Source organism: Typopeltis vanoorti, chromosome 13 (genome assembly GCF_054136105.1).
Source record: "Typopeltis vanoorti isolate ZY-2024b chromosome 13, IOZ_Tvanoo_1.0, whole genome shotgun sequence".
Taxonomy (NCBI): domain Eukaryota; kingdom Metazoa; phylum Arthropoda; class Arachnida; order Uropygi; family Thelyphonidae; genus Typopeltis; species Typopeltis vanoorti.
In genome coordinates this window covers 19,577,715-20,539,897 of record NC_143561.1, presented here as the reverse complement: position 1 = coordinate 20,539,897, position 962,183 = coordinate 19,577,715, and the positions used below count along the sequence as shown (strand labels likewise).

The window sequence follows — 962,183 nt, the reverse complement described above, 5'->3', positions numbered from 1 at the left end:
TTAATACTCTACGTACATTTTTCCAACTGTTATACAAGCAGAATAGTTACACTTTAGAAACTACAATGTTCGTAAAAGAAAAGCTAAATTTTCCGACCTGTAATAATAAACTCATCCCAGAAGATGGATTGATTACCCTATTATTGGAATGGATTCTCCTTTTGGGGACGTGCATAAGTATCGAAGTGTCTCTAATCTGTGGGCGAACTATATCAATGCTTGTTTCATTTAGCAATTTTTCGAAGTAATTACTCCATACTTCAAAGATATTTTTTTTTCTCCCATTTTCATGTCACCTTTGTCATCTCTAACTCCTTTTACAGCACTCTTTCCTCCATTTCTAAGCTTCTTCAACAGCCCAGAATATTTTGCCTTCTTGATGCTTATTTTCTATGTGCTTGCCAAAGTCCTCCCATGACTTTTGTTTACCTAGTTTTACAAAGTGTTTAGCTTCTTTACATTTGTGTCTGTATTCTCTAAGAGCACAAACTGATTTATTTGCCAGGAACTTTTGATGTGCTTTCTTTTTTTCTTCACTGCCTCTTTAACTTCCTGTGTCCACAATGGAGTTCTGATTTTTCTATCCTTGCAGACAACCTTACCACATGCCTCTGGATGAATGAATCGGGATTTTCTTCAAGGCTTGCCTTGAAGAAAATTCACACCTGAGAGCTGAGAAAGTTCACATCTCAGAGTTGCTCAACTTTTATTCGCTTTAAAACATTCTTATATGTCGTTCTTTTCAATGTCAAATTCAATTTTATCCTGCTCAAGATTAATAGTGATCACTTCCAATTTCAAATCCTCTGTACGCTCTGGTGTCCTGCACAAGGGAGAAAACATCACTATCAAAAATTACAGTCAATGAGACTTTTCTTATTCCTTGCCTCTTCTCTCCATGTGAATTTGTGCACATTTTTATGTTGGAACATAGTGTTAGTAATAACCAGTCCATCTGAGAACAAATCCAACAGGTATATGCCATTATTATTAGTTTTGCTCTTTTCTCTAAATTTTCCCAAAATATTTTTGTATCTCTGACAACCATTTCCTACTCTGCTATTTAGATCCCCAACAAAGACAAACTTTTCCTTTTTCATTGTGTCAGTTGCTTTCTCTAAAGACTCAAAAAAATTCCTCTACTTCTACCTTAGTAGAACCTTCTGTGGGACCATAGGCACAAATAAGTCTCATTGTCCTGTTCTCCATTCTCATATTTGCCCATATCACTACTTGAGACTGCCATTCAAGAAGATTAGCCTCGTATTTAGTGTTGAATACTATGGCTACCCCTTCTTTTCCTTTATTGTCATTGCCTGAATATAACATTTTGTATTTATTGCTCAAAAAGATCTCACCAGTTTTTGTCTTTTTTTTGTTTCAGTCATCGCTCCTATTCTGTCGATCTGGTGCTCATCTAATTCCTCAGCTAGCTCAATTTCTTTGCCATTCAGGCTTCTTATGTTGATAGTACCGATCTTTAACTCTGGTGATGTTGAGTTGGTGTGTGCTTTCAGATCTGTTCCAGTAGCTAAATTTTCGCTGGTCGCTCTGGTTCCGTGGTGAAAACCCCTCAGCTGGCATGAAATTTTGTCATGGACCATCATTTTGTATTTTGGTTTAAACCAATAAGAATACAATTTGTTCGGTAAATCCCAAATTGCCAGCCCATCCTCTTTCGTTCAGTATCCAGGTAGTTACCCAACAGGGTGCACCACGAGAAGGTGAGGATTGGACATTAGGTCAGAAGCCCTGGGCAGTTCACTGCATTCCTTTAATGGCTATGTGGAAGTCTCCTCTCAGTTATACAGCTTCATTTTGCTTGTACAGCTGAGGGTGGTAAACTTTGGGGAAGGCACAATGGGGCAGTTTCATTGGTTCAAATTGATGTTGGTTAGCAGTGGTTCTTGTTTTAATGATTTTGGAGGAGAGTGGAGGAACAATAGTGGCCAATCCAGCAGAGCACTGTCCATGAAAGTATCTGTGGAAGAAAGACAGAAACTGAATGCCTGTGAGAGAAGGATCTCCATGGTGGTCTTGGGATAATAATAATAATAATAATAGCATATTTAGTCTGTGGATCAGGAACTTTTATTTTACATATAGCCATATATTTATTTTCATAAATATCACAAAAAAATAGCTTGCCAAGAAATTATGCTATTGTTTAATTCTTTTAATTTTTGCATATGAAGTAATTTCACATGCATCCATAATGAAAAGCACACACACTTTCAGACATGTATTATGCTGTGCATTACGGAAAAGGGCCACTACCCAGATGAGTTGGCTCCCAATGATGAGACCTTTGATAAAGATTGGTACATTACCTGCATAAAGAAAATAGTTCATTTTGTATCTGCCATCTCATTCATATCAGATTTATTTTCACTCTTTCATAACGTGATCCATATAGATAAGCTGAATTATGTAATAATTAACAATTGAAGGTACACTACTTCAATTAGAATTGAAGTCTACCTTCCTATACTTCAATTCTAATTGCTCTTGTAGCTGAAATATTGAATGTATTGCTCTGTATAATTTCCATTTACCCCATATAACTGGTAGCATTTTGAAAAGATTTTCCTGACACCTGATCATTGGCTTAGTGCAGATTTTTGCTATATTCTCACAATTTCTGAACAATTTGTCAAAGTGAAAACCTAATCTTGACGTCCTGTATTCGGACTGAACCCAGCTTGTTCTTCTCTTCCATAATTTTTCTTAGTATCTTCTCAAATATGCTTAATGTTTTCTAAGAACACTTAGAAAAAATCTGTAATGATTACATGCAATTTTCTTTCACTTTTTATAGATGTGAACGATAAGAGCAGTACTGAAATCATCTGGAATTCGACTTTCTGACCAGACCTTTTGAATTATGGGCTTATTAGATACACATATTATGTGTGTGTGATAATCGGTACCATGTCACAAGTGCCATTAAAATTCTTTGAATTATACAGTGTAGCCACTGCAAAACTTGTACACTTTCATGTTTCAGCATTTCTTGGTCAAATACCTACTTTCAGGAGCCTTTCCACATTTCAGGTTTCTAATGAAAAAAAAAAAAGAAATTTCACTCTCAGATCAGGTGAGACGATCTGCTGAATTTATAAATTAATAGGAGTGACAAATTATTCAAATATTGACTAGTTGGCAGCGGAAACTCGTGATAAGAACAGAAAGATAATTTATTGAACTGTTGCAGGCAACTTTCTCAAACAGCATTTGATGGAAGGAACTCTAGGACAGTGTTAGATTTTATCACGGAGTCTGAGTTAGAGATGCGAGTGTTTTGCCACCAGTTGGTTATACAGTTATCATGTCATACTGACCTGGGAAATGGCAAACTATATGGAGGCTCCAAACAGGACATGTTAGAGACTGAACTACAAAGCTGAAAATCATGCAATCTCAGCAATATTATCTTTGGTATTAGGACATTGATGTGCAACCTTGCAAACATTTCACTCCTTTCAACAGTGATTGGAGTTAAAGAGATCCATAAGATGATAGGGATAGGAATATCCAGAAAGTCATATCAGAAAAGTTACGAGTATTGTACGAAAAGCTAAATTGGAGTATGAAAAGAAATTGGCTGCACAGGTTAAAGGCGACACAAAAGCCTCATCGTTATGCTGCAAGTAAATGAAAGAATGAAGAATAACTGCTGAATGCAGTATTGTGTAAGAAACATGCCATAGTTCAACAATGAGTGGTCACTTCGCTAAGATCTATCAAACTGGTGTGTGTAATATAGTGTAGAGGACTACCATTGGACTGCAAAGATCTAGAAATGCATGAGGAGGTTCTAGAGCTGTTGACTGACCTGGAAAAGAATTCTGCAATAGGGAAGATGGGATATCTCTACGTATGCTAAAGGAATGTTCAACGAACTCGCTAAGCTCTTGCCATGTTTGTATAATTTTAGTCTTAGCTTAGAACAGATCCCACAGGAATGGACAGAAACAAGGGGTTCATAAGATGACGAAGGAATACATGAGGATAAAATAGACGAATTATAAAATATATAAAACTGAAGCTAGAAAAGTTATGAGAAGTATTGTACTGAAAGCTAAGTTGGAGTATGAAAAGAAATTGGCGGGAAAAGCAATGCAAAAAATTTTTATCGTTATGCTGCATGTAAACGAAAGAATGAATGTGGAAGAATACCTTTCCTGAATGCAGAATTATTTGAACTACTTCTGATACTAGTACTCTAGTATCGGAAGTAGTTCAAATAATGAGTGCTCAATTCACCAAGATCGATCAACTTGGTGTATGTAACATAGTGCACAGTGCTACCCAATGTAGTGACATTGGACAAACGGATAACGATGCATTAGGAGGTGCTAGAGCTGTTGAATAACCTGGATAAGAATTCTACAATAGGGAAGATGACATATCTACGTATTCTAAAGGAATGTCCAGCCAACTAGATAGGTGCTTGACATGTTTGTGCAATTTGTTTTAGCTTAGGACAGATCCCACAAGAATGGACAGATAATCTCATTATACAAGGTTTCTTGTGTAATTCCTCCGTTTTTATAGTTATATTAAATACTGTTTCCATAGGGATAGAAAAAATCTTTTAAATGTTATAACTTGCAACAGTTTACTTATTTTTACTCAGTTTTTGGCAAAGTCTGTTATTATGTCCTCAACATTTAAATTGTCAATTATATCGGTTTCAATCGTTTTTAATATATAATAGTTCTAAAACACGTTAGACGATCTTGACAAATCCAATGTTGTAAATATTTTTATAAGAAGAAAGGCATATAAAGTAATTGCCTTTATACAGCAAAATGGGTAGCAAAGATGGTCTGATAGATATTTTTACTGTTGCATCGTTTCAATACTGATGACCATAAACACCGCACAAATCTCCCAGTTTAAAAATGTTTGTGCGTTTGTTTTGTAAAAAAATCACCTAATTAAACAGAACAGAACATTAATTTTTCATATTTATGTTCTGTACTAAAGGCACAGGCCCATGTGTCGCTTCACAGACATCGATGAAAAGTTGGCTTTGGCACAAGAAGAATGTAAAAGGAATCCAATTCTTCTTACGTACAAGGCATTCCTTTACCCCCAAACAGTTATTAACCCCGAACAAATCACAAATTCGATCCATCCATCGAGTACTGCTAGCACATCTGGGGAAGTTCCTCTTAAGAGCTTCCTAAAATACTCAATTCAATACAGAAGAGAGTCATCAGACGGATGAACGACTCATCTCTTACTAACTCACTCCAACCACGTGATCGATGTCCATCCCAGCGGCCATATCGGTTACTCTCTTGACACATTATCTGTTAATGCTATGGAATTAGCTGATGACCTTATATTCCATGGTGTAGCTAGAGCTTTTGCTGCCCCTCTCAATACACATGAAAAATACTACAAAAAGTCAAAACAGTGTATAGGGAAATAAATTAAAACGTTATGTTTATTTTTGAAGTAAAACTTTAATTCCAGCATTCTATAATGTTATTTTTCTTGCTTTTCTGTTAGAAAAATCGTCGAAGACATTGTCGAAGTCTATTTCATCACTCAGTTGCTGTTTTATAGACAGTATGGCAAGATTTCTTAAACGCCAAATGCTGCCCGGGGTGGACTCCGGAAGATTACTAGAGAAGGGGGCTTGCAGGAACTCTTCGACCAAGCAGTCGACTTCTTTCAAGCTCGAGGCCAAATATCAGTGTAACCAGTGCATTTTTTCTGGAAAAAAGGTGCCGCTACTCACCATGAAGATGTTATTACAGCAACTGCCACACTTTTAACATATCCTCCGATATACCCTCGTCGTCTCGCTTTGTTAGCACGCTTTGTGCGCTGCATTCTCCTTATGATCGTAAATCTTTTTTCTTAATGACATTAATTGTTGTTTGCGAGATTCTCGAAAATGACTGATTTTACCATTTGCCTACTCCACTGAAATTTTCGTTCCCATGTGTTTATCGACGGCAAGATTTCCGACACCACGACACAGTTTACAGTCCAAGATTTTATTCTTAACAGACAGCCACTCGTTTCCCTCGCAGAAGTCATTTTTCGCAGAAATCATTCACAAGTGTCCAACATTCAGGCCAATCATTATCAGAATCTGCTTCCTTTTGACCACGTGGATCTTCGGTCTTGGTTTCGTGATCCTCTTCACCAAGTGTATTATCGGTGCTAGTTTTCTGTTTTACAGGATCACAAGTAGATTCAACGATTTCTGCTTCTTCAGCTCTCCTTTTTTTTTACTCATTGGCATAAAGTAACTACTTATTTTACTCATTTTGAACAATGATTGCACTGATTTAATTTAGATGAATTCAAAACTCGCGTGAACACCTGCCTGTTGCAGATTGAATATAGAACTGCTAAACTAATATTGGAAGCAATCGGAAGTGAACACAACTTCCTGTTTTCGGTTGCGTACCAACCTATGAAACAGGAAATCAGGGTATCAACTTACAAGTAATTAAAACTGAAAATTCAGTTTTTGAACACTGCCATCTACCGGAATATTTATAATACATTTTGCTGTCAATAAATCACAAATTTTTAAAACTTAAGAAAAAGGTGCGGGTACTGCATACCGTTGTGTACCGCCAGAAAAAAGCACTGAGTGTAACAAAGACGAGTTAAGCTTTTTCTTGTCTCCTCATGTAGAGACAAGACATTTAAGGTTGAGAACTTTGAGTTCTCCTTGCACAATATGTCCTTGCATTCTATCTCGGTTGTGGAGGAGTTGAAATACCTTATTGCCCTCTTCTCATCGACGAGCCGTTCCTCTTTCCCATCTACTCTAAGTTCTTTTCTCTCTGTTAAGCTTCACTTAACCACGTCGCCGTCAATATGGATAAAATACACCACTCCTCTATATTTCGTATCCATCATATATTTCAATGTAATATCAATGGTATTACAATTGTAATATGCACTTCGCATCCATGGTAACCTGGACACATACATACATACGTCTTGGCCGGTTTGGTGGCTAAACCTCAACAGTAGCTGTTCATTCTGAACTATTTCCTTCTTCCTAGACTCTGACAAAGGTTAGTCCTCTGTAAAGTATCTCTCTCTCAGATCTCGGATGGATGTAGCTGTTCGGTCAGCAGTCTGTTCATGGTTAATTCTTCCTTACACTGTACCATTGGCAGTTTTCCATGCCACTGTCTCTCTCTCTCCTAAGAAATCCTAAGACCCCTTCCCCCCGTTTAAACCAAGGACGTCTTAGCTAAGATTTCTTGGTTTGCGATGTCTAGTGCCTAGATTACATCTATCCAATTTATAGAAAATTTCTCTCTCCCCCTTCAGAATTATATCTTTCTTCCTCTAGGACTTTATTTATTAGGGGTGATTTATCAGCATACTTCTTGATGGGTATTTGATGGAAAGACACCGATTTCGACTGCCTCAGCTGAATATAGACGGAGATGGACTTTACTGTTGCACTATTCAGTTGACGGACTTGCATTAGAAGAATCTAAACACATTCCCTTTCATTATCAATGGATTAAGGATGGGACTCGCTTCCTGCCTGAATTTGGATATATAGATTTAATTACGACAAGAATCAATGCTCTACCGACTCTAGTTCGTACATCTCGGAGAAGAAATGATGACAAGAATTGAAGAGCAAACTGTCAGAGTATAGAAACATTGGCTCGTTGTTCAATGTTTTTATTGCACACATGGGATACGTGTCAGAAAATACATGCAACGGTGAGGGTTATAGAGAATAGGTTGAAGAAAGTTGGAAAATAGCAGTAGAAAGCCACTATAGGAGTAGCATTAGATTTAGGAGGCCTGACTTTTGTAGTAAACAGAGTAGGTGAGTTAGTCGTTATCGACGTACAAGTTGTAGTGCTGGGCTCACCGACTACCCTCCATCCTTAGAAAGCTGTTACTATGCTGAAACTAAGACTTGGTAAGGTTACTTCAGGAACAACACAATATCGTACACATGTACCTCTGAAACAGCATCCTTTAAAGGTGTAGGTGTTAAATGGACTTATTAAGCTTTGGATTCTCTCCCGCTGATTTCAAGAAACTCTCCTTGCGACTTGCACGCCACACTGGCGGCATGGAGTTGTGCTATCCAACTACAGACCTGTGTCTGTAGTTGGACAGCACAAGATACGGATCGATCTCCTTCTTTAATTAATCCTGCAGTGAGTAGAATCTCATCATCATCACTTTTTCTTTATCATCGAGATTCTCAAGAACAGTTTCTATTATTTCGTCATCACTAACAGCCTTGTCAATCATCAATTCTTCAATATCTGTACCATTGACGAAAGATCATCAAATTCTTCTCTGCCAACTGCATGTGCTAATCTGATATTCAGTTGTATGCAAAGGTACAGAGTTTTTCTTTTTCAGACATTCTGGCCAAGTAGCTTTCCAGCATGCATTTAAAGTTGATGGTTTCAATTCTGATAACGCCAACTTTAGCAAGTTTGATGCAATCCAAAATATAAAATTTCTTCCTAGCACCAATAACTGTCAGTAAATTATCCTTATCTAGTTTTTTCAAAATGTATTAGAATGTTCTTCCTATGTGGTTAGTTTTGAAGGTAACGATCACACTCTGGTCTAGTGGTTGTGTTAAGGATGTTGTATTAGGTGGCAGAAAAAAAATTGAGACTCATCAATAGATCGCAGTATGGTGGCTGCTCTTCTAAGCACAACATGCAGACCAGTACCTAGGTCGTCTGCGTACGATTTGGTGCCTGCACGTCACACCTGAATGGTGCGGCGTAGGAAGCAACTGTGGCATAGTCTCAATGGCTGCCTTGATGCTTCCATTCTAGTGACCTCATCGCCACTTGAATTTGCACCTTTATCTCATTCTTAAATATTTGACCAAGCACATGATTTCTTGTTCCCATCTTAACCTACGTTAAGTACTAACTTAAGTGCTACCGTAAGTACTAACTTAAAGTAGCTTACATTTAGTAGCTATATTTCCAACCACCACTATCTGGGAACTTCAAAAATTCCTTTCTCAGAGTAATTCATTATAAATTTGAAACTTCACCAACCTAAACCCAATGAGACCTCTCGCTTGACTACACCGAAAGATTCCCGACGAGTACTGCAATGGGGCAGGGTGTAGGAGCACACTTCTCCTGGAATCAACCTTGTCTCTTTTTTTTATTATTATGAATGCATAAAGTTTATAAACACATCTAGTCAAGTCTACAGGAATCTTTAACTAAATTGAATAACAACGGCAACCAATTTGGCCGGAAAATCAGCAATAAAATGGGTCGAAAGTGTGACAGGAACATAGAAAACGTAAGCTAATTCTGAATGGAAATCCTATAGAACAAGTAAAATATTTCAGCTATTTTGGTATAGTTTCTAGTAAAGATGCAAGGTAAAGCTGGAAATAGACAACAGAATAAGCAAAGCTGGTATTGCCAGTAGCCAACTGAATAATTTATATGGATGAGAAAGAGAAATTAGCCAAAACACCAAATTAGCTATATACAATACAGTGTTCAAACTAGTTTAAAGTTATGAATCTGAGAGCTAGTTAGAAATAAAGCATTTTATTAAAGATTGGAGACCACAGATATGAAGGTTCTGAGAAAAATTAGGTGACTGAACCGATGTCATCAATGGCAGAATCATATTAAAAATGAAGATATTAGAAAGAAACTTGGCATTATTAGCGTTAAAGAATCTCTCATCAGGGCTAATCTATGGTGGTACGGTCACTTAAAGAGAATGGGATAAGAAAGGTTAGCAAGTGAAATATTTGATGCAAAGATTGCACGAAAACGATTCAGGGGAAGACCAAGGTCTAAAAGCACGAAATGTCAGATACGACAATATTGGAGAGTACTGATTTGTAATAGATTGATTGGGAGGAGAATTGTTGATAAGAGATTAACAATAATGTGAACTTAATCACGTATTGATTTCATAGCAACCTGAACACCCAATTAGGGTACATATCAGGAAATTGAGGAATTGTTGCTGTTGTTGATGATGTTATAAAGTTAGTTTCCGTACAAACGAATTTTGTTTTCGTGAACAATGTTCTCGAAAATGTCTGCATATTTCTTGAGAAGAATAGCTGTTGTTGTAATCGAGTCCATTGAAGCGCTTCTAGATATGACAGTAGATCTGTAGAAATGATTTGGCAATCTGTTGAACTTTGATGGAGTAGAGCTTTTCCATAGGGTTATCAATTTCCTGTAGAGCAGCAGGAATTGCTGGATAAGAATAGATATGGACAGGTGTTAGTTCAACTCCTGGACAGTTTTTGCATGTTTCATAGCTCCTACTGCCGTCTAGGTGAATTTTCATACCTTTAAAATGTCCCATCCTTAGTCTGGTGTGATTGTGGTTATTTCTCTATTTTCATTAATTTCACTGATTTCATTCTTCTTGATATTTTGTTTTACCAATCTTATTTTGGCGACAGGGTTAGCATCAGTTAGTGATAGTGGGTGTAATTTTTGAGGTAAGCATCTTGCTTCTTTGGCTAGTCTGTCTGCTCTTTCATCACCTTCAATTTTCACATGGGCTGGTATCCATTGCAGTGTACAGTTCTTATTTTTCAAATTTAAAGTTATTTTCGTAAATTACCTGTTTGAGTTTTGTTTTTCCATTTTTTAATGCCTCAAGTGCACATTTTGAGTCACTTTAGATGGTTATTCCTTCTGTAATGTTTATTACAGGATTTGGGAGCTGTTTGTATGGGTGTTAATTCACAAGTGAAGTTTGCAGCTATTTCGCCAGCTGTGGTTTTGATTTGCATTTCCTCGCCTCCAGGCAGAGTTAGAAAAATCCCTGAACCGCCTTGGTTGAGTGCTTCATCAGATGATCTATCAGTGTAGGCAATGACATGGTTTAGATTATTTAAGTGATATATAATGCCAAGTCCTTTTCTTTTCTTTTCTTGCTGTGAATCCTTTTTTGAACAAGGTTCTAGGAGATTTAAGTTTATCATTGTTTTTTTTTTTTTGTAGAATAGTGGAAAAGAATGGCTCTTTGCATATTTTAATGGACAGGTGCTCTAAGTCGATTTGTTTTCTAATTTCATGATCATGTTGTAAAGTAGATTGGAAAGCTGTTTAGTCTAGAGTTTCCTGTCCAGGCATCGAAAGTCTCGAGGTAGATGTGATCCTGTCGTTGGCTCCTGATTCTGTTAGTGAATTTAACTGGGGAGAGTTTTCTTCTATCTTCTAGTATGGGAAGCCCACACTCTTGTTGAGCTTTTAAATTATTTGTGGATGAGTCTGCACCTATAATAATATAATTTTTGCTGTTCTTGGTTGTACTTTGTCAAGCTTTTCTTCTGAGTTAGTAGCAGTGGAGCCTAGATTGATGAGGCATATTCCATTGTGGGTCGTATGAGTACCGTATATGTACTTTAGAGTGCCTTCGGTTTTGCAAGCCCACTTTGTTCCACAAAGCCTTTTGATGATATTAAGCTTTTCAAGAGCTTTATTAGATATAATGTATTTCTAATATGAGTTGTAAATCTCAGTTCAGTATCTGGAGTTAGGCCCAAGTATTTTGAAGACTGTTTCTTCAATTTTGGTATTATATTATATATTTTGATTTTGGGATTGTAATTGTGTCTATTTTTTCTGTCAGTGGAGAAAATGCTCCGTTTTGTTTTTTCCGAGTTTATCTGTAATTTAAGTTCCTTTGCCCATCTTTCTAAGCCTTTTATTGAATTATTTAGGACTTTTTCAGATTGTTCAAGATTACTGCTTGTGTGCCAGATTGCTATATTATCTGCATAGCATGCTATTTTTTGTGTCATTTATTATGTGAGGATGGATATTGTTCATACATATAAGAAATAGGAGTGGGCTTAAAACAGAACCTTGTGGGATTCCAGCGCAAGTTCGATGCATGTTGGAATAAATTCCATTAAATTTTACTTTCATTTTTCTTCCTTTCATGAAATCTGAAATCCAAATTAATGTTTTCCCCCTTATTCCAGTATCGTATACAATTTTCATTAACTTTTGTCTCCAAACGCGATCGAAGGCAGCTGTGAGATCCAAGAAAACCGTCTTCTTTGGCGGTTTTCTTGGATTGGCAAAGATAAAATAAAATAAATTGCATTGCAGAAGTCGAACCCCACGTCCGAGACATTTGTCCACGTGCAAGGCGGAAGTAGCAAGAAGTAGGGGATTGCTTTGTAGGGTAAAGCGCCAATACGGTAGCATGAAAAATTTTTCTTATGACTAATCTTGCTTCCACTTTTTTTTTTTTTTTTTTTAAACTTGGATTGTTACATCAAACCCTGCAGAGAGCCCTGAAAATTGCTGGCTAACGAGGCTCTGGCACACCCAGTGTCTGTTCTGATCAGAAGAGGAGCTAAACAGAAAAAAAAAAAAAGAAAGAAAGAAAGAAAGAAACATAAAACTGTATGACTTTTGTGTGTTATTACTTTCCAGTTAATAAAGTGATGTGTTCACTACGATGCAAATATCCATATATATATATAAAGATCGTGAGAGGGCGCTTTGTTTAACGATCGTGTAAAATAAGCGATTTTCATGCCTTATATTTGTTGAGATATCGCCATACAAAAGTAGTGCCGTAAATTGGAGCCCAGAACTTTCAAAAGTAGAGCAACAATAAGCAAAGGAATGCCAATGGGAATAGTGAAGTTGAAAACGAGAGATATTGTATTTTTGAAATCTCAAAATTAAACAACTTATTAGATAGATGGAGAGGAAGGGGCGGGTGATTATAAAAAAGTCGAGAGACGTTTAAATGAACATAGGAAGGACCAGAAAGTTAAGCAGCAGCGGGAGATACACAATGCACCGAAGCTGGTAATATATTAAGTGATGATAATCAGATAAGTAAAGTGGAATAGGAAAAAAAAAAAAAAAAAAGGATGTTATATGGTATGGCGATTCCCTCATAAAATATACCATTCATAACTGTATTACTCCATACAGTTGTCCTGGGGCAAAAATCAAAAATAACATGCAACTGAAATAGTAAAAGAGATTGCTAGAAGTCAAAGTGAAGAGTGAAAAAGTGAAAATTATATATTACCAAGGTACTAAATTAAGTAGAGGGCTATGGTAAGCGATTCGATACGTAGGATATGTAGAAGGAATTGTTGCTAGTTTTGGATGTGTGAGTGAGTTTGAGGGAAGAAAGGATTTCTATAAGGGAGGAGCTTGCAATTGGATGCGTGAAAAGTGTATACGGGGCAACAGTAGCGGCGGTGTGTAAGAAGAGCTCCGGATTCAGATAAGTTATTCTTGAAATAATAAATTGTATATGAGGGATTGTTTGAGTAAGAGCTGCTATAAAAGTGGTGTGCCTTTGTAGCAGCTAAGTATTATTATTAATGTATTATTAATGTGTGGTCTATTTTGCTTAAACTTAATTACAAATTCGTTGTTATTAGACCTTAGAGTAGTTACCAGCAAAGGAAAGATGGCTGCGGCTTTGTCAGTGCATGACTTTAACTTAGACGTCAGTCGTTTCGTGAGGTGTGCTACATGTATTCTTTTGATTACATAGATTTGTGGACAGTTAAGGCCGGTGGAAGGAGGGTATGTGCGAAGTGTGAGCTAAACGAGGATTTGATGAGTGCTAATATGAATTTTTGGACAAAGTGTTAGTAGCGAGAATGTCGAGGGAAGAATGCTCGTTCGAAAGAGAAACATGGTGTGAAAGAAAGGCGAAAACGTGTTAACAAATCATTGAAAAAGAAAACGAGTGATTTGAAAGCCGTAATGGATGGTAAAAAGAACGAAAGTGAGGCCAATGTGGCGGAAGGCAACGAAATTGAGAGAACGAAAGAAACCGGAAATAACGTGACAAAAGATTCGAAAGTTGTAAAAAATCGAAAGAATGAATGAATCCGGAAATAGTATGACGCAAGATTCGATAGCGGGAAAATTGGAAAGAATCACTGAAAGCGAAAGTTGGACGCATGGACCGAAAGTACGGAAACTCAAAAAAAAAAAAAAAAGGATGAATGGGAGTTTAAGTGTGAAGCGGGAATCGAGAGTTCGAAAATTAGAAAGCCTGAATGATAGAAAGAATGTGACGCAAGATTCGAAAGTTGAATTGGGTTGGATTAGGCAAGAGATGAAATGGATGTGAAGTGAAATTAAGAAAATTCGGGTAATAACGATTAAAATAAACCAAGTAGGTACGAAAGACGAGCGAGTGGCGTTGTATGGCAACTCCATTATTAAAGGTGTGCTGGATGAGAGGATGCACAAGGTATGCTTTCCAGGCGGTAAAATGAGTAAAGTGATTGAAGCATTGGATGTGAGGAGGGAGCGAACAAAGGAGTTGATGCTTTTAATAGGTACGAATGACATGATAGAGGACAAAGAGCACCTCCGAATGAATATCAAGAGGCTGCTTAGACGGATAAAAGAGAATAGTGTGACAGGAAGGGTAGTGAGCGTGTTGCCTAGGTATGATTGTGGTGAGATGAGGCGGAGAGCAAGGATTATGAATAGTATATTGACTGAAATGCGTGAGGAGGGGGGAGTACAATTTGTTAATGTGTGGAATGAGTTTGAAGGACGAAATCAACTGTATGGGAGTGATGGACTGCATTTGAGTGGTTATGGTGTGAGTTGCTTTGAGAGACTGCTGCTGGAACGTAGAGAGATAATGAGTACAGAGAATGAATCAGATCAAGTGGGAAGTGATGTGGAAGAGCAGGAGAGCTTGAAGGGGTGATATGAATGAGGAAGTGAGTGGCATAAGTATGGAAAATAAGAGAATGGGTGTGCAAGATGAAGAGGGAATGGGGAGGCTAATGGTGGGCAGGGGTATGCAGAGTGAGAAAGGTGGATGCTCCAAGAGGATGTGAGAGCATGTGTAGACAGGAAAGGAATGTGATCAACAGGAAACAGTTGGAATTGGAGATTGTAAAATGAATAAGTAGAAAGGGAAATGGTCCCAGTCGAGCATGGAGATCACATCGAATGAGTGGTATCAGTGGAACTAACTGTAGATCCAGGAATGAGCCGTTGTGTTTGTATACAAATGCTAGAAGTGTAAGAAACAAGGCAGATGAAATGGTTGCACTAATTGAGTCTGTTCACCCATGGAATAAGTGAGACGAGACATAGTTAGATGAGGACGACATCCTGACAGGAATAGAGATGGAAGGGAATGATGGGTTTCATGAGGATAGAATGGGTAAAAAGGAGGGAGAGTGCTATTGATGATAGAGAAAGAGTTATGTCCATTCAAAGTAGAGATTCAAGAGGAAAATAGCACGAGTGGTTTCGAGGCAGTTTGCAGTGAGATAGAGGTGAACGGAATAAAATACTTGGTTGGATGTTGTTATAGACCTGGTAATGTGGATGGTAGTGATAATGAAATGTATAATCAAATTAGCCAAGCAAATAAGAAAAGGGTGATCATTATGGGCGATTTTAATTATGGCAATATAGACTAAAATGATGATATAGCAACTGGAAGAAAAGAAAATTAGTTTCTTGAGTTTTTGAGGGATTACTACCTCAGACAGTATGTAAAAGAAGGCACACGAGGATTGAGTAGGCTGGCCATACATACCGTTTTGAACAGGACAGTACCGTTTTTTTCATATTTCCCGGCCGTCCCGTCGTTTTAATAAAAATGCCAATTTTGTCCCGTTTTTAATAAAACCTATAAATATACTTTAATATTGGTCAATCATAAATTATTCATAACCTATAATTGTACATCGATATCATGGATACCTGTAATTCATATGACCATGGAGTCGCATTGTTCGGTACTAAATATCGATATCTGCAGTGATTTATTCAGAGAAAATAATAAATACATGTTGGCAACACTTGCGTGTCTCAGATGCGGCATCTGTTCTGCTGTAGCGTTAGTTTCTGTTTTGTTTATATGCTAACCGGTGGGTTTTGTTATTCAATGCCGGTGGTTTAAATTTCGCATTTTTTAAAGTTTTAAGTTATTTTTTTTTTAAAGCTTTAAGTCTATCCTTGCAATGTCGTAGAGTCGCAACTGCAGTTTTAATGACGATCTCCAGAAAGAATTCAAATTTATTAAACTGGACAAGCGTTGTATTGGTGAAACAAAAGTGGTATGCCAACATTATAATGTCCATTTTCCCGTTGCTCATGGAGGCAGAAGTGGCATCAACATGTGCGTAGTCAGAAACATAAGGATGCTGAAAACACGGCTTCAGTCAAAAACAACAACAACAACAAAAAAAAATCATTAGCTCGTTTATGGTGAGATGTGATGGTGATAGCGAAAGTGATAAAATTGCAGCAAGTGAAGCTCTTGTTGCTTATCATACTGTGGGTCACGGCCAAAGTTTTCCCGCAAATGACAACTTGTATACATTGATCAATAAAATTTATGAACCAAAAGTTTCTTCAGCACGTACGAAATCAGAAGCAATAATTACCAACGCTTTATCACCATACATATTAGGCAAAATAAAACTTTTTTTTATCATCTTATTTTTCCATCAATACAGAATATTACATAACCCCCGTCCCGTTTTTCTCTCAAGGAAATATGGTCAGCCTAGAATTGAGGGTCATGGATTTGGTCATCTCATCAGAGGATGTAATTATAAATGAAGTGTCAAATCACCCACTAATTCGTGAGAGTGACCATGAGGTGATTACCAGCAGTGTGAGGTCCTCTGTAGGAAAAGGATATATGTGGAACTACAAGGGGGGGGGATTATGAAGAGCTCAGGATACAGCTTGCAGATGTAGCATGGAATGAGGAGTTAGCTGGAAAAGAGATCAATGCAGCTTGGGGGATTTTCAAAAACTATCTAGTAGATGCAATGTCTAAATGTATTCCAAGGGTGAGAAGGTTAAATAAGATGGGTGTGAGATGGATGAATAAAGAGATTAAGCATGCAACACAGAGATAAAGGGCATGATGATTATTTTCACTTCTCTTATGTTGCCATGGAGGTAGCATAAGAGAAGTAAAAATAACCAATTCCACGAGGCTACAAAGACCAGGCAAGGGCAGGTGACTTCGTGGGTGAGGATAGCTAAAGAGAGGTATGAACAGCAGTTAGCTAATGAAGCCAAAAATAATCCTAAGGAGTTCTTTCGATAGGTAGCCAGCAAAAGAAAGAATGATTATGGAAGGATGACATTGATTGGAGAAAATGGTATAGAGACAGCTGTTGCAGAAGGTGTGGTGGAGATACTTAATGAGCAGGTCATAAAGATCTTTCAATCTTGTGAATGTGACTTCATGGAGAGAAGTTGATGATGAGGAAGAGAGAGAGAGAGAGAGAGAGAGAGACTGACTGTAAGTGAGCAAGAGGTGTATGGAGAGTTGAGCAAACTAGATGTAAATAAGGCGGTGAGACTTGATATATCACCATGTATTCTGAAGGAATGTGCCAGGGAGTTGACTTGACATATTTAATATGAGTCTTGGACTTGGTCAAGTTCCTAAGGAATGGAAGGAGAGCAAGATTGTGCCACTTCATAAAGGACGTGATAGAACTCAAGCATAAAACTGTAGGCCTATCTGTGTGTCGAGTATTGTGGTTAACTTGTTGGAGAAGCTTGTGAGAACTAGGATCCAGAATTGGGTTGACAACAATTGTATTATCTTTGATGGACAGAATGGATTTGCTAAAGGGAGGTCATGTTTTAGTAACTTACTTATTACAATAAGGTGACTGCTTCCCCGGACAGAGAAGAAGGATACACAGTAATATACTTAGATTTCGCAAAGGCTTTTGATAGATTACTGCATGATAAGTTGATAGTCAAACTAGATCACAGAGTTTGACTATCAACTATTCATGGGTGTGCGTACTGTGCGATGGCACAGGGCCCCGTGCCACCGCACAGTTTTTATGTATTTTCTTGGTAAAATAAACACCGAATTTTTCATGAAAATACATTAAAATTATTCCGATAACGGTGCGTCGTTCTTTCTTTGGCACTGCACCGCGTTACTGCTCGCCAAGTATCTCATGGCCGGAGCCAGACCAGCGGTCTGGCTCTATTGTTCGATGAAATAACATTAGGATAAACAGTAATTGGTACGAGGAATAAATTTTAAGATCGTAGCGCTAGAGCGGTAGCATTTGAAACTACTCTAAGATATATAATAATATCGTACAACATAGTATTAAATAGGGAAAATGCATTTTAAAACAGGTGTTTTTAATAATTTTAAGGAGTTTTTGGATTTTAGTTTATGATTTTATGAACAAGTAGGTATATACACTGTCATGGCAATTTTTTTATGTGACATTACTTGCAAAATATCTTAAAAAATATATTTTGTAAACTGGTTTTAGGTTATCCGACATCAGATTCTTCAATAGCAGTTACCAATCTATATTAGATTTATTTATTTTCTAATATTATCTATTTTAGATATATTTTATTTATCAGGTAAATAGTTTTTTTTTTAAACTTAACTTATTTTATAATGAAATCGATCGTATTTATTTCTAGAGTATGACTAGTCGTGAGAGAGATTATTATGGAAAATACCCAAGTGGGCATGAAAAACGAAAGCGAAAACAAGAAAAAGAAGCAGCTGAGGAACGTCAAAAAATTCACTGTTTAAATTTATGAAGTTGAACTCATATATTTGTTCATATATATCAGTTGATAACGGGAGTTCTGAAATAACTACAAACAGTTCTTCGGCTTCAACATTAATAATGAGAGTTCTGAAATACTCAAAGGAAGCGGAGAATATGACGTGTTTGGTCAAACAATGAGTATTGAGGATTCTAAAACTGAGACACCAGATGTAGGTGAACTATTTACTATTGATGATCCAGCAACATGGCCCAAAATTTTGAACAACGCAACACTAACACAAATTGTACAACGTGGTCCACCGTCTCCTCCGACTGAAAATGATTTTCCAAAAGATGACAACAAGAGGTGTTTTTCCACAGTTCACTATGTTAGGACAATTGTAAACGGAGAGAAGCAAAACAGAAGATGGCTTGTATATTCAAACTCTTGCAACTCTATTTTTTGTTTTTGTTGCAAATTATTTTCTTCTGATGATAATTTTTTATCTAATAATGACTTTTCTAACTGGCGACATGTAAGTGAAAGATTAAAGTAGCACGAACGAAATCCAGTGCACATGAAATGCATGGACACAAATCGAATGTAATTTAAAAAATCACAAAACAATTGATCAGGCAAATCAAAATGTCATAAAATTTGAAGCAGAACGGTTAAGAAATGTTTTACGACGAATGGTAGCAGCAATTCTTTATTTATCCGAACATAATTTAGCTTTTAGAGGTAATTTTGATATTTTGTACACAGGCCATAATGGTAATTTTTTAGGAATCAGAATTAATTGCAGAATTTGATCCACTTTTAAAAGATCATTTAATACGATGTTCGGAAAAAAAATTATAGGTAAGAAACAAAATTCGTATCTATCGCCCATTGTGCAAAATGAATTAATTGTTGACATGGGAACCAAAATTCAACAAAATATTGTAAATATGATACGACAGGCAAAGTACTATTCAATAATTCTCGATTGTACTCCTGATGGTAGTCATCAGGAGCAAATTTCATTAATTTTTAGATTTTTACATATATTTGGAGCAGATATTGAAATTCGTTAACACATTTTGACGTTTTTAACAACTAATGACACTACTGGTAAAGGTATATATGAAAATATAAAATCACTTTTGAATAAATTAAATCTTAAATTGACAGATCGTAGAGGGCAAGGGTATGATAACGTAGTGAATATGAAAGGAGTATGAGTCCGTGCTTACATTTTAAATGAAAACGAAAAGGCATTTTATACTCCTCGCGTCTGTCATAATTTAAATTTTATTTTATTTTTATTACGATTACCCCAAGACCTCATGGAAGCAAAAATTCGTATTTTAGGGGATGTCGCAAAATCATCAATTATAGCAATAAAATTTTTTAATGTTATACAAAAAATATATACATTATTTGCTGCCTCAACTTCACGTTGGGAGACATATTAAAGAATTTTGTTAAACAATTAACTCCAAAACTGTTATATGATACAAGATGGGGATGTAGAATAGAATCAGTTAGAGCTGTACATTTTCAAATTACAGAATTTTTAAATGCACTAAAAGAATTATCTAAAACTGCATCAGATAATACTATCAAAGTAGAAGTGGTTTCAATATATGAACAAATAGATTCATTTGAGTTTATACTATAGTTAATTTAGTAAGTAAAGTATTTCAAAATGCAAAATTCCCATAGACGTAGCAACTAAGCATATTAAAGAGTTAGTGCAGAGAATATCAGGATTTGATAGCTGTTTTGAGATTGCTAAAGAACTGTCAAATCTATTATTATTATTACCACCTCAAGACCTCATGGAGTCAAAGACTCATATGGGAATAGAAATGGAATCATTAGAAATAGAAATTAAATTTAAAGAAAGTCGAGTACGTCGAAGAAAAGTATTTTTTGATTATGAAACGCCTGATGAATCACACATAGATAAGAAAGATGATTTTAGGATAAATTTCTTTTTTGTAATTTTAGATACTGCTCTACAGGCTATCAAAAAAAGATTTGAACTATATGAAATTCACGAAAAATCATTCGGACTTCTTTATGATATGAAATTAATAAGAAAAATGACAGAAAATGAATTAAAATTTTGCTGCAAACAGCTGTATCAAAAATTAAACACAGATATAAGAACGACGGTACATTGCGTCCTTCGATTGGAATAGGCCTAAGTTCGATTCTCGTCGCGACGGGAGGAATCTTTATCTGGACGATTTTCAACCGAAGGCGAGTTAGCCGATCTCATACGGAGGTAGCAGGGTTTTTTTCTCCCGGAGATTCGGGTTTTTCATCCCGCATACAGACAAATCGGCCCTTCAGAACACACGCAATTTACAGACATAGAATACTAGTTGTAGTGGTGGTGGGCGGTAAATGGCGTTGATGGAGATAATTCGTAGTAGAGGTTCGGTGTAGTGGTTCAGGTTGTATCAGTTAAGACAGTTGTAGGTGTGTCCTCCCGCGATGAGTCTTCGGACTCCTTGGAGGTGTCAGGAATAATAATAATATTGATGAATCTGAATTTTACAATGAATTAATTATTTTTAGAAATATTGTTCCAGAAGATTCACCCATTAATATTTTAAAATTCATAATTGCAAATAATTTGTCGGATATTCATCCAAATATTACTACGACATTTAAAATATTATTGACCAGTCCAGTTACGGTCGCATCAGCAGAAAGGTCATTTTCCAAATTAAAATTAATAAAAACCTATTTGCGATCTTCTATGTCTCAAGAACGTTTGTCGTCCCTGGCAATATCTACAGAGCATGAAATTGTAAAAAAAAAAATTGAATTTTGATAGCGTTATAAATGATTTTATTGATAAGCGCATTAGGTTAAATAAAATTTAATATATTAAGATTTCTTTTAAATCTTATAAGTTGTTATACATATATTTCATCATTTATAGTAAAAATGGATATGTTTTCATATTTTTATATTATTAAATAAATCATTGTTCTGGCGTATTTATATGATAATGTGTACTTAATAATAAAAGAATATATCATTATTATTATGTGACACCTCTAGGGAGTCCAAAGCCTCATCGAGGGAGAGTGTGCCAACACTCGAACGATTGATCGCCTTCCAACTACTAACCACACTCAAACATTATTAAGTTTTTGTGAGCGATTAATAGCAGAGGCTCTACACATCGACCAACTTTGCTGGCTATGTACATACAAACACATTTATTTTTTAAAATGTTTTCCCTTTACTTAAATTGATGCTAAAGAGCATACTTGTTTATGTGCATAAATATTTTTCATATTTGATTTAATTAACAAGATATTCTTCCATTTAAAATTTCCATAAATGTTACTAACTTTCAGGGGCCCTGCAAAATGTAGAAATGGCCCTGCTAGAGGATGGGGTTGGATATTAGATTGGTGCATTGGATTGGATAGGTATCAACAAGTTGTGTATGGGGGAGTGATATCCAGGAAAAGGAAAGTTACTAGTGGTGTGCCTCAGGGGTCTGTTTTAGGGCCGTTGTTGTTTAATTTGTATATTAATGATATTGGAGAAGATTTGGATGGAGATATTTAGTTGTTTGCAGATGATGCAAAGTTGGGACGAACCATGAAGAGTAGAGATGTTGTGGCCTTACAAGACGACTTGAATAAATTGAGTGATTGGGCACAGGAATGGGGATGTGAGTTCATATAATAAGTACAAAGAAAAGAATATTATGAGCAAACCGAAGCAACTAAATGGCAGGTGCAGAATGAGATAGGGCAGTTAGGTTAGCTGTTGAAACTGGAAATGAAAGGTGCCTATATAAGAGGAGCAGAAAAGAAATTACTATGATTAATAACCACCCAGCACTTCCTTGTTAAGTAAAAACACAAGAAGGTATTAAAGATGTGTTTGAGAGAAGGCACAGTAGGAAAATTTCTGAGACTATATAGAGGAAGAGAGGAGGTGCAGATGAACTCCTCTGCTGGTTAGAATGAATGATTTGAAAAGTGAGGTTGCCCAGGATTTTAATGTGTTATTCAGGGACAGATTAAGCCAGTTAGGGGGCCAATGGTAGTAAAATTTATGGTAACCCCTAAAAAAAAATTCTACATTTGGAAAAGTTGACATCTCTCACAACCTAGTATACTTGTGTGGCAGTATTGAACTCCTGTTGCCAATCAATGCTATTGCAATGTGAGGGGAGGGGGAACCCAGATAGAGAGATAATACAACAAAAATTTGAATTTTTTTTGTTTTAAAATGAGTAGAAATTGTGCCAATTCATCACCAAAATGCATATCTATATCGTTCTTATAGATCTCTTAATCTTTATATACAGCTTGTCCCCCCCCCTCCCCTCCCGTGACACCTGCAGGTCCAACACCTGCTTGACCCACCTCTGGTGTAATCAGACAGTGCAAAAGGCTAAAGTTGCCAGTTTATTTATTGCTGAGATATGATATTAGGAAGCCAAAGAAAAGGATATTAATTATGAATGGTATAAACTAATAAATACGGAGAAACAACATTTACATACTGTATTTATAATAACAATCTCAAAATATGCTGTGTTCATGAAAGTGTTTTTAATGTGAATCCCAGTAATGAACGGTTGTAAATCTCAGCTTGTGGGGGCTCCCCAAGAAGTTGAAGGAAAGCAAACCCCCCCCCAACTATATATACACTTCAAAATAGTACAATCTCATAAACAGGGCTTGACTAATACACACACACACACTCACTCATGGCAAGCAGCTGCAGACAAACTGGACAAAATAGAATATTTCATTTAATAAAAAATAGCTTTCTAAAAATCTTTTTAAGAAAAAGATGGATACAACAACACTAAGCACTTTATAGAACTCCTATAGATTTATTGAGACATTAAACAATGGGAGGGAGGGATCTGGCAAGTAAATTTTTTGCATGGCAAGCAGGGTTTTGGTTAATTTGTCAAGACTTGCTTATAAGTATGAAATGTATCCAGAGATGTTGAGAGTTTATTTTTCACTATGTTAGACTATAATAAGTTTAGTTTAATCCTTTATCCAAGTGTGAGCAAACAAAGTTTGCGCCTGAAAGTATCTTCAGGACTGGGGTAAGGTAGTGCAACACCAGGCAACTCATTGCAAAGGTGAAGAAAGCTCTCATTACTCCTATCTCAGTATCTCCCATAATGCAAAGCACATCTCCTTGCGGATATGTGTAATGCTATGCATTAAGACAAGGGCCACTACCCATACCGGTTTCGACCTTTATTGAGGTCTCATCATCGGGAGCCAGGCCCAGTAGTGGAGATACAAAGGCAGAAGCAATGAGAGGGCATCCTAATCTATAGGAGTTGCCAAAGGGTGTGCAACCTTATTATTGAATTACTACAGATTCAGAGAAAGATGTTGAGAGTTTATTTTTCACTTGGTTAGACTATAATAAGTTTAGTTAATCCTTTATCCAAGTGTGAGCAAACAAAGTTTGCGCCTGAAAGTATCTTCAGGACTGGGGTAAGGTAGTGCAACACCAGGCAACTCGTTGCAAAGGTGGAGAAAGCTCTCATTACTCCTATCTCAGTATCTCCCATAATGCAAAGTACATCTCCTTGCAGATATGTGTAATGCTATGCATTAAGGCAAGGGCCACTACCCATACCGTTTCGACCTTTATTGAGGTCTCGTCAGTGGGAGCCAGTCCCAGTAGTGGAGATACAAAGGCAGAAGTAATGAGAGGTCATCCTAACCTATAGGAGTTGCCAAAGCTTTCTCCATCTTTGCAACGAGTTGCCTGGTGTTGCACTACCTTACCCCAGTCCTGAAGATACTTTCAGGCGCAAACTTTGTTTGCTCACACTTGGATAAAGGATTAAATTAAACTTATTATAGTCTAACCAAGAGTGAAAAATAAACTCTCAACATCTTTTTCTGAATCCGGAGTAATTCAATAATAAGGTTGCACACCCTTTGGCAACTCCTATAGGTTAGGATGACCTCTCATTGCTTCTGCCTTTGTATCTCCACTACTGGACCTGGCTCCCAATGACGAGACCTCAATAAAGGTCGAAACCGGTATGGGTAGTGGCCCTTGTCTTAATGGATAGCATTACACATATCCGCAAGGAGATGTGCTTTGCATTATGGGAGATACTGAGATAGGAGTAATAAGAGCTTTCTCCACCTTTGCAACGAGTTGCCTGGTGTTGCACTACCTTACCCCAGTCCTGAAGATACTTTCAGGCGGAAACTTTGTTTGCTCACACTTGGCTAAAGGATTAAACTAAACTTATATGTATCCAGAGATGTATACATAAGTATTGTACAAAAACAAATACTGTATGTTATATATAACATCCAAAAATTCAATTCTAGTTTGAATGGATGAAATGAGGTTGGCTTTTCTCTAAGGAGTGTAGTGTATAAATAAATTTGTGTATGCTTTTACTTTTGTTAATAAGTAATACAGGAACAGTAATCTATAAGCAATTTTTTTTAAATCCTTGAGAAAATAAAATTCAAAAACAAACTAATAACTTCTTCAAGTGTCGTCTCCTAGAAAGAGGTTGGCAACCATGTCATGGATCCTTTTTGGTAATTCAAGCCAGTCCAGTCCTTAATGTCTTCAAACCACATTCTCCTGGGTCTACCTCTTCCTCCATCCAATTTCCCTTCTAATATTAATTTCTGAATGCCTTCTTGTCTGGTTAGATGTCCAAAATATTTAAGTTTTTGCTCTTTAATTATTTTCATTAATGTTCTTTTCATTTTTGCTTTCTTTAAAACATCTTCGTTTTTCATTTTCTCTGTCTATGGTATTTTCAACATTCTTCTGGTTCACATTTCGAAAGCTTCTAATTTTTCTCTGCTTCTTTATTTAGAGTTGTCCAAGTTTCACTGTTGTAGAGAAGGCTTGACTAGATATAGCATTTTATTAATCTTTTTCTTGTGTCTATATTAATGTCTCTGGATGTTAGAACAGTTTTCATATCAGTAAAGGCTTTTCTTGCTATCTCTATTCTTCTTTTTATTTCTTTAAGAGAATTTCCTCTGTCTGTAAACATTTGTCCCAAATATATAAAAGACTGAACCTGTTCAATTTTCTTTTTGTTAACAGTTATGTTCAATTTCTTATTTATTGTTTAAAGTTTATTTTTCACTTGGTTAGAATATAATAAATTTAGTTTAATCCTTTATCCAAGTGTGAGCAAACAAAGTTTGCGCCTGAAAGTATCTTTAGGACTGGGGTAAGGTGATACAACACCAGGGTGACTCCTTGCAAAGGTGGAGCAAGATACCAACACTCCTATCTCAGTATCTCCCATAATGCAAAACACATCTCCTTGCAGATATGTTTAATGTTATGCATTAAGGGAAGGGCCACTACTCAGACTAGTTTCCTTTATTGAGGTCTCTTCAGTGGGAGCCAGGCCCAAGTGGAGATACCAGTCAGAAGCATTAGCAAGGTCATCTCTACCTATAGGAGTTGCCAATTGGTGTGCCACCTTTTTAATAAATTACTCTGTATTTAGAGGAAGATGTTGAAAGTTTAAAGGTATCTCCACTTGGGCCTGGCTCCCACTGAAGAGACCTCAATAAAGGTCGAAACTAGTCTGGGTAGTGGCCCTTTCCTTAATGCATAACATTAGACATATCCACAAGGAGATGTGTTTTGCATTATGGGAGATACTGAGATAGGAGTGTTGGTAGCTTGCTCCACCTTTGCAAGGAGTCGCTCTGGTGTTGTACCACCTTACCCTAGTCCTGAAGATACTTTCAGGCGCAAACTTTGTTTGCTCATACTTGGATAAAGGATTAAACTAAATTTATTATATTTATTGGTTCTTTTAATATAATCATGCAATTTGTTTTCTTTAGGTTAATAATTAGTCCCATGTCAAAGCTTCTGTTTTAAATTTCTGTGATTAAGTTTTGAAGATCATCTTCAGATTCAGCTATAAGAACTGTGTCATCTGCATACCTGAAGTTGTTGAAGTTCCTACCTCCTACTTTTACACCCTTCAGTTCTAAAATATTTTTAAAAACTTGCTCACTATATATATTGTACAGTAAGGGTGATAAGACACATCCTTGCCTTACTCCTTTTTTGATGTCAAAGTTTCCAGAATATGTATTTTTATATCTTATTGAGGCCATTTGATTCCAGTATATATTTGTAATTATACATAGATCTTTTCCTTTTAACCCATTATTCTGTAGGATATGTATTAATTTCTTGTGATCTATTGAATCAAATGCTTTGGTGTAATCAATAAAAACAAAGATATATGCTTTTCTGGTTGTCACGGCTTCTTTCACATAATGTTTTCGAATTGAAGATTCCTTCTCTTGTAGCTTTGTCTTTTTAAAAACCAGATTGAGTGTCTTCTATTTCTACTGACAAAGTGCCTTTTATTCTTTCTAGGATTATTCTCAGTAGTAATTTTGTAACATGGCTTGTTAAACTTATTAGTCTATATTCTGTACATTCAAAAGTTCTTGGAATTTTGGGAACAGTGACAAAGATGGATTTCTTTAGATCATCAGGGATGTATCCTGAATCATAGATGTTATTAAAAATAACCTTTAGGTTATTAAGTGTGTTTTCATGTACTTTCTTTAACAATTCAATAAGGATCTGATCAGGGCCTGGTGTTTTACCTGTTTTCATTTGGCTTAGAGCGTATTCTATTTCTTCATATGTAATTGGTTCACCATCTATATTTTGTATATCTGTTGCGTCTGTGCGATCAGAGTCAAACAGTTCTTTTCCATATTCTTTCCATCTTTTTATGATATCTTGTGTCTCTAGTAGCATTTTTCCATTTTGATCTTTTATACAAGGATTATGGTTGAAAATTTTCTTTTTATTTGTCAGGGCTTGGATTGATTTATGCATTTCTTTACTATTTGTTTCTTGTCCAAATCCTCTATTTCTTTACATTTTTCATTTAGCCACTTGTCTTTAGCCTTCCTGCATTCATTTTTTTATAATTTTACTGAGTATTCTATACGTTGTGTACTTTTCTTTTTTCGTCTTTCATTCATAAGTTCTAGTATTGATTCAGTCATCCAGGGTTTTTTCTTATTGTATTTAATTTTTGGGATAACCTCATTAGCTGTCTTATATATTGCACTTCTAAAATTTGACCACCTGTTTTCAATTTCCTCTGTGTTACAAAGTATATTGTCTTCTGTTTTATATCCTACATGATCTAATTTCTTCCTAATTTCTGAGTTAAATACCATTATGTTGTCAGGTATATTCAGAGCTGTGAAGTTAAGTCTTTCAGTATGATTGCTTTTAGAAATGTTTTTTAGTTTAATTTTTAAAGTGGACACAACAGGGTTATGGTCTGAACCTATATCAGCACCTGGGTATGTTTTTATTTTGGTTATATTATTTTTGTATCTATTATTTAAACTAATTTTAAACTAATAACAGAAACATTCTTATGTAAATCACAGAAAAGTATATTTTATTCAGCGACAAAGTGATACAGTGTAATATTACTCAAAGCTGCCACAGCATCATGTTCTTAAGGGAAACAGTACCATATATGGTTTCAAGAAAATAATGCCTCTATTATCAAACAAAATTAGAGGCTATCATAATCAGGACTTAACCAAGTAACTGTCATCATATAGCACACTTAATTTATCCTTCAAATGGTTAACAACAACACTATCTCAGTAAAATGGCAAAGGGAAGGAAAAATTTTAAAAATTGTACCACATACTGTAGATACTAGTATCTTTTAAAATCAAACTAACATTTGCAAAAATAAAATTGTTCCCAATTTAAAAGAAAAATTACCTCATATGTATTTATAAAATAAGTATATTTTTATAAATTTAATCATTTACTATACAGTGTTTTTCAAATTTGATCAAATGGTCCATAGAGGTAAGGAATTAGTGACACTTCTCATTTTAGCAATTTTTTATATATATATATATATAATTTAAATAGTAGAGCCATGATGAATACGACTACGGTTACAAACTCATTTCACTAGGAATACAGTATTAATTTACTATCACATCATATACATAAGCAGCATGTATATATGAAGTCTTGCTATGCAAATTAATCTTGAGAAATAAGACAACAAAAATATTTTGTCTGCAAGGCAATTAATTTTATATTCACTACACAGATTTACATTCCATACTGTTTAACAGTTTCTTAACAAAAACTCAGAAATTAATGACTCATGTATGTGTGCTCTTTCTCAACTTCACACATACATCTGCATCCTTGGAAGTACAGTAATTCTATGTTATTGTATTTGTAATAAATTATGTGAGATCAAATATAAAATTTGATGAAAGATAAACATACTGAAACTTCTAATGTCATGAGGAGAAATCTTATTTAATTTGTAAACACAATTAAATTTTTTTCAGTTATACCTACATCACACAAAATTAACAGATCCTATTTTACCATCATTACATGCTATACAGAAATAAATAGAAGAATTTATAAATAGCATACAGCAATATACTAAATAATAAACCGTTTTAAATCTTATAACTATCTGGTTAAAAACCCATAAGGCTAACTATTATTTTGGAAAAAAAATTCCAGTTATCAACCTTTATATTTACAGCACTATAACCAAACAATGATTTTTGATAGAGGAAGAGAAAAAAAAAATCCCCGTAAAATATAGCAACAAATTATATCTTCTAATATTAGTTAAAAAAAAAAACCTTCCAGCACCAAACATGGTCCACAGAATTCAAGACTGCAGCCTTTCTTGCCCCTGCTATTATGTGCTATTTGGCTAAGCAGATAAAGAGAGGCAACATAACAATAGGCGTCCTTGTATCACTATATTAACAGGTGTGCACCATTTCTCATTAATGAAATGGAACAAAACAGATCACGGAAAGTACTAGCAGATCACAGAATATAATCTTGACTGCCTGAAACCTCTAAATTCAAAATCAGTTCATATTTTAAAAACTGCATTTTCATCAGCAGTAAACTGTACAGTTGTCATAAATTAAAATTATCTTCAAGAAAATACAACTAAACAGCATATTTAAAAAAATTATGTTGCAATTTTATTTGTCCAATTAACACCAACATATTCATTGAGGCTAAAAAAGAATATTTACCCTCTCACCCAACACACAGTGCATGCCCAGGTACACATGTCACTGACATGTTCCATTTCATATTTTATGGCTTGCAATAAGCTGAGAAAGCAAATGCACTAAAAGACTATGTGATGCCCAGGCTACTAAAAAAGAGCCACATCCATGAATTAATTATACTATATGAATAAATAGTTTGATTGGGTTTCCTCATAGAGTCTTTTTTATCTTTTTTTATTTTCACAGGACACATTTATGCAATTTCAATAGTTCAGGGAAGGGAGGGAGTCCTTGAGTACAAACTGGAGCAACTTCAACTCCATGATTAATAAAGGGTAGAAATATTAGCTTTCTCCTGCCTCTTCTGCTGAAAATATTTTAGTTATTATGAATAACTTTGATTTAAAAATTTTCACATAAATTGTATTATAGAAATCATTTATAATTATGCAACAATCAAAAAATATGCACAAAAGTACATCTTAGATGCAAAATTAGGAAATTTCAATTTAATGATAAAAATGCACGGCAAAGAACTGTACTAGAAAATAGATAAATCATAATTTTGAATACAGCTGAACTGAATTTTATATTTAATTCTCATAGGATATTTCAGTCCTGCTATGTGAAATCTAGTTACTCTGAAAATAGAATAAAAGCAAGAAATATAGGATATTACAAATCTATTGTTATTTCTATAACCTTACAAGTATAGGATACAATATAATTTCATGCCAAATTGAAACCTTCTAGGTTCTTTCCTCAACTATTATAATTTATGCACCAATTAGGAGTTCATTCCAAAAAAATACACTTATTGATGTAGTATTGCAACAGCATTGAAAGGAGAGTTTTGTCTTCTTATAGTTTCTATCTGGTCTCTGACGAGAATCAACCATTTGAAACAGCTATCAGGCCAGTGAAACCTTAATCAAAATTGCTAATAAAAGGCAAATATAAGGGCTACTGGGCAGCAGTTCATGTTTTTTTAAGTGCAATGTCAAGGCAACCACATGAAGGCCGATAAGCACTTGGGTAATTTTTTGAAATTTTAAGTTTCAAATTCAATATTTGGTTGTAAAATAATGATGGATTCATAATATCTTGTATAACTTGGTGTACAATGCCAAATCAAAGTCAAGAAGGCTCTTCTTATTAGAATAAAAGCAGCAGGTTTTTTTATTTTTATTTTTTTTAAAATCACAATAATAGCATTCTTTTTACAGCATGTATCAGAACTAATGCAATGTAAACTCAAGGAATAATACATCTAATTTATAAGGCCAATCCTTTACAAACTCATGCTGACCATCACGAAGAACCCAGTCCTGTATTCTGTTCCTAACCAACCTCTCCAATACACTGACTATAATCAGATATGCAGACCAGTCTGTCATTGGAAACCTCTATCCTAGAATTATGTCTGTGAAGTGTTTGCCTTCCCTCCATTCATTAGGAACCTTCTCCACTGCATAACTCATTAAATAACTAGGGCAAAGGCATAGCCAACTCTTGCACATTCCTTACAAATATGTGGTGATATGTTATCCATTCCCACTCACAGCCTTATTAATATCTACCCTAATAAACACTTAATACACTTTTAATCCTTTCACCTCTAATTCTCCTAATATTTGCCTTCCTCTAACTCTCCACTGCATCCTTTGCAATGGTCATGCTACTATCATAAGTATCTGCTACAATCACTCTGTCATAATTGTTCTTCCACTTGCTTGCCATATAGCAGAAGAATCCTTTGGATTACTCTTGGCCTGACTGGCCAATCTTCTCTCTATGCTTGTCACTTTTCTAGCCTGCACTTTATATTCATCTAATTGCTATCAATTGCCTGTACCTCCTCCATTACTTCTTTTCAACACTGCTTGCTTTATTTCACTATTCATCCATTTTACCCCTACTCTATTTATTTGCTCAATTCTTGGTATGCAGTTATACACTGCCTGTATCAGATACTGCCTTATCAATTCACATGGACTATCAATATCTTTTCTGTGCAACTAATCAACCTAACACACTGATGCTAGTTGACAATGGAGCTTCTCATAACTACCCACCTTATAATTCCATATGTAGTCTGCCCAGAATAAAAGCAAGAAATAATCTTGTTTTGAGAGAACCTTAGCAGGCACAGTGCCAAGAAGAGTCAACTCGTGTTGAAGGGAAGAAAGGAATAAGGAGATATACATATTCATCACCAACACGCAAAATCACATGCTTTATAAGTAAAATTTTCGAACTGCTATACAAGCAAAATAGTTACCACTTTAAAAACTAGAATGTTCATAAAAAGGAAAGCTAATTTTCTGATGTGTAATAATAATGAAACTCATCCCACAAGATGGATTGATTATCCTGTTATCTGAATGGATTCTCCTTCTTCTGCCATGTACAGAAGTGTTGAAAGGTCTCGCATCTATGGTCGAACTATATATCCCTTTTTAACAGAACTTTTTCCTGTTTTACCACTCCCCAAACCATTACCTCATGATCACTCTTACCAACCAGTGGCAGTGTTGATATCTCATTAACAATCACATCCTGTGAGGATATCACCAAATCCGACACTCTAAAACCTTGAGTTGCTTCCATCCATTGGCGCACCCAGGGAGGGGACCATGGGGCTCTGGCCCCCTCCAAAAGAAAGAAAAAAAAAACTAGAAAATTTTCCAAAAATCTTTTCCTAATTGAAATTCTTTTTATTTTATTTTATTTATGTTGTGTCGCGTCTTCAATTTCTATACTACTTATGAATTAGCAGTCACATAAGGTGGAAATACCCTCTGGCTCTCAGGAATCATGGCTGTTGTGAACGCAAGGCAAAGAAGTAGTGCTCGGGCGATACTTTGTTTGCCCAAGCCGGGCCAGAGATCACGGTTATCATGTATTATTGGCGATCACTGCAGATGCTCAATCATAGGTCGTATGCAATGTGTAGTGTGTATTCTCAAATCGTCTACTCAACTCGGCCCCCCCCCAAGATTAAATCATGAGTGTGCCACTGCTTCCATCACATGCTGCTCAAGATAATTATTCCTCAGAATTCAACAAACTCATTCTCCTGGTTCTCAGTGAACTTTTTCTTTCCAATCTACATTCCTATAATTAAAATCTCCCATTAGGATCACATTTGTACATGTCCAACCAATTTGCCTAAATATTTCACAATTATTTCTCTCTACATTTGCTGGCCTACATTCTGTTAATTTTAACTTCACACCAGATTCAAAATCTTCACACGTACTACCATTTTCAACAGACACAGTTCCTCTGCTATCATTAAAAAAATAAAAGGCACCAACTCCCTCTTCTTTTCACCTTCCTATACTTCTGGAAAATTCTATATCCTTCCACTTCTGTTTCTGACAGTATATCATCTTCAAACCATGTTGTATTGATTGAGTCAATACAACAAACCCAGCTATCTTATTTATAATATTCCTTATATTAGTTTTAAAAGAGAGTGCACTATGGTAAACAAAATGGACATGCTTGAAATGACACCACGTGACTGATACATGATTAGGTGTACATGAAGTCATACTCTAATACTGTGTAGCCTCAGTGCATTGTTTGCTGATTACTTCTTTAGTATAGTCTATCTACCTTGTGGGTTGTCAGTTTTGTGTTTATTGTGAATTCTGGCTAAATATAGAAAATTAGTACCCTAGCAATGCAGAGAAAGCTATGAAAATATTGCATCTTTCATCTATGTACCTGTCCAAACTTGGTTCTTCTGTTCTTATAGTTAGGGATTTCCAATCTGATGATGTGAAATCCCTAAAAAACTGTTGGGAGGGTGTTTACTACTTGAAAAAGAATAGGAAAATTGTACTATGAAAGGGTTGTAAACTCTTTTATAGTACTTTAGTGTTACATGGTGATCAGCATTCATTTAGACAGCCCTAATTATCACCTAGCCAAGAAACTAGCAACAGCATTCAAGGAGTTGGTAGGTTATTCCCCCTCCTATATTAAAAACACACAACATTTTGTAAACAAAATTAAAGACGTCACACTGGAAAAAAGTGATTTATTAGTCAGTTTTGACATTCCTGTCCTTTACACAAATGTCCCAAACAATGACACAATTATTTTTTTACAAGACAAATTCCCATCCAACGTTCTGGCTATTCTGTGTGGCAAAACACTTTCTACCTACAAAAAGAAAGCACAGCCACGGGCTCATCATTACCCCCTTCCCCATTGCTAACTTTTACATGAAAAATTTTGAGCAACTTTCTCTAGATTACTCTCCTTTGAAACCCAAAGTCTGGCTTAGATACATTGACGATGTTTTCGCTATCTGGCCCCATGGCCGCCAGACATTAGACACTTTCCTTAGCCACCTAAAGAAACAAACAACACAAATGCATACAATTCACAATTGAGAGTGAAAAGCAGCACACACACACACACACACACTTTCATTTCTAGATACACTTGTCACACATCTTCCTTCTGGCAGTCTTTCCTTTACTGTTTACCAGAAACTACATACTGGCCAATATATATTAAAATTCCTACCAACACCAAAACTAGGGGTCATTAATACACTAAAAACAGAGCTTTGAAGATGAATAAGCACTTAAAGATGAATTAAAAGTTATTCAGCAATACTTTCCTAAAAATGGTTACAGCCCAAATACTATCAACATACTTCTGTACAAGACCTCACTTAAAAACAAAAATAAACAGAATACTACAAAAATACAACCTTAAAGCCACCTTTAAACCTCTTGCAAAACTAAAGAACTTATTCAACTCATCCAAGGATCCTCTCCCTCCGCTGGCCCACCCTGGAGTATACCGTATTCATTGCACATGTAATTTGTCCTATATAGGGGAAAATAGGATGCACAATTCCTATCAGAAAAAAGGAACGTAAACGACACATTAAATATAATAACTATGGTCAAGCTGGTCTCTCTAATCATGCCTTGAACACTTTACATAGAATTGACTGGAAAAGCACCTGTTGTTTACATCCCACCAAAGCATGGCATGAACGTAAATTTAAGGAGGCCTGTGAGATTCTTAACAATAATGATAGTCTAAAAATCCCAAGCATATGGAGCTCAAGGAGACCAGGCCTGAGTGCAGTAATCCAGATGTGGATGTATCAAAGCCTTATAAAGAGGAAAGAGTATTCTGTGATATGTTTAGAGTGCATGGTCAGAAAGGCTTTTAGCATAGTTGAAATTTAATGTGGCATTTGTGTTCATCTTTGCTTATTGGAATTGTGCATCCTGTTTCCCCTGTGTAGAATTTTTTTATCATTTATATTCTATTTTATTATGTTTTTTTAATTAAAATTTTTTACTATATAATTTTTTATATAAAAAATTATTTTTTTTATTTAAAAAATTTTGCTCTTCTCTTTCGTTCCCTCACTAGATGTCAGGCTAGTATAAACAGTTAACAAAGCAGTTATGCTATAGTTTACTTATGTATTGTAATGTAGCTTGTGTTTTATTCACATTTATGTTCCTGATGATAACTGATATAGAGAATCAAAACATCGAGTATTATTTTTCTTATTTGTAAGTAAAGTAATTGCTCTAACATGTATTTTTATCTCTATAAATTCTACATAATGAATGCTGACTACAATGTAGCCAAGAGAGAAAAGCATTACAAGCAAAAGACATTACTATGCACATATTTGGTTTCTTGAGATGGTGGTGAAAAGAATCCAGATATGAGCAACTAAGATGGTGAAAGGTCTGTGGAATGCTCCCTATGACAGTATTTATTGAGGGTGTGTAAATTTATAGAAGATGCAACCAGTAGAAACTGAATTCCTGTGAGAGGTTTCTTGTATAGAAGTTTGTATGTTGTCAAGAGTAAGAAAATGGTTCTCACTTAAGATAAGGCAAAACAGTATTTTGCTAGCACAGAAATTGACGAGGTTGCTGTTCTAGATGTGATAGTTTGTGTGGCACATGGCTTATCAAATGAGGAGTGTAATGTGCTGTCATTAGCAAAACTGTGTTTTGTTGTAGTCAACTGGAGTAGGCCATTGATATATCAAGAGCAACCTGAGGCTTGCCAAATTTTTATAGTCTTTATCCAGAAATGAGTAACATAGGTAAGCAGATTGACAATGGCAGAATCCATACTGGCAATCATTTATTAATTGAGCACTTTCAAGGTCGTGGGAGTGCTCTGATGGTGAATAAATTTAGGGAGCGTTAAACTCATTCACTATCAGAGCAGGAGGCTACACTAACCATTATTCACACTTATGTATTTTGTGGATGAAATATATATTTGAATGAGCAATGCACATCCATGAATTCACTGATGTATAAACACATCAAGGCTGGTACAGTGATTAATAATGAAGTTACTGCATTACTGTATATTCATATGACACAGTATATGTTATGCCAGGAAGCCCTTAACATTTAGGGATAAATACATTTTGAAACTATTAGTAGAATTTGTACAATATTCAATCATAAATTTTTCAATCAGAAAAAATCCTAGAGTTTTTTTTTTTAGACATGTGACAAGTAGAAGGATGATTATGGTTGTTAATAGATGAAAAAGGTAGAATGGTAACTGCTGTGATGTTCTTGAGGTATTAAGTGATCAATTTATAACAGTGTTTCAACCTCATCAGGGTGAAATCACGAGGAACTTAAGTGTAGAGGATATAGGAGAGGATCACTTAATTGTAAGTAAGCAGGAGGTATTTGAGGAAATAAATAACCTTGATGCCAATAAGGTGAAAGGATTTGATGACACATCACCTTGCATCTTAAGGGAATATTCCAGGGGAATGGCAGTAGCACTGGCATGTCTGTTTAATAAGTCTTACAACAACACAGGTTAAATTATAGGTCAATCAATTAAAGATGCCAAGAAAATTTATTCTTGGTTTAATCCTTAATCCAAGTATAAGCAAACAATGCTTGTATGTGAAGTCACTTCACGACTGGGCTACTTGTATACAGAGGCTAATGATTTCACATCAATTACATTAGTATCCCATAATGCAATGCACATATCCTTATGGACATGTGTAATGCTATGCATTATGGGAAAGACCACTACCCAGACCAGTTTTGACCTTTACTGAGGTAGAGTGCAGTGCAGGGATACCTCTCCAAAAACGTTGAGTGATCTATGATCACCCTAAACCTCATTGAATGACCTTAAAGGATCATTACTAAAGGTCAAAACTGGTCTGGGTAGTGGTCTTTCTCACACTTTTCCATGGACATTTCATCAAAAATCTCATTTTGTATGGGAAACCAAGGGCTTGGAATCAGAAATGAAAGAGGTGAAAGATTAATTCAATTCTGTGAAACCAATGACCTAATAATTGCCAACACACTATTTAAACATCCTCCCAGAAGACTATATACATGGAAAAGCCCTGGGGACATCTATAGAAACCAAACAGACTATATAATAATAAGCAAAAGATTCTGAAATGCAATAACACAAACAAAAACATATCCTAGAGCAGACATAGGATCGGACCACAACCCAGTGATTGCAAAAATCAAAATAAAGCTTAAGATAACAACCCAACCATCCATAAGAGAAACTTATAATTCAGAACCACTTAACAACCAAGAAGTTAGACTGCTTTATAAAAGAATTGACAAAATCCTTTAACAAGTCTGACACCACAACTCACACAAAAAATAGACACCAATTGATGAAATTAACATGAACTGGCAAACGTTCAAGAATAGCATCAACGAGGCAGCCAAAAATACACTCCCAAAATTAAAAAGGAAAAGGAATAAACCTTGGATAAATGAAAAAATACTAATATTGATGGAACAAAGAAAAAAGTTTGGTAGTTATTTATACAGTTTAAGATCTCTCTTTTTTAAAACTTCTCTTTTAAAAAAAGAGTGGACTGTATTACATTGTAATTCTATACATACATGCAGTGGAGACACATGGTAGTCAATCTCCTGGAGGGAGAATACACCTAACAGGACAGGCCTAAATTCATCACTGCTGACCTGAATTACCCCAGGACAAGAAACTCAGCAGTAGCTCCACTCTATGACAGGTAAAGACCAGTCACCGAGCAGAACCTCTCTACTCCCCAAGAAGCAAGCAAGCCAAAAGATGAACATTATAAAATATCATCAGTGGAGCCAGACCCAGAAGTGATACCAAGGTTGAAGTAAAGCAGAAGTCATATTTCCATATACAAGTAATCAAAAGGTATCACACCTTATTACTAAAATACCCTGGATTAAAGATAGATGCTGAAAGTTTTTTCACTTGGTTATACTATAAATTAAAGATGTCAAGAAATTATATTCTTATCCTAGTAAAAAACAATTTCTAGTAAACAACAGCTAACCTATAGATAAAATAATTAATGAACATCAATGTTACATTCAATATGTGAAACCTCAAAAGTGTGGGTACTAAACACAGTATCCAGTGGGATGAAGTTCGTCTTCTCCATAGAAGCAATTTTAAATATGAACGCCTTTTCAGAGAAAGTTGTGAAGTCCTTTAACATCAGCTTAACTTGAATCCAAACGATTCTCTCCCCCCCCCCCCCCCACCAGAGTTTGGGAGATTCTTATTTCATTTCATCTAAACATCAAAAATAGTTTTAATATTATTTATTAATACAGTAATTTCTAGCTGGCAACCATTTTAAATTGGTAAATTGATTGTTATATGACCTTGTATTCTTGTTCTCTGATTTTCTTGGTTCTACACACTGATGATGTACTATTATTTTCAGTACAAAATATCTGTACTTTCATTAAAATTAATTGCTGTAGTTATCATGTAATTTGTTTATGATCATCAATCCACAGCACTAATAATTTTTCTATTTTTCATTACCTCACTCCTTTGAATAAGATGTTCCCGACACGTTTGCATTATCAATTCCTGTATGTGAATGCTTTATCTTCTCTGTAATGTTTACTTTTGTTGAAACTAGAAGGCATTAACTTTACTGTTTTACACACATCAGAATGACTCTCACCTGATTTGATACATGGAATCACTTCCATTTTTTACCTCCAAGTGATTTTCTGCTTGCTTTTTTTTTTTTTTTTTTTTAGCTGAGGAAGGTGCTGAATCATCTTTACATTTAGATGACATTTTTAATTTACTGTTTAAATACTAATCCTAGTATAACTTATTTTTTTCAGCAGTCCTCACAATATGGATCAAAATGCAAACAAACTGTATACTGTTTTGTGATCTCTACCCACAATGCTATAGAATATAAAGCAAAAGATGATCACAAACACTGCTGACATTGTGAATTTATACTGTCGTCTTTTTCATTGTTTATGTTTGAATTTTTTGCTGTTGATTTTTGAAATGTTAGTTAATTTGATTCTTTGTAGAAACATAAAATGAGGCGCACTTCTGTATTATCTTTTTTTTTTTTTTTCTTTTTGAATCCTGCCACAAATGTTGTAAGCTGTTGTTACCCCAGAAATATGGGTAGGTCAAGTATAAATTATCTGAAAACCTTGCATTAGAGACCCAAACATGTAATGTTTCAAGCCAAATATTTCAGACTTCCAATACACCAAGTAGAGGTCTAACAATGGTCAATGAAAATCACCTAAAGACATTTCGATGCACTCAGGGGATGCTTAAGGGTAAAAGCTATATAACTGAGAGGAGACCTCCACATAGCCTTTAAAGGAATGTGGAGAACCAACCAGGGCTTCTGACCTAATATCCAATCCTCACCTTCTCGTGGTGCACCCTGTTAGGTATCTACATGGATACTGAATGAATGAGAATGGGCTGGAAATGTAGAATTTAGCCAACTAAATTGTATTCTTATTGGCTTAAATCAAAATTTCAAATGATGGTACAACATGACAGAATTATATGCCAGCTGGGGTGTCACCTGGTTAAAGAACCATGACAAACAGCGAAAAGTCAGCTACTGGAACAAATCCCCAAACCCACCCTAACTCAACATCACCAGAGTTCAAGATCGGTATTATCAACATAAGAAGCCCAAATGGCAAAGCAATGCAGCTAGCTGAGAAATTGGATAAGTACCAGATTGACATAATAGGGGTGACAAAAAAAAAGGCAAAAGCTGCTGAGATCTTTCTGAACAATAAATACGAAATGTTATATTCAGGCAATGACAATCAAAGAAAAGAAGGAGTAACCATAGTATTCAAAACTAAATACGAGACTAATCTTCTTGAATGGTAGGCAGTCTCAAGTAGAGTGATGTGGGCAAATATCAGAATGGGGAACTGGACAATGAGACTTATTTGTGCCTATGGTCACACAGAAGGTTCTACTAAGGTTTAAGTGGAGGAATTTTTTGAGACTTTAGAGAAAGCAACTGAAATAACAAAAAAGGAAAAGTTGGTCCTTGTTGGGGATCTAAATAGCAGAGTAGGAAATGATTGTCAGAAATACAAAAATATTTTGGGAAAATTTGGAGAAAAGAGCAAAGCTAATAATTATGGCAAATACCTGTTGGATTTCTGCTCAGGATATGGTCTGGTTATTACTAACACCATGTTCTAACATAAAAATGTGCACAAATTCACATGGAGAGAAGAGGCAAGGAATAAGAAAAGTCTCATTGACTATGTTATTGTTGATAGTGATGTTTTCTCCCTGGTGCAGGACATCAGAGTGTACAGAAGATTTGAAATTGATTACTATTTAGTCTTGAGCAGGATAAAATTGAATTTCATATTGAAAAGATGGACATGTAAGAAAGTTTTAAAGCGAATAAAAGTTGAGCAGCTCTCAGATGCGAACTGTACACTAAAATACACAAAGATTCTTCAAGAAAAAATGAAAGAGTTTGAGAACAGGAACCAAATCTTGGAGATTCAGTGGTAAGCCTTGAAGAAAACACTGATTGATTCAGCCAGAGAGCATGTGGTGAGGCTGTCTGCAAGAACAGAAAAATCAGAACTCCATGGTGGACACAGGAAGTTAAAGAGGCAGTGAAGGAAAAGAAGAAAGCATATCAAAAGTTCCTGTCAAATAACTCAGCTTGTGCTCTTAGAGAATACAGAGACAAATGTAAGAAAGCCAAACACTGTGTAAAACTGGCTAAACAAAAGTCATGGGAGAACTTTGGTAAGAACATAGAAAATAAATATCAAGAAGGTGGCAAGATATTCTGGAGGTTGTTGAAGAAGCTCAAAATGGAGGAAAGAGTGCTGTAAAAGGAATTAGATATGAAAAAGGCAACATGAAAACAGGAGAAAAAGATATTCATTTAGTAATTTCAAAAAATTGTTAAATGAAGCAATCAGTGATGACAGCACAGTGGTAAAAAATACTAACCAGGCATGTAGTCAGGAATACATATCCATACTTGAAGTGTCGAAAACACCATCAAAAGCCTGAAATGTGGAAAGGCAGCAGGAGTAGATGATATTTTGACCAGAAATGCTCAAGTATGGAGGTATAAAAGTCTTACAGTAGCTGCACTGCATAGTCCAGAAGGCATGGACAGAGGGACGAATTCCTGATGATTGGAGTAGAGCTCTCATGGTACCCATATATAAATAGGGAAATAAAACTGAATGTGAGAATTAGAGATATTTTATTACTGAGTGTTCCTGGTAAGATATATGCAAGTATACTAGAGAAAAGGTTGAGAAGGATTGTGGAAGAGAAGATTGGTGAAGAACAAGCTGGATTCAGGCCAAATAGAGGCTGTCGTGATCAGATTTTCACTTTACGACAGATAGTTGAAAAATCATGGGAATATAACAAAGATCTATATTTAAGTTTTAAGATCTGCAAAAGGCATATGACAAGGTGCCAAGAGAGAAGCTATTCCAAATGCTACAGTTTTATGATGTTAATTGAGTTGTAAGCCAGCAGTTAGAACTGAAGGAAGTACAGGAAGATAGTTTGATGCTAATTCTGGTTTCAGACAAGGATGTACATTATCCCCCTCTGTTATTCATTATCTATATAGATCACATTATGAAGGAAAGTAGTATTAAACCTAATATCAAAATTGGAGATGTTAATGTTAGCTCTTTGTTTTATGCAGATGATGTTATACTTTTAAATAAATCTGCTACAAGTCTGCAAGATTCCCTGACTAAATTGAATAACTATTGAAATAGATATGATATGTAGGTCAGCATTAAAATGACAAAGACAATCAAAACAGGCAGAAATATTGAAAATATCAACTACATTGTGAATGGAGAAACAATAGAACAAGTAAAACATTTCAGCTACTTAGGTACGATTTTTAGTGAAGATGGTAAATTAAATATGGAAATAGACAACAGAATCAACAAAGCTAGTATGGTAGGAAGTCAACTGAATAAATTTAGATGGAAGAGAGAAATTAGCCAAAATACTAAATTAACTGTATACAAGACAGTGTTCGAACCAGTTTTAACTTATGGATCTGAAATCTGGGTCAGTAGTAAAACACTTGACCAAAGACTAGAGACCGCAGATATGAGAGTCCTGAGAAAGATGGCATCAATGGCAATATCATATTAAAAACGAGGATATTAGGAAAGAACTTGACATTGTCAGCATCCAGGAATGCATTAGCAGAGCTAATCCCAGGTGGTATGGTCATTTAAACAGAATGGCAGAGGAAAGATTAGCAAAACAACTGTTCTCTGCTCAAAATTCTGAGAAAAAGACCCAGAGAAAGACCAAGTAGGTGGACTGATACAGTAAAAAGTGCCTTAGAAGACTGAAATATAAGATCTGATAATACTGATATAAGATCTGATAATACTGGAGTCTTGACAGGTAAAAGACTGATTTGGAGGAAAATTGTAGATAGGAAGTTAGTAATGATCAGTGGCAGCCAGTGAAAATTTTAAGTGGGAGGTGCTGCATATACAAAATTAAAAACTAAAAAATTATTTTTACCTAATCAGTAACCAATTTATTAATAAATAAATTTACATATTAAAAAATTGCTTTATTAAAAATATTTCACTCTCACCACAAACAAACACCAATAATAAAAGTTTTGTATCTCAAAAATAACGCGGAAGCATATGATACACTGCCCAACTAAGCAGTGTTGGAATTACTTGTAATGTGCAATCACAAGCGCAAACGAATATCGGCGAGACAAGCTGCGATTGGTTGAATTTGATAATTCTGACACCGTGTTAGATCGCAATGTATTTGTTTCGTAATCTAAAGTGATAATCGAACAATTCCAATTAACTATTCAATCAATGTCGAAACAAGCTGTAACCTTTCTCATAGACAGGCTTATATGTTGGTTATGCATTTCTAAATCACTTAGGGAAATGAACAACGTAGATCCGAATATAAATTAAATTATACTTTAATAAATATTTCTGATATTTCGGCAACATCACGTTGCCATTTTCAAAAGGAACTTACAAAAAGGCTCGTGCACGCAGGCACTACAACACAGTAACTGAGAATAAAGGTATGAAGCTATTGTTCTCCTAGAAGTCCTGATGGTGTCCTCTAGCGGGCTAAGTAGGTGTTCTTGGCCGTTGGACTGAAGGTCTGCTGATGTATGCCTCTCAAATTTGAGGCAGTCGCATACAACCAAATTTGTTGAGGTTTGGGGAGTTTCTTAGGGCTGAGGCTGATTCCATAAATAGTCTTTCGAATCTGTATTTGCTATGGTGTATTACTGTAGCTTTCTTCCACTGTATTCTGTGGCGTGTATCCAGAGCATGGTTTGCAAGACCAGAATGGCTGTGCTTGTGAAACCGGATGTAGTCCTTGTGTTCAGAAATTCTGATATTCGCTGTCCTGCCTGTCTGGCCAAAGTACGACAGTTTACACCTGCAAGGGACCTGGTATACACCAGGTAGGTCTAGGGGAAGTGGTTGGTCTTTGGTGGAGCAGATAAAGGATGCCAATTTTCTGTAAGGCCTGTAACAGGAGGTGAGGTCATGTTTTTTTTTTTTTTTTTGGTAATTTCAAAAGTTCCTTTTGAAAATGGCAACGTGATGTTGCCGAAATATCGGAAATATTTATTAAAGTATAATTTAATTTATATTCGGATCTACGTTGTTCAATTCTCTAAGTGATTTAGAAAAGCTGTAACCTTTAACATATTGTATTGCATTTATATAATGTTGTAAGCATTGTTATTATTTATAAACACAAACAAAATTTAAAATTTTCATTTTTTCCTTGGGTGTGCTGCAGTGTCACAGTGCTTATGTACGGGCCGCCACTAGTAATGATGTAAATTTTTCATGTAGTACTATCATATCCTGTATATCCCTGGAAGGTATATATCAGGAATTTGATGATGATAATGATGCACATGATATAGCTTCTCAGTTATGTGAACCCTACCTTCCCGAAGTGTAGCCTGATTCCATAAATGGTAAGCATTTGTAGAAACAGGTTCTGGAATATTTGGTAAGTATTGCTGCTGCAAAGGCAAATCTTTACTAGTTCAAGGAAATGTTAACTGGACCTCTAGGTGGTAAATATCTTTCACCCCATCAAAACACTCCCACTCTGCTTACTGGAGGATTGAAGTGGCATGCTGCCATGTACAACGAAGCAGGATGTAGTTTTCCTATAAGGCCTTGATCAAACTACTCAAACTACACATTGCACAATTCCTTCTATCACAAAGTCAGCACTTGTGTATTTATCAGAACTGACATTGCATATTAGAGAATGAATACATCGAATCCCACTCTGTTTGATTTGCTCCGACTCAAAATTTCCCCGTCTACCAAATGCTGCATTTGTTTGTTATTTCTATTGCTCCCCAAATTGTAATAGTATAAACACATTGGCCTGCCTCTTCAAGTATTTATCTTAAAGCTTGATTTTCTGCAGTCAAAACACTCAAATAGTGAGATCATCTTCCTTGGAGACTTCAATGTCTGCAATTCAAACAGATCAAAGAAGAGAGATTAAGTATGCATTCTGGAAGAAGGTATTATGAAAACAGCATAAGATGAGTGGGTCATAACCATGAGGTCTATTTTTAATGTAACTCCCATCCACAAAGGGATGTAAGCATACAGTATCTATAGTATATTATTTTTCAACTTTTATTTATTTTTACATGATACAACCAAACAGAGAACTTTTTTCAAGCCACTTCAGGCATTCAATAAGTGAGACTTGGTCTCACACCAGATGATGAAATTCATCTCCCATCGAAAAATAATCACAAATATCCATGTGACATTGTGGGATTTGTACTTGCAGCCTGTGGAGAGCGAGTATATTAACCACTCAGCCAACCAGGCCACAAAGTTAACTCACTTGGTGAGGGTAGCAGAAGTGCACCATGAGCAGCAATAAGCCAAGAATAGGAGAATGACTGAGACAAAATGGTAGCATGGTAACCAATGTGGAGAATATAGGCCAGATATTTATTGAACAATTCATCAAGGCATTTTCATCACTGTGTGACAGTTTGTGGAGCCTGAGTGTACAAGGAATGGAGGAGTGAGTCCCAAAGAAGTTTAAATTTTAGGGAAGATTGTTCAACTTCACAAAGGAGATGATCTATGCAACCTAGAATGGTGATTAAGGTTTTGACAAGGTTGATGAGGACTAGGATCCAGAAATTGTTGATAACAGCAGCATTCTCACTGAAGGTCAACACGTATTTGGCCAGAGTTCATGTTTTAGCAATATGCTCATGTATTACAAGGTGACAAATGTATTTGGATAAGGGAAATGTATACAGTAACATATTTAGATTTTTCAAAGGTCTATGACAGATTACTGTATCACATCACATCTTGGTAATTATATCAGAACAAATAGTTAGATAACAGATTAGTGCACTAGATAGGAGAGTGGCTGCCTGACAGGTAACCATAAGTTGAGTATGGAAAAGGGGGGGGGGGGAAGTGATCCCAGGAATTTATTTTGGGGACTGTTGCAGTTTAACTCATATGTTAATGATACTGATAGAGGTTTAAATGGAGATATCCAGTTGTTTTGGAGCTGATGCAAAGTAAAGAACTAAGTGGAGTGAAGCAGATATTAGCTTCACAGGAAGATTGGAAGAGATTGTGAATGGAATTGCTAGTTCAGTGTAGCAGACAGTAAAGTTCGAATATGGATGGCATATAGAATAGGATAAGATATAGAGTATGAATGTGAATAGGACATAGAGTATACAACTGGTGGAGATATCTTGCTTGAAGTATTAGAAATAAAAGATCTGAGTGGCAGTGGTAGATAAGGACCTGAAATTTAGAGGACACATTGCTAAAATTGTCAGACATCAGAATGGATTACAGAAATGATGCAGAGGGAGCTGATGTACAACGAAGCAGGATGTAGCTTTCCTACAAGGCCTTGATCAACCATGTATGGATTACTGTCTGTAGATATGGTCAACTGGTTTTCAAAGTAATGAGGATAAAGAGTTAAGTGAAGATTAGTTAGGATGGTTTCCTGTTTCTAGAATGTTGGGTATGTAAAATGATTGAGAAAATACAAGTTGCAGAGCCTTCTGGATAAGAAGAGTGGAGAGAGGATGACTAACACATAAGTTGGTAAGAGATGGTTACTGGATTAATGTGGAAGGAATTTTTCATAAAGTGAAACAGAAGAATAAGAGGCCATTCCTGAATGCTATATAAGGAGAGAGAAGCATACATGGAGGTTGGCAGGTGAATGGAATGCATTGCCTGAGAATGCTGAGTGCAGAAACAACAAATGAAAAATGAAAGTGGAGGAGATTATCTGGGAATGGGTAGCTGCATGACGTGTTAAATCATTACTTACAACAAAAACTTCCACATCATATCTAGCTTGATCGGTAGTGTTGGAGAAGGAGAGCTAGTTGGAAATGTGGACATTCAGATCACTTAGGATGATGACTTCGCTGTTTGGATAGCTAAATTGTAGATGGTAGTTTCATAGAGAGGCTCTAAGACAAAGAGATCTTTGTGGTTTTCAGAGTTTGGAGACCGGTAAATGCAGCAGATGAATGTTACTATGTGGGGCCAGGGATTTTGGATTCTAAATTTGGCATTCTCTGGTAGGTAATGTCAGAACAAACAAACAAAGGCACAGGTATCTCCTTTGTGGTGAAATGAATTGTGAAGAGTATAATTTGGACACTGAAGGTGAACTGTGATTGATGTAACTGTACTTTGAATTTTTGTTAAGAGGAGGTCTGGTTTGGATGTCCGTAAGTAGTGATGAATGCTGTTTATATGGAAATGATTTTTTTTTTTTTTGTTGTTGTTGTTGTTGTTGTTGTAGGGATCCTGGTAAGTTTGGAATATTATGTTTGGTTTGATTTCTGTGGATGAACTGATTGTTGAGGGAAAATTTATTTTGTTTGTAGTGTTGCCATCACTGTATGTTTCATTTTTTATTAGATGAAAGTAAAGAGTGGTGACATGCAGTGGGAGATGGGGAGAGAGAGACTCATGAACATGACACCCACACAGAAAGCGATCGGTCTCCTTGCCATTCCGTGGCCTCGACAGTGCCTCCCGCATACCACTATGCAAACTGCCTCACCAGTAATGACCTGGCAGGGTATATGGCAACGGGATTCTGCACCAGTTGACTGGGAAGCTACCTGACTTGTTACTATTCGAGCTGGCATACTATCTGTGGTATCTGGTGTCTCGTATGACCCCCTCTTTCTCCTGTTTGTTAGTGTCTGCAGTCCTTAAATTCTTAATTTGCCTTCACAATCTGCATTCCAAAATCCCAATATCATCTTCGGCATTCTTCTTTGCACTCTCTCCACTACATCGACATGAAAACCAGGAGACCAGGCCTCCAAGGCCTGCACACAATAGTCCAAGTAGGGTTGTATCAAGGTTGTAAATAGGCAAAATGACTTCATAATTACACGTCAAGTTTGTTTCAGCACTGCAATTATCCTCTGAGTTTATTGCATTCTTTGCTATGTAACCAGAGATTGCAAATACAACTCAAACTTCAAGATCACTAGCCAGATCAGTTTCTTCTAGCATCATATCGCTAATATAATATAACATTGAATATCTCGTTACAGCAAACTGCATATTTCTCCTATGTTGAATTGATAGCCATTTTCACATGCCCACAATTCCAGCCTATTCATATCATTCTTTGCATTCTTTTACCTCAGCAAGAGCAAACAAAAGTGTGCACTGAAGAGCGCACTTCCTTTCATATATATATATATTTTTTTTTATGAAGAATTAAATGACTAGAACCGAGATTTAAGTAAAAAGGTTTTAATATAAACATACTACTAGTTTCGGCCTGTAACAGCCTTCTTCAAGTGACATTATAAAAGAAAAAACACTAAACATTGAGGGTTAAAAGACTATGAACGACATAGACAGTCTTTATACATAATTAGCATGAAAACATTGTAGTTGTGTTTGAAGCTGTTCTTTCGTTTGTTGCATTGTTGGGAAAGTGCGTGCTTGCTGCACCACGTGAACGGCAGTACATGATTACAGCTGAATGACTATCTGGGAGGTTGTAGCTTAAGTTGTTATTTAGATGAACAGGATTGAAGATGATTTCTCTAGATTCCACAATTTTTCTCTCTATTTCGTCACTGCAATGGAAGATATTAGTAGATTTTTCCAGCAGACTTTGTGACTTTGGTTATCATCATTAGGATTAGCCGAGAAAAGGATATGACTTGATAATGCACTCGCTCGCTGTCTCTTGTAAGTAATGTCTCTCATGTGTTCTTCCATACGCATTTCGACAGATTTGTCTGTTTGCCCAAAATAAGGAATATCGCAATCACATAATATTTTATATACACCAGAGTATTTGAGTTGATGATGACAAGGTTTTGGGTGGCTAATTAAGGAACGGATCTTTGGAAGTGGAGTGAACAAGGTTCTGATATTGTATTTTCTTAGAACTTTTGCTAATTTGTGTGAAACAGTACTTATGTAAGGAATAGATATATTGCCTTTGAATCTATTTGTTTCTTCTGAGTGATGTCTAGGAGGATTAAGAAGGAATTTGTCAATGATTTTCTTGGAATATCCATTAACTTCGAAAGAAGTTTTCAGATGGTTTATTTCTGTAAGCAGTTCATTTGGGTCATCAAGAAGAGAACGGGCTCTATGTCCCAAGGTGGAAATTATTCCAAGCTTATGAGGAGGGAAATGATGAGACTGACTGTGCAGATATCTGTTGGTATGTGTGAGCTTTCTATATATCGATATTTTTAGTTTACCAGAAGAGCGAGTCAGTTTGACATCAAGAAAAGGCAAGGAATTTTCCGTTTCAAGCTCAGCAGTAAACTTAATACTTTGATGTCGGCTATTGAGATGTTCGAGGAAAACCATAAGGGATTCATGTCCATGGCTCCAAACAATGAAGACATCATCCACATAACGTTTCCAAACTTTAGGTGTTAAAATAAAGGAAGAGATAGCCTTGGTTTCAAAATCTTCTAAGTAAATATTTGCAAGAACAGGAGATAAAGTTTTTTCTTTTTATAATCTCACCTGAAGAAGGCTGTTACAGGCCGAAACTAGTAGCGTGTTTATATTAAAACCTTTTTACTTAAATCTCGGTTCTAGTCATTTAATTCTTCATAAAACTATGTATGTTAACCGAGTCAGTGATCATTCTGTCATATATATATATATTGCAATGTATTATGGGGCCATTCTACAGGCTTTTATTGTGGTTCCATCATTGGAAGCTAGATATGTGGAGATTCTGAGACTAAAATCAATGAAAAAGTCATATTTCCATATATTAGTGTCTCAGTGTCTCCAAGAGCTAGCTTCCTATGATGATACTGGGCTGGGTAGTGATCCTTACCATTATGCACTTGCAATGGGGTGAAGCAGCACTAGGAAATTATTAAAAATAGTATTTAATGCTTCCAATATTTCATCTCAGTTACAGAGACATCGTCAGGGAGTACAAAATGAGACTTGTAATGCACACACACACACACAAAGGCAGCACAGAACTAACTGAAACACATCAACAAAAGACTAGTCCTTATTAGGTGGGGGTGTCCTCTATGGACACCTGTCAGTGGTCTAGGATGTAAACTGGGATCTCAAAGTCTTAGTGTTTCCCATATTTTGGGAAGTTTTATGCAACCATATTTATTTAAATTAGGCTGATTTTTAAGAGCAGCAGTAGCAGGTTCTAAAAACAGTCTCCTCTTCTAAATTTACTGTGATGGAGCATGTCGGTCTTTTTTAAATTGATTCTGTAAGCTGTATCCAAAACATGGTCTGCAAGGCCAGATTGACCATAGTCATGACTGCAGATGCATTTTTTATGTTCTTCCATTGGGATGGCAGCTGATCTTCCTGTCTGTGCATAGTAGGGCAACTTGCAGGAACAAGGAACCTGGAACTGAGAGGGGAGGGAATTTGTCTTTAGTGGAGTGAAACAGGGCAGCTAGTTTTAAGTTGGGTTTGAAAGTGGTGCTAAGAATGTACCGGTACTTGTTGAGATGTAACAGCAAAATTGTGGCCGAGAGTTAGGGCATCTTCATTAAGCTTTTTTTTTGACAACAAGTTAACTACATTATGAAGAAGTTGCACTTACTGATATATATTTAATTTTTGTTTTCAGTTATTCTTTTTGAAACTTCTGAAATTACTGGTACTAGACCTAATGTTCAACATTGAATGAGGTACCCATAACTTAGCTCCTGAGATAGCTAATAATATTACACTTGCTATCGTCTGTTCATTTTCTAGATCTTTGCCTCCCAAAAGAAATCTATCCCCTCTTCCCCTCCCCACCAACTCAATGCCCTCAATAAACTATGTAAAGATAACAGCATAGTCATTACTAGGTCTGACAAGGGAAGTGTTGCTGTTATTCTCAATGCTACTGAATACAATAAGAAAATGGATATCATTCTTAGAGACTGCTCCACCTACAGACCTTTAAATTATGATCCCACAAAATTGCAAATCAAGAAATTAAAAAGCCTACTGAAAACAGTTTCTTCCTGGCCTCCTGATATCACAAAAAAAATTCAAACCTTTCAGTTGCTGTCCCCCCAGATATATGGCTTCATCTTATAACATCTAAACAGTCAGCAAAATCTTTTGCTCCTTTACTGGTCATGCCATATCATATATAAAAAACTTCTTCCCATTTTAAAAGCTCCATTGAAAATATAATTATTAATGATACCGATATCCTAGTGAGTTTTTACATTATCTCATTGTTCGCTAACATTCCCTTAAATGACACCTTATTGCTTTTTAAAAAATATTGACCAAGGCAAACAAACTCTACCCCTTTGTTTCTGATACACCTAGCATTGCTTGATATAATGTCCCATTTATACGATATAACTGGTGATTTGAAAGGTTTTCTCTTGGCACCCTGTCATATGCCTTTTCCTGATCTACAAAGCCTAAATACAAATCCTTGTTACATTCCCAAGATTTCTCAACTGCCTTAAAGTAAAAATCTGATCCTGACAACTTCTATTTGGCCTGAACCCAGCTTGTTCTTCACCAAGCTTTCCCTCCAAAATTTTTTTAGATGTTTCTCAGTTATGCTTGTATAAATCTTACCAGGGACATTCAGTAGGAAAATACCTCTTTAATGCTCACATTCAGTTTTACTTCCTTTTTTTATAGATGGGTACTATGAGAGCTCTGCTCTAATCATCTGGAATTCAACCCTCTTACCAGCTATTCTGAATTATGCAATGCAGCTACTGTAAAACTTTTATAACTCCATATCTGAGCATTTCTGGCCAAATTTCATCTATCCAGCTGCCTTTCCATATTTTAGGTTTTTGATGGCTTTCTCCACTTCAAGTAGTGAGGTGTGTTCTGGACTGCATTCCTGTTGAGTGCTTTCTACGGCTATGCTGCCACTGCTTGTTTCATATAGCAATCTTTCAAAGTAATTACTACAGATATCTAGAATATCTTTACTTTCCATTTTCCTGCCACCTTTATTATCTTTGATTCCTTTCACAATACTCTTTCTTCCATTATTAAACTTTTTCAAAAGCCTCCAGAATACTGTCTTCCTGATATTAACAAAGTCTTTCCATGACTTGTGTTTAACTAAGATTACACAGTGCTTTGCTTTCTTACATTTTTTTTTTCTGTATTTGCTAAGAGTACAAGCTGTCTTACATGCCAGAACTTTCCACATGCTTTCTTCTTTTCTTCAGGGGTTGCCACTGAATCACCAAAGTTTGGTTCTTGTGTTTAATTTCTTTCATATTTTTCTTTAATAACATCAGTGTATGAGTCTGTATTTCACCTCTGAAAGCAGCTCAACTTTGGTTCATTTTAAAACGTTCTTATACACTATAAATTAAAGATACCAAGAAATTATATACTTGGTTTAATCCTTTATCCAAGTGTAAGCAAACAAGTTTGTGCCTGAACTATTTTCAGGACTGGGGCAACTCATATAAAGAAGCTTGAAGTAATGCAGAAGTCATATTTTCATATATGAGTAGCCACAAGGTGTCGCACCTTATTATTAAAATACTCTGGATTAGAGAAAGTTATTGGAAGTTTTTTCACTGTCCTGAAAATAGTTCAGGCACAATCTTGTTTGCTTACACCTGGATAGGGGATTAAACCAAGTGGTTATAAATATCACTTCTGCATTACTTCAACCTTAGTATCACCTCTGGGTCTGGCTCCCACTGATTAGATCCCAATAAAGGTTGAAACTTGTGTGGGTAGTCACCCTTCTCATAACGCATAGCATTATACATGTCCGTAAGGAGATGTGCTTTGCATCACGGGATACTAAGGCAGGTGATGTGAAGTCATTAGCTTCTTTACACGAGTTGCCCCAATCCTGAAAATAGTTCAGGCGCAAACTTGTTTGCATCCACTTGGATAAAGGATTAAACCAAGTATATAATTTCCTTGGATTTAGAGAAAGATGTTGGAAGTTTTTTTAAGACTCGGTTAGACTATAATAAATTTAGTTTAATCCTTTATCCAAGTGTAAGCAAACAAAGTTTGCGCTTGAAGTAGCTTCAGGACTGAGGCAACTCGTGGTAAAGGTGGACCAAGCTGTCATCCCTCCTTGTCTTAGTATTTCCCATAATGCAAAGCACATCTCCTTGCAGACATGTATAATACTATGCATTAAGGGAAGGGCCACTATCCAGACCGGTTTGGGTAGTGGCTCCATTGCTTCTGCTTTAGTATCACCACTTCTGGGTCTGGCTCTCACTGACGAGATAAAGGTCAAAACTGGTCTGGGTAGTGGCCCGTCCGTTAATGCATAGCATTATACATGCAAAGGTCGAATTATACATGCTTAGTATCTCCCATAATGCAAAGGTCAAAACCTTTGCATTATGGGAGATACTAAGACAAGGAGTGATGACAGTTTGGTCCACCTTTACCATGAGTTGCCTCAGTCCTGAAGATACTTCAAACGCAAACTTTGTTTGCTTACACTTGGATAAAGATTAAACTAAATTTATTATATAATTTCTTGGTATATTTAATTTATAGAATAACCAAGTGGAAAAACTTCCAACAACTTTCTTATATACTGTTCTTTTAATATGTAATTCACTTTTATTCTGCTCAAAACTAAATAGCAATTACTTCCTATTTGAAATCCTCTGTATATACTCTTGTGTCCTAAACCAGTGGGAAAACATTGTTATCGGCAATAACAGTCAATGACTTTTCTTATTTTTTGCATCTTCTCTCCATGCAAATTTGTGCATATTTTTATGTTGAAACAATGTTAGTAATAACTAGTCCATGTCCTGAATAATTCAGTAAATACTTACCATTATTATTAGCTTTGCACTTTTCTTCAAATTTTTCCAAAACATTTCTATATGTCTGGTAATAATTTCCTGCTCTGCTGTTTAAATCTTCAACAAGAACCAACTTTTCATTTTGTCAGTGGCCTTCTCTGATGGCTCAAAAAATTCCTCAATTTCTTCATTAGTAGAATCTTATGTGGGACAACAGGCACAGTCTCATTGTCCAGTTTCCCCATTCTAATATCTGCCCACATTACTCTGACTGATACTGCCAATCATTCACAATTATTCTTGTATTTAGTGTTGAATACTATAGCTACTTCTTTTCCTTGATTGTTATTGCTGGGATGTAACATTTTATATTTGCTGCTTAGAAAGAACGCACTTGTTTTTGTCTTCTTTGTTTCAGTCACACCGTAAAGTATTTATTTCAGTTTGTGTATTGCAATCCTCCTTTACTGTAGAATAAACAAGGTAACAATGATTATCTTATGAAATGAAGTTACACAAGTGCTAAGTTGTAAACTATTCTGCTATTAGGATCTTTAAAAAAATACACATACATTACTGTTAACAATTTCTGACTTTGAACATAGATATTCCATCATTAAGGTTTAAGTCAGAACAACATACATTTCAAAGAATTCTGTAGCTATTGTTGTTAATCCCATATTCTACAAGTCTTGGCTTGTGACTTTTAATCTGGTGAGAGGTAGTTACAGGGCTGACACTGGGGAGTTCTTTCACTTGGTGGAACAGCGGGAAGGAGTGATGACAAAGGGCAATCCCTGGAAGTTACGAAAGGAAACTGTGAGCAAGAGGATGAGGAGTGGTTTCTTTATGTGGAGGGTGGTTGAACCATGGAATGCATTGCCTGGTAAAGTGGTGAGAGCAAGAATGGTCAATGAGTTCAAGGAGTGGTATGATAGACCTTTGTGTTTCATAGGGAGGACTTCCCAGGATGAGTCTTTTGACTCCATGGAGGTCTGAATAATAATCATAATATTAATCAAATGGAGCATGAGCAAAAGTCACAACCAATCTATTCATCTCTAGTGATCATGTGAGTAGAGTGGGAGATGTAAACTTCATGCACCTCAAATCAAAAGAGAAAAGAGGAGAGATGAAGGAAAGAGAAAGGAAAAAAGAGGGAGATGAAAAGAGAAAGGGTAGTTTGAAGCTTAGCATGAGAGAGCTAGAAAAAGAGAAGAAGCTAACTGGAAATAGAGTGGAAGTAGTACAAAACTTTTCATTCCAAAGGATATTCATTTAAAATTTTTATCGTCTTTTCCAACTGTGCTCTAGATTTTGCAAGATTAATAATATCATCTGAATATTTAATATATTTGATATTCATGCCATTTATTTGTAGACCTAGTTCTTCAGGTATCGTTTTGCATATTTCTTTGAGACAGATATTAAACATCATTATACAGATAAAAATTACATGATAAATAAACAAAAGCATAAACAGGTATAGACGATATATAGATATATATATATAAAGGTTGATGTAAAGTGTAAAAAATTTCATAAAAAAAAAGATTGAAAACAATCAATTTAAAAACTTATGCAAAAACAATATTATATAAATAAAATAATGTAAATGGCCTATATATAGTGAAAAATATTGATTTTGTACAAATTTAAAAAGGAAAGAATACTCTGTGAGTTTGATAAAATCTGCCTGGGTGTATAAGGCAGATAGTTTATGAATACAGCTAAAATAGTGACTGCATTCATTAATGAAAAGAGAGCAGCCAGTTAAAATACGACTGATGGTTATTCCTGCATCACAGAACTCGAAACACAAGCATTATCACTGCTCAATAAGAAGGAGTGCATAAAATGACTATAACCTATGCAGATGTTGAAAGTTTTTTTCACTTGGTTATACTATAACCAAGTTACTTCATTTGCACGTGAAGTAACTTCACAACTGGGCTACTTGTATATAGAGTCTACTGCTATCATATCGATTGCCTTGGTATCCCACATGACTGTAAGGTCATGTATAATGCTATGCATTATGGGAAGGGCCACTACCTAGACCACTTTTGACCTTTATTGAGTGCCGAATGTGATCATAGGGTGATACGAAGGATAATATGTAAAAACCAACATTTGTTGGCCTACACATCGAATGTGAAGTTTCAGGTTTCAACTGGAACATGAATGCACAAAAACATTCAGAACCAAGCTTCACTACAGGGTTTCCATGGTAGGACTGCAATATGTAAGCACCATGTTACGCGAACCAACATTCAGTGTTGTCTTCAGTGGTGCAAAGAGTGTGTACAGTGAGACGTGGAAGCTTGGAAAGCTATGTCATGGAGCAACAAATCATGCTACACCCTCTACTGATCAGATGGATAGGTGTGGTGGATGACTAGTGAATGTCTCTCAGTGGAGTATGTAATCCCAACTATGAAATTCCTAAGTGGCAGTGTGATGGTATGGCCCTGTTTTTTCTGGTTTGGCCTCGGACCTCTGTTTGTGGTGCCATGAACATTGAACTCCAAGAGGTATCTGAACATTCTGGACAATACACCGTGTCATAAGGTTTCTACTTAACTGCATGCTTTGTGGACATGAACATCACCAGACTTGGCCCTGTGCAAAGCCCTGATCTCAACCCTATTGAATATTTGTGGGATGAATTGGAACACCAGCCAAGATCAAGGGACTTTCACTTCACAACAGTCCAGGGCCTCATTACAGGAAGAATGGTTCAAAATTCCCATTGGTTGCTATCATATGTTTGTGGAAAGCATGCCTCATAGGATTGCTGAGTCACTGCAGTAAATAGAGGTCCTACAGCTTACTAAGGTGGGTGGCATGGCTGTTTGTTCTACACACTATGGTGTCTGTCCACTTCTTTCCAAGTAGTGTATCTTCTTGTATAGGGAAGAGGTATTCATGCCATCTATTAATGGATCTGGGGGGGGGGACATGTCTTTGATCCTCTGTGGCACACATTCCATCATTGTTTTTAATTAGTGGAGTTTTAATTAATTAGCCACCTGAACAAACAACATGAACGCATACAATTTACTATTGAAATTGAAAATCAGAACTCGCTCCTGTTCCTGGATACATTGGTCACAAGTCTTCCTTCAGGTAGTCTATCCTTCACAGTCTACCGCAAACTGACACACACTCGGCAATACACATATGCTAATTTTCATACCACCACCACCCATCACAAAAATATGGAGTCATTAACATACTTAAAACAGAGATAAGCTATAACAATTTGCTCTAACCAGCAAGCTCTGAAACAGGAACTAAAAATCATCAGCGACACATTTATAAACAATGGCTATAACAAAAATACTATTAATAAAGTACTGCATAAAATATCATCAAAAAAGAATCTAGATTACAGTAAAACCATAGCCATCAAAAAAAAATAAAAAAAAACTTACTAAGTTTTTTTTATTTCAGCAGAGGTGAGGCCAATAATTGTTGTAACGGTTGGTCAGTAATTTTAACAATCCATGTAGATTGTAGTACAGCTTGTTTCTCTGTATATAGTATATATGCTCCAGAAGGTTACCTTGATATAAAGGTCGAGGCGTCGAATGTGGATTTTGGTTTATATTAAACTAAAATTTTACTCAAACACGGTAGTTGTTCCCATAATTTTCCAAAATGTATTCGGATCACCGTGTAAGCCTAAAAGAAAAGAATTAGTGGAGTATTGTGTAGTGGGTCCATTTTTGGCTTGTTCTGGGTTGTGAGCCCATACTGTTCTCTTTAAGTGCTCTAGACAGAAGCAAGCAAATCATACCATTCAGGAATGTTGTAGTTAGAAAAAGGTGGGATTGACATGCATGTCAGTTTTTTTCTTCTTTATTGGATCTCCTTTTTGTCTTTTCACTTTAGGCATGCCTGAGTACAATGGGTGGTCTCCCTCACAAAGTATTTCATTGTTTTACTCTTACAGTCTTTATTCTTGCAATCTTTATTGCCTCATTGGGCACAGATGGCAAAGCCATGACAGGCATTTTGAGAATGGCCATATTTCTTACATTTAAAGAAGCACAAGGGGTTTTGGATATAGAGCCTTACTTGACAGCTGAGATAATTCACTTTGACAGATATTGGTTGTTTTGGTGTTGAAGGTAAGGATGAAGTTCCTAGTGGGAACCAGGTGGCTATCCCTAAGTATGAGGATTCTTCTTATGGCTGCAACTCCTTGGTCCTTCAGTTCAGAGTAGATCTCTTCATCAGGAACATTGAGGAGGTCCCACTGATATTATGCCTCTATAAAAGTTTAAGGGTTTCGCAGGGGATAACCATAACTGACATTTCCCCAATAGATGTTACACAAAGTAATTTTTTCAATTGTGTTACTGCTTCAATAACAATATCCCCCAACTCTTCTGGATGAAGAACGGTGACAATTTCCAAAGTGGACATTGTTCTCCTGTTGAATGTAGGATTAAGAAAAGCAGTATATTTGTTGCAGCTTCCTAAGGTTTTTTTTTTTTTCTTTTTTTTTTTCAGTTGATGTTTCTGTGCATGGTTAGGGCTCGTTGAGGGCCCTGACAAACAAGAGGATGAAAAATTATTCATTCTCAAGAGGAGTTTGATTCAGCACCAGAGCTCCCCATCCACCATGGATGCCCATCTCTGGCAAGCAATGAATGTGCTAAGGAGTGGAATGTCAGAGCTGCCCCAACCCAAACATCAGATCCCAGTGATGGTGGTCTGGAATATGGGATAGTTAAAAAGACTCAGGAGAAGTGGAGCGAAGAACATGGGAAGAAAAGCAGAGTATAAGAATAAGAGCAAAAAAGGGCCACTATTGTCACTGGGAGGTCTCCTTTACCATGAATAGGTGCCTCATATGGAGAGGGTCAAACAAGGTATGAAGCTAACAGAGTTAAGTGATAGTACTTCCATATTCTTTACAAGGTATGGCATTCTGTCTTTCTATCTGTAAGAGAATATATATAGTGGAATTAAGAATTTAGTATGATAATGTAGGTTATGTCAGGTAGAAACTCAATCATAACGTGGAATTAATCTCCCATGACTGGAAACATTCTATGAAAGTTTGATGATTACAGTTCTTTAAAGAAATTTTGGTGTATACAGTTTGTTAGATGTATGTGTGAATAATAATTTCAACAACAACTCTTTTGTTCTAATCAAAATTTAAAGCAAGTGCAAATTAGATAAGCATTCAGTTGTTAGCTACAGCCAGAACATGTCAGCCATACTGTTGTTTCTTGCTTGCTAAAGAACTGTTCTTAATTACTGAATGCTAAAGTTATTAGGAATCTATGCTGAATGTTGTGTTGCATAAAACCAAGTTGAAAACACTGTCATTTAAGGTTGAGAGTTATTTTCTAAGGTTGAGTTTACTAACTTCTAATGCTGTTAATTGTTATGTTACTCATTGTAATTCTAATTGTTCTCAAGCACTGTAATTCTGCTAACTCATTTCCTATATCATTTATTACCATTGATAGATTTCTTGATAAGGTACCCTTAAGGGGTAAACAAGCTATAAACAAGTAATAGACTAATTTGGAGGAAAATTGTTGATAGGAGATTAATAATGATGTAAACTTAATCTCCTATCAACAATTTTCCTCCAAATTAGTCTATTACTTGTTAGCACTCCAGTATTATCATATCTAACATTTTGGTCTTCTAAGGAGGCACTTCTGAATGAATTAATCCACCAAGACCTTGGCCTTCCTCTGGGTCTTTGCTAAAGAACCAGCCATCTTGGCATCAAACACCTGTTTTGCTAACCTTTTCCACTCCCGTTCTGTTTAAGTGATTATACATACCACCTTAGATCAGCCCTGCTAACACATTCTTGAATGATAACATCAAGTTCCTTCCTAATGACTTCATTTTTAATATGCTTCTGCCAGTGATGCCATCTTTTCAGGTCTCTAATTTTTCTCAGAACTCTCATATCTATGGTTTCTATTCTTTGATCAAGTTTATTTCTAACCCACCTCTCAGATCCATAACTTAAATCTGGTTTGAACACTTTCACGCATATATCACTTATGTACAAATAAATAAATTTATGTACAAATTAAACAGTGATGGCCAAAGTGCAGAGCTCTGTGGCAACTGCTACTCACCTGCTTTCTCCTAAATTCTGCACTTCCATATACCACTTTTTGGTATCTATCAACTACTCTCCTATCCATATCACCAGTTTCATATCCATTCCCATTTGTTCAACAGAATTCAATGTGGCATCCTATCAAATGCCTTTGCAAAAATCCAGCAGTATCATCATGTAGCCATTCCCTTTATTCAACACATCCATGACTATTATAAGAAGTTATTATTATTATTATCCAGGCCTCCATGGAGTTTTCATATTTTATCATACCACTTCTTGAACCCACTGACTGTTCCCGTTCCAACCACTATCTGAGGCAATGCATTCCAAGGTTCAACTGCCCTCCACGCAAAGAAACCACTCCTCACTCTCTTGTGCACAGCCTCCTTTCGTAACTTCCAGGTATGGCCCCTTGTCATCACTCCTTCCCGCTGTTAAATTGTGAATGAAGGATTTTATGATTATTAATACTTCATTCATGATTTAACATGCATTGCATTTCCTGAGCTAAGTTTGTTCCTATGTAAATTCTAATTTAAACACTTACTGTTATTTGTTTGTTGAAATAATAATTGTAATCTTTTTTTTTTGTTATTTATTCTGTATAAATTCTTTATATAACTTGTAAATGTATTCTAAGTGAACTGTAATATATGCATTTTATTTGTTGTTACGGAAAGTGAAAGTATTTCTAACGGACTCTGCTAATGTAATTTGATTGACTGCTGTCAGAAAACTAAGTTATTTTTAGATAGCACGTGCCTTGGCATAGGGAACTGTACAACGATCATGTGGGAATTTGGTTGAGAACTGAACGAGTGGAAAATAAAAACAAGTTTGGGCAGAAAAAGGAAGGAGAATTATGAGATAGTGGAAGAATGAACCAGAAGGAAAATGGAGAGAGTGTAAGAAGGTCATGAGATGTGATCTATCCTGGGATCGTATGACATAACAAGGATTTGGAAACTTGTTCTGATTTTAATGAATCTTACTTCAAATTCATGATTATTTATAGTTTCCTGTCACCTGTAGAAGAATTTACCTGAGTGAAGGGATGACAATAATGAGTGAGATTTATTGTAAGACAAGTTATTACAAGCAAGAAAATACATTTTCCAGTCTTAACAAATAAGTAATTGAACTCGGGGTTATTATAAGTTTTGTGTTGCCTAAAGTGGAAGATTACCAAGTGCCTAGAAGTGTTATAGGAATTTTCCATAATGTTCAAGCTATGATGATCATACCAGTAAGAATATCTATTCTATAACTAACGTGTGATAGTGTTGCTTGTGTCTGAAGAACTTGGTCAAATTTCATGTTGCTGGAGCCAACAAGTCAAGCTTGAATGGGTGATATTATTCATTTCCTTGTGAAGCTAATGTGAGAAACCACATTGAAGAATTAGTTCATGTTTGAATGTGTTATCTCACAACATATGTGTAAGCCTCTTAAGAATTATTTTAATCCTCTGATAAATATTGATAATCCCAGTTAAGTGTTTGATAAATTGAAAATTATGAATATTTCTCTGAGACTAAAATGAATTAACTTTTAAATATTTTGCTGAATACTGATGTTGCTTAAAGTGAAACTAAGTTGAAATCCTAACGGATGAGAATTGTGAAAGCATTATACATAAGTTCTAGCAGTAAATGATATGCTCAGTTGAGTAGAATCTAAATACTAAGTAGAATTAAATATCTTGTTTAACTTGATTCCTGATTCTTTAATGCTCGATTCCTTCACAATAATTGTGTAATTTCAAACATAGAGTGGTGCAGTGAAATAAAAATTTTCTTTATGTTTGAATGTGGGATCAACCAACGGCTAGCAAATGTAAAGTTGGATGAACGAAAAAACGAACACCGTGGTTCCACCAAGTGAAAGAAATCTCCAATGTCTACCCTGTAACTGCCTCTCAACAGTTTAAAAGTCTCGACCATATCACCTCTACTTCTTCTATCCACCAAACTCTGCAGTCCACATTCCCTCAGTCAATCCTCATAACTCATATTGTACAGTCCTGAAACAATCTTGGTTATCCGCCTCTGTATCCTTTCCACAGTCAATTTATCCCATTCAAATCCTGGGGATCAAATCTGAGAACAATAGTCTAAGTGTGGTCTGATCAGAGTCTTATACAACGGAATGATAACTCTTATCTCTGCAGGTCAGCATCCTTCTCAGTATTGCAGCAATCTTCTGAGTAACCCTCACCACCTTTGCAATATGCTCCCTGAATTTCAGTTTTCTATCAATCATCACCCCTAGATCTCTTGTCTCCCCCTACCTCCTCCAGTACAGCTCCTCCAATCGAGTATGCATCCTCCCATCGGTGGATCCCAAACCTCAAGACTACATTTTGCTGCATTGACCGACACCCCCATTCATTTGCCCATCTGTCTAGTTTATTCAAATCCTCTTGCAGGGCTGCCACATCCACACTATTACTGATAACCCTTCCCAGCTTCACATCATCTGCAAACAACATTGAGTGTCCCCTTGCAATCCATTGACAATATCATTGATATAAAGGTTGAACAATACAGGTCCCAGTACTGAGCCCTGTGGAAACCCCACTTGTAACCTTCTGCTTTCTTGATATTGCCCCACCATACACAACTCTCTGATACCTATCAGTCAGCCAATCTTGAATCCATTTGACTAAATTTAAACCCATGTGCTGCAACTTAAATATCAGCTTATCATGTGGCACCCTGTCAAACGCCTTTGCAAAATCCAAAAAAATGGCCTGCTCTTGTCACTTTATTATAAAAGGCAATCATATTACTAAAGCAAGAGCATCCCCTAACAAATCCATGTCGATTCTCACAGATAACATTACCCTCATCTGCCCAACACTGTATATAGTCCCTTGCTAATTTCTCCAAGACCTTAACTACAGATGACACACAAACAGGCCTATAATTAGACACTTCCAGTCTGCTACCGCCCTTATGCAGCTGCACTATCTTACCTTCCTTCCAGTCTTCCAGTTCCTGGGTACCTTTCCCGCAGCCAGACTTTTATTGAAAAGCCAGGTCAACGGAGCTGTCAGTTCTTTAGCACATTCTCTCCAAGTTATTAAAATATGTTACTGAAATCTAAACAAAGGTCAGACTTTTGCTCTTTTCAAACAGGAGAGAGATATCTGCTTCATCCATCTGTCATAAACTCAGAGCTGATCTACTCAAGCCTGAATTTATATCCCTCCCCCAGTTATAGCACTGACTATTTTGTCATGAGGAAATGAGTTCTAATTGTTATCAAGTGAAGATTAAATTCCTCTACTGTTCTAGATCTATTCTATCTAATTCCTCGTAAGTGGAATTATTCTATTTTGGACAAATGGGCAATCAGTGGTAAAATGTATTTCAGAACACCAATCATATATTCATAACTGATTAAATGTTATAAGTCCAGTCTTGTGGAATTAAAAATACGTTGTAGTATGTACAAAATAACGAATGTTCTTGAATGAGTGCTGAGGTTCTTCTAAATCATCCCCACCTAAACTTCAATGATGGACTTTTGTTCAAAAGGAGAAATTGTTATTTAGCAACTATGTTGTCAATCTCTCTCTGTCTCTTTGGATTTTAATAGTATAATCATTATAATATGTAGTGTCAATGTGTTGCACCTAAATTTTCCACTGTTTATTCTATACCGAAGACAGCTAGTAATAAACAAACCAAAATATCTGTTCATTGACAGTTTAATTTTATTACATTTTTATTGAGACTGTGTGTTTTCATTTTTAAACGGATTTTTCACAGTTGTCTCTTCACCAAAATGTAATTACTGATGCTATCAGAAATAAATCTTTGATGTTTGAGAGACATTACTGCTGACTGTGCTGTTATCTATGCTTATTATTATACATTACAGCAGACCTGCTTTTATGATTATCATTAATCATAATAACCTTTTCCAGTTTGCAGTCTTTTCATGTGTTTTCTGTCCGGTTTGGATTTCATTGAGACTTGAAAGTAACATGTGTTTCCCTATGTCAAGTGACTAGCATGACAATAGGTATCCTAGTGGTGGAACTGCCACCATAAGACAACTAGGCTTGCCTTTTTTTTTTTTTTTAGTAGATAGTGGAAACTACAGTTTGAGAGGAAAGAGTCACCCCCCCCCCCCTTGCCCTCGAATTGCTCTAATAACACTGGGGGGGAGGGAGAGTAAGAAGTAAGAGAGAGTAGAGGAAAGAAGAGTAGAAGACCAGTCTACAAATATCATATACCAAATGTATATTGTAGGAAGTAAGATCAGGTCTAGCTCGGGTTTGCCATGCCTGTACTCACAAATGTGAGCCCCTGAGAAACTACATACAATATTGAATATATACAAAAATAAATGAAAAAATGTCTGAAAAACAATCTACAAACCAAGGAGTAAGATAAGGATGTCCTCTGTCTCCAACACTTTTCAACATTTACATTAATGAAATATTAATACAATGGAATGCCTTAAACAATCCAGGAACAGAAATTTCCTGAAATAACAAAATAAATATGCTATTATCTGCAGATGATCAGGTAATAATATCAGATTATTATTATTATTCAGGTCTCCATGGAATCAAAAGACTCATTGCGGGAGGTCCTTCCTAGAAACCACAGTCTATCAAGACTCATCATGGGAGGTCCCTCTTAGGAAACAGTCTATCATACCACTTCTTAAACTCATTGACCATTCTCGCTCTCACCACTCTATCAGGCAATGCATTCCATGGTTCAACCACCCTCCATTCAAAGAAACCACTCCTCACCCTCTTGCTCACAGTTTCCTTTCGTAACTTCCAGGGATGGCCCCATGTCATCACTCCTTCATGCTGTTCAACCAAGCGAAAGAACTCCCCAGTGTCAACAATGTAACCACCTCTCAACAGCTTAAAAGTCTCAATCATATCACCCCTCCTTCTTCTATCCATCAAACTCTGTAGTCCACATTCCCTCAGCCGATCCTCATAACTAACATTGTATAGTTCTGAAACCATCTCTGTTATCCGCCTTTGTACCCTTTCCACATTTAATTTATTCCTTTCAAATCCTGGGGATCAAATCTGTGAACAATAGTCTAAGTGTGGTCTGATCAGAGTCTTATACAACGGAATGATAACTCTTTTTATCTCTGCTGGTCAGTGTCCTTCTCGTTATTGCAGCAATCCTCTGTGTTACCTTCACCACCTTTGCAATATGTCCCCTAAATTTCAGGTTTCTATCAATCATCAACCCCCAGATCTCTTGTCTCCCCTATTTCCTCCAGTATAGCTCCTCCAATAGAGTATGAAGTGTCCCATCGACGTGTCCCAAACCTCAAGACCTTACATTTTGCTGCATTAAACCGACCCCCCCCCCATTCATTTGCCCATCTGTCTAGTTTATTCAAATCCTCTTGCAGGGTTACCACAACTGCACTATTACTAATAACCCTTCCCAGCCTCAACATCATCTGCAAACAACTGACTATCCCCTTGCAATCCACTGACAATGTCATTGATAAGGAAGACAATTTACAAAAAACAATGTATAATTTAAACGTTATAGTAGAACAGTTTGGAATGAAAATTTCCATAGATAAAACTAAAACAATGGCATTTTTGGACGAACTCCAGTTAGAAGTAAAATAGTTATTAATAATAATATAATAGAACAGATAAATACTTTCAGTTATCTTGGATGTGAAATATCATATGAAGGAGAAAAAGACATAAAATTAAAAACTTCAAATTTTTTACAGATTATATAGGCCTGATAAACAGAACACTCAATCCCAATATAGTACAAAAAGAAACATGCTTGAAAATATATAATATCTAGCAGAGCCCACATTACTATATGGCAGTGAAATTTGGGCAATAAACAAACAAGATAAAAAAGAATAAAAACAAGTTAAATGAAATTTATGAGAAGAACTGCAAAATACACATTATTAGATCAAAAAAAGGAATGAAGGCATTTTAAAAGAACTAAAAACAAAATCAATAGAAGAAAAACTAAACAATTATAAACAAAAATGGACAGAACATGTAAACTGAATGGCCAACACCCGATATCCTAAACAAATACTGAAATATAAGCCAATTGGAATGAGAAGACAGGATAGACCTCAAAAAAGTATATTGGATGGATAATGAGACCAGAACAGACCAATATGGTCTATACCTGTAATTAGCTTTATGATGATGATTAATCATAATAAATTAACCACACTAAAACTTTAAATCATAAAACGATAAAGAAGCACATTTATTTTATGCAAAAGTGAAAATGTTATAGACTGACTAAGAAATTCAAGCTCTGTTCAAAATTTGAATCATCAGTTTCCTTTTTAAGACTGGAGTCAATTATTTCAAAAGCCACTAAGTCTTTGCAATGAAACGTATTGTTAGGATTAGGTTCTTCATTTTTTTCTGGTTCCTTGTTCTGCAATTTTGACAAGTTCCTCAATGATAGGCCCCTTTACAGAAGAGCTCAGCTATTCATTTGTTTTCGTAGAGATTTCCCAAGTCAACCATTTTACTATTACAACCACAGTCATTATTGCTTTTTCCATAGAAAATTCAATACCTTTGAAGATTCAGTTTTTAATTAATCGTGGGCAGAATTTCTTCCAGGCTGGATTTAGCAACTTCATTCCAGGCATCTCTAATTGTTTTTTGAGCACCTATATGCTAATTTTTTGATTGCTGGGCTGTCAGCTGCCTTTATCGGTTTTTCAAATGTTCACTAAAGATAGCATCTTGGTTCACTGGCTGAAGAACTGAAGTGGTATCTGGAGGAAATAAAATTATTTTATGATGATGAATAGGACCAAAGGATAGGCTAGTGCACGATCCAACAGTAGCAAAACTTTAAAAGAAAGATTGCTGCCAACACAACATTTTTTGACATCATTAATAGGAAAATCATTTTTCAAAGAGTGATGCAGCCATCCAAGGTCTATAATTCCATTTTGAAATCATTGGCAGAATTGTCTTGTATCTCTTGTAGTGTTCTCAAATTTTCACTGCAACAGATCAACAAAGGCTTAAGTTTCAATCGTAATAAAAAATTTGCAGCAATTTGCAAAAGCAGGGGACTTCCTTCATTTATGACTAATAAGAGAGCAGTTGTAGCAATGCTCTACTGTATTTTGATTTCATATGGGTAGCACATGGTCATGATTTTCAAGCCTTTAAGTGATTTAATTCATTAACAAGAAGAAAGTTATTTGAGATGAAATAAATACAATTTTAATTAGTATAACTGAACTAATAACTTGTATTTCTGATATTTTAGTAACAATACATGTTAGGATAAGTGCTGTTCATGTGAAATCATTAAACTCATTTTGAGCACAGATATGTAAAACATTTTGCTTTGCCGTCCTTACAGTAATATGCATGCAGACATGCTGGGATTTAACATGCATACAACTTATTAAATTTCAATCTTGACAGAAAACAAATTCAAACCATAACCAAAATGAAATGTAAATTTATTCTATTAAAAAGTGCTTTATTATTATTGCCAAAGTTTTAAACACAGCACTTAACTTTTTCTTCCCAGTATAGCTAGAAAAATAATGTATGAATCACAATTAGAATCTTAATGTTTATTTATGAACAAATATTATTTAACAACAATAAAATACTTCTAAAAAACTGTTTCATGTGTACATAAAAACTTGAAGCTAAAATTAAAGATTTATACCATTTGTTGGAACTGGAATTTTGCCAACACCTGATCCTGGTCTCTGGCCTCCTCTTATCACTTTAGGTTCTAAGCAAAATATATGCAATAAATATACATCCTTTTTATCCAGTTATAAAAAGTTATTTATTTGAATATAACTAATACTAAATCAAATTTACCTTCCTATGACTTTTGTGATTCACATCATACTGCTTAATAAGGTTCTGGTATTAGAATATACATTAAATAAAAATACATTCTGACACAGTTATATGCAACTACTTTGGCAAGGATTTAAAAAAAAATAAATATAGTACAAGTTCTTTAACTAAATAACCTAATATACATCTTATTCCATGCTAATTCTGAATTAAAAACAGTAGAAAAAATACATTAAAACAAAGGTATGCAATACCAAGAGCAACAGATTAGTTACAGAAGTTTTTTCACTTGGTTAAAGTACATTATATTAGATAGGGAATTATATTCTTGTTTTAGTGCTTTACCTAACAAGCATAAGCTATCAAAAGTTTCCAACCTAAAGTATTATCACAGCTAGGCTTCTTTTTGTATTTTACATCGACTGCCTCAGTATTTCATTTGGATATGCATATTTATGCATTATGGGAAGGGGCAGAAGGTAGACGTGTTTCAACTTATATTGAGATCTTATCAATAGAAACTAGGCCTGTGGAGATCTTCTTTCACTACGCATTATTCTTGCTTCCTATGCAGGGTCCGCGTGTTACTTAGATGCGACTTCTTGTTAGTACCACTCCCAACCGACCTGTTGCCTAGCCTGCCGCTGGGGGGGGGGATATATTTTTGACTATAGTAGTTTACGTTCACGAGGCCGGTTTGCCTGCTTGCGGGATGAAAAAAGCCAGATAAACTGGTGGAAAAAACCATATACTGCCCACGCCAAAGACCATCTAACTTGTTTAGGGTGATTGATAAGAATTTCACAGGCCTACTTAAATTTATGTTTATATAATTTTTTGGTGTGATGTAAACAACAGGTGCCTTTCCAGTCAATTCTATGTAGAGTATTCAGGGCATGATCAAAAAGGCCAGATTTACCATAGTTATTAAATTTAATGTGCCATTTATGTTCCTTTTTTTTCAGATAGGAATTGTGCATCCTGTTTCACCTATATAGGAAAAATTACAGGTGCAATGAATAACGGTATACTCCACGGTGGGCCAGCAGAGGAAGTGGATCCTTGGATGAGTTGAATAAGTTCTTTAATTTTACAGGAGGTTTAAAGGTAGCATTAAGGTTGTATTTGTGTAGTATTCTGTTAATCTGCTATCCCTTTAATGTATGGAATTGTTACAGTTTCATTGTAATCTAGTTTTCTTTTTTTTTGTTTTTAAGTGAGGTCTTGTGAAAAATTTTGTTGGTATTTTGTTGTAGCCATTTTTCAGGAAGGTATTGCTGATAACTTTTCATTCATGTTTTGACCACTGGAGCAAACCTTCAAAGCCCTGTTTTTTAGTGTGTTAATGACATTTAGTTTTTGTTGAGGTGGTTGTAGGGGTTTATGTGTATTATATTGACCAGTATATGTAGTCTTCCAGTAAACAATGAAGGAATGACTGCCAGAAAGAAGACATGTGACAAGTGTATCTAAAAAAAAAGGAAGTGTGTTCTGATTTTCAATCTCAATTGTGAATTGTGTGTGTTTGTGTTGTTTGTTCAGGTGGTTGAAGAAAGTGTCTAATGTCTGGCAGCCATGGGACCAGATAGCGAAAACATTGTCCACGTATCTAAGCCAGACTTTGGGTTTTAAAGTGAAGAAATCTAGAGCACATTGCTTCCATATAAAAGTTAGTAATTGGGGGGTGGGGATAATGGTGAGCCAATGGCTGTGCCTTCTTTTTGTATGTAGAAAATGTTTTGCCGCACAAAATAGTCAGAAAGTAATACATGTACAAAACAGCACTGTGATATTGGGTGGGAACTTGTCTTGTAAAAGAAGAATTGTGTCACTGATTGGGACATTTGAAAGGGCAGAGACGTCAAAACACTAATAAATCACTTTTTTCCAGTGTGATGTCTTTAATTTTGTTTGCAAAATGTTGAGTGTTTTTAATATAGGATGGGGAACGATTCACCAACTCCTTGAGCGTTGATGCTAATTTCTAGGTTAGATCAGTGGTTCCCAACCTTTTTCCACTTGTGTATCAATTTTTAAACCCATTTCTATAAATTGTACCTCTTGTTTTTAAATACTGACACTTTTGTTCAGTGCCTATTCGGTGCATTTTGTTTACTTTACTTGCTTTTCCGCCATTAGTGATTATTTTTCACATACCCCTGAATGGCCCAGCATATACTCCCCCAGGGGTACACATACCACTGGTTGGGAACCGATGAGTTAGATGATAATTGGGACTGCCTATATCTTCAACAATCAGCCAGAGCGTCACGTTCTGCATGTGAATCTTGGGTAAACCATAGATTCTTGGAGAATGAGCATAGTGAAAAAAGTAGTTTTTTAACTGTATCCGTGAGCCAAGAAGTGACTGACTGTGAGTGAAGGTCGAAACATCATCATCATCATCATCTCAAATTCCTGCCATGTACCCACAAGGGGTGTACAGGATATGATAGTACTACATGAAAAAATTATATCATTACTAACTTCCTATCTACAATTTTCCTCCAAATCAGTCTGTTACTTGTCAAGATTCCAACATTATCAGATCTTATATTTCTATCGTCTAAGGCACTTTGTACCATATCAATCCACCTATATCGTGGTCTTCCTCTGGGTCGTTTTCCTGCCAACCTGGCAGAGAACACTCGTTTTGCTAATCTTTCCTTGCCTGTATCCGTGACCATATTTAAATGACCATACCACCTGAGATTAGCTCTGCTAACGCATTCCTGGATGCTGACAATATCAAGGTCTTTCCTAATATCCTCGTTTTTAATATGATATTGCCATTGATGCCATCTGTTCACGCCTGTAATCTTTCTCATGACTCGCATATCTGCGGTCTCTAGTCGTTGGTCAAGTGTTTTATTTCTGACCCAGCTCTCAGATCCATAAGTTAAAACTGGTTTGAACACTGTCTTGTATACAGTTAATTTAGTGTTCCGACTAATTTCTCTCTTATTCCATATGAATTTATTCAATTGACTTCCCACCATACCAGCTTTGCTGATTCTGTTGTCTATTTCTATATTTAATTTACCATCTTCAGTAAAAATCGTGCCTAAGTAGCTGAAATGTTTTACTTGTTCCACAGGTTCTCCATTCACAACACAGTTGACATTTTCAATGATTCTGCCTATTTTCATTGTCTTTGTCTTTTTATTCCTGACCTTCATACCATATCTATTACAACAGCTATTCAATTTAGTCAGAGAATATTGTAGACTTGTAGCAGATTTATTTAGAAGAATAACATCATCTGCATAAAGCAAAGAGCTGACATTAACATCTCCAATTTTGATATCATGTTTAATACCACTTTCCTTCATAATATGATCTATATAGATAATGAATAACAGAGGGGGATAATGTACATCCTTGTCTCACACCAGATTTAACATTAAACCATCTTCCTGTACTTCCTTCAATTCTAACTTTTCAATTCTAATTCTAAGCTTTTCAAAGCTTTCTAAGCTTTTCTTCCTTCAATTCTAAGCTTTTCAAATAATGAAGGAAATTGGAATAGACTGGAGAGGAAGAGGACTAATTAAAAAATTGTATACCAGCCAAAAAATAAAGATATGAATACAGGAAAATGAAGCAACTGCTGAAATAAAGAAAGGCATAGGTTGTACATTGGCACCCCTTACTTTTCAACCAGTATAAAGAGAATGCAATGGAATTAATAAAAGAAGGAACAAACGGATTAATGCATGTGGAGTGCAGATACATGTGATATGCTTTGCTGATGATATAAATTATTACCCAAGAATCAGAAAGATTTAAAACAGATATTATCTAGAATAGATGATGTTTTATCTGATTATGGACTTAAAATAAGCACAGCAAAAACTCAACTAGGGTGAAAGGTTTAAAGTAAAAAAATAAGACAGAGATAAAAGTATTGAATAAGTAAAATAGTTCATATGCAGTGGTGCCTCACAATTCGATAGTTGAATTTCGCAGGCCGGTGCATGTGTATGCATGGACTTGTGTGATATCATTTGTTATTTGTCATTTCTTGTTGGGCTGCACTGGTGTTTGCTTGTGTTGTTTATGCTAATTTTCAATTCTGCATTTTTCAGAAGGTAAAAATTTTGTGCATTTGCAGTTATTATTATTTTGAGTGAAATTTAAGAATGGGTCCAAAGAGAAGTGAACAGAGGAATAATTCAAGAAAGAAGCACACTTGATTGAGCATAGAGAAGAAGAAAGAAATTGTATATAAAGTGCAGAAAGGTAGAACAATTACAGATGTAGCTCAAGAGTATGGTGTTCCTCGGCAACTTTTTGGCAACAGAGAGAGAAGATTATGAGTGCTAGGGCGTCTGCTGGTGCAATGAAGATTTCTGACAAGAATAGATCTTCAGTCAATGAAGAGATGGAAAAGCTGCTTATCACCTGGATTAGAGAAAGACGGATGAAAGGAGATCCAGTAACCAGACAATGATCTGTGAGAAGGCTAGGTTAATTTTTGAAGAATTGTAGAAGAAAACTCCAGAATGTACCTCAGATCAAACTGAGGAATTCAAAGCAAGTTGAGGCTGGTTCACAGATTCCGAGGTAGAACAGGAATCCATAGTGTTCTCAGACAGGGGGAAGCTGCTAATGTAGATAAAGAGGCTGCAGAAAAGTTTGTGAAAAAATTTGAAGATTTAATCAGGAAGGAAGGCTACCTGCAAAAGCAACTTTTTAACGGGGATGAAACTGGGCTATTTTGGAAGCGTTTGCCAAATCGAACTTACATCATGCAAGAAGAAGTGAAGCTCCCAGGACATAAGCCTATGAAAGATAGGCTTACCTTCTTATTGGCAGCAAATGCAAGCAGAGACTTTAAACTGAAGTCACTTCTGGTCTGCCACTCAGAAAATCCTCAGTGCTTTGGGAAGAAAATCATTAAGTCCAAACTGCCAGTGATGTGGAAATCCAATGCAAAAGCCTGGGTAGACCAGCAAGATTTCAAAGATTGGATTTTTGAGGTGTTTGCCCCGAGCATGAAGAAGTTCCTCACTGACAATAATTTGCCTTTGAAAGCATTGCTGATCCTTGACAATGCTAGTGCCCACCCCTCAAGACTTAGAGGACATTCTTGAAATTGACTTTGACTTCATCAAAGTCAATTTCAAGAATTGAAATTGACTTTGACTTCATCAAAGCCAATTTCAAGAATTGAAATCGACTTTGACTTCATCAAAGTCAGTTCTTGCCTTCAAACATGATGTCACTGATCCAACCCATGGATCAAGAAGTGGTTGTATGTTTTAAAAAAACTTTACACCAAGGCTTTGTTCTCACGCCTTTTCGATGTGACTCACTCTTCTGACAAGACACTGAAGGACTTCTGGAAGACCGAGTTCAACATTCTCCACGCCATTTCCTTTATTAAAACTGCCTGGGATGGAGTGATACAGAGAACCCTCAGTGCATCGTGGAAGAAACTTGTCCCTAAATTTTCTCAGGATGACAACAGTGCAGACCAAGCAGCTGGAGAATCAGAAGCAGCTGCAGCCATGCGAGAGATCATTTCGACGGCAGAGAATCTCGACATAGAAGAGGTTAATGTAGAAGAGCTTGTGGAGGATCACGATGACAAACTGATGGAAGAACTCAGAGCACTCAGTGAACAGCAAACAAAGGGGAGAGAAAGAGGAATTTCACCTGAAGAAGAGGATGGCAGGGAAAAAGGGCCAATGCCAACAGCTACCATTAAAGAAGTTTTATTCCATTGGGAGAAGGCGCAGTCTATTTGTTTGGAATGGCACCCCAACACTGCTGATGCGAGTAGAATGACATACTTGTTCAACAATACCATCATGCATCACTTCAAAACCATCTTGAAAAAGATGGAGAGACAGTCCACTCTTGATCAGTTTCTCATCCCTGTTCAAGCAAAGAGGAGACGAGAAGAGGTAGAAGCAGATAAAGAAGACTCCCTTCCAACATCTAAGGCTCAATAGATTGTATGTATTGTGTATACAATAGTGTATTTTGTAATTTAGTGTGTTATACAATAGTAAAATACGTAAAGTAAATAATATGTTGTATATCTCTCCCACTAACCCTAACGGGGGAGTGGGATGGAGGGTTCGACAACGAATTAATCTATTTTCCATAGACTTATATGGGAAATATTGTCCCACAATTCAACATAAGTTCGGCGACGGATTAGTGTCGAACTGCGAGGCACCACTATATCTTGGAGGAACTATTCAAGAAGATGTAAGTTGGAAATCCGAAGAAGAATTGCTATGGCAAAAGAAGTATTAAAGAAAAAGAAATAATTTATTACAAGTAGGATAAGTAAAGACATATGGAAAAGAGTTATAAAAATATTCGTTTGGAATATATTCTTATATGGTTGTGAGATTTGGACTATAACAGCAGAAGATTGAAAAATAACTGAAGTATTTGAAATGTACTGTTGGAGAGTACAACTAAAACTAAACTTGTTGTGCATGAAATAAAAACTAGTCAAGTATAGAAGAAGGCAATCATAGAAAGAAAGGTGAAATTCCTGAACACATGGCAACAATGAATGGAATATAAATGTATTGGAAGAGAAGATACCATGGAAAGGCTAAATGGAGTGAAACAGCACTGAGAAAGGATTAAAAGTAATATTTAATTCTTCCAGTATTTTGCCTTAGTCACTGAGACATTGTCATAGGGAATAATATGAAACGTAACACACACACAAACAAAGGGAACACAAAACTAAGTGAAACATATGGAAGAAAGACTAGAATCCTAACTAGATAGGAGCTCTCTGTGGGCAACCGTTGGCAGCCTAGGATGAAACTGAGATCTCGTTGCATTAATGTTTCCCATATTTTGACAAGTTTAATGCAACCATATTTATTTAAATTAGTCAAAGATTGACCTTCTCTTCAGAAAGAATTTAGCAATGCTATCATCATGCCCTATGTCCGAGGCACTTCCGAAAAAAATAGCCAGAATCTTAAAGAAATATAATCTCTGCACAGCTTTCAAGTCCTACTGAAAACTTGCTACCCTTATCCATTCTACTAAAGATCAGCTCCCTCCTTTCTTTGTGCCTGGTGTATATAAAGCTTTGTTCTTGCAAGTTGGTCTACTATGAACACACAAAGATCAGCCAACATCCACATGGTAGAACACAAAAAAAATACATATGTAGTCATGACTATGGTCAATCGGGCTTTGTAGACCATGCTCCATCGCAGTAAATTAAGAAGGGAAAGGCTGCTTTTATGATCTGCAGCTGCACTTGAAAACCAACCTAATTTGAATAAATATGATTGCATTAAACTTAAATATGAGAAACATTAATACTTTGAAATCCCAGTTTACATCCTAGACTGCCAACAGTTGCCCACAAAGAATGTCCCACCTAGTTAGGACAATAGTCTTTCGTCTACATGTTTCACTTATTTTTGCGTTGCCTCTGTGTGTGTGTTACGTCTCATATTGTACTCCCTGACAATGTCTCAGTGACAGAGATAAGATATTGGAAGAATTAAATGTTATTTTTAATCTTTTCCCAGTGTTGTTTCACTCCAATAAGACTCTAACATTAGTTTCTCTCAGCACGTAAGTCTTAACATGCTGACCATGATAAAGAAGAAAAAAAATTTTTTTTTCACATTTGACATCGGTAGATGGCGTATGGTCACTGCTGTACCTCACATGGTTTTGGTGATGATGTCTTCTGCTAGAATAAGTGGTAGGGTTGCAGATTCTCTTTCCACACAAAGTTTGTAGGACAATCACAAACATCCATGTCCGCGGTGGGATTCGAACCCCGCAGCCTCTTGGATGGAGAGCAGACACGCTAACCACTCGGCCAACCAGGCTGGTGATAAAGATGACAGCCAAAATATACATTCTTAGAGTTCTTAGAGGCATTTAGATTAATTGGAAGAGGGTTATAACCTACTAAAGAGGAGTCAGAAATACTTTCCATAATGAAAGGGACTGCCCCTTAGAATGATGATGAATGCATTGGATGAGGAAATACTTATACAATGATTTATAAAGACTTTGCTAAAGCCTTTGTTTAAACAAAAATTTCAACAGTGACAAATCACTATTGAAATCGATTAGTCGGTAGACTGATTACAGGGATGGTTGATTGATAGGAGCCAGCAAGTTGTACATAAGGGTGTAGTGTCCCGAAAAAGGAAAATGATGAGTGCAATACCACAAGTTTCTGTTCTGGGATCACAGCTGTTTAATTTATACATTAATGATATAATTCAGGATGTGAGAGTTGATATTCAGATGTTTGTTGATGAATGCTGTATTATGAAGGGCAATGACAGGATGTTCTGACATGATGCTTTGGGCTGAAGAATGGGGGATGGAACTTCAATATTGGTAAGTTAAAGGTATGCACTCTGGCCAGAGAAGATGGAATGACGTTTGACCTCAGGGCGAAGCTCATATCGGAATTTTGCTTCAGGAGTGGAGGAAACAAGGCATCTGGTAAACTTAGTTCCCTGTGCACTAAGATCACTTGCTGTCATAATGCAAAGAATTCTCATAAATATGGAGGTGATAATTCCACTGTATGTGGCACTCATCAGGTCTGATTTGAATTTCTATGCACAGATCTATTCATCCGAATTTTTGGATATGGCTGCAAGATATCATTTAACTGATGAATTCAGGTGGCGAGCCATCATAGGACTAGAGGCTACCAAAGTCAGCCAGAGATAGCCAGATGGCTGCATAGGTTGTTTCATGATTCACAGACTGTGGAACCACTTCCAACGGACCCAAACAGAATCCCAGGGATACAGTGAAGGAAGGCCATGGGTTACAATCATAGTGGTTGAATGATATCTCCAATTATCTGTTCACCGAAACAGGTGTGCTACGTTGAATCAGATATGATCTAATCTCTCGTTGGCTACAAGAACGCTGATATCTGCTTCCACTGTGCACAAAAGACTTCACAAAGGTGGTCTGTATGCTAGGCAACTGGTAGTCTGCTTGCCCCTAATCCCCATACCAACTAGACCCAAGACCAATAGGGGGGGTCTGTATTGTTTATATTCAAGTCCTGATTTGCCCTGCAAAGCAATACCAGGTATACATTGACCTGGAGAGAATCAGTGGACACATCTTCCTTCTAATATCTGTGAAAGGGACACATGGTGGAAGTTGTAAAGATTTGGGGAGGCATCTCATTGGGTGGATGTACCAAACTGTATGTGCTTCCTAGTGGAACCAAGAATGCTGCAACTTACAGAAACGAGATCCTGAATCCCTATGTTTGTCCATATGAAAGATATTGTACAGGACAATAATGTTTGACCTCAGGGTGAAGCTCATGGACCAATATCTTCAAGAAGAAAACTATCATATTATGCATGGATTGGCTAGCCAGGCCACCTGACCTTAATCATATTGAGCATGTCTGGGATTCTCTAGGTAGATGTTGCTGCTTTCAGCCCCCACCCCCTCCTCAAAACCTTGCTGGACTTAAGAGAGCTTTGTAGGGGCAATGGCTGTTATTACTAACTGAGCTCCTGGACACCATTAAAAACAATAAGAGGCATCATTGTGAGAATTGTATTGCAGTGAGGGGTGACCACAGTCTTGACTGAGACACTCTGACAATCTCATTTTAACCTCTTGTTTTTGACTATTGTCTTCATATATCCATTTGTTATTTCTGAATTAAACCATTTATTTACAATTTTTATGGGTGTTTCACATCTTATACTGCTTTTCATCAAATTGCATCAAAATTCATCATATAGTTTGAGTTATATGAATTTTCTCTTTATTCCTTAATTTATAAAAAACAGTGTATATCGTAGGATTATGACAGAAGAAATGTTAGTATATAGGAAGTTGAAGTTCAGGAGTCATTCAGAAAAAATTATGAATACAACTCAGAGGATAATCATGCCAAAACAAACACTAACATGTAAGAATAAGGAAGTCTGTTTTGCCTCTTTACAAGGCTTTGCTATGACCTCATCTGGGCTATTGTGCATAGATGAGGTCATATCAAATGATTCCGAGATGACTTAGATACAGTAGGAAGGGTGCAAAGCAGAGTGTTAAAGATGATATCAGGACTGTGGAATGCAGGCACAAGTAGACAGGAGAAAGAGGAGTGATATGATAGAAACCTACAAATTTCTGAGAGAGTGATACAGGATACCAGTAGATTGAATTTTTCACTTTATGGAGGGTAGCTAGAGGATGAGAAGGCATCCATGGAAGCTGATAATGCATGCAGTAGAAAGGGATGGGAGCTGGATTTTTCTCATAGAGAGGTGAGAAAAAATCCAGCTCCCACCTTGGATAGATAATATTAGATAACATCAGATTATATTAAATTAAAAGTTTATCAACATCGATCCACTTTTTTTTCTTTTCACAAAACGTTCATAAATATCCATGCCCACAGTGAATTTGAACCCACAACCTATCTGTTGGTTGGAGACTGAGGGCAACTGTGTGCAGTAAATCAGTCTGGCAAGGAAATTCAAAATAATGAAATATTATTTCATTATCCAGTGTAACCACTTTACTGAAACTGAAAATCCAATTGACTGTGAAAATAATCTGATGCAGTTTTTTCTCTACATATAAAAATTTCTAAGCATTGTTATAAAAAAAAATAATGCAGTGAAAAGTTGTTGTTGTGAAAAATAAGGAAAGATAAAAGTAAGAATAGTATCAGAAAAGTGGGATGTATGTGGACTGTGTAGAAGCATGCTCAGCTTTTACAATGGCAGTTTAACGAAAATTGTATCATAAAGTATAGGATTCTGTTTTCCTCTGCTTATGTCTTATCTAAATAGCTTTCACCAAGTAGATAGCATGTGTACTTTTTCGATCTGCAGGAAAGTAAGTTTGAATTCCACGATGGCACGCATGTGAACAGCAGTCAGGTAGTACATAATTTTTATCATTTGGTATGAGGTCACTACCCTATTTATCAGAGGCCTGATAAACCATGTTTATCAAGCCTCTGGATAAAGTAATCCTTAGTCCACCTGTTGTTCATATGTCATAGTTTAAAGCAGGCATGGGCAACCTTTCCTAGTTCGGGGGCCAATTATCATTCTATCTCCGAGTCAAGGGCCGGACCAAATTATTAAATAAAATAAATTAATATTAAACGAATTAAAACAAGTTGCTACTTCATATTTCATTTATTTATAATATAATGCTTTGGTATAAAGCTCTACATTAATTTTGTATCAAATTGCTTGTATCAAATTGCTCTATTGGTGCCTTCAGTTCATCTCCATAACAATTATAAGGGATACTTTTATGAGTTGCTAGAGTAGGAAAATGATAACAATTTTTAGCTCTTATCTGACTTTTCAACAATCTTAGTTTATTACAAAAAGCTTTGACATGTCCATGCAGTTCATGAACCAATTGTCATTGTTTTTTTGCAGTTTAAGATTCAGTTCATTTAGGTATCCAGTGACATCTACAAGGAATGCTAAATCACACACCCACTCATCATCTTTTACTTGGTTAATTGCGTTTCCTTTTATGTCCATAAAATCTGCAATGTCTTGTCTCAGATCATAAAATCATTTTAACATTTTACCTTTACTCAACCACCTCACTTCACAATAATAAGACACATCTTCATAATCCGAAAATAGGTCTGCCAAATACTCCTTAAATTGGCAGTGATTAAGTGCATGTGACTTAATGAAGTAAATACTGGCTACTACAACTTCCATAACATTTGTGAATTTAATCGATTTTGTTGGTGGATAATGCAGTGAAAAGTTGTTAAATTTTCTGGATGGGTCTATAGTTCTATTGCTCTTTCATGAACTATTCCAAGAAATTCCTTCTGTGCACCAACCATTGCAGGGGCTCCATCAGTGCATATGCGAGATAGTGAATTCCATTTAAGCCCAAATCTCTCGAAGACTGTGTTGACTGTTTCAAATATATTTTCACCGGTAGTTGTTCCTTTTAACGGCCAAAGCGCCAATAATTCTTCTGTGATGTTAAAATCCACATCAACTCCTCGAATAAATACTGCTAGTTGTGCTGTATCGGAGGGATCGGTGCTGCCATCCAAAGCAATTGAAAATGCTTCCAATCTAGCAATCTTCTCTTTTAAACTTTTTTTGATATCATCAGCCATAATTTCTATCTGTCAGACAACAGTATATCTCGACAAACAAATTTTCCCGAAGTCTTTTTTCTTTTCAGGACATATTATACTTGCAACATCCAGCAGACATTCATTGATAAATTCTCCTTCACCAAATTAACGATTTTTTCGCTTACCACAAAGTGGCTTTGATAATGCTGTGGTGCTGCGTTCTTTGCTTGTTGAACATTTGCTGCTGGGTATTATCCAAGTTCATCAACTTCTGTATTTCATCTTTCGTACTTGTCCATCAATTTTTGGGTGATCCGCATGCCTTGAAGTAAAGTATCTCTTCAAGTTGTATTCTTTGTTGACAGATACGGATTAGTTGCACAGCAAACCTTTATTCTGAATAAAATAATAATCATCCATCCAGTTGTCTTGAAATTGATGATTCTCTGCATCTACTTTTCTTTTTTTTGCAATAACCCCTGACATTGTCCCAAATTTATAAGCGATATTCAGAACTGTCAAACATAACTGTCTTCTACACCGCAGGCACCGAACAGAACATAACATCAATGCAGGCACTGAACAAAGCACAACACCAATGCAAGTACCGAACTGACACGTTGTAACACGTTCACACACCACTAGTCAAAAGTGAGAAAGAGACCTTGGTTGGAGAAACCATAGTGTGTTTTGCACAAGTCATATGACGTCAGCATAATGTGAGTTAGTAGAACACACCATGTTTTCTCTCACCATGAATCAGAAAAACTTTGCTGATAGGGTTGCCCATATGTAGTTTAAAGGATTCAGCAGCATTCGCTAGTTTATAATAATCCTTTAACAGGAATTACCCAACTTTCAATTACAAAAAAATTCTACAGATTTGAAGTCCTGTTATCTTAGTAGCAATCTGTACAAGTGAAAACTTGATTAGCTGTATAAAAAGTCCCAAAAACATCTAGTGGCAGCGTTATGTTGAGGGCATTTTCAAAGTTCATACAGCACAAAAGAGTCAAAAAAGTTATTAGTATTTAAATCACTGACACTCAAAAATGAAAATTATCATGAAGATGGAAAAATAAGGCATTTCTACTTGGATGTACTCAAAAGCAGAGTATCCTTGAAATAAAAGGTTACCAATTCATACCAGATGTTACCTTCATGTCATACAACAGGTATAATCAAAACTTTGAATTACTAATTAAAACACTATTTACAAGACACATATAATATAAGCACAATTAGTACTGAATCTCTGTTGCAACAATTACTTCAAAGGCTATGATAAAAAGTACCTCATGAAATGTCTGAAAACCACCATAGACCAGCTCCTCATTCATACAAACAGCCATGGAACTATACACCATGCTATATCAAACTAGATTGCAAAAATACTTCAAAGATGCCAAAAATCACCTTTAAGATGATCCAGAAACTATGGCTGTTGTAATGTTCTTAAAAAGATGCACATCTTACTGAAAAATACTTTAAACCACACAAAAATTGCAGTTTATTTTATAAATTTTCAGAAAAACTCCTACAGAAAAACTCGAATGTGAAAACTTTTTTTTTTTTTATTATCCCGACGTTGTACGCTCCAGATGATGATCTTGATGTGAAGATCGAAACGTTGGGATAATAAAAAAAAGTTTTTTAAAATGAATGCTGATCACCGTGTAACCCTAAAAGAAAAAACTAGAATGTGAAATTTATACTAAAGAACGTCAGTAATGTCCTTCATTCTAATGACAGGCCAGGTCTCAAAACATGATTCACATTCGCTATAATTGTTTCATACAGTAACATAAATAAACCAAGGTATTAAATAAATGATTAATATTTACCACTTTGAGGTAACTGCCTATCAGCATTGATGTTTTGTCTAAAAAGAACAAAGAAAAAAATTTCTAATATTAAAACTGGCATATAATTTCTATTTAGGATGAGGTTCACAGTTAGCTAGGAAGAGCATACTGATTCAATTTAATCAGCAAATTTTTTCTATATTTCATATCCCTTTTACAAGAATTATGCCACTTATTAAAAAACGAAAATTAATGAATTAAACTTGAATATGAGAAATTCTACTCAACTTACAAACATACAAGTGTTTGGACAAATCCATATCTTACAACAGTGCAATATCAAGACCTGCTCTTTTCTTCAGTTTTCAATATAATTTTACTGAACTTCACAAATAATTTATGATTTTAAATGATTTCAAGAAAATCACTGTGCACGTGCACACATACACACACACATATATATAGCAAAAAAGTATACTAAAATGTGGTGGCAGCTATAGTAATCTACCGAATTTACTGAACTTCACAAATAATTGATGATTTTAAGTAATTTCAAGAAAATCACCACACACACACACACAGGACAAAAAAGAATACTAAAATGTGGCAGCAGCTACAGTAATCTACTGTTTCTCCAACCCTTCAATTATTACAGAACAGTGAATTCTGATAAATGGAGGGTTGGATAATTTAAGTACAATTATTACAAGGTGTTCTACCAAAAGTCAGTTGACTTGCATGGGTGAATTAACTGAAGGGTAGTTGTTTTGAAGGTTGAACATATGGTAGATTACCTTATTTGACATTCGGCCTGTTTCATAATCGATGTTTGGTAGCCTTGCTTGTACAGTAGGTCAGGCAGGTAAATGGTTCTAGGTAACTGTGAGAAAGTTAATATTGAGTTGTTGCAAATGAAATGGCCGATTTTAGGGATGATTGAAAAAGAAGAAGAATACCTGTTTAATCAAAGTAATCTCCAGCAGCATCAATGCATTGTTGCCAACGTGTGGCAAGGTCACTTATACCACATTTGTAAAAATCAGTGTCTCTGGAAATGAAGTCCTCCACTGCATGATAAATTGATGCGTTGTTGGCAAAGCATTTCTTGGACAAAAAATGGCTCGAGTGCCGGAAAACATGGTAATCTTCTTTAATTTACTGGGATATTTGGGATACAAAATTAATTTACTTCTTAATTTTGTACCCCAAATTGTTGACTTGCTGTATGGTTGACACTGCCGTATGTGGTCGGGCGTTATCCTGAAGCAATAGGACTCCATGTCTATTCACAAGTGCTGGTTGCTTAAGGTTGCCGCATATCTGTAAAATATCAAGCTGCATTTATTGTTTCACCTTGCGGAAGGAATGAGTAGTGAATAACACCAGCAGACCACCACCATACAGTAAATATCTTCATTGGATGCAGAGGTGCCTTTGGAGTCCTTCCTGGAGCATCTTTCACTCTCAACCACTGCGACGAATGTGTACGATTGTCGTAGAATATCCACTTCTCATCCACAATCACAATTCATTGCAGGAACCTTTCTTCTTTACTTCTTAAGAGAGAAGAGCACACTTCCAAACGCCATGCTTTGTTTTCATCAGTGAGTTCGTGAGGCACCCACTTGTCGAGCTTCCTTACTTTTCCTATTATCACCAAGTGCTGTGAAACAGTTGAGAAGCGTGCATTTAGTGTCTGGGCGATCTCTCGTACAGTTTGTCGTGGATCTGATTCGATTAAATCCTTTAATTCATTTGAATCAATGGAGGAAGGACGATGGCCATGAGGTTCGTTTTGTAGCCTCAAATCTCCTGAGCGAAATTTTGCAAACTAATGGTGAGTGGATCTCTCATTAGTTGTTCCTCCACCAAATGCTTTATTGATGTTTTTTACTGCAGCTGCTGCAGAATTTCCCAATTTGAACTCGTAAAGGTATAGCAACCTTAATTGACTGGGTTCCATGATTGACTTGATGTTCGGTAGTATTCAATGTTTAATGCTTGTTGAACGAAACAAATACTACAATTGCATCACCCACGTGTGACGCTGTCACATGACAAAAAATTTGCATATACATCAGCACTTGCTTTCTTCAACAACCAGTAGAAACCTGCCAGTCATTCAATGGCCATTTCATTTGCAATAACCCAATATTATTGAAGTTATTTTTAATCATATGAAGAAGCTAAGATCATGGGTCATGTGTGCAAATGGTGCATAAAACTTTTCAACAAACTGATATGCCAACAAAATGAACAGTGCCTTGTTAACGAGAAAATTCGGAGCACTTAAATCACAACATAAACAAACATAGATCAGGAAGACACACACACTGAAAGTATTTCCTAAATGTTTTAAAAACAACTCATAAGTCAGATAATGAGAAAATAATTAAGAATATGTGTGCATCAACTCTTTCAACTTTTTCATGCAGTTTTTTTAGTAATTTTATTTTTTTGCTAAATTTTTCCTGAATGCAAGATACATGAATGAGAATGACTGTTTCATCACTTATTTACTTTGGATGCTGATCAATTATTATCATCCTTGGTTTTTCCCTATGAGACTTACTTTTTCATACTGCTCATTTAATTACACTTAATCCATCAGATGCAGGATTGCACTCTGCACTAGAATGTAGAGACCTCAGCAATCAAAGAGAATGAATTTCTTGAGTTTTTGAGGGACAACTACTTAGGCAGTACATTGCCATACACGGAACAAGGATCTTGAATTTGATTATATCATCCAAAGATGTTGTTGTAAATGAAGTGTCACATCTTCCTCCAAGTTCATGAAAGTGACCATGAAGTGATTATTTGGGTAGTGGCCAGCCATGTCAGGACTCTTGTGAGAAAGGGTTATATGTGGAACTATATCAGGTTGGCGATTATGACAAATTCAGGAGGTGGCTTGCAGCAATATCATGGAATGAGGAATTACATGGGAAAGAAATCAATGAGGCTTGGTCTCTACTCAAGAATAATCTGGCAGAGGCAATGGCAGTGTATTCCAAAGGTCAGGAGATTAAATAAGGTAGGTTTAAAAAATGGATGACTGAAGAAGTGAAGCATGTACTCTGAAAGAAAAATTCATTGTGGAAGAAGCACAAGATGAGTGGAGATAATCAGTTACATGAGGAGTACCAGCAGCAAGCAAGGAAGGTGATTCACTTAGTAAGGGTAGCAAAAGTGCTGAATGAACATCAGTTAGCAAATGACACTACAAAAAATTCCTAAGGATTTTTTTTTTTTTTTTTTTTTTTTTAATGTGAAAGGAAGAATGATTACGGAAGGATGATGTTGGGCAGTGATAATGGGAGAATGATAAACACGGAGGAGGATATAGTAGAGGTGTTTAATGAGCAGTTCATTAAAGTATTCCATCCTTGTGATTGTAACATAATGCAGAACTTGAGAGCAGTGGGAATTGGGGGGGGGTAACCAATGATGGTATGGTTTATTTAGATTTATGGCTGAAGCAACTCAAGGAATATGAGGCCAGTGTATTATGTATGTTAATTGTGTGGATTCTAATTGCCAGTTTACCTGTTCCGAGGGACAAAAAAAATCTGAATTTCTGGGAGAAAAACCCTTCACCTCTACATGAGACCAGCTAAAGCCCTGATAAGGGTTTTTGTGCCCTAGAGAGGATTTCGACCCAGGTCTTCCGAAGCATCATCGAAACTGACTGAGCTGCAGAGGATCACCAGTGATGGCGAGTGAGCAGGAGATATATGAGAAATTGGGTAAACATCATGTCAACAAGGCCATGGGACTTGATGGTATATTACCGCATGTCTTGAGGGAATGTTCCAGGGAGTTAACAACAGATTTAACTTACATTTTTAGTGTGAGTCTTAGATTAGCCAAGTTCTAAAGGAGTGGAAAGATGGCAAAATTGTTCTGCTTCATAAAGGGGGTGATAAGGGCTTCAAATTACAGGCCACTAAGCTTGTCTGAATTGGCAAACAACAAAGTTGTGTTTGTTGACCTTACTGCCATATGAGGATAGTTTGAAAAAGTTCTCGGCCTCAACCATAGATTGCAACACTATCGGCAAGATTTTTTTTTTTCTAAGTTGGTATATCTATCATAAGCATCCATGTGAAATTGCAAGTCATTCTATCAAGTAGTTTGTTTTATACAGCTGTCTGAAGCAAAAGCGTTGTCTATATCCCTCGAAATAGATAAAATTGAGTATCATGGTTATAAAATTCTTTGTAAAAAAAGTTTAATGCCAAAAGAAATTCATTCTAAGTTCATAAAAGTTTATGGGCACTCTTCTCCTTCGTTTTCAACAATTAAGAGATGGGCTGCCAAGTTTAAACGTGGCTGTACCAGCCTTGAAGATGATCCACGTGAAGGATGTCCAAAAAGTGTAACTACATCAGAAATCATTGATCAAGTGCATGATATGGTATTGGATGACCAACTAGTCAAAGTGCATGAAACTACTGAGACTATAGGCATTTCAAAAGAATGTGTAGGATATATTTTGCATGAAGAATTGCAAATGAAAAAGCTTTGCACAAGATGAGTGCCAGGCTTGCTCACAGAAGATCAAAAACGCACTCGCACGAAAATCTCTGAACAGTGCTTGGAGCATTTTAACAAGAATAAACTGATTTTGTGCGTCAATTTATTACTTCAGACAGCTGTATAAAACAAACTACTTGATAGAATGACTTATTAATATGGATTTATTAATATGGATGAGACTTGGATTCACCATTACACACCAGAATCCTTTAACCAGACTAGACGAAAAAATTCGTGAGAAAAGACCTGCTTTTGCAGAAGAAAAAAATCATCTTTCATCAGGACAATGCACCTGCTCACAAAAGGTGTTTTGGCAATGGGAAAATTAAGGGATCTGCATTATGAATTGTTGGAACATCCATCCTATTCTCCAGCTTTGGCTCCCTCTGACTTCTATCTCTTCTCAAAACTATAACTCTTCCTCGCTAGTCAGCATTTTTCTCTGAATCAAGAGGTGATTGCAGCTGTGGAGGGGTATTTTGCGGATCTTACTGAGAACCACTACAGGGATGGGATATTGGCACTGCGGCATCACTGGAATAAATGTATTAGTCTTAAGGGAGATTATGTTGAAAAATAAAAATAATTTTGAAATTATAAATTCGTTTTTTCATTGTTAGGCCGATAAATTTTCAGGCCACCCTCGTATGACACAGTATATAAAGATGGGTTGCTATATAAGCTGATACAAGTCATACCATACTAATCCATCATACGACTTATTGGTAACATGTTTTCTGACAGGTTCTTTCAGGTCTCATCAATGAAAGCCAGACGCTTCTGATGAGACCTCAATAAAGGTTGAAACTGGTCTGGGTAGTGGCCCTTCCCTTAATGCATAGTGTATACATGTCCGCAAGGAGATGTGCTTTGCATTATGGGAGATACTAAGACAAGTGATGAGAGCTTAGTCCACCTTTACCAAGAGTAGCCTCAGTCCTGAAGATACTTCAGGCACAAACTCTGTTTGCTTACACTTGGATAAAGGATTAAACTAAATTTATTATAGGTCAAGAAAATTTGCTTATGCTGATGATATAGCCCTCGCTACCCAACATAAGAACATTGAAGTAACTGAAGATATTCTCATAAATGACCTTAGAACCATTGGGAAATACTTTCATAAATGGAGGCTAACACCAAACCTCAATAAGACCGAGGCTAGCTCTTTTCACCTAAACACTAAATTGGCAAGGAAACTTCAGATCAGCTTTAACAATACAATGCTGTGGCACCCAGATTTTACTAAATATCTGGGTGTTACCTTGGATGGAACACTATCTCTCAAAAGACATTTGGAGAATATCTCTTTAAAGATCAGAACCGGTAACAACGTCATACAAAAACTGTGTGGTTCTACATGGGGGGGGGATTCTTCTGCTACTAACACTGTGATGCTCCACATTGGGCCTAGTCTACTCTGCAGCAGAATATTGTTCACTGAAATGGCTAAACAGTCCTCATATCAAGAAAATAGATATGCAAATAAATGCAGTGATGAGGACAATAACAGGCTGTGTCAAATCCACTCCCCTCTACTGGCTTCCAACTTTGAGAAACATTGCACCATCAAACTTGCGCAGACAAGATGCTCTCGTAAAAGAGTACAAAAAAATAAACAGCAATCCCCTGTTACCAATACATGAATAACTCCCACATGTAAGTATAAATTGCCTCCAGTAATACTGGCTGAAGAACTAGTAAATAGCAATTTCAATGTTAATTCAAAATGGATAGAAACTTGGAAAGAAAAATCATCACCAGACTTAAACAAATATATTCTTCCCAACCAAAATCCAAAAGGGATTGAACTTCTGTATCATATATGGAAAAGCTTAAATAGGATACAAACAGGACATGATATCTGCACAGACAGCTTGCACAAGTGGGGAAGATCACCTACACCCCAATGTGACCGTGGGGCCATAAACCAAACCATTCAGCACATTGTGGAGGACTGCAGTATAAGAGCCTATCCTTGGTGACCTGAGATGAGGCAGATCCTTCAGCTCCAGAATGGCTAGCTGAACTAGACTTAAAATTTTAGTGCCATTTTTACCTGTTATTTGTATATGTATACCACCTGTTTCATTTTTATTGTCTGCACAAATATGTATTCATATATTTTGATGTCATTTGTCTTTTTTTTTTATGTCATATGCTAAATAAATAAAAAATAAATGTGTTTTAGCAATCTGCTTACCTATTATAACAAGGCGATGAATATATTGGTTAAGGGGGATGCATATACGAGAGTGGGCTGAAAATTCTCGGCCTAACAATGCAAAAACGAATTTATAATTTCAAAATTATTTTTATTTTTCAACATAATTTCCCTTAAGACTAATTCATTTATTCCAGCGATGCTCCAGCACCATTATCCCATCTTTGTAGTGGTTCTAAGATTTGCAAAATACCCCTCTACAGCTGCAATCACCTCTTGATTTGAAGAAAAACGCTGACCAGTGAGGAAGAGTTTTAGTTTCGGGAAGAGATAAAAGTCAGAGAGAGAGAGAGAGGGGGGGAATACATTGGATGTTCCAACAATTCATAGTGCAGATCCCTTAAATCTCCCATTGCCAAAACACCTTTGTGGGCAGGTGCACTTTCCTGATGAAAGTTGATTTCTTTCTTCTGCAAATGAGTTCTTTTCTCACGAATTTTTTCGTCTAAGATCGGAATAACATTCCCCAATTATTGTTTTACCATTTTCAATAATTAATAAACAAAATGCCTTTATCATCCCAAAACACTAATGCCATGACCTTTCCTACTGATGGAACTGACTTTGTCTTCTTTGGTGCTGAACAACAGGCTTCTGTCCACTGTTTTGACTGCTGTTTGGAATCTGGTATGTACTGGTGAATCTAAGTCTCATCCATAGTAATAAATCAATGCACAAAATCAGTTTATTCTTGTTAAAATGCTCCAAGCACTGTTCAGAGATTTTCATGCGAGCACATTTTTGATCTGCTGTGAGCAAGCCTGGCACCCATCTTGTGCAAAGCTTTTTCATTTGCAATTCTTCATGCAAAATATATCCTACACGTTCTTTTGAAATGCCTATAGTCTCAGCAATTTCATGCACTTTGACTCACCGGTCATTCAATACCATATTGTGCACTTGATCAATGATTTCTGGCGTTACACTTTTCGAATGTCCTTCACGTGGATCATCTTCAAGGCTGGTGCGGCCATGTTTAAACTCAGCAGCCCATTTCTTAATTGTCCAAAACAAAGGGGAAGAGTGCCCATAAAGTTTTGTGAATTTCGAATGAATTTTTTTTGGCATTAAACCTTCTTTTACAAAGAATTTTATAACAATACGATACTCAATTTTATCCATTTCAAGGGATACAGACAACACGTTTGCTTCAGACAGCTGTATGAAACTACTCGACAGAATGACTTGCAATTTCACATGGATGCTTATGACATGTGTACCAACTTTGGAAAAAAAAAATCTTGCCAATAGTGTTGCCATCCATGGTCAAGGCCGAGAACTTTTCAGACCACCCTCGTACAGTAGTATATTTAGATTTTGCAAAAGCTGTCTGAATGGGCGAGTGTGTGGGATGTCAGCTTAATGTTGCAAAGTATAAAGTTTTAAAATTTGGGAAACAAAAATGGGATGCAGAGTATACGATTTCTGTGGATATTTTGGAGGAGGTGCAGGAGACGAAGGAATTTAGGGGTGATGGTGGATAGTGACTTGAAATTTCGTGACATTTTGCTAAAATTGTGAGACCGGCACAGTGCATTATGGGAATGATGCAGAGAACACTGATGTGCAGAAGTAAGAATGTTGATTCTATTGTACAAGACTTTGATCAGGCTGCATATGGATTGCTATGCACAGATTTGGTCACCAGGTTTTCAAAAGGATGATGAGATGTTGGAGAGGGTGCACTGAAGACTATGTTGGTTTCTGGCTCTGGAATGTGGAATATGAGGATAGACAGAGAATGCAAATTCCAGAGCCTAGTGGGAGGAAGGGAGACATGATCGAGGTGTATAAGTGGGCAGGGGTAATTATCAGGTGTGAGTGAGGTGGATGAGGAGTAGATTTTTTGCAAGGAGAGTGGTGGGTGATTGGAATGCATTGCCTGAGAGTGCGGTGAGTGCAGGGACGTGAGAGTGGGACCTCCGACTATATGTCTCTTGACTCCATGGAGGTCCGTTGATGATAATAATAAAGTTTTCAGGGATGCCTGTTTTGTATAAAGGCATATAAAGTGTGTGTGAAGTCTTATACGAACTTCCAAAACAAATCCTGTGGTTTCCATTTTTAATTTTTTCTATCCATCTGTTACTTAAACACTGACATGATTCTGGTCAGGTGGCCAATCATTCAAGAATATTTTCACTGCACATATACAATTTGTTTGATTAGACAGTAAGTGAAAAGTTAATGACTCACGTTGTTAGCGAAACAATAGCAAATAACCTCATTACTGTACATTTACCAAATTCCATGAACTAAATAATACTGTACAGTACCACTGAAATGGTATTAGTGCATCACAGATTATTCCTCTGGAAACTTAAAAATTTTCATAACAAGCAATTTCTTACCTCTAGACTATGAGAGGACCACAAAATTTTTTTGCCACTTGGTACTTTTGTAAAATGCACAAACTTTGAAAACTGATTTCTTTTAGATGGTGATCAGCCATTTATGCAAAATTTTTGTATAAATGGCTAGTCTCTTGATTGTTTCCAATTGCATAAGAAAATGAGATACATATGAGCTAATAATAATCATAATAATATGGATACCATTTGTAAAAAAAATTAAATAATGCTGAGCATGAAATTTTTATTCTCATTTCACAGGAATTTTCAATGTGAAATGAATATAGCATAATCACACTTACACATAACAGAAAAATTCAATAATCAGCTACTAATATTTAATGGAAGCAACTATGTCAATTATTACTAGAGTCCAATTAAAACAAAAAATTGTCACATTAAGCAGAATCAGCGAAACACTGTTTCCCATATAGAGCATAAAACATAAATCATTGATCTGTTGAGATTAGGACAATTAATAATGCCTCATGATTTTCTTTGTAAAGCCTTACTTTATTTTACTTTGTCATATTGAATTTTCTCCTACACGTAAGTGAATTTCTGTTTATTCTTTTCATAGTGAAGACAGCTATGAAAAGAGTGAAACATTTATGCAAATTTGTGTAAAATGCACTGGGCTAATAATGGCCTAGCAATATGCAACAAGGACCCTCTCCCAGCCAAGTTAATGGAGCCAAATGGAACAGTGATGAAGCTAGAAAGTAATGCCACCACAAATGCATACCTTCCCAGTTCGCATTTGTAAAACACCACCTTGTTTGTTGGAGGTCTGAAGTGGTTGATGCCATGTTTGGTTCCCACAGAAGAGATTTCCCAATCTTTCACAGGATGTGGGTGACAGGCTCATGGGCGTGCTGAACCCAACCAATGTAGAGATCACAAACCTTCCCCACTCAAGGGTACAACAGCAAAACAGTACTGCAGGTTGGCCACTAGATAGCAGCTGGGATCAGGGAGATAGTACCAGCAGACTTCCCCATCTGTTAGCGAATAATCCTGCAGCCACTTAATCTGCCAGGAGATGTATGTAGGTAGTTCAAGAATAGTGGAGTGCAGGGAAAAATTTTGAAGCCATACAATGGCCCAGAAATTGGTGTTGTTATTAATATTTTTTTTTTTTTTGAGATATGCCTGCATCTCCAACATGTCCTCACTCTGACATTTTGTTATCATTAAACAAACATGAAAGACAACATAAAAAAAATTTATTAGTACTGTAGATAAAAAACCCTTCAAACCACCTCCCTCGAAACACACACCAAATTCTCCATTTACATGGTAGACTGCTTCCAGAAAAAAAACTGTGTAAACGAAAACCATGTAAAAAAGAATACCATGCACATGCAAAAATAGAAAATTGGTTCCAGATGTGAAAAACTGATACGAACAATAAGTTATTTTCAAACAAAACATATGGAAATCATTCAATAAAACTATTTAATTTTAATGGAATATTTTTTTTATTTTAAATACTTATTCAAAGTATATATATATGTCAACATCATCAAATTCCTGCCATGTACCCTTGAGAGGTGTACAGGATATGATAGTACTACATGAAAAATTTACATCATTACTAACTTCCTTTCTACAATTTTCCTCCAAATCAGTCTGTTACTTGTCAAGACTCCAACATTATCAGATCTTATATTTCTAGCGTCTAAGGAACTTTGTACCATATCAATCCACCTATATCTTGGTCTTCCTCTTGGTCGTTTTTCTGCCAACCTGGCAGAGAACACCTGTTTTGCTAATCTTTCCTAGTCCATTCTATTTAAGTGACCATACCACCTGAGATTAACTCTGCTAATGCATTCCTGATGCTGACAATGTCAAGTTCTTTCCTAATATCCTAGTTTTTTACTATGATATTGCCACTGATTCCATCTGTTCACACCTCTAATCTTTCTCATGACTCTCATATCTGCAGTCTCTAGTCTTTGGTCAAGTGTTTTACTTCTGACCCAGCTCTCAGATCCATAAGTTAAAACTGGTTTGAACACTGTCTTGTATACAGCTAATTTAGTGTTCTGATTAATTTCTCTCTTATCCCATATGAATTTATTCAATTGACTTCCTACCATAACAGCTTTGTTAATTCTGTTGTCTATTTCCATATTTAATTTACCATCTTCACTAAAAATTGTGCCTAAGTAGCTAAAATATTTTACTTGTTCCAGACGTTCTCTGTTCACAAAGTAGTTGACGTTTTCAATGATTCTGCCTATTTACATCGTCTTTGTCTTTTTATTGCTGACCTTCATACCATATCTATTACAACAGTTATTCAATTTAGTCAGAGAATCTTGCAGACTTGTAACAGATTTATTTAGAAGTATAACATCGTCCGCATTAAGCAAAGAGCCGAGATTAACATTTCCAATTTTGATATCATGTTTAATACCACTTTCCTTCATAATGTGATCTATATAAATAACGAATAACAAAGGGGATAATGTACATCTTTGTCTCACACCACATTTAGCATTAAACCATCTTCCTGTACTTCTTTCAATTCTAACTGCCGACTTACAACTCAAATAAAGACTAAGCATTGCTTGATATAATGCCTCATTAACACCATATCACTCTTGGCACCATGTCATAGGCCTTTTCCAGATTGAAAAAACTTAAATACAGATCTGTGTATATTCAAATGATTTCTCAACTATTTGTCGTAAAGAGAAGATCTGATCCTGACAGCCTCTATTTGGCCTGAATCCAACTTGTTCTTCACTAAGCTTTTATTCCACAATTCTTCTCAACTGTTTCTCAAGTATACTTGCATAAATCTTATCAGGAACACTCATTAGGGAAATACCTCTATAATTCTCACATTCAGTTTTATTTCCGTTTTTATACATGGGTACTATGAGAGCTCTACTCCAATCATCGGGAATTCGTCCCTCTGTCGAGGCCTTCTGAACTATGCAGTGCAGCCACTGTAAGATTTTTATACCACCATACTTCAGCATTTTTGGTCAAATATCATGTACTCCTGCTGCCTTTCCACATTTCAATCCTTTGATGGCTTTTTCTACTTCAAGTACAGATATGTATTCTTCATTGCATGCCTGGTCAGTGCTTTTTTACCACTGAGCTGTCATCACCATCATCACAATTTTTCGAAGTAATTACTCCATACTTCAAGGATATCTTTTTCTCCCATTTTCATGTCACCTTTATTATATCTAACTCCTTTTACAGCACTCTTTCTTCCATTCCTAAGCTTCTTCAACAACCTCCAGAATATTTTCCCACCTTCTTGATATTTATTTTCTATGTCCTTGCCAAAGTCCTCCACTGACTTTTATTTAGCTAGTTTTACACAGTGTTTAGCTTTCTTACATTTGTCTCTGTATTCGCTAAGAGCACAAGCTGATTTATTTGCCAGGAATGTTTGATATGCTTTCTTCTTTTCCTTCACCGCCTCTTTAACTTCCTGTGTCTACCATGGAGTTCTGATTTTTCTATCCTTGCAGAAAACCTCACCATGTGCCTCTCCGGCTGAATCGATGAGGGTTTTCTTCAAGACTTGCCACTGAATCTCCAAGGTTTGGTTCTCAAATTCTTTCATTTTTAATTCAATAATCTTTGTGTATTTTAGTCCACAGTTCACATCTGAGAGCTGCTCAACTTTTATTTGCTTTAAAACTTTCGTACATGTTCTTTTTTTTTTTTCATCATCATCATCATCAAATTCCTGCCATGTACCCTCAAGGGGTGTACAGGATATGACAGTACTACATGAAAAAATTACATCATTACTAACTTCCTATCTACAATTTTCCTTCAAATCAGTCTGTTACTTGTCAAGACTCCAACATTATCAGATCTTATATTTCTATCGTCTAAGGCACTTTGTACCGTATCAATCCACCTATATCTTGGTCTTCCTCTGGGTCGTTTTCCTGCCAACCTGGCAGAGAACACTTGTTTTGCTAATCTTTCCTCTCCCATTCTATTTAGGTGACCATACCATCTGAAATTAGCTCTGCTAACACATTCCTGGATACTGACAATGTCAAGTTCTTTCCTAATATCCTCATTTTTAATGTGATATTGCCATTGATGCCATCTGTTCACACCTCTAATCTTTCTCAGGACTCTCATATCTGCGGTCTCTAGTCTTTGGTCAAGTGTTTTACTTCTGACCCAGCTTTCAGATCCATAAGTTAAAATTGGTTTGAACACAGTCTTGTATACAGCTAATTTAGTGTTCCAACTAATTTCTTTCTTATTCCATATGAATTTATTCAATTGACTTCCCACGATACCAGCTTTGTTGATTCTGTTGTCTATTTCTATATTTAGTTTACCATCTTCAGTAAAAATTGTGCCTAAGTAGCTGAAATGTTTTATTTGTTCCACAGGTTCTCCATTCACAACACAGTTGTGAATGGAGAACCTGTGGAATTTTTTTTTTTTTTAATATGAAATTCAATGTTATCCTGCTCAAGGCCAAATAGTGATCACTTCCAATTTCAAATCCTCTGTACACTCTGGTGTCCAAGCACCAGGGAGAAAACATCACTATCAACAATAACATAGTCAATGAGACTTTTCTTAATCCTTGCCTCTTCTCTCCATGTGAATTTGTGAACATTTTTATGCTGGAACATGGTGTTAGTCATAACCAGTCCATGGTCTATGTCCTGAGCAGAAATCCAACAGATATTTGCCATTATTATTAGCTTTGTTCTTTTCTCCAAATTTTCCCAAAATATTTTTGTATGTCTGACAATCATTTCCTACTCTGCTATTTAGATCCCCAACAAGGACCAACTTTTCATTTTTCAATGTAGTTGCTTTTTCTAAAGCCTCAAAAAATTCCTCCACTTCAACCTTAGTAGAACCTTCTGTGGGAGCATAGACACAAATAAGTCTCATTGTCCAGTTCCCCATTCTGATATATTTTCCCACATCACTCTACTTGAGACTGCCTGCCATTCAAGAAGATTAGCCTCATATTTAGTGTTGAATACTATGGCTACCCCTTCTTTTCCTTGATTGTCATTGCCTGAATATAACATTTTGTATTTATTGCTCAGAAAGATCTCACCAGTTTGTCTTTTTTGTTTCAATCACCCCCTATTATGTCGATCTGGTACTTATTTAATTCCTCAGCTAGTTCCATTTCTTTGCCATTCTGGCTTCTTATGTTGATAGTACCGATCTTTAACTCTGGTGATGTTGAGTTGGGGGTGTGTTTTCAGATTTGTTGCAGTAGCTGACTTTTCACAGTGGTTCCCTGGCGAAAACAACTGTCATGTTGCTGCATTTATTGTTATGTCGTGACACTTCCTTTTTTTATATAATTATTGTGTTCTTCTTCCTAATTTTATCAGTCTTCAACTATCACTGTGAAGTGTTATCATTTTATCTATGTACCTCTATGGTCTATACTCATGAAACTAACATAACACTGCACTCTCGCATTTACTCTAAAATCTATCCAGACAATAGGCCAATTCTTAGAATGATTAAGTATATTAAATAATTAACAAAGGGTAGACCTCTGAATAGAGCCCTGTCCTCAGTAATAATGGTCTGGAGTCACCTCCTAATTGAGGTTCTGGCAATATTTATTTGATCAAGCTGTGCCAGCCAGATCCCTAGTTTAGAAATTCCTCTTTACCAAGGAGTAACCTTCAGAAAATATACTAATCTAATCAATTCACTATTTGCTCCTTATCTCAGTTTATCTATGATACTTAATTTACTTCAGTTTGCAGTCGTGGTCTCTGTCACATAATTCTATCCTGCTCAGATTCAGATATTAGCAAGCGATGCATTGGATTCAATCCAAGGCACAAATCAGGTTAAGATATTCAAGATACATTTATTAAATTCCTAAGGTTATATATTTACAAGAATAAACACAAATGGAAGATAAGTATCCTAAGTAAAAAGGTCAAGCATAGCAACTGTATTCTATACAGCAATTTAAGCATAGGTTAATTCCACAGCACAAAATTTTGTTGGCATCCTCCAAATATCCTTACTGGTCTACATATTATCTCAAATTAATTCAATCACATCGGTAACTTTATAGATCATTACTGAAAACATTTCAAACTACAATTCATTCAATTAATTACTTGAGAAATAACCCTAAGACTTAAAACACTGCTATCCAATATTCGCTATAGTCATTTTCCTACAAGTATAGAGTTCTGAAACATAACATCTCTTTTCTTCTATATTAAATATTCCTCTCTTTCTTAACAAAGAATTACAAAAGGCTTTAACATTATCACATTCCTGGAAGTATATTCATTCTGTCATCTTATCCTTACTTCGTCCCACGGAATGTCCGATCTTCTTCTAGACCATAGGTTCACAAACTTTTAAGTTTGTGAACCTATGGTCTAGAAGAAGTGGACTATTACAAACATAAAAGTTTTAACACTTTTATGAATTTTAACACGTTCGGTTGAATTTTATTGCTGCCTTGGGAAATCGAACTCACACACATCTAATTAATAACAATAGTTTTTAGTTAGATACTGTGTTTGCCCATGCAACATATGGTTTTGTTTCAGTCTATACATCATAGTTTCTGTATGAGGGGACATGTTATTCATTAATTAGTGTGTTTTTATCCCAGTTGTCTCTAATTGCACTATTTATTGAGAAATATATTACACAGACTCCTCATACCTTATTTACTGGCATAATAAAAGTACTTGTTTTTATTGCCTCTGCAGTACAGTGGCTGTTAGGGAGGGCGTGTTGTTTACCACTGCAAGCGAGTTACTATCTCCCCACATGAACTTGTTTAAGCTTTTTTTCATGTGTGAAGTATATGCGAAATTTTTATTGGTAAAAGAAAACTAGCTCGGATGACAGTGATAATATAAAACAAGTTTTGATATGTATATAAAGTCAATATCAACAGTCCCTGATTACGAACGCGTGATGAAAGGGACAGGAAGATTTGGAGCTTCCCTGGAAAGCATTCGAAGTAAATACAATTAACCACTGCTTTGAAATGAAACACATGAATAAGCAATATTTACTAATATTCATTAAGCGCCGAAATACACAGGAAGCAAAGTTTGCGAACCAACACCAATGTGTGAATTTTTCCATTAAAATATAAAAAATAACAAAAAAGAAATAATAAATAATAAAAGTTAAATACTACTTAAATTAAGGGGATATTAAATCCCACATAGTTTTAAAACCAAATGAGAAACTCAAAGATTGGAATCAGAGAGTTTCTTGCCGAATATAGTAAACTATAAAGTATCGGCGACACTAGCGTTAGCCAATGCAAGTGATCCTAGTACGTAGTACAATACCAGGGCAGCTCGTTGCAAAGGTAGGGGAAGTTCAGATCGCTATTCTTAGGTATTTTCCATAATGTAAAAACACATTTCCTAGGAAATGTATGCTGTTATTACATTATGGAGGAAGGTCACTACCCAGACCGGTTTCAGCCTTTTTTGAGGCTTCATCAGTGAGTAGCTAGACCTAATACCAAAGTGTATAGCGAAAAGAACTTATGTACTCTGCGAACGAGTTTTCCAAACAGGTGCAACCGTTAAGTTACTTAAGTATAAAGAGCTAATAAGCTTCATTTCGGCAATGAAAACATTACTTAAATTAAGGGGATATTAAATTACTTAAATTAAGGGGTTGCACCTGTTTGGAAAACTCGTTCGCAGAGTACATAAGTTCTTTTCGCTATACACTTTGGTATTAGGTCTAGCTACTCACTGATGAAGCCTCAAAAAAGGCTGAAACCGGTCTGGGTAGTGACCTTCCTCCATAATGTAATCACAGCATACATTTCCTAGGAAATGTGTTTTTACATTATGGAAAATACCTAAGAATAGCAATCTGAACTTCCCCTACCTTTGCAACGAGCTGCCCTGGTATTGTACTACGTACTAGGATCACTTGCATTGGCTAACGCTAGTGTTGCCGATACTTTATAGTTTACTATATTCGGCAAGAAACTCTCTGATTCCAATCTTTGAGTTTCTCATTTGGTTTTAAAACTATGTGGGATTTAATATCCCCTTAATTTAAGTAATGTTTTCATTGCTGAAATGAAGCTTATTAGCTCTTTATACTTAAGTTAAAGTTAAATACGTTTCTTTTAAAATAAAAAAAACTACTTAGTCTTAAAACATTTTAAATTTGTTTTCAGTATTTCACAGTCCCCCTCAACAAAACCTAAGGCCCCCAAAGGGGCCATGGCCCCTTTGAGGGCCATAGGTTCATAGGCCATAGACGATTGTCTCACAGGCTAGGCTTGGACTTTATTGTTCTACCTTTCTTTCCCATCATGGACCAGAAACAGCATGGCTCGGATCGATCCACGTGGACATATATGGCGGTCAGTTCCTTCAAGCTTGCTCAGAATGCTGCAGATTGTCTCCTCGTCAATTCCTTCTGTACGACATCTCGAAACGATGGCCGTGAATAACTACATGCTATCGATAAGATCCCGAACTTGAACTCGCCCTGACTTCTCAAGAAAATCCAAAGAAAAATAGACAAAAAAGAGTAAGACTCCTTGAATGGGAGCCAAACCCCTTTTATATCCACTACCTTTGGTGCCTTCTTCACTCCTATACCTTTCTGCCTGGCACCCTCTTTTTGCGCACGTGTCGTTTTTTCTATTCGCGTCTTCCTGGAAAACACCGAGTGCGTACGGCCCCTCATGTAGACAATTTGCTGTAGGCTACGCAATTCACCCGAGGTTTTCGTTAGTGGACTTTGAACTTCTGTTACATGCCTTAACATATATCTTACAAAGAATACTTCTTCCATTATAAATTCTTACAAAATGTTGACATCGCTTACCTTTAAGTAATATTACATAAAATAGTACTAGCATATGATTCATTAAACAATTTGTATCTTTATCTATGTACAAGCATTTCATTGTTTGTTTAGCTAAACTTGTTGAATCCTGAATAAATTATTTCTTTAAGGAAATCTTTTCATTCAAGATCCAACAAACTGGGGCCTTGTTTAACTGGGAAACGCCCCAGCAAGCATGAAATTTTGTCATGTTGTATCATCATTTTGCATTTTAGTTTAAGCCAATAAGAATACAATTTGCTCGGCTAAATCCCAAATTGCCAGCCCATCCTCATTCGTTCAGTCTCCAGGTAGATACCCAACAAGGTGTACCACAAGAAGGCGAGGATTGGACATTAAGTCAGAAGCCCTGGTCAGTTCTCCGCATTCCTTTAAGGCTATGTGGAGGTCTCCTCTCAGTTATACAGCTTTGACCCTTAAGCACCCCCATATGTATCTTTCTTAAAGAAAATAGTGTGTCACTAATTAAACAGAAATTCGACAAGGCCCAAATACACCCACACATATGGTTATTACTTAAATTTTATTTGTCGTCAGTTTTTGACAGTAGCTGCATTATTTTGTGAGATTGGAATTAAATCACTTCCATTGCTTGAAACACTTCGGCCATCCTGTTCATACCGCAATGGTGAAATGTTTTCTTCAGTAAATAGAACTAAATTAGCACTAATTTCCAATAATTCTGAAGATTGATTTTTTTTTTTTTTTTACCACAAACTCTGTAATTAATCATTGAGATCCTGGTTTTGACTAGATCTTTGTCTAATTCTTCATATTGCACCATACATGACTTCAGTTCACGTTTTAAACTGTTCACCTCGTTCAATATTCGGATCATGTGTAAGAAAATGACTTTGTAATTTACTAGCCATTTGAAGCCCTTCTTAAATTAATCCTGCAGTGAGTGGAATTTCTTTTTCATTGAGATTATCAAGGACAGCTTCTATTATTTTGTCATCACTGACAGCTTTGTCAACCATCAATTCTTCAATATGTAGTGTAAGAGATGTCTTTGTGGAGAGAGAGAGAGAGAATGAACAAGAGACAAGAGAAAGCGTGGATATGTCGAAAGTGCGATATATTGTTGGACCACGATACAAAGAATGTGAAACTGATTGAAAAGATGGTGTAAATGAAAGAAATGGAAATGAAATGAAAGACAGAGAAACTGATGGAGTGAAAGAATGCAACAGTGTAGAAGTGAAAGTTACAAAAAACCGAAATGAAGTGGAAGCGGGAAAACCGAGGGAGTGAAAGAATGAGAGGATGTAGAAGCGAAAGTTACGGAAAAAATTGTGAAAAATGGAAATGAAACTAAAGTTGGAGAAACTGAAGGAGTGAAAGAATGCAAAGATGTAGAAGCAAAAGTTAGTGATAAGGGCATGAAAGAAGGTATGAATGAGGAAGTGGAAGTAAAATGCGGCCAAATGAGAGGTAGTGTGATAGAGAGTGAAACTGTCAGAATGCAAGATTTAATGAAACAGATACTGGAAATGAAAAATGAAATTAAGAATATGTGGAGTGATGTTAGACATCAAATAGAAACAAATGAAAGTGTGCAAAAGAACAGAATGAAAGAAAAAAGAGTAAAAGAAGTGAAAAGTGATTCCAGGATAGCAGTATAAGGAGACTCCATAATTAGATGGCTAGTTACTGACAGAGTCCATAAGGTCTGCTATCCAGGTGGGAGAGTGAGTATGAAAATTATGGCGCTGGACGCTGGACATGCGGAAGAAATGAGCAAGAGAGTTAGTTGTGATTGTAGGGATGAATGAACTAAGTGGGCATAAGAAGGATGCAAGGATGAATATCAGGAGACTATTGAGAACAGTGAAAAATAACAGTGTAGTAGGAAAGGTTGTCAGTGTTTTACCTAGATATGATTAGTTGCAACGGAGAGCTAAAATCATGAATGGTATGCTAGAAGAGCTGTGTGAGGAGAAAGGAGTGGAGTTTGTGGATGTATGGAATGTGTTTGAGAGTAAAATGAAATTATACAAGCGTGATGGGCTGCATTTAAATAGCTTTGGAGTGAGTGTGCTGGATGAAAGTATAATGTGTGGAAGTACAGTGCTTGATGCGTGCCAGAGATCAGAAGAAAGAGATGAAAGGAAAATCAGGAGAATAGTACTGAAGAGACAGAAGTGCTTGGCAGTGGAAACAGTAGTAGTGTGAGAGAGAAATAGAGAATGGGAATACAACAGGCACAGGGAAAAGGGGAAGCTCAGGTGGACAGAGAGAAATGGCATACAGAGAGTGAATGTGGAAAGTGGCAGTGATTGTGTGTGTGTGTGCGTGAAGATGGAATATATTGCATTGTGGGTGGAGAAGCTGAGACTGAGCAGGTATATGGTAAGTGGTGATAAAGGTGATTGGGCAGGTGTAGTGGGGGGGGGGAAATCACACCCAACACATTGGGCTTGGATAGGACTAGCTATAGTTGTAAAAAATGAACTGCTGTGCTTGTTTACAAATCCCACAAGTATCAGGAATAAAGGGGATGAAATGGTTTCAGTAATTGAGTTTATTTGCCCCCAAATCATTGGAATAAGTGAAACATGGTTGAATGAAGATAATATCGTAAGGAATAGAAATGGAAGGGTACTGTATTTTTCGCGAGGATAGAAAGGGCAGGAAGGGGGGAGAGAGAGCAGCTGATGACAGCAGGGGAATTAAGTCCACATAAGGTAGATATGAAAGGGGCAAATAGTGGCAGTAGTTATGAGGCAGCGTGGTGTAATGTGGTGGGTTGAGAGGAAGACATATTTAATTGGATGTGGCTATAAGCCTGGGAATGTGGAAGGTAGTGATGAAAAAATGTATAAACAACTTGGATTAGTGAACAAACAAAGGGTAATTATTATGGATGATTTTAATTATGGTGGTATAAACTGGAATGAAGAGATAGCATTTGGGAATAAGGAAAATGAATTTCTCGAGTTCTTGAGAGATAACTATCTCAGGCAGCATGTTAAGAAGGGCATGTGAGGATCAACAGCTCCAGATCTCATCATTTCATCAGAGGAAGTAATTGTTAGAGGAGTTTCACACTTTCCTCTAGTGTTGAAAGTGATCATAAAGTAATCACCTGTGTTGTGGCTGGTCATATGCAGACTTTTGTGAGGAAAGGATATATGATATATGTGAAATTATAAGGTTGGTGATTATGACAAACTTAGGAGACAGCTTATCTCCTAATATGTTACTGACATATTAGGAGATAAGATAACTTAAGTGTAGAGGACATAGGAGAGGATGGATTAATTGTGAGTGAGCAGGAAGCATTTGAGGAAATAAATAAACTCGATGTCGATAAGGCAATAGGATTTGGTGACATATCACCACACATCTTAAGGGAATGTTCCAGGGAATTAGCAGTAACATTGGCATGCCTGTTAATAAGAGTTCTGCAACAACACAAGTTCCAAGGGAATGGAAGCAGAGTAAAATTCTTCCACTGCATAAATGCAGTGATAAGGTTGTAGCTTCAAATTATGGGCCGGTCTGTATATTTGGAGTTGTGGTGAAGGTTGTGGAGAGAGATTGGTGAGAAGTAGGATACAGAAATGGGTCAATAACAGCAGTATTCTCTTTGGTTATCAGCATGGGTTTGTTAAAAGAAGATCATGTTTCACTAACTTACTTATGTGCTATAATAAGGTGACAAATACTTTAGACAAGGGAGATACATATACAGTGGTGTACTTGGATTTTGCAAAAGGCATTTGATAGACTGCTGCACAATAAGCTCTTAAATAAATTGAAACAGGTGGGATTAGATAACAGACTTCTGAGTTAGATCAATGAATGGCTATCAGACAGGTATCAGGAAGTTATATATGGGGGGGGGGGTAATCCCAAAAGTGAAAGGTAACTAGCGTGTGCTGCAGGGGTCAGTTTTGGGGGCATTATTGTCAAATTTGTATGTTAATGATACTGGGTTGGGTTTAACTAGTGATATCCAGCTGTTTGCAGATGATGCAAAACTGGGGAGAGCAATGCAGAGTCAAGCAGATGTTATTTCCTTACAAGAGGACTTGAATAGATTGCATGATTAGGCAGGTAAGTGGAACTATGAGTTCAATGTTGCAAAGTGTAAGATTTTGAGATTTGATAAGCAACGATAGGATACTAAATATACACTTGGTGGGGAAACTTTAACAGAAGTAGAGGAGATGAGAGATCTAGGAGTGATGGTGGACATGGAGACCTGAAATTCAAGGGCAACATTGCAGAAATTGTGAAGACATCACATCTGATAATGGCAATGATGAGGAGAACCCTGACATGCAGAAATAGAGAGGTATAGGGTATTGATCAGGCCACATATGAATTATTGTGCACAGATTTGGTCACCAGGTTTTCATGGTGACGAGTATATGTTGTAAAGGGTCTAGAGAAGATTCACAAAGGTAGTCGTCAGTGGTCTTTGGAATGTTGAGTATGAGGACAGATTGAGAGAATGTAAGTTGCAGAGACTCATGAATAGGAAGAAATGGGGGGGGGGGGGGGATATGATTGAGACATATAAGCTAGTCAGGAGTTATCGGGTTGACATGGGAGAAATTTTCATAGAATGGGAGAGAGGGGAGTAGAACAAGGGGCCATCACTGGAAACTGTATAAGGAGGGTGTGAACAGAGGAGTGAAGAGGAGGTTCTTTGCATGGAGGGTGGTTGGTGAGTGGAATGCATTGCCTGAGTGTGTAGTGGGTGTAGACACGTTGAATCATTTTAAGGCACGGTTGAATGAGCATTGTGTGCAATAGTGTGTACCACCCACGATGAGTCTCTGACTCCATGGAGGTCAAATGTAAATAAGTTACTAAGGAAATTTATAAGATTGTAGAGTCGGTGTCCTCCCTCGATGAGTCTTTGGACTACTCGCTGGGGGTGTCACACATAATAATAATAATAATATACGCAGACAAAAAATCACTGAATCCTTCTCCGCCAATTGCACGTGCTAATCTGAATATACTGGGATAATCAGTTGTATGCAAAGGTAGAGGGTTTTTCTTTTTCACATGTTCTGGCCAAGTAGCTTTCCAGAATGCATTTAACACGTTCATTGCCAATCACGCGTTATCGCGTTGACGTCGCTAACTAAATAAAAAAATAAAAAAATTTGGCCACCACATGAAATTCCGATTTTCAGCTTGGCAATGAAAGTGTTAAAGTTGATGGTTTCAATTCTGATAACGCCAATTTAACAGGTTTGATGCAATCCAAAATAAAAAATTTCTTCCACACATCAATAACTGTCAGTAAATTATCCTTATCTAGTTTATCCAAATGCATTGGAATGTTTTCTTATGTAGTAAGTTTTTGAAGGTAGCGATCACGCCCTGGTCTAGTGATTGTATCAAAGATGTTGTATTAGGTGGCAGAAAACAAAATTCCACATTCAGGTATTCTAAAACAGGATGGCCAGGAGCATTGTTTATAATCAATAAAACTTTGAAGTCCAGATTTTTTTTTCATCAAATAGCATTTAACTTCTGGAAGAAAACATTGATTCTGGAACCATTCATTAAAAATTTCTTTTGTAACCCAACCTTTTTTTTTTTGTCTTCCAGTGCATTGGTAACGTGTTAAAATCCACACATTTCATTGCCTGCGGTCTTAGGGATCGATTAATGAGTAATGATTTGAATATCCGATCTCCTGAAACAATGCTGCAAAATAATAGAGTCACACCATCCTTAGCTGGTTTAAAGCTACCAACACTTTTGTGATTTCACTATATAAGTTCTACTTGGCATTTTTTTTCCAACAAAGGTAGGTCTCACCTACGTTCCAAACTTGATCAGGAGTGTAGCCATCATTTTCAATAATTTTGGACAGTTTGGAAAGAAATTCCCTAGCTGCCTGCTCATCTGCAGATGCGGCTTCTTATATTTTTACATTATGAAGCACACATCTTTTGAGAAATTTTGTAAGCCAACCTGTGCTTGCAGAAAAATCACAATTGTTTGATGTTGTTGGCTCCTTTCCTGAATCTGTTTGTACAACTATAATGCTTTCTGTCTGATGACATTTCCATCTAAAGGTATTCCTTTTTTTGTGAGGAATCTTCTATCCACATAACTAGGGCCTTTTCCTTCTTCAAAATTGAATAGATACCTGTATAACTCTATTGCACGAACAAAACATAAGATGTGTAAAGTAAACATGAAATGATTGTTTAGCAAACAGCTTAACTCCTTCCAAGCAGCTTTACATAGGAGGGCATCCCGTAACGGACAACTTAACTTCGAGGAATCAGCATAACACTTTTTGCTTCAAGGAACCAACGGCAAGTGAATATAACAGACCATCTGTCAACTTAACTTTGGGGAAATCATTATTATCAACATCATGGAGTCAGAGACTCATCATAGGAGATACTCATTATTGCATATAATGCTCATCCAACCGTGTCTAAAACTGATTCAATGTGTCCACATCCACAACACACTCAGGTAATGCATTCCACTCACCAACCACCCTCCATGCAAAGAACCTGCTTCTCACTCCTATGCTCACACCCTCCTTATACAGATTCCAGCAATGGCCTCTTGTTCTACTCCCCTTTCCCATTCTATGAAAAATCTCTTCCATGTCTACCTGATAACAACCCCTGACCAGCTTATATGTCTCAATCATATTCCCCCCTCTTCCACCTATTCACAAGGCTCTGCAACTTACATTCTCTCAATCTGTCCTCATACTTAATATTGCAAAGACCACCGCCTACCTTTGTGAATCTTCTCTGTACCCTTTCCGACATATCCTCTTCGCCATGAAAACATGGCGACCAAATCTGTGCACAATAATTCATATGAGGCCTGATCAAGACTTTATACAGTGGAATCATAATCTCTCTATTTCTGCATGTCAGGGTTCTCTGTATCATTGCCATTATCTGATGTGATGTCTTCACAACTTGTGCAATGTGGGCCCTGAATTTCAGGTCCTTGTCCACCATCACTCATAGATCTCTCATCTCCTCTACTTCTGTTAAAGTTTTGCATCATCCCATATACAGCTTGCTGATACAATAATAAATTTAGTTTAATCTTTTATTATTATTTAAACCTTTGCCAGCAAAGGTTGGTCGATTGGTAGAGCCTCTGCTACTAATGGCTTAGCAAACAGTTAAAGAAATTTGAACGTGGTTAGTAGTTGGAAGGGGAATCAATCGTTTGATGCTGTTGGCACACTCTCCCTCGATGAGTCTTTGGACTCCCAGGAGGTGTCACATAATAATTATAATAATAATAATTTATCCAAGTGTAAGCAAACAAAGTTTGCCCCTGAAGTATCTTCAGGACTGAGGCAACTCGTGGTAAAGGTGGACCAAGCCCTCATCATACTTCAAGCGCAAACTTTGTTTGCTTACACTTGAATAAAGGATTAAACTAAATTTATTATAGTCTAACCAAATGGGAAAAAACTTCCAACAACTTTCTGATACCTATCTGACAGCCAGCTGATCCAACACAGAAGTCTGTTATCCAATCCCATCTCTTTCAATTTATTTACCAGCTTGTCATGTGGCAGTCTATCACAAGCCTTTGCAAAATCCAAGTACCACTGTATATGCATCTCCTCTGTCCAAGGTATTTGTCATCTTGTTATAGTATATAAGTAAGTTAGTGAAACATGATCTCCCCTTAACAAACCCATGCTGATAACCACAGACAATACTGCTGTTATCAACCCATTTCTGTATCCTACTTCTCACCAATCTCTCCACGACCTTCACTACAACTCCAGATATACAGACCGGCCCATAATTTGAAGCTACAACCTTATCACTGCATTTATGCAGTGGAAGAATTTTACTCTGCTTCCATTCCCTTGGAACTTGTGCTGTTGCAAAACTCTTATTAAACAGGCATGCCAATGCTACTGTTAATTCCCTGGAACATTCCCTTAAGATGCATGGTGATATGTCATCAAATCCTATCGCCTTATTAACATCAAGGTTATTTATTTCCTCAAATGCTTCCTGCTCACTCACAATTAAACTATCCCTTCCTATGTTCTCTACACTTAAGTTCCTCATGATTCCACCCTGATCAGGATGAAACATTTATAAACTGATCACTGAATACCTCAACAATGTCTTCTGGAACAGTTACCATTCTACCAATTTCATGCTTTAACTTCATCTTTCCATGATCATTCTTCTTTCTACTTGCCACATATCTAAAAAACTCTCTAAGGTTTTTCTTAGCCTGATTTGCCAATTTCTGCTCATACTCTACTTTTGTTTTCCTTACTAACTGAGTCGCTGTCCTGGTTTGTTCTTTATATTATTCATCTGACTGATTACCATTATTCATCTTACTTCCTCCAAAGTACTTTCTTTTTCCAGATTTCATGCTTAAGCTCCACATTCATCCATTTTACACCTATCATATTCAGCCTTTTTGCCTTTGGGATATATTCCTACATTGATGCTGTTATGTGTTGCTTTGTAAGTTCCCATGCAGCATTTATTTCCTTACCGCTCAACTCCTCATTCCATATTATAGCTCGAAGTTGTCTCCTAAGATTGTCATAATCACCGGCCTTATAATTCCACATGTATCCTTTCCTCGCAAAAGCCTGCATATGACTAGCCACAATACAGGTGATTACTTCATGATCACTTTCACCAACTTGAGTAAAATGTGAAACCCCTCTAACAATTACATCCTCTGATGAAATGATCAGATCTAGAACTCTTGATCCTCGTGTGCCTTCCTTTACAGGAAGGCACACGAGGATCAAGATATGTGCTGCCTGAGATAGTTATCTCTCAAGAACTTGAGAAATTCACTTTCCTTATTCCCAAATGCTATTTCTTCATTTCAATCTATACTGCCATAATTAAAATCACCCAGAATAATTACCCTTTGCTTGTTCACTAATCCAAGTTGTTTACACATTTCTTCATCACCACCTTCCACATTCCCAGGCCTATAGCAACAGCCAACTAAATATATCTTCCTCTCAATCTCCATGTTACACCACACTGCCTCATAACCATTGCCACCATTTCCCCCTTTCATGTCAACCTTAAATTGTAATTACAAAAATTGATTTTTTTGATGTCGCCAAAGTTGTCCACATTCTGTAGTGCAGAGTAATTCCTGATATTTAAAACATTGAGGGGGTTCTCAATTACATATACCTCAAGTACATATGTACCATTCTAGGAAATGATAATTATAATGGAAATACCCTTTTTAACAGAACTGAATTTAAACAGAAATTTTAAAAATTGGTGCCATTTGAACTGTATTAAATCAAAATATACCGTGCTGTTAGATTTTTCTATTATTGTTTGTTTTCTTACGTTTAAGTGTTTCAAGGTATGCTAGAATTCCTCTCCCTTATCCTTACTCAACTCTGTTCAAAAATAGTTAGAAGCACCTACAAACACAGTAATTTTATCTATCCCTGACCCCTCTGCTACTATAATCTGCCTTAGCTAAATCCTATCCCTTCGGTGGCCTTTCCTTCAGTCGGTTATGGGTGCAAAGCTCAGCAGATTAAGAGTCAAGTCTCTTTGAATGCAAAATCCGGAATTAACTCCCTTTCGGAATGAAGAAAAATTTGTTTGATAACGCTGCACCATTTTATTTCTTATACAAGAAAAATCTCCTTGTCATGGAGTTAATACACATACTATTTTATGATTCTAGAATCTAGCATACAGCAATCCCAATTACAAATCCTTAATAAACTTATTCTACATGCAGTCGTAGCCAATCCCCGCGTTTGAATTCACAGAAGTTCTGATTATAGTGAGCGGTGCATTGATTTAGAGATCAGGCAACTTTATAAGGTGAAGAAAACACGAATGTTTATTCATTCTTTGGCTCGATGTACATTTATCAAAGGTTCACTTAACTAAACTGAATTGAACTTGCATGTAACAATTATTAACTAGACAAGATAGAACTACAATTAATACATCACATTATGAGACAATATCAAATTTAAGTTGTTCTGCTTCTACTCATGTAACACAATTAAACTAGCGATTATCTCATTCATCTAAGGCTAACAGACAATGGCATACCTCAACAATTCAATGTCATACTCTACTACTATGCATGTTTAGAGTTACAGTAATTTATCGATAGGTTAAGTACTAGAGTCCTGTTACTAATTATCAAGTCCTATCACATAATATATCAGCACTTTTCTGCACTTCAGCTAAGTTCAAAATACAATGGAACTAGAAAGATTTTACATTACCGACCATCTGGTTCGTGCTGGTATCTTCTCCCGATCAGTCCTTTGTGAGCACGTGGCTTGTTACCTCATTCTACGGCCTGTTGTCTTCGGATATGACCCTCTAATGACTACATTCACGAATCACCCTCTTGCCGATGTGGGTGAGACTGCTCTGCCTGGACAGGTCCTCATGAAGGTTCAATTCTCGCTGACTGTCTAGCTGTACCGTAGATATGCCTGGACTGGACTGGACAGCCACTAACCATCGTCCTTCCCGACCACTTGTGCCACTTCTACCGGTACCCGAAAGCCAAAGGGAGATGAAGAGAAAAAGGACTCGAGCCTGCGCTGCTAAGCTTCTTATATCCCTCATGTTTCTGCTCTTCCTCCATGTCACTGATTCTGTTCAGCAACTAAGCCCCTTGCACTCGGTACCATCTTCTCCACGTGGATGTCTCGTGTGCACCTCGGACCTCGCGACTGCCTCGGGTTATGTCTTTAAGCCGATTGTTTCAATGTGAACTTTGATCTAACCCTTCCTGTTCTAATATAATTCTCACAAAATTCCAATTCCTTTCAGTTATACATAGGACAGTTAACAATATAGCAAAACAGAGGAATTTACAAAACAAAGGACTAATACGTTATTTACAAATTCATTCATACCCACATACAAGTACTTCTTTAGGAAAATTTATTAGTACCCTAGTCAAATCCCGAATGAAATGTTTTTTGACAATTTAAACCTTTCATTCAAGATTTAACAGTGCAAAATTAGAATTGCTTTTGTTTTCTAAACTGTTTTATTTCGAAATCGTGTAAAAAAAGGCAGTATAAAAAGAGAATTATGCATAATTACAAAAATCCAAACAAATGGATCCAGACAAAAAAATCATAAAAACTTATCTCAAAAACACATATTCATATTTGCTTCACTAACATTCATAGTCTCAACATAAATTTATATTACATGCACTACCACCACTTGCAAACATCAAACCTAATCTATTCTTAAGTGAATGCTTCTAACTGCTCTGCACAATTCCTTCTTCCAGGGTGGAGTCTGTGTATTTGTGAAGCATGACATTCTTTGCAAATAATGTCAAATTTTGAATCTGCTCTTTATAATAAGGACATGGCTAAAAATTTCCTTGCCCTCATTCAGTTAAACATTCTGATCCATTTCCACTATCTGTCTGTGGAGCTTGATCGTCTAAAGTTGAAATATCTCCAAATAGTGAAATCATCTTTCTTTGTGGATTCTCTCCTCCAATTCCACTGCTCAAGCATGAAGAGATTTTCACAATCTTTCACAAATTATCCCATGCCTAAACGAATATTTGATGGTCCTCTCCACTCTCCCAATACCTGTGATCTTTTCTTAACCCCTGTGCCAAATAAATACAGCATAGATGCCATCTCTCCTCTTAGTAATTCAGACCATAAACTTATTTAATTCTACTTTCCAGCAGAATTCAAATTCCCTCTATTCAGCAGCCAAGTATCCTAGTACTATAATCATGCAACCTGGGGTGACCAGCATAACTTCTACTCCTCTTTTCCTTGGGTTGACTACTGTTTTCACTCTTCACATTCAGATACTTGCTCCAACTGAACAACTAAAAAAATATTGCTGGAATGGCAACTTCATCTCCCAAGCCACCCAAAAGCCCAGACCACTATCCAACCTTGCTTTTTTAACAATTATGTCAAATTAGTTCAAAAAGAACTCTGCATATCATAAGGGCATGAAACCAAAACTCCAGAATCCCACTTGGCCAACAAGGCAGTTTGTAGCAGCTGCAAAAAGACATTAGCCAATCTAAACTTGATTTCAAAGGACAAGTGTGAAAACTTGTCCTCCTGCTTATGAGCATTTAGGCTTGTGCTGGTTTAAACTCATTATTAGGTTTAATGAATCCTATATTTTGTCTCAATCACAGAGATATAATCAGGGATACAATCTTAAAATTGTAAATGCAGACAATAAAAACCTCAAAACAATGCATGGAAAAATTAAAAGCTTAAAGTTCAATTCGTGCTTTTAGTCTAACGTTTTTCATTTATTGTTTTAAATGTTCTTGTGTGCGCTTTTACAATTTTAAGATTGTAAACCTGATGACATCTCTGTGACTGAGACAAAAGTATCGATTAAGCTTGGGCTTAATTGCTTCTCTGTGCTGAAGTCCTTCCATTAAACCTAACAATGTGTCCTTCTACTTAAATGGCAATTGAGCCTTATTTTAAAGGCTAGGGTGAAACTTTTGCCATATAATGTAGATTTCAAAAAATCTAAATTACATTTTGTTCATTTAGCAAACTTTCAAATTAATTATTCCTGACATCTACCATAGTCTTTATCTTACCATGGCTTTTGTTTAGCTGTTTCACTTTCTTGTATTGTTCTTTGTATTTTCTCAGAACACATGCTGACTACTAACTTATTTCTATGAACTTTCAATATGCCTTCCTCTTTTCCAGGACTGCCACTTTATCTTCTTGAGCACACTATAGATTTTTGATTTTTATGTCCTAGCAGTTTTCATTTCTTGGATATTTTGTGTTGAGTCTACAGTTCACCTCTGAAAAGCTCAACTTTGATTAGTTTAAAACTTTCCTGCACACTTTTCTTTTCAAGATGATATTTAATTTTAAGCTGCTCAAAACTAAATGGTGACTAGTTCCTATTTTAAATCCCATGTATACTCGTGTCCTGAACCACCATGAAGATATCACTATCAGCAATAACAGACTAAATAAGACTTTTCATATTTCGTGTGTTTTCTTTCCATGTGAATTTGTGCAAATCTTTATGTTGGAACATGGTGTTAGTAATGACTAGTTGATGTCCTGAACATGGATTAGTCATTGCTAATACTATGTTCACCATGTTCATAGTTTTGCGCTTTTCTTCAAATTTTCCCTAAACATTTCTATTTGGTATTCATTTACTGCGCTACTGTTTAAACAATAGAAAAAAAAAAACTCACAGTAATAAACTTTAATTAAAAACGCACATATTTCATACCGAAACAAACAGTGCATGTCAGTGTGTGAAAACAACAGGCAATTCAAAGAACGGGAATAAAAAATAAATACAACAATCAGTTTATCAATTAAAATGGCTGCCATGTGCTAGAGAAATAATGTACTTTGGGAAGACAGGATATTCTGTGGAAAAAATAAAATAAATGAACACAGCACTATGCTGAATATCTGAAACCTCAGAAGTGTGGTCTGGTATGGTATGGTATAGTTCTCAACCTAACTTGAAGAATTGGAATGATTGTCTCTCCAAGATGAGATGATTGCCTCTAAGATTTACATAAGATGATAATCTCCCAAACTTTTGGGAGATTCTCATCTTATGTAAATATTAAAATTTGTTTTATAAATATTATTTCTCTAGCATGAAAAAATCATTTTAATTGATAAATGAATTATTTCATTTATCATCTATTTCTGATCTCTGAATTGCTCATTTCCACACAATGACAATGTACTGTAATTTCAGTATGAAATAACTATGAATGCAATATAGCAAATTTGCCTATATTTTTAAGGGGCATCCCTGGTATAGGAACACTGGCTACACCTGTATAGCATGGTATAGCATACTATACAGGTGTAGCATGCAGGTATAGCATGCATATAACATGAAAGATGCTTTTTCAGACATACCTTAGAGAAGATGTTCGTGTTCTTGACTTGTTGATTTAAAATTTTTTTATTATTATTATTATCCAGGCCTCCATGGAGTCAAAAGACTCATCGCAAGAGGTCGTTTCTAGGAAATACAAAGTTTATCATACCACTCCTTGAACCCATTGACCGTTCCCACTCCAACCACTCTCTCAGGCAATGCATTCCAAGGTTCAACCACCCTGCATGCAAAGAAACCACTCCTCACCCTCTTGCGCATAGCCTCCTTTCGTAACTTCCAGGGATGGCCCCTTGTCATTTTAAGGGGCATCCCTGGTATAGGAACACTGGCTACACCTGTGTTCCTGTACCAGGAACACAGGTATAGCATGCATATAACATGAAAGATGCTTTTTCAGACATACCTTAGAGAAGATGTTCGTGTTCTTGACTTGTTGATTTAAAATTTTTTTATTATTATTATTATTATCCAGGCCTCCATGGAGTCAAAAGACTCATCGTGAGAGGTCGTTTCTAGGAAATACAAAGTTTATCATACCACTCCTTGAACCCATTGACCGTTCTCACTCCAACCACTCTCTCAGGCAATGCATTCCAAGGTTCAACCACCCTGCACGCAAAGAAACCACTCCTCCCCCTCTTGCGCATAGCCTCCTTTCGTAACTTCCAGGGATGGCCCCTTGTCATTGCTCCTTCCCGTCGTTCCACCAAGTGAAGGAACTCTCCAATGTCTACCCTTTAACTGCCTCTCAACAGTTTAAAAGTCTTGATCATATCACCTCTCCTTCTTCTATCCACCAAACTCTGCAGTCCACATTCCCTCGGTTGATTCTCATAACTCATATTGTACAGTGCTGTTATCTGCCTCTGTATGCTTTCCACAGTCAATTAATCCTCTTCAAATCCTGGGGACCAAATCTGAGAACAATAGTCTAAGTGTGGTCTGATCAGGGCCTTATACAACGGAATGATAACTCTTTTATCTCTGCAGGTCAGCGTCCTTCTCAGTATTGCAGCAATTCTCTGAGTTACCCTTCCCACCTTTGCAATATGCTCCCTGAATTTCAGTTTTCTATTTGGAACTTAATTTTGATAAAACAATGTTGGTAGATATATACTTATAATCTGAACTCTTAAAAGAATAATAAATTACAAGAGTAATCAAAATCATAAAAATAATAATTTACAAGAGGAATTTAAAACCTTAAAGTAGATTAAAAAGCATGGACATATTTTTACCAGAAGGGAATAAAATAAAGATAAAATATATGAAAATTTTTTTAAAAAACTGAAGAATACATACTGCATGACATAATGAACTTCCATGAAGAATGAACAAACAAAAATAAAAATTACAGTGCATGGACTGTTTTGATTGGGAGTTGTCTTCAGAGAAGTGAGGAGAAATAATGAAAGGTGAAGTTTGTGCTAAGTTTACTTTTATGGGTGCATCGAATTTTTTAGTTGTCACTCATTGGTGGAAATCTCAAATTTATTTGAATATGGTGGAGCTTCCAATTCTCTGAGATGATGTATAGGGGCAATGTGCTTTTTTTTTTCTTTCCAAAATTATGTTCGAAAAAATTTTAAAACCAACAAGAACACAAAGATCTTCCCTAAGGTATGTCTGAAAACATCCTTCATATTTTTAAAATAGGGCTGAATATATATATCATTCATGTTTTAATATTTAATCACAGACATAGCCAGTGTTTCTATTCCGGGGTGCCCCTTAAAAATATAGGCAAATTTGCTATGTTGTATTGATTTGCCACATGTCTGATTCGTCATATGCCATAGCTATATGCAAGTCCTAAGCCAGGATAAATGGGAAGGGTTGGGGAAAGCAATGGTGAAGTACACCGAATAAAGAATCTCACCAGAACACTTTATGACAAGAACTCAACATGCTTCAAATATGGATACCAACCGTGAACCCCTTCAGGCTAGATGGTAGCTTACAAGTGACAGGAGAAGAGCAAGGACTTGTGCCTAGTAGTTAAGAAGTATATCCTTTCCTTCATGCCTACGTAGTGATCAGAATACATCATTAAAATTATGGAAGCAACTAAAAAAGTAAAACTTCAATTTAATATAAACCAAAATAAACACTCATTAGTTGTAATGGCTAGTCAGTAACTTTAGCATGCGGCGTAGATTGTAGTGCAGCTTGTTTCTTTGTGTGTGTGTGTGTGTGTGTGTGAATATTACAGATGATGACCTTAATATGAAAGTCAAAACGTCGAGTGTTTATTTTGGTTTATATTAAACTAAAGTTTTACTCTAACATGATAGTTGTTTCCATAATTTTCATGAAGTATTAGGGAGTATGTGATGCAGCCCAACAGTTGATGGTGCTTATGATGAAAGAAACAGCCTGTGCTGCACAAAATTTTACCAAATTGGAACATGGAATGTCAGAGGCATGTCCCTTGGAAAACAAGAAATTGAGAAATGTGTGTGCAGAACAAACATAGATATCCTGGGTATTAGTGAATTCCATTGGACAGGAAATGGTCAGTTTCAGTCTGACGAATTTACAGTCTATTTTTCCGGAAGCGACAGCGTTAGAAGAAGGAGAGTTGCCTTCATTGCAAACAAGCAGGTGGCTAGATGTGTTGAGAATCACAGAGCACATACTAATCATATAATATCCATCAGAATTTGTAGCAAAACACTCAACATCACCATACTGCAAGTTTATGCACCAACTTCAGATGCAAGGGAAGTTGAAATAGAACAATTCTACAATGAACTTCAAAATGCTTTAAACCAAATACAAAAGAAGGACCTACTGTACGTTATAGGCAATTTCGATGCAAAAGTAGGTGAAGGAGAAGATGCAAGGATGGTAGGCAGATTTTGGTCAGGTGAAGCCAGGAAAATCACTTCAGCATTGTGAACACATCCAACCAAAACAATGCTTATATACATGGGCCTCACCAAAACCAGATTGATTTCATTTTATGCCAACAGCATTAGAAAAGTATAATAAATATAGTTTAATCCTTTATCCAAGTGAGCAAACAAAGTTTGCGCCTGAAAATATCTTCAGGACTGGGATAAGGTAGTACAACACCAGGCAACTCGTAGCAAAGGTGGACCAAGTTAACATCACTCTTAAAAAAATAAAAAATAAAATAAACTTTCTGCATTTTAAAAGCTCCATTGCCTCTGCAAAGACACTACCTGATGCTGATTGCAGCACAGACCATCAACTATTAGTGGTCAGAATGAAGGCTCAAACTGTGCAAGAAAAAGAAAGACATCATCCAGAAAAAGTTCAATGTCAACAACATATCGCCAATGTATGCTGTAGAAGTGAAGAACAGGTTTGATTTACTCAACCTTGATGAAAAAGACACAGAGGAATAATGGCGTGAGATTAGAGATAATATCATCGAAATTGCTGAGAAACATGTACCATACCAAAAACAAAACAAAACAAACAAATGGCTATCTGACAACACCATCAAAACAGCTAATCTGCAAAGAATGGCCAAAGCAAGTGGAAAGAGGGATGAAGCCAAAAAGCTGAATGCAGCTTTCCAACATGAAGCCAGGAAGGAAAGACAGATAAATGAATAATATCAACATTTAGAAACTAACAGCTAGCAGAAAAGGACATACTAGAGCCCTGTTTGTTGAAGTGAAGATGATGCAATCCAGTTTTTCCACACAAGGAATAGGCAGGGACTGCAATGGAAACGAAATTAGCGACCAGGTGGAAAGAATACACAGAAGAGCTAGATGCCAACCTGACTCACACCAATAAGACAATAAAAACGGCCTTATGGACAGAGAACCAAACATCTTGAGAAAAGGGCCATGAGAAAAATGCCAAACAAGAAAGCCTCAGGTACTGATAGGATACCTGCAGGACTCCTAAAACCAGTGCCAGTCAACATTATCACAGCTTTGTGCCGAGAGATATGGTCCACTTGCAAATGGCTCTAGCATGGGCAAAGATCAATATTCATTCCATTACCAAAGAAATGTGATGCCAGAGATTGCTTCAATTATTGCAGCACTTTCTCATGCAAGCAAGATCCAACTGAAGATTATTGAACAGCGGCTATAGCAGGTCATCAATCAGGAGCTACATGATGTACAAGCTGGTTTCAAGAAAGGGAGAGGCACTAGAGATCACATCGCCAACATCAGATGGATCACTGAAAAGACCTGCGAACACCAGAAAGACCTGTACATGCATTTCATTGATGACAGCATGTACAGGTCTTTCTGTAACTTTTGACTGTGTAGAGCATGATAAGCTATAAGTGGCTCTGCATGACCTTGGTGTCCCATCATACTGATCAAGCTTATTACATTGCTGTATACTGATCAGGAAGTAACAGTGCAGACACTTTATGGTGACACACACTGGTTCAGGATCAGCAAGGGTATGAGACAGGGTTGTATTTTGTCCCCATTTCTGTTCAACCTCTATGCTGAAGTGATCATGAGGAAATTAGACATGGATCCAATATTGGAGTGAAGACAGGAGAAGAACTATAAACAACTTGGGGTATGCAGATGACACAACCTTATTGGCAGAAAGAGAAGACCTGCTAAATCTAATTTTGAAAATCATGAAAGAAAGTGAAAAAAATGGGGCTGCACCTTAACATAACGAAAACAAAACAAAGATCAAGACAACAGCAGCTAGTGGAGAAGTGAAGTTTAAAATCAATGATGAAGAAACTTAATCAGTTCAGGATTTCATCTTCCTCAGTTCAAAAATTGACTGTGATGGCAGATTCACCCCTGAAATCACGCATAGGATCACTCTGGGCTATACTGCAATGGTCAGCATGAATAACATCTGGAAAAGCAAAGACATCACTCTACCAAAAGTACTTAGAGTGATATCAGTCAGAGTCAAAAGTAGATTAGTCTTTCTCATAATGACGTATGGTGTAAAAACTAGACAATAAAAAGGGCTGACAGAAGAAAAATTGATGCATTTGAAATGTGGTGCTGGCAGAAACTTACAAATACCACAGACAGTCAGGGTGACAAACAGAGATGTGCTGGAGGCTCATAAAATCAGTGACATCACTGGAAGCTAAAATCACTAGACAATGACTAACTTACTTTGGCCACGTTATGTGCGCCAACTCACTAGAGAAGTTTGTGATTTGGGAATGGTCAGTGAAACAAGAAGAAGGGGGCCAATGGAGAACAAGATGGCTCAACACCAATCAAGTAGATAAACATGAACATCAAACAACTGAAAGAAATAGTTGATAGGACAGCATGGAGAATGCTTGCCTACAAAGTCACTAAGAGCTGGACATAACTGAATGGTTAAATCATCATCATTGATTTGCATTTTAGAGAAGCAATATGAAAAATTCAGAGAGAGATAGAATCTGAAATATCTGTGCTTTTCATTAAAGTTTATTATTGTGTTTATTTATTGTTATTTGATCATTACCAAAGGTATCTTTTAAAGATTATACTCTACTGTTTATATCTCCAACAAGAACCACTTTTGCCTTTTCACGTCTGCTGCTATCTCTAATGACCCGAAAAATTCCTCAACTTTTTTCTTAGTAGAATCTTCTGTGGGATCACAGACACAAATAAGGTTTGCTGTCCAATTAACCATTCTGATGTTTTCTTCATATCACTCTACCTGAAAGTGCCTGCCATTCAAGACTATTTTTTATGTTTGGTGTTGAATATTATATTTACTTCTTCCTTTCACTGATCTTTATTGCCTGAATTTCCACTTATTTTTTGTTGACATATGTTATGCTGTGGTGCTTATCTTCAATTATACTGATGGTAAGTTGGGGTTTGTTTCCAGTAGCTGACTTCACTGTTCACCTTGGTTCCCTAACAGTGTGGGTTATTTCATAAACTAGGTAATGCCCTAGCTGAAATTCCATCATGTACCTTCATTTTGTTTTGGTTTAAGACTTTTTTTTTTTATTTTTTAAGAATAAAAGTCTTCATCCAAAACAAATTAAATCCCAAAGCACTAGTCCATCCTTGTTCATACAGTATTCAGGTAGATGCCTGCTAATGGATGCACCACAAGAAGGTGAAGACTGAACATTAGGTTTGAAGCTCCAGTCAGTTCTCAACATTCCTTAAAAAGCTATGTGGAAGTCTCCCCAGTAGTTATCTAGCTTTAACTCTTAATTAATTCCAAATGCAAAACTGTCATTTGAAATGGATATTTTCAGTGAAATGCCCACTATGTGTCCATCCTAAACAGACAAACCTGGTTCCCGCATATTTTCTGTAAACCTTATTATCAGTCACAAACATTCCATTCTTTCATAACCCAATTTTTATTCAAGAGTATTACTTTCATAAACAGTTTAAAGCAGCCTTTCAATGCTTGTCCACTTCATTGCCTCACATCTTTAATATACCACTTATTCTTCAGAATTATTGCTTCCTCCCACTCCAAGTGCAGTCATCAGCACTGTCTGTATAAGTAAACTCAGCATCCTACCCAGTCATGGCTGTATTTTCCCGGTACTCTCTTTCCAAGTTTATATTTTAGAAACCAATATTATTGACTATAGGTTTCAAAGGTGTTTTGTTTGGCCATACTACTTTGCAATATTAAAAAAAAAAATGTGTGCAGCAAAACCGGCTTATCAGCCATCATCTTCAAGGATGTTGATTGTGGTTAGTTTGATATAACCTTCCTTTTCACTAATGTCCTCTCTTTCTCTCTAAAAGAAATCTCAGAATGAATTCAACCCCCCCCCCCCACTCCAATAACATGGACTTATCCACTTTGGTTATTTTACCTGGCATGACAAAATCTACAAATGGCTTGAAAGCATGGGGTTTCATCAACCTGTTCATGGTAAACTTGGATACAATTGCCTTAGACAATTGTATCCTTAGACATAAAACCCATAATATGGCTATGCTATGCTGACACTGTTCTCAATTTGGCCATATGGCATGGATATATTAGAATCATATCCAAACATCTTGGTGCATCTTAATGGCCAACACCCTAGGATCCATCTTGCTATTAAAAACAAAACCTGTTTGCTCTTCTCTCCTATGGATACTTATCCATCTACAGAAAGCATATCCACACCATTAAGTAAATGCATCATCTTTTTCAAGGGTATTCCTATGAATAGTATGGCATTATTAAAACTTCAGCAAACAGAGACAAAATCTGTTTGGAAATTACCAGTCTCTTCACTGAATCAATTAGACTCATGACACTTTTAATCAATGACATCTTCCCCTCTACAAAATAAGTGACATTCTTCTCTCAAACCTAATATCCCCACCACACACAAAAAATCCATTACCGTTCCTTGCATTTAAGGATGCCTCAGAAAATTTTTTTCTGAGAATTTTAATTTTCAGAAAAATTTCTGAACATTTTTTAAAGCCTTACTACAAATCAGCCTCTTAATCTCACTTCCATGCACAAGAGGCTGCAAGGCCTATAGTAAATAAACCATGTGCAGGCTAAATCTGCATATCAAAAGATCTTCATCACTCAGATCATCCTCTACAGCAGCATTTCCCAAACTGTTGTTTGTATCCCCCCCCCTCGAGGGTAGGTGAAAAGTATTTAGGAGGATGATGCACTTTTTATATTTTTTTATTTTATATTTTTGTTGCAGATAAGGGAAAATCTGCTCTATAATTAATTTTTCAATAACTAAAAATCTAAAGGAAGTTTTAAACAAACTGTGTCACTTAGCATGTATTGACTGACCTCCATTAGAATCGCATCACATTAACAACATGATCACTTTCCAACCAAAACTTGGTTGGAAAGTGATCATGTTGTTAATTTTTATCATGTAATAATTAAAAGGGGGGGGATACAAGTTTGTATCCCCCCCCCTCGAGGGTAGGTGAAAAGTATTTAGGAGGATGATGCACTTTTTATATTTTTTTATTTTATATTTTTGTTGCAGATAAGGGAAAATCTGCTCTATAATTAATTTTTCAATAACTAAAAATCTAAAGGAAGTTTTAAACAAACTGTGTCACTTAGCATGTATTGACTGACCTCCATTAGAATCGCATCACATTAACAACATGATCACTTTCCAACCACGTAGTTCAAACTATTTGCATTAAAAGTGTAAATTCAAATAGTTCAAACCACATGGTCAGAACTCTTGGCTAAATTTTGAAATCATGTATCTCAAATTGTAATAATCTTCAGCAATTGTTTCACCACTTGTGCATGCATTTCTAAATGTTTATTCATGTTTTGTGTCACAAGTTATGATGGATATACAAGTTATACTCGAGAGGCTGGGATTTCAATGCTTGTGGACCTCAAAGTCTTTTTGTGGAGTCCCATTTATGGTTAAAATTAAATATTGAACCTGATTCACCAAACTAACTTCTTCCCAAAAGAAACAATTTCATTTGTCTCATTAAACTTTTATTTTATTACTGAAAATTTAGCTCTACAGCGCTGGACCGCACGAAGAAAAGATTTGGTGGTTCAAATCTAGTCGCCGACTAGAGGAACTTTTTCTAAGCCTTTTTTCAGCCGGTTCCCGAGTTAGTCGATCTCTGGCACAGGCTAGCGGGTTTTTTCTCCTGGAAACTCGGGTTTTTTTGTCCCATAAACTCAAGAAAATCGACCGTAGAACCCACACTATTTTCAGACATTAAAGATATTGTGTTAGGGTTAGAGACCACGAGATGGCGGCACTAGCTTGCCGCCTTCTTCACTGCGTATCGATCAGTGATAGCCTTGGGCCAGCTATCTCTCTGATTGGCTACCAGTGGAGATTGAACTGCCCACTCAGTCTCCAAAAGTTAGATAGGGTAAACGGTCCTGCCTACTCCCCATACGGGAACAACATAGGCGTTAGCTGATTTTCTTTTTTTTTTTTTAAATTTAGCTTTCATAATTTTTATTTCTGCTCTATGTATATATTGGATTTGTATAACTAAAAATATATTTAATAATTAAAAAAAAGGTTTCATGTGTCTGCAATTTATCATAATGCAAATGTTAAAAAATAAACACCTTTATAATTAATCGTGTTTGAATGAAATATTCTAACTTCTCCCAAATTTTTCTGAGAGGGAGATACATAGGTACTGAAAGTTTGGGAAACAATGCTGTATACTTCTTGTTCTTGCAAACTAGCATATGCTGGAAGAATAGTCAATCTCCATTTGGATGAACATAAAAAACACATTCAAGAGATCCTGGAACTGATTCATATTGTCAGATTCCATAGAGAAAAACCACCTCATTATACAGCTATAGACTTTAAAATCTCAGAGATTTTTTTTTTTTTTTTTTTTGAATCTACCATAGCTCTACAACATTTTTCTAAATAGATATGGCTACCTCACTACCAAAAATCTGAGAGATTATTATGATGACGCTGTCAGCTGAATGGGCACGATCTTCTATTTATACCCATAGGGGACACTAGGTAGGACTGTAGGATCCAATCAACCATTATCTAAAGGAAGAACCAGAATGTCACTATTTTTAAGCTTATCATGGAAATCAACTAGAAGAAAGCAACATTTTCCTCCCCTTTCAAATGTGTTAACTGCTTAAATTGCAGTTTTAAATAAGTTGAAGAAATAGAACTATCTTATTTACCTTGTTAATTTTCCCTGGTCAAATACACATTCATATGTAGATTATGATATTTATAAAATGTTAAGCACACATTTATTTGAATAATTTAACACTATGTTTAATTAAACAATTGGTTACATTTAAGCTGATTTGTAAGGCTCGAAAAATGTAAAATTTTATGTTGGGAGATGAATTTCATCGCCCAGTGTGAGATCAGTTCTCCACTTACTGGAGGCTTGAAGTGACTTGAAAATTTCTGTTTTGTCACTGGAGCAGAGTTCCCAGACAATGTAAAAAAATAAATTTTAAAACAATAGAAAAATTACACAAAACTGATAAAAATAAAAAAATCCTTAGCCCGCCTATGGTACAAAATGTATTATAGGTTTGCATATAACCTTTCATGGGTGGAAGTCACAAAAAAAAAAATAAATAAATAAAATAATAATAAAAACCTAACCAATTCAATAAATAATAACTACGAGCTGTTGTTGGATCCTACTTCTTCTTAATCTGTACCTTGAATCCGACATGATTACAATTACGATGTTCTTAACTAATTGATAAGTTGTGAGTTGATTTCTAATTCAAATATAGAGAAAATTTATATTTAAAGACTGCGCCACTCTATATCTGAATTAGTTCAAGAATTGATGAAAAATCAACCTTCAACTATTTCTCCTTAAAATATATATACTGGCCGAGTATATTTGACTTACTTAATTTACCTGCTTTGGTTCGAATATTTTATGAATGGTGCAGTAAAAGAGATTCAGGCAAAATACAACTTTAGATAAACAAAAACAAACATTTAATTTAGAATCACAAATTATACACATAAGTTCAAAATCATTAATTAAGATATTACAAACGCTTTAGCTCTTCTGATAATACAGTCATACAAACTCAGGCATTGGTCAGTTATCTGAAATACAGTCTTCATACAGTTCACTTAACACTTAATAAAGCTTAATGTCATAAAATTCCTTAGTGATCATTCACATTAACATCTCATAGTTTTTTTAAGTTTCAAATACAATTTATTGGTGGCAATACTTTTTCACAAGCTTACACTTTTAAATCTATGCTTCAGCTAACCTCTGCAACAGTTACTGTTAGTATAGGGATATTCTAGGAAGAAACACACTCATATCTCTGCATAGGAATATTAATGGTTGGAATATTCTTACCGACAATTTTCCTTCTTCATATACTTATGTGCGAACACTTTTTGTAACTGTATACATTTTAATCAATTAACGGCACTCATTTAAAAAAATCTTCTTAGAAATAACTGGATTAATTAACGGTCACAATACACACAACCAAACGTTCTTGCATAGATCAAACCGCTTGCACTACATTTGACATCACTTAACTAATTCAGTGTTCTACTAACAACTCTTGTACTAAGATAGCACACAATAATCCCTTAACTTGAAGTTTAGTATGCACAGTTGCCTACTCCTTCGACATCAATTTAATCCTTTAGGTACCATAATTCTTAACACCGCTATCATTAAACTCAACTTTGTTGCCTCTAATTATTCTCTAGTTACTTCGTGCTATGCTTCAAGGTTCTGTGTGTCCTTGAAAGGTCGGCCCTGAAATTAAATCTCAATTCAAGTATTGCTAGTCTATTTAGTAGTCACTCAGCTGTCTTCCGTAGCTATAATTGTTATTCTACAACTTATTAGCTAACTGCCTCTCGACCAGTAGACTTTATTTAGCTGCTTGAGTGACTTGCCGACTCGCTATTATCGCACTGCGATTCCCGAATGCCCTGATTCCGACCTAATGCCAATCCTCTCCTTTTTCTCTCTCTTAATAATCTAATCTCTCCTCTATTTTCAGCGTTCTTCCCTTTTTATATCCGTTGTTCCCGCCTAAATTGTTCTCGTGATCTAAAACTCTTTTCAATAAACCTTCTCTTCACGTGGTGTTCCAAAAACGTGCTCACTCACTTACATACGTCTCCATGACAACCAAACAAAACATAATAAAATTGAGCTATTGCATAACGTTAAACTTCTACCAATAAGAATAAATAGAGAATATTTACATTTCAATTAATGCGCAGTTAAATTATCAAATACAAATTCTTATAATATTAACAAAGCAATAAATAAAATAGCTTAATAATATTTAATACAGTCTTTTCATTATTAATACATATATCTTCGATTAAATAATTAAATAAGGTTAAAGGTAGTTATATGAATATTAAATTATAAACAAGTGAATTACATTAAATAATATTTACAAGTCTAGCCTATGTGATGGAAGATCACGTTGGATTCTGAAACAAATAATAATTACTCCAATCTCTATATAATCAGAATCCAACACTGTCATCATCCAACAATAAAAGCCATACTTGTGATGACTTTTAGCTTAATTTCTGGATAGAATAGGTATACCTCTTTAGTCTTGGTCAGCAACATATCTAACAAACTTTTTTTTTTGGAGGGAGAGGGAGGCAGGGTTCTGCAGAAAGCAAGTTCTCTTTCTGGGTAGAAAATAATATTGCTCCAACTCTCAGGGAGGGAAAAAAAAAAGGAAATATTAGATCTTCTTGGCAAAACTTTGCAAAAACCAAGCGATCCTTTATGGGACATAGAGTATATATATATATATGATCTAAATACTAAATATAATGAGGATTCAGAAAATAGAAAAACAGAAGATGTTATGGTCCTAACAGAAACCAAGAAAAAAAAAAAAAGATAAAAGAATCCTAAGGAATTGTTTCAATATGTAGCCAGCAAAAGAAAGAATGATTATGGAAGGATGACACTGATAGGAGAAAATGGTATAAAGACAGCTGTTGCAGAATATGTGGTGGAGATACTTAATGAGCAATTCATAAAGGTCTCTCAATCTTGCGAATGTGACTTCATGGAGAGACTGAGAGCAGTAGATGATGAGGAGGAGAGACTGACTGTAAGTGAGCAAGAGGTGTATGGGGAGTTGAGTTTGAGTAAACTAGATGTTAATAAGGCTGTGGGACTTGATAATATATATCACCGCATATTCCGAAGGAGTGTGCCAGGGATTTGACACCTGTCTTGACATATTTTTTTAATACAAGTCTTGCACTAGTCAAGTCTCTAAGGAGTGGAAGGAGGGCAAGATTGTGCCACTTCATAAAGGAGATGATTGCATTCAAGCATCAAACTATAGGCCTATCTGTGTGTTAGGTGTTGTGGTTAAGTTGTTGGAGAAGCTTGTGAGAACTAGGATCTAGAGTTGAGTTGACAACAATGGTATTATCTTTGATGGACAGCATGGATAGCAAGGGAGGTCATGTTTTTAGTAATCTACTTACTTATTACAATAAAGTGACTGCTTCTTTGGACAGAGGAGAAGGATACACAGTAATATACTTAGATTTTGCAAAGACTTTTGATAGAGTACCTCATGATAAATTGATAGTCAAACTAGAGCAGATGGGGTTGGATATTAGATTAGTGCATTGGATTGCAGATTGGCTACCTGATAGGTATCAACATGTTGTGTATGGGGGAGTGATATCCAGAGAAAAGGAAAGTCACTAGTGGTGTGCTTGAGGGATCTGTTTTAGGGCCATTACTGTTTAACTTGTATATTAATGATATTGGTGAAGATTTGGTTGGAGATATTCAGTTGTTTGCAGATGATGCAAAGTTGGGATGAACCATGAAGAATAGTGAAGATGTTGTGGCCTTACAAGAAGACTTGAATAAATTGAGTGATTGGGCACGGAAATAGAGATCCGAGTTCAATGTTGCAAAATGTAAGGTTTTAAAATTTGGAAAACAAAGATGGGATGCAGAATTTATGCTTGGTGAGGATATATTATTGGAGGTGGAAGAAACAAGAGATCTGGGGGCGACAGTGGATAAGGATCTGAAATTTAGGGGACACATAGCCAAAATTGTTAAGACAACACAAAGGCTTCTGGGAATGATGCAGAGGGCACTGATGTGTAGAAGTAGGGAGATTCTTGCTCCGTTGTATAAGGCTTTGATTAGGCCACACATGGACTATTGTGTCCAGATTTGGTCAAGGGTTTTCAGAAGGATGAAGAGATGTTGGAAAGGGTCGAAAGGCAATTGACTAAGGTAATTTTTTCTGACCTCTGGAATGTCGAGTATGAGGAAAGATTGAGAAGATGTAATCTGCAGAGTCTGGTGGACAGGAGGAAGAGGGGAGATATGATAGAGACCTACAAGTTGGTAAGGGATTGTTATAGGATCGATGCTGGAGAAGTTCTACAGAAAATAGTGGGAGATCAGGGGAGAACCAGAGGTCATCACTGGAAACTGTATAAAGAGGGTGTGAGTAGGGGAGTGAGGGGACAGGTTTTTTGTGCAGAGTTGTAAATGATTGGAATGCCTTACCTGAGAGTGTGGTGTCTGCAAGGAGTTTGAATGTGTTCAAGGCATGGTATGATGAGCTGTGTGTGTGCATGTAATAAAAGGACCTCCCAGATGAGTCTTTGACTCCATGAGGTCTTGGAGTAATAATAATAATAATAAAAGTTATGAAATTGAGGTAAATATCAACATATATAGAGTGGAGTGGATAAAAGCAGAAGGACTAAAGACAGAGTATCCTCATATTTTTATGAGGATAGACTGTCTATTTTCATAAAAAGCTAATGAAAGAATCAAGTTGGGAAGAAGTAAATGAAAGGTTTATAAAAGTAATTCTTGAGTGCATGGGTTTGCATTTTTAATTACTGGAATGGAACTTAGGTCTCATATGAAGATGCTTAGCTAAAATGAAGAGCTACGTGAAATGATTGAATTAACAGAGAGATGCAAGAAATTATGGTTTGAAGACTTTAATAGTTGAGTTGAACAGTGATTATCACTATGTGGATCATCATGGAGAAGATCATGCTAATGATAATGGATTCATGGCTGTTTGTGAAATTGGGGTGTCCAGTGCTAAATGCTGATTATCAACACAAAGATATACACAAATTTACATGAACCTAAGACTTAACCAACAGAGGTATAAAATCAGTAACTGATTTGGTGATTAAATGAGAGAGCAGTAATAGTGTAAGATGCAAGTGTGTTGTGAAAGAACTATCTGATTTTTGTGGATCTGAACAATGTTTACAATACTGTCCCAAAGAATAGAATGTGGTAGGAACTGAAAAGAGCAGGTATAGACGAAAGAATGGTAGCGATTGTGTAGAGAATGTACCAGAGATCTACTATAGACTGTGACAAACTTTCATCAAGAGGCTCGATAAGATATGCTATATTCACCAATATTTAAGATCTACTTAGATATAAAATCATAGAGGATTTTGAACAGGGGAAAAAGGTATATCCATTGGAGAACAGATCTTTTTGTTGATGACTGAGTGATCATTGTAACAAGATAAGGAAGATGTGGAATATTAAATCAGAAAATTGATGGATGCATATAAATGTTGAGATCTGAAAGTCAATCTGTTAAAAACCAAGTACCTAGTTTATTTATTTTTTATCTAGCTCTCAACCACAAAAAGGTTTTTCTGTAAATTTTAGTATACATTTGTACTGTGGCTGGGCTAAGAATTAATTTTTTAATATTAATTATCTATATTTTTAATATTTTTATTTATTTTTTACAGCTGGAGGCAGAGCTGTCATAACCTACTAAGCAACTAAACCAAGGTCTAGGGATGGCAAGTTTGGAGGACAATAAAACCGTCAAAAATTAATAATTAGATATACTCTCTTTTATTGTTTTTTATTTCTTATTTTGAATATTTAAATTGGGTTAATAAAGCAATCTTTATAATGGACACCCAGGAACAAAATACTATTTGGATAGCTGTTTATTTGTTTGCCAATTGCTAGTGGGAGCATATATTCAGACAAAGTTTTTGCAAGCAGTCACTTGCAAAATCTTTCTGTATATTGACTGAGTATACAATCAACTGTGGTGCAAAAATTGTGAAAATTCTGTCTGTTGATTGTTATGGATTTTCAATAGATAAATTTATTTCAAGTTTTTGCAATAATAACAGATAATATTGTTTATCTTCTGTGGTCAACCACAAATAAAAGTCCAGATAGCAAAAAAATCATAACTTCAATAAAATCAACAATACAAACAAAACAGTTTGTATCAATATTCATTTAGTGAATAGCTCTTGAAGTTTACAAAATTTCTGTGCATTTTGTAAGAGTTGTGTTGCAGTACTTTAGTACTACATCATTGGCAAGAGAAAAAATTCTAAGCACATTCTTTCAAATTCGGAAAGATAATTAATTATATAAAATTGAAATTCATTCTGTTATTACTATTAAAATATTAATATTACATTTTATTACAATAGTAATTTAAGAGATTATTACACTTACAGTAAATTAATTAAGAAATGAATTCATATAAACCTGGCAAAATATTTAAAAAAAAAAAAAAGAACGTAAAGCTTTAAAAACACAATTAGCCAGAGCCAGTAGTCTTTTCCATGTCACTGAAAGAGTCGCCTATTGTTTTACTGTAAACTTTCAGAAATTTTATTAATGAAAAATAATAAATGAGATATTGACAATATAGAATTATGAGGGTTAAAAATATTTCGACCAATCATTTTGCCAAGAACTGGACATTAAAATTAATGTTAAATCAAAATTTCACAGAAATATATACAAATTTAACTATAATTCTGCAAATATTATTAACCATTATGGTAATACTAGTCTTGAAACAACTTAAAATGACTTTCACCCCTCCAAACTAACTATCCACAATTTTACTGTATAATCACCAAAGTCATTCCATCTGCCTTCAAAGAAACAAGGTGTTTATATAATATACTGCCTGTGGTATGTGTCATGTTAGGACAAATTGGCCAGTCCATTGACATCTGCATGGACAAACTCAGAGATATATAGAAGAAAAGAGTATATAAAGAAGTCTAGTTTTCAACACAAGCGAGGAACATTAATTATGTTTCAACAGTCACAATACAAGCCAAAAAATTGCACCTGATTTCTCAAAATGACCCGAAATCCCTTGCGATGACAGCACACAACTCTTGGTTGGCATTTATACATTTGGGGACCCACTTTGCTGAGAGGTTCTGAATGCCCAGATGTTGGTGGATAATGACCCTAATTCATTCTCTGGAAATCCACAGTCTTTGCAATGTTTTTGGCTGGTATTCATCTACCATCAAGGATCAATGTTTTCAGGTCTGATCACATGGAAGGTCTTCCTGACCTGGGGCATCTGTTGTCTCAGGATGTCCAGTTTTAAATTTTTGCCACCCATCTGACAAAAGCTGGATATGCTGGGACACAGTCCCCTAAAGTCTCACACACAAAAGTTTGGTGAATTTCAGTTTGGGGACTTTTCTTGCAGCATGAAAAACTTGATGCAGTCTGTACCTTTGTGTCTTCAAATTTCTTCAAAACTTCTGGCATGTCTTCTTATATAATCCTAAAAGAAAAAGAACAAATTATAACAATTTGATGAAACATGAGGAATAAAGGGTTTTAAGATATATTCGTTCTTATGGTTATATCAGTTGTTTTAATATCATTTTTGTTCTAGATGTTTATCAGAACTTTTCAGCTCCACCTCATATTTGCTGAAGCCTTAATAACACCATATGATTGAAAAAAGCCGTGGTATGAAAGTGGTAATGTACTTACCAGTGTGTGCAGGCTTTCTTTACAACAAAAATTATAAGGATATATTTGATTGTTGTAGGGTAACTAGGGCATCAACAAAGGGCAGAAAATTTCAAGTTTTTTTTTTTTTTTTTTTTTTTTTTTGTCAATCATAAACTGGATTCTATACTACTCGTTGTTGATATGCTAAAAATGTTTCATCAACACAGCAAAGCTATATTACTGGTTTCAGAGTAGGAGTCTAGTGTAATTTTTTCAGTGTCAGGAAAACACTAGCAGGGGAGAGGGACAGCTTGCTGTCCCTCTCCCCTGCTAGTGTTTTCCTGTTTTCTATTTTTTTTTTCATGTCAAGTGAAATAACCAGAGTGCATGAATAAATAAGAGAAATAAGGCAGATATAAAAAGGGAAAAGAGTTCTTGAATAATTTCTATGGTTTCTATTAAGGTGACATTAGCAAAAAGGGAGGCTACATCAAAAGTGACCATAACATATGTATCTTTGAGGATGCTTGTCTGTCAAGCAAAATTTGAAGTGTAGAATTTTTAACATGGAAGTGGAAGGAAATGTGGCCAACAACGAGAGAGAGCTCTTAAGTATATAGCCTGTCTATATGTGACAGTGGGAACCGATAATGTAGACAATGGATCTTAAAGGTCCATCTGATTGACTCATTTTGCCAAAAAATATGTAAACTTTGGAGGTATTTAAGAAAAATTGTTTGTTTACTAAAATTTAGATTTGTTACACACAACATTTAAATAGAAGAGTCATATTTTGATCTCTTTCCATTTCTCAAGATGACAATGTATAAAATAATATTTATTTCAAAATGTATAAAATAGTAAATACACAAAACTGGTTCTCACATAGCAAATAATGTGTTACAATTTGTGCTTACATATTTGTCATAGTAACTGAAGGAGGTCGGATACCAGTTCCACCAGTTCCTCCATGTGGCTGTCCAGCACGTATAGGCTTAGCTAGAAAGGGGAAAATTAATAATAAATTTTATCAGTTATTTTGTTCGAGAAAATAAATCTTTTATTAAGCAAACAGGATTCTAAACCTTCAAGTTCTGTAAGTTAAAGATCAACTTTACATTAAAAATACAATTTTCTAACTGCATTAAATACTGAAATAACTCTTAGAATTAAAATAGCTACTAAATTTTTTAAAAATTATTATTTTTAATATGGCACAGCCTCATTGTGGAAGGCCACTCTAGACCATATGATCCACAACATAGCACCAAACTCTCCATGATCATCTTCATTATGCCATCTACTGACCACCAATTCAATATGTGTGTGTGTTCTGTGTTGGTGGCCAGTGTTCTCTAGCAATTTGCTGTTTTGTGGGGTAAAGAACCCCCCTCCCCCAGTTTCTGAGAGGAAAACCCTGCTGTCTTCATATGAAATCAGCTAATTTACCTCCTTCAACTGAAAAAAAACCCACATAAAGATTCCTCTCATCACAATAAGAAACATTTTTTTTTTCCCTCCATTCGATGGGTGCATGTCCCATTATTTTTACAACTGTGCACAGAGGCACCAAATTTTAAGGATCCAAAATAGAAAGGAAGTCATGGCAAATATACGTACATATGTATGTATGTATATATATGCTATCTTCTTCTTCTTCTTCTTATGGTGCCATCTTCTATTGAAGATCAGTGACCATCTTGGTGAACAAACTACATTCTTGCATTAATCCAAACAGTTGTACTCTGCTATTTCCTGTCCATGCCTTGATGTTGTCATACCAAGATATTCTTTTTCTTCCTCTAGCTCCTTTGCCATCCTACCAAAATCGTTTGTTGAAGTTGGTATTTGCTGTTTCTCATGATGAGGCCAAAATATGATGTTTTTCATTTCCTGATAGTTTGTATAATATCTTTAACTTTGCCAATCGATTTTAAGACATCTTCATTGGTAATTTTTTTTTTCTGTCCATGATATCTTTAGCATTCTTCTATATAGCCACATCTCAAAGGCTTCAATTTTCTTGATGGTTGTCGCCTTCAATGTCCATGTTCCAACTTCATACAGCAAAATGGACCAAACGTAGCATTTCCCCGTTTAGCATCTGACTTCTATGTTTAGGTCTTTATTGCAAAAAAAGTTCTAATTTTCATGAAGGACTGCCTTATCTTTATATCTATTTCAGGATCCCATCATTCATTAAGCCAGCAACCATGATATTTATACCTCGACACTTGATTGATATTTTTCCCATTGAGTGTTAGTTTCATTGATGAAGTTGGATATTTGCTGATAACCATGTATTTCGTTTTGTTGATGTTTATATTTATTCCCATACTTTGGCTTTCTATGTATACTCTCTCAATGAGTTTTTGGAGATCCATGATGTTATCTGTAATTAGCACAGACTTCTATTAAGTTAGTGTGTCTGACTTTGGCAAATGATTTTTCAAAATCTATAAAGAACATAAAGACAGATTTCTGTTTTTCTATACATTTTTGTATCAAATATTTGGGCACAGAAAAGGTATCAAAAATTCCAAATTCTCTAGTACCAAAATTATTCCAAAAGCCGAACTACATTTCACTCAGAGTTTCTTCACTTTTTGTGCATATCATAGGTTGTTAACAATCTTTTCATTTATTGTTTGAACATGTTAATATCACTGGTGGTAATGTTGTCTAATTGAATGGTAACTGACTGATTCCAATACAGATTACTTATTAGTATGATGTCTTGTTCATCTAGCCCTATTTGTTGAAGGACTTCTATTAAGTTAATGTGTCTCACTTTGGCGAATGATTTTTCAAAATCTATGAAGAACATAAAGACAGATTTCAGTTTTTCTATACATTTTTGTATTAATATTTCGGCACAGAAAAGGGAATCTCTAGTACCAAAACTATTCCGAAAGCCAAACTGTCTTTCACTCCGAGTTTCTTCACTTTTTTTTTTTTTTTTATAGACATGATTCTGAATTACTTTCAAAAATATTTTTAATGTTTGGCTCATTAGACTAATAAGTTGGAAGTCGCCACAAGAATTCGCTTTGGGTTTCTTTGGGATAATGCTTTTTTTGATTACCTCTGAGTATTTGGTGAACAAGAGAGGTGAGAGCACGCATCCTTGTCTCACTGCTCTTTTGATGTTAATATCACTGGTGGTAGTTTTGTCTAATTGAATAGTAGTTCATCGATTCCAACACAGATTTCTTATTAGTCTTATGTCTTTTTTGTCTAGTCCTATTTGTTGAAAGACTTCTATTAAGTTAGTGTCTGACTTTGTCGAATGTATTTCGACTTTGCCGAATGCTGATTCTTACAATAAAGTAAACTCGAGAAAAGAAAATCAAAAGGAAGAGAAAATACATTCACAGTACTGTACTGTCTTTATCGATACCATAAGTTTGCATCGCCTGTTTACAATATGAATCGTACATCGATATTGTCTTATGATATAAAACATTGTAATTGTTACACATATTAATTTCACAAAGAAATGGAGTTAGCTGAGGAATTAGATAAGTACCAGATCGATATAATAGGGGTGACTGAAACAAAAAAGACAAAAACTGGTGAGATCTTTCTGAGCAATAAATACAAAATGTTATATTCAGGCAATGACAATCAAGGAAAAGAAGTAGTAGCCATAGTATTCAACACAAAATACAAGGCTAATCTTCTTGAATGGCAGTCAGTCTCAAGTAGAGTAATGTGGACAAATATGAGAATGGGGAACTGGACAATGAGACTTATTTGTGCCTATGGCCACACAGATGGTTTTACTAAGGTAGAATTGGAGGAATTTTTTGAGGCTTTAGAAAAAGCAACTGACACAATGAAAAAGGAAAAGTTGGACCTTGTTGGGGATCTAAATAGCACAGTAGGAAATGATTGTGAGACATACAAAAATATTTTGGGAAAATGTGGAGAAAAGAACAAAGCTAATAATAATGGCAAATATCTGTTGGATTTCTGCTCAGGACATGGACCATGGACTGGTTATGACTAACACCATGTTCCAACATAAAAATGTGCACAAATTCACATGGAGAGAAGAGGCAAGGAATAAGAAAAGTCTCGTTGACTATGTTATTGTTGATAGTGATGTTTTCTCCCTGGTGCTGGACACCAGAGTGTACAGAGGATTTGAAATTGGAAGTGATCACTATTTAGTCTTGAGCAGGATAAAATTGAATTTCATATTGAAAAGAATAACATGTAAGAAAGTTTTAAAGCGAATAAAAGTTGAGCAGCTCTCAGATGTGAACTGTAGACTAAAATACACAAAGATTATTGAAGAAAAAATGAAAGAGTTTGAGAACAGGAATCAAACCTTGAAGATTCAGTGGCAAACTCTGACGAAAATATTGATTGATTCTGCCAGAGAGGCATGTGGTGAGGTTGTCTGTAAGGATAAAAAAATCAGAACTCCCTGGTGGACACAGGAAGTTAAAGAGGCAGTGAAGGAAAAGAATAAAGCATATCAAAAGTTCCTGTAAAATAAGTCAGCTTGTGCTCTTAAAGAATACAGAGACAAATGCAAGCATGCTAAACACTGTGTAAAACTAGCTAAACAAAAGTCATGGGAGGACTTTGGCAAGGATATAGAAAATAAATATCAAGAAGGTGGGAAAATATTCTGGAGGTTGTTGAAGAAGCTTAGGAATGGAAGAAAGAGTGCTGTAAAAGGAGTTAGAGATAATAAAGGTGACATGAAAATGGGAGAAAAAGATATCCTTGAAGTATGGAGTAATTACTTTGAAAAACTGCTAAATGAAACAAGCAGTAATGACAGCTCAGTGGTAAAAAACAATATCCAGGCATGCAGTCAGGAATACATATCCATACTTGAAGTAGAAAAAGCCATCAAAGGCTTGTTGAAATGTGGGAGGGAAGCAGGAGTAGATGATATTCGACCAGAAATGCTGAAGTACGGTGGTATAAGAGTCTTACAGTGGCTGCACTGCATATTTCAGAAAACCCGGACAGAGGGACGAATTCCCGATGATTGGAGTAGAGCTCTCATAGTACTCATATATAAAAAGGGAAATAAAACTGAATGTGAGATTTACAGAGGTATTTCCCTACTGAGTGTTCCTGGCAAGATCTATACAAGTATACTTGAGAAACGGTTGACAAGAATTGTGGAAGAAAAGCTTGGTGAAGAACAAGCTGGTTCAGGCCAAATAGAGGCTGTTAGGATCAGATCTTCACTTTACGACAAATAGTCGAGAAAGCATTGGAATATAACAGAGATCTGTATTCAAGTTTTTTGTCGATTTGGAAAAGGCATATGAAAAGGTGCCAAGAGAGAAGCTATTCAATATGCTACAGTTATATGGTGTCAATGGGGCATTATATCAAGCAATACTTAGTCTTTATTTGAGTTGTAAGTCAGCAGTTAGAATTGAAGGAAGTATAGGAAGATGGGTTTAATGTTAAATCTGGTGTGAGACAAGGATGTACATTATCCCCTCTGTTATTCATTATCTATATGGATCACATTATGAAGGATATAATGATATCATGTTTAATATCACAAAGTGATATTAAACATGATATCAAAACTGGAGGTGTTAATGTCAGCTCTTTGCTTTATCCTGGCGATGTTATACTTCTAAATAAATCAGCTACAAGTCTGCAAGATTCCTTGACTTAATTGAATAACTGTTGTAATAGATGTGGTATGAAGGTCAGCAATAAAAAGACAAAGACAATGGAAATAGGCAGAATCGTTAAAAATATCAACTGCATTGTGAATGGAGAACCTGTGAAACAATTAAAACATTTCACCACCTACTTAGGCATGATTTTTAGTGAAGATAATAAATTAAATATGGAAATAGACAACAGAATAAATAAAGCTGCTATAGTAGGAAGTCAATTGAATAAATTCATATGGAATAAGAGAAATTAATCGGAACACTAAATTAGCTGTATACAAGACAGTGTTCAAACCAGTTTTAACTTATGGATCTAAGAGCTGGGTCAGAAATAAAACACTTGATCAAAGACTAGAGACCGCAGATATGAGAGTCCTGAGAAAGATTATAGGTGTGAACAGATGGCATCAATGGCAATATCATATTAAAAACCAGGATATTAGGAAAGAACTTGACATTGTCAACATCCAGGAATGTGTTAGCAGAGCTAATCTCAGGTGGTATAGTCACTTAAACAGAATGGACGAAGAAAGATTAGCAAAACAAGTGTTCTCTGCCAGGTTGGCAGCAAAATGACCCAGAGGAAGACCAAGATATAGGTGGATTGATACAGTACAAAGTACCTTAGATGATAGAAATATAAGATCTGATAATGTTGGAGTCTTGACAAGTAACAGACTGATTTGGAGGAAAATTGTAGATAGGAAGTTAGTAATGATGTAATTTTTTTCATGTAGTACTATCATATTCTGTACACCCCTTAAGGGCACATGGCAGGAATTTGATGATGATGAACATCTATCATATGCATCCATGTGAAATTGCAAGTCATTCTATCGAGGTTTGTTTTTTACAGCTGTCTAAAGCAAAAGTGTTGTCTGTATCCCTTGAAATAGATAAAATTGAGTATCGTGCAGTTATAAAATTCTTTGTAAAAGAAGGTTTAACGCCAAAAGAAATTCATTCATGGGCACTCTTCTCCTTCGTTTTCGACAATTAAGAAATGGGCTGCCAAGTTTAAACATGGCCATACCAGCTTTGAAGATGATCCACGTGAAGGACATCCAAAAAGTGTAACAACACGAAATCATTGGTCAAGTGTACGATATGGTATTGGATGACCGGCGAGTCAAAGTGTGAAACTGATGAGACCATAGGCATTTCAAAAGAACGTGTAGGATATATTTTGCATGAAGAATTGCAAATGAAAAAGCTGTGTGCAAGATGGGTGCTGCGCTTGCTCACTGCAGACCAAAAACACACTCACATGAAAATCTCTGAACAGTGCTTGGAGCGTTTTAACAAGAATAAAACTGATTTTGTGTGTCGATTTATTATTATGGATGAGACTTGGATTCACCATTACACATCAGAATCCAAGCAGCAGTCAAAACAGTGAACAGAAGCCAGTTTTTCTGTGCCAAAGAAGACAAAGTCGGTTTCATCAGCAGGAAAGGTCATGACATCAGTGTTTTTGAATGCTAAAGGCATTTTGTTTATTAATTTTCTTGAAAGGGGTAAAACAATAACCGAGAATATTATTCTGATCTTTTAACCAGACTAGGACTAAATGAAAAAATTTGTGAGAAAAGACACGGTATGCAGAAGAAAAAAAATCATGTTTCATCAGGACAATGCAACTGCCCACAAAGGTGTCTTGGCAATGGGAAAATTAAGGGATCTGCACTATGAATTGTTGGAAATGAGAAATGATTGAAGAAGCTGGCTTTCTTTTAGAAAAGTATGTTTGATTTTGAAGAATGGAAATGGAAATCATTCAGCTGAGTTGGTACTAAGACTAGGCATAGCTATGAAGTGGATCTGGAAGGTCTTTCCCAGATGTAATCTATTTCCCTTTTGCTTGGCTTTATTATTTTTTTTTTTTTAAAGTTTGTATTGAAATTGAGAGAGACGTGGAATATGTATTACTCAATTATTTACATGGAGAATTCATTCAACTTCTCAAATCGTGATCTTGACAGCGCTCTCCCCACCACATATTAGTGTCAAGCTCCATCAAGGCACATCTAGCAGAAAGGTGGCAGTAAGATTACTTGTTAGTTTTTAGGAGGTTTCCAGGTTTAAAAATTAAATTTAAATATTAATTAAAATTAGGTATAGTTCCAGCAGCATACAATCTTGCTAGTCTGCTTTATGCGTATTATGTTTTGCTCTTGAAAACACTAAACTTGTACCTTTAACAAAGAATAAATACTGGACCTCTCTATGATGTCTGGTATACACATAATTTATATTTCAGGCTGGAAGAAATAGGGTAAAAAAGACTTCGCTCAAGAGTCCAAATGTGGTGGCATTAAGCAATGGTATTCAACTATTAACTAGTGGTGTCTAGTGCTACAAAGGCATGGCCTTTTCTCTGAAAATGTAGGTGTTATTACACTACAACCCTTGCTTAAGTTGAACTCTAGGATTGCAAGCCCAGCTAATGTCCATGATCTGGGAAAGATACTTAAAACAATACACATTGATATATTCAAAACTGTTGTTTAATCTAAAATCAGAAGTTGTTGTAGTGATGCTCAGGGTAAAAATTTGATCTGTTGTACCTTCCATTCTTAGTTGAATATTATTACATATTATGAGTAGCATTATGCTGAATATCTCTGTAGAGGTATTCAAAGCACTATATCCAATTAATGAAAACAAGTAAAGAACTATAAAAACAGCAGAAATTTTCTAGGAAAGTGCTTCCCTGCTTACAGGCACTTCTACAGGTCCTATTTAAAAATTTTCAACCAAATTTAAAACAAAGCTGATTCTGATAGTGCTAAAGGTCCAGAAATTCACAGCCTAAAACGTAGCAGCTTTGTTGACATTTTAGGCTGTGAGGTTGGGGGGGGGGGGACATCTTCCACGGATAACTTTATGTGTTACACTGTTCAACCATTTTTGATCAAATTTATAATATAGTTACAACTAATATTTTCTCCACCTATGACACTTTTGGCACAATAAGACCAAATGGAAAGCAGTATGTAAAGAAAAGAAACAAACAAAATGCTGCAAACACCAGAAAATGGATTTGAACTGCTTTTTACAAAATGTTTTACTTATTACATTTTCACAAAAAAAAAATTGTTCACTTTTTTTTTTTTTATATATGAATTTTTTTTTTTTTTTTTTGTGGGCTAAGTATAGGAGAAACCAGGAGGTTGGCTATAATTCAAAAATAGCTTCTTTGCTGACATCACTAAATAAAGTGATGTCAGCAAAGTAGCTACTTCTAAACTGCAACTAACCTCCTCTTTTTTTTCTGTGCCTGGAGCAATTTTAGTTACTTGTTTTTACACAAGACAGTTAAAACAAAAAAATGCAGCCTACCAATTTGGGCCGCATGCCCTCTTCGGCCTATCTTTTTTTGTCTCACAGCCTCTTTAATTCGATCCACTTCTGCTTGATACCTATTTTAAAATAAACATAATAACACTGTAGTGCCAATTAAAAAAACAAACAAACAAATAAACTTAGTTATAATAATGAAAGGGAAGTATTTTAGATTTTTCACATTGCAAAATATATTTTCATTTCTCTTTCTCTCTTACACAAGTTGAATATCACTCCACCATCTTAAAACTAGGCTAGGTCAAAAGACTGGAATAATCACATGACAGGATGGAATGTATAATAAGAATGGATTATCAGCTTGGTTAGCCAGTGATTGTATACTTGCTCTCTAACTATAAACAAGCTGTGGGTTCAAATTCCACTAGACATGAATGTTTGTGAATGTCTTTAGGTGAGAGATGAATTTTATCACTGGAAACTTTAGGAATTTATAAGAGACCCAATAATAAATGGATAACATATGAAATTTTAGAAAAATGTGAAGAAAAAAGAAAACTAAAAACAAATAAACAGACATACCTCAGAAGAAAACAAGAAGAAATACAAACAACTCAAAAATGAAATTGATAAACTCTGCAGACAGGCTAAAGAAACTGGCTAAACAAAAAAGGAGAAAAATGCAATGAGGCATATAAACAAAAACATTACATAACCCAATTAAAGAAATTACAAAAAACTTTTCACCACTACCTCTAACATTGATCAACCATCAGGGCGAGGAAACAGGAAATACAAATGCAATAAAAGCAATATGGATGGAACACTACCAAGAAATCTTTAAGAATGAAAGCAATAACTACCTAATAACAAAACCCCACACTAACTCAAGCCATGACGCCTTAATGATCCTTCCATCAGAAGTGGAGAATGCTCTAAAGCAAATGAAACCTGGCATCAGGGATAGACCAAATTCAAAAAAATGTAATAAGAAAAATTGTATAAACTACAGACCAATCACATTACTCAGCCATGCTTACAAAATATTTACAAGAATCTTACAGAACAGAATAAAGAGCACATATGAGATAATTCTTAGTGAAGAACAGGCAGGCTTTAGAAAGAATCGCTCCACATTGGATCAAATCTTCATAATACAAAGGCTAGCAAAATTATATTCTTAGAAAAACATAGTCTCACAGAAGCAATAATTAAATTCAATAGTAAAACAACAGATAAAATAAACGTCAATAAAGGAGTATCCCAAGGATGTCCCATCTCCCCATACCTTTTTAACATCTACCTAGAGGATATGGTTAACCAAGCCTTGGAAGGAGAAAAAGGAGTCAACCTAAATGGTTATAACCTTAATAACATAAAATACGCAGATGACAATGTAATGATAGCAGACACAAAAAAAAAAAAAAAAAAAAAAAAAAAAGGTGAACCTAATAACCAAACTAAACAACAAGGCTAAAGAATACAGCATGACCATAAATACAGACAAAACAAAAATCTTGACCATTGGAAAAAACGAAGAAAAACTAAACTTCTCCTTGAATAGATCAAAAATGGAACAGGTAAAACAATTCAACTATTTAGGAACAGTAATAACAGAACACCTAGATACCATGACCACTATTAAACATAGAATATCGACCTGCATGGTCATCATTTAATAAGCTAGGTAAAATCTGGAAAAATAATAAAATCTCCAAACTTCTAAAAATAAAATGATATAATGCAATTATAATACCCACTATGCTATATGCTTCAGAAACTTGGACACTCAAGAAGACAGAGATACGAAAGCCGGAGGCTTTCGAGATGAAATGTCTCAGAAAAATAAATAAAACAAATTGAACAGAAAAGAAAACAAATGAAACTGTAAGACAAGAACTAAAATATACACTCTCATCAATAGAAAAGATCAAAAGAAGACAACTTCAATGACATGGACATGTCGAGAGAATGCTATCAAAAAGACTACCCAACCTTGCTCTGTATGCAAGATTAAATGAAAAAAGGAAGACCAAGAACTAAATGAATAACATCAATAAAGGTCAACTCTGGATTGTAAACATATAGACAGCTCACCAGTCACACAAGAAACCAAGACTCCCAGAGGTTGTTGTGGAAACACGGAAGACTCAACCTGTCCCCGACGGAAGAGGACAGTAAGTAAGAAAGACATGGAAAACTGTAGCATTTTAAAAGGACTGCTTTTCCCACGATAAAAGGCACCAAGAGAAAATCTATTTCAAAATGCTACTGCTATTATGGTGTAAACAGGACTTTATAATGAACAATAAATAGCAGATGTTTTACTATTAAAATTTCATACAGGCACACCACAGTTATATGACACATTGGATTCCACACCATTGTCATATCTAATCACTGCTTTGCACCCCTCTTGTAGATGCATGTAATCGTTTCATAACATTTTTAAGCAGTCATATGTGTGTAAATGATGTAAATAAAGCATTTATTTATTATTATTATTACTATTCGTGACACCTCCAAGGAGTCCAAAGACTCATTGCGGGAGGATACCCACTGTACAACTCTCCGTCTCCACCACTACCGAACCGCTACTACCAATCGACTACATCAGTGCCATCTACCGCCCACAACCACCACAAGTATATTTTGTCTGAAAATTGCGTGTGTTCTGAAGGGCAGATTTGTCTGTATGTGGGATGAAAACCCCTGCTACCTCCGTATGAGATCGGCTAACTCACCTTCAATTGAAAAAGTCCATATAAAGATTCCTCCCATCACGTCATATCTGACATAAGATTCCTTATGTCAGATATGCAAATGAAAAAGTTATTGTCTGCATAGCTTGGTTTAAGAAAATGCAAATCAGTTTGGTCAATGATCTACACCATTAAAAGTTTTTTCATTTCAGCAATAAGATTGTCACATTTGCAAATAAGATAGCAATTGTTATTAACTGGTGTAGCAATTTTCACTTCACTAAGAAATTTATATATATTTTTTAACCTTTAATTAAAATTAAAGGTTATTGTTTGCATAGCTTGGTTTAAGAAAATATGCAAATCAGTTTGGTCAATGATCTACACCATTAAAAGTTTTTTCATTTCAGCAATAAGATTGTCACATTTGCAAATAAGATACCAATTGTTATTAACTGGTGTAGCAATTTTCACTTCACTAAGAAATTTATATATTTTTTTAACCTTTAATTAAAATTAAAGGTTAAAAAATATGGGGCTGGACTTCTGCATTGCCTTGCAGAAGTCCAACCCCCATGTCCGAGGCATTTGCCTGCGTGCAAGGCAGAAGTGGAAGAAGTAGGGGATTGCTTTGCAGGGTGAAGTTCCAATATGGTAGCATAAAAATCTTTCTTCCTGCTTTCATTCCCCCCCCCCTCCACTTTCTGGTCTGGTATCTTACTAAAGTTTTCTTTTGTCTAATCCTGCTACCACCTTTTTTTTTTAGCTTGGATTGTTACATCGAACCTTGCAGAGAACCCCTGAAAATTGCTGGCTAACAGGGCTCTGGCACATCCACTTCCATGAAGAGCGTCCGTTCTGATCCGAATCATACTACAGTGTCCGGGGTAGCCGACGTGTTGAGAACTGCAGTCCGGGATCTCGATGAGAAATATGCTACAAGGACTCTCAACATACTTCAGCTAAACATCAATGGCACTTAAATAACATCCACATTGCATGCTTACAAGAAACGAACTAAATCAAAATCTGAAGCTTCAAATCAAAGGCTATTCAACATTAAGGAAAGACAGACTGGATCATTCTGGCAGAAGTCTAGCTATACTCTTATGGACCAAACACATTAAATATAAAGAAATCTTATCAACTACGAACAGCAACATAAATAGTAATGCAGAGGCTCAAGCAGTCAAGATATTTCTATGAAAACGCATTATTACAATAGTCAATGCATAATACCCAGATAACACAGATATCAATACAGAACTAATTAAGCAACTAAGTCAAATAGTGTCAGATACAAAGATCCTTTTAGGAGATATAAATGCAAAAAGCCCAACTTGGGGTTCCCCACAACTAGATCGGAAAGGAGCACAGATAGAAGACATAATGATGATCTAAACCTTGAGATCATAAAAAAGCAAAATACATACCTGTCAAAAACAACAGGCACAGAATCAGCATTAGACATCACAGCAGCAAATTATGAACCTGCGAGTCTTACCCAGTGGAAAATACTAAAGAATGCCATCAGTGATTACAGACCTGCTATCTTCTTCAAGTGTCATCCCCTAGAAGGAGGTTGGCAACCATGTCACAGAACCTTTTTCTTTTGTTTGCTGCTCTGTAACATTTATGGTAATTCAAGCGGGTCCAGTCCTTAATGCCTTCAAACCACACTCTCCCTCTTTTTCCATCCAATTTCCCTTCTAATATTAATTTCTGAATGCCTTCTTGTCTAGTTAAATGTCCAAAATATTTAAGTTTTCGCTCTTTAATTATTTTCATTAATGTTCTTTTCATTTTTGCTTTCTTTAAACCATCTTCGTTTTTCATTTTCTCTGTCATTGGTATTTTCAACATTCTTCTGGTGGTCCACATTTTGAAAGCTTCTAATTTTTTCTCTGCTTCTTTATTTAGAGTCCAAGTTTCACTGTTGTAGAGAAGCCTTGACCAGATATAGCATTTTACTACCATTAATTTGCAATTAGACCAAAAACCACAGACAAAGAGATCTTGGAACTTCAGAAAAGCACATTGGCCTAAATACACACAACTACTAGACATATTGCACTGGTACACCCACTAGTAAAGATCTTGATCAGCAACTACTAGAATTAGCTAACAACAACAGAGAGCTGCAAAAGATTCAATTCCCAGAGGACTCAGGAAAAACAATTGGATTCCATTTTGGAATGATTGTAATATCAATGCTATGATCACTGAAAGAGATAATATCAATGAACAGTTAAAACAAAATAATACAGAAGACAACAAGAAGGAAGTTAATAGAATTAACTCAAAACATAGAAAATTAAATTTCTAACTGCAAACAAAAAAGGTGGGAAGAATTCTGCAATAGACTAGATCCAAGAAAAGACTCACAACACTGGAATGTCATCAGATTATTAAATAACACAACACTTCTGGTTACTGATCACTCTTCGAACACAATCGCCTCAGGAACTAATACAGCAGCAATAAACAAACAGATAGCAAATATACTAGCCAAACATTACTCTAAAGTAAGTAAAATGTAATACAACAAAGAAGACAAAAGGTGCAGGAAAACTGCAAAACATCTAATACAATCCAGAACCTATCCTTCTCAGGACCTCACAATGACAGAACTAGAAACAGCAATTAGTCAAATTGACCCTGACAAATCACCCAGAATTTATCTTTGGAAACATGATTAAAAACATGGGAAAAATAGCCCAAAACTGCCTTCTGAAGATATTTAACATTTCCTGGAATACAGGTAAACTACTATAAATCTGGAAAACATCAGTCATTATACCCTTACTAAAACCTAACAAAAACCCTAATGACTGTAAAAGCTACAGACCGATACCTTTGACAAGCACTCTCTCTGCAAACTAAACGAAAGAATAATACATACCAGACTTATGAACTGGCTCTTAGAAAATAACAAGATCAACTTCTACCAAACTACATACAGGTCTCAACACAGTACAGAAGATTATCTTTGCCATCAGTCATAGATGGCTTTCAAGAAAAACCACCAAAGAAGACAACAGCAATATTCTTCGATCTCACAGCTGCCTTCGACCGCGTTTGGAGACAAAAATTAATAAAAATTGCATAAGATACTGAAATAAGGAGAATGCATTAATTCAGATTTCTGATTTCATGAAAGGAAGAAAAATGAAAGTAAAAGTTAATGGAATTTATTCCAACATACATCGAACTTAGGCTGGAGTCCCACAAGGTTCTGTCTTAAGCCCACTCCTATTTCTCATCTATATGAACAATATCCATCCTCACATAACAAATGACACAAAAATAGCAATGTGACACACAAGCAGTAATAATCAACAATCTGAAAAAGTTCTAAATAATTCAATAAAAGACTTAGAAAGATGGGCAAAGAAATTAAATTACAGATAAATCCAGAAAAAACAAAACTGAGCATCTTCTACACCAGTGGTCTCCAAACTTTTTTGATCGCGTACCCCCAAAGACAGAAAAAATAAATAGCGCATAACCCCAATTGATTGAACAAAAATCTATTGTAATAAGTATTATAAAGAGGAAATATGCCTTGTATCATTATATAATAATTAAAAACGCTAGATATTTTTACACATTATTTTTATTAAAAGCTTACAAACATATTTATTACAATATTTAATGTGAACAATGGCCTTGCATTTCTTTCATAATTTCTTGAAATTCTGGTTTGATGGCTTCTGATACTGCAATACGATACGAAGGTCTGGTTCCAAGTTTAATTTATTTTGATATTTGGTTTTAATACCTGTAAGTGAAAGCCTGTGTAGCTCAGTGGATGTGGCATCTGCACACCACGGCACTTGGCCGCATGAAGGAAGACTTGGTTTTGAGTCTAGTCGATGACTAGAGGAAATTTTTCTAAGCCTTTTTTCGACCGGTTCCCGAGTTAGTCGATCTCTGGCACGGGCAAGCGGGTTTTTTCTCCTGGAAACTCAGGTTTTTCATCCCATAAACTCAAGAAAATCAACTGTAGAACCCACATTATTTCAGACATTAAATACGGGTGTTAGGGACCATGAGATGGCGGCACCTGTAGAGCCACCTCTCTTCACTGCGTGCTGTTTAATTAGTGATAGCCTTGGGCCAGCTATCTCTAATTGGGTACACAGCCCAGTCAGTCTTCAAAAAGTTAGATAGGGCTAAAAACGGCCTCACCTACTCCCTGTATATATACAGGAATAAAAAAGGCACGTAGCTGATTTTTTTTTTTTTTTTTTTTTTTTTTTTTTTTTTTTTTACCTGTCATTGCAGAAAATGATACCTCACATAAATAAGAAAAACCAAACGGAAGGAGTGCATCACTTGCTGTGTTCACTAAATTGCTATACTTGGACTTCAGTCCCATCCACCCATTGTGAAGACATTTCTGTTGAAATTCGTTTTACAAAGTTGTATTGTATCTAATGTCAATTAATTGCTCTTGAAAAACAATCGGAAGGTGGTCAATTTTTACATTTTCTGCAAATGGGTATAAAATCCATTGAAATTCTTCGCCAGGAAGATCTGTGAATAAGTTACAAAAATATGTCTCTAAACTTTTTAAATGTGCAGATATTAGACTTTTTCTTTGTTTTACATTTACATTATTTTCTGTAACGAAATCAGATAAAGATGGAAACATTTCTAAACATCTCTTTTCAAATTTCTCTCTCCACAGCATCATTTTCTCTCAAAATGCAGTTATTTTCTCATTCATTATTAAAATGTTATCTTTTCCTTGAAGAGACAAATTAAGCTTGTTTACGTTTTCAAAAATATCAGCTAGGTAGCATAGTATTAATAACCACTTATCGTCACTGAAAAGATCTGCAAATATCTTATCTTTATCCAGTAGGAAAATGTGTAACTCATCTTTTAGTTCTACAACTCTCTTAAGCACTTTTCCTTGAGATAACCAACGAACCTCCGTGTGGTATAGAAGATTTTCGTGAATACTGCCCATCTCTTGACATAGTACTGTAAATATTTTACTATTCAAAGGCCTCCTTTTTATAAAATTAACTATATTGATAACATCCTGCAGTATTTTGTGTATATCAGGCTGCATTTTTTTTGCCGCAATAGCTTGCCTGTGGATAATACAATGAATGAATTTGACATGTGGTGCTATTTCGGTTACTTTTCCTTTGAATCCTTTCTTTGTACCAATTAAAGCAGCTGCTCCATCGCTAATTATGCTTAAACAGTTTTTCAACAAAATATTGTTTTTAACAAAGAAGTTATTTACTGTTGAGAAGATATCTTACCCTGTACATCTTTCCTGAAGTGCCTCACAAAAAAGTAGTTCTTCATGTAATTCATTATTAAAATAATATCTAGTAAATACCAATAACTGAGACATGTTGGCAACATCTGTGCTTTCATCAAGCTGTATAGCAAATTTCCCACATTGAGTCATTTGTTTTAATAGTTGCTTCTTTAAATTATCTGCAATGATTTCTATATGTCTACCAATAGTATTTGCTGATAAGGGAATACATTTTAGTTTATCTGCATATTCTTTTCCATGGATTATTTCTACCATTTTTATGGCAGTTGGGAGTACAAGTGTTTCCCCGATGATGTGTGGCTTTTGGTCTTTTGCAATTAAGAATGCAACCTCAAGAGATGTCTCCAAATATTTATCGTTAATTTTAGTGAACTTTTTTAAGTTGGTGGATTGAGAATTACATGTCTTCAAACATCGTTCAAAGAATTGTAAAGATTTGTGTTCATGTTCGGGATGTTTAGTTTTTAAGTGTCTTACTAATAATGATGGTTTCATACTTCCATTACATAGCGTCTCATGACACAATACACATATAGGACGAGGTTCATTGTTGCATATCGTCGATGTAAATCCCCATTTTAAGTAGTCTTCTTGATAATTTCGAACTTTCTTGGGCAAGGTTTTGTTAAGTTTCAGATTAATGTTTTTATCACTTAATTTAACTAATAACAAACTTGTTTGAATAGAAGAATCAATACTATCTTTTCCTTGTTGTTTGTCTGATGTAGAAGTACTATCATAATTATCTTCAATTCGGAGTTTCTTTGGAGGAAATTTTTTTAACCATTTATCCATTTTGTGAGGGTTAATTTGTAAAATTTAAATATAATTCATTTACTATTGATAATATCAAACACTTTTAAAAAATGTAAGCAATTTTCATCATCATCATCATACATATCAAGGATTTAGGCCTAGCATGGCCTGTTCCGGCCTTAGAAGTCATTGTTGAATCGTTTAAGAGGACGTCCTGGTTTTCTTTTTCCTAATGGCTTGTACTTTAAGGCTTGTTTTGGTAATCTTTCTGTTTTCATTCTTTGAACGTGTTCCATCCATTTATGTTTATATTTTTATATTTTTATTTTTTTATTTTAAGCAATTTTGATAATATTAATTCACTATTTCTAGTGTAAACATAAAAGCACAAAAAGGCATTGGAATTGCACAGAAACAATATATACTAAAAAATCATTAAACTTACTACTAATAGTCAAATAATTAATACAACTGTGGTGTCATCTGTAGATAGCAGGATAACTAAGCAATTTTCCTTCTTTAGTTGGGCTTATCAACACTAGGATGCACTACAAACAATGGCAATGATAATAAGTAAGAGATTCACTCCCTAGTTTTAAAAAACATGACAGCTTTGCCATGGGCGATTATGTGTGCAAAGTCGCCCAACGTGCGATACTCACAAATTTAAGTTTACAGGATCTTTATAATGTTTTGTCTATATTAGATATATGTTTAATTGATGAAAGAAAGTAATATTCTTTATCTTTAATTAATTACTTAATTTTTTTCCTATCAATATAAAACTTTTTTGACGTACTCCCACGTATCAACTCTTTGGAGACCATTGTTCTACACTGAAAGAAAAACAGACACAATTACAACCCCCCAAATCAAAATATATAATACCAAAATAGGAAAAAACATTCTCCAAAATACTTATGCCTAATCCTAGATTTTGAACTGAGATTTACAAGTCATATTACAAATACAGTATATCTAATAAAGCTCTTAAAAAGCTTAATATCATCAAAAGGCTTAGTGGAACAAAGTGGGGTGCAAAACCAAAGACTCAAAATTACATATACGGTACTCATACGACCCACTATGGAATATGCCTCATCAATCTGGGCTCCACTTCAACTAGCTCAAAAGAAAAACTTGACAGAGTGTAATCAGGAGCAACAAAAATTATTATAGGTACAATCTCTTCCAGAAATAATTTAAAAGCTCAACAAGAGTGAGCTTTACATACTAGAAGATAGAAGAAAACTCTCCATAGTTAAATTCACTAACAGAATCAGGAGCCAACAACAGGATCACGTCTCACTCAGGACTTTTGATGCCTGGACAAGAAAATCTAGACTAAAGAGATCATCCACTTTACAATACGATCATGAAATTAGAAAACATATCAACTTAGAACATCTGTCCACTGAAATAAGCAAAGAGCCATTCCTTTCCACTATTCTATCAAAAAACACAATGATAAAACTTAAATCTCCTAGAACCTTGTTCAAAAAAGGATTCAACAACAACCATGGGTTCAACGCCCATAGGTGTCTGATGCCATCTTGATAAGATTCTTCCATTGCATTCTATTTTGTGCAAGATGACTCAGTTTGTGTATAGAGTTTCCACACCATTTGATGATGTCATCACCCCATTCTGTGTTTGGTCTTCCTCTGATGAAGCAATCAACCAAGGAGGTTCAGGGGTTTTTCTAACTCTACTTGGAGACAAGGAAATGTAAATCAAAATCACAGCTAGCAAAATAGCTTCAAACTTCACTTGTGAATTAACAGCCATACAAACAGCTCTCACGTTCTATCTCTCTAATCCTGTAATAAACATTACAAATTAATGGGAATTAACAGGAATAACCATCTACAGTGACTCTAAATCTGTACTTGAAGCATTAAAAAATGAAAAAATAAAACTCACACAAGGAAATTCATGAAAACAAAGTTAAATATGAAAAATAAGAACTGTATACTGCAATGGATACCAGTCCATGTAAATAAAAAAAAAACCCTCAAAAATTTCACCATCTATCAATAACTGATGCTAACTCTGTCGCCAAAATAAGACTGGTAAAACAAACTATCAAGAAGAAGAACGAAATCAGTGAAATTAATGAAAATAGAAAAATAACCACAATCATCACCAGACTAAGGATGGAACATTTCAAAAGCATGCCAGCCAGACAGTAGTAGGAACTATGAAGCATGCAAGAGTTGAGCTAACACCTGCCCATATCTATTCTTGTCCAGCAATTGTTGCTGCTCTACAGAAAATTGACAATAACCCTAGAGAAAAGTTTTACTCCATCAAAGTTCACCAGATTGCCAAAGCAGTTCTACAGTTTCACGGTCATATCTAGAAGCTCTTCAATGGACTCAACAACAACAACCACCTTTAATTAGTCACATGGGGTCTATTTCACCCCAGCTATCATTCAAGTTTGATTTCTGACAAAACCAATGATGGATTTTTGTTGCAAAATTTCAAGTAGCTGAGTTCTTGCTGCTCCTGCACTGAATCAGTAAGGTGGTGGCTGTTGGCACAATCAGCTGTGGAGTAAGGAGTGATTTCTGATGTTCTGACCTCATGCGAGAATATTTTACTTGAATATCCACTTCTTTTTTTCTTTTTTTTTTTCCACTTTTATGCATATTTTCTTGTTATAGTCATAATGATTACGGAAGTTTATTTTGCACTTAGACTATAATAAATTTAGTTGAATCCTTTATCCAAGTGTAGGCAAACAAAGTTTGCGCCTGAAAATATCTTCAAGACTGAGGAAATGTGGTACATCTGTTGGTACCTCGTAGCAAAGGTGGACCAAGATCTCATCTTTCCTTGTCTTAGTATCTCCCATATAATGCAAAGCACATCTCCTTGGAGACATGTATAATGCTATGCATTAAGGGAAGGGCCACTACCAAGATCGGTTTCGACCTTTATTGAGGTCTCGTCAGTGGGAGTCAGACCCAGAAATGGTGATACCAAGGCAGAAGCACTGGAGAGGTCATATTTATCTATATGAGTTGCCAAAGGGTGTACCACCTTATTATTAAATTACTCTGGATTTAGAGAAAGATGCATAGCATTATACATGTCTGCAAAGAGATGTGCTTTGCATTATGGGAGATACTAAGACAAGGAGAGATGAGAGCTTGGTCCACCTTTGCTACGAGGTGCCAACACGCTCCAACAATAGTCTAAACATGGTCTGATCAGGGTTTTCCTCTCGCAAGCAGGCAAACCGACCTTGTGAACATGCAACTACAGCCAAAGAATATACTGGGAGGCATAGGGCTAGTCACCTTATCGTCAGGATGGGTATGACTTAGAAGGGCTTAAGATAGCTCTGTAATAGGCCAGTAGGCCTGGAACAAGGAAGAAGAAAATGTTTTTTTTTTTTTTTTAGTTTCTCGTCACCTCTCTTTCTTTCTCCTCATCTGATGTCAGGCTAGTGTAAGATTAGTGGCTAACAAAGAGATATTATAATTTGCTTTATGTGTATCGTGATATAGTTTGTGTTTTAGTTCAGATACAGGGTGTTTCAAATTAAAGTACCCCTGTTCAGAGTAATCTGTAATGAGAACCAATAGATGAAATACCCTCAAACTTGGTGGTACCCTAATTAGATCATGGCAAAGAGATTTTGACTTGTAAAAAAATTAGTTCAAAAATGACCAATAGAGGAAATGGGCACTGTGAGCAGGAGAAAATTACATTAATGTGAACCGGATAGTATGTGATTGTCTGGCTGAGTGGTTAGCGTATCCTCTCTCCAGCCAAAAGGCTGTGGGTTCGAATCCCGCTGTGGGCATGGATGTTTGTGATTGTGTGTGGAAATACTAGTGATGGTGGTCGGCAGTAGATGCCATTGGTGTAGTTGTGGTTGATGTAGTTGGTGAATTGATTTGTGGAGACAAAGTTGTAGAGTAGGTGCCCTTCCTCGATGAGTCTTTGAACTTCCTGGAGGTGTCAAATAATAATAATAAAAAAGTGACAAATGAAGTTATTCAATGAAGTTTATTTCACTCATTTCATAAAATATTGTGATACAAAAAATATATCCCATAGAGGTGACATGCTGCAAGATCTGTACGATCAATGGAGATGACATTCAGTGTGTTGCCCTTTGTGCAGGACCAACAGCTGATACTGCCATAATACATCACTGTCTACAGCAGAACACAACTGATATGTTGAAAGGTTTCGCACATGATATGAGTTTTGTCTTTCAAATTTTCCAAGTGAATAATTTCACTAATACATGCTTTTAATCTTAAAGCTAAAAGTCACAGGGAGGTATAGTGAATGCAGTGTCCATTTCATAGAAAATGAGTGACTGATTACTCTATCCTCTGTGAAATTTTGATGCAATAATTGTTGAACTTCATGTCTTCTATGAACTCCATCTTGCATGAACACTCATGTTCAGGCACTATCTTTGCTGCAATTGTGAAATGATGAAATTGCTCAATATATCCCAATAATGTGCAGCCATGACTTTGCAAGATTACAGGTCCAGTTTGATGGATTTCTTTGAAGAAAAATGGCCCAATAATGAATTGGCCATAAATCCTATCCATACGACCTTTTGCAAATATAAAGGAATTTGTTGAAGTCACTAGAAATTCTCTGTCACCATACGAGGCAGTTTTAAGTGTTTACTATCCAAAAAACATGAGCAAGTCACATCTGCCTCTATGCATGCCAGAAATGTCAATATAAACATCTCTCAGATGCTGACATCTCCCATTTGCAACTCTTGGCTGTGGTTGAGCACTGCACGAACATACAGCATTCTATTTGACTATTCAACAACTGCAGTTGCAACATCTTTAGTCATTTGCAGAATTTCAGATTTATGCCCCTTCCTAGTTGGACTGTCAAACTGCCTGCCTCTTCAAATTGACAAACCACATGCTGCATTACAGTGATGTCATTGGGCCTTTTCATAAAGTTAGGCAACTGTACTCATAAAGCGCTGCTAAAGCATTTTCTCCATTCCTATAGAAACTCTTCACAAGCAAGGCACATACAAGCAAAGTGAGACCCATAATGCAAGTGTCAAACAACTACACAGTCAATCTTGATCCTTCTATACTGCCTTACAGCTCACGTGGTATGTGAAATTCACCAATTTTTTTCTCGCTCAAAGCACCATATTTCCCCTATTGGTAATTTTTTTTTCATTGTCAAAATCTCTTCCTCATGATCTAGTTAAGGTACCCACCAATTTGAGAATATTTTGTCCACTGATTCTCTCTACACATTACTCTGAATAGGGTACTTTAATTTGTAACATCCTGCATATGTATTCTTCATGATGATGGTATTCATTTGAAGATGACCATTTCTAATATGACTGCTTGGGACTTTGATACAGAGGTTGAAACATCGAGGGTTGTAAGTAAGTAATTGCTCTAACACGTTTTTATCTCTGTAATTTCTTTAAAATTAATATAATTTAGTTATTTAGCTAATAATCAATCTCTCCATGCATGTAATTCATTCAGTATGGATTACTCCAGGTCTTCTTCAGCAGCTTAAGGACCATTTAGGTCTAATGCTGCCTTCACTATGTTTCTCTACCTGTCTCTATCATAAGCTACAGGAAGGTGTTCTTATGTGGGGCGATGCTCCATCTCCAGCTGTTTTAAACCTTTCATTACCACATCCGCCTATTTGTTCAGGGTTTTCCTGTGGATCTTTTCTTGTCTATTATATTTGTAAGTACTTCTTTGATCAATTGGTCATCTGCTTTCCAAACATGACCAAACCACTCGATTCCCTTAACTATTATAAATGATAGGATGTTGAGTCTTAAATGGATTCCACAGTTCCTCGTTATTATGTCTTAGTTCATACAGGCTATTGACTGTAACATGGTCCAAAATTTTTGTCAGTACTTTTCTTTCAAATGTGACAAGTTTCCTATTATCTTTCTTTGTTGTCTGTGTCTGAAAACTGTAAATTAATACTGGTGATAGATAGCATAAATAGTTTTTCTTTGTATTTTCTTGATAATATTCTAGACTTCAGGAGTTAGATATTTGTAAAACATCCTTGACTGGCATTCATCTCTTATATAATTAAAATTAGCCTCTTACCCAATGATATAATTATCAACAACCAAGTTGGCTCAGTTTGATGGGTCATTGAAATAAACATATTTCTTTTAAGATTACACGGTGATCAGCATTCATATTTCTGAATTTAGGGACACAAAACACACGTGTTAAAATGATTATTTTACTTTTATTAATAAAATAACAATTTGACGTTTTGACTCCTGTATTGAAGTCATCATCAGAAGGATAAATGTGTATAGGGAACCAAGCTACATGCTCTTGCACTCTGTACTGGTAAATTAAATATATGCTGTTAATTAATCTTTTTCTTAGCCTGACCTCTAGCAATAATTAAATAAAATAAAAAAGATAAATATATAAAAAAATATAATTAATAAATAAAATAAATAAAAACCTACAATAAACTCTGCTAAAGTCCTCTGTACTACGATTCTTCTGGATTTGTACAGTTCAGATTGTCATACTATGATTTTCTTCAGGCCTTGTACAGTTCAAGTTGCTATGGAATGTTAAGGGGAAAAAAAAACACTTCACCAAATCTTCTTGTATTGGGATTTTTCTTTGGCATGTTCTGATTGCTATAAAGGTTGCAGATGGATCCTCCACATTCTTGGAATGGTTAGGCCATCATTTTTGTTCAGATTTGGGTTATGTTTGAGCATTTCACATGCTTCTTTGAATTTCCTCTCGAACCAAGTTTTGGTGCGGTGTAGGGACTTGGGATTTTTCCAATCAATTCTGTGGTATGTTTGGAGTGAGTGGTCAGAAAGGCCGGTTTTTCCAAAATGGAGGTATTTAATGTGTCGTTTGTGTTCATCCTTCCTAAATGGAATGATTTGCCCCATTTCCCCTATGTATGGTATGTTACATGTGCACTGTATTTTGTATACCCCTGGGTGGGCTAGGTGTAGAAGAGATCTTTGGAAGAACTGAGGTGTCTTAATTTTGTTGGGGGTTTAAAGGTGGTTTTGAGGTTGTATTTGTGTAGTGTTCTGTCTATTTTTTCGGAAATGCCTCTAACATAAGGTATGGCAATAGCATTCTTGAAATCTTTTTTGTTTTTACTAGTATCTCTGTGGAGGATCTCAGGAATAGTTTTTTTTTACTGTATCCATTTTTTATAAATGTATGGTTGATGATCTTGTATTCCTGATTTAGAGCTTGTTCATTTGAACAGATAGTTTGAGCTCACAAAAACTAGATGCTTAAGACACCTAGTTTTTGTGTTGGGTGGTGATAAGAATTTTTGTGTATGTACTGACCTGTGTGGTTTGTGGTAGACAGAAGGAGAGACAGCCTGGGGGAAGATGTGTGACAAGTGTGTCTAGGAACAGAAGAGAGTTTTTTTTTTTTCTATTTCAATGATGAATTGGATACGTTTGTGTTGTTTTTGTTCAGGTGGCTAAGGAATGTATTTAGTGCTTCACGGCCGTGGGGCCAAATGGCAAAGATATCGTCGACATATCTGAGCCAAATTTTTGGCTTTAGCATACTGACTCTAGAGCTCATTGCTCAAAGTCTTCCATATAAAAGTTAGCAATTGGGAGGGGGGAGTGGTGAGCCCATGGCTGAACCCTCTTTTTTGAAGGTAAAAATTGTTTCGTCACACAAAATATCCGGAGTGGAGTACGTGGGCAAAGAAGGCCGTGATGTCGTGTGGAAATATGTTCTGTAGGAGTAAGATAGTATAGTATCATTGATCGGGACATTGGTGCAAAGGGACGTTATGTCAAAGCTGACTAATAAATCTTGGTCGTTGAGTGCAATGTTTTTAATTTTGTTTATGAAATGTGTATTTTTTATGTAGGAAGGGGACTGACTTACCAATTCCTTGAGTGTGGCTGCTAATTTTTTGGTTAAGTGATAATTTGGGCTGTCAATTTCTTCAACAATCAGATGTAGTGGTGTGTCTGTTTTGTATATTTTTTGGCAGGCCATAAATTCTGGGCGTGCGAGCATTTGGACCATGCACTCCAAACATACCACAGAATTGATTGGAAAAATACCAAGTCCCTACACCGCACCAAAACCCGGTTCGAGAGGAAATTCAAAGAAGCATGTGAAATGCTCAAACATAACCCAAATCTGAACAAAAATGATGGCCTAATCATTCCAAGAATTTGGAGTACCCACCTGCAACCTTCATAGCAACCAGAACAAGCCAAAGAAAAATCCCAATACAAGAAGACTTCGTGAAGTGTTTTTTTTTTCTTTTTCCCCTTAACATTCCATAGCAACTTGAACTGTACAAGGCCTGAAGAAAATCATAGTATAACAATCTGAACTGTACAAATCCAGAAGAATCTTAGTACACGAGGACTTTAGCAGAGTTTATTGTAGTTTTGTATTTATTGTATTTATATATCATAATTTTTATTTATTTATGTTATATATATATTTTTTATTTTTTTTCCAACTTTTATTTTATTTTATTATTGCTAGAGGTCAGGCTAAGAAAAAGATTAATGAACAGCGTAGATTTACCAGTACAGAGTGCAAGAGCACGTAGCTTGGTTTCCTATACACGTGTCCTTCTGATGATGATCTCAATACAGGGGGCGAAACATCAAATTATTTTATTAATAATAACTAAAATAATTATTTCAACACGTGTGTTTTGTGTCCCTAAATTCGGAAATATGAAATACACATATATTTATTGTTTTCCTGGTTTATGACAAGACTTATAGGATTACCTGCCTTGGTTAAATTAGATGTAGTTTGTATAACATACTGACATGAGTCTCCAAGGATAACAATGCCATCAGCATAAGCTGATAGGATGTTGTTCCCATTCATTTCCTTCCTCCTTTGTTCATTTAGGTCTCTAATGACTTTTTCCAATGCTAGATTGAACAGGAGTGATTACAAAGCTGTATCATATTTATAAACTTTTGTGATATTCTAAAGTCTCATTGTATCCCATAATGTGTTTCACGTATACTGTCATATGCTTATTTATAGTCCCCAAATATTAACTCCAGGTACCAGTGCTATTTGTAGTGTTTATGATAAAAGAAACATCCTTCTCTTGCTTTCATTGTTTATAAAAACTAGTTTTTAAGTATTCATAGGTGTTCTGGTAATAAGGCTGGGGGGAGCTTACAATTAAAGATTAGTGAGAGAGGTTTCTCCTATCCCCTCACATCAATATGACTATTTCTAATATGACTGCTTGGGATTACATACCTCTTTCGATCCCTCATTGCACTTTCTTTGGCTTCCTTCAAGGCTTGCTCTAGAGCTTTAACCCTATCTACAGTAGCACGAAGACGTTTTTCCATCTTGGGCAATTCACAACGCAAATCAGCATTATCACGAACTAACTATTTAACAAATAAAAATTATTTGTTAACAAATAATTAATGTATTTTATATAAGTCATTCTTTACAACAAGAAAAAAAAATTCAAACAATTTCTAGGAGTACAAACAACAACAATATGGGAAGATTTGACTATAAACTATAAGCAGAACAGGATTTGGAAAGCAAGCACAAAGAGAATGAACAAATCTTACATTACTGCAGGGGACATCTTTAGACTAGTCTACAATGGTATTCAAGATTTAGAATAGGAAGTGATCACCAGTTGTGAGACAGATAAAAACAGGTATTATATCAAATAAATTTGTAAGAAAACTTAAATAAAGAATCTAAGTTGAATGAGTGCATAACATTTGTTTCACATAATTATGCCCTTACATTTGAAGAAAAATGTGATAGCCCTAAGATGATCCAAACCTTATGTTTTAAATCAAGAACCTAGGGTTTGGATCTTGTTTTAAAACAGAATGGTAAAATCTGAAGAAAGTGTTGTTAGAATTATCAAAAAACTTGATGAACTCAAAACATTAAGAAGCAGTAAAGAAAGAATAAATATTGACAAGTACTGGCAAGTAACTAAGCATGCACTCTCAGAGAATACAGTGGAAAATAAGTAAGAAAGCTATGTCAAAACTAAAAGAAACATGCCTTGCAACAAGTTATGTTTCCTTTAGCAAATTGTTTTTGTTTACACTTGGGTAAAGGATTAAAACCAGAATATAATTTGTATATTATAAGTTGCAAAAATACTCACAATAATGAGTGCATTTCAGTAAAAGAATTAGAAAGAGTTTTTAGAAATCTGAAATGCAGGTGTGGAGTTTATAATTGATATTCTGCCAGAAATGCTGAATATGAAAGTATAAAAATTTTATAATGGCTACAAAACATAACATAGAAGACTTTTGAAACTAGGCATGAATAGCATGTGATTGGAGACTAGATTCCACATTGTACTGATCTATATAAAGGGAAATAAAATTGAGTGTGTGATTGTAGAGGAGAAGGTAAGATCAGACCGAAAAGGCTGCTGGAAACTCATTTTTACTTTAAAACAGAGAACAAAAATGTCAGGGGGGGGGAGGAGCCTGTCAAAAATTGTTAATAGGTTTATGAAGAAAAACCTTTTATTTATTGTCAGATTATAAGTTATGCATAATATGAAATTGTAAGAAGATGAAATACTTGCAAACTGCATTTTATTGTTAACTGCTAATACACAATTTCAATTGCAAATGAAATAAATGCTGCAGAACAAGCTGAATTCAAACCAAACAGGGGTCATTAAGATGACATTTTCACTTTATGAGACATAGCTGAGAAATCAGGGAATATAACAAATATCTGTGTGTAGATCCAGAAAAAGCATATGACAAAGCCACAAAAGAAAATATATTCAAATGGTAAATGGGACATTATACAAATCCATACATAATCTCTATCTAAGTTGTAAATCAACAGTTAAAACTAAAGGATGTACAGAAAGATGATTCAAAGCAAAATCAGGCATAAGTAATGAATACATTCCATCTCCACTCCTATTCAACAACTCTATATGGATCACATTATGAAGAAAAGTGGAGATATTAGCTCTTTATTTAAGCAGATAGTATTACATCTCCAAATCAAAAAATTAGAATAATCAAAGTAAATGTGTTGTTGAATGATTTGCAATTCTAATTTATTGCATAGAAAATAATTATTACCAAATATGAATTAGCATCATCTAAATTTATATACTTTGTAGATTATCTAACCAATGTAAACACAAGAATGTAATATAAATTAGTTATAAGAAAACTGTTAAAACATTCACAAAATTAGAATAATTTTTAATGTGCTCACCAGGCATATTGGAAGATGCATTTTATATACCTACTGCCAGGTTTTCAATCCTTGTTTTCTCTTCATCTGTTACCCTAGGCAGGGGTCCATGCTGGGTACTGTCAGCTGGACTGGCAGAGCCTGGGAGACAAGGGGCTAGGGGGGCAGAGCCCAAGTTCACAGATGTTCATAAGCTGAACTGTCCTGCTTAGTTTTCCATTAATTAATGGTACTCACAGGGGCACCACAGGCATATATTTAAATGATGCTAATTCATATTTGGTAATAATTATTTTCTATGCAATAAATTAGAATTGCAAATCATTCAACACATTTTCTTTGATTAATCTAATTTTTTGATTCTGAGGTGTATACATAAATACACACACACCTACAAGTTCCTCAAGCAACCAAAAGTCATGGAAGTCTGACTAGATTGGACAGAATTGAATCTTAAAGTGTAGTTCAATGTAGTTGATATCTCATTCAAGCTTACCTCTTTTCCTAATACCTTATGGATCACTTAGCATAATTCTTCTGACCAGACAAATGTTCTGCATTCTGACAACATGGATGGATCATTGTAACGTTTCCTAATACAGAATGGTGCTAAGAGGTGGCTGACCACATCTCTGATGTATCTGATTGTTATTCACAAAATCAAACCATCCTATTCTCAAACTATTCCATAAACACCAGTGATCAAAAGCATCAGATCTCTGATAATCACCTTACAAATGTTCGCATCTCAGCTACAGACAATTACAAATTTTAACTTGTTTTTACAGATTCTGCTGTCTTCCCAAACTTCCAAAAACATTCTGAATGCTCCTGAAGAAATTCTTAATTTCTTACTCACTTTATTCTTTGCCTCACCAATATCAGTTACATAGCTACCAAGATAATTCAAGTGACCACAATAATTTAAGGGAAATATTAATGATAATTATAAAGATAACAATAATTAAAGGGAGGTCATATCCAAGCAATTTACTCATATTTTATAATAATGTTATGGATGAGTTGAATAAAGGGAATGGGTGTACTATGATATTGTTGGATTTTGATATGGCATTTCATAGGATAACGCATGAAAGGCTGTTGCATAAACTAGAGAATACGAGATTGGAATATATATTATTGCTTTGGATAAGAGGATGGCTGATGGACAGGTAGCAAAAAGTGGTATAAGGGAGAGGGATGAATCTGCCAGATTTAAGGTGACCTGGGTGTGCCCCAGGGATCAGTCCTTGAACTACTTGTTGTTTAATCTATATATACGTGGGCTGTTCAATAAGTAATAAGACTAATTTTACTGTGGAATAAAGAAATGTTGCTGTATGTATTAACAAAAGAGGTTGATAGATGGCGTATACGGGTTGATGTGCCAGAGTGTCACATGACTAAATGCAAGTGCTCATTGGTGTGCCTACGAGGTGCAACCGGTCTTCGAAATGGAAGCATCCTTGGAACAGCGTTATGTGATTAAATTTTGTGTGCGTTTGCAAAAATCGGCATCTGACACTTTTAACATGAAAGCGAAGCTTTCCACAATGAAGCAATGTCGAGGACAAGTGTTTTTCGCTGGCATAAAACTTTTAAGGAAGGAAAGCAAAATGTGGAAGATCTTGAACGTGAGGGAAGACCTTCAACGTCCATCACAGAGACAATGATCAACACAGCAGCGATTATCGTCAAGCACGTCAAAAGAAAGTGTCCATTGCTGAAGAATGGCTTCTTATTGCACCACGATAATGCAAGGAAACATATTGCTGGTTGTGTACTGGACATTTTGCAGAAGAACAACACAGATATCCTACCACATCCTCCATACAGTCCTGATCTCGCACCATGCGATTTCTGGCTGTTTCCTCAGCTCAAGAAACCACTAAGAGGCCACCATTTCGAAAGCAACAAAGCATGTGTAAAAGCTGTGGAGGCGGTCTTGAAAGAACTCTCAAAAAACGGACTCTACATGTTTAAGAAGTGGACGCAATGTTGGGACAAATGCATCGCGTCTCACAGTAGTTACTTCGAAAAAGACCATGTAAATGATGACGATTAAAGGTAATCTGTTTTCTGTATAAATATAGTCTTATTACTTATTGAACAGTATGTATATTAATGATATTGGAAAGTTCCTGACAGAAGATCTTCAGTTGTTTGCTGATGATGTATAGAAAAGCATGGCAATCAGTGGTGCTTCTGATACAGAGCATTTACAGGGTAATTTGAATAGGCTGAAAGTGTGAGCAAATGATATCAGCTATTAATTCAATGTTAGTAAGTGTCAAGTTATGCACTTTTGGCATGATGAGATTATATTGGTGGGATTATGCTTGGAGTAACTGATGAGGCTCGAGATCTTAAAGTTATGGTGGACAGAAAGTTGAAGTTATTGCAAATATAACTCAGAGGATTACTGCAATGTTGAAACAAACACTGATGTAAGGATATGGAAATCATTTCGTCTCTTTACAAGGCCTTAATACAACTGCACCTAAACTATTGTGTGCAGATTTAGTCTCCTGGGATCCAGAGAGATAATGAAGATGTGGAAAGACTGCAAAGAAGAGTTACAAAGATGACATTGGGATTATGGAACATAGATTACGAGGACAGATTGAAAGTATGCTAGACTGCATACAGTGATAGATAGGAGAAAGAGGGATATGATAGAAGTCTCAAAACTTTTGAGAAAGAAAATTGCAGGATACTGGTTGATAGAATTTTTCATTACATGGGGGACAGGTGACATCACAAGGAGACATCTGTGGAAATTAAGTTTGTGGGCAGTTAAGAAAGAGGTTAGAGCTAAATTTTTCTTTCACAGAATCACGAGTGAGTGGAACAGTTTGCATGTTGAAGTAGTGAGTGTATCTACTGTGAACGAGTTTAAGAGGCATGATAGCTTAAGTGGGTGATATATGGCTGACCATGACGAGTCCTTGACTCCATGGAGGTCTAATAATAATTGATAATTGAAGATTATTAATAATAATAATCCAAACACAATGTTGAACACCAAAACCCAGAAGAAACAAGTTCTGGAAGCAGCTCTGGGATAATCCAAAAGAACATAATAAAAATGTTAACTGGATAAATGATGTTGGAAAACAATTGAACAACACTCAGATGGAAGACCTTGTCTTAACTACAGAAATGATCCAAAAGCAAGCAAAAGAAAATGAAGAACTGGAGTGCACCAGGTAAAGAGCTGCTGCATGGATTTTGGCTCAAATACTTGCCCAGTACTCATGCTTGATTGGCTCAAAAATTTAACAACCATTGCAAACAGACTCAATTAAGAGTGGGTGACAACCATAAGGATACTTTTGATTTTGAAAATCAAAGGAAAAGGAGCTGTTCTAAGCAATTATCACCCAATAACTTGTCCAACAGCATTTAAGTTACTCATTGGACTTCTGGCAACTCTGATTAGTCAATATTTATCATGACGCCTATTGAACAAAAGGGATGGTCCAGAAAATCCAGAGGAACAAAAGACCAATTGTTAATTGACAAAATGATTTTGAAAAATTCGAAAAGATGAAACCAACTTATATATGGCATAGACTGATTACAGAAAGCATGCGACTCATTGCCATATAGTTGGATTAGCAAATGTTTAGAAATTTTTGGAGTTAGTAAAAAACATCAGAAAATTCCTACCAGCTGTCATGATCATATGGAAAACTCAGTTAATAATCAATGAAGATAATCTGGGTCCAGTGAATATCAAGAGAGGAATTTTCCAAAGTGACTCACTATCACTTCTATTGTTCATCCTAGTAATAATTCTTCTAACATTAGTTCTAAAGAAAACTAGCTTTGGATATCAAATATCAAATCAAGCATGAAAAATATCACACTTGTTATACATGGATGATCTTAAGCTATAAGCAAAATCATCCAGAGAAATTGAGTCACTGCTCAATACAGTCCGAATGTTCAGTGAAGAATTTGTATAGAATTTGGACTTGAAAAATCCACAACACTCTCCATAGTACAAGGGGAAAATAACAGGCAACAAAGGAATTGCATTTGCAGTTGGAAGGAAAATTAAAAACTTGTCACAACATGAATCCTATAAATACTTAGGAATTCTTGAGGCAGACAACATTTTGATTTTAGAAATCAAAAAGAAAATGTCTGAATATCTGAAAAGAGTTAGAAAAGTTCTAAAGTCCAAACTGAATAGAGGCAACACTGCAACAGCAATCAATACATGGGCCATCTTTGTAATCAGATACACAGTAGGAATAACTGACTGACACAAGCCGATTTGAATGCTTGATCATAAAACATGAAAATTAATGACAATAAATCATACCTTGCACCCATGTAGTGATGTGGATCAGTTATATAGTCAGAAAAAATGGAGGATGTCATCTTTTACAAGCAAACAATAAAAGAAGAAAAGCAAGCATTGAATGATAACATCAAAGAAAGCACAGAAGATGATAATTGAAGTTTAAAAAGAAAAAGTATCGACTGCAATAGATTCAAAAAAACAGTACAAGGAGAAAGAAATGTCAAAAGAGATCAGAAGATTGAAAAAAAATAAAGCACTCCATGGTCAATACTTAAAAAAGATATTGAAGGGAAAGTTGATAGTTTTTTAACTTGGCAATGTCTTCAGCCAAGCACTACAAAAATGCAATAAAGACGAAGATTGAGTGAAAATATCTGTAACAATAGCAAATGACAACTTAATTGGCTCCTGCGACATTATTTTTTAACTATTTATTAACTTAAAAGCTAATGTTTCGCTGGTATTATATCCAGCATCTTCAGAGCACACAACACAAAGTTTGTTACAAATGCAAAATAACCACAATCCGGTGTAACAGTGGGGCTAGTAAAAGTAATTGCAGCATGCAACGGATTGTGGTTGTTTTGCATTTGTAACAAACTTTGTGTTGTATGCTCTGAAGATGCTGGATATAATACCAGCGAAATATTAGCTTTTAAGTTAATAAATAGTTATTTTCTTAATCATCTGTGTTCATATCAAACCATGAAATCTATTACAAACATGTCTGACGAACACATAAGCCTATCCACGCATATTATAGGACATCATTTGATAAAATTTTTCATTATAAAGAAGGCAGGTAGAGGACAAGGAAACATCCATGGAAGTTAAGTTTGTGTGCAGGTAAGAAAAGGATGAGAGCTAAATTTTTCTCTCACAGAACTGTGAGTGAGTGAGTGGAACAGTTTGCTCGTTGAAGTAGTGAGTGCATCCAGCGTGAATGAGTTTAAGAGAAGGTATGACAGCTTGTGTAGGTGATGTATGGCCAACCAATGATGAATCCTTGACTCCGCAGAAGGCTAATAATAATTGATGATTGAAGATGAGGTCTGCTCTATAGCACATACTTGAAGAAAGGCAGAAGACTCACCTTTATCATTAAGTTTGTTTTCTCAATACTGATCATCAAACCTAGTTGATTCCCAGCATCATCGACTGCAGCAATAAAGGAGTTCATTATATTCCCACATTATTTGTGGATAAGGACAAATCATCAGCATTATCCAGACAGATACTCTAATACTCTTAGACCACTTTAATCTACAGTCCTTTCCATACAGAGTCATGTTCATCATAAAATCAATTACAAAAGTAAATAGAAAAGGTGACAGGTCATACTTGTCTTACTCCAGCTGTTATTTTAAAACATTCGCTATATGCTTAATCAACTTTAACACAAGCCACACCATTATCATATAAATTAATCATAATGCTAATAAGTTTGTCAGGTATTCAATGTGCTCACAGTCTTCCAAAAATTTTTACCTATTGACTGAATCAAAAGCTTTTTTTTTTTTTGAAGTTAACAAAAAATGTGATCATAGGTTCCTGAAATTTTAAACATTTTTCAAAGATCTGCCAGTGAAAATATCTGGTTTCTGTCTTTTGCCCTTCTGAATCCATTTTTCTCATCTCTACATTGGTTTTTAACCAATTCTTAATTCTACTAAGTATAACAATTCAGAAGGACTTATCTGAAATAGTCAATTAGCTGATACTCCTATATTTCTCACATACCATACAATCTCCTTTCTTAAAATTGGGCGCTATTATACTTCTAGTGAAGTCTCTGGGAACTTTACCACTTTGATAGAAAACGTTCAGGATCTTCGTCAGCCATACTCTCCTTAACCCCTTTTAGCATTTCTACAATAAGTTCCCCATATCTTGGTGATTTATGTTTTAATTTATTTATAGCAATCTAATCTCAGATGGTGTAATGAGACTGATATCGAATTGGGAAGCAGAACCTATGAAGCTACTGTCTGAACAGATCTTGAAGAAACTGAATATTTCACAACAGGTAAAGGAGCACGACAAGGATGTATTTTATCTCAATACCTGTTTAACTTATACAGCAAATACATTTACAATAAATAACTTTTATTATTAAAAGATCAGAAGATAAATGGTAAAATATATATACACAAAGAGCCAACAAGTTTCACTAGCCACTGTCTAGCATTTTCAAGGCTGAACTGGTGTGAAAACAAATGCATTGAGTTACATTTCAAAAAAACATACACTTTAGTAACTGTTAGGCCATTACATTTGATTATTCTGTTGGAAGGCGTGCATGTGTTCGAAAGCTTCAGTCAGATACCGGTACATGACCACGTGTTTTGTAGTTGTTTGCATATTGTAATTCTGTTGAACTGAGAGAGATGATGAGATTTTTCCATATGTCTTTAAGAACAATGCCCTGATTTCTATTTAAATTATTGCCTGTGCGTAATACCACAGCTGCTTCTTTTAAAGTTCTGTATCTGTAGTCATTCTCGATGTAAGGCATAGAACTGTTTTTCCAATCTATAACGTGATTTGATGTTGAGAAATGATGTACTAAACCAGATGTGATGATTCTATTATGATTGACATCCCCCACATGTTCCTTCTGTCTTATTTCAAAACTTCTCGAAGTCTGACCAATGTAAGAAAGGCCACACGTGCATGGAATTTCATATACTCCAGGACATTTGAAGAAAGGTACCTCATCTTTAGGTGATCCTAAGATTTGTCTGATCATGGTAGTTGGTTTAAAAACCACTCTGATGTTATGAGCTTTTAACATTCTTGCCAATTTTGTGGAAACTGAATTAATATATGGAATGGCAGCTGTGGACACATATTGGGGTACTGTAACACGTTGTTGGTGGTTATCTTTAAATAGCCATTTGTTTAAAATGTTAGAAGGGTATCCATTAAGCGATAGAGCGTTAGATATTAGTGACAGTTCTCTCTGTACCTCTGTTTCTTTTGAAATCGACCTTAAGGCTCTATTACGGAGCATGTGAATGATGCTGTGTTTTTGTGATCTATGATGGTTGGACGAATAATGTAGATATCTACCAGTATCTGTGGGTTTCCTGTAAATGGACAGTTGGAAATTGTTATCTTCTTTCTTCACTAGGATGTCAAGAAAAGGAAGTTCTTTGTTCTTCTCTAGTTCTATAGTGAATTTGATCTTATTGTGTAGTGAGTTGATTTTGTTCAGAAATACGAGAAGGTTTTCCATGGTGTCTTTCCAGATGATGAACACGTCATCGACATATCTCCACCAAATTGATGGTTTTGGTACAATGGTGGAAAGAATATCCTTTTCAAGTTTTTCCATAAAAAGGTCTGCGCATGGTGGTGACAGAGGGCTACCCATGGCTAGTCCTTACAATTGTTTGTATACAGTGTTGTTGAATTTGAAGAAATTTGAATTCAGGCAATGATGAAACAGTTGTATGATGTCTTGAGGGAAAAGATCTTGCAGAATGTTAACTACCTCTACGATCGGTACATTAGTGAATAAGACTAGCCATAATGTCCGTTTCTGATATTTTAATACTCTTGATTTTTTCTACAAAATGTTGAGAGTTTTTAATGTAGGTCTCTGTGTGTCTAATTGTTCCTTTCATTAATTTTGCCAGATGCTTTGCTAGTAGTATATTCTTTCCACCATTGTACCAAAACCATCAATTTGGTGGCGATATGTCGATGACGTGTTCATCATCTGGAAAGACACCATGGAAAACCTTCTCGTATTTCTGAACAAAATTAACTCACTACACAATAAGATCAAATTCACTATAGAACTAGAGAAGAACAAAGAACTTCCTTTTCTTGACATCCTAGTGAAGAAAGAAGATAACAATTTCCAACTGTCCATTTACAGGAAACCCACAGATACTGGTAGATATCTACATTATTCGTCCAACCATCATAGATCACAAAAACACAGCATCATTCACATGCTCCGTAATAGAGCCTTAAGGTCGATTTCAAAAGAAACAGAGGTACAGAGAGAACTGTCACTAATATCTAACGCTCTATCGCTTAATGGATACCCTTCTAACATTTTAAACAAATGGCTATTTAAAGATAACCACCAACAACGTGTTACAGTACTCCAATGTGTCCACAGCTGCCATTCCATATATTAATTCAGTTTCCACAAAATTGGCAAGAATGTTAAAAGCTCATAACATCAGAGTGGTTTTTAAACCAACTACCATGATCAGACAAATCTTAGGATCACCTAAAGATGAGGTACCTTTCTTCAAATGTCCTGGAGTATATGAAATTCGATGCACGTGTGGCCTTTCTTACATTGGTCAGACTTCGAGAAGTTTTGAAATAAGACAGAAGGAACATGTGGGGGATGTCAATCATAATAGAATCATCACATCTGGTTTAGCACATCATTTCTCAACATCAAATCACGTTATAGATTGGAAAAACAGTTCTATGCCTTACATCGAGAATGACTACAGATACAGAACTTTAAAAGAAGCAGCTGTGGTATTACGCACAGGCAATAATTTAAATAGAAATCAGGGCATTGTTCTTAAAGACATATGGAAAAATCTCATAATCTCTCTCAGTTCAACAGAATTACAATATGCAAACAACTACAAAACACGTGGTCATGTACCGGTATCTGACTGAAGCTTTCGAACACATGCACGCCTTCCAACAGAATAATCAAATGTAACGGCCTAACAGTTACTAAAGTGTATGTTTTTTTGAAATGTAACTCAATGCATTTGTTTTCACACCAGTTCAGCCTTGAAAATGCTAGACAGTGGCTAGTGAAACTTGTTGGCTCTTTGTGTATATATATTTTATCATTTATTTTCTGGTCTTTTAATAATAAAAGTTATTTATTATAGCACATCAGACCAAATATGTACAAGTTAAGCAAATACATTTTTAGAATGGCGGGGCTGAAGAAGTCTTCAGTTGGAATTAAAATTGGTGGAAGAAATATTAATAATTTGAGGTATGTAGATGATACCATCTTGCTAGAAGAATGCAAAGAAGATTTGGAGGAACTTATTATGAAAGTTAAAGAGGCCTTAAACAACCTCAAAAAGACAAACATTATGGCAACATGTGAACTTAATTATTTTGAAGTAGATGGGGAGAAAATGGAAGTAGTTAACAATTTTGTGCTCCTAGGATCCAGAATTGATAAAGATGGGTGTTGTACTGAAGAAGTTAGAAGATTATTACTCAGAAAGAAAGCAATGACAAATTCAAGCAAGATCTTTAAAGATAAAGATATTAGCCTAGCAAAAAAAATCAGAATCGTGAAAGCAATGGTATTCCCTGTGGTACTGTATGAATGTGAAAGTTGGACCCTGAGAAAGAGTGAAAGAAGGAAGATAGATGCATTTGAATTATGGGTTTGGAGATGCTTATTAAGAATACCATGGACTGCAAAGCAAACCAATAAATCAGTGATAGACAGAATAAAGCCAGACTGTTCCCTCAAAGCTATGATCATCAAGCAAAAATTGTCATACTTTGGACATATTATGCAAGCAAATGTCAGTCTGGAGAAGATGATGATGTTTGCTAAAAGTTAATGGAAGTAGGAGAAGAGGAAGACCAAGAATTAGATGGGTGGATGGAGTTAAAGAAGCAACTGGAATGCACCTGGAAATTCTGAAAAAAAAAGTGTATGTTCATAGAATCACCAGGAGCCGAAAACGACTCGATGGAACATAACAACAACCAGATCATGACTGGATATTGCTTAAAAGATTATCAAAATACTCTGCCCATCTTGCCACGATGGTATCTGATGATGTCCAATGAATAGATGGATGATAAATATTGGTTATTCTCAGTCCATTTAGTTTATATAACTGGAAAAGTCTCTCACCACTGTCATTAGGAATTAGTGACTAATCCTATTATTTCTGCACAGTAAGTGGAATCGGTGCCCACCTTGGCATTAAATCCTCTAAAATGACTGTTATGTCACCTTTCTTAAAATGCCTAGTATATCTTACAGCTGGTAAGATATACTAGTATATCTTACAGCTTTAAAGAAGCACTTTAAATTTCCCAATCTTCCGAATCCTCAATAGGAACATACTAACCAGCTGCATTCAGAGCTTCATTCCCAGTTTTAAATTTAGCAGTTAGGAGACTTGCATTAATACAATTATGTCTGAGAACAACATTACTTATATTTCTATTAAGTAACAGTCCTAAACCTTATGTTTGACACCATCCTCATATCCTGAGTATATTAATGGAGTGCTACCCTTTCATAGCCATCTTACTTCTCGCAAAGCAAGAATTTCCAGTTTGTATACCTATGAAATGCTTCAGTGAAGACATCAATCAAAAAAAGTCTTGGTTCAGGTGACCTTATGTTCCAGATTCCTATGTAAAGAAAAGTTTCAGGATTCATTAACACACACTAGGCTCCATACCACCTGTATCACTGCATGCTCATTCGCTGGGCAGGACGTCACAAATCGTTTTGTACTTCTGGTTTACTGGCAGGCATGTAACAAATCATTATATGTATTTTGTAGAGAAACCATAGCTATGTAGAAGAGATGATTTATTGCTTTCATTTTTTATTTTGATGCATACACTCAACATTAATCAACACTCAACTGTAATCACAAAAAATATAAATTTCTCACAGAAATAAGTACTTGAGCAGAATAGAACTAATGACTACTGTTCATTCCTGTCATTACCTAAATACTAATGTTAACAACACACTGCAATGTCTATATGGTTCTATACAACATTGTCAGAATATTTCAGGAACATGAGAATGATTTCTTGGCAGGTGTCATGTATCACAGTCTTTTTTTTTATATATATAAAAAAAATTAACCACTAAGTAAAAAAAGATTTTAGATAGCAGTGTAAGCAATGTGTTAAGAAAATCTTCATGAATGATGGCAGCACTGGTCTATGCAGAGAAATATACAGCTTATATTTAAGTTATAGATCAACAGTTAAAACTGAAGGAGGTATAAGATAGTTTGATATAATGCCAGGTTGTATGCGACTCCAACTGTCATTCAACCATAAGAATCTAAGTGAATTTGATGGATGAAAGGACTTTGTATAAGTAATGGATTGTACTTGAATGAATTTGGAATTAGGCTGAAAATTTTGTTCAATGAGAGAATGGAAGTATAAAATCAGGAAAAATGCTATCAGGGAGATGCTCAAGTATGAGAATGCAAAGATCAAAGAAATGATGCATGCACCTTCTCAGGTCTCAAATCAATGAGACAGTCATTAAAAAAGATGCAAATGTACGTGTGGGCCCAAGGGGATGTTTGTAATTTTTGATATAAAATCACAATTTTTGATCAAGAATAAGGGTAGGCATGACTAGGCCAAAAATTATAGGTATCAGTGAGATTTGGTTGATAGAAGAAGATATGCTTATAGTAATATAAGAAATACAATATTTTCAGGGAGAATAATAAGAACAGGTCAGTAGAAAGGGTACTTGCTGATGACAGCAGAAGAAAAAAACCAAGAGCACAAATTTAGCAAGAAGGTACAAAAGCTAATAGAACAAATATACATAGTGGTTACTGCTATAGCCCAGGGGCTGCCTTTGCATCCCCTGGGCTATAGCAGCCCAGGGTATGGAATGCATCAGTAAGTTAGCTCAATAAGCACAGGGCAAGTAATCATTATGGGGTACTTTCTGGAGGGAGAAGGAGAAAAGGACACATGGTGGGAAGGAAATGGAATTTATACAGCTACTACGAGAGCTTCAGAGGAAGCATCCATAATTAAGGGAAAACTTTGCCTCCAAATGGATAGAATGATCATGCAGTCTTGATCTGGAAGGTGGCTAAGCATGTAGAATTTTTAAGGTTAAGAAAGAATACATGTAGAATTACATACTTGGTGTAATTCTACATGTAGAATTACATAGTTGGTGATCATGACAAACTCAGGAGAGGTGCTTGAGGAGATGCCAGTATGTGAGAGAAAGAAGTAAGCAGTGCATGGGAGTCATCAATGGGTATTTGAAGGAAAGTAAAATCAGACTGTGAGAGGAATTAACCAAGAAAGCCTAAGGAAATCTGAAAGAGTTCCTTCTATGTAGCAAGTAAAAGGAAGAATGATTATAGAAGGCTAACTTTTGGTAGGGAGGGGCAGAAGGTATAGATGAATAACTGAATGATCACCTTGCAAGTGTGTCACATCTAGATAATGTGATGAATGATGCAGGAAAGAGAAGATAGATGAACTGGAAACGTGCTTAGGATATTAAGAAATTCCAATGTGAATACAGTCATGGATCAGATGAGGTACTGGCCTGCATGTTACAAGCAAGTGCAATAGGTACAACTACCCAAATCTGTTCAAGTTTCAGAACCTCAGAGTCCAAGAGAGGAGTAGAAAGATGGCAAAGTAGTTTCTATTACATAAAACGTGGTTCCAAGATACTGGTGGCAAATTATAGGCTGATCAGAATTCAGGAAATGTGATTACGGTACTGAAAAAGTTGTTTAAGGACAGAATTCAATAACAGGTAGATAGGAATATGAAACACTATGAGGACAGCACAGGTTTAGAAGGGAAGGTCCCATCCCATCTCTTCCTTTTGTGTTAGGGTTAATGACCTGTCATGGCCAAGTAACATGGCAGTGTAGTAACTTAACTGCATATGATAGTGTGGATAATCCTATCTGCATTGTCTCTTCTGCATGTATTTTGTGTGCGTGTGTGTGTGTGGTGTTCTTCTGATCCCTGGTTTGTCTGTTTTGTGGGACAAAAAAACTGTCACCTCTTTATGAGACCGTAACTCACATTCACTTGAAAAGTTCTGATAAAGGTTCTTCACATTCTAGATAGGATTAAAACCTAGGTCTTTCCAGACAAAGGGCTCTGTCAATACCAAATGAACTATGGAGGCTGAAGGGGAGGTCTTGGGTTAGTAATTTACTCAGTGTGTAAAGTGGTTAAGGAAAATGGCTACAGCCTGATATTGCTAGATAGTACAAAGGCATTTGATAGCTACACAGAACTCTATTAAGTAAAAATGGGGCACACAGAGACAGACATGAAGTTGGTGACAAATAAGAGGGAGGATGACAGGGGAAAAAAAAAGCAAGCAGTACATGATAGAGCTGAATTCAGGAGAAAATGAGTGACCAATAGTATGTCACTGTTCTGCACTTGGACCACTACTGTTTATTTTTACATAATAATATTGAGAATAATTTGAGGGTAAAATATTCAGTTGTTTTAATATTACTCTCACATACAAAAGACTGCAAGGCCTATGTCAAATAAATGTGATGTATGGACCGGTAGAGACAAAGTAATTTATGGATATTGATATGATGAAGGTGGTTAGTCCTTGAGATATACTTTATTGGAAAGATCCATATGTCTGAGGTAGCAGGAATGAAAGACAAATAGGATTTAGCAGGTTCAGGTTCAGTGAGTCTGCAGCTCAAATGTAAAACATTGTTGGGGAGATAAATGGGAATGGGGTATAATGTACGCTAGTTCTGATGAACAGCACCTATGGAAATATCTGTAGGAGATATGATGTGGAAATTGAATGTCTCTGAGACATGGTTGAAGAGATTCTGTGAGAGAAGAAGTTATCAATCAGCCAAATTTTGATCTTCTGAACATTAAGAATTTTTAATTAACCTCCTCACTAAAAATTAAGAATTTTTAGAGAGGAGGTTTTAAGTGCTAAGATATTAAGTTTTAAGAAGAGCTAAGAATCTTTTTTATGAAAAAAAAAGACAAACCATTCATTCAAAAATTTATATCACACTCGCAATAACCTCTCAGCTTCAATGCACTATGTAGCTCATCTGTGTATGGCACATACAGCTTACAATTTCTTAGGAATTATTGTATTTCGGCTTCATTAAACTTGTTTTAGAAAGTTGAAGCTTTTTATGGACTTTAGCAATGAAAAAATGCATGTCGTACTCGCAAGTCAGAAAAAAGTGAAAATATCAATCCCTCAGTCATGAATCTATCTTTTGTATAGCACACAGACACTAATCGAAAGAGTTTTAAAACCATAGATAATTTCAGAGAAAAGAGAAACCTTAACTGGAACAGTGTTCTTGAAGCGAGGATAGAAAGAAATGGAGAGATCTGATCTACCTGACCTGACAGTTCCGTAGAAACAATAGTTGCTAAAGAGGATGGTTTCAGGTCCAAAGATCTGAATGGTTAATTTTTTGGAACCATCTCATAATCAACCGATCAAGGAAATGCACCACCATCAAGAAGGATCATCACAATGCTTTTTCATTTCACAAGAATAATGTATAGGAGTTCATTATGCTGAAAGTGTATATAATGCTGTATACAGGGTGTTCGGGATAAATTTGACAGTTTCGTAAGGAAAAAGAAAATCTTCTTTGTATCTATTAAATTTAATGAATTGACAAAAAACATTACAGGCAGAGTTAATTACAATACTATCAACAAGATTTACTCAAAATAACCACCATTAGCATCGATCACAGCTTCAATTCTGCTTCGGAACCTCGAACAAGCTGATGCTACAGTCTCCCTGGGAAGGGCCGCAAAAACTGTTTTAATTTTATCCATTAACTGGGCTTTTGTATTACTGGAAGTTCGATTGGTGTCTTTTTCAACTGTGCCCCATACAAAATAATCCATGGGGTTAAGGTCTGGGGAGTTTGGAGGCCAAACATTTGGACTGGTGAAGTCGTAGAAATTTTCAGACAACCATTTTTGACTTTTCCCAGAGGTGTGGCAAGGGGCCGAATCCTGCTGCCATACATACGGCCTACCATTGCCTACCCTTGTTATCCAGGGCTTGACTACAGTTAGCAACTCCACGAACAAAGCCCGAATTCCAATGCCAGGGTTCTTCAACACCTGTTCCTGCAGATTTGCGAGGAATTCTGCTGTACGAACGCAATCAGATCGTCTGCTAGGGATCTTTCTTCTTGCTACATCCTCGTAGTCACCATTGCAAGTCTTTAGTTCATGCCTGATTGTTTTTACTGTATTCAGGGAGCATTGGGCAGCAGTCGTAATATCCTTATTTTGATGGCGGGCACGAATCATCATGATACAAGTTATTCTCTTCCATGATTCAGGTGGGTTCCAGCTATCCATCCTTTCTGACATCTTGTATATGAATGAAGAAGGGTCCAAACTTTTAAATGAAGAGAAGTGTGTGTTAATACATGTAACTTACGGAAAAATATAATTAATTATAAATATGTCAAATTTATCCCGAACACCCTGTATATACCAAATGACATAATCTAACAGTAGAAAAGCAATTCATCTCGTAGAAATTATAGATAAATATCACCTCTGAAAATAAACTATCAATGATTGTATCACATGGCAACACTGAAGTGCAGAGATTTGTTTTTGACAACATATATGCAAGTGTTGTTGAACAAGCTCTATGTGGTATGGATAGATGATTCTTTTCTTCTTCTTTTTTCACTCTGCCTTATCCCATGTTAAACGGGGTCGGTGCACCAATCTTTAACCTTCCTCTTCCAAGTTCTCCAGTCCAGAGCATCCTTTGGACTCCATCCTTTCTCCCTAAGATCCTCTGTCATCTTATCCCTCCACCTGGGCCTGCCTCTTTTCCTCCTTCCCTCCAACTCAATATACTCCACTCGTTTACCAACATACTCCTCACCCTTCCTCTCAACATGTCCAAACCACCTCAGCCTACTTTCTTGTATCTTCTTGCCAATTGGTCCCACCTTAACCGTCCCTCTGATGTAGTCATTCCTTATCCTATCCTTCTTTGTCACACCACTCATCCATCTCAACATCCGCATCTCTGCTACCTCCATCTTCCTCTCCTGTGCCTTGGTTATAGGCCACGTCTCTGCACCATGGAGCATCGCTGGCCTCACCACCATCTTATAGAGCTTTCCTTTCCTCTTACAACTCACTCTCTTGTTCCACAGGACCCTGCTCATCTTCCTCCAGTTCATCCAACCGCATGTTATTCGGTGCTGTATTTCCTCATCCAGTTCACCATTCCTCTCGACAACCGACCCAAGGTACTTGAATTTCTTCTCTGAAATTAGCCTTTCGCCCTGGAGTCGTATGACGATATCCTCGTCACTCCCCGTTGACATATATTCAGTCTTTACCCGGTTAATTCTCATGCCGCTCTCCTCCAATGCCTTTCTCCACTCTTCCAGGGTATTTTCAAGCTTCTCTCGGGATGATTCACATAGAACAATGTCATCAGCAAACAGCATGCTCCATGGTGCCTCCTTCTTGACATCCTCCACTAGTACATCCATGACCAGGTCAAAGAGGTAGGGGCTCAGAGCTGACCCTTGGTGTAGCCCTACGACAATAGGGAACCCTTCTGTCATGCCGACACTAGACCTGACCTGAGTTTCTGTTCCCTCATACATCTCCTTCACCAACCTCACGTACTTCTCCGACACCCCCTTCTTCCTCATACACCTCCATACCTCCTGCCTGGCCACTCTGTCGTATGCCTTTTCCAGGTCTATAAACACCACGTGCAGATCTCTCTATATTTCTCCATCAATCGCCTTAGCGCAAATATTGCATCCGTTGTCCCTCTTCCTGGCATAAATCCAAACTGCTCCTCACCAATTTTCGTTTCCTGCCGTAACCTTGCTTCAATTACTCTTTCCCATATTTTTAATGTGTGTGACATCAGCTTGATTCCTCTATAGTTGCCACAGTCTTGAACATCTCCTCTTCCTTTGTAGATTGGGACGAGAATACTTTTCCTCCATTCCTCTGGTATCTTTTCCTGTTGGGCTATTTTACACATCAGATCCCCATAACATATCCACGCCCTCACTGCCCAAACTTTTCCACACTTCCCCAGGTATCTGGTCTGCTCCCACAGCCTTTCCATTCTTCATTTTTCTCAGTACCCAAACCACTTCCTCTCTACTAATGTCTTGCACCAGTCTCTCATTTACCTCTCCATCCTCGCACCTCTCTCTTGGATTCTCCTCATTTAGTAGTTTTCGGAAATATTCTTTCCATCTTCCTCTGATTTTGTCCTCATCTTGTAATACTACTCCTGAGGCATCCTTTATCTGCTTGACTGATTATGTCTTTCGAGGCCTTATCTCTGGCTTTGGCTATTCTCAACAACTGAGCTTCGCCACCGTTTCTCTCCAGTTCTTCATAAACCTCATCAACTGCCCTCGCTTTCTCCCTTGCCACAGCTCTCTTTGCATTTTTCTTTGCTAATCTATATGGATAGATGATTCTGCATGCATATAAATGTTCTGTATACTATCACTATGGAAAACAAAAATTCAGCACAAAAACATCAATTGCAATGTCTAATTAGAGCAAGGAAGCAAATTTTTAGTTTGCTTTCATGTTATGAGTCATGTGTGCAATTCATAGATGCACCACATCATGCATTGAGACCAAGTATGATATTTTTTTCCAAAAAAGTACTGTAAAACTTTACCTTTCACATGTTAGATCAATGGCATCTCATAGCTAAATAATACAGTTTCATATAAATTTAATTAATGCCATTAGAGGGTAGTTAATGCTATTTAACTAATCTTTTATGTCTACCAAAGCATGAATTCTCTGGCTAATCTGTCTGTTTTGCAAGATGAAAAACTCTGCCACTTATGGAAACTTAGGTTAAGTTTCATGGAATCGTAAAAGGAACCTTTATAAGTAATTTTCCTAACATCTTAGAAAAGGATTTGAACCTAAGTCTTCTAAATTAAGGTGCATTAAATATATAAAATGAGCTATGCAGGCTCTCTTGGTACTTCCCACTATAAACAACTTTCTGAATAAACACTTAAGTTTATGGTTTATGTTTAAGTTAAATAAATAAATACATTTGATATAGGTATTATTTCTAGAAAATTTCCATGTTACTCCTCTAAATAAATATTATTTTTTATGACTATTTTGCCTATTTTTGTTTAGGAGTACACCCTTTTTTAAATGTCATTAGCTTTTTACTAAATTTGTAGGGTATTACTGATGTTTTAGACAGATAAATGAATAATGTAGGTGAAGAATAGTTTTGTACCTACCTTTGTAGGATGTTCTTGGCTGTCTTCTTACTGAGCAGCATCAGTGTATGGCAACATACATTTATATTACTGTTGAAGTATAACTGAAAGGAAGGCAGGGGGAGGGGGAGTTGGATAGCAGGCAAGGCAAGAGGTATGTGAATTTTAAAACCCATTTTTTTTAAGGGTGGGCTGAGAATTCTTTGGGAAGAACCTGAAAGATAAAAATTTTTTTGGGGAAAGGAGAAGGATAGAGTATGATGGAACAAGATTAAGGATGGGAGTAACAGGGTGTGAGCTGTTTTAACAATGTCATCTTTGGAGCTCATGGGAAAAGTAGAGGCTATGTCATGTCGGCTTGGTGTTTTTGTCTTGGGTGTATCTGTGTTATTTTCTATTGGTCGGACTTAATTTCTATGTTTTGGAGCTTTAAACTTTCGGAAATTATATAGGGGGACAGTGAATGTTCATTGAGTTTTTGTCAAATTTTATGGCTATTGTTTCCAATAGCCACATTCTAAGTATTGTTTCGTTTCCTTGTATGTCTATTATTATGGCTTTGTCAATTTGTAGGGTGTGTTTCTGTTCAAGAGCATGGACTGCCATTTCTATTTTTCCTGTATTTTTTATTCTGTTTTTCTTTTGGTTATTATGTTTCCTATTGTTTAAATGTTCTGGAATTGGTATGTTGCAGTCAAAGAAGTGTTCCTGTAGTCTTGCCCATAAAGATCTGATAGTGGAACCTATGTAGGTGATGTCAGTCTTGTTGGCAAGGAAATTGGTGAATGGTGTTCTAGTATTTCTTTGTATGTGTGAGATTTTGTAGGTTATAGAAGTGTTGCCAATTTTTGGTTTATGATGAGCACCAACTTACAGTCAGTGTTTTTAAAAATGTATTTGTAGGCTTTGTATGTGTTCTGGATGTATGACAGTTTGATGATTTTTTGTGTTGAGAAGATTGGGTGTATCTGTTTATGTTTGTTGGCTTGTTTTGACAGGTTTTCACTGTTTTGTTGGTGTAATTTATTAGCTGTGTTGGGTAATTTCAGTTTCTAAAAATCTGTGTTAATTTCTTTCTATGTTGAGATAATTATGAGGATGGTCTGAAAAGTTCTCGGCCTCGACCATAGATAGCAACACTATTGGCAAGATTTTTTTTTTTCTTCCTAAGTTGGTACATCTGTCATAAGCATCCAGGTGAAATTGCAAGTCATATCAAGTAGTTTTTTTATACAGCTGTCTGAAGCAAAAGTGTGATCTGTATCCCTTGAAATGAATAAAATTGAGTATTGTGCGGTTTTATAAAATTCTTTGTAAAAGAAGGTTTAACATCAAAAGAAATTCATTCGAAGTTCATAAAAGTTTATGGGCACTCCTCTTCTTCATTTTTGACAATTAAGAAATGGTCTGCCGAGTTTAAACGTGGCTGTACCAGCCTTGAAGATGATCCACATGAAGGATGTCCAAAAAGTGTAAAAACACCAGAAATCATTGATCAAGTGCACAATATGGTATTGGATGACCGGCGAGTCAAAGTGCACAAAACTGCTGAGACTATAGGCATTTCAAAAGAAGCAAGATATGCCCATTTCTTAATTGTCGAAAATCAAGGAGAAGAGTGCCCATAAAATTTTATGAAGTTCGAATGAATTTCTTTTGGCATTAAACCTTCTTTTACAAAGAATTTTATAATCTGCCTTTTCATTTGTCTATTTCCATTGTATAAATCCCAAATGCACCCATCCTTGGAATACACTCTCACATTTGAGGTGGTGCACTTAAAACCTCCTCCTCTCTAAAAATTCTTAATTTTTAGTGAGGAGGTTAATTAAAAATTCTTAATGCCACAAAGGACACGCTAACCGAGTGGTTAGCGTATCCTCTCTCCAGTCAAGAGGCTGCGGGTTTGAATCCCGCCAAGGGTATGGATGTTTGTGATGGACTGTGAAAATACCAGTGTTGGTGGTGGTCGACGGTAGATGGTGTTGGTGGATTGTGAGTGGTGGAAGCAGAGTTGTAGACTAGATGCTCTTCCTCATTGAGTTTTTGGACTCCCTGGAGGTGACAAATAATAATATAATTAATTAATTTTGGATGCAGAATTGCAAATGAAAAAGCGTTGTACAAGATGGGTGCCTTGCTTGCTCACAGCAGATCAAAAATGCACTCGCATGAAAATCTCTGAACAGTGTTTGGAGCATTTTAACAAGAATAAAACTGATTTTGTGTGTCGATTTGTTACTATGGATGCAACAGCAATTGGGATTCTGGTGTGTAATGATGAATGTCAAAACGTCATTGTCAAAACAGTGGACAGAAGTCGGTTGTTTAGTGCCAAAGTCGGTTCAGTCAGCAGGAAATGTCATGGCATCAGTGTTTTGGGATGCTAAAGGCATTTTGTTTATTAATTATCTTGAAAAGGGTAAACAATAACTGGGGAATATTATTCCGATCTGTTAACCAGACTAGATGGAAAAATTTGTGAGAATAGATGATTTGCAGAAGAAAGAAATGATCTTTCATCAGAGCAATGCACCTGTCCACAAAGGTGTTTGGGAAATGGGAAAATTAAGGGATCTAAATTATGAATTGTTGGAACATTCAGCCTATTCCCCCAGATTTAGCTTCCTCTGACTTCTATCTCTTCCCAAAATTAAAACTCTTCCTCGCTGGTCAGTGTTTTTCTTTGAATCAAGAGGTGATTGCAGCTGTAGAGGGTTATTTTGCAAATCTTACTGAGAACCACTACAGGGACGGGATAATGGTGATGGAGCATCGCTGGAATAAATGTATTAGTCTTAAGGGAAATTATGTTGAAAATAAAAATAATTTTGAAATTATAAGTTTTTTTCATTGTTAGGCCAAAAACTTTTCAGACCACCATCGCATATGTAGTCGAAAACTTGTATGCATTTATAAATTGTGCTAGGATGACTGATTTTTTGATAGAATAAGGATGGTATGAGTTAAAGTGGAGGTAATTCTGATATGTGTGGGTGTGTGGAATATTTTTGTGGCTATTTTGTTTTTTGTTTTAATTAATGTCAGGTTAGGAAATTTATGGGTTTTTCATGTTCTATTTCCATAGTGAATTTTAGTCTTTTGCTGACTGAAGTCATTAAGGAATGCTTGTAAAGTGGTGATGCATGTTGGTTCTCCCATAGAATATCAACCACGTATCAGCCGTAAAAGGTGATGCGGGGTGGAGGGGGGGGAGACATGTGATAGAAATAATTCAACTAATTGTCTGCTGATCTATACCCGAAAATTTGGATATAGATGTTATTGCTAAATTTGAAAACGTTTGCTGAAATTATTAGTTTTATCAGGTTTACAATGTCGCTGGGTGTTAATTTTGTTTGTGATCCTAGGATGTGGTCTTCTGTGAGTAGTGTTGTACGAAATTGTCTAATGTTCTGTGGATGTCTATATTGGTGTACAGTAATAATGCGTCCAATCAAGTGAAGACATCATCGTGGGATAGAGTTAGGTTTTTTACTTTTTGAAATAGGTCGTCTATGTTTTTTATCATTAATTTTGACTTGGTTAGTAAAGATTAGTAAATATGTTTGCTTATTTATTTTTTAACCACCAAAAATTATACAGCTTTTTTTTTTTTCACTTCAAAACAGCAATAGTCCTGCTTTCAGAACTCAAATCATGTTCATATTTGTTGATTTTTTAACTAAAAAAAAAGACTTCTATTAAAGCATTCAGAAGTTATGAACATTCTCCCTGAGTCATTCAGCATAAGACAGAGAGTTCACATGAATTTTAAATGTATGAAACTGAACATTAGAATAACAAGTCAGTTGACAAATGACAATTGACCAAGATATAAGAGAGTTCATATAAAAATTAAAGGAGTAAACAGATGGTACAAATAGCAGAATTGATGTTATCAGTATTTAGAAAGAAAGATGTCATTATCAGCATTCAAGATGTAGTATTGAAGGTGATACAGTCACTTAAACTGAATGCAACCAAAGGGTGTTTGAAGAAGAGAAAAAATAAATATTATCAGATAATAAATTAATTTAAAAGAAATTACTGATGTGAAACTAGTAATAATGAAATCTTTAATCATATCCTGCACATCCCTTAAGGTCACAATACCAGGAAATGATTATGTATAATTTACTGTGCAAATACAAGCAACTTTTATATGAAATTTAACAAAATACATATATAAAACAAAAATTCTTATCTGTGTATGGATTTTGGTGAATTGGTTTATGCAAAATTAAAAAAAAATTCTTACCTGTTTATGAACTTTGGTGAGTTGGTCTAAATTGCTTTCAAGGAATGCAATTTTTTGTTTTTGAACCAGACTACCACCAGAATCTTCACTATCATCTGTAGCAGGCTTTTTAACTCGGCTCTGAAGATCTTGGACGAATAATTTTCTTAAGTTATGAAGAGTTTGCAGTTCCTTTGCCTTAAAAAAAATAAATAAAATAATATATATAAGCATGTAGACTTTGCCAGCTCATGGATAGATAAACAAGAGCTTGTAAGGCAGAAAATCAGGATAAGATAATAATAGTTATTTTAATTAAAAAACATGTTTATTCCTCATTACATAGAATTTCTTCAAATTAAGAGTGAAAACTATTAAATAAATAAACAGTAGAAATTAACAAAGGTGGCAACCACTATGTAGTAATACAAGTGATGATTTTAAAAATATTTCTAATCATGCATTGCATTGTAGGGAATGCTGTGCATGTTAGCACATTTACGTACACGTTTGGCTAACAATGGCTAAGATGCATTCTGACAAGTTGATACCTGGGTTTATTATTATTATTATTATTAAACAAGACCTCATGGAGTCAAAGACTCATCTAGGAGGTCCTTTTATCTCACACACATCTCATCATATCGGGTCTTAAACACATTCAAACTCCTTGCAGACACCACACTCTCAGGCAAGGCATTCCAATCATTCACAACTCTGCACGAAAAAAACCTGTCTCTCACTCCCCTACTCACACCCTCTTTATACAGTTTCCAGGGAAGACCTCTGGTTCTCCCCTGATCTCCCACTATTCGCTGTAGAACTTCTCCACCATTGATCCTATAACAACCCCTTACCAACTTGTAGGTCTCTATCATATCTCCCCTCTTCCTTCTCTCCACTAGACTCTGCAAATTACATCTTTTCAATCTTTCCTCATACTCGACATTCCAGAGGTCAGAAACTACCTTAGTCAGTCGCCTTTGGACCCTTTCCAACATCTCTTCATCCTTCTGAAAACCAGGTGACCAAATCTGGGCACAATAGTCCATGTGTGGCCTAATTCAAAGCCTTATACATTGGAACAAGAATCTCCCTACTTCTACACGTCAGTGTCCTCCTCATCATTCCCAGAAGTCTTTGTGTTGTCTTCACAATTTTGGCGATGTGTCCCCTAAATTTTAGATCCTTATCCACTATCACTCCCAGATCTCTTATTTCCTCTACTTCCAACAATATATTCTCACCAAGCATAAATTCTGCATCCCATCTTTGTTTTCCAAATTTTAAAACCTTACATTTTGCAACATTGAACTCACATCCCCATTTGCTTGCCCAATCACTCAATTTATTCAAGTCTTCTTGCAAGGCCACAACATCTTCACTACTCTTTATGGTTCGTCCCAATTTTGCATCATCTGCAAACAACTGAATATCTCCATCCAAATCTTCGCCAATATCATTAATATACAAGTTAAATAGTAATGGCCCTAAAACAGATCCCTGAGGCACTCCACTAGTGACTTTCCTTTTCCTGGATATTGCACCTCCATACACAACTTGTTGATACCTATCAGATAGCCAGTCTCCAATCCAATGCACTAATCTAATATCCAACCCCATCTGCTCTAGTTTGACTGTCAACTTATCATGAGGTACTCTATCAAAAGCTTTTGCGAAATCCAAGTATATTACTGTGTATCCTTCTCCTCTGTCCAAGGAAGCAGTCACTTTATTGTAATAAGTAAGTAGATTACTAAAACACTACCTCCCTTTAGCAAATCCATGCTGTCCATCAAAGATTATACCATTGTTGTCAACCCAACTCTGGATCCTAGTTCTCACAAGCTTCTCCAACAACTTAACCACAACACCTGACACACAGATAGGCCTATAGTTTGATGCTTGAGTTCGATCACCTCCTTTATGAAGTAGCACAATCTTGCCCTCCTTCCACTCTTTAGGGACTTGACCAAGTGCAAGACTCGTATTAAAAAAATATGTCAAGGCAGGTGTCAACTCTCTGGCACATTCCTTCAGAATACGCGGTGATATATTATCAAGTCCCACAGCGTTATTTACATCTAGTTTACTCAACTCCCCAAACACCTCTTGCTCACTTACAGTCAGTCTCTCCTCCCCATCATCAACTGCTCTTAATCTCTCCATGAAGTCACATTCACAAGATTGAAAGATCTTTATGAACTGCTCATTAAGTATCTCCACCACACATTCTGCAACAGCTGTCTTTATACCATTTCCTCCAATCAATGTCATCCTTCCATAATCATCCTTTCTTTTGCTGGCTACATATCGAAAGAATTCCTTAGGATTCTTTTTAGCTTCATTAGCTAACTGCTGTTCATACCTCTCTTTAGCTACTCTCACCAACCAAGTCACTCTCCTTGCCTGGTCTTTGTAGAACTCATGAAATTGGTTACTTCCACTTCTCTTATGCTGCCTCCACAATGCCCTTTTTCTCTGTATTGCATGCTTAATCTCTTTATTCATCCATCTCACACCTAACTTATTTAACCTTCTCACCCGTGGTATACATTTAGACATTGCATCCGCTAAATATTTTTTGAAAATCCCCCAAGCTGCATTGATCTCTTTTCCAGCTAACTCCTCATTCCATGCTACACCTGCAAGCTGTCTCCTGAGCTCTTCATAATCACCCCCCTTGTAGTTCCACGTATACCCTTTTTTCACAGGGGTCCTTGCACTGCTGGCAACCACCCAAGTAATCACCTCATGGTCACTTTCACCAATTGGTGGATGATTTGATACCTCATTGATAATTACATCCTCCGATGAGATGACCAAATCCAAGACCCTTAATCCTCGTGAGCCCTCTGTTACATACTGTCTGAGGTAGTTATCCCTCAAAAACTCAAGAAACTCATTTTCTTTACTTCCAGTTGCTATCTCTTCATTCCAGTCTATATTGCCATAATTAAAATCACCCATAATGATCACCCTTTTCTTATTTGCTTGGCTTATTTGACTATACATTTCACTATCACCACCATCCACATTACCAGGTCTATAACAACATCCCACCAAGTATTTGATTCTATTCACCTCTATCTCACACCATACTGCCTCAAAACCACTGGCCCCATTTCCCTCTTGCATCTCTACCTTGTATGGACATAACTCTTTTTTACCCCTTCTATCCTAACGAAACACATGATACCTTTCCATCTCTATTCCTGTCAGGATGTCATCCTCATCTAACCATGTCTCACTTATTCCGACAATCTCTGGGTGCACAGACGCAATTAGTGGAACCATTTCATCCGCCTTGTTTCTTATACTTCTAGCATTGGTATACAAACACAACAACTCATTTCTGGATCTACAGCTAGTTCCACTGATACCACTCACTCGATGTGATCTCTCCATGCTGGACTGGGGCCATTTCCCTTTCTGCTTCTTCATTTTAGAACCCTTTGCAATTCCATCTGTTTCCTTTTGATCCCTGATCATCCCATTACTTTCCTGCCTACACATTCTCTCACCTCTTCTTGGAGCATCCACCTTTCTCACGCTGTGTATCTCTGTCCACCCTGAGCCTCCTCGTTTCCCTGCTCCTCTTGCACACCCATTCTCTCATTTTCTATACTCATACCACTCACTTCCACATTCATTTCCACTCCTTCAATCTCTCCCGTCTTACTCTCCTGCTCTTCCACATCACTCCCCTCTCGATCTGATTCATTCTCTCTATTCACTTCTCTACCTTCCAGCAGCAGTCTCTCCAAGCGACTCACACCATAACCACTCAAATGCAGTCCATCGCTCCCATACAGCTCACTTCGTCCCTCAAACTCATTCCACACATTAACAAACTGTACTCCCATCTCCTCACACATTTCAGCCAGAATATCATTCATAATCCTTGCTCTCCGCCTCATTTCACCACAATCATACCTAGGCAACACACTGACCACCCTTCCTGTCACACTATTCTCCTTTATCTTTCCAAGCAGTCTCCTGACATTCATTTTGACATGCTCTTTGTTCTCTCTCAAATCATTCGTACCAATTAATACAATTAACTCTTTTGCTCGTTCCCGCCTCATATTCAATGCCTCAATCACTCTACTCATTTTACCGCCTGGAAAACATATCTTGTGCATTTTATCCTCTAGCACACCTTTAATAATGGAGTCGCCATACAATGCCACTCGCTCATCATTTGTTAACTCTTTCATGCCATCATGATTTATTTTAATAGTTTTGACCTGAATTCTCTTAATTTCATTCCGCATCCATTTCATTTCTTGCTTCATCCAATCCAATTCACCTTCTGAACCTCGCGACACATTCACTCTATCATTAAATCTTTCTAACTTTCTAACTCTCGACCCCCTCTTCTCACTTTCCCTCTCATTCATCCTTCTTTGTTTCCGTACTTTCGGTCCAACATACGTCCAACTTTCACTATCATTCTTCTCACTTTCACATATCTTTCTTTGTTTCCGTACTTTCGGACTAACATGCGTCCAACTTTCGCTATCATTCTTCTCACTTTTACTGTCATTCATCTTTCTTTGGTTCAGTACTTTCGTTCCAACATGCGTCCAACTTTCGCCATCATTCATTCTTTTGATTTTTTTTACTTGCGATTTCTGCACCACGCCATTTCTACTTTCATTCGTTCTCTCAATTTCGTTTCTTTCCGCCTCACTTTCGTCCCTTTTAACATCCGTTACGGTTGTCAAATCGCTCTTTTTCTTTTTTCCTGATTTTTTAACATTTTTTCGCCTGTCTTTCTCGCCATCCCTCTCTTTCAAACGTGCACTCGCGACACAATCGGTACTAGCACTTTCTGTCATCAACTTCATATTCGCATTCATCAATTCCTCGTTCAGGTCACATTTCGCACACACCCTTCTTCCATCCGCACTAAACATCCACAAATCATTTATGTAATCGAAGGAATACATATAACAGACCTCACACTTAACGAACCGACTGAAATCCAAATTAAAATCATGGAATGACAATGCTGCCGCCATTTTTTTTTTTTTTCCCTCTGCAGGTTACTAGGTCTAATATTAACGTTTTCGTATTTAGTTTAAGCAAGAAAAAAAACCCCACACTAATAATATCGGTAGCGTACAACGTTTACAGCCGCTCTTACTTAAACAATTATGCATATATACTTAATTATTCCTAGTAAAACTTATCTGAATCAGGAGCTCTTCAAAACACGTTCGTAGCGCTTGACCCACTAGTGCCCGTTATATTATATTTAGATGTTTTGAATCCAATGCCATTTCTAAGTTTTTATGTTCTCTAAGTATTTTTGCAAGTTTTATGGAAATACATCTAATATATATATGGAATAGTGATGAAGCCTCTGTTTTCCTCATCATCGGAAATATCTCTAATCCCATATTGATTAAGCAGTTTTGAGACAAAACATGCATTGTAGCCATTTTGTAGAAAAGCGTTTTTTAAATATTGGAGTTCTTTAGCTAATCCAATCTTCTCAGTAATGAGGTGGTGGTCTCTTGTTCCTAGTATTGAAATAAATAAATATATACAGGGTGTTCGGGATAAATTTGACATATTTATAATTAATTATATTTTTCCGTAAGTTACATGTATTAACACACATTTCTCTTCATTTAAAAGTTTGGACCCTTCTTCATTCATATACAAGATGTCAGAAAGGATGGATAGCTGGAACCCACCTGAATCATGGAAGAGAATAACTTGTATCATGATGATTCGTGCCTGCCATCAAAATAAGGATATTACAACTGCTGCCCAATGCTCCCTGAATACAGTAAAAACAATCAGGCATGAACTAGAGACTTGCAATGGTGACTACGAGGATGTAGCAAGAAGAAAGATCCCTAGCAGACGATCTGATTGCGTTCGTACAGCAGAATTCCTCGCAAATCTGCAGGAACAGGTGTTGAAGAACCCTGGCATTGGAATTCGGGCTTTGTTCGTGGAGTTGCTAACTGTAGTCAAGCCCTGGATAACAAGGGTAGCCAATGGTAGGCCGTATGTATGGCAGCAGGATTCGGCCCCTTGCCACACCTCTGGGAAAAGTCAAAAATGGTTGTCTGAAAATTTCTACGACTTCACCAGTCCAAATGTTTGGCCTCCAAACTCCCCAGACCTTAACCCCATGGATTATTTTGTATGGGGCGCAGTTGAAAAAGACACCAATCGCACTTCCAGTAATACAAAAGCCCAGTTAATGGATAAAATTATAACAGTTTTTGCGGCCCTTCCCAGGGAGACTGTAGCATCAGCTTGTTCGAGGTTCCGAAGCAGAATTGAAGCTGTGATCGATGCTAATGGTGGTTATTTTGAGTAAATCTTGTTGATAGTATTGTAATTAACTCTGCCTGTAATGTTTTTTTGTCAATTCATTAAATTTAATAGATACAAAGAAGATTTTCTTTTTCCTTACGAAACTGTCAAATTTATCCCGAACACCCTGTATGTGTATATATATATATATATATATATATATATATATGAACTAACCAGATGATATACTCTTAAATAAATCCAGTTCCCAACTTCAAGACAAATTTGGAATGAAAATTAGCAATAAAAGGAAAAGAAAACATTAGATAGGAATGTGAAAAACATCACCTATATCCTCAATGGAGGAAAAATAAAACATTTCAGCTATTCAGGTACAATATTTAGTGAAGACAGTAAACTGAATATGAAAATAGATAATAGATTAAGCACAACTAGTAGTGGAAAGCCAGCTGAATAAATTTATATAGAATAGAAAGAAATTAACCAAACACTATACTAGCAGTGTACAAGACACTGTTCAAGCTAATAAGAAAAAAAAAAAGTTGATTAAGGACCAGAAACCACACGACTCCTGATTAAAATTAGGATAATGATTGGATGCATGAATAACATTCAGATATAAGAATAGCAGAAGCATATTAAAAGTATTAGAAAGAAACTATATTGTTAGTATTCAAGAAGCGTGAGCAGAGCAAATCTAAGGTGATTTATCTTAGCAAGAATAAACATGAGAGCTGACAGTACTGAAGTTTACAAGGATTAATCTGGGGAAAAAATTTGATAGTAATAACAAATGCTTAATTACACAGTACTATTATCATACTATCCTGTAAACCCCCTTGAGGGTGCACATCAGGAATTCAGGATGATATGTGATAACAATATTAACATGTTTAACAATTATGATTATTTATTATCATCAGTTGCCCTAACATTGCTATATTTCTTGAATTTCCATATCTAGTACATATTATGAAATAAAACATTAATACAAAAGTGTTAATATTTTATTTTATAATAATGAAATACAGTAACCCATTCCCACCTCCCACACACACCCCTCTCTCATACACACACACAAATTTGCTACTGTCTCGATTACAATTAGTATGTTATTCCAAATTACATAAACTAGTAAATATCAGCTAACACACACGTGCAATTTTTTTTTAAAAATCTCCTCTCCATTCACAAACCTGGTGGACGCAGGCATATACACACACAGAACTAATTTATAAAACTCTAAGTCTCATAACTCTTGGAATATAAATGCCCTCAACACACTTAATGGATCTTCTCTGATCCATTAAGTGTGTTGAGTATCAATTCTTTTACTATACATTGCAAATTTGGTTAACCAAAGTTCAGAATCCTATTCCAAAACTGCCCTTACCAAGCTAATCAAACTTTGTTCCTCCTATGAATGAAGCTTCATTTAATTAAATCAACTAATATCTTCTGTACTTAACTGGTTAAGTTGGAATTATATTACCAATAAAATCCTTCAACTTAAATTTCTTTATCTAGATTTAAGGAATAAGTTACAATTGTGAGACAAATAAATAAAAGCAACTATAACTCTGTACTACTGTAAGCTACCACAATATGTCTATTGACTGTATATGAGTGATAGGGTTGGAATCATCTTGTCGAGGATGTTGGCGTGGTCTCAAACGTTTAGTGATGTTATGAGACGAATATCCATTATTTAAGAAGGTGTTTTTCACGAAGTTAAGCTCTGTTTGAAGGTCTTCTTCTGTGGAAGTGAGACATCTTGCTCGATGGGCGAGGGTGGAGATGATGCCCAGTTTCTGAGGTGGGAAGTGATGAGAAGAACCATGTAAATATCTATCAGTGTGGGTGGTTTTTCGAAAAATTGAAAATTTAAGACAGTCAGGTAATCGGTTGATCTTTAGATCCAAGAAGGGGAGAATGCCGTTAATCTCTAGTTCTGATATGAATTTAATGTTCTGATGTTAGTTATTTAAATGGTTTAGAAAGTTTTGCAGTTCCTCTAAACTATGTCCCCAGATAAGGAAGACGTCATCAATGTAGCATAACCACAGTTTAGGTTTCAAAGTAGCTGAGGAAATAGCTTTCTCTTCAAAATCTTCTAGAAAAATGTTAGCTAAGACTGGCAATTCCTCCTCCTTCATCAAAAACTCTGAAGATTTCATCTCAAAAATAAAAAATTTCAATCTTTTAGACTCTGACAGAATGGTGAGTTTTGACATCGTATCTCTGTTTACGAATGTACCTACAGATGAAGTTCTGACTATTCTTAAGGACAAGGTTGCTAAAAAAATGTTTGCTCTTCTAACTCACTGCATCAATTCCGGCTATTCTGCTACGAAGATAAAATATACAAACTAGCGGTTTAGCTATGGGCAGCCATCTATCCCCAGTCTTAGCTAACATTTTTTTAGAAGATTTTGAAGAGAAAGCTATTTCCTCAGCTACTTTGAAACCTAAACTGTGGTTACGCTACATTGATGACATCTTCCTTATCTGGGGACATAGTTTAGAGGAACTGCAAAACTTTCTAAACCATTTAAATAACCAACATCAGAACATTAAATTCACATCAGAACTAGAGATTAACGGCATTCTCCCCTTCTTGGATCTAAAGATCAACCAATTACCTGACTGTCTTAAATTTTCAATTTTTCGAAAAACCACCCACACTGATAGATATTTACATGGTTCTTCTCATCACTTCCCACCTCAGAAACTGGGCATCATCTCCACCCTTGCCCATTGAGCAAGATGTCTCACTTCCACAGAAGAAGACCTACAAACAGAGCTTAACTTCCTGAAAAAACACCTTCTTAAATAATGGATATTCGTCTCGTAACATCACTAAACATTTGAGACCACGCCAACATCCTCGACAAGAAGATGATTCCAACCCTATCACTCATATACAGTTACCATTTATCAGCTCTCTTACCCCAAAACTAGCTAAGATTTTGAAGAAATTCAACATAAAGACCGACTATACTACTCTGCCAAAACTTCATTCTTTTCTGAGTCAACCAAAACACAACCAACTGCATTTTCCTGGTGTTTATAAAGTTTTGTGAGACTGTGGTCGACCTTATTTTGGCCAGACAGATAAATCTGTTTCACTTCATCTTGAGGAACATAGACGTGACATCTCTTACAGTAGAACACGAGCGAGCGCCCTTTCCAGTCATGTCCTCTTCTCGGCAAGCTCTAACCTTGAAGAACAGCCACATCAAGTTGACTGGGAACGCACTATTAATTTATATATATGCAAGGATGAATTCGAAAGAAGAATTATCGAATCAAAAGAAATAGTTCTGGATCCTTCACATTTGAACAATAATCTAAGCTAAAATTTGCCTGATTCCCATAGCGCAGTAATCCAGTATTGGCACTCTAAAATTAGCTGTCGCACACATTCAACTCATGCCAATGGTAGCACGCGGTCACCTATTCAAATATGACTGTTACTATTCTGCTTTTTATTAAGCTGGAAAGTCCATGTTTTTTACCTTGTTATTTTTATATCTTATGTTTTTTATTTCTCACCTGAAGAAGTCGGAGCACCGATGAAACTAGTCGTGATGTATTAAAGGTTTTTGCTATACTTTCTCGGGTTCTAGTCAGTTAAATTTATTTATATATATTTATTTATATATATATATATATATATATATATATATATATATTAAATGATTACATAAGCCAAATTGAGAAATTACCTTTTTTGATCCTGCCATACATTGTAATAATTCAGAACTTAGTCCTGTGGAAATAAGGAGTTTGCACAGCAAAAAAACACTTGGTCTCTGTCCTGTCAAATCCAAGCAGTAAATATCTTTTATGATTTTCAATTTGTACAGCTGGATGATTCGGAGATTGGCATTATACAGTTTGGTTTGGTATGCTAGGCAAGCTGAGGGTGTGCACTGCTATCAAAGACTAGATTATGTGAGCAACTCTTTGAAATTTCAAAAGCTATCATTCTTGTTTCAATTTGGTTATTTTTTATAAATGATTCACATGCTCCTTTAAATTTTCGTTTGAACTATGTTTTTTTTTGTTGGATAATAAAAACATTATCTTTCCAATCACTCCTATGAAAAGTCTCCAAAGCTTGAATGGAAAAGCCTGTTTACCCATAGCACACTTAAATGATACGATTCTCCTCCTTCCCACATTGCGTGTTAAAAGTTTCACTACTATACAAAAGGTTGCTTTGGTATACTCCTGGATTAGGGAGGGGGGGGGAGTGGTCTTGAATGTGATGAAAAAATGCTTTAATTTTATAAGGGTTTAAAAGTAGTTTGATGTTGCACCTCTGTACATTTCTATTTATTTTTTAAGACCTTTAATATAAGGGATAGATATGATCGTGCTGAAATTTCCTATTCCTCTTTTTTGTGTATGTGTGTACTAATTTTATCAATCTTCTTATTGGGACTCCATAGCTTAGTCAGTTTTGACAATACAAAGAAGCTTTATCAGAGCTTTTGAACTGAAGGTGAGTTAGCTGGTCTCATATAGAGATGAAAGGAATTTTCCTCCAGGAAAATTCCTTTCAAAACAGAGAAACTGGCCATAAGAACACACACAATTAAAAGGCATAATACACTGGCCTAGTCTGAGTTGCTCTGGCCATAAATCCAAAACAATATTAATCTTTTTTCTTTTTTTTTTTAAAGTAGATATAATCATTGTTATCATTTTCTTTTTGAAGATGTTCATCGTCCCAAATTTTTGGATAGTTTAGTGACAGGAGTCTTGTCGTCGTCTTTCTATCTAGGTTCTAGGCCAAGTGGCCTGTTCCAGACTCAGTCCATCTTCTTCTTGGTCATCCCATATTCCTTGTTCCTCTAGGATTATATGTTAAGATCTTTTTTGATAATCTTTCTCTCTGCATTCTTGTTATATAGTCTAGCCAGTTTTTCCTATATTTAATCATTGAATCTGTTATGGGATTGATTTTAAGATTTTTAATTATTTCACTATCTCTTTTTTTTTTTTATCTAAAAGGGTGAGTTTTTCTGTATTTTTGAGGAATTTCATTTCTGCTGCCTGAATTCTCTGTATATCTCTTTCTCCGAAGGTACAGATCTCACTTCCATATAATAGTGGGGGTTTGGCTATTGTTTTATAGACTTTAAATCTTGTGTGTTTCTGTACGTAGTTAAGTTAAAGGTTCTATTAATTATTCCAGTGATTTTTATAAAGTTTATCATCTTAAAATCAATATCTATTTCATTTACGTAAGACAGTTTACAGCCTAGGTATTTGAAATTATTAACTTACTCCATTATTTTATTATTTATTACTATTTTACTTCTGACAAGGTTATTTCCATGAAAAGCCATGACTTTAGTTTTTTCTGTTGACATTTCCAAGCCATATTGTTGTATAATATTATTTAAGTTACAGAATGATTCTGCAGTTTGTCTTCAGTCTTTCCAAATATAATCTGATCATCAGCAAAGAGTAGTGTGTCTATTTTGTATGTCAATTAATTTGGAAGCCACATGTATATACTCTTCTCCATTTTTTGATAATATTATCCATATATATGTTGAATAATATGGATGATAAAGGACAGCCTTGACGGACTCCTCTATTTATTGGTTTCCAAGTAGATATGATATCATTTTGCTTTATTGCTATTTCATTATTATGGTATATGTTCAATAGATCACTGTATAGTTGGTTTGGGATATGATATTCCTTTAAAGTTTCCCATAATTTATTTCTCAGAATTTTGTCAAATGCTTTTATATAATCAATAAAAGCTGTGTGTGTTTCAATATTGTATTCTCTATGTTTTTCTATAATTATTTTTAAAATAAAAGCTGAGTCTATACATCATCTTCCCTTATGAAATCCGTTCTGTTCTCCCAGCTGTGGTTCTATATAGGATATTAATTTGTTTGGTAACATTTTTGCATAGATTTTGTATCCTGTATTGAGGAAGCTGATGATACGATAGTTATTGCAATCTGTTTTTAGACGTTTTTTTTTTGTACATTGGGATCACTACAGCTCTACCCCAGCTTTTTTTGGGGATTTTCCCTCTTTGTATATTTGGTTTATAAGTTTTAGAAATCTGAAGTTAAATTCTTTACCTGCAAATTTAATAAGTTCTGTGTTTATATTATCTTCTCCTGGTGACTTTCATGTCCTATTTTGTTTGAGGGTGTTTTGTAGTTCTTCGTATGTAAACTCATCTATATTACTGATGTTATATTCCAATTTATTATCAAATCTAATATATTTACATTTTCCCCCAGTTAATTTTAATCCTCCACTTTCAAGCCCACCCTTCTACAATCATAACAAAATCCTGAAGAGACATGAGGTGTTCTGGACAATACCTACCCAACTACACTACCCAATTTTACATCATCGACACAAATAGAATTTTACAACATCTGAACCTATATCATTGATAATTATGTTGATTAACAAAGGTCTAAAATTGAACCTTGCAAATACCTTTAACCTCTAACCAGAAGTAGCAACAACCAATTACTTATTTAATTTAAACAATTATCGATACTCAACTAATACATCTTAATCAGTAGCCATGGCTGCAATATATCTTACTCATGACTACTTCACAAAAAATTAATACATGTGTCAAGATCATCTGACTTAATTAAATGATGCTGCTCAATAAACAATTTCTATCAAGAATGTAACAGTGTTATTCCAAATTAATTTTTCCAATAATACATCGACATCTTATAAGCCTAGCAGGCCTATTATTTTTCATTTTATTCAATGTGCCCTCCTTCTTGTGAATTTGTAATATCATTGCAAATTTCTAATCAGAATCCTAATTTTAATGGCTCATTAAAACCAATTGCAAGCAGTTTTAATTAAAGATATGTTTATTTACTACCAAGGGCATTTATCATCCCTATCCTTATATTGGGGTCCAAATGGGGATGGGACAGCAGAACAAAGTTCTTACAAGCAGTACTCTTAGCCTCACCATCCCAACTCCAGACTCACCTACAAGAGGTAAACCATGTTAAGTTGAGTAAGTGAATGGAAGTTTGGGTCAAACCTCAGCAGGAAGTTAAGTCAGTGAGCAGATGAGTACTAGAGGGATATAAAGGGCAGTACTCCAGTGCTGCGATGGAAGAGAGCTTTACTAGCTAGGTGCTATCAGGACAGGACGGTATCTAAAGGATGGCAGTGGAAAGGATGGCACTTTTTGAGAGAAGGGAGTGCTAAGAATCTTACAGAAAATAGTAGGCCACCACAGAAATATTTGACCCTACAACTTGAACATTCAACACAACAACTTTGGCTAATGACTTTCAAGTAGATTTTCTTCTGAAAGAGACTGATAAGCTAAAATTTGATTTTCTGACAATATGTAAGGGGGAAAAAAAATAATAACTTGACTACAAAATGGATGGATTACTAGGTCTTCATAATTGAACCAAAACAAAGTCTTATCTTGCAAAATTTTATCAGAAAGAGCAGGAAAACTGATTGCTCAAGTGAGCCAAACAGAAACGTTAAAAATAACTGCTTACCATGCACCAACTTTCATAGTTGACAATGAAACAATAGAAGATGTCTATAAGCAAACAGAAGTGTGTATACAATAGTAAGGTGCAGATTTCAATGCCAAAATAGGTAAAGGTTGGACTGGATAGAATTCTGAGTCCATAGAACAGATGACAAAAATGAAAAAGACGATAAACTTTCTGCTACAAAAACTCTAGAAATGGTGCAAAAGCTTGATGGAAATGAGGCTCTGAACCAATCTAACATCTTCATGTGGTATTCACAATTTTGGGACAGAAGGGAGTCAGTAGATGATGATGAGAAAAGCAGTCATCCCACACTGACTCAAACTAAAGAACCATTGTCACTAAGTTGGCAAAGAATAATCATCAAATCACAGATTCAGAGGCTTCAAATCTCTAAGAGCATTGCTCTTTGAATTCTGAGTGAAGATTTGGGGAAGAGGAAGTTGTGTACACATTTTGCCCATATGCCTTGACAACTGAGCAAATAGAGCATTGAGTCACATCTTGACAGAACATTATTGCAATGGTGAATGCAGACAAAAATTTCTTTGGCAAAATCATTATAGCTGATGAGAGTTGGTGTTTCACCTATGATCCTGAAACTAAGTAACAGAATCTAATCTTTAAAGGTACCTGTGGCATGATTATAAATAATAAATTACACGATAACTGCAGTAATTTACTTTAATGAAATGAAAGTACAGATATTTCGTACTGAAACTAACAGTACATCATCAGTGTGTAGAAACAAGCAAACAAAGAAACCGGGTTACAAAGTACATACAACAGTCAGTGGTTTACCAATTAAAAACTGTTGCCACATGCTAGAATTTAGTATTAATAAATAATATTATTAAACAGCTATTTTTGATGATTACATAGGATAAGAATCTCCCAAACTTTTGAGAGAGAGAGAATTGTTTCGATTCAAATTTGGCCGATGTAAAAGGGTTTTACAACTTTCTTCGAAAAGGCATTCATATTTAAGCCTGCATCTATAGAGAAGACAAGTTTTATCCCATTGGATATTGTTCAGTGTCAATACTATATTGTTGTGCCATACCAGACTTTTGAGGTTTTATGTATTCAATATAACATTGATGTTCATTAATTCTTTTTTCTATAGAATGGCTGGTTTGTCCATAGTATGTTAGATTACATTCACATGGTATCTGGTAAATGCCAGCTAATGATAGAGGTACCAGTTTGTCTTTTGTTAATGACAACAGGTGAGAAATTTTGTTGATCAAAAAATATGTGGGAATGAGATGATACTTCTTCAAAATTCTACCAATTGGTTCCAAGATGCCAGAAATATAAGGGATTGGAACCCTGCGGTGTTGGAACATAGGAGTCAATTATCTTCTGGATTTGATTAGAGATGTAACCATTAAATTCCATTAACTTTCTGATAGCAAGAAGTTCTTGTTGTAAGCTTGAGGGAGAGGAGCACACCTTATGTGCTCCATTAATTAGACTTGATAACACCAATTTTTTGAGAGGTATGATGAGCAGACTTTTGATGGATGTATCTGCCAGTAAAGGTAGGTTTTCGATAAACACTGGTTGATCAATTACCGGAGGCTGTGCATGTAAAGCGGATGTCCAAGAATGGTAAACTACCAGCATTTTCTTTTTCCATGGTGAGCTGAATGCGTGGGTGAAGGCTATTGATCTGTTGTAGGAAAGTGGTAAGTTAATTTTCAGAATGACCAAAGAGAAAAGACATCATCAACATAACGAAACCAATGAGAGGGTTGGGAATGAATGAATGAGAACAAGGTATCTTCTAGATGGCTCAAAAAATAGTTTGCCAACGGTGGAGACAGAGGGCTACCCATGGCAGTACCCTCAACTTGTCTATAGATCTTGTTTTTCCAGCTGAAATATCCTGATTACATAACAAATTCAAAAATCTTTGCAATATCAGTACTAGTTTAAGAGAAGAACCTGCTCAATTGCAGAATACTCAAGAAGAAGAGATTACTCTCCTGATATTTCAAAGATTTTTGAATTTGTTCTGAATATGTCCGATCCAGTTTCCCTTTCTTCTTTTTATCCTCCTTAACAGACTTCTTTCTTCTTCTACTCTTTTTAAGACCACTTCATTAGTTATTTTATCTGTCCATTTGATTTTTTCCATCCTTCTCCAAATCCACATCTCAAAGCTTTCCAAAATCTTAATTTCTCTTTCTTCAATGTCCAAGTTTCAGCTGCATAGAGGGCAACACTCAACACAACATAACATTTTATTAGTCTTTTCTTTAGGTTTCTATCCATTTTACTTCTGAATAAATTCCCATTTTCTATTAAAGGCATCTCTTCCCATCGCTATTCTTGCTTTTATGTCACTTTTACATCCTCTATCACTGCTAATCACACTTCCTAGATATTTAAATGTCTTTACTTGATTCATTTTTTTCCCATTTATTCTAATATCCACATGTGCCTCTTTCCTTGCTATTTTCATTATCTTTGTTTTTCTTATGTTAATTTTCATTCCATAATTGATACATGATTCCAGTAATCTGTTCAACAGATGTTGTAGTTCTGTTTCAGTGTTTGATAATAATGCCACGTCATCTCCGTATCTTATTGCAAATATTTGTCTACATAACAGATATTAACTTCTTTATTCACTTCCAGAGTTCTTTAACTTACTATTCTTAACAGTTCAATCGCATCTCTTGTTCCCCTACCCTTCCTGAAACCAAATTGATCTTCTCCAAGAAATTCTTCCACCTTAGATGTAATTCCTCATTATGTTATTCCTTATCTTCATTCAATTATGGATGTAATTCTTTGTGTTAAGATTCTCATAAGTATTTTTGATGTATGGGAAATGAGGCTTATTGTTCTAAAATCCTAGTAGTTCACTGCATTACTTTTCTTTGGTATAGGTATAAATATTAAGGTCATAAAATCTTTTGGTAATTCTCCTTTGTTATAAATTAAATTTATTATTTTGGTTATTTCTTCAGTTCCTTTCTCCTGCAGAATTCCTGAATTTGTTTCAGGAATTCTGCAGGTATTTCATCTATTCCTTCTGCCTTTCCACATTTTAGTTCTTTAATGGCCATTTCTACTTGTCTTCAAAATCTCTGGGCCTAGATCATCTTCATTTACCTTCTTTATATCTTCTAATGGCAACTCATTTGGTCTATTTTCCTTGTCATATAGATTTTCAATGTATTCCTTCCATCTCATTAGGATTTTATCTTCTTCAGTTATGATTTCTCCATTCTTATTTTCTATGCCTCTAGTTCGAATTCCATTTCTCTTGTGATTTATGCTTCTTGCTTTTTCATACAAAAGATCATACCTTCCCACTGTCTCATAATTTTCCATTTCTTCACATTGTTTTTTAAGCCGATCTTCTCTACTTCTTTCTGCTCCCCTTCTCAATTTGTCATTCAGGATAATCATTATATAGTAAGTTAATAGTGTCAGATAATGGAATGTTGGTAAAGAAGGAAACAATGTCAAAGCTGACTAACAAATCCAACTCTTGTATTTGAATATCCTTGATTTTTTTCAAGAAAATGAGCTGGATTGTCCAGTGTGGGCAGTTAATAAACGTGACAGAAATTTAGCAATTCTATACGTGGGAGGGTCAATACAATTCACGATGGGTCTTATTGGATAACCTTCTTTATGAATTTTTGGGAGGTCATATAAACGAGGAGTTCTTCCAAAATGAGTGCGCAACTTGTGCACAGTATTCTGATCCCAGCTAACAACTTCATCATGCAGCTTATTTAGTTTGAATTGAGTTTACCACTATCGCTTTTCCTTTATCTGCTTTCAAAATAGATAAATCGATAAATTACATGGAGGTAATTTGCTTTTCAAAAGTCAAACAGCAACTTCAAAGCGGAGTTTATTAGCATCTTCACTGGAAAGTCCCAACATATTATGTTCGATGTTATGCAAAAATTCAAGATATGGGATGCATTTTGTACTACAGCAAAGTCATAGCCTTTAGCTAATACATTAGTTTCAGCATCAGATAACAGGCGACCAGAAATATTCACAATCCATTTATTAGTGGGAGTATTGTTAGGAGTAATTTTTTGCTTACAGTATAAAGATTCATATTTTTGCATCAGGTTGCAGGAATGTTGATTAGATTTTAACAGTAGATGCGAACACAGATTGATAAGAAAATAACCATTTATTGACTTAATTGCTAATATTTCGCTGGTATTCTATCCAGCATCTTCAGAGAACACAAACAAAGTTTGTTACAGTAGCGAGACAACCACAATCTGGTTTAACAGTGGGACTAGAATGAGCAATTGTAGCGTACAACACAAAGAGCATCTGCAAATTGGTCTCCTGTCAGCTTCATTTTCAACTTGGAGAACAGAAAATAGTCCAGAGGGGATAAATCTGGTGAGTAAGGGGGGGGGATACTTTTGTGTGTCATAAAGTGACACACATTTGTGTGTGCAAGCATGTTATTATGCAACAGGAAAAAATCTCATGACCATAATGTGGCAGGACAAACATGTTGAATGTGTTTCAGGAGACAATCCATAATATCTTTATAAAATTCTGCTTTCACTGTTCTTCCTTCTGTTATGAATTCTTTATGTACCATGCCTTGAGAGTAAAAAACAAATTATCAACATTGTTTTGATGCATGAATTTTGGAATCTCAATTTCTTCAGTCTGAGAAGTGTCGCACCAATCCACTCAGAATTCTGTTACTTATAAATAATAAATTACACGATAACCACAGTAATTGACTTTAATGAAATGAAAGTACAGATATTTTGCTTACAGTATAAAGATTCATATTTTTGCATTAGTTTACAGGAATGGCTTTCATAAGAACAAGCTAAAGATTGTTTAGAAACACAAAGAACGATATCCAGTAATTCGTCATCCAAGGTAGCTGAAATCCTTCTTTCAAGATCAAAAATAGACTAAATAATGTTAAATCTTTTTTAGTCGCTCGAAGTTGGTTCTGTATCAAGGAAAAACTTGCGCAAAAAAAAAAAAAATAGTTTCTCCAAATGTGTGATTGTGTAAATATCTCCCTGTATGTGTGGGAGATATTTACACAAACATAAAAGCTGTAACAGATGAATTAAAGACAATCAAACAAGTGGAATTTTCTGCAGCTCGCTGAAAACTGCATGACCACACTAAAGCCTCTAAAGAGGTCAATGGATCATATTTTGAATAATAAATATGCTTTATTTTTCTCTAATGTGTTTTTGATTTTTTATAATTTTTGTCCTAAAACTCATGGACTGCACTGTGTACATGATATTACAATTTTCTGCTACAGTATTTTCCAATAACATCTTTCTCAACAAGCCAAATCTATAAGTCTTACAGACAATAAACAGCAAATTCTTGGAATTAATCTATCATGTCTTTTCAATCAACACCTTCCTATCTTGCTTTATTTTTAAAGAAGGGCACTGATGTATTATAACCAAACATGTTAACCTTGGTAAGAAATTAAACCATGTAATAACTAATATCACATAATACGAGAGATGTCCAGAAAGTAAGTTCTGATGGGCTGTCAGAGAAACAAAAATATACTTACAAAAAAACTTTATTGGAAATTAAAGTAGACATCTTTCACTACTTTTCTACATAATTTCCGCCATTGTTCAGGCATATATCATAATGGGGAACCAAGAGTTGTATAACTTCGTCGTAGAAGGTTGCTGCCTGTAACGCAAACCACGTATTGACTTGCTTCTTTGACCTCGTTGTCTTGAAACCACCAGCCACCAAGGAAAGATTTCAGATGTTTGAACAGGTGAAAGTCGCTTGGCGCGAAGTCAAGACTATATGGGAGATGATGGAATTGTTCCCAGCCAAAGATGGTGAGAAGTTGTTGTGTTATGCTGACAGAGAGTGACATCATAGTGAATCTCCTACTCTGTCGAATCTTCTCTTCAACTGAACGCACCAAATCGCCAGTCACTGAAGATGGGCGCCTGCTCCGTTCATCATCATGCACACCTGTCCTTCCTTCATTAAAAAGTCTTATTCATTTTTGTACCATTGAATCACTCATTGTGTGTTCTCTATAAATCTCAATAATCTGCTGATGAATTTCAGCTGATTTAATGTTCCTCGCATTCAAGAAATGGATAACTGACATAATTTCACATGCAGCGGGCAATTTGATTTTTTCCATCAATTCATCTCTTTTATTCTGGATACTCCTAGCATTAGTATAAAGCATAAAAATGTCACTGCTTCTCATTATCCCCTCCAGCCTACTGGGCTCAGTGTTACCTGATGCCACCCCCCCCTTCCCCTAAGCACCCATTCCCACAAGAGGCCACCCTTGGATCAGAATTTTTATTTCAGTACCAAGGATATAGTCATAAGGAGGAACAGGAACATCAATGATCTCAAATCCACATAAGCATGATGTATTTTGCAGCAGCAGCACTCTTATTTGTTTAACTGAATACACAATAACAAAATATACAAAACTGAACACCTGTCAAAAGATTTTAAGCACTCGACATTTTGTCTAAAATATCTAAGACAATCAAATGTGAAGAGTACAGAACAATCAGTCCGATAGCAAAAGTTATGTTATATATCATCCTAGAAAGAAATAAACATAAAATCAAAATGGAAATTAATGAAACACAATCTGTTTTCAGGAGAATAAGGAACTAGAGAAGGACTCTTCAACATTAGAACTATTATAGAAAGATATCTGGAAAAGCAGACAGAAATCTACTTATGTTTTTTTGACTACACAAAGGCCTTTGACAATATACAACATGAACAACTAATAGAATGCATCAAAAAATTAGGAGTAGATGGTAAAGATACCAGATTACTGATATATCTATATTGGGAGCAAACTGACTCAATAAAAAATATCAGGAGAAACCTCGGAGGAATTTCTAGTAAAGAAGGGTGTCAGACGAGGCTGTGTTCTTTCTCCTATATTGTTTAACCTCTATACTGAAAATATCTTCCAACAATTATAAGAATTTAAAGGAGTCAGCATAGGAGGCAGGAATATAAACAACTTAAGACGATATGGTACTGCTGGCTGAAAATAAAAAAGATCTTCAAACCTACTAGAAGAGACGCTGAAACTAAGTCAAAAATATGGACTTAATTTCAACTTCAAAAAACCAAAACCATGCTGGTAACAAGAGAAAAAGGAAAAATACCTGATATAAATATTAAGATCAGAGGAAATAGCTTAGATCAAGTAGAGAGTTATATATATTTGAATCAACTAATTACAGAGAATGGAAAGTGTGATAAGGAAATATTAAGAAGGATAGAAATTGCTAGATCAACCTTCATTAGCATAAAAAACATCCTGACCCCAAGAGAAATTCACACAAAAACAAGAATTAGGCTGTCCAAATGCTATGTATGGTCAACACTGCTACATGGAGCAGAAACCTGGGCAATATCAAAATATTGTGAAAATAAACTAAAGGCCTTTGAAATGTGGATCCTCAGAAGAATCCTTAGAGTCCCATGGACTGCCAAACATACTTATTTAGAGATGATTGGAGAAGACAGAGCTCTGTTGTAAACCAATAAGAAAAGGAAAACCACCTACTTTGGTCATATACTAAGGCATGAATCCCAAGGAAAAAGAAGAAGTGGAAGACAAAGAACAGACGGGACGATAAATATTAAGTACTGGACCTTTTTGTCTTATGAAGAATGTAAAAGAGAAGCACAAAACCATACATGGTGGAAGCTCATGGTAGTCAACCTCCTGGAAGGAGATGCCATCTGACAAGACAAGAGCTGAATGCATATTTATACACTTAATTTAAAAGGAAAGAAAATGTTTTGTTTATTTCCTTTCAGCCTCATATTAAATTTACAGTAAATTTGATTACCACTAAATAGCTTAATTTCATAGTACTGAATGAAACTGTATGCAACATAATGATAATACAAGTAAACTGAGATCATATTTTAAAAGAAAACCTTTTATATGCACATCTATCAGTTAAATGATTGTCACTTAGAATGAAAATATAGCAAATGTGATTTTAACGATGCTAAAATTATAAATATAATTTCAGAATTGTTGAAACTGCATTTAAAGTATATGAATTCTACTTACCACAGTTTCTTCTAAACCTTTCAAATCCTGACGAGCTTGTTCCCTTCTGCCATTCAGCACCCTGTTAAAAATTTGTGAAAACAATTTAATTGAAAGAAATAACATTGTAATTTGTGCATTTATCTTGTGTGTGTAAATCAATCAAAATTATGCCTATTTTTTGCCAGATCATTACAAAATTAAAAGAACATATTTTTAGTGTGCCATATTATGAAAAAGGTTGAAAATCACTGATCTAAATTTATGTACTTTGTAGGCTATGTAACCATGTAAACACATAAAAATGTAATATAAATTATAAGAAAAGCGTTATTTGAAAACATTCACAAAATTAGAATAATTTTTAACGTGGTTCAAAATATTAGAATGATGTGAAAATAAATGCACAAAAATTAGTCAAAGAGAAACAACATGATAATTAGTACTTTCCTGCATTCCCCTTAGCTTTTATGGCCATTTGTAAATGGTTGGGCATATTATTTAATAGTGGTTCACAATTTTTTTTTTATATCAAAACATGCCCATATGATCTGCAGACTAGAAACAAGTTCATTTTTGTCTCTTGGGGCAACTTCTTGAAGATGTTTCTTCATAATTCTCCACAAATTTTCAATGGTGTTTAGATCTGGTGAGTTTGCCGGCCAAGGAATTACATTGATTTGCTTTTCTTTGAGCCATCTAGTAGTGGTGTTGAAAGTGTGATAAGAAGCTGAATCTTGCAGAAAAAGGAAATCATCATCACATAAATCGTCTGATGCCAGTAACAAAGTGTCAAGAATTTCTTGGTACACTTTGGAATTGACTCTTTCGTATATAATACACAGCCTACCTGGCCCATACACTGACAGAGGTTGCAAATTTCACTAAAGGTTTCATGCGTCCTTTATCAAATGCTTGCTTAAGACACCAAACACATATCCTTTGGCAACATGGGACATAAACATACTTTCATCGCTAAAAAGCATCTTTTTCCAGTCCTCTCGAACCCACAACGGTCTCTTTGCTTACACCATCGCACTCTAGTTGCCTTTTGCTTGAAAGTTATAAGCAGCTTCGTCTTAGGCAAACGTGATTTAAAACTCAATTTGTGAAGTCGTCTCAACGGCATAGATTTAGACACATCCACACCTAGTTCTTTCCATCTCCTGTAAAAATACTTTACACTTCGGAAGCAGATTTTCTTCATGATATTTTTCAATCTCCTCTCATCTCTCAATGAAGTTATTACCTTTCGATTGCTATTGCAGCAATTATTTTGAAAACTCTGGTTATTAGAATACTGTCTCAATACTCTGCTCACACTTGATTGAGAACATTTCATTCCTTAGCTATAAATAAACTGTTGAGTTTGGTCTTCACTGTATAGAGATACCATACAAAACTTCTGAACTTCCAATATGTCACTCGTTCGATCCATGTTTAGTAAATAATTAATTGAAATCCACACGCAAACAATTCCTCACACACGAGTCAGTCCCATAGAACCATGTTAAAAATTATTCTAATTTTGTGAATGTTTTCAAATAGTTTCTTATAATTTATATTACATTTTTATGTGTTTACATGGTTATATAATCTACAAAATGTGTATATTTAGATTATGCTAATTCATATTTGGTAATAATTGTATTTTATGCAATAAATTAGAATTGCAAATCATTCAACACATTTTCTTTGATTATTCTAATGTTTTGATTCGGAGGTAGGTTTCAATGATTATTCATAATAATGCTTCATGGTGTTTTATAAACAACAAGAGAGGAAAAAATACATTTACCAAACTTACTAAAATTTTGCTGGTTTTCTATCCAGCAATGTCAGAGCACAACTATAACTATGACAGGCACACAGCATTGAACGAATTAATTGTGGAAACAATTCAAATTGTAACTGAAAACAGAACTAATGTCCTTATTGTAGTGTCCTTTATGGACTGGATAACCATAAAGTTAATTCAGAGAAGTCAGGTCTCAAAACGACAATCTTCCAAATCATTGGTAAATTAGTTGGGAGAGTGTTTCATAGCTGATGATGATTCTAAAAATATCTAGGATCTGTAATGACTTCTATGTAATACGTATGTTTTCCTCCATCTAATCATATGTGAAGTAGTATCCAGAGCATACTATGCATATCCTGACTTGACAGACAAGTGATTTTTGTGTTCTTCAAGGAGGATGTTAACTGATCTACCAGTCTGTCCAAAGTAAGCTAAACTGCATACACAAGGAACTTAATACACTCCAAGATGTTCAAGAGGTGAGAGATGAATTTCCTCACGTATATGAGACCACTGCCTTGCGTATTAGAGGCCTGACGTGCCTTAAAAATGTTCGATGTTTGGTCTCTAAAGCAGGTTTTCCAGACTATGTGCAAAATAAATTAAAAAAGGTAAAAAAAGCATAAAACTGATAAAAAAATCCATAGACCACCCATGGAACAAATGTAGTATAGGTTTGCAAATAACCTTTTGTGGGCAGGAGCAACATGAAAAAAAAAAGAGAAAAGAGGAAGAAGTTGGTCCTTAGAGAATGGATGAAGTTAGCTAGCTGAATGAAAGTTTGAAAGTGGCATGGAGATCATATTTGCAGAGAACTTTGGCTATTTTGTCTAATGTATATTGAACATATGGGATGGAAAAACCCAATCATACAGGATGGTATTTACATAAACAATTACACCACCACCCTTCCCAACAGCATGGCATCCTCAAAACACTTACTCACGGAGAAAGAGCTATTTGTTCAAGTGGCACAGCTCTTGAAACTGAGCTCAGAGACATTTGCAACATATTTTCAGTAAATGGCTACAGTCCATATAAAATAGATGAAGCACTGCATGCACAGCCAATCCCTCCTACAACCCAAACACACAGGATTACTCTAGTTGCCTTTCCTATGTTAAGGGTACATAAAAAATATAGAAAGCTCTCTGTGAATATGATCTCCATGCCACTTTCAAATTTTTCATTCAGCTAGCTAACTTCATCCATTCTCCTAAAGATCAACTTCATTCTCTTGAACATATTGAAGTGTGTAATGTTCCTTGTGCCTGCAGTTTAGCCTACTTTGAAAAGACTGGCAGTTTAAGTTAAGATCCTCCTTGAAGAACACAAATTACATCTGCAATCACCTGTATGCAATTGAGATTTGCAGAGTATGCTCTGGATACTTTTTCATATGGGATTAGACGGAGGGAAAACATCTATATTATCTAGAGGTTGTTATAGGTCCAAGAGATTATTTTTATAATCAGCATCAGCTCTGAAGCACTCTCCTAACCTCAACAAGTATAGTTATATTAATTTACTAAAGATCTGAGAGACTGTCATTTTGAGACCTGACTTCTCTAAATTAACTTTACAGTTATCTGACCCATGTAAAGGACAACATGTAAAGGACACTAGTTCTGTGTTTGGTTAAAATTTGAATTTTTTTCCATAATTACTTCATTCAGTTTTGCATACCTGCCACAGTTATAGTTGTGCTCTGAGGATGTGGGATAAAAAAACCAGCAAAATATTAGTAAATTTAATAAATGCATTTTTTGTCTCTCGTGGTGTGTTTATACTGTGAAGCATTATTATGAATTAATTTACAAGAAATGGTGAAAGGATCAAAAAGTTCATGAACTGCTGTTGAGTAAATAGTAGAAAGTGATGAAGGTTAGAGAGGAATAAACAATGTTAATATAACTTATTATATACAATATTAAAAAAGATTATGATAAATGTAGTTTCTGTTTATGCACCATGAGAAAGTTGAGCAAGCTGAGTACTATCTTAGAACAATTTACGTGAAGTTTTACAAAGTACCAGAAAATAAGGATAACGTATAACATGTCAGCGTATAACATATGAAATACATAAATAACAAAAACAGGAGGTTCAGTGTTCTTTAGAAACTGCATATCCTAACTATTCATTGTGCCATAACTGGATAATTTGCTTATCATATATCAGTGAATAAACATCAAACTAAGCAGACACTAACAATACTATTAATGCATCAAATAGATCTACATCCCAGATTTGTTCACTTTCTTGAAGGTGGAGAGGATCCAAAGGCAAGTGATCAAGATGGTAAGAGATCTGTGGAATTCTCCACTCGAGGACAGAATGATGGTAGGTGTATGTGTGTAGGTTGCAAAGATTGGTTTTTAAGAAAAACAAGGGGGAACATGATACAAACATAAGTTACTAAAGGGGGTTTTATAAGATTTGATGTAGAAAAATTTGTCAGCGCATAACAAGTAAGCAGAGAAGAAGAGGACACCACATTGAAGCTGGTGTAATTTTGCTTGGAGAGTGATGAACAAGTGGAATAGATTTAAAGTGAGGTCTAATACGTATTTTGCAAAAAATGGTTAGTGTGGAACTTCTGCAAAGAGTCTTCAGGCACCATAGAGGTGTTCATATAATAATAATATTGGTCAGGCTCTGATGATGCTGGTTAAATATATATTATGTAAGATATATATATAGTTATATAAGCAAGTATTGGATCGTCCTTCCTGTCTTTTGATCTGCCATCTTGCTTTAACGTTGTTCTTATTAAAGTTAATTAATTGTATGTTGATTACTAATCCGAATATAGGGAAATTTCTATTATACTGCACTACCCTATATTCAGATTAGTCTATGCAAAATAGTGTAATCAAATATTAATTAACTTTAGCAGTCCAATGTTTATATATAGGCCAAATTTTACATTAACATTTGAGGTCCGATAATTTTATGAATGGTGCAGTGGAAAAAGAATCAGGCTGACAACAAATTGAAATCAATAAAACAAAACATTTAATGCAAGGTTATATAATATATAAATAAGCATACTTTGGATACAAGATAATGCAAAATTAACTCAGTTTAACTACACATAACATTCACTTAACGATTGATATTAAACACTGCGCTTCAAAATCTAATTTCTCCTTAATAGGCAAAGATAGTTCTAAAGTTCTTTACCACTGAAATTCACAGCAAATATTTTTACAATAGTATTCTTTATCTATCCCTTAGTCAGAAATCACATAGCTCAGTCAAGAGATAGCTATCACTTTAAGGGGGGGGGGAGACTTAATCTTCTAGCTTCGGCTAATTTCAGCATAAACACCACAGTTAATGTTAGGATTTAACAGAAGGAGATAATTTCTTATAACTTCACTCTAAAATGCTATACAGTACAACTGTTCTTACCGGAATAAATCTTTGCACATATTATTCACTGAGGCACACTTAAAACTTTAGTTAATTATCACACTGGAGCTACACATTTCAAAAGTAATCTTCTTTAAATTAACTTAATCTTTAATTTCAGCGCATCACATAGGCAGACACACTTGCACTAGAAAATCTACTTATTCCCCATATACTACTTTACAATAGAATCAGCTTTCTACTAATCTTCCTTGAAAGCTCTGGAATATAACATTAACTTCAGAATTCCATATCAATATTCTGAGTTGTCAATTTACATTTCGATCCTTTGTAATCTGATCACAGCACTTAATTCTTTGTACTACAGCCTCTTATTTAACTCCGTGCTGCCAATAAATTATTTCCTCATTTCTATTGTACTGTTCTCAGTGCCATTACTGTACTGAGTGCTCCAATTGTACTCAGTCCCTAGTTCTAGTGCTGACTCTGCTGACCAACTGCTACTCACTGCTCGTTTACTCTCACTTTCCATTTATATATTTTCACTCAGTTTTCCCGCCAAAACTTGTTCTCACCGTCTAGCTCAAATCAATTCCATCTCGCATCCATATCTCATGCACTACTATGCTCGCACTTTCTATTTTTAACTCCGTCTCCATGACGACAATTAGAGCAGTACATAAGCATAAGCATTACATAACATTATACCTTTACATACAGAAACTAAATAAAAGGATATTTTTCAATTCAAATAATATATAATTAAATATGATGAACACAAATTCTTCTACTATGAATATAGGAATAAATAAAATAATCTGAACGTTAGTAAATAATAATATTTTTTGGTTTACCGATCAAGTGTTGATCAATTTTATTAACTGAACCAACTAGTTTCGCCACACTTGGTTCAGTTAATAAAATTGATCAACACTTCATCGGTAAACCAAAAAATATTATTATTTACTAATTTATGATCAAGAAAATAACCTTCATGATGAATCTGAACGTTATTTTTATGCAGAGTCCTTTCCATTATTAATACATATCCAAGATTAATTAATTAAATAAAAAAACTCATCATCATCATCAAATTCCTGCCATGTACCCTCAAGGGGTGTCAACAAGATATGATAGTACTACATGAAAAAATTACATCATTATTAATTTCCTATCTACAATTTTCCTCCAAATCAGTCTGTTACTTGTCAAGACTCCAACATTATCAGATCTTATATTTCTATCGTCTAAGGCACTTTGTACCGTATCAATCCACCTATATCTTGGTCTTCCTCTGGTTCATTCTCTGGCCAACCTGGTAGAGAACTCTTGTTTTGCTAATCTTTCCATGTCCATTCTGTTTAAGTGACCATACCACCTGATATTAGCTCTGCTAACGCATTCCTGGATGCTAACAATGTCAAGTTCTTTACTAATATCCTCGTTTTTAATATGATATTGCCATTGATGCCATCTGTTCACACCTATAATGTTTCTCAGGACTCTCATATCTGTGGTCTCCAGTCTTTGGTCAAGTGTTTTACTTCTGACCCAGCTCTCAGATCCATAAGTTAAAACTGGTTTGACCACTGTCTTGAATACAGCTAATTTAGTGTTCCAACTAATTTCTCTCTTATTCCATATGAATTTATTCAATTGACTTCCCACCATACCAGCTTTGCTGAATCTGTTGTCTATTTCTATATTTAATTTACCATCTTCAGTAAAAATCATGCCTAAATAGCTGAAATGTTTTACTTGTTCCACAGGTTCTCCATTCACAACACAGTTGACATTTTCAATGATTCTGCCTATTTTCATTGTGTTTGTCTTTTTATTGCTGACCTTCATACCATATCTATTACAACAGCTATTCAATTTAGTCAGAGAATCTTGTAGACTTGTAGCGGATTTATTTAGAAGTATAACATCTTCTATAAAGCAAAGAGCTGACATTAACATCTCCAATTTTGATATCATGTTTAATACCACTTTCCTTCATAATATGATCCATATAGATAATGAATAACAGAGGGGATAATGTACATCCTTGTCTCACACCAGATTTAACATTAAACCATCTTCCTGTACTTCCTTCAATTCTAACTGCTGACTTACAACTCAAATAAAGACTAAGTATTGCTTGATATAATGCCTCATGGACACCATATAACTGCAGCGTATTGAATAGCTTCTCTCTTGGCACCTTGTCATATGCCTTTTCCAAATCGACAAAACTTAAATACAGATCTTTGTTATATTCCTATGCTTTCTCGACTATTTGTCGTAAAGTGAAGATCTGATCCTGACAGCCTCTATTTGGCCTGAATCCAGCTTGTTCTTCACCAAGCTTTTCTTCCACAATTCTTCTCAACAGTTTCTCAAGTATACTTGCATAGATCTTGCCAGGAACACTCAGTAGGGAAACATCTCTGTAATTCTCACATGCAGTTTTATTTTCCTTTTTATATATGGGTACTATGAGAGCTCTACTCCAATCATCGGGAATTCGTCCCTCTGTCCAGGCCTTCTGAACTATGCAGTGTAGCCACTGTACGACTCTCACACCACCATACTTCAGCATTTCTGGTCGAATATCATCTACTCCTGCTTCCCTCCCACATTTCAAGCCTTTGACGGCTTTTTCTACTTCAAGTATGGATATGGATTCCTGACTGCATGCCTGGTCAGTGTTTTTTACCACTGTGCTGTCATCACTGCTTGTTTCATTTAGCAGTTTTTCAAAGTAATTACTCCATACTTCAAGGATATCTTTTTTCTCCTGTTTTCATGTCACCTTTATCATCTCTAACTCCTTTTACAGCATTCTTTCCTCCATTCCTAAGCTTCTTCAACAACCTCCAGAATATTTTGCCACCTTCTTGATATTTATTTTCTATATTTTTGCCAAAGTCCTCCCATGACTTTTGTTTAGCTAGTTTTACACAGTGTTTAGCATTCTTGCATTTGTCTCTATATTCTCTAAGAACACAAGCTGACTTATTTCACAGGAACTTTTGATATGCTTTTTTCTTTTCCTTCACTGCCTCTTTAACTTCCTGTGTCCACCAGGGAGTTCTGATTTTTTTATCCTTACAGACAACCTCACCACATGCCTCTCTGGCAGAATCATTCAATGTTTTCTTCAGAGTTTGCCACTGAATCTTCATGGTTTGATTCCTGTTCTCAAACTCTTTCATTTTTTCTTCAATAATCTTTGTGTATTTTAGTCTACAGTTCACATCTGAGAGCTGCCCAACTTTTATTCGCTTTAAAACTTTCTTACATGCTATTCTTTTCAATATGAAATTCAATTTTATCCTGCTCAAGACTAAATAGTGATCACTTCCAATTTCAAATCCTCTGTACACTCTGGTGTCCTGCACCAGGGTGAAAACATCACTATCAACAATAACATAGTCAATGAGATTTTTCTTATTCCTTGCCTCTTCTCTCCATGTGAATTTGTGCACATTTTTATGTTGGAACATGGTATTAGTAATAACCAGTCCATGTCCTGAGGAAATCCAACAGATATTTGCCATTATTATTAGCTTTGCTCTTTTCTCCAAATTTTCCCAAAATATTTTTGTATGTCTCACAATCATTTCCTACTCTGCTATTTAGATCCCCAACAAGGACCAACTTTTCATTTTTCATTGTGTCAGTTGCTTTTTCTAAAGCTTCAAAAAATTCCTCCACTTCTACCTTAGTAGAACCTTCTGTGGGACCATAGGCACAAATAAGTCTCATTGTCCAGTTCTCCATTCTCATATTTGCCCACATTACTCTACTTGAGAGTGACTGTCATTCAAGAAGATTAGCCTCGTATTTTGTTCCAGTAGCTGACTTTTCGCTGTTCGCCCTGGTTCCCTGGCAAAAACAACGGGGGCTTGTTTAACCGGGCAACGCCCCAGCCGGCAAGAAATTTTGTCATGTTGTACCATCATTTTTTATTTTGGTTTAACCAATAAGAATACAATTTGGTCAGCTAAATCCCAAATTGCCAGCCAATCCTCATTCGTTCAGTATCCAGGTAGATACCCAACAGGGTGCACCACAAGAAGGTGAGGATTGGACATGGTCAGAAGCCCTGGTCGGTTCTCCACATTCCTTTAAAGGCTATGTGTAGGTCTCCTCTCAGTTATACAGCTTTGACCCTTAAGCACCCCATATAAAAAATAACAAAGGTAATTATATGAATAATAGTTTATAATAAGAGATTTACATTAGATAATATCAACAAATGTAGCTTTTGATATGGTGGATTATGTTGGATTCTGAAAGGAGTATTAATAATTTTAATTTCTCTTCGTTCAGAATCCAACACAAGTAATAAAACGTTGCTTTTGTCTCTGACATTTGTGTTGTTTTCTGGTAAAGCAGTGAATAATGGTGAAGAATGATTCATAAACATGTAACCCTCAAAATTCCCTTTTCCTATATTAACAAAAAACTAGGCATGGCAAAATATTAAAAGAAGTTAATCAAATTACATAACATAAAAATTGTTTCAATTGCAAATTTGAAGTCCAAGTTTCTGAATTCTAAAGAATTTACAAGGAAAGGGTTCAGATAAGTTTAATATGTTTTCTATATTACAAACCAAGGGGGGGGTTATAGGAGAGTTTGACTTCTATTTGGGTTTATATAGGTCAAATATATTTCAAACTAAGTTAGAAAATATCGACTAGTTTCGCCAACTTTAGCTGTTTGGCTTAGTCAGGGTAAAAATTAGATGTAAGACAACTTAAACGCTAAAACTGTTACATTAAAACTATAAATGAAGGAAGAACCAAATACAATTGTATTTTTTACAAAAAAGCAGAAGAACGCATACATCACACACATGGAGCATGTATAATCTCACTTGTTATGTAGAACATTCTGTAATTGGCAGCAAGATTTAATTCTGGCATGTTTAAAGATCTTATGAAGGTCTTCCAAATCTCAGGTAGAATTAATCCTTGGTTTCTATTTAAGTTTTGTTTTGAACAGATAACTGTTATGGCTTCTTTTATAATTTGGGAGTGGAAATCCTCCTCTAAGTAGGGCAAGGAGCTTTTGTCCCATTCTATGGTATGTTCTGGAGAAATGAAAAGCTAACCCCCGACTTGTCTTCTCTATTATTGTTTATGTCTCCTATGTGTTCCTTTTTTCTGATTTCAAAACTTCTAGAGGTCTGACCAATATAGTTAAAGCCGCACAAACAGGGAATGTTGTAGACTCCGCCATATTTGAAAAAGGATGACTATCTTTTGGAGATCTTAAGAATTGGTGGATGGTCTTTGAAGGTTTAAAAGCCACTCGTATTCCATGTGGCTTGAGGAGTGTAGCAATCTTATTGGAAACTGTCCCCGTAACGGAATCATGATAGTGGAATTATAATGTATATCTTCAGGCTGTCTTTGTGTGTGGGGGGGGGGGTCACAGAAAAGTATTTTGTGGATCAATTTTATAGGATAACCATTGTTTATAAGGTTATTTGATATCAGGGATAGTTCATCTTTGAGGTCTTTATCATCTGTAGTGATGAGAGAGGATCTATTTTTTAGCATGTGTACGATGCTAAGTTTCTGAGAAATGTGGTGTGAAGAAGTGAAGTGCAAGTATCGACCTGTGTTGGTTGGTTTGCGATAGACTGTAGGGCTGATGCATCCATCTATTTGTTTCTTAATTAAAGTGTCCAGAAATGGTAATTGTTTTTCTTTCTCAAGTTGTAATGTGAATTTAATTTTGTGATGCAATGAGTTGATCTTGCTGAGAAAATCGAACAGATCCTTTTCTGTGTTTTTCCAAACAATAAAAATGTTGTCCACATATCTCCACCACACTGTGGGTTTAGGGTCTAGTTGAGATAAAATTTTGCTTTCAAGTTTCTCCATGAAGAGATCTGCACAAGCGGGTGAAAGAGGGCTGCCCATTGCAAGGCCTGTTAATTGTTGATAAATCGTTTTATTCCATAGGAAAAAATTAGATTTTAAGCAATGATGGAACAGAGAAGTATGTCTTGAGGGAAGAGGTTTCTTAAAATGTCGATTACTTCATCTACTGGAATATTGGTGAATAAAGATGTAACATCCAGGTTTGCCAGAACATCTCGATCTCCAATACAGACCTTCTGGCAAGCCTGGATGTTACATCTTTATTCACCAATATTCCAGAGGTTTCTTAAAATGTCGATTATTTCGACATTTTAAGAAACCTCTTCCCTCAAGACATTACTTGAGTTCGGCTTGTGTGAGAGCAAAAACTCATTCAGTACTGAATGAGTTTTTGCTCTCTTAAGGTTTCTATCTGATCCCTGAGGAGAGTCAACAGTTCCAAAAAGCTGTCAGATCAATGAAACCTTATCAAAATGGACCAATAAAAGGCGTATACATATAGACACTTGGGCTGCACCTATGTCTTCTATATGGTCATACTAAAGCAGCTCGTGAATGACAGGGAATGTATTCTCATTAGCTTTGTGGTCAACTTACCTTACGAAACTGTCATAGTTTCTACATTCGGCTTTTAAATAATGTTGGATCTAATATCAAAATGACTTATATAATTTTACTCACCGAACTGAAGCCTTTTGGTTCTTTGTGTTCATAATGAACACAAAGTTTAATAAATTACATTACCAAAATAATAAATAAAAAAAAAGTTAGATCATAAGATAAAGATAGAGACAAGGTCTAGATAATGGAAACATTTAAATAGAATAATAACTTATGTAATATCATTGCAAAATTTTCAACCAAGTTCTATAGTCATCCCAGAGCAAATACAGCTAACTAAACTGTAAGGTCTATAGTCAAAACAAAGAGAGAAGTACATTCTGCAAAGTATACGGAGAGCTTGATCTTTAATACCCTTAACATCTAAAGGAAAAAATTTAGCTGAGTATGTATGTATATATGTGGGTAGTCTGAAAAGTTCTCAGCCTAACAATGAAAAAACAAATTTATAATTTCAAAATTATTTTTATTTTTCAACATAATCTCCCTTAAGACTAATATATTTATTCCAGTGATGCACCAGCGCAATAATCCCATCCGTGCAGTGGTTCTCAGTAAGATCTGCAAAATACCCCTCTACAGCGGCAATTACCTCTTGATTTGAAGAAAAATGCTGACCAGCAAGGAAGAGTTTCAGTTTTGGGAAGAGATAGAAGTCAGAGGTAGCCAAATCTGGGGAATAGGGTGGATGTTGCAACAATTCATAGTGCAGATCCCTTAATTTTCCCATTGCCAAAACACCTTTGTGGGCAGGTGCATTGTCCTGATGAAAGATGATTTTTTTTCTTCTGGAAACCGGGTCTTTTGTCATAAATTTTTTCATCTAGGCTGGTTAAAAGATCGGAATAATATTCCCCGGTTATTGTTTTACCCTTTTCAAGATAATAAAAAAATACCTTTAGTATCTCAAAACATCAACACCTTTTCTGCTGATGGAACCGACTTTGTCTTCTTTGGCGCAACTGGCTTCTGTCCACTGTTTTGACTGCTATTTGGATTCTGGTGTGAAATGATGAATCCAAGTCTCATACATAGTAATAAATCGAAGCACAAAATCAGTTTTATTCTTGTTAAAATGCTCCAAGCCCTATTCAGAGATTTTCATGCGAGTGCGTTTTTGATCTGCTGTGAGCAAATGTGCCACCCATCTTGCTCAAAGCTTTTTTATTTGCAATTCTTCATGCAAAATATATCCTACACGATCTTTTGAAATTCCTATAGTCTCAGCAATTTCACACACTTTGACTTGCTGGTTATCCAATACCATATTGTGCACTTGATCAATGATTTCTAGTGTTGGATGTCCTTCATGTGGATTATCTTCAAGGCTGGTACAGTTATGTTTAAACTTGGCAGCCCATTTTTTAATTGTCAGAAACAAAGGAGAAAAGTGCCAATAAACTTCTATGAACTTTGAATGAATTTCTTTTGGCATTAAACCTTCTTTTACAAAGAATTTTATAACTGCACAATACTTAATTTTATCCATTTCAAGAGATAAAGACAACACTTTTGCTTCAGATAGTTGTATAAAACAAACTACTTGATAGAATGACTTGCAATTTCACATGGATGCTTACAACAGATATACCAACTTAGAAAAAAAAAATTTTTTTGCCAATAGTATTAGCATCTATGGTCGAGAACGAGAACGGGGAGGTATATAAATAAAAAAATTGATATTAGTTATAAGAGTGATAAGATTGATTTCCAAAATTGGGACAGTTTCATTCAATCATATTTTTCTCAGTTTTGAAAATAGCTAGATTTGTTATCATAATAGTAAATAAATAAATAAAAATAATAATAATAATGAAATATTATTTCAACCAGTCACCAGGATAGCTTAAGTCCATCAAAAGAGGCAATGGCATTACTTTTCATCATCATCATGCGTATCAAGGATTTAGGTCTAGCATGGCCTCTTCCAGCCTTAGAAGTCATCGTTGAATCGTTTAAGAGGACGTCCTGGTTTTCTTTTTGCTAATGGCTTGTTTTGGTAATCTTTCTGTTTTCATTCTTTGAACGTGTTCCATCCATTTATTTATTTTACTTTTAATTACTTAAAAGGTATTCCTGACTAGTTTCAAGCTTTTGAGGGGGAAAACTGAAGCACACAGATAAAAATCAACTTCAAATACCAACAGTGTCAATATACAAATACCACTGTTCTCTATCTCGCCATTTTTATTATTACATGTACAATAAACACAACATAACCTGTTTAACTGTAATTACATATTATAATCAAATGTTTTCTCAATCAAATGTTTTCAGGAACTCATCAAGGGAGATCATACATCACTCACATCAGCTGTCATACATTATCTAAAACTCATTCACACTAAATGTACTCGCCACTTCAACAGACAAACTCCATTCAACTCACTGCTCTGAGAGAGTAAAATCTAAATCTCACCTGTTTCTCAATTAACTCCACACAAACTCAACTTCCATGGATCTCCTCTTTCACTTACACAATGAAAAATTCCATCAAAGGGTATCCTATAACACCCTTTTGGAAATTTATATGCTCCTTTATCACCTGTCTCTCTCCAATTTACCAGTGTTGCCTAGAGTCCACACACACACACACACACACACCACACACCCTCAGCATGTAATCCACAATCTACATTCCATAATGCTGATATCATCTTTGTAACTCTTCTTTGCCTTCTTCATTCATTAGGAACATTACGAGACCAAATATGCACACAACAGACCAGGTGTAAAGTTGTATCAAGGCAAAAGACCTCCTTATCTATACATCCATGTTCTTTTCAGCATCACAAGTCATCTGAATTGTATTTCCGAGTTTTGCAATGTCCTTTGAACTTTAACTTCCTATCCACTATAACTCAAAGATTCCTAGTCACATCATCAGTTAATATAATATGTTATCAATATAATGCTGAAAATCTCATCATGCCAGAGTGCATAATATTACACTTCACAAGCACACAATTCCAGCATGTATCAGCCACATTCACATTTATATATATATATATATATATATATTGATCCCTTAGACGAGAAGTCAAAGGAATTATAAGCATATCAGCATTGTGTGGGGAGAAGATGAATACCCCCCCCTCCAATTCATCAATAGAAGTTTAGTGACCCCCCCTCTTCCTTGTTGAATAGTAAAGTCATGTCAAAACTAACCATGATATCAGTGCTACTTAAAACTAAACGTGGGATTTGGATACCTTGTACAGAATGAAATCAGAAAAAAAACTACTGTGCTTCACTGCAACAAATACAAACTTTAAAGACATTTTTTGGAATCAGCAGCAGAATTATAAACAACTGACAAATTTTAATAAATATGATTGAATGAAACTTTCCAGGATTTGAGAAATCTCAATTCAAAGACCTTCTGCCCCAAAACCAAGGCTAGCTGCACACAGAGGGTGTTCCTCTTAGGACTTTTGGCTTTCAGTCTAACAACTTCCACTTATTGTTCATGTTTTGTGTGTTATTACAATTTTTACACTGTATCCCAGATTATTGTCTTGTGACAGAAAAAAATATTAGAATTATTAAATGTGTTTATTTCATTTTTCTGCTTTCATTCCATTAAACCTGAAGAAGAGCCAGCACCTAAGTCTAAATAAACATTTGCTATTTCTTCATGGAGAATGCATGGTGCACAAAACTAAACAATACAGTAAATGAAAACTCTGTTTATCCAGGTAACTTAACTGGCTAGCCTTCCTTAAAAGATGTAGGGATATAGGAATTCTACCTGTGCATAGTTAAAAATCAAATTTTACTCTTCTAAAGTCCTTTGAATATCTACAGATGTGGTGGTAGCAATCTCTTTTCAAACAGAACTCTCTTAAAAAAACATAAACTACATAAGGATTCTGAAATAATTTTCCAATGGATTCCTTCTCACGTTAAAGGGAAATAAAACTGCAGATGAAGTAGAAAAAATGGCTGCAACATCAAGTGATACCACAGATTTTGATCTTTTTAAAACTACTCAAAAAGGAAATGTAAAAAGAATGATTCTCTAGGACATTACTCACCACTGCTATTCAGCAGAAAAACCAGGAGCTACCATCAACTCCAAGTTAATCGCTGTGCCACTACCAATATCTCTTGCCTCAAGACCAGCCACACAAGACCTTTAGCAATGGCATAAAAGTCTTCCCCATTTGCAAAATCTGTAATATCGAGGAAGCATCACCAATTACTAACTTGTATGAATATTTCTAAATGTGAACTTTATAACAATCCAGAAAAGGTGCTGTACGAGAGTGGTCTGAAAAGTACTCAGCCTCGACCACGGATGGCAACACTATCAGCAAGATTTCTTTTTTTTTCTAAGTTGGTACATCAAGTTCTGGCTCATGTTTCATTCTATATCATGTTTCATACCTGACTAGATAATACTGACAACATCAGGCTTGATTTGGCTAACATCCTTATGCTAACTTCCCCACCTAAAATAAATCTCTCTAATAATCACCTTTATGCTCTCCATAAATTATGCGAAGACTCAATATATGTATAATAATTACTAGTGCTGATAAGGACAATGTCAATACCAGTGAATAAGAACATAAAATGCATGTGTTTCATAGAAACTGTACCACTTACCAGAATCTAGAATGACTCAATTAATTCTCAACAGAAAACATTAAAAAAATTTCTTAAAAATGTCACTTATTGGTCCCTAGAATTAGCTAAAATAAAACCCCCAAATCTTTCAGTTCTTCCCTTCCCACATGTGGCTTACTTAAAATTCATAAACCTAGTAATTCTATAGCAGATGCTACTGACTCTCTCTCTCTCTCTTTTAAATTAGCCAAACAATTAACTACCCATATACGGTACTAACGTACTATAGGTTGACTAGCCAACCTCTCGTATATGGGCCCAACATAAAAAAAAAATTAAATCTTTAATCCATCCTTAATATTCTTCATCTTAGTAGATATACAAAAAATTTCACCCACTTCAAACCCTCAACAGTTATTTCTCAACAGAAAACATTAAAAAGATATCTTAAAAATGTCACTTATTGGTCCCTAGAATTAGCTAAAATAAAACCCCCAAATCTTTCAGTTCTTTCCTTCCCACATGTGGTTTACTTAAAATTCATAAACCTAGTAATCCTATAGCAAATGCTACTGACTCTCTCTCTCTTTTCAATTAGCCAAACAATTAACTACCCATATATGGTACTAATGTACTATAGGTTGACTAGCCAACCTCTCGTATATGGGCCCAACATAAAAAATAATTAAATCTTTAATCCATCCTTAATATACTTCATCTTAGTAGATATACAAAAAATTTCACCCACTTCAAACCCTCAGTATAAAATATAGTTTTAAGTAGTAGTAGTGATATAATGGTCAGTTTAGATATCACTAATTTATTCAACAATACCCCCACCATAACAACTTAATTTAGCTTACAAATGCCCCCCCCCTCACCCCATCAACCTCTCTAATTTTGCCATTCATGCTGGTTATTGGTACACTATTTATAAATGGAAGATGCAGCTAAGGACTCTGTCCTCTCTCCTCCCCTAGCTAATTTCTATATTGAGCATTTCAAAAAACATATTCCTCAAATCTTCTATCAGGCTAAGATATGCTGATGTGTTCTCTAGGTTATATGGTACAGGCACATTAGACTCTTTCCTCCTACACTTCAAAAGCAAGTACCCCAGAATACAGTGCACTACAGAAAAGAGAACAATGTCTTTTTTTTTTAGCCACTCAAATCACAGGTCTTCTAAATGTTTCTTTCTTAGGTTACAGGAAACATACACCAGTAGACACATTTAAACTTTCTCCTCATTTCTTCCTCTCAAAAATATTGCATCCTAAAAACCCTTGTAAACAGAGCCACAATCTCTGTTCCATCTAGGCTTTCTACCCTAGCTGAAATCTTCATTTGCCAATTGTTATAGTGTCAAAAAAATAAACAAAATAATTGTTTCTCTCTTCACATCCCTCTCAACATATAAATTATAGTAATGCTATTACTATTCCTTATAATATCTAGGACATCTCAGAAAAAATAGGATAATCTAAATAAAAAGGAAGAAAGATCACATGACAAAGGAAATGGAATTTATACACCTACTAAGAGATAATTACTTGAGGTGGTGATGGAGGGAATTAGGGGTGTGAGAGTATTCAACCTGGAGATCAGAAGAGCTGTCCATAACCAAGGTGACCACATTGCCTCTGATTGGTGAAAGTGACCCATGCATTCTTGACTTTGGAGATTGTACAACATGAGGAATATTCTATCAAGAAGGGATATATTGGAACTACAAGGCAGGTGATTATGACAAGCTTAGGAAAAAGCTTAATAATGTGCCATGGCATAAAACACTTCTTTGTATGGGGTTTATCCCCTGTTCCTCGACCATCCCCTAGGACTGGTTGACCCTTTTTAGTGAGGGATTAAGTATATATGTATTTTATGACTGTAGATCCATGTGTGTTCATGGACCGGTTTGCCAATTCCGAGGGATGAAAAACCTTCTACCTCTGTATGAGACTGGCTAACTCACCCTTTAGTTGAAAGAGACTAGATAAAGGTTCCTCATGTCATTGATGGGAATCGAACCCAGGTCTTTCTGTCTATACTATCTAAAGGGCTTTGTCTATACTGACTGAGCTACAAAGACTTTACATAAAACACTGTAGGATAAGGATATTAGTAATGCATGGGATATAGTTAAGGGCCATCTAGAGGAAGCAGTAATAAAGTGTATATAAGGTAAGGAGATTTAATCAGGTAGAAGTTAGATGGATGCAGCTCATGCTCAACATCATTAAGCATGAGCTGCAAAAGAAGAAAATGCTGTGGAGGATAGACCAGCAAACTCACAAATGACAGGGCTCAGGCAAGAAAGGTGGCCAGCACAAAAAGGAAGGCAAAATCAGATTATGAGAAGAATCTAGCCAAGCAGGACAAAGGATATCCCAAAGAGTTCTTTCATTATGTGGCAAGTAAGAGAAAGAATGGTTATGGAAGATTAACTTTAATGAATGATGATGGTCACAAGGAGACAGAAGCAGATAAAACTGTCAAGTTACTGCTTTAACATATGATAGACACTAATGGGGAAGAGAGGTGGATGAATTTGAGGTTCATAGGATATTGCAGACTCTCAATGTAAATACAGCTGTGGGATTAAATGGGATATTGGCTCGGGTTTTGCAAGAATGTACACGGGAACTGGCAATGCTTCTGAATAGGCTCTTTAAGTCTCAGGTGGAGTTCCAAGGGAGTGGAATGAGGGCAAAATAATTCCTTTGCATAAGGGAGGTTCTAAGACTGCAATAGCAAATTATAGACCAATCGTATCTCAGGCATGGTGGTAAAAGTACTAGCAAAGTTGGTCAAAAAGAGAATTCAAGAATGGCTAGATAAAAATATAATACTGCATGAGGGTCAACATGGCTTTGTGAAGGGTCAGTCATGCCTTTGTAATTTACTATCTTTTTATAATACAGTAACAGCAAGGAAATGGCTACACGATGATTCTGCTGGATTTTACAAAGGCATCTGACAGAATACCACATGGAACCCTGTCATGCAAATTAGAACAAACTGGGATGGATTTGACACTGGTTAAATGTTAAGTGGATAATCAGCTGGCTGCTGGACAGACATCAAAAAGCAGTATATGGAGGGGCAGAATAGAGGTGATAACAGTCACCTGTTTTCACCTCGATGGTGTGCCACAAGGTTCAGTGGGACCATTGCTGTTTAATTTGTACTTAAATGATATAGGAAATAACTGGAAAGGAAATATTCAGTTATTTGCTGATGATTTGAAATTAGGTAGAATAACAGTTAATCAAGGTGATGTGGAGAGCTTGTGGAGAACACAAGAAATACATCTTTCACCACATGGTTGGTCAGATCTGACCATACCTTCCATTCCATTAAACCTGAAGATGAGTTTAAACCAGCATTTAAGCCTAAATATACACATTTGCTTCATTAACTTTGTCAGTTGAGCAGGAAGTTATTATCTCAGTACTTGAATTTCTTGCATGATTCTTCTCAGTTTAAGTTATCATTTCTTCAAATTCAAGTCCCTAAGAATTGGTTCTCTTTCAAATTAGTTCAGTTTTTTTTCCATAATAATATTCCCCAAAAGAATTTTTTTAAATAGCTCCTTCTTCCACCTTAGTTCTTAAACCTGTTGCAACAATGTTCATTGCAATGCATCCCTCCACAGCTTCCAGTATCTAGTTTTCATTTTCCTCTTTGTCTAATTATTCTGTCTTTTTTGCATTCTGTTAAGAATGCTTTTGCCATTCCTTTTTCCTCTTTGTTCATTCATTTCATTTACTGGTTGTAAGGTGCAATTTTTGTATATTTTCAAATTTTGTTTTTCCCACAATTTTCTTAAGTTTTCATTTCTGTACTAGTTTCTAACTATTTGATCTTAACTGTTTCAAGTTATTGTTTCAGATGCATAAATTTAAACTGTTTATACTTTTATATATACTTATCTTAGTTACAACATTTAGGTTTTAATTCTTTTACTTCATTTTCTGTTATTCTTCTAAGGTAATATGAATTCCTATTTAAAATTCATCACTTGTTCTATTTTATTTCTGACTTACACCTGACTCTTTACCTAATAAACATGAATGTTCTGTACTGATATTTCCACTACATATTTTTGAGAAATCTGTCAGAAATGAATACTTCTCTTTGTAAATGTTCTTCTGTGTCTACTTCCATTATTACATCACATGCATAACAGATCAGATATACTATATTATTATCAATTTTTATTCCATTTTAACTTATCTTTTAGTTCTGTTATTATGTTACCCATTAAAATATTGAATAGTAGTGGACTTGCACTAATTCCTTTCTTCATTTCGATTTGTTTTGCTTCATTAATTGCAGTACCCTATTGTACATTTATCATCTGTATAAATATCTTCGACAAGTTTTATTATATGTGTTTTTATTTCTCTATTCACTATGATATTTAAAAATATCTTACTTTATACTGTCAAATACATTATGTGAACATATAAAAACTTTTTTTGTCTTTTTTTTTTTTAATCATGAGCAAAAATAAAATTTATCCAGCTAAACAAAAATAAATATAATTATCTCAAAATAGCTTATGTACTATACTTACATTAATTCTTGCAATTTATGACTCTTCTCTTGTTCCTCCTGTTTTAATTTTTCATAGTCTTGTTCTAGTCTTTCTTTAGCTAAAGACAATTTTTGGTTGGCACTATCAAAGTAATAATACAAGTATCCAATTAATTATCATAAAGAAATTGTGTATAATATTCTCGCATGCGCGCGCGCGTGCGTGCGCACGCACACACACACACACACACACACACACACACACACACACACACACACACACACACACACACACACACACACACACAGGGAGCAATCTCTCAATTATCCAAATCATATTGGAAAATTTATCTCAAAAATTTATCTTGTCATATATGCTGGTCAGTTAAGTGAAGGTGCAGTTAACTGAATGCAAAGTTACATGGTGCTGATCAGGAGTCAGTTGATGTTCTAACCCACTCAAGGATTGTTTAACTCTGGTTAGGTCATTTGATGCTCAGATAATTGTATTTAAACAAGTAATTAAGTGCAGCTGAAGTTTTTCCACTTGGTTATGCATTAAATTAAAGATGTCAGGAAATTATATTCTTGTTTGATCTTTATCCAAGTGCAAGCAAACAAATAAGTTTGCATGTGAAGCATCTTCAGAACTAGCCTACTTGTATATAGAGGCTAATGACTTCACATTAACAGCCTTAGTGTGCAAGGCACACATCTTTTCAGTGCATACAGTGCTATGCATTATAGGAAGGCCCATTGTCCAGATCAGTTTTGACCTTTATTGAGGTGAAAAAGTAAAGGGATGCTCATCATAGGACTAGAGTAGTTATTATAATGGTGCAAGAGAGCCTGATAGTATTAGGAGAAAGAAAAGATAGATTGTATTAAAGATAGAGAAAAGGTCTCAGCTCTTTTATATCATCATATAGCCAAAGGCTATCAGTTTTCCTTTTTTATCCATCTCATATAGATGAATGACCAAAAATACCAATTGAAACTAAAGTGCAAAAATGACTAATACCAAGATGGTTAGCCTTATCTGAGTTAACAGCCTTAAGTTAGCCTTCTCTGCCCGGGATTGTTCTCCAGTCATCCCTGCAATTGACTATAAGACAACATTGAATTAAGAGGATAGGACTATTTTAAAAAATTTCTCATAGAAAAAACAGACAGAATTTTATCTCCCCCTGGTGAATATTGCAGAATGTTGGTGGTCTACACTAGGGGTCAGCAACCAGCGGCCCATAAAAGGTTGACCATACTTACATGGCATGTGGCCCGTATGTTGAATTATTTAAATAACACATTTTATAATATGAATAATAAATTACAAATAATTTGATACCAATACTTCGTGATATCGCCCTGCAACTTGGCACGAGTCAACCGTGTCAGTCATCATGAGTGAGGATAACAAAGGCGACTTCATCAGACGACAACTGAGATTTTGGCGCACTTTTGCAGTCGTGTTCCCTGGTCTGTCTTATATACAGGGTGTTTCAAAAAGAATGACCCAATTTCAAATAATTATATTTAATTATTTAAAATTGAATTATTTGAAATTGACATTTCATGAGTCATGACATTTTTAAAAAAAATATCATGACTCATGCAGAAATTCAAATTTCAAATAATTCGATTTCAAATAATTAAATATAATTATTTGAAATTGGGTCATTATTTTTGAAACACCCTGTATCTGTTAAAAATAATTTCAAAAATGGGTTCAAGAAAATGTAAAATTGCAGATGAAGGAAGAAGGTTTAATAATGAATGGAACAGCAAGTACTTCTTTATTGAAAATGGGGGAAGTCCCTTTGTTTTATTTGTCATAAAAGTGTTTTGCTGTTATGAAAGAATATAATATCAGACTTCATTACAAGAATGAACATGAAAGCCAATACAAGGGTTTGAACTGTGAACTTAGAAAAAAAATCATTAATAAATTAGAAGCTTCTTTGATTGCTCAGCAAAACATACTTAAGAAGCAAAGTATTCATAATGAATCGGTTGAGTATAAGGACATTACACAACTATCTGATAAAAAATATATTATGTCTCTTGCATTTATGGACATTATAACTACCTTAATGAACTTAATTTGAACCTGCAGGGCCAAGGTGTTAAACTGTGAATGAAGATATTTGTAAATAATAATACTTCATTCATATTTAACATAATCTGCCATGTCATAAGCAAGACTTGTAAATATTATTTGTTGTTAGTCTCTTGCTTATAATGTGTTATTCATATAATTGCTTTGAGTTTTGTTTGTTATTATTTTATTATAAGAAAATGTGTGTATATAAATTTAAATGTACCTTATATGAATTGTGATATATATATTTTTTGTTATTTCTATAAGTAAAGGTAAATTTATGGAATTCTACTGATGGGATTTGATTGGCTAATAACGGAGAAACGGAGTTTATTTTTAGTTAGCTTGTGCAGGGAGCGTGAGCTACTGTGTATGATGAGAAAAGTCAGGATATAAGCTGAACTGGTTAGAACCGGATTTTGGCGGGAAAAGGAGAATGTAGTTGATTGGAAAACAAAAGTAAAAAGTAGGAAGAAGCCCTAGAGACAGCATAGAGAGAAGTAGTGAGTGGCAGAAGGGGAATTAATATATGCCGAAAATCAACTAGGAAAGAACAAGGAGTTAATAGGCATCTTGAATTAGTTCTATGGGAGTTCTGATACTACGATAAATTCCAAATGGTTAGTGGAAGAATAGTGCAGAACTGAGGTTAATACATAGAAGAAAATAAAGAATTAGTAGATAACTTAAATCAAGTGTATCAAGACTTGTGTATTTCTGCATCTATAATTCAGTTATTATAGTGGAAGATTTCTTTTGAATTGTGTTGCCATAAAGTAAAAGTCAACAAGAATTTCAAATGCGCCTATGCGAATTCTATATGTAGAAGCAGTAAACCGGTAAGAGTTGTCCTTTCTATAACCTGTGAATCTATAACAGTTAACTCCGTCGGATACATTTTGACCTTAGCTGTGGTGTTGTGTCAATTAATGGTTGGATGTTAGATGTACAGAAGTAGTTTCCCCTCAAAATAATAAGTGTTATGTTGTTCTACTGAGTGTTAGCTGACTGAGAAAAAATACAGTGCAGCTTGTCATAAGATTAATTATAGTAACATTTGAAAGGTTAAACTTTTAAGAACTATTCTCAACTTGATTGACTGAGCATAAAGAACTGAAAAGTGAATGTTTGATAGTTAATAGTTTGTAATTATTCTGAATACTTTAAACTGAGCTAATGTATTTATGATTTAATTCATCTAATTGGGTAGAGAGAACTAAGTGAAAGATATACTAATGCTTTAAGAATTAAGAAATGTCAACATTAGTCATAATCCTCAAACCTAATTAAGAAGTTACTAATATCTGAATGTGACATTTTGTAATTGTTCAATTTGATAACCTTTTGCAGATAGTTATACTTGAATGTATATGTTGTAACATTCCACATTAAACGTTTTCTTTTGTTGAGTTAAACTTGGTATTTGCCTAATTTTCTTTCATTGCATCGCTCATAAAATTAATCGGACCTTTGCGGAAGCCTTAAAAGCTATTAATAACCTCGGCCTGAAGATAAAGTAATAATATAAGTATAGTTGATGATTGATTCCTCTATATTATTTAGACTAATCTGAACATAGGGCAGCACAGTATAATACAAATTTCTTTATATTCAGATGAGCATCAATCAACAACTAATGAAGAAAAACGGAATTTAAAGAGGTAAAGATAAGATTAACAAACAAACAAAACTGGAGCAGTCAGTCAGGTAGGACATTCCAACAAAGGCAAATTACTAGCAGAACTGTTTTCTGACATAAAAGCTTTTGAAGGCAAACTATGTCTGTTGAAGAAACATATGATGGAAGAAAATCTAGATCATTATATATGTTGCAAATCTTCATCTACAGTTGGATGACAAACACAAAAGGAAACTTTTTGGTATCACTGAAGATTTACAAACGGAATTTTCAACAAGATTTGTGGATTTTCATAAAAATAGCATCGAAATGCGATTATTTTTGAACCTTTTTAATGTTGACATTGATAACATACCAAACCAATTACAGATGGAAGTTTTGGAATTACAACACAATGAAACATTAAAGAACACATTTTCATCAGAAAAAATCCAAAAATCTTATTGATGCTTACCAAAAAAATTTGAAGGATTAATTACTATCGCAAAGAAGATGATAGTCATTTCGAAGCACATACATTTGCGAACAAGCATTTTCTGCCATGAGTTTTAAAAATAAATAAATTTTCTTCTCAACTGACTGATGAATATTTGCATGCTTCGATTCGAATTTGCACCTCGGGTTATAAAGTAGATATAGATAATCTGGCTAAGGGAAAATAATCACAAAAGTCACATTAAGCGGGGAGACACACATAAAATAAATTATGATGCATAAACTATATTACTTTGTTTTTACATGATAATAATTTTCATTGAGTTTCATTTTCATGCTTGTTTCATATCTCTTATTTTAAATATTTCTGTTTTTTTAAGATTGTTATAATAAAAATTGATAACTTAAGTATTTTTTTCACTCACTATTTTCTCTTAATTAAACACTTGCGGCTAGATTATTAAAAATAAAAGTTGAATGTGGCCCGCGAGCCTGAAAAGGTTGCTGACCCCTGGTCTACATCATCTAGTCAAAAATTTGATATCTCCTAGAATGCTTCTTTTAAATACAAAAATTGTCTGACTGAACAATAAAATTTCCACAATACAATATTATAAAGCATTTGGATGTCATATTGCTGGTTTTCAAATCCATGTTTCTTTCTAACCTTCCATAAATGGTATTTTAATTCATTAATTATAAAAATTAAAATTCTTTTCCCATTGCTGAGAGGTGGTAGGTACTACAAAAAAGTAACCTGTTCTGTTGTAAGTAATGGAATGCCCAACACATTACACAATCTGTTCCAAATACCCAGGGCAAGAGGGCAGTTGTAGAATGCATGTTTTATTGTTTCCAATTGGTAACAGATGTCACGGATTGGACCTCCAAGGTTAAAGTACCTCCATTTGATAGAATTGACTGTAAGGTGGCCATATGCAATTCTCTAAGCAAGATCCCTCCTGTTAGGATATCCTTGGAACTTCAATAAGTTATGAAACAAATTGTTTTCAGTATACCCAACTGTGGAAGTTAACGGCAAAAGAGATTAGATTTCTTTACATCAAATCTTACTTTTTTTTAATGGAAAGAATGTCAATGCCAGAGTGTTGACATTCTTTCCATTAAAAATAGCACAGAGCGTTGTAGTATTCAAGAACAATCTCAGCTTTTGGACCTTTATAATCATTTACTCCAAACAGGGGAAGATGAAACCCAGGTAGTGCATAAGAAGATCTATACATGTGTGATAGGTCTGCAATGTTTAAATAGCAGAATTTTAAGACTGGAAGCCCAAATCCTTCATGCTTCTTTGGTAGTTGAAGAGATTCCTTTTTAATTTCTTGATATTGGCTGGACCAAAAAAATTGCACAGGTTTACTATATAATTGCTTTTCTTCAGCTTCTGTAATGTCTGTAATATTTATTATGTACAACTGAGCAGGAAAGATTATGGTTTTCAGTACAATGGCTTTAGAAGAAAAGGAAAGTGGCCCTATTTTCCAGTCTTCTAAGGTTTCAAAGTTCTTGAACTGATAATATTGAGTAAAAGGAGAAGAGAATTCAAAGTGTAATGAGAGGCTCTCTTAGGGGGTTAGTCCAAAATCAATGCCTCCAAGATCCCAATTGCCAAAAAACATTTAATTTTGTCTATTTGCATTAGTACTTAATCCACTGATCTTGCTGTATTTTTCCAAAATAGCAAAAAAGATATATATATATATATATATATATATATATATATATATATTAGGGTTACCAAGTAATTTTATAAAATTGGTTATTTTACTCCTAATCCCAAGTAAGCAAACAGTTAAATTTGCACCTGAAATGTAGTTCAAGTGTATAGATGGTGCAACACCAGGGCATCTCATTGTAAAGGTGGGTAAAGCTCTGATCACTATTCTTAGTATTTTCCATAATGTAAAGCATATCTCACTAAGAGATGTATACTGCATACTGCAATACATTATGGGTGGGGTCACTACCCAGACCGGTTTCAACCTTTTTTGAGGTCTCCTCAGTGAGTAGCTAGACCCTAAATACCAAGGTTTTAGTAATACACAGCCTTATCAACTTTACCTATGCAAGTTGCTAAAAGGTGTTTTTATTTTGAATAATCTCTGGAGGAGATATAGATGTAAATAAGTTTTTTTACCTTGGGAATAATGTATATTAGGGTTACCAAGTAATTTTATAAACTTGGTTATAATAATGCTTTGCTAAATAATGCTTTGCTCTTTCTTCTACATATTTCCAGAACTCACATCAGTATTTCATCTTTAATGGAGCTATCTGTTTTCATTTATCTGATCAAAGGATCTATTTTAATCTTTAATGTTTTTTGGTGGTCTCCCACTTGTACCAAACTTTTTTTTCATTGTTTTCAATGTTAACAGAAATAAAGAATATAAATCCACCGCTATTTCATCACTCTTTCATATAACATTTTGAAAAAATATAAACCAGAGAGCTCATGAGAAAGAATACAATCCTCAGCATCACAACTGAGTTGGAATGCATTGCCCAGGAAACTGTAAAAACAGCTGTTTCAAACTGTTGGTTCTCATAAGAAACAGGCAGAAACCTTAAGAGAGCAAAAAACTCCATTTAATACTATAGAATTCCTATATCAGAAACTTGTATTTTTTTGGTTTAAACCCAAGCCCCAACTCAACATCAATAGAGATCAAGACTGGCACTATCAACATAAAAAGCAGCAATGGAAAAGAAATGGAACTAGCAGAAGAATTAGAAGATGACAAAAACAGGTGAGATCTTTCTAAGCAACAAATACAAGATGTTATATTCAACAAATATCAATCAGGGAAAAGAAGAAGTAGCTATAACACTAAATATGAGGATAATCTTGAATGGCAGGCAATATCAAGTAGAGTGATGTGGACTAATATCAGAATGGGAACTGGACAATGAGACTTATTCATGCTTATGGGCCCACAAAAGGTTTTAATAAAGATGAAGTGGAGGAATTTTTCAAGGGGTTAGAGAAGGCAGCTGGCACAATGAAAAAGGAAAAGTTAGTCCTTGTTGGAGACCTAAACAGCAGAGTAGGAAATGATTACCGGACATAAGAATGTTTCAGGAAAATTTGGAGAAAGGAGCAAAACCAATAATAATGATAAGTGCCTGCCAGATTTCTGCTCAGGACACGAACTAGTCATTACTAGTACCATGCTCCAATGTAAAAATGCACACGAATTCACATGGAGAGAAGATGCAAGGAACAAGAAAAATCTTATTCACTATGTTATTTTCAACAGTAATGTTTTCCCACTGGTTCAGGACACAAGAGTATACAGAGGATTTGAAATTAGAAGTGATCACCATTTAGTGCTGAGCAGGATGAAATTGAACTTCATATTGAAAAGAAGGGTGTATAAGAAAGTTTTAAAACAAATCAAAGCTGAACAGCTACCAGATGTGAACTGTAGACTCAAATACACAAACATTATTCAAGAAAAACTGAAAGACTTTGAAAACAAGAACAAGATTGCAGATTCAGTGGCAAACTCTAAAAGCAAACTTTGATTCAGCCAGAGAGGCATTTGGTGAGTAATCTGCAAGGATAGAAAAATCAGAACTCCATGGCAGACTCAGGAAGTAAAAGAGGTAGTCAAGGAAAAGAAGAAACCATAGCAAAAGTTCTTGGCAAATAAGTGACTCCCCTGCTCACATCCTCCTTATACAGCTTCCAGGGATGACCTTTTGTTTTTCCCAAATCTCTCACCATTTTATGATAAGCTCTTCAAAGTTAATCCAACATTCCAGAAATCAAACTATTTCAGTCAAATCGACTCTGGACTCTCTCTCCAACATCTCTTCATACTTTTGAAAACCAGGTGCCCAAATCTGTGCACAGTAGTCAATATGTGGACTAATCAAAGCCTTATACAATGGAACCAGAATCTCCTTACTTCTACAAGTCAGTGTCCTCTGCATCACTGCCAGAATTTGTTGCGTTGTCCTCACAATTTTGGCAATATGTTCTTTAAATTTTAGATTCTTATCCACAATCACCCTAAGATCTCTTACTACCTCCATCAATATATCCCAACCAAGAGTAAATTCTACACCCCATCTTTGTTTTCCAAATTTTAAAATCTTACATTTTGCAACACTGAACTAGCATCTCCACTCCCATGCCCATTCACTCAGTCTATTCAAGTCTTGTCGTAAGGCCACAACACCTGCTCTACTCTTCATATTTCATCCCAAAGTTTCCCAGTTGTGAAGTTACTTCATGAGCAAACTTTGTTTGCTTACACTCTGATAAAGGATTTAACCAAGAATGTAATTTCTTGGCATTTTTAATTTATTTTGAAATATGGATACCTTGGTTATGGACAGATCCTCTGATACTATCACCAGATTCAGCACTCTCAAATCCTGAGTTCCCACCATCTCTTGCTATGGCTTTATGCAACTAGTAACTATCTCTTCATAGATGAATAAATTCTATTTCCTTCCTGCCATATGATCATACTTTCTAATTTATGTCCACCCCTAGTTGATGTCACCCATGATAATTACTCAGACTGTATTCACTGTGCTAGTTTGCTTATACACATCATCCAAATCTTCTCTTGTACCCACTCCTGATCTATAGTAGAAACTAACTGTAGAGTTTGTCCTGCTGGTATCTATTTCACATCAGTGAAATAGATACCAGACAACATAGACTACCTGCAATTCACTGCATTCCACGGCACTGTCTTCATGGCACCTACTACTCTTTTTGCCTACAATCTATCTATTATCAGCAATATCTCTCTCTCTCACACACACTCTGCCAATCCTATTCTCTTTATCCTCCTAAAATACTATATCATTCACATGTTATTCCTGTAACTACAACATATGCTGTAGTAAATGAGGTTGCATCAGCCAATGACAAAGACTCTCTCTGTTATCCCTTCTTGCTTCTGGCATTAGTATCATTATCTTCATCATCCACCTAAAGTGGGTTGAGGTTACCATGAATAATAATCCAATTCAATCTATTAGCAGCCAAGTTATTCAAATTTCTGTAAGAGTTCAGACTGCTTATACTCAATGTTTTCTATCCATTTCCTTCTAGGTCTTCCCAGTGGTATCTTTCCTTCTACTCTTCCATTTTGGAAATTTAAGGAAACCTGTTAAGAAAACACAGGTATTTTATAGATGTGTCCATACCATAGTAATTGTTTTTAACTGTTTTTAGGAATGTCTCTCAGTTTATATACTAACTGGCAGTATATAAACTGCATTATCTCCCTTAGGCACATTACTACCTTTATGCCCTATATCGACCACTCCATTCAAACTGCATTAACTGAGAGATTAAATTCTCCATTTTTTTTACTCACCTTCTCCGTGCATTGCCCCTAATAGCTCAAATTTCCCGATTTTTCATTTCCACAATCCCAGTGAACAACGGTTTCTTGAGACTAACTCCAAGTGCAATCTATCAGCCTTATACAGATTCCATCCATCAAATTTAGTCCAAAAGTCTACAAACTGTAACCCAATCCTTCTGCACAATCTAAACCCATTTTCAAATTATGATCCTCCTCTTCAACTGGCCTCTATCATAGCATAGTAGCAGACTCACAGTCTTTACTCTCTCATTCTTCTTCCAATAATCCTTTGAATTTTTCATATCATTATTATCATTAATTTTCACACCAGGAAAAGGGAAACAAGATTTAGTTTATCATCTGACACATATATTCAAGGAAAACAATAAATCAATGACATGCAATATTACTATCTTTTACCTCACTTACTATTCTAAACTAACCAACTGACCTATATTGTTTTTACATTTTAGATGTAAAAACAGATGTATCTGATCCTCTACAATTTGTTTTACTATTTTTATCCCCTTAGTAATTTTATACCCATTCTTAAAATATATAAAAAATTATGATCATTAAAATGCATTAATAAATATTAAAGATAATAAATTTACTTACTCTTTTAACTGATTAATAGCAGAGTGCTTTTCTGAAATCTCATCCCTCAGTGAAGATAACTGTTTCTGATGAGAATCTCTATGCTTCTCTATTTGTTGTTCTAAAGCTTCTTTCATTTTTTCTGCAGTATCCTTTTCTTTTTCCTTTTCTTTTGATGTCATAATATGCATCTCTTCTGTACATTCAATTTTGACAAAAATAAAAATTATGAATTTTAATTAATACTATTAATAGATAATATTTAAAACATTATAAATACATATATTATTGATAACAGAATATGAAATTCATTTAAAGATATAACTAGAAATCTAAAATCAAATCTAACTACTACTTAATATTTCACTTCATTGAAGTATTAAAAAATAATATAATAAATAATAAAGACTACCTTTCTCTAGAATATCTAGATTGAATGAATGTAAAGAAAAAACAGTAGTTATGTAGCTAATATTTAAGTTGGTTATTAGTTTAAAATATGCAAAATGCTTTAGTCTTAGTTATCCAATTCAGCTGTTTAACTAAATCCTATATTTCACTGGGATTAAATGAATGGGCAGCCTCACGAATCAGAATAACACTTATTTAGTTAGCACTGAAGAAAATAATGAGCAAGCAAAGGCATAGCTACAGTTACAACTCAGCAAAATATAATCTGTTTATTTATAGGAATTTAAGTAGACACATTAAGGATTACATTAATGACATTAACAACTTATGTTAATGTCATTAATGTGTGTGTGTTATAAAGCACACACACACATCATAACAGACATACTAACCATAACAAGTATCATATTCAAGAATATAATATGTTGTTGTTGTTGTTGCTCTACTCCATTAATGTAATATCAATACTGAGTAGAGTAACAGGATATTATTAAATGATCATCATTGCCCAACTGAATCACTGATGTTGCATTGTTAAATTTTCTGTTAGAATCCATATGCTTTTCTTCCAATCAATGCATACTGAGGATGCCTACAAAAAAGTGGCAAACATTTTCTAGCACTAAATAATTTTCCATATGTTATCACTATCATTATATTATTATTACGTGCAACTCCAAGGAGTCCTCAGACTCATTGAGGGGAGGCCCTAAACATCATGTCAAGAACAACTATTCAACATCCACACAGTATCTATCATACTTTCCCTTGAACTCATTCACAGTCATGGTACCCACAACAGGCTCTGGCAGCTTATTCCACTCATTCACCACTCTCCAAGTAAAAAACCTAGTTCTAACACCCTTGCTAACCACACTCTGCTCCAGTTTCTATGGATGGCCCCCCTAGTCCTCCCACCTCAAGACCTGTTCTGAAAAATATCCTCTGAATTAATCTTATAGAAACCCTTCAGTAATTTGAATGTCTCAATCATATCACCCCTTTTCCACCTATCAACTAATTTCTGCAACCCACAAATCTTCAACCTGTTCTCATAAGGTTCATTCCATAGACCTGCTATCATCTTGGTCACTTGCTTCTGGATCCTCTCCACCTCTTCCCCATCAAGAAGAAACCCTGGGACAAGATCTGGGCACAGTAGTCAAGATGGGGTCTTATCAAGGCTCAATACAGAGGAACAATAACTTTTCTCTGTTCATCAAAGTATTCTTCAGTAATCAAGTGATTTGATGAGCTGATTCAGCCACTTTTGCAATGTGCCCCCTAAACTTTAACTCCCTATCCACCAACACTCCCAAATCCCTGGCCTCGTCAATCTCCTGGAGTAAAGTTCCACCAATGTGGTATACTGCTGCTAATCCTTTCACCCCAAAATGCATAACCTTACACTTTGCCACATTAAATTGACATCCATTCTCCTTAGCCCAGTCCTCCAATCTATCCAAATCATCCTGCAAAATTTTGACATCATGTGCATTCACTATTGCTCTACCCATCTTTGCATCATCAGCAAACAAATGAACAGTTGCTCTCAGATCCTTTCCTATAGCGTTAATGAGCAAATTAAATAGTAGTGGTCCAAGAACAGAACCCTGCGGCACACCACTAATCACAGGCCATCTTTTGGACTCTACTCCTGAATAAACCTCTCTGATATCTCTCCATCAACCACCCTCCTATCCATCTCACCAACCCTATATCCATCCCTATATGCTGCAGTTTACTGATTAGAATTACATGTGGTATCCTGTCAAAGGCCTTAGCAAGGTCCAGCAGTATCACTGTAAACCCATTACCCTTATCCAGTTCAGTCGTCACTGTGTTATAAAACGTGAGCAAGTTACTGAGGCATGATCTACCCTTCACAAAACCATGCTGTCCCCCACACAGTATCCCATTTTCATCTATCAATTCCTGTATTTTTCTCTTGACTACTTTCTCCAAAACCTTGACGACTCCTGATATGCTGATCAGTCAGTAATTTGCAACAGCAGTCTTGGAACTTCCTTTGTGCAGTGGAACTATTTTCCCCTCTTTCCACCCCCCCTCGGAACTAACCCAGACCCGAGACTCAAATTAAACAAAACGGTCAAGGGCACTGACAATTCTTTAGCCGCTTCATGTAAGACCCGAGGTGGTATACCATCCAATCCAACAGATGTATTCCCATTATGGTTTTGTAATATACTATTCGGGGTGCAAAGTCCAACTCTACCTTCCCGTGGTGCACTCGGGGTGTTGGGAATCCTAACCATTATTGGACCTGGACCCAACACCACTAACAGAGCTCTGGCAAACATTTCAGAACCCTGGTCAGGAGAAGCGTATATGTGACCACAGCAAAGATGCCATTACAACAACAGAAACGGCCCCAATCCTGCGGCCGTTTCTGTTGTTGTAATGGCTGTTGTATTCATTGCCTTACCGCTGCTGTAGAAAGGTGAGGCAATGAGTGAGGCCAGGTGTGCTAAGAATCTCGCAGATGAAAACAGGCCACCTCTTAAATCTATGAAAATGGTAATCGGTACCCTCAATACTCTAACTTTGGCAAGGGGCTACAGAATAGATTTATTAATCAAAGAACTAACCAATATCAACTTGGATATCCTGCTAGTGAATGAAACAAAAAGATCGAAAGAACTAACAGCAAGATGGTACCAATGGCTCACAGATATTCCTCAAACAATGGCAAACAAGGCAGAGTGGGCTTCATTGTTAAATTTAAGCTAACCAAGTTGATCCTTTCTTGTAACATCATATCTGAAAGAATAGATGTACTCATAATTGGAATAGAGAACAATATAACAATAAAATTAATATCCTGCTATGCTTCAACATCTGTAGCTGATAATCAAGAAATAGAAAATTTTTACATGAATCTTAAACAGGCATTAAATTACAAGTCAACATACACATTCGTTGGTGGTGACTTTAATGCCAAAATAGGATGTGGTAAAGAAAACGAAAAGTTTATAGGAACAATGGCGTGGGAGAAAGAAATAGAAGAGGAGAGAGATTAGCTGAATTTGCTGCAGCTGAACAACTCTTTATCATGAACACTTTTTTCAACAAACACCCAGGAAGAAGATAGACTTGGCAATCACCAAATGGAGACACAAAAAATGAAATTGACTACATTTTAACAGACTGTAAAAGACTGGTACAAAATGTTGGTACAATAGGTGAAACATTCTTCAACATAGATTCTGACCACAGACTCCTTAGAGCCATTATAAGAATAGACCACAAAAAAGAACAACATATCAGGGCAACATCAAACCACAAAAGACAACCCAAACAAACAGACTACCACAAGTTCAGGAAGTACATAGAAGAGACTGAATGGACTATTAAGAACTGTTACATAAATGATGACTATATTGACTTTATTAATAAATTCAACGAGTGCAAGAAAAAATCAGAAATTCCTGTGAAACAAAAGAAAAGAGAACAACTCTCACCTCAAACTATAGAACTACTGAAAAAGTGAAAAGAACTGAAGAAATCTGAAGAAAATTTTCTAGAATACAAAATTATTTGTAAGTTACTAAGGAAAAGAATTCCAGAAGACTACAAAGCTTTCAAACTAAGAGAAGCAGTGCAGGAAAAAACCAGCCTGGAAAAAATAGAGAAAGACTTAAATTTAAGTCTTTCTCTATTTTCATCTGCTTTACACGATCAAAATGGAGAAAAACAGTACTAATAGAAAAAGGATAGAAGAAATTGTGCAGAATTTTTATAATGATCTCTATGCAACTATGTGCCAAGTTTCAGAGCTTATCATTCCAAAATCAAGCAATATACCAGAGGTACTTCCAGAAGAAATAGAACATGCCCTTAAGAAACTGAGTAAAGGTAAAGCCTCAGGACTTGATCATGTTAAGGCTGAAGAAATACAACAAGGTGGACCAATTATTTTCAAAGTGTTGGCTGCCAGATTCACGTGGCACTTCAAAGAAAGAAAGATTCCAGAGGAAAGGAAGACCTCAAAAACCATACTTCTATTCAAAAAAGGGAACAAGGAAGATATAAAAAACTATCGTCCAATCTGTCTACTCTTTCGCATATATAAAATCATGAAGAGTAATATTGAACAGAATCCAAAACACTCTCGAAGACAACTCCAGTAGAGAGCAGGTAGGATTCAGAAGAGGCTTCTCCACAATAGATCATATCCAGGTCATTTCACAACCAACAGAAAAATGCAGAGAATACCGAATCCCTCTATGTTTCCTCTTTATTGATTTTAAAAAAGCATTTGATATCATAGAACATAATGCAGTCATCAGTGCCTTACTGGAAATAAATGTGGATCCTACTTACATCCACATGATAAAAGAAATTAACAAAAATCCGACCACACAAATAACCCTATTTGATCAACCAATAAATATAGATATAAAGAGAGGGATCCGTCAAGGCAATGTGATCTCCCCCCAAATCTATTTACCAGCACTTTAGAATACATTCTGAAAAAAATAGACCTAAACGGAGGAATCATAGATGGTGAAAAACTACAAATCCTTATGTTTGTCGATAATCTAGTACTGATATCCCACAACCCAAAAGACCTAGAAGAAATAGGTGAAAAATATACACAAACAGTAGTAAGATAGGCTTAGAAATGAATATAGAAAAAACAAAATGGATCAAAAACATCTACTCAAGTGACCGTCACCTATGTATTGATAACATCCCTAGAGAACAAGTTGACTCCTACAATTACTTAGGACAAACAATAAAACTGGAACACGACAAGAAAAGAAGAAGAAACTCTCAGAATAACTCAGCGTGTAATAGAATGCAGAATTTGCAACATCAGCAAAATGGAACGGTTAGAAACACGGAACTAAGAAAGAGATCAGGCATAAAAGACGTGGTAACTGCAACATATGAAAGCAAGATGAGATGGGTAGGTCACATAGTCAGACTCAGGGATAACAGATGGACATATAGAATACTCAACTGGCAACCAAGAATAAAGAGAAAAGCAGGAAGACCACCTACAAGATGGGAAGATCCACTAGTGAAATCTATGGGTATAACATGGAAGAGAGAGGCTCAAGATCGAGATCGTTGGAGGCATCTTTGTGACCTGCACTCATGGAGAAATCCTGAGTGAAACACAGGTCCATCAAGGTAATATACTATTCACCTCCATTTCATTCACCTCAATTCCCGTATAAGCTATTGGTTCCTTCATTCCTGCAATATCACCACCTGGATGATATACTCTTGCAAAGTGCTCACTCAGTAATTCCACTATATCAACTGATTCAGTTACCTCTCTACCATCGGCATTCCTTAAAATCATTCTGACATATACATTTTTTCTTTTACTTGCAGCATATCAAAAAACTGTTTGGGATTCTCTTTAGCTTGCGTGGCTAATTTCCTTTTATAATCCGCTTTTGCTTTTCTTACCACACTCGTTACCCTTCTGGCCTGTACATTATACTGTTCATGTGCCTGCAGGTCACCTTTCTATTTAAATTCCCTCCACAGTTGTTTCTTTTTTTGCAGCTCAAGTTTAATGGTGTTATTCATCCATTTAACCCCTACTTGATTTACTATTCGGACTCTAGGTACACAGTCAGATATTACCTCCTTCAAATGCTCCTCATGCACTATCAACCTCCAGCCCTTGCAGTTTTACATGCCATGGCACTGAAGCAAGTCCCCCTAAGCTTGTGATACTTACCAGCCCGGTAATTCCACATGTACCCTGTTTTAATTAAAAATTCCACGCATTTAGCCGCCTCCCAGGTCAAGTCCTTATGATCACTTTCACCAATTGTTGGCAACGTGCCATATTCAATAGAGTCAAATTCTCAGATAAAATTACTAGGTCAAGCACTCTTGAACTCCGAGTATATTCCATTACATGCTGGCTCAGGTAGTTATCCCTTAATAACTGCATAAAATCAAATTCCTTCCACCCATGTGTCCTCTTCTCCTTCCAATCAATGTTACCATAGTTGAAATCCCCCATAATAATTACCCCCCCCCCCTTCCACTCCTTGTGTCTATTTGCTTATGCATACTATCTCCATCTATTCCATCACCTGGTCTATAGCAGCACCCAACTGCATATTTTGTTCTGCTAATCTCAATCTCACACCAAATAGCCTCAAATGTGCTCTTTTCACTATACTACAGTTCAATTTCTATTCTTCTCGGTTGCTTTTCATCAGCTATCATCAATAACATCAATAAAGATGGGATGCAGAATTTATGCTTGGTGAGAATATATTGTTGGAGGCAGAGGAAATAAGAGATCTGGGGGTGATAGTGGATAAGGATCTAAAATTTAGGCGACACATCGCCAAAATTGTGAAGACAACACAAAGGCTTCTGGGAATGATGCAGAGGACACTGACGTGTAGCAGTAGGGAGATTCTTGTTCCATTGTATAAGGCTTTGATTAGGCCACACATGGACTATTGTGCCCAGATTTGGTCACCGGATTTTCAGAAGGATGAAGAGATGTTGGAAAGGGTCCAAAGGCAATTGACTAAGGTAATTTTTTCTGACCTCTGGAATGTCGAGTATGAGGAAAGATTGAGAAGATGTAATTTGCAGAGTCTGGTGGACAGGAGGAAAAGGGGAGATATGATAGAGACCTACAAGTTGGTAAGGGATTGTTATAGGATCAATGCTGGAGAAGTTCTACAGAAAAATAGTGGGAGATCAGGGGAGAAGCAGAGATCATCCCTGGAAACTGTATAAAGAGGGTGTGAGTAGGGGAGTGAGAGGCAGGTTTTTTTCATGCAGAGTTGTGAATCATTGAGGTTCCCTGGCTCCCACTGAAGAGACCTTTATTGAGGTCTCTTCAGTGGGAGCCAGGCCCAAGTGGAAATACCAGGCAGAAGCATTAGCAAGATCATCTCTACCTATAGGAGTTGCCAAACGGTGTGCCACCTTTTTATTAAATTACTATGGATTTAGAGAAAGATGTTGAAAGTTTATTATTGCCAGTATACTAATAAATTACATTACACAAAAAATGTTATAAATTTCATACAAATTAAATTGCAATATGCTTTTTGTAAAAGTTACAAATTTCATAAAGACTTAATAAGTCTTAACTTATTAAGATTTTTTGAAATTTGTAACTTTAATTAATCACCTCAAGGGCTCACTTTAGTGAGTACAGGAGTGGCAAACCCGAGGCACCTGATGCTGGACCGTGCCTTACTTCATGCATATATATACATCTGTATATTATCTGTAGATCATTCCCCACTCTTCTTTCTTTCCTTCCTTCTTTCTTGTTGTTCCTCTTGTTCAAAGTTTATTTTTCACTTGGTTAGAATATAATAAATTTAGTTTAATCCTTTATCCAAGTGTGAGCAAACAAAGTTTGTGCCTGAAAGTATCTTCAGGACTGGGGTAAGGTGGTGCAACACCAGGACGACTCCTTGCAAAGGTGGAGCAAGCTACTAACACTCCTATCTCAGTATCTCCCATAATGCAAAACACATCTCCTTCCAGATATGTCTAATGTTATGCATAAAGGGAAGGGCCACTACCCAGACTAGTTTCGACCTTTATTGAGGTCTCTTCAGTGGGAGCCCTTCCCTTAATGCATAACATTAGACATATCTGCAAGGAGATGTGTTTTGCATTATGGGAGATACTGAGATAGGAGTGTTAGTAGCTTGCTCTGCCTTTGCAAGGAGTCGTCCTGGTGTTGCACCACTTTATCCCAGTCCTGAAGATACTTTCAGGTGCAAACTTTGTTTGCTCACACTTGGATAAAGGATTAAACTAATTTATTCCTCTTGTTCCTTCCCCCAATGCTATTAGAGTAGTCGAGGGCTGGGTGAATCTTTCCTATTATACTATGGGGCTGCCACCATAAGGCAGGTTTGGAGGCCTTATGGTGGCAGCCCCACCACCGCAGTCACCCTGCGAAAGGTTGGTAGCCTATCCAGGGGAAATTTACAATTACTCACAAAGCTCTGAAGAAGAAAAATAGGATGGATTTTATCGGAATTGACCCGGCTAATGGACAGGGACTTCTCTTTGAGAAATTAAAAATAGCTACTTGGAATGTCCGTGGAATTACACACAAAATTGATGAGCTAAACCGAGAACTAAAAAATAGAAACACTGATATAGCAGCAATAACTGAGACAAAAAAAGAAAAAGAAGGGATCTCAAATTCTGGAAGATTATGTCATGATCTTCTCCGGAGTTCCAGAAGACAAATGGGCTTCATCTGGGGTTGTAATTTGGATTAATAAAAAATGGGAAAAACAAAATTTTGGATTATACTTGGATATCAGACAGAATAATCAAAGTTAGAATGAAAATTATGAATCAAACATTCAATATTTTTGAAATTTGTGCACCAGTAGATGGAAAAGAGGAAGAGACAGAAGAATTTTATGGAAAACTTCAGGAATGTATTGATGAAACAAATAAAAATGAAGTGACAATCTTGATGGGAGATTTCAATGCTAGAGTGGGAAATAACCCAATAACAGGATGCATTGGATCAGAGGGAGAATCAGTAATCAATAACAATGGAATTTTATTAAGAGACTTCTGCATATTTAACAGTCTAAAAATCAGCAATACTTTCTTCAGGCATAAAAATATACATAAGTACACATGGGATGCAAGAGGAACTAAATTAGTACACATGGGATGCAAGAGGAACTAAATTAGTAATAGATTACATTATTATTAACAACAAACTAAATAATAATATCAAGGATACAAGGGTTTTTAGAGGAAGCGAAATTGATAGTGATTACCTGTTAGTTGAAAGCAGATTTGAATTCATAAAAAGAACCACATACTTCAAAAGAGAAAAAGATAATGTACCAACATCTCATAAACAGTTTAAAATTCAACTCATGGAACATGAGAGTATCAGAAACTTATAAAAATGCAGAATAAGAGATAACCACAAACAATATTGAAACTGACTGGAAAAATAAAAAGGAAACCATACTAAAAGCAGCAGAAGAAAGTTTAGGATATAAATCAAGGAAAAACAAAAAATGGCTTGGAACTTGGAATGCCAACTTAAAGAAATTAATCGAAAGAAAAAAAATCTTTTAAAATCCATCTGCAAGGTAAAAACACTGCTGATTATATAGAATATAAGAAACTATGGGCTTAAGTCAGAAAGCTTTCCAGAAGTATACGCAGAGAAGATTGGAGTAAATATGTTAAATTTAGAGCAGGATATGACTAGACCACAAAGAATAGGTTTTAAAATTTTCAAGCAACTACAAGCAGCAGAAAATGACCAATTAAGAAATAATCTAATTTTCAAACTGGATTGGATAGAACACTACAAAACATTGTGGAATGAGAAACAAGAAATACAAAACAATGACAAAACTCACAAAATTGAAGATATCAATACACAGGAAAGTACAGAAGAAATAGGAATGGAAGAATTAGAAAAAGAATCTAAAAACTCAAGAAATAGAAAATGCCCAGGTCTGGTGGAATATGCGCTGAGCTCTTTAAATATGCAGACAACAGCTTAAAAGAAAACCTACTTAAACTCTTCAATAATATCTGGAAATATATCTGGAAATATAAAGATCCCCCCAAAAAAATGGGAAATTGGAGCAATAATAAACATTATTGCTACAATGGGAAATTGGAGCAATAATAATAAACATTATTGCTCCAATTTCCCATTGTAGCAATAATGTTTATTATTGCTCCAATTTCCCATTGGAGCAATAATAAACATTCACAAAAAAGGTACCAAGGACAAATGTGGAAATTACAGAGGCATTACTCTCTTAATAACAGCATCTAAACTATATGCAAACATTTTAAAGAACAGACTAATTAAATATACCGAAAATTATTTAGAAAAAGAACAGTGTGGTTTTAGAAGAGGATTTACAGATGCTTTCTTTTAAGCAGCAGAAATGCCTCTTTCACATGCAACAGATCATAGAAAAAAGATAATAATTTAATCTGCCTACTTTTCTTCTATTTATTGACTAAGAAAAGGAATATGATAACTTGAACAGAAATCTACTCTGGAAAATATTACAAGATGAAAAAATACCTCCTCAATTAATTAATGCAATAAAAAGTCTATACAGAGAAACAAACATTTGCATCAAATTTGCAGATGGAACATTATCAGAATCTATAACCATAAATAAAGGAGTAAGGCAAAGTTGTGGCTTATCCCAAATCCTATTCAACATTTATGTAAACAGAATCCTAAAAGAATGGAAAACAACTGTCAAAGATGGAGTTAAACTAACAAATAATACAGTGGAACCTCAGTTGTCGAAAGACTCTGATCTCGAACAAATCGGTTCCCGAACATATTATCTGAACAAAACACGCACCTGTTTCCGAACAGAATCTTGGTTCCCAAACAGACAAACTGGCAACCACGTACTCCGCGAGCCGAGATGTAAGGCAGGAGAGCGTCAGTTACATGGCAGCCTCCCTCCGCTCAGTGCAAACACCTCCTTGAATTTCCAGTGCAATTTCTTGATTTTCTTTGTGTTTTGTTATTTTTTCAAACATTTACTCTCAATGTTTGAAAATGAGCATCATATTAACTCTCCTCTGTATAGTTAAAGTGAAGTTAAATTTTTGTCTATATTTTATCTATTTATTATGTTTATTCTTTTTGTGTAAGATTTTATGCACTTACAGGTTTAAACAAGCAATCATCTGGGGTTCAGGAACGGATTAATCCATTTTACGTTAATTCTTATGGGAAAACGGTTTCAGTTTTCAAACAAATCAGTTCCCGAACAGCCTTTAGGAATGAATTATGTTCGACAACCGAAGTTTTTGGACACCAGTGTACATGTAGCATTATCAACTATGTGTAGATATTCCTATTATTTTGACCCCATCATATTATGTGGATTGAATTAATAAAATAGAAACGTATATGATCATAAGTTAGTGATAACTTACCTGCTGCTTTGAGTTTTGTACATTCTTCACTTAGGGAATCAACTGCTTCTTCAAGTGTTCGCTTTTTGTTTTCTATATCTTTCATTGACTCATCCAGAGTTTTTAATTTTGCTTCATACTGCAGGACAAAATTAGCTATTTAAATACTAAATATACATTTTTTTTAAAGTTATTAACTTTTAAAATATGACCTCATCAAATATTTTTATCATAATTTCTTATTAATTGCACTAAGAAGACAAAGTAAGAATGTGTATGTATAAGATGGGCAGGAACAAGTAAAATATTTCAGCAATTTAGGCAAATTTTTAGTGAAGATGACATATAAATATAGAAATAGACAACAGAATTGACAAAAGTATGGTAGGAAGTTAAATGAATAAGTTATATGTAATAAGAGAGAAATTAGTCAAAACACTAAACTAGCTATACAAGGAGTAATTCATAGAATATCAGCTTATAGATTTGATAGGGTTAGAAATAAACCAGTGATCAATGGCAAAAAAAGACCTAGAGGAAGATCAAGATCGAAATAGACTGATTCAGTAAAAAGTGCCTTAAAGGACTGAAATATAATGACAATATTGGAGTCCTTAGAGATAATGGATTAATTTGAGGAAAATTGTTGATAGCAAGTTAGTGATTATATAACTTTTTAATGTACTACTCTCATATCATATACATCCCCTGAGGGTACATACTAGGTATTTAAAAATATATAAAATTCCTTCCTTAGGAAAAGTGGATCTACAGACCTCAACTGAAAATTCGAATGCAACTCTCAATATTGCAGATTTCTGCTCAGATCCCCAAGAAAGAGCAGTGCTAAAATTGCTTTCAATTGCTATTTCTAGGGACATTTCTATGTTTTGGTAGTTTGCCATATCACTTGCATGGAAAACACTTAGTTTCGAATCCTGTCAGCAGGGATAGACTTTTATTAGGCCTATTTAAAGCAGAACAAAAAAGTTGAAAGTAGGTAAACTTTTTTTTTCCTCCTATACTCCCTCCCCTAAACAGGTTTTATTTTATTTTATTTTATTTATTTTGTTAATAAAAAATACAAATAATAGAACTGAAGAATACAAATACCTACAGATATAATCAATTGACAACCTCACCAGCATGGAATGTGATTAAGAGAACTATTTCTGCTTGGCTTTTTTTTGAATACATGTCACCACGATGTTCCTTTTTTTCACAATTTACTGAATTCCTGTATTTGTTATAGCAAAAAATAGAAAAGAATAAGTGATATTTGACTGCATTAAGTGAAGCCTTTCTCTATTTCTTCTTTAAAAATAGAAGTTTATTCCAGATATATTTTGGATGTGCGGATATGTGGAGAGCAAGGATTATGAATGATATTCTGGCTGAAATGTGTGAGGAGATGGGAGTACAGTTTATTAATGTGTGGAATGAGTTTGAGGGACGAAGTGAGCTGTATGGGAGAGATGGACTGCATTTGAGTGGTTATGGAGTGAGTCGCTTGGAGAGACTGCTGCTGGAAAGTAGAGAAGTGAATAGAGAGAATGAATCAGATCAAGAGGGGAGTGATGTGGAAGAGCAGGAGAGTAAGACAGGAGAGATTGAAGAAGTGGAAATGAATGGGGAAGTGAGTGGTATGAGTATAGAAAATGAGAGAATGGGTGTGCAAGAGGAGCAGGGAAACGGGGAGGCTCAGGGTGGACAGGGGTACACAGCGTGAGAAAGGTGGATGCTCCAAGAGGAGGTGAGAGCATGTGTAGGCAGGAAAGTAATGGGATGACATGGGATCAAGAGGAAACAGTTGGAATTGAAAAGGGTTCTAAAATGAAGAAGCAGAAAGGGAAATGGCCCCAGTCCAGCATGGAGAGATCACATCGATTGAGTGGTATCAGTGGAACTGGCTGTAGATCCAGAAATGAGTTGTTGTGTTTGTATATCAATGCTAGAAGTATAAGAAACAAGGCAGATGAAATGGTTGCACAAATTGCGTCTGTGCACCCAGAGATTGTCAGAATAAGTGAGACATGGTTAGATGAGGACGACATCCTGACAGGAATAGAGATGGAAAGGTATGATGTGTTTCATGAGGATAGAAGGGGTAAAAAGGGAGGGGGAGTGCTATTGATGATAGAGAAAGAGTTACGTCCATACAAGGTAGAGATGCAAGAGGGATATAGGGCCAGTGGTTTTGAGGCAGTATGGTGTGAGATAGAGGTGAATAGAATCAAATACTTGGTGGGATGTTGTTATAGACCTGGTAATGTGGATGGTGGTGATAGTGAAATGTATAGTCAAATAAGCCAAGCAAATAAGAAAAGGGTGATCATTATGGGTGATTTTAATTATGGCAATATAGACTGGAATGAAGAGATAGCAACTGGAAGTAAAGAAAATGTGTTTCTTGAGTTTTTGAGGGATAACTACCTCAGACAGTATGTAACAGAGGGCACACGAGGATTAAGGGTCTTGGATTTGGTCATCTCATCGGAGGATGTAATTATCAATGAGGTGTCAAATCATCCACCAATTGGTGAAAGTGACCATGAAGTGATTACCTGGGTGGTTGCCAGCAGTGCAAGGACCCCTGTGAAAAAAGGGTATATGTGGAACTACAAGGGGGGGTGATTATGAAGATCTCAGGAGACAGCTTGCGGGGGTAGCATGGAATGAGGAGTTAGCTGGAGAAGAGATCAATGCAGCTTGGGGGATTTTCAAAAACTATTTAGTAGATGCAATGTCTAAATGTATTCCAAGAGTGAGAAGGTTAAATAAGGTAGGTGTGAGATGGATGAATAAAGAGATTAAACATGCGATACAGAGAAAAAGGGCATTGTGGAGGCAGCATAAGAGAAGTGGAAGTAACCAATTTCATGAGGTCTACAAAGACCAGGCAAGGAGGGTGACTTAGTTGGTGAGAGTAGCTAAAGAGAGGTATGAACAGCAGTTAGCTAATGAAGCCAAAAAGAATCCTAGGGAGTTCTTTCGATATGTAGCCAGCAAAAGAAAGAATGATTATGGAAGGATGACACTGATTGGAAGAAATGGTATAAAGACAGCTGTTGCAGAATGTGTGGTGGAGATACTTAATGAGCAGTTCATAAAGATCTTTCAATCTTGTGAATGTGACTTCATGGAGAGATTAAGAGCAGTTGATGATGGGGAGGAGAGACTGACTGTAAGTGAGCAAGAGGTGTTTGGGGAGTTGAGTAAACTAGATGTAAATAACGCTGTGGGACTTGATAATATATCACCGCGTATTCTGAAGGAATGTGCCAGAGAGTTGACACCTGCCTTGACATATTTTTTTAATACGAGTCTTGCACGTGGTCAAGTTCCTAAAGAGTGGAAGGAGGGCAAGATTGTGCCACTTCATAAAGGAGGTGATCGAACTCAAGCATCAAACTATAGGCCTATCTGTGTGTTAAGTGTTGTGGTTAAGCTATTGGAGAAGCTTGTGAGAACTAGGATCCAGAGTTGGGTTGACAACAATGGTATAATCTTTGATGGACAGCATGGATTTGCTAAAGGGAGGTCATGTTTTAGTAATCTACTTACTTATTACAATAAAGTGACTGCTTCCTTGGACAGAGGAGAAGGATACACAGTAATATACTTGGATTTCGCAAAAGCTTTTGATAGAGTACCTCATGATAAGTTGACAGTCAAACTAGAGCAGATGGGGTTGGATATTAGATTAGTGAATTGTATTGGAGACTGGCTGTCTGATAGGTATCAACAAGTTGTGTATGGGGGTGCAATATCCAGGAAAAGGAAAGTCACTAGTGGAGTGCCTCAGGGGTCTGTTTTAGGGCCATTACTATTTAACTTGTATATTAATGATATTGGTAAAGATTTGGATGGAGATATTCAGTTGTTTGCAGATGATGCAGAGTTGGGACGAGCCATAAAGAGTAGTGAAGATGTTGTGGCCTTGCAAGAAGACTTGAATAAATTGAGTGATTGGGCAAGCAAATGGGGATGTGAGTTCAATGTTGCAAAATGTAAGGTTTTAAAATTTGGAAAACAAAGATGGGATGCAGAATTTATGCTTGGTGAGAATATATTGCTGGAAGTAGAGGAAATAAGAGATCTGGGGGGGTGATAGTGGATAAGGATCTAAAATTTAGGCGACACATCGCCAAAATTGTGAAGACAACACAAAGACTTCTGGGAATGATGCGGAGGACACTGACATGTAGAAGTAGGGAGTTTCTTGTTCCATTGTATAAGGCTTTGATTAGGCCACACATGGACTATTGTGCCCAGATTTGGTCACCTGGTTTTCAGAAGGATGAAGAGATGTTGGAAAGGGTCAGGCGACTGACTAAGGTAGTTTCTGACCTCTGGAATGTCGAGTATGAGGAAAGATTGAAAAGATGTAATTTGCAGAGTCTAGTGGATAGAAGGAAGAGGGGAGATATGATAGAGACCTACACGTTGGTAAGGGGTTGTTATAGGATCAATGGTGGAGAAGTTCTACAGAGAATAGTGGGAGATCAGGGGAGAACCAGAGGTCATCCCTGGAAACTGTATAAAGAGGATGTGAGTAGGGGGGTGAGAGGCAGGTTTTTTCGTGCAGAGTTGTGAGTGATTGGAATGCCTTGCCTGATAAGTGGTGTCTGTAAGGAGTTTGAATGTGTTTAAGACACGGTATGATGAGATGTGTGTGAGATAAAAGGACCTCCTAGATGAGTCTTTGACTCCATGAGGTCTTGTTTAATAATAATAATAATAATAATATTTTGTTATTTGTCTATTTCAGTAGTGTGCACCAACACTTGACAATAGGATAATGATGACTGAATGCCACATTGCGTACTAGTTAGTTATGTATTTTTCTTGGTCCAATTAATGGAACAAAGAAAGAGGAAAAAATAAATGCATTACTGTGTTGAATTTTTTCTTGACAATTATTCATAAGACTATTACACTTTTTTTATAATCTTTGTCAAGTAGCTTTATTTTATCCTCCTACATGTTTCGCCAATCTTTTTCTATTGGCATCCTCAGGGAATACAAACTAGTAAGCTCAAATGAAGGTTACAGACTAGGTTATAACCGATAATTCTAATTCATACAAAAAATGGTATTGTGCGTGACAATGTGCATGTCTCGTTAACGTGATTTATCCGTTATCGCTCATTACGTAATTGTTATGAAAGTTCATTTCTTTGGCGTTTAATGATCTGATAAAAGTTTTCCAAATTTCTGGTAAAATTAGACCTTGATTCTTGTTTAGGTTTTCAGTTTTATGGGCGACTGTAGCTGCTTCTTTAAAGGTTCTTGAATGGTAGTTATCTTCTATGTATGGCATAAGGCTCTTATCCCCCTCAATATGATGGTTAGTAGAGGCAAAGTGGCATGAAAGGCCTGAAATGGCTTGTCTGTTATTTCTGACATATCCTATGTGTTCTTTCTTTCTCGTTTCAAAGCTTCTAGAGGTCTGACCTACGTAACTAATACCACATGAGCAAGGTATATTATATACTCCAGAGTACTTGTAGAATGGGTGAGGATCTTTCGGTGATCTTAAAAATTTCCGAATAGTGTTGATTGGTTTGAATGCCACTCTGATCTTATGTGGTTTTAAAAGGTTAGCTAATTTTTTGGAAAGGTTGCTGACAAAAGGAATCGTAATTGTACTGATGTATTGGACGTCATCACGTTGTTGATGTGGTATATCAGTAAAGAGAATCTTGTTATAGAGTCTTTTTGGGTAACCATTTAAAGAAAGTTCTCTGGATATTGTGGTTAATTCCGTTAGTAGGTCATCCTTGTCTGTCATATACTGTATAGCTCTTTTCTTGAGACTATGGATAATGCTGAGTTTCTGAGCTATGTGATGAGCTGAGTTGAAATGGAGGTAACGTCCAGTATTTGTAGGTTTTCGGTATACAGATAGGTTGATACTATTATTGGATTGTTTCTTTATTAAAATGTCAAGGAATGGCAGTTTTTTATCTTTATATATTATAGCGAAAGGTATTTAAAGTATACTAAGCCAACTCTGGTCTAAAGGAATGAGATCATCAATAGAAATTGCAGATATCCTCATGGCGAATCTGATGACTGCAGAACAGCAGATAGATCGTGTTTCCTTAGAAGAAGCCTGATATGGTATAACCGAGGTGGCCCTCATAATCCGAAGTGCCCCAAGTATGTCCCACTACAAAAGGAATATTTCCTCAGGAATCGCAGATAAGTAACGTCTAGTAGAAGAGCTTCATCAAACAGTATTGTGAAAGATTTTATGTTAATACTGTTAATCTAATATGGCTGTAATTGTAGTTCGTATTACAAGGCAATTTGAAGGACTAGAATGAAAGTTGAGCTAGGACTTTAGCTCACTTAATAGTATAGAGAATGAGGGAACTAGTTTAGCAATGTTACTGAACGAGCGATAGTGTGTATTGATACTAGTATATGCAATTTGCCCTTAACCGAGAAAGGTCAAAAGAACTGAATGTGGCGTTCATTGTAGCAACGGAATTGCCAGGCCCACATAACTCTTGTAAATCAATGTGTGTAATCCAATTGTGTCTAATTGAATTATTGTGTCATATTATTGTGTTTAAGAGGGTGAAAGATTTAAGCCAAATTAATTATTGACAGGAAAGCCTCTTTATCTTGTGTGTATAGAGTTTTTGTGGAGGCATAATAGTTTATCCCACGTGCTAGTGTGAAACTTTCAATGGTTGTATTTTGCTTTTCTTATTAACATTGTATCATCTTAGTATTGAATTGTAGTTTTTAGAATTTAATGTACTGTATTATGTTTATGAATTTAATAATAAACTTTTGCTTATCAAATAATCAGTTGTCTGAAATTGCCATTCAATGCACTGCTTGTAATTACATATGAACCTAGGTGTAGGGGGGGGGGGGGAAGAAAAAAGTTAAGTTACGAGATCAAGGTTACGACTGCATGATTATTTCACTTCTAGACTTATTTAGGAGTTGCTTCTTGTTTTAAATTTCTTTATAAACTAAATGTCCTAAATGGCGCAGTTTTAAAAAAATAAATGTTTTAGGATACTAAGAGGAGCAAGAGCTTAGATTTCTAGTACGGAAGTGACGATACACAGAGAAAAGGGATAAGACATATAAAGGAAAGGAAAGTATAAGGAAAATATATATTTAAACAAGAATGGGACACAACATAAATGGCACAGCCGACAGGACGTGGTTTAGCTAATTAAACTTAGAGTATAAGCTATTCACAGCAAGTTGGTTTTGGATGCAGATCAGACAACTGAAAGGTAAAAGTTATATTTTGTGTATTATTGAAAAATTTTTGTATATTTTGCTGTAAGATGCAAGTATGACAGATCCCTCTAGTAGTTTAGGCATGAATGATAGTAAATTTTTTTGGTATATTAACCCCCAGCAAGTGTGCCCTCAGTTTTTGGGCAAAGATTCCGATGACATCATTCGTTTTTTTTTGTTACATAGAAGCTTAGAAAGGTTGGAGGATGGACCGACTTTCAGTTGTTAGTCTTGCTCCATAGCAAACTGGTGGGGAAATGCGAAAACCTTCCTTTACTCCTCTCCCATCCTCAAAGAGACCCTAGATTACTCTCACTTTAAGACAGTCCTGATTTCTCAGTTCTCCAAACTAGGATGTTTAGGACCAAATTTGTGGAAACTCCAGAGGTGCACACAGACAGATAGGAAGAGTGTAGCCAAATTTCACAACAGATTACTAACAGTGGCAAGTACCATGAGTGTCCAAGGTGAAGAAAAGCCTCACCTGGACTGGCCATCTTCCAACAGTTCAGACAGGGAGTCAAAGCAGAATTAAAAGAGACTGTATTTAACAAAAGGTTGACCAATCTATGTTACTGCTACAATGCTGTCAAAGAGTGTGAACAAATGCTTGCAGACCTCTGTCCCACAGCTGTTCCAGGTCTGGTCAATGCAGTCGAAGAGAAAGGAAATCCAGAAAAGAGGCATGAACAAATCAAAGAAAGTAGGGAAAGGAGAGAAGGACCTAAGGTGAGAGAAGGGATAGAAGAGAGTGATAGACCATTGATAAATAAATTGACAGGGTCCGATGCAGATGCAGATAATATCAAGGCCTTGGTCAGACAAGAAATAGGAATTTTCCAAAGCCCATTATGGATCGGTTGGATGAGGTGATGACACAACTGGGAACTTTGTCTGTAAGGACCCCAGAGCCTAGTCATAGCAGAACTGAAGAACCCACTAGGTTAATACGAGAAGAAGTTGAGCATCTACAAAGACCACTTCTTGATTGATTGGAGTCAGTGATGCAGAGGCTATCAGAAATCACCTCCCAACAAGCAACAGTAAATCCTCTGAGTCAAGGGAGAACTACTGATCTGAGCAATGGTAGAGAACCCCCAAGGTGCTTCAAGTGTGACAAGATTGGACATCTTGCTCGTAACTGTTATGTAAATAGGAAACGCTTCAGTAAGGGCCACAATGGAGAGTTAAACTCACACACTTATACGAGCAGAGTATGGAATAAAAGGCAAAGAAAGAAGGAGCAGCCTAATGAAATGATGGACACTGGAGCCCAGTCATCCATCATGTCTGAGGATTTCTTTATGACAATACAGCCCTATATTAAGGATAATATCACCCATCTCAGACGACCTGTGAGAATATCAGGTGTTACAACCTCCAGCACTCACGCTTCAAGATCGGTGAAACTCAAGACATACCTACCAGAATTCAAATTGTATGTTTGGCAAGAGTTTCTGGTCCTGTCAGGGTCCTCTCTCCCACACATTAAACTGATTCTGGGTCTGTCAAGGTATAAATTTAGGTGTAATTATATAAGGAGGGAGACATACCTACTAGAAAGGAAGAAGATCAAAGGAAAAGACAACAATCCACGCAAGGAGGAAGCCCTAATACAAAATGCCCCCGCAAGTAAGAAGAATAATGTTAGATGTCAAAGAGAGCAGGAGAATCCAGTCTCAGACAGACAGTTCTCCAGGTACACTCAATTTGGAGAGCACATTGGGGCAAGTATACCAAATGAACGAATGTCAACTAGGGTGGGGGAAAGAAACTACGAGAACCAGAATCAAGATAGGATATGAGAACAAACCAGGTATAACCTTAGGCTCCGACAAAATGGTAAGGAAGACCACAGGAAGGGAGTTTATCCCCCCTGAGTGAACATACCTCTGATGAACGATTTCTGACGAAAGGATCTTAATCTGGGATGCATCTCGGACAGCTAACTGAGGTGTGAAAGAAGGCATAAGTAGGACAAATAGGAGAAGGAAACTTAGAAAGAAAACTTTTCTTTTAGGCTTACACAGTGATCCGAATGCATTTTTGAAAATTATGGAGACAACTACCGTGTTTGAATAAAAACTTTAGTTTAATTAGAAAGAAAAAACACAGTCAGGATAAAACACATAGCAGAATTCAGTGTCTACAATTCACCAGGTGTTTCTTCAATAAGTAACAAGTTCCTGAAGGAATGAAGAGAGAAGGAATAGAAAGTTTATCAGTAAACAGAAAGGAATCCAAAGGGATGAATTACACCAGTAGAAATCTAAATGACAATGCTATCAAACACAAGGGCACAATTTACTTCTATAATCTAGGGAATCCACAGCATGAAGAGTGGATAAAGAACAGAAAATCCTTGACAAAATTGAAACACCAAATGTAAGAAAAATTTTATGAAAATTTTTTAAGGAGGGAGAGAACCTTTGTTAAATTTGTGACCCTTGTAAACTTCATAAGAGAATTTACTTGATCACAATTTAACGAGTAGAAACCTTAATGAAAAAAATAGTACTTGCATCGTAGTATAAAATGAAATAAATATATTGAAAGAAATAATTGTTAACTCATAAGAACATTGATTGTATAATATTAGAAAAATAAGATAGTTAATGTACAGTATTTAGTTATAAGAATTCTGCATGTAAAAGGCTTGCTTGTTATACACTTGAAACTAGAGATTATAAGTTATGCTAATTCTTAGAAAATTTGGGTGAGCTGATAGAGTATGATAAAGCTGACTCATAGGATTAACTAGAATCAAAGTAAAGCCCAAGGTCACGGTTCCTGATTTAGACAATGCCAAGGGTCAGTCACGTTCACATGACCCACCAAAGATAGAAGTTTCACCAGGGAGATGCCGCCCTAACAGGTTACGATAAATGTATCCTAATTTCGGGGGGGGGGGGGGGGGATTTAGTTGCACGAGGTGCCGGTAGGATCATAATATAAAAGGGTTAGGAACTCCCCCCCCCGCAAGGTCTTTTTGCGAGTTTTCATTTGGAGGTTACCTTATGAGTTTCCTGAGTGACGGTAAGGAGTTCCCCTCCACCTGCCACGACATGGAATATTATTAAGTGGGATTTAGATCCTGTTTTCCTACCATCGAGAACAAAGGCCGCCACCTGGTCGGAAAGAAAGGTATTTACTGTATACTAAGCCAACTCTGGTCTAAAGGAAGGAGATCATCAATAGAAATTGCGGATATCCTCATGGCAAATCTGATGACTGCAGAACAGCAGATAGATTGTGTTTCTTTAGAAGAAGCCTGATATGGTATAACCGAGGTGGCCTTCATAATCTGAAGTGCTCCAAGTATGTCCCACTACAGAAGGAATATTTCCTCAGGAATCACAGATAAGTAACGTCTAGTAGAAGAGCTTCATCAAACAGTATTGTGAAAAATTTTATGTTAATACTGTTAATCTAATATGGCTGTAATTGTAGTTCGTATTACAAGGCAATTTGAAGGACTAGAATGAAAGTTGAACTAGGACTTTAGCTCACTTGATAGTATAGAGAAAGAGGGAACTAGTTTATCAGTGTTACTGAATGAGCGATAGTGTGTATTGATACTAGTATATGTAATTTGCCCTTAACTGAGAAAGGTCAAAAGAACTGAATATGGCGTTCATTGTAGCAACGGAATTGCCAGGCCCACATAACTCTTGTAAATCAATGTGTGTAATCCAATTGTGTCTAATTGAATTATTGTGTCATATTATAGTGTTTAAGAGGGTGAAAGATTTAAGCCAACTTAATTATTGACAGGAAAGCCTCTTTATCTTGTGTGTATAGAGTTTTTGTGGAGGCATAATAGTTTATCCCACGTGCTAGTGGGAAACTTTCAATGTTTGTATTTTGCTTTTCTTATTAACATTGTATCATCTTAGTATTGAATTGTAGTTTTTAGAATTTAATGTACTGTATTATTTTTATGAATTTAATAATAAACTTTTACTTATCAAATAATCAGTTGTCTGAAATTGCCATTCCATGCACCGCTTGTAATTACGTACGAACCTAGGCGTAGGGGGGGGGGAGTTAAGTTACGAGATCAAGGTTACGACTGCATGATTATTTCACTTCTAGACTTATTTAGGAGTTGCTTCTTGTTTTAAATTTCTTTATAAACTAAATGTCCTAAATGGCGCAGCTTTAAAAAAATAAATGTTTTAGGATACTAAGAGGAGCAAGAGCTTAGATTTCTAGTACGGAAGTGACGATACGTGAAGAAAAGGGATGACATATAAAGGAAAGGAAAGTATAAGGATAATATATATTTAAACAAGAATGGGACACAACAGTACACGTCTGTCCATCAATTCTTAAAGAATTTTTATACCTTTTTTAAAATTAATATTTAAAATTATTTTTTTATCTATGCAACTTTCTACAATTGTTCCTTTGAACACTAATAGTGTTATATCATATACTAGCTATGACCGTGGCATGAGCTAATATACGCATGAATTATGACTCATTATTGCGATTCATTTGAATGTAGTTAATGGTCTCTCTCTCTCTGGTGATGGACAAAATATATTGGAGGTTTTGAATAAAATTCTCTATAATTTTTTTTTTTTTTACATGTAAGCCATAAAAGTTATTTTAATAAAACTGTTCTGATATGTGGTGCTCAAAAGCTTTTCTAAGAATGTTCGAGGCTATCCAGAAGAGGGCAATCTGCTTAATATATCACTCTCTCCTTACAAACTTCTTTGAATTGCTTTCTCATAGATTCCTTGTTTCTGCAATTCATTTTATTTATTTTTTTTAATATATGTATTTTCATGGACACTACACCATCAAATTACCCACTACCATTTCTTCACTTTTCTCTAGTCATAAAAACACAAGAAGCTGCAGGTCAACATCAATACACAGTTCGCTCTGAACTCAATGCAAGAACTTATCCCCATCTTTCATTCCATCTATCTCTGGTCTTTGAAAAAGCTAAATTTCTCCATACAATTTAACCAATACATATAATTTTTAGGTATTCAGGAAACTCATCAACAAATTCCTTCTTTCTCCCTAATTATTTAACCACCTACACAGCAATACTGTGTTACAGGTTTTGTGACTTCTAGTGCGTGGAGTTGACATTTAAAAAAATAATAATAATAAAACAAAATTTAAAAAATTCAGTCATTTTTATGTATATAAAAAAAAACAAAGCTAACATGTACTTCACATTCTAAAAGAGAATTTGTCGTCATCATCATTAAATTCCTGAAATGACCCCTATAGGAGAGTTTACAGAATACTATAATAGTACCACTCTGTCTTTACAAAAGACTGTAAACTTATAGCACATCAGTAGTGTGAACATGCTAAGAAATCCTTTTTATCATTTTTTTAATAGTAATTTTTTTCTTTGTATTTAGTTTTACATAGTCCATAAACCTTGCTCTACAGGGCTTATGGACAGACCAAACACAGAACTTTTTTCAAGCCACTTGAAATAAGTGGAGTGGCAGTCTCACACTGACTGATGGAATTCATCTCCCACCTAAAGACAATCACAAATATCTATACCTATAGTAGGATTCAAACCTACCATTTGCTGGTTGGAGAGTGGATACATTAACCACTCAGCAATATGAAAAGATTGCATTACTACTAACTTCCTATCAACAACTTTTCTCCAAATTACTCAGTTATTTGCTACAGAATTTGTGACCCCCCACCCACCCCACCTATTGTAGGCTGTTTTTATGATCCTATGAGGTATATATTGCATATTTATAAAGAATCTCAGAATTTTTTTTATGTTCATTTATTACATTTTCTTCTATTACAATTAAAATCTGTATGTATGTGCGTGCGTGTGTGTGTGGTTCAGTTGTTATAGACAATGCCCTCTGATTGGAAGGATCTGGGTTTGAATCATATCTACAATACAAAGAACCTTTATCAGGTTTCTTCGTGTTGTAGAGGCAGGTCATGGTGGAATACTCATTCCTTCAACATACCCAAACAAAGACATCAAGTGTTGTGAGATCAGGAGAATGTAAATTCTATGAACCTCCAAATGAGCCTCTAGGAGAAGTGTTCTGATAAATAGGCTCTAGAACCATGTGATATGTGACTGGTTTCACCATCCTGTTGGAATACCTGTGCACAAAATGGAATGCTTTTTGTACAACACATCCTGTTGTACAAATACTGGGTAAATGTTAGTTCCAACTAACACATTCCTGATGCAGTGGTCGCTATTCAAGGTCACAGTTACCCCACCTTCTTCAAAGTAGAGCAATTATTCCATGGCTGGAAACTGACCACCATGTGGTGACCTTCTTACTATGAAGAGGTTTCTCTTGGACAAATTCAGGTCTCGAGAAACCAAGAAAGCTATAGGTTTGCCTGTCTACATGACCACTTGGATGAAAATGCACTCTGTTTGAGAACCAGACATTATGGAAGATGGTTGAATCTTCATAGACACTGGCCAGCACACATGCACAGTATTCCTGCTGTTGCTGTTAAACACTGACCCAACTGAATGACATACAAAAAAGGCACCCAGTTCCTTAAGAATTCTTTGTAGTGACCACCTCGGTAATCCCAAGTTTTATTACTGTTCGGTGTTGACTATATTTTGGAGACTAACACTTGCTCCAGCACTCCCTGGTGAATCTCATTTGTGTTAACAGTTTGTAGTCACTCCCGAATGCCCTTTGCATTGCAGCAGAACACTTCCAGTGCGTTGGAACCTCTTGATTAAGGCAATGATGACATTTCATAGAACCTCATTGGGAGGTTTTAAGAACCTCCCAGGGAAATGTTCTGATAAATAGGCTCTAGAACCATGTGATTTGTGACAGGTTGTTGCTCCATTCTGTTGGAATACCTGTGCACAAAATGAAATGTTTTTGCACAACACATTCTATAGAAATCCCAAGTGAATGGAACCAAACACATTCTCGATGTAGTGTTTGCTATTAATGGTCACACCACTCTCTTCAATGAAGTAGGACCCAATAATGCCATCTCAACTAAGGCAATGATGACATTTTTGCTTGCAAAATGCAAACAATCTGCTCACAAACATGTTATAAGTCTGGACCATTTGCTCTACCAACTCAGTATGAACAAAAATAATGCTCAGCAATAAATGTCTTTTCTTCCAATGTCAACACCACTGCTACAGCTAAATGTAATGGCGTAGACTCTACATGTGCTCTTCTATTAATGTGCATGCAGTCAAATGGCATATCTCATAGCGCATCTACTAAGAGGGTACTGTAGTTTGTACTTTTTTTTTTTTTTTTTTTGCACCATACTGTACTATCCAACCAACATAATGTGTTTGAATCCCAGTGTAATGTGGGTGTTAGTGAAAGTATTTAGGTTATAGATGATTTTTGTTGCTCTGAAGTGTAAGATCATTACTCTGCTTATTGCAGGCTTGAATCAGCTTGAAAATACTACACACTTGGTTTCCAGAACAAGGCTTCTGATTACCTAACAAAAACCTACCTATGGTACTAAACGTGTAAGAGCAATTATAACCTTTCATGATAGGCATCAAAGTGCAAATTGTGCATGCTGAAGGTCCTGATTTTGCTATATGAATTACTATTTATCCAATGCAATTACAATTTCTCTTCATTAACTAACCATCAGTTCATTCAGGAAATTACTTATTAACTGAAAACAAGACAAAAATAATGTTTTTAAATCAAGACCAGCAAAAATAAAATAAGACAATACAGTTTCATAAAGCCAGAATCCTGCTAAAAATTTGAAATGACACTGTGTGAGTGTCACAATTTCAAGCACAATTCAATTACAATAATCAATCACTGAAGATATAACAGTTCTCAGTTTTACATAATAGATAGCATGGTATTAAGCAAACAGCAAAGTGACTCACTCAGAGATGCTTTCATTAGGTTCCAGGTGAAGGGGTAGATTTATGTTAATCAATAATAACATTTAACATATCTCTTGGAAGTCTAATTATTATTTATAACTTTATAAAACAAAAATACAATATTCTCATTCCTGTTTTTAAAGTCAATGTTGTCAATTTTATTTCAGAAAGTAAAAATGGAAAAGATATATGAACAACAAAGATGAAATACCTGACTAATTAGTAATCGACATTCGGCTAATTCTTTTTCATTAGATTCAATTTTTTTGTTGCAGTCAGACTGGAACACTTCTAGTTGGCTACATCGCTATTAAAAACAAAAATTAGAGATAAGAATTCAACTTAAATGTCACTTCAGTATGCATTAAATAAAATTCATGCAAAAGTGAAAAAAAAAAATAAAATAAACATTTTTTTAAAACAATGTTAATATAATTGATTTTCAAATGCTGATGTTAATTTATTATTAAGACAGACCTCCAGGGAGTCAGAGACTCATTGAGGGAGGCCACATACTACACACACCAGCTATCATACTTATTCTTGAATTCATTCACACTGCTTGCGCTCACAACATCCAATGGCAATCCATTCCAATCACGCACCACCCTCCGAGAGAAAAATCTAGCCTTCACTCCCTTCTTAGCAGCCTTCTTTCTCAGTTCCAAGGATGCCCTCTTGTCCTTTCCCCACCCTCCATAAAATGAAAAATTCCATCAATTGAATAAATAAAAATTTGTTATCCAACAATTTCATTAATATTAAACTCAATTATTCCATTTGCCTTAAAATTTATTTATAAACATTTAGATAATTTAAAATCAAAATAACAATAATGCTACCCTCTTCCCTTAAGTCCTGTATGGTTAGCATCAGTTTAACAGAAACTAATTCCCCACTCTCGTGATGATATTTCTGTCATTCTGTAATTAATTACAATTCACTCATGCTGCAGCAAATTCATAGAATGAAAGAAACAATTTGTTATAATGGAAAGTTTGCTACAGTGAATCTTCTTTATTAAATATGGAGACAAAAATACATGTGTTGGAGCAATTATTTTACTTACAATTAAAAAAATAACACTTGAAATTTTGACCTATATATTAAGGTGCATGACACTACACATAAGTATGATAAATCTAACTGCTTTGTTAACCATTAACACTAGACTGACTTTTGGTAAGGAAAAATAAATAAATACAGATATCCTTGATTAATGCGATTAATTAATCTCTTGATGTTACCACATATATCAAAATCGCTTTAATCAAATATAATAATCAATGTTAAAATTACAATTCATCCATGATCGATTACTATATTAATATTTCGTTTTATACACCCTCTATCCAAAAATAAACTGAACTTTTCGAAAATAGAAGAAACTAGTGGCATCACCTGTTGTATCTTTTTGTTGTCGAAAGCGGCAACCTTCATTAGTGTTGTGTCAACTGTTTATGACATTTGTTTCATTAGAAGCCAAGTGATAACCAGAAGTGACAGTGTATTTTGACGAACGGTCAGAAAATGAGTTTCAAACAGAGAGCTGGAATTGACTTTTGTGTTAAACTTGGTAAAAGTTTTACCAAAATGCATCAAATGCTTCAAAACGCATATGGTGATGAATGCTTATCCTGTACTCAAGTTTATGAGTGGTTTAAGCGATTTCAAAGTGGTCGTGAGATGCTTGAGGATGACAAAAAGCCAGGCCGTCCAAAAGCTTGACTGAGCGAAGTTAACATCCAAAAAGTGCGTGATTTCATCAAAGAAAATCCAAAATCGTCCATGAGATTGATTGAAGATGAAATGGGGATTCCAAAATCAACTGTGCACAACATCTTGACCGAGAGTTTGGGCCTTCGCAAATTGAATTCGCAATTTGTTCCCCACAAGTTGACAGATGACCAAAAAATGTATTGAATTGAATACTGCAAGAACCTCATTAAAACCACTCGTAAGGACTCAAACTTCCTTGAAATGATCATTACTGGTGACAAAACGTGGTGTATTGAGTATGAGCCTGAAACAAAGCGGCAACGCTGAGTGGAGACTACCAGATACTCATATGCATTTATCCAACAATAAAAGAAGTAGAGCTACTGCCTTTGCTTCAGTACTCCTAAAATAACAATGGCAAAGGTAATTAATGAAGAACTAGTTCAACAACTCAGAGAATCAATGATATATGATCACCAGTATGGATTTACAAGACTCATTAAACACAAGCCAATGAAAGGTTAGAAGAAATATGCATGGATGCTCTTGTATTTCTAAGGCATTTAACTGGGTCTGGCAGTTAGGCTTTATTACCAAGCTGCTACCTTGTTGTTTCCCTCATGCCTTTTGTGAATTGATTGCTGGCTTCCTCTCTGGTCATTCTTTACGTATCATGGTGAATGGTTTCCTGTCATCTGATTTTTCAATCACTGCTGGAGTGTTATACCAGGGTTCTGTGCTTTCACTTACACTTTCCTCCTGTGCAGCAACTATCTTCTCTTACTTAATCCAGTCCTATTCGTAGCTTTATTGATAACAATACACTCTAGTTCTCAGTTCTGTAGTGCTCAAATCAATCAAATATCAAGATTTTTTATGTACAAAGCCTTGGAGCCAGTCTCCTTGCTGTTTAGGTGGGGATGAGATAAGACCCATGCTTCACTTTTGATGATATTCTGCTTGCCAATCTTGGGTTTACTTTCCCATCTAGCCAATCCTAGCATAGGCATATCATGACCATTGGGTTGGTGTTCTTTTTTATTCTAAACACTTCTCTTTTGTTCAAATACTGACACTTTATAAATCACAGGTAAGGAGTTGCTTTTATTTGTGAAATTTTTGATCTAGAGTTCGATTTCTTAAATTAGAAGCTGTTGTTTGGTATCTTGCAGTTTACTTTTTATTATCAAATTGGGCTGATGTTATATGGAATAAATGTGGATCTTTAACATATTCTTAATATTCATTGGCCATTATGAGACTGTTGAGATTAGGGTGACTAATTAGCATCTCATAGGCCTCTCAGCATATGTCTTTGTACTATTACTATGATATAAGGATTGGATTTTTCTGATCACTTCTGTGGAATGTATTAAGCACATGATCATAAAAGCTCAATCCCCATGCTTAGCGAATATGATGCGCCATTTGTGTTCTTCTGTAATTATGCAATAGGTGACCCATTGTGTGCGTGTGTTTACTCCATGATAATGATCTTAATATGAATGAAAAATGAAATAAGTGTTTACTTTTATCTTAATATTGCTCCAAGATGGTGGTGGTAACTGTATCCAAAATTTTACCATAATAAGCCAATTAAACCTATTTGATGAGTTTATATTCTGTGTTGAGGATTTACTAATTCGTTCTTATGTTACACATCTACAGAGACCTATGATTCTGATGAAATAAGCAATATTATCTGGGAAAACATAACATGTTAATATGTTATTAGAAGTGCAAGATGAGTGACTTTTTAATATTGTTATTTAATGTGTAGAAAGGCTCAGATGATGACTACTGTTCATGCTATTAACTCAACATTTGCAGTGAGAGGAAATGCCAACTACCACTGTACCATTAGTACACCCTGTACTAATCAACATCATAGGCATCAGATGCTACCATTTAAACTAACTGGATTTGATTATGGTTGCAAATTTGGATATGGAATAAACACACTGTTGCACTAATAAGCCTTTATGAAAAAGATGGGGCCACTATGTCTCTCTGTTTGCTTGGAAGATGGAAGATGAAAGAAAAATGTTCTGGAAGCCATTGAAAGAGCTTAGAAAAGAAGGAAAGAGTACTGTGAAAGGAATCGTTCAAAGGTAATTGAGTTGAAAAAAAAACTGAAGATAAGAACATCCTAGATGTATGACCAATTACAACCAATTACATTGAATGGCTGTTAAATGCAAACAGGAGTACACATTAATATTTGAGGTAGAAAAAGCTATCAAAAAACTTAAAATGTGGAAAGGCAGCTGGAGTAGATGATATTCAACCAGAAATGCTTAAATATGGAGGTATAAAAGTTTTGCAGTGGCTACACTGCATAATTCAGAAGGCCTGATGAGAAGGTTAAATTCCAGATGATTGGAGTAGAGCTCTGATAGTTCCCATCTATAAAAAAAGGGAATAAAGCTGAAAGTGAAAATTAAAGAGGAATTTCTCTGCTGGGTGTTCCGGTTATGATTTATGCAAGCATACTTGAAAAGATGCTGAGAAAAAATGTGGAAGAAAACTTGAAGAACAAGCTAGATATGATAAGTTGCCCATAGCAAGCATTTCAAAAAAAAACAAAAAAAAAACAACAATTATATGGAGTAAATAGAATATTTTACAGAGCAATACATAGTCTATACTTAAGTTGCGAGTCAGTAGTTAGAACTGAAAGAAATACAGCAAGATTGTTTGATGTAAAATCAGGAATAAGACAATAATGCACATATCTACACTCTTCATCATCTATATGGAACATTATGAATGAAAATGGCATTAAACCTGATATTAGAATCACAAATATCAAACTGAGTTCTTTGCTTTATGCAGAATTTGATTTCCATGACAGATTTTGGCGTGGAAATCAGCAATAAAAATACCAAACTATGAAAACAAACATGAACACAGAAAGCAAACTTCAGCTGCATTTTCATGGAGAACCTACAGAACAAGTAAAATATTTCAACTATTTAAACACGGTATTTAGTGCAGATGGCAAATTAAATTTGGAAGTAGACAACTTCCAAATTTAATTCCGTAAAATTGATCTGTTTTACGAGTCAGACAAAAACAATAGAAGAATTATTTGAGCAGTGAGGCAATGCAGTTAATATATGTGTATGGTCCACACAAGAAAGACCACAAGACCTATAGCAAATGGGAATGGATATGTGGGTAGCAGACACCACAGAATAGTATATGGTGGAGTGGAATCTAGGAGAATAAGAATGACTAGTGGAGTACCTCAGGGTTCTGTATACTTGGACCACTACTTTTTAATTTGTGTATCAATGATATAGGGAAATATTTTAAAGTGGAAGATACAGTTGTTTGCTGATGATGCAAAACTAGGAGAGCAACAGCTGATAAAGATGATTAGATATCCTACAAGTTGATTTAAATAAATTGGCATTAAAGGCAAAGGATAATGATTATGAATTTAATGTTGCAAAATGTAAAGTAAGCACTTCAGGTTGAAAAGATTGCATATATTGTGTATGTGTATGAGGTGCTTAAGCATCAGGGGGGTGCTTAAGGGTCAAAGCTGTATAACTGAGAGGAGACCTCCACATAGCCTTTAAACGAATGCGGAGAACCGACCAGAGCTTCTGACCTAATGTCCAATCCTCACCTTCTCGTGGTGCACCCTGTTGGGTATCTACTTGGATGGGCTGGCAATTTGGGACTTAGCCGACCAAATTGTATTCTTATTGGTTAAGTTAAACCAAAATAAAAAATGATGGTACGATATGACAAAATTTCATGCGGGCCGGGGCGTCGCCCGGTTAAACAAGGCCCCCGTTGTTTTCACCAGGAAACCAGGGCGAACAGCGAAAAGTCAGCTACTGGAACAAATCTGAACACACACCCCAATTCAATATCACCAGAGTTAAAGATCGGTACTATCAACGTAAGAAGCCTGAATGGCAAAGAAATGGAGCTAGCTGAGGAATTAGATAAGTACCAGATCGACATAATAGGGTGACTGAAACAAAAAAGACAAAAACTGGTGAGATCTTTCTGAGCAATAAATACAAAATGTTATATTCAGGAAATGACAATCAAGGAAAAGAAGGAGTAGCCATAGTATTCAACACAAAATACGAGGCTAATCTTCTTGAATGGCAGTCAGTGTCAAGTAGAGTAATGTGGGCAAATATGAGAATGGAGAACTGGACAATGAGACTTATTTGTGCCTATGGTCCCACAGAAGGTTCTACTAAGGTAGAAGTGGAGGAATTTTTTGAGGCTTTAGAAAAAGCAACTGACACAATGAAAAATGAAAAGTTGGTCCTTGTTGGGGATCTAAATAGCAGAGTAGGAAATGATTGCAAGACATACAAAAATATTTTGGAAAAATTTGGAGAAAAGAGCAAAGCTAATAATAATGGCAAATATCTGTTGGATTTCTGCTCAGGACATGGACTGGTTATTACTAACACCATGTTCCAACATAAAAATGTGCACAAATTCACATGGAGAGAAGAGGCAAGGAATAAGAAAAGTCTCATTAAAAAAAAAAAAAAAAATCAGCTAACGCCTTTTTATATTCCCGTATACGGGGAGTAGGCGAAGCCATTTTAGCCCTATCTAACTTTTGGAGATTCAGTGGGCAGTTCAATCTCCACTGGTACCAATCAGAGATAGATGGCCCAAGGCTATCACTAATTAAGCGGTACACAGTGAAGAGAGACGGCTCAAATGTGCCGCCATCTCGTGGTCCCTAACCCTAACATAATATATTTAATATCTGAAATAATGTGGATTGTATGGTCGATTTTCTTGAGTTTACAGGACGAAAAACCCGAGATTCCAAGAGGAAAAACCCGCTTGCCCATGCCAGAGATCGACTAACTCGGGAACTGGTCGAAAAAAGGCTTAGAAAAATTTCCTCTAGTCGCCAACTAGACTCGAAACCAAGTCTTCCTTCGTGTGGCCAAGCGCCGTGGTGTGCAAACACCACATCCACTGAGCTACACAGGCTCCCCGTATACAGGAATAAAAAAGGAAAAAAGAAAAGTCTCATTAACTATGTTATTGTTGATAGTGATGTTTTCTCCTTGGTGCAGGACACCAGAGTGTACAGAGGATTTGAAATTCTAAGCGATCACTATATAGTCTTGAGCAGGATAAAATTGAATTTCATATTGAAAAGAATAACATGTACGAAAGTTTTAAAGCGAATAAAAGTTGAGGCTCTCAGAAGTGAACTGTAGACTAAAATACACAAAGATTATTGAAGCAAAAATGAAAGTGTTTGAGAACAGGAATCAAACCTTGGAGATTCAGTGGCAAACTCTGAAGAAAACATTGATTGATTCTGCGAGAGAGGCATGTAGTGAGGTTGTCTGCAAGGATAAAAAAATCAGAACTCCCTGGTGGACACAGGAAGTTAAAGAGGCAGTGAAGGAAAAGAAGAAAGCATATCAAAAGTTCCTGTCAAATAAGTCAGCTTGTGCTATTAGAGAATACAGAGACAAATGTAAGAAAGCTAAACAGTGTGTAAAACTAGCTAAACAAAAGTCATGGGAGGACTTTGGCAAGAATGTAGAAAATAAATATCAAGAAGGTGGCAAAATATTCTGGAGGTTGTTGAAGAAGCTTAGGAATGGAGTAAAGAGTGCTGTAAAAGGAGTTAGAGATGATAAAGGTGAAATGAAAACAGGAGAAAAAGATATCCTTGAAGTATGGAGTAATTACTTTGAAAAACTGCTAAATGAAACAAGCAGTAATGACAGCTCAGTGGTAAAAAGCAATGACCAGGCATGCAGTCAGGAATACATATCCATACTTGAAGTAGAAAAAGCCATCAAAGGCTTGAAATGTGGAAAGGCAGCAGGAGTAGATGATATTCGACCAGAAATGCTGAAGTATGGTGGTGTAAGAGTCTTACAGTGGCTGCACCACATAGTTCAGAAAGCCTGGACAGAGGGACGAATTCCTGATGATTGGAGTAGAGCTCTCATAGTACCCATATATAAAAAGGGAAATAAAGGTGAATGTGAGAATTACAGAGATGTTTCCCTACTGAGTGTTCCTGGCAAGATCTATGCAAGTATACTTGAGAAACGGTTGAGAAGAATTGTGGAAGAAAAGCTTGGTGAAGCACAAGCAGGATTCAGGCCAAATAGAGGCTGTCAGGATCAGATCTTCACTTTATGACAAATAGTCGAGAAAGCATGGGAATATAACAAAGATCTGTATTTAAGTTTTGTCGATTTGGAAGAGGCATATGACAAGGTGCCAAGAGAGAAGCTATTCAATACGCTGCAGTTATATGGTGTCCATGGGGCATTATATCAAGCAATACTTAGTCTTTATTTGAGTTGTAAGTCAGCAGTTAGAATTGAAGGAAGTACAGGAGAATGGTTTAATGTTTAATCTGGTGTGAGACAAGGATGTACAATATCCCCTCTGTTATTCATTATCTATATGGATCACATTATGAAGGAAAGTGGTATTAAATAGGATATCAAAATTGGAGATGTTAATGTCAGCTCTTTGCTTTATGCGGATGATGTTATACTTCTAAATAAATCCGCTACAAGTCTGCAAAATTCTCTGACTAAATTGAATAGCTGTTGTAATAGATATGGAATGAAGGTCAGCAATAAAAAGACAAAGACAATGAAAGTAGACAGAATCATTGAAAATGTCAACTGTGTTGTGAAGAGAACCTGTGGAACAAGTGAAACATTTCAGCTACTTAGGCACGATTTTTACTGAAGATGGTAAATTAAATATAGAAATAGACAACAGAATCAGAAAAGCTGGTATGGTAGGAAGCCAATTGAATAAATTCATATGGAATAAGAGAGAAATTAGCTATATGCAAGACAGTGTTGAAACCAGTTTTAACTTATGGATCTGAGAGCTGGGTCAGAAGTAAAACACTTGACCAAAGACTAGAGACTGCAGACATGAGAGTCCTGAGAAAGATTATAGGCGTGAACAGATGGCAACAATGGTAATATCATATTAAAAACAAGGAAAGTAGGAAAGAACTTGACATTGTCAACATCCAGGAATGCATTAGCAGAGCTAATCTCAGGTGGTATGGTCACTTAAACAGAATGAGCGAAGAAAGAGTAGCAAAACAAGTGTTCTCTGCCAGGTTGGCAGGAAAACGACCCAGAGGAAGACCAAGATATAGGTGGATTGATATGGTACAAAGTGCCTTAGACGATAGAAATATAAGATCTGATAATGTTGGCATCTTAACAAGTAACAGACTGATTTGGAGGAAAATTGTAGATAGGAAGTTAGTAATGATGCAATTTTTTTCATGTAGTACTATCATATCCTTACACCCCTTGAGGGTACATGGCAGGAATTTGATGATGATGTGTATGGTATTGACGGTACTCGACTGCAGGAAACTGATGAGGCTGGGGACTTGGGAGCAATGGTGCACAGGGAATTGAAGTTAGAGGGCATATCGCAAAAGTTGGTAAACTAGCTGAAAGGATTACTGCTAAAAAGTACAGATAGGGAGGTTATTATCTTTCTTTATAAGGCTATGATTTAGCTGTGTCTTGACTACTGTGCACAGATTTGGTCACCTGGGTTTCTTTGGAATCAGGAGGTGGTAGAAAGGACTCAGAAATGAGTGACAAAACTGGTGACAGGTCTGTGGAATGCTCCCTGTGAGGATAGAGTGAAGGTGTGTTACAAAATTTAGTTGATAAGCAGAAAAGAGAGGACATAATAGAAACTTATAAGACGTTAAAGGAGTTTTATTAAATTGATGCAAAGGAAATTTTTCAATATATGGCAAACAGTCAGAGAACTGGTTGAAGTTGTGTAAGAGTGTGCAGATTAGATTTTTTTTTTTGCATGGAGAGTGGCAAACGAGTTGAATGGATTGCCAAAATTAGTTTGAGTGCCCTGACAGTAAATATGTTTAAGGAGAGGTATGATAGGTGTGTATAAACGTTAGTGTGGGTCTCCCACAACGAGTCTCCAGACTTCATGGATACCAGATAATAATAATATGCAAGACATGTTCAAACACTACTTTTATCTTATGGATCTGAGAAAATTGGGAGAGTGAAAAAGCATCAATGCCACAATCATATTAATAATGTTGATAAGGAAGTAATTTGACATGGGTAGCATTGAGAATTATGTGAGTAGTACTAATCTGGTTTTTATAGTTATAACAGAATGAGACAGGAAAAGTTAGCAAAACAATTGTTTGACCAAGATGGCAGGCAGGCAAATACCTAGAGGAAGACCATGATCTATGTGATTTGATACAATTAGAAGCACCTTAAACAGCCTGAAATATAAGATCTGACAATAATGAGGTCTGGACAAATAAGACTAATTTGAAGTAAGATTATCTGGGAAGTTAATAATAATGTAAAATTTTCATGTAGTATTATGATGGTATCCTGTATACTCCTTAAAGGTATATATGTATCAGGAAATTGATGATGATTATGGAAGGGACAGAAAGAATGAAATATTTTTATTACTAGAGAAACAGCATTTTATTTATATTGAGAAAAGTTAGAGATATACAGTATTTCTACGTTTCCTGGAAGGAAATTTACTTAGTTTTGTTTTGATATGTTGTATAATTAGAATGCAAATTCAGAAGATTAAAGAAAAAAAGGTCGTTTTGATAAAGTTTCCAGCTGAAGAGATTATTCATTTCCTTTCCATAGTGAAATATGCAAAGAAAGATCATTCTTGGAGGAAGCTTCTATCTATAAATATCCACATATTGAAATGAAGGGATCCATTATGGAAATGCTTAAGTTTTGATTTTATGAAAGAAAATAGCATTCTAACTCATATTGTGAATAATCAATTCATTTACTTAACTGTTCTATAATCTCATATTACCTGCGAGATGTAGAAGAAGCATGTGATAGCCCTTGTCTTAAAAAAAGTTTGTATGTTCTTCTTTTTATTTATTTTTTTTATGGAGGTGTAAGGAAGAATGATATTCTGTGACAAAGAGAGGGAGGGATCCAGAGGAATAAAAAAGACTGATTGTTCAGGGATAACTCCTAATTAATTTCAATACACTAAAATTAATTAGATTAGATTTAGTCTTATATTCATATACAAGTTCATGTGAGTTCTAGTCACTCAGAATATATATATCTTGAATTTTTAGATGACTGAATACATTCTTCTGAAATTACACACACACACACATACACACAAATTGTTTCTGAGTCTTAAGATTTATGACATTCACTACTTCTCACGCTTCCCCCCCCTCAAAAAAAAGTATTTTTCGAGTGGAGGGAAGAGACAGAATCTGACAGGACAACTTTAAAAACTGATTACGATTAATGTTGTGTTACTTTTACATTGCAGGCTACCTGGCATTTTCATACATAGAATTTGGAGTTTTTGAGCAGTTCTTCTGACCTGATGTGAAATACAATTCTACTGTAGTTTATGTACTTTGGTAACATAATATTATTCAGAAAATAATTTGATATTAACCTGTGTTAAAGCCTTGACTTCTGACTTCATTTTACTTATATACAAACGAGCAACAGTGAATTCTTCTTCCACCTTTCCAGGATTATCTGCTGTTGACTGAAATAAGAATTAAAAAAGTAACTATTCAGACAATCAAATGAAATTTGGAAGATATAAATAATCTTTACAGCTAAAAGCCTAAATTAAACATAATTATAACTTAGTCTTCATAGCCATCCTATTTTATACACAGGTATAATTCTGAAGTATAAACAATGATTTCTGATTACAGTGGATTCATGTTGTAGTGCTTTGCTTTCTCAATTTCTTCTCCCTCTCCAGTTCTAGTGAAGGAAGGGGGGGGATCTGTATACAACAATAATAGTGGTTTGTAGGTTAAAAGAACATTTCACTATTACAAAAACATTTCAGTAAAACTATTATTTCTAGTCTATGTTGATCTGACAACACAACCTGGATATTAACATTTTAGCATTTGCAATATACCATCCAATAATCAAAGGTTCTAAGTTAAATTTATTAGAGAATCTAAACCTCATAATAACTTTAACTTAAACATGCTGTAATTTTATTATTTACAATGTTTCATATTTCAACTAATTAACATCTGTAATCATATTCACTTCAAATGGTATTACACCCTCATGGATGATAAAATTTAGTAAAAGGGGATTCTCATTATAAGTGGATAACTACTGATAGTGTAAACACTCAGAGTCAGAACCAAATTTCCACATAATTTATTGTAATTAATATTAACTGGCAGTGTGACAAAGAAAATGATACTCATACCAATTGAAAACATGTTAAATATTCTATAAAAATCCATTTAGTATAAGAAATACAAAAAAATGCAATGTGTTTGACACTAAAAATGCCATGTGTGCCTATGGCAAATACAATCATTTCAACATGTGTGTTTTGTGTCCCTAAATTCGTAAATATGAATGCTGATCACTGTGTAACCTTAAAAAAAAGAGTCATCATAATCTATGTAGATTTGACCCACAAGCAGTGAAGCCTCTACGGTAAACCAAAGATACGTGTTTCCTTGTTAACTAATCGACTAGCCTTTTTGAAATGATGTAGAGACAGCAACTTAATATCCAACTACATTAAACTAAAGAAGAAGTTTAAATCAGCTAAAGCACTCCGTATCTATGCCCGGTTGGAAAAAGCGTTAAGGGAACAGATCCACGAGGCACAAAAAAACCTAGCAACTACCCAAGCCAAAGTTCTACAACTTAAATTAGAGCTATCCAACTACATTAATCCAGAAATTTGGGATATTTTAGACAGGATCACAGACAACTCAGCCAAGCACCTATTACTGAAAAACAAGGAAAAATTAATAATGAAGTTTCAAGCAATCAGGACGCCATAACGAAAGGAGCAGTCAATCACCCACAAATGAAGTTAGGAGCAACCAACCACCATCGGACCACGGCCTGATTATCAACCAATCAAACTACAATCTCACCCAAGGTGAACTCTCACTACTGGAGAAAGGTCTAAACTACGCCATTGCGCCGAGGTCAGTAAACAAACTTGATATCATTTATCATATCGAGAGGTTTAAGATTCCTCCCCGTCAATCTAGCTGACCAAATACACATGAAAACATCTTGTATGCTAAATTCAAACAAAAAACTAAGCAGCAACCTAAACAAAACAGAAAAACAGGCTCTTAAATCCCTAAAAAATAACCAAGATATTATAATGACAAAAGCAGATAAAGGGAATGCCACTGTCATTTTAGATCAGACAACTTACATAGAAAAAATGAACCATTTGGTATCGGACCACAACACCTACCAAATGGTAAACTACAACCCCATGAAATGTATCAAAAAGAAAACAACTGAATTAATTAAATCCACAAACACATGGCTAGAAGAAACAAAAAAACTAATACCTCATTATGCTCGCACACCCAGAATTTATGGCCTGCCAAAAATACACAAAGCAGACACACCACTACATCTGATTGTTGAAGGAATCAACAGCCCAAATTACCACCTAGCCAAAAATTTAGCGGCCACACTCAAGGAACTGGTAGGTCAGTCCCCTTCCTATATAAAAAAAAGTTTTCAGGTGCAAACTTTGTTTGCTCACACTTGGATAAAGGATTAAACTAAATTTATTATACTCTAACCAAATGAAAAATAAACTTTCAACATCTTTCTCTAAATCCAGAGTAATTTATTAAAAAAGGGTGGCACACCATTTGGCAACTCCTATAGGTAGAGATGACTTGCTAATGCTTCTGCCTGGTATCTCCACTTGGGCCTGGCTCCCACTGAAGAGACCTCAATAAAGGTCGAAATTAGTCTGGGTTGTGGCCCTTGCCTTAATGCATAACATTAAAGATATCCGCAAGGAGATGTGTTTTGCATTATGGGAGATACTGAGATAGGAGTGTTGGTAGCTTGCTCCACCTTTGCAAGGAGTGCCCTGGTGTTGTACCACCTTACCCCAGTCCTGAAGATATTTTCAGGCGCAAACTTTGTTTGCTCACACTGGATAAAGGATTAAACTAAATTTATTATACTCTAACCAAGTGAAAAATAAACTTTCAACATCCTATATAAAAAATACACAACATTTCATAAACAAAATTAAAAACATTACACTCAACGACCAAGATTTATTAGTCAGCTTTGACATAACTTCCCTTTTCACCAATGTCCTGATCAATGATACTATCTTGCTCCTACAGAACATATTTCAACACAACATCATGGCCCTCTTTGCCCACGTACTCTGCTCTAGACATTTTGTGGCAAAACAATTTTTACCTTCAAAAAGAGGGTACAGCCATGGGCTCACCACTTTCTCTCAATAGCTAACTTTTATATGGAAGACTTTGAGCAACAAGTGCTAGAGTCAGCGTACCTAAATCCCAAAATTTGGCTCAGATAAGTCGACGATATTTTCGCCATTTGGCCCCACAGCAGCGAAGCACTAAATATATTCCTTAGCTACCTGAACAAAGGACACAAACGTATCCAATTCACCATCGAAAGAGAAAAAAACTCTCTTCCGTTCCTAGACACACTCATCACACGTCTTCCCCCAGGCTGTCTCTCCTTCTGCCTACCACAAACCTACACACACAGGCCAGTACATATCAAAAATTTCTATCACCACCCAACACATAAACTAGGTGTCATAAGCACCCTTAAACACAGAGCTCAAACTATTTGTTCAAATGAACAAGCTCTAAAGGAGGAATACAAGATCATCAACCATACATTTATAAAAAATAGATATAGTAAAAAAACTATTCACAAGATCCTCCACAGAGATACTAGTAAAAACAAAAAAGATTTCAAGAATGCTATTGCCATACCTTATGTTAGAGGCATTTCCGAAAAAAATAGGCAGAACACTACACAAATACAACATCAAAACCACCTTTAAACCCTCGACAAAATTAAGACATCTACTCAATTCTTCCAAAGATCCTCTTCCACACCTAGCCCACCCAGGGGTATACAAAATACAATGCACATGTAACCTACCATACATAGGGGAAATAGGGCGAACCATCCCAATTAGGAAGGACAAACACAAACAACACATTAAATACCTCCATTTCGGAAAAACCGGTCTTTCTGACCACGCACTCCAAACATACCACAGAATTGATTGGAAAAATCCCAAATCCCTACATCACACCAAAACCTGGTTCGAGAGGAAATTTAAAGAAGCATGTGAAATGCTCAAACATAATCCAAATCTGAACAAAAATGATGGCCTAACCATTTCAAGAATGTGGAGGACCATTTGCAACCTTTATAGCAACCAGAACAAGCCAAAGAAAAATCCCATTACAAGAAGACTTGGTGAAGTGTTTTTTTTCCCCTTAACATGCAATAGCAACTCGAACTGTACAAATTCAGAAGAATCTTTGTACATGAGGACTTTAGCAGAGTTTATTGTAGTTTTTATTTATTTTATCTTATGTAATTATCACTAGAGGTCAGCTAAGAAACAGATTAATTAACAGCATAGATTTAATTTTTCTTTATAGAGTGCAAGAGCATGTAGCTTGGTTCACTATACACATGTATCCTGATGATGATGACCTCAATACAGGAGTCAAAACATCAGGTGTTATTTTATTAATAATTAGTAAAATAATCATTTCAACATGTGTGTTTTGTGTCCCTAAATTTTTAAATATGAATATCATCCAATAATCAAAGGTTCTAAGTTAAATTTATTAGAGAATCTAAATCTCATAACCTTAACTTAAACATGCTGTAATTTTATTATTTACAATGTTTCATATTTCAACTAATTAACATCTGTAATCATATTCACTTCAAATGGTATTACACCCTCATGGATGATAAAATTTGGTAAAAGGGATTCTCATAAGTGGATAACTACCGATAGTGTAAACACTTATAGTCAGAACCAAATTTCCATACAATTTATTGTAATTACTATTAACTGGCAGTGTGACAAAGAAAATGATACTCACACCAATTGAAAACATGTTAAATATTCAATAAATATCCATTTACTAAAAGAAATACAAAAAAAAATGCAATGTGTGTTTGACACTAAAAATGCCACGTGTGCCTATGGCAAAGCATATGTAGAACAATTAAAACTGCTTGGTTTAGGATTAGTCAGAAAATGAAGAGGTAGAACAACAAAGTGGATTATCCACTGCTTTCTCATCCGCCACTATAAGAAGTATTAACAAAGACTAGCAGATCCTGGCTGTGGGGTCACTGGTATTTTTTTTACTATAAATGTCCTCATCCATGTGTTGCCGTTCAACATTCCATAATCTTCGTTGTATTTTTCTTTTTTTATATAAGATTCCTATTATTCCTTTTTTTACTTCAGAATTCCTGAGCATTGTTAGCTTTTGCTTCATTATCTTTAACATTCTTAAGAACAGTATGAACTGTCATTTTAGACATATCAAGAACATGCCAATGTTTATCCTCACTGCTTATGCTTAATGATATCCATTTTAACATCCCTTCCATAGCTTATTTTTTTTTCTTTTAATGTATAGGAACTGTATTACTATTTCTTTTAAGAATAGTAAACATGGACATAATAATATACCAAATAAAAAATAAACCACTGTAAATCTGAGTAGAGCCATGATGTGTTTATTAATTTACAACAAAAACAAAGGGACTATAAATTAAAGATGCCGAGAAATTATATTCTTGGTTTCATCCTTTCCAAGTAAGCAAAACAAAGTTTGCACATGAGGTAACTTCAGAGCTGACTTACTTGTGTATAGAGACTAATGACTTCACATCAATTGCCTTAGTATCCCATAATGCAACACACATTCTTAAAGATATGTATAATGCTATGCATTATGGAAGGTGCCACTACCCAGACTGGTTTCGACCTTTACTGAGGTGAAAAAGTAAAGGGGTGTTCATCACAGGCCTAGAGTAGTTAGTATAGGAGTACAAGGTCTCATCAGTGGGAGCACACCCAGAAGTAATACCAAGGTTGAAGTAATGCAGAAGTCATATTTCCATATGAAAGTAGTCAAAAGGTGTCACACCTTATTACTAAAATACTCTGGATTAAAGATTGATGTTGAAAGTTACACTATAAATTAAAGATGCCAAAAAATTATATTCCTGGTTTCATCCTTCATCCAAGTGTAAGCTTGGATAAAGGATCACTTCTGGGTCTGGCTTTCACTGATGAGACTGCAAAGGTCAAAACCTGTCTGGGTAACTGCCCTTCCCATAATGCATAGCAATGCATGGAATCAAAAGTAGCCCAGTTGTGAAGTTACTTCATGCGCAAACTTTGTTTTGCTTACACTTGGATAAAGGATAAAACCAAGAATATAATTTCTTGGAATCTTTAATTTACAGTATAACCAAGTGAAAAAACTTTCAATAAAGGGATTATGTTGAAACATTGATGTGTGAAAACAGTACATATGCTAAAACTAATTAAAAGACAGACTGGCTTTATTAATGAGCATGGTTTGGTTTGGTTATGAATTTCAGGAAAGGGTGGACATGTATGCTTTGAATTAAAACTTTCTGAGAGTGTGAGTAGGGACTGGAAAGAGAAAATTGCCCAAGTGGGCAAAGTATTCTGCAGATATATGTATACAAAAAAGAAAGGAGTAACTTGATATGTCTATACACAAATGCCAGAAGCACAAAGAACAACGAGTTTTAAGTTTGCTGCCTTGGTGAATACATTATGGCCTAAGACTGTTGGCATTAATGAAATGTGGTTTCACAGTCAGACATAACTGGAATCAAACATAAAGAGAATAGTATTTTTAAAAAGGACTGAATAGATAAGAGAGAGCATACTACTAATGATATCAGATATGAGTCCAGTTAGGGTAGAAACTCATGTAAGCAACAACAGTAATAATGTTCCATGCAACTGCAAGTCTAAGACTATCTGGTGTGAAGTAGATGGAAGTAGGATAAAATGCATGTGATGTTGCTACAGACCTGGTGATTCAGTTGCTGGCGATGGTGAAATGCAATGGCAAATTAGCTTTATGAATACTAAACAAGTAATAATATGTGAACATTAATTGGATGGCAGAGAGAAGATGATAAGAATGAAGGAGAATTTATTGAGCTGTTGTGAGACAACTTTCTCAGAAGGAATATTGAGAAATAAGGATGAGAGGAGTTAGAACTACGTAAAGCCCAGTCTAGCGCTAGAAAAGTCATGAATATCTGATCATTGCATAAGAAGGGGTCTCAGTTGAGGATGTGACTATTTCGCCACAAACTGATGACAGTGATCACACCATACTAATCTGGAAAGTAGCCAAGTATATGAATGTTCCAATCAGGAACGGTTACATTCTGAACTACAACCTGGAAATTATGACAAACTGAGGAGAAGACTGTTTGATCTTATGGTATCAGTTACTGAATGGGAAGGTAGTAAGTAGTACATAGGAAGCTTGAAAGATGCTTAAATTATGCAAGATCTGAGTGGGAGTGCAATAGACATGCAACCTTAATAAGCAAGTGATCAATAAGGAGAAGTTGATGTGGAAGGAATATTGAGAATAAGGATGAAAGGAGTTAGAACTACATAAAGCCCAATCTAGAGCTAGAAAAGTCATGAATATTGTATGAAAAGCAATATCAGAGAATGAAAATAAGTTGGCTGTGCAGGCTAAAGGCAACCCAAAAGAATTTTATAATTATGCAAGTAAAAGAAAGAATGAATGTATAAGAATAACTTTACTGAATGCAGATGATACCCTTGTGTAAGAAGGAGATGCAGGTGTTCAAATAATGAGTTCTTAGCTAAGATCTATTAACATGGTATATGTAAGATGGTGCACAGTATCAGGATTACATTGGTTGAGGAGATAGGTGCATGAGAAAAAGGTTATAGAACTGTTGCACAGCCTTAATAAGAATTTGGCAATAGAGGAAGATGGGATACCAGCACATATGCTAAAGGAATGTTTAGCTCACCTGGATAGGCTCACTCTTGACATGTTTGTATAATTTGAGTCCCAGTTCAGGAAATATCTCACAGAATGGAAATAATTTATGATAGTCCCTGATGTGACTCACTATTGACTTATTAGGATCCTCAAGCAGTAGTAAAAATTCTAGAAGTTAGTAAGAGCTCATATGCAAGAAATGGGTTGATGGAAAAGCTATACTTTGCAAGGAACACCATGGGTTTACTAAAGGGATGTCACATCTGAGCAATATGCTAATATTTTATAACAACATTACAGATGAGATGGATAAAAGGAATAGAATCATAAATTAAAGATACCAAGAAATTATACCTGGTTTAATCCTTTATAGAGTAACCCGTGACTTACGTAATACGCGACTAACGTAAATTCGCAGTTATGTAATAAATCTCGAAAATTGCAACTACTAGCACGTATGAACATGTTTGCGTCTTTGACATCCATTGCAGTATGCAATGACATAATGTTAACTAGACTAGGCATTCACAGCAAATGTTACGAATAGTAAGAGACAGTGACAGGTTACCGGTAGACGCCGAGACCAGCAGAGGCCAAGTGCGCAAAAGAAGTAACATTCAAACTGAAACTACCAATTAGAAATAAGGACTGCATAAACAATTCCTCCTTTCCCTGACCCGTCAGTAATCCATGCCTTGTGCAGTTAGTTTAGTCACTTGTTTATCACCGTTAATGTTCGTTGTTTATTTACCCTTAAAATGGATTCGAAACGCAAAACCGAATTTGCTGGTAATAAATCTAAAAAACAAAGGTCTGCAATTACTTTAGAAGAAAAGTTGAAAATAATTCCTATGTATGAAGATGGGAAAATTATATCAACAATAGCTCGGGATATAAATCGACCTATTTCGACAGTGAATACGATAGTGAAGGATAAAGTTTGCATTGTTGAAAGCATGAAAGGTTCGGTAATGTTGAAGGGCACAATCATTACCAAGAAGAGGCTGGGCCCAATTTCAAAGATGGAGAAATTGTTGTCTCACTGGATTGAGGATCTGACACAGAAGCAGATAATGTTGAGTTTCTGATTATCTAGAAGGCTAGGTCTTTACATAAAGATTTACGAGAGAAGGCCGGCATCATGGACACGGAGAGTGCATTTAAAGCTAGCAATGGATGGTTCAAACGATTCAAGAAGCATACAAATCTACACAGCATCAAAGTCACGGGTGAGGCAGCAAGTGCAGATACAGACACGGCAAGTAAATTTCCCAAACTTCTGGCAGAAATAATTGAGGAGGGGGAATATTTGCCTGAGCAAATATTTAATGTTGACAAAACGGCTCTGTTTTGGAAGAGGATGCTAACACGGACATTTATTGCAAAAGAGGAAAAATCTATGCCTGGATTCAAGGTCGCAAAAGATCGGATCACTGTTATGATTGGCAGCAACACTTAGGAGGACTTGAAACTTAAACCGCTAACAGTGTACTATTCCAGAGACCGCAGGCCTTTAAGAACATTGACCCGAGTAGGCTGCCCATAATCTGGAAATCCAATACTAAGGCTTGGGTTACACATATGCTGTTCGCGGACTGGTTCAATAACCACTTCATTCCCAAGGTGAAGGAATATTGTGCCAAGAAAGGAATCCCGTTTAAAGTGTTTCTCCACTTGGAAGAGTTGGATGACTTTCATTCTGATGTAAAAGTTGTTTACCTGCCTCCTAGAACCACCACACTGTTGCAACCTATGGATCAAGGCGCTATTGCGACTTTCAAAGCCTACTATCTGCATTGTATGTTTTCCCAAGCAATCAAGGCCATTGATAGCAGTGAGGGCATTACTCTACGTGATTTCTGAAAGAATTATAATATCCTTGATGCTATCAAAAACATCGGGGTGGCATGGGATAAAGTCAAGCAGACAGCAATGAACGCTGAGTGGAAGAAACTCTGCCCAGAAATGGTACAAAATCGTTTAAAGGAAGGAGAGCAGACAATGACTGATACGGTTGTCGAGTTGACACAAGAATTACAACAAGTGATGGAGACGTGTGTGCAACTGGCAGAGCAATTAGAGCTGGAAGTGGAAAGCGTTGACATTAATGAGCTTCTTTTGAGTCACGATGAAGAGCTTACTAATGATGACTTATTCAGTTAGAGGCATTCCAAAATTCTGAAGAAAATACTATGCCGATTGAACTGCCAACTCCAGACGTTAAGAAATTTACAACAGAGGGACTAGCTGAGGCTTTTAACCTGATAGACATGGAGCTAGCAAAATTAGAATCGATGGATCCGAACACTGAACGGTTCGAGAATGTTAGCCGCCATATCCATTCCTTTATGTCTAACTACAAGGCCATCTATGATGACAAAAAGCGTGTGACCACACAATCTACTGTAGATATGTTTGTGAGATGCCGCTCACAACAACATCAAAATGACAACTCAGACGACCCCCGACTACGCTCAGCCTTCAACATCAAGAGGGGTAGAAATTGCCAGAGAACAGCATTTCTCTTCACAACCATCCACCCAGCACCGACTCTCCCACTACAGAGCTAAATTAGCTGTCACAAGACATTTTTTATTGAAAAGTGTTATTTCAGTTTGTTTTTATATTCTTTTATATATTTTTCATACTTTTATAGTTTATATCTGAGTAAATACTGCTGCATGATGTTTCATTTATAAAATAATACCGTGTAAATAATATACTGTACATATCTGTATATATACATACATATAATAATAATAAATATTACAGTTTCTTATGAAGTTACACTTAAGCAATTTACAAATTCGACTTACGCAAAATTCAAATTAAGTAAAGGTTTACGGAATGCATTACTTACGTAACTCGAGGGGGGGTTACTGTATATCCAAAGAATTAAACCAAGAATATAATTTCTTGGTATCTTTAATTTATAGTATAACCAAGTGGTAAAACTTTCAACAACAAAGAAATGGAAACAGTATGATACTGTTAGACTTTGCTAAGGCATATGATAGACTATCCCAGGGATCAGTCCTTGGATCTTTCTTGTTCAATCTATAAATTAATGATACCAAGAAGAACCTTACAGGAGATAGATGTTGAATTGTTTCCTGATGATGCAAGGATAGGCAGGACAATAAGGGATGTTATTGATATACAGACTTAGTGGATAATTGTGACAATGAAATAAACATTTACATGTAAGGAAGTCTTTTGCCTCTTTACAAGGCCATGATATAACCTCACACCTGGACTAGTGTGCAGATTTAGTTTCCTGGGTTCAAGGAAATAAAGAAGCTGCAAAGAAGGCAAAGAAGCATTATAAAGATGATAATGGAATTATGGAATGTCGATTATTAGGACAGATTAAGGGTATATGGACTGCAGATTTCTAGTAAACAAGAAAAAGAGGGAAGATATTATTAACATCTGACCTCCGTGACCAATAATGTATACCTCAGATGATGAATCAGAGACTCATCATCTGAGGTACACATTATTGCACACAATACTCATCCAACCGTGCCTTAAACTGATTCAATGTGTCTACACCATTCTGCTCACACCCTCCTTATACAGTTTCCAGCGATGGCCTCTTAATATACTCCCATCTCCCATTCTATGAAAAATCTCTTTCATGTCAACCCGATAACAACCCCTGACTAGTTTATATGTCTCAATCATACCCCCCCCCCTTCCTCCTATTCACGAGGCTCTGCAACTTACATTCTCTCAATATGTCCTCATACTCCACATTCCAAAAACCACTGACCACCGTTGTGAATCTTCTCTGGACCTTTTCCATTAATCATCATGAAAACCCAGCAACCAAACCTGTGTAATAATCCATATGACGCCTGATCGAGGCCCTATACATAATGGCATCATAACATCTTTATTTCTGCATGTCAGGGTCCTCCACATCATTACCATTATCTGATGCGATATCTTCACAACTCATGCAATGTGGCCCCTGAATTTCAGGTCGTCCATCATCACCACCACTCCCAGATCTCCTCTACTTCCTTTAAAGTTTTTCACCAAGTATGTACTTTGCATTCCATCGTTGCTTACCAAATCTCAAAACCTTACATGATAGACAAGAGCCCATAAACTAAAACGGTGTTATAAGATATTGCTTGAGGAATTTTTTACATTGTATGAAAGGAGGAGAGAGGAAAGGGGGTTATCCATGGAAGGTGAGCTTACGTATGATTAAGAAAGGGATCAGAACTAGATTTTTCTCTCGCAAAGCTGGGTGGAATAGATTACCTGTTGAAGTGGTAAGCAAGATAACTTTCCCAAATGGGGTTAGCTTGTGTATTACTTACCCTTGTAATGGTGTAGCATAACCTTTGCTGTTTCTACACTAACAAACCACAAAACTGATCTAACAAAAAATGAGAAAGCTTTAGCCAATTATTTCCAATTACTGGTTGATGAATACAAGTTTCACTAATAGTTTCACTAGTTTCCTCATATAATTTTTTAAAAAAAGAACAGCTTTGATGCAACACTATGGCATCTTGCCATTGAACCCCATGTATGGTAGAAATGGCATGGCTAGTCAGACCTGATTTTTCAGAATTGAAGTGGAAGTATTCTTGGTGCTTTTCTAAACGTATTTGTGTAGATCTACTTGTCTGTCCATAAATATAAGAGACTACATGAGCAAGAAATTCTAAAAAACAATGGAACCGTGTATAGGAAAGAAGTTTATTCTTCGAAGAGCACAACAACGAACCTAATTCACAAATCAGATATACCTGAAGGTAAAATATTTGATATATGAAAGAGTGATTCTAGAAAATTTCTTCTTGAGAAGAATGATAATGAAGACCATGGTTGTCTATTTTTGTGATGATGCCAGAGTATCAGAAATCAATAAAAGTTGCTAGCCAGCATGAGTTAGTGACCGAGAATGAAACAATAACAAAACATATTGAGAGTTTTTTCACTTTATTACACTAAATTAAAGATGCCAAGAAAATATATCCTTGATTTAATCCTTTATCCAAAAGCTATAAAGTAAATTAAAAACAAGTAAGAAAATCAGTAAAGAGTTAAGTTCAGAGACTTATTTTTGTTCATGACATTTGCATCCAGCAGCAATGAGTGACTGACATAAATGACTGGCCAAGTTACTGGAGTGTTGATCAAAAAATGAATTCAGTGGCTAAATTCTAAAAATGTGAGAATATGCATTATGTTAATAAATTTGAAATCTTGGGATAGAATGGAAGATGGGCATATGATTTATAAAAAATGGACAAACAATGAAGTATAGGAACAGCTAGTTTCTTTAAGAAAGAAAATTTTTGATCATAAGGAAACAGCAGGATCTAAAGCTACTATAAAATTGCTTGCAGAAGAAAAAGAGCTTCTTCAAAATCTGTTTTTAGAAGAATCTGATGAAAAATTAATAGCAGCAAAAATTTTTTGGCAACACATATAATGCAGCCAAAGAAAATCAGTCTTTTCAGACTGACTGACAAGAATAAAATGGGATTGACATGGTTCATATTCTTCATTCAACTAATGCTTGTATTCAATTCTTGAATCACATTAGTAATGAAATAAGAAAAAATTCGGCTAATAAAACCCTTATGTTGAGCAGAAAAATTTTGCTGATGAACTGACTATGTTGAATAACAAAATCCACTTTAATCCCAAATATTCAAATTTGTATTTCTGGACTTGATCAAATTCAAAGTGGTAATGCGTTGATACTTAGGAAATGTTATTCAGCAACAGAGACGAATAACAAGGACAGAAGTCCACATAATATGCAGGATGAGAACTTAATAAAAAAATCTGGAATTTTTATAAAAATTATCATATACATTTTTTAAAATAAAATGCATAGTATATAAATTTATGTTTAATGAAATGTATTACATATATGTATATATAAACCAGATACAGCATATCAATTTGCTATAAAATAAGATTTGTAATATTGTAAATAACACACATACAACACACCTTGATATCAGAAATACTGCCACCAAGCACCATGCCTATTTCACCTAGATCTTTTAACAAGTTATTTAATAGTTCTGTTGTCCTCTTCTTTTGATGTAAATTATTATCTTTCATCTGCTGCAATTCATTGCGAAAAGAGTTCAGATGGCTCTATAAAAGGGTATCGAAAAAAAAAAAGGATAATGAAAATGATATCTAATAGAATAAAATTTCATATTCAGTTATCAAAATTCCAAAAACAAATGTAATATCTGTAGATTAGCATAATGCAAATCTTTCTTATTATTATTATTACATGGTTATTTCCAGTTCAAAGACACCATGTTGAAAGTAGTACCCACTAACCATGATTCATACAATGCTTATCATCCATCGTATAATCATTCACTAACTAAGTTATCATGACACAACTCATTCCATTCATTCATCACTATTCAAGCAAAAAAATTTATTCTCATACCTCTGCAAACCACACAGCTTACACACTTTCAAGGTCTACTCTTGCTCTCTTCCCTCCTATCATGTACTAAATTTTATTTTTCTATGAATGATTGTATAAAATCCCTTTAGTAATTTATGTCTCTATCATATACCCACCTCCATTTCTGCATATCAACCAAACTTCATAATCCATAAACCTTCAATCCATCTTTAGTCAATTCACCATCTTAGTCACTCACCTCTAGAACTTCTGTATCACTTCCACACTATGGTAGTCTTCTATTACACAATTAAGTGCTAAAAACTCAGCCAGTATTGCTATCAAATTATATTATTTTATAAATGAAATTTTATATTTCATTTTTATATTTGGATTCAGATTCACCATGGGCAATTAATGTTTATGAATGCTTAAGATAGTAGATGAATTTCAGTGACTGGCATAAGACCACCACCTTGACTATTGGAAACCTGATGCAAATTGTGAAAATACCAGGTTTGCTCTCCAGGGCAGGATTTCTGTATTATCTCTGATTTCTGGCACTTTGACAGTTTACAACCTTTCATGGGTGAGATTCACATTAAGTGTAATAATTAATATTCATTTCACACAGCTTCTACCTTTATATGTTTATTTCAAAAGATTGCTTCTTCATTCATTTATTCTCATAAATTAGAAACTTGAATAAAAACACCTTCACTCAAGTTCTTGATAATAAAAGAGGACAACATAAGGCGTAAAGTAAAAACACCTCCAAGCAAATACAAATAGTATAGACGTCAGAAGTTTTTTTCCCTCTATTATATGCAGGCATTATACATGTCTGCAAGGAGATGTGCTTTGCATTATGGGAGATACTAAGACAAGGAGTGATGAGAGCTAGGTCCATCTTTACCACGAGTTGCCTCAGTCCTGAAGATACTTCAGGTGCAAACTTTGTTTGCTTACACTTGGATAAAGGAATAAACTAAATTTATTATAGTCTAATCAAGTGGGAAAAAACTTCAAACATCTTTCTCTAAATCCAGAGTAATTTAATAATAAGGTGAGACACCTTTTGGCAACTTGTAGAGGTAAATATGACTTCTCCATTGCTTCCACCTTCGTATCACCACCTCTGGGTGTGGCTCCCACTGACAAGACCTCAATAAAGGTCGAAACTGGTTTGGGTAGTGGTCCTTCCCTTGATGCATAGCATTATACATGTCTGCAAGGAGATGTTTTTTGCATTATGGGAGATACTAAGACAAGGAGTGATGAAAACTTGGTCCACCTTTACTACAAGTTTTCTCAGTCCTGAAGATACTTCAGGCGCAAACTTTGTTTGCTTACACTTGGATAAAGGATTAAACTAAATTTATTAAAGTAGTATAGACATACAAAAATACATACATATGAGGGTGGTCTGAAAAGTTCTTGGCCTAACAATGAACAAACGAATTTATAATTCCAAAATTATTTTTATTTTTCAGCATAATCTCCCTTAAGACTAACACATTTATTCCAGTGATGCTCCAGTGCCATTATCCCGTCCCTGTAGTGGTTCTCAGGAAGATTCTGCAAAATATCCCTATACAGCTGCAATCACCTCTTGATTCGAAGAAAAACGCTGACCAAGGAAGAGTTTTACTTTTGGGAAGAGATACAAGTCAGAGGGAGCCAAATCTGGGGAATAGGGTGGATGTTCCAATGCAGATCCCTTAATTTTTCCCATTGCCAAAACATCTTTGTGGGCAGGTGCATTGTCCTGATGAAAGATGATTTTTTTCTTCTGCAAACCGGGTCTTTTCTCACAAATTTTTTCATGTAGTCTGGTTAAAAGATCGGAATAATATTCTCCAGTTATTGTTTTACCCTTTTCAAGATAATTAATAAACAAAATGTCATTAGCATGCCAAAACACCAATGGCATGACCTTTCCCTGTTGATGGAACCGACTTTGTTTTCTTTGGCACTGAACAACAGGCTTCTGTCCACTGTTTTGATTGATGTTTGGATTCTGGTGTGTAATGGTAAATCCAAGTCTCATCCATAGTAAAAAATCGACACACAAAATTAGTTTTATTCTTGTTAATATGCTCCAAGCAATGTTCAGAGATTTTCATGCGATGTGTTTTTGATCTGCTGTGAGCAAGCATGGCACCCATCTTTCACAAAGCTTTTTCATTTACAATTCTTCATGCAAAATATATCCTACACGTTCTTTTGAAATGCCTGTAGTCTCAGCAATTTCAATCGATCAATGATTTCTGGTGTTGTTACACTTTTTGGACTTTCTTCACGTGGATCATCTTCAAGGCTGGTACAGCCACGTTTAAACTTGGCAGCCCATTTCTTAATGGTCTAAAACAAAGGAGAAGAGTGCCCATAAACTTTTATGAACTTACTTCTTACCTCACAATTACGTGTGAAGTAAGAAGTATTGTATAAGGGAGGATGTGAGAGAGTTATTGGAAGAAGTGAAAAAGAAGAGTGCAAAAGTGAAGTTTGTGAGTCTGCTGCCACAGTATGATAGAGGCAAACTGAGAAGGAGGGCAATAATAGTCAATAGATCAATATGCAGGTTGTGCAGAAGGAATGGTGTAAAGTTTAGGAACTATGGCCTGAGTTTAATGGACAGAAATATTTATACAATGCTGATGAACTGCACTTAAATGGATTCAGAGTTAGGTGTCTAGAGAGAGCTTTTTTCACTAAGTGTGTGGAAGCACAAAGTCAGGAAAACTAAAGAAATTAGGGTGGATGCAGACAAGGTGTGTATGAAGGCACCATGAAGCGAATAAAATGAGTCTATGCACAAAAGAAGCAGATAAGAATATCAAATGGGATAGTTAATTCAGGATATAAAGGTGGTTTGGTGAGGGGGGTGGAGCTAAGAGGGATACTAGAGTTTCTATATACTAATGCTAGAAGCATCAGGAATACGAGAGAGAAGTTTTTTGGCACTGTTAATGCAGCCTTACCAAAAGTTACAGGCATTAGTCACACTTGGCTAATAGCAGATAACAATGGAAAGACTTTTATTGGGATTATATTGATCAAGTGTATATAATAAACAACTAAGTTATACCAACTAGTTTCACCAACTAAGTCTGTTGGCATCTTCAGGGTACATAACTGATGTAAGGCACGAAAAAGTAAAAAACTGTTACAAACTATAATCAACCGATTCCAATTATATTAAACAAAGAACAGAGCGCGTACAATACATTCATAGAGCGTGGATGATATCACTTGTTGTTATTTAGGAACGTTCTATAGTTGGCACTATAATTCAGTTCTGGCAAGTTGAAGGATCTGATAAGGATCTTCCAGATCACGGGCAAGATTAGTCCTTGGTTCCTGTTAAGGTTTTGTATACAGCTGGCAACTGTTGTGGCCTCCTTAAAAATTCGGGAGCAGAAGTCCTCCTCCATGTAAGGAATTGTGCTTCTATCCCACTCTATGGTATGGTTCGTTCTTGAGAAATGAAAAGCTAACCCCGATTTTTCTTCTCTGTTATTATCGACGTCACCTATGCATTCTTTTTGCCTAATTTCAAGGCTCCTTGAAGTTTGGCCAATGTAATTCAAGCCGCACCAGCATGGTATGTTATAAACTCCAGCATATTTGGAGAAAGGATGGCTATCTTTAGGCGATCTTAAGAATTGTCTAATTGTTTCTGTGGGTTTAAAGGCTACTCTTATTTTATGTGGTCTAAGGAGTCTAGCAATCTTATTGGAAACTGTTCCTAAGTATGGAATGACGATGGTAGAAATATAACGTACATCATCTTGTTGTCTTTGTCGGGGTTCAGAAAAAAGTATCTTGTGGACGAGTCTTTGAGGAAATCCATTCATGATAAGGTTGGTGGATATCAGGGAGTTCTTCCTGGAGTTCTTGTTGATCTGTTGTAAGGAGAGAGGCACGGTTCTTCAACATGTGTACAATACCAAGTTTCTGAGAAATGTGGTGGCAGGAAGTGAAATGTAAATAATGTCCTGTATTGGTAGGTTTGCGGTAAACTGAGAGGTTGATACCATCATTCGAAAGCTTCTTAATTAAAGTGTCCAGAAATGATAATTGGTTATCTTCTTCAAGTTCTAGAGTGAATTTGATTGTGTGGTGTAGAGAGTTGATTTTATTAAGAAGTTCAAACAGGTCCTTTTCTCTGTTCTTTGTTTAATATAATTGGAATCGGTTGATTATAGTTTGTAACAGTTTTTTACTTTTTTGTGCCTTACATCAGTTATGTACCCTGAAGATGCCAACAGACTTAGTTGGTGAAACTAGTTGGTATGACTTAGTTGTTTATTATATACACTTGATCAATATAATCCCAATAAAAGTCTTTCCAGAACTTTTTGGTCAAGAAAATTAAATGTTTTTTAAGCAGATAACAATTACAGGGATAGAATATAATAGATTTAGTATATTCATGAAGTTTAGAGCATTCAAGAGTGGGACACTGCTGGTGAAAGCAAATGAATTGCAGACAACAGGAAAAACTATAAAACTGGTTGCAGCTATAGGCCAGAGGGTCCAGGGATGATGTGGAAGACATGTATCAATAGATTAGTACAATAAGTGCAAATCGAGTGATTATTATGGGGACTGACTTCAATTTTGGAGACAGACTAGAAGAAGGAAAGATCACATGGTAGGCAGAAAATGAAATTTATAAGCTTACAGAGAGAAAGATAATTACTTGAAGCAGAATGTGGTAGAGGCGACTCAGGGTAGAAGAGTGTTGGTTCTTCTTATAAGATCAGAATACTGGTCCATACCTAAGGTGGCTACATTGCTCCCAATTGGAGAAAGTGATAATGTGGTCTTGACTTGGAAGGTAGAAAAACATATGGAAATTCCAATTAAGAAGGGACATATGTGGAACTACAAGGCATGTGATTATGATACACTTAGGAGACAGCTTGAAGCAGTACCATGGCATAACAATCTGTAAGGGAAGGATGTTCACAGTGCATGAGGGATATTTATTAAGAGGGGGGAGTAGATATGCAGACTTTAGGGGGGGCAGTTAAGTGTATGAATGAGTATATTATGCCCGGGCGAGTACGACGGACAACAAATCAGAATGGGATAATTAGTATAAGGAATCAAAGTAGGGATGGGACAAATGGGCTTCTGCGATTCATGTACACTAATGCCAGGAGTATTAGGAACAAGAAGGAAGAGTTTTTGGCCATGGTTGGCACTTCCAGGCCACAGGTTGTTGGTATTAGTGAAACATGGTTGACAGAAGATGATAAAGCTAGTGGGATTGAATGCGATGGGTATAGCGTGTTCAGGAGTGACAGGGTGAATAAAAAGGGGGGAGGAGTGTTATTGATGATAGCTGATGAGCTTCAGCCAAGGAGTATAGAAGTTGAACTGCAGGATGGGGAAAAAAGCACATTTGAGGCTGTTTGGTGTGAGATACAATCTAGCAGAACAAAATATACAATTGGGTGCTGCTATAGACCGGGTGATGGAGTGGATGGTGGGAATAGTATGCATAAGCAAATAGAAGAAATGAATGGAAGGAGGGTAATTATTATGGGTGATTTCAATTATGGTAACATTGACTGGAAAGAGGAGAGGGCACATGGGAGGAAGGAATTGGATTTTATGCAGTTATTAAGAGACAACTATCTACGGCAACATGTATTGGAAAATACCAGGGGGCAGAGAGTGCTGGACCTAGTAATTGCAACTGAGAATGTAGCTGTAATGAACATGACCATGTTGCCACCAATTGGTGAGAGTGACCATAAGGTCATGACTTGGGAGGTGGCTAAAGGAGTCGAATTTACAATTAAGACAGGGTATATGTGGAATTACCGGGCTGGTAAGTATGACAAGCTTAGGTGTGTGCTTGGCTCAATGCCATGGCATGTAAAACTGCAAGGGCTGGATGTTGATGGTGCATGGGAGGTGGTTAAGAACTGTTTGCAGGAGGCAATGGTTGACTGTATACCAAGAGTCCGAATAATAAATCAGGTAGGGGTTAAATGGATGAATAACACTATTAAGCTTGAGCTGCAAAAAAAGAAACAATTGTGGAGGGAATTTAAGGAGAAGGGTGACCATCAGGTGCATGAACAGTATAAAGCTCAGGCCAGGATGGTAACAAGGGTGGTAAGAAAAGCAAAAGCAGATTACGAAAGGAAATTGGCCATGCAGGCTAAAGAGAATCCCAAACAGTTTTTTCAATATGTTGCAAGTAAAAGGAAAAATGCTCATGGTAGAATGATCTTAAAAAATGCTGAGGGGTAGGGAGGTAACTGAATCAGTCGATGTTGTGGAATTACTGAGCGAGCACTTTGCAAGAGTATATCATCCAGGTGGTGGCTTTGCGAAAATGGAGGAACCAACAGCTTATACTGGAATTGTGATGGATGAGGTAGAGGTAACTAGTCTATTACAGAACCTCAATGTCAATACATCTGTGGGATTGGATGGTATACCAGCTCATGTCGTACGTGAAGCGGCCAAAGAATTGTCAGTGCCCTTGACCATTATGTTTAATTTGAGCCTCAGGACTGGGTCAGTCCCAAGGGGGTGGAAAGAGGGGAAAATAGTTCCACTGCACAAAGGTGGTTCCAAGGCTGCTGTTGAAAATTACCGGCCAATCAGCATAACAGGAATCATTATCAAGGTCTTAGAGAAAATAGTCAAGAGGAAAATACAAGATTGGATAGAAGAAAATGGGATACTGTATCGGGGACAGCATGGTTTTGTGAAGGGTAGGTCATGCCTCAGTAACTTGCTCACGTATTATAACACAGTGACGGCTGAACTGGATAAGGGTAATGGGTTTACAGTGATTCTGCTGGACCTTGCTAAGGCCTTTGACTGGATACCACATGGAATTCTAATCAGTAAATTGCAGCATATGGGAATGGACATAGGGTTGGTGAGATGGATAGGAGGGTGGTTGACGGAGAGATATCAGAGAGTGGTTTACTCTGGAGTAGAGTCCACAAGACGGCCTGTGACTAGTGGTGTACCACAAGGATCTGTTCTTGGACCACTGCTGTTTAATTTGTTCATAAATGATATAGGAAAGGATCTGAGAGGAACAGTTCATTTGTTTGCGGATGATGCGAAGTTGGGTAGGGCAATAGTGAATGCAGATGACGTCAAAATTTTGCAGGATGATTTGGATAGATTGGAGGTCTGGGCTAGGGAGAATGGATGTCAATTTAATGTGGCAAAATGTAAGGTTATGCATTTTGGGGTGAAAAGATGGGAGGCAGTTTACTGCATTGGTGGAACCGTGCTCCAGGAAATTGATGAGGCACGAGATTTAGGAGTGTTGGTGGATAAGGAATTGAAATTTAGGGGACACATTGCAAAAGTGGCCAAATCAGCTCATCAAATCACTTGGTTGCTGAAGAATACGTTGACAAGCAGAGACAAGCAGGTTATTGTTCCTCTGTATCGAGCCTTGATAAGACCTCATCTTGACTACTGTGCTCAGATTTGGTCACCTAGGTTTCTTCTTGATGGGGAGGAGGTGGAGAGGATCCAGAGGCAAGTGACCAAGATGATAGCAGGTCTGTGGAATGAACCGTATGAGAACAGGTTGAGGATTTGTGGGTTGCAAAAATTGGTTGATAGGCGGAGGAGGGGAGATATGATTGAGACATTCAAATTACTGAAGGGTTTCTATAAAATTAATTCAGAAGATATTTTTGAGAACAGGGCTGGTTGTGGGAGGACTAGGGGACATCCATGGAAACTGGGCAAAAGTGTGGTTAGTAAAGGTGTTAGAGCTGGGTTCTTTACTTTTAGAGTAGTGAATGAGTGGAATGCGCTCCCTGAGTCTGTGGTGGATGCTGTGACAGTGAATGAGTTTAAGGCGAGGTATGATAGATACTGTATGAATGTCAAATAGTTGTGATGAAAATGATTTGGGGCCTCCCACGATGAGTCTAATGACTCCCTGGAGTTGCCCGTAATAATAATAATAATAATAATAATAATAATAATATTAAGAAGAAGTAATATCACACTGTATATCCAAGGTGAGGAAGGTAAATAAGGTAGAAGTTAAATGGATGAGTAATAGCATTAATCAAGAGAGCAAAAAAAAAAAAAAAAAAAAAAAACGTTGTGGAGGGTATGTAAAGAGAAACGTGACCAGCTAATAAATTAAAGATACCAAGAAAATATATACTTGGTTTAATCCTTTATCCAAGTATAAGCAAACAAGGAAAATATAGAAGCTTATGACTTCATATCACTTGCCTTAGTATCCCATAATGCAAAGCACATATCCTTATGGGTATGTATAATGCTATGCATTATGGGAAAGGTCACTACCCAGACTGGTTTCAACCTTTATTGAGGGGTCACATCAGTGGGAGCCAGACCCAGGGGTGATACCAAGGTCAAAGTAATGCAGGAGTCATATTTTCATACACAAGTTGCCAAAAAGGTGTCCCACCTTATCATTAAAATACTCTGGATTAGAGATAGTTGGAAGTAAACTGGTCTGGGTAGTGATCCTTCCGATAATGCATAGTATTATACATACCCACAAGTATCCCATTATACATACCCTTAGTATCCCATAATGCTTTGCATTATGGAATACTAAGGCAAATGATGTGAAGTCATAAGCTTTTATATATGAGTTGCCCCCAGTCCTGAAAATAGTTCAGGCACAAAAAACGATCTTTAATTTATAGTATAACCAAGTGAAAAACTTCCAAGTGACCAGCTAATGCATGAACAGTACAAGGAACAAGCCAAGAAAGTGACCACCATGATAATGAAGGCAAATCAAATTATGAGGAGACCTGAGTTTCTTGGAAATGAGAAGTGGTGGAGAGGATCCAGAGGTGAATGACCAAGATGGTGAGTGGTCTGTGGAATGCTTCCTATAAGGACAGATTGAAAGTTTGTGGATTACAGAAGTTGGTTGAGAGGTGAAAAAAAAAAAAAGGGGGGAGGGGGATATGATAGAAATATGTAAATTACTTTAAGGATTTAATAGGATTGATGCAAGGAAAATGCTTCTGCACTTGACTAGAGGGGCAGAACAAGCAGTCATTCCTGGAAGTTGTGTAAGGGTGTGGTTAGCAAGGGCATAAGGACTTTTTTTTTTTTCTTGGAGAGTGGTGAATGAATGAAAAAGGTTGCCTGAGTCAGTTTTGAGTGCTTTGTCTGTTAATGGTTTCAAGGAGAGGTACGATAGATATTGTTTTGGTTTGAGTCTCCTACGATGAGTCTTAGGGCTCCATGGAGGTGCATGTGTAATAATAATAATAATTAAACAAGCATAGTGATCCTTTTCAAAACAGCAGCATAAACATGGGGTGTCACAAAGAGTCAAAGATGGGTAACTGAGGAAGACCTCCATATAAAAGAATGTGGATAACCAATTAGGACTACTAACATAATGTTTAATCCTCACCTTCATGCACCCTATTAGTGGATATCCAGTGGATACTGAACAAAAGAGAACAAGCTGAAAATTTGGGACTTAGCTGACCAAATTGTATTCTGTATTGGTTTATATTAAAAACAAACATGATAGTACAACAATATGAAATTTCATGCAGGATGGAAAGTCACCAAGTTAAATTCAGCCTATTCTGTTTTTCTGGGAACTTGGGAGAACAGAGAAAAGCAACAGTGTTCTGAGAATAAAAAGAGTAGCAATGGCATTCAATAATAAACATGAAGATAGTTGAAAAGTTTTTAAGCTTTTTTGCAATACAGGGTGTTTCAAAAAGAATGTCTCGATTTGAAAATTGTATATCTCTGCAACCATGAACCACAGTTAAGGTTTAGTTAAGATTTAGGAACACAAGAAGGCAGAAACTGCCTACTATATTCTTTTCCTTCAAAGTCTTCATCAACAGCCATGAACCTTATTATTCATGACAACCAACACAGTTGGCTACCTACTGATATTTAAGTTAGTTAGGGCCAAAAAGGTTCCACTTTCTTCCTTCCAAAAAAGCATTACAGAATTTAATTTCACTGCACTGCAAAAGCAATGCAGTGAAATTAAATGAAAATGACTTATGAGAAATGTAAAAACATTTCTCATATGTCATTTTCATATAATCTGCTGGCATAGTTGGCCGAGTTGTTAGCATATCCGCTCTCCAGCCAAGAGGCTACGGGTTCAAATCCCACTGTAGGCATGGATGTTTGCGATTGTCGGTGGTGGCGGTGGACAGTAGATGGCGTTGGTGTAGATGATGAGGTTGAGTGGTGGAGACAGAGAGTTGTAGAGTAGGTGTCTTCCCTTGATGAGTCTTGAACTCCCTGGAGGTGTAAAATAATAATAGTTATTTCTTTCTTTTCACAAAATGAGTGTTAACCTAATAACTAAATAAGTATTATTTTATAAAATTATGTATAAAATGAACAGAAACAGAAAAAAAAATGAAAGGATGTTTAGAAAAATGTTTATCTAGGAATTATAAGTTTTTTAAAAAAATCTGTTTCTGTTGAGTTTTGTCATTTTTTTCCACATTCACATTCCAGTTTTCATGTTGCCTCCTTTCGTCATCTTCTCTCTCTCTCTCTGTGTGTGTGTGTTAAATCTTTCACACTATTCTTTGCTCACTGCACTGATATTCTCAATGAAATACTTCAGGATGCAAGAATATTTCTTGGGCATAATTTTGATTACGCTTTTGAAATTAGGATCTGTTTTCAAGAAATTTCACTTTATATCTAAAAACAAAATGGCAAAAATTTTCTCTTGATGAAATCAACACTGTGTAACTGCAGTTTAAATTTAGAGCTTAGAGTACGCATGGTTAAATGCTATGTATGGTCTGTACTGCTGTACGGTGCAGAAACTTGGACCTTGAAGACAACATCAATAAAAAGACTTGAAGCCTTTGAGATGTGGTTATACAGATGAATGTTAAAAATCCCATGGATAGCAAAAACGTCCAATCAGGAAGTACTGGAACAGATGGGGAAATCACGTGAACTTTTAGATACCATTAAAAGAAGGAAAACTGCATATTTTGGTCACCCACATCGTAATGAAAAATATAAGATACTTCAACTGATTATAAAAGGGAAGATAAATGGAAGAGGACAAGGAAGACAAAGAAAATCTTGGCTGGCAGATATCAGACAGTGGACTGGTATGAACTCTGAATCGCTCAAAATTTGCCAAGGTGGTCGCCGACCTCCGATAGGAGATGGCACTCAAAGAAAGAAGAAGATATCTAAAAACAATCCATGCTGTGTTTTTTTTTCCCTGATCACCGTTCTCTCAAATTATTCATCTACAGTTGCTTTATGTCTAGTTCTATAAAATTACCTTCTTTGAACTTGATAAATGAAAGACTTAGATATCTATTACACACATACTTATAATATTCACCATTCTTCTCTAATACTTAAACCAGTTTGTTTTTATTAATTTTATATGAAGAGCCACCAAGTAGCAAGACAGCTTTGGATTCGCTACACTTTTATAGAAAAACTTTTTTTTTGAGCCTAGAATGGAAGTTTTCATCCTTGCCCACTGCTTTTTACACAGTGCTAATTACATGATCTGCTATCTTCTCATTCAAAGAAAATGTGGTATTTCCCAGTTAACCAGTTAACTTCTCTGACAACAGTAACCAAGACTGTTGTCAGAGAAGCATGTAGAAAAAATTTATTCCAATTTTACCTGAGTAACTTGGCTTATTTTGAAACCTAATTAATGATAAGTTAATTAGGTTTCAAACCTTTCAAACAGTTAATCTTATCTACAAACTGTATATGATTTCAAGCTGTCTAAGATTCAATTCATCAAAAGCTAAATGAATTTACATGCAGGCAAGCTTTGTGCTAATTTAAGAATATATCAGTAGCACCCATGTCGAGTTGGCTAAAATCAATGTCACCATCACAGCATTAACAGGAAGAGTTCGCAGAAAACCTTAATCCAGAACTGTGGTCTGTATGCCAGCTCTGAAAATGTAACTACTAAAGAATTTCAAAAGATTAAGAACTGCCATCTGAAAAAATTTACAGCTCTTCAACAGTGAAGCAGTGTAGTGGTGAAGGCAGCCACTCTCAGAAGAAGCAATCAATGCACTTAGTCCTGAGCATTGTGCCCAAAAAAGTAACAGTTCAGAAAATAATGACTAGTGTGGAATGTGGTATCCATGATACCCAAACACTGGCTAATAATATTTGGCTGTGGCTAGTATTCTGATGAAATCCAAACCTCCCAAGAATAATAATATTCCAACTCTTAGCAAAGGTGGACCAAGCTGATACTGAGATAGGAGTGATGTTAGCTTGGTCCACCTTTGCTAATTTTCCCGGTGTTGTACTACCTGACCCCAGTCCTGAAGATACTTTCAGGTGCAAACTTTGTTTGCTCACACTTGGATAAAGGATTAAACTAAATTTATTATAGTCTAACCAAGTGAAAAAATAAACTTTCAACATCTTTCTCTAAATCCAGAGTAATTTAATAAAAAGGTGGCACACCTTTTGGCAACTCCTATAGGTAAAGATGACCTTGCTATTGCTTCTGCCTGGTATTTCCATGTCTGGGCCTGGCTCCCACTGAAGAGACCTCAATAAAGATTGAAACTAGTCTGGGTAGTGGCCCTTCCCTTAATGCATAACATTATACATAACTGCAAGGAGATGTGTTTTGCATTATGGGAGATACTGAGATAGGAGTGATGTTAGCTTGGTCCACCTTTGCTACGAGTTGCCCGGTGTTGTACTACCTGACCCCCAGTCCTGAAGATACTTTCAGGCACAAACTTTGTTTGCTTACACTTGGATAAAGGATTAAACTAAATTTATTATAGTCTAACCAAGTGAAAAAATAAACTTTCAAGATTCACTACATATTCAGGTTATTTATTATGGAAAGGAAAAACATACAAACAGCTGGATGGGGACGGCAAAGGATTCCACCCCCCATCGACCAGTTAACTTTTATATGGAACATTTTGAAAACGAAGCACTCAACAACACAGCCATATTCAAACCAATAGTTTGGCTGTGCTATGTTGACAATGTGTTTGCTATTATAGCAAACACACTCTCAACATTATATATGACTCATACTCAAATACTGTAAAGCCTATTATTATACAGGCACCTCCAAGTCTGAAGAGTCATCGTGCATCCAGGAATGTGTTAGCAGAGCTAATCTCAGGTGGTATGGTCACTTAAACAGAATGGGAGAGGAAAAGATTAGCAAAACAAGTGTTCTTTGCCAGGTTGGCAGGAAGACCAAGATATAGGTAGATTGATACAGTAAAACGTGCCTTAGAAGACAGAAATATAAGATCTGATAATATTGGAGTCTTGACAGGTAACAGACTGATTTGGAGGAAAATTGTAGATAGGAACTTAGTAATGATGTAAATTTTTCATTTAGTACTATCATATCCTGTACACCTCTTGAGGGTATACCAGGAATTTGATGATGATGATGACGGGCATGCATCTCCAAGTCTGAAGACTCATTGCAGAGACCCAATCTATCATACCTCTCCTTGAATCCATTAACAGACAAAACACTCACAATTGTCCCAATGTAAAACAAGTTCTGAGGTTTTCTGATCTTAAGGTTTCTTTAGCTGATGAAAAAAACATAGTGAGCCAATTGTATGAATGAACAAAAAATTATCCCCATGCACTTTTCTGTGCTTTGTATACAAGAGAAAAGTAACACTAACAAGACACACCTTTTGAATACTTGCAGGCAAGCATATTTGCCATTGACTAACAGCTCAATTCCATGTTCACCTAAAGAATTAACACGGATAAATACACTACTCAAAACAATTAGGGAATATTTTAGTTTCTGTCGGATAATTAGAAATTTCTGCAAATAATTATAGCTATTGTGTACTTTATACATAAATAAATATTTCTTACTTATGGATAGGGTGTAATTGATGAGATATTGTTTAAATAATCAATATTTATTACAAATTTAACAAATTATACATTTTAGCATGACATAATTTTAACAAGAATAACAACAAGAATAGCCAAAAATGCTTTTGTTAATTTTTAATAGGGGATATGGTCTCCATTAACAGCCAAAACAGTGGGTACATCTTGATTGCATGGACTGGATAAGATGATCAAACACTTCTTGTGAGATATTTCCCCACTCTTCTGTAAGAGCAATTTCAAGCTCTTGAAGTGATCATGGTGACACCAGTCGAGCAGAAACGTGCCTACCTAAAGCGTTCCAGGTATGTTCGATTGGATTACAATCCGGTGAACAGGCAGGCCAATACCTTCTTCCTCAAACCACACTTGTACTAAATTTGTAATGGTATGGACGAGCATTGTCATCCATAAAGATGTTGAAAGTTTATTTTTCACTTGGTTAGAGTATAATAAATTTAGTTTAATCCTTTATCCAAGCGTGAGCAAACAAAGTTTGCGCCTGAAAGTATCTTCAGGACAACTTTCAGGTGCAAACTTTGTTTGCTCACACTTGGATAAAGGATTAAACTAAATTTATTATACTCTAAGCAAGTGAAAAATAAACTTTCAACATCTTTCTCTAAATCCAGAGTTATTTATTAAAAAAGGGTGGCACACCATTTGGCAACTCCTATAGGTAGAGACCTGCTAATGCTTCTGCCTGGTATCTCCACTTGGGCCTGGCTCCCATTGAAGAGACCTCAATAAAGGTCGAAACTAGTCTGGGTTGTGGCCCTTCCCTTAATGCATAACATTAGGCATATCCACAAGGAGATGTGTTTTGCATTATGGGAGATACTGAGATAGGAGTGTTGGTAGCTTGCTCCACCTTTGCAAGGAGTTGCCCTGGTGTTGTACCACCTTACCCCTGTCCTGAAGATACTTTCAGGCGCAAACTTTGTTTGCACACCCTTGGATAAAGGATTAAATTAAATTTATTATTGTCATCCATAAAAATGAATTCTTGGCCAATTGCAGCAGCATGTGGACTAACTATAGGTTCCGAAATCTCATTGCGATATCTTTGGGCTGTTAAGGAACTATTTCTGATAAAATAGAGATCAGTATGGCCACCTATACTTATTCCAGTCCATACCATCAAACTCTCACCTTGATGTTGGGGTCTTTCACAAAAAAACTGTGGATTATTTCTTGTCACTTTCACACCATATCAAGATACGTCGGTTATCTGGTTGCAGACTGAACCTGGACTTGTCACTAAAAAGTACATGAGCCCAATCCTCATTTGTCCAATTGAGTGTTCCTGTGCCCAAATTCTTCGAGCTCTTTTGCGATTTGCAGTAAGTGGAATGCAAACTATTGGTCTTCGAGCACATAAACCTACGGCATGGAGATGATTTCGAACATTTTCCATCTACAGAAAGCGATTCCAAAGTCACAAAATTACACTTTGAGATACATGACATGCTTGAGCGACAACTTGCTGCATTTGTTCAGCTTCTAATTGACCAATGGCTCTCAAAATGGATTCTGGGATATCATGCTGCTCTGCCATTTTTTAACAAAATAATGGGTGATAGGTGACACAAGTTTACAAGTGAAGTGAGAGCGCAACAAGCAATGCTTTTATATCCCCACATGCTAATACGCAAGACACATTTTGACAAGTCTTAACATGATTTTGTACACAGTTGCGTGTTATACACTGTTGTATATGAAGAATATTTTAAAATAAATGTGTTACATTTGTAAATTATTTTCATAGCTTTATAATTTACAAGAAAACCAAAATATCCCCTAATTGTTTTGAGCAGTATAGTTTTAAAGGGACATATATGCTAGACATGTTTATAGAAACTTTGACAGTTTACGAAAAAAAAAAAAAAAAGTCTTTGATATACTTCATCCAACATAACATCGACATTACCAGGGAGACTGACTGGTAACCACATTCCAAACATGAAAACATGAATGATAAGAATAAGTCATAAAACATGTGTCTAATAGCTCATGTCTCAGTTGCAGCTGAGGCAAAAGAATTACACCATTAGAGTTCAAAGAAACAACAGTAACAGTTGTGTAGATAAAACAACATTATGAACAATTAACATTAATCATTTCCCAAAACTTAGGGATTGATATACAGTCAGAGAAGTTAAGTCCAGAAAATTTTGTAGTGTTTCACATGTTTCAAAGAAAAGAGAAACAAATTTGAAACCTCATGTAATGAAGAATCTTTTAGTATCAGCTATTAATTTCATATCACCTCAGCTGCAACCAAGACATGAGCCAGTAAGCACACACACTTCATAACTCACTCTTATGATTCATGTTTTGAATCTGGTTACCACTCTGTTTCCCTTGTGATTTCTATGTTAAATTGGATGAAATACGAGAGTGGTCCGAAAAGTTCTCGGCCTCGACCATACATGGCAAGGCTATTGGCACGATTTATTTATTTTTCTAAGTTGGTACATCTGTCATAAGCATCCACATGAAACTGCAAATCATTCTATCAATTAGTTTATTTTATACAGCTGTCTGAAGCAAAAGTGTTGTCTGTATCCCTTGAAATGGATAAAATTGAGTATCGTGCGGTTATAAAATTCTTTGTAAAAGAAGTTTTAATGCCAAAAGAAATTCATTCGAAGTTAATAAAAGTTTATGGGTACTCTTCTCCTTCATTTTAGACAATTAAGAAATGGGCTGCCGAGTTTAATCATGGTCGTACTAGCCTTAAAGATGATTCCACATGAAGGACGTCCAAAAAGTGTAACAACACCAGAAATCACTTATCAAGTGCACGATATCGTACTGGATGACCGGCAAGTCAAAGTGCATGAAATTGCTGAGACTATAGGCATTTCAAAAGAACATGTAGGATATATTTTGCATGAAGAATTGCAAATGAAAAAGCTTTGCACACAAGAGGGGTGCCACGCTTGCTCACAACAGATCAAAAACGCACACTCGCATCAAAATCTCTGAACAGGGCTTGGAGTGTTTAAACAAGAATAAAACTGATTTTGTGCATCGATTTATTACTATGGATGAGACTTGGATTCACCATTACACACCAGAATCCAAACAGTAATCAAAACAGTGGACAGAAGCCTGTTGTACAGTGCCAAAAAAGACAAAATCAGTTCCATCAGCAGGAAAGGTCATGGCATTGGTGTTTTGGGATGTTAAAGGCAGTTTGTTTATTAATTATCTTGAAAAGGATAAAACAATACCAGGGAATATTATTCCGATCTTTTAACCAAATTAGACGAAAAAATTTGTGAGAAAAGACCTGATTTTCAGAAGAAAAAAATCATCTTTCATCAGGACAATGCACCTGCCCAAAAAGGTGTTTTGGCAATGGGAAAATTAAGGAATCTGCACTATGAATTGTTGGAACATCCACTCTATTTTCCAGATTTGGCTCCCTCTGACTTCTATCTCTTCAAAAAAATTAAAACTCTTCCTCGCTGGTCAGCACTTTTCTTTGAATCAAGATTTGATTGCAACTGTAGAGGGGTATTTTGCAGATCTTACTGAGAACCACTACAGGGATGGGATAATGGTGCTGGAGCATCGCTGGAATAAATGTATTAGTCTTAAGGGAGATTATGTTGAAAAATAAAAATAATTTTGAAATTAAATTCTTTTTTCATTGTTAGGCCGAGAACTTTTCAGACCATCCTTGTATATTGGAATTTTGAATAAAATTCTATATTTTTTTTCATGTGTGAGCCATGAAACTTTCTCTAAATATTAGCACATAAGTGCTAATATTTCCAGCCTGTACAAGCAAATGTCAAAAGTTATTACTATTTAAAATTACACTAGGATAGATTAAGCCTATCAGATGAGTATTACATGAATTATAATAATAATAATAATTTATTATTATTATTTTTTTTTTGAAATGCTTCAAGGCTGCTCCCCTCATAAAATTTATTAAACAAAATTTTCTTACTTGCTGTTCTTGATTTTTTTTTGCATGTTAGAACAAAAACACTCTTATCAATGCCTCTTGGTAAGCCTTCTTGCCTTTTTGAAATGTTTAAGGCTCTCCTAATAAAATTTATTAAACAAAATTTTCTTACTTGCTGTTCTTGATTGGCATGTTAGAACAAAAACACTCTTATTAATGCCTCTGAATGAAGAAAATTCTGCAGTGGCCACTATAACAAAGTTTTACGAACATTTTTAATTTTCACAGTTTTTTTTTTTTTTTTTGGCATCCAGTAAAAAGGTTTTCTATACTTTCAGCCACTTTTTCTCCTTCTGATACAAACTGAAATGAAATTTTTTTCATTGTGTATTTACTGAGCTACAGTTATACAAAGGACTTGACAAATTATGCAAAGCCTACTTACCATGCAAAAAAAAAAAAGGCATTAACCCAAGGCCCTCTCATTTTTGTAATGATATATTCCAGAAAGACAGAAGTTGCATGAAGTGATTAGTGATGTGCTGCATCTGTTTTCTTCAAAAGATTTTGTTTAGAGTTTTTTTAATTAAAAATACAGTGCACACAATTGAAAAATAGAAAAGCAAAGCAAAAGACAATGCTAATTCTAGTAGGTGCAAATCAGCAATAAGTTCAAGCATGAGACAGGAAATGAACTGGTTGTTGGAAGAAGCAAGAGTGAAAATTGTAATTATAAGAAAGGGCCATGATGGCAAACGATTTGATGTGTATGCTGTACAGAAGGATGGATGAGAGGATTTATATAAAAGGCCCAAGCTTTGTTAGTGTCTCTTTGACACTAACAAAGAGAATCAGGGAACTAAATTATGAGGAATGGTGAGAATCTGTAAGAGCAACAATGTTATGTAACTGTGTTAATGATAGGGATGGGCATTATCATGAAAATGATCACAAGGAGAGAACGCCTGTGTTCTCTGGTTCAACTTATCAAGCACATGTACAAGGATGTCGGCATAAGTAAGGCACTAGAAAAGAAGAGAGAGAGAAATCTGCAAGTTATCCAACTCTGTCACACAGACTACAGAGAAGAGTATAGAAAAAAAAGCATGTCACTTATGATGTCTGTACACAAATGCAGAATATAAGAAATAAAGGGGTAAAGTTTGTTGCCTTGGTGAGTATGTTGGGATCTTATATTAATCCAAGTGGAAGCAAACAAAGTTTGCGCCCGAAATATAATCAGGACTAGGGCAACTCGAATATAGAAGGTAATAACTTCATATCACTTTCCTTAGTATCCTATAATGCAAAGCATTATAGGATACTAAGACTGGGATACTTACAGGTATGAATAATGCTATATATTATGGGAAGGGTCAATCCTCAGACCGATTTCGACCTTTATGGAGGTCGTGTCAGTGGAAGCCAGACCCAGAGGTGATACCAAGATTGAAGTAATGCAGAAGTCATATTTTCATATATTTGTTTGCTTACACTTAGATAAAGGATTAAATCAAGTACAGTAAAACCCCGAAGTTACGCGGTAGGTGGGACCAACAAAAAAACGCGTAAGTCGAATTCGCGTAACTCGGGGTATAATTTTGCATGTAATTTATATACAAACTTACAATTAGGACCAAAGGTTTACAAAAACACCTATATTTTTTAAGAAATATAATCATAATTGCAGTTTTTCGTACATAAAAAAAAGAAAGTTATTTCGATGTCGATGGTTTCATAAAATCTAATAGATTCGTCTGACGGCATAATGTCTTTTTCTTGCCAAAATTTCTTCATAGCAAGATAATGATTTTTTTATTCCTTGCCTTGTGGTTACAATTCGTTCCTCGTTAGAATCTATGTCCTCCAAAATCTGTAAACCTTTCTTTTATGATTGTTCTTACTGTGGATTCCTGTAGATCAAACTTCTTTGCTAGCTGACAAATTTTCATTCTGCCTTCAAAATCCTTAATAATGTTCAGTTTTGTTTCCAAAGTCAATGTTTTTCTTTTCTTGCTAGCTGTAGAAGAATCGGACTTGCTTCTTTTGGATGACATCATTATTTTTTATGTGATAAAATTTTTATCAAGAACATAATATTAAACAATCGCAAGGTTTGTAGACTATAAAAATCGTGTATGAATGGAGACCGTGTGAAACACATCAGTGCTTGTTCACAGCATGTGCGACACTGGCGAATGCGGCCGGCACCTGAAAGATATGACTAGTGGTGAGGCGTGAAGCAGGACGGGAATACGTATATATAAGAAACCACATAACTATGGATTCGTGTAAGTCGTGGTATGACTGTATATAATTTCTTGACATATTTATTTATACTATAACCAAGTGGAAAAACTTTCAACAGCTATCTCTAAAAAGCATGTCACATGTGATTGTCTGTGAAAGTACTAGTGGTGGTAGTCGGCAATAGATGGCGTTGGTGGTAGATGATGAAGGTTGGTGGAGTAGTGAGACGAGAAGGTGTAGAGTAGATGCCCTCCCTCGATGAGTCTTTGGACTCCCTGGAGGTGTGATGTAATAATAATAATAATATATGATATTAAAATCCAGAGTATTTTAATAACAAGGTGTGACACCTTTTGGCAACTCGTATATGAAAATATGGCTTCTGCATTACTTCAACCTTAGTATCACCTCTGGGTCTGGCTCCCACTGACTATACCCTAATAAAGGTCGAAACCAGTCTGGGTAGTGACCCTTCCCATAATGCATCGCATTATACATACTTGTAAGGATATGTGCTTACAAGTATGAGTGATGTGAAGTCATTAGCTTCTATATACGAGTTGCCCTAGTCCTGATTATATTTCAGGTGCAAACTTTGTTTGCTTACACTTGAATAAAGGATTAAACCAAGTATATAATTTCTTGGTATCTTAATTTATAGTATAACCAAGTGGAAAAACTTCCAAAGTTCAGATCTTATATTGTAGCCATTAGTAAGACTTGGCTATTAGAGGCAGGCATACCAAATGATAGTGAATGTAAAGGGTATAGTATTTTTAGGAAGGATGAACAGGATAGGAGAGGAGGGGGAAGGTGTGCTGCTAATGATACTGGATGACTTGAATCCAGTTAGAGCTGAGAGGTATGACTGCAATACTAATAACAGTTTTTCATTTGGCGGCGAGTTTAAAACCATTTGGTGTGAGATAAAGTCTAATAAAATCAAATACATAGTGAGGTGTTGTTACAGATCTACTGGATTAGTTGCTAGTGAGGAAGAAATGCATCGCCAAATAAAGATGATGGGTGCAAAATGAGTAATTGAAATGGGGGACTTTATTAACTGAACACTGAGAAACTTGGCCATTTCCAAAGTGAGTAGCTAAGTTTATGAATGTTCCATTCAGAAAAGGTCACAGACTGAACTACAAAGCAGAAAATTATGACCTACCAAGGAATATGATGGGTTCTGCACCACAGTATCAGTTATAGGATAAAAAAGAATATCGAGAAAGCATGGGAAGCATTTTAACAAATACTTAAATCATGCAATATCAGAATGTGTCCTAACCGTTTGAAGAATAAATAGGGTGGGAGTCAAATGGATGTTGAATTTATCAAACAAGAGATTCATAAGAAAAGGATGATGTGGAAGGAATACTGTGTACATGAGGGTGATATCTTATATGAAAATTATAAGTTGCAGGCCAGTTGAGTCACAACTTATATACGGAAAGCTAAGTGTGAGTATGCAAATAAACTAGCTCTGCAAGATAAAGATAGCTCCAAAGAATTTTATCGATATGCTGCAAATAAAAGAAAGAATGAATATGAAAGAATAACTCTACTGAATGCAGATGGTATGAGGGTGAAAGATAAAGAGGCTGTTCATCTAATGAGTGCCCGTTTTGCTAAAAGCTATTAACCTGGTGTATGCCACATTGAGCTCACTGCTACCTTTTCACTGGACAAAGAAATTCAGGTGTATGAGGAGGAGGTATTAAAGCTGTTGCACAAACTGAATAAAAATTCAGCAATAGGGACTGATGTGATATCAACAGGGATGCTAAAAAAAAAGTGTTCAATTGAACTGGCTAATTCTTTAACTAGGATATATAATTTGAGTCTAAGAACAGGAAAGATTCCACAGGAGTGGAAATGTATGGTCCATTGCACAAGGGTGGTGCGTAGATCTCATGTATGCAACTATTGATCTATCAGAATCTCTGGAGTGGCAGTGAAGGTTCTAGTTAGGTCTCACATTCAGAAAATGGGTTGAGTCATGGTTGAGCAGCTTGCTCACATTCTAGAGCAGTGGTTCTTACCGGTGTTCCCCGAACTGGTTACAAGTGTTCCGCCAGTGAAAGATGTCATATGACACAGTTTTGAGTGTAATTGGCTACTCTGAATAAAAATGTCGAGGGAATTATCTCTGTTATAACAGAACAATTAACAATATTTGAAGAAAAGATTTCAAGTTACTTTCCTTAAATACACACAATTATGACTGGATACGAAATCCATTTGGCACAGTTAATGCATCGAATTGTGAATTTTCATTACAAGAAGAACAATTAGTTACCTTGTCAACGGATCGTACTCTAAAAATGAAATCTCTGAAATAACTCGTGAGGAATTTTGGATTTTTGTCCAATTTGAATACCCAGCTCTCTCCTTCCACAAGGGCACTGAGAATTTTGTCAGTTTTCAACATCATATTTGTGTGAGCTCAGTTTCTCAAATTCATCAATATAAAAACTAAAAAGCGTTAAAGACTTATTAATATAGACAGAGAGATGAGGGAAGTACACACATTAGACCTGATATTGCTGAAACCTGCAAAAACCAACAAGCTCAAGTATCGCATCAAAATAAGTTCCATTTTTATAAAAAGCAAGTCCATGTATATTTTTATTGTTAGTTTTATGACTCTGATGCTTTTGATGTTCCCCAAATTTTCTTATAATCAAAAGTGTTCCATGCCTTCGAAAAGGTTAAGAACCACTGTTCTAGAGTAATGTTACTGTTGAGTTAGAGAAGGGGAATGGATACACAATGATAATTTTGGATTTTGCTAAGGCTATTGACAGAATTCAGCACTGAAAGACTGTTGCATATATTGGAGTATATGGGACTGGATTATAAAACATTGATGTAAATAAGAGGTTGGCTGACTCACATCTATCAAAAAAGTGGTATACAGGTTATGCAGATCTGCAAGATTTAAGGTAGCCAGTGGTGTACTACAAAAATCAATCCTTAGTCCATTGTAATTCAATCTATATATTTAATGACACTGGGAAAGATATTTGACAGCCAATATACAGCTATTTTCTGCTGATGATAATGATGCACAGGAATGCAGCTGATATGTAGAATAATCTGAATAGGCTGGAATTGTGGGCATGTGAAAATGATTTTCAGTTCATGTTAGAAAATGTAACATCATGCACTTTAGTGTGATGAGATGTCCAATGTCATATTATGTTGAAAGGTTTTTCCACTTGATTATACTATAAATTAAAGATGCCAAATAATTATATTCTTGGTTTAATCCTTTATCCAAGTGTAAGCAAACAAAGTTTACACCTGAAGTAATTTCAGGACTGGGCAACTCATATATAGAAGCTGATGACTTCACATCACTTACCTTAGAATCCCATATTTGGCTACTCATACAGGAAAATATGACCTTCTGCATTACTTCAACCTTGATATCACTTCTGGGTCTGGCTCCCACTGATGGGACCTCAATAAACGTTGAAACCAGTCTGGGTAGTGATCCTTCCAATAATGCATAGCATTATACATGTCTGTAAGGATATGTGCTTTGCATAATGAGATACTAAGGCAAGTGATGCAAAGTCATTAGCTTCGATATACGAGTTGCCCAGTCCTGAAATTACTTCATGTGCAAACTTTGTTTGCTTACACTCGGATAAATGATTAAACAAGAATATAATTTCTTGGCATCTTTAATTTATAATGTCATATTGGTAGGATTATGCTAGAAGAAACTGATGAGTCTAGGGGTTTTAGTAGACAGTTGAAGTTAAAGTTGAAGCCATATAGCAAAGACTGCAAATACAACTGAGAGTATAATTGCAGTGCTGAAATGAACCTTGACATGTAAAGATAAAGAAGTCATTTTGCCTCTTTACAAGGCCTTGATAAGACCTCACTTGGACTACTGCATGCAGGTCTAGTCTCCTAGTTTCTGTGGTGATTCTGATACAGTGTTAAAATGATATCAGGATTGTGTAATGCTAATTATGAAAACAGGCTGAGAATTTGTGGACTGAAGACACTAGCTAACATGACAAAGAGGGATGATATGATTGAAAATTATAAACTTCTGAAAGGGTCATAAAAGATACCAATAGATGAAATTTTTTGTTTTATGGAGAGTGGGAAAAAGACAAGAGGGGATCCTTGGAAGTTAAGAATGTATGCTGTTAAGAAGCAGGTGAGAGCTAGATTTTTCTCTTACAGAATAGTGTGTGATTGGAATTTACAAGCTTTGGATGTTGCGTGCAAGTAGTTTTTTTTTTTAAAATAATTCAAGAACAGGTATGATGTTGGTGAGGTAGTATGTGGCCTCTCTTGATGAGCCTGTGAATCCTTGGAGGTCTGTCTTAATAATAATATTAATAAATAAATAAATAAAAATATCGTTTTGTCTAGTCTGATGTTACTTGCCAGCTGGCAAAATCTACTCACCAGGGGATGTGTGTGTGTGGGGGGGGGTAGAAGCGTATCATTTGAACCCTGGATATAGATATTTACAAAGTTTATCAACTTAGTTCATCTGCTAAAATTAACTTTTCCTAAAATATTTTTATCTGCCCTATAGAAAATCTTCACTGGAATAAATGTTTATTAGACTGGTTAAGGATCAGAGAAAGATAACAGGGAGGGGAATCCTACACAGCCAGCCTATAAGGAATGCAGAGAACTGACCAGTCTTTCTGATCCAATGCCGAATGGATAAGGAATAATGCCTGTTTGATGTTGAGATAGAAGGAAGAAAATCTAAAGGAATATACGGATGGTCTAATGTTATTAGATCATCTGTATATTCCTTTGCTTAAAAAGACTGAAATAAAAAGGTTTAATTATCATACACAGAACTTATTTGTGAAATGGTATAGGGCAGTGTTTCTCAACCTGTGGTCTGCGACGATGGGACAGGTGGCTGCAGGCAGGCATAATTAAATAAATATATTTTTTAATTATCCAAACAAAACAAATTAAAACTGAATAAGTAAGTAAAAATTATTGAAATGAAATGGAGACTTAAAAAAAATCCAACAAATAGCGTCAGAATGTTCAAAGGCAGAAGCAATAAAACTTTATTTTGTTCACTTCACCCCTCTTTTATTATTCGTCATTCTGCCACTAAATTTATAGCGGCAAAATGACGAATAATAAAATAGGAGTGAAGTGACCAACAAATACCCCCACCACCACCACAGCTATGCCTCTGTAACTTAGTGGTCTGTAGAATTGTTTTAGGCATTTTTACTGGTCCTTGGGCTTAGAAAGGTTGAGAAATGCTGGTATAAGATGTTTCAAAAGGGAATATACCCTTATTTTCAAAAGGGAATATACAACTTTGCAGGAGAATAGAGACTAATTCGGAAGATGTACAAAAGCTGAGTGAGTGACATAATGTCATAACAACACTAAATGGTGCAATACGTTACACCATTTGAAAATGGCGACTTTCGATGGTGCAGAGTGAGCACATTGTGTGTTTTGGTTTCAGAAAACGATGCCAGTAACACAAATTCAGAGGAATTTCTGCATGCAGTAAGGCAAAGAACCTCCTAGTAGGTGAATGAGCTATTCTTGTGTCATGTGTAGATCATTCACTATTCTCATTTCTGTACAGAATGAGCAAATAGGCTGTTCTGTGTATCATCCAAGGTCAATGGGAGGGCCACGTGCTACCGATGCTGTTGTGGAAGAAGTTCGGGAAGGTTTCCAGAGAAGCCCTGAAAAGTCAACCTGACAGGTGTATTGTGAAATTGGAATTCTACACGTGACTGTATGTCATGTTTTACGACAGTGTCTACATTTTAGGCCCTATAAACTTATCCTTGTACACCATTTGAAAAAAAAGACGGTAAGAAGATATACATAACAGGATTTCTGTACAGAAATGATCAGTAGAATAGAACAAAATGAGAACTTTTTTGACATGATCAGTTTCTGTGTTTCTGTGATGGGTGAAGTTTTCATGTAAGTGGGCAAGTAAACACTCACAACTGCAGAATTTGGTAAAGCAGAAATCCACACACCATTGTAGAACATTTTGTGACACCCCAAAGGCTAATGTTTTTTTTGCACTAAAGCAAGAAGAAAGTGTATGGACCTTTCCTTTTTTTTTTTTTTTTTTTTGGACTCTACCATTATTGGTGGTGTGTACCTAGTCATGCTACAAGGGTATCTAATACCACAATTAGACGATGATAATAACTACAATAGCTGCTTACATTTCCAGTAAGACCGAGCACCTCCTCCTTACCTGATGTAAGGTCATACATCAACACCCGTTTTCCAGGAGAATAGATTGGTATAGAGGGGTGCTTGTAGCATGGCCACCACATTCTCGTGACCTTGCATTTAATACATAGCATCATACATCTCTGAAAGGGGATGTGCTTTGCATTAGGGGAAAATACTAAGGAAAATGATTGGAGCTTACTCCGCCTTTACCATGAGTTGCCTCAGCCTTGAATATGTTCAGGTGCAAACTTGACTTACTTGTCTATTCGTTTACTTGGGAAAAAGGATTAAAACCTAGCTTATAAAATTGCTTGGTATCTTTAACATAGTATATACCCAAGGTAAAAAACTTTCTACATATATATATATATATACAAGGGCTGTTCAATAAGTAATAAAACTAATTTTACTGTCACGAAACCATTCATCACAATATTAATTTCTGTGGAATAAAGAAATGTTGCTGTCTGTATTAACAAAAGAGGTTGATAGATGGCATATACGGGCTGATGTGCCAGAGTGTCACATGACTAAACGCAAACCTGTTATGGCGTGCCTACGAGCCGCGACCAGTCGTCGAAATGGAAGCGTCCTTGGAACAGAGTTATGCAATTAAATTTTGTGTGCATTTGCAAAAACCGGCATCGGACACTTTTAACATGATACGCGAAGCTTTCCATGATGAAGCAATGTTGAGGGCAAGTGTTTTTCGCTGGCATAAAACTTTTAAGGAAGGAAGGCAAAATGTAGAAGATCTTGAACATGAGGGAAGACCTTCAATGTCCATCACAGAGACAATGATCAACACAGCAGCGATTATCATCAAGGAGGATCACAGAATTACAGTATGCCAGCTGCATGTTGTCCTGAATATTTCTGTGGGAAGTGTTCACTCAATCATGGCTGAAAATTTGGGACTGAAACGTGTTTGCGCCCGATGGATTCCCAAACTCTTGACACCGGAGCAAATGCAGCATCAAGTGGATGTGTGCACGGAATGGAAAAAGAAGGCGACAACTTCTTAAAATGCATCATTACAGCAGATGAAGCTTGGTTGTATCACTATGACCGAAGGACTGAAATTTGGGACTTACAATGAAACAACAAAACATGGAAGCATCTGTCTTCGCCTACCACCAAGAAAGCAAAAACTGTAAAATCGGCTGGTAAAGTTATGACCATAATGTTTTTTTGACTATGAAGGCATTGTTTACCAACACGCTGTAGAACCCGGGAATACTGTAAACAGCTCACACTATGCAGATGTTTTACGGACAATGGTACAGCACATCAAAAGGAAGCGTCCATTGCTGAAGAATGGCTTCTTATTGCACCACGATAATGCAAGGCCACATATTGCTGGTGGTGTAGTGGACGTTTTGCAGAAGAACAACATAGATATCCAACCACACCCTCCATACAGTCCTGATCTCGCACCGTGCGATTTCTGGCTGTTTCTTCAGCTCAAGAAACCACTAAGAGGCCGCCGTTTCGAAAGCAACAAAGCATGCTTTTGAAAGCGAGTTCTTTCAAAACTGCAGAGGCAGTTTTGAAAGAACTCGCAAAAAACAGACTTTCACATGTGTTTAAGAAGTGGATGCAATGTTGGGACAAATGCATCACGTTTCACGGTAGTTACTTCAAAAAAGACTATGTAAATGATGACGATTAAAGGTCTGTTTTCTGTATAAATATAGTCTTATAACTTATTGAACAGCCTACGTATATGTTCCGTTGTATACCCTCTTTTGAGACACAGTGTATTACATAACATATGCAAAACTTTAAAGTCTTGCATATGTTATAGTTTTTTACAAATATATAGCTATTAGTAAGTTAACTATTCTATACTATTTCTATATCGTAAGTACTTAGAGATATATTTTTTTTTTTCTAGAAAAAAGGTACATGTTTAGAGAAACACGAAAAAAACCTTGTGAGAATTCACACAGAGAAAATTCAAGAGGCACAACATTAAATGTGCGGTTTGAATTTTATAATACTGTATAGCTTTTTTTTCAATGCCACCCAAACTTTAAAGAAAAAATATGTATAAGATTCATTCAAAAGATTCCAAGAATAATTTTTTTTCTAATCTAAAAGGTATACTTTCAGATTAAAATGAAAAATACTTGTGAGAATTTATGCAGAGAAAATTCATGATGCATAACAGGAAACCTGAAACTTGAATTTTAATAAATTGTATAAATTTTTTTTCACCCTACTGAAAATGAAAAAAAAAAAAAGTATAACATTCATTCAATAGATTTCAAGATATTTTTTAATGTTTTAATCTTACCATATTTTGGCTTAGTTCTTCACTAAGAAACATATTCTCCTTATTTTTGTTATCTACTTCTTGGGATTTCTGGTCATAATTAACTGCCAATTCCTCCAAAGCTTGAAGTACCTCTTTAACCTCTTCCTTCAATGAATCATTTTCTTGTTGAATACGAGACATTTCTGATTGATGAACATCATAATCTTTCTTTGTTGAGGAAATTAACTACAAGACAAAAATAACATTCCGTTAGAAAATAAAACTACTCCCTGAGCCTCCATTATATTAAGTCATATATCATCAACAACATGCTAAAGGCAATTCACAAAAAAGCAAACTATCTACTATAACAACTTATTCCTTTGATCCTTGTGAGTTTAACTATATAGAATAATTGAATATAATTTCAAATGCAATAAATTAACCAGTTTTGCATACATTAAAGATGCCAAGAAGTTATATTCTTGGTTTAATCCTTTATCCAAGTGTAAGCAAACAAAGTTTGCACCTAAAGTAATTTCAGGAATGGGCAATAAAGATCGAAACCAGTCTGAGTATTGACCCTTCCCATAATGCATAGCATTATACATGTACATAAGGATATGTGCTTTGCATTATTGGATACGAGGACAAGTAATGTGAAATCATTAGCTTCTATATACGAGTTGCCCAGTCCTGAAATTATTTCAAGTGCAAACTTTGTTTGCTTACACTTGGATAAAGGATTAAACCAAGAATATAACTTATTGGCATTTTTAATTTATAGTAAAACCAAGTGAATAAACTTGCAAGTTTTGCAAGTTTGTAAAAGAATAACAACTGATATCAAATTTAGCAAGGTTTATTTATTATTATTATTATGTGACGCCTCCAGGAAGTCCAACTACTTTCAGCTCTCTATCTCCATCATTCAATGGACCAACCAGAGCGAACCGCATTATCTACACCAGGGCTGTCCAAAACACTGCACATGGGCCACAGTGCAATTTTGTGTGGCCTGCCTTGGGGATTTCATTTTTACAAGCGAAAAAATAAAATAATTTGAATCGAATGCATATTAGATATTTTAATTCTATCACTAATCAATAATGTCGATGTTGGTAATTGTATTTGCTGTTTTTACATCACTATATATTCACATGTTTTTCAAATATTAGATGTGTCAAAGAAGCGTTCTTACACTGTTTTGTTCCAACGTGCATGCTCAGGGTGCTCACTTGTTCAGCTATCGAGGTTGTGTCGCTGCTGCTCACCAAATTACTAGATACGCATTATGATTTATTTCAGTGTTATCTTCAGTAATTCACTTCTACTTAATAAATTTTATTACACCTTATCATTATACAACCAAAGATGCGCTCAATGTTCGGGAGCACATATCTCTGCAAAAGCACTTTTTTCAATGATGAAATTTATGAAATCAAAGTACAGATGTTCATTGACAGATGAACCACATTTGAACCATATGTCTCTTGCAAATTTACAATTGGCAACCACAAGCATCAAAATTGATGTAGGTACTTTAGTAAACGAAGCCGAACTACCACAGAGCTCTCGCTAAAATGATATAAACAATTATTATTTTTTGTCTACTGTTTCAATAAAAACTTTTATAAGCACCATGACTTTTCTTTCTTATGAAATATTCAAAGTACTTGCTAAACCTAACTAACGGTAGGACTCTTCAAGTAATTTAATATATGTACTGTGTTTATTATTCTGGATGCAGCCCTCGGATAAATCTTTTTTTTTTTTTATGCAGCTCACGGATTACCCAAGGTTGGATATATCCCTGGTCTACACCAATGCCATCTACTGTCCACTGCCACTAGTATTTACACAGACAATCACAAACATCCATGCCCATGGCAGGATTCGAACCCATGGCCTTTTGGCTCGAGAGTGGATATGCTGACCACTCAGCCAACCAGGCCATTTATCAATACAAAAATCAAACTAGCCAGATCCTTGGTCTTCTCTGAACCACAGAGAAGACCAAGGATCTGAATTTTATGGCTCAGAGTCTCGGACAGTGAACAAGGTAATTAAAAAGAAATCAATGATTTTAAAATGTGGGCCTGGAGAAGGATGCTTCAAGGTTCTTTGGTCAGAGAAATTACCAACCTAAGCATCAAAGACCAATTGAATCATAAAACGAGTCTCTGCAACATAGTGGAAAGGAGAGAACATCAAAACTCATGCAGGATAAGATGCCACAAGTTAGAGGAAGAGGCAATCCCTATAGCTGCATCTTCCTCTAACTTAAATTCCTGCTCTAACTGTACTAAGGTTGATGGTAGTACTCAGAATGACAGAAGAAAAAGGTAGGTAAAGAAGACTAATACATCAGGGTCACAAATCCTCAGTCATGGGGAGACTGACATTGACTAAGAAGTAGTAATAGAAGTAGTAGTAATATTTCACATTGAAATATGAAAATAAAGTCAAACATATTCAAGAAATACAGGCATTCCCTGGGCTATGAACGAGATAAGTTTCTGAGAATGTCTTTAAGTCGGATTTGTATGTAACTCAGATCCCTGATGAACAGCGCATATGTGGTAATAATACTAATAATAACAATACTATAATGGCTCATATGTGACAATAATAATACTGTAAGAATAATAATGATAATAATAATACCCCTGTACTGTAATAAGTTACAGAAACTATTGTGCTTTTTCATTAATTCAAAACAAACAGAATAAAAACAAACAAACAAAAAAGAATATTAAAGGTTGCATCATTGTCTTGCTTACTGAAAGGGGAATTTCTGAGGCAAGAAGATAGGCTAACATTAATTGGAAGATGATGATGGAGATGGTGCTAGAGAGAATGGACCTGGTGCTGGAGCATTAGGATTTGATTTCGTTTCTGGAAGAGTGGAGCTTACTACTGATGTCGGTTTCTTGAAAAATGTACCAAGGTTGATTTGCACAGCCTTTTTCTTTTTTTTTAATCATAAATGGCCTTATAGCAGCTGATGTTCTCACTAACTACATGGTAAATCTTTGTAAACTGCTGACCGTTAGGATCTTGCTCCTCAAGCTTAGCAAATCCTGCTTCAATGAGACAAAAGGCTTCAGCTAATTCTTTTATCATGAACTTTCTTGCCTCTGGATCTGATTCTTCGTGTTCTTGTGTTTCTATCAGCTGCTTCACTATCTCCATAAGGTCTTCATTGGTTAATTCTTGTGAACGGGACTCTAGTAAGTCAATGATATCATTTTCATTGATGTCCAATTGCAGTGCATTGCCACTATCCACCAAGGCTTTTCTGGCTTCGGCAATGTCTTCTGTGAAGCCACGACAATCATCACAGAATTAAGGACACAGTTTGTTCCATACCCCTTTAATTGTTGATTGGTTCACTTCCTCCATAGAATCAGCAATGTTTTCGATGGCATCATGGATGTCATTATTCTTTCAGAACTCTCTCAAGGTCATCACATCCCCTTCTGTAGCTCTGACTGCTTGTAGGAATGTACGCCTTAAATACTTAAATGCAGAAATGACTATCTGGTCCATTGGCTGTACTAACAATGTAGTGTTGGGTGGTAAAAATAATATCTTTACATTAGGTTGAAGGTCATCTAAAGATGTTAAATGTCCAGGAGCACTGTCCAGCACAAGCAGAATTTTAAAGGGAATTTTCTTTTATGAACATTTATGTTTCACAGCAGGAATAAAACAGTTCAAGAACCAATCTTCAAACATGACAAGTGTGATCCAGGCCCTTAAATTTGACTTCCAAATAACTGGAAGAGCTGCTTTAATGATGCGGCAAAGTGCAGGTTTGTTTACATGCACAAAAGAAACTAGTTCCCAAATTATTTATTTAATTATCCTTATGGGGAGCCTTAGGAGCCCATTTGTAAGTACGGAATGGAGTAAGTCAGGTCATTCGTAACCTGGGGACCGCCTGTATAACAAATTATCATCATTATTATTAATGTACCACTTGGGAGTCCAAAGACTCATTATAGAAGAGCTCATTTAGACAATCATACTTAAATAACAATCACATCTCTTCCTCAGAATAATGGTAAGTACATGTTGATTTCTGTTCAGGATATGGCCTAGTTATTACTAATGCCATATTCCAACATAAAGATATGCACAAATTCACATAGAAAGGTCACATTTTTGCAGGTCACAGAAAGGTGTGACCTGCAAAAATCATATTTTCTTATTTGTTGTGTGACCTGCAAAAATTTTCTTATTTGTTGTGTGACCTGCAAAAATCATTGATGATTATTCAGGACTGGTTATCATGAGTAGTTGTGAATTGAATTTCTTGAGAATAAAGAAACACGCATGATTGTAGAAGACAACAGTAGAGGGGATGAATGAGAAGGAGGAAAATTTGCTCTGTGGGTTTGGCGTTGAACTGTGACTCAGTGTTGAATAGTTTGTACACGTTTCAATGGATTTAACAGAGGGTAGAAGAATTATTGATGCTAGTTTAGATGAGCATTGGCTGGAAGTAAAGATGCTGCAGTAAAAACTGAGCATCATTGTGAGAATATATGAAGTGAATTGGTGAAGATGAATCATTAATCTAATGCTCTCTTCTGTACTAAGTGAAATAGGCTCTTAGGGATACCACCCCAGATATGAGAAAAGAATTCAATGGTTGTACAGATTGATGAGTTGTATAGGATTAACAGTTATTCAGGGATAAAGTAATACTTTGAGTGAAAGAGAAATCCTAATTTTTTTTTGATGATGAGGAAGCAATAGTTGTAATGTTCTTATGCTAAGAAAGGTTTGATGATGATAGAGTAAATCCAAGAAGAGAGATCTCACCTTGCTAGAGATTTGGGTGTTGTTAAGGGTCTATTTTGAGGGAGATAAGGCAGAACTGTGTTTTGCTAGCATTAAAATGGACAAGTTAATCTAATCCCCCATCAAAGAATGATTTTGGAGATAAGAATTTAGGGTACAGAGATTGTTTTTCTGAAAGTTGTAGTACTACTACTACTCCTCCTTGGCATTACAGTCCATTTAGGACCCGGGCCTGTCTCAGGATAGCCTTCCATTCTTTCAGTTCTTTACTCTCATTTTCTTTCATCCTCCACATCATCAAGCTATCTCCTTTTTGGTCATCCTCTGGGCCTAGATCAGTGTTTCTCAACGTTTCTTGGATCATGCCCCACCTCAACATCTCAAAGATTTTGATGCCCCATCCCCCTCTAGCATAATAGTCAGCCAAATTCTGAAAAAGTATAATATAAATATGTACATTTTCTAATTGTCCCCCCAAATCAAATTAAAATCAAATTAGATTTTAATAGTGGTTGAATACTATAATAAGTTCTATTTTCAGCAGCTATTCTATAGGTAATTTCAACTGACACATCATTACTGAACCCAAATATTTGAACTGCTGGACTCGTTCAGAGGTTTCTTCGTCTACTGTGAAACTTTGGCTGTTTCCAAATTTTTGTTTATCTCTGGCAACAATTAAGTATTTTGATTTAGTTTCATTTGTTTGTAGTCCCATTTTCTTTGCCTCTTCCTTCATTTATCTATAACCCTCTTTGAGGCTTCTCTCAGTCCTCCCAATACAGTCCACATCTTCCGCAAAAGCTGTAGACTTCTATTTGTAATAGTTCCACCTCTGTTTATGATTACATTTCATATTACCCTTTCAAGGCATAGGTTGAAAAGCATCGTTAATAGTTGATCTCCTTGTCATAATCCTTTGGTAATCCTGAACTCTGGTGTGAGTTCACCCTGTATTTGCACTGTACACATGGTATTTCTGAGCGTCATTTTAACTAATCTTATCAACTTAGGTGGAATTTGGAATTCCTTCATGACTTTGAATAGCTTAACTCTATTGATGTTATCATAGGCATATAGTTTGTACTGTAAAAAATCTGGTCTGTTGTTGATCTACCATACCTAAAGCCACATTGGTAGTCATCCAGCATTTTTTCTATGAAGGGTTGCAATCTAGTTGCCAGTACCCTTGCAAATTACTGCTAACAGTGATATTCCTCTATATTTTGGCACAGAGACGTGTCATTTTTCTTATGGATAGGAACGATAATAGCAGTGTCCCATTCAGTAGGCATAGATTCAGTTTTCCATACCTCTGACAAGCACTCATGTATTTTGATTAATAGCAATTGCCCACCATATTGTAAGGGCTCAACTGGTATTCCATCTTCACCAGGTGCTTTATTATTTTTCATTCTCTTTAGGGCTAATTCCACCTCATGTAATTTTGGTGCTTCCTCTGTCTCAGCTTTTCCCATTCTTGTCAGGGGTTTGTTAGACTCATCTTCTTCTGGAATGTTATTTTCCAAGTTTGTTTTGTCCTGAAAGAGATCTTCAAAATATTCTACCCAACTTCTCAAAATGTCCTCCTTTCCACCGCAAGCTGCCCTCACAGTCTCTGCAAAAAGTTGTTCTGGGTTGAAATCCGCCTTTAATTTCCTTTATCTTATTATACATTTTCTTAATTTGTCCTGTATTCTTTAAAATCTCAATTTCATTTAGCCCCTTTTCCCATTCACGCTTCTTTCTTTTACCCATCTTTTTGGTTTGTTTTCATTTTTCTTTATATTCATTCTCATTTGCTCGAGTTTTCCATTCAAGCATCTTTAGACGAGCTGTATTTCTGTCTTCAACATATTTTCTACATTCCAAATCATACCATTCATTTCTTTTATCATGGTTTCTGAATACCAGGACTTCTTCAGCCACTTTAGTAATTTTATTCTTGATCCTTTTCCCATTTTTCATCTATAGTCATATTATTTGTATATTCATTCTCTTTCTCTTCATTTATTTCTTCTCTCAATCTTTCAACATATTTTTGTCTAATTTTTTCATCTTTTTAATTTTTAGATGCCATATCTTGGTGTTCTCCTTCCTCTACCTACCTTATTAATTTTTATCCTTTGTTTTTATTTAATTCTTAACAAGTAATGATCCGTATCACAATCTGCTCCTCTAAAACTTCTTACATCCATGATATCTGTCGCATGTCGTCTATCAATTATCATATGATCTATCTGATTTTCCGTTATTCCATCTGCCAATCTCCAGGTAACTTTATGCACTTTTTAATATGGAAAAACAGGTTGTACATATGATCATATTTTTGCCACTTGCAAAATCAATTAGTCTCATGCCATTTTCATTACTTTCTCCATGTGCGCTTTCTCTTCCAAGTATTGGTCAGAAGGCCTCTTCCTTTCCTATTTTGGCATTCATGTTTCCTAAAACCATTTTAATGTCATGTTTTGGTGCCTGATCATATATCCTCTCCAATAATTCACAGAAATTCGCCTTGTCTTCTTCACAAGAGTCCTCAGTTAGTGCATGTGCACATATGAGTGAAATATTGAACATCTTAAACTTTATTCACTTAATAGATCCTTATGATAACCTAGATTAATAGCCTTCAAAATAAAAAAGCAATCACCTGAGACTTGCCAAATTTTTCCATGGTTTACGAACAGAGAAGAGTTCGTTAACAGGTCAAGAACCTGCTTATCATAGATAAGCAGGTTCTTGACCATAAGAGTGGCAGAATCCATATTGGCGATTGTTTATTAGTTGTGTGTCAATAAGATAGTCTAGGAGTTGAATGATGATGACTGTCTCCATTATTTTGGAGAGAACTAAGGTAAGAGAAATTGAGCAGCAGTTCAATAGTAAATTCACTCTTCTTAGGAATGGGTTGTATGTGGGCTAATTTTTCACACTGGAGGATAGATAATAATGGAATATAAAAGCATAAAAAGCACACATCTTCAGAACAATTGGAGAAATACTATCAGAATCAGAGGACTTTCTGGTATTTAATTTGGATAAGATTCTTCTCATCTTTTTCTGGTGATGGTCAAGGAGAGTATCAATGTGGTACATATCTGGAATAATTTGGAGGCACCTGCCATCGTCAACTAGATATGAATTAAATTAAGAAGCCAGGAGGTTGACTTTCTCTATGAGTGATGATGCAAAAACCATCCAAGTCTAACAGCAGGGGGAGTGATGCTGGAGAGAGGGTTCAGCTGACAGCTTGGCAAGAGACCAGAAAATATGCTGCTATTTGAGCAGATACAAGTTTCCTGCTATCAACTGTCTCAAAATTCATTTTGAATGAGTTGATAAGTTTTCTTGCAGCTATTCCATGCTTTGGTATAAGTAGTAAAGGAAGATGAAATTTTTAATCAGAACCAGTTATCGCATATCCAATTCTTTACAGCATAGGCACACCTTTTGGAGAACCACTGCTCAGTTAGGGACCAGGTATATCAATTGGAATGGGGAATAAATGTTTCATACCAATGAGGATTATTTCAATGACCCATTCAGTACATATGTTTTAGGCTGGAAAGTTAGAAACATTATCCCAACTAAGGGAATGAGAAATAGAATTTGCAAAGATGCATTGTTATAATGACATATAACACATGGGTTAGTAGTGGATGTGCATATGTTGCCCCATGAGAGGTCAGCACTAGATTACAGTCTAAATTACACATAGGATGCACACTGTTCATAGTGTACTTGGAAAAAGTCACTAGTAAGAAAGAGATCCAGGATTCTTTCTTTTAAGGTTACATGGTGGTCAGCATTCATAGTGAAGAATTTGTGGAGACACAACACATGTGTTACAATAATTACTTTACTTAACATTAAGCAAGTAACGATCGACATTTAGACATCTATATTGAGGTATCATCATCAGAAAAACATACATATGTACAATATACAAGCTACATCCCGCTGCAATATATAAAAGTAAAATGAATCTAAATGCTTGTTAATCATTTATTCTAGACTGACCGCTAGTGAGAAAAAAGAAAAAAAACAGAACTACATTAAACAATTTCTACAGTCCTTTTGTATTGAGATTTTCTTCTGTATGGGGTTGTTCTGGTTGCTATATGGGTTGAAGATGGGTCCTCCACATTCTTGGAATAATTAATCCATCATTTCTGTTTAGATTTAGATGATGTTTCAGCATTTCACAAGCTTGTTTGAATTTTCTTTCAAACCAGGTTTTGGTGTAGTGTAGGTTGTCAATTCTGTGGCATGTTTTTTGCGTGCACGGTCTGATAAGCCTGTTTTACTATAGTGGAGGTATTTAATGTGGTGTTTGTGTTCATTTTTTTGGATTGGGATGGTGCCTCCTGTTTCCCCTCTGTAAGGTAGGTTACAGGTAAATTGAATTGAATTAAGTTGGTTACAGGTACACTGATATGAAAAAATAAATAAAATAATATAATTAACCATCTAGATTGAGTAACAGTTAGTTACTCACTCCAGATGATTTGAGAAGTTGTTAGTATCTTAGAAGATAAAATATAAGATCTGAAAATACTAAGAACCTAACTAATAAGATTAATTTGGAAGAAAACTGTTGTGATAGGAAACTAGTAATAATGTAAACTACTAAATTATATATTGCTATCATAGAATCTCTTGGGTTCGTGTTTGGAAATGATGTCATTCAAAGATGTTCGAGGGCGAGAGAAAGAGAAATCTAAAGGACTTGAGGCTGAGTGAGAATATTCCTTGATATAAGTTTAGATATGTTTAAGCATGTTTAGATTCATTTTCAAACTTAACTGTTCTTTCCATTTATTTTCAAACTTAACTGCCTCTCCTGTAGCTGTTATAACTCTTACAGATGTAGCAGCGGAGTCACAACAGCCATAAAAGGGCAATTAAGTAACAAAAGTTTCTTTCAAAAGTTTAGTATTATTATTACTGATGAATTCATAATAAAATATTCAAAAAAACCTATGAAAAGCATATATAAAAGAAAATTTTTTATGTGATGGAATTTTTTGGATTACAAATCCAGCAATCTCAAACTACATTAAAATAACTTAATTGGTAAAATTGTTACTTAATTGATAAAACAATTAAGTAACAATAGTCTTTCAAAAGTTTAGTATTATTACTGATGAATTCATAATAAAATATTCAATAAACCTATGAAAGTATATATATAAAAGAAAATTCTTTATGTGATGGAATTTTTTGGATTGCAAATCCAGCACCTTCAAACTACATTAGAATAACCTAAATGATTTCAGTTACCTAAAAAAATTATTTTAACTTAACGAAGAGTGTATTTTTATATTTACCTCTTCTTGTTCAATAGTCTGTTCTTTTAGTTTTTCAACGAGCTGACTTTGGCGGGCAATTTCATCATCTTTCTCATCCATTTGTGCATATAAACGAACTCTTTCTTCTTCAAATTTTACCCTTTCCTCATTTCCTATTGGTTCAGAAGATACTTGCACAGTGGTTGCTGACAAGTTGGAAAGAGATGAAGTTTCAGAAAGACTAAGTGTGCTAGACGTAAGATCATTTAATGATGTTTGTTCTTCTTGAGGAACTGTTTCGCCTACAAAATATAATAAATAATAGTTGTTATTTTAATAACATTTATATCTTTCAAAGGAGACATTTAGGAAGATATTTAATATTCTAAGACAACATTTAATATATAAATATTGATCAAAATTTACAATGGCCTAATTTTGATCTATATATTAATACAGAGCATATTAATTTTCCAAATGAACTTTCCATATTAATTTTTTAGAGATTGGCTGAACCAATTTTTATTGAAAATCAGCTTATAAATGAGAATTTTTAATAATTATTCACCAGTGTCTAACCAAATTGTCAAAAGTTTTGTAATAACAGATAATTTATAATTTTAGTGCATTTTCCTCTACACTACATTTTACTAATGGTGATACCAAGAAAAATGACCTTGACAGAATTACGTTTTATTGAACTCACCTATGATGGAGAATGTTCAGAAAACTGAAACAGTTAAGCTAGCTGAAACTAAAGAAATTTCACAGGCTTCCTTAAATTTATGTTTATACCATTTTTTGGTGTGATGTAAACAATAGGTGCCTTTCCAGTCAATTCTATGTAAAGTATTCAGGGCATGATCAGAAAGGCCAGATTTACCATAGTTATTAAATTTAATGTGCTGTTTATGTTCCTTTTTTGGATAGAAATTGTGCACTCTGTTTCACCTATAGAAGACAAATTACAAGTGCACTGAATATGGTACACTTCAGGGTGGGCCAGCAGAAGAAATGGATCCTTGGATGAGTTGAATAAGTTCTTTAATTTTGCAGGAGGTTTAAATGTGACATTAAGGTAGTATTTCTGTAATATTCTGTTTATTTTATCAGATATCCCTTTAATGTATGGAATGGTTACAGTTTTATTGTAATCTAGTTTATTTTTGTTTTTAAGTAGGGCTTGTGAAAAAAATAATAATAAAAATAAACTAGATTACAATAAAACTAACTATGCCATACATTAAAGGGATATCTGATAAAATAAACAGAATAAGCTTGTGTCTGTATATACATGTGTATACTCCAGATGATGAACTTCATATGAAGGTCAAAACATCAGGAAATTAAAGTAATTATTTCTAACGATGGTTGTAGTCTCCATAATTTGTTTGAAATGGACACACAAAGCATAGTTCTTCTGGGGATGAAGTGGTGCCTTTGAAGTGCGTGGTACTGGATTGTTTGGTTACAACTAATGATAAGTTTGCTTCCTGTTAGAGTACAAGATAGATTTTTCATAACAAGTGAGCAAGCAATCCATAAATGGCTCATTTTTACGATGTGAAAGAAGTCCAAAACAAATTGATAGCCTTTGAAGTTTATTGTCATCAAGACCCACTTGCTTAGCTTCCATGATTTTCCCAGTTGATGCAAGTATAAACTAATTGTTTCACAACTCATGTTAAACATTTGTGAAAGTTCTTGACATGCTAATCTTGAATTATTTTCAATAGCAGCATGTAATTCTTCATTATCAATAATGGAGACTTCCTGAAAGTGGTACATCTTCAAGTGATTCATCACCAGAAACAAATTTGTTAAACCATTTCTGTGCAATACATTCTACTACTGCATCTTTTCCAAATACCACACATATCTTATAGGATGCTTCTGAAGCCTGAGTTTAAATTCATAAAGCAAACAAGCTTGAATTACACCAGGTTCAACTGACACTTTAAAAGGGTTCAAAGTCACAGAAAAAGAGTATACACCAAGTTATACGCATCAATCAATCAGTGATTGAGTGATGCATATCTGTACCTTATGATGCGCATAAAGTTGTGCTTTGCAAACCCCTACAAAATAAAACAAGTCATTGCAGCGAACTCTACCAAAAACCCACACAAACCAAAGAAATTGATAGATTGTCCTCAGTAGACTGGGGATTGGCATTTAAGATGATTTGAGCATTAAAGCATTATCAAATAAAGAAAAGAAACTGAGGACATCTGAAAAGAGGAAACCATCCACCATGACACAATGAATGTGATGACAAGTGAGGAAAATGTTCTTGCATACTTTCAGTCTATGCAAGAACAATCATGACATGGATGATAATGTGAATGATGACTGATCTTCCTTTAGTTGGATATAAGCTCAATTTCATGCTATTGGGGATAGATGCCACATGTGTATGACAGCTTGTATAGGATGGATGTGAATTTCAGAATAAAAATTTTTAATAGTTTGGGGAAGAGGACACCATCTGAACCAGGACACTTGTTATGTAAATTGCTAAGGATTCTTTAGATGTCTTTTTGGTAAAACATCACAGGAGGTATAAATTGGACTATAATACAAAGCAATTAGACTTGCTTTCTATTTTATGTTACTCTTATCTATATATAAGAGTAAAAATTGTAAAAAAATAACAATAAAATTGAAGGAGATATTAGGAAACCAGAAGTTTGATGTAAAATCAGGTGAAAGACAAGGATGCACACTACAACTGTTATTCATGATCTATGTGGATGACATTATGAAGGAAAGTGGCAAACTTTATATAAAAATTGGAGATGTTGATCTGAGCTCTACATGATGTTACATTCATAAATAAATTACTAGTAAATCTACTGGATTCCTTAATTAAATTGAATAAATGCTGTAACAAAAACTGGCATTAAATCAATAACAAAAGTGTAAAGACAGCGAAAATAAGCATGAACACTGAAAACATCAGCAATGAATGGAAATATATAGACAACAGAATAAACAAAAATGGCTGTGAGGAGTCAAATGAATGAATTTACATGAAAAGAGAGAAATTTGTCAAAACACTGAACTACAGTATACAAAAGTTTTAATTTATAGATCCAAGAGCTGGGTTAAAAAATATATAAAGACCACAGACATGGGTTCTGAGAAAAATTAGGAGAGTGAACAGATGACACAATAGCAGAATCATATTAAAACTGAAGATTTGAAAATTAGAAAGGAACTCAAATTTGTAAGCATTCAGCAATGTGAGCAGAGCTACTTTCTGTTGTACAGCCACTTAAACAGAACTGAAGAGAAAAGACTAGCAAAACAAATATTTGATGTCAGAATGCTAGTAAAAAGACCAAGATCTAGGTGGAGTGATAAAATCATTCTCGCTGTCGTGGGCCTGGACCCTCAACCATTTGAGGGTACAGCAATAAAACGGTTCTATAGGCTGGCTACTACAGAAACGTTTTATATGTACATGCTGTTTTATATATACACGGGATCGAACCTGGATGCTTCCCATCAGCTGGTGAAAAATCCTGCAAAGACTGAAAGATAAGATCTCCATAATATGTCATTTTGGCAGATGATAAACTAATTTGGAGGAAATAATAAGTTTAGTTTAATCCTTTATCCAAGTGTAGGCAAACAAAGGTTGCGCCTGAAAATATCTTCAGGACTGAGGCAAAGTGGTACATCTGTTGGCAACTCATAGCAAAGGTGGACCAAGCTCTCATCACTCCTTGTCTTAGTATCTCCCATAATGCAAAGCACATCTCCTTGCAGACATGTATAATGCTATGCATTAAAGGAAGGGCTACTACCAGACCGGTTTCGACCTTTATTGAGGTCTTGTCAGTGGGAGGCAGACCAAGAAGTGGTGATACTAAGGCAGAAGCAATAGAGAGGTCATATTTACCTATACGAGTTGCCAATGGGTGTACCAGCTTATTATTAAAATACTCTGGATTTAGAGAAAGATGTTGGAAGTTTATTTGCACTTGGTTAGACTATAATAAGTTTAGTTTAATCCTTTATCCAAGTGTAGGTAAACAAAGTTTGCACCTGAAAATATCTTCAGGACTGAAGCAAAGTGGTACATCTGTTGGCAACTCATAGAAAAGGTGGACCAAGCTCTCATCACTCCTTGTCTTAGTATCTCCCATAATGCAAAGCACATCTCCTTGCAGACATGTATAATGCTATGCATTAAGGGGGGGGGGGGGGTTTCACCTTTGCTACGAGTTGCCACTTTGCCTCAATCCTGAAGATATTTTCAGGCACAAACTTTGTTTGACTACACTTGGATAAAGGATTAAACTAAACTTATTATAGTCTAACCAAGTGCAAAATAAACTTCCAACATCTTTCTCTAAATCCAGAGTATTTTAATAATAAGGTGGTACATCCTTTGGCAACTCGTATAGGTAAATATGACCTCTCTATTGCTTCTGCCTCAGTATCACCACTTCTGGGTCTGCCTCCCACTGACGAGACCTCAATAAAGTTTGAAACCGGTCTGGGTATGTGGCCCTTCCCTTAATGCATAGCATTATACATGTCCACAAGGAGATGTGCTTTGCATTATGGGAGATACTAAGACAAGGAGTGATGAGAGCTTGGTCCACCTTTGCTACGAGTTGCCAACAGATGTACCACTTTGCCTCAGTCCTGAAGATATTTTCAGGCACAAACTTTGTTTGCCTACACTTGGATAAAGGATTAAACTAAACTTATTATAGTCTAACCAAGTGCAAAATAAACTTCTAATTTGGAGGAAACTTGTTGATAGGGAGTTAGTAAAAGTATAACTTTTTCATGTAGTAATACTATTATAGTACCCTGTCCATCCCTTAAGGCCCATATATCAGGAATTTGAGAATGATGATCAATACAAGTGTTAAAAGAGACTGTCTACCAGGATTTGTGTGTGTGTGTGTAGAAGAGATGTAGAAGCATGGAAGGATAGAAGTTGTATCTGATAACAGGTGTGCAACTTCTGCTTTACTGACACTTCATGAGGTACCAGAAAGTTCAACTGCCATTTCAGCAGGAAGCAAATCTTCTGCAGTTGACCCTTTCAAAGTAAGATGTGCATTGGTTGATGAATCTTTTTAACATGTCCATGAGAATGCAGTGCAGGCAGATAGCAAAGCAGAGATTTCTGACTTTGATTATGCTGAATTTCTAGCTTGGACTACTTTTGTGCACATGACCAATTAAGACTTTATTAATGGTCAGGGGTTTTGAGTGGGATGAAGATACTCATTCCACAGTTATTCAGTTGTAACATGTGCTTGGATTGGGAGAGCAAAAAGCAGTTGGTCTACAGAAAGGAGGAGTAGAAATCAGACACTGTTAAGCAAAGGATCAGGGTGTTAGGATAATGAGGATTAGCTGGCGTTCTGGTGAGTATGTGGACAACTTGTGATGGATCACTACTAATATCAAATAATTTAGTGTCTCCTTTAACTTGATCAGTGAAACTGAAGAAGCAAAACTACAGGGACATTATCATCCCTCTAATAACTATGAGGGCAGCACTTATGGTAACGGTAGTATGATGGTTTGGGGAGGCATCTCATTAGGTGGATGCACTGACTTGTATATGCTTTCTAGCAGAACTACAAATGCAGAAAACTTATAAAGACAATGTCTAGCATCCCTATATTCATCTGTACATGGACGTGATTGGGAGACATTTATCCTAAAAGATGATAATGATTGTCCACATTGAACGAATCTCATGGACCAATATCTTGAAGAAGGTACTATCACATGAATGGACTGGCCAGCCACATCTCCTGAACTTAATCCTACCAAGCATGTCTAGGTTGCTCAAGGTGTTGCAGGAATAGTTGCAATAACAACTATTCCTGAACTTCTGAACACCATTATAAACAGTATGAAAAATTGTTGGGTCATCCCTTGGCAGTACAGCTAAGGGATGACCACATGCCTTACTGAAGCACTTTAATAATCTTATTTTGTTTGTTTTTCCATTTTCTTCATGCACTCATTTGTTTCTAAATTAAACTATTATTTAAAAATTTTGTGGGTGTATCTTCTTTCACATCTCATACTGCTTTTCACCAAATTGTTTTTCAGAAATTCATCATACAGTTTTTGAGTTATGATTTTTCTCTTTATTGCTCAATTTGTAGAAACCAGTGTAGTTTGAATTTCCCAAGAAAGAAGACCTCACCGAAAATAATCAAAGACATCAGGATGTACTCCTGATTGCATTCTCCCTGAACATTTTTCTACAACTGTTGTGTCACTATTTCACTTAACAATATTTCAAAGTAATTACTACAAACATCAGGAATATATTTGTTCTAATTTTTGTGAGTTTTATCATCTTATTTGTTTTACAATACTTCCATTTGTAAGCTTTCGACAGCTTCTAGAACACTGCATCACCTACATGATATTCATCTACTATATTATTACCAAACTCTTTCCAAGACTTTTGTTTAGTTACTGTTACAAGTAATTTATGTTTTTATATTTTTCTCTGTATTCTTTGAGAATACATGCTCACTTACTTGCCAGAAACCGACTGTGTAACTATTTGAGTTTCCTATAAAGTTCAGATTTTTTCTTCTACAACAAAAAACATGACAAGCACACATATATGTTTAAATTTGTTAATCTGGAAAATTTATGCAACTATGGAGTGTATAGGATATTAAGATAGTGATACAAGAAAGATACATCATTACTAACTTCTGCTTGACAATCTCTCTCCAGATTAATGCATTATCAGTCAAGATTCTAATATTATCAGATCATATATTTCTGTCTTCTAAGGACTTCTTGCTGTATCAATCCACCTAGATCTAGTTTTTCTCTGGATCTTTTTTGTACCAACCTGGCTAACAACACTTGTTTTGCTGATCTTTTCTCTCCCTTTCTATTTAAGTTACCATATTACCATACCACCTGAGATTAGTTCTGCTAACACATTTCTGAATGCTAATAATATCAAATTCTTTTCTAATGTCCTTATTTTAATATAATATTACTATTAATGCCATCAGTTCACTCCCCAGATCATAATCAGAACTCTCTTATCTGTGGTCTCCAGTCTTTGATCAAGTGTTTTATTTCTAACCGAGTTCTCAGATCCATAAGTTAATATTGGTTTGAAAACTAACTGGTATACAGCTAGTTTTGTGTTTTGATTAATTTCTCTCTTATTCCATATAAATTTATTCAGTTGACTTCCTACCATACAAACTTTGATAATTCTTTTATTTCCATATCTGATTTGTTATCTTCACTAAAAATTGTGCCCAAATAGATGAAATGTTTTACTTGTTCTAAAACATTTAATAATTCTCCATTCAGAATTTTGTTTCTGAATCCTGAAGATTCATACTGGATTTATTTAGGAATATAACATCTGCATAAATTAAAGAGCTGAGATTAACATATCCAATTTTGATATGCAGTTTTATTTATTTATTTATTTTTTTTAATGATAATGACCGCACACATGAAAGGTCACAGGACTTGTAACACTACAGTGCCATTTTAAGTGATTCAATAGAAAGAGGTAACCTATTGATGTTTCTTAGTTAGAGTTAGATTCAGTGGCAAAAACAGTATGGAGGAGATTGTTCCAAATAGAGATGGATGGAATGAAGGAAGATGATGAGTTTGCTTGGAGTGACCATTTCAGAGGAGTCCAAGAAGAGAAAGCTAATCTTTAAAGGAAACTGGAACATTATCAAAAGTAAGAGGAAGTGAGGGATGATCTCTCTTGTGAGTAATAAGGCAGGCCTGAGTTTTTATGGCATTGAAATTTACTAAGTTATCTTCACCCCATTTAAGGATGTTGAGGAGATCAGTGTTCAAGTCATTGGTTATGGAAGATTTTGAGGCTTTTATCACTTCAGTATTATGGGGTGGGGTGGGGGGTTCTTGAATGAGCAAGGGTAATGCCATTGGCAAAGCTGTGAATAGGATTTGAAGTCAAAGATAGAAAATCACTGATGTAAAGGAAGAAATTTAATACCACTTTCTTTCATTATGTGATCCATATAGAGGATGAATATTGAGGGTTTGAAAAATGCACTTATTTGTTTCTGATGAATGAGAACTTTTAGTTAAAAAAAAATTACAGTATTTCAGTTTAATAATCAATTTTAATTACATATTGCTGATTCTATTTCCTTTTTTAAGTTGTAAATAGCTTTTGTATGTTAACCTTACTTATCACATCTATAGTGAATGCCAATCATTATAAATGCCTTTTGTCGATCATTACTGATTTTGTCATACTGTAATATGGCCAATGACAGGTTTTCTAAAATATAAAATGATGTGTCATTTTATATTTTAGAGAACACACTATGTATACCATGTGGTAACCAGTTGATCGCAACATGGTAACCTAAAATAGATATGCAGTGCACAGCAGTAATTTAGCTTCTTACCTAGTGATGGAATAAGAATTATATTGATTTCTAAATGTTTCTCAATTATTTTCTGAGTTATTAACATCGTACATTTGGCCCTGTCTGTCCAACAATGTTTCAGAACCAATCAGAATTCGGAAATACACTAATGTAGTTATAGGTGTAGAGACTTTTTTCATGGTACTGAATGTTTACAACATTTGCTTATAATGACAAAGAAGAAATCCCCCCCCGCCTCCCCCAAAAAAAGTGATTCAAGACAGTGTTAGAAATTAAAACATAGCAAAATTAGGATTAGTAATAATAAAAAATAATAATTTGCCAGTCTGGTTGGCTGAGTGGTTAGTGTATCTACTCTACAACCAAAGGTTGCAGGTTCGAATCCCATTGTGGGCATGAATTTAATTGTCTGTGGGCAAATGATAGTGGTAGTGGTGGGCAGTAGATGGCATTGGCATAGATGATGTGGTTCACTGTAGTTGGTGGATTTGAGTGGTGAGACAGAGAGTTGTAGAGTGGGTGCCCTCCCTCGATAAGTCTTCGGACGCCTTGGAAGTGTCGCGTAATGATGACAATAACAACAATGGTTTTGTATAACTTACAAAATGCATGCATTTTTTCTTTGAAGAGTGATAAATACATTAATAACTCATACAGGGTAAAAATTAGCTATACAATTAACCAGCAATAAATCCATGACTATGAAATAATAGACAACCGTCGCAAAGTACACCCAGGATAACATCTGATGAGAAATATTTACCTGACTGGTAGGCCAGCCAGGGGTGCTTAAGGGTCAAAACTATATAGCCCCCCCTCCCCACATAGCCTTCAAAGGAATGCAGAGAACCGACCAGAGCTTCTGACCTAATGTCCAATCCTCACCTTCTCGTGGTGCACCCTGTTAGGTATAACCTAGATACTGAACAGACGAGGATGGGTTGGCAATCTGGGATTTTGCGGACCAAATTGTATTCTTATTGGCTTAAAACAAAATTTTAAATGATGGTACAACATGATAGCATTTCATGCTGGCTGAGGCATCGCCCGGTTAAACAAGGCTCCCGTTGTTTTCACCAAGGAACCAGGACAAAGAGCAAAAAGTCACCTACTGGAACAAATCCAAAACTTACCCCAACTCAACATTACCAGAGTTCAACATCAGTACTATCAACATAAGAAGCCTGAATGGCAAAGAAATGGAGCTAGCTGAGGAATTAGATAAGTACCAGATCAACAGAATAGGAGTGACTGAAACTAAAAAGACAAAAACTAGTGAGATCTTACTGAGCAATAAATACAAAATGTTATATTCAGGCAATGACAATCAAGGAATAAAAGGAGTAGCCATCAAATTCAACACTAAATATGAGACTCATTTTGAATGACAGGCAGTCTCAAGTAGAGTGATGTGGGCATATACGAGAATGGGGAACTGGACAATGAGACTTATTTGTGCCTATGGTCCCACAAAGTTTCTAAGTAGAAGTGGAGGAATTATTTTGAGGCTTTAGAGAAAGCAACTGACACAATGAAAAAGGAAAAGTTGGTCCTTGTTGGGGATCTAAATAGCAGAGTAGGAAATGATTGTCAGACATACAAAAATATTTTGGGAAAACTTGGAGAAAAGAGCAAAACTAATAATAATGGCAAATACCTGTTGGATTTCTGCTCAGGACATGGACTAGTTATTACTAACACAATGTTCCAACATAAAAATGTACACAAATTCACATGGAGAGAAGAGGCAAGGAATAAAAAAGTCTCATTGAGTATGTTATTGTTGATAGTGATGTTTCTCCACTGGTGCAGGACATCAGAGTGTACACAGGATTTGAAATTGGAAGTGATCCCCATTTAGTCTTGAGCAGGATAAAATTGAATTTCATATTCAAAAAAAAAAAAAGAACATGTAAGAAAGTTTTAAAGAGAATAAAAGTTGAGCATCTCTCACATGTGAACTGTAGACTAAAATACACAAACATTTTTGAAGAAAAAATGAAAGAGTTTGAGAGCAAGAACCAAATCTTGGAGATTCAGTGGCAAGCCCTGAAGAAAACACTGATTGATTCAGCCAGAGAGATATATGGCGAGGTTGTGTGCAAGGATAGAAAAATCAGAACTTCATGGTGGACACAGGAAGTTAAAGAGGCAGTGAAGAAAAAGAAGAAAGCATATCAAACGTTCCTGACAAATAAGTCAGCTTGTACTCTTAGAGAACACAGAGACAAATGTAAGTAAGCTAAACACTGTGTAAAACTGACTAAACAAAAGTCATGGTAGGACTTTGGCAAGAATATAGAAAATAAATATCAAGCAGGTGGCAAGATATTCTGGAGGTTGTTGAAGAACCTCAGAAATGGAGGAAAGAGTGCTGAGTGTTGTAAAAAATCCATTAAACCTCCAACATGAAGTGCTGTAAAAGGAATTAGAGATGATAAAGGTGACATGAAATCAGGAGAAAAAGGTATCCTTGAAATATGGAGTAATTACTTTGAAAAACTGCTAAAGGAAACAAGCAGTGATGACAGCACACTGGTAAACACTGACCAGGCATACAGTCAGGAATACATATCCATACTTGAAGTAGAAAAAAAAAGCCATCAAAGGCCTGAAATGTGGAAAGGCAGCAGGAGTAGATGATACTCAACCAGAAATGCTCAAGTATGGAGGTATAAAAGTCTTACAGTGGCTGCACTGCATAGTTCAGAAGGCATGGACAGAGGGACGAATTCCCGATGATTGGAGTAGAGCTCTCATAGTACTCATATATAAAAAGGGAAATAAAACTGCATGTGAGAATTACAGAGGTATTTAGTGTTCCTGGTAAGATATATGCAAGTATACTTGAGAAACAGTTGAGAAGGATTGTGGAAGAGAAGCTTGGTGAAGAACAAGCTGGATTCAGGCCAAATAGAGGCTGTCAGGATCAGATTTTCACTTTATGACACAGTTGAGAAATCATGGGAATATAACAAAGATCTGTATTTAAGTTTTGTAGATCTGGAAAAGGCATATGACAAGGTGCCAGGAGAGAAGCTATTCCAAATGCTACAGTTATATGGTGTTAATGGGGCATTATATCAAGCAATACTTAGTCTTTATTTGAGTTGTAAGTCAGCAGTTAGAATTGAAGTATAGGAAGATGGGTTAATGTTAAATCTGGTGTGAGACAAGGATGTACATTATCCACTCTGTTATTCATTATCTATATGGATCACATTATGAAGGAAAGTGGTATTAAACATGATATGAAAATTTGTGTTAATCTCAGCTCATTGCTTTATGCGGATGATGTTATACTTCTAAATAAATCCACTACAAGTCTCCGAGATTCCCTGACTAAATTGAATAACTGTTGTAAGATATGGTATGAAGGTCAGCAATAACAAGACAAAGACCATGAAAATAGGCAGAAGCACTGAAAATATCAACTGCATTGTGAATGGAAAACCTATAGAACAAGTAAACATTTCAGCTACTTATGCACAATTTTTAGTGAAGATGGTAAGTTGAATATGGAAATAAACAACAGAATCAACAAAGCTGGTATGGTAGGAAGTCAACTGAATAAATTTATATGGAATAAGAGAGAAATTAGCCAAAACACTAAATTACCTGTAAACAAGACAGTATTTAAACCAATTTTAACTTATGGATCTGAGAGCTGGGTTAGAAATAAAACACTTGACCAAAGACAAGAGACTGCAGATATGAGATTCCTGAGAAAGATTAGGGGTGCGAACAGATGGCATCAATGGCAATATCATATTAAAAACGAGGATATTAGGAAAGAACTTGACATTGTCATCATCCAGGGAAGTGTTAGCAGAGCTATTCATGGGTGGTATAGTCACTTAAGCAGAATGGGAGAGGAAAGATTAGAAAAACAAGTGTTCTCTGCTCAAAACTCTGAGAAAAAGACCAAAGGAAGACCAAGATATAGGTGGATTGATACAGTAAAAACTGCCTTAGAAGACAGAAATATAAGACCTGAAGTCTTGACTTCAGGTCTTATATTTCTTATATTATATTTTTATATTATATTTATATTATATATTTAACAGACTGATTTGGAACAAAACTGTAGATAGGAAGTTAGTAATGATGTAAATTTTTCATGTAGTGCTATCATATCTGGTACACCCCTCGAGGGTATATATCAGGAATTTGATGATGGTAATCCAGCATAAAATTTTTCAAGCCCTGTCTGTACATCATAACAATGAATAAAGTTATAACTGAAAGAGGTATAGGAAGATAATTTGATGTTAATTGAGGTGTAAAACAAGGATGCACGTTGTCTCACAACTGACTTAACATCAGATCTTCGTGTACCTCCTTTAATTCTAACTGCTGACTTATACCTGAAATGCAGACTATGTATTGTTCAATACAATATCTAATTTACTTCATATAGTTAAAACATTTTTCGTGGCTCTCTGTCATATGCCTTTTCCAGAGCTACAAAACTTAGAATAAGGAATCTTGTTATATTCCATGGTTTCTCACGTTGTCGTAAGGTGAAAATCTGATCCTGATAATCCCTTTTATTTGGCCTGAAACCAGATTGTTGTTTGCTAAGTTCCCCTTCAAGTTTTCTTAGCCATTTTTCAAGTATGCATGCATAATTGTGTTAATGACAGAAATGGGCTTTATCATGGAAATGTTGACGAGGGGAGAACGATTTCGACTTTGTGTTCATCCAGTTCGGACCCAACAAATGTGTGCAGAGATGTCTACATGTATAAGGCACCTAGAGAGAAGAATAGAGATCTGCAATATGTCCAACTGTGTCAGGCAGACTGCAGACAAGAGTACACAAAAGAACATGCAGGTAGATTCAGGTATGTTCTGTACACGAATGCTAGGAGTATCAGAAACAAATGGGTAGAGGACTTCGGATTGTAGGCATTAGTGAGACCCGGCTATTAGAATCAGACATACTGACTGGTATCGAGTGTAAAGGGTGCACTATTTATTTAAGAAGGATAGAGAGGATAGGATAGGAGATGTGCTGTTAATGATATCAGATGACTTGAATCCATTTAGAGTTGAGACCTATGACTGAGTAGTATTGCTAACAGTATTTCATCTGACAGTGAGCTTGAAGCCATCTGGTGTGAGGTGGAATCTAACAAGACAAATTACATAGTGGGATGTTGTTACAGACCTGGTCAATCAGTTGCTAGTTGTGAAGAAATGCATCACCAAATAGACTAGATGAGCGCAAAAACAGTAATCATAATAGGAGACTTTAATTATCCAAATATTGATTGGGTAGCAGTAGAATCTCATGAGAAGAATGAAAATGCATTTATTGAGCTGTTGCGGGACAACTTCCTCAAGCAGCATGTGACAGAAGGAACTCGAGGTAAAAGAGTGTTAGATTTCATTATAGTGTTTCAGTTAAATATGTAACTATTCTGCCTCCGGTTGGTGACAGTGATCATGCAGTACTCACTTGGGAAGTGACCAAGTTTATGAATGTTCCATTCAGAAAAGGTTACATGCTGAACTACAAAGCAGGAAATTATGACCAACTGAGGAGTATACTGAGTTCAGTGGAATGGGATCAGTTGATGAATGGGAAGAATATCGACAGTGCATGGGAAGCATTCAAACAATACTTAAATGATGCAATATCAGAGTATGTCCTGAGAGTTTGAAGAATAAAGAGGGTAGGAGTCAAATGGATGTGTAATCTTATTAAGCAAGACATTCATAAGAAAAGGATGATGTGGAAGGAATACCTTGTGCATAAGGATGATGTGCATTATGAAAATTATAAACAGCAGGCTAGAATAGTCACAATCATTGTATGGAAAGCAAAGTCTGAGTATGAAAAGAAACTGGCACTGAATGCTAAAGACAAACAACAAGAATTCTACTGATATGCTACAAGTAAAAGAAAGAATGAATATGAAAGAATAACTCTTCTAAATGCAGATGACGTGAGGGTTACCGATGCAGAAGAGGTTGATCAACAATGAGTGCCCATTTTGTTAAAAGCTATCAACCTGGTGTATGCAACATTGAGCTCACTGCTATCTCTTCACTGGATGAAGAAATTCAGGTGTATGAGGAAGAGGTATTAGAAATGGTGCACGAACTGAATAAGAATTCAGCAATAGGGACTGATATGATATCAACACGTGTGCTAAAAGAGTGTTCAGCTGAACTGGCTATTCCTTTGACCAGGCTGTTTATATGAATCTCAGAATAGGAAAGATTCTGCAGGAATGGAAAGAATGTATGATAATTCCATTGCACAATGGTGGTGCAAAGACCGATGTATCCAACTATTGACCAATTAGTATCTCAGGAGTGGTGGTGAAGATTTTGGAAAAACTGGTTTAGAGCTCACACAGAAATGGATTGACAGTGAATCTCTACTTTACAATGAGCAACATGGGTTTTACTAAGGGAAGATCATGTTTTAGCAACTTGCTCACATTCTATAACAATGTTACTGTTGAACTAGACAAGGGGAAATGGATACACCATGATATTTAGAATTTGCTAAGGCTTTTGACAGAATACAGCATTGTAGACTGTTGCATAAATTGAAGAATATTGGTTTAGATTATAGAATATTAGGATGGATAAGAGGATGGCTGACTAACAGATACCAAAAAGTGGTATATGGAGATGCAAGTCTGCAAGATTTAAGGTAACCAGTGGTGTACCACAAGGATCAGCACTTGGTCCACTGTTATTCAATCTATACATTAATGATATTGGGAAGGATTTGACAAGCAACATACAGCTATTTGCTGATGCAAGATGGTAGGGTAATTAGGAATTCTGCTTGCTGCTGATATGCAGTACTTGAAGAATGATTTGAATAGGTTGGAATTGTGGGCATGGGAAAATGGATGTCAGTTCAATGTCAGTAAATATAAAGTCATTCACTTTGCTGTGATATCCAATGTTGTATTATATCGGTGGGATTATGCTCGAAGAAACTGATACGGCTAGGGATCTTGAATTGTTAGCAGATAAGAAGTTGAAGTTCAGGGGCCGTGTAGCAAAGATTGCAAATACAACTCAAAAGATAATTGCAATGCTGAAACGAATGTTCACATGTAAAGATAAGATATCATTTTGCCTCTTTACAAGGCCTTGATAAGACCTCACTTAGACTATTGTGCACAGGTGTGATCTCCTAGTTTCCGTTGTGATACTGATATATTGGAGAGAGAGTGCAAAGGAGAGTGTTAAAAATTATACCAGGACTATGGAATACTGATTATGAAGACAGAATGAGAATTTGTAGACTGCAGACACTAGCAAACAGGAGAAAGAGGGGTCATATGATTGAGACTTACAAATTTACAATCCTGAAAGGGTCATACAGGATTTCAATTGATGGAATTTTTCAATTTATGAAGAGTGGAGAAAGGACAAGAGGGCATCCTTGGAAGCTGAATGCTGCTAAGAAGGGGGGGGGGGGGGCTAGATTTCTCTCTCATAGGGTGGTGCATGATTGGAATGGATTGCCATTGGATGTTGTGAGTGCAAGCAGTGTGAATGAATTCAAGAATAAGTATGATAGCTGGTGTGTGTGTAGTATGTGGTCTCCTTTAATGAGTCCCTTACTCCCTGAAGGTCTCTCTTAATAATAATAACTCTTATGAAGAACACTCGATAGGGAAATTCCTCTGTAATTCTCACCACTTTTATTTTCCATTTTATAGCTGGATACTATGAGGACTAAAACTTTTATACCTGCATATTTTAGTATTTCTGGCCAAATATCATCTATTCCAGCTGCCTTTCTACATTTCAGGTTTTTGATAGCTTTTTCTACCTCAAGTATTCACGCATACTCCTCATTGCATTCCTCTTGAGTGGACGAGAGATGGCATCTAGAATATCTTGAATATTCTAGATGGCTTTGATTCCCTTTACAATACTCTTTCCTTCAGTTTTCTGAATAATCTCCAGAATATTTTGCCATCTTTATGATATTTATTTTCTATGTTCTTACCAAAGTGCTCCCAAAATTTTTGTTTAGCAAGTGTTACACAGTGCTTCACTTTTTTGCATTTATCTCTGTATTCTCTCAGAGCACATGCCACCTTACTTACCAGATCTTTTGATACATTTTCTTATTTTCTTTCACTGCTTCTTTAGTTTTCTGAGGTCCACCATGGAGTTCTGAATTTTCTAGTTTTGTACACAACCACAGCACATGAATATCTAGATGAATCAATGAATGTTTTCTTCAAGATCTACCACTCAAAAAACTTTTTAATACAGTTTTCTTTTCAATATGATATTCAATTTTATCCCACTCAAAACTAAATAGTGATTACTTTGCATTTCAAATTATCTATGTACTCAGAACCAATGTGAAGATATTGCTAACAACAATAACATAGTCAATGAGACTTTTCCTACTTCTTGCATCTTCTCCCCATGCAAATTTGTGTACATTTGTATGTTGGAGTGGTGTTAGGAGTCCACATCCTGAACAGAAATCCAGCAGGTACTTACCATTATTATTAGTTTTTCTCTTTTTTTTGTTATATCGAAAATGTTTTTCCTAAAACATTTTGATATATCTAATAATCATTTCTTATTCTGCTGTTTAGATCTCCAACAAGAACCAACTTTTCCTTTGTGTCAGCTGCCTTTTCTAATGGCTTGAAAAATTCCTCTGCTTCTTCCCTAGTACAACATTCTGTGAGATCATAGGCACAAATAAATCCATTTTCCACTTTCCCATTGTGATATTTTCCCACATCACTCTACTTGATATTGCCTGCTATTTCAGAAAATTATCCTGATATATAGTTACTATAACTATTTTTATAACTATAACTGGTTATAGCTAACATTACTATAACCAGTTATGATAATCCTGTACTTATCCAATTCTTCTGCTGGTTCAGTTCATTTCTGTTGATATTTCTTACTGATGGTGCCAATTCTGAACTCCGTTGATGTTGGTTGGACTTTGTTCCAGTAGCTGATGCTTTTTTTATTTTTTTTAAATTTTTTTTATGTTTGTCCTTGTTTTCTCAGTCAGTTACTTGTTAAACCAGGCAACACCCAAGTCTGCATGAAGTTCTTTCATGTGTTGTACCATAATTTTATTCATGTTTATGGCCTTTTTGTGGATTTAAATCTAATCAATGGGTCTGGAAAATTAAACAGCTTCATCTTTGAAAACCAATCCATACTAATAGATACATACCATCACAGTTGTTCAAACTATTACAAACATTTTTGGATATTTTCTCAATAATAAAAACAAAGTTTGTGCTCTTATTAATATGAGGAAGAGTTACCCAAAGAATTTCCATTTCTATTAAATGATTTCTTACAAAATGACTATAATAAATGCATCATCTTTAGATTCCTTGTTAGCCAAGAGACTCAATACATTACTAATGCTTAGGAAATTAAATGTTAAATTATCTTCTCTATACTGATTCTATTTCAGTAAACCCAGTCAAAATATTTGAGAAGTATTAAATTAAAACAATATTTACTTCTTTCATCAAAACACAACTGCTACTTTGAAATGCAAAATTTCATCAAAATACAACCACTATGACCACTATTTATATTTGCACATAAAATGTAAATAGAAATTTTATATTTAAAAATTATAAATCAAGCTAACAAACTGTTAGATAAAATAAGTTCTATCCTATCTTGTCAAATATACCTTATAATGAGAAAAGTTGAAAAATGTGTATAAAGCATGTAAAGCTATGGTTTTTATATAACCAAAAGTCAGCAAAATATCATAGATGACAGAATTCAATTATTATTGCTCATGTGTTGAGTATTTTGTTGATGTGTCAACAATTGTTTGGATGAGTGATAAAATAAAAATATAAAATAATTTCTAAGTTATTATGTATTTATACCATAAAATTTATTTTTTCCATAAGGCTCATTCTGTATATCTCATTTTTTACTTCTTATATCATATGTAAGAATATATACAAAAAAACACAAAGTAAAAGTATTATTTATTAAATATACTGCCATGTATTTCAGTCTGAAATTAACAGGCCATTGTCAGTTGGCTTAAAAAACAGCTTTTACAAGGTAGAATGTAAACAATTGATTTATTCAAAATAGAATGAGCCACGTGATGTGGCTCATTCTATTTTGAATAAATCATTATGCTTTACATTCTACCTTGTGCTTTCACTTATATATATATATATATATATATAAGTGAAAGCACAATTATGCTTTATGCTTTCACTTATATGTGTATATATATATATATACGGTAGTATATTTAATAAATAATAATTTTATCTTGTGTTTTTGTGTATATATTGTATAGAACTATGGCACAAGTTTCTCTTAAAACTTGAATCATATAAGAAGTATGCAAGTTTGTGATAAGCAGGCCCTCTAAAGTGCAATCCAAAACCAGGTGCCCATCTTTCCCAGGTCTAATGGTAGAACTTACTACAAGATCCTATATTATGAGCAAACAGAGAAGTCTATCAAATAATACATCAAAGAACATACCAGAGAAGTGAGACCACAGCTCTGTCATCACATGATTTCCTTCGGGTAATTTATCTTTCTGAATGTTTCATGGCTATGATAATCAAATATGCAAACGAGAACATACCATCTAGTTTAATAATGGTATGTGGTCATATCTAATAAGTAAATTATTATGTTATGTTTCTTTCACACCTGAAGAAGTTCCATATAATTTACACTAACTAGTTATGTATTTATTAACTAGAAGTTTCGTGTTAACCTTTTTTTCCAGTTTTAGTGATATGTTTCTATATATTTCCAGATTGGTAGAAAATTTTATAGTTTACACACTCTGCAAGGAAATTATTATTTCTGAAGGAAATAAATTAAACTTTACTTCTAACCCATAAATCAACGTTTTGAGCATTTCAAGATATTTTCTAAAATTCCAAAAGCATAGTATATATTATTATATTATTAAACATTCCAGATCCAATATTACAATTGTATCATGACAAAGCTTGTTTTATATATTAAACAAGTCTTGTTTTACATATTTTAAACTACAAGCTTCAAAAACATAAGCATGAATATTATCCAACAAAGAAAATTTCTATTTTAATCATAAATAAAATAATGAATTTGTATAATTAACAATTCAAAATAAAAACTATTTTAATACTGCAAACAAATAACCAGTAATTTCAATTACCATTTCTCCATCGATTCAACTCAGACTCTACATAAGCTAGCTGTCCTTTGAGTCTGCCTACTTTTTCTTTTTCCTTTTCATATCTTCTTTTCCACTCTTCTGCTGTTAGCTCTTCATTCACAATGACACTGTTTTTAATAGTTTTTGCTCTGCAATACAGCATATGAGATTTACATAACTCAATATGATGAGAAAAAGTTCTGTTTAGATAAAATCATTACCTACATATTAATGATTGGTTTGTATCTATTAAAACACTTATCTAATGGTTAATTAACAGAACCATTAGATATATGTTGCCATCACCACAGTGTGATATCATATTCTGAAAGTATAGTTAAATAGCTTAAAATAGTTTTAATGCTTTGCAAGGGAAAATATCCAAATTTTCTCTCATTTCTGAGAGTTAAAGATTACACCACTCCATTATAATTGTGGCTAATTTTAGCCACATATGGGGGGAAGGAGCAATATAGTTTTGTAAAGGGTAAGTCATTCTTCAGTAAATTGCTCATCTTTTATAATACAGTGACAGATGCGTTGGATAAAGGTAATGTGTTTACAGTGATACTGCTGGACTTTGCTTTTGAAAGGATATCAAATGGAATTCTAATCAATAAATTGCAGCACATGGGAATGGATATAAAGTTAGTGAAGTAGGTAAGAAGATGGCTGATAGAGAAATACCAGACAGTTTATTCAGGAGTAGAGGCCACTAGAAGACCTATGACTAATGGCATGTCACAGGACTGTTCTTGGGCTACTACTATTTAATTTGTAAGTTAATGATATAGGAAAGGATCTGAGCGGAACTATTCAGTTGTTCTACCAATGATGCAAAATTGGGTAGAAGAGTAGTTAATAAAGATTATGTATTTTGCAAGATGATTTAGACAGAGTGGCAGTATGGACAAAAGAGAACGAATATCAGTTTAATGTGGCAAAGTGTGTGATTATGCATTTTCAGGTGACAAATTACTAGCTGTGTACCATATTGATGGAACTGTACTCCAGGAAATTGATGAAGCCAGGGATTTGAGAGGTTTTAGTGGATGGGGAGTATGGGCAAAACAAGTCTTGTATCAAGATATGGGGGGGAGGTCCTACCAAGATGCTATAAAGAGGTATAATAACCTCCTTTTCTGCTCATCAAGGTTTTCTTCAGTAAAACAAGTAATCTGATGGTGGGCTGTTTAGAGGGCATACTGCAAAAAGTGGCTAAAACAGCCCACCATCAGATTACTTGTTTTACTGAAGAAAACCTTGATGAGCAGAAAAGGAGGTTATTATACCTCTTTATAGCATCTTGGTAGGACCTCCCCCCCACATCTTGACTGCTATACACAGATTTGGTCACCTAGGTTTCTTGGGGGATGAGGAGGAGGAAGAGAGGATCAAGAGGAAAGTGGCCAAAATGGTAGTAGGTCTATGGAATAAACCTTATGAGGACAGGTTGAAGGTCTGTGGATTACAGAAATCGGCTGATAGGCAGGAAAGGAGTGATATGATTTAAACATACAAATTACTGAAAGGTTTTTACAGGATTAATATAGAGGAAATTGTTCACAATAGGTCTGGTAGTGGGAAAACTAGGGTCCATCCTTGAAAATTCAGCAAGAATCTAGTTAGCACAGGTGTGAGGACTAGATTTTTTACTTGGAGAGTGGTGAATAAGTGAAATAGGATGCCAGAGTCTATTGTGGATACTATGACAAAGCATGATAGATATTGGTGCAAATATAGTGCTTGGCAAATTGTTTAGGGCCTCCCTTGATGAGTCTAAGAACTCCATGGAGTTGCCGTGTAATAATAATAACATACAGTGCCATTTTTGTAAAACAATAGATGCTGGTATGATGTCTTTGCTAGCAGGAAAAGTTGCAAATTAGAATGATATTGCATTCATACATGAAGTACCACTGTTAATAAAGGTGCCATATGTCATACTGTTGCATACTTTCCCCAAAAAAGCACTGTGTGTATGTGTGTATACACACACACACACATATATATATATATATATATATATATATATAATTGACAAGGTGGCCAATCATTAAACTGCCCTTATTCAGAGTTTTATGTAACTCAATCTAACAACTGGAATGCCACCAACTTTGACTAATCAATTTGCATCAACTGAAATTGAACACCTGTTTTGTTGGCATCATAAGAACTAAATGGAATGAAATGAAACTAAATGGAACATAAAGTAAATGGAAAACTTCAGAAACGCATTCCTATTGATATTCATGTTTAACAAGTGCTTCACTTTACTTTATTGCACTTGTAAAGTTATTTTACCTTAATGAGTACAATAAATCAGCTGCTCTTTGTGAGTTTTGAAAACCTACCTGAACTTGCATAACATTGCTTATGCAATAGTTGTGATGCATCAGGAGAGTCTTCATGTCAAGGTAATTCCAAAGAGAGAAACCTCATCTTGCCTAGACATTTGGATGTTGTCAAAAGGTAAGGCTGGAAGAATATGGTTCTTTTTGGTGAGAAATAAGGCAGAACTGTGCAGGCACTGAAACTAACAAGGTTATCTGAGCCCTATCAAAGAGTGGTTTTGGAGATCAGAATTTTAGTTTGCAGTGGTTGTTTCTCTGTGGATTGTAGTGGTCTGTTTGGCACAAGGTTCGTCAAGTGAGAAAGAGGAATGTCATGTAATATTGCCAGCAAAACTATTATATAGTTTTGCTGATATATAGAAGAAAGAGGATGAATGAGAGGACAGACCCTTGTGGGACTCAGAATTAATTACACAATTAAAAGATAGGGAACCATCCACCATCACATACAATGTGTGTGCAGTGGGAAAACTGGCAGCCTGGTAGCACAACTCATGGGACAGACTGAAAGATGAAAGCTTACTTAATAGGCCTTTGTGCCAGACCCTGTCTAGAGATATTTGAGTGCAACCACTCGGGATTTGGCAAACTTTTCCATAGTACTTATCTGAGAGGTGGGTAACATAAGTAGGCAGATCTCTTGAACAGCATTGGCAGCATCCATACTAGAAGTCATTTATTAGTTGAGTACTTTCAAGCTAACATAGGAGTTGGGTGTTGAAAGTTCTCTCCATTACTTTGGAGAAGACTGCAGTGAGAGAGATTGGGAGTGCTAGTTTGTTGGGTAGTAATTTGATGGTAAAGATTTGTCATCCTTTGTGGGAACAGATGCCAGTGGAGTATGATAGCATAAAGAAGCAACTCTGGAGTGCAATTCTTCAAACTGGAGGACTTCTGTTAGGAGCAAGGGACATTTTGGTATCTAATTTGGACAGAATTTTTTCAATCATTTTCTGGTGAAAGTTAAGTGGAGGCATTGAATGTTGGGGAGGACATTTGACAAGTGGTGGGGGACATGCAGGCATTTGAGGAAATGTATGCTGCCAATTGGCTTTTTCTATGGGTGGCGATGCAACTGACCCACTGGTGTAATAGTGGTGGGAGCAGTGTTGGGCAAAAGTGTGGCTAACTACTTGGGTAAGAGACCAAAATATGTGACTGCCATTTGGGCATAATTCAAGGTTTCCTGCTTTTGGCTCTTTGATTGAAGTGGTTTTTGATGTACTGATGATTTTCTTGCAGCTGTTTCAGTGTAAGCAGTAAGGCAAAGTTCTTTATGCTAGTCAGTTGTGCGTAGCTTGGTTCTTCATTTGTACAGCTTTGGTGCACATTCCTCATTCTTTGTTAAATTCCCATCCTCTCAGTAAGCCTTGGCTTACTCAGGGAATGGGAATTAAACAAGGAACGGGGAATATATGCTTCCATTCCAGAGAGGATTACATTAACGATGTGTTCAGTGCATAATGATTGGGCCCGAAGGTCGAAAACAATAATCCAAAGAAGAGAATAAGGCATAAAAATCTCAGAGGTCATTTCACTTGGCATTCTTATGATGCCAATTCTTTCTTTTAAGGTTACATGGTGGTCAGCATTCATGGTTAAGAATTTAGGGATACACAACACACGTGTTAAAATAATTACTTTACTTAATATTAGGAAAGTAATTATTTTAACATTTATGTTGTGTATCCCTAAATTCTTAACCATGAATTCTAATAATGTCAGATGACTCTTAGTTGGGAATGGTTGTTTGGGTGTTGCTCTCAATGGGAGAAAGAGATAAGCACAAATTTATAGTCTGAATAACTTAAGGAAGTACAACCTTCACAGTATATTGGAATCACTATTGAGGAAGAGGTCCAGTGTGTATGGAGAGTGGCTGAGGTTATCTGATACTCTGCTAGACATGAGCACAATTTGCACAAGGTCATTTATGATGGCAAAGTCTCATGATATCTACCTGCCTGGTCTGTGCAGTTGAAGAAGGAAAGCAGTTGATATTGTGGATGTTAAAATTGCCAAGGAAGATAATCTCACTATTAGGAAGTTGGAGTGAGAATATCGACTTTCAAGGAGAGGAAGTCAAAGAGTTTGGAGTAGTTGGTGACATTAGGAGAGCAATATAGACTGCATATGATCATATGCGTTTGATAATGTAGGGCAGAGGTTATCTGATACTCTGCTAGACATGAGCACAATTTGCACAAGGTCATTTATGATGGCAAAGTCTCATGATATCTACCTGCCTGGTCTGTGCAGTTGAAGAAGGAAAGCAGTTGATATTGTGGATGTTAAAATTGCCAAGGAAGATAATCTCACTATTAGGAAGTTGGAGTGAGAATATCGACTTTCAAGGAGAGGAAGTCAAAGAGTTTGGAGTAGTTGGTGACATTAGGAGAGCAATATAGACTGCATATGATCATATGCGTTTGATAATGTAGGGCAGAGGGATTTTTATTCAAAAAAGATCCCAGTCAGGAGATTCTAAGTTGAATGCCCTCTGGCATGGTATGTCAGAGCAAATGTACACACAAATGCAACTCTTGAGCAAAAGGAATTAAAGAACATGTATTTGGGGAAGTTGAGAAATGGATGAAGAGACTGAAATTTGGGTTTCTGTCAGGAAAGGTGGGATTGTTATACTGTGTGGGTACACAGCATTTCCTAAGACTTCCTTAAATTTCTTTATATATCAGTTATGATCAATACATGGCATTTCTGCTTTTTGCCATAAGACTTAGTGGCCTGTGCTGGTTGTGTGAAAGACTACTCCTGATCTATATTTTGTTTTCAACTGGAGAATATAAAACTGGTTTCAACTACTCAACTATGTGCTATGTGCACAATCAAAAATGAATTTTTTTGTTGAAATTCAGTTGCAGTTATTGACCGGATTGAGGATGACATCAGCTGCTTAACTCACTAAGCAAAGTATCCAGAAAAGAATCATTCAGTGCTGAAAAAGGAAAATTTGCCTTAATCCTTCCTATCAGAAAAATGAAATATTAGTTTTATGATCAAACTCTAGAAATCAGATCTGACCCTAATCCCCTAACCATTAGTAGATTCTAGACCGCTAGCATTATGTTATTAAAAGCTACATTTGTGGAAAAACAAACAGTTTTTTTTTTTTTTTAACTTCTCTGAATAAACAAAGTAACTGAAGAATTGGGATGCAAGTGAGAAATGCCAGTGAGACAACCCTTTTAGAATGGCTCAATGGATATCATTAATATTTTCTCAAAGAAAGAGAAAACAGATTCATATTTGAGCAGTGATTATCTTGAGTAGGTCTCTAGAAGTAAATGCTTATAACAGTTCACAAAGCAAACACTATGCCATGAGAGCTTGTGGATGAAAGACTTGCAGATTTGGTTGTGCCCAAATTTTTAAAAGATAAAAGTCCACATACAGTTTTGAATTCTATTCTGGAATGGACATTTATGTAAGTCATTATGTGATTTTACTGGCAAGTGTAAAACCACCTTATTATCTGCAAAATTAAAAAACTTACTCAACTCATCCAAAGACCGGCTCCCTCTGCAGGCCCACCCTGGAGTATAATGTATTTATTGCGCCTGTAATCTACCATATATAGGAGAAACAGGACGAATAATTCCTATCAGACAAACGGAACATAAATGACACATTAAATATAATAATTATGGTGAAGCTGGACTTTCTGATCATGCACTGAACACTTCACATAGAATTGACTGGAAAAGCACAGTTGTTTACATCACCAAAACATGGTAACATGGTATGAACGTAAATTTAAGGAAGCCTATGAGATTCTTATCAACCACCCTAATCTTAATAATAATGATGGTCTAAAAATCCCAAGCATATGGAAGGCACATATTCTACCCATGGAACCTTTCTCCCTAACAGTTAACTATAAACAGGACTGTAGATAATCCAGAATCTTAAATTTGCTTAAATTAGGACATTTTATTGTAAGAAAACTATCTACATGAAAGAATGTTTCTCTGATGTTATCTTAAATAGAATATAGCTTTGATGTACTTTCTAATTAATTTTTTTAATTTTATTTGTATTTTTATTTAATTTATATATATATATATATATATATATATATGTTTATTAATATAATTTAAATGAGTTAACCACCGAGAAAATAAAGAATAACGTTTAATGAGGACACTACTAGTTTCATTGGTAATCCAACTTCTTCAGGTATCAAAGTACAAAGAAAATATAAAATAATCCGACAGAAACATTACGTATTAACAACAACAGATCTACTTGAAACTGTAGTACAGTTTAAATTGGAGTCCGTGCTACAGTTCCAGCTGTATGTTTACGAGTGCATGTGAAATCGCAAAAACGCCAGCGCCGGACAGCAGAGCTATGCGAATCTGGCAAACTGTAGCTAAGGCTGCTATTCATGTGGATTGAATCAAGGGTAATTTCTTTTGACTCAATAATATGCCTTTCAAGTTCATCATAACATTTGTGAATATAAGTTTGAGTCCAGTCTATTTGATGTTGGTGGCCTTCATCAGAGTTTATAGAGAACAAGACGTGGCTGGCGAGAGTGCTGGCTCAGATTCTGTTATAGGAAATGTCTCTCTCTTGTGCTCTTCAACATGGAGAAGTATAGATTTTATCAGTCTGTCCGTAGTAAGGCTTACCACATTCACAAATAATCTTGTATACTCCTGAGAACTGAAGATTGGAAGAAAAAGCAATCTGTTTGGCCACACTAAAACCAAAATCTGGCTCTGCTATATCGATGATGTTTTTCTTATATGGGAACACGGCCTAGATAACCTCAAAGTTTTTTTGGATCATCTAAATAACTTTCATCACAAGATAAAATTCACCTATGAGCTGGAAGTTAACAATTGTCTTCCTTTTTTAGACATAAAACTATCCAGGTGCTCTGATAATATAAAAATTTCAATCTTTAGGAAGCCAACACATACAGACAGATACCTTCATGCATCCTCTCACCACTACTCTCCACAGAAATTTGGCATTATTTCCACCCTTGCACATTGGGCCAGATCCTTATTATCAGATGACATAGAGCTTCAACATGAACTTAATTTCCTCAAAAGGACCTTTCTTAATAATAGTTTTACTTCAAAAAAGTATTGAGAAACTTCTTTTTCACCGTCGTCAGCAAACTAATGAAGATTCTACTTCCTCCAGAGCTTAGATCTCCTTGCCTTTCATTAGCTCCCTCACCCCCAAACTGGCTAAAATTTAAAAAAAGTTCAACATCAAAACATGTTTCTCTATTTTACCTAAACTCCGTTCTATCCTTAATCAACCTAAAGAAAAATATCACCATCTTCAGTTCCCAGGAGTATACAAGATTATTTGTGATTGTGGTAAGACTTACTACGGACAGACTGATAATTCTATACTTCCATGTTGAAGAGCACAAAAGAGACATTTCCTATAACAGAATCCGAGCCAGCGCTCTCGCCAGCCACGTCTTGTTCTCTATAAACTCTGATGAAGGCCACCAACATCAAATAGACTGGACTCTAATATTCACAAATGTTATGATGAACTTGAAAGACATATTCTTGAGTCAAAAGAAATTACCCTTGATTCAACCCATATGAATAGCAGCCTTAGCTACAGTTTGCCAGATTCGCATAGCTCTGCTGTCCATTGCTAGCGTTCTCATGATTTCATGCGCATGCATAGACATACAGCTGGAACTATAGCATGGACTCCAATTTAAACTGTACTACAGTTTCTAGAAGATCTGTTGTTGTTGGATTACCAACGAAACTAGTACTGTCCTCGTTAAACCTTATTCTTTATTTTCTCGGTATTTAAGTCATTTAAATTATATTAATAAACATGTTGCTAAACCGAGTAAATCTGAATACAAATATATATATATATATATATATATATATATTAGCGGTCTCTAAAAAATTAGCTAAATTCCTTAAAAAATACAATATCAGGACGTTCTTCACCAGACTTCCTAAAATCCGTTCTCTAATCAGCTCCAAAGCCTACTCATCACAACCTAAAATATCTAGGTGTATATATATATTATGGTGCGATTGCAATATCCCTTATTTTGGACAAACTAACAAATCTATTGAACAACGTATAGAAGAGCATAAGAGAGACATCTCTTACAAAAGATCTCATGCAACTGCATTATCCAGTCATGTTCTTTTTTCAAATAATCCTAATGATGATCAACAAAGCCACTCCGTTTGCTGGGATAGATCAGAAAATATTTTTCGCTGTGATGATGAGTTTGAGAGAAAAATTGTAGAATCAAGGGAAATCCTGCTGAACCCCGTCCACTTAAACAACAATTTGAGTTATAACATCCCAGATAGCCATGCTGCAGTTATTCGATATTGGCGTTCATGTGAGCCTGCACGCACACTTGCAATAAACAATGGCACACCTGTTAGAACAACTTGAAAAAATACAACATTTTTATGTATCAATTATGTGTGGCAATTTTTACCTGTAATTTCCAGTTTTTTTAGATACTTCAATGTTTATTACTATTCTTTTCCTTTATGAATACCTGAGGAAGGCTGTTATAAGCCGAAACTAGTTATAAAGATTTTTATGAGAATAATACAAGTTATCTCGGTTTTTTAAGTCATTAAATCTATGTTTTAAAATGTATTACAACAACCGAGTAAAAGCCTATGATCACACACACACACACACACACACACACACACACATATTTTCACCAGAGGTCATGCCAGTAAAATAACTGTTGATCAAATCATTGTCTCTTTAGCATACTGTGTGAAATGTAACTCAGCTAGTCCTTGTATATTTGTGTATACTCCAGATGATTACCATAATATGAAGGTCAAAACGTTGGGAAATTAAAATAGTTATTTATAACACGGTTGTAAAGTACATAATTTCTAAAATAAATGCAAGTGCATACAAATTCAGGAATAAGAGAATATGAGTGGTCTCTAACAGTGTGTTTAATTATATGGGCTAAAGTGCTATGGTCACAGTAAGGAGAATGCATTTCCGTTTTTGGAGAATCTGTTTACATCTCCTAAACCACAGATGTCTTGGATGGTCAAAGTACTTGACTGCTGGATCAAGAATGGTAACATGTAATCAGAAATATGCAAGTAGTTTCCTGGATATTGTGATATCAAAGGCCTTGTGCGATTATCAAAATATCAGAATGAATAATGCACAGTTATCTATTTATAAGAATAGCTTATATTTCTGCAAGTGAGACTGAATTTTCATAGCTTAAATAATGAAAGTATAAAGAAATATACCAGTGAATAAAACGTAATGAAGGACCCTTGTAAAGCATTTTTTTATTGGGAATTCAAATTTTTTAACAAAAATAAATTATTACAAGCCTCCAAGTTGAGGCCATCTTCATGAGTATACATATTCAGTTATGCACACAAACACAAGTTAATATATAGTAACATGATAATTCTAGTTAATAAATTATAAGACCATTGTTGGAAGTTTTTTCACTTGGTTACACTATAAATTAAAGATACCAAGAAATTATATACTTGGTTTAATCCTTTAGCCAAGTGTAAGCAAATAAAGTTTGCACCTGAAATATAATCAGGACAAGGCAACTCATATACAGAAGCTAATGACTTCACATCACTTGCCTTAATATCTCATAATGCAAAGCACATATCCTTACAGGTATGTATAATACTATGGATTATGGGAAGGGTCACTACCGAGACCGGTTTGACCTTTATTGGGGTCTCATCAGTGGGAGCCAGACCCAGAGGTGATACTAAGGTTGAAGTAATCCAGAAGTCTCGTTATACCTCCGTAGCGCAATTGGAAGAACAACGGTACGTTGCGCCCCGCAATTGGAAAAGGCCTAAGTTCAATTCCCGTCATGACGGGAGAAATATTTATATGGGCTTTTTTTTCAATTGAAGGTGAGTTAGCCAATCTCATATGGAGGTAGCAGGGTTTTTCCTCCTGGAAACTCGAGTTTTTCATCCCGCATACAGACAAATTGGGCCTTCAGTAATTTACAGAAAAAAAAATACTAGTTGTGATTGTGGGCAGTAGATGGTGTTGATGTAGACGATTGGTTGTAGAGGTTCGGCGTGGTGGCAGAGAGGGAGAGTTGTATAGTGGGTGTCCACCCACGATCAGTCTTCGGACTCCTTGGAGGTGTCACGAATAATAATAACAATAATACATACCTGTAAGGATATGTGCTTTGCATTATGGGATACTAAGGCAAGCGATGTGAAGTCATTAGCCTCTCTATATACGAGTTACCCTGTCCTGATTATATTTCAGGTGCAAATCTTGTTTGCTTACACTTGGATAAAGGATTAAACCAAGTATATAATTTCTTGGTATCTTTAATTTATAGGAAAAACTTCCAACAACTATCTCTAATCAAGATATTTTAATAATAAGGTGTGACACCTTTTGGCACCTTGTATATGAAAATATGACTCCTAAATTTAAACTTCAATCTTAATATCACCTCTGAGTCTAGCTCCCACTGATGAGACCTGGGTAGTGACCCTTCCCATAATGCATAGCATTATACATACCCGTAAGGATATGTGCTTTGCATTATGGGATACTAAGGAAAGCGATGTGAAGTCGTTAGCTTCTATATACGAGTGGCCCTGTCCTGATTATATTTCAGGTGCAAACTTTGTTTGCTTACTGCTTACACTTGGATAAAGGATTAAACCAAGTATATAATTTCTTGGTATCTTTAATTTAAATTATAAGACCATTAAATCAACCAATCTTTTACAATGGATGCAGTACACCATTCAACATCTGAAAGGAATTATTTTAGTACACTTCCAACACCAACATATTTCACCACAACGAAGTAAATTTTCTTGCATGTAAGTTAAAAGTTGTATCTATCTAAGAATTGAAACTTTTAATTGCTGCAGTTAATTTCTGAACCAACACTATGGTGATAAAACTTTTTATCATGTAAAACATTACATTTGTAAATGTTTAGTAAACTGACTTAACAATTATATAAATAACTTTCACATCAATGAATAAACAAAATAACAACATTACTATTAACTAACCTCCTGCCAAATTCTAATGTGGATTTTGTTTCAGATTCATTGAATGAAGCTGGAGAACAACAGATGATAATTGTTGTGCGAGAATTACCTCCCAAACTTTCTTGCAATATGCGTGTCAGTTTGCTATCTCGGTAAGGAATGTGACTTTTCTGAAAGTAAAAGAAAATATATCTTATGTTATAATGCTTTTCCAACTTAATTATAATATATCATCCCTAAAAAAATAGATAAAACTGTATAAGGTGCAACTAAAACTAATACATTCTTTAATAATAGAATTATCCAAAACTAGCTGAAGAGGTTAAAAGCTGCTCACATTTATTTACTGAAGAAACAGTAAACAATAATGTGGGATTTGTAATTTGTTTAATGATGCTAAAATATATATTTAATAATGTTAAAAATATAAACTCATACACAAGCATGTCATAAACCTTCGATAGGAAGGAGTGAATAATATAACTACGACCTATATGGAGCCAAGCAACAACTTTCTCTGTTTAAACCCTGCACAGGCTAGACTTCTATAATTTAATTTCATGCTTAATTTGATAGAGATTATTATAGTCTCTCTATTCCAAGATAGCTGCCACTACTTGGATAGATGTTTCTGTCTGATAATCTACTGGCAATTTGTGTATGGTGCAGGCAGATGGTGGAATGAAATGAGCTGATCTATCTGCAGCACTATTTCCCTTAATGCCAACATGGCAGCTTGGAACCCAACAGAAGCATACATTGAAGCGTAGCTTCCATAACTGAATGAGGAGATGTTGAATTTAAGAGAGCATTGGATATTTTTGGAGCTCTAGACTTCTTATTGCCTGAAGAGAACTTGGTGAGTCTGAATATATTATGGATAGCCTGCATCACAAAATCTGAGTTTTCAGTTCTGTGAGCTTCAAAGAGCTGCTGTTAAATGACAGGAGGGGTGGAAAATTTCAGCCTGCTGAAAAAAAAGCTACATGCTGGCATGTATAATTGCAGTGGTGGAAGTGTGTTTGGTGAGCTATGTCTACTATTATATCTACAGCTTGTAGGAGAGCTTTTATCTGCAAATAAGGTTGACTATGTGGAGTAGTCTAACAGGAATTTTATTTTTGTTGCATATAACAGAGACAGCTGTTAGCATCAAAGTGACAAAGGTAGTTCACTTGTCTCAACATACACACTAAGAATAGGTCATATGCAAAATACTCCAGTTATGATGTTGATGGCTTGATGGTAAATAGGGTCTTCTCCAGCCATTACAGTATACTCTAACTGGAAGAGGTATAGACTTGGGACCCATCAGTTTGATCTTATCAATGTCCTGCACAAACAAAGCAAATACCATCTGTTAGTAACCCAACAGGTGGAAGAAAGGGTGTGTGTGTGTGTAGAATATTCAATGCTTTATGGCACTTGTCTCATAACTGACATATGTGAGGAAGGAAACAGTCCGAGTTGCTGTTAAATATCAGTCCCAAGAACTTGGCTTCTGGTGCAACTGGGATTAGTGATTGTCCAAGTAAGAGTTCTGGGTCAGGATGAAAACCATGTTCGTGGCAAATTTGTAAGCATCCATTTTGAGAGATGGTCAATGGCTTGCTGCAACTGTCTTTCTATGACCCTCATATTACATGAATAACAGAAGATAGTGAAGTCATCAACACAGATGGCATTACTTACTGTTGTAGGAAGTTGTTTTATTATCAAGTTAACCTTGAATGCAAAAAAAGGGGGACACTTAATGAATCTTATATTCAGTTTTAAGTGTCTCTTGGTTGTTTGGTTGGGGAGAGAGTGGTTCCCACTCAGACTTCGAAGATTTGGTTAGATAGGAAGTTCTTGATAAAAAAAGGGAGTTCCCTCTGAGACCAAAATTATATAGGCTTTCAGTATTCCAAATCTCCAAGCAGTAGCATATGCTTTTTTCCATATAAAAAAAAAACTGATGCTAGATGCTTGTGGTTTAAGAAGGCATCTCTAATAAATGCCTCCAGCCAGGTAACATGATCAGTAGTAAAATATTTTCAAAAGCCAGAATATGTTCTGCAAAAAAGTTTTCTCTTCCAGAAACCATAAAAAGCAGGAGTTAACAATTTTACCCAGAATTTTGCATGATCAGCTGGTCAGAGCAACTGAACGGTAGTTATTTGGGGATTGTGGATCCTTCCCTAGCTTAGAAAGGCAATAATAACTGCCTTTTACATGTTATCTAAAAATATACTCTCACAGAAAATTCTGTTTTTAAGGTGCAATAAGTTGATCTATGGACGATGGTGACATATATTTTATCATCTCCTAATGGATATTGTCTGCTTCAATAGCAGTTGGACAGGATTCAAGTAAAGCAACTTTCATTTCTTGTTTTGTGAATGGCCTGTTGTATTCTTCAATACTGTTCACAAAAAACTAGATTTGTTGTGTTCTTGCTTTGCTTTTTTTGGGCAAGGAACTTTGAGTTTGAATAAGAAGATGCTGCTGATGTTTCAGCAAAAATCTCCTGAAGTGTACCAGTAATTGTTATTGGATCAGCAACTGTGCTCAAGAATAGAGTGCCAGTGAGTGGCATATCTGCCCTTCATTTTCTGGATTTTGTCTCAGACTTCTTTAGTGTTGGTTGTTCTAGGGAGGATGTATATTGGATCCAGGATTCCTTTGATAAAAGATGAGTTCTAGCACATTTGAAAACAATGAGGTTTTTTGTTGTGGTATATCTTTGGAAAATACCCAAGCTTTCTTCTGAGTTTCTTTGGTTGCTGTGCAATTGCAATTTCACCATGGATTGGAAAAATGTAGAAACTGACTATAGGGATTTAAGTTTTCACAGCTTGTATAATACTCTATCACACGATTTACTGAATCACTGATGGAAGAAGAGCTGACCATTGCAAGATCAAAAATGCTGCTAATGATGAGAAGCTGAGCTAGTCAGCTTGCTCAATTTTCCATTATGATATCCATGATGGAGTACATCATTACCCAATGCAAGAAAGTGATCAATCCCAAATAAATTTGTCGGTTTTCCACTTGAAGAGTGTGAAGGGGGGGGGGGGGCTAGTTAAGAAGGTGTTGCTTCCTGTGTTTAGGGAGGGAGGGAGGGAGGGAGAGAGAATTATTGTTGTCATGTATTTGCTCAACAACTCTTCCTCTGATGTTTGTTCAAGCACTACCCCAGTGTTGTGTACATTTAAATCCCTCATTAAAAGTAAAGGATGATAAATGCAATATGACACCATCAAGATCATCTTAAGCGATCTCTGCTGCAGGAGAAACATAGATGCAGCATACTGTTAGTAGATCTCCGACTGAGTCCAACTACAACTGTGTCTACATACTGGGTGAGACTTGCTGGAAGGGGGATATGGAAGCATACAGGTTTATACTTCTGCAAGAGGGCCTTCGTGTTATCCATGTTTTGACAGAATCAACAACAATTCCACTGCAGGAATGTTTTCATTATTTTTTTTTGGTGTACCATCCGGATTCCCATGTTGAGTAGTTTTGCTTTCATTAGCCTTGGATTTTTTTTTTTCTTTTTTGAGAATTGAGGATGGCCAGTAGCCATCATTTCCTCTTCATCAGGAAAAATATCCAAGACATTGTCAAACTGTACTCCTTCTAAGGCACTAAGTACATGAATTATTTTATTTTCTTCTTTTAGGGTGGGGGGTTTCAAAGGCATCCATGCCATCTAAAGATTAGGATTTTTAAAGCATGAAGGCTCGTGTAACTTCTTCTTTTGATGATAATATTTAGTAAGGCCTATTGAATACAGAGCTGTCTCAACTTACCAGCCCATAAAGCTAATAAATCCGTCAATGTTAAAAATTTTAACAATTAAATTATATTTTTTGAAAGATATATTAATATTGTCTGCACGGTTAGCCTAGTGGCTGTGCGCTTCACAACCATATGCCTGGGAAAGGAGTGTTCTAGGTTCGATTCCCGTCAGTGACGTGAGGAGCTGAAGGATCTTATTCAGCCATATCCAAGTTAGCCGGTCTTTGGCATTGACAGTAGGGTTTTTTCTCCAGTTTATTCTGGGAGTTTTCATCCCCAAAGCAGGCAAACCAGCCTTGAGAACTCAACACTACAGACATAGGATACACCGGAGTGTAGGGCTGACCACCTTATCCTATGAAAGTTTTGAGGTCCGATGATTAATAAACCCTCAACACTGCAAGGTAAAAGAGGGTAAAAGGAAAATGAGATGAGATTAATATTGGAGACATAAATGAACATTCTGGAAAGGGGGGAAAGATAATCATTTTGTAGAATTTTCGAAATTACTGGAAGAATTTTCTAGTATGGAACTTAAAAGAGAGCTGAATATCAGTAAAAAATGAAAACTTAATACAGGAAGAGAAGAACCAAAATGGTATGAAAAGATAAAAACATAATAAATTTAGTTTTATCCTTTATCCAAGTGTAAACAAACAAAGTTTGTGCTTGAAGTATCTTCAGGACTGAGGCAACTCGTAGTAAAGGTGGACCAAGCTCTCATCACTCCTTGTCTCAGTATCTCCCATAATGCAAAGCACATCTCCTTGCAGACATGTATAATGCTATGCATTAAGGGAAGGGCCACTACGTTTCGACCTTTATTGAGGTCTCATCAGTAGGAGCTAGACCCAGAAGTGGTGATACTAAGGCAGAAGCAATGGAGAGGTCATATTTACTTATGACCTCTTTGCACCTGAAGATACTTCAGGCGCAAACTTTGTTTGCTTACACTTTGATAAAGGATAAAACTAAATTTATTATAGTCTAACCAAGTGGAAAATAAACTTCCAGCATCTTTCTCTAAATCGAGAGTAATTTAATAATAAGGTGGTACACCTTTTGGCAACTTGTATAAGTAAATATGACCTCTATTGCTTCTGCCTTAGTATCACCACTTCTAGGCCTGGCTCCCACTGATGAGACCTCAATAAAGGTCGAAACCGGTCTGGGTAGTGGCCCTTCCCTTAATGCATAGCATTATACATGTTCGCAAGGAGATGTGCTTTGCATTATGGGAGATATTGAGACAAGGAATGATGAGAGCTTGGTCCACCTTTACTAAGAATTGCCTCAGTCCTGAAGATACTTCAGGCGCAAACTTTGTTTGCTTACACTTTGATAAAGGATAAAACTAAATTTATTATAGTCTAACCAAGTGGAAAATAAAATTTCAATAAAAAGATAAGTTAGACACGAGAAAGATGTGATGTGCATTTTGAATTTAGAAGATATGCAGTCTTCTTTTCTTTCCAAGATGTTCTAGTTTGTTCCCATATATCTTTCAAAAAATAAAAAATTAACTTTTAACATGTAGTATATTAGTGTATATCCTATAAGTCTTGCTAACCAAATATTATGTTACACTAAAGGAATTATTGTGCTGATGTATACATACTGGCCACTGAACTAGAAACCTTCATGTAGATGTACGTAAACATCACTTATGCAGCAATATGGAAAATACTTGGTCACATGCTCTAGGCAACTATTTAAGAATGCTGCTCGTCAATAGTGTTGATCACAATGAGACAAACAAAAGTTCTTTCAAAGTTCCATAAAGGGCTTATTTTGGAAGCTCATCTGACTGGAGCCATGATTTTGAAAACAGCATTGCTGACTGGTTTCTAAAAAGGTGAGATATCCTAGGTGTTTAATCAGCGAAAAAATAACCCACATTGCTTGTGTAAGAGGCAAAACTGTGGTCCTAAGATAGTCTGTCAGGAACGAGATTGCCATCATGTGAGAAGCTTGTATGGACAAACAGAACTTCCTGCATGGAGCAATTGATCATAGGATTTAATGAAGGCTACTCCTGATTCACATCTCATCGAACTATGTATAGTTAACTGAAGAGGATCAGTATTGGTAATTGCATGCCTATGCAGAAACCATTGATTTCTGTGAACAACTGGAAAGTTCATCTACAATGGTTTCAGGAACACTGTGAGTGGGGAAAAAAGTCATGTGTTCTGATGAGTCACAGTATACCTTGCTCTGTACACAGTAGGCAGAGAGTATGGCAGAAGCCTCATCAAGCACTGATCATAGTTTGCCTTATAAATACAGCTCAAGGTTCTAGGGGTGGTGTCATAGTGTGAAAATGTTCTGTTGGTGCAGGACATGTCCCTTGATATTGTTGGAAGGTTAGGTGTCCTACAAGGAATAACTTAACATTGTTGCCAATCAAGTCCATCCTACTATGTTGACTTTTTATCCAGTAGGTGATGGATGTTTCATGAATGACAACACTACTGTCTATCATGTAATAATTGTTCAGCAAGCATAACAGCAACTTCCAACATCTTCCCTGGCCACCACAAAGCCCAGATCTGAACCCTATTGAGAATGTAAGGGACATGTTAGAAAAACAGATTCAAGAGCAAAGTCCTCTTCCCTCAAATATGAGCCAGTTTAAGAAATATCTGGTGAATGCCTGGTATGTTGTAGACATAGATGCAATCCAACACCTTGTGGAATCTATGCCAAACTGCATATGTGCTGTAATTTGAGCTAAAGGAGGTCCAAACATAGTATTAAATAAAAGTTTCTAATTCATAGCTAGAATGTGTACTACAGCATTTTTACTACCATTGCCTTCCCTTCAATACTCAGCGTTTCTGTATTATTTGCTAATCATGTTTGTGATCATAATTTATTATAAAATGATATGATAACTAATTTTTTTTCAAGTTATGAAATGGAGTATTGTAAATCACATCAGCTGCATGATTCTGTCATCGCAAACAAAACTCAGTGTTTTCCAAATGACTTCTTTGTGCAGCGCATGCACTCACTCACTCTATTCTCTCCCCACACATACACCTCCTGCTAAGCTAAGGGAGAAGCATGGATGCTTTTCACTTGACTGAAAAGAAATGCTCTAAAGTAGGTATGCTCAGGAATGCTTGATATAACATATTCCTAGATATTCTCTACCCTAAAGTTAAGTTCTTCACAAACGAACTCAGTAAACCGCCATCTTTCATTCATCATCAGGTAAGGTTAAATTACCAGTTGCCAAAGTAGTCAAGTTTCCTAAAATACCCTGATAAAGTAGATATAAACCTGATTGCAAACACATTCTGTGGCCTAGATCCTGAGGAGGATTAATTCTTTACTATTTGTAGAACCATCCCTCTATGGTTTTACTCCAGCTGGACTTTCATGCTCAATAACTTTTACATTAATAAGTATCATTACAGTGCTGTACCTCTAGACCAACCTTGGATTTCAGACTGCACATATGCTGCAAGCAGAGTTTCTAAACTGTGCTACTATGAGGTCATCTGAAAAAGTAATGTCATTTTTATAAGCAATTGTTCAAATGTGTCTCAGCTTGTCTAAACGTGCTTTTTTAAAGCTTTATACATAGTGTTAAGCTGAGGTGGCCTCATTTTAAGGAATTCCACTTTGCAAGAACATCATACATACATTATTGTTTAATAACCCTTGACTGTTATGGAAGTCACTGAAGAGTACATTAGGCACATCATGCTTTATGAGTTCAGAAAAGGCAACAATGCTGCTAACACTAAAAAAATCTGCAAGAAGTGTATGGCAATAATGTTTTCAATGTGCAAAAATGTCAGCAATAGTTCCAAAAATTTCAACAAGAGGACTTCAGCTTGAAAGACTCCCCTTGTTCTGGGAGCTCTGTCTTCTCTTGATAATGATATGCTGGAAGCCATTATTGCAAGAAACGGCAATGCAACTGTTGAAGTAGCAAAAGATCTTATTTCATCGTACATCCATCGCCATTTGCAAAAACTTGGAATAGTGTCTAAGCTCAGCAGGGAGTTCCTCACAAACTAATGAACAACAATCAAAGAGAGCGCGTTAACATCTGCACTGCTCTTCATTCTCAAGAGGTTCAATCTCCAATTTTGAGTCGTGCAGTCATGGTGATTACAAGAATATTAAGTGCCAAAGGCAGTGGGTTCATTCAGAGGAACAGGCTAAACTTCAGTCAAAACAAGATCTTCACCTTCAGATGGTTTTGTTAAGCATTTGGCGGGATATGGCTGATATTACACACTTTGAACTCTTGCCACAAAACCAAACAATTACAGTTAAGTATACTGTGAACAACTCGTTGATTGAATGAAAAACTGAAAGAAAAGAGATGTTCTCCGGTCAATTGAAAGGGTGTTGTTTTTCACCATGATAATTATTACTATTACTATGGGCAACTCCAGGGAGTCATTAGACTCATCGAGGGAGGCCCCAAATCATATTCATCACAACTATTTGACATTCATACAGCATCTATCATACCTCGCCTTAAACTCATTCACTGTCACAGCATCCACTGTGATGCACATGATTCAAGTAGTGCAAGAACCACGTGGACTAAGATTAAGGAACTTGGCTGGGAAAAGCTTCCACATCCTCTGTATTTTCCTGATCTTGCACCTTCAGATTACCACTTTGTAAAACTCGATGTAGCTTAGAAATACTAAAGTGCTTTACATCGATTTTTACTAAGGTCAAGTCTCATGAGAATGTTACAAAAATAACCTTGTCTATATGTTTTATGCTAAATTTTTTTTGTAAATAACCCTATGGGAATTGTCTGTATTTACTGTTTTATTTAAAGTTTCTAGAATGTCAAAAACAAAGGCAATGCTTTGCCATCGGAACTTTGCATAATAGCTATGTATAAGAGCACAAGAAAGTTGTTTACGATGAAGTGTGCGAGAAAGTTGTTTGCGAGCCCTGTGCATGAACATCTTCAAAGTTAGTATCAAAAAAGATCCGCTAGTTTCAGAGAAGTTTTCACTGCCCGACAAGACAAGGAAAAAAGTGTGCACGGAGGAGAACAAGCCGGCCTTAACAAAGAAATCAAGGAGAACTGCGATTTCTTCAGGGTTTACAACCCTTGGTGCAAGGTCAAGAGAGTCCAGGTCCAGTTGCCGAGAGAGCAGAGGCAAAGCACTGTTACCGAAGAGAGCCAGAGGCAGTTGGTGGAGAACCAGAAGCAGTTGGACCCAGAGGAAAAATTGGGAGAACGGCCGATGCCAAGTGCCGGTCGGATGTCCTAGTACTGTGGAAAAGTCAACTGAAGCCAAAAACTGCAGAATGATCTTCAAGCCTGAATGCTGAAACTTCTTGCCTGAGCTTTTGAGCACCGGGAAGATTGCAGTCCAAGACCCGCTGATATTCCGATGAAACGCTCCCTGAAGCAAGACTCTCAAGACGGAAATCTAGGGCCTATGATGAAAGAAAAACCATAGAGACTTTGATGCAGGACTTTGGAGGGTATCGTGACAAATAGCCTCTTTAAGTGTATTACATTCTTTTTGTAATCTAGGAGATATGTCATATATGGACTGATAAGAAATATCTATAAGAGAGTCCTCTGATTTGTTGTTAATTGGAATATAAATTGTAAGATAACTTGCCATAGCTAACTAATCTCTTTATGAGTAAATTAGTCTCGGCATTTTAATTTTTTTAGCAGAGAAGTAACAGAGTAATCATATTATATAGTCATTTAATATTGAAAAGTTTTTGAAAAAGAAAAAAAGGAATTGAAAAGGGAAAGTTTTTTCTATATACCAAAAGTATAAGGATAGGTAGAGAGTGAGAGAGCGTAACCTCCCTATCGCTTATTCAATGTACTTTGTTTCTATTGTAAATAAATCTGTTTTAATTAAATGTCAATAGAGTGCCGCCTGATTGTTTATTTTGCAATGCACTGTTCCTAAAAAAAAAAAAACATGAATTTAAGAGCGAGAAACCAAGTAAGATAGCCGAAGCGTATAGTTAAGTGCAAATAGACCACAACTGTTTGTGTAAAGTTTTAGTGAAGGAATTTGTGTCAGAGAAAGAGAGAGAGAGAAATCAACCGGCCGTATTACTGAGTTTTATGTCAATTAAAAGATACTGATGGCACAGTCTTATCAAATAAATTTTCTAGTATCCATAGGCATAAAACTCGTAGTGCGAAGGTAGATAAACTAAGTACGCAATAGTAAGATGGAATAGTGAGAATAAGAAAGCAATATATATATAAAAGTTAATAATAACGGTAGCAATAAATAGCTTCCGTTTACAACTTATTTTGAAGTTTGCAACATTTCATTAATATACGTTAGAGACACTGAAATTGAGCATACGAGACTTCTTTGCCTACAAAACTCCTGAATTCTATAGAAACAGCATTATGAAGCTTTCACAATGTTGGAGAGCATATTGATTCAAATGGAGAAATATACTTGATTATGTTATTTACTTTCACAGTATTGATGACAACACACAATGATAAGAAAATAATATTTATTAACTCATTTGCTGATATTTTGTGTATCAGGTCTAGCAGACCATGCATGCCTTGGATCCACCACTTCACAGGATCAATTGGAAAAAAGCCAAAAGTGAAACACAGAAGTCATAAGTCAGACAGAGATTGTTTTTGGAATCAACAGAAGTTTTAAAACATACCCCAAATCTCAACAAGTATGGCTGTATAAATTTACCAAAAATCTTGGATGCAGTCATTTTAAGATCTAATTAATATTGGTTTTTCTCTCTTTTTCTGACATAGATAATGCCTAAATAGGACTTAGTTCCTTGTGTTGTGTGTTACAATTTTTTTTAAATAGTCCCACTGTTATACCAAATTGTTATTGTTTCACGTTTTTCTTCGAATCAAGAAATGATTGCAACTGTAGAGGGGTATTTTGCAGATCTTACTGAGAACCACTGCAGGGATGGGATAATGGCACTGGAGCATCACTGGAATAAATGTATCAGTCTTAAGGGTAATTATTTTGAAAAATAAATTTGAAATTATAAATTCGTTTTTTTAATTGTCAGGCTGAGAACTTTTCAGGCCACCCTCGTAATTGAGAGCCCATGCTCTGGTTTTCTTTTTCTATTTTTTTTTAATATATTTTTCTTACTTTTTTTGTTGTCTTTGTCATTGCTTTATGCATAATTTCCATTTTTCAATTTCTTCTTTCCATTATATTTCTTTTACAAATTTCTTTGCTTTCTTGGTTTGCATTTTTTAAATAGTAAGAGATTCTGTATATAAGTACTCATATAATCATTTTTCTTTTCTTTACTCAATTTGGAGATATTGTAATATCTCTTTTTATTCAATAATGATATGAATTAATATTTTAACTACTGTAAACTCTAACATTTATTAATTTTGTTCATTTATTATTAGTTTTCAAGTAGACGGTTAATAATTTTTGATGTCTAGTGATCTCTAGAAATTTGTTCTATCAAATTTTATAAGTGTCTTCCAGTTTATAAAAGCTATTCATTAATTTTATATTGTTATAAGGTGCAAAGAATATTTTTCAATATAAAATAATTTTGGAACTATTTCATCCTCTATATCTTGTAACAATTGATAAAATTTTTCATGGTCTGTATCCCTGTAGAGGTATCTACAGGGATACCTCTCTACAATTGTTAGATGGCTTCTTTTTTTTTTTTTTTAATAATTTTATAATACTGATAACCAAGGTCTTTCGGTCATTCTTTATCCATATCATTAATCCTGTTCTAGCTTTCTCTTCTCTTCCAAATCTGCAATATATTTATATACAATGGCCTGATTATTTTGATCCTCTTAACTACTTCTTTGTTTCTGTTACTATTACCAAATCAATTCTTGTCCTCTTTTAGTCCAAACTCTTATTCATTTGTTATACTCCAAAAACATTCTGGTGGCAATTCTGATTTGTTTTATTCATTTTTTTTTTTTATTTTAAAATTTCCATTTGTCTGTTTTCAAAATCATCATCATCATGCATATCAAGGATTTAGACCTAGCATGGGCTGTTCTGGCCTTAGAGGTCATCATTGAATCATTTAAGAGGACGTCCTGGTTTTCTTTTTCCTAATGGCTTGTACTTTAAGGCTTGTTTTGGTAATCTTTCTGTTTTCATTCTTTGAACGTGTTCCATCCATTTATGTTTATATTTTTTAATTTTTTTCTATTACTGGTTCTTGGTTTAATTCTTTCATAATTTCTTTGTTTCTTTTGTGATCAAATAGGGTATACTTTGCAGTTTTTATCATAAACTTCATTTCTGCTGCTGTTAATCTTTGTTTGTCTTTTTGTTTTATTGTCCAGATTTCGCTTCCATACATTAAGACTGGTAGGGCTAATGTATTGTATACTTTTAGTCTGCTTTGTTTTTGAACTAGGTTTGGTTTAAATATAGAGTTAATTACACCTGTTATTTTTAAATATTTTGCAATTTTTACATTTATATCTTTTTCATTTTCATATGTGATCATATATCCTAAGTAGTTAAATGAATTCACCTGTTCTAAGATCTTGTTATCTATTACTATTTTAGTTCTTGCTGGATCTTGTCCTTTAAAGGCCATAGTTTTTGATTTTTCCGTTGATATTATCATACCATAATCTTTGGATATCTCATTTAGGTCTAAAATAGCTTTCTGTAGTTTATCTTCAGAATTTGTAATTATTATTTGGTCGTCGGCAAAGAGGAGAGTGTTTAAGTTTCTGCAGGAGAAAGTTTAATTCCTTGATGTAAATTTTTATTCCATTTTATTATTATTTCATTTAAGTAGATATTAAAAAGAGTTGCTGTTAAATAGTTGCTATTAAAAAGAGTTTTCAAAATCTTTATTCAAAATTCAAAATATTCAAAAAAGACTTATCCAATGAAATTTCTTTTGAGACTTGCAGGGTAATATGGATTTCTAAAAGTTGGTTATAAGCCAAAATGAGGTGGTAGTCCCACCTCATTTTACTGCTAATGCTCAGTTACTAGGGCAATTTATTTTCCTGAACTGCATAGGATGAGGACATTTGGATAGAAGAAACCATATGTTGCAGCTATATTAATATTCAGTTAATGATCCAAGCAATGCTGTATAATTTTGCTAATTGTTCAACAATACGAAATAAAAATACCTCAAGGTGTCACCAAATGCAGTGATTCATCTTAAAATGCTTTACTGAAATCTAAACAAATCACATTAGCAATTTTAAAAACAATATTATAAATTTAAAATTATACCTACATTACCATCAGCTAATGCTGATATCACATTGCCCAAAGCAGAAAGAGACTTATTGATGTTTTTTGCTTCATCTAAAACCATTCCCTCTGCACCAGTTTTGCTCACCTGTGAATATATTTATAAGCTTTATAATTTCGTTATGTAAAAAAAATGTTGTATAATAATTAAATTCTCAAATTCAAAGATTTTAATAATCACAACTCTCTATACTGAAATCAAATGACATACTTTTTGTCTAGAAAGATGTGGTTCAAATTCTATTTAGGATGCAAGGAACATTTATGAAGATGGTTCAAATGATTAAAATGGATTAAAATATGAGTGATGCATAGCCCACAGTCACAAAACTCACAATTAGGCATGCCACCACTCCAAAGTAGGAGAGTGCAAAGATGACGATGAGTAATGCAGAGCCTGAGCAAGAACAACTTCCTCTGTTCAAACACTGCATAGGCTAGACTGCCATAATTTAATAAAAAGCTTAATATGGTAGAGTTTATTATCACTCTCTCTGTTCCAAGATAGCTGCCACTGGGATAGAAGTTTCAGTCTGATAATCTGCTGGTAATCTGCGTATGGTATAGGCAGATGGTGGATGTTTGAGAAATCAGCTCACATAGTTGCAGTACATGCAGCCTCATTTTCCTTAATCCTAACATAGCATGGAATCCAACAGAAGAGCATGAATGCAGCTTCCATAACTGAAAGAAGATGTTAGATTTGAGAGAGAGAGAGCTGTATACCTCTAAAGCCCTTGTCTTCATATTGCCTGAAGATAACTTTGTGAATCTCACCATATTATGCACCATTCACAGCAATGGAATCTGGTGTACACTGCTTGGAAAGAAGCCAACGGATACCATGGTGTGAGGAACAAATAGCCATGATTGACTGATCGATTAATCTCATCCATTCTTTTATGACGTAAAAGAATGGATGAGACTCTACCTCATTAGGGGGTAGAGTCCCCTAATGAGGAGTTCACAATGAATTTAATGCAGCCAGTTCATCAATCCTTGCTGCATCCCCTAAGAGCAATATTCATGACCGTAATCCGTATGTGTTCATGGGACCAATTTACCTGTTCTGGGGATGAAAAACCCGAGTTTCTGGATGAAAAAGTCCCGTAACTCCATATGAGACCAGCTAACTCACCTTTCATCCAAAGAGATCAAATAAAAGATGTTGGAAGTTTATTTTCCACTTGGTTAGACTATAAAAAATTTAGTTTAATCCTTTATCCAAGCGTAAGCAAACAAAGTTTGCACCTGAAGTATCTTCAGGATTAAGGCAACTCGTAGTAAAGGCAGGCCAAACTCATCACTCCTTGTCTCAGTATCTCCCATAATGCAAAGCACATCTTGCGGACATGTATAATGCTATGGATTAAGGGAAGGGCCACTACCCAGACCAGTTTCGACCTTTATTGAGGTCTCGTCAGTGGGAGCAAGACACAGAAGTGGTGATCCAAAGGCAGAAGCAATGGAGAGGTCATATTTTCCTATACGAGTTGCCAAAAGGTGTACCACCTTATTATTAAATTACTCTAGATTTAGAGAAAGATGCTGGAAGTTTATTTTCCACTTGGTCAGACTATAATAAATTTAGTTTAATCCTTTATCCAAGTGTAAGCAAATAAAGTTTGCACCTGAAGTATCTTCAGGACTGGCAACTCATATAGGGAAATATGACCTCTCCATTGCTTCCGCCTTAGTATCACCACTTCTGAGTCTGGCTCCCACTGATGAGACCTCAATAAAGGTCAAAACCAGTCTAGGTAGTGGCCCTTCTCTTAATGCATAGCATTATATATGTCCAGAAGGAGATGTGCTTTGCATTATGGGAGATACTGAGACAAGGAGTGATGAGAACTTGGTCCACCTTTACTACGAGTTGCCTCAGTCCTGAATATACTTCAGGTGCAAACTTTGTTTACACTTGGATAAAGGATTAAACTAAATTTATTATTAGATGAAATAAAAGTTCACTGATGGGAATCGAATCCAGGTCTTTCCAACTAAAGGGCTTTGTCTATACCAACTGAGCTACGGAGATTCTAAACAGCCATGGTGCCCATCTTAATAAGATGCAGGACCTCCTTTCTCTGCAATGACTGCAACAATCCAGGACATACTTTCCACAAGCATATAATAGCAAAAGTGGGAATTTTAGACCATTCTTCCTGTAGGCATGTAATGAGTTCCTGGACTATTGTGGTCGATGTCCCTTTACCTCACCCAGTATTCCAGTTCATCCCACAGATGGAGATCAGGGGATCTGTGGAGGTCAGTTAAGTGTGGCAACATTCATGTCCACAAACTATGCAGTTACAGCAGCAGCAGCCATGATATGGTGCACTGTCTTACTGAAAGAGACAATGGTCTGTTCCCTAGAAATGCATTGTCCAGAATTTTTCAGATATCTCTAAATGAGTTCAATGTTCGTAGCACCACAAACAGAGGTCAGAGGCAAAACCAGGAAAAATAGGACATCATCACCATCACACTGCCGCCTCCGAATTTCATAGCTGGAGTTACACACTCTGGTAGGAGACATTTACAGGGCATATGTCACAGCTGCACCTCTCCATCTGCTCAGTAGAGGGGGGGGAGGGGTTAGTATGATTCATTGTTCCATAACACAACTTTCCAAGCTGCCATGAACTATACATGTTCTTTACATGACTGAAGATGATGTTGCATGTTGATTCAGGTAAAGTGAGGATTGCGTATTGCGGTCCTATCATACAAACCCATGCTATGAGCCTCTGTTCTGAATGTTTTTATGCAGATTCATGTTCCAGTCGATGCCTGAAACACCACATTCAACACATCAGCCCTCAAATGGTGGTTTTTACATATTATCCTTCATAGCATCCTACAGTCACATTCGGTAAGTGTGGTGGGTCATCCACTGCAGGTAGCACTTGGTGAGTTAGCCAGTGTTATATGGAGGTAGGGAGTTTTTCCCCCAGAAACTCAGTCCCCCCCCGACCAGGCAAACCAGCCCATGAACACATGCATCTACAGACATAGGACACACCAGAAGGCATAGGACTAACCACCACTCATCCTCAATACGTTAGCGGTTAAATGTAGAAAACCCCTCGACACCACAAGGTAAAAGAGGAGGGAAGGTAAGGAATAAATATTTATGCAAGTTCTATCCCATACAACTCAGTTGTGAATTCGTGAAGATATGTTATGTTTGATGCTTAAACAACCTTTGGGGGTCTCCCTCCTCATGGTTATATGGTTGGGAGAGTGTGGCTCCCACTCAAGAGTTGGAAGATTTGGTTAGACAAGAAGTTACTGATAAAAAGAGGGATATTCCCTCTGATAGGTCTTTCAGCATTCCAAATCTCCATATCAAAGAAAACTGATATTCCTGAACTGAAAGTGAAGAAAAAGAAAACTGACACTCCCCCTCATGGTTATATGGTTGGGAGAGTGTGGCTCCCACTCAAGAGTTGGAAGATTTGGTTAGACAAGAAGTTATTGAGAAAGAGGGAGATTCCCTCTGATAGGTCTTTCAGCATTCCAAATCTCCATATCAAAGAAAACTGATATTAGATGTTTGCATTTCGGGAAGCCATTGCTAATGGATGCCTCCAGCCAGGTAAGATCATCAGAATAGAATGATACATTTGAAATCCAGATTGTGTTCAGCAAAACATGTTGTTTTTCTCCAAAAATCATAAAAGATGAGAGTTAACCATTTCTTACAAAATAATGCATGAGCAGCAGGTCAGAAGAATTTGATGGTACCTATACCAGTCACTGAATTAGAAAGTTTTCTTTAATACTGCTTTGGATCTCCTTTAGCCCCATTTTTCCTCATGTAAACTCAATTTTTCCATCCTTCAAAACAGGCAAACCGGTAATTAGAACACATGAAATGAATAATCATAATATACTGGCCTCATAGCCTAAGTTGCTTCAGCTGTAAACCTAAATAAACCAAATCAATCCTTTAGCCCAAATTACAGCACATATGCAGTTTGGCATAGATTCCACAAGGTGTTGAATTACGTCTACAACATACCAGGCATTCACCAGACAGTTTTTAAATTGGCTCAGATTTGAGGGAAGAGGACTTTGTTCCTGAATCTGTTTACTAACATGTCCCAAACATTTTCAATGGGGTTCAGATCTGGATTTTTGGTGGCAAGGACAATGGTGGAAGTCATTGTCATGCTTGCTGAACCACTGCTGAACAATTTTTGCATGACAGACAGCAGCATGGCCATCCATGAAACGACCATCACCTGCTGGATAAAAAAAAGTCAACAAAGCAGGATGAACTTGATTGGCAACAATGTTCAAATATTCTTTGGAGGACACCTGACCTTCGGGCAATAACAGTGGTACCCTTCTGTTCCAACAGAGCAATGCTGACACCAGAAGAACACCATCTCCAGAACCTTGAGTTGTGTTTACAAGGCAAGCAATGAACATTGCTTCATGGGGTTCCTGCCATACTCTCTGCCTACAGAACAAGATGTACCATGATTCATCAGATGACTTTTTTCCTGTCTTGCAGTGTCCCCTTATGGTGTTCCTGACACCAATGGAGATGAACTTTCTGATTCTTAGAGTGGATTATTTTTCCACCAATTAAACACCTGGGATATCTCACCTTTTGAGAAACCAGTCAAGCACCCACAATAAGCCCTTTATCTAACTCTGAAAGATTCTTTGTTTTTTCTATTGTGATCAGCAGTTTTGATGATTACTGACCAGTAGCATTCTTAAATAGTTGCCTAGAACATGTGGCGACACATGTGACCAAATATTTTGCATATATGCTGCTTAAGTGATGCTTATGTACATCTGCATAAAGGTTTCTAATTCAGTGGCTGGTATGCATAGTTATTTGGTAATTTTGGATCCTTCTCTGGATTATGAAAGAGAATAATTGCCTTTTGCTAGGTATCTGGAAATGTGCTCTCACAGAAGATTCTGTTGTAAATGTACACCAGTTGATCCATGGATGGTGCTGAGAGATGCTTTACCATCTCATAATGGATATTATCTGGTACAACAGCAGTTAGATAGCATTAAGCAAAGCAGCTTTTGTCTTTAGTGAATGGCATGCTATATTCTTCAGTGCCATTCAAAGAAAAGAGAATTTGTTTTTCTGTTTTGCATTTGGTCAAGTAACTCAGGGAGATAGAAAGACATCGGTGATGTTTTTGCAAAAATCTCCGAGTATGTCGGCAATTATTGTTGTATAAGCAACTGTGCAACCATTATGTTCTGAGATGGAGAGCTAGTGGATGGTATATCTACTTTTCATTTTCCAGATTTTTACCAATGCTTCTTTGCTGTTGGTGGATCTTGATATAGAAGACATAAATTGGATTCAGGATTCCTTCTAGCTGTGGTGATGGATGCATACAGTTGAAACCCAGGCACATTTGAAATTAGGTTTGTTGTTGTGGAGTACCTGCAGAAAGTACACCAAGCTTTCTTCTCGGCTTCTTTGGCTATTGTGCGACTGTCATCCCACCATGGCTAAGGGAAATGTGGAAACTGAATAAATGTTTTAGGAAATGCAGTTCTGGTTGCTCATATAATACATTCTGTTAAATGTTTCACTGCATCACTGATAGGATATGATATGAGCTGATTGCAACAGAACTGAATTCTGCTGATGAGCAAAAAGTGGGCCAATCAGCTTGCTTGTCCACAGTGATATCCGTGATGTAGTACGTGGTTGCCATTGCAGAAAAGTGGCTATCACTGGAAAGTGATCACTCCCAAACAGGTTGCCATCAGTTTCCCACTTAAACAGTGGGAAAAGGGAGGGTGAACGGATTGTTAAATCAATCACAGTGAATGTTTGGATAGGCATGTGGAAGAAGGCGTTTCTTCCTATGTTGAAAAGGGAGAGATTGTTGTCAAGTATATGCTCAATAATTCTTCCTCTGATGTTTCTTTGAGAACTACCTCCAGTGTGTTGTGTCTCTTAAGTCCCCCCATAATAATGAACAGGAGTGGTAACTGCAATATCACATCATCAAGGTCAGCTTGAAAAATAGTTGTGGTAGGAGAAAGGTAGATGCAGCACACAGTTATATTTCTGACCAAGGGTCAGATAGCAAATGCTTCTACATTAGTGTTAAGTTGAATTCTTTGCTGGAAGAGAGCATGGTTGCCCACAAGGATGGCAATTCCTCTGGGCAGGTCCATTCCTTGTCTTGTCCTTATGTATGATGGTAATACAGGTATGCTGCAGATTTTTTAGCGATGTATGGTCCAGACCCCCTTTTAGTCTAGACAAAATTACAACAGCCAACTTGAAATTCCCATGATTACCAAACTATTTAAATGGGCCACCACAGGTTGATTAATTTTAACAGTATAGATGAGAACAGACTTATAAGAAAATAACTATTTATTAAATTATTGCTGATATTTCGCTGGTATTCTATCTGAAATATCAGCAATAAGTTAATAAATAGTTATTTTCTTATCAGTCTGTGATAAGAAATCTATACCATTAATCAGAGAGTCAGAGACTCATCGAGGGAAAAGAGACAGCACATGAATGGGGATGGGATCCTACACTGGAACTGTTGTGATATTCATGGCTGTAAATCCATGTGTGTTCATAGGACTCGTTTGCCTGTTCTGAGGGACAAAAAACCCAAGTTTCTGGGCGAAAAAATCCTCTACATGAGACAAGCTAACTCACCTTTAGTCGAAAGAAACCAGATAAAGGTTCCTCTCATCATGGACAGGAATCGAACCCAGGTCTTTGAGCTACAGAGGCTCTCAAGTGGGATAGTTTCCATTATTTCTTTTCAGTGGTATCATCTGGCTTCCTTATAATAAATTTAGTTTAATCCTTTATCCAAGTGTGAGCAAACAAAGCTTGCACCTGAAAATATCTTCAGGACTGGGATAAGGTAGTACAACACCGGGCAACTCGTAACAAAGGTGGACCAAGCTAACATCACTCCTATCTCAGTATCTCCCATAATGCAAAACACATCTCCTTGTGGATATGTCTAATGTTATGCATTAAGGAAAAGGAGACTACCCAGACTAGTTTCGACCTTTATTGAGGTCTCTTCAGTGGGAGCCAGACACAGAAGTGGAGATACCAGGTAGAAGCAATGGCGAGGTTTTCTTTACCTATAGGAGTTGCCAAAAGGTATGCCATCTTTTTATTAAATTACTCTGGATTTAGAGAAGGATGTTGAAAGTTTATTTTTCACTTGGTTAGACTATAACAAATTTAGTTTAATCCTTTATCCAAGTGTAAGCAAAAAGTTTGCACCTGAAAATATCTTCAGGACTGGGGTAAGGTAGTATAACACCAGACAACTCATAGCAAAGGTGGACCAAGCTAACATCACTCCTATCTCAGTATCTCCCATAATGCAAAACACATCTCCTTGCAGATATGTATAATATTATGCATTAAGGGAAGGGCCACTACCCAGATTAGTTTCGACCTTTATTGAGGTCTCTTCAGTGGGAGCCAGCCCCAGAAGTGCAGATACCAGGCAGAAGCAATAGCGAGATCATCTTTACCTATAGGAGTTGCCAAAAGGTGTGCCACCTTTTTATTAAATTACTATGGATTTAGAGAAAGATGTTGAAAGTTTATTTTTTCACTTGTTTAGACTATAATAGTGGCCCTTCACTTAATGCATAACATTATACATATCTGCAAGGAGATGTGTTTTGCATTATGGGAGATACTGAGATAGGAGTGATGTTAACTTGGTCCACCTTTGCTACGAGTTGCCCGGTGTTATACTACCTAACCCCAGTCCTGAAGATATTTCTAGGCACAAACTTTGTTTGCTCACACTTGGATAAAGGATTAAACTAAATTTATTATAGTCTAACCAAGTGAAAAATAAACTTTCAACATCTGGCTTCTATATTGAGATGTTTTGTTGCTGTTAGTCTTGGATTTTTTCTTTTTTTGGGAATTGCAGACAACCAGTATAAGCCTCCGTAGCTCAGTCAGTATAGACGAAGCCCTTTGGTCGAAAAACCTGCGTTCGATTCCCGTCAGTGACGTGAAGAACCTTTATCTGGTTTCTTTTGACTAAAGGTGAGTTAGCCTGTCTCATATGGGGGTAGGAGTTTTTTTTCACCCAGAAACTCTGGTTTTTCGTCCCCAGAACATGACTGACCCTGTGAATACACATGGATTAGTTATGAATACATCCCAGCCATATGCCAGTCCCAAGCCTGGATAAAATTAGTGGGGGGAGGGGAGCAATGGTGAACTACTCTGTAAAAATCTCACCAAGAACACTTTGTGAACAATACCTACAAAGTCACCTAGGGTTGGAAATGACTGAAAGGGAAAAACCACCACCAGACAGCCAGTACCCACTATCTCTTCTTCTTGAAAAATATCCACAAGACAGTCAAATGGGCGGGGGGGGGGGGTATCCATTCCATCTGTTGACATGCCATCTAATAAAGAATCTGGAGGCATATCTTTGATCCTCTGCTTCATTATTATTTTAATTAGAAGATTTTCATGTAGTGGAACCATTTTGGCATGTCTCCAGGAGTGAGCCCATAACAATTTTTCTCTTTCATTCACTTAAATGAGATAGTGAGCAAATCATATCTTTCAGGGATTATGTAGTTGTAAGAAGGCAGGATGAGTGTGGATCCCTTTGACACTCCCTTTTGTTGCCTTCTTAGCATAAGAGGATTTAGCAGATATTGTTGCTACTGCTGTGGTATACTGCCTCTTCATGTCCTGGTAAGTGATACATTGTTCTGTTTTTACTTTTTGGATCTCCTTCTCATTCTTCCACCTTTGGCATGCTCGAGAGTATGCTGGGTGGTCTCTCTCAAAGCATTTTTGTGTTTTGCTCAGAGTTTATTCTCAGGATCTTTACTGTTACATTGAGCACATATGGCAGAGCCATGACATGCAGTTTGAGAATGACCATTTCTGAAGCACTGTAAGGAGTTTGGGATGTAGAGCCATACTGGACAGTTGAGATATCCTGCTTTGACAAACAGTGATGGTTTTGGTTTATTGAAGATAAGGATGATGATGATTCCTGAATGCAGAATTTGCCAACCTTCCAAACCCTTCTGGATAATATAGGGTAACATTTTTCCAATTTAATGGTCACCTGTTGAGTGTAAAATTAAGAACAACAGAGTAGTTATTGCAGCTTCTCATGTTTGTTATTTCTTATTTTAGTTCTCAGTTGATGATAATTTTGTTTCTGAACTTTGTCGAGGCATGTTGAGGTCCTCTGAAAAACAAGAGGATGAAGTATTAATTATCAGGAGTTTAGCTCAGCACCAGAGCTCCCCCACCCTCCATGGAGCCACACATGGATGCACACTCCCCAGAAAGCAATGACTGTGCTCAGGAGTGGGATGCCAGGGCTACTCCGACCAATATACAAGCGCCACAGCAAGTCTTGGGCCCTATCCCCAGACCATAGACTTACTGTAAGTACAACATCCATGATCCTTGCAGGCAAGCCATCTAGCCAAATGATAATGGTTGGGCCATCCAGGATTGCCCATCTTGCTGAGCAGAGGCCAAATTAGTGCGAGACTATCAGAAACTCCATTTTCAGATGTCCACAGGTTATACCATGGCAAACACAGCAGCAAGGTGTTGGATCCCAGTAATAGTAGTCTGGAAGATAGGATAGTAAAAAGACTCAGGAGAAGTAGAGCGAGGAATACGGGAAGAAAAGCAAAGAAAAAGAAGAATCACAAAAAGGGCCAGTACCATCAGTGGGCTCCCCCCCCTCCCCCACCCTGAACAGGTGCCTCACATGAATAGAAATACACTGCAAGTGATTTATTTGGTTCTCCACTTACCTCCATGGACATTGCTTTAATGTTAATAAGGAAATTAAAGAAAAAAGCTATGAAATACAATTAGTTCAAACTGGTTAATTTATCCTCTTCAAACATCAGTGACCAGATGTAAGCACAATAATCCACATGTGGTCTGATCAGGGCTTTACATAATGGAATCGCTACTTGGCTATCTCTGCTGGTCAAATATCCTTCTCCGTATTGCAGCAATCCTCTGGATTACCCTCGCCATCTTTGCAATATGCTGCTAAATTTCAAATTTCTACTAATCATCACATCAAGATCCCTTGCCTCTTGATTACCACTTCTTTTAGTATAGGTTCCACCAAAAGAGCAAACGGTGTTTCATTAGTGGATCCCCAATTTCAAGAGCTTGCATATACACTGATTTCTATAAATTAAGGAACAAAGAAAAATTGCAATAACTCAGGAGGACAGATGAAAGTCAGGTACATTATGTAAAAAGTGACACTGATTATCGTATACAAATGAGTGGCACTGTCAGTGATATGCAAATGAGCCATGGCATAAAAATGGGTATTTTGGGGGTGGTTTTTCATTTTGTCTAGAGTGAGAAGAAGACATTTTGTTATAATTCAGGTGGCTAACCATCGTAAGACTAGAGGCTGGCCAAAAGACTAGAGACTGCCCTGGCCTGTTCAGAGTCCTAACCTCAACCCCATCAATCACCCAAGGGATGGAGTGGTGATTGAGGTCCAGAGCAGTACATCCTCAATCTGTCACTGAAATCAATGCTGCTATGATGAAGGAATGGAAACAAATTCCATCTGATTCTGCCACACACTGGTGGAAAGCCTCCCTCAAAGGGTGCAGGAGGTGATCAAAGACAAAGGTGGACATGCCCGATATTAGGGTTTGCCAGAGTATCAACTGTAAACTGCTAAAGTGTCTGGACAATTATTAGTGGATAGCGTATATGCATTCCCTTTGTCCAATATATTCGTCAACCATGTTATGCACATAAGCAAGTTGGTAAAACACTCCCTCCCTTTATAAAACTCGTGTTGACAAGTACAAAGAATACTGTAAAACTAGATTTAGCATGGAAATACCAAAGCACTTTACATCGATTTTTACAGAGGTCAAGTCTCGTGAGATTTTTACAAAAATAACTTTGTATGTCTCTATATATTTTATGCTAAATATTAATGTAAATAACCTTATGGGAATTGACTGTACTTACTGCTTTAACAAAAAATTCTAGAATGTCAAAAACAAAGGCAATGCTCTGCCACCGGAACTTTGTATAATAGCTCTACATAAGGGCACAAGAAAGTTGCTTATGAGCTCTGCGTATAAACACCTTCAAAGTCAGTATCTAAGAGATCGGCAAACTTCAGACAAGTTTCCGCTGCCCGACAAGATAGGATTAAAGGAGTGCATGGAGGAGAAGAAAGAATGGGTCGGTCTTAACAGAAGATCAAGGAGTTGTGTCGAATTATTATTCAGGGGTTACAACCCTTGTACGTTCTCCGAGACCTTGCAAGGTCTCGGAGAACGTATAATAAAAAGGGACTGAGCCAAACATGGGGAGCGCAGCAGTTATCGGAGTCGGAAATCGGAGGCAAGCAGTAGTTATTGAGGTCGGCAGTTAGAAGCAGAAATACCGGGAGTAGGATCCAGAGGACTAGACATTAAGGTGACCCATGCCCGAAGAGAAAAATGGGAATGACGAGAGAACAGCCGATGTAAATACCTGAGCCAAGTGTCGGTCGAATGTCTTTTTGCCACGGGAGGTCAACTGAAGCCAATAACAGCAGAGGGAACTTCAAGAGCCAGAGAATTTTGCACATATGCTGAAACCTTTTGCCTGAACTATTCGAGTACCGCAGATTGCAATCCAAAGCCCGCCAAATCCCCGAAGAGATGCTGCTGAAGCAAGACACTCCAGAAGGAAGCCTAAGATCCAAGATGAAAGAAAAGGCACAGGGACTTTAGTGCAAGACCTTTGTGACACAGAGCCTCTGTAAGTTTGTTCCACATGTTATTGTACATTTCCCTTATAATCTAGGAGATATGTTATAGATGGACTGATAAGAATTAAGTTAATAGTAATAAGAAATATCCATAAGAGAGTCATTTGGCATATTAATAATTGGCATAAGATTTGTGGAATAACTTGGCATAGTTTGCTAACCTCTTTGTGAGTAAATTAGAGTTTCAATAATTTGATTTAATTAATAAGAGAAGTAATTGAGTAATTATATTGTATGGTTATTTAGTATTGAAAGGAAAAGTGTTTCTTTATGCTGAAAGTCTAACGGATAGGTAGAGATAACCTCCCTATCGTTTAATTAATGTACTTTGATATTAATGTAAATAAAAGTGTTTTATTTATATATCAATAGAGTGCTGCCTGATCATTTAATTTACAATGCACTGTTCTTAAATAAACTCTGACTTGTGAATGGGAAACAACTAAGGCATTAAAAGCGTAGTTTAAATACTTGAGAGCCACGTTTATGTAAACTTCAGTGAAGGAATTTATGCTAGTAAGAGAGAGAGAGATCTACCGGACGTATTACTAAGTCTCAGGCCGATATAGAAATACTGGTAGCGCAGTCTTAACAAATAAATTTCCCAGTGTTCATAGGCATTCGACTAGTAAATACGAAAGGTGGATAAAACAAAGTACACAGTAGAATAAGAAAGAAAGGTTACAAAAGTAAAAGCGCACTGCTAATTAGAATAAGGATTTTACAATAGCGCGGTAATCAAAAGGTATTCATAACAATAATGCAATAGACCTTCTAATGTTACAATATCACTGTCATCAACCTACTTTTGCATAATACATCTCACCAACCTCTCCAATACCATAACTACAACTCCAGATTGGCCTACAATTTGTTGCCTTTCCTTATTACCACAATTGTGCAGTGGAACAATTTTGCCTTTATTTTACTCCTTTGGGACTTGTGCTGTTGCAAGACTCTTATTAAACAGGTAGGCCAAGTCTGATACTATCTCTCTGAAATATTCCCAAGACAACATGGAAATATGTCATCAAGTCCTATTCCTTATCAACATCTAGCTTACTTAACTCCTCATATACCTCTTGCTTGATCACCATTAAGTCTTCTCTCATTTCATTCCCTACACTTGAACTTCTGATTTCACACTGAGGATGAAACACACTGATGAACTGATTACTGAACACCTCGATTATGTCCTCTGCAGCAGTCGCCAATCTCCTACTATCATCCTTACCATCTTACCATAATCAATCTTCTTTCTACTTGCCACATATCAAAAAAACTTGCAAAGGTCTTTCTTAGCCTGATTTGCTAATTTCTGCTGGTATTTCACTTTTGTTGTCATTAACCAACTGTCACTCTCCTGGCCTGCTCTTTACACTTTTCATTCAACTGATTATTATCATCATTATCCATCTTGTGCTGCCTTCAAAGTGCCTTCTTCTCCTTCCAAATTTCATGCTTAATCCTCTCATTCATCCATTTTACATCTACCTTATTCGGCCATTTGACCTTCAGAATACATTTCCATATTGATGATGTACTTTTTTGTCTGTTTCCAAGCAGTATTTATTTCCTTACTACTGAATTCCTCATTCCATGCTACAGCTGCAAGCTGTCTCCTAAGCATTTCATAATCACCAGCCTTGTACTTTCACATATATCCTTTCCTGACAGAACTCTTCACATGGCTAGCCACAACTTATGCAATCACTTCATGATCACTCTCACCAACTGGAGGGAAGTGCAAAACCCCCACTCACAATTACATCCTCTGATGAAACGATTGGATCCAAAACTTTTGATCTTTCCATACCCTGATAATTTAAGAATGTGAAAATTTCAGTTATCATGATGTAACAAGAGAAGAAATAAAAACCCTGTATAGATAACTAAGTAAGCAAGCTTGTTCCTAAGCAGATATCGTTATGAGCCTTTGAAAGTAACGAATACATAAAATTAAAAGAAAGAAAAATATGCTTGCATCCAAGTGAAAAATATAGCTGAAATTGTTTGTTAAACTAAATAAAAAAAAAGGGAATTTTATTACAGTTGTGATATGATAAAATAAGGTTAAGTAAAGCAAAGCAGATTAGTCATAGGATGTTGTATGCGAGAGGCTAGTTTTTACACTTGAAATAAGAGATTAAAGATTCGAGTTAATTCTTAGAAAATTTTGGAAAGAGGATTAATTTAGTATAGACGACAAAGGTTAGCTTAAACATAAGCTAAAGCTCAAGGCCATAATTCCTGAATTGAGACTCACGTGTCAGTCGCGTGCACACAGACTGCATGATGTTTTGGCAGAAAAATGCCACTCTAACTGGTCAGTGAAATCAACTCCAGTAAAGGGGGAGACAAGAAATTGAAGAAGGTGCCGGTAGGGGTCATCATATAAAGAGTTAGGACCCCCCACACACACACGAGGCCTTTTTTTTTTCTCAGAGTTTTCTTCATGAGTCTTCGTATAGGTCTCACGTGGTTTTCCTGAGTGATAGGTTAGGAGTTTTCTCCGTCTGACACAATAAGGAAACAAAGTGTGTGTGATTTTGATTCCATGTTCCTATTGTAAGAAATGAGGGACGCCGTTTAGTTAAAAGAAAGAAGTCAGTGTGGTTCATCATTCAGTGATTGTAACGAGAGAAAAAAAAAATCTATAAAGAAGTCAGTGCCCACGTGGTGAATTTCACAGCCATAGAATAGATGATCCTATGTATGTCCTTGATTGAAGCATGTAGAGTAAAGATTGTGAAAGCCTTTCTTAGCACCAAAGGAACTTAGGAGTGATAAGTTATAGAAGAGTTCGTCCTAGGAAGGTACAATCGGAAAAAGGTAGAGACCAGTGTAGAAGACCCAAGTCAAAAAGGTACTGTAAAAATCTTGTGTCAATTCAATTCATATGTAACTGTAATCATTGTTCAATTACTGAACAGTTGAAGGGATTAATGAGAATTATACTAGGACTTTAGTACATGTCAGACTAGAATGAAAATGAGCTTGTTACTATTGATTAATAAGTATTCATGTGCCTAGAGATTTATGCATGTACACTGTATTTTATTTAAGAGAGTTGTTTTAAAGGTCAAAAGTGGGTATTAGCTCAGCGAAAGGATAAATTTAATCCATATTGTTTTAGTAAGAAAATTAGAGTAACTGAATATGTATGTCCTAGAAAATACAGAATTATAGCATGATCAGACCATTAAGAGGTTAGAAAAAAGGTCAACTAGTTCTAGGATTATACATATTTGTATGTAATAAATTTAGTTTAATCCTTTATCCAAGTGTGTGCAAACAAAGTTTGTGTCTGAAAGTATCTTCAGGACTGGGGCAAAGTGGTACAACACTGGGCGACTCCTTGCAAAGGTGGAGCAAGATACCAACACTCCTATCTCAGTATCTCCCCAATGCAAAACACATTTCCTCGCGGATATGTATAATGTTATGCATTAAGGGAAGGGCCACTACCCAGACTAGTTTCGACCTTTATTGAGGTCTCGTCAGTGGGAGCCTTTGCAAGGAGTTGCCGGTGTTGTACCACTTTACCCCAGTCCTGAAGATACTTTCAGGTGCAAACTTTGTTTGCACACACTTGGATAAAGGATTAAACTAAATTTATTATAGTCTGACCAAGTGAAAAATAAACTTTCAACATCTTTCTCTAAATCCAGAGTAATTTAATAAAAAGGTGGCACACCGTTTGGCAGTTCCTATAGGAGGAGATGATCTTGCTGATGCTTCTGCCTTGGTATCTTCACTTGGGCCTGGCTCCCACTGAAGAGACCTCAATAAGGGTCGAAACTAGTCTGGGTAGTGGCCCTTCCCTTAATGCATAACATTATACATATCCGCAAGGAAATGTGTTTTGGGGGAGATACTGAGATAGGAGTATTGGTAGCTTGCTCCACCTTTGCAAAGAGTCGCCTGGTGTTGTACCACTTTACCCCAGTCCTGAAGATACTTTCAGGCGCAAACTTTGTTTGCACACACTTGGATAAAGGATTAAACTAAATTTATTATAGTCTGACCAAGTGAAAAATAAACTTTCAACATGTTTGTATGTATAGAATCTGTTATGGTGATATGATCACAATTCTCACATAGGATCTTAACCTAATACTTGTGTTTAGCTAGTGTTAATTTGTATTATATATTCTTAGTATTGAATTGAGTTTTATTTGATAAAGAATGAATTGTATCATGTTCAGGAGTTCGATAAACTTTTGTTCATTGAAAATACAGTTGTCCACTGGTAACAACGTACGAACCTAATCAAGCGGGGGGGGGATATTGTTAAGTTACGAGATAAAGGTCACGACTGCATATTAGTTTCACACCCAAATATATTTTGGTAATTGCTCCTTGTTTTTGAATTTTATATCTTAAACTAAATGTCCTGAAAGGCACAGTATAAAATAAATATTTAGGGACACTAAGGGGAGAAGAAGCTTGAATATTTGTATTGGGGTGATATCTCGTATATAGATAAGATTTGGATAAAGACAAGTAGAGTCTCACATGTAAGGATAATTGAAAGCCTAATAATCATAAATTGGGACACAACACCTCCTTTACATACTGCCTGAGATAGTTGTCTCTCAAGAAATTCATTTTTCTTATTCCCAAATGTTATCTCTTCATTCTAATCTATATCATCATAATTAAAATCACCCATAGTAATCACTCTTTCCTGTTCACTATCCGAAGTTGCATTTAACATTTTTTCATCATCACCACCCTCTACATATTATATTCTTTTGTTTTTTACATTACTTGATTTAAGGTTTGTAAATGATCTCATGTTGAAAAGGATGTTCTGAAATGTTCCTGTTCTTTTGGTTAATGGAAATTTAATGCACTATTTATTCTGACATCTAAAATTTTTTTTAAAAAAAAAAAGCTTATAAAGGAATGGGAGAGGAGTTATATATCATAATTTCTTATATCAGTTTTATTACCATTCACATATAAAAGACTGTTTCTAGAATTCCAACTTTTAAGGATTTTTTCTGTTCTTAAACATTTAGTATACAATTCTGCTAGTTTTATATGCAAGAGAGCCTTTCCATTTTTCAACATTTTATTGGTATTATTCCATCAAATGCAGGTGCTTTCAGATTTTTCATGTTTATAAGTACATGTTTTACTTCACCATTGACTGTATATTCATTGTTCTCTATTACTTTTCCCTTATTTCTATATAATTCTTGCTAAAATTTAGCTATATTTTCCAACATGTTTGTCTGTATTCCATTTTCATCTTTTACACCTGTCATATTGATTACCGTGAATTACCTGCTGGCAAGTATGATAAGCTTAGGAGATTGCTTGGTTCAGTGCCATGGCATGTAAAACTGCAAGGGCTGGATGTGGATAGGGCATGGGAAGTGGTCAAGGAGCATTTGCAGAAGGTTATGGGCATACTGTATACCTAGAGTCCAAATAGTACATCAAGTAGGGGTTAAATGGATGAATAACACCATTAAACTTGAGTTGCAACAAAAAGAAACAACTGTAAAGGGAATTTAAGGAGAATGGTGACCTGCAGGCACATGAACGGTATAAAGTGCAGGCCAGAAAGGTAATGAGTGTGGTAAGAAAAGCAAAAGCGGATTATGAAAGGAAATTAGCCAAGCAAGCTAAATATGCTGCAAGTAAAAGAAAAACTGTACATGACAGAATGATTTTAAGGAATGCCAATGGTAGGGAGGTCATTGAATCAGTCAATATAGTGGAATTACTGAGTGAGCACTTTGTAAGAGTATATCATCCAGGTGGTGACATTGAAGGAATGAAGGAACCAATCGTTTATAAGTGAATTGTGGTGAATGAAGTGGAGGTGACTAGTCTATTACAGAACCTTAATGTGAATACATCTGTGGGACTGGACGGTATACCAGCATGGGTCTTACATGAAGCAGCTAAAGAATTGTCAGTGCCCTTGACCATATTGTTTAATCTGAGTCTCGGGTCTGGTTTAGTCTCGAAGGGGTGGAAAGAGAGGAAAATAGTTCCACTGCATAAAGGAGGTTGCAAATTACCGACCAATCAGCATATCAGGAGTCATTGTCAAGATCTTGGAGAAAGTAGTCAAGGGAAAAATACAGGAATGGATTGATGAAAATGAGATACTGTATGAGGGACAGCATAGTTTTGTGAAGGGTAGATCATGACTCAGTAACTTGCTCACGTTTTATAACACAGTGACGGCTGAACTGGATAAGGGTAATGGGTTTACAGTGACACTGCTGGACCTGGCAAAGGCCTTTGACAGGATACCACATGGAATTCTAATCTGTAAACTGCAACATATGGGAATGGATATAGGGTTGGTGAGATGGATAGGAGGGTGGTTGATGGAGAGATACCAGAGAGTAGTTTACTCAGGAGTAGAGTCCAAAAGATGGCCTGTGACTAGTGGTGTGCAGCAGGGCTCTGTTCTTGGACCACTGCTGTTTAATTTGTTCATTAACGATATAGGGAAGGATTTGAGAGGAACGGTTCATTTGATTGCTGATGATGCTAAGTTCGGTAGGGCAATAGTGAATGCAGAAGATGTCAAAATTTTGCAGGATGATTTGGATAGATTGTAGGTCTGGGCTAAGGAGAATGGATGTCAATTTAATGTGGCAAAATGTAAGGTTATGCATTTTGGAGTGAAAAGATCAGCAGTGGTATATCACATTGGTGGAACTGTACTCCAGGAGATTGATGAGGCCAGGGACTTTGGAGTGTTGGTGGATAAGGAGTTGAAGTTTAGGGAGCACATTGAAAAGTGGCTAAATCAGCTCATCAAATCACTTGGATGCTGAAGAATACTTTGACGAGCAGAGATAAGCAAGTTATTGTTTCTCTGTATCGAGCCTTGATAAGACCCCATCTCGACTACTGTGCCCAGATTTGGTCACCTAGGTTTCTTCTTGATGGGGAGGAGGTTGAGAGGATCCAGAGGTGAGTGACCAAGATGATAGCAGGTCTGTGGAATGAACGTTATGAAAACAGGTTGAAGATTTGTGGGTTGCAGAAATTGGTCGATAGGTGGAAAAGCTGAGATATGATTGAGACATTCAAATTGCTGAAGGGTTTCTATAGGATTAATTCAGAGGATATTTTTGAGAACAGGACTGGTGGTGGGAGGAGACTAGGGGACATCCATGGAAACTGGGCAAGAGTGTGGTTAGTAAGGGTGTTAGAGCTGAGTTTTTTTTACTTTTAGAGTGGTGAATGAGTGGAATAAGCTGCCAGAGTCTGTTGTGGGTGCTATGACGGTGAATGAGTTCAAGGCAAAGTATGATAGATACTATGTGACTGTCGAATATTTGTGATGGACATGATGTTTAGGGCCTTCCTCGATGAGTCTAAGGACTCCTTGGAGTCACCCATAATAATAATAATATAATGATTACCTGCATTATCAAGATTTCTTGTTTTCTTTATACTATTGTTATTTTCAATTGCTGTTATGATTCTTGTAATGAATGTTCTCATATCCTCTCTTATATTTTTCCTTATTGTTTTGCAAAGTTCAGTATATTCTATGTTTCTTATACCATGTGCATCCTGCTTCATGTTTCTTCTTTTTTCTATTAGATGTTAAGTTTCTTTTTTTTTTTTTTGTTAATTTCTCTGTTTTGCTCTTTTTGAATTCCCAGATAAATTTTCAGTATTCTCCATTTATACTTTTTCATGGGATACTGTTGAAATTTTTGATATTCAATAATGAGTCATCTCCACACTGAATGAAAGAACTCAGGTATATGAGAAGAAGGTACTAGAACACAACTAAATAAGAATTTGGTAATAGCCAAGCAGCATCTGTGAATAAGCTTCTCTAAACTTGTGCTCTTGCATTTTATTGTTATTGTGTTTTCATTCAAATTAATCATTAAATGGAAATCTTAATAATAGCGATCAGAACTTTACCACCTTTGCTGCGAGTTGCCCGAGATTGTACTACGTACTAGGACTACTTGCATTAGCTCAGACTAGTAGTCCCCGATACTTTTATAGTTTACTATATTCGGCATGAAACTCTCTGATTCCAATCTTTGAGTTTCTTATTCGATTTTAAAACAATGTGGGATTTAATATCCCCTTAATTTAAATAATGTTTATATCGCCGAAATGAAGCCTGTTGACTCTTTATATTTAAGTAACTTAATGGGTGCACCTTTTTGACAACTCGTATAGCAGAGTATATAAGTTCTTTTCGCCATATCCTTTGGTATTAATTTGGTCTAGCTACTCACTGATGAAGCCTCAAAAAAGGCTGAAACCGGTCTGGGTAGTGACCTCCCACCATAATGTAATAAAAGCACACATTTCCTAGGAAATGTGTTTTTACATTATGGAAAATACCAAAAATAGCGATCAGAACTTTACCACCTTTGCTGCGAGTTGCCTGAGATTGTACTACATACTAGGACTACTTGCATTAGCTCACGCTAGTAATCGCCGATACTTTTATAGTTTACTATATTCGGCATGAAACTCTCTGATTCCAATCTTTGAGTTTCTTATTCGGTTTTAAAACAATGTGGGATTTAATATCGCAGATTTTAGGAAGTGCTTCGGGCTGGAACCAATTCCCTTGTCTATCTTGCTGACTTTCTCTTGCACTGGTCTTTAAAAATTTATTTGTGTTTTTGACTGCTCCATTAAAGATCACGTAGAGGAATTGTATGTCTTTCCCATACATGCAAGAGAAACGTCCAGCTCAACATGAAAATATCTATAAAGTTTAATTCTAATTCAAGCAACGCTTTAAACTTAACATCAGTCAGTCGTGGCTATTCTATCTTCAGGACACACAGGTTCTATATTTTATGAGACAGTGCATTGGTAAGGCAGAATAAGGCAAGCTAGTAACAAACAAAACTGTTCATTCATACCAAGGCAAGGTAATTACAAAGATTAAAATTACACATATCAAAATATCTGTCTCTGATTAACTCAGCCGAATAACAATGGAGACAAAGTGAAGCACGTGTCTGGTTCTCCACTCGATTAGATTAGCAATTTTCGCTTAAGTTCTATGACAAAGAATGTATACATGCTCATGGCAATCAGACACGTGGGTAGGCATATACACACTCTAACGTAACTTAACTCGGGCTAAAGATAGAATTAGGCATAACTAAACTGTACAATCAATTTCCTTTTCATCACATAATATTAGCAAATTTCTCTGAACTCTGTATACAATTAGTTCACAATTAATTAGAAGTGCAGCTTTCCGACTTCACAAAAATTGTTCTTTACGCTAACTAACTATGGGATCGGCATTCTTAGCCTTAATTTTCAACATCAAGGAAAGTTCTACAAAATTCTTACTCAACCTTGCCAGCTAGTTCATTACACTAGATCCTAGAGAACGTGATCACGTTCCTCTTCCATCCGGTGAAAACTACATTTGGACACTAGTTCACGGCAATGATGATACGGCATACTCTGAGATCATCAAGAAACTTCGTGGCAGGACTTCTGGAATAGACCGTCACTGCTCTTACAAACCTCCTATCATCATTGGACTTCTGCTGGTGGGACGTGACTCCCCCATCCTTGGAAAGGCTGGACACAGGAACCTCTTTGAAGTGAGACCAGAAATGAGAGCCAGGAACAGAGCAGTTTGGCTCCTTGATTTCTCCCTTTTATCCTATTCTCTCGACCTTGGAACTTCCTCAGGTTAAACCACCTGGATATTCTTGGAGGGGTTTTCTCCACCATCACGCCATCGCTGGGTTTTGGTGGCAAAATCCGTAACCCATTGACCTTCGCAATTTTTGCTAGCCTCAGGTCAAGATGTCTAATCCTGTCTGAGCTATTTCTTTGTTTGTACAATTTCAGTGGTTATTAAATATTTTAACAATTTGCTCTATATATTTTATCAGATTTAATACAGCAAAAACATTGAGGTAAACGTTAATTCAATTATAAGTATTTTGTATAATTTGTTATCTCCAAGCAAAATCGGTTTCTTCATACAAGATTTTACAATACATTTCCCACACAATTCTGAACTGCTGTTCCCTAACTAAACCATGGTTCTCCAAAATATATGCCAAGGCTGTACAAATGAAAAATCAAGCATACCATAACTGGCTCACATCAAGAACTCCATCCTTTAGTGCTTATACTCAAGTCCAAAACAGAATTTGAAAGAGCATAAAACAGGAAACTAGCAGCCTGTCCAAACAGCAGTCGAGCCTTTTGGTCTCTCGCCAAAGCAATTGGTCATAACTTCTGCCCAACACTATTCCCGCCCCCTATTATACCTAGATAGCTCTACTGTATCATCACCTACAGAAAAGGCCAATCTCTTGGCTTCCCACTTCACTTCCAATGCATGTATAACTGACAATGATAAATGCCTCCCCCCCCCACCACCAAATCATTCCAAATGCCCAACATACAATGCCCACTATATCCTTTTGCCAGAAAGAGAGAGATCAGAAAAATATACTGTCCAAATTAGACACAAAAAAAGTCTCCTGGCTCTGATGGTATTCCTCCAATTGTCTTGAAAGTTTGTGCACTAGAACTGACTTCTATCCTATGTAGAGAGTACATACAGGTCTTACTCCAGTGGTATCTATCCTACAGGCTTGAAACTAGCCTATATTCAACCCATTCAGAAGAAGGGAAACAAATCACTGCTATCTAACCCCCACCCTATCTCTCTCACTTCAGTCATGCCTAAAATAATGGAAAAAATCATCAGTTCCTAACTCCCACACTACCTTGAAGGCACCTAGCTAATAAATGACCACCAGTATGGATTCCATTGCTGCCGATCAACAGGAGATCTGCTCACATGTCGCCCATCTCTGGACAAATGCCATGAAGCAGTTTGGTGAATTTCATGTGGTTGCATTTGATATCTCCAAAGCTTTTGACTAGCTGTCTGGCACAAAGGCTTACTAAACAAACTTTCATTGTTTGGTCTGCCTCAGGACTCCTGTAGCTAGATTGCCAGCTTTTCTGGATGCACACTGTGGGTGATGGTGGATGGTTCCCTATCCTCTCACCAGTCAACTAATGCCAGGATTCCACAAGGTTCTGTCCTCTCACCAACTCTCTTCCTGCCATATATCAATGACCTACTTCAGTTGACCTCCAACTAATACACAGTTTTGCATATGACAGCACATTGCACTCCTTCCTTTCATTTGATAAACCTTACTCTACACAACTCACCTCAACCTACAGAACATCAACCATCACTGCCCTCAGTTCTGATCTCCGAGCCATCCTCCAACGGGGTTCAGATAACCTTATCAATTTCAAAGCTAATAAAACCCAGTTCTGTCTTATTTCTCTTAAAAAAAAAAAAAGAACCATTTTTTTCCCAGTATTGTTATTTTTGACGATACACAAATTTCCAGACAATTTGAGATTTCTCTTCTTGGAATCACCTTGACATCAAGCCTCTCCTGGCACAAACACATCACAACCATTGCATCCTCAGCTTCTAAAAAACTAGGATTTCTCTTTCGCTCAAGGCATTACTTCACCTCTACCTCTGAACAGCTGTTAACCTTGTACAAATCCACTCAGGTACTGAACACTGCTCTCATATTTGGAGTGAGGTCCCTAAGAGCTCCCTCAAAATGCTTCACTAAATACAGAGAAGAGCAATTAGACTTATTAATGACCCATCTCTTACCAACTCATTCCTCTCACTATCGCACAGATGTTTAGTTTCTCCAATATGTGTATTCTATAAATATTTCCATGGCAAATGTTCATCTGAAATAGCATCGATAATTCCCCCACTTAGTACTAAGCTCCTTGGAACATGTTCAGCTGCTGCTGCTCAACATACCTTCACAGTGTGCACCTTAAAACCCACAGAACAAGTTTCTTTTTCTTCCTCCTTCACCTGCTATATTGTGGAGCAGTCTTCTTCTTCCTGATGTGTTTCCCAAGGAATACAATATGCAGTCTTTTAAATCAAATGTAAACAAGTTCCTCCTTTCCCAACCCACTACCCATATACGGTACTAATGTACTATAGGTTGATCAGCCAACCTCTTGTATATGGGCTCAACATAACAAAGGTCTATACAGTACTAATGTACTATAGGTGGATCAGCCAACCTCTTGTGTATGGTCTGATGGGATATCAGTATGGATGCTAAAAAGTGTGTTCAACTGAACTGGATGTTCCTTTGACCTCTATAATTTCAGTCACAGGAATAGAAAGAATGTATGACAATTCCATTGCACACAGGTGGCACAAAGACTGATGTGTCTAACTATCAAACTATCAGTACCACAACATCTAAAGTGGTGATAAAGATTTTGGAAAAGTTGGTTAGGATTCGTATACAGAAATGGATTGACAGAAAATCTATACCGTGCAATGAACAACATGGGTTTACTAAGGGAAAGTCATGTTTGAGCAATTTGCTCAGATTCTATAATAATGTTACCATTGAGTTAGATAAGGGAAATGGATAGACAGTGATACTTTTAGATTTTACTAAGGCTTTAGAGAGATTACAGCATGGAAGACCATTGCATAAATTGGAGTACATGGAATTGGATTATAAAATATTAGTGTGAATAAGAGAACGACAGATATCAAAAAAAGTGGTATATAGGGAGTAAGTCTGCAAGATTTTAAGGTAATCACTGATGCACCACAATGATCAGTCCTTGGCCAATCGTTATTCAATCTGTGCATTAATGACATTGAGAATGATCTGAGAGGAGACATACAGCTATTGCCAATGATGCAAAGATAGGCAGGGTAACCAGTAATGCAGCTGATACGCAGTATTTCAGAATGATTTAAATAGGCTGGTTGTGAGCATGTGAGAATGGCAGTCAGTTCAATGTTAGTAAATGTAAAATTGGTGTGCATTTTGCCATGCTAAAGATATCCAATGTCATATTATATAGGTGGGATTATGCTAATAGAAACTGATCTAGCTAAGGATCTTGGAGATTTAGTACATAGGAAGTTGAAGTCCAAGGACCATATAGCAAAGATTGCACAACTTAGAAGATGATTACAATGCAGAAACAAACCCGGACATGTAAAGATAAAGAAGATATTTTGAATCTTTGCATCCTTGATAACACCTCACTTGGACTACTGTGTGCAAGTCTGGTCTCCTGGTTCCAGTGGTGATTCTGACACAGTGGAGAGAGTGCAAAAGAGTGTTAAAATTATATAAGGATTGGGGAAAGATTATAAAGGCAGATTGAGAAGTTGTGAACTACACCAACTAGCAAACAGAAGGGAGATGGGTGATATCGGCAAGACTTACAATGCCATAAAGAAGGGAGATAAGGCTAGATCAGTGTGATTGGAATGGCTTTCCTTTGGACATGGTGTAGATAGTGTGAATGAATTCAAGAGAGAGAGTATGACAAGTGGTATGAGTAATTTGTTGGTTCCTTCAATGAGTCACTGACTTCATGGATGTCTCTTGTAATAATATTGACATCTATTCCAGCTGACTTTCTACATTTCGGGTTTCTGATGGCTTTTCTATCTCACTATTGATATGCATATTTGTGTGGATATCTGTATTAAAATTCAGATATCCCACACATTAAAAATATAAAAATGAATTTAAGTTGAGATGTTAATAAAGTATTATTTTATAAAAGTAGTTAGCTAAATGTTTCTTTTTGATGTCACAAGCACGATGTTTTGAAATGTTTTTTTGTTCTTTGTATCTAGAAAAATGGTTTAAAAAAGTCACTGTGATATTACTGGACACGATTAAATGTACTTAACTCAATGTTAAAACTTTATGAAATGAAGACATAAATTCTGCTCATTTTATAATGAAATTATTACTAAAGTAAGTTTCCTGAACTATGGAAGGAACCTTATCTTTGCTTTCAAGCATGGTGCTGAAAGCAGTAATAGCAGCGGACAATAGTGAACTAGAACAGAAGTCTCTAGTGTATTTCCGTGCATCTGCAAAAAGACATTATTGGATCGCTAAGTGTTCAGTTGCACAAAAGAACAGAAGGAACACAGCAAGGCAAAAATTGTAGAGAAAGGATATCCTTTTATGTGAGATAAGTGCTTTTTTTGTAATCATTAATCCATATATGATTTATTTTCAGGAAAAACTGAAAGAAACGATATTGATTGCCAGTTCATATAGAAATTGGCAGAGTAGAGTTTATTTAGGATTCTGAGTTTTAAAGGTTGTTGAAATTGTTGATATGGTTTTAGTCATTTCTTCAGAAGCTTTCATATAGAGAGTAAATCTGTTCTGAAGTGATAAAACTGTTGATAAAGTTTTAGTAGTATATTCAATATCTAGTCCTCACACCCTTACTAATCACGCCTTTAATCAACTCCCAGGGATGACCCCTTGTTCTAGTCCTTCTAGCCAAGTGCTAAAACATTTCCCCTGCATCTGCCAGTCTGGTTGGCTGAGTGGTTAGCATATCTGATCTCCAACCAGAAGGTTGCGGGTTTGATTCCCGTGGCAGGCATATATGTTTGTTATTGTCTGTGAAAATACTAGTGGTGGTGGGGAGATGATAGAACTGGTGTAGATGATGTGGTTCAATGTAGTTGGAGGACTGAGTAGTGCAGACAGTGTTGTAGAGTAGGTGCCCTCCTTCAATGAGTCTTGGGACTCCTTGGAGGTGTCACATAATAATAATCATCTATCCTATGATACCCTTTAAGCAATTTAAATGTTTCTATCACATCCCCTCTTTGTCTCCTATCAACTTCTGCAATCCACACACTTTCAATCTATCCTCACAGAGAACATTCTACAGGTCATGCACCATCTTGGTCACTTGCCTCTGAATCCTCTCCATCACTTCCTCATCCTCGAGAAACCCAGGAGACCAGACTTGAGCACAGTAGTCCATATATGGGTGTATCAAGGTCTTATAAAAAGGAATAACAACTTCCTTATCTCTACTTGTGTGTTCATCTATAGCCAAGTAATCTTATGAGCTACTTTAGCAACCTTAGAAATATGTCCTCTAAACCTTAACTCTCTGTCTACCACCACATCTAAATCTCTAGCTTCATCTATTTCCTGGAGTACAGTGCCATCAATATGATACACAGCTTGTAATCTATTTATCCCAAAATGCATAACATTACATTTCTCAAAATTAAACTGACACCCATTAATTTTACCCATAGTGACAGCCTATTTAAATCATCCTATTTAATTTCAGTCTTAGCTCTGATAGAGTTCCAAGGGGGCAAAATAATTCCTTTACATAAGGGAGGTTCTAAGACTGCAGTAGCACATCACTCTCCACATCGCCTTCATTAACTGCTCTACCTAATTTTACATCATCAGCAAACAAATGAATATTTCCATTCAGGTTATTTCCTATATCATTCACGTACAAATTAAACAGCAATGGTCCCAGCAATGAACCTTCGATTCACCACTAGTCACCTGTTTTTGCCTCGATTCAGCCCCTTCATATACCACTTTTTGATATCTTTCAAACAGCCACCCTCTTATCCACTTAACCAGTGTCATATTCATTCCCCTGTTCTAATTTGCATAACAGAGCTGCATGTGGTATTCAGTCAAATGCCTTTGCCAAACCCAGCAAAATCATCCTGTAGCCATTTCCTTTATCCAACTCAGCTGTTACTCTATTATAAAAAAGTTAGTAAATTACTAAGGCATGATCAACCCTTCACAAAGCCATGTTGTTCCTTAGAGTATCATATTCTAATTCACCAATTCTTGAATTCTTTTTTACCAATTTTTCCTTCTTATTACAAAACTTTTATCGCACTTATTACAATATTATTTTATCTTTTTTTACCAATTTTTCTAGTACTTTTACCACCATGCCTGAGATACTGATTGGTCTATAATTTCCTACTGCAGTCTTATCTGCTTTATGCAAAGGAATTATTTTGCCCTCATTCCACTCCCTTGGAACTCTACAAGAGCTAAGACTGAAATTAAAGAGACTAGTCAAAGGCATTGCCAGCTTGCACCTTTTTGCAAAACCCTAACTGATATTCCATCTAATTCCACAGCTGTATTTACACTGAGACTCTGCAATACCCTAAGAACCTCCAATTCATTCATCTCTGCTCTCACACTAGTGTCTAATACATAGGTTAAAGCAGTAACCTCACTAGGATTATATATCCTTGCAAAGTGGTCACTCTAACTATTTTATCCACTTTTGTCTCCTCGTGACCATTATCACTCATTAAGGTTAATCTTCCACAGTCATTCTTCCTCTTACTTGCCACATAATGAAAGAACATTTTGAGATTTCCTTTGGCCTGCTCAGCTAGATTCTTCTCATAATCTGATTTTGCCTTCCTTGCCATGCTGGTCATCTTTCTCTTTATATCCTCCACAGCATTTTCTTCTTCTGTAGCTTGTGCTTAATGATTTTATTCATCCATCTCACTCCTACCCAATCAACATTTCATATTCTAGGTATAAAATTTAATACTGCTTCCTCTAGATGACCCTTAACCATATCCCATGCATTACTAACATCTTTAATGTGCAGTGTTTTATGCCATAGTAGAGATTTAAGCTTCTTCCAAAGCATGTCATAATCACTTGCCTTGTAGTTCTACAAATACCCTTCCTGACAGAATATTCCTCATGTTTTACAATCTCCCAAGTCAAGACCGCATGGTCACTTTCACCAAGGTGACAACATTGCAAGCAATGTTGTCACCTTGGTTATGGATAGCTCTTCTGATCCTATGACTAGTTCCAATACTCTCCCACCCTTAGCTGCCTTAAGTAATTATCTCTTAGCAGGTGTATATGATAGTTGAAATCCTCCATAATAATCACTCAACCTGTACTCATTGTGCTAATTTGGCAATGCATGTCTTCCAGATCATCTGTGAAACTCTCTGGCATATAACAACAACCAACTGTATATTTTGTCTTACTGGTCTTAATCTCACTCCAGATTGCTTCAAATGAACAGCTGTAAATGGGGGGAGGGGGGGTTTATTTATTATTTATATATCTTACCTTATTTATATGCCCCCTTCTTTATATCTCTATTTATATATTTTCCTTAATTGGCTTATCTCTGCGTCCATTCTATATATATACGTTAATGCAATAATTATTATGTACTTCTAACTATTCTTCCTTATCACTCTTTGGTATCTCTTTAATTATTACCTTATTATTTTCTTTATGTCTCTATCTTATCTCTTTAAGCTATACTGCCTTCTGCACTTGCCTTCTTGTTCTTTGAACACCAGAAAATTTATTTGAAAAAAAAGCTGTGCCACTGATGTCCGTTTTCTAGTAACAAGAAGTGTAAAATGCATCCAGTAGCTTTCCCATTACATTCAAATTATCCCTGATTACTTAATATCTGCAGTCGTGGTCTACTATCTATCCTTTACTATCCTTTCTCCTGGGTTCTTGCTAATAGGCTCTAATATTTTTTTGGAACAGTGCATCAAATAATTAAATATCAGGCAACACTCTATTAACATTTAAACAACACATTTATTTACCACAAAACAATTTACACTATTATTGCAATAAAGAAAAATTTGCTTAATTCAACAATTAGCTTAAAATGCCCTTTCAATTCATGAAAATTATGTCAAAAAATTAACCACGCACTTCCAAATACCAGTTACTACCCTTAAGCAATGGTACCTATTAATAAACTGTTACTTCTTAACGGTTATGTACATAAAAATATCATTACACACAACAGCTCTTTCCTTCTGATATTAAGATAATTCTGTAGGCAAAATGCACCATTGACTAACAGTTACCCTCTGACTGTTAAACATATAAATTTCTATTAATTATTAAACATCTAATTTTCAACCATTAACTCTGCTCAATTTCATCAGCCTCAACTTAACAGTCCACTAATAAAGTTCTCCTATAATTCATGAAAATTGAATAAACGGATCAACTCACTTTATGGCTGCTACCTACTGTGTACTTGGCTTCGAACTGGAGTCCTGATCGTCTTTTCCCGAATCAGGTTTTTCTCTCCCCCTTTACACTGCCGATAGATTTCTTGATGCTTCTGGGATGCTGTCCTCGCCACACTTTGGGCAAAGATTATCGGCTTGTGGAATGCTTGCATGCACGTTGGACTAACGGAGTAATTTCTTCCTTCGGGCAACAGCTCCTTGCGAAGATTCATCAATTCGTCATCAAATATCTGCTTTGCCTAGTGGATCAGCTCCCATCATCTTTCTTTTAGATCACTGGCATGATTTCTCCTGAAGTCGCATCCTCGATGGCTTACATCTGACGGACAACCACTGGCAACTTCTCGATAACGACCTCTCGACAACCGATGAGGAACTCCTGGAACCAATACTAGACCTTCCAGCCAACACCATTTATTCACCTTTTTTCGTATCCCTGCACGAAGATATGGGACCCCGAACATTTCGGTGCGGTCCCTTATTCTTCCACTGACGCTGACCCTTTCTTTGTTCTTCTCATGTACTCCTCTAATCCTATTTGTTTCGAGCAGCGGACATTCATCTGAAGTTTATCGGTCTGTTTAACACTGACCTTGAGTATTTACAGGTGGACTTCACAAACAAATTTTATGTCCTTATAAGGAGCTAACATATACGGTTTTCTGGTGGCAAGATATTGCTTTAGTTCAACACATTCTAGAATTTGTCTTAGGGCAGCAAGTAAGGACAATTCCCATAGGGATTATTTACATTAACAAACTTTTAAATATACACAGACATACAGGTTATTTTTATAACATCCTTACAGGGCTTGACTTCTGTAAAAATTGATGTAAGGCTTTCTGGCATTATTAAGCTACATCAAATTTTTACACAGCTTCCCCCCCCCCTTCTCTTATTCATTTTGGCTGCAATTTATCTGCTATCATTAGCAGTACCCCTCCCCCCATTCTAACTTCTCTATCTTCCCTGAAAATACTAAACCTTCGCATTCAATTCCTGTAGCTACATCTGCATTAGCTAAGTCTTACTAATGCTTATAACTTTTGGCAAGGTTACACTAACCAATGCCTAAAACTCCTCCCTCTAGTTCCTAATACTTTTGGCATTAGTATATAGAAACTGCAGCATCCCTTTAGTTCCAACCTACCTTTACTTTCTGAATTGACTACCATATTCAATATTTTTGCTTGAGAGACTAGATTTCCCACTTGGTCATTATCACACTCACTCGCTTCATGGATGCCTTCACATAAATCACTTGCTTCCAACCCTAATTGCTCGAATTTCCCTGAATTTGCACTTTGGCATGCTTGGTGAAAAAACTCTCTCCAGACACCTAACACTAAAACCATTTAGATGAGTCCATCAGCATTGTACAAATCCTTCTTTCTGTCAAACAGGGACCACACATTCACATTATGATAAGGTTTTTAGTAGTTTATTCAATGGAGTGGTTTAACTCTTAAATTTGAATTAAGAGTTAAACCACGTAGAACAGATTTACTAATGGTGCAGTTGAAAGGATTAAATGCACTGAAAAAAAGAAAGTAAAAATACACCTCCCCTTTCCCCAACACACACACATATCCACACTGACTGCATTCTTCCCAAAGATCTTTTGTCTCATTTAAGAAATTTTAAAACTGATTTCTCAAAATACCTGCTATGTCTTCATGTTTATGTCATCTTTATCAATTCTGATTTCTTTTGTAATACTCTCCTCTATTTATAGTTTTTTTTATTCTGTAACTTCAAAACATTTTGTCATGCTCTATATACCTGTCAAAATCTTTCTGTCTTTTTTTTTAATTACTTTTAAATATAACTTCATTTCCTATATATTTCTCTATATTTCCTAATATTACATGATTTCCAGGAACTTTCCATATGATTTGTTGTTTTCATAGAGAAAATGGAATTTGTATTTTTTTATTATTATTATTATTATTATTGCACATTCACTTCCATGGAGTCCTAAGACTCATCATTGGAGACTCAAACTATCAGCACAATATCTATTGTACCTCTCCTTGAAATCATTAACAGATAAAGCACTCACAACTGATTCAGCCAACCAAATTTCATTTATTCTCCTCTCCAAGCAAAATATCTATTCCTGACCCCCCTTAATAAGACACTCTTACCCAACTTGCAGGGATGACATATTGTTTTGCCCCCCCCCCCCCTCCACTACTCAAGTGTTTAAACATTTTTGCTGTATCAATCCTACAAAATCATTTAAGTAACTTAAATGTTTCTATCATATCTCCCATTTTTTGCCTATCAACCATCAACCAACTGTTGCAATCCACAAACACTCAATCTATCCTCATAGAAAGCATTCCACTCACGATCTTGGTCACTCATCATTCCACATTAAATTGGCATCCATTATGTTTTGCACATACTGTAAGCCTATTTAAATCATCCTACAAAGCTCTCTACATCACTTTCATTATCTATTATGTTACCCAACTTTGCATCACCAGCAAACAACTGAATATCTCCCTTCAAACAATTTCCTATATCCTTTATGTACAAATCCATCCCCATTTGTTGCAGTTTGCGTAACAATGTTCCATGTGCTATCCTGTCAAAGGCCTTTACAAAACCAAGCAGTGTTATTGTGTAGCCATTCCCTTTATCCAACCCAGATGTCACTCTTATAAAAAGTTAGTAAATTACTAGGACAAATCCAAGTCTTCATAAAACCTTATAGACAATCATATTCTTATCCATCCATTCCTGAATTCTCTATTTGACCAACTTTTCCAGTACTTTTACCAGGAGGCCTACTTGCCATATAATGAAAAAACTCTTTGGGATTTCCCTTTGTCTGCTCGGCTAATCCCTTCTCATAATCTGATTTTGCTTTCATTACCAAGCTGGTTACCTTTCTTGCCTGATCCTTGTACAGTTCGCGAGTTAGTTGGTCACTTTTCTTCTTATATACCCTCCACAACATTTTTTTTGTTTGGAGCTTCAAGAGGAGTAGAGGAGTCGTAGAGGAGTCATGTCCAAGAAGTGGGGTTAGCAGGACTTGTTATAGAAACAGAAATGAGCTAGTGTGTATGTTTACAGACCAGAAGTATTCAAAACAAGGGGAATTAAACTGTAGTGATGATAGAGTTCATTCACCCAAAAATTATTGGTATATGTGAAATATGGTTGAATGAAGATGACAGTCTGACAGGAATAGAGATGGAGGAATATGTAGTGTTTTGCGAAGACAGACAAAGCAAGAAGAGAGGAGGAGTGATGGCAGAGTAGTTGTGCTCATTTACAGTGGAGATACAAAGAGCAAATACTGACAGGTTTTGAAGCAGTATAGTGTGAAGTGGAGGTGGACAGGATATAATGTTTAGTAGGATGCTACTGTAGACCTAATCTTTGAATTGCTAGGATTGAGTTGAAGTCCTCTGCTATTACTGATCTTGTTAACTTTATCAAGAATTTGTACTAGTTCTTCCTTGTCATTAGAGAGGAGTACAGTATCATCAGCATACCTCAGAATATTGATGAATCTACCACCTATCCTTATTCCTGTCTTGAGTTTATCCAATGCTTCATGTATGATGTCCTCTGCACATATACTAAACAAGTGAGGAGAAAAGTAAACATCTTCGTCCAACTCCTTTTCCCACCTGAAGCCAATCAGTTCTTACCATAGCTCTTGCTCCCTGTACAAGTTGACTATCAACCTGATAGTGTTGAGGAAACCCCATTCTTTTCATTACTTCCCACAGTTTCACATTTAATTTAATTTGAACACAGTCAAAAGATTTAGAGCAGTCTAAGAAACACATTACCAGAGGGAGTCTGAATTCTTTATATTTTTCTATGATCTGTCTAAGGCAAAGGATCTGATCTCTAGTGCCCTTACCTTTCCTAAAACCTGTTTGTTCCTCGGGCATCTCTGCCTCACCTTTGGCCTTGATACTATTTAGCATGATCTCCAATAAAATTTTGCTTGCATGAGATATTAAACTAATAGTTCTTGCAAGCCTTCATATCTCCCTTCTTATGTAGTGATATGAAAACTGACTTCTTCCAGTCTCTAGGCCATGATCCCGTCTTCCATATCCTTGTAATCAATCTATGAAACACTCTTATCCCCTGTGGCCTTAATTAACCATGCTGGGATTCCATCTGCACCTGGGACCTTATTGCTGTTAAGCTGCTTAACTGCTCTTTCAACTTCATGCCAAGTGGAAGAGGCTCCAAATCAGAATTTTCCTGGTGAGAAGGCTCCTCCAAATTTTTTTTATCCACTCACTCTATTGTACAGTTTCTCACAGTATTCTTTCCATCTGTTTTTGATTTCCAATTCTTCTGTTAGTACTGCTCCATTCCTATCTTTGATGACATTCAATTTGAGCTTAAACTCGTGCTTTAGATCATGAACTAAAAACATCCTTTTATAATTGTGCCTCCTCATCTTGAACACTATCTCTTCACATTTATTAGTATAGAACTTTTTCTTATCCTTCTTGATGGCTCTTCTGACTTCTCTATGTTATCTCTTATATTCTTCAGTCCCTGTGTCTCTCTGTTTTCCCAACTGCCTTCTTTTGATTAGTTCCCATGTCGAATCTCATATTCATGGGTCTCTTGATCTTCTTATTGGGCCAAGATACTTCTTGGCTGTATCCTGTATTATCACCTTGACTCCTTCCCAAAACATTTCTGGTGAGTTATCCTCACTGGTCTTCAAAAAAACCATCTAGCCGAGTAGTTTTTTCAATAACAGAACAGAGATCTGCAAGTTGTTCAACTGTGTCACATAAACTACAGAGAAGAGTATACAAAAAAAGCATGCAGGTAACTTTTGTCAGTACATGAATGCTAGGAGTATAAGAAACAAAGGAGTAGTGTTGCCTTGGTCAATATGTTTGGACCTCAGATTGCAGGCATTCATAAGACCTCCCTATCAAAGGCATTAATTGGTATGGAGTGTAATGGATAGACAGGATAGGAGAGAAGGTTGTATGCTGCTAATGACATTGGATGACTTGAATCCAGTAAGGACTGAGGCCTATGACCGTAATACTAGTGACAGTTTTGCATGTAGCAGTGAGAATGAATCCATTTGGTATGAGGTGGAGTCAAGCAAGATCGAATATTATTGGGGTATTGTTACGGACCTAGTGGATCAGTTTCTAGTGATGAAGATTAAATGCTGAACTACAAAGCAGGAGATTATGACCAACTGAAGAATATGAGAGTTCTGCACCATGGTATCAGTTGATAGATGGGAAGGTTGTGGATAATGCATGGGAAGTGTTTAAAAAATACTTAAATGATACAATGTCAGAATGTGTCCCTAGATTTCAAGGAATAAATAGGGTAGGAGTGAAATAGTTGTGTAATCTAATTATGCAACAGATTCATAAGAAAAAGATGGAAGGTATACCATGTGCATAAAGGATGATGTCATCCTTTTATAAAATTATTTTTAAAATTATAAGAAGCAGGCCAGAAGAGTCAACTAGTGTACAGAAAACTAAGTTGGGGTGTGAAAAGACACTGGCTCTGCAAGATAAAGAAAACTCAAAAGAATTATATTGTTATATTACAAGTAAAAGACAGAATGAATATGAAAGAATAACTCTATCGAATGCAAATGGTATGCAGGCAACAGATGCAGAAGAGATTGTTCAGCTAATGAGAGGTCATTTTTCTAAAAGCTATCGACCTGGTGTATGCAACATTGTGCTCACTGCTACTTCTTCATTGGATGAAGAAACTCAAGTGCATGAGGAGGAGGTACTAGAATAGTTACACAAACTGAATAAGAATTTGGCAATAGTGACTGAGAGGATATCAGCTCAGATGCTAAAAGATTGCTCAGCTGAAGTCGTTATTCATTTCACCAGGCTATATAATTTGAGTCTCAGAATAAGGAAAATTCCACAGGAGTGGAAAGAATGTATAGTAATCTCATTGTACAAAGGTGATGCTGACGTATCCGACTATCAACCTATCAGTATCTGGAGTGGTGTTGAAGATTTTGGAAAGTTGGATAGGACTCGACTCGCATTCAGAAAATGGGTTGACAGAGAAACTATACAATGATGAACAGCATGGGTTTACTAAGGGAAAGTCATGTTTGAGCAACTTGCTCACTTTCTATAATAATGTTACCACTGAATTAGACAATGGGAAAAGATACGCCGTGATACTTTTGAATTTTGCTAATGCTTTCGAGAAGATACAACATTGAATACTGTTGCATAAATTGGAGAATATGGGATTGGATTATAAAATATTGGAACGGATAAGAGGATAGCAGATATCAAAAATTGGTATATAAGGGATGTGAGTGAAAGATTTAAGGCAACAAGTGATGTGCCACAAGGATCAGTCCTTGGTCCATTGTTATTCGATCTGCAGGTTAATGACAATGAGAATGATCTGAGAGGAGACACAGCTATTTCCTGATGATGCCAAAATAGGCAGTGAAATCAGGAATGCAGCTGATAAGTAGTACTTCCAAGACTCATTTGAATAGGATGGAATTGTGGACATGTGGAAATTAGTTGAATGTTAGTAAATGTAAAATCATGCATTTTTGTATGATGAGATATCCAATGTCATATTATATTGGGAGGATTATGCTAGAAGAAACTGATCAGGCTATGGTTCTTGGAGATTTAGTACAAGGAAGTTGAAGTTCAAGGGTCATATAGCAAGATTGCAAATACAACTCAGAGGACAATTGCAATGTTGAAACAAACCTTGACAAGTAAAGATAAGCAAGACATTTTGAATCTTTACAAATCCATCTGGAATATTGTGTGTAGGTCTAGTCTCCTGGTTTCTGGAGTGATTTCGATACAGTGGAGAGAGTGCAAGGGGAGAGTGTTAAAAATTAGGGTTAAAAAATACTGATTGTGAGTACAGATTGAGAATTAGTGGACTGCGGCAACTAGCAAACAGGAGAGAGATGGATGATATGGGCGAGACAAACTGAAAGGGCCACATAGGATATCAGTAAATGAAATGTTTCATTTTATGGGTGAAGGACAAGAGGATATCATTGGAAGTTGAGAATGAATGCCATCAACAAGGAGTGTGAGAGCTAGATTTTTTTTCCTCATAGGAAGGTGTGTGATTGAAATGGCTTACCTTTAGATATGGTCAGTGTAGATAGCATAAATGAATTCAAGAACAGATATGACAGTTGGTACAAGTGGTATCTGGCCTCCCTGGATGAGTCTTTGATTTCCCTGGAGGTCTCTCTCAACAATAAAAATGTTTGCATAATTGGATAAGTTTACCTGTAAAAGCTGCTCAACTTTAATTCTTTTTAAAAAACTTTCTTACATTCTGTTCTTATCAATATGATATTCATATTTATCCTACTTAGAACTAAGTGATGATCACTTCCAATTTAAATTCTTCTGTAACCATCATATCCTAAACCAGCATGAAGATATCACTATCAACAATAACAATCGATAAGGTTTTTCTTATTTCTTGCATCTTCTCTGCACATGAACGTGTATATCTTTATGTTGAAACATGATGTTTGTAATGTCTAGTCCATATTCTGAACAAAAATGCAGCAGATACCATTATTATTAGTTCTGACTTTTCTCCAAATTTTTCCAAAATATTCCTATATGTCTGATGGGATTCATTTCCTGCTATGCTGTTTAGATCTCCAACAACAAATTTTTCCATTTTCTATATGTCAGCCACTTGCTCTCGTCATTTGAAAAATTCCTCCACTTCTTTCTTAAATAACCTTCTGTGGAACCATTGGCACGAATAAATACCATAAATACCATTGCCCATTCCCCTACAGTTTGAAGTTTGCCTGCATAGCTCTACTTGAAAATGCCTTTCAATTAGGAGATTCATCTTCACATTTGGTACCGAATGCTATCACTACTTCCTTTCTTTGATCATTACTACTCAAATATAATATTCTATAGTTATTTAGTAAGATTTCACTTGTTTTTTTTTTTTTTTTTATTTTTTTATCTTTTTTGCCTCAGTAATGCCAATTATGTACACTTTTCCAGTTTTTCTGCAAGTTTGATTCTCTTTCTATAATATTAACACTCCTTATAATGATGGTTCCTATCTTTAGTTCTTCTGATGCTGGGTTAATTTATCTTCTTCTAGATGTCAAGTCAGAGTTTGTTCCAGCAGCTGACTTTTTACTGTTCACCCTGGTTCCCTGATGAAAAGAGCGGTGGCCTTGTTCATCCAGGCAACACCCTAGCTAGCATGAAATCTTATCGTGTTGTACCATCATATGTATTTGTGGTTTGAGCCAACAGGGAGTACAATTTGGTTGGCTAAGTCCCAAATTGTCAGTCCATTCTCATTCGTTCATTACCTAGTGGATTTGATATCTACTAATGGGGGGTATACCAAGTAAAGATGAGGAATGGAGATTAAGACAGAAGCCCTGGTTAGTTTTCTGCATTCCTTAAATGAGATGTGGAAGTCTCCTCCCAGCTAGCTGGCTTTGCAAGCATCATTTAGTTAACTATGATTTAATTCTATTTCTAATATCTCTGTTGTGTTTCCTTTATCTTCAGCACAAAACATGTTTCTTTCTTTCTTTCTCGAACACTTCCTGAAGAAAGTTATACTTGTATCTTCTATATGTTTCATGTTTTCAGTGACTTTTATAAAGAAAGTCATGACTTTCTTTATAAAAGTCATGATATAAAAGTCAAGATATGAAAGAAAAGCTTTTATATTCATGCTTTGTATACAGTTCTGTTCACATTTCTGCTTTATGTTTAACCACTCAGCTTTGGCTTTCTTACATAGTTTATTGACATTAACTCAAACTTTTATAAGCTTTGAATGTTATTATATTTAACTTTTTTTTTTGTTATTTTTTCTTATCAGAGTCCAAAATCTCATTACTTATCCAGGATTTATTTGTCTTTCTTATTTGTCCTACATGGTTATTTGCAGTTTTGATCATGTTATTTTTCAATTCTTCCAGATTTTCACTATTTCATTCTGTAATTATATGTTTAGATATTTCTTCTTCATGCTGTTTCTGTATACGAGTGAAGTGATAACCCATATCTAGAGTTACTGATAACTTTAAAGTTATCAAGGAGAAACTTATTCTGTTTCTTTTATATCTTAATTTCTTTTAGCTGAAAGTAGTTCATGGTCTGAATCAAGCCTAGCACTTTTATGAAGGGTTTTAACATTCTTCACTGAAGTTTTCTATCTTTTCCTTATTAATACATAATCAATTCAGTTTTTAGAACAGGAAACTGGGAAGATTCATATGTTTATACACTGGTCTGTGGGGGAGAAAAATGGCATTTGCAACAACTAATCATTTTCTTTAGAGATTTCCCATGACATCTGACATCTTCAGAGCAACATCCAACTTAATTAAATTTCCCATTATAATAAGCATGCATTTCTCTATTGGGTGAGGTATTTATTTCATCTTATAATTTATGATAAAATTAAATAGGATCTTTGTCTGGATCGGAGTAGTCTGGTGCATACATTGAATGAAATTTATTTATAGTTCTTTTCCTTTTAATAAAAACACTATTATGGAGACTAGTGCAACTTCTTGGATGTTCTGAATTAATTTTTTTCCAAATCATTATTGCATCTCTCTCTCTCTCTCTCTATGCAAGTTATCTGTTCTACCCAAGTAGTATCTTGCTTTTCAGACTGATGAGCTCCTGTCTAGTAGATTCTGGCAAGCTCCCCAATGGACCATTTGAATTTATCCAATTCATTTTCCACTATCCAGGATCCTCCATAACCAATGGTTTCAAAGATGCCGTTTGGATGGAAAGACTCTGTTCAAATCCTGTCTAGGATATGAAGAACCTTTATGATGGGTTTTCAAATGAAGGTGAATTAGGTTTTTCATCCCACAAAATAAACAAGTAAACCAACTAGAGGAACACACGCAACTGACAGTCATAATACACTATGCAGATAGGATTATCACCCTAACAAAACACTGATTAGATTTCATGGAAGCCAAGTTACACTTGGCTATAACAGACCACTGTGCCTAACATGTAATGGGAAAATGGTATAATTTTCTTTGTTTCAGCAGTGTAAGAATGTTCATTGCTGCAATATAGGAGAATGTTTTTGCAGACACCATACAGCATATTTCACACTTCACCCTTGTGGGTTAGGATCAAGCACATTAGCTTCCCTATAAAAAGCATTATTTCTCATTTGGGTTAAGCTACTGTCTATGAAAGTTCATTTTTATTCTGCTCAATACTAAATGGTCACTTCCTATTTCAAATGCTTTCTATGCTCTTGAAATAAGCATTAACACAATCAATAAGACTTATGCAAAAATCTAGTAATATTTGTCATTATTATTATTAGCCCTTATGATTATTATCTCTTCTGCAAATTTTCATTAAAAAAAAAATTCAACAATGCTGACTCACTATTTGTAAGCCATCTTGTTTCCGACCCAACACACAGTAACGATTAGACCTAAGGATAAGGACATGCTTATGCCTCCAGAGAGAGGGCTAAGAGAGTATTGTACATATGTTCACTCAGAAGTATATCAAACCAACTGAGATTGTTAAAATTAAGTAAACTTAGGAAATCTGTATTTAGAATTGATAATGTCTGTGTAAAATAAGTAAAGGGAAATTGTGTCTCAGGACCGAAATTGTTATTATGAAATGTGCATGAGAGATCTATGTATTAGAACCATGTCAAAACAGTTTGGAGTTGGGGTGACCAATCGGCCGTAGCTAAGAGTATAATGTAGTCATCGAGAGAGGGTGCTCGGATTTTGCAATATAAGGCTCGGCGCGAAACTCAAATCTCTCTTGTTTTCTGCCTGCGTTCCGGTCCAAGTCCTGGATAGCTACGGAAGCTTGTCGCCAGTGCCCAGCAACAATCTCCCAGTTGCTGTTGCACCAGGTTGAGTAAAGTCACCAAAGGAATGAAGTCAGAATTCCAGTAAAGAGCCATTGGTAAGTTAAGCCAATGTAAAGTCAGCGAAGGGCAACCTTCGAAGATAGTGGAAGTAAGTCACAGATGCCATGAAAACACGTGGTGAGAAAATACGAAAGTGAAGTCAGCGAAGGGCAACCTTCGAAGATAGTGGAAGTAAGTAGCTGATGCCATGAAATACGTGGTGAGAAAATACGGAAGTGAAAGCGTGGAGGAAAGTCACGAAAACTCCATGAAAAGAAAAGAAAAAGATGGTAATGTACAATTTTTCATACTCATTATAGATTGTAATCGTAAAAGGAATAGGAGCCAAGGAATTAAGGAGCTCCACACATTAACTTATCCATAGTGCCTAAAAGACTACTTGGACTGATTTGTCTGTGTCAAATAAGCTGGTGCCACTCTAAGCTTGTGCTGAGAAAGGAACCTAACCTTCAAACTGTTTGTCAGGAAGATGCCATATGATATAATGTTAGATATTAGCCTGAATTTTTATTAAGTTGTGGGGGGATAGAGCTTGAGCACGTATTAGAATATTTTTCCATGTTAAAATGCAAGACGAGATACGTCTGACATGCTTTGTATAAAATCTGTATATAATTGTCCTTAGAGAGTGAGTACTGAGTAACCCTGTATGGAATAGTCGAGTCTGAACATAATAATATAACAGACATATAGGATTGATTCATTTAAACATAAGAATTGAAATTTTGGATATCTTAACCTAAAGAGGGAGGGGGGGGGGAGAGTTCAGATCCTCTAGCATTGAAATTATTATATAAAGTGTATCTATGCAAGTGTTTATAAGAAATGTATTTCTTTATGTCAAGGTTCATGAGTCTGTTGTTTCTGAGATTTGAATTACCACTTATTAAAACTTCTTATAAGTAAAGGGGGACTCCATTTTCATAAGAAAGAAAGAGGGGAGCCACGACTGCAAATCACGTGATCCCTTTATTAAATTAGAGTTGTCTAATTGTGTATCAGAATTCAATTGCCGGTTGGCGCAGTCATTTTAAACAATTATAAATTTGTCGGCAACAGAATAGCTGATATCCTAAAGTGATAAATAAGTTACTATTATTTATCACTTTAGGATATCAGCTTCGTCATCCCTTATAAATTTATAAGGGATGACGACATAACAAGCTGCTTTTACCTCTTTCTTTATATCACCGTACTCTTTATGACTCAAAATTCTGTATTTCTTCCCCACTAGACCCTTCCATGAAATCATAACTACAAACAGGCCTTATTATCCAATTTACTGTTTTGAAATTTTTTTTAACTGAAATTGGTTCCCATTAAAGAAGTTTATCTTCGAATGCTATTGATGTCCCCTCCTCTCCTTGATCCCTGCTGTTCAAATCAATCATCTTATACTTAATATTTAGAATGATATCACCTGTTTTGGTGTTTTTAATCTCAGAAATACTAATTATGACAGCAAGGTACTTTTCTAATTATTCTCCTTGCCCCATTTCTGTTCCTTTTGTGCTTGTTATATAGGTAGTGCCTATCTTTAATTCTGCTGAAGTTGTTCATGTATCTGACTTAACTGTTTATCCAAGTTTCCCCAAGGAAAACAGCAGGAGCTCTGCTTAACTGGTGGTTACTCTAGTCAGGGCTTGAAAAATTTTGTGATGGCTCACGAGAAAATAAGTCACTAGTCAGGTGTCAACATAGTTTAACTGATATATCATGGTTTTGTGTTCATTCACAGCCTGAGTCTATTTAAAAGCTTTCATTAATGCTCTGCTAATTTTTAACCCTTTTAATCACTAATGTTGAAGCCAATATGCGAACCACTTATATCATTAGTGTGTTTATCAGCCTATGAGATATGAAGAAAAAGCTCATACCTTTTATCAATAACACACAACCATTTATTATTATTTATTTATGATACACGATCATTTTCACACACATTTTCAGTTCTAACGTTCATAGTACATCTCAAACCACTTTATGAAAAAATTCAAACAATTTCTTCTGTATTATAAGCAAATGTCGATGCAGAAATCAATATAAAAGCTCACAATAAAATAAAACCCTTAGGTCTACACACACACAGGCATATTTAAATACACTAGTAAGTTTTCTGAATTTTGACTGATGAAAAAAAGCAGGCAGGCAGGCAGACAGACAGGAGTAGTGATGTCACATGTCACTGCAGCAACTGAGAAAACATTCAAAAAACATTTAAGTTATGTTTTCAGGATAAATAAGAAATTATATATTTCTAGAAAATATACAAAAAAATATAAAAAAATAAATAATGTAACACCATTTTCTCATCTTTCCAAGATTTAATATCCACTATTAACGATTCCAATTTTGCAAATTATATACCGTTTACAAAATAAGCTCATTACCATTATCATTGGTAACTGATTTAGTCCTCATTCATCAGTAAACTGATTTAGTTTACTATTATGTAATAGTAAATTAAATAATTAAGTAAATAAATAAAACAGCAAGTTGCAAATAGCTGATTGCTTTGCATTATGCTGAGCACTTAAACATTTTATTGATGCCTGCATATCCTGTCCCCTCATTGATCACATTCCATTACAATAAAATCAGTCACAACCTACAAAACTAAACAGAATATAATGACTGGCATTGACTCAACACATGTGATGTGAAAACAAAATATTTATTATTATTATTAATATGATTATGACCTGATAATACTTCGAGGGAGTCCAAAGACTCATCAAGGGAGAGCACCCATTCTACAACTGCCTCAATTCACCAACTACACCAACGCCATCTACCGATCACTACTTGTATTTTCACAGACAATTACCAACATCCATGCCCACAGCAGGATTCGAACCTGCAGCCTTTTGCTGGAGAGTGGACATGCTAACCACTAGCCAACCAGGCCAGTTATGCATGCAATGTGCCACAGAATTGCACTGTGTAAATAAAACTGACAATTAAACTCTGATTTTTTTAATCATCAAATCAAAATTCTTGCTCATCATGGACAAGTAGATGAGCACATTTTTCAAGCCCTGATGATAATCTAATTACATTTTACCATATCTATGTAGAAAATACTCATATGTCACAATGCTTTAAAATACTGTCTAAAAATCCATAATACAGTATATTATAAAATTACTAACTGCAAATTATAACTTACTTTTTCACTTCCAGCTAAATCCACTAAATATAATTTTCCACTAAGTTTTTTCTGATTTTCCATATGCTCTTGCTTCACATTGATTAAGAAAACACTGTGGCTCCGTGAGCTATGCTCATTCATATCTAAAGAAATATTTGGAGTTATAAATGAAATTTTTTTTTGCAAAATTTATAAAAATAAATTTCCTGTTTACAACACAACTGCTGTATGTGAAAACGTTTAAAAGTGACTTAATATATATGCACATACAAGTTCCTCAAGCAAACCAGATTGAATAGATTCCTATGCAAGATGTGTCTTTTCTAATCATCTGCTGATGTTGCCACTTCATGCTACTATATCTCAATTCTATTAAGGTTTAGTTTGATTCTATTAAGGTTACCTTACAATTACAAATAGACTGCAATTCTATTAAAATAGAATTGAAGTCTCTTTTGTAAACAATATTTGTATCAATAAGGAAAGACTGCAATGGTTTGCAGTCTTTCCTTATACAGGACAGTGCTAAGAAGTGGGTGACCACCCATCCAACATATCTCATCATTCTTGAAGTCAAAATCATCACACTCTCAAGATATTCCTTAAGCACCATTCATCAAAAACATCAAGTCTCTAATTATCACTCTTACACAATGTATGTCTCAGCTCTATAATACACAACAGAGAAAAAAAGACTACTATGTTTGTTTCAAGATTGGAATATGAGCAGGAATACTAAGAATAAAATACAAAAAAATGGAAAACTCGCATGGAAAAATGTTTATGTGTAAAATTTTCACTTATATTTCACAGAGCATCTTCAGTATCAAAGGACTCAGGACCTCACAATGACATAATTAGAAACAGCAATTAATCAAACTGACCTTGACAAATCACCCAGAATTAATGTTATTTTTGGACATATAATTAAAACATGGGAGAAATGGCTAAAAACTGCCTTCTGAAGTTAATAGAATTAACTCAAAAAATTGAAGATTTCAAACTGCAAACAAAAAAAGTGAGAAGAATTCCACAATAGACTAGAACCAGGAAAAGACTCACAACACTGGAATATCTTCAGATTATTAAATAACACAACACTTCTGGTTAATGAGCACTCTTCGAACACAATCTCCTCAGGAACTAATACAGCAGCAGCAACAAACAAACAGATGGCAAATATACTAGCCAAACATTACTCTAAAGCGGGAGTGCGAAACTCAATTGGACCGCGGGCCATTTGCTATAAAAGTGTATCTCAAGTGGGCCGCAAAAAATTTGACTAAAAAAACTTGCACTAATTAGAATCGAAGGGAAGTGAAAAAATGAGTATAAATAAATTGGAAAATTAATAACAAAAATTTTATTTATTCTAAGTCATTACAAGACATAAAATAATAGTACAGTAGACTCTCGTCTATCTGGCTCGCGACTATTCAGCCTCCATACTATCCGGAGCCCAGATTTTATCACGGAGAATTATAATAATACAGTAATTCTCCGTGATAAAATGAGGAATATGTACTGTAATTTACTTTGCCAAGGCGTTGCAAGTGGGCATCTGCTACGATCCTCCTACATACCCGTGTGCATAACACAAGTTAAGACATGCAAAGTGCGGATTTCCTCGCTTTGTCAGTTGTGTATCGGATGTCCACAAGTGTGGAATACGTTTGCCACTGTTCCTGGTTACGTTAGTAAATTGTTATTTGGTGTGCTTCGTTGTTTTTTTATTAAAGATTATGAAATGGGTGATAAACGAAAAAAGGTTGTAGTGACTATGAAGGAGAAACTACGTGCTATAAAGCGACTAGACTCTTGGGTAACGACAAAAACTATTGCTTCAGAAGTAGGTGTCAAGAAAAGTACAGTCGGAGACTGGAAGAAAAATCGAGCAGAAATTGAAAAGTGGTGTGCTGCCCAAGCTAGTGGAAGTGGAATGTAAGTAAGAAAAACAATGCTGAAAAGGTAAGCATAAAGAAGTTGAGGAAGCTTTATTTTTGTGGCATGAACACTTAAGAGGAAAAGGCTTGCCTATTACTGGGCCGATATTGCAGGAAAAAGCATTGCAATTTAAGCGACAAATACATGTAGAAAGAGAAGATTTGGAATTTAATGCCAGTGATGGTTGGTTAGATCGGTGGGAAAAACGATTCAGTATTCACCAGATTACCATAAGTGGGGAGGCTTTATCTGCTGATAAAGAGGCTGTACCTTTGTTCAAAGACTATTTTTTTTTTTAAGCTTACTGAAAAGGAGGGAATTTCTGGAGGAGCAGTTGTACAACTGCGATGAGACCGGTTTAAATTATAAGATGCTCCCTACAAAAACGTTTGCATAAAAAATAGAAGCAGCTACACCAGGATACAAGAAAAGCAAGGAACGAAATTCATGGATGAATTCAGAAATCTTTAAAACCTGGTTCCAAAATGAATATTTGCACTGACTGTAGAAAAACATTTGAAAGACAACAATTTGCCAAGAAAAGCTGTGCTACTTCTTGACAACGCACTTTCGCATCCTGCCAATGATGAACTCACAAATGGAGACATCAAAGCTTTATTTTTACCACCCAATGTGACTGCTGTTTGTCAGCCGATGGACCAGGGGCGTCCTTGACATGCTAAAGTATCGTCGGCGTCATCTCAGTTCGCTGATATCAGTGATTGATAATAATGAAGACTGCGTAACCACTCTGAAAAAGATTGACTTCCTAGATGTCATAAGGTGGATGGCCGAAGCATGGGAAGAGATTCGAAACATACCACTTGTAAAGTCTTGGAAAATTCTTTTGGACCAAACTGAAGTGGAAGATGAAAACGATAAACTTGTTTCGTTGCTCAAAAATGTACCGAGCTGTGATGATGTCACTGCAGAGGACATTACAGAATGTATGTCAAACGACGAAGTTGATGAAATAACTGACAACAATATTGTGGAAATGGTGACAGGGGGGGGGGGAGAAGAGGAGGCATCCTTAGATGACAGGAAAAATCTCATCCCACATTTGAAAGGGTTCAAGATGATTGAGGCAGCGCTGCAGTACATTAGTGAGCAGGAGGAAGCAACGCCAGCTGATATCATCTGCGTAAGTGGAGGGACATTGCGTCACGGAAGAGGGCTAAAAGGGTGAAGCAGTCATCTATCAAGGACTTTTTCAAAAACAAAAACTTTAAGTTTTGACTCTTTCATCTTAGGCCTACCTTTTCACATTTGTGTGAAAATGTAGGCCTAGAACTCTGGCCTATCCGGCTTTTGTGTTATCCGGCCTGCCCTTCTGCCACATTAGGCCGGATAGGCGAGAGTCTACTGTATAATGATTATGACAACTCAAAAAAAAAATAATAATAATATAAAGAATATTTTTATTATATTAATATTTACAATAGATACTACTTAATCCAACTTAAACCGAAATTAAATTTTATTTGAATAAATCAAATCCTTATACTTACTAAAATAAAGTATAAACTCTCATTTATAACCATCACAAAAATTTACAGTCTCCTCTTAGTTTGAAATTTTTTGTGTTTGTGTTGAAATAAAATACTTCTATATATATATATATATATATATATATATATATATATTTTTTTTAGGGGGGGTGGGGGTCTATATTTTGGGGAATTTTTTAAATGTTACTGAAAATATTTTGGGGAAAAATGATAATATTTTCAGGTTAAAATATATATACTTGCATAATATAATTATAGTAATTTAATTTTAGTATTTTATTTTTTCCCGACACTTGATAACGTTTATTATTAACCAGCTTGCCAAAATTTGGACTCAAAGATTGTGAGCATACGACTTTCATTATGGCAGAAAGGTTGATGTCGGTTAATCTTGATCTGTTTTGTTACCTTTCATACATGAGAATAATTGTTCACATAAATAGATGCTTCCAAAATAACAGAATATTTGCTGCAAACTTTTTTTATTCCTGGATATTTTTGACCTAAATAACTGTATATTTTTGGTACACAAACTTCTTGGTATACCAAAGAAGTCAGATCCATTTGAATACAAATGGATCTGACTTCTTTGGTATATTTTCTTATTGATTAATGAAATCAATAAGTTCCATTTGAATACAAATTGGAGCTTTTTTGAAATTAAAGGAAAAAGGATCTGTAAAAAGCGAAAAAACTTCTTCTTGCTCCTTAAAATCTTTAAATAGCACATCAAATTCTTCTTTCATCTTTTCTAGTTTGGGACAATATTGAGAAAAGGTAAAACTTTGATTCTTATTATTCAACTGTTCACACATAGGAAAGAAATTTAGAATATTCTCTTTTAAATGATTTTGAAATAAAACTTACATCTAAAACTTGCCAGTGCATCATACATGTGTGTTATTAACTGATCTTTCCCCTGAATTTGACATTTAAATCATTCAAATGTCCTGTAATATCAAGTAAGAATGCTAGATCTTGTACGCATGTCTGATCATTAAGAAATGCAACATCATGATTTTTCATTTCTAGGATCAATTTGATATCCTCTAAAAAAAAAAAAAATTTTTAGACCCTTATGACAAGATAACTAACGAATCTCTGTGTAATAAGGTAGCCCTTCAAATTCACTCTCCAAGTCTTTTAGAAATTGTGCAAACTGGCGGTGATTGAGGCCTCTGGATCGGATGAAGTTCACAGTATTTGTCACAGGCTTGAGTACGCTGCTCATTTCCAATACTTTGGAGCACATGACCTGCTGATGAATAATGCAGTGGAAAGATTGCAGTTTTGAAATGTCTGGATACATTTCCTTTAAGGTAATGTATCCAGACTTGCAGCAACATTTTTTATAATGTTGCTGCAAGTCTTGACACAAAACCTTTATTTTTACCTGTCATTGCTGGAGCAGCATTGGTTGTCACTGCTACAAGCCTGTTCAGAGGAAGTTGGTATTTTTCCAAAATGTACCACACGGCATCAAAAATGTCTTCCCCTGTAGTGGTTCCATGGATGGGAATCATTTCCAAGAACTCTTCAGTAATATTCATATTGTCGTCGCAAGCCTGAAGAAACAAAGCAACTTCAGCCACATCATGAATATCGACTCTTTCGTCAAGTGCAATTGAAAAGCACTGTACACTTACTGATATTTTTTGCAACTGGTCACGCAGATTATCTTGCCATTTCGTTATTCTTTTGATCACAGTATTTCTGAACAAAGAAATATCACGAAATACTTGCATATTTTTGGGACATACATTTTCGGCTGCTTTTATCATACACTCCTTAACCAAGGAACCGTCACTAAAAAGTTTGGAATGTTTCGCCAATAAATACCTGATTTCATAACTGGCTCTCACTGCTGATTCATTATCTTTCATAATCTTTGAAAATATTTGTTGTTGGCTTTGAAGTGAATTCTTCATACTTTTTAATTTTTCTTCTTCAGTTTACCCTCAAAGCATGAATATTGTTCTTTTTGAATTTTATCATAGTGCCTTTTTATAGTATATTCTTTGGCGACACTAATTGTTTCGTGTCCTTTATTTCAGTGCAGAAGTAATTCAATTCCCATTTTTCTTGAAATTTTCTCCCTTCATCAGCAATTTTTCTTTCTCTCATTGGCTTGGAAAGTGACATTGCCTCGGTGAATAAATATATTATTAATATTGTTAACAATTTTTATAAAAATGTATGAATAAAAACGCACAAAATTGTAGACCAGTGCACGATACTATTGCAAATAAAAAATAATAATAATAAAAGGGATTCTCTCTCTCTCACTGCTAGGTTGTCATTGAATCATGTTTGGCACACTGACTTCAAAGAACATTGATTGACTGTAGCAGGCAATTATAAACTCATAGCTGGATTCACATGAGTGCGTATGCTGCACGCTACGTGAGCAGCTGGTAGCCAATAGAATTCAACTTTTTCAGCACGCTACAAGCAGCGTGCTATAAATTAACAATGAAAGCATAAATATAGTTTGCGATTGATTAAGATCGGATCTAACATTGAAATTGGGATATAAATTTTTATTACTGCAATTATATTATAGCAGGTTGTTGCATCCATATTGTAACCATAAATCATATGAAAATGAATAAATCTATACTGTATTTACTCGAATATAACTCGCACTTTATTTTCCCAAAATTAAAGCTAAAAAATCATGGTACGAGATATATGCGGGGATTTTTAGAAAGTAAAGTTTTCAGAAAACAAAACTGAAAATGAGAATGACTTACCAAGAATATTCTCTTCATTATAGCTACTTCCAGCCTTGAGAACAGTTTCCTTGTGTACATTGTCAAAGTCATCTAACCAAATAGCGTCATCTTCTTTCCCATTATTCCAAGTAAAAATTATAAGTAATTTACAAGATTTTAGATATGTAATGAACAACCTTCACGAATGTCTGAGAAGTGAAAGCAGAAGGTGAAATAGACAGTAATGGTAGGCCAATAGAGATAGAACAGCTATGAAGATGTGGATATGATTGGTGCGGTATTAACAAAAGATTGTGTTACCAAAACACAAAGTCAAGCCTACATTTTTGAGCTGAAACACTAATTCTCTCCAACCAAATTCCATAATATCTGAAACTGTCATAACATTCACTCTATATGTCTTAGTTTTAACACGTTTACGAATTTTATTGCAGCTTTGTGTTTGAGTTAGTGGGGACATTTACACATATCTAACTAAAAACAATAATAGATTTTAGTTATATACTGTGTTTGCTGGTGCAACATATAGTTTTGCTTGAGTCTACATGCATGGTTAATGTGGGAGGAGACGTGATTCATTAGTCAGTGCTGTTTTTATACCAGTTGCTCTAATCACACTAAAGAAATATATTATTCATGTTGAGAAATATATTACACAGACAGAAAATGTCTCTGTACTTTATTCAGTGGTACAATAAAACTACTTGTTTTTCTTGCGCCTGCAGTGTAATGGCAGTTGGGGAAGGCGTGTTGTTTACCGTGGGGGAGCGAGTTATCATCCTGAAGTGAAAGTGGTTAAACTTTATTTTTGTGTGCGATGTATATGCAAAACTTTTTAATTTCTTTTTTTCATAAAGTAAAATCAGGGTACAGGGGTGCGAGTCATATGCGAGGGCAAGTTATATTCGAATAAATACGGTATTTTTGTTTTATTATAAAAGGCAATCATCCTTTTTTTTAAATCTTTCCTTGAGGCGTCGGGATCCACAAGAAATTGCTTTGGGAGCTGCACGTGGCGCAGGTCGCCAGTTTGACACCCCCTGCTCTAAAGTAAGCAAACTGCGATACAACAAAGAAGACAAAAGGTGCAGGAAAATTGCAAAACATCTAATACAATCCAGAACCTATCCTTCTGAAGACATCTTTTACTCAAGACCTCACAATGACAGAACTAGCAAATTGACCCTGACAAATCACCCGGAATTTATCTTCGGATACATGATTAAAAACATAGGGAAAATAGCCAAAAACTGCCTTCTGAAGATATTTAACATTTCCTGGACTACAGGTAAACTACCAAAAATCTGGAAAACATCAGTCATTATACCCTTACTAAAACACTAGCAAAAACCCTAGTGACTGTAAAAGTTACAGACCAATAGCTTTGACTAGCACTCTCTGCAAACTAAACAAGGGACAATGACAGATTAATACATACCAGACTTATGAATTGGCTCTTAGAAAATAACAAGATCAACTTCTACCAAACTGCATACAGGTCTCAACACTGTACAGAAGATCAATTATTTATCTTTGCCAATCAGTCATAGATGATTTTCAAGAAAAAACACCTAAGAAGACAACTGCAATATTCTTGGATCTCACAACTGCCTTCAACCGTGTTTGGAGACAAAAATTAATAAAAATTGCATACAATACTGGAATAAGGGGAATTGCATTAATTTGGATTTCTGATTTCATGAAAGAAAGAAAAATGAAATTAAAAGTTAATGGAATTTATTCCAACATGCATCGAACTTGGGCTGGAGTCCCACAAGGTTCTGTCTTAAGTCCACTCCTATTTCTCATCTATATGAAGAATATCCATCCTCACATAATTGCACAAAAAGCATGCTATGCAGACGATATAGCAATCTGGCACACAAGCAGTAATAATCAACAATCTGAAAAAGTCCTAAATAATTCAATAAAAGGCTTAGGAAAGATGGGCAAAGGAATTAAATTACAGATAAACCCAGAAAAAACAAAACTGAGTATCTTCTCCACTGATAGAAAAATTAGACACAATTACAACCCCCAAATCAAAATATATAATACCAAAATAGGAAAAACAGTCTGCAAAATACTTAGGCCTATCCCTAAATATTGAATTGAGATTTACAATTCATGTTACAAATATATCTAATAAAGCTCTTAAAAAGCTTAATATCATCAAAAGGCTTTGTGAAACAAAGTGGGTGCAAAACCAAAGACATTCAAACTACATATATGGCGCTCATATGACCCACTATGGAATATGCCTCATCAATCTGGGCTCTGGCTTCTACTAGCTCAAAAGAAAAACTTGATAGAATGCAATCAAGAGCAGCAAAAATTATTATAGGTGCAGTCTCATCCCCAAATAATTTAAAAGCTCAACAAGAGTGTGGGCTTCACATACTAAAAGACAGAAGAAAACTCTCCACAGTTAAATTCACTAACAGAATCTGGAGCCAAAACAGGATCACATGTCACTCAGGACTTTTGATGCCTATACAGGAAAATCTAGACTAAAGAGATCACCTACTTTACAATATGATCATGAAATTAGAAAACAGATCAACTTAGAGCACCTGTCCATTGAAATAAACAAAGAGCCATTCTTTTCCACTATACTACCAAAAAACACAATGATTAAATCTCCTAGCACCTTCTTCAAAAAAAGCATTCACAGCATGAAAATAAAAGAAAAGGACTTGACACTATACATCACTTAAATAATCTAAACTATGTCACTACCTATACTGATGGATCATCTGATGAAGCACCCAAGGAGGATGAAAGGTTTTTCTAACTCTACCTGGAGGCAAGGAAACATAAATCAAAATCACAGCTGACAAAATAGCTTCAAACTTCACTTGTGAATTAACAGTCATACAAGCAGCTCTCAAGTTCCTCCTGTAATACACATTACAGGAGGAATAACAGCTCTACAGTAACCATCTACAGTGACTCAAAATCTGCACTTGAGGCATTAAAAAATGGAAAAGCAAAACTCACACAGAAATTCACGAACAATTGACAACTTTAAATTTAAAAAATAAGAACTGTACGCTGCAATGGATACCAGCCCATGTAAATATTGAAGGCAATGAGAGAGCAGACAGACTAGCCAAAGAAGTAAGATGCTTAACCTCAAAATTTACACCCACTATCACTAACTGATGCTAACTATGTAGCAAAAATAAGATTGGTACAACAAACTATCAAGAAGAAGAGTGAAATCAGCGAAATGAATAGAAATAGAGAAATAACCACAATCATCACCAGACTAAGGAAGGAACATTTTAAACGCATGAAAATTCAGCTGGATGGTACTAGAAGTATGAAATATGTAAGAACTGTCCAGGAGTCAAAGAAGCATATATCTAACCTGCATATAACTATTCTTGTCCAGCAATTGTCACTGCTCTAGAGAAAATTGACAATAACACTACGGAAAAGTTGTACTCCATCAAAGTTCAACAGATTGCCAAAGCAGTTTTACAGGCCCACGGTCATATCTGGAAGTTCTTCAACGGACTTGACAACTCGTTCTTAAAAACTATTCATCAAAAGCATCAAGTCTCTAATTGTCACTCTTACACAATGTATGTCTCAGCTCCATAATACACAACAGACAGAATAAGACTGCTATGTTTGTTTCAAGATCAGAATATGAGCAAGCATACTAAGAATAAAATACAAAAAATGGAAAACTCACACAAAAAATGTTTGTGTAAAATTTTCACCTATGTTTCAACCAGAGCATCTTCAGTAACAAAGATGAAACAGTGATTATACAATAACAGAAAATTCTAAAAGCACCACCACACCTTAATAGCTAGTGTAAGATAACAAAAGCAGTCAATATTTTCCCAACTAAAACGTAATTATATATAATTAAAAATTAGGAAATACCAGCTGATTTAAAAAAGTACTCTCTTTCATAAAAGAGATAAACATACACCATCAGATTTATTTAGATTAGGGCAGTGGAGTAACATTTCATAAGTTTATTTATAAAAATGTTCTATAAGAAATTGCCTTTTATGAAGGATTCTGTCTTATTCCAGAACTCTATGCCATACATTTACATGCCATCTCTATCAAGCATAGAGTTCACTGGAATAAAACAAGAATCGTTCATAAAAGACAATTTCTTATAGAAGATTTTTATAAATAAACTTATGAAATGTTGCTCCATTGCCCTAATCTAAATAAATCTGATGGTGTATGTTTATCAATTATATGTAACAGTTGAAGTTATCAAAAACATCTAATATGTGTAATTAATTGTTAATAGGCTTTTGTTGTGTGAAACTTTTCTGTACCAGTACTCCTGATGATGTAAGTCATATGACTTATGAAACTTGTCGGGTTTTAATTGCTTATTTTTATTAAACTCATTATTTAATTCATAATGTGGTCTCAATACCAAAAACCTCCCACATAGAGAGATGGCATGTGTTCAGCAACTCCAGACTGTTCAGGCTGATGCTTGATGCAAGACTTATGTTCTTCACAACATCCAGTTCATCTTAGAAAAAGATGAGGATAATCAAACAGCTTTTTGAATCTACAATTCTTTGTCAAGCAGATGGCAGTCTATAACTAAGTTTTTCAGAGGAAGACTTATATAGGCAGTTGTATCCAAGCAGAATCACACCATTATCCATTAATACATCATGTCCATCTTTTGTTTTCTTGGGACAAACTTCTACAGAAAGAATTAAAACAGATTAAGTCAACTTTCTTATTAAATGATTTTAGTGATGTCTTCCATAAAAAAAGCATTCAACAGTTATTAGATCCCTGCCTCTTCTGCTCAAGAGGAAATAACTCTCATTCCTCTCTTAACTTATGTGCAAGGAATTTCCGAACATATAGCAAAAACTTTGAAGTTGCTGAACATTTTTGTTGCCTTTCGTCCCAAGTCTCTTAAAGAAAAATCTCCTAAGACAAGCTTCCTCTTTTTCGAGTGCTTACCAGATTCCTTGTTCTGTGGCTTATCTTAACAGTCTGGACTTACTGAACATACCATCTCCATACATAGGGTTCATTGGAAGAGCTGAGACAAGAATAATTCATAAAATCAGATTTCTTACAGAATATCTTTAAAAAGAAACTTGAAGTAATTTAAATAGATCCAATGACCTACTTTTATTTCCTTTATTGGGAGATAATACTCTTACTAAGATGCTTACTTAACTCTTACTTACTTAATCATCTGATCTGGCGTGACCAACGCAGTCAAATATACAGTTGGCTGCTGCTATAGGCCAGGGGGGGGGGGGGTATAGGGGTGATATTGAATTCATGCATCAGCAAATTAATGCAATGAGTGCAGGTTAGTGATTATTATGGGGTATTTTAATTATGGTGATATCAATTGGAGGGAGTAAATATCACATGGCAAAAAGGAAATGGAATTCATACATCTTCTACGAGATAATTACTTAAAACAGCACATAACTGAAGGGACACGTGGTGTGAGACTGTTGGACCTGGTCCCACAGTAATCCCACAGGATATATGAATAAGTAAGGTGTCCTCGTTACCTCCAACTGGTGACAGCGATCATGTGGTATCAACATGGGAGGTTGCAAAATTTATGGATTTCTCTCTTAAGAAGGGGGTAAATACAGAACTACAGGTAGGCAATTATAACAAGCTTCAGAGTGAGCTTGCAGCAGTCCCATGACAGAACATATTGCAGGGAAAAGATGTTTGCAGTGTATGGGATAAAATCAGCAGGTATCTGAGGAAGGCAATATCAGATTGTGTCCCCATGGTCAGGAAGACAAATGAAGTAGGCGTTAGATGGATGAGTAGTAGTATAAAGCTTGATCTGCAAAAAAAGAAAATGTTATGGAGAATTTACAAGGAGAAAGGTGATCAATACACCCATGAGCAGTACAAGGCTCAAGCTAGGAAGGTTACCAGCATAGTAAGAAAAGCTAAATCAGATTATGAGAAGACCTTAGTCAAGGAGATCAAGGATAATCCCAAAGAGATCTTCCGCTATGTGGCAAGTAAAAGGAAGAATGACTTCGGGAGGATAACCTTAGTGGGTGCTGATGGTATCGAGGTGACCAATTCAGATGTAATAGTAGAGTTACTGAGTGATCACTTTTCAAAAGTATCACCCAAGCGAGAATATCTCTGTACCTGTAGCAATAACTAATGTGAGAATTAAAGTTAAGAAATCAGAGGTACTTAGTATATTGCAAAATTTAAATACGAACACTGCTGTATGTTTAGATGGAATATCAGCTCAGGTGTTGCGTGAATGTGCAAAGGAATTGTCAATGCCTCTTACTTGGTTATTTAACTTAAGTTTGAACTCTGGTATGGACCCTAGGGAGTGGAAGGAAGGCAAAGTAGTTCCTTTGCATAAAGGTGGCTCTAAAACTGCAGTAGTTAATTACAGACTAATTACCATCTCAGGAGTAGTGGTAAAAGTATTGGAAAAGTTGGTTAAAGACAAAATTCAAGAATGAGTGGATCAGGATATGATACTCTATAGGGGCCAACAAGGTTTTGTTAAAGGTCGATCCTGCCTTAGCAATTTATTAGCTTTTTATAATAGAATGACATCTGAGTTGCACAAAGGAAATGGCTACACAGTGGTACTTCTGGATTTTGCTAAGGCTTTTGGATAACCCCATGAAATACTGTTGCGCAAATTGGAGTAGATGGGGATGAATACTAAACTGGTGATATGGATAGGAAAATAACTCAGGAGAGATACCAGAAGATGGTGTATGGAGGAGCAGAGGCCAGGATGAGGCAGGTGACCAGTGGTGTGCCTCAGGGCTCTGCACCTCGGCCATTGTTGTTTAATTTGTACATAAATGATATAGGAAATGGCTTAAAGGGAGATATTCAGTTGTTTGCTGATGATGCAAAGTTGGGCAGCGAAATAAAAAAATCAAGCTGATGTTGAGAGTTTGTAGGATGATTTAAATAAGCTGATAAAATGGGCAAAAGGAAATGGATGTCAGTTCAATGTGGAAAAGTGTAAAGTTATGCATTTTGGGAATGCATAACTACATTGATGGATGAGGCTAGGGACTTAGGGGTGTTGGTAGATAGGGAGATGAAGTTCAGGGGACACATTGCTAAGGTGTCCAAAATTGCACATAGGATTACTTGGGTATTGAGGAACACACTAACATCCAGAGATAAAGAGGTTATTATTCCCCTTTATAAAGCGTTGGTATGTCCACATTTGGATTACTGTGCTCAGGTCTGGTCACCTGGATTCCTTGGAGATGAGGAGGTTGTGGAAAGGGTTCAGAGGAGAGTGACTAAGTTGGTTAGTGATGTAAAAAATGCTCCCTACATTGATAGATTGAGAGCTTGTGAGTTGCAGAGGTTGGTTGATAGGTAGAGAAGAGGGGATATGATAGAAACATTTAAATTACTAAAAGGTTTTTATAAGATTGATGCAGGGGAAATGCTTCAGCTGTGCGATAGTGATGGAAGAACAAGAGGTCATCCCTGGAAATTAAGGAAAAGTGTGGTTAACAAGGGTGTGAGAACGAGGTTTTTTGCCTGGAGGGTGGCAAATGAGTGGAATGCATTGCCTGACTCAGTTGTGAGTTCTTCGTCTGTATATGAATTCAAAAACAGATATGATAGATATTATTTTGATAGTTTGGGTCTTCCGCAATGAGTCTACTGACTCCATGGAGATACTCGTAATAATAATAATAATAATAATAATAATAATAATAATTACTTTTTTTTTAGTTAGGAAAATATTGACTGGGTTTTTTTTTTTTTTTTTTTTTTACACCAGATATTAAAGGGACAATTTTTAGAATTTTCTGTTATTGTTTAATTGCTGTTTCATTTTTATAATAAAGATGCCTCTGAAACACAGACAAAAAAAAAGTTTAAAAATAACATTGTCTAAGTAAGTTATGTCACATTCTTAACACTATTCCACCGTCTTTCAAAATTTTCCATAAGTGTTTGAATTTGAACACTCCAGAAGCCACTGCTAATCTTCTATCACCTGACCAATATCAGCTACACAAATACCAAGATAGAGGAAGTGAGACTTCTTTCTCTATAGAATATACTTTAAGAAAACAGACTCATGTTTATTACCTGTATTTTCTCAACTGATAAACTTAGTTGACTCCATGCAGCAAATAAATTATTCCTTTCTGCCACATTTGTGAAAAAGATTCATTCACCAGCATAATCCAGATACTTATTGATCCCAGTCTTTTCCTGTTCATATAATCAATTATAAGACTAAACAAGTCTTGTAATTGAGTGACAAGACATATCCTTGTCTAACAACTGTTAACTAGCTATTATCATATAAAACATTTTTAATGAGTTTTTCAGATATACCATAAGTTCTCTTATAAATTCTATCAAAAAAGCAAAAATAAAACATTCATAATGTTAATGAATTTTTCAGGTATGCCGTTAAGTTCTTAATTTCATAAATTTTGCCTATCAAAAAGCAAAAACCTTTTAGAAGTCAACAAAACATGTAATCACTTGGTTCTGAAATCCTAGGAATTTCTCAACAATCTGCTTCAGTAAAAATATTTGGTTTATGCAATCTCTTCCCCATCTGAAACCATCTTATTCATCTCTAAGTTGCTTGTCAACCATGGAAAATGTATTTCATTACCAGTGTGAGACCACCATCTCGCTTATTGGAAGCCTGAAGTGGCTTTTCCATGTTTGGTCTCTGGAGTGGGGTTTCTGGGAGTACATAAAAATAAATTAAAAATACAAAAAAATAATATATATATATATATATATAAAACTTATAAAAATCCTTATCCTTAAGTGCACCCAAGGTACAAAATATACTATAGGTTTGCAAAATAACCTTCTGTGGGTGGAAGAAACATTAAAAAAACACCAGGTGTTTTACCTGTTGAGTAAAATAATGCAAGATCTTATCTGGAACAGACAATAAGTAAATTCCTCTTTAATTCCCATACATTGTGCAATCTGTTTTCTTTAAAATGGGCACTGTTATAGTTCTAGTGAATCCCTGGGAACTTTACCACTTTGATAGAAACTGTTCAAGATCTCAGTCAGTCAAGTCACTACCCTTTTAGCATTTTTGTAATAATCTCATCATATCCTGGTGATTTATGAAGTTTTATTTATTTATAGCCAATCTAATCTCAGATGGTTTGACTGATATCAAACTGGAAAGAGAACCTATTCTGTTCATAAGAATAACTGTTAAAAACAAGCAAAACAAACTTTTTAATTACTCCTTTTGGGAATCCTACTAACCCTTAAACTCATCTGAATAAAATTATTCACTTCCAGTTGGGAACATGTCACTATTTGTTTAATCAGTTTTAATGGGTGATATGCTCATCCATTAAATGAATAATAAAAAATGATAACAATAAGCAAAATTATATGGTAGTCTGATGTTTCTTTCTTAAGTTTTGGTACTCTATATATATATATATATATATATATAAAGTTCAAGTCTAAAGATGGTACAACACCAGGGCAACTCATTGTAAAGGTGGGCAAAGCTCTGATCACTATTCTTAATATTTTCTCATAATGTAAAGCACATCTCACTAAAAGATGTATACTGCAATACATTATGGGTGGGGTCACTACCCACCCATAATGTATTGCAGTATACATCTTTTTTAGACTGGTTTCAACATTTGTTGAGGTCTCCTCAACAAGTAGCTAGACCCTAAATACCAAGGTTTTAGTAATACAGCGCCTTATCAACTTTACCTACAGAAGTTGCTGCAGGGTGTTTTTATTTTTAATAAGAATCTCTGGAAGAGATATAGATGTAATTAATTTTTTAACTTGGGGATACTGTATATTAGGGTTACCAAGTAATTTTATAAGCTTGGTTATTTAACTCCTAATCCCAAGTATGCAAACAATTAAGTTTGTACCTGAAACATAGTTTAAGTCTAAAGATGGTACAACACCAAGGTGCCCTGGTAAATAAGAATGCATCAGGACCTTCAAATGTCCATGCCTTATAAACTAGTGAGATAAACTTATCAGATAAAATAATGTGTCAATGATAAAATACGTGTTACATGCACCTGATAAGCAGCTACTGTGCAAGGAAGTTAGGTTGGAAAAACAATAGGCCATCAGTGGAAGCACGTGTGCAAAGTAATAAGGGAGGCATAAATGCAGAGTGGTGGGCAAGTGAAGTGGATAATTTGTAGAATAGGTGTACACCATCACAGAAAGAATTCAAAGTGAGTTATGATCAGTATTACTGGTCGACTCCACAGAGGACTTGAAATAATATGTAATCACTATAGTAACAAAAATAGAAATAAAATCATATCTAGATATTTAGAGATTTTAATGGCAAACATTGATGTATTTCTATATTTTATTTTTAAGTTTTAATTTGAAATAGACGAAGTATGGTATATTTCTGTAAGAGGTACAAAGTCTGATAAAAAGTAACATTATTTAAAGATGACCCTGAAGCAGAGCAACATTTTGGATTTTATAGAATTCGATTTTGAGTAGGATAAAAATAAATATAAATACACTAGCTTCCATAAATTAAGGAACAAAAAGAAAATTGTAATAACTCAGAGGGGAAAAACTAAAGAAAACATATGAAAGTCAGGTACATTATGTAAAGAGTGATGCTGAGTCTGGTAATTATATACAAATGAGTGGCATTGTCAGAGGTATAAGAAAATGAGCCACAGCATAAAAGCAGGCATTTTGGAGTGGTTTTCCATTTCATGTCTGGAGTCAGAACAAGACATTTTATCATCATCATCATCAAATTGCTGACATGTACTGTCAAGGGGTGTACAGGATATGATAGTACTACATGAAAAATTTACATCATTACTAACTTGATATCTACAATTTTCCTCCAAATCAATCTGTCAAGACTCCAACATTGTCAGAGCTTATATTTCTATCATCTAAGGCACTTTTGACAACCTGGCAGAGAACACATGTTTTGATCTTTCCTCTCCCATTCTCTTTAAGTGACCATACCACCTGAGATTAGCTGTGCTAACATTCCTGGATGCTAACCATGTCAAGTTATTTCTTAATATCCTCGTTTTTAATATAATATTGCAACTGATGCCATCTGTTCATGCCCCTAATCTTTCTCAGGACTCTCATATCTTCAGTCTTTAGTCAAGTGTTTTATTTCTAACCCAGCTCTCAGATCCATAAGTTAAAATTGGTTTGAACACTGTCTTGTATACAGCTAATTTAGTGTTCTGACTAATTTTTCTCTTATTCCATATGAATTTATTCAAATGAAACTACAGACATCTCAGTTTAAAACAGTTGATTGTGTACATTAAATATGTTTGTCAACTTAGAAAAGCGGTCAGGGTTAGTTTTGTATCAACTTGCAATATCATTGATGGCAAAGCTGAGACTATAACAAAGTAATTGAAACCCTTGACAGTCTAGGCTTAAAAACTTGTAATCTGGTGAGCCTAGGATATGATGGAGCAGCTGTCATGATTGGAAAGCAAAAGGGAGTTACAAAACTGCTCAAAGATAACACATATGGACTCATGGTCAACTGTCATTGTGTAAACCACCGACTGGCTCTTGCTAATGCCCAAGCAGCTGCTGAAGTGCCTTATTTAGTCATGTTTAATGATATCTTAAGGCAATTATTTTTCTTCTTCCAAAATTCCTCAGTCAGGATGGCTAGTTTAACTCCAAAATATACTGAACAGTCCTCAGATTAAACTTAAAATGGCTAGTGACACTAGATGGCTGTCTCATGATTCTGTAATACAGTCTCTGAGAGAATGCATGGTGAGCGTTATAGCCGCATTGGAAAGAGAGGCCACCGAACGAAATGATATCAAAGCTGAAGGTTTAAGTAAATATATCAGAACATACAATTTCGTAGCTACACTAATGATGCTTTCAGATGTGTTACTGCATTTATCTAACTTGTCTAGATCATGGCAAAGGCAAGATGTTGACTTAACTGAAATAGAGCCAGTCTTAGGAGCCAGAAAACTATCCATCATAGAATATTTGAAAGACACTCCTGGCAGTCATTTTCAAAATTTTCATCAGCATCTTTCAGGTGAATGGTCAGACCCTTACACTGATTATTCAAGATTCTAATGTTATTACGTGCAAGACTACAATATATGATAAATACATAGGCACAGTTATTAAACACCTAGAAGCAAGATTTCCAGATATGCCAATCAGCAGAAAGTCATGATCAACGTGAGGCTTCTGAGATTCTTTTTGATTATTATTCTAGAAATGGAAGTCCTGCAGTTTTAAACTAGAATGAGCAGTTGCATCAAAAATGATTAATGGACAGTCATACAAAAATCTAGATCCAACACAAATACTGCTGAAATCAGCAACAACAACAACATCTGAGCTCAAAGAGTCTTTTCTAAATTTAGCAAAACTAGCTGCTGTTGGAATGGCCATACCTGTGAGCACAGCTGAATGTGAAAGGGGTTTCTCTGCATTAAAAAGGATAAAAACCTATATGAGGAATCGCATCAGTCAGAACACTCTAAATAATTCAATGCTGATTTCACTAGAGGGACCAGATCCAACAGATTTTAATTACGAAAAAGCTGCTGACAACGGCTTCTAAGAAGAAGAGAAGAATTAATGTATAGAATTTTAAGCTGTGAACATTACAAGGTTTTTCATTACTTAATGAGAAAATAAGAAAAATCCTAGTCTTGTTTGTTATAATTACTATATAAAATATTATCCTTGTTTGAAGTAATTTCTAATAAAATTACTATTTTAATTTGTTATGAAAAAGGGTCTTTCTTAACTCATTCAAAATTTTTGTACGCTCAGCTAATGCTTCATTCCACCCGGTTAGTAAAAATTTCTGGGGAGAACACTGCCTAGTAATGTTTGAAGGCATGTCGACCCAAAGCTATTGAGATGATATTAACTGCTGATTAAGTAGTGATGCTCCATGTCTGGTCAAACTACTTGTTGAGCCATGTAAATATGGCTCAACCAGTGGTTTTGTACAGATGAATTTTGGTATTTGTGGTGATGATTTTCAGATATTAGACGTTTATGGAATTAAAGAGCTTTGTGCTTCTTTCTTACTATGTCAGTTAGAGTATTGATGTAGGAACCAAAGTACTGAAAATCATTTACTTCTCCAAGAATGTAGTCATTTAGTTCATATTTCCTTCTATTCTATTTTTTAGGAGTTTAGTTTTAATGCTAGGTTAACTGCGAACCCAATTAGTGTTGGATTTTTAAATAAATTATCTGAATGGTTTTGAGCAGTATGAATGTTAGTCAATCAATACAACATCTACAAAATAGACTGCTCATTTCGATTTGCCCTGCTGAGTCTTCAAAAGTTATTCCATATTCATTTCCTGCAAGTCTGAATACATAATCAAGGATACCAATGAAAAGATATGGTGTCAAAGAGTCTTCCTTAAGAATTCCAGTGGAAATAGGAAAGCTCTCAGTCATCTCTCCATTAACCATTACTCTTGCTTGATAGTTTTGATACAGTTCTGCTATTAATTTGGTTATTTTCAAGGGTATGCCATAATATCTGAGAATTTCGACCATCCTTTATGCATTTATTAAATCAAAAGCTTTAGAGAAATCTATGAAATTTAAGATTAAAGAAAGGTTTTTATCTATTGCTCTTTCTAGCAATCATTTAAGAGTAGACATATTCAACAGTGCTTCTCTTTTTCAAGAAATCTGCTTGATTTTACAATATACAAACAGTATATTGTAGCAACATTAGAGAGGGGAAAAATGAAAAGCATTTGAAAACAAGAACCAAATATTCAAGATTCAGCTGGCAAACTCTGAAGCCAACACTGACTGCATCAACCAAGGGAAAATGATGAACTTGTTTGCAAGGATAGAACAATCAAAATTTCATGGTAAACTCAAGACAAAGAAGCAGTCTGGGAAGAGAAGAGTGCACTGAGAATTCCTAGCAAGTAAATCAGCAGATGTGGCAAAAAAATGGTAAGTATCTGATGGATTGCTGCTCAGGATATGGACTAGTCATTATTAACATCATGTTCCAACATAAAGATATCACCTGGAGTGAAGACACAAGAAATAAGAAAAAGTTTTATTCACCATGTCATTATTGTTGAATAGCACATTCAAAAGAACAGTATGAAAGAAAACTGAGCAGCTATTACAGGTAACTGTAGACTCAGCTACACAAGCATTATTCAGGGAAAAAAATAAAATAGTTCAGTTTGAGACTTCAAACCTTGGAGTTACAGAGGGATTTCTCTATTTCTCTACTAAGTGTTCCAGGTAAGATTTATGCAAGCATACTTGAAGATCAAGAAAAATTGTGGAAGAGAAACTTGGACAAGAACAAGCTAGGTTCAGGCTAAACAGAGGGTGTCAAGATCAGATTTTCACTTTATGATAAACAGCTGAGAAATAACGGGCATATAACAAGGATCTGTACTTAAGTTTTGTGAATCTGGAAAAGGCTTACAACAAGGTGTCCAGAGAAAAGCTTTTCAAAACACTACAATTATATGAGGATGGTCTGAAAAGTTCTTGGCCTCGACTATAGATAGCAACACTACAGGCAAGATTTTTTTTTTCTAAGTTGGTACATCTGTCATAAGCATCCATGTGAAATTGCAACTCATTCTATCAAGTAGTTTGCTTTATACAGCTGTCTGAAGCAAAAGTGTTGTCTGTATCCCTTGAAATGGATAAAATTGAGTATCATGTGGTTATAAAATTCTTTGTAAAAGAAGGTTTAATGTCAAAAAAAATTCATTCGAAGTTCATAAAAGTTTATGGGCTCTCTTCTCCATCGTTTTCGGCAATTAAGAAATGGGCTGCCAAATTTAAATGTGGTCATATCAGTCTTGAAGATGATCCACGTGAAAAACATCCAAAAAGTGTAACAACACCAGAAATCATTGATCAAGTGCACAATATGGTATTGGATGACTGGCGAGTCAAAGTGCATGAAACTGTTGAGACTACAGGCATTTCAAAAGAACGTGTAAGATATATTTTCAATGAAGAATTGCAAATGAAAAAAGCTTTGCACAAGATGGGTGCCGCACTTGCTCACAGCAGATTAGAAATGCACTCGCATGAAAATCTCTTAACAGTGCTTGGAGTGTTTTAACAAGAATAAAACTGATTTTCTGCGTCGATTTATTACTATGGATGAGACTTTGATTCACCATTACACACCAGAACCTAAACAGCAGTCAAAACAGTGGACAGAAGCCGGTTGTTCAGTGCCAAAAAAGACAAAGTCGGTTCCATCAGCAGGAAAAGTCATGGCATGGTGTTTTGGGATGCTAAAGGCATTTTGTTTATTACTTATCTTGAAAAGGGTAAAACGATAACCAGGGAATATTATTCCGATTTTTTAACCAGACTAGAAGAAAAAATTTGTGAGAAAAGACCCAGTTTGCAGAAGAAAAAATCATCTTTCATCAGGACAATGCACCTGATGAAACAATTCTACTTCAAGAACTCCAGAAAGATTTTATCTATTCAGTCTGTCATTTGTATTGGTGATGAATTAATTTCCAAGCTTTTAGTTTAATTCTGATCTGTTACATCCTTATAAGGGGAGATCTTTGTTACATTTTGAGTATATTTATGCAGAATATTGTACGACATTTATGTAAATGTTTCTATTTTACACTCATATTATTACTTACTTGTGACTGCAATGTGTCTATTCAATTTTCCTTCATCGATAACTTCCATTACTTCATCTGGACTTGACACAAACCTTTCTGTAGCACCCTACGAAAATTAAAACTCATTTAATCTACTAGTGACATGGCTGACGTTTCACTAATCAGTTCAATAATTTCCAATTCCCAGTGTTAAAACTCGCTCATCTTTATAACCCCAAAGATGTGACATGAATCATTACTATGCAAACTAATAAGTTGCCTTTTAAGGACACATCTGTGGCTTTCGCTTTAGAAGCAGTTAATTTTGTATTTCTTTTGATAACCATTGTACACAATAATGAACAAATTGCTACAGAATTAGATATTAAATACAGTTTAAGATATTAGGTCTACTATCAACTGATACTGTTAACTGAATGTACTAAACATACATTAACTTAATACTGTTTTATATCCAGTATTAATTCCACATGAAGAAAGTTGATAGAAAAAATTTTATTTAGATCTTGACTTCTTTCATATATCTTGATTATGCATTTCATCAGAAGAGAAAGAAGAAAATCATGTTATTTAGTTTGGCAACAAGTAAATAACAGTACCATTAGCACATAACATTTGGAAAAAAAAAAGACTAACAGTGGAAAGTGGGTATGTTTCATGTGTATCACGATTATTCACAATGTCATGAGAGCATCAGAGGTCTAAAGGAATCAGGTTTTTAATGAAAGATTTTGTACAGAGTTGGCATGTACCGGACGGACCGTGTGATCGCAGCTGTCAGTTTAATATTCATTTAATGATATTTTGATAATTATCGACTGTAGTATTTGTATGTAGACCGTGTGGTTGAACGTGCTATTTATTTTTGATATATTTATACCATTTGAAATATATAAACTGTGTTATTCACGGAACTGATATGAATGAGAACAATAGTGGACAAGACATCGTTGTGTGTGTGTGTGGGGGGGGACCTGTGGGATTTTGTGAAATATAGTGTGTGTGTGCTATGTATTCGATGCCAAGAGAAAATGGATTGTGACATAAGAGTAGCAGTAGAGAGAGTGTTGTAGATGTTTTACAAGCCAGAAATGTGAGTGTTACTAGAAGCAAGAGAATGAAGTAGCAGAAGCTAGTACTGAAAGCCATGAAACTGAAAATATTGGAGTGAATGGAGTTCTGTATTTAAACAATGGTGAAAGAAATGTGGAAAGAGAATATAAATAGGAGTGACTGAAAGTAGTGTTAAGATAGATTATGCAAAAGTTGTGGTTGTGGAAGTTCAGGAAAGCATAGAAGACCTGAATAAAGAAATAGCTTGCCTGCACATAGTCCTTCACTGGACATTGCATTAAGGAAAATACTAAGGCAATTAATGTGAAGTTATTAGCCTCCTATATACAAGTAGCTTAGTCATGAAGATACTTTACATACAAGCTTTGTTTGTTTACACTTGGATAAACCAAGAATATAATTTCTTGGCATCTTTATTTTAATTTATAATCAAGTGAAAAAAAACTCTCAACAACTGGCTCTAATCCAGAGCGTTTCAATAATACTGTCCAACCACACATGCGAGAACCCCAGCTAGCAAAGTGACAAGAGTCAATTCATGTTGAGGGGAAGAAAAGAATAAACTGATGTATGAATTCATCACCAACATGAAATCATGTACTTTATATGTAAAATTTTCCAATTGTTGTACAAGCAAAATAGCTACAACTTTAAAAACTAGAATTTTCATAAAAGAAAAACTAATTTTTTGACATATAATAATAAACTCTCATCACTGATTACCCTTTATGGAATGGATTTGTCTTTTGCCATGTGCAGAAGTGTCAAGGGGTCTCGCATCTGTGTGACACCTTTTCACTACTTATATATGGGAAATGTATAACTTAAGCACTACATCAGCCTTATTATAACTTCTGGGTCTGGCTTCCACTGATAACATTTATTAATGTTTATCTATGGGTTTACTTGCTTTCTTGGAGAGCAGAGAGGCTCTGCTCAGTGGTGGGTTTTTGCCTGTTACTGAGTTTCCTATCCTGGAGTGATTCAGATCAGAAATGATAAGTTTAGTAGTAATCCTGTAGGGTCAGTCAGTGAGATTAAGAGTGATCTTGTTAATTACTCTTTATCTCACTCTCACAATTTCAGAGTTCTTGGAGAGGTTTCCCCATACTTTAACATATCTCAATAAAGCTGAAGCTGGTTTGGGTAGTGGCCCATCCCATAATGCTTAGCATTACATACTTAGTATTACTGTATACTAAGGCAAATGTAAAGTCATTAGCCTCTATATGAAAGTAGCAGTAGCTTAGTCATGAAGATGCTTTGTTTGCTTACACTTGGGATAAAGGATAAACCAAGAGTATAATTTCTTGGAATTTTTAATTTAATACTAATGCCAAAAGCATCTGGAACAAGAGGAGAAAGTATTTGGCATTGGTTAATGCAACTGTGTCAAACGTTATAGGCATCAGTGAGCTTTGGCTAACAACAGATGATGTAATCACAGGAATAGAATGTGATGAATTTAGGACAGATAGACAGGATGGGGGGGGGGGGGGGACTGCTGATAACAGAAGATGAATTGTAGCCAAGAAGAGTAGGAGTCAGTCATGCAGATGGCAGTTCTTTTGAGTCAATCTAGTGTTGAGATTGAGGCCAAAGGACAAAATAAAAAACTGGTTGCTGCTATAGACCAGGGATGACGTAGAAGAGATGCAGCAGATAAGTACAATGAGTGCAAGTCGAGTAATTATTATGGGAGACTTCAACTTCAGAGACATAGAGCAAAGGGAGGAAAATTCAAATTTCAGGAAAGAAATGGAATTTATACACTAGTGAGAAATAATTACTTTAAGCAGAATGTGATGGAAGAGACTTGGGGTACAAGCGAGAGTGTTTGATCTAGTTATAGGATCAGAAGATCTCTCCATACCTAAGGTAGCTGCATTGCCTCTGATTGATAGAAAGATCATGTGGTCTTGACTTGGGAGGTAGCAAAACATGTAGAAATTACAGTTAAGGGATATATGTGGCACCTACAAGGTATATGATTATGATACACTTAAGAGATAGCTTGAAGCAGTACCATGGCTTAATGATCTGTAAGGGAAGGCTGTTCACAGTGCATGAGGGATATTTAAAGGGGTATCAGGAAGAAGCAATATCACACTGTATATCCAAGATGAGGAAAGTAAATAAGGTAGAAATTAGATGGATGAATAATAGCATTAATCAAGAGCTGCAAAAAAAAAAAAAAAAAAGATGTGGAAGAGAAATGTGACCAGCTAATGAGTGAACATACAAGCAACAGGCAAGAAAGATGATCAGCATAGTAAGGAAGGCAAACTCAGATTATGAGAAGAGTCTGGTCACCAGAGTTTCTGGGGGATGAGAAGTGACAGAGAGGATCCATGTTGACCACCTTACCCACCACATTATCTTTCACTCTCCTTAACAGCCTCAAAAACATCCCTCCTTATATTCTTGTTACCAGTCTGATCATTTGTGCCAACCACCACTGCTACCAACTCTATGGCTCGCATACTCCTCTTATCCAATGTTTCAACCACCCTGCTCACTCTACCTTCAAGGAATAGATCTTGTGCACTTTTTCATATGTGGAACTACAAGGCATGTGATTATGATACACTTATGGCATAAAAATGCAAGGGAAAGATGTTCACAATGCATGGAGGAAGAGTTAAGGGGTATATATAGAAAGCAACATCACAATGTATACCCAGGGTCAGGAGGGTAAATTAGGTAGGAGGTAGATAGATGAGTAATAGTATTAAGCATGAGCTGCAAACAAAGAAAATGTTGTGGAGGATATATAAGGAGAAAGGTGACCAGCTAACTCATGAAAAACAAGGGACAGGCAAGAAAGGTGATAAAAGGAACATACAAGAAAGGTGACCAATATGGTAACAAAGGCAAAATTAGATTATGAGAAGAGATTAGCCAAACAGGTAAAAGGAAATCCCAGAGTTACTTCATTATGTGGCAAGCAGAAGGAAGAATGACTATGGAAGGATAACTTTAATGAGTGCAGATGGTAGAGAGGTGATGGAAGCAGATGAAATTGTTGCGATCATTTTACAAGGATATATCTTCCAAGTGAAGATATATCCTTATGTGACAGTCCCTGTCATAACAGAGGTGACAGGGACTGATGTGAGAATAGAGGCTGAAGAATTCTAGTTACTTAATATATTGGAGAATCTGAATACAAATACAGCTGTAGGATTGGATGAGATATTAGCTAGCATTTTAAGAGAATTATTAGGGAAATTGGCAACACCTTTGACTAGGCTGTTTCTCTAATCATTCTCTTAAAATGCAAGTCTCAGCTCTGGGAAAGTCCTAAGAGAGTGGAAGGAGGACAAAATAATTACCTTGCATAAAGGATGATCTAAGTCTGTGATAGTAAATAGACCAACTAGTATCTCAGGAATGGTGGTAAAAGTACTGGAAAAGCTGGTCAAAAAAAAAAAAAAAAAAAAAAAAAAATCAGGAATGGTTGGATAAGAATGTGACACTATGAGGGGCAGCATGGCTTTGTGAATAGTCAGTCATGCCTTAGTAATCTACTAATGTTTTATAATACAGTGACAGCTGAGTTGGATTAAGGGAATGGCTACATGATGATACTGTTGGATTTTGCAAAGTCATTTGACAGAATACCACGTGGAACTCTGTTACCCAAACTGCAACAAATAGGGATGGATATGAAACTGGTGATATGGATAAAAGGGTGGCTGATGGAGATACCAAAAAGTAGCATATAGAGGAGCAGAATCCAGTAAAAGGTAGGTGACCAGTGGTGTGTTGAAGGGCTCTGTGCTTGGACCACTGCTGTTTACTATGTGCATAAATGATATAGGAAATAATTTGAAGGGAGATGTGCAGTTTTTTGCTGATGATGCAAGTTGGGGGTAGGGCAATAGTTAACCGACGTTTGTAGAGAGCTTGCAGAATGATTTAAATAAGCTGGCAACACGAGTAAAACATAATGGATGTCGCACTTTAGGACACAAAGCTGAGTGCCAAATTGGGGGAACTGTACTCCAGCAAACTGATGAAGTCAGGATTTGCAGGTAGTAGTAGTAGACAGAGAGTTGAAGTTTAGAGGACATATTGTTAAAGTAGCTAGGGTAGCTCACAGAATTACTTGGTTATTGAACACATTAACCAGCAGGGATAAGTGAGTTATCATTTCTTTTTTATAAAAGCTTTCATACACCACATCAAGATTACTGTGCTAGGGTCTGGTCAACTGGGTTTCTTGGGGATGAGGAAGTGGTGAAGAGGATCCAGAGGCAAGTGTCCAAGATGGTGAGTAGTCTGTGGAATGCTCCTTATGAAGATAGATTGAGAGATTGCAAAAGATGGCTATTAGGCAAAAAAAAGAGGGTAAACATTTAAGTTAGTTAAAGGATTTTTATGGGAGTGCCAAGTCCAACTTTACCTCCCTGTGGTGCACCATGGGGTAGGGATCACATACATCCCGGTTTTATTACTTCTGTCCCGGCGTCCTGATATGTTTAGTTCGGGACGCTAAATATCCCGGATTTTTTAGAATATAAAAATATTAACATTTCTAATAAGAATAAGTACAAGTCGTAAAATTTTTGGGTGCTTTTAAAAATGTATGTTTACAAAACAAAAAGCAAAGACATGTTTATTTTGTAGTTCGGTGAATTACCAAAATGTTAGAATTTTGGGAAAACGATTTAGTTCCATACATTTCATTCAGCCAGAGAAAAGAATGTCAGAATGAGGGAGACAGTCGCCCAACTGTATGTTCAACTAATCGCAACCATGGCATCTATTTCATTTGTCTGGTCGGCTGTAAATTTTTAGCAATCTTTTGTCTCAAGCTTAGTTCGCATAGCATACAATATCTGACGGTCCGAAATGTTTTTCATTGGTCGACATGTTTTTGAATATTAACGCACCATGATAGTTAATTTTCTTTCAACCAATGAGAAATATTTCGGACCGTCGGATATTGTGCGCTATGCGAACTAAGTTTCACGCATCAGGCGCTAAATTGTTTTTATATCGCTACAGGGTATGTGATATAACCTAGTTTTGAACTGTTCATTTCGTATTCTTGCATTCTCATATTAATTGTGAATATTGTATTTTTTAAATTAATAAAGTATTAATTATCTAAGAATCGATAACTCTTGCACAAAATCCATTCTTCAACCAAATATAATAATGATTCTGCAAGTAGCAGTAAAATGGGACAGGCAATGACCAGCTGTAATTTACAAGAAGAGGCAGAATAAGGAAGAGAAGAGGTATATATTAAAAATTAATTATAAATTTTTTTTATTTGTTTTTTATTTTTAAATTAAATAAAATAAATTAAATTATTTTTCATATAATTTCATATATTATGCATCTACACAATACGCATAAGGCTCCTGTTGTTTATATTTCATTGTATTTACATTGTAGTTCCCGTTTTATTGACATATCAACATTTTATATCTTTATTCTATGTCTTTACATTTCATATACTTATTAATGTTTGATTTAATATAAAAGTGTTTAAGTGTTGTTATTAGAATTCTATTTATTTGACGTATGTATAAATATTTATGTTATCTACATTAATAAATCAAATTCAAATAAATATTTATTTTTTTTATTTTAAAATACATAATGTTAACGAATAAAATTTATTTCTCTTAACCCATAATTCTACAAATTTTATTGTGTCCCAGTTTTTTGTTTTCAAAAAAATGGGATCCTTAACCCTGGGGTGTTGGGAATCCTAGCCATTATCAGACAAGGACCCAACACCACTAACAGAGCTCTGGTGTACACTCCAGAACCCTAGTCAGGAGAAGTTTATATCTAACTATAGCAAAGATGCCACTATTGCAACAGAAATGGCCCTGAGTCCTGCACAGCCCACACTCACATTTTTATGGTGGTGGCGAGGCATTAAGTGAAACCAGGAGTGCTAATAATCTTGCAGGTGAAGGCAGGTCGCCTATTAGATCTTTGAAAATGGCAATCGGTACCCTCAATACTCAAACTCTGGCAAGAGACTACAGAATAGATTTATTAATCAAAGAACCAACCAATATCAACTTAGATATTCTGCTAGTGAATGAAACAAAAAGATTAAAAGAACTGATAGCAAGATGGTATGATGGCTCACAGATACTCCTTGGAGCATTCTCAAACAAGGGCCAAAAGGGCATAGTGGGCTTTATTTTTAAATCTAAACCAAGTCAATCCTTTCTTGTAACATCATATCTGAAAGAATAGGTATTCTGCTAATTGGAATAGAGAACAATATAACAAAATGAATATCCTGCTATGCTGCAACATCCATAGCTGATAATCAAGAAATAGAAATTTTTTCCTGAATCTTGAACAGGCATTAAATTCCAAGTCAACATACACATATCATACACAACATTACACATTATTAAAAAAAAGCTAGCCTCCTGTTCAAATGGCAATCGTGCCTTCTAGGTGCCATGCTAAAGATGGTGGATGCACCACACTTTTCTCACATCCTGATGGTTTCAAGATAAGAATAAAGAAGATCCCTTAGCATCAGTCTTTTCCTCAACTCCTGTACTAAGAAGGCAAATCAGCTACTATGCCATGAATCACTTGAAGCATTCCTCCGCTGATCTTATGCCAAAAGGACGATAGAAAAAAAAAACTTATAATTGTGCTAAAAACGAGCCTGTGTAGCTCAGTGGATGTGGCGTTTGTCAACCACGGTGCTTGGCCGCACGAAGGAAGACTTGGTTTCGAGTCTAGTCGGCGACTAGAGGAAATTTTCCTAAGCCTTTTTTCGACCGGTTCCCGAGTTAGTCGATCTCTGGCACGGGCAAGCAGGTTTTTCCTCCCGGAAACTCTGGTTTTTCGTCCTGTAAACTCAAGAAAATCGACCGTAGTACCCACATTATTTCAGACATTAAATATATTGTGTTAGGGTTAGGGACCACGAGATGGCAGCACATTTGAGCCATCTCTCTTCACTGAGTACCGCTTAATTAGTGATAGCCTTGGGCCATCTATCTCTGATTGGTACCAGTGGAGATTGAACTGCCCACTCAGTCTCCAAAAGTTAGATAGGGCTAAATGGCCTCGCCTACTCCCTGTATACAGGAATAAAAAGGCGTTAGCTGATTTTTTTTTTTTTTTTTGTGCTAAAAATTTGTGTTCCAGAATTAATTCCCATCCAGTTTCATCTATAGAAACTGTCATGCTAATATAGATTCTGCCATGTTTACTCCACAAAAGATTTCCTAATCAACCTTACCTCTGAAATTGAGCCCCGGAAAAATATGGAGAACTTATGTGGTTGTGCTTGATATTTCCAAGACATTTCATCAAATCTGGCTATCAAAATACTACTACTACCAAGCTACCATTTTATTATAGTCTCCTTTTTTGTCATTCATAACAGGTTTGCCAGTTTCCAGAGGAAACTGTTCACTGTATGTCATGGTGGATTGTTTCCTCTCATCAGGTATATCAATACTGTCGTACCTATCCTACGGCTCTATGATTTCACCCACACTATTACCCCTGTACACCAGTGAACTTTTGTTACTATCCTCAAATCCTATTCCTCTTCCTCAGTTGATAAATTTTGTAGTATTCAAATGATTTGAGCTTTAGGATCTTCAATAACCAGCATCTTAAGAGATCTCACTAATTTCAAGTAGAATGAGGATAATCTGGTGAATTTTAATGCTATCAAAGCACAATCCTCTCATTTCTTGGATGGACAATCTCACATCAACCCCCCCCCCTTATTTTTAGCATATTATTATTATTAGACATCCAGGGAGTGAAGGATTGAGGGAGGTCATAAATCACCCATATCAGCTGTCATACCTTCTCTTAAAACCATTCACGTTAGATGCATGCACTACTTCAACAGGCATATCCTAGCACATATAACTACGACCATATTCTCCTCAGACCAGATCTAAAAAGATTTCGTATATTCTTCCATTCAAAATACTACTACTACTCTCATGCTAAATTCTATCCTAAATCCAACATTTGTCCAACCTTAGAAAAATGTTCTCACAATGGGGTGGTGCACCCTCCACACAAGAGTGATCACATCTAGAAGAGTATACAACTTCCCAGGCTCCCTCAAATTGTTTTCTCTCATGCCAAAATCCTATATTTGTCCAACCTTAGAATACTGTTCTCTCATTGGAGTGGTGACACCCTCCCCAAGAATGCCCGATTATACCTAAAGGAGTATACAACCTCTCACACTCCCTCCTGTTTTCAAAGGCATTGCTCCATCACCATTCCTCCGTTTTTCCCGAAAGAGCACAAATAGCAACCGTCACTGATTTCTACTCTTTTCCTTTATCGCATGAACTTCTGTTATTTGTAACAACCTTCCTCATACCAGACATCAAGTATCTTTCTCCCTGACACACTCACACTCTCTCTCACACACACATCACTGTTGTGTTAGAGGTTTTCTGACCTCCAATAATTGATTGACATTCCATGATTTCATGATGGGCCGCCATGTTCTCGGTCTTAGTTTCTTCATTACTGCAGGTGGCAATGATGCGTTCTCTTTTCTGAGAAAATCTCCATTTCCCTCCTATTGACTTTAATATAGGATTCCATCTCTAAAGAGAAAAGCTGGTAGACCACCTAGGAGATGTGGTCTGCTATTCTTGAAGTCCATCTATTATCTTGCATGCACACTATATAACCTATATACTTTTTTTTTTTGTTATAGATAACTTCTACCACATTTTTCAAAGATGTGATAAAAACTACGATTGATATTAAACATATTCCACAAAAGGATTACCTTTTGTGGAATCTTTAAATCTATACTGCTAGTTCCCTCTTTTTAATCTTCTATGTTAAGCTTCTTTTTGTAATTTCATAATAGTCCACATCTTTTTGGTACAGTTCATGCTTAATTGTGCCAAATTCACTACAACTATTCCCTCAATGTATTATTAATCTCATTTCTTTCAGTTCAAGCTGTATTTTAATTCAATCTTCATTCTCTACCTAGCTGTTCAACATATATCCTTATCTGAAGCATACATACACAACTTCTTAGGATATATTGTAGAGTGATTTTCCAAATGGTGACAGAATGGGCACTTTATGGTTGCTTGTTCTCTGCTATCCAAAGCTCAAATACTCCCATCTCATGACAACCTCCCCCCTCCACCTTATATTTCTCTCTATGGTAATCTATTAATATAAAAAGTGTGTATGTAATACTCTATTCTCTCAAGAGGAATTTGGAGATAATTCCTTCCCTTATAATTAAGGCAAAAAAAAACTATGGCAGCATACTCCATTCCTCTTCTTTATTTAATAAATCTCATAGTATTCAAATGATCTGAGCTTCAGGATTTTCCAAACCAACAATATTCTCATCTCCAATCATGATTGATTCTTTTCGTTTAGGCTTGCACGGTGATCCAAGTACATTTTTGAAAATCATGGAGACAATTACCGTGTTTGAGTAAAACTTTAGTTTAATATAACTAAACTCTACATTTCGACCTTTATATCAAGGTCATCTTCTGGAGCATATGCACTATATACAGAGAACAACCTACACTAGAATCTATCTGGTTTGTTAAAGTTACTGACCAACTGTTACAACAATTGTTGGCCTAAATCTAGTGAACAAATAAAAAAAAAAAATAAAAAAAAAATAAAATAGCATATACATCAACACTAGAGTCATATTATTAATATTAACTGTTGGTTGTAGAATTACTTTGGGCACAATAACAAGTCTATGTGTATGTATGTGTGTATATATATATATATATATATATATGTGTATATATATACACACATACATACACACACATATATTTACAATATGGTTATACATGTACATTCCAACCAGTTGGTATGGAATGGTTTCTAATACCAGCTAGAAGTTGGCTAGAGTCTTGACTTATGCTGGATCTTATGTATTAGGTAGACTGAATGTGTGCCATCCAGATTCTTGGAATGTTCATGATGCCATTGTTGTTCATATTTGGGTGGTTTATCAGAATTTTACAGGCTTCCTTAAATTTCCTTTTGTACCAGGTTTTTGTATGGTGTAAAGAGCAGGTGCTTTTCCAGTCGATTTGGTGTAAGGTGTTGAGCGTGTGATCTGAGAGGCCTGTTTCACCAAAATGGTTATATTTAATGTGTCTTATGTGTTCTTTCTTACTTATAGGGATTGTACGTCCTGTAACTTACCGTACATTGTTTCATCAATGTACGGTAAGTTACAGGTGCAGTGGATGCAATAGACTCCAGGATGCGCCAAGGGGAGGAGAGGATCCTTAGAGGAGTTGAATATAGTTTTAAGTTTAATAAGTGTCTTAAAGGTGGCATCATTGAGGTTATAATGGTGTAGGATTCTGTTGATTTTTTCCGATAACTCTTTAATGTATGCGATGGCTATGGTTTTACTGTAATCTAGATTCTTTTTTGTTGATGTTTTATGGAGCATTTTATTGATAATATTTTTGTTATAGCCATTATTTATGAATGCGTCACTGATGATTTTTAGTTCTTGCTTCAGGGCTTGCTGGTTAGAGCAAATTGTTATGGCCCTGTTTTTAAGGGTGTTAATGACTCCATATTTTTGTGATGGTGGTGGTGGTATGAATTAGCACGTATGTATTGACCCGTGTGTGTTAGTCTTCGGTAGACCATGAAGGATAGACTTCCTGAGTAAAAAACTCATACCCTGCTATGTCCCCCCCCTCCAGAATATATGGTGTCCCGAAAATACACAAACAAAATGTGCCGCTCCGACCTATTATGGTAGGAATAAATAGCCCTAGTTACCACTTAACCAAGAAATTAGCGTCGACACTCAAGGAGTTGGTAGGTCATTCCTCCCCCCCCCCCCCCCCATAAAGAACACACAACACTTTATAAACAAAATTAAAAACATAACACTCGACAAAGACGACTTATTAGTCAGTTTTGACGTATCTGCCCTTTTCACAAATGTCCCTATCAATGACACAATTCTCTTACTACAGAACAAATTTCCACTCGACATTACGGCCCTCTTTGCCCACGTGCTACAGTCCAGTTACTTTGTGTGGCAAAACAAATTTTACCTACAAAAATAAGGTACAGCCATGGGCTCCCCACTACCCCCCCCCCAATCGCTAACTTTTACATGGAAACTTTTGAGCAAAGGGCTCCGGATTCTGCCACTCTAAAACCTACAATATAGCTTAGATACGTTGATGATGTGTTCGCTATCTGGCTGCATGGGCGACAAACACTAAACACATTCCTTAGCCACCTGAACAAACAACATGAATGCATACAATTTACCACTGAAATTGAAAATCAGAACTTGCTTCCATTCCTAGACACACGTCTCCCCTCAGGCAGTCTATCCTTCACGGTCTACCAAAAACCAACACACACGGGTCAATACATACATGCTAATTCATATCACCACCCATCACAAAAATATGGAGTCATTAACACCCTTAAAAACAGGGCCATAACAATTTGCTCTAACCAGCAAGCCCTGAAGCAAGAACTAAAATCATCAGCAACACATTCATAAATAATGGCTATAACAAAAATACTATCAATAAAATACTCCATAAAACATCAACAAAAAAATAATCTAGATTACAGTAAAACCATAGCCATCCCATACATTAAAGGGTTATTGGAAAAAATCAACAGAATCCTACAACATTATAACCTCAATGCCACCTTTAAGCCACCTACTAAACTTAAAACCATATTCAACTCCTCTAAGGATCGACTCCTCCCCTTGGCACATCCTGGAGTCTATTGCATCCACTGCACCTGTAACTTGCCACACATTGGTGAAACAGGAAGTACAATCCCTATAGGTAAGAAAGAACACATAAGACACATTAAATATAACCATTTTGGTGAAGCAGGCGTCTCGTCTCAGATCACACGCTCAATCCTTTACACCAAATTGACTGAAAAGCACCCGCTCTTTACACCATACAAAAACCAGGTACGAAAGGAAATTTAAGGAAGCCTGCGAAATTCTGATAAACCACCCAAATATCAACAACAATGGCATCATGAACATTCCAAGAATCTGGATGGCACACATTCAGCCTACCTAATACATAAGATCCAGCACAAGTAATGACTCTAGCCAACTTCTAGCTAGTATTAGAAACCATTCCATACCAAATGGTTGGAATGTACATGTATAATCATATTGTAAATATGTGTGTGTGTGTGTGTGTGTGTGTGTGTGTGTGTGTGTGTGTGTGTGTGTGTGTGTGTGTGTGTGTGTGTGTGTGTGTGTTAAAGATACCAAGCTATTTTAAACCTGGTTTTACTTCATTTCCCAAGTAAGCAAACAGACAAGTAAGTCAAGTGTGTGCCTGCAAGTATTGCAAGTCTGGGTGACCCCACATGTAGTGCAAGTCAAGGCAACTTGTGGTAAAGGTGGATAAGCTCTGATCACTATTCTTAATATTTACCCTTAACGCAAAGCACATCTCCTGGAGGAGATGTATGATGCTATGTATTAAAGGCAAGGGGACCACTACCCAGACCAGTTTTGACCTTTATTAGTGGCCCCTTGCCTTTAATACATAGCATCATACATCTCCTCCAGGAGATGTGCTTTGCATTAAGGGTAAATATTAAGAATAGTGATCAGAGCTTATCTACCTTTACCATGAGTTGCCTTGACTTGCACTATGTGCGGGGGTCACCCAAACTTGCAATACTTGCAGGCACAAACTTGACTTACTTGTCTGTTTGCTTACTTGGGAAATGGAGTAAAACCAGGTTTAAAATTGCTTGGTATCTTTAACATTTATTATACCCAAGGTAAAATACTTTCTACATATATATATATATATATATATATATATATATATATATACATAGACTTGTTGTTGTGCCCAATGTAATTCTACAAACTATATAATAGCGATAACAGCGATATATACAACAGATAATATTAATAATAGGATTCTAGCATTGATGTATATTCTATTTTATTTCACTTATTTATTTTTTTATTTTATTTATTTTATTTTTTTTTTCACTGGAGGTCAGGACAACAACTGTTGTAACAGTTGGTCAGTAACTTTAACAAACCAGATAGATTCTAGTGTAGCTTGTTCTCTGTATATAGTGCATATGCTCCAGAAGATGACCTTGATATAAAGGTTGAAATGTCGAATGTAGAGTTTAGTTATATTAAACTAAAGTTTTACTCAAACACGGTAGTTGTCTCCATAATTTTCAAAAATGTACATGATTGATTCTCTCATCTTGAAATGACTTTCACATCTAGCATATCCTGGTGCAAATAACTAATCCATATTCTCCTCAATTAAAGTTTCGTATATTTTTTCATTCAACATACTGCTAGTAGCTCCTATCATGTGTCCAATCTATTATTATTATTACTACTCAACAGATGTACAAGATGTGCATGAAGTCTGAAAATTAACCATGGAAGGTTATTACTTACCGTTATTCACACAATACCTTTCATACCTCTGATTAAACTCATTCAATAAAGCACTTACAATCATGTGTGGTAACCAATTCCACTCCTGCATGTTCACTTTACAAGAAGAAAATATGGTCTGCAAGCCATGCTAATGCTAACATTCTTCACAACATGGTGGTATGTATGGGGGGGGGGGGGGAATCGCATTCTCTTTAGTCCTATCAGGTTGTGAAAAATTTCCTAAGCATCTACCTTATGAAACCCCTTTAGGAACTCATATGTTCCTATATGTTTCAGCTAGAATAAAGCAGGATGGAAATATTTAAAAGCAATTTATTGAACTGCATAAAAAGAAAGATCTACAACCAGTATGTACTCCCAACAATGACCTATGGTAGTTAAACCTGGAGTCTGAATAAAAAAAAAACACCCAGAGAAAGTGAAAATAACAAAGAAACATGGAAAGAGCTATTTTGGAAATAATCCAGTTAGATAAAAAGAATAATACTTGAATAAGGAAACAAACAAAGGTAATGGACATTGCATTAGTAATAAAAGGTAACAAATGGCACTGGGCAAGACGTGATGAGAATGTCTGACCACAGATGGACAAAGAGAGCAACAGAATGGACACCAAGAACTGGTTATTGGAAACCAGGTAGACCAGTGGTAGGATGGGATGATGAGATAACAAGATGCTATGGAAATTTATGGTGGAGAGATGTACAAGACCAGCTAAAATGGAAGAAGCATGGAGAATTATTCGTCCAGTGGACTGAAGAAAGCTATTGATGATGTTCCTATCACATTCCCTCTTTTCTGCCTATCAACTAAAACTTTGTAACCCACAGATCTTCAGTCTACTTTCACAGTGACAGACTCCACAGACCAGTTTATACTGTAAATAAAGAGCAATTGAAATATAAACAAAAAAAAATAGAAACAAAATAGAAACAAAAAATATATCTAAAGTAAAACCGTGCAAGTGAAAAATGTAATTTGGTCACAAAAGAAGAAATAGCCTCCAGGGTCTCAATTACAAAGCACAAAATAGTCTAGACACTATCAATTATATATTTATTTGGTTTAATCCTTTATCCAAGTGTAAGCAAACAAAGTTTGAGCCTGAAGTATTTTCAGGACTGGGGCAACTCGTGGTAAAGGTGGTATAAGTTCTCATCACTTGCCTTAGTATCTTCCATAATGCAAAGCAAATCTCCTTGCGGACATGTATAATGATATGCATTAAGGGAAGGGCCACTACCCAAACTGGCTTCGACCATTATTGAGGTCTCATCAGTGGGAGCCAGACCCAGAGGTGGTGATACTAAGGTGGAAGTAATGGAGAAGTTATATTTACCTATACCAGTTGTCAAAAGGTGTCACACCTTATTATTAAAATTCTCTGGATTAGAGATAAGTTGATATAAGTTTATTCACTTGGCTATGCTGCCAATTATATATTTAGTTTAATCCTTTATCCAAGTGTAAGCAAACAAAGTTTGTGCCTGAAGTATTTTCAGGACTGGGGCAACTCGTGGTGAAGGTGGTATAAAACTCTGTAAGCAAACAAAGTTTGCGCCTGAAGTATTTTCAGGACTGGGGCAACTTGTGATAAAGGTGGTATAAAACTTTGTTTGCTTACACTTGGATAAAGGATTAAACCAAATATATAACTGGTAGCATAGCCAAGTGAAAAAACTTCCATCAGTCTTAACACTACCATTATAAATCTGCTGCAGCATAACAGAGGAATACAGTTCATCAATTTATTTGATAATATTAATTTTATGAACAGAAACTGTCTACATGTACAGTTATGAGTTTGATTGATATAGTTTATACGCTTAAGAATGTAATAAAAAAACTGATATAAATGAATGACTGTTCTGTTACTACCTTTTGTTTTTCTTATCCTTAAGACAGTACATTACTATAATATTAAAATAACTCTTTATTACTATAATATATACATTACATAAAAAGGTATAATACTAAAATGTGGTATTTGCAATAACCACTGTATATTACCTTTACAAAAGGAACTCGATTCTTATCCTCATGGACAGAAAGATTTGTCTTCGAAACTAGAAGAAAAAATACAGATGTCATGAGAAAATTTTAAATGAAAGAGTACTCTACAGATATTAATTTCCTTAAATAATTACTGCTATTTATTCAATATGAAAAAAATAGACTTTTTTTCATATTGAATCCCTTATCACACACAAAAGGCTGAAAAAAATGTGTTAATAACAGTTGAAGAGAAAATGAATATATTAACATTCTTCTTAAAAATCGAAGAAATAGCAAAGAAGTAGAACTGGTATAAGAACTAAAGAAGACAAAGAAAATTAAAACAGGCAGAATCCTGCAAAAATATATACAGGACATCATATTCAGGCCACAGTGATCAGGGATGGAAGCACTACTAAACACCAAACATGAAGACAAATTCCTGATTGGCAAGCAATACAAGAAAAGCTGTGTGCAAAGTTCAAAAGAAGGAATTGGACAATGAAACTTACATTGCTTGGAAAGAAGTCAAGGGACATCCTCATGGGCAAAGTGCATTATGCCATATAACAAAGTCACATGTTTGTAGCCAGTATAAACCTGGAGGAACATGATGCTCCCAAGTTGGTAAACTGTGTCTGTGAAATGGCTGCAAGAAGGGAACTGACGGAGTTTGAAAGAGGCATTGTGATAGGATTGTGGAAAGTATCAGTTTGGCAAATCGTCGACAAATTAGGCAATCCAAAGTCAACAATCAGTTACCACACTGAGATGGAAGCACAGGGAATCAACTGCAACTGCTACCCACAGTGGACGATCCACCAGACTCACCGAACATGGCCATAGGGTGCTATGAAGGATAATTGTAAAAACTTCCATTCATTGGCTGATATGTTAAATGTGGAGTTCTAGGCATCTACTGGAACATGAATCTGCACAAAAACCTTCAGAATGGAGGCTCACAACATAGGCTTCCACGGTAGGACTACAATATGCAAGCCTCGCATTATACGAACCAACATGTGGCAGCATCTTCAGTGGTACAAAGAGAATGTACAGTGGGACGTGGAAGCTTGGAAAGCTATGTTATCATGCTACACCCTCTATCAAGCAGATAGAAGGCTGTGGAAGATGCCCAGTGAATGTCTCTTACTAGAGTGTGCAATGAAACCATGAAATTCAGAGCTGGTGGTGTGATAATATGGTCCTGTTTTTCCTGGTATTGCCTTGGAGCTCTGTTTGTGGTGCTGAGAACACTGAACTCCAAGAGGTATCTGAACATTCTGGACAATGCTATGCCTGTTACTTTGTGATGTTTATATGGAATTGACCATTGTCTTTTTCAGCAAGACAATGAACTGTGTGTCATAAGGTTGCTGCTGCTGAACCTGCATGGTTTGTGGACATGAATGTCACCACACTTGACTGGCTTCCACTGAGCTCAACCCTATTGAATACCTGTAGGATGACTGGAGCATTCATCTGGGTGAAGTCAAGGGATGTCTGTTTCACAACAATTTAGGACCTCATTACATGCATATAGGAAGAATGGGTCAAAATTTTCATTCATAACTATCATACACTTGTGGAAAGTATGCCACGCAGGATTGTTGCAGTCATCACAGTGAAAAGAGCAAAACTACAGGGCATACTTTCCACAATACTACGGCAGGCACATGGTGTCTGGTGACTTCTTTCCAAGCAGTGTATTTATACCTATAGTACCACCTAAAGAAGGAAGAATTTTTAAACAGAGAGGCTAGTTCTTCTTGAAGGATAAAACAGCAGAATAGGAAGTAAATTCAAGGCATTTAGAAATGTTTTTGGAAAATTTTGAGAAGAGGACAAAGCTAATAAAAATGATAAGTAACACCATGTTTCAAACATCTTTTAAAGATGAACTGTACATTAAACTATACAAATATTATTTCGAAATATAAAAGAAAACAAGAACTAAACTCTGAAGAAACCATTGACTGAAAGATAGGGAGGCATGTGTTGAATTTGTCTGCACAAACATAGAAAATTCAGAGCTCAATGGAAGACAAGAAATTAAAACAGGCAGTCCTGGAAAAGAAGAAAACTACGGGTTTACAGCCTTTCATGGGTGGGAGTCACAAAAAAGTAGCTATATAAAATTAACTGAAGACTTTAGCAAGAATATAAAGGATCAATATCTGAAAAGTGTAAAATATTTCAGAGGCTACTTAAAAAAAAAAATTAGAACTGAAAGAAACAATACAGTAAAAGGAATAAGAGATGATAAAGGTGATGAGAAAAGTGAAACTAAAGATATTCTGGATATCTGAAATAAGTACTCTGAAAGAATGTTAAATGAAACAAGCAGTGACAAAATAGTGGAAAGTATTCAAGAAGAATACAATTGGGAATACATATCAATACCCGAGACAAATTCAAAAGAAAGCCTGATATGTGGAAAAGTAGTTGGAGTAAATGATATTATCATAATATGGGTATCTCTATGGAGTCAAAGACTCATCATGGGAGATCCATTTATTCACACACTAGCCATAATTCACACAATACCTATCATACTTATCCTTAAACTCATTCAATTCATGAAGCACCAACAACCATCTCTGGTAACCCATTCACCACCCTCCAAGCAAAAAACCTAGTCCTAACATCCTTGCTATCCATACTCTTACACTGGAGACCCCGTGTTCTCTTCCTTCTTGCCATGTACTGAAAAAATGTATTCATTGTCAATCCCATAAAACCACTTTAATAACTTAAATGCTTTAAACATGTCTTCTCTTTTTCATCTATCAGCTAATTTTTGACGTGTACAGGCTGTCAATCTATTCTCATAGGGAGCAAATCACAGGCCTGCCACAATCTGTCACTAGCCACTGGATCCTCTCCACAGAATCCTGGGGTCCTGGGAACAATAACTTCTCTATCCTTTCTTGTTAGAGTGTTCTTCAACAACAGTTTTTGCACAGTCTAGTGTATCGCTAAGTAGCCATTTGCCTTATCCAACTCCATTGTCACTTGATGATAAAAAGTAAGCAAATTACTAAGGCAAGACCCTACCGTTCATAAAACCATGTTGTCCTTCATACAGTATCATATTCCTATCCACCCAGTCCTAAATTCTCTCAAGATTATGGTGCAACCTTCCATCAGACAAATCCTGAAGACCAGCCCCGAGCTTCCTGAACTTGTACACCCAGTATCTCGGGAAGAGTTACAGGAAGCCTTAAAACTCACCAAGAATGGCAAGGCTGCAGGAGTGGATGGTATCCTCCCTGAGTTTCTAAAGCATCTCGGTCAACGAGCTCAAATATGGCTGGCCGTCCTTTTCTCAAACATTACAATGACTGGAAAACTACCAAATCTGTGGCTGGAAGACAAAATAATTGCCGTGCCCAAACCAGGGAAAGATCCAAATGATATCAAAAATCTATGGCCTATCTCCTTGCTTTGCTCTAAGCTCTAAAGCTCTTTGAAAGAAAGGATTCTCCTTCAAAGAATTTCACCACTCATTGAAAGAGCACTTCTGATTGAACAAGCTGGCTTCAGGACGGAGAGAAGTTGCTATGACCAGGTCCTGGCCCTGCCAACACAGATTGAAGCAGGCTTTTGGCCTCATCAGCTAGCTTTCTATCAAAATTAGCTTTGGTCTACCTTACTATACTGGTCACCCTTCTTGCCTGTGCCTTATACTTCATGGGCATGCTGATCACCTTTTTCTTTAAAATCCCTCCATAACATTTTCTTTGTGTGCACTCCTGCTTAATGAAGCTATTCATCCATCTAACTCTTACCTGATTTATCCTTCTGACTCCAGGAATAAATTCAGATACTGCAGTCTTCGGACACCCCCTTGACCACCTCCCATGCACCAACATTTCTTCCCCTCCAAATTCTCATGCCACTGCTCTGATGAAAGTTGTCTCTCTCTTCTCAGTTTGTCATAATCACCTGCTTTATCATTCCACATACATCCCTTCTTAACAGAAAATTCTACATATCTGGCAATCTCCCAGGTCAAAATTACATGATCATTTTTTCAAATCAGAGGAAGCATAACTTGATTGTTAGCGTTACATTCTCTGATGCAATGATCAGATCCAGCACTCTTGAATATGTTGCCTCACGTAATTATCACTCAGGCTGTATAAATTCCATTTCCTTCCCTGTCTGTGATCATTCCTCCAATCTATCCCCATAGTCGAAATCCTCCCATAATAATTATTCTATCTGTACTCATTATGCTAATTCTCCTGTATACCCTCCCCCTGGATTATAACAGCAGCCAATTATATATTTAGTCCTGTTAGCCTATATCTCACACCAAATAGCCTCAACCAACCTTTGCTGGCAAAGGTTGGTCGATTGGTAGAGCCTCTGCTACTAATGGCTTGCAAAAAGTTAAGCAGGTTTGAGCACAGTTAGTAGTTAGAAGGGTCCAATCGTTCGATGGTGTTGGCACATTCTCCCTCGATGAGTCTTTGGACTCCCTAGAGGTGTCACATAATAATAATAATGATGACCTGCCCTCTGAATCTCTGTCCCCCCTGATGTACTTCTACTCTTTTTGGTTTTAATTCGTTTGCTATCATTAGCAAAACCCCCTCCTCTCTGTCCTGTTCCTTCTGTCCCTCTGAAGGGATATATCCCTTGCATTTTATTCCTATGACCATATTATCCTTGGTCCACCACATTAGTGACTGACTTTTGGCTAAGTTGTGCAAACCAATGCCAATAACTCCTAAACCTTATTTCAAATATTTCTTTCATTAGTATACATAAACTGCAATACCCCTTCATCCCCAAATCATGAGGAACATTTCATGAAGTAGAAAGTATTTTTAACTTGGGTATAGTTATGTTAAAGATACCAAGCAATTTTAAACCTGGTTTTACTCTTTTTTCCAAGTAAGCAAACAGACAAAAAGTCAAGTTTGCTTTCTACATCTATATCTCCTCCTGAGTTTTTTTTTAATAAGGTTATAACACCTTATGGTAACTTGTTTTGGTAAAATACTTACAAGCTCTGCATTACTAAATCTTGGTATTTCTAGCCTGGCTCCCACTGATGAGACCTCAATAAAGGTCGAAACCGGTCTGGGTAGTGGCCCCTTGCCTTTAATACAAAACATCATACATCCCCTTCTTGGAGATGTGTTTTGGCATTAAGGGTAAATATTAAGATTAGTGATCAGAGCTTGCTCCACTTTTACCACGAGTTGCCTTGGTCTTGCACTACCTGTGGGATCAGCTAGTCTTGCATAAATTGCAGGCGCAAACTTGACTTTTTGTCTGTTTGCTTACTTGGAAAAAATGGAGTAAAACCAGGTTTAAAATTGCTTGGTATCTTTAACATTTCATGAAGTGTTCCTCATTTTTTAATAATTAATTAAAAAATGAACCGAGTTCAATGTTATGCACTTTATTATAACATTCTGTTATTGTATAAAGTTATTTAAACTTATGTTTCTTTTTATATGTTGCAAGAAAGATGTTTTAGGATGTAAATTTATCAAGCCCAAATATTTAAAAAACTCATGTTATTAAATAAGGCATGCCAAATTGCCGCCATATTTACATTATGGAAATAATTAAATTAATTTACTCAGCATAAAAACCTTATGAAATGAAGAAATGTTATAAAGTCTGCTTGTTTCACTACAAAATTAAAAATAACTTTCCTGCACTATAAAAAGAACTTTGTTACAGGAGCAAAAGTTGTTTTTGTGCATGTGTATTTATGTATGTATTTCCAAACATATGAGTGAGGAGAATAATAATGGAGAAGTTGTGTATTATTAGCTGTTTGAGACCTTAACAGAAGAGGAAAAATAACTGGTTACACTCTGATTGGTGCTACATACCACCGGAATCATGACATTGCAACATATATCAAGGATGATATAGAAAATGCTTCTATCCTGAAAACGAGATGTGATAATGATACCCATCTTGTGAGTGTGAAAATTCACAACATAACAATAGTCAATGTCTATAAACCTCCTTTAACATCATGGTCTATAGATGTGATACCTACTTATCAACATCCATCAGTATGGATTGGTGATTTTAATAGCCATCATGAAGAATGGAAGTACCGTGATAACAACGACTGCGGGACTACCCTCGTTCATTGGGCAGAAATAAATAATATACACCTTGTATTTGATGCCAAAAATAAAAACACCTTTAGATCATCAGCATGGCGAACAGAGTCTAATCCAGACTTATGTTTTGTTTCAATAAACACAGAAGGACAAACATTACCAGCAAAACGATATGTACGTTCTAACTTCCCACACAGTCAACATCGACCGGTGTTACTGGAAATTGATATGACACTACCTATAGCAAGATCCTTTCCACGACCGCATTGGAATTTTAAAAAAGCAAATTGGAGAAATTTTGCGAATTAATTGGATAAATGTGTTCGGTGGATACCTGCTAGAGTTGCAGAGTACAAGAGATTTGTAGGAGCAATCATATCAACTGCGAAAAAATATATCCCTAGAGGTTACAGAAAAGATTATGTCCCTGGATGGAATGAAGAGAGTGAACATCTCTACAGAGAGTTCCTGAAAAGTGAAGATCCTGAAATAGCAGATGAATTACTACATAGCCTGAACTCATCTCGAAAAACAAAATGGATTGATACGGTTGAAAACCTTGACTTCAAACGATCAAGTAGAAAAGCTTGGAATCTTCTCCAACAACTATCCACAACTAATCTACCTAAAAGAAAAAGCACAATCATCTCCCCTGAGAAAATAGCTAATCAAATCGTTAATATATCAAGGGCACCTAGGGACCGTGAACATACCAAGAAAGTTAAGAAAGAACTTAGAGCTTTAAAAATAAATGCCCCTCACAATATGCTTCAATCTTCACTATAGATGAAGTAAAAGCCATCATAAAAGATATCAAAGCAGGCAAGGCCCCAGGCTTCGACAGTGTCCATCCTGAATTTCTGATTAATAGCGGGCCAAATACTATAAAATGGCTCTGTGAATTCTTTTCTGATATATTATTGACTGGCCGACTACCTAGCCAGTTTAAGAAGTCAAAAATAGTTGCTATTCTTAAACCTGGAAAACCACCCCAGGAGGCAAAAAGTTACAGACCTATTGCTTTATTGAGTTGCACCTATAAAATGTTAGAGCGCCTTCTGTACAACAGATTGTCCACACCAATCATGCAGCATGTCCCGATTGAGCAAGCTGGTTTTAGAGAAAAACGTAGTTGCTGTGATCAAGTGCTCACTTTAACATCATACATAGAAGCTGGATTTCAGAAGCAAGAAAAAACATCAGCTATCTTCTTGGACCTAACAGCAGCCTATGATACAGTATGGCGTGAAGGTCTTATATACAAATTTCTTAGCATTGTCCCATGTAAACGGACTGCACACTTAATTTCCTCCATGCTCACTGAACGTTTCGTTCAAGTTATATTAGGAAATAAAATGTCCCGACAACGAAAACTTAATAATGGTCTTCCACAAGGGTCAGTATTGGCACCCTTACTTTGTAACCTATACACATATGAATTGCCTGCTACCATCTCACGCAAGTTCTGTTATGCTGATGACACTGTAATTGCCATTCAGCACAAAAACATGAGTCAGGCTGAAGACGTACTTACAAAAGATCTGAAAATTATAGGTGAATATTATAAAAAATGGAGGCTCCAGCTCAATCCAGACAAAACAGAAGTATCAAGTTTTCACCTTAATAATCACATGGCAGATGTCACTTTACATATCTTCTTTGAAGGATGTTTACTACGACACAATAAGTTTCCAAAGTACTTGGGCGTTACCCTGGACCGCACGCTCTCTTACAAGCAACACCTAACAAACGTTTCTGCTAAGTTAAGAACCCGTAACAACATAATACAAAAACTAATAGGCACAACATGGGGAGCAACAGCCGATAATCTGTGGATTACTGCTCTTGGTCTAGTTTTCTCTGTTGCCGAATATTGCTCACCAGTGTGGCTAAATAGCACACATGTTAAACTTGTTGATAGCCAACTAAATAATACAATGAGACTGATTTCTGGCACAATTAAATAAACGCCCACACACTGGCTTCCAGCTCTTAGTAACATTGTTCCACCGAATCTGCGCAGGACTAAGGCTCTCTTACAGGAGCATAAGAAAATCTTGGAGAACACAGTCCTACCAATACATTTAGATCTCCCAGACTTAAGTGTACGACGATTGAGATCAAGACATCCACCACTACAATTAGCCCAACTACTACTACATTCTAACTTTGACATGAAGCAAAAGTGGCAAGAACAGTGGGAGAGCCATACAGATGACATCACAAAATTTTCTCTCAATGAATTACAAGAAAGTTTTGATGTTTGCTCACACCTCCCACGAAAATCCTGGACTCAGCTTAATAGAATACGAATTGGTCATGGTGTATGTGCGGACATCCTTTTTAAATGGGATAAACGACCATCTCCGCATTGTGATTGTGGAGCTCAGAGACAAACTGTGAACCATATTGTGACTCAGTGTTATCTCAGAGCATATTCAGGAGACAAATTGGACTTTAAGTGCTACACCCGAAGCTATGAACTATCTGACCAATATTGATGTAACCTTTTAATTTTATTGGTTTTTAAAATGACTTTTGACTTTTAATTTTATTAAAGTGTATTGTACTGCATATTTTGATATTCGTGCCATACGAATAAATAAATAAAGCTGTTTGAGAGAGAGAAGTGTGAGAACACAGTAGGGTGATTTGAAGCTATTGATAAGCTTCAAATAAACCAGAAAGCATAAACCAAATAAAAGTCAAAGAGAGAGAGAGGCTTCTAGATATTACATTCTCTAGTATAGAATGGCAAACTGCACAAAATTAGTACCTCTCTTAAAGCAGAAGAAATTGTGCAGATCCAAGCATTAAGATATACATTAGTTGTAGATGCAATTGAAGATTGCATCTACAACTAATGTCATTCAGGCATATAATCATTCAATTAAAACATGAGGTCAAGTCATGTATTATGAGCTGTTCAAGAGGGGGCAAGGAGTGCAAGAACACAGTAGAAGGTGAATTATGGCAGTTATGTTTATGCTGCAAGCATTCATGAAATGGAGGTGGAACTTCTTTTTTTTTTTTTTTAACCATACTAATATATGACTGACCATGATGGATACTAGAAATGATTAATTAAAGAGTAAAGGCAAACAATGAAAAAAAAAAAAAAAAAAATCTTGGATATGCTAGCCATACAGAGACATCTTCTTGCCATATCATGGTTTCATTGCTGCACCCACACAATGCCCTACTTGGACCCATTCCAGGTACAATTTGGCATAGCAGATAACAGCAATTTCAGGCATTAGTTGATCCAGATGCATCCTGAAGCACTATCATTGATTCAGTACTGTATACTATCTGACAGTCATTCAATGTAACTGCATTACTTAAATGGAGAATTAACAGCCTAGCATTTAGGCTGATGTGCTGATTAAAACTCATTATTAGGTTTTTAAAAGGAATGAATACTGCACAGAGAAACAATGACAGAAGTTTATTGGATTCTATATTTTGTCTATCACATAGATATCTTCAGCGATATAATTTTAAAATTGTAAAAGCACACACACAACAACACTCAAAACAATAATGAAAAAAAAAAAAAAAAAAAATTAGACATAAGTCCTATGAGGGATGCCCTCTATGAGTGCTATTGGCTAAAAAGATAGAAAAGAAAAATAGAAAGATAGATTCATTAAGGAAACTAGAAGATATATTATTATTATTATTATTACAAGACACCTCCAGGGAGCGAAAAGACTCATCGAGAGAAGGTATCTACTCTAGCTGTTGAGTAGAAGACAAGAATTAAAGTTTCACAAATCTTGAGAAGCTTAACGCAGCCATGTTTATGAAGATTAGAGTTGTTTAACAAATATGCTGCTGATTCTAAGAAAAATCTTTCAAATTTATATTGTTGCAGTGAAACAGTATTTTTTTTTCCCATTTGATTCTGTGTAAGGTATCCAAAACATAATCAGCTAGATCAGACTGACCATATGATTTGATTTGAGAATAGATGATTTGAGAATAGACACTATGCATTGCATACGACCTATGACTGAGAATCTGCAGTATTGCCAATACATGATGCCTGTGATCACCTCTGGCCTGGCTCGGGGAAACGAAGAAGCAATCGGTCCACCAGAGCACTACCTTGTTCACCTTGCATTCACAGCAGCCGTGATTCCCGAGAGCTATAGGGTATTGCCACCTTATGTGACTGCTAATTCATAAGTAGTAGAGAAATAGAAGACACAACACAGCATAAATAAAATAAAAAATTAATTTTAATTAGGAAAAGATTTTTGGAAAATTTTCTAGTGTTTTTTCCCCCCTTTTCTTTTTTTTTGGGGGGGCCCCCTGGGTGCGTCAACGACAGCAGATGAATTTATGTTCTTCTAGGTAAATGTTGGCATATCTCCCAGTCTGATCATAATAAGATAATTTGCAAGAACAAGAAACCTTGTAAACAACTGGAACAGAGAGGGGGCAAGAGAGAATCCTTAGGAGAGCAAATAAAGACAGCCAGCTTCAGATGAGGTTTGAAACAGTACAGAGATTATATTTTTTTTTTTAGAGTGCTGGCTATTTTTTTCTGAGGTACCCCAGATATTGGGAATAATAATGGCATTGCTGTAGTCTTTTTGTAGAGAGGGATCAGGAAAAGGGACTAATTTGTTAATCTTTTTTAACAAATTGGTCCCCTTCTCCACTGTAATCATTGAACAGGGAGGTTTGGTGAATAAAGAAGAGTTCAGCTGAAAGGGAAGCCTGAATGGAACAGAGGTTGGAGGTCTCCTTAGTCGACAAGGGTTGTGATAACACCATACTGTTATCTAGAAAGAAAGGGTGCCATTGGGAAGATGTGTGATTAGAGTGTCCAGAAAAGGTAGGCTACTGTTATTTTCTTTTCAATGGTGAAGTGGATTCTGAAGTGCTGGATGTTGGGGTGTTGGAGAAAAAAGTCAAAAATGTCCAAGCCATGTGCCCAATTAGAAAACACAATATATCTTAGCCAGATGGAAGGTCTGATTGTAAAAATTTCACAGAAATGCTGTATCTTATGTTCATTTTTAACAGTATATATACACACACACACATTCAGAATAAAAATTCATTAAAGAGTAGTATGTTTTTGTTATATGACAATCTTCAAAAATATATGTGTTCGTATTTATTAATGCAATTGTATATGTTTATCGGAACTGCCATGTGGTAAGTAATAAAAGGAACTTAAATATAGTTATAAGTAGTAAAGTTATAATTAAAAAAGTAGTAAAGTTGCTTATGATATATTGTAATCCTTGGGAGAATAACATAGATATATGTATATCATATGAGAGATATAGATGTCACATATGTATAATATCATACGTATTCATATTGAAAGTTTATTTTGCACTTGGTTAGACTATAATAAATTTAGTTTAATCCTTTATGCAAGTGTCAGCAAACAAAGTTTGCACCTGAAAATATCTTCAGGACTGAGGAAAGGTAGGATGAGGTAAGATAATAAGGTGGCACACCTTCTGGCAACTCCTATATATAAAGATGACCTCTCCATTGCTTCTGCCTTGGTATCTCCACCTCTGGGCCTGGCTCCCACTGACAAGACCTCAATAAAGGTCGAAACCAGTCTGGGTAGTGGTCCTTCCCTTAATGCATAACATTATACATATCCGCAAGGAGATGTGTTTTGCATTATGGGAGATACTGAGATAGGAGTGATGATAGCTTGGTCCACCTTTGCTCTGAGTTGCCTGGTGTTGCACTACCTTTCCTCAGTCCTAAAGATATTTTCAGGTGCAAACTTTGTTTGCTCACACTTGGATCAAGGTTTAAACTAAATTTATTATATGTATTCATATGTTACACTAATACTGTACAATGTGTGAGAACTGTAGTAACAGCAGCCATTTTGTCACTTGAGTTTCACTTTGAATCTTGGTAACAAGGATGCAAGTTAGTTGTTTTTAAAACAGCTGTTGCTGGGTGACAGGAACACTAGTAAGCAAAGAGTAGGCAAGCAGAGAATGAGAGCCGGAAAGGTATAATAAACTACTGTGTTAAGTTCTCTAATCTTAGAAAAATTTTTATATGCATCTTTAACTACTCTCCAATAATTGAAGGGTAGTATAATGTATCAAGCCTTCGTATGTGAGAAGCAAGTGATATACGTTATATCCTATGCTATATGCCCCCATATGTATACAGGATGGTTCAAAATTCCACGTACAAAACTTTGAGGGGAGGTAGAGATCATCAAAATCAACCATATTCACATAGGAAAGCATGACCGGAAATGCTACCTGAAAGTGATAGGTGGTGCTGTTCGGCAATGCTCCAGGTGAGCAATTCGGACTTCCTCGTTCAAGCTTTCGACATCGTACAAAGATCATGGCTCGTTTCATGAATGTTGAGAATAGCAGACATGCACCTCGTTTACAATATTATGTATCCAGCTACTATTGAACTGTTCAGTTATGCCTAATAAAGTGCCGTTTCCGGTCATGCTTTCCTATGTGAAAATGGTTGATTTTGATGTTCTCTACCTCCCCTCAAAGTTTGTATGTGGAATTTCGAACCACCCTATATATATACATACATATATATATATATATATATATATATTCATTTTTAATATAAACTGACTATAAACCTGAGAATTATAACAAATTGAGATTTATTTGCAAACGCAACATGTTTCGGCGAGATTGACTTCATCAGGCGTTAAGAACATAGAAAGATATTAAAAGACACTGAAACAAACATTGAGACACTCTAAAGCTATACAATTATAAAGTTATGATATTTGACTGTAAATTACAGTTATTATGAACTTGTGCTATAGTCCGTGTTAAAGTTCTATTGTTATACACTTGTGCATGTGTGGAACCACGCGATCTCCAGTATCTGATAGTAGAGCTGAAAGAGTCAGGCAAATTATAGCTGAGATTATTGTTCATATGAAGAGGGTCCAAGGTGATTTCTTTTGACTCTACAATGCAGCGTTCTACCTCATCATGGAAAATGTGTAGGTTTGAAGTTGTTGTCCAATTTACTTCGTGTTGGCGGCTTTCATTGTTCATGTTTATTGAAAACAGGACATGGCCTGATAGGGCAGTAGCTCTGGTTCTCTTGTAAGCAATGTCTCTCTGGTGTTCCTCGAGACGTAGGAGGATAGATTTCTCTGTTTTGGCCATAGTAAGGTTTTCTGCACTCACATGTGACCTTGTATACACCTGGAAATTGTAGAAGGTTGTGAGATTGTTTATAGTTTCTGAAACTTGATCTTATTTTTGGAAGAGTCGAGAAGCACGTTTGTATGTTGAATTTCTTTAAGATTCTACTCAGTTTTTTGGATAGTGTGCTGATATATGGCAAAGAGATATAACCTTTGGAGTCGTTCTGTGTCTCTATTGCTATGTTGACAGTGGGATAATTGTTTGTTGATACTTTTTAAAGAGTAGCCATTGATTTTAAAGGTCCATTTAAGATGTTGTTCTTTTTTTAGTTCTTCTTCATCTGACAGTACAGATCTTGCACGATTCGCAAGAGTTAATATAAAACCCAACTTTTGCGCTGGATGGTGATGTGAGGACGCATGCAAATATCTGTCTGTGTGTGTTGGCTTTCTAAATATAGAGACTTTTATTGATTCAGGCGTCTTGGTGAGTTTAACATCAAGGAAACGGAGCGAACTATTTTCTTCAATCTCCATGGTCAATTTTATATCCTGATGGAGGTTGTTTAAATGGTTGAGAAACCTGTGAAGATTCTCAATGCCATGCTCCCATATGAGGAATATATCGTCCACATATCTAAGCCAAATTCTTGGTTTTAAACTAAAAGAGGAGATTGCCTTTTGTTCAAAATCCTCGAAAAAAATATTGGCTAATATAGGAGAGAGGGGGGCTTCCCATAGCTAATCCTTTGACCTGTTTATATAGTTTACCGTCGAATTCAAAATAGCCAGAGTTTACACAGTGAGATAGTAGAGAGAACATTTTATTTGAAATTTTGTTCTTTAAAATATGGAGAACTTCTTGTGTCGGAATGTTGGTAAAGAGTGCTACCACGTCAAAGCTCACCAAGATGTCAGAAGATTTGAGTTTAAAGTCCTTGATTTTAGAGACAAAATCTGTTGAGTTTTTAATATAAGAAGAAGATTTTCCCGCATAAGCTTTTAACGATGACGCGAGATATTTAGATAATCTGTAGGTGGGTGAGTCTATGCTGTCTACTATAGGTCTCAGTGGATAGTTTTCCCTAAGGTTCATAAATGAACCTTAGGGAGACCATAAAGCCTTGGAATCAGTGGGTGTAAAGAACGGATGGAAAGCCGTGTATAGCGTGGAATTTCTGTGGTCTTTTGTAGGAGATTATTGGTTCTATTATAGTCAGAAAGTCGGAGGATAATGTTCATACATGAACATTATCCTCCGTGATCGCGCTACCTACATCCCGCTAAAACACGACCCCACAAAAACAAAAGTTAAGAAACTAAAAATCTTACTCAAAAAAGTATCTTCCTGGCCCCCTGATGTCACGAAAAAACTTAAACCTTTCCGCTCCTGTCCCCCCCGAATATACAGTTTACCAAAAATCCACAAACCCAATTCCCCACTCAGGCCTATAGTAGATGCCACCAAATGCACCTTGCTATAGACTATCTAAACAGCTGGCCAACTCTCTGATCCCCCTCACCGGAAGGTCCCATTCCTATACAAAAAACTCGACCCACTTTAAAGCCCTCACAGAAAATTTAACCTTGAATAAGACAGACATATTGATAAGCTTTGATATCTCCTCTTTGTTTACCAATATTCCCTTAACTGACACCTTATCTCTCTTAGAAAACGTTTTTCCCTGTGACATCTTAGATCTCTTTTCCTTTGCCATTAACTCTGGGTATTTCTCGTGGAACAACAAAATCTACAAGCAGATAGAGGGAACTGCCATGGGTTCCTCCCTCTCACCCCCCCTTGCCAATTTCTATATGGAAGATTTCGAAAAACGAGCCATAGACTCAGCCCCACTCAAACCTTCTATCTGGCTAAGATATGTAGATGATGTGTTCTCTATTTGGCCTCATGGCCCAGACACGTTAGACTCCTTCCTCAGTCATCTCAATAGTCTACATCCAAGAATCCAGTTCACTATGGAAAAGGAAAAGAACAATTGTTTACCCTTCCTAGACACCTTAGTCACACGCCTGCCTAATGATACACTTACCATCACCGTATACAGAAAATCCACACACACAGGCAGATACATTCACAAACTCTCCCACCACCACCCCTCTCAACAATATGGCATTATTAAAACTCTTACCAAGAGAGCCCACAATCTTTGTTCCAGTGGAACAGCCCTCACTACTGAGCTTAACCACATACACAGCACTTTCCTCTCCAATGGCTACAGCGATCACAGTATCAAAAAAATAATCAACTCCTCCCCCATTCTTCGTCCTTCTCGTCAACAAGAATTTAAAAATGCCATCACCATACCCTACATCCGTGGCACATCCGAAAAAATAGCCAAGATACTAAAACAGTACAACCTACACACAGCATATAAGCCCCACCGCAAACTTGCTACCCTTATCAGTTCTACAAAAGATCAGCTCCCTCCTCTCTCTCTGCCTGGAGTTTACAAAGTACCCTGTTCCTGTAAGCTGGCATACTTTGGACAGACAGGCAGATCAGCATCCATCCGTCTAGAGGAACACAAGTCTTACATCTTCAAACACAACTATGGCCATTCAGGCTTGGCTGACCGTGTTTTGGACACCACCCACAGAGTATCATGGAAGAAAACCACCATGCTCCACCAGAGCAAATTCAAGAAAGAGAGACTTTTCTTAGAAGCAGCAGCAGCTCTCAAAAACCAACCAAATCTCAATAAATACGGTTGCATTAAACTTCCGAAGATTTGGGAAACACTCATCACCAGAGGTCCCACCTTACATTCCAAGCCACCTACTACTGCCCTTAGAGGGCGCTCTACCTAGATAGGACTTTAGTGTCACCCACGTGGTTGGGCTTAGTATTGTTTGTTATTTGTGTATATGTTACATTAATTGTTTTTGTAATCCCCGTAGATGTCCTAGTGACTAGGACGAAATATAGGAAGTATTAAATTCTATTTTAATTCTTTTTGAGTGTTGTAAAAAATCCATTAAGCCTCCAACATGATGTCCTCACAGCACTTAAGCCTCTACACACGTATAATGAAAAGCAAAGATATATTGCGTTTTGTATCGCAAATCTTCTCCATTAAAAGATCTAGTTCAGCTTTAGTGTAAATTCGGTGCACTCTTTCTGTAGTAATGATTTCTTTAAATTGTAGGAACTTTGGAATAATTGAGGAAAACTTACATCTCTTCAAGAAGATAAGTCTATTGATATTAATTCCGATGCTGCTGAGTGTCTTCTGATATGCTTTTATTTTTATTTTTTTAAAGAATTGAATGACATAAACCAAGAGTAAAGGAAAAAGGTTTAATGGTATCACACGACTAGTTTCGGCTTTTTACAGCCTTCTTCAGGTGTTTTCATATAAGAAAAGAAAAAACATTAAACATTGAAGATAAAAACTGAACAGCGCAGGAAAGTCACTACACATATTTAACATGAAAACACTGTATAAGTATTCAAAGCTGTTCCTTCATTAGCCACATTATTGGGTGAGTGTGTGTGCGTATAGCATCTCGTGAGCACCAGTATGTGATCACAGCAGAATTACAGTCTGGGAGGTTGTAGCTTAAATTATTTTTTAAATGTACAGGGTTGAGGATGACTTCTCTAGATTCAACAATTTTTCTCTCCAATTCGTCATGATAACAGAATATGTTGTTAGATCTATCCAAAGGATTGTATGACTATGGTTTTGATCATCAGAATCGGCAGGAAAAAGCATATGGCTGGATAAAGCACTGGCACATGATGTCCCTCCTGTGCTTCTCCATATGCATTTCAATAGACTTATTCGTCTGGCCAAAGCAAGAAATGTCGCAGTCTCACCATATCTTGTATACACTGGGATATTTTAGATTGTGATAGCTAGGCTTTGGACGGCTCACTAGAGAGAGCAGATCTTAGGAAGTGGAGTGAATAAAGTTCTGATGTTATATTTTTTGAGAACCTTGGCTAATTTTTGAGAGACTGAGCTTATGTATGGTATAGATATATTGCCTTTAACATTATTTCTTCAGTATGGCAACTAGGAGGATAAAGGTATTTTTTAGTAATTTTTTGAGAATAATCATTCAGTCTGAAAGTAGATCTAAGAAAATTGATTCCTTTATGAAGTTCATCTGGGTCGTCAAGAGGAGAGTGAGCTCTATGTCCTAAAGTAGAAATAATTCAAAGTTTCTGAGGAAGGAAATGACGGGACTGACTAGGAACCAATTTTCTTAGATCTACTTTCAGACTGAATGGTTATTCTCAAAAAATTACTAAAAATACCTTTTTAATCCTCCTAGTCGCCACTGAAGAAATGAATAATGTTAAAGGCAATATATCTATACCATACATAAGCTCAGTCTCTCAAAAATTAGCCAAGGTTCTCAAAAAGTATAACATTAAAACTTTATTCACTCCACTTCCTAAGATCTGCTTTCTAGTGAGCCGTCCAAAGCCTAGCCATCACAATCTAAAATATCCTGGTGTATACAAGATATGGTGTGACTGCGGCATTCCTTGCTTCGTCCAGACGGATGTCTATTGAATTGCATATGGAGGAGCACAGGAGGGACATCACTTGCAAGAGAACACGTGCCAGTGCTTTATCCAGCCATATCCTTTTTTTCTGCCGATTCTGATAATCAAAACCATAGTCATACAATCCTTTGGGATAGATCTAACAACATATTCCGTTACCACGATGAATTAGAGAGAAAAATTGTTGAATCTAGAGAAATCATCCTCAACCCTGTACATTTAAATAATAATTTAAGCTACAACCTCCCAGACTGTCATTCTGCTGTAATCACATTCTGGCGCTCACGAGATGCTATACGCATGCACTTACCCAACAATGTGGCCAACAAAAGAACAGCTTTGAATATGTTACTTTGAATACGTATACAACATTTTCACATTAAATATGTGTAGTGACTTTCCTGCGCTGTTCACAGTTTTTATCTTCAATGTTTAATGTTTTTTCTTTTCTTATATGAAAACACCTGAAGAAGGCTGTAAAAAGCCGAAACTAGTCGTGTGATACCATTAAACCTTTATCCTTTACTCTCGGTTTATGTCATTCAATTCTTTTAAAAAATATGCTTAAAAACTGAGTAAATCAACCTCAGTACACACACAAAAAAAAAAAAAAAATATATATATATAAGGAGCAATATGGAATCTGCAGTAAAGCTCCTTTTATTGGAAGTGCATTTGGAACTGCTCAATTAATGAAGAATAATCACTCAAACTATTCCTATTGTTTGAGTGATTATTCTTCATGCCTACTTTGGCAAAGTGAAAAATAGAAAGATAGATTCATTAAGGAAACTAGAAGATGTAGTATTATTGTTATTATTACAAGAAACCTCCAGGGAGTGAAAAGACTCATCAAGAGAAGGTACCTACTCTACAACTCTTTCTTCATCACTCCCACCAATTTCAATGAAACACAACCACCGCCATCCACACCGATGCCATCTACCTCCCACTAACACTACTAGTATTTTCACAGACAATGACAAACATCCATGTCCATGGCAGGATTCGAACCCGCAGCCTTTTGGCTTGACAGCAGATACACTAACCACTCGGCCAACAGCCCAATATATTCAAGTATATCTTGAACTCCTTAAAATATAATAGCTAAAGATCTCAAGTGAGATCTTTAGTTGTACTTAAGGAATTTAAGAGATAAGACAGACTGAATAGAAAATAAGGGAGGATATATAGGACAATCGCTTAAGGATCAAAGCCAAATAACTGGAAAAAGACCTCCACATCACCTTTCAGGAATACAGAGAACCAACTGGGTCTTCTGACCTAATGTGGTGCATCCTGTCAGTAGGGTATCTACTGGGTACCGAATGGAACTTATCCAACCAATTGGCTTAAACACGATGAGATTTCCAGCCAGCTGGGGCGTTGCCCAGTTAAACAAGATCTTAATCATATGTAGTGGTGGCCGGTGAAAATTTTAAGTGGGGGTGCTGCATATGCAAAAAAACTTCTTTTTCCTAATCAGTAATGAATTTATTAATAAATAAATTTACATATTAAAAATTGCTTTATTAAAAATATTTCATTCTCACCACAAACAAACACCAATAATAAGTTTCGTATCAATAGCAATGACAAGTGCAAACGAATATCGGCGTTAGATCGAGGTGCATTTGTTTTGTGTAACGATAATTGAAAAAATATAATTCTTTTCATATTTTCAACAGTGACACTCATCATAATTCAGCCTTGTATCTATAACAAATAAATAATTATAAGTTATTTTAACAAAATAAAATAAGATTTACAAAAATTAGTTCACCAGTAGCACGCATCAATAATAAATGTTTCATATCTCACAGAAATAAGGCGCATAAGTTTACTAAAAATACACTGCCATTTGAGCAATTACAGTTGGGAATGACGTAACATGCAATGACAAGAGCAAACGAATATCGGCGTTAGATCTCAGTGCATTTGTTCCGTAATCTAAAGCGTTAATCAAACAATTCTAATTATTAATTATTCAATCAATGTCAAAACATAAGCTGTAACCTTTAACATGTTGTACTGCATTTATATAATGTTGTAAGCATTGTTATTATTCATAAACACAAACAAAATTTAAATTTTTCATTTTTTCCTTGGGAGTATTGCAGTGCTTATGTACAGGCCGCCACTGGTCATATGCCTTGGAAAAGGCATATGAGAAGTGCCTAGAGAAAAGCTTTTCAAAACACTACGATAATATGGGATGAATGGAACATTATACAGAGCAATAAACAGTCAAGATTTAAATTGTCAGTCAGCAGTTAGAATTGAAGTTAATACGTGAAGATGGTTTGATTTAAAATCAGGGGTAAGACAAGTGTGCATATCATCTCCACTCTTATTCATCATCTATATGGATCACATTATGAAATAAAGTGACATTAAGAATGATATTAGAATTGGAGATGTTAATAGCTCGTTGCTTTATGCAAATGATGTTGTACTCCGAAACACATCTGGTTTAAGTCTCTAGAATTCAATAACAAAATTGAATAACAGCTGTAACAAATTTGGCAATGAAAATCAGCTATAAAAAGACCTAAAATATGAAAATAGGCAGGAGAATAGACAACTTCAGCTACATTCTGAATGGAGTTCCTACAGAACAAGTAAAATATTTCAGCTATTTAGGCACAGTTTTTAGTGAAGATGGTAGGTTAAATCTGGAAATAGACAACAGAATAAACAAAGTTCGTATGTAGGCAGGACCGTTCCATGGGTTTGTGCTGGTTGGGTGCAAAATGTTTGTGCCCCCCCCCCCTTCCACAAACACTTCAGTGTATATTTATTCCCTATTTTTTATGAACGTGTTCAATTATACTGCCCCTAAATTGTGCCGCCTGGGTTCGTTGCACTCTTTGCACCCCAGTACGGAACGGGCCTGATGATGGATAGCTAGATAAATAAATTTGTAGGGAGTAAGAGAGAAATAGCCAAAACACCAAACTAGAAGTTTACAAGACAGCGGATCTGAGAGTTGGGTTAGAAATAAAGCACATGATCAAAGACTAGTGACCATAGATATGAGAGTTCTGAGAAAAATTAGGGGAGTGAACCAGTGGCATTGTGGAAGAATCATATTAAAACTGAAGATATTAGAAAGAAACCTGACATTATTAGCATTCAAGAATATGTAAGCAGAGCTAATCTAAGGTGGTATGGCCTCTTAAATAACTTAAATAGAATGGGTGAAGAAAGGTTAGAAAAACAGGTGTTTGATGCCAAGATGGTAGGAAAGAGACCCGAAGGAAGACCAACGTCTAGGTGGATTGATTCAGTCAGAAGTGCAAAATGTTCGATATGACAATATTGGAGTGCTCACAAGTAATAGATTGATTTGGAGGAAAAGTATTGATAGGAGATTAATAATAATGTAAACTTAATCATGCAGTGCTGTCATAGTAACCTGAACACCAATTATATATTTGGTTTAATCCTTTATCCAAGTGTAAGCAAACAAAGTTTGTGCCTGAAGTATTTTCAGGACTGGGGCAATTCGTGGTAAAGATGGTATAAGTTCTGATCACTTGCCTTAATATCCAATAAGGCAAAGCACATATCCTTATGGTTATGTATAACACTATGCATTATGGAAAGGGTCGCTACCCAGACCAGTTTCGACCTTCATTGATTATACGAGGTGGTATCAAAAAGTTTCAAGACTAGGTTTGCAACATGCCAACAGATGGCAGCACAAGACTGCATGCACAGTCACAGGGGGAACCTAACTTCATAAGTCAGTGTGCCAAAAGACATCATCCTGTGTACATCGGGAACTGTACAACTGATGCTATTCTGACCACCTGCCTTACCACATCTGCGATTTCATCATGGACAGCAAGTTAGAACAAAGAGCAAACATGAAAGTCTGCATGAAACTGGGCAAATCTGGCACAGAGACATTTGACATGATTCGGCAAGTTTACGGCGATGCTGCAATGAGTTGTTCGAGGTGTTATGAGTGGCATGCGTGCTTCAAGAGCAGAAGAATATCACTGGAAGACGATGAGAGATCAGGAAGACCTTCAACGAGCCCAACCCCCAAAATTGTCGAAACCACTCGGCAACTTGTGCATGAGGATCGTCGGAGAGCACTCCACAACATTGCTGCCATTGTCGGTGTGTCATATGGAATAGTCCAGGCAATCCTCACGTGTGATTTGAACATGTGCTGTGTTACTGCACAAGTTTGTCCCCAGGCTGCTGACCCAGGAGCAGAAGGAACACACCGTCGAAGTCTGCCAAGAACTCCGTCAGCGTGTCATGGATGACCCATCCTTCATGTCGAGGTTCATTACCGGTGACAAAACTTGGGTGTACAGGTACGACCCTGAGATGAAGCAACAGTCTTCACAGTGGAAGAGCCCATCATCTCCACGACCAAAAAAGGTGAGGCAGGTCTGCAGCTCAATTAGTGCATGCTCATCGTCTTTTCCGACATTCACAGCATTGTGCATCAAGAATTCATCCTCAGGAGTCAAAACGTCAATAGCAAGTTCTACTGCCAGGTTTTAAGGCGTCTGAGGGAGGGCATTCGGCAAAAGTGACCAGATCTGTGGCACATGAAAAACCGGATGCTCCACGATGACAATGCACCCTATCACCGAGCTCTCCTCACACGCGAGTTTCTCACCAGAAACAATATGATCTCACTTCCGCACCCACCCTACTCACCAGATTTGGCTCCTGCAGACTTTGTCGTCTTCCCGAAGATGAAGATCCAGCTCAAAGGTCACCGTTTTGACAGCACTGTGGAGATCCAGTGCAAATCCCAGAAGGTGCTTGACATGCTTCGAAAAGAAGACTCCCAGGACACATTCCAGAAGTGGCAAGAATGCTGGGAGCGCTGTATTGATATGCAAGGGGACTATTTTGGAGGTGATAGTATGTAAACGTAGATAAATAAAGTAATTTATCGCAAACAGAGCTAGTCTTGAAACTTTCTGATACCACCTCGTACATACCCATAAGGATATGTGCTTTGCATTATGGGATAAAAGTGATCAGAACTTATACCACCTTTACCATGAGTTACCCCAGTCCTGAAAATACTTCAGGTGCAAACTTTGTTCAATTATACTGCCCCTAAACAAAGTTTAGAGGCAGTATAATTGAACATGTTCATAAAAAATGGGGAAAATGTAAAAAAATGTTTACACTTGGATAAAGGATTAAACCAAATATATATTTGGTAGCATAGCCAAGTAAAAAAACTTCCAATTTCCTGATATGTACCCCCTTGGTGGTACATATCAGGAAATTGATGATGATATAGGACAGTGATAAAATAACTGCTGTATAGGAAATTTCATATGGTCAAGTGAAACTACAGAACTTTTTAGCTGAATGCTAGTTTTCAGTTTGTTTTGTATGTCATTTAATGTTATTTCCTTAGATTTGGATTTAGCTGTGTGAATCAGAAGTTGAAAGAATTTACCATGAAATCATATCATTTTAGAATGGTCATATAGTTATTCTCTGTATTTAATAAGAATTTGAAGGTTGGATATATACAGAATTATAAAAACTGTTTACTAACTAATGCTACAGAGAATATGATCTCCTTAGAGAGATAGTAAAGTACTTAATATGCAGTTGTATCTATTGTATATATTTATATGTTTACAGTAAATAGTTTAATTATTTTTGTATACCAGAGCCTCATTCTTTAGAATGCACGACATGCTGATCCATGAAGTCAATGCACCATCACAAATATGAATCTGAAACATTCTAACCAAATAACATAAAAATATACATTATCTTACTCCACAACAGACTAAATGTAGGTTGGATATAGGTAGGGAATAACATAATTGGAGCAATCAAGCTTCAAATAATTATTATTCAGGCCTCCATGGAGTCAAGAGACCCATCATGGGAGGTCCTTCATGGGAAACAAAGTCTATCATACCACTCCTTGAACTCATTGGCCATTCTTGCTCTCACCACTCTATCAGGCAATGCATTCCATGGTTCAGCCATCCTCCATGCAAAGAAAACACTCCTCACCCTCTTGCTCAAAGCTTCCTTTCATACTTTCCAGGGATGGCTCCTTGTCATCGCTCCTTCCCACTGCCACCAAGTGAAAGAACTCCCCAGTGTCCACGCTGTAACTGCCTCTCAACAGTTTAAAAGTCTCGATCATATCACCTCTCCTTCTATCCATCAAACTCTGCAGTCCACATTCCCTCAGTCAATCCTCATAATTAACATCATACAGTCCCAAAACCATCTTTGTTATCCACCTTTGTATCCTTTCCACGGTTCATTTATCCCTTCAAACCCTGGGGATCAAATTTGAGAATAATTGTTTAAATGTGGTTTGATCAGGGTCTTATACAACGGAATGATAACTCTTCTATCTCTGCAGGGCAGCGTCCTTCTCAGTATTGCAGCAATCTTCTGGGTTACCTCACCACCTTTGCAATATGCCCCCCCCCACCCCTGAATTTCAGTTTTCTAATCATCACCCCCAGATTTCGTCTCCCCTACTTCCTCCAGTACAACTCCTCCAGTCGAGTATGCAGCCTCCCATCAATGTATCCCAAACTTCAAGACTTTACATTTTGCTGCATTAAACTGTCATCCCCATTCATTTGCCCATCTATATAGCTTACTCAAATTCTCTTGCAGGGCTGCCACATCTGCACTATTACTAATAACCCTTCCCAGCTTCACATCATCTCCAAACAACTGAATGTCCCTTGCAATCCTTTGACAATGGCAATATCAAGGGCATGTTTTTTTTAATATATGATATGACCTTTAATAAAAAATATGACCTTCTTGTTACAGACCATATAAAAAGTTGGCATCCCTTATCTGCTCTACCAAAGACCAACCACTTCCCCTAGACCTACCTGGCATATACCAGGTCCCTTGCGGCTGCAAATTGTCCTACCTTGGCCAAACAGGCAGAACAGCAAATATCAGGATTTCAGAACATAAAGACTACATCCGGTTTCACCAGTACAGCCACTCTGGGCTGGCAGACCATGCCTTAGATACCCACCACAGAATTCGTTGGAAGAAAACTAAAATAATACACCGCAGCAAGTTTAAGTACGAAAGATTATTCAAGGAATCATCAGCTGCTCTAAAAAACGTTCCAAACCTCAACAAATTTGGGTGCATGAAACTATCCCAAATTTGGGAGACTTACATTATGAGAACTTCAGCCCAACGGCCAAGACAATCAAATTAGTCCGCCAGAGGGCACCATTAGGACTTTAGGAACAATATTAGTTTCTTGCCTTCTTCCTCATTTCCTTTTGTTAGTGCCTGGGTGCACATACCATATTTTTATGTTTCTGAAGATGGCAACATGACGGTGCCGAATTATAGAAATTATTCATTAAAGTTGCCTTTAATTAATATACTTTATATGCGTTGTTAATTCCATAAGCTAATTACCAGTTATAGAAGAGACACTGAAGCCAAGTGAAAAATATGGACTTAATTTCAATTAAAAAAAAAAAAAAAAACCAAAACCATGCTGGTAACAAGAGAAAAAGGGAAAATACCCGATATAAATATTGAGACCAGAGGTAATACTTATATATATTTGGGCCAACTAATTACAGAGAATGGAAAGTGTGATAAGGAAATATCAAGAAGAATAGAAATTGCTAGATCAACCTTCATTAGTATGAAAAACATTCTGACCTCAAGGGAAATTCAAACAAAAACAAGAATTAGGCTGTCCAAATGCTACGTATGGTCAACACTGCTATATGGAGCAGAAACCTGGACAATATCAAAATATTGTGAAAATAAACTAAAAGCCTTTGAGATGTGGATCCTCAGAAGAATTCTTAGAGTCATCCCATGGACTGCCAAAAAAACTAATTCAGAAATATTAGAGATGATTGGAGAGGATAGGAATCTGTTGAAAACATTAAGAAAAGAAAAACCATCTACCTTGGTCACATACTAAGGCATGAATCCCTACAAAAAAACACTGGAATGATACAAGGAAAAAGAAGATGAGGAAGACAAAGAACAGATTGGATTGTAAATATTAAGGACTGGACCTTTTTGTCCTATGAAGAATGCAAAAGAGAAGCACAAAACCGTACGTGGCAGAAGCTCATGGTAGTCAACCTCCTAGAAGGAGATGATATCTGACAAGACAAGACCTCTGATGAAAAATAAATACATAAAAATAATAAAATAAAATAATATAAATAAATACATAGATAACTAACAAATAAATTTTAAAAAATAAAATAAATAAAATAAAAAATAAACAAAAATTAATAAATAATAAAAATTAAAAATAAATAAATAAAAATAAAATAAAAATTACAGTGGAACGACATCAAAAGCATCTCTATAGCCCTGTTTTAAGGTTTATTTGTGTTGCAGTTCTGCCATCTTGTTCTGGATTCTATATGGGTTGCAGATGGGTCTTCCAGACTCTTGGAATTACTAATCCATCTTTCTAGTTGAGATTAGAAAGAAAGAATTTATCTTCAAGAGACTGAAATTATGGTTTCATATGATGTAGTTTCACTATTTACAAATATACCACTTCAAGAAACTCTACAGCTTTTAAAAGTCGATTTCCTGATGACATCTTCAAAGTATTCAAGTTGTGATCAATGGCGATTATTTTTTTTTGAGTAATAAATTATTTCAGCGGATTGATATGGGTAGTCCTATATCACCTTCCTTGGATGATTATTTTATGGAGCATTTAGAAGATATGATTTCTATCGCCATTTCTCCTTGAACTCGCATTTGGTTAAATTTTGTGGATGACATTTCTGCAAACTGTTCTCATTCTGAAAAAGTACCACTTCAATTTCTGGATAAAATTAGCTCGTTATATACTTGCATCAAGTTCACTATTGAACATGAATCTAAGAACAGTCAAATCCTTTTTGGATACTTTAATACATTGTACCTCAGCTGGTAATATTAAATTTTCTGTTTACAGGAAGCCACCTTTACATGCATATATATATACATATTTTCACATCATCATCCTTAACAAAAAAATAGTTATTATCAAAAGTCTTGTGCACTGAGCATGCACAATCTATTAGAAGAATTAAAGAAAATAAAACTTACTTTATTACTTAATGGATACAGCGAGACCTTGATATAAAAAATATTTGATAACTATCATCGCTCTTTCAGACTGCAATCTGAAGTTATAAGGATCGGCATACCCTATCTTAAAGGAACCTCTAAATAAATAGCAAGGACCCTTCGCAGATATAGTTTGCATACCACCTACAAACCAGTCTGGAAGTTGTCATCTTTCTTACCGCCTATAAAAGATACATTATCACCACTATCTTTGCCTGGAATTTATCAAATACTTTGTTCTTGTCATCTTTTGCTACTTTAGACAGAATGGCCATTCTGCTACTATGAGAATGCAAGAACATCAAGATTACAAAAGATCTTTGGAATCTGAAAATTAAAGCTTTGTTCTCATACTATCGACACTACACATAGTTCACTGAAACTATAACAAGATGCTTCACTATAGTAGTTTCAAATTTGATCATCTATTTTTTTTAATTGTGTGAAGCCCTATGCCATCATCCTAATCTTAATCGGACAGATGCCTATTTCTAAGTTTTGGGAAGTGATTGCTATTAATTGTTTATCATTTTTTTAAAAAATTAATTATACATATATACCCACATCTCTGAACTCTAATAGTGTTTCCTTCTACTGTACAGCTGCGACCAAGGCACGTGATATTATATGCATGCTGTATGACTTGTTCTTGCATTCATAATTTAAATGTCATTGCCAGTTCTTCTGCCTTCTCCCTGAATGAAGCTCATGACATATTGAGTGAAATATAGGAATAATAAATTCTGTTTAGTTCTCTTGCATGTGGGAAGCCATTATTTAAACAATTATACTAAGCTTCCTGCTGTTTTCATCAGGAAACCAGAGAAAACAGTGGAACTTTGCTAGTGAAACAAACTCGAGCTCAACATCTAGGAGAAGAATAAACCCAACATCAAAAGAAAGGAAGGACTCAATATAAAAAGCATTAATGAAAAAAAGAAATCAAACTTACAGAAGAATGGGAAAAGTACCATGTGAACATAACTGGCATTATTGAAACAAAGAAGACAGAAACAGGTGAGATCTTACTAACCAATTAGTATAGGATGTATTCTGAACTTCTTGATTACAATACAGATTAAAGTAGAGTTATGTAACCAAAATTCATAATGAGGAGCTCAACAATGAAACTTATCTGTGCCAATGGGCCCACAGAAGAAGCAATTTTTTGAGTCATTAGAACAGGTAGCTGACATAAAGAAAACAGAAAAAAGTAGCCTTGTTAGAGATCTAAACAGCAGAGTAGGAAATGAATCCCACACAACATCTAGGAACATTTTAGGAATATTTGGGAAAAAACGGCAAAGCTAATAATAACAAAGTATCTGCTGAATTTCTACTCAGAATATGAACTAGTCATTACTAACACTATGTTCCAACATAAAGATGTACACAAATACACATGGAGAGAAAACACATGAAATAAAAAAGTGCTCACTGACTATGACGTTGATAGTTATAGCTTCCTGCTAGTTCAGGATACAAGAATATTATTATTATTATTCCTGACACCTCCAAGTAGTCCGAAGACTCATCACAGAAGGACACCTACAACAGTCTCAACCACTACACAGAACCTCTACTATAAATCATCTCCATCAACACCATCTACCGCCCACCTCCACAACTAGTATGTTTTGTCTGTAAATTGTGTGTGTTCTGAAGGGCAGATTTGTCTGTATGCAGGATGAAAAACCCGAGTTTCCGGGAGAAAAAACCCTGCTACCTCCGTATGAGATCGGCTAACTCACCTTTGATTGAAAATCATCCAGATAAAGATTCCTACCATCGCGATGAGAATCGAACTTAGACCTATTCCATTGAGTATACAGAGGATTTGAAATTAAATCATATTCTTTTCAGTGTGATATTCGTTCTTATGAATATCACACTGAAAAGGACAGTAAGAAAGAAAGTTGAGCAGCTTTCATGAATAAACTATAGACTCGGCTACACAAATATTATTGAAAAAAAAAAAAAAATGAAACCGTTAGAAAACAAGAACTAAACCTTGGAATCTCAGTAGCAAACTCTAAAGAAAACAGTGACTGATTCAGTTAGCGTTGTGGTGAAATTGTTTTCAAGGATATAATTCAGAACACTGGTGGACACGAGATGTTAAATAAGTAGTCCAGGGAAAGAAGAAAGCATACTGAAAGTTCTCGATCTAAAAATCGAGACGTAAGTGAAAGAATTCATTATAAATAATCAACAGAATCACTTACGTTAATTTAACTCTTTTTTATTTGTAGAATTTTCGGATATGTTTAATAGCCATTTTCAATACGATTATAGGAAAACGATCACAAAAAAGAGACCGATTCGTTGAAAGTGTGCGATATTATATGCACTATCAGCTGCAGAAGAATAGCTCCATCTGCATTAAGAGATATTCAAAAATAATTACAACAGAATAAATTAATAAAATATTTTTAACTATAAACAATTATATAAGCAAAGTGGATATTAGATCTAACATTATTTCAAAGCCAAATGTAGTAGAAACTATGAAAGTTTCATAAGGTAAGTTGAGCAGAAAGCTTATGGAAATATATGAATTCCTGTAAGCTCTCTTACAGGAATGCTGGATCTAATATCCAGGGCTGGCAGAAGCAGGCATGCAGAGCATGCAGGCGCCACTATGAAGAGGTCACTGCCACCAGGGCATGGTTCATAAGTTCATGTTTAAGAAACAAAATTTTTATCATAAAAACAAAAAATTCTTAGAATGATCAATATTAAAATAAATAAGGCCCAATACACCGAATAAAAATTTTAAAACATTGTATATTGCTGCCTCTTTGATCAGCCGGCTGTTTACAATTTTGCAGCGAGAGCAGGCTAAATGCTTGCCTGCAGAATGTTGTGTCTACCGCAGGCTATCTAAAGTGAAACAGTGACCGGTTTTTATGCGCAGAAACGAATTTTCATACAAAACATTTGTTGCTAGTTAATCAGTTATATGGTATGCATCTCAGTAGGCTAGTGACAGTAGCACGGTGCAGACTATTATTTCATCTCTGTGTCGTGTTGTGTAATAATTTCTTGTGGGTATAAAATAGAAATGGAATCAAAAATTAAAAAAAGTTATCCAGTGCACAAAATCGTAAGCATCATGCTGCGAAAGAAGCAGATATTAAGAAACAAACTGGGGCTCTTAATAAATTTGTTAAAATATTAAAATATTCCGATGCAGATTGTAACCAACTCGATACATTAGAAATCAGAGTTGAAGAACCGTACACATCATCCAGTTTACATGAAAGTACTATTGCAACTATTGTACAAGATAACAAGATGCACGATTTAAGTGAAAAACAGTTAGGAGAAGATTTAGCTGTAGAGTTGACCACAAAACTAACATATTGTTAGTCTCTGTAAATTTAGAAGATCCAGGTGAATGGTAAAATATTGATGAAAAATTATGAGTTGTTTTAATTGAAATGGGGGCCTGTTCAAAAGAAAAATATAATATATCCCAGAGATACATACGGTTGTAAATTTGGCGACATGTATTACAATAGAAAAATGGAAAAGGGGGAGCTCGTGCCAAGAACATGGCTCATTTATTCCAAAACTTTAAATTCTGTTTTTTGCTTTTGTTGCAAACTTTTCGCACCTACTGAATCAAGTAGTCTTGTAGAAGGTTATAACGATTGGAGAAATGTAAGTAAAACTTTGCATAGACATGAGACTAGTTTAACTCACATGAAAATTTTCTTAAAATGGAAGGAACTTGATAAAAATTTAAAAAACAAAACTACTATTGATTGCCAGACTCAAAGTATGAAATGGAAAAGGAACATTGGACGAGTGTTTTAGAACGCTTGATTGAAATTATAAAATTCCTTGGTAGCCAAAATTTAGCTTTTCGCGGATCATCTCATAAATTATATGAAAGGAATAACGGCAATTTTTTAAAATTAGTCAAACTGTTTGCGAAGTTTGATCCCATTATGGAAAATAATGTTGAAAGGGCCCTACAATGACAATAGAGTACACTATTTGAGTAAAGATTATTATCTTTATTTGAGTAAAGATGAAATAAATGGAAATATTTCATTTTGATGAAATATTTCCTTCATCAAAATAAAATATTGGAAACTTTAAGTAACGCAATCAGGGATACAATGTTATTATCAATTCAAAAATCTAAATATTATTCCATAATTTTAGACTGCACACCTGATGCAAGTAAAACAGAACAAATGACCATTATTATTCGCTTTGTTTCCTGTGACAATGGAATTGTCAAGATCAGGGAAAACTTTTTAGGTTTTGCAGATACATCAGATTCCACAGGACGTGGTTTATGTGCAACAATAATGGAACAACTGGAAAAATGGAACATTCCCACTGAAGACATGCGAGGTCAAGGGTATGACAATGGGACAAATATGAAAGTGAGAAAATATGGGCACCAAAATATGCTTTTGAACAATAATCCTCGAGCTTTTCACGTGCCATGTGCTGCTCATACTCTAAATTTAATCATTAACGATGCAGCCAAAGTGAATGCAGATACAATTAATTTCTTTGCAATTATTCAAGAAATATACAATTTCTTTTCATTCTCTTACAAACATTGGGCAATCCTTTAAAAGTTCGTAAAAAAATTAATATTGAAACAGCCATCAGAAACATGATGGGAAAGTAAAATTAATGCAATCTGCCCTCTACGATATCAGTTAGGAGAAATTTACGATGCACTTTTTGAAATTTTAAATAATGAAAATTTTAATAAAGAAAGTCAGCATGAAGCACAAACATTATGTGCTAAAATAAAGGACTACAAATTTATTTGCTCTCTTATAACTGGGTATGATTTACTTAACGGAATAAACCCTGTGAGTAAAATGCTTCAAGACAAAAATATGAACATTATACTTGCTTTAGAATCTATCGAAAACTTAAAAATATTCTTACAAGAGTATCGATCAGATACAAATTTTAAAGAAGTTCTAAAAACGGCAAAAGAACTGAGTGAAGAAGTGAAGAACAATACTTTAAAACTGGTACGGAAGTTCGACGACGAAAGAAGACACGACAATTTGACTACGAGCATCATGACAAAACGTCATAATCGGCAGAAGATAAATTTAGAGTAAATGTGTTTTATACACTTCTAGATATTGCAATGTGTTCATTTTTTGAACAACTAAAAATACATTATGATAATTTCAATTTCTTGTATAGATTACTACAAATTAATAATGAAGATTTAAGAAAAAATTGTGACCATTTAGAGATTCTCTTGAAGGATGGCGACAATAAAAACGTAAATGCAATAGAACTATATGACGAGTTACGTGCTTTCCGGGATATTTTTTGGAAGGATAATTTAAATATTCAAAACCCTTTCGACATTCTTAATTTTATTGTGTCCAATAATTTATCTTTCCCTAACTTTTCAATTGCTTTAAGAATACTATTAACCTTACCTGTTAGTGTAGTGAGTGGTGAACGTTCCTTTTCCAAGTTGAAATGGATTAAAACCTACTTAAGAACAAGTATATCACAAAAATGGCTTGTTAGTTTTTGGCGTTAATAGCGATTGAAAATGATATATGTGCGGAATTAGACGTTAAGACCATTATTTCTAATTTTGTGAATATGAAATCAAACACCCTAAAATTTTAATAAAAAAAAAATTCAAGTATATTAATGTAATTTAATTTATTTTCTGTTATTCTGTAAAGATGTTATTTTTTGGATACTTATATTAAATGTTCTAATTATTTCTGAATTCTTTTCTTATTTTCTCATCTATCTTGAGTTTCTTTTATTTTCCTAAAAGATAGTTCCACTTATAAAAATTATTAAAAATTTTTTACAAGTTACTAAGAATTTAGTAAAATGCAAGAATTTTTTAAACTTTATTTCAAATAAATTTTAACTTTAATTAAAATTCATTTTAATTTTGTTAGCGATTTGGGTCGGTGAGAAGACTATAATCCCTGTATCATTATATTCAACAATTAAAGTGAAGTGGCTCCATCAAAATTTGCTTAAGCTTTTGAGATTTTCTTGAATATTTGGGTTTTTAATGATTATCCTGCCTAGTCAACACTCCCGGTTCATTACATTTAGCGAACCAACGTGTGGCTGTTCTGTCAAAATTTATTTAAGAAATTTCAAATAATTTAAATTTTTATTATCATAAAAGAACCACACACACCCGGATCGTTACAGGGGCGCTTAGATAGAAATTGCATGCGGGCGGCAAAGACTCTAGTGTCGGTTCTGCTAATATCCACTTTGCTTTTATGATTTTGTATTGCTGAAATGAAGCCTTTTGACTTTTTTTATTTTAGTGTAAATGATTAATTACTATTTACAGAACACAATGAAAGGTGAGAAGTTATCAGCCAGTATAACTGCCCAAAATAAAGAAAGTTGAAAGCAATAGTTTTGTTAACGTTTGGAGTATGAATGTGTGTACTTCACAGTTCACAGTTTTCTTTGTACAGTCTTTCCAGAAGAAAATAACTTTTATGTAACACTTTGGTTTTGTTCCACTGAATCCCACGTTTTGTAGATAATGTATGGTTTGCTTAACCAGATTTCTTGGATTCTTTAAGTGAAATGTATTCTTTGTCTTTAGGAGAGATAAGGAAGGAACAAAGTTTACTTGCTATTTTTTTTATGAACGTCCTTTAACATATGGAATACAAATTCTGGAAACTTCTTCTTGAGGCATGTTAAGATGATGGCCACAATTATCATTTTATTGACAGTTTTTGTATTATAACTATTAGAGATAAAAGTAGCTCTGATGAGAAACAGAATCTGTAAAACATTTTATGAGCACTGTCTACACCATATTTCTGATGAGGGTGATGACGCAAGTTGGAATCAATGTATTTACCAGTATGAGTTGATTTTCTATATACTGAGAACTGTAGACTACCATTTGGTTGAACATCGAGAAAAGGAAGACAATTGTTATCTTCAACTTCCAGATCAAATCAAAACTTCTTGATTTTTTGTTGTTTAGCCATTTTATTCTTTCCAATTTGGAGTTTATTTTAATTTTTTTCTATTTTAATATGTTAATACAGAGATGTTTGTAATTCAACAGGAACATAATTATTGCAAATATTAGATCTCTGGTGAGTATAATTTAATTTTATATTAATTTTCAGAGCACCCATATAGCTCAATTCAATTATGGCAATATCTGTTGATTGGAAAGACCTAATTCAAAGGGATTCAAACTGAAGAGGCAAGGGTTCTTGGTGTTTTGATGGATAAGAATTTAAAGTTCAAAGGTCACATAGCAAAAGTTGCAAATACAACTCAGAGGATAACTGGTATGTTGAAGCGAACCTTGACATGTAAGGATAAAGAAGTAATTTTGCCTCTTTATAAGGCTTTGATAAGACCACACTTGGATTACTGTGCACAGATTTGGTCTCCTGGGTTCCAAGGGGATAAAGAAGCTGTGGAAAGGGTGCAAAGAAGAGTTTCAAAGATTATATCTGGATTATGGGATTTAGATTATGAGGACAGATTGCAAGTATGTAGATTACAGACTCTGGTTAACAGGAGAAAGAGGGGTGCTTTGATAGAGGTCTATAAACTTTTGAATGGGTGTTATAGCATTTCAACTGATGAAATTTTTCATTATATGGAAGGCAGGGAGAGAACACGGGGGCATCCATGGAAGTTAAGGTTGTTCTCAGTCAAGAAAGGGTTAAGAGCTAGGTTTTTCTCCCAGAGAGCAGTGAGTGAGTGGAATAATTTGCCCTTACGGGTAGTGAGTGCATCTAGTGTGAATGAATTCAAGGGTAGGTATGATAGCTGGGTTGGGTAATTTACAGCCTCCCTTGCCCTGGAGGTCTTAGATAATAATAATAATATTGGTTAATTCTTTGTTCATATAGACATTGTACATTTGTGTCATTCAATAGTCTAGTTTTATAAACAAATGTTTCACATTTTCTTTCTGTTCTTGTAACTTGTAGCCATTTAGGTGGTAATCTTAATTTTATTTTAACAAGGAAGTGGTCACTGCTTATTTCATATCCTCTGTGAACTCTAACATCTAGTGAAAATTTTGATGTCTTTTCATTTAATATAAAATAATCTAATATTGATTTCCATCCTCTTGCTGCCCAAGTGTATTTATATCACTTATATATGCAAATTAAACAGCAGTGGTCCCAGCATTGAACCTTGTAGCACACCACTAGTCACCTGGATTCTGCCCCTCCATATACCACTTTTTGATCTGTCCAGCAGCCACCCTCTTATTCACTTAACCAGTGTCATGTCCATCCCCATTTGTTCAAATTTGCACAACAGAGTTCCAGGTGGTATTCTGTCAAATGCCTTTGAAAAATCTAACAGAATCATCATGTAACCATTTCCCTTATCCAACTCAGATGTCACTCTATTATAAAAAGTTAGTAAATTACTAAGGCACATCCAAGTCTTCACAAAGCCATGCTGCCACTTATAGAGAATCATATTCTTATCCATCCATCCATTCCTGAATTCTCTATTTGACCAACTTTTCCAGTACTTTTAGCACCACACCAGAGATATTAATTGGTCTATAATTTGCTACTGCAGTCTTAGAACTTCCCTTATGCAAGGGAATTATTTTATCCTTTTTCCACTTCCTTGGAACTCTACCAGAGATGAGACTTAAATTAAAGAGCCTAGTCAGAGGCATTTCCAGTTTCCTTGCACATTCTCTCAAAACCCTAGCTGATATCCCATCTAATCCCACTGCTGTATTTACATTGAGATTCTGTAATATCCTAAGAACCAACAATTCATCAACCTCTGTTACCACATCAATGTCTGTCAAGTGTTAAAGCAGTAATCTCACTAGGATGATATACCCTTGCAAAGTAGTCACCCAGTAACTATTTCATCTGCGTCTGTCTTCTTGTGACCATCATCACACATTAATGTTAAACTTTCAGTCATTCTTCCTCATACTTGCCACATAATGAAAGAGCTTTGGGATTTCGTTTGGCCTGCTCAGCTAGATTCTTCTCATAATCTGATTTAGTCTTCCTTGTCATGCTGGTCACCTTTCTCTTTTTATACCTTTCACAATCTCTTCTTCTTCTGCAGCTCATGCTTAATGATATTACTCACCATCTAACCTCCTATCTGATTAACCCTCCTTTCCTTAGGTATAGAATTTAATATTGCTTATTCTAGAAGACCTTTAATTACATCCCATGCACTACTAAAATTCTTACCCTGCAGTGTTTTATTCCATGGTACAGATTTAAGCTTCTTCCTAAGCATGTCATAATCACCTGCCTGGTAGTTCCACAAATATCCCTTCTTGATAGAATATTTCTCATGTTTTATAATTTCCCAAGTCTGCTGGTCACTTTCACTGATCAGAAGTAATGTGGTCCTCAGTTATGGATAGCTCTTCTGATCCTATGACCAGGTTCAATAGTCCCCTCCATTGCATACTGCCTTAAGTAATTATCTCTCAGTAGATGTTTAAATTCTATTTCCTTCCTGCCATGTGATCTTTATTTCTTCCAGTCTATAACTTCATAGCTGAAGTCCCCCATAATATTCACTTAACCTATACTCATTGTACTAATTTGGCAATGCATGTCTTCCAAATCATCTGTGGAAGATGATCTCCCTGGCCTATTGCAACAACCAACTGTATATTTCATCTTACTGGCCTTAATCTCACACCAGACTACTTCTAATGAACAGCCATCCTCCTGGCTATTCTTTCTGAATGAAATTCATCTGATGAATTGAAGGCAAATTCCTTGAAAATACTAAATCCTTCACATTCTATCCCTGTAACTACATTACATGCTGTTAGCCAGTCTCACTAATGCCTATAACGTTTGGCGAGGTTGCACTAACTAATGCCTAAAACTCCTCCCTCTTGTTCCTGATACTTCTGGCATTAGTATATAGAAACTGCAGCATCCCTTTAAGCCCCTGCTCACCTTTACTTTCTGAATTGACTACCCTATTCAATATTTTTGCTTGAGAGACTAGATCCTTCACTTGGTCATTCTCACACTTACTTGCTTCATGAGTGTCTTCACACAAACTCACTTGCTTCCACTCTATTTGCTTATGTTGCTTAAGTTTCTCTGAATTTGCTATTCAGCATGCTCAGTGAACAAAGCTCTCTCTAGATGCCTAACACCAAACTTACGTCCTTCCTTTACCTTTTCGATACAGTCCATTAGCATGGTACAAATCCTTCTTTCCAAAAATCCACAAATCCTACATCATTCCTTCTGCACAACCTATGTATAGACTCAAGTGCTACAACGCCTTCCTCTTCAGTTTGCCTCTATCATAGCATGGTAGGAGACTTACAATCTTCACCCTCTTGCTCTTAAGTTTTGCCTCTTCTAACAATTCCTTTACATCCTCCCTCAAAGAATACTTTTTGGTTCTTAAATCATTTGTATCAACCAAGACAATCATTTCCTTTGACTTACCTTTTTGCACCTGGATGGCATGACTAATATCATGAATTTTTGCACCCAGAAAACATAATTTTGTCACACTTTCATTAAGTACTCCCCTGATCATTGAGTTTCTGTACATAAATTTCTCCTTAACTTGTTTTTCTTGTTTGTTCAGTCAGTCTTTTTTATTCCTTCAAACCGTTTGTTTCTTTCTCTTTTCAGACCTGCTAATCTTTTGCACGTCTGCAATATTTCAATTTCCCACTTCGTCCTATGAAGGATAACATTTGAATTATATTCTTATACTTCATATTCAACTTACTATGGTATGAACATATGAAAAATATCAGAAAAGTGGCAAAAGATTCTGGAGGACCATTGAAAATGTAAAAGTATTGTAAATGAAAATGTACTGTAAAAGAAATCAAAAATGATAAAGGTGGCATGAAAACTGAAGATAAAAATATTCTAGATGTCTGGAATAATTACTGTGAAAGATTGCTAACTGAAACAAGCAGTGACAACATGGTAGTAAAAACACTTGACAGGCATACAATCAGGAACATATATCAATACTTGAAGTAGAAAAGCCATCAAAACATGTAATGTGGAAAAGGCAGCTGTAATGGATGTGATTTGACCTGAAATTCTCAAACATGGAAGTGTAACAGTTTTAATGTGCATAATTCAGTAGGCCTGGTGAGATGGTTGAATTCTAGATGATTGGAGTTGAGTTAATTCTCAGAGTTCTTGTTATATGCCATTCAGTCGTTTTCGACTCCTGGTAAGCTTATGAACAAAGGCTCTCTATCCCATTCAGCCTCTTATCTTTTCTTTCAGTAATTATAAGTTCAAGTTAGTAAGTTCTTTTATGTTGTCCATCCAAGTCTTTTGTGGTCATCTTCTTATCATTCCCTCAATATTCCCCAACATAACTGCCTTTTCCAATGATTCATCAGTTCACATAATATGTCCAAAGTACATCAACTTGTGTTTAGCGATCACCCTCCAAGGAACATTCTCTCTTTATATTCTCTAAAACCTTATAGGTCATTCTTGCAGTCCGTGAGATTCTTAATAGACAAAGATCTTGATAGTATCCTCCACACGCATAATTCAAATGAATCAATTCGCTTTCTATCTTTCTTCTTAATAAACCAGCTTTCACATCCATATATCACTACTGGAAATTCCATTGCTTTGATTAATTTTCTAAAATTTAAAATTTTAGAATTTCTAAAATTCTAACTTTCGTGGCCTTACTCATACCTCTATCTTTCATAATTTTTGTCAGGTTTAACATCGCTTTTTTCCCATGGCTATCCTTCTTTTAATTTCATCTTCACATTTACCATCATTTCTGATTCTGGACCCCAGTAAATCACAACTTTCAACAATTTCTATTTTATCTCCTTCTATTATAAATTCATTTAAATTGCCAGAAGCCATCACTTTTGTTTTGCTGATGTTTAAATTAAGCCTGGCTTTGTTACTTTCCATCTTAACCAATAGAATCGACCACTCCAGATCTTCCTTAGTTTCTGCTATGAGGATTGTATCATCTGCATATATTAAATTATTTATTTTTCTGCCACCAATCTTAATTCCAGCTGGATCTTTGTCTAAATTGGCCATTCTCATAACATATTCACTATAAATATTAAATTGGTAGGGCAACAGTATACAACCCTGCTGCATCGCTTTTTCACTCGAACAGCGTCTTTTCAAAGACTGTTTTTACTGAAGCTTCTTGGTTGACATACAGCTCTCTTATCAAGAGAATTAGATGTTCAGGTATTCCCATTGATCTCATTACAATCCACAGTCTGTTGTGATCCACACAATCAAAAGCTTTCTTATAATCAATAAAACAGTGAATACTTCTGAAATTCTCTTGTTCTTTCCACCTCATGTTTGCTATTTGGTCTCTAGTTCCTCTACCTCTCCTAAAGCCTGCCTGTTCTTGTGGCATTTCTCTATTCACATATAGCTCCAACCTTTGTTGGATCACTTTCAGCATAACTTTACTTGCATGTGAAATTAAAGCAATGGTTCTATAATTCTCACAATCTCTGGCATTTGATTTTTTCTGGATTGGGATGAATACTGATGTTTTCCAATCTGTATATTTTCAACCAGTATATTTTTTTCCAAACCTGTTGACAAATTTCAGTTAATATATTCGCTATTTCATCCCCAGCTGCTCTCAATAATTCCACTGACACACACCATTAGCTCCGGGAGCTTTTCCTTTCGGCAGCTGTTCCCATTGCTAATATCACTTCATTCATTATCATGGGTTCCTCAACAAATTCTCTCCTTTCAAATTCTCCTTCAACATTATTATCTTTCTTGCACAAATCTTTTACATACTCTTTCCATCTTTTTTTCAATGTTTCTTCTTCCATCAGACATTTACCCGAATTACTTTTTTACAACTCCTAATCTAGGAATAAACTTCCCTGCAACATCATTTATTTTTCTAATCAGATCTCTTGTTCTACCCATAATATTGCTTTCTTCAATTTCTGTGCACCTTTTGTTTAGATGTTTTTCCTTATATTTCCTAGCTTGTCTTTGGAAATCTGCACTCAGTTGTTTAACCCTTTCTTTGTATCTCTGAAATTTCATTTTTCTTCTTTCCTCTGCTATTTAAATAGCTTCTTCCAACAATCTTTGTTGCTTGTTACTTTATCAAGAGTCTTCTTTGCTATTTCTATGATATTGTAGATTTTGTTTCTTCCCACAGTTCTTCTAATTCTCTTCCTGCCTTCTCCAAACTTATTAATTTCTTTCTGACTTCTACTTTAAATGCTTCATTTATAGGATCTAAATCAAATCTGATACTTTCCTTTTGTTTCTTCTTAGCCCTTAATTTCAATTTAACTTCAGCTATCAATAATTCACGATCTGTCCCACAGTCTGCATTAGGTAGTGTTTTTGCTGCTTGGATAGCACTCCTCTACCTTCTGCCAGCAACAATATAATCTATCTGATTTCTGTATTCTCCATTAGGTGAGGTATGTGTACAATAAATGCATGTGTACAATCTTCTTTTGTGTTGTTGGAAGCAAGTGTCTGCAATAAAGAAACTGTTCTCAACACAAAACTCCAACATCCTTTCTCCTGCTTCATTTCTCAGTCCTAAACCAAATTTTCCAGTGATGCCTCGTTCTTCTTTTTCACCCACTTTTACATTCCAGTTGCCTAATATCAAAGAAAATCTGTTTTATCAGTACTGTATACTACTTGTTGTAAGCTGCTGTAAAATTCTTCTATCTCCCCATCTTCACTTGAATCTGCAGTGGGTACATACACCTGTATGAGTAACATTTACTGGGTATGTCTTTATTCTAATGAGAATTATTCTAATCAGATACTGAGTTGTAACCCAAAATATATTTTCTGTATTCTCTTCTAACTATGAATAGAATGCTACTCCATTTCTTCGAAGGTTTCATGTCCAGAGTAATACATCATGAAATCATCGGTATCAAAGTGACCCCATTCCTATCCATCTCAGTTCCCTGATTCTTAACATCTTAACTAGAGTTCTTCTCATTTCTTTTTTCACCAGTTCCAGTTTTCCTTGATACATACTTCTTACATTCCATGTTCCTATTTTATGTAAATCAGTAAAGTAGAGGCATCTTCTTCTGAGATTAACTACCAGAAGTTGGACTTCAAGAAGGCTTTGATATGGCTTCATCATTCTTGTTAACTTCATTGGAAGTTTCTCTCTGCTCTTCTCCAGTAGCCATTTCATTGCCTTCTGACCTGGGTGTCCCATCTTCCAGCACTATATCACAATAACTTAAGCTTCCATTCATAAGAATTTCTTGACAAAACATATACAGAAGTGGTTTGTCATTGCCTTCTTCTACATTTGCTTAGCCTACTAAGTAAGGCTAAACAAACTGCAAGAGATAAATAAAAGTAAAATAGAAAAGATTTTTTTTTTGGGGGGGGGGATACAGATAATATAACAGATATATATTAATACAATAAAGAGCCAAGAGGCTATTTTTTTCGACGATGTAAATTAAGTTTAAGGGGATCTGTAGTGAGTACATACACCTGTATGAGTAACATTTAGATCTTCGAGTTTCTTATTTGGCTTTGAAATAATAAAAGATTTTTTTTATCCCCGTAAACTTAGATATATATTACCTGAAATAAGGCATGGTGCAGCATCAGGCACCTTGCGTTCGCTACTCCCATACTCACTAAAGTGAGCCCCTTGAGGGAAATTCTCAGTCATCATCAACAACCACCGATCCAATAGGTGTCTGATGCCATTTTGATATGATTCTTCCATTGCATTCTATTTTCTGCAAGATGACTCAGTTTGTGTATAGAATTTCTGCACCATTTGACAATGTCATTGCCCCATTCTCTGTTTGGTCTTCCTTTTTTGTTGTTTCCTTCAATCATCCCAAACAGCAGCATTTTTATTTTCCTCTCATCATTCATTCTACATATATGGCCAAAGAGACTTAGTTTCCTTTTGATTATTTTCTGGATCAGGTTTTCTTTTGGTTGTATTCGTCTGTAGATTTCCTCATTGTTCACTTTCTGGATCCAGCTTATTCTCAAGATTTTTCTATAGCACTTCCTCTCAAATGCTAATATCCTCCTTTCAGATTCTCTCAGTAGTACCCAGGCCTCACATCCATAGAGTATGCTGCTGAAGATACAGGTTTCTACAATGCACAGATTAGTTTACATCTTTATAGCTCTGCTCTTCCATATTTTGTCCATGGCTTTTAAAGTAGTTGTTGCTCTGGCTATTCTAATTTTTATCTCTTTTTTTGGGGTCCAAGTCATGCATCATGTGGCATCCAAGATATGTGAAGTGTTCCACATTTTCCAGTTGAAATCTATCTATCGTAACTCTGTTCAGTAACTCCTGTTGTTCAAATATCATTGTTTTAGTTTTTTCAAAGTTGACATTTAGTCCATATCTTTTTCCTTCTGTTATAGTGTTTGCAATGTCCGTTCCAAACTTGTTGCATCTTCTTCAATCAGGACAATGTCATCTGCAAAGCAGAGGTAGTTTATTCTCATGCCATTTATTGAAATGTCTCCACCTTCTTCTTTAATCTTATCTAGTGTTCTTTCCAGATGTGTGATGAAGATGATTGGTGATATTGGGTTCCCTTGTCTTGTGCCTTGACTAGTGGCAAACCAATTTTCAGTTGCACCTGCTATCCTGATTTTTGCTTGTGTTTAGCTATTTATATCTTTCAGCAGGTAGATCAATTTATTGTCCACACCATAGGATTCCAAGATAGCCCATGTTATATTTTGGTCAATATTATCAAATGCTTTTTGGAAGTCCACGAAACAGCAGTATATCTTTTTGTTCTTTCTTCGAGCTTTCTCTGCTATTAGTCTTAGGGCAGGTATTTGTTGCACTGTACTGCGATCTTTTTGAAATCCGGCTTGCTCATCAGGAATATGTGCCTCCATATGACCCTTCAGGCATTCTGTTAGTATTTTCATCAGCACTTTGCCAAGATGACTCATTAATGCAATAGTTCTGTAATTGGTGCATTATAAAGCACTGCCTTTCTTATGAAGAACAACCAAAACCGATTTTTTCCACTCTTCGGGGGCATAACCTGATCTCCATATTTCATTACATAGCTTATGCATTTTTTTACAAATGATTCTCTCCCATATTTTAGCATCTTGCCTATTATGTTGTCATCTTCAGGACTCTTGTTGTTCTTGAGATGTTTTATAGCCTTATTCACCTCCCAAGATGTCATTTTCAAAGATCTCTGGTGGTGGAGAGATTGCTTTTAGTTCTTTGATTACTTCTGTTGCAGTATTATTTAGTTGATTTTTTATATAGTTCGCTGCAATATCTTGTCCATCTGATTTCTGTCTTATGCTTTACCATTTTCATCTTTGACTGCTACTGATCTTGTTTGCCACTTCCTATTGACATTTCTTATAAGTTTGTAGACCTCTCTAGTTTTGTGTTCTCCATAGTACTGTTATGTCTTTGCACTGGTCCTCCAACCATTTGGTTTTATTTCTAGAAGCATCTCTCCACGTTCATTTCTTTTTCCATATTCAAATTTTCCCATAACCTTTTCCCATTCTGTGTTATTTTTGCCAATCTTTGCATTCCCGTCTCCTCCAATGATGAGTATATCCTGCTTTGGCACCTCATCAATTTCTAGTTGTAGATCCCTGTAAAATCTCTTAATGCTTTCATCTGCACTCTCTGCAGTGGGTGCATATATTTGAATGGCCATGATATTAAATAATTGGGCACTGAATCTTGCAACCATTATTCTACCACTAACTGGTTTGTATCCTATCATTGCCTGATAGGCCTTGTTACTTAGCAGGAAACCCAAGCCTGCTTCATGCTTACTTTCATTTCCTGACCAGAGAACTCTTCCACCATTTGATTCTCCTGACAATGCCCATCTCATTTCTGAAATACCTAATATATCACATCTGTATTTCTTCTTGAAGCAATTTTCCAGTTGCCCAGAGTGTACGGACATTCCATGTACCAATTGATGTTCCATCCTTACAGGCCTAAGTTTGATTTTTCTTGTCTTTGTTTTCAGTAACTGATTTTTTGATCCAACCCTGATTACTCGATTGGGGACACAGACCTTGTTTCACCAGGCAACGTCCAAGTCGGCATGAGTCTTTTCTCTTGTTCTTTGGAATCAGATTTCAATCGTGTTTTCTTTTTACTGTTAGCACATTGACACTTATCTGACAAACCCTTAGTCTTCCTTGAAAAGCTTGGGGGAGATGCAAGATAGAGCATTCTCAGAGTATGCATCTATAAAAATGGAAATAAAACTGAATATGAGAATTACATAGGAATTTTCCTACTGAGTGTTTCTTGCAATATTTATGCAAGAATACTTGAGAAACAGCTAAGAAAAACTGTGGAAGTGAAGTTTGGTGAAAACTAGATTCAAGCGAGATTCAAGTGAAATAGAGGTTGTGAGGATCAGATTTTAACTTTAAGACAAATAGTTGAGAAATCATGGAACTATAACAAGGGTCTTTATTTAAGCCTCATAAGTCTTGGAAAAGGCATATGACATCAAGCAACACTTAGTCTATATTTGTATTGTAAGTCAGCACCTAGAATTCAGGTAAGTATTGGAAGATGGTTTGATGTTAATTCAGGTGTGAGAGAAGGATGTACATCATCTCCACTGTTATTTGTCATCTATATGGATCACATTATGAAGGAAAGCGATAGGAAATCTGATATCAAAATTCAAGATGCTAATCTCTCAGCTCTTTACTTTATGCAAATGATGTTATATTTCTTATATACAGTACAAGTCTGCATCAGTATGAAAATCAGCAATAAAAAGAAAAAGACAATGAAAATAGGCAGAAACATTGAAAACATCAACTGCATTCTGAATGGAGACCTATAGAACAAGTAAAACATTTCAGCTATTTAGGCAAATTTTTAGCAAAGATGGCAAATTAAATATGGAAATATACAAAAGAATTTGAAAAGCTGGTATGGTAGGAAGTCAACTGAAAAAACTTAAATGGAACACAAGAGAAATTAGTCAAAACACTAAACTAGATGTATACAAGACAAATTAAAATTGTTTTGAACACTATTAATCTGAGAGCTGGGTTAGAAACAAAATACTTGATCAAAATGGAGACCACAGATATGAAAATTCTAAGAAAAATTAGGGAAGTAAACAGATAGCATCAATGGCAATATAATATTAAAAATGAGGATATTAGGAAAGAATTTGACATTGTTAATATTCAGGAATCTGTTAGAAGAGCTAATCTCAAGTAGTGTGGTCACTTATAAACAGAATGAGAAAGGAAAAATTAGGCAAAACTAGTCTTCTTTGCTATGCTGGCAGTAAGCATGTCCCAGAGGAAGATAGATCAATACAGTAAAAAGTGTCTTAAAAGACAGAAATATAAGATCTGATAATATTGGAGTCTTAACAGATAACAGACTAATTTGAAGGTAAATTATCAAGTGGATAGTAATGATTTAACTTTTTCAGGTAGTATTATCATAATACTTGATACACTCCCTAAGCCTAAGGGTACATCTTAGGAATTTGATGATGATGATGGTGGCTTTTAGTATATCTATTTTCTAAAAAATTTAATGAAAGTAAATTAAATTCTTACCATCCAGTAAATCTCTTATTTTGTCCATATAAATTTCAAAATATGATACCTAAGGAAAAAATAGAAAGAAACAAGAATTAGATTCAAAATACGTGTGATAAATCTGTCATACTTCTTTTCTGCAATTGTTATAACAAGAAAATAATCACCAACATCCATAAGTATTAAAATATTAACTAGTCCTGCATAAGGATTGAGATCACACTTCAAAATAACAAAGTCTATGCATAAGATTTTAGCACCAGAAGCATAACTTAAGTTTTGTCACTAATGGGATACTATGGCAAAATGTTGTAACAAACATGTTGTATGGCACTACAGAAACACTATTGTATATCACATAATGAATTAAAGGTGCAATACTTTCAAAAGAACATGTGACACATATATTTCATAGTTAGCATCAGCGATTCTGTTTGTTTGTTTTTTAACTTGCTTCCAAACAGGGAGTAAAACACACACATATTCAGTACCTGACATCCAGAAACTAAATACCTAGCAGATACTACAAACAGCTCTTCTCCACTCACTAGTACTCAATGACTGGCTACTTGTTGTCAGTTTGTGGTAAAGGTGGTTTCATTTGTCTCTATGTACAGACTAGGAATTGGTGAAGATCGAAATGCTCCAGTTGCAATTCTTATGACTTGATGGTGAACAGAGTCTAACTGTCGTGGAGTACTCTCTCTCTGGCAGAATCATACACTTGCAGCCCATAATTAAGTTTTGATATTATAAGTATCCAATACAGATTGACCAAAGAACATCTCTGTCAGCAGACAATTTGGTGGAAGGTAAGGTGCAAAGGATAATGACTGCTTTACAGCACTGGTCTCGCAAATGATGTGAGTGAGGAAACTGGGTTTGTTGCCAAACATGTGTTCCAATAACTTTGTTTCTAGTGCAACTGGGATTATGTTTGTCCTGTTCTGAGTCAGAATGATGACCATGTCTGAAGTAAAAATGCACACACTGTTTTCTGCAGAAAATCTGAAGCTATCTCCATTTTGAAATATGAGCCATTGATCCCATTTTGAAATAAGATCAATGGCTTGCTGAAGATGTCTGGATTCAAGTGAAAAATAAACTTTCAACATCTTTCTCTAAAAAGTGAAAAAAAAAAAAAAAAAACTTTCAACATCTTTCTCTAAATCCAGAGTAATTTATTAAAAAAGGGTGGCACACCATTTGGCAACTCCTATAGGTAGAGATGACCTGCTAATGCTTCTGCCTGGTATCTCCACTTGGGCCTGGCTCCCACTGAAGAGACCTCAATAAAGGTCGATACTAGTCTGGGTAGTGGCCCTTCCCTTAATGCATAACATTAGACATATCCGCAAGGAGATGTGTTTTGCATTATAGGAGATATTGAGTTAGGAGTGTTGGTATCTTACTCCACCTTTGCAACAAGTTGACCTGGTGTTGTACCACCTTACCCCAGTCCTGAAGATACTTTCAGGCGCAAACTTTGTTTACTCACACTTGGATAAAGGATTAAACTAATTTTATTATACTCTAACCAAGTGAAAAATAAACTTTCAAAATTTTTCTGTTTTCATTCTTTGAACGTGTTCCATCTATTTATGTTTATATTTTTTAATATTTTCTATTACTGGTTCTTGATTTAATTCTTTCATAATTTCTTCATTTCTTTTGTGATCAAATAGGGTATACTTTGCAGTTTTTCTCATAAACATCATTTCTGCTGTTGTTAATCTTTGTCTTTTTGTTTTATTGTCCAGATTTCGCTTCCATACATTAAGACTGGTAGGGCTAATGTATTGTATACTTTTAGTCTGGTTTGTTTTTGAACTAGGTTTGGTTTAAATATAGAGTTAATTACACCTGTTATTTTTAAATATTTTGCAATTTTTACATTTACAGGGTGTTCGGGATAAATTTGACATATTTATAATTAATTATATTTTTCCGTAAGTTACATGTATTAACACACACTTCTCTTCATTTAAAAGTTTGGACCCTTCTTCATTCATATACAAGATGTCAGAAAGGATGGATAGCTGGAACCCACCTGAATCATGGAAGAGAATAACTTGTATCATGATGATTCGTGCCCGCCATCAAAATAAGGATATTACGACTGCTGCCCAATGCTCCCTGAATACAGTAAAAACAATCAGGCATGAACTAGAGACTTGCAATGGTGACTACGAGGATGTAGCAAGAAGAAAGATCCCTAGCAGACGATCTGATTGCGTTCGTACAGCAGAATTCCTCGCAAATCTGCAGGAACAGGTGTTGAAGAACCCTGGCATTGGAATTCGGGCTTTGTTCGTGGAGTTGCTAACTGTAGTCAAGCCCTGGATAACAAGGGTAGCCAATGGTAGGCCGTATGTATGGCAGCAGGATTCGGCCCCTTGCCACACCTCTGGGAAAAGTCAAAAATGGTTGTCTGAAAATTTCTACGACTTCACCAGTCCAAATGTTTGGCCTCCAAACTCCCCAGACCTTAACCCCATGGATTATTTTGTATGGGGCGCAGTTGAAAAAGACACCAATCGCACTTCCAGTAATACAAAAGCCCAGTTAATGGATAAAATTAAAACAGTTTTTGCGGCCCTTCCCAGGGAGACTGCAGCATCAGCTTGTTCGAGGTTCCGAAGCAGAATTGAAGCTGTGATCGATGCTAATGGTGGTTATTTTGAGTAAATCTTGTTGATAGTATTGTAATTAACTCTGCCTGTAATGTTTTTTTGTCAATTCATTAAATTTAATAGATACAAAGAAGATTTTCTTTTTCCTTACGAAACTGTCAAATTTATCCCGAACACCCTGTATATCTTTTTCATATGTGATCGTATATCCTAGGTAGTTAAATGAATTCACCTGTTCTAAGATCTTGTTATCTATTACTATTTTAGTTCTTGCTGGATCTTGTCCTTTAAAGGCCATAGTTTTTGATTTTTCCATTGATATTATCATACCATAATCTTTGGATATCTCATTTAGGTCTAAAATAGCTTTCTGTAGTTTATCTTCAGAATTTGTAATTATTATTTGGTCGTCGACAAAGAGGAGAGTGTTTAAGTTTACTGTAGGAGAAAGTTTAATTCCTTGATATAAATTTTAATTCTATTTTATTATTATTTCATTTAAGTAGATATTAAAAAAAAAGCTGCTGAGGGGACATCCCTGTCAGACCCCTTGGTTTATCTCTCTCGTATATAATAGCACGTGATTTAATCTTATTTCTATTTGATTATTTTCATATATACTTGTGATAGCTTTTAAGATATTATTTGGTATTTGTCTTTCTTTTAATATGTTAAATAATATGTTTCTTTAACTTTGTCAAATGCTTTTTCAAAGTCAATAAATGCAATGTGTGTTTCTAAATTGTATTCTCTTCTTTTTTCTATTATTAATTTTAGGCAAAAGGCCGGGTCTATACATGATCGTCCTTTTCTAAATCCATTCTGTACTTCTAAAATAAAGTTTTCGGAATATTTCATTAGTTTGCTATTTAAGATTCTGCTATATATTTTGTAACAGGAATTTAGTATACTCTCTGATACCTCTATAGTTTTTTAGGGTCATCTCTATTACCTTTTTTAAAGATAGGAATAACAACTGCTTTTTTTCCATTCTATTGGGGGGATACCAGTTGAATAAATTTTATTTAAAAATAATAAGAGTCTTTCTTTGAATCTAGTTCCTGCATATTTATATAGTTCTGAACCTAGTTTATCTTCTTCTAGTGATTTTCCATTTCTTGTTTCTTTCAGGCTGATTTCTAATTCTTCTTTAGTTATTTCCTTTTCATTTTCGTTAATTGTTTGCCAGTTGTTTTTTTTTAAATATTTGACTGTCCACAATTCTGTGTAGTAATTTAGAAATTCTTCTAATTTCAATTTAGTGTTTAATTTTATGTTTTCTTTGGTATCTGCATTTAAGTGTTTCAAAATTTTATAGACATTGGTCTTATTTTATATAAATCATGTTCTAAATTAGAAACAAATGATACTGAAACAAATACATATCGTTTTATACTAAATTTAATTTATGTACAGCTTTTTTTTTTTTGCAGATTATATTGAGATCCACAAAATATCACCTAATCATCTGTAAAGAACAAGATATCCAATATAAAATTTCATTTTTACCTATGTGAATCCCACCTACAAAAGGTTGTAATGCAGTTTATATATGTATATTATATATATATATATATAAAGGGAATCTTCCAATTCTCTTTGAGATCAAATTTGTGTAGGTCTTTCAGTATTCCAAATCTCCAAGCGGTATCATATGCTTTTTCCATATCAAAGAAAACCAATACTAAGTGTTCACATTTAAGGAATGCATCTCTAATGGATGCTTCCAGCAAGATGCTGAATGATATTTAAAGAAGTCAGACTGTGTCTAAGGAAAAAGGTATCAGAAACTCTCTAGAAACCCATAAAAGATAAGATTTAAACATTTTAACCAGAAACCAGAGTACTCCAGAGACAGAATATGGCAACTCCACTTCACGCTTCGAGTAAGCATGGTAGTGGTGTTTCAGTGGACGATGAAAGGCTTCTAACACCTAGAGGTCTAGGTGCTAAATACTATAGGTTTTTGTACTCCCCCCCCCCTTAGAAACAAATACATATCGTTTATGTACAGCTTTTTTTTTTACAGATTATATTGAGATCCACAAAATATCACCTAATCATCTGTAAAGAACAAGATATACAAGATAAAATTTCATTTTTACCTATGTGAATCCCACCTACAAAAGGTTGTAAAGCTATAGTACATTAATATTAGAACAATACATAGGGTATGAGATGGATAATAAGAAAATTCTTGTTCTACAGACAACTTAGAAAATTAAGCTAGTATTGGAATTTGTTTTTATATGCTCTGTCCTTTGATGATTTTATTCATACACATTTCCAAATAATATTGGAAATAGTATGCAACTACCTCAGTTTCTTGCCTCTTTATATTTATCACTGCCTTTCGTCCATAAGTGTGTGTTGTGATGCTGATCCATACATTTGTAGTAAACTTTAATAGATTTATTAGTTACATAGTTTCTGAGTATATGATGTAATTTTTATCTATCTTGTCAAAATATATTTGCATTTGGTCCATACAGAGATTCAAGTGTGATAGAAAAAAAGAAAAATTCAAATAAATAGTTTGTTATAAAATATTATATGAAATTTTTAAATTAAAAGGAATAATCTGAAAACTGACCAGGAAGTTGGTGAAAGCATAAAAACGTTTAGAACTAAGGTAGGAAAAGAGAACCCAGGAGAAAAATAAAAAGGAAGGAAAGCACGGTAAGTCATAAGTCAATTAAAACATAAGAAAAAAAGAAGTCATATGGTACGATAATTAAATTTGCACTTGACCAAGGGATCAGTACTTTCAGCTCCCAGAGAGATAAAGTAAAGGATGTAACAAAGGCAATAGTTAAACAGAAAGGAAAAGGAAAAGAGATGGTAGTGCTAGTCAGAACTAACGATTTAAGTACAGGCAAATAGAGTATGAGAGAGGATATGAAAGGCCTGATGGAAATGGAAGAAGTGAGAAAGAAGGTGAAAAAGAGAAACGGTTAGTTTATTACAAGATAGGATAGTAACAAGTTTAGGAGGAGGGCGATGATAGCAAATGATTCAATGTGCAGGCTATGCAGACAAAATGGATGTGAGTTTTTGGATGTATGGAGTGAGTTTGATGGTAGAAAAGATTTGTAAGTTTTAAAAGAGGTAAACCGTGAGTAGACATAACTATACATAATAAATAACGGAAAAACTCACGTAGAAATATTATTTAATAGTATAATTTTCGCCTGTGTGTCACAGGCATCTTCAGTACAATTAGGCACAAAAATTAAACACTAACTGACAATTCCAAAAAGCGCCACCTAAGTAGCTGGTGTAAGATAACTAAAAAGGTCAATAACTTTCCTAAAAAAAAAAAAAAAAAATTTAATACAATAAAAAGTTAGGAAAGATTAGCTGATTTGTAAAGTACTATCTCCCATAAAGGGGATAGACGTAAGCCGTCGGATCTGTTTAAGTTAGGAGAATGAAGTAGAGTTTTCACATGCTTCTTTATAAAGGCGTTCAATGAGAAACTGACTTTTGTGAAGAACTCTTGTCTTTCTCCAATGAACTCTGTGTCTAGTGAAGATGGCATGTTCTGCAAGCCCAGACTTTTCAGGTTTAAAGTATTCAATATAAGATTGGTGTTCTTCTAGCCGAATGGAGGCAGATCTTCCCGTTTGTCCGAAATAACATAATCCACAAGAGCACGGAATCTGGTAGACACCTGGATGATTAAGATGTGGAAGCTTGTCCTTTGGAGAAGCGAGAAAGGTGGAGATTTTTCTAAACGGTGGAAAGGCAACAAAAATATTCAGTGGTTTTAAAATTTTTGCTATACGTTCACTGATGCCTTGTATATAAGGGATGGTAATGCGCGTTATTTCCTCTGTGTTTGAAGAGGGAGACATATTAAATCTACTCAAAGTTCTTTTAATGAAGCAATTCTTAAAGCCATTAGATCATCGGGTTCATCGGGCCCACTCCTTTTGTTCTACAGACGATCTTTTACAGAAAGAAATACGATATATAACTTCTTCCTTTCTATCTAATGGCTTTAAGAATTGCTTCATTAAAAGAACTTTGAGTAGATTTAATATGTCTCCCTCTTCAAACACAGAGGAAATAACGCGCATTACCATCCCTTATATACAAGGCATCAGTGAACGTATAGCAAAAATTTTAAAACCACTGAATATTTTTGTTGCCTTTCGACCGTTTAGAAAAATCTCCACCTTTCTCGCTTCTCCAAAGGACAAGCTTCCACATCTTAATCATCCAGGTGTCTACCAGATTCCGTGCTCTTGTGGATTATGTTATTTCGGACAAACGGGAAGATCTGCCTCCATTCGGCTAGAAGAACAGCAATCTTATATTGAATACTTTAAACCTGAAAAGTCTGGACTTGCAGAACATGCCATCTTCACTAGACACAGAGTTCATTGGAGAAAGACAAGAGTTCTTCACAAAAGTCAGTTTCTCATTGAACGCCTTTATAAAGAAGCATGTGAAACTCTACTTCATTCTCCTAACTTAAACAGATCCGACGGCTTACGTCTATCCCCTTTATGGGAGATAGTACTTTACAAATCAGCTAATCTTTCCTAACTTTTTATTGTATTAAATTTTTTTTTTTTTTTTTTTTTAGGAAAGTTATTGACCTTTTTAGTTATCTTACACCAGCTACTTAGGTGGCGCTTTTTGGAATTGTCAGTTAGTGTTTAATTTTTGTGCCTAATTGTACTGAAGATGCCTGTGACACACATGCGAAAATTATACTATTAAATAATATTTCTACGTGAGTTTTTCCGTTATTTATTATGTATAGAAAAGATTTGTATAAGAGAGATAGCCTGCACTTAAATGGATTTGGCATCATGTGACTAGAGAAATTATTTATTAGAATGAGACCTAATGCAGAGTCAGGGAAAATTGGGATTTCTAAGATTAATGTTTCCCAAATTTTTGGAAGTTTCTTGCATTCGTATTTATTTAAATTCAGTGATTTCTGAGTACAGATTCCAAAACCAGTCCTTTTTTAAATTATATGAAATAATGGATATTTTGACATAATTTCCAAGCTAAACATATTTAGAAACTTTTACTGAAATGAAATGTATCATTTTTTTCTTTGATTTTTTTTTTTAATTTACTGTGATGGAGCATGGTATTTTTTTTCCCCAGAAGATCCAGTGAGTGGTATCCAATACGTGGTCGGCAAGACCAGATTGATCATAGGAAAGTGCAATTCATACACTCCAAGCACTGAGAGAAGGATCGTCTTTCGTAGAACAGATAAGCAAGTTTTAGGTTGGGTTTAAAAGCGGTTCTAGGAAAATTTGTCTAAACATTTTTGCCGTAGGAATATTTGCCGCGAACATTTTCGCTAAACATTTACGCTGCAAGACACTTTTGCCGTAAAACATTTTGCATTAAATTTTGTAAAAAATCAATGGATGATAAAGGGTATTATAAAATTATTAAAAAGGCAAATCTTTATTAAGGTGAATGTCAGTGATACATAACATACATAATGAAATCATTTAAAAATTGTGCAAATTAAGAGATACTGCATAAAAATTAACTTTTTGCTATGATCGTTAATTCAACAAATCCATCAGTAACATCACTCATTGGAAGAAATACTAATGTTGTGAAGCATTTAATTTCATGTTGAATTCAGTATCTGTCTGATAGCGTAACTTCAAACCAATGGCAACAATTTCGATAAATATTTTGCATCACATGAAATAAACAATCTGTTATAGTAGTTAATGTAAACATGTTAGAAAAGCGTTGTTTGATAGTTGCTTTCTCGACGTCAACCATTAATATTTCTGGATCTAATGATGAATGCAAGCCCTTTAAGGCACTGAATAATCTGCTGTAAGTTAATTCTGATTTGTCAGGAAGCAAAGCAAAAAGTTGCCATGGAATCCTTAGGGGGTCTCATGCCATTCCCAAGCCTGGATAAAGGAGGAAGGTCGGTCAAATGAGTGTCGATGCTCTGACTGCAAAGAAAAAAAAAACAACTGTTATCTGATGCCTATACGATCAACAGCTACAACATGCTGGCTCAGACGTGGCCTGGATCAACAAGGTCCGCAATACCAATCGAGCGATTCCATATCATTCTCATTACCTGGTGGTGATATCTGCTTCAATTCTTCAGTCAGTTTCCCAACGCCATCTAAATCTAGTTTTTTTTTCATATAACTCACAACAGTATCTTGTTCATTGCTGTACAATTTTATCTTTATTCATCAATACTTTGCCTTTTTCATCTTTAACTGTGGTCTGTTGTGGTTGCCACCTTCTATTAATGGTTCTAATCATTTGGTATACCTCCCTAGTTTTATGCTCTCCATAGTACTGCTCTATATTATTGCAATGGGTTTCTAACCATTTCATCTTATCCAACTGACTGCTTTTTTCACCTCATCACACTTTCTTCTATATTGCTCCTTTATTTGTTCTGATGTATCCCTTCTTATCTTCAACATTCTTTTCTTCTGTACTATTTCAGTGTTTCTTGTCTAATCCATTTCTCTTTAATCTTCTCTTCTTCTGGTACTGTTTGTTTGACTGTATCTTCTATCGCCTTCATCACTCCTTTCACTCTTAGATTTGAATTTTTTTCTTTGTCCACACTTTTAAGTTTCTCCTCTAACATTGTTCCGTACCTTCTTCCTATTTCTGCTTCAGTTATTCTTGCTCTCTTCATTTCTGATGATAAGGTTTATATTATCTTTAAATTTCAACTTGATGTTTGCAATCACTAAACTATGAGCCAAGTCTATATCTGCTCCTTGAAAAGTTCGACACTGCTGTACTGATGTTATCCATCTGCTTTTAATCATATCAATTGTGTTGTTAGTTTTCCCATCATTTGATTGCCATGTCCATTTTCTACACATCTTTTACTGGAATCATGTGTTACAGATCATCTCCACAACAAATTCTAACATTTTTTCACCTCGTTCATTTCTTTCTCCAAAACCATATTTTCCCATGACTCTTTCCCAACCATCATTATATATTCTGCCTTTGGCATTCCAATCTCCTTCAATAATTAGTACATCTTGCTTTGGTATTGTTTCTATTGTCTCTCTCAGATCTTTGTAAAATAAGTCAATATCCTCATCTGTGTTGTCAGATGTGGGTGCATATATCTGGACTATTAATTATATTAAATGTTTTTGCTTGAAATCATGCTATGATTCATTCATTGACTGGTTTGTAGCCTAACAGTGCCTTTCTAGCTTTTTTTGTTAAGAAAGAAACCAACTCCTGCTTCATATCATGCCATGACCATATGACCGCATCTATTTAAACGTGTAGAAAGGCTTATGTGTTTGTCGTACATGTTGTTTAATTTTGATGGTATATATCAGAACACAGAATTATAAGTAAATAATTATTTATCGACTTATTGCTGATATTTCGGTGGTGTTATAACCAGCATCTTCAGAGCACAAAAACAGTTTGTCACAGTACGCGAGACTACTACAACATGGTGTAACAAAAGGGACTAGTTTAACAAAATTGTAGCAACAACACAAAGATTAAAGTCCTAAAAAAACAGAGAAAGAGAAAGCAGGTACTAGTTATGTCTTAAGATGACTGTCTCACAAATCTTAGGCAAATTTATATATAGCCATGTTTGTTGAGATTCAGAGTATGTTTTAAGGCTTCTGTTGCTTCTAAGAACAATCTCTCAAACTTATAAAAGCTTCTGTGCAGTACTTTTGTTTTCTTCCAGTTGATCCTGTGTGCAGGGGTATCCTTTCACCCAAGGGCAGCATCCCTCCTTTATCACATCCAGGAGTCTACGAAGTACCCTATTCATGTGATCAAGCCTACTACAGTCAAACAGGAAGAACTGTGGATATCTGCATCAGTGAACATAAAAGATATATATCCAGCACTATCACTATGGCAAGTCGGGCCTAGCAGACCATGCTTTGGATACCCCTGCACACAGGATCAACTGGAAGAAAACAAAAGTTCACAGAAGCTTTTACAAGTCAGAGAGATTGTTCTTAGAAGCAACAGAAGCTTTAAAACATACTCCGAATCTCAACAAACATGGCTGTATAAATTTGCCTGAGATTTGGGAGACAGTCATCTTAAGACATAACTAGGACCTGCTTTCTCTCTCTGTTTTTTTAGAACTTCAGTCTTTGTGTTGTTGATTCAATTTTTTTTTTAAGATAGAGGGTGTCTAATTAGGACTTTAGTGTCTTTGAGTTGTTGCTACAATTTTGTTAAACTAGTCCCTTTGTTACACCATGTCTTTGTCTCGCATACTGTGATGACAAACTGTGTTTTTGTGCTCTGAAGATGCTGGTTATAACACCAGTGAAATATCAGCAATAAGTCAATAAATTATTATTTACTTATAATTCTGTGTTCTGATATATACCGTCAAAATTAAACAACATTCGCATCTATTTATCTTTCCTACTGTCAATCGCAACTCAACCAGTACTAGTATATCACACCTATATCTCTTCATTTCTTCGTGAAGTAATTCTAGTTTTCCTGACATCCAAAGTGTCCGTACATTCCATGTTCCTACTGATAATAGTTCTGTTAATTTTAGTTTCTGTTTCCTTTCAATATCCCACTTTTCGATCCAACCCCTTGATCGCTTGATTGCTATCGCAGACCTTACAGTACCTCAAGAAGAGAAGATCAAGAAGAAATGGATTAGACAAGAAACACTGAAGTTAGTACAGGAGAAAGAAATGTTGAAGATAAGAAGGGATATATCAGAACAAATAGAGGAACAATACAGAAGAAAGTGTAATGAGGTGAAAAAAGCAGTGAGCCAGATAAGATGAAATGGTTAGAAGCCCATTGCAATAATATTATGGAGAGCATAAAACAAACTAGGGAAGTGTACCAAATGATTAGAACCATTAATAGAAAGTGGCAACCAAAACGGATCACAGTTAAAGATGAAAAAGGCAAAGTATTGATGAATAAAGATAAAATTGTACAGCGATGGACAAGATACTGTAGTGAGTTATATGAAAAAAAAACCTAGATTTAGATAGCATTGGGAAACTGATTGAAGAATTGAAGCAGATATCACCATCAGGTAATGAGTATGATATGGAATCACTCGATTGGTATCGTGGACCTTGTTGATCTGGGCCATGTCCGAGCTGGCATGTTGTAGCTGTTGATTGTATAGGCATCAGATAACAATCGTGTTTTTTTTCTTTACGGTCAGAGCATTGACCTCATCTGACTGGCTCTCCTACTTTATCCAGGCTTAGGAATGGAATGAGACCCGCCTAAGGATTCCATGGCAACTTTTTGCTTTGCTTCCTGGCAAATCAGAATTAACTTACAGCAGATCATTCACAGTGCCTTAAAGGGCTTATGTTCATCATTAGGTACAGAAATATTAATGGTTGACCTCAAGAAAGCAACTATCAAACAACGCTTTTCTAACATATTAACTATAACAGATTGTTTATTTCATATGGAGCAAAATCTTTATCGCAAAATTGTTGCCATTAGTTTGAAGTTATGCTATCAAACAGATGCTAAACTCAACATGAAAATTAAATGCTTCACAGCATTAGCATTTCTTCCAATGAGCGATGTTACTGATGGATTTGTTGAATTGGAGATCAGTAGCAAAAAGTTAATTATTTACACTGCATCTCTTTTAATTTGCACAATTTTTAAATGATTTCATTATGTTATGTATCACTGACATTCACCTTAATAAAAATTTGCCTTTTTAATGATTTTATAATACCCTTAATCATCCATTGATTATTTACAAAAATTAATACAAAATGTTTTATAGCAAAAATGTCTTACAGCATCAATGTTTACGGTGAAAATGTTTGTAGTGAATTTTCCTGCACCGAATTTTCCAGCCAAGTTTAAAATCAGTGCAGAGGTTATATTTTTTTAAAGGACCTGGAATTTATTTTTATTTATTTATTTTTTGGAAGTACCCCCCTAGATGTTGGAGAAGGTGATTGGTGAGAATTGGAGGGGGGAATTGAATTTTCGTTTTTTTTTTTTTTTTTTTTTTTTTTTTTTTTTTTTTTTTTTGTAAGAACTGTAGCCATTAGATATAAAGGTGTTGTGGATATGGTTGAGTTCTGTTGAAAGAGAGATTCCACTAGAACAAAGATTGTAGGCTCTATTGGTTACAGTTAAAAAGATATCATGTTGTTGAGTGGGCAGTGGTTGTGGTGGGAAAATTTGCGAATGTATCTGCCTGTGTGAGTGGGTTTTCTGTATACAGTGGAGGAGAGGTTATCATTCAGAAGGCGTGTCACTAAGGTGTCTAGGAAGGGTAAGCTATTTTAGCTTCCTTTTCCATTGTAAAATGGATTCTTGGATGTCGACTATCGAAGGGACAGAGAAAGGAGACTAATGTGTCTGGGCCATGAGGTCAAATAGAGAAAACAATCTACATATCTTAGAAGGCTTGTGTGTGTGAGGGGGGGGGGGGTTGGCTGAGACTGTGGCTTGTTTTTCAAAATTTTCCACGTAAAAATTGGAAAGTGAGGGCAAGAGGAGAAGAAACCCATACCAGTTCCTCTCTGTTTGTAAATTTTGTTTTTTCATGAAAAATATCTAGAAATGACGGCTAAGGCAAAGAGATCTAAGTTATCAGAAGGAAAAACATTTTTTAAGTGTTAAGGTATCATTCAAGAGAATATTGGTAAACAATGGGGTAATGTCAAAGCTGAACAACACAGCTGTAGTATTTAAAGTTAGATTCCCAATAGCAGTTTCAAAATTGGTAGTTTTTTTTTTAATATACATACATAGCACTTGGTATGACTAGTGAGGGGTTAAGATAGCTTGTTAGCTGTTCTGATAATCTGTAGCATGGGGAATGAGTGTCATCTACTTTAGGTCTTGGGGGGAAATGGGCCAACAGATTTTATGTAAACAGTATATCTGGGAGGTAACAAGAACTGAAGGGTTTGAGATTTTTGTGATTTGGCAGCAGAAAGGACAACTGGCATTAACCTTATCCACTCTGGTGATAACAATTGTAGATTTCTGCGAACAGCAAGTTCACCATAAAATAGATTACTTTTCAGAGGTGAAGAGTGGGAAAGAAAATTGTCATCATCGTTATCAAATTCTGGCCATGTACCCTCAAGGGGTGTCAGGATATGATAGTACTACATGAAAAAAATTACATCATTACTAACTTCCTATCTACAATTTTCCTCCAAATCAGTCTGTTACTTGTCAAGACTCCAACATTATCAGATCTTATATTTCTATCGTCTAAGGCACTTTGTACTGTATCAATCCAGCTATATCTTGGTCTTCCTCTGGGTCGTTTTCCTGCCAACCTGGCAGAGAACACTTGTTTTGCTAATCTTTCTTTGCCCATTCTGTTAAGTGACCATACCAATTGAGATTAGCTCTGCTAATGCATTCCTGGATGCTGACAATGTCAAGTTCTTTCCTAATATCCTCGTTTTTAATATGATATTGCCATTGATGCCATCTGTTCACACCTATAATCTTTCTCAGGACTCTCATACCTGCGGTCTCTAATCTTTGGTCAAGTGTTTTACTTCTAACCCAGCTCTCAGATCCATAAGTTAAAACTGGTTTGAACTCTGTCTTGTATGCAGCTAATTTAGAGTTCCGACTAATTTCTCTCTTATTCCATATGAATTTATTCAATTGACTTCCCACCATGCCAGCTTTGCTGATTCTGTTGTCTATTTCTATAGTTAATTTACCATCTTCAGTAAAAATCATGCCTAAGTAGCTGAAATGTTTTACTTGTTCCACAGGTTCTCTATTCACAACACAGTTGACATTTTCAATGATTCTACCTATTTTCATTGTCTTTGTCTTTTTATTGCTGACCTTCATACCATATCTATTACAACAGTTATTCAATTTAGTCAGAGAAACTTGCAGAGTTGTAGCGGATTTATTTAGAAGTATAACATCATCTGCATAAAGCAAAGAGCTGACATTAACATCTCCAATTTTGATATCATGTTTAATACCACTTTCCTTCAGAATGTGATCCATATAGATAATGAATAACAGAGGAGATAATGTAGATCCTTGTCTCACACCAGATTTAACATTAAACCATCTTCTCGTACTTCCTTCAATTTTAACTGCTGACTTACAACTCAAATAAAAACTAAGTATTGCTTGATATAATGCCCCATTGACACCATATAACTGTAGCGTATTGAATAGCTTCTCTCTTGGCACCTTGTCATATGCCATTTCCAAATTGACAAAACTTAAATACAGATCTTTGTTACATTCCCATGCTTTCTCGACTATTTGTCGTAAGATGAAGATCTGATCCTGATAGCCTCTATTTGGCCTGAATCCAGCTTGTTCTTCACCAAGCTTTTCTTTCACAATTCTTCTCAACTGTTTCTCAAGTATATCTTGTTTCTCAGGTATAGAAATTAGATATACTTGTTTCTCAAGTATATCTAGTTTCTCAGGTTCCTGGCAAGATCTACTTGCATAGTTCTTGCCAGGAACCCTCAGTATGGAAATACCTCTGTAATTCTCACATTCAGTTTTATTTCCCTTTTTATATATGGGTACTATGAGAGCTCTACTGCAATCATCGGGAATTCGTCCCTCTATCCAGGCCTTCAGAACTATGCAGTGATGAAACTGCAAGATGACAGCACAGTGGTAAAAAACACTCACCATACTTCAGCATTTCTGGTCGAATATCATCTACTCCTGCTGCCTTTCCACATTTTAAGCCTTTGATGGCTTTTTCTACTTCAAGTATGGATATGTATTCCTGACTGTATGTCTGTTGAGTGTTTTTTACCACTGTGCTGTCATCACTGCTTGTTTCATTTAGCAGTTTTTCAAAGTAATTACTCCATACTTCAAGGATATCTTTTTCTCCCGTTTTCATGTCAGCTTTATCATATTTAACTCCTTTTACAGCACTTTTTCCTCCATTCCTAAGCTCCTTCAACAACCTCCAGAATATTTTGCCACCTTCTTGATATTTATTTTCTATATTCTTGCCCAAGTCCTCCCATAACTTTTGTTTAACTCTAGTTTTACACAGTGTTTAGCATTCTTGCATTTGTCTCTGTATTCTCTAGAGCAAAAGCTGACTTATTTGCCAGGAACTTTTGATATGCTTTCTTCTTTTCCTTCATTGCCTCTTTAACTTCCTGTGTCCACCATGCAGTTCTAATTTTCCTATCCTTGCAGACAACTTCACCACGTGCCTCTCTAGCTGATTCAATCAAGGCTTTCTTCAAAGTTTGCCACTGAATCTTCAAGGTTTGATTCCTGTTTGTAACATAAAGACTGAATAATATAAGTACGTAAACACAAGTAAGATATTTAATTAACCAAATATTTCAGTCTGGAAATAGCAGACCATCTTCAGTGGCACTACAAGAACAGTTTTAAAAATATGATGTTTAGGGCCTCCCTCGATGAGTCTAAGGACTCCCTGGAGTAGCCCGAAAATAATAATAATAATAATAATAATAATACTAACAATAGATCATTTAAAAATAGAACAAGCCGCGTGATGTTATATTACTAAGTATTAAAGGGAATATTTTTAAGCAGAGACATGATTGAAATAAAAATATTAATTAATAATATTAAATAACAAAATTAATATGAATTAATGAGTTATCCTGATTAGACCTTCCCAGATTTTTGATATAGATATACAGTCATTCTGATTCAGGTTAGGACGATGGAGTAAGGCCTCTATGCTTTCTTTGAATAAACGTTCAAATTTATAACAGGATCTACATAAGAGGCAAGTTTTTGACCAAAGGATGTTGTTGTTAGTTTCAATCCCGTGCTGAGCCAATCCAGATTTTTCAGGTTTGTTGTGATGAATGGAGAATTGATGTTCTTGGATTCTTTTTTCAAGAGAATGTCCAGTTTGTCCAAAATAGGAGAGATCACAGTTGCAGGGAATATTTTTTGTATTGATTATATTGTATTGATTCTCCTATTTACCATATAGCCAAATATCTATCTAAAATATTGAAATCTCACATAGGCAATTCTAATTCCTTTCTAAAAAACTCCTCAGATTTCTTAGAAAAATTGAAAAATGTCTCATTGCAACCTACAGATCTTATGGTGAGCTTTGATATAGAATCTTTATATACAAATGTACCTCTCAAGGAGACTTTAAAATTACTTGCTAACATCTTTCCAGAAGACATTATAAAACTGTTTGATTTCATAATACACTCTGGATATTTCTTATGTCAAAACAAATTTTACAGCCAAGTAGAAGGAACGGCCATGGGAGGTCCTCTCTCTCCTGCTTTAGCCAACTTTTATTTAGAACATCTAGAAAAAGTCCTCTTCTCATCTATTTTCCCTCAACCATCCTTTTGGGTAAGATATATAGATGACATCTTTACTGTATGACCACACAACAAAGACTCCTTACCTTTTTTTTTAAACGGTATCAATTCCTTACATCATCGTATAAAGTTTACTATGGAAATGGAAGAAAACAACCAGTTATCTTTTTTAGACATTCTCCTCATCCGGTTACCTTCAAATACTCTTACAACTACAGTTTACAGGAAACCAACGTTCACAGGTCATTATATTCTTAAAGAATCAGCCTATTATCCTTGTCAAAAAACAGGAATCATAAAATGTCTAATCAGAAGAGCCAAAACTAATTGTTCTACTTCTAATTTTCTACAGAAAGAACTTTCTACTATCCAACAACACATGATACTCAATGGCTTTTCCGAAAAGAGTACTCAACATCTTCTCGATTCTTATAATCCACCACAAAACAACAAAGGTTCAATACGTCGAGTTCCAATTCCATACATCTCCGGGATTTCAGAACCTATCGCAGGAATTCTGAAGAAATATGAGTTAACAGCTACGTATTCACCTATTAACAAATTATCTTCCCATTTTCCTTCTCCTAAAGACAAACGCTCAACTGTCTCTTCCTGGAGTTTATCAAAATCCCTGCAACTGTGATCTCTCCTATTTTGGACAAACTGGATGTTCTCTTGAAAAAAGAATCCAAGAACATCAATCCTCCATTCATCACAACAAACCTGAAAAATCTGAATTGGCTCAGCACAGGAATGAAACTAACCACAACATCCTTTGGTCAAAAACTCACCTCTTACATAGATCCCGTTATAAATTTGAACGTTTATTCAAAGAAAGCGTAGAGGCCTTACGCCATCGTCCTAACCTGAATCAGAATGACTGTATATCTATATCAAAAATCTGGGAAGGTCTAATCAGGATAACTCATTAATTCATATTAATTTTGTTATTTAATATTATTAATTAATATCTTTATTTCAATCATGTCTATGTTTAAAAATATTCCCTTTAATACTCAGTGATATAACATCACGCGGCTTGTTCTATTTTTAAATGATCTATTGTTAGTATTCCACCTTGTATATTTTTTTAAAACTGTTCTTGTAGTGCCACTGAAGATGGTCTGCTATTTCCAGACAGAAATATTTAGTTAATTAAATATCTTACTTGTGTTTACGTGCTTATATTATTCAATGTTCATTTCAACATTGCAATTTTTATCTCAGCTTTATTTGCAATTTTTGTTATGTGACCAACTTCAACTTTCTGTCCACCATAACTTCAAGATCCCTATCCTCATCAGCTACTCCAAGCATAATTGCACCAATATAATTATAATAATAATATTATTATTATTAAGTAACACCTCCAGGGAGTCCAAAGACTCATCGAAGGAGGACATCTACTCTACAACTCTGGCTCCACCACTCAATCTACCAATGAACTGCAACTACACCAATGCCATCTACCCCTCCATCACCACCACTACTATTTTCATGGACAATCACAAACATCCATGCCGACAGCGGGATTCGAACCTGCAGCCTTTTGGCTGGAGAGCAGATACGCTAACCACTCGCCCAACCAGACCGGCATACTATGCTATTGATTATCACATCATACCAAAGTGCATAACTTTACACTTACTAGCAGTGAACTGACAGCCATTATCGCTTGTCCACACTTCCAGCCTATTCAGATCACCCTATAAATGCAGTATATGAACAGCATCTCTGATTGCCCTGCATATCTTTTGTATCATCAGCAACCAACTAAAGATCTCCTGTCAGCTCCTTTCCAATATCATTAATGTGTAGATTAAACAACAATGATCTAAAGACTGATACCTGAACATACCACTGGTCACTCTTAAATCTATGAGATTGGCATCCCCCCATATACTACTTTCTAATATATGTCCATCTGCCACCCACTTACATTCAAGTCAAGAGTTAATATTTCAATCTGATATTCTCCAGTTTATGCAACAGCTTTTTTGTGTGGAATCCTATGAGATGCTTTAACAAAGTCCAACAGATCATAGTGTATCCATTCCCTTTATCCAACTCGGATGTAACATTATAAAATATGAGCAAATTACTCAAACTTTACCTCTGTATAGTAAACACAATGTTCCTTGCAAAATATATCTGGTTTGTCCATCCAATTCTGTATGGTTGACAGACACACACCAGTCTTTGCACAGCCCTTGTGCAATGGGATTATCAGATATTCTTTCCATTCCTTTAGGATCTTTCCTGAACTAAGACATTATACGAACATGTCAAGGGCTTCGTCAATTCTGCTGAACATTCCTTTTACTTTACTTTTTTGTTTTACTATTGACTTTGTTACAGCCTTTATTTTAGCTGTTTGGAAGCTTGATGACTTACTATGAACTGACTTACCTTGTTATTATTATCATGATCATCACCATTATTATTATTATTCATTGATAGCTTATGACTTATAACTTGTCATGCTTTCCTTCTGATTATTATTCTCCTCAGTTCTATTTTTCCTGCCATAGTTCTAAATGTTTATCAGCTTTCACCAATTTCCTGGTCAATTTTCAAATCATTTCTTTGAATTATAAGTTTTTATAACACTTTTATGACCAACTATTTAAGCAAACTCTTATTTTTCTATTGAATCTCACTAAGACAAACTAATAGGAATCACATGCAAATATATTTTGACAAGATAGATAAAAATTATGTCATATACTCAAACTATGTAACTAATAAATTTATTATAGATAGCAGAAATGTATGAAACCAATATACAAAATGATGGTACAACATAACAAAATTTCATGACAGCTGGGGCATCGCCAGGTTAAATAAGGCCCTAATTGTTTTCGCCAGAGAACCAGGGCGAACAGCGAAAAGTCAGCTAATGGGACAAATCTGAAAGCACACTCCAACTCAACATCACCAGAGTTAAAGATTGGTACTATCAACATAAGAAGCCTGAATGGCAAAGAAATGGAGCTAGATGAAGAATTAGATAAGTACCAGATCGACATTATAGGGGTGACTGAAACCAAAAAAGACAAAAACTGGCGAGATCTTTCTCAGCAATAAATACAAAATGTTATATTCAGGAAATGACAATCAAGGAAAAGAAGGAATAGCCATAGTATTCAAAACAAAATACGAGGCTAATCTTCTTGAATGGCAGTCAGTCTCAAGTAGAGTGACGTGGCTATTATCAGAATGGTGAATTGGACAATGAGACTTATTTGTGCCTATGGTCCCACAGAAGGTTCTACTAAGGTAGAAGTGGAGGAATTTTTTGATGTTTTAGAAAAAGCAACTGACACAATGAAAAAGGAAAAGTTGGTCCTTGTTGGGGATCTAAATAGCAGAGTAGGAAATGATTGTCAGACATACAAAAATATTTTGGGAAAATTTGGAGAAAAGAGCAAAGCTAATAATAATGGCAAATACCTGTTGGATTTCTGCTCAGGACATGGACTGGTTATTACTAACACTATGTTCCAACATAAAAATGTGCACAAATTCACATGGAGAGAAGAAGCAAGGAATAAGAAAAGTCTCATTGACTATGTTATAGTTGATAGTAATGTTTTCTCCCTGGTGCAGGACACCCGAGTGTACAGAGGATTTGAAATTGAAAGCGATCACTATTTAGTCTTCAGCAGGATAAAATTGAATTTCATATTGAAAAGAATAACATGTAAGAAAGTTTTAAAGCGAATAAAAGTTGAGCAGCTCTCAGATGTGAACTGTAGACAAAAATACACAAAGATTATTCAAGAAAAAATGAAAGAGTTTGAGAACAGGAACTAAACCTTGGAGATTCAATGGCAGCCCTTGAAGAAAACCCTGATTGATTCAGCCAGAAAGGCATATGTTGAGGTTGTCTGCAAGGAAAGAAAAATCAGAACTACATGATGGACACAGGAAGTTAAAGAGGCAGTGAAGGAAAAGAAGAATGCATATCAAAGTTCCTGGCAAATAAGTCAGCTTTTTGCTCTTAGAGAATACAGAGACAAATGTAAAAAAGCGAAACAATGTGTAAAACTAGCTAAACAAAAGTCATGGGAGGACTTTGGCAAGAACATAGAAAATAAATATCAAGGTGGTAAGATATTCTGGAGGTTGTTGAAGAAGCTTAGAAATGGTGGAAAGAGTGCTGTAAAAGGAGTTAGAGATGATAAAGGTGATATGAAAATGGGAGAAAAAGATATCCTTGAAGTATGGAGTAATTATTTTGAAAATTTGCTAAATGAAACAAGCAGTGATAGCACAGTGGTAAGAAACACTCAACAGGCATACAGTCAGGAATACATATCCATACCTGAAGTAGAAAAAGTAATCAAAGGCTTGAAATGTGGAAAGGCAGCAGGAGTAGATGATATTCGACCAGAAATGCCGAAATATTGTGGTATAAAATTCTAACAGTGGTTCGACTGCATAGTTCAGAAAGCCTGGACAGAGGGACAAATTCCCGATGATTGGAGTAGAGCTCTAATCGTACCCATATATAAAAAGGGAAATAAAACTGAATGTGAGAATTACAGAGATATTTCCCTACTGAGTGTTCCTGGCAAGATTTATGCAAGTATACTTGAGAAACAGTTGAGAAGAATTGTGGAAGAAAAGCTTGGTGAAGAACAAGCTGGATTCAGGTCAAAAAGAGGGTGTCAGGATTAGATCTTCACTTTACGACAAATAGTTGAGAAAGAATGGGAATATAACAAAGATCTGTATTTAAGTTTTGTCGATCTGGAAAAGGCATATGACAAGTTGCCAAGAGAGAAGATATTCAATACACTACAGTTATATGGTGTCAATGGGGTATTATATCAAGCAATACTTAGTCTTTATTTGAGTTGTAAGTCAGCAGTTAGAATTGAAGGAAGATGGTTTAATATTAAATCTGGTGTGAGACAAGGATGTACATTATCCCCGCTGTTATTCAATATCTATATGGATCACATTATGAAGGAAAGTGGTATTAAACATGATATCAGAATTGGAGATGTCAATGTCAGCTCTCCTCTTTATGCAGATGATGTTATACTTCTAAATAAATCCACTACAAATTTGCAAGATTCCCTGATTAAATTGAATAACTGTTGTAATAGATATGGCATGAAGGTCAGATAAAAAGATAAAGACAATGAAAATAGGCAGAATCGTTAAAAATGTCAGCTGCATTGTGAACGGAGAACCTGTGGAACAATAAAACATTTCACCACCTACATAGGTTTTAGTGAAGATGGTAAATTGAATATGGAAATAGACAACAGAATAAATAAATCTGCTATAGTAGGAAGTCAATTGAATAAATTCATATGGAATAAGAGAGAAATTAGTCAGAACACTAAATTAGTTGTATACAAGACAATGTTCAAACCAGTTTTAACTTATGGATCTGAGAGCTGGGTCAGAAGTAAAACACTTGACCAAAGACTAGAGACTGCAGATATGAGAGTCCTGAGAAAGATTCGAAGCATGAACAGATGGCCTCAATGGCAATATCATATTAAAAATGAGGATATTAGGAAAGAACTTGACATTGTCAGCATCCAGGAATGCGTTAGCAGAGCTAATCTCAGGTGGTATGGTCACTTAAACAGAATGGGCGAGGAAAGATTAGCAAAACAAGTGTTTGCTGCCAGGTTGGCTAGAAAATGACCCAGAGGAAGACCAAGATATAGCTGGATTGATACGGTACAAAGTGCCTTAGACGATAGAAATATAAGATCTGATAATGTTGGAGTCTTGGATAAGTAACAGACTGATTTGGAGGAAAATTGTAGATAGGAAGTTAGTAATGATGTAAATTTTCATGTAGTACTATCATATCCTGACACCCCTTGAGGATACATGTCAGGAATTTGATGATGATGATGAAATGTATGAATCAGCATCACAACACACACACACACACAGCAGTAATAAATATAAAAAGAGGCAAGAAAGTATCAAAACATAACAGTAAAACTATGACAAGGGCACGCTATCTCCAATATTATTTGTAAATATGTATGAATGAAATCATCAAAGAATAAAGGATATAAAAACAAAGATAGAATTCCTATACTGACCTACTTTTCTAAGTTAATCTGTAAAACAGGAATTTTCTTATAATCTAACTCATACCTCATGTAATGTTTTAATACTAATGTAGTATAGGTTTACAACCTTTTTGTGGGTGGTTTCATATAAATAAAAAAAAAAAAAATTATCTTAGATATCTTGTTCTTTACAGATGATCAGGTTATATTTGTGGATCTAAATATAATGTAAAAGCAGTCATAATTTAAAATTATGAATATTTTTACAGCCGGCCTGGTTGGCCAAGTGGTTAGCATGTCTGCTCTCCAGCCAAGAGGCTGTGGGTTCAAATCCCGCCATGGGCATGGATGTTTGTGATTGTCCTACAAACTTTGCATGGAAAGGAAATCTGCGACCAGCAGAAGACATCATTGCCAAACCCATGCGAGGTACGGCAGTGACCATACGGCGTCTACGAACGTCAAATGTGAATCACATGCAAATAGGAATGCAAAAAAAAATTATTTTTTTTACAAATTGTTTATGTTAGTACATTATTAATTTTGGTCTCATAATATGTGTTGTCAGCACTTGCAATGTGTTGTCAGCACTTGCCCATTATTGATGCTACTTTGTCAAAATGAAATGTGAAGCATCTAAAAAAATTTATGTAGTTACTGGATTTGGATAGTTGTGTTACTTTCAGAAATTTTATTGTGGTTTAAAATTATTAAGTGCTATTACACAGCACTTAATAATTTTAATGTGTGTAAAGACATTTTTGTAATGCTAATGAAGACGACACGTTAGCCATTATACCTAACTTCTTGCTTGCCACTTTCATGGAGTGTGCATGCTCACTGAGGAGTTTGATGGTTGATTGACAGCTAACAGAGAGTGCGTTCAGTATCGAGGTAACAGAAACAACAGGAAACAAAAGGAAGTTTAGGAATGCAGACGGAGGAATACTGTTCTTACGAAGTTTATTTAGTTGTATGTATGTATGTATGTAACAGTGGGAGGAATAATAATAGAAGATTCCAAAAAAGGAATCGTAGAACTGTGAGCTTTAAAGTGGAGGAGTTAAGACTGTAAATAAGTATTGGTAAATAAAAGAAAATATTGCAATTGGCATTCTATAAGAATGTTCGAGGAAACACTGATTGGAAAATTTCATCTGTTTTAAATCGCCAGATCTGTCTGTTATTTCTACTGGAAAAGGAGACGGAATTTATCAACTTAGATAAAACAGTAGAAGAAACCTTCTTTGCTGGTACAAAAAATTAATAAAATTGAACTGCATGAGGTAAGAGTACTTATACTTCGGTAAATTCAGAATATCTATACTTCAGAGTCAGGAAGAATAATGTGTGCTACATAAGGGTGATGAGAAAAGATCCTATGGAAAAGAAGAAGAGAATCTTATATCTTCGGAAAAAGGCCTTAACAAAGAAACAACTGACTATGAACATTTTGTTGTTGTGTAAACAAGGTGTTTAGTTTAGTATACATGATTAATGTACATGATTAGTATATGTTAAACAAACCAGTAATAGAATGAGTCAGAGAATGGGTGATCTCTAAAGTGTAAGTTTATTTTAAAAAGCCTTAGATCCAGTTAATTTTGTAGTTAGTTGTGTAATTTTATTTTAAAAGTATATATTGTTTTTGTTTTATTAAATATGTATATTTTGTATTTGGTCTTGAGTCAGTGATTTTTCGGATTCTGAAAGAAACAGTTCAGTCATTGAACCAATCAGAATCCTTGTGCAATCAGAACCCTTGTGCATATAAAAACACTCGGGAATAGAAGTAATCATTATAGAGAAAACTCATAACAAATGAGGATTGATAATAATTAATAAATAATCCCTCATTATAACAAATGGCTACATAGATTTAATCTCTATTATAACAATAATCTGCATAAAAAGCTGTACATAAATTAAATTTAGTATAAAACAATATGTTACTTTCTCAATGGGATGGATACAAAAAAAAAGCTATAGTATTATCACCTAGATCTCTAGATGTTAGAAGCCTTTCATCAACCACTGAAACACCATTGCCTTGCTTACTGAAAGTGTGAAGTGACACTGGGATATTTCATCTCTGGAGTAGGGTTTCTAGTTAAAAAGGTTAACTCTCATCTTTTATGGTTTTGGGAAAGAAACAATCTTTTTAAGAACAGAATCTCATAATGGATTTATCTGAACCAACACCATTCATCGAAGAAAATGGAATTTGTTGCTTTTCTGCTTTACATTTTTGGGCAAGGAATGTAACCTACTTTTGATGTTTTCCCAAAAATCTCACCATGTGAGTGCATATGCAATTGCTGTTAGGTCAGCAATTTTGCATCGATTATGTTTAAGAATGGAGAGCTGATGAGTCTGCCTTTTATTTTCTGGGTTTTATCCTTACTTATTTCTTTCTTGGTTGATCTTGCTATAGGAACTGCATCCTGGATTCCATCTTGGCTCTGACAAAGCATATCTCTTGCTCTGGATCTGTAGAAGATATTCCATGCTTTCTTCTGAGCTTTACTGGCTGCTATGCAATCATTCTACCATGGTTTAGGAAAAAATAGAAACTAACTAGATATTTTGGAAATTGTGGTTGTTACAGCTTGTGTAATACATTCTGTCATATGGTTCACAGCATCACTGATAGGAGACAAGCCGACTGTCCAGATCTCCCATAATAATGTGGTAACTGCAACATGACATTATCAAGGTCATCACAAGAGCTATCTGTTGCAGGAAGAAGCAGTATACTGTCATCAAAGTTATTACAAATGAGAGTCAGATGGCAATTGCCTCTACAATGGTATTAAGTGGGACCCACTAAGATGGCAACTCCTAGTGTGAATGATAGTTATGTAATGATGGATCATCACTGGGCTTCAGGTATGTTTCCAGCAAACAGAAGCATTTTGTTTGCTGGCATATACTTCTGCTAGAATTGTGATGTCATCAGTGTTTTGTCAAAATCCATGACAATACCATTGCAGGAATGTTTTCATTATTTATTTTTGGTGGTAACATCTAGCTTCCCAGATGGTACCACCATTTCAAGCACAAAACAAATACAACTTCAGATATCATCCTCCTCTCTTCACTACACTCACATACAAATAAATCACATCAAATCTCTGTTAGAAATCTTTATAGATAGTAAATGTTAGTAAAAAAAATTCAAAGTTCTATATAAAATTCAAAAGTAATTTACCTTAATATGGAATTCGACATTTTCATCCATGGAATATATGTGGTTGAAGATGTCATTAACAATTCTAGGAATAATGCCTTGCTGAATTGAATCGCCCAGTACACCCTAGAAAATATGTTTTAGTTAAAGAGTATGATTAATCATATACAAACAACGCCTAATTAATTATTTAGAAACTAATGTTCATATTAGGAATAATGTAATAAACAAGCCAATACTACTCTAAAAACAGAGGACTTTCCCAAATGCACTCTTCACAATATCACATTTCACGTATCATTAGCATCAAATTATATTGTACAACAACCATTAGTCACATATTAATAATTAACATCATGAATACCAATTTACTCGAATGTATACCAATATAGACTCGGACCATAGTTTAGTGATTGCAAACATCAAGATGAAATTAAAAAAGAAATATAAACCCCAACATCAGAATAGAAGAGATACAGCATGAATAAGTGAAGCAGAAATAGGAAGAAGGTACAGAACGGTGTTAGCAGAGAAACTTAAAAGTGTGGACAAAGAAAAAAATTCGAATCTAAGAGTGAAAAGAGTAATGAAGGCGATAGAAGATGCAGTTGAAGATACAGTACCAGAAGAAAAGATCAAGAAGAAATGGATTACACAAGAAACACTGAAATTAGTACAGGAGAAAAGAATGTTGAAGATAAGAAGGGATACATCAGAACAAATAGAGGAGCAATATAGAAGAAAGTGTAATGAGGTGAAAAAAGCAGTCAGAATGGATAAGATGAAATGGTTAGAAGCCCAATGCAACAATATAGAACAGTACTATGGAGAGCATAAAACAAGGGAGGTATACAAAATGATCAGAACCATTAATAGAAAGTGACAACCAAAACAGACCACAAGTAAAGATGAAAAAGGCAAAGTATTGATGAATAAAGAAAAAATTGTACAGCGGTGGACAAGATACTGTAGTGAGTTATATGAAGAAAAACTAGATTCAGATAGCGTTGGGAAACTGACTGAAGAATTGAAGCAGATATCACCACCAGGTAATGAGCATGATGTGAACATTTTAAGAGGAGAGGTAGAAAAAGCAATAGGACGGCTAAAACAAAACGAGAGTCCTGGTAACGATAACATTACTGGAGAAATGATTAAATATGGTGGTGAAAGTATGGTTACAGAAATGCACCAACTATGTAATATGGTATGGAAAGAAGGGAAAATGCCAGAGGAGTAGGTGAAATCAATATTAGTAACATTATACAAGAAAGGAAATAAGCTAGAATGTAAAAATTGTAGAACAATTGCCTTGATAAGTCACCTTGGTAAAGTGATGATGATCATATTGACAGAAAGATTGAGAACACAATTGGAAGCATACCTTGCAGACGAGCAAGCAGGATTTAGGAAGGATAGAACTACAATTCAACAGATTTTGACAATGAGGTTAATAACAGAGAAAGCTAGAAGAAAAAACAAAAACATATATACTTGCTTCGTTCACTTTCAAAAAGCATTTGACAGTAATGACCAGAAAGTGACATTAGCAGTTCTGGAATCCTATGGAATTGATAAAAAAACTAATAGCTATATTAAAAGATGTTTATCAGAATGCAGTTGCACCAGTTAGAATAGGTGATGATTTGGGGAAATGGTTTAAAACAAGCAGAGGTACTAGACAGGGTGACCCAATATCACCAAGCATTTTCATCGCACATTTAGAAAGAGCAATGGATAAAATGAAAGAAGATACCAAAGGAATATCTGTACACGGAATGAGAATTAACAATTTGAGATTTGCAGATGACATTGTTATTGAAGAAGACGAAAGAGAACTACAAAAAACACTGAAACTGTTAAATGAGGAAGGGAAGAGATTTGGAATTGTTATGAACTTTGAAAAAACAAAGACAATGATATTTGGTGAGAAGAACATGAAACAAAAGATACAAGTGGATGGAACTGATATAGAAAATGTAGAACAATTCACATATTTGGGAAGTAAACTGACATATGACTTGAACTGTAAAAAAGAAATAAATATCAGGATTGCAAAGGGAAGAACAAATCTGAAGGCCATCGATAACATCTGGAAAAGTAAAGTGATTAGTCTGCAAACAAAACTAAGAGTATTGGAAACATGCATCTTCAGCGGTGTACTGTACGGATCTGAAACGTGGGTAATAAATAAGGAATCAAGAAAAAGAATTTTGGCATTTGAAAGAACTTGTTACAGGAAAATTCTAAGAATAGGATGGGTACAGAAAATCACCAATGAAGAGCTCTATCAGAAGATACAACCAAAACAGAATCTAATGCAGAAGATTATAAAATGGAAGCTGCAATTATTTGGACACATCTATAGAATGAGTGAGGACCGGAAAATAAAGACATTTATGTTTGGTATTTTGGATGGTTTAAACAGAAGAGGTAGACCATACAGAGAATGGATAGACGATATAAAAGACTGGTGTGGAATGGGTGTACAAAAACTGCGACACTGTGCACTGGACAAAGAAAGGTGGAAAAGAAGATAATGAAACAGGCATCAGACATCAATGGGCAATGAGCCCATGATTCGTGATGATGATGATACCAATTTACTATGTTAATTCCTGATTTCACAAACACTGATTTTTTCCATTCACAAAATTCAAAACAATCGAATTTTGTGAATGGAAAACCTAAAAACTCTGACCTAAAAACACTGCATGTATTGGCTTTGAATCATTAGAATGTAATTTCACATATTCATCATCATCAAATTCCTGCCATGTACCCTCAAGGGGTGTACAGGATATGACAGTACTACATGAAAAAATTACATCATTACTAACATCCTATCTATAATTTTCCTCCAAATCAGTCTGTTACTTGTCAAGACTCCAACATTATCAGATCTTATATTTCTATCGTCTAAGGCACTTTGTACCGTATCAATCCACCTATATCTTGGTCTTCCTCTGGGTCGTTTTCCTGCCAACCTGGCAGAGAACACTTGTTTTGCTAAACTTTCCTCGCCAATTCTGTTTAGGTGACCATACCACCTGAGATTAGTTCTGCTAACGCATTCCTGGATGCTGACAATGTCAAGTTCTTTCCTAATATCCTCATTTTTAATATGATATTGCCACTGATGCCATCTGTTCACGCCTCTAATCTTTCTCAGGACTCTCATATCTGCGGTCTCTAGTCTTTGGTCAAGTGTTTTACTTCTGACCCAGATCTCAGATCCATAAGTTAAAACTGGTTTGAACACTGTCTTGTATACAGCTAATTTAGTGTTCCGAATAATTTCTCTCTTACTCCATATGAATTTATTCAATTGACTTCCCACCATACCAGCTTTGCTGATTCTGTTGTCTATTTCTATGTTTAATTTACTATCTTCTGTAAAAATCGTGCCTAAGTAGCTGAAATGTTTTACTTGTTCCACAGGTTCTCCATTCACAACACAGTTGACATTTTCAATGATTCTACCTATTTTCATTGTCTTTGTCTTTTTATTGCTGACCTTCATACCATATCTATTACAACAGCTATTCAATTTAGTCAGAGAATCTTGCAGACTTGTAGCAGATTTATTTAGAAGTATAATATCATCCGCATAAAGCAAAGAGCTGACATTAACATCTCCAATTTTGATATCTGGTTTAATACCACTTTCCTTCATAAGGTGATCCATATAGATAATGAATAACAGAGGGGATAATGTACATCCTTGTCTCACACCAGATTTAACATTAAACCATCTTCCTGTACTTCCTTCAATTCTAACTGCTGACTTACAACTCAAATAAAGACTAAGTATTGCTTGATATAATGCCCCATTGACACCATATAACTGCAGCGTATTGAATAGCTTCTCTCTTGGCACCGTGTCATATGCCTTTTCCAAATCGACAAAACTTAAATACAGATCTTTGTTATATTCCCATGCTTTCTCAACTATTTTTCGTAAAGTGAAGATCTGATCCTGACAGCCTCTATTTGGCCTGAATCCAGCTTGTTCTTCACCAAGCGTTTCTTCCACAATTCTTCTCAACCGTTTCTCAAGTATACTTGCATAGATCTTGCCAGGAACACTTAGTAGGGAAATATCTCTGTAATTCTCATATTCAGTTTTATTTCCCTTTTTATATATGGGTACTATGAGAGCTCTACTCCAATCATCGGGAATTCGTCCCTCTGTCCAGGCTTTCTGAACTATGCAGTGCAGCCACTGCAAGACTTTTATACCACCATACTTCAGCATTTCTAGTCGAATATATCATCTACTCCTGCTGCCTTTCCACATTTCAAGCCTTTGATGGCTTTTTCTACTTCAAGAACGAATATGTATTCCTGACTGCATGCCTGGTCAGTGTTTTTTATCACTGCTATCATCACTGCTTGTTTCATTTAGCAGTTTTTAACAAAGTAATTACTCCATACTTCAAGGATATCTTTTTCTCCTGTTTTCATGTCACCTTTATTATCTCTAACTCCTTTTACAGCACTCTTTCCTCCATTCCTAAGCTTCTTCAACAACCTCCAGAATACTTTGCCACCTTCTTGATATTTATTTTCTATATTCTTGCCAAAATCCTCCCATGACTTTTGTTTAGCTAGTTTTACACACTGTTTAGCTTTCTTACATTTGTCTCTGTATTCTGTAAGAGTAAAAGCTAACTTATTTGCCAGGAACTTTTGATATGCTTTCTTCTTTTCCTTCACTGCCTCTTTAACTTCCTGGGTCCACCAGGGAGTTCTGATTTTTTTTTATCCTTGCAGACAACCTCACCACATGCCTCTCTGGCAGAATCAATCAATGTTTTCTTCAGAGTTTGCCACTGAATCTCCAAGGCTTGATTCCTGTTCTCAAACTCTTTCATTTTCTTTTCAATAATCTTTCTGTATTTTAGTCTACAGTTCACATCTGAGAGCTGCTCAACTTTTATTCGCTTTAAAACTTTCTTACATGTTATTCTTTTCAATATGAAATTCAATTTTATCCTGCTCAAGACTAAATAGTGATCACTTCCAATTTCAAATCCTCTGTACACTGGTGTCCTGCACCAGGGAGAAAACATCACTATCAACAATAACATGGTCAATGAGACTTTTCTTATTCCTAGCCTCTTCTCTCCATGTGAATTTATGCACATTTTTATGTTGGAACATGGTGTTAGTAATAACCAGTCCATGTCCTGAGCAGAAATCCAACAGATATTTGCCATTATTATTAGCTTTGCTCTTTTCTCCAAATTTTCCCAAAATATTTTTGTATGTCTGACAATCATTTCCTACTCTGCTATTTAGATTCCCAACAAGGACCAACTTTTCCTTTTTCATTGTGTCAGTTGCTTTTTCTAAAGCCTCAAAAAATTCCTCCACTTCTACCTTAGTAGAACCTTCTGTGGGACCATAGGCACAAATAACTCTCATTGTCCAGTTCCCTATTCTCATATTTGCCCACATTACTCTACTTAAGACTGACTGCCATTCAAGAAGATTAGCCTCGTATTTTGTGTTGAATACTATGGCTACTCCTTCTTTTCCTTGATTGTCATTGCCTGAATATAACATTTTGTATTTATTGCTTAGAAAGATCTCACCAGTTTTGGTCTTTTTTGTTTCAGTCACCCCCTATTATGTCGATCTGGTACTTATCTAATTCCTCAGCTAGCTCCATTTCTTTGCCATTCAGGCTTCTTACGTTGATAGTACCGATCTTTAACTCTGGTGATGTTGAGTTGGGGTTTGTTTTCAGATTTGTTCCAGTAGCTGACTTTTCGCTGTTCGCCCTGGTTCCCTGGCGAAAACAACAGGGGCCTTGTTTAACCGGGCGACGCCCCAGCCGGCATGAAATTTTGTTATGTTGTACCATCATTTTTTATTTTGGTTTAACCAATAAGAATACAATTTGGTCGGCTAAATCCCAAATTGCCAGCCCATCCTCGTACGTTCAGTATCCAAGTAGATACCCAACAGGGTGTGCACCACGAGAAGGTGAGGATTGGACATTAGGTCAGAAGCCCTGGTCGGTTCTCCGCATTCCTTTAAAGGCTATGTGGAGGTCTCCTCTCAGTTATACAGCTTTGACCCTTAAGCACCCCAATTTCACATATTTCGAAGGCAGTATGTGTCAGTAGGGAAAGCTTATCCCTACTGACACATATTGCCTTCGAAATATGTGAAATTGGGGTGTTTAAGGGTCAAAGGTGTATAACTGAGAGGAGACCTCCACATAGCCTTTAAAGGAATGCAGAGAACTGGCCATTTTTTTGAAGTATAGTCTTATTAATAGTCACTCATAACAAAATAAAACAATGTTCAAATAAACTTTTCAGTATGTTAATCACTAAAGTTATAAAAATGCAACCTGCCATTACATTAAAAAATCTATATATATCTGGAAATCGATACAATCCGATTTCCAGATTTATAAAGATTTAAATTACTTGTTATATAATGCATTAACACATGTCATAACTAATTGTCACACTACTGCTTTAAAAGCATGCTTTCCCTAGTTTCCTTTAAAAGCATACCTTCCCTACTGGAGGGAATGCCAACTAGATCTTTAGGTGTAATATCTTTCATCATCCAGTAAAACATCAATACCCTAATTATTTGAGGAGTTAAATGGTCACTGCTCCAGAAAATGGTCTCTGGTTTCTGTCCCTCCCTTTCTTCCAACATTAAGTACAAGTGGAGGCCTTACTATTCATGCTCTACATCATAATTATTTAATTAGGGAGCCAATACCTCTTCCATTTGAGGATATCATGGTAAAGCACTTTGCATAGGCCAGTTGCTGGGTAATACACAAGACAATGCATTGGAAACACTTCAGGAGGCTTCCCGATCAACTGGTGAATAATCTTGCTGTCAGGTTGTGACTTTGCCAGGTTGTGACCAGAGAGAGAGAGTCCAATTACAGAAACTTGAAAGAGGCACTCTGAGGCCATGCTTGGATTGGAACCGGGACACTCCCCGTGGAAGAAGTGACCATCAGTCCTTCACCCCTGCTGCATGCCTGTGTTCTAAATATTTTTCCTAATATTTAGAATACAGACACTGGTTTAAAAAATCTCTCCAAATAATCAACAAAAAAATATATATTAAAAATCTATTTTAAAATATTACACAAAAAAAAAAAGTATCTAACAAAACATCAAAATTCCATGTAAAAAAAAAAATCATGCACACCACCTACAAACATCTGAAACTCAATCTTATTCATCACTGTACATCCTCTGCAACTACATCAATGCATGTCTTTCACAAAAAGGACAGGACATTCACATTTGTTAGGTCTGATAGCCCATGCCCAAGGTTATCAGAGCTAGAATCCTCCTTATATGATCTGCTTTGGCTCAAGATTTTCTAACTTCTTTGATGCCTGCATTTTCTGCCTCTACCATTCTCCTAACTCTGATGACTTTATGAACCTATTTTAATATATATCTCTGAAAATCAATCACATAGTCTAAAATTACTCTAACAGTGAGATAATCCTCCTTGATGATTTCAACATTGCACAATTCAGACTGGCTTCCCTTCTCCAAATTCAGACCAAGTTGAAAGAGAAGCTGAATTGACCAATCCTAGACCTCTTCTCAACTCATGTTAGCTCTCCTCTTGGCAAGTCTGACCATAACCTTGTCCATATTTAATTTTCTACAGATTGTCCTTCTCCCAGTTCAAACTCAGCCTCATATCCTATTGCACTACAATGGTGCCAACTGGTATGACCTTTGGGATTTCTATATCTTGTTTCTATAGTCTGATTATCGCTTCTACACTTCCAATCTGCTACTTCTGAGCACCTACTCTGATCTAATAACCAAAATTATTCTCACTAGGATGAGTACTTTCATTTCCCACTCCACACAAAACTCTCAACATTATCCAAGACCTGCTTCAACAACAACTGTGGTTCAATCCAAAACAGCATATGTCCAATGGCTCAAGTCAAAACCAATGACCTCTCACTCAGTTTACACCAAAGTCCATAATAACTGCAAAAAAAAAACATCAATGAATCCATGATAGTCCAGTCTTCTGGTCCCTTGCCAAAGCTGTAGAGTGAAACTTCTGCCCGTCCATGTTTCCACCTCTATCTCTCTCTCTCTCTCTCTCTCATCTTGATGGTACAATATCATCTCCTAAAAATAAGGCAGATCTTTTCACATCAATTTTTTCCTCCAACTCTTGTACAGATGAATAAAGCAAATCTCCTCCTACTAATCCCCAAATCTTTTGCCAGAAGACATAAGAAAAACATCCAATAGCCTTGATACAAATAAACAGACTTATTAATAATAACAAGTCTCCTGACCCTTGATAGTATTGCTAAAAGCTTCTGCTAAAGAACTAACACCCAGCTTGTATCACCTCTTGAAGCTCTCATATACTCATTGGCATTTCACCAACAGCTTGAAAGCAATCTTTTTTCCAGCTTGGTCAAAAAAAGAGGACGGTATGTCATCCATCAAACTATTACCCTATTGTTCTTACTTCAATATTTGCAAAAACAATGGATAAGGTTATTGATTGGAAGCAAAATGCTTTACTACCTGGAGATTCAAAAATTACTTAGTGATCACCAATATGGTTTCCACTATTCTCGCTTCATATTGAAGCTTCTCACCTATGGACCATGGAAAAGTTTATAGAAAAGTTTGAAGTATCAAGTGGCTACTCTTGATATTTCCAAGGTGAATCTGGTACTGTGGCCTTCTTACCAAGCTGCCAGATATTACACTTCATGGTATTCCTTCGACCTACTGTGAGTGGATTGTTAGCTTTCTCTCCGGTTGTTCATTGTGAATAGTCATGATGAATGGTTTCCTTTCATCAGATTTTTCAATCAGTACCGGAGTACCCCAGAACTCTGTGCTTTCACCTACACTCTTCCTCCTATATATCAATGGTTATATAGGAGGAAGAGTTCTCTCTCTCTGACATCAAATCCTATTCATAGCTTTACTGATGACAGTACTCTCATTCCTCTTTTTCATTTTCAAAACCATGTAGGACTCAGGTAATTCACACTTCAAGATCTTTAACCTAAACACTTATCTCCTTGCCATTCTCAAGTAGAGGGAGGAGAACCTGGTGAATTCTGATGCCACCAAAACAAGACCCTATTTCATTTCCAGGAAGAAAGACTATCTCTCTCATCTCCCTAATTTTGACAATATTCTTCTCACCAACACATCAACTCCATCATTTGGGTTAACTCTCACATCAACTCCATCCTGGCATAAACACATCAGGCTCATAGCCTCTTTAAGCCTCTAAAAAGCTGATATTCTTTATCATTCCAAACAACATTTCTCTACTGCTCGACTCCTAGTATCTTATAAAGCTGAAATCCACTCATTGTTAGAATATTGTTCCACATTTTGGGGTGGCACATCTAAGACCTCCATCAAAATGTTTGAATGTATTCAAAAGTGAGCAATTCACATAACTAATGACCCCCCCCTCTCTCACTGATTCTCTCCAGTTACTTTCCCACAGATGTGCTCCATTGCAGCACTGTCTATAAGTATTTCCATGGATGCTGCACCACTGAACTGGCCACCACCATTCCTCCACTTACCTTAAATTATTATTATTATTATTACATGATACCCCCAGGGAGTTCAAAGACTCATTGAGGGAGGGCACCTACTCTACAACACTGTCTCCGCCAACTACAACTAACTGCAACTACCATCATCAGACACCAATGCCATCTACTGCTCACTACCACCACTGTATTTTCAGACAATCATAAACATCCATGCCCATGGCGGGATTCGAACCCATGGCCTTTTGGCTGGAAAGTGGATACACTAACCACTCGGTCAACCAGGCCAGCAAAATTATGCACAACACAAGCAACTGCTGGTCAACACTTGTATACAGTTTAGCTCCAAATGTATCAAACCAACTCCTCATTCTCCTTCATTCACTACACCTCTGCTCTTTGGAAGTCTTTCCCATATACTGTTTGCTCCATTGGGGAAAACAGTGTGTAATTACAGATTACAACCCTCAGCTTTTCATATTAACATATTCCTTTCTTCTCTAACCACGTCTGCCAAATGGCACAGTCACGTATAGGTCTTGGGACCTCTTGTGAGTCAGGATGATAAAAAAAAATGTTCTCCTCCCTTTCAAAAAGAAAAAAAGAAAGAGACAGAGGTTGTCTTAGGAAAACAGCAGGTGGACAAGACTGTTCAAGCATACAGAAATGGATGGAATAAAGAAGTGGTGGAGTTCTAGATAGTGAAGGAATTGGTAGATGCAACATACTGTATATGAATGAAAGACTGCAAAAGAATAAAATTAATGATAATGAAGAGAAAAAAGTAGCACATGACTCAAGAATAGCACTATATAGAGATTCTATCATAAAAAGATGTGGTGGATGAGAGGGTGCTGTAAAATTATATATCTTTATGATATATTTATGATGTATAATGAGTATAAATTTATTTGTTGATTGTGTCTACTCCTCTATGATCTTATATCCTTTCCTTAAATCTTGACCTATGGTGTATTATTTTTATTCTTTACTTGTTATTTCCTCAACTCTAAAATTTTGTCCTATACAATTCTTACAGACTCTACCCTTATTATTACCTCTAACCTTTGGCCGCTATAAGTGTATTGCCCACATGTGCAAAACTCAATAGACAAAGGAAATGCCTCTGGCTAAAGCCAAATTCTTTGTTAGAATACTAGTGTTAACCCTGTTTCAAATTTCAGAAATTTTATTTGTTTACGCTGCCACCAAAATTCTATAGATAAGAGAAATTTCTTCATCTAAGAGCAAACACCTAGTATGGCACACTATCCTGTATCCTTTCCTTCTCTATTTCCAAACACAATAATCTATTATTTTCTTATTTCGCACTGCAGTCGTGACTATCCCCAATAATTTTACGCATAGGTTCTCTTTATGAGTGGTGCATTGAAATTAGTGATCAGGCAAGTTATTTGGTTGACAAGAAAAAATTTATTCATTACTAATAAAGCAAGTTACAATTATCTTCATAGATACTAACTTAACTAATGTTGGTATGAATGGTAAAATAAGATAACTTGACGTAACATGGACATTCTGGTTCCCTTACATGAAATGTTATTTAATAATATTAAAATGGGATGTCCTTCTAATTACTTAACACTCCTAGATTATTTTTACACAATTAATGGTTCAAGAACTACCCGACAATGACAAACTAAAATATTTTCACACTGCACTTTTCCAAGTTTTCTGACTCAGATCAATCATTCCCTATTCATGGTTCAACTCCTCAAGTCCTACAACACTTCATAAATCACAATTCTAATTAGTCCTTTTTACCGTCACAATCTAACTTTCTTTGTATACAAAATTTTGAAAAAAGTTCTTACTTTACCGAGGTGTCAGGATCTCATTGGCTTATACTTGCAATCATCAATTGGAATTATACAGCTCACGTTTTCTTCATCTGGTCCCTTTTCAACAAGGTTACCTGGCTGATACGTTCCTTAGGTTCTTGCTTCTGGAAGGTAGATATGTGAATACGATCACGATTCGTTGCCTACAATGTTCACGAAACACTGCAGCCAATGTTGGTCCACGAGGTTCCGCATTTCCTTCTCGGTCTACGTCTACGCTGACCTTCTGCTATGCCGAGACCTATACGCACGTTGGCATTCTACTTGGCCGCATAACCGCTCTCATTCATCTCACCCCAACCTCACTGGAACTTCCTTTCTCCAGGAACGATTGGAACAGATCTGAGGCAAAAACCAAAAAAGCCTTGTTTTTGTGTCGCAAAAATCTATATACTCCCTCGATGACCTTCACAAGGCACCTCAATTCCTCTGCACTCTGTTCCACCCTTCTCGATCTCGTCTACGGGAGACCCCTGCCCCTCTTGATCTCGTCTAATCTTCTTCTGGTTGGTGAGTGACCATGAAGTCATTACCTGGGTTGTAGCCAGTCAATATGAGAATCTCTATAAAATATATATATATATATATATATATATATATATATATGTGGAACTACAGGGCTGATGATTATGAAAAGCTTAGGAGATGACTGGAAGCTATAGCATGAAAAGAGGAGTTGAGTGGAAAGGAGATCAATGCTGCATGGGCTGATCAAGAGCTATTCAACAGCAGCAATGTCTGAGTGTATTCCAAAGGTGAAATGGATAAGCAAGGTAGGAATAAAAGTATGGATCAATCAAGAGATTCAACATGAAATCTGAAAGAAGCCACTGTGGTAGCAACACAAGATGAATGTTGGTAATGATCAGTTGCATGAAAAGTACACAGCGCAAGCCAGGAAAGTGAATTGATTAGTAAAGGTAGCAAAAGTGCAGTATGATAAGAAATTAGTCAATCAAGCTAAAAAAAAATCCTAGTGAGTTCATTAGATATATGGCAAGTAGGCAAGTTGAAAGTTTTTTTTCACTTGGTTATACTATAAATTAAAGATGCCAAGAAATTATATTCTTGGTTTCATCCTTTATCCAAGTGTACACAAAATATGCACATGAAGTAACTTCACAACCGGACTACTTGTATATAGTATAATTGGCTTCGCATCAATTACCTTAGTATCCCATAATGCAAAGCACATATCCTTACAGACATGTATAATGTTATGCATTATGGGAAGGGCCACTACCCAGACCAGTTTTGAACTTTATTGAGGTCTCGTCAGTGGGAGCCAGACTCAGAAGATATACCAAGGTTGAAGTAATGCAGAAGTCAAACATTTCCATATACAAATGGTGTCACATCTTATTACTAAAATAATCTGGATTAGAGATAGATGTTGAAAATTTTTTCGCTTGGTTATACTATAAATTAAAGATGAAAAGAAATCCTATTCTTGGCTTCATCCTTTATACAAGTGTAAGCAAACAAAGTTTGCACATGAAGTAACTTCACATTTGGGCTACTTGTTTGATCACTGAACTGAGGTTGAAGGAATAAAAGATGACTAGGAGTAGCATGTTCGGTGAGTATGCAGTGAAAAAAAAAAAAAAAACTGCTAACACCTTTGATTCCCTTACAGGGAGCAGGCAAGGCCGTTTTAGTCCTATCTAACTTTTTTGGAGACTGAAGGGACAGTTCAATCTCCACTTGAGGCCAATTACAGATAGCTGGTCCAAGATTATCACTAACAATATATGGCATCTGGTGAAGAAAGGCAGCTGCCAAGTGCCATCATCTCATGGTCCCTAATCCTAACACTATATATTCCCTGGCCTGTTGCAACACCACACCAAATATCTCTTTCTATCAACCTCCAACACCATACTGCTTCAAAACCATTTCCATTTCCCCCCTCTTGTATCTCACTCATGCAGACATAATTCCCCTGCTATCATCAGCAGCACTTCCCCCCCCTCCTTTCTTCCCTTTCCTATCTTTATGAAAAGAATAATGTTCTAGAATAAATACCAAGAGGCTAACTTGAGGTGAAATAGTACCATCTCGAAGCACAAGAAAAAAAGATACAAAAGCACACGGTGCACATGACCAATGGCTTTGAGAAGGAACCAAAAGGAACCATGGCTGACTAACATCCACACAGAAGGCAAGTTTTCTGCTTTATTATTTTCATCATTTTTTTCTTTAAAAGGTGTACAGAATATTATGACAGTACTACATGATTAATTTTGCATTATTAAAACCCACCCACACTGGCAGGTATATTCTGCCAGCTATTACACCACCACTACCCCTCCCAGCAGGACGGTGTTATCAAAACCTTAGTGAAAAGAGCTAGAACCATCTGCTCTGACAACATTAGTCTCTCCACTGAAATCAGTCACATCTGGGACACATTTTAAGAAAATGGCTTTCCCCTTACCAAAATCAACAGAGCTCCACACAAAACCTCCCCCAAAATCCAGAAGACAAAAACATCCATTGCAATCCCCTATATCCAAGGCACCTCAGAAAAACTGCATGTATTCTTAAAAAATATAAAATAAGGACATCCTTCAAGGCCTTACCAAAAATTAACTACCCTTATCCAGATCACCAGATCCAATGGGGAGAGACACTTTCTCCTATACAGAAACAGATTTAAATCAGAGAGAGACTATTTCTTGAATTTCCCACAGCACAATTCCCAAACTTAAAGAAATTCAGCTGCATCACACTGCCAAAAATCTTGGAGATTATCAGCAAGTATCCATTACCACAACCACTGGGGATGCCAGTTAGAACTGTGGGAGCCTATCCTTCATATTCAGTCTGTGTTTGCTTTCCTACTAGTGTGCCTGCATGCATGTGCTCAATATATTTCTTTGTGCCCACAAAGACATGTTGGTGAACATGGAGAAAATATTGGCTTATTAATCTAATTAGGTCCACATGATTAGCCTAGTGTCTATGCGCTTTGCAACCAAATGCCTATAGAAGGAGTGTCCCAGGTTCGATTCCCACCGGAGACATGAGGAGCTTAAGAATCTCCCTCAGCCATTGCCAAGTTAGCCAGTCTTGGGCATGGACAGCAGGGATTTTTTTCCCGCCAGTTTTGGGGTTTTTCATCCCACAAGCAGGCAAACCAGACCTATGAATACACACGGCTACAGTCATAAAATATACTACGGCAAGGAAGGCAACAGGAATCTGCCTTGCTCATAATCATTTCCCTAGAATCGTAGCATATAGCTACCCCCCCACCAGCTGTACGGTTGAGGGAACAGGGAATCTAATTAGGTAAATAAATTTAGTTAATAATTAGCTTTAGACATCTGATTTTCCATCAATCACTACTGTTCAAATGTAACATGTTATAATTATTACTTAGCAGTATCCTAACTGTTTTGTCTTCTTTATTTTGGTAACATCTATTATGTCAACATCTTCAATTCTGGCTGAGGTTGTGTGTGTTCCAGCAGATGACTTGGCACTGGTTATCTGAGGAAACTAGTAAGGACTTATAAAAGAGAAAAATGTCAATAAGCATAGCATTTTGTACCATGATTTTTTTGTTTAAGCCAATACAGAATACAAATGGTCAGCTAGGTCCCAGACAGAAAACTATCCTCCTTTGTTTTTGGTAACCAAGTATATACAGTACCTAATAATAGATTGCACTATGTGAATGTGAAGATTAGACATTGTATCAAGAAGCCCTGGTTAGTTCTCTGCATTCCTTACAGGTTATGTGGTATCACCTCCTAGTTATCCAGCTCCGTTCTTTAATTGACCTCACTTTACAAGTCAGATTTCTTTTTTTTTTTTTTTCTCATCTTAAGCCACTTGCACAATTTTTGGAAAAACCAACATATAGAGGAAGAGTGAATATTTGAATGAATGGAAGAAGGCCTTCATTCCAGAAAGAATTATTTCGGTAAATTTTTGGCTAGATAAGAAGGGGAGACAGTAATCTGGCCATAGAAAAGAAGAGTACAAATATATCCTGCATTTATAAATAAACATCATTAACTAGTTCCCCCTTTACCACCACTTACCTCATATATCTTCTCAGATATAACTACTTCTCTCACATTCCCATGCTAACTATTACTACACACACACACACACACACACACACACACACACACACATTTGTTACAACTTCCACTTTTCTTATGCAGGGAACTCACATCTCCATGCACATCTTGCATTCCTGTTTGCTGACCCTCATTTCCTACACTACTGTTCTCTCTACATTTGCAAGGACCTTATAGTCTCACCTGTTCCATTCTCCTGCTCTTTCATGTCATCACCTCATACTTCCTGCGATCTCTTGTTCACATTAATCTAATATTAAACTTCCTTCTAGCAACAGTCTTTCCAGTTAACTTGCACCAAATTCATTTAAATGCAATCTATTACTTTTTATGTGATTCCATCCACTCCTTGAATGGATTCATATATCAGCAAACTGCATGTTTTTCTCCTTGCATAGCTTCAACATACCATTGATTCAGGTGTCGAGGCTAGCTGGTGAACGGATGTGCTATCGGAGAGCTCCTGAGAGATTTGTGATTTTTGTTGATTTATTGATGTTTCGGATTCAATTTAATGGACTTAAGTGTGTAATTTTGGTATATTATTGGAGCTTTATTAGCGTGGTTAGTGTACTAAAGTGTTTTATAACATAATCTATATCGGGAAGTCGCCGCAAGATGAATTCGTAATGTGTAGTGTTCGTGCAAGTTCCAGATAAGATAAGTATCATTTTCAGTTATCGATACAAATTACTTAATATTGTGTAGTTTTGTTTTGTTTGCCTTGCGTATTTTAGTGCATCTGTTTTTGGTGTGTTATAACGTATAATTTGACAAAACACGTTGCAAATAAGTATGGCACCTGTGCGAAGGAAAATGGCGGCCAGTAATGATGGTTTGCCATCCTTATCAAAGAACGGTAGTATAAAAGAAATGAGTCAGTGTACTAGCTGTGAAATGTACGCTTTGCGGAGTGCGGTCGGAGTGTGGTTAGATGATAATAAAGGATTGAATGTGTGTAGAAAATGTAGGGAGAATGAGGAATTGAAGTATATTTCGGATCGTGAGTGTAATATTTTTGTCAACCTTCAGAATGAAGGAAATAGGGATATGACAAGAAACGGCAAGGTTGTACATGAAAATTGTGAGAGTGAATGTAGAAAGTGTGAATGATAGTATAAATGGTTTCTCAGAAAATAAAAAAGATGAGATAGATGCATTGAGTGAGATCGCGTTGTTGAATAGTGCGATAGAAAGAGCAAAACAGCAGCTAGAGTGCATGAACAAAAGTAGACTGAATGAACCAACCAATAATAAAAGGTATGACAGGAAAAATAGACGTATGAATGTGAACATGAATAAAATGAAGGATAGAGTGCTGTATGGAGACTCGTTAGTACGAGGTGTGATAGTAGAGGATTTGATAAAATCGTACCAACCTGGTGCGACCATAAAGGACGTAACTGAGTCTATTAGAGAGCAGAAGGAAAGGGTGAAAGAAATGATTGTTGTGGCAGGTACGAATGATTTGAAAGGAGATAAAATGGAAATGATAGAAGACCTGAATGAATTGTTTGAGGTAGCAAAAGAAAAGAGTGAGAGAGTTAGAATGATTAGTCTTTTGCCACGGTATGACAGTGAAATGTTTAAAAGGAGGGCCATAATTGCAAATGACTTTATGCGTGGGTTATGTATGACGAGTGGTGTGGAATTTGTGGATGTGTGGAGTGAGTTTGATGGGCGAAAGGATCTATATAAGATGGATGGCTTGCATTTGAATGGTTACAGTGTAAGAAGATTTGAGAAAGTGTTGCTGAATGTAGTGGATGTGCAAATTCAGGGAAACTAGATTTGTTAAGGGGGGGAGTAGATATACAGTCCTTATGGAGGCAGTTGAATGTAAGAATGAATATAATATGCCAGAGCAAATAAGGACAACAAATATAAGTGGGATAGTTAATATAAGGCATCAAGGTAGGGTTGGGGCTAATGGGGGTCTTAAATTCATGTACACTAATACTAAGAGTATTAGGAACAAGAAGGAAGAGTTTTTGGCCATGGTTGGCACTTCCAGACCACAGGTTATAGGTATTAGTGAAACATGGCTGACTGTAGATGATATAACTAGTGGGATTGAATGTGATGGGTATAGTGTGTTCAGGAATGACAGAGAGAATAAAATGGGGGAGGAGTATTGTTGATGATAGCTGATGAGCTCCAGCCAAGGAGAACAGAAGTTGAATTGCAGGATAGAGAAAAGAGCACATTTGATGCCATTTGGTGTGAGATTGTGACTAGCAGAACTAAATATACAATTGGGTGCTGCTATAGACCAGGTGATGGAAAAGATGGTGGTGACAGTATGCACAAGCAAATAGAAGAAATGGGTGGAAGGAGGGTGATAATTATGGGAGATTTCAACTATGGTCGCATTGATTGGAGTGAGGAGAGGACACACGGAAGGAACGAACTGGATTTTATGCGGTTATTAAGGGATAACTATCTGCGACAGCATGTAATGGAAAATACTAGGGGTCAGAGAGTGCTTGACCTAGTAATTACATCTGAGGATTTGGCTGTAACAAATATGACCACATTGCCACCAATCGGTGAGAGTGATCATAGGGTCTTAACTTGGGAGGTGGCTAAAGGTGTAGAATTTTCAATTAAGACAGGGTACATGTGGAATTATCGGGCTGGAAAGTATGACAAGCTTAGGAGTTTGATTGGTTCAGTGCCATGGCATGTACAACTGCAAGGACTAGAAGTTGATAGTGCATGGGAGGTAGTTAAGAAGTGCTTGCATGAAGCAATGGCTGACTGTATACCTAGAGTCCGAAAAATAAATCAAGTAAGGGTTAAATGGATGAATAACACCATTAAGCTTGAGCTGCAAAAAAAGAAACAACTATGGAGGGAATTTAAGGAGAAGGGTGACCGGCAGACACAGGAACGGTATAAAGCGCAGGCCAGAAGGGTGACGAGTGTGGTAAGAAAAGCAAAAAAGGATTACGAAAGAACATTGGCCATGCAGGCTAAAGAGAATCCTAAACAGTTTTTTAGATATGTAGCAAGTAAAAGTAAAATTTTAAAGAAATTTTAAACTTTGATTTTAAAGAATGCCGATGGTAGGGAGGTAACTGAATCAGTTGAGATAGTTGAGTTACTGAGTGAGCACTTTGCAAGAGTATATCATCCAGGTGGTGACATTGCAGAAACGAATAAACCAGTAGATTATACGGGAATTGTGGTTAATGAAGTGGAGGTGAGTAGTCTATTGCATAACCTCAATGTCAATACATCTGTGGGATTCGATGGTATACCAGCTGGTGTTGTACGAGAAGCAGCTAAAGAATTGTCAGTACCCTCGACCATTTTGTTTAATTTGAGTCTCGGGTCTGGGTTAGTCCCGAGCGGGTGGAAAGAGGGGAAAATAGTTCCACTGCATAAAAGTAGTTCGAAGACTGCTGTTGTAAATTACCGACCGATTAGCATATCAGGAATCATTGTCAAGGTCTTAGAGAAATTAGTCAAGAAAAGAATACAGATTGGATAGATGAAAATGGGATATTGGATGGGGGCCAACATGGTTTTGTGAAGGGTAGATCATGCCTCAGTAACTTGCTCACGTTTTATAACACAGTGACAGCTGAACTGGATAGGGGTAATGGGTTTACAGTGATACTACTGGACCTTGCCAAGGCCTTTGATAGGATACCACATGGAACCCTAATCAGTAAACTGGAGCAGATGGGGATAGATATATGGTTGGTGAGATGGATAGGAGGGTGGTTGAAGGAGAGATATCAAAGAGTGGTTTATTCAGGTGTGGAGTCTAAAAGACGTCTTGTGACTAGTGGAGTGCCATAGGGCTCTGTTCTTGGACCACTGCTTTTCAATTTGTTCATCAATGATATTGGAAAGGATCTGAGAGGAAGTGTTCACTTGTTTGCTGATGATGCAAAGTTGGGTAGAGCAATTGTGAGTGCACAGGATGTCAAAATTTTACAGGATGATTTGGATAGTTTGGAGGACTGGGCTAGGAAAAATGGATATCAATTTAATGTGGCAAAGTGTAAGGTTATGCACTTTGGGGTAAAAAGAATAGCAGCAGTATATCGCATTGGTGGAACCATACTCCAGGAGATTGATGAGGCCAGGGATTTGGGAGTGTTGGTGGATAGGGAGTTGAAGTTTAGGGGGCACATTGTAAAAGTAACTAAAACAGCTCACCAAATCACTTGGCTTCTGAAAAATACTTTAACATGCAGAGACGAACAAGTTGTTGTTCCTCTGTATCGAGCCTTGATAAGACCCCATCTGGACTTCTGTGCCCAGTTATGGGCACCAGGGTTTCTTCGTGATGGGGAGGAAGTGGAGAGGGTCCAGAGACGAGTGACCAAGATGATTGCAGGTCTGTGGAATGAACTTTATGAGAATAGGTTGAAGATTTGTGGGTTGCAGAAATTGGAAGATAGGCGAAGGAGTGGTGATATGATTGAGACATTCAAATTACTGAAGGGTTTTTCTAAGATTGATCCAGAAGATATTTTTGAAAATATGACTGGTGGTGGGAGGACTAGGGGCCATGCATGGAAGCTGGGCAAGAGCGTGGTTGACAAATGTGTTAGAGCTAGGTTCTTTACTTGGAGAGTGGTAAATGAGTGGAATAAGCTTCCAGTGTCCGTTGTGGGTGCTACGACCGTGAATGAGTTCAAGGCAAGGTATGATAGATACTGTGTGAATGTTGAATAGTTGTTCTTGACATGATGCTAGGGCCTCCCTCAATGAGTCTCGACTCCTTGGAGTTTCCCGGAACAACAACAATAATAATAATACCATTCATTCATTCATTATTACTTGCTGTAGCAACTTGTCACTGTCATACTTCAGCAGCACAAAACCTTTCCCCCCACAAATATATATTGCATTTGAGTTTATTTACCTTTTTATAGATGGATGTTATCAAGAGTTCTTCTCCAATCACTGGGATTTATGTGGTGTGTGGTGCCTTGTCTTCAGCTTTTCATGAACCATCGCGGTTCTTTAGCTGTGGACTTCACAACTGCGACAGTCTTGAGGATAAAGTAGCCTGTAGATGCATGTGTTCACAGGGCTGATTTGCCTCTTCTGGGGGGACGAAAAACCCAAGTTTCCAGGTGAAAAACCCTCTACCTCCATCATATGAGACCGGATAACTCACCTTAAGTCAAAAGAGACCAGTTAAAGGTTCCTCAAATCTTGCACAGGAATCAAACCCAGGTCTTTCCAACCAAAGGACTTCGTCCATACCAACTGACCTACGGAGGCTCAATTATGTGGTGCAGCCATTATAATACTTTTATATCTTCATATCATGCATTTCTGATAGAATATCATTATGCCATATTTCACATGTCAATAGTGGCAATGATTACTGGATTTCAATTATCATCATCCAATGTTCTGTAGCATTTTTCTTCATCATCAAATTCCTGCCATGTACCATCAAGGGGGTGTACAGGATATGATAGTACTACATGAAAAATTTACATCATTACTAACTTCCTATCTACAATTATCCTACAAATCAGTCTGTTACTTGTCAAGACTCCAACATTACCAGATCGTATATTTCTATCATCTAAGGCACTTTGTACAGTATCAATCCACCTATATCTTGGTCTTCCTCCGGGTTGTTTTCCTGCCAACCTGGCAGAGAACACTTGTTTTGCTAATCTTTCTTTGCCCATTCTGTTAAGTGACCATACCACCTGAGATTAGCTCTGCTAACGCATTCCTGGATGCTGACAATGTCAAGTTCTTTTCTAATATTCTCGTTTTTAATATGATATTGCCATTGAGGCCATCTGTTTACGCCTCTAATCTTTCTCAGGACTCTCATATCTGTGGTCCCTAGTCTTTGGCCAAGTGTTTTACTTCTGACCCAGATCTCAGACCCATAAGTTAAAACTGGTTTGAACACTGTCTTGTATACAGCTAATTTAGTGTTACGACGAATTTCTCTCTTATTCCATATGAATTTATTCAATTGACTTCTGACTTCCTACTATAGCAGCTTTATTTATTCTGTTGTCTATTTCCATATTTAATTTACTATCTTTACTAAAAATCGTGCCTAAGTAGGTGGTGAAATGTTTTACTTGTTCCACAGGTTCTCCGTTCACAATGCAGTTGACATTTTTAACGATTCTGCCTATTTCCATTGTCTTTGTCTTTTTATTGCTAACCTTCATACCACATTTATTACAACAGTTATTCAATTTAGTCAAGGAATCTTGCAGACTTGTAGCTGATTTATTTAGAAGTATAACATCGCTAGGATAAAGCAAAGAGCTGACATTAACACCTCCAATTTTGATAATACGTTTAATATCACTTTTCTTCATAATGTGATCCACATAGATAATGAATAACAGAGGGGATAATGTACATCCTTGTCTCACTCCAGATTTAACATTAAATCATCTTCCTGTACTTCCTTCAATTCTAACTGCTGACTTACAACTCAAATAAAGACTAACTATTGCTTGATATAATGCCCCATTGACACCATATAACTGTAGCCTATTGAATAACTTCTCTCTTGCCACCTTGTCATATGCCTTTTCCAGATCTACAAAGCTAAAATAGATATTTTTGTTATATTCTCATGATTTCTCCACCATTTGTCGTAAAGTGAAGATCTGATCCTGACAGCCCCTATTTGGCCTGAATCCAGCTTGTTCTTTGCCAAGCTTTTCTTCTACAATTCTTCAACCATTTCTCAAGTATACTTGCATATATCTTACCAGGAACTCAGTAGGGAAATACCTCTGTAATTCTCACATTCAGTTTTATTTCCCTTTTTATATATGGGTACTATGAGAGCTCTACTGCAATCATCGGGAATTCGTACCTCTATCCAGGCCTTCAGAACTATGCAGTGAAGAAACTGCAAGACTTTTATACCACCATACTTCAGCATTTCTGGTCGAATATCATCTACTCCTGCTGCCTTTCCACATTTTAAGCCTTTGATGGCTTTTTCTACTTCAAGTATGGATATGTATTCCTGACTGTATGTCTGTTGAGTGTTTTTTACCACTGTGCTGTCATCACTGCTTGTTTCATTTAGCAATTTTTCAAAATAATTACTCCATACATCAAGGATATCATTACCTCCCGTTTTCATGTCACCTTTATCATCTCTAACTCCTTTTACAGTACTCTTTCCTCTATTTCTAAGCTTCTTCAACAACCTCCAAAATATTTTGCCACCTTCTTGTTATTTATTTTCTATATTCTTGCCAAAGTCCTCCCATGACTTTTGTTTAGCTAGTTTTACACACTGTTTAGCTTTCTTACATTTGTTTCTGTATTCTCTAAGAGCACAAGCTGACTTATTTGCCAGGAACTTTTGATATGCTTTCTTCTTTTCCTTCACTGCCTCTTTAACTTCCTGTGTCCACCATGAAGTTCTGATTTTTCTATCCTTGCAGACAACCTCACCACATGCCTCTCTGGCTGAATCAATCAAGGTTTTCTTCAAGGCTTGCCACTGAATCTCTAAAGTTTGGTTCCTGTTCTCAAACTCTTTCTTTCATTTTTTCTTCAATAATCTTTGTGTATTTTAATCTACAGTTCACATCTGAGAGCTGCTCAACTTTTATTCGCTTTAAAACTTTCTTACATGTTATTCTTTTCAATATGAAATTCAATTTTATCCTGCTCAAGACTAAATAGTGATCACTTCCAATTTCAAATCCTCTGTACACTCTGGTGTCCTGCACCAGGGAGAAAACATCACTATCAACAATAACATAGTCAATGAGACTTTTCTTATTCCTAGCCTCTTCTCTCCATGTGAATTTGTGCACATTTTTATGTTGGAACATGGTGTTAGTAATAACCAGTCCATGTCCTGAGCAGAAATCCAACAGATATTTGCCATTATTATTAGCTTCGCTCTTTTCTCCAAATTTTCGTAATATATTTTTGAATGTCTGACAATGATTTCCTACTCTGCTATTTAGATCCCCAACAAGGACCAACTTTTCCTTTTTCATTGAGTCAGATGCTTTATCTAAATCCTCAAAAAATTCCTCCACTTCTATCTTAGTCGAACCTTCTGCGGGACCATAAGTACAAATAAGTCTCATTACCCAGTTTCCCCATTCTCATATTTGCCCACATTACTCTACTTGAGACTGCCTGCCATTCAAGAAGATTAGCCTCGTATTTAGTGTTGAATACAATGGTTACTCCTTCTTTTCCTTGATTGTCATTGCCTGAATATAGCATTTTGTATTAATTGCTCAGAAAGATCTCACCAGTTTTTGTCCTTTTTGTTTCAGTCACCCCTATTATGTCGATCTGGTACTTATCTAATTCCTCAGCTAGCTCCATTTCCTTGCCATTCAGGCTTCTTATGTTGATAGTACTGATCTTTAACTCTGGTGATGTTGAGTTGGGGTGTTTTTTCAGATTTGTTCCAGTAGCTGACTTTTCGCTGTTCACCCTGGTTCCCTGGTGAAAACAATGGGGGCCTTATTTAACCGGGAGACGCTCCAGCCGACATGAAATTTTGTCATGTTATACCATCATTTTGTAATTTGGTTTAAGCCAATAAGAATTACAATTTGGTCGGCTAAATTCCAAATTGCCAGCCCATCCTCGTTTGTTCAGTATCCAGGTGGATACCCAACAGGGTGCACCACGAGTAGGTGAGGATTGGACATTAGGTCAGAAGCCCTGGTCGGTTCTCCGCATTCCTTTAATGGCTATATGGAGGTCTCATCTCAGTTATACAGCTTTGACCCTTAAGCAACCCTTAGCATTTTTCTTTTGATTACATATTTGTCTTTTTTTGACACTAGTTGATTTTGCATATTTTGGTATTATGGAATATGTTTATTTTCTGGAAAGAGAAAACAATAACTATGGTTTCATTATGTTGATGATTTGCTGTCTGGCCTCATTCCGAAAATGAACTTACCACTTTCCTATAACAGATCAATAGCCTTCGCTCATGAATTCAATTCACCATAGAAAAAGAAAAGACTGGTAATTTACCATTCTTGAACATCCTTCTTGTACGCACAGCCTCTGGTAATTTATCAACCAGTGTTTATCGAAAATGTACCTTTACTGGCAGATACATTCATCAAAAGTCTGCTCATCACACCTCTCAAACAATTGGTGTTATCAAGTCTTTAATTAATAGAGCACATAATGTGTGCTCCTCTCCTTCAAACTTACAACAAGAACTTCTCACTATCAAAACCTTAATGGAATTTAATAGTTACAACTCTAATCAAATCCAATAGATAATTGACTCCTATGTTTCAACACCTCAGGATTCTTCAACAGACCAGAGTTCCAATCCCTTATATTTCTGGCATCTCTGAACTGATTGGTAGAAGTTTGAAGAAGTATCATCTGTTGCCATCTACAAAAGACAAACTGTCACCTCTATCATTAGCTGGTGTTTACCAGATACCTTGTGAATGTATCTAGCATGCTTTGGATAGACTTATCGTTCTGTAGAAAAAAGAATTAATGAACATCAATATTATATTGAATACATGAAACCTCAAAAGTCTGGTACAACATAGTATTGACACTAAACACAGTATCCAGTGAGATGAAGTTTGTCTTCTCCATAGAAGCAGGTTTAAATATGAACGCCTTTTCAAAGAAGTTGCGAAACCTTTTAACTTCAGCCAAATCTGAATCGGAATGATTCTCTCTCCTCCCCCCCCCCCCAAAAAAAAAAGTTTAGGAGATTCTTATTTTATGTAACCATCAAATATAGTTTTCAACAATATCAATTTCTAGCACGCAGCAACAGTTTGTAATTGGTAAACCACCTGCTGTATATACCTTGAATTCCGGTTTCTTTGATTTGCTTGTTTCTATGCACTGATGATATACTGTTATTTTCAATCCAAAATATCTATACTTTCATTAAAGTTAATTACTGTGGTTGTAATTTGTTGTTTATAGTCATGCCAGGTAGACTAGATTAATGTTTACTTTTATAATGGAGACATTTACAAGGATGCTATACAGCTTTTACCAAAAAGTTCACTGTCACTATATTGAGAGAGAACACCATTATAGCAAATTCACTAGCTATAAAACTATCTGAAAGCCTGGCTAAAGTCTGATAGCAACAATGCTGTTTTAAAGAATATTCATTGTCAGATACAATCTGCTATAATAAATTATTCCTTTTCCCCAAAAGAGTATGCTATTATAAAAGATGAATGTAACAAACTCAAACAAAAAAAAAAAAGGGAGGGAGGTATTTTGTCATTACCAGTCACTCAAAAAAGCACATTCTGCTTCTTTTTTTTTTTTTTAATATGCAGTAACTTTAACCAAAAGTTTCCCACTTATGTTTCACAATATAAAGTAAAATGGATAGCTATATCATCATCACTGCCCATGGGTCTAATATCCATTGGTATCCAATGCTTGTTTCATCTCTCTCTCTCTCAAATGCAAGATGACTCAAATCCTGCAAACTCTTTCACATCATCTACCCACTCTCACCTTGGTCATCCTCTTCTTTTATACCATCCATTGTATCAAGCATCAAGGTTTAGATCTTTCTACTGTTATCCATTCTGCAGATATGTCTGAAAAAAACTTTAGTTTCCTTTGAAATATTTTCTGCGTTCAATTTTCTTTGCTGTTCACAGTTCTTCATTTGTTACCTTTTGTATTCATACAACTCGAAGAATCTTTCTGTAACATGTTCTTTCAAAAGCCAATATTTGTCTCAGAGTCTCTGACCATTACCCATGACCCACAACCATAGAGAACACTTGTGAATATGCATGTTTAGATTATGCCTGTAGATTTACTTTAGCTTTTGTTATCTGCAATCTTATTTCTTTCCTAGAATCTGAATTATGCATCATGTTGTTACCTGGGTACATGAAGTTCCTAATCTCTTCCACCTCTTTTTTGTTGACCTTTAATTCCTTTTTTTTTATCTTTTTTTTTTTTTTTTTTTATCACTGTTCATTATAAGCCCATATCTCTTTCCTTCTTCACTTAACTTCAGCACCATTCCTTCAAGTTCCTCTTCATCTTCTTCAATGACTATGTCATCTACAAATTGCAAGTTGTTTATCTTAGTACCTTGAATTGAAATTCCCCTTATATTATCCTTTATGACATTAATATCATCATAAGTACTTTTCCTGCATGACTCATTAAAACAAATGCTTGGTAGTTTTTGCAGTCCATTTTGCTTTTGCTTTTTTTTTTTTTTTTTTTTTGTAAATGAATATTACGATTGATCTTGTCCATCCCTTTGGTGCTTTGCCATCATCCCCTACCATGTTACACAACTCGTATAATTCATCTATGATCATCTTGCCACCATGTTCATTATTAGATCACTGGAGAGATGTTTCAGCATCTCTCCAGTGATCTTATTATTCCTGGGGCTTTTATAATTTTTCATTTGTTTCACTGCCTTTACAACCTCATTCTTTAGTGTATCTGTTCCTTCCTCCCTCTATGCTTCAAGGTGATATTTTCCTCAATTTGTTAATTAACTTCTTTTGGGCTTCAGCATCTCCAAGTCTTATACTGTATAACTCTGAGCACTATCTTGTCCATCTCTTTCCTATTTCTTCTGTGTTCATCAAGTTTTTTCTGATCAAGATGATTCTGATCACTTATATACCTCTGTATTCACCAAAGTATTTATTGACATCCTTGCACTACTCCCCTAACTATTTTGATTTGTCTCTCTTAACTGCCTTCTTCACGTCACTGTATTTTGCTCTCCATTTCCACAGAGATCTCTCTCTCTCTCTCTCTCTCCCCCCTAATCTTTGAAGCTTTTTTTTTTCTTTAATTATCTTGAATAGATATATAACTAATAATAAATAGATTATTATTATTATTATACAGTATCTCCATGGAATTGAAGACTCATCATCACCAAAGACTCATATGAAGAACAGATACATGATCTACATTAATTATATCTATAGATTAATTAATATAGACTGACATTAATTAGATCTATACATCTCATTAATAAAGATCTATGTTAATTGCTTTATAATGAATAGCTTCAAAAAATACAGTATGAGTGAGATCCTTATACTTCTACTTATGATCTCAAGCTTCTTTGTTTGCTGCCTCTAATTTTCTCTTACCCCCAATCCAGTTATTCTAGTCTAACAACCCACCTCTAGCAAGGTGGTCAAAAGTAATGTAACAGTAGGAGAAATTATATGAAATTTTGAAAGTGATATCAATGAAGGAAGCAGAGATGGTAAATATAAAGTAGATAATGATATTAGTTTAATGAGAGAATGATACTTCCATTTCATTGGTAAAACTATAGTCAGTGGAGAAGATGAGAAGGCAATTTATTTCAGTGGATTAATCTGACTGCTGGGAAAGAAGGCATGTAGCCAAGAAATGTGAAAGCAGATAACTGCATGACTGAACTGTTGTTATTGTCCAATTCCCATATGTCTGCAATATCAACTGAAGTTCTTGCATTAACAGTATTTGTATCAGCTTAAAAGAAATTGACTTGCCTATCAATAGCTTTTCTTAACTTGTCCTTTATCTATGTACAAGTGCTTTCAGAAAATTATTAGAATAAGAACAACACACAGATAAATTGATAGTGCAAATTTCTTTTTGACAGAAACCATGTGAATCAATAATTCCTGCAGTATAAAAAATAAATAAATAACACAAAATATAAGTTAGCACTGATGGAGCATAAAGCTAAAGCATATTATGCAGAACAGATTCCAGAACTATTTGATATCAAAGGTGATCAGGATTTGTGTGTCTTTCTTTGAAAGATCAAAGGCAACATTGAATAAGAGGCATGATATGATTGAAGATTTTTCCTACAAAAACTCATGTTAGATGCTTGTGGTATTTGTAAATAATAAATACCAGAAGCAGTGTTCTCATTTACTAAATTTACTCACTAATATTCCTAATTTTGTGAATGATGTTAAAAATAAAAGTAAAAATTCTTTTTAAAAGTAAAAAGAATCAACTGATGATATACATCAATATTGCAATGACTTAATTACATAAACAGCATTACTATTTTACCTCCATGGTATGTGTTTTTCCACTAGACGTTTGCCCATATGCAAAAATGGTACCATTGTAACCCATGAGAACATCTGTTAAAAAATAAACAAGGGAAAAATTATTATTAAATTTCAAAAAATAAAATTATATTTTACCATATGTTTAAATAAGCCAGATGCATATTAAAGATCTATAAATACACAAATAAAGATTTATTTTAATTATTTTCCCCATTTTCCTTTTTTGCAGGTTAGGCTCAGCAGCCTGTCAGAACTAAGTAACTTCTTGGAAAATTAATTCTCTGAACAGGCAGTTAATGTTATCAGCAGTGTAATATGGATGTCAAGTGTGTGTGTGTGTCCATTGCCAGTTTGCCTGCTTTGTGAGATGAACCCCCCCCACCAGTTTCTGTGAAGGAAAATCATGCTACCTCCATATGAGTCTGGCTAACTTACTTTCAATTGAAAAGCTCCGATTTGAACCCAGGTCTTTCCAAACAAAGAATCTTTGAAACTGACTGAGTACATATGATCTCATTCACTTTCAAAAGCAGAAATTTTAACCATTAACACCTATATGTTAAGAGTTAAAAGAACTTACAAACTGATAATTTTAACTTGAAATAAATTTTAAATAAATGCTTCTTAACTAGCCAATCATACAACAAACACGATACTCCAAAAATGGCCAAATATGGAAAAATCTATCTTCAGAAAACTAACAATCAATCAAACAACATTACCATCACAGCCATCAACACCATATCATAAAAACATCACAGAGAACTAGGGTTATCTGTTCTAATGATGCTGCTCTTGCAATGAACTCACCTACTTTTGCCACATATTTTAAGTCAATGCTATAGTCCCAAGAGATAAAATATTAAGTGCTTCCCTCTCCTAATACACAAGACCACAGTAAAGCTGTTACCATCCCTTATATTCAGAGTACATCTGAAAAAATAGCCAGAGTACTTCATAAATATTATTATATGGGTATCTCCATGAAGTAACAAGACTCAGAGTGGGAGACCCCAACTAACTTTCATACACAAAATAGCTATCATGCCTCTCCTTAAACTTATTTACAGTCAAGGCACTCAGAACTAATTCTGGCAATTCATTCCACTCACTCGCCACTCTCAAAGCAACATATCATTCCTAACACTCTTACACAACTTTCAGGGATAACCTCTAGTTCTTGTTCCATTCTTCATGTATTGAAAATTTTCCTGTGTCTATCTTATAGAATCTCTTTACTAACTTACAAAGTTTCTATCATGTCCCCTCTTTTCCTCTATCAATTAAACTTTGCAAACCTACACACCTTCAAACTATCCTCAAAGGGAGCATTCCACACTTCTAACACCAGCTTGGTCATTACTCTCTGAATCCTCTCCACCATCCCCTGGTCCCCAAGAAACTCAGGTGACTAAATCTGTGCACAGTAGCCAACATGCAGATGAATCATAGCCTTATAAAGAGAGATAATAACTTCCCTATCTTTATTTGTTAGCATATTTTTAAACATTCAAGTAATCCTTTGAGCTATTTTACCAACTTTGCAATATATCCTCTGAACTCTCTGTCTACCATTATCCCCAAGTCCCTAGCTTTAGCAGTTTCATACAATCCAGTACCATCAATGTGATACACAGTATGTAATCTTTTCAACCTGAAGTACATAACCTTACTTTTTGCAAAATTAAATTGACAACCAATATCCTTTTCAATGAGTTATGGATATTTTTATACTATACATCAATTTTTTTTCATTCATTTTACTTTGCTCAAAACTAAAACCTGATTCAACCCCCCCCCCCAAAAAAAATGTTTAAATTATCATATAGGTATTATTTCTGGACATCCAGTGTCAAAAACTTATAAAGGGAGGCCATACCATCCACAACAGTCATAAATTCTCTTAAATTCATTCATGCTAGATGCACTCAACAGTTCAAAAAACAAGCTCCTCCACCTCACTAATCTGCGAGAGAAAACTCTAGCTTTTACCTTTTTCTTAGCAATACACAAACTTCCACAGATGCCCCCCTTTGTCCTCATTTCATTTTCCATATAATGAAATGAGGGTACCCCTCTTTTAGAAGTATATTTGCCTCTATCATATCACCTCTCCTCCTGCTTGCCAGTGTATGCAGTGTACAAATCTGTCCACATAATCTACATTCCATCTTTGTAACTCTTCTTTGCACTGCTTCTTTCCATTCCTGCAGAACTACAGGAACTAAATTTTCATACAGTAGTGCAGATGGTCATATTGAGGCCTTGTAAAGAAGCAAATATGACTTCCTGATCCATAAATATTAATATCTGTTTAAGCATCACAATTATCCTCTGAGTTGTATTTATAATTATTTCTGTGTGACCTTTAAAGTAAAAGATTACAGAGCAAAATAACATAATATGACAGTGGAAATGCCAGCACAGGTATGCATAACTATACACTTACCTGACATTATCATTTGTCAAAGTTCCAGCCTATTCAAGTCTTTCTGCGAGTGCTGCATATCAGTAGCATCCTTGATTGCCCTGCTTATCTTTGCATCATCATCAGATAATTGGACATTTCCTGTAAACTCTTTCCTCCCAACATCATTAACGTACAAACTGAACAACAACGGTCCAAGAACTGATCCTTAGAGAACACTACTGCTCAACAAGCAGCCTCCCCCCCCCCATATATATCACTTTCTGATTACTTATCCATCAGCCACTCTCAACCAAAGCAAAGTTTATATTCAAATCCTACATCCTCTAATTTATGCAACAGCCTTTCATGGGTTATACTGTTAAATGCCTATGCAAAACCCAACAGTATCCCAGTGCACATCTACTCTAAGCTAAGACTCAAATTATACAAACAGGTTAAGGGCCTTGCCAGTTAAGCTGAACATTCCTTTAGTATCAGTGCTAATATCCCATCTGACCCTATTGCTGAATGTGTCCAGGTTATGCAACAGCTCTAGAACTTCCTTCTCATGTAGTGGTGGTACTGTGCTTCATATTGCCTACACCAGGTTGAGAGATCAGTGATTGGAGTACTAATGATAAAATTCTTCTGCCTTTAACCTGCACACAGCCAATTTCTTTTCCTACTTCAACTTTGCCTTCTGTACAATGCTTATCACTTTTTTTGGCCTACTTTTCATACATTTCATAACTCCTTTCATTCTAATGCTCACAATACTCTCATCATCATCATCATCAAATTCCTGCCATGTACCCTCAAGGGGTGTACAGGATATGACAGTACTACATGAAAAAATTACATCATTACTAACTTCCTATCTACAATTTTCCTCCAAATCAGTCTGTTACTTGTCAAGACTCCAACATTATCAGATCTTATATTCCTATCGTCTAAGGCACTTTGTACCGTATCAATCCACCTATATCACAATACTCTTTCTTATCTTATTCCTAAAAAAGAAAACTTTCTTGTTAAATAGCAGTTAACAAGTTACAGTCTATATAATCAAAACTGGAATGTACAATGAAACATTGAGATATTTTTGTAAACTCTGACTCATTTAAAAAAGTTCCCTAGCACAATAAATTCTGACTCATGGAATATGTTTAAATGTATATTTAACTGATTGTAGAAACAAGAAGGATTTCTTGCATTGTGGTAGAAAAATACAGAACTCACATGTTATAGACATCTCTTTTTAATTTTTCTATTTATATAGAGTGAAAATTTAAATGTCTTGATGCTGTCAGTAAACTGTATCAAATTGTATATGTTAACAGATTTCATTATCTACTGCACAGTTTTCTTATTAAAAAATTAAGAATAAATTAAAAATGGACAGAGGGGTTTAATTTCAGAATAATGGCCTTTATTTTTCTTACCTTTTTAACTGAGATGTCATATTTCATTTTAAAAAAATTCATTACCTTTGACAATAGCCTTGGCTGCTTCATTGTAAACCTTATCTTGAGTTGCATTTGGCTTGAATACTTTATCAAAAACATAAACTTTGCCCTGCAAAGAAAGTTTTAAAAAAATTAAACCCCTGAATGAGCTAATTTCCAAGTTCACTTAACTAAGCTTTTACTAAGAAACTGTTATACCAATAATGTATTGAAAAATACAAATTCTTAGCTTTCTGCTACCTCCTACAATATTATATGAGACTAATGGCAAAATAGAAAAAGATAAGCGACCATTTTTCTTCAGTAACTACAATGGTTATTGGGCGCTGAATTTTGTAGTATATTATGTACAACACATTAGTATCCAAAATGATCAAGTTTCCACCAGCAATCATATAGATTGAAAATGAAAACCAAAAGATGAGCAAAGCTTATTATGGTTCGTTTCCTCTTACTTTTGTATCTTACCTTTGGATATGTAATGTGAAATTTAATAAACAAAGCTTTCTTCCATTTCACATAAAGAAATGTTTCTAAACAGGTTTCAGCACTGCATCTCTTACACTGTTGAATCCATGCCCAAAAATTATTGATATTTAGTAAACCAAGAGTTCACTAAATATTTTGAAAAGATATAATTATTATTACGGGCAACTCCAAAGAGTCTTTAGACTCATCAAGAGAGGCCCTAAACATCATGTCAAGAACTATTCAGCATTAGCACAGTATCTATCATACTTTGCTTTGAACTCATTCACAGTCATGGTGCCCACAACAGACTCTGGCAGCTTATTCCACTCATATACCACTCTCCAAGTAAAAAAACCTAGGTCTAACACCCTTACTAACTACACTTTTGCTCAGTTTCCATGGATGGGTCCCTAGTTCTACCACAACCAGATCTGTTCTGAAAAATTTCCTCTGAATTAATCCTGTAAAAACCCCTCAGCAATTTAAATGTCTCAATCATATCACCCCTTTTCTGCCTACCAGCCAATTTCTGTAACCCACAGATCTTCAACCTCTTCTTGAAGGTTCATTCCACAGGCCAGCTATCATCTTGGTCACTCACCTCTGGATCCTCTACCTTCTCCCCATCAAGAAGAAACCCTGTCGTCCAAATCTGGGCACAGTAGTCAAGATAGGTCTTATCAAGGCTCGATAAAGAGGAATAACAATAACCTGCTTATCTCTGCTTGTCAAAGTATTCTTCAGTAACCAAGTGATCTGATGAGCTGATTTAACCACTTTTGCTATGTGCCCCCTAAACTTCAACTCCCTATCCACCAATACTCCCAAATCTCTGGCTTCGTCAATTTCCTGGAGTACAGTTCCACCAATGTGGTATACTGCTGCTAATCTTCTCATCCCAAAATGCATAACCTTACACTTTGCTACATTAAACTGACATCCATTCTCCTTATCCCAGTCTGCCAATCTATCCAAATCATCCTGCAAAATTTTGACATCATGTGTATTCAACTATTGCTCCCCAACTTTGCATCATCGGCAAATAAATGAACAGTTCTACTCAGATCCTTTCCTATATCATTAATGAACAAATTAAATAGCAGTGGTCCAAGAACAGAACCCTGCAGCACACCAATAGTCACAAGTCTTCTTTCGAACTCTACTCCTGAATAAACTACTCTATGATATCTCTCTGTCAGCCACCCTCCTCATCTCACAACCCTATATCCATCCCCATGTGCTGCAGTTTACTGATTAGAACTGTCGTGACGTGTTCTCTTGATGTTCGAATCTGCCATCTTGCTAAAAGTCACTTTCATAAAATAAAGGAAAACTAATTGCAAATTAATCACTGATCTAAGGGTAGAGAAATTTCTATTATACTGCGCCACTCCATCCTTAGATAAGTCTATATGAATTAGTAAGTTTAATTCAAAATTAGTTAGCAGTCTTTTCATTCAATCAGGCCGATGGTATTTATTTTCTTTCTTTCTGGGATTCCCGCAAGATTCGAATTTTTGTGAACGGTGCAGTAAAAAGAAATTCAGGCAAACACAATATTTAAATTAACAAACAAAATATTTAATATATAGTTATTTGACAAATACATAAATTCCACTTCTAAATATGACAAACCAGTCAAGTTAGCACATCAAGTCAAGTCATTCATATTAATCCAATCTTTCAAACTTTCTCAAACAAATTCACAGTTTCAGAATCACAAAGTTTCTTTACTCAAACTATTACAATAGAATTTCTTATTTATTCAGTTTCCATGTATCTCTCAGCTACACTCTACGATTAACTCATAACAGGCACTAACCACGGTAGATATCACTTCAATGTCTATATTTTCAACTCTCAGCCTCGATGGTAAGCTACAGTTAATGTTAGAAACAGCGCAACGGAACTAATACTTAAATCTGCATACACTGAAATAAACTAATATGACTGTCCTTACCAGAAATAATCTTCAGTACTTCCAATATTTTGTGAGCACACTTTCAAATTGTATTTATCACACTTGCGAAACACTAAATAACTAAAACATTACTAATCGCGCTTCAAAAATCCAGATAACAACTATAAGGTGTTTAATTATTCTTATTTATTATTCATCAACTAGTTTAACTCCATACAATTCCCTTTCATGGTAGTACAGAAATAAGTCGTAATTGTAGACTGACTGGATTTTTTCAGTATTCTTCTTTGAATGTCCAGTTCTCTAATTATCCGATTACGGCAATAATTTCTTTTTATTACTACGGCTGGTTTTGCTTTCAGCCAACTATAAGATTCACTTATATAAAAAAATATCTACTCAACTCCTATCCTTAGGAATCTTTTAATTACTTCTACTTCTTTAGTTTACTTCCTTGCTACCTTATAGTTCCAAAGTTCCGTTCCAACTTCCCACTTACTACTACGTATCTATTTTCTCTTCTTATTCTGTCCACGCTCCCTTCACACGCGCTCGTTTATTTCACACGTCTCTATGACAACCGATAAACGTAAACATTCTCGCGAATGTTACATTAGGCTATACAACTACATTGAGTTATTACATAACATTAAGCTTTCACAAAAAGAATAAATAGAATGATCGCATTTCAATAAATGCGCAGTTAAACTACAAATATAAGTTCTTACAATATTGACATAACAATAAATAAAACAGCTTATTAATATTTAATACAGAACTTCTTTATCATTAACACTTTCTTTTGATTAAATAATCAAAAACGTGATATAATTAGGGCAGTTATATGATATCAATTATAATTTATGGTAATTACATTAAATAATATTTACAAATATAGTTCTTGTGATGGAAAATCATGTTGGATTCTGAATCAAATAACATTTATTCTATTTTCTACATAATTAGAATCCAACAGAACTCCATGTGGTATCCTGTCAAAGGCCTTAGCAAAGTCCAGCAGTATCACTGTAAATCCATTACCCTTATCCAGTTCAGCCATCACTGTATTATAAAACCTCAGCAAGTTACTGAGGCATGATCTACTCCTTCACAAAACCATGCTGCCCCCATACAGTATCCCATTTCCATCTATCGATCCTGTAGTTTGCTCTTGACTAATTTCTCCAAAACCTTGACAACGACTTCTGATATGCTGATCGGTCGGTAATTAGCAACAGCAGTCTTGGAACAACCTCCTTTATGCAATGGAACTATTTTCCCCTTTTTCCAGCCCCCCCCCCCCCTCGGGACTAACACAGAGCCGAGACTTAAATTAAACAATATGGCACTGACAATTCCTTTGCTCCTTCACGTAAGACTTGAGCTGGTATACCATCCAATCCCACAGATGTGTTCACATTAAGGTTCTGTAAAATACTATTCACCTCCATTACATTCACCTCAATTCCTGTATAAGCCATTAGTTCCCTCATTCCTGCAATATCACCACCTGGATGATATACTCTTGCAAAGTGTTTGCTTAGTAATTCTACTATTTTGACTGACTCAGTTACCTCCCTACCATCGGCATTCCTCAAAATCATTCTGCCATGTACATTTTTTCTTTTACTTGCAGCATATCGAAATAAATGTTTGGGATTCTCTTTAGCGTGCGTTGCTAATTTCCTTTCATAATCTGCTTTTGCTTTTCTTACCACACTAGTTACCCTTCTGGCCATTGCTTTGTACTGTTCATGTGCCTGCAGGTCACCTTTCTCCTTAAATTCCCTCCACGATTGTTTCTTTTTTTGTAGCTCAAGCTTAATGGTTATTCATCCATTTAACTCCCACTTGATTTACTCTCCAGAGGCATGCAGTCAGTCATTACCTTCCTCAAAGGCTCCTTTACCACTTCCCATGCACTATCAATGCTCTTGCAGTTTTACATGCCATGGCACTGATCCAAGCAATCTCATAAGCTTGTCATACTTACCAACCCGGTAATTCCACATGTACCCTGTCTTAATTGAAAATTCCACACGTAATATTACAAAAAGATATCAAGGATATGGAAGAGAAAAAGGATAATGTTAATAGTAGCAGAAGAATTATGCTTTCAAACTGCAAAAGTGAGAAAGAAGCAGTGATACCTTGGAAAGTAAGTGGGACAAGATATTCAGTAAGATATTAATGTAGGTCTAAAATGGTGAATGCAAACAATGATAACAAAATGTTTAGGCAAACTAATTAAAGTGTAATTAACTAATTAGGCAAACTAATTAATTAAATTAAAGTGTTAAATAGCCTAAAAAAGAAAACATTATGAAAATACAGATAAAGGAAGAAATGTCACATATGAATAAAGAAAGTGAATTTCTGGATTCTGAAAAACTAATTATATATGATAGGGAACATAAGAATAATGAATTTTTGATTTCATAGTGGTAAGATTAAACTGTGAAGAAGGTGATGCATTGCTCCGACTTGGTAGAATTGAGAGAAAGAGACCATGATGGACTACAAGGCAAGTATGGAGTAATACAAAATGGAAACAAAGAGAAATAGATGAATAGCTCAGATAAATCAGAAATCATTAAAACTGATAAAAGATTATACCTAGAATAGAAATAAGATAGGGTAAAATGGATGAATAAACAGGGAAATTAAATATTTGTCACTATCTGTCATTAATGATGATCAGCCTGACTATTCTCCTGAAATGGGAGAAGCCAGGCTCATCATCATCAATGACAAATAGTAACAAATATTTAATTTCTCTGTTCATCCATTTTATCCTATCTTTCATCATACACCTCCCAAGATGGACTGGGTCACCATAGGTTGACCCAGTTCATCTTGGGGTAAAATATACATATTTGTATGAATGAATGTACAAAAGGTGAAAGACAATCATAAACATCAGTGCCCTAGGCAGGATTCGAACCATCTGCTTCTTGGCTGGAGAGCAGATATGCTAACCACTCGGCCAACCAGCCTGTACTATTTGTCATTAGTTAATGATAAATATTTTATTATGAGAGCAGAATAATGAAATGACACAGAAGAGGAATGAGAATGTCTAAAACAAAAACTGACTACAGAAAATATAATAAAAACCCCAAAAAAGGCAGTTACAGAAATGGCTAAATTACAGTACAAAAAAAGCAAGACTACAAAAAAATAGTGAGTGTATATGAGGGGGAGGGGAGGGGAACAAAGAGAGAGAGAAGAAAAACAAAGAATAATATTAATATATATTAATAATAAAAGAAAAGAAAATGTAAAAAATATAAAATAATTAAAAAGTAATAAAAAAAGAATGCCAAAGAATGACCTAACAGAAAATATTACAATATCAGAAGGAAAAATGGAATGAATGAAATGAAAAATAAGAAAACACCATGAAGGCAATATAAATATAAAATTATGCAAAATCTGAAAAAAAAAATGTTTTAAATTTCAATTTAAATTATTTAAAATTCTGAAATTATCAGCTCCAGATTTCAATGAAGTCAAAGACTCATTGTAGGATGCACGTGCATGCACACACACTTACTCCCAAAGCCCATCAAACTGTGCTTCAAACTCATTCAATGTATCTAAATTTACCACCATGTCAGACATTGCATTCCACTCATCAGCTACTCTCCATGCAAAGAATCTGTTTCATTGAATTTTTTCATTCTATGAAAAATTTCTTCCTCATTAACCAAGTAACGATCTAAAATTAATGATGCCAAGAAATAATATTCTTGGTTTAATCTTTTATCCAAATGTAAGCAAACAAAGTGTACGTATGCAGTAACTTCACGACTGGGCAACTCATACATAGAGGCTAATGACTTCACATCATTTGCCTTAGTATCCCATAATGCAAAGCACATATCCTTAGGATATATATATATATATATAATGCTATGCATTATGGGAAGGATCACTACCCAGAATGGTTTCAACCTTTATTGAGATTTATTGATGGGAGCCAGACCTAGAAGTGATACAAAGTTTGAAGTAATGCAGAAGCCATATTTCCATATACAAGTAGCTAAAAGGTGTCAAATCCTATTACTAAAATACTTTGGATTAGAGATAGATGTTGAAAGCTTTTCCCCTTGGTTATATTATAAAATGAAGATGCCAAGAAATTATATTCTTGGTTTAATCCTTTATCTAAGTGTAAGTAAACAAATTTTGTACATGAAGTAACTTCATGACTGGACAACTTGCATATAGAGACTAATGACTTCACACGAGATAATGATGAGACCTCAAATAAAAGTCTAAACAAGTCTGGGTAGCGACCCTTCCCATAATGCATAGCATTATGCATGTCCATAAGGGTATGCAGTTATTTTCCTCAAAACACTATCAGGTTGATAGCCAACTTGTATAGGGAGAAAGAAGCCACGGTAAGAACAGGTGTTGGATTCACTGACTGGCTTCAAGTTGGAAAAGGAGAGTTAGGCAAGGATGTTTACTTTCTCCTCACTTGTTTAGTATATAAGCAGCAGACATCATGCATGAAGCATTGGATGAGCTTAGGACAGGAATTAGGACAGGAGGTAGATTGATCAGTAATCTGAAATATGCTGATGATACAGTACTCCTATGTAATGACATGGAAGAACTCGGATTAATTCTTGACAAAGTTAACAAGATTAGTAATAACGAAGGACTTCAACTCAATCCTAGCAAGACAAAGATTATGATTCTCAAAGGAAATACAAACAAAGAAGCTCTTGAGAAACAAGTGTACCTTAATGGAGAAAGAATTGAAGTCAGCAAGTATGAGTACCTGGGATCCATTATTAATGTGAAGAATTGCTGTTCAGAAGAACATCAGAAGAAGGTTAGGAATGGCTAAAACAACAGTCAGAGACCTGCCTAAAATCTGGAAGAATGGATCTATCTCCATGGGAACAAAGTTCAGGATTTTGGATGCAGTTGTTTTTCCAACAGTGACTTATGGATGTGAGACTTGGAAGCTAAAGAAATCATATAAGAAATGGATATCTGCTTTTGAGATGTGGTGTTACAGAAGGTTGTTGAGGATATCATATACTGAAAGGCGTACATATGAATGGATGTTAGAAAAGATCAGTAGAACTTTAAGGCTCCTTAAGGATATTGACAGAAGAAAGTTAAAATATTTTGGACACAGAAAGGATGGAAGGGGAACTTCTCAGAACAGTAATAGAAGGTCAAGTTCCTGGAAAAAGAGGAAAGGGTAGACCATCAATGAGATGGATGGATAGTGTGTGTGTGGAGTGACTGATCTTTAGAGAGTTGAGGCTGCAAACAACAGGACTACATGGCGAGGCCTGGTGTGGCACATCACCGAGCACTGGAGTGATCATACGGCATCTGTAGATGCCCAGTGAACATATAGATAGATAAGGGTATGTGCTCTGCATTATGGGTTACTAAGGCAAGTGATGCGAAGTCATTAGCTTTTATATGTGAGTTGCTCAGTCCTGAAATTACTTTGGGTGCAAACTTTATTTGTTTACACTTGGATAAAGGTTTAAACCAAAAATATAATTTCTTGGCATCTTTAATTTATAGTATAACCAAGTGGAAAAATTTTCAACCAGTAACAACCCTTGGCCAACTTAAATGTCTCAATCATATCCCCTCTCTTCCTCCTATTCACAAGGCTTTGCAAACTGCACTCGTTCAATCTGCCTTCGGGAAGGTCATGTTTCAGCAACTTGCTCACATTCTATTATAATGTTACCACTGAGTTAGACAAAGGGACACAAAATGATAGTTTTGGATTTTGTTATGGCTTTTGACAAAGTACAGCATGGAAGACTGTTGCATAAATCAGAGAATAGGATTGGATTATAAACTATTGGTATGGATAAGAGGATGGTTGACTGGCAGAAATCAAAAAGCCGTATATGGAGGTATGAATCTGCAAGATTCAAGGTAATTAGAGGTGTGCCTTGAGGATCAATTTTTGGTCTATTGATATTCAATCTGTATATTAATGATGCTGGGAAGGATTTAACATGCAACATACAGCTATTTGCTGATGATGCAAAGATAGATAGGGTAATCAGGAGTGCTGCTGATATGTAGTACTTGCAGAATGATTTGAATAGGCTGGAATTGCAGACATCTGAAAATGGCTGTCAGTTCAATGTTAATAAATGTAAGGTCGTGCACTTTCACAGATCAGATATCCAGTGTTGTATTATATTGGTGGGATTATGCTAAAAGAAATTGATCAGGCTAGGGATCTTGGAATTTTAGTATACAGGAAATTGAAGTTCAAGAATCATATCAAAAATTATAAATACAACTCAGAGAATAATTGCAATGTTGCAATGAACCTTGACATGTAATGATAAGAAGTCATTTTGCTTCTTTACAAGGCCTTGATAAGACCTCACTTAGACTATTGCACGCAGGTCTGGTTTCTGTGGTTAATCTAATATATAGTGGAGAGAGTGCAAAGGAGAGTAACAAAAATAATAGCGGGATTGTGGAATACTGATTATGAAGACAGATTGAGAATTTGTAGGCTGCAGACACTAGCAAATAGGAGAAAGAAGGATGATATGATTGAGAGTTACAAACTTCTAAAAGGTATATACAGAATTTCAGTAAATGGAAGATCTTCATTCAACCATTTTACTTATTCCAACAATTTTCAGGGCAAATAAACTCAATCATTGAAACAATTTAATCTCCATTATTTCTGATACTCCTTGCATTTGTAAATTAACACAACAGTTCATTTTAAGATTTACAACCAGTCCTCAAGCCACTTAGTGGTTATTTTCCCACCACACCTGGCTTTGTCCAATCACCTTCATCACCACTTACCCCACATATCCTCAGTCTCAACTCCCCTACTCACATCCCAACCATTTCATTTCTATGCTGATCATTCTCATACATACATTCAACTACTACTTGAATATTCACTTTCTCTCTCTCTCTCTCTCTCTCTCTGGCATGTCTCTCTGTTTCCCCCCTCCACACACACACACACCCATTTCTCTGTTCCTTTTGCATTCTCGTTCTCTCTTCATTCTGAGACTGCTACTATTCCCATTGCTGAGCACTTCAGTCTCTTCCATTTCACTTTGCTGCTCTTTCACTTCACTGCTTACTTCTGATATCTTTCTAGCATCGCACACTGCATTTCCATGTAGCAACAGTTTCTCCAGTTCACTCACTCCAAAGCCATTCAGATGCAGTCTGTCACTTCTGTATAATTCCATTCTTCCCACGAATACATGCCACACATCCACAAATTGCACCTTCTTTTTCTCAAACATACCATTGATTCTTGCTCTCTATTTCAACTCATCATTGACATACCTTGGCAAGTCATACATCATCAAATATCATCATGATTAATAAGGTTTGGAATAACAGAATATAACAAAATAACTTAAATCAATTTATAAAAAAAGGAGATAAAGATGACTACAAAAATACTGTGAATTCTGGTTAATATATATAGGAATATTAAAAGAAAAGGTATGTATGAAGAGAAATAGCATTTTTTTTTTCACACGACAGAGTGCAAAGCTTGTAGCACACCAGTGTCATATGAGGGCAAGCAGTCGGGGGGGGGGGGATTATATGTTTTTGACAAATGAAGTTCCAGTCCTTAAATAAAATTGTTCCAAAATACTGAAGATGGAATGAAACAGGACAATAAGAAGTTGGTTCAGTGGACCTGGAGGCTAGATAGTGAATATATGTTGAGCAGAAGTTCCTTATATTTACATGCTTGAGGGAAAGTGGCAATGGCAGCAGCAAAATAGTGCCCATGAAAAATCTGTAGAAGCATCAGGTGGAAACAGAGTATCTATGAGAGAGAGGGAGGGATCAATTAACGAGAATGCCCGCTTCTGGAGAGAACCAAGGATTTTTAGGAGAAGTTTATGGTGCACCATTGCACATGTGAAAACAATATTCTAATATAAGGTGAAATTGGGATTCAAGTGTCAGGAGCTGTATATGTAAAAAGTAACTCGAGTGGAAAGCGACACCTAGTTTTTTGGAGATGAAGGCTAAAGATGTTCCTTTAATGTTACATGGTGATTAACATTCATTCCAGTAAAATTATGGAGAATACAACCATGTTTGGAATAATTATTTTAATTTCCCGACATTTTGGCCTTCATATGGGTGGCCGAGTGGTTAGCATATCTGCTCTGCAGCCAAAGGGCTGTGGGTTTGAATCCAAGCATGGGCATGGATGTTTGTGATTGTCTGTGAAAATACTTGTGGTGGCAGAGGACAGTAGATAGCATTGGTGTAGTTGTGGTTCATTGTAGTTGATGGATTGAGTGATGGAGACAGAGTTGTAGAGAAGGTGCCCTCCCTTGATGAGTGTTTGGACTCCCTGGAGGTGTCACATAATAATAATAATATTAAGGTCATCATCTGGAGTACACACACACACACACACACAAAAAAAAAAAGCTATATTACATTTCAAACAGTATGCTACAATGATTTGATCAACCATTATTCTACTGGCCTGACTTCTAGTGAAAAAAAAAATTTTAAAGCAGTTTTTAGTGTGTTAATGACACCTAGTTTTTGTGTGTATATTGGCCAGTATGTGTAGGCTTACGGTAAACAGGCTTAGATACATTGGTGCATGGCTGCCAGACAGACACGTTCCTCAGCACATAAACAAACACAAACAATTCACAATTGAAAGTCAAAACACACTTCCTTTTCTAGATACACTTGTCACACGTCTTCCTTCCGGAAGTCTTTCCTTCACTGTTTATTGTAAGCCTACACATACTGGCCAATATATACACAAACTCTTACCACCACCCAACACAAAAACTAGGTGTCATTAACACACTAAAAAGCAGGGCTTGGAAGGTTTGCTCCAGTGGTCAAAAACATGAATTAAAAGTTATTGACAATACCTTTCTGAAAATTGGCTACAGCAAAAATACTTCACAAGATTCCACTTAAAAATAAAAAAAAAATAGATTACAATAAAACTGTAGCCATTCCATACATTAAAGGGATGTCAGATAAAATAAACAGAATACTACAGAAATACAACCTTAATGCCACCTTCAAACCTCCTGCAAAATTAAAGAACTTATTCAACTTATCCAAGAATCCACTTCCTCTGCTGGCCCACCTGGAGTATACCGTATTCATTGCACCTGTAATTTGCTCTGTATATAGGTGAATCAGGGTGCACAATTCTGAAGAAAAGGAACATAAATGGCATGTAAAATTTATTAACCATGGTAAATCTGGCCTTTCTGATCATGCCCTGAATACTCTACACAGAATTGACTGAAAGGTATGAGCATAAATGTAAGGAGGCCTCAGGGCGAGCTAAAATAGCTCACAAATCTCTCCCATCACTGCTCCCGAAACAGACAACAGGGAATATAAAATGCATCAAGCTTCATCCTCTGCGCCATATATGTCCTGCATCCTTAGTATCTCCACGTTTGGGTCTGCCTCCCACTGACGAGACCTCAATAAAGGTTGAAACTGGTCTGGGTAGTGGCCCTTCCCTTAACGCATAGCAATATACATGTCCGCAAGGAGATGTGCTTTGCATTATAGGAGATAATGAGACAAGGAGTGATGAGAGCTTGGTAAACCTTTGCTCGGAGTTGCCTGGTGTTGCACTACCTTACCTCAGTCCTGAAGATATTTTCAGGCACAAACTTTGTTTGCTTACACTTGGATAAAGGATTAAACTAAATTTATTATAGTCTAACCAAGTGAAAAATAAACTTCCAACAGCAGACCCTAAGATAGTAATTTGATAAGTAGGCCTTTGCATCAGACCCTGGAAATGTCTAGAGCAACCATTATTTTATCACCTCTCCACAGATGGTTGATGTTTAACAAGGAAATCTGCTGTGCACCAAGAGTAGTAAGAATCCATGTGTGTGTGTATGTGATCACTCATTAACTGTGATAGTGAAGAAGTTGACTGTTGATTTTCTCTTGATAAACTGAGGTGTATGCAATGGAACAACATGTAATAATTTTATGTCAAGAAGGGGGGATGGGGGGGAGCAGATGGTATCCCTTCTGCTCCCCCCCATCCCCAATTGTGCTTAAAACTTGTGCTCTAGAATTAATGCCCATTCTGTATCATCTTTACAATCTTTCATGCAAGTCTGGATTATATGTTATAACATGGAAACCAGCCTTTCATCATCTTTCTTAGCAATAGGTTAATTATAGGCTTGTTTCCATGCTGTAAGAAGATGCCAGATGAGTATAAAAGAGATTATAATGATATAGCATAGATTTTAATTCCAGAGTGCAACATCAGGAGACATCAGAAGACTTGTTGGTATCTTCTGATGTCTTATGATGAAAGACTAGAGGCATATGTGAGCATACTAGAAGAATAAAATGAATTCTAAAAAGGTTGATCTTGTAGACTTAATTTTTTACTTTAACAGAAGAGAATTACAAACAAAACTCATTCATGAGTTAGCTTAATGGAAAAAACATATCCAGGTTTTAAAAATAATCTGATAATAAAAATTAGCAACAGACTGACATGTAAGGAAAAAATATTTATCATTATTTATTTATTAATAATGGTATAATAATTATTAAAGAACATGTAAGTCCACAGTAATAACTTTTAATTAATAAATAAGGTACAGATATTTCATACTAATAGTACTAATGTACTATTAGTTTTAGTATGAAATATCTCTACCTTATTTATTAATTAAAAGTTATTACTGTGGATTTATGTGTTCTTTAATAATTATACTATGCCACAGGTACCTCTAAAAATAAAAATGGTATAATAATATTAATTATGTTGTCTGATTATATTCAATATTCCACCTTAGCCACCAAGGCTTCTTCGTGGGCATAACACCAAGAATAATACACATGCACACCATTAAAACAACAGACTGAGTGCTAAATGGATCAACAATCCTAATACTCTCTATGGCCATGGTAAGAAGATCTTGATTATTCAGCTCGTAATAACTCTCACAGCTTTGGTAGTGAGGCAATCATATTTAATTAGGCTGTGAGGAATGTTGCACAAGTAGAGCTGTGAAAGATTTCAAAAATTGTCCAGCTCATTTAAATCTACATCTGTATAATGAAGAAGAATCTTCCTCCCCCATTATAAAATACAATAAACTGACCCAATTGGCATTGCAACCACAGGGAGACAAATGGATATTGACAGTTGTTCTGGGAGTGGCCCAAGTATACCAAATTTGCAAAGGACTGCAAAGACACCACTATGATCTAAATTCATGGAAAGGATCTTTAGGTAAACATATAAGAATAGCTAAATTTTGGCAAGGCTTGAATGATATATTTTAAGAACTCAGACTTGTTTTCAGAAGTGCACTTAATTTAATGGGACAATATTAGCTGTGTTGATATAAAGGGGAAGGGAGTAAGCCACTGATTAAAGTGTCACAGATATGATTGATTTCAATGGTGGGTGAAGCTAGTATTAAGCTGAAATATGAACCTAAATAAAACTTAATTATTAACTAAACAGCTGTAACAGCTATTTCTTCCATTACATTAAACCTGATAATCATTACCTAAGGTTACCTACTACACAAGGTTAAAAGACTTTTTATGATTATCAAAAAAAATGTTGATAAAGTTAACAGACAAAAACTGCTCAAAATATTAATGGAATTAAATATACTAAACAAACTTTTGCAATCAATTTAAGAAACATGTGCAGGAAATAAAATGCTACTTAAATCTTTCGATATGTAGCCAGCAAAAGAAAGAATGATTATGGAAGGATGACATTGATTGGAGGAAATGGTATAAAGACAGCTGTTGCAGAATGTGTGGTGGAGATACTTAATGAGCAGTTCATAAAGATCTTTCAATCTTGTGACTAAGGTAGTTTCTGACCTCTGGAATGTCGAGTATGAGGAAAGATTGAAAAGATGTAATTTGCAGAGTCTAGTGGAGAGAAGGAAGAGGGGAGATATGATAGAGAACTACAAGTTGGTAAGGGGTTGTTATAGGATCAATGGTGGAGAAGTTCTACAGAGAATAGTGGGAGATCAGGGGAGAACCAGAGGTCATCCCTGGAAACTGTATAAAGAGGGTGTGAGTAGGGGAGTGAGAGGCAGGTTTTTTTCGTGCAGAGTTGTGAATGATTGGAATGCCTTGCCTGAGAGTGTGGTGTCTGCAGGGAGTTTGAATGTGTTTAAGACCCGGTATGATGAGATGTGTGTGAGATAAAAGGACCTCCTAGATGAGTCTTTGACTCCATGAGGTCTTGTTTAATAATAATAATAATAAATTGAAGTTCCATGTTTGGTCTCTAGAGAGCAGGGTTTTCAGATTATACAACCCTAGACTACCCATGATACTATATATATCTACCCTATATATATAAAATGATAATCCTTTTTATGCCATGTTTTTTTGAAATGTTTTAAAACAAACCGGCCTACCAGTCCGGAACTCGGGAGGTTGGACGGCATAGGCGCCAGAGCCCCCCCCCCCTTTTTGAAGACTCGACACTCAGGGGATACTCTAGGTGCCGGGTAGGCAGATCCCGCCTTTCGAGTCTTCAAAATTCAAGTCATCAGAATTCAGGGAGAACCATCCGGAACTCGGGGGTTGGGTGCCATAGGCACTGGGGGGGGGGGGGGTTAGCTCCCCTTTTGAAGACTCGACACTCAGGGCTACCTAGGCACCAGGGGGACCAAAACTCTCCTTTGAGTCTTCAAAATTCGAGTCATCAGAATGAGAACCGACCTACCGGTCCTGAACTCGGGGTGGTTGGGCGGCATAGGTGCCAGGGGGGAAGATACCCCCCCCCTTTCAAGATCTTCAAAATTCAAGTCATCAGAATTCAAGGAGAACCAGCTTACCAGTCCGGAACAAGTGGGGGTTGGGCACCGTAGGCACCGGGGGTGGGGGGGATATCCCCCCTAGTATATATATTTTTATAAAAAGATTGAATGACTAGAACCGAGAGAAATGAAAACAAAGTTTATTAGTACTAGCACAACTAGTTTCAGTTTGTATCAGCCTTCTTCAGGGGCACATTAAAAAAGAAATAACCAATAAACATAGAGGAAATAACCGTAAACAACACAGAAAGTTAGTGTATATGTATTTCAACATTGAAGTCTGCGCATTCAAAACTGTTCGCTCGTTGGCTTCATTGTTGGGCATATGCATGCGTATAGTATCTCGTGAATGCCAGTATTTGACCTCAGCGCAATGACAGTCTGAAAGGTTGCAACTCAGATTGTTTTTGAGATGTAGGGGGTTGAGAATGATTTCCTTTGATTCTTTAAAGTATTCAGTCATGAAGCGTTAAAATATAAGACTTATTATTGTTTATGTGACCATAGCGAAACTGGTAGGCGTTATTATATGAACATATATAGTAATTAAAAAAACCAATGGTCACATAAACAATAATAAATCTTATATTTCCTTTGATTCTATTATCTTCCTTTCTAATTCATCATGGCAATGAAAAATATTATTAGACTTGTCCCATAGGACTGTATGGCTAGGGTTTTCTTCATTAGAATTGGCTGAGAATAGAACATGACTAGACAAAGCACTGGCTTGTGTTCTCTTGTAAGTGACGTCTCTCTTCTGCTCCTCAATGCCTAACACGATTGACTTCTCTGTTTGGCCAAAGTAAGGTATGTCACAGTTGCACCAGATCTAGTAAAACACTAAGAAATTTAATATTATGATGTCTAGGTTTCGGATGGGTCACTAGGGAGCGGATATTTGGAAGAGGAGTAAATAAAGTTCTAATGTTGTATTTCCTAAGAACCTGAGCTAATTTAGGTGAGACAGAGCTTATGTATGGTATAGAAATATTACCTTTTACACTATTGATCTCTTCATTATGGCAACCAGGAGGATTTAATAGGAATTTATCAGTAGTTTTTTTGAGAATAACCATTTAGTTGAAAAGTAGACCTGAAAAAATTGAGTTCTTTATTAAGTTCTATCTCATCATCAAGAAGAGAGCAAGCATGATATCCTAGAGCAGAAATGCAAACTTTTGAGGAGGATAATGATGGGATTGACCATGGAGATATCTGTTGGTGTGGGTAGGTTTTCTGTAAATCGAGATTTTAAGTTTTTCTGAGGAATGGATCAGTTTGACGTCCAAAAAAGGAAGAGAACCATTAGCTTCAAACTCAGCTGTAAATTTTAAGTTTGGGTGTTGACTATTTAGATATTCAAGGAAGTTCAGAAGAGATTCATGGCCATGGATCAAAATCAGGAAAATGTCATCAATATATCTTCTCCAAATTCTTGGTTTTAAAGGATAGGAAGAGATGGCTTTAACTTCCAGATTTTCTAGATAGATGCTAGCAAGTACACGAGAACCGTAAAGAAAAAACACGATTGTTATCTCATGCCTATACAATTAACAGCTACAACATGTCGGCTCGGGCGTCGCCCGGATAAACAAGGCCCGCGATACCAATCGAGCGATCGGGGTTGGATCGAAAAGTGCGATACCGAAAGGAAACAGAAACTAACAGAACTGTTATCAGTAGGAACGTGGAAAGTGCGGACACTCTGGATGTCAGGAAAATTAAAACTACTTCGTGAGGAAATGAAGAGATATCGGTGGGATATACTAGGATTTCTCTCGGTTCTAGTCATTCAATCTTTTTATAAAAATGTATAAAAAACGAGTAAATCAATCTTTTTATATATATATATATAAAATGGAAAGACATTCAAGAGGACTACTGCAAGGATGAATATTTTATCACCATTACTCTTTTAATGTATATATAGAAATAAAACATGTTAACAATTTGGGGTACTTAAGGGTCAAAGCTGTATAACTGAGAGGAGACCTCCACATAGCCTTTAAAGGAGTGCGGAGAACCGACCAGGGCTTCTGACCTAATGTCCAATCCTCACCTTCTCGTCGTGCACCCTGTTGGGTATCTACTTTGATACTGAACGAACGAGGATGGGCTGGCAATTTGGGATTTAGCCGACCAAATTGTATTCTTACTGGTTAAACCAAAATAAAAAATGATGGTACAACATGACAAAATTTCATGCCGGCTGGGGCGTCGCCCGGTTAAACAAGGCCCCCGTTGTTTTCGCCAGGGAACAAGGGCGAACAGTGAAAAGTCAGCTACTGGAACAAATCTGAAAACAAACCCCAACTCAACATCACCAGAGTTAAAGATCGGTACTATCAACGTAAGAAGCCTGAATGGCAAAGAAATTGAGCTAGCTGAGGAATTAGATAAGTACCAGATCGACATAATAGGGGTGACTGAAACAAAAAAGACCAAAACTGGTGAGATCTTTCTGAGCAATAAATACAAAATGTTATATTCAGGCAATAACAATCAAGGAAAAGAAGGAGTAGCCATAGTATTCAACACAAAATATGAGGCTAATCTTCTTGAATGGCAGTCAGTCTCTCAAGTAGAGTAATGTGGGCAAATATGAGAATGGGGAACTGGACAATGAGACTTATTTGTGCCTATCGTCCCACAGAAGGTTCTACTAAGGTAGAAGTGGAGGAATTTTTTGAGGCTTTAGAAAAAGCAACTGACACAATGAAAAAGGAAAAGTTGGTCCTTGTTGGGATCTAAATAGTAGAGTAGGAAATGATTGTGAGACATACAAAAATATTTTGGGAAAATTTGGAGAAATGAGCAAAGCTAATAATAATGGCAAATATCTGTTGGATTTCTGCTCAGGACATGGACTGGTTATTACTAACACCATGTTCCAACATAAAAATGTGTACAAATTCACATGGAGAGAAGAGGCTAGGAATAAGAAAAGTCTCATTGACTATGTTATTGTTGATAGTGATGTTTTCTCCCTGGTGCAGGACACCAGAGTGTACAGAGGATTTGAAATTGGAAGTGATCACTATTTAGTCTTGAGCAGGATAAAATTGAATTTCATATTGAAAAGAATAACATGTAAGAAAGTTTTAAAGCGAATAAAAGTTGAGCAGCTCTCAGATGTAAACTGTAGACTAAAATACAGAAATATTATTGAAAAGAAAATGAAAGAGTTTGAGAACAGGAATCAAACCTTGGAGATTCAGTGGCAAACTCTGAAGGAAACATTGATTGATTCTGCCAGAGAGGCATGTGGTGAGGTTGTGTGCAAAGATAAAAAAATCAGAACTCCCTGGTGGACACAGGAAGTTAAAGAGGCAGTGAAGGAAAAGAAGAAAGCATATCAAAAGTTCCTGGCAAATAAGTCAGCTTTTACTCTTACAGAATACAGAGACAAATGTAAGAAAGCTAAACAGTGTGTAAAACTAGCTAAACAAAAGTCATGGGAGGACTTTGGCAAGAATATACAAAATAAATATCAAGAAGGTGGCAAAATATTCTGGAGGTTGTTGAAGAAGCTTAGGAATGGAGGAAAGAGTGCTGTAAAAGGAATTAGAGATGATAAAGGTGAAATGAAAACAGGAGAAAAAGATATCCTTGAAGTATGGAGTAATTACTTTGAAAAACTGCTAAATGAAACAAGCAGTGATGACAGCACAGTGATAAAAAAACACTGACCAGGCATGCAGTCAGGAATACATATCCATACTTGAAGTAGAAAAAGCCATCAAAGGCTTGAAATGTGGAAAGGCAGCAGGAGTAGATGATATTCGACCAGAAATGCTGAAGTATGGTGGTATAAGAGTCTTACAGTGGCTGCACTGCATAGTTCAGAAAGCCTGGATAGAGGGACGAATTCCCGATGATTGGAGTAGAGCTCTCATACTACCCATATATAAAAAGGGAAATAAAACTGAATGTGAGAATTATAGAGGTATTTCCCTACTGAGTGTTCCTGGCAAGATCTATGCAAGTATACTTGAGAAACGGTTGAGAAGAATTGTGGAAGAAAAGCTTGGTGAAGAACAAGCTGGATTCAGGCCAAATAGAGGCTATCAGGATCAGATCTTCACTTTACGACAAATAGTCGAGAAAGCATGGGAATATAACAAAGATCTGTATTTAAGTTTTGTCGATTTGGAAAAGGCATATGACAAGGTGCCAAGAGAGAAGCTATTCAATACGCTGCAGTTATATGGTGTCAATGGGGCATTATATCAAGCAATACTTAGTCTTTATTTGAGTTGTGAGTCAGCAGTTAGAATTGAAGGAAGTACAGGAAGATGGTTTAATGTTAAATCTGGTGTGAGACAAGGATGTACATTATTCCCTCTGTTATTCATTATCTATATGGATCACATTATGAAGGAATGTGGTATTAAACCTGATATCAAAATTGGAGATGTTAATGTCAGCTCTTTGCTTTATGCGGATGATGTTATACTTCTAAATAAATCCGCTACAAGTCTGCAAGATTCTCTGACTAAATTGAATAGCTGTTGTAATAGATATGGTATGAAGGTCAGCAATAAAAAGACAAAGACAATGAAAATAGGCAGAATCATTGAAAATGTCAACTGTGTTGTGAATGGAGAACCTGTGGAACAAGTAAAACATTTCAGCTACTTAGGCACAATTTTTACTGAAGATGGTAAACTAAATATAGAAATAGACAACAGAATCAGCAAAGCTGGTATGGTGGGAAGTCAATTGAATAAATTCATATGGAATAAGAAAGAAATTAGTGGGAACACTAAATTAGCTGTATACAAGACTGTGTTCAAACCAATTTTAACTTATGGATCTGAGAGCTGGGTCAGAAGTAAAACACTTGACCAAAGACTAGAGACCGCAGATATGAGAGTCCTGAGAAAGATTAGAGGCGTGAACAGATGGCATCAATGGCAATATCATATTAAAAATGAGGACATTAGGAAAGAACTTGACATTGTCAGCATCCAGGAATGCGTTAGCAGAGCTAATCTCAGATGGTATGGTCACTTAAATAGAATGGGAGAGGAAAGATTAGCAAAACAAGTGTTCTCTGCCAGGTTGGCAGGAAAACGACCCAGAGGAAGACCAAGATATAGGTGGATTGATACGGTACAAAGTGCCTTAGACGATAGAAATATAAGATCTGATAATGTTGGAGTCTTGACAAGTAACAGACTGATTTGGAGGAAAATTGTAGATAGGAAGTTAGTAATGATGTAATTTTTTCATGTAGTACTGTCATATCCTGTACACCCCTTGAGGGTACATGGCAGGAGTTTGATGATGATGATGAACAATTTGGAAATAGTATACAGCTTTCTCCTTGAAATATAAGAAAACAAAGGTTAGACACATTAATACTTAAATGACCAAACTGCATGGACACAAAAAATAATCTACAAAAATCAGTAAACTAAAATTATTAAATGAAATCTCAGAACAGTGCAATATGAAAACATCCAGAGAAACAAACAATCTATTCTCCAGGTCAATCATCTATGTTGGAATTAAAGCCTTTTACCCACTTGATTCAAAATTCCGACCTTTAATACCAACAAGCATGTCCAACCAGTCCAAGAAAAATAAAAATCAGCATATCACAAGTTATTTGCGATTCCAGCTTACAATGGTTGTTCTGTAACCATCAGATGGCTCAGGGGTTCATTGCAACCATCAAATGGTTGCAATTAATTCATGTTTGACTATATGAATTCAAAAGACCAAAATGCAGAAGATTTGACTGTTGCATAAATGGCAGTCCTTACTAGTTGAATGCAATGAATTAGATGCAATGTCTGTCCATGTGATTCAACCTTTCTATCATATCCAGATTGCAGTAACATAGAAATGTCACAACTAACTTCCTGACATAATTCTTTTCAAGCTCTGCATAGATGACAAGACAAATCACCAGCAACCATACCAGACACCACATACCACATGACTCTTATAGCCTTTCACAAGAAAGACTTCAGAGAAGTATCTCAAATACCCTGGATATCTAAGTCTTTGTTCTGATGGAACTTCTCACAAATCTACTTAAAAGTTGTGCTCCAGAACTACCACTAGTATTATTTAATTATTCTAAGTGTTACAAAGTCATGCAGAGCTTGAAAAGAATATGTAAGGGATTGCCAATGAGTAAGCAGGAGATATATAACTGTTCCACTTCAGAGAGGAGGCAAACCGAAACAGTTATGACTGAGGCTTTGAATTGTAAGCTAAGTTGTGCATCTCGAGCTATAGGTAGGGTGTTGGAGAGGTTATCAGGGCTAAGATCCAGAAGTGAGTTGATAACAGCAGGAGCATTTGCAATGGTTAGTATGTTTACTAAACAGAGGTTGTGTATTAGCATTCTGCTTAAAGGATTCCAACCATGGTGACAAATGCAGTGGATAAGGGAAATGCATATAGACAGTCTGTGATGAATTGTTTGACTACATGAAAGTCAGATGTTAATAATAATATTATAGACAGTATTTTGATTTTGCAGACCTCTGATAGATTGCCACATAAAAATTTGGATACATGGGATTAGATAACAGATTAGCAAGATAAAGAAAGTGGCTGTCGAATAGGTATCAGCAAGTTATGAATGAGAGAGAGAGAGAGCAGCATCTCAGAAGAGGAAAGTGACTAGCAGTAAGTCAGGAGTCTCTTTTGAGCTGTTCATGTTTAACTTATATGTTAATGACACTGAAAGAAATTTAAATATGGATATGTAGCTGCTCTTGAAAATGATGGAAAGCTAGTGAGAAATGGTAAATGAGCCTGGTGGACGGGAACAGGACAACGAGTTATACAATTGAAACATATAAGTTGGAAACCTATAACCAGATTAATGTGAAAGAACTTTTTCACAGAATAGAAGTAGACAGATGTTGAATAAGAGGCCATATCTGAAAGTTAAATACGAAGGGTGTGTGAACAAGGAAACAAAGAAGTTTTTGCATGGAGTGCGAGAAGTGCAGAAATAGTGAAGGAGTTCAAGGCATGATGGCAAGGTCGAACCATGGAATGCATTGCTTGATGCAGTGGTGAGAGCGAGAATGGTCAATGAGTTCAAGGAGTGGTATGATAGACTTTGTGTTTCTTGGGGGGGGGCCACCCCTTGATGAGTCTTGATAGACTGTGTTTCTTAGGAAGGATCTCCCAAGACGAGTCTTTTGACTCTATGGAGGTCTGAATAATAATAATAATAATAATTCAATGAGCTTTATATATATATATATGATTCAGGGCCTCCATATATATGATTCAAGACTTCCTGCGATGAGTCTTTTGACTCATCGTGCGAAATCCTTCCTAGAAAACACAAAGTCTATCATACCACTCCTTGAACTCAATGATTGTTCATGCTCTCACCATTCTATCAGGCAATGCATTCCACGGTTCAACCACCCTACATGCAAAGAAACCACTACTGACCCTCTTGCTCACAGCTTCCTTTCGTAACTTCCAGGGATGGCCCTAGTCCTCGCACCTTCCCCCATTCCATCAAACAAAATAACTCTCCAGTGTTAGCCCTGTAACTACCTCTCAACAAAATGTAACAGCAGTGAGTATCTCCGAATTATGGACAAATGAAAATTCCACAACCTTAAAAAAAAAAAAAAGAAGCAGTATTGGAGTTGGGGGGATGGGGATACACCAAAACCTTCCTTTCAAATTCTTGCTGTCCAAAAGAAAAAAAAAGTGAAGTTGAACTAACTGATTACCCCTCTCTAACTCACTCATGGATTCAGTCCAGTCACCGTCTCAGAGTCGATTGTTTCCATAGGTACTTGCCACTAAACTGGCATCCATTTTGATCGAACTGGCTTCCCTCAGTTCAACCAAGCTTTTTCTTCCTTCATTCCATCAACCTCTATTTTCTGGAACAGCCTTTCTTCTTTAGTATTCCCAAAGCTGTTCAGAAAGAACATTAATGAATTCATTCTCCGTGACATGATATTTTTCTACTCTATCCTGAGCACATTATTTGCTTGTTATTATTATTACTACAGCATGGAAACAAAAATCTTTATCCAGACCTAAAAAAAGGGATGTAAAAGTCAGCCACAAATATCCCATTAGACCCAGACAAAAGGAGGACATGCCCCAAGTCCTGTGCTTTAGAAGGAATGCATATTATAAAACATAAAAAAACTATTAAATAAGAGAAAACAATGAAATAGTCAGAATCAATCTTATGGAAAAATAAACTTTATAAAATTATTATATAATAATTTATGAATTACATATGTCTTTATTTTATTATTACACATGCAAGCATTGCAGGCCCATTAACCAAACACGGACATGCACAATAATGAATAAATTTGATCATCTTCGATATTTTACCGACTTTCAGTCACGTTAAAAAAACAATAAATTTACACAAAATTTTTCATTATGAAGGTATATTTGTAAGAGGACAGAAATTATTTTAATAGTTTGATCTATAACCTTTAAATATTTAGACATACAGTCAGTGACATATTTAGGTATTTCCTGCCCCTAAGCCCACAGAAAGTGCCCCCCCCATATTTAATGAACACGTTGATTTACATGCATAACCTATTTATATCGTAAATTCGTAATATAAATATAATTTCAAAAATGAGAGCCCGGAAATTTCCGCAGCCCCTCAAAATTTGCCACTCTAGGCCCGGGCCTATACTTAAATGTGCCACTGCATAAGTATGTGAAGCCTCCATTTTTACACTTGCCCTAGGCCCTGCAAATGTTAGAGGACGGCCTGATCCCACTGTCCTCATTTCAATACTCTCAAAAATAATGGAGGTCATTAACTAATGACCTTCTCCATTATTTTTAGCTAACTAATTAGCTAATGTTTTCAACTCCTTCGAGGCCTATTAATTAGTGATCATCAACATGAATTCCACCATTTTCATTCCACAGCAGGCCAACCTAACCTACAACAGGAACACAAGACATGGTAAAGCTTGGAGAAACTCAAGTGGTCACGCTTGATAATTCCAAGGCAATTTAATCAAGTGTGGCATTGTGGTCTTTTTATACCATCTACCATTTTATGGTCTCACTCCTGCCTTATGTGACTGAATTATCTGTTTTCTCTCATCATTCACTGTGTGCGCCGTGATGGCTGGCTAACTCTTATATTTCTTGTTAATGATTCAGTACACTAGCCAGGGCCGGCCATCTCGGGGGTGCGGTGGGTGCAATGCACCCGGGCCCAATGATTGAGTGGGCACAGTCGGTACACATTTGCAGGTACTTATTTTTTATTTTTTTTCCTTCTTCTAATTTTGCTTATAACTAAAGGGATTTCATCGACAGGATTTTAGAGCCTCCGGTAATAATAATATCTCTCTGTTTCTCTATTATATTAGGATTTTTGCTTAACCCTTTTGATGCGTTTACGCAGTGTATAAAAATTAACAAACACGATTTCGTTTTTACCCTAAAATGCCTGATTCATCATTAGTTTTTTCTAACCTGTTACACATTTATATCATTTGGCTCATTATCGAAACCGTTGAAAAAATATTTATTATATTCTTTATATATGGTTAATCTAGAGCAGGGGTGGACAACCCTTAACATGCCTGCCAAATGTGGCAAGCCAATGACTTTTTTTCTGGCATGCAACCCAGGGCTCATCTTAAAAAATAATTAAAAAAAAAATACATTTCAAACATCTTCGCTGACACATATTTTAACTTAATATAATACAATTTTATAACGTACAGCTATACCAAATAAAAATGCAATTATTAATTAAACTCTACCAACTGTTTCATAATAATAAGTAATAAGAAAATTAGAAACAAACATCCTATTTCCAAGCCATCGATATATCTCCGAGATATACTGATGTACAAGTTTTGTCCAGTTCAGTTGTTGCATTATTCATCATGCATCCAGACGTGGTGTGACTCCTTTACCATCATTTCTTTTCATATTTCGTAAAGAACGTATCCGTTTTCTAAAGTGTATTTGGATTTGGATTTTATTAAATCGTAAGTCATTAAAATATGGATTGGGAGTATTTATTGTCAATTAATATGTTTAACTTATTAGATATAAAAGCAAATTTCCTTTACATTGATTTTCGGAAACTAAAGTTTTCAGGTTTTTTCATAAAATCCCCGCATATCTTGCAATTGCATTTCCTGCCTAGAGAGCAGTTTCCTTGGTTGCATCCTACCCAAATAGCACCATCTGCTTTCTCATTATTTCAAGAAAAAATAGCAGTAATTTACAAGACTTGAGATACTTAATGAACAATCCTTCACAAATGACTAATGAACAGATTGCCACAGTACTAGGCCAGTAAAGATATGTGCATCTGATTGGTGTGGTATTAACAAAAGATCACATGAGTCAAAGATAAAAGTCAGCAGACAATTTCTGAATTGAATTGCTAATTCTCTTCAACCAAATTCAATATCTGAAAATGCCATAACAATATTCATTACATATTTCCTAGCTTTAACACGTTTATGAATTTTAACACTTGCTGTTGTTTTTTATTGTTCCTCTGCATTTGAGCTGGGGGGATAGACTCCCACATACATAGTGTTTGCTAGTGCAGCATGTGGTTTTGCTTGTGGCTAAATAGCATAGTTTTTGGGGGACATGCAATTTGTTAGTTAGTGCCATTTTTATCCCAGCTGTCTCTAATTGCACTATTTGTTGAGAAATATATTACACAGACTGGAAATGTTTGTACCTTATTCAGTGATACAATAAAACGACCTGCTTTTACTTGCATCTGCAGATGTATTGGCTAGTATGGAGGGTGCGTCGTTTGCCACAGGAAGCGAGTCACTATTGCCATGAGGTGAACGTGATTAAACTTTTTTTTTTCTGCGCAAAGTTATGCAAAACTTTTCAATTTCTTTTTTTCGCAAAGTAAATTCAGGGTGCTAGTTATACGCGAGGACCAGTTATATTCCAGTAAATATGGTAAGTTATTTTTAAGGCTATGTAAAATGTATTATCAATATTCAGGATTTATGAAGTGTTGTCTGCACGTGATTAGATCTCGACTACGTTAATTTCAACTCAGTTAATAGTGATAGATAAGGGCAAAACTGATGTACTGAAGTAAACAAACAAAAAAAAAAATAAACACATTCCTTGAGTGTTTCTAAAATTTTGTAATATTGTAAAAAGCATGTACATATTTTTTTTTGTTAATTCATGGGATAAAAGTATTTAATATTATTTACTTATTCGACAGGCAAAGCCTAACCCATAATGTCCATGCCAAGAAAGTATCCCTCTGGGTGTCAAAAAAGAAAATCAGCAGAAAAGAAAAAGAAGAAAAGCAAAATCTCAAAAAGTCACAAGTAGATTTGTTTTCATGGCTAAAAAATAAATCTGACAACGAAATTGCTACGACTTCAGCAGTTGCGATTCAAACTTCAACTGAAGAAGAAAACTCCAAACAAGCTACACAACTTTTCAGTGAAAATGTAGAAACTGTGGGATTCGTCGAAAAAGACGTGTCTGATTATATGAACATTTTGGATACAGCAAATAACGATGAAAACAATAATAACGACAGTGATCAAGTGAATATAAATGATCCATGTTTGTGGCCAAATATTATAACTGATAAATTTCGATTATTTTGTGTTAAAACCGGATCTAAACAACATCATCAAGACGCATTCGTTTAGAATGTTGAAGGTAGATCATTTTCTACATCATACTATTTAAAAAAAATGCCAAATGGTGAAACTCTGCTTCACAGCTGGTTAGTTTACTTTAGTTTACTCAAAAGCTCAAGACTCAGTATTTTGCTTTTGTTGTGTATTATTTTCCAAAAGAAGAGGAAAAGATCAATCAACACGATTTATATATGGTTTTAATAAATGGAGAAAACAATCATCTGTAATTCGAGATCATGAGCTTTCTGTTGGTCACTTTAATTATTTTAGTGCTTGTCAAAGAATTATTAAAAAGGCTTAATTTATATTTGATTGTTGACAGAACAAATCAAATTAATATAAATAAAGAAACGGAATGTCTAAAATTCTATTTTTAGCAAGTAATAATCTGTCATTTCGAGGATCCCATGAAACAATAGGAATGCTGAATAAAAACATTTTTTTTAAGTTTAATAGAATTATTAAGTAAATATGATCCTGTGCTAATGGATCATGTAAACAGAATTAAAAATACGAAAAAAAGAATTGTGCATCATTTGGCGCATAGATTTCAAGAGGAAATTATTGCTGCATTAGGTAATGAAGTCCTTAATAAAATTAAAGACGATATAAAAGAAGCCATATATTACAGTATCCAAATGGATATTTCTCACAAGGAACAAACTTCAATTATTAGATATGTAAATTTTGTAGACAAAAAATTAATTATAAATGAGTCATTTATAGGATTTATTGAAGTAACTGATGTCACTGGTGAAAGACTAGCAAATTCGCTTTTAAAAAGAATAGGTGAGCTTGATTTAGATATTATGAATTGTAGAGGGCAAGCATACGATAACGGTAGCAATATGAAAGGAACATATAAAGGCGTACAATCTAGAATAATTAGTTTAAACCCTCATGCAATTTAGGTACCTTGCTTATCACATTCTTTTAATTTGATAATTTGTGATGCTGCTTCCAGTAGTATATATTGTAAAAACTTTTTCAGAATATTGCAATGTTTATACTGCGTATTTTCTGCATCTACAAAAAGGTGGGAAATTATACAAAAGCATTTAAATATTACGCTTAAACCATTTTGTGATACTCGATGGGAAGCCAAAATAGATGCAGTCAAAGCAGTGTATACACAGTTTGAACAAACTTATAATGCTTTACAAGAATTTATTGGTGCAATTAACGATAACACAGCAGTATCCGAAGCTAAGTCTACTAGATTCATTACAAGAAATGCCATTTATTTTAAGCTTATTTGTGTGGTTTACAATATTGTCAAAAATTATGACAATATTTTGCTTGAAAGAACTATTTCAAGCAAAAACAATTGTTCTTGACTCTGCTTTTAATTTAGTGAATAAAATTAAAAATGAAATCCAAAATTTAACACATTTTTAGACGCAAAAATGATAGCACGAAACTTGAATATTTCCGAAGACTTCCCTGATAAAAGAATTCGAAAAAGAAAAAGATTATTTTCCGAACTAGCAGAAGATGAAGTTTTACTAAACCCGGTAGAGGAATTTAGATGTCACTTTTTCAACGTTGTGATTGATACTGTTATTGTACAAATAGATGAGAGATTTAAAAATATACCCAATGTTATTTCTTATTTTAAATTAATCACTGATATAAAAACATTAGAAAAAAATGAACTAGAAAATCGCTCAAGGGATTTTGTAAAATATTATAGTAAAGATGTAAATGAAGACTTAATCCAGGAAATTGATTTGATACGAGAATTGATCTTGGACCTAAAAATTATAAATAACGTGCAAGACATATTGCAATATATAATAAATAATAGTTATAATGAACTATTTCCAAATGTGCCAACTGTATTGAAAATTTTCTTGACGTTACCAGTTACTATAGTAAGTGCAAAGCATTCTTCTAGCAAATTAAAATTGATAAAGAATTATTTTCGGTCAAGTATGTGCGAAGAACGCTTAAATGCACTTGCTATATTAAGCATCGAAAAGGAAATTGACAAAAATTGTAATTTTTCGGAAATGATTAATGACATAGCAAAAAAAAATCGCATATTTAAATAAATACATATTAACCAATATACGTGTTAGTAAAACTAGGTCTCTAAATAGTAAACCTATTTATTTTTTTAATGTGCTTAAATTAATTTTTTTTATTACTTTAAACAATAATTAATTGTAAATAGTTTTTGAGCGCTAGTTGGTAAGCCAAGTTACTTTTGTTTGTGTTAAATATTTATTTATTTTAATTATTTAATACTTTTGTTTTGTGTTCAGTAAACGTTATGTTAAACTGTTATATTTCGAATGTGTTTTTTTTGTTTTCCTGTGCCAACATCATTTGCAGGTAAGAGGCTTTACAATAAGTTTATTTCGAATCCTTTAATTTTTACCTTTGAAAAATATTTTATGGCCTCAAAAGGTTTCTTGCACCTGGGCCCCTTTATAGAGAAGGCCGGCCCTGCCACTAGCTCTATGCTTTCACCCATATTCTTTTTTTTCTACATCAATGACCTTCTCTCATTAAATCCTATCCATAGCTTTGCTGATGACAGTATACTCCACTTCTCTTTGTTTGTTATTAAAAAAAACCTTGTAGTGCTTAAATGATTCAAGCTTCAAGATCTTCTATAACCAAAGTCTTAAACAGTAATCTAACCCCTCCATAAAATCTCCAGAATGAAGATAATTTATCAAATTTCGATGCTTTCAAAACAAATCCTATTTAAGATGTTATTTCACTCCATCCTAATTTTGTTAATACTATTCCAATTCGAAGAGCAGTTTTTCACTTTTTTGAAGCTGACTTTCACATTTAATCATTTTTGTATGGTATAGAAATCTTTGTTATAGCTGATAAAAAGTTCTTTGCAGAAATGTCCAATCATGTAAGAACTCTAGCAACTGCTGGTCAACAATCCCCCCCCACACACACACATGCACAGTTCAGCTTCAAAGTTATCAAACCAACTTCTCATCCTCTTTCTTTATTCCATCTCCCTCTGTTCTGTGTAACAGCCATCTCTATACCATTTTCACCAATGAAGATAACCAGCAGGTACTCCTTCTCTTTCTGTCTATAATCACTTGCCCTACACTGCACTGCTGTGTTATAGGTTTTGTGACCTATAACACAGCATATAAAAAAATTACATAGATAACGGTACCTGTGTGGAGGAAGGGACACTATACAGAATTTACTCCACAAATATGTTTGCCTGATAATTGCATGTGCTCACATTTGTTTTACAAATTTCACAACTCCTCCAGAAGAGCTATAACATCAGGACTATTAGTAATAATCCTCATAGGCTTCATATTGCCTGTAAACAATTGAATATCTCCCTGTAATCCAATGCCAAAACAGAAATAATAGTCTTAGCACTAAACCCTGTAAATTTCCTGCACATGCAATCCTTCTACTTGCTAGCACTGCACCTCTTAGATACCTTTCTGATAGATATCTAAGAGATAGTTATTTCTGATAGCCAATTTCCAACCTGACATCTAAACTAAATTTAACATGTAACATCCTTGATCAGCTGGCAATTTGGCATTCAGCTGACCAAACTGTATTTTTACTGTATTAAACTAAAATAAAATGACAGTACAACATGGATTTTCATGCTAGATTGAGCATCAGTCACTTAAACATGCCTCCATTATCTCAAAGAATTGGGGGGGGGGGGGACAATAAAAATTGTTTGTTATATGTTAGGGCCAAAATATTTTTAATATTTCTTCCAGCAATGGAACAAACATCAACTCAATATCAGAATTTAAGACAGACATAGCTATCAACATAAGTATCAACAGAAAAAAATAACTGGCAGAATTAGAGAACCCCACATCAATATAATTGATGTTTCTTCAATGTTTCAGTAACATTAAGAAAAAGCAAGAGAGATTCTTCTAAATAATAACAATTAGGGAAAGAAAGGATTAGCTATATATTTAATACTAAAAATGAGTAAAATCTTCTTCAATGGCAGGCAATAACCTGCCATTCAAGAAGATTATATATAATTATCTAAGTATGTGTGTGTGTGTCCAATCCATTCCTACCTGCATGTTTTTTTTTATTATTTATTTATTTATTTTATTATATCTGATCCACACACACACACACACGAAAGGCCATAAGACCTATAAGTCCATTAGTGCCATGTGTGGGCAAGAGGAACAGGAGAGGAAGAGTCTGTTCACATTTTGCTTGAACAGCTGAAGGTTGTAATCTTTGTGGAAGGCAGAGTGGGAGAGACTGTTCCAAAGGACAGAAGCAGATGAAATGAAAGAGGATGCAATGAAATTGGCTCAGTGAGTTTCAAGATGGACTGTAAAAGGGTGTTGGTTAGCAGTGGCTCTTGTTTTAATGATTTTGGAGGAGAGTGGAGGAATAATAGTGGTCAATTCAGCAGAGCAATGTCTATGAAAGTATCTGTAGATACTTATTTCACTGATGATATTTTTTGTTCAGTCACGTTACATTACATAAGTCACTGTTATATTTCATGTAAGCATTTTGTTTGAAAACTATTAAATTTATCTTCCTGTTTTTGGTCAGTTTCTGTGTCTCTGATCGATATAATAATATGGCCTTCACACTGACAGTAAAGATCTTTATTATTATTATTATTAAGAGCTGACCTCCAATGGAGTCAGGCTCATCATTGGAGATACACACAATCACACACAAAGCTCATCCAACCACCTTAAACTGATTTCATGCATCTATATTCACAACATATAGGCAATGTATTCCACTCACCACTTGTACATGGAATTTTGAACCACCCTGTATAACTGTTTTTCAGATGATGCAAAATTGGGAAGAGCCAATGCAGAGTCAAGCAGATGTTATGACCTTATAAGAGGACTTGATGAATGGGCACTCTCCATGCAAAGAACTTTCTGCTCATACCCTCCTTATATAGTTCCCAGGGATATCCTCTTGTTCTACCCCTTTCCCTTAATATGAAAAATTTCTTCCATGTTAACCTGGTAACAACCCATGACTAACTCACATGTCTCGATCATATATACGCCCCCCCCCTCTCCTATTCATGAGGCTTTTGCAATTTACATTCTTTCATTCTGTCTTCATACTCCACATTCTATAAACCACTGACCACCCTTGTGAATGTTCTCTGGACAATTTCTAACATGTCCTCATCACAATGAAACCCACAGTGCACAATAGCCCCCTATGAGACATGATCAAGGCCTTATACAATGGAATCATAACCTCTTTATTTCTGCTTGTCAAGATACACCACATCATTGCCATCACCCCCTATATGACAACTTTACAACTTGTGCAATGTGGCCCTTGAATTTCAGGCTTTTGTCCACCACCACCCCTAGATCTCTCATCTCCTCTATCACCTTTTAAAGTTTCTCTGCCAAGTGTATATTTTATGTCTTGTTGTTGCATACCAAATTTCAAACCTTACACTTTGCAACACTGAACTGAAAGTTCCACTCATCTGTCCATTCATACAATCTCAAGTACTCTTATAAAGTGATAACATCTGCTTGACTCTGCACTGGCTCTTCCCAATTTTGCATCATCTGAAAAACAGTTATACAGGGTGGTTCAAAATTCCATGTACAAACTTTGAAGGAGGTAGAAAACATCAAAATCAACCATATTTACATAGGAAAGCATGACCGGAAACGCCATCGGAAGGTACTAACAGGAACACAAAGATACAGAAATAACATAAGGTAGTAAGTAGTGTAAAAAAATTTTGCATAACTTAACAGTTCAATAGTAGTTGGATACATAATATGGTTTCACATCAGGTGCTCAAAATTATGACCATTAGCAGTGATGCATGTCTGACACTGACAATGCATTGATTGCCGTACATTTTCAAAAATACCTGGAGTTTCCCGGATATTAGCAGCGCCGATGGCGATTCTTGTCACGAGGTCCATGCCAGCGGCAACAGGCGTTTCGAACACCATGGCTTTAAGGGTCCCCCACAGAAAGAAATCAATGCTCGATAAATCAGGTGAGTGTGTGGCCATGCGACGGGTCCACCATGCCCAATCCATTGAGTCCCAAAGGACCTGTCCAAATACAGACGCATAGAAATGCCAAAATGGGCTGGAGTCCTGTCATGTTAGAACCACATCTGTCAACACAGTCATTGGAACATTGTTCAGTAAATCTGGCAGAACTTCTTCCAGAAAGGTCCGATACTTCTGGGAGTCCAGTCGAGTAGTAACAGGTATGGGCCGACTAAACAGTCAGTGACGATATCTGCCCATACATTAATGGTAAAGTGTTGTGCAGCATGTGATCGCACAGCGTGTGGATTCTCATGGGCCCACACATTGTGGTGATTGAAGACCCCTTCGTGGGTAAATGAAGCTTCATCCATGAACAAAACACAAGTAGGAAAATCTGGGTCTACGGCACTTTTCTGCAGAAACCACTGCGCGAATTCCACACATCACAGATAATCTTCAGCCATCAGTAACTGGACCCGTTGCAGATGAAATGGATGTACGAGTGCAAAACGCGCAATACACTGGATCGAGATACTCCTATAGCAGAGGCAATGGCACGTGTGCTTGTCTCTGGAGTATTGTCCATCGCATGCAACACCTCCTCTTCTATGGTGGGATTTCGCGTCGATTGTAGCCACACACTATCATGCCTGCGATCCCTGAATGATCCATAGTTACAAATTCTCATGCAAATGTGCAAACATTTGGTGATGCGGTACACGTCTGTTTGGGTACCTTTCGCAATACATTCATACAGCGGCTCATCAATTACCATCAGCTAACCCGTAAACGAGGTGCATGTCTGCCATCTCACTGTTCATAAAACGACATGTTCTTCGTACGACATTGAAAGTTTGAATGAGGAAGCCCCCAATTGTTCACCTGGAGCACTGCCGAACAGCACCATTTATCACTTTCGGGTGGCGTTTCCGGTCATGCTTCCCTATATGAATATGGTTGATTTTGATGTTCTCTACCCCCCTCCCTTCGAAGTTTGTACATGGAATTTTGAACCACCCTGTATATCACAAGTCAAACCAATCTCAATATCATTAATATAAAAATTGAACAACAGTGGCCCCAATATAGAACCCTGTGGCACACCACTAGTGAACTTCCTCTTTTGGGATACTGCACTCCCATATACAATTTTCTGATACCTATCTGACAGCCAGTCACTGATCCAACTCAGTCTGTTATCCAATCCCATTAATTTCAATTTATTTAATAGCTTACTGTGTAGCAGTCTATCAAAAGACTTTGTAAAATCTAAATATACCACTATATATGATCTCACTTGTCCAAGACATTTGTCACCTTGTTATATTACATAAATAAGTTGGTAAAACACGATCTGCCTTGAACAAACCCATTCTGACAACCACAAAGAATACTGCTGTTATTAACCCATTCCTGTATCTTAGTTCTCACAAATCTCTCCAATACCTTAACCACCTCCAGATATACATATTGGCCTATAATTTGTAGCCACAGCCTTATTGCCATATTTATGCAGTAGAACAAATTTCCCTTCTTTCCACTCTCTTGGAACCTTATTAAACGGGTATGCCAATGCTACAGCCAATTCCCTAAGACATGTGGTGATATGTCATCAAATTCTATTGCTTTATTGACATCAAGTTTATTACGACAATTAAGGCATCCTCTCCTATGTCCTGTACACTTTAGTTTCTCATGATTTCACCCTGTTGAGGATGAAACGAGCCTCCGTAGCTCAGTCAGTATAGACGAAGCCCTTTGGTCGAAAGACCTGGGTTTGATTTCCATCCATGACGTGAGGAACCTTTATCTGGTTTCTTTCAACAAAAAGTGATTTAACTGGTCTCATATAGAGGTGGAGGGCTTTTTTCCTCCCAGTAACTAGGGTTTTTCATCTCTCAAAAGAGGCAAACCAGTCCCGTGAACACATACGGCTAGTCATAAATATTTATGGCAAGGAAGGCAACAGGAAACCACCTTACATCATATCTCCCTAGTAATCAGTTGCAACCCTCTTAATGAGAGGAAGCTAGAGGATTAGGAGGATGAAACACCCTTATAAATCATTAACTGAATATCTTAACTGTTTTCTGCAGCAGTTACCATTCTACTATTTTCATCATTAATATCATCTTATCATAATCATTCTTCCTTCTACTTACCACACATTTAAAAAACTCTGGTTTTTCTTGGCCTGATTTGCTAATTTCTGCTTATATTGTCCTTACCAACTGAGTCGCCTTCCTGGCTTGCTCTTTATACTCCTTATATGCAACTGAGTGCTACCATTATTCATCTTGTGCTGCATTCGCAGTATCCTCTTCTTCCAAATTTCACACTTATGCCCTTTATTCATTCATCTGACACCTGCTTTATTCAGTCTTTTGACCTTTGGAATACATTTGCACATTGATGTTGTTAAATATCTTTTGGTCAGTTCCCATGCAGCATTTTTCTTCCTCCTACTTAACTCATTGCATGCTATAGCTCCAAGATGTCTCCTAAGTTTTCCATACTCACCAGCCTTGCAATTCCACATATATCCATTCCTCACAGAAGTCTTCATATGGCTAGCTACAACCCAGGTGATCACTCTCACCAACTCAAAAGAAGTGTGAAACCACACTCACAATCAACATCCTCTGGTGAAATCATCAGATCTAAACCTTTCAATCCTCGTGTGCCCTCCTTTATATACTGCATCTCCCTGTCCACCCTGACTTTCCCCAATTCCATGTCTATTTTGCATTCTTGTTCTATCATTATAACTCACAGTATTATTATTCTCATTTAAAATCACTCCAGTCTCACCAGTTCCTCTCTCCTAATCATTTGCTTCATCTCTTATTTCCTCTGCTCTCTCTAGATCACATCACTTATTGTTCCCTCTTGTAGCAACAGTCTCTTTGACTGACTCACACCAAATCCATTTAAATGCATCCCATCACTTTTGTACATTTACATCCTTTCCTGAAATGCACACACATTTACAAAAACTCTACTCCCTTCTTCTCACACTCACACAGCTGTACCACATACCATTCATGATCCATGTTCTTCAACTCATGTCATCACTATGATACCTAGGCAGCACACTGACAACCTTTCCAATCACACTTATCTTTCACTCTCCTCAACAACCTCCTGATATTCATCATCACATGTTCTTTATATCCAACCAAGTCATTTGTTCAAACAACCAGCACCAACTTCTTGCTCGTCTGTTTTTCTTGTCTAACACATCAATTATCTTACTAATTCTCCCTCATGGAAAACCCACCTTATGAAATCTCTCATTTACCACACCTCTAATAATGGAATCTCCATATATCACTATTCTTGGGGTCATTCACCACCTCTTTTTCTCTGCTTTCATTCATCCTAACCTTTTTGCACTTGTCCATTCTTATCCACCAAACTTCTCATCTCACTATACATATTTTTCATTTCATTTCTTATTAACTCATTTTTCAAGTCTTGCATCCTAACTCACATCACAAATAGTATAATTGTCAAATAGACTGACAATTACACTATTTGTCAGTCTATCATTCATTCCTTTTGTTTCCTCATACCGACTTTCCTCACTTCGAGTGTCACACTTTCATTTCATTGGCTATACTTTTTTAATTTTTTGATTTTATTTTATTTTGATTTTATTATGAAATCTGAATGATTTCCATATGTTTTATTTAATTTTCTGAGAACAGTATTTGCTTTCATCAATCTTTATAACATATCCCGTCAGTTTCACCTTCAGTGTCTACATTTGCTCCCGAGTATGTAAAATACGACCCATCTCCTTGCTTTGCTCCACCTTTAAGCTCTTTGAAAGAATTCTCCTTAAAGGAATTTCACCACTCATCGAAAGAGCACTCCCGATTGAACAAGCTGGCTTTAGGCCAGGAAGAAGTTGCTGTGACCAGGTCCTGGCAACACAGATTGATGCAGACTTCCAGAAGAAACTTAAATCTGGAGCCACTTTCATTGACCTAACATCAGCTTATGACACAATCTGGATCAGGGGCCTCCTCCTAAAGCTAGCAAATATTATAAGGTGCAAAAAAACTTTCCAGCTTTTTGAATCCATTCTCTCTAACAGAAAGATTCGGGTTCATATTGGCAGAAAAAAGAGCCAGCCCAGACTCCTTCACAACGGTCTCCCACAGGGCTCTGTGTTATCTCCTTTACTTTTTAATATCTACGTGTACAACTTACTACATACCAGCTCAAACAAATATATGTACGCTGATGACCTAGTGATCCTACATCAATCTACTTCCTTTGCCAACCTTGAACACAGACCAGAACATCCTGAAAGAGTACTTCAAGCAGTGGTACTTGAAGTCAAATTCAACAAACACTGTGTCCACAGTATTTCACCTGAAGCAGAGGCAAATTGGCACCTCAACCTTTCTTTCTGTGGAAAAATGGTAGAACACAAGCCTCAAAATACCTTGGAGTGAGCCTGGACAGAAACCTAACCTATAAAAGGCACATCACCAACCTGTCCAACAAAATTAAAACGAGAAACAATATCATTTCAGGGCTTGCTGGAACAACCTGGGATTGTGGTGCAGAAGTCCTAAGGTCGTCTGCACTAGCCCTCACATTCTCTGCAGCAGAATATTGTGCCCCTGTCTTGGAAAGAAGTGCACACACTAACATTACAGACACCCAGCTAAACTCTACCATGAGCACAATTAGTGGGAAAGTGAGAAGCACCCCTCTCTCCTGGCTGCCTGTCCTATCTAACACTGCTCCATCAAACATACAGAGAAGACAAGTGTCAATTAAAAAATTTAATAAAGTGATGAGCAACCCACTAATGCCTCTGCACCAGACGCTCATAAATCCACCTAGTCTTTGCCTAAATTCTAGAAAGCCTTTCTGGTCCATGGACGAACTCTCTTCAGCTGTCCTGCCATCAACACCTGACATGTGGAGAGAATACTGGTCCAACAATCTCCCAACAAACTGCTTCCTGGTAGAAGATCCCTGTGCTCTGCAGCCTGGTTTTGTTATTCCTAGGAAGATTTGGTCATCAATCAACAGGATCAGAACTAACCAGGGCAGATGTGGCTACCTACTACATAAATGGAGGCTGTTAGACCACTCTTATTGTGATTGTTCTCCAGTTGCTCAGATGATTACTCATATTGTGAACGACTGCTCAAGATGCTAATTTCACGGTGGTGGCCTACAGGACATCCACAAGGTGACGGATGAGGCCTTGGATTGGCTTTCCAGACTGGACATTGACCTGTAGCTGTTCTGTATTCTTTTTGCCATAAGAATAAATAAAATCTTTCTTTCCACTGTTCAGGTATATTTTCAGTCTCTAGCACATTATTAAAAATTACCTGCAATTTATCAGCAACAGTTTCTTTAGTTGTCTTAAGCACCTCTATTGCTGTATTATCATTGCCACATGCCTTTCCACTTTTCTTCTCTATTACACTCATTATTTTATTTTTAGATGTTGCTTCTAGTGTAATATACAAGTGGAGTAAGAGGACAGATGGAGAGAATGTAAATTGCAAAGCCTCGTGAATAGGAGGATATGAGCGAGACATATAAGTTAGTCAATGTTTGTTATTGGGTTGATATGGAAGGCACTTTTCATAGTATGAGAGAGGGGATAGAACAAGAGGCCATCCCTGGAAACTGTATACAGATGGTGTGAGCAAAGGAGCGAGGAAAAGGTTCTTTACATGGAGTGGTTCATGACTGGAATGCACTGTCTGAGTGTGTTGTGAATGTAGACACATTGAATCAGTTTAAAGCATGATTTTTTTATGGGATAGTGTGTACCTCTCATCATGAGTCTCTGACTGTATGACAGTCAGATGATAACAATAATAATAATATTTAAATATATGTTTACAGCAGGTTCTTTCATTATTGAACTTCTAATCATGAAAGTTCTACAATTAAAATCTCATCAAAGCATTCTTTCCATCTTCTAACAATCTTATCCTCTTTAGCTAGCAGAAACAATTTTTATCCTTTATAACACTGTTCTTCATAGTGTATTTTCCTTGTCACCTCACAGTTTTCCAATGTGTCCTAAACAAATTAAAAAGTAGTGGTCCTGTTACAGTCGTATACATGACATAGCAGAGGCACCATCTGACATGTTGTCCACAGCAGTATGAATGCTGATCTGCTTGCTACCGTATCACAAGTCACTTTAACTGGGTGTGGGAGATTTGTTCTGTCATTCTGTGCATTCATGGGCCTGAAGCAGTGAAGTGAGGATTTTCCAAGGATCAAATTTGCATCATTCAGCAAACTTGCAATGTCATCATTTAGTGTCATGTCTGTTTTGGAATGAAAGCTCACTACAATGTCATTGTATTTTTTATTCTCTACCCCATAGTGTCTTGGACTGACATGGTGATGAGATTGCGATGTTCGCTGGCATTATCGGAGGTGGCCATGTGTTTTTCTCTAGTGTTTTTCCTAGTGCATTGATTTTATTTAAGTATTATTAAGTGTAATAAGCTGCTGTTCATGTGCTTTCTGAGGTTTAGAAACTGTTTAATGGAAGGGAGGCACAGGGGAAAAAAGAATGGCTGTCTGAGGGATATCAGAGTTTTACTGCAAATTCGCCGATCTTTGCACAATTAGAACACGTTGACTGGCAGCAAAAATTGCACTGAAGAATCTTCTTTTTTTTTTTTTTTTTGTCCATGCATTATGGCATTTCTAAACTTCAGCTGGCTTGTTAGAGTAAGCAAGACTCAGTGCTCTGTTACTGCTCAGCTTTGTTGCTGCCATATTTGATTCGTGTTGTAAGCATATCTATATGTAGTGCACAGATGCTTGCCTTGGGCGATGTTAAAGTAGAAAAAAATCTTTCTGTTGGAAAGTTCACAGTATTTACAGCTGTCTTGAGATCTTCAGTTCATTTACATTTACTACTGCACTGATCTTAGACATAAAATTGGGTATTTCACCTTGAATAATGGTAAAATTGGAGAGCAGAAAATCTAATCAACACAATCCAGAACACCACACAGCCTGGAGAGGAACTGCCACTATCACTGCTGCACTTTCTTCCAAACTGCAAGATAAGCAGCCACTAGTCAACATCCTTTACTTATCAGCTTCAAATTTACTCAAACAACTCCTCTTTCATTCCATCCATCTGTTCTTTGGAACAGCCTCTATCACTCAGTTTTCTCCAGAAAAAACAGAGTGATATCTCATGTGTGGGTCTGAATTAAAAATAAATTTATTAATAAAAAAAAAAAATAGATGTCCTCAAAAAAAAAAATGGCACTTTCCAGTACAATTTTTAAATTTGCTGAAAAGGCAATGTAATAATCTTTTATGATTGCAGTTCTCAGGTGGAAGTAACAAAATTTTTCCTTTCACAATTTGTTTTTCATCCCTCATAACATGAAATTTATAAAAATAATACACGCTGGCATAATCTGAACTACCAACTAGTGTTAGCTATGATAAAATCCTAGTGGTGTATATATCAGCTATGTTCGCTACTGTCATAATATAATTTCATGTATAAAATAACTGTGCATTTCTCATTCTATTTCTGGAAGTGTGCAAGAGAAATGTGAGAAAGAAAATGTGAAGTACTTTTTCTTTTTTGCATGGCAAGTGTTGGGTGATGAAATGCATTGCCTCAGAGGGTAGTGGATGCTGATTAAATTATCATCACCACCTTGGATAACTCCACTGAATCAAAAACTCATCGCAGGAGGTCCATAACTATCCACTATTCATGCAATACTTGTCACACTTATCCTTGAGTTCATTCACTGACAAAGCACTCACAACCACCTAACACAACCCATTCCACTCATTCACCACCATCCAAACAAAAGCTCATTTGCATGGAGGATGATGTATCAGTCCTAACACCCTGTTAACCACACTCTTACACAATTTCCAGGGAATGACCCCTTGTTCTCTCCCTCACGGAATATACTGAAACAGTCTCTACTGTACAATGTTTACAGTGTCAATCCTGTAAAGTATTTTTAATATGTTTCCATCACATCCCCTCTTTTTGCCTGTTGACTAGTCAAAGTAGTCCACAGACCTTGAATCTATTCTCATATGGAGAATTCCATAGGCTTATTACTCACTTCTGGATCCTCTCCATCGCTTCCTCATTTCCATCGAATCCAGGCAACCAAATCTGTACACAGTAGTCTAGTTTCGATGCAGCCTTATCAAAGACTTATAAAGGGGAATAATATCCTCCCTATCCCTGTTCAGCCTCCATAACTCAGTCAGTATAGACGAAGCAAACCCAAGTCAGAAAGACCTGGGTTTGATTCCCGTCAGTGACATGAGGAACCTTTATCTGGTCTCTTTCAACTAATGGTGAGTTAGCTGGTCTAATACGGAGGTAGGGTTTTTTTTTTTTCCCCTTCTGGAAATTTAGGTTTTTCATCCCCCAGAACAAACCGGCCCCATGAACACATATGGATTACAGTGATGAATACAACCCAGCCATATGCCGGTCCCAAGCCTGGATAAAATGGGGGGGGGGGGGAAGCAATGGTGAACTGGTGAACTACCTTGTAAAAATCTCACCAGGAATACTTTGTGGGCAAAGCCTACAGAGTCACCTATGGTCAGAAACAACTGAAAGGGAAAATCAGTCTATCCCTGTTTGTCCATGTGTTTCTCAACAACTAAGTAATCTAATGTGTCATTTTGGCCACCTGTGTGATATGCCCTCTAAACTTCAACTCCCTGTCCAAAATCAACCCCAAATCTTTGGCCTCATCAATTTCCTACCATTCAGCTCCATCAGTGTAGTACACAGCTTGTGATCTCTTCATTTCAAAGTGCATGACCTAACATTTGGACACAATAAACTGACAGTAGTTATCCTATTCATATACTATGTCCAAGTCATCCTCAGGATTTCTACCTATTCATTAACTCCTAGCTCAGCATCACATGCAAACAACTGAATATTTCCCTTTTATTATCATTATATGAGACTCCCAGGGAGTCAAAGGCTCATTAAGGGAGGCTATACATCAACCAAACCCGGTGTCATACCTTTCTTTAAACTCATTCACACTAGCTTCATTCACTACTTCAACAGGCAAACCATTCCACAATGTGAGAGAAAAATCTAGCTCTCACCCCTTTCTTAGCTGCAAACAAATTTCTGTGCATGCCCTCCCCCCCCCTCCCATGTTCTCTTCCCACATTACATAATTTTTTTTTATTCATATGGGTTTCCCCAATCCTCCACCATCCCTTAGGACTGGTTGAGCCATCCTAGTGAGGGATTAAATACATATTTTATGACTGTACATTCATGTGCGTTCACAGGCCAGTTTGCCTGTTCTGAGGAACCAAAAACTCTAGTTTCAGTGGAAAACTCTCTGCCTCCATATTCATCTAGTCTCTTTAGTCTAAAGAGACCAGATGAAGATTCCTCACGTCTTGGACAGGAATCGAACCCAGGTCTTTCCAACCAAAGGGCTTTGCCTATACTGACTGAGCTATGGAGGCCTCTTATTTCTTATAATGAAAAATTTCTTCAGATGATATCACCCCCCCCCCTCTTCCTCCTATTAACCAGGGTCTGTAGTTCACATGCAATCTGTCTTCATAATCTAAATTTCATAATCCTGTTATAATCTTTGTAACTCAATGAGTCTTATGATTCCATGGAGATGCCCATTATAATAACAACTCTTCTTGGGACTCTTTCCACAGTTTATTTATCCCCATGAAACTCAGCAGACCAAATCTGCACACAGTGGTCCAGGTGCAGTCTTATCAAGGCCTTGTAAGGAGACAAAATGACTTCCTGATCCATACATTTCAAAGTTTGTTTCTACATCGCAATTATCCTCTAAGTTGTATTGACAATTTTTGCTATATGACCTGTGAACTTCAAATTCCTATCCACGATTACTCAAAGATCCCTAGACTCATCATTTTCTTGTAGCATAACTCCACTAAGATAATATGGTGTTAGAAATCTCATCATGCCAAAATGCACATCTTTACACTTACTAACATGTTTAATAATTTTTACAACAGCACAGGTTACAAGAGATTGGAACTCTTGGGAATAGGGAAAATGAATTTCTTAAGTTCTTAAGAGATAACTATCTCAGGCAGCACATGAATAAAATTTGTTCCACTAGATAAATATGGTAATAAAGTGGAAAGCTACAAATTATAGGCCAATCTATATATCTGGAGTTTTGGTGAAGGTACTAGAGAAACTGGTGAGAAGTATGCAGAAATAGATTAACAGCAGTAGTCTCTGTGGTCAGCATGGATCTGTAAAGAGAGATCATGTTTCACTAACTTACATACTATAACAAGGTGACAAATGTCTTGGACAAGGGAGATGCACATACAGTAGTATACTTAGATTTTTCATATTTATAAATTTAGGGACACAAAAACACATGTGTTGAACAGATTATTTTATTAATTACTAATAAAATAAAACTTGACGTTTCGACCCCTGTCTCGAGGTCATCATCGGAAGGATACAAGTGTATAAGGAACCAAGCTATGCAAGTATACTTGAGAAACGCTTGAGAAGAATTGTGGAAGAAAAGCTTGGTGAAGAACAAGCTGCATTCAGGCCAAATAGAGGCTGTCAGGATCAGATCTTCACTTTACGACAAATAGTCAAAGCATGGGAATATAACAAAGATCTAAGTTTTGTCAATCTGGAAAAGGCATATGACAAGGTGCCAAGAGAGAAGCTATTCAATACACTACAGTTATATGGTGACAATGGGGCATTATATAAAGCAATACTTAGTCTTTATTTGAGTTGTAAGTCGGCAGTTAGAATTGAAGGATGTACAGGAAGATGGTTTAATGTTAAATCTGGTGCGAGATAAGTATGTACATTATCCCCTCTGTTATTCATTATCTATATGGATCACATTATGAAGGAAAGTGGTATTAAACATGATATCAGAATTGGAGATGTTAATGTCAGCTCTTTGCTTTATGCAGACAATGTTATACTTCTGAATAAATCCACTACTAGTTTGCAAGATTCCCTGACTCAATTGAATAACTGTTGTAATAGATATGGTATGAAGGTCAGCATTAAAAAGACAAAGACAATGAAAATAGGTAGAATTGTTGAAAATGTCAACTGTGTTGTGAACGGGGAACCTGTGGAACAAGTAAAACATTTCAGCTACTTAGGCACGATTTTTACTGAAGATGGTAAATTAAATATGGAAATAGACAACGAATCAACAAAGCTGGTATGGTAGGAAGTCAATTGAATAAATTCATATGGAATAAGAGAGAAATTAGTTGGAACACTAAATTAGCTGTATACAAGACAGTGTTCAAACCAGTTTTAACTTATGGATCTGAGAGCTGGGTCAGAAGTAAAGCACTTGACCAAAGACTAGAGACCGCAGATATGAGAGTTCTGAGAAAGATTAGAGGCATGAACAGATGGCATCAATGGCAATATCATATTAAAAATGAGGATATTAGGAAAGAACTTGACATGTCGGCATCCAGAAGTGCGTTAGCAGAGCTAATCTCAGGCGGTATGGTCACTTAAACAGAATGGGCGAGGAAAGATTAGCAAAACAAGTGTTCTCTGCCAGGTTGGCAGGAAAACGACCCAGAGGAAGACCAAGATATATGGATTGATATGGTACAATGTGCCTTAGACGATAGAAATACAAGATCTGATAATGATAATATTGGAGTCTTGACAAGTAATAGACTGATTTGGAGGAAAATTGTAGATAGGAAGTTAGTAATGATGTAAATTTTTCATGTAGTACTATTATATCCTGTACACCCCTTGAGGGCACATGTCAGGAATTTGATGATGATGATGATAAATAAAAAAAATAAATAAAATAAAATAAAAATAAATAAATATAAATACAACTACAATAAACTGCTAAAGTCCTCATGTATTAATATTCTTCTGGATTTGTACAGTTCTGATTGTGATAATATGATTTCTTTCAGTTGCTGTTGAATATTACAAACACTTCACCAGGTTATCTTCTTGTAGTGGGATTTTTCTATGGCTAGTTTAAGTTGTTAAACAAGTTGTAGATGGGTCCTCCACATTCTTGAAATGGTTAGGCCATCATTTTTGTTGAGATTTGGGTTGTGTTTCAGCATTTCACATGACTCTTTAAATTTTCTCTCAAACCAGGTTTTGGTGCAGTTTTATTTTTCCAATCAATTCTGTGGTATGGTTGGAGTGCGTGGTCAGAAAGGCCAGTTTTCCCAAAATGGAGGTATTTAATGTGTCGTTTGTGTTCGTCTTGTCTGATTGGGATAGTTCACCCTGTTTCCCCTATGTATGGTATGTAACATGCGCATTGTATTTTGTATACCCCTGGGTGGGCTAGGTGTGGAAGAGGATCTTTAGAAGAACTGAGTAGGTGTCTTAACTTGTTTGGGGGTTTAAAGGTGATTTTAATGTTGTATTTGCATACAACATTAAAATTTTTCTAATTTTTCAGAAATGCCTCTAACATAAGGAATGGCAATAGCATTCCTGAAACCGTGTAACCTTAAAAGAAAGAATACTTAGATTTTGCAAAAGCCTTTGATAGACTACCACACGGCAAACTGTTAAATGAACTGAAATAGAAGGGATTGGATAACAGACTTCTGAGTTGGATCAGTGGCTGGCTGTCAGGTATCAAAAAGTTGAATGGTGCATTATCCCGAAAGCAGGTCACTAGTGGTGTGCTTCAGGGGTCAGTTTTGGGACAATTGTTGTTCAATTTGTATATTAATGATATTGGAATGGGTTTAACTAGTTATATGCAGCTGTTTGCAGATGATGCAAAATTGGGGAGAGCAATGCAGAGTCAAGCAGATTTGGCCTTACAGGAGAATTCGAAAAGATTGCATGAATGGGCAGGTAAATGGAATTGTCGATAGAATGTTACAAAGTGTGTTTTTGGAATCTAGTAAGCAACGATGTGATGCAAACTATACACTTGGTGGTGAAACTTTAAAGGAGATAGAGGAGATGAAGGATCTAGGAGTAATGGTGGACAAGTACCCAAAATTCAGGAGCCACATTACACAAATTGTGAAGACATCATATTGGATAAATGGCAATGATGCGGAGGACCCTGACATGCAGAAATAGAGAAGTTATGATACCATTGCAAAGGTCTTGATCAGACCTCATATGGATTATTGTGCACAGATTTGGTCACCAGGTCTTTCATGGTGATAAAGATATGTTGAAAATGGTCCAGAAAAGATTCACAAATGTTGAATATGGGGTATGAGGACAGATTGAAAGAATGTAAGTTGCAGAGCCTCATAAGTAGGAGGAAGGGCAGGGGGGATATGATTGAGACATATAAGCTAGTCAGGGGTTGTTATCAGGTTGACAAGGAAGGGATTTTTCATAGAATGGGAGAGGGAAGAGTAGAACAAGAGGCCATCACTGGAAGCTTTATAAGGAGGGTGTGAGCAGAGGAGTGAGGAGCAGATTCTTGGCATGGAGAGTGGAATGCATTGTTTGAGGGTGTTGTGAATGTAGACACACTGAATCAGTTTAAGGGAAGGTTGGATGAACATTGTGTGTGATAGTGCATAACTCCCATGATGAGTCTAACTAAATGGAGGTCAGATGTTTAATAATAACAGTAATAATAAACAGGGGACTTAGAAGAACAGTATAATACTGTATTTGATATATCTTACAGCAAATGATTGGTTAAATGTTTTGATGACAATCCCTACTAGTTTATGCCTGCAGGCAGTGTAAGGTAAAAGCAACTCAAAATGAAGAATTCATTATCAATAATTCTACCTATTTTCTAATACAAATATTAATTTCCTTGCTTGGCTAAGAAATGTAATTTACCGCCACCCACACACACACACACCCATCCATTCTCAAACTAGCTCTTCTTTAATATAAATGTTTTTTTTAAAGATTTTCAGAACCATTATTTATAATGTACAGTACATATTTTCTCTTGCAAATGTTTTAAAATATTTCGTGGTTATTAAAAACAAAAGATGCTACTATAGGCTGATTAATAATAAAGAGTAACTATAAGATGCTGAATAAAGTATAAAGCAACACCTATTTTGAAAGTGATGCCTAGCCTATTCCAAAATAAGTACTGCTTCCAACAATCCTGTTTGGAAAGCAACAACTATTAGGTATATAGTTATCTATTATCCAAAACATCTTATATCTGAAGAGTTTGGGATACAGACTGCTCTAATATATTTTAATTGAATATTCTACTTGAATGCAATACACTGAGGTGTTATTAATGACCATCAAATTCCTGATATGTACCTTGGGATGTATAGGATATGATAATAGTACTACATGAAAAAGTCATGCCATTACTAACTTCTGATCAACAATTTTCCTCCAAATCAATCTGTTATCTGACAAGATCCCAACAATATCAGATCTTGTATTTCAGTCTTCTAAGACACTTTCTATTGTATCAATCCATCTACATCTTAGTCTTCATCTGGGTCTTTTTCCTGCCAACCTGGCAAAAAACACTTGTTCTGCTAATATTTATTATCCATTCTATTTAAGAATGGATAATAAATATTAGTAACCACACCATATGAGATCACTCCTGAACACTAACAATAGCAAGTATTTTCCTAATATCCTTATTTTTAATACAATATTGCCATTGATGCCATCTGTTCACGCCACTGATCTTTCTCAGAACTCTCATATTTGCAGTCTAGTATTTGATTAAGTGCTTTATTTCTAACCCAGTTCTCAAATTCATAAATTAAAATTGGTTTGAACACTATCTTGTATACAGCTAATTTAGTGCTCTGACTAATTTCTTTCTTATTCCTTATAAATTTATTCAGCCTGACTTGCTACCATACCAGCTTTATTAATTCTGTTGTCTATTTCCATATTTAATTTGCCATCTTCACTAAAAATTACACCTAAAAAGATGAAATGTTTTACTTGTTCTGTAGGTTCACTATTAAGTATACAGTTGGTGTTTCCAATGTTTCTGCCTATTTTCATTGTCTTTTTCTTTTTATTACTGATTTTAATACAAATTTATTACAACAGTTATTATTATTATTATTATTCAGGCCTCCATGGAGTCAAAAGACTCATCATGGGAGGTCCTTTCTAAGAAACACAAGTCTATCAAGACTCATCGAGAGAGGTCCCTCCTAGGAAACACAAAGTCTATCATACCACTCCTTAAATGCATTGACCGTTCTCGCTCTCACCACTCCAGGCAATTTAGACAGGAAATTTTGCAGACACGTACTGGATTTATTCAAAAGTAACAATGGTGATAATGTGCATCTTTGTTGCACACCTGATTTAATATCACAACATCTTCCTATATCTCCTTCAATTCTAACCATTGACTTACAACTCAAAGTACTGCTAGATATAATGTCCCATTTACTCCATATAAGTAACATTTTGAGAAGCTTTCCTCTTTTCACCTTGTGATATGCCTTTTCCAGGTCTACGAAACTTAAATATAAATCCTTGTTATATTCCCCAGATATCTCAACTTCTTCTTCTTCTACGCATTATTCCCGCTTCCTATGCAGGGTCCGCGTGTTACTTTTAGATGCAACTTCTTGTTAGTACTACTCCCAACTGACCCGTCGCCTGGTCTGCCGCTGGGGGGGGATATATTTTTGACTGTAGAGGCGTGTGTTCACGGGGCCGGTTTGCCTGTTTGCGGGATGAAAAACGCCAGATAAACTGGCGGAAAAAACCCTACTGACCGCGCCCAAGACCGGTTAACTTGGCTATGCCTGAGGAAGATCCTCAAATTCCTCACGTCTACAACGGGAATCGAACCTGGGACACTCCTTCCCCAGGCATATGGTTGCGAGGCGCAAAGCCACTAGGCTAACCGCGCGGTCCCCAGATATCTCAACTATTTGTCTTAAAATGAGAAAATCTGATCTTGACAACCTCTAATTGGTCTGAATCCAGCTTGTTCTTCAGCAAGCTTCCCTTTCCTTCACAATTTTTCTTAGCCATTTCTCAAGTATATTTGCATAAACTTACCAGGAAACTTAGAAGCGAAATACCTCTAATTTTCACATATAGTTTTATTACCCTTTTTGTAGATAAGTACTATGAGAGCTCTACTCCAATCATTCAAAATGAGGCCTTCTAGTGTATTTTTTGCAGTGCAGCCGCTAAAACATTTCTGATAAAATTTCATCTACTCCAGCTGCCTTTCTGCATTTCAGGTTTTTAATGGCTTTTTCTACTTCAACTATAGATATGTATTCTTGACTGCATTCTTGTTGGGTGTTTTCTGCCACCATGCTGACACTGTTTCATTTAGCAATCTTTCAAAGTAATTACTCCTAGAATATTTATATCTTCAATTTTCATTAATGATTTGAGAAAATTAAAGTATGCTCCACCCAAATAAAGTCACTTATAAATTCGCCATTAATGATCTCTCTCTTTGTTCAATTGATTTAGAGTTGGGTGATCTGGAACATGGGCATTAATAAAGGGGAGTGAGGGGGGGGGGGGGGGTTGAAGAGAGAGAGAAGTTATTTTTCAAAAATGATCACAGGTAACAAAATCTGTCAAAACAAAGAAAATTTATTTTGATCAACAAAAGCCTTTTATCAGAAAAATGCTTTATTTTTCTGATATTTTAGTATATTTTTATGTTACTCTTACCAGACCTATAGTACATGAATGCCATGAGTGGGCTACAGACTTTCTTTTCTATTTTATTAATTTTTTAATAATGTTAATATTCTGGATTTACACAAGTGCAAATCTAGAATTTAATAATAAAAAAATAACATTTAATGATACCCATTATCAACAAAAAATAAATAAAAACTTGCAGATAACCTATTTATTTATTTTTTAAAACACCAACAATGATCCATGATATATTACTACAAATTTACTGAAATAGATGCAAGTAATAAATAACTTCACTTCTATTATGATCATCAGTCCTTAGAGTCATCTATCATGGAAGGTCAACCTAACCTAAACTATCAATATTTGCCATACTTGCAGATAACCTATTTATTTATTTTTTAAAACACCAACAATGATCTATGAATATTACTACAAATTTACTGTATAAGATGCAAGTAATAAATAAATTCACTTCTATTATGATCATCAGTCCTTCTTAGAGTCATCTATCATGAGAGGTCAACCCAACCTAAACTATCAATATTTGCCATACCACATCTTATGTTCAGTTGCCACCTATGCACTCATCATCCACTCTAATAATTCTTTCTACACATCCATCACTCTCCAGATCCAAATTCTACTGTGCATTCCTATATCATTTTCAGGGATGCTCTCTTCCCCCCCTACCCCCATTCTCCTACATCTATCTTTGAAAAATCTCCCTATTATTCAACAATATGATTCTCTCAACGCCTCAATTATATCCCATCTCCTCTTATTCAATGCCTCAATTATATCTCATCTTATTTATCAGAACTCCTTATTTATTATGCTCTGGCACTTGAATTCTTTCAATCTATCCTCACAGCTAATACTGAACTGCCTGAACATTTTCTAGTTCCTTCAACCCTCAATATCAAATCATCCAAACTTGAAGGTCAGTAACCATGCATTAGGAAAACACCACCATTCAGATTCCACCCACAATAAAGTTTTTCCTGCATTCTGAGATTCCTTTGCTTTACTTGCATTTATTATGCTATTACATATGAGGTCACAGAATATGCTTATAATACATTACATGAATAGCTAATTATAAATGCACTTATATCATTCCTTTAATAGTGCACTAATTATTGGCGTGTGTTTAATAATGCAAATATATATTGGAAACAAAAGTTTGAATGTGTTGAGCAATAAACTAAAAAAGGTAAGTATAGCAGTAGTACCATAATGTCATTAGCTGTTTCCTTTTGTAAACCTTTTTTTAATTAGTAAATAATTCCAAAACTGCATTTCATGTAATATGAGGAGAGGTGGTAAACAGTAAAAGTGCAATTTATGATCAAATAAATCAATCAGGATACTGATGAAGGGTCAAAAAAAAAAAAAAAAAGCTCCATTTCAGGTGTGGACCCAAATAACTGATGTCCTCTTTGCATTACCAACCCTTTCCCCTCACTAGTCTGAAATGGGAACTGGGGAAGAGCAAAATGACGTAAACATTTGCAAAAGTAGAATAAGTTATAATAAAAAAAAAAAAGTCATTTTCAAAACACTAATGTTTCAAGACTCATAAACTCAATTATGATGAATGACTGCTTTCTAATATACTAAAACAAAGTAACCGAAAAACATAAATTCATTATCATTAAATGCATTAAAAATATGTTCGCCTGTCAAATTATAAGCCACGTAATTTCGAAACGTTAGGATCACCTACTTGTCAGTAATTGCATTTCTGACAAGTATGGGATCCAAAATTTTCTTAGTTGCGGTGTAATATTTAAACATGCTCCAACTGTTTATATTTAAGTATAAATTAACTTCTTGATTTATTTCATTATTTTTCTTTCCATCGTTTGAAGAAGTGAACAAAATTAGATGCAATTTGAACGAAATTTACGTACCCTAACTTTACAAAAAAAAAAGTACCCTTAAAATAATAGCGAACTTCGTGATACTTTATAAGTTATATGAACTTACCGATAAAGATAAACATTCCTCGGTGCCTTGTGGAAATTTTACGATAAATTTACTACCAGCCCTTTCTTCAGCATAATTTAAAGGCCTGAATCGACACACCACTTTGATGCTGTCCTCAGCTGGATTTTCTGTCATTTTTGCAGATAATGAGACACAATGTTATATAAAAGGTTATGCAGCCACGCACGATATATGTGTAAATTTATATACAAGAACAAAATTTTTTGTAGACCTCGTTTTGGGCAATGATGCTGTCAACGAACTATGTCTATGAAATTGTGTATACATTCCCCATTGCTACAACTGAACGGAGACAAGAATTCCGTCAACTATTGGACTGTCTGACAAACGTAGTGGAAATTCAGGTGAAAGGTATGATTCATCAGCTTATCATTGTGCACAACTCGTTTCGCCTAAAAAGTATCATAAACTGTAACCAGTAAGGTGATTTTTTTGTATGGTTAATTCCTGGGCAATTATTCTCACGTAACTCGAACTTTTGGGTATTGCTGGTATTTTCCAACACCAAACATTTGCTAAAATTGAAAGAGATCGGCCATATTTCCCCGAAGATGGCATTATGGGAAGGTGCTTTACATGCAGCAAGCCGGTAATGCGGAAGTCGCATGTGTGTGCGTCATTATATTAACTAATCATTTAAATATAAACATGGCAATTAAACTTTCAGAACAAACAATAACAGTCAAATTATACATAACAGTGATGTTTGGTTTATAGCAGAATTGTATTATAATCATCAGTGATGCCCGTGGTAAACTTTCCATCAAGAGAACGCCAAACCCAGCTGTCGCGAACGAAAGTACTTGGTAGTTTTACTGCTAATCCTAACTAATCAACCATATGAGATAATCATAGAAAGGTGTATGTTCCATATTTGAATATTTCTATGTGAAATTATTCATGATCATATGATTGAACCTAGAGGCAGTTTTTTCTTATGAATTGTATACAAAATTTATTTGTCGTGTATAGCATACACTTTTGTATTGTTTTGCATCATGTTGCCACCAAAAAAAAAAAAAAAAAGCTAAAATACAAAACTGGGATGAGCAACACATTCAGACGAAAGCCTCAAAGTTCATTAGATTTCATCCAGCAAGAGTGGAGATAACACTTTGTAATTGGAAAGATTTTGCACTAGCAAATGGTCCCATTTAAACGAAAATCCAATGTCTAGAAAGAAAGAGAGAGAGAGAGAAAAAAAAAAAGGTAACTAATCCAAATACCAAATTTCATTAAAATCCACTAGCTAGAGTAAAGTTGTTACATTCAAACGGATGTGCAGTCAAAACGAATCTAATTGCTAAACGCACTTAAAAACTAGACATACTATGTTCCGTTTTTTTTTTTAAATTATTTCTGTTTTTCCATTTGCAAGCATCCCAAATCATGATCGACTTCTTTCAAAGTGTTTTATTAAACACTTATACAAAAACGTTTAGAACACCGCCATATATTTATATAGTTCTTGATTCATTACGAGTGCCTCATTCGCAAATAAATGTTCCGAGGGAAACTCCATACATTAATTAAAAAAAAAAAACACTGTGAAAAGTATGCATAGCTGAGAAAGTGCCTCAAATATATCAGATACATTTTCAAATACATCGTCCTAAAGACTTTCGGTAGCCTTTCCTTCCCGTAAGACGATATTCGCGTCTGACAGCAGATCTTCTAGCTTCAACCCCGTACCAGTATCATTAAAATATCTTAATGAGATGTGTGAGAAATTCATTATACTAATTATCATCATCAGCAGCCATTTTTCTGTCCAATGCTGGGCGAAAACCTCCTCCAAAGCCTTCCATTCATTCCTATCTTGAGCCTTTCTATCAAATGAGTTCCAGTCATCATTCTTCCATTGTCTCTTTGGTCTTCCAATAGCTCTCTTTCCGTCTCTAGGATATCACTGAAATATTAACTTCATCTATTTTTGAGTGTAACTTCTTGTAATATAACCTGTCCATTGCCATTTGGAACTTTTAATGCCTGTTATAATGTCTCTCACTCTAGTCTAAGCGCTCTCATCAAAGTATTGCGTTTTCTATCTAGAATGGTAATATCGAGTAATATTCTTTCCATTTTCCTCTGGGTTCACTGTACTAGTGCAATGAACGAAACGACCTAAGATACCTTAGGTACACTGTTAATTTAGTAACTACAGTGCTCGTGATAATTCTTCAGATTTTAGCTGTTTTTACTGCACATGATACATATGCTGGTCACTTAATTAGGAAACTTTTATGCACATTTACGCAGCATATATGCAAAATATTTGATCACGTGCGTTACCACGTGTTCTAGGCTGCTGGTCAGTAACAACAATAATGTTGATCACAATTACGAGAAAAACAAATTATCTTTCGGAGTTCGATAAAGGGCTTATTGTGGGTACCCGTTAGTTTGGAACCATGATTTTGAAAACAGTAGAGCTGACTGGTTTCTCAAGAGGCAAGATATGCCGGGAGTTTAATGAGTGGAAATAGCCTAATGTTTGTCTTTAGAGAGGAATAAATGTGGTTCTATGACAATCTATCAAGAACAAGATCGCCGTCGTCTGAGAAGGCTTGTAAGGAGAAACAGAGCTTCCTGTGTACAGCAGTTGATTGAAGGCTGTTCCCTAACTATGCGCATGGAAATTGAAGAGGATCGGTATTGGCAATCGCCAATACCGATCCTCTTCAATTTGGCCAGTACATGTATTATTATCAATGCATTGTGTAGAGCCTAATAGTTCGTTTCCATGAAGCCCTTTTGCTGCAAAGACTTCTAGGATGTGTAAAGCCTTTATGAAGACATTTCAAGTGGTGAATTAGCCAACTTCATACAGAAGGTAGGATTTTTCGTCCCAGAAACTCGGTTTATTCATGGCACAATCAGAAAATTTGGCGAAATTAACACACACACACACAGTTTCTATGTAAGATTTATTTATTTAGACATAAGACTAACCATCTCATCCTAAAACAGTTACAAAAGTCATTCTGAGCAGCTAGTGTGACGTAAAGGCTTAAAATGCAGTGATTATTATTAAAAAATCATCAAAATCTAATGCTTTTTCTTCCCTTCTAGGGAGTAGTCCATGCTATTGTAGCCTTGTCATACTTTTGGAGACTGAGTGGGCAGTTCAGTTTCCACCAGTAACCAATCAGAGATAGTTTGCCCAAAAGGCATTACTAATTATAAGCAGCATCCGATTAAGAAGAGACGATGGACAAGTGTCACCATCTCGTTCTCCATAAGATACCACGATATGTTATTGTCTTTAATGATGTGGTGTGGGTTCTATGAGACTGTGTGACTCAAAACCCCAGTTTCCGGGAGAAAGAACTTGCTTGCCCTGTGCCAGATCTCGACTAACTAGGACCCACTAAGTAGTAGTAGTCCGGTCACTAGTGACCAGATCAAGATCAAGATAAGATAAGGAATCGTGACGTGATTGGTTGTTGAGACGATGATCATTGTCGGCGTGACGTCGTGAGATTGGAATGTTAGGAATTTCCCTGGGGGGCATATGTGTCAGTGACATGAGTTCTTGTGTTTTGGTTCGCATATGGAATTATGAGTGATGGTAGAGATAAGGATTCGTGTTGTGATTGGTGGTGCACTACTGACCAGAACAAGATCAAGATAAGATAAGGAATCATGACCTGAATGTTTGTTGTTATCAGATGAAGATAAGTGACGTCATTTGTTAGTTGTAAATAAATGACGTTATTGTTTTGAATGGAAAAGGGAGATATATTAGTGGATAAGGAATCCTGTCATGATTGGTGGGAGAGACACTTCTGACCAGATCAAGATAAGTTAAGGAATCGTGACGTGCATGTTTGTTGTTATAGAGTTTGGAATGTTTGGAATTTCGTTGGGGCCCTCATCTGTCAGGGACATCACGTGGTGTTTTTTGGTTTGCTTATAGCATTGCGGGTGATATTTGGAGATAAGAATCGTGACGTTATGTGTTTGGAAATTTTTGGAGAACATATGTGTCTCTGTGATATCACATGGTGTTTTGGTTTGGCTATGGAATTGTGGGCAATGTTTTTGAGATAAGATATCTTGGAATTCTCCCAGCGTGACACACATCCGACATTGTCGTCATGTTTGGTTGTCGATAGATGACTATACTAATTTTCCAATACATTTGGGATATTTCTTTCCTGTTAGAGGGTGGGAATTCTAAGAGTAGTCATATTGGCTACTGTGTTTCGAAGTTTTCTGAATAATTTAATTATAAGCTAATGTCACTCAAACATACTTTTTTTTTTCTTCTATAGATGGCGGTACTAATTTTCCAATACATTTTGAGGTATTCTTTCCTGTTAAAAGGTGGGAATTCTTAGAGTAGAGTAGAGTTGTGATGGCGACACTGTTTCGAGGCTTTCTGAATAATTTAATTATATGCTAATGTCACTCAAACATACGTTTTTTTTCCTTCTACAGAAGACAGTACTAATTTTCCGATACATATTGGGGTATTCCTTTTCTGTTAAAGGGTGGAAATTCTCATAGTAGAGTCGTGTGGCGGCACTGTTTCGAGATTTTCTGAATAATCTAATTATATGATAATGTCACTCAAACATACATTTTTTTTTCTTCTATAATTTTCCAATACATTTTGGGGTATTTCTTTCCTGTTAAAGGGTGGGAATTCTTAGAGTAAGTCGTGATGGTGGTAGTGTTTCGAGCTTTTCTGAATAATTTAATTATATGCTGGTGTCCATCAAACACACACACACACACACATACACATTAGACATGAAAAATCGCTAATGTATCCATGTTGATACTCTAATATGTACCCTATGATTATTCTTATGGAAAAATAAAACCATTCAGTATTAGAATTATGCTTACTGAAACATATGAGCATTGATTATTGAAATTACAATTAACAATTGTTATGTTTAAGTTAAAAAAAAATAACTTACATTTCTTTCCAGAATGGGAACATCTTGGTACTATGCTTTTCTGAATAATTTAATTATATGCTAGTGTCTCTATGGTATTTTAAAATAAATAAACTAAAATAAACGGACAGTTAAATGGATTACAAAATCTTTTGTATGTATTCTAGAAATTCTAATGATAATTTAAAATTACTTACACCTTTCCAGAATGGCTCTTTTAAATACGAATATTCCAAAAAAAAATATTCCAAACTAGTTGAATATATATATCTACACCACAACACAAACACACAAACCACAAAGAACGAAATTTCTGTAAATACTGTAACCTGAAATAGTTGAGTAATTCGTCCTTTAGATTTCAGCCCATAGATGCTATGTTATCGTCATGAGCAATATCCCCCCAGACAAGGGTTACTACAAATCGCGGTTTTCTTCAAAGGGGTCTTTCATGAAGATGACATGAGTAACATTCGTAAATTGCGGAATTGTCAAAAGGTAGCATTCTCTCAAGTTGGATGTTTCTCAAATACTTACATATGACTAAGTGATTATCATTCACATGATTGTGATGACACGTATCCAAAATTATTCATCTTCGTTCCCGTGGGAAATTATTGCTGTAGTAAATTAATGCTTACATTTCATTTTTAAAACCAATATTGACTATTGATTTTACCTGCGATTCCTTGTGCTCTTAACTTATTTCTGTAACTGAAATTTATTTATTTTATTTATTTTTTTCTTTAGCATTAGTAATTTTAAGTAACGGATATATACGACAAACAAGGTTTTGAACTCGCCGTTGCGTTTTCTTTTAGAAATTTCTTTTGCCAGCACAACAAATAAATAGTTATTTCTTATTATTTCAAATGAATATTAGTTCTGTAATATATACTTTGTTAATTTCTATGTTACCTTTTACTTGACTATAATATTATTAACAAATGGCTCTGTAAAATAGCCAAATTCTTACAGTATTGTAACTTTTCAGGTGAAATCTTCTCCACTAAAATTCTGGCTATTAATTTAATACCCGATTATTCCTTTTGGTTCCAAGAGTTGACAGTTTCATGAAATATTTTAGGGGTTGCATGAACAAATAAGACTTTTAATTCACTGAGTCAAAAAAAAAGTTTCTGGTTACTTTGTGTCATGAAATTTCAGAAGGAAAAAAACGTTATGGTCTTACTTAAATTTGTATAACACATCAATGACACCCAATTTGTTCATTTAAAGTTACACATTTTATTTGAATGAAATATTATTTACAAATTGTATTTACTGAATCTAACATACAGAAAATAATTAAATTGAAAAATACATCAAAGGTTCTTTCCCATGCTTGTGGAATTGCCATCATGTGATTTTTGACAATGTGACTCTCATCTGAAAGTTAATTTTTCATTTGGTGATCGTTGGGAATTTATTACTATTGTAAAATTAAGGGTTGCATATTTATTTTGTTGAAACCAATACATATACTTCTGAGAATTATTAAAAGCACAGAATCTTTCATTATGTTTCCAAAACCATTTAAAAGTACACATTATGTTTTCACGTTTTGGGCATCCAATTTCATTTAAATCAATTTAAGAGATTATCTTACTTTGAGACATCATAGGGCAAAACTTATCTCTATAGCTGAAAGGGTATTCTATATTATTTGTCTTTATTATGTTAAGTATTTTATCCTCAAAAAGTGTTTTTGATGTTAGATCATATGACCACTTCTCTCACTCATATGTCCGAAATTGTTGGGATGAGAAAAAAAATGCATTATGTGGTGGAAGTGAAAAGGTCGTCAAGACAGTGACAGAGGGTTTTACTGCAATGCTCCACCACCTAACCCCATCACACCCCTATTCCCCCCCTCTCCTCCAGAAGATGTCTGCTCAGCCCTGTGGAGATGAGCAAGCTCATCATTTGCAGATATCTTTTAGTGATATCACCTCGAATTGATACTGATAACTTTTTAGGAAAATAAAATAAAAAAACGCGTTTTTTATCCCTAAAAAGTTATCAGTACCATTTGGAGGTGACATCACTAAAAGATATCCACAAATGAAGAGCTCGCTCATCTCCATGAGGCTGAGCAGACATCTTCTGGAGGAGAGGGGGGGAGTATTGCAGGGAAGACCTCTGTCACCTTCTTGAATACCATTTCACTTCCACCACATAATGCTATTTTTTCCCATCCCAACAATTTCGCACATATGAGTGATAGAAATATTCACATGGTCTTATATCAAAACACTTTTTGAGGATAAAATACTTAACATAAAAAGGACAAATAATATAGAATACCCTTCAAGCCACAGAGATTTGCCCTATGATGTCTCAAAGTAAGATAATCTCACATCAACATCATATCCAACAGCACGTAGAAACATGTCCATGAATCATCTGTGTGAAAGTTTCATTTTAGAAGGAACGGTCAGGGTTAAGGATCAGGTAAACAGTACTATAAGGAAAAACAAACGAGTCAAGTGTCTTTGCAGTTACGGCAATTCATTCATCCCAGGCAGCTATCGTATTGTGTTGTGGTGATTGGTATCCAATAAAGTAAAGTAAAATAATGGGTGAGCCACAAAAGTCATTGAACTTTTCTTTCTTCAGGAAAATAGCACGAGAGAAAACTCTTCATCTAGCTATAAAAGGATCTTCTTCTACAGCTTCTCCCACTTAAGTGGGGTCACTGTTTGTTATGAGTCTCCTCCACACCTTCCTGTCTTGGGCTGTCACCACATCCAAGTTCTTCATCTTCAAGTCCTCTTCTACCAGCTCGCTCCATCTCTTCTTTGGCCGCCCACGCTTCCGCCTTCCTTGCACATCCATCTGCATGACCCTTCTTCCTACATATTCGTCCTCCCTCCTCATCACATGACCAAACCATCTCAAACTTGCCTCCTGTATTTTCGCTCCTAAGTTCGTAACTTTCACTGTTCCCCTGACATAGTCATTTCTCAGATGATCCTTTCTGGTCACACCGCACATCCACCTAAGCATTCTCATCTCTGCTACTTCCATCCTGCTGATGTTATTTTTCCTCAGGGCCACAGTTTCTATAGCATATGTCATAGCTGGCCTCACTACTGCCCTATAAATTTCCCCTTTCAGATTGATTGGCACCCTCTTATCGCATAACACTCCAGCCATCTCCCTCCAGTTTCTCCAACCCACTTGTATTCTGCATCCCACTTCCTTCTCAGCTCCTCCATCTTCTTCCACTGTTGAACCTAAGTATCTAAAGTATCTCACCTTCCTGATGACATTTCCTTCCAGCTCCAGATCTGTCTCCTGGCCACCGCCCACTATGCAACACATATACTCTGTCTTACTTCTGCTCAGTCTCATACCTCTCTCTTCCAGTACTTTTCTCCATCTTTCCAGTTTAGTTTCCGCTTCGTCTCTTGAATCTATACACAGCAAGATGTCATCTGCATACAACATTGTCCAAGGTGCATCTTCTCTCACCTCCTCTGTTACCACCTCCATCACAATATTAAACAGAAACGGACTTAATGCTGACCCTTGATGTAAGCCAACTGTTACTTGAAAACTTTCTGTCTGTCCCAAACAGGTCCGAACACTTGTCTTCATATTTCTGTACATTTCCCGCACCAACCTGACATATTTCTCCGGCACCTTCTTCTCCCTCAGACACCTCCAGACTTCTTGCCTTGGCACTCTATCGTATGCTTTCTCCAGATAAATAAATACCAGATGTAGCTCCCTTTGTTTCTCTCGATATTTTTCCATCATCTGTCGTAACCCAAAGACAGCATCTGTTGTTGATCTACCAGGCATGAAGCCAAATTGTTCCTTTGCAATCTCCACCTCCTCCCTCAATCTACCATCAAGAACCCTTTCTAGGATCTTCATTGTGTGGGACATCAACTTTATTCCTCTGTAATTTTTACAGTCTTGTGCATCCCCTTTACCCTTGTAGATGAGAACAAGAGTACTCTCCCTCCATTCCTCAGGTATATTTTCCTGTTGGCAAACTTTCATGAACAGGTCCCACAGCAGGTCAATTCCCTCTTCCCCCAGTGCCTTCCATGCCTCCACTGGTATTCTGTTGGGGCCCACCGCTTTTCCATTCCTCATCCTCTTCATGGCCTCCGTCACTTCCATTCTACTGATGTTCTGCACCATCCCCTCAGAAGGATGCCCATCTCCTCTGTGAGTCCTTGCATTTTCCTCATTCAAAAGTCCCTCAAAGTATATTTTCCATCTGTTTCTTATGTCCACATCCCTCCATAATACTCTTCCTTCATCATCTTTGATCTGCCTCACATGTAAGATGTCCTTAGCTGCTTTATTTCTACATTTCGCTAGTTGGTAAATTTTTCTCTGTCCTTCCTTTGTTTCTAATTGATCATACAGATCTATAAAAGGATGGAAACCAATTATTATTTTAGAAGATACGAACATTGTAATGTATTTATCCAGGCCACTTGAGAAAAGTTATGCAGGAAGTGGTCTGATATCCTCGGCTACTTGCAAAGAAGAGTTGATTATGAAATGGACCTCAGTGTGTGTTATATTCTGAAATGCCAAGATGGGGAACTAATACTTGATGATACAAGAGCTGATGGAAGTAAAGTTTTTTCTATTAGTTGTGAAGAAGCTGAGAGTTTTCACCAAAAATGTACGACATTGATAATCATTTACTATTTTTGGAAACTGAATTACCATCTATTCGTATCATGGGGGAAAATTATCGCAAATCATTTAAATTCATGAATGGTAAAATTAGACTTTCAAGATTTTATCCAATTCGATAAAGATTCTTTATTTTGGAACATTTACGAACATTTCACAAAAACTGTTTGTTTATATTTGCTGACAAAAGAATACACAGAATGTTTAGGGAGGCATGGTGTCATTTCTAGACTGACACAATATCAAATGTATGGAAGTGTGGTTACCATGGTATCTGATTTTAAAAACTCTTTTGCGTGACCAGCTATTTTGATGTAGTGTAACCAAGAAACAGTGAGTAACAAAACTTTTATTCATTGAACTCTTTGGAAAATGTTAAGAGTCTAAACTAAATATTGTGAAATATTTTTAGGTAATAACATTTTCGAATTTTTCTCAGTGAATATATTTGTAAATAGTTTTTCAGCAAAATAAAACATGCATTTGTAAACTTAAATAAACAAAGATGTGTGCTTTTGTTGTTGTGTTTTTCCACAGTGAATTTTTTACTCAGTTATTCTGATTAGAACTTGATATTTAAATCCACAACTTTATATCTTAATGCAATTCAGTTTAATTATTTAAAAAAAAATCACAACTGTGAAATTAATGCCAGGAATGGGGAAAAAGTGTTAAAAACTGATATCCATGTATGCTACCTATTGACATTGTTTGAGTTATCTGAAAACAAATCGTTCACATGATCGAAAATCCGAACTGTTAGAATTTGGTTGTTTTACAGAGAGAGAGCAGATAATTAACCCAAAACGTGACTTTAACTCTTAAAGTTTGGTGTAGAAAAAATGTTTGTACTCTCCAGATGACACATATACAAAGTTTACTTTTCACCACACAAAGTAAAACAGAAACACACCAACAGAATATCCAGCAGCATGTGAAAACATGTCGTTGAGTCATCTGCACAAAAGGTTCATTTTTGAAGGAACGGTCAAGGCACGGCATAGTAAATGTAAACAGTACTGAAAGAAAATACCATAGAGTTGAGTGAGTTTGGACTTAAGGTAATCGTTCATCCACTCCAGCTGCTGTTTTTGTGTTGTGGTGTTTTGTGTTTGGTAATGTAAAAATAATGGGTTAGCTACAAATTCTTTGAAAGTTTCTTTGTGAAAAGTTCTAATTGTTTAGAATTTTGTAACAGAAAGTTAACATAAAAATACACGATCAGAGCTAATAATCAGTGAAATAATAATAATAATAATAATAATAATAATAATAATAAATAACTATTTATTTGTGGTGCCATATGAAGTAATCTAAGAAAAACAAGAATGAAGGAAAACGATTATGAAAAATCGACAGTGGGTGAAAATTACGAATTTTTAGTTATCATTGGGATAATTGATTGTCTATTTCATTTGAATAAGAGTTCAAATTTATTTCTGAAAGAAATTTGTATTTCTGATGGAATTATTGTAAGATATGCATTGACAAAATCACCTTGTAGTTGGAAAGAATTACCTGAAAGAGTTAAAAAAGAGAATTCTGGGTTAATAAAATATAACCATCAGCAGAAGTGGGAAATTGGTTCACTATCTCCGGACAAACTAAGAAACTGGATGAAAGAATCAACATGCAAATATCAAATATTACTCGCCAAAGGAAGAGAAAAATCAAAAACATTAACAAGGTTAATAGGGAGGCCTGTTCTTGATTTAAATGAAATTGGATGCCCAAAACGTGAAAACATAACGTGTAGTTTTAAATGCTTTTGGAAACATAATGAAAGATTATGTGCTTTTAATAATTCTGAGACGTATATGTATTGGTTTCAACAAAATAAATATGCAACCCTTAATTTTACAACAGTAATAAATTCCCAACGATAATCAAATGAAAAATTAACTTTCAGATGAGAGTCACATTGTCAAAAATCACATGATGGCAATTCCACAAGCATGGGAAAGAACCTTTGATGTATTTTTCAATTTATTTATTTTCTGTACGTTAGATTCAGTAAATACAATTTGTAAATAATATTTCATTCAAATAAAATGTGTAACTCTAAATGAACAAATTGGGTGTCATTGATGTGTTATACAAATTTAAGTAAGACCATAACGTTTTTTTCCTTCTGAAATTTCATGCCACAAAGTAACCAGAAACTTTTTTTTTGACTCAGTGAATTAAAAGTCTTATTTGTTCATGCAGCCCCTCAAAAATTTCATGAAACTGTCAACTCTTAGAACCAAAAGGAATAATCGGGTATTAAATTAATAGCCAGAATTTTAGTGGAGAAGATTTCACCTGAAAAGTTACAATACTGTAAGAATTTGGCTATTTTGCAGAGCAATTTGTTAATAATATTACAGTCAAATAAAAGGTAACATAGAAATTAACAAAGTATATATTACAGAACTAATATTCATTTGAAATAATAAGAAATAACTATTTATTTGTTGTGCTGGCAAAAGAAATTTCTAAAAGAAAACGCAACGGCGAGTTCAAAACCTTGTTTGTCTTATATATCCGTTACTTAAAATTACTAATGCGAAAGAAAAAAATAAATAAAATAAATAAATTTCAGTTACAGAAATAGGTTAAGAGCACAAGGAATCGCAGGTAAAATTAATATTCAATATTGGGTTTAAAAAATTAAATGTAAGCATTAATTTTCTACAGCAATAATTTCCCACGGGAACAAAGAATGAATAATTTAGGATGTGTGTCATCACAATCATGTGAATGATAATCACTTAGTCATATGTAAGCATTTTAGAAACATCCAAACTTGAGAAAATGCTACCTTTTGAACAATACTTTGATTTTTTTAATTCGTGTAGTGCATTATTAATTTGTTTTATGAGGTTAGGGGTGGTAAGTTAGGAGTGTTGGTATATATCTTGATCATTTAAAAGTTGTTATTTTGTGGTAGTAAAAGGGGGGGACAGTCCCATCCAGACACTGGCTAAGGGATTAAAAATAATAATAATAATTTCCCATTGGTCAGAAACCGTTTTGTTTATGATGAAGGAAACCGTATCGACTTTTGTCTGCTTATAGGCTTAGACTGCTTTAGAGAACATTATATCTGGGTGCTTTTTTTAATGATATCAGAGCTTTTTGTAAGTTTGGAGTAATGTTGGGCTGCATTTTATTTTGCTATTTAAGATGTTTATTTTATGAAATGTTATTTCTTTGTTGCAATATGTTTCTAGTTCAGCTTGGATTTCGCTTATGTCTTTGGCTCATATTTTTGGGGTATGACCTTTATTTAAAATGGTAATTTCATCAGGTGTGGGTTATAATTTGATAAAATTATAACTGAATATAATTTTAATTATAAAATTTAAATTAGATTTAAATTATAACTCACTAAAGTGAGCCTCAGGGGCTCGCTTTATTGAGTACAGGCGTGGAAAACCCGAGGTATCTGATGCTTGACCATGCCTTACTTCCTGTAATATAAATCTGTTATATTATCTGTAGAGTGGTCCCTCCTCTTCCTCCCTTGATTCTTTCTTTCTTCTCTTCTTGCTCCTTCCCCCGAATGCTATTAGATTATTCTAGGGAAATCTTTCCTATTTTGCTGTGTCATTTCGTCTTGTGCTAACAGGATATTAACCAACACTGTAACATGATCATGCCATCAAAAAATGTTGATACCGCATCATCCTTTGCGCGGGTTACCGAGGTACGCGTTCGGGTTTTAGCCAGAAGGACCCGTTCGAAAAATATGTTGCAGTCTCCCTTAGACACCACTCCGCAGTAGAGGAGTGGTGTCTAAGGAAGAACTGCAAGAGGAAACTACATGAATGGGCCCGCTACCCATTTGGGGAGTTGTTTACGGGCAGTGAAAAGAAATGGTTCTGCAAAAGGACGGAAATGGCAACGACAACGGCATCAGACTATGGCTTTAGGCAACTGGAACATTTTCTCTCTGACAGGGAAGGAGTTGGAACTGCTCCAGGAAGCCAAGCGCCACTAGCTAGACTTAGTCTGGCTTTCTTCAACCAAGAGGAGAGGCTCTGGAACTGTCGACCTGGATAAGGGGTGGAAGTTCTACTACTCTGGTGTGAGCCCGACAATGTCTGCTCAGGTGGGTGTGGGGATACTCACAAGCCCCCAGCAGTCAGACTGTGTTGCTTAGTGGATCCCATTGGGGGAACGGTATGGGTGTTAAGGCTTCAGATGAAAAACCATGAGTTGGCTGTGGTGTAAGCCTATGCACCTAATCTGGAGTCAGAATACTCTGCCTTCCTAGAGGAAGCGGATGCTGCATTTGACAGAGTGGCAGACATGGAATCAGTCCTGCTAATGGGTGCTTCAATGCACATGTTGGAACAGATGACCAGACATGGAGGGGTGTGGTTGGGAGGAACGGCGCCCCTGACCTTAACGCGTTTGGGTTGAAATTATTGGACTTCTGCTGTAATAACAGCTTGTCCATAATGAATACCTTCTTCCAGCAACGAGAAGTCCATAAGTATACCTGGTACGGGAATACACTAGAATAAAGGTCTCTGATTAGCTTCTTTATAGTCTCAGCAGACCTATTTTCCTCAGTGTTGGACGTTCATGTGAGAAGAGGGGCAGAACTGTCAAATGACCACCACCTTGTTGTGTGCACTCTACGGCTTCAGAAACCAGATGCTACCATCAATGCTGGTAGGCCTAAGCAGCTCTACCACGTGAAATGGGAGGCATTACAAAATGAGGGTGTGAGGAAGAATTTTGCAGGTGACATTTCCTCCAGGTTCATAGAGATTCCCAAGCATACTGCAGATGTTGAGGAGGAGTGGAAGCTGTTCAGAACAGCTGTCACTGCCTCTGCACTCTCATGCTGTGGCAGAAAACGGCTCGGCGTAGCAACGAGCAGTGAGAAAAGGACACCTTGATGGAACCAAGAAGTCCAAAAAAACTGACCGGGCAAAAAAGGAGTACTACCTAACATGGCTTAGGGTCAGGTCACCTGAGATGCGTTTGCGGTATGCTGAGGCACGAAAAGCTGCTGCTGAGGCAGTAAAGACAGCAAAGCAGAAGGCTTGGGAATCCTTTGGAGAAAGATTAGACTCATCCTATGCAAATGCAAACAACTATTCTGGCCGACCATCCCCGCCTTCGAGGGAGGAAATCTTGCACAGGAAGGGCAATTAAGGCCTCTGAAGGTGCACTTTTAACAACCGAGAGAATACTTGGAGAGAATGCTCAAAGTATTTGGAGAGAATACTTTGAGAGCCTTCTTAACCCGGGTGGCCCAGCAGTTGTGGACATCCAAGAGGTGCAGATCGGATTTCACAGCAGAAAAGGTCCATTTAGCAATAAAATCGCAAAAAATCGGGCAAGGCTGCTTGCGATGATAAAATTCTGCCCGAAATGCTAAAAGCCTTAAATCGAGACGGTGGTCTCTAGCTGACTCGAGTGTGTTAGGTACATAATACCAGTCTTCAAGAAGGGAAACCAGAAGGATTGCAGTAACTATCGTGGCATCTCTCTGTTCAGCCTGCCTGGGAAAGTGTATGCTAGGTGCTTGGAAAGACGTTGCACGAGCATAGTTGAGTCAAAATTCCAGTAAGAACAATTGGCTTTCGTCCTGATAGAAGCAGAACTCACCAAAATTTCACTTTAAGGCACGTCTTTGAGAAATCTTGGGAATATGCCAAGAATGTCTACACATGTTTTGTGGACTTGGAGCAGGCATATGACCGGGTTCCTTGGGATAAACTTTGGCAAGTAGTGCAGGAGTATGGAGTGGATGGCCAACTATTAGCTGCCATCAAGTCCCTGTGATGTCCAGAGTTTTGTGTCAGGGTAAACAGCACAAAGTCTGAACCTTTCACAGTCTCCATTGGCCTCTGCCAAGGGTTTGTTCTGTCACCCCTCCTTTTCATAATATTTATGGACTGGATTGATAGGCACAGCCGAGGCAGTGAATGTGTCAGAATTGGAAGATGTAGCATTGCAGCTGCTTTTTGCAGATGACCTAGTTCTGCTTAGCTCTTCCACAGATGACCTCCAGCGAACCCTGGATAGGTTTGTCGCTGTTTGTGCAGACGCCAGAATGAAGATCAGTGTGGCCAAAACGGAAACATTTGTTGTCTCAAGACAACCATCCCAGTGGAGTCCTAATGAGGCAGGTGGAGAAGTTTAAATACCTTGGATCCATATTCACGAATGATGGAAAATGGGACATAAAGCTAGATACTCGAATTGATTTAGCAAGATCAATATTGCAGGAGCTTGGCCGTTCGGTAATATTGAAGCAGGAGTTAAGCCAGAAGGCAAAGCTGGCTGTCTTGAATACAGTCTATGTCTCCCATCCTCAGCTCTGGTCATGAGAGTTGGGTAATGCCCGAAAGAATGCGGACATGAATCCAAGGAGCTGAAATGAGGTTCCTTCGAGGGGATTGCGGGGCTAACAAGACTCGACAGGGTCAGAAGCTCTGCAATTCAGGAAACCCTCAATACTCAACCGCTGCTTCTCCGTGTTGAGAGATCACAGTTATATTGGTATGGGCTCCTGGTCAGAATGCCACGAGAGAGGCTCCCTAAGCAGGCCCTCTTTGCCAAGTCAGAGGGTGGGAGGCCACATGGATGGCCAAGGACTCGCTGGATAGATTATATCCAAAACCTTGGGTGGACACGTTTGGGAATCCCACCAGTACACCTGAGCTTGGTGGCAGAGGATCGTGAGCATTGGAAGTTTTTCTTGCAGCTGTTGCCCCCACAATCCAATTAGGAAAGGTGGGCCTTGAAGATGTATGTATGTATGTATGTATGTATAACTGAATTATTGGATGTAGGTTGCATGGCGGGGGTCTGTTTGGGCATTCCATTTTTGCATGGAGAGTTTCGATTATGTGTAATCGTTGATATGTGATTGATCATTTTCTGAGAAAAGTGCCCATTCATTTGGACAATGTTTTCAGTCTGGTGAACGTATTAATATGCCATTTTGTTTTCCTTTCTTTCTGAAATCTCTCCTTTATGGCTTCTTTTATAAGGGCTCTGGATGCATGATGGCTAATTCTTTTATTTCCGGCAATTGTTCTGTTTGCGTACTATTGCGAATTTTGGGATGATGTTAAAATTTAGACAATTCTTAAAGAATTTTATATATATTTCTTGAGCGATTTATTTTAGAATGTTTTTCGAATACCTCTTTCGTAAAATTGATGCAATCGTAGAATTCGTGCCTTCTGTTGGTGAAAGTGCCATGTGATTATTAAAATATGTTATGAGTGAGGGAAATGGGGTTGGAAGATTGAGCATGAATTGAGGAGTTCTTCTTATTATTAGTATTTAGCACCTCCACGGAGTCCAAAGACTCATCAAGGGAGAGTGAGCCAACAGCATCGAACGATTGGAACCCTTCCAATTACTAACCACGCTCAAACTTACTTAACTGAGCCATTAGTAGCAGAGGCTCTACCAATCGACCAACCTTTGCCGCCAGAATTACAAAACACAAATTATTATAAATAAAGGCCTGTGTAGCTTAGTGGAAGTGCAAGTCTAGTCGCCGGCTGGAGAAACTTTTGTAAGCCTTTCTTCGACCGGTTCCCGAGTACGAGCAAGCGAATTTTTCCTCACAGAAACGGGTTTTTCCTGCCGTAAACTCAAGAAAATCGACCATACTACCCACATTATTTCAGACTGTAACACATCTTATTAGGATTGGTACCAAGAAATGACAGCGAGTGTTTGCAAGCCTCTTCACCAGTGGCTGCTATAATTAATGATAGACATGGGCCAGTTATCTCTGATTGGCTACCGGTAGAGATTGAACTGCCCACTCAGTCTCCAAATGCTAGATAGGGTATAAAGGCCTCACCTACTCCCTATAAGGGAATAAAAGGCGTTAGCTGATTTATTTATTTTCTGGAAAATTTTCCATGCTACTCCTCTAAATTATTAATTTTTATAGCTATTTTGCTTATTTTTTTAGTCAAAATACCTATTTACACATTATACGAGGGGTTCTTTAGTTCTACTAAAGAACCCTTGTATAATGTCTCAATTTCTTTACGGTGTTATTGATGTTTTAGATTCATAGATAAACGAAATATATATAGAAGGAATAATTCTGGACATACCTTTTGTAGGATGTTCGAGGATTTCCTCTTCTTTTGGAGCAGCATCAGTGGTATAATGATAAACATTTATATAATACTACAGAAGTATGATCGAAAGGAGGTGGAGCGGAATATGGAGATAGAAAAATGTGCGAGAGAGAATTGCGGATAAAACTGAGTTTATAAGGATTGACTATAAATTCTTTTTGGGGGGGGGAAGATAATATTTTTAGCTGAAAGGAGAAAGATATTCCGCTCCACCTCCTTTCGATCATACTTCTGTAGTATTATATAAATGTTTATCATTATACCACTGATGCTGCTCCAAAAGAAGAGGAAACCCTCGAACATCCTACAAAAGGTATGTCCAGAATTATTCCTTCTATATATATTTCAAAAGAACGATCATTTCAAAAGAACGTGTAGGTTATATTATGTAAACGAGAGTGGGGTGGGAGTAATGCAGGGCAAGCTTTTTTCGATTGTGTCGTCTTTAGGGCTCTTGGGAAAAGTAGAGGCCATTTCATGTTGGCTAAGTGTTTTTGTCTTGGGTTTATCTGTGTTGTTTTCAATTGATCGGAATCATGCAAAATATAACCTACACGTTCTTTTGAAATGCCTACAGTCTCAGCAATTTCACGCACTTTGACTCGCCGATCATCCAATACCATATCATGCACTTGATCAATGATTTCTGGTGTTGTTACACTTTTTGGACGTCCTTCACGTGGATCATCTTTAAGGCTGGTACGGCCACGTTTAAACTCGGGAGTCCAATTATTAATTGCCGAAAACGAAGGAGAAGAGTGCCCATAAAGTATTATGAGTTTCGAATGAATTTCTTTTGGCGTTAAACCTTCTTTTACAAAAAATTTTATAACGGTACGATACTCAATTTTATCAATTTCAAGGGATACAGACATTTTTGCTTCAGACAGCTGTATAATACAAACTACTTGACATTATGACTTGAAATTTTACACGGATGCTTAAGATAGTGTTGCTACCTTTGGTCTAGGCCGACAACTTTTCAGACTATCCTGGTGTATATACACACACGCACACATATTAGGTGCCAGTGCCATTATGGTACCCAACGCAGACTGTGGCGAGCAGTGTATATATGCTTATTTATTTACACATGCACACACAGAGATTAAACACCATCATGTTCTGAAGAATTTTTGGCTTTTCATACATAAGTCAGTTTAGCACAAAATCCTAAGTCCAATACAATATGAAAATAAATCGAAATAATCAGAACTCTTATATATATATCGAAATAATCAGAACGTTTATATTATTATTATTATTCCTGATACCTCCAAGGAGTCCGAAGACTCATCGCGGGAGGACATCTTCAACTGTCTCTACATCTTACCTCTACTACGAATCAACGCCATCTACCGCCCACCTCCAACACTACCACAACTAGTAATTTTTGTCTGTAAATTGCGTGTGTTCTGAAGGGCCGATTTGTATGTATGCGGGATGAAAAACCCGAGTTTCCGGGAGAAAAAACCCTGCTACCTCCGTATGAGATCGGCTAACTCACCATCGATTGAAATCGACCAGATAAAGATTCCTCCCGTCGCGACGAGAATCGAACTTAGGCCTATTCCAATCGAAGGGCGCAATGTACCGTCGTTCTTCCAACTGCGCTACGGAGGCGCTTAATATATATATCAAAATAATCAGAACGTTTAAATATATATCGAAATAATCAGAACGTTTATATATATATATATATATATATATATTAATATATATATATATATATATATATATATATGTGTGTGTGTTAAAGATACCAAGCAATTTTAAACCTGGTTTTTACTCCATATATATATATATACAGGGTGTCCCAAAATTCACGCAAGATTTAAATTTAGCGCCATTTGTGCGGTAAAGTGTTGCCCAAAAAAAAGGCAGAGGAAAAAAAAAGACAGCGTGACAGCTGATAGTTCAGGGTTAGTAAAAATGGAGCACTACACGAAAGAACAACGCATTTTCATTGTTGAGCAATATTTTAAAAATAATGATGGTTTGGCAGCTACAGTTCGCAATTTTCGTACAAAATATGGTCGGAACAGTGATTTAACTTCATCAACTGTGAAAAGATTAATTAAAAAATTCAAGGAAACTGGATCAATTAGTGATCTTATACACTGGCCGTCCTTCAACAAGTCGTTCAACAGAAAACATGGAAGCAGTTCGTGAGAGTGTTGCTGAGAGTCCAGGAATTGAATTGGGCATTTCGAGAAGCTCTCTACAGCGTATCCTCAAGAAAGATTTGCATCTTTATGCTTACAAAGTTCAATTGACTCAAGAACTGATGCCTACTGACCACACACAGCGAAGAGAGTTCGTTGAATGGATTACAGAACAACAACAAGTGGATGCTTATTTTTCGAACAAAATCATCTTCAGCGATGAGGCTCATTTTCATCTTGATGGCTTCGTTAATCGACAAAATTGTCGCATTTGGGGTTCAGAAAATTCACGAGTGATTATTGTTGAGAAACAAATGCATCCACAACATGTCACTGTTTGGTGCGGATTTTGGGCTGGAGGCATCATCGGTCCATTCTTCGAAAATGCGGCTGGTAAGGCAATAACAGTTAATGGTGCTCACTATCGCGACATGATAATCCAGTTTTTTGTGCCTAAATTGCAAGATATGGATGTGGACATGTGGTTTCAACAAGACGGTGCCACATGCCATACAGCCCGAGAAACAATTCAATTACTGCATGAGTCCTTTGTTGGTCATGTAATTTCCCGTTTTGGTGATCAGAATTGGCCGCCCAGATCATGTGACTTAACGCCGTTGGACTTTTTTGAAGTTTAAGGTTTATGCCAACAAGCCCATGACCACCCACGCCTTGAAGGAGGAAATCGAGCGCTGTATCAACGAAATTCAGCCACATTTATGCAAAACGGTCATAAAAAATTTCGACAAAAGAGTGCGTATGTGCCAGCAAAGCCATTCACTCGATATGCTATTCCATGCATAACCGTATACTGTATACTTTATGAATCAATAATAAATTACAATTTTTAATTAAAAACCTGTGTTTTCTATCAAAATTACTTCTTGGGTGAATTCTGGGACACCCTGTATATATATACAGGGTGTCCCTAAATTCATGTCCCAAACGTGAGAGGATGGTAGTTCACACCGAAACCACCAATATTCTTCGTAGAATATGCTGCCGCAAACGTATTGAGGGGTCGGAAATGAAGGACAGACACAGGTTTCCAGAGTGACATTTATTGAAGATCTTTTCAACAAATGCTGAAACGTCCGCCCACCAACGTTGATACACGCGGCACAATAGCAGAGTTGTGATAAGCGTACCTGCTCGTAAACACCGGGTTTTTCGCGCACATCGCCAGACAGTCGGGCTACCAGATCCTCCGCGGCCTGCACGGGCGTCTCGTACACGACACTCTTCAAATGTCCCCAATAATAACGATAATTTTCAGAAAGAAATGGAGACAAGAAAGATCGCGCGATCTGGGGGACCACCGCACCCAATCCATCGTTTCCCAGATGTGGCATTAAGATGCTGACGCACGTCCATGCTGAAATGGGCGGGTGCTCCATCGTGCTGGAACCACATACGAGTGCGGATGGCGACTTGAACATTCTGAAGCAATTCCAGCAAAACCTAGTGCAGCAAAATACTGTACATTTGCACATCGAGGCGGTCTGACAGTAGGTAGGGTCCAATTAAGTAGTCATGCACGATCCCTGCCCAGACATTGACGGCGAACCGTTGCTGATTCCACTGTGTACTTGTACCACGGGTGCTCTGTCGTCCAGAAATGCGCATTATGGACATTGACTACGTCTTCACGTGAGAAAGTTGATTCATCAGATCTGTAAAGAGCACATGAACGGGGAAATCAGGCTGTATGACAATTTGCTGCAGGAACCACTGGGCGAAATCCATGCACAGGGGATAATCAACAGCTGTCAATGCCTGCACTCGCTGCAAGTGATAGGTGTGTAGTCCTTCTTCATGCAGTACTCGCCAGACACTTCTGATGCACACCAGGTTCCGGGCGGCGGATCGCTTGTTTGTACCTGGGTTATCTGTCACCATACACAAGATGTCCTCACTCATAGTGGCGTTCTGACCGTCTGTGCTCCTCCGGCATCATGTCGACTGACGTGGAAGGTGCCTGCCTCACACAGCTGACGGTGCCGTCGCGCAAACATTTTATGATCGGGCACACGGCGCATAGGATATTGCCCACCGTACAGTCTTTTCGCCTATCTACCATTGCCCTCGGCTATGCCGTACATCAGGTGCATATCGGCTTTCTCTGCATTCGTAAACTGCTCCATCTTGTGTCTGGTCGACGCTGAGAATGCTGGGGTTTGACCGATCCAGTGCTTTTAAGCCATGCCTCCGGGCTGCGTTTGCGGCTGCATATTCAATGACGAATATTGGTGGTTTCGGTGTGTACTATCATCCACTCACATTTGAGCGTTGAATTTTCAGGGATACCCTGTGTGTGTGTGTGTGTGTGTGTGTGTGTGTGTGTGTGTGTGTGTGTGTGTGTGTGTGTGTGTGTGTGTGTGTGTGTGTGTGTGTGTGTGTGTGTGTGTGTGTGTGTGAATCCTGGTTTTAATCCAATTCCCAAGGAAGCAAACAGAGAAGTAATTCATTCAAGTTTACGCCTGCAAGTAATGCAAGTCTGGAGGACCCGTAAGTGGTGCAAGTCTTAGGCAACTCGTATTGTAGCGAACGGTTTACAACGATCGATGACTGCGGATTGTGCAACATTAAAGAATTGTGTTGTAGTGGTTCTTAGGACGATTGGTATAGAATGGCTGGTTATGTAGATATAAGAGTTGGGACTGCAGGTAAGTGGCGCAATCAGGATATAATCTTGTGGGGGGATGTTGAGTAAACGATCTGAGAATATACACAACGAATCGCATACGACCTATGACAGAACATCTGCAATCATCGCCAATACATGATACCCGTGATTACCTCTTGCACCACCCGAGTACTACTTCGTTCGCCCCGTGATTCCCAAGCACTATAAGGTATTCCCACCTTATGTGACCGCTAATTCATAAGTAGTATAGAAATAGAAAACACGATACAACATAAAGAAAAAAATGAATTTTAATTAGGAAAAAATTTTTGGAAAATTTCCTAGTTTTTTTTTTTTTTTTCCTTTTTCTTTGGGGGGGTGACTGGGCCCCTTGGCACCACCGTCTGGGTTCGCCACTGCAGATAACAGTAGATAAATTCCAGGTTTTGAAAGTTGCATTGCCGTTTTAGCCCTGTCTAACTTTTTGAGACTGAGTGGGAAGTTCTCTAATTATAATAACGATAATAATAGTATACATAATTTCAACAATAAGTATAAAATTATTGCTATCGTTGGAATCGTTTTCTCAACGGAAATGATTTGACTAAAACGTTAACTGAATGATTTGATTTTCTAGTATTCATCCAAACTAGCAACTTTCATTAAATTCCATTTATTCAGCTATTGCATATTGCAATAACTGAGTAAGTTATTGCAATATGCAATTCTGATATATTTTCACCCCACAAAAGTAACTCGTTAAAATAAAAATGAACGTGCTCTGACAGTTTGTTGTATGAATTTCAATAAAATCTGTCAGCTAAAGTCCAGGAATAACCTGTTCATGAACGGGTAAACAAAAGGAATATAACATGTATTTTGTGAAATGCATGAATTTCACAAATGCATTAAAAAAAAAAAAGTTGTCGCAAAATACACGAATGCTATTTGTGAAATTCACGTTTTTTCAACTGTCACAAATTCCAATAACGTCTGAATCGCTAAGTGAAACTTCCACAATTAGCTATACCAAGGAAATTTATTTTTTTATGTTTTATGCTATTTTATTTTATTTATTTATTAAACGAGTGTTATCTTTAATTGAGTGAATGTTTCAAGGAATCCAGAGGCGGTTCGGAGTGGGTGACGAATTTGGAGACCGCCAGGGGTCTCGAGCTATGTGAAAAAATTAAGAGGTACATAAGAACGATCCAGATATTATACATTTTGATAATGAACTGGAGCAGTTTCTACTAATTTTAACACAAGAAGACAAATTCAATACTGCCACACAAGTATACCAGGCTGCAAGAGAAACGGCAACTTTTCCAAATGTAGAAATTATTTTAGGGACCTCATAAATTTTACCGGCAAGGGTTTCCAACTAGCTTAATCCACCCCTGATGAAGCGACAACTTTTAATTGCCATAATTATGTAGATGTGATAAAAGTGCCATTCAGTACTCTATTTGTTACTCTGTTAAAAATTATATTTAAATCCAAATTTTTGTCTTCACTTATCAGCAATTAAAAAAAGTATTACATTTACTCGGATGAAATTGTTATTATGTGAAATCGAATGAAATTTCGTAATAAGCTGTTTATAGCATTGAATGGTATATCCTCGTTTACAAAAATTACTCAATTCAGTTAGTTGATGGGCAAGTGGCTTTTTTTGTCACGTCAACTCAAGAAAATAGACAGTAGAACCCATATTATTTCAGACAAGGTAATATCCTGTTAGAGTTTGGTACCAAGAAATGGCAGCACTTGTTTGCCATCTCATCCATTGCAGCTTATAATTAACAATTGTCATGAGCCGGCTATCAGTGGAGATTGAACTACCTACTCAGTTTCTAAAAGCTAGATGGGGTTAAAAAGCCTTGCCTACTCCCTATCAGGGAATAAAAGGCATTAGCTGATTATTATTTTTTTAATTATTATAACACGATTCGTTACATAGCATGATGCACTTTTCCCATGGGTGTGTTCATTGACTTCTTTCCAAGCAGCGTATAGAATGAATCGGGAATGTCTGCTATCGCTAGACCAATTATTTATAAGTCATATGAGTAGCAATCTAACCTACAGGGTTCAAACATTGTCAATTAGGTGTTGCACGAGTTACTTTATGATTCTTGGAGGCACTTGTGAGATCTGCTACAGATGCTATACCACTAAATCTAACTTGAATAATCATATGGAGCTGCTTGAGAAGACAAGTCTTTGTCTCAGATATCTGATTGGGATATTTCTTCTGACAATTAAAAAAAAAATCCTTGCCTATACGCAGTAAGCAAGACCATTTTATGCCCTATCTAACTTTTAGAGATTGAGGGAACATTCAATCTCCATGAAAAGCCAATGAGAGTTAGCTGACTAAGCCTGTCACTAATTATAAACGGCATCTGGTGAAGGGATCCAAAAAAGTGACATCATCTTGTGACCCTAACTCTAATGCAGTTTATTATTGTCTGAAATAGCATGGGTTCTATGCATTTTTTCTTGCATTTATGGGATAAAAAACCAGTTTCCAGGAGGGAAAAAACCACTTGCCAATGCCTGAGATTGAGTAATTTAAGAACCAGTCGAAGAAAGGGTTAGAAAAAAGTTCCTAGTCAGCGACTAGATTCGAATTGAGAGTTTTCTTCAGAGCTGGTTGGCTGAGTAGTTAGTGCATCCGCTCTCTAGCCTGTGGGTTCGAATCCCACCAAGAGCATGGATTCTTGTGATTGCCCTACTAACCAATTACCATGTGTACTGCTGTAACCTGTGTCCTGGTACAGTATGATCCCTTGATGTCTTTTGTGGCATAAAAAATCAAATAAAAAAAACAAATCATTTTCAGGTTAGCTAGCTCTATGGATTCAAATACTACCTCTAGAGGATTACACAGGCCTTCTTTTTCTGACAATTTGTACTTCAAAACAATTCTGTAGTGTTGATGTTTTCTTCACTTTCGCTTTCTGGATTAAATTCAATACAATTAGGGAAATTGAGAGACGGTGATCAGATCGTGCCTTCAAAAGGCTTTTGGAAGAAATCTGCAAGTCAACTGTTCATTCAATAGAGAATATCAACTCACACTCTTTTGCTTAAGATTTGAAGTTCTGTGAGAATAGTAGGTCATTACTTTTTTTCAGTCCTACACTATCCACTCTTCATTCCATGGAAAAAGAAACAGAGATTGTTATTATTTGCTGATATAAGTAGTACAAGTCCGTGCGGTTAGCCGAGTGGCTATGCACTTCGCAACCATATGCCTGGAAAAGGAGTGTCCTGGGTTCGATTCCCATCGTTGACATGAGGAGCTTAAGGATCTTTCTCAGACATAGCCAAGTTAGCCAGTCTTGGGCGTGGACTGCAGGGTGTTTCTCCCCAGTTTATCTGGGGGTTTTTCCTCCTGGCAAACTGGCCCCGTGAACACATGCAGCTACAGATATAGGGCACACCAGGAGGCATAGGGCTAGCCACCTTATCCTCAGGATGGGTATGGCTTAGAAGGGCTAAAGATAGCTCTGTAACAGGCCATTACGCCTAATACCTGAAGGGAAGAAGTAGTAGTAGTACAAATGAGATTGGGAAAAGTAACAGACAGAATAAAAGCACAATGTAAATAGAGAAGAAACGAGAAGATATGAAGAAAGTCTATTGTAAATTCATACAACAAACAATTGAAAACAACCAGTCTCAAAAACGAGAAACAACAATGATGAATAACAATAAACAGATGATTGCAGTCAAATTAAGAGATGGAACTATAACCAGAGATTGCTATACTATAGCAAAAAGAATTGAAGAATTTTACTCAGTATTATATCAGGATGACTAATTAAATTAAGAAAACTATGAAATAACTGAAGTGCCACAAATTCTACCAAAAGAAGTTTATGTGGAGCATCTAAAGCTTGCAAAATGGAAAAACTCAGGTGAGGATGGAGTTATTGCTGAACTTCTGAAAGCAGGTGGGGAAATGATCTACAAAATCTTCACAAAACTATTTACTGTATGTCTGAAGAAAAATGGTGTACCAAGAACATGGAAGAAGGCTACTGTAATTGAACTACTTACCCATCAGTCTACTATTGGTGGTTTACAGAGTGTTTACAAAAAGTCTTGGCTCACAGACTTTGTGCAACTCTAGACCTAGCACAACCAGAAGAACAGGCAGGCTTTCAAAGTGGCTTTAGTACAATGGATCATATTCAAAATGTACAACATATTATCGAATGGTGTAATGAATATTAGTTACCATTATGTTTTGGTTTTATAGATTCAGTAAAAACTTGTGCAATATTTAACACATTACAAAACCAGCAAGTGAAGGAGCTATAGATGTCAGGACCATGAAATCAGCATACACTAATGCAACAGCAGCAATTCATTTCAATGGAAACATCTCGACTGTCAAATTACAGAGAGGTATAAGACAGGGTGACACAATATCTCCAAAATTATTCACAGTATACCTAGCAGAAATATTCAAACTTTATGATTAGGAAGAAAAAGATCTGAAGATAAATGGAAGATATTTAAGCCATTTACACTTTGCAGACAACATTAGTTATCTTTACTTCAACTGCACATGAATTACAGACTTGTATCCATTAACTCCAAATTGCTAGCAAAACATCTGGTCCAAAGATAAACTTAAAGAAGTCCCAAGTTATGTTCAATAGCTAGGTCCAACCAGAACTAATAAAAATCAGCGGTGAAATTAAACAAGTAGATCATTACATATACTTAGGACAGACAGATAGATATACTTAGGACAGATATCAATGGAACAAAATATCATGCATGAAATTAAAAGATGCATGATGCTTAGGTGGAAAGCATTTGGAAAATTACGGTCAATATTCAAAAGCCACCTATCATTATGCTTGAAGAGAAAAGTTTTCAACCATTGTATTCTTCCTATAATGACATATGGCTGTGAAACATGGACACTAAATGCAAAGCAAATTCAAAAATTAAGAAACACAATTTAGTATGGAAACACATATGCTTGGTATCACAAGACTGGATCACAAAAGGAATACGTGGATAAGAAATCAAACCAAAGTGGCAGTGGGCTGGGCATATTGCTCAAAGACGAGATGAATGATGGCAAAAAGAATCGTGGTTGTTTTTCCTCTTGGATTCCACAAGAGGAAAAATGACCATGATGCTGACCTAAATGGATGTGCAAATTCAGGGAAACTAGATTTGTTAAGGGGGGGGAGTAGATATACAGTCCTTATGGAGGCAGTTGAAGGTAAGAATGAATATAATATGCCAGAGCAAATAAGGACAACAAATCTGAGTGGGATAGTTAATATAAGGCATCAAGGTAGGGTTGGGGCTAATGGGGGTCTTAAATTCATGTACACTAATACTAGGAGTATTAGGAACAAGAAGGAAGCGTTTTTGGCCATGGTTGGCACTTCCAGACCACAGGTTATAGGTATTATTATTATTATTATTATTCCTGATACCTCCAAGGAGTCCGAAGACACATCGCGGGAGGACATCTACAACTGTCTCTACACCTAACCACTACTACGAATCAACGCCATCTACCGCCCACCTCCAACACCACCACAACTAGTAATTCTTTTGTCTGTAAATTGCGTGTGTTCTGAAGGGCCGATTTCTATGTATGCAGGATGAAAAACCCGAGTTTCCGGGAGAAAAAAACCCTGCTACCTCCGTATGAGATCGGCTAATTCACCTTCGAATTGAAATCGACCAGATAAAAGATTCCGCCCATCGCGACGAGAATCGAACTTGGCCTATTCCAATCGAAGGGCGCAATGTACCGTCGTTCTTCCAATTGCGCTACGGAGGTATTAGTGAAACATGGCTGACTGCAGATGATATAACTAGTGGGATTGAATGTGATGGGTATAGTGTGTTCAGGAATGACAGAGAGAATAAAATGGGGGGAGGAGTATTGTTGATGATAGCTGATGAGCTCCAACCAAGGAGAATAGAAGTTGAATTGCAGGATAGAGAAAAGGGCACATTTGAGGCCATTTGGTGTGAGATTGTGGCTAGCAGAACTAAATATACAATTGGGTGCTGCTATAGACCAGGTGATGGAAAAGATGGTGGTGACAGTATGCACAAGCAAATAGAAGAAATGTGTGGAAGGAGGGTGATTATTATGGGAGATTTCAACTATGGTCGCATTGATTGGAGTGAGGAGAGGACACACGGAAGGAAGGAACTGGATTTTATGCGGTTATTAAGGGATAACTATCTGCGACAGCATGTAATGGAAAATACTAGGGGTCAGAGAGTGCTTGACCTAGTAATTACATCTGAGGATATGGCTGAAACAAATATGACCACATTGCCACCAATCGGTGAGAGTGATCATAGGGTCTTAACTTGGGAGGTGGCTAAAGGTGTAGAATTTTCAATTAAGACAGGGTACATGTGGAATTATCGGGCTGGAAAGTATGACAAGCTTAGGAGTTTGATTGGTTCAGTGCCATGGCATGTACAACTGCAAGGACTAGAAGTTGATAGTGCATGGGAGGTAGTTAAGAAGTGTTTGCATGAAGCAATGGCTGACTGTATACCTAGAGTCCGAATAATAAATCAAGTAGGGGTTAAATGGGTGAATAACACCATTAAGCTTGAGCTGCAAAAAAAGAAACAACTATGGAGGGAATTTAAGGAGAAGGGTGACCGGCAGGCACATGAACGGTATAAAGCGCAGGCCAGAAGGGTGACGAGTGTGGTAAGAAAAGCAAAAAAGGATTACGAAAGAACATTGGCCATGCAGGCTAAAGAGAATCCTAAACAGTTTTTTAGATATGTAGCAAGTAAAAGTAAAAATGTACATGGCAGATTGATTTTAAAGAATGCCGATGGTAGGGAGGTAACTGAATCAGTTGAGATAGTTGAGTTACTGAGTGAGCACTTTGCAAGAGTATATCATCCAGGTGGTGACATTGCAGAAACGAATAAACCAGTAGATTATACGGGAATTGTGGTTAATGAAGTGGAGGTGAGTAGTCTATTGCATAACCTCAATGTCAATACATCTGTGGGATTGGATGGTATACCAGCTCGTGTTGTACGAGAAGCAGCTAAAGAATTGTCAGTACCCTTGACCATTTTGTTTAATTTGAGTCTCGGGTCTGGGTTAGTCCCGAGCGGGTGGAAAGGGGGGAAAATAGTTCCACTGCATAAAGGTGGTTCCAAGACTGCTGTAGTAAATTACCGACCGATTAGCATATCAGGAATCATTGTCAAGGTCTTAGAGAAAATAGTCAAGAGGAAAATACAAGATTGGATAGATGAAAATGGGATATTGTATGGGGGACAACATGGTTTTGTGAAGGGTAGATCATGCCTCAGTAACTTGCTCACGTTTTATAACACAGTGACGGCTGAACTGGATAGGGGTAATGGGTTTACAGTGATACTACTGGACCTTGCCAAGGCCTTTGATAGGATACCACATGGAACCCTAATCAGTAAACTGGAGCAGATGGGTATAGATATAGGGGTGGTGAGATGGATAGGAGGGTGGTTGAAGGAGAGATATCAAAGAGTGGTTTATTCAGGAGTGGAGTCTAAAAGACGTCTTGTGACTAGTGGAGTGCCACATGGCTCTGTTCTTGGACCACTGCTTTTCAATTTGTTCATCAATGATATTGGAAAGGATCTGAGAGGAAGTGTTCACTTGTTTGCTGATGATGCAAAGTTGGGTAGAGCAATTGTGAGTGCACAGGATGTCAAAATTTTACAGGATGATTTGGATAGTTTGGAGGACTGGGCTAGGAAAAATGGATATCAATTTAATGTGGCAAAGTGTAAGGTTACGAACTTTGGGGTGAAAAGAATAGCAGCAGTATATCGCATTGGTGGAACCATACTCCAGGAGATTGATGAGGCCAGGGATTTGGGAGTGTTGGTGGATAGGGAGTTGAAGTTTAGGGGGCACATTGCAAAAGTAACTAAAACAGCTCACCAAATCACTTGGCTTCTGAAAAATACTTTAACATGCAGAGACGAACAAGTTGTTGTTCCTCTGTATCGAGCCTTGATCTCGACTTCTGTGCCCAGTTATGGGCACCAGGGTTTCTTCGTGATGGGGAGGAAGTGGAGAGGGTCCAGAGACGAGTGACCAAGATGTTAGCAGGTCTGTGGAATGAACCTTATGAGAATATGTTGAAGATTTGTGGGTTGCAGAAATTGGACGATAGGCGAAGGAGGGGTGATATGATTGAGACATTCAAATTACTGAAGGGTTTTTATAAGATTGATCCAGAAGATATTTTTGAAAATATGACTGGTGGTGGGGGGACTAGGGGCCATGCATGGAAGCTGGGCAAGAGCGTGGTTGACAAGGGTGTTAGAGCTAGGTTCTTTACTTGGAGAGTGGTAAATGAGTGGAATAAGCTTCCAGAGTCTGTTGTGGGTGCTACGACCGTGAATGAGTTCAAGGCAAGGTATGATAGATACTGTGTGAATGTTGAATAGTTGTTCTTGACATGATGTTGGGGCCTCCCTCGATGAGTCTGTCGACTCCTTGGAGTTTCCCGGAACAATAATAATAATAATAATAATAATAAATCACAGTGGATTGATGATATCATCAGATTTCCAGGAGTGATATGGAAAAGGAGAGCCATGGACAGACAGTTTTGGAGTAATCTTGGAAAGGCCTACATCCAGCAGTGAACTGACAATGGCTAATGATGATAATGATTATATATATATATATACTGGGGGGGGGGCTCTGGTGATTACGGTATTCCCCCAAGCTGGTAAGACAAAAAAAACGACATAAAAACGTTTCAAATTTCGGCTTATCTTTTTATATATATAGAGTAGATATTGTTATTAAATCCTACATGGAGTCGAAAGACTCATCGTGGGAGGTCCTTCCTAAGAACATAAAGTCTGTCAAGACTCATCGAGGGGAAATCCCCCCTAAGAAACACAAAGTCTATCATACCACTCCTTAAACTCATTGACCGTTCTCACCCTCACCACTCTATCAAGCAATGCATTCCACGGTTCAACCACCCTCCACACAAAGAAATCACTCCTCACCCTCTTGCTCAGTTTCCTTTCGTAACTTCCAGGGATGGCCTCTTGTCATCACTCCTTCCCGGTGTTCAACCAAGCGAAAGAACTCCCCGGTGTCAACCCTGTAACCACCTCTCAATAGTTTAAAAGTCTCAATCATATCACCTCTCCTTCTTCTATCCACCACTCTCTGCAGTCCACATTCCCTCATTCCTCATAACTATCATTGTACAGTCCTGAAACCATCTTTGTCATCCATCTTTTTATCCTTTCCACAGTTAACTTATCCCCTTCAAATCCTGGAGACCAAATCTGAGAACAATAGTCCAAGTGTGGTCTGATCAGAGACTTATACAATGGAATGATAACCCTCTTATCTCTGCAGGTCAGTGTCCTTCTCATAATTGCAGCAATCCTCTGTGTTACCTTCACTACCTTTGCAATATGTCCCCTAAACTTCAGGTTTCTATCAACCATCAACTCCAGATCTCTCATCTCCTCTACTTCCTCCAGCATAACTCCTCCCATCGATGTTTCCCAAACCTCAAGACCTTACGTTTTGCTGCATTAAACTAACACCCCCATTCATTTGCCCATCTATCTAGCTTATTCAAATCCTCTTGCAGGGCTACCACATCTGCACTATTACTAATAATCCTTCCTAGCTTCACATCATCCGCAAACAACTGAATATCCCCTTGCAATTCACTGGCAACGTCATTGATATAAAGGTTAAACAATATAGGTCCTAGTACTGAGCCCTGTGGGACCCCACTTGTAACCCTCTGCCTCCTTGAAACTGCTCCACCATACACAACGCTCTGATACCTATCAGACAGCCAATCCTGAATCCAGTTGACCAATCTGACATCCAGACCCATGTGCTGCAACTTAAATATCAGCTTGTCATGTGGCACCCTGTCAAATGCCTTTGCTAAGTCTAAGAAAATTGCAGTATATGCCTTTCCCTCATCTAATGTTCTTGTAACTTTATTATAAAAGGCTAGCATATTGCTAAAATAAAAGCACCCTTCACAAATCCATGTTGTCTCTCACAGATAACATTACCTTCATCTGTCCAATGTTGTATACGGTCCCTCACTACTTTCTCCAAGATCTTAACAACTACTGATGACACACAGACTGGCCTATAATTAGACTCTTCCAGTCTGTTACCACCCTTATGCAATGACACTATCTTACCTTCCTTCCATTCCCTGGGCACCTTTGCCGAAGCCAGACTTTCATTGAAAAGCCAGGTTAAAGGCACTGTTAGTTCCCTGGCACATTTTCTCAAAACTCGTGGTGAAATACCATCCAGTGCCAAAGCTTTACTGACATCCAGAGTACTCAGTATCTGAAACACACTCTCCTCCTGTACCTCTAAACCTCGAACCAGCCCTGTCCCTCTAGCATTAAATCTGACTCCTCTAGGATGAAATACTCCAATAAAGTGTTCATTGAACAATTCCACTATGTTCTCTGCATCAGTCACTCTATTCTACTTGTTCTGAGATTCTTGTTCCATTGTATAAGGCTTTGATTAGCAACACATGGACTATTGTGCCCAGATTTGGTCACCTGGTTTTCAGAAGGATGAAGAGATGTTGGAAAGGGTTCAAAGGCGACTGACTAAGGTAGTTTCTGACCTCTGGAATGTCGAGTATGAGGAAAGATTGAGGAGATACAATTTGCAGAGTCTGGTGGACAGGAGGAAGAGGGGAGATATGATAGAGACCTACAAGTTGGTAAGGGGTTGTTATAGGATCAATGCTGGAGAAGTTCTACAGAAAAGAGGTCATCCCTGGAAATTGTATAAAGAAGGTGTGAGTAGGGGAGTGAGAGGCAGGTTTTTTTCGTGCAGAGTTGTAAATGATTGGAATGACTTGCCTGAGAGTGTGGTGTCTGCAGGGAGTTTGAATGTGTTCAAAGCATGGTATGATGAGCTGTGTGTGTGATAAAAGGACCTCCCAGATGAGTCTTTGACTCCATGAGGTCTTGGGTAATAATAATAATAATATATATATATATAATTTTTTTTTTTTTACCTCGTATCTATAACAATTTATATATATATTCTCTGTATGACAATACTTATACATGACACACTGTTAAAGAAAATATGTTTGGTGTGTGGGTAGCTGATGCAATACAGTCGCATGACATTCCAGTATGCATTGAAAATGGAGAATAATTTGAACACTATGTTATCAGAAGGAGTTGACCAAGACCACAGCATCTTTCTGTAGATGTTTTGGAAAATTCAAGAGATGAATCCCAATTCATGCACAACTGATTATGCAGGCAATCACTAACATTCTAACTAAGGAAGAACTAAGATGTCAAAAAGAATTATGAAGAAATTTTTCCTCCAAACTTAATAGCATTTTAATAAAATTTTATTATTATTATAGATGTAAAAAAGAATTATGAAGAAATTTTTTCCTCCAAATTTAATAGTATTCTTTATAAAACTTAATAGTAGCCTTCATATTAGGTAAGAAAGAGTGGGAAGAAGTAACAATAATGTAAGCTGCAAGAAAATCCAGCAATACCTGTTATTTTTCTTAATTTATAATTTAGTCCCCTCTTTTCCTCTTATCAACTAAACTTTGCAACCCACATACACTTTCAAATTATCCTCACAGGATGCAATCCACAGGCCTGCCAGCAGCTTGTTAACTTGTCTCTGAATCCTCTACACCAACTCCTGATTTCCAAGAAATCCAGTGGCCAAATCTGTGCACAATAGTCAATATGTGACCTTAGCGTTATAAAGAGTGATAAAAACTTCTGTATCTTTACTTGTTAGTATGTTTCTCAGCATCCAAGTAATCCTTTGAGCTATTTTGTCAACTTTTGCAATATGTCCTCTGAAATTCAATTCTGTCACCATTACCAATTCCTTAGTCTCATCAATTTCCTGCAACCAGTCTTCAATTCTGTCACCATTACCAAGTCCTTAGTCTCATCGATTTCCTGCAATCCAGTACCATCAATTTGATACCAAGTATTTACTGTTTTCAATCTGAAGTGCATAAGCTTACATTTTGCAACACTAAATAGATAACTATTATCCTTCACCCACCATGCCAATTTATCTAAATCATCCTGTAGAATATCTACAACACCTTTATCAACTACGAGGGTGGTATGAAAAGTTCTCTGCCTAACAATGAAAAAACATATTTATAATTTCAAAATTATTTTTATTTTTCAACATAATCTCCCTTAAGACTAATACATTTATTCCAGTGATGCTTCAGCCCCGTTATCCTGTCCCTGTAGTGGTTCTCAGTAAGATTTGCAAAATACCCCTCTACAGCTGCAATCACCTCTTGATTCGAAGAAAAATGCTGACCAGGTTTTAGTTTTGGGAAGAGATAGAAGTCAGAGGGAGCCAAATCTGTGGAATAGGGTGGCGGTTCCAACAATTCATTATGCAGATCTCTTAATTTTCCCATCGCCAAAACACCTTTGTGGGCAGGTGCACTGTCCTGATGAAAGGACATTTCTTCTGTGATTCTTTTCTCACAGATTTTTCGTCTAGTCTGGTTAAAAGATCTGAATGATATTTCCTAGTTATTGTTTTACCCTTTTCAAGATGATTAATAAACAAAATGCCTTTAGCATCCCAAAACACCGATGCCATAACCTTTCCTGCTGATGGAACCGACTTTGTTTTCTCTGGTGCCGAACAACCGGCTTCTGTCCATTGTTTGGTTCTGGTGTGTAATGGTGAATCCAAGTCTCATCCATAGTAACAAATCGACACACAAAATCAGTTTTATCCTTGTTAAAATGCTTCAAGCACTGTTCAGAGGTTTTCATGAGAGTGCATTTTTTTGCACCCATCTTGTGCAAAGCTTTTTCATTTGCAATTCTTCATGCAAAATATATCCTACACATTCTTTTGAAATGCCTATAGTCAATTTCAGCAATTTCACGCACTTTGACTCGCCGATCATCCAATGCCATATCATGCACTTGATCAATGATTTCTGGTATTGTTACACTTCTTAGATGTCCTTCATGTGGATCATCTTCAAGGCTGGTATGGCCATGTTTAAACCCGGCAGCCCATTTCTTAATTGTGGAAAATGAAGGAGAAGAGTGCCCATAAAGTTTTATGAACTTCAAATGAATTTCTTTTGGCATTAAACCTTCTTTTACAAAGAATTTTATAACTGCATGATACTCAATTTTATCCATTTCAAGGGATACAGACAACACTTGCTTCAAACAGCTGTATAAAACAAACTACTTGATAAAATGACTTGCAATCTCACCTGGATGCTTATGACAGATGTACCAACTTAGAAAAAAAAAAATCTTGCTGATAGTATTGCCATCTGGTCGAGGCTGAGAACTTTTCAGACTACCTTGTATTGCCCTTTTTATCCACTCTACAACTCTGCTTCCACCACTCACAATCCACCAACTGACCGCAACTACACCAATGCCATCTACCGCTGATCACCACCACTAGTATTTCCACAGACAATCACAAACATCCATGCCCACGGCGGGATTCGAACCCGCAACCTCTTGACTGGAGAGCAGACACGCTGGCCTCTCGACCAGCCAGGCTGGCGACACACAGTTATTATGTAATTTTGTTGTTTATACAAATAAAAGATTTTAATGAAATGTTAGTAAAAATATTTTTCACCTTGAGGGTTTCCATTGCTTGTTTTAATACACTAGTGTCCAAAACCTAAGGACAAACACTATATCTGAAGATTCATCGTATATCATCGTATGTTACGCTTTTGTGCAGGCCTACACATTTTACTACGTAAGCTTCCGTAACCAATAATCCCATGGAATAAGTTGGTTGCTCCTTATTCCCCGTGGTATCCCATGTCTGTTGAAGCGTGTGTTCATGGGGGCCGGTTTGCTTGCTTTGCGAGAGGAAAAACCCCAGGATAAACTGGGGAAAAAACCCTGCTGTCCACACCAAAGACCGGCTAACTTGGCTATGGCTGAGGAAGATCCTTAAGTTCCTCACATCACCGACGGCAATCAAACCTAGGACACTCCTTACCCCAGGCATATGGTTGTGAAGCACATAACCACTAGGCTAACCGCATGGACTTCTGAAGATTACAACCACAAATTCAAATGAATCAGCTTGTGGGAATTTATATAGCTGAAGATTCTGAGTAGAAAGTGGTTACACATTAAAATTTTCGAATCAAGTGCAAAGGGATCACATGATAGCACTCTTAAAAGGAAAAAGGCTGCACTAAGCAAATGGTGTTTGAAGGAAGCTCTTTTCATAAAGGAATAAAGTTGTAAACTTGGATATCTTGTAATTCAACATATAGATGATTTCACATAGGGAAGAATTATTGGAAGGCTGCAGAATTACTGATATGGCCAGAGAGTTTGGAATCTCACATAGCATTGTACCCAAGCTCTGGGCAGCGTTTCAAACCATGGAATGTATCCTAGACATTTGCTAAGAGGTCATCCTCACTTTACCATGGAGCATAAAGACAGATTTTTTGATTATAACAGCAAAACACGATCTATGTATCATGGCAGGTCAACTTGCAAGTTAGTTCTATTCAAGCACAGTATGCAAATATCTCTCGACAAACTGTGGCAAGAAATCTGCGACAAGTAGGCCTATATGCCCAAAGGCCTTAGACTGTATCCCTTTATCCAGCTCATTGTAGAGCATGTTTTCAGTGGTGTTGTATTCATAAAATTTGAACAAGACACCAATGGGTTAATGTACTCTTTACAGATGAGTGTCATTTTAGTCTTTCCTCCAATTATAGACGATGCGTGATCTGGCGTCAAAGTGGTACTGCTTACCATCACGAAAATGTTCTTGAAATGAATACGTGTAGTGGTGCTGGGTCATGGTGTAGGGAGGCATTATTCTTAATAGCCACACCAAGCAAGAAGTGCTGGAAAAAGGACTATAACTGGTGAACAATACTGCAATGAAGTTCTTCAACGTCATGTTTGATTGTTCCATGGTGAAGAATTCATTTTTATGGATGGCAACGCCACACCACATCATACACAAGCAGTGGAGATACTTCTGGAAACCGAGGATATTAATCAAATTGAGTGGCTATCATACTTCCTAGATTTCTATTCCATAGAACATATTTGGAATGCAATAGGAAGGTGCACTGCAACACGAAATTTCATTGTAACTGCTCGAAATTCCCCCCTCCAGAAAACAAACAAGACCTTATCTTGCTTTGAAAGAGGAGTGGGCCAGTTTAGTATTATTGTATTCATGATCCCCATGGAATCACAAGACTCACTGCAGGAGGTCAACACTAGTGAACACAGTCTTAAAAATCCTTAAAATCATCCACACTCTGCACGTTCCCTACCCTCTCAGGCAATGCATTCCATGCCCCTACCACTCTCCATGCAAAAAACTTACTTCTTACTCTTTTACTCACCACCTCCTTTTGCAACTTCTAGGGATGGCCTCTTGTCCTTATTCCTTTCACTCATTCTATTATATGAAAAATCTCTTCATTGTTAATACGATAATAACCCTTCAACAGCTTAAATGTCTCAATCCTAGGGAATTTTTTAGCTATGTGGCCAGTAGGAGGAGAAATGACTGTGGAAGAATGATATTGTGAGATAAAAATGGGAATAGAGTGACTGATGCAGAGGACATAGTGGAATTGTTCAATGACCACTTTATTGGAGTATTTCATCCTGGAGGAGTCAGTTTTAATGCTAGAGGGATAGGGCAGGTTCAAGGTCTAGAGGTACAGGAGGAGAGTGTGTGTTTCAGATACTGAGAACTTTGGATGTCAATAAAGCTTTGGGACTGGATGGTATTTCACCACGAGTTTTGAGAGAATGTGCTAGGGAACTGACAGTGCCTTTAACCTGGCTTTTCAATGAAAGTCTGGCTTCGGCAAAGGTGCCCAGGGAATGGAAGGAAGGTAAGATAGTGCCATTGCATAAGGGTGGTAACAGACTGGAAGTGTCTAATTATAGACCAGTCTGTGTGTCATCAGTAGTTGTTAAGATCTTGGAGAAAGTAGTGAGGGACCGTATACAGCACTGGGCAGATGAGGGTAATGTTATCTGTGAGAGTCAACATGGATTTGTGAAAGGGCGCTCTTGTTTTAGCAATATGCTGGCCTTTTATAATAAAGTTACAAGAATATTAGATGAGGGAAAGGCATATACTGCAATTTTCTTAGACTTAGCAAAGGCATTTGACAGGGTGCCACATGATAAGCTGATATTTAAGTTGCAACACATGGGTCTGGATGTCAGATTGGTCAACTGGATTCAGGATTGGCTGTCTGATAGGTATCACAGAGTTGTGTATGGTGGAGCAGTTTCAAAGAGACAGAAGGTTACAAGTGGGATCCCACAGGGCTCAGTACTAGGACCTATATTGTTTAACCTTTATATCAATAACATTGTCCGTGGATTGCAAGGGGATATTCAGTTGTTTGCAGATGATGCGAAGCTGGGAAGGATTATTAGTAATAGTGCAGATGTGGTAGCCCTGCAAGAGGATTTGAATAAGCTAGAGAGATGGGCAAATGAATGGGGGTGTCATTTTAATGCAGCAAAATGTAAGGTCTTGAGGTTTGGGAAACATCGATGGGATGCAGCATACTCTGTGGGAGGAGTTATACTGGAGGAAGTTGGGGAGACAAGAGATCTGGGGTTGATGATTGATAGTAACAGAGGATTGCTGCAATTATGAGAAGGACACTGACCTGCAGAGATAAGAGGGTTATCATTCCATTGTATAAGTCTCTGATCAGAGACTTATACAATGGAATGATAATCAGAATATTCAGATAATCAGATAATCAGATAATCAGAATATTGATCAGACCAAGTGTGGTCTGATCAATATTCTGATCAGACCACACTTGGATTATTGTTCTCAGATTTGGTCCCCAGGATTTGAAGGGGATAAATTAACTGTGGAAAGGGTACAAAGGTGGTTTTAGGACTGTACAATGATAGTTATGAGGATTGAGGGAATGTGGACTGCAGAGTTTGGCGGATAGAAGAAGGAGAGGTGATATGATTGAGAGACTTTTAAACTGTTGAGCGGTGGTTACAGGGTTGACACTGGGGAGTTCTTTCACTTGGTTGAACAGCGGGAAGGAGTGATGATAAGAGGACATCCCTGGAAGTTACAAAAGGAAACTGTGAGCAAGAGGGTGAGGAGTGGTTTCTTTGCATGGAGGGTGGTTGAGCCGTGGAATGCATTGCCTGATAGAGTGGTGAGGGTGAGAACGGTCAATGAGTTTAAGGAGTGGTATGATAGACTTTGTGTTTCTTAGGGGGAACCCTACCCTCGATGAGTCTTGACAGACTTTATGCTCTTAGGAAGGACCTCCCACGATGAGTCTTTTGACTCCATGGAGGCCTGAATAATAATAATAATAATAATATTCTACTGGTTTGAAAGTTTTCACAGACAGTATTCAATATCTGGAAGTTTATTTTTCACTTGGTTAGAGTATAATAAATTTAGTTTAATCCTTTATCCAAGTGTGAGCAAACAAAGTTTGCACCTGAAAGTATCTTCAGGACTGGGTTAAGGTGATACAACACCAGGGCAACTCGTTGCAAAGGTGTAGCAAGCTACCAACACTCCTGTCTCAGTATCTCCTTTAATGCAAAACACATCTCCTTGCGGATATGTCTAATGTTATGCATTAAGAGAAGGGCAGTTTGGGTAGTGGCCCTTCTCTTAATGCATAACATTAGACATATCCGCAAGGAGATGTGTTTTGCATTAAAGGAGATACTGAGACAGGAGTGTTGGTAGCTTGCTACACCTTTGCAACGAGTTGCCCTGGTGTTGTATCACCTTAACCCAGTCCTGAAGATACTTTCAGGCACAAACTTTGTTTGCTCACACTTGGATAAAGGATTAAACTAAATTTATTATAGTATTCAATATCTGTTACTTCATTTTCCCGTTTGATAAAAGCAGTAAGCCAATAATGTTGTATTTGCCAAAGCAGGTGCTTCTAATTTCGGACTAGTTCTTCGCAATCTAGAATCATTTGTTCAGCTGTCTGTTGACATCATTCTAAGTTTTAGAAATTCTATTCTATATTTTCACCATATAAAACCATTTACATGTATGCCACAAAAAAGAAAGTTCAGTAGTGGTAGTTTTTTTTTTTTTTCTTAAAGAATTCCAAATATCACGACTTTACAGCTGCTGGAAATAACATTTGTCTTAGAAATACTAGACAATAATGTTCTCAGCAGGAGGTAGAGGCTAAAAGCTTAGATTACTCTCAATGCTATTGAAAAAGAAAGACCACTTCTTCAGAAGTCACACAAAAGAGCCTCAAACAGTAGTGCATAATACATCAGCAATGTCTTGTTTTGTTTTCAATTATATCCTAAATAGAAATACTGATATTTATTTTACAGTCTGATACAATATTTATGTCAGAATAAGTTCTTAATTTATAATAATCACAATTTCACTTCTTCACCATCATCAAATTACTGATATATACCTTCAAGGGGTGTACAGGATATGATCAGGACGGTCACCAGATTAGATCGCAACCTGAGGCAAACAATTAAATATCACCCCTGATGGATTATAAGACAAAAATATTAGAAAATCTCCAATTGCTATTTTGTTTTTATTACAAAGAGAAACATTAATGCAAAACGATTACATAATAATAATTAAATGTTTGCTCTACAGGGATATCGCACAATACAACTGTTTATAAGCTCTTCTAAATTTAAATTATAAGCTATGTCTGCCTGTATCGATATAGTTGCTAGACCAACCAATCTTTCTTGGGTCATTGCTGTTTGCAAATAATTTTAAATCAGTTTAAGCTTGGAAAAACTTCTTTTCCACACTTGCCACGCTAACAGGAATTGTTAGCATAGCAATGCTGCCTACTGCAATATGGCTGAACGAGCGCCCTTATTAAGCCACGCAGTGAGGCAGGCTGCCTCTATGCTACATCCTGTCTATGGCACTGGATATGATAGTACTACATGAAAAATTACATCATTACTAACTTCCTATCTCCAATTTTTCTCCAAATCAATCTATTACCTGTCAAGGCTCCAATATTGTCAGATCTTATATTTCTGTCTTCTAAGGCACTTTTCACTGTAATCAATCCACCTATATTTTTGTCTTCTTTTGGATCTTTCACTTTTATTATCGAAAACATATAAATTATTTCATGTAGTTATTTAAGAAAGAAAGCAATATTGGAATTAAACTAGGTGCATATATGTGGCATAAGTGTTCAGCTTTTTTTAAGAGGTGGGAAGAGATCTATTTATTTTGCTGATCTTTGAAATAATTTTACAAAACTGTTCACAAGAATTGTCACAAACGTATGGGGGAGCATACTCATATAATTCAGTGTAAAGTTGTAGTAAAAGTATAGCTATTTTGCCACCTATCTAAGCTAGCAGTAAATGTCTTTTCCAAATGCGTGGTGATTTCTTCTTTGTATTAAAACTTCTTTGTACTTTGCCAGCCTGGTTGGCTGAGTGGTTAGTTGGAAGTTTATTTTCCACTTGGTTAGACTATAATAAATTTAGTTTAATCCTTTACCCAAGTGTAGTGATGAGAGCTTGATCCCTTTGCTACAAGTTACCTCAGTCCTGAACTACTTCAGACACAAACTTTGTTTGTCTACACTTGGGTAAAAGATTAAACTAAATTTATTATGAGTGGTTAGTGTATCCGCTTTATCCGCTCTCCAGCCAAAAGACTGTAGGTTTGAATCCTGCCGTGGGCATGGATGTGTGCGATTATTATTATTATTCAGGCTTCCATGGAGTCAAAAGAATCATTGTGGGAGGTCCTTTCTAAGAAACACAAAGTCTATCATACCACTCCTTAAACGCATTGACTGTTCTCGCTCCCACCACTCCATCAGGCAATGCATTCCATGGTTCATCCACCCTCTATGCAAAGAAACCACTCCTCACCCTCTTTCTCACAGTTTCCTTTCGTAACTTCCAGTGATGGCCCCTTGTCATGACTCCTTCCTGTTGTTCAACCAAGCGAAAGAACTCCCCAGTGTCAATCCTGTAACCACCTCTCAACAGTTTAAAAGTCTCAATCATATCACCTCTCCTTCTTCTATCCACCAAACTCTGCAGTCCACACTCCCTCAGCTGATCCTCATAACTAACATTGTACAGTCCTGAAACCATCTTTGTTATCTGCCTCTGTACTCTTTCCACAGTTAATTTATCTCCTTCAAATCCTGGGGACCAGATCTGAGAACAATAGTGTGGTCTGATCAGAGTCTTATACAACGGAATGATAACCCCTTTATCTCTGCAGGTCAGTGTCCTTCTCATTATTGCAGCAATCTTCTGTGTTACCTTCACTACCTTTGCAATATGTCCCCTAAATTTCAGGTTTCTATCAATCATCAACCCCAGATCTCTTGTCTCCCCTACTTCCTCCAGTATAACTCCTCCCACAGAGTATGCAGCGTCCCAAACCTCAAGACCTTATTTTGCTGCATTAAACTGACACCCCATTCGTTTTCCCATCTATTTAGCTTACTCAAATTCTCTTGCAGGGCTACCACATCTGCACTATTGCTAATAACCCTTCCCAGCTTCGCATCATCCGCAAACAACTGAATATCCCCTTGCAATCCACGGACAATGTCATTGAGCTCTACAAGTGGGGTTCCACTGAGCTCTGTGGAACCCACTTGTAACCTTCTGCCTCTTTGATATTGCTCCACCATACACAGCTCTCTGATACCTATCGGACAGCAATCCTGAATCCAGTTGACTAATCTGACATCCAGACCCATGTGCTGCAACTTGAATATCAGCCTGTTGCACCCTGTCAAATGCCTTTGCTAAGTCTAGGAAAATGGCAGTATATGCCTTTTCCTCATCTAATGCTCTTGTAACTTTATTATAAAAGGCTAGCATATTGCTAAAACAAGAGCACCCCTTCACAAATCCATGTTGACTCTCACAGATAACATTACCCTCATCTGCTCAATGCTGTATACGGTACCTCACTACTTTCTGCAAGATCTTACTAACTACTGATGACACACAAACTGGCCTATAATTAGACACTTCCAGTCTGCTACCGCCCTTATGCAATGGCGATATCTTACCTTCCTTCCATTCCATGGGTACCTTTCTCGCAGCCAGACTTTCATTGAAAAGCCAGGTCAAAGGCACTGTGAGTTCACTAGCACATTCTCTCAAAACTCGCGGTGAAATACCATCCAGTCTGTAGAAATACTAGTGGTGGTGGTCAGCGGTAGATGGCATTGGTGTAGTTGCAGTCAGTTAGTGGATTGAGTGGAGACAGAGTTGTAGAGCAGGTGCCCTCCCTCGTTGAGTCTTTGGACTCCCTGGAGGTGTAAAATAATAATAATAATAATAAAAGAAAATGCCAGATAATGATGATAATAAGAAGAAAATACGTAGCATTTTCTTTTTCATTGAGTGGAGATTTCAGAATGAACTGTGTGATTTATGATGTGCACCCTTTGTAAAGAAAGTGCACATGATTATTTTCTTGTTGTTTTTGTCAACTGAACATCGGAAATAATGAGAGTAATTAACTGTAACAGATTTGTAAAGTTTGACCTCTTGACTTAGAAGAGTGATTTCCTAGATTTCCTCCATTAGGAAATTCAATGTCAGCATTTTGGTTGTTTCCAAGATATATATATGTGTATATAAATATATTCACTTTGGAAGGTGTATTACAGAAAATATTGTGGAAATTATTTTCATGCTAATTTCTACACTTGTATTAAACAATTGTTTTAAAATATTCTAAAAAAAGCTTCAAGCAGAATTTATTGCAATAAATAAGGTTTGTTCATTACTTTTTATTTTACCTGCACTACTACAATGTATGAAAATATGCATGTCATTGTTATACTTACAGATTTAGATATACTGCTGCTGTTTAAGAACAACTCTTTTTCTTTTATCGAGATGTGAAATTGCATTGCATTCTTATTTCAAGGCTAATTTTAAAATATTGCAAAATATTGAGTAGTATTTCAAATGAACTCGCAGTTGAAACACGAAATAAATTGTTATTATCTGTAGAGTGCTCATTTCATTAATAATAATAATAATAATGCTGTTTCTTTACCATTGTAAAATAACCTTTTGTGGGTGGAAGCAACATAACTATGTGTGTGTGTGTGTGTGTGTGTGTGTGTGTGTGTGTGATAATTATTACAGGTATCTCCATATCTCCATGGAATAGACTCATTGCAGGAGACCCAAACTATCAAAACAATATCTATCATATCTCTTCTTGAATTCATTTACAGACGAAGAACTCACAACTGAGTCAGGCAATGCATTCCACTCATTCACCACCCTCCAGATGAAAAACCTCGTTCTCACCCCCATGTTAACCACACTTTTCCTTAATTTCCAGGGATGACCTCTTGTTCTTCCATCACTATCACACATCTGAAACATTTCCTCAATCTTATAAAAATCTTTTAGTAATTTAAATGTTTCTATCATATTCCCTCTTCTTTGCCTATCAACCAACCTCTGCAATCCACAAGCTCTCAATCTATCAATGTCGGGAGCATTTTTTACATCACTCACCAACATAGTCACTCTCCTCTGAACCTTCTCCACAACCTCCTCATCTCCAAGGAATCCAGGTGACCAGACCTGAGCACAGTAATCCAAATGTGGAAGTATCAACGCCTTATAAAGGGGAATAATAACTTCTTTATCTCTGGATGGTAGTGTGTTCCTCAATAACCAAGTAATCCTATGTGCAATCTTGGACACCTCAGCAATGCCCCTGAACTTCATCTCCCTATCCACCAACACCCCAAAGTCCCTAGCCTCATCAATCTCTTGGAATACTGTTCCATCAATATAGTACAAAGCTGGTAATCTTTTAATCCCAAAATGCATAACTTTACACTTTTCCACATTGAACTGACATCCATTACCTTTTGCCAGCTTATTTATATGATAAAATTATCTGAGACATGTCCTATACAGAATTGATTATTTTAGTGGGGTGTTTCTATAAACCAGGGAGCACAAAGGGTGGGGAGCAGGAGATGTTTAGACAGTTGAGCTTGGCAAGTGCAAGAAGAATGATTGTAATGGCAGATTTTAACTACAGCAGTATAAGCTGGGAAGAGGAAAATGTAGTAAGAAAGGGATGGAATTTCTAGAATTCTTGAGGGACAAATGTCTTAGGCAACATGTAATAGAGGGAACAAAAGGCTCAAGGTTTTGGATTTGGTCATAGTGTCAGAAGAGCTGATAATAAGTGAGATGACATCTCTTCCACCAGTTGGAGAGGGTGACCTAAGTAAAATATTTCAGCCATTTAGGCACAGTTTTAGTGAAGATGGCAGGTTAAATCTGGAAATAGACAACAGAATAAGCAAAACAGGTATGGTGGGAAACCAGCTGAATAAATTTATGTGGAATAAGAGAGAAATAGCCAAAACCAAACTAGCAGTATATAAGACAGCATTTAAAACCCAGTTTTAAGTTACGATCTGAGAGTAGGATTAGAAATAAAGCACCTGATCATAGACTACTTGTTCTATAGGATCTCCATTCAGAATGCAGCTGAAGTTTTCTGTGTTCCTGCCTATTTTCATAGTTTTAGTCTTTTTTATTGCTGATTTTCATGGCAAATTTGTTACAGCTGTTATACAGTTTAGTTAGTGAATCCTGGAGACTTGCACTAGATGTGTTTTATTATTATTTATTATTATTATTATTATTATTACACGACACCTCCAAGGAGTCCAAAGACTCATCGAGAGAGGAGCACCTACTTTACAGCTTTCTGTTTCCACCACTCAATCCATCAACTACAGCAAACCGCATCATCTACACCAGCACTTCCCACCAAACTGTGGGCTGCAGCCCCCTTGGGGGCCATAGGTTTTGTTGAGTGGGGCTGTGAAATAATGAAAAATTGAAAATGTTAAGATTAAGTAGATATTTTTTATCTTAAAAGAAACGTATTTCATTTTTATTATTTATTTCTTTTTTTGTTATTTTTTATATTTTAATGGAAAAAAAATCACACATTGCCGGGTTCACAAATTTTGCTTCCTGCATATTTCGGCGCTTATTGAATATTAGTAAATATATGCTTATTCATATAAGTTTCATTTCAAAGCAGAAATCTAAGAATTGCAGTTTCAAATATTTCACCTGATATTGACTTTTTTGTGTAGCAGTATTGAAACACATCCATCACATTAAATTGTTATTAAACACTCTTTTATGTTTTTAATTCTTTCTACTAATCGTTTTACGTTTCATGTGCTTGTACTGCAAATGTACAATAACAATGTATCTATCTATATAAAAATATGAGATAATATACCATGTCAAATGTGTATGTAAGATGCTAAAAATGTAATATTTGCATTTGATTTTTGCAATATTCGCTGTGTATGTTTTGTATTGAATATAAATACAATAAATATAAAATAATATATGTCTATATTACGATTTTTTTTCGAGGGGGGCTGTGAAATATTTTAATGTTTCCAAAGGGGGGCCTTGACATCCAGAAGTTTGGGAAGCACTGATCTACACCAACACCATCTCATCTACTGCCCACTACCACTAGTATTTTCACAGACAATCACAAACATCCATGTCCACAGTGGGATTTGAACCCATAGCCCTTTGGTTGGAGAACGGATATGCTAACTACTCAGCCAATCAGGCCAGCTGAGTAAACACCATCTGTATAAAGAAAAGAGCTAAGTTTGACATCTCCAATTCTAATATCAGGCTTGATGTCACTTTCTTTCATAATGTGATCCATATAGATGATGAATAAGAGTGGATATAATGTACATCCTTGTCTTACCCCAAGGTTTTACATCAAACCATCTTCCTGTATTTCCTGCAATTTTAACTGCTGACTGACAACTTAAATATAGACTATGTATTGCTCTGTATAATATTCTATTCACTCCACATAACTGCAATGTTGAGAAAAACTTTTCTTTGGGCACTTTGTCATATGCCTTTTCTAGATATACAAAACTTAAGTACAGATCTTTGTCATATTCCCATGATTTCTCAACTATTTGTTTTAAAGTGAAAATCTGATCTTGACAACTCTATTTGACCTGAACCCAGCTTGTCCTTCTCCAAGTTTCTCTTCCACAATCTTTCTTAACCTCTTTTCAAGTATGTTTGCATAAATCTTACCTGGAACACTCAGTAGAGAAATTTCTCTGTAATTCCCACATTCAGTTTTATCCCTTTTTTTTATACTGCAGATTGGTACTATGACAGCTCTACTCCAATCATTGGGAATTTGACCTTCTGACCAGGTCCTCTGAATTATGCAGTGTAGCCACTGCAAAACTTTTATACCTTCATACTTAAGCGTTTCTGGTCGAATATCATCTACTCCAGCTGCCTTTTCACATTTCAAGTGTTTGACAGCTTTTTCTACCTGAAGTATTGATATGTATGCCTCTTTGCATTCCGCTTGAAAATATTCTAGCATGGTTCTGTCACTGCTTGGCTTGTTTAACAGTCTTTTAAAGTAATTACTCCAGACATCTAGGATATACTTATATATACTTATGTTCAGTTTTCTTGTCAGATTTATCATCCTTGATTCCTTTTACAGTACTCTTTCCTCCATTACTAAGTTTCTTCAATTGCCTCTAGAATATTTTGCCACCTTCCAGATATTTATTTTCTATATTCTTACCAAAGTCTTTCCATGACTTTTGTTTAGCTACTTTTAAACAGAGCTTAGCTCTCTTACATTTTTCTCTTACATCCTTCAACTGCCATAAATTAATCTACAAGGCTTAAAACATTATGGACGCTTATTCATTAGTTTGTATTTCACATGATATAAAAAAAGATATGAATTATGTGCAATATGGCAATTATATGCCTGTTTCAGAATGAAATACAATGTTAATTTGCATGTATTATTTTTTCCTCTCCAAACACAAATATGTTGCAGATATATCTGTTAATATATTGTGATACAAAGAAAAGAAAAAAAAAAAGAGTGTTAGCATTTATCAACACATTTAAACATATAAAGAAGAAGCAAAGACATTCTAGAAGTTTTATCTTAATTTGAAAGACTCTTTCATCATATTTATATACATTTGTTTTACTCTTCTGTGAAGGGGGAAAAAAAAGCAATATACACTCATTCTTCAGATTCTTCTATGAAGGGCCGAGTGATGCTCTCTGTTTCATTAAATAGCTGCCTGATTTGTGGGGTTTCAATTCCTATATAAAATTAAAAATTAGGTTGTTTAATATCTTACTGATTGATTTTATCAAATTAAGGGATAATATGTCAAAAAAAAGAAATAAGTTTTATGAGAATAGTCTTACCAAATTTAAACAGATAGAATATGTTTAAGAGTAGAAAAAATAAGAGAAGTGGAATGCCACTACTGATGTAGCAGAAGTACAGATCTAGGAAGTAGTTACTGGATATCCTAATGCAGAATACAAAGTCAGGCTGGCTGACTAACACAGGATCTATTTTTAATCTGGAATACATGGAACTAAGGGGACTCTGGATAAACAGTTTCCATTACTGAGATAGTTTACAAAATAAGTTTTGAAGTAAAATATTTTGCCTCAATAACAACCCGAAAGCTAGTTACATAATCAGTGTATCATACTGCAAGGTTACAGTTCACCTATAAATAGCAATAAATAAAGTAAATAAAGGAATAAGTAACAAAGTTAATTCAAATAAATAAAAATCAATAAAATTAAAATTTGTTATACATATAGCATGAACATAAACCTATATGTGAGGTTTAACAGTATATGTTATACATATACTGTTAAACCTCACATATAGGTTTAACAGTAATTAAGAGCAATATTCATACGTATAAAATGAAATATTTCATATCTGTTATTCATTAAAAATGATAACTTGTAATAATTTTTATAATTTATTAAAGTAATAATTATAGTAATTTATAAAACTGACTGACTATTCTGAAATTAGGTATAGTTATTCCTTCAATTAAATTTAATAAAAGTTCAAGAGCATATTAATTAAACTTTGCCATCATCATCTAATGTATACCACACACACTGACAGTCCAACACAATCAATACTTTATTATTATTATTACTATTACTATTATTACGGGCAACTCCAGGGAGTCATTGGACTCATCGAGGGAGGCCCCAAATCATATTCATCACAACTATTTGACATTCATACAGTATCTATCATACCTCGCCTTAAACTCATTCACTGTCACAGCATCCACCACAGACTCAGGGAGCGCATTCCACTCATTCACTACTCTAAAAGTAAAGAACCCAGCTCTAACACCTTTACTAACCACACTTTTGCCCAGTTTCCATGGATGTCCCCTAGTCCTCCCACAACCAGCCCTGTTCTCAAAAATATCTTCTGAATTAATTTTATAGAAACCCTTCAGTAATTTGAATGTCTCAATCATATCTCCCCTCCTCCAGCTATCAACCAATTTTTGCAACCCACAAATCCTCAACCTGTTCTCATACGGTTCATTCCACAGACCTGCTATCATCTTGGTCACTCGCCTCTGGATCCTCTCCACCTCCTCCCCATCAAGAAGAAACCTAGCTGAAAAAATCTGAGCACAGTAGTCTAGATGGGGTCTTATCAAGGCTCGATACAGAGGAACAATAACCTGCTTATCTCTGCTTGTCATCGTATTCTTCAGCAACCAAGTGATTTGATGAGCTGTTTTGGTCACTTTTGCAATGTGTCCCCTAAATTTCAATTCCTTATCTACCAACACTCCTAAATCTCGTGCCTCATCAATTTCCTGCAGCACGGTTCCACCAATGCAGTAAACTGCCGCCAATCTTTTCACCCCAAAATGCATAGCCTTACATTTTGCCACATTAAACTGACATCCATTCTCCTTAGCCCAGACCTCCAATCTATCCAAATCATCCTGCAAAATTTTGACGTCATCTGCATTCACTATTGCCCTACCCAACTTCGCATCATCCGCAAACAAATGAACTGTTCCTCTCAGATCATTTCCTATATCATTTATGAACAAATTAAACAGCAGTGGTCCAAGAACAGATCCTTGTGGCACACCACTAGTCACAGGCCGTCTTGTGGACTCTACTCCCGAGTAAACCACTCTCTGATATCTCTCCGTCAACCACCCTCCTATCCATCTCACCAACCCTATGTCCATTCCCATATGCTGCAATTTACTGATTAGAATTCCATGTGGAATCCTGTCAAAGGCCTTGGCAAGGTCCAGTAGAATCACCGTAAACCCATTACCCTTATCCAGTTCAGCCGTCACTGTGTTATAATACGTGAGCAAGTTACTGAGGCATGACCTACCCTTCACAAAACCATGCTGTCCCCGATACAGTATCCCATTTTCTTCTATCCAATCTTGTATTTTCCTCTTGACTATTTTCTCTAAGACCTTGACAATGATTCCTGATATGCTAATCGGTCGGTAATTTACTACAGCAGTCTTGGAACCACCTTTATGCAGTGGAACTATTTTCCCCCCTTTCCACCCGCTCGGGACTAACCCAGACCCGAGACTCAAATTAAACAAAATGGTCAAGGGTACTGACAATTCTTTAGCTGCTTCTCGTACAACACGAGCTGGTATACCATCCAATCCCACAGATGTATTGACATTGAGGTTATGCAATAGACTACTCACCTCCACTTCATTAACCACAATTCCCGTATAATCTACTGGTTTATTCGTTTCTGCAATGTCACCACCTGGATGATATACTTTTGCAAAGTGCTCACTCAGTAACTCAACTATTTCAACTGATTCAGTTACCTCCCTACCATCGGCATTCTTTAAAATCAATCTGCCATGTACATTTTTCCTTTTACTTGCTACATATCTAAAAAACTGTTTAGGATTCTCTTTAGCCTGCATGGCCAATGTTCTTTCGTAATCCTTTTTTGCTTTTCTTACCACACTCGTCACCCTTCTGGCCTGTGCTTTATACCGTTCATGTGCCTGCCGGTCACCCTTCTCCTTAAATTCCCTCCATAGTTGTTTCTTTTTTTGCAACTCAAGCTTAATGGTGTTATTCATCCATTTAACCCCTACTTGATTTATTATTCGGACTCTAGGTATACAGTCAGCCATTGCTTCATGCAAGCACTTCTTAACTACCTCCCATGCACTATCAACTTCTAGTCCTTGCAGTTGTACATGCCATGGCACTGAACCAATCAAACTCCTAAGCTTGTCATACTTTCCAGCCCGATAATTCCACATGTACCCTGTCTTAATTGAAAATTCTACACCTTTAGCCACCTCCCAAGTTAAGACCCTATGATCACTCTCACCGATTGGTGGCAATGTGGTCATATCTGTTACAGCCAAATCCTCAGATGTAATTACTAGGTCAAGCACTCTCTGACCCCTAGTATTTTCCATTACATGCTGTCGCAGATAGTTATCCCTTAATAACTGCATAAAATCCAGTTCCTTTCTCCCGTGTGTCCTCTCCTCACTCCAATCAATGCGACCATAGTTGAAATCTCCCATAATAATCACCCTCCTTCCACCCATTTCTTCTATTTGCTTGTGCATACTGTCACCACCATCTTTTCCATCACCCGGTCTATAGCAGCACCCAATTGTATATTTAGTTCTGCTAGCCACAATCTCACACCAAATGGCCTCAAATGTGCTCTTTTCTCTATCCTGCAATTCAACTTCTATTCTCCTTGGCTGGAGCTCATCAGCTATCATCAACAATACTCCTCCCCCCATTTTATTCTCTCTGTCATTCCTGAACACACTATACCCATTACATTCAATCCCACTAGTTATATCATCTACAGTCAGCCATGTTTCACTAATACCTATAACCTGTGGTCTGGAAGTGCCTACCATGGCCAAAAACTCTTCCTTCTTGTTCCTAATACTCCTAGTATTAGTGTACATGAATTTAAGACCCCCATTAGCCCCAACCCTACCTTGATGCCTTATATTAACTATCCCACTCAGATTTGTTGTCCTTATTTGCTCTGGCATATTATATTCATTCTTACATTCAACTGCCTCCATAAGGACTGTATCTCTACTCCCCCCCCCCTAACAAATCTAGTTTCCCTGAATTTGCACATCCACTAGATTCAGCAACACTTTCTCAAGTCTTCTTACACCGTAACCATTCAAATGCAAACCATCCATCTTATATAGATCCTTTCGCCCATCAAACTCACTCCACACATCCACAAATTCCACACCACTCGTCATACATAACCCACGCATAAAGTCATTTGCAATTATAGCCCTCCTTTTAAACATTTCACTGTCATACCGTGGCAAAAGACTAATCATTCTAACTCTCTCACTCTTTTCTTTTGCTACCTCAAACAATTCATTCAGGTCTTCTATCATTTCCATTTTATCTCCTTTAAAATCATTCGTACCTGCCACAACAATCATTTCTTTCACCCTTTCCTTTTGCTCTCTAATAGACGCAGTTACGTCCTTTATGGTCGCACCAGGTTGGTACGATTTTGTCAAATCCTCTACTAACACACCTCATACTAACGAGTCTCCATACAGCACTCTATCCTTCATTTTGTTCATGTTCACATTCATACGTCTATTTTTCCTGTCATACCTTTTATTATTGGTTGGTTCATTCAGTCTACTTTTGTTCATGCACTCTAGCTGCTGTTTTGCTCTTTCTATCGCACTATTCAACAACGCGATCTCACTCAATGCATCTATCTCATCTTTTTTGTTCTCTGAGAAACCATTTATACTATCATTCACACTTTCTACATTCACACTCTCACAATTTTCATGTACAGCCTTGCCGTTTCTTGTCATATCCCTGTTTCCTTCATTCTGAAGGTTGACAAAAATATCACACTCACGATCCGAAATACACTTCAATTCCGCATTCTCCCTACATTTTCTACACACATTCAATCCTTTATTATCATCTAACCACACTCCAACCGCACTCCGCAAAGCGTACATTTCACAGCTAGTACACTGACTCATTTCTTTTATGCTACTGCTCTTTGATAACGATGGCGAACCTTCATTACTGGCCACCATTTTCCTTCGCACAGGTGCCATACTTATCTGTGACGTGTTTTGTCAAATTATACCCTAATCTTTAATAATTATTCAATTAATAAATAAGAGGAAAAAAAGTACAAACATCAGAACATTTAAGTACTAAATATAATTAAATAAAATGAAATATAACTAAATACAGTAACTTAGCTTCGTTTTGTCTTCCACCGTTACGTGTTCGATTCCGACGGTACCAAAAATATATTATATCGCGACAGCAACTAACTTCCAAAAAACAACCACTGAAGTACACTCGTATTCAGAGAAACAATTTAGCACTCAAAAACGTAGAAAAACGGGGGAAAAAGCGGACTATTCACCGATTAAAAATCACTTTCTTCTGCACAGCTCAAATTCACTGCCACGTGCTGGTGATTCCTTATGATTTTATAACCACTTTCTGATCAACAATTCCAAATTAGTGTATTGGTTGTCAAGTCTCTGATTTCATCAGCCTTTATATTTTGATTTCTTCTTCTTTAGCACTCTTGCATCAGTCAACCTCTATCTTGATCTTCCTTATGATTTTTATCCAAAGGGAAAAAACGTTTTTTATCCTTGCTTCAAATACTTGTTCTGCTAATCTTTTATCACTTATTCTGTGTAAGTGACCATTAGAAACTGAAGACATGGCTGACAGAAGATGATATAGTTAATGGGATAGAATGTGAAGGGTATAGTATGTTTAGGTAGGATAGAGAGAAAAAAAATGGGGGGTGTGTGAGAGCGTGTTATTGATGATACCTGATAAACTGCAACTAAAGAGTAGAAGTTCACTGCAGGCTAGTGAAAATACATATTTGAGGCTATCCAGTGCGAGATAGACGCCAGCAAAACAAAATATATAGTTGGATACTTCTATAGACCAGGGAATGGAAAAGATGATAGGGACAGTATGCATCAGCAAATAAGCACAATAACTGGAGGGCAGGTAATTATATTGGGGGGATTTTAACTATGGGAGCATAGATTGGAAGAAGGAGAGGACACATGGAAGGAAGGAAATGGAATTTATGCAGTTACTAAGGAATAATTACCTGAGACAGCATGTGGTGGAATATACTAAGGGTTTGAGACTGCTAGATCTAGTATGCCATTATTATTTCGTAACACCTCCAAAAGAGTCTTAACGACTCATTGAGGGAGGGTACCTACTCTACAACTCTCCATCTCCACCAACTGCAGCAAAACCACCGCTACCATCATCATCTACATGTGCATCTGAGAATTTGACTATAACCAATATAACCACATTGCTGCTAACTGGTGAGAATAATCATCTAGTCTTGACTTGGGAGGTGGCTAAATGAGTGGAATTTTCAGTTAAGAAGTATGTGTATGTGAAATTATAGGGCTGGTAAATAGGACAAGCTTAGGAGATTGTTTAGATCAGTACCATGGCACGTGAAGCTGCAGGGGATGTTGATAGTGCATGAGAAGTGGTAAAATAGTGATTGAGGGAAGTACTGGCATACTGCATACCTAAAATTAGGAGAGTAAATCAAGTGGGAGTTAAATGGATGATTATCGTCATTAAGCTGGAGCTACAAAAAGAGAAAAAAATTGTGGAGGGAATTAAAGGAGAAAGGTGACCAGCAAGTACATGAGCAGCACAAAGCAAAGGCTAGAAGGATAACCAGTGTGGTAAGAAAGGCAAAAGGAGAATATGAAAGGAAATGAGCAAAAGATATTCCCAAACAGTTCTTTCGATATGTCACAAGTAAAAGGAAGAATGAAGGATATGGCAGAATGATTTTAATGAATGCCAATGGTAGGGAGGTAATGTAATCAGTCAAAATAGTAGAATTACTAAGTGAACACTTTGCAAGACTATATATCATCCAGGTTGAGATATTGCAGTAATGAGAGAGGCAAAGACTTATATGAGAACTGAGGTAAATGAAATGGAGATGCACAGCATATTACAGAACATGAACCTTCATGTGAATAGATTCACAGGAAGGTTCATGTGAATGATGGTATACCGGCTCAAGTTTTACATAAAGGTTCTAGGGAATTGTCTGTGCCATTGATCATATTGTTTAATCTAAGTCTCAGCTCTGGATCAGTCCCAAGGGGGTGGAAAGAGGGGGGAATAGTTTCATTACATAAAGGGGGCAGCAAGACTGATGTAACAAATTATTGACCAATCAGCATTTCGGGAGTTGTTGTCAAGGTACTGGAGAAGTTGGTCAAGAGCAAAATATAGGCATGGATACACAGAAATGGAATACCATATGGGGGCAACATGGTTTTGTGAAGGGTAGGTCGTACTTCAGTAACTAGCTCACGTTTTATAATACACTGACAGCCAAGCTAGATAAAGTGTTTACAGTGATACTGCTGGACTTTGCAAAAGTCTTTGACAAGATACCACATGGAATTCTAATCAATCAACTGCAGTACATGAAGATGGATATGAGATTGGTGAAGTGGATAAGAGGGTGGTTGATGGAGAGATATCAGAGAATAGTTTATTCAGGAGTAGAGTCAAGAAGAAGGCCTGTGACTAGTTTCATGCCAGAGGGCTCTGTAATTGGGCCGCTACTGTTTATTTTATACATTAATGATATAGGAAAAAATCTGAGAGAAACTGTTCAGTTGTTTGCCAATGATGCAAAATTTAGTAGAGCAATAGTTAATACAGATGATGTTAAAACTTTGCAGGATGATTTGGATAGACTGGCAGTCTGGGCAAAGAAGAATGGATGTCAGTTTAATGTGGTAAAGGTTATACATTTTTGGGTGAAAAGATTACCAACTGTATACCACATTGATGGAACTGTACTCCACAAAATTGATGAAGTCAGAGATTTGGGAGTGTGGGTGGATAGGGAGTTGAAGTTTAGAGGCCATATAACAAAAGTGACTAAAGCAGGTTATTATTCCTCTTTATCGAGCCTTGATAAAACCCTATCTTGACTACTGTGTGCAGATCTGGTCACCTGGGTTTCTTGTTGATGAGGAAGAGGTGGAGAGGATCCAGAGGCAAGTGGCAAAGCACACCAAGCACCTTACAAGAACAGGTTGAAGATTTGTGGGTTACAGAAACTTGTTGACAGGCAGAAAAGGGGTGATATGATTGAGACATACAAATTACTGAAGGGTTTTTAGAAGATTAATACAGAGGAAATTTTTCAGAGCAGGACTGGTGGTTAGAGAACTAGGAGCATCCTTGGAAACTGAGCAAGAGTGTAGTTAGCAAGGGTGTTAGAACTAGATTTTTTGCTTGGAGACTCATGAATAAAGTGGAATAGATTGTCAGAGTCTGTTGTGGGTGCCATCACTGTGAATGAGATCAAAGCAAAGTATGATGACAGATACTGCACAAATGTTGGATAGTGCTTGGCATGATGTATATGGCCTCCTTTGATGAGTCTAAGGACTCCATAGAGTAGCCCATAATAATTATAATAATAATAAAGGTCAAAACATCAAATTTTATTTTAATTTTAAGTAAAGTAATTTCTCTAACATGGTAGTGTGTCTCAATAATTATTTATAATAATTAAGATTAGGAATATGAGATAGTAGCAAATGTCTAATATCCTTGTGCACTTCTATTAGTGTGATTTCTGTAAGATAAAAATCACACTAATCCTCAAGAAATAACAAAGGTGGAGGCTGGCTGCCAGCCAATTCTGAAAAGGGCTAGAAAGTATTGCCTACTCCTCTGGGAAATAAAAATAGATTGATTCATTTATATCCCTGGTTTTAGACAAAGTTTTAAAATCTGTATATATTTGAAAACATCAAATGTGTAATTGCATACCAGACAGTAACTGCACTTACTTGGAGTGTTTCAAAGAATATAATATTGTAACATATGCTTACCTGTTTTCACTTGTGTACATACATCACTAAGAGAACTGACGACTTCTTCAAGGGAATTTTCAATGTTTTCTATGTTTTTGAATGATTCATGGAGAGAATTCATCCTTTTTTTATACTGAAACAAATATGTATAAATTATTATTATTATTACCCGAGACCCCACGGAGTCAAAGATTCATCTAGTAGGTCCTTTTATCATACACACAGCTCATCATACTGTGCTTTAAACACACTCAAATTCTCTGCAGACACCACACTCTCAGGCAAGGCATTTAAATCATTCACAACTCTGCATGAAAAAACCTACTTCTCACTCACCTACTCACACCCTCTTTATACAGTTTTCAGGGATGACCTCTAGTTCTCCCCTGATATCCCACTATTTTCTGTAGAACCTCTCCAGCATTGATCCCATTACAACCCCTGAATAACTTCCTTGGACTCCTTGGAGGTATCAGGAATAATAATAACTTGTTGGTTTCTATCATATCTTCCCTCTTTCTCCTGCCCACCAGACTCTGCAAGTTGCATCTTCTGAATGTTTCCTCATACTTGACATTCCAGAGGTTAGAAACTACCTTAGTCAGTCACCTCCTCTGGACCCTCTCCAACATCTCTTCATCCTTCTGTAAACCAGGTGACCAGATCTGGGCACAATAGTCCATGTGTGGCTTAATCAAAGCCTTATACAACAGAACAAAAATCTCCCTACTTCTACAAGTCAGTGTCCTCCGCATCATTCCCAGAAGCCTTTGTGTTGTCTTCACAATTTTGGCTATGAGTCCCCTAAATTTCAGATCCTTATATATTTCCCCCCCCCCCCAGATCTCTTATTTCCTCTACCTCCGACAATATATCCTCACCAAGCATAAATTCTTCATCCCACTTTTGTTTTCCAAATTTTAAAACCTTACATTTTGCAATGCTGAACTCACATTCCTGTGCCCAATCACTCAATTTTTTGAAGTCTTCTTGTAAGGCCATAACATCTTCTCTGCTCCTCATGGTTCGTTTCAACTTTGCATCATCTGCAAACAACTGAATATGTCCATCCAAATCTCTGCCAATATCATTAATATACAAGTTAAACAGCAATGGCCCTAAAACAGACCCCCTGAGGAAAATCACTAGTAACTTTCCTGGATATCGCTCCCCTTAGTCTCCAATACAATGCATCAATCTAATATCCAACTCCATCTGCTCTAGTTTGATTATCAACTTATGATGCAGTAAACTATCAAAAGTCTTTGCAAAAGCTAAGTATATTACTGTGTATCCTTCTCCTCTGTCCATGGAAGCAATCACCTTATTGTAATAAGTAACTAAGATTACTAAAGCATGACCTCCCTTTAGCAAATCCATGCTGTCCATCAAAGATAATACCACTGTTCTCAACCCAAATCTGGATTCTATTTCTCAAAAGCTTCTCCAACAACTTAACTACAACACCTGACACACAGATAGGCTTATAATTTGATGCTTCAGTTCTATCACCTCCTTTATGAAGTGGCATAATCTTGCCCTCTTTCCACTCCTTTGGAACTTGATCCTGTGCAAGACTCATATTAAAAAGATATGTCAAGGCAGATGCAACTCCCTGGCACATTCCTTCAGAATACGTGGTGATATATCATCAAGTCCTACAGCCTTATTTACATCTAGTTTGCTCGATTCCCTATATACCTCTTGTTCACTTACAGTCAGTCTCGCTCTTCCCTGTCATCAACTGCTCTCAATCTCTCCATGAAGTCACATTCACAAGATTAAAAGATCTTTATGTACTGCTCATTAAGTATCTCCACCACACCTTCTGCAACAGCTGTCTTTATACCATTTTCTCCAATCAATGTGTCCTTCCATAATCATTCTTTCTTTTGCTGGCTACATATAGAAAGAATTACTTAGGATTCTTTTTGGCTGCTTCATTAGCTAACTGCTGTTCATATCTCTCTTTAGCTATCTTCACCAACCAAGTCACCTGCCTTTTCTAGTCTTTGTAATCCTCATGGAATTGGTTATTTCCACTTCTCTTATGCTGCTTCCATAATGCCCTTTTTCTCTGTATCGCATGCTTAATCTTTTTATTCATGCATTTCACACCTACCTTATTTAACCTTCTCACCCTTGGAATACATTTAGACATTGCATCTACTAAATAGTTTTTGAAAATCCCCCAAGCTGCATTGATCTCTTTTCCAGCTAACTCCTCATTCCATGCTACACCTGCAAGCTGTCTCCTGAGCTCTTCATAATCAACCCCCTTGTAGTTCCACATATATCCTTTTCTTACAGAGGTCCTCACACTGCTGGCAACCACCCAGTAATCACCGCATGGTCACTCTCACCAATATGTGGGTGATTTGACACTTCATTTATAATTACATCCTCCGATGAGATGACCAAATCCAAGACCCTCAATCATCGTGTGCTCTCTGTTATGTACTGTCTGAGGTAGTTATCCCTCAAAAACTCAAGAAACTCATTTTCTTTACTTCCAGTTGCTATCTCATCATTCCAGTCTATATTGCCATAATTAAAATCACCCATAATGATTACTTTTCTTATTTGCTTGGCTAATTTGATTATACATTTCATAGTCACTACCATCCACATTACGTGATCTATAACAATCATCCCACCATCCAACCAAGTATTTCATTCCATTCACCTCTATCTCACACCATACTGCCTCAAAACCACTGGCCCTATTTCCCTCTTGCATCTCTACTTTGTATGGACATAACTCTTTCTCTACTATCAATAGCCCTCCCCCTCCCTTTTTACCCCTTCTATTGTCATGAAACACATCATACCCTTCCATCTCCATTCCTGTCAGGATATAATAAATTTAGTTTAATCCTTTATCCAAGTGTGAGCAAACAAAGTTTGCACCTGAAAATATCTTCAGGACTGGGGTAAGGTAGTACAACACAGGGCAAATCGTTGCAAAGGTGGGGCAAGCTAACATCACTCCTATCTCAGTTTCTCCCATAATGCAAAACACATCTCGTTGCGGATATGTATAATGTTATGCATTAAGGGAAGGGCCACTACCCAGACTAGTTTCGACCTTTATTGAGGTCTCTTCAGTGGGAGCCATGCCCAAGTAGAGATACCAGGCAGAAGCATTAGCAAGGTCATCTCTACCTATAGGAGTTGCCAAATGGTGTGCCACTTTTTTATTAAATTACTCTGGATTTAGAGTACGATGTTGAAAGTTTATTTTTCACTTGGTTAGACTATAATAAATTTAATTTATTATAGTCTAACCTTTATCCAAGTGTGAGCAACAAAGTTTGTGCCTGAAAATATCTTCAGGACTGGGGTAAGGTAGTACAACACCGGCAACTCTTTGCAAAGGTGGAGCAAGCTAACATCACTCCTATCTCAGTATCTCCCATAATGCAAAACACATCTCCTTGCGGATATGTATAATGTTATGCATTAAGGGAAGGGCCACTACCCAGACTAGTTTCGACCTTATGTATAGGTGAAGTGGGCTCTAAAAATAAGACGATCCCGAAAGATCGCCCAACTCAGCGTTGTTCCACTCAATGACATGCTCACCCCATCACTGAGAAGAACTTCTCAGCATTGGCTCTACCCAGTGGCAGGCTCACCCCACCACCAAGCAGAGCCATAATCTCAGCAGTGGCCCCACTCAGAGACAGGCAAAAACCTACCTCCAAGTGCAGCCTCTCAAAGCCAGATCTTCCCTGCACTGGTTCCCACCTTCATTGGGGTCTCATCAGTGAGTAGGTAGACACTACCCAGACTAGTTTCGACCTTTAGTGAGGTCTCTTCAGTGGGAGACAGGCCCAAGTGGAGATACCAGGCAGAAGCATTAGCAAGGTCATCTCTACCTATAGGAGTTGTCAAACGGTGTGCCACCTTTTTATTAAATTACTCTGGGTTTAGAGAAAGATGTTGAAAGTTTTTGAAAGATGTTGGAGCAAGCTAACATTTATCTCACATCCTCTTGGAGCATCCACCTTTCTCAAAGCTGTGTACCCCCTGTCCACCCCCTCTCTGTTTCCCTGTTAATCTTGCACACCCATTCTCTCGTTTTACACACTCATGTCACTCACTTCCTCATTCATAACCAACTCTTCAATCTCTCCTGCTCTTCCACATCACTTCCCACTTGATCTGATTCATTCTCTGTACTCACTTCTCTACCTTCCTGCAGCAGTCACTCCAAGCGACTCACACCATAACCACTCAAATGCAGTCTATTGCTCCCATACAGTTCACTTCATCCTTCAAACTCATTTCACACATTAACAAACTGTACTCCCCTCTCCTCACACTTTTCAGCCAACACATCATTCATAATCCTTGCTCTCTGCCTTATCTCACCACAGTCATACCTAGTCAACACATTTACTATCCTTCCTGTCACGCTATTCTCTTTTATTCATCTAAGCAGCTTCCTGATATCCATTCTATTCAAATTAAATTACTGAACTAACTGTTGTTAAAATTTATATCTTATTATTAGTTGAAAAAATATTTTTTTCTTATAATGGTTGCTTAAACAATCAGAGGAACTTTTATTTTCAATAAATCTTCTGTCTTGCAGTTTTTTCTCCAAAAAAAAAAACTCAGGTTTTTTATTCAGCATATAGACAAATCAGCCAGAGAACATACACAATTAGCATACAAAGGTATTATTAAAGAAAAAAAAAAAATTATATTATTACTATTATCTGACACCTTCATCAAGTCCAAGAATTCAAATCCAAGAATTCATTGTAATGTGTGTTGGTGTCTTCCTGCAATGAATTCTTGGACTTAATGAAGGTGTCAGATAATAGTAATAATATAATTTATTTATTTATTTTTTTTTCTTCAAGCCACTTTAGGTTACCAATAAACAATAAGTGGTGGTTATGAGAATCATAACTAAAGGCATTCACAAACATTCAGTGCATTGCATGTCTGAATTGTTTTAGGTGTATTTTGACACATTTGCTGCACATTAGTGAAGCATTTTTATTTTGATATTATTTGCTGAATAATAAAGACTATTGAATGAATTAAAAAAAAAAAAAAAAAAAAAAAAAAAAAAAAAAAAAAAACCACCAAGGCAGATATTTCAGCCCCCTGGGAAATTTCTGGTAGCTGCTGGACCTAGACTGTCCCTGCTGATCCTATAAGGTCACCTTAATCTTTACAGACTCACATCCCCCATAAACCACTTTTGATATCTGTCAGTCACATGTCGATACAAAATTAATAATGGAAAAAACTCACGTACAAAGATTATTTAATAGTATAATTTTCGCCTGTGTGTCACAGGCATCTTCAGTACATATTAAGCTCAAATTAAACAATAACTGACAATTCCAAAACGATTTTGGAATTGTCGGTTATTGTACATCTTCCCAAATCTTTGATTCCAAGATTTGGGAAGATGTACACTGAACAACAGGCTTACCTGTCCCACTATTTATGATTTCTTTATTCAATGATTTGATTGCTCAAAATATGTACTTATTTAATACTTTATGCATAAATTCATAAATTGTTTGAGAATTTGAAATACATATTTCAAATTCTCAAATTTTTAATTAATCTTATTTTTTTAACTTAACCAACCTAACCGCACCAACTGCACACTTCAACTGTTAGGCGCGAACTGTAAAAGTTTGGGAACCACTGATATAGCTCAATCAATCTGAATGAATAAGATGTCTGATTGAGATGTAGCAATTAACTTTTTATTTGGTGTATTTTAAAATAATAACACAAAACTTGTTTTATTATTATTTCATAGGCATCTTCATGGAATCAAAAACTCAACAGCAGAGATCACTCTTCATTGTTCACACAGTACCTATCATACTTCACCTTGAACTCATTATAATGAAGCACTCACAACTACCTCTGCCACTCCTGCCACCCTCCTTTGCTAACCACACTATTATACAATTTCCAGGGGCAAGACACTTTGTTCTTGCTCTTTTCTTGCCATGTACTGAAAAAAAGTCTTAATTAATCTTATAAAATAGTCCCCTCCTTTTTGTCTATCAGCTAGTTACTGAAACTCATAGACCATCAGTCTATTCTCATAGGAAGTATTCCATGATCTAGTGCAATCTTCATCACTCACCTCTGGATCCTCTCCACCACTTCTTCATCCACACTCAATCCAGGTGGCCAGATCCATGTGCAGTAGTCCAGATATAGCCTTACTAAAATCTCATAAAGGAGAATAATAACCTTACCATCACTGCTTGTCAACAACTAAAACTGATTTGTTATTCTGGCAGCCTTTGTAATATGCCCTCTAAACTTTGACTTCCTATCTCCATTATCCCCAAATTCCTGGTCTCATCAGTTTCCTGCAGTTCATTACCATCAATATAATACACAGCTTGTGATGCCTTCCCAAAGTGCATCACCTCACTTTGGCATGTTAAACTGGCATTCATTTACCTTTGCCCATAGTGTCAGTCTATTTAAGTCATCCTACAGGATCTCTATATCACCTTCATTAATTATCGCTATTTCCAGTTTTGTATCATCAGCAAACCAATGCTAGAAGTATAAGAAACAAGGCGGATGAAATGGTTGCACTAATTGCGTCTGTTCACCCAAAGATTGTCGGAATAAGTGAGACATGGTTAGATGAGGACGACATCCTGACAGGAATAGAGATGGAAGGGTATGATATGTTTCGTGAGGATAGAAGGGGTAAAAAGGGAGGAGGAGTGCTATTGATGATAGGGAAAGAATTATGTCCATACAAGGTAGAGATGCAAGAGGGAAATAGGGCCAGTGGTTTTGAGGCAGTATGGTGTGAGATAGCGGTGAATAGAATCAAATACTTGGTGGGATGTTGTTATAGACCTGGTAATGTGGATGGTGGTGATAGTGACATGTATAGTCAAATAAGCCAAGCAGATAAGAAAATGGTGATCATTATGGGCCAGTGGATGATTTAATTATGGCAATATAGACTGGAATGAAGAGATAGCAACTGGAAGTAAAGAAAATGAGTTTCTTGAGTTTTTGAGAGATAACTACCTCAGACAGTATGTAACAGAGGGCACACGGTAGAGATTTATAATTACCTCATTTATAATTACATCAGGAGATGTAATTATAAATGAGGTGTCAAATCATCCACCAATTGGTGAAAGTGACCATGAGGTGATTACCTGGGTAGTTGCCAGCAGTGCAAGGACCCCTGTGAAAAAAGGGTATATGTGGAACTACAAGGGGGGGGGGTGATTATGAAGATCTCAGGAGACAGCTTGCAGGGGTAGCATGGAATGAGGAGTTAGCTGGAGAAGAGATCAATGCAGCTTGGGGGATTTTCAAAAACTATTTAGTAGATGCAATGTCTAAATGTATTCCAAGGGTGAGAAGGTTAAATAAGGTAGGTGTGAGATGGATGAATAAAGAGATTAAACATGCGATACAGAGAAAAAGGGCATTGTGGAGGCAGCATAAGAGAAGTGGAAGTAACCAATTTCATGAGGTCTACAAAGACCAGGCAAGGAGGGTAACTTGGTTGGTGAGAGAAGCTAAAGAGAGGTATGAACAGCAGTTAGCTAATGAAGCCAAAAAGAATCCTAGGGAGTTCTTTCGATATGTAGCCAGCAAAAGAAAGAATGATTATGGAAGGATGACATTGATTGGAGGAAATGGTATAAAGACAGCTGTTGCAGAATGTATGGTGGAGATACTTAATGAGCAGTTCATAAAGATCTTTCAATTGTGAATGTACCTTCATGGAGAGATTGAGAGCAGTTGATGATGGGGAGGAGAGACTGACTGTAAGTGAGCAAAAGGTGTTTGCGGAGTTGAGTACACTAGATGTACAGCTGTGAGACTTGATGATATATCACCACGTATTCTGAAGGAATGCGCCAGGGAGTTGCATCTGCCTTCACATATCTTTTTAATATGAGTCTTGCACAGGGTCAAGTTGCATCTGCTTTGACATATCTTTTTAATATGAGTCTTGCACAGGGTCAAGTTCCAAAGGAGTGGAAGGAGGGCAAGATTGTGCCACTTCATAAAGGAGGTGATAGAACTGAAGCATCAAATTATAGGCCTATCTGTGTGTCAGGTGTTGTGATTAAGTTGTTGGAGAAGCTTGTGAGAACTAGGATCCAGAGTTCGGTTGACAACAATGGTATAATCTTTGATGGATAGCATGGATTTGCTAAAGGGAGGTCATGTTTTAGTAATCTACTTACTTATTACAATAAAGTGACTGCTTCCTTGGACAGAGGAGAAGGATACACAGTAATATACTTGGATTTTGCAAAGGCTTTTGATAGAGTACCTCATGATAAGTTGATAGTCAAACTAGAGCAGATGGGGTTGAATATTAGATTGATGCATTGGATTGGAGACTGGCTATCTGATAGGTATCAACAAGTTTTGTATGGGGGGGGGGCGATGTCGAGGAAAAGGAAAGTCACTAGTGGAGTGCCTCAGGGGTCTGTTTTAGGGCCATTACTATTTAACTTGTATATTAATGATATTGGCAAAGATTTGGATGGAGATATTCAGTTGTTTGCAGATGATGCAAAGTTGGGACGAACCATAAAGAGTAGTGAAGATGTTGTGGCCTTGCAAGATGACTTGAATAAATTGAGTGATTGGGCAAGCAAATGGGGATGTGAGTTCAGTGTTGCAAAATGTAAGGTTTTAAAATTTGGAAAACAAAGATGGGATGCAGAATTTATGCTTGGTGAGAATATATTGTTGGAGATAGAGGAAATAAGAGATCTGAGGGTGATAGTGGATAAGGATCTAAAATTTAGGGCACACATCACCAAAATTGTGAAGACGACACAAAGACTTCTGGGAATGATGCAGAGGGCACTGACGTGTAGAAGTAGGGAAATTCTTGTTCCATTGTATAAGGCTTTGATTAGGCCACACATTGAGTATTGTGCCCAGATTTGGTCAGAAGGATGAAAGGATGTTGGAAAGGGTCCAAAGGAGACTGACTAAGGTAGTTTCTGACCTCTGGGATGTTGGAAAGGGTCCAAAGGCAACTGACTAAGGTAGTTTCTGACCTCTGGAATGTTGAGTATGAGGAAAGAGTGAGAAGATGTAATTTGCAGAGTCTGGTGGACAGGAGGAAGAGGGGAGATATGATAGAGACCCACAAGTTGGTAAGGAGTTGTTATAAGATCAATGGTTGAGAAATTCTACAGAGAATAGTGGGAGATCAGGGGAGAACCAGAGGTCGTCCCTGGAAACTGTATAAAGAGGATGTGAGTAGGGGAATGAGAGGCAGGTTTTTTCGTGCAGTGTTGTGAATGATTGGAATGCCTTGTCTGAGAGTGTGGTGTCTGCAAGGAGTTTGAGTGTGTTTAAGACACAGTATGATGAGATGTGTGTATGATAAAAGAACCTCCCAGATGAGTCTTTGACTCCGTGAGGTCTTGGGAAATAATAATAATAATAAAAATATTTCCCAAATATTTCGTATGTCATTAATGTACAAATTAAACAAAGGACCAAATATTGAGCCCAAATTAAAGGACTAAATACTAAGCTCTCAAGTACACCTACTCTTCTGCCTTCCCCCATACACCACCCTCTTATCCAAATCACAGTTTCATATTCACTCCCATTTATAACAATATGCAACTGAGTTTCTTGTGGAATCCTATCAAATACCCTCACTAAGTCCAGAAGTATTACTGAGTAGGCATTTCCTTTTAGATGAACTCAAATATTTCTACTGATTTTCATTTAATTTCCAGTATTGAGACTATGTTTTTAAACATAAAACAGGTTTATTAAAAGAAACAATATATATATAACCTGGTAAGTTTCATAAGTCAATGGACTATGAAATTCTTTTTATATAAATATTGTACTCCATCAGGGGCACAAGATGTGTATAAAAAAAGATTAGAAAAAAAATTACACACTACAGAAGAACTTCAAAACTAATACATGTAAACAAGTGACCAGAAGAAGACATTGTATCAACTAATCTGTAAGTGTTTGGAACAATGCTAGTTGTTGCTGTTGCACTCTGTAGCATAATGTGTGTCATATCACAGTTCTGTGGTTGTTACATTTTTGAATGCAGACTAGACTTGGCATAGAATTAAATCTTGCTTTTTGTTACACTGTGTGGGGCTACAAAGCATTTCTGTGGCTTCTTTAAATTTTCTTATAAAGTTATAATCAATATATGGCATTTCTGTTTCTTGTCAAATTACTTGGTAGCCTGTGTCCATTGTGCAGAAGGCTAATCCTGATCTGTGAATTTTTTTTTTCAACATCTTTTACATGTTCAGACATGCATATCTCTTCAGACCGTCCCATCTGGCCTATATAGCAAATGCCACAAGAGTAATAAATTTTCTATACTTCAGGTTTTTTATGGAAGATGTGGAGGTTTTTAGTGGATGTAAGAACCTCAAAATGTTATACATTGGCAAAAAAGCCACTTTGCGAAGTATCTTCACAACAAGGCTACTTGTATATAGAGGCTGATGACTTCACATCAATTGCCTCAGTTTCTCATAATGCTATGCATTAATTCAACCTTGTTTCTCTTCTGGGTCTGACTCCCACTGAATAAATCTTGGTATACAGTGTGATACGGCTTTCTTCAAATTCCCACTGATGAGACCTCAATAAAGGTTGAAACTGGTCTGAGTAGTGATTCTTCCCATAATGTAGAGCATTATACACACCCAGAAGGATAATGTGCTAAGAAATTAACAGTACTCTTAACTTGATTATTTCACAAGAGTGGTGCAACTGGAAAGTGATGTTTAGCATCAAGTAGTGGTTTGGTAGGTTGGTTAGAATACAATACATGACTGATAAAAAAAATTTCAGAGAGTGGTTTAATTTTAACAGTTTAATGTGTTTTATAACAAAGTAATGACTGCAATATGAAGTTGTGAAGGGGCGCTCTTGTTTTAGCAATATGCTAGCCTTTTATGATAAAGTTACAAGAGCATTAGATGAGGGAAAGGCATATACTGCCATTTTCTTAGACTTAGCGAAGGCATTTGACAGGGTGCCACATGATAAGCTGATATTTAAGTTGCAGCACATGGGTCTGGATGTCAGATTGGTCAACTGGATTCAGGATTGGCTGTCTGATAGGTATTAGAGAGTTGTGTATGGTGGGGCAGTTTCAAGGAAGCAGAGGGTTATAAGTGGGGTCCCATAGGGCTCAGTACTGGGACCTATATTGTTTAACCTTTATATCAATGATATTGTCAGTGGATTGCAAGTGGATATTCGGTTGTTTGCAGATGATGCAAAGCTGGGAAGGATTATTAGTAATAGTGCAGATGCGGCAGCTCTGCAAGAGGATTTGAATAAGCCAAATAGATGGGCAAAAGAATGGGGATAACAGTTTAATGTAGCAAAATGTAAGGTCTTGAGGTTTGGGAAACATCGATGGAACACTGCATACTCTATGGGAGGAGTTATACTGTAGAAAGTAGGTGAGACAAGAGATCTGGGGTTAATGATTGATAGAAACCTGAAATTTAGGGGACATATTGCAAAGGTGGCGAAGGTAACATAGAGGATTGCTGCAATAATGAGAAGGACACTGACCTGCAGAGATAAAACAGTTATCATTCCATTGTATAAGACCCTGATCAGACCACACTTGGACTATTGTTCTCAGATTTGGTCCCCAGAATTTGAAGGGGATAAATTAACTGTGGAAAGGGTACAAAGGCAGATAACAAAGATGGTTTTAGGACTGTACAATGATAGTTATGAGGATTGAGGGAATGTGGACTGCAGAGTTTGGTGGATAGAAGAAGGAGAGGTGATATGATTGAGACTTTTAAACTGTTGAGCGGTGGTTACAGGGTTGACACTGGGGAGTTCTTTCACTTGGTTACAAAAGGAAACAGTGAGCAAGAGGGTGAAGAGTGGTTTCTTTGCATGGAGGGTGGTTGAACCATGGAATGCATTGCCTGATGGAGTGGTGAGAGTGAGAACGGTCAATGAGTTCAAGGAGTGGTATGATAGGCATTGTGTTTCTTAGGGGGGGGAACCTCCCCCTCGATGAGTCTTGATAGACTTTGTGTTTCTTAGGAAGGACCTCCCACGATGAGTCTTTTTACTCCATGGAGGCCTGAATAATAATAATAATAATAATAAAAATTAAAAATGCATGTACTGTGATATTTCTAAATTTTGCAAATGCATTTGAGAACAGGGAAATAAGAATGGATAATAAATGAGTAGTCGGAATAGAATATTGGTTGTCTATCAGATGGTGCTAAATTAATCAAACGTTTCCATCCTATTTTCTTTGATGTACAAGGAAAAAATCAATAAGTAAGTAACAAACATAAGCAGAACAAATGAAATAGAAGTAAATGGTTTACAGTGTGCATCACTAGATAGCAGCATAAGCTAGGATGATGACAGTACATGTAGTAGACATGCATGTGCATGTTTTGTGGCTGTTTAGTAAAACTGGCAACGATGTTCAAGAAGTGTACAACTATTGAACAGCATGCTATTGTGCATTGTGGGCAAAATGACTTCCTTAAAGGACATTCATAAAGAGATGTATCCTGTTTATGGTGGGAAGTGTTTGTCATATGCAGCAGTTCACAATGAAGATCTGGTTGCCTTGTTGAGATTGCAACAGAAGCTACTATGATATTGGCTGAATAAATGATGACTAATAGATAATGAGAGACAGTATAGTTAGTGCAATACAGCACAATGCATGATCATTTGCATTGTGCTGTATTGCACTAACTATACTGTCTCTCATTATCTATTAGTCATCATTTATTCAGCCAATATCATAGTAGCTTCTGTTGCAATCTCAACAAGGCAACCAGATCTTCATTGTGAACTGCTGCATATGACAAACACTTCCCACCACTTTTGGAAAGTGTATGCACAATAGGTGCTCAGAGAACTGAGCCCTCAGCACAAAATGAATTGAATTGGTCTGACCATTCAACATCTCTTCCACTAGCAGATAAAGAAGACATGTTAAACAGGATTGTTGCAAGGATGAATATGAGTTCACTACTACCAATATGAATCAAAGCATGCTTCAGTGCAATGGAAATATTCCGCTTTACTAGCAAGCAAAAAGTTCAATTACACCATAAGCAGAAAAGTTTATGCTTACAGTCCTTTGGGATTCCTAGGAAGAGTACTGCTGGTCATTTCAGAAGCATGGTGAAAATGTCAATGCCACATCGTACTATGAAATTTTATTGATGCTTTAGGATGCAATTCACTGAAAACCCTTGGTAGCAAACATTTTGCTGATGATCAGGAGACAAGGTTAGGTGTAGAGGTGGCTAAGACAATAGACAAAAGAATTCTATGCTGCTGGTTTGAAGGACAGATAAAGCAATGGGACAAGTGTATAAATGTTGAAAGGAATTATGTAAAGAAATAAATGTTTTTCCATGGTTCAATAATATTTCATTTATCTTATTTTTTATAACCATTTGTAACTTACTGACTTTCCATCATATTAGATCTGATGACCTGTTATGGCCAAGTAACTTGTCTTTATAATAAGCTAATTTTCATAATGATAGGGCAGTTAATTCTCTCTGCATAATCTGCCAATGCATGCATTCTCTAGCTGATTTGTTCATTTTGCAGAAAGGAAAGAAAAAAAAAACTAAGTTTCTGGAATATACAGCCTTTTCTTATTCATATGAGATACCACTTGAATGAAGTAAAACTGAAAGCGAAGGCAAAATTAAAGCAACTGCTTACTAGTTAAAAAAAAAAAAAAAATACAGTATATTAAAAAAATAGGGGGAAAAATCACCATTACCTGTTGAAGTAAATGTTGACTTTCACGCAAATCCTGTTCTTTCATTTCCATTCTTTTCTTAGCATTAATCTTGTGTTCCTCTAATTCATTGCAATGCTGCAAACAGAACAGTTTCATCAGTTCACTGTATGAAAAGTAAAGAACAGACAGTGAGAAATAATATACAGATACATAATACTCTCAATATTTAAGGTTCGTCAAATGGTGTAATTGAGCTCTCATGCAAAGATAAAGTAAAGAAGAGAAGAAAAATGTTTCTTATTACCAGCCTGGTTGGCTGATTAGTTAACATATCTGCTCTCCAACCAAGAGGCTGTGGGTTCAAATCCTACTATGGGCATGACTGAGATTGTCCTTAGATGGGAGATGAATTTAATTATCCTGTGTGAGACCACAACGACCCCCACTTACTGGAGGTCTGAAGTGGCATTCACTATACGAGCAACCAATCCAGCAAAATCATTGCGTAGCTATTTCCTTTATCCAACTCAGCTATAAAAAGTTAATAAATAAATTACTAAAGTATGATGACCAACCTTCACAAAGCCATACTGAGCCTCATACAACAAGGTTCAGTGCTGGAACCATTGCTTTTTAATTTGTACATAAATGATATAGGAAATAACCTGAAAGGAAATATTCAGTTGTTTGCTGATGATGCAAAATTAGGTAGATTGATAGTTAATCAAGAGAATGTGGAGAGCTTGCAGGAGGATTTAAATAGGCTTTCAGCATGGGCAAAAGATAATGACTATCAGTTTAATGTGGAGAAATGTCAAGTTATGCATTTTGGGATAAATAGATTACTAGCTGTGTACCACATTGATGGAACTGTACTCCAGGAAATAGATGAAGCTAGAGACTTAGGGATAGAATTAAAGTTTAGAGGACATATTGCTAAGATTGATAAAGTAGCTCATAAGATTACTTGGCTATTGATGAACCCACTAACAAATAGAGATAAGGAAGTTGTTATTCCACTTTATAAGGCCTTGATACATCCACATCTGGATAACTGTGCTCAGGTCTGGTCTCCTGGGTTTCTTGGGCATGAGGAAGTGGTGGAGAGGATTGAGAGGCAAGCAACCAAGATGGCAAGTGGTCTGTAGAATGTGCTTTAGGACGATAGATTGAGAATGTGTGGATTGCAGAAGCTGGTTGAAAGGAGAAAAAGAGGGGATATGATAGAAACATTTAAGTTGCTTAAAGGGTTTTATAGGATTGATGCAAGGAAAATGATTTGCTACTTGGCTAGAGGGGCCAGAACAAGAGGTCATCCCTGGAAGATGAATAAAGGTGTGGGTAGTAGGAGCGTGAGGACTAGATTTTTTGCTTGGAGAATTGTAAATGAATGGAATGTGTTGCCAGCAGGGCCATTGCCAGATTAGATCACACCCTGAGGCAAACAATTACGTATCACCGCTGATGGATTATAAAACAAAAATATAGGAAAATCTCCAATTGCTATTTTGTTTTTATTGCAAGAGAAACATTAATGCAAAATGATTACATAATAATAATTAAATGTTTGCTCTATGGGGATATCACACAATGCAACTGTTTATAAGCTCTTCTAAATTTAAATTATAAGCTATGTCTGCCTATATCGATATAGTTGCTAGACCAACCAATCTTTCTTGGGTCATTGCTGTTCGCAAATAATTTTTAATCAGTTTAAGCTTGGAAAAACTTCTTTTCACACCTGCTATGCTAACAATTCTTGTTAGCGTAGCAATGGCGCCTACTGCAATATGGCTAAACGAGTGCCTTTATTAAGCCGTGCCATGAGGCAGGCTGCCTTTATGCTACACGCTGTTGACAGTACTAGTTGTCAGAGTCAGTTGTGAGTGCTTTTGTCTGTTAATGGGTTCAAGGAGATATATGATAGATTGTGTGGATAGTTTGGATCTCTCATGATGAGTCTTCAGACTCCATGGAGGTGCCCATATAATAATAATAATTCTTTGAAAGTTCTAGCATTGTAATTACATGACTAATTCAGAGACAAAAAAAAAAACTGCTTTGTTATTTCTCCAATTCTCAACTTGTTTCATATATATATATATACATTTTTTTGTGACCTTCTTAAGGAGAGTTTGTAAAAATACAAGTTAGATGAACAAAGAGTTATATATTTACTGTATATATACACAGTATATATACAGTAAATTTTGTTGTATATGTACTTAGCAAGAGTTATGGCATTTAGAAATATAATGTACTTCATATCCAAGGTCTACATGGGTGAGATTTTTGATGAACAATGATTGCACTTTATGTAGGCTTAGTTTTTATTGCACTGGGTAGGTGTGCTTAGCATTTCTGAAGCTTCCTTGAATTTTCTGACAAAAATGTTATGATCTGTGTAGGCATTTCAGTTTCTTTCATAGTAGCGGAATGATCTTCTTTGTTAGTATAACAGGTTATCCAGATTTCTCTTTCTTTTTTTTTTCCCCTACATCTTTAATATGTGCTGACGTGTATTTCTCTGGAGTGTTCTGTTTGTTTTACAAAGCACATGCATGAAAAGTGGATTTTATAAACCTGTTTTTTTTAAGGTGGTTGGTTTAAGAGGATGTAAAAATCCTGAGATTGTGCATGCTGAAAGCTACTTTTATGCCACATTGTCCAAGTTTTTTCAGATATTTTATCTGTTACATGTTAGATATAAGATATGATACTGCACTGTTATATTCTTGATTTTTATCATTATTTATTCTTCGTGAAAGGGGGGGTTCAAGCATATTGCTAATCATCTTGTTCTTATATCCATTATGAGTAGGGCCTGGCTGGGGTATTTAAGTACTTGATTCCTCTTCTTTATATTACCAGAAACCTTGTGTGCTTTGACCATCAGCATTTTTAATTATTCCTAGTTTTTGCATGCAACAATACTGATATGTAGTATGGATGTATTTTTTAGTATGGGTAGGTTTTCTGTACACTGAACAGAATTTATAGTCCTCAAAGAGAATAAATTCTCTTTGAGGACTTCTAGGAATATGTCAAGAAATTATACAGACTTATATTTCATTTTCATTTATAACACATAAACACAAAGAAACATTGAGTAGTACTTTATTTACAAATATTTTGCAATGTCTTGAAACTAACAAGCCATCATCAGTGTAGGTAAAAATAGTTATACATGATTTATTCATTTTAAACAATGAATTGTTTAAAATGATATTAGTGTAGATATAATGACAACATCAAGATGCAAGTTTAAAAAAATAATAATTAACACAGTGTTGGCAAAGACATACAAAAATATGGAAGTCTTATTCTCCTTAGTCAGCACTAGTTTTTTTTAAACTCATATCTCAATGTTGTCACATCATGTGTGTGTGTGTGTGTGTGTGTGTGTGTGTGTGTGTGTGTGTGTGTGTGTGTGTGTGTGTGGGCTTCCAGTGTACATGATCCCTATGCCCTCTCTCCTTACTCCTCCAGTTTTCCTATATATTTACTGCAATATGCTGCTGATCCAACTTGCATATTTATTCTATCCATTCTCTCATTTTTTGTTTCTAACTGGTCTTTCCTGGTCCATTCATAACTACTTTGGTTCTTCAGTCTCAACTCTCTTGTTCTCCCGCACATTCATACTCTCGTTTACTTCCTCATATCTGTTCTCCTGCCATTCATACTCTCGTTTACTTCCTCATATCTTTTATTTGCCTTAACATCTTTTATTACTCTTGCCAAAAAACCTCTCAAAATGAACCAAAACCCATTCATGCATTCCTTGCTTTTATGCAGTTTCATCCATCCCCCAAATTCATTCAACACATTCACAAACCATTTTGACTCATCATTGTTATACTTAGGTATTAAACTGAATACTTTTCCTTTTACACTATTATTTTTCACTCGTTCTTCAATAACCTCCTAATATCCATGTATACCGGTTGTTCCAACAACCACCCTCTCCTGTCCATTTATTCCTCATATCCCAATCCTCGATCATCCTCTTTATCCTTCTTCCTAGAAAAATCAATCTGCGTGTGTACCCTTCTCATTCCACACCTCTAATAATGGTAATCCTATACGATGTTCCCACTCTTGAATCATTCTCCTTGCTGTCTTTCACTCAATTCTTTTACACGCTTCCATTTCCATCCAACTATCATCTAATCATATTTCCAGTTTTTAATCTTGCATGTCCAATTTCATTTCTCAACTTCACCAGGTCTGCTTTTAACATTTATATCCCGTTAATTGCATTCACTTCTATTCTCCTGCTACCTGATAGCTCCTTTTGCTCTTCACTCTTTCATTTTCTGTCTGCTGTTCACTATTCTCATAAAAACATCACAATCCATTAGCATACTACACTTTAGGAGGGGAGGATATGTGGCACCCCTATCCTCCCCTCCAATAAAAAATCACTTTAAAAAAGCGTTTTTTTTTAAGTATTTCCTCCTCTTTGGCACCTTTACTATCCTGGCGACTGTGTGCATCACATACATTGTACATATCGCTTGGTGTGCCCCTGTCTCTGAGTTTATTCATGTATCTTGTATTTTTTCCTGATTTTAAGAATTTATTTTTTAATTCCATTTATTAATTTTGTGTTTTGGGCATGGCTTAAGATAGAATATACATTCTTATTGGTGGTGTGGTGAGTGGATGGAGTGATGTGTGGTAGAAACAAATAAAATTAGTTTTTTTTTTTTTCGTCAACTATCTCTCAGAAAACTACTTAGTTAAAAGAGTTTTATTATTTTTTTGATCCATGGAGTTCCCTTCTGCAACAATCTTATTCTTACTGCCCATCTCAACTATGTTTGTGTATATTGACAATAATGTATGCAATTAACAAATTATAAAATTCAAACACCAATTTTAAACAAAAAAACACATTTACTCATGTCAGTTATCAATGCACCAAACATAACACTGATATTCAAATAAAGTTCCAGTGATAAATTCCAACTTTTTTTTTTTGAAGATATTAGAAGGTGTACTCCTATTGTAAAATTTTTTTTCTGGGCTGTGCCATTGTTAAAATTATATATATTTATGATTTATATATAATTTATTTATGTTGGTTAGTTGTCGACTGCACCTTTGTTATATTCTACACATGCTATGTTCCTAGCATCTTGTACTTTACCTAACCTCTACCTACTTTGCTCAAAAATGAGACTATTATCTGCTAAACACTAATCTCAGTTAATCCACTAAATCTTACTTCTGTTTTCACTGGTGTTAAAACAGACTTTAATTTATCAGCCATTTTCATGATATGCAGTTTACCAATCCTTGCACTATTCAATTAGAAAAAATTTATTTTTTTTATCGACTGCGCCATTCTAATTGAACTGATGCAGTTTGAGAATAAAGGTAAGGAATACAGGCAAGATCTTAGTCAATGCATACATTTTCTTATTGCAAGTCATGGCAATTCTAAACTTAATGTGCAAGCAGGTTCACTAGTTTTTTTTTAGAGACAGTGCATTGGCAATGGATCAGGCAAGGTAGTTACACAAACAAAACATTTTATTTTAACCTAGTAAAATAGTACAATACACAAACAAACAGGAGACATTATCCTTTTAAGCCCTTTTTACATGCACAATAGTCATAATACACAACAAAACAAAACATTTCTTCATTCAGCACTTTACACTCTCGTGGCACATCCTTACACCTACAGGAAATTCATCGATAATGCGTCCTCTCCTCCCCCCCCTGCACCAAAATCTGGAGACGAAAAAAACGAGAGCTGAGAGAGATTGTCTTAGTGCCCTTTTATATCATTGCTAATCCTTTGTTTTCCACAGTAGTTTCCAGGATTACCCGCCAGCACAATGATGTCACTTCGGTGCCCTCCGTTCTTGAGGGCATATTTCTATTATTATTATTATTCGTGACACCTCCAAGGAGTCCGAAGACATCGTAGGAGGACACCTACAACTGTCTCAACCTCTACTACGAATCATCTCCATCAACGCCATCTACCGTCCACCTCCACCACTACCACAACTAGTATTTTTTGTCTGTAAATTGCATGTGTTCTGAAGGGCCGATTTGTCTGTATGTGGGATGAAAAACCCAGGTTTCCGGGAGAAAAAACCCTGCTACCTCCGTATGAGATTGGCTAACTGACCTTCGATTGAAATCGTCCAGATAAAGATTCCTCCCGTCGTGACGAGAATCAAACTTAGGCCTATTCCAATTGAAGGGCGCAATGTACCGTTGTTTTTCCAATTGCGCTACGGAGAGTTTTCAACATGTTCGCAAGACCTTGCGAACTTTTGTTTTTACTTCGTCATCGCTATAATCTGGGTTAATCCATTACTTTCCATTTTACATATACTTCAATGTACATCAAATTATGCATTTTAACAGCTGAAGTATAACATTCATTTTATTGCATTATAATTTCTAAATGTTTGGAAACCTCTAAAATCGACTTCGAAAAATTAATTAATTTAATTCTCGCGAGAGATTTTACACAAATTAAAATAACAGAGCCTCCATAGCTTAGTTAGTATAGATGGCTTGAATCTTGGCTAGGAGTGGAGAACCTTTATCAGGTTTTTCAAATGCAGGAGAGGTAGCTGGTCTCATATGGAGGTGGTAGGTTTCTTTATTATTTTTTTTTTTACAAATACTTGGGTTTTTTCAATCCACAAAAACAGGCAAACCAAAACAGAAGAACGCATGTAATTTACACCATACCAGATAGGATTAACTACCCTATCATAAACTGTGATAAGTTTTCTAAGCAGCCAAGCTACTTGTGTTAAGTTCTGAATGAAACTGAAACTGTTTTAATTTATATTTTCCTCAGAACTTAACATGCATCTTACATTTTGGCATATACTAATATATCAGGCGGATAAAATTGCACGTAAATTACCAGAAACATTAATAATTTAAGAATCCTTTTATTTGTCCATAGTGTTGTAATGTATTTACTGTGAATAGTCTATTGTTTAAACTTTGCTAAATTTGTATAAATACTTGTATATTACTGAGAGAAGGCTAATCAGATTAAGTACTGATAGCCAGGAGCAAAAAAACATACGCTAAAGTACACGTGCACTGTGGAAGGAGAGCACGCGATCCCCCCCCCCACCACTGAAGAGTATGCTAGGGGAGATTATGGCGCTAGGTGCTGGGAGCTGTGAGGTGACGTGAGCAAAGAGGGAGAAATTTAATGATGTAGTAAGAAGTGTTGGTGCAGAATTTAAAAAGTGAAGCAACGCCAGCTCAGAGCTTTTTTTGCTGGCTTTTTCTTTAGTCCTCTTCGCTAGTCGATGTTCATCCCCATTCCTTGGAGGGATCGTCAGAGTAGAGATTGTAGGAGGATGCCAAGAAGTCCTTGGGAGACCGCCGGTTAAGGATTTGCCCAGCAGAGCTGAGTTCCTGATTGCCGCAGAGACAGCTAAGCCTTGCCAAGCCAGATGACCAGTGAACGGCGAGCACGTCTTCATTACCAGAGATATATCCAGTCCGGACCATTCAGTGAGGTAATGCAGACCAAGCAGAATGAAAAGTGGACCTGGAGGTGATGTTATATCATGATATGTATGATGTTCTAATGGTTACCCAGCAATTGGTAAAGTAGAAACTTTAATCTGTTTAGTGAATATAAAGGAAGAAAGACTGTAATTTTTAGTTGGACATTAAGTTTAGAAGGTTGTTATTTTTGTGGAAGGACTTTATAGTTTAAGGGCAATATAGTTTAAGAGGGCAGTATAACTCTGAGACATGAATGAAGAAATTAGGGTTATATTAATGTCTATGAATGAATATTCATAGACATTAATATGAACCTTTAGTATTGTGGAGTTTTACCTTTGATAGAATGTTTTAACTGTACTGATATTTATACATGCAAAGAGAGAGTAAGAAGGGTTAGATAATTATGTTTTTTCATTGAAATTAATATTGAAGCTAACATGTGCCAAAGTTTATTCGTGTTGTGTAATCTGACTAGAGTTTAATTAAATGTTTTCTTTAAATTCAATAGTGGCGGGAGGTAATTTATAGGGGAGGCTACGACTGCAAACTAAGTTAGAGATAGTCATCTATCTCTAACTTAGTTTGCAGTCGTAGCCTCCCCTATAATTACCTCCCGCCGTGGTTTGATTATTTATGAGTGGTGCAATAGAAAATGAAATCAGGCAAGTCAACTATTGAATTTAAAGAAAACATTTAATTAAACTCTAGTCAGATTACACATCACGAATAAACTACTTCATATAATTTTAAGAAATTATGGATAGGGTGCTATGCTAAGTAATGGTTCTTTGATTTTGCATAGTTCAAAAATCTAGGATTCAGGGTTGCTCAGTATAATATAAATTTTCCCTGAATCCGAAGAGAGAACCAGCACTAGTACTGAAACAAAGGAATTGCCATTGTCTATTGGGAATCTCTTTGTCTTTTACCCAGTGCAATATCCTTAAAGTTGTTAACGGCCCAAAGTAAATGTAGAGACTGCATAAATTAAAGAGTTAATGAGCTATAATTAAGGTTATACCTCATTAACTCTTTAATTTATGCAGTAAACACGAAGTAAACATTATAAGCAAAGTAAGAAGAAGTATAAGGAAATATAAGGAGGATATGACGTAACAATGGTGCATCGGCAGGATTTGATTTATAGACTAAATTAAAGAAATCAAAGTGAGCAAGTTATAGAAAAGGATCAGGCAAGCTAAATATTAAGAGATCTTGAAACTTAAATATTGTGAAAATTGTAACTGATATATCACTATGGCACTATCATCGAGTACAGGCATGGACGATAATGAATTCTTTAGAACCATAAATCCGCAACAGGTGTTTCCGTAATTCTCTGGGGAGGAGACAGATGATGTTCATGCAATTTTTTGCTATGTCGAAGAATTAAGAAAAATTGGAAGATGGTCAGACTTTCAGCTCCTTATACTGCTATGTAGTAAGCTGGTAGGAAAGGCAAAGGGCTTTCTCTACTCATCGCCAATCCTGAAAGGAACCCTGGATTATTCCAAAGTTAAGGTCTTAGTCTCCCAGTTCTCAAGGATAAAGAGTGTAGGACCTAACCTGTGAAAACTCCAGGGGATAATACAGAAGGATAAAGAAAGCACATCAGATTTCTACAATAGAGTGCTGACACTTGTAAGCACCCTGAACGTCTCGAGTGAAGACCAGTCCCACTTAGATTGGGCTGTCTTCCAGCATTTTAAGCAAGAGGTGAGGCTAGAACTGAGAGAAACAGCTTTCAGAAGAAATATAACCAACTTAGAAGAATGTTACAATGCAGTTAAGGAAAGAGAGCAAATGCCAGGAGACATTCGTCCTGCCAACAGATTTGTTAACCTTATTAATGAGGAGAAAGAAACCAGTAATCTCCTCAATGTTGAGAAAGAAGGTCGGAAAAGGAAGGAGAAACACAAAAACCTAAAAGGAAGCGAGGGAGACAGAGTTGAATCTATCAGCCAACTATCAGCAAGCTTTCCAAGTCAGAGTGAAGTTCGATCCATAATCAAACAAGAAGTCGAGCGATTACAACAATCGGTTATGGAACACCTTGATGAGGTACTTCTTGATGAGAAAACCACTGAATTAATTCGTAAAGAAACTGAAAGGGTGCAACAACCTTTACTCGATAAATTAGATACTGTGATGCAGAAGCTGGCAAGAATGTCTACCCGGGACATTACAGAATCACCCTTGACCCTGGCAGGAGGCATTAAGAAAAGTGATAGGAGGAGGGAACCTCCCAAATGTTTAAATTGCAATAGAGTTGGGCACCTAGCCTGCAATTGCTACATCAATAAAGGGTGCTCCAATAGGAATTATCAAGAAGATTCGAGATCTCACGTGTGTACAAATCAAACCCAGAGAAATGGTCGGTAATATCAAGGACAGTCCTTTGGTTTAACTGTAGAAGGAAGTATTGGAAGGAGAAATTTCAGAGCATTATTAGATACGTGCTCCCAAACCTCCATTATTTCGGAGAATTGTTTCAGGAAATTAGAACCCCTATGTGAGGAAGAAAGTCACATATTTTAAGAGACCTGTTAGACTGTCAGGAATATCCCCCGCCTCAATTCACGCATCCAAGTTAGTAAGTTTGACAGTAAAATTACAGGAACACAACATGTATGTTTGGCATGAGTTCTTAGTCCTGCCCAGGACCTCTCTCCCACACATGGAAATAATACTTGGAGATGATTTCCTGAATAAATACCAGTTCTCGTGTGATTATGCAAGAAAGGAGATAAGTCTTCTTGGAAAGAAGAAAGCTGCCATGAAAGATCAGGGATCACTTTGCTTGATTGAAGGAAAAGACTTGTTCAACATCAAGTCCTCTTGTAAGAATGAATCAGTACTAAAGCGTGAGATGTCTGCATATGCTGTCTTCGCTCCTTTGCTGAAAGTTCCGACGGAATAATATCACGGACGTATACTATGAACCAGTAGTAGAAACGAGGATGGCCCGAAACAGATCGAGAATAGACGAGGGAAAAACGGCAGGTGCAGAGCATAGCTTAATCTGATGACCATAGTGACCCACCACGTGGATGCAGGCTTATGGAAGTATTGAGAGGTAATTCAAACAAAGAAGGACAGTTCAGGCGGACCTGGAGATCCTGCCCCAAGAAATGGTAAAGTACAGATTTTGTTGTATAATTACCCAGTCAGTAAAAGGAAGAGATCATTGTAATGTAATAATCGAGTATGGCTAGTATTTAAGAACTTTAATTAGCATTGGCTAATGTCCATAAGACAAGTTGTCTGGAATGATCATAGATGATTGTGACTAGTTTAATGTGCAAGACTAACATAGTAGGTAGAATATTGATTAGGAGTGTATAATGTGTATATTATGTGTGTTTAATCTCCAACTCAAAAGAAGGATTTATTGTTCATGCATTAGAATATTAATCAGTTTGATTTAGCATGTCATTGAACTAATTGAAAGTGAGATTGGTCTAAGTGTATATGTCTTTAGATTCCAATAAATATGTTTTTTCTTCTATACCTAAGTTTTGCCTGTGATACGAATCAAAACTACCACTCATTAATCTGAACCATAGAAGGGGGGAATTGAAAGAAAGGTATAACATGTCATTATAGAGATTACGACTGCAAACCAGAATTTACTTAGCCACAGTAAAGCATTTAATTTATGAGTTTAAGAACTAAATTTATTCACACCTATGTGCACCAAAAGTCTGGAAAAGTCTCCTTGAATAAGAGTCCTCCCCTCTATCCTAAGATTTTGGCTGGCACAGCTTTAAAAAATAAATTTGTCAATATCTGAAGAGGAGACGGCCCCAGAAAGAAATTAGACGATTTGTTTCTTTTAGCATGGAATAACCTTTAACAGTCAGGGTAAGCATGTGAGCAAAATTAGGAATCGGCTAGAGATATAGAATTTGCTTTCCTTATAGAATGAACACGTAAGAAGTGATACAGATATTAGAGTCGGGGAAATTTTGTAAGTCTTGTAGTTATTGTAGAGAGGTAAATTAATAAAGGAAGTAAATTATTTTAGGAAAAGTGACGACATAACAATGGCACAGATGACAATATTTAACAATGGCGCAGTCGGCAGGATGTGATTAGGTACAGAAAAATATTAAATAAATTGACCTATCACAGTAAGTTGGTCTTTGGTTCATATCAGGCAATCAGAAATTTATTGGAAATAGTAGAAATTTTGAGAAAATAATCTTATATTTTAGAGTAAGCTCAAGTACAAGCATGGCTCTCCCAACCAGTTCAGAGATGAACGACACTGAATTTTTTCATACGATAAACCCACAGCAAGTATTCCCCTATTTCTCTGGAGAGAAATCAGACAATGTATTAACGTTTTTTGGTTATATTGAGTAACTGAGAAAAATCGGTATATGGAGTGATTTCCAACTCGTTATTCTGCTACGCAGCAAGCTAGTGGGGAAGGCCAAGACCTTCCTCTACTCCTCACCGATTCTGAAGGAGACCCTGAGCTACTCAAAATTCAAAGGAATCCTTATATCTCAGTTTTCGAGGATAAAGAATGTAGGGCATAATTTGTGGAAGCTGCAGAAAATGGTGCAAAAGGATAAGGAGAGTGTGTCCGACTTCCACAACAGGTTGCTCACCCTCTCCAGTACCCTAAACGTCTCAAGTGAAGACAAGCACCATTTGGACTGGGCAGTCTTCCAACACTTTAGGATTGGACTAAGACCAGAACTCAAGGAGACAGCTTTCGGCAAGGAAATAACCAACTTAGAAGAGTGCAATGCCGCCGTAAAGGAGAAAGAACAGATGCTCGGAGATGTTCATCCCACAACTACTGCCAGCTGCATGAACGTGATTAAGGAGACGAAGAGTTCCAACTGCAGGAACAAAATTGAGAATGAATCTAGCTCATGTATAGGGACGAATAAGGATCAAAGTGATAGTGAGGAAGTAAGAGAAAATTCAGTCAACACTAATCAAGAGGCTGAAATTAAAATAAACATCACAAAAGAAATAAGGCTAACAAATATGGAACTACACACTTTCATAGGACAAGAAGTTGAACAGCTACAACAGCCTTTAATAGACTGTCTTGATGTTGCACTAAAGCAGCTGGTGGCAGTAATGGAAAGGACCTCAAAATCAGCTATACCTCAAACCGAGAGGACTAATGAATTCATCAGACAAGAAGTAGAAAGAATTCAACAGCCTATGATAGACCGTCTTGATGCTACACTAAAGCAGCTGGTGGCAGTGACAGAACAGAAACCCGAGGAGTCTCTACCTAAATCTGAACGAAGTATTGGGCAAGGAGAAAGTAAGGAGACTCCTTAATGTTTTAATTGTGGCAAGATTGGGCATTTAGCCCGAAATTATTTTGGTAACAAGAGACCCTCCAATAGAAATAATAGATATGAGCCGAGATTTGGGCACACTCCTCATATTTTTGAAGGTAAACCATAGAAGAGAGGACAATGGAATCATGAACATCTAAGAAGATCGCGAATGAAAATCAAAGGGAATATACATGGATGTTATTGTAACATATTGCTAGAGACTGGTTCCTGGGTCTCTGTAATTACTGAAGATTATCTTCAAGAAATAAAATCCAGTGTATGGCGAGGTAGTTATAAACTAAAGAGACGAATTAGATCATCAGGAATCTCAACATCAGAGATATATGTAACAAAGAAGGTTAGAGTAAAATTATAATTACCTGAATTTAACATGAGTGTTTGGCAAGATTTGTTGGTCCTCCCTAGGACATCTCGCCCAAGTGCACAAATCAACTTGGGAATAAATTTTCTAGAGAAGTGCAAATTCTCATGCGACCGCTCTCGTAATGAAATGTTCCTTATGGGAAGAAAACGGTCAGGTAAAGGGAGAAATAATAATGGAAAGAAAGTTAGGGAATCACTTCAAGGCAGAATGCAAAATGAGACTAACATCACGGAAAGTGTACAGTCTAAGAGGGATAATGAAGAATGTATAGATAACCAGACTGATTCTTCATTAACTTCAACATCCAAAGAAGACAGCCAGACTGAAACTTACCTCATATCAGTGTCAAAGTAATAGATGATCAAAGCAAAGGGGAAAAGAAATTAGGGGAAAATAGTCAGAGATCAATCGCTGTGAATTTAATTGAAAGATCTAGAGGTTCCTTTAACAATTGAAGTTTGAAGAATGGGAGATTCATTCCCAGAGGATTGAGGGACGTCTATAAAGAAATTTTCTAGAAAAAATTTTTTTTCTAGAAAGGGGGGGCCCTTCGTTACATCCTGAATGAAGAACTTTTAAAAGGAAACAATTCATTCAGGATTTAACAAGTCAGAAAAATCAGCTAAGAGAAAAACTTGTACTCGAGCAGAAGAAATAAGGTACTAACTTTAAATAGAAATAGAATTACCTCCTTTTAGTAGAACTGTAATACCATGTAAAGAACTTTGTGTATGAATTAGTATTATATGAATGCATCATGTATATGTCACCGCTAAAGCTCGAAAGCCGTTAATGTGCACATTACCTAGCTAATCTACAGATTAACTGATTTGCTCCATTAACGTGCGGAATCAAGAGTTTTTCCGCATTTTACCTAGGTAATGTGCACATAACAGCTTCCCTATCGTTACAGTTCAAAAGTTTGTTTCTCTCATTTCCTTTCCCTACTCCTTCCCCCTCTCCCTCCACTTTTAGTTTGGTTTCGCCAGTGTCATATGTTTTGCAAATTCATTTCCTTAATTGTAATACTATTTTAAATCGTTTGATTCTTTGTATTATAGTTTTTTAATTGATTGATGATTGATTCTATCAACTAATTTGTTGATTGTTTGATTGTATTAACTTGATTCTTTAGATATCGAGAAATAAATAAATAACATTATGTTAATTCAAGCGTACAGAAACGTTGCTGTTGTTCCAGCAAAGATCTTATTTTCACTTTAATGAGTGCCTAGTAGGTAATGTGCAGATTATCTAGGTAATTTGCAGATTACCTAAGTAATTTGAGAAATGAACCAATTTTCGGCACTTTAACGGATCACCCTAGTTAATCTGCACAATACCTAGATAATCTGTAGAATAACTGATTTCTGCACTTTAGCGATAACATATACAATGAATGGGTAAATTAGATGTAAACAATAGTCCAAGGGTCATGGGTGGGCCTGAGGCATTGGCAATCTCGGAAAGCGACGCACATTCACTTCCTGGGAGACGCTACTAGAGATCTCGTGCCGAAATCCCCGCGGACGAAGAAAGTAGCTGGCGGGAAAAGATTGCAGAAAGTAAGAGGGCGTTATCGCGGCTAGTAACAGGATGCTAAAAAGGGGGGAAGTGAAGGGAGAATAAAAAGGGTTTGCAACCTCCTCTCTCAAGGCTTTTTTATAGCCTATTTTGCTGGATGATGATTCGACTTCTCCCGTGGACCAGTAGTTCCTGATGGTGTTTCTTGGCGATAGTACGATATTGGACGGTGCGCCGTTCCCTTCGATGTCTGAATTTCTGCCGGTACTAAAGCATGAGATGTCTGCATATGCTGTCTTCGCTCCTTTGCTGAAAGTTCCGACGGAATAATATCACGGACGTATACTATGAACTGGTAGTAGAAACGAGGATGGCCTGAAACAGATCGAGAATAGACGAGGGAAAAATGCCAGGTGCAGAGCATAGCTTAATCTGATGGCCATAGTGACCCATCACGTGGACGCAGACTTATGGAAGTACCGAGATAATTCAAACAAAGGACAGTTCAGACAGACCTGGAGATCCTGCCCCAAGAAATGGTAAAGTACAGATTTTGTTGTATAATTACCCAGTCAGTAAAAGGGAGAGATGATTGTAATAATCGAGTATGGACAGTATTTAAGAACTTTAAGTGATGGCCATAATTTAAGTGATGATTTAAGGCCATAATTGCAAATGACTTTATGCCTGGGTTAAGCAGGATGAGTGGAGTGAGTTCAATGGGTAAAAGGATCTATATAAGATGGATGGTTTGCATTTGAATGAATTCGGTGTAACGAGACTTGATAAAGTGTTGTTGAATAAAGTGGATGTGCAGAATCAGGGAAACTAGATTTATTAAGGGGGGAGGATAGATATGCAGACCTTAGGGAGGCAGTTGAGTGTATGAATGAGTATAATATGCCTAAGCGAATAAGAACAACACATCAGAATGGGATAGTTAATATAAGGCATCAAGGTAGGGATGGGGCTAATCGGGGTCTGCAATTCATGAACACTAATGCCAGGAGTATTAGGAACAAGAAGGAAAAATTTTTGGCCTTGGTTGGCACTTCCAGACCACAGATTATTGGTATTAATGAATCATGGATGACTGTAGATGATATAGCTAGTGGGATTGAATGTGATGGGTATAGTGTGTTCAGGAATGACAGGGAAATAAAATGGGGGGAGAAGTATTGTTGATGATAGCTGATGAGCTACAGCCAAGGAGAATAGAAGTTGAATTGCAGGATAGAGAAAAGAACACATTTGAGGCCATTTGGTGTGAGATTGTGGCTAGCAGAACAAAATATACAATTGGGTGCTGCTATAGACCAGGTGATGGAAAAGATGGTGGAGATAGTATGCACAAGCAAATAGAAAAAATGAGTGGAAGGACGGTAATTATTATGGGAGATTTCAACTATGGTAGCATTGATTGGAGTGAGGAGAGGACACACGGGAGGAAGGAATTGGATTTTATACGGTTATTAAGGGATAACTATCTGCGATAGCATGTAATGGAAAATACTAGGGGTCAGAGAGTGCTTGACCTAGTAACTGCATCTGAGGATTTGGCTGTAACTAATATGACCACATTGCCACCAATTGGTGAGAGTGATCATAGGGTTTTGACTTGGGAGGTGGCTAAAGGTGTGGAATTTACAATTAAGAGAGGGTTCATGTGGAATTATCGGGCTCGTAAGTATGACAAGCTTAGGAGTTTGATTGGTTCAGTGCCATGGCATGTACAAATGCAAGGGCTAGAAGTTGATAGTGCATGGGAGGCGATTAAGAAGTGTTTGCATGAAGCAATGGCTGACTGTATACCTAGAGTCCGAATAATAAATCAAGTAGGAGTTAAATGGATGAATAACACCATTAAGCTTGACCTGCAAAAAAAGAAACAACTATGGAGGGAATTTAAGGAGAAAGGTGACCGGCAGGCATATGAACGGTATAAAGGGCAGGCCAGAAGGGTAATGAGTGTGGTAAGAAAAGCAAAAAAGGATTACAAAAGAACATTGGCCATGCAGGCTAAAGAGAATCCTAAACAGTTTTTTGATATGTTGCAAATAAAAGAAAAAATATATATAGCAGAATGATTTTAAAGAATGCCGATGGTAGGGAGGTAACCGAATCAGTTGATATAGTTGAATTACTGAGCGAGCACTTTGCAAGAATATATCATCCAGGTGGTGACATTGCAGAAATGAATGAACCAATAGATTATACGGGAATTGTGGTGAACGAAGTGGAGGTGAGTAGTCTATTGCAGAAACCTCAATGTCAATACATCGGTGGGATTGGATGATATACCAGCTCGTGTCGTACGTGAAGCGGGTAAAGAATTGTCAGTACCCCTGACCATTTTGTTTAATTTGAGCCTCGTGTTGAGGTTTGTCCCGAGCGGGTGGAAAGAGGGGAAAATAGTTCCACTGCATAAAGGAGGTTCCAAGACTGCTGTTGTAAATTACCGACCGATTAGCATATCAGGAATCGCTGTCAAGGTGTTGGAGAAATTAGTCAAGAAAAGAATACAGGATTGGATAGATGAAAATGGGATATTGTATGGGGGGACAATGTGGTTTTGTGAAGGGTAGACCATGCCTGAGTAACTTGCTCATGTTTTATAACACAGTGACGGCTGAACTGGATAAGGGTAATGGGTTTACATTGATTCTACTGGACCTTGACAAGGCCTTTGACAGGATACCACATGGAACTCTAAACAGTAAACTGGAGCAGATGGGGATGGAAATAGGGTTGGTGAGATGGATAAGAGGGTGGTTGATGGAGAGATACCAGAGAGTGGTTTATTCAGGAGTTGAGTCCAAAAGACGGCTTGTGACTAGTGGTGTGCCGCAGGGTTCTGTTCTTGGACCACTGCTGTTTAATCTGTTCATTAACGATATAGGGAAGGATCTAAGTGGAACAATTCATTTGTTCGCTGATGATGCAAAGTTGGGTAGGTCAATAGTGAATGCAGAAGATGTCAAAGTCTTGCAGGATGACTTAGATAGATTGGAGTTCTGGGCTAAGGAGAATGGATGTCAATTTAATGTGATAAAATGTAGGGTTATGCATTTTGGGGTGAAAAGATTAGCAGCAGTATACCACATTGGTGGAACTGTACTCCAAGAGATTGATGAGACCAGAGACTTGGGAGTGTTGGTGGATAGGGAGATGAAGTTTAAGGGGGCACACTGCAAAAGTAGCTAAATCAGCTCATCAACTCACTTGGTTGTTGAAAAATACCTTGACAAGCAGAGACAAGCAAGTTATTGTACCTCTGTACCGAGCCTTGATAAGACCTCATCTCGACTACTGTGCCCAGATTTGGTCACCTCGGTTCCTTCTTGACGGGAAGGAGGTGGAGAGGATCCAGAGGCGAGTGACTAAGATGATAACAGGTCTATGAAATGAACCATATGAGAACAGGTTGAAGATTTGTGGGTTGCAGAAACTAGTTGATAGGCAGAGGAGGGGAGATATGATTGAGACATTCAAATTGCTAAAGGGATTCTATAGGATTAATTCAGAGGATATTTTTGAGATCAGGACTGGTGGTGGGAGAACTAGGGGACTCCTATGGAAACTGGGCAAGAGTGTGATTACAAAAGAACATTGGCCATGCAGGCTAAAGAGAATCCTAAACAGTTTTTTGATATGTTGCAAATAAAAGAAAAAATATATATAGCAGAATGATTTTAAAGAATGCCGATGGTAGGGAGGTAACCGAATCAGTTGATATAGTTGAATTACTGAGCGAGCACTTTGCAAGAATATATCATCCAGGTGGTGACATTGCAGAAATGAATGAACCAATAGATTATACGGGAATTGTGGTGAACGAAGTGGAGGTGAGTAGTCTATTGCAGAAACCTCAATGTCAATACATCGGTGGGATTGGATGATATACCAGCTCGTGTCGTACGTGAAGCGGCTAAAGAATTGTCAGTACCCCTGACCATTTTGTTTAATTTGAGCCTCGTGTTGAGGTTTGTCCCGAGCGGGTGGAAAGAGGGGAAAATAGTTCCACTGCATAAAGGAGGTTCCAAGACTGCTGTTGTAAATTACCGACCGATTAGCATATCAGGAATCGCTGTCAAGGTGTTGGAGAAATTAGTCAAGAAAAGAATACAGGATTGGATAGATGAAAATGGGATATTGTATGGGGGGACAATGTGGTTTTGTGAAGGGTAGACCATGCCTGAGTAACTTGCTCATGTTTTATAACACAGTGACGGCTGAACTGGATAAGGGTAATGGGTTTACATTGATTCTACTGGACCTTGACAAGGCCTTTGACAGGATACCACATGGAACTCTAAACAGTAAACTGGAGCAGATGGGGATGGAAATAGGGTTGGTGAGATGGATAAGAGGGTGGTTGATGGAGAGATACCAGAGAGTGGTTTATTCAGGAGTTGAGTCCAAAAGACGGCTTGTGACTAGTGGTGTGACGCAGGGTTCTGTTCTTGGACCAATACTTTTCAATTTATTTCATCAATGATTTAGGAAAGTATCTGAGAGGAAGTGTTCACTTGTTTGCTGATGATGCAAAGTTGGGTAGAGCAATTGTGAGTGCACAGGATGTCAAAATTTTGCAGGATCATTTGGATAGTTTGGAGGACTGGGCTAGGGAAAATGGATGTCAATTTAATGTGGCAAAGTGTAAGGTTATGCATTTTGGGGTGAAAAGATTAGCAGCAGTATATCACATTGGTGGAACCGAATTCCAGGAGATTGATGAGGCCAGGGATCTGGGAGTGTTGGTGGATAAGGAATTGAAGTTTAGGGGGCACATTGCAAAAGTGGCTAAATCAGATCATCAAATCACTTGGCTTCTGAAAAAATACTTTAACAAGCAGAGACAAACAAGTTATTGTTCCTCTGTATCGAGCCTTGATAAGACCCCATCTAGACTCCTGTGCCCAGTTATGGGCGCCAAGGTTTCTTTTTGATGTGGAGGAGGTGGAGAGGATCCAGAGACGAGTGACCAAGATGATAGGAGGTCTGTCGGATGAACCTTATGAGAACAGGTTGAAGATTTGTGGGTTGCAAAAATTGGTCGATAGGCGGAAAAGGGGTGGTATGATTGAGACATTCAAATTACTGAAGGGCTTCCATAAGATTAATCCAGAAGATATTTTTGAGAATAGGACTGGTGGTGGGAGGACTAGGGGACCATACATGGAAGCTGGGCAAGAATGTGGTTAGCAGAGGTGTTAGAGCTAGGTTTTTTACTTGGAGAGTAGTGAATGAGTGGAATAAGCTGCCAGAGTCTGTGCTATGACCGTGTGGGCGCTATGACTGTGAATGAGTTCGAGGCAAGGTATGACAGATACTGTGTAAATGTCGAATAGTTGTTCGTGACATGATGTTAGGGCCTCCCTCGATGAGTCTGTCGACTCCTTGGAGTTGCCCAGAATAATAATAATAATAATAATAATAATAATAATAATAATAATAATAATAATATAATTTTAAGAAATTAGGGATAGTGTGCTATGCTAAGTAATGGTTCTTTGATTTTTCATAGTTCAAAAATCTAGGATTCAGGGTGGCGCAGTATAATATAAATTTTCCCTGAATCCGAAGAGAGAACCAGTACCAGCACTGAAACAAAGGAATTGCAATTGTCTATTGGGAATCTCTTTGTCTTTTACCCACGTGCAATATCCTTAAAGTTGTTAACGGTCCAAAGTAAATATAGAGCCTGTGTAAATTAAAGAGTTAATGAGGTATAATTAAGGTTAAAACAGAAAGTATTGAATTAAGGAATTATTAACGATATAAACATGAAGTAAACATTATAAGCAAAGTAAGAAGAAGTATAAGGAAATATAAGGAGGTAACGATGTAACACTTGACTGTGACACGCCATTAAACTTAACACAAAAGAGAAGATGGAAACTAAAATAACAGAGATAATTTGAGATAATCTGAAACAAAAATATATATATAATTTCACATTATTTACACACACACACACACACACACACACACACACACACACACACACACACACACACACACACACACACACACGCATACAATGGACTGATTTATTCATTTTTTCTATGACAAGCAGGATCATGTACTTTATGCAGGTTATTAGTATAGGCAGCTCAATATTAATATTTAATATCTAAATGCAATATATTTTATTGCTATATATTTTACTTTTATTTACTAACAAAAAGTAACAATAAATATCTGTGAAGAGCATGTTTATAGCATAGGTCAGGGGTGTTCAACCCGTTAATCGCAGAACGATATTTGGTCGAGCTCTTGTGTATTCCTCCTTACTTACAAATTTAATTAAAACTGAAAACATAATATTTTATTTATCATTATTTTGTATTATTTTTAATTCATTTTAAGTGTATTGCTATTGTTTATTTATTTTTCGTTAAAATTGTCAAATCAGTAATTTTTTTATAAGTTCGAGTAAATGAATTAATTTGGATCAGTGGAAGTCAAACAGTGAGCTGAGTGAATACAATTATAAGCAAAGTGTAAAAACTCGATTGTAGCTTAAATATTAAATATTCCAAAGCACATTACAGTGATTTTTTACTTAGGTTAAGTCCCATGTGAATATTGTAAAAAAATAAACTTTGTTTGTCTCGGAATAGTTTGTATTAAATGTAAATGTTTTTGTAAATAACTCTTTTTTTTTGAAGCTAACTGTACATACTGCTTTAATAAGAATATGTCAGAGTGTTAAAAACAAAGGCAATGTTTTTGTCTGCCGAAGCTGTACATGGCAGCATTAGAAAGATTGTTATTGAAACGTGTATGTATGAGAAAGGCTTGCAGGCTCTAAGTGTAAACATCTCCGAAGTCAGTCAGAAAGAGTTCAAACAACTTTCCAATGGCTGGCAACTTACAATCAAAAGAAAGCAGAGGAGAACAAAAGGTGTGCCGAACTTGAAACTTAAGATGAAAGACTCATACCGATTCTTTGGGAGTCGCCAAACTTCATGCAAGGTCTCAGAGGAGGCCTAATAAAAAGGGACTGAAGCAAGCAGAAGGGGTCCCAGTTCCAGAATTGCTGTCAGAGAGGAGGCTGCCCGGTCCAGAGTCATCGTCAGAGAGGAGGCTGCCCGGTCCAGAGTCATCGTCAGAGAGACTGCCCGGATCCACGTTGCTTGAGAGAGGAGTTTCACGCTTCCAGAAAGGAGCTTCTCGGTTCAAGACGTCACTAGAGAGAGACTAGTTCTAGGCTGCAGACAAGGTTTCAAATTGCCAAGAGGAAGAGTTCCAATTACTGGAGAAAAGTTTCCAGGCCAGGTTAATGTCAGACATTCATTCAGTGTGTTGCGTTTTCATTAAAATTTGATGAATCAAACGACTTAACAGATATTGCTCAGTTAATGGTATTTATTTGCATGGTATTTCAAGATTATTCAAGTAAAGAAGAACTTTTGAAAATTATACCATTATTGAGAAGGACTAGGGGAAAAGACATTTTTTCGGCATGAATTTGTGAAACAACACAAACTTCCGCTTTTTAAACTTGTGTCTATTACTACTGATGGTGCTCCTGCAATGATAGGTAATAAATCAGGCTTCATTTCATTATGTAAAAATGATGACAAATATCCAGATTTTTTTAATGTACCACTGTATTATTCACCAACAAGTACTGTGTAGTAAAAGATTAAACGCAAAAGTTGTTTTGGATATTATATTTAAAATTATAAATTCTGTTCGAGGAAAAGCCCTGCAATGGCAGTTATTTAAATTACAGCCAGATGATGATAGGGAACTTCTGTTGTACAATAATGTTCCCTGGCTCAGCAGAAGTCAATTTTTAGAAAGATTTCTTGAATTAATTAAAGATATAAAAATTTTTCTTGACGAAAAAGGAGATATTTATCCAAAATTGAGTGATAAAAGATGGTTGTTACACTTATCATTTTTAGTAGATTTCTGAAAGTTTATTTTTCACTTGGTCAGACTATAATAAATTTAGTTTAATCCTTTATCCAAGTGTGTGCAAACAAAGTTTGCGCCTGAAAGTATCTTCAGGACTGGGGTAAGGTGGTACAACACCAGGCGATTCCTTGCAAAGGTGGAGCAAGCTACCAATACTCCTATCTCAGTATCTCTCATAATGCAAAACACATCTTCTTGCGGATATGTATAATGTTATGCATTAAGGGAAGGACCACTACCCAGACTAGTTGCAACCTTTATTGAGGTCTCTTCAGTGGGAGTCAGGCCCAAGTGGAGATACCAAGGCAGAAGCATTAGCAAGGTCATCTCCTCCTATAGAAGCTGCCAAACGGTGTGCCACCTTTTTATTAAATTACTCTGGATTTAGAGAAAGATGTTGAAAGTTTATTTTTCACCTTACCACCTTACCCCAGTCCTGACCAAGTGAAAAATAAACTTTCAACATCTTTCTCTAAATCCAGAGTAATTTAATAAAAAGGTGGCACACCGTTTGGCAGCTTCTATAGGAGGAGATGACCTTGCTAATGCTTCTGCCTTGGTATCTCCACTTGGGCCTGGCTCCCACTGAAGAGACCTCAATAAAGGTTGCAACTAGTCTGGGTAGTGGTCCTTCCCTTAATGCATAACATTATACATATCCGCAAGAAGATGTGTTTTGCATTATGGGAGATACTGAGATAGGAGTATTGGTAGCTTGCTCCACCTTTGCAAGGAGTTACCCGGTGTTGTACCACCTTACCCCAGTCCTGAAGATACTTTCAGGCGCAAACTTTGTTTGCACACACTTGGATAAAGGATTAAACTAAATTTATTATAGTAGATTTCAGTACGAAATTAAGCAATTTAAATTTAGAGTTACAAGGTAGAGATAAAAATTTAATTGACATGTTAAGTTCGATAAAAACTTTCCAACAATACTTACTTTTATTAAAGAAAATATAAATGACCGCAAATTTAGACATCTCCCATATTTATTAAAATTTTTTAAACAAAATCAAGAAATGCTTTGCTATGGTTTAAAAGAATTTATTTGTGAAATGAATTAGTTGAGGAAGAAATAAATTCAAGATTTAAAGATTTTAATAAAACTGCAATGATTGTATCTTTTATCAATAATCCATTTCAAGAAAACTTGACATTACAGAAATTTCAAATAAAATTAGTGGGCTGTTTGATATTAACCAAGTTGAAGTAGAACTTGAGATAATAAACATTCAGAATAATAAATTAATTTAATCCTTTATCCAAGTGTAAGCAAACAAAGTGTGCGCCTGAAAATATCTTTAGGACTAAGGTAAGGTAGTACAACACCAACTTGTTCACTAAAATAAACTTCCAAATATTCAGAATAGCTACATTTAAAATCAATAAACAATGAAATCATTTGGAAGTATGCACATGAAAAATTCCCAATAATAACTGATATTGCGCAAAAAATTCTGTCGTGTTTTGGATCGACATACTTGTCAGAATCCGCTTTTTCAAGTATGACCGTCATAAAAATTCAATTAAGAAACCAAATTACAAATGATCATTTGGATGATTGTCTGTGATTGGCCACTTCTTCATATCAACTTGACTATGAAAATATTGGAAGGTCCAAACAATGCCAATTTCATATTAACTTTTTTTTTTTTTTTTAATCAACCAGCATTTCCTGTAACTTGTGAGTTTGTAATCAATCTGTTGTTTTTTCTAACTTTGGTTTTCCAAAATAGAGAAATAAATATTTTATTCCAATATATATTTATTTTCTTTTGTTGTATTAAAATATTTGTTGTATTAAAATAATTAAAAGTGATAAATAAATTTTTAAATACACAAATAAAGTTTTTAGTTGTTTATTTGTGCATAATCAGATATCAGGTTGGGAGAACGTGATCTATATAAGAGAGTAAATCGGCGAATAACTTTTTATAGAAAAGTAGCTTGCGTAGTTAAAAAGGTTGAACACTACTGGCATAGGCGATGGTAATTAGACCGTTTGGGTGGAAGCATCTGGATTTGAAATTCTGTCTAGAAAGGGCTTTTCAAATGAAGACGAAATGAGCGAGCTTCATATGAATGTGGCAGGGCTTTTCCTCTTGCAAAAGTAGCCAGAAAACACATACATTTACAGACACAGCAGGCCATAGAGAAAGGTTTAATTGTCTTGTCATTAACAAAATTAAGTTTATAAAAGGCTTATAAAAATTAGGTTTATATGGGATATTCTTTCGGTTTTTGTTTGCTTAATTGTTATTTAGCAATAAAGGACTAAAAAAAAAAAAAAACCATTAATGCCTTTTATTCCCAACAGGGAGTAGACACAATTTCATTAGCTCTAACTTTAGAATAGGTAGCAGCCAGTCTCTATCCTTACAAACATCACTGATAGTGAACTCAAACTATTGATGAATCAAAGCTTTTCAGAAGACAGTGTATGGCTGAAAACTGCTGCCTTAAACCCTAACACTAGTATTACTGTCATAATAGTATGAGATTAGCAATGGTTGATTTTGAGAAGTGAACTTAAAACCTAGGTTTTTCAGGAGGTATAGCCCTAGATGCCTTGGCAAAGAGTGACTAACTCAGGAACCAACTGAAAAAAGGCTTAGAAAAAGCTCTCCTAGTTGGCAACTAAAATCAAACCAGTAACAGTCTGATTCTATTTCCACGGGGCTACAAAGCATTCCAAAGAGGGGGAAATTAATCTGTCAGAATGTTTAACATTTTGAATCTGATGAAGTCCATTAATGAAAAGGCTTATATTAATAATGAAAATAATATATTAAATACCTTTATCAGTTCTTTAATGCAAATCTTCATTTTACTGATATGTGCAGAGGATGCAGTAAGCTTTTCTTCAATACCTTCAAGAGAGTCTCCTGTGCACTAAAAAGAATTGTGAAATTATAAGTGCATATCTTATCCATTTGAAGCAGTGGAGGGGGAGGAGAAAGTGATATATATATATATATATATATATATATATATATATATATATATATATATATATATATATATATATATATATATATATATATATATATATAGAGAGAGAGAGAGAGAGAGAGAGAGTCATGTTTTAAAGTTATCCATTAAAATCAGAACACTTATCTATTAAGATGATTTGCAGCTGAATAGATTTGAAGAGTCTGGAGAAAGTGCTATTTAGTGAGAGTTCAAAAGTGCAAAGATAGGAAACTAGAGTTGCTTTTTTTGAAGGGGGGATAAACATAAGTATGTATACATACAAGTATTCATGAAGCAAGTGAGTGGGAGAATGATCAAATGAAGTTGAATGTAGGCTCCTCAGATTCTGAAATCAAGCAGAGGTCAACACAAGGTGTAAGGGAAGTTGTGAACTAAGGAAATACTTCGGTTTATACTAATGCCAAAGCATTCAGAATAAGGGGAGGAATTTTTGACACTGGTTAGTTCAGCTTGGCCAAAAGTTGTAGGAATTAGTGAGACTTGGTTGACAGACGATGATAGAGTCATAGCATTTTTAAAGAGGATATAGGAAACAGGATGGAGTGGGATTTTGTTAATGATATCAGAAATGTAGTAAGGAAGAGAAGGCATTTAAAGGGAGGGAAGGGATGCAAAGAGCAGTGCATTTGAAGTACCTACTGTGAGATAGAAGCCAGCAGGATGAAATATCTAGTGGTTGTAGATGGGGGGGGGGGGCAGATAGGGAAAATGCAGAAGCATGTATTGCCAAATTAGCATAAAGCACAGGGCAAGTTTTATCATGGAGGGCTTCAACTAGAATGGAAGGAGGTAGATAGAATCAGACAGAGAAAAGGAAAAGGAATTTATACAACCATTAAATGACAACTTCAAAAATATGGCTATCTTGATTATTAACAAGCTCAGAAAGAGCTTGTTAATAATCAAGATAGCCATATTACCTTCAATTGGTACAGGTGATTATACAGTCTTGACTGGGGACATTGACAGACATGCAAAATTTTCAATTAAGAAAGGATATATGTGAAGTTACAGAATAAGTGATTATGACAAGTGGAGGAAGTAGCTTAGAGTAGTTTCATGGCATAAGAATTTGGAGAGAATGATATTAGCTATTCATAGGAGTCAAGGAGTGTTTGAAGAAAGCAGTATTACACTGCATAATAAAGGTCAGGAGGATAAATCAGACAGAAGTTAGATGGATATATACAAGTAATATATTTAAGAAGGAGCAGAAGAAAAGTTGTGCAGGGCATATAAAGTTGATCAGGATACCAAACAGAACTCTGTTTATATAAACTGGAGCAAATGGGGATGGAAAGCTGGTTATATGGATAAGAAAGTGGCAGATGGACAGACACCGACAGTACTATATGGAAGAATTAAACCCAGGAGAAGGTAAGGTGACTAAGGATACACACTGTAGGACTCTGTATTTGAGCTGATTATATGTAATTTTTACATAAATTATACAGGATATGATTTAAGGAGAAATATCCAGTTGCTTGCTGATGATTCACAACTGGCTAGAACAATAGTTCATGAATATGATATGGAGATTCTGCAGGATGATTTAAACAGACTCGGAGTATGGGTAAAGGATAATGGCTACCAGTTTAATGTGGCAAAGTGTAAGGTCATGCACTTTGGGATGAAGAGATCAGACATCCAGTTCCATCAACAAACTACACTGATGTAACTAGAGAGCAGGAAATTGATGAAGTCAGGGATGCAAGGGTGATTGTGAATAGGGAATTCAAGTTTAGAAGGAATATTGCAAAGGCAAACAAAACACTCATCAGATTATGGATGTTGAAGAACACACTGATAAGCAGGAATAGGGAGGTTATCATCTTTCTTTAATAAGGCCACATTTGTGCTATAGTGTATACAGATCTGATTGCCTGGATTTTTTGGAGAAGAAGTGGTGGAAAGGATTCAGAGATGCATAACCGAGAATAGAATGCTCCATATGAGGAGCATTCCATTAGCTGACAGACTTTGATAAAGAAGGGATATGATACAAACATATAAGTTTTAGAGGGCTTTAGAGAAGTGATATAAAAGGCTGTTTTCAATACATGTCAGGAAGGAGAAAACAAGGGGTCATACCTGGAAATTGGGTAAAAGTGTGGTTAGCAGAAGCATGCAGACTAGATTTTTTTATTTTTGCTTGGAGAGTAGTAGATGGATGAAAAGAATTATGAGAGGTAGTTGTGAATACTTTGCCTATGAATGTGTACAGTCCTCCCATAACAAGTCTTTAAATCTATAGATATGCCTGAGAAAGCAGTAATAGTTTAAATCTATATTATGATAGATTTGTGTTTGTAGAATGGATACCTTCTAGAACGTTTTGCACTATTAATCGGAGAAAAGTAGGCACATACACATACACACACACACACACATATACAGTGATACCTCAGCTAACGAGTGACCCTGCTAACAAATTTTTCGGTTAACAAAGATTTTTTTCGCTGCTTTTTGGACTCGGCTAACGAATATGGATTCGGCTAATGAATGTTTTAGTAGATGCGCATGCTAACATAAAGCAGCAAACATGAACGGTCGGGCCATTCCAGGAGCTTATCTTTTCTGTCTCTCTGTGTGTGTGTGTGACAAAGAAATGAGCTGATCACATCACATAGGGGAGACCCATCAACCCGACTGGGTTGTTTACATTCAAGACAGTGAGAAGTGAGACGCCTCATATCAGTGTCAGTACGGTGCATGCTCCGTGTGGCTGTGAATGTGAGAGGTAAGTGTGATAGAATTTATTCTTTACTTGGCTAAATTCTACTATGGGAGATTAATTTATAATTAGTAAATTCTATTCTTATCTAATTAAATAAATAATATGCTGTATGTCATATTTCTTTTATATTTTTCAGAAAAAAATTTTAAAAGTGAAAAAATTTTTCTTGACAATGGGTCCAAAAAAAAGTAAGCGACAAACCCAAGGGAAGCAGAAAGTTGCTCACAATTGAGCAAAAGAAAGAAATAATTTCAGCATATGAAAGTGAAGCATGGCATAGCATCATCATCAATAGCTACAAATTTTGAAGAAGAAGGAGGAGATTAAGGCAGCTTCAGTTGCAGCTGGTGTGAAGACCTTGGCCTCTCAATCCCAAAGAAGTTCTGTGAATGAAGAAATGGAAAAGCTTCTGATGATCTGGATAAATGAGTGACACTATGACTCAAGAGATGATCTGCAGCAAAGCCAGAATGATTTATGAAAATTTGAAGAAAAATGTAGCAGGACACAGTACAGCAGAGGCAGAGGAAGAATTCAAAGGAAGCAGTGGATGGTTTGAGAAGTTCAAGAGAAGGCAGGGATTCATAGTGTAATTAGACATGGAAAAGGAGCCAGCGCAAATAGAGAGTAGGCTGAGAAGTTTGTTAGAGATTTTCAGGAGTGGACCATCATTCATTGATACAAGCCAGAATAAGTGTTTAATTGTGACAAAACTGGGTTGTTCTGTAAGCAAATGCCCAAAAGAACTTTCATCACAAAAGAAGAGAAGTATATGCCAGGGTACAAACCTATGAAAGATAGAATAAGTCTTTTATTTTGTGCTAATGCAAATGGTGATCTTAAAATTAAACCAATGTTGGTCTACCACTCTGAGACACCAAGAATTTTAAAGAAGGAGAATGTTTACAAGCCCATGCTTAGTGTTTATTGGAAGTCAAACACCAAGGTATCAAGAAGCATATTCACAGAGTGAATCGTGGAGGTGTTTGGGCCCACGGTGAAAAAGTACCTGAGAGAAGAAAACTTGCCTGAAAAGGCTGGGCTTCTTCTGGACATGACAATGCTCCAGGGCATCCACCTGGCTTGGAAGAAGATTTGGAGGCAGAATTTAACTTCATGAAGATAAAATTTCTTCCTGCAAACACCACATCTATTTTGCAACCCATGGACCAACATGTCATATCAAACTTTAAGAAATTGTATACAAAACACATGTTCCAAAGATGTTTTGATGCAACTTCATTTACCAGTCTGACTCTGAGGGAATTCTGGAAAGATCATTATCACATCCTTTATGCTATTCAAGTCATTGCCATGGCATGGGACGAAGTGTCAGTTAGGACACTTAATGCTGCCTGGAAAAAGTTATGGCCAGACTGCTGCAAGATAAGAAGTGCTGTTTCCAGTGTTCAAGATGTTGAAGATGATGCTGGGGAACTTGCTGCTGAAAATGCTGATATTGTAGATAAGATAGTCTCCTTGGGCAAAGCATTACATTTGGAGGTAAATGAAGATGTAGAAGAATTAGTTGAAGAACACTCAAAAGATCTGACAACAGAAGATCTTGAAGAGTTGAAAAAGCAACTGAATCAGGAAAGAGATAAGATAAAGAGTGCTCATCAGAGGAGGAGGACAGCAATAAAAAGGGAAGAATGCCAACAGGTGACATTAAAAAAATGCTGCACTACTGGGAAGAGTTTCAGTCTTTGGCTACAAAGTGGCATCCCAACAAAGCTGAAATGAACAGACTGTGTGCCGTGGTTGAAGCAGTGGTGTAGCTAGAACTTTTGCCGCCCTCTCAATACTCATCAAAAATACTACAAAAAGTCAAAACGACGTATAGGGAAATAAATTAAAACACTATTACTGAAATAAGAGCCAACAGGCTTCACTTCAGCAAAGTAAAATATTAAAAATTAAGTGGATATTGAATACCACATTATTTCTTAGCCGAATAAGAAACTCAAAGATCAAAGCTTACTCCACCTTTACTATGAGTCTCCCTAGCATTGCACTACCAGGTGTTGGCTAAAACACTGTTTATTTTTGAAGTAAAACTTTAATTTCAACATTCTAAAATGTTATTTTTCTTGCTTTTCTGTTAGCAAAATCGTCGATGATATTGGCGAAGTCTATTTCATAGTAATGTGGGTAATCCTTAATTGATTTTATTTAGAAAAACTCCTCTCGCAACTAGCAACACTTACAGCAATTGTGAGGAAAATTCGTAGTAGTCTTACAATATTTGGAAACGAGTTCTCGAGACTGTATTTTAGAATTAACTGCAAAGGTTCAAAGTGCCGCCCAGGGTGGACCGCATCCCTCTGCCCCTCCCTAGCTATGCCTCTGCGTTGAAGACAAGTGTCTGAATCACTTTAAAAACATTCTGAAAAAAAGAGAAGTTCAATCAACTTTGGACAGATTTGTGACTTCTCCTTTAGCAAAGAGACAGAGGCCAGCTACTGAAGAAGAGGAGACTTACCTTGAATAAACTTTGAAAATTTGGAAGAATAGTAAAAACATTGTGTACATATTTTCAGTTTAATAAAGTGTATATAATAGTGTAAACATCGTCAGTTTTTCATTCTACTTTCCATTCTCCTTTATCTAATTGGGTAGCTGTTCATCTCAGCCTTTGGTGAGTTTTTGCCTTTTTATAGTGTGCTTTTTACTATTTTATAAAACTTATCTTTAAATAGTAGGCAGCATCCAGAACGAATTAAACGATTTTCTATAGAAACCTATGGGAAATCAAATATTCAACTAGCAAATGTGATTCCGGAACGAATTATCTTCATTAGCTGAGGTATCACTGTATATATATATATATATACTAGGGGGGGGCTACACCCCCTGGCACCTACGGTGCCCAACCCACCCCGAGTGGGTTGGGCACCGTAAAAAACACTATTATATACATATTATATATTATATGTATATAATAGTGTAAACATCGTCAGTTTTTCATTCTACTTTCCATTCTCCTTTATCTAATTGGGTAGCTGTTCATCTCAGCCTTTGGTGAGTTTTTGCCTTTTTATAGTGTGCTTTTTACTATTTTATAAAACTTATCTTTAAATAGTAGGCAGCATCCAGAACGAATTAAACGATTTTCTATAGAAACCTATGGGAAATCAAATATTCAACTAGCAAATGTGATTCCGGAACGAATTATCTTCATTAGCTGAGGTATCACTGTATATATATATATATATATATATACTAGGGGGGGGGCTACACCCCCTGGCACCTACTGTGCCCAACCCACCCCGAGTTCCGAACTGGTAGGCCAGTTCTCCTTGAATTCTGATGACACAAATTTTGAAGACTCGACACTCAGGGTAGCCCCTGAGTTTCAAAACATTTCAAAAAATGTGACATACAAACGTGACATGAAAAGGATTATAATTTTATATATATAGGATAGATATATATATTCACAATATACTAACAACCGAGAACAAAAAAAAGCTCACCTTTATATCATCTGTATTGTATCCAAGCAGTGAAGCAATATCATCTAAATCTTGTTGCAAGCAGTTAAATGATTGTCTTAACCTTTCTGTTTGTTTGCAGCTATTCTCACTTGTTTGTCTGAGCTGTTGATTGGATACATTTAATTCTTTCTGAAAAAAAAAATCTAAAATATAACAAATACATCTTTGAGAAACTGTAATCCCATATAGATGGATAAGAATATGATACTTTATGGTATCTAACATAGCTTTGAGAGGAGTAGAACTTGCCTTAGTAATTTACTCATTTTCTGTAGTAAAGTGACAGTAGAGTTGGATAAAGGAATGACTATACAATGAATACTACTGTTGAAAGTTTTTCCACTTGGTTATATTATAAATGAAAGATGCCAAGAAATTATATTCTTGGTTTCATCCTTTATCCAAGTGTAAGCAAACAAACTTTGTGCATGAAGTAACTTCACGACAGGACAACTCGTATAATGTGAATTATTGTGAAGCCTCTAATTAATGTGAAGTCATTAGAGGCTAATGGCTTCACATTAATTGCTTTAGTATCCCATAATCCAATGCACATATGTCTGCACGGTTAGCCTAGTGGCTTTGCACTTCACAACCATATGACTGGGGAAGGAGTGTCCCAGGTTCGATTCCCGTCGAAGATGTGAGGAATTTGAGGATCTTCCTCAGCCATAGCAAAGTTAGCCAGTCTTGGGAGCAGGCAATAGGGTTTTTCCCATCAGTTTATCTGCCGTTCTTCATCCCACAAGCAGGCAAACTGGCCCTGTGAACATATGCTACTACAGCCAAAAATATACCCCCCCCCAGTGGCAGACTAGGCGACAGGTCGGTTGGAAGTGGTACTAACAAGAAGTCGCATCTAAGTAACACGCAGACCCTGCATAGGAAGCGGGAATAATGCGTAGTGAAAGAAGAATGCAATGCACATATCTCTATGGATATGTATAATGCTATTCATTATGTGAAAGTCCACCACACAGACTAGTTTCAACCTTTATTGAGGTCTCATCAGTGGGAGGTAGACATAGAAGTGATACTAAAGTTGAATCATATTTCCATATACTAGCCAAAAGGCATCACTGTCATCATCTTATTTTTAAAATACTCTGGAAAGTTTTTCCACCTGATTATATGATAAATTAAAAATTCCGAGAAATTATATTCTTGCTTTCATCCTTTATCCAAATGTAAGCAAACAAAGTTTGCACATGAATAACTTCATGACAGTGCAACTCATATATAAAAGCTAATATTAAGGGATACTGGGATACTAAGGCAATTAATGTGACGTCATTAGCCTCTATATACAAGTTGCCCTGTCATGAAGTTACCTCATGTGCAAACTTTGTTTGCTTAACTTGCATAAAAGATGAAACCAAGAATATAATTTCTTGGCATCTTTAATTTATAATGATACTGCTGGACTTTGAAAAACATATAGAATTTTATTACACACAAACAAACAATTTCAGGCAAATGAGGAGAATATGAATCTGGTGATATGGATGAGATGGTGAATGGTAGACAACATCAAAGAGTGGTATGTGGTGGAATATTGGGAATGATCTGAGAAGGAATATCCCATATGTTTGTAGATGATGCATACCTGGAGGCAACAGTAGCAATGAAGGTGATGCAGCAATGCTGCATGATGATTTAAACAGGATACCCCATAGAACACTGTTACGCAAATTGGAGCAGATGGGAATGGATATTAAAGTGGTGATATGGATAGGAGAATGGCTCAGGGAGAGATACCATAAGGTGGTGTATGGAGGAGCCGAGTCCAGAATGAGGCAGGTGACTGTGGTGTGCCTCAGGGCTCTGTGCTTGGGCCAATGTTGTTTAATTTGTATATAAATGATATAGGAAACGGCTTAAAGGGAGATATTCAGTTGTTTGCTGATGATGCCAAGTTGTGTAGTGCAATAAAAAATCAAGCTGATGTTGAAAGTTTCCAGGAGGATTTAAATAAGCTGGTAAAATGGGCAAAAGAAAATGGATGTCAGTTCAATGTGGAAAAGTGTAAAGTCATGCATTTTGGGATTAAAAGATTACCAGCTGTGTACTACATCGATGGAAAGGTACTCCAAGAGATTGATGAGGCTAGGGACTTAGGGGTATTGGTAGATAGGGAGATGAAGTTCAGAGGACACATTGCTAAGGTGTCCAAGATTGCACATAGGATTACTTGGTTGTTGAGAAACACACTGACATCCAGAGATAAAGAGGTTATTATTCCCCTTTATAAAGCATTGATACTTCCACATTTGGATTACTGTGCTCAGGTCTGGTCACCTGGATTCCTTGGAGATGAGGAGGCTGTGGAGAGGGTTCAGAGAAGAGTGACCAAGTTGGTGAGTGATATAAAAAATGCTCCCTACATTGATAGATTGAGATCTTGTGGATTGCAGAGATTGGTTGATAGGCGAAGAAGAGGGGATATGATAGAAACATTCAAATTACTAAAAGGTTTTTATAGGATTGATGCAGGGGAAATGTTTCAGCTGTGTGAAAGTGATGGAAGAACAAGAGGTCATCTCTGGAAATTAAAGAAGAGTGTGGTTAACAAAGGTGTCAGAACAAGGTTTTTTGCCTGGAGGGTGGTGAATGAGTGGAATTCATTGCCTGACTTAGTTGTGAGCTCTTCGTCTGTAAATGAATTCAAGAAGAGATATGACAGATATTGTTTTGCTAGTTTGGGTCTCCCGTGATGAGTCTACTGACTCCATGGAGATACCCGTAATAATAATAATAATAGAATCCAAAAGAAGGTAAGTGACTAGTGCTTCAGAGCTCTATATTTGGCACTGCTCTTTAGTTTATATATTTGTAGTATTGGGAATGATCTGAGAAGGAATATCCCATATGTTTGTAGATGATGCATACCTGGAGGCAACAGTAGCAATGAAGGTGATGCAGCAATGCTGCATGATGATTTAAATAGACTGACAATAAGGGCAAAGGATAATTAATGGTTGCATATTCACTGTGATAGAACACAAGGATTATGTGATTTAAGATCAAAATAATACAAGCTTTTATTACGTTGATGGACCTTGGCTGCAGGAAAATAATAAGGATAGAGATTTTAAGTTCACTGGTAATAAGGATTTTTTGGATGTTGAAGAACACATACTGATGAGCAGAGATAAGGAGATTTTTATTCATCTTTACAATTCTTTAATATGTCCACATCTGGATTGCTGTGCAAAGATCTAGTCACCTGAGGTTTGTGGGATATGATAGAAAAAATCAAAATTACTAAAGGGGGTTTTAAAATAGTAGATGCTAAATAAATGTATCAAATTCCTCTAATTCAAATGACCAGATTCATATTCATCCCCATTTGCTTTGATTTATGCAAATACCTTTCAGAATCTCAAATAACATCAAAATAAGCTGATGCTCAATTCTCTCTATGAAAAACATATGCAAATTCTGAAATGAAATTGGGTTATTAATACATCATCAACCAAGATATGAGCAGCAAACCTGTCATAACAATTTCCAAATTTCTTTCCAAAGATCATAAAGGCATAGTAATGCCAGAGTATTTGATATAATATTAAATACAACATGCATATTTAGGGAGCCTGGACAGCTCAGTGGAAGTGGCATGTGCATCCCTAGTGCTAGGCTGCTCAAAGAAAGACTCAGTTCTAGTCTAGTCATTGACTAGAGAAACGTTTTGTAAGCTTTTTTTAACTAGTTCCCAAGTTAGACAGTCTCTGGTACAGGCAAGGTTTTTTCCTCCCAGAAACCCATTTTTACCCCCATAAACTAAAAAAAAAATGACCCTAGAACCACATTATATCAGACAATAAATATAATGTTAGGATTAGGGACCAGATAGTGGCACTTGTTAGCTGCCTCTCTTCACTGGATGCTGTGTATAATTATTGACAGTCTTGGGCCAGCTATCTCTGATTGGCTACCAGTGGAAATTGAACTGCACTCTTGATCTCCAAAAGTTAGATATGGCTAAAACAGCCTTGCCTACTCCCTATAGGGAAATAAAAGGCATTAATGGATTTTTAATTTTTTTTACATCCATATTTTCAATGATGCAACAACTAGCAAATTACGCGTTGAAGTCACATGCATCCTCTTATATTTCTATTACCTCCACATAACAGTTCCATATAACAAAAGCAGATAAAGGCAAGTAGTCTATAGTAATAATGTAATAATGGACAGGACTAATACAACAGGAAATATGACCACAAATCTTACAAGATCATCAGTTAAGACTTGATTAATAGTAAAATAATAAGTTAAACTCTTTGATAGACAATGTTATGAGTTGATAGGATACTGCTAAAAATTTCTTCCTTAAAAAGAAACCAGTTAGAAAGAAAATGATTACGTGAGGATAATATTAGTAGACGACACTTCAGGAGAACTTGAAGAGTATAATGAGAAATTCATTAAAGTGTTTCATGCTAATGGGTAGATATAGTTACCAAGCTTGAGTGTGGATAAACTATGGAAGGTGGGACAACTAGAACAAAAAAAGAATTAAACAAACTTAATAAGGGGTTGCTTAAGGGTCAAAGCCAAATGACTAGGAGAAGACTTCCACATTGATTTTAAGGAATATGGAGAACTGACTGGGGATTCTGACCTAATGCCCAATCATTACCTTCACATGTTGCATCCTGATAGTAGTACTGAACACGGGTACTGAACAAATGAGGATGGGTTGGCAATTTGGAACTTAGCTGACTGGCTTAAACCTAAAATACATATGAGGGTACAACATGATGAGATTTCATGTCAGCCGGAGCATCACCCAGTTACACAAGGCTGCCTACAGTTTTCGTCAGGGAATCAGGGCAAACAGTGAAAACTCATTTACCGGAACAAGTTCCAACTCAACATCTAGAAGAAGAATAAACCCAACATCTAGAAGAATTGAAGATAGGAACTATCCAAATAAGGAGTATTAATGGGGGGGGGGGGAAATCACACTTGAAGAACTGGAAAAGTATTTTGTGGACATAATACTTTTTCCAGTTCTTCTTCACGTACAAAAAGGAAGGAGTAGTGATGGTATCCAACACCAAAAATGAAGAATAAACTTCTTGATTGGAAGGCAGTTTCAAACAGAATCATGTGGGCAAACTTCAAAACAGGGAAATGGACAATTACACTTACTTGTGCCTATTGTCCAAAAGAAGGTTGTCCTAAGGAACAAGTTGAGGAATTTTTCAAGTAATCAGAGTAAGCAGCTGACATAAAAAAAATGGAAAAGTGGTCCTTGTTGAAGATCTAAACAGCAGACTAGTAAACAAATCCCAACCAGGCATATAGGAACATTTTGGGAAAATTTGGAGAAAATGGCAAAGCTAATAATAATGGTAAATATCTGCTGGATTTCTGCTTAGGATACAGACTAGTCATTACTAACACCATGATGCAACATAAAGATGTGCAAAAGATCACGTGAAGAGAAGACACAAGAAATAAGAAAAGCTTCATTGACTATGTTCATGCTGATTCAGGATACAAGAGTGCACAGAGAATTTCAGATTGAAAGTGACATCACTTAATGTTAAGCATGATAAAGATGAATATCACATTGAAAAGAATAGTAGGTAAGAAAGCTTTAAAAAGAATTAAAGTTGAGCAGCTTTTACAGGTGAACTGTAGACTTAACTATACAAACATTATTGAAAGAAAAAATAAAATAGCCTGAAAACAAAAACTAGACTGTGAAGTCTCATTGGCAACTGAAGAAAATGTTCACTGATTCAGCTAGGGAGGTATGTGGGGAAGTGGTCTACAAGGAAAGAAAAATATGAACACCATGGTGGGCACAAGAAGTTAAAGAAGCATACTATGAAAAGAAGAAAGTATACCAAAAGTTCCTAGCAGAAGAAGAAGTCATAAAAGAATAGAGAGAAAAATGTAAGAGAGCAAAGCTGTGTGTAAAAGTAGCTAAACAAAAGTCATGGGAAGAATTTGATAAGAGCAATATTAGGAAGGTGGCAAAATGTTCTTGAGGCTATTGAAAAAGCTTAGAAATGGAGGAAAGAGCACAGCAAAAGGAATCAAACATGATAATGATGATATGAAAACTGAAGATAATTATATCCTAGATGTCTGGAGTCATTACCATTAAAGAATATTATATGAAACAAGCAGCAACTGAAATTTTCAGTCACTGCTTGGTCAGGCTTTTCACAGGTTCCATTGATTAACTGACCTAATCTTAATAATAATGGTGGCTTAAAAATCCCAAGAATTTGGATGGCACACATTCAGTCCACTTAGTTCAAGTTTTCCAGCAAACCCTGACTCGAAGCAATTTTTCAGCTTTTATTGGCTACCATCCATACTGGTTTGTTCTAATTTATATGTATAGTTATATAAGTAAGAATTTCTTTGTGTGAACATGTTGCTCTCTAGGTTAATTTAATTTAATTTTGTAACCTAATAGATAATAACATAATAATAGGACTCTAGTTTTGATGTAGTAAGGTTGTTTTTTTTTTGCCAGAGGTCAGGCCAGTAGTTTTAACGGTTGACTAAATCAATGTAACTTCAGCATACCATGTAGACTGTAGCACAGCTTGTTTCTTTGTATATATGTGTATACTCCAGATGACTAGACTAGACTAGAGGACTTCCCATCACTATGCCTTAAATTTCTCCAAGAAATTTATGTTTTAGCTAAAGATCATGGTTATACAGTCACGTCACTCCTAAAGGAATATCAACGATGGATTTTTTTTATTTGATAAGTAGAGGCTTCCATAACATTTCTTCAAATAGAGCTAATAAAATCCAGTCATACTCTGTATAAAAATACATTTTCACCTCCTAGTTGGACTTATTCTGAGTTCTTATTCTAACTAATACAGGAGAAGTCATTCCCACACTAGCTAATTATTTATTATTATTATTATTATTATGTGACACCTCCAAGGAGTCCAAAGACTCATCGAGGGAGAGTGTGCCAACAGTATCGAACAATTGATCCCCTTCATTTCATGGAGAACTTTGAACAAATTTCCTCTACATCCTAAACCTTTAGTGTAGCATTTGTGAATGATATATTTGCAGTATGGTAAGGCTCATGAACAGCACACCAAGAATTTGATAACAAAATTATAATCCTTAAACCTTATATTTATGGATTACCCAAACTACATAAACAGAACACACCAATGAAACTCACAGTGAACAGTATCAGTGCTCCTTCTTATAAAGTAGCCAAGCATTTAGGCTTAGAGCTCTCTCTCTCATTAATACACTTCTTCACATGTAAAAAATTCTGCACAATTCAAATCTTGCATGTCAGATGTGGTCCTCAAAGATAATGATATTATGATTTATTTGTGTGTGTGTGTGTGTGTTAAGTGTTATGTTGAAGGCTTAATGGAATTAAACAGTACTGGGAAAGGGTGAACAATTTTATTTCATCTCAGTCACAAACATCTTGAGGAACATCGAGTCGCTGAAGATATTTAGAATTAACTTTGTTGTGCATTTATTATTTTGTTATTTCTCATACCTCTTCCTAATACTTTATAGCATTAAACTTCATAGTAATTAATATAGTAGTTTAGAATAAGGGTTGGTATTTTTCTGCCTCTAATACAGTGTTTTATAAAATAATGCCAGTTTTTTAAATGCAAATATTTATTGAAAAAAAAAAAAAAAAAGACATATTAAACTGTAAGGTGGACAAGAAATTGGTCATTTTCTTAAACGATTATACTTTTCTATTCTTGAGAAGTTCTTAAGCATCCTGCTGATTTCCATTTTACAACTTTGTCATTGTTTTTTTTTTTTTTAATTTTCACTTATGCCATGATATAAGATGCTACTCTGTCCTGCCTGATGTATTTAGAATCAGGTGGATTAGTTTAATAAATTCCTATAAATTCTCAACATTCTCCTTGTAATACAACACTGAATCAAATTTTACATATCATAAAACACACTAAGTTTTTTGTTCAACCACCACTATTCTGACATCTACTGATGATTTCAGGATGGGTGGGTATGCAGAACTCTTTGAGTAGACAAGCAACTATCTTAAGTTAGGTAACTATATCAACAATTTAGTTTAAAACTTATCTGCATTTAAAATTAATAGATTTTCTTATGTGCGTATGCCTGTACATTTTACTATAATTAAACCATTTAACACAAATGAAAAGTTCTTACCAGCTGTTGATTTAGTTCTTCATTTTCTATAGTCATTCTTTCTAATTCCTGAGACTTTGCACTACAAGCATTACGTGCATCTTCCAATGTCTGAATAATATTTTTCATTTCTTCTTTTAGTAAAGTATTTTCTTTTTGAATATTAGCTATGTCTTGTTGATTCTGTTCCCAATTTTTCTTTATTGAAGTAGTTTCCTAAAACAGAATAGACATACTTTAATTCACAAATCTGGTGTCTTAAACTAGTAGTTCATACTGCTCAGCTAAATAACATAATTTACAATCAAAACTATATTTTGTTAAATGAGAAATAACTGGTGGGAAGCATATTGAAAAAAAAAAAAAACTTTGCTAGTAAAATTACTTTTACTAATTAAAGATTTCACTGTGGTTTTTACGTGTTACTTTATTATTTAATTATAAAATTACTTTTGTTCAATTAATACATTGAAATATAAATGTTAAATCTATATTTCATATAATTCTATCCCTGTCAGGGATAGAGATTGAGAGGCATAACATATACAATAGGAGGATTTGAACAGATTATATGAGTGGGCAAGTGTGTAAAACTATCAGTTCAATGTTGCAAAGTGTAAGGTCCTGAATTTTTGTAAGCAACAATGGGATGCAAAGGGATGCAAAGTGGATGGGGTAATTTTTTGGAGGAGGTTGAAGAGACAAGAGACCTAGTGGTGGACAAGGATCTGAAGTTCAGAGGTCACATTGCACAAGTTGTGAAGTCATTGCATCAGATCATGGCAATGATGCTAAGGACCTTAACATGCAGAATAAAGAGATTATGGTTCCATCGTATAAGGCCTTGATCAAGCCTCACATGGATTACTATGCACAGATTTGGTCCCCTGGTTTTCTTTCATGGTGATGAGAATGTGTTGGAAAGGGTCTAGAGAAGACTGACTAAGGTGGTAACTGGTCTTTGAGATGTGGGATATGAGGAGAGATTGAGGGAATGAAGTTTACAAAGCCTGAAGAATAGCATAAGAAGAGGGGATATGACTGAGATGTTTTAAGTTGGTGAGGCATTGTTACCAGGTTAATGTAGAAGAAATTTTTCACAGAATGGGGGAAGGGAGTAAAAGAAGGGCTATCCCTGGAAACTGTATAAGGAGCAGGTTCTTTGCATGGAGAGTGGATGGTGAGTGAAATGCATTATCTGACAGTGTGGTGATTGCAGATACACTGAATGAGTTTAATGCATGGTTTGATGGGCTTTGTGCATACTTTTGTGTGTATGTGTGCCTCCCCATGAGTCTTTGGACTCCATGGAAGTCTGGTGTTGATAATAATAATAAAATTTCAGCAGGATATGGTAAATGGAGTGGCGGAGTGTTATGGTAAGTGACAGATTATATTTTTTATTCCCTCCCTATTCTTTATCCTCTCAGGATAAAGAATAGGGAGGGAAATGGTACTTATGGATTTGAGAGTATATGGTGTGAGACAGAGGTGGCAATGACAGGATCTTTATTATTGTTGATTATTTAATATAATTATTACTGCATGGGAATCTTCATAGAGTCCAAAGACTTTATCACAGAAGAATCACACTGTATACATGTTACGTCTCGTGTCTCTTCCTTTATGTTATTTCTTTTATCTTTCTATCTTATCTTTCCTTAAATTCTATGCTTTATTCATCTCTCATACATATCAGGGATTTCGTTGCCAACAAATTTATTTTAAGATCGACTGTGCTAGCTGGCAACTAAATTCTGATATTCAAATAGTTAACATTAATTAATATAGGGATCACGTGATATGCAGTCGTGGTTCCCCCCCTCTTTCTTACATGAATTGTTTCCTCCCCCTTTACTCACACAGGTCCAAAAGTTTTTATAAGTGGTAACTCAGTCTCAGAACGACAGAACTCATGAACTTTGATATAAAAGAATACATTTATTAAAACACTAGTGTGGATACACTTTTGAATAACCATTCAAAATACACTTTAAGTAAAAATATCAATGCTAAATTACCCTCTTTGAGCTAAATTGAGAGTCTGAATGATGAGCTGAACCCTTACTCTTTCAATGCTGAACTGATAATTCCATTCTTTCCCATTCATACAATCTCTTCAAATCTCCCTGTAAGGCCACAACATCTGCTTGAGTCCTGAATATTCTTCCCGATTTTGCATCATCTACAAACTCCAGTTAAACCCATCCAAATATCATTATGATATAATTGAAAAACAATGGCCCCATAACATGAAACATGTGGCACACCACTAGTGACTGTCCTCCTTCAGCATACACCTCCATATACAACTTACTGATACCTATCTGACAGCAACACCTATCCAAATCACTAGTCTGTTACCAAATTCTATCTGTTTCAATTTAGTTACTAGCAATTCTATCATGCCTTTATATGCCTTACAAAATCTAAATATGCCACTGTATATGCATCTCCCCTGTCCAGTGCAGTAGTGATCTTACTATATTACCATATGGCACAAAAAACCAGTACTGAATAACTACAAGATATATGTTATGAAGTAAATGGGTTTATTAACAAAGAAATATATCTTTGCACATGATGATATGTACATCCACAACCATCAATGGAATCTTCGTCAAATAAAGCATTAATGACAGTAGATTACATGCTCAAAATAGGGCACCTTGTCTTTCAAGACAGATTTCATTGTGCATGTGAAGGTTCTCTGTCATCTTGGAGAACAAGGGTTAGAACATCTGCTGGTCATATTGTGTAATTTTAACACTTAGTTTACCAAGGTTTGAAGGTGAGTCATGGTGGAATATCCATTCCTTCAACATAGCTCAAACGAATGCATCAGGTGATGTAAGAACAGGAGAATGTGAAGGATACAGGAATTCTGTGAACCTTGAAATGAGCTAGCTAGGGAAGTGTTCTGATAAATAGGCTACAGAACCACGTGATGTCATGTTGGAGGTTTAATGGAATATTTACAACACTAGGAAAGGATTAAACACTAATTTTAATGCTTCCAATATTTCATCTCAGTCACTGAGGCATCTTCAGGGATTACAAATAGATCTTATAACACAGAATCAAATACAACACAATACTAAGTGAAACACGTGGGTGACTGTAAAGTCCCATCTAGGTGGTTCATCCTCCATTGGCATTTAGGTGGCCTAGGATGTAAAGTGGGATCTAATGTTTCCCAAATTTTGGGAAGTTTTATGCAACTGTATTTATTTAACCCTTTAACTGCTGAGAACGTATTATTATGGACTCGGAAATACATGCCTGCTTTGCTGAGCTCATATATGTACTGTTGGCACGCCTCCCGTATTCAGACAATTTTTTAGTATGGAAAGAATCATCGTAAGATATTCAAACTTCGCGGATAGGTTCCTCCATCTATTGGCAACCAATTGAAGTTTATTTGACTTGGGTTTCTGTCCTTATATGACATCTAAAGAGAAAAATTTGAACTGGTGCAACTAATCACATGCAGCATGATGCATAAACCAAGTGACTGTAGGGATTTCAGGGATGTCACAATATGGTGTCTACCAGTAAATATCCGCGTTATCTTACTGATGATCAAATTGATGAATTGTTAAAAACAAATGAGTCAGGAGAAGAATTGTCCATATTAAGTAAATTGTGTACTTCAGATGAAGAAGATCCTGGTGATGCAAGTGTTACAAGCGAGCAAGATAGTGACAAAAAGTCTTGATACGAACGTGCTTAATCGAATACGTACCGAAGACGTATTGTTCAAGTGGTGTGATGATGATGATGCCTTCACTCCAAGTGTACACGAATTTGATAGCAGTAATTCAGGAATAATCACAGGTAATATCACTGATGATTCTTCAGCTTGAGATATTTTTGAACAATTTTTTACCATAGAACTTATAACAACAATAGCTGATGAAACAAACAAGTTTCATACCTTCACCACAAATAATAGACCATCTTCATGACTAAAGCAGTGGAATAACACCACCCCTCAAGAACTTAACATTTTTCTAGCTATTACAAAAAACTATTTTTCCACCTTCTGGATATGACCATACTCTAAATTCCCACTGTCTCTATAATGTAAAATTTGGAAAAAACACAAACTTAACAGTCTACCAACTCATGCTTATCAGAGAAATAATTCAAAATTACCATATCCCCAGAACAACAGGGAGGTTGAAAGGACAGCCATCACCTGGAGATCAACCACTACATCTCAAAGAAAGGCATTTCCCTTCTCTTGTACCTTCTACTGAGAAGAAAAAGAATACAGCTCAAGTTTTTATGTCTGTTCCAATACCACTCTTGAGCAGAAGAAGCGTCGTGAGAGTCAGTATATGTGCACCAAATGTGACGCTGGACTCTGTGTACAGCCCTGTTTCGAAAAATATCATTCCACGCTAATTTTTTAGGATTTTCATACCCTGGAACTTGGTAGGCTTAGTAATAACTGTGTTGTAAATAATAATGCTCTTTATATATTTTCATTAATTTCTACATAAATTAATGTGTGTAATTTGCATAATCAAGTGGACACCCCTTGATTATGCAAATTTTATAAAACACTATTATTGCCATTTCTGTGAGTGAACAAGTGTATATCAAGAATGTATGATGCTGTCCGGACTTCTTACTTCAGTAAGTATTTTAATTGATTTTATTTATAAATTTTTTGCAAAATTAATTCAGCACATGGGACAATGTCAGTAGAATATAAAATCAGCAGTTCAAGGGCTAAATTTGGTTGATTTCTGAGTACCTCTGCAGATTCTAAAAACGGTCTTTCTTTTTTGAATTTACTATGGTGGAGCATGGTGGTTTTTCTCCAGGAGATCCTGTGGGTTGTATCCATAACATGGTATGCAAGGCCAGATTGACCATAGTCATGATTGCAGATGTATGATTTGTGTTCTTCTACACAGATGGTTGCTGATCTACATCTGTCCAAAGTAAGCTGGCTTGTAGGAACAGAGGAATCCTGTTCCTGCAACCCTGTTCTCTGTAGAGACCACCTCAGTATCCCAAGTTTTACCACTGTTTGCAATTGACTGTGTTTTGGAGACTGTAACACTTGCTCCAGCACACGCCTGTGATTTTCATTTGTGGTAACAGTTCGTGGTCTCCCTTAATGCTCTTTGCATTGCGGCAAAACACTCCTGATATGTTAGAACCTCTTGATTAAGGAATTAATGACACTGTTGATCAGGGCACGCTTACGGAAATGACAAACAAACAAACTGCTCACAAACATGTCACAAGCTTGGAACCAGGGGTGTATATTCATGGTGTGCTAGGTGTGTGGTGCAGACCCGTGGAATAGCAATATCACAATATAATCTAATTGTTTCCTGGCTTCACATGATTCCTAAAATTAAGCACAATATACTAATGTTCCATGAAGAGGACATGTTTCAATGTGTAAACATTGCATCACATTCTCATTAATAGCCTGAGTGTGTGGCCACAAATACGGACACCTTAGACGTACAGATGGCACAGCAGGTCAAATTCTTAGCATTTCAGTGGTTTTTTTAAAACCACCCAGAAGGCAAGGCAGGGTGTGCACTGAGAGAATAGCACCCAGAAATCAGTGGCTGTGATTGGTTATTGTGTCAACCAATCCAATTGAATGCTGTCATTTGTCATGAGTTTGCTGTTTTGGTTTTCTAAGTTTCATTTGTTTTGCATGTATGAAGTGTGAACTGACATGTTTAAGACACCGATATAGACAAGTTTTTAAAAATTTATAACTTTTTTTTTTGCCCATATTTAAAATGGTAAACAGTGTCTACTGAATGTCCTGTTTTCTGCAAGAGCTTTTGTGGATGTATGATTACAGTTGAATTTAGTAAGCCTCATCCTCCTCTTCCAAATTTACTATTATATTTACACCTTTCAGTAATTCAAATATACCATTCTCCTTCTAATATATCTTAAAACAAAGACATTGTCCCTCAGTCTACATAGATTTGGTTACACTTAATTGCATTGGACCAATTAAGATGAGCACAATGCACTATGCACTCTTTTCATACATCGATAAAAATGCAATTATACAGTCAAATCAATGTGAATTTTTTTAGCACAGGTTGCATATTGTGCACACAACAACACACACCCAACCAAAATGGGCATGCAACACTACTGCTTGGACCATTTGATCTGCTAACTCCATATGGGCAAAAATAATGCTCAACAATGTCTTTTCTTCCAATGTCAACACCATTGCTACAGCTAAATGTAATGGCACGTGCTCTACATGTGCTCTTCTATTAATGTGCATGCAGTTGAACAGTATATCTCATAGCACGTGTACTGAAGGGGGAGGGGTGAAATTCAATACTTTTTTATTGTGCCATGCCATACCATACATAAGAAAATTTGGAAAACATGACTTCCCTTCAATAAACCTATGCTGAAATCACAGAGAATACTGCTGTTATCAACCTATTTCTGTTGATTTATTATCATGTGATAGATAACAGACCCATACTGAAATCACAGAGAATACTGCTGTTATCAACCTATTTCTGTATCCTAGTTCTCACTAACCTTGCCAATATTTTAACAGTAGCTCTGGATATACAGACCAGACTGGCCTATTAATTGTGACCACAGCCTTATCACTACCTTTGTGAAGCAGAACAATTCTTTCTATTCCCTTGGGAGCTGTGCTGTTGCGAGACTCTTATTAAATGGGTATGCCAAGGCTACTGCCAACTTCCTGGAACATTTCCTTAAGACAGTGATATGTCATGAAGTCCTATTCTCTTAGTGACATCGAGCTTACTTAATTCCTTGCCTTCCTTCTACTTGCCACACATCAGAAAAACTTTCTCAGATTTTTCTTGGCAAGGAGTTGAGTTCGAGGTTATATCGTAGTGTGTAGTGTTCGTGCAAGCTCCTTATAAGATAAGTATTATTTTCAGTTATCGTTGATAAAATTAGTTAATATTGCGTAGTTTTGTTTGCCTTGCGTATTTTAGTGCATCTGTTTGTGTGTTTTTGGTGTGTATAACTTATTATTTGATAAAACACGTTGCAATAATTGTGGCACCTGTACGAAGGAAAATGGCGGCCAGTAATGATGGTTCGCCATCATCGTTATCAAAGAACAGTAGTATAAAAGAAATTAGTCAGTGTACTAGCTGTGAAATGTACACTTTATGGAGTGCGGTCGGAGTGTGGATAGATGATAATAAAGGATTGAATGTGTGTAGAAAATGTAGGGAGAATGAGGAATTGAAGTGTATTTCGGATCGTGAGTGTGATATTTTTGTCAAACTTCAGAATGAAGAAAATAGCGATATGACAAGAAACGGCAAGGTTGTACACGAGAATTATGAGAGTGTGAATGTAGAAAGTGTGAATGATAGTATTAATGGTTTCTCAGAGAATAAAAAAGATGAGATAGATGCATTGAATGAGATCGCGTTGTTGAATGGTGTGATAGAAAGGGCAAAACAGCAGCTAGAGTGCATGAACAAAAGTCGACTGAATGAACCAACCAATAATAAAAGGTATGACAGGAAAAATAGGCGTATGAACATGAACATGAACAAAATGAATGATAGAGTGCTGTATGGAGACTCGTTAGTACGAGGTGTGATAGTAGAGGAATTGACAAAATCGTACCAACCTGGTGCGACCATAAAGGATGTAACTGAGTCTATTAGAGAGCAAAAGGAAAGGGTGAAAGAAATGATTGTTGTGGCAGGTACGAATGATTTGAAAGGAGATAAAATGGAAATGATAGAAGACCTGAATGAATTGTTTGAGGTAGCAAAAGAAAAGAGTGAGAGAGTTAGAATGATTAGTCTTTTGCCACGGTATGACAGTGAAATGTTTAAAAGGAGGGCCATAATTGCAAATGACTTTATGCGTGGGTTATGTGTGACGAGTGGTGTGGAATTTGTGGACGTGTGGAGTGAGTTTGATGGGCAAAAGGATCTATATAAGATGGATGGCTTGCATTTGAATTGTTATGGTGTAAGAAGACTTGAGAAAGTGTTGCTGAATGTAGTGGATGTGCAAATTCAGGGAAACTAGATTCGTTAAGGGGGGGGAGTAGATATACAGTCCTTAGGGAGGCAGTTGAATGTAAGAATGAATATAACATGCTAGAGCAAATAAGGACAACAAACCAGAGTGGGATAGTTAATATAAGGCATCAAGGTAGGGTTGGAGCTAATGGGGGTCTTAAATTCATGTACACTAATACTAGGAGTATTAGGAACAAGAAGGAAGAGGTTTTGGCCATGGTTGGCACTTCCAGACCACAGGTTATTGGTATTAGTGAAACATGGCTGACTGTAGATGATATAGCTAGTGGGATTGAATGTGATGGGTATAGTGTGTTCAGGAATGACAGAGAGAATAAAATGGGGGGAGGAGTATTGTTGATGATAGCTGATGAGCTCCAGCCAAGGAGAATAGAAGTTGAATTGCAGGATAGAGAAAAGAGCACATTTGAGGCCATTTGGTGTGAGATTGTGGCAAGCAGAACTAAATATACAATTGGGTGCTGCTATAGACCAGGTGATGGAAAAGATGGTGGTGACAATATACACAGCAAATAGAAGAAATGAGTGGAAGGAGGGTGATTATTATGGGAGATTTCAACTATGGTCGCATTGATTGGAGTGAGGAGAGGACACATGGGAGGAAGGAATTGGATTTTATGCGGTTATTAAGGGATAACTATCTGCGACAGCATGTAATGGAAAATACTAGGGGTCAGAGAGTGCTTGACCTAGTAATTACATCTGAGGATTTGGCTGTAACAAATATGACAACATTGCCACCAATCGGTGAGAGTGATCATAGGGTCTTGACTTGGGAGGTGGCTAAAGGTGTAGAATTTTCAATTAAGACAGGGTACATGTGGAATTATCGGGCTGGAAAGTATGACAAGCTTAGGAGTTTGATTGGCTCAGTGCCATGGCATGTACAACTGCAAGGACTAGAAGTTGATAGTGCATGGGAGGTAGTTAAGAAGTGTTTGCATGAAGCAATGGCTGACTGTATACCTAGAGTCCGAATAATAAATCAAGTAGGGGTTAAATGGATGAATAACACCATTAAGCTTGAGCTGCAAAAAAAGAAACAACTATGGAGGGAATTTAAGGAGAAAGGTGACTGGCAGGCATATGAACGGTATAAAGCACAGGCCAGAAGGGTGACGAGTGTGGTAAGAAAAGCAAAAAAGGATTACGAAAGAACGTTGGCCATGCAGGCTAAAGAGAATCCTAAACAGTTTTTTAGATATGTAGCAAGTAAAAGGAAAAATGTACATGGCAGAATGATTTTAAAGAATGCCGATGGTAGGGAGGTAACTGAATCAGTTGAGATAGCTGAGTTACTGAGTGAGAACTTTGCAAGAATATATCATCCAGGTGGTGACATTGCAGAAACGAATAAACCAGTAGATTATACAGGAATTGTGGTGAATGAAGTGGAGGTGAGTAGTCTATTGACATAACCTCAATGTCAATACATCTGTGGGATTGGATGGTATACCAGCTCGTGTAGTACGAGAAGCAGCTAAAGAATTGTCAGTACCCTTGACCATTTTGTTTAATTTGATTCTCGGGTCTGGGTTAGTCCCGAGCGGGTGGAAAGAGGGGAAAATAGTTCCACTGCATAAAGGTGGTTCCAAGACTGCTGTTGTAAATTACCGACCGATTGGTATATCAGGAATCATTGTCAAGGTCTTAGAGAAATTAGTCAAGAAAAGAATACAGGATTGGATAGATGAAAATGGGATATTGTATGGGGGACAACATGGTTTTGTGAAGGGTAGATCATGCCTCAGTAACTTGCTCACGTTTTATAACACAGTGACGGCTGAACTGGATAGGGATAATGGGTTTACAGTGATACTACTGGACCTTGCTAAGGCCTTTGATAGGATACCACATGGAACCCTAATCAGTAAACTGGAGCAGATGGGAATAGATATAGGGTTGGTAAGATGGATAGGAGGGTGGTTGAAGGAGAGATACCAGAGAGTGGTTTATTCAGGAGTGGAGTCAAAAAGACGTCTTGTGACTAGTGGAGTGCCGCAGGGCTCTGTTCTTGGACCACTGCTTTTCAATTTGTTCATCAATGATATTGGAAAGGATCTGAGAGGAAGTGTTCACTTGTTTGCTGATGATGCAAAGTTGGGTAGAGCAATTGTGAGTGCACAGGATGTCAAAATTTTACAGGATGATTTGGATAGTTTGGAGGACTGGGCTAGGAAAAATGGATGTCAGTTTAATGTGGCAAAGTGTAAGGTTATGCATTTTGGGGTGAAAAGAATAGCAGCAGTATATCGCATAGGTGGAACCGTACTCCAGGAGATTGATGAGGCCAGGGATTTGGGAGTGCTGGTGGATAGGGAGTTGAAGTTTAGGGGGCACATTGCAAAAGTAACTAAAACAGCTCACCAAATCACTTGGCTTATGAAAAATACTTTAACATGCAGAGAGAAGCAAGTTGTTGTTCCTCTGTATCGAGCCTTGATAAGACCCCATCTGGACTTCTGTGCCCAGTTATGGGCACCAGGGTTTCTTCGTGATGGGGAGGAAGTGGAGAGGGTTCAGAGATGAGTGACCAAGATGATAGCAGGTCTGTGGAATGAACCTTATGAGAATAGGTTGCGGATTTGTGGTTTGCAGAAATTGGACGATAGGCGAAGGAGGGGTGATATGATTGAGACATTCAAATTACTGAAGGGTTTTTATAAGATTGATCCAGAAGATATTTTTGAAAATATGACTGGTGGTGGGAGGACTAGGGGCCATGCATGGAAGCTGGGCAAGAGCGTGGTTGACAAGGGTGTTAGAGCTAGGTTTTTTACTTGGAGAGTGGTGAACGAGTGGAATAAGCTTCCAGAGTCTGTTGTGGGTGCTACGACCGTGAATGAGTTCAAGACAAGATATGATAGATACTGTGTGAATGTTGAATAGTTGTTCCAGACATGATGTTAGGGCCTCCCTCGAAGAGTCTGTCGACTCCTTGGAGTTTCCCAGAACAATAATAATAATAATAATAATAATAACAAATCTGGATTTGCTAATTTGCTGATTTGCTAATTTCTGCTCATATTTCACTTTAGAAGTCCTTACCAACTGAGTCCTTACTGAGAGGCAGACCAAGAATCTCCTATATAAACAACAAAACAATAATAACTATGCTCTTTTTCAGGTTACCTTGGAAATAAAGAAATATACTACAGGCTGTACCACTTCCGAAGGTAGTGGGATATTAGTTCGATGTTACTATGGTGGCAGTCGTCGGAGACCATGTGATAGATAATTGCATTTTCCAAAAATAAGTTCCCTGTAACAATTTAATGGTATGAAACATATAATTCTAGCATCAGCAATTAAGGAAGTAGTAAAATAATTGTAAAAAAATGTAAAAAATTTAAGGAACTATTTTATGCAGTGTAAGCCAATATATATAGTATAAAAACTGGAAATGTAGCTTATTCTGTTATATCCAGGATAACCTGAAAAAGAGTATAGAGCTAAAAGCTATGAAGAAATAAAAAGGAGAGCCCAGGACAGGACACCATATCATGACGTACTGCTGGAACCAACCAACCTTCAGATTGATGCACCCAAGAAGAAGACCAACTGAGTTACTCCTGGCCTGCTTTTTATACTCTTCATGCAACAGATTATCATCATATTCATCTTGTGCTGACTCAACAGTACCTTCTTCTTCTTATAGATTTCATGCTTAATCCCTTAATTTATTCATTTGCCATCCTACTGTGTTCTGCCATTTGACCCTTGAAACACATTCATACATTGATGTTGTTATATAGTCAGTTTCCAAGCAGCAGTTTTGCTGCTTAACTCCTCCTTCCATGCTATAACTCCAAGCTGTCTCTGAAGCTTCTCATAACACTGGCTTTGTAGCTTATCTTATATCCTTTTCTTACACATCTTTCTTCATATGACTAGCCAGCTCATCACCTCGTGGTCACTCTCACCAAATGGGGAAGAAATATAACACCCCATTCATAATCACATCTTCCAATGAAATAAGTAAATCTATGATTCAATCTTAGATTGAGTCTTAGATCTACATGATATAGTTGCCCGATACTGCCCGATATAGTTGTCTCTCAAGAAATTGAAAAATTCATTTTCCTTATTCCCAAGCACTATCTCTTCATTCCAATCTATACTGCCATAATTAAAATCACCCATAATAATCACTCTTTCCTGGTTCAGTAACCCAAGTTGTGTATACATTTCTTCAATGTCACCCTCCACATTCCCTGGCCTACAGCAACATGAAACTCTCTTCCTGTCAATCTCTACTCACATCATACTGCTCAAAACCACTATTATTATTTCTCTCTTACATCTCTACTTTGTGCAAGTTTTTGCACTTGGTTATATTATAAATTAAAGATGCCAAGAAATTATATTCTTGGTTTAATCCATTATCCAAGTGTAAACAAACAAAGTTTGCCATTAGTATACAAGTTGTTCTGTCATGAAGTTACTTCATGTGCAAATTTTGTTTGCTTACACTCGGATAATGGATTAAACAAAGAATATAATTTCTTGGCATCTTTAATTTATAATATAACCAAATGCAAAAACTGTCAACATCTGTAATCCAGAGTATTTAAATAATAAGGTGTGACACCTTTTTGGCTACTTGTATATGGAAATATGACGACACCATTACTTCACCCTTGGTATCACTTTTGGGTCTGGCTCCCACTGATGAACCTCAATAAAGATTCTGTTCGAAACTCACGAAACTGTTCTGGGTAGTGACACTTCCCATAATGCATAGCATTATACATGTCTGTAAGGATATGTGCTTTGCATTATGAGATACTAAGGCGAGTGATGTGAAGTCATGAAGTTATTTCATGCACAAACTTTGTTTGTTTTTTTTGGATAATGAATTAAACCAAGAATATAATGTCTTGTCATTTTTAATTTATTTACTCTGTGCAAACATAATTACCCTGCTACATGAGCACTCTCCCACACCTCATCCTTTCTATCCTCACAAAAAACATCATACACATTTCTATTTTTGTCAGGATATCATCAAGGCATAAAAACGTGAAGTATGAAATAAAAGTTTATTAAAAGGTTTTGTAAACAATACTTACCTCAGCATTTTCAAGAATCTGTCCTTTTAACTTTTCAATGGTCTGATTCTTTTGAATAATTTCTGAATCTCTCATATTAAATACTTGACATAAATGAGCATATTCTTCTTCAAAGTTTTCTTTATCTTCAATGCTTGCCAACCTCATTAGTGCCTGATGAGCTGTAGTAGGTTGGCTGAGTGATGAATTTAAGTCACAGAGATTTAAGAGATCATTAATAAGATCTCTGAAAGATACTTGCTCATTCTGGGCAACTGTTTCTCCTGTAAACACATTCACACAAATGAAAATTAGTTGTGACTAATCATTTACAAATATGAATAACAATTTTGGAGTTTTAAAGTGAAATTTTTTACACTGAAATCGTAAAAAATTTTACACTGAAATAAAATGTAGTATTTTATTTCCTGTTTGAGTGATTCCGAATTCACTTTTTCATATATGCTTTGTGTATATATATTAATTTTTGCTTCTATATATATAATAAGAACTATCATGCTGACTGCTTTTCATACTTGTTCACAGTACTGGCACCATTGGTTACTCCCATATGCTAACAATAATACACAAGAAAGAAAGAAATGGTTTTCTATAGATTTTTCATTAATATCCTTAATAATACCAACTCAATATATACAGGGTGTTCGGGATAAATTTGACATATTTATAATTAATTATATTTTTCCGTAAGTTACATGTATTAACACACGCTTCTCTTCATTTAAAAGGTTGGACCCTTCTTCATTCATATACAAGATGTCAGAAAGGATGGATAGCTGGAACCCACCTGAATCATGGAAGAGAATAACTTGTATCATGATGATTCGTGCCGGCCATCAAAATAAGGATATTTCGACTGCTGCCCAATGCTCCCTGAATACAGTAAAAACAATCAGGCATGAACTAGAGACTTGCAATGGTGACTACGAGGATGTAGCAAGAAGAAAGATCCCTAGCAGACGATCTGATTGCGTTCGTACAGCAGAATTCCTCGCAAATCTGCAGGAACAGGTGTTGAAGATCCCTGGCATTGGAATTCGGGCTTTGTCACGTGAAATGAATGTTGCAGCCTCTACTATGAAGCTTGCACTCAATGAAGACCTCCGCTACTACTCATACAAGCGCCGCAAAGGTCAGCTGCTTACAGAAAAGGCCCGTGAAAAACGTTTGATAAACGCGAAGAAACTTCTAAGCAAAGTGAAACATCCTGCGGAACCACAAACAATCTGGTTCTTTTCCGATGAGAAAAACTTTTGCCAGGATCAAAAACACAACACGCAGAATAACAGATGGCTTGCATACAGTACAAAGGACATTCCTCGTGTAATGCAGACTAAATTTCCCCAAACTGTGATGGTTTTCGGATGTGTATCCTCTGAAGGCAATGTGATGCCTCCGCATTTTTTCCAAGAGGGCCTCAGGTTGACTTCAGATGGCTATGTGGAGTTGCTAAACACTGTAGTCAAGCCCTGGATAACAAGGGTAGCCAATGGTAGGCCGTATGTATGGCAGCAGGATTCGGCCCCTTGCCACACCTCTGGGAAAAGTCAAAAATGGTTGTCTGAAAATTTCTACGACTTCACCAGTCCAAATGTTTGGCCTCCAAACTCCCCAGACCTTAACCCCATGGATTATTTTGTATGGGGCGCAGTTGAAAAAGACACCAATCGCACTTCCAGTAATACAAAAGCCCAGTTAATGGATAAAATTAAAACAGTTTTTGCGGCCCTTCCCAGGGAGACTGTAGCATCAGCTTGTTCGAGGTTCCGAAGCAGGATTGAAGCTGTGATCGATGCTAATGGTGGTTATTTTGAGTAAATCTTGTTGATAGTATTGTAATTAACTCTGCCTGTAATGTTTTTTGTCAATTCATTAAATTGAATAGATACAAAGAAGATTTTCTTTTTCCTTACGAAACTGTCAAATTTATCCCGAACACCCTGTACAAGTACAATGAATATGACCAATGAGTATTTCAAGACTATTAATGTTAAGCTTAGGTATGAGATGATTGTGATGGTAGGAACGAATGACTTGAGTGGTAATGTAAGTCGGGCAGCAAGAGGTATGAGATTTTTGCTTGAGACTGTACGGAAGAAGACAGAGAGAGGAAAAATAGTGTGAGTGTTGCCTAGGTATGATAATGATGAGCTGAGCAGAAGAGCGGTGATATTGAATGGCATAATAGCGAGAATGTGTGACAAGAGAGGACTGGTATATGTGGATGCTTGGAGTGCGCTTGAGGAAAGAGAGGAATTGTATGCGAGAGACCGTTTACATTTGAATGAGGAAGGACGTAGGCATCTAGAGAGATTGCTGTTCTGAACGAGTCAGTGTGTCTCAGGGAGGATGATAGCAGGGGTGACATCTTGTGGAAATGGATACTTGGGAGAAGGGATACAATGTCAGGTAACACTGAGCCCAGTGGAGTCTAGAAGGGATAATGCTGGGTATAGAAACAATGGCATTTATATGCTTTATACTAATGCCAGGAGTATCCGGAATAAGGGAGAGGAATTGGTGGCGCAGATAGCATCAGCCTGGCCAAAAATTATTGCGATCACTGAGACGTGGTTGACAGAAGGGGATATAACAACAGGAATAGAAGTCGCTGGGTATAGCATTTTTCGTCAGGATAGGAGGGGAAAGTGTGGTGGTGGGGTACTGCTTATGATAAGTGATGACCTATGTCCTCTAAGAGTGGAGAATTTGGAAGGAAGTGAGACAAATGATTTTGAGAGCGTATGGTGTGAGGTAGAGGTAGGCAAGACAGGATATTTAGTGGGGTGTTGCTACAGACCCAGGAGCACAGAGGATGGGGACCAGGAGATGTTTAGACAGCTAAGTTTGGCAAGTGCAAGAAGAATGATTGTTATGGAAGATTTTAACTTCAGTAGTATAAATTGGAGAGAGGAAGATGCATGTAGCAATAGGGGAATGGAATTTCTAGAATTCTTGAGGGACAAATGTCTTAGGCAACATGTAACAGAGGGAACAAGAGGTTCAAAAGTTTTGGATTTGGTTATAGCATCAGAAGAGTTGATAATAACTGAGTTGATGTCTCTCCCACCAGTTGGAGAGAGTGACCATATGGTGTTGACTTGGAAAATGAATAGACATGCAGGAGTATCAAAGAGACGGGAACTTATGTGGAATTATAAGGCAGGTGATTATAATAGTCTTAGACGTCAACTTCGGGAAGTTTCATGGAGGCAGGAATTGGAAGGCCGGGATATCACTAGTGCGTGGGAAATTGTGAAAGAATATTTGTTATCAGCAATGGTAAGTTGTATACCACGAGTGAAGAAGAGGACGCAATTTGGAGTAAAGTGGATGACAAACAACATTAAACAGGAATTGCATGGGAAAAAGAGACTATGGAAGAGGTATAAGGAGACAGGTGAAGAGATGCATCAGGAATATAAGACACAGGCCAGAAGAGTGACTAGTGTGGTAAGGAAAGCAAAACTGGAATATGAGAGGAGATTGGCCCTAAGATCCAAAGAAAATCCTAGGGAATTTTTTAGCTATGTGGCCAGTAGGAGGAGAAATGACTGTGGAAGAATGATATTGTGGGATAAAAATGGGAATAGAGTGACTGATGCAGAGGACATAGTGGAATTGTTCAATGAACACTTTATTGGAGAATTTCATCCTAGAGGAGTCAGTTTTAATGCTAGAGGGATAGGACTGGTTCGAGGTCTGGAGGTACAGGAGGAGAGTGTGTTTCAGATACTGAGTACTCTGGATGTCAGTAAAGCTGTGGGACTGGATGGTATTTCACCACGAGTTTTGAGAGAATGTACTAGGGAATTGACAGTGCCTTTAACATGGCTTTTCAATGAAAGTCTAGCTTTGGCAAAGGTGCCCAGGGAATGGAAGGAAGGTAAGATAGTGCCATTGCATAAGGGTGGTAACAGACTAGAAGTGTCTAATTATAGGCCAGTCTGTGTGTCATCAGTAGTTGTTAAGATCTTGGAGAAAGTAGTGAGGGACCGTATACAGCATTGGGCAGATGAGGGTAATGTTATCTGTGAGAATCAACATGGATTTGTGAAAGGACGCTCTTGTTTTAGCAATATGCTAGCCTTTTATAATAAAGTTTCAAGAACATTAGATGAGGGAAAGGCATATACTGCAATTTTCTTAGACTTGGCGAAGGCATTTGACAGGGTGCCACATGATAAGCTGATATTTAAGTTGCAGCACATGGGTCTGGATGTCAGATTGGTCAACTGGATTCAGGATTGGCTGTCTGATAGGTATCAGAGAGTTGTGTATGGTGGAGCAGTTTCAAGGAGGCAGAGGGTTACAAGTGGGGGTCCACAGGGCTCAGTACTAGGACCTATATATTTTAACCTTTATATCAATGACATAGCCAGTGGATTGCAGTGGGATATTCAGTTGTTTGCAGATGATGCGAAGCTGGGAAGGATTATTAGTAATAGTGCAGATGTGGTAGCCCTGCAAGAGTATTTGAATAAGCTATATAGATGGGCAAATGAAGGGGGATGACAGTTTATTGCAGCAAAATGTAAGGTCTTGAGGTTTGGGAAACATCGATGGGATGCTGCATACTCTATGGGAGGAGTTATATTGGAGGAAGTAGAGGAGACAAGAGATCTGGGGTTGATGATTGATAGAAACCTGAAGTTTAGGGGACATATTGCAAAGGTGGTGAAGGTAACACAGAGGATTGCTGCAATTATGAGAAGGACACTGACCTGCAGAGATAAGAGGGTTATCATTCCGTTGTATAAGTCTCTGATCAGACCACACTTGGACTATTGTTCTCAGATTTGGTCCCCAGGATTTGCAGGGGATAAATTAACTGTGGAAAGGATACAAAGACGGATGACAAAGATGGTTTCAGGACTGTACAAGAATAGTTATGAGGATCGGCTGAGAGAATGTGGACTGCAGAGTTTGGTGGATAGAAGAAGGAGAGGTGATATGATTGAGACTTTTAAACTGTTTAGAGGTGGTTACAGGGTTGACACTGGGGAGTTCTTTCGCTTGGTTGAACAGCGGGAAGGAGTGATGACAAGAGGCCATCCCTGGAAGTTATGACAGGAAACTGTGAGCAAGAGGGTAAGGAGTGGTTTCTTTGTGTGGAGGGTGGTTGAGCCGTGGAATGCATTGCCTGATGGAGTGGTGGGAGCGAGAACGGTCAGTGAGTTTAAGGAGTGGTATGATAGACTTTGTGTTTCTCAGGGGGGGACCTCCCCTCGATGAGTCTTGACAGACTTTATGTCTTAGGAAGGACCTCCCGCGATGAGTCTTTTGACTCCTTGGAGGCCTGAATAATAATAATAATAATAATAATAATAATATATAAATTTAGAAATAGCATTGTGTGTGTGAGAGAGAGAGAGAGATTACAGTGTATATTATTTATTGCATGTTTATCGGTAATATTTGCCAATAAGACTACTTGTGTTGTATATTTGTTAACCCGGATATTCTGATCTTAAATCATACATATGCCTTAAAGGTAGCAAGAAAAAAATATAAAATTGCAGCTGTGGATGTTGGAAAAAAACAGACTGAGGTAGAGCAAGGATGTGAAAGCACTGATCAGGTTCAAGGCACATGAGTTACAGATTATATAAACAGAGAACGGAAGAAATTTCGAGATCTAGAAACAGCTGCAAGTGTGCAGCCCAGCAAGTAGAAAAGAAACAAGCTGGTGAAATGAGATTTCAAGAAGCAATCAAGTCAAAAATAAAGCTGTCTGGAAGCTCATTGTAAAGAAATGAAATATTTCTTTACAATGAGACAAATAATCATGCTGAGTGGAGATTATGGGTAAGCTGAAGGAAATTACTGATGGGAACAAGAAAATATTATATTTGTTTTTCTTTTTTTAAATAAAGGGAGATGGAAATCTTGTGACCATCAAGAATAGAAATTAGGATGATATGGGAGCATTATATTATAGATCTTTCTTCATTATTGCATTATGACTTATTTTTGTTGATTGTAAACCGGAATGAACAAACTTGTGCTATTGTTGATCTTGCGAGGAAGCAATCGAGTTGAAATAGTTTCGAGCGCAGCATGCCTGCTATCCAGTATATAACTGTTTCTTTCTGACTTCAAATTTTTAGGGTGAAAACTTTTTCACCCTAAAAATTTTACTGAACTAATTTGTACCGATTTCTTCACTATGATAGAACTGAGCGAGGGAAATCAATTAGTAATTCTTAATAATTCATAAATCTTTTTAATTCTAGTATTATCACAATGTTCTTAGCTTTTGTTGGAAACATGCCAGTCATCATTAATAAAATATAAACCAAAGGATCTAAGATATAATATGCTGGTACTTATACCATTATGAGCAGAAGCATTTTAAAGTCTTATTTTAATATTTCTGACTTGATTCTCACAAGTAGAAATGTATGGACCTCTGCATTTTTTTAGCAGTGCAATCTACTAATAGATTTTTAGTGTTATTGAAGATTTTCATTTGTCACTTATTGTTTTGGGACATTTAGAAAATCTTTAAGACAAGAGGGTAAACTAATTCATAACAAATCTGGGTGCGCGTGCATAAACAACATACGTAACTTGGTAATATTAAATTTCCTTTTAGCATACAACTTAATTCCTTTTCATACCATCCCCGGAAACAGGTGTTTAATTCTGCAAAAACAAATCAGCTGTAAAGCACACCAGATGTTAGCAATTCTAGCCTATCTCAAATCAAGAAGCAATTAATACATTTTTTTAATTCACATAACACCTGGAAGCAGTTATATTTAATATATCACTTAATTTAAGGTTTTACATGTGAAAGAAAATCTTAAATTCTATTTCACACACACACACACACACACACACACACACACACACACACACACACACACACACACACACACACACACACACACATATATATATATCTCAAACTCACACATTGAAAGGTTGTAAAACCTACAGTATGTAGGTTTTTCAACCTTGATATTTCTGCATGCCTATTCCTCCTCCAAGTCAGGACTACAGGTCACTCTAAAGACAAGTATCGCCATCTAAAGACAAGTATGACATCTCAGTTACAAGCAGATACTCTGACCAAGTCCAAAGCTCTTGATCCTCATGTTCACTCAACCATATTCTACCTAAGAGATTTGTGCTTCAAGAATTTAAAAAATTCAGTTCTCTTATTATTGTAAGCTGTTACTCTACCTAGTTTATATTGTTGTAGTTGAAGCCCCATAATGATCACTTGTTTTGTACTTGCAAATTAATCTGCCTAAACATTTTCTGCTTACCACCATCATCTATATTTCCTGGTCTATAGTAACAGCCCACTAAATATCTTGTCTCACCTATTTTAGACCTCATACCATACCCTCAAAGCAATCAGTACCATTTCCCTTCTGATGCTCCAGCAAATTCCTTTTTAGTCCTTAACCTCTTGTTAAAGAGAAGGAAGAAGAAGAAATCTGTTTTAAAACCAATAGCTGTAGACTAACTAGGGTAACATACATGTATTCCCTGGTTAGCAAACAGTGTAAACTCTGTACAATCTGTTTTCTGCTACTTTGAGTCACAAAGTAGCAGAAAACAGATGCACTTTGTAACCTTTTTTCAGTTCTTTCCTTCATTTAGCTTAAGTTCTCATTGTATGTTTCCACTCTGATGATGTTATGAGATCATATTCATCATGAGTCATGAAATATTAGTGGTTTACATTAAATTCTTTATTTTATTATGTAATTTTACATGTAAAGGCATTTGATTATTTGATAACAGTGATGACAGACTGCATACTTTGAGTGAAGATGATAAGTGATTATGAGTAAAATAGATAACTAGGAAAATCAAACAGGAATTGCAGATGAAAAAGAGATTATGGCATATAAAGAGAGGGGTGGAGAACAGTTGCATGAAGAATATAAGGCTCAAGCTAAAAAGGTGATCAGGATAGTCAAAGTTGTATAACTGAGAGGAGACCTCTACATAGCCTTTAAAGGAATGCAGAGAACCGACCAGGGCTTCTGACCCAACGTACAATCCTTACCTTCTCGTGGTGCACCCTGTTGGGTAGCTACCAGGATACTGAACAAACGAGGATGGGCTGGCAATTTGGGATTTAGCCGACCAAATTGTATTCTTATTGGCTTAAACCAACATACAAAATGATGGTACAACATGACAAAATTTCATGCTGGCTGGGGCGTCTCCCAGTTAAACAAGGCTCCTGTTGTTTTCGCCAGGAAACCAGGATGAACAGCGAAAAGTCAGCTACTGGAACAAATCTGAAAGCACACCCCCAACTCGATATCACCAGAGTTAAAGATCAGTACTATCAACATAAGAAGCCTGAATGGCAAAGAAATGGAGCTAGCTGAGGAATTAGATAAGTACCAGATCGACATAATAGGGGTGACTGAAACAAAAAAGACAAAAACTGGTGAGATCTTTCTAAGCAATAAATACAAAATGTTATATTCAGGAAATGACAATCAAGGAAAAGAAGGAGTAGCCATAGTATTCAACACAAAAATACGAGGCTAATCTTCTTGAATGGCAGGTAGTCTCAAGTAGAGTGATGTGGGTAAATGTCAGAATGGGGAACTGGACAATAAGACTTATTTGTGCCTATGATCCCACAGAAGGTTCTACTAAGGCAGAAGTGGAGGAATTTTTTGATGCTTTAGAGAAAGCAACTGACACAATTAAAAAGGAAAAGTTGGTCCTTGTTGGGGATCTAAATAGTAGAGTAGGAAATGAATGTCAGACATACAAAAATATTTTGGGAAAATTTGGAGAAAAGAACAAAGCTAATAATAAGGGCAAACACTGTTGGATTTCTGCTCAGAACATGGACTGGTTATTACTAACACTGTGTTCCAACATAAAAATGTGCACAAATTCACATGGAGAGAAGAAGCAAGGAATAAGAAAAAGTCTCATTGAATATGTTATTGTTGATAGTGATGTTTTCTCCCTGGTGCAGGACACCCGACTGTACAGAGGATTTGAAATTGGAAGTGATCACTATTTAGTCTTGAGCAGGATAAAATGGAATTTCATATTGAAAAGAAAAACATGTAAGAAAGTTTTAAAGTGAATAAAAGTTGAGCAGCTCTCAGATGTGAACTGTAGACAAAAATACAGAAAGATTATTGAAGAAAAAATGAAAGAGTTTGAGAACAGGAACCAAACCTTGGAGATTCAGTGGCAACCCTTGAAGAAACCCTGATCGATTCAGCCAGAGAGGCATGTGGTGAGGTTGTCTGCAAGGATAGAAAAATCAGAACTCCATGGTGGACACAGGAAGTTAAAGAGGCAGTGAAGGAAAAGAAGAAAGCATATCAAAAGTTCCTGGCAAATAAGTCAACTTGTGCTCTTAGAGAATACAGAGACAAATGTAAGCAAGCTAAACACTGTGTAAAACTAGCTAAACAAAAGTCATGGGAGGACTATGGCAGGAACATAGAAAATAAATATCAAGAAGGTGGCAAAATATTCTGTAGGTTGTTGATGAAGCTTAGGAATCGAGTCAAGAGTGCTAAAAGGAGTTAGAGATGATAAAGGTGACATGAAAATGGGAGAAAAAGATATCCTTGAAGTATTATTATTATTAAACAAGACCTCATGGAGTCAAAGACTCATCTGGGAGGTTCTTTTATCACATACACACACATCTCATCATACCGTGTCTTAAACACACTCAAACTCCTTGTAGACACCACAATCTCAGGCAAGGCATTCCAATCATTCACAACTCTGCACGAAAAAAACCTGCCTCTCACTCCCCTACTCACACCCTCTTTATACAGTTTCCAGGGATGACCTCTGGTTCTCCCATGATCTCCCACTATTCTCTGTAGAACATCTCCACCATTGATCTTATAACAACCCTTTACCAACTTGTAGGTCTCTATCATATCTCCCCCTCTTCCTTCTCTCCACCAGACTCTGCAAATTACATCTTCTCAATCTTTCCTCATACTCAACATTCCAGAGGTCAGAAATTACCTTAGTCAGTCACCTTTGGACCCTTTCCAACATCTCTTCATCATTCTGAAAACCCAGTGAACAAATCTGGGCACAACAGTCCATGTGTGGCCTAATCAAAGCCTTATACAATGGAACAAGAATCTCCCTACTTCTACATGTCAGTGTCCTCCACATCTTTCCCAGAAGTCTGTGTTGTCTTCACAATTTTGGCGATGTGTCCCCTAAATTTTAGATCCTTATCCACTATCACCCCCAGATCTCTTATTTCCTCCACCTCCAACAATATATTCTCACCAAGCATAAATTCTGCATCCCATCTCTGTTTTACAAATTTTAAAACCTTACATTTTGCAACATTGAACTCACATCCCCATTTGCTTACCCAATCACTCAATTTATTCAAGTCTTCTTGCAAGGCCACAACATCTTCACTACTCTTTATGGTTCATCCCAACTTTGCATCATCTGCAAACAACTGAATATCTTCATCCAAATCTTTGCCAATATCATTAATATACAAGTTAAATAGTAATGGTCCTAAAACAGACCCCTGAGGTACTCCACTAGTGACTTTCCTTTTCCTGGAAATCGCACCCCCATACACAACTTGTCGATACCTATCAGATAGCCAGTCTCCAATCCAATGCACTAATCTAATATCCAACCCCATCTGTTCTAGTTTGACTGTCAACTTATCATGAGGTACTCTATCAAAAGCTTTTGCGAAATCCAAGTATATCACTGTGTATCCTTCTCCTCTGTCCAAGGATGCAGTCACTTTATTGTAATAAGTAAGTAGATTACTAAAACATGACCTCCCTTTAGCAAATCTATGCTGTCCATCAAAGGTTATGCCATTGTTGTCAACCCAACTCTGGATCCTAGTTCTCACAAGCTTCTCCAACAACTTAACCACAACACCTGACACAGAGATTGGCCTATAGTTTGATGCTTGAGTTCGACTACCTCCTTTATGAAGTGGCACAATCTTGCCCTCCTTCCACTCTTTAGGAACTTGACCAAGTGCAAGACTCGTATTAAAAAAATATGTCAACTCTCTGGCACATTCCTTCAGAATATGCAGTGATATATTATCAAGTCCCACAGCCTTATTTATATCTAGTTTACTCAACTCCCCAAACACCTCTTGCTCACTTACAGTCAGTCTCTCCTCCCCATCATCAACTGTGCTCAATCTCTCCATGAGGTCACATTCACAAGATTGAGAGATTTTTATGAACTGCTCATTAAGTATCTCCACCACACATTCTGCAACAGCTGTCTTTGTACCATTTCCTCCAATCAATGTCATCCTTCCATAATCATTCTTTCTTTTGCTGGCTACATATCGAAAGAACTCCCTAGGATTCTTTTTGTGGCTTCATTAGCTAACTGCTGTTCATACATCTCTTTAGCTACTCTCACCAAACCAAGTCACCCTCCTTGCCTGGTCTTTGTAGACCTCATGAAATTGGTTACTTCCACTTCTTCTTTTTGCTGCCTCCACAATGCCCTTTTTCTCTGTATCGCATGCTTAATCTCTTTATTCATCCACCTCACACCTACCTTATTTAACCTTCTCACCCATGGAATACATTTAGACATTGCATCTACTAAATAGTTTTTGAAAATCCCCCAAGCTGCATTGATCTCTTTTCCAGCTAACTCCTCATTCCATGCTACACCTGCAAGCTGCCTCCTGAGCTCTTCATAATCACCCCCCCCCCCTTGTAGTTCTACGTATACCCTTTTTTCACAGGGGTCCTTGCACTGCTGGCAACCACCCAGGTAATCACCTCATGGTATGGAGTAATTACTTTGAAAAACTGCTAAATGAAACATGCAGTGATGACAGCACAGTGATAACAAACACTGACCAGGCATACAGTCAGGAATACATATCCATACTTGAAGTAGGAAAAGCCATCAAAGACTTGAAATGTGGAAACGCAGCAGGAGTAGATGATATTTGACCAGAAATGCTGAAGTATGGTGGTATAAAAGTCTTACATTGGCTGCACATTACATTCTTACATTAGTTCAGAAGGCCTGGACAGAGGGACAAATTTCTGATGATTGCAGTAGAGCTCTAATAGTGCCCATATATAAAAAGGGAAATAAAACTGAATGTGAAAATTACAGAGGTATTTTCCTACTGAGTGTTCCTGACAAGATTTATGCAAGTATACTTCAGAAACGATTGAGAAGAATTGCAGAAGAAAAGCTTGGTGAAGAATAAGCTGGATTCAGGCCAAATAGAGGCTGTCAGAATCAGATCTTCACTTTACGACAAATAGTTGAGAATGCATGAGAATATAACAAAGATCTATATTTAAGTTTTGTTGATCTGGAAAAGGCATATCACAAGATGCCAAGAGAGAAGCTATTCAATACGCTACAGTTATATGGTGTCAATGGGGCATTATATCAAGCAATACTTAGTCTTTATTTCAGTTGCAAGTCAGCAGTTAGAATTGAAGGAAGTACAGGAAGATGGTTTAATGTTAAATCTGGTGTGAGACAAGGATGTACATTATCCACTTTGTTATTCATTATCTATATGGATCACATTATGAAGAAAAGTGGTATTAAACATGATATCAGAATTGGAGATGTTAATGTCAGCTCTTTGCTTTATGCAGATGATGTTATACTTCTAAATAAATCCACTACAAGTTTGCTAGATTCACTGACTCAGTTGAATAACTGTTGTAATAGATATGGCATGAAAGTCAGCAATAAAAAGACAAAGACAATGAAAATAGGTTGAATCATTGAAAATGTCAACTGTGTTGTGAACGGAGAACCTGTGGTACAAGTAAAACATTTCAGTTACTCAGCACGATTTTTAGTGAAGATGGTAAATTAAATATGGAAATAGACAACAGAATCAACAAAACTGGTATGGTAGGAAGTCAATTGAATAAATTCATATGGAATAAGAGAGAAATTAGTCAGAACACTAAATTAGCTGTATACAAGACAGTGTTCAAACCAGTTTTAACTTATGGATCTGAGAGTTGGGTCAGAAGTAAAACACTTGACCAAAGACTAGAGACCACAGATATGAGTCCTGAGAAAGATTAGTGGCATGAACAGATGGCATCAGTGGCAATATCATATTAAAAAAGAACTAGACATTGTCAGCATCCAGGAATGCATTAGAAAAGCTAATCTCAGGTGGTATGGTCACTTAAACAGAATGGCGAGGAAAGATTAGTGAAACTAGTGTTCTCTGCCAGGTTGGCAGCAAAACGACCCAGAGGTTGACCAAGATATAGGTGGATTGATATGGTACAAAGTGCCTTAGATAATAGAAATATAAGATCTGATAATATTGGAGTCTTGACAAGTAACAGACTGATTTGGAGGAAAATTGTAGATAGGAAGTTAGTAATGATGTAAATTTTTCATGTAGTACTATCATATTCTGTACACCCCTTGAGGGTACATGTCAGGAATTTGATGATGATATGAAAAGAGACTAGTGCTGCAATCCAAGGAAAACTGTGGCCAGTAGGAGGACAAATGATTGGGGACAGATTATCTTAATGGAGACAGTAGTTGGGTGATGATGCAGATGATGTAGAACAGAGCTATTTAATAATCACTTTATTAAAGTGTTTCATCCTGATAAAGCAGGCTTTATTCCAGAGGGGGGGGGGATAAGGAAGAGTAAAGGATTAGAAATGAAAAAAGATGCATTCCAAATAAATACTAAGCATTCTGGAAGTCAGTAGGGCATTGGGATTAGATGGGATTTCATAACATGCTTTAAGTGAATATGCTAAGGAACTAGCTATGCTATTAACCTGGCTGTTTAATGAGAGTTTTGCAATGGGATTAGTTCTTGCCGTAATCTGAGTAGAAAAAAAAAAACAAAAAATAGTGCCACAGCATAAGAGTGGTGGTAGAATGAAGGTATCAATCTAGAAATTGGTTTGTATTTCTCCTGTAGTTGTTAAGATTTTGGAAAATTTGATAAGACCTTGTATACAGAATTGGGCAGATAAGGACAATGTCATTTACAAAAGTTGCCTTGTTTTAATAATTTAGTTGCCTTTGATAATATAGTGACAACAGCAGTGGATGAAGGAAAGTTACATACTGTAATTTTTCTGGATTTTGTAAAGGCATTTGGTAGGGGAGGGTGCCTTGTGACAGGCTGATATAGGTCCAGATATTTGAATGGTGGACTGTACTGAAAATGAGATTTCTGATAGATATCAGAAAGTTGTATATGGTTGTATATCAGAAAGTTGTTTAGTGTTGGATTAGATGGGATTTCACAACATGCTTTAAGTGAATATGCTAAGGAACTAGCTATGCTATTAACCTGGCTGTTTAATGAGAGTTTTGCAATGGGATAGTTCTTGCTGCAATCTGAGTAGAAAAAAACAGCAGTGGATGAAAGAAAGTTACATACTGTAATTTTTCTGACTTTTGCAAAGGCATTTGGTAGGGGAGGGTGCCTCGTGACAGGCTGATATGGGTCCAGATATTTGAATGGTGGCCTGTACTGAAAATTAGTTTCTGATAGATATCAGAAAGCTGTATATGGGGGAGCAGTGTTGGAGAGTAGGAAAGTTATAAGCATGGTTCCTACAGGATTCAGTACTGATACCGTTACTTTTCATTCTTTTTATCAATGATACTGTCACTGGATTACAGGGAGATATTCAACTATTTGAAGATGGCGTGAGACTTGTTAGGATTTTTAGTAGTACGGCTGATTGTAGGTCTTCAGGAGGATGTGAATAAGCTTTAAATGTGGACAAATGAGTGGGAATTACAGTTTAATACAGCTAAATGTTAGTTTTGAAATTTGGGATCCACAGTTGGAACATCCCACACACCTGGAGGAGTGAGAAGCACTGTGGGAAAAATAAGCAGGAAAAATTAAAAAATCAAGTGTTCAAAGCTTCATGAAGGTGGCTTAATGTTAATGAAAAAAATAAAAATTTACTTTTTTTCTCTTTAAATTAAAGATACCAAGAATTTATATATTTGGTTTAATCCTTTATCCAAGTGTAAGCAAAAAAAGTTTGTATCTAAAGTATTTTCAGGACTGGAGCAACTCGCATATAGAGGCTGATGACTTCATATCACTTGCCTTAGTATCCCATAATAATGCAAAGCACATATTCTTATGGGATATGTGTTTTGGTAGTGATCATTCCCATAATGCACAACATTATACATACCCATAAGGGTATGTGCTTTGCATTATGGGATACTAAGGCAAGTGATGTGAAGTCATTAGCCTCTATATACGAGTTTCCCCGAGTCCTGAAAATACTTCAGATACAAACTTTGTTTGCTTACACTTGGATAAAGGATTAAACCAAGTATATAAATTCTTGGTATCTTTAATTTATAGTGTAACCAAGTGGAAAAACTTCCAACAACTTTTTTCTCTTGTAGTAACAATATACTAAGGCAACAAAGATATTTATGCTCAGAACAGCTATTTCATAGCTATTGATTCCACAAATCCTTAGTCAAATCACTTTCAACATGAACTATTATTATTATTATTTAGGCCTCCAAGGAGTCAAAAGACTCGTTGTGGGAGGTCCTTTCTAGGAAACATAAAGTCTATTAAGACTCATCATGGGAGGTCCCTCCTAGGAAACACAAAGTCTATCATACCACTCCTTAAACTCATTGACCATTCTCGCTCTCACCACTCTATCAGGCAATGCATTCCACAGTTCAACCACCCTCCATGCAAAGAAACCACTCCTCACCCTCTTGCTCACAGTTTCCTTTCGTAACTTCCAGGGATGGCCCCTTGTCATCATTCCTTCCCGCTGTTAGTGTTAGTGCAAACATGACTGAAACAAAAGGATCACAAATGACATGAATTTCTGATATTTTTTTATTTATGTAAAACTGAGATAAAGAGAATTAAAGAAAAACTTAGAAATAATTAAAATTAAAAATTAGTATTAAAAATTATCTGTACTTAAAAACCTGTACTTGCCATTCCGCCACATGTTCAGCTCTTTCAGTGTAGGAATTAAATATTTTCGCAACCCTGATAGTTTATCTTTTTCTTTTTCATATCTTCTTTTCCATTCTTCAGCAGTGAGTTCTTCATGCACAATTAAAGTATTTTTAATATTCTTTACTCTAAAGAAAGGAATAAAAAGGACCCAATGTAACAAAAATTATGTAATATTGTTATATATAATTATTTTGTATAAGGATTTGCAGATTTTCTGACAAGTGAGACAGATGATCACTTTGATTCCAATAGGCCGAGTGTGTGAGAATGGAAATTAGTTATTATTATTATTATTATTTCCCAAGACCTCATGGAGTCAAAGACTCATCTGGGAGGTCCTTTTATCACACAAACATCTCATCATACCGTGTCTTAAACACACTCAAACTCCTTGCAGACACAACACTTTCAGGCAAGGCATTTCAATCATTCACAACTCTGTACGAAAAAAACCTGCCTCTCACTCCCCTACTCACACCCTCTTTATACAGTTTCCAGGGATGACCTCTGGTTCTCCTCTGATCTCCACTATTCTCTGTAGAACTTCTCCACCACTGATCTTATAACAACCCCTTACCAACTTGTAGGTCTCTATCATATCTCCCCTCTTCCTTCTCTCCACCAGACTCTGCAAATTACATCTTCTCAATCTTTCCTCATACTCAACATTCCAGAGGTTAGAAACTACTTAGTCAGTCACCTTTGGACCCGTTCCAACATCTCTTCATCCTTCGGAAAACCCGGTGACCAAATCTGGGCACAATAGTCCATGTGTGGCCTAATCAAAGCCTTATACAATGGAACAAGAATCTCCCTACTTCTACACGTCAATGTCCTCCGCATCTTTCCCAGAAGCCTTTGTGTTGTCTTCACAATTTTGGCTATGTGTCCCCTAAATTTTAGATCCTTATCCACTATCACCCCCAGATCTCTTATTTACTCTACCTCCAACAATATATTCTCACCAAGCATAAATTCTGCATCCCATCTTTGTTTTCCAAATTTTAAAACCTTACATTTTGCAACATCAAACTTACATCCCCATTTGCTTGCCCAATCACTCAATTTATTCAAGTCTTCTTGCAAGGCCACAACATCTTCACTACTCTTTATGGTTCGTCCCAACTTTGCATCATCTGCAAACAACTGAATATCTTCATCCAAATCTTTGCCAATATCATTAATATACAAGTTAAATAGTAATGGTCCTAAAACAGACCCCTGAGGCACTCCACTAGTGACTTTCCTTTTCCTGGATATCGCACCCCCATACACAACTTGTTGATACCTATCAGATAGCTAGTCTCCAATCCAATGCACTAATCTAATATCCAACCCCATCTGTTCTAGTTTGACTGTCAACTTATCATGAGGTACTCTATCAAAAGCCTTTGCGAAATCCAAGTATATTACTGTGTATCCTTCTCCTCTGTCCAAGGAAGCTGTCACTTTATTGTAATAAGTAAGTAGATTACTAAAACATGACCTCCCTTTAGCAAATCCATGCTGTCCATCAAAAGATTATACCATTGTTGTCAACCCAACTCTGGATCCTAGTTCTCACAAGCTTCTCCAACAACTTAACCACAACACCTGACATAGAGATTGGCCTATAGTTTGATGCTTGAGTTCGATTACCTCCTTTATGAAGTGGCACAATCTTGCCCTCCTTCCACTCTTTAGGTACTTGACCAAGTGCAAGACTTATATTAAAAAAATATGTCAAGGCAGGTGTCAACTCTCTGGCACATTCCTTCAGAATACACGGTTTTCATATGGGGTCTTCATAGTTTAGTCAATAACAATGATGTCATTTGAATGAAAAAATCTGGGTTAAAGTTCTCTCTAGGATGCAAAGAACCTTTATAAGGATTTTCAATTGTAGGTGAGTTATCCTGTCTCATATGGAGTGACAGGGTTTTACCTTATGGAAACCCGAGTTTTTTTTTTGTTTGTTTGTTTCTTTTTTTTATCCTAAAAGACAAACAAACTGTTGAGAGGATGAGAGAATACACACAATTTACAGATATATAGTCTTTGCAGATAGGATTAACCACCTATCCTGTTAATTAGGTATGTATGATGCAAGTTGCTTGGTCATGGCAAGCCAGTCAGCTTAACACATTGAGAGATGATGAAGATGATGAAAAATATTATGTAAATTTTTACCCCTATGTGTTTTTTAATATGACAGAATAAATGAATGCTCTCCATTATAATTAGAAAAAATACCAAATAAAACAATATTATATAATCTAACCTCTTTCCAAATTCCAAAGTTGATTTTGTTTCTTGTTCATCACTAGAGGATGGAGAACAACAAATGATTACAGTTGTCCGAGACGTTCCACCTAAACTATCTCTAAGAATGTGAGTTAATTTGCTGTCCCTATATGAAATGTATGTTTTCTAAAAAAATATCAAAATAAAAAGATTTATTCTTTCTATAAAACTTTGGAAAAGTAAAATGGATTGCATTTCAATCCCACATTTTACAGTTTTCAAAAGATTGATCTAAATTTCAATTTCAATATTTTCAGCTTTTTATAATAATTAGTTGTATGTATTTTATAAGACAAAAATGGAAAGTTCAGTTCTGAGTTTCTCAGTTTTGAGCAATTAGCTTTTCCAGTAAAATATTTAATTGCTCAAAACTGAACTCAGTATTTAACAGAAACAACGAGAAAATATACCTTTAATTCAACAGGAATGATCTATAATTCAAAACGATAGATCTTCCTGTAGTGCAAGCACATTTTATATTAAGTTAAGCAGAACTTTTTCTTAGTACCTCCGCAAATCAAAATTACAAGAAATCTGTAACAATGTGTTGTTGAAAATTAAATTTTTGATAATTAATTTGAAAATTAAAATAAAAAAAACCCTTAGAAAATGCCTTTACAATCATTTGTTTCTATGGTATTTTTCACTTGCCTTAGTATCCCATTATGCAAAGCACATATCCTTATGGGTATGTATAATGATATGCATTATGGGAAGGGGTCACTACCCAGACAGGTTTCGACCTTTATTGAGGTCTCAGTTGGAGCCACACCCAGAAGTGATACCAAGGTTGAAGTAATGCAGAAGTCATATTTTTACTTACGAGTTGCCAAAAGGTATCACACTTTATTATTAAAATACTCTGGATTAGAGATAGTTGTTGAAAGTATTTCTACTTGTAATTTATAGTATAACCAAGTGGGAACACTTTCAGTAGCCTTTAAAGGAATGTGTAGAACCGACCAGGGCTTCTGACCTAATATCCAATCCTCACCTTCTCGTTGTGCACCCTGTTAGGTATCTACCTGAATACTGAACAAACAAGGATGGGCTGGCAATTTGAGATTTAACCAACCAAATTGTATTCATATTGGCTTAAATAACAAATAAAACGATGACACAATATGACAGAATTTCATGCTGGCTGGGGGTTAAACAAAGGCACTGTCAGCAACTGGAACAAATCCTGAAACACCACGGTTAAGGATCAGTACTGTCAACATAAGAAGTCTGAATGGCAAAGAAATTGAGCTGGCTGAGGAACTGGATAAGTACCAGATTGATATAACAAGGATGACCAAAACAAAAAATTAAGAATTATCAACACGTTAGCACAAGAATATTTTAATATTTGCCAAATATTTCAGTCCGAAATTAACAGACTATCATCAGTGGCTTGATAGGAACAGTTTTTACAAGGTTGAATACAAACAATTGATCATTCAAAAGTAGAACGAGCCGCATGATGTTACATTGCTAAGCACTAAAGAGAGGTAAATTTCATCAGAGTGATGAATAAATTATAAGTATCAATTCACAATTTCATACAACAATCTTAATTTATAAATTCAATTAAAGATAACATTAGACTAAAGTAAGAATTAGAAGGTCTTTAAAAAAAAAAACAGTGTGTTATCCGGATTAAACTTTCCCATATTTTTGACAATGATTTCGATTCAAGGATTCAAGTTAGGGCGTTGAAGTAAGGCCTCAGCATTCTCTTTGAATAGGCATTCGAATTTATAGCAACATCTGTGTAGAAGGCAAGTCCTGGACCAGAGAATGTTGTGGCTTGTCTCTATCCCGTGTTGCATCATCAATCCAGACTTATCAGATTTGTTGTGAAGAATGTACAATTGATGTTCTTGTATTCTTTTTTCTATAGGGCATCAGGTTTGTCTAAAGTATGACAGACTGCAGTCACAGAAATTGATATACACCAGGCAGTGACCATAGTTGAGCGTTTATCTTTAGAAGAGGAGAAATAGGTGAATATTTTATTAATAGGGATATAAGTGGCTGTTAAATCACGTTTCTTCAGAATATGGAATTGGAACTCAACATAATATTGATTCTAGGAATTGTACAGATGTTGTGTAGTCTTTTTGGAGAAGCCATTTAATTTCATGTAATGTTTGATAGTGGAAACTTCTTTCTGTAATTCGTGGGGAGTTGAGCAATTGGTTCTAGCTCGTCGAATTAAACATTTTATGATTCCTGTTTTTTGATAAGGATGATGGACAGATTGTTGGAGAACATAACGTCCAGTAAAAGTGGGTTTACGGTAAACTGTTGTTGTCAGAATACCTGAAGGTGAACGGATGACAAGGATGTCTAAAAAAAAGGATAACTTGTTGTCTTTTTCAATCTCTATGGTAAACTTGATATGAGGGTATAAAGAATTGATTTTGGCTAAGATCTTCTAATTCTTACTTTAGTCTAATGTTATCTTTAATTGAATTTATAAATTAAGATTGCTGTATGAAATTGTGAATTGATACCTATAATTTATTCATCACTCTGATGAAATTTACCTCTCTGTAGAGCTTAGCAATTCACGCAACTTGTTCTACTTTTGAATGATCAATTGTTTATATTCCACCTTGTAAAAACTGTTCCTATCAAGCCACTGATGATAGTCTATTAATTTCAGACTGAAATATTTAGTAAATATTAAAATATTCTTGTGCTAATGTGTTGATAATTCTTAATTTTGTGTCACAAGTGTTTCTCAAGAATACAAAAAAAATTACAAAAACTGGTGAGATCTCTCTAAGTAATAAATACAAAATGTTATATTCAGTCAATAACACAATCAGAAAAAAGAAAGTGTAGCTAGAGTATTCAACACTAATTATGAGGCTAATCTTCTTGAATGGCAAGCAATATCAAGTAGAGTGATGTGGGCAAATAATAGAATGGAGAATTGGACAATGAGACTTATTTGTGCCTATGATAACACAGAAGGTGCTACTAAGGTAGACGTGGAGGAATTTTTGAGGCTTTAGAGAAAGCAACTGACACAATGAAAAATGAAAAGTTGGTCCTAATTGGGGATCTAATTAGCAGAGTAGGAAATGATTGTCAGAGATACAAAAATATTCATCATCATCATCATCATCATCAAATTCCTCACATATATCCTCAAGGGGTGTACAGGATATGATAGCACTAAATGAAAAATTTACATAATTACTAACTTCCTATCTACAACTTTCCTCCAAATCAGTCTGTTAACTTGTCAAGACTCCAATATTATCATTATCAGATCTTATATTTCTATCGTCTAAGGCATATTGTAACGTATCAACCTTTATCTTGGTCTTCCTCTGGGTCATTTTCCTGCCAACCTGGCAGAGAATACTTGTTTTGCTAATCTTTCCTCGCCCATTCTGTTTAAGTGACCATTACCACCTGAGATTAGCTCTGCTAACGCATTCCTGGATGCTGGCAATGTCAAGTTCTTGTCTAATATCCTCATTTTTAATATGATATTGCCATTGATGCCATCTGTTCATGCCTCTAATCTTTCTCATATCTGCGGACTCTAGTCTAGTCTTTGGTCAAGTGTTTTACTTCTGACCCAGCTCTCAGATCCATAAGTTAAAACTGGTTTGAACACTGTCTTGTATACAGCTAATTTAGTGTTCCGACTAATTTCTCTCTTATTCCATATGAATTTATTCAATTGACTTCCAACCATACCAGCTTTGTTGATTCTGTTGTCTATTTCCATATTTAATTTACCATCTTCAGTAAAAATCGTGCCTAAGTAGCTGAAATGTTTTACTTGTTCACACAGGTTCCCCGTTCACAACACAGTTGACATTTTCAACAATTCTACTTATTTTCATTTTCTTTGTCTTTATAATGCTGACCTTCATACCATATCTATTACAACAGTTATTCAATTTAGTCAGGGAATGTTGCAAACTTGTAGCGGATTTACTTAGAAGTATAACATCATCCGCATAAAGCAAAGAGCTGACATTAACATCTCCAATTCTGATATCATGTTTAATACCACTTTCCTTCATAATGTGATCCATATAGATAATGAATAACAGAGGGGATTAATGTACATCCTTGTCTCACACCAGATTTAACATTAAAGCATCTTCCTGTACTTCCTTCAATTCTAACTGCCAACTTAGCGAAACTGGAATACGAGAGGAGATTGGACCTAAGGTCCAAAGAAAATCCTAGGGAATTTTTTAGCTATATGGCCAGTAGGAGGAGAAATGACTGTGAAAGAATGATATTGTGGGATAAAAATGGGAATAGAGTGACTGATGCAGAGGACATAGTGGAATTGTTCAATGAACACTTTGTTGGAGTATTTCATCCTAGAGGAGTCAGTTTTAATGCTAGAGGGATAGGGCTGGTTCGAGGTTTGGGAGGAGAGTGTGTTTCAGATACTGAGTACTCTGGATGTCATTAAAGCTTTGGGACTAGATGGTATTTTACCACGAGTTTTGAGAGAATGTTTAACCTGGCTTTTCAATGAAAGTCTGGATGCGGGAAAGGTGCCCAGGGAATGGAAGGAAGGTAAGATAGTGCCATTGCATATGGGTGGTAACAGACTAGAAGTGTCTAATTATAGGCCAGTCTGTGTGTTATCAGTAGTTGTTAAGATCTTGGAGAAAGTAGTGAGTGACCGTATACAGCATTGGGCAGATGAGGGTAATGTTATCTGTGAGAGTCAACATGGATTTGTGAAAGGACGCTCTTGTTTTAGCAATATGCTAACCTTTTATAATAAAGTTACAAGAACATTAGATGAGGGAAAGGCATATACTGCAATTTTCTTAGACTTAGCGAAGGCATTTGACAGGGTGCCACATGATAAACTGATATTTAAGTTGCAGCACATGAGTCTGGATGTCAGATTGGTCAACTGGATTCAGGATTGGCTGTCTGATAGGTATCAGAGAGTTGTGTATGGTGGAGCAGTTTCAAGGAGGCAGAGGGTTACAAGTGGGGGTCTACAGGGCTCAGTACTAGGACCTATATATTTTAACCTTTATATCAATGACATTGTCAGTGAATTGCAAGGGTATATTCAGTTGTTTTTGGATGATGCGAAGCTGGGAAGGATTATTAGTAATAGTGCAGATGTGGTAGCCCTGCAAGAGTATTTGAATAAGCTATATAGATGGGCAAATGAAGGGGGATGACAGTTTATTGCAGCAAAATGTAAGGTCTTGAGGTTTGGGAAACATTGATGGGATGCTGCATTCTCTATGGGAGGAGTTATACTGGAGGAAGTAGGGGAGACAAGAGATCTGGGGTTGATGATTGATAGAAACCTGAAATTTAGGGGACATATTGCAAAGGTGGTGAAGGTAACACAGAGGATTGCTGCAATTATGAGAAGGACACTGACCTGCAGAGATAAAAGGGTTATCATTCTGTTGTATAAGTCTCTGATCAGACCACATTTAGACTATTGTTCTCAGATTTGGTCCCCAGGATTTGCAGGGGATAAATCAACTGTGGAAAGGATACAAAGACAGATGACAAAGATGGCTTCAGGACTGTACAAAGATAGTTATGAGGATCAGCTGAGGGAATGTGGACTGCAGAGTTTGGTGGATAGAAGAAGGAGAGGTGATATGATTGAGACTTTTAAACTGTTAAGAGGTGGTTACAGGGTTGACAGTGGGGAGTTCTTTCGCTTGGTTGAACAGCGGGAAGGAGTGATGACAAGAGGCCATCCCTGGAAGTTACAAAAGGAAACTGTGAGCAAGAGGATGAGGAGTGGTTTCTTTGCGTGGAGGGTGGTTGAACCGTGGAATACATTGCCTGATGGAGTGGTGGGAGTGAGAACGGTCAATGAGTTTAAGGAGTGGTATGATAGACTTCGTGTTTCTTAAGGGGGACCTCCCCTTGATGAATCTTGACAGACTTTATGTTCTTAGGAAGAACGTCCCACGATGAGTCTTTTGACTCCATGGAGGCCTGAATAATAATAATAATAATTATTATAATAATAATAAATACAGACTAAGTATTGCTGGATATAATGCCCCATTGACACCATATAACTGTAGCGTATTGAATAGCTTCTCTCTTGGCACCTTGTCATATGCCTTTTCCAGATCGACAAAACTTAAATACATATCTTCGTTATATTCCAATGCTTTCTCAAATATTTGTTGTAAAGTGAAGATCTGATCCTGACAGCCTGTATTTGGCCTGAATCTAGCTTGTTCTTCACCAAGCTTTTCTTCCACAATTCTTCTCAACCATTTTTCAAGTATACTTGCATAGATCCTGCCAGGAACACTCAGTAGGGAAATAACTCTGTAATTCTCACATTCTGTCTTATTTGCCTTTTTATATATGGGTACAATTAGAGCTCTACTCCAATCATCGGGAATTCATCCCTCTGTCCAAGCTTTCTGAACTATGCAGTGCAGCCACTGTAAAACTTTTATAGATGTTACTTCAGCATTTCTGATTGAATATCATCTACTCCTGCTGCCTTTCCACATTTCAAGCCTTTTTGATGGCTTTTTCTACTTCAAGTATGGATATGTATTCCTGACTGTATGCCTGCTGAGTGTTTTTTACCACTGTGCTATCACTGCTTGTTTCATTTAGCAATTTTTTGAAGTAATTACTCCATACTTGAAGGATATATTTTTCTCCTGTTTTCATGTCACCTTTATCATCTCTAACTCCTTTTAGCACTCTTTCCTCGATTCCTAAGCTTCATCAACAACCTACAGAATATTTTGCCACCTTCTTGATATTTATTTTCTATGTTCCTGCCATAGTCCTCCCATGACTTTTGTTTAGCTAGTTTTACACAGTGTTTAGCTTGCTTACATTTGTCTCTGTATTCTCTAAGAACACAAGCTGACTTATTTGCCAGGAACTTTTGATATGCTTTCTTTTTTTCCTTCACTGCCTCTTTAACTTCCTGTGTCCACCATGGAGTTCTGATTTTTCTATCCTTGCAGACAACCTCACCACATGCCTCTCTGGCTGAATCAATCAGGGTTTTCTTCAAGGGTTGCCACTGAATCTCCAAGGTTTGGTTCCTGTTCTCAAACTCTTTCATTTTTTCTTCAATAATCTTTGTGTATTTTTGTCTACAGTTCACATCTGAGAGCTGCTCAACTTTTATTCGCTTTAAAACTTTTTTACATGTTTTTCTTTTCAATATGAAATTCAATTTTATCCTGCTCAAGACTAAATAGTGATCCCTTCCGATTTCAAATCCTCTGCACAATCTGGTGTCCTGCACCAGGGAGAAAACATCACTATCAACAACAACATAGTCAATGAGACTTTTCTTATTCCTTGCCTCTTCTCTCCATGTGAATTTGTGCACATTGTTATGTTGGAACATGGTGTTAGTAATAACCAGTCCATGTCCTGAGCAGAAATCCAACAGGTATTTGCCATTATTATTGGCTTTGCTTTTTCTCCAAATTTTCCCAAAATATTTTTGTATGTCTGACAATCATTTCCTACTCTGCTATTTAGATCCCCAACAAGGACGAACTTTTCCTTTTTCATTGTGTCAGTTGCTTTTTCTAAAGCATCAAAAAATTCCTCCACTTCTACCTTAGTAGAACCTTCTGTGGGACCATAGGCACAAATAAGTCTCATTGTCCAATTCCCCATTCTGATATTTGCCCACATCACTCTACTTGAGACTGCCTGCCATTCAAGAAGATTAGCCTCGTATTTTCTGTTGAATACTATAGCTACTCCTTCTTTTCCTTGATTGTCATTTTGACAAAAATATTTTGAGATAATATAAATTATATAAAATATAATTTGACTGCAAAAACAGAGGGTGAAAGAGATGATAATAGTGGCAGGAACGAATGATTTGAAAGAGGACAAAATGGAAATGATAGAGGATGTGAGGGAGTTGTTTGAGGTAGCAAAAGAGAAGAGTGAGAGAGTTAGGATGGTGAGTATCTTACCGCGGTATGACAGCGAAGTGTTTAGAAGGAGGGCCATAATTGCCAATGACTTTATGCGTGGGTTATGCATGGAGAGTGGTGTGGAATTTGTGGATGTGTGGAATGAGTTCGATGGGCGAAAGGACTTATATAAGATGGATGGGTTACATTTGAATGGAGTTGGTGTACGGAGACTTGAAAGAGTGTTGATGAATGATGTGGAAGTGGATGTACAGACTCAGGGAAACTAGATTTATTAAGAGGGGGGGGAGTAGATATGCAGACTTTAGGGGGGGGCAGTTAAGTGTATGAATGAGTATATTATGCCCGGGCGAGTACGACGGACAACAAATCAGAATGGGATAATTAGTATAAGGAATCAAAGTAGGGATGGGACAAATGGGCTTCTGCGATTCATGTACACTAATGCCAGGAGTATTAGGAACAAGAAGGAAGAGTTTTTGACCATGGTTGGCACTTCCAGGCCACAGGTTGTTGGTATTAGTGAAACATGGCTGACAGAAGATGATAAAGCTAGTGGGATTGAATGCGATGGGTATAGCATGTTCAGGAGTGACAGGGTGAATAAAAAGGGGGGAGGAGTGTTATTGATGATAGCTGATGAGCTTCAGCCAAGGAGTATAGAAGTTGAACTGCAGGATGGGGAAAAAAGCACATTTGAGGCTGTTTGGTGTGAGATACAATCCAGCAGAACAAAATATACAATTGGGTGCTGCTATAGACCGGGTGATGGAGTGGATGGTGGGAATAGTATGCATAAGCAAATAGAAGAAATGAATGGAAGGAGGGTAATTATTATGGGTGATTTCAATTATGGTAACATTGACTGGAAAGAGGAGAGGGCACATGGGAGGAAGGAATTGGATTTTATGCAGTTATTAAGAGACAGCTATCTACGGCAACATGTATTGGAAAATACCAGGGGGCAGAGAGTGCTGGACCTAGTAATTGCAACTGAGAATGTAGCTGTAACGAACATGACCATGTTGCCACCAATTGGTGAGAGTGACCATAAGGTCATGACTTGGGAGGTGGCTAAAGGAGTCGAATTTACAATTAAGACAGGGTATATGTGGAATTACCGGGCTGGTAAGTATGACAAGCTTAGGTGTGTACTTGGCTCAATGCCATGGCATGTAAAACTGCAAGGGCTGGATGTTGATGGTGCATGGGAGGTGGTTAAGAACTGTTTGCAGGAGGCAATGGTTGACTGTATACCAAGAGTCCGAATAATAAATCAGGTAGGGGTTAAATGGATGAATAACACTATTAAGCTTGAGCTGCAAAAAAAGAAACAATTGTGGAGGGAATTTAAGGAGAAGGGTGACCATCAGGTGCATGAACAGTATAAAGCTCAGGCCACGATGGTAACAAGGGTGGTAAGAAAAGCAAAAGCAGATTACGAAAGGAAATTGGCCATGCAGGCTAAAGAGAATCCCAAACAGTTTTTTCAATATGTTGCAAGTAAAAGGAAAAATGCTCATGGTAGAATGATCTTAAAAAATGCTGAGGGTAGGGAGGTAACTGAATCAGTCGATGTTGTGGAATTACTGAACGAGCACTTTGCAAGAGTATATCACCCAGGTGGTGGCTTTGCGGAAATGGAGGAACCAACAGCTTATACTGGAATTGTGATGAATGAGGTAGAGGTAACTAGTCTATTACAGAACCTCAATGTCAATACATCTGTGGGATTGGATGGTATACCAGCTCGTGTCGTACGTGAAGCGGCCAAAGAATTGTCAGTGCCCTTGACCATTATGTTTAATTTGAGCCTTAGGACTGGGTCAGTCCCAAGGGGGTGGAAAGAGGGGAAAATAGTTCCACTGCACAAAGGTGGTTCCAAGGCTGCTGTTGAAAATTACCGGCCAATCAACATAACAGGAATCATTATCAAGGTCTTAGAGAAAATAGTCAAGAGGAGAATACAAGATTGGATAGAAGAAAATGGGATACTGTATTGGGGACAGCATGGTTTTGTGAAGGGTAGGTCATGCCTCAGTAACTTGCTCACATATTATAACACAGTGACGGCTGAACTGGATAAGGGTAATGGGTTTACAGTGATTCTGCTGGACCTTGCTAAGGCCTTTGACAGGATACCACATGGAATTCTAATCAGTAAATTGCAGCATATGGGAATGGACATAGGGTTGGTGAGATGGATAGGAGGGTGGTTGACGGAGAGATATCAGAGAGTGGTTTACTCAGGAGTAGAGTCCACAAGACGGCCTGTGACTAGTGGTGTACCACAAGGATCTGTTCTTGGACCACTGCTGTTTAATTTGTTCATAAATGATATAGGAAAGGATCTGAGAGGAACAGTTTATTTGTTTGCGGATGATGCGAAGTTGGGTAGGGCAATAGTGAATGCAGATGACGTCAAAATTTTGCAGGATGATTTGGATAGATTGGAGGTCCGGGCTAGGGAGAATGGATGTCAATTTAATGTGGCAAAATGTAAGGTTATGCATTTTGGGGTGAAAAGATGGGAGGCAGTTTACTGCATTGGTGGAACCGTGCTCCAGGAAATTGATGAGGCACGAGATTTAGGAGTGTTGGTGGATAAGGAATTGAAATTTAGGGGACACATTGCAAAAGTGGCCAAATCAGCTCATCAAATCACTTGGTTGCTGAAGAATACATTGACAAGCAGAGACAAGCAGGTTATTGTTCCTCTGTATCGAGCCTTGATAAGACCTCATCTCGACTACTGTGCTCAGATTTGGTCACCTAGGTTTCTTCTTGATGGGGAGGAGGTGGAGAGGATCCAGAGGCGAGTGACCAAGATGATAGCAGGTCTGTGGAATGAACCGTATGAGAACAGGTTGAGGATTTGTGGGTTGCAAAAATTGGTTGATAGGCGGAGGAGGGGAGATATGATTGAGACATTCAAATTACTGAAGGGTTTCTATAAAATTAATTCAGAAGATATTTTTGAGAACAGGGCTGGTTGTGGGAGGACTAGGGGACATCCATGGAAACTGGGCAAAAGTGTGGTTAGTAAAGGTGTTAGAGCTGGGTTCTTTACTTTTAGAGTGGTGAATGAGTGGAATGCGCTCCCTGAGTCTGTGGTGGATGCTGTGACAGTGAATGAGTTTAAGGCGAGGTATGATAGATACTGTATGAATGTCGAATAGTTGTGATGAAAATGATTTGGGGCCTCCCTCGATGAGTCTAATGACTCCCTGGAGTTGCCCGTAATAATAATAATAATAATAATAATAATAATAATAATAATATACAAATATACACATTTTAAGATAATACAAAAATATTTTGAGATAATATTTTGAAAAATATAATGGTAAATACCTGTTGGATTTCTCCTCAGAATATGGACTGATTATTACTAACACAATGTTCCAACACGAAAATGTGCATCGATTCACATGGAGAGAAGAGGCAAGAATAAGAAAAGTCTCATTGACTATGTCATTTTTTTGAATTTAAGTGCTTGATGATGTTATATATTTCTGTTGGGGTGGTAGGGGTGATGTGGTCTGGGGCAGTTCTCTGTTTGCCTTAAAGTATGCCTGACTTGTCTATGAATATTGTATATGTGATTAATATTCAGGTTTACATACGCAGGTCTGCACTGCTCCTCCAGGCTGTCAGCCAGAGCTTCAGCTTTGTCTCTATCCAAGTGTGTTATTCCATGCATGGTCTGCATGGGGAGGTAAGGGTTGATTTTTTGTACAGAGGATCTTCGAGAATTTCCATATAGTATGATCAGCTGGGTTTAGCGATGTTAGCTTATTTTCCCACTCCTGGTTTCTATGTTTTTGTAGTGTGTCTCTTACTTTTATGTTGAGATTGTTTAGGATTGTTTTGTCTTGTGAGGCGCTAGTATCATGGTACCTCTTACTGGCTTTATTTTTTGCCTTGATTAAGTTTGTTATCTCATCTGGGATTCTGCTGGTTGAATAGATGTGTATAGTTCTGGTGATTGATGGAATTGCTTTCTTGATTCGGTCTGTTAAGCTTTTTACTGCAATGTCTAACTCCTCCTTTTTGTGTATGACAGGCACTGGGCTGATGTGCTCTATGAGGACTTTGGCTAGTTTGTCCTGTGCTATGAATGAATGTATTTTTTTTGCAGGCCTGGTTGGCCGAGAGGTTAGCATATCTGCTCTCCACCCAAAAGGCTGGGGGTTTGAATCCCGCCACGGGCATGGATGTTTGTGATTGTCTGTAATACTAGTAGTGGTGGTTGGCAGTAGATGGCATTGGTGTAGATGATGAAAGTAGTTGTGGTTGGTGAAGACGAAGAGTTGTAGAGTAGGTGCCCTCCCTCGATGAGTCTTTGGACTCCCTGGAGGTGTTATGTAATAATAATAATAATAATATGTTATTGTTGATAGTGATGTTTTCTCAGTGGTACAGGACACTAGAGTGCACAGAGGATTTGAAATTGGAAGTGATCACCATTTAGTCTTGAACAAAATAAAATTTCATATGAACTGAATTTCATATGAAAAAGAAGAACATGAAAAAAAGTTTTAAAGTGAATAAAAGCAGCTCTCAGATGTAAACTGTAGACTAAAATACACAAACATTATTCAAGAAAAAATGAAAGAGTTTGAGAACAGGAACCAAACCTTGGAGATTCAGTGGCAACCCTTGAAGAAAACCCTGATTGATTCAGCCAGAGAGGCATGTGGTGAGGTTGTCTGCAAGGATAGAAAAATCAAAACTCCATGGTGGACACAGGAAGTTAAAGAGGCAGTGAAGGAAAAGAAGAAAGCATATCAAAAGTTCCTGGCAAATAAGTCAGCTTGTGCTCTAAGAGAATACAGAGACAAATGTAAGAAAGCTAAACACTGTGTAAAAACAAAAGTCATGGAAAGACTTTGGAAAGAACATAGAAAATAAATATCAGGAAGGTGGAAAATATTATTGAGGCTGTTGATAAAGCTCAGAAATGGAGGAAAGAGTGCTGTAAAAGGAATTAGAGATGATAAAGGTGACATGAAAAGTGGAGAAAAAAGATATTCTTTGAAAAATTGCTAAATGAAACAAGCAGTGACAGTACAGTGGTAAAAAACACTCAACAAGTATGCAATAAGAAATACATATCCATAATTGAAGTAGAAAAGCCATCAAAAATTTGAAATGTGGAAAGGCAGCAGGAGTAAATGATATTCTTGCAATGGCTGCACTGCATAGTTCAGAAGGTCTGGACAGAAGGACGAATTCCAGATGATTGGAGTAGAGCTCTCATACTACCCATATATAAAAAGGGAAATAAAACTGAATGTAGGAATTACAGAGGTATTTCCCTTCTGAGTGTTCCTTGTAAACGTTTTGCAAGTATCCTTGAGAAACAGTTGAGAAGGATTGTGGAAGGGAAGCCTGGTGAAGAACAAGCTAGATTCAGGCCAAATAGAGGCTGTGAGGATCAGATTTTCACTTTACGACAAATAGTTGAGAAATCATGGGAATATAACAAAGATCTTTATTTAAAGTTTATAGACCTGCAAAAGGCATATGACAAGATGCCAAGAGAAAAGCTATTCAAAACACTACAGTTATGTGGTGTCAAAGAAACATTATATCAAGCAATACTTATCTTTATTTGAGTTGTAAGTCAGCAATTAGAATTGAAGAAAGTACAGGAAGATGGTTTGATATTAAATCTGGTGTCAGACAAGGATGTACATTATCCATTCGGTTTTATTTATTATCTACATGGATCACATTATGAAGGAAAGTTGTATTAAACCTGATATCAAAATTGGAGATGTTAATCTCAGTTCCTTAATTGATGAAGATGACGTTATACTTTTAAATAAAACCAATACAAGTCTGCAAGATTCCCTGACTAAATTGAATAACTTGTAATGAATTTGGTATGAAAATCAGCAATAACAAGACATAGACAATGAAAATAGGCAGAAACATTGAAATATCAACTTCGTGAATGGAGAACCTATTGAACAAGTAAAACATTTCAGCTACTTAGGCAAGTTTTAATTAAGTGAATATGGTAAATTAAATATGGAAATAGACAACAGAATCAACAAAGGGGTAGAATAAGAGAGAAATTAGTCGAAACACTAAATTAACAAGACAATGTTTGAACCAATTTTAACTTATGGATCTGAGAGCTGGGTTAGAAATAAAACACTTGACCAAAGACCACGGATATGAGAGTCCTGAGAAAGATTAGGGATGTGAACAGATGGCATCAATGGCAATATCATATTAAAAACGAGGATATTAGGAAAATACTTGACATTGTTGGCATCCAGGGATTTGATTACACTTTTCTATTTCTTAAAGTTCATCTAGCATTCCAGAAATTGTTTTGTTAACTGATGCTCTCTCTCTCTCTCTCTCTCTCTCTCACACACACACACACACACACACAAAAGAGGTTCTCTTCCGATAACCAAAGTTACGCAGCATTGGACTTAGTATTTGGTAGGGTGACAACCTGGGTACATTGGATGGTGTTGACTTTTTAAGCACCTTCATAGCACAATGATGGAAGAATGATGGTACATTGTGCCTTTCAATTTGAAAAGGCCTAAGTTCAATTCTCATTGTGATAGGAGGAATCTTTATATGGGTTTTTTCAATTTAAGGTGAGTTAGCCAATCTCATATGGAAGTAGGAGGGCTTTTCCTCATGGAAACTTGGGTTTTTCATCCTGCATACAGACAAATCGCCCTTCAGGACACATGCAATTTAGAGACAAAAAAATACTAGCAGTGCTGGTGGGCAGTAGATGTAGATGGCATTAGTGTAGATGATGGAGACGGATGGAAGGGGAGACAGTGTGTTGTAGAGTAAGTGCCCTCTCTCAATAAGTCTTTGGACTCCTTGGAGGTGTCATGAAATAATAAATAAAAGAAAATAATAATGTGCAAAAAATCTAAATAAACTTAAAAATCTAACTCTGGTTATAACCTAGAAAGCAATCCCTACTTCTTGGGGTGATGTTGGATAAGGATCTAAAATTTAAAGAACATATTGCCAAAATTGTGAGGACATACAACAAATTCTAGTAATGATGCAGATAACTGACTTGTAGAAGAAAGGAGATTCTGGTTTTACTGGATAATGACATGAATAGGCCACTAATGGACTACTGTGCACAGATTTGGTCACCTGGTTTTCAAAAGGATGAAGAGATATTGGAAAGGGTACAGAGGTGATTGACTAAGGTAGTTTCTGGTCTCTGGAAGAGTATGAAGAAAGTTTGAGAAGATGCAATTTGCAAAGTCTAGTGGATAGAAAGAAGAGGAATGACATGATAGAGATGTACAAGCTGATAAGGGGTTGTTAACATTGAAGAGGTTTTTCATAAAATGGTAAGAGATTGGGGGAGAACAAGAGATCCCTGGAAGCTGTATAAGTAGGGTGTAAGCAAGGGAGTAAGAAACAGTTTTTTCCATAGATAGTTGTGAATGATTGGAATGCATTGCCTGAGACTGTGGTGTCTGCAGAGAATTTGAATGTAATTAAGGCATGGTATGATGAGCTGTGTATGACAAAGGGACTTCCTTGGATGAGTCTTTGACTCCATGGGGGGGGGGATAATAATAATAATAAAGTATTGCAGCCAATCCTCAGTTATTTCAATTAGGAAATAATGAGTACTTGGAAAATGAAGTCATTTTCCTATAAGAACACTGTCATAAACTGAAGATAAATAAGAATCTGTTATAAATGGAGGATAGAAAAGAAATCTAAAGACTGATATTTCATTTTTAATAAACAATAACTGCATTTTATTGCATGTATTAATGGAAAAATGGTTAAATTTAGCTGTTTACATCAATCACATAACAGCCCAAAACATGAGTCATTCTTCAGAACTGTCCCTGGTATAGTTGCAAGGTATGAAATGACAATTCTGCATGCAATACTTAAATATTGTCTTTAACTTGCCCACCTTCAAAATGTTTGATTGTATTACAGTAGTTCCCCCCCCTCCCACAAATACACTGTATTACTTGCTTTAGAACTTTTTTTTTTTAACAATAATAATAATAAATGAAATGTCAAATTGCTGCTGGAAGGTAGAAAAGTGAGTAGAGTGAGAGAGAGAATAAATCAGATCAAGCGGGAAGTGATGTGGAAGAGCAGGAGAGTAAGTTAGGAGAGATTGAAGAGGTGGTTATGAATGATTATGAAGTGGTATGAGTATAGAAAATGTGAGAATGGGTATGCAAGAGGAACAAGAAAATGGGAAGGCTCAGGGTGGACAGAGGTACACAGCATAAGAAAGGTGGATGCTCCGAGAGGAGGTGAGAGCATGTGTAGAAAGGAATGGAATAACCTGGGATCAAGAGGAAACAGTTGGAATTAAAAAGGGTTTTAAAATGAATAAGCAGAAAGGGAAACGGCCCAATTCGAGCATTGAGAGATCACATCGAGTGGGTGGTATCAGTGGAACTATCTGTAGATCCAGAAATGAGCTGTTGTATACAAATACTAGAAGTATAAGAAACAAGGTAGATGAAATGGTTGCATTAATTGCGTCTGTTCACCCAAAGATTGTCGGAATAAATGAGACATGGTTGGAAGAGGACGACATCCTGACAGGAATAGAGATGGAAGGGTATGATGTGTTTCGTGAGGATAGAAAGAGTAAAAAAAAAAGGGGGGGGAAGTGTTATTGATGATAGAGAAAGAGTTATGTCCATACAAAGTAGAGATGCAAGAGGCAAATAGTGCCAGTGGTTTTGAGGCAGTATAGTGTGAAATAGAGGTGAATGGAATCAAATACTTGGTTGGATGTTGTTATAGACCAGGAAATGTGGGTGGTGGTGGTGATAATGAAATGTATAATCAAATTAGCAAAGCAAATAAGATTTTAATTATGGCAATATAGACTGGAATGATGAGATAGCAACTGGAAGTAAAGAAAATGAGTTTCTTGAGTTTTTGAGGGATAACTACCTCAGACAGTATGTAACAGAGGGCATGCAAGGATTGAGGGTCTTGGATTTGGTCATCTCATCAGAGGATGTAATTATAAATGAAGTGTCAAAATCACCCACATATTGGTGAGAGTGACCATGAGGTGACTACTAGGTGGTTGCCATCAGTGTGAGGACCTCTGTGAGAAAAGGGTATATGTGGAACTACAAGTAGGGTGATTATGGAGAACTCAGGATACAGCTTGTGGGTGTAACATGGAATGTGGAGTTAGCTGGAAAAGAGATCAGTGCAGCTTGGCAGATTTTCAAAAACTATCTAGTAGATGATATGTCTAAATATATTCCAAGGTGAGAAGGTTAAATAAAGTAGGTGTGAGATGGATGAATAAAGAGATTAAGCATGCGATACAGAGAAAGAGGGCATTGTGGAGGCAGCATAAGTGAAGTAGAAATAACCAATTCCATGAGGTCTACAAAGACCAGGCAAGGAGGGTGACTTGGTTGGTGAGGGTAGCTAAAGAGAGGTATGAACAGCAGTTAGCTAATGAAGCCAAAAAGAATCCAGAGTTCTTTCGATATGTAGCCAGCAAAAGAAAGAATGATTATCAACGGATGACATTGATTGGAGAAAATGGCAAGACAGCTGTTGTGGAATGTGTGGTGGAGATACTTAATGAGCAGTTCGTACAGGTTTTTCAATCTTGTGAATGTGACTTCATGGAGAGATTGAGAGGAGTAGATGATGGGGAGGAGAGACTGATGGTAAGTGAGCAAGAGGTGTATGGGGAGTTGAGTAAACTAGATGTTAATAAGGCTGTGGGACTTGATAATATATCACTATGTATTCTGAAGGAATGTGCCAGGGAGTTGACACCTGTCTTGACATATTTTTTTAATACGAGTCTTACTCGGTCAAGTCCCTAAGGAGTGGAAGGAGGGAGATTGTGCCACTTCATAAAGGAGGTGATCGAACTCAAGCATTAAACTATAGGCCTATCTGTGTGTCAGGTGTTGTGGTTAAGTTGTTGGAGAAGCATGTGAGAACTAGGATCCAGAGTTGGGTTGACAACAATGGTATCATCTTTGATGGACAGCATGGATTTGCTAAAGGGAGGTCATGTTTTAGTAATCTACTTACTTATTACAATAAAGTGACAGCTTCCTTGGACAGAGGAGAAGGATACGCAGTGATATACTTGGATTTCATAAAGGCTTTTGATAAAGTACCTCATGATAAATTGATAGTCAAACCGGGGTGGATGGGGCTGGATATTAGATTGGTGCATTGGATTGGAGACTGGCTGTCTGATAGGTATCAACAAGTTATGTATGGGGGGGGCGATGTCGAAGAAAAGGAAAGTCACTAGCGGAGTGCCTCAGGGATCTGTTTTAGGGCCATTACTGTTTAACTTGTATGTTAATGATATAGGTGAAGATTTGGATGGAGATATTCAGTTGTTTGCAGATGATGCAAAGTTGGGATGAACCATGAAGAGTAGTGAGGATGTTGCGACCTTGCAGGAAGACTTGAATAAATTGAGTGATTGGGCAAGCAAATGGGGATGTAAGTTCAATGTTGCAAAATGTAAGGTTTTAAAATTTGGAAAACAAAGCTAGGATGCAGAATTTATGCTTGGTGAGGATACATTGTTGGAGGTGGAAGAAAAAAGATATCTGGGGTGATAGTGGATAAGGATCAAAAATTTAGGGGACACAGCCAAAATTGTGAAGACAACACAAAGGCTTCTGGGAATGATGTGGAGGACACCGACATGTAGAAGTAGGGAGATTCTTGTTCTGTTATATAAGGCTTTGATTAGGCTACACATGGACTATTGTGCCCAGATTTGGTCACCGGGTTTTCAGAAGGATGAAGAGATGTTGGAAAGGGTTCAAAGGCGACTGACTAAAGTAGTTTCTGACCTGTTGAATGTCGAGTATGAGGAAAGATTGAGGAGATGCAATTTGCAGGGTCTGGTGGACAGGAGGAAAAGGGGAGATATGATAGAGACCTACAAGTTGGTAAGGGTTTGTTATAGGATCAATGTTGGAGAGGTTCTATAGAATAGTGGGAGATCGGGGGAGAACCAGAGGTCATCCCTGGAAACTGTATAAAGAAGGTGTGAGTAGGGGAGCGAGAGGCAGGTTTTTTTCGGGCAGAGTTGTGAATGATTGGAATGCCTTGCCTGAGAGTGTGGTGTCTGCAAGGAGTTTGAGTGTGTTTAAGACACGGTATGATGAGATGTGTGTGTGATAAAAGGACCTCCCAGATGAGTCTTTGACTCCATGAGGTCTTGGGTAATAATAATAATAATAATAATAATAATAAATGTTACTTTCCTAATATTAAGTAAAGTAATTATTTTAACACATGTGTTGCGTCTCCATAAATGCTTAACTATGAATGCTTTAGAACTTGTATAAATTTGGTATGATTATATGAAATCAAGGGCTACAGAAGAGAGGCAACTGGGAGATGTGTTTTTTTCAATAGTCAGTTGCTAACTGAGTGAGACCAAGGCTTACAACCAGAATAAAATTTTTAACTATTATGAATGATTATTTTTAATAACTGAATAAATTTGGTTTATTTTTTTATCAGATAAATATGTTTTATGTCAGAAAATATTATATACATGCTTGCATTAAAAAAGAAAAAAACATTGCTGTGCACTGATCACTTCATGTCTGCAGAGGAGAATTAGTCTACAGCTTATAATTGTAGTGACGCATTATAATCTGCCTCACCTTGCCTTTATTATCAGTTTAATTAAAATCAATTACAGTACAGTGCATATTTTTGCTCTCATAAATACTCAGAAAGAGTAAGAGCAAATTTGAGAATACATTTGAATCTAACTATGGTTCAAATGTACTACAGGTTTACAAAATCCCTTTTTTGTGGGTGGGTGCCCCATAAAAGTATACAGTGAAGAACTTAATTTATCCTTTGAAAAAGACTCTCGTCTAAAAAATTAGGAAACTGGTGATCCAAATCATAAACATATCTCTAAGGTCTTATTATGCTTGCTATATGGAAAATTACCGAGTTCAGATGAAACTTTTTAAAACACAAAATTCCTGTAACATTTTCACTTTTGCATAATTAAATAATTATTTTTCCTTGTTATTTCATTATTTAAGTGCTGTGTTTTAGTTTGGTGGGCATTTTAGTGTAGTAGTATTATATAGTTCACTATATAATATTTCCAGGAACAAAACTTCAGTGGACAGTGAACCTATTAGAAATTAGAGTTTCATATATGCAATATATTTTCATATATTGCATATCAAATTAGAATTATATAACACAAGAAGCTATTTTACACCCACCCAGTTACTAACCCTATATAAATTCTAAATCCAGCAACCATAAAATACTGTACACACATTTGGAGTGGTGCATCTAAAACCTCCTTAAAAATTCTTGCTGTCCAGAGGAGAGCAATTTGGCTTATAGATGACCCTTCCCTCACAGGCCAATTTCAACCTCTATCTCCCAGATAATGTTTCAGCTCAGTGTCTCTTCTACAGGTATTTCCATGGTCACTATTCCAGTGAATTGGAAAACATTGTTCCTCCACTTGCTGTTATACCTGTTAAAACAAGAGCAGCTGCTGTCCAACATCCCTTTACAGTACAACTGCAAACTCATTGAACCTGCTTCTCCTCTTACTCATTTATTCCATCTACCTCTGTCCTCTGGAACAGCTTTCATCATGATGTGTTTCCTAACAATTTCAGCCTACAGCTCTTTAAGAAGAATGTCAACAGGTTTCTTCTTTCTCAACCAGCCTGGTTGGCCGAGTGGGTAGCATATCCATTCTCCAGCCAAAAGGCTTTGGGTTCGAATCCTGCGGAGGGCATGGATGTTTTTGTTTGCCTATGAAAATACTAGTAGTGGTTGCGGGCAGCAGATGGCATTGGTGTAGTTGCAGTTCATTGTAGTGTAAAATAATGTCATCTGCGCTATTGTTAAAATAATGTCAGTTGCTCCTTTGTAATTTTTTATTTGTCTTCTATTATCAATATTCTATCATCAACTTTCTATTTACTATCGCTATCAACTGTATCAACTTATATCAACTTATATCAACCTTTTATTCCTTTTATACGTGTGCACTTTAGGCCTAACTTATTTCTTCTACTTTACTCAAAAAAACTATACTCCGCTTAATATTAGCCTTGCTATTAATCCTTTATAATCCCTTATATGTCCGTACTGCTGGTGAATGACCTTTGTTTTCAGTCTATTCACGATAAGCAGGTTACCAACTTTCAAACTATGTAATTTAGAAAAATGTATTTTTTTTATGACTGTGCCATTCTAAATTATAAATATAGCTTAAGAATTTAAGTATGGAACATATACAAGATTAAACTTAACATATACAATCCTTTATAGCTAGTTGTGACAATTCTTACTTAAACAGGCTCACAGGTTTGCTTATTTTTTGGACACAGTGCATTGGCAAATAGATCAGACAAGATAGTTACAAACAAAACATTTTTATTTTACCTAGTAAAATAGTAAAATGCTGAAACAAAATGGAGAAATTATCTCTCTAAGCCTTTCTTCATGCACAGAAAGCAACATATACAACTGTATATTGCACAACCAACACTTAGTTATCTGACTGTACATGTAGCCACTTCTTACGTTAAACTTAGCTAAACTTCGTTCACAATGCATATGGGTTAACATTTGTTTTTCCTCTAATTGCCTCTGCTTATTAACTAACTAAATACTAACATTTCCTGTAAGCACACATGCAATTCTCAGTTACAAGCTTTTTAGACATTAACAAAGTAGAGCTTACTTACATTTGACTTTAACAAACACAGTTCTATTAACCTGGACAAACCTCAGTTAGCTTAGCTTGACCTTTTGTCATCTTCCTGGTTTCTGGTGATTGCCTGGATGATCCTGACGGTTCTGCTGTAAAAGTTTTCTGGGAAAGCTTCAAATCGATTCTTCGCCGAGGAACTGGATGGAACAGCCGAAGTCACCGCAATTTCTAATGGGTAACCACATTCTTGCAGCATGTCTTTACATCCAAAGAAAATACATCAAAATAATGGCCCCTCCTCTTTCCCTCCCGCACCTGGGGTCATGTACCTGGAACCAAATCTAGAGACGACAAAAACCGAGAGCCAAGAGCCCCTTTATATCGTAGCTGATCCTTTGTTCTTCTGATGTAGTTTCCAGGATTACCCGTGAGCACGCTGATGTCATTTCGGTTCCCTCTGTTCTTGGGAACATATTTCTATATGACTTTGTGAACTTTCGTTCTTACTTCATCATCGCTAATCTGGGTTAATCCCTAACTTTCCGTTTTACATATACTTTATACAATACATATACAATATATATTACTTTATGCATTTTAACAGTAGAGATATAACATTCATTTTAATACATTATTATTTCTAACTTCTTATATATTCGGAAACCTCTGTAAAATCGATCTTGAAAATTTTAAAAAATTTATTGCGAGAGATTTTACAGTAGTTGGTGGATTGAGTGGTAGAGACAGAGAGATGTAGAGTAGGTGCCCTCCCTCGATGAGTCTCTGGACTCCCTGGAGGTGTCACATAATAATAATAATAATAATAATAACAATAATAATAATAATAACCCTTATCTAGCCTTGCACATGGCACTGATGTTCTATAGATTCTTGTACTTCTTGTATGTGTGTGTGTGATAAATGTATTAAAAAAAATAATAATATCCAATCCTCACCTTCACATGGTGCATTCCATTAGTAGGTATCCACTGGGCATCATGCTGGCTCAGTTAAACAAAGCAAAGCCCCACTGTATTCATCAGGGAACTAGGGAAAAATGTGGTGTAACTCATGCAGCTTGCGATGAAGGTGGACAAAATTAGGTAATGTATAATGATATAACAATGAAACGAGGAAACAGTGAGAAATATCCAACAGGTATAAAGGACATTACATAGGATTGAATAAGAATTACCAAAAAGATCATATTACAGAAGTTGAACAGAATATGCTCGAAAATATGGTGTAACAAAATATCAGTATAGCATACGATTCCTCTCTAACAGATAAACAGGCTTGAGTATGGTGGACTATGCTTGATATAAGGATATCTGTATGATTCTGTGGCAATAAATCCCATTCTCCCATATCAGACTTCAGTTCGCCAAGTGACCGAAATTGTTGCTATCAGCATGCATGTGACACCCAAGGGCATTTAAATCAGCTGGATTTAAATCTGGTAATGGCTAAGTCAGTCACTGATATCTTCAGTTGAAGATATCAGTGACAGACTACTACTTGAGCTCTAAAAGTAGTGGCACTGTCATGCATGAAAAGAAAACTAGGCCAACCACATTCCTACAAAGTCACACAGGGTTTGAAAATCTGTTCTCAGTACCTCCATGCAGTTACAGTATCCCTATCAATAACACAAAGAGGAATACATGCTGAACAGTATTCTGCCCCAGATGAGAACCCTGCCTCCACCACAACTATCCCTTTCTCTAATTTTTGAAGAATGGTACCATATTCTTTATTCTTCCCAGTTCAAACAACATCTAGAATCTATTTGTAGGCTTAAAACTCATCTAAGATCAGAATTAGATCCCATTTGTCAGGGCTCCAAGTCACATGTTCATGGCACCAGTTTTGATAGCTCTGTGGTGGTTTGTGGTTAATGGGATACAAACCACTGACTTTCTTACATAGAGTCCATTTGAACTGAGCTTCTTAACAGTCCTGTTGACAATGTTTTCACCTTTGATCACAGCAACTTCAAGAGATGTTGACAGAACATTGTAGGGTTCCATCTTGAAGTTGGAACTAGATAGCAGTCTGTTCTGGTTGATTGAGCCTTCAGATGACCTTGGCCAGCTCTTTTTACAATGAAACTGCATCCATAGTGCCAAGGCAATAAATATGTGACATATTAAGACTACATGCCATCTTCAGCTGAGACTGCTCAGCTTTAAGTCATCTAATGGCCTGTTATCTCAAACAATCATCTAAACAATAATAACTTGCCATCTAATGAAGGTACCTGATGATGAATGATGAAGGTACAGGAGATGTAATGAGCAAGCCTACTACCTACTGAGCAAGCCAACAAATGGAAATGAAGTGACATGGTCCCAACTCACATTCTTATAGGCAACATATTTCCACTGTGTGCAGACCTGTTGGATGTTAAATCAATTTCTATTGGATACTCAGAATTCACATACCAGAATGCCTATTATATCAAATATTTGCTCTTGAAGACACTGTTAAAAAGAAATTTAAAAAAATAATATTACGTAAAGTAACTTTTGGCCCACCCTATATACTAGCTGAGGAGAACTGCATGGAAGTCTCTTAACAATCATAATTATTATTATACTTATTATCCTAAGATCCCCTTGGAGTCAAAGACTGATTTAGGAGGTCCCTTTGTCATACACACAGGGTTTGTATCATAATGCACCTTAAACACATTCAATCTCTGCAGACACCACACTCTCAGGCAAAGCAGCTCAATCATTCACAACTCTGCATGCAAAAAACCTGCTTCTCACTCTCTTATTCAAACCCTCCTTCAGCTTCCAGGGATGACCTCTAGTTCTTCCCCTGATCTCTCACCATTTTATGAAAAACCTCTTCAACAATGATCCTATAACAACCACTTACTAATTTGTATATCTCTATCATATCACCCCCTCTTCCTCCTACTCACTAGACTCTGTAAATTGCATCTTCTCAACCTTTCCTCATATTCAACATTCCAGAGATCAGAAATTATCTTAGTCAGTCACTTCTGGACCCTTTCCAACATCTCTTTGTCCAAATCTGGGCAAAGTAGTCCACGCATGGCCTAATCAGAGCCTTATACAATGGAACAAGAATCGCCTTACTTCTATAAGTCAGTATCCTATGCATCATGCCCAGAATAGTTGTCTTGTCCTCACAATTTTGGCAATGTGTTTTTCTAAATTTTAGATCCTTACCCACCATCACTGCAACATCTCTTATTTCCTCCACCTCCAACAACATATCCACACCAAATGTAAATTCTACATCCCATCTTTCTATCCCAAATTTTAAAACCTTACATTTTGCAACATTGAACTGGAATCCCCACACCTGTGCCCATTCACTCAATCTATCCAAGTCTTCTCGTAAGGAAACAACATCTACTTTACTCCTCATAGTTTGTCCCAACGTTGCATCACCTGCAAACAAATGAATATCCCCATCCAAATCTCTCCTTTGACCAATGAAGCCATCACTTTATTGTAATAAGTAAGTAGATTACTAAAACATGACCTCCCCTTCAGCAAATCCATGCTGTCCATTAAAGATAATACTATTGTTGCCAACCCAATTCTGGATCCTGGTTCTCACAAGCCTCTCCAACACTTTCACCACTACAATAACAACAACTGACACAAAGAGATAGGCCTATAATTTGATGCTTGAGTTCAGTCACCTCCCTTATGAAGCAGCACAATCTTGCCTTTTTTCCACTCCTTTGGAACTTGACCCAGTGCAAGACTCATATTAAACAAATATGTCAAGGCAGATGCCAACTCCCCGGCACATTTCTTCAAAATACTTGATGATATATTATTAAGTCCCACAGCCTTATTAACATCAAGTTTGCTCAATTTCCCATATACTTGTTGCTTACTTACAGTCAGGAACAGGAACAACCTGTTCCTGTTCTTAAGTCAGTTTACAGGAACAGGTTGTTCCTGTAAACTGGCTTACTTCAGACAGACAGGCAGATCAGCAACCATCCGATTAGAAGAACACAAGTCATACATCTGCAATCACGATTATGGTCAATCTGGCCTTGCAGACCATGTTTTGGATACAACTCACAGGATCTCCTGGAAAAAACCACCATGCTCCACCATAGTAAATTAAAAAAAGAAAGACTGTTCTTTGAATCTGCATCTGCACTCAGGAATCACCCTAATTTAAACAAATACGGTTGCATGAAACTTCCCAAAATTTGGGAAACATTAATTATCAGAGATCCCTCTTTACATCCTAAGTCACCTGCAAAAGCCCATAGAGGGCACACCACCTAGGACTTTAGTTTCACTCACTGTTGTATTGTATTTGTGTGTGTTGTTACAAAAAGTATTTTGTAATCCCTAAAGATGTCTCTGTGACTAAGACGAAATATTGGAAGCATTAAAATTTGTTTTAATCCTTTCTCAGTGATGATAATATTCCATTAAACCTCCAACATGAATTCTTCACATCACTTAAGCCTCAACACACCGATTATCTTTTATCCTTCTCAATAACTTCCTGATATCCAATCTTACGTGTTCCCAGTCAAGTCATTTGTCTCTATTACCACTACCAACTCTTTTGCTCGCTTACTCATCATATCCAATACCTCAATCACTCTATTCATTTTACCTCCAGGAAAACAAACCTTGTGCATCTTCTTGTTTACCGCACTTCTAATAATGGAATCCCCATACACTGCCATTCATAGGTCTTTCGTTACCTCTTTCATACCGATATCATCTGTTTTAATCATTTTCACAATTCCATACATATCTCGAATTCTCTTAATTTCCCTCTGCATTCATTTCATCCTTTGTCTCATCTTAACTAACTCAGCTTTCAAATCTTACATCACATTTTCACTTTCATTCACTCTCTCAATTTTAATGCCAGCCATACACACTTGTTCGCCATCAGTACCGCTCACCACCTTTCCTTTAATTCACTCTGTTTTTCGACTTCTGCTACATTTGTATTGTTTATGTCATTCTTACCATCAATTGTTAAGTTCATCAGATCGCTCGTTTGCTTTTTCAACACTTTTTTACCAATTTTTTGCTGCTCTTTTACACTGTCCCTCTTTGCTATCAGATAAGCACTCATCCTCCTCATGGCATTCTACAACTAACACTTTCAGTTACCAATATATTACCTCTCATCAAGTCCTCATTCAGATCACACTTTGCACACATACCTTCCTTCCATCTGCCTTAAATATCCATAATTTATCTGCATAATCGAATGAATACATATAGCACACCTCACATTTCACGAAATGACTGAAATCAAAATTAAATTCATGCAAAGACAAACCTGCCACCATCTTTCCTTCGCTAGTCACTATATACTCCACTCTATGTTTAATGATTTTGTAAACAAACAAGTCCACAGACTAGATTCTTTACATAAGACTTCCAGCGAAATGCCACCTTTTAGATTTGATTCCTCATAAATGAGACTGATGGTAATAATCATGATCTAATAGATATACAAATCACTAGAAAGTGGCTCAAATAATGAGGAATGAGACAATTAGAAAGGTTTTGAAAACCTAGCACATTAGTACCATGAGTGGGTTAAGGATTTTTTTAAAAATTTTTTATTAATTTTATAATTGTTTTATAGTTTTTGTTTTTTTAAACAATCTGAAAACTTGCTCTAGAGACCAAACATGGAACTTTTTCAAGTCCTCTAATGCCTTCAATAAGCTGGGAGTTGTCTCGCTCTGGGTGATGAACTTCATCTCCAACCTAAAAACAATCACAAGCATCTGCCCACAGCCTGCTGACTGGATATGCTGGCCATGCCAATCAGGTCGGCAAATAATGTATAAACAGAAATAATAAATTTAAATAATGTACTCACATTTCCATCACCAACAGCTGAGATAACATTGCTTAACACTGAAAGTGATTTGTTTATGCTTTTAACTTCATCAAGAATGATTCCCTTCATTCCATTCTTGCTTACCTAGAATGGAAAACAACTTATGCTTATTTTCACAAAATCATAAAATTTTATACATATATAGGGATTTTTAAAATATAATAAACCTTCCTTTCTTTCATCACCCACTTATTTAAAATTAATTATTTTTCTTTCATTACCATGTAATGAAAGAAAGGAAGACATGAATAACATAAAATACATGAGGGAGAAAAAAAAAAACATTGTATACTTACTAACTATGGCTCATAATACCAGTCGAAATCTTAATATTGGTATTTCAATAACAAACATTTTTGTCATAAATATTGATAACAATTAGGTGCGATAAAGTAAGAAAAAAAACAAAGTAATCACTTTTATTACAATAATAGATATTTTTAGAAAAATTGTTAAAAATACAATTATTCTAAAAACAAAAAATATACATATTGATACTGCAAATTTTAGTCATATTTCAGCATCCACACTACCTGTCCAAATAAAGTGAGCTCTTAAGAATCATAAACAATCAATAGTGTTACCATTTAAACTGGATCTAATTTTGGCACATATTTGATTATATAATAGAAGTTGTCTTTTTGGATTTTATGCTGAATGGTGCTATTGTACCGAGAGTCATAGACCAGTTACAGGTTTACTCCCCCACCCCTCTTCATATTCCCACATCTTCAAAAAGTCTTATTTCCTTTTTATCATATTTTCCAGGCTTTGAATTTTTTTTTTTTTTTGGATGAAACAGATGAAAGTCTTTCATTAACTGCATTTCTTTCATAAACTCAATATTATCTTTTAATAATTATTATTATTCTGAAACCCCATGGAGTCAAGGACTAATTGCAGGAGATTCCCTCGTAATACATACAGCTCATCATACTATGCCTTAAATACATTCAAATTTTCTGCAGTCCCTTGCAGAGAATTTGAATGAAGCCTCATTCCCTTGCTTACACACCCTCCAAAGATGACCTGTATACTAAATAACTAAATACAAAACTTATCTTCTTCTTCTCTTCCACCGTAGATGCGTCCGATTCCAACCTCTAGTGAAGTTGGAATTTGGCAATGGATTTGAGCTGTGGATTTGGCAATGGATTTTGAGCTGTGCTAAAAAAAAAAAAGGTTTTTAAACAGTGTATAGTGTGACTTCTGTTGCGAACTGTGCTACTTTTTTTTTCAGTAATATAAGTGGTGCTGCTTTTGGAGTTTAGTTGTTGTTTATATTGTGTTATTTTTGGGTTGCCGAGAAGGCAAGGTGGGAATCGGACACATCTACAGTGGAAGAGAAGAAGAAAAGTTTTTGTATTTAGTTATTTAGTATAGTAAAGCATTTAGTATTTAACATTTAGTTGTAGTAGTTCCTCGGCACTATTTGAATGATGACAGCAGCTGCAGCTCAAATTAGAAATGGCGTGCACACCAAGTCCTCCCCTATTTAAGGACTCTATTTTGCATAACATACTACAGGATTTTGTGGCATGCAGTGCTTGTGGTATGTATGAATCCCAGCAGTTGAATATGTGGCGGGTGAGAGAAGGGGAAATGGGAGGAACTTAGTAAGCTAGATTTTATAATAACTGACCTCGTTGCATCAGGGGCTGAAGAATCTCAACCTAGAGAGATGAGTAGTGTGATTGAGGATGAGAATAACGAGCTGAATATGAATGAAAAAATAAGAATGGGGAGTGTGGAAGGCTTGAATGATTGTGAAGTTTTCGGAGATTGTTTGATTGGGAGCATGAATGGCGAGCAAGAGTGGCTAACTTGCAGAGAGATGAGCTGAAAGAGGAGGTGGAATGTCTCGGGAATGAGATGAGAAGTATGAAAGATGAGATTAGGCAAATCAGAGTAGGAGTGAGAGAGAGTTATGGGAATGATAGAAGAGGAGAGAAAATAGAAACAGTAGAAGAGAGGGAATGAGAGAGAGTTATGGGAATGATAGAAGAGGAGAGAATAGAAACAGAAGAGAGGGAATGAGAGAGTTATGGGAATGACAGAAGAGGAGAGAATGGAAACAGTTGGAGAGAGGGAATGAGAAGAATTCAAGGGAGTGCTGAAACCAAGGATAGAGTGATGCCAGGACAGCAGGTAATTAGGGGAACACAGAGAGAAAGAGTCAGAGGAGAGAGAGAGAGAGTGAGGGATGCAGGTGAGCAATCAAGGAATAGAGTGGTAAGAGGTATGATGTATGGAGACTCGATGATCTGTGGTGTGCAAGATAGGATGCCAGAGGAGTGTTTGCCTGGAGGAACAATAGAAAGTGTAGCTATGGCAATTAAGAGAGGTGAAAGGATGGATGAGATGATTGTGATGGTGGGCCCGAATGACTTGAGAGGCAGTGTAAATCAGGTGGCAAGAGATCTGAGATTCATGCTTGAGGTTGTACAGAAGAAAATGCAGAGAGAAAAGGCAGCATGTGTGTGTGTGTGTGGTACTCAGGTATGATAATGACGAGCTGAGCAGAAGAGCAGTAATAATGAATAGCATAATAGCCAGAATGTGTCAGAAGAGAGGATTGGAATATGTGGATGCTTGAAGGGCATTTGAGGACAGAAAGGAGCCGTATGCGAGAGATCACTTGCATTTGAACGAGGAAGGATGTAGGAATCTGGAGAGATTGCTGTTTTCTGAACGAGTCAGTGTGTCAATGCAGGGAAACTAGATTTCCCTGCAGGTGGATGGTAGCAGGGGTAGCCTCTTGTGGGAATGGGTATTTGGGGGAAGGGGATGACATCAGGTAACAATGAGTATAGTGGAGTCTGGAGGAGGGGGATAATGATAGGTATAGAAACAGTGACATTTTTATGCTTTATACTAATGTCAGGAGTATCTAGAATAAAGAAAATGAATTGGTGGCACTGATAGCATCAGCTTGGGCAAAGATTATTGGGATCTCTGAGACGTGGTTGACGGAAAATGATATAATAACAGAAATAGAAGTAGCAGAGTACAGAATTTTTCTGCAGGGATAGAAAGGGAAAACACAGTGGTGGATTACTGCTTATGATAAGTGATGACTTTGTCCTCTAAGAGTGGAGGCTTTGGAAGGCAGTAACACTAATGGTTTTGAAAGCATTTAGTGTGAGGTAGAGGTGAACAAGACAGAATATTTAGTGGGATGTTGCTACAAGCCAAGGAGCACAGAGGGTGGAGAGCAGGAGATGTTTAGGCAGTTGAGCTTGGCAAGGCAAGTGCAAGAAGAATGATTGTTATAGGAGATTTTAACTACAGCAGTATAAGCTGGGAAGAGGAAAGAAGTTGAGAAAATGCATGTAGTAATAGGGGAATGGAATTTCTGGAATTCTTGAGAGACAAATGTCTTAGGCAACATGTAATAGAGGGAACAAGAGGTTCAAGAGTTGGATTTGGTCATAGCATCAGAAGAGCTGATAATAACTGAGATGACATCTAACCTCCCTGTTGGAGAGAGTGACCATGTGGTTTTGACTTGGAAGATGAATAGACATGCAGGAGTATCAAAGAAAAGGGAACATATGTGGAATTATAAAGGCATGTGATTATAATAGTCTTAGATATCAACTTGGGGCAGTTCCATGGAGGTCAAATTGGAATGCTGGGATATCATTAATGCTTGGGAAATTTCGAAGGAATATTTGTTAGCAACAATAGTAAGCTGCATCCCACGAGTGAAGAAGAAGAAGAGGACACAATTTGGTGTAAAGTGGATGACAAACAATATCAAACAGGAACTGCAGGTGAAAAAGAGGTTAGTTATGGAAGAGATATAAGGAGAGGGGGGGGGGAGAGCAGATGCATGAAGAATATAAGCCTCAGACCAGGAGAGTGACTAATATGGTAAGGAAGGTGAAACTGGAATATGAGAAGAGACTGGCACTAAGATCCAAAGATAATCCTAGGGAATTTTTTAGCTATGTGGCCAGTAGGAGGAGAAATGATTGTGGAAGAATGACATCGTGGGATAAAAATGGGAATAGAGTGACTGATGCAGAAGACATAGTGGAGTTGTTCAATGAACACTTTATGGAGTCTTTCATCCTGGAGAAGTAAGTTTTAATACTAGAGGGACAAAGCAGGTTTAGAGCTGCAAGAGGAGAGTGTGTTCCAAATACTGAGTACCCTGGATGTCGGTAAAACTGTGGGACTGGATGGTATTTCACATGAGTTTTGAGAGAATGTGATAAAGAACTGACAGCTCCTTTGACCCGGCTTTTCAATGAAAGTCTGGCTATAGGAAAGGTGCCCAGGGAATGGAAGGAAGGTAAGATAGTGCCATTGCAAAGGGCGGTAGCAGACTAGATGTGTCTAACTATAGGTCAGTTTGTGTTTCATCAGTAGTTGTTAAGATCTCAGAGAAATTAGTAAGGGATCATATACAGCATTGGGCAAATGAAGGGTAACGTTATCTGTAAGAGTCAACATGGATTTGTTAAGGGGTGCGCTTGCTTTAGTAATACGATTGCCTTTTATAATAAAGTGACAAGAGCAGTTGATGAGGGAAAGGCATATACTGCCATTTTTTTTGGATTTTGCCAGGGTGCATGATAAGCTGATATTTAAATTGCAGCACATGGGTTTAGATGTTGGGTTAGTCAACTGGATTCTGGATTGGCTGTCTGGTAGGTATCAGAGAGTTGTGTATGGTGGGGCAGTATCAAGGAGGAAGAAGGTTACTGGGGCCTGTATTGTTTAACCTTTATATCAATGACATTGACAATGAATTGCAGGGGGATATTCAGTTGTTTGCAGATGATGTGAAACTGGGAAGGGTTATTAGTAATAGTGTAGATGCAGCAGCCCTGAAAGAGGATTTGAATAAACTAGACAGATTGGCAAATGAATGAGGGTATCAGTTTAATGCAGCAAAATGTAAAGTCTTGAAGTTTGTGAAACATCGATGTTAGGCTGCATACTTGATTGGAGGAACTGTACTTGAGGAAGTAGAGGAAAGAAGAGATCTGAGAGTGATGATTGATAGAAAACTGAAATTCAGGGAACATATTGCAAAAGTGGTGAAGGTAACCCAGATGATTGCTGCAATAATGAGAAGAAGCAAAGATAATCTGCAAAGATAAAATAGTTATCATTCCATTGTAGAAGACCCTGATCAGACCACACTTAGACTATTGTTTTGAAATTTCATCTCCTGGATTTCTAGGGGATAAATTAACTGTGGAAGGAATACAGAGGGAGATAACAAAGATGGGTTCAGGACTGTACAATGTTAGTTATGAGGATCGGCTGAGGGAATGTGGACTGCAGAATTTGCTAGATAGAAGAAGGAAGAGTGATATGATCAAGACTTCTGTTCAGAGGTAGTTAACAGGGTTGACACTGGAGAGTTCTTTTGCTTGGTGGAACAGTGAGAAGGAGCGATGACAAGGGTCAACCTGGAAGTTGCAAAAGAAAGCTGTGAGCAAGAGAGTGAGGAGTGGTTTCTTCCCATTGAGGGTGCTGAACCGTGGAAAGCATTGCCTGATAGAGTGGTGAGAGCAAGAATGGTCAATAAGTTCAGGGAGTGGTATGATAGACTTTTGTGTTTCCTTGGAAGGTCCTCCTACAAGAGTCTTTTGACCCTGAATAATAATAATAATAATAATAATAATAGTGTAATTCTCCAGCTATTTCATAAATTTGACTGCCAAGGAGTTTCCATTATAAATTTTATGGTAGCATCTAAAGTTACAAGATTTGCTTCAATCTGGCATGGCACAGCTACTGTTATACCACTAACTTTAATCTTTCAAGCATGGACAGTAAACGTTACAATGATTCTTGGAATCTAAATACAAGTCAATTTCTTTGCCAAATTCTGCTACAATACACTTTTGTAAAATACTTATAATTTTTGGTTGGTGAGACTCTAAAAATTTTTAACGAACTTAATTTTTCTTATTTTTTTATAAGAGGAGATAAACAATTGTGATTCAGATCATGAGGAAGAGTACTTGTAAAACTATTTTCTATAATTACACCACCACCACCCACATTATCATCATCATTCATATCATCCTTTTCCTGTTCAGAAACAGGAAACTAAAAAACTGAGATTTTCTTCAGTCATTATCATCATCAAATTCTTGACATGTACCATCAAGGGGTGTACATGATATTATGATAGTACTACATGAAGTACTTTCATCATTACTAACTGCTATCAACAATTTTCCTCCAAATCAATCTGTTATCTGTCAAGACTTCAACTTTATCAGATCTTATATTTCTGTCTTTTAAGGCACTTTTTATCATATCAATCCACCTATATCTTGGTCTTTTTCCTACCAACCTGGCAGAGAAGACTTGTTTTGCTAATCTTTCCTCGCCATTCTGTTTAAGTGACCATACCACCTGAGATTAGCTCTTCTAATGCATTCCTGGATGCTGACAATGTCTAGTTCTTTCCTAATATCCTCATTTTTAATATGATATTGCCACTGATGCCATCTGTTCATGCCGCTAATCTTTCTCAGGACTCTCATATCTGCGGTCTCTAGTCTTTGGTCAAGTGTTTTACTTCTGACCCAGCTCTCAGATCCATAAGTTAAAACTGGTTTGAACACTGTCTTGTATATAGCTAATTTAGTATTTTGACAAATTTCCTAATTATTCCATATAAATTTATTCATTAGACTTCCTACCATACTGGTTTTGTTGATTCTGTTGTCTATTTCCATATTTAATTTACCGTCTTCATTAAAAATTATGCCCAAGTTTTACTTGTTCAATAGGTTCTCCATTCACAAAGTTGATGTTTTCAATGTTTCTGCATATTTTCATTGTCTTGGTCTTGTTTTATTACTGATTTTCATACCAAATTAATTACAACAGTTATTCAATTTAGTCAGGGATTCTATCAGACTTGTACTGGATTTATTTAAAAGTATAACATCATCTACATAAAGTAAAGAGCTGAGATTAACATCTCCAATTTTGATATCAGGTTTAATACCACTTTCCTTCGTAATGTGATCCATATAGATAATGAAAAACAGAGGGGATAATGTACACCCTTAACTGACACCAGATTTAATATCAAACCATATTCATGTACTTCCTTCTTGGAATCTAAATATAAATACAGATCTTTTTTATATTCCCATGATTTCTCAACTATTTGTCATAAATTGAAATTGTGATCCTGACAGCCTCTATTTGGCCTGAATCCAGCTAAAGAAGGCAAAGTTGTGTTTCACCAACCTTGCCTTCTACAATCCTTTTCAACTGTTTCTTAAGTATATCTGCATATATCTTACCAGGAACACTCAGTAGAGAAAAACTTCTGTAATTCTCACATACAGTTTTATTTTCCTTTTTGCATATGGATACTATGAGAGCGCACTACTCATGCAATTCATTCCTCTGTCCAGGCCTTCTGAACTGATTTTCAGTGCAGTCACTTTAGCTTTTACACCTCGATACTTGAGCATTTCTGGTCAAATATCAACTCCTGCTGCTGCCTTTCCAAATTTCAGGCTTTTAATGGCTTTTTCTACTTCAAGTATAGATGTGCATTCCTGATTGCATGCCTGTTAAGTGTTTTTTTACCACTTTGCTGTCACTGCTTGTTTCATTTAGCAATTTTTTGAAGTTGCTCCATACATCAAGGATATCTTTTTCTCCACTTTTCATGTCACCTTTATCATCTCTAAATCCTTTTACAGCACTCTTGGAGAAAGTAGTGAGGGACCATATACAGCATTGGGCAGATGAGGATAATGTTATCGGTGAGAGTCAACATGGATTTGTAAAGGGGCGCTGTTGATTTAGGAATATGCTAGCCTTTTATGATAAAGTTACAAGAGCATTAGATGAGGGAAAGGCATATACTGCCATTTTCTTATACTCAGCAAAAGCATTTGACAGGGTGCCACATGATAAGCTGATATTAAAGTTTCATCACATGGGTCTGGATGTCAGATTGGCCAACCGAATTCAGGATTGGCTGTCCGATAGGTATCAGAGAGTTGTGTATGGTGGGACAGTTTCAAATAGGCAGAGGGTTACAAGTGGGATCCCAAAGGGCTCAGTACTGGGACCTATATTGTTTAACCTTTATATCAATGACATTGTCAGTGGATTGCAAGGGGATATTCAGTTGTTTTCGGATGATGCGAAGCTGGGAAGGATTATTACTAATAGTGCAGATGTGGTAGTCCTGCAAGAGGATTTGAATAAGCTAGATAGATGGGCAAATGAATGGGGGATGTCAGTTTAATGCAGCAAAATGTAAGGGCTTGAGGTTTGGAAAACATCGATGGGATGCTGCATATTCTATGGGAGGAGTTATACTGGAGGAAGTAGAGCGAGACAAGAGACCTAGGGCTGATGATTGATAGAAACCTGAAATTTAGGGGACATATTCCAAAGGTTGTGAAGGTAACACGGAGGATTGCTGCAATTATGAGAAGGACATTGACCTGCAAAGATAAAATGGTTATTATCTTTGCAGGTCAGTGTCAATGAGACTTATCATTCCATTGTATAAGTCTCTGATCAGAGCACACTTATACTATTGTTCTCAGATTTGGTCCCCAGGATTTGAAGGGGATAAATTAACTGTGGAAAGGGTACAAAGGCAGATAACAAAGATGGTTTCAGGACTGTACCATGTTAGTTATGAGGATACGTTGAGGGAATGTGGACTGCAGAGTTTGGGGGATAGAAGAAGGAGAAGTAATATGATTGAGACTTTTAAACTATTGAGAGGTAGTTACAGGGTTGACACTGGGGAGTTCTTTCACTTGGTTGAACAGCAGGAAGGAGTCATGACAAGGGTGAGAGAGAGTGAGGAATGGTTTCTTTGCATGGAGGGTGATTGAACCATGGAATGCATTGCCTGATGGAGTAGTGAGAGCGAGAACAGTCAATGCGTTTAAGGAGTGGTATGATAGACTTTGTGTTTCCTAGGAGGGACCTCCCTCGATGAGTCTTGATAGACTTGTGTTTCTTAGAAAAGACCTCCCGCGATGAGTCTTTTGACTCCATGGAGGCCTGAATAATAATAATAATAATAAAGTCTTCCCATGATTTCTGTTTAGCTGGTTTTACACAATTTGTCTCTATAGATTTGTCTCTGTATTCTCTAAAAGCACAAGCTGCCTTATTCACCTTTCGACATGCTTTCTCATTTTCCTTCATTGCTTGTTTAACTTCTTGTGTCCACCATGGAGTTCTCATTTTTCTATCTTTCCAGACAACCTCACCACATGTCTTCTAGTTTAATCAATCAATGTTATCTTCATAGCTTGCAAATGAATCTCCAAGGTTTCATTCATATTCAAACTCTCATTTTTGATTGAATAATGTTTGTGTATGTCTACAGTTCACATCTGTGAGCTGCTCAACTTTTATTTGCTTTAAAATTTTCTTACATGTTTTTCTTTTCAATATGAAATTCAATTTTATCCTCCTCAAGACTAAATGGTAATCACTTCCAATTTCAAATCCTCTGTACACCCTAGTGTCCTGCATCTGTGAGAAAACATCACTATCAACAATAACATAGTCAATGAGAGTTTTCTTATTCCTTGCCTCTTCTCTCCATGTGAATTGATGCACATTTTTATGCTGGAACATTGTGTTAGTAATAACCAGTCCATGTCCTGAGGAGAAATCCAACAGGTATTTGCCATTATTATTAGCTTTTCTCTTTTTCTCCAAACTTTCCCAAATATTTTTGATTGTCTAACAATCATTTTACTCTGCTTTTTAGCTCCCCAACAAGGACCAACTTTTCCTTTTTCATTGTGTCAGTTGCTTTCTCTAAAGCCTCAAAAAATTCCTTCACTTCTACCTTATTATTATTATTATTATTATTATTATTATTATTATGTGACACCTCCAGGAAGTCCAAAGACTCATCAAGGGAGAGTTTGCCAACAGCATCGAACAATTGAACCCTTTCAACTACTAACCATGCTCAAACTTGCTTAACTTTTTAACTGAGCCATTAATAGCAGAGGCTCTACCAATCAACCAACCTTTTTTGGCAAAGGCTGTCGATTGGTAGAGCATTATTACTACCCCAAGACCTCATGGAGTCAAAGACTCATCTGGGAAGTCCCATTATCACACACACACACAGCTCATCATACTGTGTCTTAAACACAATCAAATTCCTTGCAGACACCACACTCTCAGGCAAGGCATTCCAATCATTTACAACTCTACACGAAAAAAACCTGCCTCTCACTCCCCTACTCACACCCTCTTTATACAGTTTCCAGGGCCTCTGGTTCTCCCCTGATCTCCCATTATTTTTTTTTCTGTAGAACTTCTCCAGCATTGATCCTATAACAACCCTTACCAACTTGTAGGTCTCTATCATATCGTCCCCTCTTACTTCTGTCCACCAGACTCTGAAAATTACTTCTTCTCAATCTTTCCTCATACTCGACATTCCAGAGGTCGGAAACTACCTTAGTAAGTCACCTTTACCCTTTCCAACATTTCTTCATCCTTCTGAAAACCAGGTGACCAAATCTGGTCACCTGGTTTTCAGAACCTTAGTAGAACCTTCTGTGGGATCAAAGACACAAATGAGTCTCATTGTCCAGTTCTCCATTCTGATATATGCCCACATCACTCTACTTGATATTGCTTGCTATTCAAGAATATTTGCTTTGTATTTTGTGTTGAATACTATAGCTGCTACTCCTTTTCCCTGATTGTTAGTGCCTGAATATAACATTTTGTATTTATTGGTTAGATAGATCTCACCGGTTTTTGTCTTTTTTGTTTCAGTCACCCCTATTATATTGATCTGGTACTGATCCAATTCCTCAGCCATCTCCATTTTTTTTGCCATTCAGGCTTCTTATGTTAATAGTACCAGTCTTTAACTCTGGTGATGTTGAGTCGGGGTGTGTTTCAGGATTTTTTCCAGTAGCTGATTTTTCGCTGTTCGCCCTGGTTTCCTGGCAAAAACAATGGGGGTGGGGGCCTTGTTTAACTGGGCAATGTCCCAGCGGGCATGAATTCCAAACTGCCAGCCCATCTTTGTTCATTCAGTGGAGATCTCCTCTCAGTTATATAGCTTTGACCCTTAAATACTTCATTTAAGGACTCATTAATTTTAAATAGCAGAATACCCAACAGTCTTATTCTGAAAAATTATCAAATCTGTAGAATACTATAGCTGACTCTCATTATAACAAATATAATAAACTCATCATTAGAATAAACTACCAAAAATTGCTGACTAAAGCTCCACAAGCACAGTGCTTTTCAAAACCATCAGTATCACTAAACAAACTGTGAGTTTGCTATTTTGAAAGTCAACTATATAATTTAATATTGAGAAGTTGATTCAATAAACATAACTACCTTTAAACTTCCTGCTAAATCCACTAGATAAAGTTTTCCATTTAGCAGTTTCTGAGTGTCCAGTTTTTCTTGTCTTACACTTATTAGAACTACACTATGACTGTGAGAAGAGTGACCATTTAAATCTTTTAAAAAAAGAAGTAAATAAAAAACATACATGAAATAATGTTTTTGATAATGATTTAGGAAATTATTATTATTTTATACTGAAATAACGAGAATTTTCCATTTTCTATCCCCCCCCCTCGATTAAAATAAAACTTTCTATATTTAAAATATTTCTATATTTAAAATAAAAGTTCTATATTTTCAGGCAAATAATACAAAAAACAATAAAAACTATAATGCACTTCAAAAATTCTAGACAGTATATGCATGGTCAGTAGAATGATGTAATTGTTTTCACCTTGACATCATTGTAAGCTAGACCCTGAATAAAAATGACATGTACTTGCTTTCCATTTCTGGAATTCTTGTTCTGCAAAATAATAATGTAAAATATAGGATGAATATCTGATTCATGTCAAACATTGCACATGATCAGAGTTTATACATTAAAACATGGTTCATGTGAAGTTAACTAGAAACTCTATTAGTTTTATGAGGCAAAAGACCCAATTCATCAGGAGCCTACTGATGTTACAAAAAAAGATTTAAAAAACACCACAGAGGCCAAATAAACTTTAGGTAGTGAAAGACTCAATGGATTAAAAAATTAAACTAGACAATGAAACACAACAAGAGGGGAGAACTATGTTGTACTGTAACATTCTGTAACATAATGTGTGTGTGTGTGTGTGTGTGTGTGTGTGTGTGTGTGTGTGTGTGTGTGTGTGTGTGTGTGTGTGTGTGTGTGTGTGTGTGTGTGTGTGTGTGTGTGTGTGTGTGTGTGTGTGTGTGTGTGTGTGTGTGTGTGTGTGTGTCATACCCCTTGACTGGGGATGTCAGATTCTTAAATACAGGCTTTTAAATCAAATGTAAACAAGTTTCTCCTTTCCCAACCCCCATACACAGTACTAATATACTATAGGCTGATTAACCAACCTTTCATGTGTGGGCTCAACATTCAAAAAAATAAAAATTAAAAAATTAAAAAAAACTTGGTGCAATATTAACCCACGTCTTTTATTGCACTGAGCATGGGTACATATCATTTCCAATGTTTCCTTGAATTTTCTTATAAACTAGGTATACTCAAAGTAAGGTTTGGTTTTTTAAAACACTACTGGATGATTGTTACTGGCTGTGTGAAAGGTATATCTAGGTGTATTTAGTGAATGTACATTGCCCTTGTGTCAGAAGCAGATGTGACTGTTCAAACAATAGTGCTCACTTTGCTAAGATTTATCAATCTTGTGTATGTAATATAGTGCACAATGCTGCTACTACATTGAATGAAGAGATGCATGAGAAGAAGACCCTAACCTGGATAAGAATTTGTCAAAGGAACTGGGATATATCCCAGGAATAACAGAATAACTGGACCCTTGCCATGTTGGTATGATTTGAGTCTTAGCTCAGGAAAGATCTCACAGGAATGGAGAGAATATATGATAATCCCATTGCATAAGGGTGGTGCAAAGACTAATGTGTCTGACTACTGACATATCAGTATCTTGGGAATGGTTGTAAAGATTTTAGAGAAGTTGGAAAGAATTCACATACAGAAATGGATTAGATGAGTTGGATAAAAGGAATGGATAGACTGTGATAATGTTGGACATTGCTAAGACATTTCATAGGCTGTTGCATAAAATGAAAAATATAGGATTGGAATATATAAACTGTTGACTTGTAAAAGAATGATTGATAGACAGATATCAGAAAGTGATATATGGTGGGTGTGAGTCCACCAGATTTAAGGTGACCAGCAGTGTACCCCAGGGATTAGTTCTCAGACCATTTTTGTTTATTAATGATACTGTAAAGGGCAATGTCAATTTTGTCAATCAATCAATGTCAATGAAATACAAAGAAACTGGGGAACCTAAGACAGATACTATGGAAATAGCATATGACAAAGATACCTTAAACCCTCCAGGGAGGATATCTCCTGATCCTTCATATCTGAAAACCAAGAATTTCCTCTCAAGGCTTGCAACTTGGAATGTAAGGTCCTTATATGAAGCTGAGAAGTTAATAACCTTATACAAGAACTTGAAGCAATGAAAATTGACATTGCTGGTATTAGTGAAGTCAAATGGACTAATAGTGGAATAATAAACAGAAAGAGCCATTCAATTATATACTCATGTGGAGACAGTCATAGGAATGGAGTAGCATTTGTACTAAAAAATAAGATTGTGCAATCCTTACTTAGATTTTGGCCCATAAGTGACAGGATAATTGCATTAAAAATTGCAGCTCAACCTTTTAATATTTTTATTGTCCAGATATATGCACCTACTTCTGATTACCCAGATGAAGATGTAGAATGTTTCTATGAAGGCATTCAAAATGCACTAAACAACGCTAAATCAGATGACATAACTATCATTATGGGAGATCTAAATACTAAAGTAGGCTCAGAAAAGATCTCTTCCTGCATGGGAAACCAGGGCCTGGGACATAGAAATCCAAGAGGAGAAAGTTCAATACAGTTCTGTGAAGAAAACAATCTGGTAATAACAAATACTTTATTTAGCCCACCTTCTAGAGGACTTTACACATGGAAAAGCCCGGAGACAGCTGTAGGAACCAGGCTGACTATATAATGATTAAAAAAAGATTCCGGAATAACATCTTACAAGCCAAAACATACACAGGGGCTGATATTGGATCACATCACAACCCTGTGGGCATTAAAGCAGCAATAAAATTAAAGAAAACAATGAAACCTATAAACATAGATAAATGTGATCTTGGCTCCCTTAAAAATCAAGAAATACAAGATAAGTTTTTGAAGGAACTGGCACAATCCACTGCTGTTAATATTCCTGATCCCACCAAGTATCCTTACCCTAAAAATGAGATTGAGGATAGATGGCAGAAATTTAAAGAGGACATAAAAAAGGCAGTAAAACAAACAATGAAAGAATGACAAGATACTGAAAATGACAGAGGAAAGAAAGAAACAAAAATCGTCCTGAATGCAAGAAATTAAACAAGGAGATCAGGAAAGAATGTAGAATTGCAAAAGAACTATGGCTCAACAACAAATGCAAGGAAATTGAACTTTTGGACAAAAAGCACAAAACCAGAGAACTTCATGAAAAAGTTAGGGAGCTAACTAGAAATCTTGCAAGAGAGTAGGCTCTCATTGCATTGAAGATATCAGTGGAAACATCCTAATGGAGAAAGACAAAATAAGGGAGATAGATGGGTAGAGTATTCAAAGGAGCTCTACAATCATGATAGAAGAATAGATAAGCTGATGCAAGAAGATTTGAAGAGGCCTACTATTCTTACCTGGGAAGTAACAAATGCCATTAGGAAACTGAAACCAGGAAAAGCTCCAGGAATGGATGGAATTATGGCAGAATATCTAAAGGCTTTAGATGATAAGGCTATAAGATCACTGACTGAGATATGTAACAAAATTTATGAAACTGGACACCTGCCAAAAGATTTTCAGCACTCGACATTCCTACCAATACCTAAAAAATTGAAGACAATCAAGTGTGAAGAGTACAGAACAATCAGTCTGATCAGTCAGATAGCAAACGTTCTGTTATATATCATCCTAGAAAGAAATAAACATAAAATCAAATTGGAAATTAATGAAACACAATCTGGTTTTCAGGAAAATAAAGGAACTAGAGAAGGACTCTTCAACATTAGAATTATTATAGAAAGATACCTGGAGAAGCAGAAAGAAGTCTACTTATGTTTTATTGACTACACAAAGGTCTTTGACAATATACAACATGAACAACTAATCAAATGCATCAGAAAATTAGGAGTAGATGGTAAAGATACAAGATTACTGATAAATCTATATTGGGAGCAAATTGCCTCAATAAAAATATCAGGAGAAAACTTGGAGGAATTCCCAGTAAAGAAGGGTGTCAGACAAGGCTTTCCCCTATATTGTTTAACCTCTATACTGAAACATCTTCCTGCAATTAAAAGAATTTAAAGGAGTCAGCATAGGAGGCAGGAATATAACAACTTAAGATATGCAGACGATACAGTACTGCTAGCTGAAAATAAAAAAGATCTTCAAAACCTACTAGAAGAGGAGCTGAAACCAAGTGAGAAATATGGACTTAATTTCAACTTCAAAAAAACCAAAAGTATGCTGGTAACAAGAGAAAAAGGGAAAATACCCGATATAAATATTAAGATCAAAGGAAATACTTTACATCAAGTAGAGAGTTATATATATTTGGGTCAACTAATTACAGAGAATGGAAAGTGTGATAAGGAAATATTAAGAAGAATAGAAATTGCTAGATCAACCTTAATTAGCATGAAAAACATTCTGACCTCATGGGAAATTCACACAAAAACAAGAATTAGGCTGTCCAAATGCTAAGTACGGTTAACACTATATGGAGCAGAAACCTGGACAACATCAAAATATTGTGAAAATAAACTAAAAGCCTTTGAGATGTGGATCCTCAGAAGAATTCTTAGAGTCATCCCATGGACTGCCAAAAAAACTAATTCAGAAATATTAGAGATGATTGGAGAAGATAGGAATCTGTTGAAAACCATTAAGAAAAGGAAAACCATCTACCTTGGTCACATACTAAGGCATGAATCCCTATAAAAACACTTGTAGAAGGAATGATACAAGGAAAAAGAAGAAGAGGAAGACAAAGAACAGATTGGATTGGAAATATTAAGGACTGGACCTTTTTGTCCTATGAAGAATGTAAAAGAGAAGCACAAAACCATACATGGTGGAAGCTCATGGTAGTCAACCTCCTGGAAGGAGATGACATCTGACAAGACAAGACAAAGGGTGATGTTCAATTATTTACTGATGATGCAAAGACACACAGAGAAATCAGAGATGCTACTGATATATAGCATTACTGATATACAAGGTGATTTGAATAGGCTAGAAATGTCGGCAATTGATAATGGCTATCAATTCTATGTTTGGAAGTGTAAAGTTACGCACTTTGGCATGATGAGATTTCCAATACATATCATATTTGCAGAGTTATTATTATTATTATATATAGGCATTGTCGTAACATTCTATTTTCATGTTGTGTTCTAATTAAACCATCTTGTTTCGAGTCACTCTTATAAATAAAACAACTAATTGCGAATTGATCACCGATCCAAAAGTAGGGAAATTTATAATTATACTGCGCCACCCTATTTCCAGATTAGTCTATATAAAATAGTAGGATCAATTCTTAATTAAGTTAGCAGTCTTCTCATTAGGCCGAATTAAATAAAATTCTCCAACGCTTTAACTGAACTACTGTTAATCGCGCTTCACTACTCTAAACGACAGCAATAAGGTACTGATATCCATCCTTGTTTACTTTTCTGCAACTAGATAAATTCATTATATTCTTCTCAGGGCAATATAGAATTAAGACGTAATCCTAGATTAACTGGAACTAATCAGAATTTCCCATTGAATGTCCAGTTCTTTATTTATCTGATTACGACATCAATTTTCCTCTATAACAACAGCTGATTTCACTTGCAGTTGAGTATAAGATTCACTACGTTTCTTGCTTACTTCTAAACACTATGCTCTTGGATTTCTGCCCTAAAGAATTTATAATTTTCTTTCACTTCTTTGCTTATATCCTACTTTCCTTCAGGCTCCGCAAAACTCTTCCCTTTTCTTTCTATAAAATTCTTATTGCCTCCCTTTCTCCTTTCTGGTTCCAAGGTCATGCACTCTTCGACTCGTGCTTGTTTATTTCATGCATCTCCATAACAACGCATGAACGCAAACATTTCGCTAATGTAATACAATGCTCTACTACTACATAAGTGATTATATAACGTTAAATTTTCACAAATAACAATAAACAGAATATTTGAGCTACTTAATCAGCTCTTTCATTACGTATACAATTATTTATAATACACTTTTCGTTACTTTACATATATATTTTAGTTATCATAAATTTCTACACATATTATTATTTAATAAATTAATAGTAGGTTAAGTTTAGAACAAATATTTAAATAGTAATTCTTAATTAAGGAACAATAAATAATTTTTATACAAATTATGATTAATATATAATAAGCAATGTTAAATATGAATGAAAAAAAATAAATTACACAACATAGTTTCATTCACAATTTAACAGCATGTCCATGGAGTCCAGAGACTCATTGCAGGAGATCCATTTCAAAAACATTACTCAACAATTATTAATACCTGTACAATATCTGTCATATTTTGCCTTGAAATCATTTTCATTGTTAAAACTCACAAAACTGACCCAAGAAATCTATTCCACTCATTCACCAAACAAAAAATCTAGTCCTCACTCCCTTGCTAACCACACTCTTTCTCAATTTCCATGGATGACCTCTAGTTTTCTTAACAGTATTCACGTACTGAAATATTTCATCCACATCAATTCTATAATCCCCCCCCCCAAGCAATTTATATGTCTCTATCATATCCCCTCCCCCTTAACTGTTGATCAAACAGTTTTTGTAACCTACAAATCTTCAATTTCTCTTCATATGGAGCATCGCACAGTCCTGCCACTATCTTAGTTACTTGTCTCTGAATCCACTCCACCCCATCCACATCTCCAAGAAACCAGGTGACCAGATCTGTGTGCAATAATCCAGATGAAGCTTTATCAAAGCCTTATAAAGAGGAATAATAACCTTTTTATATCTGCATGCCAGGGTGTTCTTCAATAACCAGGTAATCCTATGAGCTGTTTTAGCCACTTTGGCAATATGCCCTCTGAATTTCAATTCCCTATCCACTAACATCCCCAAATCTCTGGGGATGTTGGTGGATAGGTTCATCTAGTTCCTACAGTTCCCATCAATATGGTACACATATGGTAATCTTTTCACTCCAAAATTCATAACTTTACGCTTTGCCACATTAAAGTGGCATCCATTCTTCCTTTCCCCCCCTACTGCCGGTTTATTTAAATCATCCTGTAAAATATCAACATCATCTTTAGTGACTATTGTTCTACCTAATTTCGCATCATCTACAACAAACAACAGAATAATTCCCTTCAGATCATTTCCTATATCATTAATGAACAAATAAAATAGTAGTGGCCCAAGTACAGAGACCTGTGGCACACTACTAGTCAGGCCTTCTACAAGACTGTAAGCCTGCATAAACCACTCTCTTATCCACATCATCATACCCATTTGATGTAATTCATGCATCAGGATTCCATACAGTATACTATCACATGCCTTTGTGAAGTCCAATAGCATCACCGTGCAGCCACTACCTTTATCCAACTCAGTCGTCACTTTATTATAGAAAGTAAGTTACTGAAGCATGATCTACCCTTCACAAAGCCATTCTGCTCCCCCATACAATATCCCATTCCTGAATTTTTGCCTTTAACCAACTTCTCCAATACTTTGACCACCACCACTTCTGAAATGCTAACTGGTCTATAATTAGCTACCTCAGTCTTGGACCCACCTTTATGCAATGGAGCTATTTTTGCCTCCTTCCATTTCCTTGGGACTCAGATTAAACAATCTAATCAAAGGGACTACCAATTCCCTAGCACATTCTCATAATACACCAGTTGATATCCCATTCAAACCCGTAGCTGTATTGACATCCAGATTCTGTAATATCCTATGTACCTTGACCACATTAATCTCTGTCATGTCTGTCACTGTAATATCATCAACTGGATGATGCACTCTTGAAAAATGATTATTCAATAATTCAACTAATTTGTCTGCTTCAGTCACTTCCTACCATCTGCATTCTTCAAAATCATTCTACTGTGGTCATTCTTTCTTTTGTTTGTCACATAATGAAAGAACTCTTTCAGATTACCCTTGGCTCATTTGGCTAATCTCCTCTGATACTCCAATTTTGCCCTCTTTGTCATACCAATCACTTTTTTTTTTTTTTTTGGTCTGTGCTTTATACTGCTCATGGGCTTGCTGGTCACCTCAATCTATGAATCTCTTCCACATGCTTCTCTTTCTTTTTAACTCTTGCTTTTAACTTTTAACTTAACTTTTTAACTCATCCATGTAATTCCCAGTCTATTAATTCTCTTTACCTGTGCATTACTAATATCCTTTCCCTGAATTATATTCTCCCATGGTACCATTATGCTTAAAGTAACTGATAAAGCTAGTGATCTCAAAGTTATGGTGGATAGGAAATTGAAGTCCAATAGCAATAACTGAAAATACAACTCAGAGGATAATTGTATTGTTGAAACGAACATTGACGCATAAGGATAAGTAAGTCATTTTGCCTTTTTATAAGGCATTTACAACTGCACCTGGACACTACTGTGCACAGATTTGGACTACTGGGTTTGGAGAGGATAAAGAATCTGTGAAAAGGGTTCAAAGAGTCACAAAGATGATATCAGGATTATGGAATGCAGAGGATGGATTGAGAACATGTGGACTGCAAACACTGACAGACAGGACAAAGAAGGGTGATATGATATAATATCAGTCTATAAACTTCTGGAAGAGTGTTACAGGATATCAGCTGATGATATTTTTCATCATATGGAAGGTGGGAGAGAGGACAAGGGAGACATCCATGGAAGTAAAGTTTGTGGGCAGTTAAGAAAGGAGGTGAGAGCTATATTTTTGTTTCACAGAACTGTGAGTAAGCAGAACAGTTTGCCTGTTGAAGTAGTCAGTGCATCTAGTGCAAATGAGTTTAAGAGAAAGTATGTCATCTGGTGTGGGTGATATGACCTCTCACTGAATCCTTGACTACCTGGAAATCTCTAATAACACCACCAGAACCACAGAAACCTGAAACTCATGATTATGAGTTGCTTCAAAAATGCCTTCTAAGAAATGGAAATTCTCTTGATATCCGAGGACAAGCTATTAGTAGGAGAGTAATTATCTGAGAGGTACTGGTATTTTTTTTATAAAGAAATTACAATGTAGAATATATATTAATTAGAATAACTTAATTAATACTTCCAGTATTTCAGCAAAGTCAAATTGCTACCATCAGGGAAAAATGTACAAACTGATATGTGCATGCAAGGCACTACATTGGGTAAGTGACAATGAAGCAGGGTGTGCTTACAATCCTAATTAGTGCCCCCTAGTGAGATGGATTGGCCACTGGGCTAATGTTCTGAGGATGAGTGCTTCACAAATTCGAAACAATATCATGCACTCAAATTGTCGAGGTTTGAACAGTTTCATAATGCTGTGGCAGGTTCCAGGGAAAAGTTTCTTGAATTTGTATTTGCTACAATGGAGTAGGATGGTCTTTCTAGCATATCCTGTGGCAGGTGTCCAATGCACAATCCACAATCCTGAGTGACTATAGTGCTGTAACTGGAAGTAGTCCTTGTGCTCATTGATTCTAAAGGGACATTGCAGCTGTAAACTGTCTGTAGTAGGGCAGTTTACAACTGCAAGGTACCTGATAAATACCTGACAGTTCTAGGTACTCTGGCTGATCTTTGGGTAAGCAGATAAGAGATGCCAATTTTTGGTATGGTCAATAAGTGATTACAAGAATCTGGTGTGGTCTATATAAGTGATTGTATTTTTTTAAGATATTGGCAAGTTTTTTAGATGTGCCCCAGATATATGGAATGGTGATAGTCTTGATATAGTTTATGTTTTGGAGAGGACCTGGTCTTTTTGCTGGATTTGGTGGAGGATTATAACCAGTGGCGGCTCGTGGCTTGCAATTGTGGGGGGGAGCTGCAACTTTTGAAATACAGTCATCCCTCGAATTACGTCCATTCGAGTTATTTCTTTTCAAAGATACATCTGTGATCTCATAAGGGAATAAATAACATTTTCGGCTATATATAGAGGACCTGAACAAAAAGCACATACCCCTTATCACTGTAACTATATCGTTAAGAAGAAAGCGGAACACGATTATGACTAAGAATTCAACGCTTCTTCTTCCGGTTGGTTCATAAAATTCAAGCAGCATTTTGCACTGCATAATTGTATAAGGCTTTGATCAGGCCACATATGGATTACTGTGCACAGATCTGGTCACCTGGTTTTCAAAAAGATGAAATTGCGTTGGAAAAAGTTCAGAGGCGATTGACTAAGGTGGTTTCTGGTCTCTGGAGTGTAGAGTATGAAGACAGATTGACAAAATGCAATTTGCAGAAATTGGTGGATAGAAGGAGGAGGGGGGATATGATTGAGACATATAAGCTGTTGAGTGGTTATTACCAGATTAACGTCGGGGAGGTTTTGCACAGAATGGGTGAGGATAGCAGGAGAACAAGAGGTCATTCCTGGAAGCTGTATAAGGAGGGTGTGAGCAAGGGAGTGAGAAGCAGGTTTTTTGCATGGAGAGTGGTGAGTGATTGGAATGCTTTGCCCGAGAGTGTGGTGTGTGCAGAGACAGTGAATATATTTAAGGCACAGTATGATAAACTGTGTGTATAACAGTGGACCTCCCACAATGAGTCTTTGACTCCATGGAGGTTTTTGTAACAATAATAATAATAATAATAATGTGAAAATATATGTGAATCTGCAAGTGCTAAGAAGGCTGCCAAGGAGTTTGTGGAAAAATTGGATAAAATTATTTCAGAGGAAAATTATTTGCCACAGTAATTATTTAATATAGATGAGATGCCCTTGTTTTGGAAAAAAATGCCCGAGCTGACATTCATCCACAAAAAGCTGAAATTTATACCTAGTTTCAAAGCTCTTAATGCCTGTATTATGATTCTGTTACGGGTAATGTGGCTGGATATAAACTGAAACCATTTATGATATGGCACAGTGAGAATCCATGAATCTTCAAAAACATTAAGAAGCATACTCCCAGTTCATTATCGGAGCAATAAGAATTTGTGGATGAGTCAAAAATTGTTTGAGGATGCCTTAATCAACTGTTATGTGAATGAAATAAAAACCTATTGTGTGAAAGAAAATGTAGAATTTAAAATTTTATTAATTCTAGATAACGCTCCAGGTCATCTGTCTTGTAAGTCTTATAGCAGTGATCTTCAACAAGTTCAAGGTCATGTTTCTCCCTCCAAACACTACTTCATTGATCGAACCGATGGATCAGGCAGTTCTTGCAGTGTTTAAGGCTTATTATCTACAGACAACTTTTTCACAAGCCATTTCTACCACTGAAGGAAATGACCAGACTCTCATGCAATTCTGGAAAACATTCAATATATATCATGCTATTAAAAATATTGCTGTGGCTTGGGATGAAGTGAGCTCTCAATGTATGAGTGGCATATGGAAAAAGACATTAAAAAAATTTGTGCATGATTTTGGAAGTTTGTAATAGTGGGCCTAGCAAACAATCTGAATCTCAAAGTGAATGATGATGACATAATTCAACTCATAGAAAGTTCCCCTGAAGTGTTGACCAAAGAAGCATTGGTCAAACTGGAGGAATAACGTGTTGCAGAAGAGGAAAAACAAGAAAAGGAAGAGGGGAAAAGAGATACAAGGAGAGGTAGTTAAACAATTCACAATGAAGGGTCTTGCAGAAATGTTCTCTGCAGTTAGTGATGCTCTCAAAATGGTTGAAGACATGGACCCCAATGTTGAATTCTACTTATTAACGAAAGTACATGATGCTTTTGCTTGCTATGAACAAATTTATGATGAAAAGAAGAAGAGGAATAAGCAAAGCACATTGGAATAGTGGCGGTAACACACAGTACAGTTTTATAATAAGGTTTAAAAATTAAAATGATAGTATACTTATTATGGTTAAGTCCCTAACCCCTATAACTCTGTTGATTTAATGTATCGACTTACATCCTGCCAGATGGAATGGAACCCAGATGTAAGTCGACAGATGACTGTATACATACACACTGTAGGTTACGTGTTTGGATAAAATATCAAAATTATGGTAAAAATGTAAAAAAAATTAAACATGAAAAAATATGGTTTATTATCGATAAAATTATACAGTTTGGTATAATTCAAAATTACTTAAAAATAAAATATATTCTTCTTGTTTTGTTTCATGAAAAAATATTGTTTATTATCGATAAAATTATACAGTTTAGTATAATTCAAAATTACTTAAAAATAAAATCCATTCCTTTAATTGTAATTAAAGGAACGGATTTACAATATTTGGACATTACAATTAAAGGATTTAATTGTAAACACAGTGCTGCTAGCATCTTTTGCCCTCCTAAGTGCTACAAGATGGATTTTACTATTTTATATACAAAATAAGAGAATTGTATAGGATTGATGATGATAAAATTAAATATTACAAGCAAATATAAACAAATTAATAAATATATTTATATATCGAGAAAAATTGGGGGTGCTGCAGTTCCACAGTGCCTATGCACGAGCTGCCCCTGATTATAACCATTGATTAAGAAGGTGTTGTGAATGTGGTAAGTTCAGTGGTGGAGGCATTATTATGAAATTTTTCCTGTTGTACCAAATTTTTATGATCCCATACCAGTGGATGGGAGAGGTGTGACCATGGTGGATATATCTAGTTGTATATATGTGGATTTTAGAGAAAACACACACATACATACATTGTACAGATAAATTAATTTGCTAAGAAATCAATTTTCCTGTAATCTCTTGAAGAATACTTATGAGAATATTTAAAAGCTATTTAAGCTCAGGATTAATTTACAAAATACTGCAGATGAAAAAAATAATAATAATGCAAAGATAACCCTTTCATAAGAATAATTAAGTATTTAAAAAGTTTTTTCTTATTTAATTATTTTGTATTAATATTTTAAAATATTTGAAATACTTGTCCCATCAATAACCAAAAAATCATTTTACACATTATTTCTAAATGAATTATTTTCTTGCAATATTACCAAACATAAATTTATGCTGAAATTCTGAGGGATCATCACAATACCTTTGGCTCACAAAATACCAAAGGTATTGCAATTACAGAACAAAATGTTATTGAATAACACATCCCATCTTTACACAGTTTGTATTATTTAATTTTTATATTTCACTAGTGACTTTCCTTTTCCTGGGTGCGATATCCAGGAAAAGGAAAGTCACTAGTGGAGTGCTCAGGGGTCTGTTTTAGGGCCATTACTATTTAACTTGTATATTAATGATATTGGCGAAGATTTGGATGGAGATATTCAGTTGTTTGCAGATGATACAAAGTTGGGACGAACCATAAAGAGTAGTGAAGATGTTGTGGCCTTGCAAGATGATGTGAATAAACTGAATGATTGGGCAAGCAAATGGGGATGTAAGTTCAATGTTGCAAAATGTAACGTTTTAAAATTTAGAAAACAAAGATGGGATGCAGAATTTATGCTTGGTGAGAATATATTGTTGGAGGTAGAGTAAATAAGAGCTCTGGGGGTGATAGTGGATAAGGATCAAAAATTTAGGGGACACATCGCCAAAATTGTGAAGACAACACAAAGACTTCTGGGAATGATGCGGAGGAAACTGACGTGTAGAAGTAGAGAGATTCTTGTTCCATTGTATAAGGCTTTGGTTAGGCCACACATGGACTATTGTGCCCAGATTTGGTCACCGGGTTTTCAGAAGGATGAAGAGATGTTGGAAAGGGTCCAAAGGCGACTGACTAAAGTAGTTTCTGACCTCTGGAATGTTGAGTATGAGGAAAGATTGAGAAGATGTAATTTGCAGAGTCTGGTGGAGAGAAGGAAGAGGGGAGATATGATAGAGACCTACAAGTTGGTAAGGGGTTGTTATAAGATCAGTGGTGGAGAAGTTCTACGGAGAATAGGGGGAGATCAGGGGAGAACCAGAAGTCATCCCTGGAAACTGTATAAAGAGGGTGTGAGTTGGGGAGTGAGAGGCAGGTTTTTTTCATGCAGAGTTGTGAATGATTGGAATGCCTTGCCTGAGATTGTGGTGTCTGCAAGGAGTTTGAGTGTGTTTAAGACACGGTATGATGAGATGTGTGTGTGATAAAAGGACCTCCCAGGTGAGTCTTTGACTCCATGAGGTCTTGGGTAATAATAATAATAATAATATTACAGTGTATATACACAATGAGTTGCTAGTTATAGGTTCACTAACATCATCCATGAAATCTGGTGCAGTGTTGTGTCTATTTCAGGTGGCAGATACTGAAAGTTAGTATAATGTGTACAATTCAATGTAATAATAGAATAACTGATCCATTACCATTAACAGTATGAAAGTTAGTGTTGGATGTGCCAGTGAAATTTTCACAGAAATTACCACCCTGCTGTAATGTTCAGAGGCAATAGTGTTTAGAGTATACTGAACATGGTTCAATAATCAGAAACCATCAACTCCTGGTCCTAAAGCTGGAAACAGGTTGTTAACATGGTAATCGAGGGTTACAAAAATGTGCAATCTGGCAGATCAGCTCAGCACAATTTGTCAATGAAATGATAGCACACTACAACAGTGACTGTAAAGAAACATGGCAGAATGCACTGGACTCTCTCACAGTTGGGATGTAGTAGTAGATGACCTCGGGAAGCTCTACTCCAATCACTAAAAAACTAAGCAGCTATAGGCACAGTGGGCACAGGATCTTCCAATGCCAGATATGATCCCTCATTGCATCTGCAGACTTCAGAATCCTACAGATATAGGAATGGTTTGGAAATATTTAGAGAAAATAAGAATGGTAAGTACCTGCTGGATTTCTGTATAGCACATATAACTGTCATTATTAATACTCTGTTTCAATATGGTACATAATGGAGAGAAAAAACATGAAAAAACAGAATCATCTTCTTTGATGATGTTATTATTGATCTTGATATCCTTACCATCTGGAATATAAGCCATCCAGAGAAAGGAGACAAAGGAGATGAGTTATACACAGCCTTATACTTCTGCTCTCCAAAATGCAACACCTTGCACTTTGGAAAGCAGAAACAACTCCACTCATTTGACCAAGCCAAAAGTCTATTCAAATCTTCTTGAAGGGAATTAACATCAGTAGAGCTACTTATAACTCTCCCCAACTTTGGGGAGAGTTATAAGTAGACCCTCCCCCAGTCAATCTATGTGAAATATCCTTTATAAAAAGTTAAACAGCATGGGCCCAAGAACATAACCCTAAGGCACATCACTGGTTACCCTCCTATTCTGAGACACTGCTCCATCATACACAACTTGTTGGTATATGATCTATCTAATCAATATACTATCCATTCCCATCCTCTGCAGCTCAGCTTCTACACCAACTTATCATGTGGTAATTTATCAAACTTTTTTAAAGTCCAAGAATATCGCTATATCTGACCCTTCCTTATCTAACACACTTGTTATCTTATCATAAAATGCAAGTAAATTACTAAAACAAGAACTATTCATGCTAACCATCATAAAGAGTACTAAGTCCATCAATCCAATCTTGTATTCTATTCCTTACCAATCTCTACAACTGCAGTTATACACACTGGTCTATAAATGGAAACTTCTGTCCTAGAACTATGTTTATGAAGTGGTATTATTTTGCCTTCTTTCCACTCCTTACGAATCCTACTACCCACTGCAAGACTTTCATTAAATAACCAGGGCAAGGTCATAGCTAGCTGTTGTGCACATTCTTTAAAAATATGTGGTGATATGTCATCCATTCCCACAGCCTTATTAATATCTAACTCAATCAACACCTGATACAATTCTGATTCTTTCACTTCCAATTCTCCTAATACTTGACTTCCTTCTACATACTGCATAGCATCATTTAAACTAGTACGATATACACTGATGAAGTGCTCATTCAATAGTTCCACTATATCCTATCCTTCGTAACAGTCACTCTGCTGCCATGATGTTCTACCAGTTCTCAAGCTGCCATAATTATTCTTATTCTTGCTTGTCATATAGTGAAAGAATTCCCTTGAATTAACCGTGGCCTGATCAGCCAATCTCCTCTCATACTGCACCTTTTCTTTCTTTACTATGGTTGTCTTTCTTTCTGTTTTCTTTCTTTACTACTTCTAGCCTGCAATTTACTTGTACCTCCTCCACAGCTTGTTGATTTCACTGTTGGTCCATTTCACTTCTACCCTTATTTACTCACTTAACTCTTGGTTCGCAGTTATATATTTGTGTCAGATACTGCCTTAAGAATTCCCAGACACTATCAACATCTTTTCTGCACAGCTCACCTACCCAACATATTGATGCTAGTTGACTGCAGAATTTCCCCTAATCACCCACCTTATAATTTCACATATATCTTTTTTTGGCAGTAACCTTTTCTTGTTTCAAAACTTTCCAAACAACTACCTCATGATCACTCTAATAAACCTGCAGCAGTGTTAATACCTCATTAACAACTACATCTTGTGAAGTTATCACTATGTCTAACACTCTAAAATCTCTAGCAACTTGGGTCACATATTATTCCTCAGAAATTCAATAAATTCACTCTCCTTGTTCCCATACACTATCTTCTTCAATTCCATATTCCTGTAATTAAAGTCTCCCATCAGAATTACCTTCTTTTTACATGACCAACCAATTTGCCTAAACATTTCACGATCGGTAATCTCTATATTCCTTGACCTATAACAGTATCCTATCTGACACACTAGCCTCTTAATTTCACACTACACAGATTCAAAATCTGAACATGCTCTATCAACTTCCACACTTTTGTGGACACAATTCCTCTGCAATTATTAACACTAAGTTTCACTTAGTTGTGAGGTTAATAATTGAATTTCAATCAGTTCTACAAACTCAGCTCTCTTGTTTCAAATACTCTTTACTGTTGTGTACTTTTTGGAGCTGTGCTGAAGAAAGTGATTTTTAATTGGTGAATAATCCGTTTTTCTACGTTTTTGAGCTAAATTGTTTCTCTGGAATACGAGTGTACTTCAATGGTTGTTTTTTAAAGTTAATTATTGTTGTGATATAGTGTATTTTGGTTACTGAGAAGATGGGGTCGGATGCATGACGGTGGAAGACAAGACGAAGCTAAGTTTTCATTACTGTATTTAGTTTTATTTCATTTTATTTAGTGTACTTAATGTTTTAAGAAAATATTAAAAAAAACATGTCTTAAAAAAAGATAATCGGATTTAATTTATGGGAAATGACCCTGGAATGAAAAAGTAAAAAAAAATGGAAACGACAAAATAAAATACATGTAGCAAACTGGAATGTAAGAGGAAAAGCATATAAAGAAATAGAATTAGACCAATTATTAAATTAAAGAAATTTTAAAATAGCAGTAATCACTAAAACAAAAAAGAAATTAAAAGGAACTATGAGAACCGAAAATTTTAATGTGATATACAGTGGAGTCAACAGAGACCAAAGAGCACAAGCAGGAGTCATGATTTGGATTCATAACTCCCTTTCAAAACAGTTAAACCATTATAAATTATGGAATGAAAGAATAACACAGTCCAACACAATTTTTGCTGACTTTTATATGAGACTTGTTTTTTACTAATTTGGGTGCGCTGATTTCAAATATCAAACCCATTTTTCTTTATCACGTCAGTTTTTTCTCTATGGCATTTTCTTTTTGCTAATTTGTAAGTTTTTGATGGTTTAAAGGAGGCAGTACTATTCAGAGGATCAAAAAAATCGATTTTTTAATATTATTTTCTGAAAGTATGTACTTTTAAAAATCTGTTCCTAACTTTTTATCAAGAAATTAAAAAAATTCCCGAAGATATAGCCTATTATTCAAAGCGGTGCGCAGATCAGAATCGGAGCACTCACTGCTCTCGCTTGTTAGTAAATGAATAAATGCGTAAGAACCTGCAATGGCACGTACTGGTGCTTTGAATGCGAGAGAGGCCGATAATTAGATACATAACTACTTAACAATATTCATTAAAAATTACAAGAATATTTATAAAAAAATAACAATTTTACTTACACATGAGTTTCAGGGAATAAATTTTTGTTTGTAGCAATTTCTGCTGTGTGTTCGGTTTTGGCAATCCCTTTGAATACTCCAACAGTAGTCGGCCATCACGTGAGAATCTAATCTTCCTTGGTACAGATCTTCCATAGTTTTTAAGTCTTGATGAAATCTTTCGCCTGGTTCATCGCTTACAGCACCTAAATTCTTGGGAAATCTATTAAGATGACTGTATAGGAAATGAAGCTTTATGCTCATGTTGCAACCTAGGCGCTGGAAATTTTCAAGCATTGTTTCCACTAGATCTTTGTAATTGCACGCTTTTTTTGTTTCCAAGAAAATTGTTCTCAGAATTGGTCCCCAGGATTTGAAGGGGATAAATTAACTGTTGAAAGGATACAAAGATGGATGACAAAGATGGTCTCAGGACTGTACAAGGATAGTTATGAGCATCGGCTGAGGGAATGTGGACTGCAGAGTTTGGCGGATACAAGAAGGAGAGGTGATATGATTGAGACTTTTAAACTGTTGAGAGGTGGTTACAGGGTCGACACTGGGGAGTTCTTTCACTTGGTTGAACAGTGGGAATGAGTGATGACAAGAGGCCATCCCTGGAAGTTACGAAAGGAAACTGTGAGCAAGAGGGTGAGGAGTGGTTTCTTTGCATGGAGGGTGGTTGAGCCGTGAAATGCATTACCTGATAGAGTGGTGAGGGCGAGAACGGTCAGTGAGTTTAAGGAGTGGTATGATAGACTTTGTGTTTCTTAGGGGAACCTCCCCTCAATGAGTCTTGACAGACTTTATGTTCTTAGGAAGGACCTCCCACGATGAGTCTTTTGACTCCATGGAGGCCTGAATAATTATAATAATTATTATTATTCGCAACCATCGTAAATGAAGTCCAGGCCTCTTTCTCAATTTCGTTCATAGAGTTGATGAAATTTGGGTCTCTCAGTAAAGTTCTAATTTGCAGTCCATCAAATACACCAGCTTTAATTTTTTCATAACTAAGTTGTGGAAATTTTTCACATATGTATTGGAAACAGTCACCTTGTAAATCTAAAGCTTTAACATACTGCTTCATAAGACCTAGTTTGATGTGTAGAGGTGGAAAAATGATTTTTTCTCTGTCAATTAAAGGTTGATTTATAACATTCTGTTCTCCAACATTTAAGGATATTCTAAGAGGCCAATCTTTCTGACTCCAGTGTTGGTTTCTAGCTCGACTATCCCAGAAGCATAGAAAACACGGAAACTTTGTATATCCTCTTTGAAAGCCAAGTAAAAAGTTTACCATTTTAAGATCCACACAGATGATCCAGTTATGGTCTGTATATTTTAATAACTTCAGAACCTTTTTAATGTCCTCATATGTTTCCATTAAGTGGACTGAATAGCCAATAGGAATTGAGCCATATACATTCCCATTGTGTAGTAAGACACACTTGAGACTTCTGCTTGAACTGTCGATAAATAAATGCCACTCATTTGGTCGATATTGTACAACACTCATTTCAGTTAGTAAACCTGACACATTGTTATAGTAAACAAACCCACGCTCATGTTTAAAATATTGTACAAGATTACTTTCCCTGCTACGATAAAAAATTACCTTTGTATCTTGCTCCAGTAAGTTTTTTTCATTTAATCTTGAAGCTAACAATTCCGATGATTCTTTGATAGGCCCAAATCTCTTACTAAGTCATTCAATTCCGCTTGAGTAAAACGGTGCGGTCCAGAACTAGAAATTAAATTTTCATTGTCTAAATCAACATCCGGGTCTTGCTCCTCAAGACCATCTGGCATATCCCGATCATGCTCGTTCTCAAGTAAAGGAAGTCCTTTATAAATTGGCACGGCTATTTCATTGGAATGAGCAACTGGCCGAATTGCTGAGTCAAGATTTGGAGACACAATTTTTTTCTTATTCTTCTTATTATAACCAGAAGTCTGAACTAAACAAAAATAGCAATCATCTACGTGATTTTTCGGTTCATGCTAAATCATTGGAATGCCAAAAGCTAATTTTTGGCGTTTTCCCTTGCTCCACTGTCGTAAATTTTCTACACATGACTTACACACTTTATTTGGAGCCCATGAATTGTCCTGATCTGCAAGTTTTATGTCAAAGTATGCAAAGTACACTTTCTTAACGAAATCAGTGATATTTGTCCTTTGACTGGGAACAGTAAAGCTGCCACAAATGTAGTAGAAGGAATCTACACTACTGACACATTTTCGAGTAGTAGATATGATGTATTTTCTTCACTGCCGACTAACATGCAATTAACAAGACAAAAAAAACCAGAGACTTTATTGAAACATTATAAGCGCTCATCATACTTTCACGATCGATTAACGATTGACTGATTTCGATCGTTCTTTGTCCGCTATGATGCATATAGCATTCATTTGTTTTAGGCAGTTGTCATCGCCTACTTTTCATCACCTAAATGTATTAGGTGGATTATCAGCCTCTCTTGCATTCAAAGCACCAGTACATGCCGTTGCAGGTTCTTACACATTTATTCGTTTACTAACAAGCGAGAGCAGTGAGCGCTCCAATTCTGATCTGCGCACCGCTTTGAATAATAGGCTATATCTTCGGGAATTTTTCGAATTTCTTGATAAAAAGTTAGGAACAGATTTTTAAAAGTACGTACTTTCAGAAAATAATATTAAAAAAGCGATTTTTTTGATCCTCTAAATAGTACTGCCTCCTTAAAACTATCAAAAACTTACAAATTAGCAAAAAGAAAATGCCATAGAGGAAAAACCTGACGTGATAGAGAAAAATGGGTTTGATATTTGAAATCAGCGCACCCAAATTAGTAAAAAAAAAAAAGTGTGAGATCATAATCAGCAGAAAAAAAATTTTTTTTTGTTGGCCAGTGTAATAGAAGCTAGAATAAAAATAGATAGAGGCTATTTAACAATAATTGGTTTATATGCCCCAGAAGAAGGAAGAGAATAGGATAATATTGATTTTTATAATCAGCTACAAAACATATATAATAAAATAAATAAAAATGATTATGTAATTTTAGCATGAGACTTAAATGCAAGAATTGGAAACACGAAAATTAATAATAATATAGGAATACATGAAGAACATACTCTAAACAGGAATGGTAAAAAAATTGATTGATTTTGTAGTTTAAAATAACCTAAAAATAATGAATTCCTTCTATAAACATAAAGACATACATAAATATACTTGGGCAGCAAGAGGATAGAAATCAATATTATATTACTTCATATTAAATGAAAAGACATCAAAATTTTCACTAGATGTTAGAGTTCACAGAGGATATGAAATAAGCAGTGACCACTTCCTTGTTAATATAAAATTAAGATTACCACCTAAATGGCTACATGTAACAAGAACAGAAAGAAAAATTGAAAGATTTGTTTATAAAACTAGACTATTGAATGACACAAATGCACAATGGCTATATGAACAAAGAATTAACCAATATTTAGATAAAATAAAACAAAATGAAGAAATAGAAATAGAACAGCTTAATATAAAAATGATACTAAATGCAGCAGCAAATGAAAGCTTAAGAAAGACCAAAAAATTCAATAAAAGGAAAAAACTGAAGATCAGGGATGATACAATCAAAGAAATAATCAAAAAGAAAAAAGAAGCCTATCACAAATGGTTAAGCAGTAAAAGATTAGAAGATGAAATAGAATATAAAAGAATAAGAGCCATAGCTAAAAGAGAAGTCAGAAAAAGACATAGAGAATCATGGAACAAATTTGTTTCTAATTTAGAACATGATTTATATAAAATAAGACCCAATGTATATAAGATTTTGAAACACTTAAATGCAGATACCAAAGAAAACAAAAATTAAACACTAAATTGAAATTAGAAGAATTTCGAAATTACTACACAGAACTGTGGACAGACAAATATTTTAAAAAAGACAACTGGCAAACAATTAGCGAAAATGAAAAAGAAATAACTAAAGAAGAATTAAAAATCAGCCTGAAAGAAACAAGAAACGGAAAATCACTTGAAGAAGATAAACTAGGTTCAAAACTATATAAATATGCATGAACAAGATTCAAAGAAAGACTCTTATTATTTTAAAATGAAATTTACTTAACTGGTATCCTCCCAATAGAATGGAAAAAAAGCAATTGTGATTGCTATCTTTAAAAAAGGTAATAGAGATGACCCTAAAAACTATAGAGATATCAGTATATTAAATTCCTGTTACAAAATATATAGCAGAATCTTAAATAGCAAACTAATGAAATATTCCGAAAACTTTATTTTAGAAGTACAGAATGGATTTAGAAAAGGACGATCATGTATAGACTCAGCCTTTTGCCTAAAATTAATAATAGAGAAAAGAAGAGAATACAATTTAGCAACACATATTGCATTTATTGACTTTGAAAAAATCATTGGTACCGACCAAGACAATCATTTCCTTCGACTCACCTTTTTTGCATCCAGATGGCATAGCTAATATTGTGAATTTTGCTCCTGGGAAACATGATTTTGTCATACTTTCATTAAGTACTCCCATGATAATTGAGTCTCCATACATAATTTTCTCCTTAACTTGTTTTTCTTGTTTGTTCGGTCGGTCTTTATTATTCTTTTGGATCACCTGCTTTTTTCAGCTCTGCTTAACTCTTGCCACTTCTGCAGTTTTTCAATTTCACCATTTGTTCCATAAAAAGGATAACATTAAAGTGCATTCTGATGCTTCTTCTTGAGCTCATTAATAGACAAAGCACTAACAACTGTCTCTAGCAACCCATTCTACTCATTCACAACTCTCCAAGCAAAAAATCTAGTCCTCACATCCCTACCAACCACACCTTTATTGAACTTCCAGGAATGATGCCTTGTTCTGGCCTCTCTAGCCAAGTGTTGAAACATTTACCCTGCATCAATCCTATAAAATCCTTTAAGCAACTTAAATGTTTCTATCATATCCCCCTCTTTTTCTCCTATCAATCAACTTCTATAATCCACATCCTCAATCTATCCTCATAGGGGACATTCCACAGACCACTAACCATCTTGGTTGCTAGCCTCCGAATCTTCTCCATTACTTCTTTATTCCCAAGAAACCTCAAATTATCCTTTGACTCTTCCTTCACAATTCTCACTTCCTCCTTATTCACATCAACCAATCTCTTCTTTAAGTGTTTAATTTTATCTTTCAAATGCTTCATTTCACTTTTCACTTTCACCAAATTTTGCCTAAGCTCTTCCACTCAGTTCCCTTTGTTATCATGACTAACACTTCCGTGTGAGTTTTGTTTACTACCAGCAAACACTAACTCCCAAATGCATAATTATAATATTCTAGAAAATCAGCAAATATAACTGATATTGACAAGACTTACTTGAAATTTTTTTTGCTTTCCCTTCATTTATAACTTCCATAACTTCTTCTGGATTTCCTACATATTTTCCAGTGACACCCTGCGGCAATAAATTTCAATAAAAGGTATGAAAATAACGTGTAAATTTTTTTTTCTGAAAAAAAAAAAATTGCATTCTCTATATGAAGAAACAAGAAATAATAATCAAGTAAACAACAGTTATTATCATACCACATCCATTATTATGCATTATTATTATTAACCAGTTTGTTATTATTATTATTGTTATTTAGAAACCTCCATGGGGTCAACAGACTCATCATGGGAGGCCAACTCAACCAGTAACAAGTATATCATAATGAGCTTTGATGTTACTCACGTTACCTGCACTCACAATACACTCAGGCAATGCATTCCACTCACTAACAACTCTCCGCATAAAAAAAAAAAAAAAAAAAAATCTACTCCTCACATCCTTCTTTACGACATTTTTAAACAACTTCCAGGGATGGCTTCTCAATTTTCCCATTTTAACATCCACTCTTTTTTAAATTTCTTCTGTATTAATCTGATAGAATCCCTTAACTGACTTAAAGATCTCTATCATACTCTTTTCCGCCTATCCACCAACCTCTGTAATCCATATTCTCTCAAACACTCTTGATAGCCAACACTCCAGAGTCCTGATATCACTTTGGATATTAGTATTTGGACCGTCTCTATTTCTACATCACAATGAAAACTAGGCGATCAAATCTGAGCACAATAGTCCATATGTGGTCTGACCAACGCCTTATATAGAACACCACCATCTCCTTATCCCTACACTGTCAATATACTTTTTATCATAGAGCAATACAATGTGCAGTCTTTGCAAAATGTGTGATGTGCCCCTCAGAACTTCAGTTCACTGTCCACCATCACTCCAAGATCCTGAATCTCATCCACTTCCTGAAGTACACTCCACCAATACAGTACATAGACTTATATCTCTGTATCCCAAATTGTAAACTCTTGCATTTTTGAGGGTGGACTGAAACGTTCTCGGCCTCAACCATAGATGGCAACACTATCAGCAAGATTTTTTTTTTTTCTAAGTTGGTAGATCTGTCATAAGCATCGATGTGAAATTGCAAGTCATTCTATCAAGTAGTTTTTTTTATACAGCTGTCTGAAGCAAAAATGTTGTTTGTATCCCTTGAAATGGATAAAATTGAGTATCATGTGGTTATAAAATTCTTTGTAAAAGAAGGTTTAACGCAAAAGAAATCCATTCGAAGTTTATAAAAGTTTATGGGCAATTTAAACTGAAATATATATTGATTTTTAATTGACCAGTGATTTATAAACATACATTGGCAAAACTTGTTGTTGTTGTATGTTTATAAATCACTGGTCAATTAAAAATCAATATATACTTCAGTTTAAATTGCCCATAAACTTTTATAAACTTCGAATGGATTTCTTTTGCGTTAAACCTTCTTTTACAAAGAATTTTATAACCGCATGATACTCAATTTTATCCATTTCAAGGGATACAGAGAACATTTTGGCTGTTTGGCTTCTTCAGGGCTTCTAACAGTAAGAAGAAACTCAAAGTAGCTAGTACAGAGAAATTGGAGTAACACTATCGTATAAATTAAAAATTGAAACAGAACATAACATTACACACATGAAGCATGTTGTATTAGTCACTGTTGTGTGAGCACCCTGTGCAGTTTTGAGTGAAATGAAATTCTGGCAAACTGAACAATCTTATAAACGTTTTCCATACGTCATCTATTATCATTCCATGGTTTCTGTTAAGATTTTCTCCAGAACAGAGGACTACTACGGCTTCCTTGAAGTTTCTACAATGGAAGTCGTCTTCTAGATAAGGCATGGACCTCCTATCCTAGTCAATGGTGTAGTTTGTAATCGCAAAATGAAGGGCTAGTCCTGAATTGTCTGTTCTGTTGTTATTAACATCTCCTACATGTTCTTATTTTTAGATTTTGAGGCATTTTGATCTTCTGTCTTATATAATTTAGACCACAAGAGCATGGGATGTTGTACACGCCAGCATGTTTGAAGAAAGCATTAATGTCTTTTGGTGATCTTAAAACTTGGTGGACAGTCTTGACAGGTTTGAATGCAACTCTGATGTTGAAAGGTCTCAGAAGTTTTGCGATCTTTTTCAAAGTGTACCTGCATACGGAATAATTATGGATGATTTGTATTGAGTGATAGTAGATTGTTGTTGTGGGGGGGGGCTGCTATGAAGAATTCTGTTGATTAAATTCCTTCGATAGTCATTGTTTATTAATGTCTCTGATATATGAGTAAGTTCATTATAGAGATCTTTGTTTTCTGGGGTGATGTTGGTGGCTCTATTTTTGAGCATATGTATTATACTGAGCTTCTGGGAAATATGGCGAGTTGATTTGAAATGAGGTAGCATCCAGTGTGTGTGTGTTGGTTTGAAGTAGACTGTTAGCTTAATTTGTCCACCTGCTAGTTTCTTGATTAGGGTATCCAGAAATGGTAGTTGATTATCTTTTTCCAGTTCCAAAGTTAATTTTATTTTTTGATGGAAAGAATTAAGGAGATGTTAATAACAACAGAACAGACAATCCAGGACTAGCCCATCATTTTGAGATTATAAACCGCACCATGATTGGGATAGGAGCTCAATACCTTATCTAGAAGAAGACTTCCATTGCAGAAACTTCAAGGAAGCCGTAGTAGTCCTCTGTTCTGGAGAAAATCTTAACAGAAACCAGGCAATGATAATAGCTGACGTATGGAAAAACCTTAATAAGATCACTCGGTTTGCCAGAATTTCATTTCGCTCAAAACTACAGAGCGTGCTCACACAACAGTGTGTAACGTTACGTTCTGTTTCAATTTTTAATTTATACGATAGTGTTACTCCAATTTCTCTGTACTAGCCACTTCCAGTTTACTCTTACCGTTAAAAGCCAAACAGCTCCATTGGAAAAACTTGTTGGCGTTGTATGTTTATAAATCACTGGTCAATTAAAAATCAATATATATTTCAGTTTAAATTATCTAATTGAGTGACCAAATATAGCTTAACAATGAACAGACTCGATGATGATGATATAAAAAATAAGGTATGCTATTTTGAGAAACTCAAATGTAAAAAAGCTAGACTTAAACCATACAATTCCATTCAAGAAGAGCGAAATGAATATATATGAAGGCATCCCTGGTTCTACTGTAATACAACACGTCAGATTTGAACTCAACAGAATAGACCTATATTGCTTCCGACTTTTTGAGGTTATTTCCAATAACATAGAGAGCAACTTATGGACACTTCTAGATAAGATGATTTACAATAGTTTCAACAAGGCTTTTTAAGTTAGTAAAAAAATTCAAATAAAAAAATTCAATACACTGTATGAAAATTGTTATAACTACAGACCAAGCCTTCCTGATGAAAAAGTAATTTTTAACCTTTCGGACCATATATTGACACAACCAGAAACCGACATACTTAAGAAAGGATTTAGCTAAATTTATTATAGTCTAACCAAGTGAAAAATAAACTTTCAACATCTTTCTCTAAATCCAGAGTAATTTAATAAAAAGGTGGCACATCGTTTGGCAACTCCTATAGGTAAAGTTGACCTCACCATTGCTTCTGCCTGGTATCTCTACTTCTGGGCCTGGCTCCCAATAAAGGCCAAAACTAGTCTGGGAGTGGCCCTTCCCTTAATGCATAACATTATACATATCTGCAAGGAGATGTGTTTTGCATTATGGGAGATACTGAGACAGGAGTGATGTTAGCTAGCTCCACCTTACCCCAGTCCTGAAGATAATTTCAAGGGCAAACTTTGTTTGCTCAAACTTGGAATTTCTTCCATCGACAATCGGGCATAGCGGAACACCACTTTTGTGTACCTTCAGGGTGCCATATAATCATGGCATTAATGGGTGTAGTGACTTCAGATTCTGTTGTAAGTCTGTGGACCAACTAGTCATGTTCCACAGACTTACAACAGAATCTGAAGTATTCTGAAATCTGAATAGGATATTAATGTCCTTGTGGTTTTTCCATGTTCGGTCTGACTCTAATATGCAATATACATTGATGAATCTTATAGTAACTCTGCAATCTTGGCTATGTAGTCTCTTGTGTTTAACATGACCGTGGCATTGCCTTTGTCTGCTTTTAAGATTGTTATTTGTTTGTCCTTTTTCAATTTTGAAAGAGCTCTTTTTTCTCGAGGTGTTATGTTTAAGTTCAGTGGTATAGAAGTTGAAAGGATAATAGCACTTTTTAATCTAAGATCGTTTGCCATTGTTTCAGGAAAGGATGAGAGTGCTTTCTCTATGTTACTGATGATGTCAATGTTAGGAATATGATCTGGGGTGATGGCAAAATTAAATCCTTTCTTTAATATAATAAATTTAGTTTAATCCTTTATCCAAGTGTGAGCAAACAAAGTTTGCACCTGAAAATATCTTCAGGACTGGGGTAAGGTAGTACAACACTGGGAAACTCGTAGCAAAAGTGGAGCAAAGGTGGAGTGAAAAATAAACTTTCAACATCTTTCTCTAAATCCAGAGTAATTTAATAAAAAGGTGGCACATCGTTTGGCAACTCCTATAGGTAAAGTTGACCTTGCCATTGCTTTTGCCTGGTATCTCCACTTCTGGGCCTGGCTCCCACTGAAGAGACCTCAATAAAGGTCAAAACTAGTCTGGGTAGTGGCCCTTCCTTTAATGCATAACATTATACATATCTGCAAGGAGATGTGTTTTGCATTATGGGAGGTACTGAGACAGGAGTGATGTTAGCTTGCTCCACCTTTGCTACGAGTTGCCCGGTGTTGTACTACCTTACTCCAGTCCTGAAGATATTTTCAGGTGCAAACTTTGCTTGCTCACACTTGGATAAAGGATTAAACTAAATTTATTATATTAAAGAAAGGATTTAATTTTGCCATCACCCCAGATCATATTCCTAACATTGACATCATCAGTAACATTGAGAAAGCACTCTCATCCTTTCCTGAAACAACGGCAAACGATCTTAGATTAAAAAGTGCTATTATTCTTTCAATTTCTAGACCACTGAACTTAAACATAACACCTCGAGAAAAAAGAGCTCTCTCAAACTTGAAAAAGGACAAACAAATAACAATCTTAAAAGCAGATAAAGGCAATGCCACGGTTATGTTAAACACAAGAGACTACATAGCCAAGATTGCAGAGTTACTATTAGATTCATTAACATATGTCACATATTAGAGTCAGACCCAACATGGAAAAACCACAAGGACACTAATATCCTATTCACATTTCAGAATACTTCAGATTCTGTTGTAAGTCTGTGGAACATGACTAGTTGGTCCATAGACTTACAACAGAATCTGAAGTCACTACACCCATTGACACCATGATTATATGGCGCCCTGAAGGTACACAAAAGTGTAGTTCTGCTATGCCCGATCGTCGATGGAAGAAATTCTGCTACATATTTATTGTCCAAACACCTCTCCAGTCTCCTAAAAGGACATATTAGAAAATCAGACTTACATTAAAATTCAAAGCACTTTATTGAAAAATTAAAAAGCCTCTCGATCTTAAAGATAGACATTCTTGCTAGCTTGGATGTGGTGTCTTTATTTACCAAAGTCCCAGTAGAAGTTATCAGTATCCTATACAATCTCTTCCCTGAAGATACAGCTCACCTTTTTCGTCATTGCCTCAAATCTAATTATTTTAAATGGATTGACACGATATATGAACAACTAAATGGCTTAGCTATGGGAGGTCCCCTTTCACTGCACTGTGCAGATCTGTTCATGGAAAAGCTAGAAACAGACATCCTTTCAAAATTAGACCAAAGCCTTTAGTGTGGTGGAAGTATGTAGATGATGTCTTCATAATTTGGAGAGACACAGAAACAGCTCTTTTGGATGTTTTAACAAAAATTAAATCTTTCCATCAAAAAATACAATTTACTGGAACGGGAAATAGATAAGCAACTACCATTTCTGGATACCCTAATCAAGAAGCTAGCAGATGGACAAATTAAGCTAACAGACTACTGCAAACCAACACACACTGGACACTACCTTCATTTCAAATCAACTCACCTTATTTCTCAGAAGCTCAGCATAATACATATGCTCAAAAAGAGCCACCAACATCAACTCAGAAAAAAAAGATCTCTATAATGAACTTACTCGTATATCAGAGACATTAATAAACAATGGCTATCCAAGGAATTTAATCAACAGAATTCTTCATAGCAACCCCCATCACTCAATACAAATCATCCATAATTATTCCGTATGCAGGTACACTTTGAAAAAGATCGCAAAACTTCTGAGACCTTTCAACATCAGAGTTGCGTTCAAACCTGTCAAGGCTGTCCACCAAGTTTTAAGATCACCAGAAGACATTAATGCTTTCTTCAAACATGCTGGAGTGTACAACATCCCATGATCTTGTGGTCTAAATTATATAAGACAGATGTCGAAATGCCTCGAAATCTGAAGCTAAGAACATGTAGGAGATGTTAATAACAACAGAACAGACAATTCAGGACTAGCCCTTCATTTGCGATTACAAACCACACCATTGACTAGGATAGGAGGTTCATGCCTTATCTAGAAGACGACTTCCATTGTAGAAACTTCAAGGAAGCTGTAGTAGTCCTCCGTTCTGGAGAAAATCTTAACAAAAACCAGGGAGTGATAATGGATGACGTATGGAAAACGTTTATAAGATTGTTCAGTTTGCCAGAATTTCATTTCACTCAAAACTGCAGAGTGTGATCACACAACAGTGACTAATACAACATGCTTCATGCGTGTAATGTTATGTTCTCTTTCAATTTTTAATTTATTATTATTATTATTATTATTCCGGGCAACTACAAGGAGTCGACAGACTCATCGAGGGAGGTCCTAATGTAATGTCAAGAACAACTATTCAACATTCACACAGTATCTATCATACCTTGCCTTGAACTCATTCACGGTCGTAGCACCCACAACAGACTCTGGCAGCTTATTCCAATCATTCACCACTCTCCAAGTAAAAAACCTAGCTCTAACACCCTTGTCAACCACATTCTTGCCCAGCTTCCATGCATGGCCCCTAGTCCTCCCACCACCAGTCCTATTTTCAAAAATATCTTCTGGATTAATCTTATAGAAACCCTTCAGTAATTTGAATATCTCAATCATATCACCCCTTTTCCGCCTATCAACCAATTTCTGCAACCCACAAATCTTCAAACTATTCTCATAAGGTTCATTCCACAGACCTGCTATCATCTTGGTCACTCGTCTCTGGATCCTCTCCACTTCCTCCCCATCACGAAGAAACCCTGGTGCCCATTACTGGGCACAGTAGTCCAGATGGGGTCTTATCAAAGCTCAATACAGAGGAACAACAACTTGTTTGTCTCTGCATGTTAAATTATTTTTCAGAAGCCAAGTGATTTGATGAGCTGATTTAGCCACTTTTGCAATGTGCCCCCTAAACTTGAATTCCCTATCCACCAACACTCCCAAATCCCTAGCCTCATCAATCTCCTGGAGTACTGCTGCTATTCTTTTCACCCAAAAGGGCATAGCCTTACACTTTGCCACATTAAATTGACATCCATTTTCCCTAGGCCAGTGCTCCAAACTATCTAAACCATCCTGTAAAATTTGACATCCTGTGCACTCACAATTCCTCTACCCAACTTTGCATCATCAGCAAACAAGTGAACACTTCCTCTCAGATCCTATCCTATATCATTGATGAACAAATTGAAAAGCAGTGGTCCAAGAACAGAGCCCTGCGGCACACCACTAGTCACAAGCTGTCTTTTAGACTCAACTCTTGAATAAACCACTCTCTGGTATCTCTCCATCAACCACCCTCCTATCCATCTCAACAACCCTATATCCATCCCCATCTGCCCCAATTTACTGATTAGGGTTCCATGTGGTATCCTGTCAAAGGCCTTGGCAAGGTCCAGTAGAATCACTGTAAACCCATTACCCTTATCCAGTTCAGCCGTCACTGGGTTGTAAAATGTGAGCAAGTTACTGAGGCATGATCTACCCTTCACAAAACCATGTTGTCCCCCCATACAATATCCCATTTTCATCTATCCAATCCTGTATTCTTTTCTTGACTAATTTCTCTAAGACCTTGAAAATGATTCCTGATATGCTAATCAGTCAGTAATTTACAACAGCAGTCTTGGAACCTCCTTTATGCAGTGGAACTATTTTCCCCTCTTTCCATCCCCTCAGGACTAACCCAGACCCGAGACTCAAATTAAACAAAATAGTCAAGGGTACTGACAATTCTTTATCCGCTTCTCGTACGACACAAGCTGGTATACCATCCAATCCCACAGATGTATTGACATTGAGGTTATGCAATAGACTACTCACCTCCACTTTATTCACCACAATTCCCGTATAATCTACTGGTTCATTTATTTCTGCAATGTTACCACCTGGATGATATATTCTAGCAAAGTGCTCACTCAGTAACTCAACTATATCAACTGATTCAGTTACCTCCCTATCATCGGCATTCTTTAAAATCATTCTGCCATGTACATGCAGGAGTATTAAAGAGACAGGAACTTATGTGGAATTCTAAAGCAGGATTATAATAGTCTTAGACGTCAACTTTGGGAAGTTTCATGGAGGGAGGAATTGGAAGGCTGGGACATTATTAGTGCATGGGAAATTGTGAAAGAATATTTGTTAGCAGCAATGGTAAGTTGTATACCACAAGTGAAGAAGAGGACACAATTTAGAGTAAACTGGATGACAAACAATATTAAACAGAAATTGCATGCGAAAAAGAGGCTATGGAAGAGATATAAGGAGACAGGTGAAGAGACGATGCATGAAGAATATAAGACAAAGGCCAGAAGAGTGACTAGTGTGGTAAGGAAAGTGAAATTGGAATATGAGAGGAGATTGGCCTTACGATCCAAAGAAAATCCTAGGGAATTTTTTAGCTATGTGGTCAGTGGGAGGAGAAATGACTGTGGAAGAATGATATTGTGGGATAAAAATGGGAACAGAGTGACTGATGCAGAGGACATAGTGGAATTGTTCAATGAACACTTTATTGGAGTATTTCATCCTAGAGATGTCAGTTTTAATGCTAGAGGGATAGGGCTGGTTCGAGGTTTAGAGGAACAGGATGATAGTGTGTTTCAGACTCTGAGTACTCCAGATGTCAGTAAAGCTTTGGGACTGGATGGTATTCTACCACAAGTTTTGAGAGAATGTGCTAGGGAACTGACAGTGCCTTTAACCTGGCTTTTCAATGAAACTGGCTTCAGCAAAGGTGCCCAGGGAATGGAAGGAAGGTAAGATAGTGCCATTGTATAAAGGTGGTAGCAGACTGGAAGTGTCTAATTATAGACCAGTTTGTGTGTCATCAGTAGTTGTTAAGATCTTGGAGAAAGTAGGTTGGGACCGTATGCAGCATTGGGCAGATGAGGGTAATGTTATCTGTGAGAGTCAACAAGGATTTGTGAAAGGGTGCTCTTGTTTTAGCAATATGCTAGCCTTTTATAATAAAGTTACAAGAACATTAGATGAGGGAAAGGCATATACTGCCATTTTCTTAGACTTAGCGAAGGCATTTGACAGGGTGCCACATGATAAGCTGATATTTAAGTTGCAGCAAATGGGTCTGGATTTCAGATTGGTGAACTGGATTCAGGATTGGCTGTCTGATAGGTATCACAGAGTTGTGTATGGTGGAGCAGTTTCAAGGAGGCAGAGGGTTACAAGTGGAGGTCCCACAGGGCTCAGTACTAGGACCTATATCGTTTAACCTTTATATCAATGACATTGTCAGTGGATTGCAAGGGGATATTCAGTTGTTTGCAGATGATGCGAAGCTGGGAAGGATTATTAGTATTAGTGCAGATGTGGTAGCCCTGCAAGAGGATTTGAATAAGCTAGATAGATGGGCAAATGAATGGGGAATGTTGGTTTAATGCAGCAAAATGTAAGGTCTTGAGGTATGGGAAACATCGATGGGACACTGCAGACTCTATGGGAGGAGTTATACTGGAGGAAGTAGGGGAGACGAGATCTCGGGTTGATGATTGATAGAAACCTGAAGTTTAGGGGACATATTGCAAAGGTGGTGAAGGTAACACAGAGGATTGCTGCAATTATGAGAAGGACACTGACCTGCAGAGATAAGACGGTTATCACTCCGTTGTATAAGTCTCTGATCAGACCACACTTGGACTATTGTTCTCAGATTTGGTCCCCAGGATTTGAAGGGGATAAATTAACTGTGGAAAGGATACAAAGACGGATAACAAAGATGGTTTCAGGACTGTACAAGGATAGTTATGAGGATCGGCTATGGGAATGTGGACTGCAGAGTTTGGTGGATACAAGAAGGATAGGTGATATGATTGAGACTTTTAAACTGTTGAGAGGTGGTTACAGGGTTGACACTGGGGAGTTCTTTCACGTGGTTGAACAGCAGGAAGGAGTGATGACAAGATGCCATCCCTGGAAGTTACGAAAGGAAACTGTGAGCAAGAGGGTAAGGAGTGGTTTCTTTGTGTGGAGGGTGGTGGAACCGTGGAATGCATTGCCTGATGGAGTGGTGAGAGCAAGAACTGTCAATGAGTTTAAGGAGTGGTATGATAGACTGTGTTTCTTAGGGGGGACCTCCCCTCAATGAGTCTTGACAGACTTTATGTTTTTAGGAAGGACATCTCACGATGAGTCTTTTGACTCCATAAATGCCTGAATAATAATAATATAATATACATTTTTCCTTGCTTGCAACATATTGAAAAAACTGTTTAAGATTAGGATTCTCTTTAGCCTGCATGGCCAATGTTCTTTCGTAATCCTTTTTTGCTTTTCTTACCACACTCGTTACTCTTCTGGCCTGCGCTTTATTCCATTCATGTGCCTGCCGGTCACCTTTCTCCTTAAATTGCCTCCATAGTTGTTTCTTTTTTTGCAGCTCAAACTTAATGGTGTTATTCATCCAATTAACCCCTACTTGATTGCTTCAAGCAAACACTTCTTAACTTCCTCCCATGCACTATCAACTTCTAGTCCTTGCAGTTGTACATGCCATGGCACTGAATCAATCAAACTCCTAAGCTTGTCATACTTTCCAGCCCGATAATTCCACATGTACCCTGTCTTAGTTGTAAATTCCACACCTTTAGCCACCTCCCAAGTCAAGACTCTATGATCACTCTCAGTAATTGGTGGAAACGTGGTCATATTCGTTACAGCCAAATCCTCAGATGTAATTACTAGGTCAAGCACTCTCTGATCCCTAGTATTTTTCATTACATGCTGTCGCAGATAGTTATCCCTTAATAACCGCATAAAATCCAATTCCTTCCTCCCGTGTGTCCTCTCCTCACTCCAATCAATGCGACCATAGTTTAAATCTCCCATAATAATTACTCTCCTTCCACTCATTTCTTCTATTTGCTTGTGCATACTGTCACCACCATCTTTTCCATTACCTGTCTATAGCAGCACCCAATTGTATATTTTGTTCTGCTAGCCACAATCTCACACCAAATGGCCTCAAATGTGCTCTTTTCTCTATCCTGCAATTCAACTTCTATTCTCCTTGTCTGCAGCTCATCAGCTATCATGAACAATACTCCTCCCCCCATTTTATTCTCCCTGTCATTCCTGAACACACTATACCCATCACATTCAATCCCACTAGCTATATCATCTACAGTCAGCCATGATTCACTAATGCCAATAACCTGTGGTCTGGAAGTGCCAACCATTTCCAAAACCTCTTCCTTCTTGTTCCTAATACTCCTAGCATTAATGTACATGAATTTAAGACATGGACAATAAAACAAAAAGACAAACAAAGATTAACAACAGCAGAAATGAAGTTTATGAGAAAAACTGCAAAGTATACCCTATTTTATCACAAAAGAAATGAAGAAATTATGAAAGAATTAAACCAAGAACCAGTAATAGAAAAAATTAAAAAATATAAACATAAATGGACGGAACACATTCAAAGAATGAAAACAGAATGATTACCAAAACAAGCCTTAAAGTACAAGCCATTAGGAAAAAGAAAACCAGGATGTCCGCTTAAACGATTCAACGATGACTTCTAAGGCCGGAACAGGCCATGGTAGGCCTAAATCTTTGATACGAATGATGATGATGATGATTTCAGTTTAAATTATCTAATTGAGTGACCAAATATAGCTTAGCAAAGTTTATGGGCACTCTTCTCCTTCATTTTCAACCATTAAGAAATGGGCTGCCAAGTTTAAACGTGGCCGTACCAGCCTTGAAGATGATCCACATGAAGGATGTCCAAAAAGTGTAACAATACTAGAAATCATTGATCAAGTGCACGAAATAGTATTGGATGACGGGCGAGTCAAAGTATGTGAAATTGTTGAGACTATTGTCATTTCAAAAGAACATTTAGGATATATTTTGCATGAAGAATTGCAAATGAAAAAGCTTTGCTCAAAATGGGTGCTCGCACTTGCTCACAGCAGATCAAAAATGCACTCGCATGAAAATCTCTGAACAGTGCTTGGAGCATTTTAACAAGAATAAAACTGATTTTGTGCATCAATTTATTACTATGGATGAGACTTGGATTCATCATTACACACAAGAATCCAAACAGCAGTCAAAACAGTGGACAGAAGCCTGGTGTGCAGTGCCAAAAAAAGACAAAGTCGGTTCCATCAGCAGGAAAGGTCATGGCATTGGTGTTTTGGGATACTAAAGGCATTTTGTTTATTAATTATCTTGAAAAGGGGAAAAGAATAACTGCGGAATATTATTCCGATCTTTTAACCGGACTAGATGAAAAATTCGTGAGAAAAGATCCGGTTTGGAAGAAAAAAAATCATCTTTCATCAGAACAATACACCTGCCCACAAAGGTGATTTGGCAATGGGAAAATTAAGGGATCTGCACTATGAATTATTGGAACCTCTACCCTATTCTCTAGATTTGGTTCCCTCTGACTTATATCTCTTCCCAGAACTAAAAATCTTCCTCACTGGTCAGCGTTTTTCTTTGAATCAAGAAGTGATTGCAGCTGTAGAGGGGTATTTTGCAGATCTTACTGAGAACCACTACAGGGATGGGATAATGGCACTGGAGCATGGCTGGAATAAATGTATTAGTCTTAAGGGAGATTATGTTGAAAAATAAAAATTATTTTGAAATTATAAATTCATTTTTTTATTGTTAGGCCGAGAACTTTTAAGACCATCCTCATATTAACATTAAAACTGCAACCCCCACTCATTTGTCCAAGTTAAAAGTATTCAAATCTCTCTGTAGAGAATTAACATCAACACTACTCCTGAAAATTCTACCTAACTTTGCCTCATCAGCAAACATTTGAAGATCCCCAGTCAATCCACATGAAATATCATTAACAAACAAATCAAATAGTAGAGGCCCAAGAACAGAACCCTGAGGCACACCACTGATCACCTTCCATTTCCAAGACACAACTCCACCGTACACAACTTGCTGGTATCGTTTAGATGTACCGCATCAAATTCTTTTCAAAGTCCAAGAATATCACTGTATATGATTATCACTTATCCAACACATTCATCACCTTATCATAAAACATAAACGGATTGATAAAACAAAACCTGCCCTTCACAAATCCATGCTGACCATTATAGAGAATCTTATGTTCATCAAGCCAATTCTGTATTCTATTTTTAATACAGAAATACAGAAAATATTCTATTTTCAATTTTTCCAACACTTTGATCACAACTGACAGAATGGTCTAAAATTGGAAACTTCTGTTCTCAAACCATGCTTGTGGAGAGGTATTATTTTGCCTTCTTTTCACACCTTAGGAACCCTACCCACTGCAAGACTCTCACTAAATAACCAGGATAAGGGCATGGCTAACTCTTTTGCACATTCTTTAAAAATACATAGTGATATGTCATCCATTCCCACAGCCTTATTAACATCTAATCCGAGCAACACTTGATACACCTCTGATTCTTTCACCTTTAATTCTCCTATTTCTTACTTTCCTTCTATATGTTGCACAGCATCATTCACCCCACTATGACACACATTGATGAAGCATTCATTAAATAATTCCACTATATCATTTGCTATGGTTACTCTGGTACCATAATTATCCACCGGCATCAACCTACCATAATAATTTTTCCTCTTGCTTGCCACATAGAATAAAAATTTTCTTGGATTAGCTTTGACCTGACTGGCCAATCTCCTCTCATATTTTACTTTTTCTTTTTTAATCATGCTTCTTACTTTTCTGGCTTGCACTTTATATTTTTCATGCATCTATTCACTGTAAACTGTCTTGTACTTCCTTGATAACAACTTCTTTTGTAACAATGCTTGCTTGATTTCACTGTTCATCCATCTCACTGCAACTCTATTTATTTTCTTAACTGCAAACAACTGAATATCCCCCTTTGCAGGGGGATATTCAGTTGTTTGCAGATGATGCGAAGCTGGGAAGGATTATTAGTAATAGCACAGATGTGGTAGCCCTGCAAGAGGATTTAAATAAGCTAGATAGATGGGCAAATGAATGGGGGTGTCAGTTTAATGCAGCAAAATGTAAGGTCTTGAGGTTTGGGAAACATCGATGGGATGCTGCATACTCTATGGGAGGAGTTATACTGGAGGAAGTAGGGGAGACAAGAGATCTGGGGTTGATGATTGATAGAAACCTGAAGTTTAGGGGACATATTGCAAAGGTGGTGAAGGTAACACAGAGGATTGCTGCTATTATGAGAAGGACACTGACCTGCAGAGATAAGAGGGTTATCATTCCGTTGTATAAGTCTCTGATCAGACCACACGTGGACTATTGTTCTCAGATTTGGTCCCCAGGATTTGAAGGGGATAAATTAACTGTGGAAAGGATACAAAGACGGATGACAAAGATGGTTTCAGGACTGTACAAGGATAGTTATGAGGATCGGCTGAGAGAATGTGGACTGCAGAGTTTGGTGGATAGAAGAAGGAGAGGTGATATGATTGAGACTTTTAAACTGTTGAGAGGTGGTTACAGGGTTGACACTGGGGAGTTCTTTCGCTTGGTTGATCAGCGGGAAGGAGTGATGACAAGAGGCCATCCCTGGAAGTTACGAAAGGAAACTGTGAGCAAGAGGGTAAGGAGTGGTTTCTTTGTGTGGAGGGTGGTTGAGCCGTGGAATGCATTGCCTGATGGAGTGGTGGGAGCGAGAATGGTCAGTGAGTTTAAAGAGTGGTATGATAGACTTTGTGTTTCTCAGGGGGGGGACCTCCCCTCAGTGAGTCTTGACAGACTTTATGTCTTAGGAAGGACCTCCCTCGATGAGTCTTTTGACTCCTTGGAGGCCTGAATAATAATAATAATAATAACTCTTGGTATGCAGTTATGCATTGCTTGTGTTACTTAGTGCCTTATCATTTCTCATGCACTGTCAACATGTTTTTCACACAATTCATCAACCCAATGTAATGATGCCAGTTGACTATCGAGCTTCTGATAATCACCCATCCTATAGTTCTACATATAGATCTTCTTGATAACTACTTTTTCCTGTTTGACTACCTTCCAAACCAATACCTCATGATCACTTTTACCAACAGGTAGTAGTAGTGTTGATATCTCATTCACAACCACATCCAGTGATGATATCGCCAAATCTAACGCATAGCATAAAATCTTATATTGCTTCCATCACATGCTACTTCAGATAGCTAGCCCACAGAAACTCAACATCACTCTCCTTGTTACTATACTCCATTTCTTCTTTCCAATCCACATTTCTATCATTAAAATTTCCCATTAGAATCATCTTCCTTTTACTTGCCCAACTAATTTGTCTAAACATTTCACAACCAATACTCTCCACATTGCCAGGATAATAACAACATTCTATTAGATAAACTATTCTATTGATCTCAACTTCACATGTACTACTATTTTCCACTTCGACTCTTCATGGACACAATTCCTCTGCTACCATTAACAATACTCCCCCTCTTCCCTTTATCTTCCTATCCTTTCAGAAAATTCTGTATTCCACCATTTCAAGTCCTGACACTTATGCCAATTATCTTTGGGCGTACTGATTCAATGAATGCTACAAACTCAGTCCTTTTATTTCTGATATTCCATACATTAGTATACAAGCATAACAATTCTCCACTCTTTGAAGACATTCCATTAACACAGCCACTTTTTTATTTACTCTCTCTCTCTCTCTCTCTCTCTCTCTGCTATAGCAAACCTTCTCTCTTCATCCTGACCATCCATGTTTCCTGATCCTGACTCTGATTTTCATTTATATTTTCCCATCCTTCCACAACCTCTCTCTGACTCTTAGTGGTACAGATTTCATATGAATTCCGTGTACTCTTAGTAAACAACAATTGCACCAAATGAGCAACACCATCATCATCATCATCATCATCCTCAAATTCCTGATATGTACCCTCAAGGGGGTGTACAGGATATGATAGTACTACATGAAAAACTTGCATCACCATTAATTTTATCTATAATTTTACTCCAAATCAATCTGTTACCTGTCAAGACTCCAACATTATAAGATCTAATATTTCTATCTTCTAAGACACTTTTTACTTATCAATCCACCTATATCTCGGTTTTCCTCTGGGTCGTTTTCCTGCCAACTGGGCAGAGAACACTTGTTTTGCTAATCTTTCCTTTCCCATTATATTTAAGTGACCATACCACCTGAGATCAGCTCTGCTAACACATTCCTGGATGCTAACAATGTCAAGTTCTTTCCTAATATCCTCATTTTTAATATGATATTGCCATTGATGCCACCTGTTCATGCCCATAATCTTTCTCAGGATTCTCATATCTCTGGTCTCTAGTCTTTGGTCAACTATTTTATTTCTAACCCAGCTCTCAGATTCATAAATTAAAATTGGTTTGAACACTGTCTTGTATATAGCTAATTTAGTGTTTTGATTACTTTCTCTCTTATTCCATATAAATTTATTCAGTTCACTTCCTACCATACCAGCTTTATTGATTCTGTTGTCTATTTCCACATTCAATTTACCATTATCGCTAAAAATCGTGCCTAAGTAGCTGAAATGTTTTACTTGTTCTATAGGTTCTCCATTCAAGATGAAGTTGATATTTTCAATGTTTCTGCCTATTTTCATTGTCTTTTTCTTGTTACTGCCTGCTGATTTTCATACCAAATTAATTACAACAGTTATTCACTTTAGCCAGGGAATCTTGCAGACTTGTACTGGATTTATTTAAAAGTATAACATCATCTGCATCAAGTAAAGAGCTGAGATTAACATCTCCAATTTTGATATCAGGTTTAATGCCAGTTTCCTTCATAATGTGATCCATATAGATAATGAATAACAGAGGGGATAATGTACATTCTTGTCTGACACCAGATTTAACATTAAACAATCTTCCTGTACTTCTTTCAATTCTAACCGCTGACTTACAACTTAAATAAAGATAAGCATTGCTTGATATAATTCCCCATTGACACCATACGACTGTTACGTTTTGAATAACTTTACTCTTGGCATCTTGTTATATGCCTTTTCCAGATCTACAAAACTTAAACAAAGATCCTTGTTATATTCCCATGATTTCTCAACTATTTGTCATAAAGTGAAAATCCTGACAACCTGTATTCGGCCTGAATCCAGCTTGTTCTTCACCAAGCTTTCCTTCAACAATCTTTCTTAACTGTTTCTCTTGTATAAATGTTACCAGGAACACTCAGTAGGAAAAATACCTCTGTTATTCTCACATTCACTATCATGGGTACTATGAGAGCTCTACTCCAATCATTTGGAATTCATCCCTCTGTCCAGGCCATCTGAACTATGCAGTGCAGCCACTATAAGACTTTTATTCCTCCATATTTGAGCATTTCTGGTCGAATATCATCTCCTCCTGCTGCCTTTCCACATTTCAGGCTTTTAAGCAACACCCAACCCATTCAAATGTATTCCATCAGCTTTGAACCATTCTAACTTCTCTTTGAATTCATTCCGTACAATTGCAAATTGAACACACTCTGTCTGACACAATTCAGCCATTCTGTTATTCAGTATCATCACTGTCCTTCTCAGCTCATATCTGAGCAACAAGCTTTGCAGCTCCAGCTTGATGGTGTTATTCATCCATTTAATTCCCACTTGATTTGCTCTCCTGACTCTAGTTATGCAGTCTGCCATTACCTCCCTCAGACTCTCCTTTACCACTTCCAATGCACTATCAACAACCAGCTCTTGCAGTTTTACATGCCATGGAACCGTTCCAAGCAATCTCCCAAGTTTGTCTAACTATGCACTGAAAACTTTCTGCTATATTTGAGAACCATTTGTATCTTAAGCTGTAATGGTTCTCAGCAACTGTCTCACCACCTGCACATACACCCCATACATTAAACAAACTGTGTCACAAATATTTAATTAATATTAATGTCTCTCTCTCTTTTACATTTATTAAACCCTTTAATATGGATCACAGATTAAAAACAGGATGTTTGAAATGCACAATAGAAAATAGTGAAGGAAATGAAAACAACTGTAATAACTGTGAGAAAAAATGATTCACCCAGATCAAATATGAGGCCGATGATACTCGACTCTAACCAAGGTGTTCCATTAAAATTTCAGGATTTGTGAAGTGTTCCATCATAGGAAAAGTTTGAGAAACCCTGCTTTAGACAAACTGGAAAAATTGCTAATATCTCTCTAGATGAAACGCAGACACTATGTCCATCTTCTGTACTACAGTCATTCTGGAGCAAACACTATGCCATGGATACAGATTACTAGATCCATTAGGGAAAACCTCCCTCTTATACAAAGTAGATACGAATCAGAGAGGCTATTTCTTGAATTCACCACAGCAATAAAACATTTTTCAAACCTAAATATGTTTGGCAGCATCACATTACCAAAAATCTGGGAGATTTTGGCACCACATCAACAAGACAGCAATATCCAGAGAGGATGCCAGTTAGGATTGTAGGAGACCACCTTTTACAGTCAATCTTTAGACATTTGTTTTCACCACTAAGCATCAACATGAATGGTCTGGATAGTCACCCTTCCTATAATGTTTCTGCATCATGGGATATTAAGACAAGCGGCATGAAATCAAACAATATCTGTCAAAGTCAAACAAGTAAACTAGTAATGAGGATACTTATGCTTATACTTGGGTATAATTTTAAAACAAGAGTATAATTTCTTGTCAAGTATAGCATACATTGTAACCAAATGAAAAAACATCCCACAACTGTCTCTCAACCAGAGTATGTAATAATAATTATTATTATTTTTATTAACATCAGAACACCATGGAGTCAAAAGAGTCATTGCAGGAGGTTCACACTCTCATGCAAAAATATCATTGAACCATGCTTTAAAACCTACTCAGAGTTTCTGCACTCAGCAAACTTTCAGGCAATGCATTCCACTCACCATCACTCTCCTGCTCACACCCTCCTTATACAGCTACAGAGATAGCCTCTTGCTTTACTCTTGTCTCTCTACTCTATGAAAAATCTCATCCACATTAATCTGTCAAATCACCAACTTGTACATCTCAATCATATCCCCTCAGTTCTGTAATTTGCATTTCCTCAATCTGTTCTCATATCCCACATTCCATGATGTGAAACCTCCTCTGAATCCTCTCTAATATATCCTCATTCCTCTAGAAAAAGACTCACTAAATCTGCACTTATTAGTCCATATACAACCTGATTATGGCCTTATACGAGGGAACTGTAACCTCTTTTCTTCAGTATATCAAGGTGCTCCTCATTTTTTCCCATAATCCATTGTGATTGTGATGTTCTTATGACCCTGAACTTCAAGTCTCTGTCCACCATCACTCCTAGATCTCTAATCTCATCCACCACCTTCAAAATTTCTCCATGAATTGTATACTCTGCATCCTAACCTTGCCTAGCAAATTTGAAGACCTCACACTTTGCAACATCAAACTGATAGCTCAAGTCAGTTGCTCACTCACATCATCTCAATAGATAATCTAATAGATTATCTATTGAGATCCTTCTACATGGCCATAACACTTACTCTCCTCTTGGTTCTTCCCAACTTTGCATCATCAGCAAACAACATCTCCAGCTAAGACAATTGCAATATCATCAGCACACAAGATAAGCAATAATAGTCCCAATCTAGACCCTTTTGGTACTCCACAGGCTAGTGACCTTCAATAATAATAATAATAATAAGGTGATACACTTTTTTTTCTTTTGATTAATTTAATGGTATAGATGAGAATACAGACTGATAAGAAAATAACTATTTATTAATTTATTGCTGATATTTCACTGGTATTCTATCCAGCATCTTCAGAGCACAAAAACAGTTTGTCACACTACACAAGACAGCCACAATCCAGTATAACAATGGGATTCATTTAAACTATTGTAACATACAGAACAATGACTAAAATCCTAATTAGGTGCCATATATGCTGAGAAGGGGAAAAAAAAAAAAAACAGAGAGAAAAAGCAGGTATTAATTTGGTCTTAAGATGACTGTCTCCCAAATCTTTGGCAAATTTATATAGCCATACTTGTTGAGGTTTGGAGTATGTTTCAAGGCTTCTGTTGATTCCAGGAGCAACCTCTCTGACTTATAAAAGCTTCTGTGCAGCACTTTTGTTTTTTTCCAATCGATCCTGTGTGCAGGGGTATCTAAAGCATGATCTGCTAGACCTGACTTGCCATAGCGATAGTGCCAGATATATTTTTTGTGTTCACTGAGGCAGATGTCCACAGTTCTTCCTGTCTGTCCATAGTAAGCTCGATCACACGAACTGGACACTTCATAGTTCTAGATGTGATAAAGGAGAGATTCTGTCCTTGGGTGAATGGATGAGAGTTGCCAATTTCACATACTGTTTAAATATAGTGCATAGTTGATGTTATTGAGCACTCTAGATATCTTTTCAGATGTGCCTTTAATGTTTGGTATGATGAACCATTGTTATACCTGATGGTGTTTGTCTCACGTACTGTGACAAACTGTTTTCGTGCTCTGAAGATGCTGGATATAATACCAGCATCTTCAGATAATTCAGATAAATAAGATAAATAGTTATTTTCTTATAGGTCTGTGTTCTCATCTATACTGTTAAAATTAATCAACATGTACAACAAACACATAAGCCTTCCCACTCTTTTTTTTCTATTTGTATAAGGAAAATATGACTTCTGCACTGATTTAAGCTTCATATCTTTTTGGGTCTGGGTCCCACTGACAGTATCTCTGAATTTCAGCAAGATAAGTACTATTTTTTTTTCTTTTGTTCTTTATTTTAAAACTTAATTCTATTTTGTTGGTTCTACTAGAAGTCCCCAATGTAGTTAATATATGGACTACAGGATTTCTTTTGACTACATCATGGCCATGATTTTATGGTAGCTCAACTACAGTATTTGCTAGTGTTGCAGAACTGCTTCTTTATCATAGGATTATTTTACTTTCATTCTTATGACTGAAAGAATTTTCTTGTAATTAAATGCAGTGTTTTTATTTTTCATTAAGATAATGTTATCAATTTATTCAAAGGCTACAAACTCTAAGAATTGAAATTCCAGGATGTGAAGAAGCAAGAAAAATGACCAAGGTTTTCAAAGAGAGACAGTACAGAACAATAAGAGTTACTCCTTAATGTTGTATGGTAGAGGGAAATATTTAGTTGTAGTTAAAGATGTGGAAACCAAGGATAAAGTATTACAGTGGTTTACATTCCAAGGTAGCACAGTAATTCTTGTAATGGCAGAAGACTAGATTAGAGCAGTATAAATTGAGAGATTTCCAATGGAATGTATGGAAAGCAACAGTGAAATCCTTATTCAGAAATTCTCAAAATAGGATAAAAACAGTAATATAAAAAAGAGTATCTCAAACAAAGATCCCAACTGTTTTTCTGGTCAGGTCACCTTCACAATGGACATGAAGAAGCCTGTACCAAATGTTGTCAAGATCAGTACAATATGAATTACTGAGAACAATCCAGGGGGTGCATAGACAAGGCCTGCATTGCAATTCATATGATCACTTGGACAGCAACTGCCTCAAGTAATCAATATGTCTAATATCGTGATATGACCTATATGCAGAGATCAGACATATCACTAATAAGTGCCCCAAACCCCTGAAAATGTTAAAGTTCTGAACATTGCATTACTACTAGTCACCTTAGAACTGTCAGTGAAAGAGCAGGCGCTTATATGTCTAATATTGTATTATGACCAATATGCAGAGATCACGTATATCACTAAGCAGTGTCCAAGCCCCTGGAAATGTGAAAGTTCTAAACATTTCATTACTACCAGTCACCTTAGAACTGTTGGTGAATGAGCAGGTGCACTGGTGAAAAACCTGTTAGCACAGCATATATAGATAGATCAAGAAGAGTTCCAGAATGGAACCATGTCAACCATAGAAGGAAGAACATATGTAAATATGTAATGAATTTAGTATAACAACTGAACAGATAGAAGATCAAATGGAAATGAATGAAACCATTCTACAAAGAGAAATCAGAGAAGAGGAGAGAAAAGCAAGGAAGACATCCAAAAGAACTTAGTATCTAGACATGATCATCGAAAAGGAAAGATGAATTAATAAAAAAAAATTGAGGATAAATAGAAGAAATTAAAAGATATGTACCATCATTATATTGTTACATTGTTATATTGTATATAGGAAGTTAGTAATGATGTAAGTTTTTCATGTAGTACTATCATATCCTGTACAGCCCTGGAGGGTACATGTCAAGAATTTGGTGATGACGATGAATTAAAAGATAAGCTTAAAAAATTTAAAAGGAAAAATGAAGAAGAAGCCTCAGAAGGTTCATGGGCTATGAGGACCATCTAATGCTGATAAAGGGAAACAGAAGGATACAATTAAAGAAAAAATAATAAAGTTCACCGATGCAAAATTCTCTCAGTATGAATACCATCTACATGAAAAGAAAATAATCAACTTCCAAATCAAGAACAGTAGCCAAGAAATTCAAATAATGCAAAATGCAAAATGCTGGAAAAGAATTTACAAGAAGCAAAATTGCTCCTTCACAAATTAAAGATCTTATCAGATCTAGAAGTTACCAAATCTAGAAGTTAAAGACTTACCAATTACACTTCACTAATCATATCATCTCCAATCTGCCTCATTAAATGAGCCACAGCCCAGTTAAACAAGAAACCATACAGAAACTTATGCTATGCCATAATATTAGGTTATTGTTTCTCCAAGAAACATACTTTTACAGATATAAAGATATATAAACCTTAAAAGATAGATACCTGCTCCTGTTTTATTGGAGCTTTGGAAGGCCTAACAGGGCTGGAGTAGGGATTCACATTCTTGTCCCCCTCATAATATTATTTCATAATATCTACAAGGATGCAGAAGGTAAAATCTTAACAACAGACCAGAAATACCATGGATATGTAATAAGGTTTATAAACATATATGCTCCATCCAATGGAACAGTTGGATGAAGATTCTTCCAGGAATTGCACCAATAATAAGAGGAGACCCCAGAAATGGAAAAGCAGGATGGGCACAGTTAAAAGTATGTCTTGACAATGCCCAACCAGCAGACATATGAGGATTTGCACTTTAATCTCTAGACTTACATGAATCAAGGTATTGATTCTCAGATAAAATTCACATTTCCTTATCCCTTATAAACAGAGTAATTCTGATTAAACATCTTGACATCAACATGTCAGATCATAATCCTGTTCTACTTTAATTCTATAATACTACATGGATCAAGTAGATATCAGATCTAAACCACGGAGACTTCTTCGATTTCCTATTGATCTTTTTAAATTCAAAGAAACGGAACATGATTGAATGGGAGAAAAGAACATGTTTTCCTCAAAAGAAAAAGTTAAAAGACCAGTATAGTTGGTTCATAGCAAACCAACACAGTGCTATAGAATGTATAATATCATTAGAACAATCAACATACAGATAGAACTGGAAAAGAACAAGTGGAAGAAAAAAAATTTTAAATAATGAAGCAGCACTTAGCAAATAGCCCTTCAGGTACATTCTCAATATGTAGTTTACCAAATTCCATGAAGAAAGGACTTTCATCAAAATCTAGGTGAATGGTGAAGACATGTCCACCACACAAGACATCTTTGACTCCTTCAGAAACACTATGAACATCTGTTTGAAGATAACAGCACTGTCAAAAACTATAACTCTTGGAACATTAACGCCTTTCCTTTTCACATCCAAGAGGGGCTCAATACACCCACCATTACAGCAGTTGAAGTTACTACAGCCTATAAAGAATACCAGACAAGAAAATTACCAGAACCTGATGGTCTAGGGATAGAACTTTTCTGTGAGGTAAAGTTCCAATATACACCCTAAAACAATATGGTAGGTACTCAAATGAGTAGAATCACACTGATTCTGCTCATTTATCGACAGCTAAATAGCAGAGTTTTGCTTCATGTTGAAGAAGTAAGTTGTTTACAATAGCAAGAAATAAATGTACTTGATTTTAGACCTGTGAACTATCTTCATCTATAAATATGGATTGCAGAGGTATTACATAGAAAAATCTCTTGTAATTCAGAACTGTAATATCCATTCTTTATGCTTGTTATAAATATAAATATGCATTTATAAATAGAAATTATGGGAATATAATATTACCTTCACATATGGTAATCTGTTTTTGTCCTCATGTATTGAAAGATTGGTTTTTGATACTGGGAACACAAAAAAAATATTATCAGTAAAACTTAAAATTTATATAGTTATTCATAAATTATATCACTTGATTAGCAGTAAAAAATAATAAATAATAATTAATATTTATTCATAGTTTAAAATAATAATAAGCTTAACGAATCATCTAAAAGACCTCATCATTAGATTTTCTGAAACTTAAGTTTCTTAAGGATGAGAAGGAGACAATTCATCTAATGATTCAAGATGAATTGCAGCCAAAAAACAGCAGAAAGGTAGTGCATTTGATGCAGTCGGATGTGTGTGTGTGTTTGTGTGAGAGAGAGAGAGAGATGTAACAGGAACAAACTATACATGGCTACTGATATGAACTGGAGGGTGGGGTGGAGGGGGGGAGATATGAATTGGCAAATTAGCATGAGTGCAGGCCAAGTAATTATTATGGGGAATTTAACTATAGAGACACAGACAGAAAGGAGGAAAAATCACATGAAGGAAGAAATTGGAATAAATGGAATTTATTCTCCTACTAAGAGATAACTACTTGAAGTAGCATGCAATAGAGGATACTCAGATTGTGAGAGCATCAGAAATTTGTCTATAACCAATGTAACCACATTGCCTCTGATTCAGAAAAGTGATCACATGCTCTTGATTCAGGAGGTTGCTAAGAAGTGGAATTTTCAGCTAAGGGGTAGATGAGGAACTATGGAGTAGGTGATTATGACAGGCTTAGGAGGAAGCTCGAAACAGTGCCATAGCATATCTGGAGGGGAAGGATGTTAGTAGTGCATGGGAGAGGAGATGATCAAGTGGTATTCAGAAAACAATATCAGACTGTTATACAGTATATCCATGGTCAAGAGTATAAATCACATAGGAGTATGGATGATTTCTATCATTAAGCAGAGATACAAAACAAAAAATTTGTTTTGTATCTCTACTCATGAACAGTACAAAGCAAAAGCAAGAAGGGTTACAAGCATAGTAAGGAAGACAAAATCAGATGAGTGCGAGTGAAAGAACATTAGTAAAGAAGATCAAAAGAAATCCTGAAGAGTTTTTACTTTGTGGCAAGGAAGAGGAAGAATGACTGTGGAAAGCAAACCTTAACAAATGCTAATGGCAGGGAGGTGACAAAAGCAGACAAAATAGTTTTACCAAGTGACCAACTTCCAAATCAAGAACACTTTCCTGCATCAGATAGACACTTTGCAAGGGTCTATCTGATGCAGGAAAAGGGATTGCTGAACTGGAAGTGCTCAGGATATTAGAGAAACTGAATGCAAATAAGGCCATATAATTAGATGGGATATCAGCCCATGTATTATGAGAATATGTTCAGGGAGAAAGCAGAAGAATTGGCCACAACACTTAAATTATGAACACAAGAATGAGTCATACATCATGAGTATACTATCGTGTGTCTTGGTCGCAGCTGTACAAGTAGGAGGAAACACTATTATAGTTCTAAAAATGTAAGTAAAGTTGTATAATTTAAAAAATAAAATAAAATTCTTCTGCATTCTCCCTGAATGAAGCTCATGACATATTGAGCAAAATATATAGGACTAACAAATTCTATTTAGTTTTACATGCATGAAGCTGTTATTTAAAATATTACAGAATAAGAATAATTTGTTAAAGTGGATAGTTGCTAAAGCGAATTTCATTTCATCATCACCAACAAATGATTTGGTAGATCTGTAATAAAGCTCCACCATGTATTTGATCTTATTAACATCCACTTAATACCAGATACCTTCAAACTCACTGTTATGTGGGCAATTGTTATTAATATTGAAATCATCACTTTCTACTTTAACTGGACTCAAATAATCCAATATCATTATCATCACAACCCCTTCCTCTCCTCTCTCCTATCTTATCTGTCTTCCTAAAAATACTGTATTCTTTACACTCGATGTTAGCTAGTATGTTGATGCCACAATGCATTTACCAAGGCAACAAACTCTAACCCTTTGTTCCTGAAACTCCTGGCATTTGTGTACAGACATAATACATTACCTCCAGGCTTCTTTTTGTATACTCATTCCTGTAGTCTGTATGATCCAGCTGGACAACCTGAAGATCTCTATTCATAGCTAATGCCTCATTTATATAGATATCCTTGCACATACTAAATAAATCCAAACCAGACAAGCACAAATCATTCTCATGTCATAATCACCTCCATGATTAAGTATATTCATATTATTATTATTATTATGTGACACCTCAAAGGAGTCCAAGGACTTATCACAAGAGAGCACCCTATTCCACTCTGCTACACATCTCACTCTCCCCTACTGCTTAATTTTCCCATTACATGAATCCACAATCTACCACCCATCACCACCAAACAACAGTATTTTTTGTTTGTAAATTGCATGTGTTCAGATGGCCAATTTGCCTGTATGCAGGAGAAAAAAACAAAAAAAAAACATTCTATCTCCATTGGCTAACTCACCTCCCATTGAAACAGACCACATTATTGACACAGTTGCATTACATAGTTTCTAACCATTCCTTTCATCACAATCTAACTTCCCCAACTCTCCATATTAGGTCTCAAATCAATAAATAATTTCTTCCGAGTCCTGATTCCTCATATATAAATCCATTCTTCCCTCAAATTTACTCTACACCTCCAAAAACTCACAATCATTCTTTCTAAACAGCCTGTACATCGAGCCATTTGCCATCATAACCCTTCTTAATTCATTACTATCATATCTCAGCAACAAACTAACGATTTCATTCTCACTTCATCCAGCAAATCTTTCATACCTCTCTCATATTGTATTTGTTTGTAAGTAAAATCATTTGTACCTGCCAGAACTATCACCTCTTTTCTAATTTTCAATTGAATTTATTATATTTTGGTTCTCTCTCTCAGTAAATTCAAAGTAGCAACACAGTCATCAATGGCATGTTTTATGAAGGAGTTACCATACCATATTATAATTATTATTATTATTATTAAGAGAGACCCCCCCAGGGAGTCAGAGACTCATCGAGGTAGGTCACATACTACACACCAGCTATCATACTTATTCTTGAATTCATTTACACTGCTTGTACTCACAACATCCAAAGGCAATCCATTCCAATTATGCACCACCTTCTGAGAGAAAAATCTATCCCTCACACCCTTCTTGGCAGCCTTCATTCTCAGCTCCCAAGGATGCCCTCTAGTCCTTTCCCCATCCTCCATAAATTGAAAAATTCCATCAATTGGAATCCTGTATGACCCTTTCAGAAGTTTGTAAATCTCAAACATATCACCCCTCCTTTTTCTGTTTGCTAGTGTCTGCAGTCTACACATTATCAATCTGTCTTCATAATCAGCATTCCAGCTATCATTTTTAATGTACTCCCTTCAATATATCAGAATCACAACGGAAACCAGGAGACCAGACCTGCACACAATAGTCCAAGTGAGGTCTTTTTCAAGGCAGGCCTTGTAAAGGGGCAAAATAACATCCTTATCTTTACATGCAAACATTTTTCAGCATTGCAGTTATCTTTTGAGTTGCATTTGCAATCTTTGCTACATGGTCCCTAACCTCATCAGCAGGGCCGGCAGAAGTGGCATACAGAGCATGCGGGCGGCACTGCGAAGGGGGGGGGCGCTGGGGCACGGGTCATAAGTTCATTTTTAAGAAACAAAATTTTTATCATAAAAACAAAAAATTCTTAGAATGATCAATATTAAAATAAATAAGGCCGGATACACCGAATAAAAATTTGTAAAAAATTGTATATTGCTGGCTGTTTACAATTTTGCAGCGAGAGCAGGCTAAATGCTTGCCTCCAGAATCTAAAGTGAAACGGTGAATGATTTTTATGCGCAGAAAAATTTTGGTAGAAAACCTTTGTTGCTACGTAACCAGTCATGTGGTACTGTAAAAACTCGATTGTAGCTTAAATATTCCAAAGCACATTACATTCGATTGTTTACTTAGGTTAAGTCCCATGTGAATATTGTAAAAATAAACTTTGTTTGTCTCTGTATAGTTTGTTTTAGATGTTATTGTAAATAACACTCTGGAAGTTAACTGTATATACTGCTTTAATAAGAATATGTTAGAGCGTTAAAAACAAAGGCAATGTTTATATCGCCGAAGCCAAATGTAATAGATCTACATGGCGGCATTAGAAAGATTGTTATTAAAATTTGTTTGTATGAGAAAGGCTTACAGGCTCTAAGTGTAAACATCTGCTAAGTCAGTCAGAAAGGTTCAAACAACTTTCCAATGGCCGGCAACTTACAATTAAAAGAAAGTGGAGGAGAACAAAAGGCATGCCGAACTTGAAACTTAAGATGAAAAAATCATACTGATTCTTTGGGGGGTTGCCAAACTTCATGCAAGGTCTCAGAGGAGGTATAATAAAAAGGGACTGAAGCAAACAGAAGGGGCTGCACGGATCCAGAGATTGCTGCAGAAGTAGAGGGGGCCCGGTTCCAGAGACGTCCACAGAGAGACAGAAGAGGCTGCCCGGTTCCAGATGCTGTCAAAGAGGAGGAAGCTCGGTTCCAGACATCGGAGTACAGTCTTTTCTGCTCCACCTCCACACTTCCCTGATGATGACCATCCTATGATATTGAGGTCCATTCCTGTCCTTCAAATATACCAGCCTGTCTCAATCCAGGAGATCAAAGCAGCTCTTCCATCCAATTTTTCCACCTCCGGACCTGATGGCTTTCCTGCATCTAGGCTTCGGAAGGTGCTGCTTCCGAAGATTCTTCAAGACTTATTGGACATTCTCCTTTCCAGTAAAGCAATACCACCATACCTACATGCTTCAAGAACTATCTTCATTCCGAAGAAAGAAACTTCAAGCTGTGCATCAGACTTTAGACCTATTACTATCTCCCCTGTGATACTTAGATCCTATCATCAAATCTTAGTTAAATGACTTCAGCAACATATACAGCATGATTATAGACAGAGAGCTTTTGTCCCTTTGGATGGCTGTGCCGAGAATATATATCTTCTTTCTTCTCTTCTCTCTGATTCCCGACACTGCCTTAAGCCTCTATATATGGCTTTCGCTGGACCTCCAAAAGGCCTTTGATAGCGTCTCCCTTCCTGCTCTCCTTCGAGTGCTGTCTATTGCTGAATGTCCAGAACCTTTTCTTTCCTATCTTATGGAGCTATACTTGGAGAGTTCCATCACTATCACTACAGGATCCCATGCGACTTCTATTCCGGCAGTGCAGGGTGTTCGCCAGGATGATCCTCTATCTCCCCTTTTCTTTAACTGTGTCATAGATGAGTTTCTTCACTCTCTTCCTAGTCATATAGGCTACTCTCTAGGTGCTTCTTCCTTTAATGCTATGGCCTTTGCAGACGATCTTATTCTTGTAGCCTCTACTAAGGTAGGCTTGCAGGAACTCCTTGACTGGGCAGCTGACTTTTTCTCTGTTAGAGGCCTTTCTATTAATGTAGAGAAGTCTTGCTCTTTAGCTCTTGTCCCCTCTGGTCAGGACAAGAAGCTTAAGATCAAGACTATAGAGTTTTCCTTACATGGGAAGCCGTTGCATGTTTTGACCATCCTGGAAGAGTGGAGATACCTTGGTATCATGGTTCATCCCAAAGGGAAGGTCACTGTCCCTTCTATCCTAGAAGCTGGAATCACTTCTTTGAGGACAGCTCCTCTCAAGCCCCAACAAAGACTGTTTCTCCTTTCCCAATATCTCGTACCTTGCTTTTACCACAAGTTGGTGCTTGGTAGGACATATATCTTGATACTGTCCCAAATGGACAGGGCTATCCGTTCAGCTGTGAGATCATGGCTCTGACTGCCACCTGACACCCCCTACTGCATATTTCCATGCGAGGGTGAAGGACGGTGGGCTCGGGGTTCCATCACTTAGATGGGTGATCCCACGCCTGCGGCTGTCCATAATCGCGAAATCAAAACTATCTTTTTCCCCTATCTGCAGAGAGGCTTTCTATAGCCCATTAATACAAGAAGACTTTAGGTGGGCTAAAGGCTGGTCCCATTATCAAGGTACCTTAATTGAGTCAGCACCTGCAGAACACAAGAGATGGGCATCTCTGCTGCACTGTTCTGTAGATGGTGCTCCTTTAAAAGAGTCCTATCTGGTGCCTCCCCAGCATGATTGGATAAGGGATGGCACCAGACTCCTCCCTGGGTTAGAGTATATTGACCTTTTCAGGATGAGGATCAATACCCTACCCACTTGAGCTCACAAGCTCGATAGGGTAGTGATGACTCAAACTATAGGGCTGGCTGCTACTACATTGTCTCATATAGCTATGAGACCTAGTGTCAACACTGGGCTATATCAGACATTGTCTCATATAGCCCAGTGTTGCTTCCGCACCCATGGAATCCATGTGCGGAGGCATGACACAGTGGTCTCCATTCTGAACAACCACTTTAAGAACAAAGGTTGGGAGACCACGGTGGAACCATATTATAGGACCTCTGCAGGTTTGCGTAAGCCAGACTTAGTGATTAAAAGAGATGGTGATGTTTGGGTAGTTGATGCCCAGCTGGTGGGAACAGAGTGCCCACTAGCCTATAGCCGTAATAATAAGGTAAACTATTATAAGAGTAACCAAGATCTAGTTAGTAAGATCGGGAGGAGCATGGGGCAACTCCAAGGTTTACCAGAGCCACCATCTCTTTACATGGTGTATGGAGTGCAGATAGTTATAAAGACTTAAAACAGCTTGGGCTTATGCAGAAAGATATAAAAGTTCTTTCCTTGAGGGCCCTACAGGGCACACTGGTGGCATGGTGTTGCCACCTGAGAATGACTACAATGATAACTAGAACAGGCATAGGGTAAAACACTTGTAAAGGCTTAGGCCTATATCAAGTCTGGATGAGATGTCTGGATGTGATGTAAGGGTATTACTGCCCATAACCAGTACAAAGATTAATAAAAAAAAATAAAAATTAAAAAAATTAAAAAATAACCAGTGGTGTACCACAAGGATCAGGTGCTTGGGTCCACTGTTATTCAATCTGTACATTAATGATATTGAGAAGGATTTAACAAGTGACACACAGCTATTTGCTGATGATGCAAAGATAGGTAGGGTAATCAGGAATGCTGCTGATTTGCAGTACTTGCAGAATGATTTGAATAGGCATGGGAAAATGGATGTCAGTTCAATGTCAGTAAATGTAAATCATTCAATTCGGCATGACTAGATATCCAATGTCATATTATATTGGTGGGATTATGCTAGAATAAACTGATGAGGCTAGGGATCTTGGAGTGCTAGTAGATAGGAAGTTGAAGTTCAGGGGCCATGTAGCAAAGATTGCAAATGCAACTCAAAAGATAACTGAAATGCTGAAAAGAATGTTTGCATGTAAAGATAAGGATGTCATTTTGCCCCTTTACAAGGCCTGTCTTGAAAAGACCTCACTTGGGCTATTGTGCGCAGGTTTGGCTTCCTGGTTTCCATCAAGATTCTGATATATTGGAGAGAGTGCAAAGGAGAGTGTTAAAAATGATATCAGGATTACGGAATACTGATTATGAAGACAGATTGAGAATTTGTAGACTGAGACACTAGCAAATAGAAGAAAGAGGGGCGATATGATTGAGACTTACAAACTTCTGAAAGGGTCATATAGGATTTTATTTGATAGAATTTTTCAATTTATGGAGGGTGGGGAAAGGACAAGAGGGTATTCTTGGAAGCTGAGAATGAATGTCGCTAAGAAAGGGGTGAGGGCTAGATTTTTTTTTCTCATAGGGTGGTGGTGCATGATTGGAATGGATTGCCATTGGATGTTGCGAGTGCAACTCACAACACAGTGTGAATGAATTCAAGAATAAGTATGATAGCTGGTGTGTGTGTGTGTGTGTGTGTGTGTGTGTGTGTGTGTGTGTGTGTGTGTGTGTGTGTGTGTGTGTGTGTGTGTGTGTGTGTGTGTGTGTGTGTGTGTAGTATGTGGCCTCCCTCAATGAGTCCCTGAATCTCTGGAGGTCTCTCTTAATAATAATAATTTATTTTCAATCTCCTCATGTTTCAAAATTGGCAGGCTTTTGTTAAATTGGACAAGCCCTCGTGTTCTCAACTTCACTATCCAGTTTAGTGTTTCTATTCCTGTGCTATTTTTCTCTTGAGTTTTTTAGCACCATTTTATGGCGCTACTTGTATATTGTGGTATACCAACAAATATGATATGAAATAAACCAAATACAATAATAACATGAAAATCAGCAGCAAATATACTAAAAAACACTAATTATTCTAAGGGGAAAAAATACAACAATTGCCAAATGGATAAAGTGTGAGCATCATGGGATGCACCTTGTCAATTGTGGTGTTGAATAGGCTTGGTAATTGTAGCCTCAAACCAGACTTGAGTAATATACGAATATTACTCAAGAAAAAATGAAGCAGTCTGAAGAAAAGAATCAAACCTCAGAAACAGACTCAAAGAAATCAGTGTTGTCCACAAAAGGAATTCAAACTATGATTACAAAGCTTATTCAACACCACATTTGATAAGGTGCACCCATGATGCTCAAGCTTCATCCATTTGTCAATTGTTCCAACCAGCAGGATAATAAGTATAAATGAGAAATAGGAAATAATGTTATAGGAGAATAGCATAAGCATGATATCACCATTAGTTTAATTAATCTACTTATACAATAATTAATACAGTTCTTTAAAATGAGTAAAAAAAAGTATACTCACCATCTAAAAGATCTCTAATTTTGTCTAAATATATTTCAAAATAAGATACCTGCAAATAATTACAATAATTTAAATGAATTACTCTGAGGAGTATCTTTTATATGTACAAATTTTTAGAGGCCAGGCCATAAGCTGCAAGAACAAAACTCAATAAGTACAAAGTGTCTTTTTTTACTGTCATAAGTTTTATTTCTTAGATAAAAAATGTTTTTTTTTCCCTCTTCTGTCTGTATACAAATCAAAAGACTAGCTAATAACAGTAGAAAAACTTACATACATACATACAACTACTTACATATAAAGCAGTTGACTTTTCACTAAGTTTTTCTTTGTGTTGACCAGGAATATAATTTTTTGTCAAAGTATATTATGCTGAAATTGTGTCTGTATTATTTCTAATTCAACTTGAGAAGATTGGTATAAAGGAATGCTATGATTTGTCTATCAGATTTCATTTTTGGCAATTTAAAAAACAAAATCTATAAAAGTCTCTGTTTGTTCATTTTTTTGTCAGACAGAAAGTAAAAAAAATAATTCATAACTCTCCAGCAAAATTTAAGATTTGCTCATACTTTTATTTTATAGTTGCAAAATGTACTCTTCTTTTATGGCCAGGCCTACATCTTGAATTATACTTCATTTTTTCTTTTCTTTTTTTTTTTTTTCTGTATAACAGATATAGTTATAAAATGACTCAAACTGATAATAACAAGTAAAGGTATCATTAAAAAATGTACTGAATATACGTGATAAAAAATTTCAGTCTTTTTTTTTTTTACTTTATAAACTTGAGTCAAACTGATATTTTTCTACTGTAATTTTCAAGTGTTATCTTTACTTATGCTACTTTCTTGCATTTGACATGGCACTATTGGCTATGAGGGTTAGCTAGTGCTTAATTTGTTTCCAAGCATCTTTTGATGAAAAGATGCTTGGAAACAAATAAACAAAATATATTTCCTGTTACTGCTTTAAAAAAGAAATCTCCATACATGTAGGTGTATAAATGATATTTGAAATTATTATTATTATTATTATTATTCAGGCCTCCATGGAGTCAAAAGACTCGTTGTAGGAGGTCCTTCCTAAGAACATAAAGACTGTCAAGACTCATCGAGGGGAGGTCCCCCCTAAGAAACACAAAGTCTATCATACCACTCCTTACACTCATTGACCGTTCTCGCTCCCACCACTCCATCAGCCAATGCATTCCACGGTTCAACCACCCTCCACGCAAAGAAACCACTCCTCATCCTCTTGCTCACAGTTTCCTTTTGTAACTTCCAGGGATGGCCTCTTGTCATCACTCCTTCCTGCTGTTCAACCAAGCGAAAGAACTCCCCAGTGTCAACCCTGTAACCACCTCTCAACAGTTTAAAAGTTGCAATCATATCACCTCTCCTTCTTCTATCCACCAAACTCTGCAGTCCACATTCCCTCAGCCGATCCTCATAACTATCTTTGTACAGTCCTGAAACCATCTTTGTCATCTGTCTATCCTTTCCACAGTTAATTTATCCCCTTCAAATCCTGGGGACCAAATCTGAGAACAATAGTCTAAATGTGGTCTGATCAGAGACTTATACAACAGAATGATAACCCTTTTATCTCTGCAGGTCCATGTCCTTCTCATAATTGCCGCAATCCTCTGTGTTACCTTCACCACCTTTGCAATATGTCTCCTAAATTTCAGGTTTCTATCAATCATCAACCCCAGATCTCTTGTCTCCCCTACTTCCTCCAGTATAACTCCTCCCATAGAGAATGCAGCATCCCATCAATGTTTCCCAAACCTCAAGACCTTACATTTTGCTGCATTAAATTGTCATCCCCATTCATTTGCCCATCTATATAGCTTATTCAAATACTCTTGCAGGGCTACCACATCTGCACTATTAGTAATAATCCTTCCCAGCTTTGCATCATCTGCAAACAACTGAATATCCCCTTGCAATCCACTGGCAATGTCATTGATATAAAGGTTAAACAATATAGGTCCTAGTACTGAGCCCTGTGAGACCCCCCCACTTGTAACCCTCTGCCTCCTTGAAACTGCTCCACCATACACAACTCTTTGATACCTATCAGATAGCCAATCCTGAATCCAGTTGACCAATCTGACATCAAGAAGAAAAATCCTGAAACATGGAGTCATCCTATATTCTGGATATAAAATCTGAACCTTTGTTTTTGGCACTGGAAAACATAATCTAGTTCCTGCAGTGGTGTATGCTGTGTAGCAGTGTTATGTCAGATGCATGTGCTGTGTTCTGATAAGCTTGGGGGCTTTTATTTTATGTTAACTAGAATATTAATATATTGATATATTAATATATTTTGTATATAAATATTTGTATTTAATAAATGTATTCATTAGGATAAGCATATATTTTTTTCCATTTAAATCCTAATGAAACTTAAGATCATTGGCATAATGATCATATGAATTACAGTATACAAAATCAAAAACTGGTATAAGCATAACAATAAATTTTACTGATTGTCTCATACTGGAAGGCATCAGTCATAAATTATAGTAAAGAAAATACCTGCTGCAATTTCTATGCCTACTTTATATTAAAAGTAATCTGTAAGAAGCTGTAGCAGTAAGTGTAAAATTTGTGGTCATTTTATACAGCAAGTATAGCATAAAATAAACATTCTGAAAAGAAATTTTGGAGGTTATCTTATAACCCCCCCACTGACCTTATACAGTATATGGTACTTTTATCTTTCTATACTGCTTGGTACAAAATCAGAGCCTTTTTTTTAGATATCTGTGCAAGTACAGAAGGAGTGAGGGATTAACAGAGTGTCACATGAACAAATTCTGGGAATGGAAGAATGAGTGGTAAGCAATCTGGATGCTGGGGGAAAGGAAGATGAAAGAATTATGAGCAAGTGCGAGAATGTGAGGAATGAAAGGGAAACAGCTATGAATGTAGAAGTGATTAGTAAGATCAGTCATGTATAAGGTGGAATAATAGAAAGTCTTCTACAATTATTCAGCAAAGTAAAATGCACAAATAGGATATAGTGGTGGTGGTGGTACAAATTATTTAAAAGGCAATATAAAGACAGTTTTGGAGTTAGGAGTGTTAGGAATAGTGCAAGAGAAGAGAACAGAAGAAAAGAGCGGGGGGGGGGGGGTTGAATGTGTAGCCAAGGTTTGATCATTTTGAGTTGAGTAGAAAAGTGCAGATTATGAACGGAATTATGAAATTACAGAAGCTTGGATAAGCTTGAAGTGCATTAATGTTTGAAATGTGTTTGATGGAAGAAGGATTAAATTTGGTTTAGAAATGAGCATTTAGAGAGGTTACCGTTTGGACAGAAAGTAAATGTAAATCAAGAATTGTGGAGGAAGTAAGAAACCATGCTGTATGGTTGAGTGGGGAGAGCAAAGATGGGTATAGGACTAATCTGTATTCTGACAATGCAGTGCCTTATATATACATATGGCAGAAGAATTATAAATAAGGGAATTGGTTTTCTAGGTGGATTCAGTTTATCCAAAAAACTATTGTCATGGGCAAATTACAGCTGAGGATGACATAGCAGGAACAGAAATTGTGGAGACAGAAATAGAGAGGAAGGGGATAACACTAATGATAATAGAAGAATTCTGTCTCCCTCATTATTATTATTATTATTATACAGTATCTTCATGGAAGTCCTGAGGCTCATCATGGGAGCCCAAACTAACTATTATACATACAAAACCTATCATACCTCTCCTTAAATTCATTCACTGTGAAGGAACTTACAACTAATTCTGACAATCCATTCCATTCATTCACCACTCTCCATGTAAAAAATCTGCTCTGCACACCCCTACTAACCACACTCTTATACAACTTCCATGAATGGAATCCAGCAGTTCTCTGACTATTTTTGTCATATATTGAAAAATTTCCTTTGCATCAATTTTATAAATCCCCTGTAATATCTTAAAAGTTTCTATCATATCCCCTCTTTTCCACCTATCAACTAAACTTGTAACCCACAAATCTTCAACTCATCGTGGGAGGACACCCGCGATGAGTCTTCAGACTCCTTGGAGGTGTCAGGAATAATAATAATCCTCATAGGGTATTTCAACCTATCCTCATAGGCTCCCACAGATCTGTCACCAGCTTAGTCACTTGTCTCTGAATCTTCTCTACCACTTCCAGGTCTCCAAGAAACCCAGGTGACCAAATCTGTGTGCAGTAGTCAAGATGTGGTCGAATCATAGCCTTATTACTTTACTTGTTAGCATGTTTTTCAGCATCCAGGTAATCCTTTGAGCTATTTTACCAACTTTTGCAATATGCCCTCTGAACATTAATTCTCTGTCCACCATTATCCTAAAGTCCCTAGTCTCATCAGTTTCCTACAATCAATACCATCAATATGATACACTGTGTGCAACCTTTTCAACCCAAAGTGCAATACCTTACATTTTGCAAAATTAAATTCACAATCAATATCCTTTGCCCATAATGCCAATTTATTTAAATCACCCTTTATCAACTATTGCTCTTCCAAATTTTGCACCATCAGCAAACAACTGAATATTCCCTCTTAAATCAAAATGTTCCTCTAGTCAGCAACTAGAATTAAACTTATAATGCTCTTTCTTTAGGCATCCTAGTACTGTGGATGACAGATGCCACTTTAACAAAGCTACACAGGTTCTCAAACATAAGAGAATGCTCATAATAAGAGAACTGAGATATAACAGAATTGGCTCTGAATGTATATGGTCTTTAAGGTGGAGGTAATATAGGAGAAAATGTATTTTTTGTTGTTGTTGTTGTTGTTATAAGTGTTTTCACTTGGTTATACTGTAAATTAAAGATGCCAATAAATTATACTCTTGGTTTAATCATTTTTCTAAGTGTAAGCAAACAAAGTTTGCATGTGAAGTTTCTTCATGACTGGACTACTTGTAGACAAAGGTTAATGACTTTACTTCAATTGCCTCAGTATCCCATAATGCAAAGCAGACATCTAAAAGGATGTCTGCTTTGCATTATGCAAGGCTGAAGTAATGCAGACATTGGAAAATATATGACTTCAAACTTGGTATCCCTTCTAGGTCCTGGCTACCACTGATAAGACCTCAATGAAACCTGACTAGGTAGTGGCCATTCCCATAATGCATAGCATTATACATTATAGCATTATAGCACTATATAGTGGTGGTTTGGTGTAGTTGGTGTCTTGACTGGTGAAGACGGAGAATTGTAGAGTAGGTAGCTTCCCTCGATGAGTCTCTAGACTCCTTGGAGATGCCACGTAATAGTAATAGTAATAATACACATCTAAAAGGATGTCTGCTTTGTATGAAGATCCTTCATGCACAAACTTTGTTTACTTACACTTGGAAAAAAGGATTAAACTAAGAATATAATTTCTTGGGATCTTTAAAATCTATTTAGTAGTGTTATTAAAGACCTAGAAATATAAAAGGTACAGCAAGGAGCTATTTATGCACATTTGCTCAGTGAGTGCATGAAGGGTGATCATTATGAAGGAATAGGATTTTCATTAAGGTTATATAGAATAGAAGGAAGAATCAACTAATAAAAATAAAGTGAATTTCTTGTTTCTGAGAGATAATTATCAGACAGCATGTAATGGATGGAACAAAGGGATTGAGCATTCAGAATTTTGATAACAATACCAGAGAATGTAATTGAGAACACTGTCTGCTTTGCCTCCTAGCTATCGTATAATTTTTACCTGGAAGATGAGAAGACATACAGGGATCTCAAGTAAAAAGGGATGTGTGTGTGGATTATAAGATGTGAAATTATGACAGACTTCAATGCTAGCTTCCAGAAATATTCTTATTATTATTACATGGGCAACTCCATGTAGTCCTTAGACTCATCGAAGGAAGCATTAAACAGTATGCCAACATTTGTACAATATTTATCATACTTCACTTTGAACTTATTCACATTCAAGGTACCCACAACAGACTCTGGCAACCTATTCCACTCATACACCATTCTCTAAGTAAAAAACTTACTCCTCACACCCCTGCTAACTACACTCTCATTTCAAAGGGTGGCCACTAGTTCTCCCACCACCTAACCTGTTTCAAAAAATTTCCTCTGTATTAATCTTGTAAAAACCATTCAGTAATTTGTATGTTTCAATCATATCACCTCTTTTCTGCCTGTCAACCAATTTTTATAAATCATAATCACTCTCCAGCCAAAGGGCTGTGGGTTTGAATCCTGCCGTGGGCATGGATATTTGTGATTGTCTGTGGAAATACTAATGGTGGTGGTGGTGGTGGTGGTAGGTGGTGGATGGGATTGGTGTAGTTCGTGGAGAGTTGTATAGTGGGTGCCTTCCCTCGATGAGTCTTTGGACTCCCTAGAGATGTCATGTAATAATAATAATCCTTAAACCTATCCCCATAAGGTGTTCCATAGACCTGCCACAATCTTCGTCACTCACCTCTAGATCCTCTCCCTTCTCATCCCCAAAAAAACCCACGTGACCAGATTTGCGCACAAGTCAAGACGAGGTTCACCAAGGCCATGGAAAGAGGTATAATAACCTGCTTATCTCTGCTTAGCAGGATGTTCTTCAGTAACCAAGCAATCCATGAGCTGTTTTAGCCACTTTTGCAACTTCAACTCCCTCACCTCTAATACCTTTTATAGGCCTGAATTTCCTCCATTTCTGAGCACTCTTTCTTTCATTTGTGTGAGCTTCTTCAACAATCTCCAGAATATCTTGCCACCTTCTTGATATTTATTTTCTATGTTCTTACCAAACTCTTCCCATGACTTTTGATTAGCTAGTTTTACACAGTGTTTAGCTTTCTTACCTTTGTCTCTGTATTCTCTAAGAGCACAAGCTGACTTATTTGCCAGGAACTTTTGATATGCTTTCTTCTTTTCCTTCACTGCGTCTTTAACTTCCTATGTCCACCATGGAGTTCTGATTTTCTGTCCTTGCAGACAACCTCATCATATGCCTCTCTGGCTGAATCAATCAGTTTTTTCTTCAGGACTTGCCACTGAATCTTCAAGGTTTGGTTCCTATTCTCAAACTCTTTCATTTTGTCTTGAATGATGTTTGTGTATTTTAGTCTACAGTTCACATCTGAGAGCTGCTCAACTTTTATTAACTTTAAAATTTTCTTACATGTTCTTCCTTTCAATATGAAATTCAATTTTATCCTACTCAAGACTAAATGGTGATCACTTCCAATTTCAAATCCTCTGTATACTCTGGTGTCCAGCACCAGGGAGAAGATATCACTATCAACAATAACATAGTCAATGAGACTTTTCTTATTCCTTGCCTCTCTTTTCCATGCGAATTTGTGCACATTTTTACGTTGGAACATTGTGTTAGTAATAACGAGTCCATGTCCTGAGCAGAAATCCAACAGGTATTTGCCATTATTATTAGCTTTGCTCTTTCTCCAAATTTTCCCAAAATATTTTTGTATATTATTATTATTATTATTATTATTATTCAGGCCTCCATGGAGTCAAAATACTCATCGTGGTAGGTCCTTCCTAAGAAACACAAAGTCTATCAAGACTCATCGAGGGAGGTTCCCCCTCCCTAAGAAACACAAAGTCTATCATACCACTCCTTGAACTCACTGACCATTCTCGCTCTCACCACTCCATCAGGCAATGCATTCCATGGTTTAACCACCCTCCATGCAAAGAAACCACTCCTCACCCTCTTGCTCACAGTTTCCTTTTGTAACTTCCAGGGATGGCCTCTTGTCATCACTCCTTCCTGCTGTTCAACCAAGCGAAAAAACTCCCCAGTGTCAACCCTGTAACCACCTCTCAACAGTTTAAAAGTCTCAATCATATCACCTCTCCTTCTTCTATCCACCAAACTCTGCAGTCCACATTCCCTCAGCCAATCCTCATAACTAACATGGTAGAGTCCTGAAACCATCTTTGTTATCTGCCTTTGCACCCTTTCCACAGATAATTTATTCCCTTCAAATGCTGGGGACCAAAATCTGAGAACAATAGTCTAAGTGTGGTCTGATCAGAGACTTATACAACGGAATGATAACCCTTTTATCTGTTCAGGTTAGTGTCCTTCTCATTATTATAGCAATCCTCTGTGTTACCTTCACCTTTGCAATATGTCCCCTAAATTTCAGGTTTCTATCAATCATCAACCCCAGATCTCTTGTCTACCCTACTTCCTCCAGTATAACTCCTCCCATAGAGTATGCAGCATCCCATCGATGTTTCCCAAACCTCAAGACCTTACATTTTGTTGCATTAAACCGCTACCCCTATTCATTTTCCCATCTATCTAGCTTATTCAAATCCTCTTGCAGGGCTACCACATCTGCACTATTACTAATAATCCATCCCAGCTTCGCATCATCCACAAACAACTATCCACAAATATCCCCTTGCAGTCCTCTGACAATATCATTGATATAAAGATTAAACAATATAGGTCCCAGTACTGAGCCCTGTGAGACCCCACTTGTAACCTTCTTCATCCTTCATACTGCCCCACCATACACAACTCTCTGATACCTACCAGACAGCCAATCCAGAATCCAGTAGACTAACCCAACATCTAAACCCATGTGCTGCAATTTAAATATCAGCTTATCATGCACCCTGGCAAAATCCAAAAAAATGGCAGTATATGCCTTTCGCTCATCAACTGCTCTTGTCACTTTATTATAAAAGGCAATCATATTACTAAAGCAAGAGCACCCCTTAACAAATTCATGTTGAATCTCACAGATAACGTTACCCTTCATATGCCCAATGCTGTATATGATCCCTTACTAATTTCTCCGAGATCTTAACAACTACTGATGAAACACAAACTGACCTATAGTTAGACACATCTAGTCTGCTACCGCCCTTTGCAATGGCACTATGTTACCTTCCTTCCATTCCATGGGCACCTTTCCCATAGCTAGACTTTCATTGAAAAGCCGGGTCAAAGGAGCTGTCAGTTCTTTAGCACATTCTTTCAAAACCTGTAGTGAAATACCATCCGGTCCCACAGTTTTACTGACATCCAGAGTACTCAGTATTTGAAACACACTCTCTTCCTGTACCTCTAAACCTTGAACCTGCCCTATCCCTCTAGTATTAAAACTGACTCCTCCAGGATGAAATACTCTAATAAAGTGTTCATTGAACAATTCCACTGTGTCCTCTGCTTCAGTCACTCTATTCCCATTTTTATCCCACCATATCATTCTTCCACAGTCATTTCTCCTCCTACTGGCCACATAGCTAAAAAATTCTCTAGGATTTTCTTTGGATCTTAGGGCCAATCTCCTCTCATATTCCAGTTTCACCTTCCTTCCTTAGTCACTATTCTGGCCTGTGTCTTATACTCTTCATGCATCTTCTCTTCACCTGTCTCATTATATCTCTTCCACAGCCTCTTTTTCGCATGCAATTCCTGCTTAATAGTGTTTGTCATCCACTTTACTCCAAATTGTGTCCTCTTCTTCACTCGTGGTATACAACTTACCATTGCTGCTAACAAATATTCTTTCACAATTTCCCATCCACTAATGATATTCCCGGCCTTCCAATTCCTCCCTTCATGAAACTTACCCAAGTTGATGTCTTAGAATATTATAATCACCCGCCTTATAATTCCACATACGTTCCCGTCTCTCTGATACTCCTGCATGTCTATTCATTTTCCAAGTGAAAACCATATGGTCACTCTCTCCAACTGGTAGGAGAGATGTCATCTCAGTTATTATCAACTCTTCTGATGCTATAACCAAATCCAAAACTCTTGAACCTCTTGTTCCCTCTATTACATGTTGCCTAAGACATTCCTCCTCAAGAATTCTGGAAATTCCATTCCCTTATTGCTATATGCATCTTCCTCTCCCCAATTTATACTACTGTAGTTAAAATCTCTCATAACAATCATTCTTCTTGCACTTGCCAAACTCAACTGTCTAAACATCTCCTCGTCCCCACCCTCTGTGCTCCTGGGTCTGTAGCAACACCCCACTAAATATCCTGTCTTGTCCACCTCTACCTCACACCATATGCTTTTAAAATCATTAAAAGCATCCTTCCAAAGGATGGAAGGATCATCACTGCCTTCCGAAGCCTTCCCTCTTAGAGGACATAAGTCTTCACTTATCATAAGCAGTACTCCACCACCACGCTTTCCCTTCCTATCCTGCCGAAAAATGCTGTACCCAGCAACTTCTATTCATGTTATTATATCCTCTTCTGTCAACCACATCTCAGTGATCCCAATAATTTTTGGCCAGGCTGATGCTATTTGCACCACCAATTCCTCTCTCCCTTATTCCGGATACTCCTGGCATTAGTATAAAGCATATAAATGCCATTGTTTCTATACCCAGCATTATCCCCTCTAGACTCCACTGGGCTCAGTGTAACCTGATGTCGTTCCCCTTCTCCCAAGTACCCATTCCCACAAGAGGCCACTCCTGCTACCATCCTCCCTGAGACACACTAACTCGTTCAGAACAGCAATCTCTCCAGATGCCTACGTCCTTCCTCATTCAAATGTAAGTGGTCTCTCGCATACAATTCCTCTCTGTCCTCAAATGCACTCCAAGCATTCACATATTCCAGTCCTCTCTTATCATTTCCTACTCTACTATTCCCCAACAAGGACCAACTTTTCCTTTTTTCATTGTGTCAGTTGCTTTCTATAAAGCCTCAAAAAATTCCTCCACTTCTACCTTAGTAAAACCTTCTGTGGGACCATAGGCACAGATAAGTGTCATTGTCCAATTCCCCATTCTGATATTTGCCCACATCGCTCTAATTGAGACTGCCTACCATTCAAGAAGATTATCCTCTTGCCAACTGATAAATGTTTTCTTAGTATTTTCATATTTTTATTGTTTTCAATTTTTTCTTTTATTTTTTAGTATGATAAGATCTTATTTCATTTCTCATCTTTTTCCTTATTGTTTTGCACATAGTTCTGCATATTACATTTTAGAAATTAAGTTTTTGTCTTGTTTTATATTTCGGTTTTTTTTCAATAGTTGTAAGGTTTCCTCTGAAAGTTTATGGTCTTTTTGTTGTTTGTTGCTTTTGAATTCATTGGCTGCTGAGATTATTAGTCCTGTTAGGTTTTTGCTTATTTTATTCATGTCTTCTTCTTTTTCAAATATATTTCTTAAGTGTAGCTTTTGACTGAGTTTTTCTTCATAATCCTTCTTGTTTTCAATAGGTTTTAAGTCAAAACTTCTTCATTTTTTGTTGTTTAGCCATTTTATTCTTTCCAATTTGGGGTTTATTTTAATTTTGGCTCTCTCCAGTCAGTGGTCACTTCCTGTTTTTACTTGATTTAGTACTGAAGTATCTTGAACTATTTCTTTATTATTACACAGTATATAATTTATTTCATTTTTTATTTCTCCATTTGGACTTCTCCATGTCCATTTTCTTTTGAAGACTTTATTAAAAGTATTCATAATGTAAAGCTTTTTGCTGATAGAGAATTCTGTAAGAGCCATTCCTGAGTTGCTGCTTGTACCTACGAATGGTCCTATTGTGTCTATTTGTGAATGGGATGACCTACTTTGGCATTAAAATCACCCATTACTATGGAAAAGTTTTGATTGCTTTTTCTTTTTTTGTCCAGAGCAGGTGTGGGGAACCTTTTTTCTGCTAAGGGCCATTTGGATATTTATAACATCATTCGTGGGCCATACAAAATTATCAACTTAAAAATTAGCCTGCTATATTTGGTCAAACATTTAATTAACTCACCGCTAATGTGATGGCTGGAATTGCTTCTCTTTGGTGAGGCATGTGATGTTAGCTGGTATTGAAGATGTTGCTACTCGCAACTGCTTTTCCAGGTTTGCATCAGTCAGTCTGGAGCGCATTCGACTCTTTGCGATGGTAAGTTTTGAAAAGAATTGCTCACAGCAGTAAGTTGTTCCGAACATAGATGCATATTTCAATGCATGTTGTCTCCTCAAAGTGGGAAATTCATCATTTCTAATGTAATGTTTATACAGGGTGTCCCAAAATTCACGCAAGAAGTAATTTTGATAGAAAACACAGGTTTTTAATTAAAAATTGTAATTTCTTATTGATTCATAAAGTATACAGTATCAGTATAGGGTTATGCATGGAATAGCATATCGGGTAAATGGCCTCCACGGCTTTGCTGGCACATGCGCACTCTTTTGTCGAAATTTTCCATGACTGTTTTGCATAAATGTGGCTGAATTTCGTTGATACAGCACTCAATTTCCCCCTTCAAGGCATGGGTGGTCGTGGGCTTGTTGGCATAAACCTTAGACCTTCAAAAAACCCCAAAGAAAAAAGTCCAACGGCGTTAAGTCACATGATCAGGGCGGCCAATTCTGATCACCAAAACGGGAAATTACACGACCAGGAAATGACTCATGCAGTAATTGAATGGTTTCTCGGGTTGTATGGCATGTGGCATCGTCTTGTTGAAAGCACATGTCGTCCACATCCATATCTTGCAATTTAGGCACAAAAAACTGGATTATCATGTCGCAATAGCGAGCACCATTAACTGTTATTGCCTTACCAGCCGCATTTTCGAAGAAGAATGGACCGATGATGCCTCCAGCCCAAAATCTGCACCAAACAGTGACACATTGTGGATGCATTTGTTTCTCAACAATCACTCGTGGATTTTCGAAACCCCAAATGCGACAATTTTGTCGATTAACGAAGCCATCAAGATGAAAATGAGCCTCATCGCTGAAGATGATTTTGTTCGAAAAATAAGCATCCACTTGTTGTTGTTCCATAATCCATTCAATGAACTCTCTTTGCTGTGTGTGGTCAGTAGGCTTCAGTTCATGAGTCAGTTAAACTTTGTAAGCATAAAGATGCAAATCTTTCATGAGAATACGCTGTAGAGAACTTCTCGAAATGCCCAATTCAAGACCAAAGTGCTGAATTGATGTTCCTGGACTCTCAGCAACACTCTCACGAACTGCTTCGATGTTTTCTGTTGAATGACTTGTTGAAGGACGGCCAGAGTGTATAAGATCACTAATTGATCCAGTTTCCTTGAATTTTTTAATTAATCTTTTCACAGTTGATGAAGTTAAATCACTATTCCGACCATATTTTGTACGAAAATTGCGAACTGTATCTGCCAAACCTTCATTATTTTTAAAATATTACTCAACAATGAAAATGCATTGTTCTTTCGTGTAGCACTCCATTTTTAATAACCCTGAACTGTCAGCTGTCATGCTGTCTTTTTTTCTCATTGGCAACACTTTACCGCACAAATGGCGCTCAATTTAAATCTTGCGTGAATTTTAGGACACCCTGTAGAACTCAAGCAGTGGGAGGTTGTTGTACCTAGATTTCAGCTCATGATCGCTTTGCAACTGAATGATTTTGTGTTGTAGATTATCAGGCACATCAGTTGGTTCCATATTGAATGGTGTAGCAAAAATGTTCAATTTCATTTGTTTACTTTTCATGTCCTTGAATCTTTCATTAAATGCCTCAATTAGCTTCGCACATTCACCAGCATATTCAAGTGTCGTAGAAGGCTTTTGTCCTTCCAGAGTGGGGAAATGCACCGTGTTATTCCTATTGAGTTGCACTTTCCACAGCCTTAATTTAGCTTCAAATGATTTCATGTTTGAAAGCAGGGAGCTGGGAAGCTGGTTGGGGCCCTGCAGCTGTTCAGCTCTGAGAGGTTCTTGGTAATGTCCACCATGAACGCTACATCACAGAGCCACTTGCTATCATTGAGTTCCCTGACAGGTTTTCCCTTCATCTCCATGAACTGCTTGACTTCATCTGCAGTTTGTAAAACCTCATGAGCGTTTCCCCATGACTCAGCCACCGCACTTCACAGTGATAAACAAGATCACCATACTCAGACTCAAGATCATTCTGTAACTCCTTAAACTGGCAGCTCTTAAACCCTCTGCTTTTGACAAAATTGATGCATGGCACTACTGCTGACATCAAATTGTTGAGCCACAACGACTGTGCACAGAGACTTTCTTGGTGTATGATGCAGTAACATATAATTAAATCACTTGGATCAAGACTGAGATGATACAGTTGTTTCTTGACAAATGCAATTAACCCTTTTTGTGAGCCAACCAAGGCTGGAGCTCCATCTGTAGTAAGGCCACTTAACTTTTCAAATGTTAGCTCAAGTTTTTTCATTGATAAAACAAGTCTCTCAAACAAGTCCTCACCTCTTGTAGTGCCATGCATGGCTTCCAGTGACAGTAGCTTGCGTGTCAAACTCTGGAGTTATCCCACGAACGAAACTTGCCAGTTGAGCAGTATTTTTTATGTCCGTTGTCTCGTCACAAGCCAGAGAGAAAAATTGGAAATCTTCTGCAGAATCCTTCAATGTTTTTTCAATATCATGTGCTAAGTCGGTAATCCAATCTGAGATGGTTCATCTCAGAAACATAGAAGTATACATGTCGGTCCCGTCATGTACTCGTATGTGTCCTGTCTATCCCATAATGGACGTTCCAATCTGAGATGGTTCTCCAAGACAAACTAACACTCTGAAACAATTTTACTTTGTCTGGTGCTAACAACTCCGCAGCACCCACCATGCACTCTTTCACAAACTCTTCCTCTACATGAGGCCTCTGCTTCTTGGTGATTAGCTCGCTCACTACATAACTCACCTGAATAACGTTGTCTCTGTCACAACAAGGCCTAGTGAAAGCAGTTTGTTGTGTTTCCAAACTCTGCTGAAGAGAATTGATTTTATCCAGACAAATTTGGCCTCCCAATTCATTGAGTTTAGCATGTTTTGAGCACTGTAATGACACTCTAGATTGGCTTTTTTCATTATTGCTAATGCATCGCCACAAACTAGGCACACAGGTTTGCCTTTGACTTCAACAAAAATATAATCATTGGTCCATTTCTCTTGGAAAGATCGACACTCTGCATCAACTTTTCTTTTCTTTGTAGTCACCATTTGTAGGATATCACACCACTTAAGTTTTAATAACTATCCAGTGTGTGTGTGTCGCCAGCGAAGTGATTATTTGGCTTTGATCACTGTTATAATCCTGCATCTTGGATTTGGAATATATCCAATGTTTGTACCATCGACTCTTGAGGTCTTCTCGTCGGCTGCCATGGCAGCCGACTAGAAGAATACGTGTCTGTCCTGTCATGTACTCATATGTGTCCTGTCTCCCATAATGGACATTCCTTGCTTGTCCCTCAAAATTTAAGTCATTATTATGATTCACTTAATATAAATTTACATTGCTATGAAAAAAGCTCCTAGATTTATTGAATTTCGAGTCCCACGCTGCAGTTGTCTTGGCAGGGCCAGACCAAATGATTTCCTGGGCCTTATATGACCCACAGGCCAGGCGTTCCCCACCCCCTGATCTAGAGTGTGCTGCAGTGAGTTATAAAATGCTTCTATCTCTTCATCAGTGTGTGATGAGGCGGGAGCATATATTTGGATGATCCTGATTTTAAGTTTGGAGTTTATTTTAAGTGTGATTTCTATTATTCTTTCATCTGTATAATTAAATTTTTCTATGAGGTGTGTAATTGTTTTCTTAATTAGAAATCAACTCCGTATTGTTTAAAAAGGAAGACAATTAACCAGTGTATACTTTCAGTCATCACATATGGTTGTGAAACTTGGTCTCTAACAAAAGCACTGGCAAATAAACTAGCAACAACTCAAATAAAAATGGAGAGGCTGATGCTAGGCATCACATTAAAAGATAAGAAGCGAAACATCCAAATAAGAAGCCAGACTCACATCACTGACATCATTGTTCACCATAAGTGACTAAAATGTAAATGGGCTAGACATCTATCCAGAAGAGAAGATGAGCGTTGGACCACCATACTAATGAACTAGATTCCAAAAAGAAGAGAAACGAGACTGAGAACATCCTAAAAGAAGGTGGAGTGATGAATTATTAAATTTTGTTGGAAAAAACTGATCAACCATTGCCAAGAACAGAGAAAGGTGTAAAGAACTGGAGGAGGCCTTCATCCAGCAGTGGAAAGAAAATGGCTGAAAAGAAGAAGAAGAAGAAAACTATGGCAACATAAAGAAATGACGTATACATGATGACAATTTCTTTTTCAGAGCATTCAAAGACTCATCAGAAATGTCAAAACACCTTAATCAGTTTAACAAGAAACAAAGTATGACTCTATATAAAGTTTGGCCATGCTTCATCACAAACCTGGCATGCAGATCTTGGACATCACACCACTAGTGATCACAATACAACACAAATCACATGAGTGCAACACTGTCAATCTATTTCAAATATTTTCCTGTTCCAAATAATGGAACAGGAAACTAATGACTATCTACCCTTCCTAGATATACTAATCAAATGCCTTCCTGATGGTTCATTATCCTTTTCTATTTATAGAAAACATAGACATACAGGGAGATATTTTCACAAACAATTACACCATCATCCAGCTCAAAAATATGGTATCCTCAAAACACTAACTCACAGAGCTTCCAATGACAGTGCTCTTAATACTGAACTCACTCACTTGTGTCACACTTTTTTAGCCAATGGCTATAAACTCCAAAGAGAAAATACTAAATGCTCTCTGGAAATCTCTTCCATTTCCTAATACACAAGACTACAGCAAAACTGTTACCATCCCATACATTCAGGACATATTCGAAAAGATATCTAGAGTGCTTCATAAATATCAGCGCTGCACCACATTTAAACCATATGTCAAATTGGCAACTCTCATCTCATCATCTCTCTCTCTCTCTCTCTCTTCCCTTTATCACATCCAGGAGTATATAAAGTGCCCAAGTGTGACCTGGTTTACTATGGACAGAACAGGCAGAACTGTTGACATCCATCTTGGAGAACATAAAAAATACATTTGCCTCTATCGTTATGGCAAGTCAGGACTAGTAGACCATGCCTTGGATATCCTTTCACAAAGGAGCAGATGGAAGAAAACAATAGTGCTACACAGAAGGCATTATAAGTCAGAGAGATTGTTATTGGAATCATCAGCAGCTTTAAAACATTCTCCAAACCTCAACAAGTATGGTTGTATCATTTTACCAAAAATCTGGGAGACAGTAATTTTAAGATCAAATTAATACGTTTTTTCTCTCTCTCTCTCTCTCTCTCTTTATCCAACAATATATGATGCCAATTAAGATTTTAGTTCCCTGCATTGTCCATTACAAATTTTTAAACTAGTCAAAAGTTATACCAAATTGTTGCGGTTTGGTGTACTGTGACAAACCATGTTTGTGCTCTGAAGATGCTGGATATAATACCAGCAAAATAGCAAATAAGTGAGAGAAATAATAATAATTTTCTTATATTCTGAGTTGTGAATTAATACTGTTAAAGAAAGCGTCATGCCAACGCATAAGTATTTCCACTTGTTTGGAACTTTGTGTTTTAATTTGGGAAAATAGTTTTTTCTAAGCCTAATGTAAACTGTAATTTACAGAAATATATTAAACTTAAAAAAAAAAAAAAAAGCAAAAGTATTAAAATTTTTCCCATATGTAATATTGCTATCAAGCTTAAAGTATTTTTAACAGCTCTTTGTAAAAACTTCCCCACATATGCATGAGGAAATAAAAAGAAACCTTGTTGATTTAAACATCTCTAAATTAAAGAAATGCCTTAATAAAAGTGAAATCAAAAATTGCCTTACTAAAACTGAAATTAAAAATTGCCTTTTATATAAATTACAATAATCCATTTTCATTATATTGTCTATGACCAACATATTTCTGGTTTTCTTTACTCAGTTTGAAGAAGAGTGCAAGTACAATAATAAATATCTAGAGATTACTAAAATATATTCCCATAAGCTCTCTAGTCAACTTAACTTACGAAACTTTTATAGTTTCTACATTCGGCTTTGAAATGAGGCTGGATCTAATATCCACTTTGCTTATATAATTTTGCATTGCGAACTGAAGCCTTTTGGCTCTTTATTTTAATAATTACTTTTATGCACCAACCGAGAGTTTGCTTACAAAACTTAAACTTCTCCACTTCTCTAACATTTCAAGTTCAGAATGAAAAAAAGATGGCAGATTTGAGTGGTGAATTGTATTACGATGATTATGAATTGTGAGTGAATTTGATCGGTATTCGTATATTTCAGTTTTTCTTTTCGAGCTTGTGCGGTGCATTGAATGATCGAGGTAATGTTGTTATCTGATGTGCAGTTCTGGTTACTTTAGGTAAGTACTTTATTCCAGAAAACTGTAATTGCAACGAGGGCAATTGCTAGGCCTAATTTTGCTTCTGTTACACACCATCGTTAGAATCAGCATTGTTGACTTATATATATATTAGAAATAACAGATAATTAACTATTGATCTGCCCTGATATCGAAAACATCAAGGAGCAAATCCAGATCTTTAATAAAGAACAGTCTCTAGAGGTAATGAAGCTCATAATGGACAAGTTTTATTAAGGTTTTATTAAGCAATATGTTCAAACTAATGACCAGGATGGAGAGGAGGAGGTAACACAAGAAGAATTCATTACTGTTCTGCCACCAAAATCCCCCGTCAAAACAACTCACAAGGGAAGCATTCCAATAAAAGATGCAGAACTACTGAAGACCAGATGGAAGAAGACTCCCCAACACTGGATGTCTCGAGGAACACGGAAAAGGTTTCCCCTGTTATATTAAGGAACAAGGATAAATGGACCACTGTCTCATCAGCACTTAGGGCACCATAATATTTCATATTCCTGGGCCAAAAACCATGACGAAGGAGTCAAAATCCAGCCAGCCTCAGTAACTGACTACAGACAAATGACAAAGCTAATGGATAACAAAAAGTACACATTTGCTTTACCCAGTGAAAAGAATCTGAACATGGTACTTTGTGGGGTAACCGAAGGTGTCACCTCTAAAGAAATCACTGCTGACCTTATGAGTCAGGGCCCGACCCCAGTCAAAGTGACCAGGATGCTCAGGTCAGATAAATGGCCTATGCCACTGGTGCTGGTAGAGATTGACAAGATGCAGAAGAACATGAACTGACTGCTATCTGTGGCCTCAGAATTTCTACTGAGCCACTAAGGAAAAAGTCGGCAGCTGGGCAGTGCCATAGGTGCCAAAGGTTTGGCCATGCCCAAAAACTATGCCCAATTTCAGGTGTTTAAAATGTGGTAAGGGCCATCAGACCATCATATGCACCAAACCAAGATCCACGGCAGCTAAATGTGCCAACTGTGGAGGACCTCACCCTGCCAACTACAAGGGGTGCATTGCACACCCAAAGAACCGTGGGTCAGCAAAAGCTGCCCTTCCAATACCCTGCAGCGATGCTCAAGGCAGCAGTGTAAGTCACCCCCCCCCAGTCCAAACAATCTCCAGTTCGGCAACTCAGGAAAGAAAACAAGCTACAGCAATGACCAAAACTTATGCCGAAGCAGCACTAACTAAGGCTATTGCATCCTATAAACAAATAAGATCTAATCTAACATCAGTATTAACTGCCTCACTAGCTACCATGTTACAAGAATTCAGCATGACAAATCCTTCAACATGCTCCACGAAAAGATTCCTTCAAGGTACCCATTCAATTTTGACAATTTTCAACAACGAGTAAAAGAAAATACAAGCCAAACTCTCTCTCATGATCACTGCATGGAACACAAATGGACTGAACAACAAAGTCCTGGAATTGCAAGAGTTCACTCTCAGACACAATTCTGATATAATATTAGTAAATGAAACACATCTCAGGCCAGCTAATAACCCTAAATTACGAGCTACATATTGTACAAAACAGACAGACTCCACCAGTGGAGGAGTTACAGCCATATACATTAAAAACTACCTAAGCCATAATGTCCTGACCAACCCGCAAACCAAGAACCTAGAGATGACAGGTGTTGAGGTTCATACAAACAATGATGGCAGTATTAAAATCTATGCTGTATACAATCCACCCAGTATCCCTTTACTGGTACCTGACTTGGACTCCATTCTCGGCTCCACAGACTCCATCATCATGGCTGGAGATTTTAATGCCAAGCATACAGTTTGGCACAGCTCCACAATCAATGATAGTGGTCGTGCTCAAAACCAGTGCTTCCTAAACTTCTGGATGCCATGGCCCCCTTTGGAAAAATTAAAATTTCAGGGCCCCTCGAAAAAAAAATCATAATATAGACACATATTATTATAATATTTATTGTATTTATATTCAATACAAAACATACACAGCGAATATTGCAAAAATCAAATGCAAATATTGCATTTTTAGCATCTTACATACACATTTGACATGCCTCGTTATCTCATATTTTTATATAGATAGATATATTGTTATTGTACATTTGCTGTACAAGCACATGAAACATAAAACGATTAGTAATAAAGAAAGAATTAAAAACATAAAAGAAGTTTCATAACAATTTAATGTGATGAATGTGTTTCAATACTGCTACACAGAAAAAGTCAATATCAGGTAAAATATTTGAAACTGCAATTCTTAGATTTCTACTTTGAAATTAAACTTATATGAATAAGCATATATTTACTAATATTCATTAAGTGCCAAAATACGCAGGAAGCAAAATGTGTGATTTTTTTCCATTAAAATATAAAAAATAACAAAAAAAGAAATAATAAATAAAAATGAAATACGTTTCTTTTAAGATAAAAATCGACTTAGTCTTAAAACATTTTAAATTTGATTTCATTATTTTATGGCTCCCCCTCCTCAACAAAACCTACAGCCCCCAAGGGGGCTACGGCCCACAGTTTGGGAAGCGCTGCTCAAAACCATTACTCAATGCAAAATTCTATTGTCATAGCCAGACCCACAGAACCCACCCATCACAGCCCAACTGGAAGCTCAGATGTACTTGACATAGTCATCCTCAAAAACATTAGATACCAGTATTCAGCTGGAAACATTAAATGAGCCTTCTTCCGACCACAATCCCATTCTGCTTACGCACGGTACACAAGAGCAATTCTCTCTTCCGCACTCTTTTATATCTTGGGCCAAGCTCTCCAGAATTCTCCCAGAACACAGTGGCCCAGTCTCTGTTATTCACAATAAAGAGGAGATAGACTCAGCTGTAAACAACCTAACCAGTCAAAAAAAAGTCGGTCACCCATACTACAGTCTTTCACCCTAGCAGTTGGATCCCCAAGGAAATCATGGATTTAATTAGATTGAAAAACAAAGCCAGAAAGAGATACCATAACACAAGAGCCCCACAAGATAAAACAACTCTGAATAATCTAAATAGACAAGTCCACGAAGCCCTGCAAAAACATCGAAACCAAGATTGGGAAACCAAACTGAAGAAACTAAACCCACAAGACAACTCCATATGGAAATTCTTAAGAACCCTTCGCACTAAAAGGCAAATTATACTTCCAATTCAGACCACAAAGGGAATAGCACACACTGACAAAGAAAAAGCAGAAGGTCTAGTTGACAGCTTGGAAACACAATGTAAACCGTTCTTATGAAAAGCTGAACATCAGTCTTATCTATAAGATTCACCGCCGAGTCAAGCAGATCAAACACAACAAAAGGATAACTCAGAACTTATCACACCTACTTCTCCAGCAGAAGTTATAAATATCGTAACCCATTTGAACAACAATAAGACTCCAGGTCCAGATGGAATCACAAAGAGAATAATCAAACTGCTCCCCAGAAAAGCCATTGTGCATCTAGTCAATATAATCAATGCCATCCTCAGATTCAAGTATTTTCCCTTAACATGGAAGACGGCAGATATCACACCAATCAAAAAGATTGGAAAGAACCCCCCAGCTCCCAGAAAGCTACAGATATCAGCCTTCTGTCCAGCCTTGGAAAGGTTGAGGAAAAGGTCATCCTCACAAGACTTCAATCAGCAACGGATAAATTAGGTATTATTCCTAATGAGCAGTTCGGATCCAGAAAAAACCATAGCACCATACAACAGATGTTCGAATTTATCACTAAAGGTTTCAACTGGAACCTCCACACAGCTGCAGTCTTTATAGATGTTGTGAAGGCTTTTGATGAGGTGTGGCATCAGGGTTTTCTCTACAAACTCATCAAATTCAAAATACCAATTAATCTAGTAAAAATAGTTCACACATACCTCAAAGACAGATTCATGCAAGTCAAAATAAATGAAACTGTATCAACCAGATGCAAGATCCTGGAAGGTGTGCTGCAGGGCTCACTTCTGGCCCCGCCTGCTATTTTCTATCTACACAGCTGATATCCCTCAAATCCCAAATTCAACAATCGCAGCATTATATGCGGATGATACTGCTTTATTAGCAAGATCTCTCAGTCCCAAACTAGCTATCAGATGACTCCAAAACAGCATTCATACATTGGAGAAGTGGCTGATGGACTGGAGGATCCAAGAAAACCCACAGAAGAATTCAGCCATACTGTTCACTAAAAAGAAGTCTCAGACCAAGGAAGACATACACCTCTAGGAGTCAAGATTCCATGGTAGTGTGAAGTCAAATATCTCGGCATGATGCTTGACAAAAAACTTCAATTCAGCAGTCATATAAAACACATAAGCTCAAAGACATCCAAAGTAATCGCTCAGCTCTAGCCCATGATCAACAGAAGAAGCAAACTGGATACTTGAAACAAACTACTCATATATAGGATGGTAATACACCCAGTCATCACTTACCTGCATGGAGCCATACCTCGAACACAAACATTCAAAAACTGCAGAGGATACAGAACAAATGCCTGAGAATGATTCTGGATGCCCCATGATTCATTAGAAACTCCCAGATTCACAGAGAAGTCAACATTCCCTACATAACATTCTTCCTTTATGATCTAGCAGAAAAGTTCTTCATCAAGGCAAGTAATCATCCAAACCCGCTGATCAAGCAAGCTTCAGATTACAATGAAACAGAATTCTACAAATACAAAAGACCCAAGTCAATTCTATGCTCAGCTGAAAACAGCTAATCTCACTGCCCTTCCAGGTCAAGCTTAAAGCTCAATAACTCTCCACTCAAAGAACTTCCCTCTCAGACAAAGGGAAATATGAAAAGCATTTATGCTTCACCCATCAAATCAGTAATGTTCTGTGTGTGTCTGTTCTGTGTATTTCAAGTTCCTTAGTACTGAACGAGAGTTTTAGCTCTCTTGAGGTTTCTATCTGGTCTCTGAAGAGAACCAACCAGTTTGAAACAGATGATCGAAATGGACTAATAAAAGGTGAATATACAGACACTTGGGTGGCACCTATGTTTTTTAAGTAATAATCCACACTAAGGCAACTCGTGAATGCCATGGAATATATTCTCATCAGCTCTCTGGTCAACTTACCTTACAAAACTTTCATAGTTTCTACATTTGGCTTTGAAATAATGCTGGATCTAATATCCACTTTGTTTATGTAATATCTAGGGATGATATCATAGAAGGAGAAAAGGAGAAAGAATAAGAAGCCATCCATGAAAGTTGAACAAGGGTGAGATAGTAAGGCAGTGATGAGTAGGCCTCATCCCCTATGTCTCTCTTTTATATGGAGGGTTGAGTGGAATACATTGCCAGAATGTGTGAATGTGTAGAGTGTAAATGAGGTTAAGTTAAAGTTCTTAAACTCATTATAACTGGAACATATAGCCAGAATAAAATAAAGATATGTGTCTCAACCACTTAAGACACATATTCAGAATTATTTCCTACTTCTTCAAATTAACTTATATCATATATATTTATTTTTTTCCTAGCACTGCACCTCTTAAAATTTTGTATCTGATGCAATGATTTAACTACAATATCCATGTCCCTGCTGCAAACAGAAATGCTCAACTCCAATTACCTTGATGTGGACTTCAGTGCTGTCTTCAAGTGTGTACACATGATTAAATATATCTTTCACAATCCTTGAGATAATGCCTTCTTCAACTGGATCACCGAGTATACCCTATAAATTAATAAAAGAGTAAAATTGACACAGATAACTACTTAACCTAAAAAAAAATTCAATGCAGTCTAATTAATGATGCCATATATCTAACATTCATTGTACTGTGCAGAATACATGTATGCAGCCAGCTGGTGTGGTTGTTTGACAACCACACCACTTCAACCACTTACCAACACCATTAATATAAACAATGGGTCTGGTGGTAACTTCAAAAAGGCTGTGGGTCTTCCAAGATTCACAGAAGACAAACCCACAGTCCAGTCTATCTAAATGCAGTATAATTAGTGACTTACATAAAAAATTGCTTGATACAATTTAATTATTATTCTACTGCATTTGTATTTTCACCTATCTAATAAAATATAATGTTATAACCCCATTTAGAATTGGGATATAACTGTATTTATATTGGGCACTAATTGGGATATTACTGTATTTATAATTTAATATAACGAAATATATGTAACTTTCTTGCTTGGAAATATATATTGTAACCACCCATATAGTGAAACTCTGGCATGCAACTCAGCTCTGTAAATAGGATTAACATTTTTTGTTGTAGCTTTAATTTGTGATTGTGCTGATGCACTGATGATAGCTCATTAATTTGTGGCTGAAATATTTCCAATAATAAAAGTGATTATTGATATGAGCATATAGATTTTTTGACCAAATTCTTGTGAATAAGCATGTCTAATAATCATTGTTATGTCACAAATGACATTAAAAACTCCATCTACTCTATCTGTATCTATATATTGATGAGGGAAAGGCATATTCTGCCTTTTTTTTTTTTTTTTTACAAAGGTATTTGACAGGGCACCACATTATAAGCTGATATTTAAGTTGCAGCACATGAGTTTAGATGTCAGGTTAGTGAAGTGGATTCAGGATTGGTTATCTGATAGGTATCAGAGACTTGTGTATGGGGGGAGCAATATCAAGGCAGCAGAAGGTTACAAGTGGGGTCCCACAGAGCTCGATACTATGACCTATATTGTTTAACTGTTATATCAATGACATTGTCAATGGATTGCAGGGGGATATTCAATGGTTTGCAAATGATGTCAAGCTAGGAAGGGTTATTAGTAATAGTGCAGATGTGGTAGTCTTGCAAAAGAATTTGAATAAACTAGACAGATGGGCAAATGAACAGAGATATCATTTTAATGCAGCTAAATGTAAAGTCTTGAAGTTTGTGATACATCAATGGGAGGCTGCATACTCTGTTGAAGGAACTGTACTGCAGGAAGTGGGGGGGCAAGGGATCTGGGGGGGATGATGACTGATAGAAATCTGAAATTCAGGGAACATATTGCAAAGGTGGTGAAAGTAACCCAGAGGACTGTTGCAATACTGAGAAAGACGCTGACCTGTAAAGATAAAAGAATTGTCATTCCATTGAATAAAGCCCGGATCAGACCACACTTGGACTATTGTTCTCAAATTTGGTACCCAGGATCTGAAGGGGATAAATTAACTGCAGAAAAGGGTGCAGAGGAAGATAGCAAAGATGGTATCAGGACTGTATAATGTTAGTTATGAAGACAAGATGAGGGAATATGGACTGCAGAGTTTGGTGAATAAAAGAAGGAGAGGAGATATGATTGAGACTTTTAAACTTGAGAGGTAATTACAGGGTTGACACTGGGGAGTTCATCCAATTGGTGGAACAGGGGGGAAGGAGCAAGGACAAGGGGCCATCCCTGGAAGTTATGAAAGGAAGTTGTGAGCAAGAGGGTGAAGAGTGGTTTCTTTTCATGGAGGGTAGTTGAAACATGGAATGCATTGCCTGATAGATTGGTGAGAGAATGAACAGTCAATGAGTTTAAGGAGTGGTATGATAGACTTTGTGTTTTCTAGGATGGACCTCCCACAATGAGTCTTTTGACTCCATGGAGACCTGAATCATAATAATAATAATAATATCTATCAATTGTATGTACCCTCAGACAGGTCTGTCTATTTATGGAGAGAAAAAAGTTAAGTTTCCAGCATTTGCCAAAAAAAAATATTGAAAAAGAAACACTGCAACCACCTCCACTGGTTGACTTAGGTCTGCCTGAAAAAAGAAAATCTGTCCGATCACACTGCATTTTATAATTCAAACTGGAATGAGTTATACCTTTGTAACTATCTATGCTGAGCATTAGCAAAAAATTAAGTCTCCATTTAGCAAACTAATTGCTTATGCATGAAATTATATTCATTATATAATATAATGTATAGAAATATACAGATATATTTCTTATTTATATTATATTATATTTCTTATTTATATTATATTTCTGTTCCTTTCAAAGTATAGATTTCTATACTTTGCAAGGAACAGCATGGTTTACTAAAAGGAGATCATGATTTATGAATTTAATCATATTTTATAATGATATGGCTGAGCTGGATAAAGGAAATTGATACATTATAATATCATTGGGCTTTTCTAAAGCATTTGACGGAATACCAATGGAAGTCTGTTGCAAAAACTGGAGAATGCAGAATTGTTCTCCAGTTTATAAATAGTTTATAAATATGTATATAAATACATAATAATAATATAATAATATATAATATATAGACGTATAATAATATACATTATAACATTATAACAGAAAGTCGTATACAGTGGGTGTGAATTGGTCAGATTTAAGGTAATCAACAGAGTATCCCGAGAATCAGTCCTTGGACCACTCTTGCTTAATCTATACATTAATGATATTCAGAAAAATGTGACGGGAGAAGTTCAACTGCTTGCTGATGAGGCAAAGACAGAGAGGACAAATAGAGATGCCTTACTGGTATCCAGCACATATAGAATAGGCTGGAAATGTGGTCAAATGATATGGCTGTCAGTTTAATGTTAGTAAGTGTAAAGTTATTATTATTATTACTCCAAGACCTCATGGAGTCAAAGACTAATCTGGGAGGTCCTTTTATCACACACATAGCTCATCATACAGTGCCTTGAACACATTCAAACTCCTTGCAGACACCACACTCTCAGGCAAGGCATTCCAATCATTTACAACTCTGCAAGAAAAAACCTGCCTCTCACTCCCCTACTCACATCCTCTTTATACAGTTTCCAGGGATGACCTCTGGTTCTCCACCGATCTCCCACTATTTTCTCATTTATGTTTATTATTTTTCTCATTTAATTATGCACTCTGGTATGATGAGATTTCCAACAGCATTATAATGTTGGGATTATGCTATGAGAAACTGATGAGGCATGACCTTGGCATTATGGTGGATAGGAAATTGAAGTTCAAAGGTCATATAATAAAAATTGTAAATACAACTCAGAGGATAATTGTGATGTTGAAACGAAACATCAACATGTAAGAATAAGGAGTTCATCTGCCTCTCTACAATGATAAGACTGCACCAGGACTACTGTGCGCAGATAGAATTAGGAGGAGGATAAAGAAGCTGTGGAAAGGATGCAAAGAAGAGTTATGAGATGATATCAGGATTATGAGGATAAATTAAAAGTATGTGGACTATAGATACCGGTAAACAGGAGAAGGAGGGAGTGACAGAGGTCTATAAACTTCTGAATGGGTGTTATAGAATCATCTGATGAAATTTTTCATTATACGAAAGGTAGAGACAGAACATGAGGGCATTCATGGAAGTTAAATTTGTACATGGTTATAAAAGGGGTAAGAACTACATCTTTCTCTCTCAGAGCAGTAAGTGAGTGAAACAGTTTGACTGTTGAAGTGGTCAGTGCATCCAGTGTGAATGAGTTTAAGAGAAGGTATGATAGCTGATGTGGGTGATGTATGGTCTCCCTTGATCACATCATGACTCCCTGGTGGTCTCAGATAATAATAATAATTATAATTATTATTATTATTATTATCTGAGACCACTAGGGGTGATATTCATTGAATTATTAAATGTGATGAATTCACAGTTTGCTCTAAGTTTTCAAACATTGAACTAGGTTGAATCTGATGCCTAAAACTTGACACCAAACACTGATAATTTCTGTCAATCAATACAAGCTCATATTTCTCATTAAGATTTGCACATTTAGGGAGTGAACATTTATTAAAATTACATAATATTAAAATGACTTATTTATAGAACAGTTTCTCTACTTTATTATTGTTTTTTACAATATTTTTTATATTATATAATTATATTTTACAATTACAATATTTTGCACATAACCATTTATCATAATTTACTTTTCAATATTTTTTAATGAAAATTTTTATAGAGGTTCCCACGAAAAAAAAAATTGATCTGAATTCCTGGAATTCCTCCCACTCTTAATTTCCAAAATTAAGCAAGTGTAAAGAGTAAATAAATAAATAAACAATTCAAAGTCAGAAATAGCCATAAATAATCTCAACAGGGATCAATAATCTCAAAATGTTTAAGAAACACTGCTTTGTACCATATTATACCAACTCTATAATATTATAGAGTTCGTATAATATTATACCAACTCTCTATATAACTCTCTATACAACTCTCTATATAACACTATCAATCAATAACCTAAACAAACTTTTGGTATTGAAGAGAAGTTACAAAAGAGAGGAATCGAAATATGTCAATCTATAAAAAATAAAAAATAAATTAAAAAAAAAAACATTTAATATCTGTATATTCTGATATTGTCAGAATATCAGAAATGTGAAATGCTAGAATACCCCCCCCCCTCTGCCCTCAACAACAACAAAAAAAAAGTTAGCCAACAAACCAAACTTGGGATCACAAATATTTCATGATAATGTACTTACTATTATTATACAATACTTCAATACTTGCCTCCATAGTATATGTTTTTCCACTATATGTTTGTCCATAAGAAAATATTGTACCATTATATCCCATCATAACATCTGTTAAAAAAAAAAAATTCTTTATTACTAATTTAAGATACTAATAACTTAAAAACTAACTTTAATATTAATCTATTAAATTATACATTAATTTTTGGTGCACTATACTGATTATAACAAAATATGGTAGATTCTGAGCCATTACAATAGTAGAGACATCATAGCGTAAATTATTTTTATATAACTACTATCAAAACTCATGAATTCAGATAAAATGCATGGATATAGTATTAGTATTATTATTCAGGCGGCCTCCATGGAGTCAAAAGACTCATCGTCAAGGGTCCTTTCTAAGAAACACAAGTCTATCAAGACTCATTGAGGGAGGTCTCTCCTAGGAAAAGTCTATCATACCACTCCTTAAATGCATTAACAGTACTCACTCTCACCACTCCATCAGGCAATGCATTCCATGGTTCAACCACCCTCCATGCGAAGAAACCACTCCTCACCCTCTTGCTCACAGTTTTTTTTCGTAACTTCCAGGGATGGCCTCTTGTCATCACTCCTTCCTGCTGTTCAACCAAGCGAAAGAACTCCCCAGTGTCAACCCTGTAACACCTCTCAACAGTTTAAAAGTCTCAATCATATCACCTCTCCTTCTATCCACCAAACTCTGCAGTCCACACTCCTTCAGCCAATCCTCATAACTAACATTGTACAGTTCTGACACCATCTTTGTTATCCGCCTTTGTACGCTTTCCACAGTTAATTTATCTCCTTCAAATCCTGGGGACCAGATCTGAAAACAATAGTCTAAGTGTGGTCTGATCAGAGTCTTATATAACAATGATAACCATTTTATCATTCCATTGTATTTGAGACCAAGTTCATGACAGCTTCTTAGTAGGTAGGAAAAAAATAAATATAATGAAAACAAGCAAGTGCTAAACCTGCTTGTCATATGAACAAAGTCAAGATAGACTAACTGGTCTGAAATAAAAATCTATGCTATTTACCAGCATTTACAGATTTATGTGAATTGCAGCACTGTCTCATATTCTGTTTTTGATCTGAATTCTTGGAATTCCTCCCACTCTTCTTGGAGATTTCCAAAATTAAGCAAGTGTAAACAGTAAATAAATAAATAAACAATTCAAATTCAGAAATAGCCATAAATAAATAGATTTACAACTAGACACAATTATACAGGTTAATTCTTTGTAAAAAATGAAAAATCTTATGCATCCTATCTAGTTTCATTAATTAATTACCCTGTCTCAGCACTGAGGTATACACTTAAGAAGATCAGTAAAACTAATAAATAATAAATGCTATTCCCCCCCCAAAAAAAAAAAACAAAAAAAACAAGGCACCACATCAGAATATGATCCCCTAGTTAGATGATTGTTATAATCTTCATACACAGGTGGGTCATCAACCCTTAGTAAGAAATAAAAAATGCATTAAGATGATTGTGACCCATGAAGTCTATCAAGAATAACTTCATCTGTTTCCTACACAGACTGGACTGGACTGGACTGAACTGAACTGTCAATGTTTAATTGTGGGCTTGATCTTATGCAATTTATTTTTTGAGCAGGAAGTATTTGAGGAAATAAATAACCTTGATGTTAATAAGGCACACATCTTAAGGAAATGTTCCAGGGAATTGGCAGTAGCATGGCATGCCTGTTTATTAAGAGTCTTACAACAGCACAGGTTCCAAGGGAGTGGAAAGAAGCTAAAATTGTTTCACTGCATAAAGATGTTGATAAGGCTGTAGCTTCAAATTATAGGTCAATCTGTATATCTGGAGTTGTGGTGAAGGTACTGGAGAGATTGGTGAGAGTTAGGATACAGAAATGAGTTTATAACAGCAGTATTCTCTGTAGTTATTATCAGCATGGGTTTGTTAAAGGAAGATCATGTTTTACTAACTTACTTATGCACTATAACAAGATGCACATACAGTGGTGTACTTGGATTTTGCAAAAGCTTTTGATAGACTGCCACATGACAAGCTGTTAAATAAACTGAAACAGATGAGATTGGATAACAAACTTCTGATTTGGATCAGTGACTGGCTGGCTGCCAAATAGGTATCAGAAAGTTGTATGTGGAGATGCAGTATCCTGAAAAAGGAACTTCACTAGTTGTGTACCACAGGGGGTCAGATTTGGTACCATTGTTGCTCAATTTGTATGTTAATAATTTTCGGATGGGTTTAACTAGGGATATGCAGTGTTTGCAGATGATGCAAAATTGGGGAGAGCAATGCAGAGTCAAGAGGATGTTATGGTCTTACAGGAGGATTTGAACAGATTGCATGAATGGGCAGGTAAGTGGCACTATCAGTTCACTGTTGCAAAGTGTAAGGTTTTGAGATATGGTAAGCAATGATGGGATGCAAAGTATACACTTGGTGGAGAAACTTTAAAGAAAGTAGAAGAGATGAGAGATTTAGGGGTGATGATGGAAAATGACATGAAATTCAGGGCCCACATTGCACAAGTTGTGAAGACATCACATCGGATAATGGCAATGATGTGGAGGACCCTGACATGCAGAAATAAAGAGATTATGATACCATTATACAGGGCCTTGATCAGGCCTCATATGGATTATTGTGCACAGATCTGGTCGCAGGGTTTTGATGGTAACGAGGATATGTTGAAAGCATCCAGAGAAGATTCACAAAGGTTGTCAGTGGTGTTTGCAATGTGGAGTAAGAGGACAGACTGAGAGAACATAAATTGCAAAGCCTCATGAATAGGATTTTTCATGAGGTTTTTCATAGAATGGGAGAGGTGGGTAGAACAAGAAGCCATTGCTGGAAACTGTATAAGGAGGGCGTGAGCAGAGGAGTGAGGAGTATGTTATGAATGTAGAACACATCGAATCAGTTAAAGGCATTGGATGAGCATTGTGTGCAATAGTGTATACTGTACCTCCCATGATGAGTCTCTGACTCTGGAGGTCAGATGTTAATAATAATAATAATATTTACAATCTCTATCTGCAATGACAACTGCCATTGGTGTAGTGGAAAGGTGAAGCAGTGAATAAGCCAAAATTGAGAGACTTTAAACCAAGTTATAACAGATGGTATGATGATATTAATAATCAGAGACAAAAAGTAGTTTTATCAGCAGTGACTGTGATAAAGTTGTGATAGAATTAATATGTTCTCCATTACTAACCTCTGTATAATAAAACAGTTTCCTTTGATGTACTAGAAAGATGGGACATATTTCCATATGAACAATAACATTTGCTTGTAGCAACTCAGAAGTGCACAGTTACTTCCAAACATTCCACATTCAGATTCAACTTACATTGCACATAACTTTTGAATAATAATAAAAAAAGAGAATGAAACAAACAATATTTTGGTATGCTGCATACTCAGATGGATTAGTTATTAATAATGTCACATACCTTATTTTTTGCTCAAGCAAAAAAAAAAAAGACTAGACCTGCAATTAATTTTTTCACTTCATGAACATCTAAATTGATACTAATACTATGCTAGTATTTATTTCAACTTAATCTAATGCAGTATACCAATATTTATTTCATGTTAATATAAGGTACTAATATTTAATCCTGTAATAATATTTATTTGAAATTAATTTAATGTATGTTTTCTGGTTAATATAATTAAATAGAACTTTAATAAACTAACAAAAATAACACTTGAAACTATCTTTTTCTCTTTACTTTCAAAACTAATACACAAACAAAAATAAAGTTTACCATCAACAATAGTTTTAACAGCTTCATTGTAGACTTGTGCTTGAGTAGTATCAGATTTAAATACATGGTCAAAGGAATAAACTTTACCCTAGGAAGAAAACAATATGATATAAATTTGATATCCACTATATTTCACTTTTTCAAATAAAAGTTATTTCGACTTTAATCCAAGGAAGTTCTATATTCCATTTTATTTTTTTAATTTCCTATTTTATATTATTTTTATAAATTTATATTTTTTTTTTTTTGTATTTTAATAACTTTTATAGTATTTTATACTTTTTGACATTTAAAAAAACATTTAAATAAACACTGAATAAACACTTGTATCCATAGAAACTTTACTGTTTCATTTTATTATTTATAACCTACCTAATATAACCTACTGTTACATTATTATAATCATCATTAAATTCCTGATATGTATCAGGAATCATAGGATACTGTATACTCTTAAGGAGTGTATAGTATACTATGACAATATAATATGAAAAATTTATATTATTACTAGCTTCCTAATGACAATTTTCCATCAACTTAATCTTATCTGTCAGAATTTCAATATATGGTCAGCTCATATTTTGGTCTTTTAAGGCATTTTTTACTGCATCAAACCAACTACATCATGGTCTTCCTCTGAATCTTTTTTCCTGCCATCTTAGCATCAAACACCTGCTTTGCTAATCTTTGATCTTCCATTTTGTTTAAGTGATACTACCTGAAATTAGCTCTGCTCAAACATTTCTGTAGGCCAACAATGATACGTTCGTTTGTAATATCTTTGATTTTAATATTATTCTATCACTGATGCCATATGTTCACTTCTCTGTGGTCTCCAGTCTCTGAACATCGTCATCCTCTCTCCTAAACTGATTGATTGGGTAGCAAGGGAGGTTGGTAGTGGTCATCTGTTTTGTGCTGTTAGTTTGACTGTTTGCAGCTCTGCCCATTTTTTATGTCACTCATGTACTGAGTTCTTGGTCTCCCTCTACTAAGTCTCTCTCCCTCATTCTCTCAATCAAATTTGTAGTCCAATCTGAGCGTCTTAGTAGATGTCCTATCATGTTATTTCTCTGTTTTTTTCAAACGTATGGAGCATTTTTCTTTTTTCTTCTGCCTTTCTTAATACCACTTTCTGTCCATACAATCTTTAGCATTCGAAACCAACACCATATCTTGAATGCTAAAATCTTGATTTGTCTCTCTCTCTCTCTCTCTCTCTCTCTCTCTTTTAAGAGTCCATGTCCTTAATCTGTAGAGGGCCACATTCTAGACAAATTTTTTAATAAGGTGCTTCTTTGTTCTCAGTGATATAGCCTTTGACGTTAACCGTGTTCTTTTCTTGTTAACTGCTTTTTTTTTTTTGCTTTGCTATTCTTATTGGCACATCTCTTCCACTTCTCACATCTGATGTTATTAGGCTTCCTAGGTAGGTAAATTCTTTTACTGATATTAATCTTTTCCATTCTAGTGAGATATTAATAATTTGCTCTCCATCCCTGATCGATTTCACCACTTTTGTTTTTATCTAGTTTATTTTCATCTTGCATTTTTCATTTAGATGTTTATTCATCTGTGCAAGTGATTCTTGTAGTTCATTTTCATTTTCTTCTGTTAATACTATATTGTTTGCAAATCTTATTGTACTTTAAAGCTTACCATTTATCTTTATTTCAGTATTGATTTTTTCTTTGAATTCCTTCATAGTTTCTTTGATGTAAATATTAAACAGTAGTAGAGAGAGCCCACATCTTTGTCTAACACTCTTTCTTATTTTATCTTCTTTCCCTTATTTTCCTATGACTGCAGTTTGATTTTTATATAGTTGATAAATCAGTATTCTGTCTTTTTGAGATCTTTGAACATGATATTCCACTCAATGCTGTTAAAAGCTTTTTCTATATCAATAGATGCTATGAGTACAGGTGTGTTTATTCTAAGTGCTTTTTTTATGATCAATTAGAGAGTTAATATAATTTCTCGTGTCACTCTATTTCTTCAGAAGTCAAATTGGTCATCGGGTAGATGATTTTCTTCTATTTTTCTTTTAAAATGGCATTAGATCATTCTAGTTAGGATTTTAGACTGTGAGGAATAGCCAACATTTGGTGATCTTCACATGCTTGTGCTCTGACTTTTTTTTTGGAACTGCTAACATGATACCTTGGTCAAAATCTTTTAGAATTTCTCCAATTATGTACATTTCATTGATCATTTTAAATAGTTGACTTTTTTGCTTCTTTGTCTAGTGCTCAAAATTTTCCTGGTATTTGGTCTATTCCTGGTGCTTTACATTGTTTCAGTTCTTTAAGAGCCTTATCAAATGCAGACCTTAAGAGAGGTGAGTTTTCTCATCTTCCTCTAGGAGCAATTTATTTATTTCTCTCCTCTATAAAGTTCTTCAGTACACTGCACCCATCTTTGCATTATTTCATCATCTTCAATTAGTACTCTTCCATCCTTACTGATGATCATTTTCTTAGTGTCTTTATCCTTTCTCTTGATTTTTTTTTTTTTTTTGTATATCTTTGTATGCCTTTTTAGTGTTACCTCTACTCATGTTTATATCCACTGCCTTGGATATTGTTTCAATCCAGTCTTCTTTTTGCTTTCTTGGCTTCTCTGTTCACCTTGTTTCCATATTTTCTATACTCCTTTTGGTTTTTTGCTTTTTTTTTTGTGCTTTCTTCTTTGTGTCATTAGCTCTAATATTTCTCCACTGATCCGTGGCTTATACTGTATTTTTTTTCTTTTCCAAAATATATTTCTGCAGCTTTATTTATTTCTCTCTTTAGAGATTCCCACTTTTCATTAATTTCACTTTCATGTAGCTTTTGGCAATTAATTAATTTGGCCTATTTCTTCTCTAACGTCTTTATAGGCATTTTGGTTATTTTTTATTTCAATCATATTCTATTTTTTGTACAATTTATTAATATGTGATTTTTATGATCTTGGTTGACTTGTTGTTATGACTGGGATATGATCAGTGGTAACATCTGCTCCAGGATAACTTTTGCATACATTCATTTTTTTTTTTGGATGAGTATGTCGTCTAGTTGATATTATTCCATGTGTTGCTTGCCTGGTGCAATCCACATGTATATTCTTCTGTTTAGATGTTCAAATGGGGAATTTACTTAGATTGTGGCTCTCCTCTGTCATTTTGTTTGCCCAGTCCGAATTTACCAATCTTTTCCTCTCCCTCTCCAACAACTACATTCCAATCTCGAGTTCAAGGTTACTCAATCACTCTCATCAGTACTTCTTCAATTTGTTCATATACTTCTTCTATTTCCTTGTCATGGTATCCTGTTGTTATTATGTATATCTGTATAAGGGCTAGGTCTCTTGGTTCTGCTTGAATATTAATCAGGATTATCCTTTTGATAGCCAGTTTAGTTGACCAAGTGGTTAGCATATCTGCTTTCCAGCCAAAAGACTGTGCATTCAAATCCTGCCTAGGGCATGGATGGCTGCAATTGTCTTTCACTTTCATACATTCATATAAATATACATGCTCTCCCAATGTGAAGTTGGTCATCATAGGAGAAGTAGACCCAACCCTCCCACAATAGGAGAGGCCTTCACAGCAGTGAAGAAGATACAGGCTGAATCATCATCATCATTCTTCTGCATGGATGGCTGCAATTGTCTTTCACTTTCATACATTCATATAAATATACATGCTCTCCCAATGTGGAGTTGGTCATCATAGGAGAAGTAGACCCAACCCTTCCACAATAGGAGAGGCCTTCACAGCAATGAAGAAGATACAGGCTGAATCATCATTGTCATTCTTCTGCTATATCCTCAAATGCTTTTAATCTTATGTCCTGATTTCTTACTAAGAATCCAATACCTGCTATATCATTTGTCAAGCCTGAGTAAATCACTCTGTAATCTCCACTCCATCTTACCTTCACTTACTGCAAAAATGTCAATGTTCATTCATCTCATTTACATCTTTAAGTTTTCCATATTGTTTTGTGGATTTCATGATCCAAGTACCTATTTACATAGATTTTCCTGGGTAGTGACCTCAAAGGACCCTGTAATGATCTCCTCTCCTGCTGAGGACAGTCCTCCAATTCTCAGGAGAGTTGGTTTTCCTTATTTGGTGGATCTTCAGTTCAACTTCTGTTCTATGTAGTCTTGGGGAAATAAGGTGGTGTGTTCCCATTTCTTTTGACCTCACAGTGATGTATATATAAAGACCTCCATTGTCCATGCCTATCTGTATGGTCTTGAGCCTTGCCAAATTATCCTTCTTCAGCCTCGATCCAATAATAGCAGTGCTGATGCTCACTAGTCTTTGATCAACTGTTTTATTTATAACCCAGCTCTCAGATTCATAATTAAAATTAGTTTATACATGTTTTGAATACAAATAATTTAGTGTTTAGACTAATTTCATTCTTATTACATATAAATTTATTCCAATGTATCTTGACCATATATCTCCACCTATTTCAGTGGGAGACGAATTTCATCGCCTGGTGTGAGACCACTTCCCTACATACTGGAGGCCTGAAGTATGTACTATACGTTTGCATTTAACCTTTTGTGGGTGGAAACAACATAAAATATATATACCAAAATATAAAATATTATTATTATTATTATTATTATTATTATTATTATTATTCAGGCCTTCATGGAGTCAAAAGACTCATCGTGGGAGGTCCTTCCTAAGAACATAAAGTCTGTCAAGACTCATCGAGGGGAGGTTCCCCCCCTAAGAAACACAAAGTCTATCATACCACTCCTTAAATTCATTGACCGTTCTCGCCCTCACCACTCTATCAGGCAATGCATTCCATGGCTCAACCACCCTCCATGCAACGAAACCACTCCTCACCCTCTTGCTCACAGTTTCCTTTCGTAACTTCCAGGGATGGCCTCTTGTCATCACTACTTCCCACTGTTCAACCAAGTGAAAGAACTCCCCACTGTCAACCCTGTAACCACCTCTCAACAGTTTAAAAGTCTCAATCATATCACCTCTCCTTCTTCTATTCGCCAAACTCTGCAGTCCACATTCCCTCAGCCGATTCTCATAACTATCCTTGTACAGTCCTGAGACCATCTTTGTCATCCATCTTTGTATCTTTTCCACAGTTAATTTATCCCCTTCAAAACCTGGGGACCAAATCTGAGAACAATAATCCAAGTGTGGTCTGATCAGAGACTTATACAACGGAATGATAACCCTCTTATCTCTGCAGGTCAGTGTCCTTCTCATAATTGCAACAATCCTCTGTGTTACCTTCACCACCTTTGCAATATGTCCCCTAAACTTCAGGTTTCTATCAATCATCAACCCCAGATCTCTTGTCTCCCAACTTCCTCCAGTATAACTCCTCCAATAGAGTATGCAGCATTCCATCGATGTTTCCCAAACCTCAAGACCTTACATTTTGCTGCATTAAACTGACATCCCCATTCATTTGCCCATCTATCTTCTTCTTCTTCTTCTTCTGCAGCTTCTCCCACTTAAGTGGGGTCACTGTTTGTTATGAGTCTCCTCCACACCTTCCTGTCTTGGGCTGTCACCACATCCAAGTTCTTCATCTTCAAGTCCTCTTCTACCAGCTCCCTCCATCTCTTCTTTGGCCGCCCACGCTTCCGCCTTCCTTGCACATCCATCTGCATGACCCTTCTTCCCACATATTCGTCCTCCCTCCTCATCACATGACCAAACCATCTCAACCTTGCCTCCTGTATTTTCGCTCCTAAGTTCATAACTTTCACTGTTCCCCTGACATAGTCATTTCTCAGATGATCCTTTCTGGTCACACCGCACATCCACCTAAGCATTCTCATCTCTGCTACTTCCATCCTGCTAATGTTATTTTTCCTCAGGGCCACAGTTTCTATAGCATATGTCATAGCTGGCCTCACTACTGTCCTATAAATTTTGCCTTTCAGATTGATCAGCACCCTCTTATCGCATAACACTCCAGCCATCTCCCTCCAGTTCCTCCAACCTGCTTGTATCCTGCATCCCACTTCCTTCTCACCTCCTCCATCTTCTTCCACTGTCGAACCTAAGTATCTAAAGTCTCTTACCTTCATGATGACATTTCCTTCCAGCTCCAGGTCTGTCTCCTGGCCACCGCCCACTGCGCAACACATATACTCTGTCTTACTTCTGCTCAGTCTCATACCTCTCTCTTCCAGTACTTTTCTCCATCTTTCCAGTTTAGTTTCCGCTTCTTCTCTTGAATCTACACACAGCAAGATGTCATCTGCATACAACATTGTCCAAGGTGCATCTTCTCTCACCTCCTCTGTTACCACCTCCATCACAATATTAAACAGAAACGGACTTAATGCTGACCCTTGATGCAAGCCAACTGTTACTTGAAAACTTTCTGTCTCTCCCAAACAGGTCCGAACACTTGTCTTCACATTTCTGTACATTTCCTGCACCAACCTGACATATTTCTCCGGTACCTTCTTCTCCCTCAGACACCTCCAGACTTCTTGCCTTGGCACTCTATCGTATGCTTTCTCCAGATCAATAAATACCAGATGCAGCTCCCTTTGTTTCTCTCGATATTTTTCCATCATCTGTCGTAACCCAAAGATAGCATCTGTTGTTGATCTACCAGGCATGAAGCCAAATTGTTCCTTTGCAATCTCCACCTCCTCCCTCAATCTACCATCAAGAACCCTTTCTAGGATCTTCATTGTGTGGGACATCAACTTTATTCCTCTGTAATTTTTACATTCTTGTGCATCCCCTTTACCCTTGTAGATGGGAACAAGAGTACTCTCCCTCCATTCCTCGGGTATATTTTCCTGTTGGCAAACTTTCATGAACTTGAATTTGATGAATTTGCCCATCTATCTAGCTTATTCAAATACTCTTGCAGGGCTACCACATCTGCACTATTAGTAATAATCCTTCCCAGCTTTGCATCATCTGCAAACAACTGAATATCCCCTTGCAATCCACTGGCAATGTCATTGATATAAAGGTTAAACAATATAGGTCCTAGTACTGAGCCCTGTGGGATCCCACTTGTAACCTTCTGTCTCCTTGAAACTGTTCCACCATACACAGCTCTCTGATACCTATCAGACAGCCAATCCTGAATCCAGTTGACCAATCTGACATCCAGACCCATGTGTTGCAACTTAAATATCAGCTTATCATGTGGCACCCTGTCAAATGCCTTTGCTAAGTCTAAGAAAATTGCAGTATATGCCTTTCCCTCATCTAATGCTGTTGTAATTTTATTATAAAAGGCTAGCATATTGCTAAAACAAGAGCGCCCTTTCACAAATCCATGTTGACAGTCACAGATAACATTACTCTCATCTGCCCAGTGCTGAATACGGTCCCTCACTACTTTCTCCAAGATCTTAACAACTACTGATGACACACAGACTGGTCTATAATTAGACACTTCCAGTCTATTACCACCCTTATGCAATGGCACTATCTTACCTTCCTTCCATTCCCTGGGCACCTTTGGCAAAGCCAGACTTTCATTGAAAAGCCAAGTTAAAGGCACTGTCAGTTCCCTAGCACATTCTCTCAAAACTCGTGGTGAAATACCATCCAGTCCCAAAGCTTTATTGACATCCAGAGTTCTCAGTATCTGAAACACACTCTCCTCCTGTCCCTCTAAACCTTGAACCTGCCCTATCCCTCTAGCAATAAAACTGACTCCTCCAGGATGGACTACTCCAATAAAGTGCTCATTGAACAAATCCACTATGTCCTCTGCATCAGTCACTCTATTCCCATTTTTATCCAACAATATCATTCTTCCACAGTCATTTCTCCTCCTACTGGCCACATAGCTAAAAAATTTCCTAGGATTTTCTTTGGATCTTAGGGCCAATCTCCTCTCATATTCCAGTTTTGCTTTCCTTACCACACTAGTCACTTTTCTGGCCTGTGTCTTATATTCTTCATGCATCCTCTCTTCACCTGTCTCCTTATATCTCTTCCATAGCCTCTTTTTCACATGCAATTCCTGGTTAATATTGTTTGTCATCCACTTTACTCCAAATTGTGTCCTCTTCTTCACTCGTGGTATACAACTTACCATTGCTGCTAACAAATATTCTTTCACAATTTCCCATGCACTAACGATATCCCGGCCTTCCAATTCCTCCCTCCATGAAACTTCCTGAAGTTGACGTCTAAGACTATTATAATCACCTGCATTATAATTCCACATAAGTTCCTGTCTCTTTGATACTCCTGCATGTCTATTCATTTTCCAAGTCAAAACCATATGGTCACTCTCTCCAACTGGTGGGAGAGATGTCATCTCAGTTATTATCAACTCTTCTGATGCTATAACCAAATCTAAAACTCTTGAACCTCTTGTTCCCTCTGTTACATGTTGCCTAAGACATTTGTCCCTCAAGAATTCTAGAAATTCCATTCCACTATTGCTACATGCATCTTCCTCTCTCCAATTTTTACTACTGTAGTTAAAATCTCCCATAACAATCATTCTTCTTGCACTTGCCAAACTTAGCTGTCTAAACATCTCCTGGTCCCCATCCTCCATGCTCCTGGGTCTGTAGCAACACCCCTCTAAATATCCTTTTGCCTATCTCTACCTCACACCATATGCTCTCAAAATCATTTGTCTCACTTCCTTCCAAAGCCTCCACTCTTAGAGGACATAAGTCGTCACTTATCATAAGCAGTAGCCCACCACCACACTTTCCCCTCCTATCCTGACGAAAAATGCTATACCCAGCGACTTCTATTCCTGTTATTATATCCCCTTCTGTCAACCACGTCTCAGTGATCCCAATAATTTTTGGCCAGGCTGATGCTATCTGCGCCACCAATTCCTCTCTCCCTTATTCCGGATACTCCTGGCATTAGTATAAAGCATATAAATGCCATTGTTTCTATACCCAGCATTATCCCTTCTAGACTCCACTGGGCTCAGTGTTACCTGACATCGTCTCCCTTCTCCCAAGTATCCATTCCCACAAGAGGCCACCCCTGTGGGACACACTGACTCGTTCAGAATAGCAATCTCTCCAGATGCCTACATCCTTCCTCATTCAAATGTAAATGGTCTCTCGCATACAATTCCTCTCTTTCCTCAAAAGCTCCAAGCATCCACATATACCAGTCCTCTCTTGTCACACATTCTTGCTATTATGCCATTCAATATCACCGCTCTTCTGCTCAGCTTATCATTATCATACCTAGGCAACACACACACTATTTTTCCTCTCTCTGTCTTCTTCCGTACAGTCTCAAGCAAAAACCTCATATCTCTCGCTGCCCGACTTACATTACCACTCAAGTCATTTGTTCCTACCATCACAATGATCTCATCCACCCTTTCTATTGTTCCTCCTGGCAAATACTCCTCATGCATCCTATCTTGAACACCACGGATCATTGAGTCGCCATACATTATACCTCTTACCATTCCCTCTCTCCTATTGTTTCCATTCTCTCCTCTTCTTTCATTCCCATAGGTCTCTCTCATTCCCTCTCCTCTACTGCTATTCTCTCTTCTAGCATTCCCATACCTCTCTCCTACTGTTTCCATTCTCTCCTCTTCTAGCACTCCCATACATCTCTCTCTCATTCCCTCTCTCCTACTGTTTCCATTTTCTCCACTTCTAGCACTTCCATATCTCTCTCTCATTCCGTCTCTCCTACTGTTTCCATCCTCTCGTCTGCTAGCATTCCCATACCTCTCTCTCATTTCCTCTCTTCTACTGTTTCCATTCTCTCCTCTTCTAGCACACCCATACCTCTCACTCATACTCCCTAAATTCTCTCTCTCTCCTACTCTGATTCTCCTTGCATTTATCTCTTCCATTCTTCCAATCTTATCTTTCATACTTCTGCTCTCATTTACAAGACATTCCACTTCCTCTTTCAACTCATCTATCTCCCTCTGCAGGTCAGTCACTCTTAATCTAAATTCACTCTTCCAAACAAAACCATCTCCTAAACTTTCACAGTCACTCACACCTTCCACACTATCAACTAGTATTTTCTCATTCATATATATCTTTTTTTCATTCTCTGCTATCACACTACTTGTCTTCCTACATTCATTCCCTGTTCCTGGAGCAACAAAGTCGGATATCGATATTTCTAATGCACTTATTTCCTCCAACTTCCTGCATTTTGCGCATGTAAGCTCTCCGCTCTCTTTCACAGGCCACATATCTAATTCCCAAGAAGCATACATGCCACAAGTACTGCATGCCACAAAGTCCCTTATGATATTGCTAATAATTGAGTTCTTAAATAGCGGAGGACCTGGTGATACGCCACTTGCGACTGCTGCTGAATCTGTCATCATTCCTTACTGCCGAGTAGCGTAATCGTTAATTATTCAATTAATAAATTCCGTTAAATAAATAGAAAAAAAGTACAAACAATTACAAGCAAAACAAAATATTTAAGTACACTAAATAAAATGAAATATAACTGAATACAGTAATGAAAACTTAGCTTCGTTTTGTCTTCCACCGTTATGCATTCGATTCCGAAAGTAACCAAAATATATTATATCGCGACAGCAACTAACTTCCAAAAAACAACCACTGAAGCACACTCGTATTCAGAGAAACAATTTAGCACTCAAAAACGTAGAAAAACGGGAAAAAAAACGGACTATTCACCAATTAAAAATCGCTTTCTTCTACACAGCTCAAATTCACTGCCACATATATTTACCAAAGCTGGTGTGTGTGTGTGTCTGTGTGTGTGTTATTATTATTATTATTCAGGCCTCCATGGAGTCAAAAGACTCATCGTGGGAGGTCCTTCCTAAGAACATAAAGTCTGTCAAAACTCATCGAGGGGAGGTTCCCCCTAAGAAACACAAAGTCTATCATACCACTCCTTAAACTCATTGACCGTTCTCGCCCTCACCACTCTATCAGGCAATGCATTCCATGGCTCAACCACCCTCCATGCAAAGAAATCACTCCTCACACCTCTTGCTCACAGTTTCTTTTCGTAACTTCCAGGGATGGCCTCTTGTCATCACTCCTTCCCACTGTTCAACCAAGCGAAAGAACTCCCCACTGTCAACCCTGTAACCACCTCTCAACAGTTTAAAAGTCTCAATCATATCACCTCTCCTTCTTCTATCCACCAAACTCTGCAGTCCACATTCCCTCAGCCGATTCTCATAACTATCCTTGTACAGTCCTGAGACCATCTTTGTCATCCGTCTTTGTATCTTTTCCACAGTTAATTTATCCCCTGCAAATCCTGGGGACCAAATCTGAGAACAACAATCCAAGTGTGGTCTGATCAGAGACTTATACAACGGAATGATAACCCTCTTATCTCTGCAGGTCAGTGTCCTTCTCATAATTGCAGCAATCCTCTGTGTTACCTTCACCACCTTTGCAATATGTCCCCTAAACTTCAGGTTTCTATCAATCATCAACCCCAGATCTCGTCTCCCCAACTTCCTCCAGTATAACTCCTCCCATAGAGTATGCAGCATCCCATCGATGTTTCCAAAACCTCAAGACCTTACATTTTGCTGCATTAAACTGACACCCCCATTCATTTGCCCATCTATCTAGCTTATTCAAATCCTCTTGCAGGGCTACCACATCTGCACTATTACTAATAATCCTTCCCAGCTTCGCATCATCTGCAAACAACTGAATATCCCCTTGCAATCCACTGGCAATGTCACTGATATAAAGGTTAAACAATATAGGTCCTAGTACTGAGCCCTGTGGGACCCCACTTGTAACCTTCTGTCTCCTTGAAACTGCTCCACCATACACAACTCTCTGATACCTATCAGACAGCCAATCCTGAATCCAGTTGACCAATCTGACATCCAGACCCATGTGTTGCAACTTAAATATCAGCTTATCATGTGGCACCCTGTCAAATGCCTTTGCTAAGTCTAAGAAAATTGCAGTACATGCCTTTCCCTCATCTAATGTTGTTGTAACTTTATTATAAAAGGCTAGCATATTGCTAAAACAAGAGCGCCCTTTCACAAATCCATGTTGACTCTCACAGATAACATTACACTCATCTGCCCAGTGCTGTATACGGTCCCTCACTACTTTCTCCAAGATCTTAACAACTACTGATGACACACAGACTGGTCTATAATTAGACACTTCCAGTCTGTTACCACCCTTATGCAATGGCACTATCTTACCTTCCTTCCATTCCCTGGGCACTTTTGCCGAAGCCAGACTTTCATTGAAAGTCTGGCTTCGGCAAAGGTGTGTATATATATATATATATATACCAGCTTTGCTATTAATTTACCAACTTTGCTAAAAACCTGTGTCTAAATATAGCTCAAATATTTTACTTGTTCTACAGATTTCCTATTTAGGATGCAGCTAATGTTTCCAATGTTCCAATATATTTGCATAGTCTTTATCTTTTTTTTTTTATTGCTGATTTTCATACCAAACTTGCTACAACAGTTATTCAATTTAGTTATGGAATTCTGCAGACTTGTACTAAATTGATTTTAAAGTGTAACATCTGCATAAAGTAAAGAGCTAAGATTAACACTTCCAATTTTGATATTAGGTGTAATGCCACTTACCTTCAAAATGTAACCCATATAGATGAATAACAGTGGAGATAGTGTGTGTCCTCATCTTACAAACCTCAATAAACGATCTTCCTCTGTTTTCTTCAATTCTGACTTGCAACTCAGATATAAGTCTTCAAGCAGTGAGCCTTATTATTATTGTGATTCAGAACCTCCATGGAATCACAAGACTTTGTGGAAGGCTCACCTTAAAAAAACACAGTCTATCATATCAATCCTTGAACTCATTCACCATTCATGCTCTCACCACTCTATGAGGCAATGTATTCCATGGTTCAACCCCCCCCCCCGCAAAGAAACCACTCCTCTCACCCTCTTACTCATGACTTCCTTTTGCAACTTCCCTTGTCCTCACTACTTTCCCCTATTCCACCAAACAAAAGAAATCCCTAGTGTCAACTCTGTAACTAGCTTTCAACAGTTTAAATGGCTCAATCATATCACCTCTCCTTCTATCTACCAAGCTTTGTGGTCCACATTTTCTTAGTCTATACTCATAACTAACGTTGTACAATCCTGATATCATTTTTATTATTTACTTTTGCACTTTTTCCCAAGATTAATTTATCCCTTTCTGGGACCAAATTTGAGCACAATAGTCCAGGTGCAGTCTGATCAGTGCTTAATACAATGGAATGACAACTGTTTTATCTCTGCAGGTCAGCATCCTTCTCAGAATTGCAGCAATCCTGCAGGTTACCTTCACCACATTTGCAATGTGTCCCCCTGAATTTCAGGTTTCTATCTCTCATCATCCCAAGATCCCTTGCCTTCCCCACTTCCTCTAGGTTCCTCCAACAGAGTATACAGCCTTCCATCAATATATCCCAAACTTCAAGACTTTACATTTAGCTAAATTAAACTGGCATCCCTATTTATTTGTCCATATAACCTGATAGAGTGGTGAGAGCAAGAACAGTAAATGAGTTCAAGGAGTGGTATGATAGACTGTGTTTCCTAGGAAGGATCTCTCATGATGAGTCTTTTGACTCTGTGGAGGCCTGAATAATAATAATAATAATATCTAATTACTTTTCTCTGTTGGCTTAAGAGTAGAATAATGTTCTCCATGTCAGGTGACTAGCCTGGCGATGGATAGTCCAGTGGTAGGGCTGCTAGCATAAGGCTTCTGGACTGCCTTCTTCCAAATTTAAACCCATAGGAGGAATAGGGTATATTGAAGGGGAAAGAGTAGATTATAGTAGAATAGAGCAGAATTATAGTAGAAGTTTATAGAGGAGACATAGATATAGGCCAGAAATGGAAAGACCCTATGGCCCTTGAGTACTCTAATAGCACAAGGGTCATAAAATAAGAAGAGTTGGCTGATAAAGCCTTATAGAAAAGATTAAAGTAAGTGGATTTTCTTCAAAGTAGAGGAAGAAGAGGATAGATCCAGCTAGGGGACCATGGGAGTACCACTTTGTTGAAAGAATGAAACACATTGAAAGAACGAGAACAGAAAGATTACCAAAACAAGCCTTACATTACAAACCATTAGGAAAAAGAAAACTAGGATGTTCTCTTAAGGGATTCAACAATGACGTCTAAGGCTGGAACAGGCCACTCTAGGCATAAATTCTTGATAGGCATGATGATGATGATAATATCCAGTTTATTCAAATCCTCTTGAAGGGCTACCACATCTCCACTACTATTAATAACCCTTCTCAGCTTCACATCATCTGCAAACAACTGAATATCCCCCTACAATCCATTGACAATGTTACTGATATAAAAGCTGAACAATACATTTCCCAATATTGAGGCCTGTGGGATCCCACTTGTAATCTTCTGCTTCCTTCATACCACTCCCTCATATACAACTCTGATACCTATCAGACAACTAATCCCTAATCCAATTCACTAACCTGACATCTAAACCCATGAGTTGCAACTTGAATATCAGCTTATCATGTGGCACCTTATCAAATGCCTTTGTAAAAATAAATAAAAATAAAAATAAAAATAAAAATAGAATAAGAAAAAGGCAGAATATGCCTTTCCCTCATACACTGCTCTTGTTACTTTATTATAAAAGGCAATCAAATTACTAAAACAAAAGTGCCCCTTAACAAATCCATGCTGACTCTTACAGATAATATTACCCTAATCTGGCCAATGCAGTAAATGATCTATCATTAATTTCTCCAAAATCTTAACAACTATAGACCAGTTTGTATCTCATCAGTAGTTGTTAAGATTTCTGACTCTTCCATTTTACTACCACCCTTATGAAATGGCACTATCTCCAAAATTCCTTGGGCACCCTTCCCATGGCCAGACTCTCAATGAAAAGCCAGGTCAACAGCGCTATCAGTTCTTTAGTATATTCTCTCAAAACCTTTACCAAGCATCTGGGAGATAGTGAATTTAAGATTGAATTAATACTTGTCAATCTCTCTCTATATCCAACAACAGATGGCACTAATTATGATTTGGTTTGTGGTGTCTGTTACAATTTTGAAACTGTTCCATTATTAACCAATTGTTGCAGTTTGCATACTGTCACAAACAGTTTGTGCTCAGAAGATGCTTGGTAGAAAACCAGGGAAAGATCAGCAACTAAATAAATAAATACAGGCAGTCCCCAACTTAAATAAAATTACATTCTGCAAACTTTATGTAACTTGAATATTATGTAGAATTAATCTCTTCACTCATTAATCACATCCTATTTTTTACACGTTTACAAAACATGTATGCAATAGTGCACTAACCTGTTTTAAAGGTTATTTCTGTTAGTTTCAGTCACAGAATTCACACACAAATTGGATTTCAACATGAAAGTATTAATGAAAAGTAATATAATACAGTATAAATAGTTTGAGCAATTAGAAAACTTAAAAAAAAAAGATTTAATTTGGCCGTTAAATCTTTCTTATGAAATTATCAAGTGATGACTAAACATGGCTTGTTTCTTTTCTTCATAAATCTCTCCATAATGACAGGCTAACACGTTATCTCTTTGCACTTTTAAGAATCTGAACTATTATGATCCATGAAATCCTAAAATATATAGCATGTAAAGACTAAAAACATGCAGCACTAAAAATATATCATGTTCATGAGGAAAGTACATGCATGAAATGCCATAACTAGGCAGGTGCAATGGATGCACAGGATGAAGAGGCCTGAATTGGAGTATCAAAAAATAATCAGTATTATATTTTCATTTTCAAACTTTAAATTTTACTGTCATGGGGACTGATTCCATAACGTTTTTGGTTAAAGTTAAAAAATTAATCGATCTATTTCTATAGCATAACTTCCCCCCCCCCCCAAATGCACAGGGCCCATGAAAAGCTAGTTACAGCACTGCAGACAACCCATGTGGGTTGTCTGCCTTGCAGAAGACTGACATTAAGTGGCATGCAAATAATATAGGCATGTTAAGTAAAACTTTTATAATTCACCATTTTCTAGCCCTTTCACAATAATTTGAGTTAAAATCCAATTTTATAAGTTGGGAACTGCCTGTATATAATTTTCTTTTTAATGTGTCTCATGTTGTGAATTAAACCATGGTAAAAGAAAAAAAAAAACTGAACACAGGGATGGAATAGTAAGAGGACAGGAAGCAAATAAGATGTATATGAGGTTGTAGAAAGTTCTTTCACTTGGTTAGAAATTAAATTAAACTTGCTAAGAAATTATATTCTTGTTTAATCCTTTAACAAAGTTTGCACATGAAGTATCATCACGACTACACTACTTGTATATAGAGGTTGATTACTTCACATCAACTGCCTTAGCATCCCATAATGCATCTTCAGAAATGTATGCTGCTATGCATTATAGGAAGGTCACTACCTAGACCAGTTTCAACCTTTATTGAGGTAATTACTGTTAAGGTGTAGCTGGTCTCTCTCTCTCTCTCTCTCTCTACAAGATCACACTGAGTGATCTAAAAGGATCACTCTTAAAGTCACCAAGCCTCCATAGCTCAATCAGTTTCAATGATGCCCTTTGTTGAAAGTTTATTTATCACTAGGTTTGACTATAATGAATTTTGTTTAATCCTTTATCCCAGTGAGAGCAAACAAAGTTTGCGCCTGAAAATATCTTCAGGACTAAATATAGTGTTGTACTATCTTACCCCGGTAAGTAGTGCAACACCAAGGCAACTCGTAGCAAAGGTGGAGCAAGCTACCAACACTCCTAACCCAGTATCTCCCATAATGCAAAACACATTTCCTTGTGGATATGTATACTGTTATGCATTAAGGGATTGGCCATCTACCCAGACTAGTTTCGACCTTTATTGAGGTCTCTTCAGTGGGAGCCAGGCCCAGAGCTGGAGATACCAGGCAGAAGCAGTAGCAAGTCATCTTTACCGATGGGAGTTGCCAAAAGGTTTATCACCTTTTTGATGCCCTTTGGTTGGAAAAACCTGGTTCAAATCCCATCTAGGATGCAAAGAAACTTTATCAGGGCTTTTCAAACTAAAGGTAAGTTAGCCAGTCTCATACAGAAGTAGAGAGGTTTTTTTTATTCCAGAAACACAAGTTTTTCATCTCTCAGAACAAGCAAACTGGCCATTAGAACACATGCAATTAACATACATAATACACTGGCCTCATAGCCTGAGTGTTGCTTTGGCTGTAAATTTAAATAAACCAAACCAAACCTAAAGTCATCAGACACTCGTTGGTGGCTCTACTCAAATGATAGGCAAGAACCTATTACCAAGCAGAGACACTTGACTCCCAAGAGTCAAGCCCAAAGACAACATTATTAAAATGTTATCAGTAGGAGCTAGACCCAGAAAGAGCACCAAGGTTGAATTAATGCAAATCATGAATTTCCCATCTACTAGTAATGAAAAGGTGTATGACCTTACTATTAAAATACTCTGGATCAGAGGTAGTTGTAGAGTTTTTCACTTGTTTAGAAATTAAATTAAACTTTCCAAGACATTATATTCTTTTTTTCCTTTATTCAAGTGTAAGCAAGCAAAGTTTGTGCATGAAGTATCTTGACAACTAGGGCTACTTGTATCATCTGATGACTTTGCAAACTTTGTTTGCTTACACTTGGATAAAGGATTAAAGAAGAATAAATTTTTTTGTCAAGTTTAATTTTGAACCAAGTGAAAAAACGTCTTACAACTCTCTCTCTTCTGATCAAGAGCATTTTAATAGTAATGTGATACACCTTCTCACTACTTGTATAAGAGAACTCTATGACTTCTGCATTAATTCAATCCTGGTATCTAGGGATTGACAATGATAGACGAAGATTCTGCTTTTGGCTTTTGATGTGAACGGTCATATTATTTTAGACTGAGCCTGATGAGATTGCATACAAGGTTTCTCAGAAATCTCACATTGCACTGCCGCTGACACAGTTTGATTCCCACTGACTTCCCCCTCTGCATAAAACATGCAAGAGATTAAATGGCCAGCAGGCCCCATCCGCAATGAGGACCAGTGGTGGGTTTAAGGTTTTATAGGGAGGTAGGTTTCCAATCTACAAGATTAAATATTGCTAATAGACCAACTCAGTCTACAGGATTTTCTGCTTGCAGGCCTCTAGCCCTGTGGGATTTTATATTGCTAGCAAAGAGTCCTGTAGACCACCTTGGTCTACAGAAGTCTTTGCTGGCAGGCGCCTATCTCTGCGGGATTACATATACTACTGTCATACAATTTCTGCCGGCAGGAGATTGCTGCTCGGATATGGAAAATATCAAAGAGCAGTCCCTAGAGGTACTGAAACTTATAATAGGCAAGCTTCAATCTGACTGGCTGGGTTTTATAAAGCAGTACATTCAAACTAATGATCAAGATGAAGAGGAGGAGGAGCATGAGATATCACAAGAAGAACTCATTACTGCTCTGTCACCAAAATCTCCCTGCCAAAACAACTCACAGGGGGAGCATTTTAACAAAAGACAAAGAACTACAGAGGACCGAATGGATGAAGACCCACACCAGATGTCCCGAGAACACTGAAAAGGTTCCACCTGTTATACTAAGGGACAAGGACAAATGGACCACTGTCACATCAGCCATTAGGGAACATCAAACCTCATATTCCTAGGCTAAAAATCAAGATGAAGGAGTCAAAATCCAGCCATCCTCAGTCACTGAGTACAGACAAATGACAAAACTAATGGATAACAAAAGTCTTCCTTATCACACTTGCTTTACCCAGTGAAAAGAATCTCAAGGTACTACTTCGCAGGGTAACCGAAGGTGTCACCTCTGAAGAAATCACTGCTGACCTAATGAGCCGGAGCCTGACCCCAGTCATAGTTAGTAGGATGCTCAGGTCAGATAAAAGGCCAATGCCACTAGTGCTTATAGAGATTGACAAGATGCAGAAAAACATATATGAACTGACCACATCTATGGCCTCAGAATCTCCACTGAGCCACTAAAGAAAAAGTTGTCAGCTGGGCAGTGCCACAGATGCCAAAGGTTTAGCAATGCCCAAAAACTTTGCAAGAACAATTTCAGGTGTTTAAAATGTGGCGAGGGCCACCAGACTATCATTTGCACCAAGCCAAGATCCACAGCAGCTAAATGCGCCAACTGTGGAGGACCTCATCCTGCTAACTACAAGGGGTGCATTACACACCCAAATTACCGTGGGTCAGCAAAAGCTGCCCCTCCCACACCCTACAGAGATGCTCAAGGCAGCCATGCAGGTCAGCCACTGGTCCAAACAATCTCCAGTCCAACAACTCAGGAAAGAAATCAAGCTGCAGTATTGACCAAAACTTATGTCGAGGCAGCACGAACAAAGGCTATCAAATCCCATGAACAAACAAGCTCTAATCTAACTTCTGTGTTAATTGCCTCACTAGCTACCATGCTACAAGAATTCAGCAAGACAAATCCTTCACCATCCTCCACAAAAAGATTCCTACAAGGTACCCACTCAATTTTGACAGCCCTCAACAATGAATAAAAGAAAGTATCAGCCTAACTCGCTCGTGATTACTGCATGGAATGCAAATGAACTGAGCAACAAAATTCTGGAATTGCAAGAGTTCACTCAGAGACACAATCCTGACATAGTATTAGTTAATGAAACACATTTCAGGCCAGCTAATAACCCTAAATTACGGAACTACATTTTGAACAAAAGAGATAGACTCACCAGCAGTGGAGGGACAGCTGTTTACATTAAAAACTACTTAAGCCACAATGTCCTGCCCAATTCACAAACCAAGAATCTAGAGATAACAGGCATTGAAGTTCATACTAAAAATGCTGGCAGTATCAAAATCTATGCTGTATACAATCCACCCAGCATCCCATTACTGGTAGCTGACTTGGACTCCATTCTTGGCTCCACAGACTCCATCATCATGGCTAGTGGCTTTAATGCCAAGCATACAGCTTGGTATAGCTCCACAGTCAACAACAAAGGTCATACCCTTAACCATTACTCAATGCAAAATTCTATTGTCATAGCAGGACCCACAGACCCCACCATCACAGCCCAACTGGAAGCTCAGACGTTCTTGACATCATCCTCCTCAGAAACATTGGATACCAATATCAATTGGAAACATTAAACGAACTCTCTTCTGACCACAACCCCATTCTGCTTAAACTCGGTACACAAGAGCAATTCTCTCCTCCACATGCTTTCATATCTTGGGACAAGCTCTCCAGAATTCTCCCAGAGCACATTGGCCCAGTCCCTATTATTCGCAATAAAGAGGAGATAGACCTTGCTGTAAACAACCTAACCGGTCAAATCAAAAAAGCAATAACATTGGCCATGAAAACCACAGTCTTTCACCCTAGCGGTTGGATCCCTGAAGAAATCATGGACCTAATCAGGTTAAAAAACAAAGCCAGAAAGAGGTACCATAATACAAGAGCTCCTCGAGACAAAACAACTCTGAATGATTTAAACAAACAAGTTCATGAAGCCCTGCAAAAACATCGAAACCATGATTGGGAAACTAAGCTGTCGAACTTAAACCCAGAGGACAGATCCATCTAGAAATTCTTGAAAGCCCTCCACACCAAAAGGCAAATTATACCTCCAATTCAGACTAATAAGGGAGTAGCCCACACTGATAGTGAAAAAGCAGAAGCTCTAGCTGACAACCTGGAAATTCAATGTAATCCCTCTTACGAAAATCTGAATATCAATTTTATATACAAGATTCACCTCCGAGTCAAGCAGGTATTACAACAACAAAAGAATAACTCAGAACTCATCACACCCACCTCTCCAGCAGAAGTTATAAACATGATAACCAATCTGAACAACAACAAGGCCCCAGGCCTAGATGGCATCTCGAACAGAATAATCAAACTACTCCCCAGAAGAGCCATTGTCCTTTAATGCCAAGGACAATGTCTTAATCAATGCCATCCTCAGACTCAAGCATTTTTCTATAAGTTGGAAAATGGCAGACATCATGCCAATCAAAAAGATTGGAAAGAACTCTCAACTCCCCGAAAGCTACAGACCTATCAGTCTTCCACCCAGCCTTGAAAAGGTGGTGGAAAAAGTCATCCTTACAAGGCTTCAAACAGTAACCAATAAGCTAGGAATTATTCCGGACGAGCAGTTCGGTTTCAGAAAAAATCACAGTACTACTCAACAAATACACCGACTGGTGGAACACATTACAAAAGGTTTCAGCTGGAACCTCCTCACAGCTGCAGTCTCTATAGATGCCGCAAAGGCTTTCGACAAGGTGTGGCACCAGGGTCTTCTCTATAAACTCATCAAATCAATGTGCCAATTAACCTTGTAAATATAATTAACTCTTATCTGAAAGGCAAATTTATACAAGTCAAAATAAATGAAACTCTTTCAACCAGACGCAAGATCTTGGTAGGGGTGCCACAGGGCTCACTTCTGGCCCCACACTACTATTTTCTATCTACATAGCTGATATTCCTAAAAACCCTAATTCAACAATCACTGCATTGTATGCTGATGATACTACTTTATTAGCAAGATCTCGCAGCCCCAAACTAGCTATTAGCAGACTTCAAAACAATATCCATATATTGGAGAAATGGCTGATGGACTGGAGGATCCAAACAAACCCACTCAAGAGTTCAGTCATACTGTTCTCTAGGAAGAAAATTCAGACCAATGAAGACATACACCTGCTAGGAGTCAAGATTCCATGGCAGAGCAAAGTAAAATATCCCGGTGTGATACTTGACAAAAAACTTCGGTTCACCAATCACATAAAACACGTGAGTTCCAAGACATCGAAAGTAATCGCACAACTCTACCCCATGATCAACAGAAGAAGCAAACTGGATACCCTGAACAAACTACTCATATACAAGATGGTAATATGCCCAGTCATCACTTATGCATCTCCTGCATGGAGCCACACCTCGCATACAAATATTCTAAAACTCCAGAGGATACAGAGCAAATGCCTGAGAATGATCCTGGATGCCCCATGGTTCATTAGAAACTCTCAGATTCACAGAGAAGTCAACATTCCCTACATCACATCTTTCCTTCATGATCTATCAGAAAAGTTCTTCGCCAAGACAAGCAATCATCCAAACCCCCTGATCAGGCAAGCTTCAGATTACAATGAAGCAGAATTCTGCAAATACAAAAGACCTGAGTCAATTCTATGCTCAGCTGAACATAGCTAATCTCACTGCCCATCCAGGGCGAGCTTAAAGCTCAATAACTCTCCACTCAAAAAACTTCCCTCTCAGACAAAGGGGAATATGAAAAGCATTTATGTTTCACCCATCAAACCAGTACCATTCTGCGTGCGAATCCTGGTATCCCATCTGGGTCTGGTTCCCACTGATGAGACCTCAATAAAGGTCGAAATTGGTCTGGGTAGTGGTTCTTCCCACAATGAGCATTATACATTCCTGATCAGACGATTCATCAGGAGAGAAATCAGCCATGTGCCAGAATCAATTACTTATGGCAATTTCATTGCATAAGCTTCTGTGTGCTTTTGGCATCTTTGTTTGTGGTTAAATACCTGATAAAATATTTCTAGAATACTTATGGCAATGTCAGATTGTGTTCTGTGAGCACTATTGTTTAGTTTACGTATCAATGATATATAGCTCAGTGTGAAAGAAGATATTCAGTTGTTTGCTGATGAATGAGGAAGAGAAGTGCAATGTCAAGAAATTCTGATGGGATGTTGTTACAAGAGGGCTGGAATAAGTTGGTGCTTGGGGCTGAAGAATGGTGATGTCATTTCAATGATGCTAAGTATAAAGTTATGCAGTGTGGCTAGAGAAGATGGAACGAGGTTTATCACATTGGAGAAACTTTGCATTAGGAGGTGAACAAGGCAAGCAATCTTGACAAATATGGAACTGAAGTTCAGGTGACACACTGCAAAATTTTTAGGGTTACCCAGAATTTTTGCTGCTATAATGTGAAGAATGCTGATGTGCGGAAAAGGAGACGTGCAGATCTCATCACTTGACTACATTGGTGATAAGGAAACATCGGAGAAAGTACAGAGGCAAATAACTAAGACTGTCTCAGGATTCTGGAATATTGAATGTGAGGACAGATTGAGGAAATATGGTCTTCAGATCTTGCAGATAAGAGGACAGGTGATATGATTGATGTGCATAATTTGGTTAGAGGAGTCTATCAAATAGACACAAGAGAATAATGGGTGATGCAAGAACGAGAGGCCATCTCTGGAAACTGTACAAAGATCGTGTGAGTAAGGAAGTGAAAAGAAGACTTTTTTGCTTGGTGGGTGGTTAATGAGTGGAATACATTGCCTGAGTGAGTCTTCCAACATTGAATGTATTCAAAGCAAGGTATGATAGTTATTGTGGTCTGTGGGAGTTCAACCTCCTGCAGTGAGTCTTCAAACTCTACTGACACTTGGAAGTAACATTAATACACTTCTGAAAAGAGGTGTGCTTGGCATTATGGGATACTAACTGATGTGAAGTCATCAGATTCTGTATACAAGTAGCCTAGTCATGAAGTTATTTCAAGTGCAAACTCTGTTTGCTTTCACTTGGATAAAGAATTAAACAAGAATATAGGTTCTTGGCAAATTTAATTTAATATATATGAGGTTTTAACTTTTTTGTATGTTTTTTTAAGTGAATCTCATACACAAAGGGCTGTCGGCTAATAGCACATTAGTATTAGTGCCTTTGGTGGACTAATGATTACAAAATCCAGAAAATCTGATCTAAAGACCAACATGAAACTTGCTTACAAACTCTCCAATAAACATCTACTTTAGCTGATGATTTCTATGTCTGCTTCGTTTCATTTTCTTCATTTGCTTTTCTTGCTTTTACCCCCCCCCCCTAATTCTGATGACTATACTGACCTTTTTTAATTATCTATCTCTGAAAGTTGTTCAGGTGGTATATGTGATCAAAGATTTTAACATTCATAATTCTGACTGGTTCCCATTTCTCTAACTTCAGACCAAAGCTGGAAGAGAAGTTGACTATTTGCTGTCAGTAATGACTTAATGCAAATTGTTAACCTAACCCAAGAATTCCAGATAATCTTCATCATTCTCCCACAAATCCAGATCTTTTTTTTAAGTTCTCCCACCAAATACACCACTGATGTCAGCTCTCCTCTTGACAAATCATATCATAACCTGATCCATGTTTCTTTTTCCATAGATCATCCTTTTCCCAGCCAAGATTAACCTCATATCATACGGCACTACAATGATGCCAACTGAGATGAGATGACTTTCAGGACTTCTATGCTTCTTTTCTATGATCAGATTCTGATTCGTTTATTTTCTGATCGAAGCATTTTCTCTAATTTATCCTATCCTATTCTCCCTAGTAAGGTAGCATACAGCTATCATACTAGGGAGATAATTATGAGCAAGGTGGTTTCCTGCTGCCTTCCTTGCCATAGTATATTTTATGACTGTGGCTGCCTGTGTTCACAGGATCAGTTTGCCTGTTTTGAGGGATGAAAAACTAAAGTTACCAGGGGAGTACCCTCCACCTCCATATGAGGCCTGTTAACTCACCTTTAGTCAAAAAGAGATCAGATAAAGGTTCTTCACGGCACTGATGGGAATCGAATCCAGGTCTTTCTGACCAAAGGGCTTCATCTATACTGACTGAGCTACGAAGGTTCCTTCAATCTAATAAGTGAAATTCTTGTTTAGATGTGTGCTTTTATTTCTTATTCCGCTCATCCCCAACCCTTAAATGACCCTTAGTTTTCCAACAAAGGTACTAAAATAGTCTAAGCTACAACTTCAGCATGCACTAAATGGCTGAAGTTAAAAAACTCCAGCTTCTCACTCTGCTTACACTACAGCCCATAACAACTGGGAAAAAAAAAAAAAATCAACATACCTAAGGCAGACTTTTTAAGAGCTAAAAGTACTAAGTGTCTTCTGCTCAAATGAAAGTTGAGCCTTCTATCCTACTATGTTTCCACCTCAATCTCTCATCCAGATGGAACAACGGCAACATTTCCTAAAAGTAAACCACACCACTTGGCAACATTCTCCTCCAACTCTTGTTTAGCTGAACAAGGCAAATCCCCCCCACCACCACCATTCATCCACCCTCAGTATGCCTCCTCTAATCTTTCATCAGAAGGACAGCAGAAAATACTCAAATAGCCTTGATACTAATAAGTCCTCTGGCTCAGAAGATATTCCTTCAGAACAAACCCCATCTTGTGTCACTTTTACAAGCTGTCTCGTACTCATCTGACATCTATCTAAGAGCAAGGAAACAAGCTTTTATTCATTTCGTTCTGTTCCTAAAAAGGGAGATAAAAGTCAGCCATCAAATTATCATACCATTACCCTTTAAGCCTCCAAAAAGCATTGTAGTTTGTTTCATTCTTAACATTACCTCTATTCTGAGTAACTCCTAATACTTTATAAATCCCAAATCCACCCAACTATAGAATACCTTCTCACATCTGGAGCTGCATACAAAAACCTTCCTCAGAATGCTTGACTATCCAGAAGAGAACTATTCACTTAATAGGTGGCCCATCTCTCAATGACTACCTCCAATTGCTTTAATACAGATGCTTTGTCTCTACAGTATGTATTGATTTCCATGGATGTTGCCGCATTGAACCTAGCCACCATTATTCTCCAATTCTCTCATCATGTATGGATATGAGCTGCTGTTAGTCAATATCCATATACTGTTCAGCTCAAATCTCACCAAACCAATTTGTCATCCTCTTCTTTCATTCCACAAATTTTGTGGAATGAAAAAAAAAAAAAAGAGGTCTTCCCTATATCTTTTTTCCTAACAAATACAGTCAGATTCCTTTCTGATCACTTACCCAAGAAATTGTCATATTATAGGTCTTGAGACCTCAGGTGTGTGGGGTTGATATACAAAAAGAAGGTTGAGGTCTGACACTGGGTAATGAAATTCATTTATCTCAAGAGACATTCACAAAATACTCATGCCACAATGGGATTCAAATCTCATTGTTGTTGTTGGTTGGAGAGTGGATATACTAATCACTTAGCCAAACAGACTGGCCAGTGTAGTAAACTAGACAGTATATTAATATATGTTGTAAAAGAATGTTTGAGAAGGGTCTCAAAAACATGAAGTGATGCTACACCAAAACAGAGAGACTTCAAATTACAAATATGCATTTTAAGTGATGGCTATAATTTTAGGAAGATTAATTAAGGATAGGATTCAAAACTGGGTTAGTAGGTACAACTTTCTCTATGGCAGATCAGCATAGGTTTGTTCTATGACACATTCAGAAAAATGATAGCATGATTTTTACGGTTTAAAAAAGACCTGATTATGAATCTCATCTATAACTTGAGGAACCTTTGGTGGTGGTGGTGGTTTTTCCCTTCAGTCGTTTCCGACCCTAGATGACTTTGTAGGCATTACCCACAAAGTGTTCCTGGTGAGATTTTTACAGGGTAATTCACCATTGCTTCCCCCCCCAAAAAAAAAAATTATCTGGGTTTGGGGCCAACACATGGCTGGGATGTATTCATGATTGTAATCCATGTGTGTTCACGGGACCGGTTTGCCTGTTCTGGGGGACAAAAAACCGGCTACTTACCTTTAGTCAAAAGAGACCAGATAAAGGTTTCTCCCATCACTGGCAGAAATCAAACCCAGGGCTTTCTGACCAAACGGCTTAGTCTATACTGACTGAGCTACGGAGGCTCTGAGGAACCTTTATATGCTCTTTTTTCAAGGTGAGGATAAGTTAGTCAGTTCATATAGAGGGTAGCAGGATTTTTCTCCAAAAACCATATTTTTCTGGGAGAAATACATAAGTTTCTGCTCCCACAAAACAGGCAAAATAGATTTAGAACACACACACACAATTTAACTAACTTCCATTCAAATACAACATGGGTAGAGTAGAAGTGGTCCATCCATAATAAGTTAATAGATCCCATGGAGATGCTGCAGAACACTATTAATACAATATGTGCCAGAAAAGGAAAATACATATATACAGTGTACATCTATTAGTACTTTTGATGCTTTTGACTGCTACAAGCTAAATTTATTGAGATTGTGGTTGGAAAATAGAATAATATTGGATAAAAGAATGATATGTGATAAGTATCAGCAAACTGCATGTGAAAAATAGTAATTTCAGAAAAGGAGGGTGATGCTTTGCTTCTGATGGCAGATAAAATGACAAAATTCAGTGAATTTATACTATTTTGCCTTCTTTCTACTCTGTCTCTCTATCAAAAATAATGCTTGTATGTACCCAATTCTATATATAAACTGGTCTTAAACTGTTCAAGATTTGCAGGAGAGATATATTCAGTTGTTTGCAGATAAACAAAATTGGGGATAAGTGAAAAACAGCAACTTGCAAAAAAAAAAAAAAAGCTAAGGAGGATTTCATGACTAAGACAGGCAGTTCATTTGGAGGCTATTTAGTGTTAAATTACCAACAGCACAAATATTGTTGGTTGCTGAATAGATCGGAGGGGCACAAAAAAATATGGATGCTATGCATTGGCAAACTGGCACAAATTAGCAAATAAAGCAATTATTATGGGTGACTTGAACTATTGGGGGACATAAACTGGATCAAGGAAAAAGCAAACAGCAAATAAAATGGAATTTATACAGTTACAAAGGATAATTAACTGAAGCAGCAAGTGTGAGTGCAAGATTTTGTAACAGCATCAGAAGATGTATCCATAAACATAGTTAGAAGATGTATCCACTCTAACTCGCAAAAGTGACAATGCAGTCTTGTCCCAGGAGGCCACTAAACATGTGGAGTTCTCAGCTAAGAAAAGGTATATTGTGGAACCACAAAGGTAGCAATTATGACAAATGTAGGAGGCAGCTTGCAGCAGTGTTGACATAAAAAGCTACAACTGCAGAATGCCAGTAGTGCATGGGAAATGATGAGGGGTTGTTTGAGAAAAGCAGTATCTGGCTGCATACCCAGTACCGTCGACAGGGTGTAGCATAGAGACAGCATGCCTCATGGCGCAGCTTAATAAGGGTGCTCGTTCAGTCATATTGCAGTAGGTGGTGTTGCTACGCTAATGATTCCTGTTAGCGTAGCAAGTGCGGAAAGAAGTTTTTCCAAGCTTAAACTGATTAAAAATTATTTGCGAACAACAATGACCCAAGAAAGATTGGTTGGTCTAGCAACTATATCGATAGAGGCGGACATAGCTTATAATTTAAATTTAGAGCAAACATTTAATTAATATTATTATGTAATGTTTTGCATTAATGTTTCTCTTGTAATAAAAACAAAATAGCAATTGGAGATTTTCTTATATTTTTGTCTTATAATCCATGGTGGTGATATTTAATTGTTTGCCTCAGGGCGTGATCTAATCTGGCGCCGGTCCTCTTCATACCCATTGCATAAATAATGGATAAGTAGTATCATAAAGCAGGAGTTGGAGAAAAAGAAAACTGTAAGAGGAATTTAAAGAAAAAATTATCAAAGCAGGCCTATGAGCAATTACAAAGTGTAGGCAAAAAAAGGATGACTAGCATGGTAAGAAGGCTGAATCAGATTACGAAAGGAAATTAGTTAAGCAATCCAAAGGAAATCCTTGAAAGTTATTTCAGTATGTAGCAAGTAAGATGAAGAATAAAAATCAAAGGATAACTTTAATCAGTGCTGATAGTAGGAAAGTCACAGAAGCAGAAGAAACAGTCGAGCTGCTAAGTGATCACTTTGCAAGGTCGCATCATACAGTAGAGATACTGCAATTATCAATATTATTATTATTATTATTATTATTATTATTATTCCTGATACCTCCAAGGAGTCCGAAGACTCATCGCGGGAGGACATCTACAACTGTCTCTACACCTAATCATTTTGCAAGGTCGCATCATACAGTAGAGATACTGCAATTATCAATATTATTATTATTATTATTATTATTATTATTCCTGATACCTCCAAGGAGTCCGAAGACTCATCGCGGGAGGACATCTACAACTGTCTCTACACCTAACCTCTACTACGAATCATCTCCATCAATGCCATCTACCGCCCACCTCCAACTCCACCACAACTAGTAATTTTTTTTGTCTGTAAATTGCGTGTGTTCTGAAGGGCCGATTTGTATGTATGCGGGATGAAAAACCCGAGTTTCTAGGAGGAAAAACCCTGCTACCTCCGTATGAGATCGGCTAACTCACCTTCAATTGAAATTGACCAGATAAAGATTCCTCCTGTCGCGACGAGAATCGAACTTAGGCCTATTCCAATCGAAGGGCGCAATGTACCGTCATTCTTCCAATTGCGCTACGGAGGCGCTCTATGTGATAGATAGAATATGATAGAAACTGATGTAAGAAATGAGGTACATCAACTGAAGACACTCAGCATATTGAGAAATATCAACATGAAGTGAATAAAAAGTAGGTTTGGATGGCATGTTGGCCTGTGTGTCACAAGAATGTGCAAACAAACTGGCAGTGCCTCTGACAAAATTATTTAAGTCTCAGCTCTGGCAAGGCTCTGAAGGAGTAGAAAAAGGATACATTAATTTCATTACATGAAGAGGGCTACAAGCGGGAAGGAGTGATGACAAAAGGCCATCCCTGGCCTCTTGTCATCACTCCTTCGAAGTTACGAAAGGAAACTGTGAGCAAGAGGGTGAGGAGTGGTTTCTTTGCATGGAGGGTGGTTGAACAGTGGAATGCATTGCCTGATGGAGTGGTAAGAGCGAGAATGGTCAATGAGTTTAAGGAGTGGTATGATAGACTTTGTGTTTCTTAGGGGGAGACCTCCCCTCGATGAGTCTTTTGACTCCATGGAGGCCTGAATAATAATAATAATAATAATAATAAAGACAGAAGTAGCACATTACAGACCAATTAGAAAACTATTATATAAGTTAAAGCAAATGGGAATGATTATGAAGCTGGAAGCATTGGATAAATCCAGAGAGGATTGACAGACACTAGAGAATAATATATAGGTGGAATAGAACATAAGAAAAGGGGTAACTAGTGGAACAATCAGTTGTTTGCTGATGTTGTAAAACTGGAGAGAGCAATAGTTAATAAAAAATAATGTAAAGACCCTGGAAATGATTTAAATGTTGGCAGTATGAGCAAAGGATAACAGTTATTGATAAATGTGAAAAAATATATGCACTTGGGATGAAAAGATTACATATCATGTATTGACATGGTACTGAATTGCAGGAAAATGATGAAGCTAGGAATTTGGTGATAATGGTAGTCAGACAGCTGAAATTCAGAGGGCATATCGCAAAAGTTGGCAAAACAGTTGTTCAAACGGTTACTTGGATGATGGAGAATACATTAACAAGTGAGGTCATTATCCCTCTTTATAAGGATATGAGATGGCTGCACCTTGATTATGAGCATAGATTTAGTCACCCAGGTTTCTTGGGGGATGAGGCAGGGGAAATTATCTAAATGATTGACCAATATAGTAACAGGTCTGTGGAATGCTTGCTGTGAGGAAAAATAACAACAACAACTGAAGGTATGTGGTTGCAAAGATTAGTTTGTAGGTACAAAGGAGGGAACATGGTAATTACTTATAGGTTACTAAAGGTGTTCTATAAGACTGGCGGGGAGAGAACTAGGAGTCGAATCATTGAAAGTTGTGTATGAGTGCTGTTAGCAAAGTTGTAACCTAGATTTTTTGCTTGGAGAATTGTGAATGACTGGAATAAATTGCCAGTGATAAGTGCTCTGACAATCAATGAGTATTCGTGTTTGTGAAAGCTCCGGATAAGATAAGTATTATTTTCAGTTATCGTTGATAAATTTATTTAATATTGCGTAGTTTTGTTTGCCTTGCGTCTCTTAGTGCATCTTTTTGTGTGTTTTTGGTGTGTTAAATTTATAATTTGATAAAATACATTGCAAGTAAGTATGGCTCCAGTACGAAGGAAAATGGCGGCCAGTAATGATGGTTCGCCATCTTTATCAAAGAACGGTAGTATAAAAGAGATGATTCAGTGTACTAGCTGCGAAATGTACGCTTTGCGGAGTGCGGTCGGAGTGTGGTTAGATGATAATAAAGGAGTGAATGTGTGTAGAAAATGTAGGGAGAATGAGAAATTGAAGAGTATTTCGGATCGTGAGTGTGTGATATTTTTGTCAAACTTCAGAATGAAGAAAATAGGGATATGACAAGAAATGACGAGGTTGTACCAGAGAATTGTGAGAGTGTGAATGTAAAAAGTGTGAATGATAGTATTAATGGTTTTACTGAGAATAAAAAAGATGAGATAGATGCAATGAGTGAGATCGCATTGTTGAATGGTGCGATACAAAGGGCAAAACAACAGCTAGAGCGTATGACCAAAAGTCGACTGAATGAACCAGCCAATAATAAAAAGTATGACAGGAAAAATAGACGTATGAGTGTGAACATGAAAAAAATGAAGGATAGAGTGCTGTATGGAGACTCGTTAGTACGAGGTGTGATAGTAGAGGATTTGACCAAATCGTACCAACCTGGTGCGACCATAAAGGATGTAACTGAGTCTATTAGAGAGCAAAAGGAAAGGGTGAAAGAAATGATTGTTGTGGCAGGTACGAATGATTTGAAAGGAGACAAAATGGAAATGATAGCCCTGAATGAATTGTTTGAGGTAGCAAAAGAAAAGAGTGAGAGAGTTAGAAGGATTAGTCTTTTGCCACGGTATGACAGTGAAATGTTTAAAAGGAGGGCCATAAGTGCGAATGACTTTATGTGTGGGTTATGTATGACGAGTAGTGTGGAATTTGTGGACGTGTGGAGTGAATTCGATGGGCGAAAGGATCTATATAAGATGGATGGCTTGCATTTGAATGGTTACAGTGTAAGAAGACTTGAGAAAGTGTTGCTGAATGTGGTGGATGTGCAAATTCAGGGAAACTAGATTTATTAAGGGGGGGGGGGTAGATATACAGTACTTAGGGAGGCAGTTGAATGTAAGAATGAATATAATATGCCCGAGCAAATAAGGACAACAAATCAGAGTGGGATAGTTAATATAAGGCATCAAGGTAGGGTTGGGGCTAATGGGGGTCTTAAATTCTTGTACACTAATGCTAGGAGTATTAGGAACAAGAAGGAAGAGTTTTTGGCCATGGTTGGCACTTCCAGACCACAGGTTATTGGTATTAGTGAAACATGGCTGACTGTAGATGATATAGCTAGTGGGATTGAATGTGATAGGTATAGTGTGTTCAGGAATGACAGGGAGAATAAAATGGGGGGAGGAGTATTGTTCATGATAGCTGATGAGCTGCAGCCAAGGAGAATAGAAGTTGAATTGCAGGATAGAGAAAAGAGCACATTTGAGGCCATTTGGTGTGAGATTGTGGCTAGCAGAACTAAATATACAATTGGGTGCTACTATAGACCAGGTGATGGAAAAGATGGTGGTGACAGTATGCACAAGCAAATAGAAGAAATGAGTGGAAGGAGGGTGATTATTATGGGAGATTTCAACTATGGTCGCATTGATTGGAGTGAGGAGAGGACACACGGGAGGAAGGAATTGGATTTTATGCGGTTATTAAGGGATAACTATCTGCGACAGCATGTAATGGAAAATACTAGTGGTCAGAGAGTGCTTGACCTAGTAATTACATCTGAGGATTTGGCTGTAACAAATATGACCACATTGCCACCAATCGGTGAGAGTGATCATAGGGTCTTGACTTGGGAGGTGGCTAAAGGTGTAGAATTTTCAATTAAGACAGGGTGCATGTGGAATTATCGGGCTGGAAAGTATGACAAGCTTAGGAGTTTGATTGGTTCAGTGCCATGGCATGTACAACTGCAAGGATTAGAAATCGATAGTGCATGGGAGGTAGTTAAGAAGTGTTTGCATGAAGCAATGGCTGACTGTATACCTAGAGTCTGAATAATAAATTGTTGTGTCCTGAATAAGCATTAAAAAGATTTATATTAAAATATTCAGGTCACAACATTAATTCTACATAGGCAGAGAACATGGAACATTGGCAATAGAAAAAATAAATTGTGGGCCTGATAATAGATATCCATGTAAGCTGACAAAATCCGTTTGGAAACTAGTCTCTTGCACTGAAATAGTAAAGCCTGTGAGTCAAGGTTTCAAAGGTCACTTTTACCATCCTGCATTATGAAAGTATTGGAAAGGGAAACCTAAGCGTCTTCCAGGAATAGGAGGCAGACACACGTGCAAAAAATTAATAGAGGGAGCTAATGAGATCGACGTGGACACACGTGACTGAGTTGGCGCGTATCGCAAATATCGAGATTTAACGAGAGGAGAAAATTGAACAAAAAGGCCTTGCATGAAGATTCGATCCTTTTTTTCCCTGGATTCCTGATCTCTCGGAGTGGTCTTGCTCGTCGTAGGAGGGAAGGCACTTAGTTCGTCCGTCGTAGCGTTCGTATTTGGGCCAAGCTATGTCCGTGTTCTAGGATAGCTGTGATGTTGTCGAACGACGGAGGGACTAAATTGAGCCGTCCATTCAAGGCGACGTTACCGTGCCACCTCCCATGTTTCCCTCGGAGATTCTACTCACACAGATCTATGGAAGATATCCTCCAAAGCGATTACATTTGAAGGCCTTGATGATTAGACAAGGTGGGAACAAGTTTTAAGAGTTCAAGGACAGAAATGGTAATGTAGATTTTGAAATACTAATTCCAGTTGTAAGAAGAGAGTGAATTTCCTGTGTGAACGTTTAAATTGGACTGAACTTAAAGAACTGTAAGAGTAGCCTACAACTAGATACGTGTCCGAGACAGTGTTAAGAATATTTTGCCCAAGAGGCCGAATAAATACAAGATCATGTTAAACTAAAAGTGTAATTGTGCTGATGTGTTCACTGATAGCCATGTGTATCCGAATGGCTTAATGATAATCTATGAATTGTATTTTATGATTGTATTTAAGGTTATTAAGATTTAGTATGTGTGATAAGTACAAGTTAATTAGAGCTTTTGATCTGAGTTAAGTGCAACCATATTATCCTGTTTTGAAATGTATTATAGTGCATCACCTTAAAGCTAATTAAATTGTTTCATTCATGTACTTGCCTGATCTGCCTATATTATATGAATTCAAAACTACTGCTCATAAAAATAACAACGAACCAAGCGGGATAAACCCATGAATACTAATACAATAAGTAAGCCGCGACTGTAAGAAAGAAAAGGACAAGCGAGGGGGAGATAAATTTATGCTTGATCAAATAATCATTAACTCTCTAAAGGAGTCACCCTGAACAAGAATCCTTTCTACCTAGGTATTAGCTGGCGCAGCATAAATATAAATGTGTTAATACTTATAGGGTGAACTTCTTCAGATTGTTTGTTTAGGACATAGAGAGGCCAATAGGACTGCAAAGCACTGGAGGAGAGAATATTTGATTGCAGAGTTTAAATTATAAGGGATAAATGTGTATAAGTAAGGTACAGTGTTAGACGAGTTTTGAATTTAAGAAAGATAGGATGTTGGATTAGTTAAGAAAGGGAAGATAAAGGGTAAATAACTAATTAAGTAAAGAAAAAGCAAACAAGATAAGAAAAAGTCTCAACATAAATGGTGTAGCTAGTAGGATAAAGGAAAGATATAAAACAATAGAAGTTAATCTAAATGATTAGAGTACAAACATATTATAACAAATAAGTAGAGAGATAAATATTATAAGAAAAGTACTAACAAAGTCAACTAGGAGTTAAATGGATGAATAACACCATTAAGCTTGAGCTGCAAAAAAAGAAACAACTATGGAGGGAATTTAAGGAGAAAGGTGACCGGCAGGCACACAAACGGTATAAAGCACAGGCCAGAAGGGTAACGAGTGTTGTAAGAAAAGCAAAAAAGGATTACAAAAGAACATTGGCCATGCAAGCTAAAGAGAATCCTAAACAGTTTTTTAGACATGTAGCAAGTAAAAGGAAAAATGTACATGGCAGAATGATTTTAAAGAATGCCGATGGTAGGGAGGTAACTGAATCAGTTGATATAGTTGAGTTACTGAGTGAGCACTTTGCAAGAATATATCATCCAGGTGGTGACATGTAGAAACGAATGTACCAGTAGATTATACGGGAATTGTGGTGAATAAAGTGGAGGTGAGTAGTCTATTGCATAACCTCAATGTCAATACATCTGTGGGATTGGATGGTATACCAGCTTGTGTCGTACGAGAAGCGGATAAAGAATTGTCAGTACCCTTGACCATTTTGTTTAATTTGAGTCTTGGACATTAGTCCCAAGGGGGTGGAAAGAGGGGAAAATAGTTCCACTGCATAAAGGTGGTTCCAAGACTGCTGTTGTAAATTACCGACCGATTAGCATATCAGGAATGACTGTCAAGGTCTTAGAGAAATTAGTCAAGAAAAGAATACAGGATTGGATAGATGAAAATGGGATATTGTATGGGGGACAGCATGGTTTTGTGAAGGGTAGATCATGCCCCAGTAACTTGCTCATGTTTTATAACACAGTGACGGCTGTACTGGATAGGGGTAATGGGTTTACAGTAATACTACTGGACCTTGACAAGGCTTTTGATAGGATACCACATAGAACCCTAATCAATAAACTGGAGCAGATGGGGATAGATATAGGGTTGGTGAGATGGATAGGAGGGTGGTTGAAGGAGAGATACCAGAGAGTGGTTTATTCAGGAGTGGAGTCTAAAAGACGGCTTGTGACTAGTGGTGTGCCGCAGGGCTCTGTTCTTGGACCACTACTTTTCAATTTGTTCATCAATGATATAGGATAGGATCTGAGAGGAAGTGTTCACTTGTTTTCTGATGATGCAAAGTTGGGTAGATGGGGGGGGGGGGTGGGGGGGGGGGGGGGTGGGGGGGGGGGGGGGTGGGGGGGGGGGGGGGTGGGGGGGGGGGGGGGTGGGGGGGGGGGGGGGTGGGGGGGGGGGGGGGTGGGGGGGGGGGGGGGTGGGGGGGGGGGGGGGTGGGGGGGGGGGGGGGTGGGGGGGGGGGGGGGTGGGGGGGGGGGGGGGTGGGGGGGGGGGGGGGTGGGGGGGGGGGGGGGTGGGGGGGGGGGGGGGTGGGGGGGGGGGGGGGTGGGGGGGGGGGGGGGTGGGGGGGGGGGGGGGTGGGGGGGGGGGGGGGTGGGGGGGGGGGGGGGTGGGGGGGGGGGGGGGTGGGGGGGGGGGGGGGTGGGGGGGGGGGGGGGTGGGGGGGGGGGGGGGTGGGGGGGGGGGGGGGTGGGGGGGGGGGGGGGTGGGGGGGGGGGGGGGTGGGGGGGGGGGGGGGTGGGGGGGGGGGGGGGTGGGGGGGGGGGGGGGTGGGGGGGGGGGGGGGTGGGGGGATAATATTTTGCGAGAGGATTTGAATAAGCTTGATAGATGGGCAAATGAATGAGGATTTTGGTTTAATGCAGCAAAATGTAAGGTCTTGAGGTTTGGGACACATCGATAGGATGCTGCATACTGTATTCGAGGAGCTATACCAGAGGAAGTAGGGGAGACAAGAGATCTGGAGTTGATGATTGATAGAAACCTGAAATTTAGGGAACATATTGCAAAGGTGGTGAAGGTAACACAGAGGATTGCTGTAATAATGAGGAGGACACAGACCTGCAGAGATAAAAGAGTTATCATTCAGTTGTATAAGACTCTGATCAGACCACACTTAGACTATTGTTCTCAGATTTGGTCCTCAGGATTTGAAGGGGATAAATTAACTGCGGAAAGGGTACAAAGGCAGATAACAAAGATGGTTTCAGGACTGTACAATGTTAGTTATGAGGATCGGCTGAGAGAATGTGGACTGCAGAGTTTGGCGGATAGAAGGAGAGGTGATATGATTGAGACTTTTAAACTGTTGAGAGGTGGTTAAAGGGTTGACACCGGGGAGTTCTTTAACTTAGTTGAACAGCGGGAAGGAGTGATGACAAGGGGCCATCCCTGGAAGTTACGAAAGGAAACTGTGAGCAAGAGGGTGAGGAGTGGTTTCTTTGCATGGAGGATGGTTGAACCATGGAATGCATTGCTTGATAGAGTGGTGAGAGTGAGAACAGTCAATGAGTTTAAGGAGTGGTATGATAGACTTTGTTTCCTAGGCGGGACCTCTCACGATGAGTCATTATAGACTTTGTGCTTCTTAGGAAGGACCTCCCACGATGAGTCTTTTGACTCCACGGAGGCCTGAATAATAATAATAATATATGTACTCTATGCTAACTTAAATAAGTACAGTAGTAATACCATTAAAAAAATAGAAAATTTTCTGTTTCTGTGTGCACACATTTTCCATGTGTGTGCACATTATTAAATCTGAATAAACAATAGTTATACCTTTCTATCGAAGCCTTTGAGATGTGGCTATACAGAATGCTAACGATATCATGGACAGGAAAAATTACCAATGAAGATATCTTAAAATCCATTGGCAAAGCTAAACATCTTGTACAAATAATCAAGAAATGAAAAACATATCTTGGCCACATCATAAGAAACAGCAAATACCAACTTCTACAAACTATTTTGGTAGGAAGAATTGATGGCAAAGGAACTAGAGGAAGAAAAAGAATATCATGGTTTGACAACATCAAGACGTGGACAGGAAAGAGCAGTGTACAACTGCTCAGATTAGCACAAGAGCGCAGTTTGTTCGCCAAGATGGTCGCTGACCTTTGACAGAAGATAGCACAATAAGAAAAAGATACCTTTCTATGTTTAAACTGTTTATTGCCTGATTTTCTCTATTGACAGTTTAAATGACACATCTAAATTTTTATATTTTCTGAAGGTGGTTATATTTTTCCTAGGACTATTACTGAGTTGCAGACCACACTTTGGGAAATGCTGCCATTCTAGACCATCTATATCATTAATATACAATTTAAACAGCAATGGCCCAAGGCAGAATCAGGTGACATGGTCACTCTCCTCTTCTTTGCCTCAGCACCTCAATACATCAATTTCTGATACTTATCAGTTAGCTACTATCCAATTGATTTAATAAACTTATTTTGCATCCCCATATTTTTAATTTAGTATAACAACCTCACATGTGAGCTCCTGTCAAATGCCTTAGCAAAATTCAGAAGTATCACAGTATAATCCATTCCCTGATGCAGCTCTGCTGTCACTCTATTATAGAAGTGATATTATGATATATATTTTTCATTGTTTCATTTCTAACAATTCTAACAAAAACGTTTGCTACATTTTAGAATAGACAATATATGTAAATTAGCTATTAAATAATTATGTTGCTGTACAAGAATTGAATTTTCATGCAAAAGCATATTAATAAGTTAATTGGTAGCTAAAAATTAACTTTTGAATTTTAAAGATCTGAAGGCAGACATACTAGTGTTCTCTGTGAATAATATACATTGTGAAGCCAATAATTTGAATGTTGTTTTTGAGATTACTGCACAATTGAGGAGGTGGGAAAACACACGCTTACCTGCTTTTGTGCATTTTTCTCTCTCTCTCTCCCCTCTCACTTGGCTGCTCTTGTTGTTTAGGATCATGCTAAAGCTGCTAAAATGCAATTGTGGAGGTTCTCTCTCTGGCCAATTTGAAGGGGTGGGGAGGACAGAGAGCAGTTTTTCATAGGAATAAACTTACTCTCTTGCCATGAGACTGCCTAACACTGTTTGGAAAGTGAGAGCCTCCGTAGCTCAGTCAATATAGATGAATCCCTTTGGTTGGAAAGACCTGGGTTCGATTCCTGTCATTGACACGAGGAACCTTTATCTGGTCTCTTTCGACTAAAGGTGAGTTAGCCAGTCTCATACGAAGGTAGAGGGTTTTTCACCCAGAAACTCGGGTTTTTCGTCCTCCCCAAACAACTGGCCCTGTGAACACACAGATTACAGTCATGAATATTGCCCTTAGGGGATGCAGCAGAGGAGTGACGAATCAGCTGCATTATTTCATCATAAGCTTTCTAATATACCATTATGTGGGGACTCAGTCCGTCATAAGGGACAGATGAGAAGGATAGGATAGTTTGGAAAGTTCTCAAAAACGTTCCTTAGATCATAGAGTGAATCAAACACGTCTTTCCAACAAAAGAACATAAATCTTTCTTACAGATATCCTTTATTTATCACTACACTACTGTCTATAAAATAATTTATCAGACTAGGCTTAGGCTTAGCCACAGTTAAATAACTAATAGAAAAAAAGAAATCTTTGCAGGCAATATTTATCTATGGGGAAAAAAATATAAATTATATAACTGACAGAAAGGTGTATATATTGTTATTTATTATTATATGGGTATCTCCACAGAGTCAGAACACTCCATGCAGATGATCCATTATCCATGCAATACCTATAAATTGCCTTGAACTAATTCATTAACAAAGCACTCCTAACTACCTTTGGCAATCTATTCCATTCATTCACAAACGTCTGAGGGAAAAAACCTATTTCTAACACCCATGTTTAGTGCACAGTGAAAAGGTATTATCAAGGAAACATGGTGGTGGAACAACAAGATACAAAAGTGTATCAGGGCCAGACATTTTCTTGGCCAAAATGCTCCTTAAGGTTTTATGGGTATTCAAAAATTTTCAGTACATGATAAGTGTGGTAAGAATTCAGGGACATCCCTGGAAATTGAGGCAGATTGTAGTGGGTACAGGAGTGGAAACTAGATTTTTTGCTAGGAGAGTGGTGTATGATAAGAATGGACTGCCAGAGTCAGCTGTGAACTTTGTCAGTAAATGAAGTACTACAGGTATTGTACAAATGTATCCTCGCTATTTAGTTTAGTAAGTCTTTCTTGCATGACATTAACATGCACAATTTAAGATGTGATTAAGTAAGACAATTTTTCAGTCTCTTTAGAATGTATTTTAGTTTTGAGAAATACCTCTTATGAGATACCTGGGTTAAAGATAAAGTTAATACATATTTATAGGCTAAAAGAAATGTGCCTGCATGCCATATGTTGTGCAAAAACAGCATGACATGATGTTTTTGCAATTTTTAATGGATACATTTTCACCACTCTCATCATCCATTGTTAATGTCAGCATTTCCATACAGCACAATACATCTTCAGTAAGAGTTGAACTGAATTTGTTCAACTTTTTTTCCAAAATTCATCACCATCAGCTGTGCTTGTAAAATTTATTGGGTATTATCGTGGCTACATTTATTCTCTGCATAATTTGACAATTTTGTTGTGACTTTTCAGTTTGCTTTCTAGTAAACACGCTCAACAAATCTCTTTGGTTAGTTTTTTTAAATATATATGCTTAAGTAGAATTTGTATGAGCTACACACATTTTATGATTCTGGCACAGGTGTTTAGTGTGATTTTCATTGAATCTAGTAATGGCTACAAAATTATCTGGATTGTGACAAAATGCAAGACCAGAAAAAACAAAATTTTTCCATTTCAGTATTATATATTAACCAATGTCAACATACACTTGAGTCATCAAAAGTGATTTTTTTTTTTTTTTTTTTTTAAATTTAATACCTGATAAAATTGGCTTGCTTTAGATGAAACTTTATAAAAGCAAGTTAGATTATCGTGTTTTGAGCATAATAAAAAATCGCATTCACATTTATTATTTTCATGCTTTTCTGAAAATGAGGACGATAATGTGACAGAAAAAAAAAAACTGCAGTTACCAAACATTTCTAAAGTTTGGTAACTGCAGTTTTTTCAGAATATCAGAAAAAATCAGATATCATCAGATATTAATCAGCTATCAATCAGAAATCAGATTTCAAATATCAGACCACTGTGAAGTTGATGGAATAACCTGATTAACATCAGAATGACTCTACATTCATCTGCTTAGCAGTAATGCTGATGACACAGAACTGGTGCAGATACATGTTTTTGCAGAATCAAATTATTGCAATTCAGAACAAGGAACCAATATCTGCATCAACATTTGCATTTGGTGACAGTGAAGCTGGTTGTTCACATTCACAGTTAAAGTATCATGGGATTATCAAGTAGTTCGTGAAAGTATTTATCTTACATTCAATTTATAACAACTTTTTTTTTTTTTTTTACAATTCTCCCAACCATACTGAACTTTCCTTTTTTGACATATTTATGGGTATATTATTAAACAATAACACCATGTAATATATCATACTATAACACTAGAACATAAAAATATTATTTAGCAGCTCACAAAGTAAACAAATGAACACTAAATAGCTGATATGCAATTGCACAGTCATGCATGGCCCAAGTAAAACAACAGTAAAACAATGACACTTTGATTGCTGTTCACTGCTGTTTATATTATAGTATGCATTTTGTATTTTTATTTATGACCATCTTTATTGGGGGGGAAGGATTGAATAAGATTAAAAAATGGTAGTTATTTGGACCCATTCACATAGCAGTCCACCAGAAAATTCCCGTTGGTCACTGAGCAAGTCTGCCCTTGCTGAGATATTTTCTCTTATTCTAAGCAAGAATGAGTCTTTGGTCTCTCTGGAGGTGTCAAATAATAATAAGAAGAAGAATTATACCCTTGAATGATTGATCTCATCCATCCATTTAGAATAGGTAGAGTCCCCTAATGAGGGGTTCACAATGAAATTAATGCGGCCAGTTCGTCACTCCTTGCTGCATCCCCTAAGGGTAGTGTAATCTGAGTGTGTTCATTACTGTAATCCATGTGTGTTCACAGGGCCGGTTTGCCTGCTTGCAGGATGAAAAACCCAACATAAACTGTTGGAAAAACCCTGCTGTCTACGCCCAAGACCAGCTAACTTGTCTATGGCTGAGGAAGATCTTTAAGCTCCTCATGTCATTAACAGAAATCGAACCTAGGACACTCCTTCCCCAAGCATATGGTTGTGAAATGCAAAGCCACTAGGCTAACTGTGCAGACTATTATACCCTAGTAAGCCATAAAACAGCTTCAGCAGCACCCAGTTTTTGTCAAATGGTTACCTCCCCCCCCCAAGTGCTAACTTAAGACTCCTTACTGATTAGACTAGAACTAATGCTTTAAAATTAATCTGGACACTGAAAGCGATCACAAAAATAGGCTTGTGCTTTAGCTTAACAACTGGGATGTCATTTCAAAGTTGCTAAGTGTAAAGTTATGCATTTGGGTAGTGAAGATGGAATGAGCTTTATCATATTAGATGATCTTTGCATAATGAGGTGGAAAAAGCAAGGTATCTGGGAATCTTTGTGAAGGAAGTGAAGTTTAGGGGACACAGCAAAAGTTGTAAATGTTAATCAGAAAATTGCTAGTATAATGCAAAGAATACTGACAAGTACAGATAAGAAAGTGATAGTTTCATTGTATAAGGTACTAATCAGGCCACATCTGGATTTCTGTACACAGATCTTGTCAACAGGGACTTTAATGGAAAAGTGGGAAAAAGTATGAGAGTTAGGCATGTTCAGTGTGGGTGAATGTAACACCAATGGTTAAAGACTGATGGAATTTGCCCATGCTAACAAATTAGTTATTACCAATACCTGCTTTCAGAACTACCCATGATGGACCTATACTTAGACATCTAACATTGATAGATCAAGGCACCAGACTGATTACATCCTGGTTCTCAAATGGTGGAAGACAAGCATCTATGGTGTGCATACTTGTAATGGAGCAGACTATGGTACAGACCATCAGTTAGTAAGAGCCAAAGACTAATATTCCGAATCCAAAACCTTCCAAGTCAGGCACATCCCACCAGACTAGATATTAGAGCAATTCCTAGTGGATTCACAGAAGAAACATCAACTTGGTTGATGCTTCTTCTATGATGATTTTTGGAGACTAGTTCGTAACCTAAAGCAGTTTAAGCTCAAATTGAATGTCATCAAAGACAGGAATGGAGCACTACTAATGGAAGAACTGGAAATCAAAAGCAGATGGAAAGAATACTGTGAGGAACTGTATTTTCTTTATCCTCACAGAGTGGATAAAGAAAATTTGGAGCAGCCCACTCACGAGGAAAATTTTGATTTGGAACCTCCTCCACTTAGGTATGAGGTTGAAAGATCATTTAAACAGCATAATAGCAATAAGGTCCTAAGTGCAGATGGAATGCCAGCAGAGTTAAGGCTACAGTGAATGGAGGGATAAGAGTGTTTCATAGACTGATTACAAGGATATGGGAGACAGAATCATGGCCTAGAGACTGGAAGAAGTTGGTTTCAATACCATACATCAGAAGGATGATGTTAAGGATTGCAAGAACTATAGAACTATTAGTTTAATATCTCAGGCAAGCAAGATATTAAACTTAAAGAAGTCAGACAGGAAAAGGATAGCTGCTTTTGAGATGTGGTGTTACAGAAGAGATGTGGTGTTACTGAAAGACAGACTAGACTTTTTGCTTGGAGAGTAGTGAATAAGTGGAATAGGCTGCCAGTCTGTTGTGGATGCCATAACTGAACGAGTTCAAAGAAAAATGTGACAGATACTGCATGAATGTTGGATAGTGCTTGGCATGATGTTAAAAGCCTCCCTTGATGAGTCTCCAAGGACTCCATGGAGTTGCTCATAATAATAAAAATTACAGCTTGCCTCTTCTGTATGCATATATGTATGGCACCTTCTAAGGTTTAGAATTAAAATTAACAGCATAAATTACCAACAAGGTCATAATGATTTTCTGTGAAGAATAATAAAACCACTTTTTCAGAACATAACATTCTCTTGTTTCTCACTGATCTAGAAACAAGTGAATATGGACAAAATGTCTTCTTCTCAAAAAAGGGGTGGTAACTTTTCTGTGGGATTCAGAACTAATGCTTTTCAAAACAAGTGTTCCATAAGGACTTCATCTCAGAGGAGTTTGTCTTACAAACTATGTACTCTCTGAAGAAATTATTAAAAATAGTACTGAAAGACAAACTCCCTCCACTCTCCATTCCAGGTGAATACAAAGTTCCTTGTTCTTGCAAGTTGGCTTGCTATGGACAGAAAGTTCAGCTACCATCTGAATGAAACAAATAAAAAATACATCTGCAGTCATGACTATGGGCAATCTGGCCTTGCAGACCCTTTGGATACAACTCGCAGAATCAATTGGAAAAAGACCATCATGCTCTATTGCAGTAAATTTAAAAGAGAAAGTCTGTTTTAGAATCTGCTGCTACTGCTCTTAAAAATTAGCCTAATTTGAATAAATAAGGTTGCATAAAACTTCACAAAATATGGGAAACACTAATACTTCGAGATCCCAGTTTACATCCTAGCTGCCAACAGGAGTCCACAGAGGATGCCCATGCTCAACAGTTAGGACTAGTCTTTCATCCACGTATTTCAGTTAGCTTTGTGCTGACTTGTGTGTGTGTGTGTGTTACGTCTCATCTTGTACTCCCTGACAATGTTTTAAAAATCTTTTTATGGTATATATGAATTTTATTGGTGTGAAATCCCCATAATGCTTACTGAAAGATTGAAGCCTGAAAGTGTTTTAGATTTAGTCATAAGAGCTGCATTCCCAGATTATCTAACTCTTAGTCTACCAAGCTAACATACAATCCTTCACTATCATGATGCATGTATTTTGTTATGTAGTTTTAATGTCCAATAGAGGTTGCAAGTTACAGCACATTATAAGCATCATAGTACCATTAGTACTAACTATATCAAAACTTTTGGATTAGCAAAAGATGCTTTTTTTTTTTTTGAGGTGCATGAACAATGAGTAGCCTATGCAGAGCATCTAGTATGCATGGAATAGTTGAACAGCAACATCAGAATGGTTACCACTTGTTTCATAAGTGATAAGCTTCACATTTTTAAGAATTCAACATATTTCTATAAGAATTCCATTATATGCTAGATTGTTAATAAATGTAGTTAGTTTTGCTACATATGTCGAAGTTATTTTAATGCTTCCATCCCACAAAATGGAACGAAATCAGCACAATGATAAAATAACTAAGTGAAGAAAAGTATATTGAGCTGACATTTGATGATAATGCTTATCTAAAGTTTAGCTAATTTATGAATATGTACATATTAAATGTTTATTTGTAATAATCATGGTTCTTGATTTTTTAGGTTTACTGTTCTCATTTCTCAGATAATCGGGAATTTGCTGTATTTATCTATAATCAAAATCTCTATATAAAAAATAAGGTGTAATTTTAAGATGGTTGTTTACACAAAATTCCCTTGTCCTAGAACTTAATTTGCCAGTAGATAGCCAATTTAATTTACTCAAATAAGGAACATGCTTTTTAATTTTAGAGGCAATAAAAAATAAAAACAATTTCAAAGAATGAGTCAGTGAATTTGAATTTTACAACGTTTAGTTTGCAGAGAAGGACAAACTGAATAATCACTTGACAGTACGTTATTCTTTTAATGTTTAAGATATGTTAATAGAAAACACTAAAAATTGTATATTACAGAATACCATTCACAGAGCGCTGAATTTTAATGAAACAAGATAAGATAAGGGCTGTAACCATACTGGCCTTATCATTAACCAAAAGGTTTCATTTTTCACATGAATAGCTGCATATCTCTATTACAAGATACAGGACATATAGTGAGCATAAAGGAATTAAAAAATAGTATATTGGGAAGTTTTGGATTTGTTCAGCTATATGCTGAATCAGAGTAAGATCAAGGCTGTAGAATTAACAGGAGTAGGACTAGGCAACTAGCTGGCAGTTGACATTGAAAAGGGGAGGGAACAATCTCCTAGTTTCGATATGATATTATTATTTATCATCTCCATAGAATCACAGGATTCACGAGGTCATTTCACACTACACAATCTATTTAGCTCAAACTACCACCAAACCACACTCATAAGGTGATAATCTTCCTCCTGGAAACTCAGATTTTATATTTTGTGAAACAACCAAACCAACCAAAGAACACATGCAATTAACAGACATATTATAATCAAGACTATAAGATATGACCTGATAGTTGCTTTGATCATAGTTCCAACCCACTGCCACCAATGCATTTCCACTGTTAATTGCATGTGTTCTCCAGCCAAGTATAAAGTTTCTAGGATAAGAAAAGCAATGTACAAGGAAAATGATCAACTAATCTTTAACTCAAAGATTAGTCAGTCATTTATTAGGAAATCTTTAACTTATAGAGGTTTCTCGCATCATGAAAACAAATCAAACCAAGGTATTTTCTACTAAAGTTTATATGCCACATCATTCTTCCAACAGCACTAGACACTCTCTGGATTCTATAACTTCTATTGAATCCTCTTTGTTAAGCTATAACTTTTTATTTTAATAAATTTCATGCTCCTAAAATGCTAAAATACAATAATTAATAATACAGGGTGTCTCAAAAAGAAGTCCCGATTTGAAAATTATATTATTATTATTATTATTAAACAAGAACTCATGGAGTCAAAGACTCATCTAGGAGGTCCTTTTATCTCACACATATCTCATCATACTGCATCTTAAACACATTCAAACTCCTTGCAGACACCACACTCTCAGGCAAGGCATTCCAATCATTCACAACTCTGCACGAAAAAAACCTGCCTCTCACTCCCCTACTCACACCCTCTTTATACAGTTTCCAGGGATGACCTCTGGTTCTCCCCTGATCTCCCACTATTCTCTGTAGAACTTCTCCACCATTGATCCTATAACAACCCCTTACCAACTTGTAGGTCTCATCATATCTCCCCCTGCAACCACAAACCACGAATGAATGCGACTTGTACCATGTGAACAGCCTTGGCCCAGAGTTTGATATATAATTATTATATATCAAATAATATAATAAATATAATTATTTGAAATCCGGTCATTCTTTTTGAAACACCCTGTACAATAATAGTTAATACTATTGTATTATTAAAAGTCTGGCAAAGGTGAAGCTGACACCAGCAATAAAGCATAATTCGTGGAAAGGGGGGGGAGGATATTCTATGACTGAATGTTTCTAGGATAAGAAAAGCAATGTACAAGGAAAATGATCAACTAATCTTTAACTCAAAGATTAGTCAGTCATTTATTAGGAAATCTTTAACTTATAGAGGTTTCTCGCATCATGAAAACAAATCAAACCAAGGTATTTTCTACTAAAGTTTATATGCCACATCATTCTTCCAACAGCACTAGACACTCTCTGGATTCTATAACTTCTATTGAATCCTCTTTGTTAAGCTATAACTTTTTATTTTAATAAATTTCATGCTCCTAAAATGCTAAAATACAATAATTAATAATACAGGGTGTCTCAAAAAGAAGTCCCGATTTGAAAATTATATTATTATTATTATTATTAAACAAGAACTCATGGAGTCAAAGACTCATCTAGGAGGTCCTTTTATCTCACACATATCTCATCATACTGCATCTTAAACACATTCAAACTCCTTGCAGACACCACACTCTCAGGCAAGGCATTCCAATCATTCACAACTCTGCACGAAAAAAACCTGCCTCTCACTCCCCTACTCACACCCTCTTTATACAGTTTCCAGGGATGACCTCTGGTTCTCCCCTGATCTCCCACTATTCTCTGTAGAACTTCTCCACCATTGATCCTATAACAACCCCTTACCAACTTGTAGGTCTCATCATATCTCCCCCTGCAACCACAAACCACGAATGAATGCGACTTGTACCATGTGAACAGCCTTGGCCCAGAGTTTGATATATAATTATTATATATCAAATAATATAATAAATATAATTATTTGAAATCCGGTCATTCTTTTTGAAACACCCTGTACAATAATAGTTAATACTATTGTATTATTAAAAGTCTGGCAAAGGTGAAGCTGACACCAGCAATAAAGCATAATTCGTGGAAAGGGGGGGGAGGATATTCTATGACTGAATGGCATTAATGGTCAGAGTACTAAATAGTGTTTCTGGCATTTGCATATTTGACTATGTTTGAGTTTCACTGGAATAACATCAGTTTTTCTGTTCTGCAAATGTGTTGTGACATTTTTGCAACTAAATGAGTAAACTGATATATTTATTGGTTTGTTTTGTTCAACTTACTGAATTTTATTACATTAGACATGCCACCACTTCTGCTGAACAACACTAACAAAAGCATATATGCTGACCTTACAAGTTCGCATTACAGTAGCCTGAACTCAATTGAGTAAAACACTCTTGAGCTGCCAAAAGCATTCCACAAGAATGAAGTCCTAAGCAGACTGGAGTACATCCTGCAACTGTCTCAGATTGAATGTGGTACACACTTTTTTTCAAACTCTTCACAACTTATCCCACCATTGCTGGAATATGTGATTGTGATGGAATCTGGTGTGAAGGATAATGATGTACAGTAATACCCAACTTAACACTGCCCCTGCCAGTACCAGCACTGTTTCATTATAGTAAAAATCATGCTCGGTAATTCCAGAGAGTGGCCATCATTGCCTCGTTGCTAATATTTACTTAGTCATTTAGTGCGCTATGTTTGGAATTGGAGATGCGATAAGAGCTGCAACCACCTACCAACACTACAGTACTTCATTAATACAACTAATGGATCAGTAAGTAACTTTAGAAAGACTGGATCTTCTGAGATTCATGTTAAGACAAGATCCACAGTTCAGTCCCTCATCTAAATGCACTATAATTAGTGACCTTCATAAAAAAAAATGTTTTTATAAAAGTTCATTATTGTGCTACTGTATGTGTATTTTCACCGATCTAATAAAGTATAATGACCTCATTTAGTGCTGTTTCGGTAAGCACTCTAAATTCTAGGTACATATCCTGAGCATTAACTGAGGTATTACTGTATAGTAACTTGCCCTGTTACTGGAACTACATATGAGGTGTCGCTATTAAATAATGAGACTGGTTGCAAAAAAAAATGCGGTTTATTATTACAATTGTACAACTTAATTGTTATCCCCTTCAGCATATTTCCCCTCCTCTACTTATACACTGTTGCATACAAATTTTCCATTGATGGAAGCAGTGTTGTAAATCATCAAGTGTTATCTGCTTCAGTAGCGCTGCTGTTTTCTCCCTTACCTCGTCCATCATCATAACACTAATTACGGGTATAGACCATATTGGTCTGGTCCGGTCTCATTATCCATCCAATATCCTTTTTTAATTCCAATTGGCTTATATTTTAGTATTTGTTTAGGATGTCAGGTGTTGGCCATTCGGTTTACATGTTCAACCCATTTTTGTTTATAATTGTTTAGTTTTTCTTCTATTGATTTTGTTTTTAGTTCTTTTAAAATGTCTTCATTCCTTTTTTGATCTAATAATGTGTATTTTGCAGTTCTTCTCATAAATCTCATTTCATTTGTTTATTGCCCAAATTTCACTGCCATATAATGATGTGGGCATTTCTAAAGTATTGTATATTTTCAGGCGTATTTCTTTTTGTACTATATCTGGGTTGAGTGTTCTATTTATCAGGTCTATAATGTGTAAAAATTTTGAAGTTTTTAATTTTATGTCTTTTTCTACTTCCACCTCATCCACAGACTGAAAATGGGTGCCCTTTAATGCAGATTTCAACTTTGGGAAAAAGTAAAAGTTGCAATTGAGCTAAGTCCAGCGAGTAAGGTGAATAGTCCAACACTGGGATCTTATCAGCCAGATACTGCTTTACAGACAGTGCACTGTGGGCTGGAACATTGTCCTGATCGAGAATCCAAGCATTGTTCTTCCACAGATCGGGTCTCTTCATCTTCACTCGTTCTCTCAGCTTGTCCAGAACCTCAAGGTAATAATGTTGATTAACTGTCTGACCCTCTGGTACCCATTCCACCATTACCACACCAGTGATATAAAAAAAAAAAAAACTATCAGCATTGTCTTCAGTTTTGACTTGCTCATTCTTGCTTTTTTCATTCTCAGTGACGTGGGAGTTTTCCAGTGCATCAATTGTCTCTGGATTGTACTGGAAAATCCACGTCTCATCACGTGTGATATTCTCCTGCAAGTCCGGTGTCAACCGTACTATGATGTCAGTGCAATGCAAATTTGTTTCTGGATGTTAGACATTATTCCGGGATAAGTTTTATTTCTACTCATAAGAAGGTAAAATAAAATGAATAAAAACATAGCTGAAGCTTAATAAAGTGATATCCCTAAATTACATTATAAAATTAATGAATGAAAATGCCATATTTCCAAGTGCAGAGGGATTTAATTGGGAGAAGAGGGAGAAATAACTCATTTCCTTTATGAAAGTAACATTAGCACATTTTTTTAAACTATCAATGAAAACTATCAATGAATTCACTATTAATAATGAAAAAAACTATAACAACAGTCTTTTCTCTCTCTAGATCAGGACTGTCTAGGTAATCCGAGGGTCACATTAAAAAAAAGAAAGATTTACCCGAGGGCCGCATCCAGAATAATAAATACAGTACATATATTATATATGTTGGAACAAAGTAGTGCAAGAATGCTTCTTTGACACATCTAATATTTGAAAAACACATGGGTATATAGTGATGTAAAAACGCCAAATAAAATTATCGGCATCAATAATTTTATTTGGCGTTTTTATCTGAGGTTATCAATTAGTGATAGAATTAAAATATCTAATACACATTAGTTTCAAATTGTTATTTTATTTTTTCACTCGTGAAAATCAAAACCCACAGGCAGGCTGCACCTGGCCTGTGGTGCAATTGCTCTGCCCTGCTCTAGATGTTTCCTTTAACAACTGCATGTGGATATTGGGATTGAAATAGGAGAGAAAGCTATCTTTTCCCTACTTCAAATAAACTAAAAATTCAGTAGTGCACATGTAGACACATTTATAACACCTGTGAAAAGTAAAAGCCACTGGTCTTTGGAATTTATCAACTCATTTTCTTCCATTTGGGTGGAAAACTAGTCTTTAATGCATAGCATTTATTAGTAAGTAGAACCAAGAAATATATTTGAAATAGAAATAAATGAATGATTTGTATGTTTTGCTGACAAGAAAAGCATTTACAGACATGCATAACTAGCTCACCTCAGTATGCAGGCCTGAAGTACATTTTTATGATTTATTTTCTTTGTGGGTCTCTCTCTTTCTTTTCCCTCCCCCTTTTGTTGACTAATGAATTTAGTTTAATATCTGTTGACAGAAAGGTATGAGTGAATACAGAGGTACCCTCTGCAGAAGCTTATTCACTTGGGACTGGAGAATAAAAGGATCAATGCAGACTTCTGCTAATGACCAATGTTTTGCTGAAGAAAAATTTATCATGTGCTGCATTCATTATCATGAACATCTACCACGCATGGGTTTATAGATGATATTACCTATAACAGAGTTTGAATTATGGCTAAAGCTTTGGGTTATGAAGCAAGTATTTCATGCCAGTTAGCTGCATATACTCTTCTGGCCAATTTACCCATTATGCATTATGAAAACCATATCACCATCCATAAGGATACCAAAACTGACCAAATGAAAAGTACTCAAAGGTTGTTCAGATACCAGAAAGACAAATTCTGCTTGGCCGCTGCAGCATCAGCCCTCACTGGCAAGGAAGGATAAAACAAATAGTTCTTTATTATCAGAATAACAAAACAGCAATAAATAGTGAATATGTTGGAAATGACAGATGAACCTGTTATTCTGGCTATTAGCATAGGGTGTTCAAAATTGCTATGACGGCATTATGGTGCAACATCAACTTAGATATTCATTATATGTAAACGATACGATGATCTATAATAAAGATAGAAACCACATGCTCAAGTATCATTTTAATCAGATACTGTAGTTACAGGAATTTAATTTTACATGCGCAATGCTAATATTTTATGTTTGCGTTTCTTAAAACCTGAAATTTCGCAATTATTTCCAAAACACTACACCTTACCTTACATTTTTCCATGTGAATAGTGTAAACAGGAATTCAAGAACTGGACTGCAAGGAAAAAGAAAAGTTGTTTATATCAACCATTCATTGAGAAATACAGAAAGAGATAAACTAACAGGTTACAAATTATTGAGTGGCTTTAGATTTCGCTACAGTAGTTTTCTTCTTATCTTTCTTTTTTAATCCATCCATATTTCCTTTAAGTAAGTTCGAATAAGCCATCTGAAATTTGTTGACATCTTTGGCATTCACAACTGTGCTAATTTTTTTGTTTGCTAGATGAGCCCTAATTAAGCATTTATATTCAGCAGGTGGATGCAGAGGTGTAACGGCTAGCTTTGAAGGGCGAGGTTTAGGCTTTTTCCTCCCGTCGTATCTCTTCATTGTAATGTAAACTGATCCGCTATTCCTGCCCTTCTGAAACAGTTTTGTAAGTTCACTAAGAAAAGTTTCATTTTCTAAAAGAACCATACTTGAACATTAACTTCCTTGCTATCAGCGTGAACTCCAGCACTAAGCATACACATCACATTTTTCGATAGGCTACTAAGGCGACATCTCGTGGATAAGAATTTTACGTACAACCAATTTGACGTAACTGAAACTAACAAAAATTATAAATTGATAGCAGATGAAATTAATATAAGCCGGTCCATAAATATATAATTTACTACTTATTAGAGAATAAGAACAATTCGAATTCCTACTTTTCACTAGATAATAACCAACGCAGCGCTAAATAAAGAAGAAATATCGGACAATGAAAAGTACACACATTATCTATATTTCTGGAGATAGTTTTCGGTATTGAGACCACATATTTATTAAACAATAAAACATAAAAGAATTAAAAAAAACCGACAAGTTTCGCTCGTCGTAAGACTTACATCATCAGGGATAATGGTGTATAAAAGTTTAATCTTTGATTGTTGTGTTAAACTTTTATACCAGAACCGAATACAAGCATACAAATGTTTGGTAAAATCATTCCATGGCGCAATTCTACCAAATATCTGGGAGTTCGTCTTGATAGACGTCTAAACTTCAAGTCACTTTTGAATAGGAACAGCTTCCTAAGCATAAGCAACAAAATCCTCCTTTTCAAATCGGACCGCAACTAACTTACGCCTCTCCAACCTGGAGTCACACGACTAAAAGCAACATCAACCAGCTTCAGACAATACAGAATAAATGCCTAAGAATGGCATTTAATGCCCCATGGTTCATCAGAAACATCCAGTTACATCAAGAAGCCAATCTTCCAGATATTAAGACCTACATGACAAGCATACATGAATATTAAGACCTACATGAAATTCTTCACAATCACGGATAATCACCCAAATCAGCTAGTTTGACAGGCAACGGACTACAAGCCCTCAGATCGTTTCAAACATAAAAAACCGAAATCCTCCATCGCAAGAGAAAGCTGATACAGCCTCAATGTTCACAATGAGCGGGTAAATTACCCACAATAATCTCATCGCCCACAATCTAAAATTCAGATGAAGGGATAAAGAGTCAAGGATTCAGTCCATCAACCAATTAAGTTCAAAGTTCAAACTGTGGTATGATCACCTGAAAAAATGGGAAACGGATGGAGTGAAAAGATGGCGGCTCATGTGTTAGTGTTTCGTGTCGTGTATTATTGATGATGAATTGTGAATTTGATTGATATGTTTTTAGCGATTTATTTATGCTTATTTATTAGTAATATTTATTAGTAATAGTAGTAATAAATAGCAGTAAGACCTGAACTGATGTATAGCAGTGAGACCTGGCAGATGACCAAGTGTTGGGAGAAGAGAATGAATATAGCTGAAATAAAGAGTGGTGAGACTTGCAAGTGATGTAACAAGATTGGACAAGATCAAAAACTCACTGATCAGGGGAACAATGATGGTAACCAAGTAACTGGAAAGATTTGGGAAGCAAAGCTGAGATGGTTTGGTCATGTTATGCAGTCAGATAAAAGCTATCTGGGAAGGGGAATGTTGGAGATGAAGCCACCAAGCATAAAAAGTAGGGGAGAAAGAAGGATTGCTGGAAAGCTTGAGAGCAGACCTTCAAGACCTAGGATTAGAGGAAAAAATGGCCTTTGCAGAACTGACTGGAGGAGGTTGATCGGTTGCAGTTCCCCTTGAGTGGGAACGAAGCTGAAGAAGAAGACATATCCTAACCACGATTCAAAAGCGTTGATTGCATATTTTATTTCTGAGCAGTCTGTCAGAACACAAGGGTTTGTTGAAAGTAGCCATACCTTATTGGCTTTATAATTGAAAAAAATGTTTTTGATGGCATTTGTCCAAAGTTGCTGTTGCAGCTAACAAAAAAAAAGGAAAGGAAAATAGAACAAGAAACGCAAAACGCACTTCCCTCACAATTCCTGTTATAAAAATTTCACATCCAATTCGCTGGCATCCGACCCTTAACATAAACATTAATAACGTGCAAACGCCACTTGTATACATGATAACCTGTTCTTTTATTCATTACTGAATTTCAAGAATGTGTATTTGTCAGAAGTGACGTTTTATGTCAGAGATTACAAAACTGTGAATCATTTTATAGGTTGCCTTTATTTGCTGCTTTCATTCATTGCCTAATTTCTATTCTGTGCTGGAAGCTTTCATTTTATTTTATTTCTTATGATTGATTTTCTAAGGCAGGCATGGAGGTTAAGGTTTTTTTTTTTTGGAGACTCTGGCGTTCATAATTTAAACTGGATTTCCTTCTCTAGCCTCACAGATCTACTAGAGATAGAAATTGGAGATAATTATCTGCTGTCAGTAAAGATCTGATACAGATTCTTCACTTGCTAGCTAAGGTGTCAGGTACTCTTAGCACTTGAGTTCTCTCTCTCTCTCTTGATTTGTTTTGTTACTACAGATCTAACCTTGCCTTTGTCTGTCTCATATCCTTAGGCACAACATTTGTGAAAAATTACATAAGCTGCTGGACCTGTCTGCCTCTTTTCCATAGTGTGATTGCTGTTTAGTTTGGCTACACATCTGCTCTAAGCAGATAACTAGGGATTATCCTGCTGGAGTTGGCCTTAGTGCCCCCACTCCACACCTCATCCCTACCAGTGTCCTGGCTTCGATTCATTAGTGAGTTGGAGGGAGTTCAGATCGGAGATCACATTTATCGGTGGATCATCTCGGGAAGGTGGGGGGTGAGTTTGGGGCCTGGACCTTCTGGATCTCCTCTTCTGTAAAAAAAATACCAGTCCAAATGCACAGCACTTGCCTCCTGGTCAAGCAGCAGTAAATACATCTAGGGTCAGTGGGAATGCCAATTGCACTATCTGCATGTCGCATCAACATGCTGCCATAACCTAATTGACGACATAGGGAAATCACTCCACTCCAAAAGGAGCGGAAAAATCCATGATGACTTGGATAATGATGGGTCTATTAGTTATGGTGTATCTTCATTGTACTAAAACTTGCACACCAGAGTTCATCTTGGGTTGTGCATGGAGACTGTCATACTTGTCCAACTTCTCTCCAAAATCATGGGTTTATTCTTTAACTCGTCCATCCCTAGGGAAAGAATAGGGTGTAGGCTATAGTTGCCATCTATTGTCCTTGCCTCATTAATATACATAATACACTTGAGTTGCTTCTGCCGTAAATCTAAATAAACCAAACCAGACCATTGCCTCGATTCTCTGACAGTCAGCTTTTTTCCTAGAAGAATTCTGGTAAAGTCCTTTTGTCAAGCTGTCGTCTTACAAGCTCAATTCTCCTTTTGCGACTGCCTGACATAATGGAAGATTTCGTCTTGAGTTAATATTTACAGGTGCCATAGTGACTTGTAGCTGTGTGTGTTTCCCCTCTGCTCTTCTTTTTATATTAATGTCCTTCTCTTGATGCGCTAGCTTGTATTCATAGGTATGCAGATAACGGTTCAGTCAATTCCTGTTCACCATTCGAATAGCCTTGCTTGTAGTGCTTAGGTGATTCAGGATATTTCATAACTAATGTCTCGGATGCTGCTATTCTCTTTATTTTACAGTGGTGTAAGGTGGGATAAGAGAAAATCTAGTGATATCAGGACACAGTCCTCTTGTTTCTTAATAAGGGAACTTGCTTCATTCCCGTGTAATATTCCAATCTCAAGTCAGAATGGGCTTTCGCTTCTCGGGTTATCTTTCTCATTGCCTGCAGACAAATACTTCACATCTAAAGCTGCCTCAACGTCCAAAAAACTTTGGATTATCTTTCTCATTGCCTGCAGACAAATACTTCACATCTAAAGCTGCCTCAGCGTCCAAAAAACTTTGGATTAGCTTTCGTTCTAAATGTTACTTTTCACCTCCGGAATGAGTCCGAGGTTATATCTGTCTTGGAATGCTATTCCAATTTTGCCCTAGAGACCATTCTTGATGTTTGATTCTACCAAGAGACAGCAACCTACTTTATATATTATCAAATTCTCACAAACCCCTTCAAACTATTTTCTCATAGAGAAAACAGTTTGAGGGAGTTTGTTTTTAAAATATGTTTGTTTTTAGAATATGTTCATTGGCGTTGCTCCATGGCCACCACCTTACCTCCACTTTCCCCCCCCCTGAAATGTAAGAACGCAGTCAACTTCTGGTCACTCCATCTGTTTCTATTCTTGTTACAACCTTCCCATGCTGCTTTCCCAATAACTGCAACTTCCATCTCTTAAAAACTATTTCTTCAGTGAATGAAAAAAAAAAAAAATTAAATCACAAATGTGAGTTATTTTTCCATATGTTTTTAGAAATGTTTCGCAATATCTATACCATCGGCACAAAATACGGTTTTTGTAAAGTTTCTGAATATGGTATTCAACTAATCACTACCACAGTTAGGAAGAAGAAAATGTATCGATGTCATACATTATATTGCAATAATATCTCTTTGGCTGTATGTACTATAATAAAATGTGGAAGATGTAGGTCATAGGAAGTATACAAGGAGATATCCTCGTAGATATTCCTAGTTACAATCGCATCATTATATTCACTAATATTTTGACGTGATCTTAATAATTTTGTACCAACTAGCTAGAACGCAATGGATGAGATATGAGATATAACTTGGTATGAGATATAACTATTAAATTTTTTCAAGTTATATAATTTTGGTTTCAAGCGGACCATTTTTGAAACAAAATTAGACAAAAGAAGTATGTTTAATATAAGCAAAAAAAATTTTTTTAATGCTCCAGGTCAATTGTTATGATAATTAATGTCTCTCTACAAGAATGCTATACAGAAATGACGTAGACTTGATCACTGCTTAAAAGATTCTAAAAATTTAATCCAACTTTAATTTTTAAAAGATATGTGCTGCTGATAAACTATTGGTGGTATTTTTTTCTCTATTTGGATTGTTTTTTTTAAAAAAAACTATTTCAAATACTAATAAACAGGAAATTATGTATGACATAAAACGCGGTATGACAGTGAAGAGTATAGAAGGAGGGCATAATTGCTAATGAGTTTATGCGTAAATTATGTTTGATGAGTGGTGTGAAATTTGTGGATGTGTGGAATGAGTTCGATGGGCGAAAGGATTTATATAAAATGGATAGTTTACATTTGAAAGGATTTGGTGTACGGAGACTCGAAAAGGTGTTGTCAAATGTAGTGGAAATGAATGTGCAGAATCAGAGAAACTAGAGTTATTAAGGGGAGGGGAGTAGATATGCAGATTTTATGGAGACAGTTGAGTATGTGAATGTGTGTAATATGCCCAAGCGAGTAGGAAAGACCACGAATCAGAATGGGATAGTTAGTATAAGGCATCAAAATAGATGGGAAAAATCGGCTTCTGCAATTCATGTATACAATTGCCAGAAGTATTAGGAACAAGAAGGAAGAATTTTTGGCCTTGGTTGGCACTTCCAGACCACAGGTTATTGACATTAGTGAAACAAGGCTGACAGAAGATGACACAGCTAGTGGGATTGAATGTGAGGGGTATGGTGTGTTCAGGAGTGACAGGGAGAGTAAAATGGGGGGAGGAGTGTTATTGATGATAGCTGATGAGCTACCTCCAAAAGCATAGACGTGGAACTGCAGGATAGAGAAAAGACCATATTTGAGGCTATTTGGTGTGAGATTGAAATTAGCAGAACAGAATATATAGTTGGGTGCTGCTATAGACAAGGTGATGGAATAGATGGTGGAGATAGTATGCATAAGCAAATAGAATAAATGAGTGGGAGAAAGGTAATTATTATGGGAGATTTCAACTATGGTAACATGGATTGGAAGGAGGATAGGACGGACACATGGGAGGTAGGAATTGGATTTTATGCGATTATTATGAGATAACTATCTGCGACAGCATGTAATGGAAAATACTAGGGGTCAGAGAGTTCTTGACCTGGTAATTGCATCTGAGAATTTGGCTGTAACGAATATAACCACGTTGCCACCAATTGGTGAGAGTGATCGTAGGGTCTTGACTTGGGAGGTGGCTAAAGGTGTGGAATTTACAATTAAGACAGGGTACATGTGGAATTATCTGGCTGGAAAGTATGACAAGCTCAGGAGATTGATTGGTTCAGTGCCATGGCATGTACAACTGCAAGGACTAGACATTGATTAAATGGATGAATAACACCATTAAGCTTGAGATGCAAAAAAAAAAAAAATTATGGAGGGAATTTAAGGAGAAAGGTGACCGACAGGCACATGAACGGTATAAAGCGCAGGCCAGAAGGGTAACAAGTGTGGTAACAAAAAAGGATTACAAAAGAACATCGGCCCAGAAGGGTAACGAGTGTGGTAACAAAAAAGGATTACAAAACATTGGCCATGCAGGCTAAAGAGAATCCTAAACAGTTTTTTCGATATGTTGCAAGTAAAAGAAAAAATGCATATGGCAGAATGATTTTAAAGAATGCTGATGGCAGGGTGGTAACCGAATCAGTTGATATAGCTCAATTACTGAGCGAGCCCTTTTCAAGAATATATCTTCCAGGTGGTGACATTGCAGAAATGAATGAACCAATATATTATACGGGAATTGTGGTAAAGGCAGTAGAGGAAATATTGCAAAACCTCAATCTCAATACATCTGTGGGATTGGATGGTATACCAGCTCGTGTCGTACGTGAAGCGGCTAAAGAGTTGTTAGTACCCTTGACCATTTTGTTTAATTTGAGTCTCGGGTCTGGGTTAGTTCCTAGGGGGTGGAAAGAGGGGAAAATAGTTCCACTGCATAAAGGAGGTTCCAAGACTGCTGTTGGAAATTACCGACCGATTAGCATATCAGGAATCGTTGTCAAGGTCTTGGAGAAATTAGTCAAGAGAAGAATACAGGATTGGATAGATGAAAATGCGATACTGTATGGAGGACAACATAGTTTTGTGAAGGGTAGATCATGCGTCAGTAACTTACTCACGTTTTTTAACACAGTGATGGCTGAACTGGATAAGGGTAATGGGTTTACAGTGATTCTACTGGACCTTGCCAGGGCCTTTGACAGGATACCACATGGAACTCTAATCAGTAAACTGGAGCAGATGGGGATGGATATAGGGTTGGTGAGATGGATATGAAGGTGGTTGAAGGAGAGATACCAGAGAATGGTTTATTCAGGAGTGGAGTCCAAAAGATGGCTTGTGACTAGTGGTGTGCCACAGGGCTCTGTTCTTGGACCACTGCTTTTCAATTTGTTCATCAATGATATAGGAAAGGATTTGGGGGGAATTGTTCACTTGTTTGCTGATGATGCAAAGTTGGGTAGAGCAATTGTGAGTGCACAGGATGTCAAACTTTTGCAGGATGATTTGGATAGTTTGGAGGACTGTGCTAAGGTAAATGGATGTAAATTTAGTGTGGCGAAGTGTAAGGTTATGCATTTTGGAGTGACAATATTAACAGCAGTATATCACATTGGTGGAACCGTACTCCAGGATATTGATGATGATGCTAGGGATTTGGGAGTGTTGGTGGATAGGGAGTTGAAGTTTAGGGGGCACATTGCAAAAGTAGCCAAATCAGCTCATGAAATCACTTGGTTGCTGAAAAATACTTTAACAAGCAGAGACAAACAAGTTATTGTTCCTCTATATTAAGACTTGATAAGACCCCATCTAGAATACTGTGCCCAGATATGGGCACCAGGGTTTCTTCTTGATGGGGAGGAGGTGGAGAGGATCCAGAGACGAGTGACCAAGATGATAGCAGGTCTGTGGAATGAACCTTATGAGAATAGGTTGAAGATTTGTGGGTTGCAGAAATTGGTCGATAGGTGAAGGAGGAGTGATATGATTGAGACATTCAAATTACTGAAGGGTTTCTATAAGATTGATCCAGAAGATATTTTTGAAAATATGACTGGTGGTGGGAGGACTAGGGGCCATACATGGAAGCTTGGCAAGAATGCGGTTAGCAACGGTGTTAGAGCTAGGTTTTTTACTTGGAGTGTGGTGAATCAGTGGAATAAGCTGTCAGAGTCTGTTGTGGGTGCTATGACCATAAATGAGTTCAAGGCGAGGTATGATAGATACTGTGTGAATGTCGAATAGTTGTTCTTGACATGATGTTAGGGCCTCCCTCCATGAGTCTGTCGAATCCTTGGAGTTGCCCAATATAATAATAATAATAATATATGCAAAACTTCGTAGATCGCTATTTAAGACAAACAGAAGCTTGAAACACATCGCATGTATTCCAAGTCTGGACGCACACTGAGTGTGATGGTGGATGTTTTTCTATCCTCTCAACGTTCAACTAATGCTGGAGTTTCACAAGGTTCTGTCCTCTCACCAACCATCTTCCTGCTATATATCAATGACCTACATCAGTTGACCTCTAACTCAATACATAGTTTTGAAGATAACAGCACATTACACTCCTCACTTTCATTTGATAAACCCTATCCTACTCAATTCACATCAACCTACAGAGCATCAACCACCACCACCACCACCTTCAATTCCGATCTCCAAGCCGTCCTCCAATGGGGTTCGGATAACCTCATCAATTTCAATGCTAATAAAACCAGTTGTGTCCTATTTCCCATAAAAAAGAACAATTTTTTCTCAGTATTCTTTTTGATGATACCCATTTTTCCAGACAGTTTGAGATTTCTCTTCATGGAATTACCCTCACATCAAACCTCTCCTGGCATAAACACATCACAACCATTGCATCCTCAGCTTCAAAAAAGCTATTGTGCATGTGTGTGAGTGCACGTGCGCGAATTTCTCAATCACAGATTTCGTAGCTTCCCAACACAGGAAAAAAAACAATAAATAATAACCAACTGGTGTCATCCTCAGATAAGCTTACATATAAGCTTCGAGGATGAAAGCAGAGAAGTTCTCATCCAAGATGTATCATATGTAACCAAGTGCATGTAATGTACATATCACATGTAAACCAAAGTATTTAATGCATGTGTTATATGTAAACAAATGTATGTAAAGTAAGTATCATATGTATACAAATGTAAGTAATGTATCATATGTAAACAAATGTAAGTAATGTATCATATGTAATCAAAGGTATGTAATAACTATAACAAAAGTATGCAATATAGAGTGATTATATCCATTGATAATGTATATATAGAGTGTGAAATTGCAAAGAAACATCTGTAATAATCATCATTATGAATATTATAATAATATATGTTGTAAACAGTCAACTAAAAAAAAAATCAGCTAACGCTTTTTTTATTCCTGTATAGTAGGCGAGGAGTAGGCGAGGCCATTTAGCCCTATCTAACTTTTGGAGACTGAGTGGGCAGTTCAATCTCCACTGGTACCAATCAGAGATAGATGGCCCAAGGCTATCAGTAATTAAGCGGTACAGAGTGAAGAGAGATGACTCAAATGTGCCGCCATCTCGTGTTCCCTAATCCTAACACAATATATTTAATGTCTGAAATAATGTGGGTTCTACGGTCCAATTTCTTGAGTTTTCAGGACGAAAAACCCGAGTTTCCAGGAGGAAACACCGCTTGCCCGTGCCAGAGATCGACTAACTCGGGAACCGGTCGAAAAAAGGCTTAGAAAAATTTTCTCTAGTCGCCGACTAGACTCGAAACCAAGTCTTCCTTAGTGCGGCCAAGCGCTGTGGTATGCAAACGCCACATCCACTGTGTGTGTGTGTGTGTGTGTGTGTGTGTGTGTGTGTGTGTGTGTGTGTGTGTGTGTGTGTGTGTGTGTGTGTGTGTGTGTGTGTGTGTGTGTAAGCTTACATATAAGCTTCAAGGATGAAAGCTGAGAAATTACTTCTCATCCAAGATTAAAAAAAAGAAAAAGTATGTATCATATGTAACCGAATGCATGTAATGTACGATCACATGTAAACCAATGTATGTAATGTAAGTATCATATGTAAACAAATGTAAGTAATGTACCATATGTAATCAAATGTATGTAATGTATGTAATAACTGTAACAAATGTAGGTAATGTAATTAAAAAAATAAAATAAATAAATAAATTATTATTATGTACATTTACATTAAAAAAAATCACTGTACTCTACATTTTGTATTGAACAGAAAATGTAATAGTATACTTTATTGTATATATACAAATGCTCTGTATGATGATAAATAAAATGTTACTATAGTTTAAAAAATTTATTATTATTATTATTATTATTATTATTATTATTATTATTATTATTATTATTATTATTAATTTGACAGTCTATGCAGACACATTAAACAGCTACCTAACAAAATTAGAAATATTACACAGGAAAATTGCGTCAACAGTGATTTTGATATCTTACACCAACAACCAATATCCGACCAGCACATGGCGACAGACATAATCCTCATCATTAAAAACCTGAAACACTACATAACATTAACAAGGAATTACTTCAACATCACCTATCGAAACAACAGAGACACATATCGTATAACACGACCTACAACAACTCTCTACATCCCTACAGGATGTAGAGAGTACCACACCCTTCAACATCTCATACGGTTCTTTTGTGAGATCACATCAGATACCCACGCAACTCAACACCCTACCAAGAAATTTAAAACACATAGACAACTACAAAACATTAAAACACTAACTCTGGAAAATATATCAACAAAGTTAATATGCCATTAACGCTAATATGCACATCACAAATCACCAGCATCCAATGGCTACACCTCATACATAAACAGTAACAGCAACATAAAAAGTGAAGGCTAATCCCCTCTCTTCATAAAAGTTAACCCAAGCTTCGAAGTAAGTGGGATTCATTCGCCTCACTCATCTACATGTAATCTTTACAATCAATGAACAGATTATGTAACAAAACAGTCAGTAAAGTGTATAATAATAATGAAGATACTGATATTAAAAAAAATTGTGTATATGTAAATAGGCTGTATAATAATAAGCTATGATATTGATATTGAAAAAAAAATTATGCACATTTATATTTTAAAAAATCACTGTACTTTACATTTGTACTGAACAGAAAATGTAATAGTATACTTTACTGTATATATGTAAATACGCTGTATGATGATAAATAAAATGTTATTACAGTTAAAAAAATTTATTATTAACAGAAAGCTCCAGGAAGTCAGGAACTCATCGAGGGAAGCCATGCCATCACATCGACTGTTATACCTGTAGTTGAATTCGTTCACGCTACTTGCACACACACAACATCCAACTGCAATATTCCAATTATGCACTACTGTATGAGAAAAAACTAGTTCTAACCCCCTCCTTTTTTGACAGCATTCATTGTCAACTTCCATGGATGCACTTATGTCCTTTCCCCACCCTCCATAAAATGAAAAATTTCATCTACTGAAATTCTGTATAACAATTTGAGAAGTTTGCAAGTCTCAATCATATCACTCTCTTTCTCCTATTTGCTAGTGTCTGCGGCTTACAAATTCTCAATCTGTCGTTCACAATCCTGATATTATTTGTGACACTCTCCTTTGCACTCTCTCCAGTATATCAGAATCACAACGGAAACCAGGAGACCAGATCTGCACACAATAGTCCAAGTAATATTTAGAGATAATACTTATATATACATAATATTTACACATAATACTCATCGAATGTGTTTGCATCGCATGGTCTTCTTTGCCATATGTAATTCTGGATTGTCGAGAGCACAGGAACAGCTGTTGGACTCACAATGGTTATCAAAAAAGACACTACATGGAATGGATATCATGCCATCTCTATGCAGATTTAATGGAAATAATGCATGCATTAAGAAATTAAATTAAACGTTAAATCAATGATTCCAATATTTTGTCTTTTTCACAGGAAAATCACGAAGAGCATATAATGGAAAGGCATGGTATACATGGCATGCAAGGAAGTGGAAATGCTGTGAATTATCGCCTCAAGTCCTAAGAAGGGTGCTGTCCATTTGGTTGAACGCTGGAACTTTAAAATTACAGTCCCATATCTTGGGGACTTTCACATATCCACACTCATTAGGTTAATAGATATTAATAGATGCACTGTTTTTAAAGTAGCAACAGTATCATAAGGAAGCGCTTACATTCTTCGTGCGGTAATACAAGTACCACATAAAAGTATTAATAGTGACTTGATGTGGGAGAAGCTTTATAAGAAATCCAAATAAACTGCAATACTGCATACATGAACAGTGAACATTGAACTTGCGCAGACCTAATTTTAACGATTAAAAAAAGTGAGAATGATACATTAACCTCATCCTTGTAATGTCCTATTTGGATCATATCCAGCTGTCATACTACTGAAAACTCATACGCTTGCAAAAGGAGCTTAATAAAGAGAAAATATTTATATCTGCTGTTCGAAAATAGAAATCATTTTTAAATTACTTTTTAAAAAAATACAACATTATAAACATGAAACGCTACTCAATGATATCATAAGTCACCGATATGAATATTCAAGGATCATAACTCTTTCATTCCTATGCTATGTATACCTGATTATTTTTGTTAGGAACACAATGTTCCGGAAGTTACATAATATATGTAACTTCCGGAGATTATTATATAATCCTAATATATAATTAATCAAAATAAAACTATTTTGATTAATTGACATATTAATCAAAAATAAAATATGAATAATTAAAGGAAATGATGCGAAATGTATTAAATAATTATCAATTAATAACGCATGTCGTTTACGTAGGAGGACAACATTTTGGAGGTCTGATATATAATATATATTAACTAATTTCATCACAACTACATCTAGCACACTGCGGTTGTGTTTAACTATGCAACTGGGACACAAGTACACATAATGTACTTATGTGTACTTGTATTGATTATGAAACGAGATTGCACAGGTTTTGTTTCGTTGTGTTCCTTTCGCAGACAAGTACCTTGGGAGCAAGAGTTAGATGATCTGTAAATCCGTTTATACGAAACAATGAACTTTTTTTTTATCAAGCTATTTTAAGTCCCAAATAAATACTGTTATAGTCTCATACCGGATGATGAAATTCATCTATCATCTGAATATATTCACATAGAACGCTGCCATACAGGTATTCAAACCCACAGCTTATTGTTGGAAGAGCTAATACACTTTCCTTAACCAACTAGGCTGAAAAAATTTGAAAATATTAACATATTATCTAGACATGCTGTTAATGTATTAATATGTGTTGATACAATGTAATCTAACTTATGTATGAGGCAATATAATACAGGGTGTTCGGGATAAATTTGACAGTTTCGTAAGGAAAAAGAAAATCTTCTTTGTATCTATTAAATTTAATGAATTGACAAAAAAACATTACAGGCAGAGTTAATTACAATACTATCAACAAGATTTACTCAAAATAACCACCATTAGCATCGATCACAGCTTCAATTCTGCTTCGGAACCTCGAACAAGCTGATGCTACAGTCTCCCTGGGAAGGGCCGCAAAAACTGTTTTAATTTTATCCATTAACTGGGCTTTTGTATTACTGGAAGTGCGATTGGTGTCTTTTTCAACTGCGCCCCATACAAAATAATCCATGGGGTTAAGGTCTGGGGAGTTTGGAGGCCAAACATTTGGACTGGTGAAGTCGTAGAAATTTTCAGACAACCATTTTTGACTTTTCCCAGAGGTGTGGCAAGGGGCCGAATCCTGCTGCCATACATACGGCCTACCATTGGCTACCCTTGTTATCCAGGGCTTGACTACAGTTAGCAACTCCACGAACAAACCCCGAATGCCAGGATTCTTCAACACCTGTTCCTGCAGATTTGCGAGGAATTCTGCTGTACGAACGCAATCAGATCGTCTGCTAGGGATCTTTCTTCTTGCTACATCCTCGTAGTCACCATTGCAAGTCTCTAGTTCATGCCTGATTGTTTTGACTGTATTCAGGGAGCATTGGGCAGCAGACGTAATATCCTTATTTTGATGGCGGGCACGAATCATCATGATACAAGTTATTCTCTTCCATGATTCAGGTGGGTTCCAGCTATCCATCCTTTCTGACATCTTGTATATGAATGAAGAAGGGTCCAAACTTTTAAATGAAGAGAAGTGTGTGTTAATACATGTAACTTACGGAAAAATATAATTAATTATAAATATGTCAAATTTATCCCGAACACCCTGTATATCATTGTCTGCTTAATTCACTTGCTCTCATAGTATACCTCGCTGAAAATGTATGTATATATATATATATATATATATATTTCCCATTTATATATATAGAGAGAGAGAGCCTGTGTAGCTCTGTGGATGTGGCGTTTGCCAACCACGGCGCTTGGCCGCACGAAGGAAGACTTGGTTTCGAGTCTAGTCGGCGACTAGAGGAAATTTTTCTAAGCCTTTTTTCGACCGGTTCCCGAGTTAGTCTATCTCTGGCACGGGCAAGCAGGTTTTTCCTCCCGGAAACTCGGTTTTTTCGTCCTGTAAACTCAAGAAAATCGACCGTAGAACCCACATTATTTCAGACATTAAATATATTGTGTTATGGTTAGGGACCACGAGATGGCGGCACATTTGAGCCATCTCTCTTCACTAAGTACCGCTTAATTAGTGATAGCTTTGGGCCATCTGTCTCTGATTGGGTACCAGTGGAGATTGAACTGCCCACTCAGTCTCCAAAAGTTAGATAGGGCTAAATGGCCTCTCCTACTCCCCGTATACGGGAATGAAAAAAAGGCGTTAGCTGATATATATATATACATATATGAATTTTGGGACACCTTGTATATATATATATATATATATATATATACAGGGTGTCCCAAAATTCACGCGAGAAGTAATTTTGATAGAAAACACAGGTTTTTAATTAAAAATTGTAATTTCTTATTGATTCATGAAGTATACAGTATAGGGTTATGCATGGAATAGCATATCGGGTAAATGACCTCCACGGCTTTGCTAGCACATACGCACTCTTTTTGTCGAAATTTTCCATGACCATTTTGCATAAATGTGGCTGAATTTCGTTGATACAGCGCTCAATTTCCTCCTTCAAGACGTGGGTGGTCGTGGGCTTGTTGGCATAAACCTTAGACTTCAAAAAACCCCAAAGAAAAAAGTCCAACGGCGTTAAGTCACATGATCAGGGCGGCCAATTCTGATCACCAAAACGGGAAATTACACGACCAGGAAATGACTCATGCAGTAATTGAATTGTTTCTCGGGCTGTATGGCATGTGGCACCGTCTTGTTGAAAGCACATGTCGTCCACATCCATATCTTGCAATTTAGGCACAAAAAACTGGATTATCATGTCACGATAGCGAGCACCATTAACTGTTATTGCCTTACCAACCGCATTTTCGAAGAAGAATGGACCGATGATGCCTCCAGCCCAAAATCCGCACCAAACAGTGACATGTTGTGGATGCATTTGTTTCTCAACAATCACTCGTGGATTTTCTGAACCCCAAATGCGACAATTTTGTCGATTAACGAAGCGATCAAGATGAAAATGAGCCTCATCGCTGAAGATGATTTTGTTCGAAAAATAAGCATCCACTTGTTGTTCCATAATCCATTCAACGAACTCTCTTCCCTGTGTGTGGTCATTTTTAATAACCCTGAACTGTCAGCTGTCACGCTGTCTTTTTTTTTCTCGCTGGGAACACTTTACCGCACAAATGGCGCTAAATTTAAATCTTGCGTGAATTTTGGGACACCCTCTATATATATCGCTATAGAATAAAAGTGAAGGATATCTGCAGATGGCAAATTTTTTGTATGCACTTTGTGATCGATGTGCCCTCACTCGGTGAAATCTGGAAACGAAAACCACTCATCGCTACAGTTAGATTGTTATTCTTACTGTTATAGTGTTCATCCTAAGGTAGTAGGACGTAATTTTTACTTCATGGTAACTTCTATATTTGTACTTTAACTCTTTTTGTTTTACTTGTTTCCTACTTTAAAAAATATGTTTGATATAGAAAATTAACTGTTATTTGCTAAAAAGTAACTGCAATGCACGAAAGTAGAGGTCTACTCCCGCGATCGTTTGCTTGATTAAACGCAAAACAGCGAACTAGTAAATTGTATGCTTAAATGCTGCTAGTTCTGCAGTATTATTTAAAACGTAAGATTTTTTAAATTTTAAATGCTGCTAGTTCTGCAGTATTATTTAAAACGTAAGATTTTTTAAATTTTAAATGCTGCTAGTTCTGTAGTATTATTTAAAACGTAAGATTTTTTAAATTTTATAGGCAGTATTCTTTTTTTATTTATTTACACAATGTATATTATTTAGACATAGCTCAAATAAATAAAATCTGTTATTAATTAATATAATTATTATGACTATTGTTAAATAATTATGTTATAAATATTACATTCGTTCTAAACTGCAAATATTGTTTACACAAATTGCTAAGCAGATTACCAGATAATCTTCATTATTCTTCCAATACTCTAGTCCACTCTTTTTTAACGCTTTCCCTCTAAGATATTGTAGATCTTATATACCTACATCTTTTTTTACAAATCAGTCTCCCAGCCAATCTCAGCCTTGTACCTATAGGACTACAATGACGCAAGTGGGATGACCTCAAAGATTTCTACTCCTCTTTTCCATGATATAATTACTGTTTGCTAGAAACTGCTCTGACGATAACTGAATAATCCTAACTGGAAGAAGAGCCTTCTTTCCCCACTCTACTGCAAAGCCTCCACTTTTATCCAAGCTCCGGTTCTCTGAAAAATGTGCCTTTGCATTTCATAATAAAAATACAGCATAAATTCAATGGCTCAAGTCAAAAACTCCAGATTTTCACTAAGCCTAAACTATAACCCGAAGCAAGTGCAAGAGAATTATCAACAGATGCAGACGTAAGAAGCAACTGCAATAAGCTCGCCTCTTGCTCAACTAGCAGTCCAGACTTCTGGTCTCTCGTTAAAGCTGCTAGGCGTTAATTCTTCTCTTTCTTATTTCCACCTCTCTAATGTCCTGATGGCACCCTGATAACATCATCCAAAGATAAGATAGACCTCTTGGTATCAATCTTTTCCTCCAATCCATGTATGGACAATTAAGGTAGTACTTCGAAATGCTCCCAATTTCTGATATATTCTTGAGGCGATTTCTCGCCTGAGGAAGATATCAGAAGTAGCATCCGTAGTAAAGATACTAACAAGCCTCCTTATTCAGTTTGTATCCTTCCAGTTATGTTGGAAAATGTTTGCCCCAGAATCATCACCCATTCACCGTATATCACCTATATAAGAAGTCATACTCATCTGGCATCTATCCAACAGCACGGAACTATGCTTTATCCAACTTGTCCAAAAAAGTGAGATAAAAGTCAGCCATCAAACTATCGTCCCATTACCTTCCACCTCAAAACTCCTGAAAGTGATGGCTGTAGTTAACCAACTTTTTCACTACCTGGAGGTCCATCAATTAATTGGCGATCATCAGTATGAATTCCGTCATTCTTGTTGAACAGCAGACCTCCTCGCTGAGCTTACTCATCTTTGGACACAGACCATGAAAAGATTTGGAGAAACTATGCAGTTGCTCTGGATATTTCCAAGGCATTTGATTATGTCTTGCATCGAGACCTTCTCAACAAGCTACATCTTATGCTCCCCCCCCCCTCCAAAAAAAATCCTGCCTTTTGTGACTGGATTGCGGATTTCTCTCGTAGAAGTTCACTGTATGTCATAGTCGATGGCGTCCTCTCATTAGATTTCTTTGTCAATGCTGGAGTTTTTTTGTTTTTTTTTATGTTGAATCTCACCCACGAAAGGTTATTCTAAACTTATGTTGCATTTTGTACAGTGAGTGGACTAAGGACTTGTTTTTCATTTTTATCAATTTTATATTTTTTTGTAATTTTTTTGATTATATATTTACATAGTCCAGAAACCCTGCTCTAGAGTCCAAACATGAAACTTTTTCAAGTCACTTAGGCCTCCAAAAAGGGGAACGGTGGTCACACACACACTGGGTGATGAAATTCATCTTCCCACCTAAAGACAATCACAAACATCCATGCCCACGGCAGGATTCGAACCCGCGACCTGTTGGTTGGAGAGCGGGTATTGCTAACTATTCTGCCAACTAGGCCGGCAAGTTTTGTGTTCTCATCCATGCTCTTCCTCCTATACATGAATGACCTCTCTCTCACTTCAAATTCTATTCATAGATTTACTGATAACAGTACTCTCTCTTTCTTCATTTGAGAAACTTATAGGACTCATTTGACAAATTTTACCTTGAACACCGATATCCTTGCCATTCATAAGTCGGGTAAAGATAATATATTGAATTTCAATACTATGAAAAGAGAGTCCATACTATTTGATCATTTCAAAGACTTTCTACAACAGAGGCAATTGATGTGAGGTCACTAGCCTCTATATACAAACAGTCTGGTCGTAAAGAAACTTCACGCGCAAACTTTGTTGCTAACACTTGAATAAAGAATTAAACAAGAATATAATTTCTTGGTATCTTTAAGTTAAATTATAACCACGTGGAAAAACTTTCAATAACTATCTCTAATCCAGAGTATTTTAATATATTACGCCTTTTCAGTATTTGTATATGGGAAATATTGTTCTGCATTATTTCAACCTTGGTATCTCTTCTGGGTCTGATTGAACATGATTCCTGGAAGTAAAGCAGTTCCTGATGGCACGTTTTGCCTGATCTTGTAGATCACTGAGTTTTTATGGAGAGGTAATTCTCGCATTTTACTTTACCTACCTACTTGCCATTCAGCGTGACAGCCCGTTGTGAGCCTTAGCCTCCTGTATAACTTCTCTCCATAATCTTCTATCCTTGATTAATCTTTCCCAGCCTTTCACTTTCATAGTAGTCGAGTCTTGGATTACGTTATCAATCATCCCAATCTCGGTCTTCCTTTTTTTCTTATCTCCCTACTTTACCTCAGGTTAATGTTTGTCTTTAGGCTTGTTTACTTTCTGAGAAGTAGAGCGGTTCTATTTCGTGGCAGGTTTTTGCTTGTCACCGAGCGGAGCCACCGCTGAATTTCCTGTCCTGAAGTGATGAGTTTAGTAGTGATCCTTTAGGGTCACTCAGTGAAATTTAGAGTCTTTTTTCAGTTTTTTTGAGAGGCGCCCCCGCACTTTAACATTACCTGAATAAAGATCGAAACCGATCTGGGTAGTGGCCCATCCTATAATACATAGCACTATACTAAAAAAGCAATTAATGTGAAGTCACCAGTCGCTGTATACAAGTAGCCTCGTGAAGATACTTCACGCGCAAGCTTTGTTCGCTTACACTTGAATAAAGGCTTAAACAAGAATATAATTTCTTGGCATCTGTAAATTAATTTATAACCAAGTGAAAATAAATTTTAACTAAAAGCTAGTACTTTCGATCCTGTTATAAAGTCTAATGCGAATGAGGTCCGTCGCAGCCTCCATCAGTCAGTATAGACGACCTTCGGTCGAAAAGACCTGTGTTCGATTCCGGTCGGTGACGTGAGGAACTTTTATCTGGTCACGATAGACGAGTTAGCTGGTCTCATACGGAGGTGTGTGTGTGGGGGGGGGGAGATTCACCCGGAAACTCGCTTTTTTTGTCCCCCAAAAACAGGCAAACCGGCACCTTGTATACACGCATTTACAGACATAGGACACACTTGGAGGCACAGAGCTAACCACCTTATCCTCGAAGCGGTTGTGGTTTCAAATCGTAATAGGCCATGTGGAATACGAACGTAAGCAGCCATTAGGGCCTAATCCGAAATGACAATAACAATATATTCGGAGTGCGTCAAATAAATGTATACACACTTTAACAGATGCCATGTATGAACTTTTTTTTCGCGGTTGGATCGAATTACGGTAGCAATGTGTAGTATGATGCTCTCTCTCAAAACGTCGTTACTCACATGAATACTAGCATCAGTACGTGACCGGTAGGATAGTCAAACAAAATGGTCGATCGAGGAACGCAAGACCATTTTAAATTGGTATTTAAAACGTTGTTGAAGTTCGACAACAATGGAGGCGTGAGTTTGCAACACACCCTCCAACATGCCTGAGAATTGCACGTATTCGTGATAAGTTTGAGACCCATGGTACCATGTGTGATGTGCACAAGGGAAGATCCGGGAGGGCTTGCACAGCACAAGTCCTGCTTCCTCGGCCATGGTGTTGAAACTGTTTACACGCTCGCCACGCGCACACACACACACACACACACACACACACACACAATGTGCACGTTTGACAGGAGTTACCAGTACAAGCATAGGGCGCATTCTTAAAGCAGCTAAATGGAAAGTTTACATTAGCTGTTTGAAGGTACTGTTACTGGTCAAGTGTACCTATAGACATGCTACGAAATCCATTTTAACTGCCTTTTATGCACTTTCTGGAAATTATCAATTTCTCTTCCAACAAGATATAGTGCACCACCACACTACTACCGAGACGTGAGAGATTGATAACTTCCCCCATAGGCAGAAGTCCAAGGGACAATGGATAGGACGAAGAGGTGCAGTTGGGTTCCCCCCCCCACACACACACACACGTTCTCCTGATTTAACACCCTTGGACTTCTGCCTATTGGGGACTCTACAGGATGTAGTGTATCGTAGAAAACCAGCTACACTGCTGGCCCTTCGGAAAGAAATTGAAACTGCATGCGCAGCAATCCCACTGGACACTTTGGCCAACGTTGCCCAAGCAGTAGTTCGCCGTAAAAATGTGTCTGGATGCTAATGGTAACCACTTTGAGCACCTCGTGTAATTGTGGAAGTCAAAGGTAACTTGTATTCATCGCTTGATGTCTATATAAATTTAGTGTTAAAATTTTTATACAAGTTTTTCTTTTGATGAAGTGTATATATATATATTTTTTTTTTGATGGACTCTGTATATAAAGGTTGTCCAATCGTTGTTTATATCATTATACAAGTGACCCATAAGTCACGAAGGGATTTAAACATTTAATAACTATTTTATTTATTAATTATCTTCGTCCTAATTTCTCACGAATTTTCTCCTTTAGCTGTTGGATTTTCTGAGGTTTGTTCACGTACACATTTTCCATCTGGAGTACGTGATCGCCAATTAATTGCAGATCTTCGCGAAATTCTCGCTCGCTAAAAATGTGCCGTAGGAGTTTTCCATTGTGGCTGTAGTGGTGTGGGAAGTAAAAAAATCTCCAAAATAAAATAAAAAAAAAAAAAAAATCTCCAAGTTCTGTATTTCATCACAACAAAAAAAAGAATAAAAATAACTAATAAATAAATGTTATTAAATGTTTAAACTCCTTCGTGACTTATAGGCTACCCTGTATATTACTGATTTAAAATTATTATAAAATGAATATTATTTAAATATTTGTTTATGTTTAAATTATTATATCACAGAAATTGTAAGAATGCCTCTGTAACATCTGGAAATATCTAGGTTCAAATCTGATCAATTATGAATCTCTTTATGAAGGCTTTTTAAATGAAAATGAGTTAACTGCACAAAGCCAGTAGGATTTTGTTTTTCTCCTACAAACTCGAGTTTTTCCTTCCGCGAAAGAGACGAAACTGTAGGAAAACTTATAAGAAAGAATCAGTTTATTGGATGAAATGGAGCTGGCTATGGTGGTCCTGGAAATCCACGATAGTGCAAGATAATAATTTATTAATTATATAGTATACTTCTTAGCGAGTTAATTTAAGACTTAAGAATAAATGGCTCAGAAATGTAGGTAGATCCAGCGGATCTACCTACCTGTGGAAGAAAAACCAGACTTCTCCTTCCACAGCCAAATCAACACCTAACCATTTAATTTAATGCAACGAAAGCTCACTGAAAATATTGTATTATTTTGTTAGGAATACGTTTTAGCGTGTAGACCTGTTTAGTCTTCTGGTTACATGAAATTGGAAGTTACTGGTATTCACCGGCCAATATAAGGTCTTGAAACTAGTCCTTTGCGCATGCTTGTCCTGGAGAGTTGGGAGAAAATAGTCGAATTAGGCTACGAATTATGCGATTTAATGCAGAGCATGATCTTATCCTCTAAAGCAGGATTTTCTACTAAATTTAACCATTTCAATTCTTTCTCACTACACTCACTCTTATCTAACGATTCTTCATCTTTCAAGTCTAATAAAAAAAAAAGCTGTATCATCATATCCCCCTGATCCATCCAACCTAGGACAGGTTGAGTCCTCGGTTGGATGGATTAGCTGTAAACCCTCCCCACACCGAGGAGGGTTTACAGCTAATTACTACAGCCGGGTGGCCACTCCTTGCCTCATCCCCTAAGGGCAATATTTCTGACTGTAATCCGTGTATGTCTGTTCACGTGAGTTAGTTGGTCTCATACGGAGGTATGGTTTTTTCCGGGTGAAAAAAACCATACCTCCGTATGAGACCAACTAACTCACCTTTAGTCGAAAGAGACCAGCTAAAACGGGAATCGAACCCAGGTCTTTCCGACCAAAGGGCTTCGTCTATACCGACTGAGCTATGGAGGCTCGTTTATACATCTAGGTTGCTTAAATTCCAGTGGTGATTTTTTTAATCAACACGGGAATAAAAATAAAATTTTGAAAATAAACAAAAATTTATTTTTAAAATTTATTTATTTCGAACAAAAATTGCCGAACATGTATTCTTAGTAGGAGCATGTATTCTGTGATTTTAAGTAGAGCTTTAATTTTGTTTCGAAAAGAGAGATACTATTAGGTAATGATGTAGGCAGAAGAACTGAAAAGAATTGAAAATAAAGCCATGGAATGAGAACAAATTTCTATGGGGCATCTTCTTGTCATTTTGTGAATATATTTGTAACCATCGTTAATGACAAATACTTTTTTAATATGAAACATCGGATTTATTCCCCCCCCCCCCCTAACGACTGCTTCTCGGTGTCTTTACCCTGAAAATGGAGGCTTGTTGAGGAGAAATTTGGCCCGAGTCCAGCTTACTGAAATATAGTACAGACATCGACCTTTCATTAACCTCTCCTTTTTTTTTAACAGTGGGATCCATTGCACTATTCGCAATGTTTTGCAAATAAACATTGCGAAACAGATCTAGTAAATCGCAGTTCATTCGATTTACTTTTAAAAACCTTGCGAGATCTTTTGTGAATACACTCCAAGGGGATTAATGTTGCTCTAATGAGATATACAACAGTCAGCATGTCGACCACTCTTAGTACAAGAAAAGTGATGAAAATAACGCCAACTGTTTCTCTTGCATGTTTTCACGAAGGAATTCTGCTTACAACATGGATCAATATCATATTAAGTTATTGTCCTAAGTTCTGGAGATTGCCTACGCCAGCTGACTGACTTACCAGTGAAGTCGTTTTCATTACTACAGTTGCTGTTTTGGTTAGTTCATCTTGATGAATATCTCACGTATTCACCAAACGCGCCAATACCCAGTGTTTTCTTATCTTAATTCAGCTTTCCGTCAGCTTTCTCTAATCTCTTATTAGGGAATATATTATCGGGTTTTATTAGTATACAAATAAGAATATCAGTTAAGTATATAACATCTTCGAGAAGTTTTGCGTATCTTTCAGAAAATCAAATCTGAATTCTTGAACATAATTCTCGTTTTTCTTCGTCCATTAATCTTCTTCTTCTTCTTCATATTAAATGGTTATTTTACATAGTACGAAACAGACAATAAAAAGGTTGATTTTTTTTAATGCTTGAGTTTGTCTTTGAATATCGCCAAAAAATACATTTTATTTTTTTTCAGGGAAATCACGAAATAAAAGGACCTCGAAGACATCAAGATGCAATATTTCAAACAAACCTACAGTTGCACTGTACGAACATTTATTAATTTATGGTTGCTTATTTTTGTTTCATTAAATTAAACACTATTTTCATCGTAAGCCCAAAGGTGCGATTATTATTGACCATCCCTCGACTTCCAAAAGTTAGACTTGGCTAAAATGGCCTAACTTACTCCCTTCGAGGAATAAAAGGCGTCAGCGGATTTATTATTATTATTATTATCATTATTATTATTACATGGAATCCTCCATGTAATAATAATAATAATAATAAGTGTTTATCTCAAAGCACATAACATTTTGTCACATTAAACTTGCAACCATTATCTTTTGTCCATAATGCAAGTAATTAAGCCATCCTTCTCTACACCATTATTAAAAGCTCTCAGTTTTGCTTTAACTACAAACTGGACATTTTTTCTCAAATCGTTCCCTATATTATTAATGTACAAATTGGATAGCAACGGACCAATCATGTGCCTTATCCAGGATTGTACTCTACTATATACTAATGTTTAATTTCTGTCCATCAAACCTCTTATCCATCTCGCCATCTTCATGTCCAGCTCCATTTCTTCTAGTTACGTAACAGCAGTTAGGTGTAGTATCCTATTACGCGCTTTTCTAGATTTCAGAAGTATCATCGTTTTTATCCAATTCAACAGTCACTTTAAAATAAAATTTAAAAAAAAGAAAGAAAGAAAAAAGAAATATAATAAATAAATACCCATGTCATTTGCGAGATTAGATGACATGGATAGCAAGTGATCTTCTGATCACTTGCTATCCATGAAAAGATCAGAAGCAATATCAGCAGTGGCGGCCCGTACATAAGCACTGCGACACTGCAGTACCCCCCAAGGTAAATGAAAAAAATAAATTTTGTTTGTGTTTATAAATAATAACAATGCTTATAACATTATATAAATGCAGTACAACATGTTAAAGGTTACAGCTTATGTTTTGACAGTGACTGAATAGTTAATAATTGGAATTGTTCGATTAACGCTTTAGATTACGAAACAAATGCACTGCGATCTAACGCCGATATTCGTTTGCGCTTGTTATTGCTATTGATACGAAACTTTTATTATTGGTGTTTGTTCGTGGTGAGGATGAAATATTTTTAATAAAGAAATTTTTTAATATGTAAATTTATTTATTAATAAATTCGTTACTGATTAGGAAAAAAAAGTTTTTTTTCTTCTTAATATGCAGCACCCCCCACTAAAAATTTTCACCGGCCGCCACTGAATATCAGATCACTTTTGCATTCTGTCGTAACACACTGCCTGATATCCCATCCAATACCATGGCAGTATTCACATCGAAATTTTGTAAATATTTTAAGCACTTTCAGTTCACCTATCTCTATGCTTACATAAGTTCCTATCGCATCTGTCACTGCAATATCTCCATCTGGACGATACTCCCGTCATAAAGTAATCACTTAGTAATTCATTCATTCCTTTGGCGAGGAAAAGGAACATAATCCTTGTTCCTTTTACTCGCCACATAACGAAAAAAATTGGGATGTCTTTTGGATGAAGGGACTGAAGGAAATCCCACTTATCAGATTTTGCTTTCTCTACCACGATGGCTATCTTTTTTTTTTTTAAATGTTTTGTACAGCCCATCAGCTTGCTGATTTGATTTATCCCCCTCACCTTAGAAAGGCAGACAGCCTGTACTGTATGTAGAGTATAGTATTGAAAATACAATACCTCTAACATTCTATCCTTACATTATAATTCACCAATCAAGTCACTAATGCCAATATTTTTTTGGTCAAGCCGAACTAATTGATGCCAAAACCTCTCACCATTATTCCTAATGATTCTGACATTGGTACATGAATTGCAATATCACTTGAGCACACAGACATCCCCGCATCTTATAAAACAACTGTCCTATTTCAATTCGAGACCTAATTTTTGTATCATTGAAATAACTAGAGAGGCAGCAGTTTAAGTTGTCTGTAAATAATACAAAAATTAGTATTCATTTACTCTTTCCTTTATTAAAAGATTCTCTAAATGCCAAGTGCCAAATCCATTTAAATACAAACCATCACTGTCATTTTCTCTCTCTCTCTCTCTCTCTCTCTCTCTCTCTCTTTCTCTCTCTCATCAAACTCGTTCCAAATCTTCACAAATTGAATATTCATTTTTTTACAGTACTTCTTACACAATCTCGACATCGCACCGTTTACAATCATTGCCATTCTACTTAGGTCACAGCTGTCATAACTTGTTAGCACATTCATGATATTCCCCCCTCCCCTCACTTTTTGCATTCAATTCTGCATTCAGCTTTTATATCCTTCCTCGCAGAGAACTATTAGCTACCTAAATTATTTGTTCCTACTTCATATATGAAATAAATGGTAAAAGTAACAGCAATCCCTGTTTGCAGTTTTATGCTTTATTGTTTGCGCGAATCGCTAATTTTTTAAAAAAAATAAATATTTTCTTCATGTTTCTCATTTACCATATCTTGTTCTTCCTTTGCGAATTGATAATTTTTCTCGCACTATACTCGTGTGTGTGTGTATATATATATATATATATATATATATATATATATATACATATATATTAATAATAATAACCGGTTAAAGTGAATAATTCCTAGAGAAGTCTGGTACATGTGATAAAAACATGTTTATAGGTTTTATATATAGGTTTTCATTCTCAATAGAAATTATAACAGCTTAGGTTAGGTTGGGTTAGTTTATAATAAAAAAAAGTAAAGAAAGTACTTCTTTTGCACTCAATGAAATCAGAAATCATTATAAACTAACCTAACCTAAACTACAGTAACCTGGATGTCGCATGTCGAACCAGAGTGTAGTCGTAGTTTGTCGTGGGCAGATTAATGGTGGTGAAATATAAACGTTGTTGTGGGCCGAGCTTAATGATTGCAAACGGATAAATGGGGATAACAAATAAAAATTGTTGTGGGCAGATGAATGGGGATAATAGATAAAAGTCGTTGTTGTACCTCTTTTCTTCAATGGAGAAAAGCACTGATCAGTTCCTCTCTGATTTATCTATTATCCCAATTCATCTGCTCAAAACAACTTTTATTTGTTATCCCCATTTATCTGCCCGCAATTATTAAGCTCGACCTACAACAATGTTTATCTTTTTTATCCCCATTAATCTACCCACGGCCAACTACGACTACACTCTGGTTCGACATGCGACATCTAGGTTGGTTTAGGTTAGGTTAGTTTACAATGATTTCTGATTTCACTGAGTGCAAAAGACGTACTTTCCTTACTTTTTTCATTATAAATTAACCTAATCTAACCAATAAAGGTTAGGTTAGGTTAGTTTATAATGATTTCCACCCGAAAATGGTTAGGTTAAGTTAGTTTATAATGATTTCTGATTTCATTGAGTGCAAAAGAAGTATTTTCCTTACTTTTTTCATTATAAATTAACCTAACCTAAGCTGTTATAATTTCTATTGAGAATTATTTATTTATTTATTCGTATGGAGTTTCCAACCTTTTTCTCCTCCATCCCTATTGGGGGGGGGGAGTTGAGCCCCCTCATGGGGGTTAAGTATTTATGGCTGTAGATCCAGGTATGTTCACTGGGCCGGTTTGCCTGCTTGCGGAATGAAAAAGTTAGCCACCCAAGACCGGTTAACTTGACTATGGCCGAAGAAGATCCTCAAATTCCTCACGCCTTCGACGGGAATCGAACCTGGTATACACTCTTTCCCAGTCATATGGTTGCGAAGCGCATAGCCACTAACTAACCGCGCGGATCTATTGAGAATGAAAAACCTAGATATAAAACAAATAAACATGTTTTTATTCTGCCCAAAATAAGGAATATCACAATCACACAATATTTTATGTACACCAGGGTATTTGAGTTGATGATGACAAGGTTTTGGGTGGCTTATTAAGAAACGGATCTTTGGAAGTGGAGTGAACAAGGTTCTGATTTTGTATTTTCTTACAACTTTTGCTAATTTATGTGAAACTGTAGTTATGTAAGGAATAGATATATTGCCTTTGAATCTATTTGTTTCTTCTGAGTGATGTCTAGGAGGATTAAGAAGGTTCTCTTCTGGATAACCCAAATGAACTTCTTACAGAAATAAACCATCTCAAAACTTCGACGGGAATTGAACCTGGTGTACACTCTTTCCCAGTCATCCCAGTCATTTTCCCAGAAGAATCGTTGAAAGATTGCTTCTTAATCCTCCTAGAGATCACTCAGAAGTAACAAAGATTCAAAGGCAATATATCTATTCCTTACATAAGTACAATTTCACATAAATTAGCAAAAGTTCTAAGAAAATACAATATCAGAACCTTGTTCACTCCACTTCTAAAGATCCGTTTCTTAATAAGCCACCCAAGACTTTGTCATCATCATCTTAAATACCCTGGTGTATATAAAATATTGTATGATTGTAATATTCCTTATTTTGGGCAGACAGACAAATCTGTCGAATTGCGTATGGAAGAACACATGAGGGACATTACTTACAAGAGACAGCGAGCGAGTGCATTATCAAGTCATATCCTTTTCTCGGCTAATCCTAATGATGAAAACCAAAGTCACAAAGTCTGCTGGGAAAAATCTACTAACATCTTCCGTTGCAATGATGAACTAAAGAGAAAAATCGTGGAATCTAGAGAAATCATCTTCAGTCCTGTTCATCTAAATAATAACTTGAGCTACAACCTTACAGATTGTCATTCAACTGTAATCATGTACTGGCGTTCACGAGATGCTACTAGCACGCACTTTCCCAACAATACAACTAACGAAAGAACAGCGTTAAATACAACCACAACGATTTAATGTCAATTATGTATAGAGACTCTCTATGTTGTTCATAGTTTATTTAAGCTTCAGTGTTTTAGTGTTTCTTCTTTTTTCTTTCTTTTATAATGTCACCTGATGAAGACTGTTACAAGCCGAAACTAGTCGTGTTTTTCTATATTAAAACCTTTTTACTTAAATCTCGGTTCTAGTCATTATATATATATATATATATATATATGTGTGTGTGTACTGAGGTTGATTTACTCGGTTGTTACACATATTTTTTAAAAGAATTGAATGACATAAACCGAGAGTAAAGGAAAAAGGTTTAAGCTAATTTAAGAATAATTTAAGATTTAAATTTAAATTTAATAAGTTAAATTTAAGATTAATTTAAGAATAATATATAATAAAAATAATTTAAGCTACAACCTCCCAGACTGTCATTCTGCTGTGATCAAATACTGGCGCTCACGAGATGCTGTACGCACGCACTCACTCAATAATGTGGTCAACAGAAGAACAGCTTTGAATACGTTACTTTGAATACGTATACAACGTTTTCACGTTAAATATGTGTAGTGACTTTCCTGCGCTGTTCACAGTTTTCATCTTCAATGTTTAATGTTTTTTCTTTTCTTATATGAAAACAACTGAAGAAGGCTGTAAAAAGGCGAAACTAGTCATGTGATACCATTAAACCTTTTCCCTTTACTCTCGGTTTATGTCATTCAATTCTTTTCATATATATATATATATATAATTTTGCATAATTTTGCAGCATAATTTTGCAGCCGTAATTTGAACAATGAAAATTTGTATAACGGACAAACATTCACTGTTATATATTATTATATATAAATGTTTGTTTGTTCGCTAGAAATGTATATAATATTTTGTTATATAATATATAATTTATAATTACATAATGATTACTATATTATTATTATTATGTAATATATAATTAAATAATTATATTATGTATACAAAAATAATTTCATAAAATATAATTATATATTTAATGAAAATTTTATAATGAGGTATATAATATTTTGCATTTTGTTACATAATTTATAATTATATAATGATAACGATTAATTATTATTATTATTATTATTATTATTATTATTATTATTATTATTATTATTATTATTATTATTATTATTATTGCAACAACTCTTTACATCCCTAGGCCCTTCAACAACTCATACGATTATTTTGTGAGATCACATCTGATACCTATGCTACTCAACAACCCACAAGGAAATTTAAAACACATAGACAACTACAGAATATTAAAACACGAACTCTGATAACTATACTAATACAGTTAATATAGCATTAATACTTATTTATATACACATCACAAATCACCAGCATCCAACGCCTACATTCCATCCATAAACAGTCCCAAAGAACATAAATAGTTAAGGCTAATCCCATTCTCTTCATAAAAGCTAACCCTAGCTTCGAAGTAGGTGGGGGGATTAATCCCCCTCATTCAACTAATCCTCATAATCATAGACTGCAAATTATTGTAATGTATAAGTCAGTACGGTGTATAATAATAAATGATGATACTGACATGCAAAAGAACTACGTGTATTTATATTCAAAGAAAAAATATTAAAAAGAAATAAGGTACTCTAAACTGCGAAAGAGTATTATATAGAGAAAAATATCTATTGTTATTGTATATGTATAGTATAAAAATGCCAAAAAAACCTGCAATAATCATCAATGTTGATATTATAATAATACATGTTGTAAAAAATTATTATTATTATTTAAAAAATATAATGTACGTGCAAGTATCTGTTAAGCACAACTGTGTTCATGTAAAGTTTGGGAAAAAAAATGTTTCGGACTCTGTAATAATAATAATAATATATTTTGCAGTTTTGGAATATTCAGTATTTTAGAACCCTATCGGATCAGTTTATCAAATACTGATTAATTCAAGTTTATGTTAATGTTCTTTAATCAGTGATAATTCAAATAACTAACTGATTTTGAATATTAACGTGATCACGATTCAATTTCAAATTGTTCACAAACAAGCAAATGAATAATCTCGTTGATATAGCAAAGTTAGCAATTTTTTTAGTTATATTAACAGTTACAATTATGAAAAGTACATATTTTTCTAAGCTAAATTTTATGTTATAATCGTTTGCAAATAATATCATTGCAAAGTAGAGTGCATTACTGTTTCTGATACTGAATGATTATTATTATTAATGATAATAAAAATAAAATAATTTTCTTTTACTATCATAGTGATAATAACCACATGAAAGCGTTTTTAACATTTTCCCCACAAATGCCAAATATGATATGCATGAGCTGTTATCGGTATCAGCTGTTTTCTTTAACTTGATTCATTGACTATTTCCGGTGTGTTTCAGTGATTGTGTGTAAAAGGTTCAAAGTTCAAAACGACATTTTATGAGAATTTCAGGATTTACTAATTAACTGGGGATAAAAATAAATAAATAAATAAAAATTTCCTATCGCTTCAGCACTTCAGATATCTAGAAGTTTTATTTTTGCTTCGGTAATAAAAATTTTCAGAATTAATAATTGATTTAGTCCACTTTGATTTTTAGGTTTTTCAGTGGCATAACGTGCGTCAAAAATATTGGTATCTTTCTTTCTTTTTTTCTTTTTTTTACTCTAAGTTTATTTCGTATTGTTTTTTTTTGTAATTACTTGATTTATTACTTGATTTATTGACAATAAAATGGTACGGAAATAAGTTCAACATGAGACAACTTCGCTTTCTGTGAAAAGAATAAATCATTTAGAAGGCAAATACCCTCAGTCACCTCATAAACAAAACCTTTGGACACGGTCCAAGCTATGATGCTAAGCCTAAATTTAAACGCTAGGTACTTACCCCTAGAGACACACAGCTTTCGGCACCTTCAGGAAACTTGAGATTACATTTATCATTCGAATTTTCTTTGAATGGTCGAATTCTACACACAACTTTGATTTTGCTCTCGGCTCCTTTAGCTGCCATTTTGTTGCTTTTTTCAAGGCTGTTGTAATTGGAACAATGCAATGTCGCTGTTGGCTCCGTACTGCCGAAAACAAACTGAATAGTCAGCTAAGAGAGAGAGAGTATGCGTATCTTATCGCCCTCTTCACCATATCAGATACAGTTTTGAATATGTGTACTTAAGTTTCGCTTTTATTGTTCTTGGTGAACACAAACTTCAGTGGAATATCGAAGTGACAGATAATGAAAACGATATAAAAAGAACTCTAATCTGAATCTGAACGATTTCGCTAAGGCTAGAAATTGTCTGTCAATTCAAGTGGCTTGTCTACTACATACATACAATACACTAAGATTTTAAATAGAAAGTTTTTTTGGCTCCAGTTATGCACAAGCAACCCACATATGCTCGCGTTGTATGGCGAACTTCGATATGTATTAAATCAAGCTGCTGTTGGCCGCTACTAGCAAATAAGTTTGATTTTAACAGCTGTTGCACAGAGTATAAACTGTTAGCAAACTTCCTGTTCCTAAACATTTATAGGTCGTCGTTTTGAAATTTGTTCCGACTCCGGCAGAGTGCCAGAGAACGATGCACGAGTAGTAGTAGAAGCTATTCGTAGCAAGACGCCAATGGATTATTTAGTCCCCACTTCATGAGAAAGGGAGACATCGTTATGGTGAATATTTCTGTATTTTCAATATTCCGTATTTACACAAAAGGAATGAGAACTATACCGTGAAAATCTTTCTAATGCTACATGCATCTGTGATATTAGCACATGCTCTTTGATTAGAAAGTAGAGGTACAAATACAGTGACAGCTCGTGGCTTGAAATCGTGGGGGTGCTGCAACTTTCGAAATATACATACACACTGTAAGTACAGTGTATGCGTGTTTGGATAAAATATCAAAATGATGGTAAAAATTAAAA

General features: G+C 36.4%; 3 protein-coding genes across 7 annotated transcripts; all 3 read right to left on the bottom strand.

The window, feature by feature from the left end:
- Positions 1-27,967: 27,967 nt before the first annotated feature.
- Positions 27,968-607,445, bottom strand: LOC150099979 (kinesin heavy chain-like). 2 transcript variants are annotated; one of them, XM_090403282.1, is made up of 27 exons: positions 606,676-607,445; positions 555,155-555,242; positions 551,256-551,329; positions 522,718-522,822; positions 496,530-496,578; positions 451,053-451,108; positions 434,528-434,615; positions 412,685-412,809; positions 368,825-368,929; positions 355,817-355,965; positions 344,401-344,549; positions 324,844-325,106; positions 314,738-314,944; positions 285,704-285,853; positions 272,272-272,367; positions 261,290-261,385; positions 245,940-246,057; positions 234,600-234,774; positions 224,493-224,594; positions 203,675-203,735; positions 181,751-181,927; positions 157,186-157,322; positions 139,181-139,260; positions 131,090-131,171; positions 81,173-81,210; positions 67,101-67,169; positions 27,968-29,981 (listed from the first exon to the last, which is right to left on the bottom strand). In XM_090403282.1, exons 1-27 carry the CDS (start codon positions 606,808-606,810, stop codon positions 29,959-29,961), a joined length of 2,997 nt encoding a protein of 998 aa, XP_090259408.1. In that variant the 5' UTR covers positions 606,811-607,445; the 3' UTR covers positions 27,968-29,958. The 2 variants fall into 2 exon arrangements, with proteins under 2 accessions (XP_090259408.1, XP_090259409.1); XM_090403283.1 differs by having other exon boundaries at positions 27,968-29,978.
- Positions 607,446-655,305: 47,860 nt separating this feature from the next.
- Positions 655,306-961,833, bottom strand: LOC150099977 (kinesin heavy chain-like). 4 transcript variants are annotated; one of them, XM_090402371.1, is made up of 18 exons: positions 961,144-961,833; positions 877,540-877,627; positions 873,767-873,840; positions 868,874-868,978; positions 845,055-845,103; positions 836,314-836,369; positions 811,571-811,649; positions 788,278-788,402; positions 776,893-776,997; positions 749,372-749,520; positions 747,088-747,236; positions 731,127-731,389; positions 718,007-718,201; positions 709,805-709,954; positions 703,394-703,489; positions 677,963-678,058; positions 664,171-664,285; positions 655,306-655,489 (listed from the first exon to the last, which is right to left on the bottom strand). In XM_090402371.1, exons 1-18 carry the CDS (start codon positions 961,267-961,269, stop codon positions 655,407-655,409), a joined length of 2,103 nt encoding a protein of 700 aa, XP_090258497.1. In that variant the 5' UTR covers positions 961,270-961,833; the 3' UTR covers positions 655,306-655,406. The 4 variants fall into 4 exon arrangements, with proteins under 4 accessions (XP_090258497.1, XP_090258500.1, XP_090258499.1 ...); XM_090402374.1 differs by lacking the exon at positions 961,144-961,833 and adding an exon at positions 929,267-929,389; XM_090402372.1 differs by lacking the exon at positions 655,306-655,489 and adding an exon at positions 655,523-655,911.
- Positions 929,322-929,798, bottom strand: LOC150099978 (signal recognition particle 14 kDa protein-like). The gene has a single exon (XM_090402375.1). The coding sequence runs from the start codon at positions 929,735-929,737 to the stop codon at positions 929,393-929,395; it is 345 nt and encodes a 114-aa protein (XP_090258501.1). The 5' UTR covers positions 929,738-929,798; the 3' UTR covers positions 929,322-929,392.
- Positions 961,834-962,183: the final 350 nt, after the last annotated feature.

Bases quoted from the DNA above. Each gene is read 5' to 3' on its own strand.
- LOC150099979 (XM_090403282.1), bottom strand. From the start codon at position 606,810: ATGACAGAAAATCCAGCTGAGGACAGCATCAAAGTGGTGTGTCGATTC. The intron at 555,243-606,675 runs GTAAGTTCATAT...CTTTCTTTGCAG, and splicing joins AGGAATGTTTATCTTTATCG to GGCAAAGTTTATGTTTTTGA. The intron at 496,579-522,717 runs GTAAATTACTTT...TTTTTTCCTTAG, and splicing joins ATGTCGAATTCCATATTAAG to GTATCATATTTTGAAATTTA.
- LOC150099978 (XM_090402375.1), bottom strand. From the start codon at position 929,737: ATGGTTCTTTTAGAAAATGAAACTTTTCTTAGTGAACTTACAAAACTG.
- LOC150099977 (XM_090402371.1), bottom strand. From the start codon at position 961,269: ATGGCAGCTAAAGGAGCCGAGAGCAAAATCAAAGTTGTGTGTAGAATT. The intron at 836,370-845,054 runs GTGAGTATACTT...TTGTGTTCCCAG, and splicing joins AATTAGAGATCTTTTAGATG to TATCAAAAACCAATCTTTCA. The intron at 811,650-836,313 runs GTAATATTATAT...TTATTGCCGCAG, and splicing joins ACAGATTACCATATGTGAAG to GGTGTCACTGGAAAATATGT.